Raw genomic sequence first — 1,153,433 nt, forward strand, 5'->3', positions numbered from 1 at the left:
TCAGCGGCTAGAGCTTTGAAGTGAGTGTCCTCACTCATCTAGTCCAGTGTCCATGTGGTTATGTCATGAACCTCACCAGAGATGTGAGAGTGGCATAGAACTGAAGAATTAGCTCTTCATTCCAATCACAGATGTGTGAGCAAAATCCCAAGATCCGAGCATCACGAAGAATAGATAATAGATGTGTAAAGCAGGGAATGGATTCCATGTCTACGCGTGGAATTTGCCTGTGCTAGAAGTCTTTGTTCTTTACAAACAGGATTGGGCATAGAAGTTTATATGATTTGAAGTCCAGAAGGGCCTGCACCAAATTCTTGTTGAGTCATAAGGTGATTGACCGCTAAAGAAATGACACTCGATGAAGAAATCAACATTGTTAAATTTGGATGTCCTAGCATTTGTGCCTTTGAATGGCACTGAGTGCTTTGGCAAAAGATTTACTTTGCAGCACCTCACATCCTTGTGTGTAATGGCATCAGACTTTGCCATTTCTTCAAAAGTGGCATTTGGCATGGAGTTTTCAGACTGATGAATTTTAACATCAAGTTCTTCAACAATAGTTTGGGTTGTAGTTTCATCAGCTGATGCAGTTGGAATTTCTTCAGGTATGGATTTGAGGGGAGTGCGGAATCCTTGAGAGCCAATCAAAAATTCTTCAGTCTGTGTTGGGACTGAGGAATTTATTTGAGGGGAGTGGTGATTGGTGAATTTGGGTGTGTTGTCCCAATATTAGTTATTGAACACGCGAGTGATAGAGCGAATATCCAGATCCTCATCCATCTCTTCAACACAGGCTTCTTCAAAAGTAGAGGGGCTGGGGCGATGATACTTGATGAGGTGAAGCATTTGCGTCAACCTCAATTTCTTCATCGACCTGCTCTGAGGAAGCAGCAGAGTGGGTTTCTTCATCTTCATCACTTGGCAAGACATAGTCTTCTCCAAATGGAATCCTCTCAAAGTAAAAAAGTAAGGCACAACAAAGGCCGGGGTCGCATCAATGGGTTCACTTGAGGAAACTGGCATAATCCTCAGTCTCTTTGCAGCCGAGGTTTCTGCAGATTCTGACGCCTTTCTCTTTTTGGCTGCCTCCATTTCAGCAGTCTTGGTTTTCTTCACTTTTGATGCAGAAGGAAGTATGACTTTCTTCACCTTTGAAGATTTTGCAGCAACCGAAGTGGAGGATGAAGGAGGTGTAGTTTCTTGAAGAACGGTTGATGCAGTCGCCCTCGGTATTTCTACAGACGCAACTTGAGATGTTTCCCTAATTTCTTCTGGTTCTTCAGGAAGAGCAAATTATTTATCTTGTCATGTTGGTTCTTGATAACCCACAAGTATAGGGGATCACAACAATCTTCGATTTATTGATTCGGCAAAAGGGGACCCAAAGAATACTTATTGGTCTTAGAAGCCGAGTTGTCAATTCAAGCACACCTCGAATATCTCTCTGCAGAAAAGATTTTAGTAGTAAAACAAAATAGTAGTAATAATGGTAACAACAATAGTTTTGTAGTGATTGCAATATTAGCAAGAACAATAGTAACTTGGCAAGATTCATTATACGAAAATCATAGGCACGTGGACTGGTGACGGATAACGGTTTAGATTACATCAATCATGTAAGAGTTACACACTAGAGCGACACTGAACTAGCTCCAATTCATCAATGTAATGTAGGCATGTATTCCGTATATAGTCATACGTGCTTGCGATAAGAACTTGCATGGCATCTTTTGTCCTATCCTACCATGGTAGCGGGGTCCATAAGGAAATTAAGGGATATTGAAGCCTTCTTTTAATAGAGAACCCGGACAAAATATTAACACATGGTGAATACATGAACTCCTCAAACTACGACAATCACCGAAAAGAATCCCATTTATTATCACCTTGGGGTATGCAGATCATAACAAGTAATAGGTGCGTACAACTTGCGGGACAGGATCTAAATACTTTCATATTCAGAGGAAACATAAATAGGTTCAGATATGAAATCATGGCACTCGGGACCTAGTGACAAGCATTAAGCATAGCAAAGTCATAGCAACATCAATATCAAAACAAAGTGGATACTAGGGATCAAGCCCTATCAAAATAAATAGACCACATGGTCAATCTCATCCAATCCCATCACTGTCCAGCAAGCCTACAAAGTAATTACTCACTCCCGGCAGTGAGCATCAAGGAATAGTTGATGGAGAAGGGTTGGTAATTACGACGGCGATGAATCCCCCTCTCTGAAGCCCCCATACGGACTCCAGATTAGCCCTCCCGAGGAAGAATATGAGGTGGCGGCACCTCCATCTTGTAAAACGCAATGAAAACTTCTACCCTATTTTTCTCTCTCTAATTTTGAATTTATAGGACTGGAATTAGGGTTGGAGGATCTAGGAGGTGGCCCCAAGCCATGAGGGAACGTACAGGGGGGCTGGCGCACACTGTTGGTTTGTAACCAACAGGTGCCCCCCTGTGGTGGGTCTTTGGTCCATGCAACTTTATATTTTCCAGGAAAAATCCACAAAAAGTTTCGTCCAATTCTGGGAAGTTTTATTTCTACACAAACAATGGCACCATGGCAGTTGTGCTGAAAACAACGCTAGTCCTCAGTTAGTTTCATCAAAATCATGCAAATTAGAGTCCAAACCAAGTGCAACATTTTTTGGAAAATTAGATACGTTTGGGACATATCAAATCCCCCAATCTTAACTCATTGGTTGTCCTTAAGAAATACAGTTCATAAACTGAAAGTGACGAAGAAAACTTTTAAAAACTATTTTGTTTTCTTTGCTATATATATGCTAAGCTAGTGTTCAGGTTTTCACCAAAATCATAAATAACCATATCCATGTTAACAATTAAATATCATGTTCACTCATGACAATTACATAACCAACTTGCAAGCAATAATGAGATATCTCACATGCCAAATATTTGTCAAGACAATCATGATACAATATGATGATACGGTATGTGGCTAGCACTTCCTGAGACCGCAAAACATAAATGGAGAGCACCTCTGAAATCCAAGCAGCGACAAAACATTATAATTCATAGTAGAAAAGATCCAGTCATGATCACATCCAACATTAACTATACCCAATGCATAAGAATGACAATAGTGCTCTTAGGCCTGGTCCTTTAAGTAAGAAGATGACGCCTCCAATAAGATAAAATAACATAAAATTAAATAGAAAGGCCCCTTGCAGAGGGAATCATTGATTTGCAGAGGTGCGAGAGCTCAAGGTTTAAAAGAAAGATGAAATTGTAATTTGGGGTGGCGTGCTTTTCCTGTCAACATTACAATAGAGTTTTGTATACCTTCCATGCTAAACACATTATTGGCGGTTCCCTAGCGGAAATATAAAGTTTACTCATTTCCACCATCCATACACAAGCCATGGCTAACTGAATCCACTAGTGTGTGCCAACATATCAACTATCCGAGGAGTTTTGTTAAATTTATTTTGATTGTGCAGGACTGGGCACCCTTTTTACCATCCTATCTCGTGCAATGACATGCGAATAAACGCCCATCTTAAGAATAACCCGCTTAGCATGGAAGATATCGACCGCCCCATCGCTCCATGAGCGGTATGAGCACACAAAACTGACATTTTATTTGAATGTTAAGAGCTGGCACATGCAAATTTACTTGGAACGACCCGGAACCAGCGATACAGAAGATTCCCCTTTTATTCCATTGTCGTCATGTGATTCTTTTGTTTGTCGCATTCATCATCACGCACATCATCCGCATTGCATAGACACTCTGTTGGCATCATTTTTAAAAACTTGCATCCGTTATTAGTTGTCAGTTCTCTCCGTTTTTGTCGTTCAACATTTCGGGACAAACCACACATGCACACGCTTGCGGCATCGTTAATATTGTTTTTAAAAGTTTGTATAGGTTGACCGCCTGCCAAATGTAGTGTAGGTTGACCGCCTGCCGAATTTTATCACATTCTGAGTCTGTTTGATACTCGAACCGTTGAACCTATAGCGGCACTATAGCCGGTCAAATGTGAAACGTTTTCGGTGTTTAAAAATTTGATGCCAGGCTTTCTGTTTTCCTTCTCATCTTTGCGTAGCCTCTCTGCAGAGTGCACCGACGTGCGCACAACCTAGTCCGAAAACTCCCCCCGGACCCAAACCCGGCTCTCATGACCGTTTGATCCAGATCAACCGCGTAATGCCCCAAACAATCATGGTTTTGCAATTGGACCTTCCTAACCTATTTAACCTCGACCATCCGATTTAAAACCTATGGTCTATATCATCACATATACCTTATATATAGACCAACCCGTAGTGTGCAACCCTACATCCTAGCCGTCTTGTCATGTCGCGCCGCCGCACTCTCTCTCGGGATCGCTCCCGATCCAACAACCCTCCAACCGCAGCCATCCCGATCCCCCACGTACTCCCATGGTTTTCCCCAATGGACCAACCACATCGCCAGCCACCCACCTGATAATGGACGCCCTAATGCCCATAGCGCGCTCGAGGCCTCCTCCTCTAGCCACCTCGTCGACCTTGCACAGTCCGGCCAGTCGGTGAGCTGCCACCGGCCTGAGTCGCATCACCCACCATGGCCCCGAGCATGCTCTCCCTCCTACTGCCCTCGATCCCGCTTGTAGCCCCTCTCCTATTTAGGAGGAGCTCGCCTCGGCGACCTTCATCTGCGCTGGCGCCCACCGTCCTCCTCGCGGCGGCCTTCTGCCACGTGCTCGATGCCGCCTTAAGCCTCGTGCCACCGCTGGCATCTGCGCAGCTCACCTCCCGCACCTCCTCACTATGTCGCGCTGCCGCTCGCCTCCCGCAGCTCCTTGCTATGCCGCGCCGCTACCCTGCCGCTCGCCTGTCAGGCACTGACTACCTGTGATGAACCAGAATGAGCATGAACATGAAGATCGGTGGAAATTCAGAGGAAAACAACGGAACTTAGAGCTTTTATATAACGAAAATGGAGAAGTAGCTCGCCTCCGGCGGCTAGGGTTCAACCCTGATTTACAATAAGCATAAAGTAGCAACATGAGGGGATTACATTGCTTTATAGCCAAAGGGGGAAGAGGGACGCGCCGGCCAACGAGAGAGGGACGCGCGATCGTCTTTCCAGGGGCGTTGTCGGAATTCCACAGTGCCTTTCTCCTCACGCGACTGTTAGATGGATATCAAACGGCTGAGATCACTTCCGACAGTCTCCACAGTGTAATGGCGCTAACTGAACTAACTGAACTTACTGCAGCCTGACAATACCCCCCAATGAGACACATCTTGTCCTCAACCTTGGAATGCAGGAAAAACTTTTTGGATGAAGGCTGCATCCTCTCATGTAGCTTCTTCAATCGGCATGTTGATCCATTTTACTAACCAACGCACAACTGGAATGCTTATGTCATCCTATCGACGAGGGACAAGTTTCCTCTCAAGAACAGCCTCTGGTTCCCTTTTAATTGTTCCATCAGCATGAACAAGTGGCAGTTGTGGGGATGGCACCACATGCTGGCCAATGTGTTTCTTGAGCTGGCTCACATGGAAAGTATGATGTAGCTGACAACCTTCTGGCAACAACAACTTATAAGCATGTTTGCCCACCTTCTCTAGCACTCTAAAAGGACCATAATATTTTGAATGCAGCTTGAGATGCTTATGGAGGCTGAGTGATGTGTGTCTATAGGGTTGCATCTTTAGGTACACCATGTCCCCAACCAAGAATTCTCTTTCTTTTCTCTTTTGATCAGCATAGAGCTTCATTCTGGCTTGTGCCTTACTAAGGTTATGCTTGATCACTTCCATAGCCAGTTCCCTGTTCTGCATCAGATTCTCACTATCTTCCCAAATAGAATCTGGTAGAGCTGATTCAGCTACTAATGGTGGAGGAAAACCATACAGAGCCTGGAATTGTGTCATCTTCAATGACGTGTGGAAGGATGTATTGTACCACCATTCTGCCAGGGCCAACCACCCATGCCATGTCCTAGGTTGTTGAAAACACATACATCTCAAATAGTTTTCCAAGCACTGATTCACTCTCTCTCTGTCTGACCATCAGTCTGTGGGTGGTAACTGGTGCTCATATGCAGCTTAACCTTCATGGATCTGAATAGTTGCTGCCACAAGTGACTGGTAAAGATCCTATCCCTGTCTGTCACAATCACCACAGGCATGCCATGTAACCTGAACATATTGTCAGAAAAGGCTCCAGCTACAGACTGGACTGATATGGGATGTTTCATGGCTATAAAGTGTGCATATTTAGTAAACCTGTCCACCACCACTAGGATAAGATCTTTGTTGTCTGAAACAGGTAGCCCTTCTACAAAATCCATGCTGATGTGTGCCCAAGCAAAATCAGGCACACGCAGGGGCTCTAGTAATCCAGGATATGGAGTATGCTCGGCTTTGTTGATTTGGCACACTGGACAGTTTTTCACAAAAACAATGATGTCCTGTTTCAACCCACACCAGTGAAATACCAGCTTAACTCTTTGATAAGTGGCTCTTTCTCCAGAATGTCCTCCAAGCTCTGAGTTATGAAACACTTTCATAATTTCTTGCCTGAGATCAGTGTTTCTTCCCACCACAATCTTGCTCTTGTATCTGAGTATGCCATTCCTGAAGGTGTATGCACTGTTGCCATCTTGAGCAGCTATAGATGCAACAATGAGCTCTTTAATCTTATTATCATTTTCATAGCTTTTAACCACTTATTTGACCCATGTAGGTGTAGTAGCTGTTGCTATTAGAGCTGAAATCCTATGCTTTACTCTGGATAATGCATCAGCAGCCTTGTTTTCTTTCCCTTTTCTGTACTCCACTGTAAAGTTGTACCCTAGTAGGTTCAGCAACAGTTTATGCTGGATTCCTTCAGTGATTTTCTGTTCCTGGATGTACTTGAGTCTTTCCTGATCTGTCATGATGATCAGTGCAGTTGCAGCAAAGTAGTGTTTCCATTTCTTAACTGCTTCTATGATTGCCAGTGCTTCTTTATCATAAGTGGACATAGTTGCTGCTTTAGGACCAATTGCCTTGCTGAAAAATGAGAGAGGTCTTCCATCCTGCATCAATACAGCTCCTAATCCATATCCACTAGCATCAGTCTCTAGGACAAAGGGCTTAGTGAAATCAGGTAAGGCCAGTACAGGAGTGTGAGTAAGCTTTTGTTTAAGTGTCTCAAATGCCCTGGGTCTGTTCTTCCTTCCATTCAAATGAATTCTTCTTCAAACAGTCAAATAAAGGTCTGCAGATAATTCCATACCCGTGAATAAACCTCCTGTAATAACCACTTAAGCCTAAGAAGCTTCTTAGCTCAGTCATGTTAGCACGTACTGGCCACGCTTGAACATCTTTTATCTTGCATGGATCTGTGGATACACCCTCCTCATTGATGATGTGGCCCAGGTACTCCACTTCCTTTTGACCAAATGAGCACTTCTCCAGTTTATCATATAATTTGTTCTTGCAGAATGTCAAAGACTTGCTTTAAATGCTGCTTGTGTTCCTCCCATGATATACTAAACACCAGGATGTCATCAAAGAACACCACAAAAAATTTCAGCAACCCAAACAACAAGTTCATTAATGCTTGGAATGATGGTGGGCCATTTGTTAGTCCAAAGGACATCACCAAGTACTCAAACAGTCCCATGTGAGTGGAGAATGCAGTTTTTGCTATGTCTTCCTCAACCATCCTGATTTGAGGATACCCATTCCTTAAATCAATTTTGGAGAAGTATTTTGCTCCTTTTAACTGATCCAACAGATCCTCAATCACAGGAATTGGATACTTGTTTTTGACTGTAATAGCATTAAATTTCCTATAATCAGTGCAAAGTCTCCATGAGCCATCTTTCTTTTTCACAAGCAGAACTGGAGAAGAAAAGGGGCTTGTGCTGGGTCTTATTAATCCCTTTTTCAGTAAGTCCAGTATAATCTTCTCTAGTATTTCCTTTTGGTGATGTGGCACCCTGTATGGCCTCTGGTTTACTATCTTTGCTCCTTCCATCAGTGGTATGTTATGATCACAAGGCCTGCTAGGAGGTAATCCACTAGGTTCCTGAAACAGTTGTTCATATTGCTACAACAGTGGTTGTAAATCATCAGGTATCATAGTAGCTGCTAACTCATACCCCTCTCCACACAAAGGGAATAGGAAGAAACCAGAAACTGCTTGATCCATGAGCTTGCTGGAACTATCATGGCTTTCAGTTAATCTTTCCAATGGAACAGTTTCATCTACAAAAGTTATGACTTGCCCGTGTGTGTCAGAAATTTTTAGTTCCATCTTCACAAAGTCCATTTGCACTGGGCTGTATTTCTTTAGCCAGGCCACTCCTAGGATCATGTCATATCCTACTAACTTAAGAACTCTGAAATTGTCACAGAAGCTCTTGCCCTGAATTTCATAAGGGCAATTTTTCACAGTGAATTCATTCCATAGCACTTCACCACTGGCCACTACTACCTTTACCTTGGAGTTAGCTACAGGTGCTACAGGCATGCTGACTGCCATTTCAGGTGATACAAATGTAGCAGTGCTTCCACTATCTAGTAGGGCAGTTGCTAATTTCTCTCCAATCTTAACTGACAAGATGAAAGTATTTTTGGCAGATCTAAGACCATGGGCAACATGCATAGAAACCTGTAGTACAGTTTCTGGTGGTAAGTCTTGTGCTTCCAAGTCAGGATCCTCAAAATCAGTGACATATATTACATCTGAGTTGCTCTCCTCTTGAGATAGTAATGCTTGTATCTGTGCTTTCTGGCTCATTTTGCACACCTGCCTGTGTCCTGGAACCCAAGGTTCCCTACACTTATAGCAGACTTGATTCTGCTTAGCTTGCTGAATGATTGTGCTCTTTGGTATATGCACTGTCCCACCTTGACCACTTGAAGTATCAAAGTTTACTTGCCTTTTTGCTTGATGGAAATAGGGTTTTATTTGCACCACTACAGCAGGTTGTTGAGCCTTTTCCATTCTTCTTGCATACCACACAGCAGTCTGTAGATCTTTTGGTTTGAAACACTCCACATGGCTCTTGATGTAAGGGTTTAAACCATCAACAAAACTTGTAACATAATAATCATTAGGAATTCCAGGATTTTCCCTTCTCATAATGTTCATCAGCTGCTCAAACTTCTCAACATAATCAGCTATAGTTGTCACTTGGTGGATAACATGAAAATATGTAACAATGTCACACACAGATTGCACTGAAAATCTCTCAAACAATAAAGAACAGAACTTATGCCAAGCTATGTTTCCTGGTGCACAGCTAGTGCCTCTCCACCACTGCACAGCAGCTCCTTTCAAATAAGATATGGCTAGCTCAGTCCTATGCTCAATAGGTGTTCTAGCAGCAGCAAAATACTGCTCCAAGTTCTGTATCCAGGATTCAGGGTCTTCTCCTTCAAATTCCACCATGTTCAACTTGGCAGGTTTAACAGTTAAAGGGCTTCTCCTACTATCCACTGGTGTACTTACTCTCCTCCTATACTGATTGTGATACCCCTCTATCTCTTGCAGATCTTCACCTTGGACCATACTGCAAGCCAGAGCAGTTTGTCCCATCCCCTCTGTTTTGTTAGTCCCAAAGTTTGGGTGCCTATAAGGCTGCTTCAGAGTTCCATCCAGGTTCAGCTCTCTGCCAGCTTGATCTCTTAACACTGCTATACCAACTGCTCCAAGGTAGGCTTTTCAGGCATGGTAACAGAAGGTGGAGTGTTTGCGACCAGCTGCTTTGGACGCCCTGGTGCTGCTTGAGGTGATCCCACAGGGTGAGTTTGTCCAGCAGTAGCTTTCTGAAATTATCCTGTATCTTGTCAAAGTTCTTTTGCATAGTAATAAAGTTCTTGTTGACTTTATCTTGGAACTGCTGAATTTCTCTACGACCCTCCTCTCTTTCTTGCCGCAAGGATTTCACATCTAACTCCAAGGATTCCAACTGCAAGTCTGCTGTTGTTGCTGACTTTGCTCCTGCCATGCTTGCCATGTCTACGAATTCTCAGGGAGGGAAAAGGGAGGGATTTTACCTGCTAGCTCTCCTCTCTGGTCGATCAGATCCTTACACCTGGGGTTTTACCATTGCAGCAGTATGCTCCAGCAACCAGGGGAAGGCCTAATTGCACCCAGATCATGCCACCCCGGCCGCCACCATGAGCTCATCGTGGATCTGCGGCTCTCTTCCTCTCTTGCTACCCGAAGCCAAGGAAAGACTGGGCCTCTGATACCAATTGTCAGGCACTGACTACCTCTGATGAACCAGAATGAGCATGAACACGAAGATCAGTGGAAATTCAGAGGAAAACAGGGGAACTTAGAGCTTTTATATAACGAAAATGGAGAAGTAGCTCGCCTCCGACGGCTAGGGTTCAACCCTAATTTACAATAAGCGTAAAGTAGCAACAGGAGGGGATTACATGGCTTTATAGCCAAAGGGGGAAGTGGGATGCGCCGGCCAGCGAGAGAGGGACGCGCGATCGTCTTTCCAGGGGCATTGTCGGAATTCCACAGTGCCTTTCTCCTCACGCGACCGTTAGATGGATATAGAACGGCTGAGATCGCTTCCGACAGTCTCCACGGTGTAATGGCACTAACTGAACTAACTGAACTTACTGCAGCCTGACATCGCCTCTGCCTTGTTGTCTCCGCTCCGGGAGCCCGTCTCCTCCTCGCCATTGGGCTCCCGAGCATCTTCCCAGCCGGATCCAGACCCCCCCGCCGGCTATGCCCCTCGCCGGAGCAAGCCGTCACCGCGCCTGTCCCTGTCGTGGAGGAGTATGACCACGACCTAGCCCTCGCCTAGGCCGACCCAGTGCTCACCTCCAGCGCATGGGCCACGGCGTGTAGGCCCAACCAGCTAGCAACTCGCCTCGGCCTAGTAGCCGCCTGGAGCCAGCACCGAGCACCACCTCGCCGCAAGTCCAGCTCTAGATTGGGCTTGGCCCATTGGGTGAGCCCCATCAACGACCCCCTCTATTGAGCACCATGTGCATTGTGTTGCTATGCAGCACCACATTTTTGGCCCATGCATGATTTTTTCAGCGTGTGCGAATTTGCCTAATTAAACACCGATTTTAGAATTACAGAAATATGCGTCATTTTAATATGCTGATATTTAAATAACCATGCACCAGATTAAAACAATTTATATGTAAAATGTCCAGAATTTCGTGTAGATTAATAATATGCCACTTTCATGAATGTTTAAAAATGTTTAACCTGCTGTTGTCATTGTTTTGCGTGACCCATATTAAAATGATTTAATTCATAGCAAAATAACCATGCATGATATTTAGAAACATTATACATGAAAAATGCTTAGAATTTTGTATACTTTCACAATATCCAACTTGTAACCATGTTAAAAATATTTAACTTGTTATTTTAATTTAAATTGCATATATGTCTTGTTAAAATGATTTATTTCATAATTAGTTAACCATAGCTCCGATTAAAATGGTTCATATATGTAACTTGGCTAGAAAAATATGTGGAATAGCATGGTGACATTTATTTTGTGGTTAAACAAATCTAAAATTGTGTATAGGTAGAGCAGTAATGAAATCTTAATTTGCATACGGGGAATTTCTGGGATTGTTATTCGTTGTTCTGGCCTAATTAAAACTTGCCTAGAATTTATATGGATAATGCAGTTGGTATGATAACAAGTAATATGTGGCATTGTTGGAAAGCGAGCTTGAATGAAAGTAAACATGGTCATTGATGGATATGCATTATGAACTAAATGGTATTAAGAAGAACGGTTACAGATATCAACATATCTATCGAGGGCTGAACACTTTGGGTTCACCCGATATGCCAAGTCATCGAACTTGCTCATATCAACGCTTTCCCATAACTCCTTGAACACACACACTTGGTTTATGCGGAAACGTCTGGACGTAGTTTAAGCAGCACCACCAACTGTCCTTGACCATGGACACGGCTAATCGAATAGTTTCTCACTCTATAGAGGTTGTACATTGTACCCACGAGATCCGGGAAACTTCCGTGTCATCCACGACTCGCGGTATATAACATACCCGAGGTAAGTACCCTATCAATGCCTTTCCCCTGATGATACTAGACAAAGAGTTCCACTCGATTGGTACCCAGCCCACATGATGTACGTCTTACGAGCACCGACTCTGGACAGTATCATCCATGCAGGGACCAACGATGTGCCCGGAACATGTAAAACGACATAGTCGATCTACCTGGTACGACCCCGTCACGAGAGTGACCACATATCATTCCCGCCACTAGTAATGTGGTTCTTTGCTAGCACCAACCAGAGTAATCGACAAAGCCCCATTCCATAAAGGGGTAACATGGTCGCACATGTAAGGTTGGGACGGTCGACACTTCATAAAGCTAATCCCATTTCTGAAACCACTCACACCAAATATACCCGGTGCACCACTTCTTCATAAGTGGCCACCTAACTGATCATCACCCTCGGGCATTAGTGGCACCCGACGGAATTTTCATAAAACCTTTGATATCACCTTTGCTTTACCATCATCATGCATATGCTCATCCTATCCGTAGCACTACTACTACTTGTCAACATTTTATCAGCGTGACCCTCATAGATGGTAGGGTCATGCTCAATGCAAGTGCTCCGGAGGAGCTATCGAAAACATCATATTGACGATTTACCGAATACTCATGATCATATGCAACGGGAATAATTGCTCTTCTTAGCATGCAATATAATATTTTTCCCAAACATGGTCAAAGGGCTACTTCCCTTGATCAGCTAAGTATCCGGGGTCTTCGGGGTCTTCGAGTCCAACTCCGTAAATCTATCGTCGTAATAATAATAAAATAATAAGCAGCTCACTCAAAAACAACACACAAACTCATTTTCAAAATGTTATCCTATTCTGATAAATAAGTATTATAGTTTTAAAAATGTTTGCCTCTAGTTTTGGTGGATAGATTATTTTTAAAATCAATTTAAGAGGAGCTAAAGTGTTCAAAATAAGCCTTTTTAATTATAGCTATATAGAAAAGTTGTCATAAAAATTTGTTTAACAACTATATTAAATTCTATATATTTTTACAAGAATTATGGTGGAAAATAATTAAATTCAATTAAAAAACAAACTCTACAAAAATATTTTAAAATATAAATAAAACAAAAATGAAAAAGGGATCAACCCTGGCCTGGCTCGGCCTGTGGCTGGGCCGGCCCAGCTGGCGAGCCAGCCAGCCAGCCCAGGCGCACGCGCCGTCAGGTTCAAACCTGACGCGCGGGCCCATGCGGTTAGCGGCTAAGAGGAGAGAGGGAGAGAGACGAGCCACCGATAGGTGTGGCACACCTGTTGAGGTCGTCTTCCTCCTCTGGACAGAGGGGAGGGGAGGCATGCCAGAGGCGACACCGACGCCCTCAAGCCCCAACGAAGGCAGGAATGGAACCATCACCTGCTGGTGGGTGAAGAATGACAGGGAGGCCCTGGGTCATCGACAAGGCGGTGGCAGCGGCGAAACCGATTCGGGAGCTGGATGAAGTGGGTGCTACAGGCAGGGATTAGCTCGGGGAAGAGGTCGAGAAGCTCGCTCAGATCACTACGGTCACGAAGGGGATGAGAGGAGTGTGAGTGCTGGCTTGTAGCCGGAGATCGACGGAGCTCCGAAGTGGCGGGGCCTCTGTCGATCTCGAGCACCGAAGCTCGCTATGCTCAAATGGAGGTGGCTAGGGGCTCGATTTATGCTCTGGAGGAGGGGAGTGAGGGTGCTGGAGCGAGGGGGAAGGCCTATTTATAGGCCCTCGATGGTGCACCGAGCGGGAAGTGCTGGTGGTTTCACCGTGTCTTGCAGGAGAGGCAGAGAGAGCTCGGGGTCGAAATCACAGTATTGCGGAGGTGGTTTAGGACCTGTGTGACTAACTGAGAGGGAGCGAGAGCGAGGAGTGCACGTGCATGCGTGGTCCCGTTCTTTTGGCCGAATCTGGCGCGTGCGGGCACGCGTCGCTCTGGTCAATAGAGCGTTGGAGGAGGGGCCCTGAGGCTGCCCTGATGCAGGAGGGTTGTCGGGGACGTGGAGAGGCATCAAGGGGAGGCTTGAACCGGCTGGAGCTGGCAACCTTTGCCTCGGGTGCACCCTGTAGCGTGCCTAGAATGCAGTTTTGGCATGCCACGGCATGCTGGCGCGCCTTGGCTGTGTCTGGCGTGTCTTGGGGTTAGGTTGGATGATCCCTAGTCGTTTGAGAGCCGAGAGACTCATGCTGGTCATATGGAGTGGTTAAAGAGGTGATGCCAGACTTGAGCTAGAAACTAAAATGGATATTTTGGCTCTTCTGCTTGGAATCAGAGAGGGGCCACTCGTCTGCAATTGAGGAGTGGTGCTGCCTGCTTGGACTAAGAGTTTGGAGGAAAGTGTATGGGTGTAGAGTGGGTTAAGAGCTGATTTACTAAGCTGGCAGAAGGTGTTTGACATGTGTTTGGGGTAGCTACACTCCACCACTGTTGATGAAAGTTAACAGGATTGGGTTTGGTGCAAAAATAGTATGCTCCACAAAATCTGAGCTTCAATGGACAAGTTTGGCAGTGCAAACTTGAAATCACCCCCAAATGGACAGTTATGTCCATTCCATAGGGAATGTGGGTAAACTAATCCCTACAAATCCAATTTTCGACAGGGACTCCTCATTTGGGGTGTTGAGCACTCCTGCAAAGTTTCAAGCTATTTGGACAATCTTTGCTATGTAGAGTTGCTTCAACTTGATTCTGGACACAAAGGGTTTTAGGATTATTTGGTGAACCAAACCAACTTGGAATGAGGTGAAACTTGGCATAGCCACCAAATATAGCTTCGAAAGCATGCTAGAATTTTCTGGGAATTTATTGGAAATATTTCCTTTCAAGAAATTGCTCAATTATTTTCAAAATAAATAAGGGTTAAAAATCTCATGTATGGAAAATATATGTCCTCTGAGTATCTCCAAATATTCTCATATTTTTCTAAGGCAGAAAAGTAATTTTTGATACAAAAATGTCATTTCTGGCCTCAGAAATGGACATGAAAATAAAATAGGAAAATATTTTATAAAATAAATATTTTATGATATTGGAGATTTAAAATAGTTCTAAAACCAGATTACCATCTTTGGGTGAAGGCACTCCCTTGACATCAGGGACTTGTAGTGCAAACCCAAAGCAAGGTTTTGAAATAGCCAAAATGAGAAAAGGATGTTTTTGAAATAAATCATGTTGCAAAAATATGGTTTTTGGATCCACTCATTGAAGCATACATACAAACAATGGCAATCACGACACTCATTCAAGCATACATACAAACAATGGCAATCATGGCACTCATAGCACTTGTTTTAAAAGTTTTAATAAACTCAGGTTTTGAAAACTACAGTTGAAGTGAGGTAAAACAGGGTGTGACACATGCGTATATTGTGGTGTTTATTTTGTGCTGATTGTTGTTTCTGGATTTCTTTTTCTCGATAGAGTTTCGGAAGCGTGTCGGAGTGTGAGAATCTGTTCGGATACATTGGTTCGTCTCCTTCACAAATACGTTCTTCTTCCCAGCGGGATCACATGCAAGATGATCATTCCCCTAGATACCACTACTATCATTGCCATGCTAGTTGTCTCCTTTCTTTAGCTATGTCTTGCTGCCTACCACTTAAATGTCAGCCTCCCAACATTGCCATGAAAAGCCTCTAACCTTTCCACAACCTAGCAAACCACTGTTTGGCAATGTTACCACGTTCTCAGCCTTCTTATAGCTTGTTAGTTAAAGGTGCAGCTTTTTACATGTGCAAACATGGGTTCCTGGTTATATCACCATATTATTGCTATTTAATTTAATGCACCTATATACTTGGTAAAAGGTGGAAGGCTTGGCCTTCTAGCTCGGTGTTTTGTTCCATCCTTGTCGCCCTAGTTACTTGTGTACTAGTGTTATGTTCCATAATTGAGCACTCCTAACATGCTTGGGGTTGTTATGGGGACCCCCTAGAACGTTGTTTTGGGATAAAACTCTTCTAGAAAAGGCCAACATTGGTACTATTTTCTTAATAACAACTAATAAAATGCATAGGGACTTTTCGGACCCCGTGGATAATTAATCAACCCCCGGGCCAGTACTCTGCATCAGTGTTGGTCCAAATCGGGCGTTGTTCGACGCCCCCTGGTCACCCGGGGTTTCAGCCAACCCAATGTCTTGCCCATCTGGTCGTGCCATGAGAACGAGATACACGGATCCTATTGGGTCTGTCGGAACGCCGATCGGCCTTGCTGAATTTGTTTTACATTTCTCGAACATCTTGTGCAAGGGATTCCGATGATACTTTGGGCTATCTCGAGGTTGAGGTTTTTCACGAGGAATACAAGGAGATCATGGGTTTTCCATGGTCAAGGTTTCCGAAACAACTTGTGGTAGTTTGTGATGGACTTGTCAGAGCATCCATGTAAGTTTATATCTTTTTGAGAGCCGTGCCCCAGTTATGTGGCAACTTGGAAACTTTGTTTAACACCTGGTCATAGAAAACTTGAAATAAACTTAAGTTAGACTTGCCAACTGTGTGTGTAATCGTAAATGTGTCTTCTCGTGAGTTCAGCATCCGGAAGAGGACCTGATGGGGTTATGTTTGACATGGGTAGGTGTTCAGGATCACTTCGAGATCATTATTAGTTCATGTCCGTTTATGCGTAGATCACCCTCCCCCCTCTTATTCTTGTACTCGTAAGTTAGCCACTAAAATAAATGCTTAGTTGCTTGCTGCAGCCTCACCACTTAACCGTTCCTCACATATTAAGCTTTGCTAGTCTTGATACCCTTGGAAATGTGATTGTTGAGTCCGTGTGGCTCACAAATTAGTACAACAACAGTTGCAGGTATAGGCAAAGCGATACTTTGATGTGAGCGCGATGATTGCTCTATTTGGAGTTTCTTCTTCTTCTTCTTCGATCTAGGATGGGTTCGAGGTCAGCAACCTGGGATAGCAAGGATGGACGCCATTATTTTATTGTTTGTTTCCGTCCGTAGTCGGACCCTTCTCTTCCACATGATGATTAAATGCATTGTTGTATTGAGATGCTCGTGTTGTAGCTTGTGGTGAGTGTAAGCCAATTCCAAATAAACATATCTTGTGTACATGAACTTCTAATGATATCCATTCTTGCGAAACAACGAGATGCACTTCTATCCTTGTCTAGGACCTTGCGCCAAAATAAGGATATGATCGCATCTTGAGCATTACAAGTTGATATCAGAGCAGTACCAACCTAGGATCCCCCTTGATTGATCGAACTTGGCTGAGTCAAGTCTAGTGAAAAACTACTTTGAGTCTAGTTATATATCAGAGAGTAGGATTCTTTTTACTTCTCTTCCCTACTCTGGTGAGTTTTACGACTAAGTAATTTTAATTCTATCCCTCTTCTTGCTCAATTTTTCTAAGATCACGTGGGTATTTTGGAATCTATATGACGTCGATGGACGGAGTTCTGACTTGGTGACTCCTGTCTGAATTGGTTTCTTCCAGGGAGTTGAGCTCAAGGGGATTCTTGAGCACATCGTTATCATTCAGGTTTCTTAATATCTCAGGATGGAGGATGTTAGAAATTGCTTCAATACTAGTAGTGGCGAGAGGAGTCTGGATTCCCTAGTACTGGTGAGAGCGTGCAGATGTACTGCCATAATTGGTATCATTGTGATTACGAGGGTCTGAGGTAGACGAGTTTCCGAGATATCTAGTTATGTGTTGACGGATGTGATACACTGGACGGGTAGTGTTATTGCTAGGAGTTGAGTGATGGATTTTACTCCTTGTATCAGTGGACCCGGTTACATAACCATAAAATTTTGGGAGTTCTTAGGTGGGAATTCTAGTAGTTACCTAGGCTTATCTTTCAACAGAGGCATGATGTGAGGTTGGGGTTCGACACCTAGTGGATTCGTTTGTTCATGGCCTTTCTACAAAGGGCAGTTTCGATATATTTCATCAGATATGCTCCATCAAGCCTTGTAGTTCACTATGCCTAGGGAGCATATTCAAGCATCATTTCAATATGACAATCCAATGTACGATCGAGCTCGTGTGAACCTTACCACAAAAATATCAAACAGAATCTTTGTCATGAATTTGTTCCTGTCTCGTTTTGTAAGCCTCATCATTTGTTTGGTTGGAGTATGGTATTCGAGTTGCTTCGATGTCAAGTTAGGATGTCATATCTTTACGACTGGTGTTCTCATATTCCTATGGGAGTGCTAATTAATTCTTTTTATCAAACAAGTTGCCTTATCAATTCTTTTAAACTGGAGTCGTCGTGTCAATTGTTTTCCAACTGGAGTGTTTTTATTCAAGATAATCCAATCTTCTCCAATATTTGCAAGATCAATACTCCTATTTTTCAGGAGTTCACCTCATCTATCCCAAGTTATCTTTGTTTTCCCCACCCCCTGCCCTTTTACTTCAACTATTCAATATCATCGAAGTGCATTCTTTCATTGTTGCTTCCGCTATCTTTTCTTCCATATTGTATCTAGTGATCCATTGTGAATATGCTCAAGTGCTAATTTCATCATTCTTCATTCTTGTTTTCTTATCCGGTGGATTCAATTCAAGCTCTCGGTGTTCATCGTATCATTTTCTTCTGTTAAATGCTCCCCATGTTGGAAATTCCTATTCAAGCCTCTCTTGTTTATTCATCCCTCTCTATTCTATCTGGGGTGCTGAAGAAATCTGAGAAGTTTCATGTTTTCATTCAAACTTTTTCAATTATTTCGAGGTTCTCACCTCATCAAGTTCTTAATCTGCACTGATGAATTCTCTCTTACTTAGCAATTGTTTCAATGGTGGTTTATTTTGAGTGGCCCCATAACCCACATGTTTCTCCAGGATCTACCTGGCTCTTCTAATCTTTTCCGGAGATCTCTAATCTTTTCTAGTATGACGTAATAATGTATTCCATCAGTCATATTCCTTCTCCAAGATCGTTTCAAATTTATTTCTCACCATTGGCTCAACCATTTCTTATTCATTGTTCCAGAGTGTCTCGTTAATTTTGGTGGCGTTCCTTCTCATCATGCTCATCTTGGAGTTTGAAGAAGAGTTTCTCTTAATCTTGGTCCATTCACTTGAAGATTCATGATTTGAGTTTAATGTTATTCTATCTATCTGTTTTCGATCATGAGTAGTTCCTTCCATATCTATCCGATGCATTTCAGAGTTGTTTTTATTTTTCGATCCTCCGAAGTCCATCATTTCACAAGATTTCTTCGTTCTCAGCTTTTAGCTTTCGTTCTGAAATTCTTCTCAATTGTTGTCTCTTCGTTCGTATCTCAGTTATTCTGGTGCTTTATTTAGGTTCTCTGCTAGGCGGATTGTGATCCTTCGTTATCATGTATTCCATTCATTTCTAGTATCCCCATCTGTTCTAAATTATTACACGTGGTTTGTTCAAGTATTCTCTAATCGAATCATGCTCTCTTTGTCCTCATGTAGCCCAGTACATTTGCATTATCCTCTTTCATTCCAAATTCTTACCGGTGGTTCTTCCAAGACTTCCTCAAGTTTGTGTTCATATCTCTCTTCAATATTTTTCAAGAAGAATACGTGGTAATGCCAAATCCGTTACTTGTCATCAATTTAACTTGATGAAGGATAAGCATAACATAATTATTTTTGTTGTTTCATCAAAGATATTTCAATCCTTCTTTTGTGGAGTTCTTCATGATATCAAATTCTTGATTCTAAGTGCTCATCTTTTTTTCAGGGTTCCAAGTTTTCTCAAGTATCTCTTCGTGAAGCTTCATCTAAATCTTTGCAAGGTCATAATCTTATTTTTTCAACCATCATTTCTTTTCATCATTCTTTTGTATATGGAGGGGCATCATGGTGGTTGTGTAAGATGTAATTCTTTCTCAATGTGTTTTTCAATATTTTGTTGGATGACATTAAGTATTCCTTCTCCTCCATTCCAAAGTGCAATTTTTCCTCCATTTTGCTTTGATGTGGTGTTATAGCATTCTTGATTTATGAGGAGTCTCTAAGGGATTTATTTTTCAAGAATAAGATATTTAAACCCACCAATTCCTTCAATCATCAGATATTTTTAACCCATGATTTCTTCATTGAAGTATCTTGGATTGGATTTCACCTAAAGCTTTTCCTAAGGATAGTTTTTATTATGGTGGTTATCGTTGATTCAAGTTCTCAATGTATCCTATTTGTGAAAGAAGTTAGGCCGCTATTGTTACTCGAAAGCAATCTTGTTCCGTTAGTGGCCGGTTGTCGCCTCATAATTTTAAGAATGGTTTCCATAGGCCCACAGCAAGCTTGTTCTTTTCAATGTTGATTTTCCAACAACTGAGAATTCTTCTTCTAAGGCTGCTTATCAAATTCAATTGTGGTAGAAGTTGTCATTATCTTCTCCGTGAAATGATCTAGTTTCTATTCTTTTGTTTTGGAGGCTTGTGATGTTTCTCTCTTCGACCCATCATCTCGTCTCATCAAGATCATGTTCTTTCCTTAATTATTCATTTAACCAAAGTGTTGTGTTCTCTTTTTAGTTCCTTCAATCTTATCAAATTCCTCTATTTCCTACCGAAGTGCTGCCGAAACTTCTTTTGAATTCTTCCTTGTTTCTCACATCATTCTTCACCTCTTTGCAACTTCCAAGTTTTGTTGGTTTCACTCGTTTCAAAGAATCAACTTAGTTTTACCTCTTCCTTTGATATTTTGTCTTCCTCTTCCCCTTTTTGTTTTTAGATCTCCGGTCGAGATCTCTTGTTAGTGTTGGAGAGTTGTAACAGCTCAGAACCGACGCTACATAAGATTCCCCTTTTATTCCATTGTCATCGTGTGATTCTTTTGTTTGTCGCATTCATCATCACATCATCCGCATTACATCGGCACTCAGTTGCCATCATTTTTAAAAACTTGTATCCATTATTAGTTGCCGATTCTCTCTGTTTTTGTCGTTGAACGTTTCAGGACCAACCACACGCGCACGCGCCCACGACATCATTAATATTGTTTTTAAAAGTATGTATAAAACTTTCTTTCAACGTGGGCGTGAGGTCTTAATATAGTGTAGGTGGACCGTCTGCAAATTTTATCGCATTCGGAGTTCTTTTGATACTCGAACCGTTGAACCTATAGCGACACTATAGACGGTCAAACGTGAGACGTTTTCGGTGTTTAAAAATCTGATGCTGGGCTGCCTGTTTCCCTCTCATCTTTGCATCGCGTCTCTACACAGTGCACCTACCTGTGCACAACCTAGTCCGAAAACTCCCCTCGGACCCGAACCTGGCGGTTGTGGCTGTTGGATCTGGATCAACCCTGTAATACCCGAAACCGTCATTGGTTTTTCAATTGGACCTCCCTAACCTATTTAACCTCCACCGTCCGATTTAAACCCTATGGTCGAGACCATCTCATATACCCTATATATAGACCAACCCATAGTGTGCAACCCTAGATCCTAGCCCTCTTGTCCCGTCCCACTGATACGTCCATTTTGCATCATGCTTTCATGTTGATATTTATTGCTTTATGGGCTGTTATATTACTTTGTGGTACCATATTTATGCCTTTTCTGTCTTATTTTGCAAGGTTTATTTGAAGAGGGAGAATTCAGGAAGCTGGAATTCTGGACTAAAAAAGGAGCAAATCTTAGACCACTATTCTGCACATCTCCAAATGCCCTAAAAAGTTACATAGATTTTTTTGGGATTATATAAAAAGTATTAGGTGAAAGAAGCACCGGAGGGGGGCTGCCAGGGCGCCACAAGCCCTGCCACCGCCACCTCTGGTGGTGGAGTGGGGGCTTGTGGGCTCCCTGACGGCCCACTAGCCCCCCTCTTTTGCTATATGAAGGGTTTTGGTCGGGAAAAAATCAGAAGGGAGCGTTTTCGTGGTTTCGTCGCCGCCATGAGGCGGAACTTGAGAAGATCCAATCTAGAGCTCGGGCAGGACGATCCTGCCGGGGAAACTTCCCTCCCGGAGGGGGAAATCATCACCATCGTCATCACCAACACTCATCTCGTCGGAGGGGAGGCATCTTCATCAACATCTTCATCATCACCATCTCCTCTCCAATCCCTAGTTCATCTCTTGTAACCAATCTTCGTCTCGCAACTCCGATTGGTACTTGTAAGGTTGCTAGCAGTGTTGATTACTCTTTGTAGTTGATACTAGTTGGATTACTTGGTGGAAGAGTTTATGTTCAGATCCTTGATTCTATTCATTACACCTCTGATCATGATTATGATTATGTTTTGTGAGTAGTTACTTTTGGTCCCGAGGACATGGTATAAGAGATGCTGATAATAGTCATGTGAATTTGATATTCGTTCGGTATTTTGATATGTTGTATGTTGTTTTTCCTCTAGTGGTGTTATGTGAACGTCAACTACATAAGACTTCACCATATTTGGGCCTAGAGGAAGGCATTGGGAAGTAGTAAGTAGATGATGGGCTGCTGGAGTGACAGAAGCTTAAACCCCAGTCTATGCGTTGCTTCGTGAGGGGCTGATTTGGATCCACTAGTTTAATGCTATGGTTAGACTTTGTCTTAATTCTTCTTTTGTAGTTGCGGATGCTTGCGAGAGAGGTTAATCATAAGTGGGATGCTTGTCCAAGTAAGGGCATTACCCAAGCACCGGTCCACCAACATATCAAACTATCAAAGTAACGAACGCGAATCATATGAACATGATGAAACTAGCATGACAGAAATTCCCGTGTGTCCTCGGGAGCGTTTTTCCTCCTATAAGACTTTGTTCAGGCTTGTCCCTTGCTATAAAAGGGATTGGGCCACTTGCTGCACCGTTGCTACTACTTGTTACTTGTTACTTTTTGCTCGCTACGTTTCACCTCGCTACACAATCACTTGTTACCGCTACTTTCAGTGCTTGCAGTTATTACCTTGCTGAAACCCGTTTATCAGAGCCTTCTGCTCCTCGTTGGGTTCGACACTCTTAGTTATAGAAAGGACTACGTTTGATCCCCTATACTTGTGGGTCATCAAGACTCTTTTCTGGCGCCGTTGCCGGGGAGTGAAGCGCCTTTGGTAAGTGGAAATTGGTAAGGAAACATCTATATACTGTGCTGAAATTTATTGTCACTTGTCACTATGGAAACTGTTCCTTTGAGGAGTTTGTGCGGGGTATCTTCACCACGAACGGAAGCACGAGGAGTTGTTCCTCGACCTGAGGTACCTACTGAAAATATCTTTTATGAAATTCCTTCGGGTATGCTTGAGAAACTGCTGGCTAATCCTTTTACACGAGATGGATCTTCACATCCAGACTTTCATCTAATCTATGTAGATGAAGTTTGTGGTTTATTTAAGCTTGCAGGTTTGCCCGAGGATGAGGTAAAGAAGAAATTCTTTCCTTTATCTTTGAAGGATAAGGCGTTGACATGGTATAGGCTATGTTATGATACTGGATCATGGGGCTACAATCGGTTGAAATTGGAATTTCATCAAAAGTTCTATCCTATGCATTTAGTACATCATGATCGGAACTTTATTTATAACTTTTGGCCTCGTGACAGGGAAAGCATAGCTCAAGCTCGGGGGAAGCTTAAACCAATGCTATATTCATGCCCCAATCATGAACCCTCGAGAGAAATCATCACTCAAAACTTTTATGCTCGGCTTTCTCATGAAGATCGTACCATGCTTGACACTTCTTGTACCGGTTCTTTTATGAAGAAGGATATTGATCACAAGTGGAATTTATTGGAGAGAATCAAACGCAACTCTAAAGATTGGGAGCTAGAGGAAGGTAAGGAGTCAGGTATGAATTTCCAGTTTGATTGCGTTAAATCTTTTGTTGAGACAAACACTTCTAGAGATTTTAGCGCTAAGTATGGACTTGACTCTGAGATAGTAGCTTCTCTATGTGAATCTTTTGCTGCTCATTTTGATCTTCCCAAAGAGAATTGTTTTAAATATCATCCTCTTGTAGAAAGCAACATAGCCAAAACCAATCTAGTTGAGGAGAAAGTCATTGCTTTTAGTGATCCTGTTGTTCCTTGTGCTTACACTGAGAAACCACCATACCCTACTAGGATAAAGGATTATTCTAAAGCTCCAACTATGATACGTAGGGGTTACATTAGACCACTTGCACCCCCTGAGGAGATTAGAGTTGAACCTAGTTTTGCTATTATCAAAGATCTCTTAGCCGAAGACATAGATGGGCATGTTATCAAATTCTGTGAGGACTCCGCTAGAATTTCTAAACCTCACACGAAAGACAAACACAGACCTGTAGTTGGCTGGCCCGTTGTTTCTGTCAAGATAGGAGATCACTGTTACCATGGTTTATGTGATATGGGAGCTAGTGTTAGTGCAATACCCCGTTCTCTATATGATGATATCAAAGATGAGATTGCACCTGCTGAGTTAGAACCCATTGATGTCACTATTACGCTAGCTAATAGAGACACTATCTGCCCTGTGGGAATTGTGAGAGACGTAGAAGTCCTGTGTGGTAAGACGAAGTATCCTACTGATTTCCTCGTCCTTGGTACTGCACAAGATAGCTTTTGTCCCATCATATTTGGTAGACCCTTTCTCAACACTGTCAATGCTCACATTGATTGCATTAAGCAGACTTTCACAGTTAGTTTCGAGGGTGTGTCTCATGAATTTAACTTCTCCAAGTTTGGAAGACAACCCCATGAAAGAGAGTCGTCTGGTAGGGATGAAATCATTGCTCTTGCCTCTATTGTCGTACCTCCTATGGATCCTTTAGAGCAATATCTTCTTGAGCATGAAAATGATATGCATATGGAGGAAAGAGATGAGATAGATAAAATTGTCTTAGAACAATATCCTATTCTCAAGAATAATTTTCCTGTTGAACTACTTGGAGATCCTCCCCCACCAAAGGGTGATCCTGTGTTCGAGCTTCAACAGTTGCCTGATACTCTTAAGTATGCCTACCTTGACGAGAAGGAGATATATCCTATCATTATTAGTGCCCTCCTTTGAGAGCACGAAGAGAAGAAGTTACTAAGAACTCTGAGGAAGCACCGTGCTGCTATTGGATATACTCTTGATGATCTTAAGGGTATTAGTCCTACTCTATGTCAGCACAAGATTAAAATCGATCCTCACTTTAAACCAGTTGCTGATCATCAAAGGAGATTAAATGCTAAGATGAAAGAGGTCGTTAGAAAAGAAATATTAAAGCTTCTAGAAGCAGGAATCATTTATCCTGTTGCTCATAGTGATTGGGTAAGTCCAGTACATTGCGTACCTAAGAAGGGAGGTATCACCGTCCTTCCTAATGATAAGGATGAACTAATCACACAAAGGATTATTACCGGCTATAGGATGGTGATAGACTTCCGGAAACTGAACAAGGCAACCAGGAAAGATCATTATCCTTTGTCGTTCATCGACCAAATGCTAGAAAGGCTATCAAAACACACACACTTCTGCTTTCTAGGCGGTTATTCAGGTTTCTCGCAAATACCTGTTGCACAATCTGATCAGGAGAAAACCACTTTCACGTGCCCCTTTGGTACCTTTGCTTATAGACACATGCCTTTTGGCTTATGCAATGCACCTGCCACCTTTCAAAGATGTATGATGGCTATATACTCTGACTTTTGTGAAAAGATTGTCGAGGTTTTCATGGATGACTTCTCCGTTTACGGGTCTTCCTTTGATGATTGCCTCAGCAACCTTGATCGAGTCTTACAGAGATGCGAAGAAACCAACCTCGTCTTGAATTGGGAGAAGTGCCACTTTATGGTTAATGAAGGCATTGTCTTAGGACACAAGATCTCTGAAAGAGGCATTGAAGTTGATAAGGCTAAGGTTGATGCAGTTCAGAAAATGCCTTGCCCCATAGATATCAGAGGTATACGAAGTTTCCTAGGTCATGTTGGTTTCTATAGAAGGTTCATTAAAGACTTCTCTACGATTTCTAGGCCTCTTAGCAACCTCTTGCAGAAGGATGTTCCTTTTGTTTTTGATGAGGATTATGAGGAAGCCTTTGAAATACTTAAGAAGGCTTTGATAACCGCACCTATTGTTCAACCACTTGACTGGAACTTGCCCATTGAAATCATGTGTGACGCTAGTGATTATGCTGTTGGTGTTGTTCTAGGACAGAGAGTTGACAAGAAGTTGAATGTCATTCACTATGCTAGTAAAACTCTAGACAGTGCCCAAAGAAACTATGCCACTACGGAGAAGGAATTTTTAGCAGTTGTGTTTGCATGTGAAAAGTTCAGATCTTATATAGTTGACTCCAAAGTCACTATTCACTCTGATCATGCTGCTATTAAGTACCTTATGGAGAAGAAGGATGCTAAGCCTAGGCTGATCAGATGGGTTCTCCTGCTACAGGAATTTGATTTGCACGTCGTTGACCGAAAGGGTGCTGATAACCCTGTAGCAGATAATTTGTCTAGGCTAGAGAATGTCCTTGATGACCAACTACCTATTGATGAAAGCTTTCCTCATGAGCAATTAATTGTCATCCGCACTTCACAAAGTGCACCGTGGTATGCTGATTATGCAAACTACATCGTAGCCAAATACATACCATCCAGTTTCACCTATCAGCAAAAGAAGAAGTTCTTCTTTGATTTGAGACACTACTTTTGGGATGATCCTCACCTTTATAAGGAAGGAGTAGATGGTGTTATTAGACGTTGTGTGCCTGAACATGAACACTGACAGATCCTGCAGAAGTGTCATTCCGAAGCCTACGGAGGACACCACGCTGGAGATAGAATTGCCCACAAGGTATTGCAATCAGGCTTCTATTGGCCCACTCTCTTCAAGGATGCCCGTAAGTTTGTCTTGTCTTGTGACGAATGCCAAAGAATAGGGAACATCAGTAAGTGTCAGGAAATGCCTATGAACTATTCACTTGTCATTGAACCATTTGATGTCTAGGGCTTTGATTATTTGGGACCCTTCCCGAGTTCCAATGGGTACACTCACATCTTAGTTGTTGTGGATTACGTTACTTAGTGGGTAGAAGCTATCCCCACTAAAAATGCTGATCACCACACCTCTATTAAGATGCTTAAAGAAGTCATATTCCCAATATTTGGAGTACCTAGATACTTGATGACTGATGGCGGTTCACACTTCATCCATGGTGCTTTCCGCAATATGCTAGCTAAGTATGATGTCAACCATAGAGTTGCATCTCCTTATCATCCTCAGTCTAGCGGTCAAGTGGAGTTGAGTAATAAGGAGATCAAATTGATCCTACAAAAGACCGTCAATAGATCTCGGAAGAATTGGTCTAGCAAACTTGACGATGCACTATGGGCTATAGGACTGCCTACAAGAATCCCATGGGCATGTCACCGTATAAAATGGTTTACGGTAAGGCCTGTCATTTACCTCTACAGCTGGAACACAAAGCTTATTGGGCAATCAAAGAGCTCAACTTTGATTTCAAACTTGCCAGTGAGAAGCAGTTGTTTGATATCATCTCGTTAGATGAATGGAGAACCCAGGCATATGAGAATGCCAGGTTGTTCAAGGAAAAGGTTAAGAGATGGCACGACAAACGAATACAGAAACGAGAGTTCAATGTAGGTGATTATGTCCTGCAATACAATTCTCGTTTGAGATTCTTTGCACGCAAGCTTCTCTCTAAATGGGAAGGTCCCTATGTTGTCAAGGAACTATATCGTTCCGGTGCCATCAAAATCAATAACACGGAAGGAAATTTTCCTAGAGTGGTAAATGGGCAAAGAATCAAGCATTACATCTCTGGTACTCCCATAAATGTTGAGACCAATATCATCAATGTCATAACTCCAGAGGAGTACATAAGGGATGTTTATCAGCCTGTTTCAGACCCTGAAAGTGAAGATGTATCTGTTTCGGTAAGAAATTGGACTCCGATGCTTTTCCAATAGGAAATTTCCTCCGTTTTGGAGTTTTTGGAAAATTAGAAAAATAAAAAGCAGCCGGGAGAGCGAACGAGGCGGCCACAAGCCCTGCCACCGCCCCCTACCCCCTGGTGGTGGAGGGCAAGCTTGTGGGCACCTCGTGTGCCTCCCGGACTCCGTTTTCTTGCGGAGCACTCCTTCTGGTCCAGAAAAAAAATCAATATATACTCGCCCGGAGGTTTTGATCTCCGTTTCGCGCAGTTTTCCTGTGTTTTCGTTTTGAGCTTGTTTCTGCCGCAGATCTAGGTCAAGATGTATTCCCAGGATTCAGAGGGGGAGAGCTATGTGGCTGACTACCTTGCTAACCCCAAGGTCTATGGGGACTTGGAACCATATGGCGGGACCACTGATGAGGAAGAGGACTATGAGCCCAAAGGGAAGGAGCAAACGAGTTCCGATGAAGAGGAGGCTCCTCTACCTCAACCTGCAAACACCCATGTGTAATTCAAGAAGTCAAACCTCCCTGACCATAGGAAGAAACCTAAGACCTTGTTTATCCCTTCTCGTTTCTTGTAGGAGTGTAAGCAGGAACTTTGCCATAGAGTGTTGAAACTTGAGGAAGAAAATGACGATCTAAGGGAGCAGAACTTTTTGCTCAAGTGGAAATTAGACAAGCTCAAGACTGCTTCAACAACTCCACCACCATCACCGCCGAAGGAAGACAACTAAGCATTGGTATGGGAAATCCCCTTGGCTTCTGCCAAGCTTGGGGGAGTTGCCCTGGTATCGTATCACCTTTATATCTTTTGCTTTTACCTTTGTTTTAGTTCTTTCCTTTTCAGTTTTTATTTATTCTCTTAGAGGAATAAGTCTTTAGTTTTTAGTTTGAGTCTTTTTCTTTTGTCTCTCCCCCGATGTATTCGAGCTTACGAGCTATATAATAAAGAGTGTCTTAGTCAAGGGCTTTTCTTTGTGCCATGATCAATAGTATGAAAAGAACGATATCATGAAAGATCATGAGACGATCTTATGGAAAGTGATAGCTTCACATATGACATGTATGATGATTGAAACTTGTTGAGAATAAATCAACATAGACCTCAGTCATTGTTGCAATTAATAAGAAGTAATAAGGAAAGAGAGGTTCACATATAAATATATCATCTTAGACACTTTTTACAACTGTGAGCACTCACCAAACTATTACATGCTTAGGAGTAGATGTTTGACAAGGAAGACAACATAATGAATTGTGTTTGCTTGGTTCCAAACAATGTTATATGATTAGAGATACCTTAGCATGTGACGATTGCTTCCACCTCATATTAGCCAAAACTCCTGCACCAAGTAGAGATACTACTTGTGCATCCATAAACCTCCAACCCAGTTTTGCCATGAGAGTCCACCATACCAACCTATGATTTGAATAAGATCCTTCAAGTAAGTTGTCATCGGTGCAAGCAATAAAAATTGCTCTCTAATATGTATGATCTATTAGTGTGTGGAAAATAAACTTTGTACGAACCTGTGATGAGGAAGACATAAAAGCGACAGACTGCATAGTAAAGTTCTTTATCACAGGAGGCAATATAAAGTAACGTTCCTCCGCACTAAAAGGACACACATCCAAACATCAAAAGCGCATGACAACCTCTGCTTCCCTCTGTGAAGGGCCTATCTTGTACCTTTACTTTTTGCCCTTGTAAGAGTCATGGTGATCTTCACCAATTCCCTATTTTTGCCTTTGTCTTGGCTACCGTCACATGCTTGGGAAAGATCTATATTCATATATCAACTTGGAGTTGAGTACTTATGCTTTATTATTGTTGACTTTACCCTTGAGGTAAATAGTTGGGAGGCAAAACTATAAGCCCCTATCTTCCTCTGTGTTCAGATGAAACTTTGACACCATGAGTACCACGTGAGTTGTAACAATTGTGGAAAACAAAAGAGATGATTGAGTATGTGGATTTGCCTTACAAGCTCTTATTTGACCCTTTCTGATGTTGTGATAAATTGCAATTGCTTCAATGACTATGGTTTATTGTTGGTTACTTCTCGGTAAGGTTTTTTGCTTCATGCTTTGCTTTGTGAAGGAATTGTTACTTTCCATAAGAATCTTTATGATGTATTGTTGTTCTATGTGTGATCATGATGCCCTCATGTCCGTATTATGTTTTATCGACACCTTCGTCCCTCAACATATGGACATGTTTATGGAACTTGGTTTTCGCTTGAGGACAAGCGAGGTCTAAGCTTGGGGGAGTTGATACGTCCATTTTGCATCATGCTTTCATGTTGATATTTATTGCTTTATGGGCTGTTATATTACTTGATAGTACCATATTTGTGCCTTTTCTCTCTTATTTTGCAAGGTTTATTTGAAAAGGGAGAATTCAGGCAGCTAGAATTCTGGACTGGAAAAGGAGCAAATCTTAGTCCACTATTCTGCACATCTCCAAATGCCGTGAAAAGTTACGTGGATTTTTTTGGGATTATATAAAAAATATTGGGCGAAAGAAGTACCGGAGGGGGCTGCCAGGGCGCCACAAGCCTTGCCACCGCCACCCCCTGGTGGCGGAGTGGGGGCTTGTGGGCTCCCTGATGGCCCACTAGCCCCCCTCTTTTGCTATATGAAGGGTTTTGGTCTGGAAAAATCAGAAGGGAGCTTTTTCGTGGTTTCGCCGCCGCCACGAGGCGGAACTTGAGCAGATCCAATCTAGAGCTCCGACAGGACGATCCCGCCGGGGAAACTTCCTTCCCGGAGGGGGAAATCGTCGCCATCGTCATCACCAACACTCCTCTCGTCGGAGGCGAGGCATCTATATCAACATCTTCATCAGCACCATCTCCTCTCCAATCCCTAGTTCATCTCTTGTAACCAATCTTCGTCTCGCAACTCCGATTGGTACTTGTAAGGTTGCTAGTAGTGTTGATTACTCTTTGTAGTTGATGCTAGTTGGATTACTTGGTGGAAGAGTTTATGTCCAGATCCTTGATGCTATTCATTACACCTCTGATCATGATTATGATTATGTTTTGTGAGTAGTTACTTTTGTTCCTGAGGACATGGGATAAGTCATGCTGATAATAGTCATGTGAATTTGATGTTCGTTCGGTATTTTGATATGATGTATGTTGTTTTTCCTCTAGTGGTGTTATGTGAACGTCGACTACATAACACTTCACCATATTTGGTCCTAGAGGAAGGCATTGGGAAGTAGTAAGTAGAGGATGGGTTGCTGGAGTGACAGAAGCTTAAACCCCAGTCTATGCGTTAGTTCGTGAGGGGCTGATTTGGATCCACTAGTTTAATGCTATGGTTAGACTTTGTCTTAATTCTTCTTTTGTAGTTGCAGATGCTTGCAAGAGAGGTTAATCGTAAGTGGGATGCTTGTCTATGTAAGGGCAGTACCCGAGCGCCGGTCCACCCACATATCAAACTATCAAAGTAACGAACGCGAATCATATGAACATGATGAAACTAGCATGACAGAAATTCCCGTGTGTCCGCAGGAGCGTTTTTCCTCCTATAAGACTTTGTTCAGGCTTGTCCCTTGATACCAAAGGGATTGGGCCACTTGATGCACCGTGGCTACTACTTGTTACTTGTTACTTTTTGCTCGCTACGTTTCACCTCGCTACACGATCACTTGTTACTGCTACTTTCAGTGCTTGCAATTATTACCTTGCTGAAACCCGTTTATCAGAGCATTCTGCTCCTCGTAGGGTTCGACAATCTTACTTATTGAAAGGACTATGATTGATCCCCTATACTTGTGGGTCATCACCCACCGCCGCACTCCCTCTCGGGATCGCTCCCGATCCAAAACTTCTCCAACCACAGCCATCCCGATAACCCACCTACTCCCATGGTTTTTCCAAATGGAACAACCACATCGCCAGCCACCCACCCGACCATCGACGGTTCCATGCCCGTAGCGCACACGAGGCCTCCTCCTCCAGCCTCCTCACCGACCTCGTGCAGTTCGGCCAACGAGCGATCTGCCACCAACCCGGGTCGCGTCGCCTCCATGGCCCCGAGCATGGCCCCGAGCATGCTCTCCCTCGTGCTGCCCTCAATCCCGTGTGCAGCCCCGCTCCCGTTCGGGAGGAGCTCGCCCTGGCCACCTCCACCTACGCTCGAGCCCACCATCCTCCTCGCCGGGGCCTTCTGCCCCGTGCTCGCCGCCACCTCAAGCCGCGCGATGCGACTCACATCCGCGTCGCTCGCCTCCTGCAGCTCGTCGCTGTGCCCTGCTACCGGCCTACCACTCTCCTCCACCTTGCCGTCGTCGCTCTGGGAGCCCGTCTCCTCCTCGCCATCGGCCTTTCGAGCCTCATCCGAGCTGGATCTAGACCCCCCTGTCGGCTTGCCCCTTGCCAGAGCAAACCATCACCACGCCTGTCCCTTTCGTGGAGGAGCACGACCATGACCCAGCCCTCGACTGGGCCGACCCAGTGCTCGCCTCCAGCCCGTGGGTCGTGGCCTGCAGGCCCAGCCAGCCAGCGCCCGCCTTGGCCCAGTAGCCACCTAGAGCTAGTACCCAGCGCCCCCTTGCGAGCCGGTCCAAACAGCCTCGCCGCAAGCCCGACTCCAAATTGGGCTTGGCCCATTGGCTAAGCCCCAACACCCGATCCTCTCTATTGAGCGCCATGTGCGCTTTGTTTCTATGCACCGCCGTAGTTTTGGCCCATGCATTATTTTTTTTAGCGTCTACGAATTTGCCTAATTAAACACTGACTTCGAAATTAGAGAAATATGCACCATTTTAATATGCTAATATTTAAATAACCATGCACCACATTTAAACAATTTATATATGCAAAATGTCCATAATTTCATGTAGATTAATAATATCCCACTTTCATGCATGTTTAAAAATATTTAACCTGCTGTTTGCATTGTTTTGCCTGATGCCATATTAAAATGTTTTAATTCATAGAAAAGAACCATGCATCGGATTATAAAAACCTTATACATGGAAAATTCTTAGAATTTTGTGTACTTTCAAAATACACAACTTGTAATCATGTAAAAAATATTTAACTTGCTCTTTTCATTCAAATTGCATAGATGTCATGTTAAAATGGTTTATTTCATAATTAGTTAATCGTTGTCGTGGGTATAAGTCTGACAGTAGATGTGTAGGGTACGAAAGGATGGGCACAACCTTAGCTACGGTGAGGTTCTATGAGTTCAGGCTCCTCTACGGTGGAGGTAAAAGCCCTACGTCTCAGTGCTCTTGGGAGCTTGATGTCGAGTGGAATATGGATTACAGTGAAATGTTAACCCCTGCACGAGTGGGAAAAGGCGGCTTATATAGAGTGCGCTGCCCTTCACGACGGTCCGGTGCAGAGGGGTGGTGTAGTGACGAATAAATGCCTACGTTACAGGTAACGTATGCCTTAAATGCTAATAATGGTATATGAAAACGTACGACCGTTGCCCTCCAAGGGGGTTACGATATATAGAGTGGAATCTAGTCGGTAAGTTTGATACGTTCCGAATGCTCATCTCCGACTGGATGATGGAGGAATCGTCACCGACTGGATGATGGGAAGTCCTTAATTCAGTCGGAACTGACTAAGGGCCTTGTCCCTTATGAAGGGTAGTCCTTGGGTAGGACCTATAGGGCAGGCCTATGACCCTACCCTGGGACTATAACCCCATCATTAGTCCCCGGATGGATCGGGGTTGGAACGACGAGGCGATGCTTGGAGTACGGATCCGACTGGTATGGATGCGACTTTGGCGTTTCTTGCCTCGATCCATTTTATCCTCTTGACCAGTGATCCGAGTGGATATGTCTGTGAAACGAACCGTCAGAGACCGAGTGCTTCCGCTGAATCTTTTGACGTGACCGGTCAACTGACAGCGGCGGATTTTCTAGGATCCTCAAATTTCGGTTGCCGCACACTCAGCGGGGGTGACGACATCGTATCGAGTAGTTTCTGCCGCCTCGATTACCGCGCCTTCATCTCCTCCACTAATATCGCATCAGCCGGTCGGGGGATAAGATTTCGGGGCCACCTGCTAGTGACCCAGTCGGAACCTTATTTAAACCTCCCCAGTGAGGGTTTCTCGTTGCGCTCGCGTGATAACTCGCACTCGCCCCGCTTCTCTCGTGGCTGCTTGCGCACCCCAAGCTTCTTCCTTCCTCTCCTCCCCCGCGGATCTACAACCTCCACCATGACGAAGGGGCAGACGAGCAAACTCGAGCCACAGAAGAAGAAGAAGGCGGCGGCTCCTACTCAGCAGCGACAGCGGGCACTGCCGGCGGGTTGGATCCAGGGGGATTTCCTCCCCTCCACGGTGACGAAGAACAACATGCTGGAGCTGGTGGAGCAAGGTATGATCGAGAACAAGTCGTGGAGGCTGCCGGCGGAGGGCGAGACGGAGCCGGCGCCTCAGGAGGGGGAGCGCGTCTTGCTGCTCAGTCACGTGTACTGAGGCTTCTCTCTGCCTCCTCATCCCTTCTTCAGAGGTATCATGAACCACTTCGGGGCGCAGCTCCACCATTTTCCTCCCAACGCAATAGCTCATCTTTCTGCCTTCGTCGTGCTTTGCGAGTGCTTTATCGGTTGTCCTCCCCATTGGGGGTTCTTCAAGTACATCTTCTCCGCTAGATCCCAAACCGTCAAAAGACTTAGCCAGTCGGACGACAAAACTCATATCCTCCAGCTCTATGGAGGCTTAGGCTTCTAGAAGAAAACCAAAAGTAGCTATCCCACTCTCCAGTTGTCCGAGTCCGTTAAGAACTGGCAGTCGACTTGGTTCTATTGCCAGGACGTTGCTTGCCCGAATGCTGCGACTGGACTACCACCTTTTAGCCTAGACCGACCGGCTCCGCCCAGGCAGCTTGCGCTCACGAAGATGGAGAAGATCCAGATTCAGCCTCTGGTCGAAGCACTGATAGATGTCGTTCGCAAGGGAGTCACCGGCACAGATCTGCTGGAGATTTTTCTCGATCGGCGCATCCAGCCTTTGCAAGCTCGACACCACGCCATGTGGCACTACACGGGGCCTGAGGACTCCACTCGGACTCACCCCGAATGTGTGATCGGGGAGGTTGTGACGGTGTGGCTCCGCAGCATCACAGGCGCCTGTGATAACCCCAGAGGAGCCCGACGAGTGAAGCCCTTCCGCACTGACAACCCTCCTCCAAATGAGGTGTGTATATATTGTCGAGTGCTTACAATTTTCTTAGATTTATCGCTTTTTCTTGCACCACTGTCTGACGTCTGATGTTGTCGACTGCATCTCGTGTAGGCGTGGACTAACTGGTTTTCTCTCGTCTCGAACGGGAATCCGGCTGAGGAAGAGGAAGGCAGCCAGGGGGGCAGCGTGGAGAGCGCCGAGTACGTCTCCGACAGTGGGGAGATGGAGGAGGAGTCCGAAGAGGAGGAGGGGGAAGATGGGGAGCAGAGCTCGCCACCCCCACTAGCAGAGCCTCGAACTAAGCGCCGCCACGAACCCGTGACTCCGTCGGCTCCTCCAGCGGCCCCGAGTGCCCCGCCAGCTCCTCCCGCAGTTCCGAGTGCCTTGCCAGCAACTCCCGTGGTTCTGAGTGCTCGGAGCACAAAGAGGACCAGGGACGCTGCTGCTGAGCCCGCGGGCCAACCTTCCAAGGTGGCCAAACCGAGTGGATCCAAGCCTCGGAAGGCTTTGCCTCGGATGAGGATCACCGTTCCCGTTGCCTCAGCGTAAGTGTCTTATTCTCCTATCTTCTTTCAGTATTTGATTGAACTCATGTTTATTGGTCGAGTGGATTTTACTCGACAGAGTTGCTACCTCTGCCATTTCTCCGCCACGCCAGGAAGACGATCCCATGGATACGGACAACGTTGCCACATCCCAGCAAGGTACGTCATGACGACTCCGAGAGCTTAAATTATTGTTTCGCAAATTCTGTCTTTGATCTTGCCCTTTTTCCTGTGGTCTCATGTCGTTCAGTCGGGCTTCCTTCAGAGGTGATTCACCTTGAGGAGGATGACCAGAAGGGGTCCGGGCAAGCCTTGGTGCCTGTCCTTAGGGTTGTTCCATCTGCTACTGCTCCCGCCATGGACGCGCCGCCGACCGAGACGATGCCGTCGACTGAGATAGTGCTCGTCGCGGCCGAAACGACTGGAGCGGGACTTGGGATGCCCAAGGAGTCTCCTGTGGTGCAGGGTCCTTCGACTGTCTAGTACGACGCCCGACACCTCCCGGAAGATCAAGTGGGAGCCGCCAAGGAGGATATGGTGCAGGTGGAGTTGATGGCGGGTGATGCGAAGGGGGCGTACGACTCCATCGCGTCTTTGTACAAGAGAAGCTTGGAGCTCCGGGACGATATCCGAGTAAGTGCGCTAATAAGTATTTTCTTTTCTCTTGTAACCCACTGGGGGTTTAAGCGATATACTCGGATATAGTAGGATTATTTTGCAGTGGGTTCACTCTGAGTGAACCCAGTCGGTGTAGTCCCCGAGACTTCTGTCGAGTGCTTGCACCGGCAGTTGTCTTTATATACATTGTCTTTGATTTGATCTGATTAAAAGTAATCTGTCCAAATGGTGCCAGTGGGTGCACTCCGAGTGCACCTACTGGAAGTAGTCCCCAAGAGTAATTTTACTCAGGTCGGGTAGTAGTAGCCTCATAGGCTTGTTTTATGTTATGTAGCTCAATAGGGCGGACCTGTTTGAGCATCATACCAGTGGGGTCACTCTTAGTGAACCCACTGGGTGTAGTCCCCGAGATGGCCGTCGACTGTTTGCGTCGGCAGGGGTCTGAAGAACTTTGAGGTTTTATTCTTTTCCTTGTTGAATTTGTCTGATCTTCTCTTCGCGCTTATTTGCCGAAGAGTTGCGAGATGGGATCAGCGTACAACGCTCTGAAGGTTGAAAATATTCAGGTTGCTGCGCAACTTGAGGCAGTTGTGCATGACTTAGCTGGCGTGAAGAGTGCTCTTGCTGAACGAGAGAAGTCCTTGGAGGAGTCCCGTGAGGCAAACAAAGCATTGGTGGTCGAAATTGAGAGAATGGGCAAACAAAGAACTGAGCTGATGGGGCAGATCAAGGTGATGATCAGTCGGTGCATATCACAGGAGAAGTACGTCAGTGACTGGGCAAGGAAGATGATTGCGCTTCTCGGTGGTAAGTTTTGTTTTTTCGAGTGCTTCTTGACTTTGTTTTTCATGCTGCGCTTACTTTCTGCTCGTCTTGTCTTTGCAGATTTTTGTATGGACGCTGAGGCTGAAGCAGCTGACATTGAGCGGTCGGTTATTCCGAACGTTCCACTCGCCGACGACGCCAATCGAGAGATGCTCCGAGCACACATTCGCCTTGGCAGAGTGGGACCGTTCATCAGCCGCCTGAGAGAAGTCATCGGGCGAATCGACAAGGAGCTGTGGCCCGAAGACGAGTCCCGACGGGAGATAGAAGGGTTGATGACTCGGCTGGAGGACGTCCCGAACCAAGTGCAGGCGTGGAAGAAGTCCGTTGCTCGCTGTGGGGCGGACGTGGCGCTGTCGCTGGTCCCAGTGCACTGCAAGGAAGCTCGCGAAGAGAAGCTGAAGGCGTTGCAGGTCGCCAACACCAAGAAGCTTCGATTCGAAGATTTCAAGGAGACCTTCCTTGAGACCGCCACTCGCATCGGAGACGGGATCGACCTTGACACGTTTGTGGAGCCTGCCAGTCCCAGTGCTAGTCCTGACGACGCTTAAAAAACTTTACCTCGGTATGCCGAGTGGTATTTGTATCAAACTTTGGCCACTGCTGTTGGCCGTCACATTCGTGGTTTGGTGTGGATAAGCTTGATCTACACCGAGCCGACTACTGTTGAACCAACTTTGAATTTGAATCGAATATTTTTCTCTTCTTTCGCCAAGTTTATTTTCTGACACGATTTGAGCTCGCGGTTTTTGTTTGGCGTTTCTTGGTGAAGCCAATGGCAAACATGCAGAGCATGTAATTGTTAATTGTCTTCACATCCACATGAGCCTCAATGAGGGTCCGCTAAGCCTCCGAGTGGATCTGTAAGATACACTCGAAGGAAGCTTTTTTACTTAGGCGATTCTTGATCGCAGCTAAGTCTTCGAGTGCGACTGTAAGGTTGCACTCGGAGCGAGTTGTTACTCGTGTAATTGTCAGTTGTCTTGACATCCACATGAGCCTCAATGAGGGTCTGCTAAGCCTCCGAGTGGATCTCGAGGATACACTCGAAGGAAGCTTTTTTATTAGGCGGTTCTGGATCGCAGCTAAGTCCCCGAGTGCGGCATCTCGTGCGCACTCGGAGAGAGTTGATACTCATGTACTTTTCAGTTTTCTTGACATCCACATGAGGCTCAATGAGGGTCTGCTAAGCCTCCGAGTGGATCTCGAGGATACACTCGAAGGAAGCTTTTTACTTAGGCGATTCTGGATCGCAGCTAAGTCCCCGAGTGCGGCATCTCGTGCGCACTCGAAGCGAGTTCATACTCATGTAGTTGTCAGTTGTCTCGACATCCACATGAGCCTCAATGAGGGTCTGCTAAGCCTCCGAGTGGATCGCGAGGATACACTCGAAGGAAGCTTTTTTACTTAGGCGATTCTGGATCACAGCTAAGTCTCCGAGTGCGGCATCTCGTGCGCACTCAGAGCGAGTTGATACTCATGTAGTTGTTAGTTGTCTCGACATCCACATGAGCCTCAATGAGGGTTATCTAAGCCTCCGAGTGGATCTCTAGGATACACTTGAAGGAAGCTTTTTACTTAGGGGATTCTGGATCGCAGCTAAGTCTCCGGGTCCGACGTTTAGTGCACACTCGGAGAAAGTTTGTACTTAGGCGATTCTGGATCGCAGCTAAGTCCCCGAGTGCGACGTTTAGTGCACACTCGAAGAAAGTTAATACTTAGGCGATTCTAGATCGCAGCTAAGTTCCCGAGTGCGACGTTTAGTGCACACTCGGAGAAAGTTTGTACTTAGGCGATTCTGGATCACGGCTAAGTCCCCGAGTGCGACGTTTAGTGCACACTCGGAGAAAGTTTGTACTTAGGCGATTCTGGATCGCGGCTAAGTCCCCGAGTGCGACGTTTAGTGCACACTCGGAGAAAGTTTGTACTTAGGCGATTCTGGATCGCAGCTAAGTCCCCGAGTGCGACGTTTAGTGCACACTCGGAGAAAGTTTGTACTTAGGCGATTCTGGATCGCAGCTAAGTCCCCGAGTGCGACGTTTAGTGCACACTCGGAGAAAGTTTGTACTTAGGCGATTCTGGATCGCAGCTAAGTACCCGAGTGCGACGTTTAGTGCACACTCGGAGAAAGTTTGTACTTAGGCGATTCTGGATCGCAACTAATTCCCCGAGTGCGACGTTTAGTGCACACTCGGAGAAAGTTCCTTTTTTTTAGACGGAGTCTGCCAGCGCGGAAGAATTTTGAATCTGCAAAAACTCAACCTGCTTTGTATTACTTTAACGATACTTGTTCTTTACATTGCTTCAGTCGACGGTCACGTGTAGAAGCGCTTCAAGAGATCTCCGTTCCATGCTCGTGGCTCGTCCATTTCCCTATCGAGGTTGTATAGTCGATATGCACCGTTGTTCAGCACCTTGGCGATGATGAAGGGTCCTTCCCAGGCAGGAGCCAACTTGTGAGGTCTCTGCTGATCCACTCGGAGCACCAGGTCGCTTGCTTGGAATGTATGACTCCTGACGTGCCGCGCGTGAAATGTCCGCAGACCTTGTTGATAAATGGTTGACCGAGTCAGTGCCATCTCGCGCTCTTCTTCTAGAAGATCCACTCCGTCTTGCCTGGCTTGCTCTGCTTCGGCTTCGGAGAAGAGTTCGACTCGTGGAGCGTTGTGAAGCAAGTCACTCGGAAGGAGTGCCTCTGCTCCGTAAACGAGGAAGAACGGGGATCGCTCTGTAGATCTATTTGGGGTTGTGCGGAGACCCCACAACACCGAAGGCAGCTCGGTGACCCATGCGCCGGCAGCATGTCCCACTTCTCGCAACAGTCGAGGCTTCAACCCTTGAAGAATAAGTCCATTCGCCCGCTTTGCTTGCCCATTTGTTTGGGATGCGCCACAGATGCAAAATCCACTCGGATACCTTGGCCTGCACAGAAACCTTTGAATCTGTCCGAGTCAAAGTGTGTGCCATTGTCAGTGATTATGTTGTGCGGTACCCCGAATCTGGAGATGATGTCCCTGACAAACTTGATGGTCGTAAGGGCGTCGAGCTTCTTGATGGGTTTGGCTTCAATCCACTTTGTGAACTTGTCGACTGCCACCAATAGATGTGTGAATCCCCCTTGGCCTGTCCTGAATGGACCGACTGTATCCAATCCCCATACCGCAAACGGCCAGACAAGAGGGATTGTCTTCAGCGCGGATGTTGGCTTGTGAGACTTGTTCGAGTAGAATTGACAGCCTTCGCATCAGTCGACCATTTCCTTCGCCATTTCATTCGCCTGCAACCAGAAGAAACCAGCTCTGAATGCTTTCGCGACGATTGCTCTTGAGGAGGCATGATGACCACATGTTCCCGAGTGAATTTCTTCCAGGATTAATTGTCCCTCCTCAGGGGAGATGCATCGTTGAAGGACGCCCGAAACGCTTTCTTTGTACAACTGGCCATCAATGACGGTGAACGACTTAGACCTGCGGACGATCTGCCTGGCTTGGACCTCATCTTCTAGTAATTCTTACCTTAGGATGTACTTAATGAACGGTACAGTCCACTCGGGGATGACAGCGAGAATCTCCATGATCAGATCAACCACAGCGGGAACCTTGACTTCAGTCGGATCTATCGAGCTCTTTGGTTGTACTGGTTCCTCTGTGAAGGGATCTTCTTTAACTGAGGGAAGGTTTAGGTGCTCGAGGCAGACATCACTCGGGACTGGTCTCCGAGTGGATCCAAGTTTCGCCAATTCATCAGCTACTTGGTTTTTCAGTCGCGGAACATGGTGGAGTTCCAGACCTTCAAACTTTTTCTCGAGCTTCCTCATCGGGTTGCAGTATGTAGTCATGGTGGGGTTCCTTACGTCCCACTCCTTCATCACTTGATTAACCACCAAGTCTGAATCGCCATAGACCATCAGGCGACGGACGCCGAGTGCGATGGCCATGCATAATCCATAAAGGAGAGATTCATACTCTGCCTCGTTGTTGGAGGAATTGAAATGTATCTGCAACACATACTTGAGTTTGTCACCCTTTGGCGATATGATCACAACGCCAGCGCCGGAGCCATTCAACATCTTGGACCCATCGAAGAACATTGTCCAATGAGCCGAGTAGATGTGAGTCGGTTGCTGTTGTTCTACCCATTCTGCTATGAAGTCAGCCAGAGCTTGAGACTTTATAGCTTTCTTGGCCTCGAACTTGATGTCGCAGTATAACATCTCCATTGCCCACTTCGCCACTCGGCCCGATGCATCCTGATTGTGGAGGATTTCCGACAACGGAGCATCAGAAACGACAGACACCGAGTGGTCTTGGAAGTAATGAGTCACCTTCTTCGCAGTCATGTAAATCCCGCAAATAAGTTTTTGATAATGGGGATACCTCTGCTTGGAAGGAGTCAGGACTTCGGAGACATAATACACTGGCCGCTGAACCTTGTATGCTTTGCCTTCTTCTTCGCGTTCAGCTGTGAGAACAGTGCTGACGACTTGATTTGTAGCCGTAATGTACAGAAGAAGGGGTTCTTTACTGAGTGGAGCAGTAAGAACCGGCTGGGTGGAAAGTAGGACTTTGAGGTCGTCGAATGCGATTTGGGCTTCGTCTGTCCACTCGAAAGCATACGATTTCTTCATGAGTCGGTACAGAGGTAGTGCCTTCTCGCCGAGTCGACTGATAAACCTGCTCATAGCCGCTAGGCAACCTGTGAGCCTTTGAACATCGTGTATTCTGACCGGCCGCTCCATTCGGACGATGGTCCCGATCTTTTCGGGGTTGACATCGATCCCTCGTTCGGAAACGAAGAAACCGAGTAACTTTCCGCTGGGAACACCGAATGAACACTTGGCTGGGTTGAGCTTGATATCGTACCTACGAAGGTTGGCGAATGTTTCTGCCAAGTCAGTCAGCAGGTCGGAACCTTTGCGTGACTTGACTACGATATCATCCATATACGCCTCCACATTTCGACCGATCTGGTCAAGGAGGCATTTTTGGATCATGCGCATAAAAGTTGCTCCTGCATTCTTCAAACCGAATGGCATAGTGATGTAGCAGAAGAACCCGAATGGGGTGATGAAGGCTGTTTTTAATTCATCGGGGCCATACAGATGCATCTGATGATAGCCCGAGTAGGCATCAAGGAATGACAAATGCTCGCAACCCGCAGTCGAATCGACAATTTGATCAATGCGGGGGAGCGGGAAATGGTCTTTCGGGCAGACCTTATTGAGATGCTTGAAGTCGATGCACATTCGGAGAGACTTGTCCTTCTTGGGCACCATAACAACATTGGCGAGCCACTCGGAGTGGTGTACCTCGCGAATGAAGTTGGCTGCCAAAAGTTTAGCCACCTCCTCTCCGATTGCCTTCCTCTTGTGTGCGGCGGACCGACGTAGGCATTCTCGGATAGGCCGAGCATTAGGATCCACATGTAGTCGGTGCTCAGCCAACTCCCTGGGTACACCTGGCATGTTAGCGGACTTCCATGCGCAAATGTCCCAGTTCTCACGGAGGAATTGGATGAGCTCGGCTTCCTATTTTGGATCGAGGGTGGTGGAGATGTTCGTCGGGGCAGCGGTATTGTCTGTCGGATGGATGCTGACCTTCTTCGTTTCTCCCACCGAATGGAATGCGGACTCCGAAGCTGGCTTCTTCGAACGCATCAAGTCAGCAGGGTCGGCTGTCTTCTTGTACTCGTCGAGCTCGAGGACAGCCATCTGCTGATCGGCGATCCTCGACCCCTGTTGTAGACACTCCTCGGCCCGCTGCCGATTGCCTGTGACAGTGATCACACCTTTGGGACCTGGCATCTTCAGCTTTAGGTACACGTAACATGGACGGACCATGTAACGCGCATACGCCGGATGGCCCAGAATCGCGTGGTATGCACTCTGGAAGTCCACCACCTCGAACGTCCGCTTTTCCTTGCGGAAGTTCTTGTCGGAGCCGAAAACGACGTCCAATGCGATCTGGCCGAGTGGTATGCTTCGGAAATATGGCGTTGGGGGACTTGGGGGAACGGATTCTCCTTGTCCTCCTCATCCTGTTCATTGTCCTTTTCACTCGGCTGCCCTTCGCCGAACCGCTGGATCAGGAGGCGACATTGCCGAGTGGTATGCTTCGGAAATATGGCGTTGCCTTCTTCATCCATCTTCATGTGGATTGGACATGGCTGGTCCAGGATGTGGTTTCCGAACTACTTCTTCTTGGGGGTGAACTGAGCCTTCCCCTTGCCCTTGAACTTGGCATTGGTAACGGCTGCGGCCTCTGCCTGTGGAGTGGACGGAGCTTTCTGCTTCTGCTTCCGAATGCTGTTCCCATCTCCATCGGCGACTGCTTTATGCTTGCCACTACGAATGCGGTCCTCTTCTTCGCCATTTGCATAGCGTGCCGCTATCTCCATCATCTTGCTCATGGAGATGTCGCCTGTCCCACCGAACTTCAGGTGCAGATCTTTGTACCGCACGCCTACCTTGAAGGCGCAGACTGCTTGGTGCTTTGTGACGTTCTCCACGTGTGGTAGAGGGTTGTCCAACGCTGGATGAAATCGCACAGGGGCTCATTCTGCTTCTGGACACAGTGCTGGAGCTCCACGAGACCAGCCGGGCGTTTGCACGTTCCCTCGAAGTTCCTGATGAAGACTCGGGCCAGATCTGCCCAGCTGTAGATGCTTGAAGGAGCCAACTGGTTTAGCCATGCTCGTCCCGAGCCGTCGAGCATCAGGGGGAGATGTTTCATGGCGACCTGGTCGTCCCCACCACCGATCTGGACTACCACTCGGTAGTCGTCCAGCCACGTTTCTGGCTTGGATTCTCCTGTAAACTTGCTGATCCCCGTCGCCAATCGGAAGTTGGGAGGGATGTTAGCCGAACGGATGGCTCGAGTGAAACACTCGAGGCCAGAGACGATGGTCCTGCTTCCACTCGGACGGTCTCTATCGTGACCATCACGGTGGGCTCGGCTCCTGTCGATCTTCCTCTGGGCGATGTATCCTCTTGCCTCGCGCCTTGGATCATAAGTGTCACCGACCGAACGCCGATCATCATGATGTCGGGGCCCGTAGGGCGCACCCCGCGGAAGGGTGCGTGAACGGCGACGATCTTCGGGATTCATGGAACGGCTACCTCCTCTGCGTCGCTGATGAGAATCGGGGCTAAAAATGACCGATGCGTGTTCGCGTGAACATAACTGTTGTGGATCCTGTTGGGAGACTGGGAGACCGCCGAATTCTGCTGCTGCGCCATGTGCAACAGGGCACGGATCCGCTCGATCCCTATGCCAGCCTGTGAATCAGTCGGCTGGAGGGAATCGGCTATCTTGGCGGCGGCAGCCAGGTTGAGGACGGGTGTGCGGAACACCTCCACGTTGCTCTGACGAGTGCGCCGACTGGCAGAACGGCGGGGCTGACGGCGAGCGCCGGATGTTTCGCCGACCTCGTGCTCGTTTCGACCGGTTTGGCGGGGGCTTTCATGGGAATTGTCCATGTGCACTTCGACCGCAGGCCCGCGACCCAAATACTCGGAAGGCAACTCAGTTGGAACTGAGTCTGAGCGCTGGGACGACGACGCAACTACAACCGATTCGAGGACCGCCACTTGTGAAGACGCGTTCTGGCGCGCCTTGGCATGTTGCACCCAACGCTGGAGCCGCAGACGGCGAGACTGCTTTTTGCGGCGTGTGATGGGGGCGTAGATCGACATCGGAGCCAACTACTGGAGAAGAAGGATGCCGCGGGCGCCGGTACGGACGTGCGTAGCCCCGCGACTGGGGAACGCCTCGACGTCGAGAGGGGCATCCCGAAGCCATGCCGAATCGTCGACGATGAAGGAGAGAGTGCCGAAGAGGATCTCATGACCCATGCACAAATCTCCACCGGATGACATGATGAAAAGATGTAGTCGCAAACTCACCGGAAGTCGCTTAGACGCGTGCCCCACGGTGGGCGCCAACTATCGTGGGTATAAGTCTGACAGTAGATGTGTAGGGTACGAAAGGATGGGCAGAGCCTTAGCTACGGCGAGGTTGTATGAGTTCAGGCCCCTCTACGGTGGAGGTAAAAGCCCTACGTCTCAGTTCTCTTGGGAGCTTGATGTCGAGTGGAATATGGATTACAGTGAAATGCTAACCCCTGCACCAGTGGGAAAAGGCGGCTTATATAGAGTGCGCTGCCCTTCACGACGGTCCGGTGCACAGGGGTGGTGTAGTGACGAATAAATGCCTACGTTACAGGTAACGTATGCCTTAAATGCTAATAATGGTATATGAAAACGTACGACCGTTGCCCTCCAGGGGGGTTACGATGTACAGAGTGGAATCTAGTCGGTAAGTTTGATACGTTCTGAATACTCATCTCCGACTGGATGATGGAGGAATCGTCACCGACTGGATGATGGGAAGTCCTTAGTTCAGTCGGAACTGACAAAGGGCCTTGTCCCTTATGAAGGGTAGTCCTTGGGTAGGACCTATAGGGCAGGCCTATGACCCTACCTTGGGACTATAACCCCATCAATCGTAGTTCCGATTAAAATATTTCATATATATAACTTGTCTAGAAAAATGTATACGATAACATGGTGAAATTTATTTTGCGGTTTAGCAACTCTAAAATTGTGTATAGGCAGAACAGTACCGAAATCTTAATTTGCATATGGAGAATTTCTGGAATTGTTATTCGTTTTTCCGGCATCATTTAAACTTTCCTTGAATTTTATGTAGTTCCATAATATCTTGTGCATCCAAGAATTAACATGTTGTGGTTGTCATTTGCATACAGTTTTGCATTCATAGCATATCATCTTGTGTTCGTCGTATCTTTTAGACCGTAGGTCCGCTTTAGATGATCTATATATGTAAATGGACTAGAATGGCGTGTAGAATCACATGGTCTACTTTATTTTTCTGTTTATTAAATATAAAATCTGTTTATAACAGATCTGGATCAATTTCGAAATTAACATCGGGTCATTTTGAAAATACTATATTTTATTTCCAACCTCATTTAAATAGCCTAGACAGTGTAGTTTATTTATGCTTCAGCTCTTGCCATGTTAAACAACATTTAATATTGTCGTGTACCTAAATAGGAGTGAACTAAGTAATTTAAGTGTGGAGCTTCGTCAATATACAACTCGTTGCATATTGAGCTTCACTTAATGTGTAGGAGCTGATTGTTGTGATTGTCATGCCTTGCATAATAAAATGGACATGCATGATTTTTGCTTGCGCATCATGTCATGCATATGTTGTGTTGTTTATTCTGTGTTGATTGTTGTTTCCGGATTGCTTCTTCTCAATAGAGTTCCACAAGCGTGTCAGAGTGTGAGGATCCGTTCGGCTACATTGGTTCGTCTGCTTCACGTATTCGTTCTTCTTCCAAGCGGGATCACTCACAAGATGATCATTTCCCTAAATACCACTACTATCATTACCATGCTAGTTTTCTCGTTTCTTTTGCTATGTCTCGCTTCCTACCACTTAAATGTCAGCCTCCCAACATTGCCATGAAAATCCTCTAACCTTTCCACAACCCAGCAAACCACTGTTTGGCTATGGTACCGCTTGCTCAGCCTTCTTATAGCGTTGCTAGTTGCAGGTGCAGTTTCTTCCATGTGAAAACATGGGTTCCTCGTTATATCACAATATTGTTGCTATTTAATTTAATGCAACTATATATTTGGTAAAAGGTGGAGGGCTTGGTCATCTAGATCGGTGTTTTGTTGTACCTTTGCTGCCCTAGCTACTTGTGTAGCGGTGTTATGTTCCATAATTGAGCACTCATAACATGCTTAGGGTTGTTATGGGGACCCCCTTGATTATTGTTTTGGGATAAAACTCTTCTCGAAAGGCCCAACATTGGTACTATTTGTTTAATAACAACTAATAAAATGCATATGAACTTTCCGAACCCCGTGGATAATTAATCAATCCCCGGGCTAGTGCTCCACATGAGTTTCATCCAACCCTGGTCAACAGGGGTTTCATCCAACCCGACGTCTTGCCCATCCGGCCGTGCCCTAAGAACGAGATACACGGCTTATACATGGTTTGCCCTGAGAACGAGATACACGACTCTTTTATGGTTTGTCGGAATGCCGGGTGGCCTTGCTGGATTTGTTTTACCTTTGTCGAACGTCTTCTCCGAGCAATTCCAAGGATTCTTTGGGCTATCTCGAGGTTGAGGTTTTCCACCAGGAATCGGAGGAGATCACGGGTTTTCCATGGTCGAGGTTTCTGACGCAGCTTGTCGTAGTTTGTGATGGACTAGTTGGAGCATACCTGCAGGGTTAAATATTTCTGAGAGTCCTGCCCACGGTTATGTGGCAACTTGGAAACTTTGTTTAACACCCGATCATAGCATACTTGAATTAAACTTAATTAAAACTTGCCAACTATGTGCATAACCGTGGCTGCCTCTTCTCGTCAGTTTTGCATCCGGAAGAGGACATAGTGAGGTTATGTTTGACGTAGGTAGGTGTTCAGGATCACTTCGAGATCATTATTAGTTCACGTTCGTTTAAGAGTAGATCACCCCCTTGTCGGTGTTTACTCACAACATAAGCCATGGGTAGGTTAAAGATGGTGGGAACCGAAGTGACACAGGTGGGCGCTGGGGACGAGGTTGTTACAAGCATGGAACGCACGATGTACCCAGGTCCAGGGATCTCCATAGAGATAACACCCCTAATCCCGCCGGAGTGTATAATGTATCAATGGGGCTACAATGTGCTCAGGAGCTGTTCTGCGGAGGAGGAAGAAGGAGCAGCCGGCTCGCGTCTACCTCTCCTGTATGGTGTGTGTGTGTGTGTGTTGAGTTGACCGACCCTCTACATGGAGGGGTGGGGGGGTTTTATAGACGAAATGTCAGACCTAAAATAAGGATAAAAGTACATGACTGGGACCCGGCTGGCCAGGGGGGACACGGGGGTCTTGTCTTGTCGTTGGAGGGGCCCGTCGGCTGCGAGGTCCCGTCTGGCTGTGGGACCCGCCGGCTAGCCAGTGAGGCTCTCGCGTAAGGTTGACGCAGGACACATGTGGTACGTCTGGCGTCGTCATGCGAGATTCGTCATGGGCAGCCAGTACGACCGTCTCCAGTGTTCCCACGTCGAGTGCATTAATGGAGTGGGAGTTTGACGGACCGACACTGTGCAGGATGATGGATCGGAGCCGGAGTAGGTCAGCGGCATGGCCGCCGATGTTTGTACCTGCCGTGCGCCCCAATCTAGTACCTTGGCTGACGTGTAGCCACCTTTAACCGTAGGGTCTCGTCATGACCTATGGTCTGATGTGACTTGAGCTCCCTAGCCGGCTAGTTGCTTAACTAGCCGACCTGGGTACGACCGCCTCGCCTCTAGCCGGCCGGCTTGGCCTAGACGACCAGAGGGAGGTAGCCGTCTCGCCTCTAGCTGGCAGGAGCTTCATGGCCGGCCAGAGAGAATTGGTCGTCTTGCCCCTAGCCGGCAGGTGCTTCCTAGCCGGCCAGGGGGACCTTGGCTTTGTAGAATGTTTCGTCCTATTCCTTCATGGTAGAAGGCAAAGGAGTAGGCTCGAAGAGCCTACCCCGGGGTTATCCCCCTGACTGTAGTCCCTGAAGCAGGGGAGGCCCGCCGCCTTGGAGCGGGTGGCCTCGCCGGCTTGAGTTGTTTTGTTGTAGATTTTCCTTCGCCGCCTGCGATAGGAGACGTCGGCTGGCTTCCAAGAGACGCCTCGGCTTCGTCGTTAGTCGTGCAGATTGCGCCACGTGCCAGGCCCCGTCCTGGCATGATTATGGTTGGCTCAGATGACGTGACTGGGCCTGAGCCCTGGGTCCCGCTACGACGCCCCCTCGGCCCCCGCGCGGAGGATCCTCTGCGGATTTACTCTGCGTCGGTTGGGTTTCAGGAAACGTAATGTCCCCTTAATAATCGAGGGAGGTGGGCCCTGTGTGCACCGGATCCCCTTCCGACGATCCATTGTGGGGTTTAAATGGGGTGCAGAGGTACCAAGGAGGCCATTCGCCCCCTTCTCGCCCCGCACTTGCGCCCTCTCCTTCCCTGAGCCTAGAGAAAGAGAGAGCTTCGTTTCGTCTTCGCTGTCGCGCCGGCCATCGCCGCCCACCACCAAGCCTCCGCCGCACGCCGTCATGTCGAGCGGCGCCCCCAAGAAGGGTCAGTACAACGATGCTTGGCTTGGAAGTGACAACAGCAACGACCATATCGAGGCACTCCTCCATCGCCGCCTGCTTCCTCCCGCATCGGTTGTGGTGGCGCGGGTGCCAGTAGTCGAAAACTCCCCAACGCCTAGGGTGGGAGAGGTAGTTGTGTTCGACAAACACTTCTACCGCGGCTTTGGGCTCCTGGCGAGCAACTTCTACTCCAACTTCCTCATCTTCTTCGGCTTGTAGCCGCACCACCTGGCGCCTAACGCCATTCTTCAACTTGTTGCCTACGTCGTCCTGTGTGAGGGCTTTCTGGGCATCGAGCTCCGCCTCAATCTTTGGCAGAAACTCTTCTTCTTCAAGCAGCAGTCCATAAAGCTGGACAAGGCCGAGGCGGAGAAGCTCACGGGCCCCCGTCCGATGACCCCGTGCGGTGCGACACTGGTGCATCACCGGACGACGTGCGGCTTCCCCCAGATGCCGCTTCAGGACTCCATCAAGTTGTGGCAGAGGGGGTTCTTCTACGTGAAGAACGTCGACCCCTCCCGCGACGGCGTCAACTTGCCGCCCTTCTTCATCGATCCTCCTACGGCGACGAGGAACTGGAAGGCTTCGTATCCGAAACCAATCGACGAGGTGGCGCAGATACACACCTACGTCGAGACCATGAAGACTCACGGCCTCCTCGGCCGTGACTTGCTCACCACCATGATGACCCGCACAGGTGGCCCCATCTGATCTGTAAGATGGGTGGCCGGCACGACCCTTGCCGGTGTTGGGGAACGTCGCATGGGAAACAAGAATTTTCCTACGCGCACGAAGACCTATCATGGTGATGTCCATCTACGAGAGGGGATGAGTGATCTACGTACCCTTGTAGATCGTACAGCAGAAGCGTTAGAGAACGCGGTTGATGTAGTGGAACGTCCTCACGTCCCTTGATCCGCCCCGCGAACAATCCCGCGATCAGTCCCACGATCTAGTACCGAACGGACGGCACCTCCGCGTTCAGCACACGTACAGCTCGACGATGATCTCGGCCTTCTTGATCCAGCAAGAGAGACGGAGAGGTAGAAGAGTTCTCCGGCAGCGTGACGGCGCTCCGGAGGTTGGTGATGATCTTGTCTCAGCAGGGCTCCGCCCGAGCTCCGCAGAAACACGATCTAGAGGAAAAACTATGGAGGTATGTGGTCGGGCAGCCGTGAGAAAGTCGTCTCAAATCAGCCCTAAAACCTCCGTATATATAGGTGGGAGGGAGGGGAGGAGGCAGCCTCAAAACCTAAAGGTTTGGCCGAAATTGGAGGTGGAGGAGTCCTACTCCAATCCTACTTGGAGTAGGATTCCACCTTCCCACTTGGAAACTCTTTCCACCTTGTGTTTTTTCCTTCTCAAACCTTATGGCCCTTAGTGGGAACTTATTCCAGCCCACTAGGGGCTGGTTTATCTCTTCCCATAGCCCATGAGACCCCTTGGGGCGTGACACCCCTCCCGATGGTCCCCGGCACCCCTCCCGGCACTCCCGGTACACTACCGATGAGCCCGAAACCTTTCCGGTAATGCACGAAAACCTTCCGGTAACCAAATAAGGTCATCCTATATATCAATCTTCGTTTCCGGACCATTCCGGAAACCCTCGTGACGTCCGTGATCTCATCCGGGACTCCGAACAACATTCGGTAACCAACCATATAACTCAAATACGCATAAAACAACGTCGAACCTTAAGTGTGCAGACCCTGCGGGTTCGAGAACTATGTAGACATGACCCGAGAGACTCCTCGGTCAATATCCAACAGCGGGACCTGGATGCCCATATTGGATCCTACATATTCTACGAAGATCTTATCGTTTGAACCTCAGTGCCAAGGATTCGTATAATCCCGTATGTCATTCCCTTTGTCCTTCGGTATGTTACTTGCCCGAGATTCGATCGTCAGTATCCGCATACCTATTTCAATCTCGTTTACCGGCAAGTCTCTTTACTCGTTCCGTAATACAAGATCCCGCAACTTACACTAAGTTACATTGCTTGCAAGGCTTGTGTGTGATGTTGTATTACCGAGTGGGCCCCGAGATACCTCTCCGTCACACGGAGTGACAAATCCCAGTTTTGATCCATACTAACTCAACTAACACCTTCGGAGATACCTGTAGAGCATCTTTATAGTCACCCAGTTACGTTGCGACGTTTGATACACACAAAGCATTCCTCCGGTGTCAGTGAGTTATATGATCTCATGGTCATAGGAATAAATACTTGACACGCAGAAAACAGTAGCAACAAAATGACACGATCAACATGCTACGTCTATTAGTTTGGGTCTAGTCCATCACATGATTCTCCTAATGATGTGATCCCGTTATCAAGTGACAACACTTGCCTATGGCCAGGAAACCTTGACCATCTTTGATCAACGAGCTAGTCAACTAGAGGCTTACTAGGGACAGTGTTTTGTCTATGTATCCACACAAGTATTGTGTTTCCAATCAATACAATTATAGCATGGATAATAAACGATTATCATGAACTAAGAAATATAATAATAACTAATTTATTATTGCCTCTAGGGCATATTTCCAACAGTCTCCCACTTGCACTAGAGTCAATAATCTAGTTCACATCACCATGTGATTCCAACGAATCCAACACCCATATAGTTATGGGGTCTGATCATGTCTTGCTTGTGAGAGAGGTTTTAGTCAACGGTTCTGAAACTTTCAGATCCGTGCGTTCTTTACAAATCTTTATGTCATCTTATAGATGCTGCTACTACGTGCTATTCGGAAATGCTCCAAATATCCACTCTACTATATGAATCCGTTTCACTACTCATAGTTATTCAGATTAGTGTCAAAGCTTGCATCGACGTAACCCTTTACGATGAACTCTTTAACCACCTCCATAATCGAGAAAAATTCCTTAGTCCATTTGTTACTAAGGATAAATTTTGACCGCTGCTAGTGATTCAATCATGGATCACTCTCTGTACCCTCAACAGACTTTGAGTCAAGGCACACATCAGGTGCGGTACACAGCATGGCATACTTTAGATTCTACGGCTAAGGCATAGAAGACGACCTTCGTCTATTCTCTTTATTCTACCGTGGTCGGGTTTTGAGTCTTACTCAAATTCACACCTCACAACGCAACCAAGAACTCCTTCTTTGCTGGTCTATTTTGAACTCTTTCAAAAAACTTGTCAAGGCATGCATCTTGTTGAAACTTCTATTAAGCGCTTTCGATCTATCTCCATAGATCTTTGATGCTCAACGTTCAAGTAGCGTAATCCAGGTACTCCTTTGAAAACTTCTTTCAAACAACCTTGTATGCTTTACAGAAATTCTACATTACTTCTGATTCACAATATGTCAACCACATATACCTATCAGAAATTCTATAGTGCTCCCACTCACTTCTTTGCAAATACAAGTTTCTCATAAACCTTGTACACACCCAAAATCTTTGATCATCTCATCAAAGTGCTTATTCCAACTCCGAGATGCTTGCACCAGTCCATTGAAGGATCACTGGAGCTTGCATACTTGCTAGTATCTTTAGGATCGACAAAACCTTCTGGCTGTATCACATACAATGTTTGCTCAAGGAAACCGTCGAGGAAACAACGTTTTGACATCCTACGTGCAATATTTCATAAATAATGCAGCAACTACTAACACAATTCTAACAGACCTTTAGCATCGCTACGAGTGAGAAAGACTCATCATAGTCAACTGTTTGATCTTGTCGAAAACATCTTTGCGACAAGTCGAGCTTTTCTTAATAGTGACTTATCACCATCATCGTCTGTCTTCTTTTAAAGATCCATTTTACCCAATAGTCCCATGACCATCAAGTAGTTCTACCAAAGTCTACACTTTGTTTTCACACATGGATCCTCTCTCGGATTTCATGGCTTCCAGCCATTTGTCGGAATCTGGGCCCACCATCGCTTTCTCCATAACTCGTAGGTTCACTGTTGCTCAACAACATGACCTCCAAGACAGGGTTACCGTACTACTCTGCAGCAGTACGCGACCTTGTCGACCTACGAGGTTTGTAGTAACTTGATTCGAAGCTCAATGATCATGATCATCAGCTTCCACTTCAATTGGTGTAGGCGCCACATGAACAACTTCCTGCGCCCTGCTACACACTGGTTGAAGTGATGGTTCAATAACCTCATCAAGTTCTACCACCCTCCCACTCAATTCTTTCGAGAGAAACCTTTCCTCGAGAAAGGATCCGTTTCTAGAAACAAACACTTTGCTTTCGGGTCTGAGATAGGAGATGTACCCAACTGTTTTGGATATCCTATGAAGATGCATTTATCCGCTTTGGGTTCGAGCTTATCAGACTGAAACTTTTTCACATAAGTGTCGAAACCCCAAACTTTCAAGAAACGACAGTTTAGATTTCTCTAAACCTCAGTCTATACTGTGTCATCTCAATGGAAATACGCGGTGCCCTATTTAAAGTGAGTGCGGTTGTCTCTAATGCATAACCCATAAACGATAGTGGTAATTCGATAAGAGACATCATAGTATGCACCATACCAAATAGTGTGTGGCTATGACGTTCAGACACATCATCACACTATGATGTTCCAGGTGGCATGAACTGCGAAACAATTTCCACATTGTCTTAACTGTGTACCAAAACTCGTAACTCAGATATTCATTTCCACGATCATATCGTAGACAGTTTATCCTCTTGTTACGACGAACTTCACTCTGAAACGGAATTGAACTTTTCAACATTTCAGACTTGTGATTCATTAAGTAAATACTCCTGTATCTACTCAAGTCGTCAGTGAAGTAAGAACATAATGATATCCACTGCGTGCCTCAGCACTCATTGGACTGCATACATCAAAATGTATCACTTCCAACAAGTTACTATCTTGTTTCATCTCAATGAAAACAAGGCTTTGCTCATGTGGTATGATTTGCATGTCACTAGTGATTCGAAATCAGGTGAGTAAAGATCCATCAGCATGGACCCTCTTCATGCAATTTATACTAACATGACTCAAGCGGCAGTGCCACAAGTAAGTGGTACTATCATCATTAACTCGTATCTTTCGGCACCAATGTGTAACACTACAATCGAGATTCAATAAACCATTGAAGGTGATTATTCAAGCAAATAGAGTAACCATTATTCTCTTTGAATGAATAATCGTATTGCAATAAACACGATCCAATCATGTTCATGCTTAACGCAAGCACCAAATAACAATTATTTAGGTTCAACACCAATCCCGATGGTAGAGGGAGCGTGCGACGTTTGATCATATCAACCTTGGAAACACTTCCAACACGTATCGTCACCTCGCCTTTAGCTAGTCTCCGTTTATGCCGTAGCTTTCATTTCGCGTTACTAATCACTTAGCAACCGAACCAGTATCCAATACCCTCGTGCTACTAGGAGTACTAGTAAAGTACACATCAACATTATGTATATCAAATATACTTCTCTCGACTTTTGCCAGCCTTCTTATCTACCAAGTATCTAGAGTTGCTCCGCCTCAGTGACTGTTCCCCTTATTACAGAAGCACTTAGTCTCGGGTTTGGGTTTAATCTTGGGTCTCTTCATTAGTGCAGCAACTGTTTTGCCGTTTCACGAAGTATCCCTTCTAGCCCTCGCCTTTCTTGAAACTTAGTGGGTTTTCAAACCATCAACTATTGATGCTCCTTCTTGATTTCTACTTTCGCAGTGTCAAACGTCGCGAATCTCTCAAAGATCATTGTATCTATCCTTGATATGTTATAGTTCATCACGAAGCTCTCAAAGCTTGGTGGCAGTGACTTTTGGAGAACCATCACTATCTCATCTGGAAGATTAGCTCCCACTTGATTCAAGTGATTGTCGTACTCAGACAATCTGAGCACACGCTCAACGATTGAGCTTTTCTCCTTTACTTTGTGGTCAAAGAATTTTGTTGGAGGTCTCGTACCTCTTAACAAGGGCACAAGCATGAAATCACAATTTCATCTCTTTAGAACATCACTTATGTTCCGTGACGTTTAAAACGTTTTCGGTGCCTTGCTTCTAAGCCATTAAGTACTTTGCACTGAACTATCGTGTAGTCATCAGAAACGTGTATGTCGGATGTTCACAGCATCCACAGACGACGCTCGAGGTGCAGCACACCGAGTGGTGCATTAAGGACATAAGCCTTCTGCGCAGCAACGAGGACAATCCTCGGTTTTACAGACTCAGTCTGCAAAGTTTGCTACTATCAATTTTCAACTAAATTTTCTCTAGGAACATAAAAAAACAGTAGAGCTATAGCGCAAGCTACATCGTAATTCGCAAAGACCATTAGACTATGTTCATGACAATTAGTTCAATTAATCATATTACTTAAGAACTCCCACTCAAAAAGTACATCTCTCTAGTCATTTGAGTGGTACATGATCCAAATCCACTATCTCAAGTCCGATCATCACGTGAGTCGAGAATAGTTTCAGTGGTAAGCATCCCTATGCTAATCATATCAACTATACGATTCATGCTCGACCTTTCGGTCTCATGTGTTCCGAGGCCATGTCTGCACATGCTAGGCTCGTCAAGCTTAACCCGAGTGTTCTGCGTGTGCAACTGTTTTGCACCCGTTGTATGTGAACGTTGAGTCTATCACACCCGATCATCACGTGGTGTCTCGAAACGAAGAACTGTCGCAACGGTGCACAGTCGGGGAGAACACAATTTCGTCTTGAAATTTTAGTGAGAGATCACCTCATAATGCTACCGTCGTTCTAAGCAAAACAAGGTGCATAAAAGGATTAACATCACATGCAATTCATAAGTGACATGATATGGCCATCATCACGTGCTTCTTGATCTCCATCACCAAAGCACCGGCACGATCTTCTTGTCACCGGCGCCACACCATGATCATCCATCAACGTGTTGCCATCGGGGTTGTCGTGCTACTTATGCTATTACTACTAAAGCTACATCCTAGCAAAATAGTAAACGCATCTGCAAGCACATATGTTAGTATAAAGACAACCCTATGGCTCCTGCCGGTTGCCGTACCATCGACGTGCAAGTCGATATTTCTATTACAACATGATCATCTCATACATCCAATATATCACATCACATCGTTGGCCATATCACATCACAATCATACCCTGCAAAAACAAGTTAGACGTCCTCTAATTTTGTTGTTGCATGTTTTACGTGGTGACCAAGGGTATCTAGTAGGATCGCATCTTACTTACGCAAACACCACAACGGAGATATATGAGTTGCTATTTAACCTCATCCAAGGACCTCCTCGGTCAAATCCGATTCAACTAAAGTTGGAGAAACCGTCACTTGCCAGTCATCTTTGAGCAAAGGGGGTTACTCGTAACGATGAAACCAGTCTCTCGTAAGCGTACGAGTAATGTCGGTCCAAGCCGCTTCAATCCAACAATACCGCGGAATCAAGAAAAGACTAAGGAGGGCAGCAAAACGCACATCACCGCCCACAAAAACTTTTGTGTTCTACTCGAGAAGACATCTACGCATGAACCTAGCTCATGATGCCACTGTTGGGGAACGTCGCATGGGAAACAAGAATTTTCCTACGCGCACGAAGACCTATCATGGTGATGTCCATCTACGAGAGGGGATGAGTGATCTACGAACCCTTGTAGATCGTACAGCAGAAGCGTTAGAGAACGCGGTTGATGTAGTGGAACGTCCTCACGTCCCTTGATCCGCCCCGCGAACAATCCCGCGATCAGTCCCATGATCTAGTACCGAACGGACGGCACCTCCGCGTTCAGCACACGTACAGCTCAACGATGATCTCGGCCTTCTTGATCCAGCAAGAGAGACGGAGAGGTAGAAGAGTTCTCCGGCAGCGTGACGGCGCTCCGGAGGTTGGTGATGATCTTGTCTCAGCAGGGCTCCGCCCGAGCTCCGCAGAAACACGATCTAGAGGAAAAACTATGGAGGTATGTGGTCGGGCAGCCGTGAGAAAGTCGTCTCAAATCAGCCCTAAAACCTCCGTATATATAGGTGGGAGGGAGGGGAGGAGGCAGCCTCAAAACCTAAAGGTTTGGCCGAAATTGGAGGTGGAGGAGTCCTACTCCAATCCTACTTGGAGTAGGATTCCACCTTCCCACTTGGAAACTCTTTCCACCTTGTGTTTTTTCCTTCTCAAACCTTATGGGCCTTAGTGGGAACTTATTCCAGCCCACTAGGGGCTGGTTTATCTCTTCCCATAGCCCATGAGACCCCTTGGGGCGTGACACCCCTCCCGATGGTCCCCGGCACCCCTCCCGGCACTCCCGGTACACTACCGATGAGCCCGAAACCTTTCCGGTAATGCACGAAAACCTTCCGGTAACCAAATGAGGTCATCCTATATATCAATCTTCGTTTCCGGACCATTCCGGAAACCCTCGTGACGTCCGTGATCTCATCCGGGACTCCGAACAACATTCGGTAACCAACCATATAACTCAAATACGCATAAAACAACGTCGAACCTTAAGTGTGCAGACCCTGCGGGTTCGAGAACTATGTAGACATGACCCGAGAGACTCCTCGGTCAATATCCAACAGCGGGACCTGGATGCCCATATTGGATCCTACATATTCTACGAAGATCTTATCGTTTGAACCTCAGTGCCAAGGATTCGTATAATCCCGTATGTCATTCCCTTTGTCCTTCGGTATGTTACTTGCCCGAGATTCGATCGTCAGTATCCGCATACCTATTTCAATCTCGTTTACCGGCAAGTCTCTTTACTCGTTCCGTAATACAAGATCCCGCAACTTACACTAAGTTACATTGCTTGCAAGGCTTGTGTGTGATGTTGTATTACCGAGTGGGCCCCGAGATACCTCTCCGTCACACGGAGTGACAAATCCCAGTTTTGATCCATACTAACTCAACTAACACCTTCGGAGATACCTGTAGAGCATCTTTATAGTCACCCAGTTACGTTGCGACGTTTGATACACACAAAGCATTCCTCCGGTGTCAGTGAGTTATATGATCTCATGGTCATAGGAATAAATACTTGACACGCAGAAAACAGTAGCAACAAAATGACACGATCAACATGCTACGTCTATTAGTTTGGGTCTAGTCCATCACATGATTCTCCTAATGATGTGATCCCGTTATCAAGTGACAACACTTGCCTATGGCCAGGAAACCTTGACCATCTTTGATCAACGAGCTAGTCAACTAGAGGCTTACTAGGGACAGTGTTTTGTCTATGTATCCACACAAGTATTGTGTTTCCAATCAATACAATTATAGCATGGATAATAAACGATTATCATGAACTAAGAAATATAATAATAACTAATTTATTATTGCCTCTAGGGCATATTTCCAACAGCCGGCTCTTCATCAAGAACTTCCAAGCCAGCGCTGTGGCCCGGAACGTGAACTTGATCTCCTCCGCCAACATGGACGAAGGTGGAGATTGGGAGTGGGGAATGCGCCCTTACGACTGAGCCCATCCAGCCCCAGTGGTAAGCGCCTTCCCAAACTTTGTCTTGTTTATCTTTGAACTCGTCGTTCTTTCTTCTGATCCGGCTACCGACTCCCTTGCTCAGCTGTTCGAGAGCCTGCAAGAGCTCAACCCACCCGCCGCTGACGTGGAGATGTCGGACCCCTCGGAAATCGAGGACGAGGGGGTGATCGAGCCAAGAGCCGCCGCCTCCGAAGGTTCGCAGGAAGCGCTCGAGTCGGAGGCTCCGAGCCGCCTGGTGAGAACCTAAAGCCCTCCATTCTTAATTGGACAGACGATGACGAGATGCCATCTGCCTCATATGATGCAGTCTTTGAGGAGGAACCAGAGGATCTGGAGGAGGTCACCAGCCCTCGCCTGACGCGGGGCCTTCGTAAGGCAGGAAAGACGGCAGGGCCTGGAAAGACGGCCAGGAACAAGGGCAAGGGAGCGTCTACATCCAAGCCGCCCCCCAAGCATGCCGCAACGGGACCTCCCACCGAAGGACGCGGAGGCGGCGCCAAGAAGCAGCGCGCGGCGCCGGTAGGAAGCGAGTGCCCATCGTGGCGGGGTAAGAGTCCTTTGTTATCTATTTTTGTTTCGTTTGTGTGAGGATGGGTTCCTCAAGTGGTGCTTGGTAGGGAGGCAGAAGACGTGGAGGAAAAAACCGCCTCCGCCGCCGAACGAGCCGGCTGGGCAGCTGCAGACGCTGCCAAGAAGGCGTTGGAGGATGAGTCCTCCCTTCGCTGGGAGGCGGCAGAGAACAAGACGGCCGCGGGCCAGTCCAAGCCCAACGGGGCTGAGAAGCCCAAGGAGAAACGCTTGAAGTCCAAGCACGAGGTGATTCCCGACACGCCGGAAGCTGAAGTAGACGGCGCGCCGGAGTTGACCATGGATGCGCCGGAGGTGATCATGGATGCGCCGGAGACGGCCGATCCACCCCCAGCTGTAGAGACGGCATTGGCCGGAACGTCCACGGAGCTGGCCACCAACCAGCCACCTGAAGACGACACCATCGTCGGGGCCAATCACGGCCCAGCGGCTCCTGGAGCCGGCTCCATCGCGGGGAGCCGGCCCATGAAGACTTGGTGTGTGGCTAACGCTGAGCACATAACGCTGCCCCCAGGCACCGAGCTCAGCGGTGTCCCGGAAATGGTGGCGTTGTTCTCCAGTAGCCGGGACAAGGTGAAGCAGGCGGCCCGGGTGGCCCATAGCGATCTGGAGCGTCTTGAAGAGTGCACCAAGGTGAGTCCTTCATCTTTTGCATCCTCTCTGCCTTGGTTTTTTTTTTCTTTTTCTTCTCTTGAATTAGTGGGGGCGCCAATGCACCCACTGGGTGTAGCCCCCGAGAATCGGGCCGACTAAGAGTTAGTCGGGCCGAATCTTACTTCTTGCTTTTCTTTGTATTGACCGTAGGAGCTTCATGACGCCCATGTGCAGGTGTACAACACGCTGCGGGCCCAAGTCCAGGCGTCTGACGACCAAGTTGCTGATCTTCAGGGCCGGCTGGGCGCTGCCGTCTCGGAGCGAGACGCCTTGCGCGAGGCGGACCAGCAGCTCCAGCAGCAGCCAAGTCTTCTCCAGACGGAGAAGAAGGATCGCGAGGCGGCCCTTCAGGCCGAACTGGGGCAGCTGCGTGCCACCCTTCAGGAGAAGGACACCTCCTATGCTGTCGACAAGGAGCGCCTTGAGACGGCCCATCTCGAGGAGATGAAGCTCAAGGACGCCGCCGTGAAGGTGAAGGAGGATGCCCTGACCCAAAGCCAGGCGCAGTTGGCTAAGGCGATGGAGGCGGCAGAGGCCCTCCGAGAGGAGCTCTCCCGCGCGACTCAAGAGAGCACCGTGTGGGAACGCGAGGTCCTGGAGGAGGCTCATAAGACCGACATCCATTCCAACCGTAAGCCTTTCTTTATCTTGTCTTGATCTTTTCTTCCTTGTTGGCCTCCCTTCTTATTTTTCTTCGCACCACTTCCCCTACCCTAGAATATTCCCTAGGACACGAGAAGCGGTTGAAACGGCTGTGGAGACCAGCCGCGAGGCACGCCGCGCTGCTGGTGAGGAGGTGGATGCCCACGCCGGCTGGACTATGGAGGAGGTTGCCATTGGCATCAGGGCCCGCCTGCTAGTCCTGGCCGAATCCCTGGAGCAGCTCCAGAGCACCGGCTCATCGATGATAAGGGTTCTGTGGCCCGATGTCGTGGATCCAGCGTCAATGAGCCGGATGTCCCGTTGGCTCGAAGCCGGCGGCGCCCGCCTCGATGCCTGTAGCATCTCAGCCGCGCGCGCTAGTGCCTACCTGGCACTGCGCTTGGCCAAGTCCTGGTATCGAAACCTGGACTTGGGCAAGCTCGGCGCACAGTGCGACGGCTCAGGGGGGAGCTACAGGCCATGGAGGACCAGCTGCGGATAAGGGCCAGTGACATCGCTTCTTACGCCGCCTGGGACGAGCTCAACTTGGAGCGGGATGAAGATGACAATGTGGTTCCTGAGAACTTGCACCATCTCCAGTCGTATGACACCGATGGCAGCTCCGCCGAGGCGGCCCTTGAGGAGGAAGCTGCCGACTCTAGCAGCGAGGCCTACGCGGACTCGGCCGCAAGGGACGGAGCCGGAGGCTCTTGTGGTGGTGATGGCGCATCCGCCTCGGGAGCAGCCGGCAATGGTGATGGAGATGGCGCATCCACTTCAGGAGCAGCAGCCGGGGAAATAGACGGAGCCGCTGCCCCTTAGCTGGTGCTTTCGAATGTATATATTCTGCATTGAATTCGTAAACACCATGCTTGTTGCCTTGTATTTTCATCTTTTGATTCCTGTTTGACTCCTTTTTCTCCAACTCCTTTATTCCTTCTAACATCCACCTCGCCAGCCCGACAGCCGGGAGCCAGTCTGTGACTGGGATGAGGCTTCTGCCTTTGAGAATATTGGACTTAGATTTTTCGAAGCCATCAAGACTTAAAGACTCAAACACAAGCCAGTAGAGGCAGGATAGAATAATAAGATCAAAAGATGATCAAACCAACCCGAGCCGGCAACCCTTTTTGTAGTTGAACTTTTCATGCAACCAGCCTTCCCTGCCACCGCCTCGCTATCTGGACAGCCGGGAACCGGTCTGTAGCTATTACGAGACGGTAAGGGTTTGACCCGGCATACACTATACGCTCATCTACAACTAAGGAAATCGTTCGGGCCGGCAAGTGAGCCCCCGAACCCGTGGAGCCGGACCAAGGGACTCACAAACGAGTGAAGACTCTGGTTTATGAATCCAAAAGAGGCGTGTCCCAAGCATCGGCTTGGAACACCCATTGCATTCATTGAAAATCCCGAAAAGGGAGGAAGATACATACGTACATGCTCTTTCCATTTTTCTTACTTACATTCTAGCAATAGAACGGGCGAAGCAACACGCCGTTCCATGGACGCTCCGTCTCTTGGCCGGAGTCGTCTCTCTTGCACTTCCTTGGCTTCTTGGCATCGATCAGGTAGTATGCATTGTTATGCAGTGCCCGTCCGATGATGTAGGGGCCCTCCCATGGGGACGAGAGCTTATGCTGGCCGGCAGTTCGCTGGATTCTTCTGAGCACCAAGTCCCCCTCCCTGAAGGAGAGAGGCTTGATCTTCTCGCTGGATACCTCAGCTTCTGTTGATATATGGCCGTCCGGCTCAAGGCTAGATCACGTGCCTCCTCGAGCAGATCAACGTCGTCTTCTCTTGCCTCCTTCGCTTCTGTTTCTATGTATAAGGTGACCCGAAACAAGTCAAACTCGACATACGTGGGGATGATTGCCTCGGACTCGTATACCAGAAAGAATGGTGTGAAGCCGGTCGACCGGTTGGGCATGGTGTGGAGGATCCACAACACAGCCGGCTGACCTGACAAGTGGAGCCACCAACCTTGGCTTGATGCCGGCCAGGATCAGGCCGTTGGCCCTCTCCACCTAGCCGTTGGATTGCGGGTGCGCCATCGAAGCCAACTGAGCCGGATGCCTTCCTTGGAGCAGTAGAGTGCCAAAGTACCCTTGGCGAAGTTGGTGCCGTTGTCGGTGATGATGCTATGGGGCACGCAGTAGCAGACATCAATGTCCTTGATGAACCTGACGGTCGTGAGGCTGTCAAGCTTCTTGATGAGCCTGGCCTCGATCCACTTGGTGAACTTGTCGACGACCACCAACAGATGCGTCATGCCGCCTAGAGCGGTCTTGAATGACCCCATCATATCCAACTCCCGGACGGCACACGGCCATTACAGGGGGATGGTTTCGAGGGCTGAAGACGGCAGGTGGCTCTGCGTGCTGAAGCGTTCGCAGCCTTCACATTTGTTGACCATGTCCATGGCCTCCTCGAGGGCCGTGCGCTAGTAGAATCCGGGGCGAATGCCTTGGCCACCAGGGTTCTGGAGGCGGCATGATGCCCACACTCACCCTGGTGTTTGTCTCTGACGATCTCCTGCCCCTTTTCCGATTCGACGAAGCGCTGGAACACGTCAGTCACACTACGCAAAACCATCTCGCGATTGATGATGGAGTAGGCTGCTGATCGACGTTGAATCTGCCTTGCCTCCGCCTCATTTGAGGAAGCTCGCCACGAAGAAGGAAGGCCAAGATGGGTTGAGCCCACGACGGAGCCGACACAAGGGCTGGCTCCATCTTGACCTGAGTATGAGGGGCTTCTGCAGCCTCCGCGCTTGATGAAGTTGTCGCAGGCTCGAGACTTTTTGTATCTGATGCCGTCGTGGCAGCCGGCACGTCGTCTACCTCCATGACGTCCATCCACTGGGTGTCGAGACGACAGGATTCGAGGCTTGGCGTATCGGGAATTGTTGTTGTAGCCGGCGAAGTAGTTGCAGCCGGCAAAGTAGTCGCAATCGGCGAAGTAGTTGTAGCCGGCGCAACAGTTGGAGTCGGCCGAGCCAGTGTAGCCGGCATAGCTGGCGTAGCCGACGACGCTGGTACTGAGGGATCTGCGGGCACAAAAATTTACGCGGACTCCGGAGACGGTTTGATGGAGGGATTGTGCAGCTGCTCGAGGGAGACGCCGGCTGGAATAGCCTGTCTCATAGAGACGATCTTGGCCAATGTATCAACCGCCTTGTTGTCCGCCCTGGGAACATGATGTAACTCACAACCCTCGAAAGGGTCGCTGAGTTGTTGGATGAGGAAGCGATAGCTCGCAATGCTGGCGTCCTTGGCGTCCCATTCGCTAGAGACTTTCTGCACCACGAGATCCGAGTCGCCAAACCAAAGGAGCAGCCGAATGCCAATCTCCTTGGCAAGCCGGAGGCCATGAGCGAGCGCTTCGTCCTCGGCGATGTTGTTGGAGGCGGCAAAGTGTATCTGGAGAGCGTACTTGAGCTGGTCTCCTTTCGGAGACGTCAAGACAATGCCGGCTCCCAGACCAGTTTGCATCTTCGAGCCGTCAAAGTACATCCACCAATGAGTGGAGTCTGGAGGTGGCGGCTCGAATTGGGTTTCAGCCCAATCGACAAGGAAGTCGGCCACCACGTGGGATTTGATAGCAGTGTGTGGCTCGTAACGGATGTCGTGGTCGGCCATGGAGATGGACCACTTGGCAATCTGGGAAGTTGCATCATGGTTGCCCATGATTTCTGAAAGTGGAGCAGTGCTCACCACAGTGATGGCATGCTCGTGGAAGTATTGCTTCAACTTCTTTGCGGCAAGGTAAACACCATAACACATTTTTTGGTAGTGGGGGTAGTTTTTCTTGGAGGCGAACAAGACACCGCTGAGGTAATAGATAGGGCATTGCACTAACAGTACCTGGCCGTCCTCCTTGTGTTCTACTACCAACACTACGCTAACCACGCGAGTGGTCACTGCAATGTATATGAGAATGGGTTCCCTTTCAGCCAACGCCGCCAAGATTGGCAGGCTTGAGATGACGCGCTTGAGGTCGTGGAAGGCTTCGTCCGCCTGGTCGTTCCACTCGAACTTGGTTGTTTTATTCATGAGTTGATAGAGTGGAAGCGCCTTCTCGCCGAACCGGCTAAGGTACGCCAGGCAGCCGGCGAACTTCTGGACGTCGAGGATTCGAGCCGGCTTCACCATCCGGTCTATCGTTCCGATCTTCTCAGGGTTCGCTTCGATGCCACGAGCGGACACGAAGAACCCCAAGAGATTGCCGCCTAGAACTCCAAAGACACACTTTTCCGGGTTGAGTCGGATCTTGTATTCGCGCAGGTTGGCGAACGTCTCCCGCAAGTCATCAAGGAGACTGAAGTGTTGCTTGGTCTTGACGACGATGTCATCCACATAGAAGTGGATGTTTCTGCCAATCTGTGGCAGGAGGCACAGCTGCATGCAGCGTTGGAATGTCGCACCAGCGTTCTTCAGACCGAACGTCATGGTGGTGTAGCAGTAGGCCCTGAAGGGCGTGATGAAGGAGGTCTTCACGCGATCAGCTGGATCCAGCTTGATTTCGTGGTACCAAGAATAAGCGTCCAGAAACGACAATAGTTCGCAGCCGGCTGTGGAGTCGATCACTTGATCTATCCTGGGCAAGGCGAAAGGGTCTTTCGGGCACGCCTTATTCAGGCTCTTGTAGTCGATACACATTCACCGTGTGTTATTCTTCTTCAGCACCAAGACTGGATTCGCCAACCAATCTGGGTGGAAAACCTCCATCATGAAGCCGGCTGCGAGCAGTCGGGCGATCTCTTCTCCAATTGTGCGCCGCTTCCCCTCGGCGAAGCGGCGCGAAGGTTGTTTCATCGGCTTTGCATCTGGCCGCACGTGAAGTTTATGCTCGGCGTACTTCCTCCGAACCCGTGGCATGTCTTTTGGAGACCATGCAAATATGTCCCGATTCTCACGGAGGAAGTCGACGAGCTCGCCTTCCTATCTGGGGCTGAGGTTAACCCCAATGGTGACGCACTGCTTGGGGTTCGCAGGGTCGAGTGGCACCTGCTTGGTTTCTTTGGCCGGCTTGAATGAGCCTTCACCGGCCGACTGGGATGGTGGAGTAGGGATCGCCGGCTGCTCGGTAGCCTGAGCCACGAGCCGGTCGATCTGCCTTCTCTCCTGAGAAATCACCATGGCATCGGCCAGACAGCTCATGTCCTATGCACACTCGAGCGACTTCTTGTAGTCGCCAGGAATGTTGATGATGCCCTTTGGACCCAACATCTTCATTTTGAGGTAGGCGTAGTGGGGGATGGCCATCAATTTGGCCAGAGCCAGCCTGCCCAAGAGCGTGTGATACAGGCTGTTGAGATCCACCACCTCGAACCATATGGACTCTCGGCGGAAGTGCGCCTTGTCGCTGAAAAGGACGTCCATCTGTATTTTGCCGATCGGCGAGAAGGACTGTCCCGACACAATGCCGTGGAAGACAGTACTGGTCGGCTGGAGGTCCTTCTCCTTGAGCCCAAGCTTGAGCAAGGTGTCGAGGTAGAGGATGTTGATGTTGCTGCCGCCGTCGACCAACACCCGGGAGAACCGGCAGGTGAGCCTCTGGGAGGCGAAAGTGGGGTCGAGGACGAGCGCGTATGAGCCAGGATTTCGCATCACCGCGGGAGGGTCAACCGGGCTCCATGTAATTGGCTTTTTAGACCAATGCGTGTATTCGGGAACCGGGGGGACCGTGGCATTCACCTCACGTCGGCATTGTCGCTGGCTGTGCTTGTCATCACGCTCACTGGTGAAGACAACGAATGCTCCGTCTTGATGGGGTAGTAGTCATGGAGACGGCCATCATTGTGAGGCGGTGTTGGCTGAGCCGGAGCCGGCTCAGGAGCCGAAGCATGAGGCGCTGCAGCTGCACCTGGGGGAGCCGGCAGGCCCTCTCCTTGCAACAGTCGTCATGCAAAGCTGCATTGTCGAAGGGTATGAGTAGCGGGCTTCGCCCCAGTGTGCATCCTGCAGGGCGCGTCAAGCATTTGCTCGAAGTAGAGCTTGGGCTGCCAGTCATTCTTGCCGGTCCGCCTCCGCTGGGAGCCGGCTTGAGTAGCCGCCGCATCTCCCTCCACGTTAGCCACCAACTTCTTGTTGGAGCGCGAATCAAGTTGATCCGCCTTGCGCTTGTTGTTGTTCTTGCCGCCTCAATTGTCGCGAGCCGGCTTGGGAGTAGTCGGCGTGGGGACAACTTTGTCCGAGGCAGTCACCTTGACCCGCATCGCGGAGTTGGTCATGGCGTATTTGTCCGCCTTGGCCATGAGCACCGCCAGAGAGGTGGGCTCGGAGCACATGAGCTTGTGCTTGAGGAGAGTGTCATCTCGGCAGCCGTCAATGAAGTACTAGATGGCATGTACCTCATGCACTCCCTTGTAGGAGTTGCGTAGCTCGTTCCAACGCGTTACGTAGTGATAACCCACAGTTTTCGAGGGTAGAGTATTCAACCCAAATTTATTGATTCGACTCAAGGGGAAGCCAAATAATATTCTCAAGTATTAGCAGGTGAGTTGTCAATTCAACCACACCTGAAAGATTTAGTATGTGCAGCAAAGTATCGGTAGCAAAGTAGTATGATAGCAACAGTAGCAATAGTAACCAGTAGCAGCAAAGTGACAGCAGTAGCGGCAAAGTAACAGCAGTAGCAACACAGTAACGTAGCAAGGACCAGTAGGGAAAACTCGTAGGCATTGGATCGGTGATGGATGATTATGCCGGTTGCTATTCATCATGCAACAGTTATAACACGGAGAGATAAGTAACTAGCTCCAGTTCTTCAATGTAATGTAGGCATGTATTCTGTATATAGTCATACGTGCTTAGGGAAAAGAACTTGCATGACATCTATTGTCCATCCCTCCGTGGCAGCAGGGTCCTAATGGAAACTACGAGATATTAAGGTTCTTGTTTTAATAAAGAACCAGACCAACGCATTAACACTTAGTGAATACATGAACTCCTCATAGTATGGTCATCTCCGGGAGTGGTTCCGGCTATTGTCACTCCGGGGTTGCCGGGTCATAACACATAGTAGGTGACTACAACTTGCAAGATAGGATCAAGAACACACATATATTAGCGACAACGTAATAGGTTCAGATCTGAGATCATGGCACTCGGGCCCTAGTGACAAGCATTAAGCATGGCAAAGTAGTAGCAACATCAATCTCAGAACATAGTGGATACTAGGGATCAATCCCCGTCAAAACTAACTCGATTACATGATAGATCTCATCCAACCCATCACCGTCCAGCAAGCCTATGATGAGATTACTCACGAACGGTGAAGAGCATCATGGAATTGGCGATGAAGGAAGGTTGATGATGACGATGGCGATGATCTCCCCTCTCCGGAGCCCAGAACGGACTCCAGATCTGCCCTCCAGATGAAGAACAGGAGGTGGCGGTGCCTCCGTATTGTAAAACGCGATGAACTCTTCTCCTTTATTTTTTTCCGGGCAAGACGGACTAAATAGAGCTGGATTTGGAGGTGGTGGAGCGTTGTGGGCCCCACAAGACTGCCAGGCGCGGCGAGGGGTCCCGCGCCTGGTGGGCTTGTGGGCTTACAGCTCCACTTCCTCCGCTGATTCTTGCGCCAGTATTTTTCATAAATTCCACAAAAATTCTTCGTAAATTTTCACGCCATTCCAAGAACTTTTATTTTTGCGCAAAAACAACACCATGGCAATTCTGCTGAAAACAACGTTAATCCGGGTTATTTCCGTTCAAAACATGCAAATGAGAGTCCAAAACAAGGGCAAAAGAGTTCGGAAAAGTAGATACGATGGAGACATATCACGTAGTCACGAAGGGGTTCGTCGGGCCTTTGGACGCACATGGCCAGCTCGCGAGGCTGGCCAGGGCGCTTGTAAGTGCTAGTGAAGTTGCGGACGATCGCCTCCTCGAAGTCAACCCAGGATTTGACGCTGTCGGCTGGAAGGCTGTTCAGCCATGTTCTAGCCGAGCCGGCCAGCATGAGTGGCACGTAGCGGACGACTATGCGCTTGTTACCCCGAGCGATGCCAGCAACAGTGGTGTAGTCGATCAGCCAGCCCTCTGGCTTGCCTGTGCCGTTGTACTTGCGGGTGTCCCGAGGGAGAGTGAAACCTCGGGGAAACGGCTCCCCTCAGATTCGGGGCCGAAGCACGCCGGACAGATGGGGCTGTCCTCTTCCAGGAGAGCCGACTGCGCCAGAGCGTTGAGGCGCATGTGAGCATCGTTGTCGCTGTGTGGGACGCGATGGCCGATCCGAGCCGTGATCGGAAGGGTGCCTTGTGAGCCGGTAGAATGGGTCCTCCCCGGACGAGGAACCTCATACACCGAATCACTCTCATCGCCACCATCTTTGCGATGTCGGCTTGAAGTTGGCTTGCTCTGGCACTGAGAACGCCTGTCTTTCCCACCCTCGCCCTTCCGGTCGGAAGTGCGATGCGAGGAAGATCCCTCGGCTTGATGACGACCGCTGGGGTTACAGCGCTCCCGGATTGGGTCCCGGAGACTCCAACTGTGCCTGACCACGGTCAAGCAGTGTGTGCTGCTCATTTGCAGCGTCAAGGAGATCCTTGACCCTCTTCTCCAGAAGGGCGCGCTCCTCGCCCTCCAAATCTGGCATTTGTGCCATGCCGCATGAGCAGCCCGTAAGTTGGCCGCAGGGGTCTCGTAGATGGGTTGCTTGCCGCCTAGGATTTCGGCAATGACCCGAACGCGGCCGCGGACCGCGCCGAGCCAGCTAGGACCCTCAGCAGCCGGAGTGAGGCCGTAAGCGGAGTTATACTCGCGCTACGTGTCCTCCATCCGGCGTTTTTCTGCGGCAATGGCAATGCCCTCCTCTAAGATCTTCCTACGAGCCTCCTCTAGTGAGGCTCGCGCGTCGGTGGGGTTTGCTGAATTGGCGATGGGCGTCTTCAAGCCGGCAAGGGCGGCATGAAGCGTGTCAGCTAATAGCGTAGCGGGATCAGCAGCGTCAGCTGACGCCTTGCCCTGAGCCTTGCCGGTGCCGGCACCAATGACCATCACCTCCACGATGTTGGAGATGACGGCAACGTGATACGGGGTAAAGCACCCCGCAGATGACGGTGGACCGTCGAAGATGAGCACGTCGTTGGGGTACTCATCAAGTGCAGGCGTCTCCGCGAGGGAAAGACTACTGAAGTTGGCGCACAACGCGTCAACGTCGATGTCCTTGCCAGGGTAGCGAGGGCCATCGTAGAGGCGCAAGTCGCTAAAGAGAACACTGAGGTTCGCAAGAGCAGCAATGACGACGCTGGGAAGTGACTCGTCGTCAGACTCCCCATCAGAATCCGCATGACGGACTGGGACATCGATCAACATCGGAGAAGCCTCCTGAAGAGCAGGCTCCACGGGGATACTGATCGGTCTGGACGTGAAGCATCCGGCGGTGTAAGAGCAGGGCCCCGTCCAGCGTGTAAAACCAGCCGATGCCGCGGACGGCCCCACGGTGGGCGCCAAATATCGGTGTTTACTCACAACATAAGCCATGGTAGGCTAAAGATGGTGGGAACCGAATTGACACCGGTGGGCGCTGGGGACGAGGTTGGTACAAGCATGGAACACACGATGTACCCAGGTTCAGGGGTCTCCATAGAGATAACACCCCTAATCCTACCGGAGTGTATAATGTATCAATGGGGCTACAATGTGCTCGTGGAGCTGTTCTGCGGACGAGGAAGAAGGAGCAGCCGGCTCGCGTCTACCTATCCGGTATGGCGTGTGTGGCTGTGTGTTGAGTTGACCGACCCTCTGCATGGAGGGGGTCGGGGTGTTCTATAGACGAACCCACCGACCTACAATAAGGATAAAAGTACATGAGTGGGACCCGGCTGGCAGCCTCGCCGGCTGGCCAGGGGGCCCACGGGGATCTTGTCTTGTTGTTGAAGGGGCCCGCCGGCTGCGAGGTCCCGTATGGTTGTGGGACCTGCCAGCTAGCCAGTGAGGCTCTCGCGTAAGGTTGACGGAGGACATGTGTGGTACGTCCGGCATCGTCTTGCGATATGCATCATGGGCCGCCAGTACGACCATCTCCACTGTTCCCACGCCGAGTGCAGTAATGGACTGGGAGTTTGACGGGCCGACACTGTGTAGGATGATGGATCGGAGCCGGAGTAGGTCAGCGGCATGGCCGTCGACGCTTGTACCTGTCGTGTGCCCCAATCCAGTACCGTTAACCATAGGGTCTCGTCATGACCTATGGTCTGATGTGACTTGAGCTTCCTAACCGGCTAGTTGCTTAACTAGCCGGTCTGGGTACGACCGCCTCGCCTCTAGCTAGCCGGCTTGGCCTAGACGGCCAGAGGGAGGTAGTCGTCTCGCCTCTAGCGGCAGGAGCTTCGTAGACGGCCAGAGAGAATTGGTCGTCTTGCCCCCAGCCGGCAGGTGCTTCCTAGCCGGCCAGGGGGACTTGGGCTTTGTAGAATGATTCATGTTGTTCCTTCATGGTAGAAGGCAAATGAGTAAGCTCGATGATCCTACCTCGGGGTTATCCCCCCGACACCCCTCTTATTCTTGTACTCGTAAGTTAGCCACTCAAATAAATGCTTAGTTGCTTGCTGCAGCCTCACCACTTAACTAGTCCTCACCCATTAAGTTGTGCTAGTCTTGATACATTTGGAAGTGAGATTGCTGAGTCCTTGTGGATCACATATTACTACAACAACAGTTGCAGGTACAGGAAAAGCAATACTTTGATGTGAGCGCGATGGTTGTTCTGTTTGGAGTTTCTTCTTCTTCTTTGTCGATCTAGGATGGGTTCTAGGTCGGCAACCTGGGATAGCAAGGATGGACGTCATTCTTTTATCATTTGTTTTCATCCGTAGTCGGGCCTTGCTCTTATACATGATTATTGAATGCATTGTTGTATTGAGATGCTCATGTTGTAGATTGTGGTGAGTGTAAGACAATTCCATATACTCATCTCTTTAGTACATGTACTTGTAACGATATCCATTCTTGCGAAACGACGAGATGCACTTATATCCCTATCGACGCCCTTGCGCCAAAATAAGGATAGGATCGCATCTTGGGTGTTACAGTAGGTATGGTGGTCTCATTTGACATAACTTGGGTTTAGAAATTGGATGCACAAGTAGTATTCCCGCTTAGTATAGGTGAAGGCTAGCAATAGATTGAGAAGCGACCAACGAGAGAGCGAAAATGGTTATAATCATGCATTGACAATAATTAACATTGAACATTAGCATGAGTAGGATATGGACATTCTGAATCTAAATATCATAAAGGTTGCATTGGTTTTGAATCAACTACATGTTTGTACATGGGCCAAGTCAAACCGCTCGAAATACTTACCATACTACCATACCACATGATAACCATTTTAATGCATGTTTACACATAAGATAAATCATTATCCACTCCTAGCTATTTAAGCATGGCATGGGCAACTATGATCTCTAATTTTCATCATAAACATGTTTACTCATAATATGATGAATCCAGATCGAACGAGCTATTCATATTAAAAAAACAGAGAATGATAAGAGTTCATACCAACTTACTTTACCACAATCACTTCATCAAATATTGTCATTATTTCCTTTGATTTGCAGGACCTAATCATGTGATAATAATAACAACGTATGTGCGTCATGGACTAAGTTGGAATTTGTGAAACCGTTTTTTCGAAGGAGAAGACATGGTAGTATTGGCTCTTTGTTAGATCAACAATAATGAGTGAGCCACTCAAAATTTTCATCATGGTCTTCTCCTTTGAATGACTCGACAAAAGAAAAATAAATTCAGAGAAACACACCAAAATATTTTTGGAGTTTGGGTTTTTATGAAGGAAGCAAATAATCGAAGGAAAAAACAACGAGAAAACTATATACATGGGAAAGCTCCCAACATGAAAAATAAATATATTTTTTGGTTTCTTTTAGTACTGCAAACTAATTAAACAAGAAGGAAAAAACCGAAAAGAAGAAAGAAATATTTTCGGGTTTTTCAAGTTTTTCAAACACACAAGAAGTGCGCGAAAAATAAAGCTAGCATGGATATATAATGAAAGAGGATGAACACAAACAATTAATATGAAGGGTGTGAACATGACTATAATGTCGGTGAGAAATACGTTCCCCAAGCTTAGGATTTTTCCTAGCTTGGCGATCACCAATGCTAGTCTGGTAGTAATCAAAGTGGTAGCTTGTAGACGTGTTCCGTGTTGCCTCCTTAGCCAATTGAGTGGCCTTCATAGCTGCATTGTGCTCCTGCACTTCGCTCTCGAGGACATAATATTTCCGCTTGTTCTGAAAATCAAAGAGAGCAGGCGCAGGCAACATAACATAGACAAGGTTATATTTATAAAGTATTAAGTTATACTCATAACCCTAAGCCCCGTTTTTAATAAAATCATGCCGTCGCATGGCTTCAAAATCTAAATATCTCTCAGGCAGCATAGGGTCATTAAATCGAGGTGAGACTCCTAGTTTTGCATCTTCGCGGGAGGCACAAATTCCAACATAGAAATCATCATTACCCGCGTTAAGATGTACTCTATAGGATTAATTTCCCCAAGGTTATATTGTTTAACACCCATTAGCGGAATGTAAATGATGCTCAAGTCAAGGGCCACAGTGCACTACAATCTTGCTTGCCCACAATACATTTCCCATTACACGACACAAAGTAGCGGATAGAGGGGAATTGGATACTTTTCATTCTAGCCTGCGTCACTCCTCTATCCTCTCCCATGCAAAGACTCGCAAGGAACATATTATAATCAGATTTTAGTGGTTTTTGAAGTGAGCCCCAATATGGAAGTTTGCATGCATCACACAATTCTTCTAGAGTCATCTTATAAGATTTATCATAGAGATTAAACAATACTCTAGAAGTACGAGAATGATATTGAAACATTTGTGTGAATGAATGTGTAAGCTTATAGTGTTGGATGCACTTATCTGCGAGGAAGGTGGTGAGATAGGTATTATAAATGTATTGATCAAATTCCTCCTTAATACATGCACCTCTCAAGAGCTCATCACATGGCCAATGACATGATTTGGTGTCAGCCATGATTGGCAAACTTGCTCTAGGTTCAGCATAGGCTTGTCGTAGTGAGCTCCCGCTTGACGACTCACCGAAGGTACGCCTCCTTGAAGAGCTCCTCCTAAAGAAGTTTATTTTTCTACGAACAAACTTTTGAAAATTTTGGGGCACAAAATTGTGGCAATAAAATTTATAAGATTGATAGTGACTACCCATATAGATGCCTAGATGCCATATCAAGCATTCATACTACTTGGAACTCAAATAACTCAACATGCAAGCTCATTTTGAGTAGCACCAAGCACAACAAAATATGCAAAATATAAACCACTAAAGCAAAAACTAATTGGAGCAATGGGAGAATCACATACCAACGAGCAATCCCTCAAAACAGTAATGGAAACAGAGTTTTGAGCAAAGAGATCAAAACTCTCACGTTTGTGAGCAAGAACTCGAGAGAGAAAGAGCAACCCGTAATTTTTTCTAGAGGTAGGAGAAGGGGTGGACTGAATAGATAAGTGAGGAGGTCCGTGTGGGTGCGCACAGGAGGATGGGCGCCCCCTCCTAGCTTGGCACCAACACGTGCACACCCGAGGGGTATTCTCAGCACGATATTTTTTCAAATATTCCAGAAAAACTCATGTTGAAATTTTGTGGCTTTCTAAGACTTTTGATTTTTGAGTCATTTTACTGCACGGGAAACTCGGAAAGCAGGATAATCATGGCATTTTATTTTTTTTAACTAAGAGTAACAGGGAATAAGCTAATGGTACAGAAAGTCTGTGTTTACTAAATTCATCAACCACATGTCTTTCAAAAAGGATCCATTAATAAGGTCAATCAAGTCTTATTAATTTCCATTTTTAATTGACATGAACCCAAAGAATTTTTGTATAACACTAAGTTACCTCAATGGGGATTTGCATATCCCCAACACTAAGGATGTCATATTTCTTTTTGGCAGTAGGAAGAGGCAATTTAAAGTCTCCAATAGTGATTAGTGGCAATTGGCTCATTGACATTAATATTATTTACTATGGCTCGTTTCTTTGGAAATTAATTGTATGTTGTTTACCATTGACATGAAAAGTAACCTTGCTTTTGTTGCAATCGATAACAGCCCTTATATTGTTTTAAAAGGGTCTACCTAGGATAATAGACATGTTGTCATCCTCGAGCATCTCAAGAATAACAAAGTTTGTTAAGATAGTAACATTTGCAACCATAACAGGAACATCCTAAAAAATTCCAATAGGGATAGCAGTGGATTTATGAGCCATTTGCGAAGATAACCCAGTAGGTGTAAGCTTATTCACATAAAGTATTTTATATAAAGATAAAGGCATAACACTAACACAAGCTCCTAAATCACATAAAGCAGTTTTAACATAACTTCGTTTAATGAAGCAATGTGTTGTGGGTATACTCGGATGTCCCAACTTCTTAGGCACTCCACCATCAAAAGAATATTAGCAAGCGTGATAGCAATTTCAGTTTCATGTATCTTTCTTTTGTTGGTAATAATGTCCTTCATATACTTAGCATACAGAGGCATTTTCAAAATATCAGTCCAGCGAGTGCGCAAAAAGACAAGTCTAATCATTCCAGCAAAGCGTTCAAAATCCTCCTAGTCCTTACTCTTGGAAGGCTTACAAGGAAATGCAATGGGTTTCTGAACCCATGGCTCTCTTTCTTTACCATGTTTTCTAGCAACGAAGTTTTTTTTCTCATAACGTTTATTTTTAGGATGTGGGTTATCATGATCTCCAACGGGTTCTATTTATGCATCATTATCAGGTTCTTTATTACTATATGGCTGAGTATCTACTTGAACATCATCGTTATCATTATCATTCTCATTATCATTAGGTGCACGTTCACTAGAAGATTGTGTCTCAACATCAAAAATAGAAAAAAAATTATGATTCCGAGTACTTTTTTCTATAACATGTTCACAAGAAGTATGCAAAGTCCTATCATTTTTCTTTTTCTTTTTAGATGGACTAGTTGCATCAATATTAACCCTCTGAGAATCTTGTTCAATTATTTGAGGATGACCCTCACAGGAAATAGGTTCATAGGTAATGTCGTGGTTATAAATATGACAGTAAAAGTGTAGGGTACGAAACGATGGGCAGAGCCTTAGCTACGGCGAGGATGTATGAGTTCAGGCCCCTCTACGGTGGAGGTAAAATCCCTACGTCTCAGTGCTCTTGGGAGCTTAGTGTCGAGTGGAATATAGGATTACAGTAAAAGCCAACCCCCGCACCAGTGGGGAAGGGCGGCTTATATAGAGTGCGCTGCCCTTCATAATGGCCCGGTGGAGAGGGGTGGAATAGTGGCGAATAAATGCCTATGTTACAGGTAACGTAAGCCTTAAATGTTAATAATGGTGTATGAAAACGTATGACCGTTGCCCTCCTGGGAGGTTACGATGTACAGAGTGGAATCTAGTCGGTACGTTAAATATGCTCCGAGTGCTCGTGACCGACTGGATGATGGGGGAGTCCTTAGTTCAGTCGGAACTGTCGAAGGGCCTCGTCCTCTATGAAGGGTAGTCCTTGGGTAGGACCTATAGGGCAGGCTTGTGACCCTATGCTGGGACTATAACCCCATCATTAGTCCCCGAATGGATCGGGGTTGGAACGATGAAGTGATGTCTGGAGTATGGATCCGACTGGTATGGAGGTGACTTTGGCGTTGTTTGCCTCGATCCATTTTGTCCTTTCAACCAGTGATCCGAGTGAAGGTATCGGTGAAACGAACCGTCATAGACCGAGTGTTTCCGTGGAATCTTTCGACGTGACTGGTCAAACTGACAGCGCCGGATTTTCCGGGGTCCTCAAATTTCGGTTGCCGCACGCTCAGCGGGGATGTCGACATTGCCATCGAGTAGGTTACGCCTCCTCGATTACCGCGCCTTTATCTTCTCCACTAACGTCGCAGCAGCCGGTTGGGGAGATAAGATTTTGGGTCCACCTGTTAGTGACCCAGTCGGAAGCTTATTTAAGCCCCTCCGGCGGGATTCTCTGTTGCGTTGCTCATCTTCCTCGCATTAATCCCGCTCCTCCCGCAGCTCTCTGCACGCCCCAAGCTTCCTCCTTCCCCTCCTCCTGCGCGGATCCATCGCCTTCGCCATGACGAAGGGGCATACCAGCAAACTTGAGTCGCAGAAGAAGAAGAAGAAGAAGGGTGCGGCTCCTACCCAGCGGCGGCAGCGGGCGCTGCCGGCGGGTTGGATCCAGGGGTATTTCCTCCCCTCCTTGGTGACGGAGGACGACTTGCTGGAGTTGGTGGAGCATGGCATGATCGTCAACAAGTCTTGGCGGCTGCCGGAAGGCGAGACGGAGCCGACGCCGAAGGAGGGGGAGCGCGTTCTGCTGCTCAGCCATGTGTTCAGGGGCTTTTCCTTGCCTCCCCACCCCTTCTTCTGAGGTATCATGACCTACTTCGGGGTGCAGCTCCATCATTTTCCTCCAAACGCAATAGCCCACCTTGCTGCATTCGTTACCCTTTGCGAGTGATTTATTGGATGTCCCCCTCACTGGGGGCTCTTTAAGTACGTCTTCTCCGCTAGATCCCAAACTGTCAAAAAGCTTAGCCAGTCGGACGATAAGACCCATCTCCTCCAGCTCTGCGGGGGTTTAGGTTTCCAGAAGAAACCAAAGAGTAGCTACCCCCCCCTCCAGTTGTCTGAGTCAGTTAGGAACTGGCAATCGACCTGGTTCTATTGCCAGGACATTGCTTGTACGAATGACTCGAGCGGGTTGCCACCTTTTAGCCTAGACCGTCCGGGCCCTCCCAGGAAGCTTGCGCTTTGTAAGGGGGAAAGGATCCAGATCCAGCCTTTAGTCGACGCGCTGATAGCTATCGTCCGCAAGGGAGTCACCGGCACGGAACTCCTGGAGACTTTTTTGGGTCGGCGCATCCAGCTGCTGCAGGCCCGACACCACGCCATGTGGCACTACGCGGGGCCTTCGGACTCCACTCGGTCTCATCCAGAGTGCGTGACCGGGGAGACTGTGAGAGCGTGGGTCCGCGGCATCACAGGCGCGTGTGATAACACCGAAGGAGCCCGGCGGGTGAAGCCCTTCCGCGCCGATAATCCTCCTCCGAATGAGGTAAGCGCATCTTGTCGAGTGCTTTTAATCTTCTTAGATTTATTAATTTTCTTGTCCTGCTGACTGACGTTGCTGACTGTGTTTTGTGCAGGAGTGGACTAACTGGTATTCTGCTGTCTCGAACGGGAATCCAGCCGAGGAAGAGGAGGGCAGCCAAGAGGGCAGCGCGGATAGCGCCGAGTACGTCTCCGACAGTGGGGAGACGGAGGAGGAGTCGGAAGAGGAGGTGGAGGAGGAGGAAGGGGAGTAGAGCTCGCCACCTCCACCACCAGAGCACCGAACTAAGCGCCGTCACGATCCAGCTGCTCCGCCGGCTCCTCCAGCGGCCCCGAGTGCTCCGCCATCCCCTCCCGTGGCTCCGAGTGCTCGCAGTGTGAAGAGGACCAGGGACGTGGCTGTCGAGCCCACAGACCAGCCATCTAAGGTGGCCAAACCCAGTGGGCCTAAGCCTCGGAAAGCTTTGCCTCGGATGAGGATCGTTGTTCCAATCGCCTCAGCGTAAGTGTCTTGTTCTTCTATCTTCCTTCAGTATCTGATTGAACTCATGCTTACCTGTCGAGTGGATTTCACTCAACAGAGCTGCTACCTCCGCCACCTCTCTGCCGCGCCAGGACGATGACCCCATGGGCACGGATAACGCTGCCACGTCCCAGCAAGGTACGTTGTCACGACTCCGAGAGTTTGTATTATTGATTCGCGAGTGCTGTCTTTGATCTTGACCTTTTTCTGTAATTTCATTTTGTTCAGTCGAGCTTCCTTCGGAGGTGATCCATCTGGAGGACGACGACCAAGGGGGGTCGGAGCCAGCTTTGGCGCCTGTCCTTGAGGTTGTCCCATCTACTGCTGCTCCCACCATGACCGTGCCGCCGACCGAGACGGTGGCGCCGACTGAGACGGTGCCCCTCACGGCGGGGTCGACTGGAGCTGAGCTCGGGATGCCCAAGGAGTCTTCTGTCGCGCCGGGTCCATCAACCGTTCAATATGACGCCCGACATCTCCTGGAAGACTGGGTGGGGGCCGCCAAGGACGCCATGGTGCAGGTGGAGCTGATGGTGGGTGATGCCAATGGGGCGTATGACTCCATCGCGTCTTTGTACAAGAAAAGCTTGGAGCTCTGGGACGATATCCGAGTAAGTGCGCTAGTAATTGTTTACTTTCCTCTTGTCACCCACTAGGGGTTTCAGTGATATACTCAGATATAGTAGGATGATTTTGTAGTGGGTTCACTTCGAGTGAACCCAGTGGGTGTAGTCCCCGAGACTTCTGTCGAGTGCTTGCACCGGCGGTTGTCTTTATATGTATTTTCCGTGACCTGAACAGATCAGAGCTGATCTGCCCGAATGGTACCAGTGGGGGCACTCCGAGTGCACCCACTAGGTGTAGTCCCCGAGAGTAGTGTTACTCAGGTCGGGTAATAGTAGTCTCATAGATTTGTCTGTTTGGCGTGTAGCTCAATAGGGCCGACCTGTTCGAGCTTCATGCCAGTGAGTTCACTATTAGTGAACCCACTGGGTGTAGTCCCCGAGATCATTGTCGATTGCTTGCATCGGCAGGGGTCTGAAGAACTTTGAGCTTTGATTGTTTTCCTTGTTGAATGTGTCTGGTCTTCCCTTTGTGCTTATTTGGCAGAAGACTTGCGAAATGGGATGTGCGTACAATGCTTTGAAGGCTGAGAAGATTCAGCTTGCTGCGGACTTGGAGGCGGCTGTGAATGACCTGGCTGGTGTAAAGGGAGCTCTTGCTGACCGAGAGAAGTCTTTGGAGGAGTCTCGGGAGACCAACAAAGCATTGCTAGCCGAAGTTGAAAAATTGAAGAGTCAAAGATCCGAATGGATGGGCCAGCTGAAGTTGATGAACACTCGGTGCATGGCCCAAGAGAAGTACGTCAGCGACTGGGCAAGGAAGATGGTTGCACTGCTTGGTGGTAAGTTTTTGCCGAGCGCTTCTCGACTTTGGAGTCCACTCTGCGCTTACTTTCTGCATGTCTTTTCTTTGCCGACTTCTGTCTGGACGTTGAGGCTGAAGCAGCCGACATTGAACGGTCGGTTGTTCTGAACGTTCCACTCGGCGACGATGCCAACCGGGACTTGCTCCGAGTGCATATTCGCCTTAGCAGGGTGGGACCTTTCATTGGCCGCCTGAGAGAAGTCATCGGCCGGATCGACAAGGAGTTGTGGCCTAAAGACTATTCTCGGCAAGAAATAGATGGGTTGATGACTCGGCTGGATGACGTCCCCAGCAGAGTACAGGCATGGAAGAAGTCTGCCGCTCATTGCGGTGCGGACGTGGCGCTATCTCTGGTCCGAGTGCACTGCAAGGAAGCTCGCGAAGAAAAGCTGAAGACGTTGCAGGTTGCCAACACAAAGAAGCTTTGATTCGAAGATTCCATGGCGACCTTCCTGGACATAGCTACTCGCATTGCGGACGGAATAGACCTTGACACCTTTGTTGAGCCTGCCAGTCCCGGTGACGCTTGAAAAAAAAACTTGATGGTGAACGGACCTTTACCTCGGTATGCCGAGTGGTATCTGTATCAAACTTTGGCCACTGTTGTTGGCCGTCACATTCGTGGTTCGGTGTGGATAAGCTTGATTCACACCGAGCCGACTGATCGTAGATCCAACTTTGAATTCGAATCGAATATTTTGCTCTTCTTTCGCCATGTTTTTTTTGACACGATTTTGGCTCGTGGTTTTTGTTTGGCGTTTCTTGGTGAAGCCAATGGCAAACATCAGGAAGCTTTTTAGTTAGGCGACTCCGAGTCGCAGCTAAGTCCCCGAGTGTGACTTTTCGTGCACACTCGAAGTGAGTTGTTACTCATGTAGTTGTCAGTTGTCTTCACATCCACATGAGCCTCAATGAGGGTCTGCTAAGCCTTCGAGTGTTTCTCGAGTACACACTCGGAGGAAGCTTTTTTACTTAGGTGACTCTGAGTCACAGCTAAGTCCCCGAGTGTGACTTTTTGTGCGCACTCGGAGTGAGTTGATACTCATGTAGTTGTCAGTTGTCTTCACATCCACATAGGCCTCAATGAGGGTCTGCTAAGCCTTCGAGTGTATCTCGAGTACACACTCGGAGGAAGCTTTTTTACTTAGGCGACTCTGAGTCGCAGCTAAGTCTCCGAATGTGACTTTTCGTGCGCACTCGGAGTGAGTTGTTACTCATGTAGTTGTCAGTTGTCTTCACATCCACATGAGCCTCAATGAGGGTGTGCTAAGCCTCCAAGTGGATCTCGAGTATACACTTGGAGGAAGCTTTTTTACTTAGGCGACTCTGGATCGCAGCTAAGTCTCCGAGCATGTCTTTTAGCGTGCACTCGGAGCGAGTTTGTACTTAGGCGACTCTGGGTCGTAGCTAGGTCCCCGAGTGCGACTCTTAGTGCACACTCGGAGCGAGTTTGTACTTAGGCGATTCTGGGTCGCAGCTAAGTCCCCGAGTGCGGCTTTTAGTGCACACTCGGAGCGAGTTTGTACTTAGGCAATTCTGGGTCACAACTAAGTCCCCGAGTGCGCCTTTTAGTGCATACTCGGAGCGAGTTTGTACTTAGGCGATTCTAGGTCGCAGCTAAGTCCCCGACTGCGACTTTTAGTGCACACTCGGAGCGAGTTTGTACTTAGGCGATTCTAGGTCGCAGCTAAGTCCCCGAGTGCGACTTTTAGTGCACACTCGGAGCGAGTTTGTACTTAGGCGATTCTGGGTCGCAGCTAAGTCCCCGAGTGCGACTTTTAGTGCACACTCAGAGCGAGTTTGTACTTAGGCGATTTTGGGTCGCAGCTAAGTCTCCGAGTGCGACTTTTAGTGCACACTCGGAGGGAGTTTGTACTTAGGCGATTCTGGGTCGCAGCTAAGTCCCCGAGTGCGACTTTTAGTGCACACTCGGAGCGAGTTTGTACTTAGGCGATTCTGGGTCGCAGCTAAGTCCCCGAGTGCGACTTTTAGTGCACACTTAGAGCGAGTTTGTACTTAGGCGATTTTGGGTCGCAGCTAAGTCCCCGAGTGCGACTTTTAGTGCACACTCGGAGCGAGTTTGTACTTAGACGATTCTGGGTCGCAGCTAAGTCCCCGAGTGCGACTTTTACTGCGCCCTCGGAGCGAGTTTTTTAGGCCGGAGTCTGCAAACGCGAAAGAAATTTGAATCGGCAAGAAATCAATCTGCTTTGTATTACTTCAATGATACTTGCTCTTTACATTGGCCCCGTTGGCGGTTATGTGTAGAAGCGCTTCAGGAGATCTCCATTCCATGCTCGCGGCTCGTCCATTTCCCTGTCGAGGTTGTAGAGTCGATATGCTCTGTCGTTCAGCACCTTAGAGACGATGAAGGGTCCTTCCCAGGAGGGAGCCAACATGTGTGGTCTCTGCTGATCCACTCAGAGCACCAGGTCGACTGCTTGGAATGTGCGACTCCTGACGTGCCGCGCGTGAAATCGCCGCGGATCTTGTTGATAAATTGTTGAGCGAGTCAGTGCCATCTCGCGCTCCTCTTCTAGAAGATCCACTCCGTCTTGCCTGACTTGCTCTGCTTCCACTTCGGAGAAGAGTTCGACTCGTGGAGAGTTGTGAAGCAAATCGCTCGAAAGGACTGCCTCTGCTCCATAAACGAGGAAGAACGGGGATCGCCCTGTAGATCTATTCGGAGTTGTGCGGAGGACCCACAGCACCGAAGGCAGCTCGGTGACCCATGCGCCGGTGGCATGTCCAACTTCTCGCAGGAGTCAAGGCTTCAACCCTTGAAGAATAAGTCCATTCGCTCGCTCTGCTTGCCCGTTTGTTTGGGGGTGTGCCACGGATGCAAAATCCACTCGGATACCTTGACCTTTGCAAAAACCTTTGAATCTATCCGAGTCAAATTTCATGCCATTGTCGGTGATTATGCTATGCGGAACCCCGAATCTGGCGATGATGTCTCTAATAAACTTGATGGCCGTAAGAGAGTCGAGCTTCTTGATGGGCTTGGCTTTGGTCCACTTGGTAAACTTGTCGACTGCTACTAGTAGATGAGTGAATCCTCCTTGGCCTGTTTTGAATGGTCCGACTGTGTCTAATCCCCACACGGCGAATGGCCAAACAATAGGAATTGTCTTCAGCGCAGACGTTGGCTTGTGGGACTTGTTCGAATAGAACTGATAGCCTTCGCATCGCTCGACCATATCTTTTGCCATTTTATTAGCCTGTAACCAGAAGAAACCAGCTCTGAATGCTTTGGCGATGATTGCTCTTGAGGAGGCATGATGACCGCAGGTTCCCGAGTGAATTTCTTCCAAGATTAACTGTCCCTCCTCAAGGGAGATACACCGTTGAAGGACGCCCGAAACACTTTCCCTGTACAACTGGCCATCAATGACGGTAAAGGACTTTGACCTGCGGACGATCTGCCTAGCTTGGACTTTGTCTTCTCGTAACTCTTGCCCCATGATGTACGCAATGAACGGCACGGTCCACTCGGGGATGACAGCAAGAATCTCCATGATCAAATCAACCACAGCGGGGACCTCGACTTCAGTCGGATCTGTTGAGCTCTTTGGTTGTACTGGCTCCTCTGTAAAGGGATCTTCCTTCACCGAGGGGAGATGTAGGTGCTCGAGGCAGACATCACTCGGGACTGGTCTCCGAGTGGATCCAAGTTTTGCCAATTCATCTGCTGCTTGGCTTTTCAGTCGGGGAACATGGTGAAGTTCCAGACCTTCAAACTTCTTCTCGAGCTTCCTTACTGCGTTGTAGTATGTAGTCATGGTGGGGTTCCTTACATCCCACTCCTTCATTACTTGATTAACCACCAGATCTGAGTCGCCATAGATCATCAAGCGACGGACGCCGAGTGTGATGGCCATGCGCAACCCGTAAAGGAGAGCTTCGTACTCTGCTTCGTTGTTGGAGGAATAGAAATGTATCTGCAACACATACTTGAGTTTATCACCCTTTGGGGATATGATCACTACGCCAGCGACGGAGCCATTCAACATCTTGGACCCATCGAAGAACATAGTCCAATGAGCTGAGCAGATGTGAGTCGGTTGCATTTGTTCTGCCCATTCTGCTATGAAGTCAGCCAGAGCTTGAGACTTTATAGCTTTCTTGGCTTCGAACTTGATGTCGCAGTATAGCATCTCCATTTCCCACTTTGCCACTCGGCCCCATGCATCCCGATTGTTGATAATTTCCGACAACGGAGCATCAGATATGACAGACACCGAGTGGTGTTGGAAGTAATGAGCCACCTTCTTTGCTGTCATGTAGATCCCATAAATAAGCTTCTGATAATGGGGATACCTCTGCTTGGAAGGAGTCAGGACTTCGGAGACATAATATACTGGCCGCTGAACCTTGTACGCTTTGCCTTCTTCTTCGCGTTCGACTGTCAGAACGCTGCTGAAGACTTGATTTGTAGCCGCAATGTACAGAAGAAGGGGTTCTTTACTGAGCGGGGCAGTAAGAACCAGTTGGGTGGAAAGCAGGGCTTTGAGGTCGTCGAATGCAATTTGGGCTTCGTCTGTCCACTCGAAGGTATCTGATTTCTTCTTGAGTCGGTACAGAGGTAACACCTTCTCGCCGAGTCGAGCGATAAACCTGCTCAAAGCCGCTAAGCAACCTCTGAGCCTTTGAACATCATGTATTCTTACCGGCCGTTCCATTCGGACAATGGTCCGGATCTTTTCGGGGTTGACATCGATCCCTCGTTCGGAAACGAAGAAACCGAGTAACTTCCCGCTGGGAACACCGAATGAACACTTGGCTGGGTTGAGCTTGATATCGTACCTACGTAGGTTGGCGAATGTTTCTGCCAAGTCAGTCAGCAGGTCGGAACCTTTGCATGACTTGACTACGATATCGTCCATATATGCCTCCACATTTCGACCGATCTGGTCAAGGAGGCATTTTTGGATCATGCGCATAAAAGTTGTTCCTGCATTCTTCAAACCAAATGGCATAGTGATGTAGCAGAAACACCCGAATGGGGTGATGAAGGCTGTTTTTAATTCATCCGGACCATACAGACGGATCTGATGATAGCCCGAATAGGCATCAAGGAAGGATAAACGCTCGCAACCCGCAGTCGAATCGACAATTTGATCGATGCGGGGGAGCAGGAAGTGATCTTTCGGACAGACCTTATTGAGATGCTTGAAATCGATGCACATACGGAGAGACTTGTCCTTCTTGGGCACCATGACCACATTAGCGAGCCACTCGGAGTGGTGCACCTCGCGAATGAAGTTGGCTGCCAAAAGTTTAGCCACCTCCTATCCGATTGCCTTCCTCTTGTGCGCGGCGGACCGACGCAGGCGTTCTCGGACGGGCCGAGCAGCAGGATCCACATGCAGTCGGTGCTCAGCCAACTCCCTGGGTACACCTGGCATGTCAGCGGGCTTCCATGCGAAAATGTCCCAGTTCTCATGGAGGAATTGGATGAGCTCGGCTTCCTATTTTGGATCAAGGGTGGTGGACATGTTCGTCGGGGCGGCGGTGTCGTCTGTCGGGTGGGTGCTGACTTTCTTCGTGTCGCCGGCCGACTCGAACGCGGACTCGGAAGCTGGCTTCTTTGAACGCATCAAGTCAGCGGGGTCAGCGGTCTTCTTGTAGTCATCTAGCTCGAGAATAGCCATCTGTTGATCGGCAATCCTCGACCCCTGCTGCAAACACTCCTCGGCTCGCTGCCGATTGCCTGTAACCGTGATCACACCTTTGGGGCATGGCATCTTCAGCTTCAAATACACGTAACATGGACGGGCCATGAAACGCGCATACGCCGGACGGCCCAGAATCGCATGGTATGCACTCTGGAAATCCACCACCTCGAATGTCTGCTTCTCCTTGCGGAAGTTCTTGTCAGAGCCGAAGACGACATCCAACGCGATCTGGCCGAGTGACTTGGCCTTTCGTCCTAGGACGACTCCGTGGAACTGCATACTGCTCTTGCTAAGCTTGGACATCGGAATGCCCATTCCCTTGAGAGTGTCGGCGTACATGATGTTCAAACCGTTGCCACCGTCCATGAGGACTTTGCGCAGTCGGACTCCTTCCACCACCGGGTCGACGACGAGAGCTTGCCTCCCTGGGGTGGGCACGTGTGCTGGATGGTCCGACTGATCAAAGGTGATCGCAGTCTGTGACCAGTTGAGGAACGTGGGGGTGGCTGGGGTTGCCATGTTCACCTCCCTGTTCACCACCTTCAGTCGACTTTTGCTTTCCACATCAGCAAAAATCATCAATGTTGCATGGACTTGGGGGAACGGATCCTCCTTGTCCTCATCATCCTGCTCGGTGTCCTTTTCACTCGGTTGCCCTTCACAGAATCCTTGGATCAGGAGACGACACTGCCGAGTGGTATGCTTCGGGAATATGGCGTTGCCTTCCTCGTCCATCTTCGTGTGGATTGGACAAGGCTGATCCAGGATGGAATTTCCTGATTGCCTCTTCTTGGGGGTGTACCGAGCCTTCCCCTTGCCTTTGAACTTGGCATTTGTAACGGTTGCTGCCTCTGCCTGCGGAGCGGATTGAGCCTTCTGCTTCTGCTTCCGACTAATGTTCCCATCTCCATCGGCGAGTGACTTATGCTTGCCGCTACGTATGATGTCCTCCTCTTCGCCATTTGCATAGCGTGCGGCTATCTCCATCATCTTGCTCATGGAGATGTCGCCTGTCCGACCGAATTTCAGGTACAGATCCCTGTACCGCACGCCTACCTTGAAGGCGAAGACTGCTTGATGCTCCATCACGTTCTCCACCGTGTGGTAGAGGGTCCTCCAGCGCTGGATGAAATCGCGCAAGGGCTCGTTCTGCTTTTGGACGCAGTGTTGGAGCTCCACGAGACTAGCAGGGCGTTTGCACGTGCCCTCGAAGGTCCTGATGAAGACTCGAGACAAATCTGCCCAGCTGTAGATGCTTGACGGAGCCAACTGGTTCAGCCAAGCTCGCGTCGAGCCGTCGAGCATCGGGGGGAGATGTTTCATGGCGACCTGGTCATCTCCGCCACCGATCTGGACCGCCACTCTGTAGTCGTCCAACCACGTTTCTGGCTTGGATTCTCCTGTGAACTTACTGATTCCCGTCGCCAATCGGAAGTTGGGAGGGTTGTCAGCTGACCGGATGGCCCGACTGAAGCACTCGGGGCCTGAGACGACGGTCTTGCTTCCACTCAAACGGTCTCTATCGTGACCATGACGGTGGGCTCGGCTCCTGTCGATCTTCCTCTGGGCGATGTATCCTCTTGCCTCGCGCCTTGGATCATAAGTGTCACCGACCGAACGCCGATCATCATGATGTCGGGGCCCGTAGGGCGCACCCCGCGGAAGGGTGCGTGAACGGCGACGATCTTCGGGATTCATGGAACGGCTACCTCCTCTGCGTCGCTGATGAGAGTCGGGGCTAAAAACCGACCGATGCGTGTTCGCGTGAACAGAACTGTTGTGGATCCTGTTGTGCGACTGGGAGACCGCCGAATTTTGCTGCTGCGCGTATGCAACAGGGCACGGATCTGCTCGATCCCTCTGCCGGCCTCCGAATGAGTCGGCTGGAGAGAATCGGCTATCCTGGCAGCCGCAACCAGGTTGAGGACAGGTGTGCGGAACACCTCGACGTCGCTCTGGCGAGTGCGTCGACTGACAGAACGACGGTGTTGACGACGAGCGCCAGATGATTCTCTGACCTCATGCTCGTTCCGACCAGTCCGGAGGGGACTTTCATGGGAATCGGCCATGAGAACTTATGTTGTAGGCCCGCGACCCAGGTACTCGGAAGGTAGCTCAGTCGGAACTGAGTCCAAGCACTGAGATGGTGGCGCGACCACAACCGATTCGAGTACCGCCACTTGAGAGGACGCGCTCTATCGCGCATGGGCGTGTCGCACCCAACGCTGGAGCCGGGGGCGACGGGATCGCTTGTTGCGACGCGTGACGGGGGCGAGGATCGACACCGGAGCCGATGGTTGGAGAAGAAGGATGCCGCGGGAACCGGCACGGAAGTGCGTAGCCCCGCGACTGGGGAGCGCCTCGACATCGAGGGGCGCATCCCGAAGCCATGCCGAATCGTCGACGATGAAGGAGAGTGCGCCAAAGAGGATCTCGTGACCCATGCACAGATCTCCGTCGGACGACATGATGAAAAGATGAAATCGCAAACTCGCCGGAAGTCGCTTAGACGCCTGCCCCACGGTGGGCGCCAACTATCGTGGGTATAAGTCCGACAGTAGAAGTGTAGGGTACGAAAGGATGGGCAGAGCCTTAGCTACGGCGAGGATGTATGAGTTCAGGCCCCTCTACAGTGGAGGTAAAAGCCCTACATCTCAGTGCGCTTGGGAGCTTAGTGTCGAGTGGAATATAGGATTACAGTAAAAGCCAACCCCCGCACCAGTGGGGAAGGGCGGCTTATATAGAGTTCGCTGCCCTTCATAATGGCTCGATGGACAGGGGTGGAATAGTGGCGAATAAATGCCTATGTTACAGGTAACGTAAGCCTTAAATGTTAATAATGGTGTATGAAAACGTATGACCGTTGCCCTCCTGGGAGGTTACGATGTACAGAGTGGAATCCAGTCGGTACGTTAAATATGCTCCGAGTGCTCGTCACCGACTGGATGATGGGGGAGTCCTTAGTTCAGTCGGACCTGTCCAAGGGCCTCGTCCTCTATGAAGGGTAGTATTTGGGTAGGACCTATAGGGCAGGCCTATGACCCTATCCTGGGACTATAACCCCATCAGGTCATTCTACCTCCTCTAGTCATAACTATAACAACATGGTCATTCATCTTTTCATTTAATTCAGCAAGAAAATCATTTTGTGACTTAGCAACTTAGACTAGTTGAGTATGAACCTTGGAAGCATGTTTAACTACACCTTTAACATTATTAAAAATTCTAAACATTAATTCACTCAACCGTTCTATCATCATAGAATTACATTGTAATTGATTTTTAACATAATTATTGAAGTGCTCTTGCTTGACAATGTAATTCCCAAATTCATCCATGCATTTACTAGGGGTTTTATTGTAAGGTATATCACTTGCATCAAATCTACGGAGATAATTTACCTCTACTACCTGTGTAGGGATGTTAAGTTCATGTATTTCTTCAATTGGTGGTAGATTCTTGATGTCTTCACATTAATACATTTTCCTTTCATAGTTCTCTTGGATTCTTTCATATGTTCTTAATTGAGGGATAGAATACCTCTCTTATTTTCAATAGGTTTCAGCGATGGTTCAGGAAGTGTCTAATTATTAACATTTTGGCATATGTTATTTAATAATTCTTCTGCTTGTCCAATAATTTGTTCCCTGAAAACACAACCAACACAACTATCTTGGTAGTCCCTAGAAGCATTGATTAGTCCATTATAAAAGATATCAAGTATTTTATTTTTCTTAATAGGATGATCATGCAAAGCTCTAAGTAGTTGGAGAAGCCTCCCCCAAGCTTGAGCGAGATTCTGTTCTTCAATTTGCACAAAGTTAAATATTTCCCGCAAGTACCTTTGTTTTTTATGAGCAGGAAAATATTTTTCAGACAAGTAATATATGATCTCCTAGGGTCTATGCACACAACCAAGATCAGGAGTGAGGAACCAGTTCTTAGGATTGCCTTTTAGAAAGAAAGGAAAAGTATTAAGGGTGTGGTAATAACACATCTTTTCCTAATGAGAAAACAAAGTGGTAATATCATTTAGTTTAATAAGGTGTGCCACAACATTTTCAGTGTCATAGCCATTGAAAGGATCAGATTCTACTATAGTGATTAAGTCAAGACCAACAATGAATTCATAGCCCTTATGAGTAACACATATAGGAGAAGTAGCAAATTTGGGATCATTTTTCATTTTCTCCATCATAGATTTTTCTTTCAGTTTGCATATCAGTTTCTTCAAATCATCTCTATCATTACAAGCAAGAAAATCCCTAGCTACCTCCCCATCTGTAACATAATCCTAGGGTACATCAAGCAAAAGTCTCTTCAAATCATCTCTATCATTACAAGCAATAAAATCCCTAGCTACCTCCCCATCCGTAACATAATCATCGGGTACATCAAGCAATTCATATCTATTGGGAGAACTAGGCATAATAGGTGAATCATAATTTTCTTCAGTTTTAGCATTTTTAGTTTCTAAGGATCTAGCAATATAGGCATCAAGCAATTCACCAAGTTGGAGAAAGTTATTTTATCAAGCATAGCAGTAGTATCATCATAAGTTTCATGAATTTCAGAAGTAGCATCATCAAGTAATTGCAACATATCAGAATGAGCAGCAGGTGGTGGTGTCATAAGCTGATTCAAAATAATAGGTGAATCAAAAGCAGAGCTAGATGGCAGCTCCTTACCTCCCATCGTCTTAGAGGGTATGATCTTAGTTCTAATACCTTTCAAATTCTTCATAGAGATAAATGGATATCCTCAAGTGAACACAATAAATAAAGCTATGCTTCCCAACCTCACGGCGACTCTCCGGTGGCTCGAGCTAAGGAAGACGAACAAGCACACACACACGGTTTACCCAGGTTCGGGCCACCATGCGGTGTAAAACCCTACTCCTGCTTGTTTGGATTGCTTGTGAGAGAGGGAGTGAGTACAAGGTGAGTTGTTGCCCTAACAGAATCGATGTCTTTCTACATTGTCTGGGCCTCTCTCTTGTACAGACCCTGGTCCTCTTCCCCCAAAACACTTGGCGGGAAGGGTTGACACAACGGCCATTTAAGAAGGGGACACGACTGCAGCGTATCCTAACAAAGGTGGTCTTCGCCTACCAAAGCTCTTCATCGTGACGCACTTGTGGGTTCGGGGGTGACATCCGTCCTGCCGAGCCCACAACCTTGATCCTGTTGCACCAAGTAGGAAACCTTTAGGGGTTGCTTCGGGAACCCGCAGGCTGGCTCTGCCCTCTTAGCACCAAAGGGGAAAAGCCTCTCTATCTGCACCCGCTCGCACCGCTCCTGCGCTGCGTGCGCGGCCTACGTCACCCATGTGAGGATGCAGGGTCACGCGACCCTGCCGCGAGGGCCTCCGGGGTGGACTCGGGACGTGTCCTTGTAGCAAGCGGCCTCATGTAGTCCTTGGCGATTATCCTCTCGCACTTGCCTCATGAGGCGAGGGCCCTCACGAGGGTCTTGCTTGCTGGGCCCGCCGACACGCCGAATCAGGCCTGCATACCGCGTTGCGCCTCGGGGCACAGGCCGACGGGCCTGGGTACTCTTGGTTCAAGGGGCCTGACAGTAGCCCCCGAGGCCGTGTTGTGCAAGGCTCCGCCTGATGGGAGGGGCGAAGTGACATGGGCCCCAACTGCCTGCGGGCCAGGCTCGACGCGTGGTGCCCGATGGGTCGTGGGACTCTTCTCCTTCCTGCAACGCTTCGGGAACCGCCCCGAGTGAGTTGATGTAAAGCCTGTGCGTACCGCCGGCCATCATTTCTCTCCTTGACTGGCACCGCCCCCTTGCTCCTTCCTTCTCGTGCAAGATTGCCCCTCGGCCAGCGGCATGCACGGAGTGGCCTATTGGGGGAACGAGGCGACGTGAGCCATAACTGTATGGGGGTCAGGCATGGCACATGGCGCTTGATGGAGCACACGTCACCTCCACTTCCCACGATGCCTCGGGGACTGCGACCGTGCCTATAAAACCGTCACACCCGAGGGGCAGAGATGCCACCACACAGCTTCTCCCATCTGCCTTCCTCCCACGCGGATCCTCCATTCTTGTGCGACCATGAGGGGTGCCTCAAGCGCGGGTGGGGCCTTCGGGGCCGCCATATTCTACTCGGGGTGATGGGGGTCAGCATGTGAGGCCGACCCCAACGCGATGACACGACGACACTAAGCTACCACGGACAAGTAAGTGTGCTGTCTCCATTGCTTTTCCTTGCGTACCTTGTGTGGCCCAACGAATCTGATCACCAAACTTTCCAGGGCACCAACGCCCAAGAGTCGCATGGATGCCCCGCTGGGGACGCACTCTTGTGCGTCGCCTTTTGGAGAGGCATCTGCACTTGCACTTGGCCTGACAAGGCCCGGAGGACCGCGCCCCCTCCTGGGCAGCACCCGAGCATTGGGGGTGCATGGCCCATCCCACTGCATTCATCTCCCGAAGCACCGGGTGCAAGGAGGATCAGGCCCGCAGGGAGGCAACAGTCATCAAGCTGGAGACGGACGTGGCTCTCCACGTGTGGGAGGCTTCCCGGACCGCCTTCGACCAGGAGGCGGAGCGTGAGCATCTCGAGGCTTTGGAAGGGGACGTTCTTGCCGGCGAGGCCGCCCTCACAGTGGCGCATGTGGAACCCCTTGCCGATTTGAATGTGAGGGTGGCTCAAGAGCGAGAGGCCGCCTTGGAGGATCATGACGAGCTTGCCCGGTAGGAATCCCATCTCCAGCTCAAGTGCGACACACTCTAGGAGGAGGTGAGCGCGCTTAGGGCCCAGCTGCAGGTTGCCCAAGACGCTCTCAATGCCACCCTCGGGAATGAGGAGGGCACTAAGGAGGAGGTGGCGTCGCTTCAGGCCCAAGTTGGTGAAGTCTCCGACGCCATGCACGCGGCCAAGGGAGATGTGGCGCATGTGCGGTTGATGGAGGCGCAACGCGCCAAGCAATTCTTGGAGCTTGCCTGTCGGGCGGGTTGTGCCCTGATACGTCCATTTTGCATCATGTTTTCATGTTGATATTTATTGCTTCTTTTGTTGTTATTTCACTTCATGATACTATTCGTATGTCTTTTCTCTTTTATTTTGCAAGGTTTACATGAAGAGGGAGAATACCGGCAACTGGAATTCTAGCGTAAAGGTGGAGCAAAGTTGAGATACCTATTCTGCGCATATCCAAACGCTGTGAAAATCATTGGAGATTTTTTCCCCAATTTATAAAAAATACTGGGCCGAAGAAGTGCCGGAGGGGCACCAGGGGGTGCCCACAAGCATGCACGGCGCGGCCACCCTCCCAAGCCGCGCCATGGGGGCTTGTGGGCAGCATTTGGTATTCGTTCGGTATTTTCATATGTTGCATGTTGTTTTTCCTCTAGTGGTGTTATGTGAACGTCGACTACATAACACTTCACCATTATTTGGGCCTAGAGGAAGGCATTGGGAAGTAGTAAGTAGATGATGGGTTGCTAGAGTGACAGAAGCTTAAACCCTAGTTTATGTGTTGCTTCGCAAGGGGTTGATTTGGATCCACTAGTTTAATGCTATGGTTAGACTTTGTCTTAATTCTTCTTGCGTAGTTGCGGATGCTTGCGAGAGGGGTTAATCATAAGTGGGATGCTTGTCCAAGTAAGGGCAGTACCCAAGCGCGATTCCACCCACATATCAAACTATCAAAGTAACGAACGCGAATCATATGAACATGATGAAACTAGCATGACAGAAATTCCCGTGTGTCCTCGGGAGTGTTTTTCCTCCTATAAGACTTTGTCCAGGCTTGTCCGTTGCTACAAAAGGGATTGGGCCACTTTGCTGCACCGTTGCTACTTTTGTTACTTGTTGCTTGTTACGAATCATCTCACCACACAATCACTTGTTACCGACAATTTCAGTGCTTGCAGATTTTTCCTTGCTGAAAACCACTTGTCAGATCCTTCTGCTCCTCGTTGGGTTCGACACTCTTACTTATCAAAAGGACTACGATTGATCCCCTATACTTTTTGGTCATCAAGAAACTTTTCTGGCGCCGTTGCCGGGGAGTGAAGTGCCTTTTGTAAGTGGAGCTTGGTAAGGAAACATTCATATAGTGTGCTGAAATTTATTGTCACTTGTCACTATGGATACTAATCCTTTGAGGGGCTTGTTCGGGGTATCTTCACCTTGAACGGAAGCACAAAGAGTTGCTCCTCAAGTTGCTGCACGTACTAAAAATATTTGCTTTCAATTTCCTTTGGGTATGCTTGAGAAACTGCTGGCTAATCCTTTTACAGGAGATGGAACATCACATCCAGACTTGCATCTAATCTATGTAAATGAGGTTTGTGGTTTATTTAAGCTTGCAGGTGTGCCCGAGGATGAGGTCAAGAAGAAGGTCTTTCCTTTATCTTTGAAGGATAAGGCGTTGACATGGTATATGCTATGTGATGATACTGGATCATGGGACTACAATCGGTTGAAATTGGAATTTCATCAAATGTTTTATCCTATGCATTTAGTACATCGTGATCGAAATTATATTTACAATTTTTGGCCTCGTGACACAGAAAGCATCGCTCAAGCTTGGGGGAGGCTTAAATCAATCTATATTCATGCCCCAATCATGAGCTCTCAAGAGAAATTATCATTCAGAACTTCTATGCTCGGCTTTCTCATGATGATCGCACCATGCTTGACACTTCTTGTACCGGTTCTTTTATGAAGAGAGATATTGACTTCAAATGGAATTTATTGGAGAGAATTAAACACAACTCTGAAGATTGGGAGCTTGAAGAAGGTAAGGATTTGTGTATGAATTTCACTTTTGATTGCGTTAAATCCTTTGTTGAGACAAATACTTTTTGTGACTTTAGCGCTAAGTATGGACTTGACTCTGAGATAGTAGCTTCATTGTGTGAATCCTTTGCTGCTCATATTGATCTCCCCAAAGAGAAGTGGTTTAAATATCATCCTCCTTTAGAAGTCAATGTAGTTAAGCCCACTCCAGTTGAAGAGAAAGTCATTGCCTATAGTGATCCCATTGTTCCCAGTGCTTACATTGAGAAACCACCTTTCCCTGTTAGGATAAAGGATCATTCTAAAGCTTCAACTGTGATACGTAGAGGCTATATTAGAACACCTACACCCCCTGAGCAAATTAGAGTTGAACCTAGCATTGCTATTATCAAAGATCTTCTGTCTGAAGAAGTTGAGGGACATAATATTCACTTTTGTTAAGATGCTGCTATAATTGCTAAAACTCACGTTAGAGACAAACATAGGCATGTTGTTGGCATGCTTGTAGTTTCTGTTAAGATAGGGGATCATTGTTATCATGGTTTATGTGACTTGGGTGCTAGTGTTAGTGCAATACCTCAGTCCTTATACGATGAAGTCAAAGATGAGATTGCACCTGTTGAAATAGAACCTATAGATGTCACTATTCAGCTTGCCAATAGAGATACTATCTGCCCTATGGGACTTGTTAGGGATGTTGAAGTCTTGTGTGGTAAAATGAAGTATCCTTCTGATTTCCTCGTTCTTGCTACTGCTCAAGATAGCTTTTGTCCCATCATATTTGGCAGACCTTTTCTCAATACCGTCAATGCTCATATTGACTGTGAGAAGCAAACTGTCACTGTTGGCTTTGAAGGTGTGCCACATGAGTTTAATTTCTCTAAGTTTGGTAGACAACCTCATGAAAAGGAGTTGCCTAGTAGGGATGAAACTATTGCCTTAGTCTCTATTGTCGTGTCCCCTATTCATCCCTTCGAGCAATACTTGCTTGAGCATGAAAATGATATGCATATGGACGAAAGGGATGAAATAGATAGAGTTGTCTTAGAACAATATCCTATACTTAAGAATAATCTGCATGTTGAACTGCTTGGGGATCCACCCCCACCACAGGGTGATCCTGTTTTCGAGCTTAAACAGTTGCCTGATACTCTTAAGTATGCCTATCTTGATGAAAAAGAGATATATCCTGTCATTATTAGTGCTAGCCTCTCAGAGCATGAATAAAAGAAGTTACTAAAAATGAGGAAGCACCGTGCTGCTATAGGATGTACTATTGATGATCTTAAGGGCATTAGTACCACTCTATGCCAGCACAAGATCAAAATTGATCCTGATTTCAAACCAGTTGTTGATGATCAAAGGAGATTGAATCCTAAGATGAAAGAAGTAGTAAGAAAAGAAATACTAAAGCTCCTGGAAGCAGGTATTATCTATCCTGTTGCTCACAGCGATTGTGTGAGTCCGGTGTATTGTGTTCCTAAGAAGGGAGGCATTACCGTTGTCCCTAATGATAATGATGAATTGATCCCGCAGAGGATTATTACTGGCTATAGGATGGTGACCGATTTTAGGAAGTTGAATAAAGCCACAAGGAAAGATCATTACCCTTTGCCTTTTATCGACCAAATGCTAGAAAGACAGTCCAAACACACACACTTTTGCTTTCTAGACGGTTATTCTGGTTTCTTCCAAATACCAGTTGCACAATCTGATCAGGAGAAAACCACTTTCACCTGCCCTTTTGGTACCTTTGCTTATAGACGTATGCCTTTTCGCTTATGTAATAAATCCTTCCACCTTTCAGAGATGTATGATGGCTATATTCTCTGACTTTTGTGAAAAGATTGTTGAGGTTTTCATGGATGACTTCTCCATTTACGGGTCTTCCTTTGATGATTGCCTCTGCAACCTTGATCGAGTCTTACAGAGATGTAAAGACACCAATCTTGTCTTGAATTGGGAGAAGTGCCACTTTATGGTTAATGAAGGCATCGTCTTAGGACATAAAATTTCTGAAAGAGGTATTGAAGTCGATAAGGCTAAGGTTGATGCAATCGAGAAAATGCCATACCCCACAGATATCAAAGAAATAAGAAGTTTCCTTGGTGATGGTGGTTTCTATAGAAGGTTCATAAAAGACTTCTCTAAGATTTCTAGGCCTCTTACCAATCTCTTGCAGAAGGATATTTCTTTTGTTTTTGACGATGATTGTGAGGAAGCCTTCGAAATACTTAAGAGGGCTTTGATAACTGCACCTATTGTTCAACCACCTGATTGGAACCTACCCATTGAAATCATGTGTGATGCTAGTGATTATGCTGTTGGTGCTGTTCTAGGGAAAAGAGTTGATAAGAAGTTGAATGTTATTCACTATGCTAGTAAAACTCTAGACAGTGCCCAGAGAAACTATGCTACTACGGAGAAGGAATTTTTAGCAGTCGTGTTTGCATGTGAAAAGTTCAGGTCTTACAGAGTTGATTCGAAAGTCACTATTCACACTGATCATGCTGCTATTAAGTACCTCATGGAGAAGAAGGACGCTAAACCTAGACTTATTTGATGGGTTCTCTTGCTACAAGAATTTGATTTGCACGTTGTCGACAGAAAGGGTGCTGATAACCCAGTAGCAGATAACTTGTCTAGGTTGGAGAACGTCCTTGATGACCAACAACCTATTGATGACAGCTTTCCCGATGAGCAATTGAATGTCATCAATGCTTCACGTAGTGAACCGTGGTATGCTGATTATGCGAACTATATCGTTGCCAAATACATACCACCTAGTTTCACGTACGAGCAAAAGAAGAAGTTCTTCTTTGACTTGAGACACTACTTTTGGGATGATCCTCACCTTTATAAGGAAGGAGTAGATGGTGTTATTAGACGTTGTGTACCTGAACATGAACAGGGACAGATCCTACAGAAGTGTCACTCCGAGGCCTATGGAGGACACCATGCGGGAGATAGAACTGCACACAACGTATTGCAATCAGGTTTCTATTGGCCCTCTCTCTTCAAGGATGCCCGTAAGTTTGTCTTGTCTTGTGACGAATGTCAAAGAATAGGTAATTATAGCAAATGTCAGGAAATGCCTATGCACTATTCACTTGTCATTGAACCATTTGATGTTTGGGGCTTTGATTATATGGGACCTTTTCCAAAATCCAACGTGTATACGCATATATTAGTTGATGTTTATTATGTCACTAAGTGGGTACAAGTTATCCCCACTAGTACTGCTGATCACAACACCTCTATCAAGATGCTGAAAGAAGTTATTTTCCCTAGATTTGGAGACCCTAGATATGTAATGACCGACGGTGGTTCACACTTCATTCATGGTGCTTTCCGCAAGACGCTTTCTAAGTACGACGTCAACCATAGAATTGTGTTTCCCTATCACCCTCAGTCCAGTGGTCAAGTAGAGCTAAGTAACAGAGAGGTTAAACTAATTCTGCAAAAGACTGTCAACAGGTCTAGAAAGAATTGGTCTAAGAAGCTCGATGGTGCACTATGGGCTTATAGAACTGTCTATAAGAATCCCATGGGCATGTCTCCGTACAAAATGGTGTACGGTAAAGCATGTCACTTACCTCTTGAGCTAGAGCATAAAGCTTATTGGGCAATCAAAGAGCTCAACTTTGATTTCAAACTTGCGGGTGAGAAGAGGTTATTTGACATTAGCTCGCTTGATGAGTGGAGAACTCAAGCATATGAGAATGCTAAGCTCTTCAAAGAGAAGGTTAGGAGGTGGCATGATAAGAGGATACAAAAGTGTGAGTTCAATGTAGGTCATTATGTCTTGCTATATAACTCTCGTTTAAGATACTTTGCAGGCAAGCTTCTCTCTAAATGGGAAGGTCCCTATGTTGTTGAGGAAGTATCTCGTTCCGGTGCTATCAAGATCAACAACACGGAAGGTAATTGTCTGAGAGTTGTAAATGGGTAGAGAATCAAGCATTATATCTCACGTACTCCCATAAATGTTGAAAGCAATATCATCAATACCATAACTCCGGAGGAATATCTAAGGGACATTTATCAGCCTGTTTCAGACTCCGAAAACGAAGAGGTATGTGATTCGGTAAGAAAACAGAGTCCAAAACTTTTCCAATAAGAAATTTTCTCCCTTTTGGAATATTTGAAAAAATACAAAAATTGGAAGTAGTCCGGAAAGTGCGCGAGGAGGCGACAAGCCTGCATGGCGTGGGCCCACCCCCTTGCCGCGCCATGAGGGCTTGTGGCCACCTCGTGCGCCTCCCGGGCTCCGTTTTCGTGCAGGGGACTCCTTGTAGTCTGGAAAAAATCATTATATATACTTCCGTTTGGTCTGACCCCTGCATCACGCAGATTTCCTCTGTTTTTTCGTTTCGAGCCTGTTTTCTGCCGCAGATCTAGATCAAGATGTCTTCTCAGGATTCAGAGGGGGAGAGCTATGTGGTTGATTACCTTGCTAACCCCAAGGTCTATGGGGACTTGGAACCATATGGTTGGACCACTGATGAGGAAGAAGATTATGATCCCAAGGGGAAGGAACAAACGAGTTCCAATGAAGAGGAGGCTCCTCTACCTCAACCTGGACGCACTCATGTGGAGTTCAAGAAGTCGAGCCTCCCTGACTCAAGGAAGAAGCCTAAGACCTTGTTTATCTCGTTTCTTGCAGGAGAGTAAGCAGGAATTATGCCAAAGGGTGTTGAAGCTTGAGGAGGAAAATGATGATTTGAGAGAGCAGAATTTTATGCTCAAGTGGAAATTGGACAAGCTCAATACCTCTGCAACAACTCCTCCACCGCCACCAAAGGAAGACAACTGAGCATTGGTATGGGCAATCCGCTTGGCTTGTGCCATGCTTGGGGGAGTTGCCCCGGTATCGTATCACCATCACATCTTTTGCCTTTACCTTTGTTTTAGTTTTCCTTTTCAGTTTTCTCTTTTTTCTAGTAGAGTAAAAGTCTTAGTGTTTTAATCTTGAGTTTTGCCTTGTGTCACCCCCGGTGTATTCTTGCTCGTGAGCCATATAATAAAGAGTGTCTTAGTTCAAGGGCTTTGCCTCTTGCCATGATCAAAAGAGTGAGAATAGAACAAAAGCATGAAAGATCATGTAGTGATCTTATGGGAAGTGATGGCTTCACATGTAAAAAGAATGAGGATTGAAACTTGTTGAGGGTAGGAAAACGTAGACCTTGGTCATTGTTGCAATTAATAGGAAGTGATAAGGAAGGAGAGGTTCACATATAAATATATCATCACTGACACCATCTATGATTGTGAACACTCACCAAACTATTGCATGCCTAGAAGTAGATGTTGGACCAGGAAGACAACGTAGTGAATTGTGTTTGCTTGGCACTGAACAATGTTATATGATTAGAGATCCCTTAGCATGTGACGATTGCTTCCACCTCATATTAGCTAAAACTCTTGCACCAAGTAGAGATACTACTTGTGCATCCATAAATCATCAACCCACTATTGCCATGAGTGTCCACCATACCTACCTATGGATTGAATAAGATCCCTCAAGTAAGTTGTCATCGGTGCAAGCAATAAAAATTGCTCTCTAATATGTATGATCTATTAGTGTGTGGAAAATAAGCTTTATACGAACCTGTGATGAGGAAGACATAAAAGTGACAGACTGCATAATAAAGTTCTTTATCACAGGGGGCAATATAAAGTGACATTCCTCCGCACTAAGAGGACACGCATCGAAACCTCAAAAGCGCATGACAACCTCTGCTTCCCTCTGCGAAGGGCCTATCTTGTACCTTTACTTTTTGTCCCTGAAAGAGTCATGGTGATCTTCACCAATTACTTATTTCGCCTTTATCTTGGCTACCGTCACATGTTTGGGAAAGATCTGTATTCATATGTCAACTTGGAGGTAAGTATTCATGAATTATTATTGTTGACATTACCCTTGAGGTAAGCAGTTGGGAGGCAAAACTGGAAGCCTCTATCTTTCTCTGTGTCCAGCTGAAACTTTGATCTCATGAGTACCACGTGAGTTGTAGCAATTGTAGAGAACGAAAGAATGATTGAGTATGTGGATTTGCTTTACAAGCTCTTATTTGACTCAATCTGATGTTGTGATAAATTGCAATTGCTTCAATAACTAAAGGCTATCGATTGTTACTTCTCGGTAAGGTTCTTGATCCATGCTTTACTTTGTGAAGGAATTATCACTTTAGCATGAGAGATTATATGTTGGTATTGCTTTTCTAATCATGATCATGATGCATGCATGTTCGTATCTTGTTTTGTCGACACATTGCTCCCTAAACATGTGGACATATTTATTGAGCTAGGCTTTCGCTTGAGGACAAGCGAGGTCTAAGCTTGGGGGAGTTGATACGTCCATTTTGCATCATGTTTTATCGCTTATTTTGCAGTTATTTGACTTCACGGTACTATTCTTATGCCTTTTCTCTCTTATTTTGCAAGGTTTACATGAAGAGGGAGAATACCGGCAACTGGAATTCTCGCCTGAAAGTGGAGCAAAGTTGAGATACCTATTCTGTGCAACTCCAAACGCCGTGAAAATCAACGGAGATTTTTTCCCCAATTTATAAAAAATACTAGGCCGAAGAAGTTCCGGAGGGGCACCAGGGGGTGCCCACAAGCCTGCACGGCGCGGCCAACCTCCCAGGCTGCGCCATGGGGGCTTGTGAGCAGCCCACTGGCCTACTAGCCCCCCTCTTTTGCTATATGGAGGGTTTCATCCAGGAAAAATCACAAGGGAGCTTTTGCGGGGTTTGGCCGCCGCCATGAGGAAGAACTTGACCAGAACCAATCTAGAGCTCCGGCAGGACGATCCTGTCGGGGAAACTTCCCTCCCAGAGGGGGAAATCGTCGCCATCGTCATCACCAACACTCCTCTCATCGGTGGGGACTCGTCACCATCAACATCTTCACCAGCACCATCTCATCTCCAAACCCTAGTTCATCTCTTGTAACCAATCTCCGTCTCGTGACTCCGATTGGTACTTGTAAGGTTGCTAGTAGTGTTGATTAATCTTTGTAGTTGATGCTAGTTGGATTACTTGGTGGAAGAGTTTATGTTCAGATCCTTGATGCTACTCATTACACCTCTGATCATGATTATGATTATGCTTTGTGAGTTGTTACTTTTGTTCCTGAGGACATGGGATAAGTCATGCTAATAATAGTCATGTGAATTTGGTATTCGTTCGGTATTTTCATATGTTGCATGTTGTTTTTCCTCTAGTGGTGTTATGTGAACGTCGACTACATAACACTTCACCATTATTTGGGCCTAGAGGAAGGCATTGGGAAGTAGTAAGTAGATGATGGGTTGATAGAGTGACAGAAGCTTAAACCCTAGTTTATGCGTTGCTTCGCAAGGGGCTGATTTGGATCCACTAGTTTAATCCTATGGTTAGACTTTGTCTTAATTCTTCTTTTGTAGTTGCGGATGCTTGCGAGAGGGGTTAATCTTAAGTGGGATGCTTGTCCAAGTAAGGGCAGTACCCAAGCGCCGGTCCACCCACATATCAAACTATCAAAGTAACGAACGCGAATCATATGAACATGATGAAACTAGCATGACAGAAATTCCCGTGTGTCCTCGGGAGCGTTTTTCCTCCTATAAGACTTTGTCCAGGCTTGTCCTTTGCTACAAAAGGGATTGGGACACTTTGCTGCACCGTTGCTACTTTTGTTACTTGCTGCTTGTTACGAATCATCTCACCACACAATCACTTGTTACCGACAATTTCAGTGCTTGCAGATTATTCCTTGTTGAAAACCACTTGTCAGATCCTTGTGCTCCTCGTTGGGTTCGACACTCTTACTTATCGAAAGGACTACGATTGATCCCCTATACTTGTGGGTCATCATGCCCTTCGCCGCTTCATCGGGGACGCCCATGCACTGCCGCATGCGCATGGTGACGCAGACTACGTCGACTTCCTGCTCAAGGTAGTGGAGGCGCTGGAATCGGACATCTCCAAGGTAGACGGAAACTTCGAGTTCAGTGCACGCGATCTACTGGACAACGTGCTAACGCCCGTCTTCTCTAATCTACGCCGTCACGACCCCGCATTCGACCTCTCGCGTGCGATGGAGCCGGTACCCACGGAGCTCCAGTGCCCCCTCAGGGATGAGGTGCGCGAGCATGTGGAGTCCCTGGTCGAGCAGTTTGTTGAGGCTGCGCGCTCCAAGGAGAGCGGCAGCCTTGACGCCGAAGCCTCAGAGAGCCATGACGAAGAAAACACCTCCTCCGCTTAGGCTTTCCTATCTCCTTCCTGTTGCATCAAGAACCACCTCGCTCTAGGAGGGCATTAGACATTCTCTAATATATATTTTTATCTTAAGTGGTAATTGCCTACTATGCTTGGGGTTCCTTCTTTCCTTCCACGAGGTCTTCCGTTTTCCTTCGTGTGTTTCATGCGCTCTGGCCGGCTGGGTCCCATCTTCTAAGCTGGCCTTGCATCGTTAATAGGGTCTCACCCCTCGCGGGCCTCCCAGGCCAAGGGGCAGAGGCTCTCAAGGCCAGCGGGGGCCATAGCACGCGGCTCCCGAGGCTCCCATCCATGACGCGTGACGAAGGCCTCGGGGCGACAACCCCCAAGCGCTTTTTAGTACTTCCCTTACCTCGCTAGGCTTTAGATTCATGTCGAGCCTTCCTCATGGATCCCTATTGCGGGGCACCCTTCTCCGGACTTCATATGCCCGTCAACTCGTGCTCAGGCCCCGCACGCGGGGCCCTTCACCGGAGGTCTCGACAAAGCGGCCAAAGGCTTCAGCAACATGCCACAAGCGGGGGCAGGCCTGTGGGTCAGGACCTGCTTCTTGTAGCCAGCTAGCCAAGAGCGCCATACCCAGCTTCACGTTTGCTTTGCCATCCTAACCCACAAAGTCCTCGGGGCAGCCGCTTGATGCGGCCCCGCGGGGGCGCTGCGAAGCCCCTGGCGACGGTTGCTTGTGTGAGCTTTGCAAGGATGGTGCCCTCACGAGGGCCTTGTCCGCGCAATTTGGTGATGGGCCGATCCCAATCCGCAACATGCGTTGCGAGGTCGTGAGCAGACATGCCTAGGATTCTCCAGGGCCACAGGCCTAGTAGAGCAGCCCGTGGATGTGCGATGGGCACGCTTCGCCTGGCGAGGGGAATCAGAACGACACGGGTAATTCTAGTGTTGGGGGTCCTCGGTGGTGGTTCTTAGGGAGCCCGGTCTTTCTTCTTTTGCATTGTCTTCCCTTTCCTGTAATGCAACATGTTGGCCCTGTGGGGGCATGTAAAAAGCGGGTTATGTCCTTCATGCTTAAAATTGAATGCTACTTTGGGTGAAAAACAAGCTTCTCCCTGGTACTCTTTGTTAATCTTGCACCCCCTCCGACCTCATCCCGTCGCTTCGTGTTGCTAAGGCCCAGCCCCTCAGCGTGCCCCAACCATTGTTGGGACGAAGGCTCCTGAGGTACGACGCTCAGGGGCTTGCCTTCAGCGTGCGAGCAGCTCGCGCCCGCATGAGGGGTTGTTGCTTGTGGGGCCTGCCTTGCGAGGCCCCTTGAGGGAAGTCTGCAAAGAAAACACCTTGTTCCAGACGGTACGCGCTTGCCTACTTGCATTTGGGCGTTACCCGAGAAGTATAGGACCCAAGGGCCTTGGTGGGGTGACGTGCACGTGGGCATGCCCGCGAGCCAGAACCTAATTCTCTGTGTTCCCAGCAACGTCGGGGCAGACCCACACAAAGGAACTGTGCCCTGGCCCCGCGAGTGTGAGGCCCAAGGTAAAGTAGGCAGACATGTGCCGCGAGGGGAAACATGTGGCTGCCAAATCGAGGGCTTTCAACCCTAAGGTGGTGTGGCCCCGGGGGGCATTCATCGTTGTCTTCTCCCCAGTGCGATGTATGAGGCTTCCACTAGGTGTGAGCATGGTAAGAAAAGGGAAAACCAACAAAACTACGTGAAAACCAGAAGACCAAGATCTTCATTAAAACCATAGGCGCCTGGTGGGCTTGTTTACAAGTTAAAAAGGAAGGGAGGAAAAGCGGCTATCATATCCAACACGGGTCAGCCTAGAAAGACATGCAGCTTTCGTGTCCGGCATGGGTCAGCATAAAAGAAGTGTGACTGTCGTGTCCAACATGGGTCATCCTCAGGTTAGTTGCGGCCTACAGAGTGTCTTTTTTTATCATCCCCCAAGCACGATGATGCATGGGGCCTCCACTTGGGCGTGGGCATAGTCGTGGTTCAAACATTCATTCCGCCAGCGTGGAGCATAGGGACTTCCACTTGGGCATGGGCAAGAACCCTCCATCAAGGCCACTGCGCGACTCGTCATGGGCTTCCACTTAGGAGGCTTCGGAGTGTGTACAACCCCAAACTCATTATTACGTGAGAGTGTTACGTGCGGCGATAATTGGGCAGACACCCCACGCATAAGGCTCGGAAGTTCCTAACCCGGTCTTTAGGTGCTCCTGCACGTTTCGGCACGGAAGCGCGCATGTCGGCGTAGTGCTCCTATGTCCCAAACATGTGTGCCATCGCGCCCCGCGTGGACAAAAAATCACAACATCAGGAGAGTTGTTATGGGAGGCAGCAAGGCATCTGCCCAGTGGTAGCGCGAGCCAAGCCGCATTCCCTCCATCTACCCACGTCAGTTCTCTGGGAGGGCGTGACACTAAGGAACTTGATGAAATGACTAGCATGGGTAGACAGCCGTGAGCCAGAGCTTGGTCACTTAGATTTCTCGGCACTGCAAGGACAAGTTGTGACACAGACGTCATGTCTAACCCCCACAATGGAACCATCATAGGGCGGTTGCGGGAGCGCGCCAGCCCCTGGCAGCGACGAAACACCAAATCTTAAGATTTAGACAAATGACACCATTTCAAGTGAAGGTTGATCGAGTTCGTTACATATCTCGAAAACACCTGATCGAGGCGATGCAAAATACAAGGAATTGCTTGATTCATAAAACCCCAAAAGTCACCTGACGACCATGCTGCCACAGGAGCATCAGGCCGGTTGATGACGCGTGTCGCGGAGGCCTACCCCTCTGGTGGAGGGGGGCTCCTGAGGCTTGAAGGGCCTACGGGGTCCCGAAGACCCGTGAGGCATGCATGGCCCGCACGTCATGCAACTTGTCGATCTCCTGAGTGGCGAATTCCTGTGTCCCTCGCACTTGGCTCCACACTCCCGGCTCATGGGGGCACGCGCTAGGGTGCGTGCCAGGGCACAGCTCTAAGGGGTCCCCAATCGCCCCCTCGTCACACTGGCCAAGCAAGGCGTCTTCCAGGTTGGAGCCTTCAAGCCCGGCCTGACATGCATGCCCCGCTCGGCCTCCTATGCCGGAGGGAGGCGGGCGCTAGCAGGGGCCTGACGCCCATGATACTGATGTCTGCTCCGGCACGCTTAGCCCTGGGGGGCTCTGGTCATGGCGGCGCCGTCCCGAGGGCATGTCCCACAAGGCCGCCCATGCCAAGAGTCTTCTTGAGGCACATCGCTTCCGTTATCACCGCGGGGTTGGTCGTGCCAGCCCTGGTGAGGGTTGTCCCCGAGGTCGTCCCTTCCGCTGCTGCCATGGTCACCATCGCCCCCGGCAGCGTGGGTGATGCGGTTCCGGCGCTGAATGGCGCACTCACTACGGGAAGACCCAATTTCCCGGCATTCCTCCGTGTTCTTAGTGCGCTCGTTGTGATAAGCGCAGAACATCCCATCAACTCTTTCGGGCATGTCGCCGCTCGGGCCCGGTGGTGGCACAAAGCTGGTTACCAAGACCCGAAGGAGTAGGATTACGGCGCGAGGTGGACCATTCTCGGGACCCTTGGGCTGGGGACCAAGTGATTCACTGCATGGCGGTGGAGGTGGCTCGCTGGGCGAGCCCCCCACTTCTGGCGTCGGGTGCTGAAGCAGGAAGTAGGGCACGAGGGCCCTCCTGGCGATGGTGATAAGCTCGGCGATGTGGTCTGCCAAGGCGTTGTAGCCTCCGTCCGTTGGGTGGTGGCGGTGCAGTTTTCTCTCCATGAGGAATGTGTCTTGCGCATTCATGTCTCCCATGTGGACACAAGGTGAGGAAGATGTCGCGGGGGACGCGGCAAAGCGGTCGCCTTACCAAAGTGAAGGACACGGGGAGCCCTATTGCTCGTGGGTGGCACGGTGACAATGGCGGTGGCTGCGATGCTGGTTGGTCGGTGACGACCATCCAACAGCGAGTGCTCGGGGCACGTGCGGCAAACATCGACCATGGGGTTGGTGAAGCTGGAGGCAAAACGGGAGCTGGAGGACGACTGCAACCCCTACCTGGTGCACCAAATGTCAGAATCGGGGCTCTGCAAACCCAGAAAGGTTCAACCACTAGGGTGCGCTCACCCTCCTACCCTGTTTTGCCTCTCAACCTCATGGCGACTCTCCGGTGGCTCGACCTAAGGAAGACGAACTAGAAAAAACACAAAGTTTACCCATGTCGGGCCATCTTGCAGTGTAAAACCAAATTCCTGCTTGTGTGGATTGCTTGTGAGAGAGGGAGTGTGTACAAGGAGAGTTCTTGTCCTAACGGAGTCGATGCCTTTCTACAGAGGCCGGTCCTCTGTCTTATACAGGCCCTGGTCCTCTTCACCCCAAAACACTTGGCAGGAAGGGTTGTCACAACAGCCATTTCAAAAGGGGACAGGACTGCAGTCCATCCTGAAAAAGGTGGTCTTAGTCTGCCAAATCTCTTCATCGTGACGCACTGGTGCGCTCAGGGGTGACCTCCATCCTGCTGAGCCCACGGCCTTGGTTGTCTTGCACCAAGTAGGAAACCTTTAGGGGTTTCTTTGGGAACCCACGGGTTGGCTCTACCCCCTTAGCAGCAAAGGGGAAAGCCTCTCTATATGCACCCGCTGGCACCGCTCCTCGCCGCGTGCGCGGCCTGCGTCACCCATGTGAGGATGCAGGGTCACGCGACCCTATGTGGTTGCCCTTGATAAGTTTGCCCCGCAAGAGTCTCAGGGGTGGCCTCGGGACGTGTCCTTGTAGCAAGCGGCCTCATGTAGTCCTTGATGATGATCCTCTAGCACTTGCCTCGCGAGGCGAGGGCCCTCGCGAGGGTCTTGCTTGATGGACCGAATATGACATCCATAGAGTGTTGTGCATGGGGCCGCAGTCTGATGGGCCTGGGTACCCCTTGTTCCATGGGCTCGACACTGAATACATGAACTCCTCAAACCACGACAATCACCACAAAGAATGACAATTAGTGTCACCTTGGGCTATGCAGATCATAGCACGTAATAGGTGCATACAACTTACAAGATAGGATCAAAACACTTCCATATTCAGAGAAAACATAATAGGTTCAGATCTGAAGTCATGGCACTTGGGCCCTAGTGATAAGATTAAGCATAGCAAAGTTATAGCAACATCAATCTCAAAACACAGTGGATACTAGGGATCAAGCCCTATCAAAATAAATCAGTTACATGATCAATCTGATCTAATCCTGTAACTGTCGAGCAAGCCTACAAAGGAATTACTCACTCCCGGTGGTGAAAATCATGGAATTGTTGATGGATAAGGGTTGGAGATGACGATAACGACCAATCCCCCTATTCGGAGCCCCAAACGGATTCCAGATCAGCCCTCCCGAGGAAGAAGAAGACGTGGCGGCGGCTCCATCTCATAAAACACAATGAAAACTTTAATCCTAGTTTCTCTTTGTAATTGTGAATTTATAGGACTGGAATTAGGGTCGGAGGAGCCACGAGGTGGCCCCAAGCCATCAGGGGGGCACCGTGTTAGTTTGTCACCAACAGGTGCTCCCCTCTGGTGGGTCTTTGCTCCATAAATCTTGTTATTTTCCAGAAAAAGTCCATAAAAAGTTTTGTACAATTTTGAGAACTTTTATTTCTGCTCAAAAATAACACCAAGGTAGTTCTGCTGAAAACAACGTCAATCCTGGATTAGTTCACTGAAATCATGTAAGTTAGAGTCCAAAACAAGATCATTAGTGTTTGGAAAAGTAGATACGTTTGAGACATATTAATTCTTTAGGTGCAACACTGGGTGTTGCCCTGACAAATTTTCAGAAGTAGCAAAGTTTTCAGCTGCCATGGCAGGTTCTTCAACTAGCGGCGCAGATGAGGTAGCGTGAGGAATTTTTGGTTGCAATCTTTCTACAACCCTCGAGTTGTTGTCATTGAAGACTATAGCTACCGTGTTGATGAATTTGACCTTGGCACCTTCCCAATATGCATAGTATTGGTCATATTCATCACTGATGACTTGCATTGCAACAATTTCCTCAAGAGACATGTTGAAAATGTTGTTCTTCAAAAATCTCCCTTTCTTCTTTTGAGACATTTTGAGTTGGCGAGTTGTCCCGTATTTCCACTTCTCTTCCAGTATGAAGGCCTTGAGAGCATGATCAGGACCAGGAGGCACATTCAAATCATTAAGTGGTGTTTTTGTATCTTTGTGCCCCATGTCAATGAAGTCGAGCACAATGATTGGGTTTAGAAGAAGAGGGATATGAGTTCCCTTAGCTTGAGCAACTCTCTGTTGCTTGTTTCTGATGATTTCTGCAAGTTATTCATCATCAGCTTCATCATCCTTTAATTCAGACGGAACTTTGATGACTGCCTTCTTCTGAGGGCTTAGCCTTGGACCTCGTCCAGTCATGGCTTTGACCTTTAGCGCAGTTGCACTTGATGAAGTGTGTGCACTAGCTGACATAGATGCAGATTCCCTTGAGGTAACTGAGAATTTTGTAGTCCGCTCACACATTGCAAGATGTACATGGGTTGAATATTTTTTGACAGCGACTCGCGAAGCTACAGCTACATAGGGCATTTGATGTGCCCTTGAAGAAGTTGCTTGAGGATTTGGTACTGAGAACTTCGCAGTCGAGGACTTTGCTGTCGAGGAACTTGGCCGTGAGAGCATTGAGGTTGAAGACTTTGGCTTCACAGCAGACTTCTTGAACATAGCCTTCTTAGGTGCTTTACCACTAGCAGAGGCTTCAGCAACAGTAGCTTGAGAATCTTGATTAAATTTCAGCCCAGGTTCTGTAGCTTGTTTGTGCAGCTTGGCATGGCATTTAGCCCATTCTTTGGGAAAGTACTCACCAAGCTTAATGCTCGTGGGATCAGCCCTTTGCCTTTCAACCAATGGAGGTCTAGGGAGGATTTACTCTAAATTTCTTCATGTACTTGGCAGTAACATAACAGTATTCTCTCCATTCCTTTGCCCATCTCCACTCAATTCTCTGCATGCGCGTTTTGCGCTGATCTTCTATTTCTTTGCCATACGTTTCCTCATCACGAGTGCACTATTCATCATATATATCATCCACGGTATCAAAAGCAGTGTGAGGTTCCCTCTTCTTTCCTCCTTTCTGAGGACTCTTACCATCAGGCATTTTCTTCACCTCATGACTTTGAACATCTGAGAATTCTAAGGAAGTATGCATTTTTTCTTTGAGGAACACTGCAAATGAATTAAGTTGATGAGAACCTAGAGATTCGTTAGCACATATTTATAAATCTAAATAGTGTATAGGTGCAAAAAAATTGGAGACGTCACATGTCTTCTCAGAAATTTTGAAAAATATCTCAAATTAAGGAATTTGATCATAGTTTTCTTGAACAATTTCAGTAAGTGTTCTTGTCTTAGGTTCAAGAGTTGTGGAGATTTGACAATTCACTCAATTTAGAAAGGAAAACTCTTATCTTCCACCGGCTGATCCATGCGATCTATCCGCCGCACGCTCATCTGTCGATCTTGCCTCGATATGATGAACGAGACCTTGCCCGCGCCCAATGGAGTAGCGACCTAGTCGCGGACCATTTCCTGAAACTGGATCGTTGTTTTAGGAAAACGGTCCTGAAGCTGGGGCTCCTCTCCTGTCCATGCCGCGCCTCCGACTCGACCCCAACGACCTCGCCTGACGTCTTCCTCTGTTGTGCAGCCCTCGCCGGAGCTACGGCCGTTGCCATGGTCGACCCAATCTGCTCCACCTCATCACTGCCCTAAGGCCCCGACGATGCCTAGATCTGACAAGATCCGGCAGCCACCGCAAGGTCTCGTCCCACGCCACCATCCGACCTCCGTTCCTGGACTCCACCTGGTCCCGCCGGCGAGCTCCCACAGTCGCCATGGCTGCGTGCATGAGCCAGTAGGAGGAGGAGCTCCTCCCGCATCGCGCCCTCCAGTCGAATGGGCCGCATCGCCCGTGTCGGCCCAGCGTCGCCTCGCGTGCTCGCCAGATCGCCTCGCCTCCTGCGGCCAGGGGGCCAGCAGCCCGTCGCCCCGCACTGCCGGAGCAATGCCACATACCAGCCGCTCGCGGCCCCGCTGTCCTTCGCCGTCGGCCTGCCCATGGAGAAATGGAAGGGGTTCTTCTCCATCAGAATTCGCAACTGAATTTCTGAAACATGACCTTTGTTGCAAAAATTCTTCCACAACAGTACCTATGTTGCAGAAAGACGAAGAAAAAAATCTGCAACAAACGATTGTTTCTGGAACCTGGTGTCGGGACCCCGATCCTGAGTCATAGGAATCCATCGTGTAACACATTGCATCTCTTTGCGGTCTCACGCACGGTTATCCCCATGGCTGCAGCCTTACCTTAGCCGGGACCGTTTGCGCCTTTTGACTCGCGTATGCAATTGTGTCGCTAGCAATCCAGTGACAGAGAACCCGGATCAACATGTCTAGTCATAAACCAAAGCGGCAGCTCCGCACAGGGACAGACATAAATGACCCAGCAAAGCAGGTATCGGTCACCAGCAAATGTAGATGAGTCGTAGCAAGCTACAGGGACTCCATTACATCGCGTAACATTTCCCCAAAGGGGAAATACACAACACCTAAGAAGGACACATGCCGGTCAAACAATGTGTCCGGAGCAGTAGCGAACTACCATGGCTCGTTGGATCACAAAGTGGCATTTCCCTGTAAGGAACGCTGCTAAACCCTACGGCTAGGTAATCGAACCCCATACATATCAAGTATGACACACGTACGCATGGCATACTGATATGTATAGATACGTCGATGGCATCACAACATAACCATAAACATACAAGCTTTATTTAAAAGGCTCGGAAGAGCCTCACACATAATATTACACAGTAGGGGTCTCACGACCCATCATAACAGTCATTCAAGTTACAAGCCAGCGGAAGTAGATAAACTGTCTGAGTATAGACAGATGAAACTAGAAGGCACATGGCCTGACTATACTACAGACCCACCCTAGGGCCAGATCGTAGCTGGGATACCAGCTACTCGTCGTCGTCGATGTCTAGTAAGAACCCTCCGTTAGGGTCATTAACAACCTCTGCAACAAATTATTAAGCAAACATGAGTACAAGAGTACTCAGCAAGACTTTAGGATAACTATCTATTCATGCAATGTATCAATAAGGAATTGTGGGGTTTCATGCGGAAAGCCAACATTTGACTCGTGGCTAGACAACTTGCATTTTTAAATAATTTTGACAACTTGATTTCTCGCACAAGAGTCCACTAACACCACAACAATACTCCATCGTGGAATCATTCCGTCTCCATACGGAAATGCCGTCCACGACACTCACGCTTATCTTGACAATTTTATGAGTAGCCATTGAAATTATCTATGAACAACATATGTCTCCAAGTAGTCCATATCCGCGGACGCAGCTATTCGAATAGATCATAACCCTACAGGGGTGTACTTCGTCACACACGCTCTCGCCACTTATCACCATGTGCACGTCATGCACCTCGGCAACCTTCAAGCGAAAGCCCAGCGAGGGAGTCGGCCACGACCGTTAACCATGCTAATACTTAGTCCAGGTCTATCGCCTATCTGAGGGTAACCCGCACGGGAGTCTGGCCGAGGTTTCCGCCACGGCCCCAAACGATGTGCGCAGGGTTCCCAAGCCCACCATTCGGGTGCCACTTGGTACATCGTGCCACTGCCTACCGCATCACAGCCCACCTCTCAGGTCAGCGCTATGCACGGCCTCCACCATGACTATAAACACCAGAAACTACTTGCAACTACTGGACCGAGTACTAAGCGATTAATAAGTCGAGCAGGGTCATATTTCAGGGCCCGGCATGTGGTAGTATCTTGTCTTGGATTACATACACGGAACTCAGTTCCTATGGACGGTTCCAATGAAACAACCTGCCATGTACTCCTACATAGCCTTTCACCGGTACCTTTACCAAGTCAGGTTCAACACACAACCTTTACTTACTGAACACATTCTCACAACAGACAATACACAACTCTAAGCATAGCATGCATAGTAGGATAAGGCACTTCATGGCTCAAGCATCTACCAGGTATGCTAGGTTGCAAGGTTCAGCTATTTACTGTGACAAAGACAGGTCATGCACAGGAAGTGGGTTCAACTAACGTGGCAAAAGCATTTGATCCTAATGCAATAAGTAAGTGCAGGAGCGAGAACATGGGATTTATTGGCATGATCAAAATGGTTGCTTGCCTTGTTGCTCAGAGGAGGGACAATATCCGTCAGTCGGATATTCAGTGGAATCCGGAGGAGCCGAGCCTACCAAAGAAATGACAACAATCAATAACAATCGTATGCAACAAAATGATGCATGAGCATGGCATGAGGATGCAAGGTGGTATGCTAATGTAGCTATCATTTATTAAGTTTGAAGTTGATTTGAATCAGATTCAAATATCACTTCAAACGAGGTATTCTCGAATACCATTTTAATTGATTCGACCTGATGCTCAGATCAACTTGTTCTTAACATGCATGGGAATGACATGTTAAGTTGCTGGTTGTGGTTGAACAATGTTTGATCATAGCATTTGAAGTGGAATTTAAATGATTTCCAAATTCCAACTCCAAAGCATTTATTTAATTTAACCTATTCATTATTCTACATGTTTGGTCTAGTAACATTTTCAAACATGTTTAAAAATGACATATTCAGATTCCTTGGATTTTTCTCATACTTCTTCATATATAAATTATTTTCATTGGAGTTACAGATTAATTTCTATGATTTTTAGAAGTTTTTGGCATTTTCTGGAATTCTTTTAAATGAGAAATGCACTTATTGCGTCAGGCTCACGTCAGCATGGCGTCAGCCGTCGGCTGACCTGATCAGGTCAAACCCGACAGGGGGGGCGCTGGTCAGCCTCACAAGGATAATCCCGCGCTGACCAGCCCCTGATTGCGTTTCACTTGGCCCGGGGCCCACTGTCAGCGACTGCTTAGAGTTAAAACCGGCAGATTAGTGAGGCCAGGTCATCCCCTGCCGGAGACTGACCGGCGGCGACCAGATCCGCGGCGGATCTGTGCCGGAGTGTTGCCGGAGATGGCTGTAGTGCTCGGGATCGAGAGCCGAGAGCACTTGGAGGATCCCCAGGCTCGGTCTCATCCAGTACTAGCCTCAGGGAGGGCTCGAGAGGACCGAAGGTCACCGGCGATGAGCGGAGGTGACGGCCGGAGCTCGGGCTCGTCGGTCCAGTGGCTAGGGGGCACGAAACCGAGGGGAAGAAGAGGGGAAATGATCGCAATCTCACGGGGAGTGAAGTGGAGGGCTTAGACGGCTCGGGGAGGCTCTGTGGGCGACGAATCAAACGAAGCTCGTCGGCGGCCGAAGCTTGAAGACGACGGTGTCGTGGGTGTTGCAGGGCTCAGGGGGACTTCTACTTCTGCAAGGAGGACCAGCTTGTCGAGGCGGAGCGAATGGGGCACTCGGGGGAAAGAACTAGTGGCCAGAGGCACGGGCAGCTCAAGCTCGAGCTCGTGTCAATGGTGGCAGAAGGGGATGAAGGAACTGAGAGGAGAGGGGGGAAATGGTGTGCGGGAATGGATAGGCCGGTGCTCGGGGAGGTTATCCCCGCGCGTGCCAGCGCGAAGCGGCGGCCAGGCAGGAAGGGAGCTGCGTGGAGGCGCCCTGCGTCGCGGCAGCCACGTCCTACTCCTACTGGCGAGGAGGAAGACGACACAGGGGCTGGGCCTGGGCCAGGTGAGCGACAGGTAGTCTTTCTTCATTTCTTTCTTGTTTTGTTTTCTGTTTTACTAAATATTTTGGTTTATATTTATTTCAGCTCCAAAATAGTTTACCAAAAATATATTGAACACACCGGAATAGTTGTTGGAATATATCCAACCATTCCTGATGTTTTCAGCATTTTTGAAAACTTAAAGTTTTTGAATTCAAATTTAAACTTGAATCCAGTAGCTTTTTGCATTTAAATAAAATGCCAAATGTGTTATGAAAATAGTTTTCTTCACAGCTTATTTGCTTCCATGAATTATCAGAAAAGTTGAACTTTTCTTGAGGCTATTTTGGGTTCATTGATTTGAACAAGTTTAGAATTTCTTTGAATTTGAGAAATGGCTAGGGTTTTTTTGAGTTTTGCTTCACCACTTGCTTTGATCTTGTTGCAATTTTCTTGGATGCAATGCAAAGAAGATATGAGCACAATGCTATACTTGATTAGGGTTCCAGGGATGTGACAACTCACCCCCACTCAAAAGAATCTCGTCCCGAGATTTAGAAGTCGTCGGGAATAACGCGGGATACTCAAGTCGGAGACGATCCTCTCTTTCCCATGTTGCCTCCTTTTCAGAATGATTTGACTATTGAACTTTAAGAAACTTGAGGTTTCAACGTCGAGTGGTACGCTCAGCTTGATCAAAAATACGCACATGGTATTCTCGGTATGAAAGGTTATCTTGGAGATCAAGCGTTTCGTGGTCCACTTCTCGGATAGGATCCGAAAAGCAACGCCTGAGTTGCGAGACGTGGAAGACATCATGAACCTTGGAAAGATGCGGAGGAAGTTCCAACTGGTAGGCAACTTCTCCTCATTTGGCAAGAATGCGAAAAGGACCAATGTAACGAGGAGCCAACTTGCCCTTGATACCGAATCGATGGGTACCCTTCAAAGGTGTAACCCGAAGGTAAGCCTTCTCGTCAACTTCAAAGGTCACAGCCTTGACGATCATATTGGCTCTTTTGACGAGACTGGGCTGTTTTCAACTTTTCACGAATAATGCGAACCTGCTCTTCTGCATCCTGGATCATATCTGGGCCAAAGAGTTGCCTCTCTCCGGTTTCCGACCAATTAAGAGGTGTTCGACATCTTCGTCCATAGAGAACTTCAAAAGGGGCTTTGCCCAATCTTGATTGATAACTATTGTTATAAGAAAATTTGGCGAATGGAAGACACTTCTCCCAATTCATACCGAACGATATAACACAAGCTCGGAGCATATCTTCTAGGATTTGATTTACTCTTTCTACTTGACCACTTGATTGAGGATGGAAAGCAGTGCTAAAAGATAAGTGAGTCCCCATAGCATTCTGAAAACTTTCCCAGAAGCGAGAAGTAAAGATACTCCCATGGTATGAGTTAATCTCCAGGGGAACACTATGAAGAGACACTATTCAAGAGATATATAACTCTGCTAGCTGGCTAGCTGTTATACTCTCGCGAACTGGAAGAAAATGAGCTACTTTGGAGAGACGGTCAATGACCACAAAGATAGCATTATTTCCTTTCTTGGTCTTGGGAAATCCGGTAATGAAATCCATACTAACTTTATCCCATTTCCATTCAGGAATAGCTAAAGGTTGAAGGGTGCCAGCATGTCACATCCCTAACCCTTAAGCAAGATAGCATTGTGCTCATGTCTTCTTTGCATTTGCATCTAAGAAGTTTCAACAAAAACAACAAAGTGGCAAAGGAAAAACTCAAAACCCTAGCCACCATTTCAATTAAAGGAAATCTCAAACTAGTTCAAATCAATGAACCCAAAATGGCCTCAAGAAATGTTCAAACTTTCTGATAAATCATGAAAGTAAATGAGCATTGGAGAAAACTATTTCTTGACACTTTAAGCATTTTAAATATTTGCAAAAGCCACTGATTTCAAATTTAAAAATTTGAAATCAGAAACTATAATTTTCCAAAAATATTGAAAATCTTGGAAATGAGTGGGGATATTATAACAAATATTTCAGGAGGTCAAAATAGTTTTTACTTTTTGTTTTGGAGCTGAAATAATTAGCAAAGCAATAAATAGAAAAACAGAAAAACAAAAAAAGAGAAAATGGAAAAAAAAAGTCTTACCTGTCGCCCAAGCCAGGCCCAGCCCATCTCGTCGCTCGTCCCCTCCCTCGCGCCAGTAGGCAGCAGGAAGTGGCTGCCGCCTCCTCCGGCGCGGCCACGCACCTGCGTGCCTGCCTGGCCGCCGGTTCGCGCTGGCGACGGTGGGGATAAGCTCCCCAGAGCTTCCCCTATCCATTCCCCGCCTCGGTTCTTCCCCTCCTCCCAGATCCCCTCCTTCTCTCTGCTGCAGCCATTAGAGCCGAGCTCGAGCTCGAGCTGGCCGTGCCCCTGGCCATAGGATCCCCTCCCCGAGCACGCCATTAGCTCCGCCTCGTCGCCCTGGTCGTCTCTGCAGAAGCCGAAGCCTCCTCGAGCCCTGCAACGCCCGCAACGCCGTCGTCTTCCTCCTCCGGCCGCCGGACCTCTCCCGTCGATTCGTCGCCCCCAGGCCTTCCCCGAGCCGTCTGAGCTCTTCTCTGCACTCCATGTGAGCATGCGGTGGTTTTCCTTATGTTTTCCCCGTCGATTCCCTCCTCTAGCCCTAGTTTCACCGGAGCCCGACGAGCACCGCCGCTGCCGCTCGTCGCCGGTAGCCCTCCGACGTCCAGCTCGTCCTCCCGGGAGCACCAGAAGCTCCAGGACGACGCGTAGATGCCGTAGCAACTAAGAACTAAGCATGGATCCCTCTGATTCAAAGCCCCCGACGACGCCCAAACTTCGGCCGCCGCTCCGGCTCGTCGCCGACGCCACTTCCGGCGACCCTAGCCTCCCCAGATGGTCATGCCAGATCGGCCACTTCGCGAGCTTGCTGTAGCTGCCAACCGCGTGCGTTTCCGTGCTGTGCAGCGCCGTCTAGGTCGCCTCCGGCGAACCCTCCGATGGCCGTCGACGTGGCCGACCATTAGGGCGTAATCGCCCTCCCCTCAGTCGCTGACAGAGGGCCCCACGCCTGGTCAAACCCCAATTAGGGGCTGGTCAGCGCGGGATTAGTGCTAAAGAGGCTGACCAGTGGGGCCCCCTGTCAGGTTTGACCTGAACAGGTCGGCTGACCTGCTGACGTCAGCCTGATGCAATAAATGTGAATTTCCAGTATAAAAATAATTCAGGAAATTGCTAAAAATTGCAAAAATCATAGAAATTAATCTGTAACTCCAATGAAAATAATTTATATATGAAAAAGTATCAGAAAAATTCAAGGATTCTGATTATGCTATTTTCAACTATGTTTGAAAAAGTAACAGAACCCTAAATTGTGAAATAAGGAATAATTCAATTCTTTTAATCAATTTATAAATGGAATTTGCAAAAATATCCAAATTTCATTATAAATACAATGATCACACACTGCCCTAGAGATAAATCAGTACCATAACATGACATTTCATGCATGTTAACATTAGATTGATCTGAGCATCAGGTCGAATCAATTAAACCGGTATCCGAGAATACCCGTTTCAATTGCTATTCGAATGTGATTCAAATCAACTCTAAACCTAAAATATCTTGATTATAATAACTTGTCACTTGCATTCTCATGCCTTGCTCATGCATCATTTTGATTGCATATGATTGTTATTGAATGTTGCCGTTCATTTCGGTAGGCTCCGCACCCCCGGATTCCACCGAATATCCGTCCGACGGATATCGTTCCTCCTCTGAGCAACAAGGCAAGCAACCCTTTTGATCATCCCGATAACACCTATGTTCTTGCTCCTGCACCTATTTATTGCATTAGGATCAAATGCTTCAACTGCTTTTGCCACGATAGTTGGACCCACTTCCTTTGCATGACTTAACCTTGTCACAGTAAATAGCCGAACCTTGCAACCTAGCATACATGGTAGTTGCTTGAACTATGATGTGCCTTATCCTGCTATGCATGCTATGCTTAGAGTTGTGTATGGTCTGTCATCTGGGAGATGAACAGAAATGTGGAATGTCTTCGGTGAGCAAAGGTAGTGTGTTGAACTTGATTTGGTAAAGGTACCGGTGAAAGGCTGTGTAGGAGTACATGGCGGGTTGTTTCATTGGAACCGTCCTTAGGAACTGAGTTCCGTGTATGTAATCCAAGACTAGATACTACCACATGCTGGGCCCTGAAATATGACCCCGCTCGGCCTATTAATCGCGTAGTACTCGGTCCAGGAGTTGCAAGTAGTTTCTGGTGTTTATAGTAATGCTGGAGGCCGTGCATGGTGCTGACCTGAGAGGTGGACCGTGATGCGGTAGGCAGTGGCACGGTGTACCAAGTGGCACCCGGATGGTGGGCTTGGGAACCCTGCGCACATCGTTTGAGGCCGTGGCGGAAACCTCGGCCGGACTTCCGTACGGGTTACTCTCAGATAGGCGATAAACCTGGACTAGGTACTAGTGTGGTTAACGGTCGTGGCCGACTCCCTCGCTGGGCTTCCGCTTGAAGGTTGCCGAGGTGCATGACGTGCACATGGCGATAAGTGGCGGGAGCGTGTGTGACGAAGTACACCCCTGCAGGGTTATGATCTATTCGAATAGCCGCGTCCGCGGATATGGACTACTTGGAGACATATGTTGTTCATAGATAACTTCAATGGCTACTCATAAAATTGTCAAGATAAGCGTGAGTGTCGTGGACGGCATTTCCGTATGGAGACGGAATGATTCCACGATAGTGTATTGTTGTGGTGTTAGTGGACTCGTGTGCGAGAAATCAAGTTGTCAAAACTAATTTCAAAAAGCAAGTTGTCTAGCCACGAGTCAAATGCCGGCTTCCCGCATGAAACCCCACAATACCTTTTGATACCTTGCATGAGTAGTTAGTTCTCCTAAAGACTTGCTGAGTACCTTCGTACTCATGTGTGTTTAATAAATGTTGCAGAGGTTTCCAATGACCCTAATGGAGGGTTCTTCGTAGACATCGACGACGACGAGTAGCTGGTGTCCCAGCTACGATCTGGCCCTAGTTCGGCTCTGTAGTATAGTCAGGCCATGTGCCTTCTAGTTGCTCTGTCTGTACCCAGACAGTTTATAACTCTTCCGCTGGCTTGTATTGTGTGACTGATATTATGGGTCGTGAGACCCTTAATGTGTAATAATATGTGTGGGGCTCTTCCGAGCCTCTTAAATAAAGCTTGTATGTTATGGTTATGTTGTGATGCCATCGATGTATCTATACATATCGGTATGCCATGCGTACGTGTGTCTTACTTGATATGTATGGGGTTCGAATACCTAGTCGTGGACTTTAGTAGCACTCCTTACAAGTAAATGCCCCTTTGTGATCCAACGAGCCATGGTAGTTCGCTACTACTCCGGACACATTGGTTGACCGGCATGTGTCCTTCTTAGCTGCTGTGTCTGTCCCCTTTGGGGAAATGTCACGCGACGTAATGGAGTCCTTGTATCTTGCTACGACTCGTCTACGTTCGTTGATGACCGACACCTGCTTTGTTGGGTCATGTATGCCTGTCCTTGTGCGGAACTGCCACTTTGGTTTATGACTAGACATGTCGACCCGGGTTCTTTGACATTGGAATGCTAGCGACACTATCGCATACGTGAGTCAAAAGACGCAAACGGTCCCGGCTAAGGTAAGGCTGCAGCCGTGGAGTTAACCATGCGTGAGGCCACAAAGGGATGCGATGTGTTACAGGCTGGATTCCTATGGCTTAGGATCGGGGTCCCGACATAGCAGGCCTTTGATGTTCTGCCTTAACTCGACGACAAACGTCGCAGTTAGCAACGAACTCAGAAATTTCACTCTTCATCCTAGTCCACCAAAACCTCTGGCGTAGGTCCTGATACATCTTAGTACTACCGGGATGAATGGTGAGAGGAGAATCATGAGCCTCCTTAAGGATTAACTGCCTTAGATGTGGGTTCTTAGGAACCACTAGACGATTCTGGAAGAACACAACACCTTGATCATTCATGAAGAATTCGTTAGCGTTTCCGCTAATGATATTCTCCTTGATCCGTGATATACCCTTATCACGCTTCTGGCCAGCTATAATTTGATCCTTAAGGGTAGGCTTCGCCACCAGGGTGGAAAGGAATCCTTGGGGAACAATATGAAGATTTAACTTCCGAAATTCCTCATAGAGATGTGGTTGACCTCATTGTAGCATAAAATTGTTACAATAAGATTTACGACTTAGTGCATCAGCCATAACATTGGCCTTCCCCGGGGTGTAAGTTATCCCTAGGTCGTAATCCGAGATCAACTCAACCCACCGTCTTTGCCTGAGATTCAAATCCGGCTGGGTGAAGATATATTTCAGACTTTGGTGATCAGTGAATATTTTGCAACGATTACCCAGAAGGTAATGTCGCCAGGTTTTTAGTGCATGGACTACAGCTGCAAGATCAAGATCATGTGTGGGATAATTATCCTCATGTGGACGCAACTGTCGAGATGCGTATGCAATCACATGACAATCTTGCATGAGGATGCAACCTAATCCTTGTCGCGAGGCATCGCAATAGATAACAAAGTCCTTAGAAAAATCTGGTGGTAGCAACACAGGTGCGGAAGTCAGGAGTCTTTTCAGTTCCTGAAAACTATGCTCACACTGTGGTGTCCACTCGAACTTTTTATCCTTCTTGAGGAGTTCAGTTAGAGGCTTTGCAACCTTGGAGAAATTCTCGACAAAGCGGCGACAATAGCTCGCTAGACCAAGAAAACTCCTAACTTGCTTAACTGATTCAGGTTGAGTCCAATCAAGGACAGCTTGAACTCTCTCGGGATTGACAGCAATACCCTTACCAGAGATTACATGACCCAGATAGGTCACTTCTGGCAACCAAAATTCACATTTTGAAAACTTGGCATAAAGGCGATGCTCTCGAAGTTTCATCAATGCCAGTCTTAGATGCTCGGCATGTTCTCGTTCGTTCTTCGAGTAGATGAGAATATCATCGAGGTATACAACGACGAATTTATCCAAATACTCCATGAAGATTGAATTCATCAGACGAGAGAATGTGGCTGGGGCATTGGTTAAACCGAAGGACATGACGGTGTACTCGTATTGGCCATAACGAGTAACAAAATCCGTTTTTGGAATGTCCCCGTTCTTGATCTTGATTTGATGGTATCCCAACCTCAAATCCATTTTGGAGAAGACTGAGGATCCAGCGAGCTGATCATACAGGTCGTTGATCCTGGGGAGCGGATACTTGTTCTTTATGGTGACCAGATTCATTGGTCGATAATCTACAACCATCCGATCCGTTCCATCCTTCTTCTTGACGAAGAGGACGGGGCAAGCCCAAGGAGAAGAGCTAGGACGAATGAAACCTTTATTCAAGGCCTCATCTAGTTGCTTCTTAAGTTCGGCTAGCTCCAGGGGTGCCATCTTATATGGTCTTCTGGCTATTGGAACAGTTCCCGGAACAAGATCTATCACAAACTCTACATCTCTGTCAGGTGGAATTCCTGGCAGTTCCTCTGGAAAACATCCAGGAAGTCACCGACTATGGAATGTCTTCAAGTTCCGGAAGAGGGTTGGCATTAAGGGAATAGAGTTGGCATTTGGAAATTCGAGTAGAGACATTGACTATCTCACCCGAGGGATGGGTAAGCTGAACATTTCTAGTATGAGTATCAATCTTGGCATAGTGAATTAACATCCAGTCCATACCCAAGATGATATTAATATCCGAAGATTTCAGGGCTATCAATGAGGCTAGAAAAACTAGCCTGTCTACTAGAATTTCATTGTCATGGGTTATCCTAGAAGTTTGCCACTTACTACCAGCAGTTTGGACAACCAAAGGAATTGGCATATCACAGAAAGACATGTTATGCAACTGTGCATAACTTTTTGAAATGAAGGAATGAGAAGACCTAGTGTCAAAAAGAACAGACGTTGGGTGATGATTAACAAGAAGCGTACCCAAAATGACGTCGGGATCCTCTACAGATTCTTCTGCTGAAACATAGTTCACACGGCCACGTGCAGGAGTTGGCTTCACATAGTAAGCTTTGCCCGACTTGCCTTGCCCGACGGACTTGCCGGGTTGCTTGGCACCCACATTCTGAGGACACTCACGGGAATAGTGCCCTGGTTCTCCACACTTGTAGCATATCACTTGGTTGGCACATGGTACAGGATTGCTAGCTGGACCACCATAAGTTTTTGCTGGAGGGTTGGTCTGATTCGTCTGAGGCGCCACATAGGATGGCCTCGGAGTGTATCTTGGCGGCGGAAAATTGTTTGGAACCCACAGCCTGCATTTTGGAAACGCAGAACCAGATGACGAGCCAAAGTCACGGGAGTGCTTCTTTGTGGCTTCGAAGTCGGTATGGCCAGTCTCGGCACTGATCGCCTTGTTGACCGGGGCTTGGAAGCTTGTACACTCGTGGATGCGCAAATCACGACGAAGCTCAGGGCTCAGACCCTTACGGAATCTTGCTTGCTTCTTGGCATTAGTAAACACCTCCTCTGTTGCATAGCGGGCGAGGTTACCGAACTCGCGGCTATAGGCATCCACGGTTAACATGCCCTGGGTGAATGCACAGAACTCCTCTCTCTTTCTGTCCATCAGGCCCTCTGGAATATGGTGCAGACGAAAGGCTGCACTAAAGTCTGCTTGTCAAAAGTTCTTCGTGAACTAAAGATCATAATAATTAAGAGTGCTCGTGATGAGTTCCCCACTCCATATTGTGACTCGGTCAACTCCGCCTTTCTGCATGGGTTATCTGGAAGAATTATGTTGAACTCGTTCGACATGCTACTCTGTGCATCTACAACTCCGAAAATCATGTGCCTTTGAGTTTCCCCTCCTTAGTTGGATTCTGACCTTCATCTATGAGAGGATAGTTAAGAGTAGTTGTGCATCCATGTCATCGATGCCTATTATTCTTTTAGTCTATCAAGTTGTTCTATTCTCGAATGACTGGGAGAAGAAAACTCCAGTACTTTATCCATTTCTTTGATTGGGTCAAAGTAGTTGTATTCCGCAGATCGAAATGCTAAACCAGCTTTTGTTTTGTTCTATCTTGGAGTGTTACCCTCTTTTTGTCAAGAGTGTTATGAGAATTGCACCATCTCTTATGAGCTCTTGATGTAGCGATACTTCTCGCTATCATTGTTCATCCCTCGATTTTTGTGTTGGTTGTAACCGGAATATCGACAAGTGAACCATGATGTGTGAAATCAATACTCCTAGCAATGTTGTTGCTTGGTAGCTAATGGACAATAATTTCACTCTTATGGTGATGGTGATTGAATCGTCATCCTAAGATTGAGTGTGCTACCTAGTCCATGTTTCATGGTGCACTTTTCGATCAATGGGTTAGGATTGTGTCAATCCCTCGCTCTATTGATCACATTATCTTGCCCTGAAAAGCAAGATTGTTCCCAAGCTTAATAATATATCGGTGGTTCGTGATTTTTCGAATATCTTCTCGGAAGTATTACCAGGTTGTTTCCTGACTGTTATGATAGAGCTCGTGATCAAGTTGGTTTCTTTATAAGCCATCTTCTCCAAGAATCCGTGTTGGATACCCCGGGCTAATTGGTTAAGCTAAACAACAACTTGGAGAGTTGGAAGATAAAAGTTTCACCTAAACTTAGCTCATTTAAAAGGGATAATCTTTCATGTTGTGAGAGTCTTGAAGGAAAATTATATTTTCATCGGTTGATTCATGTGATCAATTATTGCATATATTATTTTGTCCAATTTTGATTTGAGTATGGGCTATTGTCAAATCAAACTCAGAGCCAAAGATTTTCGTAGCGGTGTCCTACTCAGGGTTTTCCTTGAGCCTACACCATTATATTCTTTTGTCTGACCAATGCTATTATCTTGCTCACATAGTTGTGGAAATCCATTTATATAGGTATATTGATGAATTGTTGTTGAGCCCATCGGCAACATTTTAATTTGTTCCATGATCTGTGTTGGACATCAAGCTAGTGCTGGAAACTTTGTAGACATTATCTTCGTGTCTCGAACACGAGGTATATGTTAGGTGTAAGAAGTGACTTCCTCTAATTCATGTGCATCTGATACAAGTTGCCGCCGTGAATTCGAGAAAAGTTAATTTGTTTCTTCAGAATCATCCCAAATCAGTCATGCATGTGCGAAGTATGATGTGGTTTGATAGCTTTGCAACCTCTCTCTCCATATGTATTTCTTAGCACACCAAGCCACTGACTGATTTGTTCAAGGAAAATAAGTTAAGTGCCATTCCTGAAGGTACCAGACGGACTTGCACATAGCTTCGTCATCCGCAATGATGGTTCCCATCCAGAACTCGGTAGTGTTTTGTTGTAAGACTTTTCATGTGTTCACAGTTGTCTTGGGCAGTGTGTCCACGTGGGTCTTGCGATCCAGCTCATGTTTTGGAGTTGTCTTTCGTAGTTCATTTCCTGAGAATCTTGCAACGTTATCTCGTCGATTTGTGTTGCAAACTTCTTTTGGACATGCTGAGTCTGAAGCATCGTGGCACCAACCGGAGCTGAATCTTAGGCAGTTATAATGGTTGGAACTTCCCCAAGAATTATAATATTGGTCTCTATGTAACCCGGTAAAGTGGTGAAATGGCTAACACACCTAGCCGGAAGACTTGATATTATAATATCTTGCATCAGCAATCTTAGCCATCTTCCGTGTGGTTTTTGTATGACCTATTTTATAAGTTGTTCCTCATGGATCCCCTTTGAGCCCGAAGTACGATATATATTTGATGTGCCAGATATAAAGCATGACATATAATTGGGTTGTGCTAGTACATCAAGGAGAACATTAGAAGCGGAGTGCTAAATGTCTCTCGGTCGATCAACCAGATTTTGTTCCCTTGGCACAGCTAAGGTGAAATCTGAGGAAGTGTTGTCTTCCTTTGCATCTACATCCTCCATCACTGTTCATCATGGTAGTATGTTGTGTCACCAGGATCCTTGGCACGGATGTTGGTAAACCTTGATGAATATGGAAATGCTCAAGTTCTTGAGAGCACGCTCAGACACTAGGTTATATCCTCGGTAATATTCGGAATATGACATCCGATCGCCGAGTTGTTCTATAACCCTTGTTTCTTTCCAAACTGAGTATGCCATTCTTTCAAATTAATTCAAACAATCATTTGTGAATTGCCTTACCCTAGTATGAAGAGTTTCAATGATCTTAGGATCAAAATTAATTCTTTTTGCCACTTAAGGGGAATAACTCTAAGAGTCACCTTCCTAACTTGCCCCGTTGTGGTATGAAGAGCAACCTAATCCTCGCTACTTTGAAACCTCGCCAGCATTTGTTTTAAGCTTGGATTTGTTGCCTACCCATTGAACCTCTGTCATATGTCTCATTTCCTCGTCCGTGTTATGTGTGTTGTGTCTCAGCTCAAGGGACGTTCCTACGTCTCATTCTATGAGTTGATCTTGAGTTGCTCGATCTTCGAGGAGATCGAATCTTATGTCGTCTCCCTGTTCTTTTGACGTCAAGCTAGATGAAGACCTCAAGGACAAAGATGTCAAGATAAACATGGTGCGATGAATCAACGTCCTCGGGAGGAGCAAATGGATCATGAAGGTTGTGATAGTTTAGTGTTCCCTCTTCCTCTTCCCGACTACGTTTGAATCTCGGGACGAGATTCTTGTTTAGTGGGGGTGAGTTGTCACAGCCCAAGTTTGCCTTGATTTCCATTGCATTTCATGCATGCATTCAAATTTCATTGAATCTGGAAATGGAAGTGATCAAGCCAAATGAGTTGAAATTGACAAAAAGGCAATAAAAATATTACCTTAAAAGGAACCAGAAAAATGTTCCAAACATTTGGGAAAATAGTGACAGGGAATAAATTTGTCAAACCAAATTTCCAAGTCACTGGAACTTATGAACATGAATTTTGATTGGATTAAATAACTGTTTGGAATGGAGTTATTTTGTTTTTCTTTTAAAATAAAAGTTTCAAAAATGTTGAAACTATTTTTTGGCATTGATCATTTTTATTACTGTCACATAATACTATTTTAGGGTTTTATAAAATTATTAAATGTTTTATTAAAATCCTAAATCTAAATGCCAGAAAGAAAATAAAACAAAAATAGAAAAAAGAGAGAGAGAAACTTACCTAGTGCCTACCTGCTGGCCCAGCCCACCAGGGGGGTCTCCCCTGTCGTCTTCCTCCTCGTGCCAGAAGGCAGAGGAGAAGGAAGGCACGGCGCCCCCTCGCCACCTCCTGCTTCGCCGTGGAGCCTTCTCCTGCCTCCACCGCGTCAGCACGAGGCTCTCCTCTCCCTTATCTCCTCCCCTCTCTCCATTCCCCTCCTCTTCTCCGTGTTTCCTCTCCTCTCTCGCCGTCATTGCCGAGCACTGCTCAAGTTCGTCGCCGTCGACCCCGGCCACCCCTTGCTTCCCTGTCGCGCCCTACACCTCCGCCTCGATGAGCTGCTTCTCTCCATCAACAACCCCGAGCTGCAGGGCCTCCGCAGCGTCGCATCGCCGTCTTCCCCATCTCCGGCCACCGGCAACCTCGAGGTCGATTCGCCCTGCCCCGAGCTTCTCCTCCGTCGTTGTTGCCCCCTTCGGAACCGCCGTGAGCTCCTGCGCCTCCTCCTATGCTCTCCCCCTCCGTTCCTGCCCTCTAGCGCCAACCCCCACCATGGCCGATTCCGGCCACCGCCCGAGGTCGTCGTCGGCCTCGCTCCGGCCACCTCCTGGCCCGTGGCTTGGTCGGAACGGATGCTGCGTTTCCTCAGCAAGCCGTAGAGCCAAACCGCGACCGAAATGGATGCCCGTAGGGATTTTCCGATGACCTCCGCCGCGTGTGTAGTCGCCGGCGTTGAACCGTCGGTGGTTCTGGCCCCTTGACCACGGGTTTGACCTCCCTTGGGTCACCTATAGGTGGGGCCTGGCCCTTGTCGAATTAGAATATTTTCATAAATAAGTTAAACAAGATAATTAACATAATGACCCACTGACAATGGGCCCAGACCCTAACTAGAAATAAAAGTTTAAAATTAAACCTTTTTTAACACTTGTGTCACTGACTAGTGGGCCCTGGCTGTCAGGTTTGACCTGGCCGTCCAGTTGACCTGCTGACGTCAGTGCTAATGCAATAATAGTATTTCTGTTTATAAAATAATTCCAAAAAATGTCTAAAACTTCTAAAAATCATAGAAAATAATCTGTAAGTCCAATGAAAATAGTTTATATATGAAAAAAGATCAGAAAATCCAAAGAATCTGATTATGGCATTTTCATGCATGTTTGAAAAAGTTAACAACACCAAATAGGCAAAATGATGATTAGGGTAAATTTAATAAATAGTTTGGAGTTGGAATTTGATACTTATTTGAATTCCACTTCAATTGTTATGACAAAACGTTGGTCAATGCAAATCAGTACCTCAAAATACTAACCCCATGCATGTTTGAACAATTTGTTATGAGCATCAGGTCGAATCAATTATAAGGGTGCTTGGAAAGATACCCGGCTTGAAGTGATGTTTGAATCCTAATTCAAACCAACTTCAAGATAAGAAATGATAGCCACATTAGCCCTGCCACTTTTCATTTCATGACTTGAGCATGCATCATAGTGTTGCATTTCCGTGAAGTAATGTTGTTCTTTCTTGTTTGCCGGTGTTGTTCCCTCTCAGTAAACGATGTTTCCGACGATGTGATAGTTGACATTGATGAAGACTCATTGCTATCTTCAGACGTGTCAGGCAAGCAAACCCCCCTTGAGAATATTGAAATAAACCCACTCTCTCGCTCCTGCTCTCTTTTACTGCATTAGGACAAACACGATTCAACTGTACATGTTATCGGTAGTTGAACCCATTCCTTTGCATGACCTGATTTTGTCACAGTAAATAGTTGAAACCACTTAGCACGAGAAGCAACTGCTTGAGCCTTGATGTGCTTACTCATCCATGCTTGTTTACAATGCCTGTTATGCTTGGAGTCGTGTTGGGTCTGATCCGTCTGGATGATGAATCGGAATGGTTGTATTCATGTCCTACAGTGTGAGAGTAAAGGTGTGAATCTGATTTGGTTAAGGTAGCGATTAGAGGCCATGTAGGAGTACATGGCGGGTTGTCTCATTTGGACCGTCCTTAAGAATTGAGTTCTGTGTATGTTATCCAAGACAAGATACTACCATGCATTGGGCCCTGAAATATGACCCCGCTCAGCTTATTAATTGCCTAGATCTTTGTCCAGGAGTTGCAATTAGTTTCTGGTGTTTGTAGGAAAAGTGTTGGCGGCCGTGTTTAGATCTGCCCGACGGGGTAGGCTTCACTACGGTAGATACATAGTGGCACGGTGTACCAAGTGGCACCCGGATGGTGGGCTTGGGAACCCTGCACACATCGTTTGGGGTCGTAGAGGAAACCTCGGCCAGACTTCCTTGCGGGTTCAGTCTCAAATAGGCGATAAACCTGGACTAGGGTCTTGTGTGGTTAACGGTCGTGGTCGACACCCACGCCAGTGCTTCCGCTTGAAGGTTTCCGAGATGCATGACGTGCATATGGTGCTAAATGGTGAGAGCATTTGTGAAGAAGTATACCCCTGCAGGGTGATTTAATCTGTTCGAATAGCCGCGTCCTCGGTTATGGACTACTTGGAAATATTACGTGGTACATAGACAATGTAAATGGATACTCTAAAACATGCAAGATAAGTGTGAGTGCTATGGAAGGCCTTCTCGTAGGGAGACGAGAGTGGATCCATAGTGGTGTATTGAATTGGTGAATATGTGGACTCGTGTGCATTATCCCACCTCAAAGAAAGAACTTGTAGTCGTAGTACAGGTTAGCCAAGAGTCAAAGCTGGCTTGCTGCAATCAAACCCCACAATCCTTTCATTGAAACATGATGCATATGTAGATAGTTCTGATGTAAGACTTGCTGAGTACATTTGTACTCATGGTTTCCTTATTTATGTTTTTGCAGAGAAGACTTAGACTCATTAAAAGGTTCTACGCGATGTGTTCGATGTTGACCGGAATAGCTTGGGAATCCCAGACAGAGGTCTGGCTCCTTTGGTAGGGTCGTAGTAGCTTTTCAGGCTCTTCCAGCCACTTTTAGTAGATGTCTGTACCCAGACATGATTTGCTTCCGCTTGTTGTTTGTATGACTTGAGTGTCAGGTCACGAGACCCCTGCTTGTAATATCATACTATGTTGACTCTTATGAGTCTTAAATAAATGCTTGAGTCATAGAGTTATGTTGTGATGCCATGTTGTATCTACACATATCGTGCATAATGTGTGTATGTTTGAAATGCATTATATGTGTGGGATTCGACACCTAGTTGTTTGCCTTTAGTAGTACACTTTACAGGGAAATGCCTCTTTGTGATTCCATCGAGCCTTGGTAGTTTGCTACTGCTCGGAACACATTGATTGACCGGCATGTATCCTTCTTTGCTGCTGTGTCTGTCCCCTCGGGGAAATGTCACGCGGTGTAATGGAGTCCTTGTAGCTTGCTACGACTCGTCTACACACGCTGATGACCGACACCTGCTTTGCTGGGTTATGTATGCCTGTCCCTGTACGGTTGTACCGCTGGGGTTTATAACTAGTCATGTCGACCCGGGTTCTTTGTCGTTTGAACGCTAGCAACTTATTCATATACGTGAGCCAAAACACGCAAACGGTCCCGGCCAAGGTAAGGTGGCAGCCGTGGAGTTTACCGTGCGTGAGGCCGCAAAGTGATGTGATGTGTTACAGGCTAGGTTCTTATGACTCAGGATCGGGGTCCCGACATGTAGAGAAACCATAAATGAAGAATTTGAAATTTTTGAGTCTTTTGATGAATTTGCAAAGTTAAAGAATTTGAAAAACTGAAGAATTTGCAAGTGACAAAAAAACTAAAATTCGAGGAATTTTCACAATGGTTGCTAGAGTGACTCACTATATAAGAATTATTATGATTTCAGACATGGCGTACAATTGTCGTAGGGTTCTGAGAATCAAATTATTCATCAATTTATTCACACTTAGTGGGTGAGTCTTCATTGCTTGAATAAAGACGTTACTTTCTGTGTTGCACATCTAAGTCATCATTTTTGCATAAGTGTTAGGATGTGTGTCCTTTCAAAGAACATTCAAAGACTCTAAGATATTAAGATTATACCGCAACTTGAAAAAAAATATTTTCACCCAAGGGCTTAGTTAAGATATCAGCTAGTTGTTCTTGAGTCTTCGCGTGGTCGATGAAGATGTCTCCCTTGAACACATGATCTCGAAGAAAATGATGACGAATATGAATGTGCTTTGTCTTCAAGTGCTGAACTGGGTTGTGAGCAATCTTCATGGCACTCTCATTGTCATAGTAGAGAGGGACATTCTTCACGTTGATGGTGTAGTCCTTGAGGGTTTGCTTCATCCACAACAACTGAGTGCAACATGAACCAACAACAATGTACTAAACTTCAGTAGTAGATAGTGACACACATTTCTGCTTCTTCGAGGACCAAAAAACAGGGATTGTCCAAGGAAATGGCATGGGCCTAATGTTGACATGCGACCCACGTGATCTCTGGCGTAGTTAGAGTCATAATATCCAATAAGATCAAGATTTGAGCCCTTGGGGTACCACAATCCAAGTGTTGGTTTGTGAGCTAGATATAGAAGAATATGCTTCACAGCCTTATGGTCTAATTTCGTCGGTTTTGCTTGGAAACGGGAACACATGCAAACACTAAGCACAACATCTAGCCTAGATTCACATATGTACAATAAGGAGCCAATCATAGAGCGATATACCTTGTGATCGAAATATTTACCATTTTCGTCAATGCACAGGTGGTCGTTTGTGGGCATCGGAATTTTGACACCTTTGTAGTCTTGCATGCCGAATTTCTTCATGACATCCTTGAGATATTTCTCTTGAGAGATGAAGATGCCATTCCATTATTGATGAATATGAAGGCCTAAGAAGAATTTTAGCTCCCCCATCATGGACATTTGATATTCTTCACTCATGATGTAGTCGAGGACCCACTTAGTAGCTTTAGGTGGTTCATCCTGCAAACGAACTAGTGCAACTTACAAACTCATATACTTCAGAGTGAAGAATACGACATAAAATCGTTACAAAATAAGTCATCAAACATTATAGTAGTTAATGCAACATGAGGGCGTGAGAAATGAGTAAATAATTTCATCATTATTAGCTTGCATCACTTCAATCAATTTCTTAGGTCTCCAACAAATTCATTAGACATTCAAGTTCGTCTAGAGACCTGATCTTGCATAAGAGATTAGTTCATTTCCTTCAGCCCCCACATCTAGAGGGGTGAGAGATCATCATTCTGCGAGATCCATAAAAAAGGTGGCATTGAGGCTAGTGCACTTCATTTCCATGACGGGGTTAGAGTACTCATATGAATAAGCAGAGAAATTCTTCAAGGACTTATTAACATAATTCTTTGAAGAATTATGCACATATTAATGACCCTTAGATTTTCTCTGTGAAATAGAAGCATTAGCATGAGAATGACTAGACTTTTGACCATATGAGCGATTCGGTCCATGTGAAGACTTTAGTTAATATGAAGAATTTGATCTTGAGTTCCTTTTCTTCATGGGTGGTGTCATGAGCACATTTAGTTGAAGATTTTCCAAGCAACTCTTGGGAACCCAGATTTTCCTCATAAGGGGGACCATTCCTGCAGTTTGTTCCAACATATCTAGCAAATACTTCACCATTTTCATTTTTGAACAATTTGTAGTTGGAGTCAATTGACTCATCAGAGGAATATGAAGTTTCACAATTAAAGCCAGATAAAGTGGATGGATACATGGGAGGTCCTTTTGCACCAACCCGTGAGGTTTTCGATTACTGCTCAAGTTTCCAGTAGGATCCATCAGCATTCAGTTTTTGAGTGTAATAGCCTCTTCCCTAGGGACCTGTTTAGAATCTGCTTTTTGAGCACATCGCAAAGTGTTTGATGCCCTTTGATACTTTTGTACATGCCAGTCACATACAATTCCTTCAACCCTGCATTTTCGTCAGTGACACTTGTGGTATCCGCAAATGAGAAATTTGTAACCATAGAAATAGATGAAAAGGTTACAGAAATAGAAGCATTTGAACTTTCAGGTGAAGAATTAGCAGTTTCACATTCGATGCATTTCCAACAAGCTAACAATTTCTTCCTAGGCGAAACTGATCTCTTGAGCAAGCAAAGAATCGTTTTCCCTTCAAAGGTCATCATGAGACACCCCTAGTTTTTCAAAATCTTGCTTTCTTTCAAGAGATTCATAGGAAAGCTTCTCATGTTCACCTAAGAGAGTTTAATGACAACGTTGAAGGTCATCATACTTATATTGAAGACTTTGAAAGTCATTAGTCAGGGTTTGAGTTTGGCCCATTTCCTCATTCAACAGGTCATCGCTTTTTTCTAGTAGTTTCTGAAGCCTTTCCGTAGCATTTTGTTGCTTAGTGGCAATATTAGCAAGTGTGGAGTAGCTAGGTTTCAGATTTACACCAGATTCACCTTCACTTTATTTATAGGAGGAAGGATATTTGAGTACCTTGGCACCTTTTGCCATGAAGAGCAAAGTCGTCATCCTTGACGTGAGTGTTGTTGGCATTGCCGTTTTTCTCAATATTGAAGATGGACTTGCTGACAAAAGCAGTAGCAATAGCTAGGCTCGCCACACCATAGTCTAACTCCACATCAGATTCGTCCTCTTCCTCATATTCTTCAGATTCTACTTCAAAATTCATTTCCTTGCTAATAAGTGCACAACCTTTCTGGAACTACTCTTCTCGTGAGATGAGGACTTTGAAGACTTCTTATTTTTCTTGTCATCAGAACTACCATCCTTGTACTTCTTCTTCCTTGATTCCTTTTCCCAGATAGGACAATCAGCAATGTAGTGGTCGAACTTCTTGCATTTGTGACAAGTCCTTTTCTTGTGGTCACTAGATGAGGATTTTGATCTCTATTCACCAACTCTTGAAGATTTTACAAATCAACCTCTTCTTGAAAACCTCTGGAATTTCCTCACAAGCATTGCTAGCCCCTGACTCGGTTCTTCAGGATCACCAAGGCTACTGTCAGATTCTTCGCCTTCAGATTAGGAAACTGCATTTTCCTTCAATGCTCGAGATGTTCCATAGCTAGGCCCATAGAGATCTCTCTTTTGAACTTGTTGGAATTCATGAGTATTGAGCCTCTCAAGAATATGAGTAGGATATAATGACTTGTAGTCTCCACGCTCTTGAATCATCTCAACAGTTTCTTCACCACTTCATGGTCGATGATGCCAGTGGATACAAGAGCGTGGAGCTCATTTGAGATATCAGTGAGGCGATCGAAGCTTTTCTAAACATTTTTGTTGTCAAGTCTTTTGAAGCGGTTGAAGAGATTGCAAAGAACATCAATTCATGAGTTACGTTGAGTTGAGACCCCTTTGTTGACTTTGGACAGCTTGTCCTAGTTAAGCTTGGTAGATTCCAAAGCACTCACTCTGCCATACCGCCCTTTTCTCAGATGGCCACATATGATATTCTTCACTTGAGACTCAAGTTGCTTGAATCTCTTCACATCAACAGCATTGATAGTGGGAGTGATGGAGGGAACACGATTTTCCGCAACGCATGAGAGATCATTGTCAATTGCCAAGATGGATACGCGTCTTGTACTTCCAGTAGGGGTTGTCCATCCCGTCAAAGGTAGGACACCCAGTAGAGACCTTGATCATACCTCTAGACAACATAACTAAAACTCCAATTGGTTAAACCAAAAGCACATAGAACAAGGGAGCACCTTCTCCTATACCAGCAAAAACTGTGTTATATCGTCTAGAGGGGGTGAATATGAGATTTTTACAAATTCATCATTGATAAATTACTATTTGAGGAATTTGCACAATGCCAAAATATAGGCAGCGAACAAAGTACTCAAGTGCATGCATAACATAGCAGTAGCAAAGTCATCATGGTGAATGAAACATATAAAGAGCACAAGTAGCGAGTAATCAGGATAAGCAGGTGGATGACAAGGTGACTCAAGAATTGAATTGAGGAAACTCAGAAAGTCTTCAGTCAAATTCTTCAAATATTAACAATCAATTTCATCAACAAGTAACGGAGGAAATGAAAGGGTTGAGGAAACAGAACCCATTGCTTAGTGAAGACAATGATTTGGTCTACCAGTTCCAACTGGTGTGATAGTCGTATGTCTGGTTTGGGACAGCTTGGTATTTAAACCAAAGGACACATAGTCCGAGGATACACATTCCTTACCGTATTCTCCTTGAGCTAGGGTCACACAAACTCCTCCCAATCACTTGTGGTAAGTCTTCAAGGTAGACTTCCAAACCTTCACAAACTACATCATCCGGCGATCCACAATTTGCTCTTGGATGTTGATACCGACCTTGGATGTTGATATCTCTCCAACGTATCTATAATTTTTTTATGGCTCCATGCTATTATATTATCATTCAAGGATGATTTTAAGGTATTTACTCGCTGATTTATATTATTTTTGAGCACTAACCTATTGACCCACTGCCAAGTGCTAGTAGTTGTTTTCTGCATGTTTTTAGCTTTTTAGAATATTGTACCAAACGAAGTCTGAATACCCTGAAACTTTTTGCGATCTTCTCTGAAAAAATAAGGACCTGGAAGCTTTTGAAGGAGACCAGAGGCCCTACAGGGTAGCACCAAGCCAACAAGGCACGCCGAGGGGTCGTTGTGCCGTGATGGCTTGGGGCCATCTCCCTCGTCCTCTAGTGATCCTTTGTGTCCTATAAATTCACATTAAACCCAAAAACCATGAGGATTCACCCAAAACACTTTTTACATCGCCGCAAGTGTCTATTCTACCGTGTGCCCATCTGGAGCCCTGTTTCGGTGCCCTGTCGGAAGGGGGGTTGATCAGAGAGGGCCTCTACATCAAGCTTGCTGCTCCCATGGTGATGTTTGAGTAGTTCACCACAGACCTATGGGTTCGTAGTGAGTACCTATATGTCTATCTTTCTCACTATGTTCTTTGTTGCCATGATCACCACGATTCCTGCGGTGATCTATCTTATGTAATCACTCTTTGCGGTGCGTTTGTTGGGTTTCGATGAATTATGGGTTTATGTTCAAATTATTCATGAATAATATTTGAGTCTTCTCTGAATTTTTATATGCACGATTCTGATAGCTTCGTAAATCTCTCCAATGTATTAATTTGGTTTGGCCAACTAGATTGATCTAGCTTCAATGGGAAATGTGTGCTGTAGTGGGTTCAATGTTGTGGTGCTCAATCCCAGTGACAGAAAGGTACATGACTTGCATTGTATTTCTGCCACTAATGATAAAACAATGGGGTTCATTCATATTAATTGGATTTACTATGTCTACATCTTGTCATCATCTTCCAAGCATTACTCTCTTTTCACTTATTACTCTAGAAGCATGTTGGGTAGCGGTCGACGGGTGGAGTAATAGTAGTAGATGCACACAGGAGTTGGTCTACTTGTTTACGGACGTGATGCCTATATAATGGTTATTGCCATGAATAAATATTGCATAACTATGCGCTTTTCTATCAATTGTCCAACAATATTTTTTTGCCCCCAGTATGCTTTCTACAAGAGAGAATCGTCCCGCAAAAACTATGGCCCTCGGTTCTATTCACAAATATATTTACAAAAATAATAAATACCTAGCTGCCTTTTATTATTTGTATTTAATTTTTATATTTCATATATTCAAACTAGTTATCGATCACTACTTATCACTTGCAAGTAATTAGTTCAAGGGGAGTGACAACCCTCCTGCACGCGTTGGGTGCAAGTGTGTGCTCTTTTTTGTGTAGGCGTTGAAAATGGGAGATTGCATGGTTCGATAACCTTGGTTCTCACTGAGGTAAATACTATCTATACTATTTTGCATCCTCCCCTCCTATTCGGGAAAAAACATAACATAGATCAAAATATCAAATGCTCTAGACCATGACACCTAACTGCTTGGAAGATACATAGTCTTCAAAGGTAAAAAGTGTTGGTTTCACACATGAAAATGTCTTCGGTGATGCTCAATCACTTTTGGTTTTGGGGGTTGGTGTTGGGGTTTTGGGTTTTTTCCCACTAAAGATTCTCTCAAATTCGTCGGAGGATGGGTTCCTCCAAATGACACTTGTCAATCTCTCTTGGAGCAGCCAACTAGCTGGTGGTTGTGGGTGGAGGCTATTTATAGAAAGGGTGCCTCTCTTATAGCGACCCGACTCAAGATGAGTCAAGCCTCTGTGTTTTTGTGCCATCCCTGCATCAGTATGCTGGCACACACAGTACATCAATGTAGATATCAAAGTGCAATCACATGTAAATAGCATAAAACTGATATATACCTTAATTATTTCAGCGGAAGCAGTCAAGGGAGTGGAGTCCCAATAAACACCAAGGGCAAGTTGAGTGTAGATCGTAACCCTGAATCGTACTCTTACTCGTCGAAGAAAATATCTGCAACATAAGACGTTGTAGCCGTGTAGGTCAGCATATTGAATATGCCGGCAAGTCACATAAGAGAGGGGTGAAAAGTAATCATCTATACTATATGCATATATGGCAGGTGGGGCTATAAGTTTTAGCGAAAAGCAAGTTTTCTCCTACATCAAGAGAGGGTTAAAAACAAAATGTTACTACATTGTTGGTTGTTAACGAGATGGTTCCGCCAACCAGTTCTCGTACCCGAGTTGTCAATAATTACCCTCATCAAATATAATTAAAGGTGTTGAGAAATCCAGATAACTTCAGTTCCTTTGGCTCAAGTTGTCCATGACCATGGACACGGCTAATCGATTAGGTTTGAATACTCTGCAGAGTTTTGCACACGTTCCCCACAAGATTTGATCGCCTCCGAGTATGTCCTCGCACTTCAGGGTGTTTGAAGACCGGATGATCAAAACATGGTCTTTCAACGGGTCCCTCTAAATCCCTATTGGTGCCCATCCATTCCTACCGTTCTTCTACATCTGCTAGCACCGCCTGTCCAGAGTCGCCGCGTTGTCCAACCAAGCCAGAGCCCATAATGACTTGTGGCTGTGCAGGTAAGCCTTGGGTCTTGAAAATATCCGTCCGTCTCTTTGAGCCTGGGTGAAGCTTTCCGCAGGATGTCATGGCCTCTCCAGCATCCCGGGTCATCCACTGGGTTCTCCAGGGAGCCGATCAACCATCCTTCACCCAAAGTTGCATTGCGTCCGAGGTCTTGAAAATCTTGTCTTAACCGGTCTTGATTATTTAATCAACCTTTCATCACTCATGTTATGCACTCAACCGAAATCCCGTCTACTCAAGCATAGCAATATGAAATTTGTCGTCCCGGGGCCAAGTATCGGGGTTGTTGTGTGCCTACCACATGATACTACCATCCATACTAAAATTTCCAAGTACCTAAGCAGCATGCAATTTGGGCATAGGATGATAGAACTACGGTGCATAAAACATAGGCGATAGTATGATCAAAGTGACTTGCCTGGTATTACTTGATGAAGATAGTCGCTCTCAAAATCCTGATAAATCTACTCGCCACACTCCGAGCAATCTATCGTAAATGAATAGCTTTCAATAAACATTCATGCCAAAAAGGAAGAACCAAACGAACATAAGAACAAAACATGTCTTTCTGCAAAATAAAAACATACTAAGGTTTAATAAAAATATAGGTTCTAAGTGTGTTGTAAAGGAAAGGTGAAAGGGGTCAACTCAAAAGAGTCAAAGGATGATCAACTATCGCTATATAAGCTCGACTTGCATACACTATGGGAGATGATCAAAAATATTGGGAGAACAACATGAATGTTATTTGACAAATAGTATAAGACATACGAATTTATTTGTAGAAAGAATTTCTTGAAATGGAGCACTACAACGCAAGTTATAGCGAATTGAAGTATGAATTGAATTTGCATTCAAAAGGTCAAGAGAAGTTGAACTGAAGTACGATGGTTACGTACAAAATTATATGACATGAGTGTTTAGGGGTAAAAGGAATCAATTGAAAAGGTGGTACGATTTGCAAGATAAGATCAAATGAATGTTCGAATACAAATTTGAATCGCTCAAATTTGTAAGGTTCAAAGGTCGAAACTAATGATGCTACTGGATATAGGAGATCAATATGAGCGTGTAGAAAAAAGAATTACTAAATTTGAACTAGCGGATCAAAAGATACAAATACGTCAATATAACATTGAATCGGCTTAAAACGATGTGAACACTTTTGGCCACTAATAGATAAATCTGATTTGATCAAAATTATAAGTTGAAAAGTTAAAACTAATGATCCAAACGGAAAGATTACTTTGATACAGATCCGACGCAATTGAATTCATCTAAAACGGAGCTACGGATAAAAAGATATGATCAAAAGAAGTTTGAATATGAATATGAACAAATTTCGAAATTTGAAAATTTCAAAAAAGGTTGATATGATAGGTTCATCGGATAGGTGGGATCAAGACGAAACTCTAGGCGTTGGTTTCATCTAATTCGGATAAACGAGTAAAAAGTTATGGCTATTTGAAAAATCAGGGCCAAGCTGTTTTACGGAAGAAAAGTGCTATGTCTAAAAGAATTCTAGTACTAATGTGTAAATACGAAGACTAAATAATATATCTAATTACTCTACCGTATACTAGTGTAGGAATACTAGTCTAGAAATAATAAACTACGGGAGTATAAAAAAAATACGAAGAGAAATACCTTTAGAATGCAGAGTAAGAATTAATTCCAATGAGGAGACGGCTTCGAGAAATCCCGCCGAAGAGGAGAAAAAATATTTTTATTTAATAAATCTAGTTAAACCAAAAGATTGATTTAACCCGAAGTAGATGATTTTTGGATGCTCCTATGGATCTATATTTATAGGTGGAAGAGAGGTCTAATGGTCCATAGATAGGCAATGTGGGACTAAACATATACGTAACGTGGAGATAAAAAAAACAAAGCCTCTCATGGGCCAGGTAAAGGTTCGGACGGCCGCATGAGTGCATGCGAGCCGTGCCTTTTGTTTTTTTTTTTTGAACAATGTTTTTTCTTTTTCTTTTTTTAAAAAAAAAGTTAAGAAAACGTAAAAAACGAAAATAGAGAGAACATTTTATATAGGCATATTATATATCAAAAATTTCAAAATAAAATTTTCTAAAACATGAACATATTTTCAAAACCAAAAAAATACTTTTTAAAAAAAAATATTTTTTTGCAATAACTTTAAAATGAAAAGGAATTTGAATTTCAAATAAATTGCAAATACTTAAAATTTGAATCAAGACATAGTCTCTGATTTTGGAGTGTCATTTTCCTCCTCTCGTTTGATTTTTTTTAATCAAAGGGTTTGAAAATATTCAAACTCAAAATTGAAAAGGGATTCACAATAGAAAATTTTGGGAAAGTCATTTTATTCCCTCTCATTTTTTTGAGAAGTTTCAAATTCCACTCAAGTTTCAATCACTCAAACAAACAAACAATCAATCTAATAATTATATTAACATTCCAAAATTTGTAATTTTGGGATGTTACAAACTACCACACTTAAAATGAATCTCGTCCTCGAGATTCGAAGAGGCTAGAAAGAAAAGGTTATGGTTTGGGGGGTCTTCTAACAAATATAGTCTCCTGCAAAGTGCTTGCTACGACACTTAAAATGAGAGTTACTGGTCGCTCAAATTTTTAACAATCCTCTGGGGTCTTGGCATCTCGCTCGTCACATTCTTCATAGTAACTTCTTTGGTGAAGTTCTTCCATTATATTCATAATGTTTCCATCAAAATCGAGGGTTCTTCTGTTGATATAAGATTCTTCCGTCACTGGGTCTTCTTAACTGACAAGTCTCGTGACCATTCTAAATAACCTATCGATGATTCTCATGGTGGTCTACCATTTGTGGTTATCCTGCAGAGAGAAGGGTCTTGGGTTCATCCTCACCGTAAAATTTCCTACGCTTGACAACGATTGCCATGCACATGGGGCTTTCATCATACCACAAAAGCTTCAAAGAACGTCGTCTCTCACTATGGGTAAGTCTCTCAGATTTACCATTCCGAATAGAAAGAGAATGATAATAGTAAGTCGTCATGGTGGCCAAGCCATGTCGCACTGAAATCATTACCTTGTATAAGGCTTAGTGAATCTCGTATTCTAACACTTGAACATCCTCACAAGCATTGTAGAATTTCTCTTGTCCACGAACGAAGTTCGGATAAACCATTGGTTCTGCAAGCTGAACAAAACATCTATCGTTTCTTCACCACTCTTAGGTTGTCGTATGCTCCTAAAAAATGTTTGCTGATACAAGTTTCCTTCTCCAAAAAGATAGTACTTGATCCTTGTTAGTCCCGGGGTCTGTGGGTTTCAGGCATACTTGGGGTAAATTTGACACGCCGCTGGGTAGTGGGTGGTTCCTTCACACAAGAAACAAGCACCTGACTAGTTGGGCATTCCTCAGCTGGGTGATTTTCTTCACAATGAGTGCATCCATCCTTGTGTTCTTCCTGGGTGTGGCCTATTTCTCCATAGATCTTGCATGCACAAGTATTCTCCTTCAGATTATCATATCACTTCTGAATAAGATGGGGTCTTAACAAAGTCTTCTTGAATTCGTCCCGGGTTTCTGCTCCACTAAATCCTTGTATGGCATGATGCATTTTCCTCCAAATAGGAGCACCTTGGGTAAAGTACTGAAGAGCGTGTGCCACTTCATATTTCCTTGAAATCAAATTGCTCCCGAAGTGGTTCTCCATGTTCTGAATCCATATATCAGCCTCCAGCTGGGTCATTGGTCCAGAGATTACGAGTCCAGCTTCATACTCCATCTGGTAGGGTTGAGGTTTTGGGGATGAGATGGGTAAGAGAGAGAGGGAGATACACACAATACGAAGAATATTTTTGAGAATAGGTTTTATTTGTGGCGGTTGGAAAACACACACCAATGACGGCTCACAAATCATCGTATCTAACGTGGGTATAAAATAGGGGTTTGGACTTCTAATGGTCATATAAATATTTGAACGCTTCAGGGTCTTCGAATTCTTCGAGTCTTGAGAGTCTTCAATTGGTGCAGCTTCAACTCTTCAAATGCATGGTGATTTTCTCTTTACTTTGAAGTGGGACTCAGTTGATTCTTCATGTGGTCAAAGGGGTAAGGGTATTGTCTAACTATTTGAGGTGAGAGAGAACATTTGATGAAATCAGAAAGGATGAGAAGTAAAGGATGTTCTTGGAAATAAAATTTTAGAGAGATCCTATCCTAAGAAATTTTCAGTTTCTACGGTCACGTCCTACAGTGAACATGTGCTCTGATACCATTTCTGTAGCGACCCGACTCAAGACGAGTCAAGCCTCTGTGTTTCTGTTCCATCCCTGCATTAGTATGCTGGCACACACAGTACATCAATGTAGATATCAAAGTGCAATCACATGTAAATAGCGTAAAACTGATATATACCTTAATTATTTCAGCGGAAGCAGTCAAGGGAGTGGAGTCCCAATAAACACCAAGGGCAAGTTGAGTGTAGATCGTAACCCTAAATCGTACTCTTACTCGTCGAAGAAAATATCTGCAACATAAGACGTTGCAGCCGTGTAGGTCAGCATATTGAATATGCCGGCAAGTCACATAAGAGAGGGGTGAAAAGTAATCATCTATACTATATGCATATATGGCAGGTGGGCCTATAAGTTTTAGCGAAAAGCAAGTTTTCTCCTACATCAAGAGAGGGTTAAAAACAAAATGTTACTACATTGTTGGTTGTTAACGAGATGGTTCCGCCAACCAGTTCTCGTACCCGAGTTGTCAATAATTACTCTCATCAAATATATTTAAAGGTGTTGAGAAATCCAGATAACTTCAGTTCCTTTGGCTCAAGTTGTCCATGACCGTGGACACGGCTAATCGATTAGGTTTGAATACTCTGCAGAGTTTTGCACACGTTCCCCACAAGATTTGATCACCTCCGAGTATGTCCTCGCACTTCAGGGTGTTTGAAGACCGGATGATCAAAACATGGTCTTTCAACGGGTCCCTCTAAATCCCTATTGGTGCCCATCCATTCCTACCGTTCTTCTACATCTGCTAGCACCGCCTGTCCAGAGTCGCCACGTTGTCCAACCAAGCCAGAGCCCATAATGACTTGTGGCTGTGCAGGTAAGCCTTGGGTCTTGAAAATATCCGTCCGTCTCTTTGAGCCTGGGTGAAGCTTTCCGCAGGATGTCATGGCCTCTCCATCATCCCGGGTCATCCACTGGGTTCTCCAGGGAGCCGATCAACCGTCCTTCACCCAGAGTTGCATTGCGTCCGAGGTCTTGAAAATCTTGTCTTAACCGGTCTTGATTATTTAATCAACCTTTCATCACTCGTGTTATGCACTCAACCGAAATCCCGTCTACTCAAGCATAGCAATATGAAATTTGTCGTCCCGGGGCCAAGTATCGGGGTTGTTGTGTGCCTACCACATGATACTACCATCCATACTAAAATTTCCAAGTACCTAAGCAGCATGCAATTTGGGCATAGGATGATAGAACTATGATGCATAAAACATAGGCGATAGTATGATCAAAGTGACTTGCCTGGTATTACTTGATGAAGATAGTCGCTCTCAAAATCCTGATAAATCTACTCGCCACACTCCGAGCAATCTATCGTAAATGAATAGCTTTCAATAAACATTCATGCCAAAAAGGAAGAACCAAAAGAACATAAGAACGAAACATGTCTTTGTGCAAAATAAAAACATACTAAGGTTTAATAAAAAAATACGTTCTAAGTGTGTTGTAAAGGAAAGGTGAAAGGGGTCAACTCAAAAGAGTCAAAGGATGATCAACTATCGCTATATAAGCTCGACTTGCATACACTATGGGAGATGATCAAAAATATTGGGAGAACAACATGAATGTTATTTGACAAATAGTATAAGACATACGAATTTATTTGTAGAAAGAATTTCTTGAAATGGAGCACTACAACGCAAGTTATAGCGAATTGAAGTATGAATTGAATTTGCATTCAAAAGGTCAAGAGAAGTTGAACTGAAGTACGATGGTTACATACAAAAATATATGACATGAGTGTTTAGGGGTAAAAGGAATCAATTGAAAAGGTGGTACGATTTGCAAGATAAGATCAAATGAATGTTCGAATACAAATTTGAATCGCTCAAATTTGTAAGGTTCAAAGGTCGAAACTAATGATGCTACTGGATATAGGAGATCAATATGAGCGTGTAGAAAAAAGAATTACAAAATTTGAACTAGCGGATCAAAAGATACAAATACGTCAATATAACATTGAATCGGCTTAAAACGATGTGAACACTTTTGGGCACTAATAGATAAATCTGATTTGATCAAAATTATAAGTTGAAAAGTTAAAACTAATGATACAAACGGAAAGATTACTTTGATACGGATCCGACGCAATTGAATTCATCTAAAACGGAGCTACGGATAAAAAGATATGATCAAAAGAAGTTTGAATATGAATATGAACAAATTTCGAAATTTGAAAATTTCAAAAAAGGTTGATATGATAGGTTCATCGGATAGGTGGGATCAAGCTGAAACTCTAGGCGTTGGTTTCAGCTAATTCGGATAAACGAGTAAAAAGTTATGGCTATTTGAAAAATCAGGGCCAAGCTGTTTTACGGAAGAAAAGTGCTATGTCTAAAAGAATTCTAGTACTAATGTGTAAATACGAAGACTAAATAATATATCTAATTACTCTACCGTATACTAGTGTAGGAATACTAGTCTAGAAATAATAAACTACGGGAGTATAAAAAAAATACGACTAGAAATATCTTTAGAATGCAGAGTAAGAATTAATTCCAATGAGGAGACGGCTTCGAGAAATCCCGCCGAAGAGGAGAAAAAATATTTTTATTTAATAAATCTAGTTAAACCAAAAGATTGATTTAACCCGAAATAGATAATTTTTGGATGCTCCTATGGATCTATATTTATAGGTGGAAGAGAGGTCTAATGGTCCATAGATAGGCAATGTGGGACTAAACATATACGTAACGTGGAGATAAAAGAAACAAAGCCTCTCATGGGCCAGGTAAAGGTTCGGCCGTCCGCAAGAGTGCATGCGAGCCGTGCCTTTTGTTTTGTTTTTTTTAACAATGTTTTTTCTTTTTCTTTTTATTTAAAAAAAAGTGAAGAAAACGTAAAAAAACGAAAATAGAGAGAACATTTTATATAGGCATATTATATATCAAAATTTTCAGAATAAAATTTTCTAAAACATGAACATATTTTCAAAACCAAAAAAATACTTTTTTTAAAAAAACAAATTGCAATAACTTTAAAATGAAAAGGAATTTGAATTTCAAATAAATTGCAAATACTTAAAATTTGAATCAAGACATTGTCTCTGATTTTGGAGTGTCATTTTCCTCCTCTCGTTTGATTTTTTTTAATCAAAGGGTTTGAAAATATTCAAACTCAAAATTGAAAAGGGATTCACAATAGAAAATTTTGGGAAATGTCGGGACCCCGATCCTAAGCCATAGGAATCCAGCCTGTAACACATCGCATCCCTTTGTGGTCTCACGCACGGTTAACTCCACGGCTGCAGCCTTACCTTAGCCGGGACCGTTTGCGTCTTTTGACTCACGTATGCGATAGTGTCGCTAGCAATCCAATGTCAAAGAACCCGGATCGACATGTCTAGTCATAAACCAAAGTGGCAGTTCCGCACAAGGACAGGCATACATGACCCAACAAAGCAGGTGTCGGTCATCAACGAACGTAGACGAGTCGTAGCAAGCTACAAGGACTCCATTACGTCGCGTGACATTTCCCCAAAGGGGACAGACACAGCAGCTAAGAAGGACACATGCCGGTCAACCAATGTGTCCGGAGCAGTAGCGAACTACCAAGGCTCGTTGGATCACAAAGGGGCATTTCCTTGTAAGGAGTACTACTAAAGTTCACGACTAGGTATTCGAACCCCATACATATCAAGTAAGACACACGTACGCATGGCGTACCGATATGTATAGATACATCGATGGCATCACAACATAACCATAAACATACAAGCTTTATTTAAGAGGCTCGGAAGAGCCACACACATAATATTACACATTAAGGGTCTCTCGACCCATAATAGCAGTCATACAATTACAAGCCAGCGGAAGAGTTATAAACTGTCTGGGTACAGACAGAGCAACTAGAAGGCACATGACCTGACTATACTACAGAGCCGACGTAGGGCCAGATCATAGCTGGGACACCAGCTACTCGTCGTCGTCGATGTCTACGAAGAACCCTCCATTAGGGTCATTAGCAACCTCTGCAACATTTATTAAGCAAACATGAGTACGAAGGTACTCAGCAAGACTTTAGGAGAACTAACTACTCATGCAAGGTGTCAAAAGGTATTGTGGGGTTTCATGCGGAAAGCCAGCATTTGACTCGTGGCTAGACAACTTGCATTTTGAAATTAGTTTTGACAACTTGATTTCTCGCACACGAGTCCACTAACACCACAACAATACACTATCGTGGAATCATTCCGTCTCCATACGGAAATGCCGTCCACGACACTCACGCTTATCTTGACAATTTTATGAGTAGCCATTGAAGTTATCTATGAACAACATATGTCTCCAAGTAGTCCATATCCGCGGACGCGGCTATTCGAATAGATCATAACCCTGCAGGGGTGTACTTCGTCACACACGCTCTCGCCACTTATCGCCAAGTGCACGTCATGCACCTCGGCAACCTTCAAGCGGAAGCCCAGCGAGGGAGTCGGCCACGACCGTTAACCACACTAGTACCTAGTCCAGGTTTATCGCCTATCTGAGAGTAACCCGTACGGAAGTCCGGCCGAGGTTTCCGCCACGGCCTCAAACGATGTGCGCAGGGTTCCCAAGCCCACCATCCGGGTGCCACTTGGTACACCGTGCCACTGCCTACCGCATCACGGTCCACCTCTCAGGTCAGCACCATGCACGGCCTCCAGCATTTCTATAAACACCAGAAACTACTTGCAACTCCTGGACCGAGTACTACGCGATTAATAGGCCGAGCGGGGTCATATTTCAGGGCCCAGCATGTGGTAGTATCTAGTCTTGGATTACATACACGGAACTCAGTTCCTAAGGACGGTTCCAATGAAACAACCCGCCATGTACTCCTACACAGCCTTTCACCGGTACCTTTACCAAATCAAGTTCAACACACGACCTTTGCTCACCGAACACATTCCACATTTCTGTTCATCTCCCAGATGACAGACCATACACAACTCTAAGCATAGCATGCATAGCAGGATAAGGCACATCATAGCTCAAGCAACTACCAGGTATGCTAGGTTGCAAGGTTCGGCTATTTACTGTGACAAGGTTAAGTCATGCAAAGGAAGTGGGTCCAACTATCGTGGCAAAAGCAGTTGAAGCATTTGATCCTAATGCAATAAATAGGTGCAGGAGCAAGAACATAGGAGTTATCGGGATGATCAAAAGGGTTGCTTGCCTTGTTGCTCAGAGGAGGAACGATATCCGTCAGACGGATATTCGGTGGAATCCGGGGGTGCGGAGCCTACCGAAATGAATGGCAACATTCAATAACAATCATATCCAATCAAAATGATGCATGAGCATGGCATGAGAATGCAAAGTGACAAGTTATTATAATCAAGATGTTTTAGGTTTAGAGTTGATTTGAATCACATTCGAATAGCAATTCAAACGGGTATTCTCGGATACCGGTTTAATTGATTCGACCTGATGCTCAGATCAACCTAAAGTTAACATGCATGAAATGTCATGTTATGGTACTGATTTATATCTAGGGCAGTGTGTGATCATTGCATTTATAATGAAATTTGGATATTTTTGCAAATTCCATTTATAAAGTGATTAAAAGAATTGAATTATTCCTTATTTCACAAACTAGGGTCCTGTAACTTTTTCAAAGATAGTTGAAAATAGCATAATCAGAATGCTTGAATTTTTCTGATACTTTTTCATATATAATTTATTTTCATTGGAGTTACAGATTAATTTCTATGATTTTTGCAATTTTTAGCAATTTCCTGAATTAGTTTTATACTGGAAATTCCATTTATTGCATCAGGCTGACGTCAGCAGGTCAGCCGACCTGTTCAGGTCAAACCTGACACGGGGGCCCCACTGGTCAGCCTCTCTGGGACTAATCCCGCGCTGACCAGCCCTAACTGAGGTTTGACTTGGCCTTGGGCCCACTTGTTAGCGAGTGATTAAGTCACTAATCGGCTGGGTTAGCTTGCCACGTCGACCTCCACCGGCGGCGAGGTCGTCCTCGCCGGCGGGGGGGCCTCCGGCGACCACTAGCACGGCGGAGGGGCTCGGAAACGGCGCACAGGGGGCCAAATGCTGCGCGGAGAGCACCGGAGGAACGGCACGTCTCCCGCAGCTTCATTTCTGCGCCTAGCCGGGGCTGATCTGGCCGGAGATGACGCCGGCGACGAGCTTGGCGGCGGCCAAGGCTCGGGCGTCGTCGGGGTCCTTGAATCAGGGGGATCTACGCTCGGTTCTTAGCTGCTACGGCATCTACGCGTCGTCCTGGAGCTGTTGGTGCCCTTGGAAGGACGAGCTGATCATCGGAGGGCTACCGGCGACAAGCGGCAGCGGCGGTCCTCGTCGGGCTCCGGTGAAACTAGGGCTAGAGGAGGGGATCGACGGGGAAAACTTAGGGGAAACGACCGCATGCTCACAGGGAGTGCAGAGCAGAGCTTAGACGGCTCGGGGAAGGCCTGGGGGCGACGAATCGACGGAAGAGGTCCGACGGCCGGAGGAGGAAGACGACGGCGTTGCGGGCGTTGCAGGGCTCGAGGAGGCTTCGGCTTCTGCAGAGACGACCAGGGCGACGAGGCGGAGCTAATGGCGTGCTCTCGGAGGGGATCCTATGGCCAGGGGCACGGGCAGCTCGAGCTCGAGCTCGGCTCTAATGGCGGCAGCAGGGAGAAGGAGGGGATCCGGGAGGAGGGGAAGAACCGAGGCGGGGAATGGATAGGGGAAGCTCTGGGGAGCTTATCCCCGTCGTCGCCAGCGCGAACCGGCGGCCAGGCAGGCACACAGGTGCGTGGCCGCGCCGGAGGAGGCGGCGGCCACCTCTTGCTGCCTACTGGCGTGAGGGAGGGGACGAGCGGGGAGATGGGCCGGGCCAGGCTTAGGCGATAGGTAAGTTTTTTTCCCATTTTCTCTGTTTTTGTTTTTCTGTTTTGCTATTTATTGCTTTGCTAATTATTTCAGCTCCAAAACAAAAAGTAAAAACTATTTTAGACCTCCTGAAATATTTGTTATAATATCCCTACTCATTTCCAAGACTTTCAACATTTTTGGAAAATTTATAGTTTCTGATTTCAAATTTTAAATTTGAAACCAGTGGCTTTTGCATTTATTTAAAATGCTTAAAGTGTCAAGAAAATAGTTATCTCTAATGCTCATTTACTTTCATGGTTTATCAGAAAGTTTGAACATTTCTTGAGGCCATTTTGGGTTCATTGATTTTGAACTAGTTGAAATTTCCTTTAATTGAAATGGTGGCTAGGGTTTTGAGTTTTTCCTTTGCCACTTGGTTGTTTTTGTTGAAACTTCTTAGATGCAAATGCAAAGAAGACATGAGCACAATATTATCTTGGTTAACGGTTAGGGATGTGACAGGAAAGTCATTTTATTCCCTCTCATTTTTTTGAGAAGTTTCAAATTCCACTCAAGTTTCAATCACTCAAACAAATGAACAATCAATCTAATAATTATATTAACATTCCAAAATTTATAATTTTGGGATGTTACAACATAAATTCCCCTAATGATATGACCATTGTGAGGAAAAGAACCTTCGGACACGTGGCGCTAAGCACAAGAACGATCGAAATTTTGAACTCTCAAATTTCTCACACCTATCATATTCCTCACGGTATGCAATTCACACTAGTGAAATCATAACTCTTCAGTCAGATCAATTTCCTTAGAGACCAGAAGAACACCATCTTTGTCACGGAAGAATTTGAGTGAACTATAAGAGATTCCAAAGGCTTCACTCCAAGGATTGGGTATGTGTAGGTTTTGAGATGAGCATCACTTGGAAATTTTCCTTAGTATTACCTCAACCCCCTTTAACAGTACAGTGTTTTCTACGACTCAAAAATATGAAATGAAACTAAGAAAACAAAGTCTTCAAGCTTCATAGTCCTTGCATCAATATCTTCAAGGTCACACCAAATTCCTCATTTTCAAAGTCATCAAGAAGAGCACCAAATTCTTTAGATGATGACATACATTTTTAGGGGTCAAAATTTGTCAGATATCAAACTCCTCAAGGACTTATAGAACCTGTGTATACTCAAAAACACATTAGTCCCTTAACCTATCAGTCTTCTATACACCAGAATCACTAAGGGGTACTACATGCACTTACACTTCACCCTTCTTCTTCGAGGTAAATCCAATGCGGCTCACAAGTAGAAGAAAGAATTTCTAGCATCGTTGCCAGGGAGACATCATTAAATTCTCATGAGGATCCTTATCACAAATTATCATTCACTTGTTCTAATTTTTATTTGCATTTACTTGCTTTACTAGTCTCAGTAAAAAATAAAAATAATATTACTTTTCTTGCAATAATTATGTTATCACACAAAAATAGAAAATAAAGATGTCTGAATCCACTTAAAGTTTTCTACTTGGATCATCTTTGATCTATTTGTGCTCGTGCTGAAACCCCAACTATCTTAGTTGAGGGAAAATCATATGTGATCATGCTTTATGCGTGAGTGATAGTCTCAAAAAGGAGACGCTTATGGAATGAAACAAATTGTTTGTTACACCGTGCTTGGAATATTTATGAAATATAAGATTTTAACCATTGCTATCATAACCCCAATGTGGCACCCCAACAGAGAGCAACCGGTTTACCTCACTTTTCTAGCCGAGAGAACAAGTCTTCACGCAACATACAACAAGTTGGTATGGAAAATGACATCTAGATTGATCTCTAGCGGATACAAAGGTTTGATATTACTTTATAAGCAAGGTCAAGCGACATACTCAGTGCGGCTACACTTAGGTACATTATTTAGTAGACAACTCACGGGCCTCGATGATAACGAAATCAACTATGCTGCAGCAGAACGACAAAGTAGTAGAAATTCACTACGCTGCAGTAGTCAAAGTTAACATGGTGGTTGAACGTAAGTTATGAGGTCATGGTGCATAAATGACCATGCTATTTACATAGAAGTTATCGGGGCATGTTTCAGTAAAAAAATCCATCGGTAAAAAGTTATCGATGTGTTGTATGTAAGTTATCGGGTGTGTGGTGCATAAACTACCATGTTGTTTGCACTAGGTTATCTGGGGATATTTTTAGATCTTTCGCCCAAGGTGAAAATTTATCAGTGTTTTTATGTAAGTTATCACGTTAGTTGTACGTAAGTTATCATCTTATTTACATAGAAGTTATCGGGGGTATATCTCAACAACTTTTATACCGAGGGCTGAGCATCTTATGTTCACCCTCTATGCCAAGTCACCGATTTGACTCATGTAATCTCTTCCTCGTATAACACCTTTATCACACACACACTTAGTTTATGCGGAAACCACTAGACGTAGTATAAGCACCACCACCCAACTATCCTTGACCGTGGACACTGCTATTCGAATAGTTTTACACTCTGCATAGGTTGCGCGCTCTAACCACGAGACTCGAGGAACTTCCGTGTCATCCACAACTCGCGATATATAACATACCCGAGGTAAGCACCCAAACAATGTATTTCCCCTGACGACACTAGACAAAGGGTGCATTCGATTGGTACCCAATCCACGTGATGTACATCTTACGAGCCTCACTCTAGATCGTATCATCCATGCAGGGACCAAAGATGTGCCCGGAACCTGTAAAAACATCATAGTTGTTCTACTTGGCACGACTCCGTCCCGAGATTGACCATGTCACTCCCGTCACTAGTAATGCGGGCTCTTTGCTAGCACCTACTAGAGTAATCAACAAAGCCCTGTCCCATAAGGGGTATCGTGGTCACACTTGTAAGGTTGGGACGATCGACAAATCTTAAATCTAATCCCGTTTCTGAAACCACACACACAAAACCTTTTCTGGTACTCCACTTCATTCCCAAGTGGTCGTACATCTCAACACCTTCACCCTCGGACATTAGTGGCACCTGATGGGGTTTTCGAAAAACCTTTGTAATTACCTCTGTGTTACCATCACCATGCATATGCTCACCCTATGTGTAGCACTACTCATCAACCTATCAACTTTTATGAGTGTGACCCTCATAGATGGTAGGATCATGCTCTCATGCAAGTATTATCGAAGAATCACTGGGAACACCCTACCGAAGGTTTACTGAATCCATTATGACCACATGCATCGGAATTAAATATTAAACATGGCAAGCATAAAAATATTTCCTCGAAAATGGTCAAAGGAATGCTTGCCTTGGTGAGGAAAGTCTCCTAGGTCTTCCAGGTCTTTGGGTCCAAATCCTTCATCAATCACGTGATTTATTGTCGCGATAATAATATAAACAATAAGAATCATAACAAAAACAAGGCACACAATCCTGTTATAAAATGTTACCCTATTCTGTAAAATACCAATTTCATTTCTAAAAATATTTGTTTCTGATTTTGGAGTGAAAAATATTTCTCAAGCCTTTTTAACAAAGGCTGAAATATCTTTATTCTAGGTTTCAAAATAAACCTATATACAAAAGTTTCTGTAAAAATTATAGAGATAGTTTTATTAAATTCCTCACATTTAAACAAGAATTATGGTGGAAAATTATTTGAAATGGATGCTTCTAGAGCCCTGTGGATTTTATTTAAAAAATCCAAAAAATAAAAGAAAAAGGGCCCAACGGCCAGGCCAGAGCCAGCCAGCAGCTGGGTTGGCCCAACTGGCTGGCCAGCCAACCAGCCCAGGTGCACGCGCGCCATCATGTTTGAACCTTACGCGCGGGGCCGTGCGGCGAGTGACTGGTAGGGAAGGAGAGAGACACACAGACACTGACAGGTGGGGCACCCCTGTCTGGTCGTCTTCTACCTCGAGACGGAGAGAGGTGAGAGCTCACCAGCGGTAGCATAGGCGACGCAAAGGAAGGGCGAATGCAGGAATGGATTCCTTACACTTCCGCCTTTCAGGTGGTGGTCAAAGGGGAGGCTGAGGTGGCTAGAGTCATCGGCCACGAGCTGGCCGTGGTGGAAGCTTTCGGGAGGTGGATGGCGATAACGCTCAGAGAGGGGAAATGGTCGAGGGAGAGGAGGAGGTGAAGCAGTAGACAACTGCGGTCACGATGGGGGCCAAAAAAGTGCCGGAGCGGGCTTATGTCCCGAGATCGACTGAACTCCGACGCGGCGGCGCCTTGGTCGATCTCGAGCCCTCGTGCTCGGATAGCTCGATTGGGGTGTTCTAGGAGGCGATTGGAGGTGTGGGTGAGGTCGAAGGGGGTCGGAGAGGAGTCGGGGAGGCCTATTTACACGGTCTGCACGATCCACCGAGTGGTGGTGCACAGGCGAGGTTGCTGCAACGGGGGAGAGGAAGAGGATGTCTTGGGGCGTGTCTGGGGTCTTCGTGGGCGATGCCTATGCGAGATGAATGGGTCAAAGGGGAGCGGGCCGCGTCTTCAACGCGTCGCGGTAGCAAGCTCCGCCTCATGGGCTCGGGTGTGCGCGGGCACGCGTCGCGAGGGCAGGATAAAGGGCTGAAAGGAGGAGCTATGTGCCGCACTGGAGTCGGTCGTTGATTCAGAAGCTTTTGGAGAGGCTATGGGGGCGAAACGTGGCCGGGGTTGACCTCCCTTAATGTAGGCGCGCTCTGTGGCACGTCCAAAGCAATTTTTGGCATGCCATGGCATGCTGGTGCGCTCTAGCGTGTCTAGGGTGTGTCTCATAACACCTAGGGGTTAGGGAGATGCTCTGAGGAGTCTTTGGCGCTAAGGGGAATAGTGTTGGTCAAAGAGAGAGTGAAGAACATGCGCTGCCAGAGTGAATTCAAAGTGTAAATTGAAGGTTTTGTCTTGCTCGCTTTGAACTGGAGCTAAGGCTCTCGGCTGCAGGTGTGGGGTTACACAGGCAACCTGTGATAGTGATCACGAGTGAAGGAGTGGGGTGGAAGGGGTGTTTGTGGCTGATTTGCAAAATCAGCAGAAGGTGTTTGATGCTGGTTTGGAGGAGTTAAACTTCTCCAATTGCAGTGAAACTTAACAAGATTGGATGACGCATAGAAATAACAGGATTTACCAAGTTTGAGCTCATTTGAGCTAGGTTTACAATGTAGACTTGCGAAACCCAAAAATGGGCAGAATTACAATCATGTGGGCATGTGCGATTAAATCAACACCCAAAAATGGAAAACTTGGCATGCCCTCCTCATTTGGGGTTTTGAACACTCCTTCCAAGTTTGGGACCAATTGGTCAAACTTGGCAATATGGAGTTGTTCCAACTTGGTTCTAGACAGAAAGGTTTTCTGAATTATTAAGTAAACCAAACCATCTTCGATGGAGATGAAACTTGGTATTGTCATCACATATAATATGTGGGATATGCTAGAATCGTCTTGGAATTCATTGATAATATTTCCTTTGGAAATATTTCAAAAGAACAGAATAGACAAAAATGGTTTTCAAGGGATTTGCCCAATTTTTTAAATAGGACCATGGGTTGAAAACCACATATATGGAAAATATATGTGCTCTGAGATTCCCTAATTTTTCTCAGAATTTTCGATGGTAGGGAAATAATTTTCCCCTATGAAATACCATTTCTCGCCTCATAAAGAGTTAGTTAAGTAATATAAGAAAATAACTTTTAAAATAATTATTTTATGGCTTTGAGAAGTAATTTTAATAATAGAAATAAGAGAAAACCTTTGGGGCCAAATATTTCCCTTAAGTTAGGGACTTGTAGAACAAACCCCAATCCAGGGGTTTTGGAAATTAAAAATAAGAAAAGGGGTTTTGTTGGATTAATACTTTATAAAAAATGGTTTCTCGTGCTATACCCATGGCATGGTCATTGGGCAGGGGTTTGGAGTCAAAGGTGTAAGTCCTTAAATCAAAGGATATTTTGATGAGCTAATCACAAGCAAACACACAAGCAATGGAAATCAAGACAATCATAACACTCACTTAAAAAGTTTTAATTGACTCCAAATTTTAAAAAGAAATCAGTGGTGACAAGGTGGTACAAACGCAAGGTGTGACAAACCTATCCCCCTTACAAGAATCTCGTCCCCGAGATTCTTAGGCTAAGCGCTAAAAAGGTACAGAAAATCAGATCTAAGGTAGTCTTCGCATTCCCAGGTTGCTTCTGCCTCGGTGTGGTTCTCCATTGAACCTTCAGGTACTTGATAGTGCGGCTTCGGGTGTGACGTTCGGCTTCATCCAGGATGCGGTTTGGTCTCTCGCGATAAGTAAGATCTGACTGAAGGTTGATGGCTTGATGATCGATGTCCTTGTAGAGGTCCGGGCGGTTGGGAGCCTGGAGGCACTTTCGGAGTTGTGACACGTGGAAGACGTTGTGCACACCCAAAAGTTCGGAAGGAAGCTCCAGCTAGTAGGGAACTTCTCCTTGTCTTGTGGTGACCTTGAAGGGGGCGATGTATCTTGGAGCAAGCTTCCCCTTGACGTGGAAGCGCTTCATCCCCTTGAGATGTGTGACGCAGAGATACATGTGGTCTCCCGGGTTGAGTTCCACCTCTCGGCAGTGGGTATCCGCGTAGCTCTTCTGTCATGACTTGGCGGTTTCTAGACGTTCCATGACAAGTTGAACTTGCTCTTCGGCTTCGCGGAGGATTTCTGGACCAAAGATCAGTCCTTCCCCGGTCTCGGACCATTTGAGGGGTGTGCGACACTTGCATCCATACAATACCTCAAATGGTACCATCTAGAGACTGGACTGATAGGTGTTGTTATACGAGAACTCGGCGAAGGGCAAATAGTCCTCCCATTTAGCTTTGTATGCCAAGACACAAGCACGGAGCATACCCTCGAGTATCTAATTTACTCATTCCGTCTGCCCGCCGGTTTGCGGGTGGAATGCGGTGTTGAAGGAGAGCTTGGTCCCCAAGGCTTCTTAAAACTTCTTCCAGAATCTTGAGGTGAACCATGTACCTCGTACGGATACGATCTCCTTTGTAACTCCATGAAGACTCACGATATGATGGATGTAGAGATTGGCCAGCTGGTCACCATCGTACGTGGTACTGATAGGAATGAAGTGGGCCACCTTGGTCACGTGGTCGACGATGACCCAAATGGAGTCATGCCTTTTGCCTGACTTGGACAGAACTGTGATGTAGTCCATACGGACTTGATCCCACTTCCATCCAGGCACTTGGAGAGGTTGCAGCAATCTAGCAGGTCGCTGATACTCAGCCTTGACCCTGTGGCATACTTTGCATTTAGCGACGTATAAGGCTGTTTCCCTCTTCATGCCATGCCACCAGAACCTTTCCTTAAGGTCTTGGTACATCTTGGTCCCTCTAGGGTGAATGTATTATGGAGTGTCGTGTGCTTCTTGCAAGATCATAATCTTGAGCTCGGCCTTGTTGGGTACGCACATGTGATTCCCAAACCATACAACTCCTTGCTTATCCACTGAGAATTCTGGGGCCTTGTCTTCCTTGATTTTCCTCTTGATACCCTCGATGCTCTCGTGTCCCTTCTCATCTCCCTTAATGTTGTCCATGAGCGTAGGCCTGTCCTTGAGGTTTTCTAGGAATCCCAGTTCAACTAGCTCCATCCAGAAGCTCTCAAGTTCTTTATATAGGGCAGGTAGCCTTTCCTTGATCACAACATTCAGGGTGCAAGACTTCTGGCTCAAGGCGTCCGCTACCACGTTGGCCTTTCCTGGGTGGTATTGAATACTGAGGTGATAATCTTTAATTAATTCCAACCATCTTCGTTGCCTCATATTCAATTCCTTCTGAGTGAAAATATACTTCAAACTCTTGTGGTCAGTGTATATCTCACATCACTTCCCGAGAAGGTAGTTCCGCCACGTCTTGAAGGCATGAACCACTATCGTCATCTCGGGGTCGTGAGTGGCATAGTTCTCCTCATGAGGGCATAGCTGCTGTGACAGATAAGCCAGGACTCTACCTTCTTGCATTAGGACACCATCGAGCCCAGTCCTTGATGCATCGCAATGTATCACAAACTCCTTGTTAATGTCAGGAGTGGCCAGGATTGGGGCGGTTGTCAACCTCTTCTTCGGTTCTTGGAAGCTTCCTTCGCACTTCTGCATCCATTCGAACTTCTTGCCCATCTTCAAGAGTTGAGTCATTGGTCGGGCGATGCTGGAGGAACCTTCTACGAACTTGCAGTAATATCTCGCGAGTCCTAGGAAGCTCGTGACTTCCTTCACATTGGTTGGTGAACTCCATTTTGTTACTTTAGTAATTTTGGTGGGGTCGACTGCCAACCCATCTGCCGTCATGATGTTACCCAAGAATCCAACTTCGTGTACCAAAATTCGCATTTGCTGAACTTGGCATAGAGTTGGTGCTCTCAAAGTTTTTCTAATACCATCCTCAAGTGTTGATCATGCTCTTCTTCGGATTTGGATAAGATGAGCATGTCGTCGATGAAGACAACGATAAACTTGTCTGGATACTCCATGAAGACCTTGTTCATGAGATACATGAAGTAGGTTGGGCATTGGTAAACCCAAACGACATGACCTTGCATTCGTACATGCCATACCTAGTAACGAATGTTGTCTTTGGTATGTCTTCAGGCCGGATTTTTAGTTGGTAGTACCCAGACCTGAGATCGATCTTGGAGAATACCTTGGCACCATTCAAATGATCAAACATGTCTTCAATCTTGGGGAGCGGTTACTTGTTCTTTATCTTGACCTCATTAAGGGAACGGTAGGCGACATAGAGCCTGATAGTCCCGTACTTTTCGAAGAGGAACATAATAGTTGATCCCCAAGGAGAAGCACTAGGGCGAATAAATCCCTTTCCGAGTTGCTTATTCAATTGCTTCTTCAACTCTGACAGTTCCTCCGATCCCATTCTATATGGCTTCTTATAGATAGGTCTTCATCCGGGCATGAGCTCAATGATGAACTCGATGTCCCGGTCGGGAGGCATCCCGGGCAGTTTATGAGGAAAGACAATCAGGTACTCGCATACGACAAGCACCTGATCCAACTTGATCCCTGTAAGGCAGTAAACCTGAGGGGCTGGGGTGGAGGCAGGTTCGGAAATATACTTGACTTCGACTCCTTGATCACTGGTCATGGTGATGGCTCTCTTGGCACAGTCCAATATGCTTTGGTGCTTGTCTAACCAATCCATACCAAAGATAACGTCCAAGCCTTGCGACTTAAGGACGATAACGTCTGCTACGTAATCTATCCCGTTAATATTGACTCCAACTCCCCTACACCCTATATTGGCCCTTAATATTGTGATACGTCTATTTTGCATCATGCTTTTATGTTCATATTTATCGCTTTATGGGCTGTTATTACACTTCATGGTACAATACGTATGCCTTTTCTCTCTTATTTTGCAAGGTTTACAAGAAGAGGGAGAATGTCGGCAGCTGGAATTCTGGCCTGAAAAAGGAGCAAGTTTGAGATACCTATTCTGCGCAACTCCAACAGCCGTGAAAATCGACGAGGATCTATTTTGGAATTTATAAAAAATACTAGGCCGAAGAAGTACTAGAGGGGAGCCAGCACGAGGCCACAAGCCTGCTGGCGCGGCCTACCACCCTGGTCGCGCCTAGGGAGCTTGTGGGCTCCCTGTTGGCCCTCTGGCCCCCCTCTTTTGCTATAAGGAGGGTTTTGTTCCAAAAAACTCAAGAGGAGGCTATCGGGAGGAATCGTCGCGGCCACGAGGCGGAACTTGAGCAGAACCAATCAAGAGCTCCGGCACGGTCGTCCTGCCGGGGAAACTTCCCTCCCGGAGGGGGAAATCATCGCTATCGTCATCACCAACACTCCTCTCATTGGAGAGGACTCATCACCATCAACATCTTCTTCAGCACCATCTCATCTCCAAACCCTAGTTCATCTCTTGTAACCAATCTCAGTCTCGCAACTCCGATTGGTACTTCTAAGGTTGCTAGTAGTGTTAATTACTCTTTGTAGTTGATGCTAGTTGGATTACTCGGTGGAAGATTATATGTTCAGATCCTTGATGCTATTCAATACCCTTGTGGTCATGAATATAATTATGCTTTGTGAGTAGTCACTTTTGTTCCTGAGGACACGGGATAAGTCTTGCTATAAGTAGTCATGTGAATTTGGTATTCGTTCGATATTTTGATGCGTTGTATGTTGTTTTTCCTCTAGTGGTGTTATGTGAACGTCGACTACATAACACTTCACCATTATTTGGGCCTAGAGGAAGGCATTGGGAAGTAGTAAGTAGATGATGGGTTGCTAGAGTGACAGAAGCTTAAACCCTAGTTTATGAGTTGCTTCGTAAGGGGCTGATTTGGATCCACTAGTTTAATGCTATGGTTAGACTTTGTCTTAATTCTTCTTTCTTAGTTGCGGATGCTTGCGAGAGGGGTTAATCATAAGTGGGAGGTTTGTCCAATTAAGGGCAGCACCCAAGCACCGGTCCACCCACATATCAAACTATCAAAGTAGAGAACGTGAATCATATGAACATGACGAAAACTAGCTTGACAGAAATTCCCATGTGTCCTCGGGAGCGCTTTACCTCCTATAAGAGTTTTTCCATGCTTGTCCCTTGCTACAAAAGGGATTGGGCCACTTTTCTGCACCGTTGTTACTATTTTTTAACGCTACTTGCTATGAATCATCTTACCACACAACTCTCTGTTACCGACAATTTCAGTGCTTGCAGAGATTACCTTGCTGAAAACCACTTGTCAGATCCTTCTGCTCCTCGTTGGGTTCGACAGTCTTACTTATCGAAAGGACTACGATAGATCCCCTAAACCTTTGGGTCATCAAGACTCTTTTCTCGCGCCGTTGCCGGGGAGTGAAGCGCCTTTGGTAAGTGGAATTTGGTAAGGAAACATTTATATAGTGTGCTGAAATTTATTGTCACTTGTCACTATAGAAACTAATCCTTTGAGGAGCTTGTTCGGGGTATCTTCACCTCGAACGGAAGCACAAGGACTTTCTACTCAACCTTCTGCACCTACTAAAAATACTTGTTATGAATTTCCTTCAGGTATGCTTGAGAAACTGCTGGCTAATTCTTTTACAGGAGATGGAACATCACATCCCGACTTGCATCTAATCTATGTAGATGAAGTTTGTGGTTTATTTAAGCTTACAGGTTTGCCTGAGGATGAGGTCAAGAAGAAGGTTTTTCCCTTATCTTTGAGGGATAAAGCATTTACATGGTATAGGCTATGTGATGATACTGGATCACGAAACTACCGGTTGAAATTAGAATTTCATCAAAAGTTTTATTCTATGCATCTAGTACATCGTGATCGGAATTATATTTACAATTTCTGGCCTCGTGACAGAGAAAGCATCGCTCAATCTTGGGGGAGGCTTAAATCAATTTCATATTCATGCCCCAACCATGAGCTCTCGAGAGAAATTATCATTCAGAACTTCTATGCTCGGCTTTCTCATGATGATCGCACCATGCTTGACACTTCTTGTACCGGTTCTTTTATGAAGAGAGATATTGACTTCAGATGGAATTTATTGGAAAGAATTAAACGCAACTCTGAAGATTGGGATTTTGATGAAGGTAAGGAGTCAGGTATGAATTTCAAGTTTGATTGTGTTAAATCCTTTGTTGAAACAGATACTTTTTGTGATTTTAGCGCTAAATATGGACTTGACTCTGAGATAGTAGCTTCATTGTGTGAATCATTTGTTGCTCATATTGATCTCCCTAAAGAGAAGTGGTTTAAATATTATCCTCCCTTAGAAGTAAATGTAGTTAAACCCAATCCAGTTGAAGAGAAAATCATTGCCTATAATGATCCTATTGTTCCCAGTGCTTACATTGAGAAACCACCTTTCCCTGTTAGGATAAAGGATCATTCTAAAGTTTCAACTGTGATATGTAGGGGCTATATTATAACACCTACACCCCCTGAGAAAATTAGAGTTGAACCTTGCATCGCTATTCTCAAAGATCTCCTGTGCGATAATGTTGATGGCCATGATATTCACTTATGTGAAGATGCTGCTTGAATTGCTAAACCACATGCTTGAGACAAACATAGGCCTGTTGTTGGCACGCCTGTTGTTTCTGTTAAGATAGGAGATCATTGTTATCACGGCTTATGTGACGTGCGTGCTAGTGTTAGTGCAATACCTCAATCCTTATATGATGAAATTAAAGACAAGATTGCACCTGTTGAGATGGGACCTATTGATGTCACTATCCAGCTTGCCAATAGAGATACTATCTGACCTTTGGGAATTGTTAGAGATGTTGAAGTCTTGTGTGGTAAAACAAAGTATCATGCTGATTTTCTCATTCTTGCTACCACACAAGATAGCTTTTGTCCCATCATATTTGGCAGACCTTTCCTCAATACTGTCAATGCTCATATTGACAGTGAGAAGCAAACTGTCACTATTGGCTTTGAAGGTGTGTCACATGAGTTCAATTTCTCCAAGTTTGGTAGACAACCTCATGAAAACTGTCACTATTGCCTAGTAAGGATGAAATTATTGCCCTAGCTTCCATTTCCGTGCCTCCTACTGATCCCTTAGATCAATACTTGCTTGAGCATGAAAATAATATGCATATGGATGAAAGGGATGAGATAGATAGAGTTATCTTTGATCAATATCCTATCCTTAAGAATAATTTGCATGTTGAACTGCTTGGAGAACCACCCCCACCAAAGGGTGTTCCTGTGTTCGAGCTTAACCAGTTGCCTGATACTCTTAAGTATGCTTATCTCGATGAAAAAGAGATATATCCTATTATTATTAGTGCTAGCCTCTCCGAGCATGAAGAAAATAAGTTACTAAAAACTCTGAGGAAGCACCGTGCTGCTATTGGATATACTCTTGATGATCTTAAGGGCATTAGTCCCACTCTATGCCAGCACAAGATTAAAACAGATCCTGATTCCAAACCAGTTGTCGATCATCAACGGAGATTAAATCCTAATATGAAAGAGGTAGTAAGTAAAGAAATACTAAAGCTCCTGGAAGCGGGTATCATCTATCCTGTTGCTCATAGTGATTGGGTAAGTCTGGTGCATTGCGTCCCTAAGAAGGGAGGTATTACCGTTGTCCCTAATGATAGGGATGAATTCATCCCACAGAGGATTATTACTAGCTATAGGATGGTGATCAGTTTTAGGAAATTGAATAAGGCCACTAGGAAAGATCATTACCCTTTGCCTTTTATCGACCAAATGCTAGAAAGACTGTCTAAACATACACACTTCTGCTTTCTAGATAGTTATTATGGTTTCTCCCAAATACCACTTGCACAATCTGATCAGGAGAAAACCACTTTCACCTGCCCTTTCGGTACCTTTGCTTATAGACGTATGCCTTTTGGCTTATGTAATGCACCTGCCACCTTTCAAAGATGTATGATGGCTATATTCTCTGACTTTTGTGAAAAGATTGTTGAGGTTTTCATGGATGACTTCTCCGTTTACAGGTCTTCTTTTTATGATTGCCTCAGCAACCTTGATCGAGTCTTGTAGAGATGTAAAGATACCAACCTTGTCTTGAATTGGGAGAAGTGCCACTTTATGGTTAATGAAGGCATCATCTTAGGACATAAAATTTCTGAAAGAGGTATTGAAGTCGATAAGGCTAAGTTTGATGCGATCGAGAAAATGCCATGCCCTACAGATATCAAAGGTATAAGAAGTTTACTTGGTCATGTTGGTTTCTATAGAAGGTTCATTAAGGACTTTTCTAAGATTTCTAGGCCTCTTACCAATCTCTTGCAAAAGGATATTCCTTTTGTTTTTCACGATGATTGTGAGGAAGCCTTCGAAATACATAAAAAGGCCTTCATAACTGCGCCTATTGTTCAACCACCTGATTGGAACATACCTTTTGAAATCATGTGCGATGCTAGTGATTATGTTGTTGGTGATGTCCTAGGCGAAAGAGTTGATAAGAAGTTGAATGTTATTCACTATGCTAGTAAAACTCTAGACAGCGCCCAAAGAAACTATGCTACTACTGAAAAGGAATTTTTAGCAGCCGTGTTTGCATGTGAAAAGTTCAGATCTTACATAGTTGATTCCAAAGTCACTATTCACACTGATCACGCTGCTATTAAGTACCTCATGGAAAAGAAATACTCTAAACCTAGACTTATCAGATGGGTTCTCTTGCTACAAGAATTTGATTTGCATGTTGTTGATAGGAAGGGTGCTCAGAACCCCGTAGCAGATAACTTGTCTAGGTTGGAGAATGTTCTTGATGACCCACAACCTATGGATGATAGCTTTCCTGATGAGAAATTGAATGTCATCAATACTTCACGTAGTACATCATGGTATGCTGATTATGCAAATTATATCATTGCCAAATATATACCACCTACTTTCACATACCAGCAAAAGAAGAAATTCTTCTTTGATTTGAGACATTACTTTTGGGATGATCCTCGCCTTTATAAGGAAGGAGTACATGGTGTTATTAGACGTTGTGTACCTGAAGATAAACAGGGACAGATTCTACAGAAGTGTCACTCCGAGGCTTATGGAGGACACCATGCGGGAGATAGAACTGCACACAAGGTATTGCAATCAGGTTTCTATTGGCCCACTCTCTTCAAGGATGCCCGTAAGTTTGTCTTGTCTTGTGATGAATGTCAAAGAATAGGTAATATTAGTAAACGTCAGGAAATGCTTATGAATTACTCACTTATCATTGAACCATTTGATGTTTGGGGCTTTGATTATATGAGACCTTTTCCAAAATCCAACGGGTATACTCATATCCTAGTTGTTGTTGATCACGTTACTAAGTGGGTAGAAGCTATCCCAACTAGTAGTGTTGATCACAACACCTCTATCAGGATGCTTAGAGAAGTTATTTTCCCTAGATTTGGAGTCCCTAGATATCTAATGACTGATGGTGGTTCACATTTTATTCATGGTGCTTTCCGTAAAATGCTTGCTAAGTATGATGTCAACCATAGAATTGCATCTCCCTATCACCCTCGGTCCAGTGGTCAAGTAGACCTAAGTAATAGAGAGATTAAACTAATTCTGCAAAAGACTGTCAATAGGTCTAGAAAGAATTGGTCTAAGAAGCTCGATGATGCACTGTGGGCTTATAGAACTGCTTATAAGAATCCTATGGGCATGTCTCCGTACAAAATGGTTTACGGTAAAGCATGTCATTTACCTCTTGAGCTAGAGCATAAGGCTTATTGGGTAATCAAAGAGCTCAACTTTGATTTCAAACTTGTTGGTGAGAAGAGGTTATTTGACATTAGCTCGCTTGATAAATGGAGAGATCAGGCATATGAAAATGCCAAGTTGTTTAAAGAAAAGGTTAAGAGGTGGCATGATACAATGATACAAAAACGTGAGTTCAATGTAGGTGATTATGTCTTGCTATATAATTCTCGTTTAAGGTTTTTGCAGGCAAGCTTCTCTCTAAATGGGAAGGTCCTTACATTGTTGAGGAACTATATCGTTTCGGTGCCATCAAGATCACCAACACGGAAGGTAATTTTCCGAGAGTGGTAAATGGGCAAAGAATCAAGCATTATATCTCAGATACTCCCATAAATGTTGAAAGCAATATTATCAATACCATAACTCCAGAGGAGTACATAAGGGATATTTATCAGCCTGTTTCAGACTCCCAAAACAAAGAGGTATGTGATTCAATAAGTAAACCGACTCCAAAACTTTTCCAGTAGGATTTTTTCTCCGTTTTGGAATTTTTAGAAAAATAGAAAAATTTAAAGTAGTCCGGAAAGCGCACGAGGAGGCGACAAGCCTGTCAGGCGCGGGCCACCCCCTGGCCGCGCCTAGGGGGCTTGTGACCACCTTGTGTGCCTCCCGGACTCCGTCTTCTTGTGGAGTACTCCTTCTAGTCGGAAAAAATCATTATATATTCTCCCGAAAGGTCTGACCCTCATATCACGCAATTATCCTCTGTTTTCGTTTCGAGCTGTTGTGGAGACAGATCTAGATCGCTATGGCATCCCCAAAAGCTCTGAAGGACAAGTTCTTCGAGAAGGTCATCAATCCCTACCTTGCGGGAGTGCTGCAACACCCTCAGTCTATCGAGATGCATGAGGGGGTGCTGCACATCCGTGATGTTGAGGGGCCCAAGAAGACCGGAAGCATGGAGGCGAGGCTTGAAGCAATGGAGCAGCAGGTCTTCAAGTGCCAAGGGATGGTGGAACGCGGACTCAACGCCAACCACATGATGATCACGGAGTTCACCAACAAGCACAAGATCGATGCCAATGATATTGGGAAACACCTCTCCAGGCTCTATGACAGAATTGATCACTTCCAAGCCCAGATCTATGACCTGCATAACCAAAACTGTGAGTATGAGTATAGATTTAAATCAATACGGTTGGCTGCAGATTTGAGGATTCCGGAGACTCGATCATCTTTCCATGATGGAGCACCTATGCCTTGGAAGACGGAGGATCAAACCCAGGTTGCAACAACTCCACCACCATCACCTCCAAAGGAAGACAACTAAGCACGGGTATGGGCAATCCCCTTGGCTTGTGCCAAGCTTGGTGGAGTTGCCCCGGTATCGTATCACCATCACATCTTTTTCCTTTACCTTTTCTTAGTTCGATCCTTTTTGGTTTTATCTTTCTCTAGTAGAATAAAGTTCTTAGTGTTTTAGGCTTGAGTTTTGCTTTGTGTCACCCCCGATGTATTCGAGTTCGTGAGTCATATAATAAAGAGTGTTTTAGTTAAGGGCCTTGCTTCATGCCATGATCTGAAAGAAAAGAATGATAAAAGAACAAAAGCATGAAAGATCATGTAATGATCTTATGGAAAGTGATGGCTTCACATATAAAAAGAATGTTGATTGAAACTTGTTGAGGGTAGACAAACGTAGACCTTGGTCATTGTTGCAATTAATAGGAAGTGATAAAGAAGGAGAGGTTCACATATAAATATATCATATTTGACACCATCTATGATTGTGAACACTCATTAAACTATTACATGCTTAGAAGTAGATGTTGGACAAGGAATATAACATAATGAATTATGCTTGCTTGGTTCCGAACAATGATTATATGACTAGAGATCCCTTAGCATGTGACGATTGCTTCCACCCCATACCAGCCAAAACTCCCGCACCAAGTAGAGATACTACTTGTGCATCCATAAACCTTCAACCCACTTTTGCCATGAGAGTCCACCATACCTACCTATGGATTGAATAAGATCCCTCAAGTAAGTTGTCATCGGTGCAAGCAATAAAAATTGCTCCCTAATTATGTATGATCTATTAGTGTGTGGAAAATAAGCTTTGTACGAACCTGTGATGAGGAAGACATAAAAGCGACGGACTGCATAATAAAGTTCTTTATCACACGAGGCAATATAAAGTGACGTTCCTTCACACTAAGAGGTCGCACATCCAAACCTCAAAAGCGTAGGACATCCTCTACTTCCCTGTGTGAAGGGCATATCTTGTACCTTTACTTTTTGCCCTTGAAAGAGTCATCGTGATCAACACCAATTCCTTATTTCGTCTTTTTCTTGGCTAACGTCATATGCTAGGGAAAGATCTATATTCTTATGTCAACTTGGAAGTAAGTATTCATGAATTATTATTGTTGACATTACCCTTGAGGTAAATAGTTGGGAGGCGAAACTATAAGCCCCTATCTTTCTCTGTGTCCGACTGAAACTTTGATCTCATGAGTACCACGTGAATTGTAGCAATTGTGGAAGACGAACGGATGATTGAGTATGTGGATTTGCTTTACAAGCTCTTACTTGACTCTATCCGATGTTATGATAAATTGCAATTGCTTCAATGACTAAAGGCTATTGGTTGTTAATTCTCAGTAAGGTACTTGATCCATACTTTACTTTGTGAAGGAGTTATCATTTAGCATGAGAGATTATATGATGATTTTGTTGTTCTAACTATGATCATGATGCCTGCATGTCCATATCTTGTTTTGTCGACACCTCTCTCTCTAAACATGTGGGCATATTTATTGATCTCGGCTTTCGCTTGAGGACAGGCGAGGTCTAAGCTTGGGGGAGTTGATACGTCCATTTTGCATCATGCTTTTATGTTGATATTTATCGCTTTATGGGCTGTTATTACACTTCATGGTACAATACTTATGCCTTTTCTCTCTTATTTTGCAAGGTTTACAAGAAGAGGGAGAATGCCGACAGCTGGAATTCTGGCCTGAAAAAGGAGCAAGTTTGAGATACCTATTCTCCGCAACTCCAAAAGCCGTGAAAATTAACGAGGATTTATTTTGGAATTTATAAAAAATACTGGGTCGAAGAAGTACCAGAGGGGAGCCGGCAGGAGGCCACAAGCCTGCTAGGCGCGGCCTACCCCCTTGGCCGCGCCTAGGGGGCTTGTGGGCTCCCTGTTGGCCCTCTGGCCCCCTCTTTTGCTATAAGGAGGGTTTCGTTCAAGAGAAAATCAGGAGGAGGCTTTCGGTAGGAATCGTCGCCGCCATTAGGCGGAACTTGAGCAAAACCAATCTAGAGCTCCGGTAGGGTCGTCCTGCCGCGAAACTTCCCTCCTGGAGGGGGAAATCGTCGCCATCGTCATCACCAACACTTCTCTCATTGGAGGGGACTCGTCACCATCAACATCTTCATCAGCACCATCTCATCTCCAAACCCTATTTCATCTCTTGTAACCAGTCTCCGTCTCGCAAATCCGGTTGGTACTTGTAAGGTTGTTAGTAGTGTTAATTACTCTTTGTAGTTGATGCTAGTTGGATTACTCGGTGGAAGATTATTTGTTCAAATCCTTGATGCTATTCAATAGCTCTGTGGTCATGAATATAATTATGCTTTGTGAGTAGTCACTTTTGTTCCTGAGGACATGGGATAAGTCTTGCTATAAGTAGTCATGTGAATTTGGTATTCGTTCGATACTTTGATGTGTTGTATGTTGTTTTTCCTCTAGTGATGTTATGTGAACATCGACTACATAACACTTCACCATTATTTGGGCCTAGAGGAAGGCATTGGGAAGTAGTAAGTAGATGATGGGTTGCTAGAGTGACAGAAGCTTAAACCCTAGTTTATGCTTTGCTTCGTAAGGGGCTGATTTGGATCCACTAGTTTAATGCTATGGTTAGACTTTGTCTTAATTCTTCTTTCGTAGTTGCGGATGCTTGCGAGAGGGGTTAATCATAAGTCGGAGGTTTTTCCAAGTAAGGGCAGCACCCAAGCACCGGTCCACCCATATCAAACTATCAAAGTAGCGAACGCGAATCATATGAACATGATGAAAACTAGCTCGACAGAAATTCCCATGTGTCCTCGGGGGCGCTTTACCTCCTATAAGAGTTTGTCCAGGCTTGTCCCTTGCTACAAAAGGGATTGGGCCACTTTGCTACATCGTTGTTACTATTGTTTCTTGCTACTTGCTACGAATCATCTTACCACACAACTCTCTGTTATCGACAATTTCAGTGCTTGCAGAGATTACCTTGCTGAAAACCACTTGTCAGATCCTTCTGCTCCTCGTTGGGATTAACACTCTTACTTATCGAAAGGACTATGATAGATCCCCTACACTTGTGGGTCATCATACTGCACCTCAGGTTTGTACCGCCATTTGACCATTTAGGAATGTAGGTTTCAAGCCACTCTTCATCTCAAACTTTTGGGTGACAAAATAATGCGAGGCACCACAATCAAACAATATTGTTGCTGGAGTTGAGTTGACGAGGAACGTACCCAGTATGCAGTCCGGATCTTCCTGGGCTTCCTGTGTGGAGACGTGATTCACGCGTCCCGTGTTGTTGTAGTGCGGGTTGCGGGAAACTTGGTTCTTGTTTGGTGCTCCATGACCTTATCCTCGATTTGGCGCATTGGGGCGCGGTGCAACGGGCTTCTTATTGCGGTACTGCCTTGAGAAGTGTCGAGGTTGGCCACACCCAAAGCAGGTGACCTGCCCGAGGTTGTTGGTCTTGCCCCCATTGTTGTTGCTCGGAGGGTTGTATGCCGGTTTGGGGTTAACATACGGCTAAGGTTGGTAGCTTGGTCGAGGTACAAGAGCCTTGTGGTGTTGGTACTGATGTTAGGCCTTGCCGGGGCTGACTGCCACTGACGAGCCTTCTTGTTGCTAGAACCACTGTTTCCAATAAGCTTGCGCTTGCGAGTGTCTTCCATAGCATGGCGCTTGTCTTCAAGAATGAGATCCTTAATCATCGGATCACAAACGGTCCGGAAATCACACACAACAAGCTGGTATTGTAGCGAATGTTGAAGTCCTTCCATGAAGCGCTCCACTTTTGGGGCCACGGTGGTGACATCATCCGGTGCATAACTTGATAAGAGGTTAAACTTCTGCATGTATTCCTTGACTGAGCCACTGCCTTGCTTCAGCGCACGGAACTCCCGCTTCTTGATAGCAATCATCCCAGGGGGATGTGGGCAACACGGAATCCTTCCTTGAAGGCAGTCCAGGTGATAACATGCTCGCCCTGCATGCTCTTCAATCCGTCCCACCAAGCCCTGGCGGTGCCCCCGAGATAGTGAGAGACATATGATACGTCTCAAACGTATCTATAATTTTTTATGGTTTCATGATGTTAGCTTGTCAACTTTGGATGTTTTATATACCTTTTATATCTTTGTTGGGACTAACTTATTAATTCAGGTCCAAGTGCCAGTTCCTGTTTTTTCTCTGTGTTTTTGACTCTTTTCAGATCTGATTTTGGAACGGAGTCCAAACGGAATAAAATCCCCGAAATGAATTTTTCCAGAACAGAAGATCGGGGGACTTGAGGGCCAAGGCAGGAGGCCCACAAGGAGCCCACAAGCCCTGACGCTGCGGCCAGGGGGGCGCGGCGACCAGGCTTGTGGCCTCCCTGGAGCTCCCCTGCCCTACCTCTTTGGCCTATATATTCCTTAAAATCCCAGAAAAAATCAGGGCATCCACGAAACCACTTTTCCGCCGCCGCAAGCTTCCGTTTCCGCGAGATCTCATCTGGAGACCCTTCCCAGTGCCCTGCCGGAGGGGACTTTGGAGCTGGAGGGCTTCTACATCAACATCATCGCATCTCCAATGACTCGTGAGTAGTCTACTTCATACCTACGGGTCCGTAGTTAGTAGATAGATGTATTCTTCTCTCTCTTGGATCTTAGATACAAAGTTCTCCATGATCTTCATGGAGATCTATCCGATGTAATCCTCTTTGGCGGTGTATTTGTTGAGATCTGATGAATTGTGGATTCTTGATCAGATTATCTATGATTTATATTTGAGTCTTTCCTGATTTCTTATATGCATGATTTGATATCCTTGTAAGTCTCTCCGAGTCTTGGGTTTTGTTTGGACAACTAGATCTATGATTCTTGCAATGGGAGAAGTGCTTGGTTTTGGGTTCATACCGTGCGGTGACCTTTCCCAGTGACAGAAGGGGCAGCAAGGCACGCATCGTGTTGTTGCCATCAAGGGTAACAAGATGGGCTTTCATCATAGATTTGAGATTGTCCATCTACATCATGTCATCTTGCTTAAGGCGTTACTCTGTTCTTATGAACTCAATACACTAGATGCATGCTAGATAGCGGTCGACGTGTGGAGTAATAGTAGTAGATGCAGAAAGTATCGGTCTACTTGTTTTGGACGTGATGCCTATATGTATGATCATTGCCATAGATAACGTCATGACTTTGCGCGGTTCTATCAATTGCTCGACAGTAATTCGTTCACCCACCGCCTACTTGCTTTCATGAGAGAAGCCACTAGTGAACGCTACGGCCCCTGGGTCTATTCACAACTATCATCTCAGCTTTCACTTTTACTTTGCTTTGTTTACTTTTTGCTTTCAGTTCTTACTTTGCAAACAATCTATAAGGGGTTGACAACCCCTTCATAGCGTTGGGTGCAAGCTCTTTGTGTTTGTGCATGTACTTGTGACTTGACGCGATCCTCCTGCTGGATCGATACCTTGGTTCTCAAACTGAGGGAAGTACTTACTGCCGATGTGCTACATCACCCTTTCCTCTTCAAGGGAACACCAACACAAGGCTCCAAGGCCGCGAGGGAATCCTTTGCATATTTGCCAAGGAAATACTTATAGGCGTAGCCCACAGCAGAAGGATTTCTGGCGCCACTGTCGGGGAAGGTCTTTTGTTGCCGCAGCAGAACGATTTCTGGCGCCGTTGCCGGGGAGGAGAGATCAAGTCAAGATCTATCCAAGTAAGTGTCACAAACTCATCTCTTGCATTTACCTTTGTTTCTAGTTGCCTCTCGTTTTCCTCTCCCCCACTTCACATTTGCCGTTTTCATTTGCCTTTCTCCTTTGCCTTTTTCATTTGCCTTTTTACCGTTCTCTTTTGCCCGTTTCACTCGCTTACTTCCTGCTCGTTTGTGTGTGGGATAGTCCATCAATGGCTAGACCCACCACTCCAAACGATACCCCTGAGAGCGAAGTTCTCAATTTCAAGCAGAATGAGGAACAAAATTTAAAGGACACTTGGTACAGGATTTGCAATGCTCAAAGTAGATCTACTCGTAAGCAATCCACTACCGTTCTTCTTTGCAGTTTTTATGTTGGAATCTCTCCTTGGAATAGGTATATTCTTGATACCATCGTAGGCAGGAATTTCTTGGGGAGCCATACTGTTGACTCCTATGGACCTATCATGAATTTGGTAGGCTCACCCCCGCTCATGGTTAATGGAACTACCTTGACCTGGGAACACGTGATGCAAAGGCTTGACGCCATTGAAAACAAAATTGCCACAATTGAACTTATTGAGGATTTGGATAGAAATATCCACAATCAAATTACTCAGTACAGATCCAAAGTGGGAATGGTTTTGAAAAATTTAAGGGGGAAGGGACCTATAGTTAATAATTCCTCTAGAATTGGCAAACTAGAAGATGTCATAACCAACTTGGGTTCCGCTTTTGCCGCTGTGCAAAATACTCCAAATATCACTCTCAAAAAGACCGTCAAGTCTGTTTTTGTTCCTAAAGCTAGTGGTGAGTCATCCAATAAAGATGAAGATCTTAAGATGATAAATGATCACACTACTTATGGTTTGAGCACCAAAGATGACTATACGTGATTCCATCACCTTATGCCTAGCTAAGGGCGTTAAACAATAGCGCTTGTTGGGAGGCAACCCAACGAATCTATCCTTTTCTTTCTGTTTTGTGTTTCCCACACTTTCATAATTCTGTTATGATTGTGTTTTTCTGTTTCTTTTGCGTTTGTGCCAAGTAAAATCGTTATGATTAGTCTTGGGGATGATCGTTTGGTCATGCTGGAAAAGACAGAAAGTTTCTGCTCACGAAAAGAATTTTCATTTTTTCTATAAGAGCTTTTGAGTTGATTCGTTTTGATGCTGATTGCTACACAAATTCTTCAGACTATCGTAATTTTTCAGAATTTTTGAAGTACCGTAAGTATACGAAGTATACAGATTGCTACAGACTAGTCTGCTGTTAACAGATTCTGTTTTTGTTGAGTTGGTTGCTTATTTTAATGAAACTATGGATAGTATCGGGGGGTATTAGCCATGGAAGATTGAAAATACAGTAACCCAACATCAACATAAGTAGAATTTAAGTTTGCTACAGTACCTAAGGAAGTGGTGGTTTGCTTTCTTATACTAATGTTATCACGAGTTTCTGTTTAAGTTTCGTGTTGTGAAGTTTTCAAGTTTTGGGTGAAGTTCTTATGGACAAAGAGATAAAGAGTGGCAAGAGCTCAAGCTTGGGGACGCCCAAGGCACCCCAAGTTGATTCAAGGATGCCGAAAAATCCTAAGCTTGGGGATGCCCTGGGAAGGCATCCCCTCTTTCGTCTTCAATCCATCGGTAACGTTACTTGGGGCTATATTTTTATTCACCACATGTTATGTGTTTTGCTTGGAGCGTCTTGTATCGTAGGAGTCTTTTATTTTTGTTGTGTCACAATCTTCCTTGCTGCACACCTAGAGATATAGACATGCACTCACCGTGATTTTGTCGAGCTTCACTTATATCCTTTAGTTAGATAATTCAGCTCACATGTGTTTCACTTATATCTTTTGAGCTAGTTGATTTTGCTCTTTGTGTTTCACTTCTATCTTTTACAGCACGGAAGCGCGTGGCGTGGTAGTTGATCTATGCTATGAAAGTAGTCTCAAAAGAGGTAGTTATCCAAAGGTATATGAAAACTTCCACCTTCATGTGCATTGAGTAGTTAGAGAAGTTTGATTCATCTCAATTAGTTTTGAGTTGTGGTTGTGGTAATATTGAAGTTATATTAGTAAGGTGTTGTGGATCTAGAAATAGTTGTGTTGAAGTTAGTGATTCCCGTAGCATGCACGTATGGTGAACCGCTATGTGATGAAGTATGAGCATGATTAGTTTATTGATTGTCATCCTTTGTGTGGCGGTCGGGATCGCGCGATGGTTTATACCTACCAACCCTTCCCCTAGGAGTATGCGTTGAATACTTTGTTTCAATTACTACTAAAACTTTTGCAAAAAGTATATGAGTTCTTCATAACTAATGTTGAGTCCATGGTTTAGATACACTTTCACCTTCCACCATCACTATCTTCTTTAGTGCCGTGCAACTTTCGCCGGTGCACAAAACCCACCATTAGCCTCCCTCAAAACAGCCTCCATACCTACCTACTATGGCTTTTTCAAAGCCATTCCGAGATATATTGCCATGCAACTATCACCATGAAATGTGCCACCACTTCTACATTGCCATTGCATGATCATAAGATAGCTAGCATGATGTTTCCATTGATGTCTATGTCATGCTAGATCATTGTCACGGTACACTACCGAAGGCATTCCATATAGAGTCATCATTGCTCTAAGTTTTGAGTTGTAAGTGTGATGATCATCATTGATGGAGCAGTGTCCCATGTGAGGAAATAAAAGAGGCCAGCGAAGCCCATTTACAAAAAGAGGCCAAAGATGCCCACAAAAATAAAAATAAATATAAAATAAAAAAAGAGGCCAAAGAGCCCACCAAAAAAATGAGAGAAGGGACAGTGCTACTATCTTTCCACACTTGTGCTTATTAAGCACCATGATCTTCATGATTGAGAGTCTCTCGTTTCGTCACCACCATATAGCTAGTGGGAAATTTTCATTATATAACTTGGCTTGTATATTCCAATGATAGGCTTCCTCAAAATTGCCTTAGGTCTTCGTGAGCAAGCAAGTTGGATGCACACCCACTAGTTTTCTTTAAGAGCTTTCACATACTCTTAGCTCTAGTGCATCATTTGTATGGCATCCCTACTCATTCACGTTGATATCTATTGATGAGCATCTCCATAGCTTATTGATATGCCTAGTCAATGTGACCATCTTCTCCTTGTTTGCCTTGCAACCTCCACCACACTCCATTCCACTTATAGTGCTAAAACCATGGCTCACGCTCATGTATTGCGTGAGAGTTGAAAAGGTTTGAGAAAGTAAAGGTGTGAAAACAATTACTTGGCCAATACCGAGGTTGTGCATGATTTAAATTCATTGTGCAACGATGATAGACAATAGCCAGACTATATTATTTTGTAGGGATAACTTTCTTTTGGCCTTGTTATTTTGAAAGTTCATGATTACCTTGCTAGTTTGCTTGAAGTATTATTGTCTCCACGTCAATAGCAAACTATTGTTTTGAATCTAATGGATCTGAACATTCACGTCACATAAGAGGAGTTACAAAGGACATCTATGCTAGGTAGCATGAAAGCATCAAAAATTCATCCTTTATCACTTCCCTACTCGAGGACGAGCAGGAGTTAAGCTTGGGGATGCTTGATACGTCTCAAACGTATCTATAATTTTTGATGGTTTCATGTTGTTATCTTGTCAACTTTGGATGTTTTATATACCTTTTATATCTTTTTTGGGACTAACTTATTAATTCAGTGCCAAGTGTGAGTTCCTGTTTTTTCTATGTTTTTGACTCTTTTCAGATCTGATTTTGGAACGGAGTCCAAACGGAATAAAATCCCCGAAATGATTTTTTCCAGAACAGAAGAAGATCGGGGGACTTGAGGGCCAAGGCAGGAGGCCCACAGAGAGCCCACAAGCCCTGATGTCGCGGCCAGGGGGGCCGCGGCGACCAGGCTTGTGGCCCCCCAGGAGCTCCCCTACCCTGGCTCTTTGGCCTATATATTCCCTAAAATCCCAGAAAAAATTAGGGCGTCCACGAAACCACTTTTCTGCTGTCGCAAGCTTCCGTTTCCACGAGATCTCATGTGGAGACCCTTCCCGGTGCCCTGTCGGAGGGGACTTTGGAGCTGGAGGGCTTCTACATCAACATCATCGCCTCTCCAATGACTCGTGACTAGTCTACTTCAGACCTATGGGTCCGTAGTTAGTAGCTAGATGGCTTCTTCTCTCTCTTGGATCTTCAATACAAGGTTCTCCATGATCTTCATGGAGATCTATCCGATGTAATCCTCTTTGGCGGTGTGTTTGTCGAGATCCGATGAATTGTGGATTTGTGATCAGATTATCTATGATTTATATTTGAGTCTTTGCTGACTTCTTATATGCATGATTTGATATCCTTGTAAGTCTCTCCGAGTCTTGGGTTTTGTTTGGCCAACTAGATCTATGATTCTTGCAATGCGAGAAGTGCTTGGTTTTGGGTTCATACTGTGCGGTGACATTTCCCAGTGATAGAAGGGGCAGCAAGGCACGCATCATATTGTTGCCATCAAGGGTAACAAGATGGGTTTTCATCATATATTTGAGATTGTCCATCTACATCATGTCATCTTACTTAAGGCGTTACTCTGTTCTTATGAACTCAGTCCACTAGATGCATGCTGGATAGCGGTCGACGTGAGGAGTAATAGTAGTAGATGCAGAAAGTATCGGTCTACTTGTTTTGGACGTGATGCCTATATGTATGATCATTGCCATATATAACGTCATGACTTTGCGCAGTTCTATCAATTGCTCGACAGTAATTCGTTCACCCACCGTCTACTTGCTTTCATGAGAGAACCCACTAGTGAACGCTACGGCCCCCGGGTCTATTCACATCTATCATCTCAGCTTTCACTTTTACTTTGCTTTGTTTACTTTTTGCTTTCAGTTCTCACTTTGCAAACAATCTATAAGGGATTGACAACCCCTTCATAGCGTTGGGTGCAAGCTCTTTGTGTTTGTGCAGGTACTTGTGACTTGACGCGATCCTCCTACTGGATCGATACCTTGGTTCTCAAACTGAGGGAAATACTTACCGCCGCTGTGCTACATCACCCTTCCCTCTTCAAGGGAACACCAACGCAAGGCTCCAAGGCCGTGGGGGGATCCTTTGCATATTTGCCAAGGAAATCCCTATAGGTGTAACCTGCAGCAGAAGGATTTCTGGCGCCACTACCGGGAAAGGTCTTTTGTTGCCGCGGCAACATACAGAACCTTCTCACGGTCATCGGTGCAGTTTACCAGCGCGAGGAGGTCCTTGATGGTGCGGATCCAGTCATCGGCATCCAGAGGCTTGGTTGTCTCAGCGAAAATCAGGGGTGTAGTCCTCATGAACTCCGACAGAGTGGAGCGACCATTGTCATTCCAGCCCTGCTGCGGGTTGTTCACCAGGACCTGGGCAACCTTCTGGATAGCGGCATTGTGGGCTTGACCTTCCTCTTGGGGTGGACAAAGGTACTGGCGCAGGCAACAGTCACCATCCTGTTTGGAGGAGCCAAGTCAATATACTGGAATGGACGAGTGAGTAGCATAAGAGAGAAACACGCCTATATAAGGGGTTTGGTATGGTGCAAGTGTGACAAACAAAAAGCGTCGAAGGACCTAATGCAACACCATTAAGTAAGATAGCCGATGTAGCCGCTTACATGCTGCCTAAGACAAAGCACGGCTCGCATCAGGACACAAACAGAAAAGCATACAACAAGAACTCATGGTTTCATCTGAACCATTACATGGACTCGACTTCACATGGGAATCCCTAACTTGCCCTACTCTAGGGTCCTAGGACTTCAGTAGCAGAATACTCGGTCTCGAACTCACGCTCCTCTGGGTCTTCCTCTTGGTCTTCACCTGCGCAGGCATCATCTTCTGTCAACGGTGTGGGAGAACGAGAAAGTCCATCCCGACGACGCTTCGTCGAAGGAGGGTCAAGAGGTCTCTATATTCTTTGGCACTCATGCGACGACTCCGTATGGGGGTGACCTTAAGTGGTGGTACTCCTCATCTGTATGCGACAGCTGGCTATCCTTCGGGTGCTCGATCCTTATTGATCCTGCTCGTCTTCATCTTCGCTTGGCGGAATAGTTTGCGAACATGATGTAGTTCTTGGCGGAGCTTCACTAACTCCTTGATCAAGTTATGAGGCAAACGGTCAGCAGAGAGGTTGAAGTAGGTCTGGAACCTAAGCGGTAATTTGGACCCGCCCCTTACTTGAGATCACCCAGTTTTGACACTGACACTCCCATCGAAGGAGCTCTAGTGGCCACGGGAGGAGGCTCGGGTATGTCTACGACACTCGTGGAAGAATTGCATGCAACTGGGGGAGAAAGGAGGAGCAGGGCGAGCTCAGGGCGGGCCCCACGCGCGACCAGTGAGTTGCGGGCTCGGGCGGCGCCGGGCACACGCGTCTGGAGGTCGTAGGAGAGAGAGGGGCGAGGGGGTGATAGCCCGACGTCTTGCACATGCCGAGGAGGGCCCTGTGACGTGCTTGCTTCGCTCGAGGCGGTCGGGAGCATTGGGCTAGGGTGACTACAGTGCTCTGGTGCATGATAGCACGCTCCAGAGTGCCCATTTGGCATGCCATGGCATTCTTTTAGTGCCATGGTGATACGTCTCCAACATATCTACTTTTCCAAACACTTTTGCTCTGGTTTTGACCTCTGATTTGCATGATTTGAATGAAACTAACCCGGACTTACGCAGTTTTCAACAGAACTACCTTGGTGTTATTTTCGTTCATAAATAAAATTTCTCAGAATTGGACAAAACTTTTTGTTAATTATTTCTGGAATATATAATGAATTATGGAGCGAAGAACTGCCGGAGGGAGGCTCACTATGGGCCACAGGCCAATATGGTGCCCCCTGGTCTCGCCCTAATGGCTTGTGGAGCCCACGTGTGGCGCCCCCAACCCTAATTATAGTCCTATAAATTCACGTTTTCGGAGAAAAACTCAAAGAGAAGGTTTCATCGCGTTTTATGATACGGAACCGCTGCCACCTCCTGTTCTTCCTCCCGAGGGTTGATCTGGAGTCCGTTTGGGGCTCCAGAGAGGGGTATTCGTCGCTGTCGTCATCACCAACACTTCTCCATAAACAACGCCATGATGCTCACCATCGAGTGTGAGTAATTCCTTTGTAAGCTTGGTGGGCGGTGGTGGGATTGGATGAGATTGATCATGTAATCGAGTTAAGTCTTATAGGCTAGATCCCTAGTATCCGCTATGTTCTGAGATTGATGTTGTTATGCTTTATGCTTGTCACTAGGGCCCGAGTGTCATGATTTCATATTTGAACATGTTATGTTTTCATGAATATAAGGTTGATTTGGATCCTATCTTGCAAGTTGTATGCACCTATTACCTGTCTTGATCCGCATATTCCAAGGTTACAGTAATTGGGATTCTTTCCGGTGATTGTCGTAGTTTGAGGAGTTCATGTATTCACCATGTGTTATTGCTTTGTTCCGGTTCTCAATTAAAAGGAGGCCTTAATATCACTTAGTTAACAATAGGAACCCGCTGCCACGGGAGGGTAGGACAAAAGATGTCATGCAAGTTCTTATCGCAACCACGTATGACTATATGCGGAATACATGCCTACATTATAATGATGAATTGGAGCTAGTTCTGTGTCGCCCTAGTGTGTAACTGTTACATGATCGATATCATCTAAATCATTATCCATCACCAATCCACGTATCTACACTTTACATATACTAAATCTTGCTAAGTTACAACTGTTGCTTCTACTGTCACATCTACTACTCAATTGTTATTGTTACTACCGATACTAAAATTATTGCTATCGTTACTATTGTTAATCCTACTATTTGACGTGCTACTAAATCTTTGCTGCAGAGAGATATCCCAGGTGAGGTTGAATTGACAACTCAACTATCAAGGCCAATAAATACTCTTCTCCTCCCCTTGTGTTGAATCAATAAATTAGGGTGAAATACTACCCGTGAAGACTGTGGCAATCCCCTATACTTGTGGTTTATCAAGACATTTTTCGGGTGCCATTGCCAGGGAGCATAGCTTTATTTATTGAGTTAACTTGAGTATACCAAATGCTACTATGAAGAATATAAAAGATAATCAAACTAAGATCGTCCCCTCTCACAAGAGAGGAGGTAAGGAACTGCCATCTAGCTCTACTTTTGATTCACCTACCGTTTTCAATCAGCTTGTTACACCACCTACTGTTGATCGTCCTGATATGTCACATGATATTGATGATCCTACTTCTGAAATTAATTATGATACTACTGCTACGTTTGATGAAACTAAAACTATGCCACTGAGTGAATTACTTGATGCTCATATTGCTAGAGCTAGCGAACTTGAAAATGATGAAACTGATGAAGACTTTGAATCACCTGTTACACCTTATTCTCCTAATGTTATGGATGGTGAGGTAGCTAGGGACTTTCTTGCTTGTGAAAATAGAGATGATTTGAAGAAATTATTATGCCAACTAAAATAAAAATCTATGATGTAGAAAATGAAACATGATCCTAAATTTGCTACTTCCCCTATATTTGTCACTGATAAGAACTCTGAATTCCCTATAGACCGTGAATTGATTCCTATAGTAGATTCTGATCCTTTCCATGGTTATGAAAATGAAACGGTTCCCAAACACCTTATGGAACTGAATGAGTTTACCAATGATGAAAAGATACACTACTATTATATCCTTAAGTGTTTCCCTTTCTCGCTAAAAGGCTAGACCAAGAAATGGTTTCTTTCTCTTGCTCCTCATTGTATGTGTAGTCCCTAGGATATGCTTTATTACTTTTCTGAAAATTATTTTCCTGCTCATAAGAAACAAGCTTCTTTACAAGAAATATTTAACTTTGTGCAAATTGAAGAAGAGAATCTCCCTCGAGCTTGGGGGAGGCTTCTCCGGTTCCTTAGAGCTTTTCCTGATTGTCCTCTTAAGAAGGATGAAATTCTTGATATCTTTTATAATGGACTAACAGATGCTTCTAGGGATTTCCTAGATAGTTGTGTTGTTTTATTTTAAGGTAAAGAACAGTTGGACAAGCTGAAGAGTTATTAAATAACATATTGCAAAGTGTCGATGATTGGACACTCCACGAACCACAGCCGGAACCTATTCAAAAGAAGAGAGGTATTCTATTCCTCAACTCTGATGATATGCAAGAAGAAAAAGGATCTATGAAATAGAAAAGTACTAAAACTGAGGATATCAAGAAATTACCACCAATTGAAGAAATACATGGACTTGATACCCCGACACAGGTAGTAGAGGTAAACTCTCTTTGTTCCTTTAATGAAAGTGATATGCCTTATGCTAATACTCCCAGTCAGTGCATTGATGAATTTGTTAATTACATTGTTAAGCAAGAGCACTTCAACAACTATGTTAAGGATCAATTCAGAAGTAATACCATGCTGATAGACTGCTGAAGTGACTTGATGTTTAGAATTGCCAATGATGTGAAAGGTCTATGTAAACATGCTTCTATGGTTCACACCCAACTAGATCAAGTAGTCGAGACACAAAATGATTAGCTTGCTGAAATGAATGATAATATCAATGATCATGTTGTTAGAGTAGTGACTAGAGGAGGTAGAATGAATCAAGAACCTCTTTATCCTGAAGGTCACCCTGAAATACTTGAACAAGATTCTCACATAATTAATGATGATACACCTAGTACATCTAATACAAAAAAGAAGAAGAAATATGATAGGACTTTGTATGCTTCTAGTGAACCTATTATAGAATAACCTGTTGAGAATCACAATGATGTTTCTAATTCTGATACTGAGACATAATCTGGTAGTGAACATGCATTTAGTGATAATGAAAATGAATATGAAAGTAATAAGTTGCATGTAGATGTTCCACCAGATAGTAATAAAGAACATGATAATGATGTGGAGATAAAACCTGTTGAGGGTCTTGATAACCCACCTCCTAAAACTAAACGCTGTGATAAGAGATATTTTCTTGCTAGAAAACATGGAACGGAAAGAGAACCATGGGTTAAAAAACCCATGCCATTCCCTCGAAAGCCTTCTAAAAGCAGGGACGATGAAGAATTTGAGCGCTTTGATAAAATGATTAGATTTGTCTTTTTCGCACTCACTTGACTGATATATTGAAAAATGCCTTCGTATGCTAAGTATATGAAATATATTATTAACAAAAAGAAAAATACCTAGAACTAAAATTTCTATCATGCTTGTATTATTTTGATGGTGGAGTACCTAAGAAGTTGGGAGATCCGGGTATACCCACAATATCTTGCTCTATTAAAAGAAATTGTGCTAAAACTGTTATATGTCATTTTGGAGCCGGTGTTAGTGTTATGCATTTCTCCCTTTGTAAAAGACTTGAATTTAATAAGCTTACACCTACTGAGATATCTTTGCAAATGGCTGATATATCCATTGCTTTACCTGTTGGAATTTGCAAGGGCGTTCCTGTTGTGGTTGCAAATGTTACTATCTTAATATACTTTGTTATTCCTGATATGCCGGAGGACGACAATATGTCGATCATCCTTGGTATACCCTTTCTGAATAATGTAGGGGTTGTTATTGATTGCAACAAAAGTAAGGTCACTTTTCATGTCAATGGCAAGCAACGTACTGTGCACTTTCCTAAGAAGCAAACTTTGGTTAATAATATTAATGTCATTGAGCCTATTCCCACGATTATCATTGGAGATTTTACAATCCCCCTACCTACTACCAAGAAGAAGAAATATTATAATCTTATTGTTGGGGAGATGCAAATCCCCATTGAGGTAACCTACTGATATACAAAAATTCTTTGGTTTCATGTTAATCGGAAACGGTTATTAATAAGACTTGACCAACCTTATTAATGGATCCTTTTCTAAACACATGTGATTGATGAATTCAGTATTCACAACTATATGTATCACAAGTTTATTATCTGTTATTTTTAGTTAAGAAAAATAAAATAGCTTAATTTTCCTATTTTTTCCCACGAAATAAAAAATGGCCCAAAAATAAGAAGTCTCAGATTGCTGCAAAATTTTAACTTGATTTTTTCTAGAATATATAAGATTTTTTGGCATAAACATTATAGTCGGGAGATGCACCTACGGCCCCCAAGCCAATAGGGCGCCACTGGTCGCGTCTTGATGGTTTGTGGGGCCCATAGGCCCCCCTGCCTTATCCCTTAAGCCCACTTCATCCTCTATCTCCAGAAAAAATTCTCTAGCTCTCTCTCTCTCTCCTCAGATCTTCCTCTAGAAACTGAAATTTTTGATCTCTTTTCTAGGAACTCCGTTTCTGAAACTGTTTTGAGGGATTGATCCTTGGTATGTGACTCCTCCATTCCTCTAATTAGATTTTGCTTTAGTGGTTTAAATTTTGCACAAATTGCTTCACTTGGTACTACATAAAATGAGCTTGGATGTTGAATTCTTTGAGTTCCAAATAGTATGAATGCTTGATACAACCTCTAAGTACTTATATGAGTAATTGCTATCAATCTTATAAGGTTTTATTGACATAAATTTGTGGCTCAATTTTTTTCTAGAAATTTGTGCTTAGGAAAATGAATTTCTTAAGGAGGGGATTTTATTTCCAGAGCCCCAAGGGAGTTGCTAGGAGTACTCAATATCGTGATATCAACATTGTTCGCAACATGGAAGTTAGGCCCTCTCAATGGCCACATATGCCCTTCATGAATGAAGGAAGTTTCTATGTAGAATTTATGCAATTCGTTGCAAATGCTGGGCCGACCAACTTCACCGTAGATGAGTGTGACCAATGCTATCTCCTTACTAATTCCTTCGTACAAAACTTTTACTTCATAAATACGCCTAGTGCTCCCACAGTATGCTTTCCTATTTATGAAACAAACTATGAGATGCCTCTAGATAAATTTCGTGAGATATGCTTACTCCCCTGTGATGGGAAAAGTTGTCAGAATTGAGATTTTGAATTGGATCAGAACTTTGTTGATAGGATCGTGAATCTTAGAATCATAACTACCAGGATCGTATAAACTTAGATTCTATGAGCAAAATCGTAGAATTAGAGGGGCTAGTTTGGATCATAAGGTAGTAAGAGTCTAATACTTTAGTCGTGATTCTGACAACTTTGCTGACGGGGGAATACGTGGGCCTAAGCCCGAGGAATTTTAGGGTTTCCTCCTCACCTTAACCGTGGGAGAAACTAGGGGCGTGTCAAATGCCAGGGCCACTAGTCTGCAATTTCCTTCTGTGCATTATTTCTCTTTATTTATTGGAAAATGGATCACTGCTATGGACTAGTGTGGTGGCCTCAGTGCCCCCACCCTGGTTATTATGTGCCACGCACTTTATGGTGATAATACTTACAACTTAGGAGCTATTGTCGCACGTTGCTTAAATCGTAACCAAACCAAAGACAAGATTCATGGTGGTATTTATGCCACGCGCTTAGCGAAGCATTTTAAAGTTGCCATATGCCCCACTAACTATTTATTGCCTAAGGTTTATCTGGATCACCAGTCTATGTTAGAGCACCAATTTATTGATGAACTCAAGCCCCCGCAGCACATTCGTTATAACTTAGTATATAGAGAGAATACTCGTGATATTATTGTGTTGCCTGTAACTTCTTTGTTTAACTTTCATGACAGGCAAGGGTACACCATCGCGTGAGAAGACATAATTGCATATCAGAACGAGTTGGCTGCTACGGAGGCCCAGGTTCAGGCATGGGATGCTCAGGTGCCGCAGCAGGTGTTGGGGAACGTTGTATGGGAAACAAAAAAATTCCTACGCGCACGAAGACCTATCATGGTGATGTCCATCTACGAGAGGGGATTTCCAATCTACGTACCCTTGTAGATCGCATAGCAGGAAGCATTAAGAAACGTGGTTGATGTAGTGGAACGTCCTCATATCCCTCGATCCGCCCCGCGAACCGTCCCGCGATCCGTCCCACGATCCGCTCTGATCTAGTGCCGAACGGACGGCACCTCCACGTTCAGCACACGTACAGCTCGACGATGATCTCGGCCTTCTTAATCCAGCAAGAGAGACGGAGAGGTAGATGAGTTCTCCGGCAGCGTGACGGTGCTCCGGAGGTTGGTGGTGATCTTATCTCAGCAGGGCTCCGCCCGAGCTCCCCAGAAACGCGATCTAGAGGAAAAACCGTGGAGGTATGTGGTCAGGCTGCCGTGGCAAAGTTGTCTCAAATCAGCCCTAATACCTCGGTATATATAGGAGGGAGGGGAGGGGCCTTGCCTTGAGGCTCAAGAGATCCCCAAGAGGTCGGCCGAAGGGGGGGGAGGATTCCTCCTCCAATCCTAGTCCAACTAGGGTTGGAAGGTGGAGTCCTTCCCTTCCTTCCCACTTCCCCTTTTTTTCTTTTCTCTTTGATTTTATTTATCTCCTGTGCAAGGGCCTTCTTGGGCTTGCCCACCAGCCCACTAAGGGCTGGTGCGGCACCCCTAAGGCCTATGGGCTTCCCCCGGGTGGGCTGCCCCCCTGTTGAACATCCGGAACCCATTCGTTACTCCCGGTACATTCCTGATAATGCCGAAATCTTTTTCGGTAATCAAATGAGGTCATCCTATATATCAATCTTCGTCTCCCGACCATTCTGGAAACCCTCGTGACGCCCGTGATCTCATCTGGGACTCCGAACAACATTCGGTAACCAACCATATAACTCAAATACGCATAAAACAACGCTGAACCTTAAGTGTGCAGACCCTACGGGTTCGAGAACTATGTAGACATGACCCGAGGGACTCCTCGGTCAATATCCAATAGCGGGACCTGGATGCCCATATTGGATCCTACATATTCTACGAAGATCTTATCGTTTGAACCTCAGTGCCAAGGATTCATATAATCCCGTATGTCATTCCCTTTGTCCTTCGGTATGTTACTTGCCCGAGATTCGATCGTCGGTATCCGCATACCTATTTCAATCTCGTTTACCGGCAAGTCTCTTTACTCGTTCCATAATACAAGATCACGTGACTTACACTAAGTCACATTGCTTGCAAGGCCTGTGTGTGATGTTGTATTACCGAGTGGGCCCCGAGATACCTCTCCGTCACACGGAGTGACAAATCCTAGTCTTGATCCATACTAACTCAACGGACACCTTCGGAGATACCTGTAGAGCATCTTTATAGTCACCCAGTTACGTTGTGACGTTTGATACACACAAGGCATTCCTCTGGTGCCAGTGAGTTATATGATCTCATGGTCATAGGAATAAATACTTGACACGCAGAAAACAGTAGCAACAAAATGACACGATCAACATGCTACGTTCATTAGTTTGGGTCTAGTCCATCACATGATTCACCCAATGATGTGATCCAGTTATCAAGCAACAACACCTTGTACATAGTCAGAAGACCTTGACTATCCTTGATCAACTGGCTAGCCAACTAGAGGTTTGCTAGGGACAGTGTTTTGTCTATGTATCCACACAAGTATCTAAGTCTTTCATTCAACACAATTATAGCATGGATAATAAACGATTATCTTGATACAGGAATTATAATAATAACTTATTTATCATTGCCTCTAGGGCATAATTCCAAAAGTCTCCCACTTGCACTAGAGTCAATAATCTAGCCCTCACATCACCATGCGAATTAGATTGTAATAAATCTAACACCCATACAGTTCTGGTGTTGATCATGCTTTGCCCGTGGAAGAGGTTTAGTCAGTGGATCTGCCACATTCAGATCCGTGTGCACTTTGCACATATTCACGTCCTCCTCCTCGACATAGTCGCGGATGTGGTTGTAGCATCGTTTGATGTGTCTGGTCTTCTTGTGAAATCGTGGTTCCTTTGCTAAGGCAATGGCACCCGTGTTGTCACAAAACAGGGTTATTGGATTCAGTGCGCTCGGCACCACTCCAAGATCCGTCATGAACTGCTTCATCCAAACACCTTCCTTAGCAGCCTCCGAGGCAGCCATGTACTCCGCTTCACATGTAGAATCAGCTACGACGCTTTGCTTGGAACTGCACCAGCTTACCGCACCCCCATTAAGAATAAATATGTATCTGGTGTGCGACTTAGAGTCGTCCGGATCTGTCTCAAAGCTTGCATCGACGTAACCCTTTATGGCGAGCTCTTTGTAACCTCCATATACGAGAAACATCTCCTTAGTCCTTTTCAGGTACTTCAGGATATTCTTGACCACCGTCCAGTGATCCACTCCTGGATTACTCTGGAACCTGCCTGCCATACTTATGGCTAGGCTAACGTCCGGTCTAGTGCACAACATTGCATACATGATAGAACCTATGGTTGAAGCATAGGGGACGGAACTCATTGTCTTTCTATCTTCCTCAGTTGCTGGGCACTAAGTCTTACTCAATTTTACACCTTGTAATACTGGCGAGAACCCTTTCTTGGACTGATCCATTTTGAACTTCTTCAAAACTTTATCAAGGTATGTGCTTTGCGAAAGTCCTATCACGCGTTTCGATCTATCCCTATAGATCTTAATGCCTAGAATGTAAGTAGCTTCTCCTAGGTCCTTCATAGAGAAACTTTTATTCAAATAACCTTTTATGCTCTCCAAAATCTCCACGTCATTTCCAATTAGCAATATGTCATACACATATAATATTAGAAACAACACAGAGCTCCCACTCACTTTCTTGTAAATACAAGATTCTCCAACCACCTGTATAAACCCAAATGCTTTGATCACCTCATCAAAGCGTTTATTCCAACTCCGAGATGCTTGCACCAGTCCATAAATGGATCGCTGGAGCTTGCACACTTTGTTAACATTTTTAGGTTCGACAAAACCTTCAGGTTGCATCATATACAACTCTTCCTTAAGGAAACCGTTAAGGAACGCCGTTTTGACATCCATCTGCCAGATTTCATAATCGAAAAATGCAGCTATTGCTAACATGATTCTGACGGACTTAAGCATCGCTACGGGTGAGAATGTCTCATCGTAGTCAATTCCTTGAAATTGTGAAAACCCTTTGCCACAAGTCGTGCTTTATAAACGGTCACATTACCGTCAGCGTCCGTCTTCTTCTTAAAGATCCATTTGTTCTGAATAGCCTTGCGGCCTTCAGGTAGTACTTACAAAGTCCACACTTTGTTCTCATACATAGATACTATCTCGGACTTCATGGCCTCCAGCCATTTGTTGGAATTCGGGCCCACCATTGCTTCTTCATAATTCGCAGGCTCATTGTTGTCCAACAACATAATTGATAAGACGGGATTACCGTACCACTCCGGAGCAGTACACGATCTCGTCGACCTGCGAGGTCCGATAGGAACCAGATCGGGAGTTTCATGATCATCATCATTAACTTCCTCCTCAACCGGCGTCGCAACGACAGGGGTTTCCCCTTGCCCTGCGCCACCATCCAGAGGGATGAGAGGTTGGAAAACCTCATCAAGTTATATCTTCCTTCCACTCAATTATCTCGAGAGAAACTCCTTCTCAAGAAAAGCTCTGTTCTTAGCAACAAACACTTTGCCCTCGGATTTGAGATAGAAGGTATACCCAACTGTCTCTTTTGGGTAACCTATGAAGACGCACTTTTCCGCTTTGGGTTCCAGCTTTTCAGGCTGAAGCATTTTGACGTAAGCATCACATCCCCAAACTTTAAGAAACGACAACTTTGGTCTTTTGCCATACCAGAGTTCGTATGGTGTCGTCTCAGCGGATTTTGATGGTGCCCTATTTAAAGTGACTGCAGTTGTTTCTAATGCATAACCCAAAACGATAACGGAAAATCGGTAAGAGACATCATAGATCGCACCATCTCTAATAAAGTACGATTACGACATTCAGACACACCATTACGTTGTGGTGTTCCAGGCGAAGTCAACTGTGAAACAATTCCACATTGTCTTAAGTGAGCACCAAACTTGAAACTCAGATATTCAACCCCACGATCAGATCGTAGGAACTTGATCTTGTTGTTACGATGATTTTCGACTTCACACTGAAATTGTTTGAACTTCTCAAATGTTTCAAACTTGTGCTTCATCAAGTAGACATAACCATATCTACTCAAATCGTCAGTGAAGGTGAGAAAATAACGATATCCGCCGCGTGCCTCCACACTCATCGGACCACACACATCGGTATGTATGATTTCCAACAAGTCACTTGCACGCTCCATTGTTCCGGAGAATGGATTTTTAGTCATCTTGCCCATGAGGCATGGTTCGCACGTGTCAAGTGAATCAAAGTTAAGTGACTACAAAAGTCCATCTGTATGGAGTTTCTTCATGCGCTTTACACCAATATGACCTAAGCGGCAGTGCCATAAAAATATGACGCTATCATTGTTAACTCTAACTATTTTTGTCTCAATGTTATGTATATGTGTATTATCACTATCAAGATTCAATATGAACAATCCTCTCACATTGGGTGCATGACCATAAAAGATATTACTCATAGAAATAGAACAACCATTATTCTCTGACTTAAACGAGTAACCGTCTCGCAATAAACAAGATTTAGATATAATGTTCATGCTTAACGCAGGCACTAAATAACATTTATTTAAGTTCATAACTAATCCTGATGGTAACTGAAGTGAAACTGTGCCGACGGTGATTGCATCAACCTTGGAACCATTTCCCACGCGCATCGTCACTTCATCCTTTGCCAGCCTTCGCTTATTCCGCAGTTCCTATTTCGAGTTACAAATATGAGCAACAGAACCGGTATAGAATACCCACGCACTACTACGAGAGCTGGTTAAGTACACATCAATAACATGTATATCAAGTATACCTGATTTTTCCTTGGCCGCCTTCTTATCAGCCAAATACTTGGGGCAGTTGCGCTTCCAGTGACCCATACCCTTGCAATAATAGCACTCCGTTTCAGGCTTAGGTCCAGCTTTGGGCTTCTTCGTCGGATTGGCAACAGGCTTGTCGCTCTTCTTCAAATTACCCTTCTTTCCTTTGCCGTTTCTCTTGAAACTAATGGTCTTATTCACCATCAACACTTGATGCTCTTTACGGAGTTCTGACTCTGGCGACTTTCAGCATCGCGAATAACTCGCCGGGTGACTTGTTCATCCCTTGCATGTTATAGCTCAACACAAAGCCCTTATAGCTTGCTGGCAATGATTGAAGAATTATGTCAGTGATAGCCTCTTGCGGGAGTTCAATCCCCAGCTCAGCTAGATGGTTTGAGTACCCATACATTTTGAGCACATGTTCACTGACAAACGAATTCTCCTCCATCTTGCCAGCATAGAATTTATCGGAGGTCTCATACCTCTCGATCCGGGAGTTCTTCTGAAAGATAAACTTCAACTCCTGGAACATCTCATATGCTCCATGAAGCTCAAAGCAACGTTGAAGTCCCGGCTCTAAGCCATACAAGACTGCACATTGAACTACTAAGTAGTCCTCCTTGCGTGTTAACCAAGCGTTCTTAACGTCTTGGTCAGCCGCGGCGGGTGGTTCATCTACTAGCGCAGCATTAAGGACATAATCATTCTTCCCAGCTTGCAGGAGCAACTTAAGATTACCAACCCAGTCTACAAAGTTGCTTCCATCAACTTTCAACTTAGCTTTCTCTAGGAACGTATTAAAATTCAGGGTGACTGTCGCGTGAGCCATTGATCTACAACACAAATATATTCAAAGTGGACTTAGACTATGTTCAAGATAATTAGAATTTAACTAATCAAATTACTTGCTAAACTCTCACTCAAAAAGTACATCTCTCTAGTCATTTGAGTGGTTCATGATACAATTCCACTAGCTCAAGTCTGATCATCACGTGAGTTGAGGATAGTTTCAGTGGTAAGCATCCCTATGCTAATCATATCAACTATATGATTCATGATCGACCTTTCGGTCTCATGTGTTCCGAGGCCATGTCTGCACATGCTAGGCTCGTCAAGCTTAACCCGAGTGTTCCGTGTGTGCAACTGTTTTGCACCCGTTGTATGTGAATGTTGAGTCTATCACACCCGATCATCACGTGGTGTCTCGAAACGATGAACTGTGGCAACGGTGCACAGTCGGGGAGAACACAATTTCGTCTTGAATTTTAGTGAGAGATCACCTGATAATGCTACCGTCGTTCTAAGCAAAATAAGGTGCATAAAAGGATTAACAACACATGCAATTCATAAGTGACATGATATGGCCATCATCATGTGCTTCTTGATCTCCATCACCAAAGCACCGGCACGATCTTCTTGTCACCGGCGCCACACCATGATCTCCATCGACGTGTTGCCATCGGGGTTGTCGTGCTACTCATGATATTACTACTAAAGCTACGTCCTAGCAATATAGTAAACGCATCTGCAAGCACAAACATTAGTTTAAAGACAACCCTATGGCTCCTGCCGGTTGCCGTACCATCGACGTGCAAGTCGATATTAACTATTACAACATGATCATCTCATACATCCAATATATCACATCACATCGTCGGCCATATCACATCACAAGCATACCCTGCAAAAACAAGTTAGACGTCCTCTAATTGTTGTTGCATGTTTTACGTGGTGACCATGGGTATCTAGTAGGATTGCATTTTACTTACGCAAACACCACAACGGAGATGTATGAATTGCTCTTTAACCTCTCTCCAAGGACCTCCTCGGTCAAATCCGATTCAACTAAAGTTGGAGAAACCGACACTCGCCAGTCATCTTTGAGCAACGGGGTTGCTCGTAGCGATGAAACCAGTCTCTCGTAAGCGTACGAGTAATGTCGGTCCGAGCCGCTTTGATCGAACAATACCGCGGAATCAAGAAAAGACTAAGGAGGGCAGCAAATCGCACATCACCGCCCACAAAAACTTTTGTGTTCTACTCGAGATGACATCTACGCATGAACCTAGCTCATGATGCCATTGTTGGGGAACGTCGCATGGGAAACAAAAAATTTCCTACACGCACGAAGACCTATCATGGTGATGTCCATCTACGAGAGGGGATTTCCGATCTAAGTACCCTTGTAGATCGCACAGCAGGAAGCATTAAGAAACACGGTTGATGTAGTGGAACATCCTCACGTCCCTCGATCCGCCCCGCGAACCGTCCCACGAACCGTCCCGCGATCCGTCCCACGATCCGCTCTGATCTAGTGCCGAGCGGACGGCACCTCCGCGTTCAGCACACGTGAACGGTGGTCCGGAGGTTGGTGGTGATCTTATCTCAGCACGGCTCCGCCCGAGCTCCGCAGAAACACGATCTAGAGGAAAAACCGTGGAGGTATGTGGTCGGGCTGCCGTGGCAAAGTTGTCTCAAATCAGCCCTAATACCTCGGTATATATAGGAGGGAGGGGAGGGGCCTTACCTTGAGGCTCAAGAGAGCCCCAAGGGGTCGGCTGAAGGGAGGGCAAGGGCCTTCTTGGGCTTGCCCACCAGCCCACTAAGGGCTGGTGTGGCACCCCTAAGGCCTATGGGCTTCCCCCGAGTGGGCTGCCCCCCCCCCCCGGTGAACATCCGGAACCCATTCGTTACTCCCGGTACATTCCCGGTAATGCCCAAAACTTTCTGGTAATCAAATGAGGTCATCCTATATATCAATCTTCATCTTCGGGCCATTCCGGAAACCCTCGTGACGTCTGTGATCTCATCCGGGACTCCGAACAACATTCGGTAACCAACCATATAACTCAAATACGCATAAAACAACACCGAACCTTAAGTGTGCAGACCCTGCGGGTTCGAGAACTATGTAGACATGACCCGAGGGACTCCTCGGTCAATATCCAATAGCGGGACCTGGATGCCCATATTGGATCCTACATATTCTACGAAGATCTTATCGTTTGAACCTCAGTGCCAAGGATTCATATAATCTCGTATGTCACTCCCTTTGTCCTACGGTATGTTACTTGCCCGAGATTCGATCGTCAGTATCCGCATACCTATTTCAATCTCGTTTACCGGCAAGTCTCTTTACTCGTTCCGTAATACAAGATCCCGTGACTTACACTAAGTCACATTGCTTGCAAGGCTTGTGTGTGATGTTTTATTACCGAGTGGGCCCCGAGATACTTCTCCGTCACATGGAGTGACAAATCCTAGTCTTGATCCATACTAACTCAACGGACACCTTCAGAGATACCTGTAGAGCATCTTTATAGTCACCCAGTTACGTTGTGACGTTTGATACACACAAGGCATTCCTCTGGTGCCAGTGAGTTATATGATCTCATGGTCATAGGAATAAATACTTGACACGCAGAAAACAGTAGCAACAAAATGACACGATCAACATGCTACGTTCATTAGTTTGGGTCTAGTCCATCACATGATTCACCAAATGATGTGATCGAGTTATCAAGCAACAATACCTTGTACATAGTCAGAAGACCTTGACTATCCTTGATCAACTGGCTAGCCAACTAATGGCTTGCTAGGGACAGTGTTTTGTCTATGTATCCACACAAGTATCTAAGTCTTTCATTCAACACAATTATAGCATGGATAATAAACGATTATCTTGATACAGGAATTATAATAATAACTTATTTATCATTGCCTCTAGGGCATAATTCCAACAGCAAGAACACTTTCCTCGACCTGACAGCTATTATCAGTGGTGATCACCAAGCTAGGCAAAAGCCTAAGCTTGGGGGAGTACACATTTCTCACCAACATTACATTCGTATTCACATACTTCATATAAATCATCGGTGTTCATCCTCTTTCATTGTACATCCATGATAGTTTATTTACTTATTTTCTTCTTGTGTGTTTGAAAAAGTTTGAAAAATCAAAAAATAGTTCTCGCTTCTTTTTGGTTTTTCTTTCCTCGTTTAATTAGCTCTAGTACTAAAAAGAAAACCCAAAAATATTTCCTTTGCATGTTGGAACTTTCCCGTGTGAGTATTTTTTTCTCGTCCTTGTTTTTCCCTTTATTTGCTTTCCTGAAAAAAGCAAAAACTCCAAAAATATTTCGATGTGTTTCTCTGAATTTATTTCCTTTTTGTTGAGTTGCTGAAAGGGGAAGACCACGATGAAAATATTGACTGGCTCTTATATGTTTTATTGTCGATCTAACAAAGAGAGAATATCACTTTATCTTCTCCTTTGTATAAAACTTCCCTGCAGATTCCAGCCTAGTCGACGACATTCATGCACTATTATTATTATCACATCATTCGGTCATTCAAGTGAAAGGTAATAATAATGATACTTGACAAAGTGAAAGGGGAAGCTGGTATGAACTCTTCTTATTTTATGTTTTTGTAAATATGTTTAGCTCATTCGATCTTGATTCACTATATCATGGGTAGAAATGTTTATGATGATAATTAGATATTATAGCTTCTCATGCCATGCTCAATTAGATAGGACTGGATAATGATTTATCTTACGTGTCAACACGCACTAAAATGGTTATGATGTGGTCTGGTGGTATGGTATTTCCGTCTGAGTAATTCGAGTGGTTGACTTGGCTCATGTGCGAACATGTAGTTGATTCAAAACCAATGCAGCCATTATGATGCTTAAATTCAGAGTGTTCGTATCATATTCATGCTATGTCCAATGTTAATTATTTTCAATGCATGCTTATGATCGTTTTCACTAGCTGGTCGCTTCTCAATCTTTTGCTAGCCTTCACTTGTACTAAGCAAAAATGATGCTTGTGCATCCAAAACCCTTAAACTAAATTATTCCACATGATTCCACCATACCTACCTATATGTGGTATTAACCTATCGTTCCAAGTAAATTTGCATGTGTCACCTCTAAATATTCAAATAAACATATGTTTTGTGCACTCGTCTCGCTCATGGAGCGACGAGGCTATCAGTATCTTCCATGCTAAGTGAGTTGTGCTCAATACGATCGTTTCTTCGCTGTGATTACACGAGAGAGGCTGGTAAAAAGGATTCCCAGACCTGCATAATCAAAATTAATTAAAAAACTCCTTGGGACAGTTGATATGTTGGCAGACACCCATGGATTCGGTTAGCCATAGTTTGTGTATGGATGATGGATAGGAGTAAACTTTACAATTATGTTCGGGAACACCAATAATGGGTTTAGCATGGAAGATACTAAAAACCATTGTCGTAACATTGACAAGAAAAGTGCATCACCCAAAAACTTTAGTTTCACTTTTTTTAAACTTTGAACTCTAGCACCTCTACAAATCAATGATTCCCTCTACGAAGGGCCTATCTTTCTATTTTTATGTTGAGTCATCACCCTCTTACTAAAAGCACCAGACCGAAGAACACTATTGTCATTTTTGTGCATTGAGTCTAGTTAATGTTGGATATGAGCATGGCTGGATCTTTTCTACCCAGAATTAAAATGTTTGGTCACTCAATATCACAGGTGCTATGCATTTATGTTTTGCGGTCTCGGAAAGGGCTAGCAAAATACCATGTCACTGTATTATATCATGATTGTTTTGACAAACTGTTGGCATGTGAGATATCTTATTGTTGCTTGCTAGCTGGTGACGTACTACCATGAGTGAATATGATGTTTAATTGTTATCATGGATGTAGTTATTCATGATATATTCTGAAAACTTGAACACTAGCTAAGCGTGTGTGTAATGGCGAGAACAAAAGAGTTTGTAAAAATTTCCTTTATCACTTTCAGTTTATCAACTGAATTGCTTGAGGACGAGCAATGAGTTAAGCTTGGGGAAGTTGATACGTCTCCAACGTATATACTTTTACAAACACTTTTGCTCTGGTTTTGACCTATAACTTGCATGTTTTGAATGAAACTAACCTCGACTGATGTTGTTTTTAGTAGAACTACCTTGTTATTTTTGTGCAGAAATAGAAGTTCTCGGAATTGGACGAAACTTTTTGTGAATTATTTTTGGAATATATAATGAATTATGGAGCGAAGAACTGCCGAAGGGAGGCTCACTATGGGCCACAAGCCAATAGGGTTCCCCTGATCTCGCCCTAATGGCTTGTGGAGCCCATGTGGCTCCCCCAACTCTAATTCCAGTCCTATAAATTCACGTCTTCGAAGAAAAACTCAAAGAGAAGTTTTCATCGCATTTTACGAGACGGAGCCGCCGCCACCTCCTGTTCTTCCTCCCGAGTGCCATGATTTCAGATCTCAACATGTTATTTTTTCACGAATATAAGATTGATTTGGATCCTATCCTGCAAGTTATATGCACCTATTATGTGTCTTTATCCGCATACCCCAAGGTGACAATAATTGGGATTCTTTCCGGTGATTGTCATCATTTGAGGAGTTCATGTGTTCACCATGTGTTAATGCTTTGTTCCGGTTCTCTATTAAAAGGAGGCCTTAATATCACTTAGTTTCCAATAGGAACCTGCTGCCATGGGAGGGTAGGACAAAAGATGTCATGAAAGTTCTTATCGCAAGCACGTACGACTATATACGGAATAATGCCTACATTATAATGATGAATTGGAGCTACTTTTGTGTCGCCCTGGTGTGTAACTGTTACATGATCTATGTCATCTAAATCATTATCCATCACTGATCCACGTGCTTACGCTTTACATATACTGAATCTTGCTAAATTACTACTAGTGGTGCTACTCTCACACCTGCTACTCAATTGCTATTGTTACTACTATTACTAAAATGGTTGTTATCGTTACTATTGTTACTCCTACTATTTGTCGTGCTACTAAACCTTCGATGTAGACAGATATCCCAGGTGTGGTTGAATTGGAAACTCAACTGTCAAGGCCAATAAATATTCTTTGGCTCCCCTTGTGTTGAATCAATAAATTAGGGTGAAATACTACCCGTGAAGACTGTAGCGATCCCCTATACTTGTGGGTTATCACAAGGTCGTGGCCACTTTTGTCCATTTGCTCCTGGTGGTACCGTAGATGCTCCAGGAGGCTTAGGACACAAGAGAAGGGGTAGAAGTAAAATGGAATTGGGAAGGAGAGAGTCTGCCATGGTGAATCATAGAGGTACATGTGGGTTTTACCCACCTCAATCATTGAGCAAGAGCTGGATTTTCTTACTGATAGTGCAAGGTAACTATAAGAGGTTGTGGTAAAAATTGGGGGTGAAGGAGAGGGGTAGAAGAGGTCAAAACAGAAGTTTTACCAAATCACGAGAAGGTGTTTGATGTTGGTTTGGTCAAGCAAAATGATTCTCCTTGTTGTAATATTTGACAGGGGTAAATAGTAGATAGAAATGAGGGGCATCACAAAGTTTGAGCTCATTTGAAGAAAGATTCCAATGAAACTTTGGCAAACCCTAGAAATAAACAAAAATGGGTTTCATTAGATATAGTCATGCAAAACTATTCTCCTTGGTGCTCCACTTGGTGTGGTGGCATCATTTACGTATTAGAGAAAGCAAAAAATGCTTGCGACCAATTGGGGAAACTTGACAATGCAATAATTTCCAACTCTAGAAATCAGTAAAAATGGATTTAGGGGAGTTGGGAAAATGTATGTGTTCTCCTTGATGCACCACTTGGTGTGGATGCATTATTAGAGGATTAGAACATGTCCACAAGGTTTGAGCACAAATGGAGGCACTTGGCTATGTAAAGTTTCTCAAGTTTGGATCTAGACACAAAGGGTTTTGGGATATTTTGGTGAACCAAAGTAATTGGGATTGAGATGAAACTTCGCAAGATCATCACATATGGCATGTGCGACATGCTGGAATTTTCCTGGATTTATTTGAGAATATTTCTTATAGTAATATTTCAAATACTTGCATTATTTTGAACATGACCATGTGTTGAAACTCACATATATGTAAAATATATATCCACTAAGTTTGCCTAAAATTTCTCAAATATTTTGGAAGCATAAAATAGTTTTTCCCTATAAAAAACCATTTTCGGCCTTAAAAACAGTCTTTAAATAAAATATTTAAATAACCTTTAAAAATAATATTTTGTGGTTTGGGGAAGTCTTATATATAGTAGGTTTCAAATATAATCTTTGGAAGAAGTTAAATACCCTAATTTAAGGACTTGTAGTTCATGCATCAACTCAGGGTTTTTTGAAAACCTAAGTTAAATAAATGCTTTTTGTCCAAAAATAAATTTGTATAAAAATAGTTTTTGGTCCTATACACATGGCATGATCATTGGGAAAAAATATAGATCAATAAGATGAGTCTAGAGAGTAGGAGGATTTTTGTCAATTAAAACACATATAGGCAAACAAGCAAACATCAAACAAGTCAAGCATCACAAGCACTCAAAAAGTTATTGTTGGTCCTAATTTTTGAGCTATGTTAACTTAGTAATGTAAGGCTAAACATAGGTTGTGATAGACCTACCCCCTTACAAGAATCTCGTCCCCGAGATTCCTAGGCTAGGCATTGAAGAGATGGTCTCGGGTAGTTTTCACGTTCCCATGTTGCTTCTTTTTCAATGTGATTGCTCCATTGGGTCTTGAAGTGCTTTATGATACAGCTTTGAATGCATCATTGGCTTCTTCTAAGGGTGAACGGGGTTCTTGAAATATTCTAGACTTGCCTAAAGGTCAGGGGTTTGGTGAACGAGGTTTGGGCAAGGGTCTGACTTGCGTGTGTATTCCAAAATCGAAATACGTGGCAAGGTAGTGTGTATGCATGCTAGTCGTGGGCTTACTCACATTTGTTAGTGACATCTATATGTCTCTTGCTAGAATAGAAGGATCGAGTCTTGGTGTAGCTTCTTGTCGACGGGGAAGTCCTTGACTCCCTTAGGCAGGTGATCTTCAGTTGCGGTTTGTCTTCATCCTTGAGAGTGTTGAGGCGTGTCAACATAGGCTTCTTGTCGAAGTATTCCACTTGGCAAAGATGTCGAGGTACGTTCTTCGATCATTCTTGGTCACTTGTCTTCGTAATCATGGACGCACGTTTCTAGCATGCCTTCGAGTGCTTGGTCCACTTGTCTCTTCGTTGCGATTTCTGGACAGGTTTGGGTTGAGTCTTGTCCCTTAGACTAAGCTTATAGACTTGGTATCAAAATGAGTTCTACCATCTCGGAATGTTTCAGCGTGTTCTTTAAGTAAGTTGGCTATTCAAAAGGGTAGAAGAGCCATCTAGTCCTCATGGTCTGGGGTTCGTACAAATGGGCAAGACTATCTTTGGTAGGTGGTTCACCATGGTCGAGTCAGGATCACGTCCTCGATTGGACCAAAAAGGGATAGTAACAAAGTCATGACAGTCATTCCACTCCATTCCAGGTATATGTAGAGAGTAGGGATGTCATGCATATCATGCACCATCAAAGTGGTGTGAGGTGCTATCAATTTTCCGGTTCCTTCCTAGTTAGGAACTGATAGGTGACTACTTAAAACAAGGGCCTCTTTAATTTCTCTTGATGTCCAAAGCCTTCATCGTGCTTGAACGTCGGTGCTTCTTGACATAATCTAGATGATGTAGCCGGCAGAGGAGTGGTCGTTGACTTCTCTTGCTTCTTCCTCATCGTCGTGGTTTCCCAACTGTAGTGGTTCTTCATCTTGCTTGGGTAAGAGTGTATTCTTATGCAGAGAGGGTGCTTCAGGGAGTCCAACTCCTTCAAGGTGAAACCTTATACTTGAGAGGCATGGAAATTGGTGTTTCTGGGGCATATCCAAATAGGACTAAGGTGTTCCCTTCTCTCATTGGTTAAATAAGTATGTCATCCATGAGGACAACAACATATTTCTTCAAGTATCACACAAACATATTGCTCATGGGATATGTGAGAGAAACGGGCATAAGTAAACCTAAAAAGGGCTTAACGATATATCTATTTACCGTAAGGTGTGGACGGTGCGGTCTTGGGGTAAGACTTGGGAATGGCTTTTAGATTGATGGCATTTTGATTCAGATTTCTCTCGAAAGATAGCTCGGGAACTAATCTTTGGTCAGTCAGTCTTAATATTCTGGGAGCTGTATTTGTCCTGGGTGGTCAATTGTTCATGGTTTTGTGGTCCTTCGTGACCAAATTCTTCGAGTCCACCTTCCTTATGGATAAGATTGGGGTGGTCAAGGTGGAGTCTTAGTCATAGTCTTTCGACTTAGAGCCAAGGCCTATGGTCATGGTCCAACCATGTCATGATTCGTAAAGCTTATGGGTTTTGAGGATCTTAGGATGTGAGTGGACGTTTAACATCTTATCCTTGAGCACAGTTCTTGGATGCAAATAGTCCTATCTATTACTCTAACTCAAAGTAACCTTATTCCACCAAAACATTACCTTACGTACGTCAACTCCAATCATCACTCAGGTTATTCATAACCCCATGGTTTTCAGATAAATACTAAACCAAATTATCATATGCCGTCGATAAAAACCTCACATGTATCCCTATTCAAGAATCCTCGGGTGGAGCATACATGCTGCTAAGCTTGAATAAAACACTACAAATCCAAGTGCTCGACTAACCTATTCAAGGTCTAAGGTATCGCACCTCTATGTTAAGGAAACATGTAATACACCAACCGAGGATTTCGTTTCCTTCCTATGAATCCAATCTAGTGGTTCATTAAACCCATCAATCATTACATGACCCATTACTCCTACTAATCCAATATTGATGGACTTCGCCATAATCTCGTAGAGTTCCTATAATCCCCAAATCATTTAAAGGGCTATTATCTCAGTATATCCACGAACTTACAACATCTTCCAATTTTCCTATCTTATCATCCACCAAGAAACATGGTATCATGCTCAAGATCATTGGACTAAATCCAAGTTACTTTGAATCATGCAGGCTTACTTAACACTAGCACTCTATTAGGATCACCTATTTAATCCAAATCTCGTGTCCACGAGATTTCCTACTTGTTCTTCCAAGTCATTATTGTAACTTCATCAATCCACAACCATTACTTGACAAGGCCAAATTAATATACCACCAAGAATTCCTGCTTGTGATCACAATTGTCCTACTAAACCCAGTTTACTCAAGGGAGAAGTAAGTTATGCTACTCTGATAATTTGATCCACCAAGTTCTCCACCAACATGAAGGTCTCATAATCCACCAAAGGAGTTTTAGCTATATCCTCAAGACATCTATTATGGCTTCCACCAATCATTTGTATACTGATCATGTAACCTCAAAACGATCTTCCCTATGGCATCACGGTTCTGGTGCTAGCTTAAGAACGAAAGGTGTTTGTTCACTATGACCACTAGTTCCACAATGACCCTAGCGCTTAAACGAAGGTGGTTGAAGCTCAACATGTGTTCTGGTAAATCCGTGTATTAAACATGTGGTTAGAGGTTTGAGCTGGGGTAACTGGTGAGGTCTAGGTTAATCTAGGGAAGGGTTTCCAATCTTGAGGAAAATCATTTCACCAGGAGGTTGCACCTGGTTGAGTAGGGTGTTGCAAAAAGTCTTCAATGCTAATCGTTGGCTGAGGTGGATCCTGGGTGCATATTGTCTTGCCGTTCTTTAGTTGATGAGGGAGGTGAGAGGGAAAGTAGCATAGAGGGGAGTGCCTAAGGGGGTGGTGTAGTGCAAGTGTAATCAAACAAGTGCCAAAAAGGCTAACACGTCCATTAAGATAAGATAGATGGTATAGGCGCGTACATGTTGCCTAGGGAAAAAGTGTGACTTATACCAAACACAAACATATAAAAACAAGCGACACACAGTGGTTTCATTTGAACCATCACATGGACTTGACTTCGCATAGGGGATACACGACTCATCCTACCCTAGGGGATTCTCGGACTCAAGTGGTCGGGCCTTGTTTCCTATCTCGGGGAAAAGACGCTTAGTCTTCAGCTTCTAGGTCCTCCAGTGGTACCAGTGGGTATGTGGCAGTCGGCTGCTTGTTGGGACACCTCCTAACAATATTCCCATAGCCACCACATTCGTGACATGTGATGGGAACAAAGAGGTCGTTACCCCTCCTTGGATTATCACGTCGGTGAGCTGACGATGGTCCTTCACGTGGTGGAAATGGAAATCCGTTCCTACTCCTTTTGTGCGGGGCTCGGTTGCAGGCTTCCTGAAGTTCCTCAATTTGTTGCTTCTGGTTGGTGATGTAGACTTGCAGGGAAGCAATTTGTTGTTCTCGCTCGACCACCATCTTCTTGTCGAGGCAGTGGAGATGTAGGAGTGAAGGGAAATCCTGGTGGGACTTGAGGAATTCTTCAGTAAGGTATCGCAGAAGATGATCTACCATGTTGGTGAAGTGGACCTCGAGCTTGAGGGTTGGGTCTTCGTATCCTGGGGAATCCATCACTTGAGCAGGGGCTCCTAGTCTACTCTTGCTAGGTAGGTAGCACGTAGCCTGCTCTTCTTTCATTTCTGAGAGAAGGTCTCAAAGACAGAGGAGGGCTTCGTAGGCCGCCTTCTGAATGGCGATGTCTCTTGTTGGCACAGGTCATCCAACAAAGAACCAACTTTCAATCAAAAAAACAAAGAACCAACTCTAGGGTGGGTTCTTGGCAGGTACAACCACCTTGGCGTAGAACTCAGTTCCAAACTCGCCATTGTTCAGCTCATGCAGGGTGAACATCGGCTCCAAAGGATAGTGGCATCGTTGGAGGCAGACCCTTAGGAGTGGTGGAAAACCGGTCATGAGGAGTCTCATGAGAGCGACGACCATCTACAAGATGGTCACAGAAGGGTTAACATGACAAGAGAGGAGGGGGTGAATGTGAAAGGTTTTATAGTTGGCAAGATCGGAAGGGGAGAGAAGTGTGATAGGTTTTGCAAGTGTTTTTGGGGGGTTTGGGGGATAGTTCCTGTCTTAACTAATGTTCGTGCTAACTAAGGCTTCCTACAGTCACGATGCCTCTGATACCAACTCTGTGGGGACCCCGACTCATGAGTCGTAATAATAGAATGCACGTGTGCAGTGATCCCAAAGATCAATGCCCACTAAACACACATAAATGTAATAACAAGAGTCTTACATCTAGTACATACCGTTTAACTCAAATATGACCTTTATAGCCAAGTCTTCATACACTTACAGCGGAAATCTTAAATGATAGCGTGAACCTGTGCCATCTGCCTTAACCCTACATGTATTCTGACCGGGAAGCATCCTAGCTCATATGTTCGTCACTAAGGTACTCTTCATCATATCGTGTTCTTTCATGCCTGTCCAATAAAATAACCAGTGGAAAGCCAATGAGTACTTTGAATGTACTCGCAAGCAACCCATGTTTGGACAAGGTAAAGAAATTCTAGGTATAGCACTAAGTAGGTAGTTTGCGAAAAGCTAGTTTTGTGTGAAATACCATGTCCTACCGTTTATTACAAAATGTATCAACAGGTTGCAGATATCCATATGAGCAGGTTACACATATCAATATAAGCATGATTTCAACATCGCATGTTCAATCGTTTCATCTAGTCTTCCGACTTAGCTCAAGTATCTCTTTTTCACACACACACCAAGTTTTTTAAAACATCGGACGTAGTTTAAGCAAGACCACCAACTATCCATGAACGTGGACATGGCTATTCAAATAGTTTTACGTTGTGAGGAGGTTGCATGCTCTACCCACAAGACTCCGCGAACTTCCATGTCATCCATGACTCGCGGTACCTTAGGTACCCAAGGTAAGCACCCGAACAACGCCTTTCCTTTGACATCACTAAATGAAGAGTCCACTCGTTGGTGCCATCCCTCATGATGCACATCACACGTACCATCCATGAGGGCACGCGACGGTGTGCCCGGTGTGTGTGAAAATAGCCCATGGTCGCCCTATCAGGCGCGACCCCGTATTGAGAGAGTGACTCGGCTCTCCCGCCACTAGTAACGCGGGCTCTCTACTTGCATCGACCAAAGTAATCAATAAAGCCCCTTCCCATATAGGGGTAGAGTGATCGCACATGTAAGGTTGGGACGGTCAGCACACCTTAAATCTAATCTGTTTTCGAAAACACACACGCAACTTGCCTCGGTACACCACTTCTTTATCAAGTGGTTACCTAGCACATCATCTCCCTCGGGCATTAGTGGCTCCCGATGGGGTTTTCGTGAAGTCTTTGATAAAACATTTGTTTTCCATCTCAATGCGTATCCCCATCCCACTTGCGTAGCGACTACTTAGCATCCTAACTACTTCCCACCCGCACAACCCTGATAGGAAGGTAGGGTCATGCACAATGCAAGTATCTACGAGAAATGCATCAGAGACCAACCTAGCAAGGTTGTCACCGCATCATCAACATGCTTTTCAATGCAACGAAATAAAAGTGCTTTAATGCCATGCAAGAAATAGTTTCATCAACATGGTCAAAGGAATGCTTGCCTGGTTCAGCAAAGTCTTTGAGGTCTTCACAAGCTTCTAGTCCAACTCCGAGCACTTCGTCTACTTCGTCAACTACCACTGGAAACAATCATAATAAGCAACACAATAAGAAGAAAGATAAAAGTGATTGAAAATAGGAAGTTTATTTTTATGGGACACCTCCGGCTATAGGAGAAATAACCAAAGAGGTTCTACTAGATCCGGATTAATGAGGATGTTTGAAAAGACCAATGAGGTGGAAATGAAGGAAATGATGATCCTATAAGAATTCTATAGAAAATACTTTTATAAAAATGAGTGGAGGCACCCAATCAATAGGGCATGATTTTATAAACATCTAGAAATTGGCTTCACCAGATTCGGAGTTGAGACGAATTATCTAGGTTTTTCCTAAGATGGAAATAATAATAAAAGGGAGCTATTTATTTGGGACAACAATATTTAGGCTTAGGAAAAATGTTAACCATTACTAGATAAATAGAGTATGATTTTTGGAGTCTCTCAAAATTTGAATAATTCTATTTGGACTAGAAATGAATGTTCTAGGAATTTTAAAAAGGGGCCTTTGGGAGGTTCAATAAATTTGAATTTGAACAGAACATAATGTTGTGATAGAAAAATATAAAAGTTGTACCATTAGATAGTTTGTATTTTTAGAAAAATGTAGGAGTTGTTATCATGCCATTTGGATATACATTTATTTTTTTGGAATTTTTGCAAGTTTCTCGAAAATGAAAAAAGAGAAATGACATTGTTCATATGGGCCAAAACAGTCGCAGCTAAGCCGGCCCAGATAGGGAACAACCCATGGCACAACGCAGCACCGCGGGGCGGGAGCAGGGAGCGCCGAAAGCGTATTCACATAATAAGCCTACCTTTGAGTCGGTGCCCGCTGCTGCGCACGTTTGAACCTAACGGGGCGGGCCCGCCCGTTAGCGAAACATAGGGAACGGAGGGGATGGCAGGTGGGGGCCACCTGTCATCTCCCACATCCGGCTAGGTCGGGGAGGAGCTCGTCGGCGACGTTCCTAGTGACTGATTGCTGCACGGTTGTACCAACGGACTCAGGGAGAGCCGCGGTTGTGGGGGTGCTGGAGTCAGCCATCGAATTGGCCCGATTCACCGGCGGTGAGGGGGCAGGGCGGTGGAGCTTTGGTTCGATGTTGATCCGATCGCCCTGAGCTGCGTTCGAAAGGGAAAATGTCGGGGAAGGAGTCAGCGTGCTGTGGGGAACTCAAGGACAGAGAAAGGAGGTTCGGGGAGGGCACTCACCGAGTGGTGGCCGGACGACTGAAGTGGCGGAGCTCTAGTCCGACCCGAGCTCAGGGACCTCCGAGGGTCCAATGGGTGGTGCAGGGTGTGATTGAGGGTGCGAGAGGGAGAGAGGGACTAAGAGGGGAGCTCAGGGTTGCTCTTATAGGAAGGTCGAGGCTTGCCGTGGACTGAGCTCAGAGGCTCCAGCCGGAGGAGCTCTCATGGCCATGGGAGGAGGCTCGGGCAGGTCTGCGGCGCTCGTGGAAGTAGTGCAGGCTTCTGAGGGCGAGAGGAGGAGTGAGGCGAGCTTGGGGTGGGCCTCACGCATGACCAGAGAGTGGAGGGCTCGGGCGGCACCAGGCACGCGCGTCTGGAGGTCGTAGGAGAGAGGGGGCGATAGCCTGGCTTCTTACGCATGCCGAGAAGAGCCCGGCGGCGTGCTTGCTCCTCTCAAGGTGGTCGGGAGTATTGGACACGGATTTCTACAGTGCTCTAATGCAATGTAGCGCGCTCCAGAGCGCCCGATTGGCATGCCATGGCATTCTTTTAGTGCCATGGTCGTGGCCACTTTTGTCCATTTGCTCACCATGGTACTACAGATGCTCGAGGAGGCTTTGGAGGTAATAGAAGGGGTAGAAGTAAAAAAGGAACAGGGAAGGAGAGATTCTGCCAAGGTGAATCGGAGAGGTAAATGGGGGTTTTACCCACCTCAATCATTGAGCCAGAGCTGGAGTTTCTTACTTGTGGTGCGAGGTAACTATAAGAGGCTGTGGTGAAAATTGGGGGTGCACGAGAGGGGTAGAAGAGGTCAAAACATAAGTTTTACCAAATCACCAGAAGGTGTTTGATGCTGGTTTGGTCAAGCGAAAAAATTATCGTTTTTGTAATGTTTGACACGGGTAAATAGTAGATAGAAATGAGGGGCATCACAAAGTTTGAGCTCATTTCAAGAAAGTTTCCAATGTAACTTTGGCAAACCCTACAAATCAACACAAATGGGTTTCATTAGATCTAGGCATGCAAAACTATTCTCCTTGATGCTCCACTTGGTGTGATGGCATAATTTGGGGATTAGAGAATGCACAAAAAGTTTGGGACCAATTGGGGAAACTTGACAATGCAATAATTTCCAACTCTAGAAACCAACAAAAATGGATTTGGGGAAGTTGGACAAGTGGATTTGTTCTCCTTCATGAACCACTTGGTTTGGATGCATGATTAGATGATTAGAACATGTCCACAAGGTTCGAGAATAAATGGAGGCACTTGGCAATGTAAAGTTGCTCAAGTTTGGATCTCGACACAGAGTTTTGGGATATTGTGGTGAACCAAAGTAATTGGGATTGAGATGAAACTTGGGAAGATCATCACATATGACATGCTGGAATTTTCCTAGATTTATTTGAGAATATTTCATAAAGAAATATTTCAAATACTTGGAATATCCAGAAAGGGTTTTCGAGAGCCTTGTCCAATATTTTGAACATGACCATGTGTTTAAACTCACATATATGTAAAATATATGTCCGCTGAATTTTCCTAAATTTTCTCAAATATTTTGAAAGCATAAAAATAGTTATTCCCTATAAAATACCATTTTTGGCCTGAAGAAAAAGCCTTTAATTAAAATATTAAAATAACCTTTAAAAGTAATATTTTGTGGTTTCGGGATGTCTTGTATACATTAGGTTTCATGTATAATCTTTGGAAGAATTTAAATACCCTAATTTAAGGACTTGTAGTTCAATCCTCAACTCAGGGGGTTTTGAAAACCTAAATTAAATAAATGCTTTTTGGCCAAAAATAAATTTGTATAAAAATAGTTTTTGGTCTTATACACATGGCATAATCATTGGGCAAATATTCGGATAAATAAGATGAGTCTAGAGAGTAGGAGAATTTTTGTGAATTAAAACACACACGGGCAAACAAGCAAACATCAATCAAGTCAAGCATCACAAGCACTCAAAAAGTTTAGTTGGTCCTAATTTTTGAACTATGTTTACTTTGTAATGTAAGGCTAAACACAGGGTGTGACATTCTCATGCTCAGAATGGTGTGGCTGAGCGCATGCATCATCACCTTCTTGAGACGGCACGTGCGATGATGATCGCTGCCTCTCTTTCGACTCGCTTCTGGGACGAGGCTATTACCACTTCCACCTATCTCATTAACATTCAACCATCAGCTACTCTACAGGGTGGTATTCCTCTAGAGTGCCTTTCTAGTTGTTATCCTGATTATTCGATGCTTTGTTTGTTTGATTGTGTTTTCTATGTTTTGATTGCCCCTCATGAACACACCAAACTAACTGCTTAGTCTGTTGAGTTTGTCTTTATCGGATACAGTGACGAGCATAAGGGATATTGGTGTTGGGATCCTGTCAGTCATCGGATGTGTATTTGTTGTGATGTGACGTTTGATGAGTCTCGTCCCTTCTACCCGCGTCCATCCTCCTCAGCCTTTTACCCGCAGGGCATATCTTTTCTTGCATTTCCGGATGCCTCCCTATGTGCCCAGTATTCCCACCCCTCGTCCTGCTATTGCAGATCTGACACCGTCCTCTCCTAGGATTTCTCCTCCTCCTTCATCGCATGACTCTCCACCTTCATCATTGATGCCTTCCCCTTCTCCACCTTCATCGTCCATACATTCTCCATCTCCACCTCCACTGATTCCACCTCTTCCCTCCTTTCCTTTCCATTATACTCGTCATCCACGTGTTATGGATGAGTCTATTGGTGTGCCCTCTACCTCTAGTGCATCGCCTTCCACTTCTCAGCCGACTTATGGTCTTCGTTCTCATCCTTGTCCACCCCCTGACCGATATTCTCCTTCTCTCTATGGTCTTTCCACCGTTCTTGAGCCAACTTCTTATCGAGGTGTTGTTATTCATCCTAAATGGCAGTTTGCGATGGCAGAGGAGCTTACTTCCCTTGAGCGCAACTGCACGTAGGATCTGGTCTCTCTTCCTCCTCGTGTTCATCCCGTCACGTGTAAGTGGGTCTATAAGATTAAGACTCGCTTTGATGGTTCTCTTGAACACTATAAAGCTCATCTTGTGGCTCATGGCTTTCAAAAGGAGCATGGTCGTGATTACGATGAGACTTTTGCTCCTGTGGACCATATGACCACTATCCGCACACTTCTCGTTGTGGCCTTTGTTCACCACTAGTCTGTGTTTCAGCTTGATGTTAAGAATGCCTTTCTTAATGGTGAATTGCATGAGGAAGTTTATATGCAGCCACCACCTGGGTATTCAGTTCCTCATGGCATGGTTTGGCCTTAAGCAAGCCCCCCCCCCCCCCCCCGCGCGCACGCGCGCGCTTGGTTTGAGTGTTTTACCTCTCTGGTCACTGCAGTCGGTTTTTCGCCAAGTGCTCATGATCCAGTGTTGTTTGTCCACCTTTCTACTTGTGGTCGAACTCTTATTCTTCTATATGTTGATGACATGATCATCGCTCGCGATGGTCTTGAGTACATTGCCTTTGTACAACCGTGATCTGGACTGTAACCAGAAAGTGACCGACGATCACGAAGGACTAGTGATCCTTTGGACTAGTGATCGGTCACTTTCTGGTTACTCAAGACCATCCAACTCTTATTCTTCGTGATCTGGACTAGTGATCCTTTGGATCGTCGGTCACTTTCTGGTTACTGTGTCTTTCTTGATGGTCCTCTCATTGCTTGGAAGACAAAGAAACAGGCTGCAGTTTTCCGTTCGAGTGCAAAGGCTGAGTTACGATTTATGGCTCTTCTCACGGCAGAGGTGACTTGGTTACACTGGTTACTCGAGGATTTTTTTTTGGTGTTTCTGTTACTACACCTACTACACTCTTATCAGATAGTGCAGGTGCTGTGAGTATTGTGTGGAACCCTGTAAAGCATGAGCTTACAAATCATATTGGTGTTTATGCTTTCTTTGTGCGCGCTAGTGTACAAGACCATGTTATTGCTCTTCAGTATGTGCCTTTCAAGTTACAACTGGTGGATTTTTTCACGAATGCCCCGATAAGAGCGCAACATAGATTTTACCTCTCTAAACTGAGTGTTGTGGATCCGCTTTGAGGGGGTGTTAAAGTTATAGTGATGATGGCCTATGGCATTTTGTATTCTTGCCTTTTGGCATTCATTTGTACATGTATATATGTCGTCTTTGACCTACTAAGAGCATCTCTAGCAGACCCCGTATAACGCGGACTCGCAAAATGCGTTTACGGTTCGCGGAAAAACGTCTTTGCGGGCACGCGCGGGCGAGGGCAGAGTCAGACCCCGGAAAAAAGGATACTGAAGATGCTCTTTTACGGGTCGGCTACGCAGGGTCCGCTCGGGCGCCGCCGCGTTGACCCGCAAACAGAAAACCAACAACAAGAAAATTTGACAGTGATTCCAACAAATGAGTTCAAATACAAACAATAAAACATAGTTCGTGCGTAAATAAAAGCATAGTTTTGTAGGACAAACGCAAAAGGACTTCATGCAAAAGCGACTACCATGTCCGTCATCATCTTGGTCGCTCTTCAGTCCGCACCACATCCATCGAGTTCATCGCCGCCCGTGAATCCATTGCCGACCATTGTTCCAACTCCGGCACCGAAATCATCGACGACATTGGTTCGAAATCCCGATGAAAAAACATCATCGACACTATAACATGCACCGGCCGACGCAAGCATCCTCCTCTTCAAGATGTCTCTCCTTGCCATATCATGCCATTCTTTGTTGATTTCGTCCATGTCATTGCGGTTCATTGTCATGATCCTATTCTCTTCGGCAAGAAGCTTGGACATGGCTTTGTTCTCAGCGGCACATGCTCTTCTCTCCTCAATGGCCGCCTTGCGCAACCCCTCGTCCTTGAGCAATTGTCACTTCTCTTGCTTCTCTCGTGCCTTCTTCTCGGTCAACTCTTTATTTGTCTCCAATATCTTCGCTAACATCAACTCATTTGATTGCACCATGGCATCTATCTTTTCTCGCAAACTCGATGCTTCGTGTTCCCTCTTGATCTTCTCCTTTGTCTTCTTGTCACCATCGGGCTTGTTCAAGTTTCTTGGGCCATCATCATCTTCATCTTCATCCATGTTCGTAAGTGAACCTCTCTTTGGTGGGGATTCTTTGTCAATCCACTTCCACTTGTCGCGGTCTTTGAGCATACCCCAGCAATGCTCTAGTTCAAAAAAATTGTCTTCAGAAGCTTCCATGTCTTTGTATCATTGTTGGGCAGTTTTGTCCTACACAACTAAAACAAAGTCAAATGATGCAATCACTTCATATGATGCAATTGATGTGCACAACTTGGGACGTGAAAACGAACTCACATAGTTGGATTCCACAGTTCCACTTGGAGGTGCATTGCGAACTTGTTCCAAGCAAGCCGCCTAACGGCTACAAATCGGCTTGATCACGTCCCAACAACCTTGGAATGACCGAAAGGTCCATGGCGTCCTATTGGGATGCTTGGCCATCATGCAGAAGTATTCATATTTGATTCTTTGTCAACATCTCACGCTTTTTGAGACATACCTGTGCAAGCATCCATAGACACCGCACTTCAAGCCTTGATCAAGATTTGATCTTCCAAGACCGTGTAGTTCTTCGATCTCATACTTTTTTTTGCTTGCGCTTGCTGATATGCCCCCTCATCTACCTCCTCCACTTCATCTTCGCCACCGTGATCATCCACGCCAACCTCCATTTCATTGTAATCGAAATCAGCAAACGGGGCTTGATCAATGTCGACGGCGTTGGTGTCCAACAAGTTCACGAACTCGATAGCGGCATTGTTTGAACCACCGTTGCATTGAGTGACATCAAGTCACGAGCTACCACAATGATGAAAAGAGAAGCAAGAACAAGGGATCGAAGATGCATACCTTCCGGCCATTTCGTCGAACACCTCGCTTGTGGTGGAAGCAGCATCGTTGAAAGGCATCATCGAGGAACATTTCGCTGGGGCGGAGGGAGTGGACAAAGGTGTCGGCCTTTTCGTAGGAATCTTCTTCCGCTTCATGCCCGAAACCCTGCTCACCTTCTCCGTCGGCGCCCGAGCAGATCGCGCAGCGACGATGGCGCTCGGTGCGTGTGCCTTCCCAGTGGGGCCAGCCGGATTGCCGCCCTGCACGACAACGTTGCCCTGCCGCTTGCGACGAGATCCGCCGGAAGGATTGCGCGTGCGCAACCTCCACATTGACGGGGGACGGCTCTGAGCCTTCCATGGCGGCGAAGAATGGCGGGGAAGATGGACCGGAGCGCGCGGTGGCAGGGCAATGGCTGCCGAGGAGGGGGGAGCGGGAACGGCCGCACGAAAATTTCCCTCGCCCTAAATCTCGCTGCGGATAGGGGCGAGCTTGGGACGGCCTCCCACCCCATGAATCTAAAGGTTGAGGGCGAACTTTTGCCGCGTCCCGTAAAAACTTTTACGGGTCGTACGCGTTTGCGGGGTCTGCTTGGGGCAGAATTTTCCGCGCCGACCCGATGTTGACGGTTATTTTACGGGTAATGACGTTATACCGGGTCTCTGTTAAAGATGCTCTAATAATTTAAGTTGCATATATCATAACACAAACTACGTCTTCGTGCGCATAAAAAAAGCGACAAGTTAACAAAATTTACCCTGTATAAATTTCATCGAACACTTTGTGTGTGAGGAGGATGAAACGGAGTGGCTACTCGTCGGAGCCTAGACGGTTGCTGCGTCAGTGGCGAAATGCCTAGGAGGGCCCCCTTGATGCATGTCGGACGAGTGTTGCCCAAAAATTCGGTGACACCGACAGAAGCAGCGGCCGCTCGGCTCGATCGCGCCGATGGAGCGGCTGCCTGCGGAGCTCTAGAGGACGACCACAAGCTGCAGGACCATCACGTGCAACGGCACTCCGATCAATAGCCGAAACGATCGAAATCGGCGCGCCGGCGGATCCCAAATCGGGCGGGACTCCTTCCTGGCTGAAAACGTCGCCGGCGGTGGTGGGTGAAAAATCAACAGCCGAGTCCATAGTTCAAGTATTCACTGTATTTGTGAGGTCAAAAAATAGGCAGGTCAAGGTTACGTTGACATTTACGTACAGATTTAATTGTTGTTCAACTCTAAAACTACCTACGGCAGATCGGAGTAGCAGTATATTTATGAATATTAATTCCAAGCAATTTTGAGGAGTCAAGTTCTATATTAAAGCCGCGTTCGCCGGAGCAGAGTGGGGTCCAGTTACAATTAGTGGAGTTCGTCAAAGTGCCCTCCGCTCCAGTAGCGTTGCCGAACAGGCACAACTGTCGCTCAAACGAATCTAGCACTGAAATACGTGTTCGGGCAACATTTAATATTGGGATAGAGGGAGTACCTATCTATTTTAGCTGTAAGTTGTCGCTGACACAATCATAAAACAAGGAATTAACGGGCTGGCAGATTCAAAAAAGAAAAGAAACATCAGAAACGCCAGCAAATCAAGCATTACCGCGGAAAAGAAAAACAAACCAAGCATTGCACACTTGGATCAAATAAGAAAACCGTGCTATAATCAACTTCAATTAATTTTCCACAAAATAACAGTGTTTCTTAGCCCAGTCAAAATAGCCGGCAAAGCTACCCATGTTAAGTTGTTACTAGCCGAAGCCCTCAGCATCTGCACTTGTCAATTCATTTCTAAATGGGTAGCAATACAAAATTTGTATGTTTCCTAAACAATTTCTGGGGCTTCAGAGTGGTAGCTGGGTGGTTTAAGGCATCTGAGCACCGCATTGCACAGTTAGATCTGCACAATTTCAGAACTTCGAGCAGAAAGAATGTGGTTCGAATATGGAGGTGTGTAGACTTTGACAGCCTATTTGCAACCGTCAACCTGGGAAAATTGTCCTTCAAAGCTACCTGACAGCTTCAAAGCAGCCTCTTGTACCCTCTGATTATCCTGACATTAAGAAAAAAAAGGATCCTGTAAGAAATACTACGACATAGTCAAGCATAACATCATCAGTCCTGTGTCAAGTCGTCCATTTGGGATGCTAGAGCAGTCAATAGCATAGTTCAGTGACATCATCGGGTCCCCATACACACTTGGTTGGAGATTACATATTGTTTTTCTTCCCATCAATATTAAGGGATGTAATAATATACAAGAACCCATATAACAGAGTATCAATTTTTTACACTAGCAGCGCATGACTAGAATTTTAAATACAGTAACATTTATGAATGCTTGATCCAGTCATACTGATACCTTTCCAATAAGACTCACAACCAACGGCCCCATTCTCGAAATCCGATAAGACCCTGCATATCCAAAACGTCAATCAACAATAATCAAATGGAACTACAATGTAAAGATAACAGAACTCTTTTCCTTGCTGATTAACTAGATAATTAAACTAGAGCCTCCTATTACAGGCATCATACCTATGTACACATCAGAAAATTCTAGGCATAGCTTTGCAACCACCGCAGCAATTTTGACCTGAACAAGCATTCCACAAATCCGAATTAGATAAAGACTGAAATGTCTCTTTATAACTTAAGCCTCAAAGCTCACTTTTGGTAGATGACAAGAAAACTGAATACTGAACACAAATGTAAGTATCCTACTGTAACCACCATGATGGCACCACTGGAACTGTAGAGTCAATCCCAGTGTAACGGGAAAACATACTCCCTCTGTCCCAAAATATGTTTCTCAACTTTGTACTAACTTTAGTACAAAGTTGTACTGAAGTTGAGACACTTATTTTGGGACAGAGGGAGTACATAATACTCCCTCCGTCCCAAAATTATTGTCTTAGATTTGTCTAGATATAAATGTATGTAGTCACGTTTTAGTATTTAGTACATCCTTTTCTAGACAAACATAAGACAGGAATTTTGGGACGGAGGGAGTAATAAGTTAAGCAGAACACAATGAAAGTCATGAACATAATGAGTATTTTCTTGAAATGAAGTGATTATTACTGAAGACATGCAGTTATCTACATAAAGGTCCGCGTGTATACGAACGTTAGTTTGCAATCATAAATATCAGTAGAGCACTTGCAGAATACTCTCTGAGTTTGTAACAGTAAATACAAGGCGGTCTGGACATATGTACAGCTTCCAACATGCAACTTTGATGGGTACTTCCACTTTTCATATGTTAGTAAACAATTATAAATATTAGTGTAAAACTAGTTTTTACGACAAACCTAATAATACTATTTCACTTGACCCACCTATATGTTTTACATATGCTATGGGTCAAAGTTATAGAAGTCATGCATGCTTTCTAGGATGTCAATATATTTACAAATTGAGATAGTTTTCAATAACATATTTAGTATTCACAACAAAAAAGAACATATTTAGAAAAGACAAAGATACATACATCTGGGAGCAAAGTGCTGAGATGTTTTGATACAAAAGGTTTCGTCTTCACTAAACCACTCTCTTGGGTATCCAGAAGACAATTCCACTCCATGTCCAGTTCATCCACATTAGTTGCAGAAAGAATGATCACATTCTTGCATTTGATCTGCATATGAAGTCATTGTTTAGTCAAATGGAAAAAAAGAGAGAGTGTGCTAGCATGTTTAAAACGCAATCTGAGGACTCCTTGCAAGTAGGACTAGGCATTTTCAGATCAATGCTAATTGAAGGCCAGACTTCACGTTCAGTAACAATGATTAATATTTTATGACTGATAAAGTGTGTGTTGTTTTCCCAGATAATTGCCTTTCACCATTTGGTTTGAATCTCATTTTCTACTCTCTTTTGTCCAATGTGTTCTCTCGCTGAAATGTGGACCTTGTGGCAAAATGGAAATGAGGTTTTGAACCACACTATCATATGATAGTTTTGCATAATCTAGATCTCTAGGAAAGGGAAAAGAGGCTCCAAATATTTCAGTACTAATCCAAAAGAAATCAAGAAAACAGAACATACCAGTGGCAACGGGAGCATCTTGTGATGTAATAATTCGGTAATACCTTCTGGCAACAAAGCCATCTGAAGAGAAGTGGAAATGAGTAAAATTATGAACTGCAGTTTGTACTTTGCCCAGAATAAGAATGTGCATGCATATAATACTCAATAGATCTAAATAAATCCAGATTACCTCATTTCGATCACCGATGTAACTGTTCCCTATGAGTTGACTAAGATGCTCCTCAAACTCTTCATCAGGAGCCTCCATAAATGAAAAGCAAACGTTAGTTGATGCAAGGAAATGGCATTCTATCAAGGGAGATTCATGAAGCAACCATTGGCATATAGCAACAATTCATGACTATGCAGTTTTTACATTTCATAGTGCTGGGACAAAATGATTTCTTGCTATAGTAATAGTGCAACCCTACAAGTCAACACACAATATTTTCTTGGCTAAATAACAAAAAAAATGCAGAGATCACACCCAAGTGCAAGAACAACGGGAATTTATACACACAAAACAATCAAGCATGAACGAATAATATAAGAAGTCATTTAGCAGCACGGAAATGTTAATGGGCGCACCAGACGAACTCCAAATGCTTTTGCAACACCAGCCAATGAAACATCTGAATGTAGAGGCCCAAGTCCCCCCAAAATAAATACCTGTACAATATCAATCACATTACATGCCAAACTTGAAAAGGTTCACAAATGCAAAAGCCTACAGAAACTAACCACGTCATCAGTAGATTTACATTGTTCGACTTCCTCGGCAACAGAATCAATCTGCAATGCAATCACTTATGTGCCCATTAGATTTAAGCGCCCAGAAACATGACAAAGTCGGAACTTAATAGTCTTGGTAACAATACTGCAGCAATCTATGTGTGGACAATTTTGCTACCACATAAAGGATGTAACATACGGCTATGTCAATCCATGATATACAACTTACTTCATTGTGAACAACCGTGACATGAGAAACTCGCCAGCCAATTTCATGAAGCTTCTTGCACAAGGCTGCGCCAACTTTATCCCCAACTGTGCCAAACCTGAAACACAAAAATGGATGAATATCAAATTAGTGTATAAAAACAACAATTGTATCCACAAAAAATGCCCAAGCCTGATCATCAATCAAGGATAATCAATGACCTTTACGAAACCGTGCCACAACTGAGACAGGAACACACTTCTACAACAACAACAACAACAACAACAACACAACAACGACAATTTCATCCTCGTCCGGCAGTCCCTTCGGATGCTCCATCACTTGGGCGCGCCGTGCATCATGCTCAAGCTCGATCTCATGCGGGCCTTCGACTCCATATCATGGCTGTTCCTCTTCAAGGTTCTGCGCCAATATGGGTTCGGGGACAGGTTCAGGGAATGGCTGGCCATTCTTCTATCTTCGGCCAGCACCTGCATCATGCTCAATGGAGTGCCTGGCCCCCCGATCTGGCACCGCCGCGGGCTGCGCCAAGGCGACTCCACATCACCGCAGTTATTCGTCCTGGCGGTCGACACACTTGCCCGCCTTATGCACCGGGCGCTCCAGACCGGCATCCTTCGGCGCCTCCACCCCTGCTGCAACATCCTGGCCATTTCGCTATACGCCGACGATGTGATGCTGTTTTGCCACGTTGAGATGGAGGAGGTTCTCGCCGTGAAGAGCATCCTAGGTATCTTTGAGACCGCATCGGGCCTGCAGGTCAACTACGGCAAGAGTTCGGCCACGACCCTGCATGGCGACGAGTCTGGCGCTGCCTTGTTGGAGGTTCTCGGCCACCAAACGGCGGACCTACCCATCACTCGGCCACGACCCTGCATGGCGACGAGTCTGGCGCTGCCTTGTTGGAGGTTCTCGGCTGCCAGACGGCGGACCTACCCATCACCTACCTGGGCATCCCGCTCACCACCCGCCGACCCTCTGCGGCACAGATGCAGCCGCTTGTCGACGCCGTGGCTGGTCGCCTCCCGTCGTGGAAAGCATGGCTCATGAACAAGGCTGGGCGGCTGGCACTTGTAAAATCGATGCTCAGCGCGATCCCCATTCACCAGATGATTGCTTTAGCGCCCCCGAAGCAGACCCTGAAGCAAGTAGAGAAGATCCAGCGTGGCTTCCTCTGGGCTGGCCGCGAGGTTGCGCTTGGAGGGCATTGCCACGTGAACTGGCGCACGGTCCGCCGGCCGATCGCGTATGGCGGGCTGGGCATCCGAGACCTCGAGCGCACGGGGCTTGCACTCAGACTCCGATGGCTTTGGCTATCGAGGACGGACGCTGACCGTGCATGGCAAGGCCTCGACCTGCAGTTCTCACATGAGGAGCTTGGCCTTTTCTATGCCTCCACCTCCATGGTGGTTGGAGATGGCCTGACTGCCCTATTCTGGGAAGATCGCTGGCTGCACGGTCAGTCTATACATGAGCTCGCGCCTCTGCTATACCTATGCATTCCCAAGAACAGAAGAAGAGCGCGGACGGTGGCGGAGGGCATCGCCGGCAATGCCTGGGCCCGGGACATTCGCGGAGTTGTGGGTCTGCAAGAGATCGGCCAATACCCGAGGACATGGCAGCTTGTGGCGCACACTATACTGTCCACCGAGCCAGACAAGCTCGTTTGGAAATGGACGGCCAATGGTGTCTACTCGGCGAGATCCTGCTACCGGGCCACCTTCCACGGATCGTCGACATGCCGTTCCTGGCAACTCATATGGAAGGGATGGGCTCCGCCAAAGGTCAAGTTCTTCCACGGGCTTGCCAACATGGACCGATGCTGGACTGCGGAAAGGCTCGCTCGCCGAGGCCTTCCTCATCACACCCGCTGCCTACTATGCGACCAAGAGCCGGAGACCATCAGGCACTTGCTGCTCACTTGCCCTTTCGCGAGGCAGGCTTGGCACGAGACCCTATCCTGGCTGCGCCTAACGGCCCCGTCGCCAGAGCATGATGCCTCACTCCAAGACTGGTGGATGAGGGCGAGGGATGCCACACCACCATCGCTACGCAAGGCACTGAGGTCAGCCGCGCTCCTGGTGCCCTGGATGATATGGAAACACGGGAATGCGTGTGTCTTTGACCATATCACTCCAACGCTCGACGGGCTCTTGGATAGGATCAAAGATGAGATTAGGTGTTGGGCGAGAGCCGGGGCCAAAGGGCTTAGGGTAGTCATGCCCCCATCCTGGGATGTTCACTAATCCTCTTGTAACAATGTTGTAATTGCCTCTTAGGAGGTTGTAATCCCCCTTCTTTTCAATACAAAGAAACGCAAGGCTCTTTGCGTTTTCTCGAAAAACAAAGCCTTTAGTCCCAAACAAGTTGGGGTAGGCTAGAGCTGAAACCCATAAGAACTCGCAACCAACTCATGGTCCTGGCACATGGATAGCAAGCTTCCACGCACCCCTGTCCATGGCTAGTTCTTTGGTGACTCCTCCCATGTCAAGTTCGGTCTACCCCCGACCTCTCTTGACATTATCAACACACTTTAGACGTATGCTATGCACTGGAGCTTCTGGAGGCCTACATTGAATATGCCCAAACCATCTCAGATGATGTTGGACAAGCTTCTCTTCAGTCAGTGCTACCCCAACTCTCTCCCGTATAGCATCATTCCGGGCGGTATCACACATCCATCTCAACATTTGCATTTCCGCTACACCTAACTGTTGAACATGTTACCTTTTAGTCGGCCACCATACAACATTGCGGATCGAATCACCGTCCTATAGAACCTACCTTTTAGCTTTTGTGGCACTCTGAACTCTCTTATCACAGAGAATGCCAGAAGCTTGGCGCCACTTCATCCATCCAGCTTTGATTCGATGGTTCACCTTCATTGATATCCCCATCCTTCTGCAGCATGGACCCCAAATGTCGAAAGGTGTCCTTCTGAGGCACCACCTGCCCATCAAGGCTAACCTCCTCCTCATACCTAGTAGAGTACTGAAATCGCACCTCATGTACTCGGTTTTAGTTCTACTAAGCATAAACCTTTGGATTCCAAGGTTTGTCTCCATAGCTCTAACTTCCTATTAACCCCCGTCCGACTATCATCGACTAGCACCACATCATCCGCAAAGAGCATACACCATCTGCTCTCTGTCAGCTGCCATTGTTGGCATTTGTTTCTTCTTTTTCTTTTGGGCTTGATGTGTTGCTCGCCCCAGCAATGCTATGTATTGGTGTTGGTTGCTTTAGAATACAAAGCAGGGGGAAACCCTTTTTCGGTAAGAGCATACACCATGCGATATCTCCTTGTATATTCCTCGTGACCTCATCCATCACCAAAGCAAAAAAAAGATAAGGCTCAAAGCTGACCCCTGGTGCAGTCCTATTTTAATCGGAAAGACATCAGTGTGCCACAACATTATCGTACATGCCCTTGATGAGGGTAATGTACTTCGTTGAGATTTTGTGTTTCTTGAAGGCCCACTACATGACATTTCGCGGTATCATATCATAGGCCTTCTCCCTGTATCAAATATACTTCGGATTGTAGGAACACACTTCTAACAGTAATAAATCCCTGTATCAAATATACTTCGGATTATAGGAACACACTTCTAACAGTAATAAATCCCTGTATCAAATATACTTCAGATAATGGGATAACTGTTTGCACTTGTATTGAGTTAAATGATCAAGCTGCAGTCTCTTAAGGCCATAGTTAAAAAAGTCGCGCCTAAGCGAGCGCTTAAGTGCGCTTAGGCTCTAGGCGATAGCAAAACGCCTAGCGCATAACTGTGCCTAATCTGCGCATAATTGCACATAAGCATGTGCTTTGGTCAGAAAAGCGCAAGGCGGTGGCAAAACGTAGAATTAACGCCTAGCGCTTTTTTGAACTATGCTTAAGGCAAACAAATGGGCTACAATCCTCATTCCTGATTCTTTTACTACTATACAATAATTTGTTTTGTATCAAGTGACTGGGGAAGTATAACAACACAAATAGCTTATCTTATTTGTTCTGTAGTCTGCAGAGGACTGACAGCTGGTAGAATATAGCATTTATCTAAAAGACAAGGCAAAGAAGAAAAGGAATTTGCAAAGATTTCACATAAACTTCAACGATCATAAAAAAGACCAGGGTGAAGCAAATGCCAGACTAAACATCATATAAGTACGCGAGATTACTCACAATATTTCATCACCAACCACAATAACTGAAGCTGAACGTGAGATCATTTGCTCTCCCTCAGCATTGTTCATGCCATTGCTTGCAACAGAATTAGTTTCTGTTTTGTTGCTAGTCTTCTTTGCTCTCCCAGCTCTTTCAAGTCTTCCATCTGATAGCATGTATGCCGGTCTAAAGCTTTTCCCAGTAGATGAATCACTAAGAAGTGCATTTGGAACAGTATCATATATGCTCCCAATGGATGTATACCTGCAATGAGGGCAAGCACACGAAAACTTAATACAAATTAAATTAGGAAGTTCAAATTAGCTCAGAGTACTTTGCAACAGTTTAAAATTTAAGGTGGCGTTACAGAGCTCAAGTGCAGAAATAGAAGTAGCAAATTGCTCATCATAAGGTAGATGAAGTACTTTCCTTTTAGAGATTTGTTTTAGAACAGCAGCGCAAAAAAACTACATTTTGACCTATAGACTACACATGATGAAATATAAGAGCAAATATACAATTGAATGTCCAAAAAATGGAAAAGAACCAACCCCTCATCATAAAGGCTGCAGTATTTGACCTTACAGGTTAAGAGGAAAGACCAAACATCCCTGTCACAGAAAAAACAATGGTCCTTACATTTGGATTAGCAGTCTACGGAACACAAGCTTGAATTATTTACATGATCAGGAGAAAAACCTGTATGACCAATCCAAGATAGGATTCACCCTCATAAAAGGAGGCCAGCCAGGCGAACTAGGGGAGAATTGTTCTTGACCAACCTATATTTCCAAACTGAATTACTAATAGGTATGGAGATACCAATACGTGTGAGGTATTCTGAATGGAGACGAGCACAAATATTGTATAAAATAGGTTTGCGAAGACTCGAGGAATAACTGAACAAGGTACAACAGAATTACCGCATTTGGATCTCCAATTCTAGTGCCAATGAAAATGGCTTTAGTAGGCTTCTCTTTCAATAGGCCTTCTAGACCAGATTTGAAATCTGACCGGATAGTTTCCAATGGCAAACCATAACTAGCATAGAGGAGAAAAAAACAGAATGAAATATCCGTCATTTCACTTCTCAAGAATAGCAAAATCAATGAAACAAATCCTAGTGGGTATTACGTTGAGACTGTTTCATAAGTGAATGAGTTGATTTCAGGAAAAGCACAAGGGGTCTCGAAATATATGGTACGCAGCGGACAGTTTTGAACAGTATTGATTTGGGCTTCATCCCCGGAACTTGTTTTGTGAAGATAGTAGCCTGCCCGTATTAAATGCAACAGTACCTATTGATATAAAACACTGATATCTTGTCAAAACTTACAAACAGATGTTAATTGTCGCTATTGCATACAGAAAAAAAAAAGATGAAGAGAAGAGAATATAAGATATTACGGTTGAATCCTTCCCGCCATTAAAGCTGAAGGCAATCTCCTCAAACCTGCAGAGTGAAAATTACTGGCAAATGAGCGACTTTAACTTGAACAGTATCCAATATCCATAATGAGTATTGGTACTCAATCCCCAGATTAACACCCAAGCATCCAGCAACAGGCACACGCAAAACCTTCTTAAAAAACACAGGGAGGACAAAAAAGCTTTAGACTATCAATATACATTTTGAGAACAGGTTTTACAAGTGGTTTGAACATAGTGTAATAGTGTGTCCATACTGTACATACTGTTTAGATCAGGCCTTTTCATCATGAAAGAATGTGGATTACAGTTACATGCATGACATATCATGGGTGTTTACGCTCCTTAAGGACCTGACTGATTTGATTTCCCTTTCACCGTGAAAGAAACATGATTGCAGTGACCCTTAACAACTTGAGTGATAACTGAAGAATTGTCGGAAACCTCTAAATACTTTACTACTTTGATCTGCCATAAGAACAACAAACCAGAACCTTACTGACCATTAAAGCAAGCAATCTACTAGTTTCCATTGTTTCAGGGCACAGGTTGTTAACCCATCCACATAAAGCACTGGCCTAGTCTTCTAATGGAACCGACAAAAGAGAGTTTATGATAGGCGAATCCAGCACCAATTGCTTGGGGTGAACGACTAAACAATGCTATTCTGCCAGCAAATCTAAGTTATATGGATGGCGTCAAAGTTGAAAATCACAGCCTATTTTCGGACGCAAAAGCAGAGATGAAAGCCATTTACTGACTGACGCAACCGCCTCCCTGTTAGGTACAAGTGCGTTTGCGGCAGGGGAAAATACAAGCGCGCACAGAGATATATAGCACATTGGAGGTAAACTGCCGCAGAGCGAGCAACTCAAGATCCAACCAGTTTGTCCCAACTCAATCCTCATGCGGACTAGAGAGTAGGAACCTATCCGTCCGCCGATGCCTACACCTCCAGCTACCGAACCCCCATCTCCCCGCTTGATCGGTCAACAGAACCGGGCTGCATCCCCACCGCCACCCGCGATCGTCAAATGAGTCAAACCCGATCGCGCGGGCCGACGCTCGCGGCGAGCAATCGCATCCCAGATTCTTCCGTTCCCCGTGAATAACCACGGAACCAAAACAGCAGCACTAAGCCAATCCGGTGAATCCCCAGCTCGAGAGTGAAATGGAGGGCGGAGCGGCGTACGGGTAGAGAGCGAAGGCTCGCTGGACGACGTAGACGGCGTTGTCGTACTTGGTGCGCAGCCGGCCGTCGCTGCTCGCCCGGACTGCCGCGTCGATCTCCATCCCCGGTGAAGCGACTTTGGGGCGGAAGAAGAAGAGATTGGGAGGAGAGCAGTTGTGGACTTGAGACTTGAGAGGAGGCGTGACTCGACGGGCGTTGGAGGGAGAGGGAGGGATGGGAAGCGAGGGAGGCCTCGTGTGGATATTTCATTCGGGTGCTGTTTCCTGCAAGTAGTATTTTACTCCAACCACCGGGACGAAATATCTTATCTCTCTCTCTCTCTCTCTCTCTGCATCTCTTTCTTCCGTTATGCTCGCGCGTCGTGCGTGGACGGCTGGACGCGGCGTGAAGCTGAGCTGGCCCGTCGTGCTCTGGCCTTTGAGTAGAGGTCGTGCACTCAAGCTAGTTCTTATGTCAACTCTAGCCGATCGGCCATCCAGCGTTTTTTATTTTTATTTTTGAGGGATCAAGTGTTGCTTACAGCATCATCTCCACCGCACCCCCAACAGATCATTTCAAGGCTTTCTTCTGTCGTCGGCATAAAAGAAAAGGTTCAATCGCACCTTCAGAAGCCTGTTTTTCTCCACTTAGGGCCGAATTTGGTCTCGGCGGTCCCAGGCCTAACCTGAGGCGTTGGGACGCCCTCGGGCGTCGGGGGAAATGGTTTTGGCGTGAGACGCTTGTGGATCCACTGAGTCAGCGACTAGACGTGCTCGTCGTCCTCATCACTTTCGTTTTCCGTGGAAATCAATGCGAAGGTTGCCCCACCGGTCAGCCTTTCATTGATTCCACACGGGCAGCGTGGTGAAGACGCGCCGACGTGCGTCCCGTCCACTCCCGCCACGCGTTCGCACGGCTGCCGCCCGCTCGCCGCCCGCCCGCGGCTATATAAGATGTCCCTCCCCTCGCCGGTGGTCGCACACCTCTCGCTGGGCTTCTCTCGTTCTCTCGCCGCCGATGCCTCTCTCCCCTTTTCGCCCCTTTCGACACCGTCGCCCCCCCCCCCTCTCTCTCTCTCCACCAATGGTCGAGCACTACCCCGACGACGGAGTGGCGGCCAACGACTTCGGTCGCCGCCACCTGCACGAGTCTGAGGCCCGGCTCCTCTACGAGGCGGACTACCCGCCGCCACCGGACATGTGGGCACCGGGCTCGTGGAGGCTGAGTGCCGGGGGAGTCTCAGTGCCACCGCTGCCCTCTAGAGTTGACCGGCGCGTGGAGATCGCGCACATCTGATCGTCGCTATCGGAGAGCTCGCGAAACCAGCCGAGGTACGCCCCCGACAGCAACACGGTATGGACGGGGTACTTCGAACGCCGCAACGCCGACCAGCTTGCCGCCACCAAAGGAGCCGACCCCCGCGGCCGCTTCAACTTCGAGGGTCGACGCTAATGGTGGGGCGTCCCAGGCCGCACGTTGGAGGTCGTCCTCGAGTACATCGAGGGCGGTAACCCGCGGTGGTTGGAATACCCGGTGCCCCCACCTTCTCCCGCCATCGCGACAGTTCTTGGACGCCGAGGCGCATGGAGACGGCGTCTTCCTCCTCGTCCGGCTCCCACTCCCGCTCCTCTGGGTCGCCGACGCTCCTCCATGTCAAGCCGGAGCCGCTGGAGACGCCGCTAGGGAGGCGCGCGCACAACTGCGCCCTCGTCATCAACGAGAGCGGCGTAGCTTCTCCTCCGGCCTCCTCCTCCCGCCTCGTCAAGCCGAAGACTGAGCGCGTTCCTCCCCGTCAAGAAGGAGCACCTCAACATGGCCGTCGTCGACAAGAATGTGCTCAAATGGGCATGGGACGACTACAACCAGGAGAAGATGGAGCGCCATGATACGTCTCCAGCGTATCTATAATTTTTGATTGTTCCATGCTATTATATTATCAACTTGGGATGTCTTATATGCATTTATATGCCATTTTATATTAATTTTGGGACTAACCTATTAACTCGGTGCCTAGTGCCAGTTTCTGTTTTTTCCGTGTTTTTGACCTTTTTCAGAAAAGAATATTAAACGGAGTCCAAACGGAATAAAACCTGCGGATGATTTTTTCCATAACAGAAGATACGCAGAGGACTTGAGAACCAAGGCAGGAGGTCTCGTGGGAGGTCACGAGCCCCCTAGGCGCGCCCTAGGGGGGCGCCTAGCAGGCTCGTGGGCCCCCCGTGGCTCCTTTGCCCTACCTCTTTCGCCTATAAATTCCCAAAAATCCCAAAACCTCCAGGGAGAGCCATGAAAATACTTTTCCGCCGCCGCAAGCTTCTGTCTCCGCGAGATCCCATCCAGGGACCGTTTTGGTGCCCTGCCGGAGGGGGATTCGGACACGGAGGGCTTCTTCATCAACACATTGCCTCTCCGATGATGCGTGAGTAGTTCACCAGAGACCTTCGGGTCCATAGCTAGTAGCTAGATGGCTTCTTCTATCTCTTGGATCTTCAATACAAAGTTCTCCATGATCTTCATGGAGATCTATCTGATGTAACTTTCTTTTGCGGTGTGTTTGTCGAGATCCGATGAATTGTGGATTTATGACCAGATTATCTATGAATATTATTTGAGTCTCCTCTGATTTCTTATATGCATGATTTCGTATCCTTGTAATTCTCTTCGAGTTACGGGTTTCGTTTGGCCAACTTGATCTATAATTCTTGCAATGGGAGAAGTGCTTGGTTTTGGGTTCATACCGTGTGGTGTCCTCACCTAGTGACAGAAGGGGTAGCGAGGCACGCATCATGTTGTTGCCATCAAGGGTAAAAAGATGGGGTTTATATCATATTGCATGAATTTATCCCTCTACATCATGTCATCTTGCTTAAGGCGTTACTCCGTTTGTTATGACTTTAATACACTAGATGCATGCTGGATAGCGGTCGATGTATGGAGTAATAGTAGTAGATGCAGAAAGTATCGGTCTACTTGTCTCGGACATGATGCCTATATGTATGATCATTTCCTTAGATATCGTCATGACTTTACGCGACTCTATCAATTGCTCGACATTAATTCGTTCACCCACCGTAATACTTGCTATCATGAGAGAAGCCTCTAGTGAACACTATGGCCCCCGGGTCTATTTTACACATCATATATTCAGACCTACATACAAAAATACCAAAAATACTTTGCTGCATTTTTATTTCTTTTTTACCTTTGATCACCTTCAGATCTCACCTTGCAAGTAATCGTGAAGGGATTGACAACCCCTTTATCGCGTTGGGTGCAAGTTTGTTTGCTTTTGTGCAGGTTCATTGGTGCCTCATCTTGATACTCCTACTGGATTGATAGCTTGGTTCTCAAACTAACGGAAATACTTATCACTACTTTGCTGCATCACCCTTTCCTCTTCAAGAGAAAAACCAACGCAAGCTCAAGAAGTAGCAGGAAGAATTTCTGGCGCCGTTGTCGGGGAGTATTCAAGTGAAGCATATCCACCAAGTACCTATCGCAAACTCATCTCTTTCATTTACATTATTTGCCATTTGCCTCTCGTTTTCCTCTCCTCCACTTCTAAAATGAAACCAAAAAGATTTTCCTTTTTATTCGCTCTTCTTCCATTCGCCTTCTTGTTGCTATGTTTGCTTGTGTTGCCATGTGCCTTCTATTTGCTTGCATCTTCGCTTGCTAAAAATCTATTGATATGGATCCTCATCCACTTGCTAATCTTTTCAAAAGACCAAATTATGATGAACAATTTGCTAGTGAGTTGAGTGTACTTGACTATCTCTATGGAGTTTTGTTTGAAAATCATGAATCTGAAATTTTTTATGAAGTGTTGAAAGAAGAAAATTATAAAGTGGTTCATGATATCTTCTTGAATGAAAAACATGATTTCCATGTTGTTAGTATGAATTCTCTGAATATCTATGATGCTAATGATATGCAAAACCACAAGCTTGGGGATGCTATGCTTGATGAAGATGATATTTTTTGTTTCCCAAGTTTTGGTGATGCCCCTTATGCTATATTTGATCATGAAAAGAATGCTTTGTGTGATAGTTATATTGTAAGATTCCTTCATGATATTACTGAAAATTACTATAAGAGAGGAACATATGCTTTTACATATTGCAATAATATCAAGCTTCCTCTTTATGTGTTCAACGTTTTGAAGTTATGCTTGTTTTGCCTTCCTATGCTAGTTAATTCTTGTTCCCATAAATTGTTTGCTCACAAAATCCCTATGCATAGGAAGTGGGTTATACTTAAACGTGTTTTTTTCCATTCATGATGCTCTTTTGCATATCTCAACTACTACTTTTTATGTGAGCATCATTGAAATCGTTAAGCCTAGCTAGGGGCGTTAAACGATAGCGCTTGTTGGGAGGCAACCCAATAAATAGATTTATTTTTGCTTTTTACTTTCTGTTTTGTTGAGTCCACGCCGTCATTATTCTGTTATGATTGTGTTTTTTATGTTTTAATTAGTGTTTGTGCCAAGTAGAACCTTTATGATTAGTTTTGGTGATAGTTGTTTAATCATGCTAAAAAAGACGGAAACTTCATGCTCACGAAATTATTTTTAATTCCTATCCAGAAAGAGATTTTGAGTTGATTCTTTTTTATTATGATTGATATGCAAATTGCCATAATTTTCATAATTTTTCGAAATTTTTCGGATACCAGAGGTATACGAAATATACAGATTACTACAGACTGTTCTGTTTTTGACAGATTCTGTTTTTGTTGTGTTGATTACTTATTTTGATGAAACTATGGTTAGTATCGGGGGGTACGAGCCATAGAAAAGTGAGAATACAGTAGTTTAACATCAATCTAAATAGAAATCAAGTTTACTACAGTACCTAAAAAGTTGATAGTTTGTTTTCTTATGCTAATGATATCACGAGTTTCTGTTTAAGTTTTGTGTTGTGAAGTTTTCAAGTTTTGGGTGATGTTCTTATGGACAATGGAATAAATAGTGGAAAGGGCTTAAGCTTGTGGATTCCCAAGTCATCGCAAGCCATACTCAAAGACACCAAAAAGCCTAAGCTTGGGGATGCCCCGGGAAGGCATCCCCTCTTTCGTCTTCAATCCATCGGTAACGTTACTTGGAGCTATATTTTTATTCACCACACGATATGTGTTTTGCTTGGAGCATCATGTATTATAGGAGTCTTTGCTTTTTGTTTTATCACAATCATCCTTGTTGCACACCTTTTTGAGAGGGACATGCACTCATCATGAATTTGTTAGAATACTCAATGAGCTTCACTTATATCTTTTGAGCTAGGCAATTTAGCTCCCATGAGCTTCACTTATATCTTTTGAGCTAGATAATTTTGCTCTAGTGCTTCACTTAATTATTTTTAGAGCACGGCGGTGTCATATTTTGTAGAAATAAAAACTCTCGATCTTCACTTATATCATTTTGAGAGCGCTCTCTCTAAGTAATTTGGTAATTGGCGTGTGTTATAAAATTAGTCCTAAATATGATAAGCATCCAAAGAGGATATAATAAAAACTTTCATGTTCAAGTGCATTGATTAGTAAGAGAAGTTTGATTCCTCATAATTAGTTTTGAGATATGGATATGGTAATATTAGAGTTATGTTAGTAGGGTGTTGTGAATCTAGAAATACTGGTGTTGAGGTTAGTGATTCCCGTAGCATGCACGTATGGTGAACCGCTATGTTAGGAAGTCGGTGCATAACTGATTTATTGATTGTCATCCTTTCTGTGGCGGTCGGGATCGCGCGATGGTTAACACCTACCAACCCTTCCCCTAGGAGTATGCGTTTAGCACTTTGTGTCGATTACTAATAAAAATTTCGCAATAAGTATATGAGTTCTTCATGACTAATGTGATTCCATGGTATAGATGCACTATCACCTTCCACCATTGCTAGCCTCTCTAGTGCCGCGCAACTTTCGCCAGTGCACAAACCCACCATATACCTTCCTCAAAACAGCCACCATACCTACCTATTATAGCATTTTCATAGCCATTCCGAGATATATTGCCATGCAACTTCCACCGTTCTGTCTCATGACATGTGTCGTCACTTTCATATTGCCATTGCATGATCATAAGATAGCTAGCGAGATGTTTCAACGCCATACGCTAAGCTAGATCATTGCACATCCCGGTACACTGCCGGAGGCATTTCATATAGAGTCATTATTGTTCTAAGTATCGAGTTGTAAGTAAATAAAAGTATGATGATCATCATTATTAGAGCATTGTCCTATGTGAGGAAATAAAAAAAAGAGGCCAAAGATGCCCAGCAAAAAAATGAAAAAAGAGAGGCCAAAGAGCCCAAACAAAAAAATGATCAGAGAAAAAGAGAGAAGGGACAATGATACTATCTTTTTCCACACTTGTGCTTCAAAATAGCACCATGTTCTTCATGATAGAGAGTCTCTTGTTTTGTCACTTTCATATACTAGTGGGAATTTTCATTATATAACTTGGCTTGTATATTCCAATGATGGGATTCCTCAAATTTTCCCTAGGTTTTCGTGAGCAAGCAAGTTGGGTGCACACCCACTAGTTTTCTTTTTGAGCTTTCATACACTTATAGCTCTAGTGCATCCGTTGCATGGCAATCCCTACTCATTCACATTGATATCTATTGATGGGCATCTCCATAGCCCATTGATACGCCGAGTCGATGTGACCATCTCCTCCTTTTTTTTGCCTCACAACCTCCTCCACACTCTATTCCACCCATAGTGCTATATCCATGGCTCACGCTCATGTATTGCGTGAGAGTTGAAAAAGTTGAGAAAGTAAGAGTGCGAGAACAATTACTTGGCCAATATCGGGGTTGTGCATGATTTAAATTCATTGTGTGGGGATGATGGAGCATAGCGAGACTATATGATTTTGTAGGGATAACTTTCTTTGGCCTTGTTATTTCAAAAGTTCATGATTACTTTGCTAGTATGCTTGAAGTATTGCTGTTTTCATGGCAATATTAAACTATTGTTTTGAATCTTACGGATCTGAACATTCATGCCACAATAAAGAAGTTACAAAGAACAAATATGTTAGGTAGCATTCCACATCAAAAATTCGGTCTTTATCACTTCCCTACTCGAGGACGAGCAGGAGTTAAGCTTGGGGATGCTTGATACGTGTCACGCCCAAGATGCGACCCTATCCTCAATTTGGCACGAAGGCCTCGTCAGGGATAGAAGCGCATCTCGTCGTGTCGCAAGAATGGATATTGTTACAAGTACATGTACTGAAAAGAAGATACATATATATATATATATATATATATATATATATATATATATATATATATATATAGAACTGGCTTACACTCGCCACAAGCTACATCAGAGTCACAGCAGTACATTACATATTAATCAAGAGTAAGAGCAGGGTCCGACTACGGACGAAAATAAACGACAAAAGAAGAACGACGTCCATCCTTGCTATCCCAGGCTGCCGGCCTGGAACCCATCCTAGATCGATGAATAAGAAGAAGAAGAAGAAGAAGAAGCAACTCCAAATGAACAATCAACGCGCTCGCGTCAAGTAACTTGTACCTGTACCTGCAACTGGTGTTGTAGTAATCTGTGAGCCACAGGGGACTCAGCAATCTCATTTCCAAAGGTATCAAGACTAGCAAAGCTTAATGGGTGAGGTATGGTTAAGTGGTGAGGTTGCAGCAGCGACTAAGCATATATTTGGTGGCTAAACTTACGAGTACAAGAAATAAGAGGGGGAAGATCTACGCATAACGGACGTGAACTACTGATGATCAAATGAATGATCCTGAACACCTACCTACGTCAGACATAACCCCACCGTGTCCTCGATCGGAGAAAGAACTCACGACAGAGACAGTCACGGTTACGCACACAGTTGGCATATTTTAATTAAAATTAACTTCAAATTATCTAGAACCAGTGTTAAACAAACTTTCCACGTTGCCACATAACCGCGGGCACGGCTTTCCGAAAGATTTAACCCTGCAGGGGTGCTCCAACTAGTCCATCACAAATTACCACAAGCCGCATAGAAATCCTCAATCACGAAGCTCGCGATCTCGTCGGATTCCCTAGTGGAAAACCTCAACTCTGAGATTACCCAAAGCATCACCGGAATCCCGATGCACAAGATATCTCGTCAAAGGTAAAACTAATCCAGCAAGGCCGCCCGATGTGTCGACGAACCCGATAGGAGCCGCGTATCTCGTTCTCAGGACACGACGGATGGAACTAGCTACGAGTGCCAAACCTCGAGTTTCCTCGCGGTGGCCCCGCAGGCAAACCGTTTGGGACCAACACCATCAGCACTGGCCCCTCCTGTTTATGTAAAATTACTCCTCGGGTAGCTCTAACTCCCTATGCATTTCAGTATTATCAAATTATTAGGTTGGGCGAATGTAAAACCAATGTTGGGCCTTGCCAGACCAGCTTTAATCTAAAACGAATTATCAAGGGGGTCCCCATAACAACCCCGATCGTGTTAGGAGCGCTCGATTATGGAACATAACACCGGTAGCCGAAACTAAGGGGGCAAAGGTGGAACATAACACCAGGCTAGAAAGGTCGAGCCTTCCACCTTTACCAAGTATATAGGTGCATTAAATTAAATAGAATTTAAATATGGTGATATAACAAGGAACCCATGTTTTCACATGGAAGCAACTGCACCTGCAACTAGGAACGCTATCAACAGGGTTAAGCAAGCAGTAACATAGCCAATCAGTGGTTTGCTAGGTTGAACGGGTTGAAGGTTTTCATGGCATTGTTGAGAGGCTGATATTTAACATGTGGTAGGCAACGAGACATAATCGATAGAAACGGTAATACTAGCATGGCAATGATAGTAATGGTATCTGGGGAAATGATCATCTTGCCTGAGATCCCGCTTGGAAGAAGAATGCCTCCGTGAAGCAGACGAACCAACGTAGTCGAACGGGTCCTCACAATCCGACACGCTGCGGAACTCTATCGAGACAAAGCAAACCGGAAACACAAATCAACACACGGAATTCACCACACGATGCACAACACAAATGATGCATGATCAGCTGAATACATGCAAGTCACGGCATGACAAATCACACAATCAATCACTACACATTAAGTGAAGTTCAATATGCAACAAGTTGCATAATGACGAAATTCCACGTTTATCTATTTAGTTCTATCCCGATTATTTACACGACAATGTTAATGTTGTCAAACATGCAAGAGGGGAAGCGGAAATTAAACTACCTATCTAGACATTTTAAATGAGGTCGGAAATGACATATAGCACCTCCGAGACGACCTCACATGTTAATTTACAAATCTGTCCAGATCTGATCTAACACATTTAATTGGTTGCTAAAAAGCAAAACAAATAGGTTCACGTGATTCTACGCGTCATTTCAAGCAATCTACACATAAAGAACATCTCCAACGGAGTTACGGTTCAAAAGATACAAGCATCACAAGATATGATGGCATGAATGCAATATGTGTGCAACGACGGTCATGAGCACTTCAACACATGCAACCAGCAAGAGAAAATGAAACTACACGAGATTCTAAGCAAGTTTCATGTAGGTCACGATCAAATCGGAGCTACGGTTCAACAACTACGAGCAAAACAAGAAATCACTACAATCTGCCAAAATCAGCCACATAGCATTTTCTACGCCCCACAACTACGAGCTACACAACTCCGATATGCTGAAGCAAGGCATGGCACGGAAGAGGGAAAGAAGCACTACTACAAACAACTAACAACAACTAGCATGGCAGCAAGGAACACTAGGGAAAGAAGTCACAAAAAGGCATCGCACACACTATTTCAGACTTAGTGAAAATAGCACTTCATGAAAGTGCAGTTTTCGATCTGAAGCAATATTGACAGCAGCAAAACCTATAGCTACAGGACTCCAAATGGCATGAAAATTTACAGCATGCTAGAGAAACACAAGGGGTACAACTAACTCCATTGGACCAACCTCAAAAGAGCTACAGATCACAAGATGCAAGCAAGACAAGACAACGACAAAATATAACAGATTCCAGACTTGGAAATATTCCAGCTCCTCTAAAACAGCACTATTTCTAGCAACTTGAGAGCAAGCAAAACACGCCTAAACATGCATTTCTATTGCAACTAAAAAATACCAGGGGCTAGTCTAAACATCCAAGAACAACTCCCTAGTTGACAACTCCGTCAAACGAAGCACGGAATAAATCCTACGAATTAAACAAAAGGGCATCACGGCAAAATATCGCGCGAACTAACTTGCTCAAAAGTTAAAACTAATTGCACAGAAAAATCCAATGGATTTTTCTACCCCGAAAACATATAAAATACGTGGGGTTGCGCAACAAAATAATGCCACACGAAAAAGCGGGAAAGATAACCTATACACGGGAGAATAAACTACCGGCAATCCATACATGCAAAAATACCTATGACCGCTCTAAAATACAAGTAAAAATGGTTCCTAAAACATGGACATTTCTAATACGGCATACGAGCAATCCGGACTTGCGAGAAAAATAAATACGGGGCGTAACCTATTGAAACAGCATGCAAAACTAGGCGTTTGGCATGTTAAACTACGACAAATAGTCATGCAAGTTGTGAAGTCATGTTCTACTCGCAAAACTACATGAAAAACATATTTAATTCATCGCGATCCGACTAACGGTTTAAAAGATACGGTCATCTAAATATCGTCTAATTCCTGAAAATTAATATACTCCGAGGGAAAAAATATTAAGCTAAATGGGCCTAACAGGGGGCGCTGGATACTAACTAGCGCTGGGGCGGGAATAGAGGCTACCTTGGGGGAGGGCCTCTTGGGCCGGCGGTTGGGGGAGGAGGCCGACTGGGCCGAGGCTGGCTCGCCTGGTGGGCCTTGGCTCAAGGGGCCCAGGGAGGAACCGCAGTGGGGGGGGGGGCGCTCCCCGATCCGGCGGCCGATCCAGATCGAGCGAGGGAGCTAGGAGGCGGCGGGATCGGCCAGCGGGGGAATCAGCGCAGCTCCCGGCGGCGGGGACCAGGGCGGCAAGGCGAGGCTGAACGGCCGGCTTTCCGACGATGGCGGGCGGCGCTGGAGGTGCTCGGGACTGGCGGTTGGCCGGCGGCTTGAGGGGCGAAGCGCGTGGACCTGTCTGGCAGAGGACGACGCAGAAGGAACAGGGAGGCGGCGAGGAGCTGCGGGATCGGCCCTCCGACGAACTACAACCGGCGGCGGGCACGGGGGAAGCCCGGACGGCGCGGGCAGGACGGCAGCGGCTCGCCGCGACGGGCTCGGAAGCACGGGAAGGAGCCTGCTCGGTGGAGAGATCCGGGCAGGACGGGGCGGCGGCGGCTCGGGCCTTCGGGGCCCGCTTCGGCTCGGGGCGGGCCCGAACTAGGCTGCTGCGGCGGGGACGGGAGAGTGGCTGCAGGAGAGGCTAGGGTTAGGGGTAGGTGGGCACGCTTCCCGAGGCAGGGGGCTGCTGTCCAAAAATACTAGTAAGAGGGTCTATATATAGAGAAGAGGGGGCTTGATTTATCCGAATCAGGATCCGATTTCGACCACGGGTTCGTGAACGGATGGCCACAGACGTGGGAATGGATACGTGGCTGTGTAGAGTGGTATCCGGACACGAGAGGGGAAACGGGCGACGCGACAACGATTTTTTTAAAACACCGACAAACGTCCGACGGTAGACCGAATAGGGTGCCGCTACGGTCGACCGTTCGGTTACCAGACGGACTCCGATCGCGACGAAATTCGACAAGCGGCCTAGCCATAACTAGTTACGACCGCACGTCAAATCTCAACCCGATCAGAGAAAGGTTTACGCACACTTTAAAAACAGGGTTCGAACGATGCCGCGGGCGCGTGCATGTGCGGTCGGGCTCAGAACGGACAACGATGGGAACCGACAACTAACAACGGATGCAAGTTTTGAAAACTGGCGGCAACGGAGAAGCCGATGCAATGCAGATGATGCGCATGATGCGATGATGATGCGACAAATAAAAAATAGACACACGACGGAAACCGAAAGAAAAGGGGAATCTTCTGGAACGTCGGCATCGGGCTGTCACAATACGTCTCCAACGTATCTACAATTTTTGATTGCTCCATACAATTATATTATCAACTTGGGATGTCTTATATGCATTTATATGCCGTTTTATATCATTTTTGGGACTAACCTATTAACTCAGTGCCTAGTGCCAGTTTCTGTTTTTTCGTGTTTTTGACCTTTTTCAGAAAAGAATATTAAACACAGTCCAAACGGAATAAAAACCGCGGGATGATTTTTTTCATAACAGAAGATACGCAGAGGACTTGAGAACCAAGGTAGGAGGTCTCGTGGGAGGTCACGAGCCCCCTAAGCGCGCCCTAGGGGGGCGCCTAGCACGCTCGTGGGCCCCCCCGTGGCTCCTTTGCCCTACCTCTTTCGCCTATAAATTCCCAAAAATCCCAAAACCTCGAGGGAGAGCCACGAAAATACTTTTCCGCCGCCACAAGCTTCTGTCTCCGCGAGATTCCATCTGGGGACCATTCTGGTGCCCTGCCGGAGGGCGATTCGGACACGGTGGGCTTCTTCATCAACACCATTGCCTCTCCGATGATGCGTGAGTAGTTCACCACAGACCTTCGGGTCCATAGCTAGTAGCTAGATGGCTTCTTCTCTCTCTTGGATCTTCAATACAAAGTTCTCCATGAGCTTCATGGAGATCTATCCAATGTAACTTACTTTTGCGGTGTGTTTGTCGAGATCCGATGAATTGTGGATTTATGATCAGATTATCTATGAATATTATTTGAGTCTCCTCTGATTTCTTATATGCATGATTTCGTATCCTTGTAATTCTCTTCGAGTTATGGGTTTCGTTTGGCCAACTTGATCTATAATTCTTGCAATGGGAGAAGTGCTTGGTTTTGGGTTCATAACGTGCGGTGTCCTCACCTAGTGACAGAAGGGGTAGCGAGGCACGCATCGTGTTGTTGCCATCAAGGGTAAAAAGATGGGGGTTATATCATATTGCATGAATTTATCCCTCTACATCATGTCATCTTGCCTAAGGCGTTACTCCGTTTGTTATGAACTTAATACTAGATGCATGCTCGATAGCGGTCGATGTGTGGAGTAATAGTAGTAGATGCAGAAAGTATCGGTCTACTTGTCACGGACGTGATGCCTATATGTATGATCATTTCCTTAGATATCGTCATGACTTTGCGCAATTCTATCAATTGATCGACACTAATTCGTTCACCCACCGTAATACTTGCTATCATGAGAGAAGCCTCTAGTGAACACTATGGCCCCCGGGTCTATTTTACACATCATATATTCAGACCTACATACAAAAATACCAAAAATACTTTGCTGCACTTTTATTTCTTTTTACCTTTTATCACCTTGAGATCTCACCTTTCAAGTAATCATGAAGGGATTGACAACCCCTTTATCGCGTTGGGTGCAAGTTTGTTTGCTTTTGCACAGGTTCATTGGTGCCTCATCTTGATACTCCTACTGGATTGATACCTTGGTTCTCAAAGTGAGGGAAATACTTATCTCTACTTTGCTGCATCACCCTTTCCTCTTCAAGGGAAAAACCAACGCAAGCTCAAGAAGTAGCACGCCAGCGCCGTGCCCTCGAGGACATCGTCGCTCAACGCCGCGGCTGCGAGAAGGGCGGCGTCGTCATCCTCGATGACAGCGACGAGGAGGCACCCGGGCCGTCCAACCCCGTCGGCCATGGCGACCCAGGACACGGGTGCATCAAGGACGGCGGCGGAGTGCAGGACGACGACGACGGCGATGAAGACGACGACTACACCAACTTCTACAAGCTTCTCGGCATGTAGAAGGTTCATGGCGGTGGCGGCGGCGGCGTACTAGTTTTTAATTTCCATTTTTAAATATGTTTTTAGTTAGTTGTGCAAATATCAATGAAAATGCTGAATTTGTCTGAATTTGAATCGTGTTTGGCCCTTTTTTGGCCGAGTTTGATTTCAAAAAGAAAGGTGTCCCAGGCGTCCTTGGGGGGGCTAGGAACCCGAGCCCCCCCCTCACGTCAAGCCTTGGGGGGACGACTGGAGATGCTCTTAGCATCCACAACCACTTGGCAAACCCGTTTCCAAAAAAACTTGTCAAACCCAACCCCTAAAGCCTTAAAATTTCCTTCCCACTAGACACCTCAGTTAACATATCTCAAATCCATATGAACTCATGCAACTATGTAAAGATGTATTACACACATCGTCTAACTATTACATCACAACATGTGATCGGACTACCAAAATTTGGCACGCACCACTGCCGTCCTTCTTGCGGAATACTGGTCGAAGGTGCGGTAGGGATCGAGCGGGATCTGCTCGTCACCGAAGCTGTCCGACACATCGATGTCATACTTATCCTCCTTGGGTGGCAGTTCGAACATGGCATGGACATCCTTATCCTCCTTGGGTGGCAGTTCGAACATGGCACGAACCTCCCGATTCTGCTCTGGGTCGAGGGCATGTGTATTCCTGTGATGTCGCTTTTTACAATGCGGACGCGGATGGCTTCCTCATGTGCAGCTGCCCGCGCTGCCTTCATCGCCACCGTTTTGGCAATGAGGCGGGCCTCGGACGCCCTTATTCTCTCCTTCCCGCGACGGGCACACCGGTCCCGATGGGACTCATACTCTGCCGACCGGTGATGGGAAATAGGAAATTTAAAGACTCCAGGGACTGCGATGATTGATGTCTACTATGCAACCTTCTCCTTGTAGACGTTGTTGGGCCTCCAAGCGCAGAGGTTTGTAGGACAGTAGCAATAATCCCTCAAGTGGGTGACCTAAGGTTTATCAATCCGCGGGAGGCGTAGGATGAAGATGGTCTCTCTCAAGCAACCCTGCAACCAAATAACAAAGAGTCTCTTGTGTCCCCAACACACCCAATACAATGGTAAGTTGTATAGGTGCACTAGTTCGGCGAAGAGATGGTGAAACAAGTGCAAAATGGATGGTAGATATAGGTTTTTGTAATCTGAAATTACAAAAACAGCAAGGTAACTAATAACAAAAGTGAGCACGAACGGTATTGCAATGCGTGGAATCAAGGCCTAGGGTTCATACTTTCACTAGTGAAGTTCTCTCAATAATGATAACATAATTGGATCATATAACTAGCCCTCAACATGCAACAAAGAGTCACTCCAAAGTCACTAATAGCGGAGAACAAACAAAGAGATTATTGTCGGGTACGAAACCACCACAAAGTTATTCTTTCTGATGGATCTATTCAAGAGTCCGTAGTAAAATAGCACGAAGCTATTCTTTCCGTTCAATCTTTCATAGAGTTCGTACTAGAATAACACCTTAAGATACTTATCAACCAAGACACTAATGTCACCTAGATACTCCATTGTCACCTCAAGTATCCGTGGGTATGATTATACGATATGCATCACACAATCCCAGAATCATCTATTCAACCAACACATAGAACTTCAAAGAGTGCCCCAAAGTTTCTACCGGAGAGTCAAAACGTGTGCCAACCCCTATGCATAGGTTCCCAATGTCACGAACCCGCAAGTTGATCACCCAAACATACATCGAGTACTCACATGAATCCACGTGTTCCAACCCATATGCATAGGTTCCCAATGTCACGAACCCGCAAGTTGATCACAGCAGACAGACACGTGCAAGACATACATCAAGTGTTCTCAAAGACTCAATCCCATAAGATAACTCCAAAGGGGAAACTCAATTCATTGCAAGAAGGGAGAGGGGGAAGAACATCATAAGATCCAACTATAGTAGCAAAGCCCATGGTACATCGAGATCAAGACATCTCAAGAACACGAGAGAGAGAGAGATCAAACACATAGCTACTAGTACATACCCTCAGCTCCGAGGGAGAACTACTCCCTTCTCGTCATGGAGATCGCCGGGATGATGAAGATGGCCACCTGAGATGGATTCCCCCTCCAGCAGGGTGCCGGGACGGGCTCCAGATTGGTTTTTGGTGGCTACAGAGGCTTGCGGCGGCGGAACTCCGATCTAGGTTTCTTTCTGGAGGTTTCCGGATTTATAGGACCAGATGGCGGTGGATTTGCGTCAAGTGGGCCCCTGAGGGGCCCACGATCTTGGTTGGTGCGGCCTGGGGGGGGGGGGCGCCGACAGGGCTTGTGGCTTCCTCGGGACCCCTCTCCGGTATCTTTTTCTTCCGGTATTTTTGATATTTTCCATAAAAATCATCGCGAAAGAATTATTCCGTTTGGACTCCGCCTTAAAAAGGGTCAAAAACACGGAAAGAACAACAACTGGCACTTGGCACTGAATTAATAGGTTAGTCCCAAAAAAGATATAAAAGGCATATAAAACATCCAAAGTTTGACAAGATAACAACATGAAACCATAAAAAATTATAGATACGTTGGAGACGTATCAATGATCCATCCCCGATGGATTCGAGTGCCCAATGCACCGACGCTATGGAGTCGCGTCGGAAAGATTATGTCGTCGGTCAGGTGTGGTCCTCCCATGAGCAGCAGAGTGCAATGCGGACGACCATGGCATCCTCCAACCATGCAGGAGAAGGCTAGAGATTGTGAAAAGGATCGAGATGGACCTAGAGGGGGGGGTGAATAGGTACAGTTCCAAAATTTAATAGTTACTTAGCAATTTTAGGCAAAGGTGCGGAATATGAGCGTGAGCCTAATAATTGCTATGACAAGGAGTAAGCTATTTAGAGTAAAGTAAGGCAACCGGTAAACAATAATCAAATGCAAGTACGTAATAAGGATTAACACAAGTAGAGAGTTAGGGTTAGGGATAACCGAAACTCCAAGAGAGACGAGGATGTATCCCGGTGTTCACTTCCTTGGAGGGAAGCTACGTCACCGTTAGAGGGGAGGATGTTACCACGAAGGCACACCAACGCCACGAAGGCTCACCCTATTCTCCCTTTGAGACAACTCCGCGAAGGCGTTTCTCAACCACTAGTGGTAAGCCTTGAGGTGGCTTCCAAACCTTCACAAACTTTCCGGGGGTAATCACAATGGTTTGATTCCTCTCCGAAGACTCCTACCGCCTAGGAGTCTCCAACCTCCAAGAGTAACAAGATCACGGGGATTGCTCAAAACTTGCTCAAATCACAAATCAGTTTGGTGGAGAGGAGGAGAAGGAGACGATCTATCTTTTGATTGGAACAACACTCAAAGGGGCTCACAAATGCTCTTGGGATCTAATATTGGGTGTAGGCAAGAGTGAGTGAGGAGAAAGGTGTTCTTGTAAGTGTTCTAGCTGTGTTGAACACCCTCTCACGAAGTGGGAGGGGGGGGTATATATAGTGGGGAGAGTAAAACAGCCGTTGGGGTCACTTAAGTATGACAGTGGTCGGACATCCGGTAGTTCTCAGATGTCTGGACGTCCATAAGGAGTCTGACGTCCGATAGGGGTCGGTCGTCCGAGGGATGTATATATATCTGGAACCACTGTGTAGATGAACAGGGACCGGACTTCTCTGGTGCAAACATTCGACTCAAACTTCTCTGGTGCAAGATTCCGGATTTCCGAAGGGGGTCGGACGTCCGGCCCTTGGACGTCCGGAGGGAGTCGGAAGTCCGAGTTATATGGCTCAAGTTTCTCTGGTGCAAAGTTCCGGATTTCCGAAGTTGGTCGGACGTCCGGAGGGAGCCGGAAGTCCGAGTTATATGGCTCAAGTTTCTCTGGTGCAAGGTTCCGAATTTCCGAAGGAGGTCGGACGTCCGGCCCTCGGACGTCCGGAGGAGGCCGGATGTCCGAGGCATTGGTTCTGTTTTGAGATAAGAGCAGAGTAGTGGAGATGTGGTATGTGCAGAAAAGTAGAGATGTAGTATGAGCAAGTTCATCGCAAAACCTGTGATCCCCTCTTAATAGTGCGGGATCCCTATACACAAGAATAGTAAATATAAAGGATAGGCTACATCATGTTTTCTCAATCCCGAGCCTTCTTGACATATAAGTCCCGATCTTCTCAGACCACCTTGGCACATAATTCTCAATCTACTAAAAGTACTTGCCATCCTGAGATACACTCAACAAATAAGATTAGTTTCCTATGTATGTGTTGTCGTTAACACCAAAACTCGATTAAGGGCATGAATGCACTTTCAATCTCCCCATTTTTGGTAGTTGATGACAACATATACATAGCTCTCAAAAGATTTAACATACATTTTAGCTTTGGAGAGGTTTAGTACGGAGCTCCCCCTTAGTATGTGCATGGTAAAATATCGGAGCTCCCCTTTAATGTGTGTATCGAAAACATCATGTGACTTAGTAAAGATAATAGATCATCATATGATGTAATGGAGCAAAACATAATAGCATACGATGATATCATAGCAATCCATAGCAATCACGACATCCATAGGTAGCCATACATAGTGCATCACAGTCGTTTATCCATTACATTACACAAACATGCAAATTTAGACTAAATCTCCAAAGACTAAAACTAGGATACATTACTCCCCCTTTGGCACGAAGTACCAAAAAGGGAGGCACCAACAACATCAACCATGCTCAGAGATCATCATCATCATCATCATCATCCTCATCGTCACGCAAGCCACTGCCACGAGCCTCGTCAAGAAAATCAGCCCACTCAGGACCAGATGGGAAGCCAAAGTCAGAAGGAGGAGCAGGAGGAAGAGCCTCATCGTCACTCACATCAAGAGCGCCCGAGTCTCTCAGACGAGCCTTGAGGGCATTCTTGGAGGAGACGAGGTGAGAAACCACTTCATGAGTTTGACCGCACTGGAAAGAGAAGGCCTTCATCATAGCAGAATGTGCCTTGCCAATGAATTTGGCAAAGTGACCGAGAGGAGCTGAGCTGGATGAAGGGGTTGCTGACCGGGCAGCAGTGCGGCGAGTGGAGGTGGATGAGGTTTTCTTGGGAGCATAGTTATCCGCCATGTGAGCGGGAATGACCCACTTGTGATGCGTGTGAGTGGGAGCAACAGTGAATTCAGCAAAATGGTGAATAAAAGCCTGGATGAAGGGGGCATGAGGGAAGGCTTGCTTGTATTGAAAACTAGCGAGCCAAATCTCATGCCATAGAAAGTGAGGCACATTAATTTTGCGCTTGGGGGACTCGTGTAAATGTGACATGATGTCAATACAGTAGCCGCTGCAAGATCCCCTATCACCCATCTTGGGATAGATGGTGCAGATAAGACACTGAAAAATGATAAAGTAGGGAGAGCGCTAGATGGATACTTGGTTAAGATCCTTCCTCCGTTCATCTGCATCAAGTTCACAAAGTGGTTTGAGGAGAAACCCACACGCCTCAATGGGCTTATGTGCCTGGTTAGGATCATTCTTATGGATTTTGAAGCCGGAGTCGGGGAAACCGAGTGCGGCAACAAACTCATCATAAGAGGTTGTGAACTGAACATCAGAAGTCATCAAGCTAACAATGTTCTTTGAGCCAAAAAAACATGTGGCATAAAATTGATGGATAGCAGCACCGTTAAAATCGTACCGAAAAGCAAAGGGGGCAGCGAGCCCCGATGACTCAATGAGCTCAATGGCACCCGGGAATTTCACCGGGTGCGTACGAATATGCTCAAGATCAATATAGTGATGGACAGAGAGACCCTTAGGAACAATGACAGTAGTAAAGATGTCCGCTTGGAGCGGAAACGTGAGTCCATAGAGTCACGGACAACAGAAAATTGGTCAACTTCGCGGCGGAAAGTGAAGTAGGAAGACTTAGGAACCGTGGTGAAGTCCTTGACTTCACGACCTAAAGTAGGAGGAGGTTCAAGAGAGATGCGACGAGCTTCACCTTCGGGCTGTTCAGGAGGAGGTGGTGGTATATAGGAGGGCCTGCGAGTCCCAGGCTTCGGCATAGTCTTCCAAACAGCGGGCTGTTCAGCACGGTCCTCAGCTGCAAGCTCATCCTCAAAGTCAGAGCCATCAGACGAGGAGTGGAGCCGTTGAGGAGGACGCCGGGCGACCCGTTTGAAGGGACGACGTTTCCCATCGGAGTCATCCGACCCCGTGCCAGTAGGGGCATGAGTGGATGAGCCAGCAGTGTTCTTCCGGGCAGTGTGCTTAATCTTGGGCATGATGGAACAAGGCCTACACGATTGGAAACCCAATGGGTAACGGTCACGGTCAAACTACATGAACGAACACATGAACTTGGGAGAAAGGGGAACCAATCGCGAGTGAGAACGAGAGGATACCTGCAGATCGAGAGAGGAGAGGAAAGGGAGGATGGATCCCGCGGAGGAGATCAGCCAAATCGCGGGGCAGGGCCTCGGGTGGCGGCGCGGTCGAGTTCCTCTGCCGCTGGCGGCGGCGGCTGTGGTGGCGGCTGGGAGAAAAGGAGGCCCGTGGGGGGCTAGGGCAAGGCCCAGCCCGCGCCCCTCTATTTATAGAGCTCCCGATGTGTCGGACGTCCGAGGGGCGTTGGACGTCCGGAGTGGGTTTAGCCGTCGGACGACCGACATCTGCCGGACGTCCGGAGTGTGTTTAGCCATCGGACGTCCGAGGCTCGTCGGACGACCGAGGGAGAGGTAAGCAGAGGCAAATTCTGGGATTTGGATGATGAGGTGATTTGACATGGTTGATCACAAGGGACACCCAGCACAGTTTCCTACAAGAATTATATATACTACTTGGGGAAAGTAGTTGATTTGTGCATATTGTAGGGTGAAAACACAAAATTATGACGTGAGTCCTAGTGACTCCCCCTAAATGCATGCCGACATCAAGACAAGAACATAATGTGAGTGTGTGCATGTGCACAGGATTTCAAGTTATGTTATCAAGCTCCAAGATACCAAGTTCACGTCTAAGTTGACAGAATCTTGCTACGCTAAGTGGCTTGGTGAAAATGTCAGCGAGCTGCATGTCGGTACCCACATGGGCAATATCAATGTCACCCTTTTGCACATGGTCTCTCAAGAAATGATACCTAATATCAATATGTTTTGTGTGAGGGTGATCAATGGGGTTCTCGGAGCTCTTTATGGCACTTTCATTATCACAGAGAAGAGGCACGTGTCGATACGTGATGCCATAATCCTTTAGGGTTTGCCTCATCCATAGCAGTTGGGGTGCACAGCTTGCGGCTGCAATATATTCGGCCTCGACCGTGGAGAGAGAAACACAATTCTGCTTTTTCGAGGACCAACTTACCAAGGAGCGTCCAAGAAACTGACATGCACCGGAAGTGGATTTCCGTCCCACTTTGTCACCAGCCCAATCCGCATCGGAGTACCCAATAAGATCGAACTTTGCATCCTTAGGGTACCATAGGCCTAACTTTGGGGTGTGAACAAGGTATCTAAGAATACGCTTAACCGTCATATGATGGCTTTCCCTAGGGGAAGCTTGAAATCTAGCACATATGCCTACACTTAACATGATGTCCGGTCTAGATGCGCAAAGATAAAGTAACGAACCAATCATAGAGCGGTAAGTAGATGGGTCAAAAGGAATACCGTTGGTGTCTTCATGTAGAACGATATCTGTGGCCATGGGTGTCTTCATTGGTTTAGCATTTGTCATATCAAAATTTTCAAGAATGTCCTTGAGGTACTTAGTTTGAGACAAGAAAATTCCTTCTTGAAATTGTTGTATTTGAAACCCAAGAAAGAACTTCAAGTCCGTGTTGAGTGACATCTCAAAGGTCTTGGTCATGGAGGCCGCAAACTTCTTGCATAAATGGATGTTAGGAGAACCAAAAATGATGTCATCTACATAGATTTGGCATAAGATCAAATCACCATTTTCCCTCTTAGTAAAAAGCGTGGGATCGATCACCCCTACCACAAAGCCATCATCGAGTAAGAACTTCTTAAGATGATCGTACCAAGCACGGGGTTCTTGTTTGAGGTCATACAGAGCCTTGTGAAGTTTGTACACATGGTCTTTGTGGTGGGGATCAACAAACCCAGGTGGTTGTGATACATATACCTCTTCTTGTAGAGGACCGTTAAGAAAAGCACTTTTCACATCCATTGATGCAAAGTAAAACCATTGAAAGCAGCATAGGCCAATAGAATGCGAATGGATTCAAGACGAGCAACAGGGGCGAAAGTCTCAGCAAAGTCCAAACCTTCAACTTGGGAGTACCCCTGTGCTACTAACCTTGCCTTGTTGCAGAGGACAGTCCCATTCTCATCTTCCTTGTTCTTGAAGATCCATTTAGTTCCAATGACATTGTCTTCCTCAGTTGGTCGTTCTACCAATGACCATACTTCGTTGCGTGTAAAACTGTTTAACTCTTCTTGCATAGCAAGGAGCCAGTCATTGTCACACAATGCATCCTGAACCCTGTGTGGCATAGTACTAGAGACAAACGAAAAGTGAGCACAAAAGTTTGTTAGTTGTTTACGAGTCACTCTACCTTCCGACACGCCGGTGAGGATTTGATCAATATCAACACGACCGACCACACGTGGCATGATGGAGGTCAGGGTTTCACGAGGTTCAACTTCGTTTCCATCATCAACGTCCTCAACATATGGATCATTAACGTGCGGTGGAAGATATTCCTCTTCACGTTGCACATGTTGAGGTTCATCATCAACCATATCCATACTTTGGTCTAGCTCTTGAAGATCAACTTGTTCTTGAGTGTGATCAGGGTGAGAGACATGTTCTCCCACTTGATCCTCAACAACTGGCATGATATGTGTGCTAGTATCTTGTGGAGGTACGAGCAGTGGACTGTCTTGAGGATGAGAAATACTCTCATCATCTTCATCATCATCATGGGGTCTTTGTTCCATGGGAAGAAGTGCACCTACACCCATGTTCAAGATATCTTCTGAGGAATCTTCTTCACCTGCATCACTTAGATCAACTTGCTCCCCATGGGAGCGGTTAAATTCATCAAACGTCATGTCACAGGTTTCTATAACACATCCAATGGATTTGTTGTAGACTCTGTAGGCGTGAGAGTTTGATCCATAGCCAACAAAAATCCCTTTAGTTGTTTTGGATTTAAATTTTCCTAACCGTTCCCGTTTGTTGAGGATGAAACACTTGCATCCAAATACACGAAAGTACTTAACATTGGGCTTGTTCCCGGTTAGGAGCTCATATGGAGTCTTCTCCAATATTGATCGAAGGAAGAGCCGGTTTGATGCATGACATGTTGTGTTGACAGCCTCAACCCAGAAGCTATGTGGTGACTTGTATTCGTCTAACATGGACCTTGCCATTTCCACAAGTGTCCGGTTCTTCCTCTCTGCTACACCATTTTGCTGAGGGGTGTAAGGTGCGGTGTACTGATGTTCAGTTCCCTCATCACTAAGAAATTCTTCTAGGGTGTAATTCTTGAACTTGGAGCCATTATCACTTCTGATTGCCTTGATGTCCTTGTCAAACTTCCGCTTGACTTGTTTGGCAAAATCAATGAAGGTGATCTTCGTCTCATCCTTGGACTTGAGAAAGAATACCCATGTGTATCTTGAGTAATCATCAACAATGACTAGGCCATACTTTTTCCCACCAAGACTTGCCCATGAAGGAGGCCCAAACAGATCCACATGAAGAAGCTCTAACGGCCTTGAAGTGGATACAATATTCTTGGGTGGGTTTTTGATTGATGTTGCTTCCTAGCTATGCATGCACTGCACACACGATCTTTCTTAAAAGATACATTGGTTAGTCCAAGGATGTGATTGCCGTTTAAGAGATTTTGAAGATTTCTCATGCCGACATGGGCGAGCCGGCGATGCCACAGCCATCCCATGCCAGCCTTGGCCATCAGACAAGTTGTATGGAAGGTGCTCTCGTTCGAGAAATCAACCGTGTAAAGGTTGCCATTCAACTCTCCAACAAAGGCCACTTCGAGAGTGTCTCTCTTAAAGACTTTCACATCCGTTAGTCCGAATAGTGTGTCATAACCAACGGAAGCCAATTGGCAAACTGAAAGTAAATGATATTGAAGAGATTGGACAAGCATGACATTTGCAAGAGACATGTCATTAGTGATTGCCACCTTGCCCAACCCAATTACCTGCCCTTTCAACCCTCCACCGAATACAATGCTCATGTATGGTCGAATGGCTTGCATGAAGTCATAGAGCAAGTTACTATCTCCAGTCATATGATTGGTGCATCACTGTCGATCACCCATTTGACTCCTCCGGAGAAAACAACCTGTAACGAATTAAGACTTGGTTTGAGGTGCCCATTTTGTCATGGGGCCTCTCACATTAGTTACAAGAGTCTTAGCGACCCAAATAGCATAAAACTGGAATGCATTACAGGGACCAATGAATTTAGCATAAACCTCTCCTTCCTTTGATTTGCGAAGTGCATAGGATGGAGGCATGGATTCAGTTGTCTTGTTGAGAGTGGGCAAACCCCTAGTGGTCGACCCACTCACAACCTTACCTTTCTCCTTGTGTCCCTCTCGTACAAATATTTCTTTAAGCGGGGTGGTGCACTTGAGAGGAGATACACTTTTCTTGGCGGTGCTTGGATTGAACCCAAGTCCTTCCTTGGCAAAGACTTCATTGTGTTGACTTAAGATCTCATTGAGAGTCTTTTGTCCTTGTGCACATGTCATGAGACCTCTATCTAGCTGTGCCTTTAGCGAACAGTTTTCCTCAAGGATAGATGCCAGTTCACTACTAGAGTTAGCAGTGCAGGTATCAACATTAATAATAGGTGAGGAGTAAGCCTTAGCTAGAGTGTCAAGATAAGTAACCTTGAGTGCCTCAAAGCTCTTTGTAAGAACAGTGAGTTTCTCTTCCTTGTCCTTGAGAGACAAGGATAGGCACTCACAGTCCTTAGAAAGAGAAGCATGAGAATTCACAAGTCGGTTTTTATCATTTAATAACTCTTTGCACACAGATTCAACCTTTTTCAAGGAGGCAAGATCGTTAGCATGTTTATCAAGGTTTTCACCAACTTTTGAGCATAATGCATCATTTTGTGCTTCCTCATACATGACTTTCTGCTCAAGGATTTCATTTCTTTCCTTCTCCTCAGTGACGAGGGTTTCGAGTTCCTTGATGGTATTGGTGTGCTTACTCACCATTTCCATAATTATGCGAAACATAGTGAGCTTCTTTCCTTTAAGAGAGCACATAAATTTGTTTATTTTGGCAAACATAGGATGATCTAAGTCATTTTCCTCATAGTGATCTTCAGCATCAAGGTACTCATCAGATGAGCTAGAAGCTAGACTGAAAGAGTTTAACCATGGAGTTACCTTAACCTTATCATGGGAGCTTTGGTCTTCCTCATCTCCTATGACAGTCTTTGCCATCAAACACTTGTGGGCGTTGCCCTTGTAGTCTTTCATATAGTTGTAGTGAACAACATCACCACTTTTTTTGACTAGCCTCAGGGTGTTTTGTGTATCCTGAGCTACTCCGGCAACCCCACCAACATCTTCTGGATATGATTCTTCTTGTGCAACCATTGCTCTTCCATCTATTCTCTTGAGCTTGGAGTTCATAGGGTTTGGCAATTTCTTCTTTACAAAGGTCTTAGGAAACCTTGGTTTATCTTCTCTCTTCTCATAAGGGAAGTCATTGGAGAAGTGGTTGGTTTCCTCATAGTTATAGCATTTCCTTACTTTCTTCTTTGGAATCTTCCCTTGAATTTTCCTGCACTGAACTTCTTTACAAAGAGAGCAATGTCCTCATAAGATGGGCTTTCATCAGAGTCAACATCATCACCATCTTCGCTGTCATCATCACCCTCTTCTTCTTCACTTTCTTCTTCGTCACATTCATGCTTGGCTTTCAAAGCAAGATTGATCTTTGATGTTGAAGTGCCATGCATGGCAAGGTGCTTTGTTGCATTTGCCTTTGACTCTTCAAATAATTGGAAAGTGGATATGATGTCATCTGGAGTCATTTCTTTGAACCCATGGTGCTGCCTCATGCCCATACCATTTGATGGTGGTACGGAGCAAGAGCATGAAGTAACTTGTCCACGAGAAATCTCTTGGTCAGGTTGAAACCATCTTGCGTCTTGTCACAGTCACAGGACTCAACGTCTGCGGCGGGAGTCATGAGCCGTTCTAGCAGTTGCTTGGGAGATTCACCCTTTTCCATACAGAAATTCTGCAATTGCCCCTTGGCAATTTCATATTGAGCAATCCGAAGAGTGGAGGTAGCGGTCTTGGTCCTTATAATGCTATCCCACAGTTCCTTGGCACTTGTGATGTGAATGTAAGGTCTCCGTTGCTTGTCATTCATTCCTTTTCTTATGCACATGATCGCAGTGTCGTTGAGATGCTTGTCATAAGTTTCTCTGGGAGTGAGGCACCTTGGATCTACATGATTGTAGCCATGCTTGAGGATGTCCAACATCTCATCATTGGCGTACCTAAGATGATCCTGCATACCAACTCTCCACAAAGCAAAATCAAAATTGTCATCAAGCAAATGAGGTTTTCCTCCAGGATTGTACTTAGGTTTCTCAACTTGAGATCTAGCATAAAGCCATGGAACCCTGGTTTGGTTATTGCCTGGAGGTTGTTGGCCAAATGAAGAACCGTGCACATTTTGCCCAGAGGCCCTCGGGGATGTGGCTGTCCCCGTGGTTAATGATGCCAGTCTTATTTGGACCAAGGCCTCAAGAGAAGCATCATGCTCCTCTTTTTGCTTGGCAAGGGCCCGTTCCAGGTCCTCAGAGGTGAAGGACCTAACTTCCGTGGAAGTCCCGTCCCTCTCCACTGGAGCTACAGTAATAGGAGTCCCGTCCATCTTGCTCTAGGGCGGTTAAGCCACAAGAATAGAGCACGAGGCTCTGATACCAATTGAAAAGGATCGAGATGGACCTAGAGGGGGCGGTGAATAGGTACAGTTCCAAATATTAATAGTTACTTAGCAATTTTAGGCAGAGGTGCAGAATATGAGAGTGAGCCTAATAATTGCTATGACAAGGAGTAAGCTATTTAGAGTAAAGTAAGGCAACCGGTAAACAATAATCAAATGCAAGTATGTAATAAGGATTAACACAAGTAGAGAGTTAGGGTTAGGGATAACCGAAACTCCAAGAGAGACAAGGATGTATCCCGGTGTTCACTTCCTTGGAGGGAAGCTACGTCACCGTTAGAGGGGCGGATGTTACCATGAAGGCACACCAACGCCACGAAGGCTCATCCTATTCTCCCTTTGAGACAACTCCACGAAGGCGTTTCTCAACCACTAGTGGTAAGCCTTGAGGTGGCTTCCAAACCTTCACAAACTTTCCGGGGGTAATCACAATGGTTTGATTCCTCTCCGAAGACTCCTACCGCCTAGGAGTCTCCAACCTCCAAGAGTAACAAGATCACGGGTATTGCTCAAAACTTGCTCAAGTCACAAATCACTTTGGTGGAGAGGAGGAGAAGGAGACGATCTATCTTTTGACTGGAACAACACTCAAAGGGGCTCACAAATGCTCTTGGGATCTAAGATTGGGTGTAGGCAAGAGTGAGTGAGGAGAAAGGTGTTCTTGTAAGTGTTCTAGCTGTGTTGAACACCCTCTCACGAAGTGGGAGGGGGGTATATATAGTGGGGAGAGTAAAACAGCCGTTGAGGTCACTTAAGTCTGACAGTGGTCGGACATCCGGCAGTTCTCAGATGTCTGGACGTCCACAAGGAGTCGGACGTCCGACAGGGGTCGGTCGTCCGAGGGATGTATATATATCTGGAACCACTGTGTATCTGAACAGGGACCGGACGTCCAGAGGAAGCCGGAAGTCCGAGTTATTCAACTCAAACTTCTCTGGTGCAAGATTCCGGATTTCCGAAGGGGGTCGGACGTCCGGCCCTCGGACGTGCGGAGGGAGCCGGAAGTCCGAGTTATATGGCTCAAGTTTCTCTGGTGCAAAGTTCCGGATTTCCGAAGTTGGTCGGACGTCCGGCCCTCGGACGTCCGGAGGGAGCCGGAAGTCCGAGTTATATGGCTCAAGTTTCTCTGGTGCAAGGTTCCGGATTTCCGAAGGAGGTCGGACGTCCGGCCCTCGGACGTCCGGAGGAGGCCGGATGTCCGAGGCATTGGTTCTGTTTTGAGATAAGAGCAGAGTAGTGGAGATGTGGTATTAGGAGAAAAGTAGAGATGTAGTATGAGCAAGTTCATCGCAAAACCTGTGATCCCCTCTTAATAGTGCGGGATCCCTATACTCAAGAATAGTAAATATAAAGGATAGGCTACATCATGTTTTCTCAATCCCGAGCCTTCTTGACATATAAGTCCCGATCTTCTCAGACCACCTTGGCACATAATTCTGAATCTACTAAAAGTACTTGCCATCCTGAGATACACTCAACAAATAAGATTAGTTTCCTATGTATGTGTTGTCATTAACACCAAAACTCGATTAAGGGCATGACTGCACTTTCAGATTGTCGGACGAGAGTGATAACTCACAAGTGTAGGGGGTCGTTTGTAGCCATTTTCGATAAGTAAGAGTGTCAAACCGAACAAGGAGCTAAAGGTAGAATTGATATTCTCTCAAGTTCTATCAACCACCGATACAACTCAACGCGTGCTAATGCTTACTTCAAATAGAACAAGTATGAAACTACTTTGCAAGAAGGAAACTGTAAGTACTTAGTTGGTGTAATAGATAGTTTTGCAAGATAATAAAGAACATGGAAATACAAGTTAGGTGTTGTTTTAATAAAATAACAATAAATTAAAGTTAAATGTTGTTCATAGATAACTTTAATGGCTACTCATAAAAGAATCAAGACAAGTGATAGTAGTAGATGCAGAAAGTATCGGTCTACTTGTCTCGGACGTGATGCCTATATGTATGATCATTTCCTTAGATATCATCATGACTTTGCGCGATTCTATCAATTGCTCGACAGTAATTCGTTCACCCACCGTAATACTTGCTATCATACGAGAAGCCTCTAGTGAACACTATGGCCCCCGGGTCTATTTTACGCATCATATATTCAGATCTACATACAAAAATACCAAAAATACTTTGCTACACTTTTATTTCTTTTTACCTTTTATCACCTTCAGATCTCACCTTGCAAGTAATCGTGAAGGGATTGACAACCCCTTTATCGCGTTGGGTGCAAGTTTGTTTGCTTTTGCGCAGGTTCATTGGTGCCTCATCTTGATACTCCTACTGGATTGATACCTTGGTTCTCAAAGTGAGGGAAATACTTATCTCTACTTTGCTGCATCACCCTTTCCTCTTCAAGGGAAAAACCAACGCAAGCTCAAGAAGTAGCACGCCAGTGCCGCGCCCTCGAGGACATCGTCGCTCAACGTCGCGGCCGCGAGAAGGGCGGCGTCGTCATCCTCGATGACAGCGACGAGGAGGCACTCGGGCCGTCCAACCCCGTCGGCCATGGCGACCCAGGACACGGGTGCATCAAGGACGGCGGCGGAGTGCAGGACGACGACGACGGCGATGACGGCGACGACTACACCAACTTCTACAAGCTTCTCGGCATGTAGAAGGTTCATGGCGGTGGCGTACTAGTTTTTAATTTCCATTTTTAAATATGTTTTAGTTTAGTTTGTGCAAATATCAATGAAAATGTTGAATTTGTCTGAATTTGAATCGTGTTTGGCCCTTTTTTGGCCGAGTTTGATTTCAAAATGAAAGGTGTCTCAGGCGTCCTTGTTTGAAAACTTTTGATGAAATTCCAATTTCAATAAATTGTAGTCCCATGATCCAGTATCATCACATAGCCTATACCATGTCAACGCCTTATCCTTCAAAGATAAAGGAAAGACCTTCTTCTTGACCTCATCATCGGGCAAACCTGCAAGCTTAAATAAACCACAAACTTCATCTACATAGATTAGATGCAAGTCTGGATGTGATGTTCCATCTCCTGTAAAAGGATTAGCCAGCAGTTTCTCAAACATACCCGAAGGAAATTCAAAGCAAATATTTTCAGTAGGTGCAGCAGGTTGAGGAGTGTTGACATGCAACTATTCCTGACTTGATGCCTCCCCGGCAACGACACCAGAAAAGAGTTGCTTCCAGTTGCTCAACAATTAGCAATTGTCTTGCAATGGCCCACCAACGTGTGGGATCGCGACAGTTTTCGAGGGTAGAGTATTCAACCCAAATTTGTTGGTTCGCACGACGGGAAGTGAAAGAATATTCTCAAGTATTAGCAGTTGAATGTGTCAGATTCAACCACACCTGAAAGATTAGTGTCTGCAAGCAAAGTAGTATGATAACAACGGTGCCAGAAAAGATCTGGTGACAAGGCAGACTATTCCTAACGGTTGTATCAACGGCGCCAAAAAAGTATTGTAGCAGGTAGCAGCAGTGTAACGAGTAACAGCAGTGGCAAGGAACAACAGTAGTGACAGCAGTAGCAAGTAGCAACAGTAGCAAGTAACAGCAGCAGCAATAGTAGTAACACTAGCACAACAAAGCAAGTAACAGTAGCAGCAAGAGTAGTAACAGCAGCAGAGCAAAGCAAGTAACAGTAGCAGCAAGAGTAGTAACAACAGCAGAGCAAAGCAAGCAACAGTAGTAATAGCAGCAGAGCAAGTAACAGTAGCAACAGTGGTACAAACTCGTAGGCAATGGATCGGTGATTTGTTGGATGATATTCATCATGCAACAGTTATAACACGGAGAGATATGTGGCTAGCTCCCGTTCGTCAATGTGATGTAGGCATGCATTCCGTGTGTAGTCATACGTGCTTAGGGAAAAGAACTTGCATGACATCTATTGTCCATCCCTCCCGTGGCAGCGGGGTCCAAATGGATACTACGGGATATTAAGGTTCTCCTTTTAATAAAGAACCGGACCAACGCATTAGCACTTGGTGAACACATGAACTCCTCAAACTATGATCATCACCGGGAGTGGTTCCGGTTATTGTCACTCCGGGGTTGCCGGATCATAACACATAGTAGGTAACTACAACTTGCAAGATCGGATCTAAAACACACATATATTGGTGACAACATAATAATTTCAGATCTGAAATCATGGCACTCGGGCCCTAGTGACAAGCATTAAGCATGGCAAAGTAGTAGCAACATCAATCTCAGAACATAGTGGATACTAGGGATCAATCCCCGTCAAAACTAACTCGATTACATGATAGATCTCATCCTACTCATCACCGTCCAGCGAGCCTACGAATAGATTACTCACGAACGATGAAGAGCTTCATGGAATTGGAGAGGGAAGAAGGTTGATGATGACGATGACGACGATCTCCTTGATCCAGAGCCCGAAACGGACTCCAGATCTGCCCTCCAGATGAAGAACAGGATGTGGCGGCGCCTCCATATCGCAAACGTGATGAAATCTTCTCTCTTTATTTTTTCCGGGACGAAAGGGAATAAATAGCGTTGGAATTGGGCGCGGCAGAGCCACGTGGGCCCCACAAGCCTGGTCGCCGCGGCTAGGGGGGAGGCCGCGGCGCCAGGGCTTGTGGCCCACTAGCCCATCCCCTCCGGTGGATCTTTGCGCATTTATTTTTCAAAATTTCTAGAAATATTCTCCGTTAATTTTCAGGACGTTCCGAGAACTTTCATTTCTGCACAAAAACAACACCATGACAATTCTGCGGAAAACAGCGTCAGTCCGGGTTAGTTCCATTCAAATCATGCAAATTAGAGTCCAAAACAAGGGCAAAAGAGTTTGGAAAAATAGATACGATGGAGACGTATCAACTCCCCCAAGCTTAAAACCTTGCTTGTCCTCAAGCAACTCAGTTGACAAACTGAAAGAGAAATAAAAACTTTGACAAACTCTGTTTGATCTTGTTGTTGCAACTATGTCTAACTCATGACCATAATTTCAACAAGATCACAAGTTAACCACATAAGCAAGTGACACAAAGGTCTCACGGTAAACTAATATCAATGGCATAATCAGCTAGCGAGCAAATAATAATGAGTTTCAGATACCAACAATTCAATCAAAACAAGCATGACGCAATATGAATAGGTGGTATCTCGTTAGCTCTTTCTGAGACCGCAAAACATAAATGCAGAGCACTTTCAAAGATCAAGGGCTGACTAAATATTGTAATTCATAGCAACGAAGATCCAGTCATAGTCATACTCAATATTAATCAAAAGCAAAGCATAAAAATGACAGTGATGCTCTCTAATTGGTGCTTATATAAGAAGAGGATGACTCAACAAGAAAATAAATAGACAGGCCCTTCGCAGAGGGAAGCATTGATTTGCAGAGGTGCCAGAGCTCAAGCTTTGAAAACAGAGATAATAATTTTGGGTGGCATGCTTTCATTGTCAACGCAATGACCAAGAATTCTCAATATCTTCCATGCTACTCATGCTATAGGCGGTTCCCAAACAGAAAAGTAAAGTTTTAACCCCCACCGCCAATCAATCACACTCCACGGCTAGCCGAATCCTCGGGTACCGTCCATACTAACATCAATCCGGGGGGAGTCTTGTTTTACAGTTATGTTTTCGAATTAAGCGTGGAACTGGGCATTCCAATTACCGGCCCCTTTCTCGTGAATGACAGTGAATAAACACATGTCGAGGATAACACACCTAACATGGAAGATACCAATAGCCCCCTGTAACCACATGAGCGGTTCGGGCAAGCAAAACATATTATTTCTTGAAGGTTTAGAGAATGGAACATGCAAATTTACTTGGAATGGCAGGTAGATACCGCAAATAGGTAGGTATGGTGGACTCTTATGGAAAAACTTTTGGGTTTATGGAAGTGGATGCAGAAGCAGTATTCCGCTTAGTACAAGTGAAGGCTAGCAAAAGACTGGGAAGCGACCAACTAGAGAGCGACAACAGTAATCAAGATGCAATGAGGTTGACTAACATTGAGTGCAAGCATGAACAGGATATAAATCACCATGAACACGAACATCATAGAGGCTATGTTGATTTTGTTTCAACTACATGCATGAACATGCTCCAAGTCAAGCCACTTGAATCATTCAAAGGAGAATACCATCCTATCATACTACATCATAGTCATCTCAAAATCTATGTTGGCATTCAAGACAAATTATAAGCTCCTAGCTAATTAAGCATGGCATCAGAAACTATGATCTCTAAGTTGTCATTGCAAACATGGTTTTCTCTCAACAAAGATGAATCTGGGACGACAAGCTAGTCATATTTACAAAAACAAAATAAATAGAGTTCATACCAGCTTTTCCAGTCTTAGTCACTTCATCATATATCATCGTTATTGCCTTTCACTTGCACGATCGAACGATATGAACAATAATAAGAGTGCTCGTGCATTGGACTAAGCTTAATCTGCAGGCAAACACAAAGGAGAAGACAAAGTAATATGGCTCTTTGAAAGCTAAACAGGTATGCATGCAAGAGCCACTAAACATTGTAACCAATATCTTCTACCTTGACCCAAAGGAAAAGAAAACTATTTACATGGGAAAGCTCCCAACAAGCAAAAGAAGAAAGGAAAATCTTTTTGGATTTTCTCAAAAGGACACAAAACAAGAAAACAAGAAAACGAAAATAAACTAGCATGGATAATACAGTGGCAAAGTGTAAACATCGGCTAACAAAGTGAAAGCATAAGCATGAATGTAAAGTCGGTGAGAACACGTACTCCCCCAAGCTTAGGCTTTTGGCCTCGCTTGGTCTACTCCCAAGGAGGGAAATAACCAGCTCTGGGATACTCCGGAGCAGACTGTGGATGCCACTGCTTTGTGAGCTCCTCTTGCTCCCACTGATAAACTAGCGTGTGGTACTCGACTGGCGGCTCGGGCACGGGCACCTGTGGTTGGGCCAAGCCCCAATACGCGTAGATGCCTGAGGGCATAATAATGTACCTGCCTGCATAAAGGTTGAAAAAAGAAGGAGCAGGAAAAGTAATAGTCTCTCGAGTACCCTGACTAAATACCAGGTTATAAATCATCCGTCTACTAGCATCTCTATCCAGAAAATCATGGCGAACCATGCTTTCATAATCCAGATATTTTTCAGGAAGAAGCATTTCTTCTTCCGCGCGAAGTATAATAGGTATCTCAAAGTGTCTAGCAAGACGAGTAGCATAGATACCTCCATAGACGACACCTTTGGAACGGTTTGTGTTCAACCGCTGAGCTACTATAGCACCTAGGCTATAAGTCTTATTATTATAAAGGCCTTCACGCAAAACCGAAAGGTCTGGAGAGCTAAGTGATCGAGCCTCCCCACGGCCAATAAAACATTTTCCCACAAATAATGAGAAGTACCGAAGCACTGGAAAAATGTATGCTAGCAATTCTAGCGCGAGACACTCCTCTCTCCTCTCCAACAGCAATAGTACCTATGAAATCCTCCAAGTCCCGTGGACGAGGATCATGAATATCCCCAACATAAGGTAATTTGCATACATTGCAAAAATCCTGTAGTGTCATGCACTAGGGGATATTGTACAACATGAACTGAACCAGAGGAGGATTCTTCCTCGGATAAAAGTTGAAGCTTTGAACGAAAATATTGGTGAGGAGGAGGTATTGTGAGCACTTATCTTCAACGAACGCGGTAAGACTTGCGTTCTCCACCAAGTAATATAAGTCTTCATAAAGCCCAGCGGCGCGCAAAAAATCATCACTTGGCCACTCGCACGCTCGAACTTCTGTGACTCGAGGAACCACGTACTTGGGGTGGTTCTTCTCATCCTCCTTGGGGTTACGGCTTGAAGAGCCTCTCAAGAACCTCCTCATCTTTTCCCTTTTCTAACTCTGAAAAATTCTGAATTTTTTAGAGACTTTGAAAGAAAAGTGAGTAAGGATTAACCCAACTTGTAGCAACTACTCCTACTAGTGCCTAGAGACCGTATCACACGCTAAAACTACTTGGGACCAGCTAAAATCAACATTTCAAGCTCAAGAACAGGGTCACCAAGGTAGCAAAAATACGCGAAGGATAAAGCACTAGAGTAGAAACTAATTGGACCAATGGAGGTGTCACTTACGAAGGAGTAATTTCCCCAAAACGGTTCGGAGAATGGTGCTTTGAGCAAGGAGATCGAAAATCACAGCCAAATGAGCAAGAACACGGGTTTCAGCTGCGAAACGATTTTTTCTGGAGGTAGAAGAAGAGGATGGGAGTTGGAATGAGTGGAGGGGGTCCCTGTGGGCCCCACAAGATTGGTGGCCACAGCTAGGGGGGATCCCGCGCCCCTAGGGCTTGTGGCCCACTCGTGTGGCCCCGAGACAAGCTCTTTGTCTCAGAATTTTTCAAAAAATCCAGAAAAAACCATATTCGATTTTCAGGACCATCGGAGAACTTTTATTTTCGGGATACTTTTCTCCGGGACGCTAAAAGAGAAAACAGGGAAAACTAAACTAAATCTATCATTTTTCTTCTAAGCAACAGAAAGTGAAAGCTTAAAACAGAGCTTTGTGACTCCTTGATTCATCCATTTCATGGTCATCAAAAGAAATCCGTCAATGGGGTTGATCAAATCCTCATGACAAAACTTTTTCAAATTGCAAAAGGAAACGGAGAATTGTCGAATAGCCACTAAGTCACCTCAATGGGGATAAGAATCTCCCCAACAAGCAAATTATACTTCATCTTGACACGAGGAATAGGGCATTCAAAGCTCCCAATAAGAATTGATGAAGTTTTTTCGATAGCATTGATGCAATGTACTTGATATCGTTTCTTCGGAAAGTGCACTGTATGCTCATTACCGTTGACATGGAAGGTGACATTGCCTTTGGTGCAATCAGCCCCTGCAGTGTTTAAAAAGGGTCTTCCGAGGATGACAGCCATGGCATCGTCCTCGGGAATATCCAAGATAACAAAGTCTGTTAAGATAATGGTGTTAGCAACCACAACAGGCACATCCTCGCAAATGCCGACAGGGAAAGCAGTTGATTTGTCGGCCATTTGCAGAGAAATTTCAGTGGGTGTGAACTTATCCAGTTCAAGTCTACGATAAAGAGAGAGAGGCATAACACTAACACCGGCTCCAAGGTCACATAAGGCAGTTCTTACGTAGTTTTGTTTAATGGAGCAAGGTATAGTGGGCACTCCGGGATCACCAAGTGTCTTAGGAGTTCCACCTTTGAAAGTGTAATTGGCAAGCATGGTGGAGACCTCAAGATCTGGTATCTTCCGTTTATTAGTCACAATATCTTTCATGTACTTGGCATATGGAGACATTCTGAGCATATCAATTAACCGCATCTGCAGAAAGACGGGTCTCAACATTTCAATAAAGCGCTCAAAATCCTCATCATCCTTTTTCTTGGATGGCTTAGGAGGAAAGGGCATAGGTCTTTGAACCCATGGCCCCCTTTCTTTACCATGATTCCTAGCAGTGAAGTCATTCTTATCGTATCTCTGAGGTTGTGGGTTATCAGGATTAACCGTAGGTTCAATCTCCACATCCTTTGTCACGCCCGAGATGCGACCCTATCCTCAATTTGGCACGAAGGCCTCGTCAGGGATAGAAGCGCATCTCGTCGTGTCGCAAGAATGGATATCGTTACAAGTACACGTACTGAAAAGAAGATATATATATATACAGAGTTGGCTTACACTCGCCACAAGCTACATCAGAGTCACATCAGTACATTACATAATCATCAAGAGTAAGAGCAGGGTCCGACTACGGACGAAAACAAACGAGAAAAGAAGAACGACGTCCATCCTTGCTATCCCAGGCTACCGGCCTGGAACCCATCCTAGATCGATGAAGAAGAAGAAGAAGAAACTCCAAATGAACAATCAACGCGCTCGCGTCAAGTAACCTTTACCTGTACCTGCAACTGGTGTTGTAGTAATCTGTGAGCCACAGGGGACTCATCAATCTCATTTCCAAAGGTATCAAGACTAGCAAAGCTTAATGGGTGAGGTATGGTTAAGTGGTGAGGTTGCAGCAGCGGCTAAGCATATATTTGGTGGCTAAACTTACGAGTACAAGAAATAAGAGGGGGATGATCTACGCATAACGGATGTGAACTACTGATGAACAAATGAATGATCCTGAACACCTACCTACGTCAGGCATAACCCCACCGTGTCCTCGATTGGAGAAGGAACTCACGAAAGAGACAGTCACGGTTACGCACACAGTTGGCAAGTTTTAATTAAGTTAACTTCAAGTTATCTAGAACCAGTGTGAAACAAAGTTTCCACGTTGCCACATAACCGCGGATACGGCTTTCCGAAAGATTTAACCCTGCAGGGGTGCTCCAACTAGTCCATCACAAATTACCACAAGCTGCATAGAAATCCTCAATCACGAAGCTCGCGATCTCGTCGGATTCCCTAGTGGAAAACCTCAACTCTGAGATTACCCAAAGCATCACTGGAATCCCGATGCACAAGATATCTCGTCAAAGGTAAAACTAATCCAGCAAGGCCGCCCGACATGTCGACGTACCCGATAGGAGCCGCGTATCTCGTTCTCAGGACACGATGGATGGAACTAGCTACGAGTGCCAAACCTCGAGTTTCCTCGCGGTGGCCCCGCAGGCAGACCGTTTGGGACCAACACCATCAGCACTGACCCCCCTGTTTATGTAAAATTACTCCTCGGGTAGCGCTAACTCCCTATGCATTTCAATTTAACATAATTATATGTTGGGCAAATGTAGTACCAATGTTGGGCCTTGCCAGAACAGCTTTAATCTAAAACGCATTATCAAGGGGGTCCCCATAACAACCCCGATCGTGTTAGGAGCGCTCAATTATGGAACATAACACTAGTAGCCGAAACTAGGGGGCAAAAGAGGAACAAAACACCAGGCTAGAAAGGCCGAGCCTTCCACCTTTTACCAAGTATATAGGTGCATTAAATTAAATAGCATTTAATATGGTGATATAACAAGGAACCCATGTTTTCACATGGAAGCAATGCACCTGCAACTAGCAACACTAACACAGGGTAAGCAAGCGGTAACATAGCCAATCAGTGGTTTGCTAGGTCGAACAGGTTGAAGGTTATCATGGCATTGTTGTGAGGCTGATATTTAACATGTGGTAGGCAACGAGACATAATCGATAGAAACGGTAAAACTAGCATGGCAATGATAGTAATGGTATCTGGGGAAATGGTCATCTTGCTTGAGATCCTGCTTGGAAGAAGAATGCCTCCGTGAAGCAGACGAACCGACGTAGTCGAACGGGTCCTCACATCCGACACGCTTGCGGAACTCTATCGAGACGAAGGAAAACCGGAAACACAAACCAACACACGGAATTCACCACACGATGCACAACACATATGATGCATGCGCAGCTGAATACATGCAAGTCACGGCATGACAATTCACACAATCAAACACTACACATTAAGTGAAGTTCAATATGCAACGAGTTGCATATTGACGAAACTCCGCGTTTAAATATTTAGTTCTATCCCGATTAGATACACGGCCATATTAAATTTGGTTAAACCTGGCAAGAGGTGAAGCGCAATTAAACTACCTATCCAGGCATTTTAAATGAGGTCGGAAATGTCATATAGCACCTCCAAAACGACCTCACAAGTTAATTTACAATTCTGTCCAGATCTGAACTAACGCATTTAATTAGTTGTTAAACAGAAAAACAAATAGGTTCACGTGATTCTACGCGTCATTTCAAGCAATCTACACATAAAGAACATCTCCAACGGAGCTACGGAACAAAAGATACAAGCACCACAAGATATGATGGCATGAATGCAGTATGTGTGCAACGACGGTCACGAGCACTTCAAAACATACAACCAACAAGATAAAATGAAACTACACGAGATTCTAAGCAAGTTTCATATAGGACACGATCAAATCGGAGCTACGGTTAAACAACTACGAGTAAAACAAGAAATGACTACAATCTGCCAAATTCAGCCACATAGCATTTTCCACGCCCCACAACTGCGGGCTACACAACTCCGATAAACTCAAACAAGGCATGGCACGAAAGAGGGCAAGAAGCAATACTACAAACAACTAACAACAACTAGCATGGCATCATGGATCACTAGGGAAAGAAGACACAAAATGGCATCTCACACACTATTTCAGACTTGGTGAAAATTTCACCTGATGAAAGTGCAGTTTTCGATCTGAAGCAATATTAACAGCAACAAAACCTACAGCTACAGGCCTCCAAATGGCATGAAAATGCACAGCATGCTAGAGAAACACAAGGGCTACAACTAACTCCATTGCACCAACCTCAAAAGAGCTACAGATCAAAAGATAGAAGCTAAACAAAACAGCAACAAAATATAACAGATTCCAGACTTAGAAATATTTCAGCACCTCCAAATCAGCACTATTTCTAGCAACTTGAGGGCAATCAAAACACACCTAAACATGCATTTCTATTGCAACCAAAAATACCAGGGGCTAGTCTAAACACCCAAGAACAACTCCCTAGTTGACAACTCCGTCAAACGAAGCACGAAATAAATCCTACGAAAAAGACAAGAGGGCAACATAGCAAAATATCGCGCGAACTAATTTGCTCAAAAGGTAAAACTAATTGCACAGATTTTTCTACCCCGGAAACATATAAAATATGTGGGGTTGCGCAACAAAATAAAGTCACACATAAATGCGGGAAAATAACCTATATACGGTAAAATAAACTAGAGGCAATTCCCTACACACAAAATACAAATGACCGCTCTAAAATACATGGAAAATTAGTTCCTAAAACATAGGCATTTTATCTACGGGGGTTGAACAATCCGGACGCGCACGAAAATTTAATACGGGACGAAACCTATTAGGACAACACGCATTTCTAGGCAAACTGCGGGTCAAACCACCTCAAATATGTGTGCAAGTTGTAAAATCAAAATCTACACAAAATTTTACACGAGTTACATATATAATACGTCGCGATCCGATGCACGGTTAAAATTCTACGGACGTTTGAAAAACAACTAATATTCCTGAAATTAACTAAATCGCAGGGGGGAAAAGAAATAGCTAAATACTACGGGCCGAACAGGGGGCACAACATGGCAATCATGTGCTAAGAGCGAGGGATAGGGGTGGCTCACCCATGGGCTCGGCCCAAGTGCTGGGAAGGAAGAGGCAGGTCGGGCGTTGGGCCGGTCGGGGCGCTGGCCTGGGCCGAGGCGAAGGCCGGCTGGCGCTGGAAGAAGGCCCAGGAGCGGGGCAAGCCAGGCCGGCTCGGTCAACTCCCCGCCTCGATCTGAATCGGCATGGGGAGGCGACGACGAAGCACGGACGGCGACGGGGCCGGACTGCGGCGACCGGCGGCGAGCTGGGGGCGCTCCGGCGCAGCGGCGGCGAAGCACATGCGACGAAGGGGGCGCACAGAGGTCCCCGGGGCGGCTGCCAGGGAAGATCGAGGGCGGCGCACCATGGCGGGGCTGCTGCTGCTGGCGGCGCGACAGGGTCCGAGGCGGCGGGGCTCCGGCCGGTGGTGGCTCCGGCGAGGCCACTGGCTGCTGCGGGGCGGCGCGGTGAGGCGCTCGCGGCGGCTGGCGGCAGTGCGATGGGAACCAGGGGAGGCGCGAGGGGATGCCTCGGGCAAGGCGGCGGCGGTGGATGGGCTCGGCCGGGCCCGATCTGGGCTTGGCGGGCCGGCAGCGCTGGGGAGGAGCGAGAGAGCAGGTGGGAGGCTAGGGTTTCGTGGGGTTGCACGGTTTTCGAGGAGAGATGGAGAGAGGCTGTCTAAAATGCAAGGGGGGATATTTATAGACAAATGGGGAGGCTAGGTTAGCCGGAATTTTGTTCCGGGTCCAACCGTGCGGTCGGATTCGGACGATTCCGAACGCGGGAACGGGTACGCAGCCGTGTAGAGGGGATAACCGGAGACGAGAGGGAGAACGGGCGGCGCGGCAACGAGTTTTGAAACACCGGTAAATGTCCGACGAATAACCGAAGACGGTGCCGCTACGGTCGACCGTTCGGGTACCAGACAGACTCCGATCGCGACGAAATTCGACAGGCGGCCTAGCTATATCTAATTACGACCGCATGCCAAGTTTCACCCCGATCAGAGAAAGTTTTCAACACACTTTTAAAATAGGGTTTCGAATGATGCCGCGGGCGCGTGCGAGTGCGGTTGGACTCAGAACGGACAACGACGAGAACCGGCAACTACTAACGAATGCAAGTTTTGAAAACTGGCGGCAACGGAGATGCCGATGCAATGCAGATGATGCGCATGATGCGACAAATAAAATAAATCACACGACGAAAACGGAATAGAAGGGGAATCTTCTGGAACGTCGGCATCGGGCTGTCACAAGTCTCCTACACTATAAGAGGATCTCGCCCCGAGATCCAAGAATGAAAGGGGGAGAGGATGAGAAAGAACAAGAGGTAAAAACTTAGTCGCTTCTTTGACAAACGAGTGAAACAATGATCCCTGAAGGTTGCAAAGCGAGGAGGAGTGATATGAGAAGGAAGCAAGAATTCACGGAAAATTTTGGCAGCACTTCGGTAGGAAAATGGGACAAAAATTCGAAAAGGTAGGAGAATTAGACAATATGCACAACAAACTAGTAAAGAGAATAGGGGAACACCATGATCTTGATAGAACAACAAGATTGACCCAAAAGAGCAACATCACAATGCCTCCGGAACAATAGAATAGGAACTAACTCATACGAAAGAAGAGAATGAAGACAAAATGCCAACTATCATCACAATAGAATTGAAGAGCCTCCGGATAGAGAATTGACAGTGTAGTTGGAAAACCAACAACGGAGAAGAAGATAGTAGTGGGCTTATAAAAATCATCTCAACAAATATGAGGTGACAACCAACCACTGAAAGGAACAAGGATAGATTGGGAGCAACAAGATATGGACAATCTTACACCAAGAGGATGCATTGAGAACTTAGATTAAAGACAAGCACCATGATAGCACAATCCATAGGAAAAGCTTTAGGTGAAATCCAAACCAAGATAGCTCAATGAAGAAATCATGGGTTGAAAATATCTCATGATCATAGAATTGGTGGATTTAATTATCTCGTACTTGAAAGAAAACTTTTCAAGGCTCCTACACTAACAAGAATGATGTAATACCACCTCAAAGGATAAAGGAAGAACAATTGCGCATATAAATGCAAGAGAAAGGATACTTGAGGTTCTCCAACAAGAATCTTGAAGAACATTTGATAAAGGATTGAAACCTTGAAGAACCACCATGAAGGACCTCCGTATACAAATGAATGATGCAATGATATGAAGGTAGAAGAGAATAAGATTATGACCTTTCCAAGATTTAGATACAACTTTGCAAAGAGATACTCATCTTCGCAAAGAGATACTTGAGAAACTTGGAACTCCGCAAAAGAAAAGCTAAGAACACTTGAGAAAAAGGAATTGACATAACGAGCCACTCCGGAAGAACAATTGAAATCTCTTGGAAGAAGGAAGAACAAGAATAAGAATTATGTTATGCTTGTCCTTCATCAATTTAAATTGATGACAAGCAACGGATTTAGCATACAACTTATTCTATTTGAGATAACCTTGAAGAAATAGAGAGATAAGCACCACTTGAAGCATAATTGAAGGAAGCACCGGTAAGAATTCACAATTAAAAGGGAACACCACGAATTAATGGAGAAACAAGAGAATAAAGGGATCATAAGCCATCTGAGAGAAAACTTGAACAAGGCACCGGATAATCGAGAGACGAACGAAGAGACAACAATTGAGAAGAATTGGAGAACGAAAGCTAAAAGCTGAGAACGAAGAATCTTCTCAAATGATGGCCTTCGAAGGAACGAGAAATAAAAACAACTCAGAGAAGCACCGGATGGCACGAAAGGGATTGCTCATGATTGGAACAAATGAGAGGATAACACGAAGCTGAGATGACAATCTTCAAGAGAATGGGCCAAGATTTGAGTGAAACACTCCTTCAGATTTGCAAGCTGAGAATGATGACGAGAACAACACCAAGATTTAATGAGACACTCCGGAATAAGAAATAATGAAAGGTTGAGCCAAATATGAGAATTAATTCAAATTGATTTTTAAGAAGGAATAAGACTGATGAAATTCATACTTACATCATAGTTGAAAAGATTTAGAGAACTCCGGGAAAGACTACAAGAGCCAGAAAAGATCCTGGGAAAAACCTGTGGGTTATGGGCCCACTCAAAGAAACCATCGTTAGAAAAGATTGCTTAGAAAAGAGATATTGCACCGTACAAATGAAACATAATGAGGTTGAGCACCTCGAAATAATTGAAAGAATTGATAACAAGAAACTACTAGGATATCTTCACCACACCGGATAGAAAAGAGATGAATGAATAACAGGATATGTTGATAAGAATCTCCAACACCGGAATGAATAACAAGGATGAATAGGATATAATGAACACGAATAGTTGAATTGAATCCACCGGAAAAGATGACAAGAATGAATAAATATGACACGAATCTCCTAAGAATCTTCACAATGAACCACCGGATAGGACACGGAATAAAAGATAGCAGAAGCAACAATGAAAAGAAAACTCTTGGATGAAAATTGAATCACTGAAGAAAAAGGGTGGGAGGGTGGGGAAAAACAAAGACAACTTGGGCTAGATGAGATGAACTCCAGAATAAAATGAGAGAGCGATCTTGAAAATTGGAGAGGGTTGAATTCACTTGAAGAGAAACACACCGGTTGGAAAAGAATTGACATGACGACTCCGGTTGACGAGAATTGATATGACAATTGAACGAACAAAAGAATTAATACTCTCATAAAAAATATGAGAACACCACTTAGGAAAGATCTGAAATCACCACTTGACATCGAAGCAACTTGAATTACCATATTCCAACAAAACAAAGGGTGAGGCTTATGAAACAAGCCAGAACAAACTCATGAGAAAGATTTCGTCCGATATTTTCGTGGACAGGAATCCACTAGATGTCGAACCCCAACCTAACATCATGCATTTGTTGGAATATTATCCTATAAGTAACTACTTGAATTCCCACCTATGAATTCCCGAAATTTCTGGTCATGCAATCTGGTACACGGATAAAAGGAGTAATAACACACAACTCCTATACTAACCTGTCACCTGTATCACATCCGTCAACACACAACCAGAATCTCGGACCTTCATCTACTACAGACCCTCGTGATCACAACGATACAAAGTATGGCAGTACTCCCGAACAATCTACACCATTACTGGGGACATCGGGGTTATCTCGCCACTACTAGTATTGAAGCTATTACGAACATCCTTCGTTCTGAGATATTAAGAAATCTGAATGATAACGATGTGCTCAAGAATCCCTTGGAGCTCAACTCCCCTGAAACTTAAAGCAGATAGGAGGCACCAAGACAGAACTCCGTCACATCGGCGTCATATAGATTCCAAAAATATCCGCGTGATCCTAAAATTTTTTTGAGTGAGAAGAGGAGTAGAATTAAATTATTACGTCAAGATTCCTCACCAGAGCATAGAAGAGGAGAAAAAAGAATCCTACTCTCCGATATATAACTAGACTCAAAGTAGTTTTTCACTAGACTCGAGTCGGCCAAGTTCGATCAATCAAGGGGGCTCCTAGGTCGGTACTGCTCTGATACCAAGTTGTCACGCCCAAGATGCGACCCTATCCTCAATTTGGCACGAAGGCCTCGTCAGGGATAGAAGCGCATCTCGTCGTGTCGCAAGAATGGATATCGTTACAAGTACATGTACTGAAAAGAAGAGACATATATACAGAGTTGGCTTACACTCTCCACAAGCTACATCAGAGTCACATCAATACATTACATAATCATCAAGAGTAAGAGCAGGGTCCGACTACGGACGAAAACAAACGAGAAAGAAGAACGACGTCCATCCTTGCTATCCCAGGCTGCCGGCCTGGAACCCATCCTAGATCGATGATGAAGAAGAAGAAGCAACTCCAAATGAACAATCAACGCGCTCGCGTCATGTAACCTTTACCTGTACCTGCAACTGGTGTTGCAGTAATCTGTGAGCCACAGGGGACTCATCAATCTCATTTCCAAAGGTATCAAGACTAGCAAAGCTTAATGGCTGAGGTATGGTTAAGTGGTGAGGTTGTAGCAGCGGTTAAGCATATATTTGGTGGCTAAACTTACGAGTACAAGAAATAAGAGGGGGATGATCTACGCATAACGGACGTGAACTACTGATGAACAAATGAATGATCCTGAACACCTACCTACGTCAGGCATAACCCCACCGTGTCCTCGATCGGAGAAGGAACTCACGAAAGAGACATTCACGGTTACGCACATAGTTGGCAAGTTTTAATGAAGTTAACTTCAAGTTATCTAGAACCAGTGTTATACAAAGTTTCCACGTTGCCACATAACCGCGGGCACGGCTTTCCGAAAGATTTAACCCTGTAGGGGTGCTCCAACTAGTCCATCACAAATTACCACAAGCCGCATAGAAATCCTCAATCACGAAGCTCGCGATCTCGTCGGATTCCCTAGTGGAAAACCTCAACTCTGAGATTACCCAAAGCATCATCGGAATCCCGATGCACAAGATATCTCGTCAAAGGTAAAACTAATCCAGCAAGGCCGCCCGACGTGTCGACGTACCCAATAGGAGCCGCGTATCTCGTTCTCAGGACACGACGGATGGAACTAGCTACGAGTGCCAAACCTCGAGTTTCCTCGCGGTGGCCCCGTAGGCAGACCGTTTGGGACCAACACCATCAGCACTGGCCCCCCTGTTTATGTAAAATTACTCCTCGGGTAGCGCTAACTCCCTATGCATTTCAATTTAACAGAATTATTATGTTGGGAAAATGTAGTACCAATGTTGGGCCTTGCCAGACCAGCTTTAATCTAAAACAAATTATCAAGGGGGTCCCCATAACAACCCCGATCGTGTTAGGAGCGCTCAATTATGGAACATAACACTAGTAGCCAAAACTAGGGGGCAAAGGTGGAACAAAACACCAGGCTAGAAAGGCCGAGCCTTCCACCTTTTACCAAGTGTATAGGTGCATTAAATTAAATAGCATTTAATATGGTGATATAAAAAGGAACCCATGTTTTCACATGGAAGCAATGCACCTGCAACTAGCAATGCTAACACAGGGTAAGCAAGCGGTAACATAGCTAATCAGTGGTTTGCTTGGTCAAACAGGTTGAAGGTTATCATGGCATTGTTGAGAGGCTGATATTTAACATGTGGTAGGCAACGAGACATAATCGATAGAAACGGTAAAACTAGCATGGAAATGATAGTAATGGTATCTAGGGAAATGGTCATCTTGCGTGAGATCCCGCTTGGAAGAAGAATGCCTCCGTGAAGCAGACGAACCGACGTAGTCGAACGGGTCCTCACATCCGACACGCTTGCGGAACTCTATCGAGACGAAGAAAACCGGAAACACAAATTAACACACGGAATTCACCACATGATGCACAACACATATGATGCATGAGCAGCTGAATACATGCAAGTCACGACATGACAATTCACACAATCAAACACTACACATTAAGTGAAGTTCAATATGCAACGAGTTGCATATTGACGAAACTCCACGTTTAAATATTTAGTTCTATCCCGATTAGATACACGGCCATATTAAATGTGGTTAAACCTGGCAAGAGGTGAAGCGCAATTAAACTACCTATCCAGGCATTTTAAATGAGGTTGGAAATGTCATATAGCACCTCCGAAACGACCTCACAAGTTAATTTACAATTCTGTCCAGATCTGAACTAACGCATTTAATTAGTTTTTAAACAGCAAAACAAATAGGTTCACGTGATTCTACGCGTCATTTCAAGCAATCTACACATAAAGAACATCTCCGACGGAGCTACGGAACAAAAGATACAAGCACCGCAAGATATGATGGCATGAATGCAGTATGTGTGCAACGACGGTCACGAGCACTTCAAAACATACAACCAGCAAGATAAAATGAAACTACACGAGATTCTAAGCAAGTTTCATATAGGACACTATCAAATCGGAGCTACGGTTCAACAACTACGAGCAAAACAAGAAATGACTACAATCTGCCAAATTCAGCCACATAGCATTTTCCACACCCCACAACTGCGGGCTACACAACTCCGATAAACTCAAACAAGGCATGGCACTAAAGAGGGCAAGAAGCACTACTACAAACAACTAGCATGGCATCATGGATCACTAGGGAAAGAAGACACAAAATGTCATCTCACACACTATTTCACACTTAGTGAAAATTTCACCTCATGAAAGTGCAGTTTTCGATCTGAAGCAATATTGACAGCAACAAAACCTATAGCTACAGGCCTCCAAATGGCATGAAAATTCACATCATGCTAGAGAAACACAAGGGCTACAACTAACTCCATTGCACCAACCTCAAAAGAGCTACAGATCAAAAGATAGAAGCTAAACAAAACAGCAACAAAATATAACAGATTCCAGACTTGGAAATATTTCAGCTCCTCTAAAACAGCACTATTTCTAGCAACTTGAGAGCAAGCAAAACACGCCTAAACATGCATTTCTATTGCAACTAAAAAATACCAGGGGCTAGTCTAAACATCCAAGAACAACTCCCTAGTTGACAACTCCGTCAAACGAAGCACGGAATAAATCCTACGAATTAAACAAAAGGGCATCACGGCAAAATATCGCGCGAACTAACTTGCTCAAAAGTTAAAACTAATTGCACAGAAAAATCCAATGGATTTTTCTACCCCGAAAACATATAAAATACGTGGGGTTGCGCAACTTGATGGCAATCAAAACACGCCTAAACATGCATTTCTATTGCAACCAAAAATACCAGGGGATAGTCTAAACACCGAAGAACAACTCCCTAGTTGAAACCTCCGTCAAACGAAGCACGGAATAAATCCTACGAAAAGACAAGAGGGCAACATGGCAAAATATCGCGCGAAATAATTTCCTCAAAAGCTAAAACTAATTGCACAGAAAAATCCCATGGATTTTTCTACCCAGGAGACATATAAAATATGTGGGGTTGCGCAACAAAATAAAGTCACACATAAATGCGGGAAAAATAACCTATATACGGTGAAATAAAGTAGAGGCAATTCCCTACACGAAAAAAAAATACAAAGACCGCTCTAAAATACATGGAAAATTAGTTCCTAAAACATAGGCATTTTATCCACGGGGGTTGAACAATCCGGACGCGCACGAAAATTTAATACGGGACGAAACCTATTAGGACAGCACGCATTTCTAGGCAAATTGTGGGTCAAACCACCTCAAATATGTGTGCAAGTTGTAAAATCATAATCTACGCAAAATTTTACATGCGTTACATATATAATACGTCGCGATCCGATGCACGGTTAAAATTCTACGGACGTTTGAAAAACAACTAATATTCCTGAAATTAACTAAATCGCAGGGGGAAAAAGAAATAGCTAAAATACTACAGGCCGAACAGGGGGCACAACATGGCAATCATGTGCGCAGAGCGAGGGATAGGGATGGCTCACCCATGGGCTCGGCCCAAGTGCTGGGAAGGAAGAGGCAGGCCGGGCGTTGGGCCGGTCGGGGCGCTGGCCTGGGCCGAGGCGAAGGCCGACTAGCGCTGGAAGGAGGCCCAGGAGCGGGGCAAGCCAGGCCGGCTCGGTCAACTCCTCGCCCCGATCTGGATCGGCATGGGGAGGCGATTGCGAAGCAGGGACGGCGACGGGGCCGGACTGCGGCGACCGGCGGCGAGCTCGGGGCGCTCCAGCGCGGTGGCGACGAAGCACATGCGAGAAAGGGGGCGCACAGAGGTCCTCGGGGCGGCGACCAAGGAAGATCGAGGGCGGCGCGCCATGGCAGGGCTACTGCTGCTGGCGGCGCGACAGGGTCCGAGGCGGAAGGGCTCCTGCCGGTGGTGGCTCCGGCGAGGCCACTGGTTGCTGCGGGGCGGCGCGGTGAGGCGCTCGCGGCGGCTCGCGGCGGCGCGATGGGAACCATGGGAGGCGCGAGGGGAGGCCTCGGGCAAGGCGGCGGCGGATGGGCTCGGCCAGGCCCGATCTAGGCGTGGCGGGCCGGCGGCGCTGGGGAGGAGAGACAGAGCAGGTGGGAGGCTAGGGTTTCGTGGGGTTGCACGGTTTTCGAGGAGAGATGGAGAGAGGCTGTCTAAAATGCAAGGGTGGGTATTTATAGACAAATGGGGAGGCTAGGTTAGCCGGAATTTCGTACCGGGTCCAACCGTGCGGTCGGATTCGGACGATTCCGAACACGGGAACGGGTACGCAGGCGTGTAGAGGGGATAACCGGAGACGAGAGGGAGAACGGGCGGTGCGGCGACGAGTTTTGAAACACCGGCAAATTTCCGACGAATAACCGAAGACGATGCCGCTACGGTCGATCGTTCGGGTACCAGACGGACTCCGATCGCGATGAAATTCGACAAGCGACCTAGCTATATCTAATTACGACCGCATGGCAAGTTTCACCCCGATCAGAGAAAGTTTTCAACACACTTTTAAAACAGGGTTTCGAACGATGCCGCGGGCGCGTGCGAGTGCGGTTGGACTCAGAACGGACAACGACGAGAACCGGCAACTACTAACGAATGCAAGTTTTGAAAACTGGCGGTAACGGAGATGCCGATGCAATGCAGATGATGCGCATGATGCGATGATGATGCGACAAATAAAATAAATCACACGACGAAAACGGAATAGAAGGGGAATCTTCTGGAACATAGGCATCGGGCTGTCACATCCTTATAACCGCTAGATTGAGCATTATTATGAACATCGCTGTCCATATTGTCACCAGGTTCATGTTCATCACCAGATTGTGTTTCTGCATCAGACGCATAAATATCATTTGGTTCTTCAGGTGTGACTGTATTTGGTGAACTGACATGTAGGTTTCTATCATCCTTCTTCTTATTCTTAGGATGACTGAGTGTATCAGCATTAATTCCTTGAGAACCTTGATCGATTCTCTTAGGATGGCCTTCATGATACAAAGGTTCCTGAGTCATTTTGCCTCCTCTAGTAATGACTCTAACAGAGTTGTCATTTAATTCATTGAGCAAGTAATTCCGAGCTTTAAGTACTTGTTCTACCTGAGTAGTAATCATAGAGGCATGTTTACTCACAAGCTTCAGATCATTGACATTTCTGTCTACACAAGCACTTAAATGACTAAGCATACGAGTACTTTGTTCCAATTGTCTGCTAACATAATCATTGAAACTCTGTTGTTTGGCAACAAAGTTGTCAAATTCATCAAAGCATAAGCTAGCAGGTTTATCAAAAGGAACATCACTCTCATCAAACCTACGCAAAGAATTTACTTCTACTACCTGTATCGGGTTATTGAGACCATGGATCTCTTCGATAGGTGGTAGATTTTTGACATCTTCAGATCTAATGCCTTTCTCTTGCATAGATTTCTTGGCTTCTTGCATATCTTCGGGATTGAGGAATAGAATACCTCTTTTCTTAGGAGTTGGCTTAGGAGGTGGTTCGGGAATAGTCCAAGCATTATCGTTGATCAAGATGTTATTCAGTAGAATCTCAGCTTGTTCTATAGTTCGTTCCCTAAAAACACAACCAGCACAACTATCTAGGTGGTCTCTAGAAGCATCGATAAGTCCGTTATAGAAGATATCAAGTATCTCGTTCTTCTTAAGAGGGTGATCAGGCAAAACATTCTGTAGCTGGATGAGCCTCCCCCAAGCTTGTGGGAGACTCTCTTCTTTGAGTTGAGCAAAGTTGTATATTTCCTGCAACGCAGCTTGCTTCTTATGGTCAGGGAAATATTTCTCACAGAAGTAATAGACCATATCCTGGGGACTACTCACACATCCAGGAGCAAGAGAAGTGAACCAGGCTTTAGCATCATCCTTTAGAGAGAAAGGAAACAACTTATGGATATAGTAGTAGCGGATCTTCTCCTCACTAGTGAAAAGGGTGGCTATATCGTGTAGTTTGGTAAGATGGGCTACGACCGTCTCAGACTCATATCCATGGAAAGGATCAGATTCGACTGAGAGATTATCTCAGGGTCGACAGAGAATTCTACTGTTGCTGCTACTGTTACTTGCTTTGTTGTTGCTTTGTTGCACAACAAAGCAACAGTAGAATTCTCTATCGATCCTGAGATAATCTCTCTAGTCAAATCTGATCCTTTTCACGATTATGAGTCTGAGACGGTCGTAGCCCATCTTACCAAACTACAAGATATAGCCACCCTTTTCACTAATGAGGAGAAGATCCGCCACTACTATATCCTTAAGCTGTTTCCTTTCTCTCTAAAGGATGACGCTAAAGCCTAGTTCACCTCTCTTGCTCCTGGATGTGTGAGTAGTCCCGAGGATATGGTCTATTACTTCTGTGAGAAATATTTCCCTGCCCATAAGAAGCAAGCTGCCTTGCAGGAAATATACAACTTTGCTCAACTCAAAGAAGAGAGACTTCCATAAACTTGGGGGAGGCTCGTCCAGCTACAGAATGCTTTGCCTGATCACCCTCTTAAGAAGAAGGAGATACTTGATATCCTCTATAATGGATTTACCGATGCCTCTAGATACCACCTAGATAGTTGTGCCGGTTGTGTTTTTAGGGAACGAACTGTAGAACAAGGTGAGACTCTACTGAATAACATCTTGATCAACGATAATGCTTGGACTATTCCCGAACCACCTCCCAAGCCAACTCCAAAGAAAAGAGGTATTCTATTCCTCAGTCCCGATGATATGCAAGAAGCTAAGAAATCTATGCAAAAGAAAGGCATTAGATCTGAAGATGTCAAAAATCTACCACCTATCGAAGAGATCCATGGTCTCGATAACCTAATACAAGTAGTAGAAGTGAATTCTCTGCGTAGGTTTGATGAGAGTGATATTCCTTTTGACAAACCTGCTGCCTATGCTTTGATGAATTTGACAACTTTGTTGCCAAACAACAGAGTTTCAATGATTATGTTAGCAGACATTTGGAACAAAGTACTCGTATGCTTAGCCATTTAAGTGCTTGTGTAGACAGAAATGTCAATGATCTGAAGCTTCTGAGTAAACATGCCTCTATGATTACTACTCAGGTAGAACAAGTACTTAAAGCTCAGAATGACCTGCTTAATGAATTAAATGACAACTCTGTCAGAGTCATTACTAGAGGAGGCAAAATGACTTAGGAACCTTTGTATCCTGAAGTTCATCCTAAGAGAATTGATCAAGATTCTCAAGGAATCAATGCTGATACACCCAATCATCCTAAGGAGAAGAAGAAGGATGATAGAAACCTACATGTCAGTTCACCAAATACTATCACACCTGAAGAACCTAATGATATTTCTGCGTCTGATGCAGAAACACAATCTGGTGATGAACATGAACCTGGTGACAAAAATGGACAGTGATGTTCATAATAATGCTCGACCTAGCAATGATGAGGATGTGGAGATTGAACCTAAGGTTAATCCTGATAACCCACAATCTAAGAGATACGATAAGAATGACTTCACTGCTAGGAAGCATGGTAAAGAAAGGGAGCCATGGGTTCAGAGATCTATGCCCTTTCCTCCTAAGCCATACAAGAAAAAGGATGATGAGGATTTTGAGCGCTTCGTTGAGATGATAAGACCCATCTTTCTGCCGATGCGGTTAACTGATATGCTCAAGATGTCTCCGTATGCCAAGTACATGAAAGATATCGTGACTAATAAACGGAAGATACCAGATCTTGAGATCTCCACCATGCTTGCCAATTACAATTTCAAAGGTGGAACTCCTAAGAAACTTGGTGATCCCGGAGTGCCCACTATACCTTGTTCCATTAAAGGAAACTACGTAAGAACTGCCTTATGTGACCTTGGAGCCGGTGTTAGTGTTATGCCGCTCTCTCTTTATCGTAGACTTGAGTTGGATAAGTTGACACCCACTGAAATTTCTCTGCAAATGGCCGACAAATCAACTGCTTTCCCTATCGGCATTTGCGAGGATGTGCCTGTTCTGGTTGGTAACACCACTATCTTAACAGACTTTGTTATCTTGGATATTCCCGAGGACGATGCCGTGGCTGTCATCCTCGGAAGACCCTTTTTAAACACTGTAGGGGATGTTATAGATTGCAACAAAGGCAATGTCACTTTCCATGTCAACGGTAATGAGCACGCAGTGCACTTTCCGAAGAAACGATATGAAGTACATTGCACCATTGCTATCGAAAAGACTTCATCGATTCTTATTGGGAGCTTTGAATGCCCTATTCCTCGTGTCAAGATGAAGTATGATTTGCTTGTTGGGGAGATACATATCCCCATTGAGGTGACTTAGTGGCTATTCAAAAATTCTCCGTTCTCTTTAGAGATTCGAGAAGGTTTTGTCATGAGGACTTGATCAACCCTATTGACGGATTTCTTTCGATGACCATGAAATGGATGAATCAAAGAGTCACATACCTCTATTTTAAGCTTTCATTTTCTATTGCTTAGAAGAAAAATGATGGATTTAGTTTAGTTTTTCCTTTTTTTCTGTTTTAGCGCCCTGGAGAAAAATACCTCGATAATAAAAGTTCTTCGATGGTCCTGAAAATTTAGTATGATTTTTTTCTGGAATTTTTGAAAATTACTAGGCTTGAGAGCTGGCATGGGGGCCAGACCAGTGGGCCACAAGCCCAGCCACCGCCACCCGCTGGTGGCGGAGGGCAAGCTTGTGGGTCCCACAGGGACCCCCTCCACTCATTCCAGCTCCCAGCCTTTTCTTCCACCTCCAGAAAAAATTGTTTCGCAGGTCAAACCCGTGTTCTTGCTCATTTGGCTGTGATTTTCCATCTCCTTGCTCAAAGCACCATTTTCCAAACCGTTTTGGGGAAATTACTCCTTGGTAAGTGACTCCTCCATTGGTCCAATTAGTTTTTGCTCTAATGCTTTATCTTTCGCGTATTCTTGCTACCTTTGTGACCCTATCTTGAGCTAGAAAGGTTGATTTTAGCTGGTCGCAAGTAGTTTTAGCGCTTGATACGGTCTCTAGGCACTAGTAGGAGTAGTTGCTACAAGTTGGGTTAATATTTATTCTCTTTTCTTTCGAAGTCTCTAAAAATTTCAGAATTTTTCAGAGCTAGAAAAAGGAAAAGATGAGGAGGTTCTTGAGAGGCTCTTCAAGCTGTAACCCCAAGGAGGATGAGAAGAACCACCCCAAGTACGTAGTCCCTCGAGTCACAGAAGTTCGAGCGTGCGAGTGGACAAGTGATGAATTCTTGCGCGCCGTTGGGCTTTATGAAGACTTTTATTTCTTGGTGGAGAACGCAGGTCTTACTGCGTTTGTTGGAGATAAGTGCTCACAATACCTCATCCTCACCAATATTTTCGTTCAAAGCTTCAACTTTTATCCGAGGAAGAATCCTCCCATGGTTGAGTTCATGATATATGATGTTCCCCAGTGCATGACATTACAAGATTTTTGCAATGTATGCAAATTACCTTATGTTGGGGATATCCGTGACCCTCGTCTACGGGACTTAGAGGATTTCATTGGTACTATTACTGTTGGAGAGGAGTGAGGAGTGTCTCGCGCTAGAATTGCTAGCATACATTTTCCTGTGCTTCGGTACTTCTCACTATTTGTGGGAAAATGTTTGATAGGCCATGGGGAGGCTGGATCACTTAGTTCTCCAGACCTTGCGGTTTTGCGCGAAGTCCTTTATAGCACTAAGACTTATAGCCTAGGTGCTATAGTGGCCCAGCGGTTGAACACCAACCGTTCCAAGGGTGTCGTCTATGGAGGTATCTATGCTACTTGTCTTGCCAGACACTTTGAGATACCCATTAGATTGGGAGAGGAAGGAGAGATGCTTCTCCCTGAGAAATATCTGGATTATGACAGCATGGTTCGCCATGATTTTCTGGATAGAGATGTTAGTAGACGAATGATTTATAACCTGGTATTTAGTCAGGGTACTCGAGAGACTATTACTTTGCCTGCTCCTTCTTTGTTCGATCTTCATGCAGGCAAGTACACTATTATGCCCTCGGACATCTACGCATATTGGGGCTTCGCCCAACCACAGGTGTTCGTGCCTGAGCCGCCAGTCGAGTACCAGACGCCCGTTTATCAGTGGGAGCCAGAGGAGATCACACAACAGTGGCATCCACAGTCTGCTCCGGAGTATCCTGTAGCTGGTTATTTCCCACCACGGGAGTAGACCAAGCTAGGCCAAAAGCCTAAGCTTGGGGGAGTATGTGTTCTCACCGACCTTACATTCATGCTTATGCTTTCACTTTGTTAGCCGGTGTTTACACTTTGCCACTGTATTATCCATGCTAGTTTATTTTTGTTTTCCTGTTTTCTGTCCTTTTGAGAAAACCCAAAAATATTTTCCTTTCTTCTTTTGTTTGTTGGGAGCTTTCCCGTGTAAGTAGTTTTCTTTTTCTTTGGGTCAAGGTAGAAGATATTGGTTACAATGTTTAGTGGTTCTTGCATGCATGCCTGTTTAGCTTTCAAAGAGCCATATTACTTTGTCTTCTCCTTTGTGTTTGCCTACAGATTCAGCTTAGTCCAATGCACGAGCATGCTTATTATTGTTCACATCGTTCGATCGTGCAAGTGAAAGGCAATAATGATGATATATGATGAAGTGTCTGAGACTGAAAAGCTGGTATGAACTCTATCTATTTTGTTTTTGTAAATATGACTAGCTTGTCGACCCAGATTTAGCTTTGTTGTGAGAGAACCATGTTTGCAATGACAACTTAGAGATCATAGTTTGTGATGCCATGCTTATTTAGCTGAGAGTTTATAATGGTTTGTCTTGAATGCCAACATAGATTTTGAGATGACTACGATGTAGTATGATAGGATGGTATTCTCCTTTGAACGATTCAAGTGGCGTGACTTGGCGCATGTTCATGCATGTAGTTGAAACAAAATCAACATAGCCTCTATGATGTTCGTGTTCATGGTGATTTATATCCTGTTCATGCTTGCATTCAATGTTAGTCAAACTCATTGCATCTTGATGACTGTTGTCGCTGTGTAGTTGGTCGCTTCCCAGTCTTTTGCTAGCCTTCACTTGTACTAAGCGGAATACTACTTGTGCATCCACTTCCATAAACCCAAATTTTTTTCCATGAGAGTCCACCATACCTACCTATTTGCGGTATCTACCTGCCGTTCCAAGTAAATTTGCATGTGCCATTCTCTAAACCTTCAAGAAATAATCTGTTTTGCATGCCCGAACTGCTCATGTGGTGACAAGGGGCTATTGGTATCTTCCATGCTAGGAGTGTTATCCTCGACATGTGTTTATTCACTGTCATTCACGAGAAAGGGGCTGGTAATTGGAATGCCCAGTTCCACGCTTAAATCGAAAACATAACTGTAAAACAAGACTCCCCCCAGATTGATGTTAGTATGGACGGTACCCGAGGATTCGGCTAGCTGTGGAGTGTGATTGGTTGGTGGTGGGGGAGTTAAAACTTTACTTTTCTATTTGGGAACCGCCTATAGCATGAGTAGCATGGAAGATATTGAGAGCTCTTGGTCATTGCGTTGAAAATGCAAGCATGCCACCCAAAATTATTATCTCTGTTTTCAAAGCTTGAGCTCTGGCACCTCTGCAAATCAATGCTTCCCTCTGCGAAGGGCCTGTCTATTTATATTCCTATTGAGTCATCCTCCTCTTTTATAAGCACCAATTAGAGAGCACCTCCATCATTTTTATGCTTTGGTTTTGATTGATATTGAGTATGACTATGACTGGATCTTCGTTGCTATGAATTACAGTGTTTAGTCAGCCCTTGATCTTTGAAAGTGCTCTGCATTTATGTTTTGCGGTCTCAGAAAGAGCTAGCGACATACCACCTATTCATATTGCTTCATGCTTGTTTAGATTGAAGTGTTGGTATTTGAAACTCAGTATTATTTGCTTGTTAGCTGATTATGCCATTGATATTAGTTTACCGTGAGACCTTTGTGTCACTTGCTTATGTGGTTAATTTGTGATCTTGCTGAAATTCTGGTTATGAGTTAGACATAGTTGCAACAACAAGATCAAACAGAGTTTGTCAAAGTTTTTCTTTCTCTCTCAGTTTGTCAACTGAGTTGCTTGAGGACAAGCAAGGTTTTAAGCTTGGGGGAGTTGATACGTCTCCATTGTATCTACTTTTCCAAACTCTTTTGCCCTTGTTTCGGACTCTAATTTGCATGATTTGAATGGAATTAACCTGGACTCACGTTGTTTTCAGCAGAATTGCTTTGTTGTTATTTTTGTGCAGAAATCAAAGTTCTCAGAACGTCCTGAAAATTAACGGGGAACATTTTTGGAAAATATGAAAAATACGTGCGCAAAGATCCACCTGAGGGGGTGGGCCAGTGGGCCACAAGCCCTGCCACCGCCACCCACTGGTGGCGGTGGGCAAGCTTGTGGGGCCCACACGGCTCTGGCGCCCCCAATCTCAGCTCTATAAGTTGCCTTTCGTCCCAGAAAAAATAAAAAGAGAAGACTTCGTCGCGTTTGCGATACGGAGGCGCCGCCACAACCTGTTCTTCATCTGGAGGGCAGATGTGGAGTCTGTTTTGGGCTCCGGAGAGGGGAAATCGTCGCCATCGTCATCATCAACCTTCTTCCCTCTCCAATTGCATGAAGCTCTTCGTCGTTCGTGAGTAATCTATTCGTAGTCTCGCTAGGCGGTGATGAGTAGGATGAGATCTATCATGTAATCGAGTTAGTTTTGAAGGGGATTGATCCCTAGCATCCACTATGTTCTGAGATTGATGTTGCTACTACTTTGCCATGCTTAATGCTTGTCACTAGGGCCCGAGTGCCATGATTTCAGATCTGAAATTATTATGTTGTCACCAATATATGTGTGTTTTAGATCCGATCTTGCAAGTTGTAGTTACCTACTATGTGTTATGATCCGGCAACCCCGGAGTGACAATAACCGGAACCACTCCCGGTGATGACCATAGTTTGAGGAGTTCATTTGTTCACCAAGTGCTAATGCGTTGGCCGGTTCTTTATTAAAAGGAGAACCTTAATATCCCGTAGTTTCCTTTTGGACCCCGCTGTCACGGGAGGGATGGACAATAGATGTCATGCAAGTTCTTTTCCCTAAGCACGTATGACGACACACGGAATGCATGCCTACATCACATTGATGAATGGGAACTAGCCACATATCTCTCCATGTTATAACTATTGCATGATGAATATCATCCAAACAAATCACCGACCCATTGCCTACAAGTTTGTCCTACTGCTGTTGTTACTTGTCTTGCTCTGCTGCTGTTACTTTTCTTGCTCTGCTGCTACTGTTGCTACTACTGTCACTTGCTACTGTTGCTACTTGCTACTGCTTTCACTACTGCTGTTCTTTGCCACTGCCATTACTCGCTACTTTGCTGTTACTACTTTGTTTGCAGATACTAATCTTTCAGGTGTGGTTGAATCTGACACATTCAGCTGCTAATACTCGAGAGTATTCTCTCACCTCCTGTTTGGCGATCAACAAATTTGGGTCGAATACTCTACCCTCGAAAACTGCTGCGAACCCACGCGCTGGTGGGACATCAACAACATTCTTGTAGTTTCGTTGCCTGGGAGTGCTAGCAGCATTCTTCTGGTGCCATTGCAAGGGAAGGTTTGTTGTCACAGAATCATCATTCGTCTAGCTATTGCCAGAGAGTGCCAGTCAGGGTGGACCATCGCTTGGGTACTGCCCTTACTTGGACAAGCATCCAACTTATGATTAACCCCTCTCGCAAGCATCCGTAACTATGAAAGAAGAATTAAGACAAAGTCTAACCATAACATTAAACTAGTGGATCCAAATCAGCCCCTTACGAAGCAACGCATAAACTAGGGTTTAAGCTTCTGTCACTCTAGCAACTCATCATCTACTTACTACTTCCCAATGCCTTTCCTCTAGACCCAAATAAGGATGAAGTGTTATGTAGTCGACGTTCACATAACACCACTAGAGGAAAAACAACATACAACACACCAAATTACCGAACGAATACCAAATTCACATGACTACTATTAGCATGACTTATCCCATGTCCTCAGGAACAAAAGTAACTACTCACAAAGCATAATCATATTCATGAACAGAGAGGTAATGAGTAGCATCAAGGATTTGAACATAAACTCTTCCACCAACTAATCCAACTAGCATCAACTACAAAGAGTAATCAACACTACTAGCAACCTTACAAGTACCAATCGGAGTCGCGAGACGGAGATTGGTTACAAGTGATGAACTAGGGTTTGGAGATGAGATGGTGCTGATGAAGATGTTGATGGTGATGAGTCCCCTGCGATGAGAGGAGTGTTGGTGATGACGATGGCGACGATTTCCCCTCCGAGAGGGAAGTTTCCCCGGCAGGATCGTCCTGCCGGAGCTCTAGATTGGTTCTGCTCAAGTTCTGCCTCGTGGCGGCGGCAAAACCATGAAAAAGCTCCTCCTTTATTTTTTCTGGACGAAACCCTTCATATAGCAGAAGAGGGGGGCTAGTGGGCCAGCAGGCTGCCCACAAGCCCTAATGGCGCGACCTGGGGGGTGGCCGTGCCGTGCAGGCTTGTGGCCAACCCCTGGCGCCCCTTTGGCGCTTCTTCGGCCCAGTATGTTTTATAAATCTGAAAAAAATCCTCGTTGATTTTTACGGTGTTTGGAGTTGCGCAGAATAGGTTTCTCAACTTTGCTCCACTTTTAGGACAGAATTCCAGCTACCGGCATTCTCCCTCTTCATGTAAACCTTGCAAAAGAAGAGAGAAAAGGCATAAGAATTGTACCTTGAAGTGAAATAACAGCCCAAGAAGCGATAAATATCAACATGAAAACATGATGCAAAAAGGACGTATCACTATGTAAAGATGTATTACACACAACGTGTGACTATTACATCACAACATGTCATCGGACTACCAAAGTTTGGCATGCACCACTGTCGTCCTTCTTGCGGAATACTGGTCGAAGGCGCGGTAGGGATCGAGCCAGATCTGCTCGTCGCCGAAGCTGTCCGACACATCGATGTCATACTTATCCTCCTTGGGTGGCAGTTCGAATATGGCACGGACATCCTTATCCTCCTTGGGTGGCAGTTCGAACATGGCACGAACCTCCCGATTCTGCTCTCGGTCGAGGGCATGTGTATTCCTGTGATGTCGCTTTTTACAATGCGGACGCGGATGGCTTCCTCATGTGCGGCTGCCCGCGCTGCCTCCATCGCCACCGTTTTGGCAACGAGGCGGGCCTCGGCCGCCCTTATTCTCTCCTTCCCGCGATGGGCACACCGGCCCCGATGGGACTCATACTCCGTCGACCGATGATGGTAAATAGGAAATTTAAAGACTGCAGGGACCGCGATGATCCATCCCCGATGGATCCGAGGGCCCAATGCACCGACGCTATGGAGTCGCGTCAGAAAGATTATGTCGTCGGTCAGGTGTGGTCCTCCCATGAGCAGCAGAGTGCAATGCGGACAACCATGGCATCCTCCAACCCGCACGGGATGACACCCTAGTCGACGGATCCGGGCTGGTCGGAGTCAGGTCCAATGCCCGCCATGCCGGAGAAGGCTGGAGATCGTCGGACGAGAGTGATAACCCACAAGTGTAGGGGGTCGTTTGTAGCCTTTTTCAATAAGGAAGAGTGTCAAACCAAACGAGGAGCTAAAGGTAGAATTGATTTCTCTCAAGTTCTATCAACCACCGATACAACTCAAAGCGTGCTAACGCTTACTTTAAATAGAACAAGTATGAAACTACTTTGCAAGAAGGAAACTGTAACTACTTAGTTGGTGTAATAGATAGTCTTGCAAGATAATAAAGAACATGGAAATAAAAGTTAGGTGTTGTTTTAATAAAAGAAAAATAAATTAAATATAGCTAGTGTGGGAAAGTGGTGATAGGATTTGCGAGATTGTCCTAGCCAATTGATAACTAGACCGATATCATTATTGTAGTTCTATATGATGGAGAGGCATGCGATAACATATTTTTCGTACTTGGATCATATGCACTTATGATTATAACTCTAGCAAGGATCCGCAACTATTAAATACCATTAAGGTAAAATCCAACCATAGCATTAAACATCAAGTCCCCTTTACTCCCATATGTAAACAATCCCCTTGCTCAGGTTTGTGTTTCATTCACTCACCAACCCACTATAAGCGAATCATAAACAAATTGCAACACCCTCCAGCGTGAATCCTTCATGTGTGCTCCTCACGGAAGTCACCATAGGACAACACCAATATAAACCACGCAACTCAAACCAAGCAAGATCAATAATCAACCCATCAGACAAAAAGGAACTACTCAAACATCATAGGATAGCCACACATCACTGGATACTAATGTATAGCATTCAACACCATGTTCAAGTAGGGGGTATAGCGGGATGTGGGAGAGTGGGCCGATGTAGATAGATGAGGGAAGATGATGGTGGTGGTGATGACAACGACGAAGTTGTTGATGTAGATCGCCTTCACGATGTTGCCCCAACGATGCTCTGGCACCACCAGGAGAGAGCCCCCTCCTTCTTCTTCCTCTTGCTTGGCCTCCTACCTAGGTGGGAGCAGGGTTTCCCCTTTGGTTCATGGCCGCCATGGATCCTGGAGGATAGCACCCCCTCGGAGATTGGATCTCTCTCTCTCGCTCTTTGTTTCTCTCATGATTTCGCTAATGTTTTATGGCCCTTCACCATTTCTTAAATATCCGGAGATCCGTAACTCCGATCGGGCTGAAATTTTGTGGGGATTTTTATTAGAAACATATCTTTATTGCGGCTAAAGTAGGGCCCCAACTAACTTAAGGGAGATCCAAAAGCCATCTAGGCGCGACCAACCCCCTAGCCGCGCGCTGTTGGTTTGTGCCTCCCTCGGACACCGTGTTGCATTGATTATTCTTCTGAAAATTCACATATATTCCAAAAAAATCTCCATGAATTTTTATTGCATTTGGACTTTGTTTGATATGGAATTTATGTGAAACAAAAAAACACAAAAAACATGAACTCACACTAGGCAATGGATAAGTTAGTCCCAAAGATAATATAAAAATGTTGCCAAAACTATATGGAAATGGTAGAATATTGGCATAAAACAATAAAAAATTATGGATACGACGAAGACGTGTCAGCATCCCCAAGCTTAATTCCTGCTCTTCCTGGAGTAGGTAAATGTTAAAAAGATATTTTTTGATGTGGAATGCTACATAACATAATCTTGAACAAATGTCTAATCATGACATGAATATTAAGAGACAAGTGATTCAAAAAAATACTCTATCATTTGACAAGAAGACATTCATACTCAGTATAGTTCTTGGAAATTTGCCCTAGAGGAAATAATAAAGTAGTTATTATCATATTTCCTTGTTCATGATAATCGTTTATATCGATGTTATAATTGTATTGATTGGAAACTCAAATAAATGTGTGGGTACATATTCAATAAAGTGTCCCTGGTATGCCTCTACTGGAGTAGCTCGTTGATCAAATATGGCTAAAGTTTCCTAGCCATAGACATGAGTTGTCATTTGATAACAAGATCACATCATTAGGAGAATGATGTGATGGACAAGATCCAAACCATGAGCATAGCATTTGATCGTATCAAGTTTACGGCTATCGTTTTGTAGATGTTAATGTATCTGTTCCTATGACCATGAGATCATGCAACTCACTAACACCGGAGGAATGCCTTGTGTATATCAAATGTCACAACATAACTGGATGACTATAAAGAGGTTCTACATGTATCTCTGAGGGTGCCTGTAGAGTTGGCATGGATCAAGACTGGGATTTGTCACTCTGTATGACGGAGAGGTATCTCGGGGCCCACTCGGTAATACAACATCACAATAAGCTTGCAAGCAATGTGGATAAGGAGTTAGTCACAGGATCTTGTATTATGGAACGAGTAAGTAGACTTGCCAGTAATGAGATTGAACTATGTATGGAGATACCAACGATCGAATCTTGGGCAAGTAATATACCGATGGGCAAAGGAAAATGCATACAGGATTAACTGAATCCTTGACATCGTTGGTTCGACCGATATAGGTCTTCGTAGAATGTGTAGGAACCAATATGGGCATCGAGGTCCCACTATTGGTTATTGACCATAGAGGTGTCTCGGTCATGTCTGCATAGTTCTCGAACCCACAGGGTCTGCACACTTAATGTTCAGTGACAATATAGATATAATTGAGTTATTATGTTGTGACCGAAGGTTGTTCGGAGTCCCGGATGAAATCCTGGATGTGACGAGGAGTTTTAAAATGGTCCGGAGATGAATATCGATATATGGGAAGTTCATATTCGAGTTCCGGAAGAGTTTCAGAAATTTACCGGTTTTTGTGACGGAGGGTCCAAAAGAGTTCCAGGGGTCCACTGGGAGGGTCCACCTGTCCCGGAGGGGCCCATGGGCTGTGAGAGGTGGCGTACCATCCCCTCGTGGTTTGGCCACCCCTCCCACCTGAGGCCCATGCGTCCAAGGAAGTGGGCTGGCCCAGAGAAGGCCGTCGCCCCACCTAACTGGGGGGCCAAGGCTCTTCATGTGGCCGCCGCCCCACCCTAGGGGAAACCCTAGGGCGCGGGCCTCCTCCTCCCATCTACCTATATATACAAGAGCATAGGGAGGGTAGCCGCACCTAAAATCCACAACGTAGCCCTCTCTCTCTCTCTCTCTATCTATGTATCTATCTATATATCTCTCGCAATTCTTCTCCACCGTCGTGATTGCAACACCTCTTGGTGAAGCCCTGCTGAGATCACACAACCACAACCGCCGCCATGCCGTCGTCCTGTCGGAGAACTTAGATACTACTTCACCCACGCTCGCTGGATCGAGGTGGTGAAGGCATCATCGAGCTATACGTGTGTTGAACGCGGAGGTGCCGTCCGTTCGGCACCCGGGACATTCGTGATTGGATCGTGCGACAAATTGTGATTGGATCGTGAAGACGTTCGATTACATCAACCGCGTTTCTCAATGCTTTCGCTTAGCAATCTACAAGGGTATGTAGATGCACTCGCCCTCTCGTAGCTGTTGATCTCCATAGATTGATCTTGGTGAGCGTATGAATTTTTTTGTTTCCCATGCGATGTTCCCCAACAGTGGCATCATGAGCTAGGTCTATGCGTAGATAACATGCACGAGTAGAGCACAAAGTGTTTGTGGGCGTTGATGTTCATAATGCTTACTTCCTTAGTCTTATTTTTATTTGGCGGTATTGTGGGATGAACCGGCCCGGACCAACCTTACTTTTCCACATACGAGAGACTGGTTCCATCGACTAACATGCAACTTGTTGAATAAAAATGCCTGGAGGGTGTTTGTCTCTCCCACTTTAGTTGATTTGGATTTGATAAAGACAGTCGTTGTAGAAGGTTAAATAGCAACTTGAATATCACCGTTGTGGCTTTGCATAGGTAAGAACGGTTCTTGCTAGTTGCCCATAGTAGCCATGTAAAACATGCAACAACAAAGTAGAGGATGTCTAACTTGTTTTTGCAGGGTATGTTGTGATATGATATAGCCAAGGACATGATGAGATATATGTGATGTACGAGATGATCATGTTTTGTATAGATTATCACAACTTGCACGTCGATGAGTACGACAGCCGGCATGAGCCATAGGGTTGTCTTTGTTTAATTATGTGTGCCTTTTTGCTTTATTTGATCTCTATGAGTTAGCAATAGTGGTAGAAGCATAGTTGGCGTGAAAACCACAATGGAGACACGATGATGGAGATCATGATGATGGAGATCATGGTGTCATGCCGATGACGATGAAGAACATGTCGGTGCTTTGGAGATGGTGATCAAAAGCACAAGATGATGGCCATATCATGTCACTATTTTGATTTGCATGTGATGTTAATCCTTTTATGCATCTTATTCTTCTTAGGACGACGACAGAATTATAATTAAGATGATCCATCAGTAAAATTTCAAGATAAAATTGTGTTCTCCCCAAGTGTGCACTGTTGCGAAGGTTCTTCGTTCCGAAGCATGACGTGATGATCGGGTGTGATAGACTATACGTTCACATACGACGGGTGTAAGCTAGTTTTGCACATGCAGAACACTTGGGGTTAAACTTGACGAGCCTAGCAAGTATAGACATGGCCTTGGAACACATGAGACTGAAAGGTCGAACATGAGTCATATAGTAGATCCGATCAACATGGAGATGTTCACCATTGATACCACCTCATCCCACATGATGATCGGACTTGGGTTGGTGGATTTGGATCATGTTACACTCGAACAACCTGAGGGATGTTGATTTGAGTGGGAGTTCTTAAGTAATATGATTAATTGAACCAATTATCATGAATAGAGTCTAAGTTGTCTTTGCTAATTGTGTTGTAGATCAATGACTCACGCAGTAGCTCCCCTAAATTTTAATGTGTTTCTAGAGAAAGCTAAGCTGAAAGATGATGGAAGTAACTATGAGGACTGGGTCCGTAATATGAGGATTATCCTCACGGCTTCACAAAAGGCGTATGTCCTTGATGCACCGCTTAAGGCAGCACCCCCTCTGGCCGGTGATACGTCAATTTTGCATGATGTTTTGCTACTGTTATTTGTAGTGTTTTTATGCATTATACCACTTGATGTAGTAATTCTAATGCATTTTATCTCGTAATATGAAAGGTTTACACCAAGAGGGAGAATGCCGACAGATGGAATTCTGGATCTGAAAAAGCTACGTCAGAGATACCTATTCTGCACATCTCCAAATGGGCTGAAACTTCACAAGGAATTTTTATGGAATAAATAAGAAATATTGGAGGAAAGATGTACCACAGGTGGGCTGCGAGGTGGCCACTAGGCATCAGGGCCCGCCAATCAACCCTCGCATGGCCTAGTAGGTAGTGGGCCACCCGGCCCACTTCTAGCAACGACCGTCTACTGTATATTCACTTTTTACCTGGAAAAAATAAGGAGAGGACTTCGAGGATGGAGCGATGCCATCTCGAGGCAGAACTTTGACAGGAGCACTTTTGCCCTCACGCGGAGTGATTCTGTCGGGGGAACTTCCCTCCCGGACGGGCAAATCGAGGCCATCGTCATCACCAACAACCTTCTCATCTAGGGGAGGCCAATCTTCATCAACATCTTCAACATCACCATCTCCTCTCAAATCCCTGGTTCATCTCTTCTGGTCAATCTTGTACCGGAACCTTAGATTGGTACCTGAGGGGTGACTAGTAGTGTTGATTACATCTTGTAGTTGATGCTTTGTGGTTTATTTGGCTGTTGAAGATCATATGTTCAGATCCAATATGCTATTTAATACCTCTCTAATCATGAGTATGTTTATCACCTGTGAGTAGTTACTTTGGTTCTTGGGGCCACGGGAAAAGTCATGTTGCAAGTAGTTATGTGAAGTTGATATTCGTTCGGTATTTTGATGATATGAATGTTGTAATTCCCTTAGTGGTGTTATGTGAATGTCGACTACATAACACTTCACCATCTTTGGGCCTAAGGGAATGCATTGTGGAGTAGTTATTAGATGATGGGTTGCGAGAGTGACAGAAACTTAAACCCCAGTTTATGTGCTATTCCGTAAGGGGTTGATTTGGATTCCTATGTTTAATGGTATGGTTAGAATTTATTCTTAATACTTTTCTCATAGTTGTGGGTGCTTGCGGGAGGGTTAATCATAAGTCGGAGGCTTTTTCAAGTAAGAACAACACCCAAGCACCGATCCACCCACATATCAAATTATCAAAGTACCGAATGCGAATCAACCTGACATGACGAAAGTGACTAGATGAAATTCTCGTGTGCCCTCAAGAAAGCTTTGCCTATTATAAGAAACCATTCTGGACTGTCCTTTGCCACCAAAGGTTTGTGCTACCTTGCTGTACTTATTTTTACTATTGCTACTCGTTAATTGGTACAATTATCTTGCTATCAAACAACTTGTTATCGCTATTTCAGTGCTTGCACATATTACCTTGTTGAAAATCGCTTGCCATTTCCTTCTGCTCCTCGTTGGGTTCGACACTCTTACTTATCGAAAGGACTATGATTGATCCCCTATACTTGTGGGTCATATAGACTATTTTCTCGCACAGTTTCCCGGGAGTGAAGCACCTTTGGTAAGTGGAAACTGGTAAGGGAAAATTTATATTACGTGCTAAAATTTGCTGCCACTTGTCACTATGGAAAGTAATCCTTTGAGGGGTTTGCTTGGGGTATATTCACCTTGACCGGAAACACCAAGAGTTGTCACTCAACCTACTGAACCTAGTGAAAATGTTTATTATGAAATTCCTTTAGGTATGATAGAGAAACTACTAACTAATCCTTACGTAGTAGATGGAACAAAACATCCCGATATGCACCTAATCTATGTGGATGAAGCTTGTGGATTATTTAAGCTTGCAGGTTTATCCGGAGATGAAGTCAAGAATAAGGTTTCCCCTTTATATTTGGGGAAAAAGCATTGACATGGTATAGGCTATGTGATGATACAGGATATTGGAAGTGGAATAGATTGCAATTAGAGTTTCACCCAAAAACATATCCTATGCATCTTGTTCATCGTGATCGGAATTTTATCTATAATTTTTGGCCTCGTGAAGGATAAAGTATCATTCTATCTTGGAGGAGTCTTAAGTCAATTTCATATTCATGCCCCAATCATGAGCTCAAGAGAGAAATTATTATTCAGAATTTTTTGCTCTGCTTCCTCGTAATGATTAAACCATGCTTGATACTTCTTGCTCTGGTTCTTTTATGAAGAAGACTATTTAATTCAGGTGGGATCTTTTGGAAAGAATTAAACACAACTCTAATTATTGGGAACTTGACATAGGTAAAGTGAGGTATAAAACTTGAGTTTGATTGTGTTAAATATTTTATGAATATCTATGCTTTCAATGATTTTAGCACTAAATATGGACTTGACTCTGAGATAGTAGCCTCATTTTGTGAAACCTTTGCTACTCATGTTGATCTCCCTAAAGAGAAATGGTTTAAACATCATCGACCTATTAAAGAAAAAGTTGAAGAACCAATTAAAGTTGAGGATGAAACTACCATTTACAATGTTGACCAAGTTGTGCCTACTTCTTATAGTGAGAAACAATCTTTCCCTCTTAGGATAAAGTAACATGCTAAAGCTTCAACCGTGATTAATAAAAGTTATGTTAGAACAAATGAACCCTCTAAGAAAATCATGGTGGAACCTTGTATTGCTATGGTCAAAGATCTCTTGGCCGATAATATTGATGGGCATGTTATTTATTTTTGTGATGAAGCTGCTAGAATTGCCAAACGTGATACTAAAGATAAAAATAGACTCGTTGTTGGCATGCTTGTTGTCTCAGTCAAAATAAGAGATCATTGTTATCATGGTTTATGTGATATGGGTGCTAGTGTTAGTGTTATTCCTTTTACCTTATATCAATAAATAATGCATGAGATAGCACCCACTCAAATAGAAGACATAGATGTTACTATTAAACTTGCTAATAGAGACACCATCACACGACTTGGGATTTTTAGTGATGTTGAAGTATTGTGTGGAAAAGTAAAATACCCTACTGATTTTCTAGTACTTTGTTCACCACGAGATGATTTTTGTCCCATAATATTTGGTAGACCCTTCTTGAACATCGTGAATGCTCAAATAGATTGCAAAAAGGAAACTACGAGTGTTAATTAAGTTTAATTTCTCCAAGTTCAGTAAGAAACCCCATGATAAAGACTTGCCTAGTAAAGATGAAGTACCTGGCCTTGCTTCTATTGCCATCCCTCCCGTTGATCCATTAGAACAACATTTGCTAGACCATGCAAATGATATGCCTATGCGTGAAAGAAATGAAATAGATAAAATGTTCTTTGAGCAAAATCCAATGCTTAAACACAACTTGCATGTTGAAACTATAGGATGTCCTCCTCCACCCAAGGGTGATCCTGTGTTTGAATAAAAGCAATTACCTGGTGATACGTCTCCATCGTATCTACTTTTCCAAATTCTTTTGCCCTTGTTTTGGACTATAATTTGCATGATTTGAATGGAACTAACCTGGACTGACGTTGTTTTCAGCAGAATTGCCTTGGTGTTATTTTTGTGCAGAAATCAAAGTTCTCCAAACGTCGTGAAAATTTACGGGGAGCAGTTTTGCAAAATATCAAAAATATTTGCGCCAAGTTCCACCTCGGGGGGTGGGCCAGTGGGCCACAAGCCCTTGCTCCGCCACCACCCCCCTGTTGGTGGTGGGCAGGCTTGTGGGGCCCACAGGCACCTGCCGCCCTCAACTCCAGCTCTATAAGTTGCCTTTCGTCCCAGAAAAAATAAAAGAGAAGTTTTCGTCGCGTTTTCGATACGGAGGCGCCGCCACCTCCTATTCTTCATCTGGAGGGCAGATCTGGAGTCCGTCTTGGGCTCCGGAGAGGGGAAATTGTCGCCATCGTCATCATCAACCTTCTTGCCTCTCCAATTCAATGAAGCTCTTCATCGTTCGTGAGTAATCTATTCGTAGGCTCACTGGGCGGTGATGAGTAGGATGAGTCTCTCATGTAATCGAGTTAGTTTTGATGGGGATTGATCCCTAGTATCCACTATGTTCTGAGATTTGATGTTGCTACTACTTTGCCATGCTTAATGCTTTTCACTAGGGCCCGAGTGCCATGATTCCAGATCTGAAATTACTATATTGTCACCAATATATGTGTGTTTTAGATCCGATCTTGCAAGTTGTAGTTACCTACTATGTGTTATGATCCGACAACCCCGGAGTGACAATAACCGGAACCACTCCCTGTGATGACCATAGTTTGAGGAGTTCATGTGTTCACCAAGTGCTAATGCATTGGTCCGGTTCTTTATTAAAAGGAGAACCTTAATATCCCGTAGTTTCCTTTTGGACCCCGCTGTCACGGGAGGGATGGACAATAGATGTCATGCAAGTTCTTTTCCCTAAGCACGTATGACGACACACGGAATGCATGCCTACATCACATTGACGAACGGGAGCTAGGCACATATCTCTCCGTGTTATAGCTGTTGCATGATGAATATCATCCAAACAAATCACCGACCCATTGCCTACGAGTTTGTCCTACTGCTGCTATTACTTGTCTTGCTCTGCTGCTGCTGCTACTACTGTTGCTACTGCTGTTACTTGTCCTACTCTGTTGCAGCTGCTAGTACTGTTGCTACTGCTGTTACTTGTTTTGCTCTGCTGCTACTATTGCTACTACTGTCGCTTGCTACTGTTGCTACTTGCTACTGCTGTTCCTTGCCACTGCCTTTACTCGCTACTTTGCTATTTCTACTTTGCTTGCAGATACTAATCTTTCAGGTGTGGTTGAATCTGACAAATTCAACTGCTAAACTTGAGAGTATTCTGTCACCTCCCGTCGTGCGAACCAACAAATTTGGGTTGAATACTCTACCCTTGAAAACTGCTGCGAACCCATGCACTGGTGGGCCATCAACAACATTCTTCTAGTTTCATTGTCGGGGAGTGCTAGCAGCATTCTTCTGGTGCCGTTGCAGGAGAAGGTTTGTTGTCATCAACATTCGTCTAGCTAACGCTAGAGATTGCAGGATCAGCCCTTTCTGGAGCCATTGCGAGGGAAGCACAGCTGACGTCTACATTTTTCTGGCACCGTTGCCGGGGAGGTATTGCTATATTCTCTGAGTCACTTGGGATTTATATGTTCTGATCACTATGAAGAATCTGAAGGATCCGAAGACCAAAGTCTTGCCCTCAACTATGAGGGGAGGTAAGGAATTGCCATCTATCTCTGCACTTGATTCACCTTTAGTTATGAGTAAGTTTGCGACATCACCTCCTATTAGAAATCTTGATATGTCGCCTGTGCTTGATGATGCTTGTGATACTATGCCTGATGATACTATGCTTGATACTGCAAGAGATGCTATGGTTGATACTATGCTTGATGATACTATGCTTGATACTGCTAGAGACGCTATGCTTGATACTGCTAGAGATGCTATACTTGATACTGCTTTGCCTGATGATGCTAGAGATGCTATTTTGCCTGATGATGCTATGCTTGATACTACTAGAGATACTCCTTTGCCTGATGTTCCACTAGGAGTGTTCCTTGATGCTCATATTGCTAGAGTTACTGCCAATGCCCGTGATGCTTCTGAAATTGCCGATGCTATTGAGATAGAACCTGCTTTTGCTCCTACTAGATCTAGCTCTCCTAGATGTGAATTGCCTGATATACCTGAGGGTTACGTTATGGAGGGAGAGATAGCTGACGATTTTCTTGCATGTAAGGATGCCTATGACGCTGAGAAATTAATTCTCAACTGGAAGGAAAAATCTCGTGAAGCTAGGATGAAAAATGACCCGAAGTTTGGCACTTCGCCTATCTTTGTCACCGATAAGGATTATGAATTCTCTGTCGACCCTGAGATAATCTCTCTAGTCGAATCTGATCCTTTTCACGGTTATGAGTCTCAGACGGTCATAGCCCATCTTGCCAAACTATCCGAAATAGCCAACCTTTTCACTAATGAGGAGAAGATCCGCCACTACCATATCCTTAAGCTGTTTCCTTTCTCTCTAAAGGATGATGCTAAAGCCTGGTTCACCTCTCTTGCTCCTGGATGTGTGCGTAGTCCCCAGGAGATGGTCTATTACTTCTGTGAGAAATATGTCCTTGCCCATAAGAAGCAAGCTGCCTTGCAGGAAATATACAACTTTTCTCAACTCGAAGAAGAGAGTCTTCCACAAGCTTGGGGAGGCTCGTCCAGCTACAGAATGCTTTGCCTGATCACCCTCTCAAGAAGAACGAGATACTTGATAACCTCTATAACGGGCTTACCAATGCCTCTAGAGACCACCTAGATAGTTGTGCCGATTGTGTTTTTAGGGAATGAACTGTAGAACAAGCTGAGACTCTACTGAATAACCTCTTGATCAACGATAATGCTTGGACTATTCCCTAACCACCTCCTAAGCCAACTCCTAGGAAAAGAGGTATTCTATTCCTCAGTCCCAAAGATATGCAAGAAGCCAAGAAATCTATGCAAGAGAAAGGCATTAGATCTGAAGATGTCAAAAATCTACCACCTATCGAAGAGATCCATGGTCTCGATAACCCGATACAGGTAGTAGAAGTGAATTCTCTGCGTAGGTTTGACGAGAGTGATATTACTTTTGATAAATCTGCTAGCCTATCCTTTTATGAATTTGACAACTTTGTTGCCAAACAACAGAGTTTCAATAATTATGTTAGCAGACATTTGGAACAAAGTACTCGTATGCTAAGCAATTTAAGTGCTTGTGTAGACAGAAATGTCAATGCTCTAAAGCTTCTGAGTAAACATGCCTCTATGATTACTACTCAGGTAGAACAAGTACTTAAAGCTCAGAATGACCTGTGCAATGAATTGAATGAAAACTCTGTCAGAGTCGTTACTAGAGGAGGCAAAATGACTTAGGAACCTTTGTATCCTGAAGGTCATCCTAAGAGAATTGATCAAGATTCTCAAGGAATCAATGCTGATACACCCAGTCATCCTAAGGAGAAGAAGAAGGATGATAGAAACCTACATGTCAGTTCACCAAATACTATCACACCTGAAGAACCTAATGATATTTCTGCATCTGATGCAGAAACACAATCTGCGTCAGAGATCTATGCCCTTTCCTCCTAAGCCATCCAAGAAAAAAGATGATGAGGATTTTGAGCGCTTCGTTGAGATGATAAGACCCGTCTTTCTGCAGATGCGGTTAACTGATATGCTCAAGATGTCTCCGTATGCCATGGCTATTATCCTTGGAAGACCCTTTTTAAACACTGCAGGGGCTGTTATAGATTGCAACAAAGGCAATGTCACTTTCCATGTCAACGGTAATGAGCACACAGTGCACTTTCTGAAGAAACGATATCCAGTACATTGCATCAATGCTATCGAAAAGACTTCATCGATTCTTATTGGGAGCTTTCAATGCCCTATTCCTCGTGTCAAGATGAAGGATGATTTGCTTGTTGGGGAGATACATATCCCCATTGAGGTGACCTAGTGGCTATTCGAAAATTCCCCGTTCTCTCTTGCGATTCGAGAAGGTTTTGTCATAAGGACTTGATCAATCCCATTGACGAATTTCTTCCGATGACCATGAAACAGATGAATCAGAGAGTCACATACCTCTGTTTTGAGTCTTCATTTTCTGTTGCTTAGAAGAAAAATGATAAAATTAGTTTAGCTTTTCCCGTTTTCTGTTTTAGTGTCCCGGAGCAAAATACCTCGAAAATAAAAGTTCTCCGATGGTCCTGAAAATTTAGTATGATTTTTTCTAGAATTTTTGAAAATTTCTGGGCCTGAGAGCTGGTCAGGGGGCCTGACCAGTGGGCCACAAGCCCCCCACCGCCACCTACCCCCCTGGTGGCGGGGTGCAAGCTTGTGGGCCCACAGGCATCCCCTCCACTCATTCCAGCTCCTGGCCTCTTCTTCCACCTCCACAAAAAATTGTTTCGCAGCTCAAACCCGTGTTCTTGCTCATTTGGCTGTGATTTTTGATCTCCTTGCTCAAAGCACCATTCTCCAAACCGTTTTGGGGAAATTACTCCTTGGTAAGTGACTCCTCCATTGGTCTAATTAGTTTTTGTTCTAGTGCTTTTACCTTCGCGAATTCTTGCTACCTTGGTGACCCTATTCTTGAGCTATAAATGTTGATTTTAGCTGGTTCCAAGTAGTTTTAGCGCATGATACGGTCTCTAGGCACTAGTAGGAGTAGTTGCTACAAGGTGTGGTGGGTCTTTATTCACTTTTCTCTTGAACTTCAAAAATTTCAACAAAAGGAAATTATGTTCACGAGGAAGTTTCATGGTGGTTCCTCAAGTAAGAAGGGTCCCCGTCTCTCTTTTCGGGAGCCCGAACCTTTTCAACTAAGGGACGCACCGGTGCAACCATGTGAATGGCCTTCCGATGAGTTCATGATCGAAGTAGGCTTCAAGGATGAGTTTGATGCACTTGTCTGCAATGCCGGGTTAGAAGAATTCCTCTCAGATAAATGTGACCAGTATGCTATGCTCACTGCCTCTTTCGTGCGTAGATTTAAACTTTTAGTTGGCCGTGAATCATCCATACTGTTTGATGTGTACGATAAATCCTATACCGTGGGTCTCGAGGATTTCAATAGGATTTGCAAGATACCCGATGGAGGTAGTGTTATTGATCCTCCTAAGTCTTCGGTCAGAGACTTTGTCTCCAGTATAACTGTTGGAGAAACCAGACATATCACGCAAGCCACCATAGGAAGCATCCATTTCCCTGCCTTGCATTACCTTGCCCTCTTCATAGGTAGATGCATTAATGGCAAGGGTGCACATTGTCATCTATGCGCTTCCGACCTTAGTATCCTTAAGAGTGCAGTAACAGGTGACAGGAGCTTCAATATGGGAGCTATAATAGCAAGGAGGCTGAATAAAAATGCCAGTGAGGGGGATTTCTTTGGTGGAGTTTATGCTACACGCTGAGCAAATTTTCTGGGAGTATCCATCCGTCCAGAAGACCCTCCTCTCCGTACAGCCTACCTTGATCGTGTCGCTCTAACACGCTACCAGTTCCTTGAGAGAGATCATGGATCCCTCCTATACCGCTTGATATTTAACCGGCAACGTGTTTTCCATATTACCCTTCCTGCTCCTGCTTTCTTTGACCTTCAGGTTAAACAAAGATACTACATAATCATAGGAGAGGCAGAGGAATATGAGAGGGAGGCGACTGCTGCTCGACTTCATGAGGCAGCTATTCAGGCAGTGGCTGCAGCACTCCCGTATAACACCCATTATGACTTTGGGTTTCGCCAGGATCATCCATGGGAGTAGACCAAGCTAGGCCAAAAGCCTAAGCTTGGGGGAGTATGTGTTCTCACCGACTTTACATTCATGCTTATGCTTTCACTCTGTTAGCCGGTGTTTACACTTTGCCACTGTATTATCCATGCTAGTTTCTTTTTGTTTTCTTGTTTTGTGTCATTTTGAGAAAACCCAAAAAGATTTTTCTTTCTTCTTTTGCTTGTTGGGAGCTTTCCCGTGTAAATAGTTTTCTTTCTCTTTGTGTCAAGGTAGAAGATATTGGTTACAATGCTTATTGGTTCTTACATGCTTACCTGTTTAGCTTTCAAAGAGCCATATTATTTTGTCTTCTCCTTTGTGTTTGCCTGCAGATTCAGCTTAGTCCAATGCACTTATTATCGTTTTCATCGTTCGGTCGTGCAAATGAAAGGCAACAATGATGATATATGATGAAGTGACTGAGACTGAAAAGCTGGTATGAACTCTATCTTTTTTTTGTAAATATGACTAGCTTGTCGACCCAGATTTAGCTTTGTTGTGAGAGAACCATGTTTGCAATGACAACTTAGAGATCATAGTTTCTGATGCCATGCTTATTTAGCTGAGAGCTTATAATGGTTTGTCTTGCTTGCCAACATAGATTTTGAGATGACTGTGATGTAGTATGATAGGATGGTATTCTCCTTTGAATGTTTCAAGTGGCTTGACTTGGCGCATGTTCATGCATGTAGTTGAAACAAAATCAACATAGCCTCTATGATGTTAGTGTTCATGGTGATTTATATCCTGTTCATGCTTGCATTTAATGTTAGTCAAACTCATTGCATCTTGATGACTGTTGTCGCTCTCTAGTTGGTCGCTTCCCAATCTTTTGCCAGCCTTCACTTGTACTAAGCGGGAATACTGCTTGTGCATCCACTTCCATGAACCCAAAAGTTTTTCCATGAGAGTCCACCATACCTACCTATTTGCGGTATCTACCTGCCGTTCCAAGTAAATTTGCATGTGCCATTCTCTAAACCTTCAAGAAATAAATCTATTTTGCATGGCCGAACCGCTCATGTGGTGACAGAGGGCTATTGGTATCTTCCATGCTAGGAGTGTTATCCTCGACACGTGTTTATTCACAGTCCTTCACGAGAAAGGGGCCGGTATTTGGGATGCCCAGTTCCATGCTTAAATCGAAAACATAACTGTAAAACAAGACTCCCCCCGAATTGATGTTAGTATGGACGGTACCCGAGGATTCGACTAGCCGTGGAGTGTGATTGATTGGTGGTGGGGGAGTTAAAACTTTACTTTTCTGTTTGGGAACCGCCTATAGCATGAGTAGCATGGAAGATATTGAGAAATCTTGGTCATTGCGTTGACAATGAAAGCATGCAACCCAAAATTATTATCTCTGTTTTCAAAGCTTGAGCTCTGGCACCTCTGCAAATCAATGCTTCCCTCTGCGAAGGGCCTGTCTATTTATTTTCCTGTTGAGTCATCCTCCTCTTTTATAAGCACGAATTGGAGAGCACCTCTGTCATTTTTATGCTTTGCTTTTGATTGATATTGAGTATGACTATGACTGGATTTAGGTTGCTATGAATTACAATGTTTAGTCAGCCCTTGATCTTTGAAAGTGCTCTGCATTTATGTTTTGCGGTCTTAGAAAGAGTTAGCGAGATACCACCTATTCATATTGCTTCATGCTTGCTTTGATTGAAGTGTTGGTATTTGAAACTCATTATTATTTGCTCGTTAGCTGATTATGCCATTGATATTAGTTTACTGTGAGACCTTTGTATCATTTGCTTTTGTGGTTAACTTGTGATCTTGCTGAAATTCTGGTTATGAGTTAGACATAGTTGCAATAACAAGATCAAACAGAGTTTGTCAAAGTTTTTGTTTCTCTCTCTCAGTTTGTCAACTGAGTTGCTTGAGGACAAGCAAGGTTTTAAGCTTGGGGGAGTTGATACGTCTCCATCGTATCTACTTTTCCAAACTCTTTTGCCCTTGTTTTGGACTATAATTTGCATGATTTGAATGGAACTAACATGGACTGATGTTGTTTTCAGCAGTATTGCCTTGGTGTTATTTTTGTGCAGAAATCAAAGTTCTCCAAACGTCGTGAAAATTTACGGGGAGCAGTTTTGGAAAATATCAAAAATATCTGCACCAAGTTCCACCCGAGGGGGTGGGCCAGTGGGCCACAAGCCCCTGCTCCACCACCCCCCTGGTGGCGGTGGGCAGGCTTGTGGGGCCCACAGGCACCTGCCGCCCCCAACTCCAGTTCTATAAGTTGCCTTTCGTCCCAGAAAAAATAAAAAGAGAAGTTTTCATCACGTTTTCGATACGTAGGCGCCGCCACCTCCTGTTCTTCATCTAGAGGGCAGATCTGGAGTCCGTCTTGGGCTTCGGAGAGGGGAAATCGTCGCCATCGTCATCCTAAACCTTCTTCCCTCTCCAATTCCATGAAGTTCTTCGTCGTTCCTGAGTAATCTATTCGTAGGCTCGCTGGGCGGTGATGAGTAGGATGAGATCTATCATGTAATCGAGTTAGTTTTTATGGGGATTGATCCCTAGTATCCACTATGTTCTGAGAATTGATGTTGCTACTACTTTGCCATGCTTAATGCTTGTCACTAGGGCCCGAGTGCCATGATTTCAGATCTGAAATTATTATGTTGTCACCAATATATGTGTGTTTTAGATCCGTTCTTGCAAGTTGTAGTTACCTACTATGTGTTTTGATCCATCAACCCCGGAGTGACAATAACCGGAACCACTCCCTATGATGACCATAGTTTGAGGAGTTCATGTGTTCACCAAGTGCTAATGCGTTGGTCCGGTTCTTTATTAAAAGGAGAACCTTAATATCCCGTAGTTTCCTTTTGGACCCCGCTGCCACGGGAGGGATGGACAATAGATGTCATGCAAGTTCTTTTCCCTAAGCACGTATGACGACACACGGAATGCATGCCTACATCACATTGACGAACGGGAGCTAGGCACATATCTCTCCGTGTTATAGCTGTTGCATGATGAATATCATCCAAACAAATCACCGACCCATTGCCTACGAGTTTGTCCTACTGCTGCTGTTACTTGTCTTGCTCTGCTGCTGCTGCTACTACTGTTGCTACTGCTGTTACTTGTCTTGCTCTGCTGCTGCTGCTACTACTGTTGCTACTGCTGTTACTTGTTTTGCTCTGCTACTACTGTTGCTACTACCGTCGCTTTCTACTGTTGCTACTTGCTACTGCTGTCACTACTGCTGTTCCTTGCCACTGCCGTTACTCGCTACTTTGCTGTTACTACTTTGCTTGCAGATACTAATCTTTCAGGTGTGGTTGAATCTGACAGATTCAGCTGCTAATACTTGAGAGTATTCTCTCACCTCCCGTCATGCGAACCAACAAATTTGGGTTGAATACTCTACCCTCGAAAACTGCTGCGAACCCACGCGTTGGTGGGCCATCAACAACATTCTTCTAGTTTCATTGCCGGGGAGTGCTAGCAGCATTCTTCTGGTGCCGTTGTAGGAGAAGGTTTGTTGTCATCAGCATTCGTCTAGCTAACGCTAGATATTGCAGGATCAACCCTTTTCTGGAGCCATTGCCAGGGAAGCACAGCTGACGTCACCCGGCACTTTGAAATACGCTTACCTTGATGAAAAGAAAATATATCATTTTATTATTAGTGCTAACCTTACAGAGCATGAAGAAGAAAGATTGTCAACAAATTTAAGGAAGCAATGAGCTGCTATTGGGTATACTCTTGATGAATCTTAAGGGCATTAGTCCCACTCTCTGTCAGCACAAGATTGACTTGGAACCAGATGCTAAACCTGTTGTTGATCACCAATGAAGACTGAATCCTAAAATCAAAGAAGTGGTAAGAAATGAAATATTAAAGCTTCTGGAAGCAGGTATAATTTATGCCGTAGACCATAGTAGATGGGTAAGTCCCATTCATTGTGTTCCTAAGAAAGGAGGTATTACTATTGTTCCTAATGATAAAAATGAACTCATTCCACAAAGAATTTTTACTAGCTATAGAATGATAATTGATTTTAAAAAATTAAACAAAGCTACTAGAAAAGATCGTTATCCTTTACCTTTCATAGACCAAATGCTAGAAAGATTATCAAAGCACACACATTTTTTGCTTTCTAGATGGTTATTCTAGTTTTTCTCATATACCTGTGTCACAACATCATCAAGAGAAAACCACCTTTACTTGTCCTTTTGGAACCTATGCTTATAAACGTATGCCTTTTCGATTATGCAATGCACCTGCTATCTTTCAAAGATGTATGACTGCTATATTCTGTGATTTTTGTGAAAATATTGTTGAGGTTTTCATGGATGATTTTTCCATTTATGGAACTTCTTTTGATGATTGCTTAAACAACCTTGGTCGAGTTTTGCAGAGATGTGAGCAAACTAACCTTGTTTTGAATTGGGAGAAGTGCCACTTTATGGTAAATGAAGGTATTGTCTTGGGTCATAAAATTTCTGAACGAGGTATTGAGGTGGATAAGGCTAAAGTTGATGCAATTGAGAAGATGCCATGTCCTAAAGATATTAAAGGTATCCGTAGTTTCCTTGGTCATGTTGGTTTCTATAGGAGGTTTATTAAACACTTCTCTAAAATTTCTACACCTCTTACCAATTTATTACACTTAAGAAGTTGATAAGAAATTTATTACACTTTATGGTTTCTATAGGAGGTTTATTAAACACTTTCGTTTTTGATGATGATTGTGTAGGCGCCTTTGAAACACTTAAGAAAGCCTTAACTTCTCCACCAGTTGTTCAACCACCTGATTGGAACTTGACTTTTGAAATTATGTGTGATGCTAGTGATTAAGTTGTTAGTGCTATTCTAGGACAAGGAGTTGATAAGAAATTAAATGTTATCCGTTATGGTAGTGAAACTCTAGACAGTGCCCACAGAAGTTATGCTACTAGTGAAAAAGAATTCTTAGCAGTTGTATTTGCTTGTGATAAATTTAGATTTTACATTGTTGATTTTAAAGTAATAGTTCACACTGATCATGCTGCTATTAAATATCTTATGGAAAAGAAGGATGCTAAAGCTAGACTTATTAGGTGGGTTCTTTTGCTACAAGAATTTGATTTGCGTATAATTGATAGGAAAGGAGCTGAGAACCCCATAGCTCGTAACTTGTCTAGTTTAGAAAATATTCTTGATGACCCCTATTGATGATAGTGTTGGAAATATTACCTAGAGGCAATAATAAATTAGTTATTATTATATTTCCTTGTTCATGATAATTGTTTATTGTCCATGCTAGAATTGTATTGATTGGAAACTCAAATACATGTGTGATACATAGACAACACACTGTCCCTAGTGAGCCTCTAAGGACTAGCTCGTTAATCAAAGATGGTCAAGGTTTCCTAAACCATAGACATGAATGCGTTTGATAACGGGATCACATCATTAGGAGAATGATGTGATGGACAAGACCCAAACTATGAACGTAGCATGTGATCGTGTCAGTTTATTGCTACAGTTTTCTGCATGTCAAAGTATCTATTCATATGACCATGAGATCATGCAACTCCCGGACACCGGAGGAATACCTTGTGTGTAAAAAACGTCACAACGTAACTGGGTCACTATAAAGGTGCTCTACAGGTATCTCCGAAGGTGACTGTTGGGTTGGCGTGAAACGAGAATGGGATTTGTCACTCCGTATGACGGAGAGGTATCTGTAGGGCCCACTCGCTAATACAAGATCACAATGAGCTCGCAAGCAATGTGACTAAAGATTTAGTCACGGGATCTTGTATTACGGAACGACTACAGAGACTTATCGATAACGATATTGAACTAGGTATAGAGATACCGACGATCGAATCTCGGGCAAGTAACATACCGATTGACAAAGGGAATAGTATATGGGATAAACTCAATCCTTGACATAGAGGTTCGATCGATAAAGATCTTCGTAGAATATGTAGGAGCCAATATGGGCATCCATGTCCTGCTATTGGTTATTGACCAGAGAGTGTTTGTGTCATGTCTGCATAGTTCTCGAACCCGCAGGGTCGGTTCGGTGACGTTTCGGTATAGTTGAGTTATGTATGTTGGTGACCGAAAGTTGTTTGGAGTCCCGGATGAGATCCCGTACGTCACGAGGAGCTCCGAAATGGTCCAGAGGTAAAGATTGATATATAGGAAAGTTGTATTTGGCTTCCAGAAAGATTTTAGGCATTACACGTAAAGTATCGGGAGTGAAGAAACGGGTTCCAGGGTTTTACCGGGAGGGGCCACCCATCGGAGGGGGACCAAGGAGGCCTAAAGGTGGCGCACGAGCCCCTGGTGGCTGGTGCGGCCAACCCAATAAGGCCTATTTCGGCCAAGTGCAAAAGAAAGGTGAGGAGGAGGCCAACTAGGAAGGGGAGTCCTCCACGAAACCGAATTGGAGGAGGACTCTCCCCCTGGCTTCGGCTGAACCTCTCCTCCTTGGAGGAGGGGCCAAGGCAGCCCACCTCCCTCTTCCTCCTATATATAGTGGAGGTTTTGAGGGCAACACACACCTGAAAAGCCATGTGCTGTCCTCTCCTCCATAGGTTGTATCTTTCATCTAGATTAGTCCGGCATAGCTTGGTGAAGCCCTGCTAGATTAGTTCACCACCACCACCACCGCGCCGCCGTGCTGCCGGAGAACTCATATACCTCTTCGCCCCTCTTGCTGGATCAAGAAGGCAGAGATCACCATCCAGCTCTACGTGTGTTGAACGCGGAGGTGCGTCCGTTCAGCACTAGATCGGGATGGATCGTGATGGGATCACGAGACGGATCGCGATGAGATCGTGGTACGGGCTGCAATTTGGATCACGAAGATGTTCGACTACATCAATCGCGTTATATACGCTTTCGCTTAGCGATCTACAAGGGTATGTAGATGCACTTCCCCCTCTCGTAGATAGTCATCACCATGGATAGATCTTATGTGTGCGTATGGTTTTTTTGTTTCCCATGCAAAGTTCCCCAACAGATAGTTTCACTGATGAACAACTAGTCGTGGTCAATGTTTCTCATTACCACCATGGTTTGCTGATTATGCCAATTACATTGTTGATAAATACATACCACCTAGTTTCACCTATCGGCAAAAGAAAAATATATTCTTTGATTTAAGACATTACTTTTGGGATGACCCATATCTTTATAAAGAAGGAGTATATGGTATTATTAGACATTGTATACCTGAGCACGAACATGAACAAATCCTTCGGAAGTGTCACTCTGAGGCTTATGGAGGACATCATGTGGGAGATAGAATTGCACAAAAGGTATTATAGTTTGGATTTTATTGGCCTACTCTTTTCAAAGATGCTCGCAAGTTTGTCCTCTCTTGTGATGAATGTCAAAGAATTGGTAATATTAGTAGATGTAAAGAAAATGCCTATGAATTATTCACTTGTTATTGAACGATTTGATGTTTGGGGATTTTATTATATGGGACCTTTTCCTTCCTCTAATGGGTATACACATATTTTGGTTGTTGTTTATTATATCACTAAGTGGGTAGAAGCGATTCCAACTAGTAGTGATGATCATAACACCTATATTAAGATGCTTAAGGAAGTTATTTTCCCATGTTTTGGAGTCCTTATATACTTAATGACTCATGGTGGTTCACATTTTATTCATGGTGCTTTTCGTAAGTTGCTTCCTAGATATGATGTTAACCATAGAATTGCATCTCCCTATGATCCACAATCTATTGGTCAAGTAGAGTTAACCAATAGAGAAATAAAATTAATATCGCAAGAGACCGTCAATGGGTCCTGAAAGAATTGGCTAAGAAATTAGATGATGCATTGTGAGCCTACAAAACAACTTATAAAAATCCTATGGGTATGTCTCCTTATAAAATGGTTTACGGAAAAGCATGTCATTTATCTCTTGGGTTAGAACATAAAGCTTATTGGGCAATTAAAGAACTCAACTATGATTTCAAACTTGCTGGTGAAAAGAGATTATTTGATATTAGCTCACTAGATGAATGGAGAACCCAAGCTTATGAAAATGCCAAACTATTCAAAGAAAAAGTTAAAAAATGGCATGACAAAAGAATCCAAAAAGAGAATTCAAAGTCGGTGAATATGTTCTATTGTACAATTCGTGTCTTAGATTTTTTGCAGTAAAACTTCCCTCCAAATGGGAAGGACCATATATCATGGAAGAAGTTTATCGGTATGGAGCTATTAAGATAAATAATCCTGAAGGCAGTAACCCAAAGGTGGTCAATGGACAAATAATAAAGCACTATATTTTAGGTACACCTATTAATGTTGAAACAATAATTATTCAAACCATGACACCGAAGGAACACATAATGGAGACCTTCTAGAACACTTGAGAACCCTTAAAAGGAAGGGACATGTGATACGGTAAGTAAACAGACTCCAAAAATCAGCAAAAATATTTTCTGTTTGTTTTGGAATATTACAAAAATTATGGAATTGATAAACAGACGGGAAGGCAACCTAGGTGCCCACTAGGCACCAGGCCGCGCCAGCGCCCCTCGCGCGCCCTGGTGGGTAGTGGCCCTCTCGGGCACCTTGCTCGCTCTGTTTTCTTGTAGGACAAGTATATCCCTGTATAACAATTCTTTATATATATATATCTCCCGATGATTTGACCCCAGTACCAAGGAGAAATCCTTTGTTCTTGGTTCGTGTTGTTCTCTCACAAATCTTAATCACCATGGCCTCGTCAAGCTCCTCCAAGGACAAGATCTTCAAGAGGGTCTTCAACCCCTACTTGCGAGAGGTGATGAAGCACCCTCAAACCATTGAGATGCGTGAGGGGGTGCTCCACATCAGGGATGTTCAAGGGCCCAAGAAGATGGGAACCGTGGAGGCCAGGCTCAATGCGGTGGAGCAGGAGATCTTCACATGCCAAGGCATGGTCGAGCGTGGACTCAACGCTAATCACCTCGTGATCAAGGAATTCACCCATGATCAAAAGGTGGATGGCAGGTCCTTGAAGGATATTGTCTTCACCCTCAATGAGCAAATCAATTTTTCGCAAGGCCAAATCTTCGATCTTCATAACCAAATCTTTGAATATGAAGCAAGGTTTAAAGGTATGAGTTTAGCTATCAGTTGCAGGACTCTGGAGACTCGTGCCTCCTCTTATGACGGTGAGCCACTACCATTGTAGGAAGTCCGGGACTAAGGGGTCCTCGAACGGTCGGCCCATCTCTTACATGCCTACCTAATGGGCCATGTTGTTGAAGACTGGATTGTGTGACGACCTCCTGTTCAGGAAGGAAAGCTACGAAGGCTGGCGTGTCATCCAAGTTAAGTAGGCTAGATCGGTGCATCTGCCCTCGGCTGGAGGTCAGTTGTATGTAACCCTATGAACCCGTGCTGTCTATATAAACTAGAGGGTTTCATCCTTATAGGGAGGTTGACTCATCTGGGGTTTTATCTCATACGATCTTGAGGTAGTTCAACTTTTTAATTCTCATCCACATCAATATAATCAAGGAATACGTAGGGTTTTACCTCCTCAAGAAGGTCTGAACCTAGGTAAACACCATCTCCTTCGTCCCATATAACCCATCGATCCAAGGTCCACAGCTTGGGACCCCTACAGAGATCCGCCGGTTTTGACACCGACATTGGTGCTTTCATTGAGAGTTGTGCTGTGAGATCACTGATACATCTCCAACGTATCTATAACTTTTGGTGGTTTCATGCTATTATCTTGTCAAACTTTGGATGTTCTGTATGCCTTTTATATCTTTTTTGAGACTAACTTATTAACTCAGTGCCAAGCGCCAGTTCCTGTTTTTTTTCGTGTTTTTGACCCTTTTCAGAGCAGGATTTTGAACGGAGTCCAAACGGAATAAAACTTCCGAAAAGGTTTTTTCCAAAACAGAAGACGATCGGGAGACTTGAGAACGAAGGCAGGGGGCCACCAGGGACCCCACAAGCCCCCTAGACGCGGTCAGAGGGGCCCGCGCCTCCCAGGCTTGTGGGCTCTGCGGACCTCCTCTGCCCTAGGTCTTTCGCCTATATATTCCCTAAAATCCTAGAAAAAATCAGGAGATCATCGAAAGTACTTTTCCGCCGCCGCAAGCTTCTGTCTCCGCAAGATCCCATCTGGGGCACGTTCCGGTGCCCTGCCGGAGGGGGGATTCGGATATGGAGGGCTTCTTCATCAACACCATGACCTCTCCGATGATGCTTGAGTAGTTCACCATAGACCTACGGGTCCATAGATAGTAGCTAGATGGCTTCTTCTCTCTATTGGATCTTCAATACAAAGTTCTCCATGATCTTCATGGAGATCTATCCGATGTAATCTTCTTTTGCGGTGTGTTTGTCGAGATCCGATGAATTGTGGATTTATGATCAGATTATCTATGAATCTTATTTGAGTTTCTTCTGATCTCTTGTATGCATGATTTCATATCCTTGTAATTCTCTTCGAGTTGTGGGTTTTGTTTGGCCAACTTGATCTATGATTCTTGCAATGGGAGAAGTGCTTGGTTTTGGGTTCATACCGTGCGGTGACCTCACCCAGTGATAGAAGGGGTAGCGAGGCAGGCATCGTGTTGTTGCCATCAAGGGTAAAAAGATGGGATTTTCATCATTGGTTTGAGTTGATCCCTCTACATCATGTCATCTTGCTTAAGGCGCTAGTCTGTTCGTCATGAACTCAATACACTAGATACATGCTGGATAGCGGTCGATGTGTGGAGTAATAGTAGTAGATGCAGAACGTATCGGTCTACTTGTCTCGGACGTGATGCCTATATGTATGATCATTGCCTTAGATATCGTCATGACTTTGCGCGGTTCTATCAATTACTCGACAGTAATTTGTTCACCCACTGTAATATTTTCTATTTTGAGAGAAGCCTCTAGTGAACACTATGGCCCCCCGGTCTACTTCACAACATATTTTCAGCCTTACACTTTTACTTCGTTGCACTTTCCGCCTTCAGATCTCACTTTGCAATCAATCTTGAAGGGATTGACAACCTCTTTATAGCGTTGGGTGGAAGCTCTTTTGTGTTTGCGTAGGTACTCTGGACTTGACGAGATTCTCCTACTAGATTGATACCTTGGTTCTCAAACTCAGGGAAATACTTACTGCTCCTGTGCTGTATCACCCTTTCCTCTTCAAGGGAAAAACCAACGCAAGCAAGAATCCGTGAACGTGTCAATTTCTGGCGCTGTTGTTTGAGAAGTAGCAGAAGGATTTCTGGCGCCGTTGTCGGGGAGGATCAAGTCAAGAACTCATCCAAGTAAGTGTCGCAAACTCATCTCTTGCATTTACTTTTTTTCCTCTTGTTTTCCTCTCCCCCACTTTTGAAAAAACAAAAATTTACAAAAATATTTGCCTTTTTCGTTCGCCATTTTCTCTTGTTTGCCTTTCCTTTGCTTGTGTGCTATGTGCCTTCAATATGCTTGCATCTTCGCTTGCTGAAAACCTATTGATATGGATCCTCATCCACTTGCTAATCTCTTTAAGAGATCCAATTATGTTGAACCAATTGCTAGTGAGTTGAGTGCACTTGAATATCTTTATGAAGTTTTGCTTGAGATGCGTGAATCTGAAAATTGTGATGAAGAAATTCATGAAGTGATTCATGAGGGCTCCTTGAATGAAAAGCATGATTGTAATGATTTCACTATAAATTCTATTAGTGACAATCATGCTAAAAATATGTTGGGGAACGTCGCATGGGAAACAAAATATTCCTACGCGCACAAAGACCTATCATGGTGATGTCCATCTATGAGAGGGGATTTCAGATCTACGTACCCTTGTAGATCGCACAGCAGAAGCGTTAAGAAACGCGGTTGATGTAGTGGAACGTCCTCACGTCCCTCGATCCGCCCCGCGAACCATCCCACGAACCGTCCCGCGATCCGTCCCACGATCCGCTCCGATCTAGTGCCGAACGGACGACACCTCCGCGTTCAGCACACGTACAGCTCGATGATGATCTCGGCCTTCTTGATCGAGCAAGAGAGACGGAGAGGTAGATGAGTTCTCCGGCAGCGTGACGGTGCTCCGGAGGTTGGTGGTGATCTAATCTCAGCAGGGCTCCGCCCGAGCTCCGCAGAAACGCGATCTAGGGGAAAAACCGTGGAGGTATGTGGTCGGGCTGCCGTGGCAAAAGTTGTTTCAAATCAGCCCTAATAGCTCCATATATATAGGAGGAGGGGAGGGGAGGCTTGCCTTGAGGCTCAAGGAGCCCCAAGGGAGGAGGAGTCCTCCTCCAATCCTAGTCCAACTAGGATTGGAAGGTGGAGTCCTTCTCTCCTTTCCCACCTTTCCCTTTTTTTTCTTTCTCTTCCTTTGGTTTTTCTTTCTCTTGCGCAGGACAGCCTTGGGCTGACCCCACCTACTTGGTGCGCCACCCCAAGGTCCTTGGGCCCTCCCGGATGGGTGGTCCCCCCTCCCAGTGAAGATCCGGAACCCATTCGTCATTCCCGGTACATTACCGGTAATGCCCGAAAACCTTCCGGTAACCAAATGAAGTCATCCTATATATCAATCTTCGTTTCTGGACCATTCCGGAAACCCTCATGACGTCCGTGATCTCATCTGGGACTCCGAACAACATTCGGTAACCAACCATATAACTCAAATACGCATAAAACATCGTCGAACCTTAAGTGTGCAGACCCTGCGGTTTCGAGAACTATGTAGACATGACCCGAGGGACTCCTCGGTCAATATCCAATAGCGGGACCTGGATGCCCATATTGGATCCTACATATTCCGAAGATCTTTATCGGTTGAACCTCAGTGTCAAGGATTCATATAATCCCGTATGTCATTCCCTTTGTCCTTCGGTATGTTACTTGCCCGAGATTCGATCGTCAGTATCCGCATACCTATTTCAATCTCGTTTACCGGCAAGTCTCTTTACTCGTTCCGTAATACAAGATCCCGCAACTTACACTAAGTCACATTGCTTGCAAGTCTTGTGTGTGATGTTGTATTACCGAGTGGGCCCCGAGATACCTCTCCGTCACACGGAGTGACAAATCCCAGTCTCGATCCATACTAACTCAACGAACACCTTCGGAGATACCTATAGAGCATCTTTATAGTCACCCAGTTACATTGCGACGTTTGATACACACAAAGCATTCCTCCAGTGTCAGTGAGTTATATGATCTCATGGTCATAGGAACAAGTACTTGACACGCAGAAAACAGTAGCAACAAAATGACACTATCAACATGCTACGTCTATTAGTTTGGGTCTAGTCCATCACATGATTCTCCTAATGATGTGATCTCGTTATCAAGTGACAACACTTGCCTATGGTCAGGAAACGTTGACCATCTTTGATCAGCGAGCTAGTCAACTAGAGGCTTAGTAGGGATAGTGTTTTGTCTATGTATCCACACATGCACTGTGTTTCCAATCAATACAATTATAGCATGGATAATAAACGATTATCATGAACAAAGAAATATAATAATAACTAATTTATTATTGCCTCTAGGGCATATTTCCAACAGTCTCCCACTTGCACTAGAGTCAATAATCAAGTTCACATCACCATGTGATTCCAACGAATCCAACACCCATATAGTTATGGGGTCTGATCACGTCTTGCTCGTGAGAGAGGTTTTAGTCAAGGTTCTGAAACTTTCAGATCCATGTGTTCTTTACAAATATTTATGTCATCTTATAGATGCTGCAACTATGTGCAATTCGGAAATACTCCAAATATCTGCTCTACTATACAAATCCGTTTCACTACTCATAGTTATTCGGATTAGTGTCAAAGCTTGCATCGACGTAACCCTTTACGACGAACTCTTTAACCACCTCCATAATCGAGAAAAATTCCTTAGTCCATCAGTTACTAAGGATACATTTTGACCGCTGCTAGTGATTCAATCATGGATCACTCTCTGTACCTCTCAACAGACTTTGAGTCAAGGCACACATCAGGTGCGGTACCCAGCATGGCATACTTCAGATTCTACGGCCAAGGCATAGAAGACGACCTTCGTCTATTCTCTTTATTCTGCCGTGGTCGGGTTTTGAGTCTTACTCAAATCCACACCTTACAACACAACCAAGAACTCCTTCTTTGCTGATCTATTTTGAACTCCTTCAAAAACTTGTCAAGGCATGCATCTTGTTGAAACTTCCATTAAGCGCTTTCGATCTATCTCCATAGATCTTTGGTGCTCAACGTTCAAGTAGCGCAATCCAGGTAATCCTTTGAAAACTCCTTTCAAACAACCTTGTATGCTTTACAGAAATTCTACATTACTTCTGATCCACAATATGTCAACCACATATACTCATCAGAAATTCTATAGTGCTCCCACTCACTTCTTTGGAAATACAAGTTTCTCATAAACCTTGTACAAACCCAAAATCTTTGATCATCTCATCAAAGTGTATATTCCAACTCCGAGATGCTTGCACGAGTCCATTGAAGGATCGCTGGAGCTTGCATACTTGCTAGTATCTTTAGGATCGACAAAACCTCCTGGTTGTATCACATACAATGTTTGCTCAAGGAAACCATCAAGGAAACAATGTTTTGACATCCTATGTGCAATATTTCATAAATAATTCAGCAACTACTAACATAATTCTAACAGACTTTTAGCATCGCTACGAGTGAGAAAGTCTCATCATAGTCAACTGTTTGATCTTGTCGGAAACATCTTTGCGACAAGTCGAGCTTTTCTTAATAGTGACTTATCACCATCATCGTCTGTCTTCCTTTTAAAGATCCATCGTTACTCAATAGTCCTATGACCATCAAGTAGTTCTTCCAAAGTCTGCACTATGTTTTCATACATGGATCCTCTCTCGGATTTCATGGCCTCCAGCCATTTGCCGGAATCCGGGCCCACCATTGCTTTCTTCATAACTCGTAGGTTCACTGTTGCTCAACAACATGACCTCCAAGACAGGGTTACCGTACCACTCTGCAGTAGTACGCGACCTTGTCAACCTACGAGGTTTGTAGTAACTTGATCCGATGCTCGATGATCACCATCATCAGCTTTCACTTCAATTGGTGTAGGCGCCACGGGAGAAACTTCCTGCGCCCTGCTACACACTGGTTGAAGTGATGGTTCAATAACCTCATCAAGTTATACCACCCTCCCACTCAATTCTTTCGAGAGAAACCTTTCCTCGAGAAAGGATCTGTTTCTAGAAACAAACACTTTGCTTTCGGATCTGAGATAGGAGATGTACCCAACTGTTTTGGATATCCTATGAAGATGAATTTATCCGCTTTGGGTTCGAGCTTATCAGACTGAAACTTTTTCACATAAGTGTCGAAGCCCCAAACTTTCAAGAAACGACAGTTTAGATTTCTCTAAACCTCAGTCTATACTGTGTCATCTCAACGAAAATACGCGGTGCCCTATTTAAAGTGAATGCGGTTGTCTCTAATTCATAACCCATAAACGATAGTGGTAATTCGATAAGAAACATCATAGCATGTACCATACCAAATAGTGCGTGGCTATGACGTTCAGACACATCATCACACTATGATGTTCCAGGTGGCATGAACTACGAAACAATTTCCACATTGTCTTAACTGCGTACCAAAACTCGTAACTCAGATATTCATTTCTATGATCATATCGTAGATCGTTTATCCACTTGTTACGACGAACTTCACTCTGAAACAGAATTGAACTTTTCAATATTTCAGACTTGTGATTCATTAAGTAAATACTCTTGTATCTACTCAAATCGTCATTGAAGTAAGAACATGATGATATCCACTGCGTGCCTCAGCACCCATTGGACTGCATACATCAAAATGTATCACTTCCAACAAGTTACTATCTTGTTTCATCTCAATGAAAACAAGGCTTTGCTCATGTGGTATGATTTGCATGTCACTAGTGATTCAAAATCAAGTGAGTATAAAGATCCATCAGCATGGAGCCTCTTCATGCAATTTATACCAACATGACTCAAGCGACAGTGCCACAAGTAAGTGGTACTATCATCATTACCTCATATCTTTTGGCACCAATATCATGAACATGTGTAACACTACAATCGAGATTCAATAAACCGTTGAAGGTGATTATTCAAGCAAATAGAGTAACCATTATTCTCTTTAAATGAATAATCGTATTGCAATAAACAAGATCCAATCATGTTCATGCTTAACGCAAGCACCAAATAACAATTATTTAGGTTTAACACCAATCCTGATGGTAGAGGGAGCGTGCGACGTTTGATCATATCAACCTTGGAAACACTTCCAACACGTATCGTCACCTCGCCTTTAGCTAGTCTCCGTTTATGCCGTACCTTTCATTTCGTGTTACTAATCACTTAGCAACCGAACCGGTATCCAATACCCTCGTGCTACTAGGAGTACTAGTAAAGTACACATCAACATCATGTATATCAAATATACTTCTTTCGACTTCTGCCAGCCTTCTTATCTACCAAGTATCTAGAGTTGCTCCGCCTCAGTGACTGTTCCCCTCATTACAGAAGCACCTAGTCTCGGGTTTGGGTTTAATCTTGGGTCTCTTCATTAGTGCAGCAATAATTTTGCCGTTTCACGAAGTATCCCTTCTAGCCCTTGCCTTCCTTGAAACTTAGTGGTTTTACTAACCATCAACTATTGATGCTCCTTCTTGATTTCAACTTTCGCAGTGTCAAACATCGCGAATTGCTCAAGGATCATTGTATCTATCCTTGATATGTTATAGTTCATCACGAAGCTCTCACAGCTTGGTGGCAGTGACTTTGGAGAACCATCACTATCTCATCTCGAAGATTAACTCCCACTTGATTCAAGCGATTGTCGTACTCAAATAATCTGAGCACACGCTCAACGATTGAGCTTTTCTCCCTTACTTTGTGGACAAAGAATCTTGTCAGAGGTCTCGTACCTCTTCACAAGGGCACAAGCATGAAATCACAATTTCATCTCTTTAGAACATCTCTTATGTTCCGTGACGTTTGAAAACGTCTTCGGCGCCTTGCTTCTAAGCCATTAAGTATTTTGTACTGAACTATCGTGTAGTCATCAGAAACGTGTATGTCGGATGTTCACAGCATCCACAGACGACGCTCGAGGTGCAGCACACCGAGTGGTGCATTAAGGACATAAGCCTTCTGCGGAGCAACGAGGACAATCCTGTGCAAAGTTTGCTACTATCAACTTTCAACTAAATTTTCTCTAGGAACATATAAAAATAGTAGAGCTATAGCGCAAGCTACATCGTAATTCGCAAAGACCATTAGAATATGTTCATGACAATTAGTTCAATTAATCATATTACTTAAGAACTCCCACTCAAAAAGTACATCTCTCGTCATTTGAGTGGTACATGATCAGAATCCACTATCTCAAGTCCGATCATCACGTGAGTCGAGAATAGTTTCAGTGGTAAGCATCTCTATGCTAATCATATCAACTATACGATTCATGCTCGACCTTTCGGTCTCATGTGTTTCGAGGCCATGTCTGTACATGCTAGGCTCGTCAAGCTTAACCCGAGTGTTCCGCGTGTGCAACTGTTTTGCACCCGTTGTATGTGAACGTTGAGTCTATCACACCCGATCATCACGTGGTGTCTCAAAACGAAGAACTGTCGCAACGGTGCACAGTCGGGGAGAACACAATTTTGTCTTGAAATTTTAGTGAGAGATCACATCATAATACTACCGTCGTTCTAAGCAAGATAAGGTGCATAAAGGATTAACATCACATGCAATTCATAAGTGACATGATATGGCCATCATCATGTGCTTCTTGATCTCCATCACCAAAGCACCGTCACGATCTTCTTGTCACCGGCGTCACACCATGATCTCCATCAACGTGTCGCCATCGGGGTTGTCGTGCTACTCATGCTATTACTACTAAAGCTACGTCCTAGCAATATAGTAAACGCATCTGCAAGCACAAATGTTAGTTTAAAGACAACCCTATGGCTCCTGCCGGTTGCCGTCCCATCGACGTGCAAGTCGATATTAACTATTCCAACATGATATAAGTGAAGCGCATGAAGCATTATAAGTGAAGCGCATGAAGCATTATATAAATAAACCATGGATTTACCATACTAGCATGGTGCATTGCTAAGAATGAAATAAAAGGTACACGATGCTACAAGAATTTACGCATATCATGTGAACAAAACAAAAACCAAGACATACCGAGAACTATTGAAGAAGAAAGATGGGAGCATCCCCAAGTTTAGATGTTTGAGTATTCGTGAATATTTACTTGGGAAGCCTTGGGCATCCCCAATATTGATATTTGTCCTTCCCTTATTCTTATCATATTAATACCTCCTCGATCTTTGAACACTTCAGCCACACAAAACTTAAAAGAACTTTCATTTGAAATGTTAGTACATAATCATCAAATATCATCATGTCCTGCCATAACATTACATCAATTTGTGAAAAACAGGACATTCTTTAAAGATGAAAATAAATCATTGATACGTCTCCAACGTATCTATAATTTTTGCTTGTTGCATGCTGTTATATTACCATTCTTGGATGTTTTACAATCATTTTACTACAAATTTATATTATTTTTTGGGACTAACCTATTAATGGTTGCAAAATTTCACAAGTTCTTGTTTCATACTTTTATTTGTAGGAATGAATAATAAATTGTCGAAAAAACGCAAAAGAAGCCTTGTTGGAGGAGGACTCTAACTCTCCTGAAATCTGTCCACAAACTGTTTTTAGAGATCGTCAGTTTGACCCCTGGAGATGTCATCCAGTGGGAAAAGATAAAATTAGGAAAGTGTGGGTAATTGCATGACAATGATTCTGGACTACAAATTCATCCAAAACGGAGTTCGTATGTGATAGATACACCCGTTTTACTGAAGGAAATTATCTGATTACGGGATCACGAGAATTGTTGACGTGATTGAGTCCAACTCTTAACATATCTGATATATTCGGCCAAGCCACGACTTTGGAGACTCATGAGGGATGTGAGGAGCCCCTAGGAAGGTTCTAGAGGTGCCTTAGAGCCATTGGTTCAAGGGTCCATCCATCGAAGGGCCATAAAGCACCACAGAGGCACATATAAGGAGAGAAAAACCCTAGTTTTGGTTAGAGCCACCAAGAGCCACGAATTTGCCTCTCCCTTGGAAGCCGCCAAGAAGGGGAGAGGCTCCTCCATTGCAGAACCAAGACCAACGAACAAGGAGGGGCAAGGGCCCTCTGCCCGTCGCCACCACCGCCATCGCCTCCATCTCTTCGGGGCTGCACCTCTCCATCAACAAATCTCTATTTCTCACCATGATAATGTGTGAGTAATCCTCCTCGGGGCTGAGGGTATGTACTAGTAGCTATGTGTTCAATCTCTCTCTCTCTCTCTCTCTCTCGTGTTCTTGAGATGGCACGACCTTAATGTATCGTGAGCTTTATTAATATAGATGAATCATATGAAGTTTTCCCCTCTCTATCTTCTTGTGATGAATTGAGTTTTCCATTTGAAGTTTTCTTATCGGATTGAGTCTTTAAGGATTTGAGAACACTTGATGTATGTGTTGCGATGGGATATCTATGGTGACAATGGGATGTTTTATTGATCCACTTGATGTATGTTTTGGTGATCAACTTGCGGGTTCCGTCACCTTGGGAATCTATGCATAGGGGTTGGCACATGTTTTCGTCTTGACTTTCCGGTAGAAACTTTGGGGCACTCTTTGAAGTTCTTTGTGCTGGATTGAACATGATGAATCTGAAATTACGTGATGCATATCTTAAAATCATGCCCATGGGTACTTGTAGTGACATTGGAGTATCTAGATGACATTAGGGTTTTGGTTGATGTGTATCTTAAGGTGTTATTTTAGTACGAACTCTAGGGTTGTTCGTGACACTTACAGGGATAGCTCATAAGATTGGTCAAAAAAGATAACTTTGAGGTGGTTTCGTACCCTACAATAATTTCTTCGTTTGTTCTCTGCTATTTGTGACTTTGGAGTGAACTCTTTGTCGCACGTGAGGGATTTATATATGATTCAACTATGTTAGTATTGTTGAGAGAACTTGCACTAGTGAAAGTATGAACCCTAGGCCTTGTTTCTAAGCATTGCAATACTGTTTGTGCTCACTTTTATCATATGTTACCTTGCTGTTTTTATATTTTCAGATTATAAAAACCTATATCTACCATCCATATTACAGTTGTATCACCATCTCTTTGCCGAACTAATGCACCTGTACAATTTACCATTGTATTGGGTGTGTTGGGGACACAAGAGACTCTTTGTTATTTGATTGCAGGGTTGCTTGAGAGAGACCTTCTTCATCCTACGACTCCCACGGATTGATAAACCTTAGGTCATCCACTTGAGGGGTACTTGCTATTGTCCTACAAAACTCTGCGCTTGGAGGCCCAACACGAGTCTACAAGAAGAAGGTTGTGTAGTAGACATCAATCATATAGTTCTGTAACTCAAAAAATTCTGAAACAATTAGGAGGTCATAACAAATTTAATAGAGTTACTGTGTAAAAAATACAGAATTTTTGGACTTTCCAGTAAAATGCCAAAAATAAAACACTATACCCAAAGTTTCTGTTTTTACACAACACATATCATACAAGCAATTTAAACATCCTAAAGGTAAATATTGGCACATTATTTTTATAATAAAGTGGATTTATACAAGGGGATAATTATTTTTGTTTAAAATTTTATGTAATCAAGATTCACAAAGTTTCCATGGGCATGAACAAAAGTTTAAGGACGCCCCCACTTTAACGATGCTCTTCTTTCTCACTTTCACTTTTCTTTTTGAAAAGGTTCTAGGTTCCCCACTTTAATTTTTTGTTTCTAATTATTTTAGAAGCACACAACAGAAATAAATGACCCTCTAAATCTTTCGGGTTGTCTCCGTGGCAACACTTTCTTTAAAGCCATTAAGCTAGGCATATAGTGTTAAAATAATTGATCCACCCGGATCCCAAGGTATATGAAAGCCAATTTTAATTAACAATGATTTGTAAACAAGTAGTGAGAGCAAAGCAACATATATCATGTAAAAACAAAGTCTGACTCTCTTCCTATGCATTGGCATGCCATAAAAGAACAATTCTTGCACACAAAGTAAAGGCCAATACATAGCATAAGTGGTTTCTTGCAATTTTATCGTATTGGAAACATAGAGTGGTGAAGATTTGGTTCCTTTGTCATAATAATTACAAGTACGAGTAGCAAGCACTTGCATATTATATTCATCAAAATCTTCATGTGTGATACTGAAACGCAACCCATCAATATAATCCTTAGTAAGTGCAAACTTCTCCGATATAGTGTAGTTGGGAGAATTCAAAAAGATAATCGGACTATCATGTGTGGGTGTAATAGCAACAATTTCATGATAAACATAAGGAACTATAGCAAGTTCATATCCATAATCATTATTCATATTGGCATCATGGTCACAAGCATAGCAAGCATCAAGTTCTGCAAAAAGGGATATTTCAAACTAATCCAATGGATCATAGCATTCATCGTAGCATTGATCCTTCCGTAAGCATAAAGGGAAATTAAACAACGTATGAGTTGAAGAGTTACCCTCATTAGAAGGTGGACACGGGTGATCAACCTCTCTTCCTCCTTTTGTTCTTTCCTCTCCTCCTCATCGTTCTAATCTATTGAGCTCATAGGCTCAGCAATATCTTCTTCCGTAGATTCCGACGAAATATTAGTCTCTTGCATGGCAGTAGATATTCATTTAATAAATTCATTAATATCAGCATTGTATTCATAATTCTCATATCAATATTTAAGTATGGCAAAATTTTCAGGTCTATAAACAACATCATTCTAGTTGTTATACTTTTGAAAGAACGATTCAATTGCATAAGCACCATTAAAAGCAACAAATTCTTCTATTTGTTCCACATCATAGTAACCATATATACCATTAGCATAAGAAGCCAAGGTTTTATTATCATTAAACTCACACTGAAAGGGAAGGTGTCGACCCTTACTCTTAGAGCAACAAGTATAATCACATCTCACGCATAAATCACAAGCATACCAACGCAACATTTTAATTTGATCCCATAAGTGTTTACCTTTTTGAGACAAGAGATAATCCCTAAAGTACTCACATTGATCCAACGTGACTCCCGTTATCAAATTGAATGGGGATTTCTCAGGATTATCCAAGTAGTAATTAATGTGTTTCACATAACCAACATCGAGGGTTTTAGGAGGTTCCCCATCCCCATGAGTAGCAAGTACATCTATTTTTTTGGTATTTCGTGTTCCATATCCATAAATGAACATATAAAACAACTTATAACATAAAATAAGATTACTTAGTGATAGAGCAAACAAGCACACACGATATATAAGAGTGTCGAACCCAACGAGGAGCTAAATGTAGAATTAATATTCGCTCAAGTTCTATCGACCACCGATATAACTCTACGTACGCTAACACTTACTTTAATAGAACAAGTATGAAACTACTTTGCGGGAAGGAAACTAGAAGTACTTAGTAGGTGTAATAGATAGTTTTGCAAGATAGTAAAGAACGTGGAAATAAAATTTAGGTGCTTATTTAATAAAATGAAAATAGAGTAAATATAATGAGTGTGGAAAAGTGGTGATAGGATTTGAGACATTGTCCTAGGAAATTGATAACTAGACTGGTATCATTGTTGCAGTTTTATATGAGGGAGAGGCATGAGCTAACATACTTTGCGTACTTAGATCATATGCACTTATGATTGGAACTCTAGCAAGCATCCGCAACTACCAAAGATCAATAAGGTAAAACCCAACCATAGCATTAAACATCAAGTCCCCTTTACTCCTATACGTAAACAATCCCTTACTCAGGTTTGTGTTCCAGTCACTTACCAACCCACTATAAGTGAATAATAAACATATTACAACACCCTCCAGTGTGAATCCTTCACATGTGTGCCTCACGGAAGGCACCTTTGGACAACATTAAATTAAACCACACAACTCAAACAAATCAAGATCATCAATCAACCCATATGACAAAATGGAACTACTCAAACATCACATGATAGGCACACATCATTTGATAATAATATATAGCATTAAGCACCATGTTCAAGTAGGGGTTACAGCGGGATACATGAGACTGGACTGATCTAGATATATGAGGGAAGATGATAGTGGATGTTTTGGCAATGGTGAAGTTGTTGGTGTAGATTGTCGTCACGATGGTTGCCCAAGTGGCGCTTCGGCGCCACTCGGAGAGAGGGGGAGAGAGCCCCCCTCCTCCTCCTCCTCCTCCTCCTCCTTCTTCTTCTTCTTCCTTGGCCTCCTCCCTAGGTGGGAGGAGGGTTTCCCCTAGTTCATGGCCACCATGGATCCCATACGGCAGCAGCCCCTCCGAGATTGGATCTCTCTCTTTGCTTCTCTCTTGTTTTCGCTACTGTTTTCTAGCACTTCACCGTTTCTTAAATATGCGTACATCTGTGATTCCGATCGGGTTGAAATTTTGAGGGGATTCTTATCTTAAAATTATCTTTCTTGCAGAGAAAGTAGGGTTGCAACCGACTTAAGGGGATCCACAAGCCATGTGGGCGCGACCAATCCCCCTTGCCACACCCCGTTAGCTTGTGCCTCCCTCAGGCACCATGTTGCCTTGATTCTTGTTCCCAAAATTCACATATATTCCAAAAGAAATCTTCATGATTTTTTATCGTGTTTGTACTTTGTTTGATATGGAATTTCTGCAAAACAAAAAACACACAAAAAATAGGAACTGACACTAGGCAGTGGATAAGTAAGTTAGTCCAAGAAATAATCTAAAAATGTTGCCAAAAGTATAAGGAACTGGTAGAATATTGGCATGAAACAACAAAAAATTATAGATACGAGGGAGACGTATCAGGGATATTGGGTGGAGGAGTGGAGTGGAGCGGGTGGAGTGGAGTGGTTAGGTTTTGGTCTGGGAGGTGATCGAGAAGCATATGTGTGTCATCGAGTGTGCCAGCGTGGGTCGGGTCCGACATGGCGGACACGACTGGGTGCAGCGGGCGTGCCCATATCCTCGCTAGATTTGGTCTAGATATGAGGGTGCCGGCAAGCACAGGCGTTTGAGGCCTGATAACCACAAATATGGGGGATCTCAATAGTCTTTGAGGTTAGTATTTCACCCAAATTTATTGATTTAACACAAGAGGAACCAAGAATATGTATTAGTCTTAGTAGTTTAGTTGTCAATTCAACCACACCTGAAATTTATTTCTGTAGAAAAGTTTTTAGTAGCATAGTAATAAAAGTAACAAGGACAAAAATAGTAGCGATTGTGAGGATTGGAACAACAACAACAATAGTAACTTAGCGAAGATCAATATGCAAAAAGTGTATGCATTGGATTGGTGATGGATAATTATGTTGCATGACATTCATCATATAACGGTTACACACTAGAGCGGCACAAAACTAGCTCCAATTCATCAATGTAATGTAGTCATGTGTTTTGTATATAGTCATCTGTGGTTATAGTAAGAACTTGCATGCCATCTTTTGCCCTACCCTCCCGTGGCAGTGGGGTCCATAAGGAAATCTACGGGATATTAAGTCCTCCTTTTAATAGAGAACCGGAACAAAGCATTAACACATGGTAAATATATGAACTCCTCATACTACGGTCATCACCGGAGAAGATCCCAATTATTGTCACTTTGGGGTATGTGTATCATGACATGTAATAGGTGCATACAACTTGCAAGAAAGGATCGAAAACACTCATATTCGTGAAAATATAGTAGGTTCACATCTTAAATCCTGGCACTCGGGCCCTAGTGACAAGCATCAAGCATAGCAAAGTCGTAGCAACATCAATCTCAAAACATAGTGGATACTAGGGATCAATTCCTAACAAAATAAATCGATTACATGGCAAATATCATCCAATCCCATCACCGTCCAGGAAGCCTATGAAGGAATTACTAACTCCCGGTGGCGAGCATCATGGAACTATTGATGGAGAAGGGTTGATGATGATGATGACGACGACGAATCTCCCTCTACGAAGCCCCATACGGATTCCACATCAGCCCTCCTCGGAAAATTGGGAGGTGGCAGTTGTTGGGGATATTACCTGTGAATGACCCGCCCTAGTTGGGCCGGGTTACCAATTAGGCGATTCACCCAAACAGTTATTTGGGCCTTGTCCTGGCCGGATCAGGGTCGTGTGACGGTTTATAATTCCTGGGAGGTCTCCAAGCTTCGGAAGATGGCGACTTAGAGACCACAGGGGTCACGACTTGTAGGAAGGAAAGTATCCTTGTAAACCCTAGGGGTTCGACCTGTATATAAAGGGGAGTCCCAGGGGAGGAAAGAAAAAGGTTAGAAATCATCGAGTGCTAGGTTCGGCGAGTTACGCCCTCCTTGTAATCGAAACCACATCAATACAAACCAAAGCATGACGTAGGCCTTTACCTCCTAACGAGGGGCCGAACCTGGGTAAATCGTCGTGTCTCTCCCGCTTAACCCCTTTGAGTCGCCACCAAGGTGCGATGGCTCCAGTTCTAAGTCCTTTCACAAGGACATCTGCCGTGACAAAACCACAACAGTTGGCGCCCACCGTGGGGCACACGCACGGTGGAGTTGAGTTCTCAAAGGGAGCCCTACCAGGGTTTTGGAGTTACGCGACGGGCCTCATGACTCGGAGCCGCCGCGCGATAACCTACATCGACAACCAGCAATGGGGACCTGAAGCGGATTCGATTGAATCTGGTTACAGGATCCCCTTCGGCAAGATCAACATCTTCATCGGCATGATCGGATCATCCGTGCCTAAGCCGGACATCTCCACCGACATCGTCGAGCCGGCCAGGTACGTACGCCAAGTCGTAACGCCAAATCTGACTCGCCCGTTCTGTATGGGGTTCACGCAGGGATCGGAGGAGCCAGAACGCTCGGCGACTCAGGAAACTACACCGGTCAACTCTGATGACGAATCATCCATGGGCGACTCAGATTCAATCCGCTCTCTGCATGGGGATTGTCTTGGGGGCTTGTCGCTGGCCATGGACCCAAAAATCCTTGACCGAACTCGCCGCCAGATCGCCATCTACATGGCTGGGGCGACTCAGCCCACACAAAACCCTACTGGAGGCGATGGAACAGGCGAGACGTCCAGGAGCCCGGCCGCAGTCCTGGTGGATTTAGTGGCGGAGATCACAAGGCTAATGGAGACTCCCCTCACACCAGAGAACCAAGAGGAGATAAACACGGAGCTGGCGAAACTCAGAGAGGCAGTGGCAAAGGCTCATCGGGACGCCGAGATGGAGTCCGCCAGGATCGAGACTCGGCAAGCTCAAATTACGACCGAAAGGATGCGTTTAAACACTGACAACTGGTGGCTCGAGAGACAGTAGCGCGTGTCCGACGCTGTCCATTAGCGGAGACACCAGGGTCGCTTGCCCCCTGATCTCAACCCGACCCGCCTGTTCGACACTCCACGAACCCCTGGGGTGGGAGCCGCCCCGGGGGGAGGACCGGGCCGCCCTCCTAACCCGCCGGCTCAGCCAGTTGAGGATCACATTCCCCGATTCCGGACGCCTCAAGGCCACTTTTCCAACCCGGTGGATAACGTGCTTGCCGCAACTCGCCATCTGGAGTCTCTTCCGATTCACGGCAACACCGCTGCCGAGATAGAAGCAAGGAACGCCATCGAGATGTTGAAGACGACGATGGTTCAAAATGCCCAGTTCTCGCATAGCCTCGAGAGATTGCATTCCACCCCCCAGGAAAGTTACACCAGGAGCCGGTCAGAGGACCAGCCCGCCGTAAACAGCGGGCCGCGACATGTCCCACAGGACAACCCTCCTGAACGGAACCCGCCGGGTCGGGATCTCCCGAGCACCCAAGACGCCCCGGCCCCCCTCGTCGGGGGCAGAGGGCGAGTTGGGGTACCATGCTTGTCCCCCGCCCTTCGTAACGAAAAGATGCCCAAAGACTTCAAAGGGCCAAGGAAAGTGCCTAATTATACCCCGGACCTCGAGCCGGCATCATGGATCGAAAGTTATGAAATCGCCATGGACATGCTCGACGTGAACGAGGCGGTTTGCGCCAGATACTTCACGATGATACTCGAATGGTCAGAACGCACTTGGTTGAAAAACTTACCTCCCAATTCCATCCAGTCCTGGGCCGAGTTAAAAGAACGTTTCATCAAAAACTTCCGAGGAACTTGCAAACGTCCGATGACGATCGTGATCTACAGCACTGTGTTCAGCGCCCGGATGAGTCGGCCCACCATTGGTCACGGCGGGTTGCGGAAATTATCCATTCGTCACATGGTATTACGGCGGCTCAAGCTGTGCTCATCCTCGAGCATAATTGCCATTACGAACCCTTGGTGCAAAAATTGGGGCGACTCAAGCGAAAGGTCCAAGACATGGGACAACTGATGGACACCCTCAATAGATACGCTGAGGCCGATGATACCAAAGATCCTGGCGAGGATGGTAAGGCTAACTCGCCTAAGAAGGGCGAGTCATCCAAAAATCATACCCGGTTCCAGGGGCGTAACCGTCACAATCAAGGGACCAATGGCAAGCGGAGACCGCAGGAGGAGCCCTCGGACTTAGTCGCCAACACCAACGCCAATAATGGCAAGAAGAAGAATCGGGGGTTCAGCGGGAAGAGGCCGCATAACTACGAAGAGCTACTCAAAGGCCCTTGCCCGCACCACGCCACGACAGACGGTCCGGCGACTCACTCTTGGGAAAACTGCTTCGTGATGCGAGAGTTTCGGGCAGAGGCGATCAAGAAGAGTCAAAACGATGACCCGGACCAGCGTCAGGAGCAATTCGCCGCACCCAACCAAAGACAAAACCCTTCCGGCGGCTTTCCCGAACAGGGGGCTCAGGGAGGCCCGCGGCCAATACCCGGTGCACCACCAGCGGCGGTATAACCCGCCAGGAGTTTTCCAGCAGCCACCCCCACACGGGGCTCCGTAGGGTCAGGACGACAATGGGGGCTTTCGCAGAAACCCAAACAGTTAAGTAATGGGCAATATCATGTTTTCACCACTAATGCTTGCAGGCGTGATAAGAAGGTGAGTCACCGGGCGTACAGTGTATCTGAACCAGCGCTTCCCAGATACCTCCATTGGTCTGAGCAAACCATAACGTGGAGCAGGGAGGATCACTCGCCGAGAGTTGATAACTCGGGCGATCTGGCGTTGGTCGTGGCTCCCCAAGTCGGGGGTTACACCGTATCAAAAGTGCTAATGGATGGTGGCAACAGCATCAATATCCTATACTTTGACACTTTCCAAAGGATGAACTTATTGGAAAAAGACCTGATGCCTTCAACTACGGTTTTCCACGGAATTGTCCCAGGCAAGTCGGCCTATCCCATAGGCCGAGTCAGGCTCACAGTGGCGTTTGGAACTGCGCAGAATTATAGGTCGGAGTCACTGATCTTCGAGGTGGTCAAATTGAAAAGCCCTTACCATGCGCTGTTTGGGCGGCCGGCTTACGCCCGCTTCATGGCCCGCCCGTGCTATGTCTATCTCAAGCTCAAAATGCCTGGTCCCAAAGGACCCATCACGGTTGATGGAGATAGAAGGATTTCAAAGGAATGTGAAGAAGGGGACGCGGCTTATGCGGAAGTCGCCTGTGTTGCGGAAGAGCTCGAACACCATCGGGCCAATGTTGACCCGGCGGATATGTCACCCCTGAAGAAACCGACTACAGATTCTGAGTCGCCCCTCAAGTTCAAACCAAGGGATGACACTAAGACAATCGATTTTGTGCCTGGCGATTCATCCAAGCAGTTCACCATTGGGACGGGTCTGGACCCCAAATAGGAAAGCGCGCTCATCGAATTCATCCGTGAGAATCGGGACATCTTTGCATGGAAACCTTCTGACATGCCTGGTGTGCCGAGAGAATTCGCTGAGCACCATCTTAATGTTGACCCAAAGTGCAAACCTGTCCAAATGGGGAGCAGATTTAACGAGGAGAGACGCAAGGCGATTGGGGAAGAAGTCGCCCGCCTTCTAGCCGCCGGGTTCATCGTGGAAGTTTTTCACCACAAATGGCTGGCTAACCCGGTTTTGGTACTCAAGAAGAATGGTACTTTTCGTATGTGTATCGACTACACAGACCTCAACAGAGCTTGTCCAAAAGATCCCTTCGCTCTTCCCCGCATCGACCAAATCATTGACTCGGTGGCGGGATGCGAACGATTGTGCCTTCTGGACGCCTATTCAGGATATCATCAAATCAAGATGGCCGTGGAGGATCAAGAGAAAACAACCTTTATAACCCCTTTCGGGGACTTTTGTTATGTGTCCATGCCCTTTGGATCAAGAGTGCGGGGGCGACTTATCAACGCTGCATCCAAAATTGCCTCTGTAACCAAATGGTCGCAACGTCCATGCCTATGTCGATGATATTGTGATCAAGACCCGCCAGGGGGAGACGCTACTGGAGGATCTCAAAGAAACGTTCGATAATCTACGGGTATATCAGATGAAGCTAAATCATACCAAGTGTGTTTTTGGTGTACCTGTAGGGAAATTACTGGGTTTCCTGGTATCGGAGCGCGACATTGAAGCTAACCCGGACAAGATTCAAGTGGTTACATCCCTTGGAAAGCCGACGAACGTTAATCAAGTTCAACGACTGGTGGGTCGCATTGCAGCCCTGTGTCGCTTTGTGAGTCGCCTGGGGGAGAAGGCGATCCCTCTTTATCAGTTATTGAGGAAATCCGATCGGTTTATTTGGACAAATGAGGCAGACGAGGCGCTCGAAGCCTTGAAATGCCAATTGGTTAACCCGCCGGTCCTGGCTGCCCCAACTGAAAAGGAGCCCATGCTTCTGTATATCGCGGCAAATTCCAAAGAAGTAAGTGTGGCGGTGGTCGTTGAGAGAAAGGAGGAAGGAAAGGAATACCCGGTGCAACGTCCGGTATATTTTATCAGCGAGGTGCTAACTCTTTCCAAGCAGCGGTACCCACATTGGCAGAAATTGGTATATGGGGTGTTTATGGCGAGTCGAAAACTTAAGCATTATTTCCAAGAACACCCTATCACAGTGGTTAGCCGTGCCCCCCTTGGGGACATCATCCAGAATTGGGAGGCAACAGGGCGAATCGCCAAGTGGTCAATAGAACTTGGGCCCCATCACATACAGTATACTCCCCGCACAGCCATTAAGTCCCAGGCCTTAGTTGATTTTGTCAACGACTGGATGGAGTTACAGGATCCGGAAGAACGGCCTGATCTCACTTACTGGACCATTTATTTTGATGGGTCTAGGCAGCTGGAAGGCTCGGGGGCTGGAGTGGTGTTGGTATCCCCTCAAGGAGATAAGTTCTGTTACGTTCTCCGACTCATGTTTCCGTGCACTAACAATGCGGCGGAATACGAAGCTCTGCTTCACGGATTGCGACTCGCCAAGGAGATGAATCTAACACGAGTCAGATGCTTTGGCGACTCTGATTTGGTGGCACAGCAAGTTTCGGGTACCTGGGATTCTCGGGACCCCATGATGGCGGTATACAGGCGAGCTGTGTCTGATGTGGCGGGTCATTTTCATGGTTATCAGGTGGACCATATTGATCGGCGCCTCAACGAGGCAGCTGACGCCCTCTCACGACTTGGCTCCCAGAGAAAGCCGGTTCCTCCTAATGTTTTTCTGGATATCTTACATAAACCATCCGTGACTCTACCATCGGAGGAGGAATTAGCAATACCAGATCATGAGTCTCAGCTTGTGGCGGCTCTCCATGTCACGCCGGATTGGGTTCTTCCTTATCTGGCTTATCTCGCTCGGGGCGAGTTACCGGTAGATGAAGTTTTGGCTCGTCAAATCATTCGGCGCAGCAAATCCATGGTCATCATCAATGGCAAGTTATATAAACGGAGCGCCTCTGGAGTTTTTCAGCGATGTGTTTCCTTCGAAGAAGGATGCATAATCTTAAATGACATTCATTCCGGAGACTGTGGGCATCACGCCGGGTCACGTTCTTTGGTATCAAAGGATTTTCGTCATGGTTTCTTTTGGCTGACGGCTCATGCAGATGCAGAAGATATAGTTCATCGGTGCGAAGGGTGCCAGCGTTATGGGCGACAGGCTCATGTGCCGGCTAAAGAATTAAGAATGATCCCCATCACTTGTCCTTTTGCAGTCTGGGGGCTGGACATGGTTGGCCCCTTTAAAATGTCCACTAACAAGAAGACCCATCTGCTGGTGGCGGTTGACAAGTTCACCAAGTGGGTTGAGGCGGAACCTATTGGAGCTTGCGATGCGGAAACAACGGTCAAATTCTTGAAGAAGTTGATTTTCCGGTTTGGATATCCGCACAGTATCATTACTGATAATGGTACTAACTTGTCCCAAGGGGCAATGCAGGAATTTTGTCGTCGAGAACATATCCGACTTGACGTTTCTGCAGTCGCTCACCCACAATCTAATGGGCAGGCAGAGCGGGCGAATTAGGAGGTGTTGCGAGGGATTAAGCCCCGACTCATGGTTCCCCTGTAAAAAACCCCAGGGTGTTGGGTTGAAGAACTACCTTCGGTGCTGTGGAGTATTCGGACCACCCCGAACCGATCCACGGGTTTCACCCCTTTCTTTCTGGTCTACGGAGCAGAGGCTGTTCTCCCTACAGACATAAGACATGACTCACTTAGAGTCGTTGCGTATGTTGAACAAGACAATGAGCTGGCGCGTCAAGACTCTTTGGACGGCTTAGAGGAAGCGCATGACCTGGCTGTGGCCCGTTCAGCTATCTACCAACAGGATCTGCGGCGTTGTCACAACCGCCGGGTTAAAAGTCGGACCTTTCAAGAAGGCGACTTAGTTCTTCGGTTGATACAAGATCGTGCAGGCATGCACAAGTTTTCACCGCCTTGGGAAGGGCCGTTCGTCGTCAGCAAGAACCTCCGCAATGGCTCTTATTATTTGGTGGATCTCTGGCCTAACCGGCCAACCACCGAGGCTAAGTCAACTCGCCCCTGGAATATTGCCCACGTGCGGCCTTATTACACTTGAGCTCTTAAGCTCTACATTTTGTAAGTTTTTTAGTTTCGTTATGAAGTAATAAAGTTACAAATACTCCCTGGCTTGGGGGATTCTTCATTGAAGAGCAATTGTGTCATCCTGTTGCGACCTTATGAGCCGACAGAGTCATCATTTAGGGTGTGTGCTCGAGCTTTCTCACTCGGCCCATCCTGTCGCGACCTTATGAGCCGACGAAACCTGCATTTAGGGTGTGTGCTCGAGCTTTCTGACTCGCCTCATCCTGTCACGACCTTATGAGCCAACGAAACCTGCATTTAGGGTGTGTGCTCGAGCTTTCCGACTCGCCTCATCCTGTCGCGACCTTATGAGCCGACGAAACCTGCATTTAGGGTGTGTGCTCGAGCTTTCTGACTCGCCTCATCCTGTCGCGACCTTATGAGCCGACGAAACTTGCATTTAGGGTGTGCGCTCGAGCTTCCTGACTCGCCTCATCCTGTCGCGACCTTATGAGCCGACAAAACCTGCATTTAGGGTGCATGCTCGAGCTTTCCGACTCGCCCCATCCTGTCGCGACCTTATGAGCCGACGAAACCTGCATTTAGGGTGTGTGCTCGAGCTTTCTGACTCGCCCCATCCTGTCGCGACCTTATGAGCCGACGAAACCTGCATTTAGGGTGTGTGCTCGAGCTTTCTGACTCGCCTCATCCTGTCGCGACCTTATGAGCCGACGAAACCTGCATTTAGGGTGTGGGCTCGAGCTTTCTGACTCGCCTCATCCTGTCGCGACCTTATGAGCCGACGAAACCTGCATTTAGGGTGTGCGCTCGAGCTTCCTGACTCGCCTCATCCTGTCGCGACCTTATGAGCCGACAAAACCTGCATTTAGGGTGCATGCTCGAGCTTTCTGACTCGCCCCATCCTGTCGCGACCTTATGGGCCGACGAAACCTGTATTTAGGGTGTGTGCACGAGCTTTCTGACTCGCCTCATCCTATCGCGACCTTATGAGCCGACGAAACCTGCATTTAGGGTATGTCCTCGAGCTTTCTGACTCGCCCCATCCTGTCGCGACCTTATGAGCCGACGAAATTGCGGTTTGCTATTTTTTCTTCATAGCATAACCTCCAGGGTTTTTTTAACCTTTCTTTCTGATGCCTATTGAAAATATTTGTTATCATTTGTTTGGTTTCACATATGCCATTTTCAAAGCTTAAATCAAGATGATGATCAGAATTACTTCGTCCATAGCGAATTAAGCATCATAAAGGATTCTCAAAGGGCAGGTCAAATATTTCAAATCGCCTTAAGGGCGATATAAAGATTCCTTCGAAAGGGTATCACAAAAACAGTACCGACTTATGAAAAAGACCTATTAGATGGCTCTCAGGCCAAATCAATGACGTTTATTCTGCTGGCACCTTAGGATCATTCTGTTGTGAGCTTTGGCCGACTTCAATTTGCAAGTCGCCTAGTACCCAGTTGCACTTAGCCAGAGCTGCGAAGTCATCTTCATCAGTCAGGATTGATGCCAGGTCTGCTTCCAAGTCAAAAGGGTTCTTGGGTCGCCGAGGAGTTAAACTGGTCGACACAAAGGTTGGCGGGTTCACCTTCTTGTTTTTGCTATCATAAGCCGCCTGATACTTTGATAAATCAAGACTTGCTGCGAGTTGGCTTACTGCCAGCCGGGAGCCACGTTGATAGTCCTCTTCAACGAATTCTGACCGATCGTCCTTAAGTTGAGGAAAGCCTGCTGCTACCTCTTCCGGGTTGATCTCTGGAGCATATGCCAAGGAGCGACTCAGGGCAGCCAGAACACCCTTTCGGGCGGCTGACCGAGTTAGCTCGCCAATCTGAGGGGGAAGTGTGGATAGGCAGCCAAGCACCTTCTTTATGGAAGTTATAGGCTCTTTGGCACCCATCACAGCTTTAACAGTCAAGACACTGCCGGTGTACAGTTGCTCTGTTAGCGTGTAAATCGCCTTCAGCATCAGCACGCAGTCTTCTTGAAGGTTGGTGGCTCTCGGACCTGAGTAAGGGGTCATGATGATCAGTGACTTACGATAAGAATTATTTATAAAAAAGAAGAGGAGATCAAAAGTTTGAGTAAGTTTACCGAAGACGGCTTGCGTCATGTTGGAGATATGACGCTTCAAGACGGACAATTCCTGTTGCACGGTGGCCAGCCTGGCTTCAGCCTTCTCTGCTCTTTTTATGGCGACATCTTGGTCAGCCTGAGCTCTTTTCAACTCGGCTTTGAGTTTTTCCAACTCAGCCAAGGCCAATTGATATTTCTCCTCCGACTTAGCTCGGGCGTCTTGCTGACCAGATAAGTTTTTCTTTAAATTGCCAAGCGCCGATTCAGTCTGAGCAAGAGTTTCCTGTTGAAAGTACAAAGCAAGGGCATGTCTCAGAACTATTGCAAGCAATATCCCTGACACTTGGGGGCTAATGTTTAATTTTTTATTTTCAGATGAAATTATACAATATCAAGACCCGGCTCATCTTTTTATTGATGACCCGGCCCTTGGGGGTTACTGGTCGCAAAAGTTTTTCTAAATTTTTCAAGACCCGGCTCATCTTTTTACTGATGACCCGACCCTTGGGGGTTACTGGTCGCAAAGTTTTTTCTTAATTTTTCAAGACCCGGCTCATCTTTTTACTGATGACCCGGCCCTTGGGGGTTAATGGGAGTAATACAATATAACAAACTTACCTCATGTTTGTTTTTTAACATCCACAGCAGGCTTTTCTCCATCTCGTAGCTCGCCTCCTGGCGACTTGAAAAACCAGAGCAGAGTTCCTTGAACTCCAGATTTTCATATTCAGAAAGCTTCGTCTTGGAGAGTCCAAATTCGGGAATGGCTTGAGAAGAGGATGCCACATGCCTTGACAAAACCGTTGCCGCCGGCTTAGAGAAGCCGGTACCAGTAATAACTACAACATCCGGGTCTTCTGTTGTCATCAATGGGCTTGGCGACTTAGGGGCATCCATTGCTTCCTTGGGTGAGTCTGGAAGATCCATTTGATTTTTAGGCTCGCCTTGGTCCGGGTTGTCCTGAGTCGGCATTGATTCTTTGATGGGCTCTGAAGTTGTGACAGGAGTTGATCCGCTGGTTTTCCTTTTCTTGGCTTGTGCCCTAAAACAAGGGAGAAGCGCATTAAGGAACTGGAATTCTATTACCCTCAGAATTCAAAGTAAGAATATCAAAAGTCTTACCCAGGAACTCGAATCATTGGCGGAAGTGTCGACATCACTGAGTCGGCAGATGTAGGAGGAGAGTTCTAATGGAATTATACGTCAAAAATATACGCGGGTTACAGATGTGATCCAAAGAAACATGAAGAATTGTTATTCATAAGTACCTCATTTGGTTTCCTTTTGTTCGTTGCTGGTAAGCCGGACACCAGATCACCGGAATGACTTCGGATCTTCCGATTTGAAGTATGCTGTGCTTTCTTCAGTAGGAAATTTGGGTCCAAACAAGCATTTGGGTGTGAGAAGGGAACTTTCCCACAAACTCGCCTGGCCGGCTTAGGTGGAGAAGGAGATGAATCGGAGGAAACAAAAATTACCTCAACAGAGTCCTCCTGGCTTTCGTTGTCTTCATTCTATTTCAAGAGAGACAGAGATATAAATACAAAGATTAACAGTAGTGAATGGCAAGTAAAAAGAGGGTGAACTTTTACCTCCGAAAGTGCATCGCCAACTTGAGATTCATCGACTTCGGACGGCTCATCCATAGAAGCTTTGCCCTTACCCTTGGTTTTCTTTGAAGGCGGCTTAACATTTTTCATGGCTGGCCTTTTGGGCTTCCTAGACCAGAACTTATCATCTTTCTGAAATAGCATATGTTACAAAAACCACAATACAATTGAAGCATAAGGAGTAAAGACCAAAGGCGGGTTAGATTTGTTCACCTTGGGCGCCGGGTTAATTTTGCACAAAGGCTTGAGGCCGATTTGGCCGCATTTTCCCGCAGGCTCGCCAGTCAGCTTCTTGATAATGGTAACAATGTCCTTTTCTGTTAAAGCCGTATGGAAATAACATTGAGGATGATCTAGGGTGCCATCAAATTCGCACATCAGACCGTCCCGGCGACTCAGAGGGAGGATACGCCATTCGACCCAGCAGCGGATTAGGTCAACCCCAGTAAGGCCGTTGTTCGTCAAGGATCTTAATTCGGACAGTATTGGGATGAATTCCGATTCTTCTTCCTCGGTGAGCTTGTCTGGAAGCTTGAAGTTGGTTGGAAGGCGAGTTGGCCTGTAGCCCAGAAGCTTGTTTTCGCCTGCAGGAGAAGTCTCTTGACAGTAGAACCAAGACTCGCCCAAACCTTTGGGATGGCTAGGCATGGCGAGTGAGGGAAACGGGCTATCCCTGCGGCGTTGGACATTGATGCCGCCGAGTTCCAGGATGGGGCCGTTGTGGAATTCCGTTTGGCGATTCAGATGGAAAAAGTGCCAGAATAAAGGAACAGAGGGCTCAATCTGCAGATAAGCCTCACAGAAAACTTGGAATTGGCATAGGTTACTTATGGAATTGGGTCCCAAATCCTGGAGGCGGACGTTCATGAAGGCCATGGCGTCTCTAAGAAACTTCGATCCGGGCGGCTTAAAACCTCGCTCCAGGTGTTCAACAAAAACGACTATTTCCCCTTCTTTGGGGGTTAGGGAGATCTTCTCCGAACCCGGTGCGCCAGCCGATAGCATTCTGAGGGTCCAAGTTGCCCGTTTTCACATAATCGGCTAGTATGGTGTCATCAACCTTGGTAGGAAGCCAGTCACTTTTGAAGACGGCCCCCATGCTACAAAGAAGTAAAGTATGAACTTACATGCCTCGAACATCTACTGTAAGGGGTGAAATAAGTTCATTTAACTCGCCAAGTACTTTGTCCATGGACTAAGGGAAGGGCTTGACCCGCCATATCAAAAGGCCGAGTTGGGTTACTATGGCGACTTACGAAGTGTGGCTATTCACAAGAGCTGCGTTCTAAAGATGATGGAGATGTTCGTTTGAAATATCGAAGTGTGAATACTACAAACAGATTTTCGCAAACAGTAGGTAAATGATGGATCTACCAGGCAGATGAAAAAACCTGAGAAAAATGACTGGATGCAGCAATTTATTACCAGGGCAAGATGACGCCCTTCGCTTGATGAAACACTATTCTAAAGATTCACACGTAAAGCGGATGAATAAAGGTATTCAAAGCATTGGCTATCTCATCGACATTCATGTTAATCGGTTCAGGGTAGGCTGTTGGGGATATTGCTTATTAAGTGACCCGCCCAATATGGGCCGGGTTACTAGTAAGGCGATTCATCCTTTGGGCTATTTGGGCCTCAGCCTGGGCGGTTCAAGGCCGCGGGACGGTTATGATTTATGGAAGGTCTTTGGGTTTTGCAAGACGGCGACTTAGAGACCGCGGTGGTCACGATTTGTAAGGAGGAAGGGACTCTTGTAAAACCCTAAGGCCTCAACCTATATATAAAGGCGAGTCTGAAGGGGGAGAGGCAGGTTAGAAATCATCGAGTGCTAGGTTAGACGAGTTACGCCTCCCTTGTAATCGAATCCACATCAATACACGCAAAGCAGGACGTAGGCTATTACCTCCACACGAGGGGCCGAACCTGGGTAACCCGTCGTGTTCCTCCCGTTAACCCCTTTGAGTCGCCACCAAGGTGCGATGGCTCCCATACTAAGTCCTTTCACGAGGACATCTGCCGTGACAAAACCACGACAGTTGGCGCCCACCGTGGGGCCTACGCACGGTAGAGTTGAGTTCTTAAAGGGAGCCTTACCAGGGTTTGGGAGCTATGCGACATCGCTCATGACTCGGAGCCGCCGCGGGATAACCTACATCGACAACCAACGATGGGGACCTGAAGCGAATTCTCTCGAATCAGGCTAGAGGGTTCCCTTCGGCAAGATCAACGTCTTCATCGGCATGATCGGATCATCCGTTCCTGAGCCGGACATCTCCGCCGACATCGTCGAGCTGGCCAGGTATGTCCGCCCAGTCATAACACAACATCTGACTCGCCCGGTCTTTGTGGGATTCACGCAGGGGTCGGAGGAGCCGGAACACGTGGCGGCTCAGGAGGTCACCCCGGTCAACTCCGACGATGAGTCATCCATGGGCGATTCAGATTCCATCCAGTCCCTCCATGGAGACGGTCTCAGAGGCTTGTCGCTGGCCATGGATCCGGAAATCCTTGATCGAACCCGCCGCCAGATCGCCATCTACATGGCCGGGGCAACCCAACCCGCACAGAACCCCACCGGAGGTGATGGGACCGGCGGAACATCCAGAAGTGCGTCTGCGGTGCTGGTGGACTTGGCGGCGGAAATCACGAGGCTAATGTCAACTCCGCTCACGCCAGAGAACCAAGGGGAGATAAACGCAGAGCTGGCAAAGCTGAGGGAGGCGATGGCGAAGGCCCATCAGGATGCGGAGATGGAGTCCGCCAGGATTGAGACTCGACAAGCCCAAATCACGGCCGAAAGGATGCGATTGAACACCGACAACTGGCGGCTCGAAAGACAGCAGCGCGCGTCCGACGCCGTCCATCAGCGGAGACACCAGGGTCGCCTGCCCCGTGGCCTCAACCCGACTCGCCTGTTCGACACTCCCCAAACACCCGGGATGGGAGCCGCCCCAACAGGAGGACCGGGCCGCCCGCCTAACCCGCCGATTCAGCCGACTGAGGGTCAAATTCCTCGTTTCCGTACCCCTCGAGGCCACTTCTCTAACCCGGTGGATAACGTGCTTGCCGCAACTCGCCATCTGGAGTCTCTTCCGATCCACGGCAACACCCCAGCTGAGATTGAAGCAAGGAACGCCATCGAGATGTTGAAAACGGCGGTGGTTCAAAACGCGCAGTTCTCGCACAGCCCTGAGAGATTGCACTCCACCCCTCAGGCGAGCTACACCAGGAGTAGGCCGGAGGATCAGCAAGCTGTAAACAGTGCCCCGCGACACTTCCCGCAGGACAACCCGCCCGAACGGAACCCGCCAGGCAGAGATCCCCCCAACATTCAAGAGGCCCAGACTCCCCTCGCGGGGACCGGAGGGCGAGTTGGGGTGCCCTGTTTGTCCCTAGCCCTTCGGAACGAAAGAATGCCCAAGGATTTCAAAGGAACAAGAAAGGTGCCTAATTACACACCAGATCTCGAACCAACATCATGGATCGAGGGCTATGAGATCGCCATGGACATGCTCGACGTAAACGAGGCGGTTTGCGCCAGATACTTCACCATGAGGCTCGAGGGATCGGCATGCACTTGGTTGAAAAACTTACCCCCCAATTCTATCCAGTCCTGGGCCGAGCTAAAAGAGCGTTTCATCAAAAACTTCCGGGGAACCTGTAAATGGCCGATGACGATCGTCGACTTACAACACTGCGTACAACGCCCGGATGAGTCGGCGCACCATTGGTCACGACGAGTCGCGGAAATTATCCATTTATCAGATGGCATCACGGCAGCGCAAGCTGTGCATATCCTCGAGCACAACTGCCACTATCAACCGCTGGTCCAGAAATTGGGGCGACTCAAATGGAAAGTTCAGGATATGGGCGAACTGATGGACACCCTCACTAGTTACGCCGAGGCTGATGATACCAAGGATCCCGGCGAGGATGGTAAGGGTAACTCGCCCAAGAAGGGCGATTCGACCAAAAACCACACCCGCTTCCAAGGTCGCAACCGTCACAACCAGGGGACCAACGGCAAGCGTAGGCCACAGGAGGAGCCCTCGGATTTGGTTGCCAACACCAATGCCAATGACGGCAAAAAGAAGAATCGAGGTTTTAGTGGGAAAAGGCCGCGTAATTACGAAGAGCTACTCAAAGGCCCTTGCCCGCACCACGCCACGGCCGAGGGCCCGGCGGGCCACTCTTGGGAGAACTGTTTCGTGATGCCAGAATTTCGGGCTGAGGCAATCAAGAAGAGCCAAAGCGAAGATCCGAACCGTCGCCAGGACCAACTCGCCGCGCCCAACCAAAGGCACAACCCCTTCGGCGGCTTTCCCGAACAGGAGGCTCAGGGAGGCCCGCAACCAGGCGGAGACCAGTACCCGGTGCACCACCAGCGGCGGTACAACCCGCCGGGAGTTTTCCAGCAGCCACCCCCACAGGGGGCTCCACAGGACCAGGATGACAACGGGGGCTTCCGCAACAATCCCAAACAGCTAAGTAATGGGCAGTACCATGTTTTCACCACTAATGCTTGCAGGCGTGATAAAAAGGTAAATCACCGGGCGTACAGCGTAACGGAGCCGGCGATTCCGAGGTATCTCCATTGGTCCGAGCAGACCATAACATGGAGTAGAGAGGATCACCCGCCAAGAATAGATAACCCGGGCGACCTGGCATTAGTCGTGGCTCCCCAAGTGGGGGGTTACACCTTGTCAAAGGTATTAATGGATGGTGGAAGCAGCATTAATATCCTATACTTCGACACCTTTCGGAGGATGAATCTATCGGAAAAAGACTTGATGCCTTCAACCACGGTTTTCCATGGCATTGTCCCGGGCAAGTCGGCTTATCCCATAGGCCGGGTCAGGCTCTCAGTAGCATTTGGAACTGCGCAGAATTACAGGTCGGAGTCCCCAATCTTCGAGGTGGTCAAACTGAATAGCCCATACCACGCGTTGTTCGGACGACCGGCTTACGCCCGCTTCATGGCCCGGCCGTGCTACGTCTACCTCAAACTAAAAATGCCGGGTCCCAAAGGACCCATCATGATCGATGGAGATAGAAGAATCGCAAAGGAGTGCGAGGAAGGGGACGCGGCTTATGCGGAGGTCGCCTGTGCGGCAGAAGAGCTCAAACACCATCGGGCCAATGTTGACCCGGCAGACATGTCACCACTCAAGAAGCCGACTACAGATTCTGAGTCGCCCCTGAAATTCAAGCCGACGAATGATACTAAGACAATCGATTTCGTTCCTGGCGACTCATCCAAGCAGTTCACCATTGGGACGGGTCTGGATCCCAAATAGGAAAGCGCCCTCATCGAATTCATCCGTGAGAATCGGGACATCTTCGCATGGAAGCCCTCTAACATGTCGGGTGTACCGAGAGAATTCGCTGAGCACCATCATAATATTGACCCAAAATGCAAACCTGTCCAACAATACCTTCGCAGGTTTAACGAGGAGCGACGAAAGGCGATTGGAGAGGAAGTCGCCCGTCTTTTAGCCGTCGGGTTCATCGTGGAAGTCTTTCACCCCAAATGGCTGGCTAACCCGGTGTTAGTACTCAAGAAGAATGGCACGTTCCGTATGTGTATTGACTATACGGACCTCAACAGAGCTTGTCCCAAGGATCCTTTCGCTCTTCCCCGCATCGACCAAATCATTGACTCGGTGGCGGGATGCGAACGATTGTGCTTTTTGGACGCCTATTCAGGTTATCATCAGATCAAAATGGTCGTGGAAGATCAGGAGAAGACGGCCTTCATAACCCCCTTCGGTGCCTTTTGCTATGTGTCCATGCCATTCGGGCTCAAGAGCGCAGGGGCGACTTATCAACGTTGCATCCAGAATTGTCTTCATAACCAAATTGGCCGCAACGTCCATGCTTATGTTGACGACATTGTGATCAAGACCCGCCGGGAGGAGACACTTCTGGAAGACCTTAAGGAAACCTTTGATAATTTACGGGTATATCAGATGAAGCTAAATCCCACCAAGTGCGTTTTTGGCGTACCTGCGGGAAAACTACTGGGTTTCTTGGTATCAGAGCGCGGCATCGAGGCTAACCCGGGCAAAATTGAAGCGGTTACTTCCCTTGGCAAGCCGACGAATGTTAATCAAGTTCAGCGATTGGCGGGTCGCATTGCGGCTCTAAGTCGTTTCATGAGCCGCCTCGGGGAAAAGGCGATTCCTCTTTATCAATTGTTGAGAAAATCCGACCGATTCGTATGGACAGAGGAGGCAGACGAGGCGCTTCAGGCCTTGAAGCATCAATTGGTTAACCCGCCGGTCCTGGCAGCCCCAACTGAAAAGGTGCCTATGCTCCTGTATATCGCCGCGAATTCCAAAGCGGTCAGCGTGGCTGTGGTCGTCGAAAGAAAGGAGGAAGGAAAGGAATACCCGGTGCAACGCCCGGTATACTTTATCAGTGAGGTGTTAACTCTTTCCAAACAGCGATACCCACATTGGCAGAAACTGGTCTATGGGGTGTTCATGGCGAGTCAGAAGCTTAAACATTATTTCCAGGAGCACCCGATCACTGTGGTCAGTTCCGCACCCCTCGGTTACGTCATCCAAAATCGGGAGGCAACAGGGCGAATCGCCAAATGGGCAATAGAGCTTGGGTCTCATCACATACAATATACCCCCCGCACGGCCATCAAGTCCCAGGCACTAGTTGATTTCGTTAACGATTGGACGGAGCTTCAGGCTCCGGAAGATCGGCCTGACCTTACCTATTGGACTATTTACTTTGATGGATCCAGGCAGTTGGAGGGCTGGGGGGCTGGTGTGGTGTTGATATCCCCTCAAGAAGATAAGTTCTGCTATGTTCTCCGGCTGATGTTCCCCTGCACAAATAATGCGGCGGAATATGAAGCTCTGCTTCACGGTTTGCGACTGGCTAAAGAGATGAACCTAACCCGAGTTAGATGCTTTGGGGATTCAGATTTGGTGGCGCAACAGGTTTCGGGTACCTGGGACTCTCGGGATCCTACGATGGCGGCTTACAGGCGAGCTGTATCTGACGTGGCGGGCTATTGCCATGGGTACCAGGTTGATCATGTTGATCGGTGACTCAACGAAGCAGCTGATGCCCTCTCGCGACTCGGCTCACAGAGAAAACCTGTCCCCCCTAATGTTTTCTTGGATGTCTTGCATAAACCGTCTGTGAGTATACCCACGGAGGAGGAATTGGCGATACCAGATCCCGAGTCGCAGCTTGTGGCGGCTCTCCACGCCACTCCGGATTGGGCTCTTCCTTATCTGGCTTATCTCACTCGTGGCGAGTTACCCACCGACGAAGTTTTGGCTCGCCAGATCGTTCGACGTAGCAAATCCCTGGTCATCATTAATGGCGAGTTATATAAACGAAGTGCTTCAGGGGTCTTTCAGCGGTGCGTTTCTTCCGAGGAAGGATGCGTAATCCTAAATGACATTCATTCTGGAGACTGCAGGCATCACGCCGGGTCACGTTCTTTGGTATCAAAAGCTTTTCGACATGGTTTCTTCTGGTTGACGGCTCATGCAGATGCAGAAGATATAGTACGGCGGTGCGAGGGGTGCCAACGATATGGGAGACAAGCTCATGTGCCGGCTCAAGAATTGAGGATGATTCCCATTACTTGGCCTTTCGCGGTCTAGGGGCTGGACATGGTCGGTCCCTTTAAAATGTCCTCTAACACGAAAACTCACTTATTGGTGGCAGTTGATAAGTTCACTAAATGGGTTGAAGCGGAACCTGTTGGAGCTTGCGATGCGGAAACCGCGGTCAAATTTCTGAAAAAGCTAATTTTTCGTTTTGGATATCCGCACAGTATTATCACGGACAATGGTACTAACTTGTCCCAAGGAGCGATGCTGGATTTTTGTCGTCGAGAGCATATCCAGCTTGATGTTTCTGCAGTTGCTCACCCGCAGTCCAACGGGCAGGCAGAGCGGGCGAATCAAGAAATCTTGCGAGGGATCAAACCTCGGCTCATGGTTCCCCTGGAAAGAACTCCAGGGTGTTGGGTTGAGGAACTACCTTCGGTATTGTGGAGCATCCGGACCACCCCGAATCGATCTACGGGGTTCACCCCCTTCTTTTTGGTCTATGGAGCAGAAGCTGTCCTTCCTACTGACACAAGACATGATTCTCTTAGAGTCGCCGCATATGTGGAGCAAGATAATGAGTTGGCGCGTGAGGATTCCTTGGATGCCTTGGAAGAGGCGCGTGACTTAGCGGCGGCTCGTTCGGCTATCTATCAGCAAGATCTGCGGCGTTATCATAGTCGCCGGGTTAAGAGTCGGACCTTTCAGGAGGGCGACTTGGTACTTCGTCTGATACAGGATCGGGCAGGCATGCATAAGCTCTCGCCCCCTTGGGAAGGGCCTTTCGTCGTCAGCAAGAACCTCCGCAATGGCTCTTACTATTTGATGGATCTTCGGCCTGACCGACCGACTACAGAGGCTGAGTCAACTCGCCCCTGGAATATTGCTCATTTGCGGCCTTACTACACTTGACCTCTTAAAACTCCATGCTTTGTAAGTTTTTTCAGTTTCATTATGAAGTAATAAAATATTCTCCGACTTGGGGGCTTCTTCTTTAAAAAGAAAGCGATTTGTGTCATCCTGATGAGCCGACAAAACATGCATTTAGGGTGGGTGCACGAGCTTTGTGACTCGCTTCCCCCTGTCGCCACCGTATGAGCCGACGAAACCTGCATTTAGGGTGGGTGCACGAGCTTTCTGACTCGCCTCCCCCTGTCGCTACCGTATGAGTCGACGAAACCTGCATTTAGGGTGGGTGCACGAGCTTTCTGACTCACCTCCTCCTATCGCGACCGTATGAGCCGACGAAACCTGCATTTAGGGTGGGTGCACGAGCTTTCTGACTCGCCTCCCCCTGTCGCGACCGTATGAGCCGACGAAACCTGCATTTAGGGTGGGTGCACGAGCTTTCTGACTCGCCTCCCCCTGTCGCGACCGTATGAGCCGACGAAACCTGCATTTTGGGTGGGTGCACGAGCTTTCTGACTCGCCTCCCCCTGTCGCGACCGTATGAGCCGACGAAACCTGCATTTAGGGTGGGTGCACGAGCTTTCTGACTCGCCTCCCCCTATCGTGACCGTATGAGCCGACGAAACCTGCATTTAGGGTGGGTGCACGAGCTTTCTGACTCGCCTCCCCCTGTCGCGACCGTATGAGCCGACGAAATTACTCTTATTATGATTTAATGTTGAAACTATTCGTAGTTCATTTGTTTTCACAGATGATGTGTTCAAAGTTTAAAACAGGAGGGTGCTAAGATTTGTTTCATCCTTGGCGGATTAAGCATTGTAGGAGATTCTTATAAAGGCGGACCAAATATTTCAAATCGCCTCAAAAAGCGATATAAGGCTTTTTCTTGCAGATGTCATCAAAAAATCGTACTGGCTATTACATGGCTCACAGGCCAAATTCAGGAAAGTCTACTTCGCTAAGTCCTGGCGTGAGCTCTGACCAACTTCGATTTGTAAATCGCCCAAGACCCAATTGCATCTGGCCAAGGCAGCAAAGTCGTCTTCGTCGGTCAAAATTGAGGCCAAGTCTGCTTCCCAGTCGAAGGGATTCTTGGGTCGCCGAGGAATTAGGTTGGTCACCACGAAGGTTGGCGGGCTGACTTTCTTATTCTCACTGTCATAAGCCGCCTGATACTTCGTTAAATCAAGACTTGCGGCTAGTCGAGTTGCAGCCAACCGAGAATCCTTGACAACTTTCTGGTAATCTTCTTCAACGAACTCCGATCCATCGTCTTTAAGCTGAGGGAAGCCAGCGGCTACTTCTTCCAAATTAATCTCCGGGGCATACGCTAAGCAGCGACTCAGGGCCGTTAGGACGCCTTTCCGGGCGGCTGACCGAGTTAACTTGCCGATCTGGGGAGGAAGCGTGGACAGACATCCAAGTACCTTCTTGATGGAAGTAATAGGCTCTTTTGCGCCCATTACAGCTTTGACGGTCAACACACTGCCTGTGTACAGTTGCTCTGTCAGTGTATAAATCGCCTTCAGCATCAACACACAGTCTTCTGGCAGGTTGGCGACTCTTGGACCTGGAATTTGATAACCGGTAACTTAACATCAGAAATTTGGCCCAAAGGAGGGGACAAGGTTGGATATTTAGGTAAGGCTTACCAAAGATGGCTTGCGTCATGTTAGAGATATGACGTGTTAAGCCGGATAACTCCTGTTGAACAGTCGCCAGCTTCGCTTCAGCTTTCTCTGCTCTCTTCAAAGCCGCGTTTTGGTCAGCTTGAGTTTTTTCTAACTCGGCTTTGAGTTTTTCCAGTTCAACCAGAGCCAATTTATATTTATCTTCCAACTGAGTTCGGGCGTCTTGTTGATCAGCCAAGTTTTTCCTTAAATCGCCCAGCGCCAGTTCGGTCTGAGCAAGGTCTTCCTATTGAAAGTTTAAAATAAAGAGAAGTCTCATAATTATTGCAAGGCAATACCCCTGACACTTGGGGGCTAATGTATAATTTCTCAAGGAAAATTATACAGAAATCAAGACCCGGCTCATCTTTTTACTGATGACCTGGCCCTTGGGGGTTACTGGTCGCGAAGCTTTTTCTACATTTTTTGAAGACCCGGCTCATATTTTTATTGATGACCCGACCCTTGGGAGTTACTGGTCGCGAAGCTTTTTCTACATTTTTTAAGACCCAGCTCATCTTTTTACTGATGACCCGGCCCTTGGGGGTTACTGGTCGCGAAGCTTTTTCTACATTTTTAAGACCCGGCTCATCTTTTTACTGATGACCCGGCCCTTGGGGGTTACTGGGAATAGTATAGAGTATAAAGTTTACCTCATGTTTGTTGTTTAACATCTTTAGCAGATTTTTCTCCATCTCATAGCTCGCTTCCAGGCGATTTGCGAAGCCAGAACAGAGTTCTTTAAAATCCAGATTTGCATAGTCAGAAAGCTTCGCCTTGGAGAGCCCAGACTCGGGGATTGCTTGAGAGGAGGATGCTACATGTTTGGACAGAACTGTCGCCGCCGGCTTGGAAAATCCGGAACCAGTAATGACTACAGCATTTGGGTCATCCGCTGTCGTCAATACGTTCGGTGATTTAGGGGCATCCGCTGTTCCTTTCGGCGACTCAGGAAGATCCACTTGAATTGCCGGCTCAGCTTGACCCGGATACTCTTGAGTCGGAGTTGATTTCCTTGGAAGTTCGGAAGTTGCATCAGGGATTGATCCACTGGTTTTCCTTTTTTTGGCTTGTGCCCTAACAAAAGGAGATAAGTGTGTTAAGGAATTGAAAAGATAGTTATTTTCAAAGGACAAGGCAAAAGACTTACCCCGGAACTCGAATCATTGGTGGAAGTGTTGACATCACTGAGTCGCCGGAAGTGGGGGGAGAATTCTGCAGGAATTATACATCAATAATACAGGCGGGTTGCAGATGTAATCCAAAGTAGCATGAACAATGGTTGCTCATATAAAAAAAAGGTACCTCGCTTGGTTTTCTTTTGTTTGTTGTTGGCAAGCCAGATATCAGATCGCCAGAGTGACTTCGTGTCTTCCGTTTTGAGGCGTGCTATGTTTTCTTCAGTAAGAAATTTGGGTCCAAATGGGCATTTGGATGTGAGAAGGGGACTTTCCCACATATTCGCCGGGCCGGCTTAGGTGGAGAAGGAGATGAATCGGAGGAAACAGAAATTACCTCAACAGAGTCTTCTTGGCTTTCATTATCTTCATTCTATTACAAGAAGAGTGAGAGATATAAATAAAAGTTCAAAAGTAATAGGTGGCGAGTGAAAAAGAGGACGGATTGGTACCTCTGAAAGTGCATCGCCGACTTGAGATTCGTCGACTTCAGATGGCTCAGCCCCAGCAGATTTACCTTTATCCTTGTTTTTCTTAGAGGGCGGCTTAGCAGTTTTCATGGCTTGTTTTTTAGGTCTCCTGGACCAGAACTTGTCGCCTTTCTGGAAAGGTATATGGTATGAAGTCATGATGGCAATAAAACAGAAGGAATAAAAATCAAGGGCGGGTCAGCTTTGGTTACCTTGGGCGCCGGGTTAATCTTGCAGAAGGGCTTAAGGCCGATTTGGCCGCACTTTCCTGTGGGCTCGCCGGTCAGCTTTTTGATGATGGCAACAATGTATTTCTCTGTTAATGCTGTATGAAAGTAGCATTGGGGATGATCCAGAGTGCCGTCAAATTCACACATTAGACCATCTCGGCGGCTCAGAGGAAGAATCCGCCATTCGACCCAGCAGCGGATCAGGTCAACCCCGGTAAGACCATTGTTCGTGAGGGATCTCAGTTCAGACAATATTGAGATGAAATCCGACTCTTCTTCCTCGGTGAGCTTGTCGGGGAGCTTGAAATTAACCGGAAGGCGGGTTGGCCTGTAGCCTAGAAGCTTGTTCTCACCAGCAGGGGACGTTTCTTGACAATAAAACCAAGATTCACCCCAGCCCTTGGGATGGCTAGGCATGGTGAGTGAAGGAAACGGACTATCCCTACGGCGCTGGACGTTGACACCGCCGAGTTCCAAACTGGGGCCGTTGTGGAATTCCGTTTGGCGATTCAGATGGAAAAAGTGCCAGAACAGAGGAACGGAAGGCTCGATCCGCAGATAAGCTTCGCAAATGACTTGGAACTGGCTCAAGTTGCTTATGGAATTGGGTCCCAAATCCTGGAGTCGGACGTTCATGAAGGTCAAAGCGTCCCTAAGAAATTTGGATCCGGGCGGCTTAAAACCCCGTTCCAAGTGTTCCACAAAGACTACTATTTCCCCTTCTTTGGGGTTGGGGAGATCTTCTCCCAACCCGGTGCGCCATCCAATGACATCTTGAGGATCCAAACAGCCCGCTTTCACGTAATTAGCTAAGACAGCATCATCAACTTTGGTAGGAAGCCAATCACTCTTGAAAACGGCACCCATGCTACAAATAGGTAGACGTATGGTATTACATGTCTTGGACATCTACTATATGAATCGGGATCAGTTCATGTTAACCCGCCAGACTAAGAGGCCGGGTTGGATTGGTATGGCGACTTATGGAAGCAGGGCTATTTCCAAAGGCTATGTTACTGTGGATGGTAAAATCTATTCGTTTCGAAGCACTAAGGGGGGGTGAAGGTTACAAATAGTTTTTTACAAACAGTGAATGAGGAATGGATCTGCCGAACAGATATAAAAACCTACGAATATGGCTGGGCATGAACAATGTATTATCAGGTGACGCCCCTCGTTTGGAGAAGACATTGTATTCAGAAATTCGTAGGTACAACGGATGGTTAAAATTATTCAAGGCACTGGCTACCCTAGCGGCGCTCGGACTAATCGATTCGAGGGAAATGAATGACTATGAGCGGAAAGCTTCAAAGCTATGGCAATGGCGGAAATACAAGCAAGGAATAAACCTACTCCTAAGAGGGGGAACGAGGGCCTAACCTGATGCTCTCGATCAAAGAAGACCGACGGTGACGGAGATCGCTGGAGAAGCGCGGGGGTCCCGACGAACGAAGAGGCCTTCGGCGGCGGCGGAGCTCGGGGCGAGCAACGAGGTTGCCGGTGATGATGCGATGGACAATGACGAGGGACGGATCGACCGAAGTGCGAAGCTTGACGACGGCGACGGCTTGCGGGCGGCACTGAAGCTCCTCGAACGGGGGGCAGAAGTTGCGGCCGGCGGCGAAGCCCTCGGGAAGCGATGCGGTCTTTTGCTGCGATAATGGGGGGGGGGACTGACGAGACTGGTAGGTGGCCAGCCCCAGCCCTGTCCCTTCCGCCTATTTATCAGGACGGGCGCTGCAATCGAGGCGCCGTGAGCGGGAACCGTTGGGGAATAAAGGATTCGCCATGATGACGTCCGAAAATTTTGGGATAATGATGCACTAAAAGATCCGTTGGGATTATGTTAAATTTCCCGAAGATCGAGGGATAAGGAAGGTGCCGACGGGAAATGGATTGGCGAATCAAAGATTTTTCCGGTACCGGATGGCGAGTTAAAATTTCTGACGTATGGAGGAAAACGAAGGAGTGAATCACCTTCAACTAAAGCGGAAGCATTGGCATGAAAATTCAAGTCAATTTGGGGCCTAATGTTGGGGATATTGCTTATTAAGTGATCCGCCCAATATGGGCCGGGTTACTAGTAAGGCGATTCATCCTTTGGGCTATTTGGGCCTCAGCCTGGGCGGTTCAAGGCCGCGGGACGGTTATGATTTATGGAAGGTCTTTGGGTTTTGCAAGACGGTGACTTAGAGACCGCGGTGGTCACGGTTTGTAAGGAGGAAGGGACTCTTGTAAAACCCTAAGGCCTCGACCTATATATAAAGGTGAGTCTGAAGGGGGAGAGGCAGGTTAGAAATCATCGAGTGCTAGGTTAGGCGAGTTACGCCTCCCTTGTAATCGAATCCACATCAATACACACAAAGCAGGACGTAGGCTATTACCTCCACACGAGGGGCCGAACCTGGGTAACCCGCCGTGTTCCTCCCGTTAACCCCTTTGAGTCGCCACCAAGGTGCGATGGCTCCCATACTAAGTCCTTTCACGAGGACATCTGCCGTGACAAAACCATGACATAGGCGACGTCTGCTCGCAAGGAACATCAAGAACATGGCAATGGCTGGAGCTTCAAGCAGAGATTGGATCTATTCCTAAAATGGGCGGAGGCCTAACCTGATGCTTTCGGACGAAAGAGGCCGACGGTGACGAAGGTTGTTGGAGAAGCACGGAGGTTCCGTCAAACGGCGAGATGGTCGACGACGATGCGGTGGTCAATGGCGGCGGACAGATCGGCCGCGGCGCGAAGCTTGACGACGGCGAAGGCCTATGGGCGACGCCGAAGCTTCTCGGGCGAAGACGAAGAGTACGGTCGGCGGCGGAGTCCTTGGGAGGTGATGGGATTTCCTCGCTGCAATGATGGGGAGGAGGTTGACGAGACTGGTAGGTGGGAAGCACCAGTCCTGTCCCCCCCCCCCCCGTCTATTTATCAGGGCGGGCGCTGGAATCAAGGCGCCGTGAGCGGGAACCGCCGGGGAATAAAAAGATTCGCTATAAATGCGTGCCGAAGATTTTGGGATAACGATGCACTAAGATCCGTTGGAGTTGTATCAGTCTTCCCGAAGATCGAGGGATAAGGAGAGGCCAACAAGAAATGGTTTGGCGACTTAAAGAATTTTCGGTGCCAGATGGCGGGTTACAATTTCTGACGTATGAAGAAAAATGAGGAATGAATCGCCTTCAACTAAGCGGAAGTATTGGCATGAAAAAGAAGTTCAAGTCAATTTGGGGCCTAATGTTGGGGATATTACCGGTGAATGACCCGCCCTAGTTGGGCCGGGTTACCAATTAGGCGATTCACCCAAACAGTTATTTGGGCCTTGTCCTGGCCGGATCAAGGTCGTGTGACGGTTTATAATTCATGGGAGGTCTCCAAGCTTCGGAAGATGGCGACTTAGAGACCACAGGGGTCACAACTTGTAGGAAGGAAAGTATCCTTGTAAACCCTCGGGGTTCGACCTGTATATAAAGGGGAGTCCCAGGGGAGGAAAGAAAAAGGTTAGAAATCATCGATTGCTAGGTTCGCCGAGTTACGCCCTCCTTGTAATCGAAACCACATCAATACAAACCAAAGCAGGACGTAGGCCTTTACCTCCTAACGAGGGGCCGAACCTGGGTAAATCACCGTGTCTCTCCCGCTTAACCCCTTTGAGTCGCCACCAAGGTGCGATGGCTCCAGTTCTAAGTCCTTTCACGAGGACATCTGCCGTGACAAAACCACGACAGCAGTGGCTCCATCTCATAAAATGCGATGGAAGTTTCTCTCTGATTTTTTTCTCCGCATGACAATACTTATGGTGTTGGAACTAGGTTAGCCAGAGTCCAAGGGACCCACAAGCTCGATGGGCGTGCCCTAGGGGGCACCCACCAGGCTTGTGGCTGCTAGGTGGACACCCTCCAGTAGATCTTTATGGAAGTATTTTTTTATTAATTCCAAAAATATTCTCCGTAAATTTCAGCTTTATTGGAGAACTTCTATTTCTGCACAAAAACAACACCATGGTAGTTCTGCTAAACACAACATAAGTCCGGATTAGTTTCATTCAATCATGCAAGCTAGAGTCCAAAACAAGAGCAAACGTGTTTAGAAAATTAGATACGTTTGGGCCGTATCAACTAACCCAAGCTTAACTCATTGTTTGTCCTCAAGCAATTTAGTTGATAAACTAAATGTGATAAAGAAAACTTTTACAAACTATTGAGTTCTTGTTGTATATATGCTTAGCTAGTGTTCAAATTTTCAGCAAATATTAAAATTTATAACTAACCATGTCAATGATAACACTTACACATTATATTTACTCATGACAATAAGATAACGAACTAGCGAGCAATAATAAGATATATGAGATGTCAACAATTTGTCAAAAGAATCATGATACAATATGATGATATGTTATCTCGATAGCCCTTTTTGAGAACGCAAAACATAAATGCATAGCACCCCTCAGGTTCAAGCAACGACTAAACATTGTAATTCAGGGTAGAAAAGATCCAGTCATGCTCACATCCAACATTAACTAGAATCAATGCATAAAAATGACAGTAGTTCTCTCACGTATGGTGCTTTGATAAGAAGGTGATGACTCAAGAATAAAGATAAATGATAGTAAGGTAAATAGAAAGGCCTTTGGTACTTGTAAACTGCGTTGAGATTTTTACCGAAGAGGAGGGGAGATGCAGTATAGTACATATAAATATTTCCATTAGTGAGAACCAAGGTTATCGAACCAATATGTTGATCATGCAAACCACCTTCGACAACACCTACACACATAGAACCAAACACTTGCACCCAACGCGGGCAAGAGGGTTGTCAAGCCCCTTGAACTTGTTAGTTGCAAGGATTAAATACTAATATATAGATAGGATAAGGAAATAATTATCATCAAGGTAAAATGAATTTTATTAAATATATTGAAGTAGAACCTAGGGCCATAGTTTTCGCTAGAGTGTTCTTTCCTGAACGTAGCATACAGTGGGTAAATGATACTTGTGATCTGCGTTGGGTTTTTCCGTGAAATGGAATGGGTGATGTAGCACAATATAGGTAAGTATTTCCCTTAGTAGAGAACCAAGGTTTATCGAACCAATAGGAGTAAGAACTAACCCCCGTCTTCAGCGGCTACACACAAAGAAACAAACACTTGCACCCAACGCGGGGAAGAGGGTTGTCAATCCCCTTGGACTCGCTATTTGCAAGCTTATGATTAGTGTGGTTGGTAGTAGATAATTATGAAATGTAAAATAAAAAAGGAAAGTAAAAATGGCAGCAAGGTATTGTAGCTTCTATAAACTTATAAGCGGACAGACCCCGGGGCCATAGTTTTCCCTAGTGGCATCTCTCTTGAAAATAAGCATACGGTGGTAGACAAATTTCTGTTGAGGAATTGATAGAAAAGCTGATAGTTATGCAATATTCACGACAATGATCATGTGTATATAGGCATCACGTCCATAATCAAGTAGGCCGAGTCCTACCTGCACCTACTGCTATTACTCCACCCATCGACCGCCATCCAACATGCATCTAGACTCTTAAGTAAAACAGAGTAATGCTTGGAGAATGATGACATGATGTAGCCAAAGAGAATTCAATTAATATGAACTAACCCCATCGTTTTATCCTTAGTGGCAACAATACAAAGACGTTTCTTGTCCCTTTCTATCACTGGGATATAGAGCACCGCCAGATTGAACCCACTACAACACACCCCACTCAGTGAAGAAAGATCAATTTACTTGGCCAAAGCAAATCAATAGATCAAAGAGATTTACAAAGCTATGATGATCATGCACGTAAGAATCATAAATATTTTATAGAAGACTCAAATATTTATCATGAATAATCTGAACATAAACCCACAATTCATAGAATCCCAACAAACGCACTGCACAAAATAGTTACATTGGATAGATCAAAGCGAAGATGCAATGATCATTATATTCAAGATAAAGAGAGAGAGAGATATTGATCTAGGTACTAACTACTACCCCCTAGGTTTGTGGTGCACTACTCACACATCACCATGGGAGCAACAAGGATGATGAAGAGGCCCTCCATGATCGATCCCCCCTTCGATAGGGCACCAGAGCAGGGCTCAAGATGGACACATGAAAAAACAGGAACTTGCGGCAGCGTAAAAAGTGTTTCGGGATGCCCTCTAGGGTGTTTGGTACTAACGTGAATTTATAGGACGAAGAGGTATGCCAGGAGGCTGTGGAGGGGAGGATCACGCAACCAGGCGCGCTCTACCCCCCTCGTCGTGCCTCGTTGCGTGTTGCGCTCCTCGTGCAACCTCCGATCTCCTCCCGAAGCTTCCAGGTCTTCTTTTGTTCCAGAAAAAATCACCAAAAAGTTTCGTGGCCATTGGAGTGCGTTTGGTATGGTAAACTTGAAAAGCCAAAAATGCACAGAAAACAAAAACTAGCACTAGGCACTGGGTTAATAGGTTAGTGCTCAATAATAATAATAATTGGTAAATAAAAACCCCAAAAGTGTCCTAGAATGATAATATAATAGCATCGAACAATAAAAAAGTATAGATACGTTGGAGACGTATCATCATCCTCAAGCTTAATTCCTCCTCATCCTCGAGTAGGTAAATGATAAGAACATAATTTTTGATGTGACATGCTACCCAACATGTAATCTTTTGCAGGTTTGATCATTGTGAAACGATGAATTAATAAACATCAACATAGTAATTGTAAGTGCATCTAGTTCCCCTTAGTGATTTTAGTGGTTTGAGGACTTATAGGTTAAGAGACTGATATGTTTGTAAGTGTACACATACTCTATACGTCGCTGAGGAGTTTGAATTATTCGATGAATATCGACCCCTAAAAATGTATATATTCGGGTGAAGACTTTGATCGCGAAGATATTGCGAAGAAATTGAGATTCCTCATGAAGATATTGAAGATGAGGAATTCGGTGTGTCCCAAAGAAAATACTCTGAAGACTTTGAAGCTTGAAGAATTACTCTTTCTGTTTCATTTTTCTTTATACTAGAGTCATAGGAACACCGTACTGTTAAAGGGGGTCGAGGTAAAACTATGGAAATAATTTCCTCATGATGCTCAACCCAAACCTACATCTACCAAATCCTCAAAGTGAGGAACATGAGAGATATGAGGACTTTCACAGTTAAAAGTTTCGACCGTTGCCACGCCATGCGCCACCTGTCCGAGATCTTATTCACCCATTGGTCATATCATTAAGGGCGTTTATGTCAAATCATGTCAGGATGCTCCAAGGCTATAAATAGCCACCCCACACAACCACTAGCTGGTTGGATGCTCTGTGAGAAATTCACACTAGTCATTTAGAGCAACCCAAATTTCCTCAGAGCCTTTGAGCGAAAATCGTCAAGTGAGGAAATACCCCAAACACCCAAACCCAAACCAAAACCCAAGTGATTGAGAATCACCGAAGAAGTTATTCCTGTGTGGAACCGACACTTGTTACCTTTGAGGACCGTGCAGCCTCCAGACGGCTAGGCGTCATGGTCTAGAGCATCCAGCAGTCAATTGTGGATCGCCGGGTGACCGAGTTTGTGAGGGTTTGGAAGTCTGCCCTGAAGACTTACCACGAGTGTTGGGCGAGGACTGTGTGTCCTTATCTCAAGGAGAATACGGTAGGGACAGTGTGTCCCGGCACTGTGTGTCCTTTGGTTTCAATATCAAGCCGCTCCAAACCAGACGTACAACTATCACAACAGTTCGAACTGGGTCATCAACAACTGTCTTCATCGAGCTACTGGTTCTATTACCTCAACTCTCTCTTTTCCTCAATTGCATGTTGAAGACTTTCATCTGTACTGTTTGAGGAATTTGACTGAAGACTTTCTCTGGATTCCTCACCTCAAATTCTTCACTTGAGTTATTCTTCAACTATGTAACCTGTAATTGTGACCTACGTAAACCGATTCTCTGAAATCACGCCAAGTACTTTGCTGTAGACGTTTTTGCACTTCTAACTTAGTACTATTTCCGCTGCACTCAGTTCATAACTGAGGATTTTCCTCACTAGGATTTTCCTCAGTGATGAAATTGTAAAAATTGCCTATTCACACCCTCTAGTCGATATAACACACTTTCAATTGGTATGAGAGCAAGGTACTCCCTTGTTCTATGTGATTTTGGTTTAACCGCCTGGAGTTTTAGTTATGTCAACCGCAGGTATGGTCAAGGTTACTACAGGATGTCCTACCTTCAAAGGAAAGGAATTCACCTACTAGAAGACCAAGATGCAAATGCATCTTCAAGAAATTGGCAATGATCTTTGGTATATTGTGGAAAATGGAATTCCATCCATTACTGCTGCTATCTCTACCACTGATGTGAAGAATTTCAAGAAACTTGACTCACAAGCAAAGAAGATCATCTGTGGCCACCTGAGCAAAGGTCAGTATGGCAAAGTCAGCGCTTTGGGAACTGCTAAGCTTATCTGGGATAGGTTATCCAAAGTCAATGAGGGAATCTCAACACAGCGTGACTCTCGTGTCGATGTTCTTCGCAATCTCTTCAACCATTTCAAGATGCTTCATAATGAAAGCTGCCAAGACCCCTTTGATCGCCTCACTGACATATCAAATAAATTACAAGCTCTGGGAGCTAGAGACATCACTGACCATGAAGCTGTGAAGAAATTGCTACGATCACTTGATCCATCAATTGACACAATTGTTCTGATGATCGAAGAGCGAAAAGGCTACAAGATGCTTGAGCATGCTGATATACTTAAGAGACACAATACTCATGAATTCCAGAAGTTCACAAAGCGTGGCCAGTTCGGAAAATCTTTAAGAAAAGATATGAGGAAATCAGAATGTTCATCTGAGGACTACAAGAAAATAACCTACCACAAATGCAAGAAATCTAGTCACTACATTGCAGATTGTCCTCGCTGGGTGAAAGAATCAAGGAAGAAGAAAAACAAGGATGAAAGTTCTGATGACTCTAAGAAAAAGAAGAAATCTTCCATATCCTCATCTTCAAAGTCCTCATCGCACAAGAAGACCAGTTTCAGAAAGGCTCGGGTACTCATTGGCAAGGAAATGGATTCTAAAGAAGAATCTAAGGAATGTGATGAAGAGGAAGGTTCTAAAGTGGAGTCTGAGTCTGGTGTGGAAAGTCTTGCACTCGCTACCACATTCGTCAGCAAGTCAATCTTCAACCTTGAAGCAAATGACAACGTCAACAACACTGATGAATATGCTGACGACTTCTCTCCCACCTATTGCTTCATGGAAAAAGGTTCAAAGGTACCAAACCACACTTCCTCCTCTGAGTCTATGGATATTCCGGGTTCTCTCAAATACACGTGTCAAGAAAGGATCAAGAGAAAACTACCTTTACTTGCCCTTTTGGAACTTATGTTTATAGACGTATGCATTTTGGTCTATGCAATGCAGCTGCTACCGTTCAAAGATGTATGACTTCTATATTCTCTGACTTTTGTGAAAAGATTGTTGATCAACCTTGACTGAGTTTTGCACAAATGTGAAGCAACTAATCTCGTCTTGAATTGGGAGAAGTGTCACTTTATGGTGAACGAAGGTACAATGCTAGGGCATACAATTTCTGAATGAGATATTGAGGTGGATAAGGACAAAGTTGATGCAACAGAGAAAATGCCTTGCCCAAAAGATATCAAAGTTATAAGAAGATTCGTCGGCCATGCTCGTTTATATAGGCGTTTCATTAAAGATTTCTCAAAGATTTCTAGTCCATTAACTAATATTCTCCAAAAATATGTTCCTTTTGTTTTTGATGATAATTGTGTAGAAGCCGTTAAAATACTTAAGAAAGCCTGAATCTCATCACCTATTGTCCAACCACGTGATTGGAACCTACCATTTGAAATTATGTGTGATGCTAGTGATTATGTTGTTGGTGCTGTTTTAGGGAAAAGAGTAGACAAGAAATTGAATGTTATTCATTATGCTAGTAAGACCCTAGTCACTTCTCAAAGAAATTATGCTACTACTAAAAAGGAATTTTTAGGAGTTGTATTCGCATGTGATAAGTTTAGACCTTAGATTGTTGGTTCTAAAGTAACTATTCAAACTCATCATGATGCTATTAAATACCTTATGGAAAAGAAAGATGCTAAACCTAGACTCATTAGATGGGTGTTATTGCTCCAAGAATTTGATCTGCATATTGTATAATATTACATCAACCTATACTTTTGACGCATCTGTGTTTTTTAGAATTTTTTCTAGTGAACGCAAAAGTTTTTGTTTTTCAATAATATTAAAGCAAGTAACACCCCACATGATCGTAAAGGATTTACTTGGCACAAACACTAATTAGAACATAAAAAACACAATCATAACATTAGCATAATTGTGCAAACACTCAAGAATAGAAAGCAAAAGTAAAAAATACATTTTATTCATTGGGTTGCCTCCCAACAAGCGCTATCGTTTTACGCCCCTAGCTAGGCATAGAGCATAGATTTAGGTATTTTCATATTTAGTTTTTGCTAACTTTGTAAGAGATTTCTCAAACCTAGGTGGTTCTTTACGTTTTCCAATATTCTCACAAAAAGATACCACCTTAAGATCCAAAATATCCAACCGCTCATTACACAAGGTAATCAAAGTATTCATGCGATTGAGGTATCCACTAATATGTTTGAATGGTTCATAAGATTTTTGCAATTTAACAAAATTTTCCTGTGGATCACCACATTTGTGTAATATTTGAGCTCCTTGTTGTGTAGAAGTAAATCCCTTTTTGAGTGGCGGAACCACCAATATCCCCCTATTATTTCATAGGCACCATTAGCATCAATCTCAACAAAAATTCCTTTAGCAGCAAAATCTAGAAGTTCTTTGTGATGCATATTTAATCCTATATAAACATTGTGGAGAAAAATCTTTGCATCCCCTTTTAAATTGCAAACACGATAAGATTCCATCAACCTATACGAAGCATCTTTCAAATTTTCTCCTTGTCTCTGTTTGAAGTACAAGACGTGAAAATCTGGTGACAAAGAGGAGTAGTAGTGCAAGATATAATGATCATGCACACAAGAATTCCGGCAAGGAAACGGCGAACTGAAAGAAGGCAAATAAAAGGGAATTTTTTGTGAAGTGGTGGAGAGGAAAACGAGAGGCAAAATGAAAAATAATGTAATTGCAAGGAGATGACAATTTGTGTGTAGGAACCTATAGATCTTGACTTGATCTTCCCCGACAACGGAGCCAGAAATCTTGACTCGTCGCTGATTGTGTTGGTTTCCCTCTAAGCTTAAATGGTGATGTAGCATAGCGACGACAAGTATTTACCTCAGTTAAGAAACCAAGGAATCAACCCAGTAGGAAGATCCACAAGACTATGTAAGCAATACTTGCACACAAATAACAAAACCTCACAACCCAACGCGTGTTGGGGTTGTTAATCTCTCGTGGGTAAAGTAAAAGGGTAGACTGGAAGATGGAAATAAAGTGATGGCAAATGAAATGCAGCAAGGTTTTTTTGGATTTTTTGTAATATAGATCTGAAAATAAAATAGCAAATAAAGTGGACACGCGAATAGAAAAATAGAGACTGCAAATAGATGATGTGAAATAGACCCGGGGGGCGTATGTTTCACTAGTGGCATCTCTTGAGAAAATAGCAAACGGTGGGTAGGCAAATTACTATTGCGCAATTTATAGAAGAGCAAATAATTATGAAGACATCCAAGCCAATGATCATGTATATAGGCATCACGTCCAAGACATGTAGACTGACTTCTGCCTGCATCTACTTCTATTACTCCACACAACGATCGCTATTAAACACACACCTAGTGTATTAAGTTCATGGAGAAACGAAGTAATACTTTAAGAACTATGACATGATGTAGACAATATATGTTTGTGTAGGAATAGACCCCTTCGTTTTATCCTTAATAGCAATGATACATGCGTGTCATGTCCATCTCTCACTTAGATCGAGCACCGCAAAATCGATCCCATCACAAAGCATCTCTTCCCATTGCAAGATAAAATACCAAGTTGGCTAGACAAAAACCATATATCGGAGATAAAATATGAGGCTATAATAATAAAGAATGGATATAATTTCATAGATCTAATCATAAAATCACAATTCATCAGATCCCAACAAACACACCGCAAAAGATTGAGTTGCATAAAATGGATCTCTAAGAAACCTTTGTATTGAGAAGAAAAACGAGAGAGAAGGACATCTAGCTACTGCCTACGGACCCGTAGGTCTGATACGAACTACTCACGCATCATCGGAGGAGCACCAGTGAGGATGATGAACCCCTCCATGATCTTGTTCCTCTTGAGAACGGGCTCTAGATTGGATTTCATGGATTGTGGAACTTGTGGCGGGCGAAACGATTTTTCGTTGACTCCTCTAGGGTTTCTGGAATAATGGGGTATTTATAGAGCTCACACACGGTAGAGGAGGTGCCTCAGGCCCCCAGTAGCCACCAGGTGGCGCCCTGGTGCTTAGTGGGCCGCCTGGGCCTCGTATGGTGATTATCCTTGGTCCCCAAGTTTCGTTCTAGTCCAAAAACTCTCCAAAAAGTTTCATGGAATTTAGACTTCTTTTGGTATTGATTTTCTGTGAAGGAAAAAATATCAAAAATAGCAACTGGCACCGGGCACTATGTCAGTAGGTTAGTACAAAAAATGATATAAATTGCTATAATATGATTATAAAACATCAAGAATGTTAATATAACATCATGGAACAATCCAAAATTATAGATACATTGGAGATGTATCAGCATCCCCAAGCTTAATTCATGCTCGTCCTCGGGTAGGTAAATGATAAACATAGAATTTTTGATGTGGAATGTTGCCTAACATGTTCATCATATTCTTTTTCTATTTAGCATGGACAAATTGACTTGTATATGATGCAAAGAAATAGTCTATAATTTGACATGGAAACTTCAATACTCAAGCATATCATCAAGTAACCAAGTCTTTCAAAATATCAACGCTAAATAATGCTATCCCTAGCCCATTATGCTCCATCATTGATCCATTCATGCAACACATCCAAATATTAACTATATCCAATGCTCAAGTATGATAATAGTGTTCCTTAGTTAATGCTTTAAAAGAGAAGATGGAGACTCAAATTAAAAATAAAAATTGAATAAAGTAAATAGATAGGCCCTTCACAGAGGGAAGCAGGAATTTTGTAGAGGTGCCAAAGCTCAAAGTGAAAAATTTGGAGATAAAATATTTTGGGTGGTATGCTTTTCCTATCAACGAAAATGACAAGGAGTTTCCAATATCTCCCATGCTAAACAAATCATAGGCGGTTGCCAAACTAAAAATAAAGTTTATTCCTTTTCCACCATTCTTTCACATTCCATGGCTAGACGCATCCATGGGTACCGTCCATACAAACAGTTTCCAAGGAATTTATTGTTTGCCAACATAAAATAAATTTTCTTTGCATTTTGGGAGTGGACATCCCTATTACCGCCATAGTCTCGTGCAATGACAAGTGAACAAACACTCATCTTGATAATAACCTATTTAACATGGAAGATATCGGCCACCCCTCGCTGCTTCATGAGCGGTACAAGCACAGAAAATAGAAATTTATTTTGAACATTAGAGTTAGCACTTTCAAATTTACTTAGAATGTCGTTGAAATACCACATATAGGAGGTATGGTGGACTCATTTGGTACAATTTGGGTTTAGTATTTGGATACACAAGCAATATTCCCGCTTAGTACTAGTGAAGGCTAGCAAATAGATTGACAAGCGCCCAACCAATGAACTAAAATCATCATAAGCGAACATTAAACATAACTAACACCGAATAATGCAACACAAGTAGGATGTAATTTTATAGCATAATTATTGATTTCATGTGCATGCATAGGGAATCACCAACCTTAACACCAATATTCCTAATAAAGCATAATTACTCATCAACATAACTCACATATCACTATCTTTATATCGCAAAACTACTACAAATAATCAAGTTTAACATCCAATGATCTTCATGAAAGTTTTATTATATCCTTCCTGGATATCTATCACTTTGGGACTAATTTCATATAAAGCAAATTCCCATTGCTAATAACAAGCTCTCAAACAAATATAAGTGAAGAACGAGAGCACAAGTTTCTTTAAAATTTGCAACTCTAAAAATAATATAAGTGAAGCAAGAGAGGATTTCTTCAAAATTTATAATAACTCTCAAAATAATCTAAGTGCAGAACGAGAGTAAATTTCTTCAAAATAACAGCACCACCGTGCTCAAAAAGATATATGTGAAGCACTAGATCAATTCCATGGCTCTAAAAAATTTAAGTGAAGTATAAAGAGCGATTCTAACAAATCATATATAGCATAATTTGGATCTCTCAAGTAGGTGTGTCCACAAGGTTTATTGTGACAAACTAACCAGAAAAGAAAGAAAAGACACATATAGTACAAGACGCTCCAAGCAAAACTCATGATATGTGATGAATAAAAATATAGCTCCAAGTAAGACTACCTATGGTTGTTAGAAGAAAGAGGGGATGCCTTCTCGGGCATCCCCCCAGCTTAGTTGCTTGGTACTCTTTAGATATTACCTTGGGGTGCCATGGGGCATCCCCAAGCTTAGTCTTTTATTGCTCCTTATTCCTTCATCCATCGTGATCTCGCTCAAAACTTGAAAACTTCAATCACACAAAACTGAACAAAACTTTCCTGAGATCCATTAGTATAAGAAAACCAAACTTTACTTTAGCTACTAATGAAAATATATTCCAATTTTGTTTTTGAATTACACCTTATGTATTCTAACTTTACCATGGCTTATATCCCCCAATACAAACCATAGAATCATCAAAATAAGCATACAACGCAAAGAAAACATAATGTGTGAAAAACGGAACAGTCTGTAAAGATACAAATTTTACTCATACTTATCTAACTCCACAATTTGTAAAAATTAGAACAACTTAGTGAATTTGTATATAAATATTATGTAATAAATTCAAATGCTTTTGACGCATCTGTGATATTTTTTTTTATACTGAATGCAAAAGTTTCTGTTTTTCAACAAGATTAAAGCAACTAACACCCCCATGATCCTAAAGGCTTTACTTGGCACAGTCACTAACTAAAATATAAAAACACAATCATAACATTACATAATTGTTCAAACACTCAATAAGAGAAAGAAAAAGTGAAAAATAAATTTTATTCATTGGGTTGCCTCCCAACAAGCACTATCATTTTACGCCCCTAGCTAGGCGTAAAGATAGATTTAAGTATTGTCATCTTTAGTTTTTGCTATCTTTGTAAGATCTTTCTCAAGCTCGTGTGGCTCTTTATGTTTTCCAATATTCTCAGGAAAATAGACCATCTTAAGATCGAAAATATTCAACCGCTTATTATGCAAGGTAATCAAAGTATTCATGCGATTGAGGTTTCCACTTATATGTTTGAGAGGTTCATAAGATTTTTGCAATTAAACAAAATTTTCCTGTAGATCACTCACTTTGTCTAATATTTGAGCTCCTTCTTGTGTAAAAGTAAATTCCTTTTTGAGTGGGCGAACCCCCAATATACCACCTATTATTTCATGAGAAGCATTAGCATCAAACTCAACCAAATTTCCTTTAGCTGCAAAATCTAGAAGTTGTGTGTGATGCATGTTTAATCCTCTATAAAAATTGCGGAGAAAATCTTTGCATCCCCTTGTAAATTGCAAACATTATAAGATTCCATTAACATATACCAAGCATCTTTCAAATTTTCTCCTTGTCTCTGTTTGAAGTACAAGACTTCAAAATCTGGTGACAAAGGAGGAGTAGTAATGCAAGACATATTGGTCATGCACACAAGAGTTCTGGCAAGAAAATGGCAAAGAAAATGAAAGAAAATAAAAGGGAAAAATTGTGAAGTAGTGGATAGGAAAACGAGAGGCAAATGGTAAATAATGTAACTGCAATGAAATGAGAATTTGTGTGTAGAAACCTAATAGATCTTAACTTGATCTCCCCCGGCAACGGAACCAGATATCTTGACTCCTCGATGATTGTGTTGGTTTCCCCTCAAGCTTAAAGGGTGATGTAGCACATAGATGGCAAGTATTTCCCTTAGTTAAGAAACCAAGGTATCAATCCGGTAGGAAGATCCACAATACTATGTAAGTGGTACCTCCACACAAATAACAAATCCTCGCAACCCGATGCGTGTAGGAGTTGTCAATCCCTCGTGGGTAAAGTAAAAGGATATATTGATAGATGCAAATAAAGTGATGGAAAATAAAACACATCAAGGTATTTTTGGGTTTTTTATAATATAGATCTGAAAATAAAAGAGCACATAAAGTGGAGACGCGAATAGCAAAATAGATATTGCAAATAGATGATGTGAAATAGACCTGGAGGGCGTAGATTTCAGTGGTGGCTTCTCTCGAGAAAATAGCAAACCACGTGTAGAAAAATTACTGTTGGGCAATTGATGAAAGAGAAAATAATTATGACGATATCCAAGACAATGATCATGCATATAGGTATCACGTCCAAGACAAGTAGACCAACTTCTGCCTGCATCTACTTCTAGTACTCTACACATCAATCGCTATCCAACATGCATCTAGTGTATTAATTTCATGGAGAAACGAAGTAATGCCTTAAGAAAGATGACATGATGTGGACAAGATCTATTCATGTAGGAATAGACCCCATCATTTTATCCTTAATAGCAACGATACATGTGTGTCATGTCTCCTTCTGTCATTGAGATTGAGCACCACAAGATCGAACCTATCACAAATCACCTCTTACCATTGCAAGATAAGAGATCAAGTTGGCCAGAAAAAACCAAATATCGGAGAAGAAATATGAGGCTATAATAATCAAGAATTGATATAATTTCATAGATCTGAACATAAACTCACAAGTCATTGGACCCCAACAAACACACCGCAAAAGATTGAGTTACATAAAATGGATCTCCAAGAGACCATTGTATTGAGAAGAAAAACGAAAGGGAAAGCCATCTAGCTACTCCCTATGGACCCGTAGGTCTGATATGAACTACTCACACATCATCAGAGGAGCACCAATGAGGATCATGAACCCCTTCATGATCGTGTTCTTCTCCAGAATATGCTCTAGATTCGATTTCGTGGCTTCTGGAACTTGCAACGGCTGAAACGGTTTTTCATCAACTCCTCTAGGGTTTCTGGAATATTGGGGGTAGTTATAGAGCTCAAAGGCAGCGGAGGAGGTGCCATAGGCGCCCACTAGTCACCAGGACGTGCTAGGGGCCCGGGGCGCGCCCTACTGCCTAGTGGGTCGCCTGGGCCTCCTCTGGTGATCATCGTTGGCCCCAAGTTTCCTTTTGGTCCAAAAAATATGCAAAAAGCTTCGTGGCATTTGGACTTCATCTGGTATTGATTTTCTGTGAAGGAAAAAAAACAGAAAAAACGGCAAATCGCACTGGGCACCATGTCAATAGGCTAGTCCCAAAAAATGATATAAAGTTGCTATAAATGATCAGAAAGCATCCAAGAATGATAATATAACCGCATGGAATAGTCAAAAAATATAGATATATTGGAGACGTATCAATGACCCACATCTTTATAAATAAGGAGTAGATGGTGTTATTAGACGTTGTATACGTGAGCATGAGCATGAACGAATTTTAAGGAAGTGTCATTCTGAGGCCTACGGAGGACACCATGCCGGTGACAGAACTGCACACAAGGTATTACAATCCGACTTCTATTGGCCTACTCTTTTTAAAGATGCTCGTAAGTATATCCTTTCTAATGATGGATGCCAAAGAGTTTGTAATATTGATAAAGTCAGGAAATGCCTATGAATTATTTAATTAGTATTGAACCATTTGATGTGTGGGGTTTTGACTTTATGGGACCTTTTTCTTCCTTTAATGGATATACTCATATTTTAGTTGTTTTTGACTATGTTCCTAAGTGGGTAGAATCTATCCCAACTATTAGTGTTGATCATAGCACTTCTTTTAAAATGTTTAAAGTCATTATCTTTACGAGATTTGGAGTCCCTATATATTTAATGAATGATGGTGGTTCACATTTTATTCATGGTGCTTTCCGTAAAATTTTAGCTAAGTATGGTGTTAACCATAGAATTGCTTCACCTTGTATCCTCAATCTGGTGGTCAAGTTGAATTCAGCAATCACGAAATAAAATTAATCTTGCGCAAGGCTGTCAATAGGTCTAGAAAGAATTAGTCTAAGAAACTTGATGATGCATTGTGGGCTTATATGAATGCTTATAAGAATCCTAGGGTGATCTCCCCATATAAAATGTTCTATGGAAAGGCTTGTCATTTAACCCGTGAGTTAGAACATAAAGCTTATTAAAAACACATTTGCTCCCTACGGTTGTTTTGATAATTGATCACAACATATGCATCATTGGACTAATATGGTTATCCAAGCATATTTCAGAAAAATTCAAAAGATGCAGTGCCTAAAGGCTTATGTGGAGATGCCCTTGATGCAAGAAAGAAATAAGATTGGCCCAAGCTTCAAGCTAGAAGACTCTTCATTTTATATTTGTGATAAATCACTTTTGAGTCTATAGGAAAGCCAATACTATTAAAAGGGGGTGAGATATTAAAATGAAATGGTTGCTCAAGTGCTCAGAGATAGCCACCAAAAATACTCAGTCATTTTCCCAATAACCATTCTGTCCAAAGCCACATACACAAAATCAGTGCGACCAACTTTCTCAATTCGGCCCTACCAATTTTCATTTCAGACACAACCCTAGACAAAGACAGCAAATTGTGCAACCGAATCCGTGTCGGTGCTATCGAGTTTAGTTGACCAACTTTGTGTTGCCTCAGTACACAAAATCCGAATTTCTCAGTTTGGGTATCGGTGTCACCCAGTTGTGTCATCTGACCGTTAGCCACCTTTTCGGTGTCACAGATACGTCTCAAACGTATCTATAATTTTTGATGGTTTCATGTTGTTATCTTGTCATCTTTGGATGTTTTATGTACCTTTTATATCTTTTTTGGGACTAACTTATTAATTCAGTGCCAAGTGCCAGTTCCTGTTTTTCTGTGTTTTTGGCTCTTTTCAGATCTGATTTTGGAACAGAGTCCAAATGGAATAAAATCCCCGAAATGATTTTTTCCCGAACGAAAGAAGATGAGGGGGCCTGTGGGCCAAGCTCGGAGGGCAACAGGGAGCCCACAAGCCCCCACTCCGCCACAAGGGGGGAGGCGGCGGTGGGCAAGCTTGTGGCCTCCCTGGTGCCCCTGACCTAGATCTTGCGCCTATATATTCCCTAAAATCAGGAAAAAAAATCTAGGGAGCCAAAAAAATACTTTTCCACCGCCGCAAGCTTCCGTTTCCGCGAGATCTCATCTGGAGACCCTTCCCGGCGCCCCGCCAGAGGGGACTTTGGAGTTGGAGGGCTTCTTCATCATCATCATCGCCCCTCCAATGACTCGTGAGTAGTTCACTTCAGACCTACGGGTCCGTAGTTAGTAGCTAGATGGCTTCTTCTCTCTATTGGATCTTCAATACAAAGTTCTCCGTGATCTTCATGGAGATCTATCCGATGTAATCTTCTTTGGTAGTGTGTTTGTCGAGATCCGATGAATTGTGGATTTGTGATCAGATTATCTATGATATATATTTGAGTCTTTGCTGATTTCTTATATGCATGATTTGATATGCTTGTAAGTCTCTCCGAGTCTTGGGTTTTGTTTGGCCAACTAGATCTATGATTCTTGCAATGGGAGAAGTGCTTGGTTTTTGGTTCTTACCGTGTGGTGACCTTTCCCAGTGACAGTAGGGGCAGAAAGGCACACATCGTGTAGTTGCCATCAAGGATAACAAGGTGGGCTCTGTCGTAGATATGAGATTGTCCATCTACATCATGTCATCTTGCTTAAGGCGTTACTCTGTTCTTTTGGACTTAATACACTAGATGCATGCTGGATAGCGGTCGACGTGTGGAGTAATAGTAGTAGATGCAGAAAGTATCAGTCTACTTGTTTTGGACGTGATCCCTATAGATATAATCATTGCCATAGATATCGTCACGACTTTGCGCGGTTCTATCAATTGCTTGACAGTAATTTGTTCACCCATCGTCTACTTGCTTTCATGAGAGAAGCCACTAGTAAACACTATGGCCCCCGGGTCTATTCACATCTATCGTTTCCACTTTCGTTTTTTACTTTGCTTTGTTACTTTGCTGCTTTCAGTTCTCACTTGGCAAACAATCTATAAGGGATTGACAACCCCTTCATAGCGTTGGGAGCAATCTTTTTTTGTTTGTGCAGGCTCTTGAAATACTCCTTCACTGGATAGGTACCTTGGTTCTCAAACTGAGGGAAATACTTACCACCGCTGTGTTGCCCCCCCCCCCAAGGCCACGGGGGAAATCCTTTGCATATTTGCCTAAGAAGTCCCTTAAGGCGTAGCCGTAGCAGAAGGATTCCTGGTGCCGCTGCTGAGGAGTATCAAGCAACACTCATATTTCTGGCGTCGTTGGAAGGTCTTTTGTTGCAGTAGCAGTCACCGAGTTGTGTATATCGGTTTCACCAAGATTCACAAGTTTCTACCTTTCGTACAAGTGGGTACCATCGAGTTCATGACTTCGGTGTCACCGAGTTGGTCACTTTAGGTGTAATGGTTGGATTTTGGGGACTGCCTATATATCCCCCTCCACCATCTCTCATTCCAGAGAGCAGCACTCATAATACACACTTCACTGCCAGGTCCATTTTTATGAGAGAGAGCCACCTACTCATGTGTTGAGACCAAGATATTCCAATCCAATCATTTGAAACTTGATATCTAGCCTCCCCAAGCTTCTTTCCAACAAATCAATCTCTCCTACCCATGCCTATTCTGTGAGAGAGTGACTGTGTGTTGAGGAGACTATCTTTAGAAGCACAAGAGCAAGGAGTTCATCGTTCTACCACATCTATTACCTTTTGAGGGTGGTGCCTCCTAGATTGGTTAGGTGTCGCTTAGGAGCCTCCTACTTCGTGTTGTGGAGTTGAACCAAGATGTTTGTAAGGGCAAGGAGATCACCTACTTCGTGTATATCTACCATGAGTAAGGCTAGTCCTTCGTGTGCGGAAGCCGTGGTGGAATAGACAAGGCCGCTTCTTCGTGGACCCCTTGCGGGTGGAGTCCTCCGTGGACTCTCGCAGCCGTTACCCTCCATGGGTTGAAGTCTCCACTAACATGGGCATACGATAGCGCAACCTATCGGAACTATGCCAAAAATCGCCGTGAACCTCATGCGTTTGATCTCCCTACCTTACTCCTTTACTTTACACTTGCATGTTTTACACTCCGTTATTATACTCTTAGAACTGCATGTGTAGGGTGTACTTGACTTGCCATAATTGCTAAAACTGGCCCACAACTAAAATTGGGAAAAGGCTAAGTTTTTGTCTTGTCAAGTAGTCTAATCATCCCCCTCTAGACATACTTTTGGTCCTACAAGTGGTATCAGAGCATTGGTCTCCATTGCCTTGGTTTCACAACGTAGGAGAGTATGGCGTCTAGTGAGGGAAATTATCACTGTAGAGGTCCATACTTCAATGGAACTAATTTTGCTAGTTGGAAGCATAAGATGAAAATGCATATTCTTGGTTTTCATCCTTCCGTATGGGCTGTTATTCGTGTTGGTGTGCAAGGTGATTTCTTTGAAGAAGGGCGTGAACCGGATCATGATGCGACAACAGATGAACTGAACATGTTGCAACTCAATGCACAAGCCTACAACATCATCTTCAACTGTCTATGCCCCGAAGAATTCAACAAAAACAGCCGCCTTGAGAATGCAAAAGAAATTTGGGTACTTTGATCAATATGCAGAAATGTACTGATTATGTCAGAGAATCGAAGTTAGATGTGCTCCAAAGTCGGCTTGATAAGTTCACGATGAGGGATGGTGAAGGTGTCGCTGAAATGTACTCTAGGCTAGCTCTCATCACAAATGAGATTGCCAGTTTAGTTAACGAAGAGATGACCAAAAAATTCATCGTCAAGAAGGTACTTAGAGCTCTTGATGGAAATTATGACACCATGTGCACATTGATCCAAATGATGCCAAACTGCAAACATCTCAAGCCAACTACAGTCATTGGTAGGATTGTTGCTCATGAGATGTCACTCAAGGACAAAGATGAGCTGCACAACAAGTCAAGCGGTGCTTATAAAGCTTCAAGCGATGCTCCCGCTAGTTCAAAGGACAATCTTTTCACTGATGAAGAGATAAGCCGCATGGTTAGAAAATTCAACAAGTTCTACAAGAGTAGAGGCAAAGAGAGAAGCTCAAGCTCAAGACATGATGATAAGCGTTCGTCGAGTCGTGACCGAAACTGCTACCACTGTGGGAGGCCCGGACACTACTCCAATGAGTGCTCGGCTCCCTACAAACAAAGAGAAGAGTCACCTCGAAGACAAAGCTCAAGGGATGAGTCACCTTGCATAGAGAGAAGGAGTAGAGAAGATCGTTATGACCGAAGACACTCACCGAGAGGCAAAGAATCCGAGAAGAAGGACAAATACACCAAGAGTATTTCTAGAAGAAGACATCAAGCTCATGTTGGTGAATGGGTTTCTGGCTCCGAGTCCGACAACCAATCCGAGAGAAGCTACCACTCCAACTCCGACTATAGTCAAGATGAAGGTGTTGCCGACATTGCATTCATTTCCTCCAACTCCTACGACTTATTTGGTTCACCAAATGAGGGGTTCGGAAACTGCTTCATGGCTAAAGGCCCCAAGGTATCACTCCCTGAGTATATTGATTTTAATAGTGATGAGGATTACTTGTTAGGAGAAGATGACTTGCTCTTTGATAAAACTAGTGATTGCACTAAAAATGAACTTGCTAATTATCATGCTAGTCAAGAGAAATCAAGTGACGATGATAAGAAAGAGATTGAACGACTAACTAAAGAATTGAACACTCTTAAGTTATCTCATGAAACTACTCTAGAAGATCATAGAGAGCTTGCAAGAACTCACGAGAAGCTACACTTCGAGAAGCTCAATTTGGAGCAAGAGCATGAGTTCCTAAAAGCAATCAATTATGATCTTCGAAAGAAGAGTTCTTCTTATCTAGCCAAATGATTACTCTTGTCTACTTTTGTTCCACAAGTTAAATCTAAGAACACTAGTAACAAAGGCAAGAAAGCTTCTTCTTCTAGTAACAACAATGCTAAAGTAAAACTAATGATGTTGTTGCTAGTAGCTCTCTTGATTCCACTAATGATTTTCTTAGCCAAGTTACACTTGAGCAAGAAAATGATGTATTGAAAGGTATTATAGAGACAGGTGTCACTACTGGAATTCAGTTATTTGCCGTCAACCCCTTCTTTGCCGTCCGCTGGTTGATGGCAAAGACCCTATTTGCCGTCAGTCACCAGAAAACTGACGGCAAAGAGCTGACGGATGGCAAAGATACTCTTTTCCATAAGTCTTGTCTTTGCCGTCTGCTGGCACACGACAAAGAGAAGGAGGGCAGACGGCAAAGAGCCCACCACACACCCCCTCCCACCCCATAACGGGCGCTCCCTTTGCCGTATGACCTCCTTCTCTTTGCCGTCGGGGGGCGGACGGCAAAGCGAGCCCCCCTAATGGCCGTATCCCCACCCCGTCCCCATATCTCCTGCTCTTTGCCGTCGGGGGGCGGAAGGCAAAGAGAGCACCCCTAAAGGCCGTCTCCCCACCCCTGTCTCCTCCGCTCCGACAGTACCCTGTGTCTCTCTCACCCACTCGTCCCCCGCCCGCAGGTCGCCTCCCCTCCCGCCCCTCCTCCCCTCCCACCGGCCGCCTCCTCCCCGCCCGCCCACCGCTTCCCCTCCCGCCCACCGGCCGCCTCCCCTCCCGCCCCCTCCTCCCCGCGCCCTCCTCCCCACACCCCTCCTCCCCGCCCACCAGACGCCTCCCCTCCCACCTGCCGGCCGCCTACCCTCCCGCCCGCCGGCCACCTTCCCTCCCGCCCACTGACCGCCTCCCCTCCCGCCCGCCGGCCGCCTCCCCTCCCGCCCCTCCTCCCCGTGCCCTCCTCCCCACACCCCTCCTCCCCGCCCGTCGGCCGCCTCCCCTTCCGCCTGCCGGCCGTCTCCCCTCCCGCCCACCGGCCGCCTCCCCTCCCGCCCCCTCCTCCCCGCCCCCTCGTCCACGGTTGCCCACCGCCCATAGGTGAGTTTTTTAATTTAATTAGATTTAGTTAGTTGATTTAGGTATTTGATTTAGTGGTAGTTTAGGTACTTGTTTTACTTAAATAGTAGATTTAATCCTAGGTTTAGTTAATTAGTGCTAGGTTATTTGTTATTTTTTAATTTAGAGGTATTCTATTTTGTTAATTAGTGGTAGATTCTTTTTTAGTTAATGGTTGGTAGATTCTGTTTTTGTTATTTTTTTTGCTGTTTAGTGCTATATAGGTTTAGCGATAGGTTTAGTGATAGGTTTGGATTCTACATAGTCATAATTGAAATAAGGAGAAAAAAGATGAAGAATAAAAGAAGAATAAGTAGATAAGGGAAGAAGAATAAGAAGAAGAGGAGGAGGAGGAGGAGGAGGATAAAAAGAAGAAGAAGAAGAAGAAGAAGAAGAAGAAGAAGAAGAAAAAGAGGAGAGAGGAGAAGAATAAAGAAGACAAAAAAGGAAAAGAAGGAAGAGGAAGAAGAAGAAGAAGAATAGGGAAATGAAAAAGAAGGAAGAAGAAGAAGAAGAAGAAGAAGAAGAAGAAGAAAAGGAAGGAAGGAAGAAGAAGAAGAAGAAGAAGAAAAGGAAGAGGAGGAAAAAAAGAAGATGATGAAGAAGAAAATGACACCCTGACACCCCGACACCCCGACACGATGCCCGAAACCCCGACACAACATCCTTACAACACCCTGGAAGAATACGCCGCCCCCGATGCCACTGACCCCCAACCCCCGACCTCCGACACCTCTTGGGCCTCTTGTTGACAGAAAAGTCCCTCGACCACCGACGCCTGACGCCACTGACCCTGGACCCCCGACGACACTGACCCCGACCACCGAGGCCACTAACCCCCGAACCCCGACGCCACCGACACCCAACACCACCGACCCTCGACAGCACTGACTCCCGATGCCACTAACCCCGACTCCCGACAACTCTTCTGCCTCCGGTTGAACGAGAAGGTGTTTTTCGGCCTTCCACAAACCGACGGGGTCATAGTTTTATAAATTATAAGTTAGGTCACATATTTTCCAATTATGTTTTAAAAACATCATATTTGTGTTGACCGTGTGAATTTCTATGTGCAGTTGTTTGACGACCTCCACGTGCGTTGGACGAGCTACGCCCCTGCGTTTGTTGGTGAGCACAAATGACTTCTCCTCCTACCCCCTTAATTTGCTCTGTTTCGGTCTTCGTGCCGATGAAACTTGCTAGATATAGGTTTCTTCAATCATGAGTATGCGTGACCAGTATGCGTCTCCCGTTCAAAAGGGCGACATCTACAAATATGCATGTCTTTGCATATTTATAACCGCCATCCTTTCGAATTGTCCAACTTATCCTTGGACAGCCTGAGTATGTGTAGATTGGGTTCGTTTTCCCGTATGCTGTGCTCCGGATCCGATGCGGAATTTCGTCAGTACCTCCCTGTTGTTCTCCGGGTACACATCCTCTCTGCTTATTGCCGGTACTTCGAAAGGTAAATCGCACCATCCGGTGCTTCGAAAGGGAAATCATTGGATGTCGAAGAATGGCGGACCATTTCATTGTATATCTTCACCAACCGAACAAAAGTGCGGCCATACATCGAGTAAGTTCTCGGTAAATTATTGTTCCGCAACTTCTAATTCCTTTGAACTACTCTTATTCCCGGATATTTGATATAGTCGATACATCGCCGAATTCTCGGATGGAGCGGTCATCCAAAAGGATACCGTCGAAGAGTATGAGCTTCTCGCAAAGCATGGAGGCGACTATCCCGGTTTCATCTCTTGGTTCAAACAAAGGGTAATTAATTACCATTAAGATCCCATTTGATTTCTTGGTCTAATTTGCGGCTAATGGATCCATTCTTTCGTATTGAACTTGTAGGTTGATGCGGAGTCTATGGACGCTGAGTTGAGACAAGTCGCTAATGGTTTTTACTGTAAGGTCTGTTCATTTGACAAATACAACATCAACGGGTATCACTTTCGTACCTTTGGCAAAGAGCTATCTATGCCCGACCTAAAGACTACAAATTGTTCTGTCTCTGCTATCGGCGAAGGAGGCACCGAGTATTATGGAAGAGTTGTAGCAATTTATGAACTTCTATTCTATGGTGAAAACCCACCGATCGTCGTAGTCTTCAAATGTTATTGGTTTGAGCCGAGGGAGACTAGAAGGACTCATGAACATATAGGACTAGTTGAAAACAACCAAAACACCCACTTAGATGTTCCCGATGTCTATATTACGGTTCAACAGGCGACACAAGTTTTCTATCTACCGTGGGCCTACCAAACTGATCCAAATCTCAAAGGTTGGGATGTCGTTTATGAAGTGCCACCATATTTTAGACCACCTACCCTCAATGAAGAGGTTTACGAACCTCACATTAACCCAGACACATATGAAGGAGAATTCTTCCACGAAACACGTATGTCCAAGAAACGTTTCAAGAACCGCTCTACTTCACCCAGAATATTGAAGTAGACAGCGACAGTGAATCCGTCTTAACCCCTGAGCCCGAACAGGAAGAGCTGGAAGAAGAAGAGGTTACTGTTGCGGATGACCTGTCACTTCCTCACCGATTACATAATGGTGGCCTTCCACATGTTCTTCTTGATAGTGATCATGATGATGCATTTATTGATGATAGTGATGATCATGATGCATTTATTGACCCCAAAGCATATATAGACAAGCACGATTGTTATTAGTTCATGTCAGGTATTCAACCATTACTATATATAAATTTTGAGTTCATGTTAGGTATTCAATTTTTATTAGTCATGTTGGTATTTATGACGATGATACACTTAAATTATATACATTTTATTACTCATGTTGCTATTTATGTTGTAGTAATTTCATTTACTCTTTGTCATGAGAGGTGTTGAAAGATGGTGGGAAAGGGTCGAAAGCACTCCCCGACTTCTTCTTCGTCGGCAGGTGGTGGGATGGGTACTTCCATTCCTGCCTCGCCTCTTTGGAGAGGGTTGCTCTCTACTCTGCAAGGAGCGCCCCTCGTGAGAGGAGGTCGACCCCCCGCGAAGCCGAGAGGTACTAAAGGTACACTATGTATTCATGTTGGTATTTATGTTGTACTCATGTTGTATGCATGTTGGTATTTATATACATTTTATTACTCATGTTGGTATTTATGTTGTACTAAAGGAACACGTGGCCGCGGGAGAGGTAGGGCGGTGGCTGCCACGCCTTCTAAGGTGTAGGCTACACGGTCTCCGCCAGCATCCCAAGCTGATTCACCTGAGCACAGGACTTCTAGGGTGGATTCGTCTGAGGTGGAGGCTACATGGTCTCCGGTTCACGAGCCTCTGGTCGACGAGCCTCAGGTCGATGAGCCTTCGACCCACGAGACTCGTGTCCCAGAGGCTTCGTTCCAGGCGACTTCGGAGCAAAGCAGGGATGAGGGTACGTCCCCAGAGACCCAATGGGATACCTAGGCTGAGCCAAGTGGCCATGCTGGTAGTGACGAGGAGCTGGGGAGGGGGCTACCGTCTACCAGCGTGGTAGTTCGGGGCTCCAGCTCGTGCCGGCGACCCGCGAGCAGAGGTGGTCGATTAAGCCAAATGGGGACAAGTAAGTTAATTTACTCTTATTTAACCTTTTGCCTTCACGTTTTCTCAAATAACTAAGCTTTTGGCTTTAATTTGTCATACTGCAGGGGTTGGATTGTTGCCAAGTGTGCCCGCAAGCCCAACAACGTCCTTGGTGTGCTTTGCCATCAAAACTTCCCAGGGTTTGTTATGTTTCCCGGTCAGGAGCGAGAGGTAGGAATGACCTGGGAGCACTACTTGGTGTGATATGTCTCAAACGTATCTGTAATTTTTGATGGTTTCCTGCTGTTATCTTGTCATCTTTGGATGTTTTATGTACCTTTTTTTTATCTTTTTCGAGACTAACTTATTAATTCAGTGCCAAGTGTCAGTTCCTGTTTTTTCTGTGTTTTTGGCTCTTTTCAGATCTGATTTTGGAACGGAGTCCAAACAGAATAAAATTCCCGAAATGATTTTTCCCGAACGAAAGAAGATCAGGGGGCTTGTGAGACAAGCCAAGAGGGCTACACGGATCCCACAAGCCCCCATTCCACCACCAGGGGGCAGCGGTGGGCAGGCTTGTGGCCTCCCTGGCGCCCCCCTGACCTAGATCTTTCGCCTATATATTCCCAAAAAACTAGAAAACAAAATCAGGGATCCACGAAAATACTTTTCCGCCGCCGCAAGCTTCCATTTCCGCGATATCTCATCTGGAGACCCTTCCCGGTGCCCTGCCGGAGGGGACTTTGGAGTTGGAATGGTTCTACATCAACATCATCGCCCCTCCAATGACTCGTGAGTAGTTCACTTCAGACCTACAAGTCCGTAGTTAGTAGCTAGATGGCTTCTTCTCTCTCTTGGATCTTCAATACAAAGTTCTCCATGATCTTCATGGAGATCTATCCGATGTAATCTTCTTTGGCGGTGTGTTTGTCGAGATTCGATGAATTGTGGATTTATGATCAGATTATCTATGATATATATTTGAGTCTTTGCTGATTTCTTATATGCATGATTTGATATCCTTGTAAGTCTCTCCGAGTCTTGGGTTTTGTTTGGCCAACTAGATCTATGATTCTTGCAATGGGAGAAGTGCTTGGTTTTGGGTTCTTACCGTGTGGTGACCTTTCCCAGTGACAATAGGGGCAGCAAGGCACACATCGTGTAGTTGCCATCAAGGGTAATAAGGTGGGCTCTGTCGTACATATGAGATTGTCCATCTACATCTTGTCATCTTGCTTAAGGTGTTACTCTGTTCTTTCGGACTTAATACACTAGATGCATGCTGGATAGCGGTCGACGTGTGGAGTAATAGTAGTAGATGCAGAAAGTATCGGTCCACTTGTTTTGGACGTGATGCCTATAGATATAATCATTGCCATAGATGACGTCACAACTTTGCGCGGTTCTATCAATTGCTCGACAGTAATTTGTTCACCCACCGTCTACTTGCTTTGATGAGAGAAGACACTAGTAAACACTACGGCCCCCGGGTCTATTCACACCTATCGTTTCCACTTTTGCTTTTACTTTGCTTTGTTACTTTGTTGCTTTCAGTTCTCACTTGGCAAACAATCTATAAGGGATTGACAACCCCTTCATAGCGTTGGGAGCAAGCTTTTGTGTTTGTGTAGGCACTTGTGATACTCCTTCACTGGATTGATACCTTGGTTCTCAAAACTGGGGGAAATACTTACCACCGCTGCACTACATCGCCCTTTCCACTTCGAGGGAACACCAACACAAGGCTCCAAGGCCACGGGGGAAATCCTTTGCATATTTTCCTAGGAAGTCCCTTAAGGCGTAGCCGTAGCAGAAGGATTCATGGTGCCGTCAACACACCTATTTGTGGCGCCGTTGGAAGGTCTTTTGTTGCAGTAGCAGGGTGCCCCAGCCCCGCCAGAGGTGGAGATCGACGGTGTTTTGTGCCACACGAGGGCCGACATGGTGATCCGACAGTTTTGGGTAATTTATCCTTCACACAATTATAAATCAACCATGGCTAGTTATTGTACTAATTGGTGTTGTCTCGTTTGCAGACCTACTACAGGTGTGAGGAGGAATACGAGGAGGACGCGACAAAGGTTATCGAAACTGAATGTCGCCGCCTACTTCATAACTTTCGGCACGAGGCTCGAGTGCAGGCTGTTCGAGACTACTATGCCACGCGGCGTATTAGGAAGGACAAGGTGAAGTGCCGTGATTCTAAGATGGAGAAGGAGCATTACATGAAGGTAATTACATATTATTAAGGCTTTGTAGTTAGTTCCCTTGATTTGGTTCTTACGCGCTCAAATTTCTCTTTATTAACTTATGTGCCCCCGAGATGGTATGTGGATAAGATGGATTGTTGGGAGGCCTTGGTGGATTAGTGGTGCTCCGAAACGTGGGAGGCCAGCCACAACAACGCCAAGGAGAGGCGTGGCTAAATGGTTGGTGTGCCACACCATCAAGGGAGCGTCAACTTAATCATATTTGGCAAGAACTGGGTATGTGGTTTGCTTCATGCCTCATGCAATTCATTCTTAATGCTATCTTGATCGCTTAACTAATACAATTTTCTCCCCTCTCTCTCTTTTAGGCGCGTCACAATAAGATGGAGGTGCCACAGATGTAGGACCTGTATGTGATGGCCCATACTGCCTTGTACAAGAAGGTCAAGGCATTCTCTGAGTCTTACCTTGAGCATCCAGAAAACTTCACCAACATCTCCTCCCACCACAAGCTCGTGAAGTACAGAGATCACGGGAAGGCGAGGAAAGGGGAGGACTTTAACCCGAGCGAGGGGCCTATTGATCTAGAGCTGGTGAAGATAGCTGGCAACGGGAGGCCCCATGGCTCGATCGCCATTGGAGACGGCCTTATACGTTGTCCTGGCACTCTCCGGCAGATAAAGGCACGCCAAACGAGCTCCTGTCCTGAGATAACACCTTGTCCACGGCCAGTCGAGCTCGCCATCGAGGTTAGTTTAATGGACTCAACTATCTTTCCGCATTATGTTGTGCGTTGGAACCAATATGATTACAATGCTAACAATGAGTTGTGTTGCAGGTTGCTATTCTGAAAGAGAGAGAGGCAATGCAGGCAGTTATGGCGGAGAGAAGGATAAGGAGATGAGGGAGCTGGAGGAGAGGACGACTGCATTGGTGGAGGCGGAGAGGGCACGGAATGATGCGTCTAATAGGGCCATATACGAGCTCTTCGTGGTAAGTTTCTTCTTCATATTATTTCAAATCTTGCATTTTAATGTTCGTTTCATTAATAACTAAAAAGTTTGACTTGTCGAAACCAAATGTACAATCTATGTGCAAAAATACCGGCCAAGTCCCTCCGGCGATGCCAGTCATTAACATGGCGGGGATGGTGAGTTTCAATTCAGTGCAGTGATCTTAAGAGTGTCCTCATGCTAACGACACATTGCAAACGATGTTGGGTGCAGAATATCTCCTGAAACTCATCGCACGACCCTTCTACAGTGGAGCCTTCTCTAGGGCAGCCTTCTCTAGGTGAAACAAGCCAGAGCCACCGTGCTTCACCGCCGTGATGACGATAATGGTATGTTATTTCTAGTGTTTTGCTGAGCAACCGCATAATGGTCCAATATGGCTTAATAAGCATAGTTAGCTCCAAAATGATATATTTAACCCAAGTTAGCTCCAAAACGACATATAGTTAGCTTGGCTTCCACCTAGATGACATAATTAGCTTAGTTAGCTCCAAAATGGTCTATTTAATAAAAATGACATATACTTAGCTAAGCTCTCTCCTAAATGACATAATAAGGCTTAGGTAGCTCCAAGATGACCTATTCCCCCTAACTTAGGTAATAAATCGCCTATAATTAGCTTAGCTAGAACCAAAATGGCTTAATAAGCATAGTTTGCTTCGGAATGACCTATTTTACCCAAATTAGCTCCGAAATGACCTATAGTTAGCTAGGCTTCCACCTAAATGACATAATTAGCTTAGTTAGCTCCAAAATGGTCTATTTAATAAAAATAACATATACTTAGCTAATTATCCTCCAAAATGACATAATTAGCTCCAAAAAGGCATAATTAGCTAATTTAGCCCGAAGAAGGGGACAAGAGGATAAGAAAGAGGAAAAATGAAAAGAAGGAAGAAGAACAAGAAGAGAAGGAGAAGAGAAGAAGAAGGAGAACGAGAAGGAGGAAGAAGAAGGAGAAGAAGGAGAAGGAGGAGAGAAGCTCCTTCTCCTTCTTCTCCTCCTTCTCCTTCTTCTTGTCCTTCGTCTTTTCTTATTCTTCTCCTCTTCCTTCTCCTTCTCCTCCCCCTTCTCTTCCTCCTCCTCCTTCTTCTTTTACTTCTCGTTCTTCTTCTCTTCTTGCTTATTCTCTTTCTCTTCTTTTACGTAGCTTAGAATCATCACACAAATATTAAATTGGCTAATTATCCTACAAAATTACATAATTAGCTTAGTTAGGTGAAAACGTCATAAGAACCTTGGTTAGCTCATTAAAATGACCAATTTAGCTCAAAAAATTAAATAATAAGATCAAAATGGCATAAGAACCTTGGTTAGCTCATGAATATTATATACTTAGCTTGGCTTCCACCTAAATGATATAATTAGCCAATTTAGCTCCAATATGGCTTAATAAGCATAGTTAGCTCCAAAATGACATATTTAACCCAAGTTAGCTCCAAAACGACATATAGTTAGCTTGACTTCCACCTAAATGACATAATTAGCTTAGTTAGCTCCAAAATGGTCTATTTAATAAAAATGACATATACTTAGCTAAGTTCTCTCCTAAATGACATAATAAGGCTTAGGTAGCTCCAAGATGACCTATTCCCCATAACTTAGGTATTAAATGGTCTATAATTAGCTTAGCTAGATCCAAAATGGCTTAATAAGCATAGTTTGCTCCTGAATGACCTATTTTACCCAAGTTAGCTCCGAAATGACCTATAGTTAGCTAGGCTTCCACCTAAATGACATAATTATCTTAGTTAGCTCCAAAATGTTCTATTTAATAAAAATGACATATACTTAGCTAATTATCCTCCAAAATGACATAATTAGCTCCAAAAAGGCACAATTAGCTAATTTAGCCCGAAGAAGGGGAGAAGAGGAGAAGAAATAGGAAAAATGAAAAGAAGGAAGAAGAAGGAGAAGAGAAGAAGAAGGAGAAGGAGAAGGAGAAGGAGGAGGAAGAAGGAGAAGGAGGAGAGAAGCTCCTTCTCCTTCTTCTTGTCCTTCTTCTTTTCTTCTTCTTCTCCTCCTCCTGCTCCTTCTTCTTTTACTTCTCCTTCTTCTTCTCTTCTTGCTTCTTCCCTTTCTCTTCTTCTATGTAGCTTATACTCATCCAACAAAGACTATATTGGCTAATTATCCTACAAAATGACATGATTAGTTTAGTTAGGTGAAAACATAATAAGAACCTTGGTTAGCTCATTAAAATGACCAATTTAGCTCAAAAATAAAATAATAAGCTCAAAATGGCATAAGAACCTTGGCTAGCTCATGAATATTATATACTTACCTTGGCTTCCACCTAAATGATACAATTAGCCAATTTAGCTCCAATATGGCTTAATAAGCATAGTTAGCTCCAAAATGATATATTTAACCCAAGTTAGCTGCAAAACGACATATAGTTAGCTTGGCTTCCACCTAAATGACATAATTAGCTTACTTAGCTCCAAAATGGTCTATTTAATAAAAATGACATATACTTAGCTAAGTTCTCTCCTAAATGACATAATAAGCCTTAGGTAGCTCAAAGATGAGCTATTCCCCCTAACTTAGGTATTAAATGGCCTATAATTAGCTTAGCTAGATCGAAAATGGCTTAATAAGCATAGTTTGCTCCGGAATGACCTATTTTACCCAAGTTAGCTCCGAAATGACCTATAGTTAGCTTGGCTTCCACCTAAATGACATAATTAGCTTGGTTAGCTCCAAAATGGTCTATTTAATAAAAATGACATATACTTAGCTAATTATCCTCCAAAATGACATAATTAGCTCCAAAAAGGCATAATTAGCTAATTTAGCCCGAAGAAGGGGACAAGAGGAGAAGAAAGAGGAAAAATGAAAAGAAGGAAGAAGAAGAAGAAGAGAAGGAGAAGAGAAGAAGAAGGAGAAGGAGAAGGAGGAAGAAGAAGGAGAAGAAGGAGAAGGAGGAGAGAAGCTCCTTCTCCTTCTTCTCCTCATTCTTCTCCTTCTTCTTGTCCTTCGTCTTTTCTTATTCTTCTCCTTTTACTTCTCCTTCTACTCCCCCTTCTCCTCCTCCTCCTCCTTCTTTTACTTCTCCTTCTTCTTCTCTTCTTGCTTCTTCTCTTTCTCTTCTTCTACGTAGCTTAGACTCATCCAACAAAGATTAAATTGGCTAATTATCCTACAAAATGACATAATTAGCTTAGTTCGGTGAAAACATCATAAGAACCTTAGTTAGCTCATTAAAATGACCAATTTAGCTCAAAAATGAAATAATAAGCTCAAAATGGCATAAGAACCTTGGTTTGCTCATGAATATTATATACTTACCTTGGCTTCCACCTAAATGATATAATTAGCCAATTTAGCTCCAATATGGCATAATAAGCATAGTTAGCTCCAAAATGACATATTTAACCCAAGTTAGCTCCAAAACGACATATAGTTAGCTTGACTTCCACCTAAATGACATAATTAGCTTAGTTAGCTCCAAAATGGTCTATTTAATAAAAATGACATATACTTAGCTAAGTTCTCTCCTAAATGACATAATAAGGCTTAGGTAGCTCCAAGATGACCTATCCCCCATATCTTAGGTATTAAATGGTCTATAATTAGCTTAGCTAGATCCAAAATGGCTTAATAAGCATAGTTTGCTCCGGAATGACCTATTTTACCCAAGTTAGCTCCGAAATGACCAATAGTTAGCTAGGCTTCCACCTAAATGACAGAATTATCTTAGTTAGCTCCAAAATGGTCTATTTAATAAAAATGACATATACTTAGCTAATTATCCTCCAAAATGACACAATTAGCTCCAACAAGGCACAATTAGCTAATTTAGCCCGAAGAAGGGGAGAAGAGGAGAAGAAATAGGAAAAATGAAAAGAAGGAAGAAGAAGGAGAAGAGAAGAAGAAGGAGAAGGAGAAGGAGAAGGAGGAGGAAGAAGGAGAAGGAGGAGAGAAGCTCCTGCTCCTTCTTCTCCTTCTTCTTGTCCTTCTTCTTTTCTTCTTCTTCTCCTCCTCCTTCTCCTCCTCCTGCTCCTTCTTCTTTTACTTCTCCTTCTTCTCTTCTTGCTTCTTCCCTTTCTCTTCTTCTATGTAGCTTATACTCATCCAACAAAGACTAAATTGGCTAATTATCCTACAAAATGACATAATTATTTTAATTAGGTGAAAACATCATAAGAACCATGGTTAGCTCATTAAAATGACCAATTTATCTAAAAAATGAAATAATAAGCTCAAAACGGCATAAGAACCTTGGTTAGCTCATGAATATTATATACTTACCTTGGCTTCCACCTAAATGATATAATTAGCCAATTTAGCTCCAATATGGCTTAATAAGCATAGTTAGCTCCAAAATGACATATTTAACCCAAGTCAACTCCAAAACAACATATAGTTAGCTTGGCTTCCACCTAAATGACATAATTAGCTTAGTTAGCTCCAAAATGGTCTATTTAATAAAAATGACATATACTTAGCTAATTATCCTCCAAAATGACATATTTAGCCAAAGTTAGCTCCAAAACGACATATAGTTAGCTTGGCTTCCACCTAAATGACATAATTAGCTTAGTTAGCTCCAAAATGACCTATTTAATAAAACAATGACCTATACTTAGCTAAGTTCTCTCATAAATGACATAATAAGGCTAACTCAGCTCCAAGATGACCTATTCCCCCTAACTTAGGTATTAAATGGCCTATAATTAGCTTAGCTAGATCCAAAATGGCTTATTAAGCATAGTTTGCTCCGGAATGACATATTTTACCCAAGTTAGCTCCGAAATGACCTATAGTTAGCTAGGATTCCACCTAAATGACATAATTAGCTTGGTTAGGTCCAAAATGGTATATTTAATAAAACATGACCTATACTTAGCTAATTATCCTCACAATGACATAATTAGCTCCAAAAAGGCATAATTAGCTAATTTAGCCCGAAGAAGGGGACAAGAGGAGATGAAAGAGGAAAAATGAAAAGATGGAAGAAGAAGAAGAAGAAGAGAAGAAGAAGAGAAGAAGGAGAAGGAGAAGAAGGAGAAGGAGCCCTCCTTCTTCTTCTCTCCTCCTTCTTTTCCTTCTTCTTTTCCTTCTTCTTCTCCTCTTCCTTCTCCTTCTCCTTCTCCTCCTCCTCCTCATTCTTCTTCTTTTTCTTCTCCTCTTCTTCTCTTTCATCTTCTACGTAGCTTATTTTTCCCAACATAGACATACTTAGCTAATTATCCTCCAAAATGACATAATTAGCTTAGTTAGGTAAAAACATCATAAGAACCTTGGTTAGCTCATTAAAATGACTAATTTAGCTCCAAAATGACATAATAAGCTCATAATGGCATAAGAACCTTGGTTAGCTTATGAATATTATATACTTAGCTTGTTTTCCTCTAAAATGACATAATTATCCCATTTAGCTCCAAAAAGACTTACTTAGATAATTTAGCTCCAAGAAGAGGAGAAATGGAAAGAAGGAAGAAGAAGAAGAAGAAGAGAAGGAGAAGGAGAAGGAGGAGCCTTCTTCTCCTTCTTCTCCTCCTCCTTCTTCTCCTTCTTATTCTTCTTCTTCTCTTCTTATTTTCATTTCTCCTCTTCTCCTCTTCTTGGAGCTAAATTAGCTAAGTATGTCTTTTTGGAGCTAAATGGATATGAAACTTACTTATTTCTTCTCCTCTTCATCTAGTCTTCTTCTGCTAACTTACTTATTTCCCATTTTGCAAATTACATTCAATTCATGGAAGCTTGGATTATATTGAAGGAGTGCTTCAATATGGTTTCTTCTAAAATGGCTTCACAGAAGCTTGGATTGAAACTATTGTAGTAAATGGATATGAAACTTTGTATGTATGGATGAAACTAGTGTAATATATGGTTCGGTACGGATGAAATTTGCATAATATGTATGGATTATGGATAAAACTTATTTTAATATGGTTATGAGTACGGGTAGTTTGTGCGAAATATATTATGTCATTTGGGGCAGTTTGTGTGAAATATATTCCTGGTTTGTGTGAAAATTGCTGGATATTATTAAAAATAAAAAAAGTGGGACTTTGGAGCCTTTGCCGTGTGCCCACCGACGACAAAGTAGCTACAACACACGGCAAAGGGGCCAAACTGGCCTGTTTTGAATCAAACTGGGTGCCCCCTGTGCCGTCTGCCGTGCTGGTGGGCGGGCGGCAAAGGGTCAAAGGGCAGACGACAAAGGGTCAAAGGGCAGATGGCAAAGGTGCAAACGAGAGGGGCTTTGGCGGTGCCTTTGCCGTCAGTCCACCAGCACGGCGGACGGCAAAGGGGCCAATTGCGGACGACAAACTATCTGTGGGCCCAGCAGGCCGCCGTTAGCACTTGACGGAGGTGCCCGTAGATGTGCCGTCCCATATTCTTTGCCGTTAGACCCCTCACGGCAAAGATCCTTTGCCATCAGCTGTTCCCAATGCAGACGGCAAAGAGGCCCTTCACCGGATTTTCGTTTGCCATCTGCTGATCGAAGGCAAAGGCCTTTGCCGTCCGGGGTGGCCCCCTTTGCCGTCCGCCATGGCAGACGGCAAAGTATCAGATTCCTGTAGTGTGTATTCAAGAATCTTGCCGGAAGTAAGCAATTTGAGGAAATTGTGTGCAACCAAGGAGAACATTTGAAGAAACAAGGTGTTGGCTACTTCAACGTCAACGGAGATGTTTGGGAAGAAGGTCCATATCCCATTCTTAAGTTTGTTCCTCAAGAGGAGAAGTATGATCCTCCTCCTCCCAAAGGAACAAGCTTACATGACGGACTTCTACCACAAGACCACAAGGGCAAGGGAAAGCTTCAAGAGGAGCTTGACCTATTTGAAGAGGAACCCCAAGTCAAGGTCAAGTGGATTCACAAGGACACTACTAGCACTACATAATCTAGTGCTACCACAGCTCTAAGGATTACAATCAAGTTGATGTGGATCCCAAGAGGAAAAACTAGAAAGTTCTTGAGGGGTCACTCTGCCAATGAAATTTACTCTTATTCATTTGTGCAAGAACTATATGAAATAAACCTCAACCATATGCATTAGTTCAAGGAGTTACATATTCCCTCAAAGGTAGGCAAGAGACAAGGTAATTAATGTATCTTTTGACATCATCCCATATAAAATTCACTCCATGCACATAGATATTCTTGCATATGTTCCTTGTGCTTTGGGACTAACCCATGTTGGTGAGAACAGTAAGAAACAACAAGGATTGCTCCCAACTAAAGATGATCTTCATCAACATAGATCATCCACCACTACTTGAGTTACTTTAAGTCTTCTATGACAAAACCCAAGGTTAGTTTATCCCTCTTAGGGGGATGTCATATCAAGGGGGATCTTTACTCTAAATCTTGAGTATAAGCATCTCCTAAGGATATGAACACATAAATTCTTTATGTAAAAGTGGTAACCCCACTTGTGCTTAATCGATGAGTATGACCTATGATCAAGTGTTCTTACTTGGCTCCTAAGTCAACATACTCATATATAGATGAATTTTTCATCGCCCAAGTGCTTGATAGATGCTAGATTGTTTGTGCATGTTCACCATGTTTTATCTATCATCTTATTGTGTGAGCATGTTGGTCCCCATATTTTTCTCATTCGAGGACATCCAATTGTTGTTATTTGGCTCTTGATTTATCATTTTCCAATTGGATGGACAAGAATGCCTAGGACCCTCCTCTAGCTATCTACGCTTTCTCATCTCAAGTTCTATTCATGCTTCATCACAAAACTTGAACACGCACTTCTCAATCCCTCTGTGTGACGAGCAGTCGGAGTTCCGTATCATCTAAGGCTGCCTTCCAAGACCCCTTTGAGAATCTTGGTTAAACCAACCCCCAAAACTCGGTTCCACCGAATTCCCGAAGCTGATCAGTGTTTACCATCTCGGTACCACCGATATCATACTTTGGTTACACCAAGTTACCCTGCCAATTCACAATAGAGGAAATCGGTGACACCGAAATTATCATATCATCGACAGTGATGGGTAAAAAGTCTGGCGGACCGAGCGTTTTGAAAATACCTCTTCAAACGCCTCGACCCCAAACCCTAATCTTCCGCACCTGGACCTCGGTCGTCGCCTTTGCATCCCCAAGAACCTCTCTCGTTGGGTTTCGCCACCGTTGATGAAATCTACACCACCGTCGCCGCCATAGTCGGACCGTCACCAAGCTAGGGTACGGCTCCGTCTTTCTCTTGTGCTCCATTGCTCCAATTCATGCACATTGGAAATTTTTCTCTATGACCCACCATGTGCAAACCCTCCTATCCACCTAGAGTTCTCGTAGATCAACGAACGAAATATTTTTTGGGGTTAGCCTTCCGTAGAACACATCTCGTTGACACCAAAACGCACAAATTGATTCCACCGATTTTGAGTATAGGGTTCGTGAGACTGAACTTGATGAGACCGAGTGATCACTTTTGGTTCCACTGAAGTGATTGCCAAGTCTCTGTGAAGAAGTTCATCTATCTCTGTGACTCTAAATTTTTTGACTCGGTGCTACCGAAATTTGCTCTACAGAAAGCTAAAACTAAGGATTTCTTTGTTCAAAGTTTTGAAAACCTTATGTATTTTGGGATGCTCAATCCTTCTGCTCTTCTATATCTATTTCATAGGGCTGCCTCTCTGCTGGTCTGTTGGTTGCTTGTCTACTTTGTCTGTCAGGATGTCAGGATCTGACGATAGCCAAAACAACTTCATTGAGGACAGTGTTGACATGGACTCAAGCACAAGTCCCGAGAAGACAGACTCTAACCCTGGTTCTTGCAGATCTCATGGCTTGCCCAAGGCAGCCACCAGATAGAGAAATAAGCTTAATTCAGATGAAAATGACTCAAATTTTGTGCAAGTGGAAAGTTCAACACCTCGAAAACTGAAAGAGAAAGCTCCTGCCAAGAAGACTGTCACGAAAGAGTACGCTAAGCCTGCTGATCTTAGAGCCCCTGAATCTGCAAGGCAAGGGATGACACTTTCCCTTGACAATCCTCCTAAGAAGGCTGGTGTGAAGAGAGCTAGGAAGAGGGTGATTCCTGTTGTTGGGAGACCTACTTCCATGAATGAGGACCGAGAAGGTGCTGCAGGAGGAGAAGATATACTACCTGATGCCCCTCCTCCTCCTCCTCAGAAGAAGCTCATGGCTGATGCCATGCCCACGAAATCTACTTCTAAGGCTAAAAAGGTTGTAGCTTCGAAAATGACTACAAAAGATTTTCCTGCAGCTACCAAGAACAAAGGTCCTGCTTCTAGTGCCTTTGCTGTAGAGGAAGAAGAAGAGAATGCACCCATTCTCAGAAAGCTCAGACCCAATCTGCAACTACACAATGCTGCTCATCCAGTAGCTGAAGATATGAAGAATAGGAAAGATGTAGGATTGAGAAAATGGAGAGGTGTAGATTCATATGCCACAAGGAGAATAACTATTGTTGATCCAAGGTTTCACAACAAGGAACAAGAAGACTTTTATGAGACCGTTCTGTATGAAAAAAGTCCAGCTGATAGTGACTGAGATATCTGCTAGTGTTGATCATCTCAAGCATGAAGTTGATGGTGTGAAGAGACCCAGTTCTACAAGTGATGATGAATAGTAACCTCCTCGCACTACCACTCACTTCAGCACCAAGCCCCGGTCAGCAGCTCTGCCAGTGTCGGGAGAAAGACCAACTTCATCAGCTCAGGCATCTGCACCTTTAGCTTCAGCCCCAGCTCCAGCAGCTCCAGTATCCACTCCTCCAGCTCCAAGACATTCAGCAAAAGCTTTCATGGAAGCTCTTCTTTCGACTCCCTCACCGACTGCCCAGAGAGACGATTAGCTCTATACTTTTGAACTTTTTGGTAACTTGTTGCCAAAGGGGGAGAAATGTATATATCATAGGGCTTCGAGAGAGTGCTTTTGACTTTATTTGCTCTCAGTTACTTTATTTTCTCTTAGTTTAGTTTTTCAAAAATTTGTTCTTTTGGATGATATTATACTTGTTCCTGTGTTTGATCATACGCTTTGCTTGGTTGATGCTACATTATTATCTTTTAGCTCTCTATGTGATGATCATTCACTTATATTTTTGTTGTCATGTGCATTACTATTCATTCTTATCATGTATGCGCACCACCAAGATGTATGTGACATGGAAGAGTGACCCATGATCCTAATTGATTGTGCATTGGCATTCAAAAAAATGATAAATTATGCACAAATTTAGGGTGAGCTCTTGCTTTTCAAATACATCTCAAAGTGTCGATGCTAATCATTGATTATATCGTTTGCCAAAGCTTTGATCTATATCTTGTCATCAATTACCAAAAAGGGGGAGATTGAAAGCACAATTGCTCCCTAGGGCGGTTTTGATAATTGATCACAACATATGCATCATTGGAATAATATGTTTATCCAAATATATTTCAAAAAAAATTCAAAATATGCATTGCCTAAAGGCTTATGTGGAGATGCCCCTTGATGCAAGAAAGCAAAAAGATTGGCCGAAGCTTTAATCTAGAAGACTCTTCATTTTATATTTGTGAGAAATCACTTTTGAGTCCATAGGAAAGCCAATACTATTAAAAGGGGTGAGGTATTAAAATGAACTGGTTGCTCAAGTGCTCAGAGATAGCCACCAAAAAGACATATTCATTTTCCCACATAACCATTCTGTCCAAAGCCACATACACAAAATCGGTGCCACAAACTTTCTCAATTCATCCCTACCTATTTTCATCTCAGACAGAACCCTAGCCAAAGCCACCAAATCGGTGCAAGCGAAACCGTGTCGGTGCTACCAAGTTTAGGTGACCAACTTTCTATTGCCTAGGTACACAAATCAAAACTTCCTAGTTCGGGTATTGGTGTCACCGAGTTGTGTCATCTAACTGTTAACCAGCTTTTCGGTGTCACCGAGTTGTGTATATCAGTTTCACCGAGATTCAAAAGTTGGCTCATTTAGTACAAGTTGGTACCGTCGAGATCATGACTTCGTGTCACCGATTGGGTCACTTTAGGTGTAACGGTTGGAATTTCAGAACTGCTTGTTGGAAATATACCCTAGAGGCAATAATAAAATGGTTATTATCATATTTCCTTGTTCATGATAATCGTCTATTGTTCATGCTATAATTGTATTAACAGGAAGCAGTAATACATGTGTGAATAAATAGATCACAATGTGTCCCTAGCAAGCCACTAGTTGGCTAGCTCGTTAATCAATAGATGATCATGGTTTCCTGATCATGGACATTAGATGTCATTGATAGCGGGATCACATCATTGGGAGAATGATGTGGTGGACAAGACCCAATCCTAAGCATAGCACTAGATAATATTGTTCGTATGCTAAAGCTTTTCTAATGTCAAGTGTCTTTTCCTTCGACCGTGAGATTGTGCAACTCCCGGATACCGTAGCAGTGCTTTGGGTGTATCAGACGTCACAACGTAACTGGGTGACTATAAAGGTGCACTACGGGTATCTCCAAAAGTGTCTGTTGGGTTGGCACGAATCGAGATTGGGATTTGTCACTCCGTGTGACGGAGAGGTATCTCTGGGCCCACTCGGTAGAACATCATCATAATGAGCTCAGTGTGACTAAGGAGTTACTCACGGGATGATGTGCTACGGAACGAGTAAAGAGACTTACCGGTAATGAGATTGAACAAGGTATAGGTATACCGACGATCGAATCTCGGGCAAGATCTATACCGACAGATAAAGGGAATTGTATATGGGATTGATTGAATCCTTGACATCGTGGTTCATCCGATGAGATCATCGTGGAACATGTGGGAGCCACCATGGGTATCCAGATCCCGCTGATGGTTATTGGCCGGAGAGTGTATCGGTCATGTCTGGATGCCTCCCGAACCCGTAGGGTCTACACACTTAAGGTTCGATGACTCTAGGGTTATAGGGAATTGTTATACGAGGTTACCGAAGGTTTTTCGGAGTACCGGATGATATCCTGGACATCACGAGGAGCTCCGGAATGGTTCGGAGGTAAAGATTGATATATACGATGGATGGGTTTGGACGCCGGAAATGTTTCGGGCACCACCGCCAAAGTGTCGGGACCATCAGAAGGGTTCTGGAGGCCCACCGGGAGGGGCCACAAGCCCCGGAAGGCTACATGGGCCAAGTGCAGGAGGGAACCAGCCCCTAGGTGGGTTGGTGCGCCCTCCACACTCAGCCCAAGCGCACCAAAGAGGGAGGGAGGGGAAACCCTAGGCGCTGGTGGGCCTAAGGCCCACCTAGGCGTGCGCCACCCCCCTCTCCTCCCTGGCCGCCACCCCCCTCTCCCATCTAGGGCTGCCACCCCCCTAAAAGGGGAAACCCTAAAGGGGGCCCCACCCCTCCCTTCCCCCTGTATATAGTGGGGGTTTTGGCCTTTTGAGATACGGTTTTTCCATCTCTCTCGGCGCAGCCCTGTCTCTCTTCTTCCTCCTCTCCCACGGTGCTTGGTGAAGCCCTACTGGTAGACCTCGTCTCTCCATTGACACCACGCCGTCGTGCTGCCGGAGATCTTCCCCAACCTCTCCCTCCTCCTTGCTGGATCAAGGTGTGGGAAACGTTACCGGGCTGCACGTGTGTTGAACGCGGAGGTGCCGTGGTTCAGCACTAGATCGGAATCACACCGCGATCTGAATTGCCGCGAGTACGACTCCATCAACCGCGTTCTAGCAACACTTCCGCTTAGTGATCTTCAAAGGTATGAAGATGCACTCTCCCATCTTTCATTGCTGGTCTCTCCATAGGAAGATCTGAATATGGCGTAGGAGAATTTTTGAATTTATGCTACGTTACCCAACACTGCCTATATATATCCCTCCACCATCTCTCATTCGAGACAGAAGCACTCAAAGCACACACTTCATTGCTAGCTCCATATTTCTTAGAGAGAGCTTCCTACTCATGTGTTTAGACCAAGATTATCCAATCCAATCATTTGAAACTTGATCTCTAGCCTCCCCAAGCTTCTTTCCACCAAATCAATCTCTCCTACCCATGCATATTCTGTGAGAGGGTGATTGTGTGTTGGCGAGACTATCTTTAGAAGCACAAGAGCAAGGAGTTCATCATTCTACCACATCTATTACCTTTTGGAGGGTGGTGCCTCCTAGATTTGTTAGATGTCACATGGGAGCCTCCTATTTCGTTTTGTGGAGTTGAACCAAGATGTTTGTAAGGGCAAGGAGATTGCCTACTTTGTGAAGATCTACCGTGAGTAAGGCTAGTCCTTCATTGGCAGAAGTCGTGGTGGAATAGACAAGGCCGTTTCTTCATGGAACCCTTGTGGGTGGAGCCCTCCATGGACTCTCACAGCCGTTACCCTCCGTGGGTTGAAGTCTCCACTAACATCGACGTACGATAGCGCCACCTATCGGAACCATGCCAAAAATCAAGCTGTCAACCTCATGTGTTTGATCTCCCTACCTTACTCCTTTACTTTACACTTGCATGTTTTACATTCTGCTGTTATACTCTTAGAACTGCATGTGTAAGGTGTACTTGACTTGCCATAATTGCTAAAACTGGCCCACAACTAAAATCGAGAAAAGGCTAAGTTTTTTATCTTGTCAAGTAGTCTAATAACCCCCCTCTAGACATACTTTCGATCCTACACTTATTGAGCAATTAAAGAACTTAATTACGATTTTAAAGTTGCCAGTGAAAAGATCTTATTCTATATTAGCTCACAGAATGAATGGAGGACACATGCTTATGAAAATGCTATAGGAGTTGTCTTATTTATTCTATGAGATGCAACGCCATGTGTTTACTACTTTTACTTCATTGCTAATGGTTAGCTATAGTAGTAGTGGTAGTAGTAGTTGGCGTGACGACTTCACGGAGACACGATCATGGAGATCATGATGATGGAGATCATGGTGTCACAATGGTGACAATGGTGATCACACGATGCCTGAAGATGGAGATCGAAGGAGCAAAGATGATAATGGGCATATCATGTCACTATATGATTGCATGCGATGTTTATCATGTTTTTCATCTTATTGGTTAGAACGACGGTAGCATAATAAGATGATCCCTCATAAAATTTCGAGAATGTATTCCCCTAAGTGTGCACCGTTGTGAAGGATCGTTGTCTCGAAGCACCACGTGATGATCGGGTGTGATAGATTCTAACGTTCGCATACAACGGGTGTAACCCAGATTTACACATGCGAAACACTTAGGTTGACTCGACGAGCTTAGCATGTACAGACATGACCTCAAATACAAGATACTGAAAGGTCGAACATGAGTCGTATGGCTGAATACGATCAGCATGAAGTTGCTCACCGTGACGACTAGTCCGTCTCACATGATGATCGGACACGGGTTAGTCGACATGGATCATGTATCACTTAGATGACTAGAGGGATGTCGATTTAAGTGAGAGTTCATACCTAATTTGATTAAATGAACTTAATTGTCATGAACTGAGTCTAAAAGTTGTGTTTATAAATATGGTAGATGGCCAACGTCAACCTCAATTTCAGCGCATTCCTAGAGAAAACAAGCTGAAAGATGATGGTAGCAACTATGCGGACTGGGTCCGCAACTTGAAACTCATCCTCGAAGTAGCTAAAAAGGCTTATGTCCTTGATGCGCCGCTAGGTGACTCTCCTGCTCGCGCAACAGCCCAGGACATTCTGAACGTCTGGCAAATGCGGAGTGATGAATACTCTCTCGGGTAGGTGTGGCATGTTATACAATTTAGAAACGGGGCTCCAAAGGCGTTTTGACCAACACGATGCGTATGAGATGTTCCAAGAGCTGAAACAAGTTTTTCAAGCTCATGACCATGTCGAGAGATATGAAGTCTCCGACAAGTTCTTTAGCTGTAAGATGGAGGAGAACAGTTATGTTAGTGAGCATATACTCAAAATGTCTGGGTTACACGGTCGTCTGACTTCACTTGGAGTCGAACTTCCGGATGACGCTATAATTGACAGAATCCTCCAGTATCTCCCACCAAGCTACAAGGGTTTTGTGCTGAACTACAACATGCAAGGGATGGAAAAGACCATTTTCGAGTTGTACTCGATGCTGAAATCTGCAGAAGTAGAAATCAAGAAAGAGCATCAAGTGTTGATGGTCAATAAGACCACCAGTTTTAAGAAGGGCAAGGGTAAGAAGAACTTCAAGAAAGACGGCAAAGCCATTGCCGCGCCCGGTAAGCCAGATACCAGGAAGAAGAAAAAGAATGGACCCAAGCCTGAGACTAAGTGCTTCTATTCTAAGGGTAAAGGTCACTGGAAGCGGAACTGCCCCAAGTACTTAGCGGACAAGAAGGCCGGCAATGTTAAAGGTATATATGATATATATGTTATTGATGTGTACCTTACCAGCGCTCGTAGTAGCTCCTGGGTATTTGATACCGGTGTTGTTGCTCACATTAGCAACTCAAAGCAGGAACTGCGGAATAAGCGGAGACTGGCCAAGGATGAGGTGACGATGCGCGTCGGGAATGGCTGCAAGGTCGATGTGATCGTCGTCGGCATGCTGCCTCGACATCTACCTTCGGGATTAGTTTTAAACCTTAATAATTGTTATTTAGTACCAGCTTCGAGCATGAATATTGTATCAGGGTCTTGCTTAATGCGAGACGCCTACTCATTTAAGTCAGAGAATAATGGTTGTTCTATTTATATGAGTGATATGTTTTATGATCATGCTCCGCTGGTGAATGGTTTATTCTTGATAAATCTCGATCATGATGTTACACATATTCATAGTGTGAGTACCAAAAGATGTAAAGTTGATAATGATAGTCCCACATACTTGTGGCACTGCCGCCTTGGTCATATCGGTGTTAAGCGCATGAAGAAGCTCCATACTGATGGACTATTAGAGTCTCTTGACTTAGAATCATTTGACACGTGCGAACCATGCCTCATGGGCAAGATGACTAAGACTCCATTCTCAGGAATAATGGAGAGAGCAACCGACTTATTGGAAATAATACATACTGGTGTGTGTGGTCCAATGAACGTTGAAGCTCGCGGTGGCTACCTATATGTTCTCACTCTCACCGATGATTTGAGTAGGTATGGGTATATCTACTTGATGAAACACAAATCTGAGACATTTTAAAGGTTCAAGGAATTTTAGAGTGAGGTTGAGAGTCAACGTGACAGAAAAATTAAGTGTCTACGATCTGATCGTGGAGGAGAATACTTGAGTCACGAGTTTGGCACACACCGAAGGAAGTGTGGAATTGTTTCACAACTGACGACGCCTGGCACACCGCAATGTAACTGAGTGTCTGAACATCGTAATCACACTTTATTAGATATGATACGATCTATGATGTCTCTTACCGACTTACCGCTATCATTTTGGGGATACGCATTGGAAACTGCAACATTCACTTTAAATAGGGCACTGTCTAAATCCGTTGAGACGACACCATATGAACTATGGTTTGGCAAGAAACCTATGCTGTCGTTTCTTAAAGTTTGGGGCTGCGATGCTTATGTGAAGAAACTTCAACCAGAGAAGCTCGAACCCAAAGCGGAGAAATGCGTATTCATAGGATACCCTAAGGAAACTATTGGGTATACCTCCTATCTTAGATCCGAAGGTAAAACTTTTATTGCCAAGAACGGATCCTTTCTAGAGAAAGAGTTTCTCTCGAAAGAAGTAAGTGGGAGAAAATTAGAACTTGATGAGGTAATTACACCCCCTCTCGAACCAGAGAGTAGCGCAGCGCGGGAAATTGTTCCTATGGCGCCTACACCAACTGAAGAGGAAGTTAATGATGATGATCATGAAGCTTCGAATCAAGTTGCTACTGAACCGCGAAGGTCCACAAGGGTACGCTCCGCACCGGAGTGGTTCGGCAACCCTGTGATGGAAATCATGTTGTTAGACAACAGTGAACCTTCGAACTATGAAGAAGCAATGGCGGGCCCGGATTCCAACAAATGTCTTGAGGCTATGAAATCCGAAATAGGATCCATGTATCAAAACAAAGTATGGGCTTTTGTGGACTTGCCCGATGATCGGCGAGCCATAGAAAATAAACAGATCTTCAAGAAGAAGACTGACGCAAATGGTAATGTGACCGTTTACAAAGCTCGACTTGTCGCAAAGGGTTTTCGACAAATTCAAGGAGTTGACTACCATGAGACTTTCTCTCCCATAGAGAACGTGAAGTTAGTCCGAATCAGGTTAGCAATTGCCGCTTTTCATGATTATGAAATTTGGCAAATGGACGTCAAAACAGCGTTCCTTAACGGGTATCTTAAGGAAGAGTTTTATATGATGCAACCAGAAGGTTTTGTCGACCCTAAGAGTGCTAACAAGGTATGCAAGCTCCAGCGCTCCATCTATGGGCTGGTGCAAGCATCTCGGAGCTGGAACATTCGCTTTAATGAGGTGATTAAAGCATTTCGGTTCATACAGGTTTATGGAGAAGCTTGTGTTGGAAATATGCCCTAGAGGCAATAATAAATTAGTTATTATTATATTTCTTTGTTCATGATAATCGTTTATTATCCATTCTATAATTGTATTGATTGGAAACACAGTGCATGTGTGGATACATAGACAAAACACTGTCCCTAGTAAGCCTCTAGTTGACTAGCTCGTTGATCAAAGATGGTCAAGGTTTCCTGACCATAGGCAAGTGTTGTCACTTGATAACGGGATCACATCATTAGGAGAATCATGTGACGGACTAGACCTATCGTGGGTATAAGCCTGACAGTAGATGTGTAGGGTACGAATGAGATGGGCAGAGTCCTAGCTACGGCGAGGTTGTATGAGTTCGGGCCCCTCTGCGGTGGAGGTAACAACCCTACGTCTCAGAGCTCTCGGAGCTGGTTGTCGAGTCTCAGAGCTCTAGACCTTCAAACTTCTTCTCCAGCTTGCTCACTGCATTGCAGTATGTGGTCATGGTGGGGTTCCTGACGTCCCACTCTTTCATCACTTGATTGACCACCAAATCCGAATCGCCGTAGACCATCAAGCGACGGACGCCGAGTGAGATGGCCATGCGCAATCCGTAGAGGAGAGCTTCATATTCTGCCTCGTTGTTGGAGGAATCAAAGTGTATCTGCAGCACGTACTTGAGCTTGTCGCCCTTTGGTGATATGATCACAACACCAGCGCGGGAGCCATTCAACATCTTAGACCCATCGAAGAACATTGTCCAATGAGCCGAGTAGATGTGGGTCGGTTGCTGTTGTTCTACCCATTCTGCTATAAAGTCAGCCAGGGCTTGAGACTTAATAGATTTCTTGGCCTCGAACATGATGTCACAGTACAGCATCTCCATTGCCCACTTCGCCACTCGGCCTGATGCGTCTCAATTGTGGAGAATTTCCGACAACGGAGCATCAGAAATGACAGATACCGAGTGGTCTTGGAAATAATGAGCCACCTTCTTCGCAGTCATATAGATCCCATAGATAAGTTTTTGATAATGGGGATACCTCTGCTTGGAAGGGGTCAGGACTTCGGAGACGTAGTACACTGGCCGCTGAACTTTGTATGCTTTGCCTTCTTCTTCTCGCTCGACTGTAAGAACAGTATAGACAACTTGATTTGTAGCCGCGATATATAGAAGAAGGGGCTCTTTACTGAGCGGAGCAATAAGAACCGGCTGGGTGGAAAGTAGGACTTTGAGGTCGTCGAATGCGACTTGGGCTTCGTCTATCCACTCGAAGGTATCTGATTTCTTCATGAGTCGGTACAGAGGAAGTGCTTTTTCGCTGAGTCGACTGATGAACCTGCTTAAATCCGCTAGGCAACCTATGAGCCGTTGAACATCGTGTATTCTGACCGGCCTCTCCATTCGGACGATGGTCCCGATCTTTTCGGGGTTGACGTCGATCCCTCGTTGGGAAACGAAGAACCGAGTAACTTTCCGCTGGGATCACCGAATGAACATTTGGCTGGGTTGAGCTTGATATCGTACCTACGAAGGTTGGCAAATGTTTCTGCCAAGTCAGTCAGCAGGTCGGAACCTTTGCGTGACTTGACTACGATATCATCCATATATGCCTCCACATTGCGACTGATCTGGTCGAGGAGACATTTTTGGATCATGCGCATAAAGGTAGCTCCTGCATTCTTCAGACCGAAAGGGATAGTGATGTAGCAGAAGCACCCAAATGGGGTGATGAAGGTTGTCTTTAACTCATCAGGACCATACAGACGGGTCTGATGATAGCCCGAGTAGGCATCGAGAAACGACAGACGCTGGCAACCCGCAGTCGAATCGACAATTTGATCTATGCGGGGAGCGGAAAATGGTCTTTCGGGCAGACCTTATTGAGATGCTTGAAGTCGATGCACATTCGGAGCGACTTGTCCTTCTTGGGCACCATGACAACATTGGCGAGCCACTCGGAGTGGTGAACCTCACGAATGAAGTTGGCTGCCAACAGCTTGGCCACCTCTTCCCCGATTGCCTTCCTCTTGTGCGCGGCGGACCGGCGCAGACGTTCTCGGACAGGCCGAGCCGTGGAATCCACGTGCAGTCGGTGCTCAGCCAACTCCCTCGGTACACCTGGCATGTCGGAGGGTTTCCATGCGAAGATGTCCCAGTTCTCACGGAGGAATTGGGTGAGCTCGGCTTCCTATTTAGGATCGAGGGTGGTGGAGATGTTCGTCGAGGCAGCAGTGGCGTCCGTCGGGTGGATGCTGACCTTCTTCGTCTCTCCCACCGACTGAAATGCAGACTCTGAAGCCGGCTTTTTCGAGCGCATCAGGTCGGCGGGGTCGACTGTTTTCTTGTACTCGTCCATCTCGAGGACGGCCATCTGCTGGTCGGTGATTCTTGATCCCTGCTGCAGACACTCTTCGGCCCATTGCCGATTGCCTGTGATGGTGATCATGCCCTTCGGGCCTGGCATCTTCAGCTTCAGGTACACGTAACATGGACGGGCCATGAAGTCCGCGTACGCGGGGCGACCCAGAATTGCGTGATAAGCACTCTGGAAGTCAACCACTTCGAACGTCAGCTTCTCCTTGCGGAAGTTCTTGTCGGATCCGAAAACGACGTCCAACACGATCTGGCCGAGTGATTTGGCCTTCCGTCCAGGAACGACTCCGTGGAACTGCATGCTGCTCTCGCTGAGTCTGGACATCGGGATGCCCATCCCCTTGAGGGTGTCGGTATACATGATGTTCAAGCCGCTGCCGCCATCCATGAGGACTTTGCGCAGTCGGACTCCTTCTAACACTGGGTCGACGACCAGGGCCTGTCTTCCCGGGGTGGGTACATGTGTCGGGTGATCCGACTGGTCGAACGTGATCGCAGTCTGGGACCATTTGAGGAACTTGGGGTTGGAAGGGGTGGTCATGTTCACCTCTCTGTTCACCAGCTTCAGTCGGCTCTTGCTCTCGACGTCAGCAAAGATCATCAGGGTTGCATGGACTTGGGGGAACGGGTCCTCCCTATCTTCCTCATCTTCTTCAGGATCCTTCTCACTCGGTTGTCCCTCGCTGAACCCCTGGATCAGGAGACGACACTGTCGAGTGGTATGCTTTGCGTATATGGGGTTGCCTTCTTCGTCCATCTTCGTGTGAACCGGACAAGGCTGGTCCAGGATGGGATTGTTGAACGGTTTCTTCTTGGGGGTAAACTGCGCCTTCCCTTTGCCCTTGAACTTGGCATTGGTCACGGCTGCAGCTTCTGCTTGCAGTGTGGGCAGAGCTTTCTGTTTCTGCTTCCGAGTGTTACCTCCGTCAACATCGCCGACTGTCTTGTGCTTGCCACTCCGGATGCGGTCTTCTTCTTCGCATTTGCATAGCGAGCCGCTATCTCCATCATCTTGCTCATGGAGATGTCGCCCGTTCGACCGAACTTTAGGTATAGCTCTCTGTACCGTACGCCTGCCTTGAAGGCGGAGACTGCTTGATGCTCGGTGACGTTCTCCACCGTGTGGTAGAGAGTTGTCCAGCGCTGGATGAAGTCACGCAGGGGCTCATTCTGCTTCTGGACGTAGTGCTGGAGCTCCACAAGGCCAGCAGGGCGCTTGCACGTTCCTTCGAAGGTCTTGATGAACAGTCGGGCCAGATCTGCCCAACTGTAGATTCTTTAGGGGGCCAACTGGTTCAGCCACGCTCGCGCCGAGCCGTCGAGCATCAGAGGGAGGTGCTTCATGGCAACATGGTCGTCCCCTCCTCCGATCTGGACTGCCACTCGGTAGTCATCCAACCATGTTTCCGGCTTGGACTCTCCTGTAAACTTACTAATTCCCGCCGCCAATCGGAAGTTGGGCGGGATGTCGGACGAGTGGATGGCTCGACTAAAACACTCGGGACCAGACACGATGGCCCTGCTTCCACTCGGACGGTCCATATCGCGACCATCACGGTGGGCTCGACCTCTGTCGACTCTTCGCTGGGCGATACGTCCTCTTGCGTCGGGTCTTGGGTCGTAATTGTCGCCGACCGAACGCCGATCATCATGATGCCGGGACCCATAGGGCCCACCCCGCGGAGTGGTGCGTGAGCGGCGGCGATCTTCATGGATCATGGAACGGCTGCTTCCCCTGTGGCGCTGATGGGATCCAGGGCTGTGAACCGACCAATGCGTGTTCGCGTGGACGGAGCTATTATAGATCTGGTTGTGCGACTAGGAGACTGCCGAATTCTGCTACTGCGCCATGTGCAACAGGGCTCGGATCTGCTCGACCCCTCTGCCAGCTTGTGAATCAGTCGGCTGGAGGGAATCGGCTATTTTGGCAGCTGCAGCCAAGTTGAGGAGAGGTGTGCGGAACAGCTCCATGTTGCTCCGCCGAGTGTGCCGACTAGCAGAACGGCGACGTGGACGACGTGCGTCGGACGTTTCGCCGATCTCGCGCTCGTTCCGGCCAGCCTAACAGGGATCTTCGTGGGAGTTGGCCATGTGTACTTCTGCTGCGGGCCCGTGACCCGCATACTTGGAAGGAAACTCAGTCGGAACCGAGTCCGAGTGCTGGGCCGACGGGGCAACCACAACGGACTCAAGAACCGCCACTTGAGAAGACGCGATCTGACGCGCTCGGGCATGCTGCACCCAACGTTGGAGATGCAGACGGCGGGACCGCTTGTTGCGGCACATGATGGAGGTGCAGGTCGACAACGGAGCCGATTGTTGGAGAAGAAGAACGCCGCGGGCGCCGGCATGGAAGTGTGTGGCCCCGTGACGGGGAAGCGCCTCGACGTCGAGAGGTGCCTCCCGAAGCCATGCCGAATCGTCGACGGTGAAGGAGAGAGCACCGAAGAAGATCTGGTGACCCATGCTCAAATCTCCACCGGACGACATGACGAAAGGAAGAAATCGCAAACTCGCCGGAAGTCGCTTAGACGCCTGCCCCACGGTGGGCGCCAACTGTCGTGGGTATAAGCCTGACAGTAGATGTGTAGGGTACGAATGAGATGGGCAGAGTCCTAGCTACGGCGAGGTTGTATGAGTTTGGGCCCCTCTGCGGTGGAGGTAACAGCCCTACGTCTCAGAGCTCTCGGAGCTGGTTGACGAGTGTGATATGGAATACAATGATTTTCTAACCCCTTTACTAGTGGGGGAGGGCGGCTTATATAGAGTGCGCTGCCCTCCACAACGGTTCCGGTATAAGGGCGGAGTAGTGGGGATTGAATGCATACGTTACAGATAACGTATGCTCGAAATGCTAATAAATGCACCCGGAAACGTACGACCCTTTCCCTCCAGGGAGGTTACGATGTACCGAGTGTATCCAGTCGGTTAGCTTGGTATTCTCCGAATGCTAGTATCCGACTGGATGATATAGGACCTGTCTCCGACTGGATAATGGTGATTCCTTAATTCAGTCGGGGTAGACTTAGGTTCTTGTCCTTTGGGTGGGGTAGTCCTTGGGTAGGACCTGTATGGCAGGCCTACGACCCTACCCTAGGATTATGACCCCATCAAGACCGAAACTATTAGACATAGCATGTTGATCGTGTCATTTTGTTGCTACTGTTTTCTGCATGTCAAGTATTTGTTCCTATGACCATGAGATCATATAACTCACTGACACCGGAGGAATGCTTTGTGTGTATCAAACGTCGCAACGTAACTGGGTGACTATAAAGATGCTCTACAGGTATCTCTAAAGGTGTTCGTTGAGTTAGTATGGATCAAGACTGGGATTTGTCACTCCGTATGACGGAGAGGTATCTCGGGGCCCACTCGGTAATACAACATCACACACAAGCCTTGCAAGCAATGTGACTTAGTGTAAGTTGCGGGATCTTGTATCACGGAACGAGTAAAGAGACTTGCCGGTAAACGAGATTGAAATAGATATGCGGATACTGACGATCGAATCTCAGGCAAGTAACATACCGAAGGACCAAGGGAATGCCATACGGGATTATATGAATCCTTGGCACTGAGGTTCAAAGGATAAGATCTTCGTAGAATATGTAGGATCCAATATGGGCATCCAGTTCCCGCTATTGGATATTGACCGAGGAGTCTCTCGGGTCATGTCTACATAGTTCTCGAACCCGCAGGGTCTGCACACTTAAGGTTCGACGTTGTTTTATGCGTATTTGAGTTATATGGTTGGTTACCGAATGTTGTTCGGAGTCCCGGATGAGATCACATACGTCACTAGGGTTTCTGGAATGGTCCGGAAACGAAGATTGATATATAGGATGACCTCATTTGGTTACTGGAAGGTTTTCGTGCATTATCGGAGAAGTTTCGGGCTCATCGGTAGTGTACTGGGAGTGCCGGGAGGGGTGCCGGGGACCATCAGGAGGGGTGTCACGCCCCAAGGGGTCTCATGGGCTATGGGAAGAGATAAACCAGCCCCTAGTGGGCTGGAATAAGTTCCCACTAAGGCCCATAAGGTTTGAGAAGGAAAAAACACAAGGTGGAAAGAGTTTCCAAGTGGGAAGGTGGAATCCTACTCCAAGTAGGATTGGAGTAGGACTCCTCCACCTCCAATTTCGGCCAAACCTTTAGGTTTTGAGGCTGCCTCCTCCCCTCCCTCCCTCCTATATATAGTGGGGTTTTAGGGCTGATTTGAGACAACTTTTGCCACGGCAGCCCAACCACATACCTCCACGGTTTTTTCCCTAGATCGCGTTTCTGCGGAGCTCGGGCGGAGCCCTGCTGAGATTAGATCACCACCAACCTCCGGAGCGCCGTCATGCTGCCGGAGAAATCATCTACCTCTCCGTCTCTTTTGCTGGATCAAGAAGGCCGAGATCATCGTCGAGCTGTACGTGTGCGGAACGCGGAGGTGCCGTCCGTTCGGCACTAGATCGGAGCGGATCGTGGGACGGATCGCGAGACGGTTCGTGGGACGGTTCGCGGGGCGGATCGAGGGACGTGAGGACGTTCCACTACATCAACCGCGCTCACTAACGCTTCTGCTGTGTGATCTACAAGGGTAGGTAGATCGGAAATCAACTCTCGTAGATGGACATCACCATGATAGGTCTTCGTGCGCGTAGGAAATATTTTGTTTCCCATGCGACATTCCCCAACAGTGGCATCAGGAGCTAGGTTCATGCGTAGATGTCTTCTCGAGTAGAACACAAAAGTTTTTGTGGGCGGTGATGTGCATTTTGCTGCCCTCCTTAGTCTTTTCTTGATTCTGTGGTATGGTTGGATCGAAGCGGCTCGGACCGACATTACTCGTACGCTTACGAGAGACTGGTTTCATCGCTACGAGTAACTCCATTGCTCAAAGATGACCGGCGAGTGTCGGTTTCTCCAACTTTAGTTAAATCGGATTTGACCGAGGAGGTCCTTGGATGAGGTTAAATAGCAATTCATATATCTCCGTTGTGGTGTTTGCGTAAGTAAGATGCAATCCTACTAGATACCCATGGTCACCACGTAAAACATGCAACAACAATTAGAGGACGTCTAACTTGTTTTTGCAGGGTATGCTTGTGATGTGATATGGCCAACGATGTGATGTGATATATTGGATGTATGAGATGATCATGTTGTAATAGTTAATATCGACTTGCGCGTCGATGGTACGGCAACCGGCATGAGCCATAGGGTTGTCTTTAAACTAACGTTTGTGCTTGCAGATGCGTTTACTATATTGCTAGGACGTAGCTTTAGTAGTAATAGCATGAGTAGCACGACAACCCCAATGGCGATACGTTGATGGAGATCATGATGATGGAGATCATGGTGTGACGCCGGTGACAAGAAGATCGTGCCGGTGCTTTGGTGATGGAGATCAAGAAGCACATGATGATGGCCATATCATGTCACTTATGAATTGCATGTGATGTTAATCCTTTATGCACGTTAGCTTGCTTAGAATGACGGTAGCATTATGAGGTGATCTCTCACTAAAATTTCAAGACGAAATTGTGTTCTCCCCGACTGTGCACCATTGCGACAGTTCTTTGTTTCGAGACACCACGTGATGATCGGGTGTGATAGACTCAACGTTCACATACAACGGGTGCAAAACAGTTGCACACGCGGAACACTCGGGTTAAGCTTGACGAGCCTAGCATGTGCAGACATGGCCTCGGAACACATGAGACCGAAAGGTCGAGCATGAATTGTATAGTTGATATGATTAGCATAGAGATGCTTACCACTGAAACTATTCTCGACTCACGTGATGATCAGACTTGAGATAGTGGATTTGGATCATGTACCACTCAAATGACTAGAGAGATGTACTTTTTGAGTGGGAGTTCTTAAGTAATATGATTAATTGAACTAATTGTCATGAACATAGTCTAATGGTCTTTGCGAATTACGATGTAGCTTGCGCTATAGCTCTACTGTTTTTATATGTTCCTAGAGAAAATTTAGTTGAAAGTTGATAGTAGCAAACTTTGCAGACTGAGTCTGTAAAACCGAGGATTGTCCTCGTTGCTGCGCAGAAGGCTTATGTCCTTAATGCACCACTCGGTGTGCTGCACCTCGAGCGTCGTCTGTAGATGTTGTGAACATACGTCATACGCGTTTCTGATGACTAACATACACGTTTCTGATGACTACATGATAGTTCAGTGCAAAATACTTAATGGTTTAGAAGCAAGGCGCCGAAGACGTTTTCAAACGTCACAGAACATAAGAGATGTTCTAAAGAGATGAAATTGTGATTTCATGCTTGTGCCCTTGTTAAGAGGTATGAGACCTCCGACAAGATTCTTTGTCCACGAAGTAAAGGAGAAAATCTCAATCGTTGAGCGTGTGCTCAGATTATCTGAGTACGACAATCGCTTGAGTCAAGTGGGAGTTGATCTTCTAGATAAGATAGTGATGGTTCACCAAAGTCACTGCCACCAAGCTGTGAGAGCTTCGTGATGAACTATAACATATCAAGGATAGATACAATGATCCTTGAGCGGTTTGCGATGTTTGACACTGCGAAAGTAGAAATCAAGAAGGAGCATCAATAGTTGATGGTTAGTAAAACCACTAAGTTTCGATAAAGGCAAGGGCTAGAAGGGATACTTCGTGAAACGGCAAAGCAGTTGCTGCACTAATGAAGAGACCCCAGATTAAAACCAAGCTCGGGACTAAGTGCTTCTGTTATGAGGGGAACGGTCACTGAGGCGGAGCAACTCTAGATACTTGGTAGATAAGAAGGCTGGCAAAAGTCGAAAGAAGTATATTTGATATACATAATGTTGATGTGTACTTTACTAGTACTCCTAGTAGCACAAGTGATTAGTAACACGAAATGAAAGCTACGGCATAAACGGAGACTTGCTAAAGGCGAGGTGACGATACGTGTTGGAATTGTTTCCAAGGTTGAAATGATCAAACACCGCACACTCCCTCTACCATCGTGATTGGTGTTAAACCTAAATAATTGTTATTTGGTGCTTGCGTTAAGCATGAACATGATTGGATCGTGTTTATTGCAATACGATTATTCATTTAAAGAGAATAATGGTTACTCTATTTGCTTGAATAATCACCTTCAATGGTTTATTGAATCTCGATCGTAGTGTTACACATGTTCATGATATTGGTGCCAAAAGAAACGAGGTAATGATGATAGTACCACTTACTTGTGGCACTGCCGCTTGAGTCATGTTGGTATAAATTGCATGAAGAGGCTCCATGCTGATGGATCTTTAAACTCACTTGATTTTGAATCACTAGTGACATGCAAATCATACCACATGAGCAAGGCCTTGTTTTCATTGAGATGAAACAAGATAGTTGTCACATCCCTGACACCTTAAGCAAATTAGTCTTGTGCTCATGTCTTCTTTGCATTTGCATCTAAGAATGTTCAACAAGATCAAGGAAAGAGGTGAAGGAAAACTCAAAACCCTAGCCATTACTTAAATAAAGGAAATCTCAAACTAGTTAAAATCAATGAATCCAAAATGGCCTCAAGAAAAGTTCAAACTTTCTGATAAATCATGAAAGTAAATGAGCAATGAAGAAAACATTTTTCTTGACACTTTAAGCATTGTAAATAAGTGCAAAAAGCCACTGGTTTCAAATTTTAAATTTGAAATCAGAAACTTAAATTTTCAAAAAATGTTGAAAACTTTGGAAATAGTTGGAAATATTCCAACAAATATTCTAGGGTGCTTCAAATATATCTTACAAATTATTTGGGAGCTGAAATAAATAGCAAATTATTGAAGTAGCTAAAACAGAAACAAAAACAGAAAAAAATGGGAAAATGCTTACCTGTCGCCTAGCCTGGCCCGACCCATCTCCCTCAGTCGTCTCCTCCCCCGCGCCAGTAGGAGCAGGAGGTGGCCGCCGCGTTCTCCGGCGCGGCCACGCACCTGTGCGCCTGCCTGGCCGCCGCCTCGCGCTGGCAAGGCCGGGGATAAGATCCCCGAGCCCGTGGCTACCCATTCCTAGCGCCAGTTCTTCCCCCTCCTCTCGGATCTCTCCTCCCCCTTCTGCCGCCATTGGAGCCGAGCAAAGCTCGAGCTGCCCGTGCCCCTAGCCATAGGATCCCCTCTCTGAGTGCGACGTTAGCTCCGCCTCGTCGTTCTGGTCCTCCCTGCAGAAGCCGAAGCTTCCCCGAGCCCTGCAACGCCCACGGCACCGTCGTCTTCAACCTTCGGCCGCTGGCGAGCTCTGCTCGATTCGTCGCCCCCAGGCCTTCCCTGAGCCGTCTAAGCCCCGCTCTGCACTCCCCGTGAGCGTGCGGTCTTTTCCCCTAAGCTCTCCCCGTCGATCCCCTTCTCTAGGCTAAGTTCCATCGGAGCCCGACGAGGACCGCCGCTGCAGCTCGTCGCCGGTAACCCTCCGGTGAAATGCTAGTCCGTCTGAGGCTACCAACAGCCTCAGGACGTCGTGTAGGTGCGTTAGGTGCCCAGCCCCGAGCGTTTTGACCCCGTATCCAATGGCTTCGACGATGGCCGAACTTGGTCGCCGCCAAGCTCGTCGCCGGCGTTGATTCCGGCCACCCCAGCCCCTGGGGCTTGTCCCATCGTGCGCGCCATCGAGTGGCCGTTCCTCCCATGGTCTCAGCCATGCGTTTGGCCCTCTGTGCGCCATTTCCGAGCCCCCCCCCCCCGAGGTTCTGGTGCTCGCCGGAGGCTCCCCGCCGGCGAGGACGACCTCGCTGCCGGTGGATCTCGGCTGGCCTGAGCCACTGACTAGTGGGGCCAGCCTCTGGCAAGATTAGAAATAATAAAAACAAACCAGTAAAAATAATAAGACACTGACATGTGGGTCCAGTGGGTTTAATTAACTAAATAAGATTAATCCTAATCTAAAATTGACCAGAGAGACTGACCAGTGGGTCCGACTGGTCAGGTTTGACTTTCAACAGCTAGATGGACCTGCTGATGTCGTGCTGATGCAATAAAAGTATTTTCCAGTATAAAAATAATTCCAGAAATATTTAAAACTTCAAAAATTCATAGAAATTAATCAGTAACTCCAATGAAAATAATTTATATATGAAAAAGTATCAGAAAAATTCAGGAATCTGAATATGCTATTTTCATTCATGTTTGAAAAAGTTACAGAACCCAAACATGTAGATTAATGATTAAGCCAATTCTTATAAATACTTTATAAATGGAAATTGGAAAATATTCAAATTTCATTATGAATGACATGATCACACACTGTCCTAATTACAAATCAGTACCTAACATGACATCTCATGCATGTTAACATCAAGTAGATCTGAGCATCAGGTCGAATCAATTAAATCGGTATTCGAGAATACCTCGTTTGAATTGATATTTGAATGTGATTCAAATCAACTTCAAACCTAATACATGTTGATGATAATAGTTTATCACCTTGCATTCTCATGCCATGCTCATGCATCATCTTGCTTGCATATGATTGTTGCCATTCATTTCGGTAGGCTCCGCACCCCCGGATTCCACCGAATATCCGTCTGACGGATATTGTCCCTCCTCTGAGCAACAAGGCAAGCAACCCTTTTGATCATCCCGATAAATCCCATGTTCTTGCTCCTGCACTTATTTATTGCATTAGGATCAAATGCTTCAAATGCTTTTGCCACGTTAGTTGAACCCACTTCCTTTGCATGACCTATCCTTGTAACAGTAAATAGCCGAACCTTGGAACCTAGCATACCTGTTAGTTGCTTGAGCCTTGATGTGACTTATCCTGCTATGAATGCTATGCTTAGAGTTGTGTATGGTCTGTCATCTGGGAGATGAACAGAATTGTGAGAATGTGTTCGGTAAGCAAAGGTTGTGTGTTGAACCTGATTTGGTAAAGGTACCGGTGAAAGGCTGTGTAGGAGTACATGGCGGTTTGTTTCATTGGAATCGTCCATAGGAACTGAGTTCCGTGTAAGTAATCCAAGACTAGATACTACCACATGCTGGGCCCTGAATTATGCCCCGCTCGGCCTATTAATCGCTTAGTACTCGGTCCAGGAGTTGCAAGTAGTTTCTGGTGTTTATAGTAATGCTGGAGGCCGTGCATGGTGCTGACGTGAGAGGTGGGCCGTGATGCGGTAGGCAGTGGCACGGTGTACCAAGTGGCACCCGGCTGGTGGGCTTGGGAACCCTGCGCACATCGTTTGAGGCCGTGGTGGAAACCTCCGCCGGACTTCCGTACGGGTTACTCTCAGATAGGCGATAAACCTGGACTAGGTACTAGTGTGGTTAACGGTCGTGGCCGACTCCCTCGCTGGGCTTCCGCTTGAAGGTTGCCGAGGTGCATGACGTGCACATGGCGATAAGTGGCGAGAGCGTGTGTGACGAAGTACACCCCTGCAGGGTTATGATCTATTCGAATAGCCGCGTCCGCGGATATGGACTACTTGGAGACATATGTCGTTCATAGATAACTTTAATAGCTACTCATAAAATTGTCAAGATAAGCGTGAGTGTCGTGGACGGCATTTCCGTATGGAGACGGAATGATTCCACGATAGTGTATTGTTGTGGTGTTAGTGGACTCGTGTGCGAGAAATCAAGTTGTCAAAATTATTTAAAAATGCAAGTTGTCTAGCCACGAGTCAGATGCTGGCTTCCCGCATGAAACCCCGCAATACCTTTTGATACCTTGCATGAGTAGTTAGTTATCCTAAAGTCTTGCTGAGTACCTTCGTACTCATGTTTTCTTAATAAATGTTGCAGAGGTTGTTAATGACCCTAATGGAGGGTTCTTTGTAGACATCGACGACGACAAGTAGCTGGTGTCCCAGCTACGATCTGGCCCTACGTTGGGTCTGTAGTATAGTCAGGCCATGTGCCTTCTAGTTGTCCTGTCTATACTCAGATAGTTTAAACTCTTCCGCTGGCTTGTAACTGAATGACTGCTATTATGGGTCGTGAGACCCTTAATGTGTAATATTATGTGTGTGGCTCTTCCGAGCCTCTTAAATAAAGCTTGTATGTTTATGGTTATGTTGTGATGCCATCGATGTATCTATACATATCGGTATGCCATGCGTACGTGTGTCGTACTTGATATGTATGGGGTTCGATTACCTAGTCGTGATCTTTAGTAGCATTCCTTACAAGGAAATGCCCCTTTGTGATCCAACGAGCCTTGGTAGCTCGCTACTGCTCCGGACACATTGGTTGACCGGCATGTGTCCTTCTTAGCTGCTGTGTCTGTCCTCTTTGGGGAAATGTCACGCGATGTAATGGAGTCCTTGTAGCTTGCTATGACTCGTCTACACTCGCTGGTGACCGACACCTGCTTTGTTGGGTCATGTATGCATGTCCTTGTACGGTACTGCCACTTTGGTTTATGACTAGACATGTCGATCCGGGTTCTTTGACATTGGAATGCTAGCGACACTATTGCATACGTGAGTCAAAAGATGCAAACGGTCCCGGCTAAGGTAAGGCTGCAGCCGTGGAGTTAACTGTGCGTGAGACCGCAAAGGGATGCGATGTGTTACAGGCTGGACTCCTATGGCTTAGGATCGGGGTCCCGACAGCGTTGGTATCAGAGCCTGACTGACTGTAGGATTACTAAGCCAAACTGGTCGAAGTTGATTCTAGAATTGCTTTAGTTATATATAGGGAAATTGTTTGTGGAGGGGAACGTAAGACTCTTGTTCTCTTCTCAAGTTATTCTATTCTGGTCATCCTCGTCTTTTCTGCGGGAATTAAGGACTAGGTTACTCATCTTCTTCTAGGCTCGTGTTTCTGATCGGTAGATTATAGGACTACGGGTCAAGAGATATTGGGTTTCTGTCATTCCTAGTAAGAAGGAAGTAAGCTTGATGATCAGAGAGTTGAACTTCATAGTTGAGTGGTTACGCTATTCCATTTTGGGTTGTCTCAAAATTTGTTTTTCAGCATTTACATCCGTTATGCTGCTCAATTTTGCATTTGGAGCTCTAATGCTTTTACATTACTCTCTATTTACAGATGCCTGCCCGTCCTTCTCGTCAGGTGGTACGTCTGACCAGGTGCATTGATGTGCCGGGTCATACGGCCATGCTGGTCTGGGTGATGTCGGTGTGCGGTTATCGCTGGTACCCCGAGCACACAGTGGAGGAACAGTACCGAGACTTCAACCAGAGCCAGTACATCTGCACTGTTAGGATATTTCCAGACTACCCTATAGCTGAGAAGCCAATCCATTGGTACTATGGGTTGGGGGTCACCGTTGACATGGCAGTACAGGATGCTGCCTATTCAATGCTGACCATTATGAGAGCGAGACATGCACTGCTGCAAAATTCAGAGTTCTGCTATGTTCCGGCCTCTCAGCCTGGTGAAGAGGGATACCTCAGTGGAGTCTATTTTGATTCTTCTATGAAGGATCCACTACTGTAGTCCACTGTTGAGATGCTAGAGAACAGAGACAGGGATGCCCGTGCTCTCCGCATGGAGCTATATGCTACTCGTGCCCGTCTGTGGACGGCTTTGACGCAGCTGGCACCGGTAGTCTAGACAGGGTATGGAGAGATGGAGACGCTGAACCCTGTTAGGACCCATCTTCCGGCCCATGTTGACTGGCCAGCTATAGGAGGAGTCACACCTCTTCGGGGACCCCTCTTACCACCAGTCAGGGGACCAAGGCCACATCCGTGTCCTTATGGATCCCAGGGATCTCATGCTAGAGTGTTTCCTGATCCGCAGGTTGAGCTTCCAGGTCAGGGAGGTAATCTCTATGAGATGTTCTATGCGGATGCCTGAGCTGTGAGCGGAAGGATAGTATGGTAGTAGCCATACGTTCACAGTCCTGCGTGACTTGTGAAGTATGCCTGTGATGTGAAATGAATTCGGAGGCTTAGATAAATAATGTATAGGAAGCTTGTAAGCCTCTGATGAGTAGTTTCATAATTTCAGTAGTTTGCTCTTCGGTTAAGGTTGTACTGAACTATGTAAGGGTGTATGAACCATGGTGTATATATAGCAGTTGCTTGTTACCATGATGTTCGGATATTCATTTCCTCATTCCGTGTGTTCAGTACATTCTTAATCCATAGCTAGTATTGATATGATATTGGTCTAAGCTCTGAGTTTGTTTGTCAGGATGGTGTTCACCAGGTTGAACCGTGCCCGTGCTCATGAGCAAGGCGAGGGTAGTCAAGCGTCGCAGGAAGACCTGCCTCACCCGCCTTCTCTGGTGGAAGTGATGCTTGAGGCAGGGAGAAATAAAAGGGAGACCAATCGACTGTTAGAGCGTATTGAGAAGAATATGGCTCGACAGCCTAGGAATGCCGCAGTGTCCCTCAATGACTTTGTGAAGCTGAATCCTCCAAAGTTACATCATTCCGTCGATCCCCTCGACGCTGATGACTGGCTGTGCAGCATCTCACGCAAGATTCGCTCTCCGAATGTGTCTGAGGCCGACAAGGTGACCTTTGCGGCATATTTCCTGGAGGGACCCGCCAATCTGTGGTGGGAGAATTTGAAGCAATGCGTCCCGCTGAACCAGTGGCCACATGGGCAGACTTTAGTGCAGCTTTTCGTCTGCACCACATTCCAGAGGGCCTGATGGACAGAAAGAGAGAGGAGTTATGTGCCTTCACTCAGGGCAAGTTGTCTATGGATGCCTATAGCCGCGAGTTCGGTAATCTCGCCCGCTATGCAACAGAGGAGGCGTCTACTGACGCCAAGAAGCAAGCAAGGTTCCATAAGGGTCTGAGCCCAGAGCTCCGTCGTGATCTGCGCCTCCACGAGTGTGCAAGCTTTCAACCTCTGGTCAACAAGGCGATCAGTGCCGAGACTGGTCATACTGACTTCGAAGCCACAAGGAAGCACTCCCGTGACTTTGGCTCGTCTTCTGGTTCCGCGTTTCCAAAACGCAGGCTGTGGGTTCCGAACAGTTCTCTGCTGCCAAGATATACTTCGAGGCCATATTACGTGGCGCCTCAGACGAATCCGGCCAACCCTCCAGCAAAAGCTTATGGTGGTCCAGCTAGCAATGCTGCACCACGTGCCAACCAAGTGATATGCTACAAGTGTGGAGAACCAGGGCACTATTCCCGTGAGTGTCCTTAGAATGTGGGTGCCAAGTAACCCGGAAAGTCCGTTGGGCAAGCCAAGTCGGGCAAAGCTTACTATGTGAAGCCAACTCCTCCACGTGGCCATGTGAACTATGTGTCAGCAGAAGAAGCTGCAGAGGATCCCGACGTCATGCTGGGTACGCTTCTTGTTAATCATCACCCAGCGTCCGTTCTCTTTGACACTGGGTCTTCTCATTCCTTCATTTCAGAAAGTTATGCACAGTTGCATAACATGTCTTCTTGTGATATGCCAATTCCATTGGTTGTCCAAACTCCTGGTAGTAAATGGCAAACCTCTAGGATAACCTATGACAATGAAATTCTAGTAGACAGGCTAGTTTTTCTAGCCTCATTGATAGCATTGAAATCTTCGGATATTAATATCATCTTGGGCATGGACTGGATGTCAGCTCACTATGCCAAGATTGATACTCATTCTAGAAATGTCCAGCTTACCCATCCCTCGGGTGAGATAGTAAATGTCTCTACTCGAGCTGCCAAATGCCAACTCTATTCCTTGAATGCCAACCCTCTTCCGGAACTAGAAGACATTCCGATAGTCCGTGACTTCCCGGATGTTTTTCCAGAGGAACTGCCAGGAATTCCACCTGACAGAGATGTAGAGTTTGTAATAGATCTTGTTCCGGGAACTGTCCCAATAGCCAGAAGACCATATAAGATGGCACCCCTGGAGCTAGCTGAACTTAAGAAGCAATTAGATGAGGCCTTGAACAAAGGTTTCATTCGTCCTAGCTCTTCTCCTTGGGCTTGTCCCGTCCTCTTCGTCAAGAAGAAAGACAGAACGGATCGGATGGTTGTAGATTACCGACCAGTTAATTTGGTCACCATAAAGAACAAGTATCCGCTCCCCAGGATCAACGACCTGTACGCACAGCTCGCTGGATCCTCAATCTTCTCCAAAATGGATTTGAGGTTGGGATACCATCAAATCAAGATCAAGAACGGGGACATTCCAAAAACAGCTTTTGTTACTCGTTATGGCCAATACGAGTACACCGTCATGTCCTTCGGTTTAACCAATGCCCCAGCCACCTTCTCTCGACTGATGAATTCAATCTTCATGGAGTATTTGGATAAGTTCGTCGTGGTATACCTCGATGATATTCTCATCTACTCGAAGAACGAACAAGAACATGCCGAGCATCTAAGGCTGGTATTGATGAAACTTCGAGAGCATCGTCTTTATGCCAAATTTTCAAAATGTGAATTTTGGTTGCCAGAAGTGACCTATCTAGGACACGTAATCTCTGGTAAGGGTATTGCTGTCAATCCCGAGAGAGTTCAAGCTGTCCTTGATTGTACTCAACCTGAATCGGTTAAGCAAGTTAGGAGTTTTCTTGGTCTAGCGAGCTATTATCGCCGCTTTGTCGAGAATTTCTCCAAGGTTGCAAAGCCTCTAACTGAACTCCTCAAGAAGGATAAAAAGTTCGAGTGGACACCACAGTGTGAGCATAGTTTTCAGGAACTGAAAAGACGTCTGACTTCCGCACATGTGTTGCTACCACCAGATCTTTCGAAGGACTTTGTTATCTACTACGACGCCTCGCGACAAGGATTAGGTTGCATTCTCATGCAAGATCGTCATGTGATCGCATACGCATCTCGACAGTTGCGTCCACATGAGGATAATTATCCCACACATGACCTTGAGCTTGCAGCTGTGGTCCATGCACTAAAAACCTGGCGACATTACCTTCTGGGTAATCGTTGCGAAATATTCACTGATCACCAAAGTCTGAAATATATCTTCACCCAGCCGGATTTGAATCTCAGGCAAAGACGGTGGGTTGAGTTGATCTCGGATTACGACTTAGGGATAACTTACACCCCGGGGAAGGCCAATGTTATGGCCGATGCACTAAGCCGTAAATCTTATTGTAACAATTTGATGCTACAACAAGGTCAACCACATCGTCATGAGGACTTTCGGAAGTTGAATCTTCATATTGTTCCTCAAGGATTCCTTTCTACCCTGGTGGTGAAGCCTACTCTTAAGGATCAAATTATAGCTGGCCAAAAGCGTGACAAGGGTATATCACGGATCAAGGAGAATATTTTTAGCGGAAACGCTAAAGAATTTTCCATGAATGATCAAGGTGTTGTGTTCTTCCAGAATCGTCTACTGGTTCCTAAGAACCCACATCTAAGGCAGTTAATCCTTAAGGAGGCTCATGATTCTCCTCTCACCATTCATCCCGGTAGTACTAAGATGTATCAGGACCTACGCCGGAGGTTCTGGTGGACTAGGATGAAGAGAGAAATTGCTGAGTTCGTTGCTAACTGCGACGTTTGTCGTCGAGTTAAGGCAGAACATCAAAGGCCTGCTGGCACCCTTCAACCTCTAGCTATTCCTGAATGGAAATGGGATAAAGTTAGCATGGATTTCATTACCGGATTTCCCAAGACCAAGAAAGGGAATAATGCTATCTTTGTGGTCATTGACCGTCTTTCCAAAGTGGCTCATTTTCTTCCTGTTCGTGAGAGTATAACAGCTAGCCAGCTAGCAGAGTTATATATCTCCCGAATAGTGTCTCTTCATGGTGTTCCCCTGGAGATTAACTCGGACCGTGGGAGTATCTTTACTTCTCGTTTCTGGGAAAGTTTTCAGAATGCCATGGGGACTCATCTATCTTTTAGCACTGCTTTCCATCCCCAATCAAGTGGTCAAGTAGAAAGAGTAAATCAAATCCTAGAAGATATGCTCCGAGCTTGTGTTATATTGTTCGGTATGAATTGGGAGAAGTGTCTTCCATTCGCCAAATTCGCTTATAACAATAGTTACCAATCAAGCTTGGGCAAAGCCCCTTTTGAAGTTCTCTATGGACGAAGATGTCGAACACCTCTTAATTGGTCAGAGACCGGAGAGAGGCAACTCTTTGGCCCGGATATGATCCAGGATGCAGAAGAGCAGGTTCACATCATTCGTGAAAAGTTGAAAACAGCCCAGTCTCGTCAAAAGAGCCAATATGATCGTCATCATAAGGCTGTGACCTTTGAAGTTGACGAGAAGGCTTACCTCCGGGTTACACCTTTGAAGGGTACCCATTGATTCGGTATCAAGGGCCAGTTGGCTCCTCGTTACATTGGTCCTTTTCGCATTCTTGCCAAAGAGGAGAAGTTGCCTACCAGTTGGAACTTCCTCCGCATCTTTCCAAGGTTCATGATGTTTTCCACGTCTCGCAACTCAGGCGTTGCTTTTCGGATCCTATCCGTGAAGTGGACCACGAAACGCTTGATCTCCAAGATAACCTTTCATACCGAGAATACCCTGTGCTTATTCTTGATCAAGCTGAGCGTACCACTCGACGTCGAAACCTCAAGTTTCTTAAAGTTCAATGGTCAAATCATTCTGAAAAGGAGGCAACTTGGGAAAGAGAGGATCGTCTCCGACTTGAGTATCCTGCGTTATTCCCGACGACTTCTAAATCTCGGGACGAGATTCTTTGGAGTGGGGGTGAGTTGTCACATCCCTGACACCTTAAGCAAGTTAGTCTTGTGCTCATGTCTTCTTTGCATTTGCATCTAAGAATCTTCAACAAGATCAAGGAAAGAGGTGAAGGAAAACTCAAAACCCTAGCCATTACTTAAATAAAGGAAATCTCAAACTAGTTAAAATCAATGAATCCAAAATGGCCTCAAGAAAAGTTCAAACTTTCTGATAAATCATGAAAGTAAATGAGCAATGAAGAAAACATTTTTCTTGACACTTTAAGCATTTTAAATAAGTGCAAAAAGCCACTGGTTTCAAATTTTAAATTTGAAATCAGAAACTTAAATTTTCGAAAAATGTTGAAAACTTTGGAAATAGTTGGAAATATTCCAACAAATATTCTAGGGTGCTTCAAATAAATCTTACAAATTATTTGGGAGCTGAAATAAATAGCAAATTATTGAAGTAGCTAAAACAGAAACAAAAACAGAAAAAAATGGGAAAATGCTTACCTGTCGCCTAGCCTGGCCCGACCCATCTCCCTCAGTCGTCTCCTCCCCCGCGCCAGTAGGAGCACGAGGTGGCCGCCGCGTTCTCCGGCGCGGCCACGCAGCTGTGCGCCTGCCTGGCCGCCGCCTCGCGCTGCCAAGGCCGGGGATAAGCTCCCCGAGCCCGTGGCTACCCATTCCCAGCGCCAGTTCTTCCCCCTCCTCTCGGATCTCTCCTCCCCCTTCTGCCGCCATTGGAGCCGAGCAAAGCTCGAGCTGCCTGTGCCCCTAGCCATAGGATCCCCTCTCTGAGTGCGCCGTTAGCTCCGCCTCGTCGTTCTGGTCCTCCCTGCAGAAGCCGAAGCTTCCCGGAGCCCTGCAACGCCCACGGCACTGTCGTCTTCAACCTTTGGCCGCCGGCGAGCTCTGCTCGATTCGTCGCCCCCAGGCCTTCCCCGAGCCGTCTAAGCCGTGCTCTGCACTCCCCGTGAGCGTGTGGTATTTTCCCCTAAGCTCTCCCCGTCGATCCCCTTCTCTAGGCTAAGTTCCATCGGAGCCCGACGAGGACCGCCGCTGCAGCTCGTCGCCGGTAACCCTCCGTGAAGTGCTGGTCCGTCTGAGGTTACCAACAGCCTCAGGACGTCGTGTAGGTGCGTTAGGTGCCCAGCCCCGAGCGTTTTGACCCCGTATCCGATGGCTTCGACGATGGCCGAACTTGGTCGCCGCCAAGCACGTCGCCGGCATTGATTCCGGCAACCCCAGCCCCTGGGGCTTGTCCCATCGTGCGCGCCATCGAGTGGCCGTTCCTCCCATGGTCTCATTCGTGCGTTTGGCCCTCTGTGCGCCATTTCCGAGCCCCCCCGAGGTTCTGGTGCTCGCCGGAGGCTCCCCGCCGGCGAGGACGACCTCGTCGCCGGTGGATTTCGGCTGGCCTGAGCCCCTGACTGGTGGGGCCAGCCTCTGGCAAGATTAGAAATAATAAAAACAAACCAGTAAAAATAATAAGACACTGACATGTGGGTCCAGTGGGTTTAATTAACTAAATAAGATTAATCCTAATCTAAAATTGACCAGAGAGACTTACCAGTGGGTCCCACTGGTCAGGTTTGACTTTCAACGGCCAGATGGACCTGCTGATGTCATGCTGATGCAATAAAAGTATTTTCGAGTATAAAAATAATTCCAGAAATGTTTAAAACTTCAAAAATTCATAGAAATTAATATGTAACTCCAATGAAAATAATTTATATATGAAAAAGTATTAGAAAAATTCAAGGAATCTGAATATGCTATTTTCATTCATGTTTGAAAAAGTTACAGAACCCAAACATGTAGATTAATGATTAAGCCAATTCTTATAAATACTTTATAAATGGAAATTGGAAAATATTCAAATTTCATTATGAATGACATGATCACACACTGTCCTAATTACAAATCAGTACCTAACATGACATCTCATGCATGTTAACATCAAGTAGATCTGAGCATTAGGTCGAATCAATTAAATCGGTATTCGAGAATACCTCGTTTGAATTGATATTTGAATGTGATTCAAATCAACTTCAAACCTAATACATGTTGATGATAATAGTTTATCACCTTGCATTCTCATGCCATGCTCATGCATCATCTTGCTTGCATATGATTGTTGCCATTCATTTCGGTAGGCTCCGCACCCCCGGATTCCACCGAATATCCGTGTGACGGATATTGTCCCTCCTTTGAGCAACAAGGCAAGCAACCCTTTTGATCATCCTGATAAATCCCATGTTCTTGCTCCTGCACTTATTTATTGCATTAGGATCAAATGCTTCAAATGCTTTTGCCACGTTAGTTGAACCCACTTCCTTTGCATGACCTATCCTTGTCACAGTAAATAGCCGAACCTTGCAACCTAGCATACCTGGTAGTTGCTTGAGCCTTGATGTGCCTTATCCTGCTATGCATGCTATGCTTAGAGTTGTGTATGGTCTGTCATCTGGGAGATGAACAGAATTGTGAGAATGTGTTCGGTAAGCAAAGGTTGTGTGTTGAACCTGATTTGGTAAAGGTACCGGTGAAAGGCTGTGTAGGAGTACATGGCGGGTTGTTTCATTGGAACCGTCCATAGGAACTGAGTTCCGTGTATGTAATCCAAGACTAGATACTACCACATGCTGGGCCATGAATTATGACCCCGCTCGGCCTATTAATCACTTAGTACTCGGTCCAGGAGTTGCAAGTAGTTTCTGGTGTTTATAGTAATGCTGGAGGCCGTGCATGGTGCTGACCTGAGAGGTGGGCCGTGATGCGGTAGGCAGTGGCACGGTGTACCAAGTGGCACCCGGATGGTGGGCTTGGGAACCCTGCGCACATCGTTTGAGGCCGTGGCAGAAACCTCGGCCGGAATTCCGTACGGGTTACTCTCAGATAGGCGATAAACCTGGACTAGGTACTAGTGTGGTTAACGCTCGTGGCCGACTCGCTCGCTGGGCTTCCGCTTGAAGGTTGCCGAGGTGCATGACGTGCACATGGCGATAAGTGGCGAGAGCGTGTGTGACGAAGTACACCCCTGCAGGGTTATGATCTATTCGAATAGCCGCGTCCGCGGATATGGACTACTTGGAGACATATGTCGTTCATAGATAACTTTAATGGCTACTCATAAAATCGTCAAGATAAGCGTGAGTGTCGTGGACGGCATTTCCGTATGGAGACGGAATGATTCCATGATAGTGTATTGTTGTGGTGTTAGTGGACTCGTGTGCGAGAAATCAAGTTGTCAAAATTATTTAAAAATGCAAGTTGTCTAGCCACGAGTCAGATGCTGGCTTCCCGCATGAAACCCCACAATACCTTTTGATACCTTGCATGAGTAGTTAGTTATCCTAAAGTCTTGCTGAGTACCTTCGTACTCATGTTTGCTTAATAAATGTTGCAGAGGTTGTTAATGACCCTAATGGAGGGTTCTTCGTAGCCCTACGTTGGATCTGTAGTATAGTCAGGCCATGTGCCTTGTAGTTGTCATGTCTGTACTCAGACAGTTTAAACTCTTCCGCTGGCTTGTAACTGAATGACTGCTATTATGGGTCGTGAGACCCTTAATGTGTAATATTATGTGTGTGGCTCTTCCGAGCCTCTTAAATAAAGCTTGTATGTTTATGGTTATGTTGTGATGCCATCGATGTATCTATACATATCGGTATGCCATGCATACGTGTGTCGTACTTGATATGTATGGGGTTCGATTACCTAGTCGTGAACTTTAGTAGCATTCCTTACAAGGAAATGCCCCTTTGTGATCCAACGAGCCTTGGTAGCTCGCTACTGCTCCGGACACATTGGTTGACCGGCATGTGTCCTTCTTAGCTGTTCTGTCTGTCCTCTTTGGGAAATGTCTCACGATGTAATGGAGTCCTTTAGCTTGCTACGACTCGTCTATACTCGCTGGTGACCGACACCTGCTTTGTTGGGTCATGTATGCCTGTCCTTGTACGGTACTGCCACTTTGGTTTATGACTAGACATGTCGATCCGGGTTCTTTGACATTGGAATGCTAGCGACACTATTGCATACGTGAGTCAAAAGACGCAAACGGTCCCGGCTAAGGTAAGGCTGCAGCCGTGGAGTTAACCGTGCGTGAGACCGCAAAGGGATGCGATGTGTTACAGGCTGGACTCCTATGGCTTAGGATCGGGGTCCCGACAATAGTAACTTGTTGGAAGTGATACATTTTGATGTATGCAGTCCAATGGGTGCTGAGGCACGCAGTGGATATCATTATGTTCTTACTTCAATGACGATTTGAGCAGATACAAGAGTATTTACTTAATGAATCACAAGTCTGAAATATTGAAAGGTTCAATTCTGTTTCAGGAGTGAAGTTCGTCGTAACAAGAGGATAAACTGTCTACGATATGATCATAGAAATGAATATCTAAGTTCCAAGCTTTGGTACGCAGTTAAGACAATGTGGAAATTGTTTTGCAGTTCATGCCACCTGGAACTTCATAGTGTGATGATGTGTCTGAACGTCATAGCCACGCACTATTTGGTATGGTGCATGCTATGATGTCTCTTATCGAATTACCACTATCGTTTATGGGTTATGCATTAGAGACAACCGCATTCACTTTAAATAGGGCACCGCGTATTTCCGTTGAGATGACACAGTATAGACTGAGGTTTAGAGAAATCTAAACTGTCGTTTCTTGAAAGTTTGGGGCTTCGACACTTATGTGAAAAAGTTTCAGTCTGATAAGCTCCAACCCAAAGCGGATAAATGCATCTTCATAGGATATCCAAAACAGTTGGGTACATATCCTATCTCATATCCGAAAGCAAAGTGTTTGTTTCTAGAAACTGATCCTTTCTCGAGGAAAGGTTTCTCTCGAAAGAATTGAGTGGGAGGGTGGTAGAACTTGATGAGGTTACTGAACCATCACTTCAACCATTGTGTAGCAGGGCGCAGGAAATTGTTCCGGTGGCGCCTACACCAATTGAAGTGAAAGCTGATGATGGTGATCATCGAGCATCGGATCAAGTTACTACAAGCCTCGTAGGTTGACAAGGTCGCGTACTACTACAGAGTGGTACGGTAACCCTGCCTTGGTGGTCATGTTGTTGAGCAACAGTGAACCTACGAGTTATGGAGAAAGCAATGGTGAGCCCGGATTCCGACAAATGGCTGGAAGCCATGAAATCCGAGAGAGGATCCATGTATGAAAACAAAGTGTAGACTTTGGAAGAACTACTTGATGGTCATAGGACTATTGAGTAAAGATGGATCTTTAAAAGGAAGACAGACGATGATGGTGATAAGTCACTATTAAGAAAAGCTCGACTTGTCGCAAAGATGTTTCCGACAAGATCAAACAGTTGACTATGATGAGACTTTCTCACTCGTAGCGATGCTAAAAGTCTGTTAGAATTATGTTTGTAGTTGATGCATTATTTATGAAATATTGCACATAGGATGTCAAAACATTGTTTCCTCGACGGTTTCCTTGAGCAAACATTGTATGTGATACAACCAGGAGGTTTTGTCGATCCTAAAGATACTAACAAGTATGCAAGCTCCAGCGATCCTTCAATGGACTGGTGCAAGCATCTCGGAGTTGGAATATACACTTTGATGAGATGATCAAAGATTTTGGGTTTGTACAAGGTTTATGAGAAACTTGTATTTTGAAAGAAGTGAGTGGGAGCACAATAGAATTTCTGATAAGTATATGTGGTTGACATATTGTGGATCAGAAGTAATGTAGAATTTCTGTAAAGCATACAAGGTTGTTTGAAAGGAGTTTTCAAAGGAACACCTAGATTGCGCTACTTGAATGTTGAGCATCAAAGATCCATGGAGATAGATCGAAAGCGCTTGATAGAAGTTTCAACAAGATGCATGCCTTGACAAGTTTTTGAAGGAGTTCAAAATAGATCAGCAAGGAAGGAGTTCTTGGTTGGGTTGTAAGGTGTGAATTTGAGTAAGACTCAACACCCGACCCCGGCAGAACAAAGAGAATAGACGAAGGTCGTCTTCTATGCCTTGGTCGTAGAATCTGAAGTATGCTATGCTGGGTACCGCACCTGATGTGTGCCTTGACTCAAAGTCTGTTGAGAGGTACAGAGAGTGATCCATGATTGAATCACTAGCAGCGGTCAAAATTTATCCTTACTAACTGATGGACTAAGGAATTTTTCTCGATTATGGAGGTGGTTAAAGAGTTCGTCGTAAAGTGTTACGTCGATGCAAGCTTTGACACTAATCCGAATAACTATGAGTAGTGAAACGGATTCGTATAGTAGAGTAGATATTTGGAGTATTTCCAAATATCACATAGTAGCAGCATCTATAAGATTACATAAAGATTTCTAAAGAACACACGGATCTGAAAGTTTCAGAACCGTTCACTAAAACCTCTCTCACGAGCAAGACGTGATCAGACCCCATAACTATATGGGTGTTGGATTCGTTGGAATCACATGGTGATGTGAACTAGATTATTGACTCTAGTGCAAGTGGGAGACTATTGGATATATGCCCTAGAGGCAATAATAAATTAGTTATTATTATATTTCTTTGTTCATGATAATCGTTTATTATCCATGCTATAATTGTATTGATTGGAAACACAGTGCATGTGTGGATACATAGACAAAACACTGTCCCTAGTAAGCCTCTAGTTGACTAGCTCGTTGATCAAAGATGGTCAAGGTTTCCTGACCATAGGCAAGTGTTGTCACTTGATAACGGGATCACATCATTAGGAGAATCATGTGACGGACTAGACCCAAACTAATAGACGTAGCATGTTGATCGTGTCATTTTGTTGCTACTGTTTTCTGCGTGTCAAGTATTTGTTCCTATGACCATGAGATCATATAACTCACTGACACCGGAGGAATGCTTTGTGTGTATCAAACGTCGCAACGTAACTGGGTGACTATAAAGATGCTCTACAGGTATCTCTAAAGGTGTTCGTTGAGTTAGTATGGATCAAGACTGGGATTTGTCACTCCGTATGACGGAGAGGTATCTCGGGGCCCACTCGATAATACAACATCACACACAAGCCTTGCAAGCAATGTGACTTAGTGTAAGTTGCGGGATCTTGTATTGCGCAACGAGTAAAGAGACTTGCCGGTAAACGAGATTGAAATAGGTATGCGGATACTGATGACCGAATCTCAGGCAAGTAACATACCGAAGGACAAAGGGAATGACATACGGGATTATATGAATCCTTGGCACTGAGGTTCAAAGGATAAGATCTTCGTAGAATATGTAGGATCCAATATGGGCATCCAGGTCCCGCTATTGGATATTGATCGAGGAGTCTCTCGGGTCATGTCTACATAGTTCTCGAACCCGCAGGGTCTGCACACTTAAGGTTCGACATTGTTTTATGCGTATTTGAGTTATATGGTTGGTTATCGAATGTTGTTCGGAGTCCCGGATGAGATCACAGACGTCACGAGGGTTTCCGGAATGGTCCGGAAACGAAGATTAATATATAGGATGACCTCATTTGGTTACTGGAAGGTTTTCGTGCATTATCGGAAAAGTTTCAGGCTCATAGGTAGTGTACTGGGAGTGCCGGGAGGGGTGCCGGGGACCATCAGGAGGGGTGTCACGCCCCAAGGGGTCTCATGGGCTATGGGAAGAGATAAACCAGCCCCTAGTGGGCTGGAATAAGTTCCCGCTAAGGCCCATAAGGTTTGAGAAGGAAAAAACACAAGGTGGAAAGAGTTTCCAAGTGGGAAGGTGGAATCCTACTCCAAGTAGGATTGGAGTAGGACTCCTCCACCTCCAATTTCGGCCAAATATTTAGGTTTTGAGGCTGCCTCCTCCCCTCCCTCCCTCCTATATGTAGTGGGGTTTTAGGGCTGATTTGAGACAACTTTTGCCACGGCAGCCCGACCACATACCTCCACGGTTTTTCCTCTGGATCGCGTTTCTGCGGAGCTCGGGCGGAGCCCTGCTGAGATTAGATCACCACCAACCTCCGGAGCACCGTCACGCTGCCAGAGAACTCATCTACCTCTCCGTCTCTCTTTCTGGATCAAGAAGGCCGAGATCATCGTCGAGCTGTACGTGTGCTGAACGCGGAGGTGCCGTCCGTTCGGCACTAGATCGGAGTGGATCGTGGGACGGATCGCGGGACGGTTCGTGGGACGGTTCGCAGGGCGGATCGAGGGACGTGAGGACGTTCCACTACATCAACCGCGTTCACTAACGCTTCTGCTGTGCGATCTACAAGGGTACGTAGATCGGAAATCCCCTCTCGTAGATGGACATCACCATGATAGGTCTTCGTGCGCGTTGGAAATATTTTGTTTCTGATGCGACGTTCCCCAACAGATTGTCTGTACAAGAAAGTGAGTGGGAGCTCTGTAGCTTTCCTCATACTATATGTGGATGACATATTATTGATGGGGAATAATATAGAGTTGTTGGAGATCATAAAGGCCTATTTGAACAAGTGTTTTTCAATGAAGGACCTTGGAGAAGTTGCATACATATTAGGCATCAAGATCTATAGAGATAGATCGAGATGCCTCATAGGTCTTTCATAAAGTACATACCTTGACAAGATATTGAAGAAGTTCAATATGGAAAACTCAAAGAAGGGGTTCTTGCCAGTTTTGCAAGGTATGAGATTGAGTAAGACTCAGTCACCGACTACTGTAGCAGATAGAGAGAAGATGAGTATTGTCCCCTACGCTTCAGCCGTAGGCTCTCTAATGTATGCCATGCTGTGTACCAGACCTGATATAAACCTTGCCATAAGTTTGGTAGGGAGGTATCAAAGTGATCCCGGTATGGAACACTGGACAGCGGTCAAGAATATCCTTAAGTACCTAAAGAGGACTAAGGAGATGTTTCTCGTTTATGGAGGTGACGAAGAGCTCGTTGTAGAGGGTTACGTTGATGTTAGCTTCGACACAGATCCCGATGACTCTAAGTCACGGACCGGATACGTGTATGTTTTGAATGGCGGGGCACTGAGCTGGTGCAGCAGCAAGCAAGAAGTTGTGGCAACATCTACATGTGAAGAGAAGTACATAGCTGCTTCAGAAGCGGCTCATGAAGGGATTTGGATGAAGGAGCTCATCATCGACCTTGGAGTGGTCCCAAGCACGTCGGGTCTGATGACACACTTCTGTGATAACACTGGGGCCGTTCCATAGCCAAGGAGCCCAGGTTTCACTGGAAGACCAAGCACATCAAACGCCACTACAACTCCATTGAGGTCCATGTCCAGAGTGGAGTAATAGATATTTGCAAAGTGCACACGGATCTGAATATTGCAGACCCGTTGAGTAAACTTCTTCCTCGAGCAAAACATGATCAACACCACAATGCTATTGCTGTTCGATACATCACAATGTAATAAGATTATTGACTCTAGTGCAAGTAATAGACTGTTGGAAATATGCCCTAGAGGCAATAATAAAATGGTTATTATCATATTTCCTTGTTCATGATAATTGTCTATTGTTCATGCTATAATTGTATTAACACGAAACAGTAATACATGTGTGAATAAATAGATCACAATGTGTCCCTAGCAAGCCTCTAGTTGGCTAGCTCATTAATTAATAGATGATCATGGTTTCCTGATCATGGACATTAGATGTCATTGATGACGGGATCACATCATTGGGAGAATGATGTGATGGACAAGACCCAATCCTAAGCATAGCACTAGGTCATATTGTTTGTATGCTAAAGCTTTTCTAATGCCAAGTGTATTTTCCTTCGACCGTGAGATTCTGCAACTCCCGGATACCGTAGGAGTGCTTTGGGTGTATCAAACGTCACAACGTAACTGTGTGACTATAAAGGTGCACTACGGGTATCTCTGAAAGTGTTTGTTGGGTTGGCACGAATCGAGATCGGGATTTGTCACTCCGTGTGATGGAGAGGTATCTCTGGTCCCACTCGATAGAACATCATCATAATGAGCTTAGTGTGACTAAGGAGTTAGTCACGGGATGATGTGCGACAGAACGAGTAAAGAGACTTACCGGTAACGAGATTGAACAAGGTGTAGGTATACCGACGATCGAATCTCGTGCAAGTTCTATACCGGTAGACAAAGGGAATTGTATACGGGATTGATTGAATCCTTGACATCGTGGTTCATCCGATGAGATCATCGTGGAACATGTGGGAGCCACCATGGGTATCGAGATCCCTCTAATGGTTATTGGCCGGAGAGTGTCTCGGTCATGTCTGCATGCCTCCCGAACCCATAGGGTCTATACACTTAAGGTTCGATGATGCTAGGGTTATAGGGAATTGTTATACGAGGTTACAGAAGGTTGTTCGGAGTCCCGGATGAGATCCCGGATGTCACGAGGAACTTCGGAATGGTCCGGAGGTAAAGATTGATATATAGGATGGATGGGTTTGGACGCCGAAAATGTTTCAGGCACCACCGACAAAGTGTCGGGACCACTGGAAGGGTTCCGGAGGCCCACTGGGAGGGGCCACAAGCCCCGGAAGGCTACATGGGCCAAGTGCGGGAGGGAACCAGCCCCTAGGTGGGCTGGTGCGCCCCCACACATAGCCCAGGCGCACGAGAGACGGAGGGAGGGGAAACCCTAGGCGCTGGTGGGCCTAAGGCCCACCTAGGGGTGCGCCACCCCCCTCTCCTCCCTAGCCGCCCCCCTCAAAGGGGAAACCCTAAAGGGGGCGCCACCCCTCCCTTCCCCCTATATATAGTGGGGGGTTTTGGCCTTTTGAGATACGGTTTTTCCATCTCTCTCGGCCCAGCCCTGTCTCTCTTCTTCCCCCTCTCCCACGGTGCTTGGCGAAGGCCTACCGGGAGACCTCGTCTCTCCATCGACACCACACCGTCGTGCTTCTGGAGATCTTCCCCAACCTCTCCCTCCTCCTTGCTGGATCAAGGTGCAGGAGACGTCACCAGGCTACAAGTGTGTTGAACGCGGAGGTGTCGTGGTTTGGCACTAGATTGAAATCACACCGCGATCTAAATCGCCGCGAGTACGACTCCATGAACCGCGTTCTAGCAACGCTTTCTCTTAGAGATCTTCAAAGGTATGAAGATGCACTCTCCCCTCTCTCGTTGCTGGTCTCTCCATAGGAAGATCTGAATATGGTGAAGGAAAATTTTGAATTTATGCTACGTTACCCAAAACTGCCTATATATATCCCTCCACCATCTCTCATTCGAGACAGAAGCACTCAAAGCACACACTTCATTGCCAGATCCATTTTTCTTAGAGAGAGCTTCCTACTCATGTGTTTAGACCAAGATATTCCAATCCAATCATTTGAAACTTGATCTCTAGCCTCCCCAAGATTCTTACCACCAAATCAATCTCTCCTACCCATGCATATTCTATGAGAGGGTGATTGTGTGTTGGCGAGACTACCTTTAGAAGCACAAGAGCAAGGAGTTCATCATTCTACCACATCTATTACCTTTTGGAGGGTGGTGCCTCCTAGATTTTTTAGGTGTCACTTGGGAGCCTCCTACTTCGTGTTGTGGAGTTGAACCAAGATGTTTGTAAGGGCAAGGAGATTGCCTACTTCGTGAAGTTCTAACGTGAGTAAGGCTAGTCCTTCATTGGCAGAAGCGATGGTGGAATAGACAAGGCCGTTTCTTCATGGACCCCTTGTGGGTGGAGCCCTCCGTGGACTCTCGCAGTCGTTACCCTCCGTGGGTTGAAGTCTCCACTAACATGGACGTACGATAGCGCCACCTATCGGAACCATGCCAAAAATCGACCAGTCAACCTCACGTGTTTGATTTCCCTACCTTACTCCTTTACTTTACACTTGCATGTTTTACATTCCGCTGTTATACTCTTAGAACTGCATGTGTAGGGTGTACCTGACTTGCCATAATTGCTAAAACTGGCCCACAACTAAAATCGAGAAAAGTCTAAGTTTTTATCTTGTCAAGTAGTCTAATACCCACCTCTAGACATTCTTTCAATCCTACACTTATTGAGCAATTAAAGAACTTAATTACGATTTTAAACTTGCCGGTGAAAAGAGCTTATTCTATATTAGCTCACGGAATGAATGGAGGACACAAGCTTATGAAAATGCTAATTTATTTAAATAAAAGGTTAAAATATGGCATGATAAGAGAATTCAAAAATGATAATACAATGTGGGGTACTTAGTGCTTTTGTACTATTCTCGTTTTAGATTTTTTTGCACGGAAACTCCTCTCCAAATGGGAAGGACCTTATGTTGTCGAGGAGGTTTATAGCTCGAGTGCTATAAAATTAATAACTTCAAATGTAAAAACCCGAGAGTGGTGAATGGGCAAAGAATTAAGCAATATATTTCAGGTACACCCATTAATGAGGAAACTAATGTCATCCAAGTCATAACGTGGGAGGAGCACATAAAGGAAGTCTTCCGAAACACTCCATAAACCTGAAAAAGGGTAGGTACATGGCACAGTAAGTAAACCAACTCCAAAAAATCCAATTTTTTCTTTTTTTGTTTTGGTATTTTGGAAAAATATAAAAGTAAAAAGGTCTTCCTAAGCACATAGTTTGACCTCGAAAAATTCAATACATACACTCTCGTGTGGTTTGACCACAGCGTCACGAGATTTTCCTCTGTTCTAAGTTTTGCGCTATTTTTCTGACAAATATAGATCACCATGGCTTTACCAAGCCCTTCCAAAAACAAGTTATTCGAGAAGGTCATCAATTCCTACCTACCTGAGGTGATGAAGCATCCTCAAGCCATTGAGATGCATGATGGGGTGCTTCACATTCGGGATGTTCAAGACCCAAGAAGGAGGGAAGCAAGAAGGCCAGGTTGAAGTAGTGGAGGAGGAGATCTTCAAGTGCCAAGGGATGGTTGTGCGTGGTCTGAGTGCTCACCACTCTATGATGACAGATTTCATCCGGCAAAACAAGCTGGACACATAGAACATGGGATAAATTCTCTCTCAGATCCAAGATCTAATCAATCACCTCCAAGATCAAATCTATGAATGCCAAGGCCAAAACTATGAGTACGAATCTAGGTTTCAGAGGATGAGCTTCAGTGCTGGTTTCAGTACTCCTGAGAAAAAAAAATTCTTTCGATGATGGGGAGTCTACGTGCTGGAGTACATAGGACACCCCTACTACACCCCCAGCATCACCTGATGAGGATGCTTGAGTACATGGGTATGGGTGCCACTCTTGGCTTGGCCCAAGCTTGAGGGAGGTGTTGCGGTATCATATCACCATCGCTTCCATCATTAATATCTATCTTAGTTCAATCCTTAGTTGTTTCATGAATGGGAGAATTTATTTTATACCCTTAGTTGTGTCACACTCGACAGGTTTGCCCCTAGTTTTGGAAAACCCTCGTTCTTGCCCAAACCACTTTGCTCATCTTATGTTTTTGCCCTTCCATATCAATTCCATCCAGTTAGTCTTGTTTGACTGTGTGTTGACCGTCTATGAACTTTTCACTGGACCATTTTTCCCCTGCTTCCTCACTCTTCCAGTGGACATTTCCAGGTGAGACCGATCATTGAGAAAACCAACCCTCTCTTCTCACTATCATGTGGGACCAAAACAGACAAAATCTCTGATGGACACTGCCATATTGTAAACATAACATAAAATTTTCATTACTTTTTGTGCAATAGTTAACACTTCATGAACTAATTAAAACACTGGATAATTAACACAATCCATAGTTGCTAGCTATACTAGCTAATTACATTGTGTCAAGTATTAAAAAAACTACAACTCAATGATTTAAAGGCCGCCCTATGTAGGACGATGATGAGATCGCCGGAGCCAAACGGATTGGCCACCACGGGCGCGCTAGCGCTCAACAAATCATCCTCTCACGTGCGTCCCCGTGACAGACGCTTGGCCACCACCCTGCAATGTGGAAGGAGGCCCGAGGGAGGCTATTGCTTTTGCGCCACCGTCCTCTACCATCTCTCCTCACCGACGAGATCTATGGCTCCGCCATTGATCGGCCGCAGCTACGTCACCGTCCTCCACCATCTCTCCCCATCAACGAGATCTATGGCTCCACCATTGACCGGCCGCTGCTGCACCATCGTCCTCCACCGTCTCTCCCTACCGACGAGATCTTGGCTCCACCATCTCTCCCCACCGAACTTGGCGTTGCTCCCTGCTCCTATCAGGGAAGATAAAAGGGGAGGGTGAGAGAGAGAGAGAGAATTGAGAGAGAAAGGGAGACAGAAGGAGGAGAGGAAGGAGCACGGGTAGGGTGGTGCACGCGCGCAACCTCGATAGCCGTACACGGAGACGAGACGTACCTTGGGCACGGAGACGTGGTGGATCGGGGCGGATTTCCTCCTGGATGTGCTCGAGCCCAACCCCGACGATGTTCTAGGGCTCCACCACCAACGGGACCTCTGCTGGCCTCCCTTCACGGGCCATGGATAGGATCTAGAGCCCGTGAGATTTTAGAGAGAGGAGGGAGGGATCCAGGTTAGGATTTGACCTATGGGAGAGAAACAGAAGGGAGCAAGGAGAGTGGTTGCTCCCAATTGGCATTGTATCTCAAGAGATTGAAGAGGCATGGGTAAAATGGTCGAGCGAAAATTACGCACACGGTCAACACACGGTTAAGCGGCACTCACCGGACGGAAACGTGACGGAAGGGAAAAACCATAAGAGGAGCAAACAGATTTGGAGAAAACTGAGGGTTTTCCAAAACTAGGGGCAAACCTGTCGAGTGTGACACAACTAAGGTCATGGAATTAATTATCCCTTCATGAATTAGAGATATAAATTACAGATTTTCTTTGCTTAGAATTTTTTTGAGTTCCATCTATCCTTGTAATCAAGTATACGAGTTATATAATAAGACCGGTTGAGTTTTTCTGCTTCACCTATGTGCAACCATCATCATAGCATGGCAAGAAAAATAAATATAAGGATCATATGCTCAACTCATGAGAAGTAATGACTTCACACAAAAACTGTATATGTGATAAAAGTTGTTTATAGTAAACAAACATAGTATTAGTCATTGTTGCACTCGAAGTAAGATTATAATAGATGGGAGGAGACTCACATATAAATACATTATCTTGGACAGCTTTTATGATTGTGAGCCTTCATAAAATATTATGTAATGATAAAGTGTTGATGTTGGACATGGAAGACAACGTAATGATCATCGTAGTTGAAATTCACATAGAAGTTATATGGTCTTGGATCCTTCAACATGTGATGCTTGACTTAGATCCATTGCTAGCCCAAAAATTACGCTCTAAGTAGAGATACTACTTGTGCATCCATAACCCTTAAACCTAGTTTTCTTGCCATGAGAGTCCACCATACCTACCTATGGATTGAGTAAGATCCTTCAAGTAAGTTGTCATTAGTGCATCAAGACATAAAAATTGCTCCTAAATATTTATCATCTTTTATTGCAAGGAAAATAAGCTTTGTATGATCTCGTGATGGCAAAGAAATAAAAGCGAGAGAGTGAATAATAAAGTTTGCTATCATAAGGGGCAATATAAAGGGACATTCCTTTGCATTAAGAGTTTACATATCCAACGAATTAAAAGTGCGTGATAACCTCTGCTTCCCTCTGCGAAGGGCCTATCTTTTATTTTCAGGAGTGCAATCATGTGCTTGATTCAATAGAGTTTATTCCTCTTCCAACCTATTAATCATATAGTGGCAAGAACCATGTGTTGAGGAAAGATTCAAATTTATATATCCAACTCGATATAGATGATCATGATTTGTTATTGTTGACATTATCCTTGAGGTAAATAAGTTGGATGGCGAGCCATTTAAGCCCGTGTCTTCCTATGTGTCCTATGGAAACATGAGCTAAAAATATGCCTTGTGCGTGAGCAATGATAGAAAATTAAATGATAGTAGAGTACGTGAACTTTCCAAAACCAAATATCTTACATAGATTATCCTCCGAATTATGATGAATTATAATTGTCCCAATGACTGAGAACATAGTTTGTTGATTATCAATAAAGTTTATGCTCCATACCCTAATAGATGTGAATGGATTGTTACTTGTTTATGAGAAGTTATATGATAAAATACTGTCCGCTATGCTAATATTCATGATGCTCTCATGCTCGTGTTTGTTTTTTTATCAAGACATCTCTCTCAAATCATGTGGTCATTATTTTCGAGCTCGGCTTTCGCTTGAGTACAAGCGAGGTCTAAGATTGGGGGAGTTGATACGCTCATTTTGCATCATGAATTACTATTGGTATTTGTGTTGATCCTGCATATTATCCCTTATTATCATACAATTCTTATGCTCTTTCTCTTTGAATATGCAAGGTACATGACTAAGAGGGAAATATTTGGAAACTAGAACTATGGAACGGGAAACCGAAAGAAGGAAGAAAAATCAACTTGCTCCAAATGACTTGAACCTTTACAGAGAATTTTTCTACAATATTTGAGAATTTCTGGGCTAGAAATATACCGGAGATGGGCCACTAGCTGGGCACAAGAAAATAGGGCATGGTCCCCCAAGGTCGCGCCCTAATGGTTTGTGGGGCCCCAGCTGGCCCTCTGGCGACCATCTTCTCCTATATGGTATGTTTTACCCTAGAAAAATTCATAAGTAATCTTTTGGGATGAAGCGCCGTTGTGTCGAGGCGGAAACCTGGGCACATGCCATTTTGCCCTCTAGGAGAGAGATTTTGCCGAGCAAACTTCTTCCGGGAGGGGGAAATCAAAGCCATCGTAATCACCAACACTTCCTCCTTCATGGGAGGACAAATATTCACCAACATCTTCACCAACGCCACCTCATCTCCAACCCTAGTTCATCTCTTGTATTCAATGTGTGCCTCAAAACCTCAGATTGGTACGTGTGGGTTACTAGTTGTGTTGATTACATCTTGTAGTTCATGCTTGTGAGATTATTTGCTGGAAGATATTATGTTGAGATCCTTAATTATTATTATTATTACACCTATGATGTTGAACATGTTAATGATGTGTGAGTAGTAATTATTGTTCCTGATGACATGTGAGAAATCTAGTTATAAGTAATCATATAAAGTTGGTATTCGTTTGATATTTTGATGATATGGATGTTGTTACTTATCTTAGTGGTGTCATGTGAACGTCAACTACATGAAAATTCACCATGTGATGGGCCTAGGGGAAGTCATTTTCGAGTAACAAATAGATGATGGGTAGCGAGAGTGACACAAGCTTAAACCAGAGTTTATGCGTTGCTCCAAAAGGGGCTGATTTGGATCCACTTGTTTCATGTTGTGGTTAGATTTATCTTAATTCTTATTTCGTAGTTGCGAATGCTTGCGAGAGGTGGTAATCATAAGTATATTGTTAGTTCAAGTAACAAGAACACCTTAGCACCGGTCTACCCACATATCAAATCATCAAAGTAGTGAACGCGAATCAACTCAATATGACAAACATGACCAGATAGAAATTACCATCTATCCTCCGGAGCACTTGGTTTATATAAGAGTGCTTTTAGGCCCTTCCTTTGCTATAAAAAGGATTACTCTACCTTGCTGCTCCTTTGCTACTATTGTTGCTACTCACTCCTAATGAATTATCTTGCTACAAAATAATCTATTGTTGTTACTTATAGCACTTGCAAAGAATACCTTGCTGAGAACTTCTTATCATTTCCTTTTGCTCCTCGTTGGGTTCGACACTCTTAATTATTGGAAGGACTACTCTTGATCCCCTATACTTGTGGGTCATCAGCCGACACCTGCGTGCACCTATTACTATTACTCCACCCATCAACCGCTAAGTACAACAATGTAATTCTTGGAGAACAATGGCATGCTGTAGACAAAGAGAACTCAACCAATATGAATTAACCCCATCATTTTATCCTTAGTGGAAACAATACAAAGACGCATATTTTCCCCTTCTGTCACTTGTATATAGAAATCCTCCAGATTGAACCCACTACAACACATCCCTCTCAATGAAGAAAGATCAATCTACTTGGCCAAAGAAAATCAATAGATCAGAGAGATTTACGAAGCTATAATAATCATGATTATGATAGCTTATTCTTCTTATGTGCATGATTATGATAGCTTAGTAATTCTATCTGATCTATTGAAATAGTTTGGCCAACAAGATCGATATTTCTTCGGTGAGAGAGGTGCGTTGTGGTAGGTTCAACCTGGCGAATTTCTATATCCTAATGATAGAAGGGGACATGATGCGTATTTGTGTTGCTTCTACTAAGGATAAAACGATGGGGTTTATTCATATTGCTTGAGTTTACTTTGTCTACATCGTGTCATTGTTCTCCATGTATTACTCTATTTTACTTAATACTCTAGATGCATGTTGGATAGCGGTAGATGAGTGGAGTAATACTAATAGGGGGAGTTAAGATTCAGACTATTTGTTTATGGATGTTATGCCTATATATACATGATCACTGCCATGAATATCGCATAACTATCTGCTTTTGTGTCAATTACCCAACAGTAATTTGTTCACCCGCCGTATGCTATTTTTCATGAGAGATGTCATTAGGGAAAGCTTTGGCCCGCGGGTCTATTCCCAACATATTGATAAAACCTTCATTACATTTCTGTTATTTAATTTTTTTATCTTGCTATCTACAATTATCTACAAGCCTCACTTCCTTGCAAATAACAACACAGGAGGATTAACAACCCCCTTGCCTGCGTTGGGTGCAAGTTATTTGTTCCTTTTGTGTGCATCCGCTGAAGACGGTCGTGGTTGATATTCCTATTGGTTTGATAAACCTTGGTTTCATAACCGAGGGAAATACTTACCCACTTTGTGCTGCAATAACAAGTTCCTCTTCACGGAAAACCCAACGCAGATCGCGAGTATCAAGAAGGATTTCTGGTGCCGTTGCCAGGGAATATCATCACCAACTACTAAGTAAATCCACACAAAATTTCATTCACTTGTTACTCTTTTTATTTGATGGTATATTTAGTTTGTCTCATGAAAATAATGAAAATACAAAAATATTTATCTTTGCTTGCTTAGCTTTTCCTAGATTACATTTTCTCTTTCTAGTTTAAGTGTTTGACGTCATGGCCACTTCCACTACAGATATGCCTCTCCCTCCTTACTTTGGAGAGGGTTCCCCAATCTTGGATTTAAAGCAAGTAGGTGATGAGTCACTCAAGGAATCTTGGGATCTACTACTAACAATACATGCTAGAGCTAATCCTAAGAGTCATATTAATTTGCTTCTCAGAAGTTTTTATGTTGGTTTATCTCTTTCCCATAGACGTGTCTTGGACTCTATGTTTGAAAAAGATTTCCTTAAAAACAATGCTTTTGACACCTATGATAAGATGACAAGTTTATTTGGCTGACCTAAAATAGAAAATATTGAATCGGCTATACTAGTGTGCCACCGCCAAACTGAGTTAATCAAAGAGGCTAGAAGTAGCATGGAGTCTAATTTTAGGGCGGTGTTCAACTCTATCTCTAGGTTTCACGGGAATGTCATTCTATGAAATAGAAGGATTGATACATGGAACAAAATATTGATGTTCTTCGTGCTAGGGGAAACAGGGTAACGAATGATATTACACCTCTTATGAACAAATATGACAACACTTGAAACTATGCAATATGCCTAGCTAGGGTGTAAAACAATAGCGCTTATTGGGAGGCAATCCAATAGTTATCTTTAATTTTGTATTTTTATTTCTGTTAGTGTGTGATAACATGATTATTTCCTGTGTAATTATTGTTTTTTATGTTTTAATTAGTGATTGTGCCAAGTAAAGCCTTTGGGATGATTTGCATGATGAGTAGAATTGATATGGCGCAAAAAGACAAACTTTGACATCACGTGCACAAATTTCTATGATTTTACTCGAATGTATTTTTAAGCTTAATTTTTACACATTATTTCTATACAAATTTCTCACGTTCTCCTAATTTTCAGAATTTTTGGAGTTACAAAATATAAGTTTATTACACATTACTACATACTATTATGTTTCAATTAGATTTTGGTTTTGCATGTGTAGTTTGCTTGTTTTGATGACGTCGTGGATTGTATCGGGGGTATAAGCCATGGAGGAGTTAAGATATAGTACCTTAGGATAAAAAAATACGAATCAATAGATAACAGGACCTGAAAGAATTTGATATGTTAGTGTAGGATCGAAAGTATGTCTAGATGGGGGTGTTTAGACTACTTGACAAGATAAAAACTTAGCCTTTTCCCAATTTTTAGTGTGGGCCAGTTTTAGCAACTATAACTAGTGAAGTACATCCTATAGATGCATATCTAAGAGTATTGCAGCGGAAAGTAAAACATGCAAGTGTAAATAGAGGGTAAGGTAGGAAGATCAAACACAAACGTTGACACAACGATTTTTGGCATTGTTCTGATAGGTGGCGCTATCGTACGTCCATGTTAGTGGAGACTTCAACCCACGGAGGGTAACGGTTGTGAGAGTCCATGGAGGGCTCCACCCACAAGAGGTCCACGAAGAAGCGGCCTTGTCTATTCCACCTTGGCTTCCGTCCACACAAGAGTAGCCTCACGCACGGCAGATCTTCACGAAGTAGGAAATCTCCTTGCCCTTACAAACATATTGGTTCAACTCCACAACACAAAGTAGGAGGCTCCCAAGCGACACCTAACCAATCTAGGAAGCACCACCCTCCAAAAGGTAATGGATGCGGTAGAACGATGAACTCCTTGCTCTTGTGCTTCTAAAGATAGTTTCCTCAACACTCAATCACTCTCTCTCTCTCAGATCTGGCATGGGTAAGAGAGATTGATCTTGTCGAAAGCAACTTAGGGAGGCTAGAAATCAGGGTTCAAATGGTTATAATGGAATCTCTTGATCTCAACACATGAGTAGGTGGCTCTCTCTCACAAAAAATGGATCTAGCAAGTGTAAGTGTGTTCTGAGTGATTCCACTTCGAATGAGAGGTAGGTGGAGGGGTATATATAGGCAACCTCCAAAATTTAACCATTACACCATAATTGACCAACAAGGTGACACCGAAGTTACAAACTCAGTGGTACCGACTTTCTCAAAAGGTAGCAACTTTGAATCACGGTGGAACCAATATACACAACTCGGTAGATCCGAAAAAGTGACTAATGGTCAGATGGCACAACGCGGTGGCACCGTTACAGAAACTCAGAAATTCCAAATTTGTGTACCGAGCAACACAAGGTTGGTCACCCAAACTCACTAGCACCAATGCAGATTCGATTGTATAAAAAAGGTAGGGTTTGGCTGGGATCTGTCTAAGTGTAAAATCGGTAGGGCCGAGTGATAAATGTTGGTCGCACCGATTTTCCATATTTGGCTTGGGACAGATATATTTTGTGGAAGAGTGGGTGAGTATTTTTGGTGGCTCTCTCTAAGCACTTTAGAAACCATTTCATCATAATACCTCATCCCCTTTTAATAGTATTGGCTTTCCTATGGACTCAAATGTGATTTCTCACAAAGTGTAAGATGAAGAGTCATCTTGCTTGAACCTTTATCCAATCCTATTACTTCCTTCATCAAAGGGGCATCTCCACACAATCCTATAGCCAAAGCATCTTTGAACTTTCTGAAATGTACTTGGATAAATTCATTAGTGCAATGATGCATATGTTGTGATTAATTACCAAAACCACCTTAGGGAGAAATTGTCCTTTCAATGTCCCCATTTTTGGTAATGGATGAAAATATATAGATTAAAGCTTCGACAAAAGATATAATCAATGATTAGCATCGACAATTTGAGAGGCATGTCAAAAGAAAGAGCTCGCCATTAATTTGTGCATTATTTTAAATTTGCGTTTGAATGAAAATGTACAATCGATTTGGAATATGGATTACTCTTCCATGTTATATACAACTTGGTGGTGTGCATAAAAGATAAGAATGAACAACAATGCACAAGGCACCAAAAAACAAGTGAATGATCGTGATGTAGATAGCTGAAAGGTAATGACCTAGTAGCATCAAACAATCAAACCGTATGATCAAACACACATCTAAATAGATAATGTCATCCAAAAGACCAAATCAAGTTTCAAAAACCAAACTAGAGCAAATAAAGTCAAAAGCTCTCCCTCTCTCGAAGCCCTATTGATCTATACACTTCTCCCACTTTAGCAACAAGTACCAAAAAGTTCAAAGGTCCAATCTAAGCGTCTCTTTGGGAATGATCTCCTCCAGTAGCAGATGTTGGAGTAGACAAGAGAGCATCGACGAAGGCTTCAGCTGATGCCGCTGGAGCAGGAGCTGGAGGTGTAGACACTAGAGGTGGTGGACTAGGAGCTGAAGCTTGAGCTGATGAAGACGATCTATCTTCTGGTACTTGCACAACTGCTGACCTCATTTGGGTCGAGAAACGTGTGGTAGTACGAAGAGGAGAATCATCATCATCATCTTCATCATGTGAGCGTGGAATCTTCATTGAGTCAATTTCATGGTGAAGCTGCTTAACTATTGTGGTCAACTCCGTAACCTTCCCATCCAGGTCATGGAACTTTGTTTCCATGATCCTCTCTAGGTTCTTCTGGTTTAGCAGAATCTCAGAAATATGCTACTCCATCCCTCGGATGGTGCCGACCAAGAATGACATTTGTTCATCTCTGGTTTTTAGCTGGGGTGGTGGAGCTGGAGCATTCTTAGCATCCTCTGTAGCTGCTGCCACTGCAGCCTCTCTAGCTATAGCTGAGCTTGGATGAGTGCCATCCATCACAACTTCATTATCCTCGAACTCTGGCTGAAGTGGCAAATGAGGACGATCAAGCTGATATGCATGCTTGCCAATCTTGGCATTGATTACCATCTAAACGTATGGTGCATATCCGCAAGATCTCATTTGAGCTGCAGAAGTTCTCTTGATAGTCTGAGCAATCAAATCCATGACTTTGAAGCGAGTGTGGGTGTCTAAATGATGCATCATATTGATGGAATAGCCTCTAATCATTTTTTTCATCGCCTGATTTGGGCATCAGGGTATGCCTCAAGATATTGTTGGTAGGGGTTATTCAAGCTTGCAAGAAATAGACAGACCCATGCTTGTGAGATGGTAGGAAGTCACTTGGCAATGGCTTGTACATATTGGTCATGGAGTTTTGATTCTTCTTAGGTTTTGAATACACATCCAAGTCCTCTGCTCGTGACTTTGGAACACCAATGATTGTAGCTCATTCTTCAACTATGGCTTCATATCTATGGCCATCAGTCATCCAGACAATTGTGCCATATGAATATAAATGAACTGTTGAATAGAACCGCATAATCATTTCATCATTCCAAGCAGTCATCTCTCTTCCAACAAACTCTTCAATGTCAACAGGATTCAAGTTATCTCTGACATGAGGAAAAAAAACTTCATTGGCTTTGATTGAATTCCATTCGACATATCTCATGTCACTCACTGTTGGACATTTGTCATATCGAACTGTCTGATACAAGTCTTTTTGTTCTCTTGTATGAAACCTGAGGTCAACTCGAGTCCTTCTCCTCACACCATAGGGATCAATAGCTCTCCACTTCCTCAACCTTGCATCTCTTCTCTTCTTCATGTCTTCAGTTGTTGCATGAGCCACATTGTGAAGTGGCAAATGAGGCCTTAACTTCATGAGAATAGGTGAATTCTCAACATCTTCCTCTGCAGCAAAGGCTTTGGAAGCAGTGCCTTTCTATTTAGCAGTTGTAGGTATGTCCTTTGTAGTCCTCTTGGGAGCTACATGCTTCTTTGGAGCTGAAGGCTTCATTGCATCTGCCATAAGATTCTTTTTGTTCTTTGGGGGAGGGGCCTTAGCTGGTACTTTCTCTTCCTCTTCCTCAGCAGCAGTAGTTTCTGCTCGGTCTTCATACGTGGAAGTTTGTCTACCAGTGACATGAATGTTTCTTTTCCTGATTTTTTTCACACCTGGCTTCTTAGGAGGTCTCTCAAAGGTAAGTGCCATCCCTTGCCTTGTAGATTCTAGAGCTCTCATGTCAGTAGGTTTAGAGTATTCCTTGCTGTTAGTTATCTTGATAACAGGCTTCTCTTTCTGATTCTGGGGAGAAGACTCTTCAGGAACAAAATCTAAGTCTTCTTCATTAGAATTTAGCTTCCTCCTGGTCCTTGTGGCAGACTTGGGAAAGCTATTGGATCTGGGGGTGTCTGGATCAGAAGGGGTCCTCTCAGGACAAGTGCCTGAATATGACTTGGCATGGGGCTCACTGAAATTGTTCTGATTTTCATCGGAAGCTGGCATCTTGCAAACCAAGCAGACAAGCTGACACACAGATTGACTGACCCTGTGAAAAGATATAGAAGAGATAGAAAAGATAAGCATCACAAAATTGCATAGTTTTTCAAATTTTGAACTTAGAAACTTTGCGTATGATGTGCTACAAAATGTATTTCGGTAGCACCGGTTTGAAATTTTCGGAGTCACCAAGACTGGCCACTTGCGTTAACACAGACTTGGCTAGCCTTTTTGGTGTAACCAAAAAGAACAACTCAATCTTACTGAAGTAGTTCTCTTTAACCCTTTAAACTAAATCAGTGGAACTAATTTTATCAACTCGGTATCACCGAGATGCATGTAGAGGAAGATCTGATCCAAAAAAAATTGGTTCTCTATTCTATGGAATTTTCTGGTGGTGAAGAGGAGTTCCACATAGAGGATTATAGATGGGAGTAACCTAATGCACGTGAATCAGATAGGGGAGCGCATAAGGGGTCAGATTCATGCCCTAGCACAGTGATGATGGCGGGGAAGATTTTGTTGGCGGCGGCGAATCCCAGCAGTGAAGGCGCATGGGGAAGCAAAGGCGATGACCAAGGGGTCCTAGTGTGGCAGTTTGGGGTTGGGAACACGATGTGTGAAGATAGAATTTCAATGTGTCGGGTACTCACCTATAAATACCCCTCACTATCGGTGTCACCGATATGAAAATTTCGTTGCCACTGAGTTCCACTGCTGTCTGTTGACAAGGAAACTCGGTGAAGCCAAGATTATTGTATTGGTGGTACCAAGATGAAAAATATGGATCAGCTTTGAGAATCGATGGAAACGAGATTTTTGGGTTAGTTACACCGAGATTCACAAAGAGGTTTTGGAAGGCATCCTTTATCGACAGGAACTCCGAGTGCACCTCACATAGAGGGATTGAGAAGTGCTTGTTCAAGTTTTGTGATGTAGCATGAATAGAACTTGAGACGAGAAAGCATAGATAGCTAGAGAAGGCTCCGAGGCATTCTTGTCTATCCAATTGGAAAAATATAAATCAAACACTACTGAAATTCATAAATTTGCCGTCTTCCATGGCAGACGGCAAAGGGGGGAACCACGGACGACAAAGGCTTTGCCGTCGATCAGCAGACGGCAAACTAGACGGTAAAAAAAATATCCGGTGAAGAGGTTCTTTGCCGTCTGCTTTTGAAAGCGGTCGACAAAGAATCTTTGCCATGAGGGGGCAGACGGCAAACAAAATGGGACAACACATAGTGCAACGGCCCCGTTAAGTGTTAATGGCAGGGCTCCTCTCTTTGCCGTCTGCCATCCCCCCCTTTGCCATGCGGGGGCAGACGACAAAGAGGGGAGAGAGAGGGGGCTGATTCCCCCCTTTGCCGTCTGCCCACCCCCCTTTGCCATGTGGGGGCAGACGGCAAAGAGGGGATAGAGAGGGGGCAGATTCCCCCTTTGCCGTCTGCCTACACCCCTTTGCCATGTGGGGGCAGACAGCAAAGAGGGGAGAGAGAGGGGGCAGATTCCCCCCTTTGCCATCTGCCATCCCCCCTTTGCCATCTGCCATCCCCCCTTTGCCATGTGGGGGCAGACGGCAAAGGGGGAACCAGGCCCTTTTTAATTTATTTTATATTATATCCAGCATTTTTAACAATAATCAGGATATATATATATATTTGACATAAATAAATTTCTTTCCGTACTCATAACCATATTAAAATAACTCTCATCCATAGTGCATACATATTATGCAAGTTGCATCCGTACCAAACCATATATTACACCAGTTTCATCCACATGCATACAAAGTTTCATATATATCCATAAACTACAATGGTTTCCATACAAGCCATGGTACAAGAAATCATCTTCAAGCATTCCATCAATATAATCCAAGCTTCCCGTGAAGTGAAGGTAATGTGCAAAATGACAAATAAGAAAGATAGAAGAATAATACTAGATGAAGAAGTGTATATATAAGTTAATTCGGAGAGAAATTAGCTAAGTATAGACCATTTAGGAGCTAACTAAGATAATTATGTCATTTAGGTGGAACCCTAGCTAACTATAGGTCGTTTCGGAGCTAACTTGGGTAAAATAGGTCATTCCGGAGCAAACTATGCTTATTAAGCCATTTTGGATCTAGCTAGGCTAATTATAGGCCATTTAATACCTAAGTTAGGGGAATAAGTCATCTTGCAGCTACGTAAGCCTTATTATGTCATTTAGGAGAGAACTTATCTAACTATAGGTCATTTTTTATTAAATAGGTCATTTTGGAGCTAACTAAGCTAATTATGTCATTTCGTAGGATAATTAGCCAATTTAGCCTTTCTTGGATGAGTCTAAGCTACATAGAAGAAGAGAAAGAGAAGAAGAAGTAAAAGAAGGAGCAGGAGGAGGAGGAGGAGGAGGAGGAGGAGAAGGAAGAGGAGAAGAAGAAGAAAAGAAGAAGGAGAAGGAGAAGGAGGAAGAAGGAGGAAGAAGAAGGAGAAGGAGGAGCTCCTTCTCCTTCTTCTCCACCTTCTTCTCCTTCTTCTTATCCTCCTCCTTCTCCTTCTCCTTCTTCTTCTTCTCTTCTTCTTCTTCTTCCTTCCTTTCATTTTCCTCTTTCTTCTCCTCTTGTCCCCTTCTTCGGGCTAAATTGGCTTAGAATGCCTTTTTGGAGCTAATTATGTCATTTCGAGGATAATTAGCTAAGTATAGGTCATGTTTTATTAAATAGACCATTTAGGAGCTATCTAAGCTAATTATGTCATCTAGGTGGAACCCTAGCTAACTATAGGTCGTTCTGGAGCTAACTTGGGTAAAATAGGTCATTTCGGAGCAAACTATGCTTATTAAGCCATTTTGGATCTAGCTAGGCTAATTATAGGCCATTTAATACCTAAGTTAGGGGAATAGGTCATCTTGCAGCTACGTAAGCCTTATTATGTCATTTAGGAGAGAACTTATCTAACTATAGGTCATTTTTTATTAAATAGGTCATTTTGGAGCTAACTAAGCTAATTATGTCATTTCATAGGATAATTAGCCAATTTAGCCTTTCTTGGATGAGTCTAAGCTAATTATGTCATTTAGATGGAAGTCTAGCTGTTTTTTTATTAAAACACTAGAAATAACATACCATTATCGTCATCACAACGGTGAAGCACGGTGGCTCTGGCTTGTTTCACCTGGAGAAGGTTGTCCTAGAGAAGGCTCGACTATAGAAGGGTCGTGCGATGCGTTTCGGGAGATATTCTGCACCAAACATCGTTTGCAATGTGTAGTTAGCATGAGGACACTCTTAAGATCACTGCACTGAAATGAAACTCACCGTCCCCGCCACGTTAATGACTGGCATCGGTGGAGGGACTTGGCCGCTCATCTCACACATAGACTGTACATTTGGTTTTGACAAGTCAAACTTTTTATTTATTAATGAAACGGACATTCAAATGCAAGATTTGAAACAACATGAAGAAGAAACTTACCACGAAGAGCTCGTACATGGCCCTATTAGACGCATCATTCCGTGCCCTCTCCGCCTCCACCAATGCAGTCGTCCTCTCCTCCAGCTCCCTAATTTCCTTATCCTTCTCCGCCATAGTCGCCTGCATTGCCTCTCTCTCTTTCTGAATAGCAGCCTGCAACACAACTCATTGTTAGCAATGTAATCATATTGGTTCCAACGCACAACATAATGTGGAAAGATAGTTGAGTCCATTAAACTAACCTCGATGGCGAGCTCGACTGGCCGTGGACGACGTGTTATCTCCGGACAAGAGCTCGTTTGGCGTGCCTTTATCTGCCGGAGAGTGCTAGGACAACATATAAGGCCGTCTCCAATGGCGATCGAGCCATGGGGCCTCCAGTTGCCAGCTATCATCACCAGCTCTGGATCAATAGGCCCCTCGCTCGGGTTAAAGTCCTCCCCTTTCCTCGCCTTCCCGTGATCTCTGTACTTCACGAGCTTGTGGTGGGAGGAGATGTTGGTGAAGTTTTCTGGATGCTCGAGGTCAAACTCAGAGAATGCCTTGACCTTCTTGTACGAGGCAGTATGGGCCATCGTATACAGGTCGTACATCTGTGGCGCCTCCATATTATTGTGACGCGCCTAAAAGAGACAGAGAGGAAAATTGTATTAGTAAAGGGCTCATGATAGCATTAAGAATGAATTGCATGAGGAATGAAGCAAACCACATACCCAGTTCTCGCCAAATTGGATTAACTTGACGCTCCCTTGATGGTGTGGCACGCCAACCATTTTTCCACGCCTCTCCTTGGCGTTGTTGTGGCTGGCCTCCCACGTTTCGGAGCACCACTGATCCACCAAGGCCTCCCAACAATCCATCTTATCCACACACCATCTCGGAGGCACCTAAGTTAATAAAGAGAAATTTGAGCGCGTAAGAACCAAATCAAGGAAACTAACTACAAAGCCTTAATAATATGTAATTACCTTCATGTAATGCTCCTTCTCCATCTTAGCATCACGGCACTTCGCCTTGCCAATCCTAATACGCCGCGTGGCATAGTAGTCTCGAACAGCCTGCACCCGAGCCTCGTGCCGAAAGTTTTGAAATAGGCGGCGACTTTCGGTTTCGATAACCTTTGTCGCGTCCTCCTCGTATCCCTCCTCACACCTGTAGTAGGTCTGCAAACGAGACAACACCGATTAGTACAATAAATAGCTATGGTTGATTTATAATTGTGTGAAGGAGAAATTACCTAGAACTTTCGGATCACCATGTCCGCCCTCGTGTCGCACAAAACACCGTCGATCTCCACCCCCGGCGGGTCCGGGGCACCCAAGTAGTCCTCCCAGGTCATTCCTACCTCTCGCACCCGACCGGGCAACGTAACAAACCCTGGGAAGTTTTTACGGCAAAGAACACCAATAACGCTGTTGGGCTTGCGGACACCCTTGGCAACAATCCAACCCCTACAGTATGACAAATTAAAGCCAAAACATTAGATATTTGAGAAAACGCGAAGGCAAAAGGTTAGATAAGAGTAAACTAACTTACTTGTCCCCATTTGGCCTAATCGACCACCTCTGCTCGGGGGTCGCTAGCACGAGCGGGAGCCCCGAACTACCACACAGGTAGACGGTAGCCCCCTCACCCAGCTCCTCGTTGCAACCAGCATCCCACTGGGTCTCTTGGGACGTACCCTCATCCCTGCTTTGCTCCGGAGTCGCCTGGAAGGAAGCCTTTGGGACACGAGTCTTGTGGGTCGAAGGCTCGTCGACCTAAGGCTCGTCGACCCGAGACTCGTGAACCGGAGACCGTGTAGCCTCCACCTCAGACGAATCCACCCTAGAAGTCCTGTGCTGAGGTGAATCAGCTTGGGGTGGTGGCGGAGACCGTTTAGCCGTAGCCTCAGAAGGCATGGCAGCCACCGCCCTACCTCTCCTGCGGCCACGTGTACCTTTAGTACAACATAAATACCAACATGAGTAATAAAATGTATATAAATACCAAGATGCATACAACATGAGTACAACATAAATACCAACATGAATACAACGTGTACCTTTAGTACCTCTCGGCTTCGCGGGGGGTCGACCTCCTCTCACGGGGGGCGCTCCGCGCAGAGTAGAGAACAACGCTCTCCGAAGATGCGAGGCAGGAATGGAAGTACCCATCCCATGACCCGCTGACGAAGAAGGAGCCGCGGAGTGCTTTCGACCCTTTCCCACCATGTTTCAACACTTGTCATGACAAAGAGTAAATGAAATTAGTACAACATAAATACCAACATGAGTAATAAAATGTATATAATTTAAGTGTATCATCGTCATAAATACCAACATGACTAATAAAAATTGAATGCCTAACATGAACTCAAAATTTATATATAGTATAATAGTTGAATACCTGACATGGACTAATAACAATCATGCTCGTCTATATATGCTTCGGGGTCAATAAATGCATCATGATCATCACTATCATCAATAAATGCATCATCATCATCACTATCACGAAGAACATGTGGAAGGCCACCATTATGTAATCGGTCCAGAAGTGACAGGTCATCTGCATTAGTAACCTCTTCTTCTTCCAGCTCTTCCTGTTCGGGCTCAGGGGTTAAGACCGATTCACTGTCGCTGTCTACTTCAATGTTCTGGGGTGTAGTAGAGCGGTTCTTCAAACGTTTCTTGGACATACGTGTTGCTTGGAAGAATTCTCCTTCATATGTGTCTGGGTTAATGTGAGGTTCGTAATCCTCTTCATTGAGGGTAGGTGGTCTAAAATGTGGTGGCACTTCATAAACGACATCCCAACCTTTGAGATTCGGATCAGTTTGGCAGGCCCACGGGAGATAGAAAACTTGTGTCGCCTGTTGAGCCGTCATATAGACATCGGAAACATCTAAGTGGGTGTTTTGGTTGAATTCGACTAGTCCTATATGTTCATGAGTCCTTCTAGTCTCCCTCGGCTCAAACCAATAACAATTGAGGACTACGATGGTCGGTGGGTTTTCACCATAGAATAGAAGTTCATAAATTGCTTCAACTCTTCCATAATACTCGGTGTCTCCTTCACCGATAGCAGAGACAGAACAATTTGTAGTCTTTAGGTCGGGCATAGATAGCTCTTTGCCAAAGGTACGAAAGTGATACCCGTTGATGTTGTATTTGTCAAATGAACGGACCTTATAGTCAAAACCATTAGCGACTTGTCTCCACTCGGCGTCCATAGACTCTACATCAGCCTACAAGTTTAATACGAAATAATGGATGCATTAGCCGCAAATTAGACCAATAAATCAAATGGGCCCTTAATGGTAATTAATTACCCTTTGTTTGAACCAAGAGATGAAACCAGGATAGTCGCCTCCATGCTTTGCGAGAAGCTCATACTCTTCGACGGAATCCTTTTCGATGACCGCTCCATCCGAGAATTCGGCGACGTATCAACTATATCAAATATCCGGGAATAAGAGTAGTTCAAAGCAATTAGAAGTTGCGGAACAATAAATTACTGAGAACTTACTCGATGTACGGCCGCACTTCTGTTAGGTTGGTGAAGATATACAATGAAATGGTCCGCCATTCTTCGACATCCAACGATTTCCCTTTCGAAGCACCAGATGGTGCGAGCTTACCTTTGAATAGGCTGAGGTTGGATCGAACTTTTTTCAATCGCCATCATTGTACCGATGCTTCGGGTTATGCAAATGATGATTTTTGGCTTCGTAGTGTGCTGTCACGAAGTTTGTCGCCTCCTCAGTAATGAATGCCTCGGCCATCGATGCTTCAATTCTACGTTTATTTTTACACTTAGCTCGAAGCGTCTTCTTCATCCTCTCAGTTGAGTAGCACCATCGATTTTGAACGGCCCCCCCCATTCTTGCCTCAGTCGGGAGATGCAAAATCAAATGTTGCATTGGATTAAAGAAGCCCGGTGGAAAGATCTTTTCTAATTTGCAGAGCAACTCCGGCGCCAACTCTTCCATTTCATCTAGCACGCGAGGCGATAGTTCTTTCCCACAAAGAGAACGGAAGAAATAGCTTAGCTCCGCCAGTACTAGCCATTCATCCTTAGGGATAAAGCCACACAACATCACCGGCATTACCCGCTCAATCCATATGTGCCAATCATGACTCTTGAGCCCAAATATTTTCAATTTCTCAAGACTCGCTCCCCTATTTAGATTCGCAGCATACCCATCGGGGAATATCAACCACATTTTCACCCACAATAGCATTTCCCTCATAGGTGGCCTTTCAAGATTGAACCATGCCTTTGGCTTCGCTATGCTTTGCTTTGCTTTCCGTTGTCGCAAGTTTTGCAACGGTCTATCACATAGAGCCTCCATGTCGATTCTAGCCTTAGAATTATCTTTTGACTTCCCCTCTATGCCGAACAATGTACCAAAAATGGCCTCCGCAATATTCTTTTCAGTGTGCATCATGTCAATGTTGTGTGGGCAAAGGAGGTCTTTGAAGTAAGGCAGATCCCATAAGCATGACTTGTTTGTCCAGGCGTGTTCCGTATTATACCCTTTGAAGTATCCTGGACGCAAAGGATCAGGCTCGAGAGCGTTTAACTGATCAAGGGTCTGTTGGCCTGTCAACGCAGCTGGTGCAGTGTTTTGGACAACTCTACCTTTGATGAAATTCTTCTTGTATTTTCTGAACTTATGGTCAGGATCCAGGAATTGTCTATGCATGTCGAAGCAAGAATACTTGCGACTAGCCGGCAGCCAACAGAACTGAAGAGCTGCCTTGCATGTGGTGCACGGGAACCTTCCATGCACACACCAGCCAGCGAATAGTGCAAACGCCGGATAATCATGCATCGAGTACATGTACCACACATGCATTTTGGAATTTGTTTTGGTAGCCGCGTCGTAGGTGTTGATCCCATTACCCCAGGCTTCTTGCAACTCATCCTTAAGCGGCTGCATGTACACATTCATATTCTTCCCCGGATAGTTGGGCCCTGGAATTATCAACGTCAGGAAAATGATCTTTCTTTTCATAATCTCTCCGGGTGGCAAATTTAGTGGAATGGTAAATACAGGCCAACAACTGTATTGTGCTGCCGTCATACCATACACATTGAACCCATCCGTGCTGATGGCAACTCTAGGTTGCCTTGGATATTCCGATTTATCCTTATGTAATGCATCGAAGTGCCTCCATGCAAAACCATCTGAAGTGTGTACCAGCATCTTGTTCCCATCCGCATCTAGTTCGGTTCTTTTGCCCAATTTGTTCCATGTCATCTGTCTGGCCGTCTCTTCGACCATGAAAAGATGTTGCAGTCTTGGTAAGATTGGCAGATACCGAAGAACACTAATGGGGATTTTGGTCTGATTCTTCTCACCCATGTCGTTGTCTACCACAATATACCTGGAAGAATTGCAAATGGGGCAATAGTTCAAGGCCGCATTCTCAAGCCTACATAAGGCACATCCATTCTCACATGCATGTATCTTCTCATAGGGCATCTTAAGTACACGGAGGATTTTCTCTGACTGGTACAGGTTTGCAGGCAGTACATGGCCTTTGGGTAGAAAGCGTCCAAATATCGTCATCATCGTGTCGTAGCATTCTATGCCTAGGTTGAATTGAGCCTTCAGAGCCATTACTTGCGCGATGGCATCCAGCTGACAAAGCTCAGTCTGCTCGTGGAGAGGATGTTTTGGAGAATCCAAAATTTCATAGAAGGCCTTTGCAGATTCCTCCATCTCATCGTCTGAATCCCGAGCATCATCAAAGTCTTGCACCATGTCTTCAATCCCGGTACCATGCTCGTCGGTGCGACGACAAATCACCTCAGCTCTGGCACGTTGGTCAGACTCACCATGAAAAGTCCACATCGTATAATTAGGCGTAAAACCCCACTTCTGCAGGTGTTTACCCATTTCAAACTCTGTCTGCTTTTTCCAGTTGTCGCAGTTGGGACAGGGGCACCATGTTTTTTGCTGGCCATTTGCAAATGCGGATCTCACAAACCCCCTGGTTTTTGTTAACCATTCATGGGTCATGTCTTTCTGACTAGGGTGACCAGTGTACATCCAAGCACGATCACTCATGTTGCCTAGCTACCTATGGGGGCACAAGAAATATATATATATAATTCATCATCTATATTCATACGCTAATAAAGTTTGTCAGTTTTATTACGTCCATGCAACCTACACGCTAATAGGTAAAGATAGGTCCTAATCCCACCCGAGTATGTGTAGATTGGGTTCGTTTTCCCATGCTCTGCTCCAGATGCGACACAGAATTTCAGCAGCACCTCCCCGCTGTTCTCGGGCTGTCCATGGATAATGTTGGACAATTCGAAAGGATGGCGGTTATAAATATGCAAATAAATGCATATTTATAGATGTCGCCCTTTCGAACGGGAGACGCATACTGGTCACGCATACTCATGATTGAAGAAACCTATAGCTAGGAAGTTTCATCGGCACGAAGACCGAGACAGAGCAAATTAAGGGGGTAGGAGGATAAGTCATTTGTGCTCACCAACAAACGCAAGGACGGAGCTTGTCCAACTCACGTGGAGGTCGTCAAACAAGTGCACATTGAAATTCACACGATCAACACAAATGTGATGTTTTTATAATTAGCATAATCGGAAAATATGTGACCTACCTCATAATTTACAAAACTATGACCCCGTCGGTTTGTGGAAGGCCGAAAAGCACCTTCTCATTCAACCGGAGGCCGAAGAGTTGTCGGGGGTCGGGGGTTAGTGTCGTCAGGACTTAGTGCCGTCGAGGGTCGGTGGTGTCGGGGTTCGGGGGTTAGTGGTGTCGGTGGTCGGGGGTCAGTGTCGTCGGGGGTCCAGGGTCAGTGGCGTCAGGGGTCGGTGGTGGGGGGACTTTTCGGTCAACAAGAGGCCCAAGAGGTGTCGGAGGTCGGGGGTTGGGGGGTCAGTGGCGTCGGAGGCGGCGTATTCTGCCAGGGTGTCATCAGGATGTCGTGTCGGGGTTTCGGGCATCGTGTCGGGGTGTCGAGGTGTTAGGGTGTCATTTTCTTCTTCTTCATCTTCTTTTTTTCCTCCTCTTCCTTTTGTTCTTCTTCTTCTTCTTCCTTCCTTCCTTTTCTTCTTCTTCTTCTTCCTTCTTTTCCATTTCCCTCTTCTTCTTCTTCTTCCTTCTTTTCCTTTTTCGTCTTCTTTATTCATCTCCTCTCTCCTCTTTTTCTTCTTCTTCTTTTTATCCTCCTCCTCTTCTTCTTATTCTTCTTCCCTTATCTACTTATTCTTCTTTTATTCTTCATCTTTTTTCTACTTATTTCAGTTATGACTATGTAGAATCTAAACCTATCACTAAACCTATCGCTAAACCTATATAGCACTAAATAGAAAAAAAATAACAAAAACAAAATCTACCAATCATTAACTAAAAAAGAATCTACCACTAATTAAGAAAATAGAATCTACCTCTAAATTAACAAATCAAATAACTAACTAAACCTACTATTTAACTAAACCTACTATTCAAATCAACTAACTAAATCTAATTAAAACAACTAACTAAATCAACTACCACTAAATGAAATAACTAAATCAACTAACTAAATCTAATTAAATAAAAAAACTCACCTAGCCGGGGAGGAGGGGCGGGAGGGGAGGCGGCCGGCAGGCGGGAGGGGAGGCGGCCGGCGGGCGGGGAGGAAGGTGTGGGGAGGAGGGCGCGTGGAGGAGGGCGCGGGAGGTGAGGCGGCCGGCGGGCGGGAGGGGATGCGGTCGGCGGGGGGAGGGGAGGCGGCCGGCAGGCGGGAGCATAGGCGGCGGCGGGCGGGGAGGAGGGGTGCTGCGGGCGGGCGCGGGGAGGAGGGCGCAGGAAGGAGGTCGCGAGGAGGAGGGGGCGGGAGGGGAGGCGGCGGGCGGGGAGGAGGGGTACCGCGGGAGGGGAGGAGGGGCGGGGGAGGAGGCGACCGGCGGGAGGGGAGGCGGCCGGAGGGCGGGGGACGAGCGGCTGAGAGAAACTGTCGGAGCGGAGGAGACTGACCAGTGAGAATGAGAGGGAGAGGGAGACGGTCGTTAGGGGGGGGCTCGCTTTCCCGTCCGCCCCCCGACGACAAAGAGAAGGAGGGCAGACGGCAAAGGGAGCGCCCGTTATGGGGTGGGAGGGGTGTACGGTTGCACCCCCTTTGCCGTCTGCCACCCCTTTGCCGTCCGCCTGTGATTCCTTTGTCGTCTGCTGGCCGACGGCAAAGAAGTTTTTTTCCTTAGGTGTTGTCTTTGTCGTCTGCTTTGTGCCAGCTGATGGCAAAGAAGCTCTTTTCCATGTGTCAGCAGACGGCAAAGGAAAGGCGAACGACAAATTTCTGAATTCCAGTAGTAAAAAGCCAAATAGCAACAATTGGATATCCTCGAATGAGAAAAGATATGCAGACCAACATGCTCACTCAATAAGATGTCAAATGAAATCATGATGAACATGCACAAACATCCTAGCATCTATCAAGGACTTCGGGGATGACTAAGTCATCTATATTGACTTAGGAGTCAAGTAAGAATACTTGATCATAGGTCATACTCATCTATTAAGCACGAGTGGGGTTACCACTTCTACATAATTCATTAATGTGTTCACATAATTTAGGAGATGCTTGTACTCAAGTCCTAGAGTAAAGCTCCCCCTAGATGTGACATCCCCCGTAAGAGGGATCAACTAACCTTTGGTTTTGTCATAGAAGACTTCAAGTAGGTGAAGTAGTGGTGGGCTCTCATTGTTGATGAAGTTCATCTTTAGTTGGGAGCAATCCTTGTTGTTTCATACTCTTCTCACCTACATGGTTTAGTTCTAAAGCAAAAGGAACAAACACAAGGATATCTATGGACATGGGGAGAAATACATGGGAGGTGATGTCCAAACATGCTTTAATTACCTTGTCCCTTGCTCACCTTTGAGTTAATTTGTGACTCCTTGAATTAATGCATATGGTTGAGGTTGATAGCATATAGTTCTTGCCAAAATGAATGGGAGTAAATTTCATTGACACAGTCACCCCTCAAGAACTTTCTAGTTCTTCCTCTTGGGGACCCACATCACCTTGATGGGAATCCTTGGAGTTGTGGTAGCACTAGATGAGGTAGTACTAGAAGTTTCCTTGGGAACCCACACAACCTTGGCTTGGGGCTCTTCTTCAAATGAGTCAATGTCCTCTTGAAGCTTTCCCCTGCCCTTGTGGTCTTGTGGTAGAAGGCCATCTTGTAAGCTTGTTCCTTTGGCGGCAGTAGGATCATACTTCTCCTCTTGAGGAACAAACTTGGGAATGTGATATGGACCTTCTTCCCAAACATCTCCATTGACGTGAAGTAGAAAACACCTTGCTTCTTCTTGGTGTCCTCCTTGCTTGCGCACAGTTTCCTCAAATTGCTTACTTCCAACAAGACTCTTGAATACACCTCTCTCTATAATCCCTTCCAATAACTCGTTTTCTTGCTCAAGTGTAACTTGGCTAAGAGAATCATTAGTGGAATCAAGAGAGATACTAGCAACAATTTCATTTGATTTTGCTTTAGCATTGTTGTTACTAGAAGAAGAAACTTTCTTGACATTGTTACTAGTGTTCTTAGGTTTAACTTTTGGGACAAAAGTAGACAAGGGTAATCATTTGGCTAGATAACAGGAACTCTTCTTTTGAAGATCATCATTGATTGCTTTTAGGAACTCATGCTCTTGGTCTAAATGGAGCTTCTCACGAGTTCTTTCAAGCTTTTTATGATCTTCTAGAGTAGTTTCATGAGCTAACTTAAGAGTGTTTAATTCTTTAGTTAGTCGTTCAATCTCTCTCTTATCATCATCATTCGATTTCTCTTGACTAGCACGAAAATTAGCAAGTTCATTTTCAATATTATCACTAGTCTTATCAAGTATCAAGTCATCTTATCCTAACAAGTCATCCTCATCACTGTCAAAGTCAAAGTACTCGGGCTATGATACCTTGGGGCCTTTTGCCATGAAGCAGTTTCCAATCCCATCATTTGGTGAATGAAATATGTCGTAGGAGTTGGAGGAAACAAGTGCAATGCCGGCAACACCTTCATCTTGACTGTAGTCAGAGTTTGTGTGATAGCTTCTCCCGGATTGGTTGTCAGACTGAGAGCCAGAAACCCATTCACCAACATGATCCTTATGTATTCTTCTTGAACTTCTCTTGGTGTACTTGTCCTTCTTCTCCGATTCTCTGCCTCTCCAGGAGTGTTTTCGTTCATAATGATCTTTTCTACTCCTTTTCTCTCTACGAGGTGACTCATCACTTGAGGTCCATCTTCTGGGTGTCTCTTCTATTCATTTGTGGGGAGTCGAGCACTCATTTGAAAAGTGTCAGGGCCTTCTACAGTTGTAGCAGTTTCGGTCACGACTAGAGGAATGCTTCTCATCATATCTTGAGATTGAGCTTCTCTCTTTGCCTCTACTCTTGTAGAACTTGTTGAACTTTCTGACCATGAGGTTGATCTCTTCATTGGTAAAAAGGTTGCCACTTGAATTAGCGGGAGCATAGACTGAAGCTTTGGAAGCACCGCCTGACTTGTTGTGCAACTCATCTTTGTCTTTGAAAGACATCTCATAAGAAACAATCCTTCCAATGACTTCAGTAGGCTTGAGATCTTTGTAGTTGGGTATAATTTGGATTAATGTGCACACGTGTCCTATCTTCCATCCAAAGCTCTAAGTATCTTCTTGATGATGAATTTGTCGGTCATCTCTTCACTTCCTAAGCTGACAATCTCATTTGTGATGAGGGATAGCCTAGATTACATCTCAGTGACTCCTTCACCATCCTTCATCTTGAACTTGTCAAGGTGACTTTGAAACAAATCCAAATTAGATTCTCTCACAGAATTTGTACCTTACTACATATCAATCAAGTATCCCAAATTTCCTTTGCATCCTCAACGCGACTAATTTTGTTGAATTCTTCGGGACACAAGCAGTTGAACATGATGTCATAGGCTTGAGCATTGAATTGCATCATCTTCAATTCTTCCGTTGTGGCATCACAATTCGGTTCTCTCCCTTCTCCGAAGAAATCACCTTGCACACCAACACGAACAACAACCCAAATGGCAGGATTATGACCAAGAATATGCATTTTCATTTTATGCTTCCAACTAGCAAAATTAGTGCCATCGAAATATGGACCTCTATGGTGATAATTTCCCTCACTAGACACCATACTCTACTAGTTTGTGAAACCAATGCAATGGAGACCAAAGGTCTCATACCACTTGTAGGATCGAAAGTATGTTTAGAGGGGAGGGTGATTAGACTACTTGACAAGATAAAAACTTAGCATTTTCCCAATTTTTAGTGTGTGCTAGTTTTAGAAACTACTCCTAGTCAAGTACACCCTACACATGCTAATCTAAGAGTATTGCAGCGGAGAGTAAACCATGCAAGTGTAAATAGATGGTAAGGTAGGGAGATCAAACACGAAGGTTGACTTGGCGATTTTTGGCATGGTTCCGATAGGTGGCTCTATCGTACGTCCATGTTAGTGGAGACTTCAACCCATGGAGGGTAACAGCTGCGAGAGTCCACGGAGGGCTCCACCCACAAGGGGTCCATGAAGAAGCGACCTTGTCTATTAGACCATGGCTTCCGTCCACACAGGACTAGCCTCACTCACGGTAGATCTTCACGAAGTAGGCGATATCCTTACCCTTACAAAAATCTTGGTTCAACTCCACAACATGAAGTAGGAGGCTCCCAAGTGACACCTAACCAATCTAGGAGGCACCGCCCTCCAAAAGGTAATAGATGTAGTAGAACGATGAATTCCTTGCTCTTGTGCTTCTAAAGATAGTCTCCTCAACACTCAATCAATCTCTCTCTCTCTCAGATTTGGCATGGGTAGGAGAGATTCATATTGTGGAAAGCAACTTGGGGAGCGTAGAAATCAAGGTTCAAATAGTTGGAATGGAATCTCTTGATCTCATCACATGAGTAGGTGGCTCTCTCTTAGAAAAATGGATCTGCCAAGTGTAAGTGTGTTCTGAGTGCTTCCTCTGTGATTGAGAGGTAGGTGGAGAAGTATATATAGGCAACCTCCGAAATCCAAGTGTTACACCATAATTGACCAACTCGGTGACACCGAAGTTACAAACTCGGTTGTACCGACTTTCTCAAAAGGTAGCAACTTTGAATCTCGGTGGAACTGATATACACAACTTGGTAGAACCGAAAAGGTGACTAACGGTCAGATGGCACAACTCGGTGGCACCGATACAGAAACTCAGAAATTCAGATTTTGTGTACCGAGCAACAGAAGGTTGGTCACCCCAACCCGGTAGCACCGATGCAGATTCGGTTGTACTGAAAAGTTAGGGTTTGGCTGGGATTTGTCTAAGTGTAAAATTGGTAGGGTCGAGTGATAAATGTTGGTGGCACAGATTTTCCATATTAGACCTTGGACAGATATATTTTGTGGAAGAGTGGCTGAGTATTTTTGGTGCCTATCTCTAAGCACTTGAGCAACCAATTCATCATAATACCTCATCCCCTTTTAATTGTTTTGGCGTTCGTGTGGACTCAAATGTGATTTCTCACAAAGTGTAAGATGAAGAGTCTTCTTGCTTGAAGCTTTAGCCAATCCTATTCCTTCCTTCATCAAAGGGGAATCTCCACACAATCCTATAGCCAAAGCATCTTTGAACTTTTCTGAAATGTACTTGGATAAATTCTTTAGTCCAGTGATGCATATGTTGTGATTAATTACGAAAACCACCTTAGGGAGAAATTGTGCTTTCAATTTCTTATAGTAACGAATCTGATGAAGTATTGTTGAGTTTTATGAGATTTAAGCTTTCATGTTTTGGGTATTATCTCGATGGACAAAGGATTGAGGAGCAGCAAAACCCTAAGCTTGGGCTTGACCAAGGCACCCCAAGGTAATATTCTAGGAATACTCAAGCGTCTAAGCTTGGGGATGCCCCATAAGGCATCCCATCTTTTCATCTCAACCCATCGGTATGTTACTTCGAGCTATATTTTTATTGGTGACATGATATGAGTTCTGCTTGGAGCGTCGTTTGCTTTTGTTTTCTTTTACTTCCATTTTACCACAATCATTGTTTGTTGGACACACCTATTTGAGAGAGATACCACATCATCACAATTTGTTAGAATATTATATGTGCTTGATGTCTACTACATAACCTTCTTCTTGTAGACTCGTGTTGGGCCTCCAAGCGCAGAGTTTTGTAGGACAATAGGAAGTTTCCCTCAAGTGGATGACCTAAGGTTTATCAATTTGTGGGAGGAGTAGGATGAAGATGGTCTCTCTCAACCAACCCTGCAATCAAATAACAAAGAGTCTCTTGTGTCCCCAACACACCCAATATAATGGTAAATTGTATAGCTGCACTAGTTCGGTGAAGAGATGGTGATACAAGTGTAATTTGTATGGTAGATATAAGTTTTGTTAATCTGAAAATATAAAAGCAGCAAGGTAACAAATAGTAAACAGCAATAATAACGTTGTATAAATGCTTGCAAACAAGGCCTAGGGTCCATACTTTCACTAGTGCAAGTTCTCTCAATTATACTAACATAGTTGAATCATATATTAATCCCTCACGTGCGACAAAGAGTTCACTCCAAAGTCACAAATAGCGGAGAACAAACGGAGAAATTATTGTAGGGTACGAAACCACCAGAAAGTTATCTTTTGTGATCAATCTTACGAGCTATCCCTATAAGTGTCATGAAGAACTTTAGAGTTCGTACTAAAATAACACCTTAAGATACACATCAACCAAAACCCTAAGGTCACATAGATACTCCAATGTCACCACAAGTACCCATGGGCATGATTATACGATATGCATCACACAATTTCAGATTCATCATGTTCAATCCTACACAAAGAACTTCAAAGAGTGCCCCAAAGTTTCTACCGGAAAGTCAAGACAAAAACATGTGCCAACTCCTATGCATAGATTCCCAAGGTCACGGAACCCGCAAGTTGATCACCAAAACATACATCTATTGGATAAATAGAACATCCCATTGTCACCACAGATATCCCATCGCAACATATACATCAGGTGTTCTCAAATCCTTAAAGACTCAATCCAATAAGAAAACTTCAAAGGGAAAACTCAACTTATCACAAGAAGATAGAGAGGGGAAAACACCATATGATTCATCTATATTAATAAAGCTCGCGATACATCATGATCGTGTCATCTCAAGAAAACGAGAGAGAGATTGAACACATAGCTACTAGTACATACCCTCAGCCCCGAGGAGATTTACTCACTCATTATCGTGGTGAGGAAGAGATATTTTTTGATGGAGAGGTGCGGCCCTGAAGAGATGGAGGCGATGGCGTCCAAGGCAACAACGACAAGCGGCGGCGGTGGTAACGGGCGGCGGACCCTTGCCCCTCCTTCTTTCTTGGCCTTGGTGCTGCAATGGAGGAGCCTCTCCCCTCTTGGCGGCTTCCAAGGGAGAGGCAAAATCGTGGCTCTTATTGGCTCCACCAAAATTAGGGTTTTTTCTCTCCTTATATGTGCCTCTATGGTGCTCTATGGCCCTCCGATGGATGGACCCTTGATCCAATAGCTCTCGGGCATGTCTAGAACCTTCCTAGGGGTCCTCACAGCCCTCATGAGTCTCCAAAGTCATGGCTTGGCCGAATATATCAGATATGTTAAGAGTTGAAATCAATCACGTCAACAATTCTCGTGATCCCGTAATCAAATATTTTCCTTGAGTAAAACGGGTCTCCAGATTGCATACATACTCCATTTTGGACGAATTTGTATTTCAGAATCATTGCCATAAAATTCCTCACACTTTCCTAGTTTTTGCTTTTTTCCATTTGACGCCTTCTTCGGGGTCAAACTGATGATCTCTAAAAACTGTTTGTGGACAAATTTCAGGAGAGTCAGAGTCCTCCTACAACAAGGCTCCTTTTGCGTTTTTTTGACAATTTCGAATTAATTCCTACAAATCGAAGTGTGAAACAATAACTTGTGAAATTTTGCAACCATTAATAGGTTATTCGCAAAAAATTATATGAAGTTGTAATAAAATGATTGTAAAACATCGAAGAATGATAATATAACAGCATGGAAGGCGCAAAAATTATAGATACGTTGGAGACGTATCAGCATCCCCAAGCTTAATTCCTGCTCTTCCTTGAGTAGGTAAATGATAAAAAAAGAATTTTTGATGTGGAATGCTACATAACATGTTCATCAAATTCTTTTTCTTCTTTGTATAACATGGACATTTGGACTTGTAAGTGAATCAAAGCAATAATCTAGTTTTAACATAATGACTTCAATACTCAAGCATGTCAACAAGCAACCATGTCTTTTAAAATATCAACACTAAACAAAGTTATCACTAGCCCATAATGCTCAATCATTGATCCATTCATGAAACACACTCAAATGTTAGCTATGCCCAATGCTCAAGTACGATCATAGTGTTCCCTAGTTGGTGCTTATAAGAGAAGATAGAGACTCGGCGCAAAAATAAAAATTGCATAAAGTAAATAGATAGGCCCTTCGCAGAGAGAAGTAGGGATTTGTAGAGGTGCCATAGCTCAAGGTTTAAATTGAGAGAGAAAATTTATTTTGAGTGGCATGCTTTTCCTGTCAACGAAAACGACAAAGTAGCTCATAATAATTTCCATGCTAGATACATTATAGGTGGTTCCCAAACAGAATGGTAAAGTTTTTACTCCCCCTCCACCAATCAATCACACTCCACAACGAGCCGAATCCACGGGTACCGTCCATACCAACAACATTCCTGGGGGAGTTTTGTTTCATTATATCTGATTTGATTTTTGAGCATGGAACTGGCATCACGAATACCAGCCACTTTCTCGTGAATGATAGTGAATCAACACACAGATCATGAGAATAACGCACCTAGCATGGAAAAATATTGGATACTCCCCACCATTTCATGAGAAGTACGGGCACACAAAAGAGAAAAAATATTTTGAAAATTTAGAGATGGCACATACAAATTTGCTTGGAACGGCATGGAAATACCGCATATAGGTAGGTATGGTGGAATCATGAGGCAAAACTTGGTTTAAGGATTTTGGATGCACAAGTAGTATTTATACTTAGTACAAATGAAGGCTAGAAAATAGATTGGGAAGCAATCAAACTAAGAAACGAAAATTCACATAATTGAGCATTGAGTCATAACTAACACCGAATAATGCACCACAGTAGGATGTAACTTCATTGCATAACTATTTACTTTCGTGCATGCATCAGGAATCACAGACCTTAACGCCAATATTCCTACTTAAAGCATAATTACTCACTAACATGACTCATGTATTACTATCATCATGTTTCAAAACTATTACAACGAATCAAGTTTAATTTGTCCCATGATGTTCGTGAAAGTTTTTATTATATCCCTCTTGGATATCTATTACTCTGGGACTAGTTTCATATATTGCTATTGCCCTTTCGACATTCTCAAACCAATTTAAAGGAAGCACAAGAGCATAAAAATTTCATCCCTCAAAAAGGTATAAGTGAAGCATTAGAGGAAATGACAAGCTACTCACAAAAGATATAAGTGAAGATCAATGAGTAGTCAAACAATTAAGGACCTATGTGAGGACTCTCTCTCCCTCAAAATATATATTTTCAGATCTGAGCCTTTTAGTTAAACATCAAACAAAAGAAAAATAGGACTCCAAGAATAGGATGCATGATGTGAACGAATAAAAATTTAGGCTCAACATAGGCTAACCGATAGTTGACGAAGAGAGGTGGGATGCGTAGCATCCCCAAGTTTAGATGCTTGAGAGTTCTTAAAATATTTACTTGGATTTCCTTGGGCATCCCCAAGCTTGAGATTTTGTATCTTTTTCAATCCTCTCGTATCCCGGATTCACTTATTCTCAAAAAGTTCATCCACACAGAACTTGGAAAGAACTCGTAAGATAGGTTAGTGCACATAATAATAAATCAACTCTTTATGTACTTCCAAGACAAGTTGCGTAATAATTTCAAACATCATCTATTGTTTACTACCATTTCCACAATTTGTATCTATCAATACAGGATATGGAAACTATAGGATAAGTAGATAACAAAACTATGACAAGAATTTGTCTAAACAGAAGAGTCTGTAGAAATTTATGAAAATAGTGTACTTTTGTAACTCAGACAATTAGGAAAATATAGGACATGCTATAACATTTATATGACAACCCTTTGTAAAAAAATTAGAAACTTTCCACGTTCTAGTAAAATATGAAAATTCAAACACTATAGCACCAGTTTTTGTTTTTACACATCACCAATCAAAGCATGCAATGCAAGCATCCTAATTCAATTCTTGAAACTTTTTATTGAAAAACAACATTATAAATAACACCTAACAAAGAACAACAAAATAGAATTATGCTCCAAGCAAAACTTATATTATGTGACGAATAAAAATATAGCTCCAAGTAAGATATACCGATAATGTTGAAGACAAAAGAGGGGATGCCTTTCGGGGCATCCCCAAGCTTAGGCGCTTGAGTCTTCCCTGGATATTACCTTGGGGGTGCCTTGGGCATCCCAAATATTAGGTTCCTGTCCCTCCTTATTCTCCTCATATCGGTGTCTCACCCAAAACTTGAAAACTTCAATCACACAAAACTTAACGGAACTTCGTGAGATGGGTTAGTATAATAAATATTTATCATTCACTTAGGTAATGTCCAGACAAGATTGAGAATTGTTCCCACATGATACCAACTGTATTATACTATTCCCATAATTTATATCACTGAATATAAGCTATGGGAATACTAAAACAAGCAAACTAGGCATGCAAAACAGAATCTGTCAAAAACAGAACAGTCTGTGAATATGTGTAATGTAACCATACTTCCATGTATTTAAAAAATCTGAACAATTAGGACAATCTAGGAAATTTGCATACAAGTCATGTGTATAAAATTCAGATCAAAATCACATTCGAGTGAATTTACAAAATTCCTGGACTGAGAGCAAAAGTTTCTGTTTTTGCAGAGAATCAACTCAACTATCATCCAAACTATCCCAAAGGCTTTACTTGGCACTTTATTGAAACAAAAGCTATAAAACATGATTACTATAGTATCTTAATCATGTGAACACATCAAAACAGAGAGTAAAAGTGTTGGTTTTTCTCCCAACAAGCTCTTTTCTTTAAAGCCAAAAAGCTAGATATGATGATTTCAATGATGCTCACATATGAATAAGAATTATAACATGCAAAACAGCATCATGAATCTCATGACAAGCACATTTAAGTCTAACATATGGTTTTTGTGAACCAACAATTTATGGGCGCAAGAATCAACTAGCATAGGAAGGCAAAACTAGCATAACTTCAAAATTTGAACACGTAGAGAGGAAACTTGATATTATTGCAATTCCTACAAGCATATGTTCCTCCCTCATAATAATTTTCAGTAGCATCATGAAGGAATTCCACAATATAACCATCACATAAAAGCATTATTTTTATGATCTAGAAGCATAGAAATTTTACTACTCACCACATAAGCAAATTTATTCGCATCAATAGTAGTGGGAGCAAATTGAACAAAATAACTATCATGTGAAGCATAATCCAATTGAGAATTAAAATCATGATGACAAGTTTCATGGTTATCATTATTCTTTATAGCATACATGTCATCATAGTAATCATCATAAATAGGAGGCATGCTTTCATTGTAATAGATTTTCTCATCAAAACTTGGGGGACTAAACATATCATATTCATCAAACATAGCATCCCCAAGCTTGTGGATTGCATGCTCATCGTAACAAGATCATGTGAATATTCAAGGAATTCATACTAACAACATTGCAATCATGCTCATCGTACAAAGATTTAGTGCCAAACATTTTAATAACTTCTTCTTCTAAGACTTGAGCACAATTTTCCTTTCCATAATTTTCACAAAAGACATTGAAAAGATGCATCATATGGGGCAACCTTAGTTCCTTTTTTTGCAGTTTTCTTTTATAAAACCAAACTAGTGAAAAACAAGAAACTAAAAGATTGAACTGCAAGATCTAATGATATACCTTCAAGCAATCACCTCCCCGGTAAGAGCGCCCGAAAAGAGCTTTGTTGACGGGATGTGAGTGCCGCTTACCTAACCTCCTCAATAACGGCGCCAGAAAAGAGCTTGATGTCTACTACATAACCTTCTTCTTGTAGACTCGTGTTGGGCCTCCAAGCATAGAGTTTTGTAGGACAATATCAAGTTTCCCTCAAGTGGATGACCTAAGGTTTATCAATATGTGGGAGGCGTAGGATGAAGATGGTCTCTCTCAAGCAACCCTGCAATCAAATAACAATGAGTCTCTTGTGTCCCCAACACACCCAATACAATGGTAAATTGTATAGGTGCACTAGTTCGGCGAAGAGATGGTGATACAAGTGTAATATGGATGGTCGATATAGGTTTTTGTAATCTGAAAATATGAAAACACCAAGGTAACAAATAGTAAACAGCGAGCAAAACATTGTATAAATGCTTGGAAACAAGGCCTAGGGTCCATACTTTCACCAGTGCAAGTTCTCTCAACAACACTAACATAGTTGAATCTTATATAAATCCCTCACGTGCGACAAAGAGTTCACTCCAATGTCAAAAATAGCGAAGAACAAACAAGGTAATTATTGTAGGGTACGAAACCACCTCAAAGTTATATTTTGTGATCAATCTTATGAGCTATCCCTATAAGTGTCACGAACAGCCCTAGAGTTCGTACTAAATTAACACCTTAAGATACACATCAACAAAAACCCTAATGTCACGTAGATACTCCAATGCCACCACAAGTACCCATGGGCATGATTATACGATATGCATCACATAATATCAGATTCATCATGTTCAATACAACACAAAGAACTTCAAAGAGTGCCCCAAAGTTTCTACCAGAAAGTCAAGACGAAAACATGTGCCAACCCCTATGCATAGATTCCCAAGGTCACGGAACCCGCAAGTTGATCACCAAAACATACATCAAGTGGATCAATAGAACTTCCCATTGTCACCACAGATATCCCATCGCAACACATGCATCAAGTGTTCTCAAAACCTTAAAGACTCAATCCGATAAGAAAACTTCAAAGGGAAAACTCAATTGATGACAAGAAGTTAGAGGGGGAAAACTCCATATGATTCATCTATATTAACAAAGCTCGCGATACATCAAAATCGTGCCATCTCAAGAACAAGAGAGAGAGATTGAACACATAGCTACTAGTACATACCCTCAGCCCCAAGGAGGATTAATCACACATTATCATGGTGAGAAAGAGAGATTTGTTGATGGAGAGGTGGAGCCCAAAAGAGATGGAGGCGATGGCGGCCACGACACCGGCGACGGTCGACGGTGTTGGCGACGGGCGGCGGACCCTTGCCCCTCCTTCTTCCTTGGTCTTGGTGCTGCAATGGAGGAGCCTCTCCCCTTCTTGGCGGCTTCCAAGGGAGAGGCAAATTTGTGGCTCTACCAAAATTAGGCTTTCTCTCTCCTTATATGTGCCTTTGTGGTGCTCTATGGCCCTCCGATGGATGGACCCTTGAGCTAATGGCTCTCAGGCACCTCTAGAACCTTCCTAGGGGCTCCTCACAGCCCTCATGAGTCTCCAAGGTCATGGCTTGGCCAAATATATCAGATATGTTAAGAGTTGGACTCAATCACGTCAACAATTTCGTGATCTCGTAATCAGATATTTTCCTTCACTAAAACGGGTCTCGAGAGTCATTGCCATAAAATTCCGCACACTTTCCTAGTTTTACGTTTTTCCATTGGACGCCGTCTTCGAGGGTCAATCTGACGATGTCTAAAAACTGTTTGTGGACAGATTTCAGGAGAGTCAGAGTCCTCCTCCAACAAGGCTCCTTTTGCGGGTTTTTTCGACAATTTCTAATTAATTCCTACAAGTCAAATTGTGAAACAAGAACTTTTGCAATTTTGCAACCATTAATAGGTTATTCCCAAAAAATAATATAAAGTTGTAGTAAAATGATTGTAAAACATCCAAGAATGATAATATAACAGCATGGAAGAAGCTAAAATTATGGATACATTGGAGACGTATCAGTGCTTCTCTTATATCTTTTGAGCTTAGAAGTTGCTCTAGTACTTCACTTATATTTTTGGAGCACGGTGGCGTTTAGATTTTATAGAAATATTATGCTCTCATTCTTCACTTGTATTTTTTGAGGGTTGGACACATAGTGAAGGTGATTTGCATGGGTCATAAGACTATATCAAAACTAATGAATATCCAATGAACGATGATAAAAACCATCATGTAGCACATATAGAGAAATTGTGGGTTAATGGTATTGATGTGGTGATATGAAAAATGTGTGAATGCATTATTATTAATTCAAATAGGTGTTGATATTAAGGTATGTTAAACTTCTTGTTCATCTAAAAAATTAAAAAGGCAAAATGATGATGTGTGAGCATTTGTATTCCTTGTTGAAATCCTTGTGTTGTTTTGAGTCGAAGTCATGCGATGGTTAATTCCTACCAACCCTCTCTCTCGGGGCATGCGAGTAGTACTTTAATTTGTGATAAGACTAATAAAACCTTTGCAGGAAGTATATGAGTTCTTCATTAATAATGTGACATGGACATACACACTCTCACCTCCTCATATTTGCTAGCCTCTTCGGTACTTTGCATCGCCTGTTGTCACCTTGAGGATTGGTGCAACTTTTGCTGGTGCATCCAAACCCCATGACATGACACGCTCTATTACACATAAAACCTTTTATATCCTCCTCAAAACAGCCAGCATACCTACGTATCTTGGCATTTCCATAGCCATTCTGAGATATATTGCCATGCAAATGCAATCATCACTTCACATGACTAGTTAATTCATCATCATAATGCTTTGCATGATCATATAGAGTTGACATAGTATTTGTGGAAAATCCATCATTCATCATGTTTATGATACATGCCATGCTAGATATTTACACATCTTGGTACACTACCAGAGGCATTCATTCAGAGTCATATCGTCCTATCAGTTTTTATGAAGAGTTGTAAGTAAATAAAAGTGTGATGATCATCATTATTAGGGCATTGTCCGAGTGAGGAAATAAAAAGGGGGAGGCCAAATGAGCCAACCATAAAAAATGAGAAAAAAGGGAGAAGGGACTTTGCTACTCTCCTTTACCACACTTGTGCCTCAAAGTGGCACCGTGTTCTTCATATAGAGAGTCTCATGTTACATCATTCATATGCTAGTGGGAATCACTTTTTCATAAACTTGGCTTGTACACTCCAATGACGGGCGTCCTCAAATGCCTGAGGTCTTCATGAGCAAGGAAGTTGGATGCACAACCACCTTAGCTTCAATAGAGCTTTCATACACTTATAGATCGTGTGCATCGTTTGCAAGGCATTCCCAACTCCTCGCATCGATATCTATCGATGGGCATCTCCATAGCTCGTGGTACGCCTAGTTGAAGTGAGACTATCTTCTCCACTTTTAGCCCTTTGAAGCCTACCACCATATTCTATTCCACCTTGATGTTATGTTCAATGGTTCACACTCGGTATTGCATGAAGAATAAAAAGTTGATGCTTATTGAAAAAGTACATTCCAATTGCATCACTTGAACACCGTGGTGCTTGAAATTTGTATTAATGTGGTGAAGATGGAGCCATGCCTTGCTAATATAATAAAGATGAATGGGGGGGTAAAACAATCTTTGACGATCGTATACTTTGAAAGATTAATGATTTATTGCTTATGCCTATAAGTATTGATATGTTAATGTTTGTTAATTCATCATTTCTCAATGAGCATACATGCATAAGGTTACATCATGGATAGCATGTCACATAAAATATTATGTATTTGTAATTTACCTACTCGAGGACGAGCATCAATTAATCTTGGGGATGCTTGATACGTCTCCAATGTATCTATAATTTTTTATTGTTCCATGCTGATATATTATCATTCTGGTGTGCTTTTCGGTTATTTATTTCCCATTTTATATTATTTTTTAGCACTATCCTATTAAACAAGTGTCGAGTGCCAGTTGTTGTTTTCTACGTGTTTTTATCATTGTAGGTTATCCATACCAAACGAGGTCTAATTGACCTGAAACTTTTTGATGATTTTTTCTTGACCAAAAGAAGACCAACAAGCATGAGAAGAAGGCTCGGGGCCTCATGAGGGGCCGACAAACTAACAGCGTGCGACGTGGGGGGTGCACCCTTATAGCTTGTGCCTCCCTCATGTCCGTCTCATCTCTGTTCTTTGGCTTATAAATTCTCATCTACCCTATGTCGGGATAGGTTTGCACTCGATCACCTATGGGACCATTGGCCCCTTTGTGGTTCAGCAGGGAGATCGCATGCCACAAAGAGCAGAAACTACGAGGCATCACGATGATGAGATTCAGGGCGTTACCCAGGTTCGGGCCGCTGAGAAGCGTAAAACCCTACTCCTGCTTTGGTGGATTGATTGAGGAAGACGAAGCTCGAACGACGTTCTGCCCCGGCAAGGGTTGCCGTGGAGAGCTACTACGTGCGTACAAATATTCTTGGGTCCTAATCCCCAAGGTCTGAATCCTCGGAATGTCCAATCCTGTGCTAGGTTGCCTTGGGCCTCCTTTTATAGCCCAAGGGACGTCCAAAGTGGCAAACATACATGATTAGATAGCTAACAGTGATATCATACCTAACTCCAGCACTCAAGACAAAATGCCAAAAATGCAGCCTTAGGTGGCGAGCGGGGGTGCGTCCCCGGCAAGCTCGTGCCACCTCTTAGCTGAATGTTAGTTGGTGTCTTGACACACCTGTGGACGGGTGTCAACTGGTCGTAATCTGCCTTCTGGCACATCGCAACGTATCTAACGAGAGCCACTTAGCCATCTGGGAGCTCGACACCTGATCGATAAGTGACTGGTGTAGCGATGAGGTGGAATGATGGCTAATTGGCTCGCCCTTGCCGGGGAGGTGACTTATTGGAAGTTCTTTTGGATGCCCATGCCTTGTTCCTCGGAGCTGTCGGGGGTTCTTGGCGCGTCTTGGGCTGCTCTGTAGGACATTCCGACATCTGGTTCCGGCTATTTGCTTGGGTTGGTGGTTGCCTTTAAGGAATTATGTTCTTAACGCCTGTGCAAAATTCAGGGGCATGCGGTACCCCATTGCTAGTGCACCGAAACCCTAAAAACACTAGAGGGAGTCCCGAAACACTTTTTACGCTGCCACAAGTCTCTGTTCCGACGGGAGGCTATCCGGAGCTCCGTTTCGGCACCCTACTGGAGGGGGGTCGATGGCGGAGGGCCTCTTCATCAACCTTGTTTCCCTCACGATGATTTGTGCATAGTTCACCACACACCTACGGGTCCATAGTGAGTACCTACATGGCAATCTCTCTCTTTGATCTTCAATACAATGATCATCGCATCATCGCTTTGATCCATATGATGTAATTCCTTTTGTGCGGTGCATTTGTTGGGATCCGATGAATTGTGGTTTTATGTTCAAATTATTCACGATAAATATTTGAGTCACCTCTGAATACTTACATGATTCTGATGTGCATGATTATGATAACTTCCTTATTCTCTCCAACCTATTGAAATAGTTTGGCCAAATAGATAAATATTTCTTCGGTGATAGAGGTGCGTTGTGGTAGGTTTAACCTGGAAAATTTCTATATCCCAGTGATAGAAGGGGACAAGATGCACCTTTGTGTTGCTTATTATAAGGATAAAACGATGGGGTTTATTCATATTGCTTGAGTTTACTTTGTCTACATCATGTCATCTTACTCCATGCATTACTTTATTCGTCATGAAGTTAATACGTAGAGGCAAGCATAGACGCGCTCTAGAAGTGAAGTAATAGTAATATGTGCAGGCAGGAGTCAGCCTATGTGTTTATGGACGTAATGCATATATACACATGATCATTGCCGTGAATATTGCATAACTATCCGCTTTTCTGTCAGTTGCCCAAGAGTAACTTGTTTACCACAATATGCTATTTTTCCATTAGAGATGCCATTAGGAAATCTATGGACCCCGGGTCTATTCACAAAATATTGCTAAAATATTCATTACCTTTATATTATTTACATGTTTTTATTTTATCTTGCTATATGCAATTATCTACACACCTCACTTGCTTGTGAATAACAAGACAAGAGGATTGACAACCCTCTTGCCCGCGTTGGGTGCAACTTGTTTGTTCTTTTCTGTGCAGCTGCTGAAGACGGTTCTCGTTGATATTCCTATTGGTTCAATAAACATTGGTTTCCTAACTAAGAGAAATACTTACCCACTTTTTTCTGTGATAACAATGTGTACACACAGATCCACCATGACAAATATGCACGCTGGCGAGAAATACATCTCAAGCTCATTCAGAATAAGAACGATATCTTCGTGTAGCCTTTGGAGTTGCTTCACACTGATCGACTTGCGAGAGATAATATCGAAAAAGTTGCAAAGACAAGTAAGCGTGTCACGAACATGCTGGTCCATTACCCCTCTAATGGCAATAGGTAGTATCTGCATCATCATCACGTGACAGTCATGAGACTTCATCCCATTGGACCTTTTCTTCTTCGTGTTTAGAAATCTGCTTATCTTCCCACAGTAATTGTATCTAACTTTGATTCAAGTACATAACTTGAAGAATTGATCAATCTCTTTTAGAATTAAGGTCGAGAAAGAAGGGGGGACATTACTCTTCTTCTTGTGGACTTTTTCCCCCTCTCCCCCACCTCCGTCTCCGTCTTCATGTCCTCCCATGAATTTTTACTAGGCATGTGGAGATCTGCCCTGGTTTCCAAATCCTCCAAGTATTTTCTTGCCTTCGGCCCATCTTTGGTCTTGTTCGGCATCTTCATCAGGGTCCGAAGAAAACTCTCGAGGACATTCTTCATGATATGCAATTGATCAATGTAATGTGGCGTGTCAATTTTGGGCTAGTGCTCCTAGTCCCAGAAAACTGACCTTGTTTTCCATACCTTCAGCAGCGGCTCTAGTGCTTTTTCCATCTTTCTCGACACGGGGCACTATTCCTAGTTCTTTAACAACTCATAGATTTTGGCGCCGCTCCTCTTATGTGGAGGTCCTCGATGCTCAGCTCCACCATTGAATAGTTCTCCATGGTTTCTCCACGGGTCATCCTTGTCGAGCCATCTTTGATGCCCCATGTACATGATTTTCCCAAACCTGCTATCTTTCATTGAAGTTAGCTACTAAGACGTTGTATCATCCATGTACCAGGTGCATTGACAATATCCATGGCACACGTGTCATGTGACAAATCCGTAACCAAGATAGTCGTGCACTATCGTCATGAGAGCGACTCTCATATAGAAATACTATCCTTTGCTGACATCCCATGTCTTGCCCAGTGTTTTCCATAATGTGTCTAAGTCCTCTTTCAGTATCCCCAGATAAAGATTAATATTATTTCCTGGTTTTTTCGGCCCTTGAATCATCATGCTCATCTGTACATACTTTGACATCATGCACATCTAGGAGGGTTGTACATCTATACAAACACGGGCCATGTGATATGGTTGTTGTTCTGGATGCCAAACGGATTAATGACATTGGTACTCGTTCCAAGAATGATGTTTTGTGGATCTGCTGTGAAATATCGATATTCTGCGTTGAACAATCTTCACTTTCTTGCATCTGCGAGATGTCTCGTCTTGGGATCATCTCCATCGTAGGGATTCGCCCTCTGTGTGTGCTGACGCATGAGTTTTGCTTCCTTAGGATCTACAAAATGACACTGCAGATGGGGAGTGATCGGTAACTACCATACAACTTCCTAAGGACATTTCTTTCTGGCCTTCTTGTATCGAGAAGCATTGCACACGAGATAGGTGGTTTTTTCTGCATGCTCCATCTGATAAATGATGCAATCCTTGATGCATTCTTGGTATCTAATGTGCGACAGATCAAGAGGGCACATGATTTTCTTGGCCTCATTGACACTAGTAGGACACATGTTTCATGCAGGGAGAACCTTCTTTAGATACTTTACAAGCTTATCAAGGCTTCTGTCGATCAATTTGTTTTAAGCCTTCGTCTTTAGAAGTTTGAGCATGAAACTCAAGTGGGTCACCTCTGGATCGCAACTGTCATAAAATGGAGTGTTTGAGTCTACCTCCAGTTGCTAGTCTCCTTCTTGCGGAGCCGATCTCGTACATGATGGTGCCGCAAGATTGAACTTAGTAGCAATGAATGTTGCGGCATGTCCGCGGATTCTCCATCATGTCCATCCTCTTCTCCTCGCCATGTCCATCCTCTTCTTCGCTGCCATGTCCGACCTCTTCTCCAACGACATGTTCGGCCTCTTCTCCGCCACCATTATTGGTCATCTCTCCATTTAGTCCAATGTTGTCATTGGCTGCCCCATCGACATCATCATCTTCACTTATCCATTGAGTATAGCCATCCATGGAACTAGTCATTAGTAGGTGTATTTTCAAATGGCATGCCTTAAAGTGGTCGTGCAAGACTCCTCCTTTGCACCTTAGACACTGACATAAAATTTCCTTCTGGTTATTTTCATATATGTCGTGCACCACGGAACGCAACCATCTTTCCCCAATCATTCCACTAACCTTCATTGTCGCTTGTGCGGTATAATTAATAAGCAAAACGCATCCACGCATGCATGAACCAAAGTCATACAAAAATTCGGCATGGCCTTCCCTAAATTATCTACATACAGAGTTTGCCCGAAATTCACCAAAACAGAAATAAATCAACATTTTGGCAAAACATAAGCAACTCTCATTTCACACAATATTTTGCAAATAAACATATAGGCGACAACTCATGCCACATGCACAATTTCCATCATATTGCCCGATTCAGTCATATCGCACACATATTTTCCATTAGTTCATCCAAAGCACAATTTTTTACTCACCTAACTATATCGAGAGAGAAGCACGGTGATGACTAGATGGCTTTACTTCATTAAAGAATATATCTAGTTGGGGATTTGATAGGTTCCACTTACTAAATGGAAAGATCTAGCTAGTAGGCGAAGGAGATGGCTAGCTATAACTAGTGGAGGGAGGAGAGAAAAGTGAGATAGCTAAGAGAGAGAAAGGGTGCATTAATGGTGGACGGGGCATTAAAGTAGAGAGAGAAGATAGGTAGGATAAGGAAGAGAGAAGAAATCTTAGGTAGTAGTAATGGGGTGACGAAAGGGAGTGAGAACGTGAGGAAGAGAGAAAGGGGAGGGGGAGAGGGGGTGGGGAAAGGTGGTTGTTGTGCCTTAGCAGTAGTGCACATCCTCGATAAGCGCTACTGCTAAGAGTAGTAGCAATAGCGTGGTAGAAAAAATGCAGTGCTGCTAAAATGGGCCCACCAGGTGGCATAGTGCGCCCGTACTTGCAGTGTGCCTTCTGGACACGCGCTACTGCTAAGCTGTTTAGCAGTAGCACGCTTTTTCGCCACGCACTGTGATACGTCCATTTTGCATCATGCTTTCATGTTGATATTTATCGCTTTATGGGCTGTTATTACACTTCACGGTACAATAATTATGCCTTTTCTCTCTTATTTTGCAAGGTTTACATGAAGAGGGAGAATGCCGGAAGCTGGAATTCTGGCCTGAAAAAGGAGCAAGTTTGAGATACCTATTCTGCGCAACTCCAAAAGCCATGAAAATCAACGAGGATTTATTTTGGCTTTTGTAAAAAATACAGGGCCAAATAAGTAAGAGAGGGGAGCCAACAGGAGGCCACAAGCCTGCTAGGCACGGCCTACCCCCTGGCCGCGCCTAGTGGGCTTGTGGGCTCCCTCTTGGCCCTCTGTCCCCCCTCTTTTTCTATAAGGAGGGTTTCGTTCCACAAAAAATCAAGAGGAGGCTTTCGGTAGGATTCGCCGGCGCCACGAGGCGGAACTTGAGCAGAACCAATCTAGAGCTCCGGCAGGGTCGTCCTACCGGGGAAACTTCCCTCCCGGAGGGGGAAATCGTTGCCATCGTCATTACCAACACTCCTCTCATCAGAGGGGACTCATCACCATCAACTTCTTCATCAGCAGCATCTCATCTCCAAACCCTAGTTCATCTCTTGTAACCAATCTCCTTCTCGCGACTCCGATTGGTACCTGTAAGGTTGCTAGTAGTGTTAATTACTCTTTGTAGTTGATGCTAGTTGGATTACTTGGTGGAAGATTATATGTTCAGATCGTTGATGCTATTCAATACCTCTCCGGTCATGAATATTATTATGCTTTGTGAGTACTTACTTTTGTTCCTGAGGACATGGGATAAGTCATGCTATAAGTAGTCATGTGAATTTGGTATTCGTTCGATATTTTGATGTGTTGTATGTTGTTTCTCCTCTAGTGGTGTTATGTGAACGTCGACTACATAACACTTCACCATTGTTTGGGCCTAGAGGAAGGCATTGGGAAGTAGTAAGTAGATGATGGGTTGCTAGAGTGATAGAAGCTTAAACCCTAGTTTATGCGTTGCTTCGTAAGGGCTGATTTGGATCCACTAGTTTAATGCTATGGTTAGACTTTGTCTTAATTCTTCTTTCGTAGTTGAAGATTCTTGCGAGACGGGTTAATCATAAGTGGGAGGTTTGTCCAAGTAAGGGCAGCACCCAAGCACCGGTCCACCCACATATCAAACTATCAAAGTAGCAAACGGGAATCATATGAACATGATGAAAACTAGCTTGACAGAAATTCCCATGTGTCCTCGGGAGTGCTTTACTTCCTATAAGAGCTTATCTAGGATTGTACCTTGCTACAAAAGGGATTGGGCCACTTTGCAGCACCGTTGTTACTTTTGTTACTTGCTACTTGTTGCGAATCATCTTACCACACAACTATCTGTTACCGATAATTTCAGTGCTTGCAGAGAATACCTTGCTGAAAACCACTTGTCAGATCCGTCTGCTCCTCGTTGGGTTCGACACACTTACTTATCAAAAGGACTAAGATAGATCCCCTATACTTGTGGGTCATCAAGACTCTTTTCTAGCGCCATTTCCAGGGAGTGAAGCGCCTTTGGTAAGTAGAATTTGGTAAGGAAACATTTATATAGTGTGCTGAAATTTATTGTCACTTGTCACTATGGAAACTAATTATTTGAGGAGTTTTTTCGGGGTATCTTCACCTCGAACGGAAGCACAAGGAGTTGCTCCTCAACCTGCTGAACCTACTGAAAATATTTTCTATGAATTTCCTTCGGGTATGCTTCAGAAACTGCTGACTAATCCTTTTACAGTAGATCGAACATCACATCCCGACTTGCATCTAATCTATGTAGATGAAGTTTGTGGTTTATTTAAGCTTGCAGGTTTGCCCGAGGATGAGGTCAAGAAGAGGGTCTTTCCCTTATCTTTGAGGGATAAAGCATTGACATGGTATAGGGTATGTGATGATACTGGATCATGGAACTACAACCGGTTGAAATTGGAATTTCATCAAAAGTTTTATCCTACGCATCTAGTACATCGTGATCGGAATTATGTTTATAACTTTTGGCCTCATGACAGAGAAAGCATCGCTCAAGCTTGGTGGAGGCTTAAATCAATGTTATATTCATGCCCCAACCATAAGCTCTCGAGAGAAATTATCATTCAGAACTTCTATGCTCGGCTTTCTCATGATGATCGCACCATGCTTGACACTTCTTGTACCTGTTCTTTTATGAAGAGAGATATTGACTTCAAATGGAATTTATTGGAAAGAATTAAACGCAACTATAAAGATTGGGAGTTTGATGAAGGTAAGGAGTTAGGTATGAATTTCAAGTTTGATTGCGTTAAATCCTTTGTCAAAACAAATACTTTTGGTGATTTTAGCGCTAAATATGGACTTGACTCTGAGATAGTAGCTTCATTGTGTGAATCATTTGCTGCTCATATTGATCTCCCTAAAGAGAGGTGGTTTGAATATCATCCTCCCTTAGAAGTCAATGTAGTTAAACCCAATCCAGTTGAAGAGAAAGTCATTGCTTATAATGATCCTATTGTTCCCAGTGCTTACATCGAGAAACCACCTTTCCGTGTTAGGATAAAGGATCATTCTAAAGTTTCAACTATGATACGTAGGGGCTACATTAGAACACCTACACCCCTTGAGAAAATTAGAGTTGAACCTAGCATTGCTATTATCAAAGATCTCCTGACCGACAATGTTGAAGGCCATGATATTCACTTCTGTGAAGATGCTGCTAGAATTGCTAAACCACATGCTAGAGACAAACATAGGCTTGTTGTTGGCACGCGTGTTGTTTCTGTTAAGATAGGAGATCATTGTTATCATGGTTTATGTGACGTGGGTGCTAGTGTTAGTGCAATACCTCAATCCTTATATGATGAAATTAAAAACGAGATTGCACCTGTTGAGATGGAACCTATTGATGTCACTATTCAGCTTGCCAATAGAGACACTATCTGCCCTATGGGAATTGTTAGAGATGATGAAGTCTTGTGTGGTAAAATGAAGTATCCTACTTATTTTCTCGTTCTTGTTACCACACAAGATAGCTTTTGCCCCATCATATTTGGCAGACCTTTACTCAATACTGTCAATACTCATATTGACTGTGAGAAGCAAACTGTCACTGTTGGCTTTGAAGGTGTGTCATATGAGTTCAATTTCTCCAAGTTTGGTAGACAACCTCATGAAAAAGAGTTGCCTAGTAAGGATGAAATTATTGCCCTAGCTTCTGTTGTTGTGCCTCCTACTGATCCTTTAGAGCAATACTTGCTTGAGCATGAAAATGGTATGCATATGGATGAAAGGGATGAGATAGATAAAGTTATCTTTGAACAATATCCTATCCTTAAGAATAATTTGCCTGTTGAACTGCTTGGAGATCTACCCCCACCAAAGGGTGATTCAGAGTTCGAGCTCAAACAGTTGCCTGATACTCTTAAGTATGCTTATCTTGATGAAAGAGAGATATATCCTGTTATTATTAGTGCTAGCCTCTTAGAGCATGAAGAAAAGAAGTTACTAAAACTCTGAGGAAGCACCGTGCTGCTATTGGATATACTCTTGATGATCTTAAGGGCATTAGTCCCACTCTATGCTAGCACAAGATTAAAACCAATCTTGATTCCAAACCAGTTGCCGATCATCAACGGAGATTAAATCCTAAGATGAAAGAGGTAGTAAGAAAAGAAATACTAAAGCTCCTAGAAGCAGATATTATCTATCCTGTTGCTCATAGTGATTGGGTGAGTCCGGTGCATTGCGTCCCTAAGAAGGGAGGTATTACCGTTGTCCCTAATGATAAGTATGAATTGATCCCACGGATTATTACTGGCTATAGGATGGTGATCGATTTTAGCAAATTGAAAAAATCCACTAGGAAAGATCATTACCCTTTGCCTTTTATCGGCCAACTGCTTGAAAGACTGTCTAAACATACACACTTCTGCTTTCTAGATGGTTCTTCTGGTTTCTTCCAAATACCAGTTGCACAATCTGATCAGGAGAAAACCACTTTCACCTGCCCTTTCGGTACCTTTGCTTACAGACGTGTGCCTTTTGGCTTATGTAATGTACCTGCCACCTTTCAAAGATGTATGATGGCTATATTCTGTGACTTTTGTGAAAAGATTGTTGAGGTTTTCATGGATGACTTATCCGTTTACGGGTCTTCTTTTGATGATTGCCTCAGCAACCTTGATCGAGTCTTGCAGAGATGTAAAGATACCAACCTTGTCTTGAATTGGGAGAAGTGCCACTTTATGGTTAATGAAGGCATCGTCTTAGGACATAAAATTTCTGAAAGAGGTATTGAAGTCGATAAGGCTAAGGTTGATGTGATTGAGAAAATTCCATGCCCCACAGATACCAAAGGTATAAGAAGTTTCCTTGGTCATGCTGGTTTCTATAGAAGGTTCATTAAAGACTTCTCTAAGATTTCTAGGCCTCTTACCAATCTCTTGCAAAAGGATATTCCTTTTGTTTTTGACGATGATTGTGAGGAAGCCTTCGAAATACTTAAGAAGGCCTTGATAACTGCGCCTATTGTTCAACCACCTAATTGGAACTTACCTTTTGAAATTATGTGTGATGCTAGTGATTATGTTGTTGGCGCTGTCCTAGGACAAAGAGTTTATAAGAAGTTGAATGTTATTCACTATGCTAGTAAAACTCTAGGCAGTGCCCAAAGAAACTATGCTACTACTCAAAAGGAATTTTTAGGAGTCGTGTTTGCATGTCAAAAGTTCAGATCTTACATAGTTGATTCCAAAGTCACTATTCACACTGATCACACTGCTATTAAGTACCTCATGGAAAATAAAGACGCTAAACCTATACTTATCAGATGGGTTCTCTTGCTACAAGAATTTGATTTCCATGTTGTCGACAGGAATGGTGCTGATAACCCCGTAGCAGATAACTTGTCTAGGTTGGAGAATGTTCTTGATGACCCACAACCTATTGATGATAGCTTTCCTAATGAGCAATTGAATGTCATCAATACTTCACGTAGTACACCGTGGTATGCTGATTATGCAAACTATATTGTTGCCAAATATATACCACCCAGTTTCACTTACCAGCAAAAAAAGAAATTATTCTTTGATTTGAGACATTACTTCTGGGATGATACTCACCTTTATAAGGAAGGAGTAGATGGTGTTATTAGACGTTGTGTACCTGAACATGAACAGGGACAGATCCTACAGAAGTGTCACTCTGAGGCCTACGGAGGACACCATGCGGGAGATAGAGCTGCACACAAGGTATTGCAATCAGGTTTCTATTGGCCCACTCTCTTCAAGGATGCCCGTAAATTTGTATTGTCTTGTGACGAATGTCAAACGATAGGTAATATCAGTAAACGTCAGGAAATGCCTATGAATTATTCACTTGTCATTGTACCATTTGATGTTTGGGGCTTTGACTATATGGGACCTTTTCCAAAGTCCAATGGGTATACTCATATCCTAGTTGTTGTTGATTACGTCACTAAGTGGGTAGAAGCTATCCCAACTAGTAGTGCCGATCACAACACCTCTATTAGGATGCTTAAAGAAGTTATTTCCCCCAGATTTGGAGTCCCTAGATATCTAATGACTGATGGTGGTTCACATTTCATTCATGGTTGTTTCCGTAAAACGCTTGCTAAGTATGATGTCAACCATAGAGTTGCATCTCCCTATCATCCTCAGTCCAGCGATCAAGTAGAGCTAAGTAATAGAGAGAGTAAATTAATTATGCAAAAGACTGTCAATAGGTCTAGAAAGAATTGGTCTAAGAAGCTCGATGATGCACTGTGGGCTTATAGAACTGCCTATAAGAATCCCATGGGCATGTCCCCGTACAAAATGGTTTACGGTAAAGCATGTCATTTACCTCTTGAGCTAGAGCATAAGGCTTATTGTGCAATCAAAGAACTCAACTTTGATTTCCAACTTGCTGGTGAGAAGAGGTTATTTTATATTAGCTCACTTGATGAGTGGAGAACTCAGGCATATGAAAATGCCAAGTTGTTCAAAGAAAAGGTTAAGAGGTGGCATGATAAAAGGATACAAAAACATGAGTTCAATGTAGGTGATTATGTGTTGCTATATAATTCACGTTTAAGATTTTTTGCAGGCAAGATTCTCTCTAAATGGGAAGGTCCTTACATTGTTGAGGAAGTATATTGTTCCGGTGCCATCAAGATCAACAACACGGAAGGTAATTTTCCGAGAGTGGTAAATGGGCAAAGAATCAAGCATTATATATTAGGTACTCCCATAAATGTTGAAAGCAATATTATCAATACCATAACTCCGGACGAGTACATAAGAGATATTTATCAGCCTGTCTGAGACCCTGAAAACAAAGAGGTGTGTGATTCGGTAAGTAAACCGACTCCAAAACTTATCCAGTAGGATTTTTCCTCCGTTTTGGAAATTTTAGAAAATTAGCAAAAATTTAAAGTAGTCCGGAAAGCGCACGAGGAGGCGACAAGCCTGCCAGGCGTAGGCCACCCCCCTGGTCGCGCCTCGGGGGCTTGTGACCACCTCGTGTGCCTCCCGGACTCCGTTTTCTTGCGGAGTACTCCTTCTGGTTAGAAAAAATCATTATATATTCTCCCGAAAGGTCTGACCCTCGTATCACGCAAATTTTGTGTGTTTTCATTTCGAGCTGTTGTGCAAACAGATCTAGATCGCTATGGCGTCCCCAAAAGCTCCGAAGGATAAGATCTTCGAGAAGGTCATCAATCCCAACCTCACGGGAGTGCTGCAACACCCTCAATCTATCGAGATGCGCGAGGGGATGCTGCACATCCATAATGTTGAGGGGCCCAAGAAGACCGGAAGCGTGGAGGCAAGGCTCGAAGCAATGGAGCAACAAGTCTTCAAGTGCCAAGGGATGGTGGAGCATGGACTCAACGTGAACCACATGATGATCACGGAGTTCACCAACAAGCAAAAGATCGATGCCAATGACATCGGGAAGCACCGCTCCTGGCTCTATGACAAAATTGATCACTTCCAAGCCCAGATCTATGACCTACAAAACCAAAACTGTGAGTATGAGTATAGATTTAAATCAATACGGTTGGTTGCAGATTTGAGGATTTCAGAGACTCGGTCATCTTTCCATGCTGGAGCACCTATGCCTTGGAAGACGGAGGATCAAACCCAGGTTGCAACAACTCCACCTCCATCAACTCCAAAGGAAGACAACTAAGCACGGGTATGGGCAATCCCCTTGGCTTGTGCCAAGCTTGGGGGAGTTGCCCCGGTATCGTGTCACCATAACATCTTTTGCCTTTACCTTTGCTTAGTTCGATCCTTTTTGGTTTTATCTTTCTCTAGTAGAATAAAGTTCTTAGTGTTTTAGGCTTGAGTTTTGCTTTGTGTCACCCCTGATGTATTCGAGTTCGTGAGTCATATAATAAAGAGTGTTTTAGTTAAGGGTCTTGCTTCGTACCATGATCTGAAAGAAAAGAATGATAAAGGAACAAAAGCATGAAAGATCATGTAATGATCTTATGGGAAATGATGACTTCACATATAAAAAGAATGTTAATTGAAACTTGTTAAGGGTGGACAAACGGAGACCTTGGTCATTGTTGCAATTAATAGGAAGTGATAAAGAAGGAGAGGATCACATATAAATATATCATCTTTGACACCATCTATGATTGTGAACACTCACTAAACTATTTCATGCTTAGAAATAGATGTTGAACAAGGAAGACAACATAACGAATTATGCTTGCTTGGTTCCGAACAATGATTATATGACTAGGGATCCGTTAGCATGTGATGATTGCTTCCACCCCATATCAGCCAAAACTCCCGCGCCAAGTAGAGATACTACTTGTGCATCCATAAACCTTCAACCCAGTTTTGCCATGAGAGTCCACCATACCTACCTATGGATTGAATAAGATCTCTCAAGTAAGTTGTCATCGGTGCAAGCAATAAAAATTGCTCCCTAAATATGTATGATCTATTAGTGTGTGGAAAATAAGCTTTGTATGAACCTGTGATGAGGAAGACATAAAAGCGACAGACTACATAATAAAGTTATTTATCACAGGAGGCAATATAAAGTGACATTCCTTCACACTTAGAGGACACACATCCAAACCTCAAAAGCGCATGACAACCTCTGCTTCCCTCTGCGAAGGGCCTATCTTGTACCTTTACTTTTTGCCCTTGAAAGAGTCATGGTGATCTACACCAATTCCTTATTCTGCCTTTTTCTTGGCTAACATCATATGCTAGGGAAAGATCTATATTCATATGTCAACTTAGAGGTAAGTGTTCATGAATTATTCATGTTGAGATTACCCTTGAGGTAAATGGTTGGGAGGCAAAACTATAATCCCCTATCTTTCTCTGTGTCCGACTGAAACTTTGATCTCATGAGTACCACGTGAGTTGTAGCAATTGTAGAAGACAAAAGGACGATTGAGTATGTGGATTTGCTTTACATTCTCTTATTTGACTCTTTCCGATGTTATGATAAATTGCAATTTCTTCAATGACTAAAGGCTATTGGTTGTTAATTCTCAATAAGGTTCTTGATCTATACTTTACTCTCTGAAGGAATTGTCACTTTACCATGAGAGATTATATGATCATATTGCTGTTCTGACTATGATCCTGATGCATGCATGTCCATATCTTGTTTTGTCGAAACCTCTCTCTCTAAACATGTGGGCATATTTATTGATCTCAGCTTTCGCTTGAGGACAAGCGAGGTCTAAGCTTGGGGGAGTTGATGCGTCCATTTTGCATCATGCTTTCATGTTGATATTTATCGCTTTATGGGCTGTTATTACACTTCACGGTACAATACTTATGCCTTTTCTCTCTTATTTTGCAAGGTTTACATGAAGATGGAGAATGTCGGCAGCTGGAATTCTGGCCTGAAAAAGCCGTGAAAATCAACGAGAATTTATTTTGGAATTTAAAAAAATATTGGGCTGAAGAAGTACCAGAGGGGAGCCAGCAGGAGGCCACAAGCCTGCTAGGCGCGGCCAACCCCCCTGGCCACGCCTAGGGTGCTTGTGGGCTACCTGTTGGCCCTCTGGCCCCCTCTTTTGCTATAAGGAGGGTTTAATTCCAGAAAGAATAAAGAGGAGGCTTTAGGTAGGATTCTCCATTGCCACGAGGCGGAACTTGAGCAGAACCAATCTAGAGCTCCGGGAGGGTCGTCCTGCCGGGGAAACTTCCCTCTCCGGGGGGGAAATCGTCGCCATCGTCATCACCAACACTTCTCTCATCATAGGGGACTCATCACCATCAACACCTTCATCAGCACCATCTCATCTCCAAACCCTAGTTCATCTCTTGTAACCAATCTCCATCTCGCGACTCCGATTGGTACCTGTAAGGTTGCTAGTAGTGTTAATTACTCTTTGTAGTTGATGCTAGTTGGATTACTTGGTGAAAGATTATATGTTCAGATCCTTGATGCTATTCAATACCTCTCTCGTCATGAATATTATTATGCTTTGTGAGTTACTTTTGTTCCTGAGGACATGGGATAAGTCATGCTATAAGTAGTCATGTGAATTTGGTATTCGTTCGATATTTTGATGCGTTGTATGTTGTTTCTCCTCTAGTGGTGTTATGTGAACGTCGACTACATAACACTTCACCATTTTTTGGGCCTAGAGGAAGGCATTGGGATGTAGTAAGTAGATGATGGGTTGCTAGAGTGACAAAAGCTTAATCCCTAGTTTACGTAATGCTTCGTAAGGGGCTGATTTGGATCCACTAGTTTAATGCTATGGTTAGACTTTGTCTTAATTCTTATTTCGTAGTTGCGGATGCTTGCGAGAGGGGTTAGTCATAAGTGGGAGGTTTTTCCAAGTAAGGGCAGCACCCAAGCACCGGTCCACCCACATATGAAACTATCAAAGTAGCGAACGCGAATCATATGAACATGATGAAAACTAGCTTGACAGAAATTCCCATGTGTCCTCGGGAGCGCTTTACTTCCTATAAGAGTTTGTCCAGGCTTGTCCCTTGCTACAAATGGGATTTGTCCACTTTGCTGCACCGTTGTTACTTTTGTTACTTGCTACTTGCTACGAATCATGTTACCACACAACTATTTGTTACCGATAATTTCAGTGCTTGCAGAGAATACCTTGCTGAAAACCACTTGTCAGATCCTTCTGCTCCTCGTTGGGTTCGACACTCTTACTTATCAAAAGAACTATAATAGATCCCCTATACTTATGGGTCATCATGCTGCTAATCTAAATAATAGGGTGGGTACATTTGGGAAAGCATACCAGCAGCGTTCTTTGTATCACCATGCTACTGCTAAGTTGTAGCAGTAGTGGGTTTTATTGATATGCTCTAGTGCAAAATAGCAGTAGCGGGCTGCTTTGAACCGCGCTACTGTTAAGCCTCCGTCTATAGGCTTTTCCCTAGTAGTGCAAGTTGGGTCCTAAGAGGTCATAGGCTTTGCTACCCAAATGTTTCTTTTCATGACACCACTTTGTGTACCAACATATTTGGCAAACACATTGACAACCTTATCCTTTAAAAGTGAATAGATATCATCAGTAATGATGGGTTGGATAAGTTACCATTCGTGCAAAAAGAAGCGATATAACCCTTCTTGCGTCATAAATAACCACATCTCTTTGGGTGCACCCTGATGCATTGTGGGGCCCTCGTGGCTCCGTCTAACCTAATTACACCCACATAAATTCTGTAAAATCGGGAAACCAATAGAGACCCACCCAAAACACTCTTTCCGCCGCCACAAGTCTCTGTTCCACTGTGATCCCATTTGCTGACCTTTTTTGGTGCCTTGTAGAAGGGGGGAGTTGATCACGGAGGCCATCTACATCAACCTTGTTGCCTCTATGATGATGTGTGAGTAGTCCTACACAAACCTACGGGTCCATAGCTAGTACCTAGATGGCTTCCTCTCTCTCTCTCTCTCTCTCTTTGATCTTCACTACAAATTTCACCATGATTCCCATGGTGATCTATCCGATGTAATCCTCTTTTGTTGTGTGTTTCTTGGGATCCGATGAATTGTGGGTTTATGATCAGATTATTCATGAACATACACTGAGTCTTCTCTAAATTCTTTTATGCATGATTATTATAGCTTCATATTTCTCTCCAATCTATCGGTTTCGTTTAGCCAACTAGGATGATTTATCTTCAGTGGGAGTGGTGCGTTGTGATGGATTCAATCCTGCGGTTCTCAATCCCAATGATAGAAATGGACATTACACTGATTTTTATTGTTGCCATTAAGGATAAAACGACAGGGTCTGAACATATTTCTTGTCTTATTTTGACTAATCATCTCGTCTTACTCCAAGCATTACTATATTTCATACTTAATACTCTAAATGCCGATGAGTGGAGTAATAGTACTACATGCCGAAGGAGTCGGTCTGCTTGTTTATGGACGAGATGCCTATATACATGATCATCGTCGTGAATAACATGCCATACCTATGCGCTATTATGGAAATTGTCCAACAGTAATTTGTTTACCCACCATATGCTATGTTCAAGAGAGAAGCCTCTAGAAAAACTATGGCCATGGGGTTTACTTAAATATATTTAATAAAACCTTATTTACCTTGCTGCAATTTATTTATTTTCTGTTTACTTTTATATTTATATTATCTATCTATTAGTATTTAATCCTTGCAAGTAACGAGTTCAAGGGGCTGGACAACCCTCTTGCACGCATTGGGTGCAAGTGTTTGGTTTTGTGGGTGTAGGTTCCGTTAAAGGGGGTTTGCTTGATTCTCCTATTGGTTTGATAACCTTGGTTCTCATTGAAGGACATACTTATCTCTAGTGTGATGCATCTCCCCACCTCTTAAGGAAAAATCCAACATAGTTTACAAGTAGCATAGTAGCACAAGCATCATCATTAACAACAACAAGAGAAGGCAACATTAGAAGTTCTTTTAAATAAAAATCTTTAAATTGGGCATGAGAATTAGTGAGTTTCATGAGTGAACTCTTAGTGACCCTTGAGCCATTTTCGAGGTGCTCATAGTCCTCAAGGAGTTTAGCATGTGTAACTTCTAGCTTATAATTTTTAATATACCCACCTCAAGATTTCTATCATGAGATTCCTTGACTCTATATAATTCAAGAGAAAAAGTCTCCTCAAGAGCTTGATAATGATCCTTATCTCATTTGCATACTCATGCTCATAACCTTCCATTTTCTCAATGGTTACCTCATGATCCTCAAGATGAGCTCCCGAATCCTCGGTATATATATTGCCTTCAATGGCAATAGACATGATTTCCATGAAGTTGGACGAGCAATTTTATTGTGATGAAGAGCTTCAACAAACATTTCACCCTAAATTTTGAAGGAAGCAATAGTATCATCCTCTTCATCAATATGCTTATACTCATTATTATCAACATCATCATCATGAGATATATTGGGATTCAAAGTGGAAGATACCTTTGAAGCCTTAGCCATGATGCAAAAGTGAGGAGGAAAATATAATGATGTAGGGTCCTTTGTATCACCTTTAAAGACCATATCTTGTTCCATCGGGTGTACGATTTTCCCTGTATTGTTAGCATAACATTTTGAGGAAATCGATGCATTTTTATCATAGCATATCATCATGAAATTTAGTTATGTAATTTATACATGATATGCAAGGAATTTCAACACAAGCATGTGAAACATCTAGAGTGCTCGAAGTGTTAAAGTCGAAAGATGGAGCATTGCAATAAGATAGTTATGAAAGGATCATCAACAATAAGCCCACTATCATCACTACAATGATCAACATTACTCACCATAGAATTACCTTGTGGAAATCCACATGTAGGTGAAGTAGAATAAGTTGGCTAGACAACACAATCGGAGGTGGAGGAGAACAATCATCCCTACAAATCTTGGACACACTATATTTATATTGAAGCTTTGTCCACAACTCATGAGCATCCCGGAACGGCATGACTTGAAATATAACTACATTGCTAAAAGCATCAAAAATCACATTAGAATCTTGAGAATTGAAATAATAATTTTCTCATGCTCTAAAGATAGGTTTTGAGAATCCTTTGGAGGAGAAAGCCCCATATCTACAATTCGCTCTAAATTTTGGTCCTTGACCCTAAAGAGATTAAGCATGCAAATTACCCAAACATCAAAATTTGTCCCATCAGAACTAATAGTGTGAGAGAATCCTAATAGCTTAGACGACATCCATACTCTCTAGGAGGTAAATCCTATTAATGAGAGAGCTTGCTCTGATACAAATTTAGAGGACGTGGATGTCGCCTAGAGGGAGGGTGAATAGACACTTTAAAATAATTACAGTTTAGCCTTGAACAAATGCGGAAAAAACTAGCATTTAATTTGTCAAGAACATAACCAAAAATGACTAGGCTCACCTATGTGCACGAACAACTTATGCTAAGGATTATAAATAGCTAAGTGATAGCAAGATATATGACATGGAACAATATGACTATCACAAAGTAAAGTGCATAAGTAAAAGGCTGGGGTAAGAGATAACCGAGGGACAGTGAGACGATGATGTATCCCAAGTTCACACCCTAGTGGATGAAAATCTCTGTTTCCAGCGGTGTGGAGGCACAATGCTCCCTGAGAAGCCACTAGGGCCTTAGTAATCTCCTCACGGCCTCGCACGATGCAAGATGTTGTGATTCTACTAAGGGACCCTTGAGGGCGGTCACCGAAGCCGTACAAATGGCAACCCTTGGGATGGTCATCGAACCCGTACAACTATCAACCCTTGGCAGTGGTCTCCACAACCCGTACAAATTTCTTGGGGCAATCTCCACAATCTAATTGAAGACCTCAACGCTTTACTAGAGCTTTACACCCACAATGATTGAGCTCCGTGGCATCACCAACCATCTAGGGCTCCCAAGCACCCAAGAGGCACGTGCTCTAGTGTGCCCAAACACCCAAAAGTAATAAGCTTCTCAACTTTTCAATTCCACATATTACCGTGGAGAACTCAAACCGATGCAACTAATGCAATGCCAAGAATACACGAAGTGGTCAAGTCCCTCACTCCCGAATCCAACCACAACAACAAAAGCTATGGAGGAATATGAGAGGAAGAATAAGGAGAACACAAAGAACTCCAAGATCTGGATCCAAGGGGTTCCCCTCACAAAGAGGAGAAAGTAATTGGTGGAAATGTGGATCTAGATCTCCTCCATATTTTCCTCAAATAGGAGCAAGAATCATTGGAGGGACTGAGAATTAGCAGGCTCGGAGAAGGTCAACAATGAGAGAAGACCATGAGACCTAGATTTGGGAACTGTTGGGGAAGGCCCCCTTAAATACCCCCATCCACACCCCCAAATCCAACTGTTATGCCCACAAGTCATGCACGAGCGGTAATACCGCTTGGGGGAGAGATACTACTGATACGTTTCCAACGTATCTATAACTTTTGATTGTTCCATGCTATTATATTATCTGTTTTGGATGTTTTATATGCATTTATGTGCTATTTTATACTCCCTCCATAAACTAATATAAGAGCATTTAGAACACTACTTTAGTAATCTAAATGCTTTTATCTTAGTTAACACAGGGAGTATTATTTTTGGGACTAACCTACTAATCTAGAGTCTAGTGTCAGTTTATGTTTTTTCCACGTTTTTGAGTATTTTAGATAAGGAACATTAAACGGAGTACAAACGGAATAAAATCTCCGGAATGATTTTTCTTGGACGACAAGAAACGCATCAGACTTGGAGTAGGGGACAGGGCATCTGCCGGGAGGCCACAAGCCTGCAAGGCATGCCCTAGGGGGTGGCCGCGCCCCCTGGCTTGTGGGTCCCCTGCAGGTCTCCTATCCCTATTCTTAGGCCTACAACTTCCAAAATATTCCCCTATAGCCAAAAATAGCCACTAAAATACTTTTATGCCGCCGGGAGCCTCTATTCCCGTGAGATCCAATGTGGGAGCCTTTTTTTGGTAATCTGCGGGAGAGGGAATTGATCACGGAGGGCATCTACATCAACTCCATTGCCCCTCCGATGTTGCGTGAGTAGTTCACCACAGACCTACGGGTCCATACCTAGTAGCTAGATGGCTTCTTCTCTCTCTGTGATCGTCAATACCATGTTCTTCAAGATCTTCATGGAGATCTATCCGATGTAATACTCTTTTGTGGTGTGTTTGTCGAGATCCAATGAATTGTGAGTTTATGTTCAAATTATCCAATAATATTATTTGAGTCTCTTCTGAATTCTTATATCCATGATTTCGTATCTTTGCAAGTCTCTTCGAGTTATTGGTTTGGTTTGGCCAACTAGATTGGTAATTCTTGCAATGGGAGAAGTGCTTAGTTTTTGGTTCAATCTTGCGGTGTCCTCACCCGGTGACGTAGTAGAGGTAGCGAAGAACGTATTGTATTGTTGCCATTGAGGATAAAAAGATGGGATTTTCATCATATTGCTTGAGTTTATCCCTCTACATCATGTCATCTTACTTAATGCATTACTCTGTTCTTTATGAACTTAATACTCTAGATGCAGGGAGGAGTCGGTCGATGTGTGGAGTAATAGTAGTAGATGCAGAATCGTTTCGGTCTACTTGACACAGACATGATGCCTATATGAATAATCATTGCCTTGGATATCTTCATAATTATTCGCTTTTCTATCAATTGCTCGACAGTAATTTGTTCACCCACTGTATTATTTTCCTTTATGAGAGAAGCCTCTAGTGAAACCTATGCCCCCCCCGGGTCTATTTTCCATATTGTATTTTTAGATCTATAAACCAAAAATATATTCCTGCAATTTATTTATTTTTGTTTCTGCAATTTTTTATCCATCTCTATCAGATCTCATCCTTGCAAATAACTCTGAAGGGATTGACAATCCCTTTACAGCGTTGGGTGCAAGTGTTTGATTGTTTGTGTACGTACTACGATTGGGGCCTTGTTTGTTCCTCCTACTAGATTGATACCTTGGTTCTCAACAAACCGAGGGAAATACTTATCTACTTTGCTCCATCACCCTTTCCTCTTCAAGTGAAAACCAACACAAGCTCAAGAGGTAGCAACTACTGCTTAGCACGGTCAAAATAGTCCAACAAGATAGAAAAACATGAATGGTAGTTCTGCTAGAGAAGTACTACCGCTCGGGGGAGAAGTACTACAGCTTGGGGGAGCAGTACTACCACTTAGAGCATTATTACCACTCAAGAAGATTGGGAAATAGAAGGATAAAATAAGTGGAAGTGGTTGCGGTAGAAGGAAGAGGAAATACCGGACAAGTGGTACTATCGCTCGGGGAGATGTGCTATCGCTTAGGGCTGTACTACTGCTCGGGGGAGAATTACTACCACTTAGAGCAGTACTATCGCTCGGGGGAGCAATAGTACCTCTTAAAACATACAATGTACCCAAGCAAAACAGAAGGATGCTCCAATATTAATTAAAACTTCTATAACTACTGAAAATGAGCTTCGAATACATCAAACTCAAGCTAGTTAGATAGAAGATGACAAATACTATCCAACAATGATTGGTTATATTAAGAAGTGGCAGGGGGTATACCTATGATATAGAGGTGTGAAACCTCCGTCAGTGAAGAACCGGCATAAACTCCATCATCGAAAATATCATAGAAGATGCGTATGAAATCTATTTTTGATGAACTCGAGCTTGTTCGAAGAATATCGCAAGCTCGAAAACACACAGAGAGAAACCAAACAAGAACCAAGAAAGATGATGATGCCAAGAATGCAATGGTTTGAGCTCTCAACGAACCATTTGATCAAGCTACTCACTCGAGAGCCCCCCTTGATAGTACGACAACCGATCCTATAATCCGGTCTCCCTACTAACAGCATGAGAATGAAAAAAATATGAGTATCCAAAGATTGCAAAAACTATATTGAGTGTCCAAAGATTGCAAAAACAATGATAGGGCATCAAGGCATACCAAGAAGTGAAGCAAGCAATCAAAAGTTTTCTAAAGAAACTAGAGAAGCCCCATGATTTATGCACTATTTAGAATTTTCGTATTTCGATACAAGTTCACAAAATATGGTCATAGATGTGACGCCCTCGGTTTAATCATAAGCTAACCATACACGCAAATGCGTACGATCAAACCCAAGGACTCACGGGAATATATCACAACACAACTCTAGACGCAAATAAAATAACATCAGCTTCATATTACAAGCCAGGGGCCTCGAGGGCTAGAATACAGAAGCTCGATAAACACACGAGTCAGCGAAAGCAACAATATCTAAGTACAGACACAAAACATGGGGGGTGCCTTAGAGAAGGCTAGCACAAAAGAAAACACGATCGAACGACGCGAGGCCTCCTGCCTGGGAACCTCCTAACTACTCCTGATCATCAGCGGCCTCCACGAAGAAGACACCACCGGGACGGCAGGCGTCGGCAGGAAACTCCACTCCTCAGCTCCATCATCTGGTCGCAGCAAACGGATCAAGGGGACAAGGGGGAGCAAAGCAGCGGTGAGTACTCATCCAAAGTTCTCGCAAGACTTACATCAGAACTATTCTAAGTATGCATCAGTATCAAAGGAGGGGGGTTATATGTGGACTGACTGCAGCAATCGAGAATAAAGAGAGAAGGCCTAGTCCTATCGAAGACTTGCATCTTCAGGGTCTTGCAGCAATAGACGAGAGTAGAACAGGGGGTAAAACAATAATAGTCATATTGTTGCAGAAATATTAAAGTGAGGTCACGCCTAAAGATCCTCCCTCGACTCCCTGCGAGGAAGCAATCCCGAGGCAAACTAATTCCAATTGAGTAACCATTGTAGTTGTATAAGATCGGGGCACAACTCCAAGTCGTCCTGTAACCGTGGACACGGCTATCCGAATAGTTAATTTCATCCCTGCAGGGGTGCACCACATGTCCCATCACGCTCGATAACACTATGGCCGGACATCCTTTTCTGGGTCCTGCCCGGCCTCGGAATATCGACACGTCGCAGCCCCACCTAAGACTAATCAGAGAGGTCAGCCCGCCGGTCTAAATCCTAAGCGCAAAGGGTTCATGGGCCCAGTTCCCCTTCGCGCTCCTGCACGATGCGAGGGCGGCCGACGTTAGTCCTAGCATCCCTTAATCACAAGCGCAATGCATCTCGGGACCACTCGGGCGCACGCCACTACGTTGTTGACATCTGAAAAGCTTCGGCTGATACCGCGACGCCGAGTACCCATAATTCTTCCCGCGTAGCCGGTTAGTGCGAAAAGGTCTCCGACCAACCCAGATCAAATACCCAAATCCGTTAACATTTTAATTAGGCCAACAACACAGTCTCACGGGAATCCACCCGTCTTACAACTAATCACCAAAGATCCCAGTAACATGGTCGAGTAACTGTGTGGTTGTAACATCGGGGGGAATCCGAGGTATCACCCTCGTTGGATTCCGAACGATGTACCCATCAAGGTGGGCTTAGAGGAATCACCCTCGGGGGTCCCACACTTGAGGGGTTGCATGACAGAGGCGTCATCGGGAATGGTGAAAGTGTTGGGGAACGTCGCATGGGAAACAAAAATTTTCCTACGCGCACGAAGACCTATCATGGTGATGTCCATCTACGAGAGGGGATGAGTGATCTACATAACCTTGTAGACCGTACAGCAGAAGCGTTAGAGAACGCGGTTGATGTAGTTGAACGTCCTCACGTCCCTCGATCCGCCCCGCGAACAATCCCGTGATCAGTCCCACGATCTAGTACCGAATGGACGGCACCTCCGCGTTCAGCACACGTACAGCTCGACGATGATCTCGGCCTTCTTGATCCAGCAAGAGAGACGGAGAGGTAGAAGATTTCTCCGGCAGCGTGACGGCGCTCCGGAGGTTGGTGATGACCTTGTCTCAGCAGGGCTCCGCCCGAGCTCCGCAGAAACGCGATCTAGAGGAAAAACTGTGGAGGTATGTGGTCGGGCTGCCGTGGAAAAGTCGTCTCAAATCAGCCCTAAAACCTCCGTATATATAGGTGGGAGGGAGGGGACCTTGCCTTGGGGCTCAAGGAGCCCCAAGGGGGTCGGCCGAGTCCAAGGGGGAGGACTCTCCCCCCCCCCCAAACCGAGTTGGACTAGGTTGGTGGGAGGGAGTCCCCCTTCCTTCCCACCTCCTCCCCTTTTTTTTCTTTCTCTCTTGATTTTCTTCTCCTTGGCGCATAGAGCCTTTTGGGCTGTCCTACCAGCCCACTAAGGGCTGGTGTGCCACCCTCAAGGCCTATGGGCTTCCCCGGGTGGGTTGCTCCCCCCGGTGAACTCCCGGAACCCATTCGTCATTCCCGGTACATTCCCGGTAACTCCGAAAACCTCCCGGTAATCAAATGAGGTCATCCTATATATCAATCTTAGTTTCCGGACCATTCCGGAAACCCTCGTGACGTCCGTGATCTCATCCGGGACTCCGAACAACATTCGGTAACCAACCATATAACTCTAATACGCATAAAACAACGTCGAACCTTAAGTGTGCAGACCCTGCGGGTTCGAGAACTATGTAGACATGACCCGAGAGACTCCTCGGTCAATAACCAATAGCGGGACCTGGATGCCCATATTGGATCCTACATATTCTACGAAGATCTTATCGTTTGAACCTCAGTGCCAAGGATTCATATAATCCCGTATGTCATTCCCTTTGTCCTTCGGTATGTTACTTGCCCGAGATTCGATCGTTAGTATCCGCATACCTATTTCAATCTCGTTTACCGGCAAGTCTCTTTACTCGTTCCGTAATACAAGATCCCGTAACTTACACTAAGTCACATTGCTTGCAAGGCTTGTGTGTGATGTTGTATTACCGAGTGGGCCCCGAGATACCTCTCCGTCACACGGAGTGACAAATCCCAGTCTCGATCCATACTAACTCAACGAACACCTTCGGAGATACCTGTAGAGCATCTTTATAGTCACCCAGTTACGTTGCGACGTTTGATACACACAAAGCATTCCTCCGATGTCCGTGAGTTATATGATCTCATGGTCATAGGAACAAATACTTGACACACAGAAAACAGTAGCAACAAAATGACACGATCAACATGCTACGTCTATTAGTTTGGGTCTAGTCCATCACATGATTCACCTAATGATGTGATCCCGTTATCAAGTGACAACACTTGCCTATGGCCAGGAAACCTTGACCATCTTTGATCAACGAGCTAGTCAACTACAGGCTTACTAGGGACAGTGTTTTGTCTATGTATCCACACAAGTATTGTGTTTCCCATCAATACAATTATAGCATGGATAATAAACGATTATCATGAACTAAGAAATATAATAATAACTAATTTATTATTGCCTCTAGGGCATATTTCCAACAGTCTCCCACTTGCACTAGAGTCAATAATCTAGTTCACATCACCATGTGATTCCAACGAATCCAACACCCATATAGTTATGGGGTCTGATCACGTCTTGCTCGTGAGAGAGGTTTTAGTCAACGGTTCTGAAACTTTCAGATCCGTGCGTTCTTTACAAATATTTATGTCATCTTATAGACGCTGCTACTACGTGCTATTCGGAAATGCTCCAAATATCTACTCTACTATACGAATCAGTTTCACTACTCATAGTTATTCGGATTAGTGTCAAAGCTTGCATCGACGTAACCTTTTACGACGAACTCTTTAACCACCTCCATAATCGAGAAAAATTCCTTACTCGATTAGTTACTAAGGATAAATTTTGACCGCTGCTAGTGATTCAATCATGGATCACTCTCTGTACCTCTCAACAGACTTTGAGTCAAGGCACACATCAGGTGCGGTACACAGCATGGCATACCTTAGATGCTACGGCCAAGGCATAGAAGACAACCTTCGTCTATTCTCTTTATTCTGCCGTGGTCGGGTTTTGAGTCTTACTCAAATTCACACCTCACAACGCAACCAAGAACTCTTTCTTCGCTGATCTATTTTGAACTCCTTCAAAAAGTTGTCAAGGCATGCATCTTGTTGAAACTTCTATTAAGCGCTTTCGATCTATCTCCATAGATCTTTGATGCTCAACGTTCAAGTAGCGCAATCCAGGTATTCCTTTGAAAAACTCCTTTCAAACAACCTTGTATGCTTTACAGAAATTCTACATTACTTCTGATCCACAATATGTCAACCACATATACTTATCAGAAATTCTATAGTGCTCCCACTCACTTTTTGGAAATACAAGTTTCTCATAAACCTTGTACACACCCAAAATCTTTGATCATCTCATCAAAGTATATATATTCGAACTCCGAGATGCTTGCACTAGTCCATTGAAGGATCACTGGAGCTTGCATACTTGCTAGTATCTTTAGGATCGACAAAACCTTCTGGTTGTATCACATACAATGTTTGCTCAAGGAAACCGTCGAGGAAACAATGTTTTGACATCCTACGTGCAATATTTCATAAATAATGCATCGACAACTAACATAATTCTAACAGACCTTTAGCATCGCTACGAGTGAGAAAGTCTCATCATAGTCAGCTGTTTGATCTTGTCGAAAACATCTTTGCGACAAGTCCAGCTTTTCTTAATAGTGACTTATCACCATCATCGTCTGTTTTTCCTTTAAATATCCATCTTTACTCAATAGTCCTATGACCATCAAGTAATTCTTCCAAAGTCTACACTTTGTTTTCATCCATGGATCCTCTCTCGGATTTCATGGCTTCCAGCCATTTGTCGGAATCTGGGCCCACCATCGCTTTCTCCATAACTCGTAGGTTCACTGTTGCTCAACAACATGACCTCCAAGACAGGGTTACCGTACTACTCTGCAGCAGTACGCGACCTTGTCGACCTACGAGGTTTGTAGTAACTTGATTCGAAGCTCAATGATCACCATCATCAGCTTCCACTTCAATTGGTGTAGGCGCCACAGGAACAACTTCCTGCGCCCTGCTACACACTGGTTGAAGTGATGGTTCAATAACCTCATCAAGTTCTACTACCCTCCCACTCAATTCTTTCGAGAGAAACCTTTCCTCGAGAAAGGATCCGTTTCTAGAAACAAACACTTTGCTTTCGAATCTGAGATAGGAGATGTACCCAACTGTTTTGGATACCCTATGAAGAAGCATTTATCCGCTTTGGGTTCGAGCTTATCAGACTGAAACTTTTTCACATAAGTGTCGAGACCCCAAACTTTCAAGAAACGACAGTTTAGATTTCTCTAAACCTCAGTCTATACTTTGTCATCTCAACGGAAATACGCGGTGCCCTATTTAAAGTGAGTGCGGTTGTCTCTAATGCATAACCCATAAACGATAGTGGTAATTCGATAAGAGACATCATAGGATGCACCATACCAAATAGTGCGTGGCTATGACGTTCAGACACATCATCACACTATGATGTTCCAGGTGGTATGAACTGCGAAACAATTTCCACATTGTCTTAACTGCGTACCAAAACTCGTAACTCAGATATTCATTTCTATGATCATATCGTAGACAGTTTATCCTCTTGTTATGACGAACTTCACTCTGAAACGGAATTGAACTTTTCAACATTTCAGACTTGTGATTCATTAAGTAAATACTCCTGTATCTACTCAAATCATCAGTGAAGTAAGAACATAATGATATCCACTACGTGCCTCAGCACCCATTGGACTGCATACATCAAAATGTATCACTTCCAACAAGTTACTATCTTATTTCATCTCAATGAAAACAAGGCCTTGCTCATGTGGTATGATTTGCTTGTCACTAGTGATTGGAAATCAGGTGAGTACAAAGATCCATCAGCATGGAGCCTCTTCATGCAATTTATACTAACATGACTCAAGCGGCAGTGCCACAAGTAAGTGGTACTATCATCATTAACTCGTATTTTTTGGCACCAATATCATGAACATGTGTAACACTACGATCGAGATTCAATAAACCATTGAAGGTGAATATTCAAGAAAATAGAGTAACCATTATTCTCTTTAAATGAATAATCGTATTGCAATAAACACGATCCAATCATGTTCATGCTTAACGCAAGCACCAAATAACAATTATTTAGGTTTAACACCAATCTCGATGGTAGAGGGAGCGTGCGACGTTTGATCATATCAACCTTGGAAACACTTCCAACACGTATCGTCACCTCGCCTTTAGCTAGTCTCCGTTTATGCCGTAGCTTTCATTTCGTTTTACTAATCACTTTAGCAACCGAACCGGTATCCAATACCCTCATGCTACTAGGAGTACTAGTAAAGTACACATCAACATCATGTATATCAAATACACTTCTTTCGACTTTTGCCAGCCTTCTTATCTACCAAGTATCTAGAGTTTCTCCGCCTCAGTGACTATTCCCCTCATTACAGAAGCACTTAGTCTCGGGTTTGGGTTTAATCTTGGGTCTCTTCATTAGTGCAGCAACTGTCTTGCCGTTTCACGAAGTATCCCTTCTAGCCCTTGCCTTTCTTGAAACTTAGTGGTCTTACAAACCATCAACTATTGACGCTCCTTCTTGATTTCTACTTTCGCAGTGTCAAACATCGCGAATCGCTCAAGGATCATTGTATCTATCCTAGATATGTTATAGTTCATCACGAAGCTCTCATAGCTTGGTGGCAGTGACTTTGGAGAACCATCACTATCTCATCTGGAAGATTAACTCCCACTTGATTCAAGTGATTGTTGTACTCAGACAATCTGAGCACATGCTCAACGATTGAGCCTTTCTCCTTTACTTTGTGGACAAAGAATCTTGTCGGAGGTCTCGTACCTCTTTAACAAGGGCACAAGCATGAAATCACAATTTCATCTCTTTAGAACATCACTTATGTTCCATGACGTTTTACAACGTTTTCGGCGCCTTGCTTTTAAGGCATTAAGTATTTTGTACTGAACTATCGTGTAGTGATCAGAAACGCGTATGTCGGATGTTCATAGCATCCACAGACGACGCTCGAGGTGCAGCACACCGAGTGGTGCATTAAGGACATAATCCTTCGGTGCAGCAACGAGGACAATCCTCGGTTTTACAGACCTAGTCTGCAAAGTTTTGCTACTATCAATTTTCAACTAAATTTTCTGTAGGAACATATAAAAACAGTAGAGCTATAGCGCAAGCTACATCGTAATTTGCAAAGACCATTTAGACTATGTTCATGACAATTAGTTCAATTAATCATATTACTTAAGAACTCCCACTCAAAAAGTACATCTCTCTAGTCATTTGAGTGGTACATGATCCAAATCCACTATCTCAAGTCCGATCATCACGTGAGTCGAGAATAGTTTCAGTGGTGAGCATCTCTATGCTAATCATATCAACTATACGATTCATGCTCGACCTTTCGGTCTCATGTGTCCCGAGGCCATGTCTGCACATGCTAGGCTCGTCAAGCTTAACCCGAGTGTTCCGCGTGCGCAACTGTTTTGCACCCGTTGTATGTGAACGTTGAGTCTATCACACCCGATCATCACGTGGTGTCTCGAAACGACGAACTGTAGCAACGGTGCACAGTCGGGGAGAACACATTTTCGTCTTGAAATTTTAGTGAGAGATCACCTCATAATGCTACCGTCGTTCTAAGCAAAATAAGGTGCATAAAAGGATTAACATCACATGCAATTCATAAGTGACATGATATGGCCATCATCACGTGCTTCTTGACCTCCATCACCAAAGCACCGGCACGATCTTCTTGGCACCGGCGTCACACCATCATCTCCATCATCATGATCTCCATCAACGTGTCGCCATCGGGGTTGTCGTGCTACTCATGCTATTACTACTAAAGCTACGTCCTAGCAAAATAGTAAACGCATCTGCAAGCACAAACGTTAGTTATAAAGACAACCCTATGGCTCCTGCCGGTTGCCGTACCATCGACGTGCAAGTCGATATTAACAATTACAACATGATCATCTCATACATCCAATATATCACATCACATCGTTGGCCATATCACATCACAAGCATACCCTGCAAAAACAAGTTAGACGTCCTCTAATTTTGTTGTTGCATGTTTTACGTGGTGACCATGGGTATCTAGTAGGATCGCATCTTACTTACGCAAACACCACAACGGAGATATATGAGTTGCTATTTAACCTCATCCAAGGACCTCCTCGGTCAAATCCGATTCAACTAAAGTTGGAGAAACCGACACTTGCCAGTCATCTTTGAGCAAAGGGGGTTACTCGTAACGATGAAACCAGTCTCTCGTAAGCGTACGAGTAATGTCGGTCCAAGCCGCTTCAATCCAACAATACCGCGGAATCAAGAAAAGACTAAGGAGGGCAGCAAAGTGCACATCACCGCCCACAAAAACTTTTGTGTTCTACTCGAGAAGACATCTACGCATGAACCTAGCTCATGATGCCACTGATGGGGTACGTCGCATGGGAAACAAAAATTTTCCTACGCGCACGAAGACCTATCATGGTGATGTCCATCTACGAGAGGGGATGAGTGATCTACGTACCCTTGTAGACCGTACAGCAGAAGCGTTAGAGAACGTGGTTGATGTAGTGGAACATCCTCACGTCCCTCGATCCGCCCCGCGGACAATCCCGCGATCAGTCCCACGATCTAGTATCGAACGGACGGCACCTCCGCGTTCAGCACACATACAGCTCGACGATGATCTCGGCCTTCTTGATCCAGCAAGAGAGACGGAGAGGTAGAAGAGTTCTCCGGCAGCGTGACGGCGCTCCGGAGGTTGGTGATGACCTTGTCTCAGCAGGGCTCCGCCCGAGCTCCGCAGAAACGTGATCTAGAGGGAAAACTGTGGAGGTATGTGGTCGGGCTGCCGTGGAAAAGTCGTCTCAAATCAGCCCTAAAACCTCCGTATATATAGGTGGGAGGGAGGGGACCTTGCCTTGGGGCTCAAGGAGCCCCAAGGGGGTCGGCCGAGTCCAAGGGGGAGGACTCTCCCCCCCAAACCGAGTTGGACTAGGTTTGGTGGGAGGGAGTCCCCCTTCCTTCCCACCTCCTCCCCTTTTTTTTCTTTCTCTCTTGATTTTCTTCTCCTTGGCACATAGAGCCTTTTGGGATGTCCCACCAGCCCACTAAGGGCTGGTGTGCCACCCTCAAGGCCTATGGGCTTCCCCGGGGTGGGTTGCCCCCCCGGTGAACTCCCGGAACCCATTCGTCATTCCCGGTACATTCCCGGTAACTCCGAAAACCTTCCGGTAATCAAATGAGATCATTCTATATATCAATCTTCGTTTCCGGACCATTCCGGAAACCCTCGTGACGTTCGTGATCTCATCCGGGACTCTGAACAACATTCGGTAACCAACCATATAACTCTAATACGCATAAAACAACGTCGAACCTTAAGTGTGCACACCGTGCGGGTTCGAGAAGTATGTAGACATGACCCGAGAGACTCCTCGGTCAATATCCAATAGCGGGACCTGGATGCCCATATTGGATCCTACATATTCTACGAAGATCTTATCGTTTGAACCTCAGTGCCAAGGATTCATATAATCCCGTATGTCATTCCCTTTGTCCTTCGGTATGTTACTTGCCCGAGATTCGATCGTCAGTATCCGCATACCTATTTCAATCTCGTTTACCGGCAAGTCCCTTTACTCGTTCCGTAATACAAGATCCCGTAACTTACACTAAGTCACATTGCTTGCAAGGCTTGTGTGTGATGTTGTATTACCGAGTGGGCCCCGAGATACCTCTCCGTCACACGGAGTGACAAATCCCAGTCTCGATCCATACTAACTCAACGAACACCTTCGGAGATACCTGTAGAGCATCTTTATATTCACCCAGTTACGTTGCGACGTTTGATACACACAAAGCATTCCTCCGGTGTCCGTGAGTTATATGATCTCATGGTCATAGGAACAAATACTTGACACGCAGAAAACAGTAGCAACAAAATGACGCGATCAACATGCTACGTCTATTAGTTTGGGTCTAGTCCATCACATGATTCACCTAATGATGTGATCCCGTTATCAAGTGACAACACTTGCCTATGGCCAGGAAACCTTGACCATCTTTGATCAACGAGCTAGTCAACTAGAGGCTTACTAGGGACAGTGTTTTGTCTATGTATCCACACAAGTATTGTGTTTCCCATCAATACAATTATAGCATGGATAATAAACGATTATCATGAACTAAGAAATATAATAATAACTAATTTATTATTTCCTCTAGGGCATATTTCCAACAGTCTCCCACTTGCACTAGAGTCAATAATCTAGTTCACATCACCATGTGATTCCAACGAATCCAACACCCATATAGTTATGGGGTCTGATCACGTCTTGCTCGTGAGAGAGGTTTTAGTCAATGGTTCTGAAACTTTCAGATCCGTGCGTTCTTTACAAATATTTATGTCATCTTATAGACGCTGCTACTACGTGCTATTCGGAAATGCTCCAAATATCTACTCTACTATACGAATCCGTTTCACTACTCATAGTTATTCGGATTAGTGTCAAAGCTTGCATCGACGTAACCTTTTACGACGAACTCTTTAACCACCTCCATAATCGAGAAAAATTCCTTAGTCGATTAGTTACTAAGGATAAATTTTGACCGCTGCTAGTGATTCAATCATGGATCACTCTCTGTACCTCTCAACAGACTTTGAGTCAAGGCACACATCAGGTGCGGTACACAGCATGGCATACCTTAGATGCTACGGCCAAGGCATAGAAGACGACCTTCGTCTATTCTCTTTATTCTGCCGTGGTCGGGTTTTGAGTCTTACTCAAATTCACACCTCACAACGCAACCAAGAACTCTTTCTTCGCTGATCTATTTTGAACTCCTTCAAAAACTTGTCAAGGCATGCATCTTGTTGAAACTTCTATTAAGCGCTTTCGATCTATCTCCATAGATCTTTGATGCTCAACGTTCAAGTAGCGCAATCCAGGTATTCCTTTGAAAAATTCCTTTCAAACAACCTTGTATGCTTTACAGAAATTCTACATTAGTTCTGATCCACAATATGTCAACCACATATACTTATCAGAAATTCTATAGTGCTCCCACTCACTTCCTTGGAAATACAAGTTTCTCATAAACCTTGTACACACCCAAAATCTTTGATCATCTCATCAAAGTATATATATTCGAACTCCGAGATGCTTGCACCAGTCCATTGAAGGATCACTGGAGCTTGCATACTTGCTAGTATCTTTAGGATCGACAAAACCTTCTAGTTGTATCACATACAATGTTTGCTCAAGGAAACCGTCGAGGAAACAATGTTTTGACATCCTATGTGCAATATTTCATAAATAATGCATCAACAACTAACATAATTCTAACAGACCTTTAGCATCACTACGAGTGAGAAGGTCTCATCATAGTCAGCTGTTTGATCTTGTCGAAAACATCTTTGCGACCAGTCGAGCTTTTCTTAATAGTGACTTATCACCATCATCGTCTGTTTTTCCTTTAAAGATCCATCTTTACTCAATAGTCCTATGACCATCAAGTAATTCTTCCAAAGTCTACACTTTGTTTTCATCCATGGATCCTCTCTCGGATTTCATGGCTTCCAGCCATTTGTCGGAATCTGGGCCCACCATCGCTTTCTCCATAACTCGTAGGTTCACTGTTGCTCAACAACATGACCTCCAAGACAGGGTTACCGTACTACTCTGCAGCAGTACGCGACCTTGTCGACCTACGAGGTTTGTAGTAACTTGATTCGAAGCTCAATGATCACCATCATCAGCTTCCACTTCAATTGGTGTAGGCGCCACAGGAACAACTTCCTGCGCCCTGCTACACACTGGTTGAAGTGATGGTTCAATAACCTCATCAAGTTCTACTACCCTCCCACTCAATTCTTTCGAGAGAAACCTTTCCTCGAGAAAGGATCCGTTTCTAGAAACAAACACTTTGCTTTCGGATCTGAGATAGGAGATGTACCCAACTGTTTTGGATACCCTATGAAGAAGCATTTATCCGCTTTGGGTTCGAGCTTATCAGACTGAAACTTTTTCACATAAGTGTCGAGACCCCAAACTTTCAAGAAACGACAGTTTAGATTTCTCTAAACCTCAGTCTATACTTTGTCATCTCAACGGAAATACGCGGTGCCCTATTTAAAGTGAGTGTGGTTGTCTCTAATGCATAACCCATAAACGATAGTGGTAATTCGATAAGAGACATCATAGTATGCACCATACCAAATAGTGCGTGGCTATGACGTTCAGACACATCATCACACTATGATGTTCCAGGTGGTATGAACTGCGAAACAATTTCCACATTGTCTTAACTGCGTACCAAAACTCGTAACTCAGATATTCATTTCTATGATCATATCGTAGACAGTTTATCCTCTTGTTACGACGAACTTCACTCTGAAACGGAATTGAACTTTTCAACATTTCAGACTTGTGATTTATTAAGTAAATACTCCTGTATCTACTCAAATCATCAGTGAAGTAAGAACATAATGATATCCACTACGTGCCTCAGCACCCATTGGACTGCATACATCAAAATGTATCACTTCCAACAAGTTACTATCTTATTTCATCTCAATGAAAACAAGGCCTTGCTCATGTGGTATGATTTGCTTGTCACTAGTGATTGGAAATCAGGTGAGTAAAAAGATCCATCAGCATGGAGCCTTTTCATGCAATTTATACTAACATGACTCAAGCGGCAGTGCCACAAGTAAGTGGTATTATCATCATTAACTCGTATTTTTTGGCACCAATATCATGAACATGTGTAACACTACGATCGAGATTCAATAAACCATTGAAGGTGAATATTCAAGAAAATAGAGTAACCATTATTCTCTTTAAATGAATAATCGTATTGCAATAAACACGATCCAATCATGTTCATGCTTAACGCAAGCACCAAATAACAATTATTTAGGTTTAACACCAATCTCGATGGTAGAGGGAGCGTGCGACGTTTGATCATATCAACCTTGGAAACACTTCCAACACGTATCGTCACCTCGCCTTTAGCTAGTCTCCGTTTATGCCGTAGCTTTCATTTCGTTTTACTAATCACTTTAGCAACCGAACCGGTATCCAATACCCTCATGCTACTAGGAGTACTAGTAAAGTACACATCAACATCATGTATATCAAATACACTTCTTTCGACTTTCGCCAGCCTTCTTATCTACCAAGTATCTAGAGTTTCTCCGCCTCAGTGACTGTTCCCCTCATTACAGAAGCACTTAGTCTCGGGTTTGGGTTTAATCTTGGGTCTCTTCATTAGTGCAGCAACTGTCTTGCCGTTTCACGAAGTATCCCTTCTAGCCCTTGCCTTTCTTGAAACTTAGTGGTCTTACAAACCATCAACTATTGACGCTCCTTCTTGATTTCTACTTTCGCAGTGTCAAACATCGCGAATCGCTCAAGGATCATTGTATCTATCCTAGATATGTTATAGTTCATCACGAAGCTCTCATAGCTTGGTGGCAGTGACTTTGGAGAACCATCACTATCTCATCTGGAAGATTAACTCCCACTTGATTCAAGTGATTGTTGTACTCAGACAATCTGAGCACATGCTCAACGATTGAGCCTTTCTCCTTTACTTTGTGGACAAAGAATCTTGTCGGAGGTCTCGTACCTCTTTAACAAGGGCACAAGCATGAAATCACAATTTCATCTCTTTAGAACATCACTTATGTTCCATGACGTTTTACAACGTTTTCGGCGCCTTGCTTTTAAGGCATTAAGTATTTTGTACTGAACTATCGTGTAGTGATCAGAAACGCGTATGTCGGATGTTCATAGCATCCACAGACGACGCTCGAGGTGCAGCACACCGAGTGGTGCATTAAGGACATAATCCTTCGGTGCAGCAACGAGGACAATCCTCGGTTTTACAGACCTAGTCTGCAAAGTTTTGCTACTATCAATTTTCAACTAAATTTTCTGTAGGAACATATAAAAACAGTAGAGCTATAGCGCAAGCTACATCGTAATTTGCAAAGACCATTTAGACTATGTTCATGACAATTAGTTCAATTAATCATATTACTTAAGAACTCCCACTCAAAAAGTACATCTCTCTAGTCATTTGAGTGGTACATGATCCAAATCCACTATCTCAAGTCCGATCATCACGTGAGTCGAGAATAGTTTCAGTGGTGAGCATCTCTATGCTAATCATATCAACTATACGATTCATGCTCGACCTTTCGGTCTCATGTGTTCCGAGGCCATGTCTGCACATGCTAGGCTCGTCAAGCTTAACCCGAGTGTTCCGCGTGCGCAACTGTTTTGCACCCGTTGTATGTGAACGTTGAGTCTATCACACCCGATCATCACGTGGTGTCTCGAAACGACGAACTGTAGCAACGGTGCACAGTCGGGGAGAACACATTTTTGTCTTGAAATTTTAGTGAGAGATCACCTCATAATGCTACCGTCGTTCTAAGCAAAATAAGGTGCATAAAAGGATTAACATCACATGCAATTCATAAGTGACATGATATGGCCATCATCACGTGCTTCTTGACCTCCATCACCAAAGCACCGGCACGATCTTCTTGGCACCGGCGTCACACCATCATCTCCATCATCATGATCTCCATCAACGTGTCGCCATCGGGGTTGTCGTGCTACTCATGTTATTACTACTAAAGCTACGTCCTAGCAAAATAGTAAACGCATCTGCAAGCACAAACGTTAGTTATAAAGACAACCCTATGGCTCCTGCCGGTTGCCGTACCATCGACGTGCAAGTCGATATTAACTATTACAACATGATCATCTCATACATCCAATATATCACATCACATCGTTGGCCATATCACATCACAAGCATACCCTGCAAAAACAAGTTAGACGTCCTCTAATTTTGTTGTTGCATGTTTTACGTGGTGACCATGGGTATCTAGTAGGATCGCATCTTACTTACGCAAACACCACAACGGAGATATATGAGTTGCTATTTAACCTCATCCAAGGACCTCCTCGGTCAAATCGATTCAACTAAAGTTGGAGAAACCGACACTTGCCAGTCATCTTTGAGCAAAGGGGGTTACTCGTAACGATGAAACCAGTCTCTCGTAAGCGTACGAGTAATGTCGGTCCAAGCCGCTTCAATCCAACAATACCGCGGAATCAAGGAAAGACTAAGGAGGGCAGCAAAGCGCACATCACCGCCCACAAAAACTTTTGTGTTCTACTCGAGAAGACATCTACGCATGAACCTAGCTCATGATGCCACTGATGGGGAACGTCGCATGGGAAACAAAAAATTTCCTACGCGCACGAAGACCTATCATGGTGATGTCCATCTACGAGAGGGGATGAGTGATCTACGTACCCTTGTAGACCGTACAACAGAAGGGTTAGAGAACGCGGTTGATGTAGTGGAACGTCCTCACGTCCCTCGATCCGCCCCGCGGACAATCCCGCGATCAGTCCCACGATCTAGTATCGAACGGACGGCACCTCCGCGTTCAGCACACATACAGCTCGACGATGATCTCGGCCTTCTTGATCCAGCAAGAGAGACGGAGAGGTAGAAGAGTTCTCCGGCAGCGTGACGGCGCTCCGGAGGTTGGTGATGACCTTGTCTCAGCAGGGCTCCGCCCGAGCTCCGCAGAAACGTGATCTAGAGGAAAAACTGTGGAGGTATGTGGTCGGGCTGCCGTGGGAAAGTCGTCTCAAATCAGCCCTAAAACCTCCGTATATATAGGTGGGAGGGAGGGGACCTTGCCTTGGGGCTCAAGGAGCCCCAAGGGGGTCGGCCGAGTCCAAAGGGGAGGACTCTCCCCCCCAAACCGAGTTGGACTAGGTTTGGTGGGAGGGAGTCCCCCTTCCTTCCCACCTCCTCCCCTTTTTTTCTTTCTCTCTTGATTTTCTTCTCCTTGGCACGTAGAGCCTTTTGGGTTGTCCCACCAGCCCACTAAGGGCTGGTGTGCCACCCTCAAGGCCTATGGGCTTCCCCGGGGTGGGTTGCCCCCCCGGTGAACTCCCGGAACCCATTCGTCATTCCCGGTACATTCCCGGTAACTCCGAAAACCTTCCGGTAATCAAATGAGGTCATCCTATATATCAATCTTCGTTTCCGGACTATTCCGGAAACCCTCGTGACGTTCGTGATCTCATCCGGGACTCCGAACAACATTCGGTAACCAACCATATAACTCTAATACGCATAAAACAACGTCGAACCTTAAGTGTGCGGACCGTGCGGGTTCGAGAAGTATGTAGACATGACCCGAGAGACTCCTCGGTCAATATCCAATAGCGGGACCTGGATGCCCATATTGGATCCTACATATTCTACGAAGATCTTATCGTTTGAACCTCAGTGCCAAGGATTCATATAATCCCGTATGTCATTCCCTTTGTCCTTCGGTATGTTACTTGCCCGAGATTCGATCGTCAGTATCCGCATACCTATTTCAATCTCGTTTACCGGCAAGTCTCTTTACTCGTTCCGTAATACAAGATCCCGTAACTTACACTAAGTCACATTGCTTGCAAGGCTTGTGTGTGATGTTGTATTACCGAGTGGGCCCCGAGATACCTCTCCGTCACACGGAGTGACAAATCCCAGTCTCGATCCATACTAACTCAACGAACACCTTCGGAGATACCTGTAGAGCATCTTTATATTCACCCAGTTACGTTGCGACGTTTGATACACACAAAGCATTCCTCCGGTGTCCGTGAGTTATATGATCTCATGGTCATAGGAACAAATACTTGACACGCAGAAAACAGTAGCAACAAAATGACACGATCAACATGCTACGTCTATTAGTTTGGGTCTAGTCCATCACATGATTCACCTAATGATGTGATCCCGTTATCAAGTGACAACACTTGCCTATGGCCAGGAAACCTTGACCATCTTTGATCAACGAGCTAGTCAACTAGAGGCTTACTAGGGACAGTGTTTTGTCTATGTATCCACACAAGTATTGTGTTTGCAATCAATACAATTATAGCATGGATAATAAACGATTATCATGAACTAAGAAATATAATAATAACTAATTTATTATTGCCTCTAGGGCATATTTCCAACAGAAAGAGGAATCACCCTCGATAACCACGACCGACTAGCTATACTACAGAGATATCATCAGGAGTACTTAGCGAGGTGTCACCCTCGGTACCCGATAGTATCTGTGTAGCTCGTACAACGAAGGGGGTGTATGTGCTGTGTCGGGTCTGGCTCGTCGATCAGGGAGCAAGATTTGAAAACAAGCGGGGCAACTGGACTACGGGGTCAGAGGGGATGACTGCTCCACGTATACTAAGTAGATTTAAAGCACATGACTGAAAGTAGCAGTTCATCAAAAAATAGGCTATGCATAAGATATAGGAGCTAACTACAACAGTAGCAAAATACTAATGCAAGCAGTAGGAAGAAAGACATAAGCGATATAGGTATGATCAAGGGGGGTTTGCTTGCCTTGCTGCTCTGCGGCAAAGGACTGATCGGCAGGGTCGTAGACGTACCCCGCAGCAGCGTCAGTCTCGGGGTCTACCGGTAAGAAGAGGGGGAAGAAACAATAAATAATAGCAACGGTGCAACACAAAGCATGACATGGCAAGATGCAGGCTAGACATGAGCTAACGCAGCAACATCCGTCATAGACGGGTCGGAAGAATATCTGACGATATTTTCCCGGGTCTCGGGCTACTACCGGTCATACTGGAAACGATGGAAATATTCCATGTTTGCTATGCTAGGGACGCGTGACAGACGAATGGACCGTGTATCCAGGTTCGTCTCGTTCTGCTGATCAACTTTCATGTAGAAAGTATTTTGATCTCACTTACAGATTATTTTATATTAATTTTTAAGTTTTAATTATATTTTGAAAATAAACAAAATTAATTTAATTCAACAAGTGTTAATGACATCAGCATGATCAATGAGCCCCACGTGTCCACCACGGAAATTAACTAACATAAAATATTACACATATGAGATAATTACCCAATTAATTTAGACAAATTAATTAGGGATTGATTAAGTCAACTAATTAATAGTTAGTTAATTACTCACTAATTAATTAATTAATTAAATATGATAATTTTACATATATATATATATTTTTACGGGATGGCCCCATATGTCTTCCACACATATTTTGTATAAGGCTTATAAAATCAACCAGAGGCCCACATGGCATAGACTACACTAAATAGATAAAGAAACTAATCAAATCATTTGGGGTACACAAGCCATTACGCTATACTACTTAATAACCACTAATTGGCCTAACTAAACTACAATAATAATGCATGTACATGGTCGTGCACACCATACTACCTCATAAGCACTAATTAGACTAACCAGCCGGCCATCAAATGAACCAGCCGACCACACACACTTACATGTGTCCATGCTCATCGGCTTGGCATGCCATGCTAGCATGCACAACGCATAGGCCATGATGCCCAGCGGCACAATTAGCAGCAACAGCAGCTGGCAGCAGCCATAGCAAGCAAAGCCAGCAGCAGGAGATAACAGCAAGCATCAGTAGTGGCAGCTAGTTAGCAGAGCATCTGCAGTAAGCAATAAGAAGCAAAAGGAAATCCAGTAAGCAATAAGCAGCAAAAGGACATCCAACGCAGTAGCTAGCGGCGGCAACGCACAACAGCAGCCGCTAGTGGCATCTGTCGGAGCGCTAGCAGCAACAAGCAACGCCAGCTGGCTGGGCGGCAACACGAAGTAGCGGCAGCAGCTGGCGCAGGGTGGCCAGGAGTAGCTGCAGCAGCGCGAGCGCGAGGACGACGCGAAGGAGCAGCAGGCAGCGAGCAGTAGTAGCGCAGCCGCAACACTAGGGGAAGAAGCAGCAAGCAAGCGACAGCAAGACGGTAACAGGCAGCTTGCATGTACGCGTACATTTAGAGACGACGGCAAACGGCGACGAATCGAGCCAGGAAACAAGGGGAATCGGACGAGGAACTCACCACAGAGCTCGTGGACGTGGTTAGGGAGCGCAGGGCGGCCGGAATGCGATGGGCTCGACGAAAGAGATGTGGCGGCCGTGAGCGAAGATGGCGGCGATGGCGAGCGTACTATCTGTCCCAACCTGATTCGTTGCTCTGAATGGAAGAAGTCGAGGGTGGCGGTCCTCCTAGACATATCCACAGGTGTCGGGGAGCATGGTGGCCACGAGATCGAGCCGGCCATGGCCACGATGACGCGAGCCTGTGCAGGAGAGAGTGAAGCAGCACGAGGAGGGGGGAAAAGGCTGCTAGGGTTCGGTCGAGGGAGACAGAGACGCTCGGGGGTGGCCTTATCCGCGAGGGGAGCCGCTGGATGCACGCCAGCGAGCGCATCCCCGAGCGGACGGCTCTTGCGCCATGGCCTCCCCTGTCTAAGTGCACAGGGGCATCCCCACTGTTTTTTTTCTTTTTTGTTTCATTTACTTTGCTTCTGATTTATTTCTTTTTGCAATATTTCCCCTTCGCAAAAATGTGTAACTTGGTCCAATTAATATATTGTAATATTTTCCAATGGCCACACCTGGTTTGGTTATTTTTGGACAATGTTCAAATTATCCATGGAATTAAAAAGGGATTTTAAATGCCTTTTGGCTCTGTTTTAGATGGTGGGGTCCACACAATTGGTTTGGTGATGTTGTTTTACTTAACAACATTTGTTTTGTGAATTTTAGCAAATGTGCAACATTTTTCTTATGCTGTTTGAGGTTTTATTTTATCACAATAAACTCCAATGCCTCTTTTAATGGAATTTGAAATGAGATATGAATTTTTATCTTGATCATATCCTGTCTAGCAAAATGATTAGGCACTGATCATGGTCATCAGTGTAGCTTAATTACAATGCTCACTGTAGCAAAAGTTGAGGATGTCACAATAGATCCCCAAGGTCAATATGAAAACACAACAAGTTCAAGCAACTAGATAAGAGAATAAGCATAAAACATGCATTGTGTAAAAATTTCAGCAATTTATCAAGTTCCAATAAAAGTGAAAAATCGAATAATGGGCGTCAAAGTTTCTATTTCTGCACCGTATCAATTCAAATATCATCCAAATCATCCCAACAGGTTCTTGGCACAAAACTCAAAAGAAAAGACACAAACATAATTACTATAATAGAAATAACTATGTTGACTAAGAAAACAGAAAAGAAAAATAAAGATAACTATTGGGTTGTCTCCGAACAAGCTCTTTTTTATAGCAACTAAGATAGGCTTCGATATTTTAATGATGCTCACATAAAAGATGAGAATTCAAGCACAAAGAGAGCATCATATAACACATGACAAACTTATTTAAGTCTAACATACTTTATATGCATATGCATCTTATAAAAACATAAATTATCAAGACAAGTAATATCTAGCATACGTGTATAAGCAGAATGAAACATTAATAATCTCATCACAAAGAGAGGTTATTTAACGACATATAAGAAGATATTTATAACCAAATTTGCCTCTATCAAAATAACTGCATGTAGAATCATATTCAAACTCAACAATAGAGCTATCATGTAAAATATAATCTCCACGATCCTCATGCGCAAAAGTTTTACAATCTTCCAAGATAGTGGGATCAACATCAACTAAAGTCATGACCTCTCCAAACCTAATTTTATTAAACAAATGTAAGATTGAACACCCTCTGAATATTTGGGATTCTTTTTACCTAAAGTTGTCACTCTTCCGAATCCACTTAATACTATGGCAAATTTTATTATCAATCGTAGATTCTTGATGATGCTTAAATAAATTTTCAAGATTGCAAGAAGCATCATCACCCCAATCATGATCATATGCTCAATTGACTTTCATGCAATTCATATAATCATCATTGCAATCATGATTTTCATTCAATAAATGTATCCCAATAGCATTTACTTTTATAAGTCTCCATTATTAACTACTAGTGTACAATAAACAATACGTTTGAAAAGATTAGCAAGTGGGCGAGGATCCATATTCTTTTGATTTCTTTTTAATTTCTTGAGTCAACATGAAGGAAAAAATAGAGATAATAACATAAATATTTTTTGTTTTTGTTTTTGTGAAAATGAAAAATAAAATCAAGTGAAAAGTAGAACAAGTAAATGATAATGTGTGTGAAGGAACCGTGAGGTTATTTGATAGCTTTCCCAGAAACGGCGTTAGAAATTCTTCTGCTACTTTGTAGATGTGTTGGGTTTTCCCCAAAAAGGAAGGGATGATGTATTAAATTAGCAACAATTATTACCCTCAATTAAGAACCAAGGTTATCGAACCAATAGGAAGTTATCCAAACAAAGGATCAACACTTCCTGCACACACAAGATCGAATGCTTGCACCCAACGCAGGCAAGAGGGTTGTCAAGACCCTTGTGATTTGCAAGGATTAAATATTATAGATTAATGAAAATAAAAAGTTAATAAATAACAACAAATATTTTTGTAGGTTTTTGATATATAAAATATAAAGATGGGTCGGGGGGTCATAGCGTTCACTTGACACATCTCTCTCATGAGCATAGTAGCGGTGGGTGCACAAATTACTATTGGGAAATTGATAGAAAAACAAGTATTTATGTTGTGACTCATGGAATGATAAATATATAGGCATCACCTCTGTGACATGTAGACCACTCACGCATGCATCTACTACTATTACTCCACCAATCGACCGACTCCTCCCTGCATCTATCGTATTAAGTTCATAGCAAACGGAGTAATGCTTTAAGCAAGATAACATAATATAGAAAAAGTAAGACCAAAAAATATGTTCACACCCTATCGTTTTATCCTTAGTAGAGATTATACAAATATGTGCCTCGCTATTCCTCCTGTCATAGAGTGATGACACTGCAAGATTGAACCTACTACTCTGATGATCTACTCATCTACTTCGCCAAAGCAATCTTATAGATCAGAAAGAAAACTCATGTACTCATCTTTATGAAATTACACGCAATAAATATTAGATTGGATGAGTTAATCTCAATGAATAATTTGAACAGATCACAACTCATTGGATCTCAACAGACACACCGCAAACTCTACATCGAATAGGTCTCTAAAGAGATCACTTTATTGAAGATTAACAGCGTGCGCACGTGCGAGCTAGCAAGAGAGAGAGAGAAAGAGAGAGAGAGAGAGAGAGAGGGATCTATCTACATATATGTACCAGTAGGTCCTATAGGAACTACTCACACATCATGTGGGAGGCAACAATGTTGATGAAGATGGCATTCATGATGTACTCCCCCTCTAACAGAGCACTGAAAACTGCCTCCATATGGGAGCGCAAAAGAACAAAGACTTACGGCGGCGGAAAATTTGTTTTGTGGCTCCCCTTAGGCTCTCTGAAATATTTGGGAATTTATAGCACGACGTGGCGGTGGAGAGGACCCAAATTGCCGCCACAAGGGCATAGGGTTCACCACCTGGCCTTGTCGCTCTCTCATGCGGTATTTCGTCTCCTACCGAAGCTTCCAGGTCTTTTTTGGTCCAGAAAAATCATAATTCGTTTTGTCCCGTTTGGACTCTGTTTGCATGATTATGATAGCTTCGTAGATCTTTCCAATCTATTGAAATAATTTGGACAACTAGATTGATATTTCCAAAGTGAGAGGGGTGCATTGTAGTGGGTTCAATCTGGTGGAGTCCTATATCCGAGGGATAGAAAGGGACAAGGACATGTCTTTGTATTGTTGCCACTAAGGATAAAACGATGTGATTAGTTCATGTTAATTGAATTCTCTTTGTCTACATCATGTCATCGTTCTCCAAACATTACTCTATTTGTCATGAACTTATTACTTAAAGAGGCAAGCATAGAAGCGCTCTCGATGCAGAGTAATAGGTGCAGGCAGGAGTCGTCCTATTTTTTATGGATGTGATGCCTATATATACATGATCATTGCCGTGAATATCACATAATTATGCACATTTCTATCAATTGTCCAACAGTAATTTGTCTACCCATCGTATGCCTACTACATGAGAGATGCCAATAGGGAAAACTATGGCACGAGGTCTATTCACTTATATATTTACAAACGCTAAAATTTACTTGCTGCAGTTTATTTTTTTTATTTACTTTGAAATTTACAACTATCAACTACACACTTTACTTGCTTGCAAATAACGAGTCCAAGGGGATTGACAATCCTCTTATTTGTGTTGGGTGCAAGTGTTTGCTTCTTTGTGTGTGAAGTCGCTCAAGAGGGGTGTTAACGGTTACTCCTATTGGTTCGATAAAGCTTTGTTCTCTATAAAGGGAAATACTTAACCATACTATGCTGCATCGCCCGTTCCTCTTCGTGGAAAACCCAACACAAATCACAAGTATCCATTGGCCATGCGCGAGACACCGCAAGGTGGAGAACTGTCCCGGTCGTTCCTAGTTTGACAACCAGAGGGAAGGTGTCGGTGAACTCAATGCCGGTGCACTGTCGAAAACCATGGACAACCCAACATACCTTGTAGCAGTCCATAGTACCATCCGGGCGGAGCTTGTGCTTGAAGACCCACTTCCGGGTGATCAAGTTGGCGTGTCGATGAAGGGGGACAAGCTGCTAGGTCTAGTTCTCCTACAAGGCGTCAAACTCCTCCTGCATCTCAGCGAACCAGAAAGGATCACAAAGCGTTACACGGGCGGACACCCGTGGGTGACACCACCGAGGTGGAGGTCGTGCAAGCATACTCATCCGAGGCATAACGTGTGCTCGGAAGGAAGACCCCCGCACGTGCACGGGTAAGAGGATCAGTAGGATCTGCCGCGGGTGGCGGTGATGAAGGACCCGCAGCAAGCTCAATGGTTGCCGTCAATGGTAGAACAGAGAAAGTGGTCGACCCATCAATGGTCGGCAGAGAGCTCGGAGATCTAGCAGACACGCTGATACGTCCCAAACGTATTTATAATTTCTGCTTGTTCCATGATCTTTTGGGTGACATTGTTATATGTTTCGCTACACTTTTATATCATTTTACACATATTTGGACTAACCTACTAACTCAGTGCACGCAGTGCCAGTTCCTGTCTGTTGATGTATTTTTTGCATGGGCTATTACCCAATTTTCTGAAGCCCGAAAAATTCCAAGAAAAATATATAAAATCAGCGTAACAGAAGCTTCCAGATTACCGAAGATGGCCAGAGGGGGCCAGGGGCCTCCTAGGCGACCTGTGGGCGCGGCGTGGCCCTAGGCCACGCTCAGAGGCCGCCTGGGTGGGTCCCACGTCCTCCGGTGCCCTCCTTCGGCCTATATTTACTCCTCCACGAGAAAACCCTTCCATCACATCCAGAATCGCGAATATCTCCACCGTTCCGCCGCCGCAGCGCTTTCGACACCCGGAGCGTCATGAGACCTCTTCCCGACACCCTGCCGGAGGGAGGATTGACCTCCGGAAGCTTCTCCACCGTCATGGACGCTTCCCGGACGTGCTGTGAGTAGTCCTTCTTGGACCATGGGTGCATGACCAGTAGCTATATGATGTATTCTCTCAAATCTTGTGCTTCAATGGTTAGTCCTTGTGAGCCGCCCTACATTATCAAGGCATCTATGTAATTCTCTTGCTATTGCTATGCTCGGTTTGTTGGGATCCGATGGATTATGATATTATGTTCAGATTGTTATGATTTATATATTTGATTATCCTTTTATATTATGTTCCTTAGTGATTCATGCATGTTCTCTGTTGCTATTTATTGCTTGGGTCGAGTAGTAGATTGTAACTCCAAGAGGGAGCGTTATACATGATTGTGGGTTCATGCCCCTCGATGTCTAGCTTGAGTGATAGAAATATGAGACTAGGGGATGTGCTATTGCCACCAGGGACAAAACAACGGTGCTTGTGACCACGGTTGCAAGGATTATTTACCTTACACACAGTTCATTAATGCAGTTGTCCATTGCTTTGAGTTTACACTTTGGATGGGGCTCACAACTTAATACCGGTGAGATGTTCTGGATAGATATCTCAAGGTAGATGATTAGTAAGTAGATGTTGATGAATAAACGGTCTACTTGTCTTGGTGTACTACCCATTAATATTGAACCTCTAACTATCAAGTAGCATAATTAGTAGTGTGTTGCGTTCATAATTCTGTCAATTACCTAGCTGTAATTTGTTTACCCAAGCATAGTTGTTTATCGTCTTCTGGGAGAGAGACATCATTAGTGAACATCATGTGACTCCGGTCCATTTCACCATCATTGTTTCCACCTCCCTCATTTACCACTTTATTTACTTTTCCGTTGCAATCACTATTACTATTCCCGCTTGTGTTTTGATCCTTTGCAAACTACAAGGCGGGAGAGATTGACAACCTCTTTGTACTCATTGGGAGCAAAGTTATTTGTGTGTGTGCAGGTCCACGTCTTCTGCTCACCAGGATAGGAGACACCTACTTGTTGAGCCTAGGAGTCCTCCTGGTTCGATAAACCTTACAATCTCAGTGTAAGGGAAAACTTGCTGCTGACTACATCTCAACCTTCCACTTGGGGTAACCAATGGGGTGCGAGAAGTATTTACATCATCTCGTCATCAACCAAAGTTTTCTGGCGCCGTTGCCGGGGACTCCAGTCTTCAAGATAGGGGAGTTGCACACTATCTTTTACCGTTGCTTTTTAGTCTTGTTAGTTTGCTTTTCATGATTTTCATGACTAGTTAGGCTTATGGAAAATTGCACTCTTAGTTCGCTGCTTGGGAAAGGCCACTTTACCACACCAGTGGTAGAGAAGTCTCCTCCACCTACTGGTTGTATCCCATTCGAAATACCACTTGGGATAATTGAAATAATTAGGTATGATTGTTATGCAGGAGATGGAATAGTCGATCCTAGTATTCATTTGTGGAGACTTACAAAACTTTGTGAGTTGTTTAAGATTTCAGGTTCCTCAACAGATGGAGTCATGAGGAAATTATTTTCCTTGTCACTAAAAGGAAAAGCATTGGAATGGTATAAGCTACTAGATGATTCTCACCTACGGGATTGGGAAGAGATTCAGTCTCTATTTTACTCCAAGTTTTATCCTATTCATGAAGTCCATGAGAATAGGAATTATGTCTATAATTTCTATCCTCATGACAGAGAGAGCATAGGTCAAGCTTGGGGGAGACTGAAAACTTTAATGCTAAAATGTCCTAACCATGGGCTCCCCAAAGATTATGCTTATGTGGAGAGTAAGAGTACCTTTTTGCATGTGGATCATGGTAACAATGCTTTATGTGATACTTATATTGTTGAGTTTATTCATGATCCCACTAAAAATTATTATGATAAGGGAACATATGCTTATAGATATTTCAATTATATCAAGTTCCCTCTCTTTATGTTGAATGTTTTGAAGTTGCACTTGTTTTCCCTTCCTATGCTTATTGCTTTATGCTTTAATGAATTATTCTATTGCAATATTCCTATGCATAGGAAGCATGTTAGACTTCAATGTTCTTGGTACTTGCTTCTTGATGCTCTCTTTAGTTCTACAACTCTTATTCCTACGAGAACATCATTAAAATCCTAAGCCCGTCTTTATGGCTATAAAGAAAGAGTTTCACGGAGACAACCCTTGTTATCTTTACTTTGAGTTCTTACTTTCAGTTTTAGTGGTCTTGATGCTTGTTACTACTGTAGCAACATCATTGTATCTTTATTTTCACGCTTTGAGCCAAGTTTTAGCCTCCGATTGCAATAAAGTTCAAAAGTTGTGACATGTTGTCCAGAAACAGATTATGTCTGCTTGACGGAACAATTCACCAAAAATAACCAGATCATCTTTTTCATCTTAATTTTTTTACAGCATGATCTATATAATTGTCTTTCTCGCATCTGTTCTGAGTTTTTTTATTTGAGTTTCGGAAATACCCCGAAACAATTATTTACTACCTGTTGTTATGTTTTTCACAGATTTTGCCATGTTTTGTATTTTCATCGTTTTGCAAATCCTAAGCTTACTTTTATTTGAAAAAACCTTTTGGCAATCATTAGAAACAGTAGGTTTTCATGAAAACCATTGTTTCCAGTAGGTATTGAATTATTTTATTAAGGGTACTAACCACTCTAATCAGCTTATGATGAGTTTCGTATGAAGGGAGTTTTCAAGTATGCGATGGGAGATGATGAAAGAAGATAGATGAGTGTCAAGCGATCAAGCTTGGGGATGCCCCCATGCACCCCAAGAAATATTCAAGGAGATTCAAGTGTCTAAGCTTGGGTATGCCCCCGTTCATCCCCTTCTCTATCGACAATCATGAGTTCGTCCATCTCCATGCTATATTTTTATCACTTCATATGTTATGTGCTATGCTTGGAGCATCCGCTCTTTACTTTTTAGTTCGTTTTAGTTTTGCTTTCTATTCATAACAAGTCGGAACCTAGCTTACCTTGTTTGGGAGAGACACATGCTCCATTCCACTCTAGAACACAACATAGGTTTTCATGCTTATCCTTTTTGTGTGTTCTTCATCTTTCCATATCTACTGTGATGCTTAGCTCTTAGTTTTCATGCTTATCTTTTCAAGAGCTTTTATTTAGGTTGCTGTTGGAACTCTCTTGAGTTATCATGCTTATCTTGTTTAGAGTGTTGGCTCGTTGCACTGAGTTGTGTGTCTTGCATGAGTAGGTAACTGAGGTTGCTATTTAAGTATAGTAGTAACTTGTAATAGTTTTGAGGTATTGATTTGAGTAATGTTTGGACTATTGGTGCCAAGAGCTTGAGCCTATTAATGATAGGTGTCGTCTTTTGGGAAATCCATGTGTTTTTCAAAAACTAAATATTAGTTGAGAACTCTAGCTACTAAATTGATTGCTAACCTCTAGAGGAGTTGGAATATATAGAGTACCCTCACGTTACCATGAGTCGAGGATGCGCAAGGATAACCAAACCCCCAAACACTCCTCCTAGGGGTACTTGTCTCTTTGTGAATTTCCAAACTAGATAGAGAGTTACTGATAATAAGTGTATGAGTTCCTCGGACTAATGTGAATATTCGATTGTTGGCACTTCCACCATCCATATTTTGCTAGCCTCTTCGGTACCGTGCATTGCCCTTTCTCACATTGAGAGTTGGTGGAAACTCCGTCGGTGCATCCAAACCCATGACATGATACGCTCTGTCATACATAAGCCTCATTGTATCTTTCCTCAAAACAGCCACCATACCTACCTATTAAGGCATTTCCATAGCCTTTCCGAGATACATTGCCATGCAACATCCACCATCTCATGACTTGATCTTCATGTCATACATGCTTTTGCTTGATCGTAGAGCCACATTATAGTTGGGCCTTGCCCCAACTATTGCTACATGACGTGCTAGTATCATTGCATATCCTGCTACACTCGTAGAGGCATACATTTGCATACATCATGATAGTTTTCACATGTCTTTATGTTGAGTACTTCTTATAAAGTGTGATGATCTTATTTTTATTCATGTGAAACATAGAGTGTTGCCCTTAAGTGAGGAAAAGATCCCAAAGAGGACAAACAAAAGATCCCAAAGAGGACAAACGAGAGATAAAAAGAAAGAGCCAAAGAGGCCACAAAAAATAAAAAATAAAAAGTGAAAAAGAAAAAAGAAACAAAAAGAAATAAAAAGAGAGAAGGGGCAACACTACTATTCCTTTTTAAAGATCTACACTCGTACTCCATTGCTATATTTGTACTATATAGAGATTATCATTCATGCATAACTATGTGGGGACACTTACACTATAGAACTTGGTTTGCGTATTCCAATGATGAGCCTCCTCAAATGAGATCTAGGTCTTCATGAGAAAACAAGTTGGATGCACCCCACTAGTTCCATTAGAGAGCTTACCTTAGCTCATATGTGCATCCTTAAATGGCAATCCCTACTCCTCACATCATATCTATCATTTGGTTTTCTCTCGCCTATGGTTGTTCTCATGGATGTGAGCCTTTCACACCCTTTTGTCTTCCTTCCCCATCATTATTCTATTTGCCATCCTAAGTGCCAACATATCTTGCTTACGCTCATCCATTGCATGAGTGCTCAAAGTCGAAAGGGAGAGGATCATTTTGACTTCTGGCTGACTAGTGGTCTGGGGATGAGTCAAAATAAGATTCCGAAGGAGACCAAGTGAGAAATTTTAGTAGATTGAGTTCTCAATTAAAAAAAATATGATCTCAACCCATTTTCCACTTCTTGCACGCAAACACCATTTGGAGACATTCGAGTCACGGACAGCGAGAGCTCTTGCACCTTTATGTTCTTACTTTGCTAAACTCAATACTAGAAATAGACTCTTGCTTGTTATTATCTTGACTTGAATTGGATATCTTACTTGCTTTACTTTGAAGTTCTTATATGTGTGTTAGCATGTCACCACAAAAATTATTGTGTTATCATTTATCTACTCGAGGACGAGCATAAATTAAGCTTGGGGATGTTGATACGTACCAAACGTATCTATAATTTCTGCTTGTTCCATGATCTTTTGGGTGACATTGTTATATGTTTTGCTACAGTTTTATATCATTTTACACATATTTGGACTAACGTACTAACTCAGTGCATGCAGTGCCAGTTCCTGTCTATTGATGTCTTTTTTGCAGGTGCTTTTACCCAATTATCCGAAGCGCGAAAAATTCCAAGAAAAATATATGAAAAATTAGCGTAACGGAAGCTTCCAGATCACCGAAGATGGGACGGAGGGGGGCCACGGGCCTCCCAGACGACCCGTGGGTGCGGCCTGGCCCTAGGTCGCGCCAAGAGGCCGCCTGGGTGGGTCCCACCTACTCCGGTGCCCTCCTTCGGCCTATATTTACTCCTGCACGAGAAAACCCTTCCATCACATCCAGAATCGCGAATTTCTCCATCGTTCCGCTGCCGCAGCGCTTCCGACATCACGAGCATCAGGAGACCTCTTCCCAGCACCCTGCCAGAGGGAGAATTGACCTCCGGGAGCTTCTCCACCTCCATGGACGCTTCCCGGACGTGTCGTGAGTAGTCCTTCTTAGACTATGGGACCATGACCAGTAGCTATGTGATGTCTTCTCTCCAATCTTATGCTGCAATGGTTAGTCCTTGTGAGTTGCCCTACATGATCAAGGCATCTATGTAATTCTCGTGCTATTTCTATGGTCGGTTTGTCGGGATCTGATGGATTATGAGATTATGTTCAGATTGTTATGAGTTATTGTAAGTTCATCTAGTGCCCTTAGTGATTTTGGTGGTTTGAAGACTTATAGGTTAAGTAACTAATGTGTTTATAAGTGTACACATGCTCTATAAGTCGCTAAGGAGTTTGAGTTATACGATGAATATCGACCCCTAAAAATGTATGTCTTCCGCTGAAGCAATTGGTCTTATGCTGAAGACTTTGATCACGAAGAAATTGCGATCAAATTGATATTCCTCGTGAAGATATTGAAGATGAGGAATTCGGTGTGTCCTGAAGAAAATCAGTGAGAATACTTTGAAGCGTGAAGATTTATTCTTTCTGTTTCATTTTCTTTACTCTTGAGTCATAGGAACACCATACTGCTAAAGGGGGTCGAGGTAATACTATGGAATGAATTTCCTCATGATGCTCAACCCAAGCCTAAACCTACAAAAGCCTCAAGTGAGGAATATGAGAGACATGAGGACTCTCACAGTTGAGAGTCCCAATCGTTGCCGCTATTCGCGCCACCTCACCGATCTTATCCACACCAACGGTCATAATATTTAAGGGCATTTATGTCAAATCATGTCGGGATGCTCCCAGGCTATAAAAAGCCGCCCCCACAACCACTAGCTGGTTGGCTACTCCGCGAGAAATTGACACTTGTCATTTAGAGCAACCCAAATTCCTCAGAGTCTTCAAGAGTAAATCATCAAGTCAGGAAATACCCCAAACACCAAACCACAAACCAAAACCTAGTGATTGAGCATCACTGAAGAATTCGTTCCTGTGTGGAACTGAAGCCTTTTACCTTTGAGGATTGTGCATCCTCCAGACGGTTAGGCGTCATGGTCTAGAGCAATCCAGCAGTCAATTGTGGATCGCCGGGTGACCGAGTTTGTGAGGGTTTGGAAGTCTGCCCTGAAGACTTACCACGAGTGTTGGGCAAGGACTGTGTGTCCTTAGTTCAAGGAGAATACAGTAGGGACTATGTGTCCCGGGACTGTGTCCTTTGCTTTCGATACCAAGCCACTCCAAACCAGACGTACGATTGTCACAATAGTTGGAACTGGGTCATCAACAACTATCTTCATCGTGATACGGGTTCTATTTCTTCAACTCTTTCAATTCCTCAAATATTGTATGTTGAAGACTGTCATTGTCACTATTTGAAGAATTTGCTGAAGACTGTCTCTGAATTTCTCAACCTCAAATTCTTCATACCAGTTAATATTCACCTACTTGTTTTGTGCCTACGTACTGTGCAAAATATTTTTCTTAATCTTTATCTAGAAAACTGTTGTTGTAATCTTTGCACCTCTGATCCTGCATTATTTCCGCTGCACGTTATTCATCAGTTAGGAATTTCCTCAAAAGGAATTTCCTCAGCAATGAAATTCTAAAAATCGCCTATTAACACCCCCTCTAGTCGATATAACGCACTTTCAATTGGTATCAGAGAAAGGTACTCCCTTGTTCTGTTTGATTTTGGTTTAACCACCTGAGTTTTAGTTATGTCGACTGCACGTATGATCAAGGTTACCGCAGGATGTCCTACCTTCAAAGGAAAGGACTTTCCCTATTGGAAGACCAAGATGCAGATGCATCTTCAAGCTATTGACAATGATCTCTGGTGCATTGTGGAACATGGCATTCCCTCCATTGTTGCTACTATCTTTGCCGTTGATGTGAATAAATTCAAGCAACTTGATTCCCAAGCTAAGAATATAATCTATGGCCATCGGAGCAAAGGTCAGTATGGCAGAGTGAGTGCTTTGGGCACATCAAAGCTTATCTGGGATAGGCTGTCCAAAGTTAATGAAGGAATTTCAACTCAGTGTGACTCTCGTGTTGATGTTCTTCGCAATCTCTTCAATCGCTTCAAGAGGCTTGACAATGAAAGCTGTCAAGATACCTTTGATCGCCTCACTGGCATCTCAAATGAACTGCAAGCACTAGGAGCTCGAGACATTACTAACCATGAAGTTGTGAAGAAACTGCTAAGATCTTTGGATTCATCATTTGATACACTGGTTCTGATGATTCAATAAAGAGCAGACTATAAGATGCTTGATCCTGCTAATATACTCGAAAGACTCGATACTCATGAATTCCAACAGGAAGAAAAGAGAGATCTGTATGGACCAAGCTACTCTAGACCTCGTGCGCTGAAGGCCAAAGCAATTTTCTCATCCGAAGAAGAAGACTCAGATTGCAGCATTGGTGACCCTGAAGAACTTGGACAGGAGCTTGCAATGCTCGTGAGCAAATTCTAGAAGTTTACAAGGCGTGGCCAGTTTGGTAACTCTTCAAGAAGAGATATGAGGAAATCAGAATCTTCATCTGAGGACTACAAGAAAATAACCTGCCACAAATGCAAGAAATCGGGTCACTATATCACTAATTGTCCTTGCTGGGAGAAGGAATCAAAGAATAAGAAATACAAGGATGAAAGTTCTGATGACTCAAAGAAAAACAAGAAATCTTCAAAATCCTCATCCTCAAAGTCCTCATCGCACAAGAAGACTAGTTTCAGAAAGGCTCAGGCACTCATTGGCAACGAAATGGATTCTAAGGAAGAATCTAAGGAATGTGATGAAGAGGAAGGTTCATAACAAGACTCAGAGTCTGGTGTGGAAAGTCTTGCACTTGCTACCACATTCATCAGCAATTCAATCTTCAACCTTGAAGAAAATGACAACGCTATCTGTCGTGGGTATAAGTCTGACAGTAGATGTGTAGGGTACGAAAGGATGGGCAGAGCCTTAGCTACGGCGAGGTTGTATGAGTTCAGGCCCCTCTACGGTGGAGGTAAAAGCCCTATGTCTCAGTGCTCTTGGGAGCTTGATGTCGAGTGGAACATGGGTTACAGTGGAATGCCAACCCCTGCACCAGTGGGAAAGGGCGGCTTATATAGAGTGCGCTGCCCTTCACAACGGTTCGGTGCACAGGGGCGGCGTAGTGGCGAATAAATGCCTACACTACAAGTAACGTATGCCTTAAATGCTAATAATGGTACATGAAAACGTATGACCGTTGCCCTCCACGGGGGTTATGATGTGCAGAGTGGAATCCAGTCGGTAAGTTTGATACGTTCCGAATGCTCATCTCCGACTGGATGATGGAGGAATCGTCACCGACTGGATCGGGGTTGGAACGACGAGGCGATGTTTGGAGTACGGATCCGACTGGTATGGATGCGACTTTGGCGTTGCTTGCCTCGATCCATTTTATCCTCTTGACCAGTGATCCGAGTGGATTTGTCTGTGAAACGAACCGTCAGAGACCGAGTGCTTCCGCGGAATCTTTTGACGTGACCGGTCAACTGACAGCGGCGGATTTTCAGGGATCCTCAAATTTCGGTTGCCGCGCGCTCAGCGGGGATGACGACATCGTCATCGAGTAGTTTCTGCCGCCTCGATTACCGCGCCTTCATCTCCTTCACTAATATCGCAGCAACCGGTCGGGGGATAAGATTTTGGGGCCACATGCTAGTGACCCAGTCGGAACCTTATTTAAACCTCCCCAGCGAGGGTTTCTCGTTGTGCTCTCCTGATTACTCGCACTCGCCCTGCCTCTCCCATAGCTCCCTGCGCACTCCACGCCTCCTCCTTCCTCTCCTCCCCTGCGGATCTGCAGCCTCCACCATGACGAAGGGGCAGACGAGCATGCTCGAGTCGCAGAAGAAGAAGAAGAAGAAGAAAGCGGCTCCTGCTCAGTGGCGACAGCGTGCGCTGCCGGCGGGTTGGATCCAAGGGGATTTCCTCCCCTCCATGGTGACGAAGGATGACCTGCTGGAGCTGGTGGAGCATGGTTTGATCGAAAACAAGTCGTGGAGGCTGCCGGCGGAGGGGGAGATGGAGCCGGCGCCCCAGGAGGGGGAGCGCATCTTGCTGCTCAGTCACGTGTACCGAGGCTTCTCTCTGCCTCCTCATCCCTTCTTCAAAGGTATCATGAATAACTTCGGGGCGCAGCTCCACCATTTTCCCCACAACGCAATAGCTCATCTCTCTGCGTTCGTAGTGCTTTGCGAGTGCTTTATCGGTTGTCCTCCCCATTGGGGGCTCTTTAAGTACATCTTCTCCGCTAGATCCCAGACTGTCAAAAAGCTTAGCCAGTCGGATGATAAGACCCATCTCCTACAGCTCTGCGGGGGCTTAGGCTTCCAAAAGAAAACAAAGAGTAGCTACCCTCCTCTCAAGTTGTCCGAGTCAGTTAGGAACTGGCAGTCGACCTGGTTCTACTGCCAGGACGTAGCTTGTCTGAATGCTGCAACTGGGTTGCCGCCCTTTAGTCTAGACCGACCGGCTCCGCCCAGGCAGCTTGCGCTCACGGAGATGGAAAAGATCCAGATCCAACCTCTGGTGGAAGCGCTGATAGATGTCGTCCGCAAGGGAGTCACCGGCACGGATCAGCTGGAGAATTTTCCGGGTCGGCGCATCAGCCTCTGCAAGCTCGACAACACGCCATGTGGCACTACGCGGGGCCTGGGGACTCCACTCGGACTCATCCCGAATGCGTGACCGGGGAGGTTGTGACGGCGTGGGTCCACGGCATCACACGCGCCTGCGATAACCCCAGAGGAGCCCGGCGAGTGAAGCCCTTCCGCGCAGACAACCCTCCTCCGAAAGAGGTGAGCATATCTTGCTGAGTGCTTACAATTCCCTTAGATTTGCCGCTTTTCCTTGCATCACCGTCTGACGTATGATGTTGTCGACTGTATCTCGTGCAGGAGTGGACCAACTGGTATTCTCCCGTCTCGAACAGGAATCCGGCTGAGGAAGAGGAAGGCAGCCAGGAGGGCAGCGTGGAGAGCGTCGAGTACGTCTCTGATAGTGGGGAGACGGAGGAGGAGTCCGAAGAGGAGGAGGGGGAAGATGGGGAGCAGAGCTCGCCAGCTCCACCACCAGAGCCTCGAACTAAGCGCCGTCATGAACCTGTGACTCCGTCGGCTCCTCCAGCGGCCCCGAGTGCCCCGCCAGCTCCTCCTGTGGTTCCGAGCGCCTTGCCAGCTACTCCCGTGGTTCCGAGTGCTTGGAGCACAAAGAGGACGAGGGACGCTGCTGCTGAGCCCGCGGGCCAACCTCCCAAGGTGGCTAAACCGAGTGGATCCAAGCCTCGGAAGGCTTTGCCTCGGATGAGGATCGCCGTTCCCGTTGCCTCAGCGTAAGTGTCTTGTTCTCCTATCTTCTTTCAGTATTTGATTGAACTCATGCTTATTGGTCGAGTGGATTTTACTCGACAGAGCTGCTACCTCCGCCACTTCTCCGCCACGCCAGGAAGACGATCCCATGGATACGGACAACGTTGCCACATCCCAGCAAGGTACTTCGCGACGACTCCGAGAGCTTACATTATTGTTTCTTGAATTCAGTCTTTGATCTTGCCCTTTTTTCTGTGATCTCACGTCGTTCAGTCGGGCTTCCTTCAGAAGTGATTCATCTGGAGGAGGACGACCAGAAGAGGTCCGAGCAAGCTTTGGTGCCTGTCCTTGAGGTTGCTCCTGTGGTTCCATCGACTGAAACGGCGCTCATCGCGGCTGAACCGACTGGAGCAGGACTTGGGATGCCCAAGGAGTCTCTTGTCGCGCCAGGTCCGTCGACCGTCCAGTACGACGCCCAACGCCTCACGGAAGATCAAGTGGGAGCTGCCAAGGAGGCCATGGTGCACGTGGAGTTGATGGCGGGTGATTCCAAGAGCGCGTACGACTCCATCGCATCTTTGTACAAGCGAAGCTTGAAACTCCGGGATGATATCCGAGTACGTGCGCTAGTAAGTACTTGCTTTCCTCTTGTAACCCAGTGGGTGTTTAAGCGATATACTCAGATACAGTAGGATTATTTTGCAGTGGGTTCACTCTTAGTGAACCCAGTGGGTGTAGTCCCCGAGACTTCTGTCGAGTGCTTATATACATTTTCTTTAACTTGATGGGATCCAAACTAATCTGTCCGAATGGTACCGGTGGGAGCACTCCGAGTGCACTTTTTGGAAGTAGTCCCCGAGAGTAATTTTACTCAGGTCGGGTAGTAGTAGCCTCGTAGGATTGTTTTTGTTATGTAGCTCAATAGGGAGGACCTGTTCGAGCTTCATGGAAGTGGGGTCACTCTCAGTGAACCCACTGCGTGTAGTCCCCGAGACCGCTGTCGACTGCTTGCGTCGGCAGGGGTCTGAAGAACATTGAGCTTTTATTGTTTTCCTTGTTGAATGTGTCTGATCTTCTCTTCGCGCTGATTTGCAGAAGACTTGCGAGATGGGATCAGTGTACAATGCTCTGAAGGCTGAAAAGATTCAGCTTGCTGCAGAACTGGAGGCAGCTGTGCATGACTTAGCTGGTGTGAAGGGTGCTCTTGCTGAACGAGAGAAGTCCTTGGAGGAGTCCCGTGAGGCAAACAAGGCATTGGTGGCCGAAATTGAGAAAATGGGGCAGCAAAGAACTGAGCTGATGGGTCAGATGAAGGTGATGAACAGTCGATGCATATCACAGGAGAAGTACGTCAGTGACTGGGCTAGGAAGATAAATGCGCTGCTCGGTGGTAAGTTTATTCCGAGTGTTTGTTGACTTTGTATTTCATTCTGCGCTTACTTTCTGCTCGTCTTGTCTTTGCAGATTTTTGTATGGATGTTGAGGCTGAAGCAGCTGACGTTGAGCGGTCGGTTATTCCGAACGTTCCACTCGGCGACGACGCCAATCGAGACATGCTCCGAGCGCACATTCGCCTTGGCAAAGTGGGACCTTTCATCGGTCGTCTGAGAGAGGTCGTCGGCCGAATCGACAAGGAGCTGTGGCCCGAAGACGAGTCCCGGCGGGAGATAGAAGGGTTGATGACTCGGCTGGAGGACGTCCCGAACCGAGTGCAGGCGTAGAAGAAGTCTGCTGCTCGCTGTGGTGCGGACGTGGCGTTGTCGCTGGTCCGAGTGCACTGCAAGGAAGCTCGCGAAGAGAAGTTGAAGGCGTTGCAGGTCGCCAACACCAAGAAGCTTCGATTCGAAGATTTCATGGAGACCTTCCTTGAGAGCGCCACTCGCATCGCAGACGGGATCGACCTCGACACTTTCGTGGAGCCTGCCCGTCCTAGTGCTAGTCGTGACGACAATTGAAAAACTTAACCTCGGTATGCCGAGTGGTATTCGTATCAAACTTTGGCCACTGCTGTTGGCCGTCACATTCGTGGTTCGGTGTGGATAAGCTTGATCTACACCGAACCGACTATCGTTGAACCAACATTGAATTCGAATAGAATATTTTGCTGTTCTTTCGCCAAGTTTATTCTTGACACGATTTTGGCTCGTGGTTTCTGTTTGGCATTTCTTGGTGAAGCCAGTGGCAAACATGCGGAGCATGTAGTTGTCGGTTGTCCTGACATCTGCATGAGCCTCAATGAGGGTCTGCTAAGCCTCCGAGTGGATCTCTAGGATACACTCGAACGGAGTTTTTTTACTTAGGCGATTCTGGGTCGCAGCTAAGTCTCCGAGTGCAGCATCTCGTGCGCACTCGGAGCGAGTTGATACTCATGTAGTTGTGAGTTGTCTTGACATCGACATGAGCCTCGATTAGGGTCTACTAAGCCTCCGAGTGGATCTCGAGGAGACACTCGAAGGAAGCTTTTTACTTAGGCGATTCTGGATCGCAACTAAATCCCCGAGTGCGGCATCTCGTGCGCACTCGGAGCGAGTTGATAGTTAGGCGATTCTGGATCGCAGCTAAGTCTCCGAGTGCAGCATCTCGTGTGCACTCGGAGCAAGTTGATACTCATGTAGTTGTCAGTTGTCTTGACATCCACGTGAGCATCAATTAGGGTCTGCTAAGCCTCCGAGTGGATCTCGAGGAGACACTCGAAGGAAGCTTTTTACTTAGGCGATTGTGGATCGCAGCTAAGTCCCCGAGTGCGACTTTTAGTGCACACTTGGAGAGAGTTTGTACTTAGGCGATTCTGGATCGCAGCTAAGTCCCCAGGTGCGACGTTTAGTGCACACTCGAAGAAAGTTTGTACTTAGGCGATTCTGGATTGCAGCTAAGTCCCCGAGTGCGACGTTTAGTGCACACTCAAAGAAAGTTTGTACTTAGGTGATTCTGTATCGCAGCTAAGTCCCCGAGTGCGATGTTTAGTGCACACTCGAAGAAAGTTTGTACTTAGGCGATTCTGGATCGCAGCTAAGTCCCTGAGTGCGACGTTTAGTGCACACTCGAAGAAAGTTTGTACTTAGGCGATTCTCGATCGCAGCTAAGTCCCCGAGTGCGACGTTTTGTGCACACTCGAAGAAAGTTTGTACTTAGGCGATTCTGGATCATAGCTAAGTCCCCGAGTGTGACGTTTAGTGCACACCCGGAGAAAGTTTGTACTTAGGCGATTCTGGATAACAGCTAAGTCCCCGAGTGCGACGTTTAGTGCACACTCGAAGAAAGTTTGTACTTAGGCGATTCTCGATCGCAGCTAAGTCCCCGAGTGCGACGTTTAGTGCACACTCGGAGAAAGTTTGTACTTAGGTGATTCTGGATCGCAGCTAAGTCCTCGAGTGCGACGTTTAGTGCACACTCGAAGAAAGTTTGTACTTAGGCAATTCTGGATCGCAGCTAAGTCCCCGAGTGCGACGTTTAGTGCACACTCGAAGATTTTTTTTTTGAGACCGGAGTTTGCCATCGCGGAAGAATTTTGAATCTGCAAAAACTCAATCTACTTTGTATTACTTCAACGGTACTTGTTCTTTACATTGCTTCAGTTGACGGTCACGTGTTGAAGCGCTTCAGGAGATCTCCGTTCCATGCTCGTGGCTCGTTCGTTTCCCTGTCGAGGTTGTAGAGTCGATAAGCACCGTTGTTCAGCACCTTGGAGATGATGAAGGGTCCTTCCCAGGCGGGGGCCAACTTGTGAGGTCTCTGCTGATCCACTCGGAGCACCAGGTCGCCTTCTTGGAATGTATGACTCCTGACGTGTCGCGCGTGAAAACGCCGCAGATCTTGTTTATAAATGGTTGAGCGAGTCAGCGCCATCTCGCTCCCTTCTTCTAGAAGATCCACTTCGTCTTGCCTGGCGTGCTATGCTTCGGCCTCGAAGAAGAGTTCGACTCGTGGAGCGTTGTGAAGCAAGTCACTCGGAAGGACTGCCTCTGCTCCGTAAACGAGGAAGAACGGTGATCGCCCCGTAGATCTATTTGGGGTTGTGCGGAGACCCCACAGCACCGAAGGCAGCTCGGTGACCCATGCGCCGGTAGCATGTCCCACTTCTCGCAGGAGTCGAGGCTTCAACCCTTGAAGAATAAGTCCATTCGCCCGCTCTGCTTGCCCGTTTGTTTGAGGATGCGCCACAGATGCAAAATCCACTCGGATACCTTGGCCTGCACAGAAACCTTTGAATCTGTCCGAGTCAAAGTTTGTGCCATTGTCAGTGATTATGTTGTGCGGTACTCCGAATCTGGAGATGATGTCCCTGACAAATTTGATGGCCGTAAGGGCGTCGAGCTTCTTGATGGGCTTGACTTCAATCCACTTTGTGAACTTGTCGACTGCCACCAACAGATGTGTGAATCCCCCTTGGCTTGTCCTGAATGGACCGACTATATCCAATCCCCATACTGCAAACGGCCAGACAAGAGGGATTGTCTTCAGCACGGATGTTGGCTTGTGAGACTTGTTCGAGTAGAATTGACAGCCTTCGCATCGGTCGGCCATTTCCTTCGCCATTTCATTCGCCTGCAACCAGAAGAAACCAGCTCTGAATGCTTTGGCGACGATTGCTCTTGAGGAGGCATGATGACCACAGGTTCCCGAGTGGATTTCTTCCAGGATTAACTGTCCCTCCTCAGGGGAGATGCATCGTTGAAGGACGCCTGAAACACTTTCTTTGTACAACTGGCCATCAATGACGGTGAACGACTTTGACCTGCGGACGATCTGTCTGGCTTGGACCTCATCTTCTGGTAATTCTCGCCTTAGGATGTACGCAATGAACAGCACAGTCCAATCGGGGATGATAGCAAGAATCTCCATGATCAGATCAACCACAGTGGGGACCTCGACTTCAGTCGGATCTGTCGAGCTCTTTGGTTGTACTGGTTCCTCTGTGAAGGGATCTTCTTTAACTGAGGGAAGGTGTAGGTGCTCGAAGCAGACATCACTCGGGACTGGTCTCCGAGTGGATCCAAGTTTCGCCAATTCATCACCTGCTTGGTTTTTCAGTCGCGGAACATCGTGAAATTCCAGACCATCAAACTTTTTCTCGAGCTTCCTCTCCGCGTTGCAGTAGGTAGTCGTGGTGGGGTTCCTTACGTCCCACTCCTTCATCACTTGATTAACCACCAAATCTGAATCGCCATAGACCATCAGGCGACGGACGCCGAGTGCGATGGCCATGCGCAATCCATAAAGGAGAGCTTCATACTCTGCCTCGTTGTTGGAGGAATCGAAATGTATCTGCAACACATACTTGAGCTTGTCACCCTTTGGCGATATGATCACAACGCCAGCGCCGGAGCCATTCAACATCTTGGACCCATCGAAGAACATTGTCCAATGAGCCGAGTAGATGTGAGTCGGTTGCTGTTGTTCTACCCATTCTGCTATGAAGTCAGCCAGAGCTTGAGACTTTATAGCTTTCTTGGCCTCGAACTTAATGTCGCAGTATAACATCTCCATTGCCTACTTCGCCACTCGGCCTGATGCCTCCCGATTGTGGAGGATTTCCGACAACGGAGCATCAGAAACGACAAACACCGAGTGGTCTTGGAAATAATGAGCCACCTTCTTCGCAGTCATGTAAATCCAATAAATAATCTTTTGATAGTGGGGATACCTCTGCTTGGAAGGAGTCAGGACTTCGGAGACATAATACACTGGCCGCCGAACCTTGTATGATTTGCCTTATTCTTCGGGTTCGACAGTGAGAACAGTGCTGACGACTTGATTTGTAGCCGCGATGTACAGAAGAAGGGTTTCTTTACTGAGCGGAGCAGTAAGAACCGGCTGGGTGGAAAGTAGGACTTTGAGGTCGTCGAATGCGATTTGGGCTTCGTCTGTCCACTTGAAAGTATCTGATTTCTTCATGAGTCGGTACAGAGGTAGTGCCTTCTCGCCGAGTCGACTGATAAACCTGCTCAAATCCGCTAGGCAACCTGTGAGCCTTTGAACATCGTCTATTCTGACCGTCCGCTCCATTCGGATGATGGTCCCGATCTTTTCGAGGTTGACATCGATCCCTCGTTCGGAAACGAAGAAACCGAGTAACTTTCCGCTGGGAACACCGAATGAACACTTGGCTGGGTTGAGCTTGATATCGTACCTACGAAGGTTGGCGAATGTTTCTGCCAAGTCAGTCAGCAGGTCGGAACCTTTGCATGACTGGACTACGATATCATCCATATACGCCTCCACATTTCGACCTATCTGGTCAAGGAGGCATTTTTGGATCGTGCGCATAAAAGTTGCTCCTGCATTCTTCAAACAGAATGGCATAGTGATGTAGCAGAAGCACCTGAATGGGGTGATGAAGGATGTTTTTAATTCATCGGGGCCATACAGACGGATCGGATGATAGCCCGAGTAGGCATCAAGAAATGACAAACGCTAGCAACCCGCAGTCGAATCGACAATTTGATCAATGCGGGGGAGCGGGAAATGGTCTTTCGGGCAGACCTTATTGAGATGCTTGAAGTCGATGCACATTCGGAGAGACTTGTACTTCTTGGGCACCATGACAACATTGGCGAGCCACTCGGAGTGGTGTACCTCGCGAATGAAGTTGGCTGCCAAAAGCTTAGCCACCTCTTCTCCGATTGCCTTCCTCTTGTGCGCGGCGGACCGACGCAGGCGTTCTCGGACAGGCCGAGCAGCAGGATCCACATGTAGTCGGTGCTCAGCCAACTCCCTGGGGTACACGTGGAATGTCAGCGGGCTTCCATGCGAAAATGTCCCAGTTCTCATGGAGGAATTGGATGAGCTCGGCTTCCTATTTTGGATCGAGGGTGGTGGAGATGTTCGTCGGGGCAGCGGTGTCGTCCGTCGGGTGGATGCTGACCTTCTTCGTTTCTCCCTCCGACTGGAATGCGGACTCTGAAGCTGGCTTCTTCGAATGCATCAAGTCAGCGGGGTCAGCTGTCTTCTTGTACTCATCGAGCTCGAGGACAGCCATCTGCTGATCGGCGATCCTCGAACCCTGCTGCAGACACTCTTCGGCCCGCTGCCGATTGCCTGTGACACTGATCACACCTTTGGGACCTGGCATCTTCAGCTTCAGGTATATGTAACATGGACGGGCCATGAAACGCGCATACGCCAGACGGCCGAGAATCGCGTGGTATGCACTCTGTAAATCCACCACCTCGAATGTCAGCTTTTCCTTGCGGAAGTTCTTGTCGGAGCCGAAGACGACGTCCAACGCGATTTGGCCGAGTGACTTGGCCTTTCGTCCAGGGACGACTCCGTGGAACTGCATGCTGCTCTCGCTAAGTTTGGACATCGGAATTCCCATCCCCTTCAGCGTGTCGGCGTACATGATGTTCAAGCCGCTGCCGCCGTCCATGAGGACTTTGCGCAGTCGGACTCCTTCCACCACCAGGTCGATGACCAGAGCCTGCCTCCCTAGGGTGGGCACGTGTGCTGGATGATCCGACTGGTCAAAGGTGATCGCAGTCTGAGACCATTTGAGGAACGTGGGGTTGGTTGGGGTGGCCATGTTCACCTCCCTGTTCACCAGCTTCAGTCGACTCTTGCTTTCCACGTCAGCAAAAATCATCAGTGTTGCATGGACTTGGGGGAACGGATCCTCCTTGTCCTCCTCATCCTGTTCATTGTCCTTTTCACTCGGCTGCCCTTCGCCGAACCCTTGGATCAGGAGGCGACATTGCCGAGTGGTATGCTTCGAAAATATGGCGTTGCCTTCTTCAGCCATCTTCGTGTGGATCGGACATGGCTGATCCAGGATGTGATTTCCGAACTGCTTCTTCTTGGGGGTGAACTGAGCCTTCCCCTTGCCCTTGAACTTGGCATTGGTAACGGCTGCGGCCTCTGCCTGCGGAGTGGACGGAGCTTTCTGCTTCTGCTTCCGAGTGATGTTCCCATCTCCATCGGCGACTGCTTTATGCTTGCCGCTACGAATGCGGTCCTCTTCTTCGCCATTTGCATAGCGTGCCGCTATCTCCATCATCTTGCTCATGGAGATGTCGCCTGTCCGACCGAACTTCAGGTACAGATCTCTGTACCGCACGCCTGCCTTGAAGGCGCAGACTGCTTGGTGCTCTGTGACATTCTCCACCGTGTGGTAGAGGGTTGTCCAATGCTGGATAAAGTCGCGCAGGGGCTCATTCTGCTTCTGGACACAATGCTGGAGCTCCACGAGACCAGCAGGGCGTTTGCACGTCCTTTCGAAGGTCCTCATGAAGACACGGGCCAGATCTGCCCAGCTGTAGATGCTTGAAGGGGCTAACTAGTTCAGCCATGCCCGTGCCGAGCCGTCGAGTATCAGGGGGAGATGTTTCATGGCGACCTGGTCATCTCCGCCACCGATCTGGACTGCCACTCGGTAGTCGTCCAGCCACGTTTCTGGCTTGGATTCTCCTGTAAACTTGCTGATCCCCGTCGCCAATCGGAAGGTGGGAGGGATGTCAGCCGAACGGATGGCCCGACTGAAACACTCGGGACCAGAGACGATGGTCCTGCTTCCACTCGAACGGTCTCTATCGTGACCATCACGGTGGGCTCGGCTCCTATCGACCTTCCTCTGGGCGATGTATCCTCTTGCGTCGGGCCTTGGATCATAAGTGTCACCGACCGAACGCCGATCATCATGATGTAGGGGCCCGTAGGGCCCACCCCGCGGAGGGGTGCGTAAACGGCGACGATCTTCGGGATTCAAGGAACGGCTGCCTCCTCTGTGTCGCTGATGAGAATCGGGGCTGAAAACTGACCGATGCGTGTTCGCGTGAACAGAACCGTTGTGGATCCTGTTGTGCGACTGGGAGACCGCGGAATTATGCTGCTACACCGTGTGCAACAGGGCACGAATCTGCTCGATCCCTCTGCCAGCCTCTGAATCAGTTGGCTAGAGGGAATCGGCTATCTTGGCGGCGGCAGCCAAGTTGAGGACGGGTGTGCGGAACACCTCCACGTTGCTCTGACGAGTGCGTCGACTGGCAGAACGGCGGGGCTGACGGCGAGCACCGGATGTCTCGCCGACCTCGTGCTCGTTCCGACCAGTTTGGCGGGGACATTCATGGCAATTGGCCATGTGCACTTCGGCTGCAGGCCCGCGACCCACGTACTCGGAAGGCAACTCAGTCGGAACTGAGTCCGAGCGCTGGGACGGCGGCGCAACCACAACCGACTCAAGGACCGCCACTTGAGAGGACGCTTTCTGGCGCGCCTGGGCGTGTCGCACCCAACGCTGGAGCCGCGGACGGCGAGACCGCTTGTTGCGGCGCGTGACGGGGGTGAAGATCGACACCGGAGCCGACTGCTGGAGAAGAAGGATGCCGCGGGCGCCGACATGGAAGTGCGTAGCCCCGCGACCTGGGAGCGCCTCGACGTCGAGAGGCGCATCCCGAAGCCATGCTGCCGAAGAGGATCTCATGACCCATGCACAAATCTCCACCGGACGACATGACTAAAGGATGTAGTCGCAAACTCGCCGGAAGTCGCTTAGACGCCTGCCCCATGGTGGGCGCCAACTCTCGTGGGAATAAGTCTGACAGTAGATGTGTAGGGTACGAAAGGATGGGCAGAGCCTTAGCTACGGCGAGGTTGTATGAGTTCAGGCCCCTCTACGGTGGAGGTAAAAGCCCTACGTCCCAGTGCTCTTGGGAGCTTGATGTCGAGTGGAATATGGGTTACAGTGGAATGCCAACCCCTGCACCAGTGGGAAAGGGCGGCTTATATAGAGTGTGCTGCCCTTCACAACGGTTCGGTGCACATGGTGGCGTAGTGGCGAATAAATGCCTACATTACAGGTAACGTATGCCTTAAATGCTAATAATGGTACATGAAAACGTATGACCGTTGCCCTCCAGGGGGGTTACGATGTACAGAGTGGAATCCAGTCGGTAAGTTTGATACGTTCCGAATGCTCATCTCTGACTGGATGATGGAGGAATAGTCACCGACTGGATGATGGAAGTCCTTAATTCAGTCGGAACTGACTAAGGGCCTTGTCCCTTATGAAGGGTAGTCCTTGGGTAGGACCTATAGGGCAGGCTTATGACCCTACCCTGGGACTATAACCCCATCACTATCTACACTGATGACTATGCTGATCACTTCGCTCCAACCTATTGCTTCATGACAAAAGGTTCAAAGGTACCAAATGACACTTCCTCCTCTGATTCAAGTGATTGTGAACCTGATGATTATAAAAAACCCAGTTACGGTAAACTTGCCAACATTGCAACTAAGCAACAAAGTGCCATTGAAAAGCTTCAATAACTGCTAGACGGAAGTGATGACCTGTTGAATGATGAAATGAATCGTACCCAAATCCTCACTGAAGATGTGAAAAGTCTTCAGTCCAGATTTGACAGTCTTCAAGATTGTTATGGCACACTCTTCGCTGATCATGAGCAAATTTCCTATGAATTTCGTCAAAGGAAACTTGATCTTGAGAAGCTGAAGATGTCTCATGTTGATCTTCAAATGGAAAAATGATTCATTACTTGCTCAACATATCTGTGCAGCCTAGGTTGAATTCACTCCACCATGTCTCAAATGCATCGAGCGTGAAACTCTCAATTCTTCACCAGAATCATCAATTGCTTCTATTGCTACAATTTCTTCAACTGCTCATGTGGTATCAAATTCCTCACTTGAGGAAACCACAAATGTTACTGACAAAAATGCAGGACTGAAGGAATTGTATGTGACAGGCATGTACAAAAGTATCAAAGGGCATAAAACCCTTTGCGATTTGCTCAAAAAGCGGAGATTGAACAGGAACCCGAGAAAGAAGGAATTGCCTTTGAAAGGAAACCGAATGTTGATGGACCATACAGGAAACCCGAGAAGTATCCCAAAACCTAGTTGCTGCTAAAAGACCTCATGTTTATCCATCCAATCTAACAGGCTTTGCATGTGAATTATCCTATTCCTCAGATGAGTCATTCGACTCCAACTATAAACTGTTCCAAAATCAATCAGGTGAAGTGTTTGCTCGATATGTTGGAACTAACTGCAGGAATGGACCACCCCTAAGGAAAATCTGGGTCCCCAAAAATTGCTTGGAAAATCTTCACGTGAATGTCCTCATGACACCACCTGTGAAGAACGTGAACCCTAGATCAAATTCCTTAGGTGGACCAAAGTCTTCAAGAGGATCAAAATCCTCAAGTGGTCCAAACTATGCTCATACTCGTGCTAATGCTTCTGATATGTAGGGAAATTACAAGGGATATGAATATGAGCACTATACCTCAAACCATTATGTTCATAAATCCTCAAAGAACTTCTCTGCCTATTCATTTGAATACTCTAACCCCCCTACAGTGAAGAGAAGTGTGCTAGCTTCAATGCTCCCTTTCTCATATGGTGCTCTCAAGATGATGAACTCTTTGACACCCCTTCAGATGTGGGTGGTAAAGAAATTGAACTAATCACTTTTGGAGGTCAGGTCTCCAGATGAAAACCCTCATCTGAAGAATTTTCTGGGACCTCGGGAAAATGCTTGTTTGGACGCAAGCTAAAATTAATGAAATGATAACATTTCACACGTCCTCAAATTTACTGTTTATGATGAAATTCCTGTCTGATGAAATTGATATCATATTGTTCATGTCTGAAGCATATGAGATGGTAAGCTCCACTAATTCATCTGTAGGAGGATAAACCCAAGAGCACTGAGTGGGTTCTTGATAGTGGCTCCACACACCACATGACTGGTGATAGAAGCTTGTTGATGAATATGCCACTGACTCCATCACAAGTGAAGAAAATCACATATGCTGACAAAGGTAAAAGCAAGGTATTTGGACTTGGCAAAGTGGCTATTTCCAAGGACAGGCACATGGACAAAGTGATGCTTGTTGAATCCCTTGGGTTTAACCTCATGTCAGTCTCAATGCTTTGTGATCTTGATATGGTTGTTATCTTTGGAAAATATAGATGTGTAGTCATCATGGAATCTGACAGATCCAAATTCTTCGAAGGTGTTAGGAGAGAAGACTTGTACATTGTTGATTTTTTCACAGGTCCTCAACCAGCCACGTGCTTACTAGCAAAAACCTCAGAAGGCTGTCTATGGCATCGAAGACTTAGTCATGCAGGCATGAGGAACTTGCACACGCCGGCGAAGAAAAAGCATGTCATTGGCATCGAATCAGTAAAATTCCTCAAGGACCACCTCTGCGGTGCTTGTGAGTCTGGAAAAATGACCTGATCCAAACACCCCTCAAAGACCATCATGACTACTACTCGTCCGTTTGAATTGCTTCACACGGATCTATTTGGACCTACTCATTATGCTACACTAACAAATGCAGCATCTTTATATGGCTTTGTCATAGTTGATGATTATTCTAGATATACTTGGGTGCATATCATTCTGTATAAATCAAAGTGGAGGAAGTCTTCAAACGATTTTCCCCAAGGGCCTCGACGAACTTCGGCGTCAAGATCAAACACATCAGGAGTGATAATGGGACAGAATTCAAAAACACTATTCTTGATGATTATCTTGATGAACTTGGTATTACTCACGAATTATCTGCTCCTTATACTCCTCAACAGAATGGCTCATTGAAAGAAAGAACAGGACTCTGGTTGCAATGGCACGAACTATGCTAGAAGAATATCAGACTCCTCGTTGTTTCTGGCCTGAAGCAATCAACACTGCTTTCCACATCATCAACAGGGTATATCTTCACAAATTCCTCAAGAATACCTCATATGAACTCCTCACTGACAATAAACCCAATGTAAGTTATTTCAAAGTCTTCGGTGCAAGATGCTCAATTAGAGATCCTCACCATAACTCAAACTTTGCACCTAAAGCACATGAGGGTTTTATGCTTGGTTACGGAAAGTATTCGCACACCTACAGAGTCTTCAACACCTATCACAACAAGGTTGTTGAAACTGTAAATGTGCGGTTCGATGAAACTAATGGCTCACAAAGAGACCAATTGCCACCTGTGCCAGATAAATTATCTCCTGAGGAAGCAATCAAGTTCAAAGCTACTAAAGACATTGTTCCTATTGAGGAAATTGCTGAAGAAATCGTCCCCAACACTGATGAAATTCAAGAAGGTGCTCCTGAGGAAATGGCTCCAAACCAAATTTCTCAGCCCAGACAAAATCCTCAACCAGCTCATCTGAGGATTGCAAATGAAGTAGAACTTGACAAAATCCTCGATGACATCAACGTGCCAGGTCCTCTCACTCGCTCAAAAGCTTCACACTTAGTTAACTTTTGTGGGCATTCCACTTTTGTGTCTATCACATAACCCTCAAAAGTTGTTGAAGTTTTGATGTTTGTTGTGTATCCCTTGCAACGGTGCCAGAAATAGTTGTGTCGACGGCACCAGGAATCCTTCAGCTACGGCTACGCCTTAAGGGACTTCCTAGGAAAGTATGCAAAGGATTTCCCCCGTGGCCTTGGAGCCTTGCGTTGGTGTTCCCTCGAAGCGGAAAGGGTGATGTAGCACAGCGACAGTAAGTATTTCCCTCAGTTTGACAACCAAGCTATCAATCCGGCGGAAGAGTATCTCAAGATCCTGCACAAACACAAAAGCTTGCACCCAACGCTATGACACAACAACAAAAAAAGACTCCTATGATACAAGACGCTCCAAGAAAAAACACATAACATGTGGTGAATAAAAATATAGCCCCAAGTAACGTTACCGATGGATTGAAGACGACAGAGGGGATGCCTTCCCGGGGCATCCCCAAGCTTAGGATTTTACGGCATCCTTGAATCTCTTGGGGTGCCTTGGGAATCCCCAAGCTTGAGCTCTTGCCACTCTTTATCTTTTTGTCCATAAGAACTTCACCCAATACTTGAAAACTTCACAACACGAAACTGAAACAGAAACTCGTGATAACATTAGTACAAGAAAGCAAACCACCACTTCCTTAGATATTGTAGCAAACTTAAACTCTACTTGTGCCGATGTTGGTTTACTGTACTTTCAATCTTCCATGGCTAATACCTCCTGATACTATCCATAGTTTCATCAAAATAAGCAACCAACACAACAAAAACAGAATCTGTTAACAGCAGACCAGTCTGTAGCAATCTGTATGTTTCGTATACCTCTGTTACTTCAAAAATTCTGAATAATTACGACAGTCTGAAGAATTTGGGTAGCAATCAAAAGCAAAAAGAATCAACTCAAAAGCTCTTACAGAAAAAACTGAAAATTCTTTTAGTGAGCAGAAAGTTTCTGTCTTTTCCAGCGTGACCAAACGATCAACCTCAGACTAATCATAACGGTTTTGCTTGGCACAAACGCAAAAAGAAACACAAAAAACACAATCATAACAGAATTATGAAAGTGTGGAAAACACAAAACATAAAGAAAAAGTATAGATTCATTGGGTTGCCTCCCAACAAGCGCTTTTGTTTAACGCCCTTAGCTAGGCGAAAGTGATGGAATCACGTATAGTCATCTTTGGTGCTCAAACCATAGGTAGCCCTCATCATAGATTCATAAGGCAATCTTATTTTCTTTCTAGGAAAGTGCTCCATGCCCTTCTTTAAGGGAAATTGAAATCTAATATTCCCTTCCTTCATATCGATGATAGCACCGATAGTCCTTAGCAAAGGTCTACCAAGAATAATGGGACATGAAGGATTGCAATCTATGTCAAGTACAATGAAATCCACGGGTACATAGTTCTTATTTGCAACAATAAGAACATCATCGATCCTCCCCATGGGCTTCTTGACGGTAGAATCCACAAGATGCAAATTAAGAGAACACTCTTCAATCTCATGAAAACCAAGAATATCACATAAAGACTTTGGAATCGCAGAAACACTAGCACCCAAATCACACAAATCATTGCACTCATAGTTTTTTATCTTGATTTTGATAGTAGGTTCCCACTCATCATGAAGTTTTCTAGGTATATAGACTTCTAGTTCGAGCTTCTCTTCAAGAGATTTCATCATAGCATCTACGATATGCGCGGTAAAGGCTTTGCTTTGGCTATAAGCATGTGGAGAGTTTGCAATGGATTGCATCAAAGAAATGCATTCAAACAAGGATCAATTATCATAATTGAATTCCTTGAAATACAAAGTGGGAGTTTCATTACTACCCAAAATTTTGACTTCTTCTACTCCTCTCTCCACACCTTTATCATCAAGATAGGTGGACTCCAAATCATTGGGGCATTTTTCAACCAAAGTGGATTCATATCAAGCCCCTACATAAGTAGGTTTGACACGCGAAAACAAAGATTCAAGAGGAGACACACCAAGCACTTTAAGATCTTCGTGATTTGCATCACTAGAACGCACCCTTTTAAACCATTGATGTCTAGCGCAAATTTGGGCGGTTCTTTCTTTGCTCTCATTCATGCAGATACGCATAGCTTTCAAAGTTTCATCCAAGTTGATCTTGGGAGGAGCGCATCTAACTTTCAAAGCATCAATATCACAAGACATCCTATCAACGCTCTTAGCCAAATCGTCTATTTTGAGTAGTTTTTCCTCTATGGACGCATTGAAAGTCTTTTGAGAGTTGATGAACTCTTTGATATTACTCTCTAGATCATAGGGTAATTTGTTATGATTTCCATAAGTGTTGCCGTAGTAATTGACATAATTGTTAGAGGAGTGACTAGGAAAAGGCCTAGGAACATAGTTTCCTCTAAAAGCATTGTTGTTGCCAAAATTGTTCCTACCAACAAAATTCACGTCCAAACTAGCGTTGCTACTCTCAATCAAAGAAGATAGTGGCATGTCATTAGGATCTACGGTAGCATTTCTACTTGCAACCAAATTCATCAACTCGTCCATCTTAGCACTAAGCGTGTTAATCTCTTCTATAGCGTGCACCTTTTTGCTAGCAGGCGACCTTTCAGTGTGCCACCAAGAGTAGTTGGTCATGATATTGTCTAGGAGTTTTGTAGCATCTCCTAACGTGATTTCCATGAACGTTCCACCTGAGGCGGAGTCCAAGATATTGCAGGAAGCGAAATTCAAGCCAGCGTAAAAGATTTGTATAATCATCCACAAACTCAAGCCATGAACAGGACAATTTCTAATCATAAGCTTCATTCTCTCCCAAGATTGTGCAACGTGTTCATGATCAAGTTGCTTGAAATTCATGATATCGTTACGTAAGGAGATGATCTTAGCCGGCGGAAAATACTTGGATATGTAAGAATCTTTGCACCTATCCCAAGAATTGATACTATTTTTAGGCAAAGAAGAAAACCAAGTTTTTGCGCGATCTCGCAACGAGAAAGGAAAAAGTCTCAACTTAATCACGTCATTATCCACATCTCTTTTCTTTTGTATATCACAAATCTCAATGAAGGTATTGAGATGGGATGCGGCATCTTCACTAGGAAGGCCAGAGAATTGCTCTTTCATAACAAGATTCAGCAGAGCTGCGTTGATTTCATACGATTCCGCACTTGTGGCGGGAGCAATCGGAGTACTAATAAAATCATTATTATTAGTGCTCGAGAAGTCGCAAAGTTTGGTGTTTTCAGACATGATGTCTTCAACAGACAAACAAGCACACAAGCAAGCAAGAAACAGGCAAAGGAAAACGGCAAGGGCAAAAGAAAACGGCGAAGGAGAAAAGCGAATGAAAACGGCAAATGTGAAGTGGCGGAGAGGAAAACGAGAGGCAACTGGCAACAAAAGTAAATGCAAGAGAAGAGTTTGTGAGACCTACTTGGATAGATCTTGATTTCTCCTCCCCGGCAACGACGCCAGAAATACTTCTGATGTTTCCCGTGTATCCCTTGCAAAGGTGCTAGAAATAGTTGTGTCGACGGCACTAGGAATCCTTCAGCTACGGTTACGCCTTAATGGACTTCCTAGGCGAGTATGCAAAGGATTTACCCCGTGGCCTTGGAGCCTTGCGTTGGTGTTCCCTCGAAGCGGAAAGGGTGATGTAGCACAGCGACGGTAAGTATTTCCCTCAGTTTGAGAACCAAGTTATCAATCCGGCAGAAGAGTATCTCAAGATCCTGCACAAACACAAAAGCTTGCACCCAACGCTATGAAGGGGTTGTCAATCCCTTATAGATTGTTTGCCAAGTGAGAACTGAAAGCAACAAAGTAACAAAGCAAAGTGAAAGCGGAGTTGTAAACGATGGATGTGAATAGACCCGGGGGCCGTAGTGTTTACTAGTGGCTTCTCTCATGAAAGCAAGTAGACGGTGGGTGAACAAATTACTGTCGAGCAATTGATAGAACTGTGCAGAGTCGTGACGATATCTACGCAATGATTATTTCTATAGGCATCACGTCCGAAACAAGTAGACCGATACTTTCTGCATCTACTGCTATTACTCCACACTTCGACCGCTATCCAGCATGCATCTAGTGTATTAAGTCCATAAGAACAGAGTAATGCCTTAAGCAAGATGACATGATGTAGAGGGATAATCTCAAACCAATGATAAAACCCCATCTTTTTACCCTTGATGGAAACTGCTTGATGTGTGCCTAGCTGCCCCTACTGTCACTGGGAAAGGTCACCACATGGCAGAACCCAAAACCAAGCACTTCTCCCATTGCAAGAATCATAGATCAAGTTGGCCAAACAAAATCCAAGACTCGAAGAGACTTACAAGGATATCAAATCATGCATATAAGAAATCAGCAAAGACTCAAATATATATCATAGATAATCTGATCACAAGTCCACAATTCATCGGATCTCGACAAACACACCACCAAAGAAGATTACATCGGATAGATCTCCATGAAGATCATGGAGAACTTTGTATTGAAGAACCAAGAGAGAGAAGAAGCCATCTAGCTACTAACTACGGACCCGTAGGTCTGAACTGAACTACTCACGAGTCATTGGAGGGGTGATGATGATGATGAAGAAGCCCTCCAACTCCAAAGTCCCCTCTGGCAGGGTGCTGGGAAGGGTCTCCAGATGAGATCTCGCGGAAACGGAAACTTGCGGTGGCGGAAAAGTATTTTCGAGGCTCCCCCGATTTTTTGCGAAATATTTGGGAATTTATAGGCCAAAGATCTTGGTCAGGAGGCGGCCAGGGAGGCCACAAGCCTGCCCACCGCCGCCTCCCCTGGTGGCGGAGTGGGGGCTTGTGGGCTCCCTGGAGCCCACCTGACTTGGCCCAAAAGCCCCCTGGACTTCTTCCGTTCGGGAAAAAAATCATTTCGGGGATATTCTTCTGTTTGGATTCCGTTCCAAAATCAGATCTGAAAAGAGTCAAAAACACGGAAAAAATAGGAACTGACACTTGGCACTGAATTATAAGTTAGTCCCAAAAGGATATAAAAAGGTACATAAAACATACAAAGAAGGCAAGATAACAATGTGAAACCTTCAAAAATTATAGATACGTTTGAGACGTATCAAGTTTTCATGGAACCTGAGTGGATTCAAGCCATGCAAGATGAACTTCTTCAATTCAAGCTAAATGACGTGTGAGAACTCGTCAAACAACCAGATCCTCGCAAGCACAATATCATCGACACAAAGTGGATTTTCCAAAATAAGCAAGATGAGGATGGTCAAGTGGTGAGGAATAAGGCACGACTTGTAGCCCAAGGCTACACACAGGTTGAACGAATTGATTTCGATCAAACTTTTTCACCTGTTTCTAGACTTGAAACTATTCGAATTCTACTTGCTTATGCTAATCATCATAACATTACTCTATATCAAATGGATGTGAAAAGTGCATTCGTCAATGGTAATCTTGAGGAAGAAGTATATGTTGCTCAGCCCCTAGGTTTTGAGGATCCGAAGAATCCATACAATGTCTTCAGACTCAAAAAGGCACCCTACGGCCTCAAGCAAGCCCCTCGGGCATGGAATAATATATTGAAGGAATTCCTCATGAAGAAAGTCTTCAAACCTGGTCCACTCGATCCAACTCTTTTCACAAAATCCTATGATAATGAACTATTTGTGTGCCAAATATATGTCGATGACATCATATTTGGTTGTACTAACAAACGCTATAGTGATGAATTTGCTTACATGATGAGCGAAGAATATCAAATGTCTACGATGGGGGAGCTGAAATTCTTTTTAGGTCTTTAAATTCGTCAACAACACAATGGGATCTTCATATCACAGGAAAATACCTCAAGGATGTTCTGAGGAAATTAGACATGCATGAATGCAAAGGCGCCAAGACTTCCATGCCTACGAACGGCCACCTCTGCACTCATGAAAATGGTAAAGATTTCGATCAGCAGGTATATCGCTCGATGATTGGCTCTTTATTGTATCTATGTGCATCTAGGCCAGATATAATGCTTAGTGTTTGCATGTGTGCTTGTTTTCAAGCAAAACCGAAGGAATCACACCATAAGGCTGTGAAGCATATTCTTCGATACTTAGCTCACACACCAACACTAGGATTATGGTACCCCAAGGGCTCAAATCTTCATCTCGTGGGATATTCTAATTCTGACTATGCTGGTGACCGTGTAGATCGCAAATTAACTTCTGGAACTTGTCATTTCCTCGGAAGATCATTAGTCTGCTAGTCCTCAAAGAAGGAGAACTGTGTTTCTCTCTCCACTGCCAAAGCTGAGTACTTTGCTGCGGGATCCTGCTGTTCTCAACTACTGTGGATGAAGAAAACCTCAAGGACTACGACATCAACATGAAGAATGTGCCTCTCTACTGTGACAATGAGAGTGCAATCAAGATCGCATACAACCCAATACAACACTCGAAGACTAAGCACATCCAGATTCGTCATCATTTTTTTCGGGACCATGTCCTCAAGGGCAATATCATCATCGACCATGTGAAGACTGACAATCAACTAGCAGATATTTTCATTAAGCCCTTGGATGAGAAAAGGTTTTGCAAGTTGAGGTGTGAGCTAAATATCTTAGAGTCTTCAAATGTTTTGTGAAAACATGCACACATCCAAACATTTATGCAAAACTGATGACTTAGATGTGCAACACACGAAGAATTGATTTTCTTCAATCAATGAAGAATAACACTCTTAGTGTGAGGAAATTAATGAAGAATCTGGTTCTCAGGGCCCTACGACAATTGTACGCGATGCGTGAAATCATCATTCTTATATGGTGGGTCACGCCACCACCCAACTTTGAAACTCTTCAAGCTGTTTTTCTTCAAAGTTGAAATTCATCAACCTGATGCCTTGTCACAAAATCCTCAAAATCTTCAAAACGTTTGATGATTTTCGTTTGCCTATATATATATATATATATATATATATATATATATATATATATATATATATATATATATATATATATATATATATATATATATATAGACTTAGATTTCAATGTCCTCAACAGCATTCACTTATAGTTGTGTCTTCAATTTGTTATTTCATCTAAGTGAATGTGATCGGACCCGACTCCCCGCTATGCTATACTCAACCCAGTCTATTCATATCTTCATATACGTTCTACTTGAAACTTGTTCAAAATCCCCACTGTTTTCTTGTCAGGTGAGGATTTTGCAACGAAATCGTTAAATCTTCAAAAATGAATTTTATGTCGTTACACAGTAACTAAACCCACTTCCCATGCTCGGATAAGCACGATCTCCACCACTTCAATCGTGGGCTCCATGTGTCATGCGGAGATGAACTATCAAGGGCAGTTCGATCCAAAAGATTCGCCCGAACAGTTTTTCACCTGAGCTTTAAATAGGTCCTTACCCCCTCAGCTAAAACCCTTCGTCCTCTCGTCACCTCTCCGCTTGAGCTCAAACCTAGCGCCACCGCTAGCAATCTCATCGCCGGTCACGAACAGCTTCACTGCCTCGCCCTCGCCATCACCGAACTCACCCCAGAAGCGGAATCTCTTCCTCCGCCACCGTCGTAGCTGTCTTCTGCCGCCAGGTCAGGGCGCAGAAGATCTGAACCGAAGAGCTTCTCACTTTTACTGCTTCGATTCTTTGTGTTCTTTGCTCAGGGTAATTAAAATCTTATTTTACTGCCTCTGTTGATCTACTATTTCACTTTAGATTCGTGAAAACTGTTTTTCCTTAGTGTCTGTCAGCCTCGCACACTCATTCCTCAAACACTTGATGAATTTCACTAAGCCACTCAAATTCTTCATGAGATTCCTCAATTGTGTAAATTCTCAAATCTGCACAACTCTGGAACCCAAGATCAGAATGCTTAGTCAAATTCCTCAACCCACTAGTCAAACTCCGCAATTTCTAAAAATCTTCAATTTCTTCAAATCTGAGAACGCATATGACCTCTCCAAATTCTTCGCACCCATACTCTATTCACAGGTACAAAATGTCAGCTGATGAATCACTAGGTTCTCATCAACTTAACTCATTTGCAGCGTTCCTCGAAGAAACTTTTACCAGTGTCATTAGAATCTTCAAGAGTACAAATTTCTTAGCAAAACCATCAGTTGAAGAAAATGGAAGATGACAGAAAGCAAAAAGGAGGAAAGAAACTTGAATAGAACACTGCAGTTGATATTCCTAAAGAAATATACGCTGACTACTGCACACATGATGAGGAAATATATGGCAAAGAAACCATGCCGAAGCGTAAGATAAGGCTTCAAAAAATTGAACGCAGGTGGACTAAGGAGTGGAAGGAATATCGCTATGTAACTCTTAAGTATGCGAAAAAGTCACCCTCAAGCCACCATGCAAGAGGCCTCCTCTGGGTAATCAACGGGCTGCACATCCCTCAAGTGTTCAAACAGTTGAGGATTACCCTGAGGAGAAAGACAAACATGTGTCTAAGCTACAGAGGAAAGGAGAAGCTGCAGTGAAGAAAAATTCAATGCGTACTCTGCTGCTGCTACTGCCGTCGCCTCTTCAGCTGCTAAAGCATCTTGTACAGCTATTCCTCAGAAGAAGATTGTGCCAAAGAAACCAAAGGCCTCAGTGCCAAAAGAGCAATTGCCTTAGAAGGCTGCACTAGTGCCAAAACCTTCAACAACACCACAGTCCTCATAGCCCGAACAAAAGCAGATAGTTAAGCATCAGCCTGCTCATTCTAGCTCCTCTGTGTCATCTGCCACGAGCTGTGCGACAAAGTCTTCACCAACTCTTTTGAAGACTAAAATGACTGCTGGAAGAGGCATCAGGCCCAGTCCAAGAAAAGTCACCAACATTCCTTCTGCATCCGAAGGAAGTGAGGAACTCGATGACAAAACTCTTCAAGCAATCATCAAAAACAAGCAGGAATGAGTTGCACAAGCCTGAGGCAGCTCTATGCCTCTTGCCATGGACCCCAAGGTTCTACTGGATTTCATCAATGTGTGGTATGAAAATCTAAACACTCCCAATGATGAGAGCTTCCCCCTGGTCTCAGCCACATGGTTGCCACATTCATCAATGAGGCAAAATGGAAAGAACAACAAGCCAAGCAAGCAAAGGCTGCTAAACTGAAGAAGGAGAAATTCCTCAAGTAGAATCTCCTCAATCTGATGCCTGAAGCTCTTGCTTCAACCCAGGCTGAACTAAAGACCTTGACAGATAAGTACATGAGTCTATCTGATCATCAAAATATCAGTGTGAATTTCATCAAGTTTGCAACATATGCAGTTGATGAATACAACAAGAGAGTTGCTCTTCTTGTGCAGCAAAAGCTACCTGAGTCTAGCTATTCGATTCAGCTGACAGAAGAAGAAGAAGCTGATGAACCTGCTGCTTAGGAAATTCCTCAAGATACTCTAGCTGATGAATCTGCTCCACCTGAAGAAAATGTTCCAGCTGAAGAAAATGCTTCAGCTGAGGAAACTGCCAGGACCGTGTCTGCACCACATCCTAAAGAAACAATTCCTTCACCTCAACCCTCAAAGGTGAAGAAGATGATTCCTTATGCATCAGACGTGAAGAAGACCAAACTTGCTGAGAAAGAAGAAAAGAAGAGAAAAGCTTCAATGGCCTTAGAATCCTCACAGGCCAAGCACCCAAAGGTCACTCAGACAGAATCTTCAACTACTCCAGTGGATGCTACGCCTCTGAATGTAGCTCCATTGTACTCACAGGTTCCCTTCGGAGTTGACTATGTCATTCCTGAAGAAGATTAGGAACTGGAAGATGCTGAAGCTGAAGAAATCATGGATGAGGAAATACAAATTGATGACATTCCTCAACCCTCCAATCCTCAAAAGACCTTTGATGACATTGATTGCACCACTCTAGTTTTTCGTGATGACTTCTAGGAAGAGACACATCGCTCACCAAGGTCTACCCAGATCCCTCCTGCTCCTGCTACAATAGAAATCATCACAGGATCTGATGGGAAGACCGTCTGTGAAGAATCTGCTCAAGGGTCAGCTGCATCAGCTGAAGATTATGCAACAACCAATGCTACAACTGCCTCCTCCACCAAGCAAATTCCTCAAGCCGAGGAAAATCCTCAACCTAAAGAAAAAGGTCAGAATGAAGAAAATGGTCCTGCCCTAACACTGAAACTGCTATTGTTTTGGTCAACACAGAAACAAGAATGATAGTAGCTCCTCCTCAAGAACGGCAGCATAATCTTCAACCGCAGCAAAATTAGCCTTTTTCAAGGAGGCCAAAGTTTCAAAAGGAAGCATTCTATGAAGAACGGATGTAATTCACAAGCGCAAATCCGTATGATAAGCTTCGCATCAGGCACCGGAAATTCTGGACGAGGACTCAACTTAACTACTATGCCTCTGTGCTCTGTGGGAGGAACAAAATATTTCAGCACAAGCATATTCCTCGCGTTGACATGGAAGAAATTCCTTGCTTCACTCCAGTCCTCAATGTTCTTCACAAAGCTGGACTGTTGCCTCTCTGCACTAACATAGGTGATTGGAACTATGACATAATTCTTCAGTTCTATGCTACTTTGCATGTCTCTGGAGACCCGAAGCATGTCAGCACTTGGGTGTTGGACTGGATGACTCAGCACACACACTAGAAAGGGCCTGCCACTGAATTGCTTCATGTGCTTCCAGTCTTAATTCCCTAAGTAAATGCAGTGCAAATGTATGATGAACGGGAGCTGCCCAATAGACTGATGGAAGTCTTCGTGAAGCCGTTGGCCAAGGACCAACCTCCAAGGACTCGCTTTCTGGTTCAATACTTGAAGTATGAACCACGAACTGTCTGCAGAATCCTAGCCAATGTCACCGCTCCAATCAAAGGCCATGATGATGAAGAAGATGTCGTAGGCATCATGAAGAATATCCTCTCCAATATCATCCATGGCATACCAATAAACCTTCATGACTTTTTCTTGAGGACTTTGGTTGATAATGCTCTGTCGCCTTTCGACATGAAGATTTATGCTCCGTGGATCATGAGATTCATCAGAAGCAGGTCAGGGATCAACTACCATGCTGATTTTCCTAATCACATCGGATATCTACCGCCCATCAGAGTCATCAAGAGGACATTTGAACCTGTTGATGGCAAAGGAAAATATGTGATTGATGAAGGAAATCGGCCCCTCGATGGCCAGTTTCGCGAATCAGAGTCATATTCTTCATATGATGACACTGCTACCCAAGATCCACCAAGTCCTACTGCCCCAAGAGTGATGAATAGCATAGATCTACTCCTCATTCTTCATCAGAAGGTCGATCGCAATCACAAATGGGTAAAACGTCAATTCAGTGCCATTGTGAAAACCCTCAACACGACTCAGAATGCAGTGAAGAAAAATCACTATTATCTTCATGAAGTGTTTGATCGTACCTGGGCCACCTTGGCTCACCTGAAGACTCAAGAGGAACTTGAGGAATTGGAGTTTACTCGGGACTTTGACTGGTCGTGGCCTCCCAAGAAGAAATTCAAGCCAATCCCAGTTCCTGACCTTGAGGACAGTTCTTTTTTTCATTCGGCACTGCAGAGTCTGATGAAGAACCAGAAGACACTGCAACTGGTCCTAGGAAGAAGCCTGTCGCCAAGAATCCTCATGCCTCTTCATCGGCCAAAAACTCAAAGTCTTCATGTGGCGTTAGTCCTCAGCTTTGTCCTTTTTCATCACTTGATGACAAAGGGGGAGAAATCTGAGTTAGTATTCACGCAAGATATATTTTGGGGCTTATGAACTTTATTAAGTTACAAACTCTTGGTTCTTCTAAAGTGTTTTATGTAATGAGTTGTAACTTAAGCCCGATGGTACTCTGAACCTTTTGAACGTTTTTCTTCGCATGCTTATTCCTCAAAATATATTAATGCACGCATGCTCAAATTCGTCAAATACCATTTCTCATCATGCATTCTCAAATTCCTCATTTTATATGTCAAATGTATGCATGATTTGCAAGATACGGGGGGAGATATCATCAATGTGCATCTGTTGTGAAAAGCAATTTCCTCAAAATATGCACATCTTAAGGGGGAGTCTCTCAGTATCTTGATTTCAAATTCCCCAAACTCAGTATTTACACTTCATATTTTTATCCCCGTTGAAAACTTAACCTAATTGTCATCAACCACCAAAAAGGGGGGGATTGTAAGTGCATCTAGTGCCCTTAGTGATTTTGGTAGTTTGAAGACTTATAGGTTAAGTAACTAATGTGTTTATAAGTGTACACAGGCTCTATAAATCACAGAGGAGTTTGAGTTATACGATGAATATCGACCCCTAAAAATGTATGTCTTCGGCTGAAGAAATTGGTCTTATGCTGAAGACTTTGATCGCACAGAAATTGCGATGAAATTGGTCTTATGCCGCCCATCAGAGTCATCATGAAATATTTTATGATTGTAGCGACCCAACTCGAAACGAGTCAAGTCTCCGGTGTTTCTGTACCATCCCAAGATCATGCTGGTACACACACAGTACATCAATGTATATATCGAGAGTTCAATCACACATCTTTATTAATCGGATCTAATATCGAGTACTTTATTACAATAATGATTACAATAAAGAGGCTGAAGGCCAAACTCATGAGATAACTAACAAAGACTAGCGGAAGCTTCAAAAGTAGTAGAGTCCATCTGACTCCAGGGCATATCACCGAGCGTAGATCGTAGCCTCACTCCTGGTCGGAAAACTACTCTGCAACATGACAGGTTGCAGCCGTGTAGGTCAGCATATTGAATATGCTAGCAAGTCACAAAAGAGGGGTGAAATAGTAACATCTATTCTACATGCATATATGGCAGGTGGGGCTTGTAAGTTTTTAGCGGAAAGCAAAGTTTTCTCCTACAACAAAAGAGGGATAAAAGCAAAATATTACTACATTGTTGGTTGTAAACGAGATGGTTCTGATACGTCTCCGTCGTATCTATAATTTTTGATTGTTTCATGCCAATATTCTACAACTTTCATATACTTTTGGCAACTTTTTATACTATTTTTGGGACTAACATATTGATCCAGTGCCCAGTGCTAGTTCCTGTTTGTTGCATGTTTTTTGTTTCTCATAATATCCATACCAAACAAAGTACAAACGTAATAAAAAATTACGGGGATTTTTTTTCGAATATTTATGATTTTTGGGTAGAAGAATCAACGCGAGGCGATGCACGGAGTGCCCACAAGCCCTGTCGCCGCGGCTAGGGGGTGGGCCCGCGGCAGGCAAGCTTGTGGCCACTCCTTAAGGAGGTTGGAGCCCTTCTTTCGCCGCAAAAAAGATAATATCCAGAAGAAAATCATGTTAAAATTTCAGCCCAATCGGAGCTACGGATCTCCGGCAATTTAAGAAACGGTGAAATGCAGAATCTGGGAGCGCAGAAACAGAAGGACACACAGAGAGAGAGATCCAATCTAGGAGAGGCTCTCGCCCATCCGCCACCATCGATATCATGGACCAGAGGGGAAACCCTTCTCCCAGCTAGGGAGGAGGTCAAGGAAGAAGAAGATGGAGGGGGCTCTCTCCCCCTCTCTCCCGGCGGCGCCGGAACGCCGCCCGGGACATCATCGTGTGACGGCGATCTACACCAACACCTCCGTCATATTCACCAATATCTCCATCACCTTCCCCCATCTATATTCAGTGGTCCACTCTCCCGCAACCCATTGTAGCCTCTACTTGAACATGGTGCTTTATGCTACATATTATTATCCAATGATGTGTTGCTATCGTATGATGTCTGAGTAGATTATCGTTGTCCTATCGGTGATTGATAAATTGCTATGGTTGGTTTTAATTTTCTTGTGGTTATGTTGCTGTGGGGACCCCGACTTACTAGTCAAGAATCACCGTTCTTAGTGATCCCAGAGATCAATGCTCATCGAACACAGATACTGAATAAAGAATCTTACATCCAAGTACCGATTAGTACAACACGTGACGGAAGGGTCAAGTTCACAAGACAGGCCTAAGGCCAATCACACATAGATACTAATAGAGGAAACACAGGGCTAAGCGGGTGCCCATGCCATCAAGCCTACACCGACATGCCTTCTGACTCGGAAGTGTCCTAGTTCGCACGGTCTTCGCCGAAGACGTACTCATCTCCAAACTCCGGTCCTTCCATGTCTGGTGAATAACATAACCAGTGGCAAGCCAATGAGTACGTTGAATGTACTCGCAAACAGCCTAGGATATGAACAATGAAAGTGAAGGATAACAATATCATGCATTTTCTAGTATAAATCATCTGGGTGGAATATTCATGAATATTCATCAAGATAAAGAATTACTCTTGAAGAACAGGTTACAGATACCAATATATATTTGCTAAGGGCTGAACCGTCCGGGTTCACCCTATATGCCAAGTAACCGAACTTGGTCATATCATTGCTATCTTAGCAACATCTTTCTCAACACCACACATACAACTCACGCACGCTTGGTTTATGCGGAAATATCAGGACATAGTTTAAGCAGGATTACCCAACTGTCCTTGACCGTAGACACGGCTATTCGAATAGATTACACTCTGCAGAGGTAGTACGCTGGACCCACGAGATCCGGGAAACTTCCATGTCATCCACGACTCGCGGTATATCACATATCTGAGGTAAGTACCCGATCAATGCCTTTCCCCTGACGATACTAGACAAAGAGGTCCACTCGATTGGTACCCAGCCCATATTTCGTACATCTTACGAGCACCAACTCTGGACCGTACCGACCATGCGGGGACCAACGGTATGACTGGAACTCATAAAAATGGCATAGACGTCCTACCCGGCACGACCCCATCACGAGAGTGACTACAATCACTCCAGCCACTAGTAATGTGGCTCTTTGCTAGCACCGACCAGAGTAATTAACATAGCCCCGTCCCATAAGGGGTAACGTGGTCATACTGGTAAGGTTGGGACGGTCGACACATCATAAATCTAATCCCATTTCTGAAACCTTACTCACACAAATACCGGGTGCATCACTTCACCAAAAGTGACCACCAACTTATCATCACCCTCGGGCATTAGTGGCACCCGACGGGATTTTCATAAACTCTTGTTTTATGACAACATCATGCTCATGATAATACTGCTACTACCTTTACTTGTCAACATGGTATTAGCATGACCCTAAGGGGTAGAGTCAAGCTCAATGCATGTGCTCCGGGGGAGCCTTCGGTAACATCCCATCAATGGAGTACCGACACTTATGATCATATGCAACGGAAATAATTGCTATATAACATGCAAAGTAATCATATGCTCAGTCATGGTCAAAGGGTTGCATGCCTTGGTCAGCTAAGTATCTGGGGTCTTCGAGGTCTTCCGCTCCGATTCCCTCGTCACACGGGTTTTCTATCGTCTATAAAGCAATAAATAAGAAGTAGCTCACATAGAAACAATCCACAAAGTCATTTTAAAAATGTTCCCTATTAGTGATAAATCTAAGATATCATTTTAAAAATGATTGCCTTAATTTTCCTTGAAGGAATAATTTTAAAATCAACCAAACAGAAGCAAAACTATTCCATTTTAGTCCTTTTTAATATTGCAAAAATAGATTAGTTGCTGGAAAAATCCATCTAAGCATATCATTAAATACTACATTTTTTTAGAAAAAAACAGTGGAAGAATTATATTGTTACACTGGTTAAATGTTTTTATAAAAATCTTAGAAGTCCAGGTTTAAAATAAAAGAGAACACAGGCCAGCTCCTGGCCTGGCTCGGCCCAGAGCTGGGGTGGCCCATGGCCAGCCGACGGCCTGCCCAGGCGCGCGCGCGCCGCCAGGTTTGAACCTAATGCGCGGGGCCCTGCGGTCAAAGCCCGAGGCCAGCGCGGGGGAGGAGGCTGGGCCGCCGACAGTTGGGGCACACCTGTCGGGGTTGTCTCCTACCTCCAACCAGAGAGGAGGAGGAGGACGCCGACGTGGCTGCCGACGCGCTCAAGCTCCAATGAGCAGGGGAATGGGTTCGCCTGACCATCGCCTACCTGCTGGTGGTCGAAACAACGACGGGGAGGCAGGGGTTCGCCAGCGACGAGGAGGCCGTGGCGGAGGGGTTTCGGGAAGTGGTCGAGGAGGTTGCTAGAGACACAGGAAAGCTCGGGCGAGTTGGGGGAAAGCTTCCCGGGGTCAAGGGGGTCAGTTTGGTGGGTCGAGTGGCGCAGGAGCCGTCATGTAACCGGAGATCGACCGGAGCTCCGAGGCGGAGGGGCCTCGGTCGATCTCGAGCATCGGGGCTCTGCTGGGTTGCTAGGGTGGCTAGGGAGGTGCTAGTGGATGCGACGAAGCTATCTGAGGGGTGCTGGAGCGAGGGGGAGGGCTATTTATAAGCCCGCGACGGTGAGCAGACTCGGGTGCGCCGGTGACTAACCGTGGCGCGCATGGGGGTGCAAAGAGACGTTGGGGTCAAAACCACGGTCTCAGGACGTGGTATTGGACTGCCCGAACCGTTTGCTGTAGAGAGAGAGGGAGAGGAGAGCTGCATTCGTGGCCGCGCAAACTTGGCCAAATCTGGAGCGCGCGGGCACGCGTCGTGCGAGCTCTTGCGCGTGAGAGGAGGGGCTCTGAGGCTTGCCCGATGCAGAGGCATTGTCGGGGAGGGGTTGGACATGTCGGGGGAGGCTGGAACTAGCCGAGGGTGTCGCCCCCACCTCGGGGACTCCCTGTAGCGCTCCCAGAGCGCAGTTTTGGCATGCCACGGCATGCTGGTGCGCTCTAAGGCACTTTGGACGTGTCTAGCATGTCCTGGCACTTGCTGGGTGTGTGGCTAGACGCTTGTTTCTAGTGGGAGCTTCGGTTGGTCAAAGGAGGCAAGGAATACTGGTGCTGTCAATCATGAACTGATGCCTAAATTCGTGTTTTTGGCCTTTCCACTTTGAACCAGTGAGGGTCCAGTTGACTGGGCTTAGCTACTGGTACTGGCTACTTAATCTAAGAGTTCGAAGCAAAGGGGTTTGGTTTAACTGTGGCTAAGGTGGCTTTTTCCTCTCTATCAGAAGGTGTTCGACAGTGGTCACACGGGGTTGCACCCCACCACTGGTGCTGAGACTTAACAGGTTTTCTTTTGGCGCTAAACCATGGAGTTCCACCAAATTTGAGCTCCATTGGACAAGTTTAGCTTTGTAAACTTGAAATCACTCCAATATGACCAAATCTGTTCCTTCCAAATGGAGTGTGGGCAAACTTAGTCCCACAACTCCCATTTTTGGTGCAGAACCCTCATTTGAGGTATTAGGCACTCCTGCAAAGTTTTAGCTTCATAGGGAAAACTTTGCTATGTAGAGTTGCTCTAACTTGATTCTGGACAGACATGGTTTTAGGGTTATTTGGGGTCCTTACCCACCTTTGATCAAGGTGAAACTTAATGTGGACACCAAACAAGGCTTAGGGGCATCAGTGGAATTTTCTAGGAATTTATTGAGAATATTTCCTTTGGAAATATTTCAAAATGCCAAAATAGATAGAAATAGCTTTTATAGTTTTAATCAATAAATATAATATAAAATGGGGTTTAAAATTCTATGTATGGAAAATAAATGTCCTTCTGATCATCGCTACATTTTATCAGATTTTTCCAAAGCAGAAAAGTATTCTTCCATGTTGGAATACCAATTCCAACCTTAAAAATGGACACGTTATTTAATTGGGAAAATACTCAAAAAAAATTATTTTTGTGGTTTTGAAATATAAAGATAGGTAAGAATCAGATTACCAAATATGAGTGGAAGCACTGCTGGTTATCAAGGACATGTAGTGCAACTCAAGGTGGTTTACTTTGGTTATCAAGGGTTTTTGAAAATTAGAAAAATACCAAAAAGGATTTTTAGGGTTTTAAACCTCACATGTTCAAACATACAAGCATACAATGTCAATCATGGCAATCACAACATTAGTTTTGAAAAAAAATTAACAAGCTCAGAATTTTACAACACTGACAGGTGATAGCAAAAACAGGGTGTGACAGACCTATCCCCCTTACAAGAATCTCGTCCCTGAGATTCCTAAGCTAGGTGCTAAAAAGGTCTAGAAACTCAGATCGGAGATAGTCTTCACGCTCCCATGTAGCTTCGGCTTCGGTGTGGTTGCTCCATTGAACCTTGAAATACTTGATGGTGCGGCTTCTAGTACATCGCTCTGCTTCATCCAGAATGCGGATTGGTCTCTCGCGATAGGTGAGATCAGACTGAAGGTCAATGGCCTGGTGATCTATGTCCTTATAAGGATCGGAACGACTTGGCATTTGGAGACACTTCCGAAGCTGTGACACGTGGAAAACGTTGTGCACACCCGAAAGCTCCGGAGGTAACTCTAACTGATAAGCGACCTCGCCACGCCTTGTCGTGATCTTGAATGGCCCAACGAACCTTGGAGCGAGTTTCCCCTTAACGTGGAATCGCTTGGTTCCCTTGAGAGGTGTGACTCGAAGGTACACCAGATCTCCGGGAATGAACTCCACATTCCTGCGGCGAGAGTCCACATAACTCTTTTGTTGCTACTTGGCTGCTTTTAGATTTTCTTGGACTATTTACACCTTCTCTTCTGCTTGGTGCAAAACTTCTGGTCCGAAAATCAGCCCATCTCCGGTTTCTGACTAGTTGAGCGGAGTGTAGTATTTCCGTTCGTACAGCACCTCGAACGGGGCCATCTGGAGACTAGACTGGTAGCTATTGTTGTATGAAAACTCAGCGAACGACAAACAGTCTTCCCATTTGGCTCCATGCGCTAGGACGCATGCGCGAAGGATATCTTCGAGTATCTGATTCACCCTTTCCGTCTGTCCTCCCGTCTGCGGGTGGAAGGCGGTGCTGAAAGAGAGCTTGGTACCGAGGGCTTCCTGAAGTTTCCTCCAAGACCTTGAGGTAAACTATGTGCCTCGATCAGATACAATCTCCTTGGGAACTCCGTGAAGGCTTACTATACGCTCGATGTAGAGACTAGCCAACTTGTTCCCGTCATAAGTGGTGTTGACAGGGATGAAATGGGCCACCTTGGTCAAATGGTCGACTACAACCCATATCGAGTTATGTCCCTTGCTAGACCATGGTAGACAGGTAATGAAATCCATCCCTACCTTATCCCACTTCCACTCCGTCACCTGGAGAGGTTGTAGCAGTCCTGCGGGTCGCTGATGCTCAGCCTTAACTTGCTGACACACATCACACCTGGCCACATACGACGCGATTTCCGTCTTCATGTCGTGCCACCAGAATCTTTCTCGGAGATCTTGATACATCTTGGTACCACCGGGGTGAATGGAGTAGGGTGCATCATCCGCTTCCCGTAGGATGAGTTCCTCGAGCTCGGCCTTGTTGGGTACGCATCAATGTTTCCCAAACCACACCACTCCCTGATCATCCACCAAGAATCCTGGGGCCTTGTCTTCTGGAATCTTCTTCTTGATACCTTCGGTACTCTTGTGACCCTTTTGGGCCTCCTTGATGTCGTCTTCCAACTTTGGTTTGACCTCGAGATTATCCAGGAATCTTGGTTCCACCAGTTCCAATCCAAAGTTCTCCAATTCTTCATATAAGGCGGGCTGCCTTTCCTTAAGCATGACGTTTAAGGTGCTGGTCTTCCGACTCAAGGCATCGGCCACTACATTTGCCTTACCAGGGTGATATTGAATGCTGAGGTCGTAGTCTTTGATTAACTCCAACCATCTCCGTTGCCTCATATTCAATTCCCTTTGGGTGAAAATATACTTCAGACTCTTGTGGTTGGTGTATATTTCACATCGCTTCCCTAGAAGGTAATGTCGCCATGTCTTCAGGGCATGCACTACTGCTGCCAACTCTAGATCATGGGTGGCATAATTCTCCTCGTGCGGGCGCAGTTCCTGCGACAAGTATGCCACGACCCTGCCATCCTGCATTAGAACTCCACCTAGCGCGGTCCTGGAGGCATCACAATATATCACGAACTCCTTGCTAATATCTGGAGTGGCCAATACCGGGACGGTGGTTAGCCTCTTCTTCAACTCTTGGAAGCTTGCCTCACATTGTGGCGTCCATTCGAACTTCTTGCCCTTTTTTCAAGAGCTAAGTCATAGGTCGCGCGATGTGGGAGAATCCTTCTACGAACTTGCGGTAATACCCTGCGAGTCCGAGAAAACTCCTGACTTCCTTCACGTCGATTGGTGATTCCCAGTTGATTACCGTGGTAATGTTAGAGGGATCAACTGCCAATCCACTTGCCGTCATGGTACGACCTAGGAATCCAACTTCGTTCAGCCAAAACTGGCATTTTCTGAACTTGGCATACAGTTGGTGCTCTCGAAGCTTTTCCAGTACTAACCTCAAGTATTGCTCATGCTCTTCTTCAGACTTGGAAAAGATTAATATGTCGTCGATGAATACGATGACAAACTTGTCCAAATATTCCATGAAGACCTTATTCATGAGGTACATGAAGTAAGCTGGGGCATTCGTCAATCCGAAGGACATGACAGTGCATTCGTATAGACCGTACCGGGTCACAAATGTCGTCTTCAGAATGTCTTTGGGTCGAATCTTTAGTTGGTAATATCCAGATCGGAGGTCGATCTTCGAGAATACCCTTGCTCCATTAAGCTGGTCGAACAAGTCTTCAATCTTGGGGAGTGGATACTTGTTCTTGATCGTGACCTCAGTGAGTGAACGGTAATCGACACAAAGTCGGTTGTCCCATCCTTCTTGGACACGAAGAGAACAGGCGATCCCCAAGGTGACGCACTTGGACGAATGAATCCTTTCCTGAGTTGTTCATCCAGTTGCTTCTTCAACTCCGCTAGCTCTTCGGATCCCATCCTGTAAGGATTCTTATAAATAGGCCTTGATCCGGGCATGAGTTCGATGATGAACTCGATGTCTCAGTCAGGAGGCATCCCTGGTAGCTCATTAGGAAAGACATCCGGGTATTCACAGACTATCGGCACTCGGTCGAGTCCTTCCTTTGAGAGGTTCTTAACTCGTGGCACTCGAGTGGGTACTGGCTCAGAGACATACTTGACTTTGACCCCTTGGTCACTTGTCATGGTAATGGCCCTGTTAGCACAGTCCAAGATACTCTGGTGCTTGGCCAACCAGTCCATACCGAGGATTACTTCTAGGCCTTGCAACCTAAGCACAATGAGGTCCGCTGAGAAGCTCGTCCCATTGATAACTATCCCAACCTTTCTACACCCTAGGTTGGTTCTCAAAACTGCTCCCGGGGTCTGAATTGGCATATGCCCACGAAGCAAGGTAGGTTCTAGTCCGCACTTTTCCGCAAACTTTTGTGTAACAAAGGGATGTGAAGAACCACAATCAAACAATATTGTTGTTGGGGTAGAGTTGACGTGGAACGTACCCAGAATGCAGTCAGGGTCTTCCTATGCTTCTTCTGCGGAAATATGATTAATCCGCCCTTTGCTGTGGTACTGCTGATTGCGGGGAGCCTGGTTCCTGCCTGGTGCTCCTTGGCCTGGATTTGGCGCATTGGGGCACGAAACATCGGGTTTCTTATTGGGGCACTGCCGAGAATAGTGCCCTGGTTGTCCACACCCGAAACAGGTAACTTGCGCTGGAAGATTGGTCTTGCTTCTACCGTAGTTCGGCAGTGTGATTGCTGGCTTGATGCAGACCTGCTGAGGTTGATAATTCTGGCGAAATGTTGGGTGCTTGTACTGCTCTTGCTGATAGTTGGGTCTTGCTGGGGCTGATTACCATGGTCGTGGTTTCGACTTGATCGGTCCTCCACTACCCATTAGCTTGCGCTTACAGGTGTCGTCCATTGCGCGACACTTGTCTTCCAACATAAGAGCCTTATTAACCAGGTCACTGAAGGTCCAACATTCACAAACAACCAGTTGATACTGGAGTGATTGCTGCAGTCCTTCGATAGAGCGCTCCACTTTGGCAGCCTCAGTGCTGACATCTTCAGGTGCATACCTTGATAGAAGGTTGAACTTGTGCAAATATTCCTTGACTGATCCACTGCCTTGCCTTAAGGCCCGGAATTCCCACTTCTTAATGGTCATCATCCCCGGAGGGATGTGAGCGGCGCGGAATCCATTGAACACGGCCCAAGTGATGACTTGCCCGGCACGCATGATCTGAAATCCATCCCACCAAGCTTTGGCTGTGCCTCCGAGACAGTGGGTTACATAGAGAACTTTCTCGTTGTCGTCAGTGCACTTGACCAAGGCGAGAAGGTCTTAGATAGTGCGGATCCAGTCATCAACATCCAAGGGCTCAGTCGTCTCCGTGAATATGGGCGGTGTAGTCCTCATAAACTCAGAGAGAGTTGAGCGACCGTTGCCATTCCCGTTCTGCGGCGGGTGGTTCACCAAGGTTTGGGCCAACTGTTGGATAGCGGCATTGTTGGCTTGGCGCTCCTCCCGAAGAGCTTGAAGAAACTAAGCCATGGTCAAGCTTTCAGGGGGAGGCGGTGGTGGAGGAAGATCGTCTTGCAGCACATGGTGATCTCCAGCTTGAGCTTCCCCTCCGGTTCCCTGCTGTTGTCCTGAAGAGGCAGAGCCGGGGTTGCCGAAAGTGTTGTTGCGAGTTGCATTCACTATCCTGTCAGGGGAGTAGACAGGTCAAATTCTGCTAAACCGGTTGCACTCGAAAGGGATGACGTTCCAAGAAGGAGGGGGTCTCTGTGCTAGTGTGCAAAGTTTGATGACAAGGTTTTTGAAAGAAACTACTACATTAATTTAAAAGCGAACGATGCAGTCGCTCACACGATGCTCAAGGCAGAATGCGACTTGCATCCAACAGGTTCACACAACATCCGGGTCATAAAATCCTAATACAAGAATTTCTATGCTCGGAACATCCTACGCTACTACGCGATCGACTGCGTGGTCTCATAAGCCGGCTCTGTGGGATCTTCGTCTTCATCTTCATCTCTGTGTTCATCTTCGTTAGTGCTTCCCTTCCTTGAAGGGGTAGGGGAAGGGAGTGAACCATCTCTACGTCTCTTGTTGGTGAGGTAGCGAAAAGTTCGGTGTACTCTTCTGCGGTTAAACGTCGACTCTGAAGAGGAACGGCCTGAAGCGGGGGTATCCCTCCTCGGAAAGCAAAACCAGGTGATATCACAGGTGCTCCTTCTTTCTTCACCTTGTTGTTCTTCATATTCTCCATACGATATAGGTCCTTAACTTGGTGCAACTCTTGGCGAATCCTAGTTGACTCCTTGATCAAGAGATGCGTCAAGGTGTCTGAGGAGAGGCTGAAGTAGGTCTAAAACCTTAATGGCATCCCGTCCTCAGATGAGGGGTTGAGTGTCCAGCTTCCGTCTATCTTATCCTTAACAAAAGGTAAGTGACGAGTAGCGGGTTTGTTTGCCATCTCAGGAAGGATGTCGCGGAGTCGCACGAGCGCCTCTCGTGCTGCAGTCTCCACGGCCAACATCAGATCCTCCATTTGCGGCCCTTCAAAGAACCAGCTAGTCGGGGAGTCATTGGCCTTCACTATCACGTCCATGTGATACTCCTTAGTGTCGGCGTTGATCCAGTGTTCGTGGTAGAGAAAGACGGGCGTGCGACGCACTTGACACTTCTCGAGGCTATCACTCAAAAGAAGAGGAAAGCCCGTTTCCAGAAGCGCCTCGGGTACGGCGGCCATCTACAAGGTGTAGAGGAGAGGGTTAGATATATAAAGTGGGTGCGGTTCTCGGGTCACTCTAGGTGCACTAGCTGTCCGGCTATCGTCCATGCTACCTAAGGCTTCCTATAGTTAGGATGGCTCTGATACGAGCTCTGTGGGGACCCCGACTTACTAGTCAAGAATCGCCGTGCTCAGTGATCCCACAGATCAATGCTCACCGAACACAGATACTGAATAAAGAGTCTTACATCCAAGTACCGATTATTACAACACGTGCCCGAAGGGTCAAGTTCACAAGACAGGCCTAAGGCCAATCACACAAAGATACTAATAGCGGAAACACAGGGCTAAGAGGGTTCCCATGCCATCAAGCCTACATTGACAGGCATTCTGACTCGGAAGTGTCCTAGTTTGCAGGGGCGTCGCCGAAGACGTACTCATCTCCAAACTCCGGTCCTTCCATGTCTGGTCAATAACATAACCAGTGGCAAGCCAATGAGTACGTTGAATGTAATCGCAAACAGCCCAGGATATGAACAATGAAAGTGAAGGATAACAATATCATGCATTTTCTAGTATAACTCATCTGGGTGGAATATTCATGAATATGCATCAAGATAAAGAATTACTCTTGAAGAACAGGTTATAGATACCAATATATATCTGCTAAGGGCTTTACCGTCCGGGTTCACCCTATATGCCAAGTCACCGAACTTGGTCATATCATTGCTATATTAGCAACATCTTTCTCAACAACACACACACAACTCACGCACGCTTGGTTTATGCGGAAATAACAGGACGTAGTTTAAGCAGCATTACCCAACTGTCCTTGACCGTGGACACGGCTATTCGAATAGATTACACTATGCAGACGTAGTACGCTGGAGCCACGAGATCCCGGAAACTTCCGTGTCATCCACGACTCGTGGTATATCACATATCCGAGGTAAGTACCCGATCAATGCCTTTCCCCTGACAATATTAGACAAAGAGGTCCACTCGATTGGTACCCAGCCCACATGTCGTACGTCTTACGAGCACCAACTCTGGACCGTACCGACCATGCGTGGACCAACGGTGTGACTGGAACTCATAAAAATGGCATAGTCGTCCTACCCGGCACGACCCCATCACGAGAGTGACTACAACCACTCGCGCCACTAGAAATGTGGCTCTTTGCTAGCACCGACCAGAGTAATTAACATAGCCCCGTCCCATAAGGGGTAACATGGTCGTACTGGTAAGGTTGGGACAGTCAACACATCATAAATCTAATCCCATTTCCGAAACCTTACTCACACAAATATCGGGTGCATCACTTCACCAAAAGTGACCACCAACTCATCATCACCCTCGGGCATTAGTGGCACCCGGCGGGGTTTTCATAAACTCTTGTTTTATGAGAACATCATGCTCACGATGATACTGCTACTATCTTTACTTGTCAACATGGTATTAGCATGACCTTAAGGGGTAGAGTCAAGCTCAATGCATGTGCTCCGAGGGAGCCTTCGGTAACATCCCATCAAAGGAGTATCGGCACTTATGATCATATGCAATGGAAATACTTGCTATATAACATGCAAAGTAATCATATGCTCACTCATGGTCAAAGGATTGCTTGCCTTGGTCAGCTAAGTATCCGAGGTCTTCGAGGTCTTCCGCTCTGATTCCCTCGTCACACGGGTTTTCTATCGTCGATAAAGCAATAAATAAGAAGTAGCTCACACAGAAACAATCCACAAAGTCATGTTAAAAATGTTCCCTATTCCTGATAAATCTAAGATATCATTTTAAAAATGATTGCCTTAATTTTCCTTGAAGGAATAATTTTAAAATCAACCAAACAGAAGCAAAACTATTCCATTTTAGTCCTTTTTAATATTGCAAAATAGATTAGTTGCTGGAAAAATCCATCTAAGCATATCATTAATTACTTCATTTTTAAAAAAAATAGTGGAATAGTTATATTTTTACACTGGTTAAATGTTTTTATAAAAATCCTAGAAGTCCGGGTTTTAAAATAAAAGAAAACACATGCCAGCTCCTGGCCTGGCTCGGCCCAGAGCTGGGCTGGCCCATGGCCAGACGACAGCCTGCCCAGGCGCGAGCGCGCCGTCAGGTTTGAACCTGACGCGCGGGGCCCTGCGGTCTGTGGCCGAGGCCAGCGCGGGGGAGGAGGCTGGGCCGCCGACAGGTGGGGCACACCTGTCGGAGACGTCTCCTACCTCCAGCAAGAGAGGAGGAGGAGGACGCCGACTTGGCTGCCGACGTGCTTAAGCTCCAATGAGAACTGGAATGGGTTCACCTGACCATCGCCTACCTGCTGGTGGTCGAAACAACAACGGGGAGGCAGGGGTTCACCAGCGACGAGGAGGCCGTGGCGGAAGGGTTTCGGGAAGTGGTCGAGGAGGTTGCTAGAGACACATGAAAGCTCGGGTGAGTTGGGGGAAAGCTTCCTGGGGTCAAGGGGGTCAGTTTGGTGGGTCGAGTGGCGCAGGAGCCGTCATGTAACCGGAGATCGACCGGAGCTCCGAGGCGGAGGGGCCTCGGTCGATCTCGAGCACTAGGGCTCTGCTTGGTTGCTGGGGTGACTAGGGAGGTGCTAGTGGAAGCGACGAAGCTATCTGAGGGGTGCTGGAGTGAGGGTAGGGCTATTTATAAGCCCGCGACGGTGAGCAAACTCGGGTGCGCCGGTGACTCACCGTGATGCGCATGGGGGCGCAGAGAGACGTTGGGGTCGAAACCACGGTCTCAGGATGTCGTATTGGACTGCCCGAACCGTCTGCTGCAGAGAGAGAGGGAGAGGAGAGCTGCATTCGTGGCCACGCAAGCTTGGCCGAATCTGGAGCTCGCGGGCACGCGTCGTGCGAGCTCTTGCGCGAGAGAGGAGGGGCCCTGAGGCTTGCCCGACGCAGAGGGGTTGTCGGGGAAGGGGTTGGACATCTCGGGGGAGGCTGGAACTAGCCGAGGGTGTCGCCCCTGATGACCCACAAGTATAGGGGATCAATCGTAGTCCTTTCTATAAGTAAGAGTGTCGAACCTAGCGAGGAGCGGAAGGCTCTGATAAACGGTTTTCAGCAAGGTAATAAGTGCAAGCACTGAAAGTAGCGGTAACAAGTGATGATGTAGCGAGGTGAAACATAGCAAGTGAAAAGTAAGAAGTAACAAGTAGTAGCAATGGTGCAGCAAGTGGCCCAATCCCTTTTGTAACAAGGGACAAGCCTGAACAAAGTCTTATAGGAGGAAAAACGCTCCCGAGGACACACAGGAATTTGTGTCATGCTAGTTTTATCAGGTTCATGTGATTCGCGTTCGTTACTTTGATAGTTTGATATGTGGGTGGAGCGGCGCTTGGGTACTTCCCTTACTTGGACAAGCATCCCACTTATATTTAACCCCTCTCGCAAGCATCCCCAACTACGAAAGAAGTATTAAGACAACGTCTAACCATAGCATTAAACTAGTGGATCCAAATCAGCCCCTTACGGAGCAACGCAAAGACTGGGGTTTAAGCTTCTGTCACAGCAGCAACCAATCATCTACTTACTACTCCCCAATGCCTTCCTCTAGGCCCAAGTATGGTGAAGTGTTATGTAGTCGACGTTCACATAAAACCACTAGAGGAAAAGACAACATACAGCATATCAAAATACTGAATGAATACCAAATTCACATGACTATTATTAGCATGACTTATCCAATGTCCTCACGAACAAAACTAACTACTCACAAAGAATAATCGTAATCATGATCAGAGGTGTAATCAATAGCATCAAGGATCTGAACATAAACTCTTCCACCAAGTAATCCAACTAGCATCAACTACAAAGAGTAATCAACACTACTAGCAACCTTACAAGTACCAATCGGAGTCGTGAGACGGAGATTGGTTACAAGAGACGAACTAGGGATTGGAGAGGAGATGGTGCTTATGAAGATATTGATGAAGATGCCTCCCCTCCGACGAGAGGAGTGTTGGTGATGACGATGGCGACGATTTCCCCCTCCGGGAGGGAAGTTTCCCCAGCAGGATCGTCCTGCCAGAGCTCTAGATTGGATCTGCTCAAATTCCGCCTCGTGGCGGCGGCGAAACCACGAAAAAGCTCCCTCCTGATTTTTTTCTGGAACGAAACCCTTCATATAGAGAAAGAGGGGGCCAGTGGGCCGTCAGGGAGCCCACAAGCCCTGTAGCCGCCACTAGGGGGGTGGCGGCTACCAGGCTTGTGGTGCCCTGGTAGCTCCCCTCTCGTACTTCTTTCGCCCAGTATTTTTTATATATTCCCAAAAAAATCCACGTAAATTTTCAGGGCATTTGGAGTTGTGCAGAATAGAGGACTCAGATTAGCTCCTTTTCCAGTCCAAAATTCCAGTTGCCTGAATTCTCGCTCTTCAAATAAACCTTGCAAAATAAGAGAGAAAAGGCATAAATATGGTACCACAAAGTAATATAACAGCCCATAAAGCGATAAGTATCAACATGAAAGCATGATTCAAAATGGTCGTGTCAACTCCCCCAAGCTTAGACCTCGCTTGTCCTCAAGCGAAAACCAAGTTCCATAAACATGTCCACATGTTTAGGGACGAAGGTGTCGATAAAACATAATACGGACATGAGGGCATCATGATCACACATAGAACAACAATACATCATAAAGATTCTTATGGGGAAGTAACAATTCCTTCACAAAGCAAAGTATGAACCAAAAACCTCACCGAGAAGTAACCAACAACAATCCAAAGTCATTGAAGCAATTGCAATATATCATAACATCAGAAAGAGTCAAATAAGAGCTTGTAAGGCAAACCCACATACTCAATCATCTCTTTTATTTTCCACAATTGTTACAACTCACGTGGTACTCATGGTATCAAAGTTTTAGCTGGACACAGAGGAAGATAGGGGCTTATAGTTTTGCCTCCTAACTATTTACCTCAAGGGTAAAGTCAACAATAATAAAGCATAAGTACTCAACTCCAAGTTGATATATGGATATAGATCTTTCCCAAACATGTGACGGTAGCCAAGACAAAGGCAAAAATAGGGAATTGGTGAAGATCACCATGACTCTTACAAGGAAAAAAAGTAATGGTACAAGATAGGCCCTTCGTAGAGGGAAGCAGAGGTTGTCATGCGCTTTTGAGGTTTGAATGCGTGTCCTCTTAGTGCGGAGGAACGTCACTTTATATTGCCTCGTGTGATAAAGAACTTTATTATGCAGTCTGTCGCTTTTATGTCTTCCTCATCACAGGTTCGTACAAAGCTTATTTTCCGCACACTAAAAGATCATACATATTAGAGAGCAATTTTTATTCCTTGCACCATGACAACTTACTTGAGGGATCTTATTCAATCCATAGGTAGGTATGGTGGACCCTCATGGCAAAACTGGGTTGAAGGTTTATGGATGCACAAGTCGTATCTCTACTTGGTGCGGGAGTTTTGGCTAATATGAGGTGGAAGCAATCGTCACATGCTAAGGGATCTCTAGTCATATAACATTGTTTGGAACCAAGCAAACACAATTCATTATGTTGTCTTCCTTGTCCAACATCTACTCCTAAGCATGTAATAGTTTGGTGAGTGCTCACAATTGTAAAAAGTGTCTAAGATGATATATTTATATATGAACCTCTCTTTCCTTATTACTTCTTATTAATTGCAACAATGACTGAGGTCTATGTTGATTTATTCGCAACAAGTTTCAATCATCATACGTGTCATATGTGAAGCTATCTCTTTCCATAAGATCATCTCATGATCTTTCATGCTATCGTTCTTTTCATACTTTTGATCACGACACAAAGCAAAGCCCTTGACTAAGATACTCTTTATTATATAGCTCGAAAGCTCGAATACATCGGGGGAGATGCAAGACAAAAGACTCAATCTAAACACTAAAGACTTATTCCACTAAGAGAAGAAATAAAAACTGAAAAGGAAAGAACTAAAACAAAGGTAAAAGCAAAAGATATAAAGGTGATACGATACCAGGGCAACTCCCCCAAGCTTGGCAGAAGCCAAGGGGATTGCCCATACCAATGCTTAGTTGACTTCCTTTGGTGGTGATGGTGGTGGAGTTGTTGAAGCAGTCTTGAGATTGTCTAATTTCCACTTGAGCAAAAATTTCTGCTCCCTCAGATCGTCATTTTCCTCCTCAAGTTTCAACACTCTATGGCAAAGTTCCAGCTTACTCTCCTGCAAGAAACGAGAGGGGATAAACAAGGTCTTAGGCTTCTTCCTATGGTCAGGGAGGCTTGACTTCTTGAACTCCACATGAGTGCATCTAGGTTGAGGCAGAGGAGCATCCTCTTCGTCGGAACTCGTTTGTTCCTTCCCCTTGGGCTCATAGTCCTCTTCCTCGTCAGTGGTCCAGCCATATGGTTCCAAGTCCCCATAGACCTTGGGGTTAGCAAGGTAATCAGCCACATAGCTCTCCCCCTCTGAATCCTGAGAAGACATCTTGACCTAGATCTGCGGTAGAAACAGGCTCGAAACGAAAACAGAGGAAAACTGCGCGATACGGGGATCAAAACCTTCGGGCGTATATATAATGATTTTTTCTGGACCAGAAGGAGTGCTCCACAAGAAAACGGAGTCCGGGAGGCACACAAGGTGCCCACAAGCCGTGTAGTCGCCGCCAGGGGGGTAGGTGGCGCTACCAAGCTTGGGGCCGCCTCGTGCGCTCTCCGGACTGCTTTTTATTTTTCTAATTTTCCAAAAATTCCAAAACGGAGGAAATTTCCTATTGGAAAAGCTTCGGAGTCCAATTCCTTACCAAAACAGATACCTCTTTGTTTTCAGGGTCTGAAAGAGGCTGATAAACATCCCTTATGTACTCCTCTGGAGTTATGATATTGATGATATTGGTCTCAACATTTATGGCAGTACTGGAGATATAATGCTTGATTCTTTGCCCATTTACCAGTCTAGGAAAATTTCCTTCCGTGTTATTGATTTTGATGGCGCCGGAACGATATACTTCCTCGATAACATAAGGACCTTCCCATTTAGAGAGAAGCTTGCCTGCGAAGAATCTTAAGAGAGAATTGTATAGCAGGACATAATCACCTACATTGAACTCTCGTTTCTGTATTCGTTTATTATGCCATCTCTTAACCTTTTCCTTGAACAACTTGGCATTCTCATATGCATGGGTCCTCCATTCATCTAATGAGCTGATATCAAACAACCGCTTCTCACCGGCAAGTTTGAAATCAAAGTTGAGCTCTTTCATTGCCCAATAAGCTTTGTGTTCCAGCTCAAGAGGTAAATGACAAGCCTTACCGTAAACCATTTTATACGGTGACATGCCCATGGGATTCTTATAAGCAGTCCTATAAGCCCATAGTGCATCGTCAAGTTTGCTAGACCAATTCTTTCGAGATCTATTGATAGTCTTTTGTAGGATCAATTTGATCTCCCTATTACTCAACTCCACTTGACCACTAGACTGAGGATGATAAGGAGATGCAACTCTATGGTTGACGTCATACTTAGCGAGCATCTTGCGGAAAACACCATGAATGAAGTGTGAACCGCCATGAGTCATCAAATATCTAGGGACTCCAAATCTTGGGAAAATGACTTCTTTAAGAATCTTAATAGAGGTGTGGTGATCAGCATTTTTAGTGGGATAGCTTCTACCTACTTAGTGACGTAATCCACAACAACTAAGATGTGAGTGTACCCATTGGAACTCGGGAAGGGTCCCATATAATCAAAGCCCCAGACATCGAACGGTTCAATGACAAGTGAATAGTTCATAGGCATTTCCTGACGCTTACTGATGTTCCCTATTCTTTGGCATTCGTCACAAGACAAGACAAACTTACGGGCATCCTTGAAGAGAGTGGGCCAATAGAAACCTGATTGCAATACCTTATGAACAGTTCTGTCTCCAGCATGGTGTCCTCCATAGGCCTCGGAATGACACTTCTGCAGGATCTGTCCCTATTCATGTTCAAGCACACAACGTCTAATAACACCATCTACTCCTTCCTTATAAAGGTGAGGATCATCCCAAAAGTAGTGTCTCAAATCAAAGAAGAATTTCTTCTTTTGCTGATAGGTGAAACTGGGTGGTATGTACTTGGCTACGATATAGTTTGCGTAATCAGCATACCATGGTGCACTATGTGAAGTGCGGATGACATTTAATTTCTCATCAGGAAAGCTGCCATCAATAGGTCGTGGGTCATCAAGGACGTTCTCTAGCCTGGACAAGTTATCTGCTACAGCGTTATCAGCACCCGTTCGGTTAACAACGTGCAAATCAAATTCCTGTATCAGGAGAACCCATCTAATTAGCCTAGGCTTAGCGTCCTTCTTCTCCATAAGGTACTTAATAGCAGCATGATCAGAGTGAATAGTGACCTTGGAGTCAACTATATAGGATCTGAACTTTTCACATGCAAACACGACTGCTAAAAACTCCTTTTCCGTAGTGGCATAGTTTCTTTGAGCACTGTCTAGAGTTTTACTAGCGTAGTGAATAACATTCAACTTCTTGTCAACTCTTTGTCCTAGAACAGCACCAACAGCATAATCACTAGCGTCGCACATGATTTCAAAGGGCAGGTTCCAGTCAGGTGGTTGAACAATAGGTGCGGTTATCAAGGCCTTCTTAAGTATTTCGAAAGCTTCCTCACAATCCTCATCAAAAACAAAAGGAACATCCTTCTGCAAGAGGTTGGTAAGAGGCCTAGAAATCTTAGAGAAGTCTTTAATGAACCTTCTATAGAAACCAACATGACCTAGGAAACTCTGTATACCTCTGATATCTGTGGGGCAAGGCATTTTCTCAATTGCATCAACCTTAGCCTTATCAACTTCAATGCCTCTTTCAGAAATTTTATGTCCTAAGACGATGCATTCATTAACCATAAAGTGGCATTCTCCCATTTCAAGATGAGGTTGGTATCTTTGCATCTCTGTAAGACTCGATCAAGGTTGCTGAGGAAATTATCAAAGGAAGACCCGTAAACGGAGAAGTCATCATGAAAACCTCGACAATCTTTTCACAAAAGTCACAGAATATAGCCATCATACATCTTTGAAAGGTGGCAGGTGCATTGCATAAGCCAAAAGGCATATGTCTATAAGCAAAGGTACCGAAGGGGCAAGTGAAAGTTGTTTTCTCCTGATCAGATTGTGCAACAGGTATTTGCGAGAAACCTGAATAACCGTCTAGAAAGCAGAAGTGTGTGTGTTTGGATAGCCTTTCTAGCATTTGGTCGATAAACGGCAAAGGATAATGGTCTTTCCTGGTTGCCTTGTTCAGTTTCCGGAAGTCTATCACCATCCTATAGCCAGTAATAATCCTTTGTGGGATTAATTCATTCTTATCATTAGGAACGACGGTGATACCTCCCTTCTTAGGTACGCAATGTACTGGACTTACCCAATCACTATGAGCACCCGGATAAATGATTCCTGCTTCGAGAAGCTTTAATGTTTCTTTTTTAACGACCTCTTTCATCTTAGGATTTATTCTCCTTTGATGATCAACAACTGGTTTAGAATCAGGATTGGATTTAATCTTGTGCTGACATAGAGTGGGACTAATACCCTGAAGATCATCAAGAGTATATCCAATAGCAGCACGGTGCTTCCTCAGAGTTTTTAGTAACTTCTTCTCTTCGTGCTCTGAGAGGAGAGCACTAATAATAACAGGGTATATCTCCTTCTCATGAAGATAGGCATACTTAAGAGTATCAGGCAACTGTTTAAGCTCGAACAAAGGATCACCCTTTGGTGGGGGAGGATCCCCAAGCAGTTCAACAGGCAGATTATTCTTGAGAATAGGATATTGTTCTAAAACAATTTTATCTATCTCATCTCTTTCATCCATATGCATATCATTTTCATGCTCAAGCAGATATTGCTCTAAAGGATCCGTAGGAGGTACGGCAATAGAGGCAAGAGCAATGATCTCATCCCTACCAGACGACTCTTTTTCATGGGGTTGTCTTCCAAACTTGGAGAAGTTAAATTCATGAGACACACCCTCCAAACTAACTGTGACAGTCTGCTTAATGCAATCAATGTGAGCAATGACAGTGTTGAGAAAGGGTCTACGAATATGATGTGACAAAAGCTATCTTGTGCGGTACCAAGGACGAGGAAATCAGTAGGATACTTCGTCTTACCACACAGGACTTCTACGTCTCTCACAATTCCCAGAGGGCAGATAGTGTCTCTATTAGCTAGCGTAATAGTGATATCAATGGGTTCTAGCTCAGCAGGTGCAATCTCATCTTTGATTTCATCATATAGGGAACAGGGTATTGCACTAACACTAGCTCCCATATCACATAAACAATGGTAACAGTGATCTCCTATCTTGACAGAAACAACGGGCAGGCCAACTACAGGTCCGTATTTCTCTTTCGCGTGAGGTTTAGCAATTCTAGCGGAGTCCTCACAAAATTTGATAACATGCCCATCTATGTCTTCGGCTAGGAGATCTTTGATAATAGCAACACTAGGTTCAACTCTAATCTCCTCAGGGGGTGCAAGTGGTCTAATATAACCCCTACGTATCACAGTTGGAGCTTTAGAATAATCCTTTTTCCTAGCAGGGTAAGGTGGTTTCTCAACGTAGGCACAAGGAACAACAGGATCACTAAAAGCAATGACTTTCGCCTCAACTAGATTGGTTTTGACTATGTTGCTTTCTACAGGAGGATGATACTTAAACCACTTCTCTTTGGGAAGATCAACATGAGCAGCAAAAGATTCACAAAGAGAAGCTACTATCTCAGAGTCAAGTCCATACTTAGTGCTAAAATCTCTAGAAGTGTTTGTCTCAACAAAAGATTTAACGCAATCAAACTGGAAATTTATACCTGGCTCCTTACCTTCTTCCAACTCCGAATCTTCAGAGTTATGTCTGATTCTTTCCAATAAATTCCACTTGTGGTCAATATCCTTCTTCATAAAATAACCGGTGCAAGAAGTGTCAAGCAGGGTACGATCTTCATGAGAAAGCCGAGCATAAAAGTTTTGAGTGATAATTTCTCTCGAGAGCTCATGATTGGGGCATGAATATAGCATTGATTTAAGCCTCCCCCAAGCTTGAGCTATGCTTTCCCTGTCACGAGGCCAAAAGTTATAAATAAAGTTCCGATCACGATGTACTAAATGCATAGGATAGAACTTTTGATGAAATTCCAATTTCAACCGATTGTAGTCCCATGATCCAGTATCATCACATAGCCTATACCATGTCAACGCCTTATCCTTCAAAGATAAACGAAAGACTTTCTTATTTACCTCATCCTCGGCCAAACCTACAAGCTTAAATAAACCACAAACTTCATCTACATAGATCAGATGCAAGTATGGATGTAAAAGGATTAGCCAGCAGCTTCTCAAGCATACCCGAAGGAATTTCATAACAGATATTTTCAGTAGGTACCTCAGATTGAGGAACAACCCCTCGTGCTTCCGTTCGTGGTGAAGATACCCCGAACAAACTTCTCAAAGGAACAGTTTCCATACTGACTAGTGACAATAAATTTCAGCACAATATATAAATGTTTCCTTACCAAATTCCACTTACCAAAGGCACTTCACTCCCCGGCAACGGCGCCAGAAAAGAGTCTTGATGGCCCACAAGTATAGGGGATCAATCGTAGTCCTTTCGATAAGTAAGAGTGTCGAACCCAACGAGGAGCGGAAGGCTCTGATAAACGATTTTCAGCAAGGTAATAACTGCAAACACTGAAAGTAGCGGTATAAAGTGATGATGTAGCGAGGTGAAACGTAGCAAGTGAAAAGTAACAAGTAACAAGTAGTAGCAATGGTGCAGCAAGTGGCCCAATCCCTTTTGTAGCAAGGGACAAGCCTGAACAAAGTCTTATAGGAGGAAAAACGCTCCCGAGGACACACGGGAATTCCTGCCATGCTAGTTTCATCATGTTCATGTGATTCACGTTCGTTACTTTGATAGTTTGATATGTGGGTGGACCGGCGCTTGGGTACTGCCCTTACTTGAACAAGCATCCCACTTATGATTAACCCCTCTCGCAAGCATCCGCAACTACGAAAGAAGAATTAAGACAACGTCTAACCATAGCATTAAACTAGTGGATCCAAATCAGCCCCTTACGAAGCAACGCATAGACTGGGGTTTAAGCTTCTGTCACGCCAGCAACCCATCATCTACTTACTACTCCCCAATGCCTTCCTCTAGGCCCGAGTATTTTGAAGTGTTATGTAGTCGATGTTCACATAACACCACTAGAGGAAAAGACAACATACAACATATCAAAATACCGAATGAATACCAAATTCACATGACTATTATTAGAATGACTTATCCCATGTCCTCGGGAACAAAAGTAACTACTCACAAAGCATAATCATAATCATGATCAGAGGTGTAATGAATATCATCAAGGATCTAAACATAAACTCTTCCACCAAGTAATCCAACTAGCATCAACTACAAAGAGTAATCAACACTACTAGCAACCTTACAAGTACCAATCGGAGTCGCCAGACGGAGATTGGTTACAAGAGATGAACTAGGGATTGGAGAGGAGATGGTGCTGATGAAGATGCCTGCCCTCCGACGAGAGGATTGTTGGTGATGACGATGGCGACGATTTCCCCCTCCGGGAGGGAAGTTTCCCCAGCAGGATCGTCCTGCAGGAGCTCTAGATTGGATCTGCTCAAGTTCCGCCTCGTGGCGGCGGCGAAACCACGAAAAAGCTCCCTTCTGATTTTTTCTGGAACGAAACCCTTCATATAGCAAAAGAGGGGGGGCAGTGGGCCATCAGGGAGCCCACAAGCCATGTAGCCGCCACGAGGGGGGTGGCGGCTACCAGGCTTGTGGGGCCATGGTAGCTCCCATCTAGTACTTCTTTCGCCCAGTATTTTTTATATATTCCCAAAAAATTCCACGTAAATTTTCAGGGCATTTGGAGTTGTGCAGAATAGAGGACTCAGATTTGCTCCTTTTCCAGTCCAGAATTCCAGCTGCCTGAATTCTCCCTCTTCGAATAAACCTTGCAAGATACGAGAGAAAAGGCATAAATATGGTACCACAAAGTAATATAACAGCCCATAAAGCGATAAATATCAACATGAAAGCATGATGCAAAATGGACGTATCAGCGCCCACCTCGGAGACTCCCTGTAGGGCGCCGAGAGCACAGTTTTCGCATGCCACGGCATGCTGGTGCGCTCTGAGGCACTTTGGACGTGTCTAGCATGTCCTGGCTCTTGCTGGGGGTGTGGCTAGCCGCTTTGTTCTAGTGGGAGCTTCGGCTGGTCAAAGGAGGCAAGGAATATTGGTGCTGTCAATCATGAACTGATGCCTAAATTGGGGTTTTTTGCCTTTCCACTTTGAACCAGTGAGGGGCCAGTTGACTGGGGTTAGCTACTTGTGTTGGCTACTTAATCTAAGAGTTTGAAGCAAAGGGGTTTGGTTTAACTGTGGCTAAGGTGGCTTTTTCCTCTTTGTCAAAAGGTGTTCGAGAGTGGTCACAAGGGGTTGCACCCCACCACTAGTGCCGAGACTTAACAGGTTTGGTTTTGGGGATAAACCATGGAGTTCCACCAAATTTGAGCTCCATTGGACAAGTTTAGCTTTGTAAACTTGAAATCACTCCAATATGACCAGATGTGTTCCTTCATAAGGGAGTGTGGGCAAACTAAGTCCCACAAATCCCATTTTTGGTGTAGAACCCTCATTTGAGGTATTAGGCACTCCTGCAAAGTTTTAGCTTCATAGGACAAACTTTGCTATGTAGAATTGCTCTAACTTGATTCTGCACAGACAGGGTATTAGGGTTATTTGGAGTCCTTACCCACTTTTGATCATGGTGAAACTTAATGTGGACACCAAACAAGGCTTAGGGGCATCACTGGAATTTTCTAGGAATTTATTGAGAATATTTCCTATTTCAAAATGCCAAAACAGATAGAAATAGCTTTTATAGTTTTAATCAATAGATATAATATAAAATGGGGTTTAAAATCCTATGTATGGAAAATATATGTCCTTATGATCATCTCTAAATTTAATCAGATTTTTCCAAAGCAGAAAAGTATTCTTCCATGTTGGAATACCAATTCTGACCTTAGAAATGGACAGGTTATCTAATTGGGAAAATACTCACAAATAATTATTTTTGTGGTTTTGAAATATAAAGATAGGTAAGAATCAGATTACTAAATATGAGTGGAAACACTGCTGGTTATCAATGACATGTAGTGCATCTCAAGGTGGTTTACTTTGGTTATCAAGGGTTTTTGAAAATCAGAAAAATACCAAAAAGGATTTTTAGGGTTTTAAAACTCACATGATCAAGCACACAAGCATACAATGTCAATTATGGCAATCACAACATGTCACATCCCTAACCCTTAAGGAAGTTAGCATTGTGCTCATGTCTTCTTTGCATTTGCATCTAAGAATTCTCAACAAGATCAAGAAAGTGGCAAAAGAAAATCTTAAAACCCTAGCCACTACTTTAAATAAAGTAGTTAAAATCAATGAACCCAAAATGGCCTCAAGAAATGTTCAAACTTTCTGATAAATCATGAAAGTAAATGAGCATTGGAGAAAACATTTTTCTTGGCACTTTAAGCATTTTAAATTAATGCAAAAGCCACTGGTTTCAAACTTTAAATTTGAAATCAGAAACTATAAATTTTCAAAAATTTTGAAAACTTTGGAAATGGTTGGGAATATTATAACAAATATTCAGGTGTGTTTAAAATAATTTTTACCACCATTTTGGAGCTGAAATAAATAGCAAAACATTATTTAGCAAAACAGAACAAAACAGAAAAGAATTAGGAAGAAGAAAAACGTTACGTGTCGCCTGAGGAGGCCCAGCCCACCAGGGGCAGGGTCGTCTTCTTCCTCTGCCTTCTGGCAGAGGGGAGATCGACCACGGCGGCCCCCTCCACCTCCTGCTTCGCCGTGGCGAGCTCCAGAGCCCCCCGGGATAGCGCGACAACGGGGATAAGCTCCCCGGGGTCTCCTCTATCCATTCCTAGCGATAGCTCTCTCCCTCCTCTCGGATCTTTTCCTCCTCCTGCTACCGCCATTACCACGAGCTCGATCTCGAGCCGCAGCGCTTCTAGCCACGGGAACCTTCCTCCGAGTAGTCCGTTAGCTCCACCTCGTCGAGCCGGCCCTCCCTGCAGAAGCCGAAGTCTCCCCGAGCTCTGCATCGCCCCCAACGCCATCGTCTTCCACCTCCGGCCGCCGGACCTCTCCCGTCGATTCGCTCCCTCCGGCGCACCCCCGAGCCCTTCGTCAACACCATCAGAACCGCCGTGAGCTCGTCGTCATTTCCCCTCTCGCCCCACGCTCTCCCGTGCATCGTAGCCCCGTTCCCCACCAAGGCCGAGAGCTTCTCGCCGCCGGTCATGTCGTCGCCGTCGCTGTGGTGTCTGATCCACGCGCTCGAGCTAGGGATCGAGCTCCTGGAGCCTCCAGGAGTATGATGAGCCCCCCAGCTGCCCTCCCCGTGCCCTAGAGCCGTCTCTCATAGAAGGCCGAGCTTCGGCCGCCGCTTCGGCTCGTCGCCGGCGCCCCTCCCGGCGACCCTAGCTTCCCCCTGATGCCCCGTTAGATGCGGCGTTGCACCAGCTACCCGTAGCTCCTTTCTGCGCCCAAAACCGACGGCCGATGCGCAGTCTAGCTTCCTCCGGCGAGCCCTCCGCCGCGCCCGTGGTCACCGCCGTCCATGCTCCGGTGGGGGTCGACGTGGCAAAGCTAATCCAGCAGATTAGGAGCTTAATCTCTCGCTGACAGTGGGCCCAAGGCCAAGTCAACTCAGTTTAGGGGCTGGTCAGCGTGGGATTAGTCCCAGAGAGGCTGACCAGTGGGGCCCCCCTGTCAGGTTTGACCTGAACAGGTCGGCTGACCTGCTGACGTCGGTCTGATGCAATAAAGAGAATTATCAGTATAGAAATAATTCCAGGAAATTGCTAAAACTTGTAAAAATCATAGAAATTAATCTGTAACTCCAATGAAAATAATTTATATATGAAAAAGTATCAGAAAAATTCAAGGATTCTGATTATGCTATTTTCAACCATGTTTGAAAAAGTTACAGAACCCTAACATGTATAATAAGGAACCCTAACAGGTCGAATCAATTAAACCGGTATCCGAGAATACCCCGTTTGAATTGCTATTCGAATGTGATTCAAATCAACTCTATACCTAATACATGATGAAAATAATAACTTATCACTTTGCATTCTCATGCCATGCTCATGCATCATTTTGATTGCATATGATTGTTATTGAATGTTACCATTCTTTTCGGTAGGCTCCGCACCCCCGGATTCCACCGAATATCCATCTGACGGATATCGTTCCTCCTCTGAGCAACAAGGCAAGCAACCCTTTTGATCATCCCGATAATTCCCATGTTCTTGCTCCTGCACTTATTTATTGCATTAGGATCAAATGCTTCAACTGCTTTTGCCACGTTAGTTGAACCCACTTCCTTTGCATGACCTAACCTTGTCACAGTAAATAGCCGAACCTTGCAACCTAGCATACCTGATAGTTGCTTGAGCTATGATGTGCCTTATCCTGCTATGCATGCTATGCTTAGAGTTGTGTATGGTCTGTCATCTGGGAGATGAAGAGAATTGTGAGAATGTGTTCGGTGAGCAAAGGTTGTGTGTTGAACTTGATTTGGTAAAGGTTCCGGTGAAAGGCTGTGTAGGAGTACATGGCGGGTTGTTTCATTGGAACCGTCCTTAGGAACTGAGTTCTGTGTATGTAATCCAAGACTAGATACTACCACATGCTGGGCCCTGAAATATGACCCCGCTCGGCCTATTAATCACGTAGTACTCGGTCCAGGAGTTGCAAGTAGTTTCTGGTGTTTATAGAAATGCTGGAGGCCGTGCATGGTGCTGACCTGAGAGGTGGACCGTGATGCGGTAGGCAGTGGCACGGTGTACCAAGTGGCACCCGAATGGTTGGCTTGGGAACCCTTTGCACATCGTTTGAGGCCGTGGCGGAAACCTCGGCCGGACTTCCGCACGGGTTACTCTCAGATAGGCGATAAACCGGGAATAGGTACTAGTGTGGTTAACGGTCGTGGCCGACTCCCTCGCTGGGCTTCCGCTTGAAGGTTGCCGATGTGCATGACGTGCACATGGCGATAAGTGGCGAGAGCGTGTGTGACGAAGTACACCCCTGCAGGGTTATGATCTATTCGAATAGCCGCGTCCGCGGATATGGACTACTTGGAGACATATGTTGTTCATAGATAACTTCAATGGCTACTCATAAAATTGCCAAGATAAGCGTGAGTGTCGTGGACGGCATTTCCGTACGGAGACGAAATGATTCCACGATAGTGTATTGTTGTGGTGTTAGTGAACTCGTGTGCAAGAAATCAAGTTGTCAAAATTATTTAAAATATGCAAGTTGTCTAGCCACGAGTCAAATGCTGGCTTTCCGCATGAAACCCCACAATACCTCTTGATACCTTGCATGAGTAGTTAGTTGTCCTAAAGTCTTGCTGAGTATCTTCATACTCATGTTTGCTTAATACATGTTGCAGAGGTTGCTAATGACCCTAATGGAGGGTTCTTCGTAGACATCGACGACGACGAGTAGCTGGTGTCCCAGCTACGATCTGGCCCTACGTTGGATCTGTAGTATAGTCAGGCCATGTGCCTTCTAGTTGTCCTGTCTGTACTCAGACAGTTTAAACTCTTCCGCTGGCTTGTAACTGAATGACTGCTATTATGGGTCGTGAGACCCTTAATGTGTAATATTATGTGTGTGGCTCTTCCAAGCCTCTTAAATAAAGCTTGTATGTTTATGTTTATGTTGTGATGCCATCGATGTATCTATACATATCGGTATGCCATGCGTACGTGTGTCGTACTTGATATGTATGGGGTTCGATTACCTAGTCGTGAACTTTAGTAGCACTCCTTACAAGGAAATGCCCCTTTGTGATCCAATGAGCCTTGGTAGTTCGTTACTGCTCCGGACACATTGGTTGACCGGCATGTGTCCTTCTTAGCTGCTATGTCTGTCCTCTTTGGGGAAATGTCACGCGACGTAATGGAGTCCTTGTAGCTTGCTATGACTCGTCTACGATCGCTGATGACCGACACCTGCTTTGTTGGGTCATGTATGCATGTCCTTGTGCGGTACTGCCACTTTGGTTTATGACTAGACATGTCGATCCGGGTTCTTTGACATTGGAATGCTAGCAACACTATTGCATACGTGAGTCAAAATACAAAAACGGTCCCGGCTAAGGTAAGGCTGCAGCCGTGGAGTTAACCGTGCGTGAGACCGCAAAGGGATGCGATGTGTTACAGGCTGGATTCCTATGGCTTAGGATCGGGGTCCCGACAGCGTTGGTATCAGAGCCTGACTGACTGTAGGATTACTAAGCCAAACTGGTCGAAGTTGAGTCTAGAATTGCTTTAGTTATATGTAAGGGAATTGTTTGTGGAAGGGAACGTAAGACTCTTGTTCTCTTCTCAAGTTATTCTATTCTGGTCATCCTCGTCTCTTCTGCGGGAATTAAGGACTAGGTTACTCATCTTCTCCGAGGCTCGTGTTTCGGATCGGTAGCTTATAAGACTACGGGTCGAGAGATATTGGGTTTCTTTTTTCCTAGGAAGCAGGAAGTACGTTTGATGATCAGAGAGTTGAACTTGATAGTTGAGTGGTTACGCTATTCCATTTTTGGGTTGCCTCAAAATTTGTTTTTGAGCATTTACAGTCGTTATGCTGCCCAATTTTGCATTCGGAGCTCTAATGCTTTTGCAGTACTCTCTATTTACATATGCCTGGCCGTCCTTCTCGTCAGGTGGTACGTCTAACCAGGTGCATTGATGTGCCGGGTCATACGGCCATGCTGGTCAGGGTGATGTCGGTGTGCGGTTACCGCTGGTACCCCGAGTACACAGTAGAGGAACAGTACCGAGACTTCAACCAGAGCCAATACATCTGCACTGTTAGGGTATTTCCAGACTACCCTAGAGCTGAGGAGCCAATCCATTGGTCCTATGGGTTGGGGGTCACCGTTGACATGGCAGTACAGGATGCTGCCTATTCAATGCTGACCATTATGAGAGCGAGACATGCACTGCTGCAGAATTCAGAGTTCTGCTATGTTCCGGCCTCTCAACCTGGTGAAGAGGGATACCTCACTGGAGTCTATTTTGATTCTTCTATGGAGGATCCACTTCTGCAGTCCACTGTTAAGATGCTAGAGAACAGAGACAGGGATGCTCGTGCTCTCCGCATGGAGCTTTATGCTACCCGTGCCCGTCTGTGGACAGTTTTGACGCAGCTGGCACCGGTAGTCCAGACAGGGTATGGAGAGATGGAGATGCTGAACCCTGTTAGGACCCATCTTCCGGCCTACGTTGACTGGCCAGCTATAGGAGGAGTCACACCTCTTCGGGGACCCCTCTTACCACCAGTCAGGGGACCAAGGCCACATCCGTGTCCTTATGGATCCCAGGGATCTCAGGCTAGAGTGTTTCCTGATCCGCAAGTTGAGCTACCAGGTCATGGAGGTAATCTCTATGAGATGTTCTATGCGGATGCCTGAGCTATGAGCGGAAGGATAGTATGGTAGCAGCCGTACGTTCACAGTCCTGCGTGACTTGTGAAGTATGTCTGTAATGTGAAATGAATTTCGGAGGCCTAGATAAATAATGTATAGGAAGCTTGTAAGCCTCTGATGAGTAGTTTCACAATTTCAGTAGTTTGCTCTTCGGTTAAGGTTGTACTGAACTATGTAAGGGTGTGTATGAACCATGGTGTATATATAGCAGTTGCTTGTTACCATGCTGTTCGGATATTCATTTCCGCATTTCGTGTGTTCAGTACATTCTTAATCCATAGCTAGTATTGATATGATATTGGTCTAAGCTATGAGTTTGTTGGTCAGGATGGTGTTCACCAGGTTGAACCGTGCCCCTGCTCATGAGCAAGGCGAGGGTAGTCAAGCGTCGCAGGAAGACCTGCCTCACCCGCCTTCTCTGGTGGAAGTGATGCTTGAGGCAGAAAGAAACAAAAGGGAGATCAACCGACTGCTAGAGCGTATTGAGCAGAATACGGCTCGACAGCCTAGGAATGATGCAGTGTCCCTCAATGACTTTGTGAAGCTGAATCCTCCAAAGTTTCATCATTCCGTCGATCCCCTCGACGCTGATGACTGGCTGTGCAGCATCTCACGCAAGATTCGCTCTGCGAATGTGTCTGAGGCCGACAAGGTGAACTTTGCAGCGTATTTCCTGGAAGGACCCGCCAATCTGTGGTGGGAGAATTTTGAAGCTATGCGTCCTGCTGAACCAGTGGCCACATGGGCAGACTTCAGTGCAGCTTTTCGTCTGCACCATATTCCAGAGGGCCTGATGGACAGAAAGAGAGAGGAGTTCTGTGCCTTCACTCAGGGCAAGTTGTCGGTGGATGCCTATAGCCGCGAGTTCAGTAACCTCGCCCGCTATGCAACAGAGGAGGTGTCTACTGACGCGAAGAAGCAAGCAAGATTCCGTAAGGGTCTAAGCCGTGAGTTGCGTCGTGATCTGCGCCTCCATGAGTGTGCAAGCTTTCAAGCCCTAGTCAACAAAGCGATCAGTGCCGAGACTAGTCATACTGACTTCGAAGCCACAAGGAAGCACTCCCGTGACTTTGGCTCATCTTCTGGTTCCGCGTTTCCAAAACGCAGGTTGTGGGTTCCGAACAGTTCTCTGCCGCCAAGATACACTCCGAGGCAATCCTACGTGGCGCCTCAGACGAATCAGGCCAACCCTCCAGCAAAAGCTTATGGTGGTCCAGCTAGCAATGCCGCACCACGTGCCAACCAGGTGATATGCTACAAGTGTGGAGAACCAGGGCACTATTCCCGTGAGTGTCCTCAGAATGTGGGTGCCAAGCAACCCGGAAAGTCCGTCGGGCAAGCCAAGTCGGGCAAAGCTTTTTATGTGAAGCCAACTCCTGCACGTGGCCGTGTGAACTATGTGTCAGCAGAAGAAGCTGCAGAGGATCCCGACGTCATGCTGGGTACGCTTCTTGTTAATCATCACCCAGCGTCCGTTCTCTTTGACACTGGGTCTTCTCATTCCTTCATTTCAGAAAGTTATGCACAGTTGCATAACATGTCTTTTTGTGATATGCCAATCCCCTTGGTTGTCCAAACCCCTGGTAGTAAATGGCAAACCTCTAGGATAACCTATGACAATGAAATTCTAGTAGACATGCTAGTTTTTCTAGCCTCATTGATAGCATTGAAATCTTCGGATATTAATATCATCTTGGGCATGGACTGGATGTCAGCTCACTATGCCAAGATTGATACTCATTCTAGAAATGTCCAGCTTACCCATCCCTCGGGTGAGATAGTAAATGTCTCTACTCGAGTTGCCAAATGCCAACTCTATTCCCTAAATGCCAACCCTCTTCCGGAACTTGAAGACATTCCGGTAGTCCGTGACTTCCTGGATGTTTTTCCAGAGGAACTGCTAGGAATTCCACCTGACAGAGATGTAGAGTTTGTAATAGATCTTGTTCCAGGAACTGTCCCAATAGCCAGAAGACCTTATAAGATGGCACCCCTGGAGCTAGCCGAACTTAAGAAGCAACTAGATGAGGCCTTGAACAAAGGTTTCATTCGTCCTAGCTCTTCTCCTTGGGCTTGTCCCGTCCTCTTCGTCAAGAAGAAAGACGGAACGGATCGGATGGTTGTAGATTACCGACCAGTTAATCTGGTCACCATTAAGAACAAGTATCTGCTCCCCAGGATCAACGATCTGTACGATCAGCTTGTTGGATCCTCAGTCTTCTCCAAAATGGATTTGAGGTTGGGATACCATCAAATCAAGATCAAGAACGGGGACATTCCAAAAACGGCTTTTGTTACTCGTTATGGCCAATATGAGTACACCGTTATGTCCTTCGGTTTAACCAATGCCCCAGCCACCTTCTCTCGGCTGATGAATTCAATCTTCATGGAGTATTTGGATAAATTCGTCGTGGTATACCTCGATGATATTCTCATCTACTCGAAGAATGAACAAGAACATGCCGAGCATCTAAGGCTGGTATTGATGAAACTTCGAGAGCATCGCCTTTATGCCAAATTTTCAAAATGTGAATTCTGGTTACCAGAAGTGACCTATCTAGGACACGTAATCTCTGGTAAGGGTATTGTTGTCAATCCCGAGAGAGTTCAAGCTGTCCTTGATTGGACTCAACCTGAATCGGTTAAGCAAGTTAGGAGTTTTCTTGGTCTAGCGAGCTATTGTCGCCGCTTCGTCGAGAATTTCTCCAAGGTTGCAAAGCCTCTCACTGAACTCCTCAAGAAGGATAAAAAGTTCGAGTGGACACCACAGTGTGAGCATAGTTTTCAGGAACTGAAAAGACGCCTGACCTCCGCACCTGTGTTGCTACCATCAGATTTTTCTAAGGACTTTGTTATCTATTGCGACGCCTCGCGACAAGGATTAGGTTGCATTCTCATGCAAGATCGTCATGTGATCGCATACGCATCTCGACAGTTGCGTCCACATGAGGATAATTATCCCACACATGACCTTGAGCTTGCAGCTGTGGTCCATGCACTAAAAACCTGGCGACATTACCTTCTGGGTAATCGTTGTGAAATATTCATTGATCACCAAAGTCTGAAATATATTTTCACCCAGCCGGATTTGAATCTCAGGCAAAGACGGTGGGTTGAGTTGATCTCGGATTACGACCTAGGGATAACTTACACCCCGGGGAAGGCCAATGTTATGGCCGATGCGCTAAGTCGTAAATCTTATTGTAACAATTTGATGCTACAACAAGGTCAACCACATCTCCATGAGGACTTTCGGAAGTTGAATAGTCATATTGTTCCTCAAGGATTCCTTTCTACCCTGGTGGCGAAGCCTACTCTTAAGGATCAAATTATAGCTGGCCAAAAGCGTGACAAGGGTATATCACGGATCAAGGAGAATATTTTTAGCGGAAACGCTAAAGAATTTTCCATGAATGATCAAGGTGTTGTCTTCTTCCAGAATCGTTTAGTGGTTCCTAAGAACCCACATCTAAGGTAGTTAATCCTTAAGGAGGCTCATGATTCTCCTCTCACCATTCATCCCGGTAGTACTAAGATGTATCAGGACCTACGCCAGAGGTTCTGGTGGACTAGGATGAAGAGAGAAATTGCTAAGTTCATTGCTAACTGCGACGTTTGTCGTCGAGTTAAGGCAGAGCATCAAAGGCCTGCTGGCACCCTTCAGCCCTTAGCTATTCCTGAATGGAAATGGAATAAAGTTAACATGGATTTCATTACCGGATTTCCCAAGACCAAGAAAGGGAATAATGCTATCTTTGTGGTCATTGACCGTCTCTCCAAAGTGGCTCATTTTCTTCCCGTTCGTGAGAGTATAACAGCTAGCCAGCTAGCAGAGTTATATATCTCTCGAATAGTGTCTCTTCATGGTGTTCCCCTGGAGATTAACTCGGACCATGGAAGTATCTTTACTTCTCGCTTCTGGGAAAGTTTTCAGAATGCCATGGGGACTCACTTATCTTTTAGCACTTCTTTCCATCCTCAATCAAGTGGTCAAGTAGAAAGAGTGAATCAAATTCTAGAAGATATGCTCCGAGCTTGTGTTATATCGTTCGGTATGAATTGGGAGAAGTGTCTTCCATTCGCCGAATTCGCTTATAACAATAGTTACCAATCAAGCTTGGGCAAAGCCCCTTTTGAAGTTCTCTATGGACGAAGATGTCGAACACCTCTTAATTGGTCAGAAACCGGAGAGAGGCAACTCTTTGGCCCGGATATGATCCAGGATGCAGAAGAGCAGGTTCGCATTATTCGTGAAAATTTGAAAACAGCCCAGTCTCGTCAAAGGAGCCAATATGATCGTCATCATAAGGCTGTGACCTTTGAAGTTGACGAGAAGGCTTACCTTCGGGTTACACCTTTGAAGGGTACCCATCGATTCGGTATCAAGGGCAAATTGGCTCCTCGTTACATTGGTCCTTTTTGCATTCTTGCCAAACAAGGAGAAGTTGCCTACCAGTTGGAACTTCCTCCGCATCTTTCCAAGGTTCATGATGTTTTCCACGTCTCGCAACTCAGGCGTTGCTTTTCGGATCCGATCCGTGAAGTGGACCACGAAACGCTTGATCTCCAAGATAACCTTTCATACCGAGAATACCCCGTGCGTATTCTTGATCAAGCTGAGCGTACCACTCGACGTCGAAACCTCAAGTTTCTTAAAGTTCAATGGTCAAATCATTTCGAAAAGGAGGCAACTTGGGAAAGAGAGGATCGTCTCCGACTTGAGTATCCTCCGTTATTCCCGACGACTTCTAAATCTCGGGACGAGATTCTTTTGAGTGGGAGTGAGTTGTCACATCCATAACCCTTAAGCAAGTTAGTCTTGTGCTCATGTATTCTTTGCATTTGCATCTAAGAAGTTTCAACAAAAACAAGATAGTGGCAAAGGAAAAACTCAAACCCTAGCTACTACCTTAAATAAAGGAAATCTCAAAGTAGTCAAAATCAATGAACCCAAAATGGCCTCAAGAAATGTTCAAACCTTCTGATAAATCATGAAAGTAAATGAGCATTGGAGAAAACTATTTTCTTGACACTTCAAGCATTTTGAAGTAGTGCAAACGCCACTGGTTTCAAATTTTAAAAATTGAAATCAGAAACTATAAATTTTCAAAAATGTTGAAAACTTTGGAAATGGTTGGGAATATTATAACAAATATTCAGGTGTGTTTAAAATAATTTTTACCACCATTTTGGAGCTGAAATAAATAGCAAAACATTATTTAGCAAAACAGAACAAAACAGAAAAGAATTAGGAAGAAGAAAAACGTTACCTGTCGCCTGAGGAGGCCCAGCCCACCAGGGGCAGGGTCGTCTTCTTCCTCTGCCTTCTGGCAGAGGGGAGATCGACCACGGCGGCCCCCTCCACCTCCTGCTTTGCCATGGAGAGCTCCAGAGCCCCCCCGGACAGCGCGACAACGGGGATAAGCTCCCCGGGGTCTCCTCTATCCATTCCTAACGATAGCTCTCTCCCTCCTCTCGGATCTTTTCCTCCTCCTGCTGCCGCCATTACCACGAGCTCGAGCTCGAGCCGCAGCGCTTCTATCCACGGGAACCTTCCTCCGAGTAGTCCATTAGCTCCGCCTCGTCGAGCCGGCCCTCCCTGCAGAAGCCGAAGTCTCCCCGAGCTCTGCATCGCCCCCAACGCCATCGTCTTCCACCTCCGGCCGCCGGACCTCTCCCGTCGATTCGCTCCCTCCGGCGCACCCCCGAGCCCTTCGTCAACACCATCGGAACCGCCGTGAGCTCGTCGTCGTTTCCCCTCTCGCCCCACGCTCTCCCGTGCATCGTAGCCCCGTTCCCCACCAAGGCCGAGAGCTTCTCGCCGCCGGTCATGTCGTCGTCGTCGCTGTGGTGTCTGATCCACGCGCTCGAGCTAGGGATCGAGCTCCTGGAGCCTCCAGGAGTATGATGAGCCCCCCAGCTTCCCTCCCCGTGCCCTAGAGCCGTCTCTCATAGAAGGCCGAGCTTCGGCTCGTCGCCGGCGCCCCTCCCGGCGACCCTAGCTTCCCCCTAATGCCCCGTTAGATGCGGCGTTGCACCAGCTACCCGTAGCTGCTTTCTGCGCCCAAAACCGACGGCCGATGCGCAGTCTAGCTTCCTCCGGCGAGCCCTCCGCCGCGCCCGTGATCACCGCCGGCCATGCTCCGGTGGGGGTCGACGTGGCAAAGCTAATCCAGCAGATTAGGAGCTTAATCTCTCGCTGACAGTGGGCCCAAGGCCAAGTCAACTCAGTTTAGGGGCTGGTCAGCGTGGGATTAGTCCCAGAGAGGCTGACCAGTGGGGCCCCCCTGTCAGGTTTGACCTGAACAGGTCGGCTGACCTGCTGACGTCGGTCTGATGCAATAAAGAGAATTATCAGTATAGAAATAATTCCAGGAAATTGCTAAAACTTGTAAAAATCATAGAAATTAATCTGTAACTCCAATGAAAATAATTTATATATGAAAAAGTATCAGAAAAATTCAAGGATTCTGATTATGCTATTTTCAACCATGTTTGAAAAAGTTACAGAACCCTAACATGTATAATAAGGAATAATTCAATTCTTATAATCACTTTATAAATGGAATTTGGAAAATATTCAAATTTCAATATGGTTGCCATGATCACACACTGTCCTAGTTACAAATCAGTACATTAACATGACATTTCATGCATGCTAACATCAAGTTGATCTGAGCATCAGGTCGAATCAATTAAACCGGTATCCGAGAATACCCCGTTTGAATTGCTATTCGAATGTGATTCAAATCAACTCTATACCTAATACATGATGAAAATAATAACTTATCACTTTGCATTCTCATGCCATGCTCATGCATCATTTTGATTGCATATGATTGTTATTGAATGTTACCATTCTTTTCGGTAGGCTCCGCACCCCCGGATTCCACCGAATATCCATCTGACGGATATCGTTCCTCCTCTGAGCAACAAGGCAAGCAACCCTTTTGATCATCCCGATAATTCCCATGTTCTTGCTCCTGCACTTATTTATTGCATTAGGATCAAATGCTTCAACTGCTTTTGCCACGTTAGTTGAACCCACTTCCTTTGCATGACCTAACCTTGTCACAGTAAATAGCCGAACCTTGCAACCTAGCATACCTGATAGTTGCTTGAGCTATGATGTGCCTTATCCTGCTATGCATGCTATGCTTAGAGTTGTGTATGGTCTGTCATCTGGGAGATGAACAGAATTGTGAGAATGTGTTCGGTGAGCAAAGGTTGTGTGTTGAACTTGATTTGGTAAAGGTACTGGTGAAAGGTTGTGTAGGAGTACATGGCGGGTTGTTTCATTGGAACCGTCCTTAGGAACTGAGTTCCGTGTATGTAATCCAAGACTAGATACTACCACATGTTGGGCCCTGAAATATGACCCCGCTCGGCCTATTAATCGCGTAGTACTCGGTCCAGGAGTTGCAAGTAGTTTCTGGTGTTTATAGAAATGCTGGAGGCCGTGCATGGTGCTGACCTGAGAGGTGGACCGTGATGCGGTAGGCAGTGGCACGGTGTACCAAGTGGCACCCGGATGGTGGGCTTGGGAACCCTGCGCACATCGTTTGAGGCCGTGGCGGAAACCTCGGCCGGACTTCCGCACGGGTTACTCTCAGATAGGCGATAAACCTGGACTAGGTACTATTGTGGTTAACGGTCGTGGCCGACTCCCTCGCTGGGCTTCCGCTTGAAGGTTGCCGAGGTGCATGACGTGCACATGGCGATAAGTGGCGAGAGCGTGTGTGACGAAGTACACCCCTGCATGGTTATGATCTATTCGAATAGCCGCGTCCGCGGGTATGGACTACTTGGAGACATATGTTGTTCATAGATAACTTCAATGGCTACTCATAAAATTGCCAAGATAAGCGTGAGTGTCGTGGACGGCATTTCCGTACGGAGACGAAATGATTCCACGATAGTGTATTGTTGTGGTGTTAGTGGACTCGTGTGCGAGAAATCAAGTTGTCAAAATTATTTAAAATATGCAAGTTGTCTAGCCACGAGTCAAACGCTGGCTTTCCGCATGAAACCCCACAATACCTCTTGATACCTTGCATGAGTAGTTAGTTGTCCTAAATTCTTGCTGAGTACCTTCGTACTCATGTTTGCTTAATACATGTTGCAGAGGTTGCTAATGACCCTAATGGAGGGTTCTTCGTAGACATCGACGACGATGAGTAGCTGGTGTCCCAGCTACGATCTGGCCCTACGTTGGATCTGTAGTATAGTCAGGCCATGTGCCTTCTAGTTGTCCTGTCTGTACTCAGACAGTTTAAACTCTTCCGCTGGCTTGTAACTGAATGACTGCTATTATGGGTCGTGAGACCCTTAATGTGTAATATTATGTGTGTGGCTCTTCCGAGCCTCTTAAATAAAGGTTGTATGCTTATGGTTATGTTGTGATGCCATCGATGTATCTATACATATCGGTATGCCATGTGTACATGTGTCGTACTTGATATGTATGGGGTTCGATTACCTAGTTGTGAACTTTAGTAGCACTCCTTACAAGCAAATGCCCCTTTGTGATCCAATGAGCCTTGGTAGTTCGCTACTGCTCTGGACACATTGGTTGACCGGCATGTGTCCTTCTTAGCTGCTGTGTCTGTCCTCTTTGGGGAAATGTCACGCGACGTAATGGAGTCCTTGTAGCTTGCTACGACTCGTCTACGATCACTGATGACCGACACCTGCTTTGTTGGGTCATGTATGCCTGTCCTTGTGCGGTACTGCCACTTTGGTTTATGACTAGACATGTCGATCTGGGTTCTTTGACATTGGAATGCTAGCAACACTATTGCATACGTGAGTCAAAAGACGCAAACGGTCCCGGCTAAGGTAAGGCTGCAGCCGTGGAGTTAACCGTGCGTGAGACCGCAAAGGGATGCGATGTGTTACAGGCTAGATTCCTATGGCTTAGGATCGGGGTCCCGACACAACATTAGTTTTGAAAAAAATTAACAAGCTCAGAATTTTACAACATTGACAGGTGATAGCAAAAACAGGGTGTGACAGTTGCTGTCCTTTGGTGCCAATCATATGATCGCGCGCGTCGATCACACCATAGGGTTATTTGTATGTTGATAGGACTATGTATTGGTAGGCTAGAGTGATAGAAGCTTCAGACCTAGCATAGAAATTGATGCATATGGGATTGAAGGGGGACCAATATATCTTATTGCTATGGTTGGGTTTTACCTTAATGAACGTTAGTAGTTGCGGACGCTTGCTAATAGTTCCAATCATACGTGCATAGAATTCCAAGTAAGGGATGACATGCTAGCAGAGGCCTCTCCCACATAATACTTGCTATCGATCTAGTAACGTAGTCAATTGCTTAAGGACAATTCCGCAACTCCTACCACCACTTTTCCACACTCGTTAGACACTCGTAGTTGTTTCTTTATCTAACCAGCCCCTAGTTTTATTTACGTGTTCTTTACTTTCTTGCAAGCCTATCCTATCACTCCTACAAAGTACTTCTAGTTTCATACTTGTTCTAGGTAACGCGAACGTAAAGTGTGCGTAGAGTTGTATCGGTGGTCGATAGAACTTGAGGGAATATTTGTCCTACCTTTAGCTCCTCGTTGGGTCCGACACTCTTACTTATTGAGAAAGGCTACAACTGATCCCCTATACTTGTGGGTTATCAAGACCTTTTTCTAGCGCCGTTGCCGGGGAGCAATAGCGTGGGGTGAATATTTTCGTGTGTGCTTGTTTGCTTTATCACTAATTAGATTTATTTGCTGTTCTAAGCTGTTCTTTATCTTTTGTTATGGATATGGAACACGAAATACCAAAACAATTAGGTGTACTTGCTACTGATGGAGATGGGGAACCTCCTAAAACCCTCGATGCTCGTTACGTGGAAAATATTATATACATCTTTAATAATGCTGAGAAAGCCCCATTCAATTATATAATGGGATACACGTTGGATCAACATGAATACTTTAGGGATTATCGCTTGACTCAAAAAGGGAAACATTTATGGGATCAAATCCATTTGTTGAAATGGTATGCTTGGGAACTATGCAAGAGACATGGTGTTACGTGTTGCTCTAGGATGAAGGCTCCACACCTTCCCTTTTCTTGTGAGTTTAATGATCATAGAACCTTGGCTTCTTATGCTAATGGTATATATGATTACTATGATGTGGATCAAATAGAAGAGTTTGTTGCTTTTATGGGTGCTTATCAAATTGAGGCTCTGTTTAAAAGGTGTGATGATGCTCCTTACCGATCTGAAAATTTGGCTATGCTTCGTTATTGTTATACTAATTATGAATATAATGCCTATATTGAACGATTTAAGGAGAAATCCTATGCTGCCCAAGAAGGGACTATTATTTTGCAGGTAACTATGGAAGAAGAAAATGCTGAAATTGTGAGCTCATTAGATGAAAAAGATGACGAGGAGAGCGAAGAACAAAAGGAGGAAGAACGGACTAGCTACCTGTTGGGGAACGTCGCATGGGAAACAAAAATTTTCCTACGCGCACGAAGACCTATCATGGTGATGTCCATCTACGAGAGGGGATGAGTGATCTACATACCCTTGTAGATCGTACAGCAGAAGCGATTAGAGATCGCGGTTGATGTAGTGGAACGTCCTCACGTCCCTCGATCCGCCCCGCGAACAATCCCGCGATCAGTCCCACGATCTAGTACCGAACGGACGGCACCTCCGCGTTCAGCACACGTACAGCTCGACGATGATCTCGGCCTTCTTGATCCAGCAAGAGAGACGGAGAGGTAGAAGAGTTCTCCGGCAGCGTGACGGCGCTCCGGAGGTTGGTGATGATCTTGTCTCAGCAGGGCTCCGCCCGAGCTCCGCAGAAACGCGATCTAGAGGAAAAACCGTGGAGGTATGTGGTCGGGCTGTCGTGGAAAAGTCGTCTCAAATCAGCCCTAAAACCTCCGTATATATAGGTGGGAGGGAGGGGAGGAGGCAGCCTCAAAACCTAAAGGTTTGGCCGAAATTGGAAGTGGAGGAGTCCTACTCCAATCCTACTTGGAGTAGGATTCCACCTTCCCACTTGGAAACTCTTTCCACCTTGTGTTTTTTCCTTCTCAAACCTTATGGGCCTTAGTGGGAACTTATTCCAGCCCACTAGGGGCTGTTTTATCTCTTCCCATAGCCCATGAGACCCCTTGGGGCGTGACACCCCTCCCGATGGTCCCCGGCACCCCTCCCGGCACTCCCGGTACACTACCGATGAGCCCGAAACTTTTCCGGTAATGCACGAAAACCTTCCGGTAACCAAATGAGGTCATCCTATATATCAATCTTCGTTTCCGGACCATTCCGGAAACCCTCGTGACGTCCGTGATCTCATCCGGGACTCCGAACAACATTCGGTAACCAACCATATAACTCAAATACGCATAAAACAACGTCGAACCTTAAGTGTGCAGACCCTGCGGGTTCGAGAACTATGTAGACATGACCCGAGAGACTCCTCGGTCAATATCCAATAGCGGGACCTGGATGCCCATATTGGATCCTACATATTCTACGAAGATCTTATCGTTTGAACCTCAGTGCCAAGGATTCATATAATCCCGTATGTCATTCCCTTTGTCCTTCGGTATGTTACTTGCCCGAGATTCGATCGTCAGTATTCGTATACCTATTTCAATCTCGTTTACTGGCAAGTCTCTTTACTCGTTCCGTAATACAAGATCCCGCAACTTACACTAAGTTACATTGCTTGCAAGGCTTGTGTGTGATGTTGTATTACCGAGTGGGCCCCGAGATACCTCTCCGTTCACACGGAGTGACAAATCCCAGTTTTGATCCATACTAACTCAACTAACACCTTCGGAGATACCTGTAGAGCATCTTTATAGTCACCCAGTTACGTTGCGACGTTTGATACACACAAAGCATTCCTCCGGTGTCAGTGAGTTATATGATCTCATGGTCATAGGAATAAATACTTGACACGCAGAAAACAGTAGCAACAAAATGACACGATCAACATGCTACGTCTATTAGTTTGGGTCTAGTCCATCACATGATTCTCCTAATGATGTGATCCCGTTATCAAGTGACAACACTTGCCTATGGCCAGGAAACCTTGACCATCTTTGATCAACGAGCTAGTCAACTAGAGGCTTACTAGGGACAGTGTTTTGTCTATGTATCCACACAAGTATTGTGTTTCCACTCAATAGAATTATAGCATGGATAATAAACGATTATCATGAACTAAGAAATATAATAATAACTAATTTATTATTGCCTCTAGGGCATATTTCCAACAGTCTCCCACTTGCACTAGAGTCAATAATCTAGTTCACATCACCATGTGATTCCAACGAATCCAACACCCATATAGTTATGGGGTCTGATCACGTCTTGCTCGTGAGAGAGGTTTTAGTCAACGGTTCTGAAACTTTCAGATTCGTGCGTTCTTTACAAATCTTTATGTCATCTTATAGATGCTGCTACTACGTGCTATTCGGAAATGCTCCAAATATCCACTCTACTATATGAATCCGTTTCACTACTCATAGTTATTCAGATTAGTGTCAAAGCTTGCATCGACGTTACCCTTTACGACGAACTCTTTAACCACCTCCATAATCGAGAAAAATTCCTTAGTCCATTTGTTACTAAGGATAAATTTTGACCGCTGCTAGTGATTCAAACATGGATCACTCTCTGTACCTCTCAACATACTTTGAGTCAAGGCACACTTCAGGTGCGGTACACAGCATGGCATACTTTAGATTCTACGGCTAAGGCATAGAAGACGACCTTCATCTATTCTCTTTATTCTGCCGTGGTCGGGTTTTGAGTCTTACTCAAATTCACACCTCACAACGCAACCAAGAACTCCTTCTTTGCTGGTCTATTTTGAACTCTTTCAAAAACTTGTCAAGGCATGCATCTTGTTGAAACTTCTATTAAGCGCTTTCGATCTATCTCCATAGATCTTTGATGCTCAACCTTCAAGCAGCATAATCCAGGTACTCCTTTGAAAACTTCTTTCAAACAACCTTGTATGCTTTACAGAAATTCTACATTACTTCTGATCCACAATATGTCAACCACATATACCTATCAGAAATTCTATAGTGCTCCCACTCACTTCTTTGGAAATACAAGTTTCTTATAAACCTTGTACACACCCAAAATCTTTGATCATCTCATCAAAGTGCTTATTCCAACTCCGAGATGCTTGCACCAGTCCATTGAAGGATCACTGGAGCTTGCATACTTGCTAGTATCTTTAGGATCGACAAAACCTTCTGGTTGTATCACATACAATGTTTGCTCAAGGAAACCGTCGAGGAAACAATGTTTTGACATCCTACGTGCAATATTTCATAAATAATGCAGCAACTACTAACATAATTCTAACAGACCTTTAGCACCGCTACGAGTGAGAAAGTCTCATCATAGTCAACTGTTTGATCTTGTCGAAAACATCTTTGTGACAAGTCGAGCTTTTCTTAATAGTGACTTATCACCATCATCGTCTGTTTTCCTTTAAAGATCCATCTTTACTCAATAGTCCTATGACCATCAAGTAATTCTTCCAAAGTCTACACTTTGTTTTCATGCATGGATCCTCTCTCGGATTTCATGGCTTCCAGCCATTTGTCGGAATCTGGGCCCACCATCGCTTTCTCCATAACTCGTAGGTTCATTGTTGCTCAACAACATGACCTCCAAGACAGGGTTACCGTACTACTCTCCAGCAGTACGCGACCTTGTCGACCTACGAGGTTTGTAGTAACTTGATTCGAAGCTTCAATGATCACCATCATCATCTTCCACTTCAATTGGTGTAGGCGCCACAGGAACAACATCCTGCGCCCTGCTACACACTGGTTGAAGTGATGGTTCAATAACCTCATCAAGTTCTACTACCCTCCCACTCAATTCTTTTGAGAGAAACCTTTCCTCGAGAAAGGATCCGTTTCTAGAAACAAACACTTTGCTTTCGGATCTGAGATAGGAGATGTACCCAACTGTTTTGGATACCCTATGAAGAAGCATTTATCCGCTTTGGGTTCGAGCTTATCAGACTGAAACCTTTTCACATAAGTGTCGAAACCCCAAACTTTCAAGAAACGACAGTTTAGATTTCTCTAAACCTCAGTCTATACTGTGTCATCTCAACGGAAATACGCGGTGCCCTATTTAAAGTGAGTGCGGTTGTCTCTAATGCAAAACCCATAAACGATAGTGGTAATTCGATAAGAGACATCATAGTATGCACCATACCAAATAGTGCGTGGCTATGACGTTCAGACACATCATCACACTATGATGTTCCAGGTGGCATGAACTGCGAAACAATTTCCACATTGTCTTAACTGCGTACCAAAAACCCGTAACTCAGATTTTCATTTCCATGATCATATCGTAGACAGTTTATCCTCTTGTTACGATGAACTTCACTCTGAAACGGAATTGAACTTTTCAACATTTCAGACTTGTGATTCATTAAGTAAATACTCCTGTATCTACTCAAATCGTCAGTGAAGTAAGAACATAATGATATCCACTGCGTGCCTCAGCACCCATTGGACTGCATACATCAAAGTGTATCACTTCCAACAAGTTACTATCTTATTTCATCTCAATGAAAACAAGGCCTTGCTCATGTGGTATGATTTGCATGTCACTAGTGATTCGAAATCAGGTGAGTACAAAGATCCATCAGCATGGAGCCTCTTCATGCAATTTATACTAACATGACTCAAGCGGCAGTGCCACAAGTAAGTGGTACTATCATCATTAACTCGTATCTTTTGGCACCAATATCATGAACATGTGTAACACTACGATCGAGATTCAATAAACCATTGAAGGTGAATATTCAAGAAAATAGAGTAACCATTATTCTCCTTAAATGAATAATCGTATTGCAATAAACACGATACAATCATGTTCATGCTTAACGCAAGCACCAAATAACAATTATTTAGGTTTAACACCAATCCCGATGGTAGAGGGAGCGTGCGACGTTTGATCATATCAACCTTGGAAACACTTCCAACACGTATCGTCACCTCGCCTTTAGCTAGTCTCCGTTTATGCCGTAGCTTTCATTTTGTGTTACTAATCACTTAGCAACCGAACCGGTATCCAATACCCTCATGCTACTAGGAGTACTAGTAAAGTACACATCAACATCATGTATATCAAATACACTTCTTTCGACTTTTGCCAGCCTTCTTATCTACCAAGTATCTAGAGTTGCTCCGCCTCAGTGACTGTTCCCCTCATTACAGAAGCACTTAGTCTCGGGTTTGGGTTTAATCTTGGGTCTCTTCATTAGTGCAGCAACTGTTTTGCCGTTTCACGAAGTATCCCTTCTAGCCCTTGCCTTTCTTGAAACTTAGTGGTTTTACAAACCATCAACTATTGACGCTCCTTCTTGATTTCTACTTTCGCAGTGTCAAACATCACGAATCGCTCAAGGATCATTGTATCTATCCTTGATATGTTATAGTTCATCACGAAGCTCTCACAGCTTGGTGGCAGTGACTTTTGGAGAACCATCACTATGTCATCTGGAAGATTAACTCCCACTTGATTCAAGTGTTTGTCGTACTCAGACAATCTGAGCACACGCTCAACGATTGAGCTTTTCTCATTTACTTTGTGGACAAAGAATCTTGTTGGAGGTCTCGTACCTCTTAACAAGGGCACAAGCATGAAATCACAATTTCATCTCTTTAGAACATCACTTATGTTCCGTGACGTTTCAAAACGTCTTCGGCGTCTTGCTTCTGAGCCATTAAGTATTTTGCACTGAACTATCATGTAGTCATCAGAAACGTGTATGTCGGATGTTCACAGCATCCACAGACGACGCTCGAGGTGCAGCACACCAAGTGGTGCATTAAGGACATAAGCCTTCTGCGCAGCAACGAGGACAATCCTCTGCAAAGTTTGCTACTATCAACTTTCAACTAAATTTTCTCTAGGAACATATAAAAACAGTAGAGCTATAGCGCAAGCTACATCGTAATTCGCAAAGACCATTAGACTATGTTCATGACAATTAGTTCAATTAATCATATTACTTAGGAACTCCCACTCAAAAAGTACATCTCTCTAGTCATTTGAGTGGTACATGATCCAAATCCACTATCTCAAGTCCGATCATCACGTGAGTCGAGAATAGTTTCAGTGGTAAGCATCTCTATGCTAATCATATCAACTATACGATTCATGCTCGACCTTTCGGTCTCATGTGTTCCGAGGCCATGTCTGTACATGCTAGGCTCGTCAAGCTTAACCCGAGTGTTCTGCGTGTGCAACTGTTTTGCACCCGTTGTATGTGAACGTTGAGTCTATCACACCCGATCATCACGTGGTGTCTCGAAACGAAGAACTGTCGCAACGGTGCACAGTCGGGGAGAACACAATTTCGTCTTGAAATTTTAGTGAGAGATCACCTCATAATGCTACCGTCGTTCTAAGCAAAATAAGGTGCATAAAAGGATTAACATCACATGCAATTCATAAGTGACATGATATGGCCATCATCACGTGCTTCTTGATCTCCATCACCAAAGCACCGGCACGATCTTCTTGTCACCGGCGCCACACCATGATCATCCATCAACGTGTTCCCATCGGGGTTGTCGTGCTACTTATGCCATTACTACTAAAGCTACATCCTAGCAAAATAGTAAACGCATCTGCAAGCACAAACGTTAGTATAAAGACAACCCTATGGCTCCTGCCGGTTGCCGTACCATCGACGTGCAAGTCGATATTTCTATTACAACATGATCATCTCATACATCCAATATATCACATCACATCGTTGGCCATATCACATCACAATCATACCCTGCAAAAACAAGTTAGACATCCTCTAGTTTTGTTGTTGCATGTTTTACGTGGTGACCGAGGGTATCTAGTAGGATCGCATCTTACTTACGCAAACACCACAACGGAGATATATGAGTTGCTATTTAACCTCATCCAAGGACCTCCTCGGTCAAATCCGATTCAACTAAAGTTGGAGAAACAGTCACTTGCCAGTCATCTTTGAGCAAAGGGGGTTACTCGTAACGATGAAACCAGTCTCTCGTAAGCATACGAGTAATGTCGGTCCAAGCCGCTTCAATCCAACAATACCGCGGAATCAAGAAAAGACTAAGGAGGGCAGCAAAACGCACATCACCGCCCACAAAAACTTTTGTGTTCTACTCGAGAAGACATCTACGCATGAACGTAGCTCATGATGCCACTGTTGGGGAACGTCGCATGGGAAACAAAAATTTTCCTACGCGCACGAAGACCTATCATGGTGATGTCCATCTACGAGAGGGGATGAGTGATCTACGTACCCTTGTAGATCGTACAGCAGAAGCGATTAGAGATCGCGGTTGATGTAGTGGAACGTCCTCACGTCCCTCAATCCGCCCCGCGAACAATCCCGCGATCAGTCCCACGATCTAGTACCGAACGGACGGCACCTCCGCGTTCAGCACACGTACAGCTCGACGATGATCTCGGCCTTCTTGATCCAGCAAGAGAGACGGAGAGGTAGAAGAGTTCTCCGGCAGCGTGACGGCGCTCCGGAGGTTGGTGATGATCTTGTCTCAGCAGGGCTCCGCCCGAGCTCCGCAGAAACGCGATCTAGAGGAAAAACCGTGGAGGTATGTGGTCGGGCTGCCGTGGAAAAGTCGTCTCAAATCAGCCCTAAAACCTCCGTATATATAGGTGGGAGGGAGGGGAGGAGGCAGCCTCAAAACCTAAAGGTTTGGCCGAAATTGGAGGTGGAGGAGTCCTACTCCAATCCTACTTGGAGTAGGATTCCACCTTCCCACTTGGAAACTCTTTCCACCTTGTGTTTTTTCCTTCTCAAACCTTATGGGCCTTAGTGGGAACTTATTCCAGCCCACTAGGGGCTGGTTTATCTCTTCCCATAGCCCATGAGACCCCTTGGGGCGTGACACCCCTCCCGATGGTCCCCGGCACCCCTCCCGGCACTCCCGTGACACTACCGATGAGCCCGAAACTTTTCCGGTAATGCACGAAAACCTTCCGGTAACCAAATGAGGTCATCCTATATATCAATCTTCGTTTCCGGACCATTCCGGAAACCCTCGTGACGTCCGTGATCTCATCCGGGACTCCGAACAACATTCGGTAACCAACCATATAACTCAAATACGCATAAAACAACGTCGAACCTTAAGTGTGCAGACCCTGCGGGTTCGAGAACTATGTAGACATGACCCGAGAGACTCCTCGGTCAATATCCAATAGCGGGACCTGGATGCCCATATTGGATCCTACATATTCTACGAAGATCTTATCGTCTGAACCTCAGTGCCAAGGATTCATATAATCCCGTATGTCATTCCCTTTGTCCTTCGGTATGTTACTTGCCCGAGATTCGATCGTCAGTATTCGTATACCTATTTCAATCTCGTTTACTGGCAAGTCTCTTTACTCATTCCGTAATACAAGATCCCGCAACTTACACTAAGTTACATTGCTTGCAAGGCTTGTGTGTGATGTTGTATTACCGAGTGGGCCCCGAGATACCTCTCCGTTCACACGGAGTGACAAATCCCAGTTTTGATCCATACTAACTCAACTAACACCTTTGGAGATACCTGTAGAGCATCTTTATAGTCACCCAGTTACGTTGCGACGTTTGATACACACAAAGCATTCCTCCGGTGTCAGTGAGTTATATGATCTCATGGTCATAGGAATAAATACTTGACACGCAGAAAACAGTAGCAACAAAATGACACGATCAACATGCTACGTCTATTAGTTTGGGTCTAGTCCATCACATGATTCTCCTAATGATGTGATCCCGTTATCAAGTGACAACACTTGCCTATGGCCAGGAAACCTTGACCATCTTTGATCAACGAGCTAGTCAACTAGAGGCTTACTAGGGACAGTGTTTTGTCTATGTATCCACACAAGTATTGTGTTTCCACTCAATACAATTATAGCATGGATAATAAACGATTATCATGAACTAAGAAATATAATAATAACTAATTTATTATTGTCTCTGGGGCATATTTCCAACACTACCCGTGTCCACCTTCTAATGAGAGTAACTCTTCTACTCATACATTATTTAATTTTCCCTTCGTTCTTACCGAAGGGTGAATGCTATGATCCCTTGGATTCATTTGAAATATCCCTTTTTGATGAACTTGATGCTTGCTATGCTTGTGGCCATGATGGCAATATGAATGATGCTTATGAAGATGAGCTAACTATAGTTCCTTATGTTACACATGATGATTTTGATGAATATAATATGCATGTGCTGCAATTATTATGAGAGAGGAACTACATCTCCACCTCTCTATGTTTCCAATACGATAAAATTGCAAGAAACTGATTATGCTATGTATTGGCCTTTACTTGATGTGCATGAATTGTTCCTTTATGACACCCAATGCATAGGAAGAGAGTTAGAATTCATCATTGCATGATATATGTTACCTTGTGCTCACTACTAAAATTTCAAATCATTGCTAATTAAAATTGGCTTTGATATACCTTGGGATCCGGGTGGATCCATTACTTGAGCACTTTATGCCTAGCTTAATGGCTTTAAAGAAAGCGCTGTCTTGGAGACAACCCGGAAGTTTTAGTGAGTCATTTATTTCTGTTGAATGTATTTATTTAGTTTAAAAACAAAAAAAATATAGAGGAGAACTTAAAACTTTTTCAAAAAGAGAAGTGATTGAAAGGTGATGCATTGTGGAAGTGAGGGTCAACCTTGAACACTTGTGTTCATGCTCATGGAAACAATGTAGAATTTTTCATGGAAGTTTCTCACAAAAATAATTATCTCCTTGTACAATTCCTTTGTATTTTAAAAATAATGTGCCAAGCAAAGCCTTTACGATTAGTTCGGGTGATAGTTCTTTGATCACGCTGAGAAAAGACAGAAACTTTGTGCTCACGAAATCAATTTTCATTTTTATTCTGGAAGAGCTTTTGAGTTGATTCTTTGTTCTGCTGATTGATATGCAAATTTTCCACACGTTCGTAATTTTTCAAATTTTTGAGATATCACAGGTATACGGAATATACAGATTGCTACAGACTGTTCTGTTTTGACAGATTCTGTTTTCTATGCATTGTTCTCTTAATTTTATGAATCTATGGGTAGTATCGGGGGCTATGAACCCTGGTGAAGTTGGATTACAGTAGATATAATTCTAATAGGAATTTAGAATGAGTTCACAACAGTACTTGAAGTGGTGATTTATTTTATTATACTAACGGATCTCACGAAGTTTTGTTGAGTTTTGTGTGATTAAAGTTTTCAAGTTTTGGGTGAGAGCACGATGGATGAAGGAATAAGGAGAGGCAAGAGCCTAAACTTGGGGATTCCCAAGGCACCCCCAAGGTAATATTCAAGGAAGACTCAAGCGTCTAAGCATGGGGATGCCCCGGAAGGCATCCCCTCTTTCGTCTATAATCTATCGGTAATTTTACTCGGAGCTATATTTTAATTCGTCACATGATATGTGCAAATGCTTGGAGCATCTTTTGTGTTTATTTTTCCTTTTTTTCTTTTATGCACCATGCTGGTATGAGATAGTCCTTGGTTTCCTTTATAGAATGCTTCATGTGCTTCACTTATATCATTTGAAGTTTGGATTGCCTCTTTCCCTACACATAGAAAACCGCCATTTGTAGAATGCTCTTTTGCTTCACTTATATTTGTTACAGCGGGGCATATCTTTTGTATAAAGAATTAAACTCTCATGCTTCACTTATACCTATTTAGAGAGTTAACAGGAGTTGGCCATTCACATGGTTAGTCATAAAATCCTACATAAAACTTGTAGATCACTGAATATGATATGTTTGATTCCTTGCAATAGTTTTGCGACATGAATATGTGATATTAGAGTCATGCTAGTGAGTAATTTTGTATTCGTAGAAATACTTATGTTAAGGTTTGTGATTCCCATAGCATGCACGTATGGTGAACCGTTATGTGATGAAGTCAGAGCATGATTTATTTATTGATTGTCATCCTTTGTGTGGAGGTCGGGATCGCGTGATGGTTAACTCCTACCAACCTTTCCCCTAGGAGCATGCGTGTAGTACCTTGTTTTGATGACTAATAGACTTTTGCAATAAGTATGTGAGTTCTTTATGACTAATGTTGAGTCCATGGATTATACGCACTCTCACCCTTCCACCATTGCTAGCCTCTCTAGTACCGCGCAACTTTCGCCGGTGCATTACACCCACCATATAGCCTTTCTCAAAACAGCTACCATACCTACCTATTATGGCATTTTCAAAGCCATTCCGAGATATATTGCCATGCAACTACCACTGTTCCGTCTCATGACATGTGCCACCACTTCTATATTGCCATTGCATGATCGCAAGATAGCTAGCATGATGTTTTCATGGCTTGTCCATTTTTTGATGCCATTGCTATGCTAGATCATTGTCACGGTACACTACCGAAGGCATTTCATATAGAGTCATCATTGCTCTTAGTATTGAGTTGTAAGTGTGATGATCATCATTAATAGAGCATTGTCCCATGTGAGGAAATAAAAGAGACCAGCGAAGCCCATTTATAAAAAAGAGGCCAAAGATGCCCACCAAAATAAAAAAATATTAAAAAAAGAGGCCAAAGAGCCCACAAAAAAATGAGAGAAAAGAGAGAAGGGACAATTGCTACTATCCTCTTTCCACACCTGTGCTTCAAATAGCACTATGATCTTCATGACAGAGAGTCTCCTATGTTGTCACTTCCATATACTAGTGGGAAATTTTCATTATATAACTTGGCTTGTATATTCCAATGATGAGCTTCCTCAAATTTTCCCTAGGTCTTCGTGAGCAAGCAAGTTGGGTGCACACCCACTAGTTTCTTTTGTGAGCTTTCATACACTTATAAGCTCTAGTGCATCCGTTGCATGGAAATCCCTACTCACTCACATTGATATCTATTGATGGGCATCTCCATAGCCCGTTGATACACCTAGTTGATGTGAGACTATCTCCTCCTTTTTGTCTTCTCCACAACCACCATATTCTATTCCACCTATAGTGTTATGTCCATGGCTCACGCTCATGTATTGCGTGAAAGTTTAAAAAGTTTGAGAACACTAAAGTATGAAACAATTTCTTGGCTAAAACCGTGGTTGTGCATGATTTAAATACGTTGTGTGGGGAAGATGGAGCATAGCCAGACTATATGATTTTGTAGGGATAACTTCCTTTGGCCATGATATTTTGAGAAGACATGATTGCTTTATTAGTATGCTTGAAATGTTATTGTCTTTATCTCAAATTATAGGCTATTGCTTCGAATAACTCGTGTTTTAGTATTCATGCCATGATTAGATTATATGATAAAGATTATGCTAGGTAGCATTCCACATCAAAAATTATCTTTTTTATCATTTACCTACTCGAGGACGAGCAGGAATTAAGCTTAGGGATGCTGATACGTCTTCGTCGTATCTATAATTTTTGATTGTTTCATGCCAATATTCTACAACTTTCATATACTTTTGGCACTTTTTATACTATTTTTGGGACTAACATATTGATCCAGTGCCCAATGCCAGTTCCTGTTTGTTGCATGTTTTTTTTTGGAGAATATCCATATCAAACAAAGTCCAGACGTAATAAAAACTTACGGGGATTTTTTGGAATATTTATAATTTTGGGAAGAAGAATCAACGCGAGGCAATGCACGGAGTGCCCACAAGCCCTGTCGCCGCGGCTAGGGGGTGGGCCCGCGGCAGGCAGGCTTGTGGCCACTGCTTAAGGCGGTTGGAGCCCTTCTTTAGCCGCAAGAAAAATAATATCCGGAAAACAATCGTGTTAAAATTTCACCCCAATCGGAGTTACGGATCTCCGGGAATTTAAGAAACGGTGAAACGCAGAATCTGGGAGCACAAAAACAGAAGGACACAGAGAGAGAGATCCAATCTAGGAGGGGCTCTCGCCCCTCCGCCGCCATGGAGACCATGGACCAGAGGGGAAACCCTTCTCCCATCTAGGGAGGAGGTCAAGTAAGAAGAAGAATGAAGGGGGCTCTCTCCCCCTCTCTCCCGGCGGAACCGGAACGCCGCCCGGGACATCATCGTGTGACAGTGATCTACACCAACACCTCCGTCATCTTCACCAACATCTCCATCACCTTCCCCCATATATATTCAGCGGTCCACTCTCCCGCAACCCGTTGTACCCTCTACTTCAACATGGTGCTTTATGCTACATATTATTATCCAATGATGTGTTGCTATCCTATGATGTCTGAGTAGATTATCGTTATCCTATCGGTGATTGATGAATTGCTACGCTTGCGGACGCTTGCTAATAGTTCCAATCATAAGTGCATAGAATTCCAAGTAAGGGATGACATGCTAGCAGAGGCCTCTCCCACATAATACTTGCTATCGATCTAGTAACGTAGTCAATTGCTTAGGGACAATTCCGCAACTCCTACCACCACTTTTCCACACTCGTTAGACACTCGTAGTTGTTTCTTTATCTAACCAGCCCCTAGTTGTTTCTTTATCTAACCACTTTCTCGCAAGCCTATCCTATCACTCCTACAAAGTACTTCTAGTTTCATACTTGTTCTAGGTAAAGCGAACGTAATGTGTGCGTAGCGTTGTATCGGTGGTCGATAGAACTTGAGGGAATATTTGCCCTACCTTTAGCTCCTCGTTGGGTTCGATACTCTTACTTATCGAGAAAGGCTACAATTGATCCCCTATACTTGTGGTTTATCAGGTTCCACCAACCAATTCTCGTACCCGAGTTGTCAATAATACCCACATCATTATTATTTGTGTTGAGAATTCCGGATAGTTTCAGTTCCTTCGGCTCAAGTCGTCCCCAACCGTGGACACGGCTAATCGATTAGGTTTGGGTACGCTACAGAGTTTTGCACACGTTCCCCACAAGATTTAATCTCCTCCGTTGGATGTCCTCGCACTACAGAGTGTTTGAGGACCGAATGATCAAAACATGGTCTTTCAACGGGTTCCTCTGAGCCTCTGTCGGTGCCCATCCAATCCTACCGTTCTTCTACATCTCATAGCACCGCCCGTCCAAAGTCGCCGCATTGTCCAACCAAGCGAGAGCCCATAATGGCTTCTGGCTGTGTAGGTAAGCCTTGCGTGTTGAAGCATCCATACATCCCTTCGTGCCTGGGTGAAGCTTTCCGCAAGATGTCATGGCGCTTCTCCATGCATCCCGGGTCGTCCACTGGTTTCCCCAGGGAGCCCATCTAAACCGTCCTTCACCCAGAGGTATGTTGCATTACGAGGTCTTGAAAATTCTTGGAGTGTCCGGTCTTGATTATCATATTCTCACAACACTCGTGATTAACACTCAACCATAACCCCGTCTACTAAAAGCATAGCAAAATAAATCCATCGCCCCGGGCCAAGTAACAAGGGTGTTGGGGTGCCTACCACATGATAATACATCAAGATCCAAAATTTCCATGTACCTACTTTTCATGCAATTGGGTGAAGAAAAGTAGAACTACAATGCATATAAAACAAACGTAATAACATGATCAAAATGACTTGCCTTGCTGATGGTTGTCGAGTTCGAGCGCTTCTAGATAACAAGATTCACACTCCGGGTGATCTAACGACACAAACACATACACACAATAAGCACCACAATGACAAGAAATCAAAGTAACACAACTATCAAACAATAGCTATAGCATAGAGAAGTGAAATTGCCTTTACATAACCAAACCAGAATCTGTTTGGGTGAAAACCCCATGATAAATTATTTAAGAAAATCTGCAATTTGACCTACTGATAACTATGATCAATAGTGATCAGTAGCAAAAAGAATCAATTAAAAAGCTATTTTTAAACTCCCGGTATAAGCAAAACAAGATTTAAATCAAATCTGTTCTAACTCGAATTTTATTAATTCAAACATAGTCAAATGATATATTTTCGGAAACTACAAGAAATTTTTGATCTAACGCAAAAATAATAAACTTCATTGTATTTGTAGATTAACAGTTATAAGGAAAACAAAATAAGTACTGGTTCTGTTATAGAATTAAAAACAGAAAAAGGAAAAAACTATTCTAACGAATAGGGTACACGTGGCATGCTGTGATTAGTCTAGAGCTGTGCGTGTTCGGTGTAAACTAACAAACAACCGCACTTTATAAGAAAACTGTTCGGGCTTTAAGTGATCTAATAGGGGCCTTAGGATCAAGATCTGAAGGTAAACACTAAAAAAATTAACAACACGGAGGTGAGAGAGATGTATCACGTTGTTGTCAGGGGAGGGGCTTCCTCCGGCGAGATGGCCGGCATGGGAGCAGCTCCGGCGTTGGGAGGGGTGGTCGTGGGCGGGGATGGGACGGCGGAGGAGGGGGTGGTCGGCTCTTGGGGGAGGTCGGCGCTCCTGGCGAGGTGGGTTGCTGGCTCCTGGTGCTGCTCCAGTCGGCCTGGCAGGGGAGTGACACCGGCAAGGGTGAGTCCTGTATGGACAAGGGCGATGAGTTAAGTGGCGGGGTCGACGTGGGATGCAGCGGGGGGTGTAGGGGGTGGCGGCAGGGGGTACCAGGGAGCTGGGGAGAGTGTGGCGCTGTGGGAAGCTCCTGTAGGTGGCCGACTCCGGCGAGGTGGGGAGGGGTGGACGAGGCAGCGGTTCGAGGTGGTGACGGGGAAAATGGAACGAGGCGGGGGTGGCTTTAAATAGAGGGGCTTGGGAGGCGCCGGGATGGAAGGGAGAGGGAGATCAGGAAAGGAGGATTTCCTGTCAACATGGCTATGGAAGGTCGTGGGAGGAGGGAGGACGTGAGGAAGAAGAAGGATACTTGCGGGCCAGCCTTTGGAAAGTCTTAATGGGCCAGCGCTTTATTTCCATTTAAACGTGATTTCTTTCCTATTTTCAAAAACAGGAAACTAAAACGATAAAAAGGAAACCAAATAAACATGGAATATAGGGTTATTATATACTAAAATTATCAAAAAAATAAAATCTATATGATGGACATTTTTCCACGGCCAAAATAAAAACTTCAAAAAAATGTTTTTTTCCTGAAAATTCCCTAAATGATTTATTTCTTTTTGCAAATATTTTTCAAATAAATCTTGGGTTTCATGGCTCAAATATTTCGAAGAATATCCCCGGGTTTGGAGGGTCATGTTCCTCCTCTCTTTTTTTCTTGCTTGACAAAGTATTTTTCCCCGGCATTCCTTGGGTGAAGAAAATAGAATTGCAAATCAAAATCAAAAGAATTCGAATGACAACGTTATTACAATCAAAATGCATCTATGCTTAGCTACTTTTGTAAAACATTCCAAATTAGGAAATTTGGGATGTTACAAACCTACCCACCTTAAGATGAATATCGCCCTCGAGATTCGGGTTGGCTAGCAAATAGGTGCGGGTGGTCTTGGCGAAGATCTTCTTCCCGTTCCCATGTGGTTTCTTCCTCGGTGTGGTGAGTCCACAAAACCTTGCAAAACTTGATAACTTTGCTGCGGGTAATTCTGTTGGTAGTATCGAGAATCTGGATGGGTTTCTCCTCATAAGTCACATAACTGTCAAGCTGTATGGCCTCTAGGGGCACTGTGTCTCTCAACGGAACATCAGCCATCTCAGCATGGCATTTGTTCAACTCGGAAACATGGAAAACATCATGAACTCCGGACAATCCTTCCGGCAATTCTAGTTTCTATGCAACTTCACTTCTACGTTCAAGAATTTTGTAGGGGCCAATGAATATGGGTGCTAACTTTACTTTTACACCAAATCTCTTGATTCCTCAAAGTGGAGACACACGAAGGTATGCTCGGTCTCCCACTTCGTATGTTACTTCCTTGTGTTTGCTGTCAGCATAACTCTTCTGTCTGGACTGAGCTATCTTGAGTCGGTCACGAATCAGCTTGACCTTCTCTTCAGAATCTCGGATAAGGTCGGGACCAAAGAGTTTTCGGTCTCCAACACCATCCCACATTAGTGCTATTCTGCACCTCCTTCCTTATAGAGCTTCGAAAGGGGCCATCTTCAGACTGGTCTGATAGCTGTTGTTTTATGAGAACTCGGTATAAGGTAAATGGTCGTCCCAACTAGACCCATAGTCTAGTGCACAAGCTCTCAACATGTCCTCCAGAATTTGATTGACTCCCTCGGTCTGTCCATCAGTCTGTGGGTGAAAAGCTGTACTGAACTCCAATCTCGTTCCCAAAGTTTCGTGTATTTGATGCTAAAACTATGACGTGAACTGAGTTCCTCTATCTGACACGATACTCCTTGGAACTCCATGCAGACATACGATCCTGGTCATATATACCTTGGCCAGCTGAGCACTCGTGTAGGTAGTCTTCACGGGAATGAAGTGAGCTACCTTGGTCAAACGATCAACCACTACCCAGATAGAATCATAACCTGAACGGGTCTTGGGTAATCCTGTGATGAAGTCCATACCAAGCTTCTCCCATTTCCACTCGGGTATCAGCAATGGTTGAAGTAATCCTCCTGGCTTGTGATGCTCCGCCTTTACTCGCTGACAAACATCGCATATTGCCACAAACTCAGCAATGTCCTTCTTCATTCCTATCCACCAAAAACTTTCCTTCAAGTCCAGATACATCTTGGTGTTGCCTGGATGTATCGAGTACGGGGAATCATGGGCCTCCAGAAGTATCAACTTTCTGAGTTCAGGATCATTGGGCACATAGATGCGGTCTTCAAACCATATAGTTCCGTGTTCATCCTCGTGAAAACCTTTAGCTTTCCCATCATTCATTCTTTGCTTAATCTCAGCTATTTCCTTGTCTGACTTCTGGGCTTCACGGATTTTTGTGGTCAAGGTGGACTGAATTTCCAGCATGGCTACATATCCTCTTGGAACTATCTCCAATTTGAGCTCTCGGAGGTCGTCGGCAAACTCCTGGGGCAATCCTCCTGCTATGAGTGTGTTCACATAACTCTTACGGCTCAAAGCATCTGCTGCAACATTCGCTTTCCCCAGATGATAATGCAATCTCATGTCATAGTCCTTGATCAATTCTAGCCTTCTCCTTTGTTTGAGGTTCAACTCCTTCTGCATGAAGATATATTACAGGCTCTTGTGATCAGTGTAAACATCACAACTATTTACGATCAGGAAATGTCTCCAGGTCTTGAGCGCGTGCACTACGGCTGCTAACTCCAAATCATGTGTGGCATAATTCAACTCATGAGTTCTGAGCTGTCTGGATGCATAGGCTACAACTTTTCCTTCTTGCATGAGTACTCCTCCGAGTCCTTGACAAGAAGCGTCACCGTAAACGTGGAAATCCTTCCGAAGGTTCGGCAATATCAACACTGGGGCTGTAACCAAATGTTTCTTCAACTCTTGGAAACCGGCTTCACATTCCTCGGTCCAAACATACATGAACTCCTTCTTCGACAACTCTGTCATGGGCTTGGCAATCTTCGAGAAATTCTCGATAAACCTCCGGTAATATCCGGCAAGTCCGAGGAAACTGCGGATCTCCTTAACTGAGGTGGGTGCTACCCATTCGGTGACTGCTGCACCCTTGGCAGGATCCACTGCTATTCCGTCTCCGGAAATAACATGTCCGAGGAATCCAACTGCCTTCAACCAAAATTCACATTTACCGAACTTCGCATACAACTGATTCTCTCGAAACTTCTCCAAAACTAACCGCAAGTGTTCCTTGTGTTCTTCCTCGTTCTTGGAGAATATCAGTATGTCATCGATGAACACCACGACAAATTTGTCCACGTATTCCATAAACACCTTGTTCATCATACTCATAAAATATACCGGAGCATTAGACAAACCAAATGACATAACCGTGTACTCATACAGACCATACCTTGTGGGGAAGGCTGTCTAGGGTATATCTTGTTCACGGATTTTCAATTGATGATGCCCTGATCGAAGGTTGATCTTGGAGAACACTCTGGCTCCAACTAACTGGTCAAACAGATCGTTGATCATCGGGAAGGGGTACTTGTTCTTGATGGTCGCCTCATTCAAAGCACGATAATCAACTACCATTCTCAAGGATTTATCCTTCTTCTCAACCAAAAGAACTCGGGCTCCCCAAGGTGACGAGCTTGGGCGTATATACCCCTTGTCAAGTAACTCCTTGATCTGCTTCTTGATTTCCTCTAAATCATTCGCGGGCATCCGATATGGTCTCTTCCATATGGGGGTTGTTCCTGGTAATAGCTCAAACAGAAACTCAATCTCCCTGTGGCATGCCGGGCAATTCTTCCGGAAATACATCTGGGTAGTCTTGAACGACCGGTACTTCCTCCTGAACAACTCCCGTGAGAGAGTTCACCCGTTTACTCCGTGACGGGCGTTGGGATACGTACTTAATCCGTTTTTGCTCGGGGGTGGTGAGCAAAATAGACTTAAGGGCACAATCAATATTCCCTTCGTACTTGCCCAACCAATCCATGCCTAGGATTACATCCAATCCCTGAGACTCTAATATGATGAGGTCGGTGGGAAACTTATGGTTCCCAATGTTGAGACTCAATGCATGGCATCCTATCCCGGCTGTCATCATGCCTCCTGGGGAACTGACCTTAATGGGCTGGCTGAGGGTTTTAGTTGGTAAACTATACTTTTCCACAACTACCCTTGATATGAATGAATGCATTGCACTAGAATCAAAAAGTACCAATACTAGACGTGAATTTAGCAAAAACGTACCAACCACTATATCAGGGTGATCATAGACCTCTTCAACATCAATGTGGTTCCCCTGAGCTTGGGGAAAAGGATTTGGCTTCCTTGCTCCTGAGTTGTCGTTGCCATTTCCATTCCCCTGCTTGTTTTGGGGACATTTAGTGGCATAGTGTCCCGTCTTCTGGCACTTGAAGCAGGTGATATGAGTTAGATCCTTCTGAGCTGGAGCAGGAGGGTGCTGGTTGCCACTGCCATTCTTGAAGTTGTTGCCATTGCGGTGGTTCCCATTTCCTCCATGGTTGTGACCTCCATGGTTGTGCACTGGGTGGTTATGGTGGGTTTGTCCTCCAAACTTACCGGATCCAGTCCCGGTATTCCCCGAATAGGGGTTGTAGCGAGGCTTCTGCTGAGTGCCAGAGTTGAACTTCCCATTGCCATACTTCCGTTTGCGATTCTCCATCTGCTGATGTTTCCCCTCCAAGATGAGGGCCTTATCTACCAGCTCTTGGTAGTTGTTGAAGTTGGCCACAGTTAGCTGAATGCTCAACTCATCGTTGAGTCCTTCCATAAACTTCTCCTGCTTGGCCGCATCATCGGCCACATCTCCAGGTGCATATCATGCAAGCATGCTGAATTCATTAACATACTGAGCCACAGAGCGAGTTCCCTGGTGTAAGTTGCGAAACTCATGCTTCTTCAGACTCATGGCTCCAGCTGAGACATGAGCGGTGCGTAAGGCTTGCTTGAACTGTTCCCAGGTGACACCAGCGATGGGATAAGTGGTGGTGTAGTTCTCCCACCAAGCAGCTGCGGGTCCTTCGAGTTGGTGCGCGGCAAAGCGTACCTTCTCAGCTTCAGTACATCCTGTAGTGATCAGCTCTCTCTCCATCTTGCGGAGCCAATCATCTGCCACAATGGCCTCAACGTTGCAGGAGAAAGTCGGAGGGTTCAACCTCAGAAAGCTGGTGAGATTGTCGGCCTGGGGTGGTTCATGGTGGTTGTTGTTGTTCTGAATCTGAATGAGCAACTACATCAGGGTGTTCTGCTGTTGGATCAACTGAGCAAGTTCCAGCGGAAAGTTGGAAGCTGGGTCACATCTCTGAGGCATCTGGTGCTTGTAGAGGGGCGGGATTAGCATAGAACAAGGGTCTAAAGAGTAATTACACTACCCATATGAAATGCAACAAACAATTATCACACCACACATTTTATTCATTATCACCACAAAAGGTTCAAACACGGGGATACAAGTGGCGATATCCTAGACATCAGCCTAAACGTTTAATGATAAGATAAAATTGGTGGACTTGTCTATGTGTCCTCCTCAGAAAAGCATGGTGGTGGGTCCGTCGGTGGAGCTTTCTTCGTAGTCCTCCTCATTGCTGATCAAGGGGGCTACATCTCCTTCATTGTGAAGGTTCTCGCCCATGTCCAGTTCTTCCTCCAGATATGCGACACGAGCCTTCAGCTTCTCGATCCTCTCCAAGAAGTCCTTCACCTCCAATTCGTGCTCATAGAGGGCTTCTCGGGCTTCGTCTTCGAGGTCGAGTTCGTGGAGCGACAGTTGCTTGATCCTCTTCGTGTCCTTGCCAACACAAATCTCCAGGGTTCTGCTATGTGCCTTCATGGTATGGGCATAGGACAGGAGAGTGTCGTCAGTCTTGGTCAGAATGATTTCTCCATCATCTCCTCTCCGAGAGACCGTGAAAAAGTCCGATGAGATGGGACAGCCTCTGTACTCCTCCTTGATTCTCCCGACTGCACAGTGAACCGCTATGTCCCTGCCGAGAATCGAGCTAGGTGCGAAGAACTTGAACTCCACAGGTTCTGTGGGCGGCTCGAAAGTTCTTCCGGGGATGTGCACCTCAATCCTGTAGTGTGAATCTTCCAGGTAAGACGATATAGGCTACCCGGTGATGGTCGGCAGAGCAATCCTCAAGTCCTTGGTGATCTGCACTAGCTCCTTTCCGAAGGGCATTGAGGCGTCGGGCTGGCAAAACTCCGTGATCATAACAGGTATGAAGGTGGCCATCTAGAAAATACTCGAAGATCGGAGAGAAGTCAGAAATGAGCAGAAGAGAAAATATAGAATATTTGAAGATATAATAAAATAGTTTTCTTCATAAGGCTTTTCCAATCCTAGAGGTTACGTCCTACGGTCAGCATGTGCTTTGATACCATATATGTAGCGACCCAACTCGAAACGAGTCAAGTCTCAGGTGTTTCTGTACCATCCCAAGATCATGCTGGTACACACACAGTACATCAATCTATATACGAGAGTTTAGTCACACAGCTTTATTAATCGGATCTCATATCGAGTACTTTATTACAATAATGATTACAATAAAGAGGCCGAAAGCCAAACTCATGAGATAACTAACGAAGACTAGCAGAAGCTTCAAAAGTAGTAGAGTCCATCTGACTCCAGGGCATATCACCGAGCATAGATCGTAGACTCACTCCTGGTCGGAAAAGTACTCTGCAACATGACACGTTGCAGCCGTGTAGGTCAGCATATTGAATATGCTGGCAGGTCACAAAAGAGGGGTGAAATAGTAACATCTATTCTACATGCATATATGGAAGGTGGGGCTTGTAAGTTTTTAGCGGAAAGCAAAGTTTTCTCCTACAACAAAAGAGGGCTAAAAGCAAAATATTACTACATTGTTGGTTGTTAATGAGATGGTTCCACCAACAAATTCTCATACCCGAGTTGTCAATAATACCCACATCATTATTATTTGTGTTGAGAATTCTGGATAGTTTCAGTTCCTTCGGCTCAAGTCGTCCATGACCGTGGACACGGCTAATCGATTAGGTTTGGGTAAACTGTAGAGTTTTGCACACGTTCCCCACAAGATTTAATCGCATCCGTTGGATGTCCTCGCACTACAGAGTGTTTGAGGACCGGATGATCAAAACATGGTCTTTCAACGGGTTCCTCTGACCCTCTGTCGGTGCCCATCCAATCCTACCATTCCTCTACATCTCGTAGCACCGCCTGTCCAGAGTCATCGCGTTGTCCAACCATGTCAGAGACCATAATGGCTTGTGGCTATGCAGGTAAGCCTTGGGTGTTGAAGCATCCATCCATCCCTTTGTGCATGGGTGAAGCTTTCCGCAAGATGTCATGGCGCTTCTCCATGCATCCCGGGTCATCCACTGGTTTCCCCAGGGAGCCCATCTAAACCGTCCTTCACCCAGACGTATGTTGCATTTCGAGGTCTTGAAAAGTCTTGGAGTGTCCGGTCTTGATTATCATATTCTCACAACACTCGTGATAAACACTCAACCATAACCCCATCTACTAAAAGCATAGCAAACTAAATTCATCGCCCGGGACAAGTAACAAGGGTGTTGGGTTGCCTACCACATGATACTACATCAAGATCCAAAATTTCCAAGTACCTACTTTGCATGCAATTGGGTGAAGAAAGGTAGAACTACAATGCATATAGAATATAGGCAATAACATGATCAAAGTGACTTGCATTGCTGATGGTTGTCGAGTTCAAGCGCTTCTAGATAACAAGATTCGCACTCCGGGTGATCTAACGACACAAACACATACACACAATAAGCACCACAATGACAAGAAATAAAAATAACACAACTATCAAACAATAGCTATAGCATAGAGAAGGGAAATTGCCTTTACATAACCAAAACAGAATCTGTTTTGATGAAAACCCCATGATAAATTATTTAAAAAATCTGCAATTTAACCTACTCATAACTATGATCAATAGTTATGAGTAGGAAAAAGAATCAATTAAAAATCTATTTTTAAACTCCCGGTATAAGCAAAAGAAGATTTAAATGAAATATGTTCTAACTCAAATTTTATAAATTCACACATAGTCAAATTATATATTTTCGGAAACTACAAGGAATTTGTGATCTAACACAAAACGAATCAACTTTGTTGGATTTGTAGATTAAAAGTTATAAGGAAAACAAAATCAGAACTGGTTCTGTTACAGAATTAAAACAGAAAAAGGGAAAAACTATTCGAACAAACAGGGTACACGTGGCATGCTGTGATTAGACTAGACCTGTGCGTGTTCGGTGTAAACTAACAAACAACCGCACTTTAGAAGAAAATTGTTCGGGCTTTAAGTGATCTAATAGGGGCCTTAGGATCAAGATCTAAAGGTAAACACTAAAAAAAATTAACAACAGGGAGGTTAGAGAGATGTCTCACGTTGTTGTCAGGGGAGGGGCTTCCTCCAACGAGATGGCCGGCGTGGTGAGCAGCTCCGGCATTGGGGGGGTGGTCACCGGCGGGGATGGGGCGGCGGAGGAGGGGGTGGTTGGCGCTTGGGGGAGGTCGACGCTCCTGGCGAGGTGGGTTGCTGGCTCCTGGTGCTGCTCCTGTCGGCCTGGCAGGGGAGTGACGCCGGCGAGGGTGAGTCCTGCAGGGACAAGGGCGGTGAGGTAAGGGGCGGGGTCAACGTGGGGATGCAGCGGGGGGTGTAGGGGGTGGCAGCAGGGGGTACCAGGGAGCTGGGAGAGTCTGTGGTGCTGTGGGAAGCTCTTGTAGGTGGCCGACTCCGGCGAGGTGGGGAGGGGTGGACGAGGCAGCGGTTCGAGGTGGTGAAGGGGAAAATGGAATGAGGAGGGGGTGGCTTTAAATAGAGGGGCTCGGGAGGCGCCGAGATGGAAGGGAGAGGGAGATTGGGAAAGGAGGATTTCCGGTCACCATGGCTATGGAAGGTCCTCGGAGGAGGGAGGACGTGAGGAAGAAGAAGGATCCTGTCGGGTCAACCTTTGGAAAGTCTTAATGGGCCAGCGCTTCATTTCCGTTTAAATGCGATTTCTTTCCTATTTTCAAAAACAGGAAACTAAAATGATAAAAAGGAAACCAAATAAACTCGGAATATAGGGTTATTATATACTAAAATTATCAGAAAAATAAAATCTATATGATGGACATTTTTCCACGGCCAAAATAAAAACTTCAAAAAAATGTTTTTTTCCAAAAAATTCCCTAAGTGATTTATTTCTTTTTGCAAATATTTTTCAAATAAATCTTGGGTTTCATGGCTCAAATATTTGAAAGAATATCCCCTGGTTTGGAGGGTCATGTTCCTCCTCTCTTTTTTTTCTTGCTTGACAAAGTTTTTTTCCCCGGCATTCCTTGGGTGAAGAAAATAGAATTGCCAATCAAAGTCGAAAGAATTCGAATGACAACTTTATTACAATCAAAATGCATAGATGCTTAGCTACATTTGTAAAACATTCCAAATTAGTAAATTTGGGATGTTACAATGATCTCAACCCATCTCCCACTTCTTGCATGCAAACACCATTTGGAGACATTCGAGTCACGGACAGCGAGAGCTCTTTCACCTTTATGTTCTTACTTTGCTGAACTCAACACTAGATATAGACTCTTGCTTGTTATTATCTTGACTTGAATTGCATATCTTACTTGCTTTACTTTGAAGTTCTTATATGTGTGTTACCATGTCACTACTGAAATTATTGTGTTATCATTTATCTACTCGAGGACGAGTAGAAATTAATCTTGGGGATGTTGATACGTCCCAAACGTATCTATAATTTCTGTTGGTTCCATGATCTTTTGGGTGACATTGTTATATGTTTTGCTACACTTTTATATAATTTTACACATATTTGTACTAACCAACTAACTCAGTGCACGATGTGCCAGTTCCTGTCTGTTGATGTCTTTTTGCAGGGGCTTTTACCCTATTTTCTGAAGCCCGAAAAATTCCAAGAAAAATATATAAAAAATCAGCGTAACGGAAGCTTCCAGATCACCGAAGATGGGCTAGAGGGGGGCCAGGGGCCTCCCAGGCGACCTGTGGGCGTGGCCGCCTAGGTGGGTCCCACCTCCTCCGATGCCCTCCTTCGGCCTATATTTACTCCTCCGCGAGAAAACCCTTCCATCACATCCAGAATCGCGAATTTCTCCATCATTTAGCCGCCGCAGCGCTTCCGACATCGGGAGCGTCAGGAGACCTCTTCCCGGCACCCTGCCGAAGGGAGGATTGACCTCCAGGAGCTTCTCCACCGTCATGGACGCTTCCGGGACGTGTCGTGAGTACTCCTCCTTGGACCATGGGTCCATGACCAGTAGCTATGTGATATCTTCTCTCCAATCTTGTGCTTCAATTGTTAGTCCTTGTGAGCTGCCCTACATGATCAAGGCATCTATGTAATTCTCTTGCTATTGCTATGCTCGGTTTGTTGGGATCCGATGGATTATGAGATTATGTTCGGATTGTTATGAGTTATTGTAAGTGCACCTAGTGCCCTTAGTGATTTTGGTGGTTTGAAGACTTATAGGTTAAGTAACTAATGTGTTTCTAAGTGTACACAGGCTCTATAAGTCACTTAGGAGTTTGAGTTATACGATGAATATCGACCCCTAAAAATGTATGTCTTCAGCTGAAGAAATTGGTCTTATGCTGAAGACTTTGATCGCGAATAAATTGCAATGAACTTGATATTCCTCATGAAGATATTGAAGATGCGGAATTCGGTGTGTCCTGAAGAAAATCAGTCCAAAGACTTTGAAACATGAAGATTTATTCTTTATGTTTCATTTTCTTTACTCTTGAGTCATAGGAACACCGTACTGCTAAAGGGGGTCGAGGTAATACTACGGAATGAATTTCCTCATGATGCTCAACCCAAGCCTAAACCTACAAAAGCCTTGAGTGAGGAATATGAGAGACATGAGGACTCTCACAGTTGAGAGTCCCGACCGTTGCCGCTATTCACGCCACCTCACCGATCTTATCCACACCAACGGTCATAATATTTAAGGACATTAATGTCAAATCATGTCGGGATGCTCCCAGGCTATAAATAGTCGCCCCCACAACCACTAGCTAGTTGGCTGCTCCGCGAGAAACTGACACTTGTCATTTAGAGCAACCCAAATTCCTCAGAGTCTTCAAGAGTAAATCATCAAGTGAGGAAATACCCCAAACGCCAAACCACAAACCAAAACCCATGTGATTGATCATCACTGAAGAATGTGTTCCTGTGTGGAACTAAAGCCTTTTACCTTTAAGGACTGTGCATCCTCCAGACGGTTAGGCGTCCTGGTCAAGAGCAATCCAGCAGTCAATTGTGGATCGTCGGGCGACCGAGTTTGTGAGGGTTTGGAAGTGTGCCCTGAAGACTTACCACGAGTGTTGGGCGAGGAATGTGTGTCCTTAGCTCAAGAAGAATACAGTAGGGATTGTGTGTCCCGGGACTGTGTGTCCTTTGGTTTCAATACCAAGCCACTCCAAACCATATGTACAACTGTCACAATAGTTGGAACTGGGTCATCAACGACTGTCTTCATCGTGATACGGGTTCTATTTCTTCAACTCTTTCAATTCCTCAAATATTGTATGTTGAAGAATGTCATTGTCACTGTTTGAAGAATTTGCTAAAGACTTTCTCTGAATTTCCTCAACCTCAAATTATGGATACCAGTTAATCTTCACCTGCTTGTTTTGTGCCTGTGTACTGTGGATAACGTTTTTCTTAATCTTCATCTAAAAAATTGTTGTTGTAATCTTTGCACCTCTGATCCTACGTTGTTTCCGCTGCACGTTATTCATCAGTGAGAAATTTCCTCAAATGGAATTTCCTCAGCGTTGAAATTATAAAAATCGCCTATTCACCCCCCCTCTAGTCGATATAACGCACTTTCAGTTATATATTTGATTATCCTTTTTTATTATGTTCCTTAGTGATTCATGCATGTTCTTCGTTGCTATTTATTGCTTTGGACGAGTAGTAGATTGTAACTCCAAGAGGGAGTGTTATGCATGATTGTGGGTTCATGCCCCTCGATGTCTAGCTTGAGTCACAAAAAACATGAGACTAGGGGATGTGATGTTGCCACCAGGGAGAAAACAACGGTGCTTGTGACCACAGTTGCAAGGATTGTTTACCTTACGCATAGTTCGTTAATGCAGTTGTCCGTTGCTTTGAGTTTACACTTTAGGTGGGGCTTGCAACTTAATACCGGCGAGATGTTCTAGATAGATATCTCAAGGTGGATGATTAGTAAGTAGATGTTGATGAATAAATGGTCTACTTGTCTTGGCGTACTACCCATTACTATTGAACCTCTAACTATCAAGTAGCATAATTAGCATTGCAGTGTGTTCATAATTCTGTCAATTGTCGAGCTGTAATTTGTTTACCCAAGCATAGTTGTTTATCGTCTTTTGGGAGAGAGACATCACTAGTGAACATCATGTGACTCCGGTCCATATCACAATCATTGTTTACACCTCCATCATTTACCACTTTATTTACTTTTCCGTTGCAATCACTATTACTATTCCTGCTTGTGTTTTGATCCTTTTCAAACTACAAGGCCGGAGAGATTGACAACCTCTTTGTACTCGTTGGGAGCAAAGTTATTTGTGTGTGTGCAGGTCCATGTCTTCTGCTCACCAGGACAGGAGACACCTACTTGTTGAGCCTAGGAGTCCTCCTGGTTTGATAAACCTTACAGTCTCTATGTAAGGGAAAACTTGCTGCTGACTACATCTCAACCTTCCACTTGGGGTAACCAACGGGGTGCGAGAAGTATATACGTCATCTTGTCATCATGCGCCGGAGGGTGCGATAGCCGGTGAAGATGCGGCAGCCGGCGACGGTGCGGCAGTCGGTGAAGGCGTGGCAGACGGTGATAACGCGACAGCTGGTGTAGGCATGGCAGCTGGCGAGGGCTCGACACGCGATGGCACGGGCACGCCTAGGGCCGGCATGATGCAGTTACATGGTACGCCTACCGTGGGAGACTGCTGCACCTATGTGTGAGCAAACAAAAAACAATGCTAATCAAAGTACACGTGCGAGGAGGTGATGACACGATGGGACACCGTGTCATAGCAGCAGTAGCCTTCGGTGTTAGCTGGGTAACCGAAGAAGACACGAGGGAGCGAGCAAGGAGCGAGTTTGTGAGGAGTAGTAGAGGCGATACTAGGATAGCAATGGCAACAAAAAATATGGAGGCCGTCGTAGGAAGGTGGAGTACATTAAAGGAGATGGCGAAGGGAGTAATGCCAGTGCGAGAGACATGGGCGAAGGTTAACGAGGAGTATGGCGGTGGCGAGGGCATCAGGACAGAACTATGGAGGAATGTAGGCGTGAACGAGGAGTGTACGAACACACTTGTTAAGTGTGCGAAGGATGCGTTCAGCGTGGTCGTTTTGCTGAAATGTGTAAGGACAAGTGAGGCAGAAGATGGTGTCATGTGTGGAGAGAAGGGTGTGAATGGTGAGGTTGTCAAAATCTTTTCCTTTGTCGGTTTGGACAGCAAGTATGGCGCGACAAAATTGTGTGGAGACGTATGAGTAGAAAGTAATAAGTGTGGCGGGAACATTGGATTTCCTACAAAGAGGAAATGCCCACACAAAGTGAGAGTAATCATCTAGAATAACAAGATAGTAAAGAAAGCTAGAATTACTTGAAATGTGAGAGGTCCATACATAAGAATGAAGTAGCTCAAACGGAAAATATGCAAGAGTGGAGGAGGAAATAAAAGGAAGGTAAACATGTTTCCCAGGACTACATGCTTCACAGGTGTGAGAATCCGTTTTATTACATGTAAAAGAAAAACTCCTCATTATTTGATGAAGTGAAGCGAAGCTGGGCTGCCAAAGGCGCGTGTGCCAGGGATCAACACCCGGTAAAAGAGCTCGGGGCGGCGAATGTGGAGGATGGAAATTGAACTGGATAGAAGTCGCCACGACTGTCTCATTGGTGCAAAACCATCCTCGTGCAGTCATCCTTAACAAAAAAAACAACTTCGTCAAATTCCACAGTTACAGAATTATTGCGGGAAAGTTTAGGAACGCAAACTAGGTTGTGAATAAGCTTAGGAGAAACAATAACATCTTGAAGCAGAAGTGGCCTAGATGATGAGGGAAAACTAGTCGAACCAACATGAGAGATAGGAAGGCCAGCATCATTACCGTCGATGACGCGGGAAGAAGTAGATGTGGGAAAGGCAATGGAAAGGTTACCCGGGTGTGTTGCCATGTTTGTTGATGCCCTAGTGTCCATGAACTAGTCACCCCCACGGGTGTATGGCGCGGTGGGCGCCTGCTGAAGAGCGGTGAGGAGCGACGTGTCCATCGAAGGATACCCGTGATGGCCGTGCTTACCATCATATGAACCATAGGGAGAGCCGGTGGGGGACCAAGTAGGCCGGCGTGGCCGGCGGTGCAGGGTCGCTGTAGCGTGCATCGCCTGATGCGCTGGTGGCTCCGGGCCAAGGAGGCCTCGGGTAGGGGGCCTGATGACGAGTTGATGTATATACTTCTCGCCCCTCGTTGGTCCCGAAGTGGAAGGTGGAGATGTAGTCAGCAGCAAATTTCCCTTACACGGAGATTGTAAGGTTTATCGAACCAAGAGGACACCTAGGCTCAACAAGTAGGTGTCTTCCACCCTGGTGCTAGCAGAAGACATGGACCTGCACACACAATAGATAACTTTGCTCCCAACGAGTACAGAGATGTTGTCAATCTCTCCGGCCTTGTTGTTTGCCAAGGATCAAAACACAAGCGGGAAGGTAATAGTGATTGCAATGGAAAAGTAAATAAAGCGGTAAATGATGGAGGTGTAAGCAGTGATGGTGATATGGACCGGATTCACATGATGTTCACTAGTGATGTCTCTCTCCCAAAAGACGATAAACAACTATGCTAGGCTAAACAAATCACAGTTAGGCAATTGACAAAATTATGATCGTACTACAATGCTAATTATGCTTCTTGATAGTATGAGGTTCAATAGTAATGGGCAATACGCCGAGACAAGTAGACCATTTATTCATCAGCATCTACTTACTAATCATCCACCTTGAGATATCTATCCAGAACATCTCTCCGGTATTAAGTTGCTTGCCCCACCCAAAGTGTAAACTCAAAGCAACGGACAACTGCATTAACGAACTATGCGTAAGGTAAACAATCCTTGCAACCGTGGTCACAAGCATCGTTGTTTTCTCCCTGGTGGCAACAAGCACATCCCCTAGTCTCATGTTTCTGTCACTCAAGGTAGACATCGAGGGGCCCGAACCCACAATCATGCATACCGCTCCCTCTTGGAGTTACGATATACTACTTGGCCAAAGCAATAAAAAGCAACGGAGAACATGCAAGAATCACTAAGGAACATAATATAAAAGGATAATAAAATATATAACTCATAACAATCTGAACATAATCTCATAATCCATCGGATCCCAACAAACTGAGCATAGCAATAGCAAGAGAATTACATAGATGCCTTGATCATGTAGGGCAGCTCACAAGGACTAACCATTGAAGCACAAGATTGGAGAGAAGACATCACATAGCTACTGGTCATGGACTCATGGTCCAAGGGAGACTACTCACGGCACATCCGAGAGGAATCCATGGCGGTGGAGAAGCTCCCGGAGGTCAATCCTCCCTCCAGCAGGATGCCGGGAAGAGGTCTCCTGACTCTCCCGATCTCGGAAGCGCTGCGGTAGCAGAACGATGGAGAAATCTGTGATTCGAGAAAGTCTGCGAGGGTTTCCTAACAGAACGCTAAATATAGGCCAAAGGAGGGCACCGGAGGAGGTGGGGCCCACCTAGGCGACCTCCTCGCGTGGCCTGGGCCCTGGCCGCGCCAGGAGGCCGCCTGGGAGGCCGGTGCCCCCCCTCGGCCCTCCTTCGGTGATCCCGAAGCTTGTGTTTCGCTGATTTTTTTAATATATTTTTCTAGATTTTTTCGGGCTTCGGAAAATTGGGTAAAAGCCCCTGCAAACAAGACATCAGCAGACATAAACTGGCACTGGGTGCACTCAGTTAGTAGGTTAGTCCAAATATGTGTAAAATGATATAAAAGTGTAGCAAAACATGTAACAGTGTCACCCAAAAGATCATGGAACAAGCAGAAATTATAGATACGTTTGGGACGTATCAGGGCCGCGACATGGGCATGTTATAGTCGTGCATGACCCTCCATCCAGGGGTTGTAGCAGCCACACCAAGGCGACGGGGCCTGCATGTTGGAGATGCGCGGTCGGCCGCCGCCGCCGCTGGAACCGCCACAGTTGCGGTTGCCACTGCAGCCACGACGCTGGTTGCCATTGCTACGGTTGTGCTACTGATGCAACTGCTGCTATGTGAAGGGCAGGAATGGCACGGGAGGGGCCGACTGAGGACCGGGCGCTTCAGACGGAGGTGCGGGGCTGTCGTGGGAGAGCGGTGTGGACGACGCGGGTGTGCGCGAGCTTCATCCACCTTTCGTAGGGACTCAAATAGGCCACCGCATGCTCGAAGGTAGGATCAACCATGAGGATGAGGTTGGAGTCGGCGTTGACTAAATACTCGTTGAGACCGGCGATGAGGGTAGAGAGGAGGACCTCATCTCCAATCTTGAAGCTGATATCATCGAGATCATCGGAGAGGGTCTTGAGCCGGAGATAATAGGCGTCAATGGATAGATCGTTTTGATGACACACAAGGAACTCCTGCTGCAAGAACACAACGCATTCCATCTTGTTCTCAGTGAAGAGGTCATTGATCTTGGTCCACACCATGTAGGCATCGTCCCCATCACAAATGATGGTGTGGATGATGTCCAGCAAGACAGTGAGGAAGAACCACCGAATGAGGGTGGCGTCAATGGCCATCCAGTTGGCGTCGCGACCCATGGCAATGAGGTTGGCGGAGCTGTCGACGTGATCATCGAGGTTGTACTCCCAAAAGAGGAGGTTGAAGTAGGTCTTCCATGCATAGTAGTTAGTCTCCATGTAGGAGAGCTTGATGGGGACATGATCGGAGAGAGGAACATCGCAGATGCGGGTGACGTTGGGAACCTCGGAGTCAGAGGTGAAGGAGGAACCGAAGGGGTTGTTGCTGCTGCTGGAGGAAGACATATCGGTAGTGACGGGAGGATGCGGAGGCGCGGTTAGGGTTAGGGTTTGGTGGCGGCGTGGGTGGTGGTGGGCTAGGGTTTTAGGGAAGATAAGAGGGAGAGGTGGGAAGTGCGGCCAAAAGAAGCGGCAGCGCATGTGGGGATAGGCGCGCGACGACCGGGGGAGGCGGCGACGCGTCACGTAGCGGCGACGGCGGAGAAGGTGTGGCGCAGCGGCGGCTAGGGTAGGATCGGGTTTAGACTGATACCATCTAGAGGAATAGGATGCAACTCTCGATATATTGATCAGATGCAAGTGCACTATGCAAAAAAACAAGGAGGTGGACCAGGTATACAAATATACATACAAAATATACTCAACAGATCCGATGGAGGCCACCTGTAGACGACCCGCCGCGTCCCTCGACGACAATGCCAACCAGCAGGGTGTGATGTGTTGGAAGAGGAGGCGCGTCATTGGGGCCATGTATGACTATCAGTGAGTCTACGACGAGGAGTCGTGCCTCGACGAAGGCAAGTCTGGCATTGTCGTCAAAGCGCAGTGCCGCGCCACCCGCCAACTCATCGCCATCAAGGCTTCACGACCGACATCACGCGCGACTACGTAACCAACGAACCCTACCTCATCATGGACCACGTCAAGGGCCAGAGCCTCAAACTTCTCCTTGCTCCTGAGCAAGTGGTGTGGCAGGCTCCCAGAGGCCACGATGTGCACCTTCATGTGCCAACTATACATATGTGACTTAATCACATTGCCCTGTACACATAGGATTAGGGAAAAAGCCAAACCACGTCCTAGTAGTATTAGGATACCTAGTCCTAGTCTATTTCCATAGTCCCTTGTGGATGTGTATAAAAGGCACCCTAGGGGTGGTGCTTGTAACACTAGAAAAACAAAAAGCAATACAAAGTTTGAAAGGCTCGACACGAGCCTGTGGCCATACATCGATCCGTGCCTTCATGTTCGTTCCGCCGAAATCGTGTCGTGTCGATCGTAGCCGGTTGAAGAAACGATCCGGCTGCACACACACACACGTATGTGACTGGATATCCATCCAGCTACCTGCTTGTTAGCTTGCTAGCTTTGCACGTACGTATGTGTGCTGCTGTTCTCGTCTTTTGATCTACGGATTAAAAGCCAACAATTGGTATCTAGAACCTCGACGATCTATGATCTACGATGACAGACAGCGACGCTGAGTCAGTCAAGATTGGCAACGGCGGTGCCAAGGAGAACAAGAACGGCGACAAGTTGAACAAGGGTGGCAAGTCAGCGACCAGGGGGGGGGACGGGCGGCGCCAACGTCCAGATGCATCGCAACATCCCCATCCAGTACCCGATGCTCACTGACGCGAGCTATGGCGTGTGGACGATGAAGATGAAGATTATTCTCCAAACCCTCCGAGTGTGGCTGGCAATCACGGACGACGACGTCGATGACGAGTCCGACGAAGGTGTCATGGCCGCCATAGCCCAGTCCGTGCCGGATTCTGTGCTGATGACATTGCCGGAGTTCGAGACGGCAAGAGAGGCATGGAACGCACTCAAGGAGATGAGGATCGGAGAAGATCACGTCACCAAGGCTCGGGCACAAGTGCTGAAGCGCCAATTTCACAAGTTGCAGATGGAGGAAACTGAATCAGTGAACGACTACGCCATGCGTCTTACTACTTTGGTGGGAGAGATCCGCGCACTTGGTGCAAAGCTCGATGAGACCGAGATTGTGGAGAAATTTTTCAGTTTGGTTACTGACAAATTCAAGTACATCATCGGCACGCTCGAGCAGCTTTACGACATTGACGAGATGACCATAACGGAGGCGATCGTACGCCTGCGAACATGGGAAGAGAATGCTTGTGGCTGTCAGAAAGGCAAAGGAGGAGGTAGTGACCAACTCATGTAATCACGCGCAGATTGGGAGGCCCCAAGTAGCAAAGGAAGGCGTGATGGTGGCGAAGGCTCAAGCAACGTGAAGCGTGACGGACAAACCGGAAAAGGCAAAGAAAAAGGCAAGCCACAAGGTCGTGATAAGGCGGACCAATCTAAAGGGCGGAAGCCATGGAACTTGGATTTATCCGAGGTTAAGTGCTATAACTGCAACGAGATGGGTCACTTTGCAAACGATTGTCCGAAGCCTAACAAGTGGGAGATTAAAGCAAATTTGGCAAAGCAGGAAGATGAAGGTCCAAGTCTTTTGATGGCCGAAGTTTGTGATCTCACTGAAACGGTGGTTGTGAAACCAAGCCGGAAGGTGCTACTTCATGAGAAAAAAGTGAGACCAAAGTTATCCGGTGATCAGAATGTGTCGTGGTATCTCGACACGGGTGCCAGTAACCACATGACGGGGTGCAAGGAGAAATTCCTCGAGCTGGAATACGATGTTGAAGGCTCGTTCAAGTTCGGTGATGGTTCAGCTATGGAGATTTGCGGGCAAGGATCTGTCCTATTCGAGGGTCTCACAGACGAACATCGCATACTCACCGGAGTGTACTACATCCCACGGCTCCACAACAACATCATCTCTATTGGGAAGCTTGACGAGAATGGATGCAAGGTGAATATCGAGAACGGAGTGATGACGATCTTCGACAACCTCCGAAACGTGCTAGCTCGTGTTAATCGCACACGGAATAGACTCTATATCCTCAACCTTGATCAATCTCAACCGGAGTGTTGGCTTGCTAAGAGTGATGATGATTCGTGGTTATGGCATGCTAGATTTGGACACGTTAACTTCTACGCCTTGAAGAAGATGTCAAAGATGGAGATGGTATCCGGGATGCCAGTTATCGACCATGTTGATCGAGTATGTGACGAGTGCTTGGTTGGAAAACAGCAGCGCAGGCCATTCCCTGCTCAGTCTACCTATCGTGCAAGTGATGCACTCGAGCTGCTCCATGGTGATCTATGTGGCCCTACCACCCCTGCAACTCACGCGGGAAAGAAGTATTTCTTCCTTGTGGTAGACGACTACTCGATATATATGTGGGTCATTCTCCTACGATCTAAAGATGAGGCATTTGAAGCGTTCAAGAAGCTGAAGGCTACAACGGAGATGTAACACAAGCTGAAGGTTCGCGCTTTATGGACAGATCGCGGCGGAGAGTTTACGTCGAACAAGTTCAATGACTACTGCGAGAAGATTGGCATAAAAAGGTTCCTCACGACACCTTACACGCCGCAGTAGAACGGGGTCGTTGAAAGACGCAATCGAACCATCGTTGACATGGCAAGGAGTTTACTCAAGAGCAAGAACCTACCGGGGACTTTTTGAGGAGAAGTTGTCTCGATGGCGGTCTATCTTGTCAACTGGGCTCCAACGAAGGCGGTGGTCGGCAAGACTCCGTATGAACCAATTTACGGACGTAAGCCGAATGTGTCTCATCTACGGACGTTCGGGTGCGTGGCACATGTGAAGATGGCGGAGCCGCACCTCTCAAAGCTTGCCGAACATAGCACCAAGATGGTGTTCATCGGATACGAGAGGAGTTCCAGCACCAAGGCATACCTCTTCTACGATCCACAAACCAAGCGTCTACGGATTTCACGCGACGTCGTGTTTGAAGAAAACCAGGCGTGGAATTGGAGCGCCGCAGCCGACGATGCTCCAAACGGTAACATATTCACAATTGAATTTCCAAGTGACGATGATGCAGGGGAGGATGTCCAGGTGGTTGGCAAGACGCCCAACCAAGGTGACCACAATGGTAGTGATCATCATGGTGCCAACACCGACGACAACGCGCATAGGTCGCAAGGAGATAGCGACAACGTCGCACACGACACAGGCGGAGATCTCGACGACAACATTGACAAAGAGGCACATAGTGACGACGACTATCAAGATGATGGTCACGGTCACGACGACTACGCCGACGACGCGGATGTCGATGACACGCTCGGGTCTCAGCCGTCTTCCTCAAGTGCATCAACACCAACACAATTTATGTCGCCTCCTTCGCAAGCCACGACGGACTCCTCGGGGCCTCGTCGCTACAAGACCCTCAAGAAAGTCTACAAATACACAAAGCCAGTTACACTCGAGTACTCCGGACTATGTCTGTTCGGAGTTGAGGAGCCGGCGAACTTCGTAGAAGCGAGCAAAAGTCCTAGTTGGACGCACGCCATGGATGAGGAGATGAAGGAGATTGAGAGCAATGGCACGTGGACTTGGGTAACCCGACCTTCGAACCAAAAGGCGATTGGTTTGAAGTGGGTTTACAAGTTAAAGAAGGACATGGAGGGTGCTATTGTGAAGTACAAGGCAAGACTCGTTGCAAAGGGCTATGTACAACGTCGAGGAGTTGACTATGATGAGGTGTTTGCACCGGTTGCTCGACTCGAGACAGTGAGAGTGCTCCTAGCTTTGGCAGCACAAGTGGATTGGAAGGTTCATCATATGGATGTTAAATCCGTCTTCCTCAATGGTGATCTCACAAAGGAAGTGTACATGGAACAACCCCTCGGTTACGAGAAGAAAGACGAACAAGCGAAAGTTGACAAGCTCAAGAAGGCACTTTAGGGGCTGATGCAAGCGCCAAGAGCTTGGAATTCAAAGTTAGACCAAAGTATGGTCATTCTCAGGATCAAAAGATGTGCCCTCGATGATCCGAAGGACAGTCTACAAAGCACCGAAGAAGAGGTGAAGATTGAAGACGCGACCAAAAAGGAGTGTTTTCATCAAGCTACGGACGAGCCGACGACAGTAAAGACGGTCCATGAAATGCTGCAAGGAACGGCAAAGGCCATGCCGATGATAACAGTTATGAGAAGCAGCAATCGTGTTTGGGACCCAGGTCGGAAGTAAGGACATCGTGATTTGAGGGTGAATGTGAGTTAATCACGTTGCCCTGTACACATAGGATTAGGAAAAAAAGCCAAACCAAGTCCTAGTAGTATTAGGATACCTAGTCCTAGTGTATTTCGAGAGTCCTTTGTGAATGTGTATAAAAGACAACCTAGGGGTGGTGCTTGTAACACCAGAAAAAGAAAAGCAATACAAAGTTTGACACGCTCGACACGAGCCTGTGGCCATACATCGATTCATGCCTTCGTGTTCGATCCACCGAAAAGAAATGATCCGGCTGCACACACACACGTACGTGACTGGATATCCATCCAGCAACCTGCTTGCTAGCTTGCTAGCTTTGCACGTACGTATGTGTGCTGTTGTTCTTGTCTTTTGATGTACGGATTAAAAGCCAACAACATAGACACCAAGAGGATGCACCGGTGCCACATCGTGCGCTCTACAAAGTGACACAAAAATGTTTTTAAAATAGGTTTAGTCATGAGTACGACGTACGTCCTATGAAAAAGTGTCATCGAGAATAATGTCCGGTGCAATGCTGGCATTTTCAGACTCCCACAACTCGTGAAAACTAGTAAGACTAATTCCCTCCACATGGGACACTTGAAGTATCTCCACTTTTGGAGCCCCACTACCCTCAAACCAGTTCAAAGCCTTAGATCATCTCTAGCACACCCCACAAGTCGTTGTCTCGAATAAATCGTTTACTGTATCTCATAAACGATATTTGGAGGACGTGGGTGTCCCGTAAGAATAGATCACCCATAATAATCTTTTAAAATTAAAATAAGTACTTCGCGCTAAAAACAGCTCACCAGAATTCATCATACAAACATAGCATGTTATAGAGTCAATTACACCACTTGTGTTGCAACTTGACGCAGAAAGTTAGTTTAGTGCTAAAACTAGTGACATACATTGAATCGGTGTCATAACTTGGCTTTGGCACGCATATACGGTGCAAATCAAATTTTTATATAAAAACACACTGATTAGGCATGACAATATGGCATGGAGCCTGCTCTCAGCAACTTGACGACAAAGCGGGCGTGTGACCTTCTATTTTGCAAAAAAACAACTCAAAATTATTTTCCTCATGGAATCCATAAATAATTGAAGAATTAGTACTTGGTGCGTGCAATTCTTATACGAGTTTAAAATTGTTCACAGTTTTAACGAAATATTAATGTAATATATAAAAGTATTCAAGCTTTAATAAAGTTATTCATTTTACTATATATTTTCATAAATCCTGAAATAAGATTAAAATATTTACAGTTTTAACAAACGAAATTTGTAATTACCGAACGTTTGGATTGTGTTGAAACATACATTCATAAAATGTAAAACCAGTTGGCTGGGATTAGAAGCAGCGACATTTAATGATAATGTGTGACTGGCCACCGCACCACCCAGCAGTGTTACTTTTTTTTAGGAATTTATGACATATATGTTAATTATATTTTTATATATAAATAATAATAATATAGAATAATATTACATTATAAAAATATTCAAGTATTAGTTCATATAATTAATTCATAAATTACAAAAAATCACGTAATAATTAGCCTATTTAATGAACAATAATTAAATAATTGCATATTTTATTTCAAAAATGTGAATATAAGTTTAAAATCCTCTTGATTACAATAGAAAATTTTTGTAGTATACACAAATATACATTGTCATTTTGAATTTCATTTTATGTATGACACACAGTTATAATTTACATGTATTTTATTTTCATTTTCAAAAATAACAGTACGAAATGGACCGCTGGGACTCCTTGTATAATCCTATGTATCAGTTAATCACGAGGTCCCCTACAAAAGTTAATCTCAAGGTCCCTAGAAAAAATTTAATCGCACGGAACACTCCTTGTATAATCTACGTATCATTTAGGGTTAACGAAGTGTCTTTTGGTTTGCCCTGCCCTCCTAAATCCGGCACGTCAGGCGATCGAATCTGTGTGGGATACATTTTTTGGAGGGTACTATGGTTAGCTAACAAATAATTGAAGGGTACTATGGGTAGCTAACAAATAAACCCCACATGCTTCCGTCTCTGAGAAAAATATCGGTGGCAGCCAGGAGCTTCCTCGTGATAATAAAAATTATAGGTTTTTCTGAAACATAGCAGGCACACGCAGTCTAGTCACTGACAATGGGCTCCATGCAATGGTGGCACCCCTAATTAACACAGTGTTAGTATAAAAACATGATTTGCACCGTACATGCATGCTAGAGTCAAATTATAACACCAATTTAATGTACACTACCAAGTTTTAGCACTAAACTGGTTTTTTGCACCAAGTTGTAAATCAATGGTGTACTTGACTCCATATTATTGAGTTCATCCACATAGGGGACTTTTACCGAGAAAGGAAATCATCCACACAGAGAGGGGGGGGGGTCATTAAGCAGAATAATAGTCAAATTAAATGGAAAATTTGGCCTAAACGTATCTAACAAAAATAAACTTAGATGACACTAACAAACGGTAGCTAATCTACTTTTTCATCACCTATTAATGAATAAAGCCCTATCTTGAAGTCATCCTCGTCTTCCTGGAGATAGTACATGAATTCTTCGATCTTTGCAGCCAGTTTCTTGCCCCACGGGCATGGGTAGAGTTTGGCGACCTTCGCAAAGCGCTTCTTCCACTCATTATCCGGATCGTAGATGTGCAGTTTACCCGCCAGCCGGTACTCCTCCACTACGTCCTCTTCCTCCATGTCAATGTAGCGCATGCCTTCTGGGTGAGCCGCCTTGCCAAACACCAATTTCTGCGCCTCTGTCTCGTACATTGTCATACATCCTATGAAAGGCTCGTTGAAAGTGGTGTACGATTTGCTGTCATTTTTGAAGTCCCACAACTCTTAAAAGTTGATCGAGGCTACGCATGGAACATTTGAAGTATCTCCGTTCTAGGCTCCGGAGAGGGGGAATCGACGCCTTCGTCATGAACAACCATCCTTCATCGCCAATTCCATGATGCTCTTCACCGTTCGTGAGTAATCTCATCGTAGGCTTGCTGGACGGTGATGGGTTGGATGAGATCTATCATGTAATCGAGTTAGTTTTGATGGGGATTGATCCCTAGTATCCACTATGTTCTGAGATTGATGTTGCTAGTACTTTGCCATGCTTAATGCTTGTCACGAGGGCCCGAGTGCCAAGCTTTCAGATCTGAACCTATTATGTTTTCATCAATATATGTGTGTTCTTGATCCTATCTTGCAAGTTGTAGTCACCTACTATGTGTTATGACTCGGCAACCCCGGAGTTACAATAGCCGGAATCACTCCCGGAGATGACCATAGTATGAGGAGTTCATGTATTCACTAAGTGCTAATGCTTTGTTCCGGTTCTCTATTAAAAGGAGAACTTTAATATCCCTTAGTTTCCATTAGGACCCCGCTGCCATGGGAGGGATGGACAATAGATGTCATGCAAGTTCTTTTCCATAAGCACGTATGACTATATACGGAATGCATGCCTACATTACATTGACGAACTGGAGCTAGTTACATATCTCCCCATGTTATAACTGTTGCATGATGAATATCATCCGGCATAATTATCCATCACCGATCCAATGCCTACGAGTATTTTACTGTTGTTACTACTGCTACTGTTACCGCTACAGCTGTCACTGTTGCTACTGTTACCGCTACTACTATCACTCCTGCTACTGTTATTGTTGCTACCATTGCTATCACACTACTTTGCTACTGAAACTTTGTTGCAGATACTAAGTCTTTCAGGTGTGGTTGAATTGATAACTCAACTGCTAACACTCGAGAATATTCTTTTGCTTCCCCTTTTCTCGAATCAACAAATTTGGGTTGAATACTCTACCCTCGAAAACTATTGCGATCCCCTATACTTGTGGGTTATCAGCTGCTCTGAGAGAAACTGACACTAGTCATTTAGAGCAACCCAAATTCCTCGGAGCCTTTGAGTGAAAATCATCAAGTGAGAAAATACACCAAACACCCAAACCAAAACGAAAACCCAAGTGATTGAGCATCACCGAAGAAGTTATTCTTGTGTGGAACCAACGCTTGTTACCTTTGAGGAATGTACATCCTCCGGACGGCTAGGCATCATGGTCTAGAGCATCCAGTAGTCAATTATGGATCGCTGGGTGACCGAGTTTGTGAGGGTTTAGAAGTATGCCCTAAAGACTTACCATGAGTGTTGGGCGAGGACTGTGTGTCCTTAGCTCAAGGAGAATACGGTAGGGACTGTGTGTCCTTTGGTTTCAATACCAAGCCACTCCAAACCAGACGTACAAGTGTCACGTCAGTTGGAACTGGGTCATCAACAACTGTCTTCATCGTGCTACTGATTTTATTTCCTCAACACTCTCATTTCATCAATTGCATGTTGAAGACTTTCATCTGTACTATTTAAAGAATTTGACTGAAGACTTTCTCCGAATTTCTCACTTTCGGATTTCGGGCTCCGCAAAACCCTAAAGATTCGAACACAGGGGCTTGTACGAAGATCTCTCCCTGCTTAACCTTGCCTAGCTCGCTACTCGATGGGAACAACGAAGGACTCACTCGATGGTGAGGGAAACACAGAACACAATAGTTTACCCAGGTTCGGGCCACTGGGAAGCGTAAAACCCTACTCCTGGTTTGGTGGATTGCCTCTCGTGGAGGTTGGCGGATGAACTAGTATAGTGCTCTCGAGCCTCCAGAGGCTGGGTGGCTTTGTGTGTTGCTCAAGGGTGAGAATGAACCGATCCCCTTATGAAGTATCCTACCCTATCCATTTATAGCAGAGGCCCGAGTCCTCTTCCCTTATTGTTTTGGTGGGAAGGGATTCCACAACAGCCAATTTAAAAGGGGGACAAGGGAACATGCTTCCCCTATCAAAAGTGGTCTTTGCGTGCAAAGTAGCTCCCGCGTTGCAGGGGTGGGCGCAGGGATGACGTCCGTCCTGCCGGCGGGCGGCCATGGTCTTGTTGCACCAGAAGGGAAACCTTTAGAAGATGCCTTGGGAACCAACGTTCGCATTTGCCCTCTTTGCACTAAGGGGGAAACTGCACCGCCTACTGACTGCTACACACGTGTCCTCCCTCTGCGTCATCCTTGACTCCTGAGGTTGGGCCTTGCCTCGGAATATCCGCCGCTCTGGAGGGGTCCTAAGGAGGCCCCTTGCGGGTCTTGATGCCGCTCCTCCTCGCGAGGCTTGGCCCCCCGCAAGGGCCTTGTCTTGGGTGGTGCCACGCCAGTTGATCTGAGGTCGATGAAGTGGGCCAGCTCTGGGTGTAGTTAGGGAGGTCTGGGTACTCCCGTTCCCAGAACGTCGATAGTAGCCCCCGAGCCCAAGGCATACCTGGGTTGGCTTCTCAGTGAAGCATTGAGGGCGGCCAGAAGCGTCACAGGCCCTAAACGCCTGCGGTCCAGGACTTTTAAACGACGAACCCATCTTCTTCGTGCAACATCCCCTAACGTGCATTTGCAGGCTGCCTCCGCATCACATCGATCCCGCCTCTGGCCCTTCCTCCTGCTGGTCTCGACTCTTGCCCTTCCTTTGACTCCCGCGCAGCGCGTCGCCTTCGCCTCCCTATCCCCGCCATGCCTCCGAAAGGGGGGTAATTCGGGGGCTCATAGAGCTTGACCCTCCCGGCAGCATCTTGGCCCGCGCTGGGCCGGTCGACGGTGGTGAACCTCGAAGGGTTGGAGAAGTCCGACTAGTGGTTGCTGCTGGCTCCAAAGAGTGGGGGGCCACCCGGATCTGGCCGGTTCATGGCCCCGGGCAAGGAGTCGCCCCCCGCGGTTGCTCTTCATATCCACACCCTTCTTTCTGGTGTGCTGCCGCCGTTCTCGAGCTTCCTTATCATAGTGCTTTCGCATTATCAGATCCATGCGCTCCACCTTGATCCTAGTTCTTTGGTTCTTCTTTCGCCCTTCGCGTTCTTGTGCGAGTCATTCGTCGGCGTTACTTCCTCTGTAGCATTGCTTCGCCACTTCATCTCCCTCGATTTGGTCTCCGAGGAGTAGTGCTCCGGATGTGAGTCCTTGAAGGCCGCCGACGCATCAATCCCGGGGACCCTCAACGCTAAGCTCCACCCCGACGCAGAGGGGTTCCGGCAGCAGTGGGTACAAGTTCAAACTACCGAGGCTGGGGATCTGTTCCAGCCTCCGCCAACCCCCGCAATGCCAAACCGAGGGTGGGGGCATGAAGAACTCAGTGACCCCGGGTGGCACCGGTCTTAGCACGGCTACAAAAGCTGAGATGGGCGGGGGTGATGATGGCGATGGTGGTGCGAGAGTTTATTTGCCGGTGAATTCCTCCTCTTCAGCACCATTCCCGTCCAATGTGGCCCTACGCGGGGCCCAACAACTCGATGAGGATCCAGGTCATGCCTCTTTCCTCTCACGTCATGCACGTACTGCTCCGCCGGCTGACCGGTGGCAATCCGAGTGAGCTTCCCCAGAACGATCTTCCGCTGTATAGCTTCCAGGCTCCAGGAGCTCTCGCCGCGAGGATGCCGCTCATTGACGAGCGGGGGCTTCTCCCTGGGGGGAAAGAGTGTCTCCGGGGGGTCCCGACTCTTGGAGCTCAGGCCCATGGGAATTCTGGCCGCGCCATCCCTCCCGCGACCGGGGTGTCCGGCGCTTCATCGCCCGCTCCCCCGACTCTGGCTCTGTGTCGAGCCGGGGTTGGTGGTGGCGATCGGTCGAGGGTGGAAGGCACCGCCCCTTTCGCCAAGCCTCGCTCGAGGGTCGCCGAGTTTCCCCGCTAGGCCACCCTCGTCGGCCAAAAAAGGAGGTCGCCCGAGGGCGGCCATCCCCCGGTGCGGTGGGCTTCGGTGAGGAAGAAGTGGGTGGCCATTGACGAGTAAGCGCATGTATTCTCCTTCGTCCTTCCTTTATCACCGAGCATCCCGTGGCCTCTTCCCTTGCACTCTGCGGGGTTCGATCTCCTGAGTCCCATGCACATGAGCCCCCCGCGGTCTTCCTCGATCGCAGCCTCTGGTACTCCAGAAGGGTGTCTCTTCCCTCACCTGTGGCCCCTCCTAGGGCCATGTCGCATCTTCCTCTTGTACCCCTCCTTCTTGGCGATGTGGGGCCTCATGGGGAACTCGTTACCGACGAAACGGCTGCACGGGAGCTCCCAGCCCGCAAGCATGGACTCGGCCCGGGTGATTCCTCGCGCGCTTCTCCTGTTCGCCGTATAGGAGGTGAGGACCCATGTTGGCCTCTGGAGTCTGCCGCGGGTTCCCTCGTCGTGCTGTGGGGCTTGCTCCGCACCGCGGTGAACGTGCTTCAATGTCTGGGGCAGGGCTTGCCAGTCACGAAGCCCACCGGGAAGGTGAGCTCCAGCACCTTGCATCTGGGTGGCGCCAGCTTGAGGTCGCCGTGAACCTCGGCCATCTGCAGTGCGAGTGCGCCCGCATAGAGACAGAGGCGTCCCTCTCTATAGTGGTAGAAGCCCGCGAGCGCGCTCTATCCGAGGCTCCGGAGGCATATTGTCGACGCAGGGCCTTCGAAGATCGCCACAAGGAGCTCTGCGCCCTCATCACCGACCTTGAAGAGCGGGTCCCGCCGGGGGCCACCTTGGGGGGTCCTCCGGCGGAGCCCTTCCTCGCCGGCGAGGGCTCTCGAGCATCTGCCGATTCGCTGGCGCTTGTAGAGGTGGAGCTGAGTGATACGTCTCAAACGTATCTATAATTTTTGTTGGTTTCATGCTGTTATCTTGTCAACTTTGGATGTTTTATATACCTTTCATATCTTTTTTGGGACTAACTTATTAATTTAGTGCCAAGTGCCAGTTCCTGTTTTTTCTGTGTTTTTGACTCTTTTCAGATCTGATTTTGGAACAAAGTCCAAACGGAATAAAATCCCCGAAATGATTTTTTCCAGAACAGAAGAAGATCGGGGGACTTGAGGGCCAAGGCAGGAGGCCCACAGGGAGCCCACAAGCCCTGTGGCCGCGGCTAGGGGGGCCCGCGGCCACCAGGCTTGTGGCCTCCCTGGAGCTCCCCTGCCCTAGCTCTTTGGCCTATATATTCCCTAAAATCCCAGAAAAAATCAGGGCATCCACGAAACCACTTTTCTGCCTCCGCAAGCTTCCGTTTCCGCGAGATCCCATCTGGAGACCCTTCCCGGTGCCCTGCCGGAGGGGACTTTGGAACTGGAGGGCTTCTACATCAACATCATCGCCTCTCCAATGACTCATGAGTAGTCTACTTCCGACCTACGGGTTCGTAGTTAGTAGCTAGATGGCTTCTTCTCTCTCTTGGATCTTCAGTACAAAGTTCTCCATGATCTTCATGGAGATCTATCCGATGTAATCCTCTTTGGCGGTGTGTTTGTCGAGATCCGATGAATTGTAGATTTGTGATCAGATTATCTATGAATTATTTTTGAGTCTTTGCTGATTTCTTATATGCATGATTTCTCCGAGTCTTGGGTTTTGTTTGGCCAACTAGATCTATGATTCTTGCAATGGGAGAAGTGCTTGGTTTTGGGTTCATAGCGTGCGATGACCTTTCCCAGTGAAACAAGGGGCAGCAAGGCACGCATCATGTTGTTGCCATCAAGGGTAACAAGATGGGATATCATCATAGATTTGAGATTGTCCATCTACATCATGTCATCTTGCTTAAGGCGTTGCTCTATTCTTATGAACACAATACACTAGATGCATGCTGGATAGCGGTTGATGTGTGGAGTAATAGTAGTAGATGCAGAAGGTATCGGTCTACTAGTTTTGGACGTGATGCCTATATGTATGATCATTGCCATAGATAACGTCATGACTTTGCGCGGTTCTATCAATTGCTCGACAGTAATTCGTTCACCCACCATCTACTTGCTTTCATGAGAGAAGCCACCAGTGAACACTACGGCCCCCGGGTCTACTCACAACTATCATCTCAGCTTTTACTTTTACTTTGCTTTGTTAACTTTTTTCTTTCAGTTCTCACTTTGCAAACAATCTATAAGAGATTGACAACCCCTTCATAGCATTGGGTGCAAGCTCTTTGTGTTTGTGCAGGTACTTGTGACTTGACGCGATCCTCCTACTGGATTGATACCTTGGTTCTCAAACTGAGGGAAATACTTCCCGCCGCAGTGCTACATAACCCTTTCCTCTTCAAGGGAACACCAACGCAAGGCCCCAAGGCCGCGGGGGAAATCCCTGTAGGCGTATGCAGCAGCAGAAGGATTTCTGGCGCCGTTGTCGTGGAAGGTCTTTTGTTGCCGTAGCAGAAGGATTTCTGGCGCCGTTGCCAGGGAGAGATCAAGTCAAGATCTATCCAAGTAAGTGTCACAAACTCATCTCTTGCATTTACCTTTTTTGCCAGTTGCCTCTCGTTTCTCTATCCCCACTTCACGTTTAACGTCTTCATTTGCCTTTCTCCTTTGCCGTTTTCATTTGCCTTTTTGCCGTTCTCTTTTGCCCGTTTCACTCGCTTTCTTCCTGCTCGTTTGTGTGTGGGCTAGTCCATCAATGGCTAGACCCACCTCTCCAAACGATACCCCTGAGAACGAAGTTCTCAATTTCAAGCAGAACAAGGAAGAAAATTTAAAGGACGCTTGGTACAGGATTTGCAATGCTCAAAGTAGATCTACTCGTAAGCAATCCAGTACCGTTCTTCTTCGCAGTTTTTATGTTGGAATATCTCCTTGGAATAGGTATATTCTTGATACCATCATAGGCGGGAATATTTTGGGGGCCATACTGTTGACTCCTATGGAATATTTTGGGGAGCCATACTGTTGAATTTGGTAGGCTCACCCCCGCTCATGGTTAATGGAACTACCTTGACCTTGGAACACGTGATGCAAAGGCTTGACGCCATTGAAAACAAAATTGCCACAATTGAACTTACTGAGGATTTGGATAGAAAGATCCACAATCAAATTACTCAGTACGGATCCAAAGTGGGAATGGTTTTGAAAAATTTAAGGGAGAAGGGACCTATAGTTAATGATTCCTCTAGAATTGGCAAACTAGAAGATGTCATAACCAGCTTGGGTTCCGCTTTTGCCGCTGTGCAAAATACTCCAAATCTCACTCTCAAAAAGACCGTCAAGTATGTTTTTGTTCCTAAAGCTAGTAGTGAGTCATCCAATAAAGATGAAGATCTTAAGATGATAAATGATCACACTACTTATGGTTTGAACTCCAAAGATGACTATACGTGATTCCATCACCTTATGCCTAGCTAAGGGCGTTAAACAATAGCGCTTGTTGGGAGGCAACCCAACGAATCTATCCTTTTTCTTTCAGTTTTGTGTTTTCCACACTTTCATAATTCTGTTATGATTGTGTTTTTGTGTTTCTTTTGCGTTTGTGCCAAGTAAAACCGTTATGATTAGTCTTGGGGATGATCGTTTGGTCATGCTGGAAAAGACAGAAACTTTCTGCTCACTAAAAGAATTTTCATTTTTTTCTGTGAGAGCTTTTGAGTTGATTCTTTTTGCTGCTGATTACTAAGCAAATTCTTCAGACTGTCGTAATTGTTCAGAATTATTTAAGTAATAGAAGTATACAAAGTATACAGATTGTTACACACTAGTCTGCTGTTAACAGATTCTATTTTTGTTGAGTTGGTTGCTTATTTTGATGAAACTATGGATAGTATCGGGGGGTATTAGCCATGGAAGATTGAAAATACAGTAACCCAACATCAACATAAGTAGAATTTAAGTTTGCTACAGTACCTAAGGAAGTGGTGATTTGCTTTCGTATACTAATGATATCATGAGTTTCTGTTTAAGTTTCGTGTTGTGAAGTTTCCAAGTTTTGGGGGAAGTTCTTATGGACAAAGAGATAAAGAATGGCAAGAGCTCAAGCTTGGGGATGACCAAGGCACCCCAAGTTGATTCAAGGATGCCGAAAAAGCCTAAGCTTGGGGATGCCCCGGGAAGGCATCCCCTCTTTCGTCTTCAATCCATCGGTAACGTTACTTGGGGCTATATTTTTATTCACCACATGTTATGTGTTTTGCTTGGAGCGTCTTGTATCGTAGGATTCTTTTATTTTTGTTGTGTCACAATCTTCCTTGCTGCACACCTAGAGAGAGAGACATGCACTCACCGTGATTTTGTCGAGCTTCACTTATATCCTTTGGTTAGACAATTCAGCTCACATGTGTTTCACTTATATCTTTTCAGCTAGTTGATTTTGCTCTGTGTGTTTCACTTCTATCTTTTTTAGCACGGAAGCGCGTGGCGTGGTAGTTGATCTATGCTATGAAGTTAGTCTCAAAAGAGGTAGTTATCCAAAGGGATATGAAAACTTCCACCTTCATGTGCATTGAGTAGTTAAAGAAGTTTGATTCATCTCAATTAGTTTTGACTTGTGGTTGTGGTAATATTGAAGTTATACTAGTAAGGTATTGTGGATCTAGAAATACTTGTGTTGAAGTTAGTGATTCCCATAGCATGCACGTATGGTGAACCGCTATGTGATGAAGTCTGAGCATGATTAGTTTATTGATTGTCATCCTTTGTGTGGCGGACAGGATCGCGCGATGGTTTATACCTACCAACCCTTCCCCTAGGAGTATGCGTTGAATGCTTCGTTTCGATTACTATTAAAACTTTTGCAACAAGTATATGAGTTCTTCATGACTAATGTTGAGTTCATGGTTTAGATGCACTTTCACCTTCCACCATCACTATCTTCTTTAGTGTCGTGCAACTTTCACCGGTGCAGAAAACCCACCATTAGCCTCCCTCAAAACAGCCACCATACGTACCTACTATGGCTTTTTCAAAGCCATTCTGAGATATATTTCCATGCAACTACCACCATGACATGTGCCACAGCTTCTACATTGCCATTGCATGATCATAAGATATCTAACATGATGTTTCCATTGATGTCTATGCCATGCTAGATCATTTTCACGGTACACTACCGAAGGCATTCCATATAGAGTCATTATTGCTCTAAGTTTTGAGTTGTAAGTGTGATGATCATCATTAATGGAGCATTGTCCCATGTGAGGAAATAAAAGAGGCTAGCGAAGCCCATTTACAAAAAGAGGCCAAAGATGCCCACCAATAAAAAGAGAGGCCAAAGAGCCCACCAAAAAATGAGAGAAAAAGAGAGAAGGGACAATGCTACTATCTTTCCACACTTGTGCTTCATAATAAGCACCATGATCTTCATGATTGAGAGTCTTCGTTTTGTCACCACCATATAGCTAGTGGGAAATTTTCATTATATAACTTGGCTTGTATATTCCAATGATGGGCTTCCTCAAAATTGCCTTAGGTCTTCGTGAGCAAGCAAGTTGGATGCACACCCACTAGTTTTCTTTAAGAGCTTTCACTTACTCTTAGCTCTAGTGCATCATTTGTATGGCAATCCCTACTCATTCACATTGATATATATTGATGAGCATCTCCATAGCTCATTGATATGCCTAGTCAATGTGACCATCTTCTCCTTGTTTGCCTTGCAACCTCCACCACACTCCATTCCACTTATAGTGCTAGAACCATGGCTCACGCTCATGTATTGCGTGAGAGTTGAAAAAGTTTGAGAAAGTAAAGGTGTGAAAACAAATACTTGGCCAATACTGAGGTTGTGCATGATTTAAATTCGTTGTGCAAGGATGATAGAGCATAGCCAGACTATATGATTTTGTAGGGATAACTTTCTTTTGGCCTTGTTATTTTGAAAGTTCATGATTACCTTGCTAGTTTGTTGAAGTATTATTGTCTCTACGTCAATAGCAAAGTATTGTTTTGAATCTAACGGATTTGAACATTCATGCCACATAAGAGGAGTTACAAAGGACATCTATGCTAGGTAGCATGAAAGCATCAAAAATTCATTCTTTATCACTTCCCTACTCGAGGACGAGCAGGAGTTAAGCTTGGGGATGCTTGATACGTCTCAAACGTATCTATAATTTTTGTTGGTTTCATGTTGTTATCTTGTCAACTTTGGATGTTTTATATACCTTTTATATCTTTTTTGTGACTAACTTATTAATTTAGTGCCAAGTGCCGGTTCTTGTTTTTTCTGTGTTTTTGACTCTTTTCAGATCTGATTTTGGAATGGAGTCTAAACGGAATAAAATCCCCGAAATGATTTTTCCAGAACAGAAGAAGATCGGGGGACTTGAGGGCCAAGGCTGGAGGCCCAAGGGAAACCCACAAGCCATGTGGCCACGACCAGGGGGGCCCGCGGCCACCAGGCTTGTGGCCTCCATGGAGCTTCCCTGCCCTAGCTCTTTGGCCTATATAATCCCTAAAATCCGAGAAAAAATCAGTGCGTCCACGAAACCACTTTTCCGCCGCCGCAAACTTCCGTTTCCGCGAGATCTCATATGGAGACCCTTCCGCAGTGTCCTGCCGGAGGGGACTTTGGAGCTGGAGGGCTTCTACATCAACATCATCGCCTCTCCAATGACTCGTGAGTATTCTAGTTCAGACCTACGGGTCCGTAGTTAGTAGCTAGATGGATTCTTCTCTCTCTTGGATCTTCAATACAAAGTACTCCATGATCTTCATGGAGATCTATCCGATGTAATCCTCTTTGGCGGTGTGTTTGTCGAGATCCGATAAATTGTGGATTTGTGATTAGTTATCTATAAATTATATTTGAGTCTTTGCTAATTTCTTATATGCATGATTTGATATCCTTGTAAGTCTCTCTGAGTCTTGGGTTTTGTTTGGCCAACTATATCTATGATTCTTGCAATGGTGGAAGTGCTTGGTTTTGGGTTCATACCGTGTGGTGACCTTTCCAAGTGACACAAGGGGCAGCAAGGCACGCATCATGTTGTTGCCATCAAGGGTAACAAGATGGGATTTCATCATAGATTTGAGATTGTCCATCTACATCATGTCATCTTGCTTAAGGCGTTACTCTGTTCTTATGAACTCAATACACTAGATGCATGCTGGATAGCGGTCGACGTGTGGAGTAATAGTAGTACATGCATAAAGTATCGGTCCACTTGTTTTGGACGTGATGCCTATATGTATGATCATTGCCATAGATAACGTCATGACTTTGCGCGGTTCTATCAATTACTCGACAGTAATTCGTTCACCCACCGTCTACTTGCTTTCATGAGAGAAGCCACTAGTGAACACTACGGCCCCCGGGTCTACTCACAACTATCATCTCAGCTTTTACTTTTACTTTGCTTTGTTTACTTTTTGCTTTCAGTTCTCACTTTGCAAACAATCTATAAGGGATTGACAACCCCTTCATAGCGTTGGGTGCAAGCTCTTTGTGTTTGTGCAGGTACTTGTGACTTGATGCGACCTCCTATTGGATTCATACCTTGGTTCTCAAAATGAGGGAAATACTTACCACCGCAGTGCTACATCACCCTTTCCTCTTCAAGGGAACACCAACGCAAGGCCCCAATGCCGCGGGGGAATCCTTTGCATCTATGCCAAGGAAATCTCTCTAGGCGTAGCCAGCAGCAGAAGGATTTCTGGCGCCGTTGTCGGGGAAGGTCTTTTGTTGCCGTAGCACTGAGCTTGGAGCAGGAGCGTGTGGAGATGAGGGAGCGCCTGGTGTCGCTTGCTGAAGAGTCCCTTGCCTCTCATGAAGCGAAGCTTCATGAGGCGATAGACAGAAGGGTGGTGGAGGCTCAACGTTCCTTTCTCTTCGACTACCGCGCGAAGTTGAGGCTCCAGGAGTCGCGATCATCTGCAAAACGAGGTCAGCACCCTCCGGAGGAGGTTGGATGAGGAAGTGAAACATCAACAGGTCGCGCTGGACGCCCAGGCTTCTTTCGAAGGTAAACTATCTCATGTTTGCAAACAGGTGAAAGGCGGCTTCCCTGGTTGGACAGGCCTCCGAAGAGGCGGCCCGTGCTCGCAGCCTCCAGCTTGAACGCTCTTGGTTGCTCCGATCCCTTGAGAGGAGAGACTCCCGTGCTTTGAGCGACATCTGTGGCGAGAGTGTCTCTAGTCCCCTCATCCCCGACGATGTTGGATACTTGGGCTTCTTCTGTCGCATCGTGGAATGTCTTGAGGCGGGTGCCGAGAAGACCGTTGTGCTTGCGGAGGAGAAGAGACGTGACCTTTTGGGTCAAGCAGCCTCGGACGTCTTTAACCACCTCATTCGTCTTGACCCATACTTCGACTTTGCTGCGGTGTTGGGTCTGGTGCCAAAGGTGATCTGCGCTGCCCTAGCCGAATGGGTCGAGGTTCACGTGGAGGATCTAGTGATGAGGCTTGCTCCCAAAGGTCACGGCATGGACTCTGGAGACGGTGCATCCTCCTGATCCACCACCTTGCTCTCCTGGTAGGGTTATGTATCAAGTTTAACAACAACTTTGATGTATCTGGTGGGTACCTTTTAATGCATTCTCAGAAGACGAAGTGTGTACGACGCTTCCCCCTGTCCGTGGCCGCTGCCGGCCCATGTCTTCGCAACACCGATGATCTTGCCCACGGGTGTGCCGCCTCCTCCCTGCCTGTAGGGTGGCTTGAGGACCCTTTTGGCACTCTATGTGTGCATGTCCGTGTCCCGCACATTTCCTCGCCGCCGTGAGGCGCTACCTGTTACCAAGGTTACTCCCCACGGGGTAGAGCCCCAACGCCCTTGGGGCCGAGTGGCTTTGCCACTCGTAAGGCTCCTGAGGCGTGTTGCTCAAGAGTCCCCCTTGACACTCGAACCGCTCTGCATCGACACGTCCCGGTCCCACACATTTCCCTGCCGTCGTTAGGTTCAAAGCACTTCACAGGGCGGGGCCCTGCCGCCCCCGACACCGTCCTAAACCCCAGTATGGCACCAGGGGTAGCGAGTGGCTTTACGACCGGTAAGACTCATGAGGCTCGATGCTCAGGATCCCCCCTTGGAGCTCGAGCGATTCCCCATTCTGCCCCTTTTGCGGTTGCCCTGGGAGGCCCGGGGGTCTCCCGAGATTTCTGCGAAACTCCAATCAAAACAAAGGAAGAAAGAGAACTCGAGTTCGGTAAAACGAGTGAAACTAAAGAAAAATCCCTGCCCTTCTTTTCTTTTCAAAACATTAAGCAAAGAATCCTTCGATAGATCAGGATACAAACACGGGCGGCCCTGGTGGGCCACAACTTAAAACGCAAGGAAGGAACAAGAAAACTGCCGCGTCTGGCACCCTTTCTATTCACCGCCTCCGTCTCCCCCTGGCGCTGAGGATAGGGCTTCCACTAGGCGTGGGGTGGACCCCTTCCGCGTCCTCGGGGGGCCCTCGGCGTATACAGCCTCGGCTCGTTATTATGTGAGAGTGTCAAGGTGGGGTGTTTCTGGGAGGTCGCGAGGATGCTTTGGCCTCGCGAGTGTCCCTACCGCCGAGGCATTAGGCGCCTGATTCCGGAAGTCATTGGTGGACTGTGTGGATTACCTCCATCTTCTCCACTAGGGGTGGTGTGGACCCCTTCCGCGTCCTTGGGGGCCGTGGGCGTATATAGCCTCGGCTCGTTATTACTTGAGAGTGTCAATGCAGGTTCCGAAAGAATTGAAGGACGATGCAGGGTCAAGGCAGAGCGAGTAATACAACATCACAAATTAGCCTTGCAAGCAATGTGGCTAATGTGTTAGTCACATTGAGTCACATTGCTTGTGACAAGATCCCGTGACTAACACTTGAGTCACATTGCTTGCAAGGCTTATATGTGATGTTGTATTACCGAGTGGGCCCCGAGATACCTCTCCGTCACATGGAGTGACAAATCCCAGTCTTGATCCATGCTAACTCAACGGACACCTTCGGAGATACCTGTAGAGCATCTTTATAGTCACCCAGTAACGTTGTGACGTTTCATACACACAAGGTATTCCTCCAGTGTCAGTGAGTTACATGACCTCATGGTCATAGGAATGAATGCTTGACATGCAGAAAACAATAGCAACAAAATGACACGATCACATGATACGTTCATAGTTTGGGTCTCGTCCATCACATCATTCTCCTAATGATGTGATCTAGTTATCAAGTGATAACACTTGCATATGGTCAGAAAACCTTAACCATCCTTGATCAACTGGCTAGCCAACTAGAGGCTTACTAGGCACATTGTTTTGTCTATATATCCACACATGTATCTAAGCTTTCATTCAATACAATTATAGCATGGATAATAAACGATTATCTTGAAATAGGAAATATAATAATTCTTATTTTATCATTGCCTCTAGGGCATATTTCCAACAGTCTCCCACTTGCACTAGAGTCAATAATCTAGTCTCACATCGCTATGCGATTTACATTGGAAAGAATCTAACACCCATACAGTTCTGGTGTTGATCATGCTTCGCTCGCGGAAGAGGTTTAGTCAGTGGATCTGCTACATTCAGATCCGTGTGCACTTTGCAAATATTTACGTCCTCTCCTTCGACGTAGTAGTGGATGAGGTTGAAGCGTCGTTTGTTGTGTCTGCTCTTCTTGTGAAACCTTGGTTCCTTTGCTAAAGCAATGGCACCAGTGTTGTCACAGAACAGAGTTATTCGATTTAGTGTGCTCGGCACCACTCCAAGATCTGTCATGAACTGCTTCATCCAGACACCCTCCTTAGATGCCTCCGAGGTAGCCATGTATTCCACTTCACATGTAGAATATGCTACAACGCTTTGCTTGGAAGTGCACCAGCTTATCGCACCCTCCTACCTCTTGAGCTTGCGTTGGTTTTTCCCTTGAAGAGGAAAGGGTGATGCAGCAAAGTAGCAATAATTATTTCCCTCAGTTTGAGAACCAAGGTATCAATCCAGTAGGAGTATCAAGATGAGGCACCAATGTACCTGCACAAAAACAAACAAACTTGCACCCAACACTATAAAGGGGTTGTCCATCCCTTCATGATTATTTGCAAGGTGAGATATGAAAGGTGAAAAGTGCAACAAAGTAATTTTGTGGATCTCAAAATATGATGTAAAGTAGACCCGGGGGCCATAGTGTTCACTAGAGGCTTCTCTCATGATAGCAAGTATTACGGTGGGTGAATGAATTACTGTCGAGCACTTCATAGAATTGCGCAAAGTCATTATGATATCTAAGGCAATGATCATACATATAGGCATCACGTCCGAGACAAGTAGACCGATACTTTCTGCATCTGCTACTATTGCTCCACACATCGACCGCTATCGAGTATGCATCTAGTGTATTGAGTTCATAACAAACAGAGTAACGCCTTAAGCAAGATGACATGATGTAGAGGGATAAATTCATGATTTATGATATAAACCCCATCTTTTTACCCTTGATGGCAACAACACGATGCGTGCCTCGCTACCCCTTCTGTCACTAGGTGAGGACAATGCATGGTATGAACCCAAAACCAAGCAATTCTCCCATTGAGAGAATTATAGATCAAGTTGGCCAAACGAAACCCACAATTCGATGAGAATTACAAGGATATGAAATCATGCATATAAGAGATCAGAGGAGACTCAAATAATATTCATAGATAATCTGATCATAAATCCACAATTCATCGGATCTCGACAAACACACCGCAAAAGAAAGTTACATCGGATAGATCTCCATGAAGATCATGGAGAACTTTGTATTGAAGATCCAAGAGAGAGAATAAGCCATCTAGCTACTAGCTATGGACCCGAAGGTCTGAGGCAATGGTGTTGATGAAGAAGCCCTCCGTGTCCGAAACCCCCTTCGGCAGGGCACCAGAACGGTCCCAGATGGTATCTTGCGAAGACAGAAGCTTGCGGCGGCGGAAAAGTATTTTCGTGGCTCTCTCTGGTGGTTTTGGATTTTTAGAGAATTTATAGGTGAAAGAGGTAGGGAAAAGGAGCCAGTGGGGCCCACAACCCTGCCAGGCGCCCCCCCCCCAAACCGCGACTAGGGGGCTTGTGATCTCCCCTGAGGTCTTCTGCCTTGGTTCTCAAGTCCCGTGTGTATCTTCTGTTATGGAAAAAAATCATCCCACGGGTTTTATTCCGTTTGGACTCCGTTTAATATTCTTCTCTGGAAAAGGTCAAAAACACGGAAAAAACAGAAACTGGCACTTGCCACTGAGTTAATAGGTTAGTCCCAAAAAAAGATATAAAATAGCATATTCATGCATACAAAACATCCAAAGTTGACAAGATAATAGCATGGAACCATCAAAAATTATAGATACGTTGGAGACGTATCAAGTATCCCCAAACTTAACTCTCGCTCGTCCTCGAGTAGGGAAGTGATAAAGACTGAATTTTTGATGTGGAATGCTACCTAACATATTTTTCCGTTCTAACTTCTTTCTTGTGGCATGAATGTTCAGATCCGTAAGATTTAAAACAATAGTTTACTATTGACATGAAAACAATAGTACTTCAAGCATACTACCAAAGTGATCATGAACTTTTGAAATAACAAGGCCAAAGAAAGTTATCCCTACAAAATCATATAGTCTGGCTATGCTCCATCATCCCCACACAACGAATTTAAATCATGCACAACCCCGGTATTGGCCAACTAATTGTTTTGGCACTCTTACTTTCTCAAACTTTTTCAACTCTCACGCAATACATGAGCGTGAGCCATGGATATAGCACTATAGGTGGAATAGAGTGTGGTGGAGGTTGTGAGGCAAAAAGGAGGAGATGGTGACATTGACTTGGCGTATCAATGGGCTCTGGAGATGCCCATCAATAGATATCAATGTGAATGAGTAGGGATTGCCATGCAACGGATGCACTAGAGCTATAAGTGTGTGAAAGCTCAAAAGGAAAACTAGTGGGTGTGCGCCCTACTTGCTTGCTCACGAAGACCTAGGGCAATTTTCAGGAAGCTCATCATTAGAATATACAAGCGAAGTTATATAATGAAAATTCCCACTGGTATATGGAGTTCCAAAACAAGAGACTCTCTATCATGAAGAACATGGTGCTATTTTGAAGCACGAGTGTGGAAAGAGATAGTAGCATTGTCCCTTCTCTCTTTTTCTCTCAATTTTTTTTGCGCTTTTTGGCCTCTTTTTTTCATTTTTTTGGTGGGCATCTTTGGCCTCTTTTTTTTATTTCCTCACATGGGACAATGCTCTAATAATGATGATCATCACACGTTTATTTATTTACAACTTAATACTTAAAACAATGATGACTCTATATGAAATGCCTCCGGCAGTGTACCGGGATGTGCAACAATCTAGCTTAGCGTATGACATTGAAACATCTCGTTGGCTATCTTACGATCATGAATGGCAATATGAAAGTGACATCACATGTCATGAGACGGAACTATGGGAGTTGCATGGCAATATATCTCGGAATGGCTATGAAAATTCCATAATATGTAGGTATGGTGGCTGTTTTGAGGAAGGTATATGGTGGGTTTGTGCACCGGCGAAAGTTGTGCGGCACAAGAGAGGCTAGCAATGGTGAAAGGTGAAAGTGCATCTATACCATGGACTCACATTAGTCATGAAGAATTCATATACTTATTACGAAAGTTTTATTAGTAATCGAAACAAAGTGCTAAACGCATACTCCTAGGGGAAGGGTTGGTAGGTGTTTAACCATCGTGCGATCCCGACCGCCACACAAAGGATGACAATCAATAAATCAATTATGATCCGACTTCCTAACATAGCGGTTCACCATACGTGCATGCTACGGGAACAACTAACTTCAACACAAGTATTTCTAGATTCACAACACCCTACTAACATAACTCTAATGTTACCATATCCATATCTCAAAACTAATTGTGAGGAATCAAACTTCTCTTTACTAATCAATGCACTTGAATATGGAAGTTTTTATTATATCCTCTTTGGATGCCTATCATCTTTAGGACTACTTTCATAGCACTCGCCAATTACCAAGTTACTTAGAGAGAGCACTCCCAAAAAGATATAAGTGAAGATCGAGAGTTCTTATTTCTTCAAAATATGACACCGCCGTGCTCTAAAAATATCTAAGTGAAGCACTAGACCAAAATTATCTAGATCAAAAGATATAAGTGAAGCACATGCGAGCTAAATTGCCTAACTCAAAAGATATAAGTGAAGCTCAATGAGTATTCTAGCAAATTCATGATGAGTGCATGTCCCTCTCAAAAAGGTGTGCAGAAAGGATGATTGTGACAAAACAAAAAGAAAAGACTCCTATAATACACGACTCTCCAAACAAAACACATATCATGTGGTGAATAAAAATATTGCTCCAAGTAACGTTACCGATGGATTGAAGATGAAAGAGGGGATGCCTTCCCGGGGCATCCCCAAGCTTAGGCTTTTTGGTGTCCTTTAATTTGGCTTGGGATGTCTTGGGCATCCCCAAACTAAAGCTCTTTCCACTCTTTATTACATTGTCCATAAGGACATCACCCAAAACTTGAAAACTTCACAACACAAAACTTAAACAGAAACTCGTGATATCATTAGCATAAGAAAACAAACCACTACTCTTTAGGTACTGTAGTAAACTTGATTTCTATTTAGATTGATGTTATATTACTGTGTTCTCACTTTTCCATGGCTAGTACCCCCGATACTATCCATAGTTTCATCAAAATAAGCAATCAACACAACAAAAACAGAATATGTCATAAATAGACCAGTTTGTAGCAATCTGTATACTTCGTATACGTGTGGTATCCCAAACATTCTCACAAATTATGAAAATTGGGGCAATTTGCATATCAACCAGCAGCAAAAATAATCAACTCAAAAGCTCTTTATGGATATGAATTAAAAATACTTTCGTGAGCACAAAGTTTCTATTTTTTCAGCGTGATCAAACAACCATCACCAAAACTGATCATAAAGGTTCTACTTGGCACAAACACTAAAAGAAACATAAAAAACACAACCATAACAGAATTATGATGGTGTGGACACAACAAAACAGAATGCAAAAAGCAAAGATAAATTCCTTGGGTTGCCTCCCAACAAGCGCTATTGTTTAACGCCCTTAGCTAGGCATAAGGCGATAGAATCAAGTATCGTCGTCTTTAGTGCTCAAACCATAAGTAGGGTGAACACTCAACATTTTAAGATCTTCATATCTCTTACTAGATGGTTGACCACTGTTTTTAGGAACAAAAAAAAACTTGGTAGCCTTATTGTGGGAAAAATTTGGAGTGTTCTGAACAGCGGCAAAAGCGAAACCCAAGTTGGTTATAACATCCTCTAGTTTGCCAATTCTAGCGGAATCATGACCTAGTTTTCCGTTAACTGTGGGCTCCTTCTCCTTTAAATTTTTCAAAGTCATTCCCACCTTGGATCCATACTGAGTGATTTGATTGTGGATCTTTTTATCCAAATTTTCAATGAGTTCTATCGTAGCAACTTTATTTTCAATAATATCCAGCCTACGCATCAAATGTTCCAAAGTTAAAGTAGTTCCATTAACCATGAGTGGGGGTGAGCCAACCAAATTTATTAAAGCACCATAAGAATCAACGGTATGGCTACCCAAAAAACTTCTGCCTATGATGGTGTCAAGAACATACCTATTCCAAGGGGAAATACCCACATAAAAGTTGCGAAGTAGAACGGTAGTAGATTGCTTACGAGTAGATCTATTCTGAGCATTGCAAATTCTATACCAAGCATCCTTTAAGTTTTCTCCATCATATAGTTTGAAATTAAGAACTTCGCTCTCGGGAGTAACGTTCAAAGTGATAGGACTAGCCATAAGGATAGGTAGACTATCCCACACAAGCAAATAGAAAGTAAGCGAAAGAAAGGGCGAACGAAAAAGGCAAATATTTTTGTAAATTTTGTTTTTTCACAAGTGGGGGAGAGGAAAACGAGAGGCAAAAGGAAAATAATGTAAATGAAAGAGATGAGTTTGCGATACTTACTTGGATATGCTTCACTTTGAATGTTCCGTGGCAACGGCGCCAGAAATCCTTCTTGCTACCTCTTGAGCTTGCGTTGGTTTTTCCCTTGAAGAGGAAAGGGTGATGCAGCACAGTAGCAATAAGTATTTCCCTCAGTTTGAGAACCAAGGTATCAATCGAGTAGGAGTATCAAGATGAGGCACCAATGTACCTGCGCAAAAACAAACAAACTTGCACCCAACGGTATAAAGGGGCTGTCAATCCCTTCACGATTATTTGCAAGGTGAGATCTGAGAGGTGAAAAGTGCAACAAAGTATTTTTGCGGATCTGAAAATATGATGTGAAGTAGACACGGGGCCATAGTGTTCACTAGAGGCTTGTCTCATGATAGCAAGTATTACGGTGGGTGAACGAATTACTGTCGAGCAATTGATAGAATCGCGCAAAGTCATGATTATATCTAAGGCAATGATCATACATATAGGCATCATGTCTGAGACAAGTAGACCGATACTTTCTGCGTCTACTACTATTACTCCACACATCGACCGCTATCCAGCATGCATCTAGTGTATTGAGTTCATAACAAACAGAGTAACGCCTTAAGCAAGATGACATGATGTAGAGGGATAAATTCATGCAATATGATATGAACCCCATATTTTTACCCTTGATGGCTACAACACGATGCGTGCCTCGCTACCCCTTATGTCACTAGGTGAGGACACCGCACGGTATGAACCCAAAACAAAGCACTTCTCCCATTGCAATAATTATAGATCATGTTGGCCAAACGAATCCCACAACTCGAAGAGAATTACAAGGATACGAAATCATGCATATAAGAGATCAGAGGAGACTCAAATAATATTCATAGATAATCTGATCATAAATCCACAATTCATCGGATCTCGACAAACACACCGCAAAAGAAAGTTACATCGTATAGATATCGATGAAGATCATGGAGAACTTTGTATTGAAGATCCAAGAGAGAGAAGAAGCCATCTAGCTTCTAGATATGGACCCGAAGGTCTGTGGTGAACTATTCACGCATCATCGGAGAGGCGATGGTATTGATGAAGAAGCCCTCCGTGTCCGAATCCCCCTCCGGCAGGGCACCAGAACGGTCCCTAGATGGGATCTTGCGGAGACACAAGCTTGCGGCGGCGGAAAAGTATTTTCGTGGCTCTCTCTGGTGGTTTTCGATATTAGAGAATTTATAGGCGAAAGAGGTAGGGCAAATGAGACACGTGGGGCCCACAAACCTGCCAGCCCCCCCCCCCTTCTAGGTCGCGGATAGGGGGCTTCTGATCTCCCCCGAGGTCTTCTGCCTTGGTTCTCAAGTCCCCTGCATATCTTCTGTTATGGAAAAAAATCATCCCGCGGGTTTTATTCTGTTTGGACTCCATTTAATATTCTTCTTCGGAAAAGGTCAAAAACACGGAAAAAACAAAAACTGGCACTTGGCCCTGAGTTAATAGGTTAGTCCCAAAAAAAGATATAAAATAGCATATTCATGCATACAAAACATCCAAAGTTGACAAGATAATAGCATGGAACCATCAAAAGTTATAGATACGTTGAAGACGTATCACACCCCTATTAAGAATAAATATGTATCCGGTTTGAGACTTAGAGTCATCCGGATCAGTGTCAAAGCTTGCATCGACGTAACCCTTTATGACGAGCTCTTCGTCACCTCCATAAACAAGAAACATTTCCTTAGGCCTTTTCAGGTACTTCAGAATATTCTTGACCGTCGTCCAGTGATCCACTCCTGGATTACTTTGAAACCTGCCTGTCATACTTATGGCCAGGCTGACATCCAGTCTAGTGCACACCATTGCATACATGATAGACCCTATGGCTGAAGCATAGGGGACGGTACTCATTTTTTCTCTATCTTCCGCAGTTACTCAACACTGAGTCTTACTCAACTTTATACCTTGTAATACTGTCAAGAACCCATTCTTGGACTGCTCCATTTTGAACTTCTTCAAAACATTATCAAGGTATGTGCTTTGTGAAAGTCCTATTAGGCGTCTCGATCTATCCCTATAGATCTTAATGCCTAATATGTAAGCAGCTTCTCCTAGGCAAAAACATTTGTTCAAGTAATCTTTTACGCTCTCCAAAAACTCCACATTGTTTCCAATCAGCAATATGTCATCCACATATAATATTAGAAAAATCAAAGAGCTCCCACTCACTTTCTTGTAAATACAAGATTCTCCAACAACTTGTATAAATCCAAATGTTTGATCACCTCATCAAGGCGCTTATTCCAACTCCGAGATGCTTGCACTAGTCCATAAATGGATCGCTGGAGCTTGCATACTTTGTTAGCATTCTTTGGATCGACAAAACCTTTGGGTTGCATCATATACAACTATTCCCTAAGAAAATCATTCAGGAACGCCGTTTTGACATACATCTGCCAGATTTCATAATCGGAAAATGCAAGTATTGCTAACATGATTCGGACGGACTTAAGCATCGCTACCGGTGAGAACGTCTCATCGTAGTCAACTCCTTGAACTTGTGAAAAACCCTTTGCCACAAGTCGAGCTTTATAAACGGTCACATTACCGTATGCGTCCATCTTCTTCTTAAAGATCCATTTGTTCTGAATAGCCTTGCGACCTTCAAGTAATACTTCCAAAGTCCACACTTTGTTTTCATACATAGATCCTATCTCGGACTTCATGGCCTCCAGTCATTTGTTGGAATTCGGGCCCACCATTGCTTCTTCATAATTCACAGGTTCATTGTTGTCTAACAACATGATAGATAAGATAGGATTACCGTACCACTCAGGAGTAGTACGTGATATTGTCGACCTGCGAGGTCCGATAGTAACTTGATCTGAAGCTTCATGATCATTGCTACTGCAACAAAAGACCTTCCAACGGCGCCAGAAATGTGCTAACGGGAGACTGTTCTTGTCTTGATACTCCTCAGCAACGGCACCAGGAGTCCTTCTGCTACGGCTACGCCTTAAGGGACTTCCTAGGCAAATATGCAAAGGATTCCCCCGTGGCCTTGGAGCCTTGCGTTGGTGTTCCCTCGAAGCGGAAATGGTGATGTAGCGCAGCGGTGGTAAGTATTTCCCTTAGTTTGAGAACCAAGGTATCGATCCAGTGAAGGAGTATCTCAAGTGCCTGCACAAACAAAAAAAGTTTGCTCCCAACACTATGAAGGGGTTGTCAATCCCTTATAGATTGTTCGCCAAGTGAGAACTGAGAGCAACAAAGTAACAAACCAAAGTAAAAGCGAAAGTGGAAACGATAGGTGTGAATAGACCCGGGGGCCATACTGTTTACTAGTGGCTTCTCTCATGAAAGCAAGTAGACGGTGGGTGAACAAATTACTGTCAAGCAATTGATAGAACCGCGCAAAGTCGTGACGTCATCTATGGCAATGATTATATCTATAGGCAACACGTCCAAAACAAGTAGACCGATACTTTCTGCATCTACTACTATTACTCCACACGTCGACCGCTATCGAGCATGCATCTAGTGTATTAAGTCCAAAAGAACAGAGTAACGCCTTAACCAAGATGACATGATGTAGATGGACAATCTCATATCTACGACAAAGCCCACCTTGTTACCCTGGATGCAACTACACGATGTGTGCCTTGCTGCCCATACTGTCACGGTAACCACACGGTAACCACGCGGTAACCACACGGTGACCTTTCCCAGTGACAGAAGGGGCAGCAAGGCACACATCATGTTGTTGCCATCAAGGGTAACAATATGGGCTTTCATCATAGATTTGAGATTGTCCATCTACATCTTGTCATCTTGCTTAAGGCGTTACTCTGTTCTTATGAACTCAATACACTAGATGCATGCTGGATAGCGGTCGAAGTGTGGAGTAATAGTAGTAGATGCAGAAAGTATCGGTCTACTTGTTTTGGACGTGATGCCTATATGTATGATCATTGTCTTAGATAACGTCATGACTTTGCGCGGTTCTATCAATTGCTCGACAGTATTTCGTTCACCCACCGTCTACTTGCTTTCATGAGAGAAGCCACTAGTGAACACTACGGCCCCGGGGTCAACTCACAACTATCATCTCAGCTTTTACTTTTACTTTGCTTTGTTTACTTTTTGCTTTCAGTTCTCACTTTGCAAACAATCTATAAGGGATTGAGAACCCCTTCATAGCATTGGGTGCAAGCTCTTTGTGTTTGTGCAGGTACTTGTGACTTGACACGATCCTCCTACTGGATTGATACCTTGGTTCTCAAACTGAGGGAAATACTTACTTCTTCTGTGCTGCATCACCCTTTCCTCTTCAAGGGAACACCAACGCAAGGCTCCAAGGCCGCGGGGGAATCCTTTGCATATTTTCCAAGGAAATCCCTACAGGCGTAGCCAGCAGCAGAAGGACTTCTGGCGCCGTTGCCGGGGAAGGTATTTTGTTGCCGGAGCAGAAGGTTTTCTAGCGTCGTTGCCGGGGAGAGATCAAGTCAAGATCTATCCAAGTAAGTGTCACAAACTCATCTCTTGCATTTACCTTTTTTCCAGTTGCCTCTCGTTTTCCTCTCCCCCACTTCACATTTGCCGTTTTCATTTTCCTTTTTCGCTTGCCTTTTTTGTTTGCCTTTTCGTTCGCCCTTTTCTCTCTCTCGCCTTTCCTTTGGTTGATTTCTATGTCCCTTCAATATGCTTGCATCTTCGCTTGCTAAAAAGCTATTGATAAGGATCCTCACCCACTTGCTAATCTCTTTAAGAGATCCACTTATGTGGAACCAATTGCTAGTGAGTTGAGTGCACTTGACTTTCTCTATGGAGTTTTGCTTGAGATGCGTGAATCTGAAAATTGTGAGGAAGAAATTGATGAAGTGATTCACGAGGGTTCCTTGGATGAAAAGTACGATTGCTATGGTTTCACTATAAATTCTATTAGTGACAATCATGCTAAAAATATGCAAAATCCTAAGCTTGGGGATGCTAGTTTTGCTATGACCACTACTTAGTGCAATAATCATGATTGGGGTGATGATCTTTCTTATGATCTTGAAAATTTGTTTAAACCTCATGCTGAATATGATATTTGCAATATTATTGAAAGTGGGTTTGGAGAAGTCATGACTTTAGATGATAATCCCACTATTTTTGAAGAGCGTCAACTTTGCACGCACGTGGATCATGAACATAATATCCTATGTGATAGTTACATTGTTGAATTTGATTATGATCCCACATGTAATTGCTATGAGAGAGGAAAATATTGTGGTAGAAACTTTCATGTTACCAAATTACCTCTCGTTATGTGGAGATTGTTATTGTCTCTTTCTTCTTCCTTGCATATGGCAACTATTGGTTGTCTTGATAATCTGTTTTCCTATAAAATGCCTATGCATAGGAAGTATGTTAGACTTAGATGTGATTTTCACATGCTTTATGATGCTCCCGTTGTGCTTCAGTTCTTGTCTTTTGTGTGAGCATCATTGAATTAGCAATGCCTAGCTAAGGGCGTTAAACAATAGCGCTTGTTGGGAGGCAACCCAATGAATTTATCTTTTTCTTTCTGTTTTGTTGTATCCACACTTTTAGAATTCTGTTGTGATTATGTTTTTTGTGTTTCTTTTTGTGTTTGATCCAAGCAAAGCCGTTATGATTAGCCTTGGGGATGATCGTTTGATCATGCTGGAAAAGACAGAAACTCTCTGCTCACCAAAAGAATTTTCATTTTTTTCTGTGAGAGCTTTTGTGTTGATTCATTTTGCTGCTGATTTCTACGCAAATTCTTCAGACTGTCGTAATTTTTCAGAATTTTTGAAGTACCAGAAGTATACGAAGTATACAGATTGCTACAGACTGGTCTGTTGTTAACAGATTCTGTTTTTGTTGAGTTGGTTGCTTATTTTCATGAAACTACGGATTGTATCGGGGGGTATTAGCCATGGAAGATTGAAAATACAGTAACCCAACATCAACATAAGTATAATTTAAGTTTGCTACAGTACCTAAGGAAGTGGTGATTTTCTTTCTTATACTAATGATATCACGAGTTTCTGTTTAAGTTTCGTGTTGTTAAGTTTTCAAGTTTTGGGTGAATTTGTTATGGACAAAGAGATAAAGAGTGGTAAGATCTCAATCTTGGGAATGCCCAAGGCACCCCAAGTTGATTCAAGGATGCCGAAAAAGCCTAAGCTTGGGGATGCCCCGGGAAGGCATCCCCTCTTTCGTCTACAATCCATCGGTAACGTTACTTGGGGCTATATTTTTATTCACCACATGTTATGTGTTTTGCTTGGAGCGTCTTGTATCGTAGGAGTCTTTTATTTTTGTTGTGGCACAATCTTCCTTGCTGCACACCTAGAGAGAGAGACATGCACTCACTGTGATTTTGTCAAGCTTCACTTATATCCTTTGGTTAGGCAATTCAGCTCACATGTGTTTCACTTATATCTTTTGAGCTAGTTGATTTTTCTCTATGTGTTTCACTTCTATCTTTTAGAACACGGAAGCGCGTGGCGTGGTAGTTGATCTATGCTATGAAAGTAGTCTCAAAAGGGGTAGTTATCCAAAGGGATATGAAAACTTCCACCTTCATGTGCATTGAATATTTAGAGAAGTTTGATTCATCTCAATTAGTTTTGAGTTGTGGTTGTGGTAATATTGAAGTTATACTAGTAAGGTGTTGTGGATCTAGAAATACTTGTTTTGAAGTTAGTGATTCCCGTAGCATGCATGTATGGTGAACCGCTATATGATGAAGTCTAAGCATGGTTAGTTTATTGATTGTCATCCTTTGTGTGGCGGTCGGGATCGCGCGATGGTTTATACCTACCAACCCTTCCCCTAGGAGTATGCGTTGAATGCTTTGTTTCGATTACTACTAAAACTTTTGCAACAAGTATATGAGTTCTTCATGACTAATGTTGAGTCCATGGTTTAGATGCACTTTCACCTTCCACCATCACTATCTTCTTTAGTGTCGTGCAACTTTCCCCGATGCACAAAACCCACCATATAGCCTCCCTCAAAACAGCCACCATACCTACCTACTATGGCATTTTCAAAGCCATTCCGAGATATATTGCCATGCAACTACCGCCATGACATGTGCCACAACTTCTACATTGCCATTGCATGATCATAAGATAGCTAGCATGATGTTTCCATTGATGTCTATGCCATGCTAGATCATTGTCACGGTACACTACCGAAGGCATTTCATATAGAGTCATCATTGCTCTAAGTTTTGAGTTGTAAGTGTGATGATCATCATTGATGGAGCATTGTCCCATGTGAGGAAATAAAAGAAGCCAGCGAAGCCTATTTACAAAAATAGGCCAAAGATGCCAACCAAAAAAAAAGAGGCCAAAGAGCCCACCAAAAAAATGAGAGAAAAAGAGAGAAGGGACAATGCTACTATCTTTGCACACTTGTGCTTCATATTAAGCACCATGATCGTCCTGATTGAGAGTCTCTCGTTTTGTCACCACCATATAGCTAGTGGGAAATTTTCATTTTATAACTTGTCTTGTATATTCCAATGATGGGCTTCCTCAAAATTTCCTTAGGTCTTCGTCAACAAGCAAGTTGGATGCACACCCACTAGTTTTCTTTAAGAGCTTTCACTTACTCTTAGCTCTAGTGCATCATTTGTATGGCAATCCCTACTCATTCACATTTATAGATCTATTGATGAGCATCTCCATAGCTCATTGATATGCCTAGTCAATGTGACCATCTTCTCCTTGTTTGCCTTGCAACATCCACCACACTCCATTCCACTTATAGTGCTAAAACCATGGCTCACGCTCATGTATTGCGTGAGAGTTGAAAAAGTTTGAGAAAGTAAAGGTGTGAAAACAATTACTTGGCCAATACCGAGGTTGTGCATGATTTAAATTCGTTGTGCAAGGATGATAGAGCATAGCCAGACTATATGATTTTGTTGGGATAACTTTCTTTTGGCCTTGTTATTTTGAAAGTTCATGATAACCTTGCTAGTTTGCTTGAAGTATTATTGTCTCTACGTCAATAGCAAACTATTGTTTTGAATCTAACGGATCTGAACATTCATGTCACATAAGAGGAGTTACAAAGGACATCTATGCTAGGTAGCATGAAAGCATCAAAAATTCATTCTTTATCACTTCCCTACTCGAGGACGAGCAGGAGTTAAGCTTGGGGATGCTTGATACTTCTCAAACGTATCTATAATTTTTGTTGGTTTCATGTCGTTATCTTGTCAACTTTGGATGTTTTATATACCTTTTATATCTTTTTTGGGGCTAACTTATTAATTCAGTGCCAAGTGCCACTTCCTGTTTTTTCTGTGTTTTTGACTCTTTTCAGATCTGATTTTGAAACGGATTCCAAACGGAATAAAATCCCTGAAATGAATTTTTCTAGAACAGAACAAGATCGGGGGACTTGAGGGCCAAGGCAAGAGGCCCACAGGGATCCCACAAGCCCTGTGGCCGCGGCTAGGGGGGCCCGCGGCCACCAGGCTTGTGGCCTCCGTGGAGCTCCCCTGCCCTAGCTCTTTGGCCTATATATTCCCTAAAATCCTAGAAAAAATCAGGGCGTCCACGAAACCACTTTTCCGCCGCCGCAAGCTTCCGTTTCTGCGAGATCTCATCTGGAGACCCTTCCCGGTGCCCTGGCGGAGGGGACTTTGGAGTTGGAGGGCTTCTACATCAACATCATTGCCTCTCCAATGACTCGTGAGTAGTCTACTTCAGACCTACGGGTCCGTAGTTAGTAGCTAGATGGCTTCTTCTCTATCTTAGATCTTCAATACAAAGTTCACCATGATCTTCATGGAGATCTATCCGATGTAATCCTCTTTGGCGGTGTACGTTTGTCGAGATCCAATGAACTGTGTATTTGTGATCAGATTATCTATGAATTATATTTGAGTCTTTGCTAATTTCTTATATGCATGATTTGATATCCTTGTAAGTCTCTCCGAGTCTTGGGTTTTGTTTGGCAAACTAGATCTATGATTCTTGCAATGGGAGAAGTGCTTGGTTTTGGGTTCATACCGTGCGGTGACCTTTCCCAGTGACAGAAGGGGCAGCAAGGCACGCATCGTGTTGTTGCCATCAAGGGTAACAAGATGGGCTTTCATCATAGATTTGAGATTGTCCATCTACATCTTGTCATCTTGCTTAAGGCGTTACTCTGTTCTTATGAACTCGATACACTAGATGCATGCTGGATAGCGGTCGACGTGTGGAGTAATAGTAGTAGATGCAGAAAGTATCGGTCTACTTGTTTTGGACGTGATGCCTATATGTATGATCTTTGCCGAAGATAACGTCATGACTTTGCGCGGTTCTATCAATTGCTCGACAGTAATTCATTCACCCACCGTCTACTTTCTTTCATGAGAGAAGCCACTAGTGAACACTACGGCCCCCGGGTCTACTCACAACTATCATCTCAGCTTTTACTTTTACTTTGCTTTGTTTACTTTTTGCTTTCAGTTCTCACTTTGCAAACAATCTATAAGGGATTGATAACCCCTTCATAGCATTGGGTGCAAGCTATTTGTGTTTGTGCAGGTACTTGTGACTTGACGCGATCCTCCTACTAGATTGATACCTTGGTTCTCAAACTGAGGGAAATACTTACTGCTTCTGTGCTGCATCACCCTTTCCTCTTCAAGGGAACACCAACGCAAGGCTCCAAGGCCGCGGGGGAATCCTTAGCATATTTACCAAGGAAATCCCTATATGCGTAGCCGGCAGAAGAAGGACTTCTGGCGCCATTGCCGGGGAAGGTCTTTTGTTTCCGTAGCAAGTACCCAGACATTTTGACTACAGGTTCACTAACAGACGAATTCTCCTCCATTTTGCAAGCACAGAATTTATAGGAGGTCTCATACCTCTCGATCCGGGCATTCTTTTGAAAGATAAACTTCAACCCCTAGAGCATCTCATATCCTCCATGATGTTCAAAGCGTCGTTGAAGTCCCGGTTCTAAGCCATACAATACTGCAGATTGAACTACTGAGTAGTCCTCCTTACGTGCTTGCCAAGCGTTCAAAACATCTTGATCATACGTAGCGGGTGGTTCATCTCCTAGTGCCGCATCAAGGACATAATTCTTTTTCCCAACTTGTAGGATAAGCCTTAGATTACGAGCCCAGTCTACAAAGTTGCTACCACCATCTTTCAGCTTAGCTTTCTCTAGGAAAGTATTGAAATTCATGGTTGCTACTGCGTGAGCCATTGATCTACAACATAAAATATTGCAAAGTGTTCTTAGACTATGTTCAAGACAATTAGAGTTTAAATAATCAAATTACTAATAAACTCCCACTCAAATACAGATCCCTCTAGTTACTTGACTGTGGCATGATCCAAATTCACTAACTCAAGTCCGATCATCACGTGAGTTGAGTATAGTTTCAGTGGTAAACATCTCTATGCTAATCATATCAACTATATGATTCATGCTCGACCTTTCGGTCTCTTGTTTTCCGAGTCCATGTCTGCACATGCTAGGCTCGTCAAGTTTAACTCGAGTGTTCCGTGTGTGCAACTGTTTTGCGCCCGTTGTATGTGAACGTTGAGTCTATCACACCCGATCATCACGTGGTGTCTCAAAACGACGAACTGTCGCAACGGTGCATAGTCGGGGAGAACACAAATTTATCTTGAAATTTTAGTGAGGGATCACCTTATAATGCTACCGTCATTCTAAGCAAGATAAGGTGCATAAAAGGATTAACATCACATGCAATTCATAAGTGACATGATATAGCCATGATCTTGTGCTTCTTGATTTCTATCACCAAAGCACCGGCATGATCTTCTTGTCACCGGCACCACACCATGATCTCCATCATCGTGCCGCCATCGAGGTTGTCGTGCTATCTATGCTATTACTACTAAAGCTACAACCTAGCAATATAGTAAATGCATCTGCAAACACAAACGTTAGTTTAAAGACAACCCTATGGCTCCTGCCGGTTCTCGTAGTATCGACGTGCAAGTCAATATTAACTATTACAACATGATCATCTCATACATACAATATATCACATCATGTCTTTGGCCATATCACATCACAAGCATACCCTGCAAAACCAAGTTAGACGTCCTCTAATTTGTCGTTCCATGTTTTACGTGGCTGCTATGGGTATCTACTATGATCGCATCTTACTTACGCAAAAAACCACAATGGAGATGTGCAAATTGCTATTTAACCTCTCTCCAAGGACCGCCTCGGTCAAATCCAATTTCAACTTAAGTTGAAGAAACCGACACGTGCCAGTCATCTTTATGCAACGAGTAGCATGTTGGTCGATGAAACCAGTCCCTCGTAAGCGTACGAGTAATGTCTGTCCGGGCCGCTTCAATCCAACAATACCGCCGAATTGAGAAAATACTAAGGAGGGAAACAAATCAAACATCAATGCCCACAAAATCTTTTGCGTTCTACTCGAGATAACATCTACGCATGAACCTAGCTCATGATGCCACTGTTGGGGAACGTTGCATGGGAAACAAAACAATTCCTACGCACACGAAGACCTATCATGGTGACGTTCATCTACGAGAGGGAGATTGGATCCACATACCCTTGTAGATCATTCAGCGGGAAGCTTTAAGAAACGCGGTTAATGTAGTGGTACAGCTTCGTGATTCAAATCACCATCGTCCCACGATTTGTCCCACGATCTAGCACCGAACAGACGGCACCTCCGCGTTCAGCACACGTACAACTCGATGATGATCTCCGCCTTCTTGATCGAGCAAGAGAGATGGGGAAGTAGATGAGTTCTCTAGTAGCGTGACAGCGCGCCGGTGATGGTGATGATCTATTCCTGCTGGGCTCCGCCCGAGCTCCGCAGAAATCCGATCTAGAGGTAGAACTACGAGGTATAGGTTTGAGTTGCACGTGGCAAAGTTGTGTCTCAAAGACCCTAAAACCACCAGTATATATAGTAGGAGGGGATTGCCTAGCCTTGGGGATCAAGGGAGCCCCAAGGGCGCCGGACGAGAGAGGAGGAGGTGGACTCCCACCCCAATTCAGTTTGGGGAAGGATGAGTCCACTCTTTCCTTCCCACCTCCCCTTTTTTCTTTTCTTTGGTTTTTCTCCTTGTGGCGCCATAGCCCACCAAGGGCTGGTGCGCCACCCTATGGCTATTGGGCTCACTCCTGGGTGGGTGAGCCCCTCCCGGTGAATACCCGGAACCCATTCGTCACTCCCGATACACTCCCAGTAATGCCCAAAATCTTTCTGGTGACCAAATGAAACCATCTTATATATCAATCTTCGTTTCCGAACCATTCCGGAGACCCTCGGGACATCCGTGATCTCATACGGGACTCCGAGCAACCTTCGGTCACCAACATCTATAACTCAACTATACTAAAACGTCATCGAACCTTAAGTGTGCAGACCCTGCGGGTTCGAGAACTATGCAGACATGACCCGAGACACTCCTCGGTAAATATCCAATAGCGGAACCTGGATCTACATATTGGATCCTACATATTCTACGAAGATCTTATGGGTAGAACCTCTGTGCCAAGGATTCATATAATCCCGTATAATTTTCCCTTTGACCTTCGGTATGTTACTTGCCCGAGATTTGATCGTCGGTATCTCTATACCTATTTCAATCTTGTTACCGGCAAGTCACTTTACTCATTGCGTAATACAAGATCCCGTGACTAACACTTGAGTCACATTGCTTGCAAGGCTTATATGTGATGTTGTATTACCGAGTGGGACCCGAGATACCTCTTCGTCACATGGAGTGACAAATCCCAATCTTGATCCATGCTAACTCAACGGACACCTCCGAAGGTATCTGTAGAGCATCTTTATAGTCACCCAACAACGTTGCGACATTTCATACACACAAGGTATTCCTCCGATGTCAGTGAGTTACATGACCTCATGGTCATAGGAATGAATACTTGACACGCATAAAACAATAGCAACAAAATGACACGATCACATGCTACGTTCATAGTTTGGGTCTCGTCCATCACATCATTCTTCTAATGATGTGATCCAGTTATCAAGTGAAAACACTTGCATATGGTCGGAAAACCTTAACCATCCTTGATCAACTGGCTAGCCAACTAGAGGCTTACTAGGGACATTGTTTTGTCTATATATCCGCACATGTATCTATGCTTTCATTCAATACAATTATAGCATGGATGATAAACGATTATCTCGAATCAGGAAATATAATAATAACTATTTTATCATTGCCTCTAGGGCATATTTCCAACAGGCTCCTCCTATATATACTTGAGGTTTAGGGATCTTTTGAGACACAACTTTGCCACGTGCAACCCTAAACCTCTACTTCGTAGTTCTTCCTCTAGATCGGTTTTCTGCGGAGCTCAGGCAGAGCCCTGCAGGAATTGATCATCACCATCTCCGGCGCGCCGTCACGCTGCCGGAGAACTCATCCACTTCCCCGTCTCTCTTGTTGGATCAAGAAGGCAGAGATCATCATCGATTTGTACGTGTGCTGAACGCGGAGGTGTCGTCCGTTCGGCGCTAGAGCGGAACGAATTGTGGGACGGCGGTGATTTGAATCACAAAGTTGTTCCACTACATCAACCGCATTTCTTAATGCTTCCCACTTAGCGATCTACAATGGTATGTAGATCCGATCTCCCCCTCGTAGATGAACATCACTATGATAGGCCTTCATGTGCGTAGGAAATTTTTTGTTTCCCATGCAACGTTCTCCAACAGTGGCATCCTGAGCTAGGTTCATGTGTAGATGAAATCTCGAGTAGAAGACAAAAGTTTTTGTGGGTGTTGATGTTCGATTTGCTGCCCTCCTTAGTCTTTTCTCGATTCGGCGGTATTGTTGGATTGAAGCGGCCCAGACCAACATTACTCGTACGGTTACGAGAGACCGGTTTCATTGACTAACATGCAACTTGTTGCATAAAGATGACTGGCGGGTGCATGTTTTTTCAACTTTAGTTGAATTGTATTTGACTGAGGCGGTCCTTGGAGAGAGGTTAAATAGAAATTTGCACATCTCCGTTGTGGTTTTGCGTAAGTAAGATGCGATCATACTAGATACCCATAGCAGCCACGTAAAACATGCAACGACAAATTATAGGACGTCTAACTTGTTTTTGCAAGGTATGCATGTGATGTGATATGGCCAAAGACATGATGTGATATATTGGATGTATGAGGTGATCATATTGTAATAGTTAAATATCGACTTGCACGTCGATGCTATGGCAACCGGCAGGAGCCATAGGGTTGTCTTTAAACTAACGTTTGTGTTTCCAGATGCGTTTACTATATTGCTAGGTTGTAGCTTTAGTAGTAATAGCATAGATAGCATGACAACCTCGATGGCGGCACGATGATGGAGATCATGGTGTGGCGCCGGTGACGATGAAGATCATGTCGGTGCTTTGGTGATAGAGATCAAGAAGCACAAGATCATGGCCATATCATGTCACTTATGAATTGCATGTGATGTTAATCCTTTTATGCACCTTATCTTGCTTAGAACGACGGTAGCATTATAAGGTGATCCATCACTAAATTTCAAGATAAAATTGTGTTCTCCCCGACTATGCACCGTTGCGACAGTTCATCGTTTTGAGACACCACGTGATGATCGGGTGTGATAGACTCAACGTTCACATACAACGGGTGCAAAACAGTTGCACACACGGAACACTCGGGTTAAACTTGACGAGCCTAGCATGTGCACACATGGCCTCGGAACACAAGAGACTGAAAGGTCGAGGATGAATCGTATAGTGGGTATGATTAGCATAGAGATGTTTACCACTGATGCTACACTCAACTCACGCGATGATCGGACTTGAGTTAGTGAATTTGGATCATGCTACACTCAAGTAACTAGAGGTATGTGTATTTGAGTGGGAGTTTATTAGTAATTTGATTAGCTGAACTCTAATGGTCTTGAACATAGTCTAAGTCCACTTTTCAATATTTTGTGTTATAGATCAATGGCTCACGCAGTAGCAACCCTGAATTTCAATACGTTCCTAGAGAAAGCTAAGCTGAAAGATGATGGTAGCAACTTTGTATACTGGGCTCGTAATCTAAGGCTCATCCTCCAAGCTGGGAAAAAGAATTATGTCCTTGATGCAGCACTAGGAGATGAACCAACCGCTATGTCTGATCAAGATGTTTTGAACGCTTGGAAAGCACATAAGGAGGACTACTCAATAGTTCAATGTGCAGTCTTGTATGTCTTAGAACCGGGACTTCAACGACGCTTTGAACGTCATGGAGCATATGAGATGTTCCAAGGCTTGAAGTTTATCTTTCAGAAGAATGCCCAGATCGAGAGGTATGAGACCTCCGCTAAATTCTATGCTTGTAAAATGGAGGAGAATTCGTGTGTCAGTGAACCTGTGCTCAAAATGTTTGGGTACTCACTAACAGAATTCTTCAATCACTGCCACCTAGCTACAAGAGCTTTGTGTTGAACTATAACATGCAAGGGATGAACAAGACACCCGGCGAGTTATTCGCGATGCCGAAAGTCGCAGAGTGAGAACTCGGAAAGAACATCAATTGTTGATGGTCAATAATACCACTGGTTTCAAGAGAAATGGCAAAGGCAAGAACGGTTACTCCAAGAAGAGCGGCAAAACGGTTGCCACTCCGATGAACAAACCTAAGGTTGGACCTAAGCCGGAAACAGAGTGCTATTATTGCAAGGGGATGGGTCATTGGAAGCTCAACTGCCCCAAGTATTTGGCTGATAAGAAGGCGGCCAACGCCAAACCAGGTATATGTGATATACATGTTATTGATGTGTACCTAACCAACTCTTGTAGTAGTGCCTGGGTATTTGATACCGGTTCTGTTGCTCATATTTGCAACTCGAAGCAGGAACTACGGAATAAACTGAGGCTGGCGAAGGATGAAGTAACGATGCGCATGGGAAATGGTTCCAAGGTTGATGCAATAGCCGTCGACACAGTCTCACTTCAGTTATGAACTTAAATAATCGTTATTTCGTGTCTGCATTAAGCATGAACATTATATGTGGATCTTGTTTATTGCGAGATGGTTACTCATTTAAGTCAGAGAATAATTGTTATTCTATTTATATGAGTAATATCTTTTATGGTCATGCACCTAATGTGAGGGGTTTGTTCATATTGAATCTTGATTGTGATGACACACATATACATAACATTGAGACCAAAAGATGTAGAGTTAACAATGATAGCACCACCTTTTTGTGGCACTGCCGCTTAGGTCATATTGGTCTAAAGCGCTTGAAGAAACTCCATGTTGATAGGCTTTTGGAGTCACTTGATTTTGAATCACTTGACACGTGCGAACCATGCCTCATGGGCAAGATGATTAAGACTCTGCTCTCCGGAACAATGGAGCGTGCAAGTGACTTGTTGGAGATCATACATACTGATGTGTGCGCTCCAATGATTGTGGCGGCGCACGGCGGATATCGTTATTTTCTCACCTTCACTGATGATTTGAGTAGGTATGGATATATCTACTTGATGAAGCACAAGTCTGAAACGTTTGAAAAGTTCAAGCAATTTTAGTGTGAAGTTGAAAATCATCATAACAAGAAGATCAAGTTCCTACGATATGATTGAGGGGGCGAATATCTGAGTTTCGAGTTTGGTGCTCACTTAAGATAATGTGGAATCATTTCACAGTTGACGCCACGTGCAACACGACAGCGTAATGGTGTGTCCGAACGTCGTAATCGTACTTTGTTAGATATGGTGCGATCTATGATGTCTCTTACCGATTTGCCATTATCGTTTTGGGGTTATGCATTAGAGACAGCTGCATTGACTTTAAATAGGGCACTATCAAAATCCGTTGAGACGACACCATATGAGCTATGGCATAGCAAGAAGCCAAAGTTGTCGTTTCTTAAAGTTTGGGGATGCGATGCTTATGTCAAAAAGCTTCAGCTTGAAAAGCTGGAACCCAAAGCGGAAAAGTGTGTCTTCATAGGTTACCCAAAAGAGACAGTTGGGTACACCTTCTATCTCAGATCCGAGGGCAAAGTGTTTGTTGCTAAAAACGGAGCTTTTCTTGAGAAGTAGTTTCTCTCAAAAGAATTGAGTGGGAGGAAGATAGAACTTGATGAGGTTGTGGAACCTCTGATCCAACAGGATGGTGGCGCGGGGCAGAGAGAAATCTCTGTCGAGGCAATACCAGTTGAGGAGGAAGCTAATGATGATGATCATGAAGCTTTGAATCAAGTTACTATCGGACCTCGGAGGTCGACAAGATCACGTACTGCTCCTGAGTGGTACGGGAATCCTGTCTTATCTATCATGTTGTTAGACAACAACGAGCCTGTGAATTATGAAGAAGCAATGGTGGGCCCAGATTCCAACAAATGGTTAGAGGCCATGAAGTCCGAGATAGGATCTATGTATGAAAACAAAGTATGGACTTTGGAAGTATTACCTGAAGGTCGCAAGGCTATTCAGAACAAATGGATCTTTAAGAAGAAGACGGACGCGGACGGTAATGTGACCGTTTATAAAGCTCGACTTGTGGCAAAGGGTTTTTCACAAGTTCAAGGAGTTGACTACGATGAGACATTCTCACCGGTAGCGATGCTTAAGTCCCTCCGAATCATGTTAGCAATAGCTGCATTTTTCGATTATGAAATCTTGCAGATGGATGTCAAAACGACATTCCTTAATGGTTTTCTTAAAGAATAGTTGTATATGATGCAACCCAAAGGTTTTGTAGATCCAAGGAATGCTAACAAAGTATGCAAGCTCCACCGATCCATTTATGGACTGGTGCAAGCATCTCGGAGTTGGAATAGGCGCTTTGATGAGGTGATCAAGGCATTTTGGGTTTATACAAGTTGTTGGAGAATCTTGTAGTTACAAGGAAGTGTGTGGGAGCTCTGTCGCGTTTCTAATATTATATGTGGATGACATATTGCTGATTGGAAACAATGTGGAGTTTTAAGAGAGCATAAAGGATTACTTGAACAAATGGTTTTCAATGAAAGACCTAGGAGAAGCTGCTTACATATTAGGTATTAAGATCTATAGAGATAGATCGAGGCGACTAATAGGACTTTCACAAAGCACATACCTTGATAAAGTTTTGAAGAAGTTCAAAATGGAGCAATCCAAGAAGGGGTTCTTGCCAGTGTTACAAGGTATAAAGTTGGGTAAGACTCAGTGTCCAGTAACTGCTAAAGATAGAGAAAAGATGAGTACCGTCCCCTATGCTTCAGCCATAGGGTCTATCATGTATGCAATGTTGTGCACAAGGTCGGACGTCAGCCTGGCCATAAGTATGGCAGGCAGGTTTCAAAGTGATCCAAGAGTGGAACACTGGGCGGCGGGCAAGAATATTCTGAAGTACCTGAAAAGGACTAAGGAAATGTTTCTCGTTTATGGAGGTGATGAAGAGCTCGTCGTAAAGGGTTACGTCGATGCAAGCTTTGACACTGATCCGGATGACTCTAAGTCTCAAACCGAATACGTATTTATTCTCAATGGGGGTGCGGTAAGATGGTGCAGTTCCAAGCAAAGCGTCGTCGCATATTCTACATGTGAAGCGGAGTACATGGCTGCCTCGGAGGCAGCTAAGGAGGGTGTCTGGATGAAGTAGTTCATGACGGATCTTGGAGTTGTGCTGAGCGCACTAAATCCAGTAACTCTGTTCTGTGACAACACTGGTGCCATTGCTCTAGAAAAGGAACCATGGTTTCACAAGAAGACCAGACACATCAAACGACGCTTCAACCTCATCTGCGACTACATCGAAGGAGAGGACGTAAATATTTGCAAAGTGCACACGAATCTGAATGTTGTAGATCCACTGACTAAACCTCTTCCACGAGCGAAGCATGATCAACACCAGAACTGTATGGGTGTTAGATTCATTCCAATGTAAATCGCATAGCGATGTGAGACTAGATTATTGACTCTAGTGAAAGTGGGATACTGTTGGAAATATGCCCTAGAGGCAATGATAAAATAGTTATTATTATATTTCCTGTTTCAAGATAATCGTTTATTATCCATGCTATAATTGTATTGAATGAAAACATAAATGCATGTGTGGATATATAGACAAAACAATGTCCCTAGTAAGCCTCTAGTTGGCTAGCCAGTTGATCAAGGATAGTTAAGGTTTTCTGACCATATCCAAGTGTTGTCACTTGATGACTGGATAACATCATTAGGAGAATGATGTGATGGAGAAGACCCAAACTATAAACGTAGCATATGATCGTGTCATTTTGTTGCTATTGTTTTATGCGTGTCAAGTCGTCTTTCCTATGACCATGAGATCATGTAACTCACTGGCACCGGAGGAATACCTTGTGTGTATCAAACGTCGCAACTTTACTAGGTGACTATAAAGGTGCTCTACAGGTATCTCCGAAGGTGTCCGTTGAGTTAGCATGGATGAAGACTGGGATTTGTCACTCCGTGTGACGGAGAGTATCTTGGGGCCCACTTGGTAATACAATATCACAAATAAGCCTTGCAAGCAATGTGGCTAATGTGTTAGTCATGGGATCTTGTATTATGGAACAAGTAAAGAGACTTGCCGGTAACGAGATTGAAATAGGTATAGGGATACCGACGATCAAATCTCGGGCAAGTAACATACCGAAGGACAAAGGGAATGGTATACGGGATTATATGAATCCTTGGCACAGAGGTTCAACCGATAAGATCTTCTAGAATATGTAGGATCCAATATGGACAGCCAAGTCCCGCTGTTGGATATTGACCGGGGAGTGTCTCAGGTCATGTCTGCATAGTTCTCGAACCCGCAGGGTCTGCACACTTAAGGTTAGGTGACGTTTCGGTATAGTTGAGTTATAAGTGTTGGTGACCGAAGGTTGTTCGGAGTCCCGGATGAGATCACGAACGTCACGAGGGTTTCCGGAATGGTCTGGAAATGAAGATTGATATATAGGATTGTTTCATTTGGCCTCCGGAAAGATTTCGGGCATTGCCGGGATTGTACCGGGAGTGATGAATGGGTTCCGGGTGTTTACCGGGAGGGGCCCACCCACCCGGGAGTGAACCTAGTAGCCCAAGGGTGGCGCACCAGCCCTTAGTGGGCTGGTGAGGCCAGCCCAAGTGGGCTATTTCGGCTAAGAAGAAAAAATCAAAGGAGAAAGAAAAAAAAGGAAAGAAAAAAAAGGGGAGGTGGGAAGGAAGGAAGGGACTCCTCCCTCCAAACCTACTTGGAGGAGGATCCCTCCTCCCTTCGGCCGGCGCCCCTAGGGCAAGCCCCACCCCTTGGCTCCTCCCATATATACTTGAGGTTGGGGGCTCTTTTGAGACACAACTTTGCCACGTGCAACCCTAAACCTCTACTTCGTAGTTCTTCCTCTAGATCGGTTTTCTGCGGAGCTCGGGCGAAGCCCTACAGGAATAGATCATCACCATCACCGGTGCGCCGTCACGCTGCCGGAGAACTCATCCACTTCCCTGTCTCTCTTGCTGGATCAAGAAGGCGGAGATCGTCATCGAGATGTACGTGTGTTGAACGCGGAGGTGTCGTCCGTTCGGCGCTAGATCAGAAGGGATCATGGGACGATGGTGATTTGAATCATGAAGCTATTCCACTACATCAACCGCGTTTCTTAATGCTTCCCGCTTAGCGATCTACCAGGGTATGTGGATCCGATCTCCCTCTCGTAGATGAACATCCCCATGATACGTCTTCGTGTGCGTAGGAAATTTTTTGTTTTCCATGCAACGTTCTCCAACACTGACTTGTACTATTTCCGCTGCACTCAGTTCATGACTGAGGACTTTCCTCACTAGGAATTTCCTGAGTGATGAAATTGTAAAAATCGCCTATTCACCCGCCCTCTAGTCGATATAACGAACTTTCATCTAGGAGATGGGGCCCACTAAAGGGACAATCCCTACACTATTTCAAGACTTTCTTGTTTGGGATTATTTGTTCATTTGCTATCATCTTTAACTTATTTTTGTGTGCAGTCTTTTTCCTTCAACTTGTTATCATGCAGGTTTGCTTGGGACTTTCGTTGGCTCGAGTAGCTTTCTTCGACCTACTCAAGCTTCCTTGGACCACTGTTGACCACTATGAAGTGTATTGATTGATTTTGACCATTCTTGATCACCTATGTGGCATGCCATCTAGTATAGGGGTTTGGATTTCGAGTTGGCTCAAAGCCATTAGTACAACAATATCCATGTGTTGGAATCTTCCAAATGTCAGTTTGACAATATATTACCACTTCCCAAAATTGCGACTAGTCATTGTAATACCATGTCATTGCCACCTACATATTTGCAAAAAAATGGTTTTATTTTTCTAATGAAATATCCACATGATAACCTACAAGTACATGGGATCGCAACAGTCTTTCAGGGTAATATTTCATCCAAATATATTGATTCGACAAAAGGAGATCCAAAGAATATTTATGAGGCTTAACAACTGAGTTGTCAAATCAACCACACCTGAAAATATATCTTCTGCAACAAAGCATTTAGTATCATAATAGTTTGATAATATTGGTGTAGCAATAATAGTGACAATAGTAACAGTAGTAGCAAAGGTAGTGACTTAGCAAACACAATAATAGTGTAGGAATTGAATCGATGATGGGTAATTCAATGAAGGACATATATCATGTAGCAGTCATGACCTAGAGCGACACAGAACTAGCTCCAATTCATCAATTCAATGTAGGCATATATTCCGTATATAGTTATATGTACTTATGATGAGAACTTGTATAAGACCTTTTGTCCAACCCTCCCGTGAAAGCGGAGTCCTAATGGAAATCTAAGAGCAATTAAGGTACTCTTTAAATAGAGAAGCGGAACAAAGCATTAATATACAACGAATTCATAAACTCCTCATACTATGATCATCACCGGAGGTGGTCCCAATTTGTGTCACTTGGGGTCTACGGATCATAACACATAATAGGTGCATACAACCTGCAAGATAGGATCTAAAACACTCTTATATTGATGGAAACATAATAGGTTCCGATCTGAAATCATGGCACTCTGTGACAAGCATTAAGCATAGCAAAGTTATAGCAACATCAATCTCAGACACACTTTGGATACTAGGGATCAAGCCATAACAAATTGACTCAATTACATGACAAATCTCATCTAATTCTATCACCGTCCAGCAAGCCTAGAGAGAAATTACTCACTCCCAACAGTCAGCATCATCCAATTGTTGATGGAAGGATTGGTGATGACGGTGGCGATGAACAGCCTAGATCAGACTCTAGATCGACCCTCCCGAAGAAGAACATGAGATGACAATGGTTTCGTATCCTAATACGCAATGAAACTTTCTCCTAATAAAACTTGGCAAGCAAAAAAAACAATGAACACTACAAAATAGATTGTTCTTTTGCCATGACTTCCACGAATACCATTCCGTGGTGAAACTTGGCAAGCACTTACACCACGTGTCATTATTTTCCACCAAATTTTGTTTTGATTTTTTTTTATTTTTCTAGATTTTACTGTTCGTGGTGGTATCATAAGAGTTAAAACTTGAATGGGCACTTTCTAAATTTTTTGTCATGAATGCAAATGACATTGACATATAGATGATGTTTTTCCAAACATTTTGGTATCTTATTTGCATTTTTCTGATTTAGTATGTATCTGTTGTGAAGTTTTAATGTGATGGTCAAACGATCGAAGAACAAAAATATAAGAGGAGTGAAATGACTTGAACAAAACCGATGGCTTTTAGATATTAAAAGTGAAACACAACTAGAAGCATAAAACTAATAATCCCAAAAGTTTACCTAGGTCAACTCGAAAGACTTGGAACTTCTTTCTTCCGAGTTGCAATTATAGAACTAGTTTTTTCTAATTAATTTCTCATTTAAATTTTGAAAATTCTTTCAATACAAATAAACAAATCCAAAAGGGTTCATATTTGTTAATGAAATTAAAATGTCATTTTTGTACTCGTTGAAATCGGGCGCACGGCTCCTTGCCTGGGAAGCACCCGCGACGTCGCTGTGTCTGATATCTCATCTTTTCGAGTCAAATCTTGCAAGAGAAGGTGAGTGAACATTTCGAACGCGACAGTGGCTGGATATTACATATAAAAGGCCAAGGCCAAAGCGCTCATACGATTCAACAAATCGGGTTACCACCACGCACGTAGCCCAGTGCGTCACTTGGAAAGTTGGAAGACTCTATACACGAGGTCGTCAACCGCGCGTGGGCAGTGGAGGCAATGGAGATCGAGTCCAACCCGAAGCATTGCAGAGTTAAGGGAGCACCATCAGAGGAGGACCGGCTGAGTGGCCTCCCCGACGACGTCCTCCACTCCGCCGGGTCCCCCTCAGACAAGCCGTCCGCACCAGCGCCCTCTCCACGAGGTGGGCGCGCCTGTGGCTGCAGGCGCTCGCCGCCTTCGGCGTCCTCGACTTCACCGACCTCGACTTTGTAGAAGTTAATCATGTTGTTTTTTTAGGATTAGGAAAGAAAGCCAAACCGAGTCCTAGTAATATTAGGATTCCTAGTCCAAATCTATTTCCATAGTCCCTTGTGTACGTATATAAAAGACACCCTAGGGGTATTGATTGTAACACCAGAAAAACGAAAAGCCAAAGCAAAGGCACGACACGAGCCTTTAGCCATCAAATCCATCGATCAGTTTTATTCGTGTCGCTAGTTACGCAAATTCCGTCAAGTAGCCGACCGAAGCAAGAATCGCGTAGGCACGCCTGTACAGCTGCATACGCACGTTCAAAAGCCAACAATTGGTATCTAGAACCTCGACGATCTACGATCTACGATGACGGACAGCGACGCTGAGTCGGTCGAGTCCGGCAGCGGCGGTGCCAAGGCGAACAAGAACGGTGACAAGGTGAAGAAGGGCGTCAACTCAGCAACCAGTGGTGGAGGAACGAGCGACGCCAACGTCCAGGCGCATCGCAACATCCCCATCCAGTACCCGATGCTCACCGACGCCAACTACGGCGTGTGGGCGGTGAAGATGAAGATTATTCTTCGATCCCTTCGAGTGTGGGAGGCCATCACGGACGACGACGTCGACGAGGAGCGCGACGAAGGTGCCATGGCCGCCATAGCCCAGTCTGTGCCGGAGTCCGTGCTGATGACATTGGCGGAGTTCGAGACGGCAAGAGAGGCGTGGAACGCACTCAAGGAGATGAGGATCGGAGAAGATCGCGTCACCAAGGCACGGGCACAAGTGCTGAAGCGCCAATTTCACAAGTTGCAGATGGAGGAAACTGAATCGGTGAATGACTACGCCATGCGTCTTACCACTTTGGTGGGAGAGATCCGCGCGCTTGGTGCAAAGCTCGATGAGACCGAGATCGTGGAGAAGTTTTTCAGTTCAGTCACTCATAAATTCACGTACATCATCGGCACACTCGAGCAGCTTTACGACATCAACGACATGACCATAACGGAGGCGATCGGACGATTGCGGACATGGGAAGAGAATGCTCGTGGTTGTCGGAAAGGCAAAGGAGGAGGTAGTGACCAACTCATGTACTCGCGCGCAGATTGGGAGGCCCCAAGTAGCAAAGGAAGGCGTGACGGTGGCGAAGGCTCAAGCAACACGAAGGGCGATGGACAAACCGGAAAAGGCAAAGGAAAAGGCAAACCATAAGGTCGTGGTAAGGCGGGCCAATCTAAAGAGCAGAAACCACGGAACTTGGACTTGTCCGAGGTCAAGTGCTATAACTGCAATAAGATGGGTCACTTTGCGAAGGATTGTCCAAAGCCTAACAAGCGGGAGATCAAGGAAAATTTGGCAAAGCAGGAAGACGAAGGTCCAGGTCTTCTGATGGCCGAAGTTTGTGATCTCGCTGAAACGGTGGTTGTGAAACCAAGCCGGAAGGTGCTACTTCATGAGGAAAAAGTGACACCAAAGTTATCCGGTGATCAGAACGTGTCGTGGTATCTCGACACGGGTGCGAGTAACCACATGACGGGGTGCAAGGAGAAATTCCTCGAGCTGGAATACGATGTTGAAGGCTCGGTCAAGTTCGGTGATGGTTCAGCTGTGGAGATTTGCGGGCAAGGATCTGTCATCTTTGAGGGTCTCACACGCGAACATCGCATACTCACCGGAGTGTACTACATCCCACGGCTGCACAACAACATCATCTCTATTGGGAAGCTTGACGAGAATGGATGCAAGGTGAATATCGAGAGCGGAGTGATGACGATCTTCGACAACCTCCGAAACGTGCTAGCTCGTGTTAATCGCACACGGAATAGGCTATATATCCTCAACCTTGATCAATCTCAACCGGAGTGTTGGCTTGCCAAGAGTGATGATGATTCGTGGTTATGGCATGCTAGATTTGGACACGTTAACTTCTACGCCTTGAAGAAGATGTCAAAGATGGAGATGGTATCCGGGATGCCAGTTATCGACCATGTTGATCGAGTATGTGACGAGTGCTTGGTTGGAAAACAACACCGCAGGCCATTCCCTGCTTAGTCTACCTATCGTGCAAGTGATGCACTCGAGCTGCTCCATGGTGATCTATGTGGCCCTATCACCCCGGCAACTCACGCTGGAAAGAAGTATTTCTTCCTTGTGGTAGACGACTACTCGAGATATATGTGGGTCATTCTCCTACGATCTAAAGATGAGGCGTTTGAAGCGTTCAAGAAGTTGAAGTCTGCAACAGAGATGGAACACAAGCTGAAGGTTCGCGCTCTACGGACAGATCGCGGCGGAGAGTTTACGTCGAATGAGTTCAACGACTACTGCGAGAAGATTGGCATAAAGAGGTTCCTCACGACACCTTACACGCCGCAGCAGAATGGAGTCGTTGAAAGGCGCAATCGAACCGTCGTTGACATGGCAAGGAGTTTACTCAAGAGCAAGAACCTGCCGGGGACTTTTTGGGGAGAAGCTGTCTCGACGGCGGTCTATCTTCTCAACCGGGCTCTAACGAAGGCGGTGATCGGCAAGACTCCGTATGAAGCAATTTACGGACGTAAGCCGAATGTGTCTCATCTACGGACGTTCGGATGCGTGGCACATGTGAAGACGGCGGAGCCACATCTCTCAAAGCTTGCCGATCGTAGCACCAAGATGGTGTTCATCGGATACGAGAGCAGTTCTGGCACCAAGGCATACCGTTTCTACGATCCACAAACCAAGCGTCTTACGGATTTCACGCGACGTCGTGTTTGAAGAAAACCAAGCGTGGAATTGGAGCGCTGCATCCGACGATGCTCCAAACAGTAACATATTTGCAGTTGAATTTCCAACTGATGATGATGCACGGGAGGATGTCCAGGTGGTTGGCAAGACGCCCAACCAAGGTGACCACAATGATAGTGATCATCATGGTGCCGACACCGACGACGACGCGCATAGGTTGCAAGGAGATAGCGACAACGCCGCACATGACACAGGCGGAGATCTCGACGACAACATCGACAACGAGGCGCATAGTGACGACGACAATCAAGATGATGGTCACGGTCACGACGACTACGCCGACGACACGGATGTCGATGACACACCAGGGTCTCAGCCGTCTTCCTCAAGTGCATCAACACCCACACAATTTGTGTCGCCTCCTTCGCAAGCCACAACGGACTCCTCAGGGCCTCGTCGCTACAAGACCCTCAAGAAAGTCTACAAGTACACAAAGCCAGTTACGCTCGAATACTCCGGACTATGTCTTTTCGGAGTTGAGGAGCCGGCGAACTTCGTAGAGACGAGCAAAAGTCCTAGTTGGACGCATGCCATGGATGAGGAGATGAAGGCGATTGAGAGCAATGGCACGTGGACTTTGGTAACCCGACCTCCAAACCAAAAGGCGATAGGTTTGAAGTGGGTTTACAAGTTAAAGAAGGACACGCAGGGTGCCATTGTGAAGTACAAGGCAAGACTCGTTGCAAAGGGCTACATACAACGTCAAGGAGTAGACTATGATGAGGTGTTTGCACCGGTTGCTCGAATCGAGACGGTGAGAGTGCTCCTAGCTTTGGCAGCACAAGAGGATTGGAAGGTTCATCATATGAATGTTAAATCCGCTTTCCAAAACGGCTATCTCACAGAAGAAGTGTACGTGGAACAACCCGTCGGCTACGAGAAGAAAGGCAAAGAAGGGAAAGTTTACAAGCTCAAGAAGGCACTTTACGGGTTGAAGCAAGCGCCAAGAGCTTGGAACTCAAAGTTAGACCGAAGTCTGGTCTCGCTCGGGTTCAAGAGATGTCCCCTCGAGCACGCAGTCTATACAAAGAACTCCAAAGACTCAAACCTGCTAGTTGGAGTTTATGTCGACGATCTGATTATCACCGGAGATAGCGTACAAGAAATTGAACGTTTCAAGGCGCAAATGAAGAACAAGTTTAGCATGAGTGATCTGGGATTACTCAGCTATTACTTGGGCATCAAAGTGAAGCAAAGCTCCGGAGAGATTTCCCTATGTCAATCGGCTTATGCGGTCAAGTTATTGGAAAAGTGTGGCATGTCAGATTGCTACGAGACACAAGTTCCAATGGACCAACGTCACAAGTTGAGCAAGCGTAGCTCAAATCCGCCGGTGGACACCACAATGTATCGAAGCGTTGTGGGCAGCCTAAGATATTTGGTGCATACCCGACCTGACTTGGCTTATTCTGCCGGGATCGTGAGTCGTTTCATGGAGAATCCGACAACCGAGCATATGAGCGCGGTCAATCAAATCTTGCGCTATGTGAAAGGCACCATTAATCTTGGTTGCACGTACAGAAAGGGAAAGGAAGGATTGATCCTTTGTGGATATTCACATAGCGACATGGCAGGTGATGTTGATGACCGAAAGAGCACAACGGGCATGGTTTTCTACCTTGGCCCGAATCCGATTAGCTGGAATTCTCAGAATCAAAAGGTGGTGGCACTGTCTTCATGCGAGGCAGAATACATAGCGGCAAGCACGGCGACTTTTCAAGCAGTGTGGCTAAGAAGACTCCTAGCTATTCTTGCAAAGCGGGAGGTGCAGAAGGTGTCACTAAAGATCGATAACCAAGCTGCAATCTCGTTGTGCAAAAATCCGGTTCATCACGAAAGGAGCAAGCACATAGATACCCGGTTCCACCATATTCGGGAGTGCATTGAAGAAGGGTTGATCGAGGTTCAACATGTGAACACGAAAGACCAACTTGCCGATATTTTCACCAAGTTCCTCGGTCGACAGAAGTTCATCGAGATGAGGAGGAAAGTCGGAGTGCAAGAAGTGAAGTCAAGCAACAAGATTAAGTAGGTGAATGTAGAAGTTAATCATGTTGTTTCTTTAGGATTAGGAAAGAAAGCCAAACCGAGTCCTAGTAGTATTAGGATTCCTAGTCCTAGTCTATTTCCATAGTCCCTTGTGGACGTGTATAAAAGACACCCTAGGGGTGTTGATTGTAACACCAGAAAAACGAAAAGCAATACAAAGCAAAGGCACGACACGAGCCTTTAGCCATCAAATCCATCGTTCAGTTTTATTCGTGTCGCTAGTTATGCAAGTTCCGTCAAGTAGCCGGCCGAATCAAGAATCGCGTAGGCACGTCTGTACAGATGCATACGCACGTTCAAAAGCCAACAGACTTCATCGCCACCGTCACGCCTTCCTTTGCTACTTGGGGCCTCCCAATCTGCGCGCGAGTACATGAGTTGGTCACTACCTCCTCCTTTGCCTTTCCTACAGCCACGAGCATTCTCTTCCCATGTCCGCAGGCGTCCGATTGCCTCTGTTATGGTCATGTCGTAAAGTTGCTCGACCGTGCCGATGATGTACGTGAATTTATCAATGACTGAACTGAAAAACTTCTCCACGATCTCGGTCTCATCGAGCTTTGCACCAAGCGCGCGGATCTCTCCCACCAAAGTAGTAAGACGCATGGCGTAGTCATTCACCGATTCAGTTTCCTCCATCTGCAACTTGTGAAATTGGCGCTTCAGCACTTGTGCCCGAGCCTTGGTGACGCGATCTTCTCCGATCCTCATCTCCTTGAGTGCGTTCCACGCCTCTCTTGCCGTCTCGAACTCCGCCAATGTCATCACCACGAAATCCGGCACAGACTGGGCTATGGCGGCTATGGCACCTTCGTCGCGCTCCTCGTCGACATCGTCGTCCGTGATGGCCTCCCATACTCGAAGGGATCGAAGAATAATCTTCATCTTCACCGTCCACACGTCGTAGTTGGTGTCGGTGAGCATCGGGTACTGGATGGGGATGTTGCGATGCGCCTGGACGCTGGCGCCGCTCGTTCCTCCACCACTGGTTGCTGACTTGACGCCCTTCTTCACCTTGTCGCCGTTCTTGTTCGCCTTGGCACCGCCGCTGCCGGACTTGACCGACTCAGCGTCGCTGCCCGTCATCATAGATCGTAGATCGTCGAGGCTCTAGATACCAATTGTTGGCTTTTGAACGTGTGTATGCAGCTGTACAGGCGTGCCTACGTGATTCTTGCTTCGGCCGGCTACTTGATGGAACTTGCGCAACTAGCGACACGAATAAAACTGATCGATGGATTTGATGGCTAAAGGCCCGTGTCGAGCCTTTGCTTTGTATTGCTTTTCGTTTTTCTAGTGTTACAATCAACACCTGTAGGGTGTCTTTTATACACGTCCACCAGGGACTATGGAAATAGACTAGGACTAGGAATCCTAATACTACTAGGACTCGGTTTGGCTTTCTTTCCTAATCCTAAAGAAACAACATGATTAACTTCTACAAAGGTTCGTCCTGCGCAGGGCTCCTGTCCTCGAGCAGCTGGTGCTCGTCACCCCGGAAGACGTGGGAACTCCAGGAGACCATGACCATCACAAGAGCGTCCGCCTGCTCCTTAAGGTCGTCCAAGAGCACGTGTTAGAGATCAGCAAGGCGTGGCTCTGGGAGGAGCCCCGCGTCACCGTGTGCCGGCCGATGGAGGACAACAGCCGAAGCCCTGCGCACACCAAGTACTACCACCATGACAAGGCATAGCTCAACTAGAGCTAATTAATTAAGTCCAACACCATCTCCGGATCACCCCCATGCTCGGGTGTACACCTACTAAGAATGTCATATAGATAAAAACATGATTGTTTGTGTCAAAACCGGCCAATTTCGAATAAGGGGTCCGAACTACGGATCTAGGTTCGATGGATAACAAGAAACGATGGAGATGTTGTTTTACCTAGGTCCGTGCCCCCTTAATGGAGGTAAAACCCTACATCCTGTTCTTGTTGTTATTAATGAGGTAATACATAGTACATAGTTGATCTAATACGAGTTCTGTCCTACGAGCTACGACCGCCTCGCTTACATAGATACGAGGGATGTCAAGGTTTACACAAAATCGGTTACAATAGAGAAATAATATGCCGATTACTACATCTCCTTGGATTACACGTCAAGTCTTCGGAAGAGTTCACCTCTAATCCAACATTATCGCCAAAGGTCGAACATGCTAGAGAGTCCGACCCACAAGGATAGGTAGATGGCCCAAGGACCTCCTAATCTCGTACTCCCTTAGTAGCCGTCGAACTAGCCTCCAACGCCGAAATCCTCCTCCGTTGATGACGTCATGGATGCTCTGACTTGCGAAGCGAGTTCCTCTTTTTTCCTTTAGCCAAAGATAATTCGGCTCTCGGTGACTCCTTCTCCTTTAAACACATAGACATGTGTGTGTGTGTATATATATATACATCACCTAGGATGCATAATAAGTTATTCTTCACCCAAGGTAATATTACTATTTGTTTCATAATTAAATTGCATTTAAAATGGAAATAGTTACATTTATACTGATTCCCTACGTAAAGTTTGATATTAGAAAACAAAAATATAGGTCATAAGATCAAAAAACGCATTTTATGTATATTTTACAGTATGTTTTTGTGTTTGTAATTTTACATGACATAAAATATTTTTATGGTATCTATATATTTTCTTACGGTCTTTTTTACATATGAAATAAGACAAAATTTACGAAACGTAAAATTACGGTACATTGATATGAAAATAAAGGGAGGTGAAGAATAAATATTCCTCACCAGAGAGAGAGAGAGAGACAGAGTAACACTACTACTCCCCTATATAGGCTCGACTGGATGCTCCAGATCTCGTACAGAGAAAAAAAGAAAGAGCCCCACTCCCCACAACCACCAGCGAGACGCCGGCTGCGCTCCCCGCCGTTGCCGATTGCGCCTCTGGCCGCCCTCCTCACCATCGTCCAACACACCACCAACCGACCTCCCCGTCGCCGTCTAGCGCGCCATTGGCCGTCTTTCATCGTGCGCCACAGATGCCTCCGCATGCGGCCTCCATCGGCAAATCTGTGCGCCCATGTCGCCTGGAATCACCCGCGCCGCCATCCTCGGAAACCCCACACGTCGTTCGCGAGATGGATCTCGCCTATGCAACAACACGGCATGGATGCGGCCGCGGCCGACCCGGCATGCGAAGGTTCTTGGCTGCGTTGCTAGCTCCCGTGAACGGATCTGAGCAACGCAGACAAGATTCGTATACACCATCACTAAGGGCATCTAGGCACAACCGACGCCGTTGTGGCCATTGCTGGAGTTGCTCAGAACATCGGCCTCTAGCGCATCCTGATGGACTTTAGATCGGTTAGGCTTACGGATAATCGATCGTTTTACCTTCTCCTTGGCTCGAGGATCCCGAGCTTGACGCCGCGCAGGATGGCGACGGTGGTGATGGCAGAGAGTGAGCGAAGTAGTGCCGGCGGTGGTGCCGTGGCAGCAGTGCTTCCCGTCACTTCAGGGCTAACCTAGATCGATAGGCTGTGTCGGTGGGGTTGGTGGTTGCGCGACAAACCTCGTGTTGTGTGCCCCGACCCCCCCCACCTCTTTATATAGCCCGACGTGACACTGCTAGGGAAAACCCTAGCAGTAGCGCGGGTATTTGGTGTATCAGTAGCACGTGTAACCCTACTAAGTAGTAGCGCTTTCTGTACCGACCTACTACTAAGTGTATCAGTAGCGTGTTTTGACACGCGCTACTGTTACTTTAGGAGCAGCATTTTCCTGTCCAGCGCTGAAGAGCGCTACTACTATATTTTCTCATATCATTTTTTTTGCTATGTATTCGCGATGTTTCTATACATGTTTCATAAAATATTCTAATCATATCATAAACATGCAATATGCTCATCATATCATACACATAATAGTGTCATCATATCATCCAACACAAAGCATGTCATCAAGTCATAATCATGATATAGCTATACAAGTTACATGACATGTCTCATCATACATAATGTAATACTTCTTGAGGCGTCGGTTCATATCCCTCTCTCAGATTAGCGTGAACCTAAACTAACTACTGGCTATCGCTTGGAAATTGGAAACCGATACACCTTGGCCTGACACTCCGGCCACTCATCGTATACTCCTGGCGTAGCACTCTTTGCCATCGATGATCTATTGTGACGCCCTCGATTTGATCGTACGCTAATCATACACGCAAATGTGTACGACCAAGCTCAAGGACTCATGGTAAGATATCACAACACAACTCTGGACACAAATAAAACATACAAGCTTCATATGACAAGCCATGGCCCACGAGGGCTAGAATACAGAAGCTCGGTGAACACACGAGTCAGCGGAAGCAACAAATATGTGAGTACCGACAATGAACATGAGGTGCCTTAGAGAATCCTAGCACAAAAGATACAACGGTCGAACGAGGCGAGGCCTCCTTCCTGGGAGCCTCCTAACTACTCCTGGTCTTCAACGGCCTCCACGTAGCAGTAGGCACCGTTGGGGTAGCAGTCGTCGTCGGTAGGACACTCCATCTCCTAGGCTCCATCATCTGGTCGCAGCAACAGATCAAGGGGACAAAGGGGGAGCAAAGCAACGGTGAGTACTCATCCAAAGTCCTCGCAAGACTTATATCAAAACTATGCTAAGTATGCATCAGTACCAAAGGAAAGGGGTTTATATGTGGACTGACTGCAGCAATGCGAGAAAGAGAGGGAAAGCATAGTCCTATCAAAGACTAGCATCTTCAGGGGTCTTGCAGCAATGGACAGGAGTAGAACATGTAACACAATTAATAGTCATATTGTTATTAATAGTCATATTGTTGCAATAATAATTAATATGAGGTCACGCCCACAGATTCTCCCTCGACTCCCTGGGAGGAAGCAATCCCGGAGCAACTATTCCAGTTAAGTAACAATTCTAGTTGTATAAGATCAGGGCACAACTCCAAGTCATCCTATAACCGTGGACACGGCTATCTGAATAGTTAGTTTGCATCCCTGCAGGGGTGCACCAAGTTTCCCGTCACGCTCGATAACACTCTGGCTGGGCAGGAAGAGGCGGCTAGGCAGAGGCGGCCAGGCAGAGGCGGCCAGGCAGAGGCAGCTCGACATCGAGGAGGTGGCCAGGCAGAGGCAGCACGACATCGAGGCCGCCAATGTCGTGACCAGGCAGAGACAGCTCGACATCGATGCCACCAATGCCGCAACCAAAGCAAAGGAGGTGGTGCTGGCGATCATGAGCGTGGACTTGAGCAAGATGAGCAAGAAGACAAGGAGCTAGTTCGAGGCCCGGTAGAAAGAGATGTTCGACGTCGATGGCCTGAACTAGGGCGTTAGATCGCCCGTGGTCGTTCTTCTTTTAGAGGTTGGCATGGTGAGCCGGCCATTGGTTGTGTTGCCAGCTGTCGGTGATACGTCTATTTTGCATCATGTTTTCATGTTGATATTTATCGCTTCTTGGGCTGTTATTTCACTTCACGGTACAATACTTATGCCTTTTCTCTCTCATTTTGCAAGGGTTACATGAAGAGGGAGAATGCCGACAGATGGAATTCTGACCTGAAAGTGGAGCAAGTTTGAGATACCTATTCTGCGCAACTCCAAATGCCATAAAAATCAACGATGATTTTTTTCTGGATTTATAAAAAGTACTGGGCGGAAGACGTGCCACAGGAGCGCAACTAGGGGGCCACAAGCCTGGTAGGCGCGGCCACCCACCTGGCCGCGCCTAGGGGGCTTGTGGGCTCCCTACTGGCCCACTAGCCCCCCTCTTCTGCTATATGAAGGGTTTCGTCTGAAAAAAAATCAGAAGGAAGCTTTTTCGTGGATTCGCCGCCGCCACGAGGCGGAACTTGAGGAGAACCAATCTAGAGCTCCGGCAGGACGATCCTACCGGGGAAACTTCCCTCCCGGAGGGGGAAATCGTCGCCATCGTCATCACCAACACTCCTCTCATCGAAGGGGACTCATCACCATCAACATCTTCATCAGCACCATCTCATCTCCAAACCCTAGTTCTCTTGTAACCAATCTCCGTCTCGCGACTCCGATTGGTACTTGTAAGGTTGCTAGTAGTGTTAATTACTCCTTGTAGTTGATGCTAGTTGGATTACTTGGTGGAAGAGTTTATGTTCAGATCCTTGATGCTGCTCATTACCTCTATGATCATGAATATGATTATGCTTTGTGAGTAGTTACTTTTGTTCCCGAGGACATGGGAGAAGTCATGCTATAAGTAGTCATGTGAATTTGGTATTCGTTCGATATTTTGATGTGTTGTATGTTGTTTTTCCTCTTGTGGTGTTATGTGAACTTCGACTACATAACACTTCACCATTATTTGGGCCTAGAGGAAGGCATTGGGAAGTAGTAAGTAGATGATGGGTTGCTAGAGTGACAGAAGCTTCGTAAGGGGCTGATTTGGATCCACTAGTTTAATGCTACGGTTAGACTTTGTCTTAATTATTCTTTCGTAGTTGCGGATGCTTGCGATAGGGGTTAATCATAAGTGGTATGCTTGTCCAAGTAAGGGCAGTAACCAAGCGCCGGTCCACCCACATATCAAACTATCAAAGTAACGAACGCGAATCATATGAACATGATGAAAACTAGCATGACAGAAATTCTCGTGTGTCCTCGGGAGCGTTTTTCCTCCTATAAGACTTTGTCCAGGCTTGTCCCTTGCTACAAAAGGGATTGGACCACTTTACTGCACCGTTTCTACTTTTGTTACTTGTTGCTTGCTATGAATCGTCTCACCACACAATCACTTGTTACCGACAATTTCAGTGCTTGCAGATTTTACCTTGCTGAAAACCACTTGTCAGATCCTTCTCCTCCTCGTTGAGTTCGACACTCTTACTTATCGAAAGGACTACGATTGATCCCCTATACTTGTGGGTCATCAAGACTATTTTGTGGCGCCGTTGCCGGGGAGTGAAGCGCCTTTGGTAAGTGGAAATTGGTAAGGAAACATTCATATAGTGTGCTGAAATTTATTGGCACTTGTCACTATGGAAACTAATCCTTCGAGGGGCTTGTTCGGGGTATCTTCACCTCGAACGGAAGCACAAAGAGTTGCTCCTTAGCCTGCTGCACCTACTGAAACTATTTGCTTTGAATTTCCTTCGGGTATGCTTGAGAAACTGCTGGCTAATCCTTTTACAGGAGATGGAACATCACATCCAGACTTGCATCTAATCTATGTAGATGAAGTTTGTGGTTTATTTAAGCTTGCATGTTTGCCCGAGGATGAGGTCAAGAAGAAGGTCTTTCCTTTATCTTTGAAGGATAAGGCATTGACATGGTATAGGCTATGTGATGATACTGGATCATGGGACTACAATCGGTTGAAATTGGAATTTCATCAAAAGTTTATCCTATGCATTTAGTACATCGTGATCGGAATTATATTTATAATTTTTGACCTCGTGACAGAGAAAGCAACGCTCAAGCTTGGGGGGGCTTAAATCAATGTTATATTCATGCCCCAATCATGAGCTCTCGAGAGAAATTATCATTGAGAACTTCTATGCTCGGCTTTCTCATGATGATCGCACCATGCTTGACACTTCTTGTACCGGTTCTTTTATGAAGAGAGATATTGACTTCAAATGGAATTTATTGGAGAGAATTAAACGCGACTCTGAAGATTGGGAGCTTGAAGAAGGTAAGGAGTCAGGTATGAATTTCAAGTTCGATTGCGTTAAATCCTTTGTTGAAACAAATACTTTTTGCGACTTTAGCGCTAAGTATGGACTTGACTATGAATTAGTAGCTTCATTGTGTGAATCATTTGCTGCTCATATTGATCTCCCCAAAGAGAAGTGGTTTAAATATCATCCTCCTTTAGAAGTCAATGTAGTTAAACTCAATCAAGTTGAAGAGAAAGTCATTGCCTATAATGATCGTGTTGTTCCCAGTGCTTACATCGAGAAACCACCTTTCCCTGTTAGGATAAAGGATCATTCTAAAGCTTCAACTGTGATACGTAGAGGGTACATTAGAACACCTACACCACCTGAGCAAATTAGAGTTGAACCTAGCATTGCTATTATCAAAGATCTTCTGTCCGACAATGTTGAGGGACATAATATTCACTTCTGTGAAGATGCTGCTAGAATTGCTAAACCTCACGCTAGAGACAAACATAGGCATGTTGTTGGCACGCCTGTTGTTTCTGTTAAGATAGGAGTTCATTGTTATCATGGTTTAAGTGACGTGTGTGCTAGTGTTAGTGCAATACCTCAATCCTTATATGATGAAATTAAAGACGAGATTGCACCTGTTGAGATAGAGCCTATTGATGTCACTATTCAGCTTGCCAATAGAGATACTATCTGCCCTGTGGGAATTGTTAGGGATGTTGAAGTCTTGTGTGGCAAAACGAAGTATCCTGTTGATTTCCTCGTTCTTGCTACCGCTCAAGATAGCTTTTGTCCCATCATATTTGGCAGACCCTTCCTCAATACCGTCAATGCTCATATTGATTGTGAGGAGCAAACTGTCACTTTGGATTTCAAGGTGTGTCACATGAGTTCAATTTCTCCAAGTTTGGTAGACAACCTCATGAAAAAGAGTTGCCTAGTAGGGATGAAACTATTGTCTTAGCTTCTATTGTTGTACCTCCTACTGATCCCTTAGAGCAATACTTGCTTGAGCATGAAAATGATATGCATATGGATGAGAGGGATGAAATAGATAGAGTTGTCTTAGAAAAATATCCTATTCTTAAGAATAACTTGCATGTTGAACTGCTTGGGGATCCACCTCCACCAAAGGGTGATCCTGTGTTCGAGCTTAAATAGTTGCCTGATACTCTTAAGTATGCCTATCTTGATGAAAAAGAGATATATCCTGTTATTATTAATGCTAGCCTCTCGGAGCATGAAGAAAATAAGTTACTAAAAACTCTGAGGAAGCACTGTGTTGCTATTGGATATACTCTTGATGATCTTAAGGGCATTAGTCCCACTCTATGCCAGCACAAGATCAAAATTGATCCTGATTCCAAACCAGTTGCTGATCATCAAAGGAGATTAAATCCTAAGATGAAAGAGGTAGTAAGAAAAGAAATACTAAAGCTCCTAGAAGCAAGTATTACTTATCCTGTTGCTCATAGCGATTGGGTGAGTCTGGTGCATTTCGTCCCTAAGAAGGGAGGCATTACCGTTGTCCCTAATGATAAGGATGAATTGATCCCACACAGGATTATTACTGGCTATAGGATGGTGATCGATTTTAGGAAATTGAATAAGCCACTAGGAAAGATCATTACCCTTTGCCTTTTATCGACCAAATGCGAGAAAGATTGTCTAAACACACACACTTCTGCTTTCTAGACGGTTATTCTCGTTTCTCCCAAATACCAGTTGCACAATCTGATCAGGAGAAAACCACTTTCACCTGTCCTTTCGGTACCTTTGCTTATAGACGTATGACTTTTGGCTTATGTAATGCACCTGCCACTTTTCAAAGATGTATGATGGATATATTCTCTGAGTTTTGTGAAAAGATTGTTGAGGTTTTCTTGGATGACTTCTCCGTTTACGGGTCTTCTTTTGATGATTGCCTCAGCAACCTTGATCGAGTCTTGCAGAGATGTAAAGATACCAATCTTGTCTTGAATTGGAAAAGTACCACTTTATGGTTAATGAAGGCATCGTCTTAGGACATAAAATTTCTGAAAGAGGTATTGAAGTAGATAAGGCTAAGGTTGATGCAATCGAGAAAATGCCATACCCCACATATATCAAAGTTATAAGAAGTTTCCTTGGTCATGCTGGTTTCTATAGAAGGTTCATTAAAGACTTCTCTAAGATTTCTAGGCCTCTTACCAATCTCTTGCAAAAGGATATTCCTTTTGTTTTTGACGATGATTGTGAGGAAGCCTTCGAAATACTTAAGAAGACTTTGATAACTACACCTATTGTTGAACCACCTGATTGGAACTTACCTTTTGAAATCATGTGTGATGCTAGTGATTATGTTGTTGGTGCTGTCCTAGGGCAAAGAGTTGATAAGAAGTTGAATGTTATTCACTATGCTAGTAAAACTCTAGACAGTGCCCAAAGAAACTATGCTACTAGGGAAAAGGAATTTTTAGCAGTCGTGTTTGCATGTGAAAAGTTCAGGTCTTACATAGTTGATTCCAAAGTCACTATTCACACTGATCATGCTGCTATTAAGTACCTCATGGAGAAGAAAGACGCTAAACCTAGACTTATCAGATGGGTTCTCTTGCTACAAGAATTTGATTTGCACGTTATCGACGGGAAGGGTGCTGATAACCCCGTAGCAGATAACTTGTCTAGGTTGGAGAACGTTCTTGATGACCCACTATCTATTGATGATAGCTTTCCCTATGAGCAATTGAATGTCATCAATACTTCATGTAGTGCACCGTGGTATGCTGATTATGCAAACTATATCGTTGCCAAATATATACCACCTAGTTTCACATACCAGCAAAAGAAGAAATTCTTCTTTGACTTGAGACATTGCTTTTGGGATGATCCTTTCCTTTATAAGGAAGGAGTTGATGGTATTATTAGACGTTGTGTACCTGAACATGAATAGGTATAGATCCTACAGAAGTGTCACTCCAAGGCCTACGGACGACACCATGCGGGAGATAGAACTGCACACAAGGTATTGCAATCAGGTTTCTATTGGCCCACTCTCTTCAAGGATGCTCGTAAGTTTGTCTTGTCTTGTGATGAATGTCAAAGAGTAGGTAATATTAGTAAACGTCAGAAAATGCCTATGAACTATTCACTTGTTATTGAACCATTTGATATCTGGGGCTTTGATTATATGGGACCTTTTCCAAAATCCAACGGGTATACTCGCATCCTAGTTGCTATTGATTACATCACTAAATGGTAGAAGCTATCCCCACTAGTAGTGTTGATCACAATACCTCTATCAGGATGCTTAAATAAGTTATTTTCCCTAGATTTGGAGTCCCTGGATATCTAATGACCGATGGTGGTTCACATTTCATTCATGGTGCTTTCCGTAAAACGCTTGCCAAGTACGACGTCAACCATAGAATTGCGTCTCCATATCACCCTCAGTCCAGTGGTCAAGTAGAGCTAAGCAATAGAGAGATTAAACTGGGTCTGCAAAAGACTGTCAATAGGTCTAGAAAGAATTGGTCTAAGAAGCTCGATGATGCACTGTGGGCTTATAGAACTGCCTATAAGAATCCCATGGGCATGTCTCCGTACAAAATGGTGTACGGTAAAGCATGTCATCTACCTCTTGAGCTAGAGCATAAAGCTTATTAGGCAATCAAAGAGCTCAACTTTGATTTCAAACTTTCTGGTGAGAAGAGGTTATTTGATATTAGCTCGCTTGATGAATGGAGAACTCAGGCATATGAGAATGCCAAGTTGTTCAAAGAGAAGGTTAAGAGGTGGCATGATAAGAGGATACAAAAGCGTGAGTTCAATGTAGGTGATTATGTCTTGCTATATAACTCTCGTTTAAGATTCTTTGCAGGCAAGCTTCTCTCTAAATGGGAAGGTCCCTATGTTGTTGAGGAAGTATATCGTTCCGGTGCTATTAAGATCAACAACATGGAAGGTAATTGTCCGAGAGTTCTAAATGGGCAGAGAATCAAGCATTATATCTCAGGTACTCCCATAAATGTTGAAAGCAATATTATCAATACCATAACTCCGGAAGAATACCTAAGGGATATTTATCAGCCTGTTTCAGACTCCGAAAACGAAGAGGTACGTGATTCGGTAAGAAAATAGACTCCAAAACTTTTCCAATAGGAATTTTCTCCGTTTTGGAATATTTCAAAAAAATACGAAAATTGGAAGTAGTCCGGAAAGCGCGCGAGGAGGCGACAAGCCTGCCAGGCGCGGGCCCACCCCCTGGCCGTGCCTGGGGGGCTTGTGGCCACCTCGTGCGCCTCCCGGACTCCGTTTTCGTGCGTAGTACTCAATATATATTCTCCCGAAGGGTCTGATCCTTGTATCATGCAGATTTCCTCTGTTTTTGTTTCGAGCCTGTTTTCTATCGCAGATTTAGAGCAAGATGTCGTCTCAGGAATCTGTGGGGGAGAACAATCTCCCTTAAGTGTATGGAGAAGTAAGTGCTGATCTGAAAAGGATGGAGGTCATGGAGGCTAAGTAAAGACTATCTAAAGAAACCAAGGGCAAAACTAAGGAGAAGAATCAGACATGGGGCGAAGTGCAATCTGTGCTCAACAAATAAGAAGTTGAAGAAGTGGATTTCCTCCAACCCTACCTCCACCTACTGTCTCCATCGTTGATTGAACTCTTGAGGTTTTGTGAAACAACTCATGCTCGCAATACTTATATCACTCGTGAAGTTGTTTTGCCGGAGAAACATATCACAGATCTCCAAGGTATAAATCAAAGATTGATGGCCCTCTTGCAATCAAAGATTGCAAAAACTCCACCACCATCACCTCCAAAGGAAGACAACTGAGCATGGGTATGGGCACTCCCCTTGGCTTGTGCCAAGCTTAGGGGAGTTGCCCCAGTATCGTATCACCATCACATATTTTGCCTTTACCTTTGTTTCAGTTTGTTCCTTTTCAGTTTTCTCTTTCTCTAGTAGATTAAAAGTCTTAGTGTTTTAGTCTTGAGTTTTGCTTTATGTCACCCCCGATGTATTCGAGCTCGTGAGCCATATAATAAAGAGTGTCTTAGTTGAAGGGATTTGCCTCTTGCCATGATCAAAAGATGAGAAAAGAACAAAAGCATGAAAGATCATGTAGTGATCTTATGGGAAGTGATGGCTTCACATATAAAAATAATGATGATTGAAACTTGTTGAGGGTAGACAAACGTAGACCTTGGTCATTGTTGCAATTAATAGGAAGTGATAAAGAAGGAGAGGTTCACATATAAATATATCATCTTTGACACCATCTATGATTGTGAATACTCACTAAACTATTGCATGCCTAGAAGTAGATGTTGGACAAGGAAGATAGCATAATGAATTGTGTTTGCTTGGTTCCGAACAATGTTATATGATTAGAGATCCCTCAGCATGTGACGATTGCTTCCACCTCACTTTAGCCAAATCTCCCACACCAAGTAGAGATACTACTTGTGCATCCATAAACCTTCAACCTAGTTTTGCCATGAGTGTCCACCATACCTACCTATGGATTGAATAAGATCCCTCAAGTAAGTTGTCATCGGTGCAAGCAATAAAAATTGCTCTCTAATATGTATGATCTATTAGTGTGTGGAAAATAAGCTTTGTGCGAACCTGTGATGAGGAAGACATAAAAGCGACAGACTGCATAATAAAGTTCTTTATCACAAGAGGCAATATAAAGTGACGTTCCTCCGCACTAAGAGGACACGCATCCAAACCTCAAAAGCACATGACAACCTCTGCTTCCCTCTGCAAAGGGCCTATCTTGTACCTTTACTTTTTGCCCTTGAAAGAGTCATGGTGATCTTCACCAATTCCTTATTCCGTCTTTATCTTGGCAAACGTCATATGCTTGGGAAAGATCTATATTCATATGTCAACTTGGAGGTAAGTTTTCATGGATTATTCTTGTTGACATTACCCTTGAGGTAAGCAGTTGGGAGGCGAAACTATAAGCCCCTATCTTTCTCTGTATCCAGCTGAAACTTTGATCTCATGAGTACCACATGATTTGTAGCAATTGCAGAGAACGAAAGGATGATTGAGTATGTGGATTTGCTTTATAAGCTCTTATTTTACTCTTTCTGATGTGGTGATAAATTGCAATTGCTTCAATGGCTAAAGGCTATCGGTTGTTACTTCTCGGTAAGGTTCTTGATCCACACTTTACTTTGTGAAGGAATTATCACTTTAGCATGAGAGATTATATGTTGGTATTGCTGCTCTGATCATGATCGTGATGCATGCATGTTTGTATCTTGTTTTCCCGACACCTCTCTCCCTGAACATGTGGACATATTTATTGAGCTAGGCTTTCACTTGAGGACAAGCGAGGTCTAAGCTTGAGGAGTTGATACGTCCATTTTGCATCATGTTTTCATGTTGATAGTTATCGCTTCTTGGGCTGTTATTTCACTTCACGGTACAATACTTATGCCTTTTCTCTCTCATTTTGCAAGGTTTACATGAAGAGGGAGAATGCCGGGCAACTGGAATTCTGGCCTGAAAGTGGAGCAAGTTTGAGATACCTATTCTGCGCAACTCCAAACGCCATAAAAATCAACGATGATTTTTTTCTGGATTTATAAAAAATACTGGGTCGAAGAAGTGCCATAGGAGCGCAACCAGGGGGCCACAATCCTGGTAGGCGCGGCCACCCCCCTGGCCGCGCCTAGGGGGCTTGTGGGATCCCTCCTGGCCCAGTGGCCCCCCTCTTCTGCTATATGAAGGGTTTCGTCCGAAAAAAATTAGAAGGAAGCTTTTTCGTGGATTCACCGCCGCCATGAGGCGGAACTTGAGCAGAACCAATCTAGAGCTCCGACAGGACGATCCTGCCGGGGAAACTTCCCTCTCGGAGGGGGAAATCGTCGCCATCGTCATCACCAACACTCCTCTCATCGGAGAGTACTTGCTGCTGGCTACGCCTATAGGGATTTCCTTGGCAAGTATTAAAAGGATTCCCCCGCGGCCTTGGAGCCTTGCGTTGGTGTTCCCTTGAAGAGGAAAGGGTGATGTAGCACAGTGGCGGTAAGTATTTCCCTCAGTTTGAGAACCAAGGTATCAATCCAATAGGAGGATCGCGTCAAGTCACAAGTACGTGCACAAACACAACGAGCTTGCACCCAACGCTATGAAGGGGTTGTCAATCCCTTATAGATTGTTTGCAAAGTGAGAACTGAAAGCAAAAAGTAAACAAAGCAAAGTAAAAGTAAAGGCTGAGATGATAATTGTGAGTAGACCCGGGGGCCGTAGTGTTCACTAGTGGCTTCTCTCATGAAAGCAAGTAGACGGTGGGTGAACGAATTACTGTCGAGAAATTGACGGAACCGCGCAAAGTCATGACGTTATCTACGGCAATGATCATACATATAGGCATCACGTCCAAAACAAGTAGACCAATACTTTCTGCATCTACTACTATTACTCAACACGTCGACCTCTATCCAGCATGCATCTAGTGTATTGAGTTCATAAGAATAGAGTAATGCCTTAAGCAAGATGACATGATGTAGATGGACAATCTCAAATCTATGATGAAAGCCCATCTTGTTACCCTTGATGGCAATAACACGACGCGTGCCTTGCTGCCCCTTCTGTCACTAGGAAAGGTCACCGCACGGTATGAACCCAAAACCAAGCACTTCTCCCATTGCAAGAATCATAGATCTAGTTGGCCAAACAAAACCCAAGACTCGGAGAGACTTACAAGGATATCAAATCATGCATATAAGAAATCAGCAAAGACTCAAATATAATTCATAGATACTCTGATCACAAATCCACAATTCATCGGATCTCGACAAACACACCGCCAAAGGGGATTACATCGGATAGATCTCCATGAAGATCATGGAGAACTTTGTATTGAAGATCCAAGAGAGAGATGAAGCCATCTAGCTACTAACTACGGACCCGTAGGTCTGAAGTAGACTACTCACGAGTCATTGGAGAGGCAATGATGTTGATGTAGAAGCCCTCCAGCTCCAAAGTCCCCTCCGGCAGGGCACCGGGAAGGGTCTCCAGATGAGATCTCGCGGAAACGGAAGCATGCGGCGGCGGAAAAGTGGTTTCGTGGACGCCCTGATTTTTTCTGGGATTTTAGGGAATATATAGGCCAAAGAGCTAGGGCAGGGGAGCTCCAGGGAGGCCACAAGCCTGGTAGCCGTGGGCCCCCCTCGCCGCGGCTACAGGGCTTGTGGGCTCCCTGTGGGCCTCCTGCCTTGGCCCTCAAGTCTCTCGATCTTCTTCTGTTCTGGAAAAATTCATTTCGGGGCTTTTATTCCGTTTGGACTCCGTTCCAAAATTAGATCTGAAAAGAGTCAAAAGCACAGAAAAAACAGGAACTGGCACTTGGCACTGAATTAATAAGTTAGTCCCAAAAAAGATATAAAAGGTATATAAAACATCCAAAGTTGACAAGATAACAACATGAAACCATCAAAAATTATAGATACGTTTGAGACGTATAAGCATCCCCAAGCTTAACTCCTGCTTGTCCTCGAGTAGGGAAGTGATAAAGAATGAATTTTTGATGCTTTCATGCTACCTAGCATAGATGTCCTTTGTAACTCCTCTTATGTGACATGAATGTTCAGATCTGTTAGATTCAAAACAATAGTTTTCTATTGACGTGGAGACAATAATACTTAAAGCAAACTAGCAAGGTAATCATGAACTTTCAAAATAACAAGGCCAAAAGAAAGTTATCCCTACAAAATCATATAGTCTGGCTATGCTCTATCATCCTTGCACAACGAATTTAAAATCATGCACAACCTCGGTATTGGCCCATAATTGTTTTCACACCTTTACTTTCTCAAACCTTTTCAACTCTCACGCAATACATGAGCGTGAGCCATGGTTTTAGCACTATAAGTGGAATGGAGTGTGGTGGAGGTTGCAAGGCAAACAAGGAGAAGATGGTCACATTGACTAGGCATATCAATTACTATGGAGATGCTCATCAATAGATATCAATGTGAATGAGTAGGGATTGCCAAAAAAATGATGCACTAGAGCTAAGAGTATGTGAAAGCTCTTAAACAAAACTGGTGGGTGTGTATCCAACTTGCTTGCTCACGAAGACCTAAGGCAATTTTGAGGAAGCCCGTCATTGGAATATACAAGCCAAGTTATATAATGAAAATTTCCCACTAGCTATATGGTGGTGACAAAACGAGAGACTCTCAATCATGAAGATCATGGTGCTTAATAAGCACAAGTGTGGAAAGATAGTAGCATTGTCCCTTCTCTCTTTTTCTCTCATTTTTTTGGTGGGCTCTTTGGCCTCTTTTTTTATTATATTTTTTGTGGGTATCTTTGGCCTCTTTTTGTAAATGGGCTTCGCTGGCCTCCTTTATTTCCTCACATGGGACAATGCTCCATCAATGATGATCATCGCACTTACAACTCAAAACTTAGAGCAATGATGACTCTATATGAAATGCCTTCGGTAGTGTACCGTGACAATGATCTAGCATGGCATAGCCATCAACGGAAACATCATGCTAGCTATCTTATGATCATGCAATGGCAATGTAGAAGCTGTGGCACATGTCATGGTGGTAGTTGCATGGGAATATAGCTCGGAATGGCTTTGAAAAAGCCATAGTAGGTAGGTATGGTGGCTGTTTTGAGGGAGGCTAATGGTGGGTTCTATGCACCGGCGAAAGTTGCATGGCACTAAAGAAGATAGTGATGGTGGAAGGTGAAAGTGCATCTAAACGATGGACTCAATATTAGTCATGAAGAACTCATATACTTGTTGCAAAAGTTTTAGTAGAAATCGAAACAAAGCATTCAACGCATATTCCTAGGGGAAGGGTTGGTAGGTATAAACCATCGTGCGATCCCGACCGCTACACAAAGGATGACAATCAATAAACTAATCATGCTCAGACTTCATCACATAACGGTTCACCATACGTGCATGCTACGGGAATCACTAACTTCAACACAAGTATTTCTAGATCCACAACACCTTACTAGTATAACTTCAATATTACCACAACAACAACTCAAAACTAATTGAGATGAATCAAACTTCTCTAACTACTCAATGCACATAAAGGTGGAAGTTTTCATATCCCTTTGGATAACTACCCCTTTTGAGACTACTTTCAAAGCATAGATCAACTACCACGCCACGCACTTCCGTGCTCTAAAAGATAGAAGTGAAGCACATAGAGCAAAATCAACTAGCTCAAAAGATATAAGTGAAATACATGTGAGCTGAATTGTCTAACCAAAGGATATAAGTGAAGCTCGACAAAATCACGGTGAGTGCATTTCTCTCTCTCCAGGTGTGCAGAAAGGAAGATTGTGACACAACAAAAGTAAATGATTGCTACGATACAAGACGCTCCAAGCAAAACACATAACATGTGGTGAATAAAAATATAGCCCCAAGTAACGTTACCGATGGATTGAAGACGAAAGAGGGGATGCCTTCCCGGGGCATCCCCAAGCTTAGGCTTTTTCGGCATCCTTGAATCAACTTGGGGTGCCTTGGGCATACCCAAGCTTGAGCTCTTGCCACTCTTTATCTCTTTGTCCATAAGAACTTCACCCAAAACTTGAAAACTTCACAACACAAAACTTAAACAGAAACTCGTGATATCATTAGTATAAGAAAGCAAATCACCACTTCCTTAGGTACTGTAGCAAACTTAAATTCTACTTATATTGATGTTGGGTTACTGTATTTTCAATATTCCATGGAAAATACCCCCCCCCCCCGATACTATACATAGTTTCATCAAAATAAGCAACCAACTCAACAAAAACAGAATCTGTTAACAGCAGACCAGTCTGTAGAAATCTGTATACTTCGTATACTTCTCGTATTTCAAAAATTCTGAAAACTTACGACAGTCTGAAGAAATAACGTAGAAATCAGCATAAAAAGAATCAACTCAAAATCTCTCACAGAAAAAAAATGAAAATTCTTTTCGTGAGCAGAAAGTTTCTGTCTTTTCCATCATGATCAAACGATCATCCCCAAGACTAATCTTAATGGTTTCACTTGGCACAAACGCAAAAGAAACTAAAAAACACAATCATAACAGAATTATGAAAGTGTGGAAAACATAAAACAGAAAGAAAAAGGATATATTCGTTGGGTTGCCTCCCAACAAGCGCTATTGTTTAACGCCCTTAGCTAGGCATTGATAATTCAATGATACTCACACAAAAGACAAGAATTGAAGCACAACGAGAGCATCATAAAGAATGTGAAAATCACATCTAAGTCTAACATACTTCCTATGCGTAGGCATTTTATAGGAAAACAGATTGTCAAGACAACCAATAGTTACCATATGCAATGAAGAAGAAAGAGACAATAGCAATATCAACATAACGAGAGGTGATTTAGTGATATGAAAGTTTCTACCACCATATTTTCCTCTCTCACAATAATTACATGTGGGATCATATTCGAATTCAACAATGTAACTATCACATAGGATATTCTTTTCATGATCCACATGCATGCAAAGTTGACGGTCTTCAAAAATAGTGGGATTATCATCAACTAAAGTCATTACTTCTCCAAACCCACTTTCAATAATATTGCAAATATCATATTCATCATGAGGCTTAAACAAATTTTCAAGATCATAAGAAAAATCATCGCCCCACTCATGATCATTGCAACAAGTAGTGGACATAGCAAAACTAGCATCCCCAAGCTTAGGGTTTTGCATATTTTTAGCATGATTGTCACTAATAGAATTTATAGTGAAACCATTGCAATCATGCTTTTCATCCAAGGAGCCCTCGTGAATCACTTCATAAATTTCTTCCTCGCAATTTTAATATTCACGCTTCTCAAGCAAAACTCCATAAAGATAGTCAAGTGCACTCAACTCACTAGCAATTGGATCAACATAATTGGATCTCTTAAAGAGATTAGCAAGTGGGTGAGGATCCATATCACTAGATTTTCAGCAAGCGAAGATGCAAGCATATTGAAGGCACATGGCACACAAGCGAACAGAAAACAAGCGAGAGAAAAGGGCGAACAAAAAAGGCAAACGAAAAAAGGCAAACGGAAAAGGAAAATTGTTGAAGTGGGGGAGAGGAAAACAAGAGGCAACTGGCAAAAAAGGTAAATGCAAGAGATGAGTTTGTGAGACCTACTTGGATATATCTTGACTTGATGTCTCCCCGGCAACGGCGCCAGAAATCCTTCTACTGCTGGCTACGCCTATAGGGATTTCCTTGGCAAGTATGCAAAGGATTCCCCCGCGGCCTTGGAGCCTTGCGTTGGTGTTCCCTTGAAGAGGAAAGGGTGTTGTAGCACAGCGGCGGTAAGTATTTCGCTCAGTTTGAGAACCAAGATATCAATCTAATAGGAGGATCGCGTCAAGTCACAAGTACCTGCACAAACACAAAGAGGTTGCACCCAACGCTATGAAGGGGTTGTCAATCCCTTATAGATTTTTTGCAAAGTGAGAACTGAAAGCAAAGTAAAAGTAAAAGATGAGATGATAATTGTGAGTAGACCCGGGGGGCGTAGTGTTCACTAGTGGCTTCTATCATGAAAGCAAGTAGACGGTGGGTGAACGAATTACTGTCGAGTAATTGATAGAACCGCGCAAAGTCATGACGTTATCTACGGCAATGATCATACATATAGGCATCACGTCCAAAACAAGTAGACCGATACTTTCTGCATCTACTACTATTACTCCACACGTCGACCGCTATCCAACATGCATCTAGTTTATTGAGTTCATAAGAACAGAGTAACGCCTTAAGCAAGATGACATGATGTAGATGTACAATCTCAAATCTATGATCAAATCCCATCTTGTTACCCTTGATGGCAAAAACACGATGCGTGCCTTGCTGCCCCTTTTGTCACTTGGAAAGGTCACCACACGGTATGAACCCAAAACCAAGCACTTCTCCCATTGCAAGAATTATAGATCTAGTTGGCCAAACAAAACCCAATACTCGGAGAGACTTACAAGGATATCAAATCATGCATATAAGAAATCAGCAAAGACTCAAATGTAATTCATAGATAATCTGATCACAAATCCACAATTCATCGGATCTCGACCAACACACCGCCAAAGAGGATTACATCGGATAGATCTCCATGAAGATCATGGAGAACTTTGTATTGAAGATCCAAGAGAGAGAAGAAGCCATCTAGCTACTAACTACGGACCCGTAGGTCTGAAGTAGAATACTCACGAGTCATTGGAGAGGTAGTGATGTTGATGTAGAAGCCCTGCAGCTCCAAAGTCCCCTCCGGCAGGGTACCGGGAAGGGTCTCCACATGTGATCTCGCGGAAACGGAAGCTTGCGACGGCGAAAAAGTGGTTTCGTGGACGCCCTGATTTTTTCTGGGATTTTAGGGAATATATAGGCCAAAGAGCTAGGGCAGGGAGCTCCAGGGAGGCCACAAGCGTGGTAGCCGCGGGGCCCCTTGGCTACAGGGCTTGTGGGCTCCCTGTTGGCCTCCTGCCTTGGCCCTCAAGTCCCCCGATCTTCTTCTGTTCTGGAAAAATTCATTTTGGGGATCTTATTCCGTTTGGACTCCGTTCCAAAATCAGATCTTAAAAGATTCAAAAACACAGAAAACACGAACTGGCACTTGGCACTGAATTAATAAGTTAGTCCCAAAAAAGATATAAAAGGTATATAAAACATCCAAAGTTGACAAGATAACAACATGAAACCATCAAAAATTATTGATACGTTTGAGACGTATCAGTACTCATCACCATCAACATCTTCATCAGCACCATCTCATCTCCAAACCCTAGTTCTCTTGTAACCAATCTCCATCTCACGACTCCGATTGGTACTTGTAAGGTTGCTAGTAGTGTTAATTACTCCTTGTAGTTGATGCTAGTTGGATTACTTGGTGGAAGAGTTTATGTTCAGATCCTTGATGCTACTCATTACCTCTCTGATCATGTATATGATTATGCTTTGTGAGTAGTTACTTTTGTTCCTGAGGACATGGGATAAGTCATGCTATAAGTAGTCATGTGAATTTGGTATTCGTTCGATATTTTGATGTGTTGTATGTTGTTTTTCCTCTAGTGGTATTATGTGAACGTCGACTACATAACACTTCACCATTATTTGGGCCTAGAGGAAGGCATTGGGAAGTAGTAAGTAGATGATGGGTTGCGAGAGTGACAGAAGCTTAAACCCTAGTTTATGCGTTGCTTCGTAAGGGACTGATTTGGATCCACTAGTTTATTGATATGGTTAGACTTTGTCTTAATTCTTCTTTTGTAGTTGCGGATGCTTGCGAGAGGGGTTAATCATAAGTGGGATGCTTGTCCAAGTAAGGGCAGTACCCAAGCGCCGGTCCACCCACATATCAAACTATCAAAGTAACGAACGCGAATCATATGAACATGATGAAAACTAGCATGACACAAATTCCCGTGTGTCCTCGGGAGCGTTTTTCCTCCTATAAGACTTTGTCCAAGCTTGTCCCCTGCTACAAAAGGGTTTGGGCCACTTTGTTGCACCATTGCTACTTGTTTTACTTGTTGCTTGCTACAAATCATCTCACCACACAATCACTTGTTACCGACAATTTCAGTGCTTGCAGATTTTACCTTGCTGAAAACCACTTGTCAGATCCTTCTGCTCCTCATTGGGTTCGACACTTACTTATCGAAAGGACTACGATTGATCCCCTATATTTGTGGGTCATCAGCCGGCTGTGGCACCGGCGAAAAACATATTCTTTTTTGGAGGCTCGCTGTGTTGCCGGCGAGGACGTGTAGGCTGGTTGTGTTGCCGGTGTGATCTAGGGCCGCTTTGCATGAACTATGGGTCGTGCCTATTCGAATGTTTGTGTTAAAAAATGAGGCAGACAGGATGATGCCAAGGATGCGTCTGCGTGTTGGGCGCACAACCACCGCATCCCAGAAATGGCACGGACATGACCCCATCGCCCGCCCCAAACGGACAGAATCCAGGGAAAACGGACGTCCGGATGGGGTCGCGCGCTGGAGTTGGCCTTAAAAGTTGATCGAGGCTACGCATGGGACACTTGAAGTATCTCCGTTTTTAAAGTCCCACGACTCCAAACTCTGAGCCATAATAGGCCCCTCAGACTCCAAATCTCTGCCTAGCTAGCTTGTCGGAGAGAGCTATGAGGGGACAATGACCCTTTTCTTGAGTTTATTCAACTAGATAGTAAATGATTTACATAGCCAAGGCTACCTTTAAAGGGAGGAGGCGATAGGAATTCTTTTTTATCATTTGGCCCATGTGGCAATTAGACTAGGAGTTGGGGCCCACTAAAGGGACAATCCCTACACTATTTCAAGACTTTCTTGTTTGGGATTCTTTGTTCATTTGCTATCATCTTTAACTTATTATTGTGTATGGTCTTTTTCCTTCAACTTGTTATCATGAAGGTTTGCTTCGGACTTTTGTTGGCTCGAGTAGCTTGCTTGGACCTGCTCAAGCTTCCTTGGACCATTGTTGACCACTATGAAGTGTATTGATTAATTTTCACCATTGTTGATCACCTATGTGGCATGCCATGTAGTATAGGGGTTGGGATTTCAAGTTGGGTCAAAGCCATTAGTACAACAATGTCGATGTATCAGAATCTTCCAAATGTAAGTTTGACAATATATTACCACTTTCCAAAATTGCGACTAGTCATTGTAATACCATGTCATCGCCACCTACATATTTGCAAGGAAATGGTTTTATTTTTCTAATGAAATATCCACATGATAACCTACAAGTACAGGGGATCGCACTAGTCTTCGAGGGTAATATTTCATCCAAATATATTAATTCGACAAAAGGAAATCCAAATGATATTTACGAGGCTTAACAGCTGAGTTGTCAAATCAACCACACCTGTACAGTGCAACAAAGTATTTAGTATCATAATAGTTTGATACTATCGGTCTAGCAATAACGGTGACAATAGTAACGGAAGCAGTTTGTAGTGATTGTAATAGTAGTAGCAACAGTAGTGACTTAGCAAACACAATAATAGCGAAGTGTAGGCATTGAATCGATGATGGATAATTGAATGAAGGACATATATCATGTAACAGTTGTTAGAGCATATATCTCCATATGTGATTTTGGTAATTGACGACAATTCCTATGGACTAATGGTTGCCTTAAGTTATATTAATAGGATTTGTCCATAGGTACTTCGTGAAGTCCATCTGTTGGGTTCAAGGAGTTTATATGATGACCAAGATGGTATTCAAGGTATTATCCAAAGAATGGTCATAGAGACACAAGGTTGATCAAGATCTCAGACAAAGAGTAAATCAAGATAATTAATAACCCACAAGTATAGGGGATCGCAACAGTTTTCGAGGGTAGAGTATTCAACCCAAATTTATTGATTCCACTCAAGGGGAAGCGAAAGAATATTCTCAAGTATTAGCAGTTGAGTTGTCAATTAAACCACACCTGAAAGATTTAGTATCTGCAGCAAAGTATCAGTAGCAAGGTAGTGCGATAGCAACAGTAGCAACGGTAACCAGTAGCAGCAGAGTAACAGCAGTAGTAACAGAGTAACTGTAGCAGCAGTGACAGCAGTAGCAGCAAAGTAACATAGCAAGGACCAGTAGGAAAGACTCGTAGGCATTGGATTGGTGATGGATGATTATGCCCGATTCTATTCATCATGTAACAGTTATAACACGGAGAGATATGTAACTAGCTCCCGTTCGTCAATCTAATGTAGGCATGTATTCTGTATGTAGTCATACGTGCATAGGGAAAAGAACTTGCATGCCATCTATTGTCCATCCCTCCCGTGGCAGCGGGGTCCTAATGGAAACTACGGGATATTAAGGTTCTCCTTTTAATAAAGAACCGGACCAACGCATTAACACTTGGTGAATACATGAACTCCTCATACTATGGTCATCTTCGGGAGTGGTTCCGGCTAGTGTCACTCCGAGGTTGCCGGGTCATAACACATAGTAGGTGACTACAACTTGCAAGATAGGATCTAAAACACACATATATTGGCGACAACATAATAGGTTTAGATCTGAAATCGTGGCACTCGGGCCCTAGTGAGAAGCATTAAGCATGGAAAATTAGTAGCAACATCAATCTCAGAACATAGTGGATACTAGGGATCAATCCCCGTCAAAACTAACTCGACTACATGATAGATCTCATCCAACCCATCACCGTCCAGCAAGCCTATGATGATATTACTCATGAACGGTGAAGAGCATCATGGAATTGGCGATGAAGGAAGGTTGGTGATGACGATGGCGACGATCTCCCCTCTCCGGAGCCCAGAACGGACTCCAGATCTGCCCTCCAGATGAAGAACAGGAGGTGGCGGCGCCTCCGTATCGTAAAACGCGATGAACTCTTCTCCTTGATTTTTTTCGGACGAAACGGACTAAATAGAGCTGGATTGAGAGGCGATGGAGCTTTGTGGGCCCCACAAGCCTGCCAGGCGCGGCCAGGGGGGCCGCGCCTGGTCGGCTTGTGGGCTCACGGCTCCATTTCCTCCGCTCATTCTTGCGCCAGTATTTTTCATAAATTCCAGAAAAATTCTTGTCATTGCGAGAACTTTTATTTCTGCGCAAAAACAACACCATGGCAATTCTGCTGAAAACAACATTAGTCCGGGTTAGTTCCATTCAAATCATGCAAATTAGAGTCCAAAACAAGGGCAAAAGAGTTTGGAAAAGTAGATACGACGGAGACGTATCAACTCCCCCAAGCTTAAAGCCTTGCTTGTCCTCAACCAATTCAGTTGACAAACTGAAAGAGACAAAAGAAAAACTTTGACGAACTCTGTTTGACCTTGTTGTTGCAACTATGTCTAACTCATAACCAGAATTTCAACAAGATCACAAGCAAACCACATAAGCAAATGACATCTAGGTCTCACGGTAAACTCATATCAATGGCATAATCAACTAGCGAGCAAATAATAATAAGTCTCAAACGTCAACACTTCAATCAAAGCAAATAATAATAAGTATGAGAGGGAAGCAGTACGAACAGATGGTATCTCGCTAGCTCTTTCTGAGACCGCAAAACATAAATGCAGAGCACCTTCAAAGACCAAGGGCTGACTAAACATTATAATTCATGGCAATGAAGATCCAGTCACAGTCATACTCAACACAGTTAAAAGGAAAGCATAAAAATGACAGAGGTGCTCTCTAATTGGTGCTTTGTAAGAAGAGGATGACTCAACAGGAACATAAATAGACACGCCCTTTGCAGAGGGAAGCATTGATTTGCAGAGGTGCCACAACTCAAGCTTTGAAAACAGAGATAATAATTTTGGGTGGCATGCTTTCATTGTCAACGCAATGACTAAGAGTTCTCACCATCTTCCATGCTACACATGCTATAGGCGGTTCCCAAACAGAAAAGTAAAGTTTTGACTCCCCCACCACCGATCAATCACACTCCACGACTAGCTGAATACTCGGGTGCCGTCCATACCAACATCAATCGAGGGGGAGTTTTGTTTGCAATTATCTTTTCGATTTGAGCATGGAACTGGGAATTCCAATTACCGTACCCTTTCTCGTGAATGATAGTGAATAAACACATATCAAGGATAACACGCCTAGCATGGAAGATACTGATAGCCCCCTGTCACCACATGAGTGGTTCGGGCATGCAAAAGAGATTATTTCTTGAAGATTTAGAGACTTGCACATGCAAATTCACTTGGAACGGCAGGTAGATACCGCATATAGGTAGGTATGGTGGACTCATATGGAACAACTTCGGGTTTATGGAAGTGGATGCACAAGCAGTATTCCCGCTTAGTACAAGTGAAGGCTAGCAAAAGACTGGGAAGCGACCATCTAGAGAGCGACAACAGTCATCAAAATGCATTGAGATTAACTAACATTTAGTGCAAGCATAAGTAGGACATAAATCACCATGAACATGAATATCATAGAGGCTATGTTGATTTTGTTTCAACTACATGTGTGAACATGCGCCAAGTCAAGCCACTTGAATCATTCAAAGGAGGATACCATCCTATCATACTACATCATAGTCATCTCAACATTCATGTGGGTATCCAAGACAAACCATTATAAGCTCCTAGCTAAGTAAGCATGGCATCCGCAACTATGATCTCTAAATTGTCATTGCAAACATGTTTCTCTCACAACAAAGTTGAATCAGGGGCGATGAGCTAGTCATATTTACAAAAACAAAATAGATCGAGTTCATACCAGCTTTTCCAGGCTCAGTCACTTCATCACATATCGTCATTATTGCCTTTCACTTGCACGACCGAACGATGTGAACAATAATAAGAGTGCTCGTGCATTGGACTGAAGCTGGAATCTACATGCAAACACAAAGGAGAAGACAAAGTAATATGGCTCTTTAACAGATAAACAGATATGCATGCGAGAGCCACTAAACATTGAAACCATGGTCTTCTACCTTGACCCAAAGAAAAAGAAAACTATTTACACGGGAAAGCTCCCAACAAGCAAAAGAAGAACAAGAAAAACTTTTTGGGTTTTCTCAAACTAGACAGACACACGAAAAGAAAACGAGAAAAAAAATAAACTAGCATGGAAGATACAGTGGAAAAGTGTGAACACCGACAAGCAAAGTGAAAGCATAAGCAAGAATGTAAAGTTGGTGAGAAACACGTACTCCCCCAAGCTTAGGCTTTTGGCCTAAGTTGGTCTACTCCCAAGGATGGTCCTGGCGACACCCAAAATCATAATGGGGGTTATACGGGAATGTTGCAGCTACTGCCTGAATAGCTGCCTCACGGAGACGAGCAGCCTTTGCCTCCCTCTCATACTCCTCTGCCTCTCCTCTGGTTATGTAATATCTCCGTTTTACCAGAAAGTCAAAGAAGGCAGGAGCAGGAAGGGTAACATGGAAAACACGTTGCTGGTTAAATATTAAATGGTATAGGAGGGATTCATCATCCCTCTCAAGGAACTGGTAGCGTGTCAAAGCGACGCGGTCAAGGAAAGCTGTATGGAGCAGGGGGTCTCCTTCGCGGATGGGTACTCCAAGAAAATTTGCTATGCGAGTGGCATAGATCCCACCAAATAAATCCCCTTCATTAGCATTATTATTCAGCCTCCTTGCTATTATAGCTCCCATGTTGAAACTTCTATCGCCCGTTACTGCGCTCTTAAGGATACTAAGGTCGGGTGCGCAGAGGTGACAATGCTCAATCTTGCCATTAATGCATCTGCCTATGAAAAGGGCAAAATAATGCAAGGCAGGAAAATGAATGCTCCCCATGGTAGCCTGCGTAATACCTCTAGTTTCTCCAACAGTTATAGCAGAGAAAAAAATCTCTAACGGAAGATTTAGGAGGATCATTGAGACTACCCCAAATAGGTACCTTGCAAATTCTATTGAAATCCTCTAAATCCATGGTATACGATTTGTCATAGAGATCAAACAGTACAGATGTGTCACGAACAACTGAAAATTTGAATCTACGAACAAAAGAGGCAGTGAGAGCAACATACTATTTACATTTATCGGAGATGAATTCTTCGAGTCTGACGTTGTGAACAAGTGCATCAAACTCGTCTTTGAAACCTGCCTCAATCATAAATTCATCAGAAGGCCATTCACATGGTTGTACCTGTGCGTCCCTTGGTTGGTAAGGATCGGGCTGCCGAATCGCAAGACGAGGACCTCTCTTGCTTGAGGAACCACCATGATCGTTTCTCCTGAACATCTTCCTTTTCTGAAATTTTTAGTGACCCAAAGGAAAAGTGAACAAGGCTCAACTAAACTCATAGCAACTACTCCCACAAGTGCCTACAGGCGATATTACGCATCAAAACTACTTGGGACCAGCTAAAATTAGCATGCAAAGCTCAAGAACATGGTCACCAAGGCAGCAAAAATACGCGAAGTATAAGGCACTAGAGCAAAAACTAATTGGACCAATGGAGGAGTCACTTACCAAGCAGCAATTTCCCCAAAATAGTTCGGAGAATGGTGCTTGGAGCAAAGAGATCGAAAATCCCACCAAGAGGAGCAAGAACACGGGTTTGAGCTGCGGAACGATTTTTTCTGGAGGTAGGAGAAGCAGATGGGAGCTAGAATGAGTGGAGGGGGTGCACGTGGGCCCCACAAGCCAGGTAGGCACGGCCAGGGGGCGCGCCTCTAGGGCTTGTGGCCCACTGGTGCAGCCCTGATGACCTACAAGTATAGGGGATCAATCGTAGTCCTTTCGGTAAGTAAGAGTGTCGAACCCAACGAGGAGCAGAAGGCTCTGATAAACGGATTTCAGCAAGGTAATAACTGCAAGCACTGAAAGTAGCGGTAACAAGTGATTGTGTAGCAAGGTGAAACGTAGCAAGCAAAGAGTAACAAGTAACAAGTAGTAGCAACGGTGCAGCAAGTGGCCCAATCCCTTTTGTAGCAAGGGACAAGCCTGAACAAAGTCTTATAGGAGGAAAAACGCTCCCGAAAACACACGGGGATTTCTGTCATGCTAGTTTCATCATGTTCATATGATTCACGTTCGTTAGTTTGATAGTTTGATATGTGGTTGGACCGGCGCTTGGGTACTGCCCTTACTTGGACAAGCATCCCACTTATGATTAACCTCTCTCATAAGCATCCGCAACTACAAAAGAAGAATTAAGACAAAGTCTAACCATAGCATTAAACTAGTGGATCCAAATCAGCCCCTCACGAAGCAACGCATAGACTGGGGTTTAAGCTTCTGTCACTCCAGCAACCCATCATCTACTTACTACTTCCCAATGCCTTCCTCTAGGCCCAAATTTGGTGAAGTGTTATGTAGTCGACGTTCACATAACACCACTAGAGGAAAAGACAACATACAGCATATCAAAATACCGAACGAATATCAAATTCACATGACTATTATCATCATGACTTATCCCATGTCCTCAGGAACAAAAGTAACTACTCACAAGACATAATCATAATCATGACCAGAGGTGTAATGAATATCATCAAGGATCTGAACATAAACTGTTCCACCAAATAATCCAACTTGCATCAACTACAAAGAGTAATCAACACTACTAGCAACCTTACAAGTACCAATCGGAGTTGCAAGACGAAGATTGGTTACAAGAGATGAACATGGGATTGGAGAGGAGATGGTGCTGATGAAGATGTTGATGAAGATGCCTCCCCTTCGACGAGAGGAGTGTTGGTGATGACGATGGCGATGATTTCCCCCTCCGGGAGGGAAGTTTCCCCGGCAGGATCGTCCTGCCGGAGCTCTAGATTGGATCTGCTCAAGTTTCGCCTCGTGGCGGCGGCGAAACCATGAAAAAGCTCCCTCTTGATTTTTCCAGACCAAAACCCTTCATATAGCAAAAGAGGGGGCCTAGTGGGCCGTCAGGCAGCCCACAAGCTTGCCCTGCGCCAGTAGGGGGGTGGTGGCGATGGGCAAGCTTGTGGAGCCCTGGTGGCCCCCCTCCGGTAGTTCTTTCGCACAGTATTTTTAATATATTCCATAGAAAATCCACGTAAATTTTCAGGGCATTTGGAGATGTGCAGAATAGTGGACTTGGATTTGCTCCTTTTCCAGTCCAGAATTCCAGCGGCCTGAATTCTCTCTCTTCAACTAAACCTTGCAAAATAAGAGAGAAAAGGCATAAATATGGTACCACAAGTAATATAACAGCCCAAAAAGCAACAAATATCAACATGAAAGCATGATGAAAAATGGACGTATCAACTCCCCCAAGCTTAGACCTCGCTTGTCCTCAAGCGAAAACCAAGTTCCATAAACATGTCCACATGTTGAGGGACGAAGGTGTCGATAAAACATAATACGGACATGAGGGCATCATGATCACACATAGAACAGCAATACATCATAAAGATTCTTATGGGAAAGTAACAATTCCTTCACAAAGCAAAGCATGAAGCAAAAACCTTACCGAGAAGTAACCAACAATAGTCCATAGTCACTGAAGCAATTGCAATTTATCACAACATCAGAAAGAGTTAAATAAGAGCTTGTAAGGCAAACCCACATACTCAATCATCTCTTTCATTTTCCACAATTGTTACAACTCACGTGGTACTCATGGTGTCAAAGTTTCAGCTCAACACAGAGGAAGATAAGGGCTTATAGTTTTGCCTCCCAATGGTTTACCTCAAGGGTAAAATCAACAACAATAAATCATGAGTACTCAACTCCAAGTTGATATAAGAATATAGATCTTTCCTAAGCATGTGACGGTAGCCAAGACAAAGGAAAAAAGGGAATTGGTGAAGATCACCATGACTCTTACAAGGGTAAAAAGTAAAGGTACAAGATAGGCCCTTCGCAGAGGGAAGCAGAGGTTGTCATGCACTTTTGAGGTTTGAATGTGTGTCCTCTTAGTGCGGAGGAACGTCACTTTATATTGCCTCATGTGATAAAAAAACTTTATTATGCAGTCTGTCGCTTTTATGTCTTCCTCATCACAGGTTCGTACAAAGCTTATTTTCCACACACTAATAGATCATACATATTAGAGAGCAATTTTTATTGCTTGCACCGATGACAACTTACTTGAAGGATCTTATTCAATCCATAGGTAGGTATGGTGGACTCTCATGGCAAAACTGGTTGGAGGTTTATGGATGCACAAGTAGTATCTCTACTTGGTGCGGGTGTTTTGGCTAATATGAGGTGGAAGCAATCGTCACATGCTAAGGTATCTCTAATCATATAACATTGTTTGGAACCAAGCAAACACAATTCATTATGTTGTCTTCCTTGTCCAACATCTACTCCTAGGCATGTAATAGTTTGGTGAGTGCTCACAATTGTAAAAAGTGTCTAAGATGATATATTTATATGTGAACCTCTCTTTCCTTATTATTTATTATTAATTGCAACAATGACTAATGTCTATGTTGATTTATTCTCAACAAGTTTCAATCATCATACGTGTCATAAGTGAAGTTATCACTTTCCATAAGATCGTCTCATGATCTTTCGTGCTATCGTTCTTTTCATACTTTTGATCATGGCACAAAGCAAAGCCCTTGACTAAGACACTCTTTATTATATAGCTCGTAAGCTCGAATACATCGGGGGAGAGACAAAAGCAAAAGACTCAAACTAAAAACTAAAGACTTATTCCTCTAAGAGAAGAAATAAAAACTGAAAAGGAAAGAACTAAAACAAAGGTAAAAACAAAAGATATAAAGGTGATACGATACCAGGGCAACTCCCCCAAGCTTGGCAGAAGCCAAGGGGATTGCCCATACCAATGCTTAGTCGTCTTCCTTTGGTAGTGATGGTGGTGTTGTTGACGCCTTTGATTCCAAGAGAGCTATCAATCTTTGATTTATACCTTTGAGATATGTGACATGGTTTTCCAGCAAAACAACTTCACGAGAAAGAGAAATATTGCGAGCACGATTGTTTCACAAAACCTCAAGAGTTCAATCAAGGATGGAGACAACACGTGGAGGAAGGGTTGGAGAAAATCTACTCCTTCAACGTCTTCAATGTTGAACATAGGTTGAACTTCTTCCCTAGCTTGGGTTTTCTCCTTAGCTTGGTCCCTGGCTTCCGTGACTTCTACTCTTTTCAGATCAACATCTACTTCCTCATGAACTTGGTGAAGATCATTCTCCCCAACAGATTCATGAGACATCTTTGCTCTAAATCTGCGGCAGACAACAAGCTCGAAACGAAAACAGAGGAAAACTGCGTGATACGGAGATCCAAACTTCGGGCGACTATATATTGATTTTTTCTGGTCCAGAAGGAGTCCTCCGCAATAAAACGGAGTCCGGGAGGTGCCCACAAGCTGTCTGAAAGCCTCCCAGCGGTTTGCACAACACTTATCGGTCGCTGTCTGAAAGCCTTCCAGCGGTTTGCTAAACATGTAGTACCTTTGGTAGCCATGCAGCCGTCTCAAGTGCCACGGTATTAACATGCTAAAATATTCGAACACACACATGGTGTTTTTCTATAACCACACACGGGTCTCTGATGGCGCGATATTAAGGACTTCTACTAGAACCTATTTGAGTACTTTGATCACGTGTCATGTTTTTTATCTCATAGGGGTGGTACTTTGACACAACGCTCCATAGTCTATATCCCCATGATGTGAAGGGCTTTTATTACGCATGTGAGAAAAATACGACACACACATTGGGGCTTTGTATAACCACACACGGGTCTCTCGTGGCGCGCTATGAAGGACTTTTAATAGACACTATTGTGCTTTTTGCGTCTCGTTAGAATATATTTTTTTAAGGAATATTCGTATTAGTGATTACCAACAAGTTCTGATTCATACATGGGGCTTTGTATAACCACACAAGGGTCTCTGATGACACAACATGATGGACTTTTAATAAACACTATTGGGTCTCTATATATCTATTGGGGAACGTCGCATGGGAAACAAAAAATTTCCTACACACACGAAGACCTATCATGGTGATGTCCATCTACGAGAGGGGATATTTGATCTACGTACCCTTGTAGACCGCACAGCAGAAGCGTTAAGAAACGCGGTTGATGTAGTGGAACGTCCTCACGTCCCTCGATCCGCCCCGCGAACCGTCCCGCGATCAGTCCCACGATCTAGTGCCGAACGGACGGCACCTCCGCGTTCAGCACACGTACAGCTCGACGATGATCTCGGCCTTCTTGATCCAGCAAGAGAGACGGAGAGGTAGATGAGTTCTCCGGCAGCGTGACGGCGCTCCGGAGGTTGGTGATGATCTTATCTCAGCAGGGCTCCGCCCGAGCTCTGTAGAAACGCGATCTAGAGGTAAAACCGTGGAGATATGTGGTCGGGCTGCCGTGGCAAAGTTGTCTCAAATCAGCCCTAAAACCTCCGTATATATAGGTGGGAGAGGGGGGCCTTGCCTTGGGGCTCAAGGAGCCCCAAGGGGGTCGGCCGAGCCAAGGGGTGGAAGGTCTCCCCTTCCAAACCGAATCCAACTTGGTTTGGAAGGTGGAGTCCTTCCCTTTCCCACCTCCTCCTTTTTTTTCTTTTCTCTTTGATTTTCTTCCTATGGCGCATAGGGCCTTCTTGGGCTGTCCCACCAGCCCACTAAGGGCTGGTGCGCCACCCCCAAGGCCTATGGGCTTCCCCGGGGTGGGTTGCCCCCCTCCCCGGGTGAACACCCGGAACCCATTCGACATTCCCGGTACATTCCCGGTAACTCCGAAAACCTTCCGGTAATCAAATGAGGTCATCCTATATATCAATATTCGTTTCCGGACCATTCCAGAAACCCTCGTGACGTCCGTGATCTCATCCGGGACTCCGAACAACATTCGGTAACCAACCATATAACTCAAATACGCATAAAACAACGTCGAACCTTAAGTGTGCAGACCATGCGGGTTCGAGAACTATGTAGACATGACCCGAGAGACTCCTCGGTCAATATCCAATAGCGGGACCTGGATGCCCATATTGGATCCTACATATTCTACGAAAATCTTATCGTTTGAACCTCACTGCCAAGGATTCATATAATCCTGTATGTCATTCCCTTTGTCCTTCGGTATGTTACTTGCCCGAGATTCGATCGTCAGTATCCACATACCTATTTCAATCTCGTTTACCGGCAAGTCTCTTTACTCGTTCCGTAATACAAGATCCCGCAACTTACACTAAGTCACATTGCTTGCAAGGCTTGTGTGTGATGTTGTATTACCGAGTGGGCCCCGAGATACCTCTCCGTCACACGGAGTGACAAATCCCAGTCTCGATCCATACTAACTCAACGAACACCTTCGGAGATACCTGTAGAGCATCTTTATAGTCACCCAGTTACGTTGCGACGTTTGATACACACAAAGTATTCCTCCGGTGTCAGTGAGTTATATGATCTCATGGTCATAGGAACAAATACTTGACACGCAGAAAACAGTAGCAACAAAATGACACGATCAACATGCTACGTCTATTAGTTTGGGTCTAGTCCATCACATGATTCTCCTAATGATGTGATCCCGTTATCAAGTAACAACACTTGCCTATGGCCAGGAAACCTTGGCCATCTTTGATCAACGAGCTAGTCAACTAGAGGCTTACTAGGGACAGTGTTTTGTCTATGTATCCACACAAGTATTGTGTTTCCAATCAGTACAATTATAGCATGGATAATAAACGATTATCATGAACAAAGAAATATAATAATAACTAATTTGTTATTGCCTCTAGGGCATATTCCCAACAGTCTCCCACTTGCACTAGAGTCAATAATCTAGTTCACATCACCATGTGATTCCAACGAATCCAACACCCATATAGTTATGGGGTCTGATCACATCTTGCTCATGAGAGAGGTTTTAGTCAACGGTTCTAAAACTTTCAGATCCGTGCGTTCTTTACAAATCTTTATGTCATCTTATAGATGCTGCTACTATGTGCTATTCGGAAATGCTCCAAATATCTACTCTACTATACGAATCCGTTTCACTACTCATAGTTATTCGGATTAGTGTCAAAGCTTGCATCGAAGTAACCCTTTACGACGAACTCTTTAACCACCTCCATAATCGAGAAACATTCCTTAGTCCATTAGTTACTAAGGATAAATTTTGACCGCTGCTAGTGATTCAATCATGGATCACTCTCTGTACCTCTCAACAGACTTTGAGTCAAGGCACACATCAGGTGCGGTACACAGCATGGCATACTTTAGAGTCTACGGCTAAGGCATAGAAGACGACCTTCGTCTATACTCTTTATTCTGCCGTGGTCGGGTTTTGAGTATTCACACCTTACAATGCAACCAAGAACTCCTTCTTTGCTGATCTATTTTGAACTCCTTCAAAACTTGTCAAGGCATGCATCTTGTTGAAACTTCCATTAAGCGCTTTCGATCTATCTCCATAGATCTTTGATGCTCAACGTTCAAGTAGCTCAATCCAGGTATTCCTTTGAAAACTCCTTTCAAACAACCTTGTATGCTTTACAGAAATTCTACATTACTTCTGATCCACAATATGTCAACCACATATACTTATCATAAATTCTATAGTGCTCCCACTCACTTCTTTGGAAATACAAGTTTCTCATAAACCTTGTACAAACCCAAAATCCTTGATCATCTCATCAAAGTGTATATTCCAACTCCGAGATGCTTGCACCAGTCCATTTAAGGATCGCTGGAGCTTGCATACTTGCTAGTATCTTTAGGATCGACAAAACCTCATGGTTGTATCTCATACAATGTTTGCTCAAGGAAACCGTCGAGGAAACAATGTTTTGACATCCTACATGCAATATTTCATAAATAATGCAACAACTACTAACATAATCCTAACAGACTTTTAGCATCGCTACGAGTGAGAAAGTCTCATCATAGTCAACTGTTTGATCTTGTCGGAAACATCTTTGCGACAAGTCGAGCTTTTCTTAATAGTGACTTATCACTATCATCGTCTGTCTTCCTTTTAAAGATCCATCTTTACTCAATAGTCCTATGACCATCAAGTAGTTCTTCCAAAGTCTACACTTTGTTTTCATACATTGATCCTCTCTCGGATTTCATGGCTTTCAGCCATTTGTCGGAATCTAGGCCCACCATTGCTTTCTCATAATTCGTAGGTTCACTCTTGCTCAACAACATGACCTCCAAGACAGGGTTACCATACCACTCTGTAGTAGTACGCGACCTTGTCAACCTACGAGGCTTGTAGTAACTTGATCCGATGCTCGATGATCACCATCATCAGCTTTCACTTCAATTGGTGTAGGCGCCACAGGAACAACTTCCTGCACCCTGCTACACACTGGCCGAAGTGATGGTTCAATAACCTCATCAAGTTCTACCACCCTCCCACTCAATTCTTTCGAGAGAAACCTTTCCTCGAGAAAGGATCCGTTTCTAGAAACAAGCACTTTGCTTTCGGATCTGAGATAGGAGATGTACCCAACTGTTTTGGATATCCTATGAAGATGTATTTATCCGCTTTGGGTTCGAGCTTATCAGACTGAAACTTTTTCACATAAGTGTCGAAACCCCAAACTTTCAAGAAACGACAGTTTAGATTTCTCTAAACCTCAGTCTATACTGTGTCATCTCAACGGAAATACGTGGTGCCCTATTTAAAGTGAATGCGGTTGTCTCTAATGCTTAACCCATAAACGATAGTGGTAATTCGATAAGAGACATCATAGCATGCACCATACCAAACAGTGTGTGGCTATGACGTTCAGACACATCATCACACTATGATGTTCTAGGTGGAATGAACCGCGAAACAATTTCCACATTGTCTTAACTGCGTACCAAAACTCGTAACTCAGATATTCATTTCTATGATCATATCGTAGACAGTTTATCCTCTTGTTACGACGAACTTCACTCCGAAACAGAATTGAACTTTTCAATATTTCAGACTTGTTATTCATTAAGAAAATACTCTAGTATCTACTCAAATCGTCATTGAAGTAAGAACATAATGATATCCACTGCGTGCCTCAGCACCCATTGGACTGCATACATCAAAATGTATCACTTCCAACAAGTTACTATCTTATTTCATCTTAATGAAAACAAGGCCTTGCTCATGTGGTATGATTTGCATGTCACTAGTGACTCAAAATCAAGTGAGTATAAAGATCCATCAGCATGGAGCCTCTTCATGCAATTTATACCAACATGACTCAAGCGGCAGTGCCACAAGTAAGTGGTACTATCATCATTACCTCGTATCTTTTGGCACCAATATCATGAACATGTGTAACACTACGATCGAGATTCAATAAACCATTGAAGGTGATTATTCAAGAAAATAGAGTAACCATTATTCTCTTTAAATGAATAATCGTATTGCAATAAACACGATCCAATCATGTTCATGCTTAACGCAAGCACCAAATAACAATTAATTAGGTTTAACACCAATCCCGATGGTAGAGGGAGCGTGCGACGTTTGATCATATCAACCTTGGAAACACTTCCAACACGTATCGTCACCTCGCCTTTAGCTAGTCTCCGTTTATGCCGTAGCTTTCATTTCGTGTTACTAATCACTTAGCAACCGAACCGGTATCCAATACCCTCATGCTACTAGGAGTACTAGTAAAGTACACATCAACATCATGTATATCAAATATACTTCTTTCGACTTTTGCCAGCCTTCTTATCTACCAAGTATCTAGAGTTGCTCCGCCTTAGTGACTGTTCCCCTCATTACAGAAGCACTTAGTCTCGGGTTTGGGTTTAATCTTGGGTCTCTTCATTAGTGCAGCAATTGTTTTGCCGTTTCACGAAGTATCCCTTCTAGCCCTTGCCTTTCTTGAAACTTAATGGTTTAACAAACCATCAACTATTGATGCTCCTTCTTGATTTCTATTTTCGTAGTGTCAAACATCGCGAATCGCTCAAGGATCATTGTATCTATCCTTGATATGTTATAGTTCATCACAAAGCTCTCACAGCTTGGTGGTAGTGACTTTGGAGAACCATCACTATCTCATCTGGAAGGTTAACTCCCACTTGTGTCGTACTCAGACAATCTGAGCATACGCTCAACGATTGAGATTTTCTCCTTTACTTTGTGGACAAAGAATCTTGTCGGAGGTCTCGTACCTCTCAACAAGGGCACGAGCATGAAATCACAATTTCATCTCTTTAGGACATCACTTATGTTCCGTGACGTTTCAAAACGTTTTCGGCGCGTTGCTTCTAAGCCATTAAGTATTTTGCACTGAACTATCGTGTAGTCATCAGAAACGTGTATGTCGGATGTTCACAGCATCCACAGAGGACGCTCGAGGTGCAGCACACCGAGTGGTGCATTAAGGACATAAGCCTTCTGCGCAGCAACGAGGACAATCCTCGGTTTTACAGACTTAGTCTGCAAAGTTTGCTACTATCAACTTTCAACTAAATTTTCTCTAGGAACATATAAAAAACAGTAGATCTATAGCGCAAGCTACATCGTAATTCGCAAACACCATTAGACTATGTTCATGACAATTAGTTAAATTAATCATATTACTTAAGAACTCCCACTCAAAAAGTACATCTCTCCAGTCATTTGAGTGGTACATGATCCAAATCCACTATCTCAAGTCCGATCATCACGTGAATCGAGAATAGTTTCAGTGGTAAGCATCTGTATGCTAATCATATCAACTATACGATTCATGCTCGACCTTTCGGTCTCATGTGTTCCGAGGCCATGTCTGCACATGCTAGGCTCGTCAAGCGTAACCCGAGTGTTCCGCGTGTGCAACTGTTTTGCACCCGTTGTATGTGAACGTTGAGTCTATCACACCCGATCATCACATGGTGTCTCGAAACGAAGAACTGTCGCAACAGTGCACAGTCGGGGAGAACACAATTTCGTCTTGAAATTTTAGCGAGATATCACCTCATAATGCTACCGTCGTTCTAAACAAGATAAGGTGCAAAAAAGGATTAACATCACATGCAATTCATAAGTGACATGATATGGCCATCATCACGTGCTTCTTGATCTCCATCACCAAAGCACCGGCACGATCTTCTTGTCACCGGCATAACACCATGATCTCCATCATCATGATCTCCATCAACGTGTCGCCATCGGGGTTTTCGTGCTACTCATGCTATTACTACTAAAGCTACGTCCTAGCAATATAGTAAACGCATCTGCAAGCACAAACGTTAGTTTAAAGACAACCCTATGGCTCCTGCCGGTTGCCGTACGATCGACGTGCAAGTCGATATTAACTATTACAACATGATCATCTCATACATCCAATATATCACATCACATCGTTGGCCATATCACATCACAAGCATACCCTGCAAAAACAAGTTAGATGTCCTCTAATTTTGTTGTTGCATGTTTTACGTGGTGACCATGGGTATCTAGTAGGATCGCATCTTACTTACGCAAACACCACAACGGAGATATATGAATTGCTATTTAACCTTATACAAGGACCTCCTCGGTCAAATCCGATTCAACTAAAGTTGGAGAAACTGACACTTGCCAGTCATCTTTGAGCAACGGGGTTACTCGTAGCGATGAAACCAGTCTCTCGTAAGCGTACAAGTAATGTCGGTCCAAGCCGCTTCAATCCAACAATACCGCGGAATCAAGAAAAGACTAAGGAGGGCAGAAAAACGCACGTCACCGCCCACAAAAACTTTTGTGTTCTACTCGAGAAGATATCTACGCATGAACCTAGCTCATGATGCCACTGTTGGGGAACGTCGCATGGGAAACAAAAAATTTCCTACGCGCACGAAGACCTATCATGGTGATGTCCATCTACGAGAGGGGATATTTGATCTACGTACCCTTGTAGACCACACAACAGAAGCGTTAAGAAATGCGGTTGATGTAGTGGAACGTCCTCACGTCCCTCGATCCGCCCCGCGAACCGTCCCGCGATCAGCCCCACGATCTAGTGCCGAACGGACGGCACCTCCGCGTTCAGCACACGTACAGCTCGACGATGATCTCGTCCTTCTTGATCCAGCAAGAGAGACAGAGTGGTAGATGAGTTCTCCGGCAGCATGACGGCTCTCCAGAGGTTGGTGATGATCTTATCTCAGCAGGGCTCCGCCCGAGCTCTGTAGAAACGCGATCTAGAGGTAAAACCGTGGAGATATGTGGTCGGGCTGCCGTGGCAAAGTTGTCTCAAATCAGCCCTAAAACCTCCGTATATATAGGTGGGAGAGGGGGGCCTTGCCTTGGGGATCAAGGAGCCCCAAGGGGGTCGGCCGAGCCAAGGGGGGGGAAGGTCTCCCCTTCCAAACCGAATCCAACTTGGTTTGGAAGGTGGAGTCCTTCTTCCCTTTCCCACCTCCTCCTTTTTTGTTCTTTTCTCTTTGATTTTCTTCCTATGGCGCATAGGGCCTTCTTGGGCTGTCCCACCAGCCCACTAAGGGCTGGTGCGGCACCCCCAAGGCCTATGGGCTTCCCCTGGGTGGGTTGCCCCCCCCCCCCCGGTGAACACCCGGAACCCATTCGTCATTCCCGGTAACTCCGAAAACCTTCCGGTAATCAAATGAGGTCATCCTATATATCAATCTTCGTTTCCGGACCATTCCGGAAACCCTCATGACGTCCGTGATCTCATCCAGGACTCCCAACAACATTCGGTAACCAACCATATAACTCAAATACGCATAAAACAACGTCGAACCTTAAGTGTCCAGACCCTGCGGGTTCGAGAACTATGTAGACATGACCCGAGAGACTCCTCGGTCAATATCCAATAGCGGGACCTGGATGCCCATATTGGATCCTACATATTCTACGAAGATCTTATCATTTGAACCTCAGTGCCAAGGATTCATATAATCCCGTATGTCATTCCCTTTGTCCTTCGCTATGTTACTTGCCCGAGATTCGATCGTCAGTAACCGCATACCTATTTCAATCTCGTTTACCGGCAAGTCTCTTTACTCATTCCGTAATACAAGATCCCGCAACTTACACTAAGTCACATTGATTCCAAGGATTGTGTGTGATGTTGTATTACCGAGTGGGCCCCGAGATACCTCTCCGTCACACGGAGTGACAAATCCCAGCCTCGATCCATACTAACTCAACGAACACCTTCGAAGATACCTGTAGAGCATCTTTATAGTCACCCAGTTACGTTGCGACGTTTGATACACACAAAGTATTCCTCCGGTGTCAGTGAGTTATATGATCTCATGGTCATAGGAACAAATACTTGACACGCAGAAAACAGTAGCAACAAAATGACACGATCAACATGCTACGTCTATTAGTTTGGGTCTAGTCCATCACATGATTCTCCTAATGATGTGATCCCGTTATCAAGTAACAACACTTGCCTATGGCCAGGAAACCTTGGCCATCTTTGATCAACGAGCTAGTCAACTAGAGGCTTACTAGGGACAGTGTTTTTGTCTATGTATCCACACAAGTATTGTGTTTCCAATCAATACAATTATAGCATGGATAATAAACGATTATCATGGACAAAGAAATATAATAATAACTAATTTATTATTGCCTCTAGGGCATATTTCCAACAATATCCGTTCCGAAGGACTTCGCACGTCGAACAAAGATTCCTTGACGTACCATCGTTGATGTAAGAGCATGTATTCCTCTAATGCTCCCATGTGAATGGATTTTACAATACTATGGTCCGCAACACATGTATAGACGTCGTGCAAAGATCTTGGATGTACCTGGGCTATTGACCTTGTTGTTGTTGGCGGTGTTATTGTTGGTGGTGGTGGTGATGGGCGTGTCCGTGTTGCTAGTGTTGTTTTTGGTTGTGGTGGTGCTTGTTGTTCATATGGATGTCATTATTGTTGTTGTCGTTGTTGTTACCAACCTATACGGCTGATGAACTTGTGATTCATACACTGATATAACAACACGAACCTATAGTGAATGTGGATAAAGCGGTTATCTAAAACTAATTTATAAAAACTCTAAAGTTGATAAAGCGGTTAATTCAACATAATCATGGAAAACACCAACATGAATTCAACGATCGATCAGATGTTCATTTGAAAATTACATGGTCAAACTGAAACCATTAGATGTGAAATACATTGAATAACACAAAAGATAGCTAATCCATCTGTGATAGAATCTTCAGTCACGGAAACTTGGTGGCCAGCGTTCAGTCAAGGGGAATGCTTGCCTCATCCGTCCATCCTCGTGCTACCAGGGAACCTCTTGGACGGTGCCATTAACCATGTCGACAACAAACATACCATGCTCAAATGTGAAGGTCAACAAAACAACCGATGAGTTCTTGCTAGATGATCTTATCTGAACAGAGTATGAATCAGTAGGGCCAACCTCACCATACCCTTGGCCAAACACACTCTGCCATAAGTTAGGAACAACTCTCCTAGAAAAAGCCAGCACTAAATCTAATCTTGAAGAGCAGCTCCACTCTAAGTGGCCGTCAACCAACTTAAGTAGCCATGTATTGAGTGATTGTTCACAAAAGTTGACCAGAGACAAGATGCCAGAATCGTTTAGGGAAACACTATAATCAAAGCAAGACTTTGCTGATATAGGTAGATGGACTACAGAAAATGCAGAGCTTGAAATGTCAAAACAGACAATCATTCCTACAACATATATCATGTATAGGAAGTTCTCGGCCAAGATGGAGTACGGGTCTTCATGAAAGATGCAAGGAGAATGATATTGCAAGGGTGCAGAAACAAATCTTGACCAAGTGTCATCTCTGAACACACTTACGTGAACGTGGAAATCAGCTTTGGACCTAAACTTTATGCCGACACAAGTTCTCAGGAAAGGGCCAGCCGCGTACTTAATAAAAATTGAGAACCCGGTCTGACCAGCGGCTGGGAGAATGCCAAAATGGCCATAGAAGTTGGGGCTATGCTGGCCTTTCAATAGAGGGACTCGAGGCATGTATGGGGCTGCAAATGAATATACTGGTGGAAACGAGCTAGGGAAGAAGCTGTAGTACCCATCGACCATCAGCTCAGAGGGTTCAGACGAAATAAAAGAAGGGCTTCTAAAACTGACTAGCAACTCACCAGATTCAGACACGATTATGCGCTGTCATATGAGAGTATACTCGTCTATACGGGAACGAAGCAAGGCTCGATTGGTCTCACCTTCGGCGGCTATGGCATCGACAACACGGAAATGAAGAGAGAAGCCTCATTCAAACTCAACAATGAAACCGAGAAATGCAGGGCTATTAAAACGAGCATAAGCCTGGACGAAAGAATTGGATCTTGATTCAGACATCCACAGGGGGCAAACAGCTGAGCTTCGAACAAGGGAACGAGTGCATGATAGCCTAGTAAGGAAGGTTTTCATCGTCAAGAACTGCTTTCGGAATGATGCTAGACATGGATGGATGCGAGGGTGGGAGTTGGTGGCAGAAGAGAGTGGGAGTACGGTATGGAGATGTGTTTCAAGCTAGGGTCCCAACATAGTGCCAATGTATGGGATGTGTATGCAATATTTTAACAAGCAACAAACTAGCTACCCATGCTTAAACCTATGGACTCAAGCTGGAGCTAGAATAAGCAGGTAAACTGGGTAGAAAAAATGCATAGGAAATAGCACAGTCTTACAAGTGACAAAGTCACTCAATTAGTTCAAAAAATAATAGCATCCGATTAGGACGATACATTTTAATCGACGTCATGATCTTTCACTAGTTAAACTCTTGAAGATTTGAAATGGCAATCATCAATAGTAGTGTAGATCTCACCAATCATTATTTGCTCCGTTACCACGTCCCTGGAATAAAGAAAAAAACATTGTCGTGTCAGTGTATTGTAAGCAGAAACCTAATAGAATTATCCATGCGAAAATGGGCAATACATGATAGCATCTTGGCTTGAATCCAGTGCGCTGCGAAGCAGCTTTAGACTCACCCCATGTTCCAAGGCGCTGCGGATAGAAAGAACTTCATGTTACTGATATGAAGAACTTTATGTTAATATGAAGAACTTTATGTTACTGATATACCTCCACAACAACAAAAGCTATGGAGAAATATGAGAGGAAGAACAAGGAGCTCACAAAGAACTCCAAGATCTAGATCCAAGGGGTTCCCCTCACATAGAGGAGAAAGTGATTGGTGGAGATGTGGATCTAGATCTCCTCTCTCTTTTCCCTCAAGAACTAGCAAGAATCATTGGAGGGATTGAGAGTTAGCAAGCTCTAAGAAGGTCAACAATGGGGGAAGAACACGAGCTCAACAGATAGATCAAGCCAAGGGGGAAGAAGACCCCCTTTATATAGTGGGGGAAGGAATCAGACCGTTACCCCCACTTATAGCCCGAGCCCAGCGGTAGTACCGCTAACCCTCCAGCGGTACTACCGCTGGCTGTAGCGGTACTACCGCTGAGCCCAAGGTAGCGCAAAGATACTACCGGGCCAACCACCGCCAAGAAAGTCTTCGCAAAAAGTCCGACGAAGTCCAGCCGCAAGGATGACGGTACTAAAGTCCTGGAGCGGTACTACCGCTGACCAGGGGCGGTACTACCGCTGGAATAGCGGTACTACCGCCAGCTCTAGCGGTACTACCACTAGGTCCAGCGGTACTACCGCTCGCCACTGAAACAACCATAACTTTCGCATACGAGCTCCGAATCGAGCAAACCCAAGCTTGTTGGATTCAGGACGACAAGAGCTAGCCCAAGCTTAAGACCATGCAGATATGAAAATGCCAATGATATAGAGATGCGAGACCTCTATGAATGAAGAACCAGCAAAAACTCTAGCATCAAAAACATCATAGTAGATTCATATGGACTCCGTTTTCGATGAACTCGAGCTTGTCATGAAGATGACCATAAGCTCTAAAACTCACAAAGAGAAACACCAAATAATAACCAAGAAGTATGATGCAAGGATGCAAATGCTTTGAGCTCTCAACGAACGATACGATCAAGCTACTCACTTGAGAGCCCCCTTGACAGTACATCAATCTATCCTAAAACAGAAAACCTATCAAGGGCAAACCTATACCTTGCACCTCGACCTCTTGAACTAGATGATGATGATCTTGGCTTCCTCAAGATGAACCACCTTTCTTGATTGTGTTGGCTTGATGAAGACTAGTTGATTGATCTCCCATACTCACTATGGGTGAGCCACTCTTCAACATATCTTCACAAGTCCATTGCCACCACAATGGACGACAAGCTTCAAGCATGATATATTCATGCTGATCCACTTGAACTTGCACACCGCAATCTTGATGACGATCATCACTTGACGTCATCCTTCATGGGTTGTATGAGATCTTCCTTTTGACGCAAGCCCATGGAAACACACCTAACCCCCACATAGAACTCTCACGAAGACCATGGGTTAGTACACAAACACGTAATGGACAATACTTACCATACCATGGGATCACTTGATCCCTCTCGGTACATCTTGTATGCTTTGTGTGTTGATCATTGATAAGTCTCCGTCGTATCTACTTTTCCGAACTCTTTTGCCCTTGTTTTGGAATCTAATTTGCATGATTTGAATGGAACTAACCCGGACTAACGCTGTTTTCAGCAGAATTGCCATGGTGTTGTTTTTGCGCAGAAATAAAAGTTCTCGGAATGACCTGAAAATTTAAGGAGAATTTTTCTGGAATTTATGAAAAATACTTGCGCAAGAATCAGCGGAGGAAGTGGAGCCGTGAGCCCACAAGCCCACCAGGCACGGGCACCCCTAGCCGCGCCTGGTAGGCTTGTGGGCCCCACAAAGCTCCACTGCCTCTCAATCCAGCTCTATTTAGTCCGTTTCGTTTGAAAAAAATCAAGGAGAAGAGTTCATCGCGTTTTACGATACGGAGGCGCCGCCACCTCCTGTTCTTCATCTGGAGGGCAGATCTGGAGTCCGTTCTGGGCTCCGGAGAGGGGAGATCGTCACCAACCTTCCTTCATCGCCAATTCCATGATGCTCTTCACCGTTCGTGAGTAATCTCATCATAGGCTTGCTGGACGGTGATGGGTTGGATGAGATCTATCATGTAATCGAGTTAGTTTTGACGGGGATTGATCCCTAGTATCCACTATGTTCTGAGATTGATGTTGCTACTACTTTGCCATGCTTAATGCTTGTCACTAGGGCCCGAGTGCCATGATTTCAGATCTGAACGTATTATGTTGTCGCCAATATATGTGTGTTTTAGATCCTATCTTCTAAGTTGTAGTCACCTACTATGTGTTATGACCCGACAACCTCGGAGTGACAATAGCCGGAACCACTCCCGGAGATGACCATAGTATGAGGAGTTCATGTATTCACCAAGTGTTAATGCGTTGGTCCGGTTCTTTATTAAAGGAGAACCTTAATATCCCGTAGTTTCCATTAGGACCCCGCTGCCACGGGAGGGATGGACAATATATGTCATGCAAGTTCTTTTCCCTAAGCACGTATGACTACATACGGAATACATGCCTACATTAGATTGACGAACGGGAGCTAGTTACATATCTCTCCATGTTATAACTGTTACATGATGAATAGCATCCGGCATAATCATCCATCACCGATCCAATGTCTACGAGTCTTTCCTACTGGTCCTTGCTACGTTACTTTGCCGCTACTATTGTCACTGCTGCTACTGTTACTCTGTTACTACTGCTGTTACTCTGCTGCTACTGGTTACCGTTGCTACTTTTGCTATCACACTACCTTGCTACTGATACTTTGTTGCAGATACTAAATCTTTCTGGTGTGGTTGAATTGACAACTCAACTGCTAATACTTGAGAATATTATTTCGCTTCCCCTTGAGTCGAATCAATAAATTTGGGTTGAATACTCTACCCTCCAAAACTGTTGCGATCCCCTATACTTGTGGGTTATCAAGACTATTTTCTGGCGCCGTTGCCGGGGAGGCACAGCTATATTCTCTGAGTCACTTGGGATTTACGTCTGCTGGTCACTATGAGGAATCCGATAGATCCAAGGAGTAAAGTCTTGCCCTCAACTACGAGGACAGGTAAGGAACTGCCATCTAGCTCTGCACTTGATTCACCTTCAGTTATGAGTAAGTTTGCGATACCGCCTCCTGCTAGAAATCTTGATATGTCGCATGTGCTTGATGATGCTACTTCTGCTGCCCATGATGCTTATGATGATGCTATGCTTGATACTGCTTTGCCTGATGATGATATGCTTGATACTGCTTTGCCTGATGATGCTATGCTTAATACTGCTTTGCCACTAGGTGCCTTCCTTGATGCACAAATTGCTAGAGTTGCTGCTAGATGTGATGATACTTCTGAAACTGCTGATACTATTGAAGTAGAACCTGCTATTTTGCCTGCTAGAACTAGCTCTCCTAGAAATGAATTGCCTGATATGCCTGAGCGTTATGTTATGGAGGGAGAGATAGCTGAGGACTTTCTTGCGTGTAAGGATAGCTATGATGTTGAGAAATTACTGCTCAAGTGGAAAGAAAAATCTTTGAACGCTAGGATGAAATATGACCCAAAGTTTGCTACTTCGCCTATCTTTGTGACCGATAAGGATTATGAATTCGCTGTCGACCCTAAGTTAATCACTCTGGTCGAATCTGATCGTTTTCACGGTTATGAGTCTGAAACGGTTGTAGCCCATCTTACCAAACTGCATGATATAGCCACCCTATTCACTAGTGAGGAAAAGATCCGCCACTACTATATCCTCAAGTTGTTTCCTTTCTCACTAAAGGATGATGCTAAGACCTGGTTCACTTCTCTTGCTCCTGGTTGTGTGCGTAGCCCCCAGGATATGGTCTACTACTTCTCTGAGAAATATTTCCCTGCCCATAAGAAGCAAGCTGCCTTGCAGGAAATATACAACTTTGCTCAAGCTGAAGAAGAGAGTCTCCCACAAGCTTGGGGGAGGCTCGTCCAGCTACTGAATACTTTTCCTGATCACCCTCTTGAGAAGAATGAAATACTTGATATCTTCTATAATGGACTTACTGATGCTTCCGGAGACCACCTAGATAGTTGTGCTGGTTGTGTTTTTAGGGAACGAACTGTAGAACAAGCTGAGATCCTATTGAATAACATCTTGTGCAATGAGAATGCTTGGACTATTCCCGAACCACCTCCAAAACAACTCCGAAGAAAAGAGGTATTCTATTCCTCTGTCCTGAAGATATGCAAGAAGCTAAGAAATCTATGCGAGAGAAAGGCATTAAATCTAAAGATGTCAAAAATCTACTATCTATCGAAGAGATTCATGGTCTCGATAACCCGATACAGGTAGTAGAAGTAAATTCTCTGCGTAGGTTTGATGAGAGTGATATTCCTTTTGATAAACCTGCTAGCCTATGTCTGGATGAATTTGATAACTTTGTTGCCAAACAACAGAGTTTCAATGATTATGTTAGCAGACAATTGGAACAGAATGCTCGTATGCTTAGTCATTTAAGTGCTTGTGTGGACAGAAATGTCAATGATCTCAAGCTTCTGAGTAAATATGCCTCTATGGTTACTACTCAGGTAGAACAAGTACTTAAGGCTCAGAATGACTTGCTCAATGAGTTGAATGACAATTCTGTTAGAGTCGTTACTAGAGGCGGTAAAATGACCGAGGCACCTTTGTATCCTAAGGGTCATCCTAAGAGAACTGAACAAGATTCTCAAGTAGTTAGCACTGATGCACCTAGTCATCATAGAAAGAAGAAGAAAGATGATAGGAACTTGCACGCTAGCAACCCTGATGCTGATACACCTGAGAGTCCAAACGATGTCTCTGCCTCTGATGCTAAGACACAATCTAGTGATGAACATGAGCCTAATGATAATATCAATAGTGATGTTCATGAAGATGCTCAACCTAGCAATGATAAGGATGTGGAGATTGAACCTGTTGATCTTGATAACCCACAGCCTAAGAATAGAAGATATGATAAGAACGACTTTGCTACTAGGAAGCATGGTAAAGAAAGGGAACCATGGGTTTAGAAACCCATGCCCTTTCCTCCTAAACCATCCAAGAAAAAGGATGATGAGGATTTTGAGTGCTTTGTTGAAATGATTAGACCTGTCTTTCTGCAAATGTGTTTGACAGATATGCTCAAAATGTCTCCGTATGCTAAGTACATGAAGGATATTGTTACTAATAAGAGGAGGATACCTGAGGTTGAGATTTCCACCATGCTTGCTAACTATACCTTCAAGGGTGGAACTCCTAAGAAACTAGGTGATCCCGAATGTCCACTATACCTTGCTCCATTAAAGGTAACTACGTTAGAATTGCTTTATGCGACCTTAGAGCCGGTGTTAGTGTTATGCCTCTCTCTCTTTATCGTAGACTTGAACTGGATAAGTTGACACCCACTGAAATCTCTCTGCAAATGGCCGACAAATCAACTGCTTTCCCTATCGGCATTTGCAAGGATGTACCTGTTGTGGTTGCCAATGTCACTATCTTAACAGACTTTGTTATCTTGGATATTTCTGAGGACGATGCCATGGTGGTCATCCTCGGAAGACCCTTTTTAAACACTGCAGGGGTTGTTATAGATTGCAACAAAGGCAATGTCACTTTCCATGTCAACGGTAATGAGCATACGGTGCACTTTCCGAAGAAACAATATCGAGTACATTGCATCAATGCTATCGAAAAAACTTCATCGATTCTTATTGGGAGCTTTGAATGCCCTATACCTCCTGTTAAGATGAAGTATGATTTGCTTGTTGGGGAAATACACATCCCCATTGAGGTGACCTAGTGACTATTCGAAAATTCTCCGTTCTCTTTTGCGATTCGAAAAGGTTTGTCGAGGAGACTTGATCAACCTCATTGACGGATTTCTTTCGATGACCATGAGATGGATGAATCGGGGAGTCACAAACCTCTGTTCCAAGCTTTCACCTTCGGTTCCTTAGAAGAAAAATGATAGATTTAGTTTAGTTTTCCCTGTTTTCTGTTTTAGCATCCCGTAGAAAAGTACCCCGAAAATAAAAGTTCTCCGGACGTCCTGAAAATCAAGTATGATTTTTTCTGGAATTTTTGAAAAATACTGAGACGAAGAGCTAGTCTGGGGGCTTGATACGTCCATTTTGCATCATGCTTTCATGTTGATATTTGTTGCTTTTTGGGCTGTTATATTACTTGTGGTACCATATTTATGCCTTTTCTCTCTTATTTTGCAAGGTTTATTTGAAAAGAGAGAATTCAGGCAGCTGGAATTCTGGACTGGAAAAGGAGCAAATCCTAGTCCACTATTCTGCACATCTCCAAATGCCCTGAAAATTTACATGGATTTTTTCTGGAATATATTAAAAATATTGGACGAAAGAACTACCGGAGGGGGCCACCAGGGCTCCACAAGCTTGCCCACTGCCGCCACCCCCCCCCCCCCCTTGTGGCGCAGGGCAAGCTTGTGGGCTGCCTGACGGCCCACTAGCCCCCCTCTTTTGCTATATGAAGGGTTTTGGTCTGGAAAAAATCAAGAGGGATCTTTTCCGTGGTTTCTCCGCCGCCACGAGGCGGAACTTGAGCAGTTCCAATCTAGAGCTCCGACAGGACGATCCTGCCGGGGAAACTTCCCTCCCGGAGGGAGAAATCGTCGCCATCGTCATCACCAACACTCCTCTCGTCGGAGGGGAGGCATCTTCATCAACATATTCATCAGCACCATCTCCTCTCCAATCCCTAGTTCATCTCTTGTAACCAATCTTCGTCTCGCAACTCCAATTGGTACTTGTAAGGTTGCTAGTAGTGTTGATTACTCTTTGTAGTTGATGCTAGTTGGATTATTTGGTGGAAGAGTTTATGTTCAGATCCTTGATGCTATTCATTACACCTCTGGTCATGATTATGATTATGTCTTGTGAGTAGTTACTTTTGTTCCTGAGGACATGGGATAAGTCATGCTGATAATAGTCATGTGAATTTGATATTCGTTCGGTATTTTGATATGATGTATGTTGTCTTTTCCTCTAGTGGTGTTATGTGAACGTCGACTACATAACACTTCACCATATTTGGGCCTAGAGGAAGGCATTGGGAAGTAGTAAGTAGATGATGGGTTGCTGGAGTGACAGAAGCTTAAACCCCAGTCTATGCGTTGCTTCGTGAGGGGCTGATTTGGATCCATTAGTTTAATGCTATGGTTAGACTTTGTCTTAATTCTTATTTTGTAGTTGCGGATGCTTGCAAGACAGGTTAATCATAAGTGGGATGCTTGTCCAAGTAAGGGCAGTACCCAAGCGCCGGTCCACCCACATATCAAACTATCAAAGTAACGAACGCGAATCATATGAACATGATGAAACTAGCATGACAGAAATTCCCGTGTGTCCTCGGGAGCGTTTTTCCTCCTATAAGACTTTGTTCAGGCTTGTCCCTTGCTACAAAAGGGATTGGGCCACTTGCTGCACCTTTGCTACTACTTGTTACTTGTTACTCTTTGCTTGCTACGTTTCACCTCGTTGCACAATCACTTGTTACCGCTACTTTCAGTGCTTGCAGTTATTACCTTGCTGAAATCCATTTATCAGAGCCTTCTGCTCATCGTTGGGTTCGACACTCTTACTTATCGAAAGGACTACGATTGATCCCCTATACTTGTGGGTCATCAAGACTCTTTTCTGGCGCCGTTGCCGGGGAGTGAAGCGCCTTTGGTAAGTGGAAATTGGTAAGGAAACATTTTTATATTGTGCTGAAATTTATTGTCACTTGTCACTATGGAAACTGTTCCTTTGAGGAGTTTGTTCGGGGTATATTCACCACGAACGGAAGCACGAGGAGTTGCTCCTGAACCTGAGGTACCTACTGAAAATATCTTTTATGAAATTCCTTTGGGTATGCTAGAGAAACTGTTGGCTAATCCTTTCACAGGAGATGGATCTTCACATCCAGACTTGCATCTAATTTATGTAGATGAAGTTTGTGGTTTATTTAAGCTTGCAGGTTTGCCCAAGGATGAGGTAAAGAAGAAAGACTTTTCTTTATCTTTGAAGGATAAGGCATTGACATGGTATAGGCTATGTGATGATACTGGATCATGGGGCTACAATCGGTTGAAATTGGAATTTCATAAAAAGTTCTATCCTATGCATTTAGTACATCGTGATCGGAACTTTATTTATAATTTTTTCCCTCGTGACAGGGAAAGCATAGATCAAGCTTGGGGGAGGCTTAAATCAATTCTATATTCATGCCCCAATCATAAGCTCTCGAGAGAAATCATCACTCAAAACTTTTATGCTCGGCTTTCTCACGAAGATCGTACCATGCTTGACACTTCTTGTGCCGGTTCTTTTATGAAGAAGGATATTGATCACAAGTGGAATTTATTGGAGAGCATCAAATGCAACTCTGAAGATTGGGAGCTAGAGGAAGGTAAGGAGTCAGGTATGAATTTCCAGTTTGATTGCGTTAAATCTTTTGTTGAGACAAACACTTCTAGAGATTTTAGCGCTAAGTATGGACTTGACTCTGAGATAGTAGCTTCTCTCTGTGAATCTTTTGCTCCTCATGTTCATCTTCCCAAAGAGAACTGGTTTAAATATCATCCTCCTGTAGAAAGCAACATAGCCAAAACCAATCTAGTTGAGGAGAAAATCATAGCTTTTAGTGATCCTGTTGTTCCTTGTGCTTACACTGAGAAACCACCCTACCCTGCTAGGATAAAGGATTATTCTAAAGCTCCAACTGTGATACATAGGGGTTACACAAGACCACTTGCACCCCCTGAATAGATTAGAGTTGAACCTAGTGTTGCTATTATCAAAGATCTCTTAGCTGAAGACATAGATGGGCATGTTATCAAATTCTGTGAGGACTCTGCTAGAATTGGTAAACCTCATGCGAAAGATAAACACGAACATGTAGTTGGCCTGCCCGTTGTTTCTGTTAAGATAGGAGATCACTCTTACCATGGTTTATGTGATATTGGAGCTAGTGTTAGTGCAATACCCCATTCCTTATATGATGAAATCAAAGATGAGATTGCACTTGCTGAGTTAGAACCCATTGATGTCACTATTACGCTAGCTAATAGAGACACTATCTGCCTTCTAGGAATTGCGAGAGACGTAGAAGTCATGTGTGGTAAGACGAAGTATCCTACTGATTTCCTCGTCCTTGGTACTGCACAAGATAGCTTTTGTCCCATCATATTTGGTAGTCCCTTTCTCAACACTGTCAATACTCACATTGATTGCATTAAGCAGACTATCACAGTAAGTTTCGAGGGTGTGTCTCATGAATTTAACTTCTCCAAGTTTGGAAGACAACCCCATGAAAGAGAGTCGTCTGGTAGGGATGACATCATTGCTCTTTCCTCTATTGCCGTACCTCCTACGGATCCTTTAGAGCAATATCTGCTTGAGCATGAAAATGATATGCATATGGAGGAGAGAGATGAGATAGATAAAATTGCCTTAGAACAATATCCTATTCTCAAGAATAATCTGCCTATTGAACTGCTTGGGGATCCTCCCCCACCAAAGGGTGATCCTGTGTTCGAGCTTAAACAGTTGCCTGATACTCTTAAGTATGCCTATCTTGATGAGAAGGAGATATATCATGTCATTATTAGTGCTCTCCTCTCAGAGCGCGAAGAGAAGAAGTTACTAAAAACTCTGAGGAAGCACCACGCTGCTATTGGATATACTCTTGATGATCTTAAGGGTATTAGTCCTACTCTATGTCAGCACAAGATTAAAACCGATCCTGACATTAAACCAGTTGCTGATCATCAAAGGAGATTAAATCCTAAGATGAAAGAGGTCGTTAGAAAAGAAATATTAAAGCTTTTGGAAGCAGGAATCATTTATCCTGTTGCTCATAGTGATTGGGTAAGTCCAGTACATTGCGTACCTAAGAAGGGAGGTATCACCGTCGTTCCTAATGATAAGGATGAACTAATCCCACAAAGGATTATTACCAGCTATAGAATGGTGATAGACTTCCGGAAACTGAACAAGGCAACCAGGAAAGATCATTATCCTTTGTCGTTCATCGACCAAATGCTAGAAAGGCTATCTAGACGGTTATTCAGGTTTCTCGCAAATACCTGTTGCACAATCTGATCAAGAGAAAACCACTTTCACCTGCCCTTTCGGTACCTTTGCCTATAGACGTATGCCTTTTGGCTTATGTAATGCACCTCCACCTTCCAAAGATGTATGATGGCTATATTCTCTGACTTTTCTGAAAAGATTGTCGAGGTTTTCATGGATGACTTCTCCATTTACGGGTCTTCCGTTGATGATTGCCTTAGCAACCTTGATCGAGTCTTACAGAGATGCGAAGAAACCAACCTCGTCTTCAATTGGGAGAAGTGCCACTCTATGGTTAATGAAGGTATCGTCTTAGGACACAAAATTTCTAAGAGAGGCATTGAAGTTGATAAGGCTAAGGTTGATGCAATTGAGAAAATGCCTTGCCCCATAGATATCAAAGGTATAGAAGTTTCTTAGGTCATGCTGGTTTCTATAGAAGGTTCATTAAAGACTTCTCTAAGATTTCTAGGCCTCTTACCAACCTCTTGCAGAAGGATGTTCCTTTTGTTTTTGATGAGGATTGTGAGGAAGCCTTTGAAATACTTAAGAAGGCTTTGATAACCGCACCTATTGTCCAACCACCTGACTGGAACTTGCCCTTTGAAATCATGTGTGACACTAGTGATTACGCTGTTGGTGCTGTTCTAGGACAAAGAGTTGACAAGAAGTTGAATGTCATTCACTACGCTAGTAAAACTCTAGACAGTGCTCAAAGAAACTATGCCACTACGGAGAACAAATTTTTAGCAGTCGTGTTTGCATGTGAAAAGTTCAGATCTTACATAGTTGACTCCAAAGTCACTATTCGCTCTGATCATGCTGCTATTAAGTACCTCATGGAGAAGAAGGACGCTAAACCTAGGCTGATCAGATGGGTTCTCCTACTACAGGAATTTGATTTGCACGTCGTTGACCGAAAGGGTGCTGATAACCTTGTAGCAGATAACTTGTCTAGGCTAGAGAATGTCCTTGATGACCCACTACCTATTGATGACAGCTTTCCTCATGAGCAATTAAATGTCATCCGCACTTCACTTAGTGCACCGTGGTATGCCGATTATGCAAACTATATCGTAGCCAAATACATACCACCCAGTTTCACCTATCAACAAAAGAAGAAATTCTTCTTTGAGTTGAGACACTACTTTTGGGATGATCCTCACCTTTATAAGGAAGGAGTAGATGGTGTTATTAGATGTTGTGTGCCTGAACATGAACAGGGACAGATCCTGCAGAAGTGTCATTCCGAAGCCTACGGAGGACACCATGCTGGAGATAGAACTACCCATAAGGTACTGCAATCAGGTTTCTATTGGCCCACTCTCTTCAAGGATGCCCGTAAGTTTGTCTTGTCTTGTGACGAATGCCAAAGAATAGGGAACATCAGTAAGTGTCAAGAAATGCCTATGAACTATTCACTTGTCATTGAATCATTTGATGTCTGGGGCTTTGATTATATGGGACCCTTCCCGAGTTCCAATGGGTACACTCACATCTTAGTTGTTGTGGATTACGTTACTAAGTGGGTAGAAGCTATCCCCACTAAAAATGCTGATCACCACACCTCTATTAAGATGCTTAAAGAAGTCATATTCCCAAGATTTGGAGTCCCTAGATACTTGATGACTGATGGCGGTTCACACTTCATTCATGGTGTTTTCCGCAAGATGCTAGCTAAGTATGATGTCAACCATAGAGTTGCATCTCCTTATCATCCTCAGTCTAGTGGTCAAGTGGAGTTGAGTAATAGGGAGATCAAGTTGATCCTACAAAAGACCGTCAATAGATCTCGAAAGAATTGGTCTAGCAAACTTGACGATGCACTATGGGCTTATAGGACTGCTTATAAGAATCCCATGGGCATGTCACCATATAAAATGGTTTACGGTAAGGCCTGTCATTTACCTCTTGAGCTGGAACACAAAGCTTATTGGGCAATCAAAGAGCTCAACTTTGATTTCAAACTTGCCGGTGAGAAGCGGTTGTTTGATATCAGCTCGTTAGATGAATGGAGAGCCCAGGCATATGAGAATGCCAGGTTGTTCAAGGAAAAGGTTAAGAGATGGCACGACAAACGAATACAGAAACGAGAGTTCAATGTAGGTGATTATGTCCTGCTATACAATTCTCGTTTGAGATTCTTTGCAGGCAAGCTTCTCTCTAAATGGGAAGGTCCCTATGTTGTCGAGGAAGTATATCGTTCGGGTGCCATCAAAATCAATAACACGGAAGGAAATTTTCCTAGAGTGGTAAATGGGAAAAGAATCAAGCATTATATCTCTGGTACTCCCATAAATGTTGAGACCAATATCATCAATGTCATAACTCCACAGGAGTACATAAGGGATGTTTATCAGCCTGTTTCAGACCTTGAAAACGAAGATGTATGTGTTTCGGTAAGAAATTGGACTCCGATACTTTTCCAATAGGAAATTTCTTCCGTTTTGGAATTTTTGGAAAATTAGAAAAATAAAAAGCAGTCCGGAGAGCGAACGAGGCGGCCACAAGCCCTGCCACCGCCCCCTACCCCCCTGGTGGCGGAGGGCAAGCTTGTGGGCCAAAAACAAGAACAAGAACGACGACAACAACAACAACAACAAGAAAAACAATGACATCAATATGAACAACACCACAACCACCACCACCATCACCACCACCAACAACAACAACAACACCAACAACACCACAACCACAACAAACAACAACAAAGTCAAAAGCCCTAGTACATCCAAGATCTTTGCATGACGTCTATACATGTGTTGCAGACCACAATATTGTAAAATCCATTCACATGGGAGCGTTAGAGGACTACGTGCTCATACATCAACGATGGTACATCAAGAATGTTTATTCGACGTGTGAAGACATTCGGAACGGAGCAATATAGATCCAATAGTGTTTGGTAAAAGTCCTTCGTACTGCGCTTCCAGATATCCGTGGGCAGCTATACAAAGACCCGTGGGTACTAAGTGTGTGTCGTATTAATTTATCACCTTCACATCATGGCACCTGAGACGCCCCGCATGGCCTCGATGTGTATACAAATGAAACAACATGCCTCTCGTTATGAAGTCATTCTGAACGGTGCGGTAAAGACCAATAGTACATAGTCAGAGTACCAACCCTATCAGATAACAAACATGGCACCCTCACACCGTGGTGATATGCACCCGAGAGTGTTGTGTCAAAGTGCCACCCCTATCCGTTATTAGACATGCCATGTGATCAAAGTACTCCACAACAACATCAACAGCAACGTAAACAAAAGTATTGTTTAAGTCCTTCATACCACGTTATAGGGGGACCCCAATAGTGTTTAGTACACGATAGTGCGTCCGCTCGCTTACACTCCAGAGTCAAGGTACGCCAATGTAAAAAAACAAAGACTACTATTAAAAGTCCTTCACATCGCGACTTGAGACACTACGAGAGACCCGTGTGCGGTTACACAAAGCCCCATGTGTGTGTCGTATTTTGCACACATGCGTACTAAAGCCCCTCACATCGTGGTGATATGGACCCGGGAGCGTTGTGTCAAAGTACCACCCCTATCCGATATCAAACAAGCAATGTGATCAAAGTACTCCACAACAACAACATCAACACCAACGCGAACAACAAACACCAACACCAACAATACCGCCACGACCACCACCACGACCACCACAACAAACAACAACAACACCACCGCCACCACCCGCACAACTAAGAACAACAAATATAGCACACGACGCTTAGATACTAGAGTCACAGTACGCCAATGTAGAAAACAATACCTCTTATTATAAAGTCCTTCTGAATGGTGCAATAGAGACCCAATAGTACAAAGTCAGAGTACCAACCCTATCAGGTAACAAACAAGCATGTGACCATATAACTCAATAGTGCTTAGTAAAAGTCCTTCATATCGCGCCATTGAGACCCATATATAGACACAATTTAGACCCACCAACAACACCACCACCGCCGACAACAACAACAACAAAAACAAGAACAAGAACGTTAACAAAAACAACAACAACAATGTCATCAATATGAACAACAATGTCATTCAGTGCTTCTTCATCCCGGTGCGACAGCGTCCGATAAGTGTTGTGATAAAGTCCTTCCCTATCGGATCAACACATATATAGACACATTTGAGACCCACAACAACAACAATGACACCAATATGAACAACAAGCACCACAACAACAAAAAATGGAGCAATAGAGGCCCAAGTGTGTGTGCTAAAAGTCCTTCGTATCGCTCTACAATAGCCCCGTGGGCGGTTATACAAAGCCTCATGTGTGTGTCGTATTTTGCTCACATGCATACTAAAGCCCCTCACATTGTGGTGATATGGACCCGGGAGTGTTGTGTCAAAGTGCCACCCCTATACGATATCAAACAAGCCATGTGGTCAAAGTACTCCACAACAACAACATCAACACCAACACCAACAATACCGCCACCACCACCGCCACGACCACCACAACAAACAACAACAACAACAACAACAACACCACCACCCCAACTAAGAACAACAAATACAGCACACGACGCTTAGATACTAGTATCACGGTACGCCAATGTAAAAACAACACCTCGTGTGATAAAGTCCTTCTGAACGGTACAATAGAGGCCCAATAGTACATAGTCAGAGTGCCAACCCTATCAGGTAACAACGGGGCATGTGACCATATAACTCACTAGTGTTTAGTAAAAGTCCTTCATATCGTGCCATTGAGACCCATATATAGACACAATTGAGACCCACAACAACAACAATGACACCAATATGAACAACAAGCACCACAACAACAAAAAACGGATCAATGGAGGCCCAACTTTGTTTGGGAAAAGTCCTTTGTATCACTCTACGAGAGACCCGTGGGCGGTTATACAAAGACCCATGTGTGTGTCGTATTTTCCTCACACGCGTACTAAAGCCCCTCACATCGTGGTGATATGGACCCGAGAGTGTTGTGTCAAAGTGCCACCCCTATCCGATATCAAACAAGCCATGTGATCAAAGTACTCCACAACAACAACATCAACATTGAAACCAACAATACCGCCACCACCACCAACACCACCACCACAACAAACAACAACAACACCAACACCACCACCACCACCACCCCCACAACTAAGAACAACAAATCTAACACACGACGCTTAGATACTAGAGTCACAGTACGCCAATGTAATGACAATACCTCGTGTGATAAAGTCCTTCTGAGCGGTGCAATAGAGGCCCAATAGTACATAGTCAGAGTACCAACCCTATCAGGTAACAATAGGGCATGTGACCATATAACGCAATAGTGTTTAGTAAAAGTCCTTCATATCGCGCCATTGAGACCCATATATAGACACAATTGAGACCCACCAACAACACCCCCACCGCCGACAACAACAACAACAAAAACAAGAACAAGAACGAAAACAACAACAATGTCATCGATATGAACAACAATGACATTCAGAACTTCTTCATTCCGGTGCGACAGCGACAGAGAAGTGTGTCGTATTAATTTATCACCTTCACATCACGGCACTTGAGACGCCCCGCATGGCCTCGATGTATGTACAATTGAAACACCATGCATTTCGTGATAAAGTCCTTCGGAACGGTGCAATAGAGACCCAGTAGTACATAGCCAAAGACCTATGTGTTAGTTTACTAAATGACTTTGGAAGCGGTCTACGCAAACGTAAACAAATGTATTGTTTAAGTCCTTCATACCACGTTATAGGGGACTGCTACGTCAACAAAAGTCCTTCCCCGGCAATGGTGCCAGAGATTCTTCTGTCGTCTCTTGAGCTTGCGTTGGTTTTTCCCTTGAAGAGGAAAGGGTGATGCAGCACAGGAGCAGTAAGTATTTCCCTCAGTTTGAGAACCAAGGTATCAATCTAGTAGGAGAATCTCGTCAAATAAAGATTACCTGCGCAAACACAAAAGAGCTTGCACCCAACGCTTTAAAGGGGTTGTCAATCCCTTCAAGATTGATTGCAAAGTGAGATCTGAAGGCGGAAAGTGCAATGAAGAAAAAGTGTAAGGCTGAAAATATGGTGTGGAGTAGACCCGGGGGCCATAGTGTTCACTAGAGGCTTCTCTAAAAATAGCAAATATCACGGTGGGTGAACAAATTACTGTCGAGCAATTGATAGAACCGCGCAAAGTCATGACGATATCTAAGGCAATGATAATACATGTAGGCATCACCTCCGAGACAAGTAGACCGATACTTTTTGCATCTACTACTATTACTCCACACATCGACCGCTATCCAACATGCATCTAGTGTATTGAGTTCATGGCGAACAAGGTAACGCCTTAAGCAAGATGACATGATGTAGAGGGATAAACTCAAACCAATGACGAAAACCCCATCTTTTTACCCTTGATGGCAACAACATGATGCGTGCCTCGCTACCCCTTCTGTCACTGGGTGGGGACACCGCACGGTATGAACCCAAAACCAAGCACTTCTCCCATTGCAAGAATCATAGATCTAGTTGGCCAAACAAAACCCATAACTCGAAGAGAATTACAAGGATATGAAATCACGCATAAGAGAGATCAGAAGAAACTCAAATAAGATTCATAGATAATCTGATCATAAATCCACAATTCATCGGATCTCGACAAACACACCGGAAAAGAAGATTACATCGGATAGATCTCCATGAAGATCATGGAGAACTTTGTATTGAAGATCCAAGAGAGAGAAGAAGCCATCTAGCTACTAGCTATGGGCCCGTAGGTCTATGGTGAACTACTCACGCATCATCGGAGAGGTCATGGTGTTGATGAAGAAGCCCTCCGTATCCGAATGCCCCCTCCGGCAGGGCAGCAGAACGTGCCCCAGATGGGATATTGCGGAGACAGAAGCTTGCGACGGCGGAAAAGTACTTTTGATGATCTCCTGATTTTTTCTGGGATTTTAGGGAATATATAGCCGCAAAACCTAGGGCAGATGTGGCCCAGGGAGCCCACAAGCTAGGGAGGCGCGGCCCCCCTGGCCGCGGCTAGGGGGCTTGTGGGGTCCCTGCAGGCCCCCTGCCCTGATTCTCCGGCTTCCGATCTTTTTCTGTTTCAGAAAAAATCTTTTTGGCTGTTTCATTCCGTTTGGACTCCGTTCAAAATCCTCCTCTGAAAGGGGTCAAAAACATGGAAAAACAGGAACTGGCACTTGGCACAGAGTTAATAAGTTAGTCCCAAAAAATATATAAAAGGCAAACAAAACATCCAAAGTTTGACAAGATAATAGCATGAAACCATCAAAAATTATAGATAAGTTGGAGACGTATCAAGCATCCCCAAGCTTAACTCGTGCTCGTCCTCGAGTAGGGAAGTGATAAAGACTGAATTTTTGATGTGGAATGCTACCTAGCATAGTTGTCCTTTGCAACTTCTTTCACGTGACATGAATGTTCAGATCCATAAGATTCAAAACAATAGTTTGCTATTGACATGAAAACATAAATACTTCAAGCAAACTAGCAAGGTAATCATGAACTTTTAAAATAACAAGGCCAAGGATAGTTATCCCTACAAAATCATATAGTCTGGCTATGCTCCATCATCCTCACACAGCTAAAGTAAATCATGCACAACCCCGGTTTTGGCCAAGTAATTGTTTTCGCACTCTTACTTTCTCAAACTTTTTATAACTATCACGCAATACATGAGCGTGAGCCATGGATATAACACTATAGGTAGAATAGAGTGTGGTGGTGGTTGTGAGACAAAAAGCAGGAGATGATCACATTGACTTGGCGTATCAAAGGGCTATGGAGATGCCCATTAATAGATATCAATGTGAATGAGTAGGGATTGCCATAGAAAGGATGCACTAGAGCTATAAGTATGTGAAAGCTCAAAAGGAGAAATAGTGGGTGTGCATCCAACTTGCTTGCTCATGAGGACCTAGGGAAATTTGAGGAACCCCATCATTGGAATATACAAGCCAAGTTATATAATGAAGATTCCCACTAGCATATGGTAGTGACAAAGTAAGAAGCTCTCAATCATGAAGAAGATGGTGCTATTGTGAAGCACAAGTGTGGAAAAAGATAGTAGCATTGTCCCTTCTCTCTTTTTCTGTCCTTTTATTTATTTATTTGGGGTCTTGGGCCTCTCTTTTTTTCTCTTTTTTTATATGGGCTCTTTGGCCTCTCTTTTTTCCTCACATGGGACAATGCTCTAATAATGATGATCATCACACTTTTATTTACTCACAACTCAAAGCTCAGAATGATGATGACTATAGGAAATGCCTCCGGCAGTGTACCGGGATGTGCAACGATCTAGCTTGGAGTATGACGTTGAAACATCTCGCTAGCTATCTTACGATCATGCAATGGCAATATGAGAGTAACGACACAAGTCATGAGACGGAATGGTGGGAGTTGCATGGCAATATATCTCGGAATGGCTATGAAAATGCCATAGTAGGAAGGTATGGGGGCTGTTTTGAGGAAGGCATGTGGTGGGTTTGTGTACCGGCGAGAATTGCGCGGCACTAGAGAGGCTAGCAATGGTGGAAGGTGAAAGTGCATCTATACCATGGACTCACATTAGTCATGAAGAACTCACATACTTGTTGCGAAAGTTTTTATTAGTAATCGAAACAAAGTGCTAAACGCATACTCCTAGGGGAAGGGTTGGTAGGTGTTAACCATCGTGCGATCCCGACCTCAACACAAAGGATGACAATCAATAGATCAATTATGCTCTGACTTCCTAACATAGCGGTTCACCATACGTGCATGCTACAGGAATCACTAACTTCAACACCAGTATTTCTAGATTCACATCACCCTACTAACATAGCTCTTAATATTACTAAATCCACGTCTCAAAACTAATTGAGAGGAATCAAAACTTCTCTTTCTACTCAATGCACATGAAGATGGCGGTTTTTGTATCCTCTATGGGTACCTATCACCTTTGGGACTTCTTTCATAGCATAAGCCAACTACCAAGTCACGCACCGCCGAGCTCTAAAAGATATAAGTGAAGCACATAGAGCAAAATTATCTAGCTCAAAAGATATAAGTGAAGCACGATGAGCATTCTAGCAAAATCACGATGAGTGCATGTCTCTCTCTAAAGGTGTGCAGCAAGGATGATTGTGACACAACAAAAAGAAAAGACTCCTACGATACAAGACGCTCCAAGAAAAACACATATCATGTGGTGAATAAAAATATAGCTCCAAGTAATGTTACCGATGGATTGAAGACGAAAGAGGGGATGCCTTCCCGGGGCATCCCCAAGCTTAGGCTTTTGGTGTCCTTGAATTTGGATTGGGATGCCTTGGGCATCCCCAAGCTTGAGATCTTTCCACTCCTTATATCTTTGTCCATGAGAACATCACCCAAAACTTGAAAACTTCACAACACAAAACTTAAACAGAAACTCGCGATAACATTAGCACAAGAAAACAAACTACCACCTCTTTTGGTACTGTAGCAAACTTGAATTCTATCTATATTGGTGTTGGGTTAATGTATTCTCACTTTTCCATGGCTAGTACCCCCCCTATACTATCCATAGTTTCATCAAAACAAGCAACCAACTCAACAAAAACAGAATCTGTCAAAAACAGACCAGTCTGTAGCAATCTATATACTTCGTATACTTCTGGTACCTCAAAAATTCGGAAAAATTACGACTGCCTGGGCAAAAGGCATATCAACCAGCAGCAAAAAGAATCAACTCAAAAGATCTTTCTTAATAAAAATGAAAAATCATCTCATGAGCGAAAAGTTTATGTCTTTTTCCATCAGGATCAAACAACCATTACCAATACTAGTCATAAAGGTTTTCCTTGGCTCAAACACAAAAAGAAATATAAAAACACAATCGCAAAAGAATTATGATGGTGTGTACGCAACAAAATAGAAATAAAAAAGATAAATTCATTGGGTTGCCTCCCAACAAGCGCTATTGTTTAACGCCCTTAGCTAGGCACAAAAGCGATAGAATCACGTATCGTCGTCTTTGGTGCTCAAACCATAAGTGGCTCCCATCATGGATTCATAAGGCAATCTTGTTTTATTTCTAGGAAAGTGCTCCATGCCCTTCTTTAGAGGAAATTTAAATCTAATATTCCCTTCCTTCATATCGATGATAGCACCAATAGTGCTTAGGAAAGCTCTACCAAGAATAATAGGGCATGCAGGATTGCAATCAATGTCAAGCACAATGAAATCCACGGGTACATAGTTCCTATTTGCAATAATAAGAACATCATTGATACTTCCCATGGGTTTCTTGAGAGTAGAATCAGCAAGATGCAAATTAAGAGAACACTCTTCAATCTCATTAAAACCCAGAACATCACATAAAGACTTTGGAATCGCGAAAACACTAGCACCCAAATCACACAAAGCATTGCATTCATAGTTTTTGATTTTGATTTTGATAGTAGGTTCCCACTCATCATGAAGCTTTCTAGGGATAGAGACTTCCAATTCAAGTTTCTCTTCAAGAGATTTTATCATAGCTTGGACGATATGATCGGTAAAGGCCTTGTTTTGGCTATAAGCGTGTGGAGAGTTTAACATGGATTGCATCAAGGAAATGCATTCAATCAAGGAGCAACTATCATAATTGAATTCCTTGAAATCCATAGTAGTAACTTCATTACTACTCAAAGCTTTAATATCTTCTACTCCACTTTCAATGCTTTTAGCATAAGATAGATGGACTCCGAATCATTGGGGCGCTTTTCAACCAAAGTGGATTCATATCCAGCCCCATAATCATTAGGTTTGTCACAAGAAAACAAAGATTCAATGGGAGTCAGACCAAGCACTTTAAGATCTTCGTGATTCTTATCACGAGAACACGCCTTTTTAAGCCATTCATGTCTAGCACGAATTTGGGCGGTTCTTTCTTTGCTCTCAATCATGGAAACACGCATAGCTTTCAAAGTTTCATCCGTATTGATCTTGGGAGGAGCACATCTAACTTTCAAAGCATCAATATCAATAGACATTCTATCAACGCTCTTAGCCAAATCGTCAATTTTGAGTCGTTTTTCCTCTATAGACGCATTGAAAATATTTTGTGAGTTGATAAACTATTTGATATTACTCTCTAGATCAGAGGGTAATCTATTGTAATTTCCATGAGTATTGTTGTAGGAGTTGCCAAAGTTATTAGAGGAGTTACTAGGAAAAGGCCTAGGAACATAGTTTCCTCTAAAAGCATTGTTGTTGCCAAAATTATTCCTACCAACAAAATTAACGTCCAAGCTAGCGTTGCTACTCTCAATCAAGGAAGACAAAGGCATATCATTAGGATCTAAAGGAGCACTTCTACTAGCAACCAAATTCATTAACTCATCCATCTTAGCACTCAACGAGTTAATTTCTTCTATAGCGTGTACCTTCTTACTAGTAGGTGACCTTTCAGTGTGCCACTAAGAGTAGTTCGTCATGATATTGTCTAGGAGTTTTGTGGTTTCTCCTAACGTGATTTCCATGAACAATCCACCTGAGGCGGAGTCCAAGATATTTCTAGAAGCGAAATTCAAGCCAGCCTAGAAGATTTGAATAATCATCCAAAGACTCAAGCCATGAGCGGGACAATTTCTAATCATCAATTTCATTCTCTCCCAAGATTGTGCAACATGTTCATGATCAAGTTGCTTGAAATTCATGATATCATTACGGAGAGAGATAATCGTAGCTGGCGGAAAATACTTGGATATATAAACATTTTTGCACTTATCCCAAGAATCGATACTATTTTTGGGCAAAGACGAAAACCAAGTTTCTGCGCGATCTCACAACGAGAAAGGAAAAAGCTTCAACTTAATCACATCATTATCCACATCTTTCTTCTTTTGCATATCGCAAAGCTCAATGAAGGTATTAAGATGGGATGCGGCATCTTCACTAGGAAGGCCGGAGAATTGCTCTTTCATAACAAGATTCAACAAAGCAGCATTGATTTCGTATTACTCCGCACTAGTGGCGGGAGCAATTGGAGTACTAATAAAATCATTATTATCAGTATTCGAGAAGTCACAAAGTTTGGTGTTTTCATTCATGGTGACTTCATCAAGCAAGAAAGCACACAAGCGAACGAAGAGCAAGCGAGAAAAAGGGCGAACAAAAAGGCGAACGAAAAAAGGCAAATTGTGAAGTGGGGGAGAGGAAAACGAGAGGCAACTGGCAAACAAAGTAAATGCAAGAGATGAGTTTGCGACACCTACTTGGATGAGTTCTTGACTGGATCCTCCCCGGCAACGGTGCCAGAAATTCTTCTGCTACAGCAACAAAAGTCCTTCCCCGGCAATGGTGCCAGATATCCTTCTGTCGTCTCTTGAGCTTGCGTTGGTTTTTCCCTTGAAGAGGAAAGGGTGATGCAGCACAGGAGCAGTAAGTATTTCCCTCAGTTTGAGAACCAAGGTATCAATCCAGTAGGAGAATCTCGTCAAATAAAGATTACCTACGCAAACACAAAAGAGCTTGCACCCAACGCTTTAAAGGGGTTGTCAATCCCTTCAAGATTGATTGCAAAGTGAGATCTGAAGGCGGAAAGTGCAATGAAGAAAAAGTGTAAGGCTGAAAATATGGTGTGGAGTAGACCTGGGGGCCATAGTGTTCACTAGAGGCTTCTCTAAAAATAGCAAATATCACGGTGGGTGAAGAAATTATTGTCGAGAAATTGATAGAACCGCGCAAAGTCATGATGATATCTAAGGCAATGAGCATACATATATGCATCACGTCCGAGACAAGTAGACCGATACTTTCTACATCTACTACTATTACTCCGCACATCGATCGCTATCCAGCATGCATATAGTGTATTGAGTTCATGACGAACAGAGTAACGCCTTAAGCAAGATGACATGATGTAGAGGGATAAACTCAAACCAATGATGAAAACCCCATCTTTTTACCCTTGATGGCAACAACATGATGTGTGCCTTGCTACCCCTTCTGTCACTGGGTTAGGTCACTGCATGGTATGAACCCAAAACCAAGCACTTCTCCCATTGCAAGAATCATAGATCTAGTTGGCCAAACAAAACCCACAACTCGAAGAGAATTACAAGGATATGAAATCATGCATAAGAGAGATCAGAAGAAACTCAAATAAGATTCATAGATAATCTAATCATAAATCCACAATCATCGGATCTCCACAAACACACCGCAAAAGAAGATTACATCGGATAGATCTCCATGAAGATCATGGAGAACTTTGTATTGAAGTTCCAAGAGAGAGAAGAAGCCATCTAGCTACTAGCTATGGACCCGTAGGTCTATGGTGAACTACTCACGCATCATCGGAGAGGTCATGGTGTTGATGTAGAAGCCCTCTGTATCTGAATCCCCCCCTCCGGCAGGGCACCAGAACGTGCCTCAGATGGGATCTTGCGGAGACAGAAGCTTGCGGTGGTGGAAAAGTACTTTTGATGATCTCCTGATTTTTTTTTTGGGATTTTAGGGAATATATAGGCGCAAATCCTAGGGCAGAGGTGGACCAGGGAGCCCCTTCCCTAATTCTCCGGCTTCCCGATCTTTTTCTGTTTCAGAAAAAATCTTTTTGGCAGTTTCCTGCCGTTTGGACTCCGTTCAAAATCCTCCTCTGAAAGGGGTCAAAAACATGAAAAAACAGGAACTGGTACTTGACTCTGAGTTAATAAGTTAGTCCCAAAAAATATATAAAAGGCATACAAAACATCCAAAGTTTGACAAGATAATATCATGAAACCATAAAAAATTATAGATACGTTGGAGACGTATCAGGGACCCCAATAGTGGTGATATGGACCCGGGAGTGTTGTGTCAAAGTGCCATCCCTATCCGATATCAAACTAGCCATGTGATCAAAGTACTCCACAACAACAACATCAACACCAACGCGAATAACAACACCAACACCAACTATACCGCCACCACCACCGCCACGACCACCACAACAAAGTCCTATGAGTGTGTCGTATTAATTTATCACCTTCGCATCACGGCACTTGAGACACCCCGCATGGCCTCGATGTATGTACAATTGAAACACCATGCCTTTCGCAATAAAGTTCTTTAGAACGGTGCAATAGAGACCCAGTAGTACGTAGCCAAAGTCCTATGTGTTAGTTTCCTTAATGACTTTAGAAGCGGTCTATGCAAACGTAAACAACAGTATTGTTTTAGTCCTTCATACCATGTTATAGGGGGAAACCAATAGTGTTTAGTACACGATAGTGCGTCCGCTCCCTTAGATTTCGGAGTCAAGGTATGCCAATGTAAAAACAAAGACTACTGTTAAAAGTCCTTCACAACACGACATCAGAGACCCGTGTGTTTGGTAAAGGTCCTTCATATCGCGTTGCGGGAGACCCGTGTGTGGTTATACAAATCCCCATGTGTGTGTCTGATTTTGCTCAAAAGCGTAGTAAAGCCCCTCATATCGTGGTGATGTGGACCCGAGAGCATTGTGTCAAAGTACCACCCCTATCCGATGTCAAACAAGCCATGTGATCAAAGCACATGATGCTTAGATACTAGAGTCATGGTACGCCAATGTAAAAACATACCTCTCGTGATAAAGTCCTTCTAAACGGTGCAATAGAGACCCAATAGTACAAAATGAGAATACCATCCCTATCAGGTAACAAACAGGCATGTGACCATATAACTCAATAGTGCTTAGTAAAAGTCCTTCATATCGCGCCATTGAGACCCATATATAGACACAATTTAGTCCCACCAACAACACCACCACTGCCGACAACAACAAAAATAAAAACAAGAACAAGAACGACAACAAAAACAACAACAACAATGTCATTCAGTGCTTCTTCATCCCGGTGTGACAGCGTCCGAGAAGTGTTGTGTTAAAGTCATTCCCTATCGGATCAACACATATATACACAATTTAGACCCACAACAACAACAATGACACCAATATGAACAACAACCACCACAACGACAAAAAACGGAGCAATAGAGGCCCAACTGTGTTTGCTAAAATTCATTCGTATCGCTCTATGATAGCCCCGTGGGCGGTTATACAAAGCCCCATGTGTTTGTCGTATTTTGCTAACATGCGTACTAAAGCCCCTCACATCGTGGTGATATGGACCCGGGAGTGTTTTGTCAAAGTGCCACCCCTATCTGATATCAAACAAGCCATGTGATCAAAGTAGTCCACAACAACAACATCAACACCAACACCAACAATACCGCCACCACCACCGCCACGACCACCACAACAAACAACAACAACACCAACACCACCACCACCACCACCCCCACAACTAAGAACAACAAATATAGCACGCGACGCTTAGATACTAGAGTCATGGTATGCCAATGTAAAAAACAACACCTCGTGTGATAAAGTCCTTCTAAACGATACAGTAGAGGCCCAATAGTACATAGTTAGAGTACCAACCCTATGAGGTAGCAACGGGGCATGCGACCATATAACTCACTAGTGTTTAGTAAAAGTACTTCATATCGCGCCATTGAGACCCATATATGGACACAATTGAGACCCACAAAAACAACAATGACACAAATATGAACAACAAGCAACACAACAACAAAAAACGGATCAATAGAGGCCCAACTGTGTTTGGTAAAAGTCCTTTGTATCGCTCTATGAGAGACCCGTGTGCGGTTATACAAAGACCCATGTGTGTGTCGTATTTTGCTCAGACGCGTACTAAAGCCCCTCACAATGTGGGTGATATGGACCCGGGAGTGTTGTGTCAAAGTGTCACCCCTATCCGATATCAAACAAGCCATGTGATCAAAGTACTCCACAACAACAACATCAACACCAACACTAACAATACCGCCACCACCACCGCCACGACCACCACAACAAACACCACCACCACCACCACCCCCACAACTAAGAACAACAAATATAGCACACGACGCTTAGATACTAGAGTCACGGTACCCCAATGTAAAAAACAACACCTCGTGTGATAAACTCTTTCTGAACAGCACAATAGAGGCACATTAGTACATAGACAGAGTACCAACCCTATAAGTTAACAACGGGGCATGCGACCATATAACTCACTATTTTTTAGTAAAAGTCCTTCATATCGCGCCATTGAGACCCATATATAGACACAATTGAGACCCACAACAACAACAATGGCACCAATATGAACAACAAGCAACACAACAACAAAAAACGGATCAATAGAGGCCCGACTGTGTTTGGTAAAAGTCCTTTCTATGGCTCTATGAGAGACCCGTGGGCGGTTTATACAAAAACCCATGTGTGTGTCATATTTTGCTCACACGTGTACTAAAGCCCCTCACATCGTAGTGATATGGACCCGGGAGTGTTGTGTCAAAGTGCCTGTAACATCCCGATTCTCGGAATGTTTGAAAAAAGTTTTTCAAAAAAATCAGGGCAAGAAAATTTCGTTTGTTTTATATTTTAATAAAAGCAGGAATTAAGTTTTATGGTTTGGAGATTTTAATTAGATTAAATACCAACTTAAATTTAAATTGATGTTTTGGTCTCTGCTTTTACTTGGATTTTGTTGTGAGCATATTTAGTTATGTGCATCTAATTTTTTTTTGGGTTTTCTAGATTTCATTTGATATGTGTTCGAGCTTCTGCTAATTCTCTATATTTTCCTCGAAGGAAAATCAATTCTTTTCGTCAATTAAACTCCGGACAGAATTTCCCCCGCCTGAATCATATTTCTTTTATGTGTGTATATTACTTTGTTTCATTCACGTAAAAGGTCAACTATTTTTGCTATCTATTTTTCTAGGCGCAACCGACTCAATCTTTTCCTACAACTGAATGGGCTACACATTTGTTTGCTTTTGTTTTCTTTTTCCCTCTTTCTTATTTTTCACATGGGCCTAACCAATCAGCCAATCTCTTCCAACAGAGTCAACCCAGCCGAACGGACGAGCCAGCGCTCGGCTCTTCTCCTTCTTGTGTATCATTCAAGTTAAGAGGGAAACACACAGCCGCACCTACAGCCATGAAACAGCTCCTCCTTCAATTCCCATAAATCCCCACCATTCACAAATTCGTGAGTATATATACGTATGCCTCGACCTCCTCTTTCAACCCCATAGGAACTCCTGCCCTCGCCCTTCCTTCTTTCCCCGTGAAAGCTCCCTGAACTTTGAAGCTCCATAGACGCGAGGTCGCGATTCCGATGACTCGGACCATCTCCATCCTACTCCTTGCGCCAAGATCTCATCCTCCATGCCGCAGCTCCATTCAGAGAAGAAAGAACGCGATCCGTCCACCACACACGAAGAATTTTGCATGTCCGTATTCACTGTTTGTCGAGTTCATCGCTTTGTATCTTCATGCTCGGTGAGTCTCTATCCAATTCATTTTGCATACCTCCTAGGCATCACTCATGTTATCTCCTACACATCCCTATTCCAACTAATTTTGTTGTTGGTTGCGCCGATGCTATCCATTCCATGAACCGTAGGTCATGGTCATCATTTTTATTGTTGTTTTGTTTATCGTTTGGTTTTGATCCCAGTAGATGAAGCACCTTGTGTGGATGTAGCACACCCGTGGTGGAGTTAGATTATTGGTTTTATATTGTGAACAGTAGGATAGATTTGAGCTTAGTCGTTTTTTTTAATTCAAGATTCTTTCTAGTTTGGTTAATTTTTATGTTAGTATGTTATTTCATGTGTTATGCCTAGGAGTGCATGGTTTTTACCTTAGAATTTTAGAAATATCATGTGGTTTGATCGATTGATTTGAGTGTAAATTTAACTTATTAAGATTAGTCTTTTAGTTTTTCATCTAGATAATTGCGTGCATCCTGTAGTAGTATTATATGTCCGTGCACTAGTTCTTGTGAAATATTTTCATGTGTAGATGTTGATTCAGTGTAATGGATTATCAATGTTCATACATGATTGATGGGTGTTATTATTTTAATTAATTTGGATGATCGTTAGAATAATCTTATTATTACTATTTTGATAATGCTTGATACTTATGGTATGTGTGCGTACAAATTTTAGTAAATGTTTGCCATGCTTATAATTCCTCAGATTTGTTTTAGGTATTGCTTGATTTATTTCTGCAATATCTCATGTTTGATTATATTATTTAGCATGAAGATACCTAGATGCGTTATATATATCTTTGTCAAGAATGTCTATCACATGCATGTTGAACGTTTTGATGTGATGCCATGTTCTAGTTTGATGTTTATTTTAATTGTGCGGCATATAATTTTTGTTGTATGATTGGTGTAATGAAATAAAATTTTAACTTAGAACATGGTCATGCTTGACATGAGTTGCTTGTTGTAGGACTATTATTAGCATTTAGATTATGTGTCACAGCTCGGTTAATGCCACTTTCATAATTTCCTAAGTTGTGTGACTCGTCATTATATTGTGTGATATTTTACTAATAATGTTCGAGTGCTTGTACCTTATTTGGAGATTGATTTTTAGAAAAGATTGCATGGTTGGTTTCCTTATGCCATGTTTTCAATATGTATTCCTGTACATAGTTTAATCTTGCGGCATAGAAAGTTATTACTTCTTGTTATTTATCCTTAAGTGTTTTATTTACCTAGGACAGTAGCTATGCATGCTTAGTGGACTGCTATGTCATGTTTGTCGTTACTCAAAGTAGAATGCATGTTTTGGTTGTATGTCTATCACATGTTATATGATTACTAATTATATTGTATGTTCATAAATATGGTTAGCCTTCGCATGGTAGATATACCTGACGATATTTTGTGGTCTCACGTATTTTTATTAAGTGGAGTTCATCCTTGTTTTGTCAACATCATGCCATGTTGTTTTGATTGTATAACTAGAATGTACTGCATGTGTGTATCAACTCACGTTTTGTATGATCCCTAGTTGTATATCTATTTATTTATTAAGTGTAGGTCATACTAGATAGAAATGCATGCCATCATATTATTCACGTTGTATGATACATGAGCTAGTTGCTTACTTACCTACATGCTCATTACTCTTTATGAACGTGCTTACCTGTATTAACTAACATGATAAGGTTGTGTGCTTATTCCATGATTTCGTGTTCTTACATGTCATGACTAGAATGTGAGATTGCATGCTAGTGCCATGCTTGATCTTCATGATAGTTGATATCAACTAAGTTATCTCATAGTTACGAGTTGTATTCTATTGGTGGCCTGGTGTGGTATCTCATGTGATGATCCACCATGATTAGTAAGTATATTTACTTATCTATCTATTGCATTATTGTATGCTTAAGCCTTTACATCTTGTCATGATAGTGATCTTTCATGTCTTATTATGCTCCATGTGTTATAGTAGCGTACTTAGTCCATGTGCTTCTTATAGGTGATTGCCCTTTTCACATGTTAGTGTTTTACACTTGATGCAATAGTTCATCCCATGATTAGGATAGTTTACCTTCAAGTTAGTTGAGTTGTGTTGTGGTGTTAGTATGACTGTTAGGGGTTATTCGTATTAGTTACTCTTTAGCAGTAATACCATGCCCTAGTTTAGTATCTTCTCATGCTACCTCGTATGTGTGATGATTGTGTTAATAGATAACACCTCTTTGTTATTTTGTACTTATATAACTTGTATGAGATGGGTCTTATTATTCAGTTGCTCAAATAGCTTTGACCATAGTGTTGGTTGGTCTTTGTTATAGATTGTTGATGATAGTTGTTATGGTTGATGTTTGGTTCTACTTGATGTTAATCATTATAAAGATTTAGTAGTATCTAAATATGTATTTGTGGTTAACTTTTATATTTATCATGCCATGTTTTGATTGTGTAGTTAAAATGCATAGGGTGGTTCCATTCCATGTTTGTTCTTGCCATTGTGATTACTATATGGCAGTTTCCTAGTGCTAGTAGCATAATTCGTATCGGAGCGTTAGTCCTCATCTCCAAGACTTCGTTAGTCGTGTCAACCTAACCATGTCCCTTTGTTGAATTCTATCTCTTAACTTCCTATCGTGCTACCTCATATCGAAATATCCATCTTGATCAATATCTTGCTACCCATCCACTCTTATTGTTGTTTTGGATGCTATTTGGAATTTATTGCTTTGGTATTTATTGCTTGTCTTTTGCTATCGTTACGACGAGTAGTGTCGGGACCCTGATCCTAAGTCATAGGAATCCAGCCTGTAACACATCGCATCTCTTTGCGGTCTCACGCACGGTTATCCCCACGGTTGCAGCCTTACCTTAGCCGGGACCGTTTGCGCCTTTTGACTCGCCTATGCAATTGTGTCGCTAGCAATCCAGTGAAAGAGAACCCGGATCGACATGTTGAAAGTGCGTTATATCGACTAGAGGGGGGGTGAATAGGAGATTTTTAGAATTTCATCACTGAGGAAATTCCTTTTGAGGAAATTCCTCACTGATGACTAACTTATAGCGGAAACAGTTAAGGATCAGTCGTGCAAACGTTCACAACAGCAGAATTACAGAGTGAAGATTATGAAAATAGATTGCACAGTAAGCAGGCACGCAGAATAAAGATGATGATTAACTCAAGTGAAGAATTTGGGGTTGAGGAAATTCAGAGAAAGTCTTCAGCAAATTCTTCAAACATTCACAGTGAATGTCATCAACACATAATACAGAGAATGTAAAGAGTTGAGGAATTAGAACCCGATTCTTGGTGAAGACTGTTGTTGATGACCCAGTTCCAACTGCTGTGACAGTTGTACATCTGGTTTGGAGCGGCTTGGTATTGAAACCAAAGGACACCCAGTCCCGGGACACACAGTCCCTACCGTATTCTCCTTGAGCTAAGGACACACAGTCATCGCCCAACACTCGTAACCCTCACAAACTCGGTCACCCGGCGATCCACAATTAACTGCTGGATTGCTCTAGACCATGACGCCTAACCGTCTGGAGGATGCACAGTCCTCAAAGGTAAAAGGCTTCAGTCCCACACAGGAACAACTTCTTCAGTGATGCTCAATCACTAGGTTTGGTTTGTGGTTTCGGTGGGTGTATTTCCTCACTGATGATTTACTCTCGAAGGCTCTGAGGAATTTGGGTTGCTCTTATGACAAGTGTCAGTTTCTAACGGGGCAGCCAACCAGCTAGTGGTTGTGGGGGGCGGCTATTTATAGCCTGGGAGCATCCCGACATGATTTGACACGAATGCCCTTAAATAATATGACCGTTGGAGTGGATAAGACAGTGACTTGGCGTGGCTATCGAAACGGTCGGGACCCTCAACTGTGAGAGTCCTCATGTCACTCATATTCCTCACTTGTGGATTTTGGTAGGATTTGGCTTGGGTTGAGCATCATGAGGAAATTCATTCCATAGCGTTACTTTGACCCCCTTTAGCAGTACGGTGTTCCTATTCATCAAATGCGAAGAAAGTAAAACAGAAAACGTAACTCTTCACGCTTCAATTTCTTCAGAATGATTTTCTTCAGGAACCACCGGTCTTCTCAGTATCAGTATCTTCATGAGGAATATCAATTTCATCGCAGATTCCTCGCGATTCATTTCTTCAGCTTCAGACCAATTTCTTCAACTCAAGACATATATTTTTAGGGGTCGATATTCTTCAAATATCTCAAACTCCTCAATGACTTATAGATCCTGTGTACACTCACAAACACATTAGATACTTAACCTATAAGTCTTCAAACCACCAAAATCACTAAGGGGCACTAGATGCACTTACAATCTCCCCCTTTTTGGTGGTTGATGACAATTAGGTTAAGTCTTCAACAGGGATAAAAAATATGAAGTGTAAATACTCATTTGAGGAATTTGAAAACAAGATTCAGAGAGACTCCCCCTGAAGATGTGCATACATTGAGGATTTTGCTTTTATAGCAGATGCACACTGATGATTTATATCATGGAGATCTCCCCCTGATTCTTCTAAATCATGCATACATATAACATATTATATGAAGAAAATGAAGATGCATGATGGCAAATGGTATCTGACGAATTCCAGCATGCGTGCATTAAAACTTTGAGGAATAAGCATGCGAAGAAAAATGTTCAAAAGCGTCAGAGTACCATCGGGCTTAAGTTACAACTCATTACATAAAAACTTCAGAAGAGCCAAGAGTTTGTAACTTAATATAGTTTATAAGCCCCAAAAATAAATCCCATTTGAAGACTAACTCTCAAGTTTCTCCCCCTTTGTCATCAAGTGACAAAAAGGGACAAACTGAGGACTAACACCCGTGAAGACTTCATTTCTTGGCGGTTGATGAAGATCCTTGACGCTTCTTAGGTGTAGTCTTCTTCCTTGGGCCTGTTGCGGTGTCGAGTTGTTCTTCATCGGATTCGGCGGTGCGGAATGATGAGAAGGAGCTGTCTTCAAGGTCTGGCACTGGAATGGGCCTGAATTTCTTCTTGGGAGGCCAAGACCAGTCAAAGTCCTGCTCAAAGTTCAATTCTTCAAGCTCAGTCTGGGTCTTCAGATGTGCAAGGGTAGCCCAGGTGCGATCAAAATCCTCATGCGGATAGTGATGATTAATCTTCACAGAGTTCTGGGTTTCAGTGAGGGTTTTCACAATGGCACCAAACTGGCGTTTGACCCATTTGTGGTTGTGATCCACCTTCTGATGAAGACCGAGGAGAAGCTCTCTGGTGTTTAGCACGCGAGGAGGAACAGGGCTGGGTGGACGAGTCTCAGTATCGTCCCATGAAGAATATGCGTCTGGCTCTTTGAACTGACCATCAAGCGGCCTGCTGCCTTCATCAATCCCAGACTTTCCTTTTCCCTCAATGGGCTCGAAAGTCTTCTTGTTGACCCGGATAGGAGGAATATAACCAACATGGTTCTGGAAATCTGCGTGGAAGTTGATGCATGTCCTTGTCCTGAGGAATCTCATGATCCATGGGGCATAAATTTTGTGATCATAGGGGCACATTGCATTGTCAGCCAAAGTCCTCAAGAAGAAATCATGGATATTCATGGGAATACCGTGAATGATGTGGAAGAGGATATTCTTCATGAGGCCGACGACATCTTCTTCATCATCATGGCCTTTGATCGGCGCTAGCACACTGCAGAGAATGCGGTAGACAGACCGAGGTGTGTACTTGAGCTCATGGACGAGGAATGTGGTTCTTGAGGATTTTCCTGCAGCCAAAGGCTTCATGAGGACTTCCATCATCCCATTTGGCAGCTCACGCTCGCCATAAAGCTTCACTGCCCCGTCTGAAGGAGTTGGTACGGGCAGTTCTCTGAGGAGTTCAGACGCTGGAGCCTTGTAGTGAGTGTTTTGGGTCATCCAGTCGAACACCCAAGTGTTGATGTCATCAGCATTGCCCGAGATGTGCAGAGTTGCATAGAACTGAAGCATGAGCTAAATATTCCAATTTGATATGTCTGAGCACATAGGGAGCAAACCTGCATCATGGAGTACACTGAGGACTGGTTCCATGCAGGGAATTTCTTCAAGCTCATCATGAGGAATGTGCCTGTGCTGGAATATCTTGTTGCATCCACAGAGCACAGAAGCATAATAGTTCATCTGAGTCCTGGTCCAAAACTTCAGATGCCTCATTTGAGGCTTGTCATAGGGATTCTCTCCGATGAAATATATGTGTTCCTCAAAGAAATTTTCTTTCTGAAACTTTGGCCGCTTCGAGAATGGCTGGCGCTGAACTGGCTTGATATTGTGCTGAGGAATGGGGGGAAACAACCATGGCAGTCTCTGGGTTGAGCACAATGAAGTCATTGTCAGGGGCGGGAACATTTTCTTCAGCAGTTTCCTCAGGTTGAGGAATTTCATCAGCTGTTTTTTCTTGCTCTGGCTGAGCTTCAGGCTGAGGAATTTCTTCTTCCTTCTCAGCTTGAGGAGTTTGGTCAGCCTGTTCAGTGGGAGGAGCCTGCTCAGATTGGACATTTTCTTCAGCTTGTTTTTCATCAGCTGACTTTGTGGCAGAAGCAGATTCATCAGCTGCTACAGCTGAAGCTTGAGTAGTCTCTTTCTGAGGAATATGAGGTTGAGGACTGTCATCAATCTGGATTTCCTCATCAGTATGCTCCTCAGAGGCAGCATCCTTCATTTCCTCATCTGCCCTTGTAGTTTGGTCACCAATGACGACCATTTCATATGAAGCTGCAACATTTAGAGGCACCGGGTCCAGAGGGGCAGATTCTTCAGTTTCCTTGAGGCGTTTTGCCTCAATCTTTTCTTCTGCTGAGGAAGCTTTTCTCTTCTTCACTTCCTTCTTAGCAGCTCTTGTCTTTTTCGCGTCTGATGCAGACGGGATTAACTTCTTCACCTTTGAAGCTTTTGGTGAAGGTGTTTTCTCTACAGATTCTTCAGCTGGTAGTGAGGAACCAGCTGGTACAGAGTCATCAGCCTGCTTTGGTGAAGCAGCTGGATCAGGAGCAGTTGCATCAAGGGTTGCAGTTTCATCAGGAGCGGTCTCGGTGATGATTTCTTCGATGGCCGGCTCATCAGCACGGCGCTCTTGGTGTTGTTCCTCACCTCGAGGAATTTCCTCCTCATCAGGAGATGCATCTTCTGGCTGCTCAACCAGGGGATGAGGAGTTGGTGCTGGTTGTGGGTGTCGCTTGTTGTAGTCATCAACATCACTAGTGGCTAGTTTGATGAAATTGCGCTTGATGCTTTTGCGGTCTGACAGTTTGTCACACTTGTCAGTCAACACTTGCAACTCTGCCTGGGTTGACACCAATGCTTCAGGCGTCAGCTTGAGGAGATTTTGCCTAAGGAATTTCTCCTTTTTGGCCTTTGCAATCTTTGCCTGCTTGGCCTTCTGTTCCTTCCACTTGGCTTCGTTTATGAAGGTGGCCACCATGTGGCTGACGCCAGGAGGAAGTTTCAAATCATCAATGGGTGTGTTTGGGTCTTCATACCACATATTGATGAAGTCGAGGAGGACCTTGGGGTCCATGGCCAGAGGAATAGCACTGCATGATGCTTGTGCTACCCTTTCTTGCTTGTTCCTGATGATGGCTTCCAGGGATTCATCATCATAATCATCACTTCCCTCTGATGCAGACGGGACTGCGATGATTTTGCTGGGGCTGGGCAGAGGTGCAGGTTCAGTAGTTGCCAAAGTCTTCACAAGGGGTGTTGAAGACTTTGTCTCCGAGCTAGTTGCAGCTGGGAGTGAGGAGCTGGAGCTGGCAGTCGTAGGCTTCACGACTTTCTTCTGTACTGGTTTTGGAGGTGGAGCTGAGGACTTTGGTGTAGATGAGATGGGTGCTGAGGGTTTTGGCGCTGATGGTTTTGGTGTTGACGGTTTTGGAACCGAGGGTTTTGGAGCTGAGGGTTTTGTGACAGAAGCCTGTGCAGACTTCTCTTGAGGCTTTGGAGCCTTTGGCTTTGATGGCGCAGACTGCTTTTGAGGAATCTCTGAGCCTGAAGTTTCTGCTGCTGAGGAATGAGCAGCACCGGAGGCAGCAGCTGAGGATTCATTGAATTTCTTCACTGTTGTTTCACTTGCTTCTTGAGCTTGGCCAGATGCCTTTCCTTTTCATCTGGGTAGTCATCAAGTGTCATAAGGCTAGAGGGATGTGCTTCTTGATGATCCTCAAGTGGGGCCCTTCTGCCAGGAGGCTTCAAAGAGAATTTCTTCGCATATTTTGGAGTCACAAACCTGTACTCCTTCCACTCCTTTGCCCATCTGAGCTCAATTTTCTGCAGCCTAATCTTTCTTTTGGCCATTGTCTCAGGTTCTTCATCAGGCGTGCAATAGTCCATGTATATGTCATCAGGAATATCAACAACTGTGTTCTGCTCCAGTTTCTTTCCTCCCTTCTGTTTCCTTTCTTCCTCCATTTTCTTCAGACGAGGAATTTGCTGATGATTTTGAACTCTTGAAGATTCTGATGAGCCTTGAAGAGTTTCTTCCAGAAACGCTGCAAATGAGTTAATGTGATGAGAACCGAGAGATTCATCAGCTGACATGTGTGTACCTGTGAACAGAGTATGGTTGCGAGGAATTTGGAGAGGTCATACGCGTTCTCAGATTTGAAGAAAATGAAAAAGTTTGACAGTTTGAGGAATATAACCAGTGGTTGAGGAATTTGCTTAAGCATACTGTTCTTGGGTTCCAGAGTTGTACAGATCCGAAAATTCGCACAATTGAGGAATCTCGTGAAAATCTTAGATGCTTAGCTAGTTCATCAATGATTGTTGTGATGGATAGTGTTTGAGGAATCATGTGTGCATCGTATCTTGAGGAAAAACAGATTTCACATGGGAGAGGTAAAATTTCAGATCTGAGCTGCTGTAAAAATGGAGTATATTTACCCTATAAGGTGCGAGCGAAGAACACAAAAGGTGGTGTTGGAGAGGCTCTTCGGTCAAGTGTCCAATGCACCCTAACTTGGAAGCAGAGGACGTCTACGGCGGTGGCGGACGTAGATGTTCCGACTCCGGCATGATCCTGGCTGCGAAAAGGTTGAGGCAGTGAAGCTCTTCCTTGCCGGCGACAAGACAACCAGCGGTGGCGCTAGGGTTCGATGGAGAGTGTGATGGCAGGAGAGCGATGAGGCGAAGAAGAAGATACCGAGGGGGATAAGGACCTATTTATAGCCCGAAAGTTACTGTTTGGCATGAAAGTTTCGGACCAAATAGCCCTTGCCTCTACGTCTCCGTAGGACATGTGTAGCTCCCGTACGATGCGGTGGAGATAGTGGAGATCGTGGTTATCGATCGTGGGAAGTGGGGGTTCAGTTACTGTTCCTTTGAAGAAAACAATTTTTGAAGATTTGAGGATTTTGTTACAAAATCATCAGCTGACAAGGATGCAGTGAGGATTTTGAACAAAGTTTCAAGTAGAACGCATATGAAGAATTGAATAGACTGGATAAGTATAGCATAGAGGGAAAGTAGGGTCCAATCACATTCACTTAGCAGAAACATCAACTTGAAGAAATAGCAATAAGTGAATGCTGTTGAGGACTAGAATTCACAGTCTACCTAGGCAAATGAAAGTCATCAAGTATTTTTGAAGATTTTGTAATAGATCATCACAATGAAGAACATCTGTTTTGAAGAAAAATGCATTGTGAGGAAATTGATCATTTGAAGAAAATCAACTTGAGGAATTTCACATTGGGCGGTGGCGTTACCCACCATATAAGAATGTTGATTACAAACGCCGCGTACAATTGTCGTAGGGCCCTGAGAATCAATTTCTTCGTTAATTTCTTCACATTCAGAGTGACTTTCTTCATTAGTTGAAGAAAATCGTTTCATCATGTGTTGCACATCTAAGTCATCAACTTTGCATAAGTGTTAGGATGTGTGCATGTTTTTACAAAACATTTGAAGACTCTAAGATATTTAGCTCACACCGCAACTTGCAAAACCTATTCTCATCCAAGGGCTTAGTGAAGATATCAGGTAGTTGATCATCAGTCTTCACATGGTCGATGAGGATATTGCCCTTGAGGACATGGTCCCGAAGAAAATGATGACGAATCTGGATCTGCTTGGTCTTCGAGTGCTGCACTGGGTTGTAGGCAATATTGATAGCACTCTCATTGTCACAGTAGAGAGGCACATTCTTCATGTTGATGCCATAGTCCTTGAGGGTTTGCTTCATCCATAGCAATTGAGCACAACAAGAACCAGCAACAATGTACTCAGCTTCGGCAGTGGAGAGTGATACGCAGTTCTGCTTCTTTGAGGACCAGCAAACTAGTGATCTTCCGAGGAAATGGCATGTGCCAGACGTTGACTTGCGATCCACACGGTCACCAGCATAGTCTGAATCAGAATACCCTACCAGATGAAGATTGGATCCCTTGGGATACCATAATCCTAGTGTTGGTGTGTGAGCTAAGTATCGAAGAATATGTTTCACAGCCTTATGGTGTGATTCCTTCGGTTTTGCTTGAAAAAGTGCACACATGCAAACACTAAGCATTATATCTGGTCTAGATGCACATAGGTACAATAAAGAGCCAATCATAGAACGGTATACCTGCTGATCGAAGTCTTTACCATTTTCATCAGTGCCGAGGTGGCCGTTGGTAGGCATCGGAGTCTTGGCACCTTTGCATTCGTGCATGTCGAATTTCCTCAGAACATCCGTGAGGTATTTCTCCTGTGATATGAAGATTCCATTGCTTTGTTGACGAATTTGAAGACCTAAGAAGAATTTCAGCTCCCCCATCATGGACATCTGATATTCTTCACTCATCATGTAGGCAAATTCATCACTGTATCTTTTGTTAGTACAGCCAAATATGATATCATCAACATATATTTGACATACAAACAGCTCACTATCACAAGATTTTGTGAAAAGAGTTGGATCGAGTGAACCAGGTTTGAAGCCTTTCTTCATGAGGAATTCCTTCAATGTGTCATACCATGCCCGAGGGGCTTGCTTGAGGCCATACAGAGCCTTTTTGAGTCTGAAGACTTTGTGTGGATTCTTTGGATCCTCAAAACCTGGGGGCTGAGCAACATATACTTCTTCCTCAAGCTTACCATTGAGGAATGCACTTTTCACATCCATTTGATATAAGGTGATGTTATGATGATTAGCATAAGCAAGTAGAATTCGAATAGCTTCAAGTCTAGCAACAGGTGCAAAAGTTTCATCAAAATCTATTCCTTCAACCTGGATGTAGCCTTGGGCTACTAGTCGTGCCTTGTTCCTCACCACTTGACCGTCCTCATCTTCCTTGTTTCAGAAAATCCACTTGGTGCCGATGATGTTATGCTTGCGAGGATCTGGTCGTTTGACGAGCTCCCATACGTCATTCAGCTTGAATTGAAGAAGTTCGTCTTGCATGGCTTGGATCCACTCCAGTTCCAGAAAAGCCTCAGCTACTTTTGAGGGTTCTGTGATGGATACAAAGGAAAAATGCCCACAAAAGTTAACTAAGTGTCAAGCTTTTGAGCGAGTGAGAGGACCTGGCGCGTCGATGTCGTTGAGGATTTTTTCAAGTTCAACTTCGTTTGCAATCCTCGGATGAGCTGGTTGAGGATTTTGTCTGGGTTGAGGAAGTGGTGCTGTTGCAATTTCCTCAGGAGCATCTTCTTGGTTTTCATCAGCGATGGGGATCGTTTCTTCACCAATTTCCTCAGTGGGGACAATGTCTTCAGTAGGCTTAAGCTTTATTGCTTCCTCAGGAGACAGCTTATCTGGATCAGAAGGCAATTGCTCTCTTTGCGAGCCATTAGTTTCACCGAACCGCACATCTACAGTCTCAACAACTTTGTTGTGGTAGTTTTTGAAGACTCTCTAGGTGTGTGAGTCCTTTCCATAACCGATCATAAAACCTTCATGTGCCTTAGGTGCAAATTTTGAGCTATGATGGGGATCTCTAATCCAGCATTTTGCACCGAAGACTTTGAAATAACTTACATTGGGTTTCTTGTCAGTGAGGAGTTCATATGAGGTTTTCTTGAGGAATTTGTGAAGATATACCCTATTTATGATATGACATGCAGTGTTGATTGCTTCAGGCCAGAAGCGACGAGGAGTCTGATATTCTTCAAGCATAGTTCTTGCCATTTCAACCAGAGTCGTGTTCTTTCTTTCGACGACACCATTCTGCTGAGGAGTATAAGGAGCAGAAAATTCGTAAGTAATACCAAGTTCATCAAGATAATCATCAAGACCAGTGTTTTTGAACTCGGTTCCATTATCACTCCTGATATGTTTGATCTTGATGCCGAAGTTCGTCGAGGACCTTGAAGAAAATCGTTTGAAGATTTCCTGCACTTCAGTTTTATACACTATAATATGCACCCAAGTGTATGTGGAATAATCATCAACTATGACAAAGCCATATAAAGATGCTGCATTGGTTAGTGTGGCATAGTGAGTAGGTCCAAATAAATCCATATGAAGCAATTCGAATGGCCGTGTAGTGGTCATGATGGTTTTGGAGGGATGCTTGGATCTGGTCATTTTCCCAGATTCACAAGCACCGCACAGATGGTCCTTGAGGAATTTGACTGATTCGATGCCGATGACATGCTTCTTCTTTGCAAGCGTGTGCAAATTCCTCATGCCTGCATGACCTAGTCTTCGGTGCCACAGCCATCCTTCTGAGGATTTTGCTAGTAAGCAAGTGGCTGGTTGAGGACCTGTAGAGAAATCGACAATGTACAAATCCCCTCTTCTTACACCTTCGAAGACTTTGGATCTGTCAGATTCCATGATGACTACACATCTATATCTACCAAAGATAACAATCATATCAAGATCACAAAGCATCAAGACTGACATGAGGTTAAAACCAAGGGATTCAACAAGCATCACTTTGTCCATATGCCTATCCTTGGAAATAGCTACTTTGCCAAGTCCCAATACCTTGCTTTTACCTTTGTCAGCATATGTGATTTGCTTCAGAGGTGATGGAGTTAGTGGCATATTCATCAGTAAGCTTTTATCACCAGTCATGTGATGTGTGCAGCCACTATCGAGAACCCACTCAGTATTTTTGGGTTTGTCTTCCTGCAGATGAATTAGTACAGCTTACCATCTCATATGCTTCAGATTTGAAGAATATGATACTTATTTCATCAGTTCAGTAATTTCATCATAACAGAAATGTAAGGACGTGTGAAATATTTCTATTTCATCAATCATTAGCTTGCGTCCTATCAAGCATTTCCTCAGGTCTCCAGCAAATTCTTCAGATGATGATTTTCATCTGGAGACCTGACCTGCAGAAGTGATTAGTTTGATTTCTTCACCACCCACATCTGAAGGGGTGGCAAAGCGTTCATCATCCTGCGAGCACCATATGAGAAAGGTGGCATTGAAGCTAATGCACTTCTCTTAACAGTAGGGGGTTAAAGTACTCATATGAGTATGCAGAGAACTGGTTTGAGGATTTATGAACATAATGATTTGAGGAGTAGCACTCATAATCATATTCCTTGTAGTTTCCCTGCATGTTAGACGCATAAGCACGGGTACGAGCATAGTTTTGACCAGTTGAGGATTTTGATCCTCTTGAAGACTTTGGTCCTCCTGAGGAATTGGATCTGGGGTTCAAATTCTTCAGAGGTGGTGTCATGAGGACATTCACTTGAAGATTTTCAAGACAACTTTTGGGAACCCAGATTTTCCTCACAGGATGGCCATTCCTACAGTTAGTTCCAACATATCGAGCAAATACTTCACGAGATTGATTTTTGAACAGTTTATAGTTGGAATCGAATGACTCATCCGAGGAATAGGATAATTCACATGAAAAGCCGGTTAGATTAGATGGATCAAAAGGAGGCCCAGTAGCAGCAACCCATGAGGTTTTGGGATACTGCTTAGGTTTCCAATAAGATCCATCAGCATTCAATTTCCTCTCAAAGGCAATTCCTTCTTTCCTCGGGTTCCTATTCAAGATCTGCGTTTTAAGCACATCACAAAGGGTTTGGTGTCCTTTGAGGCTTTTGTACATGCCTGTCACGTACAATTCCTTCAACCCTGCATTTTCATCAATAACATTTGTGTTTTCCTCAAGTGAGGAAATAGACACAGCAGGTGCAGTTGAAGAATTTGTAGCATTTGATGTTTCTGGTGAGGAATTAGCAGTTTCACGTTCAATGCATTTAAGACATGGAGGAATAAATTCAACTTGACTAGCGCTAATCTGTTGAGCTAGTAATGAATCATTTTCCTTACGAAGATCATCATGAGACATCCTCAGCTTCTCAAGATCAAGCTTTCTTTGAAGGAATTCGTAGGAAAGCTTCTCATGATCAGTGAGGAGTGTATCATGACTATCCCGAAGATTATCAAATCTAGACTGAACATTTTTCATGTCATCAGCAAGGATTTGATTAAGATTCATTTCATCATTCAACAGATCATCACTTTTGTCTAGCAGTTTTTGAAGCTTTTCCATAGCAGTTTGTTGTTTAGTGGCAATGATGGCAAGTTTACTGTAACTGGGTTTTTTGTAATCATCATGCTCACAGTCACTTGAATCAGAGGAGGAGGCATTATTTGATACCTTTGAACCTTTTGCCATGAAGCAATAGGTTGGAGCAAAGTCATCAGCATTGTCATCAGTATGGATGGTGCACTCATTTTCTTCAAGATTGAAGATTGACTTGCTGACGAAATTGGTTGCTAGTGCAAGACTAGCCTGTCCGGATTCTGAGTCTTCTCCAGAGCCTTCTTCTTCATCACATTCCTCTGATTCTGCCTCGGAATCCATTTCCTTGCCAATAAGTGCCCGAGCCTTTCTGAAGCTAGTCTTCTTGTGTGAGGAGGACTTTGAAGATGGTGATTTTGAAGATTTCTTCTTCTTCTTTCAGTCATCAGAACTGTCATCCTTGTATTTCTTCTTCTTTGATTCCTTTCCCTAGCGCAGACAATCAGCAATGTAATGACCTGATTTCTTGCACTTGTGACAGGTCCGTTTCTTGTAGTCCTCAGATGCAGATTCTGATTTCCCCATGTCTCTTCTTGATGATTTACCGAACTGGCCTCGTCGTGTAAATCTCTGGAATTTCCTCACAAGCATTGCAAGCTCCTGACCAAATTCTTCAGGGTCACAACTGCTGTCGTCTGTGTCTTCTTCTTCAGATGAGGAAATTGCTCTTGCCTTCAGTGCACGTGGTCTGGAATAGCTTTGTCCATATAGATCTCTCTTTTCTTCTAGCTGGAATTCATGAGTATTTAGCCTTTCGAGGATATCAGCAGGATCTAGCATCTTGTAGTCTGGTCTTTCTTGAATCATAAGAACTAAACTGTCAAATGAAGAATCCAAAGATCTCAGCAGTTTCTTCACAACTTCGTGATTAGTGATGTCTCGAGCTCCCAGTGCTTGCAGTTCATTTGATATGTCAGTGAGGCGATCAAAGGTGTCTTGGCAGCTTTCATTGTCATGTCTCTTGAAGTCATTGAAGAGATTGCGAAGAATATCAACACGAGAGTCACATTGGGTTGATACTCCTTCATTTACCTTGCACAGTCTCTCCCAAATCAGTGTTGCAGAGCCTAAGGCACTTACTCTTCCAAACTGGCCAGGGCTCAGATGACCACAGATTATGTTCTTCGCCTGAGAATCGAGTTGTTTGAATTTCTTCACATCAGCTGCAGTGACACTAGCAGAAATGATGGGGACACCATTTTCCACAATATACCGGAGATCATTGTCTATAGCTTGTAGATGCATTTGCATTTTGTTCTTCCAGAAGGGAAAGTTCTTTCCCTCGTAGATAGGACATGCTGCAGTCACCTTAAACATGCCTGCAGTCAACATAACTAAAACTCCAGGTGGTTAAACCAAAATCACACAGAACAAGGGAGTACCTTGCTCTGATACCAATTTAAAGTGCGTTATATTGACTAGAGGGGGGGTGAATAGGAGATTTTTAGAATTTCATCACTGAGGAAATTCCTTTTGAGGAAATTCCTCACTGATGACTAACTTACAGCGGAAACAGTTAAGGATCGGTCGTGCAAACGTTCACAACAACAGAATTACAGAGTGAAGATTATGAAAACAGATTGCACAGTAAGCAGGCACGCAGAATACAGATGATGATTAACTCAAGTGAAGAATTTGGGGTTGAGGAAATTCAGAGAAAGTCTTCAGCAAATTCTTCAAACAGTCACAGTGAATGTCATCAACACATAATACAGAGAATGTAAAGAGTTGAGGAATTAGAACCCGATTCTTGGTGAAGACTGTTGTTGATGACCCAGTTCCAACTGTTGTGACAGTTGTACATCTGGTTTGGAGCGGCTTGGTATTGAAACCAAAGGACACCCAGTCCCGGGACACACAGTCCCTACCGTATTTTCCTTGAGCTAAAGACACACAGTCCTCGCCCAACACTCGTGGTAAGTCTTTAGGGCAGACTTCCAAACCCTCACAAACTCGGTCACCCGCGATCCACAATTAACTGCTGGATTGCTCTAGACCATGACGCCTAACTGTCTGGAGGATGCACAGTCCTCAAAGGTAAAAGGCTTCAGTCCCACATAGGAACAACTTCTTCAGTGATGCTCAATCACTAGGTTTGGTTTGTGGTTTCGGTGGGTGTATTTCCTCACTGATGATTTACTCTCGAAGGCTCTGAGGAATTTGGGTTGCTCTTATGACAAGTGTCAGTTTATAACGGGGCAGCCAACCAGTTAGTGGTTGTGGGGGGCGGCTATTTATAGCCTGGGAGCATCCCGACATGATTTGACACTAATGCCCTTAAATAATATGACCGTTGGAGTGGATAAGACCAGTGACTTGGCGTGGCTATCGAAACGGTCGGGACCCTCAACTGTGAGAGTCCTCATGTCACTCATATTCCTCACTTGTGGATTTTGGTAGGATTTGGCTTGGGTTGAGCATCATGAGGAAATTCATTCCATAGCGTTACTTTGACCCCCTTTAACAGTACGGTGTTCCTATTCATCAAATGCGAAGAAAGTAAAACAAAAAACGTAACTCTTCACGCTTCAATTTCTTCAGAATGATTTTCTTCACGAACCACCGGTCTTCTCAGTATCAGTATCTTCATGAGGAATATCAATTTCATCGCAGATTCCTCGCGATTCATTTCTTCAGCTTCAGACCAATTTCTTCAACTCAAGACATATATTTTTAGGGGTCGATATTCTTCAAATATCTCAAACTCCTCAATGACTTATAGATCCTGTGTACACTCACAAACACATTAGATACTTAACCTATAAGTCTTCAAACCACCAAAATCACTAAGGGGCACTAGATGCACTTACACATGTCTATTCATAAACCAAAGCGGCAGTCCCGCATAGGGACAGGCATACATGACCCGGCAAAGCAGGTGTCGGTCATCAACGAATGTAGATGAGTCGTAGCAAGCTACAAGGACTCCATTACATCGCGTGACATTTCCCCAGAGGGGACAGACACAGCAGCTAAGAAGGACACATGCCGGTCAACCAATGTGTCCGCAGCAGTAGCGAACTACCATGGCTCATTGGATCACAAAGGGGCATTTCCCTGTAAGGAATGCTACTAAAGCCTACGGCTAGGTAATCGAACCCCATACATATCAAGTACAACACACGTACGCATGGCATACCGATATGTATAGATACATCGATGGCATCACAACATAACCATAAACATACAAGCTTTATTTAAAAGGCTCGAAAGAGCCTCACACATAATATTACACAGCAGGGGTCTCACGACCCATCATAACAGTCATTCAAGTTACAAGCCAGCGGAAGTAATTAAATGTCTGAGTACAGACACGTGAAACTAGAAGGCACATGGCCTGACTATACTACAGACCCACCCTAGGGCCAGATCGTAGCTGGGATACCAGCTACTAGTCGTCGTCGATGTCTAGGTAGAACCCTCCATTAGGGTCATTAACAACCTGTGCAACAAATTATTAAGCAAACATGAGTACAAGAGTACTCAGCAAGACTTTTGGATAAGCTATCTACTCATGCAATGTATCAATAAGGAATTGTGGGGTTTCATGCGGAAAGCCAGCATTTGACTCGTGGCTAGACAACTTGCATTTTGAATAATTTTGACAACTTGATTTCTCGCACACGAGTCCACTAACACCACAACAATACTCCATCGTGGAATCATTACGACTCCATACTGAAATGCCATCTACGACACTCACGCTTATCTTGACAGTTTTATGAGTAGCCATTAAAGTTATCTATGAACAACATATGTCTCCAAGTAGTCCATATCCGCGGACGCGGCTATTCGAATAGATCATAACCCTGCAGGGGTGTACTTCTTCACACACTCTGTCGCCACTTATCGCCATGTGCACGTCATGCACCTCGGCAACCTTCAAGCGGAAGCCCAGCGAGGGAGTCGGCCATGACCGTTAACCACACTAATACTTAGTCCAGGTCTATCGCCTATCTGAGGGTAACCTGCACGGAAGTCCGGCTGAGGTTTCCGCCACGGCCCCAAACGATGAGCGCAGGGTTCCCAAGCCCACCATCCGGGTGCCACTTGGTACACCGTGCCACTGCCTACCGCATCACAGCCCACCTCTGAGGTCAGCGCTATGCACGGCCTCCAGCATGACTATAAACACCAGAAACTACTTGCAACTCCTGGACCGAGTACTAAGCGATTAATAAGTCGAGAGGGTCAATTAAGTATCCCAACGTGTGGTAGTATCTAGTCTTGGATTACATACACGGAACTCAGTTCCTAAGGACGGTTCCAATGAAACAACCCGCCATGTACTCCTACATGGCCTTTCACCGATACCTTTACCAAATCAGGTTCAACACACAACCCTTACTTACTGAACACATTCTCACAATTCTGTTCATCACCCAGATGACAGACCATACACAACTCTAAGCATAGCATGCATAGCAGGATAAGGCACATCATGGCTCAAGCAGCTACCAGGTATGCTAGGTTGCAAGGTTCAGCTATTTACTGTGACAAGGACAGGTCATGCAAAGGAAGTGGGTTCAACTAACGTGGCAAAAGCATTTGAAGCATTTGATCCTAATGCAATAAATAAGTGTAGGAGCAAGAACATGGGATTTATCGGGATGATCAAAATGGTCCTTGCCTTGTTGCTCAGTAGAGGGACAATATCCGTCAGTCGGATATTCGGTGGAATCCGGAGGAGCGGAGCCTACCGATAGAAATAACATCAATCAATAACAATTATATGCAACAAAATGATGCATGAGCATGGCATTAAGATGCATGGTGGTATGTTAATGTAGCTACCATTATTAGGTTGAAGTGGATTTGAATCAGATTCAAATATCACTTCAAACGAGGTATTCTCGAATACCATTTTAATTGATTCGACCTGATGCTTAGATCAACTTGTTTTTAACATGCATGGGAATGATATGTTAAGTTGCTGGTTGTGGTTTAACAATGTTTGATCATAGCATTTGAAGTGGAATTCAAATGATTTTCAATTTCCAACTCCAAAGCATTTATTAAATTTAACCTATTCATTATTCTACATGTTTGGTCCAGTAACATTTTCAAACATGTTTGAAAATGCCATATTCAGATTCCTTGGATTTTTCTCATACTTTTTCATATATAAATTATTTTCATTGGAGTTACAGATTAATTTCTATCATTTTTAGAAGTTTTGGGCATTTTATGGAATTCTTTTAAATTAAAAAAGCTACTTATTGCGTGAGCATGGCATGAGCAGGTCCAACTGGCCGTTGAAAGTCAAACCTAACCGGTGGGACCCACTGGTCAGTGACTCTGGTCAGTTTTGGATTAGATTTAAACTTAATTAGCTAATTAACAGCACTGGACCCACATGTCAGTGACTTATTAGTTTAATTAATTTTATTTTTATTAACTATAATCATCCAGAGGCTTGCCCCACACGTCAGTGGCTCAGGCCAGTTGAGATCCACCGGCGGCGAGGTCGTCCTCGCCGGCGGTGAGCCTGCGGCGACCACCAGAACGGCGGAGGGGCTCGGAAACGGTGCACAGGCGGCCAAACTCTCCGCGGAGTGCACCAAAGGAACGACACGTCTCCCGCGGGTTCATTTTTGCACCTAGCCGGGGCTGATCTGGCCGGAGATGACGCCGGCGACGAGCTTGGCGGCGGCCGAAGCTCGGGCATCATCGGGCTAGTCGAATCCGAAGGAGATATGCACGGGGCTGAGCACCTACGGCATCTACTCGAAGGCCTGAAGCTACTGGTGGCCTCAGAAGGACGAGCCGTTCACCGGAGAGCTACCGCCGACGAGCTCCCGTGGCGGATCTCGTCGGGCTCCGGTGAAATCAGGGCTAGAGGAAGAGATCGAAGGGGGAAACTTGGGGGAAAGCTTGCTAGGCTCACGGGGAGTGCAGTGGTGGTGCTAGCTTGCTCGGAGACGGCCTGGAGAGGGAGAACGCCGGCGATGAACTTCGGTGACCTGAGGAAGAAGACGACTGTGTCTCGTCGATTCACTGCGTCTCGGCGTCGGGCTCGTGGCTAGAAAGCTTCAGGGAGCTGTGGTGGATCTTCTGCGCGGCTCAGAAAGGAAGGGGGTAGGCTAGAACGACGGCGAGCTCGAGCTCTGCTCGGGCTCCAATGGCGGCAGTGGGGAAATGAAGCTGAGGGGGAGAATGAGGAGGGATTGGCTCGGGCACGCCTTGGGAGGGTTATCCCCCCGCGTGCGAGCGCGAAGCGGCAGCGATGCAGGCAGGGAGCTGCGTGGAGGCGCCGGACGTCGCGGCGGCCACCTCCTGCTGCCCACTGGCGAGGAGGAAGACGACACGGGGAAGCTGGGCCTCGGCTGAGGTGAGCGTATTTTTTTCTTGTTTTGTTTTCTGTTTGCTAACTATTTTGATTTGCTATTGTTTCAGCTCCAAAATAGTTTATAAAAAATATTTTGAACACACCAGGATAATAGTTGGAATATTTCCAACCATTCCTGAAGTTTTCAACATTTTTGAAAACTTAAAGTTTTTGAATTCAAATTTAAACTTGAATTCAGTGGCTTTTTGCATTTAAATAAAATTCCAAATATGTTTCAAAAATAGTTTTCTTCCCTCATTATTTGTTTTCATGAATTATCAGAAAAGTTGAACTTTTCTTGAGGCCATTTTGGGTTCATTGATTTTAACAAGCTTGGAATTTCTTTGAATTTGAGAAGTGGCTAGGGTTTTTGAGTTTTGCTTCACCACTTGCTTTGATCTTGTTGCAAATTCTTGGATGCAATGCAATGAAGATATGAGCACAATGCTAAACCTTGGTTAGGGTTCCAGGGATGTGACAAGTAGGGAGTGACGATGTTGGACATGGAGATAGTCAGGTTACTAAAGGACTCAGCAACGAAGGCATGCCTCCTTCTTTGATCATACTTATCCTATGTTTTATAAATTGCATTGAGTTTTATGGTTATAATATGCATGTTTTTAATATTGTAGCTAGCGTGTCGATTGACACATTACCTTGATCCGCTTGTCGCCTATCCATTTGACACCTGAGTAGAAGTATATAGTAATCCGATAGAGTAGACATGCTTAGACATGCTTATTACCCTATAGGTTCTTGTTGAATAAACTTTGAGTCACTAACACCTGAAACTTATAGTTGAGCTGGCCAGTTGGCCTTGGTGACCTTCTCTATCCTCTTCTACTCTAGGTGAAACTTACCATCTGAATACTGGCGCGGGCGACAGCTGAATCAAGGATTGAAGGAGCGATTGGCTGCCCAAGGTGAAGGGAGCAATCAGTCGTCTATGCTGCATGAGGCCTAATAAGTCTTGAATTTGAAGATTGTGTAAACAGTACAACCACATGCTATATGGGCACTGGCTTGGTCAAGTAAGCTAGTCAGCCTTAGGTGTCGATGTCGCCGTACCGCAGATGGGATAGCTGCCTTGCGAGGAGTATCCTCGGCACAGATGGGGGGACCGGTTTGAGGACGTACTCTCAGTTCCGTGCGCCAGACCCGGTGGGCATGTCACATCTTTGGGGGACCTAGTCCAAAGACCTCGTCACAATCTCCCTGCCGGTATACCAAATGGTGTACTAGACCAGCGGCCACTGATGGCATCAAGACGAGATTGTGTCGTGTGGGTAAAGTGTATAACCTCTACAGAGTGTAAAACTATTCGAATAGCCGTGTCCACGGTCATGGACGACACATGAATCTTTCTTGACATACGAGACCTGTCTTGCTTATTCCCTCTTTGCCCCAATTGTTGGAACCTATGATGAGTGTGAGTTGATCAAGGATCCTCACTTTGATGAAAGTTAATCTGGATATAAACATGTTCTCATCAAAAACTGCTTTTATCCAAATGTTATTGTTTTCAAATAAAATTAGCTTTTATGCAAATGAGCCATATAGCCTTCCTTTGAAGCCACATGTAGCTGTTAGGACCTTCTCCGAAGGAGGTATGTTGAGTACGTAACGTACTCATGGCAATACTTTTGTTGACAACAGAGTTACATGAAGATGAAGGTGATGAATACGACCACTATGGCGATCCGTAGGAGTGAGGTCACGTGGACTACATCGACTACATGTGGCTGAGATGGAGTCACTACGCATTGTATTTTCCGCTATTTTCTGGTTGTATTAAATTTCATGAGACATTTGCCAATGTATGCCTTGTGGCAATTTGTATTAAAAATAATTTTACGTATTGTGCAATGATACCATTTCGCTGTGTTGTCAACAATGATCCTGGGGTTCACAAATATACACAGGAGGGTCTCGAAGTAAATTCCCGGTTCTCACGGAAGTGGTATAAGAGCCAGGTTGTCGACCAAGTCGCGTGGCCTTAGATAGAAATGGAAAGCCTTAGAAACTACTTTCAAAGGGAAACTATTTTTTTTAAAGAAACATTCTCGTACTCTTCTCATTCACTATTTCTTGTCCTATGTTATCTTATTCAAATGAAGTCTATGCTCTACTTCTCTACCATCTTCTTTATAGTTGTGAAACCCTTTTCCTGGCCCATGGTGTTGAGGAGTCAGAATTTCCAGAAGACGTGCCAAGAATTTTAAGACAACTTCAACCCCTAAAGCTTCGAGTAGCAACATATTGCCAAGAGAAGGCACATCGAGAACTCAAGAAGTTAACAACGGTCCGAGATGCTTCAATCGTCAACGTTGATGATCTACCAAAGTTATGATGTGACCTGCCATATAGGATTAGGTTGGTTAACACCCTTGTAGTAATAAACTCGTTGCAAGTAGATGCAAAAATCTTTTTGTGTGAGCATCGTCTGCATTTTTTTTCTTTTGATGTTTTCGTATGCAGACTTACTAAAACCCTATTTGTAAAAAATCATTTGCTTTTGAGTTTTATTTGGATAGCTTCATGGTTACCTCGGTGTTCTCTTTTGGTTATCTTTTGGAGTATCTTTACACTGTAGGATTCTCTTACTCATCTTTATGCTATTTCCTTCTTCTCTATAAACCCTCGAGGGCACTTTGAGAGTAAAGAAGTTGCAACATCATGCTTCGAGGTCTATTATCAATGTGAACTCCATGGAAACATCTTTTAAGGGGGTAGTAGATGGTAATTCATGGCAAGATTGAAGATTTCAAGTCCTTCATTCACAAAGAAGATAAGATTTGAAGACCTTCACTACACCTACGATCAAGTTCAACCTGAAGGAAGGATCAATGAGTTTATCCACACCAGAACTTGACTTATAGAAGAACAACATGATCGAAGAATGACCAACCAATTAAAAAAAGAGGTTATGTGACCATCGTCGCCAAGATGGAAGGACTATTTGCAAACCTTGATGAGGCTAGAATGGATTTTGACGAGAGAAGTATTCCCAATCAAGATCCCGAAGTTGCTCGCACCAAGATCAAAATGAACCGTGATTCCACAATCTTGTGGGAAGGACTGTGTCGAAGACGAAGTCAATCCAAACATTTTCTCTTTAATTAACCTATAAATCTCGGGGATAAGATTTGTTTTAATGGGGGTAGATTTGTAACATCCCGATTCTCGGAATGTTTGAGAAAAGTTTTTCAAAAAAATCAGGGCAAGAAAATTTTGTTTGTTTTATATTTTAATAAAAGCGGGAATCAAGTTTTATGGTTTGGAGATTTTAATTAGATTAAATACCAACTTAAATTTAAATTGATGTTTTGTTCTCTGCTTTTACTTGGATTTTGTTGTGAGCATATTTAGTTTGATGAAAGTTAATCTGGATATGAACATGTTCTTATCAAAAACTGCTTTTATCCAAATGCTATTGTTTTCAAATAAAATTAGCTTTTATGCAAATGAGCCATATAGCTTTCCTTTGAAGCCACATGTAGTTGTAAGGAACTTCTCCGAAGGAGGTATGTTCTGTATGTAACTTATGTTGGGGAACGTCGCATGGGAAACAAAAAATCTCCTACGCGCACGAAGACCTATCATGGTGATGTCCATATACGAGAGGGGATTTCCGATCTACGTACCCTTGTAGATCGAACAGCAGAAGCGTTTAGTGAACGCGGTTGATGTAGTGGAACGTCCTCACGTCCCTCGATCCTCCCCGCGAACCGTCCCGCGATCCGTCCCACGATCTAGTGCCGAACGGACGACACCTCCGCGTTCAGCACACGTACAGCTCGACGATGATCTCGGCCTTCTTGATCCAGCAAGAGAGACGGAGAGGTAGATGATTTCTCCGGCAGCGTGACGGCGCTCCGGAGGTTGGTGGTGATCTAATCTCGGCACGGCTCCGCCCGAGCTCAACAGAAACGCGATCTAGAGGTAAAACCGTGGAGGTATGTGGTCGGGCTGCCCTTGAAAAGTTGTCTCAAATCAGCCCTAATTGCTCCATATATATATAGGAGGAGGGAGGGGAGGCTTGCCTTGAGGCTCAAGGAGCCCCAAGGGCTGCGCACCAAGGGTAGGAGGAGTCCTCCTCCAATCCTAGTCCAACTAGGATTGGAAAGTGGAGTCCTTCTCTCCTTTCACACCTCTTTTTTTTCTTTTCTCTTTGATTTTCTATCCTTGGCGCATAGGGCCCTCTTGGGCTGTCCCACCAGCCCATCAAGGGCCGGTGCGCCACCCCCAAGGCCTATGGGCTTCCCCGGGGTGGGTTGCCCCCCCCCCCCCCGGTGAACACCTGGAACCCATTCGTCATTCCCGGTAACTCCGAAAACCTTCTGGTAATCAAATGAGGTCATCCTATATATAAATCTTCATTTTCGGACCATTCCGGAAACCCTCGTGACGTCCGTGATCTCATCCGGGACTCCGAAAAACATTCGGTAACCAACCATATAACTCAAATACGCATAAAACAACGTCGAACCTTAAGTGTGCAGACCCTGCGGGTTCGAGAACTATGTAGACATGACCCGAGTGACTCCTCGGTCAATATCCAATAGCGGAACCTGGATGCCCATATTGGATCCCACATATTCTACGAAGATCTTATCGTTTGAACCTCAGTGCCAAGGATTCATATAATCCTGTATGTCATTCCCTTTGTCCTTCGGTATGTTACTTGCCCGAGATTCGATCGTCAGTATCCGCATACCTATTTCAATCTCGTTTACCGGCAAGTCTCTTTACTCGTTCCGTAATACAAGATCCCGCAACTTACACTAAGTCACATTGCTTTCAAGGCTTGTGTGTGATGTTGTATTACCGAGTGGGCCCCGAGATACCTCTCCGTCACATGGAGTGACAAATCCCAGTCTCGATCCATACTAACTCAACGAACACCTTCGGAGATACCTGTAGAGGATCTTTATAGTCACCCAGTTACGTTGCGACGTTTGATACACACAAAGCATTCCTCTGGTGTCAGTGAGTTATATGATCTCATGGACATAGGAACAAATACTTGACACGCAGAAAACAGTAGCAACAAAATGACACGATCAACATGCTACGTCTATTAGTTTGGGTCTAGTCCATCACGTGATTCTCCTAATGACGTGATTCAGTTATCAAGCAACAACACCTTGTATATAATCAGAAGACCCTGACTATCTTTGATGAACTGGCTAGCCAACTAGAGGCTTGCTAGGGACAGTGTTTTGTCTATGTATCCACACATGTATATAAGTATTCATTCAATACAATTATAGCATGGATAATAAACGATTATCTTGATACAGGAATTATAATAATAACTATATTTATTATTGCCTCTAGGGCATAATCCCAACAGTCTCCCACTTGCACTAGAGTCAATAATCTAGCCCTCATATCATCATGCGAATTACATTGTAATAAATCTAACACCCATACAGTTCTGGTGTTGATCATGCTTTGCCCGTGGAAGAGGTTTAGTCAGCGTGTCTGCTACATTCAAATCTGTGTGCACTTTGCATATATTTATGTCCTCCCCTTCGACGTAGTCGCGGATGAGGTTGAAGCGTCGTTTGATGTGTATGGTCTTCTTGTGAAACCGTGGTTCCTTTGCTAAGGCAATGGCACCCGTGTTGTCACAGAACAAGGTTATTGGATTCAGTGCGCTTGGCACCACTCCAAGATCCCTCATGAACTGCTTCATCCAGACACCCTCCTTAGCCGCCTTCGAGGCAGCCATATACTCCGCTTCACATGTAGAATCAGCTACGATGCTTTGCTTGGAACTGCACCAGCTTACCGCACCCCCATTAAGAATAAATATGTATCCGGTCTACGACTTAGAGTCGTCTGGATCTGTGTCAAAGCTTGCATCGACGTAACCCTTTACGACGAGCTCTTCGTCACCTCCATACACGAGAAACATCTCCTTAGTCCTTTTCAGGTACTTCAGGATATTCTTGACCGCCATCCAGTGATCCACTCCTGGATTACTCTGGAACCTGCCTGCCATACTTATGGCCAGGCTAACGTCCGGTCTAGTGCACAACATTGCATACATGATAGATCCTATGGCTGAAGCATAGGGGACGGTGCTCATATGCTCTCTATCTTTATCAGTTGCTGGGCACTGAGTCTTACTCAATCTCGTACCTTGTAAAACTGGCAAGAACCCTTTCTTGGACTGTTCCATTTTGAACCTCTTCAAAACTTTGTCAAGGTATGTGCTTTGTGAAAGTCCTATCAGGCGTTTTGATCTATCCCTGTAGATCTTAATGCCTAGAATGTAAGCAGCTTCTCCTAGGTCCTTCATAGAGAAACTTTTATTCAAGTAATCCTTTATGCTCTCCAAAAACTCTACGTTGTTTCCAATCAGCAATATGTCATCCACATATAATATTAGAAATGCCACAGAGCTCCCACTCACTTTCTTGTAAATACAAGATTCTCCAACCACTTGTATAAACCCAAATGCTTTGATCACCTCATCAAAGCGTTTGTTCCAACTCCGAGATGCTTGCACCAGTCCATAAATGGATCGCTGGAGCTTGCACACCTTGTTAGTATTCTTAGGATCGACAAAACCTTCGGGTTGCATCATATACAACTCTTCCTTAAGGAAACCGTTAAGGAACGCCGTTTTGACATCCATCTGCCAGATTTTATAGTCGAAAAATGCAGCTATTGCTAACATGATTCTGACGGACTTAAGCATCACTACGGGTGAGAATGTCTCATCGTAGTCAACTCCTTGAACTTGTGAAAAACCCTTTGCCACAAGTCGAGCTTTATAAACGGTCACATTGCCATCAGCGTCCGTCTTCTTCTTAAAGATCCATTTGTTCTGAATAGCCTTGCGGCCCTCAGGTAGTACTTCCAAAGTCCACACTTTGTTTTCATACTTGGATCCTATCTCGGACTTCATGGCCTCCAGCCATTTGTTGGAATCTGGGCCCACCATTGCTTCTTCATAATTTGCAGGTTCATTGTTGTCTAACAACATGATTGACAAAACGGGATTACCGTACGACTCTAGAGCAGCACGTGGTCTCGTCGACCTGCGTGGTTCGATAGGAACTTGAACCGGAGTTTCATGATCATCATCATTAACTTCCTCCTCAACCGGCGTCGCAACGACAGGGGTTTCCCCTTGCACTGCGCCACCATCCAGAGGGATGAGAGGTTCGACAACCTCATCAAGTTCTATCTTCCTCCCACTCAATTCTCTCGAGAGAAACTCCTTCTCGACAAAACCTCCGTTTTTAGCAACAAACACTTTGCCCTAGGATTCGAGATAGAAGGTGTACCCAACTGTCTCTTTTGGGTAACCTATGAAGATGCACTTTTCCGCTTTGGGTTCCAGCTTTTCAGGCTGAAGCTTTTTGACATAAGCATCACATCCCCAAACTTTAAGAAACGACAACTTTGGCCTTTTGCCATACCACAGTTCGTATGGTGTCGTCTCAACGGATTTTGATGGTGCCCTATTTAAAGTGAATGCAGCTCTGTCTAATGCATAACCCCAAAACGATAACGGCAAATCGGTAAGAGACATTATAGATCGCACCATCTCTAATAAAGTACGATTACGACGTTCGGACACACCATTACGCTGTGGTGTTCCAGGCGGTGTCAACTATGAAACAATTCCACATTGTCTTAAGTGAGCACCAAACTCGAAACTCAGATATTCACCCCCACGATCAGACCGTAGGAACTTGATCTTCTTGGTACGATGATTTTCAAATTCACTCTGAAATTGCTTGAACTTTTCAAATGTTTCAGACTTGTGCTTCATTAAGTAGACATAACCATATCTACTCAAATCGTCAGTGAAGGTGAGAAAATAACGATATCCGCCACGTGCCTCCACGCTCATCGGACCGCACACATCGGTATGTATGATTTCCAACAAGTCACTAGCACGCTCCATTTTTTCGGAGAACGGAGTTTTAGTCATCTTGCCCATGAGGCATGGTTCGCACGTGTCAAGTGAATCAAAGTCAAGTGACTCCAAAAGTCCATCGGTATGGAGTTTCTTCATGCGCTTTACACCAATATGACCTAAGCGGAAGTGCCACAAAAACATGGCGCTATCATTGTTAACTCTAACTCTTTTGGTCTCAATGTTATGTATATGTGTATCATCACTATCAAGATTCAATATGAACAATCCTCTCACATTGGGTGCATCACCATAAACGATGTTACTCATAGAAATAGAACAACCATTATTCTCTGACTTAAAAGAGTAACCGTCTCGCAATAAACAAGATCCAGATATAATGTTCATGCTCAACGCAGGCACTAAATAACAATTATTCAAGTTCATAACTAATCCCGATGGTAACTGAAGTGAAACTGTGCCGACGGCGATTGCATCAGCCTTGGAACCATTTCCTACGCGCATCGTCACTTCATCTTTCGCCAGCCTTCGCCTATTCCGCATTTCCTGTTTCGAGTTGCAAATATGAGCAACAGAACCAGTATCGAATACCCAGGCACTACTACGAGAGCTGGTTAAGTACACATCAATAACATGTATATCAAATATACCTGATTTTTCTTTGGCCGCCTTCTTATCAGCTAGATACTTGGGGCAGTTGCGCTTCCAGTGACCCATACCCTTGCAATAGTAGCACTCTGTTTCAGGCTTAGGTCCAGGTTTGGGTTTCTTTGTCGGATTGGCAACAGGCTTGCCGCTCTTCTTTGAATTACCCTTCTTGCCTTTGCCGTTTCTCTTGAAACTAGTGGTCTTATTCACCATCAACACTTGATGCTCTTTACGGAGTTCAGACTCTGCGACTTTCAGCATCGCAAACAACTCGCCGGGTGACTTGTTCATCCCTTGCATGTTGTATTTCAACACAAAGCCCTTATAGCTTGGCGACAGTGATTGAAGAATTCTGTCAGTGATAGCCTCTTGCGGGAGTTCAATCCCTAGCTCAGCTAGACGGTTTTGAGTACCCAGACATTTTGAGCACATGTTCACTGACAAACGAATTCTCCTCCATCTTGCAAGCATAGAATTTATCGGAGGTCTCATACCTCTCGACCCGGGTGTTCTTCTGAAAGATAAACTTCAACTCCTGGAACATCTCATATGCTCCATGACGCTCAAAGCGACGTTGAAGTCCCGGTTCTAAGCCATACAAGACTGCACATTGAACTACAGAGTAGTCCTCCTTACGTGTTAACCAAGCGTTCTTAACATCCTGGTCAGCCGTAGCGGGTGGTTCATCTCCTAGCGCAGCATCAAGGACATAATCGTTCTTCCCAGCTTGTAGGATCAACTTAAGATTACGAGCCCAGTCTACAAAGTTGCTTCCATCATCTTTCAACTTAGCTTTCTCTAGGAACGTATTAAAATTCAGGGTGACTGTCGCGTGAGCCATGATCTACAACACAAATATATTCAAAGTGGACTTAGACTATGTTCAAGATAATTAGAGTTTAACTTAATCAAATTACTTGCTAAACTCCCACTCAAAAAGTACATCTCTCTAGTCATTTGAGTGGTTCATGATCCAGTTACACTAGCTCAAGTCCGATCATCACGTGAGTTGAGTATAGTTTCAGTGGTAAGCATCCCTATGCTAATCATATCAACTATATGATTCATAATCGACCTTTCGGTCTCATGTGTTCCGAGGCCATGTCTGCACATGCTAGGCTCGTCAAGCTTAACCCGAGTGTTCCGCGTGTGCAACTGTTTTGCACCCGTTGTATGTGAATGTTGAGTCTATCACACCCGATCATCACGTGGTGTCTCGAAACGACGAACTGTAGCAACGGTGCAGAGTCGGGGAGAACACAATTTCGTCTTGAAATTTTAGTGAGAGATCACCTCATAATGCTACCGTCGTTCTAAGCAAAATAAGGTGCATAAAAGGATCAACATCACATGCAATTCATAAGTGACATGATATGGCCATCATCACGTGCTCCTTGATCTCCATCACCAAAGAACCGGCACGATCTTCTTGTCACCGGCGCCACACCATGATCTCCATCAACGTGTCGCCATCGGGGTTGTCGTGCTACTCATGCTATTACTACTAAAGCTACATCCTAGCAAAATAGTAAACGCATCTGCAAGCACAAACGTTAGTTTAAAGACAACCCTATGGCTCCTGCCGGTTGCCGTACCATCGACGTGCAAGTCGATATTATCTATTACAACATGATCATCTCATACATCCAATATATCACATCACATCGTTGGCCATATCACATCACAAGCATACCCTGCAAAAACAAGTTAGACCTTACTTACGCAAACACCACAACGGAGATATATGAATTGCTATTTAACATTATCCAAGGACCTCCTCGGTCAAATCCGATTCAACTAAAGTTGGAGAAACCGACACTTGCCAGTCATCTTTGAGCAACGGGGTTACTCGTAGCGATGAAACCAGTCTCTCGTAAGTGTACGAGTAATGTCGGTCCAAGCCGCTTCAATCCAACAATACCGCGGAATCAAGAAAAGACTAAGGAGGGCAGCAAAACGCACATCACCGCCCACAAAAACTGTTGTGTTCTACTCGAGAAGACATCTACGCATGAACCTAGCTCATGATGCCACTCTTGGTGAACGTCGCATGGGAAACAGAAATTTTCCTACGCGCACGAAGACCTATCATGGTGATGTCCATCTACGAGAGCGGATTTCCGATCTATGTACCTTTGTAGATCGCACAGCAGAAGCGTTTAGTGAACGCGGTTGATGTAGTGGAATGTCCTCACGTCCCTCGATCCGCCCCGCGAACCGTCCCGCGATCCGTCCCACGATCTAGTGCCGAACGGACGGCACCTCCGTGTTCAGCACACGTACAACTCGACGATGATCTCGGCCTTCTTGATCCAGCAAGAGAGGCGGAGGGTAGATGAGTTCTCCGGCAGCGTGACGGCGCTCCGGAGGTTGGTGGTGATCTAATCTCGGCAGGGCTCCGCCCGAGCTCCGCAGAAACGCGATCTAGAGGTAAAACCGTGGAGGTATGTGGTCGGGCTGCCCTAGAAAAGTTGTCTCAAATCAGCCCTAATTGCTCCATATATATAGGAGGAGGGAGGGGAGGCTTGCCTTGAGGCTCAAGGAGCCCCAAGGGCTGCGCACCAAGGGGAGGAGTCCTCCTCCAATCCTAGTCCAACTAGGATTGGAAAGTGGAGTCCTTCTCTCCTTTCCCACCTCTTTTTTTTCTTTTCTCTTTGATTTTCTATCCTTGGTGCATAGGGCCCTCTTGGGCTGTCCCACCAGCCCATCAAGGGCTGGTGCACCACCCCCAAGGCCTATGGGCTTCCCCGGGGTGGGTTGCCCCCCCCCCCCCCGGTGAACACCCGGAACCCATTCGTCATTCCCGGTACATTCCCGGTAACTTCGAAAACCTTCCGGTAATCAAATGAGGTCATCCTATATATCAATCTTCGTTTCCGGACCATCCCGAAACCCTCGTGACGTCTGTGATCTCATCCGGGACTCCGGACAACATTCGGTAACCAACCATATAACTCAAATACGCATAAAACAACGTCGAACCTTAAGTGTGCAGACCCTGCGGGTTCGAGAACTATGTAGACATGACCCGAGTGACTCCTCGGTCAATATCCAATAGCGGGACCTGGATGCCCATATTGGATCCCACATATTCTACGAAGATCTTATCGTTTGAACCTCAGTGCCAAGGATTCATATAATCCCGTATGTCATTCCCTTTGTCCTTCGGTATGTTACTTGCCTGAGATTCGATCGTCAGTATCCGCATACCTATTTCAATCTCGTTTACCGACAAGTCTCTTTACTCGTTCCGTAATACAAGATCCCGCAACTTACACTAAGTCACATTGCTTGCAAGGCTTGTGTGTGATGTTGTATTACCGAGTGGGCCCCGAGATACCTCTCCGTCACACGGAGTGACAAATCCCAGTCTCGATCCATACTAACTCAACGAACACCTTCGAAGATACCTGTAGAGCATCTTTATAGTCACCCAGTTACGTTGCAACGTTTGATACACACAAAGCATTCCTCCGGTGTTAGTGAGTTATATGATCTCATGGTCATAGGAACAAATACTTGACACGCAGAAAACAGTAGCAACAAAATGACACGATCAACATGCTACGTCTATTAGTTTGGGTCTAGTCCATCACGTGATTCTCCTAATGACGTGTCCCAGTTATCAAGCAACAACACCTTGTATATAATCAGAACACCCTGACTATCTTTGATCAACTGGCTAGCCAACTAGAGGCTTGCTAGGGACAGTGTTTTGTCTATGTATCCACACATGTATATAAGTCTTCATTCAATACAATTATAGCATGGATAATAAACGATTATCTTGGTACAGGAATTATAATAATAACTATATTTATTATTTCCTCTAGGGCATAATTCCAACAACGTACTCATGGCAATACTTTTGTTGACAACAGAGTTACATGAAGATGAAGGTGATGACTACGACCACTATGGCGATCCATAGGAGTGAGGTCACGTGGACTACATCGACTGCCTGTGGCTGAGATGGAGTCGCTACGCATTGTATTTTCCGCTGTTTTCTGGTTGTATTAAATGTCATGAGACATTTGTCAATGTATGCCTTGTGGCAATTTGTATTAAAAATAATTTTACATATTGTGCAATGATACCATTTCGCTCTGTTGTCAACAATGATCCTGGGGTTCACAAATATAACACACAAGGGTCTAGAAGTAAATTCCGGGTTCTCACAGTGCCACCCCTATCCGATATCAAACAAGCCATGTGATCAAAGTACTCCACAGCAACAACATCAACACCGACACCAACAATACTGCCAAAACCACCACAACAAACAACAACAACACCAACACCACCACCAACACCACCACCACCACCACCCCCACAACTAAGAACAAAAAATATAGCACACAACGCTTAGATACTAGAGTCACGGTACGCCAATGTAAAAACAACACCTCGTGTGATAAAGTCCTTCTGAACGGTACAATAGAGGTCGAATAGTACATAGACAGAGTACCAACCCTATCAGTTAACAACGGGGCATGCGACCATATAACTCACTATTGTTTAGTAAAAGTCCTTCATATCGCACCATTGAGACACATATATAGACACAATTGAGACCCACAACAACAACAATGTCACCAATATGAACAACAAGCAACACAACAACAAAAAACGGATCAATAGAGGCCCAACTGTGTTTGGTAAAAGTCCTTTGTATCGCTCTATGAGAGACCCGTGGGCGGTTTATACAAAAACCCATGTGTGTGTCGTATTTTGCTCACACGCGTACTAAAGCACCTCACGTCGTGATGATATGGACCCGGGAGTGTTGTGTCAAAGTACCACCCCTATCCTATATCAAACAAGCCATGTGATCAAAGTACTCCACAACAACAACATCGACACCGACACCAACAATACCGCCACCACCACCGCCACGACCACCACAACAAACAACAACAACACTAACACCACCACCAACACCACCACCACCACCCCCACAACTAAGAACAACAAATATAGCACATGACGCTTAGATACTAGAGTCACGGTACGCCAATGTAATAAAATACCTCGTGTGATAAAGTCCTTCTGAGCGGTGCAATAGAGGCCCAATAGTACATAGTCAGAGTACCAACCCTATCAGGTAACAACAGGGCATGTGACCATATAACTCCATCGTGTTTAGTAAAAGTCTTTCATATCGCACCATTGAGACCCATATATAGACACAATTGAGACCCACCAACAACACCCCCACCGCCGACAACAACAACAACAAAAGCAAGAACAAGAACGAAAAATGTCATCAATATGAACAATAATGACATTCAGAACTTCTTCATTTCGTTGAGACAGCGACCGAGAAGTGTGTCGTATTAATTTATCACCTTCACATCACGACACTTGAGACGCCCCGCATGGCCTTGATGTATGTACAATTGAAACACCATGCATTTCATGATAAAGTCCTTTAGAACGGTGCAATAGAGACCCAGTAGTACATAGCCGAAGACCTATGTGTTAGTTTAGAAATGAATTTGGAAGCGGTCTATGCAAACGTAAACAAAAGTATTGTTTAAGTCCTTCATACCACGTTATGGGGGACCCCGATAGTGGTGATATGGACCCGGGAGTGTTGTGTCAATGTGCCACCCCTATCCGATATCAAACAAGCCATGTGACCAAGGTACTCCACAACAACAAGATCAACACCAACGCGAACAACAACACCAACACCAACTATACCGCCACCACCACCACAACAAACAACAACAACAACACCGCTACCACCACCCCCACAACTAAGAACGACAAATATAGCACACGACGCTTAGATACTAGAGTCACGGTACGCCCATGTAAAAACAATACCTCGTGTGATAAAGTAAAGACCTTCACGATAGTGCGTCCGCTCTCTTAGACTCAGGAGTCATGGTACGCCAATGTAAAAACAAAGACTACTGTTAAAAGTCCTTCTCATCACGACATCAGAGACCCATGTGTGACTATACAAAGTCCTACGGGTGTGTCAGATTAATTTAGCACCTTGAGACATGCGCATGTCTAACAAAAGTAATGCGTGTCTAGCAAACCGTTGGGAGACATTCTAAAGACCTTCACATCAAAGAAAAAGATAAATTCATTATTCATGTGAGCGAAAAATTAGAAATGCACCAACATATACTATAATTTAGTAGCATCAATGTGCCCCGAGGTGAAGGTAGAAATTTTAAATGATTTTAATACCTGAAATGATCTTAGTCACACATGTTGGAACTATAAAGAGAATATTATTATCCAAAAAAATGGTAAGCGAAATAATATCGTTGCATTAGTCCATAATTTGATGAAATAACCAAAAAGCGATATTAATTGTGCACTTAGATGTGGCCACTTTTGACACACATGTTGGACATGTTTAAAGCATTTATTATCCAAACAAAGCAAGTGGACTACTATCATTGCATTTATCCAGAAAAGGGCAAGAATTATCAAATTGCATCGTCGGATGTGGTCAGTTTATATCATTTTTGTCTGGTTTTGTTTTGGTGTGTTGTATCACTCTTCTCTAAGATGAAATTTTTTCAACATTATTCGTGTGTGCTAAAACAGAAAAATGGCCCAAAATATAATTTATATTCATTATAGAATTTCGACCTTCACATCAGGGCACATCGAAGTACCATGTAGATTCATTTTAATGTTTTTGGACCATAGTATTATTAATTATTTTGTATGCTTGGAAGGGGTTTCTATAAATATAAATGCCCAAGCGTATGCTGAACAGGATGTTCTTTTTAGAATCCTATACGTACAAATCTTTATGCCTAGCACTAATCAAATGACCAGGCGAACTAAGAATCTAGAAAACTACAAAGTCCCATGACGAGCAAACCCCTACCTACCGGCAGACCCTACCGAACCAATCCCTCCCACACACACAGGCCAAAAAAATCCCCTCCTCCCAACAAACACAAACCCTATCTGCAGTCGCCACATTTTCCCTGGAGACTGTGTCGCGGTGGATTGGTTGCACAGATGGCATCGTCTTCGTCGTCCGCAGGACCTCGCTCATCCTCATATGCTGAGCAACATGGCTACCACCCGAACCCTTCTCCTATTTCGTATCGTGAGCACAAGTTTGACTATGTGGCATCTGAGCAATGTGCGTGCGGTAATAAACCTGTGAGATGGATTGCTTGGAGCAATGCAAATCCAGGTCGCAGGTATCTTACCCGCGACAAATCTCGGGTAAGCATTCACCTTGTTCTTTGTTCCTCTCAGTTTCCAATGGATCTTTCTTCCCTCATCAGCTTTGCAACTTCTATTTTCTAGGTCGGTAGCTGCAAGTACTTCAGTTGGTTTGATGACCCTACTACGCCCTTCCTTCGCCAACTTCTGGTCGATTTGCGTGACGCGGTGAACAACCTTCGGAGGGAGAACACTCAGCTCAGTGGAAACAATGCAGATTTGGAGCCGGGGAGCGAAGAACGAAGGATCTATAATCTGCCTTTGCAGGATGCAATTCACAACATGAAGCAATAAAATAATGCTCTGGAAGCGAAGTTGGCGAAAACAGAAGCCTTGCTAAAGGCAAATACACCAGGACTGTGGGCCATGTTCCTGCGTGTGGTCGTTCTGCTTTTCCTCTTGTTTCTAGCCAGCAAAGTTGTTGCTTACTAGGTAGCATTTCTGCTTTTAGGGTAGTATTAGTATTTCACTCCTTCTGATGTGGGTAACCGATGTACTTGTGTGCTCGCTTGTGTTTGTTTCATGATGCCCACCTTAAAAATGATGGTTGCATCTTATATATGTGTCTAATTCTCCTGAACTGTTATGTACAATGAGTTAGTTCTGAATTTGCATTTCTGGATACAATAACTTGACGAAGCATCATAGTAATGAGTTAGTTCTGAATGCTATTTCTGAATACAATAACTTGACGAAGCATCATAGTAATCATCATAGGGAAGACCATGAAATCTCATCAGAAATGAACCTCAAAGGGGTAATTTTTGGTTCCACTTTGTACTCAGCATTGGTACAATAGCTAAGGCGTCTCATCCTTTTTACGTAGCCCACTTTACAAGCCAGAATCAGGATGCTCATTACAATATCACAAAATGGTACTAATTTCGGTGATCAGATATTGTACTAAATGACCAAATTCCAATGTTCACAGCATCACATCATTACAATTTCCTAACAAAAAGTGCACAAGCCGAGCACCTGAAGACTTCGATGGCAAGTCCTATTTCAACCAACACGTTTGCTTCTACTAGTTTATTACTGGAATACGCCGAAGATTTTGCGTGAGCAGCAATTCCTCTTGTGTCCTTCAAGGCCGCACTTTGTTCACTTTGGAACTTTCCTTTTTTTTCTTTGAAGAACCTCCAAAAGATGGGCATTTTGATGCCTTGTGGCCCTTACCTCTACAAAGTGAGCAAAACTTTGTTCTTGGCTTGCTGACATTCTCATAAACAGGCTTTGCTCTTGCATTGGTTGGTCGGCCTCAATCCCGCTTCCTTGATATAACATTCATTGAGCTGGCCAAACCTGTTCTTCCTGGTGTGATAGGCATGGCACTCCCACTTAGTTCAGCCGCTGTCTGATCTTGTAACCCGAGGCCATCACTCTCCTGGTTTGTATCCTTCAGGACATCTATTGCATCTAGCAAGTGCTTCATTGCAGCTCCATAAGCTTCAGTATTCTTATCCCCCATCTTTACAATCTCAAGTGCCTTACTATACAAGTGGGAATGTCGATAAGTTGCATCCTTCGGTGCATAATTGCCAGCTTTATATATCATCAGATGCTCAGGCAGGTTCTTGCAAGCGTTCTTCATCCATCTGTTCAGTATGTGTACCCGAGGAATCTCCTTAACTCCAAGATTTATCATGACCTGTTATAAACAAATATATCGCCTTGGTCAAAAGAACATGTTGTATATGGAATGCAGTATATTAAGCGAATTGTCAGACACACTTATTCTAGTTCAGTTATGGCTGTGAGCGTAAGTGTATTAAACTTTAGCACATCTAGTTGAACTTCCAACTTGCCAAATAAACTCTAAATCTAGTACAGATCAGGGTATTATGAAAGTTGTGACGTACCCGGATAGCATGACAACACAACATTCCCATGTGTGTGTAAAGACCACACTCGCATAAATAGCCTCTGGATTCTTTATCAAACAACACACGATATTGTGTCCTCGACCAGGCTTGCCTCCTCTCTGCATATATGTGGCTAACCATGTACACCACTCCTAGCTCTGACGGCCAAGCCTCTTGTAACACAAATGAACCTGACAAGTAAATTGCATGTTGAAACATCTCATACATAGTTGTGGTGTATACCTTGCTCGCATGGTATTCTAGCGGCACTCCAAGGTTAAGAACTGCGCCGCCCTACAACAAACGCTTGATAATCAGTTTTCCTCACCCAACTCCAAATCCGCAATTTCGTGATATTCTACTAACGGTCTCTGTTTAGCAATATTTTTTGAATAATGCTTTATATATGACTTACCACACGAGTCTTCTTCTCTTGAAAGTCTTCGTCTCATTGGCGGTCGAACATTAATTTCTGATATTACGTCACAAAACTGTTCATGGATGATGTTGGCTTCACACATGTCTTGAGCATGTAGTTTGCACTCTCCGAACATTGTGTGCTCGTCATCCTAGCGCAGAACACTCCTGCAAAATATGGCTTTGCCCATTTTTCTCTAACTTTGTATATTTGAGTGAGAAATGGGTGTTCTTCAAGTTGATATTTTTGAATCAAACAAGACCATGCTGCTTCAAACTAATCTACAGTGAGCATGTACTCTAGAAGTTTATGAAACTCGTCTCTGAACTCACTGTTCTTTGAATAAACAGGTCCTAGATTTTCCCTTGCTTTCTATAGTACATGCCATTTACACCATCTGTGTGTTGAATTAGGCCACTGAGAAGCTGTGGCCAGCTCCATTGCGTGAGCTTGGTCTGCATAAGAACAATAATGGGCCTTCTCGGTGAGGTGTATTCAGATAGAACTAGTAATGCATAATTTTCACTGGAACATAGTATGATTTTATTTATCTGTGACTATTGTTTTTGGAGCCTTCCCTCCCATCAATGCTGCAAATTCCCTGAACACCCACTCGAAGGTTTTAGTAGTTTCATCACGAAGCAGAACTCCTCCAAGGATGATGCTCTGGAAGTGATTGTTGACACCAACAAACAATCCGAACGGCATGTCGTACTGGTTGGTACGGTATGTTGTGTCAAACGTTATTGCATCTCCAAAGAATTTGTACTAATGGCGACTCTTACCGTCTGTCCACATAATTGCCCTGATTTTGCTCCCGTCATCCACGAGCACGCTGTCTACAAAGTTAGGATCCTTCTCTTTCAAATTAGAGAAAATCTGAATTGTCTTCTTAATGTCATCGTCTCCCTGATGCTGATTCATCCTCTTGCATAGATAACGCAAAGATCTTTTGTTAAAGGGGAGGTTTTCCATATCTTCAAAGAAGCTTGCAATCACACCAAAAGTCTTGGTTAATGATATGTTGTTGTTCCTAAGGTGCATGACAATGTCTTTTGCATGGGCATCAATGTGCCTGTGAGATGCCGAGTGCAACTTTTCTCCACAGGTTTGTGCCAAACCATGATTATGCTCAATCTTCAAATCATGTATGAACTAGCCATAGTCAGCAGTGCGATGCAACCTCATAAGCGCAGGACATTCGCAACATACTGAATGTGAATTATCCCTACATGGCTTCCCCTAAAAACAATGTTCGTCGGCACAGTGAGTCAATCATAAGTGTGAGCTTTCAAGAAAAAAAAATAGAAAGTACAAATATGGGCACATTATGTGATACAACTCACCGCGCATCCACAAACTTTGTCCTGGACGGTCTTGCATTTTTGAACGTTTCTTCTGGATTGCCCATACTTGATGCCAAAACTAGTCTCCCAAGAGTATAAATTGTAGAAGTCGTATGCTTCGGCCAAAGAATCAAACTCCTGGCTGATCTCTGGCTTGACAACGAACCCCGACTTCTTATCTGCGAAATTTCTCATGGCCTTCTCCAAAGCACTTTTCCTACCCGGTAATGTTGCACGGCAATCGGGTATCTTGCCAAGTCGGAACCTAAATGTGGGGGAGATGTTAGCCGCAATTGAAAATAAAAGACATGAAATATTTTGTTAGACTGTGCAAAACACTCTGACTTGGGTTCAAATTTAGTTGCTTTGCAACCGTATAAAACACAAACAGTGATATAAGTATACATCTCCTAGAGTATAATCAATTGTCCGAATACTAACTGCAAAAACAAGTCAAATAATAGCAAGTTTGTTCGGAATGTTTACGCTTCTAGCAAGAGACTGCTGCAAAAAAAGCAATTCATGTTGACAGTAGTATCCGCTTGACGTTCAAAACTCTGTTGGCATCTACCGTATTATTTTCCTTTTAGTATCCACTAACTTTAGCAACGATTCCAAAATCAGGGCAAGTAAACTATTGCTGGTATTCCGACTACAAATCAATTAACACAAAAAAAAATGCTGCTAGTAATCAGGTTACAAATACCAAACTGAATGTTTATGCATAGAAAACCGGACTTCAGGTTTTGTAACTGAATGAATACCAAAATTGAATGTTAATATCTTCATCATTGATTGTTTATAACTGAATGAATACCAAACCGGCCTTCATGTTTATAACTGAATGAATACCAAACTGATGCGGGTAACTCACTGAATGTCAAACCGTGACTACTAACCACATCCACTTCAATGATACAAATACCAAATTGATTGTTTCTACATAGGAAACCGGCGTAAATGGTAACATTAATGTCTACATCTAATAGATACTGCACATGTCAGATACTAAATCCTATATGACAAGCCAAGCTAAAGCCACCATGCTCTGTACAATCGCCTTGTTCACTGAATATGACGTGATCCACGGCGATGAGAAAAAATTGCGAATCTACCTTTGAGGCCACGGAGTGGGAGTGCCTTGTGATTCACACAATGGCTCCGTGTGACTGTCGGTGTTGTCGATATCTGGTACATTGGTAAGATCTTGCTCTTGGAAAACCTGTTCCTCAAAGAGTGGAGATCTTGAATCTCCAGCTTCAGATTCTTCTCCATCTTGGCTCGAGTCCTGCGAATTTGGGGGAAGGGCACTCGTCCTCCTCCTCCTTTTCCTCTGGCCCTCTAAAATCTGGAACAGGCTCGGGCTGTGTTGGCTGGGAACAGAAGCTGCCATGGAGATGGAAATGGCTAAGATTGAAGGACTTGGGAGAAGATGATGACACACAAGAGCAGCTTATGAAGGGAGAAACCTGAATCGCATCTCCGTCAATGATTCGACACCACGATTCATTGGTCAATGGTGAACAAATCTGAACTTTGCGGATCTGCGCGAGGTTGAAGCGGGGATGGGGGAGCCTGGTGTTCTCCTGCGATGCGGCTGCGTCTGACGGAGTGGTTTCAAAATTTGAATCAAATAGCCTGCCGGGGTGTGTGGGTCACGGGGTATGGTCTTCCCTCCTGTATGCGAGTACGAGCTAGGATCGTGCACAGGTACGAGCTAGGCTTCGTTTGTCAGATACGATTTGACTGTATAGGATCCGTATTGCACAGAAGAAATTGAGAACCACATATTCTGGTGGGCCGTGTGGGCCAGGATCGCGCTGATCCATAGGCAGCAGCGACGACAACGATTACAGTTGCGCGCGCAATGAGTTAGTAATGGCCATATTCGGGATCTAGGGTCGATGGATAACAAGAGACGATGGAGATGTTGTTTTACCTACGTCTGTGCCCCCTTAATGGAGGTAAAACCTTACATCCTCCTCTTGTTGTTATTGATGAGGTAGTACAAAGCACATAGTTGATCTATCACAAGATGTGTCCTACGAGCTACGACCCCCTCGCTTACATAGATATCAAGGATGTCAAGGTTTACACAAAGTCAGTTATAATAAAGAAATAATATGCCGATTACTACATCTTCTTGGATTACACGTCAAGTCTTCGGAAGAGTCCATCTCAAATCCAACATTATCGTCAACGGTCGAATAGGCCAGAGAGTCCGACCCACAAGGATAGGTAGATGGCCCAAGGACCCCCTAATCATGGACTCCCTTGGTAGCCGTCGAACTAGCCTCCAACGCTAAAATCCTCCTCCATTGATGAGGTCATGGATGCTCTGACTTGCGAGACAAGTTCCTCTTTTTTCCTTTAGCCGAAGATAGTTCGGCTCTCGATGACTCCTTATCCTTTAAACACATAGACGTGTGTGTGCGTGTGTGTGTCTATATATATATATATATAGAGAGAGAGAGAGAGAGAAAGTCTATTCATCATCTAGGATGTAGAGTAAGTTATTCTTCATCCAAGATAATCTTACGATTTATTTCATTGTTAAATTACATTTAAAATACAAATAGTTGCATTTATACTGATTCACTACGTAAAGTTTGACATAAGAAAACAAAAATATAGGTCATAAGAGCAGAAAAACGCATTTTATGTATATTTTACACTATGTTTTTTGTGTTTGTAATTTTACATGGCATAAAATATTTTTATGGTGTCTATATATTTTCTTACGGTCTTTTTTACATATGAAATAAAACAAAATTTATGAAACGTAAAATTACGGTGCATTGATATGAAAATAGAGGGGGGTGAAGAATAACTATTCCTCACCACAGAGAGAAAGAGAGAGAGTAACACTAGTGCTCCCTTATATAGGCTCGATCGGATGCTCCTGATCTCGTACAGAGAAAAAAAAGAGCATCACTCCCCACAACCACCAGCGAGACGCTGGTTGCGCTCCCCGCCGTTGCCAATTGTGCCTCCGGCCGCCCTCCCCACCATCGTCCAACATGCCACCGACCGACCTCCCCGCCGCCGTCTAGCGCGCCATTGGCCGTCTTTCATAGTGCGCCACAAATGCCTCCGCGTGCGGCCTCCGTCGGTAAATCCGTGTGACCATGTCGACTGGAATCACCCGCCCCACCATCCTCGAAAAGGCCGCACGTCGTTTGCGAGATGGATCTCGCATATGCAACAACACGGCACGAATGCGGCCGCGGCCGACTGATACGTCTCCAACGTATCTATAATTTTTTATGGTTTCATGCTATTATCTTGTCAAACTTTGGATGTTTTGCATGCCTTTTATTTATTTTCTGGGACTAACCTATTAACTTAGTGCCAAGTGCCAGTTCCTGTTTTTTCCATGTTTTTGACCCCTTTCACAGGAGATTTTGAAACGGAGTCCAAACGGAAGAAAATCCCCGAAAAGATTTTTTCTGGAACGGAAGAAGATCAGAGAGCTTAGGGGCCAAGCCAGAAGAGCCCTAGGGGCCCCCACAAGCCCCCACCCCGCGGCCAGGGGGCCACGCCATGCAGGCTTGTGGGCTCCCTGGAGGTCCCCTGACCTAGGTCTTGCGCCTATAAATTCCCAAATATTCCCAAAAAATCAGGGGAGCATCGTAATCACTTTTTCGCCGCCGCAAGCTTCTGTCTCCGCAAGATCCCATCTGGGGCACGTCCTGGTGCCCTGCCGGAGGGGGGATTCGGACACGGAAGGCTTCTCCATCAACACCATGACCTCTCCGATGATGCGTGAGTAGTTCACCATAGACCTATGGGTCCATAGCTAGTAACTAGATGGCTTCTTCTCTCTCTTGGATCTTCAATACAAAGTTCTCCATGATCTTCATGCAGATCTATCCGATGTAATCTTCTTTTGCGGTGTGTTTGTCGAGATCCGATGAATTGTGGATCTATGTTCAAATTATCTATGAATCTTATTTGAGTTTCTTCTGATCTCTCTTATGCATGATTACATATCCTTGTAATTCTCTTCGAGTTGTGGGTTTTGTTTGGCCAACTAGATCTATGATTCTTGCAATGGGAGAAGTGCTTGGTTTTGGGTTCATACCGTGCGGTGACCTCACCCAGTGATAGAAGGGGTAGCGAGGCACGTATGGTGTTGTTGCCATCAAGGTTAAAAAGATGGGGTTTTCATCATTGGTTTGAGATTGTCCCTCTACATCATGTCATCTTCCTTAAAGCGTTACTCTGTTCGTCATGAACTCAATACACTAGATGCATGCTGGATAGCGGTCGATGTGTGGAGTAATAGTAGTAGATGCAGAAAGTATCAGTCTACTTGTCTCGGACGTGATGCATGTATGCTAGATCATTGCCTTAGATATCGTCATGACTTTGCGCGGTTCTATCAATTGCTCGACAGTAATTTGTTCACCCATCGTAATACTTGCTATTTTGAGAGAAGCCTCTAGTGAACACTATGACCCCGAGGGTCTACTCCACACCATATTTTCAGCCTTACACTTTTTACTACGTTGCACTTTCCGCCTTCAGATCTCACTTTTGCAAACAATCTTGAAGGGATTGACAACCCCTTTGAAGCGTTGGGTGCAAGTTTGTTTGTGTTTGCGCAGGTACTCTGGACTTGACGAGACCCTCCTTCTGGATCGATACCCTGGTTCTCAAACTGAGGGAAATACTTACTGCTCCTGTGCTGCATCACCCTTTCCTCTTCAAGGGAAAAACCAACGCAAGCCCAATCTCCGTCAACGTGTCAATTTCTGGCGTTGTTGTTTGAGAAGTAGCACCAACCCGGCATGCGAGGGTTCTTGGCTACGTTGCCAGCTCCCATGGACTGATCTGAGCAACACAGACAAGATTCGTATACACCATCACTGAGGGCATGTAGGCACAACCGACGTCATTGTGGCCATTACTGGAGCTGCTCGGAACATCGGCCTCTAGCGCTTCCTGATGGACTTTACATCGGTTAGGCTTACAAATAGTCGGTCATTTTACCTTCTCGTTGGCTCAAGGATCACAAGCTTGACGCCATGAAGGATGGAGATGGTGGTGATGGCAGAGAGTGGGCGAAGTAGTGCCGGCAGCGGTGCCGTGGCAACAGTTCTTCCCGTCACTTCAGGGCTAACCTAGATCGGTAGGTTGCGCCGGTGGGGTTGGTGGCTGCGCGACGAACCTCGTGTTGCGTGCCCTGACCCCCATCTCTTTATATAGCCCAACGTGAGAGGGGGGCGTCAACCATGGTTTGATTGAGCGCCCCCGTTCAGGGTGCGAGTCAAGGGTCCGGTGGGCCTTTGGGCCCACATGCGAAAGAGATCATCCTAACATTATCCCCCTTGATCTCAACTTTACTCTTAACTTTATACTTGACTAGTTTCATCACCGATTAGTATATAGAGCATGTTTCATCGTCACACCTCAATTGCCAATAGAATCATAGAACTACAACATACCTCTCTGTTTTGAAACGAATTCTGTTACTTTTGGGCCTGTCATGATCCAGGAATCATAGGCTTTCCCTTAAACCCATGCCAGCTAAGTGTTCCTTGAACACATTGGGTGGTAAGACTTTCGTTAGAGGATCCGCAAGCATATCCTTTATCCTTATATGCTCGAGACTTATAGTGTGATCCTGGATGTTATCTTTCACGACATAATACTTTATATCTATTGTTTTGGTAGCATTACTCGACTTGTTGTTGTGAGCATAGAATACTATGGCCTGGTTGTCAGAGTACATATTTAGTGGTTTGTCAATACAATCTACCACTTTCAAGTCGGGTATAAATTTCTTTAACCATATCACCTGCCCGGTGGCCTCAAAACACGCTATAAACTGTGCTTGCATCGTGAACGATGCAACTATGGACTGTTTGGAGCTTTTCCACGAAATAGCTCCTCCAGCGAGAGTGAACACGTATCCTGACGTGTATTTTCTATTATCTCTGTCTCCCGCAAAATGTGCGCCTGAATAACCTTTTATCTCTTGGGAATCAGATCTTCTGTATGTTAGCATGATATCCTTTGTGCCTTCCGCATAACACAATGCTTTCTTTACCATCTTCCAGTGCTCTACGCCTAGATTCTCTTGATATCTACCGAGTACCCCGGTGATAAAAGCTAAGTCAGGGCGAGTGCACACTTGTGCATATTGTAAACTTCCAACAGCCGAAGTATATGGCACTGCTTTCATTTGTTCGAGCTCGTACTCGTTCTTGGGACATTGGAATTTCCTAAAACTATCGCCCTTGACTATAGGAGCAGTTGTGGCCTTACTCGCATGCATATTATACTTTTTGAGAACCTTCTCTAAATATGCTTTCTGCGATAGTGCTAAGACGCCATTTTGCCTATCTCGGTAAATTTTAATGCCCAAAACATATGATGCTTCACCAAGGTCTTTCATATCAAAATTTGAGGATAAAAACTTCATTGTTTCTTGTAGCAGACTAACACCATTGCTCGTGAGCAAGATATCATCCACATACAAGATTAGGAAAATGTATTTCCCATTTTTGAACTTTGCATAAATGCAACTATCCTCAACATTTTCTTTAAATCCAAAACTTATAATTGTATCATTAAACTTTAGATACCACTGTCTAGAGGCTTGCCTTAGCGCATAAATGGATTTCTTCAGGCGGAATCCCATATCTTCCTTGCCTTCCATGATAAAACCCTTGGGTTCTCTCATGTAGACATTTTCTTCTAAATCTCCGTTTAGAAATGTCGTCTTTACATCCATTTGATGTAACTCTAAATAAAAATGTGCAACTGATGCCATTATGATTCTGAAGGAATCCTTACATGAGATCGAGTAAAAAGTCTCATTGTAATATATCCCTTCTCTTTGTGTAAATCCCTTTGCCACAAGTCGTGCTTTATACTTTTCGATATTTCCATTAGAGTCATACTTAGTTTTGTAGACCCATTTACAGCCTACTATTTTGGCTCCTTTAGGAATAATTTCTAGGTCCTAAACATCATTGGAACTCATCGAGTTCATCTCGTCTTTCATTGACTCCAGCCATTTGATGGGTAAGGGCTTCTCATAGCTTCTTCATATGAAGTGGGATCACCTTCCATATGAACCAATTATGTGTTATAAACTTTATAATCAGTAGAAATAGACGATCTTCTAGTTCTGTTAGACCTTCTAAGTGCCTCATTCTCTGGCACATTCTGTGCCTCAACTTCTGGCACATCTCTAAAAATGGTTGTTGCACCTCCCTTTCATGTTCAACAACAGGTTCAGTCAGATCTTGAAGGATAGGTTCCGGGTCTTCTTCCATAGTTGTCATGGTTGGAGTTACAACAGGTAGTGAGAAAAATGGCTCTTGAATCATCAGATTAGGTGCATGCACCCTCTTCTCCTCAAGATCAATTTTCCGAGATACCATGCTTCCCTCATCATTTTGTCGTCTAAGAAGACTACATGTCTTGTTTCTACAAACTTTGTGTATCTTTCTGGACAGTAGAAACGAAAACCCTTTGATCTGTCAGGATAGCCAATGAAGTGGCACCTTACTATTTTTGGATCTAACTTTGCAATATTTGGATTAAACATTTTGGCCTCAGCTGGGCACCCCCACACCCTGAAGTGTTGTAGGGATGGCACTTTTCCTGTCCATAGCTCGTACGGTGTTTTGGGCACCGATTTGCTTGGTACTCTGTTGAGAAAGTGAATGGCAGTTTTAAGCGCCTGATAACCCACAAGTATAGGGGATCGCAACAGTTTTTGAGGGTAGAGTATTCAACCCAAATATATTGATTCGACTCAAGGGGAAGCCAAAGAATATTATCAAGTATTAGCAATTGAGTTGTCAATTCAACCACACCTGAAAAATTTAGTATCTGCAGCAAAGTATCAGTAGCAAGGTAGTATGATAGCAGCAGTAGCAACAGTAACCAGTAGCAGCAGAGTGACAGCAGTAGCAACAGAGTAACAACAGTAGCAACATAGTAACAGTAGCAGCAGTGACAGGAGTAGCGGCAAAGTAACGTAGCAAGGACCAGTAGGAAAAACTCGTAGGCATTGGATCAGTGATGGATGGTTATGTCGGATGCTATTCATCATGTAACAGTTATAACACGGAGAGATAAGTAACTAGCTCCCGTTCGTCAATCTAATGTAGGCATGTATTCTGTATGTAGTCATACGTTCTTAGGGAAAAGAACTTGCATGACATCTATTGTCCATCCCTCCCGTGGCAGCGGGGTCCTAATGGAAACTACGGGATATTAAGGTTCTCCTTTTAATAAAGAACCGGACCAACGCATTAACACTTGGTGAATACATGAACTCCTCATACTATGGTCATCTCCGGGAGTGGTTCCAGCTATTGTCACTCTGGGGTTGCCGGGTCATAACACATAGTAGGTGACTACAAATTGCAAGATAGGATCAACAACACACATATATTGGCGACAACATAATAGGTTCATCTCTGAAATCATGGCACTCGGGCCCTAGTGACAAGCATTAAGCATGGCAAAGTAGTAGCAACATCAATCTCAGAACATAGTGGATACTAGGGATCAATCCCCGTCAAAACTAACCTGATTACATGATAGATCTCATCCAACCCATCACTGTCCATCAAGCCTACGATGATATTACTCACGAACGGTGAAGAGCATCATGGACTTGGCGATGAAGGAAGGTTGGTGATGACGATGACAACGATCTCCCCTCTCTGGAGCCCAAGGCGAACTCCAGATCTGCCCTCCAGATGAACAACACGAGGTGGCGGCGCCTCCGTATCATAAAACGCGATGAACTCTTCTCCCTGATTTTGTTCTGGATGGAACGGACTAAATAGAGCTGGATTGAGAGGCGATGGAGCTTTGTGGGCCCCACAAGCCTGCCAGGCGCGGCCAGGGGGGCGCGCCTGGTGGGCTTGTGGGCTCACGGCTCCACTTCCTCCACTGATTCTTGCACCAGTATTATTCATAAATTCCAGAAAAATTCTCCGTAAATTTTCAGGTCATTCCGAGAACTTTTATTTCTGCGCAAAAACAACACCATGCCAATTGTGCTGAAAACAGCGTTAGTCCGGGTTAGTTCCATTCAAATCATGCAAATTAGAGTCCAAAACAAGGGCAAAAGAGTTCGGAAAAGTAGATACGATGGAGACGTATCAACTCCCCCAAGCTTAAAGCATTGCTTGTCCTCAAGCAATTCAGTTGACAAACTAAAAGAGACAAAAGAAAAACTTTGACGAACTCTGTTTGATCTTGTTGTTGCAACTATGTCTAACTCATTACCAGAATTTCAGCAAGATCACAAGCAAACCACATAAGCAAATGACCTCTAGGTCTCATCGTCAACTAATATCAATGGCATAATCAACTAGCGAGCAAATAATAATAAGTCTCAAACGTCAACACTTCAATCAAAACAATCATGAAGCAGTACGAACAGATGGTATCTCGCTAGCTCTTTTTGAGACCGCAAAACATAAATGTAGAGCACCTTCAAAGACCAAGGGCTGACTAAACATTGTAATTCATGGCAATGAAGATCCAGTCACAGTCATACTCAATACAATTAAAAGCAAAGCATAAAAATGACAGAGGTGCTTGCTACTGCGACAACATACCTTCCCTTGCAACAGCACCAGGAATCCTGCAGCTACGGCTACGCCTGTAGGGACTTCCTTGGCAAATATGCGAAGGATTTTCCCACGGCCTTGGAGGAAAGGGTGATGTAGCACAGCGGCGGTAAGTATTTCCCTCAGTTTGAGAACCAAGGTATCAATCCAGTAGGAGGAGCGTTCAAGTCACAAGTACCTGCACAAACACAACGAGCTTGCACCCAACACTATGAAGGGGTTGTCAATCCCTTATAGATTGTTTGCAAAGTGAGAACTGAAAGTAAAGAGTAAACAAAGCAAAGTAAAAGTGAAAGTGGAAACGATAGTTGTGAATAGACCCGGGGGCCGTAGTGTTCACTAGTGGCTTCTCTCATGAAAGCAAGTAGACGGTGGGTGAACGAATTACTGTCGAGCAATTGATAGAACCGCACAAAGTCATGACATTATCTATGGCAATGATTATATCTATAGGCATCACGTCCAAAACAAGTAGACCAATACTTTCTGCATCTACTACTATTACTCCACACGTCGACCGCTATCTAGCATGCATCTAGTGTATTAAGTTCAAAAGAACAGAGTAACGCCTTAAGCAAGATGACATGATGTAGATGGACAATCTCATATCTACGATAAAAGCCCATCTTGTTACCCTTGATGGCAACAATACGATGCGTCCCTTGCTGCCCCTTCTGTCACTGGGAAAGGTCACCACACGGTATGAACCCAAAACCAAGCACTTCTCCCATTGCAAGAATCATAGATCTAGTTGGCCAAACAAAACTCAAGACTCGGAGAGACTTACAAGGATATCAAATCATGCATATAAGAAATCAGCGAAGACTCAAATATAATTCATAGATAATCTGATCACAAGTCCACAATTCATCGGATCTCGACAAACACACCGCCAAAGAGGATTACATCTGATAGATCTCCATGAACATCATGGAGAACTTTGTATTGAAGATCCAAGAGAGAGAAGAAGCTATCTAGCTACTAACTACGGACCCGTAGGTCTGAAGTGGACTACTCACGAGTCATTGGAGAGGCTATGATGTTGATGTAGAAGCCCTCGAACTCCAAAGTCCCCTCCGGTAGGGCACCGGGAAGGGTCTCTAGATTAGATCTCGCGGAAACGGAAGCTTGCGGCGGCGGAAAAGTGTTTTCGTGGATGCCCTGTTTTTTCTGGATTTTTAGGGAATTTATAGGCCAAAGAGCAAGGGCAGGGGAGCGCCAGGGAGGCCACAAGCCTGGTTGCCGCGGCCCCCTGGCCGCGACAACAGGGCTTGTGGGCTCCCTGTGGGCTCACTTCCTTGGCCCTCAAGCCTCCCGATCTTCTTCTGTTCTGGAAAATTTTATTTCGGGGATTTTATTCCATTTGGACTCCGTTCCAAAATCAGATCTGAAAAGAGTCAAAAACACAGAAAAAACAGGAACTAGCACTTGGCACTGAATATAAGTTAGTCCCAAAAAAGATATAAAAGGTATACAAAACATCCAAAGTTGACAAGATAACAGCATGAAACCATCAAAAGTTATAGATACGTTTGAGACGTATCAAGCATCCCCTAGCTTAACTCCTGCTCGTCCTCGAGTAGGGAAGTGATAAAGAATGAATTTTTGATGCTTTCATGCTACCTAGCATAGATGTCCTTTGTAAATCCTCTTATGTGACGTGAATGTTCAGATCCATTAGATTCAAAACAATAGTTTGCTATTGATGTGGAGACAATAATACTCAAGGAAACTAGCAAGATAATCATGAACTTCCAAAATAACTAGGCCAAAAGAAAGTTATCCCCACAAAATCATATAGTCTGGCTATGCTCTATCATCCTTGCACAACGAATTTAAATCATGCACAACCCCGGTATTGGCCAAGTAATTGTTTTCACACCTTTACTTTCTTAAACTTTTTCGACTCTCACGCAATACATGAGCGTGAGCCATGGTTTTAGCACTATAAGTGGTGTGGACTGTGGTGGAGGTTGCAAGACAAACAAGGAGAAGATGGTCACATTGACTAGGCATATCAATGATCTATGGAGATGCTCATCAATAGATATCAACGTGAATGAGTAGGGATTGCCATACAAATGATGCACTAGAGCTAAGAGTATGTGAAAGCTCTTAAAGAAAACTAGTGGGTGTGCATCCAACTTGCTTGCTCACGAAGACCTAAGGCAATTTTGAGGAAGCCTATCATTGGAATATACAAGCCAAGTTATATAATGAAACTTTCCCACTAGCTATATGGTGGTGACAAAATGAGAGACTCTCAATCATGAAGATCATGGTGCTTACAAGCATAAGTGTGGAAAGATAGTAGCATTGTCCCTTCTCTCTTTTTCTTTCATTTTTTTGGTGGGCTCTTTGGCCTCTTTATATATATATATATATATATATATATATATATATATATATATATATATATATATATATATATATATATATATATATTATTTATTTATTTATTTTGGTTGGCATCTTTGGCCTCTTTTATTTCCTCACATGGGACAATGCTCCATCAATGATGATCATCACACTTACAACTCAAAACTTAGAGCAATAAGGACTCTATATGGAATGCCTTCGGTAGTGTACCGTGACAATGATCTAGCATGGCATAGACATCAATGGGAACATCATGCTAGCTATCTTATGATCATGAAATGGAAATGTAGAAGTGGTGGCACATGTCATGGTGGTAGTTGCATGGCAATATATCTCGGAATGGCTTACAAAAAGCCATAGTAGGTAGGTATGGTGGCTGTTTTGAGGGAGGCTAATGGTGGGTTTTGTGCACCGGCGAAACTTGCACGGCACTAAAGAAGATAGTGATGGTGGAAGGTGAAAGTGCATCTAAACCATGGACTCAGCATTAGTCATAAAGAACTCATATACTTGTTGCAAAAGTTTTAGTAGTAATCGAAACAAAGCATTCAACGCATACTCCTAGGGGAAGGGTTGGTAGGTATAAACCATCGCGCGATCCCGACCGCCACACAAAGGATGACAATCAATATACTAATCATGCTCAGACTTCATCACATAGCGGTTCACCATACGTGCATGCTACGGGAATCACTAACTTCAACACAAGTATTTCTAGATCCACAACACCTTACTAATATAACTTCAATATTACCACAACCACAACTCAAAACTAATTGAGATGAATCAAACTTATCTAACTATTCAATGCACATGAAGGTGGAAGTTTTCATATCCCTTTGGATAACTACCCCTTTTGAGACTACTATCATAGCATAGATCAACTACCAAGCCACGCGCTTCCGTGCTCTAAAAGATATAAATGAGGCACATAGAGCAAAAGCAACAAGCTCAAAAGATATAAGTGAAGCACATGTGAGCTGAATTGTCTAACCAAAGGATATAAGTGAAGCTCGACAAAATCACGGTGAGTGCATGTCTCTCTCTCTAGGTGAGCAAAAAGGATGATTGCGACACAACAAAAAATAAAAGAATCCTACGATACAAGACGCTCCAAGCAAAACACATAACATGTGGTGAATAAAAATATAGCCCCAAGTAACGTTACCGATGGATTGAAGACGAAAGAGCGGATGCCTTCCCGGGGCATCCCCAAGCTTAGGCTTCTACGACATCCTTGAATCAACTTGGGGTGCCTTGGGAATCCCCAAGCTTGAGCTCTTTCCACTCTTTATCTTTTTGTCCATAAGAACTTCACCCAAAATTTGAAAACTTCACAACACGAAACTTAAACAGAAACTCGTGATAACATTAGTATAAGAAAGCAAACCACCACTTCCTTAGTTACTGTAGCAAACTTAAATTCTACTTATGTTGATGTTGGGTTACTGTATTTTCAATCTTACATGGCTAATACCCCCCGATACTATCCATAGTTTCATCAAAATAAGCAACCAACTCAACAAAAACAGAATCTGTTAACAGCAGACGAGTCTGTAGCAATCTGTATACTTTGTATACTTCTGGTACTTCAAAAATTCTGCAAAATTACGAAATTCTGAACAATTTGCATAGCAATCAGCAGCAAAAAGAATCAACTCAAAATCTCTTACAAAAAAAACAAAAGAAAGTTTCTGTCTTTTCCAGCATGACCAAACGATCATCCCCAAGACTAATCATAACGGTTTTGCTTGGCACAAACGCAAAAAGAAACACAAAAACACAATCATAACAGAATTATGAAAGTGTGTAAACCACAAAATAGAAAGCAAAAGGTAGAAAGCAAAAGGATGGATTCGTTGGGTTGCCTCCCAACAAGCGCTATGGTTTAACGCCCTTAGCTAGGCAAAAGGTGATGGAATCATGTATAGTCATCTTTGGTGCTCAAACCATAAGTAGTGTGATCATTTATCATCTTAAGCTCTTCATCTTTATTGGATGACTCACCACTAGCTTTAGGAACAAAAACAGACTTGACGGTCTTTTTGAGAGTGAGATTTGGAGTATTTTGCACAGCGGCAAAAGCGGAACCCAAGTTGGTTATGACATCTTCTAGTTTGCCAATTCTAGAGGAATCATTAACTATAGGTTCCTTCTCCCTCAAAATTTTCAAAACCATTCCCATTTTGGATCCGTACTGAGTAATTTAATTGTGGATCTTTCTATCCAAACCCTCAATAAGTTCAATTGTGGCAATTTTGTTTTCAATAGCGTCAAGCCTTTGCATCACGTGTTCCCAGGTCATGGTAGTTCCATTAACCATGAACGGGGGTGAGCCTACCAAATTCATGATAGCTCCATAGGAGTCAACAGTATGGCTCCCCAAAAAATTCATGATAGCTCCATAGGAGTCAACAGTATGGCTCCCCAAATTCATGGTATCAAGGATATACCTATTCCAAGGAGAGATTCCAACATAAAAACTGTGAAGAAGAACCGTAGTGGATTGCTTACGAGTAGATCTACTTTTGTAGCGACCCGACTCAAAACGAGTCAAGCCTTTGTGTTTCTGTACCATCCCAAGATCATGCTGGTACACACACAGTACATAATGTATATATTCAAGAGTTCAATCACACAGCTTTATTAATCGAAATCTCATAAAGAGTACTTTATTACAATAAGGATTACAATAAAGTGGCTGAAGGCCAACTCATGAGATATCTAACGAAGACTAGCGGAAGCATCAGGTAGACGAGTCCATCCGACTCCAAGGGCATGTCGCTGAGTGTAGAACGTAGCCTCACTCCTGGTCGGAAAAGTACTCTGCAACATGATACGTTGCAGCCGTGTAGGTCAGCATATTGAATATGCCGGCAAGTCATCAAAGAGAGGAGTAAAATAATAATCAACTATCTCTACATGCATATTTGGCCGGTGGGGCTAAGTTTTGCATAAAGCCAGTTTTATCCTACAACAAGAGAGGTTGGAAGCAAAATATTACTACATTGTTTGTTGTTAACGAGATGGTTCCGCCAACCAATTCTCGTACCCGAATAGTTGTTAACACCCACATCATTATTAAGTTGTGTCGAGAGTTCAGGGGAAATTCAATGCCTTCAGCTCAAGTTGTCCATGACTGTGGACACGGCTAATCGATTAGGTTGGGCACTCTGCAGAGTTTTGCACACGTTCCCCACAAGATTTGATCGCCTCCGGGTTTGTCCTCGCACTTCAGGGTGTTTGAAGACCGGATGATCAAAACATGGTCTTTCAACGGGTCCCTCTGAATCCGTGTCGGTGCCCATCCATTCCTACCGTTCTTCTACATCTGCTAGCACCGCCTGTCCAGAGTCGCCGCGTTGTCCAACCAAGCCAGAGCCCATAATGACTTGTGGCTGTGCAGGTAAGCCTTGAGTCTTGAAGTCTCCGTCCGTCTCTTCGAGCCTGGGTGAAGCTTTCTGCAGGATGACATGGCCTCTCCAGCATCCCGGGCATCCACTGGGTTCTCCAGGGAGCCGATCAACCGTCCTTCACCCAGAGTTGCATTGCGTCCGAGGTCTTGAAAATCTTGTCTTAACCGGTCTTGATTATTATATCAACCTCGCATCACTCGTGATATACACTCAACCGATAACCCGTCTACTCAAGCATAGCATTAAGAAATTGTCGTCCCGGGGCCAAGTATCGGGGTTGTTGTGTGCCTACCACATGATACTACAACTTATACTAAAGTTTCCAAGTACCTAGGCAGCATGCAATTGGGCAAAGAAGGTGATCTACCATGCATCGAAAACATAGGTAAAATAACATGATCAAAATGACTTGCCTTGATGATAGTTGTCTTGCTCGAGCGCTTCTAAGTAACACGCTTCGCACTCTGGATGATCTACCGATACAAACACAAAACACACCATAAGCACTTCAATCAAGCCACGAGTAAAAATAACATCACAAGTAAGGATTTGCTAAAGCCTAAGTAAAAGAATTCATCACGCGTCGTTATGGCAGAAACTTGTTTCTGTTGAAAACACCAGTAAAAATACTTTAAATTTTTTGAAACTTCTACCACAGTAAGATTTAATCACTAGGAAGCAGTAGCAAAAAGAATCAACTCAAAATCATTTTTTAAACTCCTGGAATAGGCAGAACAAGGTTTAAACTAAATCTGATCTAACTTATATTTGAAAATTTCAAACATAGACAACTTATATGTTTTTAAAAACTACAGAAAAATTGGAGTCTACTGAACAAGAATCAATATCATTGGACTTCGGTATCAAAAGTTGTGGCCAAAACAAAACAGAAACTTTCTGTTTTTGCAATTTAGACAGAAAAACTGAAGTTGACTAGTAACTAACATGGGGTACACGTGGCACGCTATGATAGGCTGTGGAGGCGTTTGTTGCAACGTTTTGAGAAAACGGCCGAGGCTAACAAAACTCGCTGGTTAAATGGATAAGTGAATTAAAAACCGCCGGTTTTTCTACTCTAAACCGAAGGGTTATACTGGGATCTAATCTAGACCATTGAGTAGAGATCTAATGGCTACAAAAGAAAGAAAAGGAAACAACAGAGAAAGAAAGATCTATCGTGGCTGGGAGGCATCTCCGGCGAGGTGGCGTCGCCGGCGAGGGTGAGGGGGCTCCGAGGGGCGGTGGAGAGGACGGGGCGGCGGCGATGGTGGTCCTCCTCCAAGGGAAGGGGCTTCGGGAGCGTCCGGCGGCTCGGGTGCTGCTCCAGGAGGGGCAGCCGAAGGTGCAGAGCTCGGCTCCGGCGAGGTCTCGGCAGGCGGCGAGGGGACGGGGCGGGGTGGCGGCGAGGGTGGGAACGGGGCTCCGGCGGGGACGGGGGTATTTATAGGCCAGGAGGGCTTGGGGGAAGGAAAGAAAAAGAGGGATCCGAGGTGAATCCCGAAGTTCCTGGTGCTGCTCGGTCTCGGGCACGAGTATGGAAGGGGGAGGAAGAAGGTAGCCGACGGGAGGAGTGGCTCGGCTCGTGGGGTCCAGCGGGCAGTGAGAGAGAGTGGGGGAAGAGAGGGGCGGTCGGGCTAAGTTTAAGGGATTCATTCCCTGGGGTTGTGGGATTCGGCCCAATGCCTATTAAACGCCCAGGGCGGCGGCTCCAAAAAAAAATAGAACTTTCCTATTTTCTATATCTATTCCGAAACAGAAAACAAAAGCGAATAAAAGGAAAGTAAATCAAAATATTAATATAGGGTATTATATACCAAAAAAATCAGAAAAATATCCTCTACCCGAATAACATTTTTCCAAAGCAAAAATAAAAACTTTTAAAAAATATTTTTTTTTCAGAAATTCCCAAATTTGCTTTATTTCTTTTTGCAAATATTTTTGCAAAAAATCTTTGGGTTTCTTGGCTCAAATATTTCAGAAATTTGCCCGCACTTTGGAGGGTCATTTTCCTCCGCTCCCTCTCTTGCCATCAAGAGAGTATTTCTCCGGGCTTTTCTCGTGCGAGGAAAAATGGAAATGCAAATCAAAAGACGAAAGAAATTCACGTGCTAAATTTATTTCAATCAACATGCATAGATGCTTAGCTACAATGTAAATCATTCCCAATTAGGAAAATTGGGATGTTACAAACCTACCCACCTTAAGATGAATCTCGCCCTTGAGATTCGGGTTGGCTAGAAAACAGGTGCGGGTGGTCTCGACGAAGATCCTCTTCTCGTTCCCAGGTGGCTTCTTCCTCGGTGTGGTGGCTCCACAACACCTTGCAGAACTTGATGATCTTGCTGGAGGTAACTCTGTTGGCAGTCTCGAGAATCTGGACGGGTTTCTCCTCATACGTCAGATCACTGTCAAGCTGTATGGCCTCTAGGGGCACTGTATCTGTCAACGGAACATCGACCATCTCAGCGTGGCATTTCTTCAACTGGGAAACATGGAAGACATCATGAACTCCGGACAATCCTTCCGGCAGTTCCAGTTTGTATGCAACTTCGCCTCTACGCTCAAGAATTTTGTAGGGGCCAATGAAACGAGGTGCTAATTTTCCTTTCACACCGAATCTCTTGATTCCTCGAAGTGGAGACACCCGAAGATATGCTCGGTTTCCCACTTCGTACATTACTTCCTTGTGTTTGCTGTCAGCATAACTCTTCTGTCTGGACTGAGCTATCTTGAGTCGGTCACGAATTAGCTTGACCTTCTCTTCAGAATCTCGGATAAGGTCGGGACCAAAAAGCTGTCGGTCTCCAACTCCATCCCACATCAACGGTGTTCTACACCTCCTTCCGTATAAAGCTTCGAAAGGGGCCATCTTCAGACTGGTCTGGTAGCTGTTGTTGTATGAGAACTCGGCATAAGGTAAATTGTCATCACAACTAGACCCATAGTCTAGTGCGCAAGCTCTCAACATGTCCTCCAGAATCTGATTAACTCTCTCGGTTTGTCCATCTATCTGCGGGTGAAAAGCTGTACTGAACTCCAATCTCGTTCCCAGGGTTTCATGCAGTTGGTGACAAAATTTTGATGTGAACTGAGTTCCTCTATCTGACACAATGCTCTTCGGTACTCCGTGCAGACATATGATCCTCTTCATATATATCTTGTCCATCTTGGCACTCGTGTAAGTAGTCTTCACCGGAATGAAGTGAGCTACCTTGGTCAAACGATCGACCACAACCCAAATGGAATCATAGCCAGAACGGGTCCTGGGTAATCCTGTGATGAAGTCCATACCAAGCTTTTCCCATTTCCACTTGGGTATCGGCAGAGGTTGGAGCAAACCTGCTGGCTTCTGATGCTCGGCTTTTACTCGCTGACAAACATCGCATATTGCTACGAACTCGGCAATGTCTTTCTTCAATCCTGTCCACCAGAAATTTTCTTTCAGATCCAGATACATCTTGGTGTTGCCGGGGTGTATCGAGTACGGGGAATCATGGGCCTCCTGAAGTATCAACTTCCTGAGTTCGGGATCATTGGGCACATAGATGCGATCCTCAAACCATAAAGTTCCGTGTTCATCCTCACGAAAACCTTTAGCCTTCCCGTCTTCCATTTTCTGCTTAATCTCAGCTATCTCCTTGTCTGATTTCTGTGCCTCGCGGATCTTTTTGGTCAAGGTGGACTGAATTTCTAGTGTGGCAACAAATCCTCTTGGAACTATTTCCAATTTGAGCTCTCGGAGGTCATCGACTAACTCCTTGGGTAATCCTCCAGCTGTGAGCGTGTTCACATAACTCTTGTGGCTCAACGCATCGGCTACAACATTTGCCTTGCCTGGGTGATAATGCAATCTCATGTCATAGTCCTTGATCAACTCTAGCCATCGCCTCTGTCTGAGGTTCAACTCCTTCTGTGTGAAAATATATTTCAGGCTCTTGTGATCAGTGTAAACATCACAACTATTTCCGATCAGGAAATGTCTCCAGGTCTTGAGAGCGTGCACTACGGCTGCTAGTTCCAAGTCATGTGTGGCATAATTCAACTCATGAGGTCTGAGCTGTCTGGATGCATAGGCTACAACTTTGCCTTATTGCATGAGCACTCCTCCGAGTCATTGATGAGAAGCGTCACAGTAAACCTGGAAATCCTTCCGAATGTTCGGTAATATCAGCACTGGGGCTGTAACAAGACGTTTCTTCAGCTCTTGAAAACTGGTTTCACAATCCTCAGTCCAATTATACTTGGATTCCTTCTTCAACAACTCTGTCATTGGCTTGGTAATCTTTGAGAAATTCTCAATGAACCTCCGATAATATCCGGCAAGTCCGAGGAAACTGCGGATCTCCTTGACTGAAGTGGGTGCTGCCCATTCGGTGACTGCTGCGACCTTGGCAGGGTCCACTGCTATTCCTTCTCCTGAGATGACGTGTCCGAGGAATCCGACTTCCTTCAACCAAAACTCACATTTGCTGAACTTTGCATATAGCTTATGCTCTCGAAGCTTCTCCGGAACTAGACGCAGGTGTTCCTTGTGTTCCTCTTCGTTCTTGGAGAATATCAGTATGTCATCGATGAACACCACGACAAACTTGTCCAAGTATTCCATAAATACCTTGTTCATCAGATTCATAAAAAATGCCGGAGCATTAGTCAGTCCAAATGACATGACCGTGTACTCATACAAGCCGTACCGAGTGGTTAAGGCTGTCTTGGGTATATCATGTTCACGAATCTTCAACTGATGATACCCGGATCGAATATCGATCTTTGAGAATACGCGAGCTCCAACTAACTGATCAAACAGATCATTGATCATCGGCAAGGGGTACTTGTTCTTGATGGTCACATCGTTCAATGCACGATAATCGACAACCATTCTCAAGGACTTGTCCTTCTTTTCAACTAAGAGCACTGGGGCTCCCCAAGGTGAAGAACTTGGGCAAATATACCCTTTGTCCAATAACTCCTTAATTTGCTTCTTGATTTCTATCAAGTCATTTGCGGGCATCCGATAGGGGCTCTTGGATATCGGGGCTGTTCCGGGTAATAGCTCAATCAAGAACTCAATCTCTCTATCGGGTGGCATGCCCGGCAATTCCTCCGGAAATACATCTGGGTACTCTTGTACAATCGGTACTTCCTCCTGGACTACTCCCGTGAGAGAGTTTACGTGCTTACTACGTGTCGGGCGCTGGGACACGTACTTAATCCCTTCTACTCGGGGGTGGTGAGCAAAATAGACTTAAGGGCACAATCGATATTCCCTTCATACTTGGCCAACCAATCCATGCCTAGGATTACATCCAATCCCTGGGACTCTAATACGATGAGGTCGGTGGGAAAATTATGGTTCCCGATGTTGAGACTCAAAGCATGGCATCCTATCCCGGCTATCATCATGCCTCCTGGGGAACTGACCTTAATAGGCTGGCTGAGGGTTCTAGTTGGCAAACTATACTTTTCCACAACTACCCTTGATATGAATGAATGTGTTGCACCAGAATCAAAAAGTACCAATACTGGACGTGAATTTAGCAAAAACTTACCAACCACAGTATCGGGGTGATCATAGACCTCTTCAACATCAATGTGGTTCACCTGAGCTCGAGGAAAAGGATTGGGCTTCTTTGCTGCAGAGTTGCCGTTGCCGTTTCCATTTCCCTACTTGTTCTGGGGACATTCAGTGGCATAGTGTCCCGTCTTCTGACACTTGAAGCAACTGATGTGAGTCAGATCCTTCTGAGCTGGAGCTGAATGCTGATGAGTGCCAGTACCGCCATTCTTGAAGTTGCTGTTGTTGCGGTGGTTTCCATTTCCTCCATGGTTGTGGCCTCCATGGTTGTGCACTGGGTGGTTATGCTGAACGTGTCCTCCAAACTTACCAGATCCAGTCCCGGTATTCCCTGAATAGGGGGTGTAGCGAGGCTTCTCCGGAGTGCCGGAGTTGAACTTTCCAACCCCATACTTTCGCTTGCAGTTCTCCATCTGCTGGTGTTTCCCCTCCAAGATGAGGGCCTTATCAACCAGCTCCTGGTAGTTGTTGAAGGTGGCTACAGTCAACTGAATGCTCAGCTCATCATTGAGTCCTTCCAAGAACTTTTCCTGCTTGGCCGCATCATCGGCCACATCTCCAGGTGCATAACGGGCGAGCATGCTGAATTCATCGACATACTGGGCCACAGAGCGATTCCCCTGGCGTAAGTTGCGAAACTCACGCTTCTTCAGACTCATTGCACCAGCTGAGACATGTGCGGTGCGGAAGGCTTGCTTGAATTGCTCCCAAGTGACTCCAGCAATGGGATAAGTGGTGGTGTAGTTCTCCCACCAAGCAGCTACAGGGCCTTCAAGTTGATGTGCGGCAAAACGCACCTTCTCAGCTTCAGTACAACCAGTAGTGATAAGTTCACGCTCTATCTTGCGGAGCCAATCATCTGCCACAGTGGGCTCAATGCTGCTGGAGAAAGTTGGAGGGTTCAACCTCAGGAAACGGGTGATATTGCCGGCCTGGGGTGGGTGACGGTTGTTGTTATTGTTCTGGTTCTGGATGATCAGCTGCATCAGGGTGTTTTGTTGCTAGAACAACTGGGTGAGTTCCGGCGGAAAGTTGGACTCAGGGGCGCGTCTCGGAGGCATCTGATGTTTGTGGAGGGGTGAGATTAGCATAGAACAATGGTCTAAGAGTAATTACACTACCCATATGAATGCAACACACAAGTATCACCCCACACATTTTATTCAATACCATCACAAAGGTTCACACGGGGATACAAAATTCGATAATCCTAAACATCGGCCTAAAACGTAAAACGATAAAGTAAATTTGGTGGTCTAGTCTAAGTGTCCTCCTCAGAAAAGCATGGTGGTGGGTCCTTCGGTGGAGCTTTCTTCATAGTCCTCGTCGTTGCTGATCAAGGGGGCTACGTCTCCTTCGGGATGAAGGTTCTCGCCCATGTCCAGTTCCTCCTCCAGGTATGCAACTCGAGTCTTCAGCTTCTCGATCTGCTCCAGAAAGTCCTTCACCTCCGGTTCATGTTCATAGTGGGCTTCCCGGGCTGCTTCTTCAAGTTCAAACTCGCGGAGTGACAGTTGCTTGATCTTCCTGGCGTCCATGGTCACGTGATGCTCCAGAGTCCCGCTGTACTTCTCCAAGGTCTGAGCATAAGACAAGAGAGCGTCCTTGGTCTTGCTTGAGATGATTTCTCCTTCTTCGTTTCTCCGGGATACGGTGAATAGGTCTGGAGAAATAGGGCAGCCTTTGTATTCTTCCTTGATACGTCCGAGTGCACAATGGATCGCCATGTCCCTTCCGAGAATCCAGTTGGGTGCGATGAACTTGAAATCCATCGGCTCAGTGCGCGGCTGGAATGTCCTTCCAGGAATGTGCACCTCGATCCTGTAGCGTGAATCCTCCGGGTAAGACGAAGTTGGCTTCCCTGTGATAGTCGACAGAGCAATACTCAAATCCTTGGTGATCTGCACCAGCTCCTTTTCGAACGGCATAGTGGTGTCGGGCTGGCAAAACTCTGTGAACTTAACAGGGATGAAGGTGGCCATCTAAACATTGGAAAATCGAAGAGAAGACAGAAATGATCAAAAGAGGAAATAGAAGATTTATAGACATAAGAGAAAATATTTTTCTTCCTAAGGCTTTTCCATTCCTAGAGGTTACGTCCTAAGGTCAGCGTGTGCTCTGAATACCATTTCTGTAGCGACCCGACTCAAAACGAGTCAAGCCTCTGTGTTTCTGTACCATCCCAAGATCATGCTGGTACACACACAGTATATAATGTATATATTCAAGAGTTCAATCACACAGCTTTATTAATCGAAATCTCATAAAGAGTACTTTATTACAATAAGGATTACAATAAAGTGGCTGAAGGCCAACTCATGAGATATCTAACGAAGACTAGCGGAAGCATCAGGTAGACGAGTCCATCCGACTCCAAGGGCATGTCGCTGAGCGTAGAATGTAGCCTCACTCCTGGTCAAAAAAGTACTCTGCAACATGATATGTTGCAGCCGTGTAGGTCAGCATATTGAATATGCCGGCAAGTCATCAAAGAGAGGAGTAAAATAATAATCAACTATCTCTGCATGCATATTTGGTCGGTGGGGCTAAGTTTTGCATAAAGCCAGTTTTATCCTACAACAAGAGAGGTTGGAAGCAAAATATTACTACATTGTTTGTTGTTAACGAGATGGTTTCGCCAACCAATTCTCGTACCCGAATAGTTGTTAACACCCACATCATTATTAAGTTGTGTCGAGAGTTCAGGGGAAATTCAATGCCTTCGGCTCAAGTTGTCCATGACCGTGGACACGGCTAATCGATTAGGTTGGGCACTCTGCAGAGTTTTGCACACGTTCCCCACAAGATTTGATCGCCTCCGGGTTTGTCCTCGCACTTCAGGGTGTTTGAAGACCGGATGATCAAAACATGGTCTTTCAACGGGTCCCTCTGAATCCGTGTCGGTGCCCATCCATTCCTACCGTTCTTCTACATCTGCTAGCACCGCCTGTCCAGAGTCGCCGCGTTGTCCAACCAAGCCAGAGCCCATAATGACTTGTGGCTGTGCAGGTAAGCCTTGAGTCTTGAAGTCTCCGTCCGTCTCTTCGAGCCTGGGTGAAGCTTTCCGCAGGATGACATGGCCTCTCCAGCATCCCGGGCATCCACTGGGTTCTCCAGGGAGCCGATCAACCGTCCTTCACCCAGAGTTGCATTGCGTCCGAGGTCTTGAAAATCTTGTCTTAACCGGTCTTGATTATTATATCAACCTCGCATCACTCGTGATATACACTCAACCGATAACCCGTCTACTCAAGCATAGCATTAAGAAATTGTCGTCCCGGGGCCAAGTATCGGGGTTGTTGTGTGCCTACCACATGATACTACAACTTATACTAAAGTTTCCAAGTACCTAGGCAGCATGCAATTGGGCAAAGAAGGTGATCTACCATGCATCGAAAACATAGGTAAAATAACATGATCAAAATGACTTGCCTTCATGATCATTGTCTTGCTCGAGCGCTTCTAAGTAACACGCTTCGCATTCCGGATGATCTACCGATACAAACACAAAACACACCATAAGCACTTCAATCAAGCCACAAGTAAAAATAACATCACAAGTAAGGATTTGCTAAAGCCTAAGTAAAAGAATTCATCACGCATCGTTATGGCAGAAACTTGTTTCTATTGAAAACACCAGTAAAAATACTTTAAAAATTTCTAAACTTCTACCACAGTACGATTTAATCACTAGGAAGCAGTAGCAAAACGAATCAACTCAAAATCATTTTTTAAACTCCTGGAATAGGCAGAACAAGGTTTAAACTAAATCTGATCTAACTTATATTTGAAAATTTCAAACATAGACAAATTATACGTTTTTAAAAACTACAGAAAAATTGGAGTCTACTGGAACAAGAATCAATATCATTGGACTCCGGGATCAAAAGTTGTGGCTAAAACTAAACAGAAACTTTCTGTTTTTGCAATTTAGACAGAAAAACTGAAGTTGACTAGTAACTAACAGGGGGTACACGTGGCACGTACGATAGGATGTGGAGGCGTTTGTTGCAACGTTTTGAGCAAACGGCCGAGGCTAACAAAACTCGCTGGTTAAATGGATAAGTGAATTAAAAACCGCCGGTTTTTCTACTCTAAACCGAAGGGTTATACTGGGATCTAATCTAGACCATTGAGTAGAGATCTAATGGCTACAAAAGAAAGAAAAGGAAACAACAGAGAAAGAAAGAGCTACCGTGGCTGGGGAGGCAACTTCGGCGAGGTGGCGTCGCCGGCGAGGGTGAGGGGGCTCTAGGGGGCGGTGGAGAGGACGGGGCGGCGGCAGTGGTGGTCCTCCTCCGAGGGAAGGGGCTCCGGGGGCGTCGGGCGGCTCGGGTGCTGCTCCAGGAGGGGCAGCCGAAGGTGCAGAGCTCGGCTCCGGCGAGGTCTCGGCAGGCGGCGGGGGGACAGGGCGGGGTGGCGGCGAGGGTGGGAACGGGGCTGCGGCGAGGACGGGGGTATTTATAGGCCAGGAGGGCTTGGGGGAAGGAAAGAAAAAGAGGGATCCGAGGTGAATCCCGAAGTTCCTGGTGCTGCTCGGTCTCGGGCACGAGTATGGAAGGGGGAGGAAGAAGGTGGCCGACGGGAGGAGTGGCTCGGCCCGTGGGGTCCAGCGGGCAGTGAGAGAGAGTGGGGGAAGAGAGGGGCGGTCGGGCTAAGTTTAAGGGATTCATTTCCTGGGGCTGTGGGATTCGGCCCAATGCCTATTAAACGCCCATGGCGGCGGCTCCAAAAAAACAGAACTTTCCTATTTTCTATATCTATTCCGAAACAGAAAACAAAAGCGAATAAAAGGAAAGTAAATCAAAATATTAATATAGGGTATTATATACCAAAAAAATCAGAAAAATATCCTCTACCCGAATAACATTTTTCCAAAGCAAAAGGAAAAACTTTTAAAAAAAAATTCAGAAATTCCCAAATTTGCTTTATTTCTTTTTGCAAATATTTTTGCAAAAAATCTTTGGGTTTCTTGGCTCAAATATTTCAGAAATTTGCCTGCACTTTGGAGGGTCATTTTCCTCCGCTCCCTCTCTTGCGTGCAAGAGAGTATTTCTCTGGGCTTTTCTCGTGCGAGGAAAAATGGAAATGCAAATCAAAAGACGAAAGAAATTCACGTGCTAAATTTATTTCAATCAACATGCATAGATGCTTAGCTACAATGTAAATCATTCCCAATTAGGAAAATTGGGATGTTACAACTTTGAGCATTGCAAATCCTGTACCAATTGCGTCCTTTAGATTTTCTTCCTCATTCTGCCTGAAATTGAGAACTTCATTCTCAGGGGTATCGTTTGGAGTGGTGGGTCTAGCCATTGATGGACTATCCCACGCACAAACGAGCAGAAAGTAAGCGAGTGAAACGGGAAAAAGAGAACGGCAAAAAGGCAAAACAAAACGGCAAAGGCAAAAGGCAAAAAGGCAAATGAAAACGGCAAGGGAGAAAAGCAAATGAAAACGGCAAATGTGAAGTGAGGTAGAGGAAAACGAGAGGCAACTGGCAAAAATGGTAAATGCAAGAGATGAGTTTGTGACACCTACTTGGATAGATCTCCTCCCCGGCAACGGCGCCAGAAATCCTTCTGCTACTGCGACAACAGACCTTCCCTGGCAACGGCGCCAGGAATCCTGCTTCTACGGCTACGCCTGTAGGAACTTCCTTGGCAAATATGCAAAGGATTTCCCCGCGGCCTTGGAGCCTTGCGTTGGTGTTCCCTTGAAGAGGAAAGGGTGATGTAGCACAGCGGCGGTAAGTATTTCCCTCAGTTTGAGAACCAAGGTATCAATTCAGTAGGAGGAGCGTTCAAGTCACAAGTACCTGCACAAACACAACGAGCTTGCACCCAACGCTATGAAGGGGTTGTCAATCCCTTATATATTGTTTGCAAAGTGAGAACTGAAAGCAAAGAGTAAACAAAGCAAAGTAAAAGTGAAAGTGGAAACGATAGTTGTGAATAGACCCGGGGCCCGTAGAGTTCACTAGTGGCTTCTCTCATGAAAGCGAGTAGACGGTGGGTGAACGAATTACTGTCGAGCAATTGATAGAACCACGCAAAGTCATGACGTTATCTATGACAATGACTATATCTATAGGCATCACGTACAAAACAAGTAGACCGATACTTTGTGCATCTACTACTATTACTCCACACGTCGACCGCTATCCAACATGCATCTAGTGTATTAAGTTCAAAAGAATAGAGTAACGCCTTAAGCAAGATGACATGATGTAGATGGACAATCTCATATCTCCGATAAAATCCCATCTTGTTACCCTTGATGGCAACAACACAATGCGTGCCTTGCTTCCCCTTCTGTCACTGGGAAAGGTCACCACACGGTATGAACCCAAAACCAAGCACTTCTCCCATTGCAAGAATCATAGATCTAGTTGGCCAAACAAAACCCAAGACTCGGAGAGACTTACAAGGATATCAAATCATGCATATAAGAAATCATCAAAGACTCAAATATAATTCATAGATAATCTGATCACAAATCCACAATTCATCGGATCTCGACAAACACACTGCCAACGAGGATTTCATTTGATAGATCTCCATGAAGATCATGGAGAACTTTGTATTGAAGATCCAAGAGAAAGAAGAAGCCATCTAGCTACTAACTACGGACCCGTAGGTCTGAAGTGGGCTAATCACGAGTCATTGGAGAGGCGATGATGTTGATGTGGAAGCCCTCCAACTCCAAAGTCCCCTCCGGCAGGGCACCGAGAAGGGTCTCCTGATGAGATCTCGCGGAAACGGAAGCTTGCGGCGGCGGAAAAGTGTTTTCGTGGATGCCCTGATTTTTTCTGGATTTTTAGGGAATTTATAGGCCAAAGAGCTAGGGCAGGGGAGCGCCAGGGAGGCCACAAGCCTAGTTGCCCCCCTAGCCGCGGCAACAGGGCTTGTGGGCTCCCTGTGGGCCCACTCCCTTGGCCCTCAAGCCTCCCGATCTTCTTCTGTTCTGGAAAAATTTATTTCGAGGATTTTATTCCGTTTGGACTCCGTTCCAAAATCAGATCTGAAAAGAGTCAAAAACACAGAAAAAACAGGAACTGGCACTTGGCACTGAATTAATAAGTTAGTCCCAAAAAAGATATAAAAGGTATACAAAACATCCAAAGTTGACAAGATAACAGCATGAAACCATCAAAAATTATAGATACGTTTCAGACGTATCAGTGCTCTCTAATTGGTGCTTTTATAAGAGGAGGATGACTTAACAGGAACATAAGACAGGCCCTTCACAGAGGGAAGCATTGATTTCAGAGGTGCCAGAGCTCAAGCTTTTAAAACAGAGATAATAATTTTGGGTGGCATGCTTTCATTGTCAACGCAATGACTAAGAGTTCTCACCATCTTCCACACTACACATGCTATAGGCGGTTCCCAAACAGAAAAGTAAAGTTTTGACTCCCCGACCACCAATCAATCACACTCCACGACTAGTCAAATCCTCGGGTGCCGTCCATACCAACATCAATCCAGGGGGAGTTTTGTTTGTAATGATCTTTTCGATTTGAGCATGGAACTGGGCATTCCAATTACCGGCCCCTTTCTCGTGAATAATAGTGAATAAACACATATCGAGGATAACACGCCTAGCATGGAAGATACTGATAGCCCCCTGTCACCACATGAGCGGTTCAGGCATGCAAAACAGATTATTTCTTAAAGATTTAGAGAGTGGCACATGCAAATTTACTTGGAACGGCAGGTAGATACCGCATATAGGTCGGTATGGTGGACTCATATGGAACAACTTTTGGGTTTAGGGAAGTGGATGCACAAGCAGTATTCCCACTTAGTACAAGTGAAGGCTAGCAAAAGACTGGGAAGCGACCAACTAGAGAGCGACAACAGTCATCAAAATGCATTGAGATTAACCAACAGTGAGTGCAAGCATGAGTAGAACATAAATCACCAGGAACATGAATATCATAGAGGCTACGTTGATTTTGTTTCAACTACATGCATGAACATGTGCCAAGTCAAGCCACTTGAATCATTCAAAGGAGGATACCATCCTATCATACTACATCATAGTCATCTCAAAATTCATGTGGGCATCCAAGACAAACCATTATAAGCTCCTAGCTAAGTAAGCATGGCATCAACAACTATGATCTCTAAGTTGTCATTGCAAACATGTTTCTCTCACAACAAAGCTGAATCAAGAATGATGAGCTAGTCATATTTACAAAAACAAAATAGATCGAGTTCATACCAGCTTTTCTAGGCTCAGTCACTTCATCATATATCGTCATTATTGCCTTTCACTTGCACGACGGAACGATGTGAACAATAGTAAGCATGCTCGTGCATTGGACTAAGCTGGAATCTACAAGCAAACACAAAGGAGAAGACAAAGTAATATGGCTCTTTGACAGATAAACAGATATGCATGCGAGAGCCACTAAACATTGTAACCATGGTCTTATACCTTGACCCAAAGAAAAAGAAAACTATTTACACGGGAAAGCTCCCAACAAGCAAAAGAAGAACAAGAAAATCTTTTTGGGTTTTCTCAAACTGGACAGACACGCGAAAAGAAAACGAGAAGAAGAAAATAAACTAGCATGGATGATACAGTGGCAAAGTGTGAACACCGACTAACAAAGTGAAAGCATAAGCAAGAATATAAAGTCGGTGAGAAACACGTACTCCCCAAGCTTATGCTTTTGTCCTAAGTTAGTCTACTCCCAAGGATGGTCCGGGCGACACCCAAAATCATAATGGGGGTTATACGGGAGCGCTACAGCCACTGCCTGAATAGCTGCCTCACAGAGACGAGCAGCCTTTGCCTCCCTCTCATACTCCTCTACCTCTCCTCTGGTTATGTAATATCTCTGTTTTACCTGAAAGTCAAAGAAGGTAGGAGAAGGAAGGGTAATATGGAAAACACGCTGCCGGTTAAATATTAAACGGTATAGGAGGGATTCATCATCCCTCTCAAGGAACTGGTAGCGTGTCAAAGCGACGCGGTCAAGGAAAGCTGTATGGAGCGGGGGATCTCCTTTGCGGATGGGTACTCCAAGAAAATTTGCTATGCGAGTGGCATAGATCCCACCAAAGAAATCCCCTTCATTAGCATTATTATTCAGCCTCCTTGCTATTATAGCTCCCATGTTGAAACTTCTATCACCCGTTACTGCGCTCTTAAGAATACTAAGGTCGGGTGCGCAGAGGTGACAATGCTCAATCTTGCCATTAATGCATCTGCCTATGAAGAGGGCAAAGTAATGCAAGGCAGGAAAATGAATGCTCCCCATGGTAGCCTGCGTAATATCTCTAGTTTCTCCAACATTTATACTAGAGAAAGAGGATCATTAAGACTACCACAAATAGGTATCTTGCAAATTCTATTGAAATCCTCTAAATCCATGGTATACGATTTGTCATAGAGATCAAACAGTACAGATGTATCACGACCAACTGAAAATTTGAATCTACGAACAAAAGAGGCAGTGAGAGTAAAATACTGTTCACATTTATCGGAGATGAATTCTTCGAGTCCGACATTGCGAACAAGTGTATCAAACTCGTCTTTGAAACCTGCCTCAATCATAAATTCATCAGAAGGCCACTCACATGGTTGTACGTGTGCGTTCCTTGGTTGGTAAGGATCGGGCCCCTGAATCGCAAGACGGGGACCTCTCTTGCTTGAGAACCACCATGATAGTTTCTCCTGAACATCTTCCTTTTCTGAAATTTCGACTCTAAGGAAAAGTGAACAGGACTCAACTAAACTCGTAGAAACTACTCCACCAAGTGCCTAGAGGCCATATTACGCATCAAAACTACTCGGGACTAGCTAAAATTAGCATGCAAAGCTCAAGAACATGGTGACCAAGGCAGCAAAAATACGCGAAGTATAAGGCACTAGAGAAAAAACTAATTGGACCAATGGAGGAGTCACTTACCAAGGAGTAATTTCCCCAAAACAGTTCGGAGAATGGTGCTTTGAGCAAGGAGATCAAAAATCCCTGCAAGAAGAGCAAGACCATGGGTTTGAGCTGCGAAACAATTTTTTCTAGAGGTAGGAGAAGCAGATGGGAGCTAGAATGAGTGGACGGGGTGCATGTGGGGCCCACAAGCCTGGTAGGCGCGGCCAGGGGGTGCCCACGCCTCCAGGGCTTGTGGCCCCCGGACTAGCTCTTCGTCTCAGTATTTTTCAAAAAATCCAGAAAAAATCATACTTGATTTTCAGGACGTTCGGAGAATTTTTATTTTCGGGGTACTTTTCTACGGGACGCTAAAACAGAAAACACAGAAAACTAAACTAAACCTATCATTTTTCTTCTAAGCAACCAAAGGTGAAAGCTTGGAACAGAGGTTGTGACTCCTCGATTCATCCATCTCATGGTCATCGAAAGAAATCCGTCCATGAGGTTGATCAAGTCTCCTCGGCAAACTTTTCTGAATCGCAAAAGAGAACGGAGAATTTTCGAATAGTCACTAGGTCACCTCAATGGGGATGTGTATTTCCCCAACAAGCAAATCATACTTCATCTTAACAGGAGGTATAGGGCATTCAAAGCTCCCAATAAGAATCGATGAAGTTTTTTCGATAGCATTGATGCAATGTACTCGATATTGTTTCTTCGGAAAGTGCATCGTATGCTCATTAACGTTGACATGGAAAGTGACATTGCCTTTGTGTAACGACCAAGGTGCGGTCCTTTCCGATCTGGGGATCGAGGCCCCGAATTGGAAAGGAGCGCATCTAAGCGTCTCGCAAACAGGTAACACGGCACATACATAATAATAAAAGATAGACAATCAGGGGTTCAATTGCCTTCTCATAAATATATCAGAGTACATCACGCATACAACCAAAGTAGTTCCGCTACGGACTACAAAACAAGAGAAAAAGGCTATGCTACCCTGCCTGCTGCCCCACGATCACGACCATGCCGCAATCTTCTGGATAGTTCACGTACACGCGGTCGGTCTCCTCATCATACTGCCACGCCAGCTGCGTGCCGTCGGGATCACCTGTCTCTGGGGTACCTGAACCTGTTGGTATTGTGGAGGAATCCGTGAGCCATGGGGACTCAGCAATCTAAGACCTTGGTGCCAGAACTAGTCAAGTTATTAGGTTGGATAGGGTAGAGTGTTTAAGGTTGCAGCATCCTAAGCTCGATATGGTGGCTAACTTACGTAGAACATTTATGAAGGTGGACTATACTAACGGTCGAGAATACTTGATCACTAAGTGATCCTGAACACCTACCTACGTCAATCATAACCCCACCGTGTTCCCGATCGAAGAGAGATCTTCGAGGGGATAGTCACGGTTATGCACCCAGTTGGCAATTTTATTAGCTTATGTTTAAGTTATCTATTACCGGATGTTAACAAATATTCCAAGTTGCCACATAACCGCGGGCACGGCTTTCAGAAAGATTAAACCCTGCAGGGGTGCTCCAACTAGTCCATCACAAACGTACACAGGCCGCAAAGTAATCCTCTATCACGAATCTCGTGATCTCGTCGGATTCCTTAGAGGAAAACCTCAACTCTGGGGAGAACCAAAGCTTCACCGGGATTCCTATACGCAAGATATATCACTAAGGTAAGACAAGACTAGCAGGACCTCCCGACGTGTCGATGACCCTGATAAGAGCCGCGTATCTCAGTCTCAGGACACGTCAGATGAGTCACACTACAGGTATACCAAACCTCAGGTTGCCCTGTGGTGGCCCCATAGTCTGCCCAGTTTGGACCAACACTCATGAGGAGCACTGGCCTGGGTTGTTGATTAAATTCCTCGGGGTAGCTATTCCCTATGCAGGTTATTATTAAGTGATTAGAAAATTAACACCAATGTTGGGTCCTGCCGAACAAGTCTTAGCACTACGCGATTTATCGAGGGGGTCCCCATAACAACCCCGAACGTGTTAGGAGCGATCAATATGGAATCAAACACCGGTAGCCGGTAACTATGGCGGCAATAACGGAACAAAGCACCCGGCAAAAGGCTAGGCCTTCCGTCATTTACCAAGTATATAGGTGCATTAATTAAATAACAGAATTTAAGATAAGATATCAAGCTCATGTTATCACATGAGTCAAAGCACCTACATCTAGCAACGCTAACATTAGTAGCTGAGCAAAGCCTACTTAGCCATTCAAGTTTGCTAGGAAGGGGTCAGTGTTTGGGTTCATGGCATATCAAGAGGCAAATATTTCAGTGGTAGGCAGCGAGCATATGACAAAGGAAACGTAATCTAGCATAACAAGTCTAGAGATGGAATCAAGGTCATATCATCTTGCCTGTGATATCCTCAGCTTGGAATGGTTCTTGATCGTCCTGCACGTACTTTCCTGACTCCACGTATTCGTTCTCCTATCCTGGTGCTACCCAACATAAGAATAACATCCAATGCACAACAGCACCTCAAGATGCAAGAATCACATGATGCATGAGATGAATATGAGCATGCATCACTATTTCTATCACTAGCAGAAGCATAAGGAGTAAATACATGTTCCTGGACAGAACTGCATGCTAACCTATTTTTACATGCATGATAATGACATGATCATATGCATCTCATGAAAACAATGCAAAACCATATAAAGAACATTACAATCGGAGCTACGGATGAACGGGAATCAACGAAACAAGATATGAAGCCTTACGTAACAAAATCATCCCCACACACTCAAATGGCACAAATCTGGTATTCCCAGGTTGCCAAGACATAAAACAAACCATCATGTATGGGGTGGAGCAAAGAAGAACACCACAACATCAACTAAGCACTCACAAACATCAAAATGACAAAACTACACAATCTTCCATAAACTGCATCATAGCACTTTGTGAGCTACATGCAAAGCACCTACAGCCACCCAAACATGACAAATAATATACGTGGCTGTAGCTAGTAAATAATACTACAAGCACAAGCAAGAATCACACAAAAAGGAATTAAACACAGAAAGTTACAAGGCTGCAAACTTGCCCAAAAACATCAGTTTTTAGGGACTTAGTGAAAATTCCAGAATCTCACTTTGTGTCTATGCTCTGAAGCATTTTGACAGCAGCCAAAACATTATCTACAGGACTCCAAATGATATGAAATGTTACAGGGAGCTAGAAAACATATCATGTCCAACTTTCTAGTTGAAAGCTAAGGCTAGATCACAATACATTGACCAGCACAACCTCATCTACAGGAGAAGAAAATATAAACAGATTCTCAAACGTGAAAATCTCAGATTTTCACTAATCTGGAATTTCAGCCACATGCCTACTTTGAGTGGGCATAACTTGCACATATGGAATCCTAATCATGAGATGAAACCAACAAGAGGTAGAGGGGTCACCCTCTACTACCACAACCAAGAAACAAATACAAGGGCACATCACAACTCATGGGACCAAGCTCTAAACATAGAAGAAAATGAAAATATGTCATCCCCAGAAAATGTTCCAATGGCAAAAATGATTTCACCAATGGATTCCTGGGATATTTCTACCCCAAATTCATATAAAATATGCATGCACTTGTTTGGAGCAAGTGGCCTAAAACTAGGAGGGAAAAACTACATAGATTCCTACATAGTGAATAGTGCAACATTTCATGCAACTTTCACTAGAACAACTACCACATAACTAAGCTCATGTGTACAAATACAATATGGACATGAGGGTTTGGACCCCATGTTTGTGTCATGCACAACAACATCACAAACACTACTACCACATAGATCTCACACACACCTCATGCCCTCTTTCATATGAACATGAGGAGGAGCACAAGTGTAACAAAGTGGGGCTGCCTCACCACACACATATCACCACCACTACCTCATGGCAAGCACTTACTCCCAAGAACAATATGAAGGGGATCTACTAAACAAGATAAATCATGGAAGCATCATATCACAACACTCCTACTAGGTACCACATGAGTCAAACTCATGTGTGTGTGGTACTCACTTACACACACCACACAATACATGCACAAATACTTATCTCACTACTCCACATATGCACACACTATTTGCAACCACAACACCTACACATACTAGCAAAAGCAATGATACTCACACAAGCATTCAACACTTCATACTCACATAACACTCACACGACATTCATACAAGTGTGTGCAAAACACACACACACACACATCATCCTGCCACTAATTATCTAGCAGGCAAAAAGGAATTAAAATGCCACTTTAATACCTATTGAATTAGGCACAAAGTGTAGGATCAACAAAAGAAAATAATAGAAAATAAAAAGAAAGACAAAAATATCAACAGGGGCTCCTCGGATCGAACCTAGTACCTCCTGGTGCACAGCAACACACCCAACCACTACACCACTGTCACTTTGTCGACGGGGTAGGGGAAGTAAACAGGGTATCCTGTTCCTGTTGCTACTGTGCATATAAATCCGAAAAAGGTGTGCCGAGGGGGATCAAACCCGCGCCCTCTCATCAGGCACCACACGATGCTACCACTAGGCTACGGAACGGTTCTTGTCTATATAGGGGCAGCGAATCAGAAGAGGAACCCCTACTGCTAACTCTGCTGCCGATGACTTGCCGGAACAGGGGAGGGACCTCGTCGGCGATATGCTTGCAATCGATCAATGGCTCCTGGATGGAAGGATGCAGAGGCACCCACGGTTCCATTTCCTATGCTAAGCCTGCTCGAGAAGCACCACGGCTACCTATCTACGGTGCGCGGCGGTGCTAGGGGCAGGGAGTATCTCGGCGTCCAACTACGCGATCCCTATGCCAGATCGAAGACAGGGAAGGGGGAAGGATGATCTGCTCACCCCACAGCTGAAGGACGCGAGCCGACCGGAGAGGAAGCAAAGGACGGCGAGGAAGGAGCCGCGTCAGAGGAGCTTGCCGGAGCGGAAGGAGACGTCGATGAAGTAGGGGAAGAAGAGGTGGACACCGCGATCTAGCTGTGGGAATGGATCCCCACGAGTTCCCGTGAGCGCGTCGTCGACTTGGAGAGGAAGAAGTGGCGCAGCAGCAATGGCGGCGAGCACCTTCACGATCCGGCCATGGCGGACTCGCCCTCCTCTTACCTGAGGCCGTCGACACAGAAGAGAGGGAGACGGGAGGAAGTGGCGGCGGGGAAGAGGAACCCTAGCCTCGGCACGGACGCCAAGGAGGGATTAAATAGAGGGAAGGAGAGGTGAGGAACGCGGCACGGCCATGTGCATGCGGGGAGCTTCGGTGGAAAGCTGAGAGGAGCGAGGTGAGAGCCTGACAGGGGGGTGGCTGGTGTCGAGCTGGAAAGGAGGAAGACGAGGAAAGTTGCGCGGCTCCTGCGAGAGAGAGAGGGGAAGTGGGCCGCTAAGTGGGAGTAAGCCCACTTAGGTGCGCCAGATAGAAGAAAAGGCCACACTGCCTTTTCTATTTAGCAAATAAAACAGGGAAAAGAAAATAGGTACAGGGCAAAATAAAAGGGATAAAATCAAATGGAAAATTGCCCTCGACCTGAAAATGAACCAGCTATTTTAATGAAATACTTCCAACATTTATGGGGTTACTTTATTTAAACCAGAACAGCATTTGATTAATCTGTTTTGTGTTTTAAGTGCACCCTCAAATCCAAAACAAAGGCTCCAAACTATTACCCCCTCATCTCCACAATATTCCCTAAACAAAAGACATTTTTAAAACAGAGATATAAAGGTGGAATTTGTCAACTTGAGAATAAAAGAGAGAAAGGGTTTTGCAAATAAATAGAGGGGGTTGAAATATGTCAAGCACCACTACTCTTAGAACTACCATCACAAAACACATGATATCACAACACCACCTCATCACCTAACAAGAACACATGCATCACAAGGTATGGCAAGGATGGTATGGCATGGGTGCATGCATGCAAAAGAAGAAAAGAATACAAGGTGTCACATGAAATCACAACTCATAGATAGCTCTCATGACAATGTCAAGGTGGACCCACATGGAAGGTTACAAAAAGGGAAAGATTTACACTTGGGGCACTACACTTTGTTGCAATCTATAACAGCCCCTACAGTGTTTAAAAAGGGTCTTCCGAGGATGACCGTCACGGCATCGTCCTCAGGAATATCCAAGATAACAAAGTACGTTAAGATATTGACATTAGCAACCACAACAGGCACATCCTCACAAATGCCGATAGGGAAAGAAGTTGATTTGTCGGCCATTTGCAGAGAATTTCAGTGGGTGTCAACTTATCCAGTTCAAGTCTACGATAAAGAGAGAGAGGCATAACACTAACACTGGCTCCAAGGTCGCATAAAGCAGTTCTAACATAGTTAAATGGAGCAAGGTATAGTGGGCACTCCGGGATCACCTAGTTTCTTAGGAGTTCCACCCTTGAAAGTGTAATTAGCAAGCATGGTGGAAATCTCAACCTCAGGTATCCTCCTCTTATTAGTCACAATATCTTTCATGTACTTAGCATACAGAGACATTTTGAGCATATCTGTCAAATGCATTTGCAGAAAGATAGGTCTAATCATTTCAACAAATCGCTCAAAATCCTCATCATCCTTTTTCTTGGATGATTTAGGAGGAAAGGGCATGGGTTTCTGAACCCATGGTTCCCTTTCTTTACCGTGCTTCCTAGTAGTGAAGTCATTCTTATCGTATCTTCTATTCTTAGGCTGTGGGTTATCAAGATCAACAGATTCAATCTGCACATCCTTATCATTGCTAGGTTGAGCATCAACATGAACATCACTATTGATATCATCATTAGGCTCATGTTCATAACCAGATTGTGTTTCAGCAGCACAAACAGAGGCATCGTTTGGACTCTCAGGTGTATCAGCATCTGGGTTGCTAGCGTGCAGGTTCCTATCATCTTTCTTCTCTTTCTAGGATGACTAGGTGCATCAGTGCTAACTCCTTGAGAATATTTTTCAATTCTCTTAGGATGACCCTCGGGTTACAAAGGTTCCTGAGTCATTCTACCGCCTCTAGTGACGACTCTGACAGAATTTTCATTTAACTCATTGAGCAAGTCATTCTGAGTCTTAAGTACTTGTTCTACCTGAGTAGTAACCATAGAGCATGTTTACTCAGGACCTTAAGTGTTGGGGAACGTCGCATGGGAAACAAAAAAATTCCTACGCGCACGAAGACCTATCATGGTGATGTCCATCTACGAGAGGGGATGTGTGATCTATGTACCCTTGTAGACCATACAGTAGAAGCGTTAGTGAACGCGGTTGATGTAGTGGAATGTCCTCACGTCCCTCGATCCGCCCCGCGAACCGTCCCGCGATCAGTCCCACGATCTAGTGCCGAACGGACGGCACCTCCGCGCTCAGCACACGTACAGCTCGACGATGATCTCGGCCTTCTTGATCCAGCAAGAGAGACGGAGAGGTAGATGAGTTCTCCGGCAGCGTGACGGCGCTCCCGAGGTTGGTGATGATCTTATCTCAGCAGGGCTCCACCCGAGCTCCGCAGAAAAACGATCTAGAGGAAAAACCGTGGAGGTATGTGGTCGGGCTGCCGTGGAAAAAATCGTCTCAAATCAGCCCTAAAACCTCCGTATATACAGGGGGAAGAGGGGGAGCCTTGCCTTGGGGTCCAAGGACCCTCAAGGGCTTCAGCCGAGCCAAGGGGGGCAACCCTCCCCTTCCAAACCGAGTCCAACTAGGTTTGGAAGGAGGAGTCCTTCCCCCTTTTCCCACCTCCTCTCTTTTTTTCCTTTTTCTCTTTGATTTTCTTCCTATGGCGCATAGGGCCTTCTTGGGCTGTCCCACCAGCCCACTAAGGGCTGGTGCGCCACCCCCAAGGCCTATGGGCTTCCCCGGGGTGGGTTCCCCCCCCCCCCCCCGGTGAACTCCCGGAACCCATTCGTCATTCCCGGTACATTCCCGGTAACTCCGAAAACCTTCCGGTAATCAAATGAGGTCATCCTATATATCAATCTTCGTTTCCGGACCATTTCGTAAACCCTCGTGATGTCTCGGTAACCAACCATATAACTCAAATACGCATAAAACAACGTCGAACCTTAAGTGTGCAGACCCTGCGGGTTCGAGAACTATGTAGACATGACCCGAGAGACTTCTCGGTCAATATCCAATAGCGGGAACTGGATGCCCATATTGGATCCTACATATTCTACGAAGATCTTATCGTTTGAACCTCAGTGCCAAGGATTCATATAATCCCGTATGTCATTCCCTTTGTCCTTCGGTATGTTACTTGCCCGAGATTCGATCGTCAGTATCCGTATACCTATTTCAATCTCGTTTACCGGCAAGTCTCTTTACTCGTTCTGTAATACAAGATCCCACAACTTACACTAAGTCACATTGCTTGCAAGGCTTGTGTGTGATGTTGTATTACCGAGTGGGCCCTGAGATACCTCTCCGTCACATGGAGTGACAAATCCCAGTATCGATCCATACTAACTCAACAAACACCTTCGGAGATACCTATAGAGCATCTTTATAGTCACCCAGTTACGTTGCGACGTTTGATACACACAAAGTATTCCTCCGGTGTCAGTGAGTTATATAGGAACAAATACTTGACACGCAGAAAACAGTAGCAACAAAATGACACGATCAACATGCTACGTCTATTAGTTTGGGTCTAGTCCATCACGTGATTCTTCTAATGACGTGATCCAGTTATCAAGCAACAACACCTTGTTCATAATCAGAAGACACTAACTATCTTTGATCAACTGGCTAGCCAACTAGAGGCTTGCTAGGGACAGTGTTTTGTCCATGTATCCACACATGTATATAAGTCTTCATTCAATACAATTATAGCATGGATAATAAACGATTATCTTGATACGGGAATTTTAATAATAACTATATTTATTATTGCCTCTAGGGCATAATTCCAACAGTCTCCCACTTGCACTAGAGTCAATAATCTAGCCCTCACATCATCATGCCAATTACATTGTAATAAATCTAACACCCATACAGTTCTGGCGTTGATCATGCTTTGCCCGTGGAAGAGGTTTAGTCAGCGGGTCTGCTACATTCAGATTCGTGTGCACTTTGCATATATTCACGTCCTCCCCTTCGACGTAGTCGCGGATGAGGTTGAAGCGTCGTTTGATGTGTCTGGACTTCTTGTGAAACCGTGGTTCCTTTGCTAGGGCAATGGCACCCGTGTTGTCACAGAACAAGGTTATTGGATTCAGTGCGCTTGGCACCACTCCAAGATCCGTCATGAACTGCTTCATCCAGACACCCTCCTTAGCCGCCTCCGAGGCATCCATGTACTCCGCTTCACATGTAGAATCTGCTACGACGCTCTGCTTGGTACTGCACCAGCTTACCGCACCCCCATTAAGAATAAATACGTATCCGGTTTGCGACTTAGAGTCGTCCGGATCTGTGTCAAAGCTTGCATCGACGTAACCTTTTACGGCGAGCTCTTCGTCACCTCCATACACGAGAAACATCTCCTTAGTCCTTTTCAGGTACTTCAGGATATTCTTGACCGCCGTCCAGTGATCCACTCCTGGATTACTCTGGAACCTACCTGCCATACTTATGGCCAGGCTAACATCCGGTCTAGTGCACAGCATTGCATACATGATAGAACCTATGGCTGAAGCATAGGGGACGGTGCTCATATGCTCTCTATCCTCATCAGTTGTTGGGCACTGAGTCTTACTCAATCTCGTACCTTGTAAAACTGGCAAGAACCCTTTCTTGGACTGTTCCATTTTGAACCTCTTCAAAACTTTATCAAGGTATGTGCTTTGTGAAAGTCCTATCAGGCGTTTTGATCTATCCCTGTAGATCTTAATGCCTAGAATGTAAGCAGCTTCTCCTAGGTCCTTCATAGAGAAACTTTTATTCAAGTAATCCTTTATGCTCTCCAAAAACTCTACGTTGTTTCCAGTCAGCAATATGTCATCCACATATAATATTAGAAGCGCCACAGAGCTCCCACTCACTTTCTTGTAAATACAAGATTCTCCAATCACTTGTATAAACCCAAATGCTTTGATCACCTCATCAAAGCGTTTGTTCCAACTCCGAGATGCTTGCACCAGTCCATAAATGGATCGCTGGAGCTTGCACACCTTGTTAGCATTCTTAGGATTGACAAAACCTTCGGGTTGCCTCATATACAACTCTTCCTTAAGGAAACCGTTAAGGAATGCCGTTTTGACATCCATCTGCCAGATTTCATAATCGAAAAATGCAGCTATTGCTAACATGATTCTGACGGACTTAAGCATTGCTACGGGTGAGAATGTCTCATCGTAGTCAACTCCTTGAACTTGTGAAAAACCCTTTGCCACAAGTCGAGCTTTATAAACGGTCACATTGCCGTCAGCGTCCGTCTTCCTCTTAAAGATCCATTTGTTCTGAATAGCCTTGCGGCCCTCAGGTAGTACTTCCAAAGTCCACACTTTGTTCTCATACATGGATCCTATCTCGGACTTCATGGCTTCTAGCCATTTGTTGGAATCTGGGCCCACCATTGCTTCTTCATAATTTGCAGGTTCATTGTTGTCTAACAACATGATTGACAAGACGGTATTACCGTACCACTCTGGAGTAGCACGTGGTCTCGTCGACCTACGTGGTTCGACAGAAACTTGAACCGGAGTTTCATGATCATCATCATTAACTTCCTCCTCAACCGGCGTCGCAATGACACAGGTTTCCCCTTGCCCTGCGCCACCATCTAGAGGGTTGAGAGGTTCGACAACCTCATCAAGTTCTATCTTCCTCCCACTCAATTCTCTCGAGAGAAACTCCTTCTCGAGAAAAGCTCCGTTTTTAGCAACAAACACTTTGCCCTCGGATTTGAGATAGAAGGTGTACCCAACTGTCTCTTTTGGGTAACCTATGAAGATGCACTTTTCCGCTTTGGGTTCCAGATTTTCAGGCTGAAGCTTTTTGACATAAGCATCACATCCCCAAACTTTAAGAAACGACAACTTTGGCCTTTTGCCATACCACAGTTTGTATGGTGTCGTCTCAACGGATTTTGATGGTGCCCTATTTAAAGTGAATGCAGCTGTTTCTAATGCATAACCCCAAAACGATAACGACAAATCGGTAAGAGACATCATAGATCGCACCATCTCTAATAAAGTACGATTACGACGTTCGGACACACCATTACGCTGTGGTGTTCCAGGCGGTGTCAACTGTGAAACAATTCCACATTGTCTTAAGTGAGCACCAAACTCGAAAATCAGATATTCACCCCCACGATCAGACCGTAGGAACTTGATCTTCTTGTTACGATGATTTTCAACTTCACTCTGAAATTGCTTGAACTTTTCAAATGTTTCAGACTTGTGCTTCATTAAGTATACATAACCATATCTACTCAAATCGTCAGTGAAGGTGAGAAAATAACGATATCCGCCGCGTGCCTCTACGCTTATCGGACCACACACATCGGTATGTATGATTTCCAACAAGTCACTTGCACGTTCCATTGTTCGAGAGAACGGAGTTTTAGTCATCTTGCCCATGAGGCATGGTTCGCACGTGTCAAGTGAATCAAAGTCAAGTGACTCCAAAAGTCCATCGGCATGGAGTTTCTTCATGCGCTTTACACCAATATGACCTAAGCGGCAGTGCCACAAAAATATGACGCTATCATTGTTAACTCTAACTCTTTTGGTCTCAATGTTATGTATGTGTGTATCACTATCAAGATTCAATATGAACAATCCTCTCACATTGGGTGCATGACCATAAAAGATGTTACTCATAGAAATAGAACAACCATTATTCTCTGACTTAAAAGAGTAATCGTCTCGCAATAAACAAGATCCAGATATAATGTTCATGCTCAACGCAGGCACTAAATAACAATGATTCAAGTTCATAACTAATCCTGACGGTAACTGAAGTGAAACTGTGCCGACGGCGATTGCATCAACCTTGGAACCATTTCCTACGCGCATCGTCACTTCATCTTTCGCCAGCCTTCGTCTATTCCGCAGTTCCTATTTCGAGTTGCAAATATGAGCAACAAAACCGGTATCGAATACCCAGGCACTACTACAAGAGCCGGTTAAGTAGACATCAATAACATGTATATCAAATATACCTGATTTTTCTTTGGCCGCCTTCTTATCAGCCAGATACTTGGGGCAATTGCGCTTCCAGTGACCCATACCCTTGCAATAGTAACACTCTGTTTCAGGCTTAGGTCCGGCTTTGGGTTCCTTCGTTGGATTGGCAACAGGCTTGCCGCTCTTCTTTGACTTACCCTTCTTGCCTTTGCCGTTTCTCTTGAAACTAGTGGTCTTATTCACCATCAACACTTGATGTTCTTTACGGAGTTCAGACTCTGCGACTTTCAGCATCACAAACAACTCGCCGGGTGACTTGTTCATCCCTTGCATGTTGTAGTTCAACACAAAGCCTTTATAGCTTGGCGGCAGTGATTGAAGGATTCTGTTAGTGATAGCTTCTTGCGGGAGTTCAATCCCCAGCTCAGCTAGACGGTTTGAGTACCCAGACATTCTGACCACATGTTCACTGACAGACGAGTTCTCCTCCATCTTGCAAGCATAGAATTTATCGAAGGTCTCATACCTCTCGATCCGTGCGTTCTTCTGAAAGATAAACTTCAACTCCTGGAACATCTCAAATGCTCCATGACGCTCAAAGCGACGTTGAAGTCCCGGTTCTAAGCCATACAAGACTGCACATTGAACTACTGAGTAGTCCTCCTTACGTGCTAACCAAGCGTTCTTAACATCCTGATCAGCCGTAGCGGGTGGTTCATCTCCTAGCGCAGCATTAAGGACATAATCCTTCTTCCCAGCTTGTAAGATTAGCTTAAGATTACGAGCCCAGTCTACAAAGTTGCTTCCATCATCTTTCAACTTAGCTTTCTCTAGGAACGTATTAAAATTTAGGGTGACTATCGCGTGAGCCATGATCTACAACAAAAATATTTTCAAAGTGGACTTAGACTATGTTCAAGATAATTAGAGTTTAACTTAATCAAATTACTCGCTAAACTCCCACTCAAAAATTACATCTCTCTAGTCATTTGAGTGGTTCATGATCCACTTACACTAGCTCAAGTCCGATCATCACGTGAGTTGAGCATAGTTTCACTGGTAAGCATCCCTATGCTAATCATATCATCTATATGATTCATGATCGACCTTTTGGTCTCATGTGTTCCGAGGCCATGTCTGCACATGCTAGGCTCGTCAAGCTTAACCCGAGTGTTCCGCGTGCGCAACTGTTTTGCACCCGTTGTATGTGAACGTTGAGTCTATCACACCCGATCATCACGTCGTGTCTCGAAACGACGAACTGTAGCAACGGTGCACAGTCGGGGAGAACACAATTTCGTCTTGAAATTTTAGTGAGAGATGACCTCATAATGCTACCGTTGTTCTAAGCAAAATAAGGTGCATAAAAGGATTAACATCACATGCAATTCATAAGTGACATGATATGGCCATCATCACGTGCTCCTTGATCTCCATCACCAAAGCACCGGCACGATCTTCTTGTCACCGGCGCCACACCATGATCTCGATCAACGTGTCGCCATCGGGGTTGTCGTGCTACTCATGCTATTACTACTAAAGCTACATCCTAGCAAAATAGTAAACGCATCTGCAAGCACAAACATTAGTATAAAGACAACCCTATGGCTCTTGCCGGTTGCCGTACCATCGATGTGCAAGTCGATATTATCTATTACAACATGATCATCTCATACATCCAATATATCACATCACATCATTGGCCATATCACATCACAAGCATACCCTGCAAAAACAAGTTAGACGTCCTCTAATTTTGTTGTTGCATGTTTTACGTGGTGACCATGGGTATCTAGTAGGATCGCATCTTACTTACGCAAACACCACAACGGAGATATATGAGTTGCTATTTAACCTCATCCAAGGACCTCCTCGGTCAAATCCGATTCAACTAAAGTTGGAGAAACTGACACCCGCCAGTCATCTTTGAGCAACGGAGTTACTCGTAGCGATGAAACCAGTCTCTCGTAAGCGTATGAGTAATGTCGGTCCGAGCCGCTTCGATCCAACAATACCGCGGAATCAAGAAAAGACTAAGGAGGGCAGCAAAACGCACATCACCGCCCACAAAAACTTTTGTGTTCTACTCGAGAAGACATCTACACATGAAACTAGCTCATGATGCCACTGTTGGGGAACGTCGCATGGGAAACAAAAATTTTCCTACACGCACGAAGACCTATCATGGTGATGTCCATCTACGAGAGGGGATGTGTGATCTACGTACCCTTGTAAACCGTACAACAGAAGCGTTAGTGAACGCGGTTGATGTAGTGGAACGTCCTCACGTCCCTCGATCCGCCCCGCGAACCGTCCCGCGATCAGTCCCACGATCTAGTGCCGAACGGACGGCACCTCCGCGCTCAGCACACGTACAGCTCGACGATGATCTCGGCCTTCTTGATCCAGCAAGAGAGACGGAGAGGTAGATGAGTTCTCCGGCAGCGTGACGGCGCTCCGGACGTTGGTGATGATATTATATCAGCAGGGCTCCGCCCGAGCTCCGCAGAAAAACGATCTAGAGGAAAAACCGTGGAGGTATGTGGTCGGGCTGCCGTGGAAAAATCGTCTCAAATCAGCCCTAAAACCTCCGTATATATAGGGGGAAGAGGGGGAGGCTTGCCTTGGGGTCCAAGGACCCTCAAGGGCTTCGGCCGATCCAAGGGGGGCAACCCTCCCCTTCCAAACCGAGTCCAACTAGGTTTGGAAGGAGGAGTCCTTCCCCCTTTTCCCACCTCCTCTCTTTTTTTTTCTTTTTCTCTTTGATTTTCTTCCTATGGCGCATAGGGCCTTCTTGGTCTGTCCCACCAGCCCACTAAGGGCTGGTGCGCCACCCCCAAGGCCTATGGGCTTCCCCGGGGTGGGTTGCCCCCCCCGCCCCGGTGAACTCCCGGAACCCATTCGTCATTCCCGGTACATTCCCGGTAACTCCGAAAACCTTCCGGTAATCAAATGAGGTCATCCTATATATCAATCTTCGTTTCCGGACCATTCCGGAAACCCTCATGACATCCGTGATCTCATCCGAGACTCCGAACAACATTCGGTAACCAACCATATAACTCAAATACGCATAAAACAACGTCAAACCTTAAGTGTGCAGACCCTGCGGGTTCGAGAACTATGTAGACATGACCCGAGAGACTTCTCGGTCAATATCCAATAGCGAGACCTGGATGCCCATATTGGATCCTACATATTCTACGAAGATCTTATCATTTGAACCTCAGTGCCAAGGATTCATATAATCCCGTATGTCATTCCCTTTGTCCTTCGGTATGTTACTTGCCCGAGATTCGATCGTCAGTATCCGTATACCTATTTCAATCTCGTTTACCGGCAAGTCTCTTTACTCGTTCCGTAATACAAGATCCCGCAACTTACACTAAGTCACATTGCTTGCAAGGCTTGTGTGTGATGTTGTATTACCGAGTGGGCCCTGAGATACCTCTCCGTCACATGGAATGACAAATCCCAGTCTCGATCCATACTAACTCAATGAACACCTTCGTAGATACCTATAGAGCATCTTTATAGTCACCCAGTTACGTTGCGACGTTTGATACACACAAAGTATTCCTCCGGTGTCAGTGAGTTATATGATCTCATGGTCATAGGAACAAATACTTTACACGCAGAAAACAGTAGCAACAAAATGACACGATCAACATGCTACGTCTATTAGTTTGGGTCTAGTCCATCACGTGATTCTCCTAATGACGTGATCCAGTTATCAAGCAACAACACCTTGTTCATAATCAGAAGACACTGACTATCTTTGATCAACTGGCTAGCCAACTAGAGGCTTGCTAGGGACAGTGTTTTGTCTATGTATCCACACATGTATATAAGTCTTCATTCAATACAATTATAGCATGGATAATAAACGATTATCTTGATATAGGAATTATAATAATAACTATATTTATTATTGCCTCTAGGGCATAATTCCAACATTAAGATCATTGACATTTCTGTCCAGACAAGCACTTAAATGACTAAGCATATGAGCATTTTGTTCCAATTGTCTGCTAACATAATCATTGAAACTCTATTGTATCGGGTTATCGAGACCATGGATCTGTTCGATAGGTGGTAGATTTTTGACATCTTCAAATTTAATGCCTTTCTCTCGCATAGATTTCTTAGCTTCTTGCATATCTTCAGGACTGAGGAATAGAATACCTCTTTTCTTCGGAGTTGGCTTAGGAGGTGGTTCGGGAATAGTCCAAGCATTCTCATTGCACAAGATGTTATTCAATAGGATCTCATCTTGTTCTACGGTCCGTTCACTAAAAACACAACCGGCACAACTATCTAGGTGGTCTCTAGAAGCATCGGTAAGTCCATTATAGAAGATATCAAGTAGTTCATTCTTCTCAAGAGGGTGATCAGGCAAAGTATTCAGTAGCTGGACGAGCCTCCCCCAAGCTTGTGGGAGACTCTCTTGTTCAACTTGCGCAAAGTTGTATATTTCCTGCAAGGCAGCTTGCTTCTTATGGGCAGGGAAATATTTTTCAAAGAAGTAATAGACCATATCCTAGGGGCTACGCACACAACCAGGAGCAAGAGAAGTGAACCAAGTCTTAGCATCATCCTTCAGCGAGAAAGGAAACAACTTGAGGATATAGTAGTGGCAGATCTTTTCATCACTAGTGAATAGGGTGGCTATATCGTGCAGTTTGGTAAGATGGACTACAACCGTTTCATACTCATAATCGTGAAAAGGATCAGATTCGACCGGAGTGATTAACTCGGGGTCGACAGAGAATTCATAATCCTTATCGGTCACCAAGATAGGCGAAGTAGCAAACTTCGGGTCGTATTTCATCCTAGCGTTCAAAGATTTTCTTTCCACTTGAGAAGTAATTTCTCAACATCATAGCTATCCTTATAAGCAAGAAAGTCCTCAACTATCTCTCCCTCCATAACATAACGCTCAGGCATATCAGGCAATTCATTTCTAGGAGAGCTAGTTCTAGCAGGCAAAATAGCAGATTCTACTTCAATAGTATCAGCAGTTTCAGAAGTATCATCACATCTAGCAGCAACTCTAGCAATTTGTACATCAAGGAATGCACCTAGTGGAAAAGCAGTATCAAGCATAGCATCATCAGGCAAAGCAGTATCAAGCATAGCATCATCATAAGCATCATGGGCAGCAAAAGTAGCATCATCAAGCACAGGCGACATATCAAGATTTCTAGCAGGAGGTGATGTCGCAAACTTACTCATAACTGAAGGTGAATCAAGTGTAGAGCTAGATGGCAGTTCCTTACCTGTCCTCGTAGTTGAGGGCAAGACTTTTGTTCTTGGATCTATCGGATTCCTCATAATGACCAGAAGACGTAAATCTCAAGTGACTCAGAGAATATAGCTGTGCTTCCCCGGCAACGGCGCCAGAAAAAGGTCTTGATAACTCACAAGTATAGGGGATCGCAACAGTTTTCGAGGGTAGAGTATTCAACCCATATTTATTGATTCGACTCAAGGGGAAGCCAAAGAATATTCTCAAGTATTAGCAGTTGAGTTGTCAATTCAACCACACCTGAAAGATTTAGTATCTGCAGCAAAGTATCAGTAGCAAGGTAGTATGATAGCAGCAGTAGCAACGGTAACCAGTAGCAGCAAAGTGACAACAGTAGAAACAGAGTAACAACAGTAGCAACAGAGTAACAGTAGCAGCTGTGACAGCAGTACCGGCAAAGTAACATAGCAAGGACCAGTAGGAAAAACTCGTAGGCATTGGATCGGTGATGGATGATTATGCCGGATGCTATTCATCATGTAACAGTTATAACACGGAGAGATAAGAAACTAGCTCCGTTCGTCAATCTAATGTAGGCATGTATTCCGTATGTAGTCATACGTGCTTAGGGAAAAGAACTTGCATGACATCTATTGTCCATCCCTCCCGTGGCAGCGGGGTCCTAATGGAAACTACGGGATATTAAGGTTCTCCTTTTAATAAAGAACCGGACCAACGCATTAACACTTAGTGAATACATGAACTCCTCATACTATGGTCATCTCCGGGGGTGGTTCCGGCTATTGTCACTCCGGGGTTGCCGGGTTATAACACATAGTAGGTGACTACAATTTATAAGATAGGATCAAGAACACACATATATTGGCGACAACATAATAGGTTCAGATCGGAAATCATGGCATTCGGGCCCTAGTGACAAGCATTAAGCATGGCAAAGTAGTAGCAACATCAATCTCAGAACAAAGTGGATACTAGGGATCAATCCCCGTCAAAACTAACTTGATTACATGATAGATCTCATCCAACCCATCACCGTCCAGCAAGCCTACGATGAGATTACTCACGAACGGTGAAGAGCATCATGGAATTGGCGATGAAGGAAGGTTGGTTATGATGATGGCGACGATCTCCCCTCTCCGGAGCCCAAGACGGACTCCAAATCTGCCCTCCAGATGAAGAACAGGATGTGCGGCGCCTCCGTATCGTAAAACACGATGAACTCTTCTCCCTGATTTTTTTTCTGGACGGAACGGACTAAATAGAGCTGGATTGAGAGGCGGTGGAGCTTTGTGGGCCCCACAAGCCTGCCAGGCGTGGCCAGGGGGGCCGCGCCTGGTAGCTTGTGGGCTCACGGCTCCACTTCCTTCGCTGATTCTTGCGCCAGTATTTTTCATAAATTCCAGAAAATTTTCCGTAAATTTTCAGGTCATTCCGAAAACTTTTATTTCTGCGCAAAAACAACACCATGGCAATTCTGCTGAAAACAGCGTTAGCCCGGTTAGTTCCATTCAAATCATGCAAATTAGAGTCCAAAACAAGGGCAAAAGAGTTCGGAAAAGTAGATATGATGGAGACGTATCGACGCCTCCATCCATAATCCCAATGGCAAGTTGGAGTAACTCATCATGTTGCGCACCATATCCATAAGTGTACGGTTGCGCCTTTCAACTACTCTATTTTGTCGAGGATCGCCCGTCATTGAATACTGGGAGACTATGCCAGTCTCATGTAAGAGCTTTGCAAAAGGTCCACGTACTTGGCCATATGGAGTGCGTCGACCGTAGTACTCCCTACATGGTCAAATCTCACTATCTTTATTCTTTTGTCAAGTTGATTTTTAACTTCAGCTTTAATATTTTAAATTTATCCAATGCTTCATTTCTTTATTTGATTGGATAAATATAACCAAATTGGGAGTAATCATTTGTGAATGTTATGAACGAGTCATAGCCATCCACACTTTTCACAGGAAATGGTCCACATATGTGAGTGTGAATGATTTCTAGTGTGTCTGTGCTTCGGTTTGCACCCTTTCTGATTTGTTTTACATACTTCCCTTTAATGCAATCAATGCATTATTCTACATTTTAGAACTCTAGTGGATGAAGAATTTCACTTTTAGTTAGTCTTTCTATCCTCCCCTTCGAAATATGGCCCAAGCGACAGTGCCATAATTTCGATGAATCGTGAGTTCTCTTTCTTTTCTTCTGTTTTTTGTTCAAAGCGGAAACTTGCTCATTCACATTACACACATAATGCACTTTTTCACAAAGTGATAATAAATAAAACTCATTGTGAAGTAAAGCATCACCAACATAAGCATTATTAAACCATATGTCACACTTGCCATGTCCAAAATAACATTTATAATGGTCTTTATCAAAACATGAAACACTAATCAATTTTCTGTGACATGAAGGAACATAGAAAACGTATCTAAGCAAAATCTTGAATCCATCAGCTAACTCCAGGGAGATTTCGCCGACGGCTTCAATTTCTTCTTGAACTCCATTCGCGACTTCAATGCTTCTTTCGCTTCTTTGCATAGTCCGCGTCGAATGGAATCCCTGTAATGAATTTGCAACATGAATAGTTGCACCTGAGTCAATCCACCAAGTAGATTTTGAAAACTGAGTATACAAGGATTCACTTACAAATGAAACAATGTTGTTACCTCTCTTTGCCATTATTGACTTTGACCCATCGGGGCAATCTTTCTTGTAATGCCCAGTCTTCTTAAAGTGGAGACAAGTGTCTTTGTCCACTGGAAAAGACTTCTGCTGATCCTGATATTGCATGGGAGCTTTTCCATGTGTCTTTGAAGGGGAACCATTGCTATTGTGATTGTAGTTACTTTTCTTATCCTTCACATAGTTCAGAGAACCACCATGCATGTGAGGTTTTAAGCTTATCCTCTTCTTGAACACACATGGCTATAGTCTTTTCTATGTCCCATTTTTCACGCGACATGTTGTAGTTGACAATAAAAGTCTCGAACTCTTTTGGCAATGAAGCCATAACCAGGTGAACAAGGAGCGCAAGTTTGAGCTCCAAGTCTAAATCCATGGGTTTCAGCTTAGCTGCCATGTTGCTCATCCTTAGGATGTGCTCTCTTATGCCATGTCAATCGCTTGTGTACTTTTCTGTCACCAGTTATTTCAGCAACTGAGTGGCATAAATCTTTGAAAAACGAGTGAACTGGCTCTTTATATTTTCAATATACTTCCCTACATAAGTACACTCTGCAATTGAGCCCGCAATAGCGTTCTCAATCGTGTTCTTTATAAAGGTCATACACTTCTTGTTGACGGTGTTCCACTTTTGGTTGTCAAAGGTGTAAATCCCTCCTCTTTTTATCCCATGCAGCATCATCATCAGTTGCCTATCTGACTGGCTCTATAGATCTGACCGGCTATGAAGTGTCCACCACCCAGTCCACCTCAACACAAACAAAGACCATATCTACTTTCTTTCTCCATTCAGAGTAGTTGTCACCTCTGAGGGTTGGAAACTCTTTGATGCAGCTCATCAAGTAAAACCCTCCTGAAAACCACAATGAAATGAGATTGTGGTAACAATTGCATGCATTAATCCAATGTTGGTCAAAATTAAAACATACAACCGTTTATGTAATTAAATCTATATTACCGTTGGGCAAAAGTAGAAATAAATGCATCTTTTTACAATAATAACGAATCATGATCAAGTTATTAACAACGTTGGTCATAAAATAATAGAATCATAATTATTTCAATAATTATTTTAACATGCTCTTAAAATTAATTCCACTTTAAACTTTTGTTTACTTTTAAAACAACATTTATATTCATTTGCAGCGGAAAAACATGAATATAAATTCATGAAACTTTATACTATTTCTTTTCTTTTATTTCTGTCACTTTTATATTTTCTATCCAAATTTTTGTTGGATTAAATTGAATAGAAAAAAGTATGTGAAATCTGTCCAAAAACTGGACAAAAAATAGATTCCACAAAAAAAACTGACACACGCTCTCTCGGCCGAAAAACAGCCTCGGGTTGGCCCGTGTAGGGTTCCAACGCAGCTCGCGACGGGGGCCTCGCCTCGGCCTGGGCCATCGGCCTCAGTCTCGGCCGCCCCTCCCCCCTTTGGCCCAAAAGCCTGCTGGACAGTTTAGGGTTTCGCCGCTGCCGTCGGATGAAATCTGACGGTCCAGCGTGTCGATCGGGAGAACCAAAACGAAGTGCCTGTAAGGCGGGGGAACCCTAGCTAGTTTCCTCCCTCGCATGCCGCTCGCCCTCTCTTGTTTCGCTGCACCGCGGCGGCTATTCCGGCGGCTCCGTCGCGCCGACGAAGAGCCGGTGACGGCGTCAGCCCCCCCCCCCCCCCCCGCGCCGCGCTTTTCTCCCTACACTCTTTCTCCTTTCTCCACTTTCTGTCTGCGCCTTTTATATTTTTTGGGGACTAACTTATTAACTCAGTGCCAAGTGCGAGTTCTTGTTTTTCCGTGTTTTTGACCCTTTTCAGAGGAGGATTTTAAACGAGTCCAAACGGAACGAAACTTCCAAAAAGATTTTTTCCGAAACAGAAGAAGATCAGGGAACCTGAGAACCAGGGCAGGGGGCCACCAGGGACCCCCACAAGCCCCCTAGCCACGGCCAGGGGGGCCCGCACCTCCCAGGCTTGTGGGCTCCCTGGGCCACCTCTGCCCTAGGTCTTTCGCCTATATATTCCCAAAAATTCCAGAAAAAATCAGGAGATCATCGAAAGTACTTTTCCGCCGCCGCAAGCTTCTGTCTCCGCAAGATCCCATCTGGGGCACGTTCTGGTGCCCTACCGGAGGGGGGATTCGGATACGGAGGGCTTCTTCATCAACACCATGACCTCTTCGATGACGCGTGAGTAGTTCACCATAGACCTACGGGTCCATAGCTAGTAGCTAGATGGCTTCTTCTCTCTCTTGGATCTTCAATACAAAGTTCTCCATGATCTTCATGGAGATCTATCCGTTGTAATCTTCTTTTGCGGTGTGTTTGTCGAGATCCGATGAATTGTGGGTTTATGATCAGATTATCTATGAATCTTATTTGAGTTCCTTCTGATCTCTTATATGCATGATTTCATATCCTTGTAATTCTCTTCGAGTTGTGGTTTTTTTTGGGAAGCTTGATCTATGATTCTTGCAATGGTAGAAGTGCTTGGTTTTGGGTTCATACCGTGCGGTGACCTCACCCAGTGACAGAAGGGGTAGCGAGGCACGCATCATGTTGTTATCAAGGGTAAAACGATGGGGTTTTCATCATTGGTTTGAGATTATCCCTCTACATCATGTCATCTTGCTTAAGGCGTTACTCTGTTTGTCATGAACTCAATACACTAGATGCATGCTGGATAGCGGTCGATGTGTGGAGTAATAGTAGTAGATGCAGAAAGTATCGGTCTACTTGTCTCGGACGTGATGCCTATATGTACGATCATTGCCTTAGATATCGTCATGACTTTGCGCGGTTCTATCAATTGCTCGACAGTAATTTTTTTCACCCACCGTAATATTTCCTATTTTGAGAGAAGCCTCTAGTGAACACTATGGCCCCGGGTCTACTCCACACCATATTTTCAGCCTTACTCTTTTACTTCGTTGCACTTTCTGCCTTCAGATCTCACTTTGCAATCAATCTTGAAGGGATTGACAACCCCTTTATAGCGTTGGGTGCAAGCTCGTTTGTGTTTGCGCAGGTACTCTGGAATTGACGAGATTCTCCTACTGGATTGATACCTTGGTTCTCAAACTGAGGGAAATACTTGTTGCTCCTGTGCTGCATCACCCTTTCCTCTTCAAGGGAAAAACCGACGCAAGCAAGTCTCCGTCAACGTGTCAATTTCTGGCGCTGTTGTTTGAGAAGTAGCAAGAAGAATTTCTAGCATCGTTGCCGGGGAGGATCAAGTCAAGACCTCATCCAAGTAAGTGTCGCAAACTCATCTCTTGCATTTACTTTTTTTGCCTCTCGTTTTCCTCTCCCCCACTTCTGAAAAACAAAAATTTACAAAATGATTTGCCCTTTTCTTCGTTTGCCTTTTTCATCCGCCCTTTTCTCTCGCTTGCTTTCTGTCCGCTTGTGTGCGTGCCAAGACATGTATGGCCCAACCAAGGGATTTTGATGCTCACTATGCGAGGTTGGAAGAAATTGAAACTAGTGTTAAAGGCTTCATGTCTACACAGTTTGAATACAACAGTTACTTTCGTAGATAACTGAAGGAGAAAAATTCTTTTTTGGCTTTTATGAGTAAATCAGTTGATGATATGGCCAAAGAATTCCTTGCGTTAAATTCTCAGTTTGCTCGTCTTGAAAAATTGGTAGGCCAGATTTCTGATAAACATGCTACTTTAGTCAATAAAATGGCTGCTAAACCTGAAATTTGTGATGAAAATCACGAAGATCTTAAAGTGCTTGGTGTGACTCCCATTGAATCTTTGTTTTCTTGTGTCAAACCGAATGATGATGGGGTTGGATATGAATCCACTTTGGTTGAAAAACGCCCCAATGATTCGGAGTCCATCTATCTTGATGCTAAAAGCATTGAAAGTGGAGTAGAAGATATTAAAACTTTGAGTAGTAATGAAATTACTACTTTGGATTTCAAGGAATTCAATTATGATAGTTGCTCCTTGATTGAATGCATTTCCTTAATGCAATCCATGTTAAACTCTCCACACGCTTATAGCCAAAACAAGGCCTTTACCGATCATATCGTCGAAGCTATGATAAAATCTCTTGAAGAGAAACTTGAATTGGAAGTCTCTATCCCTAGAAAGTTTCATGATGAGTGGGAACCTACTATCAAAATCAAAAACAAAAACTATGAATGCAATGCTTTGTGTGATTTGGGTGCTAGTGTTTCCGCGATTCGAAAGTGTCTTTATGTGATGTTATGGGTTTTAATGAGATTGAACAGTGTTCTCCTAATTTGCATCTTGCGGATTCTACTGTCAAGAAACCCATGGGAAGGATCAATGATATTCTTATTATTGCAAATAGGAACTATGTACCCGTGGATTTCATTGTGCTTGACATTGATTGCAATCCTACATGATTGAGAGCCTCTCGTCTCGTCACCAACATATACTAGTGGGAATCTTTATTATATAACCTGGCTTGTATATTCCAATGATGGGCTTCCTCAAAACTGCCCTAGGTCTTCGTGAGCAAGCAAGGAGGATGCACACCCACTAGTTCTCCTTTTTGAGATTTCACATACTTATAGCTCTAGTGCATCCTTTGTATGGCAATCCCTACTCATTCACATTGATATCTATTAATGGGCATCTCCATAGCGCTTTGATACGCCAAGTCAATGTGACCATCTCCTCCTTTTTGTCTCACAACCACCACCACACTCTATTCCACCTATAGTGCTATATCCATGGCTCACGCTCATGTATTGCATGATAGTTATAAAAAGTTTGAGAAAGTAAGAGTGTGAAAACAATTACTTGGCCAATACCAGGGTTGTGCATGATTTAAATTAGTTGTGTGAGGATGATGGAGCATAACCAGACTATATGATTTTGTAGGGATAACTTTCCTTGGCCTTGTTATTTTGAAAGTTCATGATTACCTTGCTAGTTTGCTTGAGGTATTATTGTTTTCATGTCAATAGCAAACTATTGTTTTGAATCTTACGGATCTGAACATTCATGTCACATGAAAGAAGTTACAAAGGACAACTATGCTAGGTATCATTCCACATCAAAAATTCAGTCTTTATCACTTCCCTACTCGAGGACGAGCAGGAGTTAAGCTTGGGGATGCTTGATACGTCTCCGACGTATCTATAATTTTTGATGGTTTCATGCTATTATCTTGTCAAACTTTGGATGTTTTGTATGCCTTTTACATTTTTTTGGGACTAACTTATTAACTCAGTGCCAAGTGTCAGTTCCTATTTTTCCGTGTTTTTGACCCTTTTCAAAGGAGGATTTTAAACGGAGTCCAAATGGAACGAAACTTCCAAAAAGATTTTTTCCGAAACAAAAGAAGATCGGGGAACCTAAGAACCAGGGCAGGGGGCCACCAGGGACCCCACAAGCCCCCTAGCCGCGGCAAGGGGGGCCCGCGCCTCCCAGGCTTGTGGGCTCCCTGGGCCACCTCTACCCTAGGTCTTTCGCCTATATATTCCCAAAAATTCCAGAAAAAATCAGGAGATCATCGAAAGTACTTTTCTGCCGCCACAAGCTTTTGTCTCCGCAAGATCCCATCAGGGGCACATTCTGGTGCCCTGCCAGAGGGGGGATTCGGATACGGAGGGCTTCTTCATCAACACCATGACCTCTCCGATGATGCGTGAGTAGTTCACCATAGACCTATGGGTCCATAGCTAGTAGCTAGATGGCTTCTTCTCTCTCTTGGATCTTCAATACAAAGTTCTCCATGAGCTTCATGGAGATCTATCCAATGTAATCTTATTTTGCGGTGTGTTTGTCGAGATCCGATGAATTGTGGATTTATGATCAGATTATCTATGAATCTTATTTGAGTTTCTTCTGATCTCTTATATGCATGATTTCATATCCTTGTAATTCTGTTCGAGTTGTGGGTTTTGTTTGGCCAGCTTGATCTATGATTGTTGCAACAGGAGAAGTGCTTGGTTTTGGGTTCATACCGTGCGGTGACCTCGCCTAGTGACAGAAGGGGTAGCGAGGCACGCATCATGTTGTTGCCATCAAGGGTAAAAAGATGGGGTTTTCATCATTGGTTTGAGATTATACCTCTACATCATGTCATCTTGCTTACGACGTTACTCTATTCGTCATGAACTCAATACACTAGATGCATGCTGGATAGCGGTCAATGTGTGGAGTAATAGTAGTAGATGCAGAAAGTATCGGTCTACTTGTCTCAGACGTGATGCCTATATGTATGATCATTGCCTTAGATATCGTCATGACTTTGTGCGGTTCTATCAATTGCTCGACAGTAATTTGTTCACCCACCATAATATTTGCTATTTCGAGAGAAGCCTCTAGTGAACACTATGGCCCCCGGGTCTACTCCACACCATATTTTCAGCCTTACTCTTTTACTTCGTTGCACTTTTCGCCTTCAGATCTCACTTTGCAATCAATCTCGAAGGGATTGACAACCCATTTACAGCGTTGGGTGCAAGCTCGTTTGTGTTTGCGCAGGTACTCTGGACTTGACGAGATTCTCCTACTGGATTGATACCTTGGTTCTCAAACTAAGGGAAATACTTACTGCTCCTGTGCTGCATCACCCTTTCCTCTTCAAGGGAAAAACCGACGCAAGCAAGTCTCCGTCAACGTGTCAATTTCTGACGCTGTTGTTTGAGAAGTAGCAAGGCGCCGCGGTGGATTTCCTGGAGTTTAGCTAACCCAGGAAGGAGATACTACTCGTGTGTCGTATGATTGAATTTTTTTGCCTTTTTTTTCTCAACTTTTTTCTGCATTTTCTGAACATTTTTGCTCGACTTCAATAGAGAACACAAGCCTGTGGATTCGTTGACTGGCATGACACGACAACAAGCCCATTTTTGCGTGAATTGCTGGGAGATCTTTGGGACAAAATTTTGGATTTGGAGAGTGTTGGTGCTAATGCTGCTGGAGGAGAGGTTGTTGCATTGAGCGATGAGCTGGAGATGAAGAATGTGAAGATAATGAATGTGAAGATGAAGAATGAGCTGGAGCTTAGGACTAGATGTGATAGCAATGAGATGGTGCTGATATATAAGCATGTCATGTATGCTGTTGTAATATTCCTGTGAGGTTTATTTGTAGGGCTACTGTTGGCCTAATAGTTGCAATGTTATTGTGTTGGAGAATTGAGAATGTAATCAGTAGTCATATTTCAATGAAAATGAACTGTTGAAATTGACATATTTGTGTGTTGTGGAATGCATATTAGCTGAAATGTTGACAGCATCAATATGGTTTCTGTAGGAGCAACACATAAGCATCAATGTTGACATAGTTTGACATCATACAAAATTGAGAATGAAATGTTGACAGTATAAATATGGTTTCTACAGCAGCAACACATAAGCATCAATGTTGTCATAGTTTGATAGCATACAAAATAAGCACTAGTTTCATAGTTTGAATGTTGAGACTCATTTCACACATCCAAAGTAAGCACTAGTTGATGTGAAATAATACATGAAGAACTTAGTAGTTCCCACTTGTTGTGAAATAAGCCATGAAGCCCCCCTAATTTCTTCCTCTCTTCTTGCCAGTTGTGGTACTGCCTTGTGGTACACCACTTCCAGTTGGAGTTGATGCTCTAGGAGGAGCAAATGCTCTTGTTGGAGCTGAGGCTCTTGGAGTAGCTGATGTTGTTGGAGGAGTTGATGCTGTTGTAGGAGCAAATGCTCTTGTTGGAGCTGATGCTCTTGTTGGAGCTCATGCTGTTGGAGGAGCTTGTGTGCTTGGAGGAATTTGAGAGGTTGATGCACCTGCTTTTGCCCTGTTTTTTATAGCTTCTGTCTCTCCTTGCTGCAAGAAGTTATAATCACAGTGGTCAAAAACAGAGCAACTGGTTATATAAACAGTGATTCAAAACTGAACAACTTGTCATAGTTTTATACCTCTTTGGCCCTTAGTTTCTTCCCTCTCTTAGCAAGATCTGCTTTAGCTTTCTTGTTTCTATCTGGATTTTGTTTACAAGAACCTTTGTTGTGTCCCTTCTTCCCACAAGATCCACAAGTGATTTGAATTCCATGCTTGCCCATTTTCTTTCCATTTGGTGCTTCTCCCTCTTCTCTCCTCATATCATTGTTTTTCTTTCTTGCTCCTGGCATGGCCACATATCCAGGTGCAATGGGACTTGGCTTTTCAGAAATTGGCCAGTTTTCTTCACCTTCAACAGGTTGCAAACAATGCTCATATATCTTATTGGAAGTCTCAATGGAGTAGCACTTGTCAATATAATCCTCATTTTTTTCCACTCTTGTAGATAGGACAAATAGCATGACAACAAGGAAGGGAAGCCAGCTGAAAATATCCACATGAGAATATCCTTTTCTCAAGGTTTATTGTGTATCTTCTCTTTCTTCCTGTTATATGCTTCACCTCAAAGCCCTCCTTGCCATTCCATAGACCTCACAATACAGAGTCATCTTAATGTTGGTCTTCAATTTCTTGAAAATGTTAGGGCAAATAGTACCATTCCACTTAGCACCTTTGCTTCTCTACTCCTGAATTCTTCCAAATATTTTCTTCCTTATCTTCTCTTGCTGCGAAATGATGGGGAAAAACCTTGCATCTATGATGGCATTGTTGAAAGACTCACAGAGGTTGTTGTCAACTGATTCACAAGTTGGCCGAGGTGGAAAAAATGCCCTAGCCCAATGTTTTGGCTCGGTCCTCATTATGTCCTTTGCACAATCAGGAGTCTCTTGAGCTAGCTTGGCCTTATTGTAGTTGAAATCTTCCCTGTTTGCTGACTTGGCTATTGCCCAAAACCTCTTTTGCAATTCATGATCCCTGTACTTGTTTCTCCAGTTGGCATATATGTGCCTAGCACACATCCTATGTTGTGCCCTAGGCAAATAATCCCTCATGGCATTTATTAAGCCCTACAAAAAGCAAGCACACACGTCAGCATTATATACAAGTGCTGGTCAGAATCACACCTGTCTCATTTGGAACTAGCACTTGTTCAAAAATTTCAGTCTCTTCTGCAGTCATCACAACAGGAACATCATCATCTGCAGTCATCACAACAGGAACATCATCATCTGCACTCATAACAACACGAACATCACCATCTTCACTTCCACTCTCAATCAGACCATCAATTTCATTTTCAAAATCACTGCCACTTTCTTCTTCCCCCTCTTCATCTTGCTCCCCATTGTATTCAACATATATGTCAGCTACACCACCATCTATGGTATGATCTGACATCCTTATGCAACCAACATCATCAAACAAAAAAACCAAGCCATTCACCAATTCTCTGCCAGGCATCAGAAAACAAAACCTCATGCTTTCTTTAACTACAACATGATCTGCAAGAAAGCCTTTGACTTCAGGAAAAGAGAGTTTGTCCCTCTCAATGACTGACATTGCCTCATCTCCACCAACATAATCCAGGTTAGGACCAACTCTCACAAACTGCCCCCCTATATGAAATCTGACATTCAACAATTCGGCTGGGTCCATGTTTCCAAGAACAAAAACCTACATTTCACAAACCATGCATTCTTAGTGTTTTGGTGTGATCATAACACTACAAACACCAGTAATCAACCGATTTGAGCCCCACAAAAACTGAACTTTCCCCTGTTAAAACCCTAACCCTAACCAATCGAAGAAGACACAAAAAAAGCTACCGGACAGACGACAAGAACAGGGCGCACCTTTTTCTTTGCTGCAGATTACGACACCGTCCTAAGCTGCGATCACGCCATGGTCGTCCTCTCCGCCATGGACAGGGGAGGGGAGTTGATGCGTCGCGGGGGAAGAAGGGGGAGGAAGGGGGGCAAATGGAGAGTGCACAAATCGAGCTGGTCCGGCTCAACCAAATGGAGAGGTTGCGTGGGACCCACAAACAGGAGCCAGGATCGAAGAAATCCCACCAAATCGACCTTTCCTCATTTGGATATGCCAGCAAGGTTTAAATGAGACCGGGATTGAGGTCCTTAGGGTACAAACTTCAGGGATTTAGAGCTCGGGGTTCATTTGCGTCGCGGCTTACACTCTCAGGGTTCAAATCAGACTTCACTCCCACCATCCATACGGGGAGCCACCTCATCCCTCGGAGGACCGACCGTGACGCTGCCGACGATGAGTGCATGGCCTCCCCACATCGAGGAGCCAACCATGACAAATCCAACAAGGAGGATGCCACTGCAGGGGATCTCGCTTCATCAGCCCGCTGCTGCACAGGTTGCCACTCACCCGGCTGATTTGTCCGGATCGGCCGTCGCCTCGGCCGCTGCGGAAGTCACTACTCGCCCGGCCGATCTGTGCGAGCTGACCATCGCCGGGTAGTTGGGAGAGGAAGGGTTGGAATTACGTTTTTCTAATCCACTGCAAATAACTTTTCTCATTCTCCCGCGGGCTCATTTCTTTACTTTTTTTCACTTTCTTTCTTTCTCGTGTGGGCTCTCGCGGCCACTTTGGATCGCTTCTTAGCGAAATCACTAATTAGCGAATACTCCTTTTAAAGATCACTCCAACCCATAAGTCGAGATCTTTAAAACTAGATACCATGTTGATAGGTTTTGAAGAACTTTTTTTCACAAAAAAGGGACCAAAAAACCATGTGTCCCGTGATAGAAAAAACAAAAAACATGTTTTTTCGCATTTTTTTCCTTTCTGAGAGGCACGGCTGTGCCTCTCACGAAGGCAAAATCGTGCCTCTCATGGAAGCAAAATTGTTGCTCTTTCGAAAAAACGCACTTTTCCCTTTTCGAAAGGCACGGGCGTGCCTGTTACAAAGGCAAAACCATGCCTCCCGCGGAAGCAAAACCATGCCTCTTGCACAAAAAACACATATTTTTCCTTTCCGAGAGGCATGGTCATGGAAGCAAAACCGTGCCTCTCACCAAACAACAGAAACACTTTTTTCGTTTCCGAGAGGCAGGATCGTGCCTCTCGCGGAGACAAAAACATGCCTCTCGTGAAAAAAAAACATAAAACGTGGTTTTTCCGAAAAAACTTTTGAATTGTTTTTGGTCAAAAAAACTAAGAACGACTAGTGAAAAACCGAAACACCCAAAAAACAATCTAAAAAGCCGAAAACACGTGTGGAAAAAAACGAAATTCGAAGGAAGCGCTCAGAACGTGACATGTGGCGGCGGCTGAAAATGTGCCAAATGGCAGGCCGCGGGAGTGTTCTCTTGGAGGCTCCGAAAGGAGCGCTCGCTAACTAGTGACTCTCCGCTTCTTAGTCATTACGTAACCTCACATAAAGCTTTCATAGGTGTAGCACTATTGTGAAGGGAGGTCCTAGTTGACGCTCTAAGCGCCACTTTCCTGAACCAGTACTCACAGCGTAGCGTGCATCAGCTCCCGTGGGCCGGCCCAGGAAAGGGGGTATCACTCGTTCAGAGTAGCTGTTTGTTTCATGTCTCGTGGTCAATGGTTGACCGGGCCAGTTGACTACTTAATAAATTCTTTTCTTAAAAAAATTAAAAATAAAAAATAAATAAAGATCATCAACTTTGAAGAATGTTCACAAATTTGAAAAACATTCATCATTTTTGAAAAAAGAATCCATCAATTTTAAAGAAAAAATCATAGATTTTTTTTAAAAGTTCATCAAATTTGAAAAAAATTCATTGATTTTAAAAATAGTTCATCAATTTTTAAAAGAGTACATCGAACATGAAAAAGTTCATCGAAATTGAAAAAACTTCATCGATTTTTAAAAAATCACAAAATTTGAAGAAAAATTCATCAATTTTGAAAAAAGTTCATCAAATTTGAATAAAGTTTAATTTTGTTGAGAAATACTTCATTGAATTTGAAAAAAGACATAAAAAATGAAAATATTCGTACACATTGAAAAAAGTTCATAAATTTGAGAAAACTTCACAAAATTGATTGTTTTTTATGAAATTTGGAAATATGTTCACAAATTGGAAAAAAGTTCATCGAATATGAAAAACGTTTGTCGAATTTGAAAAAAAGTTCAACCAATTTTAAAAATAGTTCAATGCAACTAAAAAAAGTTTACCAAATTTGAAAAAAAGTTCATGCAATTAAAAACAAAGACAAAAAAAAGTGAAAAAGTGAAAAAAGGAAAAGAAAAAAGGGAAAAGGCGTAAGAGGAAAGAAGAAACAGAGGAAGAAGCAGTACCTGAATAGCTAACGCAGGACGATGGAGTGGTTAGTCCTCACACTACTAACCCAAAGGTCGCTGGATTAAATCGCAACAAAGGTGGGATTTTCTTTTTATCTTACAACTGAAGAAAAGAGAAGATGGGCCGAGGCCAGCTAACACGCTGCAGGCGCCGGATAGCAATTTGTTTATAAACCGGCGCAAGGATTCGCCTATTGTGAAAGGAGCGACCGAGCGGCTGCTTCCTGCGTCGTGGGCCTGGCCCATTTATCGGTCGGTGCTTCTGGCCTAGCGATGCGAGCGTGCCCGCTTCCCAATCCCCCGTTTCCCCTCCCTACACGTTCTCGCTCCAGTTGCCGCCGCCAGCCCCTCGCCCTTTCGCCGGAGCTCCTTCGCCGGCAGTAGAGATGGTGAAAGGCGTAGTCCGGTATGACACTTCTACTCTTCGATTGATTACTTGCTAGTCCCGGGTCTCGTCAAGTTTTCAGTTTCGGAGCTAGAAAAACAAATAACCAACCCGGCTTCCGTCATGTTCCTTCGCTCCAAACCCTAGCGCCGGTGCACCCCCTCTCTCCTCCTCTGCCGTAGTCTCTGTGCGTGGTGGCGGGTATTTTTCTGCGTCTCTCGGCGGGTGGGATACCGGGGCTGCGCCTGCTAGCCGAGCTCGTGTGTCCCGGTTTTCTGCACGCCAGTTGCCAGACGTGAACCATAAAAAGTAACGGGAATTTGGCAGTTCACAAGCCAGACATCCTTGATAAATAGTACTCCCCCCGTTCCAAAATATAAGACCTCTTAGAGATTTCATTATAGACTACGTACGGATGTATATAAACGTATTTTAGAGCGTAGATTCACTCATTTTGCTTCATGTGTAGTCCATAGTGAAATCTCTAAAAAGGCTTTATATTTAGGAACGGAGGGAGTACGTTCATAGCTGTGAATTAGTCCAGTATCGGCTTGGCCTTACTTGTGTGCTTATTATATTTTCAAATTCAAGTGTATGTTCTTCTGCATCTGAAACCTTGCTGCAACCTTTGTAGCTATCAGCCTGGACCGGCATTTCAGGAGAGTGAAGAGCAGGGCATGCCTGAAATACCGCCATCTGACTCTACAGAATTTTGGCTAATACAGTGGCCTCTAAACCATGTAACCTGGAAGCATTTTTTCCACCCATGTTACTAGTATACTGCATTTGGGCTCCAGGATAACATTTTTCTATATTATTAAACAGGTAAATGCTTCTGATTTCAATGGTGAAAAGGTTTCTCTTAAGCTTCATGACGATGGAAACTTGGGAAATTTGGAGAGTTCTTCAGGTAAATAAACACGATGTATTATTTGGAAATTATTTTCACTTGATTAATTACATGTTTCAGTGATCTTAAAGTTCCCAGCATTCAGACAACAACAGAGTTTGGTTTTTGTAAATACTGTTACTCTTGAGCCTTCAGCGGGTCTATTTTATCTGGACAGTGGTCTTTATTCCTTAAGACAGTGGTGTTATCATAAAAATGAAACAACTTGCTTGTCCATTGTGGAACTTGTCTTCCATTTTGTTAGCTGTTAATAAGATTCAGACAATGCTTGTTATTTGATGGTCACTAATGTTATGCAAGCCAAGAAGTATTGGCTTGAGATCTTAGTTCACTCTGAACTTCCTTTTATTCGAATTTGCTTGTTTATCTGTGCAAAGCAAACTATTAGTCCCTATTGACTCCTTTAAACAGGAATAGAAATTACCAAGATGTTACACTACAGTCTAAAAAAAGATGTTATTCTTTGTGGATGTTCTGACTCCAGAAGTTTGGTATTTCAAGTGAAATTTCCTTGTAAAAGTTTTTATGTAATGGCCAGTTACATCCTCCTCCTTGAGTACAGATAAGCTAGTTGAATGACATGCCATCCACGAGTAATACGTTGTAGTCTAGCTGACTTGTCTAGTCCCTTCTCCATTTTCATTGACTGAAAATACCATTATTTTATCAAAATTGCTATGAATACTTTTCCACAAATATTCAGGTTTATCTAATTCTAATTTATGTTATATGGCAGGGAAATCATATGAACTTGTTAGCTTTGCTGCTCAACAGCCAGATGCTACTGTCTTCATTCCATCAGGATCTGAAATGAAAGCCGGTACATGACATGTCAACTTAGTACTCCCTCCGTAAAGAAATATAAGAGCATCTAGATCACTACTTTAGTTGTTTGGTATTATGCACAGCTTCTGCTACTATTAGTTTTCCATTATTGAAGTAATGTGAAATTTGCTGAAGCATTCTACTCTCTTGGTTTAGTATTTCAAAGTCATATTGATGACAGACGATGGGTTGGTAAACCCTAATTTAGTTTGTATTATGTAGACACCTATTAATGTTTTGCTTATTTGGCAAAACTTCAATTCACCGGATACTAGTCAACCATATTTTGTAGCACTATTTTTGATTTCAGAAAATTTGCATCTTAGTCTTCAATGGAAATCTATACCTAATAATAAAGAGGCTATTGCTTCCGTCGGAAAACCCACCGCATCATTTTTATAAAAAAGCCCCTGTAATTTTTGTTATTCAACCCGCGCTTCATCATTTATCTGCAATGCAAAAGGAAAAAACGATTCGCTGCAAAAATTATACCCATACACATTCCCTCCTCCCGTCGATCCTGGGCCACCCTGGCCTGCGCCCAGGCCGCCGCCACACCACTCGCCGCCGTGGCCGACCTCAACCGCCATCGCTGCCGATCTCAACCCACCCGCCTCCGCGGCCGTACCTCTCCCCACTCACTGCCCCCGTTGCGGCGCTCGAGCGCATCGCGTCGACCCTGGTCCACCCTGGCGTGTGCCCAGGACGCTGCCACACCACTTGCCGTCGCGGCCGACCTCAACCACCACTGTTGTCGATCTCAACCCACCTGCCTCCGCGGCCGTACCTCTGCCCGCTTGCTGCCCCCGTTTCGACGCTCGAGCACAGCTTCTGGATCAAATCAACGTGACAGCTACAATGATTGGGGATGATGCGTCTGCTCGATGCAGAACGGCGGCGGCGCGGCGGAGCGACGTACTTGCAGGTGGAGGCGGGCCTCCATGGCTCACACGGGGAACTCCGAGGTTATGGCACGGCAACGACGACTCCTTATGACCTGATAGAGGCGCCTAACCCTTGCTCCCCTCATCGTATCCCCTCCTCCGGCAGGAACTCATCATCTGGTGAGAACCCCTCCCCATGCCTCCAACCGTGTGCCAAGCACCGGCAAGAAATTTTGTTTTGTGGGGATTTGTTTGCTGATGAATGAATGTATTGAATGTAAGATTGTATTATTATAGAGACAGAGAATGGAACACCACCTTCAGTTTGTCATCTGATCCCACATTCTCTACCCCATGAGTGAAATAAGATAACAGTCCATTGATCAATTCACGTAGCCTCTTTGTTTTGCTTTGCTTGTCCCGCTCAATTTCTCATCATGGTGGAATTAACAATGGATGGGTTGATTTCTCAACAAAATAGGATAGGATTGACTACATTAGTTAGTTAGCTTATTATTTTAATAAATCAAAATAATTATAAAAAGATTAAAAGCGTATGATATTTTTTTTCTCCCGTTGCAACGCACGGGCCCTTTTGCTAGTAACAAATAAAAGAAGAAGAAACTATATATGACACTTCATTACTGAAAGTTTACCTCCAGATATCTAACTATTAGAGTATTAGTTACAACGCATGCGTATTGATCTGTGTTGAGGCGATTAAGGAAACCAATGTCAGCACCATAAGAGGGTATGCCAAGAAACTAAATTTTAGAGTTTAACTGGCATACAGTGGATCATTTGTGTGCCAGCTGATAAAAGAAAAATATCTTGTAGAAATAAAGCTTCCAATATTGTGAGTTTCAGGAGAACCAGTGTTATTTGCATGAGATATAATTGTATTATGAAAACAAGTTGGTCTAATAGTTATCCTCCAACTATGTAATAAGTAACATGAGTCTAGAAATATATTCTCCAGTTAACTGTTGATGTGTATAACCTGCAGTAGTTGTATGTTGTTTTTATCTTTACACAAGCATCCAAACAACATGGGGAAAGAAAACCAATTATGTTATGCTTATTTCACACAGTTTAACAAAAACCCAAAGTAATATCAGTTCTCAGTGGTGGTGTTCTTTCCAATTTGTTATGATTCCAAGCAGTCTATTTTACCTTTATTTATGTCATGTGCTCTCTGTATGCAAATATGCCTTTTCACTAACATATAAATAAATAAATTCCAGTGGGGAAGATTTCACGCAGAGTTTGCTTGGTTCGTTACCCTGAACCTGAGGAATTGGATAAAGAGAAGCCAAGTTTTGGGAGTCTTACACCTAGCAGTAGGAGATCTGCAGGTATTTAAAAAAAAAATATGGTTTTCTTCATTAATGTCATCTTTCAGCTGCCAATACTTTAGACAAGCTAGGTAGACATTCAGCTAGATTTACCAAAATTTGCTGAATGAAGTAGTGAAGGAGGGTTCACACATGAACCCACTTTTAATTTACTTCTGTTTAACCAAGCCAGAGCTGCATATGCAGAACATCGCTGCAAAAGTGGCCTCATAAAATGCACTGACTGTGTTAATGTTGCTGCTATATGGAAGACGTGATGTTCACCTGTACTAGAATGCTGCCAGGCAATAGCTTTCATCTCTGATGAAATGCTTTCTACCAGCATGTTAGCATGCCGTTTTACCATACATAACAGTTGACTTCCACTGATGACTGCATATGATTTTGCAGGTTCTTCTCGGAAGACTATGTCCCGGTTCAGTGGCGTATCGAAGAACCGTAGCAGCCAAGGATCAGCATTGTCTCTGGGTCAACAGAGCGTGGAGCCGATGCCCAAACACAAGCAGAAGAGAAGGGACGAAAGCAGCTTGGGGGGCCACTCAAACGTGTCGGCCAAGTCCTCGGAAGGATCCCAGGCTCGTGTCGCAGGGAGCAACACAACCTCCGAGATGCCGCAGACACCGGTGGAGAAATCCAAGAAGAAGAAAGTTAGGATCCAAGAGTAGTAACAACAAGTGGCAGGCAACGGTTCCATCAGTCACCCTACCTTGGAGAAGAGATGCTAATTTTCCCTGAACGATCAGCAGCTGCTTCTCCTCTTGTATGTGTCCAGACAGTTATTGCTTTTTCCTCGATCGGTAGTCCTGAGTTGCTGGCCTTGGTGTTGCAGGTAGTTGATCTCTGCGACCACGATACAATCGTGAAAGTTAGTCGTGCTGAATGAAAGCTGTGGAAGTGTGGAGGCAAATTTCGTGGCATGTTTAGCAGATTCAGCATATGTGTCGCGTTGGATGCAATCACATGGATCTCCACTCCGCTAGTTTTGTGCTGCTAAAGAGCCGTCAGCGTTAATGACCCAGTACATCAGCCGCTTTTATTTTTGGCTAGAACAGTATATCAGCAGCTGGTATCCTGGTATTTGGCACTTGATAAATTTCCTGCTGCTGCCATGGGGTCGTGCCTTTGGGCCGGCAGATCAACAATCAAGAGGTCTGAGAAATCCATGTTGATCTGCGCGTGGATCCACATGGGCCTCTCGCTCGCCGGTCCAGTAGACGCTCTTGCGCCTGAATTTTTGCTATCAGTTTGCTTAGCGTAGCTGTTAGCCCGTGATTCACAGATTCAGCAAACAGTGCCGTCTGAACCTAGCGTGCCTTGTGCAGGTTTGAACATCCTGAAGGAATTGTAGGCGATCCGGCACATGATCGTTGTTGTGCGTGCCCTTATCTCGTGCGGTTCGTGTCCAGCCCGCCTCAAGTACGTCACGGGTTCAACCCTTGTAATAACCATACCACGGGATCGGAAGAAACGATGGTCTTGAAAAAAGGAGGGAAAAAATATGGCCTACATCCTCCCCTAAAATTATTACTACCTCCGTCTCCACTCATTTCAGTGCCTTTTAATTCCGGACAGGGGGAGTGCTTCATTACAAGCAAGTCATTCTACCAAGCCGAGTTGCATTTTTCTTCTCTAGAGAAGTTGGCTACATCATGGAGATCGAGGTGCTTACACCTTAGTGTTACTTGCTGTAGAACATTTGTTAGGTCCTCCCCATTTCTGATACCCCCGAGTTATTATTGACTGCCTGTCTCTCTGGTCACTTGGACAGTGCACCTTTTTTTTTTCTCTTGCGAAGGGACATCGCACACTACTCCTACCTAGTTAAAGGGAGACAAGGAGATCCGGAGATAGACTGCACACTGCAGAATATAGCAATAGAAATCAGACAGCGCCGCAGCACCGTACGTACTTACCGTCCGGAATCATCACGAGTTTGGGTGCGTGATTGATTCGTTTCAGTCAGTTACCTCACAGGCTCACACCCACGCACGCATGTTTCCCGCGCGCGTTCGCGGTTTTAGACAGGTTTTCCTAATTAACCAGGAACCACCCAATCAACCCGTCAGGTCGGTCAGACTTAGAGGACGAGGAATCTAAGCTACTACTGTAGTACGTACCAGCTCTCATCGATGCCCTAGAAAATTGAGGGCTGGGCGTCAGGCTTTCTAGCTAGGTCACGCCGTCACGGCAGGATTTGTTAGTTAGCTTATAAAGCACATCAGTTTTGCGGGATTCAAAATCGTATACACAAGTTTGCAGTGTATTGTACTCCCTCTGTAAACTAATATCAGAGAGTTTAGATCACTAAAATAGTGATCTAAATGCTCTTATATTAGCTTACAGAGGGAGTACAATACAAACGCAGATCATACATGTACTATACCCATACGTTACGCATTTATACTGCATGTGCACGTAGGCGCACGACAGTAATGCATGGGCTGCACCCATCGCCATCGACCTTATTGGCCATACGTGCTGCATGTGCTGCATCGATCCATCCATCGCCAAGACCCATCGTCCTCTTCAAAATCTTCAGATGATACCGCATTCAATACGTCCATTATACATCACAGCTAGCCAACGTATTCATTTCTTTTCTGCATGATTTCTTCGCAGCTTGTTTAACTTTCTCACCGACCATGCTGCGTCTATCTATATATAGAAGCACCATCATCTAAGTGCCCATCCATCTCAGTTCGGGGGCCTCTAGCTCATCCCCTCTCTCAGCTTCCTCCCTTCCTTCATTCTCCACCTCCTGTGTATATGCACCAGGCAGCCATGGCCATGCATGGGGCCATATTTTGGCAATCGGATTCGCTTGGCCGTCGCCTAACATCAGGCTCGGGGGCTATGGTGCAGCCAAGGATGACTTGCCGATCGACGGACGCTGGTTTGGTCATTATAGTTAATGACGCATCATCATACACGTTGATCTATCGGCGAGTTGTTCTTGGCTACATCTTAGCTCCTGCTCCTCATGCTAGGCCGGCATGCGGTTGTGACGCTTCTTGGCATGGTGATTCCAAGCATGTCATGCTGGTAAGTTGTTGTTGGTGGTGTATTCCTGCTTAATTTAGGGAGAAAACTAAGGAGCTCACCGCATATCTGCTTGTTAATTAATCCTTCCTTCTATGAATCGACATCTCTCGCAAATCCGGATGCATATCTTCACTTGAGTTGAGGGCCATGGTTGGGCAGCAGCAGCAGCCATCTCTCTGCGCTGCTCCGCTAGATAGGAGTTCAACATATGGACAGATTGATACTGTCTGTACGTGCTCTGGGCCTGGCCACTTGCCGACTTGCGGTTGCAGAAACTGCCAATTATAAATGCTGTGATATATAGCTCTCCTGTAAGATTCCACGGGCACCGACGTACGCCTGGCTGGACCAAGCACGAATGGTACCAGCTAACAAAATTTGCCGCGAGACAGTAGTTTATAATTTGGCACACTGCTACGGTTTGTGCCATCTTATCATTTCATTAGTTTATTCAATATATAAATCATCTTATAATCAACGGAAGGAGACAAAACCTCCATAAGCAAATGGCTGAACACACTACTGAATACTGTTAATTTGGCTGAACCACTTTTCTTGGTAAAGCCTGGCCCACTTTTAATTTGAAGTCAATCTGGTGTTCGGGTATCTGATTTTTCTAATTTAAGTTATGGAACGTATGGTGCTAATGTGGTAGCGTGGTCCAATTATGCACTTAGCTAGTTCAAATTAGTGTATGGGATGAGTTTGTGTACAAAAGTTATGTTTGGAAAAATTTAGAAGATTAAGTTTTAGAGGATCTGCTGGATGAACAAAACTTTAACCCCTAGAAGAAATATTTGAATTTTTTTATAAGAGTGAGATTTGGACTTTTAGATTATACTAGAAGGGCTGGATGCACTTTGCTGCGCCTTTGGTGTTGTTGGGTTTCTTAGAAACATTACTTTGTTCTGTTTCAAAATATAATGTATTAATTTTTGAAAAGTTTAAATTTTTAAGTTTGATCAAATTTGTAGAAATATATTAAAATTCATAATATCAAATCGGTATGATTAGATTCATCATGAAAGGAATTCCTGCACTTTTTTTTTGTTTAACATTGTGGATGTCGATTTTTTTTGCTCTGAAACATGGTCAAAGTTAAAGAAATTTGACTTAAAAAAACTAATACCCATTCTATTTTGGACTGATGGAATATTCAGTTTGGCGGGTGGGGAGATAATGGTGTCTGTTTTATTTTTATTTGTAATAATATAGTGATTTTATGGGCCTTTCGTGGTGTGGTTCTGCGTTATCCGTTAACCAACATATATTTATGCGGATTTTTTTGCGTCAGTGGATACATGTACTATATTAGTGCTACAATTTCATATGATGACACTTCCTTTTTGTAGGTGATGAGAATGTGTGTGAGATTGATATGTTTTTCTAGGTCGGTTGCTACTGACTAATTTAAATCATTGGCCCGATCCAGATCAAAAACCAAATCCAAAATTAAGTATCTTAATTGAATGAAAAAGCTTCAAAATTAGGAAACATATGCAATTAGAATAATTGGAGGGGAGAGATCCTTAAGAAATTGTTGACCCAGTCAAAATCGGGTGACCGAGTTCTAAACTGAAGACCTCAATTAATTGTGAGACCTTAGGGAGCGGTATCATATTACACTATCATCACAACCTCCGCGTTGCTTCTAGGGGCGACTCGGATGGAGAAATCCTAGTAATCACCCAACCTCCCCTACTTCCTGTCCCTCCGCTCATCATCGTCGATGGATGCCGACGGCGAAGCCCTCACCAGTGGACGGTGGTGGCAGGGTCCTTGTTCATGTGCTCGCGTGCTGTTGTTGGGCGCGCTGGAGCGGCGAGAGCACGCGGTGGCACGGCGGGCGGTTGCCTACTATCAGGAGAGGTCGAGATGGCGTGGACCGTCCATGCGGTGGAGCTTCTATGGCGGCTGCCGATCTCTCATGCATGCGACAGAGTTGAGGGCGTCCAATTCTGGACTGCCCTGGCCCGTGACAATCACTCTGCCCCCACCCACCCTTCTTCCGCCTCCCACCCTCCTAGCCGAATCCGGTGACAGCCGTTGGTGGGTTGGTTAGCACGTGCACGGCTACCCTGACGATTGCTGCTATGGTGTGACCTGGAAGATCCTAGCGACATAGGTCGCGGACGAGCGTGGCAGTGGCATGGTGCATGTAGGTGCTCTTGCCTGGTAAACACGCTCATGGAAGTGGCCAACATCCTGGCGCTGTGCCTGCCGGTGCCCACTCTACGATGATAACATTCTCAGGCTCCCTCGTGTGTGTGTTGTCTTCTTCGACGATTCTTTGCCATGTCTGGTCTGCCACTGAATCCGAGGTCTTTTCTCGTGGGTTGGGGCAAAATCCTCGCGTAACGATGGCCTTTGTTGTCAAATGCGACGCCCGAGGGTGACGTCACCTCCTTGGAGGCTTTGGCATGATGACCCTAACCGGACGTCCTTCGTGAGCACCAAGAGAAATCCTAGCTGCAGCCTCCTAGATTGGGCAGCAGAGGCGTCTCAACACCGTTCCCCTCTTGAAGGCACTACCTTGGCTGCAAAATGGAGTGCTTGATGCGGCGGATGGTGGCTGGTGATGCATCACTCTACGTAGACCGCCACACAAGGAGTAGGTCACATCATATGCCAGCGTCGATGCTCCCCCAACGAATGCTACACCAATTCCAATCGGGCCTGCCTTTCACTCGCCGACTCCCTAGGCACATGGGTGCGAGGTACGTCAACCTGGGCAGTCCTGGATCTGCAATCATCCATGGAGGTGTTTGTCAATGGTGGTGACGCTGCCCTCTTGCTCCAAATCTCCGCGTCTCGCCATTTATGATTGGAGGCAAGGCCGGCGATGCCTGATGTCATTGCGTGTGTGTAGATGAGGGCACCTCCTTACCTAGTTGTAGTCATTTGGTGAGGACGATCACGCGCGTGCGTGTGCGTGTATATGTGTGTGTGTCCCTCCTTTCTGGAGGTTTTACTCCCGTCCTCCAGAAAAATGATAAGGAAGCATATTGTATAGTATAGGAGAATTAGATAAGAGAGATTTGAGAAATTGTTGACCCGGTCAAAATTGAATAACCTAATTTCAATTGACGACCTCAATTGAACGCGGGCTCGTTAAAACTAAGGAGCATGCCGTCCCATCTCGTGGGTCGCTCCTACGACTCACGATGCGATCACCGACGCTTGCCCGAACAGCCGGGCCCCCGCGCTCCTCTCCCTCACCGTCGCCGACGGACTCTGGCCGGCCCGCGGTGGCGGCGGGGCGGCTTCCTCCACCTCTTCCTCTCCTTTCGTGCCCTTCATCCGGGCTCCCTCTTCCCCGACTAGCAACCAGATCCTCCCATGCGCCCTTCGCTTGCCCTTGGCGGTCGTGACCTTGAGTGGTGGCGGTGTGGCAACCCTCGGCAGGCATGAGGGTGGCATGTGATGCGGCCGCTGGATCTTGGTGGAGCTGCTCCGAGCATATGGCTTACGATCATGGGTGGGTTCCCGGCCGTCGCCGCACTGGATCCGCCAGCTTCGACATGCTCCCTTCGATCTGTTGTCTCCCGTGGACATGGCCCTCCTCTCGTCGGTGGCCCTGATGGCTGCTTCTCCCGGGATGCCCGGTAGCCTAGATCTAGGGTTTGTCTGTGTGGGGGGAAAGCTGCCGGCTTTGGGTGCAGTGGGTGCGGAGTTGCCACGACGCGGTAGCATGGGTGGCCGACTGCGTGCTTGCGGTCCATCACCATTGGTGTGGTGGGTGAGATTGGATCCCCTCGATTGCTGGAGCGGCGGCTCCATATAGTGGGCGCGGCAACACCTTTCCAATGGGTGTTGCTGCGCGGGTGCTCGTGTGTTGCCTTGGCCTTGCGGACGGTGAGGTGACTCATTTGGGGGCGTCCCTCATGCGGGTTTGGTCTTTGCTGCCATCCGGGTTGTTTCAGGCGTCATGTGTAACCTTCCTTGGCCGACCATGGCTGTTGGATCTGATTGGTGGGGGTCAAGTCCCGATTGAAAGCTTTGCCCGACTACATTGGTGGCGGTGATAGCGACACTGGTGTGTGTCGTTTCCCTTCTTGAAGGTGTCATTGTGGGTGACCCCATTCACCATAGGCTTTGGGTGAAAATCATTGGTCTGGCTGGTTACAGACCGGAAGGTGACGACACAGTGGCATCGTGTCCTCCTTGGAGGCTCCGTCTTGTGAGAAAGGTCCTATGCTGTTGGTTGCTGGGATGAGTGTTTGTGTATGACAACTTCTTCTTGCCATGTGTCGGCCCCTTGCCTCAACGGTGTTGCTCTCATGTGTAGCTAGGTTTCGCGTGGTGGTTGTGCCCGAAGACCTCCCTTTGGTGTCCTGGCCTAGCCTCCATCCGTGTTCTAGGGTGGTGAGCATTCCGTCGTCCGGTGGTGCGACACCTCTCGAGCCGGGGCGAGGAGATGGGGGATCCTTCTAGCGATACAAGATGGCGCTGGTCTGTTGAGCGCCCACACGACGGAATTGGCATAGCCTCCTCTACCGGATGATCTCCTTCTCGAGCCAGGTCCATTCACATCATTGGTCCTCTGCACATGCCCGAGGGCTCCCATGTCTCACTTTCTTACTTTTGAGCTATGTTGTTGCTCCTCGGCACCCATGCATGTATCTTGCCGAACCTTTTTTTTTTCTTTGTGATGTTGTGTTGTTGTGTTGTGTTGTTCTGTCGGTGTAAGGGCTTCATTAATTTAAAATCGGACGTCAGCCTTTTTTTAAAAAGACTAAGACCATAGTGTTAATAGTCTTATACTGGATGATAGGGGTCTTTTAGAGATGCTCTAACTCTACCTTCATAGTAGACACCATCTTTTTTTTTCCGCCATGAATAGTAGACACCACCTGACCTTATAGTAGTACTTCCTCCGTCCCAAATTCTTGTTTTAAATTTGTTTAAAAATGAATGTATCTAAATACTAAAACACGACTAGATACATTTATATCTAGACAAATCTAAAACAAGAATTTAGGACGGAGGGAGTATATTTCATGAGGGTCTGATTAACTGAGCCTCGGTTTTTAAGCGTTCACCATTCTGGAGCAGGCATCTAGTTACATATTTGTGCCTGAGACATGGCCCAATGACAAGTTTGTGCAAGTTGTGGGCGGTACGTAGTACCATGGCACATGCATGATTTATGGAAGGTAGCCGCGCATCTCATCAAGGAACTGACGTGACGAGAGTTAGTTTGTCAGCCTGCTGCGCCCACCGGATCGATTCAAACTCTTGCACCAGCCGTCTTTCGCTTTCGAGGTGGTACGTACACAGGGGGTGGTCACGGTCACGTGTGGCCGCCTGGCTAACAAGGTGTCGGCATCGATGAGCTAGCCCTCGGAAACGAGGGGCGACGCCGTACGCGTGCGGCCGGCTCTTGGGGGCGCCAGGGGGTCGCCTTGCCGTTGTGGGCACTGCGGGGCTTGCGGTACCGCCACCAGATATGACGAGGTGAAGGGCGGCACGGCATTCAGATTCAGTGCAGACGTGTTCGGTCATGCCCTCCTGCTTCGATCAGTTTATATAGAGCACCTATGGCCGGATAGTCTCAAAGCTTCCGGATAGACCGTCCGCCCACTGATCAATCATAAAAAGGCTATTTAAACCAAGGCCTTAAACAAACCTTAAATATTCGAACTAATCGATATACTTCATATCCAATCTAAATGTTCGGCGCATCCGTCATGTTGGATTCGACAGTCCGGCCCCATTACAAATTGCATCAAATCTATCCCCTCGACCTTCTGAATTCATTTGCTCTCTCCTCTCTTCTTCTCCACGTCGTGTGTCTCACAGCTCTATCATCGCACTCGCTCCGCGGTCATTCCGAGCATCTGCGTCGCTAGCACATGCACATCACTCCTGTCTTCCGTCTTCGTCGAAGGGGACGTCGTGCCGTCCCGGACGCCATTGCGGTACGTACGACAACTCCCGAGCTTCCTCTTGCACTTTATGTGCTCGACATATTATTCGACCTAGATTTTTTGTGATTTTTTAGGAAACCATGAATTCCGATGCTTCATTGAACGAGGAGTATGGACCGATGGAGTTTGATCAAATGATTTAAGATGAGTTCTTCGATTCCTCTCATTCGGACGAAGAAGTGGATATGATAATGCTCATGAGTATGCAAGAGGAAATGGACCGACAAGTGGAGCATATTGTCAACTTCAATGGCTCAATCAAAGGGAGAAGAATGATTAATCAGTATAGGGTGTCCGGAGCATGACTACTACAGAAGGACTGCTTTGCTCCAAATCCAACTGTTTCGGATGATCCATGATTTCGTCGCCGTTTCGCATGAGAAAAACCATTGTATTCATGCATTGTGAAGGGAGTGGAGGCACACGATGACCACTTCAAGCTCACAAGGGATTGTTGTGGTCAATTTTTTTCTCTGCTAAGCAGAAGTGCATGACTACTCTGAGGATGCTTGCACTTGGTACTGCTGCAGATGCCGTTGGTGAGATGGTCAGGATGGGGGAGAGCACATGCGTGAAGACTCCATTAAGTTTGCCCACGTTATGATGCAGGTGTTTGAAACAGAGTATCTGAGAGAACCGAATATGCAAGAGACAGATAAGTTCTTGGCTATTGGAGAAACCAGAGGGTTTTCGAAGATGCTCTGATCAATTGATTGCGTGCATTGACAATTGAAAAACTGCCCAAAGATTTGTGGGAAATGTATCAAGGTCACACCAAAAAGGCCACAATCATACTAGAAGCGTTGGCATCACATGACTTATGGATTGGGCACGCTTTCTTTGTAATGAGGTTCTCACAACGACATCAACGTACTTCAATGATCTTCGGTGTTTAGGAGGTTTTGCAATGGGGAATCATCGACGTGCAACTACACCATCAATGACTGTGACCACAACATGGAATAATATATTCCCAATGACATGTATCCTCAGTCGGCATCATTTGTGAAGACCATATCTGAACCACACGACAACAAATAAAATAACTTCACAACAATGCATGAAGCAACTAGGAAGGATGTGAAGAGGGCATTCAAAGTGCTTCAACTCGTTGTGGAATTGTTCGAGGAGCTGCAATGATGTGGGAATCAGAAACTTTGTGGCAGTTGATGACTTGTTGTGTTATTTTGCATAATATGATTGTTGAGGCTGCGGGTGATGGTGTTGTCCAAACCAATAATTTTGAAGCACGTGGAGAACAAGTTCCCAGAAGATCAAGATGCACCTCAACTTATGAACTTTCTACAGATGCATTAGAATCTTTGAGATCATCATGTGCACGCGCAACTACTTAGTGATCTTTGAAAGGATCGATATGGTTGACTAGAGGGGGGGGGGGGTTGGTTAGGCAACTACCAATTTTTAGCTTTTCTAAATTAATATGGAGTAGCAATCATAAAGGTACACTAACATGGCACTAGGAGAACAACCTATATGATGCTACTTAGTAACGAGTAACGAAGCACGTAGGAGATACTCTACAACACCAACATATACAAAGTAAAGGTAAGAGATAACCACAACTGGAACCGATGAAGACGAGGATATGTTACCGAAGTTCCTTCCCTTTGACAGGAAGTACGTCTCCGTTGGAGCGGTGTGGAGGCACAATGCTCCCCAATAAGCCACTAGGGCCACCGTATTCTCCTCACGCCCTCGCACAATGCAAGGTACCGTGATTCCACTATAGGTGCTCTTGAAGGAGGCGACCGAACCTTTACAAACAAGGTTGGGGCAATCTCCACACAAAGCTTGGAGGCTCCCAACAAAACCACGGAGCTTCACCACAATGGAATGTGGCTCCGAGGTGACCTCAACCGTCTAGGGTGCTCAACCACCCAAGAGTAACAAGATCCGCAAGGGATCAGTAGGGGGAATCAAATATCCTTTGGTGGAAGTGTGGATCAAGGCCTTCTCAAGCAATCCCTAGAAAATCAACAAAATTGATTGGCTAGGGAGAGAGATCGGGCTAAAATGAGCTTGTGGAGCAACAGTGGAGTTTAGAGAGGTCAAAGGTGAGCTCAAGGAAGAAGGAGATGCATTTATATAGTGGGTGGGGTAGATCCAACCGTTACCCACCTGCCACATAAATGCACGAGCGGTACTACCGCTTCCCAGGGAGCGGTACTACCGCTCAGCTCCTTACCAACCACGGTAGTACCGGGAGGTACTACCGCGCCACCTCCTCCGTAGGGAAGTATGCGAGAAAAGGTCCGTTGGTGCCGTAGTAAAATAATACTACCGCACTGAGGGCGGTAGTACCGCCCTTGGAGCGGTAGTAAAAAACTACTACCGTTCTTCGGGCGGTAGTACCGCTCCCGGAGCGGTAGTAAAAGTTTACTACCTCACCTGGGACGGTAGTACCGCTCCTGGAGCGGTAGTAAAATTTTACTACCGCTCTGAGAGCGGTACTACCGCTGGTAGTACCGCTTACCCCTTTTCTCATGTGCATGAAAAGCACAATGGTGCTCCATTGAGGCTAAAGTGTGACGCCCTCGATTTAATCGTACGCTAATCATACACGCAAATGCGTACGATCAAACCCAAGGACTCACGGGAAGATACCACAACACAACTCTAGACACAAATAAAATAACATCAGCTTCATATTACAAGCCCGGGGTCTCGAGGGCTAGAATACGAAAGCTCGATAAACACACGAGTCAGCGGAAGCAACAAATATCTGAGTACAGACATAAAACATGGGGTGCCTTAGAGAAGGCTAGCACAAAAGATACAACGATCGAACGAGGCGAGGCTTCCTGCCTGGGAACCTCCTAACTACTCCTGATCATCCGCGGCCTCCACGTAGTAGTAGGCACCGTCGGGGTAGCAGTCGTCGGCGGCGGGGACCTCCATCTCCTGGGCTCCATCATCTGGTCGCAGCAAACGGATCAAGGGGACGTGGCGTGGGCGGCCGACGTCAGTCCTAGCATCCCTTAATCACAAGCGCGATGCATCTCGGGACCACTCGGGCGCGCGCCGCTACATTGATGGCATCTGAAAAGTTTCGGCTGATACCGCGACGCCGAGTACCCATAATTCTTCCCGCGTAGCCGGTTAGTGCGAAAAGGTCTCCGACCAACCCAGATCAAATACCCAAATCCATTATCATTTTAATTAGGCCACCAACACAATCTCACGGGAATCCACCCGTCTTACAACTAATCACCAATGATCCCAGTAACATGGTCGAGTAACTGTGTGGTTGTAACATCGGGGGGAACCCGAGGTATCACCCTCGTTGGATTCCGAACGATGTACCCGTCAAGGTGGGCTTAGAGGAATCACCCTCGGGGGTCCCACACTCGCGGGGTTGCATGACAGAGGCGTCATCGGGAATGGTGAAAGAGGAATCACCCTCGATAACCACGACCGACTAGCTATACTACAGAGATATCATCAGGAGTACTTAGCGAGGTGTCACCCTCGGTACCCGATAGTATCCCTATAGCGTCGTACAACGAAGGGGGGTGAATGTGCTGTGTCGGGTCTGGCTCGTCGGTCAGAGATCGAGACTTGAAAACAAGCGGGGCAACTGAACTACGGGGTCAGAGGGGATGACTGCTCCACCTATACTAAGCATATTTAAAGTACATGACTGAAAGTAGTAGTTCATCAAAAATAGGCTATGCATCAGATATAGGAGCTAACTACAACAGTAGCAAAATACTAATGCAAGCAGTAGGAAGAAAGACATAGGCGATATAGGAATGATCAAGGGGGGTTTGCTTGCCTTGCTGCTCTGCGGCAAAGGACTGATCGGCAGGGTCGTAGGTGTACCCGGCAGCAGCGTCAGTCTCGGGGTCTACCGGTAAGAAGAGGGGGAAGAAACAATAAATAATAGCACCGATGCAACACAAAGCATGACATGGAAAGATGCAGGCTAGACATGAGCTAACGCAGCAACATCCGTCATAGACGGGTCGGAAGAATATCTGACGATATTTTTCCGGGTCTCGGGCTACTACCGGTAATACTGGAAACGATGGAAATGTTCCATGTTTGCTATGCTAGGGACGCGTGACAGACGAATGGACCGTGTATCCGGGTTCGTCTCGTTGTGCTGATCAACTTTCATGTTGAAAATATTTTGATCTGACTTACGGATTATTTTATATTAATTTTTAAAATTTTACTAATTATTTAGGAATTTAAATTTTTTTTTAGCTAATTTATTAAATGCAATTATGACATCAACATGATGTCATGCTGATATCAGTGGTTGACCGGTCAAACTGGCCACTGGGTCCTCGTTGTCATAGTCACGGGTTTTTAATTAACTAAATTACTATTAATCAAGATTAATTAGTGGGATGGGGCCCACATGGCATTCTCTCATTAGGTTAATTAATTATTCTAATTAACAGATTAACTTATATATTTATTTAACTAATTCATTAACTCATTAATTAATTATTATATCTATTTATTTATTTATTTAATAAAAACATTATTTTTATTTTTATTTTAGCTATCACGTGGGGCCTCCCTGTCATAGACAGCGGGTGCGTTGGCCCCACCGGTAAGTGGCCTAAGGCTATTTACTCATTTTTTATAGATACCTAACCGTGCAAATATCGTATTCCTCCAAATATCCATATACGCAAATACATACATCGCATCTCATACATACATACATTCATACGCATCTAATACATCATTTATTTTATTCTCTCTCAAAACTCTCATCTCCCTCTCTGTTAACACAGAGACAGAGAACACAACTGTGTGCTAACTCAACATAGGAAAAACACCTTCTTCAAATCCTCCTACCGGTCACTACCGTCGACGGATCGGGGTCCCGTTTGCCGGAATGGAACCGGGGCGGTGAGGGGAACGTGACGGTGGGAGGAGCCCGAGGAGGGGCTCAGCGACGTTGACGGGAGGGGCCGGTGAAGCCGGAGTTCGCGGGAAGGGGCGGAGGAGACGGCGTGGAGGCGTTCCCGGAGGTGGTGATGATGATGCCGGTCACCGGAGAGGTCGTGCTGGCGAGGTCTTGCCGAGAGGGGCCCCGATGAGGAGGGCCCCCGGGATGGAGCCGCCGACGGGGAGGGGCTCGGCCGGCGGGGCTCCTGGGGTCGGTCTCCAGGGGGGGTGGTGTCGCGGGGTGAACAAGGGGCCTCGACCGACGGGAGATCTGGGGGCCGCCGGCGGGAGGGACCCGACGGGAGGGGGAGGAGGTGGAGAGGAGGGGCACGGGTGAGAGGGAGATGCTGACGGGGGCTCGCCGGCGGGAGGGCTCGCCGGCCAGGGAGGGAGTGGATCTGAGGGGGGGGGGGGGCAACGGGTTTGAGAGGGGTTGGGGAGGCCGGCTCGGCCATTTGGCCCAGTTGGGCCGGTTGGTTTTTTTTTTCTTTCACTATTTATTTTACTATTTGATTTTTATTTTTAAATACTTTCTTTTTCTTTATACTTTATTTTATCGTTATTATTTTTAATACTTTCCTTTTTATATATATCCTTTTAATATTTGTAATGAACTTATAAAGCATTTTTCTTTTGTTTTCAAATTTTGAATCCGGATAGACTTGAATCAACGCGGGTCTGAGATGGGAATTCTCGATGATGTGGCATCATTAGCGGGTGATCATTGTAGCTTAATTACAATAATTACTGTAGCAAAAGTCGAGGATGTCACAATTCTCCCCTACTAACAAGAATTCTCGCCCCGAGAATTAAGAGGTAGAGGGAAAGAGCCCGGGGTATTCATCACGAAGATGATCCTCGCGTTCCCAAGTGGCTTCATCTTCAGAGTGATTTGACCACTGCACCTTAAGGAACTTAGTGACCTTGCGACGGGTCTTACATTCAGCTTGATCGAGAATGCGAACCGGGTGCTCTTTATAAGAGAGGTCTTGTTGTAGCTCAAGCATATCGTGATCCACTGCTCGAATAGGGTCCTTGAAGCAGCGACGGAGCTGAGAAACATGGAAGACATCGTGAACCTGAGAAAGGTTCGCCGGCAGTTCCAATTGATAAGCCACTCTTCCACGCCTTTCGAGAACAGTGAAAGGACCAATATAACGAGGAGCTAACTTGCCCTTGATTCCGAAACGGTGTGCACCTCTCATTGGTGTGACACGAAGATAAGCCTTTTCGCCAGGTTGATAGACCATATCTTGATGATGACGGTCATACTGACTCTTCTGACGAGACTGAGCAGCCTTCAGATTCTCATGAATAATGCGGACTTGATCTTCGGCATGTTGAATAATATCTGGACCGAAGAGTGATCGTTCCCCAATTTGTGACCAATTCAGAGGAGTTCGACACCTTCGCCCATACAACACTTCGAAATGGGCCATCTTCAGACTAGCTTGATAGCTATTGTTGTAAGAGAACTCGGCATACGGGAGAGATTCCTCCCATTTCTTACCGAAAGAAATGACACAAGCTCGAAGCATGTCCTCGAGAATTTGGTTGACTCGTTCAACTTGTCCCTGGGATTGAGGATGAAATGCAGTGCTGAAGGACAGATGAGTCCCCATAGCCTTCTGAAAACTTTCCCAGAATTTTGAAGTGAACAAGCTGCCACGGTCCGAACTGATTACCAACGGAATACCGTGAAGTGAGACAACTCTTGACATATAAAGATCTGCTAGCTGACTAGCATTAATCGTTTCCTTGACGGCCAGGAAATGTGCAACTTTGGACAGTCGATCAATGACGACAAGAATAGCATCATTACCTTTGTGAGATCTGGGAAAACCAGTGACGAAGTCCATTTCAACATGGTCCCATTTTCACTCAGGAATAGAGATAGGCTGCAGAGTTCCAGCAGGCTTTTGGTGTTCTGCTTTGATACGCCGACATATATCACATTCTGCCACATAGCGTGCAATGTCTTGTTTCATATTGGGCCACCAGAATCTTTGTCGGATGTCTTGGTACATCTTGGTACTACCCGGGTGGATAGACAGTGGTGTGTCATGAGCTTCTTCCATCACCTTCCCAGTCATCCTGAGATTTTCCTTCTTATTTGGGACGAATAGGCGACCCTTGAAATACAAGGCGCCACCTTCATCAACAGTGAAAAAGGAGGGCTTACCCTTTGCAATATCGCTCTTAATCCTGTCGACATCATCATCAAAGTCTTGTATATTCTTTATGGAGCTCACAAGATCTGGTTCAACCACTAGGTTACTGAGGGAACCCTGATTAACAACACGAAGGTTCATCTTTTGACAATCTTCAAGAGGGGGAACAAGGTAACCCTGAGGAACAATGTGGAGGTTCAGCTTACGGAATTCCTCTTGCAGACGATCGTGAACCTGATGAACCTGGAGGTGGTTGGAGTATGACTTGCGACTTAAGGCATCACCCATTACATTAGCCTTGCCAGGGGTATATGATATACTACAGTCAAAATCTGCTATACGCTCCATCCATCTTTGTTGACGCAGGTTCAGCTCCGGTTGAGTGAACAAGTACTTCAGACTTTGATGGTCGGTGTAGATTTCACAGCGATTACCGACAAGGTATTGTCGCCATTCCTTCAATGCATGAATGACTGCGGCAAGCTCGAGGTCATGAACTGGGTAGTTCTCTTCATGAGCACGCAGTTGACGTGAAGCATAAGCGATCACCTTGCGATCCTGCATTAGGACACATCCTATTCCTTGACGAGAAGCATCACAGTATATGACGAAATCCCTTTTCGTATCTGGAGGAGCAAGTACTGGAGCGGACGTCAGTTTGTCCTTGAGCGCCTGGAAACTTTCCTGACATTTATCAGTCCATTCATACTTAACACCTTTGTGAAGCAGGTTGGTTAAGGGCTTCACAATCTTGGAGAAGTTCTCGACGAATCGACGGCAATAGCTGGCGAGTCTGAGAAAACTTCTGACCTGCTTGACATTCTTCGGGGGAGTCCAGTCAACAATAGCTTGAATTCGTTCGGGGTTGACCGCAATACCATCCTTGGAAATCACATGACCAAGGTAAGTCACTTCGTCTAGCCAGAACTCACATTTGGAATACTTCGCATAGAGTTTATGTTCCCGAAGCTTATCCAGTACAAGACGAAGATGCTCAGCATGCTCTTCTTTGTTCTTCGAAAACACCAGAATATCGTCCAGATATACCACGACAAATTTGTCGAGATAGTCCATGAATATATAATTCATCAATCGAGAGAAGGTTGCCGGTGCATTGGTTACGCCGAAGGACATGACGGTGTACTCGTATGATCCATATCGAGTAACAAAGGCGGTCTTTGGAATATCCTCCTTGCGAACACGGATCTGGTGGTATCCTAATCTCAAGTCGAGCTTAGAGAAAACGGTGGAACCAGCAAGTTGATCATACAGATCATTTATCCGAGGGAGAGGATATTTGTTTTGAATAGTGGCCTGGTTGATAGGACGATAGTCTTGAACCAATCGATTTGTCCCATCCTTCTTCTTAACAAAGAGAGAAGGTGCTCCCCAAGTAGAGGAACTCGGACGGATGAAACCCAGACGGAGTGAGTTGTCAATTTCTTGCTTAAGTTCAAGGAGTTCATGTGGTGGCATTTTATAAGGACGCTTGGCAATAGGAGTGGTACCGGGTACCAAGTCAATGACAAACTCGACAACTCGAGCAGGGGGAATCCCCGAAAGTTCTTCTGGAAAGACATCTTGAAATTCTCGGACCACTGGTATGTTTTCAATCCCTTCCAGAGGCGACGCATTTAATGCATTCAAAGCATACAGCCGTGCCTCAGCATTACGGACGAGATGAGCATGGTAGCTTATTACTTCATCTGAAGGGTGTAGGAGGTGGACGGTCTTGGTGGCACAAACGATCGATGCCGTATGAGCTTTCAACCAGTCCATCCCCAATATGAGATCAATGTTGGATGACTTTAGTAGGATGGGGTTGGCAAGGAATTCTAATCCTTCAATTTCAACTGGAACATGGGGGCAAACCACAGAGGTTCGGCATTCGCCCCCAGGGGTGTTTACCACTATCGGGATGTTCATCTCTTCGCTCCTAATGTCATGCATGTATGCAAAATTTTCCGACATAAAGGAATGCGATGCTCCTGTATCAGACAATACAGAAGCAGGTACTGAGTTAACGAGAAGTGTACCCATCACGGTAGCAGGCTGGTCTTGAGCTTGACCCATATCAATGTTGTTGGCCTGACCACGGACATAAGCAGGCTTAGTGTTGAAGTTGCGGTTCTGGTTGTTGCCACTGCCAGTTGCGGGAAGTGCCAGCTGATTCGGATTCTGCCTGCAGTCTCTAGCACGGTGACCTGGACGGCCACACTTGAAGCACAGCCCGTCCTCAGGACGGGAAGGAGGAACTCGAGGCGGTGGAGCTGGAAGCCTCGGCTGCCTAGGTGGTGGAGGAGGCAGGCGAGGTGCAGCATAGGACGGCCGCGGAGCAGGAGCAGGTGCATGGTACATGTTGTTGGGAATCCAGATCTTCCGCTTCTGTGCAGATGAGCCCGAAGATGAGCCCATGTCACGGTTGCGCTTGCTGCTATCTTTGTATTCCTGCAGAACAGTCTCAACCTGAATAGCCTTGTTCACCAGGGTGGCGAAATCAGCATAGCCCTGAACGAGGAGTGTCAGCTTGATATCAGGGTGGTAGCCTTCACGGAACTTCTCCTGCCTGTGTGCATCAGTCGCAATGTCTTCTTCAGCATAGCGAGATAATTCCAGAAATTCCCGCTGATAAGCATCCACAGTCTTATTGCCCTGGACCAAGTTGCGGAACTCACGCTTCTTCCGGTCCATGATTCCCTAGGGAATGTATCGAGCACGGAAAGCAGCCTTGAACTCTGCCCAAGTGATTATAGTTCCATCGGGCTGAGAGCGCCTGTGGCTGTCCCACCATTGAGCAGCGGGACCCTTCAGAAAGTAGGCGGCAAAGTTGACATAGCTCGCCACGGGCACATTGGCAGACTCCAGCTCATAAGAAATGTCATGGAGCCAGTCATCAGCATCTAGAGGCTGAGTTGAGCTGCGGTAGATCGCAGGGTTGAGACGGCAGAAGTCTTGCAGTGTCACGCCTTGTGGTTGGTTCATGTTCGGCCTTTGGAACTGATCCATGAGCCCTTGCATAAACTGGCGGTTCAGCTCAAACTGTTGGATCATCCCCGCCATATAATCAGGAGGCGGGGGTGGTGCATCGTTTGTAGGGGCACGCGGGCGGCCAGCTGGTCTAACCATCCTGTTAAATATTTAGCAGGGGTAGTTTAGCTTAAAGTAATTGCAAAGGCATCACACGCATTCATGAAGTAATTAAGCATAATGAAAGGGAAATGGGATAGATACTCCATAGTAGTTGAGTTCGACATACAGACCCATACATAAGTTCGATTACAGACTAACGATTACAAATTCGAAATTTGGCGATAGCCCGGACGCATTAGACGATACCCTGGACTAACTAGGCGGCGCGCAGGCACGCGGTGGAAGAGTACCACAACGAGATGTAGCGATAAGGCTACATCAACGTCGGAGAGGACGATCGAATTCTGGTAGCTGGCGGTGATAGAAGGTAGGGACAGGACCCTGTGTCCCGTTGTGACTCTGGTGAGGGTACCGCATCCAGTCGAGCAGCTGAGGTCCAAGTGCAGGGGTTCTACCCCCAACATCAGTCCACTCGAGAGCTGATGGTAGCTCTGTCCTGCTCGGCTCGCGGATGCGCATAGGTGGAACCCTCGGACAGTGTGATGGCTGTAGCTCTGTCAACGCGTTGTAAAGACGAGCGCGCGTAACATACAACTCCACAGTCAGAGCTCGGAAAGCACGATCCATTGCCTCAGTGTACTGCACCAGAACCCGCGCGTCGTAGCGACGCATCACGTAGGGGGCGCAGACAGCGACGTAGGAACGGTCGTTGCGCTCCCGAACGTCAGAAGCGTAGGCAGTGAGATCAGATCCAGTCTCATCCCCAGCAGGAGCATGCGGGATGTATCTGAAAGGGCTCTCCTCCAGGTGAGGGTACGCTCCACAGAGACGGGTGATGGTGATGTAGGCCGCATCATGGACGGCCATCTCGACCGACACTCCAATACCACAGAACATGTGGCGCTCAAGGGTCTCGCCGCCCCTCCGGTCGAAGATGCGAACCTCAGCCTGGTACTAGTACTGGTTATACTCGCGGAAGTCCTCGAACACAGTGTACTCGGGGTACCAGCGATATCCCAGCCTGGTCAGGAGATCGACCAAAATGGCCGGGAACCTAGTCGTCTCAGTGGCCTGTGTCAGGCGCACATGCTGTCTTGCGGAACGCATCTGAAAATAAGATTGACGGATGTCAATGACAGTGTGTGTAATACATATTCAGGAGAAAAAGAGTAGATAGTCCAGCGCTCCGGATCGGTGTGATTCGAGAACCTAATGTTAGAGTTAGTAAAATCTTTGAACCGAAAGAGAAGAGAAAGTAGAGCCCAGAGTATAGGAAAGGAGTAAAAGGTATTAATACCACCCAATTGAGATGTGGGCCCGTAAGCCACAACATCAGTGTTAGTAAAGTTTTTCAAACAATAGACTCAACTTCGGCCAAGGAGTTGGAAAGGGGGCTACCTACAGGCAGTCGGCTCTGATACCAACTTGTGACGCCCTCGATTTAATCGTACGCTAATCATACACGCAAATGCGTACGATCAAACCCAAGGACTCACGGGAAGATACCACAACACAACTCTAGACACAAATAAAATAACATCAGCTTCATATTACAAGCCAGGGGCCTCGAGGGCTAGAATACGAAAGCTCGATAAACACACGAGTCAGCAGAAGCAACAAATATCTGAGTACAGACATAAAATATGGGGTGCCTTAGAGAAGGCTAGCACAAAAGATACAACGATTGGCGAGGCCTCCTGCCTGGGAACCTCCTAACTACTCCTGATCATCAGCGGCCTCCACGTAGTAGTAGGCATCGTCGGGGTAGCAGTCGTCGGCGGCGGGGACCTCCATCTCCTGGGCTCCATCATCTGGTCGCAGCAAACGGATCAAGGGGACAAGGGGGGAGCAAAGCAACGGTGAGTACTCATCCAAAGTACTCGCAAGTCTTACATCATAACTATTCTAATTATGCATCAGTATCAAAGAAGGGGGGTGTATATGTGGACTGACTGCAGCAATGCGAGAATAGAGAGAGAAGGCCTAGTCCTATCGAAGACTAGCATCTTCAGGGTCTTGCAGCAATAGACGAGAGTAGACAGGGGTAAAACAGAAATAGTCATATTGTTGCAGCAATATTAAAGTGAGGTCACGCCTAAAGATCCTCCCTCGACTCCCTGCGAGGGAGCAATCCCGAGGCAAACTAATTCCAGTTAAGTAACATTGTAGTTGTAAAAGATCGGGGCACAACTCCAAGTCGTCCTGTAACCGTGGACACGGCTATCCGAATAGTTAATTTTCATCCCTGCAGGGGTGCACCACATGTCCCGTCACGCTCGATAACACTCTGGCCGAACATACTTTTCTGGGTCCTGCCCGGCCTCGGAATATCGACACGTCGCAGCCCCACCTAAGACTAATCAGAGAGGCCAGCCCGCCGGTCTAACTCCTAAGCACAAAGGGTTCGTGGGCCCAGTTCCCCTTCGCGCTCCTACACGTGGCGTGGGCGGCCGATGTCAGTCCTAGCATCCCTTAATCACAAGCGCGATGCATCTCGGGACCACTCGGGCGCGCGCCGCTACATTGCTGGCATCTGAAAAGTTTCGGCTGATACCGCGACGCCGAGTACCCATAATTCTTCCCGCGTAGCCGGTTAGTGCGAAAAGGTCTCCGACCAACCCAGATCAAATACCCAAGTCCATTAGCATTTTAATTAGGCCACCAACACAATCTCACGGGAATCCACCCGTCTTACAACTAATCACCAATGATCCCAGTAACATGGTCGAGTAACTGTGTGGTTGTAACATTGGGGGGAACCCGAGGTATCACCCTCGTTGGATTCCGAACGATGTACCCGTCAAGGTGGGCTTAGAGGAATCACCCTCGGGGGTCCCACACTCGCGGGGTTGCACGACAGAGGCGTCATCGGGAATGGTGAAAGAGGAATCACCCTCGATAACCACGACCGACTAGCTATACTACAGAGATATCATCAGGAGTACTTAGCGAGGTGTCACCCTCGGTACCCGATAGTATCCCTATAGCGTCGTACAACGAAGGGGGGTGAATGTGCTGTGTCGGGTCTGGCTCGTCGGTCAGAGATCGAGACTTGAAAACAAGCGGGGCAACTGAACTACGGGGTCAGAGGGGATGACTGCTCCACCTATACTAAGCATATTTAAAGTACATGACTGAAAGTAGCAGTTCATCAAAAATAGGCTATGCATCAGATATAGGAGCTAACTACAACAGTAGCAAAATACTAATGCAAGCAGTAGGACGAAAGACATAGGCGATATAGGAATGATCAAGGGGGGTTTGCTTGCCTTGCTGCTCTGCGGCAAAGGACTGATCGGCAGGGTCGTAGGTGTACCCGGCAGCAGCGTCAGTCTCGGGGTCTACCGGTAAGAAGAGGGGGAAGAAACAATAAATAATAGCACCGATGCAACACAAAGCATGACATGGAAAGATGCAGGCTAGACATGAGCTAACGCAGCAACATCCGTCATAGACGGGTCGGAAGAATATCTGACGATATTTTTCCGGGTCTCGGGCTACTACCGGTAATACTGGAAACGATGGAAATGTTCCATGTTTGCTATGCTAGGGACGCGTGACAGACGAATGGACCGTGTATCCGGGTTCGTCTCGTTCTGCTGATCAACTTTCATGTTGAAAATATTTTGATCTGACTTACGGATTATTTTATATTAATTTTTAAATTTTTATTATTTATTTAGGAATTTAAAAACAGATTTAGCTAATTCATTAAATGCAATTATGACATCAGCATGATGTCATGCTGATATCATTGGTTGACCGGTCAAACTGGCCAGTGGGTCCTCGTTGTCATAGTCACGGGTTTTTGATTAACTAAATTACTATTAATCAAGATTAATTAGTGGGATGGGGCCCACATGGCATTCTCTCATTAGGTTAATTAATTATTCTAATTAACAGATTAACTTATATATTTATTTAACTAATTCATTAACTCATTAATTAATTATTATATCTATTTATTTATTTATTTAATAAAAACATTATTTTTATTTTTATTTTAACTATCGCGTGGGGCCTCCCTGTCATAGACAACGGGTGCGTTGGCCCCACCGGTAAGTGGCCTAAGGCTATTTACTCATTTTTTTATAGATACCTAACCGTGCAAATATCGTATTCCTCCAAATATCCATATACGCAAATACATACATCGCATCTCATACATACATACATTCATACGCATCTAATACATCATTTATTTTATTCTCTCTCAAAACTCTCATCTCCCTCTCTGTTAACAGAGAGACAGAGAACACAACTCTGTGCTAACTCAACATAGGAAAAACACCTTCTTCAAATCCTCCTACCGGTCACTACCGTCGACGGATCGGGGTCCCGTTTGCCGGAACGGAACCGGGGCGGTGAGGGGAATGCGAAGGTGGGAGGAGCCCGAGGAGGGGCTCACCGACGTTGACGGGAGGGGCCGGTGAAGCCGAAGTTCGCGGGAAGGGGCGGAGGAGACGGCGTGGAGGCGTTCCCAGAGGCGGTGATGATGATGCCGGTCACCGGAGAGGTCGTGCGGGCGAGGTCTTGCCGAGAGGGGCCCCGATGAGGAGGGCCCCCGGGATGGAGCCGCCGACGGGGAGGGGCTCGGCCGGCTGGGCTCCTGGGGTCGGTCTCCAGGGGGGGGGGGGTGGTGCCGCGGGGTGAACAAGGGGCCTCGGCCGGCGGGAGATCTGGGGGCCGCCGACGGGAGGGACCCGACGGGAGGGGGAGGAGGTGGAGAGGAGGGGCACGGGTGAGAGGGAGATGCCGACGGGGGCTCGCCGGCGGGAGGGCTCGCCGGCCAGGGAGGGAGTGGATCTGAGGGGGGGGGGCGACGGGTTTGAGAGAGGTTGGGGAGGCCGGCTGGGCCATTTGGCCCAGTTGGGCCGGTTGGTTTTTTTTTCTTTTTTCTTTCACTATTTTTTTTACTATTTGATTTTTCTTTTTAAATACTTTCTTTTTCTTTATACTTTATTTTATCATTATTATTTTTAATACTTTCCTTTTTGTATATATCCTTTTAATATTTGTAATGAACTTATAAAGCATTTTTCTTTTGTTTTCAAATTTTGAATCCAGATAGACTTGAATCAACGCGGGTCTGAGATGGGAATTCTCGATGATGTGGCATCATTAGCGGGTGATCATTGTAGCTTAATTACAATAATTACTGTAGCAAAAGTCGAGGATGTCACATAAAGTATGGGTGGGTGTATGAGGTGTGTGCGTGAAGATTCCACCCAAACCTTTCCGACGCGGACCCCCTCTTGATACGAAGACTTTCCTATGACTCAAACTAAGTAGAGAAATGAAGAACAAAATCCGTCTTTGATATCCTCCGAGGGGCGTCGAGTCATCTTGTGCCTAAAGGAGAATATTCTGAAATGCTCAGGACACAAGATTAGTCCGCACAATAATTGTCATCAATCACTAAAACCACTTAGGATAAATATGCCCTAACAATCTTGTGGAACATATGTAGACCTACAATGGAAACAAAAGAGCTGATGATTAAGTTGTGCACTTGAAATAAATTTATGTAAACATTTTTTTATTTTCACTGCCAAACATTCATTATTTACGTGAGACATTGGCATGTATGATCAACGTGCATGGATTTGCATGAATTTTTAAGAATCCGGATTTAAGATATATGGATGCTGGGAGCAAGATATGAGGGCCCGTCCGGGTGCATCCGCAGACGTATAGGGAGCCAAATTTACTAAGTCCGGTTATATATTCTCTTACCGTTGTATCAATGGGCATGCCCGCGGATGTATAGAGGACCGGATTTGTCAAGTCTGGTTGTAGATGCTCTTACGTGTTGTATTAGAGCTGGTCTGAAAAAGCCAATGCAAAACTAAGTAAAAGTTGCAAAACATTTGACTGGAACTGTGTGTCATATCTTTTGAATACGAGTAGTCATGCGCTTTTGTTGGAGGATGAGCTCCATCGAGGCCATTTAAAAAATAAAATAAAATTCATCAAATTTTATATTACGTTTTTTTTGAAAATACAGATATACATGAAGGTATAATGTACATGTGTGTAAATTTCACGATAAAACACGTGTTGAAATAAGGGTTGTGCACAAAAGAAAACAAACCTGTGACTTTTCAACACATGGTACTATTTAACCCCAAAGTAAATGAATTTATCTTTTTTTTACAGATCACACTTAAGGTATTTCATCATGCCTTTTTACAAAGACACACATTTCATCCTTATATGCATACATATTTTTTCTTATTTTTTGTGAACAAGATAGTTTGAATTTTGGATTATACAATATTTTTAGCTTTCATATGGAGCCCAATCACCAAAACACTGTGCTCGTAGTCATGTGCTTACATCTATATCATGTAAGAGGCATATCCAATTAATTCTGGCCATCAAACCATATCAATACAACAACCTAAATTTCTCAACATATTTAGCATGCAATTAATATCATACTTCCTGTGCTCCAAATTATTTGTCTCAGATATGTATTTAACACTAAGACATGTCTAGATACGGATGTATCTAGACAAATTTAAGACAAGTAATTTGGAATGGAGGTTGGACCAAATATCAACATCCGTGTTAATCACATAATTAACACATAATTGATATACTTACCTAATATCATCATGCAATTAATTTTCTTTCTAATATTAACGTGATTCACATTTACTAGTAATGCACCACGTATGGTGAACTTGGCATAGTGTAGGAGATATGTCCTAGAGGCAATAATGACAGCTATTATTTTTCTTCAAGTTTGTAATCATGTTTTAATTTCATGTTATAATTGCAATGGTCCTTGAGTCTATATATCCATAAAGTATTTGTGGAAAACTCATATACATGTGTGGAATAATAAATGATAAAATGTATTCCTAGTATTTCCTCTAAGACTAGCTCAACTGCATGATCGTCAAGTTTTCTTGATCATGGGCATGAATATGTCGGCAATTTTGAGGACACAATGTTAAAAGAACACTTGAGTTGAATTGACCCATATTTATGTTATGCTATGAGATACATTCGTGACGAGTTAATAGTTTTATAACACACATAAAGTTGGCATTTGCATAATTCCTTATGCTAGAGTATCAAGTTCCTTCATTCTTGCTCCATGAACTTTGGAGTTACTTAAACATCATACGTAACGGGATGACTATTAGGGAGGCTTTTAGGTTCATGGAAAAGTATGACAAGTGACTAGATAGCTCAAGTTTGGGATTTTACCCTCTAATGATAGAGAGATATTCTTTGGGACCTCTTTGTGTTACGATACCCGTCACCTTCTGAAGAGACACAACCTGATTCGATCACGGGGATGCCGGAACGTGGGAACGAGAAAAGAGAACAAAACTGATAATGAGAAAAATAGCATAGTACACAAGTTGTTGATTCACGAGGATGCAACTAAATCTCACCTTGGGTATTTGTAACATATCGCGAAGCAATAGGAACAACATTCGGTAATTGCATGTTCGCTTGACTATTCATTCTGTGTGTATAGGGATCAATATGGATGTCCATGTTTTGCTATTGATCATTTATCACAAAGATTTATGGTCATATATACTTCACCGAACCTATAGGATCACACACTTAAAGTTCATATATTGTGACGCCCCGGTAAATTAAGCTACAGTAAACCTATGCTAATGGTGTCACATCACCGGGATTACTATTGGTAGTCTCGCGTAGTTTCAAACCGATCCAAATTCAAATTTAAAATAAAATCAAAACAAGAAAAGTTTTCGAATGTTAAAATAAAAATGTCGGATGAGTTACAAATATTCCTTATTTATTTGTAGAATTGAATCGGGCATTTTTGAATTTTTTTAAGACTCCTATATATTTAAAACAGAAACTACATAAAAAATAATAACAGAGAAAAAAACAAAACAAAAAACAAATCCCACCTGCCCAACTAGGTCACCGGCCCAACTAGGTCACCGGCCCAGCACGCCGGCCCACCGCAGCCAACCGGCTCAGCCCCCTCGCTACAAACAGGCTGCCCCAACCCTAAGCGCCCCAATCCCTCCCCATTCCCTCCTGCCGCCGCCGCGAGGAATGAGGGGACCGACCCCCCCATCGCTCACCAACCCCCCTCGCTCCCGTCACCCCACCTGCCCTGCCGCCATTTGTCCCGTCGCCCCAACCATCGCCAGATCTGACGAGGGGATCGAGCCCCTCGTCAGCCCCTCCCCACGCGCTCGTGGCTCCCTCCTCTGCTCGCTCCTAAACCCGCAACACCTCACTGCCCCACACCGCGCCGCCTCGCCCCATCAGCCTCCACCCCTCGTCGCCCTCTCCCAGGTCGCCAGTCTCCCCGTAGCCCCTGGTGCTCGCGTCCCCCCGACGCCAGCTCCCTCCCTCGCGCCCTCCACGTCGCCCCTTCGGTTCCCCGCCACGTCGCCGACCCTCCTAGGTGCCACCACGCACCGTCGCCACCGCGTCGTCGCCTCCCCGGCGCCGGCCCCGGCCGCCCCGTCGTCGACCTCGCCCCGACTCCTCATCGCTCTATCCTATCGGATCCGCACCGGCGGTGCCGCGGCACCCCCTCCACGCCGGATCAGACCCCATCACCAACCGCGCCGACTCCCCGTGCACTCTGGCTACATCGGGCCTTCCCTTCATCGCCGGTGAGCCCATTCGGGCTCCTCCCACCTTCTCCTTCCTTCCTACTCCGGCGAGCCGCCGAATGTGCACTCCGGTTTTCTCCCTGTTGACACAGGGGATTAGCCTCTATGTGTAGTGTAAATGCATGTATGTCAGTATGTATTGTGTATGTATTATGTACATATGTATGTATGTATTATGTAGATATGCATGTATGTAGAAAAAATATACATAGTGTATTTGTGTGTGTATGTGTACAACTGCATGATGGATATGCATGTGTGTGTGTGTGGCCGATGTGCCACTCCCATGTGTGGCCAACCCCCCACTCCGAGTGATAGAGGGGCCCCAGGAACCCCCCTCTAACTGTTAAAGAAAAATGGAAATAAAAACATAATAATAATAATATTTAATAAATATTTTAATTAATCAAATAATTAATTAGTGAATTAATTAATTAATGAATTTATTAGTTAATATATGATTATGAGTAATTAGTATAATTAAGTAAATCTGTTAATTAGATAATTAAATTTATCTTATTAGAGTATGACACGTGCCCCCCACTAATTTAATCTGATTAATTAATATTCAACCTTAATTAATAAATTGTGTCTATGACACATGGGACCCACTGGTTAGTTGACCAGTCAACTGGTGATGTCAGCATGACATCATGCTGATGTCATAATAGCATTTAATAATTAATTAAATCTGTTTTTAATTCCTAAATAATTAATAAAACTTTAAAAATTAATATAAAATAAATCGTAGCTCAGATGAAAATATTTTCAACATGAAAGTCGATCAAGAGAATGAGACGAACCCGGATACACGGTCCATTTTTTTGTCACGCGTCCCTAGCATAGCAAACGTGGAATTTTTCCGTAGTTTTCAGTCTGACCGGTAGTAGCGAGAGACCCGGGAAATATCATATGATATTTTCCCGACCCGTCTATGACGGATATTACTGCGTTAGCTCATGCCTAGCCTGTGTATTGCCATGTGATGCTTAGTGTTGCACATGTTGCTGTCATTTATTGTTTCTCCCCCCTCTTCTTACCGGTAGACCCCGAGACTGACGCTGTTGCCGGGTACATCTACCCTCCCGACGACCAGTCCTTTGCCGCAGAGCAACAAGGCAAGCAAACCCCCTTGATCATTCCTATATCGCCTATGTCTTTCTTCCTACTCCTTGCATTAGAATTTTGCTACTTTTATAGTTAGCTCCTATATCTGATGCATAGCCTAATTTTGATGAACTCCTACTTTCAGTACTGTACCTTTAAACTGTTTAGTATAGGTGGAGCAGTCATCCCCTCTGACCCCATAGTCGAGTTGCCCCGCTTGTTTTCAAGTCTCGATCCCTGATCGACGAGCCGGACCCGACACAACACTTACACCCCCTTAGTTGTGCGACGCTATTGAGATAATATCGGGTACCGAGGGTGACACCTCACGAAGTACTCCTGATGATATCTGTGTAGTCCAGTTAGTCGGTCGTGGTTATCGAGGGTGATTCCTCTTTCACCGCTCCCGACGATGTCTCTGTCGTGCAACCCCTCAAGTGTGGGACCCTCGAGGGTGATTCCTCTAGTTCCACCTTGATGGATACATTGTTCGGGATCCAACGAGGGTGGTACCTCGGATTCCCCCTGATGTATCTACCACACAGTTACTTGACCATGTTACTGGGATCTTTGATGAATAGATGTTAGGCGGGTGGATTCCCACGTGGATATGTCGATGGCATAATTAAATTGATAATGGATCTGGGTATTTGATCTGGGTTGGTGGGAGACCTTTTCGCACTAACCGGCTACGTGGGAAGAATTTGTTGGAATTATGCCCTAGAGGCAATAATAAATATAGTTATTATTATAATTCCTGTATCAAGATAATCGTTTATTATCCATGCCATAATTGTATTGAATGAAGACTCATTTACATGTGTGGATACATAGACAAAACACTGTCCCTAGCGAGCCTCTAGTTGGCTAGCCAGTTAATCAAAGATAGTCAGTGTCTTCTGATTATGAACAAGGTGTTGTTGCTTGATAACTGGATCACGTCATTAGGAGAATCAGGTGATGGACTAGACCCAAACTAATAGACGTAGCATGTTGATCGTGTCATTTTGTTGCTACTGTTTTCTGCGTGTCAAGTATTTGTTCCTATGACCTTGAGATCATATAACTCACTAACACCGGAGGAATACTTTGTGTGTATCAAACGTCGCAACGTAACTGGGTGACTATAAAGATGCTCTACAGGTATCTCCGAAGGTGTTCGTTGAGTTAGTATGGATCAAGACTGGGATTTGTCACTCCGTGTGACAGAGAGGTATCTCGGGGCCCACTCGGTAATACAACATCACACATAAGCCTTGCAAGCAATGTGACTTAGTGTAAGTTGCGGGATCTTGTATTACGGAACGAGTAAAGAGACTTGCCGGTAAACGAGATTGAAATAGGTATGCGGATACTGACGATCGAATCTCGGGCAAGTAACATACCGAAGAACAAAGGGAATGACATACGGGATTATATGAATCCTTGGCACTGAGGTTCAAACGATAAGATCTTCGTAGAATATGTAGGATCCAATATGGGCATCCAGGTCCCGCTATTGGATATTTTCCGAGGAGTCTCTTGGGTCATGTCTACATAGTTCTCGAACCCGCAGGGTGTGCACACTTAAGGTTCGACGTCGTTTTATGCGTATTTGAGTTATATGGTTAGTTACGAATGTTGTTCGGAGTCCCGGATGAGATCATGGACGTCACGAAGGTTTCCGGAATGGTCCGGAAACGAAGATTGATATATAGGATGACCTCATTTGATTACCGGAAGGTTTTCGGAGTTACCGAGAATGTACGGGGAATGACGAATGGGTTCCGGGAGTTCACCGGGGGGGGGGGGCAACCCACCCCGGGGAAGCCCATAGGCCTTGAAGGTGGCGCACCAGCCCTTAGTGGGTTGGTGGGACAGCCCAAAAGAGCCTTTCCGCATTGGAAGAAAAATCAAAGAGAAAAGAAAAAAAAGGGAGGTGGGAAAGGAAAGAGGGACTCCACCCACCAAACCAAGTAGGACTCGGTTTGGGGGGAGTCCTTCCCCCCTTTGGCTCGGCCGACCCCCTTGGGGCTCCCTGAGCCCCAAGGCAAGGTCCCCCCTCTCGCACCTATATATACGGAGGTTTTAGGGCTGATTTGAGACGACTTTTCCACGGCAGCCCGACCACATACCTCCACGGTTTTTCCTCTAGATCGCGTTTCTGCGAAGCTCGGGCGGAGCCCTGCTGAGACAAGATCATCACCAACCTCCGGAGCGCCGTCACGCTGCCGGAGAACTCTTCTACCTCTCCATCTCTCTTGCTGGATCAAGAAGGCCGAGATCATCATCGAGCTGTACGTGTGCTGAACGCGGAGGTGCCGTCCGTTCGGTACTAGATCGTGGGACTGATCGCGGGATTGTTCGCGGGGCGGATCGAGGGACGTGAGGACGTTCCACTACATCAACCGCGTTCATTAACGCTTCTGCTGTACGGTCTACAAGGGTACGTAGATCACTCATCCCCTCTCGTAGATTGACATCACCATGATAGGTCTTCGTGCGCGTAGGAAATTTTTTGTTTCCCATAAGACGTTCCCCAACAGTGGCATCATGAGCTAGGTTCATGCGTAGATGTCTTCTCGAGTAGAACACAAAAGTTTTTGTGGGTGGTGATGTTCGTTTTGCTGCCCTCCTTAGTCTTTTCTTGATTCCGCGGTATTGTTGGATTGAAGCGGCTTGGACCGACATTACTCGTACGCTTACGAGAGACTGGTTTCATCGCTACGAGTAACCCCGTTGCTCAAAGATGACTCGCAAGTGTCGGTTTCTCCAACTTTAGTTGAATTGGATTTGACCGAGGAGGTCCTTGGATGAGGTTAAATAGCAACTCATATATCTTCGTTGTGGTGTTTGCGTAAGTAAGATGCGATCCTACTAGATACGCAAGGTCACCACGTAAAACATGCAACAACAAAATTAGAGGACGTCTAACTTGTTTTTGCAGGGTATGCTTGTGATGTGATATGGCCAAGGATGTGATGTGATATATTGGATGTATGAGATGATCATGTTGTAATAGATAATATCGACTTGCACGTTGATGGTACGGCAACCGGCACGAGCCATAGGGTTGTCTTTATACTAATGTTTGTGCTTGCAGATGCGTTTACTATTTTGCTAGGATGTAGCTTTAGTAGTAATAGCATGAGTAGCACGACAACCCCGATGGCGACACGTTGATGGAGATCATGGTGTGGCGCCGGTGACAAGAAGATCGTACCGGTGCTTTGGTGATGGAGATCAAGGAGCACGTGATGATGGCCATATCATGCCACTTATGAATTGCATGTGATGTTAATCCTTTTATGCACCTTATTTTGCTTAGAACGACGGTAGCATTATGAGGTGATCTCTCACTAAAATTTCAAGACGAAATTGTGTTCTCCCCGACTGTGCACCGTTGCTACAGTTCGTCGTTTCGAGACACCACGTGATGATCGGGTGTGATAGACTCAACGTTCACATACAACGGGTGCAAAACATTTGCGCACGCGGAACACTCGGGTTAAGCTTGACGAGCCTAGCATGTGCAGACATGGCCTCGGAACACATGAGACCGAAAGGTCGATCATGAATCATATAGATGATATGATTAGCATGTGGATGCTTACCACTGAAACTATACTCAACTCACGTGATGATCGTACTTGAGCTAGTGTAAGTGGATCATGAACCACTCAAATGACTAGAGAGATGTGCTTTTTGAGTGGGAGTTTAGCGAATAATTTGATTAAGTTAAACCCTAATTATCTTGAACATAGTCTAAGTCCACTTTGAATATATTTCTGTTGTAGATCATGGCTCACGCAACAGTTGTCACGCCCAAGATGCGACCCTATCCTCAACTTGACACGAGGGCCTCGTCAGGGATAGAAGCGCATCTCGTCGTGTTGCAAGAATGGATATCATTACAAGTACATGTACTGAAAAGAAGAGATATAAAGAATTGGCTTACACTCGCCACAAGCTACATCAGAGTCACATCAGTACATTACATAAACATCAAGAGTAAGAGCAGGGTCCGACTACGGACGAAAACAAACGAGAAAAAAATAAGAACGACGTCCATCCTTGCTATCCCAGGCTGCCAGCCTGGAAACCATCCTAGATCGATGAAGAAGAAGAAGAAGAAGCAACTCCAAATGAACAATCAACGCGCTCACGTCAAGTAACCTTTACCTGTACCTGCAACTGGTGTTGTAGTAATCTCTGAGCCACAGGGGACTCAGCAATCTCATTTCCAAAGGTATCAAGACTAGCAAAGCTTAATGGGTGAGGCATGGTTAAGTGGTGAGGTTGCAGCAGCGGCTAAGCACATATTTGGTGGCTAATCTTACGAGTACAAGAAATAAGAGGGGGAAGATCTACGCATAACGGACGTGACTACCGATGACCAAATGAATGATCCTGAACACCTACCTACGTCAGACATAACCCCACTGTGTCCTTGATCGGAGAAGGAACTCACGAAAGAGACAGTCACGGTTACGCACACGGTTGGCATATTTTAATTAAGTGAACTTCAAGTTATCTAGAACCAGTGTTAAACGAAGTTTCCACGTTGCCACTTAACCGCGGGCACGACTTTCCGAAAAGATTTAACCCTGCAGGGGTGCTCCAACTAGTCCATCACAAATTACCACAAGTCGCATAGAAATCCTCAATCACGAAGCTCGCGATCTCGTCGGATTCCCTAGTGGAAAACCTCAACTCTGAGATTACCCAAAGCATCACCGGAATCCCGATGCACAAGATATCTCGTCAAAGGTAAAACTAATCCAGCAAGGCCGCCCGACGTGTCGACGTACCCGATAGGAGCCGCGTATCTCGTTCTCAGGACACGACGGATGGAACTAGCTACGAGTGCCAAACCTCGAGTTTCCTCGCGGTGGCCCCGCAGGCAGACCGTTTGGGACCAACACCATCAGCACTGGCCCCCCATGTTTATGTAAAATTACTCATCGGGTAGCGCTAACTCCCTGTGCATTTCAATTTAACAGAATTATTATGTTGGGCAAATGTAGAACCAAAGTTGGGCCTTGCCAGACCAACTTTAATCTAAAACGAATTATCAAGGGGGTCCCCATAACAACCCCAATCATGTTAGGAGCGCTCAATTATGGAACATAACACCGGTAGCCGAAACTAAGGGGGCAAAGGTGGAACAAAACACCAGGCTAGAAAGGCCGAGCCTTCCACCTTTTACCAAGTATATAGGTGCATTAAATTAAATAGCATTTAATATGGTGATATAACAAGGAACCCATGTTTTCACATGGAAGCAACTGCACCTGCAACTAGCAACGCTAACAACATGGTTGAGCAAGCAGTAACATAGCCAATCAGTGGTTTGCTAGGTTGAACAGGTTGATGGTAATCATGGCATTGTTGAGAGGCTGATATTTAACAGGTGGTAGGCAACGAGACATAAACGATAGAAGCGATAAACTAGCATGGCAATGATAGTAATGGTATCTGGGGAAATGATCATCTTGCCTGAGATCCCGCTTGGAAGAAGAGTGACTCCGTGAAGCAGACGAACCGACGTAGTCGAACGGTCCACATTCGACACGCTTGCGGAACTCTATCGAGTCGGAGGAAACAGAAAACAAGCATCAACACACGATATACACCACACGATGCAAGACACACATGATGCATGAACGGTCTAATGTAAGGCATGACAATCACAACAATCTAACACTACACATTAAGTGAAGCTCGATATGCAACGGGTTGCATATCGACGAAACTCCACATTTAATTGTTTAGTTCACTCCCGTTAATTTACATGACAATATTTAAAATGTTGTTAACATGGCAAGGGGTGAAGCACAAAATAATCTACCTAGCGAGGCATTTTAAATGAGGCCGAAAACGTCATATAGCATCTCCGAAATGACCCCACGCGTTAAATTCTAATTCTGTCCAGATTTGTCCTAATCACATTTTTTAGGTTTGTTAAACAACGAAACAAAGTGGATCATGAGATTCTACACGTCGTACTACTCGATTTACATATATAGAACATCTCCAACGGAGCTACAGTTAAATAACTATGACCTAAACCGTTTTCAACAAGTCGACACGCAAACCGATGCAAACAACGCACTAAACATTTCTACTTATGCATGAGAGTTGGAAAATAATACTCTACGCAAACTTCTAGACAAGTTACATAATAACTTGCTGTGACCCGACATACGGATCTAAAACTACGAGCGTTTTAAAATATCCCGTTTTTTTCTAAAATACCTCGTAATTGGAAAGCAAACCGCAAGAAGTAAAAAAAACTACAATGGGCCGAATTGCACCATAGTGCAGCAACCGAGGATTGGATCAGGCCCAATGACCATGTGCAGCACGGAAAAGAAAACAAAGACAGAAATAAAAATGATGTTGGAATGGGATTCGATCCCAGGACCTCAGTGGTGGAGACGAAGGCTCCAACCAGTGTGCTGCTACACGACTTGTGGAAAAACCAGGAATGGTTTACTATTGATGGATGTCCCTACGCAGAGTGCAAATCACGCAAAAAATTATATTGACAAAGCTAGGATTCGAACTCCTGTGCCTCATGTTGTCACGGGCGACGAGGACCAACTCAGCTAACAATGGAACTGTGCTAAAACAGAGATGTTGCGCTAGATGAATCGTACCCCTCGAAATTCTGACGAAACTGAACCTGAAACAGAGCATTCTCTCTTGCCCGTTCGAGATGCAGGCTGCGCGGCTAGCTGGGGCTGCAGTCTGGAGGCGCGGGAACGGCGAGGTACGAGGCCGATGCTTGGGGATGGGGCGCCAGGTCGCAGATCCGTCCGCAGGGCAACGGATCGAGACGGAGTTGGGGTGGGATCCATGGCAGGGTGCTCGTTCAACGCCATGAGAGCACCTCCTGCTACTGCTCTCCCTGGTCTCTACAGAAAAGAGGCATAGCTGCAGATATTAGACGGAACAGAGGGAAAACGGAGGGAGGAGAAGAGAGGGCAAGGGAGAGGCGCTTCCAAGACCTGCTGCTCCTGTCGTAGCCGACGAGGGCCGCTTCGGCGGTCGAGCGCGTCAGGGGCAGAGGGGCACCACGGTTGAGCTCCTGCTGGAGCACAAGGAGCTCGAGCAGCTGATCTGGACCATGGGCGCGAGGGGAGCTGTAGACGGGCTGGATCTGGAAACCGAGGAAGGAGGAGAAAGGGAGCAGGGAGAGGGCCGGCCTGGACGGGAAGCATGGGATCCTGACGGCTTGCTGGAGCTGCTACTGCGTGCAACGCTTGCGGAGGGGGGGGGGGGAGGCTGCGTGTGCGGGCGAGTGGCTCTGGTTGGCCCAATGGGAAAAACGAGGAGTGGCGGCGGGCGATGGGACAAGAGCCTAGGATCTAGGGTTTGGACTAAATGCCGCAAATGGAATAGCTTAAGGGGCATTAGGACCTTCCGATTAAGTCGGACGGTCGGAAATGGCTAGGTTAGGGAGTCCAGATAATTAGGGTAGGGAGTCCAATGGACAAACCGAATACGATTTAGGGTAAAACGGGGTTGATCCGGACCCAACGGTCACGAGCACCCGGTTTGGGTTTCGGAAGGTTTCGGACTGGGCTGCGCGTAGGGTCGGTGCACTGTGCAGAGGGGCTAGGCGGAGATGCGAGGGAAAACGGGCAGCCCGGCAACGAGATTTAAAAATACCGGAAAAGGTCCGACGATAGACTGAATACGGTGCCGCTACGGTCGACCGTTCGGGTACCAGACGGACTCCGATCGCAACGAAATTCGACAGGCGGCCTACCTATATTAAAATAACACCGCACGTCAAATCTCAGCCCAATCAGAGAAAGTTTTAAACACACTTTTAAAACAGGGTTTCGACGATGTCGCGGGCGCGTGCGAGTGCGGTCGGGCTCAGAACGGACAACGACGAGAACCGGCAACTAACAACGGATGCAAGTTTTGAAAACTGGCGGCACGGAGATGCCAATGCAATGCAGATGATGCGCATGATGCGATGATGATGCAACAAAAGAAAATACGCACACGACGAAAACTGAAAGAAAAGGGGAATCTTCTGGAACGTCGGTCTCTGGCTATCACAACTCTCCTACACTACAAGAGGATCTCGCCCCGAGATCCAAAAATGAAAGGGGGAGGAGGATGAGAACGAACATGAGGTAAAACTTAGTTGCTTCTTTGACAAACGAGTGAAACGAACGATCCTTGAAGGTTGCAAGGAGATGAGGAATGACATGAGAAAGAAGCCAGAATTCACGGAAAATTTCGGCAGCACTTCGGTAGGAAAATGGGACAAAAAATTCGAAAAGGTAGGAGAAATAGACAATATACATAACAAACAACTACATAGAGCAAGGGAACACCATGAACTTGAGAGAACACCAAGATAGACCCAAAAGAGCAATAGCACAACGCCTCCGGAAGAATAGAATAGGAACTTGCTCATACGAAAGAAGAAAATGAAGAGAGAATGACAACTACTAACTCCAATGAACTTGACAAGCATCCTTGCAAGAAGAATTGGACGGAGTTGTTGGAAAAACAACAACAAAAGAACAAGATAGTAGTGGGCTTATGAAAATCATCTCAACAAATATGAGGTGACAACCAACCACCACAAGAACCAGGGATAGATTGGGAACAACAAGATAAGAACAATTACTTAAGAGGATACATTGAGAACTTGGATTAATGACAAGCACCATGAGAGCATAATCCATAGGAAAAGCTTTAGGTGAAATCCAACCAAGATAGCTCAATGAACAAGTCATGGGTTGAAAATATCTCATGAACATAGAATTGGTGGGTTTAATTATCTCATTCTTGAAAGGAAAACTCTCTGAGGCTCCTACACTAACAAGAAGTCTATAATACCACCTCAATGGATAAAGGAAGAACAAATGCACTTGGGAATGCAAGAGAACGGATACTTGAGAAAAGAATTGATACAATGAGCCACTCCGGATGAAGAATTGAAATCATTTGATGACACAAAAATAAGAACTATGTTATGCTAATCCTTCATCAAATTAAATTGATGACAAGCAACGGATTTAGCATACAACTTATTCTTCTAGAAAAGATTGAGGAGAGATATGAGCATAAACTAGAAAAAAAATCTAGAAGGAGACACCGGTGAGAATTGAAATGAATGAGGCAACCATGAATGACTCGAGATACATGAGAATGATGAGACCATGAACCACTAACAGAAAACTTGAATAAGGCACCGGAATAATCGAGAGACGAACGAAGAGGCAGTAATTGTGAAGAATTGAGGATGAAAGCTGAAAGCTGAGAACGAAGAATCTTCTAACATGATGGCCTTCGGAGGAACGAGAATGAAAACAACTCAGAAATGCACCGGATAGCAAGAAAGGGATTACTCATTATTGGAAATAATGAGAGGGTAACACGAAGTTGAGATGACAATCTTCACAAGAATGGAGCAAGATTTACGAGGAACACTCCTTCGAATCTTCAAAGGAGAGAATGACGAGAAGAACATCACCAAGAATACTGAGACACTCCGGAATAAAAGAAAAATGCAAGGTTGAGCCAATATGAGAATTAATTCAAATAGATCTTGACGAAGGAATATGACTGATGAAAATCCCACTTACGTTGTAGTTGAAAAGAATTAATGATCTCCGGAAAAGATTAAATAGCCAGGTAAGATCCTGGGAAAACCTGTGGGTTATGGGCCCACTCAAAGAAACCACCGTTAGAAAAGATTGCTAGAAAGAGATATTGCACCGGTATGAAGAGAACTAGATGAGGTTGAGAACCTCGAAATAATTGAAAAGATTGGAAACAAGAACTACTGAGATAACTTCAACGCTCCAGATAGAAAAAAGAGGAATAAATAACAAGATAGGATGGTAAGAATTCCCAACGTAGGAAAGAATTACAAGGAAGAATAGGATATAATGAACACAGACAACTGAATTAAATTCACCGGAAAAGATGACAAGAATGAACAAATATGACACGAATCTCTTGAGAATCTTCACAATGAATCACCGGATACAACACGGAAGAAAAGATAGCGGAAGCACAAAGAAAAGAAAACTCTTGGATGAAAATCCAATCACTGAAGGAAAGGGTGGGAGTGCGGGGAAAAACAAAGACAACTTGGGCTAGATGAGATGAACTCCGGAATAAAATGAGAGAATGATCTTGCAAAAATTGGAGAGGATTGACTCCACTTGGAGAGAAACACACCGGTTGAAAAGAATTGATATGGCGACTCCGGTTGACAATAATTGATAAGACGATTGATTGAGAAAAAGGATTAGCACTCTCATATGAATATGAGAACACTGCTTAGAAAATATCTGAAATCACCACTTGACATCGAAGCAACAGAATTACCATAGTCCAACAAAACAAAGGGTGAGGCTTAAGAAACAAGCCAGAACAAACTCATGAGAAAGATTTCGTTCGATATTTTCGTGGACAGGATCGCACGGTCTCGATTTACAGTAGCCATCAAGTGCAAGGCAGTGCACCCGACATACGAAGCGTCCCCAAGTCGTAGCAAGCTACAAGGACTCTTTAAGACACAACGTGTACCGCTGTAAGTCGACCGTGAACAAACGAATCCACTAGATGTCGAACCCCAACCTAACATCATGCATTTGTTGGAAGATTGTCCTATAAGCAACTACTTGAATTCCCACCTATGAATTGCCGAAATATCTGGTCATGCAATCTGGTACACGGATACAAGGAGTAATATCACACAACTCCTATACTAACCCGTCACTTGTATCACATCCGTCAACACACGACCAGAATCTCGGACCTTCATCTACAACAGACCCTCGTGATCATAACGATACAAAGTATGGCAGTACTCCCGAACAATCTGCACCAGTACTGGGGACATCGGGGTTATCTCGCCACCACTAGTATTGAAGCAATTACGAACATCCTTCGTTCTTAGATACTAAGAAATCTGAATGATAACGATGTGCTCAAGAATCCCGTGGAGCTCAACTCCCCGGAAGAAAATCAAGTCAGACACGAGGCACCAAGACAGAACTCCGTCACATCGGCATCATATAGATTCCAAGAATATCCGCGTGATCCTAAAAACAATTTTGAGAGAGAAGAGGAGTAGAATAAATTATTACGTCAAGATTCCTCACTAGAGCATAGAAGAGGAGAAAAAAGAATCCTACTCTCCGATACATAACTAGATTCGACTCGGCCAAGTTCGATCAATCAAGGGGGCTCCTAGGTCGGTACTGCTCTTATACCAACTTGTCACGCCCAAGATGCGACCCTATCCTCAATTTGACACGAGGGCCTCGTCAGGGATATAAGTGCATCTCTTCGTGTCGCAAGAATGGATATCGTTACAAGTACATGTACTGACAAGAAGAGATATAAAGAATTGGCTTACACTCGCCACAAGCTACATCAGAGTCACATCAGTACATTACATAAACATCAAGAGTAAGAGCAGGGTCCGACTACGGACGAAAACAAACGAGAAAAAATAAGAACGACGTCCATCCTTGCTATCCCAGGCTGCCGGCCTGGAACCTATCCTAGATCGATGAAGAAGAAGAAGAAGAAGCAACTCCAAATGAACAATCAACGCGCTCACGTCAAGTAACCTTTACCTGCACATGCAACTGGTGTTGTAGTAATCTGTGAGCCACAGGGGACTCAGCAATCTCGTTTCCAAAGGTATCAAGACTAGCAAAGCTTAATGGGTGAGGCATGGTTAAGTGGTGAGGTTGCAGCAGCGGCTAAGCACATATTTGGTGGCTAATCTTACGAGTACAAGAAATAAGAGGGGGAAGATCTACGCATAACGGACGTGACTACCGATGACCAAATGAATGATCCTGAACACCTACCTACGTCAGACATAACCCCACCGTGTCCTCGATCGGAGAAGGAACTCACGAAAGAGCCAGTCACGGTTATGCACACGGTTGGCATATTTTAATTAAGTGAACTTCAAGTTATCTAGAACCAGTGTTAAACAAAGTTTCCACGTTGCCACATAACCGCGGGCACGACTTTCCGAAAAGATTTAACCCTGCAGGGGTGCTCCAACTAGTCCGTCACAAATTACCACAAGCCGCATAGAAATCCTCAATCACGAAGCTCGCGATCTCGTCGGATTCCCTAGTGGAAAACCTCAACTCTGGGATTACCCAAAGCATCACCGGAATCCCGATGCACAAGATATCTCGTCAAAGGTAAAACTAATCCAGCAAGGCCGCCCGACGTGTCGACGTACCCGATAGGAGCCGCGTATCTCGTTCTCAGGACACGACGGATGGAACTAGCTACGAGTGCCAAACCTCGATTTTCCTCGCGGTGGCCCCGCAGGCAGACCGTTTGGGACCAACACCATCAGCACTGGCCCCCCTGTTTATGTAAAATTACTCATCAGGTAGCGCTAACTCCCTGCGCATTTCAATTTAACAGAATTATTATGTTGGGAAAATGTAGAACCAAAGTTGGGCCTTGCCAGACCAGCTTTAATCTAAAACGAATTATCAAGGGGGTCCCCATAACAACCCCGATCGTGTTAGGAGTGCTCAATTATGGAACATAACCCCGGTAGCCGAAACTAAGGGGGCAACGGTGGAACAAAACACCAGGCTAGAAAGGCCGAGCCTTCCACCTTTTACCAAGTATATAGGTGCATTAAATTAAATAGCATTTAATATGGTGATATAACAAGGAACCCATGTTTTCACATGGAAGCAACTGCACCTGCAACTAGCAACGCTAACAACATGGTTGATCAAGCAGTAACATAGCCAATCATGGTTTGCTAGGTCGAACAGGTTGATGGTAATCATGGCATTGTTGAGAGGCTGATATTTAACATGTGGTAGGCAACGAGACATAAACGATAGAAGCGATAAACTAGCATGGCAATGATAGTAATGGTATCTGGGGAAATGATCATCTTGCCTGAGATCCCGCTTGGAAGAAGAGTGACTCCGTGAAGCAGACGAACCGACGTAGTCGAACGGTTCTCACATCCGACACGCTTGCGGAACTCTATCGAGTCGGAGGAAACAGAAAACAAGCATCAACACACGATATACACCACACGATGCAAGACACACATGATGCATGAACGGTCTAATGTAAGGCATGACAATCACAACAATCTAACACTACACATTAAGTGAAGCTCGATATGCAACGGGTTGCATATCGACGAAACTCCACATTTAATTGTTTAGTTCACTCCCGTTAATTTACATGACAATATTTAAAATGTTGTTAACATGGCAAGGGGTGAAGCACAAATTAATCTACCTAGCTAGGCATTTTAAATGAGGCCGAAAACGTCATATAGCATCTCCGAAATGACCCCACGCGTTAAATTCTAATTCTGTCCAGATTTGTCCTAATCACATTTTTTAGGTTTGTTAAACAACGAAACAAAGTGGAGCATGAGATTCTACACGTCGTACTACTCGATTTACATATATAGAACATCTCCAACGGAGCTACGGTTAAATAACTACGACCTAAACCGTTTTCAACAAGTCGACACGCAAACCGATGCAAACAACACACTAAACATTTCTACTTATGCATGAGAGTTGGAAAATAATACTCTACGCAAACTTCTAGACAAGTTACATAACTAACTTGCTGTGACCCGACATACGGATCTAAAACTACGAGCGTTTTAAAATATCCCGTTTTTTTCTAAAATACCTCGTAATTGGAAAGCAAACCGCAAGACGTAAAAAAAACTACAATGGGCCGAATTGCACCATAGTGCAGCAACCGAGGATTGGATCAGGCCCAATGACCATGTGCAGCACCGAAAAGAAAACAAAGACAGAAATAAAAATGATGTTGGAATGGGATTCGATCCCAGGACCTCAGTGGTGGAGACGAAGGCTCCAACCAGTGTGCTGCTACACGACTTGTGGAAAAACCAGGAACGGTTTACTATTGATGGATGTCCCTACGCAGAGTGCAAATCACGCAAAAAATTATATTGACAAAGCTAGGATTCGAACTCCTGTGCCTCATGTTGTCACGGGCGACGAGGACCAACTTAGCTAACAATGGAACTGTGCTAAAACAAAGATGTTGCGCTAGATGAATTGTACCCCTCGAAATTCTGACGAAACTGAACCTGAAACAGAGCATTCTCTCTTGTCCATTCGAGATGTAGGCTGCGCGGCTAGCTGGGGCTGCGGTCTGGAGGCGCAGGAACGACGAGGTACGAGGCCGATGCTTGGGGATGGGGCGCCAGGTCGCAGATCCGTCCGCAGGGCAACGGATCGAGACGGAGTTGGGGCGGGATCCATGGCAGGGTGCTCGTTCAATGCCATGAGAGCACCTGCTGCTACTGCTCTCCCTGGTCTCTACAGAAAAGAGGCATAGTTGCAGATATTAGACGGAACAGAGGGAAAACGGAGGGAGGAGAAGAGAGGGCAAGGGAGAGGCGCTTCCAAGACCTGCTGCTCCTGTCGTAGCCGACGAGGGCCACTTCGGCGGTCGAGCGCGTCAGGGGCAGAGGGGCACCACGGTTGAGCTCCTGCTGGAGCACAAGGAGCTCGAGCAGCTGATCTGGACCATGGGCGCGAGGGGAGCTGTAGACGGGCTGGATCTGGAAACCGAGGAAGGAGGAGAAAGGGAGCAGGGAGAGGGCCGGCCTAGACGGGAAGCATGGGATCCCGACGGCTTGCTGGAGCTGCTGCTGCGCGCAACGCTTGCGCGGGGGGGGGGGGGGGGGGAGGCTGCGTGTGCGGGCGAGTGGCTCTGGTTGGCCCGATGGGAAAAACGAGGAGTGGCGGCGGGCGATGGGACAAGAGCCTAGGAGCTAGGGTTTGGACTAAATGCCGCAAATGGATTAGCTTAAGGGGCATTAGGACCTTCTGATTAAATCGGACGGTCGGAAATGGCTAGGTTAGGGAGTCCAGATAATTAGGGTAGGGAGTCCAATGGACAAACCGAATACGATTTAGGGTAAAACGGGGTTGATCCGGACCCAACGGTCACGAGCACCCGGTTTGGGTTTCGGAAGGTTTCGGACTGGGCTGCGCGTAGGGTCGGTGCACTGTGCAGAGGTGCTAGGCGGAGATGGGAGGGAAAACGGGCAGCCCGGCAACGAGATTTAAAAATACCGGAAAAGGTCCGACGATAGACCGAATACGGTGCCGCTACGGTCGACCGTTCGGGTACCAGACGGACTCCGATCGCAACGAAATTCGACAGGCGGCCTACCTATATTAAAATAACACCGCACGTCAAATCTCACCCCAATCAGAGAAAGTTTTAAACACACTTTTAAAACAGGGTTTCGACGATGTCGCGGGCGCGTGCGAGTGCGGTCGGGCTCAGAACGGACAACGACGAGAACCAGCAACTAACAACGGATGCAAGTTTTGAAAACTGGCGGCACGGAGATGCCGATGCAATGCAGATGATGCGCATGATGCGATGATGATGCGACAAAAGAAAATACGCACACAACGAAAACAGAAAGAAAAGGGGAATCTTCTGGAACGTCGGTCTCGGGCTGTCACAACAGTCACCCTGAATTTTAATACGTTCCTAGAGAAAGCTAAGTTGAAAGATGATGGAAGCAACTTTGTAGACTGGGCTCGTAATCTTAAGCTAATCTTACAAGATGGGAAGAAGGATTATGTCCTTAATGCTGCGCTAGGAGATGAACCACCCGCTACGGCTGATCAGGATGTTAAGAACGCTTGGTTAGCACGTAAGGAGGACTACTCAGTAGTTCAATGTGCAGTCTTGTATGGCTTAGAACCGGGACTTCAACGTCGCTTTGAGCGTCATGGAGCATTTGAGATGTTCCAGGAGTTGAAGTTTATCTTTCAGAAGAACGCCCGGATCGAGAGGTATGAGACCTCCGATAAATTCTATGCTTGCAAGATGGAGGAGAACTCGTGTGTCAGTGAACATGTGCTCAAAATGTCTCGGTACTCAAACCGTCTAGCTGAGCTGGGGATTGAACTCCCGCAAGAGGCTATCACTGACAGAATCCTTCAATCACTACCGCCAAGCTATAAAGGCTTTGTGTTTAACTACAACATGCAAGGGATGAACAAGTCTCCCGGCGAGTTGTTTGCGATGCTGAAAGTCGCAGAGTCTGAACTCCGTAAAGAGCATCAAGTGTTGATGCTGAATAAGACCACTAGTTTCAAGAGAAACGGCAAACGCAAGAAGGGTAATTCAAAGAAGAGCGGCAAGCCTGTTGCCAATCCGACGAAGAAACCCAAAGCTGGACCTAAGCCTGAAACAGAGTGTTACTATTGCAAGGGTATGGGTCACTGGAAGCGCAATTGCCCCAAGTATCTGGCAGATAAGAAGGCGGCCAAAGAAAAATCAGGTATATTTGATATACAAGTTATTGATGTGTACTTAACCTGCTCTCGTAGTAGTGCCTGGGTATTCGATACCGGTTCTGTTGCTCATATTTGCAACTCGAAACAGGAACTGCAGAATAGACGAAGGCTGGCGAAAGATGAAGTGACGATGCGCGTAGGAAATGGTTCCAAGGTTGATGCAATCGCCGTCGACACAGTTTAACTTCAGTTACCATCAGGATTAGTTATGAACTTAAATCATTGTTATTTAGTGCTTGCGTAAAGCATGAACATTATATCTTTATCTTGTTTATTGCGAGACGGTTACTCTTTTAAGTCAGAGAATAATGGTTGTTCTATTTCTATGAGTAATATCTTTTATGGTCATGCACCCAATGTGAGAGGATTTTTCATATTGAATCTTGATAGCGATACACACATACATAACATTGAGAGCAAAAGAGTTAGAGTTAACAATGATAGCGCCATATTTTTGTGGCACTGCCGCTTAGGTCATATTGGTGTAAAGCGCATGAAGAAACTCCATGCTGATGGACTTTTGGAGTCACTTGACTTTGATTCACTTGACACGTGCGAACCATGCCTCATGGGCAAGATGACTAAGACTCCGTTCTCCGGAACAATGGAGCGTGCAAGTGACTTGTTGGAAATCATACATACCGATGTGTGTGGTCCGATGAGCGTAGAGGCACGCGGTGGATATCGTTATTTTCTCACCTTCACTGACGATTTGAGTAGATATGGTTATGTCTACTTAATGAAGCACAAGTCTGAAACATTTGAAAAGTTCAAGCAATTTCAGAGTGAAGTTGAAAATCATCGCAACAAGAAGATCAAGTTCCTACGGTCTGATCGTGGGGGTGAATATCCGAGTTTCGAGTTTGGTGCTCACTTAAGACAATGTGGAATTGTTTCACAGTTGACACCGCCTGGAACACCACAGCGTAATGGTGTGTACGAACGTCATAATCGTACTTTATTAGAGATGGTGCGATCTATGATGTCTCTTACCGACTTGCCGTTATCGTTTTGGGGTTATGCATTAGAAACAGCTACATTCACTTTAAATAGGGCACCATCAAAATCCGTTAAGACGACACCATACGAACTGTGGTATGGCAAAAGGCCAAAGTTGTCGTTTCTTAAAGTTTGGGGATGTGATGCTTATGTCAAAAAGCTTCAGCCTGAAAAGCTAGAACCCAAAGCGGAAAAGTGCGTCTTCACAGGTTACCCAAAAGAGACAGTTGGGTACACCTTCTATCTCAAATCCGAGGGCAAAGTGTTTGTTGCTAAAAACGGAGCTTTTCTCGAGAAGGAGTTTCTCTCGAGAGAATTGAGTGGGAGGAAGATAGAACTTGACGAGGTTGTCAAACCTCTCATCCCTCTGGATGGTGGCGCAGGGCAAGGGGAAACCTCTGTGGTTGCGACGCCGGTTGAGGAGGAAGTTAATGATGATGATCATGAAACTCCGGTTCAAGTTTCTGTCGAACCACGTAGGTCGACGAGACCACGTGCTGCTCCAGAGTGGTACGGTAATCCCGTCTTGTCAATCATGTTGTTGGATAACAATGAACCTGCAAATTATGAAGAAGCAATGGTGGGCCCAGATTCCAACAAATGGCTAGAAGCCATGAAATCCGAGATAGGATCCATGTATGAGAACAAAGTGTGGACTTTGGAGGGACTGCCTGAGGGCCGCAAGGCTAATCAGAACAAATGGATCTTTAAGAGGAAGACGGACGCTGACGGCAATGTGACCGTTTATAAAGCTCGACTTGTGGCAAAGGGTTTTTCACAAGTTCAAGGAGTTGACTACGATGAGACATTCTCACCCGTAGCGATGCTTAAGTCCGTCAGAATCATGTTAGCAATAGCTGCATTTTTCGATTATGAAATCTGGCAGATGGATGTCAAAACGGCGTTCCTTAACGGTTTCCTTAAGGAAGAATTGTATATGATGCAACCCGAAGGTTTTGTCGATCCTAAGAATGCTAACAAGGTGTGCAAGCTCCAACGATGCATTTATGGACTGGTGCAAGCATCTCGGAGTTGGAACAAACGCTTTGATGAGGTGATCAAAGCATTTGGGTTTATACAAGTGGTTGGAGAATCTTGTATTTACAAGAAAGTGAGTGGGAGCTCTGTGGCGTTTCTAATATTATATGTGAATGACATATTGCTGATTGGAAACAACGTAGAGTTTTTGGAGAGCATAAAGGATTACTTGAATAAAAGTTTCTCTATGAAGGACCTAGGAGAAGCTGCTTACATTCTAGGCATTAAGATCTATAGGGATAGATCAAAACGCCTGATAGGACTTTCACAAAGCACATACCTTGATAAAGTTTTGAAAGGTTCAAAATGGAACAGTCCAAGAAGGGGTTCTTGCCAGTTATACAAGGTACGAGATTGAGTAAGACTCAGTGCCCAGCAACTGATGAGGATAGAGAGCATATGCACTCCGTCCCCTATGCTTCAGCCATAGGTTATATCATGTATGCAATGCTGTGCACTAGACCGGACGTTAGCCTGGCCATAAGTATGGCAGGTAGGTTCCAGAGTAATCCAGGAGTGGATCACTGGACGGCGGTCAAGAATATCCTGAAGTACCTGAAAAGGACTAAGGAGATATTTCTCGTGTATGGAGGTGACGAAGAGCTCGCCGTAAAAGGTTACGTCGATGCAAGCTTTGACACAGATCCGGACGACTCTAAGTCGCAAACCGGATACGTATTTATTCTTAATGGGGGTGCGGTAAGCTGGTGCAGTTCCAAGCAAAGCGTCGTAGCAGATTCTACATGTGAAGCGGAGTACATGGCTGCCTCGGAGGCGGTTAAGGAGGGTGTCTGGATGAAGCAGTTCACTACGGATCTTGGATTGGTGCGAAGCGCACTGAATCCAATAACCTTGTTGTGTGACAACACGGGTGCCATTGCCTTAGCAAAGGAACCACGGTTTCACAAGAAGTCCAGACACATCAAACGACGCTTCAACCTCATCCGCGACTACGTCGAAGGAGAGGACGTAAATATACGCAAAGTGCACACGGATCTGAATGTAGCAGACCCGCTGACTAAACCTCTTCCACGGCAAAGCATGATCAACACCAGAACTGTATGGGTGTTAGATTTGTTACAATATAAATCGCATGATGATGTGAGGGCTAGATTATTGACTCTAGTGCAAGTGGGAGACTGTTGGAATTATGCCCAAGAGGCAATAATAAATATAGTTATTATTATAATTCCTGTATCAAGATAATCGTTTATTATCCATGCTATAATTGTATTGAATGAAGACTCATTTACATGTGTGGATACATAGACAAAACACTGTCCCTAGCGAGCCTCTAGTTGGCTAGCCAGTTGATCAAAGATAGTCAGTGTCTTCTGATTATGAACAAGGTGTTGTTGCTTGATAACTGGATCACGTCATTAGGAGAATCACGTGATGGACTAGACCCAAACTAATAGACGTAGCATGTTGATCGTGTCATTTTGTTGCTACTGTTTTCTGCGTGTCAAGTATTTGTTCCTATGACCTTGAGATCATATAACTCACTAACACCGGAGGAATACTTTGTGTGTATCAAACGTCGCAACGTAACTGGGTGACTATAAAGATGCTCTACAGGTATCTCCGAAGGTGTTCGTTGAGTTAGTATGGATCAAGACTGGGATTTGTCACTCCGTGTGACGGAGAGGTATCTCGGGGCCCACTCGGTAATACAACATCACACATAAGCCTTGCAAGCAGTGTGACTTAGTGTAAGTTGCGGGATCTTGTATTACGGAACGAGTAAAGAGACTTGCCGGTAAACGAGATTGAAATAGGTATGCGGATACTGACGATCGAATCTCGGGCAAGTAACATACCGAAGAACAAAGGGAATGACATACGGGATTATATGAATCCTTGGCACTGAGGTTCAAACGATAAGATCTTTGTAGAATATGTAGGATCCAATATGGGCATCCAGGTCCCGCTATTGGATATTTTCCGAGGAGTCTCTTGGGTCATGTCTACATAGTTCTCGAACCCGCAGGGTGTGCACACTTAAGGTTCGACGTCGTTTTATGCGTATTTGAGTTATATGGTTGGTTACGAATGTTGTTCGGAGTCCCGGATGAGATCATGGACGTCACGAAGGTTTCCGGAATGGTCCGGAAACGAAGATTGATATATAGGATGACCTCATTTGATTACCGGAAGGTTTTCGGAGTTACCGGGAATGTACTGGGAATGACGAATGGGTTCCGGGAGTTCACCGGGGGGGGGGGGGGGGCAACCCACCCCGGGGAAGCCCATAGGCCTTGAAGGTGGCGCACCAGCCCTTAGTGGGTTGGTGGGACAGCCCAAAGGAGCGCTATGCGCATTGGAAGAAAAATCAAAGAGAAAACAAAAAAAAGGGGAGGTGGGAAAGGAAAGAGGGACTCCACCCACCAAACCAAGTAGGACTCGGTTTGGGGGGGAGTCCTTCCCCCCTTTGGCTCGGCCGACCCCCTTGGGGCTCCCTGAGCCCCAAGGCAAGGTCCCCCCTCTCCCACCTATATATACAGAGGTTTTAGGGCTGATTTGAGACGACTTTTCCACGGCAGTCCGACCACATACCTCCACGGTTTTTCCTCTAGATCGCGTTTCTGCGGAGCTCGGGCGGAGCCCTGCTGAGACAAGATCATCACCAACCTCCGGAGCGCCGTCACGCTGCCGGAGAACTCTTCTACCTCTTCGTATCTCTTGCTGGATCAAGAAGGCCGAGATCATCGTCGAGCTATACGTGTGCTGAACGCGGAGGTGCCGTCCGTTCGGTACTAGATCGTGGGACTGATCGCGGGATTGTTCGCGGGGCGGATCGAGGGACGTGAGGACGTTTCACTACATCAACCGCGTTCACTAACGCTTCTGCTGTACGGTCTACAAGGGTACGTAGATCACTCATCCCCTCTCGTAGATGGACATCACCATGATAGGTCTTCGTGCGCGTAGGAAATTTTTTGTTTCCCATGCGACGTTCCCGAACAGAATTATGGGTACTCGACATCGCGGTATGAGCCGAAGCTCTTCAGACGTCAGCGATGTAGCAGCGCGCGCCCGAGTGGTCTTGAGATGCATCGCTCTTGTATTAAGGGATGCTAGGACTGACCTCGGCCGCCTTCGCATCGTGTAGGAGCGCGGAGCGCAAGTGGGCCCACGACCCCTTTGTGCTTAGGAGTTAGACCGGCGGGCTGGCCTCTCTACTAAGCTTAGGTGGGGCTGCAACGTGTCGATATTCCGAGGCCGGACATGACCCAGAAAAGTGTGTCCGGCCAGAGTGTTATCGAGCGTGACGGGAAACTTGGTGCACCTGTGCAGGGATGAAAATTAACTATTCGGATAGTTGTGTCCATAGTTATAGGACGACTTGGAGTTGTGGCCTGATCTTATACAACTACAGCTGTTACTTAACTAGACTAGTTGCTCCGGGATTGCTTCCTCGCACGGAGTCGAGGAAGGATATCTGGGTGTGACCTCATATTAATATTGATGCAACAATATGACTATTATTTGTGTTACCTTGCTCTACTCTCGTCTATTGCTGCAAGACCCTGAAGATGCTAGTCTTCGATAGGACTAGGCCTTCTACCTCTTTTCTTGCATTGCTGCAGTCAGTTCGCATACAAACCCCCCTCCTTTGATACTGTTGCATACTTAGTATAGTTCTGATTTAAGTCTTGCGAGTACTTTGGATGAGTACTCACCCTTGCTTTGCTCCCCCTTTACCCCTTGATCCTTTGCTGCGACCATATGATGGAGCCCAGGAGATGGAGTTTCCTGCCGACGTCTGTCCCCCGATGGTGTCTTTTTCCTGGAGGCCGCTGAAGACCAGGAGTAGTTAGGAGGTTCCCAGGCAGGTGGCCTCGCCTCGTTCGATCGTTGTATCTTTTGTGATAGCCTTCTCTAAGGCACCCCAATTTTTATGTCTGTACTCAGATTTGTTGCTTCCGCTGACTCGTGTGTTCGTCGAGCTTCTGTATTCTAGCCCTTGAGGCCCATGGCTTGTAATATGAAGCTTGTATAGTTTTATTTGTGTCTAGAGTTGTGTTGTGATATCTTCCCGTGAGTCCTTGAATTTGATCGTACGCATTTGCGTGTATGATTAGCGTACGATTAAATCGAGGGCGTCACAAGTTGGTATCAGAGCCGACTGCCTGTAGGTAGCCCCCTTTCCAACTCCTTGGCCGAAGTTGAGTCTAGTCTTTGAAAAACTTTACTAACACTGATGCTGTGGCTTACGGGCCCACATCTCAATTGGATGGTATTAGTATCTTTTACTCCTTTCCTGTACCCTGGGCTCTACTCTCTCTTCTCTTTCGGGTTAAAGATTTTTGCTAACTCTAACATTTGGTTCACGTAAATATTTCCTCCCGGAGAGCCCCGTATTCCAGACGATGGCTTTATCCGTCAGAAGAACTGCAGTTACTCTTCGATGTTCTCTTGAGAACTTGTGTTCATTGCTTCTGCAATTTTCCCTTCCTCCGTCAACCACTATGGATTACTACATACAAATACCATTCATATTTTCTTTCCAATTGCTCTTGTTTTACGAGATGCAACGAATTATCTTATCGGGGATTAGTCTGTCATCAGTTGTCATGGATTTCGAAAGTTCTTCGAATTATTATTCGATCTTTCGGAATCCCTAGTAGCCTATTGCTTTTGACCTTTCCCACCTCCTTGTGTTATGGTTAAATCCATATGTCTAGCAGCATTCATTAAAATCCTTTGTCATTTCCCTATGATCTTATTGATTCTACTTTTGTGTGAATGCACACAATCATTTGTTGATACTCATAGATTATTTTCCGGCTTAGACGTCCTTTCAAATAGAGCTGGTTCTCGACAAATAAATTTTGATTGATTGTCCATCTAAGTCCATTCAACTTACTTGTATTTGATCGGAGCATCTCATTATGATTCACCAACCTGGAAATTCTAATTCCTTTGGTAATGAAGTATCGATATTTTTCAGATGTTCTATAACTCGATGCATTGCATCCTATCTCCCTCTGATTGAGTACCGATACTCACATCAGATCCTTTGTGAGCTGCCAGACTCATTCTGGGTTATTATCCAACGGCATCCTTTGCTTTCAAAAATTCTTGTGATTGCTTCCCGTGACACATGATGCCATTGGTAAATTGTGTTTTCTCCCTCTCATAGACTATATCCTGTGCTTTTATCGGCCATGCTCTGTTGTCAATGCATGTGTTAATTACTCTTGGAGTTTATGGTATATGTTCCTAAGATGCCCAGATGGGTTGAACCTATGCCTTCCTAAATCAATATGAACCGAAGAGTTTTCACGAGTCTTGCTCTTCTCGTGTTTTGCCAGATATTCTTTTTAAGCTACAACCTGATCAAAGGCAATGAATAGATGGCAGGTGATGCATTGATGAAGTGGGAGTCGACCTTGAACTTGTGTTCATGCCCATGGAAGCAACGTTGATCCTATCATAGAAACTTCTCGTATCAATAATCATTCATTCTATGGTTTACATCGGGCATCTATGATCTTGTCCTTTGCAATCGTGGTTCCGACCATGTTGTCCTACATTGATTTCATTCTCAGATGAGTTAAATTACTTGTCTTCTTCCGATAAATACGTCGGTCCAAGCCTTACTGTTGATCTGCCTTCGAGTGTTGTCCCTCATATCCCGAAAATATCACGGAGCTACGTAACTTCTTGTGAGCTCCTCATCAACTATGATATTTTCATTAATTCTAGTTTCCTCGTGTTTGAGTTGTTGGACACGCGAGTACATCGATAACTGAATCGAGTACGCATGGAGATCCAACAACTCTTAGTAATCTTCCTTGTTTACGAGTTTGTACTCGATCATGTCATTCCAAGCTGTTAAGCTACATCATCATCGTCATGTTGGAGCTCGACCATGCTATCTATACCCTTCATCCCTGGAACACAATCCCAACTGTGCGTTAAGCTTACATCAAACTTTCCACATCATGTTGGTTGTCCTAAAAGGCAATGTCAATCCTAAGCTAGCAGTCTTATCTGTGATTCCGACAACCTTTAACTTCATCATTTCCTTGCTTGATGTCGTCACTGACCGATTACATCTTCATGAAATTTCTCGACAAATGTGTCGTGATCATCATCAGCATTCTGAGATCCTTCAGGGTATCAGTCGAATGCATGATGAGAAATACCATCCTTGCCCCTCGATGATTTCTATTATCATCGACATCCTTGTTTGCCTTCCGTCGACCACAAACGAGTTCATGTTTTGTGTTGTCCCTTAAGTTCCTTGCTATCCAGCTTATGTTATCTTCTACCTTGGAGTATTACCATCTTTATGTCAAGAATGTTGTGAGCATCAATTGCACACGTCTTAAAAATTCTTGATATAGTAATACTTCTCGCCATCACCATTCATTTCTTGGTTCCGTGTTGTTTCAAACCGGAATACCAACAAGTGAACTCTGATGTGTGATCCCAATACTTCTGGCAACCCTATTGCCTTGAGTTTAACAACTAATTGTTTCATTCTTGGTGTGTTGGGTGTTGACTCATCATTTTTGACATTGGTTGTGCTACTCCGTCCGTATTTCCGAGCGCACCATTCAGCCAGTGTCTAATTGTTGTTGTTCCCTCGAGGATACAACATTATACCATTTGATTTGACAAATGCTATCTCCTTAATATCATAATTTTTGAAATTCAACCCTGTCAAAACCTCGAGGGATTGTTGTTGAGCCCATCAACCACACCCTCAACTTCTTCATGTTCCATGATGAAGCTCTTGAAAGCATTATCCTCGTGCCTAGCTCATGAAGAATATGTTGGATAGAAGGAGTGTATTTTCCCAAAGTTCACGTGCACTCTTTCCGCCGTGAATATGTGAAGGTTTTGTTTCGCTTCTCCTCGGGAAATACCAAATCATTCACGCATGTGCGAAGTGTTATATGTTTTGAAGATTTTTTATCTTCACTTCATATAACTTCTCTTAGCACGCGAAGCCACTGACTGATTTGATCAACGAAAAGACGTTCCTTCATAAGAGCTAATCGAGACTTACACATGGAACCTTGTTATCCTCGATGATGGTTCCCAAATGAGAACCCAGTTGCATTTTGACGTAAGAATTCCATGTGGGAACGAATGTCTTGACATGGTGTTCATGTGTCTTACAATCGAACTCGTGATTCAAGAATTGCTTATGTAGTTCATATCCTGAGAATCCTGCATCATCATCTTTTCTTCTCAGGTATCTTGAGTCTGAGGTGTCCTGACATCAATCAGATATGAATCTCGGGCAGATATGATGGTTGGAACATTTTTCCAATAATTATAACTTTGGTCTTTAGGTAAACCGGTACGGTGTTGTCTTTCCAACACACCGGGCCGCATGACCCATTGTTATAATTTATATCATATGTAAGGTTAGCCATTCTCCTGTGAGGAAATTGTATGACTAAGTTTTATAAGTTGTTCCTCATGAATCCTCTTTGTATACCCAAAGTCCACCCTTTACCTCATGACCATGTCGATGCTACCCCAAAGCACAGATATGGTACTTCAAATTTCAACAGGAACATTGGAAGCACAATGCTAAATTGTTCCTGATCAATTATCCAGACTGCATGGTATGGGTAAACATATTGATTCTTCTTGCCTCTTTATCAAAATGGTTATGTACTGGATGACCTATCATGTATATCATACTCTATGTTTTCCTCGGGAATGGTATACTTTAATACTTGTGTGTGTGAACACATTTTCCTTCCCGTTGGTCTGTTTGACCTTTCTTGTGGCATAACTTATCTAAGCAGTGTTAAATCCCTATTTAGGTAAATTTCTCGGTAAACAACTCTGTCAGTAAAATCCTGTTACTATTGTGGATAACAATCCGGTAGCCGCCGATGGACGAGGACCTTGCCTATTGGTCCGCCTCGTTTCAACGAGCAGGAAAATGGTTCTATTCGTTCCCCGCCCTTGGTATCGACGTTGTTGCCAACATAACTGACATGCTATCCTCTGACATGTATTGTTACCAAGACCGTATAAGATGTCGCCGCTCTGCCTACTCTCGGCCCACATGGTGGACCCATAACCCAAAGTTCCACAGGATTGAAACCTGACTCTCCTGTACATCTTTGACTCCAAAGTATCCTTTACACTTGTCTTCGTTTGGAACTCCAGGGCCACCGTTCAATGGACCGATCACTCTTCGACCCGAATATTATACAACATGCCAAAGATCTCGTGAGAAGAGTCAAAGATGAGAAGAGTCAGTATGACCATCATCATCAAGATATGGTCTATCAACCTGGCGAAAAGGCTTGTATTCGTGTCACATCAATGAGAGGTGCACACCGTTTTGGGATCAAGGGCAAGTTAGATTCTCGCTATATTGGTCCTTTCACTGTTCCCAAAAGGCGTGGAAAAGTGGATTATCAATTGGAACTGCCGGCAAACCTTTCTCAGGTTCACGATGTCTTCCATGTGTCTTAGCTCCGCCGCTGCTTCAAGGATCCTATTCGAGCAGTGGATCATGATATGCTTGAGCTGCAACAAGACCTCTCTTATAAAGAGCATCCGGTCCGCATTCTCGACCAGGCTGAATGTTACACTCGTCGCAAAGTCACCAAGTTCCTTAAAGTGTAGTGGTCAAATCATTCTGAAGATGAGGCCACTTGGGAACGCGAGGGTCATCTTCGTGATGAATACCCCCAGCTCTTTCCTTCTACCTTTAAATTCTCGGGACGAGAATTCTTGTTAGTAGGGGAGAGTTGTGACGCCCCGGTAAATTAAGCTATAGTAAACCTATACTAATGGTGTCACGTCACCGGTATTACTATTGGTAGTCTCGCGTAGTTTCAAACCGATGCAAATTCAAATTTAAAATAAAATCAAAACAAGAAAAGTTTTCAAATGTTAAAATAAAAATGTCGGATGAGTTACAAATATTCCTTATTTATTTATAGAATTGAATCGGGCATTTTTGAAAAAAATTTATGTCACATCCCTAACCCTTAACCAAGATAGCATTGTGCTCATGTCTTCTTTGCATTTGCATCTAAGAAGTTTCAACAAAAACAACCAAGTGGCAAAGGAAAAACTCAAAACCCTAGCCACCATTTCAATTAAAGGAAATTTCAACTAGTTCAAAATCAATGAACCCAAAATGGCCTCAAGAAATGTTCAAACTTTCTGATAAATCATGAAAGTAAATGAGCATTGGAGAAAACTATTTTCTTGACACTTTAAGCATTTTAAATAAATGCAAAAGCCACTGGTTTCAAATTTAAAATTTGAAATCAAAAACTATAAATTTTCCAAAAATGTTGAAAGTCTTGGAAATGAGTAGGGATATTATAACAAATATTTCAGGAGGTCTAAAATAGTTTTTACTTTTTGTTTTGGAGCTGAAATAATTAGCAAAGCAATAAATAGCAAAACAGAAAAACAAAAACAGAGAAAATGGGAAAAAAACTTACCTGTCGCCTAAGCCTGGCCTGGCCCATCTCCCCGCTCGTCCCCTCCCTCGCGCCAGTAGGCAGCAGGAGGTGGCCGCCGCCTCCTCCGGCGCGGCCACGCACCTGCGTGCCTGCCTGGCCGCCGGTTCGCGCTGGCGACGACGGGGATAAGCTCCCCAGAGCTTCCCCTATCCATTCCCCGCCTCGGTTCTTCCCCTCCTCCCGGATCCCCTCCTTCTCCCTGCTGCCGCCATTAGAGCCGAGCTCGAGCTCGAGCTGCCCGTGCCCCTGGCCATAGGATCCCGTCCCAGAGCACGCCATTATCTCCGCCTCGTCGCCCTGGTCGTCTCTGCAGAAGCCGAAGCCTCCTCGAGCCCTGCAACGCCCGCAACGCCGTCGTCTTCCTCCTCCGGCCGCCGGACCTCTTCCGTCGATTCGTCGCCCCCAGGCCTTCCCCGAGCCGTCTAAGCTCTGCTCTGCACTCCCTGTGAGCATGCGGTCGTTTCCCCTAAGTTTTCCCCGTCGATCCCCTCCTCTAGCCCTAGTTTCACCGGAGCCCGACGAGGACCGCCGCTGCCGCTCGTCGCCGGTAGCCCTCCGATGATCAGCTCGTCCTTCCGAGGGCACCAACAGCTCCAGGACGACGCGTAGATGCCGTAGCAGCTAAGAACCGAGCGTAGATCCCCCTGATTCAAGGACCCCGATGACGCCCGAGCCTTGGCCGCCGCCAAGCTCGTCGCCGGCGTCATCTCCGGCCAGATCAGCCCCGGCTAGGCGCAGAAATGAAGCTGCGGGAGACGTGCCGTTCCTCCGGTGATCTCCGCGCAGCATTTGGCCCCCTGTGCGCCGTTTCCGAGCCCCTCCGCCGTGCTGGTGGTCGCCGGAGGCCCCCCGCCGGCGAGGACGACCTCGCCGCTGGTGGAGGTTGACGTGGCAAGCTAACCCAGCCGATTAGTGACTTAATCACTCGCTGACAAGTGGGCCCAAGGCCAAGTCAAACCTCAGTTAGGGCTGGTCAGCGCGGGATTAGTCCCAGAGAGGCTGACCAGTGGGGCCCCCCTATCAGGTTTGACCTGAACAGGTCGGCTGACCTGCTGACGTCAGCCTGATGCAATAAATGGAATTTCCAGTATAAAACTAATTCAGGAAATTGCTAAAAATTGCAAAAATCATAGAAATTAATCTGTAACTCCAATGAAAATAAATTATATATGAAAAAGTATCAGAAAAGTTCAAGGATTCTGATTATGCTATTTTAAACTATGTTTGAAAAAGTTACAGGACCCTAATTTGTGAAATAAGGAATAATTCAATTCTTTTAATCACTTTATAAATGGAATTTGCAAAAATATCCAAATTTCATTATAAATGCAATGATCACACACTGCCCTAGATATAAATCAGTACCATAACATGACATTTCATGCATGTTAACTTTAGGTTGATCTGAGCATCAGGTCGAATCAATTAAACCGGTATCCGAGAATACCCGTTGGAATTGCTATTCGAATGTGATTCAAATCAACTCTAAACCTAAAACATCTTGATTATAATAACTTGTCACTTTGCATTCTCATGCCATGCTCATGCATCATTTTGATTGCATATGATTGTTATTGAATGTTGCCATTCATTTCGGTAGGCTCCGCAGCCCCGGATTCCACCGAATATCCGTCTGACGGATATCGTTCCTCCTCTGAGCAACAAGGCAAGCAACCCTTTTGATCATCCCGATAACTCCTATGCTCTTGCTCCTGCACCTATTTATTGCATTAGGATCAAATGCTTCAACTGCTTTTGCCACGATAGTTGGACCCACTTCCTTTGCATGACTTAACCTTGTCACAGTAAATAGCCGAACCTTGCAACCTAGCATACCTGGTAGTTGCTTGAGCTATGATGTGCCTTATCCTACTATGCATGCTATGCTTAGAGTTGTGTATGGTCTGTCATCTGGGAGATGAACAGAAATGTGGAATGTGTTCGGTGAGCAAAGGTCGTGTGTTGAACTTGATTTGGTAAAGGTACCGGTGAAAGGCTGTGTAGGAGTACATGGCGGGTTGTTTCATTGGAACCGTCCTTAGGAACTGAGTTCCGTGTATGTAATCCAAGACTAGATACTACCACATGCTGGGCCCTGAAATATGACCCCGCTCGGCCTATTAATCGCGTAGTACTCGGTCCAGGAGTTGCAAGTAGTTTCTGGTGTTTATAGAAATGCTGGAGGCCGTGCATGGTGCTGACCTGAGAGGTGGACCGTGATGCGGTAGGCAGTGGCACGGTGTACCAAGTGGCACCCGGATGGTGGGTTTGGGAACCCTGCGCACATCGTTTGAGGCCGTGGTGGAAACCTCGGCCGGACTTCCGTACGGGTTACTCTCAGATAGGCGATAAACCTGGACTAGGTACTAGTGTGGTTAACGGTAGTGGCCGACTCCCTCGCTGGGCTTCCGCTTGAAGGTTGCCGAGGTGCATGACGTGCACTTGGCGATAAGTGGCGAGAGCGTGTGTGACGAAGTACACCCCTGCAGGGTTATGATCTATTCGAATAGCCGCGTCCGCGGATATGGACTACTTGGAGACATATGTTGTTCATAGATAACTTCAATGGCTACTCATAAAATTGTCAAGATAAGCGTGAGTGTCGTGGACGGCATTTCCGTATGGAGACGGAATGATTCCACGATAGTGTATTGTTGTGGTGTTAGTGGACTCGTGTGCGAGAAATCAAGTTGTCAAAACTAATTTCAAAATGCAAGTTGTCTAGCCACGAGTCAAATGCTGGCTTTCCGCATGAAACCCCACAATACCTTTTGACACCTTGCATGAGTAGTTAGTTCTCCTAAAGTCTTGCTGAGTGCCTTCGTACTCATGTTTGCTTAATAAATGTTGCAGAGGTTGCTAATGACCCTAATGGAGGGTTCTTCGTAGACATCGACGACGACGAGTAGCTGGTGTCCCAGCTATGACCTGGCCCTACGTCGGCTCTCTAGTATAGTCAGGCCATGTGCCTTCTAGTTGCTCTGTCTGTACCCAGACAGTTTATAACTCTTCCGCTGGCTTGTAATTGTATGACTGCTATTATGGGTCGAGAGACCCTTAATGTGTAATATTATGTGTGTGGCTCTTCCGAGCCTCTTAAATAAAGCTTGTATGTTTATGGTTATGTTGTGATGCCATCGATGTATCTATACATATCGGTACGCCATGCGTACGTGTGTCTTACTTGATATGTATGGGGTTCGAATACCCAGTCGTGAACTTTAGTAGTACTCCTTACAAGGAAATGCCCCTTTGTGATCCAACGAGCCTTGGTAGTTCGCTACTGCTCCGGACACATTGGTTGACCGGCATGTGTCCTTCTTAGCTGCTGTGTCTGTCCCCTTTGGGGAAATGTCACGCAACGTAATGGAGTCCTTGTAGCTTGCTACGACTCGTCTACGTTCGTTGATGACCGACACCTGCTTTGTTGGGTCATGTATGCCTGTCCTTGTGCGGAACTGCCACTTTGGTTTATGACTAGACATGTCGATCCGGGTTCTTTGACATTGGATTGCTAGCGACACTATCGCATACGTGAGTCAAAAGACGCAAACGGTCCCGGCTAAGGTAAGGCTGCAGCCGTGGAGTTAACCGTGCGTGAGACCAGAAAGGGATGCGATGTGTTATAGGCTGGATTCCTATGGCTTAGGATCGGGGTCCCGACAGCGTTGGTATCAGAGCCTGACTGACTGTAGGATTACTAAGCCAAACTGGTCGAAGTTGAGTCTAGAATTTCTTAGTTATGTATAAGGGAATTGTTTGTGGAAGGGAACGTAACACTCTTGTTCTCTTCTCAAGATATTCTATTCTGGTCATCCTCGTCTTTTCTGCGGGAATTAAGGACTAGGTTACTCATCTTCTCCTAGGCTCGTATTTCTGATCGGTAGATTATAGGACTACGGGTCGAGAGATATTGGGTTTCTTTTATTCCTAGGAAGCAGGAAGTAAGTTTGATGATCAGAGAGTTGAACTTGATAGTTGAGTGGTTGCGCTATTCTATTTTGGGTTGTCTCAAAATTTGTTTTTGAGCATTTACAACCGTTATGCTGCCCAATTTTTCATTCGGAGCTCTAATGCTTTTGCATTACTCTCTATTTACAGATGCCTGGCCGTCCTTCTCGTCAGGTGGTACGTCTGACCAGGTGCATTGATGTGCCGGGTCATACGGCCATGCTGGTCAGGGTGATGTCGGTGTGCGGTTACCGCTGGTACCCCGAGTACACAGTGGAGGAACAGTACCGAGACTTCAACCAGAGCCAGTACATTTGCACTGTTAGGGTATTTCCAGACTACCCTGGAGCGGAGAAGCCAATCCATTGGTCCTATGGGTTGGGGGTCACTGTTGACATGGCAGTACAAGATGCTGCCTATTCAATGCTGACCATTATGAGAGCGAGACATGCACTGCTGCAGAATTCAGAGTTCTGCTATGTTCCGGCCTCTCAGCCTGGTGAAGAGGGATACCTCAGTGGAGTCTATTTTGATTCTTCTATGGAGGATCCACTTCTGCAGTCCACTGTTGAGATGCTAGAGAGCAGAGACAGGGATGCTCGTGCTCTCCGCATGGAGCTTTATGCTACCCGTGCCCGTCTGTGGACAGCTTTGACGCAGCTGGCACCGGTAGTCCAGACAGGGTATGGAGAGATGGAGATGCTGAACCCTGTTAGGAACCATCTTCCGGCCCACGTTGACTGGCCAGCTATAGGAGGAGTCACACCTCTTCGGGGACCCCTCTTACCACCAGTCAGGGGACCAAGGCCACATCCGTGTCCTTATGGATCCCAGGGATCTCAGGCTAGAGTGTTTCCTGATCCGCAGGTTGAGCTTCCAGGTCATGGAGGTAATCTCTATGAGATGTTCTATGCGGATGCCTGAGCTGTGAGCGGAAGGATAGTATGGTAGTAGCCGTACGTTCACAGTCCTGTGTGACTTGTGAAGTATGGTAGTAATGTGAAACGAATTCCGGAGGCCTAGATAAATAATGTATAGGAAGCTTGTAAGCCTCTGATGAGTAGTTCCACCATTTTAGTAGTTTGCTCTTCGGGTAAGTTTGTACTGAACTATGTAAGGGTGTGTATGAACCATGGTGTATATATAGCAGTTGCTTGTTACCATGTTGTTCGGATATTATTTCCGCATTCCGTGTGTTCAGTACATTCTTAATCCATAGCTAGTATTGATATGATATTGGTCTAAGCTATGAGTTTGTTTGTCAGAATGGGTTCACCAGGTTGAACCATGCCCCTGCTCATGAGCAAAGTGAGGGTAGTCAAGCATCGCAGGAAGACCTGCCTCACCCACCTTCTCTGGTAGAAGTGATGCGTGAGGCAGAAAGAAACAAAAGGGAGACCAACCGACTGCTAGAGCGTATTGAGCAGAATACGGCTCGACAGCCTAGGAATGCTGCAGTGTCCCTCAATGACTTTGTGAAGCTGAATCCTCCAAAGTTTCATCATTCCGTCGATCCCCTCGACGCTGATGACTGGCTGTGCAGCATTTCACGCAAGATTCACTCTATGAATGTGTCTGAGGCCGACAAGGTGACCTTTGCGGCGTATTTCCTGGAGGGACCCGCCAATCTGTGTTGGGAGAAGTTTGAAGCTATGCGTCCCGCTGAACCAGTGGCCACATGGGCAGACTTCAGCGCAGCTTTCCGTCTGCACCATATTCCAGAGGGCCTGATGGACAGAAAGAGAGAGGAGTTCTGTGCCTTCACTTAGGGCAAGTTGTCTGTGGATGCCTATAGCCGCGAGTTCGGTAACCTCGCCCGCTATGCAACAGAGGAGGTGTCTACTGACGCCAAGAAGCAAGCAAGATTCCGTAAGGGTCTGAGCCCTGAGCTCCGTCGTGATCTGCGCCTCCATGAGTGTGCAAGTTTTCAAGCCCTAGTCAACAAAGCGATCAGTGCGGAGACTGGTCATTCTCCACCCCTCGTCGCCCTCCCCCAGGTCACCAATCTCCTCGTCTCCCCTGGCGCTCGCGTCTCCCCTGACGCCAGCTCCCTCCCCCTCTCCCTCCACGTCGCCCCTTCGGTTCCCCGCCACGCCGCCGACCCTCCCCAGGAGCCACCATGCACCGCCGCCACAGCGTCGCCGCCTCCCCGGCACCGGCCCCGGCCGCCCCGCCGGCGCCTCGTCGTCAACCTCGCCCCGACTCCTCGTCGCTGTCTCCTGCCGGATCCGCGCCAGCGGTGCCGCGACACCCCCTCCATGCCGGATCCGACCACATCACCAACCGTGCTGACTCCCCGTGCACTCCGGCTACACCGGGCCTTCCCTTCATCGCCGGTGAGCCCATTCGGGCTCGTCCCACGTTCTCCTTCCTTCCTAGTCCGGCGAGCCGCCGGATGTGCACTCCGGTTTTCTCCCTGTTGGCAGATGGGATTAGCCTCTATGTGTAGTATAAATGCATGTACGCACATATGTATTGTGTATGTATTATGTACGTATGTATTATGTAGATATGCATGTATGTAGAAAAAATATACATAGTGTATACGTGTGTGCATGTGTACAACATGTGCATGATGGATATGTATGTGTGTGTGTGTGGCCGATGTGCCACTGCCATGTGGAGCCAACCCCCCACTCCCAATGACACAGGGGGCCCAAGAACCCCCCTCTAACTGTTAAAGAAAAATGGAAATAAAAACATAATAATAATTAATAAATATTTTAATTAATTAATTAGTGAATTAATTAATTAATGAATTTATTAGTTAATATATGATTATGAGTAATTAGTATAATTGAGTAAATCTGTTAATTAGATAATTAAATTTATCCTATTAGAGTATGACATGTGGGTCCTCCACTAATTTAATCTGATTAATTAATATTTAACCTTAGTTAATAAATTGTGTCTATGGCACATGGGACCCACTGGTTAGTTGACCAGTCAACTGTTGTTGTGAGCATGACATAATGCTGATGTCATAATAGCATTACTAATTAATTAAATCTGTTTTTAATTCCTAAATAGTCAATAAAACTTTAAAAATCAATATAAAATAAACCGTAGCTGACATGAAAATATTTTCAACATGAAAGTTGATCACGAGAACGAGACGAACCCGGATACGCGGTCCATTCGTCTGTCACGCATCCCTAACATAGCAAACGTGGAATTTTTCCATCGTTTTCACTCTGACCGGTAGTAGCTAGAGACCCGGGTAACTCATCTGATATTTTCCCGACCCGTCTATGATGGATATTACTGCGTTAGCTCATGCCTAGCCTGCGTATTGCCATGTTATGCTTAGTGTTGCACCTGTTGCTATTATTTATTGTCCCCCCTCTTCTTGCCGGTAGACCCCGAGACTGTCGCTGCTGCCAGGTACATCTACCCTCCCGACGACCAACCCTTTGCCGCACAACAACAAGGCAAGCAAACCCCCTTGATCATTCCTATATCGCCTATGTCTTTCTTCCTACTCCATGCATTAGAATTTTGCTACTGTTGTAGTTAGCTCCTATATCTGATGCATAGCCTAATTTTGATGAACTGCTACTTTCAGTACTGTACCTTTAAACTGTTTAGTATAGGTGGAGCAGTCATCCCCTCTGACCCCGTAGTCCAGTTGCCCCGCTTGTTTTCAAGTCTTGATCCCTGATCGACGAGCCAGACCCGACAGAACACTTATACCCCCTTAGTTGTGCGACGCTACAGAGATATTATCGGGTACCGAGGGTGACACCTCACGAAGTACTCCTGATGATATCTCTGTAGTACAACTAGTCGGTCGTGGTTATCGAGGATCTATAATAATATAACTTCTATGTGAATGTGAATAAACATAAATCATTACGTTATCTTGTCTAATGTCAACCATTGTGGCATATTATAATTAATGGGAGCTCACAATCATAAAATATGTCAAGGATAGTGTATTTGCATGTAAATCTGCTCTCCTCTTCCTTTATTAATTCTTTCATGTGTTGCATCACCGACCAATGCTATGTTTGTCAACCTTCAACAAATTTTACCACTTATACTTTTCATTATGTGATGTCACTTCTTACTATAAGATTGGCATATGATCTGTTTTATTATTTTCCTTTATTTTGATTGCAGCAATAAAGTAAAGAAGCAAAACCCAAACTAAACTTTATTATATAACTCTCACTCGATTACATAGATATAGATCACGAAACTAGCACTCAAAATAAAAGGATCGAACTAAACTTTTATTTGACTAAATCACGAAATAGCTAAAGATCAAACTAAGATGGATAGAGATAATAAGAGTGATGGTGATATGATACCGGGGCACCTCCCCCAAGCTTGGCACAAGACAAGGGTAGTGCCCATACCCGTGTAACCAAGTCTCCTTCTTTGGTGGTGAGGATGGAGGTGGTGATAGTGTAGATGATGAAGTAGCATCACAGTGTAGCTCCAGGAGGTTCTCCAGATGTTGAATAACGCTTCGGAGATTGATGACTTGGTACTTTTACAAAATATTTTCACGAGTAAGATATTTATTCTGAACATGAATCGTTTCAAAGGGTCTAAAGGCTTCTATTTCATTAGGGATGAGATGCTCATAGTAGGGTTGGAGGTAATCTTCTTCCTCCTCTTCTTTTGTTGGCCTGGCCTTCCCTTCTTCTCGAGCTAGATCCACCTTGACTTCCTTTCCCTTGTTCTCCTTGGTGCATCCTACTAGTTCCTCCTCCTTAAGTTCCATCTTCATTAGCCAAGCATCCTCTTCTATGAGGTTGGAGGAGGGAGAAGACATGATGCCCGACTTGATAGTTCAGACAAAAAAACAACACGAAATAAGAACGCATGATTTCTCCATGCTATTGGGGTCAAATCATTGGGAGATCTATATAGAGAACTTTTATAAAAGGAAATATGTGTTCCACAAGAAAACGGAGCCAAGAAGGTTCCATAGGGGCCCACTAGACGTTAGGCCGCGCCAAGGGGGACTGGTGCACCTCGGTATCCTAGTGGGCACCCTGGCCGCCTTCCGTGCGTTTCTCAATTTCCTAAATTTTTTAATATTCCAAAACTGACAGAAAATATTTTTGCGGATTTTTCTAAGTCCGTTTACTTACCGTATCACATACATCTTCCTTTTAAGGGTTCTAGAGTGTTCTGGAAGGTCTCCTTAATGTGCTCTTCCGGTGTCATGATTTGGATAATATTTGTTTCAACATTAATTGGTGTAGCTGAAATATAGTGCTTTATTCTTTGTCCATTAACCACCTTCGGATTAGTGCTTTCAGGGTTGTTGATCTTAATTGCTCCAGATCGATAAAGTTCTTTGATGATATATGGTCCTTCCCATTTGGAGAGAATTTGTTTTGCAAAAAAACTCAGACGATAATTGCACAATAGAGCATATTCACCAAGTTTGAATTCTTGCTTTTGAATTCTTTTGTCATGCCATCTTTTAAATTTTTATTTAAATAGTTTGGCATTTTCATAAGCTTGGGTTCTCCATTCATCTAATGAGCTAATGTCAAATAACCTCTTTTCACTAGCAAGTTTGAAATCATAGTTGAGTTCTTTAATTGCCCAATAAGCTATATGCTCTAACTCAAGAGGTAAATGTCATGCCTTCTCATAAACCATTTTATAAGGAGACATACCCGTAGGATTTTTATAAGCCGTTCTGTAGGCCCACAATGCATCATCTAATTTCTTAGACCAATTCTTTCGGGGCCTATTGGCAGTCTTTTGCAATATTAATTTTATTTTTCTATTGGTTAAGCCTACTTGACCACAAGATTGAGGATGATAGGGAGATGCAATTCTATGGTTAACATCATATCTTGCAAGCAACGTACGAAAAGCACCATGAATAAAGTGTGAACCAACATCAGTCATTAAGTATCCAAGGACTCCAAAACATGGGAAAATAACTTCCTTAAGCATTTTAATAGAGGTGTTATGATCAGCACTATTAGTTGGAATAGCTTCTACCCATTTAGTGACATAATCAACAACTACCAAAATATGTGTATACCCATTAGAGGAAGGAAAATGTCCCATATAACCCAATCCTAAACATCAAATGGTTCAATAACAAGTGAATAATTCATAGGCATTTTGTGATTTCTACTAATATTACCTATTCCTTGACATTCATCACAAGAGAGGACAAACTTACGAGCATCTTTGAAAAGAGCAGGCCAATAAAATCCAGACTGGAATACCTTGTGTGCAGTTCTATCTCCCGCATGGTGTCCTGCATAAGCCTCGGAGTGACACCTCCGAAGGATTTGTTCCTGTTCATGCTCAGGTATACAAGGTCTAATAACACCATCCACTCCCTCTTTATAAAAATGTGGTTCATATCAAAAGCAATGTCTTAAATCAAAGAAGAATTTTTATTTTGCTGATAGGTGAAACTAGGTGGTATGTATTTAGCAACAATGCAATTAACATAATTAGAAAACCACGGTGTGTTATGAGAAACATCGACCATATTGTTCATCAGGAAAGTAATCACTAATAGGTAGTGGGTCATCAAGAACATTTTCTAACATAGACAAGTTATCATCTACGGGGTTCTCAACTCCTTTCCTATCAATGATATGCAAATCAAATTCTTGTAGCAAAAGAACCAACCTAATAAGTCTAGGCTTAGCATCTTTCTTTTCCATAAGATATTTAATAGCAGCATGATATGTGTGAACAGTTACTTTACAATCAACAATGTAAGATATGAATTTATCACAAGCAAATACAACTGCTAAGAATTCCCTTTGAGTGGTAGCATAATTTCTCTGGGCACTGTCTAGAGTTTTACTAGCATAATGAATAACATTTAATTTCTTATCAACCTTTGTCTTAGAACAGCACCAACAACATAATCACTAGCATCACACATAATTTTAAAAGGCAAGTTCCAATCAGGTGGTTGAACAATAGGTGCAGAAGTTAAGGCTTTCTTAAGTGTTTCAAAGGCTTCTACACAATCATCATCAAAAAAGACATCCTTTTGTAATAAATTAGTAAGAGGGCTAGAAATTTTAGAGAAGTTTTTAATAAACCTCCTATAGAAACAACCATGACCAAGGAAACTACTGATACATTTAATACCTTTAGGACACGGCATCTTCTCAATTGCATCAACTTTAGCCTTATCCAGCTCAATACCTCGTTCATAAATTTTATGACTGAAGACAATACCTTCATTTACCATAAAGTGACACTTCTCCCAATTCAAGACAATGTTAGTTTGCTCACATCTGTGCAAAACTCGATCTAGGTTGCTTAAGAAGTCACCAAAAGAAGTTCGATAAACGAAAAAATCATCCATGAAGACCACAACAATATTTTCACAAAAATCAAAGAATATAGCAGTCATACATATTTGAAAGGTAGCAGGTGCATTGCATAATCCAAAAGGCATATGTCTGTAAGCATAGGTTCCAAAAGGACAAGTAAAGGTGGTTTTCTCTTGATCAGGTTGTGACATAGGTATTTGAGAGAAACCACAATAATCATCTAGAAAGCAAAAAATGTGTGTTCTTAGATAATCTTTCTAGCATTTGGTCTATGAAAGGCAATGGATAATGATATTTTCTATTAGCTTTGTTTAATTTTCTAAAATAAATTACCATTCTATAGCAGTCACAATTCTTTGTGGAATGAGTTCATTTTTATCATTAGGAACAATAGCAATACCTCCTTTCTTAGAAACAATGAATGGGACTTACCCATCTACGATCAGCTATGGGATAAATTATACTTGCTTCGAGAAGCTTTAATATTTAATTTATTACCACATCTTTCATTTTAGGATTTAGTCTTCGTTGGTGATCAATAACAGGTTTAGCATCTGGTTTCATATTAATCTTGTGCTGATAGAGAGTGGGACTAATGCCCTTAAGATCATCAATTGTATACCCAATAGCAGCTCGGTGCTTCCTTACAGTGTTTAACAATCTTTCTTCTTCATGCTTTGTAAGGTTAACACTGATAATAACAACATATATCTGTTTTCATCAAGATAAGCATATTTCAAAGTGTGAGGTAATTGTTTTAATCCAAATACAGGATCACCCTTGGGTGGAGGAGGACCTCCTAGAGTTTCAACACGCAAGTTGTGTTTAAGGATAGGATTTTTCTCAAAGAAAATATTATCTAATTCATTTCTTTCACGCATATGCATCTCATTTTCATGGTCTAGCAAATATTGTTCTAATGGATTAGTAGGAGGAATGACAATAGAAGCATATCAATTACTTCATCTTTACTAGGCAATTCTTTATCACAGGGTTTCTTACTAAACTTGGAGAAATGAATCTCATGAGACATACCACCAAAATTAACACTAACAGTTTCCTTTTGGCAATCTATTTCAGCATTGACAGTGTTCAATAAAGGTCTACCAAATATTATGGGACAAAAATCATCTTGTGGTGAGCCAAGTACTATAAAATCTGTATGGTATTTTACTTTTCCACACAAGACTTCAACATCTCTAACAATCCCAAGTGGTGTGGTGGTGTCTCTATTAGCAAGTTTAATAGTAACATCTATGTCTTCTATACGAGCGCGTGCTATCTCATGCATAATTTCTTGATATAAGGTGAAAGGAATAGCACTAACACTAGCACTCATATAAAATAAACCATGATAGCAATGACCTCCTATTTTGACGGAGACGATATGCATGCCAACAACAAGTCTATTTGTTATCTTTAGTATCAGGTTTGGCAATTCTAGCACCTTCATCATAGAAGTAAATAACATGTCCATCAATATTATCGTCTGAGAGAAGTAAATTGGTTGAGAAGCGCCCAACCAAGGAACGAAAACTATCATAAGCGAACATTAATCATAACTAACACCGAATAATGCAACACAAGTAGGATGTAATTTCATAGCATAATTATTGACTTCATGGGAATGCACAGGGAATCACTAACCTTAACACCAATATTCTTACTAAAGCATAATTACTCATACACATAACTCACATATGACTATCTTCATATCGCAAAACTATTGCAAAGAATCAAGTTTAACATCCAATGATCTTCATGAAAGTTTTTATTATATCCTTCCTGGATATCTATCACTTTGGGACTAATTTCATTTAAAGCAAATTTCCATTATAAATAACAAGCTCTCAAACAAATATAAGTGAAGATCGAGAGCACACGTTTCTTTAAAATTTTCAACTCTCAAAATAATATAAGTGAAGCAAGAGAGAATTTATTCAAAACTTCTACTAACTCAAAATAATCTAAGTGAAGCATGGGAGCAAATTTCTTCGAAATAATAGCACCACCGTGCTCAAAAAGATATAAGTGAAACACTAGAACAATTCTATGGCTCAAAAATTAAAGTGAAGCATAAAGAGCGATTCTATCGAATCATAAAATAATTTTTCTCTTTCAAATGGGTGTGTCTGACAAGGTTTATTATGAAAAACTAACTAGCAAATCAAGCAAATACTCATATAATACAAGATGCTCCAAGCAAAATATCCGATGGTTGTTAGAAGAAAGAGGGGATGCCTTCCACGGCATCCCAAGCTTAGTTGCTTGGTACTCTTTGGATATTACCTTTAGGTGCCATGGGGCATCCCGAAGCTTAGGCCTTTATCACTCCTTATTCCTTCATCCATCGTGATCTCATCCAAAACTTGAAAACTTCAATCACACAAAACTCAACAAAACTTTCGTGAGTTCTGGTAGTATAGGAAAACCAAACTTTACTTTAGGTACTGTCGAAAACCTATTCCAATTTTGTTTTTTCGTTATACCTATTGTATTCTAACTTTACCATGGATTATACCCCCTGATACAAACCATATAATCATCAAAATAAGCGCACAACACAAGGAAAACATAATCTATCAAAAACAGAACAATTTGTAAAGACTCGAATTTTACTCATACTTCTGTAACTCCAAAAATTCTAAAAAATTAGGACAACGTAGGGAATTTTTATATAAATCTTGTGTAATAACTTCAGAAACTTTTAACATTTCTGTGATTTTTAGAATTATATCTACTGGACACAAAGGTTTCTGTTTTCCAACAAGATCAAAGCAACTATTACCCAACATGATCCTAAAGGCTTTGCTTGGCACAAACAGTAATTAAAACATAAAAACACAATAATAACAGTAGCATAATTTTTCAAACACTCAAGAACAGAAAGAAAAAGTGAAAAATAATTTTTATTCATTGGGTTCCCTCCCAACAAGCCCTATCGTTTTACGCCCCTAGCTAGTCATAAAGCGTAGATTCAAGTATTGTTATCTTTAGTGATTGATCCATAGGTTGCCCTAATGATTTGTTCATATGGCAATTTAATCCTAGTTCTAGGGAAATGTTCCATACCCTTTCTTAGTGGATACTAAAATTTTATATTCCCTTCTTTCATATCAATCACGGCCCCTATAGTATGCAAAAACGGCCTACCAAGAATTATTGGACAAGACGGATTGCAATAAATATAAAGCAGAATAAAGTATATGGGAACATAATTTATATTTGCAAGAATAAGAACATCATTAATTCTTCCCATAGATTTTTTAATAGTAGAATCCTCCAAGTGAAAATTGAGAGAATATTCTTCAATATTATTGGTAAGACCAAGCACATCACAAAGAGATTTTGGAATTGCGGAAACACTAGCACCCAAATCACATAAAGCATAGCACTCAAAATTCTTAATCTTGATCTTAATGGTGGGTTCCCATCCATCATATAATTTTCTAGTAATTGAAATCTCTAGTTCTAAGTTTTCTTCCAAAGATTTTATTACCGCATCCAAAATATGTTTAGTCAAGGCTTTATTTTTTTCATACGAATTGGGTGAATTTATCATAGATTTCAACATAGAAATACACTCAATAAAAGAGAAAATAAAATTTTTATTTGTAATCCTAAATAGGTGTGCATCACTAGATAAAGTATTGACCTCTTCAATACCACTTTTAGCAATTTTTTCGAGAAGATTTTCACCCTCCAAATCATGGGAACTCCTTCTAGATAAAGTTGAATCTTCTTTAGTCCCCTCATCATTAATTTTAACATTATTAAAGAAGGACTCAATAGAAGAAACACCAATCATTTTAATATCTTCATCATTTTTATGAGAGCAATCGGGAAACACTCTTTCTAGAAATCTTTTAGCTCTAAGCATAGCAGTTCTTTTCTTACTTTCATCTATGGAAACATATAAAGTTTTATTCATTAATATCAACCTTAAGAAAAAAAATTATTCTTGAGATTTTCTACATCATGAAAGATTCTATCAATGCTTTTAGACATATCATCAATCTTATTTAACTTTTCTTCTATTGTGGTATTGAAAGCGTTTTGCGCATTGATAAATTTCTTAATATTACTCTCAAGATCAGAGGGCATCCTTGCATTATTATTATGAGAATTACCATTGGAATTACCATAATTATTTGAAGAACTTCCAGGATATGTCCTAGGATTAAAATTATTCGAATAAGAATTATTATTAAAGTTGGTTCGCGAGACAAAATTCACATCTATGGATCATTGCTTTGCTCAATAAAAGTACAAAAAGACACATCATTGGTATCAATAGGAGCATGCTTACTAGCAACCAATTTCATAAGCGCATCAACTTTATCACTCAAGGCATCAATTTCTTCAATATAATTAACTTTTTCACTAGAAGGAGCTCTTTGAGTATGCCATTGGGAATAATTACTCATATATTATCAAGCAATTTAGTCGCATCACCCAAAGTTATTTCCATAAAAGTACCACCCGCGGTGGAATCTAAAAGTTTTCTAGAAACAAAATTCAATCACGCATAAATTTTTGTATGATCATCCACAAATTCGAACCATGAGTTGGGAAATTTGTTATCATAAATTTCATCCTTTCCCAAGATTGGGCAACATGATCATGCTCATGTTGTTTAAAATACATAGTCTGACTTCTAAGAGTAACAATTTTTGCCGAAGAAAAATACTTCCTGATAAAATCATGTTTGCACTTGTTCCAAGAATTGATACTATTTTGTGGTAAAGAAGAAAACAAAATTTTAGCATGATCATGCAAACAGAACGAGAATAGTTTCAACTTAACAATATCATTGTCGACGTCTTTCTTCTTTTTCATATCACACAATTCTACGAAACTGTTTAGATGGGACGCGACATCCTCATTAGGATTACCAGAAACTTGCTCCTTCATAACAAGATTGAACAAAGCGGCATTAATATCATAAGACTCCATGCTAGTGGAGGGAGGAGCAATCAGAGTGCTAATAAAATCATTATTATTGTTATTGGAAAACTTACTTAGTGTTTTCTTTAGTCATGCGTGACTATGCAAACAAGAACAAAAACAAGCAAGAGATCACGCAAGAAAACGGCAAAAGAAAAGAAGGCAAATAAAAAGGCATCTTTTGAAGTGGGGGAGAGGAAAACGAGAGGTAAATGGAAAATAATGCAATTGCAAGGAGATGAGAGTTTATGTGTAGGAACCTGAGAGATCTTGACTTGATCTTCCCCGGCAACGACGAGATGGATCTTGACACCCCGGTGATTTGCGTTGGTTTCCCTCCAAGCTTAAAAGGTGATGTAGCACAATGACGACAAGTATTTCCCTCAGTTACGAAACCATGTATCTATCCAGTAGGAAGTTCCACAAGACTATGTAAGCGGTACCTGCACACAAATAACAAATCCTCGCAACCCAACCCGTGTAGGGGTTGTCAATCCCTTGTGGGTAAAGTAAAATAATAGATTGATAGATGCAAATAGAGTGATAGCAAATAAAACACAACAAGGTGTTTTTGGGTTTTTTGATAATGTAGATCTCGAAATAATAGAGCAAACAAAATGGAAACGTGAATAGCAAAGTAGAGATTGCAAATAGATGATGTGAGATAGACCCGGGGGCCGTAGGTTTTACTAGTGGATTCTCTCGAGAAAATAGCAAAGAGAGGGTAGACAAATTACTGTTGGGCAATTGATAGAAAAGCAAATAATTATGACGATATCCAAGACAATGATCATGTATATAGGCATCATGTCTAAGACAAGTCGACCAACTTATGCCTACATCCACTTCTATTCTCCACACATCAACCATTATCCAACATGCATCTAGTGTATTCAGTTCATGGAGAAACGGAGTAATGCTTTAAGAATGATGACATGATGTAGACAAGATCTATTCATGTAGGAATAGACCCCATAATTTTATCCTCAATAGCAATGATACATGCGTGTCATGTCTCTTTCTATCACTGAGATTGAGCACCGCAAGGTCGAACCCATCACAAAGCACCTCTTCCCATTGCAAGATAAAAGATCAAGTTGGCCAGACAAAAACCAAATATTGGAGAAGACATATGAGGCTATAATAATGAAGAATGGACATAATTTCATAGATCTGATTGTAAACTTACAATTCATTGGATTCCAACAAACGCACCGCAAAATAATAAGTTACATCAAATAGATCTCCAAGAGACCATTGTATTGAGAAGCAAAATGAGAGAGAGAGAGAGAGAGAGCCATCTAGCTACTGCCTACAATCCTGTAGGTCTGATATGAACTACTCACACATCATCACAGGAGCACCAATGAGGATGATGAACCCCTCTGTGATCATGTTCCTCTCTGGAACGAGCTCTAGATTGGATTTTGTGGCTTCTAGAACTTGCGGCAACCGAAAATGATTTTTTGTCCGCTCCTCTATGTTTTCTTGAATATTGGGATATTTAATGAGTTCAGAGGTGGCTGAGGAGGTGCCCGAGGCCCCCCACTAGCCACTAGGCCGCGTTAGGAACCCTGGACGCGCCCTGGTGCTTAGTGGGCTGACTGGTCCTCCTGTGGTGATCATCCTTGGTCCTCAAGTTTCCTTATGGTCCAAAAAAATCTCCAAAAAGTTTTGTGGCATTTGTACTTCATCTGGTATTGATTTTCTGCTAAGGAAAAAATAACAAAAAACAGCAACTGACACTAGGGACTATGTCAATAGGTTAGTCCCAAAAAATGATATAAAGTTGCTATAAAATGATCATAAAACATCCCAGGATCATAATATAACAGAATGGAAGAATAAAAAATTATAGATATGTTGGAAAAGTATCAACTACCATTTTCCACCCCCACAAATATGGCGGGGCACCCCAAGGAGATGAACTGGGGCGAATATAACCTTTTTGAAGCAACTCATCAAACAATTTCTTCAATTCCACTAATTCTTATGAAGGCGTACAATAGGGTCTCTTGTAAATCAGTGTTGTCCCGGGCACAAGCTCAATAGAAAACTCAAGCTCCCGGTCGGGTTACATGTCTGGTAGTTCTTGTGCAAACACGTCTCGAAATTCGCATACCACTGGAATTAAATTCATATCTATAGCAATCGCTGCATGAACCATTCCCTTCTTTGGCATGGCTCCACCGACAAAGAAGCGAGGTGGTTTTCCTGATGGATTTACTAAGGTTACTTCCGTGATTGCGCAGTTGACACCGACCTCATGTTTTGTCAACCAATCCATTCCCAAAATGACAACCAATTTTGAGGATTCAATGGATACCAGAGATGCGGGAAAGATAATACCATTGATGGACATTTCCAATCCTTGGCATACAATATTTGTCCGGAGCATGGATCGAGGGGATTGTACCACCATAACTTTGTCCAAAAGAGTATGGGAAAGCTGATGTTGGGCAACAAAGCTCCGTGAATTAAAAGAATGTGAAGCCCCAGGATTGAATAAAATTGTTGCAATTATGTTATTAATGGGAAACATACCAATGACCACTTCAGGTGCTTCTTGGGCTTCTTCTGTAGAGATATGATGAACTTTCCCTTGAATATACTTCAGGTTGGGGTACGGCCCCACATGATTGACTTGAAGCTTTAGGTTTGATGGCATCTTTCAACTCTTGGGACACTGTTTGGCGTAATGTCTAGTTTGACCACAAGACTAGCATGTGTTTTACGCTGACACTCTTCCTTCACTGGTTTTGAAACCATGGTTTGGAATTTATTATCCGTCTTGCTGTTCCATTGTTGTCATGTTGGCTTAAATTCAAACTATGACTATTGCCAAGTACGAATCTTATGAAAATCTTGCCCTTACTTCTTGGGTTCAAACTTGCGTTTGCGGTCTTCATATGTAGGCTTACGATCATTAGAAAGCTTGTGTTCCCTTTATGCAATGAGTGCCTTGTTCGCCAAAGTTTGAAGTACGGAAAGTCCAGCATACTAAATACACATCGAAGGGTGCAGTTAAGACCTCCAAGGAACCGATCTATCTTTTGTTATTTGGTGGCTACATCATGAGTGGAATAACGGGCCAAGTAATTAAACTTGTTCAGTTACTCACTTATAGTGGAGTTCCCTTTAATAAGATAAAGGAACTCGTGTTTCTTGACCTTCGTAATTCCAGCGGGAATATAATACTTGCGGAATTTATGCTTGAAATTATCCCAGATAATTTCGTCATCAACAGGTCACATGATTTTTGGTATTTGATAGGTCTCCAACGTATCTATAATTTTGATTGTTCCATGCTGTTATATTATCATTCTTGGATGTTTTACAATCATTTTATAGTCATTTGTATCATTTTTTGGTACTAACCTATTGACATAGTGCCCAGTGCCAGTTGCTGTTTTCTGCATTGTTTTTTACATCGCAGGAAATCAACACCAAACGGTATCCAAACGCAGCGAAACTTTTTGTGGATTTTTTTGGGCCAGAAGACATCGAGTGGGCCAGGAATGCACATGACAAGAGCTCCGATGGGAGCACAACCCACCAGGGCGCGCCCGGTGGGTTGTGCCCTCCTCGTTGTCCTCCCGCACCGCCTCTTTGCTCTATAAATACCCCAATATTCCAAAAACCCTAAAGAGGGGACGAAAATCAATTCCAGCCGCCGCAGAGTCCAGAAACACCAGATCCAATCTAGACACCATCACGGAGGTGTTCATCATGTCCATTGGTGCCTCTCCGATGATGCGTGAGTAGTTCTTTGTAGACCTACAGGTCTGTAATTAGTAGCTAGATGGCTTCCTCTCTCTCTCTCTCTTGATTACCAATACAATGGTCTCTTGGAGATCCATATGATGTAAGTCTTTTTGCGGTGTGTTTGTTGGGATCCGTTGAACTTTGAGTTTATGATCAGATCTATGTTTTTATCCATGAAAGTTATTTGAATCTTCTTTGATCTCTTATATGCGTGATTGATTATAGCCCCATTTTTCTTCTCCATTGTATGGGTTTTGTTTGGCCAACTTGATCTATTTATCTTGCAATGGGAAGAGGTGCTTTGTGATGGGTTCGATCTTACTGTGCTTGATCCGAGTGAGAGAAGGGAAATGACACGTATGTATTGTTGCTATTAAGATAACAAGATGGGGTCTAATTATACATAAATAGATCTTGTCTAAATTATGTCATCGTTCTTATTGCATTACTGCGTTTTCCACGAACTTAATACACTAGATGCATGCTGGATATCGGTCGATGTGTGCAGTAATAGTAGTAGATGCAGGCAGGAGTCAATCTACTAATCTTGGACGTGATGCCTATATAATGATCATTGCCTGGTGTGACACCCTCAATTTGATCATACACTAATCATACACGCAAATGCGTACGACCAAGCTCAGGGACTCATGGGAAGATATCACAACACAACTCTAGACACAAATAAAACATATAAGCTTCATATTACAAGCGAGGGGCCTCGAGGGCTAGAATACAGAAGCTCGATAAACACACAAGTCAGCGAAAGCAACAAATATCTGAGTACAAACATTAACCATGGGGTGCCTTAGAGAAGGCTAGCACAAAGATACAACGATTGAACGAGGCGAGGCCTCCTGCCTGGAAACCTCCTAACTACTCCTGATCTTCAGCGGCCTCCACGTAGCAGTAGGCACCGTCGGGGTAGCATTCGTCGTTGGCGGGATACTCCATCTCCTGGGCTCCATCATCTGGTCGCAACGATGGATCAAGGGGACAAAGGGGAGCAAAGCAATGGTGAGTACTCATCCAAAGTACAAGCAAGACTGACATCAGAACTATGCTAAGTATGCACCAATATCAAAGGAAGGGGTTTATATGTGGACTGACTACAATAATGCGAGAATAGAGAGAGAAGGCCTAGTCCTATCAAAGACTAGCATCTTCAGGGGTCTTGTAGCAATAGAGGAGAGTAGAACAGGTAACACAATTAAAGTCATATTGTTGCAGTAATATTAATAAGAGGTCACGCCCAAAGATTCTTCCTCGACTCCCTGGGAGGAAGCAATCCCGGAGAAACATTCCAGTTAAGTAACAGTTGTAGTTGTATAAGTGGACACGGCTATTCAAATAGATAAGTTCTTCCGTGCACGGGTGCACAACATATTCCCCGTCATGCTCGATAACACTCTGGCCGGACACACTTTTCTGGGTCATTCCCGGCGTCGGAATATCGACACGTCGCAACCCCACCTAGACTCAGTAGAGAGGCCAAGCTGCCGGTCTAAATCCTAAGAGCGCAGGGGTCATGGGCCCATCACCCTTTGCACTCCTACACGATGCGAGGGCGGCCGAGGTCAGTCCTAGCACCCCTTATTACAAGCGCGATGCATATCCGGACCACTCATGCGCGCGCCGCTCCATTGCTGACGTCTCAAGAGGTTCCGCTGATACCATGACGCCGAGTACCCATAATTCTTCCCACATAGATGGTTAGTGCGTAATAAGGCCTTCCGACCAACCCAGATCAAATTCCCAAATCCATTAACATTTTAATTAACTAAAGGACACATCCACGGGGAATCCACCCGCCTAACATTATTCATCAATGTTCCTAGTATCATGGTCAAGTAAGTGTGTGGTTGTAACATCAGGGGGATCCGAGGTATCACCGTCGTTGGTTCCCGAACGATGTAATTGTCAAGGTGGACTTAGAGGAATCACCCTCAAGGGTCTCACACTTGAGGGGTTGCACGACAGAGTCATCGTCGGGAGTGGTGAAGGAGGAATCACCCTTGATAACCACGACCGACTAGCTACCCTACAAAGATATCATCATGAGTACTTCTTGAGGTATCACCCTCGGTACCCGATTGTAGCTCTGCAGCGCCGCACAACTAAGGGGAGGGGGGTGCAAGTGTGTGTCGGGTCTTGGCTCGTCGACCAGGGATCGAGACTCGACAATAAAGCGGGGAAACTGGACTAAGGGGTCAGAGGGGATGACTGCTCCACCTATACTAAGCACTTTAAAATGCGGTACTGAAAGTAGCAGTTCATCAAAAACAGGCTACGCATGAGATATAGGACCTAACTACAACAGTAGCAAAACTCTAATGCAAGCATGAGGGAGAAGGAAATGGGCGATATAGGAATGGTTAAGGGGGGGGGGTTGCTTGCCTTGTTGCTCTGCAGCAAAGGGCTGGTCGTCAGGAGGGTAGTCGTACCCGGTAGCAGCGTCAGTCTCGTAGTCTACCGGTAAGAAGAGGGGGAAAGAAACAATAAATATAACACCGATGCAAACATTAAGCATGACATGTCAAAGCAGGGTTAGACATGAGCTAACGCAGTGCTATCCATCATAGACGGGTCAGGAAAATATCGGATGATATTTCCCGGGTCTCTAGCTACTACCGGTCACATGAAAACGGTGGAAAAGCTCCACGTTTGCTATGCTAGGGAAGCGTGACAAACGAACGGATAGAGTATCCGGGTTCGTCTCAAATTGCACATGAACTTTCATGTTCAAAATATTTTCATCTCACTTGCAGTTTATTTTATATTAATTTTTAAAGTGTTATTAATTATCTAGGAATTAACAGATTTAATTATAATACATAATTAAATATGACATCGTGGTGATGTCAGCACGACATCATCAGTCAACAGGGTTTGACTCATCAAATATGACCAGTGGGCCCCATTGTCTTCGATACATTTATTATTAGGGTTAACTAAATATTAATCCGATTAAATAAGGGGATGGGACCCACTTGTCATACTCAGTTTAGGATAATTTAATTATCTTAATAAACAGATTACTTAACTATTCTAATTACTCTTAATCATATTAATGATACTTAATTATCTAAAAAATTAATTCACTAATTATTTTTTAATTAATTATACTAATTATTTGCTAATTAATTACCTATTTATTTATTTTATTATATATTTTTTCTTTGCTTTCTACTTCTTTTTTTAAACAGTTTACGGGGGTGGCCCCACCTATTAGTGGCATCGGCCACACCACAACTCACACACCCACACATATCCTGCACCCAAAATCACCATACACACTCATACACTTTTATTCACATATCCACACATACACACACACACACACACACATATTTATACATAAACACAAATACATACATATTCATCCCTCTGATTTATTTACATTTCTTCACTTCTCTCTCTCTCAACTTACAGGAACAAACTACTCTTCCTCCTCCCCTCCTGACTTAGCAGAAGAGAAGAATGGCGCCAGGACGAGGCGGAGGTCGCCGGAGGGAGAAGGGAGGAAGGGGTGGGGGGGGGGGGGGGGTCCTCACCCTCGTTGTAGTCGATCAGCGGCTCGGGGAATATCCGGTGGAGAGGGGGGGATCCGGCGCGAGGAAGCTTCGGTGGGGGGGGTCGGCGTTGAGGTGGCCCGGGGCGAAAGCGGTGCGGTAGGGAGCGGGATGGGGCGGTGCGGTCCGGTTGTGGCTCAATGGCGGTGTGGTGGCAAGCGAGAGAGGCGCGACGTGGTGGAGGGCTCGCCGGAGGAGGGTCGGCCTGATCCGGTCGGAAGAGGGGCTAGGCCTCGCGGATGAGGTGGCCAGAGGGCTGGTCGGCGGAGGAGGGCCGGAGGAGGCACCGGTGATGGGAGGCTCAGTGGGACCTGGCGCTGGGAGGCTGGGCTCAAGGGGATGGAAACGAGTCTGAGCGAGCAATGGAGAGAGGGAGCTCGCTCGTGGGGGCTTCTGTGGGGCTGGTAGCGATGGGGAGCTGCGTGGGGGCGCTGGGAAACGAGGGGAGTAGAGAGAACTGAGCGAGCGAGGGAGGCTCGTGGGTTAGAGGTTTTGGTGCACGGAGGTGGGTTCATGGGGCAGTGGGGGTTGGTGGGACGAGGGGATCCAGCCCCTGGTTGGTGAGGGTGGCTGGTGGTGGCTGGGGGCGGGGAAGGGGTTGAGAGGGTTATGGTTTGGGGTTTTTTATACCCCCATGGTACGGTGGGCTGGGTGGGTGGCCGGCTGGGCCACTTGGCCCAGTTTGGCCAGGGGTTTGTTTTTCTTTTTTATTTTTTTTCAATTTCTCTTTTAGTTTTATTGGGAATAGAAATATGTTTTATCAAAATATAGAAGCCCGCCCAGTATTACTATTGTAATATTAGAGAGAGCCACAAAAAGTTTGGTATTTAAATAAAGTGGGTTGAAACTTTTAATAATTTAAAAGGCACTTAAGTTATTAATTTGGCTTCTACTTTAATTGATTTAGGCATTAAAACCCTTTCTAAAAATGTTGGTTTCTCCACCATAATTATCTGTGGATTATTTGCAATGTGAGGAATATTTTTGTTTTTATGTTTGAACAATTAATTTATTTACTTTATGTATATTTTTTAAATTTGAATTTGGCTTTGTTTTTCATCGAGTTGAACCTTGCCTTAGTTAATCTTGATGTTGTGGCACATTAGGGTGAGGTTACTGTAGCCTAACTACATTGATTACTGTAGCTTAAATCCGGGGATGTCACAACTCTCCCCTACTAACAAGAATACTCGTCCCGAGAATTAAGAGGTAGAAGGAAAGAGCTCAGGGTATTCATCACGAAGATGATCCTCGCGTTCCCAAGTGGCTTCATCTTCAAAATGATTTGACCCACTGCACTTTAAGGAACTTGGTGACTTTGCGACGAGTCTGACGTTCAGCCTGATCGAGAATGCGGACCGGATGCTTTTTATAAGAGAGGTCTTGTTGCGGCTCGAGCATATCATGATCCACTGCTCGAATAGGATCCTTGAAGTAGCGGCGAAACTGAGACACATGGCAGACATCATGAACCTGAGAAAGGTTTGCCGGCAGTTCCAATTGATAAGCTACTTTTCCACGCCTTTCGAGAACAGTGAAAGGTCCAATATAGCGAGGACCTAACTTGCCCTTGATCCCAAAACGGTGTGCACCTCTCATTGGTGTGACACGAAGACAAGCCTTTTCTCCAGATTGAGAGACCATATCTCGATGATGACGGCCATACTGATTTTTCTGACAAGACTAAGCAGCCTTCAGATTGTCATAAATAATGCAGACTTGATCTTTAGCATGTTGGATAATATTCGGACCGAAGAGTGATTGCTCCATTGTATAGTGGCTCTGGAATGTCAATAGAAGCCAAGTGTAAGGATACTTTGGAGTCAAGGATGTCCACGAGAGTCAGGTTTCGATCCTGTGGAACTTTGGGTTATGGGTCCACCATGTGGGCCAAGAGTAGGCAGAGTGGTGACATCTTGCACGGTCTAGGTGGCAAGACATGTCAGAGGATAGCCTGCCAGATATGTCGGCAACAATCGTCGGTACCAAGGTCGGGGGACAATTAGAACCATTTTCCTGCTCGCTGAAATGAGGCGGACCAATAGGCAAAGTTCTCGTCCACCGGCAACTACCGAAATGTTATCCATAATAGTAACAGGGTCTTACTGACAGAGTTGTATACCGAGGTTGTTACCTAAGCAAGGAATTAGCACTACTTAGATAAGATATGCCACGAGAAAGGTCAAACAGACCAATGGAAAGGAAAATGTTTTATTAAAATATAGAATCCCGCCCAATATTATTTTTGTAATATTAGAGAGAGCCACAAAAAGTTTGGGATTTAAAAAAGTGGGTTGAAACTTTTAATAATTTAAAAGGCACTTAAGTTATTAATTTGGCTTCTACTTTAATTGATTTAGGCATTAAAACCCTTTCTAAAAATGTTGGTTTCTCCACCATAATTATCTGTGGATTATTTGCAATGTGAGGAATATTTTTTTTATGTTTGAATAATTAATTAATTTACTTTTTATATCTATATATATATAATTTTTTAATTTGAATTTCGCTTTGTTTTTCATGGAGTTGAAACTTGGCTTAGTTAATCTTGATGTCGTGGCACATTTGGGTGAGGTTAGTGTAGCCTAACTACATTGATTATTGTAGCTTAAATCCGGGGATGTCACAACCTGGATATCGTCATGATTATTTGAAGTTCTATCAATTGCCCAACAGTAATTGTTTTTCCACCGTTTGCTATTTTTCTCGAGAGAAGCCACTAGTGAAACCTACGACCCCCGGTTCTCTTTTCATCATATTTGCCTCTGCGATCTATTTTCCTTTGCTTTTATTTTCAGATCTATTAAACAAAAAATACAAAAATATATTGCTTCAATTTATTTGTTCCTTGATATATTTATCCTATCTATCACTTTTACCTCACGTTATTTGCCTATCTTGAGGCGCCGTACCCAAAAGGGATTGACAACCCCTTCAACACGTCGGGTTGCGAGTATTTGTTATTTGTGTGCAGGTGCTGTTAACGTGGTGTGAGGAGGTTCTCCTACTGGTTCGATAACCTTGATCTCATTATTAAGGGAAATACCTACCGTCGCTATACTGCATTATACCTTCCTCTTTGGGGAAATACCGATGTAGTTCTAGCAGACATCAAAAGGAATTTCTCGCGCCGTTGCGTGGGAAGATCAAGTCAAGAAAGTCTCCCGCCAATATGCCAATTTCTGGTGCCGTTGTCGGGGGGATTTTCAACATCAACCAGGTTCCTAATGACAAATCTCATCTCCTCGCAATTTACACTATTAGCCATTTGCCTCTCGTTTTCCTCTCTCCCACTTCACAAAAAATGCCGCTTTATTCGCCCTCTTTTTCATTCGCCGTTTTCTTGTCAGATCTGTTTTTGTGTGCAATCTTGTTTGCCAATTTTTTGTCGTTATGGATAGCTCTTCCTCTATTGCGTACACCCCCGAGAACGAGGTTGTTAACTTTCAACAAAGGGGAGGGGAGAACTTAAAAGATGCTTGGTATAGGATTTGCAATGTTCATAATAGATCTATCCGTAAGCAATCTACCATTGTTCTTCTTCATTGTTTTAATGTGGGAATCACCACTTGGTATAGATTCGTCCTTGATACGATTACCGGTGGAAACTCCTTGATGTGTCTTTCTCTTGATCTTCTAATGCTTTGGGAAATTTAGTGGGTTCACCACCTCTCATGATCAATGAAACAATCGTTACCCTTGCGCATGTTATGGAAAGACTAGGTGCTATCGAAAAGAAAAGGCCTACCGAGGAACATATTGAAAACATGGATAGAAAAATGCAAAGCTATGCTACTGAAATTGGGTCAAAAGCGGGAGACGTTTTCAAGTTGTTAAAAGAAAACAATACTATAATTCATGAAAGAATCGATGAAAGCCCGTCTAGGATTGATAAACTGGAATAATTTTTTCTAATCTAGGTACGGCTTTTGCTTCCGCTAAAACTCCCATAAAAATTAGTAAGACTACTCAAGCCACTAAAAGCAAGGGTGCAACTTCTAGCAATGATAAAGGAGATCTTAAAATGATTAGTATCCATCCCAATTTTATTGAAGTCATAAGAGACCCTTTTTGCAAAAATAAGTTTTCCAATCTCGTGCCTAGAAGTTTTTTAGTTGTGAACTTATATCCAAAGTCCTTGGAAAATCCTAATTGTTCGATCAAAAAATTCAAGGATAAAGATGACAACACTTAGGTCCTACGCGTTATGCCTAGCTAGGGGCATAAAATGATAGCGCTTGTTGGGAGGCAACCCAACTTGTATCTTTTTTGCTTTTTGGTCTTCTTACTGTTTTCAATAAAATACACAATTATACCTCTGGTTAGATGTGTTTTTGTGGTATAAATTAGTGTTTGTGCCAAGCAAGGCCTTTGGGATGATTTGGGCTAAAGTTGATTTGATCTTGCTGAAAAACAGAAACTTTTGCACTCACGAAATTATTTTTCATTTTTAACAAAAGAGTGATTTTGAGTTGATTCTTTTTGAAAAAGATTAATAAACAAATTATTCATGTCGTCCTAAGTTTTAGAATTTTTGGAGTTACATAAGTATTCGAAGTAGTCAGATTTCTATAGACTGTTCTGTTTTTGACAGATTCTGTTTTGTTTGCATTGTGTGCTTGTTTTGATGATTCTATGGTTTTCTTTGATACGTTTTTGGCATAGAAAAGTTGGAATACAGTAGATATAATCCAAAAATAAAATATTAATAGGTTTTCAACAATACTTATAGTAATGGTTTGCTTTCTTATACTAAAGCATCTTACGAAGGTTTTGTTGAGTTTTGTGTGATTGAAGTTTTTAAGTTTTGGGTGATCTTACGATGCATGAAGGAAGAAGGATTAGCCAAAGGCTAAGCTTGGGGATGCCCGAGGCACCCCAAGTTAATATTAAAGAAGTAGCAAGCAACTAAGCTTGGGGATGCCCCCCAAGTGGCATCCCCTCTTTCTTCTAGCAACCATCGGTATTGTACTTGAAATTATATTTTTATTCATCACATATTATGAGTTTTGCTTGGAGTGTCTTGTATGATATGAGTGTTTTCTTATTTTTCCTTGTGTTTTCAGTATTGAATCCTTGCTGGACACACCTTTTTGAGAGAGCCAAAAATTGTGCTATGCTTGCTCCTATACTTCACTTAAATTATTAGAGCCATGGATTTTCTCTAGTACTTCACTTATATCTTTTTGAGCATGGTGTGCTTTGTTATTTTTGAATAAGTGCTCTCATGCTTCACTTATATTTATTTGGGAGTTAGTAATTTTTTTAAGAAATTCTCTCTTGCTTCACTTAGATTATTTTGAGATAAAAAAAATTATGCTCATGTTCTTCACTTAAATTTGTTTGAGCTTATCAAAAGCAACATATGAAAATAGTCCAAAAGTGATAGATATCCAACGAGGATATAATAAAAACTTTCATGCAGATCATTGGACAAAATAAACTTGATAATTACTAATGGTTTTGAGATATGACGATATGACTTATGAGTCATGTTGATGAGTAATTATGCTTTAGTAAGAATATTTATGATAAGGTTTGTGATTCCCTATGCAAGCACGAAAGTCAATATTTATGCAATGAAATTTATATCCTATTTGTGGTGCATTATTCAGTGTTACTTATTGTAGCGACCCGACTCAAAACGAGTCAAGCCTCTGTGTTTCTGTGCCATCCCTGGATCAGTATGCTGGCACACACAGTACATCAATGTATATATCAAAGTGCAATCACATGTAAATATCGTAAAACTGATATATACCTTAAATATCTCAGCGGAAGCAGTCAAGGGAGTGGAGTCCCAATAAACACCAACGGCAAGTTGAGTGTAGACCGTAACCCTGAATCGTACTCTTACTCGTCGAAGAAAATATCTGCAACATAAGACGTTGCAGCCGTGTAGGTCAGCATATTGAATATGCCGGCAAGTCACATGAGAGAGGGGTGAAAAGTAATCATCTATACTATATGCATATATGGCAGGTGGGGCTATAAGTTTTTTTGCGAAAGCAAGTTTTCTCCTACATCAAGAGAGGGCTAAAAGCAAAATGTTACTACATTGTTGGTTGTTAACGAGATGGTTCCACCAACCAATTCTCGTACCCGAGTTGCCAATAATTCCCACATCAATATTATTATTTGTGTTGAGAATTTCAGCCAACTTCAGTTCCTTTGGCTCAAGTTGTCCATGACCGTGGACACGGCTAATCGATTTGGTTTGAGTACTCTGCAGAGTTTTGCACACGTTCCCCACAAGATTTGATCGCCTCCGTGTATGTCCTCGCACTTCAGGGTGTTTGAAGACCGGATGATCAAAACATGGTCTTTCAACGGGTCCCTCTGAATCCCTGTCGGTGCCCATCCATTCCTACCGTTCTTCTACATCTGCTAGCACCGCCTGTCCAGAGTCGCCGCGTTGTCCAACCAAGCCAGAGCCCATAATGACTTGTGGCTGTGCAGGTAAGCCTTGGGTCTTGAAAATATTCGTCCATCTCTTTGAACCTGGGTGAAGCTTTCCGCAGGATGTCATGACCGTCTCCAGCATCCCGGGTCATCCACTGGTTTCACCAGGGAGCCGATCAACCGTCCTTCACCGAGAGTTGCATTGCATCACGAGGTCTTGAAAATCTTGTCTTAACTGGTCTTGGTTATTTAATCAACCTCGCATCACTCGTGTTATGCACTCAACCGAAATCCCATCTACTCAAGCATAGCAATATGAAATTTGTCGTCCCGGGGCCAAGTATCGGGGTTGTTGTGTGCCTACCACATGATACTACAACCTATACTAAAATTTCCAAGTACCTAAGCAGCATGCAATTGGGCAAAGAAAGGTGAAACTACCATGCATCAAAAAACATAGGAGATAGTATGATCAAAATGACTTGCCTAGCGATGTTGATGAAGAAGAATTTTCGTTCTCGGGAAATACGTGATATAACTATTCGTCACTCTCCGATGAAATCTATATAATTAAACATAGTATTCACATAAGCACTCACACTAGCAATCATTCTAGCAATCAATTAACAAACAGCAATAAAAGTTGATGCAATCAAAAATCAATAAGAGAGAGCGGATAAAAATGCAAGGAAAACTTCAAAGAAGCTAGGAAGCCTTCTACTACATCAAACACTATATAGTTTTTGTTCTAACTTAAAATAAAACAATAAAATAGAAAAAATAACAGAAAAAAAATATAAAATAACTAAGATAACAGAAGTAAAACTTACGAAAATATTATTTTATAAGTATTTTCAAAATAGGAAATCAAACTAGCAATGCAATCAATTCGCAAGTTAGTATAGAAATAGAATTGTTTCCATGCAAACAAATAAGAATAAATAAAATAATTTTTTTGTTGTTGAAAAGTTACTGGTAAATATCAGAAAACAAAATATAACTTGTCACAATTACAAAAAAAAAACAAATTAAGAACAAATAATACAAAAGAAATAGCAAGAAAACAAAAAAAGGCTAAAACAGAATCTGTTTTGCTTAAAATCCTATGTAAAATTATTTAAAAAAATTGAAACTTAAACTACTGAAAGATATGATCAATAGGAAACAGTAGCAAAAAGAATTAATTTAAAAGCTATTTTTAAACTCCCGGTATAAGCAAAACAAGCTTTAAATCAAATCTGATCTAATTCAAATTTTATAAATCCAAACATAGAAAAATTATATATCCACAGGAACTAAATAAAATTTGTGATCCAACGCAAAAAGAATCACCTAATTCGGAGTTATAGACTAATAGATATGAATTTTCTAAGATTGCAATTTTCTGAAAAAACTGCAATACGGGATTTCGTGAGTCTCACCATGGGTGACAGAGAGGAAGAACTCCGGCGAGGTAGCTGCTCCGGCGAGATGGGGAGGTCGCCGGCAGCGGTGGGGGTGCGATGGAGGAGGGTGGCGGCGAGTCTCCTCCGTCGAACGGCATCGTCGGCGAAGCGAAGGGGAGTCGGGGCGGTCAGGAAAGCGCCCGGGGAGTTCCTATCCGGCCGAACTCCGGCGAGGCGAGGAGCGGCGAAAGCTTGGGCTAGGGGCAAAAATGAGTTGAGGTGGAGGAGGGGGGTGCTTGTGGCGGCGTCGTTTGGGGGCGGGGCGGTGCGGCGACGCAGGGTGGCGGGGGCGTTTTTTTTCTCTGGAGCTCCTCTCATGCGAGGTAGCGAGGGCAGGGGGCGAGGTGGTGTTGCGGCATGGGGAGGAGGGGGCCGAGGGGGCGAGGGGGAGGGCGGTTTATAAAGGGGGCGAGGGAGGCCGAGAGAAGGAAGGGGAGGGGGGATCGGGAAGGGGATCCCGTGATCAGGGGAGGTGGCGCCATGGAAAGGCTGGTGCGCTGGGAAGGAAAGTCCCGTGGGAAGAAAGAAGGAAAGAAGAAGAAGAAAGAAGGAAAGAAAAATATTTCCTAATTGATTATCATTTTTCCAAAACCAAAATAAAAACTTTTTAAAAATGTTTTTTTTTCAGAAAAATCCCTAAGGCTTTATTTTCTTTTTGGCAATTAATTTCTCCATAAAACTTTGGCTCAAAATATTTCAGAAATGCCTCACATTTTGGAGGGTCATTTTCCTCCGCTCTTTCTTGCGTGCAAGAATTTTGTCGGGGCATTTTCTCGGGGAAGAAAAATATAGAAAAGCAAAAGGAATTGTTTTGAAAGAATTCAAATGCAAACTCCATTCAAATTCTTTATAGTTGAAGAAGTCATGTCATCTTCTCTCTTTGCTTTTAAAAGATTGAATTTGAATTCATCGGAGATGGGGAAAGTCATTTTATTCCCTCTCATTAAAAAGTTTTCGAAAAGTTTCAAATTTCTCTCAAGTTTCAATCACTCAAGCAAACAAACAAATAATATAATAATTATATTAACATTCCAAAATTTGGGATGTTACAAACCTACCACACTTAAAATGAATCTCGTCCTCGAGATTTGAAGAGGCTAGAAAGAAAGGTTAGGGTTTGGGGGTCTTCTAACAAATCCAGCTTCCGGCAAAGTGGGATGCTACCACACTTAAAATGAAGATTACTGGTCCCTCAAAATGTTCTAACGATCCTCTGGGTTTTGGCAGCTGACTTCGCACAATCTTAAATCCTTTGGTGATGCTCTCCCGTTATATTCATATCGTTTCCATCAAAATCGAGGGTTCCCCTGTGGATATAAGCTTCTTCCGTTACTGGGTCTTCTTTAACTCACAGTCTTGTGGCCAATTCTAAATAACCTATCGGTGATTCTCATGGTGGTCTACCATTTGTGGTTATCCTGCAGAGAGAGGGGTCTTGTCTTCATCCTCACCGTAAAATTTCTTACGCGTGACAACAAATGCCATGTACATGGGGCTTTTCTTATACCATTATAAGGCTTAAACAAAAGCTTCAAAGAACGTCTTCTCTCACTATGGGTAAGTCTCTCAGATTTACCATTCCAAATAGCAAGAGAATGATAATAGTAAGTCGTCATGGTGGCCAAGCCATGTCGCACTGAAATCATTACCTTGTATAAGGCTTATTGAATCTCGTATTCTAACACTTGGGCATCCTCACAAGCGTTGCAGAATTTCTCTTGTACACGAACGAAGTTCGAATAATCCATTGGTTCTGCAAGCTGAACAAAACATCTATCGTATCTTCACAACTCTGTGGCTTTCGTATGTTCCTAAGAAAACGTTTGCTGGTGCATCATAACTTATTCCTTCATGCTCTTGGGGCAACCTTCATGAAATCTTGAGATGCATCCTTGGTACCGGTTGTATTCCTTGAACTCATTTTTCCTTCCATTGGTCTGTGTACCAACAAAAGTGTTTCTTCCTCATATTAAATCTCTCCTCAAATTTCCAATTCCAAGGTACACTATTCTTCTTTTGTCACCCCCATAGTTTGATATGATCCAACATTTCCTTCGACTGTATTCAGTGGGTTTGGCTTCTTGGTATGCATGGTAAATTCCTACTCATTGGATCCTGTGGGTTTACCGATTACTGCCACACTTAAAATGAATTATACTCATGCCTGCATAGACCATATTTTCTCATATCCTCATAATTGTTCAGAGATCTTTGTTCGAAGAGAAACAACGCATATAGTTTCAACATAGGCAATCATGAGACAATAAATTCCATTTATTCATGATGTTATTACAATCTCAGGGACTTCTGTTACAAAAAATTTCACTCCATGATCTCATGAAAAACAAGAGTTCTTCAGATTACACTAATTGCCGCGGTCAAAACTTAACTACTCCTTTTTAGCTTTCTTCCTTTGTGGACAATCGCTAGGAAAATGTCCTGCTTCCTTGCAACGAAAGCAAATGAGTTCTGACAAGTCTCGAGGCGTCTTAGTGTTTGCTTTTGCTCCTTGGGTTTCCGGCTTCCTTCCTGAGCACATGTATTTGTGGTGGCCAAATTCCATATACTTGTAACATCTGACATGACTCAGGTCTTTATCTGCAGAGATTTGTCTCTTCCGAGGGTACTTTTTCTTCTTTCCGAACTCCTTCATTTTCGCCAGTTCTTCTATTTCAAGTGGATCAATCTCCACTTTTTCCGTCGGGAAGTTTCCCAGATACTCTTGGCTTCTCTTCGTGCAATCCTGTGAATAATGTCCTTCTTCTCCACATGAGTAGCATGCATTGGAGAAAAATCTGGTCAGACCTTGTCCATCAGGGTCTTCAATATTTTCGTTCATCACCGGTTCTTCTAGAATCTTCTTCTTGAGGGTTTCCTTCACTGCATATTTCTGCTGCTTGACAACCTGTTGCACCTTGGGGTAAATGTGACACTGAGCTGGGTAGTGGGTGGTTTCTTCACAAAGGAAACAAGTCACCTGACTACTTGGGCACTCCTCAGCTGGGTGATTTTCTTCACAATGAGTGCATCCATCCTTGTGTTCTTCCTGGGTGTGTCCTATTTCTCCACAGATCTTGCATGCACAAGTCTTCTCCTTCGGATTGTCATAGCACTTCTGAATAAGTCGGGATCTTAACAGAGTGTTCTTGAATTCGTCCCAAGTTTCTGCTCCACTAAACCCTTGTATGGCATGGTGCATTTTCCACCAGATCGCAGCACTTTGTGTAAAGTACTGAAGAGTGTGTTCCACTTCATACTTCCTTGAGATCAAGTTGCTCCCGAAGTGGTTCTCCATGTTCCGAATCCATATTTCAGCCTCTAGCTGGGTCATTGGTCCAGAGACTACAAGTCCAGCTTCATACTCCATCTGGTAGGGTTGAGGTTTCGGGGATGAGACGGGTAAGAGAGGGAGGGAGATACACACAATACAAACGATATTTTTGAGAATAGGTTTATTTGTGGCCGTCGGAAAACACACACCAATGACGGCTCACAAATCATCGTATCTAACGTGGGTATATAACAGGGGTTTGGACTTCTAATGGTCATATAAATATTCGAACGCTTCAGGGTCTTCGAATTCTTCGGGTCTTGAGAGTCTTCAATTGGCGCGGCTTCAATGCTTCAATTGCATGATGAAATCCTCTTTACTTTGAAGTAGAACTCCGTTGATTCTTCATGAGGTCAAAGGGGTAAGGGGATTGTATAACTATTTGAGGTGAGAGAGAACATTTGATGAAAGCATAAGAGATGAGAAGTGAAAGGTGTTCTCGAAAATAAGATTTTTTTGAGAGATCCTATCCTAAGAAATTTCCAGTTTCTAGGGTCACGTCCTACAGTCAACATGTGCTCTGATACCATTTCTGTAGCGACCCGACTCAAAACGAGTCAAGCCTTCGTGTTTCTGTGCCATCCCTGGATCAGTATGCTGGCACACACAGTACATCAATGTATATATCAAAGTGCAATCACATGTAAATATCGTAAAACTGATATATACCTTAAATATCTCAGCGGAAGGAGTCAAGGGAGTGGAGTCCCAATAAACACCAACGGCAAGTTGAGTGTAGACCGTAACCCTGAATCGTACTCTTACTCGTCGAAGAAAATATCTGCAACATAAGACGTTGCAGCCGTGTAGGTCAACATATTGAATATGCCGGTAAGTCACATGAGAGAGGGGTGAAAAGTAATCATCTATACTATATGCATATATGGTAGGTGGGGCTATAAGTTTTTTTGCGAAAGCAAGTTTTCTCCTACATCAAGAGAGGGCTAAAATCAAAATGTTACTACATTGTTGGTTGTTAACGAGATGGTTCCACCAACCAATTCTCGTACCCGAGTTGTCAATAATTCCCACATCAATATTATTATTTGTGTTGAGAATTTCAGATAACTTCAGTTCCTTTGGCTCAAGTTGTCCATGACCGTGGACACGGCTAATCGATTAGGTTTGAGTACTCTGCAGCGTTTTGCACGCGTTCCCCACAAGATTTGATCGCCTCCGTGTATGTCCTCGCACTTCAGGGTGTTTGAAGACCGGATGATCAAATCATGGTCTTTCAACGGGTCCCTCTGAATCCCTGTCGGTGCCCATCCATTCCTACCGTTCTTCTACATCTGCTAGCACCGCCTGTCTAGAGTCGCCGCGTTGTCCAACCAAGCCAGATCCCATAATGACTTGTGGCTGTGCAGGTAAGCCTTGGGTCTTGAAAATATCCGTCCGTCTCTTTGAGCCTGGGTGAAGCTTTCCGCAGGATGTCATGGCCGTCTCCAGCATCCCGGGTCATCCACTGGTTTCTCCAGGGAGCCGATCAACCGTCCTTCACCCAGAGTTGCATTGCATCACGAGGTCTTGAAAATCTTGTCTTAACCGGTCTTGGTTATTTAATCAACCTCGCATCACTCGTGTTATGCACTCAACCGAAATCCCGTCTACTTAAGCATAGCAATATGAAATTTGTCATCCCGGGGCCAAGTATCGGGGTTGTTGTGTGCCTACCACATGATACTACAACCTATACTAAAATTTCCAAGTACCTAAGAAGCATGCAATTGGGCAAAGAAAGGTTAAACTACCATGCATCGAAAAACATAGGAGATAGTATGATCAAAATGACTTGCCTGGCGATGTTGACGAAGAAGAATTTTCGTTCTCGGGAAATACGTGATAGAACTATTCGTCACTCTCCGATGAAATCTATATAATCAAACATAGTATTCACATAAGCACTCACACTAGCAATCATTCTAGCAATCAATTAACAAACAGCAATAAAAGTTGATGCAATCAAAAATCAATAAGAGAGAGCGGATAAAAATCCAAAGAAAACTTCAAAGAAGCTAGGAAGCCTTCTACTACATCAAACTTACAAAATATAAAATAACTAAGATAACAGAAGTAAAACTTACAAAACAATATTATTTTATAAGTATTTTCAAAATAAGAAATCAAACTAGCAATGCAATTAATTCGCAAGTTAGTATAGAACTAGAATTGATTCCATGCAAACAAATAAGAATAAATAAAATAAAATTTTGTTGTTGTTGAAAAGTTACTCGTAAATATCAGAAAACAAAATATAACTTGTCACAATTACAAAAAAACAAATTAAGAACAAATAATACAAAATAAATAGCAAGAAAACAAAAAAGGCTAAAACAGAATCTGTTTTGCTTAAAAGCCTAACTAAAATTATTTAAAAAAAATTGAAACGTAAACTACTGAAAGATATGATCAATAGGAAACAGTAGCAAAAAGAATTAATATAAAAGCTATTTTAAACTCCCGGTATAAGCAAAACAAGTTTTAAATCAAATCTGATCTAATTCAAATTTTATAGATCCAAACATAGACAAATTCTATATCTACAGAAACTACATAAAATTTGTGATCCAACGCAAAAAGAATCACCTAATTCGGAGTTATAGACTAATAGATATGAATTTTCTAAGATTGCAATTTTCTGAAAAAACTACAATACGGGATTTCGTGAATCTCACCATGGGTGACAGAGAGGAAGAACTCCGGCGAGGTAGCTGCTCCGGCAAGGTGGGGAGGTCGCCGGCGGGGGTGGGGGTGCGATGGAGGAGGGTGGCGGCGAGTCTCCTCCGTCGAACGTCGTCGTCGGCTAAGCGAAGGGGAGTTAGGGCGGTCAGGGAAGCGCCCGGGGAGTTCCTATCCGGCCGAACTCCGGCGAGGCGAGGGGAGTGGCGAGGAGCGGCGAAAGCTTGGCCTAGGGGCAAAAATGAGTTGCGGTGGACGAGGGGGTGCTTGTGGCGGCGTTGGTTGGGGGCGGGAAGGTGCGGCGACGCAGGGTGGCGGGGGCGTTTTTTTCTCTGGAGCTCCTCTCATGCGAGGTAGCGAGGACAGGGGGCGAGGTGGTGCTGCGGCGTGGGGAGGAGGGGGCCGAGGGGGCGAGGGGGAGGGCGGTTTATAAAGGGGGCGAGGGAGGCCGATAGAAGGAAGGGGAGGGGGGATCGGGAAGGGGATCCCGTGATCAGGGGAGGTGGCGCCATGGAAAGGTTGGTGCGCTGCGAAGGAAAGTCCCGTGGGAAGAAAGAAGGAAAGAAGAAGAAGAAAGAAGGAAAGAAAAAGAAAAGAAAGGAAAAGAAAAATAAATAAAGAAAGAAAGGTGTGCGTGGGGAAGAGTGTGCTCGTGATGTTTTGCCAGGATTCTGGCTCCCAGCGAGGGGATTTGGCCCCAAAAATCTCCCGTTTTTTTTGTATTTCTTCTTTAAAAAAACAGCAAGAGAAGGAATTAAAAGGAAACAAATAAAAATAATTTATATGGGGTATTATATACCAAATCGATCAGAAAAATATTTCCTAATTGATTATCATTTTTCCAAAACGAAAATAAAATCTTTTTAAAAATGTTTTTTTTCAGAAAAATCCCTAAGGCTTTATTTTCTTTTTGGCAATTAATTTCTCCATAAAACTTTGGCTCAAAATATTTCAGAAATGCCTCACATTTTGGAGGGTCATTTTCCTCCGCTCTTTCTTGCGTGCAAGAATTTTGTCGGAACATTTTCTCGGGGAAGAAAAATATAGAAAAGCAAAAGGAATTTTTTTGAAAGAATTCAAATGCAAACTCCATTCAAATTCTTTATAGTTGAAGAAGTCATGTCATGTTCTCTCTTTGCTTTTAAAATATTGAATTTGAATTCATCAGAGATCGGGAAAGTCATTTTATTCCCTCTCATTAAAAAGTTTTTGAAAAGTTTCAAATTTCACTCAAGTTTCAATCACTCAAGCAAACAAACAAACAATATAATAATTATATTAACATTCCAAAATTTGGGATGTTACACTTATGCTTAATGCTTGGGTACGATATTTTTCGTTTCTTGGTTGGTCGCTTCTCAATCTTTTTGCTATCCTTCATTTTGCACTAAGTATGATCAGTAATTGTGCATCCAAAACCCTTTAAACCAGTTTTGCCATATGAGTCCACTATACCTACCTATATGCGGTATTTCCATGCCGTTCTAAAAAAAAGCATGTGCCATCTCTAACTTTCAAAATAAATTTCTCTTTTGTGTGCTCTACCGCTCGCAAGGTGGTGAGGGGTGGCCAATATTTTCCATGCTAGATGTGTTATTGTCACGATGAGTGTTTATTCACTTGTCATTGCACGAGAGGATGACAAAGGTATTAGGGATGCCTAGTCCCAAAATGAAAAAAATGAATTTAATTTTTGTTGTCAAATAATAAATTCCTTGGAAAGTGTTGGTATGGAGGGCACCCGTGGATACGAACAAGCCATGGAAAGTGAAAGTAATGGTGGAAAAAGGAATAAAATATATTTTCTGTTTGGGAACCGCCTATGATGTATCTAGCATGGAAAGTGTTGGGAGCTTTAAGTCGTTTTCATTGGTGGGGAAAGTATGCCTCCCAAAATATTTTCCTCTCTCAATTTTCGTGTTGAGGTCTGGCACCTCTACAAATCCCTACTTCCCTCTGCGAAGGGACTTTCTTTTACTTATGAAAATTTTATTTTGAATTTGAGTCTCCATCTTCTCTCATAAAGCACCAACTATGGGGCACTATGATCGTATTTGGGCATTGGGTGTAGCTAATATTCGAGCGTGTTTCATGAATGGATTAATGATTGAGTATAATGGGCTAGGGATAACTTGCTTTAGTGTTGATATTTTAAAAGACATGGTTGCTTGTTGGTGTGCTTGAGTATTAAAGTCTTCATGTCAAAACTAGACTATTGATTTGAACTACATAAAAGTCCAAATGTCCATGCTGTAAAGAAAAGAAATGTGATGACCATGTTAGGCAGCATTTCTCATTGAAACTTCTTTTATTTATGATTTACCTACTCGAGGACGACCATGAATTAAGCTTGGGGATGCTGATACGTGTCCAACGTATCTATAATTTTTGATTGTTCCATGCTGTTATATTATCATTCTTGGATGTTGTACAATCATTTTATAGTCATTTATATCATTTTTTGGTACTAACCTATTGACATAGTGCCCACTTCTAGTTGCTGTTTTCTAACTGTTTTTTACATCGCAAGAAATCAATACCAAACGGAGTCCAAACGCAGCGAAACTTTTTGTGGATTTTTTTGGGCCAGAAGACATCCAGTGGGCCAGGAACGCACCTCAGGGGAGCTCCGATGGGAGCACAACCCACCAGGGCGCGCTTGGGGGCCCAAGCGCGCCCCGATGGGTTGTGCCCTCCTTGTTGGCCTCCCGCACCGCCTGTTTGATCTATAAATACCCCAATATTCCACAAACCCTGAAGGGGGGACGAAAATCAATTCCAGCCGATGTAGAGTCCAAAAACACCAGATCCAATCTAGACACCATCACAGAGGGATTCATTGTCGGGACCCTGATCCTAAGCCATAGGAATCCAGCCTGTAACACATCGCATCCCTTTGTGGTCTCACGCACGGTTAACTCCACGGCTGCAGCCTTACCTTAGCCGGGACCGTTTGCGTCTTTTGACTCACGTATGCGATAGTGTCGCTAGCAATCCAATGTCAAAGAACCCGGATCGACATGTCTAGTCATAAACCAAAGTGGCAGTACCGCACAAGGACAGGCATACATGACCCAACAAAGCAGGTGTCGGCCATCAGCGAATGTAGACGAGTCGTAGCAAGCTACAAGGACTCCATTACATCGCGTGACATTTCCCCAAGGGGACAGACACAACAGCTAAGAAGGACACATGCCGGTCAACCAATGTGTCCGGAGCAGTAGCGAACTACGAAGGCTCGTTGGATCACAAAGGGGCATTTCCTTGTAAGGAATGCTACTAAAGCTCACGACTAGGTAATCGAACCCCATACATATCAAGTACGACACACGTACGCATGGCATACCGATATGTATAGATACATCGATGGCATCACAACATAACCATAAACATACAAGCTTTATTTAAGAGGCTCGGAAGAGCCACACACATAATATTACACATTAAGGGTCTCACGACCCATAATATCAGTCATTCAATTACAAGTGAGCGGAAGAGTTTAAACTGTCTGAGTACAGACAGGACAACTAGAAGGCACATGGCCTGACTATACTACAGATCCAACGTAGGGCCAGATCGTAGCTGGGACACCAGCTACTCGTCGTCGTCGATGTCAACGAAGAACCCTCCATTAGGGTCATTAGCAACCTCTGCAACATTTATTAAGCAAACATGAGTACGAAGGTACTCAGCAAGACTTTAGGATAACTAACTACTCATGCAAGGTATCAAAAGGTATTGTGGGGTTTTATGCGGAAAGCCACCATTTGACTCGTGGCTAGACAATTTGCATTTTTAAATAATTTTGACAACTTGATTTCTCGCACACGAGTCCACTAACACCACAACAATACTCTATCGTGGAATCATTTTGTCTCCGTACGGAAATGCCGTCCACGACACTCACGCTTATCTTGGCAATTTTATGAGTAGCCATTGAAGTTATCTATGAACAAAATATGTCTCCAAGTAGTCCATATCCGCGGACGCGGCTATTCGAATAGATCATAACCCTGCAGGGGTGTACTTCGTCACACACGCTCTCCCCACTTATCGCCATGTGCACGTCATGCACCTCGGCAACCTTCAAGCGGAAGCCCAGCGAGGGAGTCGGCCACTACCGTTAACCACGTTAGTGCCTAGTCCAGGTTTATCGCCTATCTGAGAGTAACCCGTACGGAAGTCCGGCCGAGGTTTCCGCCACGGCCTCAAACGATGTGCGCAGGGTTCCCAAGCCCACCATCCGGGTGCCACTTGGTACACCGTGCCACTGCCTACCGCATCACGGTCCAGCTCTCAGGTCAGCACCATGCACGGCTTCCAGCATTTCTATAAACACCAGAAACTACTTGCAACTCCTGGACCGAGTACTAAGCGATTAATAGGCCGAGCGGGGTCATATTTCAGGGCCCAGCATGTGGTAGTATCTAGTCTTGGATTACATACACGGAACTCAGTTCCTAAGGACGGTTCCAATGAAACAACCCGCTATGTACTCCTACACAGCCTTTCACCGGTACCTTTACCAAATCAAGTTCAACACACAACCTTTGCTCACCGAACACATTCTCACAATTCTGTTCATCTCCTAGATGACAGACCATACACAACTCTAAGCATAGCATGCATAGCAGGATAAGGCACATCATAGCTCAAGCAACTATCAAGTATGCTAGGTTGCAAGGTTCGGCTATTTACTGTGACAAGGTTAGGTCATGCAAAGGAAGTGGGTTCAACTAACATGGCAAAAGCAGTTGAAGCATTTGATCCTAATGCAATAAATAAGTGCAAGAGCAGGAACATGAAATTATCGGGATGATCAAAAGGGTTGCTTGCCTTGTTGCTCAGAGGAGGAACGATATCCGTCAGGCGGATATTCGGTGGAATCCGAGGGTGCGGAGCCTACCGAAATGAATGACAATCATTCAATAACAATCATATGCAAACAAGATGATGCATGAGCATGGCATGAGAATGCAAAGTGATAGGTTATTACAATCAACATGTATTAGGGGTTTGCACAGCACCAATTCGAACGCGGTTTCCAGCTACGGAACGCTGGCGAAGTAGCCGATCTAGCAGGGGTATCAGGGGTGGCTAGGGTCGCCGGGAGGGGCGTCGGCGACGAGCCGAAGCGGCGGCCGAAGCTCGGCCTTCTACGAGCGATGGCTCTAGGGTACGGGGAGGGCAGCTGGAGGGCTCATCGCACTCCTGGAGGCTCCAGGAGCTCGAACCCTAGCTCGAGCGCGTGGATCAGACACCACAGCGACGGCGACGACATGACCGGCGGCGAGGAGCTCTCGGCCTTGGTGGGGAACGGGGCTACGATGCACGGGAGAGCGTGGGGCGAGAGGGGAAACGATGACGAGCTCACGGCGGTTCCGATGGTGTTGCTGAGGGGCTCGGGGGTGCGCCGGAGGGAGCGAATCGACGGGAGAGGTCCGGCGGCCGGAGGTGGAAGACGATGGCGTTGGGGCGATGCAGAGCTCGGGGAAGCTTCGGCTTCTGCAGAGAGGACCAGAACGACGAGGCGGAGCTAACGGACTACTCGGAGGAATGTTCCCGTGGCTAGAAGCGCTACGGCTCGAGCTCGAGCTCGTGGTAATGGCGGCAGCAGGAGGAGGAAAAGATCCGAGAGGAGGGAGAGAGCTATCGCTAGGAATGTATAGAGGAGACCCCGGGGAGCTTATCCCCGTTGTCGCGCTGTCCCGGGGGGCTCTGGAGCTCGCCATGGCGAAGCAGGAGGTGGAGGGGCCGCCGTGGTCGATCTCCCCTCCGCCAGAATTATTAGATGCAAATGCAAATCCGCGTTGCCACTTTCTTGTTCTTGATTGGAGAATTATTAGATGCAAATGCAAAGAAGACATGAGCACAAGACTAACTTGATTAAGGTGTCAGGGATGTGACAACTCACCCCCACTCAAAAGAATCTCGTCCCGAGATTTAGAAGTCGTCGGGAATAACGCAGGATACTCAAGTCGGAGACGATCCTCTCTTTCCCAAGTTGCCTCCTTTTCAGAATGATTTGACCATTGAACTTTAAGAAACTTGAGGTTTCGACCTCGAGTGGTACGCTCAGCTTGATCAAGAATACGCACGGGGTATTATCGGTATGAAAGGTTATCTTGGAGATCAAGCGTTTCGTGGTCCACTTCACGGATAGGATCCGAAAAGCAACGCCTGAGTTGCGAGACGTGGAAAACATCATGAACCTTGGAAAGATGCGGAGGAAGTTCCAACTGGTAGGCAACTTCTCCTCGTTTGGCAAGAATGCGAGAAGGACCAGTGTAACGAGGAGCCAATTTGCCCTTGATACCGAATCGATGGGTACCCTTCAAAGGTGTAACCCGAAGGTAAGCCTTCTCGTCAACTTCAAAGGTCACAGCCTTATGATGACGATCATATTGGCTCTTTTGACGAGACTGGGCTGTTTTCAACTTTTCACGAATAATGCGAACCTGCTCTTCTACATCCTGGATCATATCCGGGCCAAAGAGTTGCCTCTCTCCGGTTTCTGACCAATTTAGAGGTGTTCGACATCTTCGTCCATAGAGAACTTCAAAAGGGGCTTTGCCCAGGCTTGATTGGTAACTATTGTTATAAGTGAATTCGGCAAATGGAAGGCACTTTTCCCAATTCATACCGAACGATATAACACAAGCTCGGAGCATATCTTCTAGGATTTGATTCACTCTTTCTACTTGACCACTTGATTGGGGATGGAAAGCAGTGCTAAAAGATAGATGAGTCCCCATGGCATTCTGAAAATTTTCCAGAAGCGAGAAGTAAAGATACTTCCACGGTCCGAGTTAATCTCCAGGGGAACACCATGAAGAGACACTATTCGAGAGATATATAATTCTGCTAGCTGGCTAGCTGTTATACTCTCACGAACAGGAAGAAAATGAGCCACTTTGGAAAGACGGTCAATGACCACAAAGATAGCATTATTTCCTTTCTTGGTCTTGGGAAATCCGGTAATGAAATCCATGCTAACTTTATCCCATTTCCATTCAGGAATAGCTAGAGGCTGAAGGGTGCCAGCAGGCCTTTGATGTTCTGCCTTAACTCGACGACAAACGTCGCAGTTAGCAACGAACTCAGCAATTTCTCTCTTCATCCTAGTCCACCAGAACCTCTGGCGTAGGTCCTGATATATCTTAGTACTACCGGGATGAATGGTGAGAGGAGAATCATGAGCCTCCTTAAGGATTAACTGCCTTAGATGTGGGTTCTTAGGAACCACTAAACGATTCTGGAAGAACACAACACCTTGATCGTTCATGGAAAATTCTTTAGCGTTTCCGCTAAAAATATTCTCCTTGATCCGTGATATACCCTTGTCACGCTTTTGGCCAGCTATAATTTGATCCTTAAGAGTAGGCTTCGCCACCAGGGTACAAAGGAATCCTTGAGGAACAATATGAAGATTCAACTTCCGAAAGTCCTCATGGAGATGTGGTTGACCTTGTTGTAGCATCAAATTGTTACAATAAGATTTACGACTTAGTGCATCGGCCATAACATTGGCCTTCCCCGGGGTGTAAGTTATCCCTAAGTCGTAATCCGAGATCAACTCAACCCACCATCTTTGCCTGAGATTCAAATCCGACTGGGTGAAAATATATTTCAGACTTTGGTGATCAGTGAATATTTCACAACGATTACCCAGAAGGTAATGTCGCCAGGTTTTTAGTGCATGGACCACAGCTGCAAGCTCAAGGTCATGTGTGGGATAATTATCCTCACGTGAACGCAACTGTCGAGATGCGAATGCGATCACATGACGATCTTTCATGAGAATGCAACCTAATCCTTGTCACGAGGCGTCGCAATAGATAACAAAGTCCTTAGAAAAATCTGGTGGTAGCAACACAGGTGCGGAAGTCAGGCGTCTTTTCAGTTCCTGAAAACTATGCTCGCACTGTGGTGTCCACTCGAACTTTTTATCTTTCTTGAGGACTTCGGTTAGAGGCTTTGCAACCTTGGAGAAATTGTCGAAAAAGCGGCGACAATAGCTCGCTAGACCAAGAAAACTCCTAACTTGCTTAACAGATTCAGGTTGAGTCCAATCAAGGACAACTTGAACTCTCTCGGGATTGACAGCAATACCCTTACCAGAGATTACGTGGCCTAGATAGGTCACTTCTGGTAACCAGAATTCACATTTTGAAAATTTGGCATAAAGGCGATGCTCTCGAAGTTTCATCAATACCAGCATTAGATGCTCGGCATGTTCTTGTTCATTCTTCGAGTAGATGAGAATATCATCGAGGTATACCACGACGAATTTATCCAAGTACTCCATGAAGATTGAATTCATCAGCCCAGAGAAGGTGGCTGGGGCATTGGTTAAACCGAAGGACATAACGGTGTACTCATATTGGCCATAACGAGTAACAAAAGCCGTTTTTGGAATGTCCCCGTTCTTAATCTTGATTTGATGGTATCCCAACCTCAAATCCATTTTGGAGAAGACTGAGGATCCAGCGAGTTGATCATACAGGTCGTTGATCCTGGGGAGCGGATACTTGTTCTTTATGGTGACCAGATTAACTGATCGGTAATCTACAACCATCCAATCCGTTCCGTCTTTCTTCTTGACGAAGAGGACGGGACAAGCTCAAGGAGAAGAGCTAGGACGAATGAAACCTTTGTTCAAAGCCTCATCTAATTGCTTCTTAAGTTCGGCTAGCTCCAGGGGTGCCATCTTATAAGGTCTTCTGGCTATTGGGACAGTTCCCAGAACAAGATCTATTACAAACTCTACATCTCTGTCCGGTGGAATTCCTGGCAGTTCCTCTGGAAAAACATCTGGGAAGTCACGGACTACCGGAATGTCTTCAAGTTCCGGAAGAGGGTTGGCATTTAGGGAATAGAGTTGGCATTTGGCAACTCGAGTAGAGACATTTACTATCTCACCCGAGGAATGGGTAAGCTGGACATTTCTAGAATGAGTATCAATCCTCGCATAGTGAGCTGACATCCAGTCCATGCCCAAGATGATATTAATATCCGATGATTTGAATGCTATCAATGAGGCTAGAAAAACTAGCCTATCTACTAGAATTTCATTGTCATAGGTTATCCTAGAGGTTTGCCATTTACTACCAGGGGTTTGGACAACCAATGGAATTGGCATATCACAAAAAGACATGTTATGCAAATGTGCATAACTTTCTGAAATGAAGGAATGAGAAGACCCAGTGTCAAAGAGAACGGATGCTGGGTGATGATTAACAAGAAGCATACCCAGCATGACGTCGGGATCCTCTACAGCTTCTTCTGCTGACACATAGTTCACACGGCCACGTGCAGGAGTTGGCTTCACATAATAAGCTTTGCCCGACTTGGCTTGCCCGACGGACTTTCCGGGTTGCTTTGCACCCACATTCTGAGGACACTCACGGGAATAGTGCCCTGGTTCTCCACACTTGTAGCATATCACCTGGTTGGCACGTGGTGCAGCATTGCTATCTGGACCACCATAAGCTTTTGCTGGAGGGTTGGCCTGATTCGTCTGAGGCGCCACGTAGGATGGCCTCGGAGTGTATCTTGGCGGTAGAGAACTGTTTGGAACCCACAACCTGCGTTTTGGAAACGCGGAACCAGAAGATGAGCCAAAGTCACGGGAATGCTTCCTTGTGGCTTCGAAGTCAGTATGACCAGTCTCGGCACTGATCGCTTTGTTGACCAGGGCTTGAAAGATTGCACACTCATGGAGGCGCAGATCACGACGGAGCTCAGGGCTCAGACCCTTACGAAACCTTGCTTGCTTCTTGGCGTCAGTAGACACCTCCTCTGTTGCATAGCGGGCGAGATTACCGAACTCGCGGCTATAGGCATCCACAGACAACTTGCCCTGAGTGAAGGCACATAACTCCTCTCTCTTTCTGTCCATCACGCCCTCTGGAATATGGTGCAGACGAAAAGCTACACTGAAGTCTGCCCATGTGGCCACTGGTTCAGCAGGACGCATAGCTTCAAAATTCTCCCACCACAGATTTGCGGGTCCTTCCAGGAAATACGCCGCAAAGGTCACCTTGTCGGCCTCAGACACATTCGCAGAGCGAATCTTGCATGAGATGCTGCACAGCCAGTCATCAGCGTCGAGGGGATCGACGGAATGATGAAACTTTGGAGGATTCAGCTTCACAAAGTCATTGAGGGACACTACGACATTCCTAGGCTGTCAAGCCGTATTCTGCTCAATACGCTCTAGCAGACGGTTGGTCTCCCTTTTGTTTCTTTCTGCCTCAAGCATCACTTCTACCAGAGAAGGTGGGTGAGGCAGGTCTTCCTGCGACGCTTGACTACCCTCACCTTGCTCATGAGCAGGGGCACGGTTCAACCTGGTGAACACCATCCTGACAAACAAACTCATAGCTTAGACCAATATCATATCAATACTAACTATGGATTAAGAATGTACTGAACACACGGAATGCGGAAATGAATATCCGAACAACATGGTAACAAGCAACTGCTATATATACACCATGGTTCATACACACCCTTACATAGTTCAGTACACCCTTAACCGAAGAGCAAACTACTGAAATTGTGAAACTACTCATCAGAGGCTTACAAGCTGCCTATACATTATTTATCTAGGCCTCCGGAATTCATTTCACATTACATGCATACTTCACAGGTCATGCAGGACTGTGAACGTACGACTACTACCATACTATCCTTCCGCTCACAGCTCAGGCATCCGCATATAACTTCTCATAGAGATTACCTCCATGACCTGGAAGCTCAACCTGCGGATCAGGAAACACTCTAGCCTGAGATCCCTGGGATCCATAAGGACACGGATGTGGCCTTGGTCCCCTGACTGGTGGTAAGAGGGGTCCCCGAAGAGGTGTGACTCCTCCTATGGCTGGCTAGTCAACGTGGGTCGGAAGATGGGTCCTAACAGGGTTCAGCATCTCCATCTCTCCATACCCTGTCTGGACTACCGGTGCCAGCTGCGTGAAAGCTGTCCACAGACGGGCACGGGTAGCATAAAGCTCCATGCGGAGAGCACGAGCATCCCTGTCTCTGTTCTCTAGCATCTCAACAGTGGACTGCAGAAGTGGATCCTCCATAGAAGAATCGAAATAGACTCCACTGAGGTATCCCTCTTCACCAGGCTGAGAGGCCGGAACACAGCAGAACTCTGAATTCTGCAGCAATGCATGTCTCGCTCTCATAATGGTCAGCATTGAGCAGGCAGCATCTTGTACTGCCATGTCAACAGTGACTCCCAACCCATAGGACCAATGGATTGGCTCCTCAGCTCCAGGGTAGTCTGGAAATACCCTAACAGTGCAGATGTACTCGCTCTGGTTGAAGTCTCGGTACTGTTCCTCTACTGTGTACTCGGGGTACCAGCGGTAACCGCACACCGACATCACCCTGACCAGCATGGCCGTATGACCCGGCACATCAATGCACCTGGTCAGACGTACCACCTGACGAGAAGGACGGCCAGGCATCTGTAAATAGAGAGTAATGCAAAAGCATTAGAGCTCCGAATGAAAAATTGGGCAACATAACGGCTGTAAATGCTCAAAAACAAATTTTGAGACAACCCAAAAATGAAATAGCGTAACCACTCAACTACCAAGTTCAACTCTCTGATCATCAAACTTACTTCCTGCTTCCTAGGAATAAAAGAAACCCAATATCTCTTGAACCGTAGTCCTATAACTACCGATCAGAAACACGAGCCTAGGAGAAGATGAGTAACCTAGTCCTTAATTCCCGCAGAAGAGAGGAGGATGACCAGAATAGAATAACTTGGGAAGAGAACAAGAGTCTTACGTTCCCTTCCACAAACAATTCCCTTATATATAACTAAAGCAATTCTAGACTCAACTTCGACCAGTTTGGCTTAGTAATCCTACAGTCAGTCAGGCTCTGATACCAACGCTGTCGGGACCCCAATCCTAAGCCATAGGAATCCAGCCTGTAACACATCGCATCCCTTTGTGGTCTCACGCACGGTTAACTCCACGGCTGCAGCCTTACCTTAGCCGGGACCGTTTGCGTCTTTTGACTCACGCATGCGATAGTGTCGCTAGCAATCCAATGTCAAAGTACCCGGATCGACATGTCTAGTCATAAACCAAAGTGGCAGTACCGCACAAGGACAGGCATACATGACCCAACAAAGCAGGTGTCGGCCATTAGCGAATGTAGACGAGTCGTAGCAAGCTACAAGGACTCCATTACATCGCGTGACATTTCCCCAAGGGGACAGACACAACAGCTAAGAAGGACACATGCCGGTCAACCAATGTGTCCGGAGCAGTAGCGAACTACCAAGGCTCGTTGGATCACAAAGGGGCATTTCCTTGTAAGGAATGCTATTAAAGCTCACGACTAGGTAATCGAACCCCATACATATCAAGTACGACACACGTACGCATGGCATACCGATATGTATAGATACATCGATGGCATCACAACATAACCATAAACATACAAGCTTTATTTAAGAGGCTCGGAAGAGCCACACACATAATATTACACATTAAGGGTCTCACGACCCATAATATCAGTCATTCAATTACAAGCCAGCGGAAGAGTTTAAACTGTCTGAGTACAGACAGGACAACTAGAAGGCCACTAACACCACAACAATACTCTATTGTGGAATCATTCCGTCTCCGTACGGAAATGCCGTCCACGACACTCACGCTTATCTTGGCAATTTTATGAGTAGCCATTGAAGTTATCTATGAACAACATATGTCTCCAAGTAGTCCATATCCGCGGACGCGGCTATTCGAATAGATCATAACCCTGCAGGGGTGTACTTCGTCACACACGCTCTCCCCACTTATCGCCATGTGCACGTCATGCACCTCGGCAACCTTCAAGCGGAAGCCCAGCGAGGGAGTCGGCCACGACCGTTAAACACGTTAGTGCCTAGTCCAGGTTTATCGCCTATCTGAGAGTAACCCGTACGGAAGTCCGGCCGAGATTTCCGCCACGGCCTCAAACGATGTGCGCAGGGTTCCCAAGCCCACCATCCGGGTGCCACTTGGTACACCGTGCCACTGCCTACCGCATCACGGTCCACCTCTCAGGTCAGCACCATGCACGACCTCCAGCATTTCTATAAACACCAGAAACTACTTGCAACTCCTGGACCGAGTACTAAGCGATTAATAGGCCGAGCGCGGTCATATTTCAGGGCCCAGCATGTGGTAGTATCTAGTCTTGGATTACATACACGGAACTCAGTTCCTAAGGACGGTTCCAATGAAACAACCCGCTATGTACTCCTACACAGCCTTTCACCGGTACCTTTACCAAATCAAGTTCAACACACAACCTTTGCTCACCGAACACATTCTCACAATTCTGTTCATCTCCCAGATGACAGACCATACACAACTCTAAGCATAGCATGCATAGCAGGATAAGGCACATCATAGCTCAAGCAACTATCAGGTATGCTAGGTTGCAAGGTTCGGCTATTTACTGTGACAAGGTTAGGTCATGCAAAGGAAGTGGGTTCAACTAACATGGCAAAAGCAGTTGAAGCATTTGATCCTAATGCAATAAATAAGTGCAGGAGCAGGAACATGGAATTATCGGGATGATCAAAAGGGTTGCTTGCCTTGTTTCTCAGAGGAGGAACGATATCCGTCAGGCGGATATTCGGTGGAATCCGAGGGTGCGGAGCCTACCGAAATGAATGGCAATCATTCAATAACAATCATATGCAAACAAGATGATGCATGAGCATGGCATGAGAATGCAAAGTGATTGGTTATTACAATCAACATGTATTAGGTTTAGAGTTGATTTGAATCACATTCGAATATCAATTCAAACGGGGTATTCACGGGTACCTTTTTAATTGATTCGACCTGATGCTCAGATCAACTTGAAGTTAGCATGCATGAGATGTCATGTTAGGGTACTGATTTGTAATTAGGACAGTGTGTGATCATGGCAACCATATTGAAATTTGAATATTTTCCAAATTCCATTTATAAAGTGATTATAAGAATTGAATTATTCCTTATTATACATGTTTGGGTTCTGTAGCTTTTTCAAAAATGGCTGAAAATAGCATAATCAGAATCTTTGAATTTTTCTGATACTTTTTCATATATAAATTATTTTCATTGGAGTTACAGATTAATTTCTATGATTTTTACAAGTTTTAGCAATTTCCTGGAATTATTTCTATACTGGAAATTCTATTTATTGCATCAGACTGACGTCAGCAGGTCAGCCGACCTGTTCAGGTCAAACCTGACAGGGGGGCCCACTGGTCAGCCTCTCTGGGACTAATCCCGCGCTGACCAGTCCCTAAACCGAGTTGACTTGGCCTTGGGCCCACTGTCAGCGAGAGATTAAGCTCCTAATCTACTGGGTTAGCTTTGCCATGTCGGCCCCCACTGGAGGGTGGTCGCCGACGACCAAGCCCGCGGCGGAGGGCTCGCCGGAGATGACCTAAACAACGCTGCACAGCACCAATTCGAACGCGGTTTGCAGCTACGGAACGCTGGCGAAGTAGCCAATCTAGCAGGGGTATCAGGGGTGGCTAGGGTCGCCGGGAGGGGCGTCGGCGACGAGCCGAAGCGGCGGCCGAAGCTCGGCCTTCTACGAGCGATGGCTCTAGGGTACGGGGAGGGCAGCTGGAGGGCTCATCGCACTCCTGGAGGCTCCAGGAGCTCGAACCCTAGCTCGAGCGCGTGGATCAGACACCACAGCGACGGCGACGACATGACCGGCGGCGAGGAGCTCTCTGCCTTGGTGGGGAACGGGGCTACGATGCACGGGAGAGCGTGGGGCGAGAGGGGAAACGATGACGAGCTCACGGCGGTTCCGATGGTGTTGCTGAGGGGCTCGGGGGTGCGCCGGAGGGAGCGAATCGACGGGAGAGGTCCGGTGGCCGGAGGTGGAAGACGATGGCGTTAGGGCAATGCAGAGCTCGGGGAAGCTTCGGCTTCTGCAGAGAGGACCAGAACGACGAGGCGGAGCTAACGGAATACTCGGAGGAATGTTCCCGTGGCTAGAAGCGCTGCGGCTCGAGCTCGAGCTCGTGGTAATGGCGGCAGCAGGAGGAGGAAAAAGATCCGAGAGGAGGGAGAGAGCTATCGCTAGGAATGGATAGAGGAGACCCCGGGGAGCTTATCCCCGTTGTCGCGCTGTCCCGGGGGGCTCTGGAGCTCGCCACGGAGAAGCAGGAGGTGGAGGGGCCGCCGTGGTCGATCTCCCCTCCGCCAGAAGGCACAGGAAGAAGACGACCCTGCCCCTGGTGGGCTGGGCCTCCTCAGGCGACAGGTAATGTTTTTCTTCTTCTTAATTCTTTTCTATTTTGTCCTGTTTTGCTAAATAATGTTTTTCTATTTATTTCAGCTCCAAAAAAATTGTAAAAACTAATTTAAACACACCTGAATATTTGTTATAATATTTTCAACCATTTCCAAAGTTTTCAACATTTTTGAAAATTTATAGTTTCTGATTTCAAATTTAAAGTTTGAAACCAGTGGCTTTTGCTTTAATTTAAAATGCTTAAAGTGTCAAGAAAATAGTTTTCTCCAATGCTCATTTACTTTCATGATTTATCAGAAAGTTTGAACATTTCTTGAGGCCATTTTGGGTTCATTGATTTCAACTAGTTTGAGATTTTCTTTATTTAAAGTAGTGGCTAGGGTTTTTGAGTTTTTTTTCTTTGCCACTTTCTTGTTCTTGATTGGAAAATTATTAGATGCAAATGCAAAGAAGACATGAGCACAAGACTAACTTGCTTAAGGTGTCAGGGATGTGACATTCATCATGTCCATTGGTGCCTCTCCGATGATGCGTGAGTATTTCTTTGTAGACCTACGGGTCCGTAATTAGTAAGTAGACGACTTCCTCTCTCTATCTTGATCATCAATACAATGGTCTCTTGGATATCCATATGATGTAAGTCTTTTTTGCGGTGTGTTTGTTGGGATCCGATGAACTTTGAGTTTATGATCAGATCTATGTTTTTATCCATGAAAGTTATTTGAGTCTTCTTTGATGTCTTATATGCGTGATTGATTATAGCCTCGTATTTCTTCTACGATATTTGGGTTTTGTTCGGCCAACTTGATCTATTTATCTTGCAATGGGAAGATGTGCTTTGTGATGGGTTCGGTCTTACGGTGCTTGATCCGAGCGACAGAAAGGGAAACAACACGTATGTGTTGTAGCTACTAAGGATAACAAGATGGGGTCTATTTGTGCATAAATAGATCTTTTTTACATCATGTCATCGTTCTTATTGCATTACTATGTTTTTCCATGAATTTAATACAGTAGATGCATGCTGGATAGCGGTCGATGTGTGGAGTAATAGTAGTAGATGCAGGCAGGAGTCGGTCTACTAATTTTGGACGTGATGCCTATATAATGATCATTGCCTGGATATCTTCATGATTATTTGAAGTTCAATCAATTGCCCAATAGTAATTGTTTTCCCACGGTTTGCTATTTTTCTCGAGAGAAGCCACTAGTGAAACCTACGGCCCGTGGGTCTCTTTTCATCATATTTGCCTTTGCTATCTATTTTCCTTTGCTTTTATTTTCAGATCTATTAAACCAAAAAAAATACCTTCCTGCAATTTATTTGTTCTGCGATCTATTTATCCTATCTACCACTTTTACCTCACGTTATTTGCCTATCTTGAGGCGCCGTACATGAAAGGGATTGACAACCCCTTTAACACGTGGGTTGCGAGTATTTGTTATTTGTGTGCACGTGCTGTTTACATGGTGTGAGGAGGTTCTCCTACTGGTTCGATAGCCTTGATATCATCACTGAGGGAAATACCTACCGTCGCTATACTGCATCATCCCTTCCTCTTTGGGGAAATACCGACATAATTCTAGCAGACATCAGTATTGTCCCACCATATAACGGCTGGCCCTTCAAAAAAATGGGTAGCTAAAAGCACCTTGTCAAGTTCTGCAGTACGCGCAATTTCCAGCTTCATTTCAAGAGTTATTATCCAATCATCGGCTTCCAACAGATCTACTGCTCACTGAAACTTGGTGGCTTGGTGTGCTAAAAATCAGACAACTTAGAGTGTGAACAACTATGGTTATTATTGTTCTACCCAACCATAGTCTCCATATTTCTTAGGAATTCCATTAAATCCTGGCTTCTCTTTTCTTCAAACCTATGTATAATGTCGCGACCCGACTCAAAACGAGTCAAGCCTCTATGTGTTCTGTGCCATCCCTGGATCAGTATGTTGGCACATGCTACGACAACAAAACTTCTTCCCTGGCAGTGGTGCCAGAGATCCTTCTGTCGTCTCTTGGGCTTGCGTTCGTTCTTCCCTTGAAGAGGAAAGGGTGATGCAACACAGGAGCAGTAAGTATTTCCCTCAGTTTGAGAACCAAGGTATCAATCCAGTAGGAGAATCTCGTCAAGTCCAGAGTACCTGCGCAAACACAAAAGAGTTTGCACCCAACGCTATAAAGGGGTTGTCAATCCCTTCAAGATTGTTTGCAAAGTGAGATCTGAAGGCGGAAAGTGCAACGAAGTAAAAAGTGTAATGCTGAAAATATGGTGTGGAGTAGACCCTGGGGGCCATAGTGTTCACTAGAGGCTTTTCTTAAAATAGCAAGTATTAAGGTGGGTGAACAAATTACTGTCGAGCAATTGATAGAACCGCACAAAGTCATGACGATATCTAAGGCAATGATCATACATATAGATATCACGTCCGAGACAAGTAGACCGATACTTTCTGCATCTACTACTATTACTCCACACATCGACCGCTATCCAACATGCATCTAGTGTATTGAGTTCATGACGAACAGAGTAACGCCTTAAGCAAGATGACATGATGTAGATGGATAATCTCAAACCAATGATGAAAACCCCATCTTTTTACCCTTGATGGCAACAACATAATGCGTGCCTCACTACCCCTTCTGTCACTGGGTGAGCTCACCGCACGGTATGAACCCAAAACCAAGCACTTCTCCCATTGCAAGAATCATAGATCTAGTTGGCCAAACAAAACCCACAACTCGAATAGAATTACAAGGATATGAAATCATGCATAAGAGAGATCAGAAGAAACTCAAATAAGATTCATAGATAATCTGATCATAAATCCACAATTTATCGGATCTCGACAAACACACCGCAAAAGAAGATTACATCGGATAGATCTCCATGAAGATCATGGAGAACTTTGTATTGAAGATCCAAGAGAGAGAACAAGCCATCTAGTTACTAGCTACGGACCCATAGGTCTATGGTGAACCACTCATGCATCATCGGAGAGGTCATGGTGTTGATCAAGAAGCCCTCTGTATCCGAATCCCCCCTCCGGTAGGGCACCAGAACGTGCCCCAGATGGGATCTTGCGGAGACAGAAGCTTGCGGCGGCGGAAAAGTACTTTCGATGATCTTCTGATTTTTTGTGGAATTTTTGGGGATATATAGGCGCAAAACCTAGTGCAGAGGTGGCCCAGGGAGCCCACAAGCCTGGACGGCGCGTGCCCCCTGGCCGCGCCATAAGGGCTTGTGGGGTCCCTGAGGACCCCGTGCCTTGGTTCTCAAGTCTCTCGATCTTCTTCCGTTCCGGAAAAAAATCTTTTCGGAAGTTTTATTCCGTTTGGACTCCGTTCAAAATCCTCCTCTGAAAGGGGTCAAAAACATGGAAAAAACAGGAACTGGCACTTGGCACTGAGTTAATAAGTTAGTCCCAAAAAAATATAAAAGGCATGCAAACATCCAAAGTTTGACAAGATAATAGCATGAAACCATCAAAAATTATAGATACGTTGGAGACGTATCAAGAATCCGCAAGCTTAACTCGTGCTCGTCCTCGAGTAGGGAAGTGATAAAGAATGAATTTTTGATGTGGAATGCTACCTAGCATAGTTGTCCAGATATGTAAGACTCAAAACAATAGTTTGCTGTTGACATGGAAACAATAATACTTAAAGCAAACTAGCAGAGTAATCATGAACTTTCAAAATAACAAGGCCAAGGAAAGTTATCCCTACAAAATCATATAGTCTGCCTATGCTCCATCATCCTCACACAACTAATGTAAATCATGCACAACCCCGGTATTGGCCAAGTAATTGTTTTCGCACTCTTACTTTGTCAAACTTTTTATAACTATCACGCAATACATGAGCGTGAGCCATGGATATAACACTATAGGTGGAATAGAGTGTGGTGGTGGTTGTGAGACAAAAAGGAGGAGATGGTCACATTGACTCGGCGTATCAAAAGGCTATGGAGATGCCCATTAATAGATATCAATGTGAATGAGTAGGTATTGCCATACAAGAGATGCACTAGAGCAATAAGTATGTGAAAGCTCAAAAGGAGAACTAGTGAGTGTGCATCCAACTTGCTTGCTCACGAAGACCTAGGGCAATTTTGAGGAAGCCCATCATTTGAATATACAAGACAAGTTATATAATGAAGATTCCCACTAGCATATGGTAGTGACAAAGCAAGAAGCTCTCAATCATGAAGAACATGGTGCTATTATGAAGCACACATGTGGAAAAAGATAGTAGCATTGTCCCTACTCTCTTTTTCTCTCTTTTTTATTTTTTTATTTGGGCACTTGGTCCTCTTTTTTTTCTCTTTTTTTTTATTTGGGCTCTTTGGACTCTTTTTTTTACTTCCTCACATGGGAGAATGCTCTAATAATGATGATCATCACACTTTTATTTACTCACAGCTCAAAGCTCAAATTGATGATGACTCTATAGGAAATGCCTCCGGCAGTGTACCGGGATGTGCAACGATCTAGCATGGCGTATGACGTTGAAACATCTCGCTAGCTATCTTACAATCATGAAGTGGCAATATGAGAGTGACGACACAAGTCATGAGACGGAACGGTGGGAGTTGCATGGCAATATATCTCGGAATGGCTATGAAAATGCTATAGTAGGTAGGTATGGCGGCTATTTTGAGGAAGGCATATGGTGGGTTTGTGTACCGGCGAAAGATGCGCGGCACTAGAGAGTCTAGCAAAGGTGGAAGGTGAAAGTGCATCTATACCATGGACTCACATAGTCATGAAGAACTCACATACTTGTTGCGGAAGTTTTCATTAGTAATCGAAACAAAGTGCTAAATGCATACTCCTAGGGGAAGGGTTGGTAGGTGTTAACCATCGCGCGATCCCGACCTCAACACAAAGGATGACAATCAATAGATCAATTATGCTCCGACTTCCTAACATAGCGGTTCACCATACGTGCATGCTACAGGAATCACTAACTTCAACACAAGTATTTCTAGATTCACAACACCCTACTAACATAACTCTTAATATTACCGAATCCACGTCTCAAAACTAATTGAGAGGAATAAAGACCTCTTTCTACTCAATGCACATGAAGATGGAGGTTTTTGTATCCTCTTTGGGTACCTATCACATTTGGGACTACTTTCATAGCATAAGCCAACTACCAAGTCACGCACCGCCATGCTCTAAAAGATATAAGTGAAGCACGTAGAGCAAAAGTATCTAGCTCAAAAGGTTTAAGTGAAGCACTATGAGCATTCTCGAAAAATCACGATGAGTGCATGTCTCTCTCTCTCAAAAAGGTGTGCAGCAAGGATGATTGTGACACAACAAAAAGAAAAGACTCCTACTATACAAGACGCTCCAAGAAAAACACATATCATGTGGTGAACAAAAATATAGCTCCAAGTAATGTTGCCAATGGATTGAAGACGAAAGTGGGGATGCCTTCTCGGGGCACCCCAAGCTTAGACTTTTTGGTGTCCTAAAATTTGGCTTGGGATGTGATACGTCTCCATTGTATCTATAATTTTTGATTGTTTCATGCCAATATTCTACAACTTTCATATACTTTTGGCAAATTTTTATACTATTTTTGGGACTAAAATATTGATCCAGTGCCCAGTGCCAGTACATGTTTGTTGCATGTTTTTTGTTTCGCAGAATATCCATACCAAACGAAGTCCAAACGTAATAAAAACATACGGGGATTTGTTTTGCAATATTTATGATTTTTGGGAAGAACAATCAACGCGAGGTGATGCACGGAGGGCCCACAAGCCCTGTAGCCGCCACCAAGAGGTATGGCGGTGGCTGGCAGGATTGTGGCCACTCCTTAAGGCGGTTGGAGACCTTCTTTCGCCACAAGGGAGATAATATCCGGAAGAAAATCGTGTTAAAATTTCAGCCCAATCGGAGTTACGGATCTCGAGGAATTTAAGAAACGGTGAAACGCAGAATCTGGGAGCGCAGAAACAGAAGGACACAAAGAGAGAGATCCAATCTCGGAGGGGCTCTCGCCCCTCCGCCGCCATGGAGACCATGGACCAGAGGGGAAACCCTTCTCCCATATAGGGAGGAGGTCAAGGAAGAAGAATAAGGAGGGGGGGGCTCTCTCCCACTCTCCCGGCGGCGCCGGAACGCCGCCCGGGACATCATCGTGTGACGACAATCTACACCAATGATGACCCACAAGTATAGGGGATCCATCGTAGTACTTTCGATAAGTAAGAGTGTCGAACCCAACAAGGAGCAGAAGGCTCTGATAAACGGTTTTCAGCAAGGTAATAACTGCAAACACTGAAAGTAGCGGTAAGAAGTGATGGTGTAGTGAGGTGAAACGTAGCAAGCGAAAAGTAACAAGTAAAAAGTAGTAGCAATTGTGCAGCAAGTGGCCCAATCCCTTTTGCAGCAAGGGACAAGCCTGGACAAAGTCTTATAGGAGGAAAAACGCTCCCGAGGACACACAGGAATTTCTGTCATGCTAGTTTCATCATGTTCATATGATTCACGTTCGTTACTTTGATAGTTTGATATGTGGGTGGACCGGCGCTTGGGTACTGCCCTTAGTTGGACAAGCATCCCACTTATGATTAACCCCTCTCGCAAGCATCCGCAACTACAAAATAAGAATTCAGACAACGTCTAACCATAGCATTAAACTAGTGGATCCAAATCAGCCCCTAAGGAAGCAACGCATAGACTGGGGTTTAAGCTTCTGTCACTCCAGCAACCCATCATCTACTTACTACTCCCCAATGCCTTCCTCTAGGCCCAAGTATGGTGAAGTGTTATGTAGTCGACGTTCACATAACACCACTAGAGGAAAATACAACATACAACATATCAAAATACCGAACGAATATCAAATTCACATGACTATTATCAGCATGACTTATCCCATGTCCCCAGGAACAAAAGTAACTACTCACAAAGCATAATCATAATCATGATCAGAGGTGTAATGAATAGCGTCAAGGATTTGAACATAAACTCTTCCACCAAGTAATCCAACTAGCATCAACTACAATGATTAATCAACACTACTAGTAACCTTACAAGTACCAATCGGAGTCGTGAGACGGAGATTGGTTACAAGAGATGAACTGCGGATTGGAGAGGAGATGGTGCTGATGAAGATGTTCATGAAGATGCCTCCCCAACAACGAGAGGAGTGTTGGTGATGACGATGGCGATGATTTCCCCTCCGGGAGGGATGTTTCCCCGGCAGGGTCGTCCTGCCGGAGATCTAGATTGGATCTGCTCAAGTTCCGCCTTGTGGCAGCGGCGAAACCACGAAAAAGCTCCCGATTGATTTTTTTCTGGAACGAAACCCTTCATATCGAAAAAGAGGGGGGCAAGTGGGCCGTCAGGGAGCCCACAAGCTTGCTAGCCGCCACCAGGGGGGTGGCGGCTACCAGGCTTGTGGCGCCCTGGTAGCTCCCCTCTGGTACTTCTTTCGCCCAGTATATTTTATATAATCCCAAAAAATTCCACGTGAATTTTCAAGGCATTTGGAGTTGTGCAGAATAGTGGACTAAAGATTTGCTCCTTTTCCAGTCCAGAATTCCAGCTGCCTAAATTCTCCCTCTTCAAATAAACCTTGCAAAATAAGAGAGAAAAGGCATAAATATGGTACCACAAAGTAATATAACAGCCCATAAAGCAATAAATATCAACATGAAAGCATGATGCAAAATGGACGTATCAACTCCCCCAAGCTTAGACCTCGCTTGTCCTCAAGCGAAAACCAAGTTCCATAAACATGTCCACATGTTTAGGGATGAAGGTGTCGATAAAACATAATACGGAGATAAGGGCATCATGATCACACATAGAACAACAATACACCATAAAGATTCTTATGGGAAAGTAACAATTCCTACACAAAGCAAAGTATGAAGCAGAAACCTTACCGAGAAGTAACCAACAACAGTCCAAAGTCATTGAAGCAATTGCAATTTGTCATACCATCAGCAAGAGTCAAATAAGAGATTGTAAGGCAAACCCACATACTCAAGCATCTCTTTTGTTTTCCACAATTGTTACAACTCACGTGGTACTCATGGTGTCAAAGTTTCAGCTGGACACAGAGGAAGATAGGGGCTTATAGTTTTGCCTCCCAACTATTTAGCTCAAGGGTAAAGTCAACAACAATAAAGCATAAGTACTCAACTCCAAGTTGATATATGAATATAGATCTTTCCCAAGGATGTGACGGTAGCCAAGACAAAGGCAAAAATAGGGAATTGATGAAGATCACCATGACTCTTACAAAGGCAAAAAGTAAAGGTACAAGATAGGCCCTTCGCAGAGGGAAGCAGAGGTTGTCATGCGCTTTTGAGGTTTGAATGCGCGTCCTCTTAGTGCGGAGGAACGTCACTTTATATTGCCTCCTGTGATAAACAACTTTATTATGCAGTCTGTCGCTTTTATGTCTTACTCATCACAGGTTCGTACAAAGATTATTTTCCACACACTAATAGATCATACATATTAGAGAGCAATTTTTATTGCTTGCACCAATGATAACTTACCTGAAGGATCTTATTCAATCCATAGGCAGGTATGGTGGACTCTCATGGCAAAAACTGGGTTGAAGGTTTATGGATGCACAAGTAGTATCTCTACTTGGTGCGGGAGTTTTGGCTAACATGAGGTGGAATCAATTGTCACATGCTAAGGGATCTCTAATCATATAACATTGTTTGGAACCAAGCAAACACAATTCATTATGTTGTCTTCCTTGTCCAACGTCTACTCCTAAGCATGTAATAGTTTGGTGAGTGCCCACAATTGTAAAAGGTGTCTAAGATGATATATTTATATGTGAACCTCTCTTTCCTTATTACTTCTTATTAATTGCAACGATGATTGAGGTTTATGTTGATTTATTCTCAACAAGTTTCAATCATCATACGTGTCATATGTGAAGCTATCACTTTCCATAAGATCATCTCATGATCTTTCATGCTATCGTTCTTTTCATACTTTTGATCATGGCACAAAGCAAAGCCCTTGACTAAGATACTCTTTGTTATATAGCTCGTAAGATCGAATACATCGGGGAGAGACAAAAGCAAAAGACTCAAACTAAACACTAAAGACTTATTCCTCTAGGAGAAGAAATAAAAACTGAAAAGGAAAGAACTAAAACAAAGGTAAAAGCAAAAGATATAAAGGTGATACGATACCAGGGCAACTCCCCCAAGTTTGGCAGAAGCCAAGGGGATTGCCCATACCAATGCTTAGTTGTCTTCCTTTGGTGGTGATGGTGGTGGAGTTGTTGCCTTTGATTCCAAGAGAGCTATCAATCTTTGATTTATATTTTTGAGATCTGTGACATGGTTTTCCAGCAAAACAACTTCACGAGAAAGGGAAATATTGCGAGCACGAGTTGTTTCGCAAAACCTCAAGAGTTCAATCAAGGATGGAGACATCACGTGGAGGAAGGGTTGGAGAAAATCTACTGCTTCAACGTCTTCAATGTTGAACATAGGTTGGACTTCCTCCCTAGCTTGGGTTTTCTCCTTAGCTTGGTCCCTGGCTTCCGTGACTTCTACTATTTTCAGATCAGCATCTACTTCTTCATGAACTGGGTGAAGATCATTCTCCCCAACAGATTCCTGAGACATCTTTGCTCTAAATCTGCGACAGACAACAAGCTCGAAACGAGAACAGAGGAAAACTACACGATACGGAGATCAAAACCTTCAGGCGAATATATAATGATTTTTTCTGGACCAGAACGAGCGCTGCGCAAGGAAACGGAGTCCGGGAGGCACACGAGGTTCCCACAAGCCCTCTAGCCGCCACTAGGGGGGTAGGTGGCGGCTACCAAGCTTTTGGCTGCCTCGTGTGCTCTCCGGACTGCTTTTTATTTTTCTAATTTTCCAAAAATTCCAAAACGGAGGAAATTTCCTATTAGAAAAGCATCGGAGTCCAATTTCTTACCGAAACAGATACCTCTTCGTTTTCAGGGTCTGAAACAGGCTGACAAACATCCCTTATGTACTCCTCTAGAGTTATGATATTGATGATATTGGTCTCAACATTTATGGGAGTACGAGAGATGTAATGCTTGATTCTTTCCCCATTTACCACTCTAGGAAAATTTCCTTCCGTCTTATTGATGCGAATATATATAATGATTTTGATGGCACCAGAACGATATACTTCCTCGATAACGTAAGGACCTTCCCATTTAGAGAGAAGCTTGCGTGCGAAGAATCTCAAACGAGAATTGTATAGCAGGACATAATCACCTACATTGAACTCTCGTTTTTGTATTCGTTTATCGTGCCATCTCTTAACCTTTTCCTTGAACAACTTGGCATTCTCATATGCCTGGGCCCTCCATTCTTCTAATGAGCTGATATCAAACAACCGCTTCTCACCGGCAAGTTTGAAATCGAAGTTGAGCTCTTTGATTGCCCAATAAGCTTTGTGTTCCAGCTCAAGAGGTAAACGACATGCCTTACCATAAACCATTTTATACGGCGACATGCCCATGGGATTCTTATAGGCAGTCCTATAAGCCCATAGTGCATCGTCAAGTTTGCTAGACCAATTCTTTCTAGATCTATTGACAGTCTTTTGTAGGATCAATTTGATCTCCCTATTACTCAACTCCACTTGACCACTAGACTGAGGATGATAAGGAGATGCAACTCTATGGTTGACATCATACTTAGCGAGCATCTTGCAGAAAACACCATGAATGATGTGTGAACTGCCATCAGTCATCAAATATCTAGGGACTCCAAATCTTGGGAAAATGACTTCTTTAAGCATCTTAATAGAGGTCTGGTGATCAACATTTTTAGTGGGGATAGCTTCTACCCACTTAGTGACGTAATCCACAGCAACTAAGATGTGAGTGTACCCACTGGAACTCGGGAAGGGTCCCATATAATCAAAGCCCCAGACATCGAATGGTTCAATGACAAGTGAATAGTTCATAGGCATTTCCTAACGCTTACTGATGTTCCCTATTCTTTGGCATTCGTCACAGGACAAGACAAACTTACGAGCATCCTTGAAGAGAGTGGGCGAATAGAAACCTGATTGCAATACCTTATGAGCAGTTCTATCTCCAACGTGGTGTCCTCCGTAGGCTTCGGAATGACACTTCTACAAGATCTGTCCCTGTTCATGTTCAGACACACAACGTCTAATAACACCATCTACTCCTTCCTTTTAAAGGCGAGGATCATCCCAAAAGTAATGTCTCAAATCAAAGAAGAATTTCTTCTTTTGCTGATAGGTGAAACTGGGTGGTATGTATTTGGCTACGATATAATTTGCGTAATCAGCATACCACGGTGCACTATGTGAAGTGCGGATGACATTTAATTGCTCATCAGGAAAGCTGTCATCAATAGGTCGTGGGTCATCAAGGACATTCTCTAGCCTAGGCAAGTTATCTGCTACAGGGTTATCAGCACCCTTTCGATCAACGTCGTGCAAATCAAATTCCTGTAGAAGGAGAACCCATCTAATTAGCCTAGGCTTAGCGTCCTTCTTCTCCATAAGGTACTTAATAGCAGCATGATCAGAGTGAATAGTGACTTTGGAATCAACTATATAAGATCTGATCTTTTCACATGCAAACACGATTGCTAAAAACTCCTTTTCCGTAGTGGCATAGTTTCTTTGGGCACTGTCTAGAGTTTTACTAGCGTAATGAATAACATTCAACTTCTTGTCAACTCTTTGTCCTAGAACAACACCAACAACATAATCACTAGCGTCGCACATGATTTCAAAGGGCAAGTTCCCGTCCAGTGGTTGAACAATAGGTGCGGTTATCAAAGCCTTCTTAAGTATTTCGAAAGCTTCCTCACAATCCTAATCAAAAACAAAAGGAACATCCTTCTGCAAGAGGTTGGTAAGTGTCTTAGAGAAGTCATTAATGAACCTTCTGTAGAAACTAGAATGACCTAGGAAACTTCGTATACCTCTGATATCTGTGGGGCAAGGCATTTTGTCAATTGCATCAACCTTAGACTTATCAACTTCAATGCCTCTTTCAGAAATTTTGTGTCCTAAGACGATGCCTTCATTAACCATAAAGCGGCACTTCTCCCAATTCAAGACGAGGTTGGTATCTTCGCATCTTTGTAAGACTCGATCAAGGTTGCTGAGGCAATCATCAAAGGAAGACCCGTAAACGGAGAAGTCATCCATGAAAACCTCGACAATCTTTCCACAAAAGTCAGAGAATATAGCCATCATACATCTTTGAAAGGTGGCAGGTGCATTGCATAAGCCAAAAGGCATACGTCTATAAGCAAAGGTACCGAAGGGGGAGGTGAAAGTGGTTTTCTCCTGATCAGATTGTGCAACGGGTATTGGCGAGAAACCTGAATAACCGTCTAGAAAGCAGAAGTGTGTGTGTTTGGATAGACTTTCTAGCATTTGGTCGATAAACGACAAAGGATAATGTTCTTTCCTGGTTTCCTTGTTCAGTTTCCGGAATTCTATCACCATCCTATAGCCAGTAATAATCCTTTGTGGGATTAATTCATTCTTATCATTAGGAACGACGGTGATACCTCCCTTCTTAGGTACGCAATGTACTGGACTTACCCAATCACTATGAGCAACAGGATAAATGATTCCTGCTTCCAGAAGCTTTAATATTTCTTTTCTAACGACCTCTTTCATCTTAGGATTTAATCTCCTTTGAGGATCAGCAACTGGTTTAGAATCAGGATCAGTCTTAGTCTTGTGCTGACATAGAGTGGGACTAATACCCTTAAGATCATCAAGAGTATATCCAATAGCAGCACGGTGCTTCCTCGGAGTTCTTAGTAACATCTTCTCTTTGTGCTCTGAGAGGAGAGCACTGATAATAATAGGGTATATCTCGTGCTCATCAAGATAGGCATACTTAAGAGTATCAGGCAACTGTTTAAGCTCGAACACAGGATCACCCTTTGGTGGGGGAGGATCCCCAAGCAGTTCAACAGGCAGATTATTCTTGAGAATAGGATATTGTTCTAAGATAATTTTATCTATCTCATCTCTTTCCTCCATATGCATATCATTTTCATGCTCAAGCAGATATTGCTCTAAAGGATCCGTAGGAGGTACGGCAATAGAGGAAAGAGCAATGATTTCATCCCTACCAGACAACTCTTTTTCATGAGGTTGTCTTCCAAACTTGGAGAAGTTAAATTCATGAGACACATCCTCGAAACTAACAGTGACGGTCTGCTTAATGCAATCAATGTGAGCATTGACAGTGTTGAGAAAGTCTCTACCAAATATGATGGGACAAAAGCTATCTTGTGTAGTACCAAGGACGAGGAAATTAGTAGGATACTTCGTCTTACCACACAGGACTTCTACGTCTCTCACAATTCCCAGAGGGCAGATAGTGTCTCTATTAGCTAGCGTAATAGTGACATCAATGGGTTCTAGCTCAGCAGGTGCAATCTCAGGTGCAATCTCATCTTTGATTTCATCATATAAGGAACGGGGTATTGCACTAACACTAGCACCCATATCACATAAGCCATGGTAACAGTGATCTCCTATCTTGACAGAAACAACGGGCAAGCCAACTACAGGTCCGTATTTGTCTTTCGCGTGAGGTTTAGCAATTCTAGCAGAGTCCTCACATAATTTGATAACATGCCCGTCTACGTCTTCGGCTAAGTGATCTTTGATAATAGCAACACTAGATTCAACTCTAATCTCCTCAGGGGGTGCAAGTGGTCTAATGTAAGCCCTACGTATCATAGTTGGAGCTTTAGAATAATGCTTTATCCTAGCAGGGTATGGTGGTTTCTCAGCGTAGGCACAAGGAACAACAGGATCACTAAAAGCAATGACTTTCTTCTCAACTAGATTGGTTTTGACTATGTTGCTTTCTACAGGAGGATGATACTTAAACCACTTTTCTTTAGAAGATCAACATGAGCAGAAAAAGATTCACATAGAGAAGCTACTATCTCAGAGTCAAGTCCATACTTAGCACTAAAATCTCTAGAAGTGTTTGTCTCAACAAAAGATTTAACGCAATCAAACTGGAAATTCATACCTGACTCCTTACCTTCCTCCAGCTCCCAATCTTCAGAGTTACGTTTGCTTCTTTCCAATAAATTCCACTTGTGGTCAATATCCTTCTTCATAAAAGAACCGGTACAAGAAGTGTCAAGCATGGTACGATCTTCATGAGAAAGCCCAGCATAAAAGTTTTGAGTGATAATTTCTCTCGAGAGCTCATGATTGGGGCATGAATATAGCACTGATTTAAGCCTCCCCCAAGCTTGAGCTATGCTTTCCCTATCACGAGGCCAAAAGTTATAAATATAATTCCGATCACGATGTACTAAATGCATAGGATAGAACTTTGGATGAAATTCCAATTTCAACCGATTGTAGTCCCATGATCCAGTATCATCACATGGCCTATACCATGTCAACGCCTTTTCCTTCAAAGATAAAGGAAATACTTTATTCTTTACCTCATCCTCGGGAAAACCTACAAGCTTAAATAAACCAGAAACTTCATCTACATAGATCAGATGCAAGTCTAGATGTGAAGATCCATCTCCTGTAAAAGGATTAGCCAGCTGTTTCTCAAGCATACCCGAAGGAATTTCATAGAAGATATTTTCAGTAGGTACCTCAGGTTGAGGAACAACTCCTCGTGCTTTCGTTCGTGGTGAAGATACCCCGAACAAACTCCTCAAAGGAACAGTTTCCATAGTGACAAGTGACAATAAATTTCAGCACAGTATATAAATGTTTCCTTACCAATTTCCACTTACCAAAGGCACTTGTCTCCCTCGCAACGGCGCCAGAAAAGAGTCTTGATGACCCACAAGTATAGGGGATCAATCGTAGTACTTTCGATAAGTAAGAGTGTCGAACCCAACGAGGAGCAGAAGGCTGTGATAAACGGTTTTCAGCAAGGTAATAACTGCAAGCACTGAAAGTAGCGGTAAAAAGTGATGGTGTAGTGAGGTGAAACGTAGCAAGCGAAAAGTAACAAGTAACAAGTAGTAGCAATGGTGCAGCAAGTGGCCCAATCCCTTTTGCAGAAAGGGACAAGCCTGAATAAAGTCTTATAGGAGGAAAAACGCTCCCGAGGACACACGAGAATTTTTGTCATGCTAGTTTCATCATGTTCATATGATTCGCGTTCGTTACTTTGATAGTTTGATATGTGGGTGGACCGGCGCTTGGGTACTGCCCTTACTTGGACAAGCATCCCACTTATGATTAACCCCTCCCGCAAGCATCCGCAACTACGAAAGAAGAACTAAGACAACGTCTAACCATAGCATTAAACTAATGGATCCAAATTAGCCCCTTACGAAGCAACACATAGACTGGGGTTTAAGCTTCTGTTACTCCAGCAACCCATCATCTACTTAGTACTCCCCAATGCCTTCCTCTAGGCCCAAGTATGGTGAAGTGTTATGTAGTCAACGTTCACATAACACCACTAGAGGAAAATACAACATACAACATATCAAAATACCGAACGAATATCAAATTCACATGACTATTATCGGCATGACTTATCCCATGTCCCCAGGAACAAAAGTAACTACTCACAAAGCATAATCATAATCATGATCAGAGGTGTAATGAATAGCACCAAGGATTTGAACATAAACTCTTCCACCAAGTAATCCAACTAGCATCAACTACAATGAGTAATCAACACTACTAGTAACCTTACAAGTACCAATCGAAGTCGTGAGACGGAGATTGGTTACAAGAGATGAAGTAGGGATTGGAGATGAGATGGTGCTGATGAAGATGTTGATGAAGATGCCTCCCCTCCAACAAGAGGAGTGTTGGTGATGACGGTGGCGACGATTTCCACCTCCGGGAGGGAAGTTTCCCCGTCAGGATCGTCCTGCCGGAGCTCTAGATTGGATCTGCTCAAGTTCCGCCACGTGGCGGCGGTGAAACCACGAAAAATCTCCCAATTAATTTTTTCTGGAACGAAACCCTTCATATAGAAAAGAGGGGGGCCAGTGGGCCGTCAGGGAGCCCACAAGCTTGCTAGCCGCCACCAGGGGGGTGGCGGCTACCAGGCTTGTGGTGCCGTGGTAGCTCCCCTCTGGTACTTCTTTCACCCCGTATTTTTTATATAATCCCAAAAAATTCCACGTAAATTTTCAGGGTATTTGGAGTTGTGCAGAATAGTGGACTAAGATTTGCTCCTTTTCCAGTCCGGAATTCTAGGTGCCTGAATTCTCCCTCTTCCAATAAACCTTGCAAATAAGAGAGAAAAGGCATAAATATGGTACCACAAAGTAATATAACAGCCCATAAAGCAATAAATATCAACATGAAAGCATGATGCAAAATGGACGTATCAACCAACACCTTCGTCATCTTCACCAACATCTCCATCACCTTCCCCCATCTATATTCAGCGGTCCACTCTCCCGCAACCCACTGTTCCCTCTACTTGAACATGCTGCTTTATGCTACATATTATTATCCAATGATGTGTTGCTATCCTATGATGTCTGAGTAGATTATCGTTGTCCTATCAATGATTGATGAATTGCTATGTTTGGTTTAATTTGCTTGTGGTTATGTTGCCGTCCTTTGGTGCCCATCATATGATAGCGTGCGTGGATCACACCATAGGGTTAGTTGTATGTTGATAGGACTATGTATTGGCAGGCTAGAGTGACAGAAGCTTCAAACCTAGCATAGAAATTGATGCATATGGGATTGAAGGGGGACCAATATATCTTATTGCTATGGTTGGGTTTTACCTTAATGAACGTTAGTAGTTGCGGACGCTTGCTAATAGTTCCAATCATAAGTGCATAGAATTCCAAGTAAGGGATGACATGCTAGCTGAGGCCTCTCCCACATGATACTTGCTATCGATCTAGTAACGTAGTCAATTGCTTAGGGACAATTCCGCAACTCCTACCACCACTTTTCCACACTCGTTAGACACTCGTATTTGTTTCTTTTTCTAACCAGCCCCTAGTTTTATTTACGTGTTGTTTACTTTCTTGCAAGCCTATCCTATTACTCCTACAATGTACTTCTAGTTTCATACTTGTTCTAGGTAAAGCGAATGCAAAGTGTGCGTAGAGTTGTATTGGTGGACGATAAAACTTGAGGGAATATTTGTCCTACCTTTAGCTCCTCGTTGGGTTCGACACTCTTACTTATCGAGAAAGGCTACAATTGATCCCCTATACTTGTGGGTTATCAAGACCTTTTTCTGGCGCCGTTGCTGGGGAGCAATAGCGTGGGGTGAATATTCTCGTGTGTGCTTGTTTGCTTTATCACTAAGTAGATTTATTTGCTGTTTTAAGTTGTTCTCTATCTTTAGTTATGGATATGGAACACGAAACACCAAAAAAATTAGGTGTACTTGCTACTCATGGAGATGGGGAACCTCCTAAAACCCTCGATGCTCGTTACGTGGAAAATATTATATACTTCTTTAATAATCCTGAGAAAGCCCCATTCAATTATATAATGGGATACACGTTGGATCAACGTGAATACTGTAGGGATTATCGCTTGACTCAAAAAGGGAAACTTTTATGGGATCAAATCCATTTGTTGAAATGGTATGCTTGGGAACTATGCAAGAGACATGGTGTTACTTGTTGCTCTAGGATGAAGGCTCCACACCTTCCCTTTTCTTGTGAGTTTAACGATCATAGAACCTTGGCTTCTTATGCTCATGCTATATATGATTACTATGATGTGGATCAAATAGAAGAGTTTGTTGCTTTTATGGGTGCTTATGAAACTGAGGCTCTCTTTAAAAGGTATGATGATAATGATGATGCTCCTTACCGATCTGAAAATTTGGCCATGCTTCATTATTGTTATACTAATTATGAATATAATGCCCATATTGAACGATTTAAGGAGAAATCCTATGCTGCCCAAGAAGAGACTATTATTTTGCAGGAAACTATGGAAGAAGAAAATGCTGAAATTGTGAGCTCATTAGATGAAAAAGATGACGACGAGAGCGAAGAACAAAAGGAGGAAGAACGGACTAGCTACCCGTGTCCACCTTCTAATGAGAGTAACTCTTCTACTCATACATTATTTAATTTCCCTTTGTTCTTACCGAAGGATGAATGCTATGATCCCTTGGATTTGTCTGAAGTATCCCTTTTTGATGAACTTGATGCTTGCTATGCTTGTGGCCATGATGCCAATATAAATGATGCTTATGAAGATGAGCTAGCTATAGTTCCTTATGTTACACATGATGATTTTGATGAATATGATATGCATGTGCTTTCTCCTCCTACTTGCAATTATTATGAGAGAGGAACTACATCTCCACCTCTCTATGTTTCCAATACGATAAAATTGCAAGAAACTGCTTATGCTATGTATTGGCCTTTACTTGGTGTGCATGAATTGTTCTTTTATGACATGCCAATGCATAGGAAGAGAGTTAGACTTCGTCATTGCATGATTTATGTTAACTTGTGCTCACTACTAAATTTCAAATCATTGCTAATTAAAATTGGCTTTGATATACCTTGGGATCCGGGTGGATCCATTACTTGAGCACTTTATGCCTAGCTTAATGGCTTTAAAGAAAGCGCTGAGACAACCCGGAAGTTTTAGAGAGTCATTTATTTCTGTTGAGTGCTTTTATTTAGTTTAAAAACAAAAAATATATAGAGGGGAACTTAATACTTTTTAAAAAAGAGAAGTGATTGAAAGGTGATGCATTGTGGAAGTGAGGGTCGACCTTGAACACTTGTGTTCATGCTCATGGAAACAATGTAGAATTTTTCATGGAAGTTTCACAAAACTAATTATCCCCTTGTACAATTCCTTTGTGTTTTTAAAAATAATGTGCCAAGCAAAGCCTTTAGGATTAGTTTGGGAGATAGTTGTTTGATCACACTGAGAAAAGACAGAAACTTTCTGCTCACGAAATTAATGTTCATTTTTATTCTGGAAGAGATTTTGAGTTGATTATTTTTTCTGCTGATTGATACGCGAATTTTCCAAACGTTCGTAAATTTTCAGATGTTTTGAGATATCATAGGTATACGGAATATACAGATTGCTACAGACTGTTCAGTTTTGACAGATTCTGTTTTCTATGCATTGTTCTCTTATTCTGATGAATCTATGGGTAGTATCGGGGGGTATGAACCATGGTGAAGTTGGATTACAGTAGATATAATGCTAATATGAATTTAGAATGAGTTCACAACAGTACTTAAAGTGGTGATTTATTTTATTACACTAACGGATCTCACGAAGTTTTGTTGAGTTTTTTGTGATTGAAGTTTTCAAGTTTTGGGTGAGAGCACGATGGATGAAGGAATAAGGAGAGGCAAGAGACTAAGCTTGGGGATGCCTGAGGCACCCCAAGGTAATATTCAAGGAAGACTCAAGCGTCTAAGCTTGGGGATGCCCCGGAAGGCATCCCCTCTTTCGTCTACAATCTATCGGTAATTTTACTCGGAGCTATATTTTAATTCGTCTATGATATGTGCAAATGCTTGGAGCGTCTTTTATGTTTATTTTTCCTTTTTATTTTATGCACCATTCTGGTATGAGATAGTCCTTGGTTGGATTTATAGAATGCTTCATGTGCTTCACTTATATCATTTGAAGTTTGGATTGCCTGTTTCCCTACACATAGAAAACCACCATTTGTAGAATGCTCTTTTGCTTCACTTATATTTGTTAGAGCGGGGCATATCTTTTGTAAAAAGAATTAAACTCCCATACTTCATTTATACCTATTTAGAGAGTTAACAGGAGTTGGCCGTTCACATGGTTAGTCATAAAATCCTACATAAAACTTGTAGATCACTGAATATGATATGTTTGATTCCTTGCAATAGTTTTGCGACATGAATATGTGATATTAGAGTCATGCTAGTGAGTAATTGTGTATTCATAGAAATACTTGTGTTAAGGTTGTGATTCCCGTAGCATGCACGTATGGTGAACCGTTATGTGATGAAGTCGAAGCATGATTTATTTATTGATTGTCATCCTTTGTGTGGAGGTCGGGATTGCACGATGGTTAACTCCTACCAACCTTTCCCCTAGGATTATGCATGTAGTACCTTGTTTCGATGACTAATAGACTTTTGCAATAAGTATGTGAGTTCTTTATGACTAATGTTGAGTCCATGGCTTATACGCACTCTCACCCTTCCACCATTGCTAGCCTCTCTAGTACCGTGCAACTTTCGCCGGTGCATTACACACACCATATAGCCTCCCTCAAAACAGCCACCATACCTACCTATTATGGCATTTTCATAGCCATTCCGAGATATATTGTCATGCAACTACCACCGTTCTGTCTCATGACATGTGCCACCACTTCCATATTGCCATTGCATGATCGTAAGATAGCTAGCATGATGTTTCCATGGCTTGTCCATTTTTTTGATGTCATTGTTATGCTAGATCATTGTCACGGTACACTACCGAAGGCATTTCATATAGAGTCATCATTGCTCTAAGTATTGAGTTGTAAGTGTGATGATCATCATTAATAGAGCATTGTCCCATGTGAGGAAATAAAAGAGGCGAGCGAAGCCCATTTACAAAAAAGAGGCCAACGATGCCCACCAAAATAAAAAAATATTAAAAAAAAGAGGCGAAAGAGCCCACAAAAAAATGAGAAAAAAGAGAGAAGGGACAATGCTACTATCCTCTTTCCACACTTGTGCTTCAAATAGCACTATGATCTTCATGACAGAGAGTCTCCTATGTTGTCACTTCCATATACTAGTGGGAAATTTTCATTATATAACTTGGCTTGTATATTCCAATGATGGGCTTCCTCAAAATTGCCCTAGGTCTTTGTGAGCAAGCAACTTGGGTGCACACCCACTAGTTTCTTTTGTGAGCTTTCATACACTTATAAGCTCTAGCGCATCCATTGCGTGGCAATCCCTACTCACTCACATTGATATCTATTGATGGGCATCTTCATAGCCCGTTGATACACCTAGTTGATGTGAGATTATCTCCTTTTTGGCTTCTCCACAACCACCATATTCTATTCCACCTATAGTGCTATGTCCATGTCTCACACTCATGTATTGCGTGAAAGTTGAAAAAGTTTGAGAACACTAAAGTATGAAACAATTGCTTGGCTAAAACCGGGGTTGTGCATGATTTAAATACGTTGTGTGGGGAAGATGGAGCATAGCCAGACTATATGATTTTGTAGGGATAACTTTCTTTGGCCATAATATTTTGAGAAGACATGATTGCTTTGTTAGTATGCTTGAAATATTATTGTCTTTATGTCAAATGATAGACTATTTCTTCGAATCACTCGTGTTTTAGTATTCATGCCATGATTAGATGATATGATCAAGATTATGCTAGGTAGCATTCCACATCAAAAATTATCTTTTTTTTATCATTTACCTACTCGAGGACGAGCAGGAATTAAGCTTGGGGATGCTGATATGTCTCCGTCGTATCTATAATTTTTGATTGTTTCATGCCAATATTCTACAACTTTCATATACTTTTGGGAACTTTTTATACTATTTTTTGGACTAACATATTGATCCAGTGCCCAGTGCGAGTTCCTGTTTGTTGCATGTTTTTTGTTTAGTGGAATATCCATACCAAACGAAGTCCAAACATAATAAAAACTTACAGGGATTTTTTTGGAATATTTACGATTTTTGGGAAGAAGAATCAACGCGAGGCGATGCACGGAGGGCCCACAAGCCGTGTAGCCGCCACCAGGAGGTACGGCGGCGGCTGGCAGGATTGTGGCCACTCCTTAAGGTGGTTTGAGCCCTTCTTTCTCTGCAAGAAATATAATATCCGTAAGAAAATCGTGTTAAAATTTCAGCCCAATCGGAGTTACGCATCTCCGGGAATTTAAGAAACGATGAAACGCAGAATCTGGGAGCGCAGAAACAGAAGGACACAAAGAGAGAGATCCAATCTTGGAGGGGCTCTCGCCCCTCCGCCGCCATGGAGACCATGGACCAGAGGGGAAACCCTTCTCCCATCTAGGGAGGAGGTCAAGGAAGAAGAAGAAGGAGGGGGGCTCTCTCCCCCTCTCTCCCGGCGGCGCCGGAACGCCGCCCGGGACATCATCGTGTGACGGCGATCTACACCAACACCTCCGTCATCTTCACCAACATCTCCATCACCGTCCCCCATCTATATTCAGTGGTCCAATCTCCCGCAACCCACTGTACCCTCTACTTGAACATGGTGCTTTATGCTACATATTATTATGCAATGATGTGTTGCTATCCTATGATGTCTGAGTAGATTATCGTTGTCCTATCAGTGATTGATGAATTGCTATGATTGGTTTAATTTGCTTGTGGTTATGTTGTTGTCCTTTGGTGCCCATCATATGATAGCATGCGTGGATCACACCATAGGGTTAGTTGTATGTTGATAGGACTATGTATTGGCAGGCTAGAGTGACAGAAGCTTCAAACCTAGCATAGAAATTGATGCATATGGGATTGAAGGGGGACCAGTATATCTTATTGCTATGGTTGGGTTTTACCTTAATGAACGTTAGTAGTTGCGGACGCTTGCTAATAGTTCCAATCATAAGTGCATAGAATTCCAAGTAAGGGATGACATGCTAGCAGAGGCCTCTCCCAAATGATACTTGCTATCGATCTAGTAACGTAGTCAATTGCTTAGGGACAATTCCTCAACTCCTACCACCAATTTCCCACACTCGTTAGACACTCGTATTTGTTTCTTTTTCTAACCAGCCCCTAGTTTTATTTACGTGTTCTTTACTTTCTTGCAAGCCTATCCTATTACTCCTACAAAGTACTTCTAGTTTCATACTTGTTCTAGGTAAAGCGAACGTAAATTGTGCGTAGAGTTGTATCGGTGGACGATAGAACTTGAGGGAATATTTGTCCTACCTTTAGCTCCTCGTTGGGTTCGACACTCTTACTTATCGAGAAACTCTACAATTGATCCCCTATACTTGTGGGTTATCAGGATGCCTTGGGCATCCCCAAGCTTGAGCTCTTTCCACTCCTTATCTCTTTGTCCATGAGAACATCATCCAAAACTTGAAAACTTCACAACACAAAACTTAAACAGAAAGTCATGATAACATTAGTACAAGAAAACAAACTACCACTTCTTTTGTTACTGTAGGAAACTTGAATTCTATCTATATTGGTGTTGGGCTACTGTATTCTCACTTTTCCATGGCTAGTAGTCCCCGATACTAACCATAGTTTCATCAAAACAAGCAACCAACTCAACAAAAACATAATTTGTCAGAAACAGACCAGTCTATAGCAATCTGTATACTTCGTATACTTCTGTTACCTCAAAAAATCTGAAAAATTACGACTGGCTGGGAAAAAGGCATATCAACCAGAAGCAAAGAGAATCAACTCAAAAGCTCTTTCTGAATAAAAATGAAAAATCATCTCGTGAGCGAAAAGTTTCTGTCTTTTTCCAGCAGGATCAAACAACCATTACCAAGACTAGTCATAAAGGTTTTGCTTGGCTCAAGCACAAAAAGAAACACAATAAACACAATAAAAACAGAATTATGATGGCGTGGACGCAACAAAATAGAAAGAAAAAGATAAATTCATTGGGTTTCCTCCCAACAAGCGCTATGGTTTAACGCCCTTAGCTAGGCATAAAAGCGATAGAATCACGTATCGTTGTCTTTGGTGCTCAAACCATAAGTAGCGTGATCACTTATCATCATAAGGTTTTCATCTTTCTTGCTGATGATATCACCACTACTTTTAGGAACAAAGACAGACTTGGTGATTTTATTGTGGGCAAAATTTGGAGTATTCTGCACAGCGGCAAAAGTGGAACCTAAGTTGGTTATAACATCCTCTAGTTTGCCAATCCTAGCGGAATCATGACCTAGTTTTTCGTTAACTGTGGGTTCCTTCTCCTTTAAATTTTTCCAAATTCTCAATGAGTTCGATCGTAGCAACTTTATTTTCAATGACGTCCAGCCTACGCATCACATGTTCCAGAGTCAAGGTAGTTCAGTTAACCATGAGTGCGGGTGAGCCTACTAAATTTATCACAGCTCCATAAGAATCAACGGTATGGCTACCCAAGAAATTGCCAGCTACGATGGTGTCAAGAATATACCTATTCCAAGGAGAAACACCCACATAAAAACTGCGAAGCAGGACGGTAGTGGATTGCTTATGAGTAGATCTACTCTAAGCATTGCAAATCCTATACCAAGCATCCTTTAAGTTTTCTTCCTCAATTTGTTTGAAATTGAGAACTTCGCTCTCGGGAGTATCATTCTAAGTGGTGGATATAGCCATGAGGATAGGTAGACTATCCCACCCAGACGAACAGAAAGCAAGCGAGAGAAAAAGGGCGAACGAAAAAGGAAAATTGTGAAGTGGGGGAGAGGAAAACGAGAGGCAACTGGCAAACAAAGTAAATGCAAGAGATGAGTTTGCGACACTTACTTGGATGAGTTCTTGACTTGATCCTCCCTGGCAACGGCGCCAGAAATTCTTCTGCTACGGCAACAAAAGTTCTTCCCCGACAGTGGTGCCAGAGATCCTTCTGTCGTCTCTTGGGCTTGCGTTGGTTTTTCCCTTGAAGAGGAAAGGGTGATGCAGCATAGGAGCAGTAAGTATTTCCCTCAGTTTGAGAACCAAGGTATCAATCCAGTAGGAGAATCTCGTCAAGTCCGGAGTACCTGCACAAACACAAAAGAGCTTGCACCCAACGCTATAAAGGGGTTGTCAATCCCTTCAAGTTTGTTTGCAAAGTGAGATCTGAAGGCGGAAAGTGCAACGAAGTAAAAAGTGTAAGGCTGAAAATATGGTGTGGAGTAGACCCTAGGGGCCATAGTGTTCACTAGAGGCTTCTCTCAAAATAGCAAGTATTACGGTGGGTGAACAAATTACTATCGAGCAATTGATAGAACCGCGCAAAGTCATGACGATATCTAAGGCAATGATCATACATATAGGCATCACGTCTGAGACAAGTAGACCGATCCGAGACAAGTAGACCGATACTTTCTGCATCTACTACTATTACTCCACACATCGACCACTATCCAACATGCATCTAGTGTATTGAGTTCATGACGAACAGAGTAACGCCTTAAGCAAGATGACATGATGTAGATGGATAATCTCAAACCAATGATGAAAACCCCATATTTTTACCCTTGATGGCAACAACACGATGCGTGCCTCGCTACCCCTTCTATCACTGGGTGAGGTCACCGCACCGTATGAACCCAAAACCAGGCACTTCTCCCATTGCAAGAATCATAGATCTAGTTGGCCAAACAAAACCCACAACTCGAAGAGAATTACAAGGATATGAAATCATGCGTAAGAGAGATCAGAAGAAAATAAAATAAGAATCATATATAATCTGATCATAAATCCACAATTCATCAGATCTCGACAAACACACCGCAAAAGAAGATTACATCGGATAGATCTCCATGAAGATCATGGAGAACTTTGTATTGAAGATCCAAGAGAGAAGAAGCCATCTAGTTACTAGCTATGGACTCGTAGGTCTATGGTGAACTACTCATGCATCATCGGAGAGGTCATGGTGTTGATAAAGTAGCCCTCCGTATCCGAATCCCCCTCCGGCAGGGCACCAGAACGTGCCCCAGATGGGATCTTGCGGAGACAGAAGCTTGCGGCAGCGGAAAAGTACTTTCGATGATCTCCTGATTTTTTTGTCGAATTTTTGGGGATATATAGGCGCAAAACCTAGGGCAAAGGTGGCCTAGGGAGCCCACAAGCCTGGACGGCACGGACCCCCCTGGGCGCGCCATGAGGGCTTGTGGGGTCCCTGAGGACCCCCTGCCTTGGTTCTCAAGTCTCCCGATCTTCTTCCGTTCCAGAAAAAATCTTTACGGAAGTTTTATTACGTTTGGACTCCATTCAAAATCCTCCTCTGAAAGGGGTCAAAACATGGAAAAAACAGGAACTGGCACTTGGCACTGAGTTAATAAGTTAGTCGCAAAAAATATATAAAAGGCATGCAAAACATCCAAAGTTTGACAAGATAATAGCATGAAACCATAAAAAAATATAGATACGTTGGAGACGTATCAGCACACACAGTACATCAATGTATATATCAAAGTGCAATCACATGTAAAATAACATAAAACTGATATATACCTAAAAAATCTCAGCGGAAACAGTCAAATGGAGTGGAGTCCCAAGAAACACCAACGACAGGTTGAGTGCAGACTGTAACCCTAAATCGTAGTCTTACTCATCGTAGAAAGTATCTTCAACATAAGACGTTGCAGCCATGTAGGTCAGCATATCGAATATGCAGACAAGTCACAAAAGAGAGGGGTGAAAATATCGTCTATAGTATATGCATATATGGCAGGTGGGGCTGTAGTTTAAGTTTTGCGTAAAGCACATTTTTTCCTACAAAAAGAGGGAGGTAAAAGCAAAACATACAACATTGTTGGTTGTTAATGAGAAGGTTCCACGAACCATTTATCATAGCCAAGTTATCAATAAGACCCACCTCATTAAGTTATAGGTGTTGAGAATTCCTGATAGCTTCAGTTCCTTTGGCTCAAGTTGTCCATGACAGTGGACACGGCTAATCGATTACATTTCTATACTCTACTGAGTTTTGTACACGTTCCCCACAAGATTTGATCGCCCCGTTGAAGTCCTCGCACTTTAGGGTGTTTGAGAACCGGCCCATGTGCAAGGCTTGACTGCCCTATTTAAGTTTTTTGTCTTTTCTTTTCTCATTCTGTTTTCTTTTCCTTCTTTCCACAAATTCAGGATTTTGAAATTTCAAAAGTTGCTAGTTTTCAAAAAGATGTTCGAGAAATCATAAAGTGTATGTAAATTCAAAACATGTTAAGGAAATCATAATTTTTTGTGGATTAAAAAAATGTTGATAGTTTTGCAATATTGTTCACCAATTATAAAAAGTATTCGTGATTTGGAAAAAATGGTTAAGAAACAAAACCGTGTTCATGATTTTGAAAAAATGATACTGTATTCAAAATGTATTAAGGAATCTGAAAACAAATGTCCATGAAATTTTAGAAAATACTGACATAAATTAAAAAACACATGTTTTTAAAATTTATTCAGAATTTGTTTGAAAAAAGATGATCAATACAAAAACGTTGGTGAGTAAGAATATATTCATGAATCTAAAAATTGTTCATGCATTTCCAATTGTTCGTGATTTTTTTGAAAAATACAAAATTTGAAAACAATGTTTGTCGGTTCGAAAAACCGTTCACCGTTTCAAAAGAACTATGTCTAGGATTTGATTAGTTTTTTGAAAGTCTTTATATGTCTAGGCACTGGGAGTAGTTCGTGGTCGATGAGATTTTTTTAACTTTTAAATATTTCCTTGTGCAATATAATAAAAAGTGTAGCTGTGGGGACCCCTACTTACTAGTCGAGAATCGTCGTGCTCAGTGATCCCAGAGATCAATGCTCACCGAACACATATACTGAATAAAGAGTCTTACATCCAAGTACCGATTATTACAACACGTGACCGAAGGGTCAAGTTCACAAGACAGGGCCTGAGGCCAGATCACACGAATACACTAATAGCGGAAAACATAGGGCAAAGCGGGTGCCCATGCCATCAAGCCTACACCAACATGCATTCTAACTCGGAAGCGTCCTAGTTCGCAGGGGTGTCGCCGAAGATGTACTCATCTCCAAACTCTGGTCCTTCCATGTCTGGTTAATAACATAACCAGTGGCAAGCCAATGAGTACTTTGAATGTACTCGCAAACAGCCCATGATATGAAAAATGATAGTGAAGGATAAAAATATCATGCTTTTTCTAGCATAACTCATTTGGGTGGAATGATCATGAATATGCATCAAGTTAAAGAATTACTCTTGAAGAATAGGTTACAAATACCAACAAATCTGCTAAGGCTGAACCATCCGAGTTCACCCTATATGCCAAGTCATCGAACTTGGTCGTATCTTTAATGTATCAGTCGAGGGCTAAACCTTTCGGGTTCACCCTATATGCCAAGTCATCGAACTTGGTCATATCTTTACTTTCATAAGAACACCTTTTTAACACCACACACACTCACTCACGCGCACTTGGTTTATGCGGAAATATCAGGACATAGTTTAAGCAGGATTACCCCAACTGTCCTTGACCTTGGACACGGCTACTCGAATAGTTTACACTCTGCAGAGGTAGTACGCTGGACCCACGAGATCCGGGAAACTTCCGTGTCATCCACGACTCGCGGTATATCACATACCCGAGGTAAGTACCCGATCAATGCCTTTCCCCTGACGATACTAGACAAAGAGGTCCACTCGATTGGTACCCAGCCAACATGTCGTACGTATTATGAACGCCAACTCTGGATAGTACCGACCATGCGGGGACCAACGGCGTGACTCGAACTCATAAAAATGGCATAGTCGTCCTACCCGGCACGACCCCATCATGAGAGTGACTACAATCACTCCTGCCACTAGTAATGTGGCTCTTTGCTAGCACCGACCAGGGTAATTAACATAGCCCCATCCCATAAGGGGTAACGTGGTCGTACTGGTAGGGTTTGGATGGTCGACACATCATAAATCTAATCCCATTTCCGAAACCTTACTCACACAATTACCAGATGCATCACTTCACCAAAAGTGACCACCAACTCATCACCACCCTCGGGCATTAGTGGCACCCGACGGGGTTTTCATAAACTCTTGCTTTGTGACAACATCATGCTCATGATGATACTACTACTATCTTTACTTGTCAGCAAGGTGTTTTCATGACCCTAAGGGTAGAGTCAAGCTCAATGCATGTGCTCCGGGGGGAGCCTTCGGTAAAATCATGTCAAATGATTACCGATACTTATGATCATATGCAACGGGAATACTTGCTATTTTATCATGCAAAATAACATATGCTCAGTCATGGTCAAAGGGCTACTTGCCTTGGTCAGCTAAGTATCCACGGTCTTCGAGGTCTTCCGCTCCGATTCCCACGTCACACGGGTTTTCTATCGTCGATAAAACAACAAATAAGAAATAGCTCACACAGAAACAGTCCACAAGGTCATTTTAAAAATGTTCCCTATTTTTGATAAATCTAAGATATCATTTTAAAAATACTTTCCTAAATTTTCCTTGAAGGGATATTTTTGAAAATAACCAAGCAGAAGCAAAACTATTCCATTTTAGTCCCTTTTAAAATTATAAAATAGAATAGTTGCTGGAAAAATTCATCTAAGCATCTCATTAAATACTACACATTTTTAGAAATATAACAGTGGAAGAATTATATTTTTATACTGGTTAAATGTTTTTATAAAAATATTAGAAATCTAGTTTTAAAAATAAAAGAAAAACATAGGCCAGCTCCTGGCCTGGCTCGGCCCAGAGCTAGGGTGGCCCATGGCCAGCCGACGGCCTGCCCACGCGCGCGCGCCGTCAGGTTTGAACCTGACGCGCAGGGCCCTGCGGTCAGCGACCGAGGCCAGCGCGGGGGAGTAGGCTGGGCCACCGACAGGTGGGGCACACTGATACGTCTCCATCGTATCTACTTTTCCAAACTCTTTTGTCCTTGTTTCAGACTCTAATTTGCATGATTTGAATGAAACTAACCTGGACTGACACTGTTTTCAACATAATTGCCTTGGTGTTATTTTTCTGCAGAAATCAAAGTTCTCCAAACGTTCTAAAAATTTACGGGGAGCAGTTTTGGAAAATATCAAAAATATCTGCGCCAAGTTCCACCTCGGGGGGTGGGCCAGTTTGCCACAAGCCCTTGCTCCGCCACCACCCCCCTGGTGGCGGTGGGCAGGCTTGTGGGGCCCACAGGCACCTGCCGCCCCCAACTCCAGCTCTATAAGTTGCCTTTCGTCCCAGAAAAAAATAAAAAGAGACGTTTTCGTCGCGTTTTTGATACGGAGGCGCCGCCACCACCTATTCTTCATCTGGAGGGCAGATCTGGAGTTCGTCTTTGGCTCCGGAGAGGGGAAATCGTCGCCATCATCATCATCAACCTTCTTCCCTCTCCAATTCCATGAAGCTCTTCGTCGTTCGTGAGTAATCTATTCGTAGGCTCGCTGGGCGGTGATGAGTAGGATGAGATCTATCATGTAATCGAGTTAGTTTTGATGGGATTGATCCCTAGTATCCACTATGTTCTGAGATTGATGTTGCTACTACTTTGCCATGCTTAATGCTTGTCACTAGGGCCCGAGTGCCATGGTTTCAGATATGAAATTATTATGTTGTCACCAATATATGTGTTTTTAGATCCGATCTTGCAAGTTGTAGTTACCTACTATGTGTTATGATCCGGCAACCCCGGAGTGACAATAACCGGAACCACTCCCAGTGATGACCATAGTTTGAGGAGTTCATGTGTTCACCAAGTGATAATGCGCTGGTCCGGTTCTTTCTTAAAAGGATTACCTTAATATCCCGTAGTTTCCTTTTGGACCCCTCTGCCACGGGAGGGATGGACAATAGATGTCATGCAAGTTCTTTTCCCTAAGCACGTATCACGTCACACGGAATGCATGCCTACATCACATTGACGAAAGGGAGCTATCCACTTATCTCTCCGTGTTATAGTTGTTGCATGATGAATATCATCCAAACAAATCACCGACCCATTGCCTATGAGTTTGTCCTACTGCTGCTGTTACTTGTTTTGCTCTGCTGCTGCTGCTACTACTGTTGCTACTGCTGTTACTTGTTTTGCTCTGCTGCTGGTACTACTGTTGCTATTACTGTCGCTTCCTACTGTTGCTACTTGCTACTGCTATCACTACTACTGTTCCTTGCCATTGCTATTGCTCGTTACACTGCCGTTACTCGCTACTTTGCTGTTACTACTGTGCTTGCAGATACTAATCTTTCAGGTGTGGTTGAATTTGACACATTCAGCTGCTAATACTTGAGAATATACTCTCACCTCCCGACGTGCAATCCAACAAATTGGGTCGAATACTATACCCTCGAAAACTTCTGCGAACCCACGCGCTGGTGGGCCATCAACAACATTCTTCTAGTCTCATTACTGGGGAGTGCTTTCAGCATTCTTCTGGTGCCGTTGTAGGAGAAGGTTTTTGTCGTAAGCATTCGTCTAGCTAACGACAGAGATTGCAAGATCATCATTTTTCTGGAGCCGTTGCCGGGGAGGTATTGCTATATTCTCTGAGTCACTTGGGATTTATATCTGCTGATCACTATGAAGAAACTGAAGGATCCGAAGACCAAAGTCTTGCCCTCAACTACGAGGGGAGGTAAGGAATTGCCATCTAGCTCTGCACTTGATTCACCTTTAGTTATGAGTAAGTTTGCGACATCACCTCCTGCTAGAAATCTTGATTCGTCGCCTGTGCTTGATGATGCTTGTGATACTACTGCTAGAGATGCTATGCTTGATACTATGCCTGATGATACTATGCTTGATACTATGCCTGATACTGTTAGAGATGCTATGCTTGATACTATGCCTGATACTGCTAGAGATGCTATGCTTGATACTTCTTTGCCTGATGATGCTAGAGATGCTATTTTGCCTGATGATGTTATGCTTGATACTGCTAGAGATACTCCTTTGCCTGATGTTCCACTAGGAGTGTTCCTTGATGCTCATATTGCAGTTACTGCCAATGCTCGTGATGCTTCTGATACTGCCGATACTATTGAGATAGAACCTACTTTTGGTCCTGCTAGATCTAGCTCTCCTAGATATGAATTGCCTGTTATACTTGAGGGTTACGTTATGGAGGGAGAGATAGCTGAGGACTTTCTTGCGTGTAAGGATGCCTATGACGCTGATAAATTACTTCTCAAGTGGAAGGAAAAATCTCGGGAAGCTAGGATAAAAAATGACCCGAAGTTTGCCACTTCGCCTATCTTTGTCACCGATAAGGATTATGAATTCTTTGTCGACCCTGAGATAATCTCTCTAGTCGAATTTTATCCTTTTCGCGGTTATGAGTCTGAGACGGTCATAGCCCATCTTGCCAAACTATCCGAAATAGCCAACCTCTTCACTAATGAGGAGAAGATCCGCCACTACTATATCCTTAAGCTGTTTCCTTTCTCTCTAAAGGATGACGCTAAAGCCTGGTTCACCTCTCTTGCTCCTGGATGTGTGCGTAGTCCCCTAGAGATGGTCTATTACTTCTGTGAGAAGTATTTCCCTGCCCATAAGAAGCAAGCTGCCTTGCAGGAAATATACAACTTTGCTCAACTCCAAGAAGAGAGTCTTGCACAAGCTTGGGGGAGGCTCGTCCAGCTACAGAATGCTTTGCCTGATCACCCTCTTACGAAGAACGAGATACTTGATATCCTCTATAAGGGACTTACCGATGCCTCTAGAGACCACCTAGATAGTTGTGCCGGTTGTGTTTTTAGGGAACAAAATGTAGAACAAGCTGAGACCCTACTGAATAACCTCTTGATCAACGATAATGCTTGTACTATTCCCGAACCACCTCCTATGCCAACTCCTAAGAAAAGAGGTATTCTAGTCCTCAGTCCTGAAGATATGCAATAACCCAAGGAATCTATGCAAGAGAAAGGCATTAGTTCTGAAGATGTCAAAAATCTACCACCTATCAAAGAGATCCACGGTCTCGACAACCCGATACAGGTAGTAGAAGTGAATTCTCTGCGTAGGTTTGACGAGAGTGATATTCCTTTTGATAAACCTGCTAGCCTATGCTTTGATGAATTTGACAACTTTGTTGCCAAACAAGAGAGTTTCAATGATTATGTTTGCAGACATTTGGAACAAAGTACTCGTATGCTTAGCCATTTAAGTGCTTGCGTAGACAGAAATGTCAACGATCTGAAGCTTCTGAGTAAACATGCGTCTATGATTACTACTCAGGTAGAACAAGTACTTAAAGCTTAGAATGACGTGCTCAATGAATTAAATGACAACTCTGTCAAAGCCATTACTAGAGGAGGCAAAATGACTCATGAACCTTTGTATCCTGAAGGTCATCCTAAGAGAATTGATCAAGATTCTCAAGGAATCAATGCTGACACACCTAGTCATCCTAAGGAGAAGAAGAAGGATGATAGAAACCTGCACGCCAGTTCACCAAATACTGTCACACCTGAAGAACCTAATGATATTTCTGCGTCTGATGCAGAAACACAATCTGGTGATGAACATGAACCTGGTAACAATATGGACAGTGATGTTCATAATAATGCTCAACCGAGCAATGATGAGGATGTGGAGATTGAACCTACGGTTAATCCTGATAATCCACAACCTAAGAGATACAACAAGAATGACTTCTCTGCTAGGAAGCATGGTAAAGAAAGAGAGCCATGGGTTCAGAGACCTATGCCCTTTCCTCCTAAGCCATCCAAGAAAAAGGATGATGAGGATTTTGAGCGCCTCGTTGAGATGATAAGACCCGTCTTTCCGCAGATGCGGTTAACTGATATGCTCAAGATGTCTCCGTATGCCAAGTACATTAAAGATATCGTGACTAATAAATGGAAGATACCGGATCTTGAGATCTTCACCATGCTTGCCAACTATACTTTCAAGGGTGGAACTCCTAAGAAACTTGGTGATCCCGGAGTGCCCACTATACCTTGCTCCATTAAAGGAAACTTCGTAAGAACTACCTTATGTGACCTTGGAGCCGGTGTTAGTGTTATGCCGCTTTCTCTTTATCGTAGACTTGAGTTGGATAAGTTGAAACCCACTGAAATATCTCTGGAAATGGCCAACAAATCAACTGCTTTCCCTATCGGCATTTGCGAGGATGTGCCTGTTGTGGTTGCTAATACCACTATCTTAACAAACTTTGTTATCTTGGATATTCCCGAGGACGATGCCATGGCTATCATCCTCGGAAGACCCTTTTTAAACACTGTAGGGGCTGTTATAGATTGCAACAAAGGCAATGTCACTTTCCATGTCAATGGTAATGAGCACATAGTGCACTTACCGAAGAAACGATATCGAGTACATTGCATCAAATGCTATTGAAAAGACTTCATCGATTGTCATTGGGAGCTTTGAATGCCCTATTCCTCGTGTCAAGATGAAGTATGATTTGCTTGTTGGGGAGATTCATATCCCCATTGAGGTGACTTAGTGGCTATTCGAAAATTCTCCATTCTCTCTTGCGATTCGAGAAGGTTTTGTCATAAGGACTTGATCAATCCCATTGACGGATTTCTTTCGATGACCATGAAATAGATGAATCAAGGAGTCACATACCTCTGTTTTGAGTTTTCCTTTTCTTTTTGTTTAGAATAAAAATGATGGAATTAGTTTAGCTTTTCTTGTTTTCTGTTTTAGCGTCCCGAAGAAAAATACCTTGAAAATAAAACTTCTCCGATGGTCCTAAAAATTTAGTATGATTTTTTCTGGAATTTTTGAAAATTTCTGGGCCTGAGAGCTGGCCTGGGGCCCTGACCAGTGGGCCACAAGCCCCCTCCACCGCCACCTACCCCCTTGGTGGCGAGGTGCAAGCTTATGGGTCCCACAGGCACCCCCTCCACTCATTCCAGCTCCCAGCCTATTCTTCCACCTCCAGAAAAAAAATGTTTTGCAGCTCAAACCCGTGTTCTTGCTCATTTGGCTGTGATTTTCGATCTCCTTGCTCATAGCACCATTCTCCGAACCATTTTGGGGAAATTACTCCTTGGTAAGTGACTCCTCCATTGGTCCAATTAGTTTTTGTTCTAGTGCTTTATCCTTCGTGAATTCTTGTTACCTTGGTGACCTTGTTCTTGAGCTTGAAAAGTTGATTTTAGTTGGTACCAAGTAGTTTTAGCGCGTGATACAGTCTCTAGGCACAATTAGGAGTAGTTGCTACAAGGTATCGTTGGTCCACATTCACTTTTCTCTTGAACTTAAAAAATTTCAGCAAAAGGAAATTATGTTCAGGAGGAAGTTTCATGGTGGTTCCTCAAGTAAGAAGGGTCCCCGTCTCTCTTTTCGGGAGCCCGAACCTTTTCAACTAAGGGACGTGCTGGTGCAACCATGTGAATGGCCTTCCGATGAGTTCATGATTGAAGCAGGTTTCAAGGATGAGTTTGATGCACTTGTCCGCAATGTAGGGTTAGAAGAATTCCTCTCAAATAAATGTGAACAGTATGCTATGCTCACTGCCTCTTTCGTGCGTAGATTTAAATTTTTAGCTGGCCGTGAATCATCCATACTGTTTGATCTGTACGATAAATCCTATACCGTGAATCTAGAGGATTTCAATAGGATTTGCAAGATACCTGATTGGGGTAGTGTTAATGATCCTCCTAAGTCTTCGGTCAGAGACTTTGTCCCCAGTATAACTGTGGGAGAAACCAGAGATATCACGCAAGCCACCATAGGAAGCATCCATTTCCCTGCCTTGCACTACCTTTCCCTCTTCATAGGTAGGTGCATTAACGGCAAGGGTGCACATTGTCACCTATGCGCTTCCGACCTTAGTATCCTTAAGAGCGCAGTAACAGGTGACAGGAGCTTCAATATGGGAGCTATAATAGCAAGGAGGATGAATAAAAATGCCAGTTAGGGGGATTTCTTTGGTGGAGTTTATGCTACACGCTTAGCAAATTTTCTTGGGGTATCCATCCATCCAGAAGACCCTCCTCTCCGTACAGCCTACCTTGATCGTGTCGCTCTAACACGCTACCAATTCTTTGAGAGAGATCATGGATCCCTCCTATACCGCTTGATATTTAACCGGCAGCGTGTTTTCCATATTACCCTTCCTGCTCCTGCTTTCTTTGACTTTCAGGTTAAATGAAGATACTACATAACCATAGGAGAGGCACAGGAGTATGAGAGGGAGGCGACGGCTGCTCGAATTCGTGAGGCAGCTATTCAGGCAGTGGCTGCAGCACTCCTGTATAACACCCATTATGACTTTGGGTTTCGGCAGGATCATCCATGGGAGTAGACCAAACTAGGCCAAAAGCCTAAGCTTGGGGAGTACGTGTTCTCACCGACTTTACATTCATGCTTATGCTTTCACTTTGTTAGCTGGTGTTTACACTTTGCCACTGTATTATCCATGCTAGTTTCTTTTTGTTTTCTTGTTTTCTTGTTTTGTGTCCTTTTGAGAAAACCCAAAAAGATTTTTCTTTCTTCTTTTGCTTGTTGGGAGTTTTTCCGTGTAAATAGTTTTCTTTTTCTTTGGGTCAAGGTAAAAGATATTGGTTACAATGCTTAGTGGTTCTTGCATGCTTACCTGTTTAGCTTTCAAAGAGCCATATTATTTTGTCTTCTCCTTTGTGTTTGCGTGCAGATTCAGCTTAGTCCAATGTGCTTATTATCGTTTTCTTCGTTCGATCATGCAAATGAAAGGCAACAATGATGGTATATGATGAAGTGACTGAGACTGAAAAGCTGGTATGAACTCTATCTATTTTGTTTTTGTAAATATGACTAGCTTGTCAACCCAGATTTAGCTTTGTTGGGAGAGAACCATGTTTGCAATGACAACTTAGAGATCGTAGTTTCTGATGCCATGCTTATTTGGCTGAGGGCTTATAATGGTTTGTCTTGATTGCCAACATAGATTTTGATATGACTATGATGTAGTATGATAGGATGGTATTCTCCTTTGAATGTTTCAAGTGGCTTGACTTGGCGCATGTTCATGCATGTAGTTGAAACAAAATCAACATAGCCTCTATGATGTTCGTGTTCATGGTGATTTATATCCTGTTCATGCTTGCATTCAATGTTAGTCAAACTCATTGCATCTTGATGACTGTTGTCTCTCTCTAGTTGGTCGCTTCCCAGTCTTTTGCTAGCCTTCACTTGTACTAAGCAGAATACTGCTTGTGCATCCACTTCCATAAACCCAAAAGTTTTTCCATGAGAGTCCACCATACCTACCTATTTGCGGTATCTACCTCCCATTCCAAGTAAATTTGCATGTGCCACTCTCTAAACCTTCAAGAAATAATCTGTTTTGCATGCCTGAACCGCTCATGTGATGACAGGGGGCTATTGGTATCTTCCATGCTAGGAGTGTTATCCTCGACAAGTGTTAATTCACAGTCTTCCACGAGAAAGGGGCCGGTATTTGGGATGCCCAGTTCCACGCTTAAATCGAAAACATAACTTTAAAACAAGACCCCCCCGGATTGATGTTAGTATGGACGGTACCCGAGGATTCGGCTAGCCATGGAGTGTGATTGATTGGTGGTGGGGGAGTTAAAACTTTACTTTTCTGTTTGAGAACCGCCTATAGAATGAGTAGCTTGGAAGATATTGAGAACTCCTGGTCACTGCGTTGACAAAGAAAGCATGCCACCCAAAATTATTATCTCTGTTTTCAAAGTTTGAGCTCTGGCACCTCTGCAAACCAATGCTTCCCTCTGCGAAGGGCGTGTCTATTTATTTTCCTGTCGAGTCATCCTCCTCTCATATAAGCACCAATTAGAGAGGACCTCTGTCATTTTTATGCTTTGCTGTTGATTGATATTGAGTATGACTATGACTGGATCTTCGTTGCTATGAATTACAATGTTTAGTCAGCCCTTGATCTTTGAAAGTGCTCTGTATTTATGTTTTGCGGTCTCAGAAAGAGCTAGCGATATACCACCTATTCATATTGCTTTATGCTTGTTTTGATTGAAGTGTTGGTATTTGAAACTCATAATTATTTGCTCGTTAGCTGATTATGCCATTGATGTTAGTTTAGCGTGAGACCTTTGTGTCATTTGCTTTTGTGGTTAACTTGTGATCTTGCTGAAATTCTAGTTATGAGTTAGACATAGTTGCAACAACAAGATCAAACAGAGTTTGTCAAAGTTTTTATTTCTCTCTCAGTTTGTCAACTGAGTTGCTTGAGGACAAGCAAGGTTTTAAGCTTGGGGGAGTTGATACGTCTCCATCGTATCTACTTTTCCAAACTCTTTTGCCCTTGTTTTGGACTCTAATTTGCATGATTTGAATGGAACTAACCTGGACTGACACTGTTTTCAGCAGAATTGCCTTGGTGTTATTTTTGTGCAGAAATCAAAGTTCTCGAAACGTCTTGAAAATTTACGGGGAGCAGTTTTGGAAAATATCAAAAATATCCGTGCCAAGTTCCACCTCAGGGGGTGGGCCAGTGGGCCACGAGCCCCTGCTCCGCCACCACCCCCCTCGTGGCGGTGGGCAGGCTTGTGGGGCCCACAGGCACCTGCCGCCCCCAACTCCAGCTCTATAAGTTGCCTTTCGTCCTAGAAAAAATAAAAAGAGAAGTTTTCGTCGCGTTTTCGATACGGAGGCGCCCCCACCACCTGTTCTTCATCTGGAGGGAAGATCTGGAGTCTGTCTTGGGCTTTGGAGAGGGGAAATCGTTGCCATCGTCATCATCAACCTTCTTCCTTCTCCAATTCCATGAAGCTCTTCGTCGTCCGTGAGTTATCTATTCGTAGGCTCGCTGGGCGGTGATGAGTAGGATGAGATCTATCATGTAATCGAGTTAGTTTTGATGGGGATTGATCCCTAGTATCCACTATGTTCTGAGATTAATGTTGCTACTACTTAGCCATGCTTAATGCTTGTCACTAGGGCCCGTGTGCCATGATTTCAGATCTGAAATTTTTATGTTGTCACCAATATATGTGTGTTTTAGATCCGATCTTGCAAGTTGTAGTTACCTACTATGTATTATGATCCGGCAACCCCGGAGTGACAATAACCGGAACCACTCCCGGTGATGACCATAGTTTGAGGAGTTCATGTGTTCACCAAGTGCTAATGCGTTGGTTCGGTTCTTTATTAAAAGGACAACCTTAATATCACGTAGTTTCCTTTTGGACCCCGCTGCCACGGGAGGGATGGACAATAGACGTCATGCAAGTTCTTTTCCCTAAGCACGTATGACGACACACGGAATGCATGCCTACATCACATTGACGAACGGGAGCTAGCCACTTATCTCTCCGTGTTATAGTTGTTGCATGATGAATATCATCCAAACAAATCACCGACCCATTGCCTACGAGTTTTTCCTACTGCTACTGTTACTTGTTTTGCTCTGCTGCTGCTGCTACTACTGTTGCTAGTGCTGTTACTTGTTTTGCTCTGCTGCTGCTACTACTGTTGCTATTACTGTCGCTTGCTACTGTTGCTACTTGCTACTGCTGTTACTACTACCGTTCCTTGCCACTTCTATTGCTCGTTACACTGCCGTTACTCGCTACTTTGCTGTTACTATTGTGCTTGCAGATACTAATATTTCAGGTGTGGTTGAATTTGACACATTCAGCTGCTAATACTTGAGAGTATACTCTCACCTCCCGATGTGCAAACCAACAAATTGGGTCGAATACTCTACCCTCGAAAACTGCTGTGAACCCACGCGCTGGTGGGCCATCAACAACATTCTTCTAGTCTCATTACTGGGGAGTGCTTTCAGCATTCTTCTCCTGCCATTGCAGGAGAAGGTTTGTTGTCGTAAGCATTCGTCTAGCTAACGCCCGAGATTGCAGGAGCACACACCTGTCGGGGTCGTCTCCTACCTCCAGCTAGAGAGGAGGAGGAGGACGCCGACGTGGCTGTCGACGTGCTCAAGCTCCAATGAGCACGGGAATGGGTTCGCCAGAACGCCGCCTACGTGCTGGTGGTCGAAAGAACGACGGGGAGGCAGGGGTTCGCTGGTGACAAGGAGGTCGAGGAGGTAGCTAGAGACACGGAAAAGCTCGGGCGAGTTGGGGAAAGTTCCCTGGGGTCAAGGGGGTTAGTTTAGTGGGTCGAGGGGCGCAGGAGCCGTCGTGTAGCCGGAGATCGACCGGAGATCCGAGGCGGAGGGGCCTCGATCGATCTCGAGCACCGAGGCTCTGCTGGGTTGCTGGGGTGGCTAGGGAGGTGCTAGTGGATGCGGCGAATCTATCTGAGGGGTGCTGGAGCGAGGGGGAGGGCTATTTATAGGCCGCAACGGTGAGCAGACTCGGGTGCACCGGTGACTCACCGTGGCGCGCATGGGGGTGCAGAGAGACGTTGGGGTTGAAACCATGGTCTTAGGACGTTGTATTAGACTGCCCGAACCGTCTGGTGCAGAGAGAGAAAGAGAGAGAGGAGAGCTGCATTCGTAGCCGCGCAAGCTTGGCCGAATCTGGAGCGCGCGGGCACGCGTCGCGCGAGCTCTTGCGCGAGAGAGGAGGGGCCCTGAGGCTTGCCCGATGCAGAGGGGTTGTCGGGGAAGGGGTTGGACATCTCGGGGGGAGGCTGGAACTAGCCGAGGGCATCACCCCCACCTCGGTGACTCCCTGTAGCGTGCCCAGAGCGCAGTTTTGGCATGCCACGGCATGCTGGTGCGCTCTGGGGCACTTTGGACGTGTCTAGCATGTCCTGGCACTTGCTGGGGGTGTGGCTAGCCATTTGGTTTTAGTGGGAGCTTCGGCTGGTCAAAGGAGGCAATAAATACTGGTGCTGTCAATCATGAACTGATGTCTAAATTGGGGATTTTGGCCTTTCCACTTTGAACCAGTGAGGGGCCAGTTGACTGGGTTTAGCTACTAGTGCTGGCTACTTAATCTAAGAGTTTGAAGCAAAGGAGTGTGGTTTAGCTGTGGCTAAGGTGGCTTTTTCCTCTCTGTCAGAAGGTGCTCGACAGTGGTCACATGGGGTTGACCCCACCACTGGTGCTGAGACTTAATAGGTTTGGTTTTGGGGATAAACCATGGAGTTCCACCAAATTTGAGATCCAATGGACAAGTTTAGCTTTGTAAACTTGAAATCACTCCAATATGACCAGATCTGTTCCTTCCAAAGGGAGTGTGGGCAAACTAAGTCCCACAAATCCCATTTTTTGTGTAGAACCCTCATTTGAGGTATTAGGCACTCCTGCAAAGTTTTAGCTTCATTGGACAAACTTTGCTATGTAGAGTTGCTCTAACTTGATTCTGGACAGACAGGGTTTTTGGGTTATTTGGGGTCCTTATCCACCTTTTATCAAGGTGAAACGTTATGTGGACACCAAACAAGGCTTAGGGACATCACTGGAATTTTCTAGGAATTTATTAAGAATATTTCCTTTGGAAATATTTCAAAATGCCAAAACAGACAGAAATAGGTTTTATAGTTTTAATCAATAAATATAATATAAAATGGGGTTTAAAATCCTATGTATGGAAAATATATGTCCTTTTGATCATCTCTAAATTTAATCAGATTTTTGTAAAGCAGAAAAGTATTTTTCCATGTTGGAATACCACTTCTGACCTTAGAAATGGACAGGTTATTTAATTAGGAAAATTTATTTTTGTGGTTTTGAAATATAAAGATGGGTAAAAATCAGATCACCAAATATGAGTAGAAGCACTTCTTGCTATCAAGGACATGTAGTGCAACTCAAGGTGGTTTTACTTTGGTTATCAAAGGTTTTTGGAAATCAGTAAAATACCAAAAGGATTTTTGGGTTTTAAAACTCACATAATCAAACATACAAGCATACAATGTCAATCATGGCACTCACAACATTAGTTTTGAAAACTTTTTAACAAGCTCAGAATTTTACAACTCAGATAGGTGATTGCGAAAACAGGGTGTGGCAGACCTATCCCACTTAAAAGAATCTTGTCCCCGTGATTCCTAACTAGGTGCTAAAAATGTCTGGAAACTCACATCGGAGATAGTCTTCAAGCTCCCATGTAGCTTCGGCTTCGGTGTGGTTGCTCCATTGAACCTTGAAATACTTGATGGTGCAGCTTCTAGTGCATCGCTCTGCTTCATCCAGAATGCGGATTGGCCTCTCGCGATAGGTGAGATCAAACTGAAGGTCAATGGCTTGGTGATCAATGTCCTTATATGGATCGGAACGACTTGGCGTCTGGAGACACTTCCGAAGCTGTGACACATGGAAAACGTTGTGCACACCCAAAAGTTCTGGAGGTAACTCCAACTGATAACCGACCTCTCCACGCCTAGCCGTTATCTTGAATGGCGCAATGAACCTTAGAGAGAGTTTCCCCTTAACATGGAAACGCTTGGTTCCCTTGAGAGATGTGACTCGGAGGTACACCAGATCTCCGGGAATGAACTCCACATTCCTGCGGCGAGAGTCCGCATAACTCTTTTGTCGCGACTTGGCTGCCTTCACATTTTCTTGGACTAGTTGCACCTTCTCATCTGCCTGGTGCAAAAAATCTGGTCCGAAGATCAGCCCATCTCCGGTTTCTGACCAGTTCAGCGGGGTGCGGCATTTCTGTCCATACAGCACTTCGAACGGGGCCATCTGGAGACTAGACTCGTAGCTGTTATTGTATGAAAACTCAACGAACGGCAGACAATCTTCCCATTTGGCTCCATGCGCTAGGACACACGCGCGGAGCATATCTTCGAGTATCTGATTCACCCTTTCCGTCTGCGGGTGGAAGGCGGTGCTGAAAGAGAGTTTGGTACCGAGGGCTTCCTGAAGTTTCCTCCAAAATCTTGAGGTGAATTGCGTGCCTCGGTCAGATACAATCTCCTTGGGAACTCCGTGAAGGCTTACTATGCGCTCGATATAGAGACTGGCCAACTTGTTCCCGTCATAAGTGGTGTTGGCAGGGATGAAATGGGCCACCATGGTCAAATGGTCGACAACAACCCATATCGAGTTATGTCCCTTGCTAGACCTTGGTAGACCGGTAATGAAATCCATCCCTACCTTGTCCCACTTCCACTCCGGCACCTGGAGATGTTGTAGCAGTCATGCGGGTCGCTGATGCTCAGCCTTAACTTGCTGACACACATCACACTTGGCCACATATGACGCGATTTCCCTCTTCATGCCGTGCCACCAGAATCTCTCTCGGAGATCTTGATACATCTTGGTACCACCGGGGTGAATGGAGTAGGGTGTATCATGAGCTTCCGGTAGGATGAGTTCCTTGAGCTCGGCCTTGTTGGGTACGCATAAACATTTCCCAAAACACACCACAACTTGATCATCCACCAAGAATCCTGGGGCCTTGCCTTCTGGAATCTTCTTCTTGATACCTTCGATACTCTTGTGACCCTTCTGGGCCTCCTTGATGTCGTCTTCCAGTGTTGGTTTGACTTCGAGATTATCCAGGAATCCTGGTTCCACCAGTTCCAATCCGAAGTTCTCCAACTCTTCGTATAAGGCGGGCTGCCTTTCCTTAAGCATGGCGTTTAAGGTGCTGGTCTTCCGACTCAAGGCATCAGCCACTACATTTGCCTTACCGGGGTGATATTGAATGCTGAGGTCATAGTCTTTGATTAACTCCAACCATCTCCATTGCCTCATATTCAATTCCCTTTGGGTGAAAATATACTTCAGACTCTTGTGGTCGGTGTATATTTCACATCGCTTCCCCAGAAGGTAATGTCGCCATGTCTTCAGGGCATGCACTACTGCTGCCAACTCGAGATCATGGGTGGCATAATTCTCCTCATGCGAGCGCAGTTGCCGCAACAAGTATGCCACGACCCTGCCATCCTGCATTAGAACTCCACCTTGCCCGGTCCTGGAGGCATCACAATATATCACAAACTCCTTGCTGATATCTGGAGTGGCCAATACCGGGGCAGTGGTTAGCCTCTTCTTCAACTCTTGGAAGCTTGCCTCACATTCTCGCGTCCATTCAAACTTCTTGCCTTTCTTCAAGAGCTGAGTCGTAGGTCGCCTATGCGGGAGAATCCTTCTACAAACTTGCGGTAATACCCCGCGAGTCCGAGAAAACTCCTGACTTCCTTCACGTCGATTGGCGATTCCCAGTTGGTTACCGTGGTAATCTTAGAGGGATCAACTGCCAATCCACTTGCTGTCATGGTATGACCTAGGAATCAAACTTCGTTCAGCCAAAGCTGGCATTTGCTGAACTTGGCATAGAGTTGGTGCTCTCGAAGCTTGTCCAATACTAACCTCAAGTGGTGCTCGTGCTCTTCTTCAGACTTGGAAAAGATTAATATGTCATCAATGAATACGACGACAAACTTGTCCAAATATTCCATGAAGACCTTATTCATGAGGTACATGAAGTAAGCTGGGGCATTCGTCAATCCGAAGGACATGACAGTGCACTCATACAGACCATATTGGGTCACAAATGGCGTCTTCGGAATGTCTTCGGGTCGAATCTTTAGTTGGTAATATTCAGATCGGAGGTCGATCTTGGAGAATACCTTTGCTCCATTAAGCTGGTCGAACAAGTCTTCAATCTTGGGGAGTGGATACTTGTTCCTGATCGTGACCTCATTGAGAGAACAGCAATCGACACAAAGAGAACAGGCGAACCCCAAGGTGATGCACGTGGACGAATGAATCCTTTCCTGAGTTGCTCATCCAGTTGCTTCTTCAACTCCGCTAGCTCTTTGGATCCCATCCTGTAAGGCTTCTTATAGATAGGCCTTGATCCGGGTAGGAGTTCAATGATGAACTCGATGTCTCGGTCAGGAGGCATCCCTGATAGCTCATCAGGAAAGGCATCCAGGTACTCACAGACTATCGGCACTCGGTCGAGTCCTTCCTCTCATAGGTTGTTAACTCGTGGCCCTCGAGAAGGTACTGGCTCAGAGACATACTTGACTTTGACCCCTTGGTCACTTGTCATGGTAATGACCCTGTTAGCACAGTCCAAGATACTCTGATGCTTGGCCAACCAGTCCATACCGAGGATTACTTCTAGGACTTGCGACTTAAGCACAATGAGATCCGGTGAGAAGCTCGTCCCATTGATAACTATCATAACCTTTCTACACCCTAGGTTGGTTCTCAAAACTGCTCCCTGGATTTCTATTGCCATATGCCCACGAAGCAAGGTAGGTTCTAGACCACATTTTTCCCGCAAACTTTTGCGTAACAAAGGAATGCGAAGCACCACAATCAAACAATACTGTTGCTGGGGTAGAGTTGACGAGGAACGTACCCAGAATGCAGTCCGGGTCTTCCTGTGCCTCTTCCGCGGAAATATGATTAATCCGCCCCTTGTTGTGATACTGCTGATTGCGGGGAGCCTGGTTCCTTCCTGGTGCTCCTTGGCCTGGATTTTGCGCATTGGGGCACGGAACATCGGGTTTCTTACTGGGGCACTGCCTGGAATAGTGCCCTGGTTGTCCACACCCGAAACAGGTAACTTGCGCTGGAAGATTGGTCTTTCTCCCACCGTTGTTTGGCGGTGTGCTTTCTAGCTTGTTGCTGACTTATTGCGGTTGGTAATTCTGGCGAAATGTTGGGTGATTGTACTGCTGCTGCTGATAGTTGGGTCTTACTGGAGCTGACTTCCATGGTCGTGGTTTCGAGTTGATCGGTCCTCCACTACTTATTAGCTTGCGCTTACGGGTGTCGTCCATTGCACGACGCTTGTCTTCCAACATAAGAGCCTTATTAACTAGGTCACTGAACGTCGGACATTCGCAAACAACCAGTTGATACTGGAGTGATTGCTGCAGTCCTTCCATAAAGCGCTCCACTTTGGCAGCCTCAGTGCTGACATCTTCAGGTGCATACCTTGATAGAAGGTTGAACTTCTGCAAATACTCCTTGACTGATCCACTGCCTTGCCTTCACTATTGAAATTCAGAAAATTGCCATCTGCCATGGCGGACGACAAAGGGGGGAACCACGGACGGCAAAGGCTTTGCCGTCGGTCAGCAGACGGCAAACTAGACGGTAAAAAAATCCGGTGAAGAGGTTCTTTGCCGTCTGCTTTTGTAAAGCGGACGACAAAGAATCTTTGCCATGAGGGGCAGACGGCAAATTAACTAGGACGACATATACTGCAACGGCCCCATTAAGTGTTAACGGCAGGCATCCTCTCTTTGCCATCTGCCGTCCACCCTCTTTGCCATGTGGGGGCAGACGACAAAGAGGGGAGAGAGGGGGGGGGGGGCTGATTCACCCCTTTGTCGTCTGCCCACCCCCCTTTGCCATGTGGGGGCAGATGGCAAAGAGGGGAGAGAGAGGGGGCTGCTTCACCCCTTTGCTGTCTGCCCACCCCCCTTTGCCATGTGGGGGCATACGACAAAGAGGGGAGAGAGAGGGGGCAGATTCCCCCCTTCGCCGTCTGCCTAAACCCCTTTGCCATGTGGGGGCAGACGACAAAGAGGGGAATCTGCCCCATTTTTATTATATCCAGCATTTTTAACAATAATCAGGATATATATATATATATATATATATAAATATTTGACATAAATAAATTTCTTTCCGTACTCATAACCATATTAAAATAATTCTCATCCATAGTGCATACATATTATGCAAGTTGCATCCGTACCAAACCATATATTACACCAGTTTCATCCACATGCATACAAAGTTTCATATATATCCATATACTACAATAGTTTCAATACAAGCCATGGTACAAGAAATCATCTTCAAGCATTCCATCAATATAATCCAAGCTTCCCGTGAAGTGAAGGTAATCTGCAAAATGACAAATAAGAAAGTTAGAAGAATAATACTAGATGAAGAAGTGTATATATAGGTTATTTCGGAGAGAAATTAGCTAAGTATAGACCATTTGGGAGCTAACTAAGCTAATTATGTCATTTAGGCGGAACCCTAGCTAATTATAGGTCGTTTCGGAGCTAACTTGGGTAAAATAGGTCATTCCGGAGCAAACTATGCTTATTAAGCCATTTTGGATCTAAGTAGGCTAATTATAGGCCATTTAATACCTAATTTAGGGGGAATAGGCCATCTTGCAGCTACGTAAGCCTTATTATATCATTTAGGAGAGAACTTAGCTAACTGTAGGTCATTTTTATTAAATAGGTCTTTTTGGAGCTAACTAAGCTAATTATGTCATTTCGTAGGATAATTAGCCAATTTAGCCTTTCTTGGATGAGTCTAAGCTATGTAGAAGAACAGAAAGAGAAGAAGAAGTAAAAGAAGGAGGAGGAGGAGGAGGAGGAGGATAAGAAGAAGGAAGAGGAGAAGAATAAGAAAAGAAGAAGGAGAAGGTGAAGGAGGATGAAGGAGGAAGAAGAAGGAGAAGGAGAAGGAGGAGCTCCTTCTCCTTCTTCTCCTCCTTCTCCTTCTTATAATCCTCCTCCTTCTCCATCTTCTTCTTCTCTTCTTCTTCTCTTCTTCTTCTTCTTCCTTCCTTTCATTCTTCCTCTTTCTTCTCCTCTTGTCCCCTTCTTCGGGCTAAATTGGCTAAGAATGCCTTTTTGGAGCTAATTATGTCATTTCGAGGATAATTAGCTAAGTATAGGTCATGTTTTATTAAATAGACCATTTAGGAGCTAACTAAGCTAATTATGTCATCTAGGTGGAACCCTAGCTAACTATTCGTCGTTTCGAAGCTAACTTGGGTAAAATAGGTCATTCCGAAGCAAACTATGCTTATTAAGCCATTTTGGATCTAGCTAGGCTAATTATAGGTCATTTAATACCTAAGTTAGGGGGAATAGGTCATCTTGCAGCTACGTAAGCCTTATTATGTCATTTAGGAGAGAACTTAGCTAACTGTAGGTCATTTTTTATTAAATTGGTCATTCTGGAGCTAACTAAGCTAATTATGTCATTTTGTAGGATAATTAGCCAATTTAGCCTTTCTTGGATGAGTCTAAGCTACGTAGAAGAAGAGAAAGAGAAGAAGAAGTAAAAGAAGGAGGAGGAGGAGGAGGAGGAGGAGGAGAAGGAGAAGGAAGAGGAGAAGAAGAAGAAAAGAAGAAGGAGAAGGAGAAGGAGGAAGAAGGAGGAAGAAGAAGGAGAAGGAGGAGCTCCTTCTCCTTCTTCTCCTCCTGCTTCTCCTTCTTCTTATCCTCCTCCCTCTCCTTCTTCTTCTTCTCCTCTTCTTCTTCTTCCTTCCTTTCATTTTTCCTCTTTGTTCTCCTCTTGTCCCCTTCTTCGGGCTAAATTGGCTTAGTATGCCTTTTTGGAGCTAATTTGGTCATTTCGAGGATAATTAGCTAAGTATAGGTCATGTTTTATTAAATAGACCATTTAGGAGCTAACTAAGCTAATTATGTCATCTAGGTGGAACCCTTGCTAACTATACGTCGTTTCGGAGCTAACTTGGGTAAAATAGGTCATTCCGGAGCAAATTATGCTTATTAAGCCATTTTGGATCTAGCTAGGCTAATTATAGGCCATTTAATACCTAAGTTACGGGGAATAGTTCATCTTGCAGCTACGTAAGCCTTATTATGTCATTTAGGAGAGAACTTAGCTAACAGTAGGTAATTTTTTTATTGAATAGATCATTTTGGAGCTAACTAAGCTAATTATGTCATTTCGTAGGATAATTAGCCAATTTAGCCTTTCTTGGATGAGTCTAAGCTACGTAGAAAAAGAGAAAGAGAAGAAGAAGTAAAAGAAGGAGGAGGAGGAGGAGGAGAAGGAGAAGGAAGAGGAGAAGAAGAAGAAAAGAAGAAGGAGAAGGAGAAGGAGGAAGAAGGAGGAAGAAGAAGGAGAAGGAGGAGCTCCTTCTCCTTCTTCTCCTCCTTCTTCTCCTTCTTATTATCCTCCTCCCTCTCCTTCTTCTGCTTCTCCTCTTCTTCTTCTTCCTTCCTTTCATTTTTCCTCTTTCTTCTCCTCTTGTCCCCTTCTTCGGGCTAAATTGGCTTAGAATGCCTTTTTGGAGCTAATTATGTTATTTCGAGGATAATTAGATAAGTATAGGCCATGTTTTATTAAATAGACCATTTAGGAGCTAACTAAGCTAATTATGTCATCTAGGTGGAACCCTAGCTAACTATACGTCATTTCGGAGCTAACTTGGGTAAAATAGGTCATTCCGGAGCAAACTATGCTTATTAAGCCATTTTGGATCTAGCTAGGCTAATTATTGTCCATTTAATACCTAAGTTAGGGGGAATAGGTCATCTTGCAGCTACGTAAACCTTATTATGTCATTTAGGAGAGAACTTAGCTAACTGTAGGTCATTTTTTACTAAATAGGTCATTTTGGAGCTAACTAAGCTAATTATGTCATTTCGTAGGATAATTAGCCAATTTAGCCTTTCTTGGATGAGTCTAAGCTACGTAGAAGAAGAGAAAGAGAAGAAGAAGTAAAAGAAGGAGGAGGAGGAGGAGGAGAAGGAGAAGGAAGTGGAGAAGAAGAAGAAAAGAAGAAGGAGAAGGAGAAGGAGGAAGAAGGAGGGGCTCCTTCTCCTTCTTCTCCTCCTTCTTCTCCTTCTTCTTATCCTCCTCCCTCTCCTTGTTCTTATTCTCCTCTTCTTCTTCTTCCTTCCTTTCATTTTTCCTCTTTCTTCTCCTCTTGTCCCCTTCTTCGGGCTAAATTGGCTTAGAATGCCATTTTGGAGCTAATTATGTCATTTCGAGGATAATTAGCTAAGCATAGGTCATGTTTTATTAAATAGACCATTTAGGAGCTAACTAAGCTAATTATGTCATCTAGGTGGAACCCTAGCTAACTATACTTCGTTTCGGAGCTAATTTGGGTAAAATAGGTCATTCCGGAGCAAACTATGCTTATTAAGCCATTTTGGATCTAGCTAGGCTAATTATAGGCCATTTAATACCTAAGTTAAGGGGACTAGGTCATCTTGCAGCTACGTAAGCCTTATTATGTCATTCAGGAGAGAACTTAGCTAACTATAGGTCATTTTTTATTAAATAGGTTAATTTGGAGCTAACTAAGCTAATTATGTCATTTCATAGGATAATTAGCCAATTTAGCCTTTCTTGGATGAGTCTAATCTACGTAGAAGAAGAGAAAGAGAAGAAGAAGTAAAAGAAGGAGGAGGAGGAGGAGGAGAAGGAGAAGGAAGAGGAGAAGAAGAAGAAAAGAAGAAGGAGAAGGAGAAGGAGGAAGAAGGAGGAGCTCCTTCTCCTTCTTCTCCTCCTTCTTCTCCTTCTTCTTATCCTCCTCCCTCTCCTTCTTCTTATTCTCCTCTTCTTCTTCTTCCTTCCTTTCATTTTTCCTCTTTCTTCTCCTCTTGTCCCCTTCTTCGGGCTAAATTGGCTTAGAATGCCATTTTGGAGCTAATTATACCATTTAGAGGATAATTAGCTAAGTATAGGTCATGTTTTATTAAATAGACCATTTAGGAGCTAACTAAGCTAATTATGTCATCTAGGTGGAACCCTAGCTAACTATATGTCGTTTCGGAGCTAACTTGGGTAAAATAGGTCATTCCGAAGCAAATTATGCTTATTAAGCCATTTTGGATCTAGCTAGGCTAATTATAGGCCATTTAATAACTAAGTTTAGGGGAATAGGTCATCTTGCAGCTACGTAAGCCTTATTATGTCATTTAGGAGAGAACTTATCTAACTATAGGTCATTATTTATTAAATAGGTCATTTTGGAGCTAACTAAGCTAATTATGTCATTTCGTAGGATAATTAGCCAATTTAGCCTTTCTTGGATGAGTCTAAGCTACATAGAAGAAGAGAAAGAGAACAAGAAGTAAAAGAAGGAGGAGGAGGAGGAGAAGGAGAAGGAAGAGGAGAAGAAGAAGAAAAGAAGAAGCAGAAGGAGGATGAAGAAGGAGGAAGAAGAAGGAGAAGGAGGAGCTCCTTCTCCTTCTTCTCCTCCTTCTTGTCCTTATTTTTATCCTCCTCCCTCTCCTCCTTCTTCTTCTCCTCTTCTTCTTCTTGCTTCCTTTCATTTTTCTTCTTGCTTCTCCTCTTGTCCCCTTTATTAGGGCTAAATTGGCTTAGAATGCCTTTTTGGAGCTAATTGTGTCATTTCGATGATAATTAGATAAGTATAGGTCATGTTTTATTAAATAGATAATTTAGGAGCTAACTAAGCTAATTATGTCATCTAGGTGGAACCCTAGCTAACTATACATCGTTTCGGAGCTAACTTGGCTAAAATAGGTCATTCCGGAGCAAACTATGCTTATTAACCCATTTTGGATCTAGCTAGGCTAATTATAGGCCATTTAATACCTAAGTTAGGGGGAATAGGTCATCTTGCAGCTACGTAAGCCTTATTATGTCATTTAGGAGAGAACTTAGCTAACTGTAGGTCATTTTTTATTAAATTGGTCATTCTGGAGCTAACTAAGCTAATTATGTCATTTTGTAGGATAATTAGCCAATTTAGCCTTTCTTGGATGAGTCTAAGCTACGTAGAAGAAGAGAAAGAGAAGAAGAAGTAAAAGAAGGAGGAGGAGGAGGAGAAGGAGAAGGAAGAGGAGAAGAAAAAGAAAAGAAGAAGGAGAAGGAGAAGGAGGAAGAAGGAGGAAGAAGAAGGAGAAGGAGGAGCTCCTTCTCCTTCTTCTCATCCTTCTTCTCCTTCTTATTATCCTCCTCCCTCTCCTTCTTCTTCTTCTCCTCTTCTTCTTCTTCCTTCCTTTCATTTTTCCTCTTTCTTCTCCTCTTGTCCCCTTCTTCGGGCTAAATTGGCTTAGAATGCCTTTTTGGAGCTAATTATGTCATTTCGAGGATAATTAGATAAGTATAGGCCATGTTTTATTAAATAGACCATTTAGGAGCTAACTAAGCTAATTATGTCATCTAGGTGGAACCCTAGCTAACTATACGTCATTTCGGAGCTAACTTGGGTAAAATAGGTCATTCCGGAGCAAACTATGCTTATTAAGCCATTTTGGATCTAGCTAGGCTAATTATTGGCCATTTAATACCTAAGTTAGGGGGAATAGGTCATCTTGCAGCTACGTAAGCCTTATTATGTCATTTAGGAGAGAACTTAGCTAACTGTAGGTCATTTTTTACTAAATAGGTCATTTTGGAGCTAACTAAGCTAATTATGTCATTTCGTAGGATAATTAGCCAATTTAGCCTTTCTTGGATGAGTCTAAGCTACGTAGAAGAAGAGAAAGAGAAGAAGAAGTAAAAGAAGGAGGAGGAGGAGAAGGAGAAGGAAGTGGAGAAGAAGAAGGAGAAGGAGAAGGAGGCAGAAGGAGGGGCTCCTTCTCCTTCTTCGCCTCCTTCTTCTCCTTCTTCTTATCCTCCTCCCTCTCCTTGTTCTTATTCTCCTCTTCTTCTTCTTCCTTCCTTTCATTTTTCCTCTTTCTTCTCCTCTTGTCCCCTTCTTCGGGCTAAATTGGCTTAGAATGCCATTTTGGAGCTAATTATGTCATTTCGAGGATAATTAGCTAAGTATAGGTCATGTTTTATTAAATAGACCATTTAGGAGCTAACTAAGCTAATTATGTCATCTAGGTGGAACCCTAGCTAACTATACTTCGTTTCGGAGCTAATTTGGGTAAAATAGGTCATTCCGGAGCAAACTATGCTTATTAAGCCATTTTGGATCTAGCTAGACTAATTATAGGCCATTTAATACCTAAGTTAAGGGGACTAGGTCATCTTGCAGCTACGTAAGCCTTATTATGTCATTCAGGAGAGAACTTAGCTAACTATAGGTCATTTTTTATTAAATAGGTTATTTTGGAGCTAACTAAGCTAATTATGTCATTTCATAGGATAATTAGCCAATTTAGCCTTTCTTGGATGAGTCTAATCTACGTAGAAGAAGAGAAAGAGAAGAAGAAGTAAAAGAAGGAGGAGGAGGAGGAGGAGAAGGAGAAGGAAGAGGAGAAGAAGAAGAAAAGAAGAAGGAGAGGGAGAAGGAGGAAGAAGGAGGAGCTCCTTCTCCTTCTTCTCCTCCTTCTTCTCCTTCTTCTTATCCTCCTCCCTCTCCTTCTTCTTATTCTCCTCTTCTTCTTCTTCCTTCCTTTCATTTTTCCTCTTTCTTCTCCTCTTGTCCCCTTCTTCGGGCTAAATTGGCTTAGAATGCCATTTTGGAGCTAATTATACCATTTAGAGGATAATTAGCTAAGTATAGGTCATGTTTTATTAAATAGACCATTTAGGAGCTAACTAAGCTAATTATGTCATCTAGGTGGAACCCTAGCTAACTATACATCGTTTCGGAGCTAACTTGGCTAAAATAGGTCATTCTAGAGCAAACTATGCTTATTAACCCATTTTGGATTTAGCTAGGCTAATTATAGGCCATTTAATACCTAAGTTAGGGGGAATAGGTCATCTTGCAGCTACGAAAGCCTAATTATGTCATTTAGGAGAGAACTTAGCTAACTGTAGGTCATTTTTTTATTAAATTGGTCATTCTGGAGCTAACTAAGCTAATTATGTCATTTTGTAGGATAATTAGCCAATTTAGCCTTTCTTGGATGAGTCTAAGCTACGTAGAAGAAGAGAAAGAGAAGAAGAAGTAAAAGAAGGAGGAGGAGGAGGAGGAGGAGGAGGAGGAGAAGGAGAAGGAAGAGGGGAAGAAGAAGAAAAGAAGAAGCAGAAGGAGGATGAAGAAGGAGGAAGAAGAAGGAGAAGGAGGAGCTCCTTCTCCTTCTTCTCCTCCTTCTTGTCCTTATTTTTATCCTCCTCCCTCTCCTCCTTCTTCTTCTCCTCTTCTTCTTCTTCCTTCCTTTCATTTTTCTTCTTGCTTCTCCTCTTGTCCCCTTTATTAGGGCTAAATTGGCTTAGAATGCCTTTTTGGAGCTAATTATGTCATTTCGATGATAATTAGATAAGTATAGGTCATGTTTTATTAAATAGACAATTTAGGAGCTAACTAAGCTAATTATGTCATCTAGGTGGAACCCTAGCTAACTATACATCGTTTCGGAGCTAACTTGGCTAAAATAGGTCATTCCGGAGCAAACTATGCTTATTAACCCATTTTGGATCTAGCTAGGCTAATTATAGGCCATTTAATACCTAAGTTAAGGGGACTAGGTCATCTTGCAGCTACGTAAGCCTTATTATGTCATTCAGGAGAGAACTTAGCTAACTATAGGTCATTTTTTATTAAATAGGTTAATTTGGAGCTAACTAAGCTAATTATGTCATTTCATAGGATAATTAGCCAATTTAGCCTTTCTTGGATGAGTCTAATCTACGTAGAAGAAGAGAAAGAGAAGAAGAAGTAAAAGAAGGAGGAGGAGGAGGAGGAGAAGGAGAAGGAAGAGGAGAAGAAGAAGAAAAGAAGAAGGAGAAGGAGAAGGAGGAAGAAGGAGGAGCTCCTTCTCCTTCTTCTCCTCCTTCTTCTCCTTCTTCTTATCCTCCTCCCTCTCCTTCTTCTTATTCTCCTCTTCTTCTTCTTCCTTCCTTTCATTTTTCCTCTTTCTTCTCCTCTTGTCCCCTTCTTCGGGCTAAATTGGCTTAGAATGCCATTTTGGAGCTAATTATACCATTTAGAGGATAATTAGCTAAGTATAGGTCATGTTTTATTAAATAGACCATTTAGGAGCTAACTAAGCTAATTATGTCATCTAGGTGGAACCCTAGCTAACTATATGTCGTTTCGGAGCTAACTTGGGTAAAATAGGTCATTCCGAAGCAAATTATGCTTATTAAGCCATTTTGGATCTAGCTAGGCTAATTATAGGCCATTTAATAACTAGGTTTAGGGGAATAGGTCATCTTGCAGCTACGTAAGCCTTATTATGTCATTTAGGAGAGAACTTATCTAACTATAGGTCATTATTTATTAAATAGGTCATTTTGGAGCTAACTAAGCTAATTATGTCATTTCGTAGGATAATTAGCCAATTTAGCCTTTCTTGGATGAGTCTAAGCTACATAGAAGAAGAGAAAGAGAACAAGAAGTAAAAGAAGGAGGAGGAGGAGGAGAAGGAGAAGGAAGAGGAGAAGAAGAAGAAAAGAAGAAGCAGAAGGAGGATGAAGAAGGAGGAAGAAGAAGGAGAAGGAGGAGCTCCTTCTCCTTCTTCTCCTCCTTCTTGTCCTTATTTTTATCCTCCTCCCTCTCCTCCTTCTTCTTCTCCTCTTCTTCTTCTTCCTTCCTTTCATTTTTCTTCTTGCTTCTCCTCTTGTCCCCTTTATTAGGGCTAAATTGGCTTAGAATGCCTTTTTGGAGCTAATTATGTCATTTCGATGATAATTAGATAAGTATAGGTCATGTTTTATTAAATAGATAATTTAGGAGCTAACTAAGCTAATTATGTCATCTAGGTGGAACCCTAGCTAACTATACATCGTTTCGGAGCTAACTTGGCTAAAATAGGTCATTCCGGAGCAAACTATGCTTATTAACCCATTTTGGATCTAGCTAGGCTAATTATAGGCCATTTAATACCTAAGTTAGGGGGAATAGGTCATCTTGCAGCTACGTAAGCCTTATTATGTCATTTAGGAGAGAACTTAGCTAACTGTAGGTCATTTTTTATTAAATTGGTCATTCTGGAGCTAACTAAGCTAATTATGTCATTTTGTAGGATAATTAGCCAATTTAGCCTTTCTTGGATGAGTCTAAGCTACGTAGAAGAAGAGAAAGAGAAGAAGAAGTAAAAGAAGGAGGAGGAGGAGGAGAAGGAGAAGGAAGAGGAGAAGAAAAAGAAAAGAAGAAGGAGAAGGAGAAGGAGGAAGAAGGAGGAAGAAGAAGGAGAAGGAGGAGCTCCTTCTCCTTCTTCTCCTCCTTCTTCTCCTTCTTATTATCCTCCTCCCTCTCCTTCTTCTTCTTCTCCTCTTCTTCTTCTTCCTTCCTTTCATTTTTCCTCTTTCTTCTCCTCTTGTCCCCTTCTTCGGGCTAAATTGGCTTAGAATGCCTTTTTGGAGCTAATTATGTCATTTCGAGGATAATTAGATAAGTATAGGCCATGTTTTATTAAATAGACCATTTAGGAGCTAACTAAGCTAATTATGTCATCTAGGTGGAACCCTAGCTAACTATACGTCATTTCGGAGCTAACTTGGGTAAAATAGGTCATTCCGGAGCAAACTATGCTTATTAAGCCATTTTGGATCTAGCTAGGCTAATTATTGGCCATTTAATACCTAAGTTAGGGGGAATAGGTCATCTTGCAGCTACGTAAGCCTTATTATGTCATTTAGGAGAGAACTTAGCTAACTGTAGGTCATTTTTTACTAAATAGGTCATTTTGGAGCTAACTAAGCTAATTATGTCATTTCGTAGGATAATTAGCCAATTTAGCCTTTCTTGGATGAGTCTAAGCTACGTAGAAGAAGAGAAAGAGAAGAAGAAGTAAAAGAAGGAGGAGGAGGAGAAGGAGAAGGAAGTGGAGAAGAAGAAGGAGAAGGAGAAGGAGGAAGAAGGAGGGGCTCCTTCTCCTTCTTCGCCTCCTTCTTCTCCTTCTTCTTATCCTCCTCCCTCTCCTTGTTCTTATTCTCCTCTTCTTCTTCTTCCTTCCTTTCATTTTTCCTCTTTCTTCTCCTCTTGTCCCCTTCTTCGGGCTAAATTGGCTTAGAATGCCATTTTGGAGCTAATTATGTCATTTCGAGGATAATTAGCTAAGTATAGGTCATGTTTTATTAAATAGACCATTTAGGAGCTAACTAAGCTAATTATGTCATCTAGGTGGAACCCTAGCTAACTATACTTCGTTTCGGAGCTAATTTGGGTAAAATAGGTCATTCCGGAGCAAACTATGCTTATTAAGCCATTTTGGATCTAGCTAGACTAATTATAGGCCATTTAATACCTAAGTTAAGGGGACTAGGTCATCTTGCAGCTACGTAAGCCTTATTATGTCATTCAGGAGAGAACTTAGATAACTATAGGTCATTTTTTATTAAATAGGTTATTTTGGAGCTAACTAAGCTAATTATGTCATTTCATAGGATAATTAGCCAATTTAGCCTTTCTTGGATGAGTCTAATCTACGTAGAAGAAGAGAAAGAGAAGAAGAAGTAAAAGAAGGAGGAGGAGGAGGAGGAGAAGGAGAAGGAAGAGGAGAAGAAGAAGAAAAGAAGAAGGAGAAGGAGAAGGAGGAAGAAGGAGGAGCTCCTTCTCCTTCTTCTCCTCCTTCTTCTCCTTCTTCTTATCCTCCTCCCTCTCCTTCTTCTTATTCTCCTCTTCTTCTTCTTCCTTCCTTTCATTTTTCCTCTTTCTTCTCCTCTTGTCCCCTTCTTCGGGCTAAATTGGCTTAGAATGCCATTTTGGAGCTAATTATACCATTTAGAGGATAATTAGCTAAGTATAGGTCATGTTTTATTAAATAGACCATTTAGGAGCTAACTAAGCTAATTATGTCATCTAGGTGGAACCCTAGCTAACTATACATCGTTTCGGAGCTAACTTGGCTAAAATAGGTCATTCTAGAGCAAACTATGCTTATTAACCCATTTTGGATTTAGCTAGGCTAATTATAGGCCATTTAATACCTAAGTTAGGGGGAATAGGTCATCTTGCAGCTACGTAAGCCTAATTATCTCATTTAGGAGAGAAGTTAGCTAACTGTAGGTCATTTTTTTATTAAATTGGTCATTCTGGAGCTAACTAAGCTAATTATGTCATTTTGTAGGATAATTAGCCAATTTAGCCTTTCTTGGATGAGTCTAAGCTACGTAGAAGAAGAGAAAGAGAAGAAGAAGTAAAAGAAGGAGGAGGAGGAGGAGGAGGAGGAGGAGGAGAAGGAGAAGGAAGAGGAGAAGAAGAAGAAAAGAAGAAGCAGAAGGAGGATGAAGAAGGAGGAAGAAGAAGGAGAAGGAGGAGCTCCTTCTCCTTCTTCTCCTCCTTCTTGTCCTTATTTTTATCCTCCTCCCTCTCCTCCTTCTTCTTCTCCTCTTCTTCTTCTTCCTTCCTTTCATTTTTCTTCTTGCTTCTCCTCTTGTCCCCTTTATTAGGGCTAAATTGGCTTAGAATGCCTTTTTGGAGCTAATTATGTCATTTCGATGATAATTAGATAAGTATAGGTCATGTTTTATTAAATAGACAATTTAGGAGCTAACTAAGCTAATTATGTCATCTAGGTGGAACCCTAGCTAACTATACATCGTTTCGGAGCTAACTTGGCTAAAATAGGTCATTCCGGAGCAAACTATGCTTATTAACCCATTTTGGATCTAGCTAGGCTAATTATAGGCCATTTAATACCTAAGTTAGGGGGAATAGGTCATCTTGCAGCTACGTAAGCCTTATTATGTCATTTAGGAGAGAACTTAGCTAACTGTAGGTCATTTTTTATTAAATTGGTCATTCTGGAGCTAACTAAGCTAATTATGTCATTTTGTAGGATAATTAGCCAATTTAGCCTTTCTTGGATGAGTCTAAGCTACGTAGAAGAAGAGAAAGAGAAGAAGAAGTAAAAGAAGGAGGAGGAGGAGGAGAAGGAGAAGGAAGAGGAGAAGAAAAAGAAAAGAAGAAGGAGAAGGAGAAGGAGGAAGAAGGAGGAAGAAGAAGGAGAAGGAGGAGCTCCTTCTCCTTCTTCTCCTCCTTCTTCTCCTTCTTATTATCCTCCTCCTTCTCCTTCTTCTTCTTCTCCTCTTCTTCTTCTTCCTTCCTTTCATTTTTCCTCTTTCTTCTCCTCTTGTCCCCTTCTTCGGGCTAAATTGGCTTAGAATGCCTTTTTGGAGCTAATTATGTCATTTCGAGGATAATTAGATAAGTATAGGCCATGTTTTATTAAATAGACCATTTAGGAGCTAACTAAGCTAATTATGTCATCTAGGTGGAACCCTAGCTAACTATACGTCATTTCGGAGCTAACTTGGGTAAAATAGGCCATTCCGGAGCAAACTATGCTTATTAAGCCATTTTGGATCAAGCTAGGCTAATTATTGGCCATTTAATACCTAAGTTAGGGGGAATAGATCATCTTGCAGCTACGTAAGCCTTATTATGTCATTTAGGAGAGAACTTAGCTAACTGTAGGTCATTTTTTACTAAATAGGTCATTTTGGAGCTAACTAAGCTAATTATGTCATTTCGTAGGATAATTAGCCAATTTAGCCTTTCTTGGATGAGTCTAAGCTACGTAGAAGAAGAGAAAGAGAAGAAGAAGTAAAAGAAGGAGGAGGAGGAGAAGGAGAAGGAAGTGGAGAAGAAGAAGAAAAGAAGCAGGAGAAGGAGAAGGAGGAAGAAGGAGGGGCTCCTTCTCCTTCTTCGCCTCCTTCTTCTCCTTCTTCTTATCCTCCTCCCTCTCCTTGTTCTTATTCTCCTCTTCTTCTTCTTCCTTCCTTTCATTTTTCCTCTTTCTTCTCCTCTTGTCCCCTTCTTCGGGCTAAATTGGCTTAGAATGCCATTTTGGAGCTAATTATGTCATTTCGAGGATAATTAGCTAAGTATAGGTCATGTTTTATTAAATAGACCATTTAGGAGCTAACTAAGCTAATTATGTCATCTAGGTGGAACCCTAGCTAACTATACTTCGTTTCGGAGCTAATTTGGGTAAAATAGGTCATTCCGGAGCAAACTATGCTTATTAAGCCATTTTGGATCTAGCTAGACTAATTATAGGCCATTTAATACCTAAGTTAAGGGGACTAGGTCATCTTGCAGCTACGTAAGCCTTATTATGTCATTCAGGAGAGAACTTAGCTAACTATAGGTCATTTTTTATTAAATAGGTTATTTTGGAGCTAACTAAGCTAATTATGTCATTTCATAGGATAATTAGCCAATTTAGCCTTTCTTGGATGAGTCTAATCTACGTAGAAGAAGAGAAAGAGAAGAAGAAGTAAAAGAAGGAGGAGGAGGAGGAGGAGAAGGAGAAGGAAGAGGAGAAGAAGAAGAAAAGAAGAAGGAGAAGGAGAAGGAGGAAGAAGGAGGAGCTCCTTCTCCTTCTTCTCCTCCTTCTTCTCCTTCTTCTTATCCTCCTCCCTCTCCTTCTTATTATTCTCCTCTTCTTCTTCTTCCTTCCTTTCATTTTTCCTCTTTCTTCTCCTCTTGTCCCCTTCTTCGGGCTAAATTGGCTTAGAATGCCATTTTGGAGCTAATTATACCATTTAGAGGATAATTAGCTAAGTATAGGTCATGTTTTATTAAATAGACCATTTAGGAGCTAACTAAGCTAATTATGTCATCTAGGTGGAACCCTAGCTAACTATACATCGTTTCGGAGCTAACTTGGCTAAAATAGGTCATTCTGGAGCAAACTATGCTTATTAACCCATTTTGGATTTAGCTAGGCTAATTATAGGCCATTTAATACCTAAGTTAGGGGGAATAGGTCATCTTGCAGCTACGTAAGCCTTATTATGTCATTTAGGAGAGAACTTAGCTAACTGTAGGTCATTTTTTTATTAAATTGGTCATTCTGGAGCTAACTAAGCTAATTATGTCATTTTGTAGGATAATTAGCCAATTTAGCCTTTCTTGGATGAGTCTAAGCTACGTAGAAGAAGAGAAAGAGAAGAAGAAGTAAAAGAAGGAGGAGGAGGAGGAGGAGGAGGAGGAGGAGAAGGAGAAGGAAGAGGAGAAGAAGAAGAAAAGAAGAAGGAGAAGGAGAAGGAGGAAGAAGGAGGAAGAAGAAGGAGAAGGAGGAGCTCCTTCTCCTTCTTCTCCTCCTTCTTCTCCTTCTTCTTATCCTCCTCCCTCTCCTTCTTCTTCTTCTCCTCTTCTTCTTCTTCCTTCCTTTCATTTTTCCTCTTTCTTCTCCTCTTGTCCCCTTCTTCGGGCTAAATTGGCTTAGTATGCCTTTTTGGAGCTAATTTTGTCATTTCGAGGATAATTAGCTAAGTATAGGTCATGTTTTATTAAATAGACCATTTAGGAGCTAACTAAGCTAATTATGTCATCTAGGTGGAACCCTTGCTAACTATACGTCGTTTCGGAGCTAACTTGGGTAAAATAGGTCATTCCGGAGCAAACTATGATTATTAAGCCATTTTGGATTTAGCTAGGCTAATTATAGGCCATTTAATACCTAAGTTACGGGGAATAGTTCATCTTGCAGCTACGTAAGCCTTATTATGTCATTTAGGAGAGAACATAGCTAACAGTAGGTAATTTTTTTATTGAATAGATCATTTTGGAGCTAACTAAGCTAATTATGTCATTTCGTAGGATAATTAGCCAATTTAGCCTTTCTTGGATGAGTCTAAGCTACGTAGAAGAAGAGAAAGAGAAGAAGAAGTAAAAGAAGGAGGAGGAGGAGGAGAAGGAGAAGGAAGAGGAGAAGAAAAAGAAAAGAAGAAGGAGAAGGAGAAGGAGGAAGAAGGAGGAAGAAGAAGGAGAAGGAGGAGCTCCTTCTCCTTCTTCTCCTCCTTCTTCTCCTTCTTATTATCCTCCTCCCTCTCCTTCTTCTTCTTCTCCTCTTCTTCTTCTTCCTTCCTTTCATTTTTCCTCTTTCTTCTCCTCTTGTCCCCTTCTTCGGGCTAAATTGGCTTAGAATGCCTTTTTGGAGCTAATTATGTCATTTCGAGGATAATTAGATAAGTATAGGCCATGTTTTATTAAATAGACCATTTAGGAGCTAACTAAGCTAATTATGTCATCTAGGTGGAACCCTAGCTAACTATACGTCATTTCGGAGCTAACTTGGGTAAAATAGGTCATTCCGGAGCAAACTATGCTTATTAAGCCATTTTGGATCTAGCTAGGCTAATTATTGGCCATTTAATACCTAAGTTAGGGGGAATAGGTCATCTTGCAGCTACGTAAGCCTTATTATGTCATTTAGGAGAGAACTTAGCTAACTGTAGGTCATTTTTTACTAAATAGGTCATTTTGGAGCTAACTAAGCTAATTATGTCATTTCGTAGGATAATTAGCCAATTTAGCCTTTCTTGGATGAGTCTAAGCTACGTAGAAGAAGAGAAAGAGAAGAAGAAGTAAAAGAAGGAGGAGGAGGAGAAGGAGAAGGAAGTGGAGAAGAAGAAGAAAAGAAGAAGGAGAAGGAGAAGGAGGAAGAAGGAGGGGCTCCTTCTCCTTCTTCGCCTCCTTCTTCTCCTTCTTCTTATCCTCCTCCCTCTCCTTGTTCTTATTCTCCTCTTCTTCTTCTTCCTTCCTTTCATTTTTCCTCTTTCTTCTCCTCTTGTCCCCTTCTTCGGGCTAAATTGGCTTAGAATGCCATTTTGGAGCTAATTATGTCATTTCGAGGATAATTAGCTAAGTATAGGTCATGTTTTATTAAATAGACCATTTAGGAGCTAACTAAGCTAATTATGTCATCTAGGTGGAACCCTAGCTAACTATACTTCGTTTCGGAGCTAATTTGGGTAAAATAGGTCATTCCGGAGCAAACTATGCTTATTAAGCCATTTTGGATCTAGCTAGACTAATTATAGGCCATTTAATACCTAAGTTAAGGGGACTAGGTCATCTTGCAGCTACGTAAGCCTTATTATGTCATTCAGGAGAGAACTTAGATAACTATAGGTCATTTTTTATTAAATAGGTTATTTTGGAGCTAACTAAGCTAATTATGTCATTTCATAGGATAATTAGCCAATTTAGCCTTTCTTGGATGAGTCTAATCTACGTAGAAGAAGAGAAAGAGAAGAAGAAGTAAAAGAAGGAGGAGGAGGAGGAGGAGGAGAAGGAGAAGGAAGAGGAGAAGAAGAAGAAAAGAAGAAGGAGAAGGAGAAGGAGGAAGAAGGAGGAGCTCCTTCTCCTTCTTCTCCTCCTTCTTCTCCTTCTTCTTATCCTCCTCCCTCTCCTTCTTCTTATTCTCCTCTTCTTCTTCTTCCTTCCTTTCATTTTTCCTCTTTCTTCTCCTCTTGTCCCCTTCTTCGGGCTAAATTGGCTTAGAATGCCATTTTGGAGCTAATTATACCATTTAGAGGATAATTAGCTAAGTATAGGTCATGTTTTATTAAATAGACCATTTAGGAGCTAACTAAGCTAATTATGTCATCTAGGTGGAACCCTAGCTAACTATATGTCGTTTCGGAGCTAACTTGGGTAAAATAGGTCATTCCGAAGCAAATTATGCTTATTAAGCCATTTTGGATCTAGCTAGGCTAATTATAGGCCATTTAATAACTAAGTTTAGGGGAATAGGTCATCTTGCAGCTACGTAAGCCTTATTATGTCATTTAGGAGAGAACTTATCTAACTATAGGTCATTATTTATTAAATAGGTTATTTTGGAGCTAATTAAGCTAATTATGTCATTTCGTAGGATAATTAGCCAATTTAGCCTTTCTTGGATGAGTCTAAGCTACATAGAAGAAGAGAAAGAGAACAAGAAGTAAAAGAAGGAGGAGGAGGAGGAGAAGGAGAAGGAAGAGGAGAAGAAGAAGAAAAGAAGAAGCAGAAGGAGGATGAAGAAGGAGGAAGAAGAAGGAGAAGGAGGAGCTCCTTCTCCTTCTTCTCCTCCTTCTTGTCCTTATTTTTATCCTCCTCCCTCTCCTCCTTCTTCTTCTCCTCTTCTTCTTCTTCCTTCCTTTCATTTTTCTTCTTGCTTCTCCTCTTGTCCCCATTATTCGGGCTAAATTGGCTTAGAATGCCTTTTTGGAGCTAATTATGTCATTTCGATGATAATTAGATAAGTATAGGTCATGTTTTATTAAATAGACAATTTAGGAGCTAACTAAGCTAATTATGTCATCTAGGTGGAACCCTAGATAACTATACATCGTTTCGGAGCTAACTTGGCTAAAATAGGTCATTCTGGAGCAAACTATGCTTATTAACCCATTTTGGATCTAGCTAGGCTAATTATAGGCCATTTAATACCTAAGTTAGGGGGAATAGGTCATCTTGCAGCTACGTAAGCCTTATTATGTCATTTAGGAGAGAACTTAGCTAACTGTAGGTCATTTTTTATTAAATTGGTCATTCTGGAGCTAACTAAGCTAATTATGTCATTTTGTAGGATAATTAGCTAATTTAGCCTTTCTTGGATGAGTCTAAGCTACGTAGAAGAAGAGAAAGAGAAGAAGAAGTAAAAGAAGGAGGAGGAGGAGGAGGAGGAGGAGGAGGAGAAGGAGAAGGAAGAGGAGAAGAAGAAGAAAAGAAGAAGGAGAAGGAGAAGGAGGAAGAAGGAGGAAGAAGAAGGAGAAGGAGGAGCTCCTTCTCCTTCTTCTCCTCCTTCTTCTCCTTCTTCTTATCCTCCTCCCTCTCCTTCTTCTTCTTCTCCTCTTCTTCTTCTTCCTTCCTTTCATTTTTCCTCTTTCTTCTCCTCTTGTCCCCTTCTTCGGGCTAAATTGGCTTAGTATGCCTTTTTGGAGCTAATTTTGTCATTTCGAGGATAATTAGCTAAGTATAGGTCATGTTTTATTAAATAGACCATTTAGGAGCTAACTAAGCTAATTATGTCATCTAGGTGGAACCCTTGCTAACTATACGTCGTTTCGGAGCTAACTTGGGTAAAATAGGTCATTCCGGAGCAAACTATGCTTATTAAGCCATTTTGGATCTAGCTAGGCTAATTATAGGCCATTTAATACCTAAGTTACGGGGAATAGTTCATCTTGCAGCTACGTAAGCCTTATTATGTCATTTAGGAGAGAACTTAGCTAACAGTAGGTAATTTTTTTATTGAATAGATCATTTTGGAGCTAACTAAGCTAATTATGTCATTTCGTAGGATAATTAGCCAATTTAGCCTTTCTTGGATGAGTCTAAGCTACGTAGAAGAAGAGAAAGAGAAGAAGAAGTAAAAGAAGGAGGAGGAGGAGGAGGAGGAGGAGGAGAAGGAGAAGGAAGAGGAGAAGAAGAAGAAAAGAAGAAGGAGAAGGAGGAGGAAGAAGGAGAAGGAGGAGCTCCTTCTCCTTCTTCTCCTCCTTCTTCTCCTTCTTATTATCCTCCTCCCTCTCCTTCTTCTGCTTCTCCTCTTCTTCTTCTTCCTTCCTTTCATTTTTCCTCTTTCTTCTCCTCTTGTCCCCTTCTTCGGGCTAAATTGGCTTAGAATGCCTTTTTGGAGCTAATTATGTCATTTCGAGGATAATTAGATAAGTATAGGCCATGTTTTATTAAATAGACCATTTAGGAGCTAACTAAGCTAATTATGTCATCTAGGTGGAACCCTAGCTAACTATACGTCATTTCGGAGCTAACTTGGGTAAAATAGGTCATTCTGAAGCAAACTATGCTTATTAAGCCATTTTGGATCTAGCTAGGCTAATTATTGGCCATTTAGTACCTAAGTTAGGGGGAATAGGTCATCTTGCAGCTACGTAAGCCTTATTATGTCATTTAGGAGAGAACTTAGCTAACTGTAGGTCATTTTTTACTAAATAGGTCATTTTGGAGCTAACTAAGCTAATTATGTCATTTCGTAGGATAATTAGCCAATTTAGCCTTTCTTGGATGAGTCTAAGCTACGTAGAAGAAGAGAAAGAGAAGAAGAAGTAAAATAAGGAGGAGGAGGAGGAGGAGAAGGAGAAGGAAGTGGAGAAGAAGAAGAAAAGAAGAAGGAGAAGGAGAAGGAGGAAGAAGGAGGGGCTCCTTCTCCTTCTTCTCCTTCTTCTTATCCTCCTCCCTCTCCTTGTTCTTATTCTCCTCTTCTTCTTCTTCCTTCCTTTCATTTTTCCTCTTTCTTCTCCTCTTGTCCCCTTCTTCGGGCTAAATTGGCTTAGAATGCCATTTTGGAGCTAATTATGTCATTTCGAGGATAATTAGCTAAGTATAGGTCATGTTTTATTAAATAGACCATTTAGGAGCTAACTAAGCTAATTATGTCATCTAGGTGGAACCCTAGCTAACTATACTTCGTTTCGGAGCTAATTTGGGTAAAATAGGTCATTCCGGAGCAAACTATGCTTATTAAGCCATTTTGGATCTAAGCTAGGCTAATTATAGGCCATTTAATACCTAAGTTAAGGGGACTAGGTCATCTTGCAGCTACGTAAGCCTTATTTTGTCATTCAGGAGAGAACTTAGCTAACAATAGGTCATTTTTTATTAAATAGGTTATTTTGGAGATAACTAAGCTAATTATGTCATTTCATAGGATAATTAGCCAATTTAGCCTTTCTTGGATGAGTCTAATCTACGTAGAAGAAGAGAAAGAGAAGAAGAAGAAGTAAAAGAAGGACGAGAAGGAGGAGGAGAAGGAGAAGGAAGAGGAGAAGAAGAAGAAAAGAAGAAGGAGAAGGAGAAGGAGGAAGAATGAGGAGCTCCTTCTCCTTCTTCTCCTCCTTCTTCTCCTTCTTCTTATCCTCCTCCCTCTCCTTCTTCTTATTCTCCTCTTCTTCTTCCTTCCTTCCTTTCATTTTTCCTCTTTCTTCTCCTCTTGTCCCCTTCTTCGGGCTAAATTGGCTTAGAATACCATTTTGGAGCTAATTATGTCATTTAGAGGATAATTAGCTAAGTATAGGTCATGTTTTATTAAATAGACCATTTAGGAGCTAACTAAGCTAATTATGTCATCCAGGTGGAACCCTAGCTAACTATACGTCGTTTCGAAGCTAACTTGGGTAAAATAGGTCATTCCGAAGCAAACTATGCTTATTAAGCCATTTTGGATCTAGCTAGGCTAATTATAGGCCATTTAATACCTAAGTTAAGGGGGATAGGTCATCTTGCAGCTACGTAAGCCTTATTATGTCATTTAGGAGAGAACTTATCTAACTATAGGTCATTATTTATTAAATAGGTCATTTTGGAGCTAACTAAGCTAATTATGTCATTTCGTAGGATAATTAGCCAATTTAGCCTTTCTTGGATGAGTCTAAGCTACGTAGAAGAAGAGAAAGAGAACAAGAAGTAAAAGAAGGAGGAGGAGGAGGAGAAGGAGAAGGAAGAGGAGAAGAAGAAGAAAAGAAGAAGCAGAAGGAGGATGATTAAGGAGGAAGAAGAAGGAGAAGGAGGAGCTCCTTCTCCTTCTTCTCCTCCTTCTTGTCCTTATTTTTATCCTCCTCCCTCTCCTTCTTCTTCTTCTTCTCCTCTTCTTCTTCTTCCTTCCTTTCATTTTTCTTCTTGCTTCTCCTCTTGTCCCCTTTATTCGGGCTAAATTGGCTTAGAATGCCTTTTTGGAGCTAATTATGTCATTTCGAGGATAATTAGATAAGTATAGGTCATGTTTTATTAAATAGACAATTTAGGAGCTAACTAAGCTAATTATGTCATCTAGGTGGAACCCTAGCTAACTATACATCGTTTCGGAGCTAACTTGGCTAAAATAGGTCATTCCGGAGCAAACTATGCTTATTAACCCATTTTGGATCTAGCTAGGCTAATTATAGGCCATTTAATACCTAAGTTAGGGGGAATAGGTCATCTTGCAGCTACGTAAGCCTTATTATGTCATTTAGGAGAGAACTTAGCTAACTGTAGGTCATTTTTTATTAAATTGTTCATTTTGGAGCTAACTAAGCTAATTATGTCATTTCGTAGGATAATTAGCCAATTTATCCTTTCTTGGATGAGTCTAAGCTACGTAGAAGAAGAGAAAGAGAAGAAGAAGTAAAAGAAGGAGGAGGAGGAGGAGGAGAAGGAGAAGGAAGAGGAGAAGAAGAAGAAAAGAAGAAGGAGAAGGAGATGGAGGAAGAAGGAGGAGCTCCTTCTCCTTCTTCTCCTCCTTCTTCTCCTTCTTCTTATCCTCCTCCCTCTCCTTCTTCTTCTTCTCCTCTTCTTCTTCTTCCTTCCTTTCATTTTTCCTCTTTTTTCTCCTCTTGTCCCCTTCTTCCGGCTAAATTGGCTTAGAATGCCGTTTTGGAGCTAATTATGTCATTTCGAGGATAATTAGCTAAGTATAGGTCATGTTTTATTAAATAGACCATTTAGGAGCTAACTAAGCTAATTATGTCATCTAGGTGGAACCCTAGCTAACTATACGTCGTTTCGGAGCTAACTTGGGTAAAATAGGTCATTCCGGAGCAAACTATGCTTATTAAGCCATTTTGGATCTAGCTAGGCTATTTATAGGCCATTTAATACCTAAGTTAGGGGGAATAGGTCATCTTGGAGCTACGTATGCCTTATTATGTCATTTAGGAGAGAACTTAGCTAACTATAGGTCATTTTTTATTAAATAGGTCATTTTGGAGCTAACTAAGCTAATTATGTCATTTCGTAGGATAATTAGCCAATTTAGCCTTTCTTGGAGCTAACTAAGCTAATTATGTCATTTAGATGGAAGTCTAGCTATTTTTTATTAAAACACTAGAAATAACATACCATTATCGTCATCACAGCGGTGAAGCACGGTGGCTGTGGCTTGTTTCACCTAGAGAAGGCTGCCTTGGAGAAGGCTCGACTGTAGAAGGGTCGTGCGATGCGTTTCGGGAGATATTCTGCACCAAACATCGTTTGCAATGTGTAGTTATCATGAGGACACTCTTAAGATCACTTCAGTGAAATGAAACTCACCGTCCCCACCACGTTAATGACTCGCATCGGCGGAGGGACTTTGCCGTTCTTCTCGCACATAGACTGTACATTTGGTTTCGACAAGTCAAACTTTTTATTTATTAATAAAACGGACATTCAAATGCAAGATTTGAAATAACATGAAGAAGAAACTTACCACGAAGAGCTCGTATACGGCCCTGTTAGACGCATCATTCCGTGCCCTCTTCGCCTCCACCAATGCAGTCGTCCTCTCCTCCAGCTCCCTAATTTCCTTATCCTTCTCCGCCTTAGCCGCCTGCATTGCCTCTCTCTCTTTCTGAATAGCAGCCTCCAACACAACTCATTGTTAGCAATGTAATCATATTTGTTCCAACGCACAACATAATGTGGAAAGATAGTTGAGTCCATTAAACTAACCTCGATGGCGAGCTCGACTGGCCGTGGACGACGTGTTATCTCCAAACAAGAGCTCGTTTGGCGTGCCTTTATCTGCCGGAGAATGCTAGGACAACGTATAAGGCCGTCTCCAATGGTGATCGAGCCATGGGGCCTCCTGTTACTAGCTATCATCACCAGCTCTAGATCAATAGGCCCCTCGCTTGGGTTAAAGTCCTCCCCTTTCCTCGCCTTCCCGTGATCTCTGTACTTCACGAGCTTGTGGTGGGAGGAGATCTTGGTGAAGTTTTCTCGATGGTCGAGGTCAGACTCAGAGAATGCCTTGACCTTCTTGTACGAGGCAGTATGGGCCATCGCATACAGGTCGTACATCTGTGGCGCCTCCGTCTTATTGTGACGCGCCTAAAAGAGAGAGAGAGGAAAATTGTATTAGTAAAGGGCTCAAGATAGCATTAAGAATGAATTGCATGAGGCATGAAGCAAACCACATACCCAGTTCTCGCCAAATTGGATTAAGTTGACGCTCCCTTGATGGTGTGGCACACCAACCATTTTGCTACGCCTCGCCTTGGCGTTGTTGTGGCTGGCCTCCCATGTTTCGGAGCACCACTGATCCACCAAGGCCTCCCAACAATCCATCTTATCCACACACCATCTCGGGGGCACCTAAGTTAATAAAAAGAAATTTGAGCGCGTAAGAACCAAATCAAGGAAACTAACTACAAAGCCTTAATAATATGTAATTACCTTCATGTAATGCTCCTTCTCCATCTTAGCATCACGACACTTCGCCTTGTCAAGTCTAATACGCCGCGTGGCATAGTAGTCTCGAACAGCCTGCACCCGAGCGTCATGCCGAAAGTTTTGAAGTAGGCGGCGACATTCGGTTTTGATAACCTTTCCCGCGTCCTCCTCATATCCCTCCTCACACCTGTAGTAGGTCTGCAAACGAGACAACACCGATTAGTACAATAAATAGCTATGGTTGATTTATAATTGTGTGAAGGAGAAATTACCCAGAACTTTCGGATCACCATGTCCGCCCTCGTGTCGCACAAAATACCGTTGATCTCCACCTCCGGTGGGGCCGGGGCACCCAAGTAGTGCTCCCAGGTCATTCCTACCTCTCGCTCCCGACCGGGCAACGTACCAAACCCTGGGAAGTTTTTACGGCAAAGAACACCAAGGACGCTGTTGGGCTTGCGGACACCCTTGGCAAAAATCCAACCCCTACAGTATGACAAATTAAAGCCAAAACATTAGATATTTGAGAAAACGCGAAGGCAAAAGGTTAAATAAGAGTAAATTAACTTACTTGTCCCCATTTTGCCTAATCGACCACCTCTGCTCGAGGGTCGCTGGCACGAGCGGGAGCCCCGAACTACCACGCTGGTAGACGGTAGCCCCCTAACCCAGCTCCTCGTCGCTACCAGCATCCCACTGGGTCTCTTGGGACGTACCCTCATCCCTGCTTTGCTCCGCAGTCACCTGGAAGGAAGCCTCTGGGACACGAGTCTTGTGGGTCGAAGGCTCGTCGACCTGAGGCTCGTCGACCCGAGGCTCGTGAACCGGAGACCGTGTAGCCTCCACCTCAGACGAATCCACCCTAGAAGTCCTGTGCTCAGGTGAATCAGCTTGGGGTGGTGGCGGAGACCGTGTACCCGCCACCTCAGAAGGCGTGGCAGCCACCGCCCTACCTCTCCCGTGGCCACGTGTACCTTTAGTACAACATAAATACCAACATGAGTAATAAAATGTATATAAATAGCAATATGCATAGAACATGAGTACAACATAAATACCAACATGAATACAACGTGTACCTTTAGTGCCTCTCGGCTTCACAGGGGGTCGACCTCCTCTCACGGGGGGCTCTCCTTGCATAGTAGAGAGCAACACTCTCCGAAGAGGCAAGGCAGGAATGGAAGTACCCATCCCATCACCCACCGACGAAGAAGGAGCCGCGGAGTGCTTTCGACCCTTTCCCACCATCTTTCAACACCTGTCATGACAAAGGGTAAATGAAATTAGTACAACAGAAATACCAACATGAGTAATAAAATGTATATAATTTAAGTGTATCATCGTCATAAATACCAACATGACTAATAAAAATTGAATACCTAACATGAACTCAAAATTTATATATAGTATAATAGTTGAATACCTGACATGAACTAATAACAATCGTGCTCGTCTATATATGCTTCGGGGTCAATAAATGCATCATGATCATCACTATCATCAATAAATGCATCATCATCATCACTATCACGAAGAACATGTGGAAGGCCACCATTATGTAATCGGTCAAGAAGTGACAGGTCATCCGCAGCAGTAACCTCTTCTTCTTCCAGCTCTTCCTGTTCGGGCTCAGGGGTTAAGACGGATTCACTGTCGTTGTCTATTTCAATGTTCTGGGGTGAAGTAGAGCGGTTCTTGAAACGTTTCTTGGACATACGTGTTTCTTGGAAGAATTCTCCTTCATATGTGTCTGGGTTAATGTGAGGTTCGTAATCCTCTTCATTGAGGGTAGGTGGTCTAAAATGTGGTGGCACTTCATAAACGACATCCCAACCTTTGAGATTTGGATCAGTTTGGCAGGCCCACGGTAGATAGAAAACTTGTGTCGCATGTTGAGCCGTTATATAGACATCGGGAACATCTAAGTGGATGTATTGGTTGATTTCGACTAGTCCTATATGTTCATGAGTCCTTCTAGTCTCCCTCGGCTCAAACCAATAACATTTGAAGACTACGACGGTCGGTGGGTTTTCACCATAGAATAGAAGTTCATTAATTGCTTCAACTCTTCCATAATACTCGGTGTCTCCTTCACCAATAGCAGAGACAGAACAATTTGTAGACTTTAGGTCGGGCATAGATAGCTCTTTGCCAAAGGTACGAAAGTGATACCCTTTGATGTTGTATTTGTCAAATGAACGGACCTTATAGTCAAAACCATTAGCGACTTGTCTCAACTCGGCATCCATAGACTCTGCATCAGCCTACAAGTTTAATACGAAAGAATGGATGCATTAGCCACAAATTAGACCAAGAAATCAAATGGGCCCTTAATGGTAATGAATTACCCTTTGTTTGAACCAAGAGATGAAACCGGGACAGTCGCCTCCATGCTTTGCGAGACGCTCATACTCCTCGACGGAATCCTTTTCGATGACCGCTCCATCCGAGAATTCGGCGACGTATCGACTATATCAAATATCCGGGAATTGGAGTAGTTCAAAGCAATTAGAAGTTGCGGAACAATAAATTACCGAGAACTTACTCGATGTACGGCCGCACTTCTGTTAGGTTGGTGAAGATATACAATGAAATGGTCCGCCATTCTTCGACATCCAACGATTTCCCTTTCGAAGCACCGGATGGTGTGAGCTTACCTTTGAATAGGCTGAGGTTGGATCGAACTTTTTTTCGATCGCCATCATTGTACCGAGGCTTCGGGTTATGCAAATGATGATTTTTGGCTTCGTAGTGTGTTGTCACGAAGTTTGCCGCCTCCTCAGTAATGAATGCCTCGGCCATTGATGCTTCAATTCTACGTTTATTTTTTAGACTTAGCTCGAAGCGTCTTCTGCATCCTCTCAGTTGAGTAGCACCATCGATTTTGAACGCCCCCCCCCCCATTCTTGCCTCGGTCGGGAGATGCAAAATCAAATGTTGCATTGGATTGAAAAAAGCCCGGTGGAAAGATCTTTTCTAATTTGTAGATCAACTCCGGCGCCAACTCTTCCATTTCATCTAGCACTCCAGGCGATAGTTCTTTCGCACAAAGAGAACCGAAGAAATAGCTCAGCTCTGCCATTACTAGCCATTCATCCTCAGGGATAAAGCCACGCAACATCACCGGCATTACCCGCTCAATCCATATGTGCCAATCATGACTCTTGAGCCCAAATATTTTCAATTTCTCAAGACTCGCTCCCCTCGAGCATACCCATCGGGGAACATCAACCGCATTTTCACCCACAATAGCATTTCCCTCATAGCTGGGCTTTCAAGATTGAACCATGCCTTTGGCTTCGCTATGCTTTGCTTTCCTTTCCGTTGTCGCAAGTTTTGCAACGGTCTATCACATAGAGCCTCCAGGTCGATTCTAGGCTTAGGATTATCTTTTGACTTCCCCTCTATGCCGAACAATGTACCAAAAATGGCCTCCGCAATATTCTTTTCAGTGTGCATCACGTCAATGTTGTGTGGGCAAAGGAAGTCTTTGAAGTAAGGCAGATCCCATTAGCATGATTTGTGAGTCTAGGCGTGTTCCGTATTATACCCTTTGAAGTATCCTGGACGCAAAGGATCAGGCTCGAGAGCATTTAACTGATCAAGGGTCTGTTGGCCTGTCAACGCAGCTGGTGCAGTGTTTTTGACAACTCTACCTTTGATGAAATTCTTCTTGTCTTTTCTGAACTTATGGTCAGGATCCAGGAATTGTGGATGCATGTCGAAGCAAGAATACTTGCGACCAGCCTGCAGCCAACGGAACTAAAGAGCTGCCTTGCATGTGGTGCACGGGAACCTTCCATGCACACACCAGCCAGCGAATAGCGCAAATGCCGGATAATCATGCGTCGAGTACATGTACCACACATACATTTTGAAATTTGTTTTGGTAGCCGCGTCGTAGGTCTTGATCCCATTATCCTAGGCTTCTTGCAACTCATCCTTAAGCGGCTGCATGTACACATTCATATTCTTCCCCGGATAGTTGGGCCCTGGAATTATCAACGTCAGGAAAATGTTCTTTCTTTTCATAATCTCTCCAGGTGGCAAATTTAGTGGAATGACAAATACAGGCCAACAACTGTATTGTGCTGCCGTCATACCACACACATTGAACCCATCCGTGCTGATGGCAACTCTAGGTTGCCTTGGATCTTCCGATTTATCCTTATGTAATGCATCGAAGTGCCTCCACGCAAAACCATCTGAAGTGTGTACCAGCATCTTGTTCCCATCCACATCTAGTTAGGTTCTTTTGCCCAATTTGTGCCATGTCATCTGTCTGGCCGTCTCTTCGACCATGAAAAGACGTTGAAGTCTTGGTACGATTGGCAGATATCGAAGAACACTAATGGGGATTTTGGTATGATTCTTCTCACCCATGCTGTTGTCTACCACAATATACCCGGAAGAATTGCAAATGGGGCAATAGTTCAAGGCCACATACTCAAGCCTAAATAAGGCACATCCATTCTCCCAGGCATGTATCTTCTCATAGGGCATCTTAAGTACACGGAGGATTTTCTCTGACTGGTACAGGTTTGCAGGCAGTACATGGCCTTTGGGTAGAAAGCGTCCAAATATCGTCATCATCACGTCGTAGCATTCTCTGCCTAGGTTGAATTGAGCCTTCAGAGCCATTACTTGCGCGATGGCATCCGGCTAACAAAGCTCAGTCTGCTCGTGGAGAGGACATTTTGAAGACTCCAACATTTCATCGAAGGCCTTTGCAGATTCCTCCATCTCATGTCCGAATCCCGAGCATCATCAAAGTCTTGCACCATGTCTTCAATCCCGGTACCATGCTTGTCGGTGCGACGACGAATCACCTCAGCTCTAGCACGTTGGTCAGACTCACCATGAAAAGTCCACACCGTATAATTAGGCGTAAAACCCCACTTCTGCAGGTGTTTACCCATTTCAAACTCTGTGTGCTTTTTCCAGTTGTCGCAGTTGGGACAGGGGCACCATGTTTTTTGTTGGCCATTTGCAAATGCGGCTCTCACAAACCCCCTGGTTTTTGTTAACCATTCATGGGTCATGTCTTTCTGACTAGGGTGACCAATGTACATCCAAGCACGATCACTCATGTTGCCTAGCTACCTATGGGGGCACAAGAAATAAATATATAATTCATCATCTATATTCATATGCTAATCAAGTTTGTCAGTTTTATTACGTCCATGCAACCTACACGCTAATAGGTAAAGATAGGTCCTAATCCCACCCGTGTATGTGTAGACTGGGTTCGTTTTCCCATGCTCTGCTCCAGATGCGACGCGGAATTTCGGCAGCACCTCCCCGCTGTTCTCCTGATACACGTCTCGGCAATAAGCAGAGAGGATGTGTACCTGAAGAACAACAGGGGAGGCACTGACGAAATTCCGCATCGGATCCGGAGCACAGCATACGGGAAAACAAACCCAATCTACACATACTCGGGCTGTCCATGGATAATGTTGGACAATTCGAAAGGATGGCGGTTATAAATATGCAAAGAAATGCATATTTATAGATGTCACCCTTTCGAATGGGATACGCATACTGGTCATGCATACTCATGATTGAAGAAACCTATGGCTAGCAAGTTTTATCGGCACGAAGACCGGGACAGAGCAAATTAAGGGGGTAGGAGGAGAAGTCATTTGTGCTCACCAACAAACGCAAGGGCGGAGCTCGTCCAACGCACGTGGAGGTCGTCGAACAACTGCACATTGAAATTCACACGATCAACACAAATACAATGTTTTTATAATTAACATAATCGGAAAATATGTGACCTAACTCATAATTTACAAAACTATGACCTCGTGGGCCTCTGGAAGGCCGAAAAGCACCTTCTCATTCAAAAGAAGGCAGAAGAGGTGTCGGGGGTCGGGGCTTAGTGGCGTCGGGAGTCAGTGCCGTCGAGGGTCGGTGGTGTCGGGTGTCGGTGGTCGGGAGTCGGGTTAAATGCGTCGATGGTCGGGGGTCAGTGTCTTCGGGGCACGAGGGTCACTAGCGTCGGGGGTTGGGGTCTTTTCGATCAACAAGAGGCCAAGAGGTGTCGGGGGCCCAGGGTTGGGGGTTAGTGGCGTCGGGGGTCGGGGGCAGGGGGTCGGGGGTCGGGGGTCAGTGGCGTCGGGGGTCGGGGGTCAGTGGTGTCGGGCGTCGGGGGTCGGGAGTCGGGGGTCGGGGGTCGGGGGTCAGTGGTGTCGGGCGTCGGGAGTTGGGGGTCGGGGGTAAGTGGTGTCGGGCGTCGGGGGTCGGGGGTCGGGAGTCGGGTGTCAGTGGCGTCGGGGGTCGGGGGTTGGTGGCGTCGGGCGTCGAGGGTTGGTGGCGTCGGGCGTCGGGGGTCGGAAGTCGGGTGTCGGGGGTCAGTGGTGTCGGGTGTCGGGGGTCGAGAGTCGGGTGTCAGGGGTCGGGGTCGAGGGTCCGGGGTTGGTGGCATCGGGCCTCGGGGGTTGGTGGCGTCGGGCGTCGGGGGTCATGGGCGGGGGGGGGGGGGGGGGGGGTCGGGGGCCGGGGTCCTTTTCTTTCTTCTTCTTCTTCTTCTTCTTCTTTCTCCTCCTCCTCCTCTTCTTCTTCTTCTTTCTCCTCCTCCTCCTCTTCTTCTTCTTCTTCTTCTTCTTCTTCTTCTTCTTCTTTTCTCTCCTCTTCCTCTTCCTCTCCTTCTTCTTCTTCTTCTTCTTCTTCTTCTTCTTCTTCTTCTTTCTCCTCCTCCTCCTCCTCTTCTAACAGTAACCTAATTAACACTAAACTAATAGTAACCTAATTAACCTAAACTAACAATAACTTAATTAACATTAAACTAATAGTAACCTAATTAACCTAAACTAACATTAAGCTAATTAACACTTAGAGTAACCTAAACTAACAGATGCACTGAAATGAAAAAAAGAATAAAAAGAAAGAAAATGAACTCACCAGGGAAGTTGCTGCAGGAGGGGTGTGACCGCGGGGAGGGGGTGGCCGCAGGGAGGGGTGTGGCCGCCAGGAGGGGTGTGGCCGCGGGGAGGGGGTGGCCGCAGGTAGGGGTCGTCGGGAGGGGTGTGGCCACGGGGAGGGGGTGGCCGCAGGGAGGGGTCGCCGCGGGAAGGGGCCGGAGTGGCCGCGGGGAGGGGGTCGCCGCAGGGAGGGGAGCGCTGCAGGGAGGGGGTCGCCGGTGGGAGCGAGGCGGGGCGGCGACTGACAGTGAGCGCGAGGGGGAGAGAGTGACCGTACCGTGGGGGGGGGGAGACAGACAGTGAGCGCGAGGGGGAGAAGACTGCCTTTACACGGTCGGCCCCTTTGCCGTCCGCCACCTGACGACAAAGGGCCCCGCGGTAGACGACAAAGGCCGACCCATGGCAAAGTTAGCCTTCCGTCAGACAAGACATGCATGGGACCCACCCGTGCTCTTTGTCGTCTGCCCTTGGTCCCTTTGCCGTCCGCTGGCAGACGGCAAAGTCCCCTCACATGGCAAATAGTATTTTTTCCATCAGTCAGCCCCCGCCTTGTTTCAACTGACGGCAAAGAGCTTCTTTGCCATCAGGCAGCAGACGGCAAAGACATGGGTGACGACAAAGAACTGGATTCCAGTAGTGCTTAAGGCTCGGAATTCCCGCTTCTTAATGGTCATCATCCCCGGAGGAATGTGAGTGGCGCAGAATCCATCCTTGAACACGGCCCAAGTGATGACTTGCCCGGCTCGCATGATCTGAAATCTATCCCACCAAGCTCTGGCTGTGCCTCCAAGACAGTGGGTTGCATAGAGAACTTTCTTGTTGTCGTCAGTGCATTCAACCAACGCGAGAAGGTCTTCGATAGTGCGGATCCAGTCATCGGCATCCAAGGGCTCAGTCATCTCCGTGAATATGGGCGGTGTAGTTCTCATAAACTTAGAGAGAGTTGAGCGACCGTTGCCATTCCCGTTCTGCGGCGGGTGATTCACCAAGGTTTGAGCCAGCTGCTGGATATCGGCATTGTTGGCTTGGCGCTCCTCCCGAAGAGCTTGAAGGAACTGATCCATGGTCAAGGTTTCAGGGGGAGGTGGTGGTGGAGGAACATCGTCTTGCTGCACATGGTGATCTCCAGGTTGAGCTTCCCCTCCGGTTCCCTGCTTCTGTCCCGAAGAGGTAGAGCCGGGGTTGCCGAAAGTGCTGTTGTGAGTTGCATTCACCATCCTGTCAGGGGAGTAGACAGGTCAAATTCTGCTAAACCGGTTGCACTCGAAAGGGATGACGTTCTAGTAAGGAGGGGGTTGGTGTGCGCTAGAGTGCAAAGTTTTATGACAAGGTTTTCGAAAATAACTACTGCATTAATTAAAAAGCAAGCGATGTTGTCGCTCACACGCTGCTCAAGGCAGAATGTGACTTGCATCCAATAGGTTCACACAACATACCGGTCATAAAATCCTAATACAAGAACTTCTACGCTCGGTACATCCTACGCTACTACGCGATCGACTGCGCGGTCTCATAAGCCGGCTCTGTGGGATCTTCGTCTTCGTCTTCATCTCTATCTTCATCTTCCTTAGTGCTTCCTTTCCTCGAAGGGCTAGGGGAAGGAAGTAAACTATGTCGACGTCTCTTGGTTGGTGAGGTAGCGAAAAGCTCGGTGTACTCTTCTGTGGTTAATCATCGACTCTGAAGAGGAACTGCCTGAAGCGGGGGTATTCCTCCTCGGAAAGCAAAACCAGGTGATATCAGAGGTGCTCCTTCTTTCTTCACCTTGTTGTTCTTCATCTTCTCCATACGATATAGGTCCTTAACTTGGTGCAGCTCTTGACGAATCCTCGTTGACTCCTTGATCAAAAAATGCGTCAAGGTGTCTGAGGAGAGGTTGAAGTAGGTCTGAAACCTTAATGGCATCCCGTCCTCAGATGAGGGGTTGAGTGTCCAGCTTCCGTCTATTTTATCCTTAACAAAAGGTAACTGGCGAGTAGCGAGTTCGTTCGCCATCTCAGGAAGGATGTCACGGAGTCGCACGAGTGGCTCTCGTGCTGCAGTCTCCACGACCAACATCCGATCCTCCATTTGCGGCCCTTCAAAGAACCAGCTTGTTGGGGAGTCATTAGCCTTCACTATCACGTCCACGTGATACTCCTTAGTGTCGGCATTGACCCAATGTTCGTGGTAGAGAAACACGGGCGTGCGACGCACTTGACACTTCTCGAGGCTATCACTCAAAAAGCAGAGGAAAGCCCGTTGCCAGAAGCGTCTCGGGTATGGCGGCCATCTACAAGGTGTAGAGGAGAGGGTTAAAAATATTAACTGGGTGCGGTTCTCGGGTCACTCTAGGTGCACAATCGTCCGGCTATCGTCCATTCTACCTAAGGCTTCCTATAGTCAGGACGGCTCTGATACCAGCTCTGTGGGGACACCGACTTACTAGTCGAGAATCACCATGCTCAGTGATCCCAAAGATCAATGCTCACCGAACACATATACTGAATAAAGAGTCTTACATGCAAGTAACGATTATTACAACACATGACCGAAGGGTCAAGTTCACAAGACATGGCCTAAGGCCAAATCACACGAATACACTAATAGCGGAAAACATAGGGCTAAGCGGGTGCCCACGCCATCAAGCCTACACCAACAGGCATTCTGACTCGGAAGCGTCCTAGTTCGCAGGGGTGTCGCCGAAGACGTACTCATCTCCAAACTCCGGTCCTTCCATGTCTGGTCAATAACATAACCAGTGGCAAGCCAATGAGTACTTTGAATGTACTCGCAAACAGCCCATGATATGAAAAATGAAAGTGAAGGATAACAATATCATGCATTTTCTAGCATAACTCGTTTGGGTGGAATGATCATGAATATGCATCAAGTTAAAGAATTACTCTTGAAGAACATGTTACAGATACCAACAAATCTGCTAAGGCTGAACCATCCGAGTTCACCCTATATGCCAAGTCATCGAACTTGGTCATATCTTTAATGTATCAGTCGAGGGCTAAACCTTTCGGGTTCACCCTATATGCCAAGTCATCGAACTTGGTCATATCTTTACTTTCATAACAACACCTTTTTAACACCACACACACTCACTCACGCACACTTGGTTTATGCGGAAATATCAGGTCATAGTTTAAGCAGGATTACCCAATTGTCCTTGACTGTGGACACGGCTATTCGAACAGTTTACACTCTGCAGAGGTAGTACGCTGGACCCATGAGATCCGGGATACTTCCGTGTCATCCACGACTCGCGGTATATCACATACCCGAGGTAAGTACCTGATCAATGCCATTCCCCTGACGATACTAGACAAAGAGGTCCACTCGATTGGTACCCAGCCCACATGTCGTACGTCTTACGAGCACCAACTCTGTACAGTACCGACCATGCGGGGACCAACGGTGTGATTGGAACTCATAAAAATGGCATAGTCGTCCTACCCGGCACGACCCCATCACGAGAGTGACTACAATCACTCCCGCCACTAGTAATGTGGCTCTTTGCTAGGACCGACCAGGGTAATTAACATAGCCCCGTCCCATAAGGGGAAACGTGGTCGTACTGGTAGGGTTGGGACGGTCGACACATCATAAATCTAATCCCATTTCCGAAACCTTACTCACGCAAATACCGGGTGCATCACTTCATCAAAAGTGACCACCAACTCATCATCACCCTCGGGCATTAGTGGCACCCGACGGGGTTTTCATAAACTCTTTCTTTGTGATAACATCATGCTCATGATGATACTACTACTATCTTTACTTGTTAACAAGGTGTTAGCATGACCCTAAGGGTAGAGTCAAGCTCAATGCATGTGCTCCGGGGGGAGCCTTCGGTAAGATCATGTCAAATGATTACCGGTACTTATGATCATATGCAACGGGAATACTTGCTATTTTACCATGCAAAGTAACATATGCTCAGTCATGGTCAAAGGGCTGCTTGCCTTGGTCAACTAAGTATCCGGGGTCTTCGAGGTCTTCCGCTCCGATTCCCTCGTCACACGGGTTTTCTATCGTTGATAAAACAACAAATAACAAATAGCTCACACAGAAACAGTCCACGAGGTCATTTTAAAAAATGTTCCCTATTTCTGATAAATCTAAGATATCATTTTAAAAATTCTTGCCTAAATTTTCCTTGAAGGGATATTTTTGGAAACAACTAGGCAAAAGCAAAACAATTCCATTTTAGTCCTTTTTAATATTGCAAAATAGAATAGTTGCTGGAAAAATTAATCTAAGCATCTCATTAAATACTACACATTTTTAGAAAAATAACAGTGGAAGAGTTATATTTTTATACTGGTTAAATGTTTTTATAAAAATCTTAGAAATCCAGTTTAAAAATAAAAGAAAAACACAGGCCAGCTCGTGGCCTGGCTCGGCCCAGAACCGGGCTGGCCCATGGCCAGCCGACGGCCTGCCCAGGCGCGCGCGCCGTTAGGTTTGAAGCTGACGCGCGGGGGCCTGCGGTCAGCGACCGAGGCCAGCGCGGGGGAGGAGGCTGGGCCACCGACAAGTGGGGCACACCTGTCAGGGTCGTCTCCTACCTCGAGCCAGAGAGGAGGAGGAGGACGCCGACGTGGCTACCGACGTACTCAAGCTCCAATGAGCATGGGAATGGGTTAGCCTGAATGTCGCCTACCTGTTGGTGGTCGAAACAACGACGGGGAGGTAGGGGTTCGCCAGCGACGAGGAGGCCGTGGCGGAGGGGTTTCGGGAAGTGGCCGAGGAGGTGGCTAGAGACACGGAAAAGCTCGGGCGAGTTGGGGGAAAGTTCCCTGGGGTCAAGGAGGTCAGTTTGGTGGGTCAAGGGGCGCAGTAGCCGTAGTGTAGCCGGAGATCGACCGGAGCTCCGAGGAGGAGGGGCCTCGGTCGATCATGAGCACCAGGGCTCTGCTGGGTTGCTGGGGTGGCTAGGGAGATGCTAGTGGATGCGGCGAAGCTATCTGAGGGGTGCTGGAGCGAGGGGGAGGGCTATTTATAGACCCGCGATGGTGAGCAGACTCGGGTGCACCGGTGACTCACCGTGGCGTGCATGGGGGTGCAGAGAGACGTTGGGGTTGAAACCATGGTCTCAGGACATGGTATTGGACTGCCCGAACCATCTGCTGCAGAGAGAGAGAGAGAGAGAGGAGAGCTGCATTCATGGCCGCGCAAGCTTGGCCGAATCTGGAGCGCGCGGGCACGCGTCGCGCGAGCTCTTGCGCGAGAGAGGAGGGGCCCTGAGGCTTTCCCGACGCAGAGGGGTTGTTGGGGAAGGGGTTGGACATCTCGGGGGACGCTGGAACTAGCCGAGGGCGTCGCCCCCACCTCGGTGACTCCCTGTAGCGCACCCAGAGCATAGTTTTGGCATGCCACGACATGCTGGTGCATTCTGGGGCACTTTGGACGTGTCTAGCATGTCCTGGCACTTGCTGGGGGTGTGGCTAGCCATTTGGTTTTAGTGGGAGCTTCGGCTGGTCAAAGGAGGCAAGAAATACTGGTGCTGTCAATCATGAACTGATGTCTAAATTGGGGTTTTTGGCCTTTCCACTTGGAACTAGTGAGGGGGCAGTTGACTGGGGTTAGCTACTCGTGGTGGCTACTTAATCTAAGAGTTTGAAGCAAAGGAGCGTGGTTTAGCTGTGGCTAAGGTGGCTTTTTCCTCTCTGTCAAAAGGTGCTCGACAGTGGTCACAGGGGGCTGCACCCCACCACTGGTGCTGAGACTTAACAGGTTTGGTTTTGGGCATAAACCATGGAGTTCCACCATATTTGAATTCCAATGGACAAGTTTAGCTTTGTAAGCTTGAAATCACTCCAATATGACCAGATCTATTCCTTCCAAAGGGAGTGTGGGCAAACTAAGTCCCAGAAGTCCCATTTTTGGTGTAGAACCCTCATTGAGGTATTAGGCACTCCTGCAAAGTTTTAGCCTCATTGGACAAACTTTGCTATGTAGAGTTGCTCTAATTTGATTCTGGACAGACATGGTTTTTGGGTTATTTGGGGTCCTTATCGACCTTTGATCAAGGTGGAACTTTATGTGGATACCAAACAAGGCTTAGGGACATCACTGGAATTTTCTAGGAATTTACTAAGAATATTTCCGTTGGAAATATTTCAAAATGCCAAAAGAGACAGAAATAGATTTTATAGTTTTAATCAATAAATATAATATAAAATGGGGTTTGAAATCCTATGTATGGAAAATATATATCCTTCTGATCATCTCTAAATTTAATTAGATTTTTCTAAAGCAGAAAAGTATTTTTCCATGTTGGAATACCACTTCTGACCTTTGAAATGGATAGGTTATTTAATTAGGAAAATACTCACAAAAATATTTATTTTTGTGGTTTTGAAATATTAATATGGGTAAAAATCAGATCACCAAATATGAGTAGAAGCACTTCTTGCTTTCAAGGACATGTAGTGCAACTCAAGGTGGTTCTACTTTGGTTATCAAAGGTTTTTGGAAATCAGTAAAATACCAAAAGGATTTTTGGGTTTTAAAACACACATAATCAAACATACAAGCATACAATGTCAATCATGGCACTCACAACATTAGTTTTGAAAAAGTTTTAACAAGCTCCGAATTTTACAACACAGACAGGTGATAACAAAAACAGGGTGTGACAGTAGCGTGCAGTGGAAAACTCATAGCCTTGGGATTTACCATGTCGAATGCATTATGACCACGTGAACATCACACCATCATCAACGAGGGTGGAAAGAAAAATAAGTGGCAACATGGTGAGCCACAGTGTTAAAATAGAAGATTTTCACATGTCACGATATTGACTCATAATTATTTGCTAGCGTAGAATTTATTTGTCTCCCGTTGCAACGCACGAGCATATTTTGATAGTCAATAACAAACAACAATTAAAATTGCTGCAATAAAAATCAGTAAGAAAGATCAAATAAGAATCCAAAAGAAACATCAAAGAAAAATATAGAGTCTTCTGCTACAACAATCACAAAATAGTTTTTGCCCTAATTAAACTTAACAACAAAGAAACCACTAAAATTATAAAATAACAGAAAACAAAAATATAAAACAAATAAGATAACAAAAGTATTTTGTCATAAAACCTTATTAGCAAAAGGAACTAATTGAAAAACTTTTGTTAAACTCTTCTTATGACCTAAACAAGGTTAACTTGAATTAAATAAAAAAAGAATTTCAACTTTAATACAAATTGTTTCTGATCTAAATAAATTTAATAGAAGTACAACTTACAAGACAATATTATTTGATAGTATTTTCAAATAGGAAATCAAACTAGCTATGAAATCAATTTGCAAGTTATTACAGAACTAGAATTGATTTCATGCTATCAAATAACAATAAATAAAATAAATTTTTGTTGTTGTTGTTGAAAAGATACTGTTAATTACAGAAAACAAAATATAACTTGTCACAAGTACAAAAGAAAACAAATTAAAAACAATTAAAACAAAAAGAAATAGCAATAAACCTAAAAAGAACTAAAACAGAATCCGTTTTGCTTAAAACCTTATTTAAAATATTCTAAAAATTCTGAAATTATACCTACTGATAAATAAGGTCACTAGTGACCATTAGCAAAAATAATCAACTCAGAACCTATTTTTAAACTCAAGAATATTCACAAAACAAGATTTGAATCAAATCTGTTTGAATTCAAATTTATATTATTCAAACATGGTCAACCTTTATATCTACAGAAACTACATCAAATTTGTGACGTGATGCAAAAAGAATCACTTGAAAATAATTTAAAACATAAAAGTTATAACTATTATAAAATCAGAACTCTCTCTGTTTTGAAAACTAAAATCGAAAATATAAAGCTAATGTAACGAACGGATAAGGCTACGTGGCGTCTCGTGAGTGGTTGAGAGGTGTGCACACGTTGTCTAAACAGGCGAACGGTCGATTTATAAAAGAAAACGGTTCGTTGCTTTAGTGATCTAATCTGGATCACTGGATCCACATCCAACGGCTACGGGAGGAGGAGGAGGTGCTCATAGGGGGTTCGTCGGCGTTGGAGTTCTCCGTCGAGGCACATGTGTGGTGGTGACGCTGGGCAGGGCTCCGATGGTCTTCTGAAACGTCGGAGGGGTCCAGGAGGACGCGGAGATGATCTGGTGTCGTTTGGTGTCCTCGGTGGGGGGGGGGGTGAGGAGGTCGGGGGCGAGCGACTCGAGCCCAGGAAGCTTTAGCTCCTGGCCGAACTCCGGCGACTACGTGCGGTGGCGTGGAGGCAAGGGCTCTCGGGGTTTGGGGGGAAACGGGGTGTGGGGGCCTCGAGCTTTATAGCCACCGGGTTATGGGCGAGGTAAGGAAGGAGATTGAGGAGATCGGCTCGAATCCGATCCACTTCGACGAGGAAGGAAAGGAGGGCGAAGGAAGGAAGGAGACAACCGGCTCGTGGGAGCGGTCGAGCAGTGGGTCCCGCAGGTCAGTGAGGGACAGAGAGGCGAGGCTCCGGTTGGTGGCTGATCCGAAAGGATTCGGATCTAATCCATCCTCGATCGGGCCGATCCTTTCCAAGTTGGGCCACGTCGGTTTCCTATTAAAAGAATTTTTTTATATACATAAAACAGAAAAGGAAACTAAATAAAATAATATATATAATACTTTTATATAGACCTATTACATATCGAATTTACAGAAAACGATTTCCTACAAGATGAACATATTTTCAAGGCCAAACAAAAATCTCATAAATTGAAATAATTCAAATAGTGCTACTGTTTTAACTAAAATGCAAAGAAAACATTTTGAAAATACCAAAATGGTCTGAAATTCATTTCTCTCCATTTTTATATTGTTGGGTATCATTTTACCCTATTTTCCAGGTATTTTATTTTTGGAGAAAAAATAGATTTTAAAACCACTTCAAAAATTGCTTTTGAAACCTAATATGAAGTATTTTCAAAATAGTCTTGTGAGTTTTATAAGTTCAAATATAATTCAATTGTCCCATGGTTTGGAGTGTCATATTTCTCCTCTCAAGATTTTGAATTTGGCGAAGCGAATTTGAATTCATTTAAACTTTAAAATAGGGCTAAGTATTAAATAGAAAATTTTCAATAGCTTTCAATTCCACTTTTCAAATCCTTTATTTTGAAAAAGTCATGTCATCTTCTCTCAATGGTTTGTACTCGATGAAATTGAAGTCAAAATCAAAAGGGAAAGTCATTTTATTGCGTCTCATTTAAAAGTTTCAAAAAGTTTCGAATTTCACTCAAATTCATTCAAACAATCAATCATCTAGTAGTTAATATAACATTACAAATTTGGGATGTTACAAACCTACCACACTTAAAATGAATCTCGTCCTCGAGATTTGAAGAGGATAGAAAGAAAAGGTTAGGGTTTTGGGGGTCTTCTAACAAATCCATTTTCTTCCAAGGTGGGGTGCTACCACACTTAAAATGATAGTTACCGTTCCCTCAAATTTTTAACAGTCCTCTCGTGTCTTGGCATCGGGCTCTTCATATTCTTCATAGTAACTTCTTTAGTGATGCTCTTCCGTTATATTTATAATGTTTCCTCAAAATCCGATGTTCTTACGTTGATATATGCTTCTTCCGTTCATGGGTCTTCTTAACTGACAAGTCTCGTGACCATTCTAGATAACCTATCGATGAGTGTCATGGTGGTCTACCATTTGTGGTTATCCTGCAGTGAGAAGGGCCTTGGCTTCATCCTCACCATAAAATTTTGTACAGTGACAACAAATGCCATGTACATAGGGCTTTCATCATACCATTCCAAGGCTTAAACAAAAGCTTCAAAGAACATCGTCTCTCACTATGGGTATATCTCTCAGATTTAGCAAATCTCCTATTCTAACACTCGGGCATCCTCACAAGCGTTGCAGAATTTCTCTTGTTCACGAACGGAGTTCGTATAAATCCGTTGATTCTGCAAGCTGAAAAAACATCTACCGTTTCTTTATAACTCTCGGGTTTTCATATCCTCCTAAGAAAACGTTTGCTGACTCGTCATAGCTTATTCCTTCATGCTCTTGGGGCAACCTTCGAGAAAATGTTGAGATCCATCCTTCATAGAGGTTGTATTCCTTGAATACATTTTTCCTTGTCATTGGTCTGTATATCCTTAGGTATTGGTTCCTCATAATAATTCCTTCATTTCAACCTCATTCTATTCTCGAAATTCCAACTTCAAAAGTACTTGGTTACAAATGTTGTCACCCACATAGTTTGATATGGTCCAACATTTCCTTCAACTGTATTCAGTGGATTTTGCTCCTTGGTATGCATGGCACATTCCTATTCCTTGGATTGTGTGGTTTTACTGATTAGTAGCACACTTAAAATGAAATATACGGATGCTGGTGTAGACCATATTTTCTCACATCCTTGAAAATGGTCGAAGAACTTTGTATATGGAGCAACAACTCTTACAATTCAACATAGGAAATCATGACACAATAAATTTTATTGATCTATGACGTTATTACCATCTCAGAAACTTCCCTTACAAAATCCAACTCCATGATGTCATGAAAACAAGAGTGCTTCATGTTACACTTATTGCCATTGTCAAAACTTAACTACTCCATTTTAGATTTCTTCTCCTCTAGACATTTACTAGCATAATGTCCTGCTTCCTTGCAACAAAAACAGATGATTTCCGACAAGTGTCGAGGCTTCTTGGTGTTTGCTTTTGTTCCTTGGGTTTCCTGCTTCCTTCATGGGCACATATTCACATAGTGACCTAAGGTATTGCATTTAAAACATGGGATGTGACTGAGGTCCTTATCTGCGGGGATTTGGCTCTTCCGAGTGTACTTTCTCTTCTTTCTGTACTTCTTCGTTCTGGCGAGTTCTTCTATTTCACGTGGATCAAACTCTACTTTTTCTGTCCGGAAGTCTCCCACACACTCTTGGATTTCCTTCATGCAATCCTGTGAAAAATGTCCTCCTTCTGCACATGAGTAGGAGGCATTAGTGAAAAATCTGGTTAGGCCTTGTCCATGAGGGTCTTCTATATTTTCCTTCATCACAAGTTCTTCTAGAATCTTCTTCTTGAGGGTTTCCTTCATTGCTTCTTTCTGCTGCTAGACAAATTGTTACACCTTGGGGTACATGTGACACTGAGCTGGGTAGTGGTTGGTTCCTTCACACAAGAAACAAGTCACCTGACTACTTGGGCACTCCTGAGCTAGGTGATTTTCTTCATAATGAGGGCATCCATCCTTGTGTTCTTCCTGGGTGTGTCCTATTTCTCCACAGATCTTGCATGCACAAGGCTTCTTCATCGAGTTATCATAGCACTATTGAATGAGACGGGATCTTAACAGAGTCTTCTTGAATTCGTCCCAAGTTTCTACTCCACTAAATCCTTGTATCGCATGATGCATTTTCCACCAGATAGTAGCACTTTGTGTAAAGTACTGAATAGCGTATGCCACTTCATATTTCCTTGAAATCAAACTGCTCCCGAAGTGCTTCTCCATGTTCTGAATCCATATTTCAGCCTCTAGCTGGGTCATTGAACCGGAGATTACTAGTCCAGTTTCATACGCCATCTATTAGGTCCAAGTTTTTTGGGATGAGATGAGTAAGAGAGAGAGGGGAATGACACAAACAACTCAAACACACAAAGGTATCTAAACTCGAGTCCACACATTCATAAAAGTTAATCAATAATATAGTATCGCCACCCACATAAGGTTGGTATGGTCGATCACGCAATATGCAATAACGTTCATATTTATTTCTCTCGTGGTGGGGATACTACTACTAAGCTAGCTCATATCATGTCTTCATCATCAGTGGGCTTCTTCTGGTCATGCTTGATCTTCTCAAGTTCTTCCACCAGATTATCCCTGTTGACGCGGAGTTTCTGATGTTGTCCTTGTAGTTCCAGGAGTTGGCTCTTGAGCTTCTAGATTTCAGCATCACCAATATGTCCCATGGCTTGACTATTCTTCAAGTCTTGACGAAGCTTCTGAATCTCGGGATCGTGTTTCTTCACATTGGCTACCTTCGGTTTCTCGGTTTTGAGTCTTTCACGGAGTGCATCATTCTCAAATAATTCTGAGAGAAGATCCATTTGAAGGTTCTTGATATAATGTTCCAGTTCTTTATTCTACACCAGTACAGGTGAAAACTTCATCTTCTGTTCATCTGTTAGGATGATGTGTGCTCCATCAGGCTTCTTCCATCCAAGCCTTCCAAAGTAGTGGGTACCTAACTCAACACGATCATGATAGCTCAAACGTGCAGTATCATCAGAACAGTAGTGTTCATGCCCATATCACAGTCATGGGTCAATGTGCCATAGTTGATGTCTTCAGTCTTGGGGTCTTCTTTACGTCCAATTTTTTTATTTCTTACACCCCAAAATCCAGACTTCCTCTTAGTCACCTTGATATCAGGTGTCGGCAACTTCATCATATCTGCCAACTCTATGAGGACTGGGCCTCCGAGAACATCTTCGTAGTGCTCTCTTTCGTTCAGAATGTAGTTCTCCATCTGTAGTTTGAAATAGGGAATGTTCAGTAAAAGAATCAAGAGGTATGAGAGTAGTGAAAACAAAAGTTGTTCCTATCAAGGTCTTACTATTTCTAAGCCATTTCCTAGGGTCACGTCCTACAGTCAACATGTGCTGTGATACCATTTCCGTAGCGACCTAACTCAAAACGAGTCAAGCCCCTGTGTGTTCTGTGCCATCCCTAGATGAGTATGCTGGCACACACAATACATCAATGTATATATCAAAGTGCAATCACATGTAAAATAACGTAGAACTGATATATACCTCAAAAATCTCAGCGGAAACAATCAAAGGGAGTGGAGTCCCAATAAACACCAACGGTAGGTTGAGTGCACACCGTAACCCTGAATTGTACTCTTACTCGTCGTGGAAAGTATCTGCAACATAAGACGTTGCAGCCATGTAGGTCAGTATATTGAATATGTTGGGAAGTCACAAAAGAGAGGGGGTGAAAATATCATCTATAGTATATGCATATATGGTAGGTGGGGCTGTAGTTTAAGTTTTGCGTAAAGCAAATTTTTTCCTACAACAAGAGAGAGGGAAAAGAAAAATTTACTACATTGTTGGTTGTTAATTAGAAGGTTCCACCAACCATTTCTCATACCCAAGTTATCAATAACACCCTGTTGACGTGCAACTATTCCTCACTTGATGCCTCCACGGCAACGGAGTAGAAGAGAGCTGCTCCAAGTTGCTCAACAATTAGCAATTGTCTTGCAATGGCCCACCAGCGCGTGGGATCACGACAGTTTTCGAGGGTAGATTATTCAACCCAAATTTGTTGGTTCGCACGACGGGAAGTGAAAGAATATTCTCAAGTATTAGCAGCTGAATGTGTCAGATTCAACCACACTTGAAAGATTAGTGTCTGCAAGCAAAGTAGTATCATAGCAACGGTTCCAGAAACGATCTGGTGACAAGGTAGACTATTCCTAACGGTTGTATCAATGGCGCTAGAAAAGTATTGTAGTAGGTAGTAGCAGTGTAACGAGTAACATCAGTAGCAAGGAACAGTAGTAGTCACAGCAGTAGCAAGTAGCAACAATAGCAAACAACAGCAGTAGCAACAATAGCAGCAACAGTAGTAACGATAGAGCAAGCAAGTAATAGTAGCAGCAGAACAAAGCAAGTAATAGTAGCAGCAACAGTAGTAACGGCAGCAGAGCAAAGCAAGTAACAATGGCAGTGGGACAAACTCGTAGGCAATGGATCGGTGATTTGTTGGATGACATTCATCATGCAACAATTATAACACACAGAGATATGTGGCTAGCTCCCGTTCTTCATTGTGTAGTCATACGTGCTTAGGGAAAAGAACTTGCATGACATCTATTGTCCATCCTTCCCGCGGCAGCGGGGTCCAAATGGATACTACAGGATATTAAGGTTCTCCTTTTAATAAAGAACTGGACCAACGCATTAGCACTTGGTGAACACATGAACTCCTCAAACTATGGTCATCACCGGGAGTGGTTTCGGTTATTGTCACTCCGGGGTTGCCGGATCATAAGACATAGTAGGTAACTACAACTTGCAAGATCGGATCTAAAACACACATATATTGGTGACAACATAATAATTTCAGATCTGAAATCATGGCACTCGGGCCCTAGTGACAAGCATTAAGCATGGCAAAGTAGTAGCAACATCAATATCCGAACATAGTAGATACTAGGGATCAATCCCCGTCAAAACTAACTCGATTACATGATAGATCTCATCCTACTCATCACCGCCTAGCGAGCCTACGAATAGATTACTCACGAACGATGAAGAGCTTCATGGAATTGGAGAGGGAAGAAGGCTGATGATGACGATGGCGACGATCTCCTTGATCCGGAGCCCAAAACGGACTCCAGATATGCCCCCCAGGGCAAGAACGGGATGTGGCGGCGCCTCTGGATCGTGAAACGCGATGAAATCTTCCCTCTTCATTTTTTCCGGGAAAAAAGGGAATAAATAGAGTTGAGTTTGGAGGTGGCGGAGCCACGTGGGCCCCACAAGCCCTGACACCGCGGCCTGGGGGGGTGGCCGCGGCCACAGGGCTTGTGGCCCATTGGCTCACCCCCTCCGGTGGATCTTTGCGCATGTATTTTTCATATTTTCCAGAAATATTCTCCGTAAATTTTTAGGACGTTCCGAGAACTTTCTTTTCTGCACAAAAACAACACCATGGAAATTCTGCTGAAAACAGCGTTAGTCCGGGTTAGTTCCATTCAAATCATGCAAATTAGAGTCCAAAACAAGGGCAAAAGAGTTTGCAAAAGTAGATACGATGGAGACGTATCAACTCCCCCAAGCTTAAAACCTTGCTTGTCCTCAAGAAACTCAGTTGACAAACTGAAAGAGAAAGAAAAACTTTGACACACTCAGTTTGGTCTTGTTGTTCCAACTATGTCTAACTCATAACCAAAATTTCAGCAAGATCACAAGTTAACCACATAAGCAAGTGACACATAGGTCTCACGGTAAACTAATATCAATGGCATAATCAGCTAGCGAGCAAATAATAATGAGTTTCAGATACCAACAATTCAATCAAAACAAGCATGAAGCAATATGAATAGGTGGTATCTCGCTAGCTCTTTCTAAGACCGCAAAACATAAATGCAGAGCACTTTCAAAGATCAAGGGCTGACTAAACATTGTAATTCATAGCAACGAAGATCCAGTCATAGTCATACTCAATATCAATCAAAAGCAAAGAATAAAAATGACAGAGGTGCTCTCTAATTGGTGCTTATATAAGAAGAGGATGACTCAACAGGAAAATAAATAGACAGGCCCTTCGTAGAGGGAAGCATTGATTTGAAGAGGTTCCATAGCTCGAGCTTTGAAAACAGAGATAATAATTTTGGGTGGCATGCTTTCATTGTCAACGCAATGACCAGGAGTTCTCAATATCTTCCATGCTACTCATGCTATAGGCGGTTCCCAAACAGAAAAGTAAAGTTTTAACTCCCCCACCACCAATCAATCACACTCCACGGCTAGCCGAATCCTCGGATACCGTCCATACTAACATCAATCCGGGGGGAGTCTTGTTCTATAGTTATGTTTTCGATTTAGCGTGGAACAGGGCATTCCAATTACCGGCCCCTTTCTCGTGAACGACAGTGAATAAACACATGTCGAGGATAACACGCCTAACATGGAAGATACCAATAGCCCCCTGTCACCACATGAGCTGTTCGAGCATACAAAACAGATTATTTCTTGAAGGTTTAGAGAATGGCACATGCAAATTTACTTGGAACGGCAGGTAGATACCGCAAATAGGTAGGTACGGTGGACTCTCATGGAAAAACTTTTGGGTTTACGGAAGTAAATGCACAAGCAGTATACCTCTTAGTACAAGTGAAGGCTAGCAAAAGACTGGGAAGCGACCAACTAGAGAGCGACAACAGTCATCAAGATGCAATGAGTTTGACTAACATTGGGTGCAAGCATGAGCAAGATATAAATCACCATGAACACGAACAACATAGAGGCTATGTTGATTTTGTTTCAACTACATGCATGAACATGCGCCAAGTCAAGCCATTTGAATCATTCAAAGGAGAATACCATCCTATCATACTACATCATAGTCATCTCAAAATCTATGTTGGCATTCAAGACAAACCATTATAAGCTCTAGCTAATTAAGCATGGCATCAGAAACTATGATCTCTAAGTTGTCATTGCAAACATGTTTCCCTCACAACAAAGCTGAATCAGGCATGATGAGCTAGTCATATTTACAAAAACAAAATAGATAGAGTTCATACCAGCTTTTCCAGTCTCGGTCACTTCATCATATATCATCATTATTGCCTTTCACTTGCACGATCGAACGATGTGAAAAATAATAAGAGTGCTCGTGCATTGGACTAAAGCTAGAATCTGCAGGCAAACACAAAGGATAAGACAAAGTAATATGGCTCTTTGAAATCTAAACAGGTATGCATGCGAGAGCCACTAAACATTGTAACCATGGTCTTCTACCTTGATTCAAAGAAAAAAGAAAACTATTTACATTTTAAAGCTCCCAACAAGCAAAAGAAGAAAGGAAAATGTTTTTGGGTTTTCTCAAAAGGACACAAAACAAGAAAACAAGAAAACAAGAAAACGAAAATAAACTAGCATGTATAATACAGTGGCAAAGTGTAAACACCGACTAACAAAGTGAAAGCATAAGCATGAATGTAAAGTTGGTGCAAACACGTACTCCCCCAAGCTTAGGCTTTTGGCCTAGCTTGGTCTACTCCCAAGGCGGGAAATAACCAGCTCCGGGATACTCCGGAGCGGACTGTGGATGCCACTGCTGTGTGAGCTCCTCTGGCTCTCATTGATAAACTGGCGTCTGGTACTCGACTGGTGGCTCGGGCATGGGCACCTGTGGTTGGGCCAACCCCCAATATGTGTAGATGTCCAAGGGCATAATAAAGTACCTGCCTGCATAAAGGTTGAACAAAGAAGGAGCAGGCAAAGTAATAGTCTCTCAAGTACCCTGACTAAATACCAGGTTACAAATCATCCGTCTACTAGCATCTCTATCCAGAAAATCATGGCGAACCATGCTGTCATAATCCAGATATTTCTCAGGAAGAAGCATTTCTTCGTCCTCGCGAAGTCTAATAGGTATCTCAAAGTGTCTAGCAAGACGAGTAGCATAGGTACCTCCATAGACGACACCTTTGGAACGGTTTGTGTTCAACCGCTGAGCTACTATAGCACCTAGGCTATAAGTCTTATTGTTATAAAGGCCTTCGCGCAAAACCGCAAGGTCTGGAGAGCTAAGTGATCCAGCCTCCCCATGGCCAATCAAACATTTTCCCACAAATAATGAGAAGTACCATAGCTGAGGAAAATGTATGCTAGCAATACTAGCGCGAGACACCCCTCTCTCCTCTCCAACAGCAATAGTAGCTATGAAATCCTTCAAGTCCCGTGGACGAGGATCATGAATATCCCCAACATAAGGTAATTTGCATACATTGCAAAAATCATGTAGTGTCATGCACTGGGGAATATCGTATAACATGAACTCAACCATAGGAGGGTTCTTCCTCGGATAAAAGTTGAAGCTTTGAACGAAAATATTGGTGAGGAGGAGGTATTGTGGGCACTTATATTCAACGAACGTGCTAAGACCCGCCTTCTCCACCAAGTAATAAAAGTCTTCATAAACCCCAGCGGCGCACAAAAATTCATCACTTGGCCACTCGCACGCTCGAACTTCTGTGACTCGAGGAACCACGTACTTTGGGTTGTTCTTCTCATCCTCCTTGGGGTTACGGCTTGAAGAACCTCTCAAGAACCTCCTCATCTTTTCCATTTTCTAACTCTAAAAAATTCTGAATTTTTTAGAGACTTCGAAAGAAAAGTGAGTAAGGATTAACCCAACTCGTAGCAACTACTCCTACTAGTTCCTAGAGACCGTATCACGCGCTAAAACTACTTGGGACCAGCTAAAATTAACATTTCAAGCTCAAGAACAGGGTCACCAAGGTAGCAAGAATACGCGAAGGATAAAGCACTAGAGTAGAAACTAATTGGACCATTGGAGGAGTCACTTACCAAGGAGTATTTTCCCCAAAACGGTTCGGAGAATGGTGCTTTGAGCAAGGAGATCGAAAATCATAGCCAAACGAGCAAGAACACGGGTTTGAGCTACGAAACGATTTTTTCTGGAGGTAGAAGAAGAGGATGGGAGCTGGACTGGGTGGAGGGGGTCCCTGTGGGCCCCACAAGCTTGGCAGCCGTGGCCAGGGGGGTGCCCGCGGTGACAGGGCTTGTGGCCCCCAGGCCAGCTCTCAGTCCCAGTATTTTTCAAAAAATCCAGAAAAAATCATATTTAATTTTCAGGACCATCGGAGAACTTTTATTTTCGGGGTACTTTTCTCCGAGACGCTAAAACAGAAAACAGGAAAAACTAAACTAAATCTATCATTTTTCTTCTAAGCAACGGAAGGTGAAAGCTTGGAACAGAAGTTTGTGACTCCTCGATTCATCCATCTCATGGTCATCGAAAGAAATCCGTCAATGGGGTTGATCAAATCCTCATGACCAAACCTTTTCAAACCGCAAAAAGAAATGGAGAATTGTCAAATAGCCACTAAGTCACCTAAATGGGGATACAAATCTCCCCAACAAGCAAATCATACTTCATCATGACATGAGGAATAGGGCTTTTAAAGCTCCCAATAAGAATCGATGAAGTTTTTTCGATAGCATTGATGCAATGTACTTGATATCGTTTCTTCGGAAAGTGTACTGTATGCTCATTACCGTTGAAATGAAAAGTGACATTGCCTTTGTTGAAATCTATAACAGCCCCCGCAGTGTTTAAAAAGGGTCTTCCGAGGATGAGAGCCATGGCATCGTCCTCAGGAATATCCAGGATAACAATGTCTGTTAAGATAGTGGTGTTAGCAACCACAACAGGCACATCCTCGCAAATGCCGACATGGAAAGCAATTGATTTTTCGGCCATTTGCAGAGAAATTTCATTGGGTGTCAACTTATCTAGTTCAAGTCTACAATAAAGATAGAGAGGCATAACACTAACACCGGCTCCAAGGTCACATAAGGCAGTTCTTACGTAGTTTCCTTTAATGGAGCAAGGTATAGTGGGCACTCCGGGATCACCAAGTTTCTTAGGAGTTCCACCTTTGAAAGTGTAATTGGCGAGCATGGTGGAGATCTCAAGATCTGGTATCTTCCGTTTATTGGTCACGATATCTTTCATGTACTTGGCATATGGAGACATTTTGAGCATATCAATTAACCGCATCTGCAGAAAGATGGGTCTCAACATTTCAATAAAGTGCTCAAAATCCTCATCATCCTTTTTCTTGGATGGCTTAGGAGGAAATGGCATAGGTCTTTAAACCCATGGCTCCCTTTCTTTACCATGCTTCCTAGCAATGAAGTCATTCTTATCGTATCTCTTAGGTTGTGGGTTATCAGGATTAATCGTAGGTTCAATCTCCACGTCCTTATCATTGCTAGGTTGAGCATTATTATGAACATCGATGTCCATATTGTCACCATGTTCATGTTCATCACCAGATTGTGTTTCTGCATCAGACGCAGAAATATCCTTTGGTTCTTCAGGTGTGACAGTATTTGGTGAACTGTCATGTAGGTTTCTATCATCCTTCTTCTTCTTCTTAGGATGACTGGGTGTATCAGCATTAATTCCTTGAGAATCTTGATCAATTCTCTTAGGATGGCCTTCAGGATACAAAGGTTCCTGAGTCATTTTGCCTCCTCTAGTAATGACTCTAACAGAGTTGTCATTTAATTCATTGAGCAGGTCATTCTGAGCTTTAAGTACTTGTTCTACCTGAGTAGTAATCATAGAGGCATGTTTACTCAGAAGCTTCAGATCGTTGGCATTTCTGTCTACACAAGCACTTAAATGGCTAAGCATACGAGTACTTTGTTCCAAATGTCTGCTAACATAATCATTGAAACTCTGTTGTTTGGCAACAAAGTTGTCAAATTCATCAAAGCATAGGCTAGCAGTTATCTCAAAAGGAATATCACTCTCATTGAATCTATGCAGAGAATTCACTTCTACTACCTGTATCGGGTTATCGAGACCATGGATCTCTTCGATAGGTGGTAGATTTTTGACATCTTCAGATCTAATGCCTTTCTCTTGCATAGATGTCTTGGCTTCTTGCATATCTTCGGGACTGAGGAATAGAATACCTCTTTTCTTAGGACTTGGCTCAGGAGGTGGTTCGGGAATAGTCCAAGCATTATCGTTGATCAAGATGTTATTCAGTAGTTCTATAGTTGAATCTCAGCTTGTTCTATAGTTCGTTCCCTAAAAACACAACCGGCACAACTATCTAGGTGGTCTCTAGAAGCATCGGTAAGTCCGTTATAGAAGATATCAAGTATCTCGTTCTTCTTAAGAGGGTGATCAGGCAAAGCATTCTGTAGCTGGATGAGCCTCCCCTAAGCTTGAGGGAGACTCTCTTCTTTGAGTTGAGCAAAGTTGTATATTTCCTGCAAGGCAGCTTGCTTCTTATGGGAAGGGAAATATTTCTCACAGAAGTAATAGACCATATCCTGGGGACTACTCACACATCCAGGAACAAGAGAAGTGAACCAGGCTTTAGCGTCATCCTTTAGAGAGAAAGGAAATAGCTTAAGGATATAGTAGTAGCGGATCTTCTCCTCACTAGTGAAAAGGGTGGCTATATCGTGTAGTTTGGTAAGATGGGCTACGACCGTCTCAAACTCATAACCGTGGAAAGGATCAGATTCGACTAGAGAGATTATCTTAGGGTCGACAGAGAATTCATAATCCTCATCGGTGATAAAGATAGGTGAAGTGGCAAACTTCGGGTCGTATTTCATCCTAGCTTTCAGAGATTTTTCCTTCCACTTGAGAAGTAATTTCTCAGCGTCATAGGCATCCTTACACGCAAGAAAATTCTCAGCTATCTCTCCCTCCATAACATAACCCTCAGGTATATCATGCAATTCATATCTAGGAGAGCTAGATCTAGCACGAGCAAAAGCAGGTTCTATCTCAATAGTACCTACAGTTTCAGAAGCATCACGAGCATTGGCAGTAACTCTAGCAATATGAGCATCAAGGAATACCCCTAGTGGCATATCAGGCAAAGTAGTATCTCTAGGAGTATCAAGCATAGCATTATCTGGCAAAATAGCATCTCTAGCATCATCAGGCAAAGCAGTATCAAGCATAGCATCATGGATAACAGTATCAGGCATAGCATCTCTAGGAGTATTAGGCATAGCATCTCTAGCAGTATCAGGCATAGTAGCATCAGAAGCATCATCATGCAGATGCGACATATCAAGATTTCTAGCAGAAGGTGGTGTCGCAAACTTACTCATAACTGAAGGTGAATCAAGTGCAGAGCTAGATGGCAGTTCCTTACATCCCTTCGTAGTTGAGGGCAAGACTTTGGTTCTTGGATCTTTCAGATTCTTCATAGTGATCAGCAGATATAAATCCCAAGTGACTCAGAGAATATAGCTATCCTTCCCCGGCAAATATTCCTGACTTGATGCCTCCACGACAACGGAGCCAGAAGAGAGTTGCTCCCAGTTGCTCAACAATTAGCAATTTTCTTGCAATGGCCCACCAACGCGTGGGATCGCTGCAGATTTCGAGGGTAGAGTATTCAACCCAATTTGTTGGTTCGCACGACAAGAAGTGAAAGAATATTCTCAAGTATTAGCAGCTGAATGTGTCAGATTCAACCACACCTGAAAGATTAGTGTCTGCAAGCAAAGTAGTATGATAGCAATGGTACCAGAAACGATCTGGTGACAAAGCAGACTATTCCTAACAGCTGTATCAATGGTGCCAGAAAATTATTGTAGCAGGTAGCAGCAGTGTAACGAGTAACAACAGTAGCAAGGAACATCAGTAGTGACAGCAGTAGCAAGTAGCAACAGTAGCAAATAACAACAGTAGCAACAGTAGCAGCAACAGTAGTAATGGCAGAGCAAGGAAGTAACAGTAGCGGTAGAACTAAGCAAGTAACAGTAGCAGCAAGTAATAGTAGCAACAAGTAGGAGTAGCAGCAACAGTAGTAAAGGCAGCAGCACAAAGCAAGTAACAATGGCAGTGGGAAAAACTCGTAGGCAATGGATCGGTGATTTGTTGGATGACATTCATCATGCAACAGTTATAACACGGAGAGATATGTGGCTAGCTCCCGTTCGTTAATGTGATGTAGGCATGCATTCCATGTGTAGTCATACGTGCTTAGGGAAAAGAACTTGCATGCTAACTATTGTCCATCCCTCCCGTGGCTGGGTCCAAATGGATACTACAGGATATTAAGGTTCTCCTTTTAATAAAGAACCGGACCAACGCATTAGCACTTGGTGAACACATGAACTCCTCAAACTATGGTCATCACCGGGAGTGGTTTCGGCTATTGTCACTCCGGGGTTGCCGGATCATAACACATAGTAGGTAACTACAACTTGCAAGATCGGATCTAAAACACACATATATTGGTGACAACATAATAATTTCAGATCTGAAATCATGGCACTCGGGCCCTAGTGAAAAGCATTAAGCATGGCAAAGTAGTAGCAACATCAATCTCAGAACATAGTAGATACTAGGGATCAATCCCCGTCAAAACTAACTCGATTACATGATAGATATCGTCCTACTCATCACCGCCCAACGAGCCTACGAATAGATTACTCAAGAACGATGAAGAGCTTCATGGAATTGGAGAGGGAAGAAGGTTGATGATGACGATGGCGACGATCTCCTTGATTCGGAGCCCAAAACGGACTCGAGATCTGCCCTCCAGGGCAAGAACGGGATGTGGCGGCGCCTCTGGATCGTGAAACACGATGAAATCTTCTCTCTTGTTTTTTTCCGGGACAAAAGGGAATAAATAGAGCTGAGTTTGGAGGCGGCGGAGCCACGTGGGCCCAACAATCCCTGATGCCGCGGCCTGGGGGTGGCCGCGGCCACAGGGCTTGTGGCCCACTGGCTCACCCCCTCCGGTGGATCTTTGTGCAGGTATTTTTCATATTTTCCAGAAATATTCTCCGTAATTTTTTTGGACGTTCCGAGAACTTTCATTTCTGCACAAAAACAACACCATGGCAATTATGCTAAAAACAACGTTAGTCCGGGTTAGTTCCATTCAAATCATGCAAATTTGAGTCCAAAACAAGGGCAAAAGAGTTTGGAAAAGTAGATACGATGGAGGCGTATCACACCCACCTCATTAAGTTATTGGTGTTGAGAATTCCTGATAGCTTCAGTTCCTTTGGCTCAAGTTGTCCATGACCATGGACACGGCTAATCGATTTGGTTTTGAGTACTCTGCAGAGTTTTGCACACATTCCCCACATGATTTGATCGCCTCCGTTGAAGTCCTCTCACTTCAGGGTGTTTGAGAACCGGATGATCAAAACATGGTCTTTCAAAGGGTTCCTCTGAGACACTGTCAGTGCCCATCCAATCCTACCGTTCTTCTACATCTCGTAGCATCGCCCGTCCAGAGTCACCACGATGTCCAACCAAGCCAGAGCCCATAATGACTTGTGGCTGTGTAGGTATGCCTCGGGTCTTGAAGTATCCATCCATCTCTTCATGCCTGGGTGAAGCTTTCCGCAAGATGTCATGGCGCTTCACCATGCATCCCGGGATATCCACTGGCTTATCCAGGGTGCCCATTTGAACTATCATTCACCCTGAGGTATATTGCATCATGCGGTCTCGAATGTCTTGAAGTCTTCAGGTCTTGATTATTAAGTTCACACAACACTCATGATAAACCCTCAACCAAACCCAGTCTACTAGAAGCATAGTAAAATAACGTCTCGGCCAAAGTGAGGAGGGTTTATGGGTGCCTATCACAAGACACTACTCAAGAACCAAGTTTCCAAGTACCTACTTTGCATGCAATGGGTGGAGAAGGTTGAACTAATGTAATAAAACCATAGGTAAAAATATGAGGTTGATGAAGATAAATATCGCTCACAGAAAATAACTTGATAGAACTATCGATCACTCTCCCATGAAATCTATATAATCAGACATAGTATTCACATAAGAGATCATACTAGCAATCATCCTAACAATAAATAACAAACAACAATAAAATTGATGCAATAAAAATCAGTAAGAAAGATCGAATAAGAATCCAAAAGAAACTTCAAACAAAAACTATGGAGTCTTCTACTACAATAATCACAAAATAGTTTTTGTCCTAATTAAACTTAACATCAAAGAAAACACTAAAATTAGAAAATAACAGAAAACAGAAATATAAAACAACTAAGATAACAAAAAGTATTTTGTCATAAAACCTTATTAGCAAAAGGAACTAATTGAAAAGCTTTTGTTAAACTCTTCTTATGAACTAAACGAGTTTAACTTGAATTAAATCAAAAAAACAATTTACACTTTAATACAAATTGTTTCTGATCTAAACTAAAGTTAACAGAAGTAAAACTTACAAGACAATATTATTTGAAAGTATTTTCAAATAGAAAATCAAACTAGCAATGAAATCATTTTGCAAGTTATTATAGAACTAGAATTGATTTCATTCTATCGAATGACAATAAATAAAATAAAATTTTGTTGTTGTTGTTGAAAAGATACTGTTAACTAATAGAAAACAAAATATAACTTGTCACAAGTACAAAATAAAACAAATTAAAAACTATTAAAATAAAAGAAATAGGAATAAACCTTATAAGAATTAAAACAGAATATGTTTTGCTTAAAACCTTAGATTAAAATTATACCTCCTCATAAATAAGATCACTAGTGACCATTAGGAAAAAGAATCAACTCAAAACCTATTTTTAAACTCAAGATATTCATAAAACAAGATTTGAATCAAATCTGTTTGAATTCAAATTTAAATTATTCAAAAATGGTCAAACTTTATATCTACAGAAACTACATACATTTTTTGACCTCATGCAAAGAGAATCACTCGAAAAAAATTTAAAACATAAAAGTTATTGCTATTATAAAATCGGAAATCTTTGTGTTTTTAAAACTAAAACAGAAAATGGAAAGCTAATCTAACGAACGGATAAGGCTACATGGCGTCTCCTGAGTGGCTGAGAGGTGTGCACGCGTTGTCCAAACGGGCGAATGCTCAGTTTATGAAAGAAAACAATTCTTTGCTTTAGTGATCTAATCTGGATCACTTGATCCAGATCCAACGACTACGGGAGGAGGAGGAGGTGCTCACAGGGGGTTTGTCGGTGTTGAAGTTCTCCGGCGAGTTAGAGGCGCGGTGGTGACGCTGGGCGGGGCTCCGGTGGTCTTCTACAGTGGTGCAGGGGTCCAGGAGGACGTGATGATGCTCCGACGTCGTTTGGCGTCCTCGGTGGGGGTGAGGAGGTCGTGGGCAAGCGGCTCGGCCCTAGGAAGCTTATGCTCCTGGCCGAACTCCGACGACTGCGTGTGGCGGCATGCAGGCGAGGGATCTTGGGGTTTGGGCGGAAAAAGGGTGCGGGGGCCTCGGGCTTTATAGTCGCGGGTTTAGGGGCTAGGGAAGGAAGAAGATCGGGGAGATCATCTCGAATCTGGTCCACTCCGGCGAGGAAGGAAAGGAGGGCGAAGGAAGGAAGGAGACGACCGGCTCGTGGGAGCGGTCGAGTGGTGGGTCCCGCAGGTCAGTGAGGGACATAGAGGAGAGGCGCCTTTCGGTGGCCGATCCGAAAGGATTCGGATCTGACCCGTCGTGGATCTGGCCGTTCCTTTGCAAGTTGGGCCGCGACGATTTCCTATTAAAAGATTATTTATATACATAAAACAGAAACGAACATAAATGAAAGAAAATCTATAATACTTTTATATAGACATATTATATATCAAAATTTGTGGAAAACGATTTCCTACAATATGAACATATTATCATGGCCAAACAAAAATCTCACAAATTGGAATAATTCAAACAATGTAGCTGTTTTAAATAAAATGCAAAGAAAACATTTTGAAAATACCAAAACGGTCTCAAATTCATTTCTTTCCATTTTTATATTGTTGGGTATCATTTTACCCAATTTTCCACGTATTTTATTTTTGGAGAAAAAATAAATTTTAAAACCACTTCAAAAATTGCTTTAAACTTTAAAATAGGGCTAAGTGTTAAATAGATTTTAAAACCACTTCAACGATTTCCTAATATGAAGTATTTTCAAAATAGTCTTTTGAGTTTTATAAGTTCAAATATAATTCAAATGTCCCCTGGTTTGGAGTGTCATATTTCTCCTCTCAAGATTTCGAATTTGGCCAAGGAAATTTGAATTCATTTAAACTTTAAAATAGGGCTAAGTGTTAAATAGAAAAATTTCAGCAGCTTTCAATTCCACTTTTCAAATCCTTTATTTTGAAGAAGTCATGTCATCTTCTCCCAATGGTTTGTGTTGGATGAAATTGAATTCAAAATCAAAAGGGAAAGTCATTTTATTCCCTATCATTTAAAAGTTTCAAAAAGTTTCACATTTCAGTCAAATTCATTCAAACAATCAATCATCTAGTATTGAATATAACATTCCAAATTTGGGATGTTACATATAATCTCCTATGTTTTGGGTCCTTGACGTGGAGGAGGGGGTGGCTGATATGGTTCTCGGGAATGTCCTGCTTGCCCAGCGGATCGACAAGCTAGGGTATCGTTGCCACCATGACTGCTACTGCCATACCTATTGGAAATTCATGTAGAGGAAATAATAAATTGGCTATTATCATATTTCGTTGTTCATTATAATCATTTATTATCCATGCTATAATTATAGACTCGAAACTCAGATACATGTGTGGATACATAGGCAACACCGTGCCCCTGGTGAGCCTCTACTAGACTAACTCGTTGATCAAAGATGGTTAAGGTTTCCTAACCATCGACATGAGTTATCATTTGATAATGGGATCACATCATTAGGAGAATGATGTGATGGACAAGACCTAAGCATAAACATAGCATTTGATCATATCGGTAAGTTTATTGCTACTACTTTCTTCATGTCAAGTATCTATTCCTAAGACCATGAGATCGTGCAACTCCCTAGCACAGGAGGACTGCCTTGTGTGTATCAAACGTCACTTGAGAACTGGGTGATCATAAAGGTGCACTACGGGTATCTCTAAGGGTGTCTCTTGGGTTGGCATGGATCGAGACTGGGATTTGTCACTCGGTAATACAACATCACAAGAAGCTTACAAGCAATGTGACCAAGGAGTTATTCATGGTATCTAGTATTACGGAATGAGTAAAGAGACTTGCAAATAACGATATTGAACTAGGTATGGAGATACAGACGATCAAATCTTGGGCAAGTAACATACCACTCGACAAAGGGAATTGCATACGAGATTCATTGAATCCTTGGCATCGTGGTTTGACCGATAAAGATTCCCGTGGAATATGTGTAAACAAATATGGGCATCTAGGTCTTGCGATTGGTTATTAACCGGAGAGGTGTCTCGATCATGTCCACATAATTCTCAAACCCATAGGGTCCGCACACTTAACGTTTGGTGACGATATAGTATTATTGGGTTATGTCTGTTGGTGAAGGAATGTTGTTCCGAGTCTCGGATAAGATGTCGGACGCCACGAGGAGATCCCGAATGATACAGATGTAAAGGTTCATATATGGGAAGTCATATTTTGGCTACCGGAAAAGATTTGGGTTTTGCTGGTATTGTACCAGGAAGCTTCTAGAAGGTTTCGAAAACTTTCGAAGGAGTCGATAAGTCCACCAGGGGTTCCACCACATCCAAAGAGTTTGCATGGGATGAGGGGAGATGCACTGGACTTATTGGGCCAGGCGCATAAGTCCCTTAAGGCCCATGTGGTTGGAAAGGTGTAAAGTCCACCATTGTACGGAAGGGGAGGAGGAGGACTAGGATTCCACCTGCCCCGCTTGGCTGCGCCCTATGGTTTGGAGGAGTTGTTACCCACGCCCCTGCACCTATATGTAGAGGGGGAGGGGCACCCCAATAGGACACACCAATCCCTGAGGGCCCCTATCTCTCCCATTTCTCCATTGCTCATTCATTCGCAGTTCTAGTAGCGCTTGGCGAAGCCCTGTTGGCAGTGCTCCACCACCATCTCCACCATGTCGTCGTGCTGGTTGAGAACCCATCTACTACTACACCCTCGCTTGCTAGATCCACGAGGCAGAGAAGTCATTGAGCTGCACGTGTGTTGAATGCGGAGGTGTCGTCCGTTCTGCGCTGGATTAGATTGGATCACGATTGGATCGTGAAGAGTACGACTACATCAAGCACATTATATATATGCTTTCTCTTAGAGATCTACAAGGGTATGTAGAGCACTCCCCCTCCCATAGCGATGCATATCCATTGATAGATCTTGCATGTGCGTAGGATTTTTTCCCATGCAACATTCCCCAAAAGTGGCATCATGAGCTAGGTATATGCGTAGATTTCATGCATGAGTAGAATGCAAAGTGTTTGTGGGCATTGATGTTCAGATTTCTAACCTTCTTAGTCTTATTTTGATTTGGTGCTATTGTGGGATGAAGAGGCTCGGACCAACCTCTTGTCCTCGCACAAGAGATCGGTTTCCACCAATTGACATGCAACTTGTTTTGCCTAAAGTTGGCTAGCGGGTGTTTGTCTCTCCCACTTTAGTCGAATCATACTCGACAGAGGCGGTCCTTGTGGAAGGTTAAAAGGAAACTTCATTATCACCATTGTGGCTTTGCGTAGGTAGGAACAGTTCTTGCTACTTTCCCATAGCTGCCACGTAAAACTTGCAACAACAAAGTAGAGGATGTCTAAATTGTTTTTGCAGGGCATGATGTGACGTGATATGGCCAAGACATGATATTATATGTGAGATGTATGATATGATCATGTTTTGTAATAGTTATCATGACTTGCAGGTCGATGAGTACAGCAACCGACAAGACCCATAGGGTTGTCTTTAATTTATTCCATGCCATTTGCTTTACTTTTTCGCTATGAGTTAGCAATAGTTGTCGAAGCAATAGTTGGCATCATAACCACATGACGACACGATGATGGAGTTCAATGTGACATGCCGATGATGATGGAGATCATGTCAGTGCTTTGAAGATGGAAATCGAAAGCACAAGCTGATGATGGCCATATCATGTTACTTATATGATTTGCATGTGATGTTTATCCTTTTATGCACCTTATTTTCCTTAGGACGATGTTAGCATTATAAGATGACCCCTCACTTAATTACAAGATAAAATGTGTTTTCCCAAAGTATGCACCATTGCGAAAATTTGTCGTTTCAAAGTACCTCGTGACAATCGGGTGTGATAGACTCCTTGTTCGCATACAATGGGTGTAAGCGAGTTTTACACATGCGGAATACTTGGGTTAAACTTGACAAGCCTAGCATGTAGAGACATGGCCTCGGAGCATAGGAGACCGAAAGGTCAAACATGAGTCATATAGTAGATATGATCAACATGGAGATGTTCACCATTGAAATCACCTCATGTCACATGATGATCAGACTTGGGTTGTTGGATTTGGATTATATCACGTTTAGACAACCTAAGGGATGTTGACTTGAGTGGGAGTTCATTAGTAATTTGATTAACTAAACTAATTATGTTGAACATAGTCAAAATGTCTTTGCAAATTATGTTGTAGATCAATAGCTCACGTTGTAGCTCCCATGTATTTTGATACATTCCTAGAGAGAAGTAGACTGAAAGATGATGGCAGCAATAATGCAGATGGGGCCCATGATGTGAGGATTGTCCTCATTGCTCCATAGAAGGCCTATGTCCTTGATGCACCGCTCGGTGCGCCACCCCCTCAAGCATCGTTTGTGGATGTTGTGAACTTCTGATAGGCACGTTGTAACGACTACTTGATAGTTTAGTGCGTCATGCATTACGACTTAGAATTGAGGCTCCAAAGATGTTTTGAATGTCATGGAACATATGAGATGTTCCAGGAGCTGAAATTGGAATTTCAGGCTCATGCCCGTGTTGAGAGGTATGAGACCTCCGACAAGTTCTTTGCCTACAAGATAGAGGAGAATAACTCAATTTGTGAGCATGTCCTCAGAATGTTTGGGTGCTAGAATAGTTTGAATCAAGTGTGAGTTGATCTTCCAAATAATATAGTTTTTGATAGAGTTACCGAAGTCACTGCCACTAAGCTACTAGAGCTTCGTTATGAACTATAACATGCAAGGGATGGAGAAGATGATCCCTGAGCTATTCGTGGCGTCTTACACCTCGAAGGTAGAAATCAAGAAGGAGCATAAAGTTTTGATGGTTTATAAAAGCACTAGTTTCATGAAAGGCGAGGGTAAGAAGGGAAACTTCAAGAAGAACGGCAAGCCAGTTGCTACTCCCGTGAACAAACCCAAGGTTGGACCCAAATCCTAGACTGAGTGCTTCTGTTGTGAGGGGAACGTTCACTGGTAGCGGAATTGCCTTGAATACTAGGCAAATAAGAAGGCCGACAAAATCAACAAAAGTATATTTGATATATATGTTATTGATGCTTACCTAGCTTGTTCTCGTAGTAGGCCTGGGCATTTGATACAGATTCAGTTGCTAATATTAGTAACTCGAAACAGAAGTTGTGGAATAAGTGAGACTGGCTTAGAACGAGGTGATGATACACATTGGAAGTGCCTCCAAGGTTGATGTGATCACCATCGGCACGCTCTATCTACCTTCGGGATTAGCATTAAATCTAAATAAATGTTATTTAGTGCTTACATTGAGCATGAGCAGTAATGGATCCTTTTTGTTGCAAGACGGTTATTCATTTAAGTCCGAGAACAATGGTTGTTTTGTTTATATGAATAATATCTTCTATGATCATGCACCCAATGTGAATGGTTTATTGAATCTCTATCGTAGTTATACACATGTTCATAATAGTGATGCCAAGAGATGTAATGTTAATAATGATAGTACCACATACTTGTGGCACTTTTGCTTAGGTCACATTGGTGTAAAGCGCATGAAGAAACTCTATGTTGATGGATCTTTGAACTCACTCGATTTTGAATCGTTTTAGACATGAGAACCATGACTCATGGGCAAGATGACAAAGACTGTGTTTTCCGGTATGATGGAGTGGGTAAGTGACTTATTGTAAATAATGCATATTGATGTATCGTTATTATCTTACCTTCACAAATGATTTGAGAAGATACATATATATTTACTTGATGAAACCCAAGTTTGAAATTTTGAAAAGTTCATGCAATTTTAGAGTGAATTTGAAAATAATCAAGATAAGAAGACAAAATGCCTATCATATGATCGTGGAGGTGAATATCCGAGTTACGAGTTTGGTATGGATTTAAGACAATGTGGAAATTGTTTCACAACTCATGCCGCGTGGAACACCATAGTGTAATGGTGTGTCCAAACATCATAGTCGTACTCTATTGGATATGGTGAGTTCTTTGATGTTTCTTACCGATGTTCCACTACAGTTTTGGGATTATGCATTATAGGAAACTACATTCACTTTAAATAGGGCACCATATAAATCCGTTTATACGACACCGTATGAATTATGGTTTGGCGAGAAAGCTAAGATGTCGTTTCTTAGAGTTTGGGAATGCGACAGTTCTGTATGGTAAGCTCGAATCCAAATCGGAGAAGTGCATGTTCTTAATATACACTAAAGCAAGAATTTGGTATACCTTGCATTACTAAAACGAAGGCGATATCTTTGTTGCCAAGAATGTATCATTTTCCACAGAAGGAGGTTCTCTCGAAAGTAGTGAGTGGGAGGAAGGTAGAACTTGATAAAGTTATCGAACCTTCACATGAATTGGACAGTAGCGCAACACAGAATGGTGTTCTTGTGATGCGTACACCAATTGAAGAGGAAGCTAATGATGATGATCATGAAACTTTGATTCAAGTCAATACCGAACCTTGTAGATCGACAAGGACACGTACTACCGTGAGTGGTAGAATGATCCTGTCCTGGAATTCATGTTGTTAGACAATGATGAGCGTACGAAATCCGAGGAAGCGATCATGGGCCCGGATTCCGATAAGTGGCTAATACCATGAAATCCAATATAGGATCCATGTATGAAAACCAATTCTGGACTTTGGTAGACTTTCTCGATGACCGGCAGATCATTAAGTACAAATAGATCTTTAGGAAGAAGACACACGCTGATGGTAATGTCACCATTTATAAAGATTGACTTGTTGCAAACAGGTTCCGACAAGTTCAAGGAGTTGACTATGATCATACTTTCTCACTCCTAGTGTTTCTTAAGTATGTTGAGAGTATGTTAGCAGTTGCTGCATTATTCGATTATGAAATGTGGTAGATGGATGTCAAAACAACGTTTCATGTCCTTAAGGTAATGTTGTATGTGATACAACCAAAAGGTTTTGTCGATCCTAAGGATGCTAAAAGGTATGAAAGCTTGAGCGATCCTTCTTTGGACTGGTGCAAACATCTAGGATTTGGAATATACGCTTTGATAAGGTGGTCAAAGCTTTTTTGGTTTATACAATATTTAGGAAAAAAATTGTATTTATAAGAAAGTGAGTGGGAGCACTATAGCATTTTTGATAACTATGTGTGGATGGAATATTGTTGAATGGAAAATGATGTAGAATTTCTAAACATCATAAAGGGTTATTTGAAAGGAGTTTTTCAAAGAAATACCTGGGTAAAGGTTCTTAAATATTGGGCATCAAGATCTATAGAGATAGATCAAGACGCGTCATAAGACTTTCACAGGGCCCATACCTTGACAATGGTTTGAAGGAGTTCAAAATAGATTAGTAAAAAAGGAGTTCTTGCCTATATTGTAAGGTGTGGAGTTGAGTAAGACTCAAAACTTGACCACGGCAAAAGAAAGAGAACGGACAAAGGGCGTCTCCTATTCCTTAGCCATATGCTCTATACTGTATGCCATGTTGTGTACTACACCTGACGTGTCCCTTGCCATGTATCTAGCATGGGCATACAAGAGCAATCCAGGATGGGACCACTAGACAGCGGTCAAAAATTACCCTATATGTCTAGGGAAATGCTTCTCGGTTATTGAAAGCAACCCTTATCCCAAAGATGGTTTTGGTAATTTATAACAACATATGTGTCGAAGTAATTATTCTATCTAGTATATTTTAGAAAAGTTCAAAGATGCATTGGCTAAGGATTGTGAGGAGAAATCCTATATGCAAGGAACATCTATTGGCAACAAGCTTCAAGACTCTACATTTTACATTTTGTGAGAAATCACATTTGAGTCCATAGGAAAGCCAATACTATTAAAAGGGGAAGTGGGGACTATGATGATTCGTTCGCTCATGTGCTTAGAGATAGACAACAGAAATACTCATGAATTTCTCCCACAAATATTTTGTCGAAATCCACAAAGTCCAAAATTCGGTGCCACCAACTTCCCTTTTGGCCCTACCGAGCTTTTCACAAGACAAACCCTATGCTAAACCCTAGCATCTCGGTGCGACCAACATTCCATTCGGTGCAACCGAAATCAGTGACTAACTCTCTGGTTAGCCATTATCAAGAATCAAAATTTCCGAGTTTTAGAAATCGATCCCACCGAGATTTGGAAACTGCCTAGGACACCAATATCGATACCACCGAGATTTATATATCGGTCTCACCAAAAAGACAAAATTTGCCACATTTTGCACTTGTCGGTTCCACCGAGTTGGGAAATAATGTTGTAATGGTTGGATTTTTGGAGATGCCTATATATACCCATCGACCACCTCTCATTTGTAGAGGAAGCACTCAGAATACACTTAAACTTCTTATATCCATTTTTCTGAGAGAGAGCCACCTACTCATGTGAGGAGACCAAGATATTCCAATCCTACCATTTGAATCTTGATTTCTAGCCTAACCAAATTGCTTTCCACCCAATCAATCTCTTCTACCCAAGCCAAATCTGTGAGAAATTGATTGAGTATTGGCGAGACTATCTTTTGAAGCACAAGAGCAAGGAGTTCATCGTACTACCACATCTATTAACAATTGGAGAGTGGTGTATCCTAGATTGGTTAGGTGTCCCTTCAGAGCCTCCTGCTTCGTGTTGTCGAGTTGAACCAAGAAGTTTTTTAGGGAAGGAGATCGTCTACTTCGTGAAGATCTACCCCGACTGAAGCTAGTCCTTCGTGGATGTAAGTCGTGATGGAATAAACATGGTTTCTTCTCCATGGAACCTTCATAGGTTGAGCCCTGTGTGGACTCGTGCGACCGTTACCCTCCATGGGTTGAAGTCTCCATCAACGTGGACGTACGATAGCACCACCTACCGGAACCACGCCAAACATCGTCGTGTCAATCTTTGCATTTTGATCTTCCTATCTCTACCCTCTATTTACATGTGATGTATTTACTTTCCCCTGCTAAACTCTTAGACTTGCATGTGTAGGATGTGCTTGAGTTGTGACAATTGCTAAAGCTTGCCCAAAACTAAAATTGGGAAAATGTTAAGTTTTTATTTGGTCAAGTAGTCTAATCACCCCCCTATAGACATACTTTAGATCCTACAAGTGGTATGAGAGCTTTGGTATCCATTGCATTTGTTTCAAAACCTAGGAGAGTATGGCGTCTAGTGAGGGAAATTACCACCATGCAGGTCCATACTTTGATGGTACAAACTTTGCTAGTTGGAAGCATAAGATGAAAATGCATATTCTTGGTCATAACCCCGCCGTTTGGGCTATTTTTCATGTTGGTTTGCAAGGTGAATTGTTTGGTGATGGAAGGGAACCGAAGCATGAGGCGACCATGGAAGAATTGAAGATGTTTCTATACGATGCTCAAGCGTGCGACATTCTATTGAACTGCCTATGCCCCAAAGAGTTTAACAAGATTAGCCCTCTTGAGAATGCAAAGAAAATTTGGGATAGTTTGGTTGATATGCACGAAGGTACCAAATCCGTTAGGGAATCTAAGTTGTGTGTGCTACAAAGTCATCTTGACAAGTTCAATATGAAGGATGGTGAAGGAGTCGTTGAAATGTACTCTAGGCTTGCTCTCATCAAAAATGAGATTGCAGTCTTAGGAAGTGAAGAGATGACCGACAAATTCATCATCCAGAAGATCCTTAGAGCCTTGGATGGAAAGTATGCCACCATGTGCACATTGATCCAAATATGCGAAACTACAAAGATCTCAATCCAATGGAAGTCATTGGAAGGATTGTTGGTCATGAAATGTCACTCAAGGACATAGAAGAGCTTCATAACAAGTCAAGGGTGTATACAAAGCTTCAAGTGATACTCATGCTACTTCAAATTACAACCTTGTCACCAATGAATAGATAAGCCTCATGGTTAAGAAATTCAACAAGTTCTACAAGAGTAGAGGCAAAGAGAGAAGCTCCAATTCAAGATATGAAGAGAAGCATTCATCTAGTACTGACCGAAACTGCTACAATTGTGGGAGGCCACGACACTATCCTGATACGTCTCCAACGTATCTATAATTTTTGATGGTTTCATGCTGTTATCTGGTCAAACTTTGGATGTTTTGCATGCCTTTTATATATTTTCTGGGACTAACTTATTAACTCAGTGCCAATTGCCAGGTCCTGTTTTTTCCATGTTTTGATCCCTTTCAGAGGAGATTTTGAAATGGAGTCCAAACGGAAGAAAATCCCCGAAAAGATTTTTTCCGTAACGGAAGAAGATCGGGAAGCTTGGGAGCCAAGGCAGGGGAGCCTCAGGGGCCCCACAAGCCCCCACTCCATGGCCACGGGGGTAGGCCGCGGCCCACAGGCTTCTGGGCCCCCTGAGCAGCCTCTGACCTAGGGATTGCGCCTATATATTCCCTAAAAATCCCAAAACAATTAGGAGATCATCGAAAGTACTTTTCCGCCGCCGCAAGCTTCTGTCTCCGCAAGATCCCATCTGGGGCCCGTTCTGGTGCCCTGCCGGAGGGGGGTTTCGGATACGGAGGGATTCTTCATCAACACCATGACCTCTCCAATGATGCGTGAGTAGTTCACCATAGACCTACGGTTCCATAGCTAGTAACTAGATGGCTTCTTCTCTCTCTTGGATCTTCAATACAAAGTTCTCCATGATCTTCATGGAGATCTATCTGATGTAATCTTCTTTTGCAGTGTGTTTGTCGAGATCCGATGAATTGTGGATTTATGATCAGATTATCTATGAATCTTATTTGAGTTTCTTCTGATCTCTCTTTTGCATGATTTCATATCTTTCTAATTCTCTTCGAGTTGTGGGTTTTTTCTGGCCAACTAGATCTATAATTCTTGCAATGGGAGAAGTGCTTGGTTTTGGGTTCATACCGTGCGGTGACCTCACCCAGTGACAGAAAGGGTAGCGAGGCAAGCATCATGTTGTTGCCATCAAGGGTAAAAAGATGAGGTTTTCATCATTGGTTTGAGATTATCCCTCTACATCATGTCATCTTGCTTAAGGCGTTACTCTATTCGTCATGAACTCAATACACTAGATGCATGCTGGATAGCGATCGATGTCTGGAGTAATAGTAGTAGATGCAGAAAATATCGGTCTACTTGTCTCGGACGCGATGCCTATATGTATGATCATTTCCTTAGATATCGTCATGACTTTGCGCGGTTCTATCAATTGGTCGACAGTAATTTGTTCACCCACCGTGATATTTGCTATTTTGAGAGAAGCCTCTAGTGAAAACTATGGCCCCCGGGTCTACTCCACACTATATTTTCAGCCTTACACTTTTTACTTCGTTGCACTTTCGCCTTTAGATCTCACTTTGCAAACAATCTTGAAGGGATTGACAACCCCTTTGAAGCGTTGGGTGCAAGCTTGTTTGTGTTTGCGCAGGTACTCTGGACTTGACGAGACCCTCCTTCTGGATCGATACCTTGGTTCTCAAACTGAGGGAAATACTTACTACTCCTTTGCTGCATCACCCTTTCCTCTTCAAGGGAAAAACCGACGCAAACCAGAGAAGTAACAAGAAGAATTCCTAGCGCCAAGGAAGGACTTTTGTTGCCGTAGCAGAAGGATTTCTGGTGCCGTTCCCGGGGACGAAGATCAAGTCAAGAACTCATCCCAGTAGGTGTCGCGAACTCATCTCTTGCATTTACTTTGTTTGCCAGTTGCCTCTCGTTTCCCTCTCCCCCACTTCACAGTTAGCCTTTTTCATTTGCCTTTTTCGTTCGCCTTTTCGTTCGCCCTTTTTCCTTGCTTGCTGTTGTTTGCTTGTGTGCTTTCCTGCTTGCCGAAGTCACCATGAATGAAAACACCAAAATTTGTGACTTCTCGAATACTAATAATAATGATTTTATTAGTACTCTGATTGCTCCCGCCACTAGTGCGGAGTCATACGAAATCAATGCCGCTTAGCTGAATCTTGTTATGAAAGAGCAATTCTCTGACCTTCCTAGTGAAGATGTCACATCCCATCTCAATACCTTCATTGAGCTTTGCGATATGCAAAAGAAGAAATATGTGGATAATGACGTGATTAAGTTGAAGCTTTTTCCTTTCTCATTGTGAGATCGCGCAAAAACTTGGTTTTCTTCTTTGCCCAAAAATAGTATAGATTCTTGGGATAAGTGCAAAGATGTTTATATATCCAAGTATTTTCCGCCAGCTAAGATCATCTCTCTCCGTAATGATATCATGAATTTCAAGCAACTTGACAATGAACATGTTGCACAATCTTGGGAGAGAATGAAATTAATGATTAGAAATTGTCCCGCTCATGGCTTGAGTCTTTGGATGATTATTCAAATCTTTTACGCTGGCTTGAATTTCGCTTCTAGAAATATCTTGGACTCCGCCTCAGGTGGAACGTTCTTGGAAATCACGTTAGGGGAAGCTACAAAACTCCCAGACAACATCATGACAAACTACTCTCAGTGGCACACTCAAAGGTCACCTACTAGTAAGAACGTAGACGCTATAGAAGAAATTAAGTCGTTGAGTGCTAAGATGGACGAGTTAATGAATTTGGTTGCTAGTAGAAGTGCTCCTTTGGATCCCACTGATATGCCCTTGTCTTCTTTGATTGAGAGTAGCAATGCTAGCTTGGACGTTAATTTTGTTGGTAGGAATAACTCTGGCAACAACAATGCTTTTAGAGGAAACTATGTTCCTAGGCCTTTTTCCTAGTAACTCCTCTAATAATTTTGGCAACTCCTACAACAATAATCATGGAAATTACAATAAATTACCCTATGATCTATAGAGTAATATCAAAGAGTTCATCAACTCTCAAAAGATTTTCAATGCGTCCATAGAAGAAAAACTACTCAAAATTGACGATTTGGCTAAGAGCGTTGATAGAATTTCTAGTGATGTTGATGCTTTGAAAGTTAGATGTGCTCCTCCCAAAATCAACATGGATGAAAATTTGAAAGCTATGCATGTTTCCATGATTAAGAGCCAAGAAAGAGCCGCCCAAATTCGTGCTAGACATGAATGGCTTAAAAAGGCATGTTCTCATGATGAGAATCACGAAGATCTTAAAGTGCTTGGTGTGACTCCCATTGAATCTTTGTTTTCTTGTGTCAAACCTAATGATTATGGGGCTGGATATGAATCCACTTTGGTTGAAAAGTGCCCCAATGATTAAGAGTCCATCTATCTTGATGCTAAAAGCATTGAAAGTGGAGTAGAAGACGTTAAAACTTTGAGTAGTAATGAAATTACTACCATGGATTTCAAGGAATTCAATTATGATAGTTGCTCCTTGATTGAATGGATTTCTTTGATGCAGTCCATGTTAAACTCTCCACACGCTTATAGCCAAAACAAGGCCTTTACCGATCATATCGTCGAAGCTATGATAAAATCTCTTGAAGAGAAACTTGAATTGGAAGTCTCTATCCCTAGAAAGCTTCATGATGAGTGGGAACCTACCATCAAAATCAAAATCAAAAACTATGAATGCAATGCTTTGTCTGATTTGGGTGCTAGTGTTTCTGCGATTCCAAAGTCTTTATGTGATGTTCTGGGTTTTAATGAGATTGAAGAGTGTTCTCTTAATTTGCATCTTGCTGATTCTACTATCAAGAAACCCATGGGAAGGATCAATGATGTTCTTACTATTGCAAATAGGAACTATGTACCTGTGGATTTCATTGTGCTTGACATTGATTGCAATCCTACATGCCCTATTATTCTTGGTAGACCTTTCCTAAGGACTATCGGTGCTATCATCGATATGAAGGAAGGGAATATGAGATTTCAATTTCCTTTAAGGAAGGGCATGGAACACTTTCCTAGAAAGAAAATAACATTTCCTTATGAATCCATGATGAGGGTCACTTATGATTTGAGCACCAAAGACGACGATACGTGATTCTATTGCTTTTATGCCTAGCTAAGGGCGTTAAACAATAGCGCTTGTTGGGAGGCAACCCAATGAATTTATATTTTTCTTTCTGTTTTGTTGCGTCCACACCTTCACAATTCTGTTGTGATTGTTTTTTGTATTTCTTTTTGTGTTTGAGCCAAGCAAAACCTTTATGACTAGTCTTGGTAATGGTTGTTTGATCCTGCTGGAAAAAGACAAAAACTTTTCGCTCACTAGATGAATTTTAATTTTTATTTAGAAAGAGCTTTTGAGTTGATTCTTTTTTCTGCTGGTTTATATGCCTTTTTCCCAGGCCGTAGTAATTTTTCAGATTTGTTGAGGTACCAGAAGTATACGAAGTATACAGATTCCTACACACTGGTCTGTTTTTGACAGATTCTGTTTTTGTTGAGTTGGTTGCTTGTTTTGATGAAACTATGGTTAGTATCGGGGGGTACTAGCCATGGAAAAATGAGCATATAGTAGCCCAACATCAATATAGATAGAATTAAAGTTTTCTACAGTACCAAAAGAAGTGGTAGTTTATTTTCTTGTGCTAATGTTATCACGAGTTTCTATTTAAGTTTTGTGTTGTGAAGTTTTCAAGTTTTGGGTGATGTGCTCATGGACAGAGATAAAGAGTGGAAATAGCTCAAGCTTTGGGAAGTCCAAGGCATCCCAAGACAATTAAAGGACACTAAAAATCCTAAGCTTGGGGATGCCCCGGGAAGGCATCCCCTCTTTCGTCTTCAATCCATCGGTAACATTACTCGAAGCTATATTTTTATTCACCACATGATGTGTTTTGCTTGGAGCGTCTTGTATCTTAGGAGTCTTTTCTTTTTGTTGTGTCACAATCATCCTTGTTGCACACCTTTTTGAGAGAGAGAGACATGCACTCATCGGTACTCGATAGTAGCTCTCCAACATCGTACAACTAAGGGGGTGTGAGTGATGTAACGTGTCTTGGCTGGTCCATGATTAGATTGAGACTTGGTGATAAAGCGGGGGAAACTGGAGTAAGGGGGTCAATGGGGATCACTGAGCCGCCTACACTAAGCATTTTATATGATAGTAGAGTAAAGTAGCAGTTCATCAAAAACAGTCTATGCATCAGAATAGGAGCTATCTACAATAGTAGAAAAAACTAATGCAAGCATGAGGGATAAAGAATAGGCGATATAGGAATGATCAAGGGGGGTTGCTTGCCTTGTTGCTCTATGACAAAGGGTTGGTCGTCAGGTGGGTTGTCGTTTACCGGAGAGAAGAGGGGGAAGAAACAATAAATATAAATTAGACAAATGCATCACGATGCACGACATGGCAATATGCAGCGTTAGGTATGATCTATCGCAGTAGTACATGATATAGACAGATTGGGAAAATATCTGATGATATTTCCCGAGTGTGTGGATACTACCGGACACGCGAAAATGATGGAAAAGTTCCATGTTTGCTATGCTAGGCAGTATAGGAATCAGCTTCTTTTCCGTCTACCATAAAGGACGGTAAAGGGGCAGTTCACAGACAGCAAAGGTCTTTGTCGTCAGCCTCCGGTCGGCAAAACTTCTATTACTAATTTCATCAGTAAAGGACCTTCTTTGTCGTGTGCCTGTTGAAAGCGGACCAGAAAGGGCTTTGCCGTCAGCCTCCGTGGCGAGCAGATGACAAAGCCCTTAGGCGGCAGCCGATAGGCAACTACTCCGTTAGGTGGGTAACGGAGTATTTGTCGTCTGCTGTATTTCATGGGTCTTTGTCGTCTCCCTTCACGGACCTTTGTCGTCTTTCATACTGTTGGGGAACGTCGCATGGGAAACAAAAAAATTCCTACGCGCACGAAGACCTATCATGGTGATGTCCATCTACGAGAGGGGGTTTCCGATCTTCGTACCCTTGTAGATCGCACAGCAGGAAGCGTTAAGAAACGCGGTTGATGTAGTGGAACGTCCACACGTCCCTCGATCCGCCCCGCGAACCGTCCCACGAACCGTCCCACGATCCCTCCGACTATCCATTCTGATCTAGTGTCGAACGGACGACACCTCCGCGTTCAGCACACGTACAGCTCGACGATGATCTCGGCCTTCTTGATCCAACAAGAGAGACGGAGAGGTAGATGAGTTCTCCGGCAGCGTGATGGCGCTCCGGAGGTTGGTGATGATCTATCTCAGCAGGGCTCCACCCGAGCTCTGCAGAAATACGATCTAGAGGAAAAACCGTGGAGGTATGTGGTCGGGCTACCGTGGCAAAGTTGTCTCATATTAACCCTAATACCTCAATATATATAGGAGGGACGAGAGGGGCCTTGCCTTGATGCTCAAGGAGCCCCAAGAGGTTCGGCCGAAGGGGGGGGGGGCGAGGAGGAATCCTCCTCCAATCCTACTCCGACTAGGATTGGAAGGTGGAGTCCTTCCCTTCCTTCCCACTTCCCCCTTTTTTTCTTTCTCTTTGATTTTTCTTATCTCCTGTGCAGGGGCCTTCTTGGGCTTGCCCACAAGCCCACTAAGGGCTTGTGCGGCACCCATAAGGCCTATGGGCTTCCCCGGGGTGGGCTGCCCCCCTAGTGAACATCCGGAACCCATTCGTCACTCCTGGTACATTCCCGGTAATGCCGAAAACTTTCCGGTAATTAAACAAGGTCATCCTATATATCAATCTTCGTTTTCGGACCATTCCGGAAACCTTCGTGACGTCTATGATCTCATCCGGGACTCCGAACAACATTCGGTAACCAACCATATAACTCAAATACGCATAAAACATCGTCGAACCTTAAGTGTGCAGACCCTGCGGGTTCGAGAACTATGTAGACATGACCCGAGGGACTCCTCGGTCAATATCCAATAGCGGGACCTGGATGCCCATATTGGATCCTACATATTCTACGAAGATCTTATCGTTTGAACCTCAGTGCCAAGGATTCATATAATCCTGTATGTCATTCCCTTTGTCCTTCGGTATGTTACTTGCCCGAGATTCCATCGTCAGTATCCGCATACCTATTTCAATCTCGTTTACCGGCAAGTCTCTTTACTCCTTCCGTAATACAAGATCCCGTACATACACTAATTCACATTGCTTGCAAGGCTTGTGTGTGATGTTGTATTACCGAGTGGGCCCCGAGATACCTCTCCGTCACATGGAGTGACAATTCCCAGTCTTGATCCATACTAACTCAACGGACACCTTCGGAGATACCTGTAGAGCATCTTTATAGTCACCCATTTACGTTGCGACGTTTGATACACACAAGGTATTCCTCCGATGCCAATGAGTTATATGATCTCATGGTCATAGGAATAAATACTTGACACACAGAAAAACAGTAGCAACAAAAAGACACGATCAACATGCTATGTTCATTAGTTTGGGTCTAGTCCATCACATGATTCTCCTAATGATGTGATCCCGTCATCAAGTGACAACACTTGCCTATAGTCAGGAAACCTTGACCATCTTTGATCAACGATCTAATCAACTAGAGGCTTACTAGGGATAGTGTTTTGTCTATCTATCCACACAAGTATTGTGTTTCCAATCAATACAATTATAGCATGCATAATAAACGATTATCATGAACAAAGAAATATAATAAAAACTAATATATTATTGCCTCTAGGGAATATTTCCAACAGTCTCCCACTTGCACTAGAGTCAATAATCTAGTTCACATCACCATGTGATTCTAACGAATCTGACACCCATATAGTTCTGGGGTTTGATCACGTCTTGCTCGTGAGAGAGGTTTTAGTCAACGGTTCTGAAACTTTCAGATCCATGTGTTCTTTACAAATCTTCATGTCATCTTATAGATGCTGCTACTACGTGCTATTCGGAAATACTCCAAATATCCGCTCTACTATACGAATCCGTTTCACTACTCATAGTCATTCGGATTAGTGTCAAAGCTTGCATCGACGTAACCCTTTATGACGAACTCTTTAACCACCTCCATAATCGAGGAAAATTCCTTAGTCCTTTAGTAACTAAGGATAACTTTGACCGTTGATCAGTGATTCAATCCTGGATCACTCTCTGTACCTCTTAACAGACTTGCTGCAAGGCACACATCAGGTGCGGTACTCAGCATGGCATACTTTAGATTCTACGGCCAAGGCATAGAAGACGACCTTCGTCTATTCTCTTTATTCTGTCGGGGTCGGGTTTTGAGTCTTACTCAAATTCACACCTTCCAACACAACCAAGAACTCCTTCTTTGCTGATCTATTTTGAACTCCTTCCAAAACTTTTCAAGGTATGCATCTTGTTGAAACTTCTATTAAGCGTTTCGATCAATCTCCATAGATCTTGATGCTCAACGTTCAGGTAGCGCAATCCAGGTATTCCTTTGAAAAACACCTTTCCAACAACCTTTTATGCTTTACAGAAATTCTACATTACTTCTGATCCACAATATGTCAACCACGTATACTTATCAGAAATTCTGTAGTGCTCCCACTCACTTCTTTGGAAATACAAGTTTCTCATAAACCTTGTACAAACCCAAAAATCTTTGATCATCTCATCAAAGTGTATATTCCATCTCCGAGATGCTTGCACCAGTCCATTGAAGGACCGCTGGAGCTTGCATACTTGTTAGTATCCTTAGGATTGACAAAACATTCTGATTGTATCACATACAATCTTTCCTCAAGGAAACCGTCGAGGAAACAATGTTTTGACTTCCTATGTGCAATATTTCACAAATAATGCAACAACTATTAACACAATTCTAACAGACATTTAGCATCGCTACGAGTGAGAAAGTCACATCATAGTCAACTCTTTGATATTGTCGAAAACATCTTTGCGACAAGTCGAGCTTTTCTTAATAGTGACTTATCACCATCATCGTCTGTCTTCCTTTTAAAGATCCATCTTTACTTAATAGTCTTACTACCATCAAGCAGTTCTTCCAAAGTCTACACTTTGTTTTCCACATGGATTCTCTCTCGGATTTTATGGCCTCCAGCCATTTGTCGGAATCCGGGCCCACCATTGCTTCTCCATAACTCGTAGGTTCATTGTTCCTGAACATGACCTCCAAGAGAGGGTTACCGTACCACTCTGTAGTAGTACGCGACCTTTTTCTACCTACGAGGTTTGTAGTAACTTGATCCGAAGCTGTAATGATCTCTATCATCAGCTTCCACTTCAATTGGTGTAGGCGCCGCAGGAACAACTTCCTGCGCCCTGCTACACACTGGTTGAAGTGACGATTCATTAACCTCATCAAGTTCCACCACTCTCCCACTCAATTCTTTCTAGACAAACCTTTCCTCGAGAAAGGATCTGTTTCTAGAAACAAACACTTTGCTTCCGGATCTGAGATGGGAGACTTATCCAACTGTTTTGGATATGCTATGAAGATGCATTTATCCGCCTAGGGTTCGAGCTTATCAGACTGAAACTTTTTCACATAAGGATCGTAGCCCCAAACTATCAAGAAACGACACCTTAGATTTCTCTAAACCTCAAACTATTTTGTGCCATCTCAACTAAAATACGCGGTGCCCTATTTTAAGTGAATGCGGTTGTCTCTAATGAATAACCCATAAACGATAGTGGTAATTCGATAAGAGACATCATAGTATGCACCATATCAAATAGGGCGTGGCTATGACGTTTAGACACATCCTCACACTATGGTGTTCCAGGTGGCATGAATTGCGAAACAATTTCCACATTGTCTTAACTGCGTACCAAAACTCGTAACTCAGATATTCATCTCTATGATCATATCGTAGACTGTTTATCCTCTTGTCACGACGATCTTCACTCTAAAATAGCTTTGAACCTTTTCAATATTTCAGACTTGTGATTCATCAAGTAAATACTCCTGTATCTACTCAAATCGTCAGTGAAGTAGGAACATAACGATATCCACTGCGTGCCTTAGCACTCATTGGACTGCACACATCAAAAATGCATTACTCCCAACAAGTTACTCTCTTGTTTCATGTGGCATGTTTTGCATGTCTCAAGTGATTCAAAATCAAGTGAGTCCAAATGATCCATCCGTATGGAGTTTCTTCATGCATTTTATACCAACATGACTCAAGTGGCAGTGCCATAACTATGTGGTACTATCATTATTACTTTGTATCTTTTGGCACCAATATTATGAACATGTGTAACACTACGATCGAGATTCAATAAACCATTGAAGGTGTTTATTCAAGCAAATAGAGTAACCATTATTATCTTTAAATGAATAATTGTATTGCAACAAACATGATCCAATCATGTTCATGCCTAATGCAAGCACAAAATAACAATTATTTAGGTTTAACACCAATCCCGATGGTAGAGGGAGCGTGCGACGTTTGATCATATCAACCTTGGAAACACTTCCGACACGTATCGTCACCTCGCCTTTAGCTAGTCTCCGTTTATTCCATAGCTTTCATTTCGTGTTACTAATCACTTAACAACCATACCGGTATCCAATACCCTCATGCTACTAGGAGTACTAGTAAAGTACACATCAACATCATGTATATCAAATATACTACTTTCGACTTTGCCAACCTTCTTATCTACTAGGCATCTAGGGTAGCTCCGCCTCAGTGACCGTTCCCCTCATAACAGAAGCACTTAGTCTCGGGTTTGGGTTTAATCTTGGGTCTCTTCATTAGTGCAGAAACTATTTTGCCATTTCACGAAGTATCCCTTCCAGCCCTTGCCTTTCTTGAAACTTAGTGGTTTTACTAACCATCAACTATTGATGGTCCTTCTTGACTTCTACTTTCGTAGTGTCAAACATCACGAATCGCTCAAGGATCATTGTATCTATCCTTGACATGTTATAGTTCATCACGAAGCTCTCAAAGCTTGGTGGGAGTGTCTTTGGAGAATCATCACTATCTCATCCGGAAGATTAACTTCCCACTTGATTCAAGCGATTGTCGTACTCAGACAATCTGAGCACACGCTCAATGATTGAGCTTTTATCCTTTACTTCATGGACAAAGAATCTTGTCGGAGGTCTCATACCTGTTAACAAGGGCACAAGCATGAAATCACAATTTCATCTCTTTAGAACATCTCTTATGTTCCGTGACGTTTCAAAACGTCTTCAGCGCCTTGCTTCTAAGTCATTAAGTATTTTGCACTGAACTATCACGTAGTCATTGGAAACATGTATGTCGGATGTTCACAACATCCACAGACGACGCTCGAGGTGCAGCACACTGAGTGGTGCATTAAGGACATAAGCCTTCTGCGCAGCAACGAGGACAATCCTCAGTTTTACAGACTCAATCCGCAAAGTTCTCTACTATCAACTTTCAACTAAATTTTCTCTAGGAACATATAAAAACAGTAGAGCTATAGCGCAAGCTACATCCTAATTCGCAAAGACCATTAGACTATGTTCATGACAATTAGTTCAATTAATCATATTACTTAAGAACTCCCACTCAAAAAGTACATCTCTCTAGTCATTTGAGTGGTACATGATCCAAATCCACTATCTCAAGTCCGATCATCACGTGAGTCGAGAATAGTTTCAGTGGTAAGCATCTCTATGCTAATCATATCAACTATATGATTCATGCTCGACCTTTCGGTCTCTTGTGTTTCGAGCCCATGTCTGCACATGCTAGGCTCGTGAAGCTTAACCCAAGTGTTCCACATGTGCAACTATCTTGCACCCATTGTATGTGAACGTTGAGTCTATCACACCCGATCATCACGTGGTGTCTCAAAATGACGAACTGTCGCAACGGTGCACAGTTGGGGAGAACACAATTTTGTCTTGAAATTTTAGTGAGAGATCACCTCATAATGCTACCATCATTCTAAGCAAGATAAGGTGCATAAAGGATTAACATCACATGCAATTCATAAGTGACATGATATGGCCATCATCAAGTGCTCCTTTGATGTCCATCACCAAAGCACCGGCATGATCTTCTTGTCACTCGCGCCACACCATGATCCCCATCATCATGATCTCCATCATCGTGCCGCCATCGAGGTTCTCGTGTATGCTATGCTATTACTACTAAAGCTACGTCCTAGCAATATAGTAAACGCATCTGCAAACACAAACGTTAGTTTAAAGACAACCCTATGGCTCCTGCCGGTTGCCGTAGCATCGACGTGCAAGTCGATATTAACTATTACAACATGATCATCTCATACATCCAATATATCACATCACGTCGTTGGCCATATCACAAGCATACCCTGCAAAAACAAGTTAGACGTCCTCTAATTGTTGTTGCATGTTTTACGTGGTTGCCATGCGTATCTAGTAGGATCGCATCTTACTTACGCAAAGACCACAATGGAGATGTATGAATTGCTATTTAACCTCACTCCAAGGACCTCCTCGGTCAAATCCGATTCAACTAAAGTTGGAGAAACCGATACTCGCCAGTCATCTTTGAGCAACGGGGTTGCTCGTAGCGATGAAACCAGTCTCTCGTAAGCGTACGAGTAATGTCGGTCCGAGCCGCTTCGATCCAACAATACCACGGAATCAAGAGAAGACTAAGGAGGGCAGAAAATCGCACATCACCGCCCACAAAAACTTTTGTGTTCTACTCGAGATGACATCTAGGCATGAACCTAGCTCATGATGCCACTGTTGGGGAACGTCGCATGGGAAACAAAAAATTTCCTACGCGCACGAAGACCTATCATGGTGATGTCCATCTACGAGAGGGGGTTTCCGATCTATGTACCCTTGTAGGTCGCACAACAGGAAGCGTTAAGAAACGCGGTTGATGTAGTGCAACGTCCTCACGTCCCTCGATCCACCCCGCGAACCGTCCCATGAACCGTCCCGCGATCCATCCCACGATCCGTTCCGATCTAGTGCCGAACGGACGACACCTCCGCGTTCAGCACACATACAGCTCGACGATGATCTCGACCTTCTTGATCCAGCAAGAGAGACGGAGAGGTAGACGAGTTCTCTGGCAGCGTGACGGTGCTCCGAAGGTTGGTGATGATCTATCTCAGCAGGGCTCCGCCCGAGCTTCGCAGAAATACGATCTAGAGGAAAAACCGTGGAGGTTTGTGGTCGGGCTGCCGTGGCAATGTTGTCTCAAACCAACCCTAATACCTCAATATATATAGGATGGAGGGGAGGGGCCTTTCCTTGAGGATCAAGGAGCCCAAGGGGTTTGGCCGAAGGGGGGGGAGGAGGAATCCTCCTCCAATCCTAGTCCAACTGGGATTGGAAGGTTGAGTCCTTCCCTTCCTTCCCACTTCCCCCTTTTTTTCTTTCTCTTTGATTTTTCTTATCTCCTCCGTAGGGGCCTTCTTGGGTTTCCCACCAGCCCACTAAGGGCCGGTGCAGCACACCTAAGGCCTATGGGATTCCTCGGTGTGGGCTGCCCCTCCCGGTGAACATCCGGAACCCATTCGTCACTCTCGGTACATTCCCGGTAATGCCGAAAACTTTCCGGTAATCAAATGAGGTCATCCTATATGTCAATCTTCATTTCCGGACCATTACAAAAACCCTCGTGACGTCTGTGATCTCATCCGGGACTCCGAACAACATTCGGTAACCAACCATATAACTCAAATACACATAAAACATCGTCGAACCTTAAGTGTGCAGACCCTGCGGGTTCGAGAACTATGTAGACATGACCCGAGGGACTCCTCGGTCAATATCCAATAGCGGGACCTGGATTCCCATATTTGATCCTACATATTCTATGAAGATCTTATCGTTTGAACCTCAGTGCCAAGGATTCATATAATCTCATATGTCATTCCCTTTGTCCTTCGGTATGTTACTTCCCCAAGATTCGATCGTCAGTATCCGCATACCTATTTCAATCTCGTTTACCGGCAAGTCCCTTTACTCGTTTCGTAATACAAGATCCCGTCACATACACTAAGTCACATTGCTTGCAAGGCTTGTGTGCGATGTTGTATTACTGAGTGGGCCCCGAGATACCTCTCCGTCACACGGAGTGACAAATCCCAGTCTTGATCCATACTAACTCAACGGACACCTTCGGAGATACCTGTAGAGCATCTTTATAGTCACCCAGTTACGTTGCGAAGTTTGCTACACACAAGGTATTCCTCCGGTGCCAGTGAGTTATATGATCTCATGGTCATAGGAATAAATACTTGACACGCGGAAAAACAGTAGCAACAAAAAGAAACGATCAACATGCTATGTTCATTAGTTTGGGTCTAGTCCATCACATGACTCTCCTAATGATGTGATCCCGTCATCAAGTGACAACACTTGCCTATGGTCAGGAAACCTTGACCATCTTTGATCAACGAGCTAGTCAACTAGAGGCTTACTAGGGACAATGTTTTGTCTATGTATCCACACAAGTATTGTGTTTCCAATCAATACAATTATAGCATGGATAATAAGCGATTATCATGAACAAAGAAATATAATAATAAATATTTATTATTGTCTCTAGGGCATATTTCCAACATATACATCAACATCGGAAGCCCCCGTTGCCGCTAGGTGGCTTCTCTTTGTCGTCTGCATATGCGGGAAGCTTTGTCATTTGCCTATTGGGGGAGCTTTGGCTTCAGCTTGTGCGTGCCACAGACAGCAAAGTGACCACATGGGTCAGCCACTACCGCCCCAGGATGCACACGTGGGTGCCACGTGTCCCCTTTCCCGTCTGCTGGTTGACGACAAAGGTCATTGCCATCAGCCAACAGACGACAAAGAGGACATATTGTGACTATTTTGCTTGCTTTTATTTATTTCCCTGCATTTTTAAAATACATATAGTTTCACATATAGTTTCTAATATCATATACTTTCAAACATCCACATGTACTTTCAAACATCAAATAACCACCTTAGGCCATGTATCGAACATCATATAAGAGCAAGAACATCGTATATATAGGCCATAGGCCATGCATCGAACATCTTATCTCCATACATACACATAGTTTCATACTGTTCATCAAAACAAATCAAAACAAAAATTAAATAGTAGCAGTCCATCAATGCTGGCTTCCATGAATGGCAGCTTCCATGAGTGAATGATATCTGCAAAATGAGAATAAGAAAGTTAGAAGAAGAAGAAGAATAAAACTAGAAGAAGAAGAATAAAACTAGAATAAGAATAAAACTAGAAGAAGAAGGAGGAGGAGGAGAAAAATAAGGAGGAGAGGAAGAAGAAGAAGAAGAAGAAGAAGGAGAAGAAGAAGAAGAAGAAGAAGAAGAAGAAGAAGAAGGAGAAGAAGAAGAAGTAGTAGAAGAAGAAGAACGAGAAGAACGAGAAGAAGGATGAGGAGGAGAAGAATAATAATAAGAAGAAGAAGAAGAAGAAGGAGGAGGATGAGAAGAAGAAGAAGGAGACGAAGGAGGAGGAGGAGGAGAATAATAATAAGAAGAAGGAGAAGAAGAGGAAGAGGATGATTACGATACTTTTCTTATTTTGAGCTTATCATGTCATTTAGGAGGAAGATACACTAAGTTATGAGCTAAGCAAGGTTCCTGTGATGTTTTTACCTAACTAAGCTAATTATCTCATAAATGAACTAAATTAGCTAATTATGTCATTTTGGAGGATAATTAGCTAAGTATGTCTTTCTTTGGGAAAATAAGCTAAGGAAAAAAGAAAGAGGAGAAAAATAAGAAGAAGAAGAAGAAGAAGAAGAAGAAGAAGAAGGAGGAGGAGGAGGAGGAGGAGGAGGAGGAGGATGAGGAGAAGAAGGAGGAGGATAAGAAGCGGAAGAAGAAGAAGGAGAAGGATAGGAAGAGGATGATTACAATACTTTTCTTATTTTGAGCTTATTATGTCATTTAGGAGGAAGATACGCTAAGCTATGAGCTAACCAAGGTTCTTGTGATGTTTTTTCTTTGCATAATCTACCGGGGGTGAGATTGAGTGGAATGACAAATATAGGCCAATAACTGTATTGGGTTGCCGTCATACCGAAGGGATTGAACCCATCCATGGCTCCAACATTTCATAGAAGGCCTTTGTAGATTCCTCCATCTCATCGTCCAAATCGCGAGCATCATCAAAGTCATGCACCATGTCTTCGATCACAGTACCATGCTTGTCGGTGCGACGACGAACCACCTCAGCTCTGGTGCGTTGTATAGACTCACCATAAAATTTCCACATCGTATAATTAGGCTTAAAACCCCTCCTCTGCAGGTGTTTAATCATTTCAGCCTCTCTCCTCTTTTTATAGTTGTCGCACCCAGGAGAGGGGCACCAGTTTGTTTCCTGTCCGTTTGCAAATGCGGCTTTCAGGAACTCCTTGGTTTTTAGAAACCATTCATTGGTAATCTCTTCCTGCCTAGGGTGACTGGTGTACATCCACACACGATCACTCATCTTGCCTAGTCGAACGCAGGGGCGAAGCTCGTCAAACACCAGACCCTCGTAGCAACGAAAAAAAATGCACATTTAAATCCAAAGATGAGTAACATAGCATTATTGCTTTTTCTGTAAACCTAACTAAATATTTCCAATAGGATGCCACCGCCAAGTTCTAAAAACCAACTCGCACTGCTTATTTCGTCCATGCGGAGGCACCCTACCTGAAATATCTGTCATTCAGGGTTCCATCAACGTGACGCACCACTAACCTATATATATGTCATTTAGGGTTCCATTGACGCCGAGGAACCCCCTAACTCGCTCGTCCACGCCGCCCTCAGGTATGGTGACACACGGTCGAAGGGTCAGCAGCCATATCTTCTGGTTCTGGAGACCTCTCCTCTCTGCCTCTCCTCTCCTCTCCGAGCATTCTCCTGGTGAGTGATGACGAGATGATGCATATAATTCTCGCACCTCATTGGTTACCCCAAGTAGAAGGTTGATATGTAGTCAGCAGCAAGTTTTCCCTCACACGGGAACTGTAAGGTTTATCGAACCAGGAGGACCCCTAGGCTCAACAAGTAGGTGTCTTCCACCTTGGCGCTAGCAGAAGACGTGGACCTGCACACACAACAAATGATTTTTCTCACAATGAGTACAGAGAGATTGTCAATCTCTCCGGCATTGTAGTTTGCAAAGGATCAAAGCACAAGCGGGAAAAGTAAAGTGATTGCAATGGAAAAGTAAATGAAAGCGGTAAGTGATGGAGGTGTAAACAATGATGATGATATGGACTGGAGTCACATGATGTTCACTAGTGATGTCTCTCTCCCAAAAGACGATAAGCAACTATGCTTGGGTAAACAAATCACAGTTGGGCAATTGACATAATTATGAACACACCGCAATGTTAATTATGCTACTTGATAGTTAGAGGTTCAATAGTAATGGGCAGTACGCCAAGACAAGTAGACTGTTTATTCATCAGCATCTACTTATTAATCATCCACCCTGAGATATCTATCCAGAACATCTCGCCGGTATTAAGTTGCGAGCCCCACCCAAAGTGTAAACTCAATGCAACGGACAACTGCATAAACGAACTATGCGTAAGGTAAACAATCCTTGCAACTGTGATCACAAGCATCGTTGTTTTCTCCCTGGTGGCAACAACACATCACCTAGTCTCATGTTTTGTCACTCAAGCTAGACATCGAGGGGCATGAACCCACAATCATGCATAACGCTCCGTCTTGGAATTGCAATCTACTACTCGGCCAAAGGAATAAATAGCAATGGAGAACATGCATGAATCACTAAGGAACATAATATAAAAGGATAATCAAATATATAACTCATAACAATCTGAACATAATCTCATAATCCATCGAATCACAACAAACCGAGCATAGCAATAGAAAGAGAATTACATAGATGCCTTGATCATGTAGGGCAGCTCACAAGGACTAACCATTGAAGCACAAGATTGGAGAGAAGACATCACATAACTACTAGTCATGGACCCATGGTCCAAGGAGGACTACTCATGGCACGTCCGGGAAGCGTCCATGCTGGTGGAGAACCTCGCAGAGGTCAATCCTCCCTCCAACAGGGTGCCGGGAAGAGGTCTCGTGACGCTTCGGATCTCGAAAGCGCCAAGGCGGCGGAACAATGGAGAAATTAACGATTTTGGAAGTTGTGGAAGGGTTTCCTCTCGGTACTCTAAATATAGGCCAAAGGAGGGCATCAGAGGAGGTGAGGCCCACCCATGCGGCCTCGTGGCACGGCCTAGGGCCTGGCCGCGCCAGAAGGTCGCCTGGGCAGCCCCTGGCCCATCTTCGGTGATTTGGAAGCTTCTGTTTCGCTGATTTTTATATATTTGTCCTGGAATTTTTCGGGCTTCGGAAAATTCGGTAAAAGCCCCTGCAAAATAGACATTAGCAGACAGAAACTGGCACTGGGTGCACTAAGTTAATAGGTTAGTCCAAATATGTGTAAAATGATATAAAAGTGTAGCAAAACATATAACAATGTCACCCAAAAGTTCATGGAACAAGCAGAAATTATAGATATGTTTGGGACTTATGTGTGAGGTCCACCGCCTATGGCCTCTGGAAGGCTGAAGAGCACCTTATCGATCAACAGGAGGCGAAAGAGGTGTCGGGGGTCGGGGGTTGGGGGTAAGTGTCGTTGGGGGCGGCGTATTAACAGCTGCGCAGAGTTTCGTGCGGGGTTGTCGGGATGTCATGTCGGGGCGTCGTGTCGGGGTGTTGGGGCATCGTGTCGGGGTGCCAGGGTGTCGTTTTCTTCTTCCTCATCTTCTTTTTCTCCTCTTCTTCCTTTTTTTCTTCTTCATGTTCTTCCTTCCTTTTCTTCTCCTTCTTCTTCTTCTTCTTCTTCTTCCTTCTTTTCCTTCTTCTTCTTCTTCTTCTTCTTCTTCTTCTTCTTCTTCCTTCTTTTATTTTTTCCTCTTCTTTATTCTTCTCCTCTCTCCTCTTTTTCTTCTTCTTCTTCTTCTTCTTCTCCTCCTCCTCTTCTTCTTCTTCTTCTTCTTCTTCTTCTTCCCTAATCTACTTATTCTTCTTTTATTCTTCATGTTTTTTCTACTTATTTTAATTACGACTAAGTAACTAAACCTAGCACTAAACCTATATAGCACTACATAGAAAAAATAACAAAAACATAATCGACCACTAATTAACTAAAAAGAATCTACACCACTAATTAACAAAACAGAAAGTAGCACTAATTCAGAGAAACAACAAAAAAATAACAAATAACCTAGCACTAATTAACTAAACCTAGCACTAAATCTACTAATTAACTAAATCAATTAACAAAACTACCACTAAATCTACTAATTAACTAACCTTCCAACTAAACTATATATACCACTAAATCTATTAATTAGGAAGAAAAGAAAAGAAAATCACCTTGCACGGGCAGTAGGCAGCCGGGGCAGTGGGGGTGCGGGCGTCGGGGCCGGCAGGGGCGTCGATTGCAGCGAGGGGCGCCGAATGTGGGGAGGGGCGCCCACTCCGGGGAGGGGCACCGGTTGTGGGGTGGGATGCCGGCTGTGGGGTTGGATGCCGGCTGCAGGGAGGGGCGCTGGCTGAGGGACGGGTTGGCCGGCGCCGGGAGGAGCGGGGGTGGCCGACGCAGGGAGAGCTGCAGGGAGGGGGTGGCCGGCGCGGGGAGCGGTGCCCGGCACGGGGCCAACGCAGGGACAGGGAGGGGTGAGGGGTTGTCGGCACGGGGGGAGCTCGTTGGCTGGCGGCCTGGCTGGGGGCGAGGGCGAGGGAGAGAGACGGAGACTGGGGTGGGGTGGATGGGTTAGGTAGCTGGTCGTTAAAGACATATGGGAGAGAGGACAGAGAGAGAGAGAGAGGGGCCTAACGGTGGCCGTTAGGGTAGGTGGCATTTGTCGTATCTTTGCTGTCTGCCTGCTTCCTCTTTGCCATCACCTGGCAGACGACAAAGTGGGAGGGTGGGGTCTAGGCCCTTTGCCGTCTGCCTTGCCCTTCTTTGCCATCGGCTGGCAGACGGCAAAGCTCTCGCTGATGGCAAAAAGGCCCTTTGACATCAGCCATATCTTTGTCGTCAGTTTTCTGGAAGCTGGCGACAAATAGGGTCTTTGCCATCAGCCAGCAGACGACAAAGAACAGGTTGATGGCAGAATCTTTGGTTCAAGTAGTGAGGGATGTGTGACGGACGAACGGACAGCGTATCTGGGTTTGTCTCGTTTTTCTGATCCACTTTCATGTATAAATTATTTTCATCTGAAATACGGATTGTTTTATATTAATTTTTGAGGTTTAAACAATATTCTCAACTTTCTAGAATTATTCAATTACTCAATTTACCTTTTATACAAAGCAGCTTACTAACCCATTAGTATGACAGTGGGGCCATGTGGTCTAGTCAGCAGGAGTTGACCAGTCAATGTTTGACTAGTGGGTCAATGGACCCACATGCCATAGGCTAGTCTTATTTTCAAATTTATTTACCTATATATTTTAGAAGTGGGGGGGTCTAGTTGTCATTTGACACAATAGATTATAATAGTACTAAATGAATGAATTAAGTAAACCACATGTTAAATAAATAAATATTTATTGTTTATTTATTTTCGTTTAAGAGGGTGTGTCCCTTTTGTCATAGCGTGATGGGGGGTTAGTGATTGAGGGGAATTAGCCCCCTCACTAACCAGATTGGGGCCGGCTCATGGAGGCGCGCTAGGACGCGATGGGGAGCGGCGGCGGACATGATCAGGAGCTGACGAGCATGGGGCATTAGCGGCGGCCAGCGCCGATGGCTGGAGGCAGCCACGACAAGGATGCATGGGCGGGTAGCGAGGCTGCAGCCAGCGGCAACAAGCAAGTTAAGCCGCATTAGCACAACGGCCGGCCCGCGAGCAGTAGCCGCTGCAACGAGGGACGACGCGAGCGTGTGGTGAGCACAGCTAGCAGCACCAACGGGCGCAGAGCGAGCAGACTAAGCAGGGCGCAGGGGTGCTGTGGCAGGGAGCGCGGTAGCGCTGGGATCTTGCCGGAGTTGCAGGGGGTGTGTGCACATGGCGGTGCGGAGGCTAGACCAATGGGTGTGGGGAGGGAAGGGGGAGCAGCTCACACGTGAGTTGTTGGGCGAGCTTGAGAGGGAGGTTGGGGACAACCGGAGTGGCTCGGGGGTGAGGCAAGGGAGGCCGGCGGTAAGGAGGATCCGGCAGAGGGGCGCGGTGGCCGGCAAGGGAGGCTGGCGGTGCCGGACGTTGTGCCGATAAAAAAATATTGTTTAGGCCTCTATTTTAATTGTTTTGAGGCAATTAGATACACACAAAAATGTTGGTGTCAATTTTTACAAACACTTAAAGAATATTTACAACCCAACCAAGTTTTTTATAGTTTGAAGAAATAATTTATTGGACTTTATTTTAAATTTGAATTTAGTTTTGGTTTTTTATCTAGTGGCAAATTGGCTTAGTTAATATGGATGAGGTAGCACCATAAGCGTGTGATCACTATAGCCTAACTACATTGGTTTCAATAGCCTAATCCGGGGATGTCACAACCTGTTGTTACTATTGCTACTTGTCACTTGTTACAGTTACCTTGCTATCAAACAACTTGTTGCGCTATTTTAGTGCTTGCAGAAATTACCTTGCTGAAAATCGCTTGTCATTTCCTTATGTTCCTCGTTGGATCCAACACTCTTACTTATCAAAAGTTCTACGATTGACCCCCTATACTTGTGGGTCATGAACACTCTTTTCTGGCACCATTGCTGGGGATTGAAGCGCCTTTGGTAAGCGGAATTTGTTAAGGGAAGTTTTATATCACGTGCTGAAATTTACTGTTACTTGTCACTATGGAAAGTAATCGTTTGAGGGGCTTGTTCGGGGTATCTTCACCTCGACTGGTAACACCAAGAGTTGTCCCTCAACCTGCTGAACCTTCTGAAAATGTTTATTTTGAAATTCCTTTGGGTATGATAGAGACACTGCTAGCTAATCCATATGGAGGAGATGGAACAAAACATCCCGATATGCACCTAATCTATGTGGATGAAGTTTGTGGATTATTTAAGCTTGCAGGTTTATCCGTAAATGAAGTTAAGACGAAGGTGCCTTTATCTTCGGGGGGAAACATTGACATGGTATAGGCTATGTGATGATACAAGATCTTGGAACTAGAATCAATTGCAATTGGAGTTTCACCAAAAAAATTATCCTATGCATCTTGTTCATCGTGATCGGAATTTTATCTATAATTTTTGGCCTCATGAAGGATAAAGTATCGCTCTAGCTCGGGGGAGGCTGAAGTCAATGTTATATTCATGCCCCAATCATGAGCTCTCGAGAGAAATTATTGTTTAGAATGCTCGGCTTTCACGTAATGATCAAACCATGTTGGATACTTCTTTCTCTCGTTCCATTATGAAGAACACTATTGAATTCCATTATAAATTATGCATGAGATAGCAGCCGCTGAGATACAAGACATAGATGTTACTATTAAACTTGCTAATAGAGACACCATGACACCACTTGGGATTGTTAGAGATGTTGAAGTCTAGTGCGGGAAAGTAAAATACAATACTGATTTTCTAGTACTTCCTTCACCACAAGATGATTTTTGTCCCATAATATTTGGTAGACCCTTCTTGAACACTGCCAATGCTCAAATAGATTGCAAAAAGGAAACTATTATTGTTAATTTTGGTAGTATGTCTCATGAGTTTCATTTCTACAAGTTTAGTAAGCAACCCCATGACAAAGAATTGCCTAGTAAAGATGAAGTAATTGGTTTGCTTCTATTTCCATTCCTCATACAGATCTATCAGAACAATATTTTCTAGACCATGAAAATGATATGCATCTGCGTGAAACAAATGAAATGGACAATATGTTCTTTGAGCAAAAAACCATCCTAAAACACAACTTGCCTGTTGAAACTTTAGGAGGTCATTCTCCACCCAAGGGTGATCATGTGTGTGAATTAAAGCAATTACCTGACACTTTGAAATATGCTTATCTTGAAGAAAAGAAGATATATCCTGTTATTATCAGTGCTAACCTTACAGAGCATGAAGAAGAAAAATTGTTAAAAAATTTAAGGAAGCACAAAGCTTCTATTCTCTTTGTCAGCACAAGATTAATATGGAACGAGATGCTAAACCCGTTGTTGATCACCAACGAAGACTGAATCCAAAAATTAAATAAGTGGTAAGAAATGAAATATTAAAACTTCTGGAAGAAGGTATAATTTATCCCCTAGTAGATGGGTAAGTCCCGTTCATTGTGTCGCTAAGAAAGGAGGTATTACCGTTGCTCCTAATGATAAAATGAACTCATTCCACAGAGCATTGTGACTGACTATTGAATGGTAATTGATTTAAAAAAATTAAACAAAGCTACTAGAAAAGATCATTATCCTTTACCTTTCATAGACCAAATGCTAGAAATATTATTGAAGCACACACATTTTTTCTCTTTAGATGGTTATACCAGTTACTCTCAAATACCTATGTCACAACCTGATCAAGAAAAAACCACCTTTACTTGTCCTTTTGGAACTTATGCTTATAGACGTATGCCTTTTGGATTATGGAATGCACCTGCTACCTTTCAAAGATGTATGACTGCTATATTATCTGATTTTTGCGACACGATTGTTGAAGTCTTCATGGATGATTTTTCCATTTACAGAACTTCTTTTGATGATTTATTAAGCAACCTTGATCGAGATTTGCAGAGATGTGAGCAAACTAACTTTGTCTTGAATTGGGAGAAGTACCACTTTATGGTAAATGAAGGTATTTTCTTGGGTCGTAAAATATCTGAACGAGGTATTGAGGTGGATAATGCTAAAGTCGATGCAATTGAGAAGATGCCATGTCCTAAGGATATTAAAGGTATCCGTAGTTTCCTTGGCCATGCTGGTTTCTATAGGAGGATTAGTAAAGATTTCTCTAAAATTTGTAGGCCTCTTACTAATTTATTACAAAAGGATGTTCCTTTCGTTTTTGATGATGAATGTGTAGAAGCCTTTGAAACGCTTAAGAAAGCCTTAACCTCTGCACCTATTGTTCAACCACATGACTCGAACTTGCCTTTTGAAATTATGTGTGATGCTAGTGATTATGATGTTGGTGCTGTTGTAGGACAAAGTGTTGATAAGAAATTAAATGTTATCCATTATGCTCGTAAAACTCTAGACAATGCCCAAAGAAATTCTGCTACCACTGAAAAAATAATTCTTAGCAGTTGTATTTTCTTCTGAAAAATTTAGATCTTATATTGTTGACTCCAAAATAATTGTTCACGTTGATCATGCTACTATTAAATATCTTATGGAAAAGAAAGATGCTAAGCCTAGACTTATTAGGTGGGTTCTCTCACTACAAGAATTTGATTTACATATCATTCATAGGAAAGGAGTTGAGAATCCCATAGCCGATAACTTGTCTAGGTTAGAAAATGTTCTTGATGACGCACTACCTATCGATGATAGCTTTCCTGATGAACAACTAGTTGTGGTCAATCTTTATCAAAACACATCGTGTTTTGCTGATTATGCTAATTACATTGTTGCTCAATACATACCACCTAGTTTCACCTATCAACAAAAGAAAAAATCCTTCTTTGATTTAAGGCATTACTTTTGGGATGGCCCACATCTTTATAAAGAGGTAGTAGATAGTATTATCACATGTTGTATACCTGAGCATGAACAAGAACAAATCCTTCAGAAGTGTCACTCCAAGGCTTATGGAGGACACCATGCGGGAGATAGTGTTGCACACAAGGTATTATAGTCTGGATTTTATTGGCCCACTCATTTCAAAGATGCTCATAAGTTTGTCCTCTCTTGTTATGAATGTCAAAGAATTGGTAACATTAGTAGATGTCGGGAAATGCCTATGAATTATTCACCTGTTATTGAACCATTTGATGTTTGGGGATTTGATTACATGGGACATTTTCCTTCCTCTAATGGGTATACACATATTTTGGTTGCTCTTGATTATGCCACTAAATGGGTAGAAGCTATTCCAACCAATAGTGTTGATCATAACACCTCTATTAAAATGCTTAAGGACATTATTTTCCCATGTTTTGGTGTCCCTAGATACTTAATGACTGATGGTGGTTCACATTTTATTCATGGCGCTTTATGTAAGTTGCTTGCTAGATACGATGTTAACCATATAATTGCATCTCCCTATCATCCTCAGTCTAGTGGTCAAGTAGAATTAACCGATAGAGAAATAAAATTAATATTGCAAAAGACTGTCAATAGATCCCGAAAGAATTGGTCTAAGAAATTAGATGATGCATTGTGGGCCTACATAATAGCTTATAAAAATCTTATGGGTATGTCTCCCTATAAAATGGTTTAGGGGAAAGCATGTCATTTACCTCTTGAGTTAGAACATAAAGCTTATTGGGCAATTAAAGAACTCAACTATGATTTCAAACTTGCTGGTGAAAAGATGTTATATGATATTAGCTCATTAGATGAATGGAGAACCCAAGACTATAAAAATTCCAAAATATTCAAAGAAAAAGTTAAAATATGGCACGACAAAAGAATCCGAAAGAAAGAATTCATAATTGGTGAATACCTTCTATTGTACAATTCTCGTCTTAGATTTTTTGGAGGAAAACTTCTCTCCAAATGGGAAGGACCATATATCATTGAAGAAGTTTATCAGTCTGGAACTATTAAGATCAATAATCGTGAAGGCACTAACACAAAGGTGGTCAATGGACAAAGAATAAAGAACTATATTTCAGGTACACCAAATAAAATTGAAACTAATATTATCCAAACCATAACAGCAGAGGAGCAAATTAGGAAGACGTTCTAGAACACTCCAGAACCCTTAAAAGGAAGAGGTATGTGATACCGTAAGTAAACGGGCTCAGAAAAGTCCGCAAAAATAATTTCCTCAGTTTTGGAATTTTAAAAAATTAGGAAACTGAGAAACACACGGGAAAGCAACCCAGGTGTCCACTAGACACCAGGGCGCGCCAGCCCCCTCGCATGGGTAGATGTCTAGTGGGCCCCTAGGGCACCTTCCTAGCTACATTTTCTTGTGGAACACGTATTTCTTGTATAATGTTTTTCTATATATATATCTCCCGATGATTTGACTCCAGTACCACGGAGAAATCCTCTATTCTTGTTTCATGTTGTTTTTCTGTGAGAACTATCAAGCCAGGCATCATGTATTCTCCCTCCTCCAACCACGTAGAATAAGATGCTTTGGTGATGAAGATGGAACTGAAGGAGGAGGAACCAGTGGGAGCCACCAAGGAGAACAATGGAAAAAAAGTCAAGGGGACCAGGCTCCAGAAGTAGGGCGGGCCATTCCACGAAAAGAAAAGGAATAAGAAGATTACCTGCAACCCCAATATGAGCATCTAACCCCCATTGAAATCGAAGTCTTTACAACGTACAAAACAGTTCGTGTTTAGAATAAATATCTTACTCATGAAAATATTTTGTTAAAGGACCAAGTCAGCAATCTCCGGAGCATTATTGAACATCGGGAGAACCTCCTGAGGTCACACTCTGGCGCTACTTCATCATCTACACCACCACATTTTCCTTCACCACCAAAGAAGGAGACTTGGGTACACGTGTATGTGCACTCCCCTTGGCGTGTTCCAAGCTTGGGGGAGGCGCCCTGGTACCATATCACCATCACTCTTATTTTCTTTTTCCATCCTAGTTTGATCTTTACCTATTTTGAAATTTAGCCAAATAAATTTTTAGTTCAACCTTTTTCCTTCGAGTGCTAGTTTCGTGATCTATCTACATATCTATGTTATCGAGTGAGAGTTATATAATAAAGTTTAGTTTGAGTTTTGCTTCTCTACTTTCTTGGGGCAGTAAAAATAAAGGAAAATATTGAAAAAAATCATAACCCAATCTTATAGTAAATAGTGACAGCACATAAGAAAAAGTATAAGTGGTAATTTTTTTTGAAGGTTGACAAACATAGCATTGGTCGGTGATGCATCACATGAAATAATTAATAAGGGAAGAGAAGATTTACATGCAAATACACTATCCTTGACATTTTTTATGATTGTGAGCCCCCATTAATTATAATATGCCAAAACTGTTGACATTGGACAAGGAAGACAAGGTAATGATTTCTGCTTGTTCACATTCACATAGAAGTTATATTTTTATAGATCCTCTAACATGTTGTGCTTTCCCAATACCTTTGCTAAACAAAACTCAGAACTATATAGAGATACTACTTGTGCACCCAAAACCTTAAACCCAAATCCATGTTTCAAGAGTCTGCTACCTCTTGAGCTTGTGTTGGTTTTCCCTTGAAGAGGAAAGGGTGATGCATCAAAGTAGACAAGTATTTCCCTCAGTTTGTTGAGAACCAAGGTATCAATCCAGTTGGAGAAACAAGCAAGGCCCTAATAGTAGTACCTACACAAACAATCAAATACTCGCACCCAATGTTATCAAGGGGTTGTCAATCCCTTGAGAGTTATTTGCAAGGACGAGATATGATACAGATAGATACAAAAGATTGCAGAAACAAAAGTAAATAAATTAAAGGAGTATATTTTTGGTATATTTGGTTTATAGATCTAAAAATATAATATGGAAAATAGACTCGGGGGCCATAGGTTTCAATAGAGGCTTCTCTCATAAAGGAAAATAATATGGTGGGTGAACAAATCATTATCGAGCAATTGATAGAAAAGCGAATAATTATGAATATATCCAAGGCGATGATTATGCATATAGGCATCACGTCCGTGTCATGTAGACCGAAACGATTCTGCTTCTACTACTATTACTCCACACATCGACCGACTCCTACCTGCATCTAGAGTATTAAGTTCATGAAGAACAGAGTAACACATTAAGTAAGATGACATGATGTAGAGGGATAAACTCAAGCAATATGATGAAAACCTTATCTTTTTATCCTCGATGGAAACAATACAATACGTGCCTCACTACGCCTACTATGTCACTATTGAGGACACCACAAGATTGAACCCAAAACTAAGAACTTCCCCCATTGCAAGAATTACCAATGTAGTTGGCCAAACCAAACCAATAATTTGAAGAGACTTGCAAAGATATGATATCATGCATATAAGAATTCAGAAGAGACTCAAATAATATTCATGAATAATCTGAACATAAAATCACAATTCATCGGATCTCGACAAACACACCGCAAAAGAGTATTACATCGGATAGATCTCCATGAAGATCATGAAGAACATGGTATTGAAGATCAAAGAGAGAGAAGAAGCCATCTAGCTACTAGCTATGGACCCGTAGGTCTGTGGTGAACTACTCACACAACATCGGAGGGGCAATGGAGATTATGTAGATGCCCTCGTGATCAATTCCCTCTCCCGTAGATTACCGGAAAAGGCTCCCAGATTGGATCTCACGAGAACAGAGGCTCCCGGCGGTGTAAAAGTATTTTTGTGGCTCTCTTTGGAGATACGGGAATATTTGGGAATTTATAGGGCAAAGAATAGGGTTAGGAGACCTGTAGTGGGCCCACAAGCCAGGGGCACGGTCACCCCCCTAGGGCACGCCCTGCAAGCTTGTGGCCTCCCGGTAGATGCCCTACCCCCTACTCCAAGTCTGGTGCATTTCTTCTAGTCCAAGAAAAATTTTTCCGGAGATTTTATTCCGTTTGGACTCCGTTTAATATTCCTTATCTACAATACTCAAAAACGTGGAAAAAACAAAAACTGGCACTAGGCTCTAGATTAATAGGATAGTCTAAAAAATAATGTAAAATAGCTTATAAATGCATATAAAACATCCAAAACAGATAATATAATAGCATGGAACAATCAAAAATTATAGATATGTTGGAGACGTATCAAGCATCCCCAAGCTTAATTGATGCTCGTCCTCGAGTAGGTAAATGATAAAAACAGAATTTTTGATGTGGGATGCTATCTAACACATTTATCCATGTAATATTCTCTATTGTGGCATGAATATTCAGATCTATAAGATTCAAAACAGAAGTCTAATATTGACATGAAAACAATAATACTTCAATCATACTAATAAGGTAATTGCTTCCTTTCAAAATAGCATGGTCTTAGAAAGTTATCCCTAAGAAATCATATGGTCTCGCTATGCTCCATCTTCACCACACAAAGTATCTAAATCATGCACAACCCCGATGAAAATCAAGCAATTGTTTCATACTTTTTATGTTCTGAAACCTTTTCAACTCTCCCACAATACATGAGTGTGAGCCATGGATATAACACTATAGGTGGAATAGAGTGTGGTGGAGGTTGCAAAAAAAGGAGAAGACAGTCTCACATGAACTAGGCGTATCAACAGGTGATACGCCTCCATCGTATCTACTTTTCCAAACTCTTTTGCCCTTGTTTTGGACTCTAATTTGCATGATTTGAATGGAACTAACCCGGACTAACGCTGTTTTCAGCAGAATTGCCATGGTGTTGTTTTTGCGCAGAAATAAAAGTTCTCGGAATAACATGAAAATTTACGGAGAATTTTTGTGGAATATATTAAAAATATTGGCGCAAGAATCAACGGAGGAAGTGGAGCTGTGAGCCCACAAGCCCACCAGGCGTGGGCCCCCCTGGCCGCGCCTAGCAGGCTTGTGGGGCCCACTAAGCTCCACCGCCTCCAATCTCAGCTCTATTTAGCCTCTTTCGTCCGGAAAAAATCAAGAAGAAGAGTTCATCGCATTTTACGATACGGAGGCGCCGCCACCTCCTGTTCTTCATCTCGAGGGCAGATCTGGAGTCCGTTCTGGGCTCCGGAGAGGGGAAATCGTCGCCATCGTCATCATCAACCTTCCTTCATCGCTAATTCCATGATGCTCTTCACCGTTCGTGAGTAATCTCATCGTAGGCTTGTTGGACGTGCGTTGGATGAGATCTATCATGTAATCGAGTTAGTTTTGACGGGGATTGATCCCTAGTATCCACTATGTTCTGAGATTGATATTGCTACTACTTTGCCATGCTTAATGCTTGTCACTAGGGCCCGAGTGCCATGATTTCAGATCTGAACCTATTATGTTGTCGCCAATATATGTGTGTTCTCGATCCTATCTTGCAAGTTGTAGTCACCTACTATGTGTTACGACCCGGCAACCCCGGAGTGACAATAGCCGGAACCACTTACATGCCTACATTACATTGACGAACTGGAGCTAGTTACATATCTCTCCGTGTTATAACTGTTTCATGATGAATAGCATCCGACATAATCATCCATCATCGATCCAATGCCTACCAGTCTTTTACTACTGGTCCTTGCTATGTTACTTTGGTGCTACTGCTGTCACTGCTGCTATATTTACTCTATTGCTACTTCTGTTACTTTGTTGCTACTATTGTTACTTTGCTTCCACTTGTGACTGTTGCTACTGCTGCTATCATACTACCTTGCTACTGATACTTTGCTGCAGATACTAAATATTTCAGGTGTGGTTGAATTGACAACTCAACTGATAATACTTGAGAATATTCTTTGGCTTCCCCTTGAGTCGAATCAATAAGTTTGGGTTGAATACTCTACCCTCGAAAATTGTTGTGATCCCCTATACTTGTGGGTTATCAACGGGCTATGTATATGCCCATCAATAGATATTAATGTGAGTGAGTAGGGATTGCCATGCAACAAATGCACTAGAGCTATAAGTGTATGAAATCTCAAAAAATAAAACTAAGTGGTTGTGCAAAAGATGTAATTCCACTAGTTATATGAAAGTGACAAAATAGGAGACTCTCTATGAAGAACATGGTGCTACTTTGAAGCAAAAGTGTGCAAAAAGATAGTAGCATTGTCCCTTCTCTCTTTCTCTCGTTTTTTTGTGTGGGTCTTTGGCCTCTTTTATTATTTTTTATGGGCTTTGCTGGCCTCTTTTACTTTTTTGTAAAGTCAGGAGACTCATCCCAACTTGTGAGGGAATCACAACTTCCATCATCCTTTTCTCACACGGGACAATGCTGTAATAATGCAAATCATCACACTTTTATTTACTTATGTCGGATTTCAGGCTCCGCAAATCCCTGAAGATTTGAACTCAGGGGCTTGTATGATGATGTCTCGCGCCCTCACCTCATCTTGCTTGCTACTCGCTGTGGATGGCAGAGAACTCACTCGATGGTGAGGAAGACGCCGGACACGACAGTTTACCTAGGTTCGAGCCGCTGGGATGCGTAATACCCTACTCCTGCTTTGGTGGATTGCCTCTCGTGGAGGTTGGTGGATGAATAGGTACAGTGCTCGAGGGCCTTCGAAGGCTAGGTGGCCTCTCTGGTGTGCCGGTGGGGCGAATGAATTAATCGGGGGTCCTCCTCTACAAAGTAAACTACTGTCATATATAGTGGAGGGCCCGGTCCCCTTCCCTTATCGTTTCCGCAACGGCCAATTTGAAGGGGAACAGGGGAACATGCTGCCCAGCACAAAGGTGGTCTTTGCGTGCAAAGTGGTTGCCCGCGATGCAGGGATGAGTTCAGGGATGACGTCTGCCCTGCTAGCGGGCGGCGATGGCTTTGTTGCACTAGAAGGGAAACCTTTGGAAGATTCCTTGGGGACCCCGGTATGTCCTTTCCCCCTCTACACTAAAGATGAAACTGATCCACCCTGCCGTATGCTGGTCGCCTGTCCTTCTCCTACGTCATCCTTGACTCCCGAGGCTGGGCCTCGCCTCAGAATATCCGCTGCTCCGGAGGGGTCCTGAGGAGTCCCCTAGTGGGTCTCGATGCCATTCCTCCTCGCGAGGCTTGACCCCTTGCGATGGCCTTGCCTTGAGCGATTTCGGGCCTGTTGGTTTTCGTCCGATGAAGTGGGCCAACCCGGGCACGCAGGCAGGCAGGTCTGGGTACCCCCATTCCCAGAACGCCGATAGTAGCCCATGGTCCCAAGGCGCACTCGAGCTGGCTTCTGGGCAAAGCCTTGTGGGCGGCCCGAAGCGCCGTGGGCCCTAATTGCCCGCGGGCCTGGCTCTATTTGCCTGCGGGCCTGGCCCTATAAACGGCGAATCTGAGAGCTTGTCTTCCCATCTTATCTGCACTAGACCAGCCTCAGCAGGGCTCGTTGAACTACTGGACCAGCATCTGCGAGCCACCTTCGCCTCCCATCGATTTCGCCGTCGGTCCTTCCTCTCGTGCGATCTCGGTTCCCTCCTCCGAGCCCCCGCGTGCCGCATCGTTTTTCCCTTTCATTCTCTTCACCATGCCTCCGAATGGGGGGGGGGGGAAATGGAGGCCGCAGGGTCCGACCGCCTCGACGGCGCCTCGGCCCGCGTTGGGCCAGTCAAGGGTGGTGAACTTCAAGGGGTTGGAGAAGGTTCGAATGGTAGTCACGGCTGGCTCCAATGAGTCGGGGGCCACCAAGATCTGGCCTGGTTCATGGCCTCGGGGTGAGATGGCGACCCTCGCGGTTCGCCTTCATATTCATGCTCTTCTTTCCGGTGTACTGCCGCATTTCTCGAGCTTCCTCACCGCAGTGCTTTCGCATTACCAAATCCACGGGCTCCACCTTGACCCCGGTTCTTTGGTTCTCCTCTCGGCATTCGCTTTCTTGTGTGAGGCCTTTGTTTGCGTTACCTCTTCCATGGCATTGCTTCACCACTTCTTTTACCTTGAATTGGTCTCCGAAGAGCAGTGTTATGGGTGCGCATCCTTGAAAACTATCGACGCATCGGTCTCAGGGGCCCTCGACGCCGAGCTCCTTCCCGAAGCGGAGGGGTTCCAACATCAATGGGTGCAGGTTGAAACTGCCGAGGCCGGAGTCCTGTTTCAGCCCCCGTCGACCCCTGCAACACCGAACTGAGGGTGGATGCACGAGGAGCTTAATGACCCCCGGCTCACGTCGCTCCTGACCCGGCTAGAGCTGCTAAAGCGGGCGAGGTGACGATGGTGATGGTGGTGGTGCGCGAGTTTATCTGCTGGCGGATCGCTCCTTGATGACGAGTTGATGAATGTACTTCTCGCCCCTCGTTGCTTACCCCAAGTGGAAAGTGGAGATGTAGTCAGCAGGAAGTTTTCCCTTACACGGAGACTGTAACGTTTATCGAACCAGGAGGACTCCGAGGACCAACAAGTAGGTGTCCCCTGCCCTGGCGCAAGCAGAAGACATGGACCTGCACACACAAACAACTTTGCTCCCAACGAGTACAGATAGGTTGTTGCTACCTCTTGAGCTTGCAATGGTTTTTACCTTGAAGAGGAAAGGTTGATGCAGCACAGTATCAGTAAGTATTTCCCTCAGTTTGAGAACCAAGGTATCAATCCAGTAGGAGTATTAAGCCAAGTCTCCACCGTACCTGCGCAAAAACATCAAACTTGCACCAAACGCTACAAAGGGGTTGTTAATCCCTTCACGATTGATTGCAAGGTGATATCTAAAGGCGGAAAGTGCAACAAAGTAAAAGTGTAGGGCTGAAAATATGATGTGAAGTATACCTGGGGGCCATAGTGTTCACTAGAGGCTTCTCTCATGATAGCAAATATTACGGTGGGTGAACAAATTACTATCGAGCAATTGATAGAACCGCGTAAAGTCATCATGGTATCTAAGGCAATGATGATACATATAGGCATCACGTCCGAGACTAGTAGACCGATACTTTCTGCATCTACTACTATTACTCCACACATCGACCGCTATCCAACATGCATCTAGTGTATTGAGTTCATGCCAAATAGAGTAACGCCTTAAGCAAGATGACATGATGTAGAGGGATAAATTCATGCAATAGATATAAACCCCATCTTTTTACCCTTGATGGCAACAACATGATGCGTGCCTCGCTACCCCTTCTGTCACTGGGTGAGGTCACCGCATGGTATGAACCCAAAACCAAGCACTTCTCCCATTGCAAGAATCATAGATCAAGTTGGCCAAACAAAACCCACAACTCGAAGAGAATTACAAGGATATGAAATCATGCATATAAGAGATCAGAAGAAACTCAAATAAGATTCATAGATAATCTGATCATAAATCCACAATTCCTCGGATCTCGACAAACACACCGCAAAAGAAGATTACCTCGGATAGATCTCCATGAAGATCATGGAGAACTTTGTATTGAAGATCCAAGAGAGATAAGAAGCCATCTAGCTACTAGCTATGGACCCGAAGGTCTATGGTGAACTACTCACGCATCATCGGAGAGGCAATGGTGTTGATGAAGAAGCGCTCCATGTCCGAATACGCCCTCCGAAAGGGCACCCGAACGTGCCCCAGATGGGATCTTGCGGAGACAGAAGCTTGCGGCGGTGGAAAAGTATTTTCGTGGCTCTCTCCCATGGTTTTGGATTTTTCGGGGATTTATAGACGGAAGAAGTAGGGAAGAGGAGCCACAGGGGGGCCACAAGCCTTCTAGGCGCCCCCAGGCCGCGCCTAGGGGGCTTGTGACTTCCCCCGGGGTCCGTTGCCTTGGTTCTCAAGTTCCCCGCGTATCATCTATTCCAGAAAAAATCTTTTCGGAGGTTTTATTCCATTTGGAATCTGTTTAATATTCTCCTCTGAAAGGGTCAAAAACACGGAAAAACAGGAACTGGCACTTGGCACTGAGTTAATAAGTTAGTCCCAAAAAAGAAATAAAAGGCATACAAAACATCCAAAGTTTCACAAGATAATAGCATGGAACCATCAAAAATTATAGATACGTTGGAGACGTATCAAGCATCCCCAAGCTTAACTCATGCTCTTCCTTGAGTAGGGAAGTGATTAAGAATGAATTTTTGATGTGGAATGCTACCTAGCATATTTGTCCTTTGAAACTTATTTCATGTGACATGAATGTTCAGATCCGTAAGATTCAAAACAATAGTTTTCTATTGACATGAAAACAATAACACTTTAAGCAAACTAGCAAGGTATCATGAACTTTCGAAATAACAAGGCCAAAGAAAGTTATCCCTACAAAATCATATAGTCTGGCTATGCTCCATCATCCCCACACAACGAATTTAAATCATGCACAACCCCAGTATTGGCCAAGTAATTGTTTTCGCACTCTTACTTTCTCAAACCTTTTTTTAACTCTCACGCAATACATGGGCGTGAGCCATGTATATATCACTATAGGTGGAATAGAGCGTGGTGGAGGTTGTGAGGAAAAAAGGAGGAGATGGTCACATCGACTCGGCGTATCAAAGGGCTATGGAGATGCCCATCAATAGATATCAATGTGAAAGAGTAGGGATTACCATGCAATGGATGCACTTAGAGCTATAAGTGTGTGAAAGCTCAAAAGGAGAACTAGTGGGTGTGCATCCAACTTGCTTTCTCATGAAGACCCAGGGCAATTTTGAGGAAGCCCATCATTGGAATATACAAGCCAAGTTACATAATGAAGATTCCCACTAGTCTATGGTGGTGACAAAACAAGAGACTCTCAATCATGAAGAACATGGTGCTATTATGAAGCACAAGTGTGGAAAAGATAGTAGCATTGTCCCTTTTCTCTTTTTCTCTCTTCTTTTTTGTTTGGGCTCTTTGGACTCTTTCCATATATATTTTTCTGTGTGGGAAACTTTGGCTTCTTTTTTTTATTTCCTCACATGGGACAATGCTCTAATAATGATGATCATCACACTTTCATTTACTCAAAGCTCAATGATTAGAATGATGATGACTCTATAGGAAATGCCTCCGGCATTGTACCAGGATGTGCAACGATCTAGCTTAGCGTATGACTCGCTAGCTATCTTACGATCATGCAATGGAAATATGTAAGTGACAACACATGTCATGAGACGGAATGGTGGGAGTTGCATGGCAATATATCTTGGAATGGCTATGAGAAGGCCATGATAGGTAGGGATGGTGGATGTTTTGAGGAAGATCTATGGTGGTTTTGTGTACCGGCAAAAGTTGCGCTGCACTAGAGAGGCTAGCAATTGTGGAAGGTGAAAGTGCATCTATACATGGACTCACATTAGTCATGAAGAACTCACATACTTATTGCGAAAGTTTTTGTTAGTAATCGAAACAAAGTGCTAAACGCATACTCCTAGGGGAAGGTTTGGTAGGTGTTAACCGTCACGCGATCCCGATGGCAACACAAAGGATGACAATCAATAAATCAATTATGCTCTGACTTCCTAACATAGCAGTTCACCATACGTGCATGTTACAGGAATCACTAACTTCAACACAAGTATTTCTAGATTCACAACACCCTACTAACATGTCTCTTAATATTACCAAATCCATGTCTCAAAACTAATTGAGAGGAATCATACTTCTCTTTCTAATCAATGCACAATAATATGGAAGTTTTATTGTATCCTCTTTGGACGCCTATCATCTTTAGGACTCCTTTCATAGCACAAGCCAACTACCAAGTTACTCAGAGAGAGCACTCTCAAAAAGATATACGTGAAGACCGAGAGTTCTTATTTCACCAAAATATGACACCGCCGTCCTCTAAAAGATCTAACTAAAGCACACAGAGCAAAGTTGTCTAGCTCAAATGATATAAGTGAAGCAGAATGAGCTAAATTGCCGAACTCAAAAGATACAAGCGAAGCTCAATGAGTATTCTAGCAAATTCACGATGAGTGCATGTCTCTCTCAAAAGGTGTGCAGCAAGGATGATTGTGACACAACAAAAAGAAAAGACTCCTATAATACACGACGCTCCAAGCAAAAAACATATCATGTGGTGAATAAAAATAGAGCTCCAAGTAATGTTACCGATGGATTGAAGACAAAAGAGGGGATGCCTTCCCGGGGCATCCCCAAGCTTAGGCTTTTTGGTGTCCTCGAATTTGGCTGGGGATGCCTTGGGCATCCCCAAGCTTGATATCTTTCCACTCTGTATCCCTTTGTCCATGGGAACATCACCCAAAACTTGAAAACTTCACAACACAAAACTTAAACAGAAACTCGTGATATCATTAGCACAAGAAAACAAACTACCACTTCTTTAGGTACTGTAGCAAACTTGATTTCTTTTTATATTGGTGTTAGATTAATGTATTCTCACTTTTCAATGGCTAGTACCCCCCGATACTATCCATAGTTTCATCAAAATAAGCTGTCAAAAACAGACCAGTCTGTAGCAATCTGTATACTTCGTATACTTCTGTTATCTCACAAATTCTGAAAAATTACGACAATTTGGGCAATTGGCATATCAACCAGCAGCAAAAGGAATCAACTCAAAATCTCTTTCTGGATAAAAATGAAAAATAATTTGGTGAACGAAAAGTTTCTGTCTTTTTCCACTATGATCAAACAACCATCACCAAAACCAGTCATAAAGGTTTTACTTGGATCAAACACAAAAAGAAACACAAAAAACACAATCATAACAGAATTATGATGGTGTGGACGCAACAAAACAGAAAGCAAAAAGCAAATATAAATTCATTGGGTTGCCTCCCAACAAGCGCTATTGTTTAATGCCCTTAGCTAGGCATAAGGCGATAGAATCACATATCGTCGTCTTTCGTGCTCAAACCATAAGAGCCCTCATCATGGATTCATAAGTCAATCTTATTTTCTTTCTAGGAAAATGTTCCATGCCCTTCTTTAATGGAAATTGAAATCTAATATTCCCTTCCTTCATATCGATGACAGCACCAATAGTCCTTAGGAAAGGTCTACCAAGAATGATGGGACATGTCGGATTGCAATCAATATCAAGCACAATGAAATCCACGGGAACAAAGTTCCTATTTGGAATAATAAAAACATCATTGATCCTTCCCATGGGTTTCTTAACAGTAGAATTCGCAAGATGCAAATTAAGAGATCACTCATCAATCTCATTGAAGCCTAGAACATCACATAAAGACTTTGGAATCGCGGAAATGTTAGCACCCAAATCACACAAAGCATTGCATTCATAGTTTTTGATCTTGATTTTGATAGTAGGTTCCCACTCATCATGAAGTTTTCTTGGAATAGAAACTTCCAATTCAAGTTTCTCTTCAAGAGATTTCATCATAGCATCGACGATATGATCGGTAAAGGCCTTGTTTTGGCTATCAGCGAGTGGAGAGTTTAGTATGGATTGCATGAAGGAAATATATTCAATCAAAGAGAAACTATCATAATTGAATTCCTTGAAATCCAAAGTGGTAGTTTCATTACTACTCGATGATTTGATATCCTCTACTCCACTTTCAATGCTTTTAGCATCAAGATAGATGGACTCCGAATCATTGGGGCGTTTTTCAACCAAAGTGGATTCATATCCATCCCCATCATCATTAGGTTTGACACTAGAAAACAAGGTTTCAATGGGAGTCACACCAAGCACTTTAAGATCTTCGTGATTGTCATCACGAGAACACGCCTTTTTAAGCCATTCATGTCTAGCACGAATTTGGGCGGTTCTTTCTTTACTCTCATTCATGGAAACACGCATAGATTTCAAAGTTTCATCCATATTGACCTTGGGAGGAGCACATCTAACTTTCAAAGCATCAATATCAAGAGACATTCTAACAACGCTCCTAGCCAAATCATCAATTTTGAGTAGTTTTTCTTCTATGGACGCATTGAAAATCTTTTGAGATTTGATAAACTCTTTAATATTACTCTATAGATCAGAGGGTAATTTATTGTAATTTCCATGAGGATTGTTGTAGGAGTTGCCAAAGTTATTAGAGGGATTACTAGGAAAAGGCCTAGGAATATAGTTTCCTCTAAAAGCATTGTTGTTGCAAAAATTATTTCTACCTACAAAATTAACATCCAAGCTTTCATTGCTTCTCTCAATCAAGGAAGACAAGGGAATATCATTTGGATCTAAAGGAGCACCTTTACTAGCAAACAATTTAATTAACTCATCCATCTTAGCACTCAACGAGTTAATTTCTTCTATAGCGTGTACTTTTTTACTAGTAGGTGACCTTTCAGTGTGCCACTGAGAATATTTTGTCCTGATATTGTCTAGGAGTTTTGTGGATTATCCTAATGTGATTTCCATGAAAGTTCCACCAGAGGCGGAGTCCAAGATATTTCTAGAAGCAAAATTCAAACCAGCATAGAAGATTTGTATAATCATCCAAAGACTCAAGCCATGAGCGGGACAATTTCTAATCATCAATTTCATTCTCTCCCAAGATTGTGCAACATGTTCACGATCTAGTTGCTTAAAATTCATGATATCATTAAGGAGAGAGAGAATCTTAGCCGGTGGAAAATACTTGGATATATAAGCATCTTTGCACTTGTTCCAAGAATCAATACTATTTTTGGGAAAAGATGAAAACCAAGTTTTTGCTCGATCTCACAATGAGAACGGAAATAGCTTCAATTTAATCACATCATTATCCACATCTTTCTTATTTTGCATATCACATAACTCAATGAAGGTATTAAGATGGGATGCTACATCTTCACTAGGAAGGCGGGAGAATTGCTCTTTCATAACAAGATTCAGCAAAGCAGCATTGATTTCATATGATTCCGCACAAGTGACGGGAGCAAACAGAGTACTAATAAAATCATTATTATTAGTATTCGAGAAGTCACAAAGTTTGGTGTTTTCAGTCATGGTGACTTCAGCAAATAGACAAGCACAAAAGCGAACAGAGAGCAAGCGAAAGAAAAGGGCATACGAAAAAGGCAAATATTTTTGTAAATTTTTGTTTTTCAGAAGTGGGGGAGAGTAAAACGAGAGGCAAAAAAGTAAATGCAAGAGATGAGTTTGCCATGCTTACTTAGATAAGCTTCACTTGATGCTCCCCGGCAACGGCGCCAGAAATTCTTCTTGCTACCTCTTGAGCTTGCGTTGGTTTTTCCTTTGAAGAGGAAAGGGTGATGCAACATAGTAGCAGTAAGTATTTCCCTTAGTTTGAGAACCAAGGTATCAATCCAGTAGGAGTATCAAGCCAAGTCTCCACTGTACATGCGCAAAAACAGCAAACTTGCACCCAACGCTACAAAGGGCTTGTCAATCCCTTCATGATTGATTGCAAGGTGAGATCTAAAGGCGGAAAGTGCAACAAAGTAAAAGTGTAGGGCTGAGAATATGATGTGAAGTAGACCCCGGGGCCATAGTGTTCACTAGAGGCTTCTCTCATGATAACAAATATTACGGTGGGTGAACAAATTACTATCGATCAATTGATAGAACCGCGCAAAGTCATGACGATATCTAAGGCAATGATCATACATATAGGCATCACGTCTGAGACAAGTAGACTGATACTTTCTGCATCTACTACTATTACTCCACACATCGACCGCTATCCAGCATGCATCTAGTGTATTGAGTTCATGAGAAACAAAGTAACGACTTAAGCAAGATGACATGATGTAGAGGGATAAATTCATGCAATAGATATAAACCCCATCTTTTTACCCTTGATGGCAACAACACGATGCGTGCCTCGCTACCCCTTCTGTCACTGGGTGAGGTCACCGTACTGTATGAACCCAACACCAAGCACTTCTCCCATTGCAAGAATCATAGATCAAGTTGGCCAAACAAAACCCACAACTCGAAGATAATTACAAGGATATGAAACCATGCATATAACAGATCAGAAGAAACTCAAATAAGATTCATAGATAATTTGATCATAAATCCACAATTCATCGGATCTCGACAAACACACCGCAAAAGAAGATTACATCGGATAGATCTCCATGAAGATCATGGAGAACTTTGTATTGAAGATCCAAGAGAGAGAAGAAGCCATCTAGCTACTAGCTATGGACCCGAAGGTCTATGGTGAACTACTCACGCATCATCGGAGAGGCAATGGTGTTGATGAAGAAGCCCTCCATGTCCGAATACCCCCTCCGGCAGGGCACCAGAACGTGCCCCAGATGGGATCTTCCGGAGACAGAAGCTTGTGGCGGCAGAAAAGTATTTTCGTGGCTCTCTCCCGTGGTTTTGTATTTTTCGGGGATTTATAGGCGGAAGAAGTAGAGCTGAGGAGCCACAGGGGGCCCACAAGCCTGCTAGGCGGCCCCCCCAGGCCACGCCTAGGGGGCTTGTGACCTCCCCCGGGGTCCTTTGCTTTGGTTGTCAAGTTCCCCGCGTATCTTCTATTCCGGAAAAAATCTTTTCAGAGGTTTTATTCCATTTGGACTCCGTTTAATATTCTCCTCTTAAAAGGGTGAAAAAGACGGAAAAACAGGAACTGGCACTTGACACTGAGTTAATAAGTTAGTCCCAAAAAAGATATAAAAGGCATACAAAACATCCAAAGTTTGACAAGATAATAGCATGGAACCATCAAAAATTATAGATACGTTGGAGACGTATCAGTTGTCAATCTCTCGAGCCTTGTAGTTTGCAAAGGATCAAAACACAAACGGGAATAGTTATAGTGATTGCAACGGAAAAGTAAATGAAAGAAGTAAATGATGGAGGTGTAAGCAATGGTGGTAATATGGACCGGAGTCTCATGATGTTCACTAGTGATGTCTCTCTCCCAAAAGACGATAAACAACTATGCTTGGGGTAAACAAATTACAGCTGGGCAATTGACATAATTATGAACGCACCGCAATGCTAATTATGCTTCTTGAAAGTTAGAGGCTCAATAGTAATGGGCAGTATGCCAAGACAAGTAGGCCGTTTATTCATCAGCATCTACTTACTCATCATCCACGTTATGATATCTATCCAGAACATCTCGCTGGTATTAAGTTGCGAGCCAACCCAAAGTGTAAACTCAAAGCAACGGACAACTGCATTAATGAACTATGCGTAAGGTAAACAATTCTTGCAACCATGGTCACAAGCACCGTTGTTTTATCCGTGGTGGCAACAACACATCCCCTAGTCTCATGTTTCTATCACTCAAGCCAGGGGCATGAACCCACAATCATGCATAACGCTCCCTCTTGGAGTTACAATCTACTACTCGGCTAAAGCAATAACAAGCAACGGAGAACATGCATTAATCACTAAAGAACAGAATATAAAAGGAGAATCAAATATATAACTCATAACAATTTGAACATAATCTCATAATCCATCGGATCCCAACAAACCGAGCATAGCAATAGGATGAAAATTACATAGCTACTGGTCATGGACTCATGGTCCAAGGAGGACTACTCACAGCATGTCTGGGAAGCGTCCATGGCGGTGGAGAAGCTCCTGGAGGTCAATCCTCCCTCTGGAAGGGTTCCGAGAAGAGGTCTCGTGACGCTCCCGATCTCGGAAGCGCTGCGGCGGCCGAACGATGGAGAAATTTGCGATTCTGGACCTGATATAGGGTTTTCCTCGTCAAGGGTAAATATAGGCGAAAGGAGGGTGCCGGAGGGCGTGGGACCGACCCAGGCAGCCACCCTGCATGGCCTCGGGGTGGGCCGCGCCCACAGGTCACCTGGGTGGCCCAGGCCCCCCTCTGGCCCCCTTTCGTGCTTCGTGAAGCTTCTGGTGCGCTGATTTTTATATATTTTTCTCCTGATTTTTGGGGCTCCGGAAAATTGGGTAAAAGCCCCTGGAAAAAGACATCAGCATAGAGAAACTGACATTGGGTGCACTGAGTTAGTAGGTTAGTCCAAATATGTGTAGAAATATATAAAAGTGTAGCAAAAAATTTAACAATTTCACCCAAAAGATCATGGAACAAGCAGAAATTATAGATACGTTTGGGACGTATCAACATCCCCAAGCTTAATTCCTGCTCGTCCTCGAGTAGGTAAATGATAACACAATAATTTCTATGGTGACATGCTAACACACATGTAAGAACATCAAAGTAAAGTAAGTAAGATATGCAATTCAAGTCAAGACAATAAAAGCAAGAGCCTATATTTAGTATTGAGTTTAGCAAAGTAATAACATAAATGTGCAAGAGCTCCCGCTGTCCGTGACTCGAATGTCTCCAAATGGTGTTTGCGTGCAATAAGTGGGAGATGGGTTTAGAGCATAAAATTGTTTTTTAACTGAGAAATCAATCTACTAAACCTCACACTTGGTCTCCTTTGGAATCTTATTTGGACTCATCCCCAGACCACTAGTCAGGCACAAGTCAAAATGATCCTCTCGCTTTCGACTTTGAGCACTCATGGAATGGATGAGCGTAAGAAAGATATGTTTCCACTTAGGATGGCAAATAGAATAATGATGGGGAAGTAAGACAAAAAGGTGTGAAAGGCTCACATCAATGAGGACAACCATAGGCGAGAGAAAGCCAAATGATAGATATGATGTGAGTAGTAGGGATTGCCATGCAACAGATGCACATATTAGCTAAGGTAAGCTCTCCAATGGAACTAGTGGGGGTGCATCTAACTTGCTTGCTCATGAAGATCTAGAGCTCACTTGAGGAGGCTCATCATTGGAATATGCAAGCCAAATTCTATAGTGTAAGGGTCCCACATAGCTATGCATGAATAATAATCTCTATATAGTACAAATATAGCAATGGAGTACGAGTGTGGATCTTTTCAAAGGTATAGTAGTGTTACCTCCTTCTCTCTTTTTATTTCTTTTTATTTATTTTCTCTTTTTAATTTTATTTTTTTGTGGCCTCATTGCCTCTTTCTTTCTATCTCTCATTTGTCCTATTTGGGATCTTTTCATTTGTCCTCTTTGGGCTCTTTTCCTCACTTAAGGGCAACACTCTATGTTTTACAAGAATAAAAAGAAGATAATCACACTTTATAAGTACTCAACATAAAGACAAGTGAAAACTATCGTGATGTATGCAAATGTATGCCTCTGCCAGTGTAGCGGGATATGCAATGAAACTAGTGTTGGGTAACGTAGCATAAATTCAAAATTTTCCTACGCATATTCAGATCTTCCTATGGTGAGACCAGCAACGAGAGAGGGGTAAGAGCATCTTCATACCTTTGAAGATCGCTAGGCGGAAGCGTTGCTAGAACGCGGTTGATGGAGTCGTACTCGCAGCGATTCCGATCTAGTGCCGAACTACGGCACCTCCGCGTTCAACACACGTGCAGCCCGGTGACGTCTCCCGCACCTTGATCCAGCAAGGAGGAGGGAGAGGTTGGGGAAGAACTCCAGCAGCATGACGGCATGGTGTCGATGGAGAGACGAGGTCTCCCAGCAGGGCTTCGCCAAGCACCGGCAGAGAGGAGGAGGGAGAGGAGCGGGGCTGCGCCGAGAGAGAGGAAAAACCGTGTCTCAAACAGCCCCGAACCCTCAACTATATATAGGGGGAGAGGGAGGGGGCGCAGCCCTTAGGGTTCCCACCCCCAAGGGGTGCGGCGGCCAGGGCAGGGAGGAGGGGTGGCGCACCCTTCTGGTGGGCCTTAGGCCCACCTATGCTAGGGTTTCCCCCTTCCCCCTTTCTCTGGTGCGTATGGGCTGGGTGGGGGGCGCACCAGCCCACCTAGGGGCTGGTTCCCTTCCCCACTTAGCCCATCTAGCCTCCCGGGGTCGTTGCCCCCCTTCGGTGGTCCCCCGGGACCACCTCCGGTGGTCCCGGTGGTCCCGGTACATTACCGGTGACGCCCGAAACACTTCCGGTCTCCAAAACAATCCGTCCTATATATGAATCTTTACCTCCGGACCATTCCGGAGCTCCTCGTGACGTCCGGGATCTCATCCGGGACTCCGAACAACTTTCGGTAACCTCGTACAACAATTCCCTATAACCCTAGCGTCATCGAACCTTAAGTGTGTAGACCCTACGGGTTCGGGAGACAGGCAGACATGACCGAGACACCTCTCTGGCCAATAACCATCAGCGGGGTCTGGATACCCATGGTGGCTCCCACTAGCTCCACGATGATCTCATCGGATGAACCACGATGTCAAGGATTCAATCAATCCCGTATACGATTCCATTTGTCTGTCGGTATAGAACTTGCCAGAGATTCGGTCGTCGGTATACCTATACCTTGTTCAATCTCGTTACCGGTAAGTCTCTTTACTCGTTCCGTAGCACGTCATCGTGTGACTAACTCCTTAGTCACATTGAGCTCATGATGATGTTCTACCGAGTGGGCCCAGAGATACCTCTCCGTCACATGGAGTGACAAATCCCGATCTCGATTCGTACCAACCCAACAGACACTTTCGGAGGTACCCGTAGTGCACCTTTATAGTCACCTAGTTACGTTGTGACGTTTGATACACCCAAAGCACCCCTACGGTATCCGGGAGTTGCACAATCTCACGGTCGAAGGAAAAGATACTTGACATTAGAAAAGCATTAGCATGCGAACAATACGATCTAGTGCTAGGCTTAGGATTGGGTCTTGTCCATCACATCATTCTCCCAATGATGTGATCCCGTCATCAATGACATCTAATGCCCATGATCAGGAAACCATGATCATCTATTGACTAACGAGCTAGCCAACTAGAGGCTTGCTAGGGACACATTGTGATCTATTTATTCACACATGTATTACTGTTTCCTGTTAATACAATTATAGCATGAACAATAGACGATTATCATGAACAAGGAAATATGATAATAACCATTTTATTATTGCCTCTAGGGCATATTTCCAACAGTCTCCCACTTGCACTAGAGTCAATAATCTAGTTACATTGTGATGTATCGAACACCCATAGCATTATGGTGTTGATCATGTTTTGCTCGTGGAAGTGGTTTAGTCAACGGGTCTGCAATATTCAGATCCGTGTGTACTTTACAAATATCTATCACTCCACTCTGGATATGGTCCTGGATGGAGTTGTAGCGGCGCTTGATGTGCTTCGTCTTCTGGTGAAATCTGGGCTCCTTGGCTATGGCAATGGCTCCAGTGTTATCACAGAAGAGTGTCATAGGACCCGACGCGCTTGGAACCACTCCAAGGTCGGTGATGAGCTCCTTCATCCAAATTCCTTCAGGAGCCGCTTCTGAAGCAGCTATGTACTCCGCTTCACATGTAGATGCTGCCACGACTTCTTGCTTGCTGCTGCACCAGCTCACTGCCCCACCATTCAACACATATACGTATCTGGTCTGTGACTTAGAGTCATCCGGATCTGTGTCGAAGCTAGCGTCGACGTAACCCTTTACGACGAGCTCTTCGTTACCTCCATAAACGAGAAACATTTCCTTAGTCCTTTTCAGGTACTTAATGATATTCTTGACCGATGTCCAGTGTTCCGTACCGGGATCACTTTGGTACCTCCCTACCAAACTTATGGCAAGGTTTATATCAGGTCTGGTACACAGCATGGCATACATTAGAGAGCCCACGGCTGAAGCGTAGGGGACAGAACTCATCTTCTCTCTATCTACTGCCGTGGTCGGTGACTGAGTCTTTCTCAATCTCATACCTTGCAAAACTGGCAAGAACCCTTTCTTTGAGCTTTCCATATTGAACTTCTTCAATATATTGTCAAGGTATGTACGTTGCGAAAGACCTATGAGGCGTCTCGATCTATCTCTATAGATCTTGATGCCTAATATGTATGCAGCTTCTCCAAGGTCCTTCATTGAAAAACTCTTTTTCAAATAGGCCTTTATGCTCTCCAACATCTCTATATTATTCCCCATCAATAATATGTCATCTACATATAATACGAGGAAAGCTACAGAGCTCCCACTCACTTTCTTGTACAGACAAGCTTCTCCGTAAACCTGTATGAACCCAAACGCTTTAATCACCTCATTAAAGCGAATGTTCCAACTCCGAGATGCTTTCACCAGCCCATAGATGGAGCGCTGGAGCTTGCACACTTTGTTAGCACCTTTAGGATCGACAAAACCTTCTGGTTGCATCATATACAACTCTTCCTTAAGGTTCCCGTTAAGGAACGATGTTTTGACGTCCATTTGCCAAATTTCATAATCATAAAAGGCGGCAATTGCTAACATGATTCGGACTGATTTCAGCTTCGCTAAGGGAGAGAAAGTCTCTTCGTAGTCAACTTCTTGAATTTGTCGAAAACCCTTTGCGACAAGTCGAGCTTTGTAAACGGTTACATTACCGTTTGCATCAGTCTTCTTCTTGAAGATCCATTTATTTTCTATGGCTCGCCGGTCATCGGGCAAGTCCACCAAAGTCCATACTTTGTTCTCATACATGGATCCTATCTCGGATTTCATGGCCTCAAGCCATTTGTTGGAATCCGGGCCCGCCATTGCTTCTTCATAGTTCGAAGGTTCACCGTTGTCTAACAACATGATTTCCATCAGAGGGTTGCCGTACCACTCTCGTGCGGAGCGTACCCTTGTGGACCTTCGCGGTTCAGTAGTAACTTGATCCGAAGCTTCATGATCATCATCATTAACTTCCTCTTCAGTTGGTGTAGGCGCCACATGAACAACTTCCTGCGCTGCGCTACTTTCCTGTTCGAGAGGGGGTGTAGTTACCTCATCAAGTTCTACCTTCCTCCCACTTACTTCTTTCGAGAGAAACTCTTTCTCTAGAAAGGATCCGTTCTTGGCAACAAAGGTTTTACCTTCGGATCTAAGATAGAAGGTATACCCAATAGTTTCCTTAGGGTATCCTATGAATACGCATTTCTCCGCTTTGGGTTCGAGCTTTTCTGGTTGAAGTTTCTTCACATAAGCATCGCAGCCCCATACTTTCAGAAACGACAACTTAGGTTTCTTGCCAAACCATAGTTCATACGGTGTTGTCTCAACGGATTTAGACGGTGCCCTATTTAAAGTGAATGTTGCAGTTTCTAATGCGTATCCCCAAAATGATAGCGGTAAGTCGGTGAGAGACATCATAGATCGTACCATATCTAATAAAGTGCGATTACGACGTTCAGACACTCCGTTGCGCTGCGGTGTGCCAGGCGGCCTCAGTTGTGAAACGATTCCACACTTCCTTAGGTGTGTGCCAAACTCGTGACTCAAATATTCTCCTCCACGATCAGATCGTAGACATTTAATTTTTCTGTCACGTTGATTCTCAACCTCACTCTGAAATTCCTTGAACTTTTCAAACGTCTCAGATTTGTGCTTCATCAAGTAGATATACCCATACCTACTGAAATCATCAGTGAGGGTGAGAACATAACGATAACCACCGCGAGCTTCAACGTTCATTGGACCACACACATCAGTATGTATTATTTCCAATAAGTCGGTTGCTCTCTCCATTATTTCAGAGAATGGAGTCTTAGTCATCTTGCCAATGAGGCACAGTTCGCATGTGTCAAATGATTCAAAGTCAAGAGACTCTAATAGTCCATCAGTATGGAGCTTCTTCATGCGCTTAACGCCGATATGACCAAGGCGGCAGTGCCACAAGTATGTGGGACTATCATTATCAACTTTTCATCTTTTGGTACTCACACTATGAATATGTGTAACATCACTATCGAGATTCATCAAGAATAAACCATTCACAAGTGGAGCATGACCATAAAACATATCACTCATATAAATAGAACAACCATTATTCTCTGACTTAAATGAGTAGCCGTCTCGCATTAAGCAAGACCCTGATACAATGTTCAAGCTTAAAGCTGGTACTAAATAACAATTATTAAGGTTTAAAACTAATCCCGACGGTAGATGTAGAGGTAGCGTGCCGACGGCGATCACATCGACCTTTGAACCATTCCCGACGCGCATCGTCACCTCGTCCTTGGCCAGTGTCCGCTTATTCCATAGTTCCTGCTTTGAGTTGCAAATGTGAGCAACAACACCGGTATCAAATACCCAGGAGCTACTACGAGCGCTGGTAAGGTACACATCAATAACATGTATATCACATATACCGTTAACGTTGCCGGCCTTCTTGTCCGCTAAGTATTTGGGGCAGTTCCGCTTCCAATGACCCTTTCCCTTGCAATAGAAGCACTCAGTCTCAGGCTTGGGTCCGTTCTTTTTCTTCTTCCTGACATCTGGCTTACCGGGCGCAGCAACAGCTTTGCCGTCTTTCTTGAAGTTCTTCTTACCCTTGCCTTTCTTGAAACTAGTGGTCTTGTTGACCATCAACACTTGATGCTCTTTCTTGATTTCTACTTCTGTAGACTTGAGCATCGAGTACAACTCGGGAATGGTCTTCTCCATCCCTTGCATGTTGTAGTTGAGCACAAAGCCTTTGTAGCTTGGTGGGAGAGACTGGAGGATTCTGTCAATTATAGCATCATCCGGAAGTTCGACTCCAAGTGAAGTCATACAACCGTGTAACCCAGACATTTTGAGTATGTGCTCACTGACAGAACTGTTCTCCTCCATCTTATAGCTAAATAACTTGTCGGAGACTTCATATCTCTCGACACGGGCATGAGCTTGAAAGACTAGCTTCAGCTCCTGGAACATCTCATATGCCCCGTGTTGCTCAAAACGCCTTTGGAGCCACGTTTCTAAACTGTATAACATGCCACACCTGACCAGAGAGTAGTCATCACTCCACGCTTGCCAGACGTTCAGAATGTCCTGGGCTGCTGCGGGAGTGGGAGGGTCACCTAGCGGCGCATTAAGGACGTAAGCCTTTTTAGCTGCTTCAAGGATGAGCTTCAAGTTGCGAACCCAGTCCGCATTGTTGCTACCATCATCTTTCAGCTTGTTTTTCTCTAGGAATGCGTTGAAATTGAGGTTGACGTTGGACATCTACAATATTTATAAATACAACTTTTAGACTAAGTTCATGACAATTAAGTCCATTTAATCAAATTAAGTATGAACTCCCACTTAAATCGACATCCCTCTAGTCATCTAAGTGATACATGATCCATGTTGACTAACCCGTGTCCGATCATCACGTGAGACGGACTAGTCACCATGGTGAGCAACTTCATGCTGATCGTATTCAACCATACGACTCATGTTCGACCTTTCGGTCTCTTGTATTCGAGGTCATGTCTGTACATGCTAAGCTCGTCGAGTCAACCTAGGTGTTTCGCGTGTGTAAATCTGGCTTACACCCGTTGTATGCGAACGTTAGAATCTATCACACCCGATCATCACGTGGTGCTTCGATACAACGAACCTTCGCAACGATGCACACTTAGGGGAATACGTTCTCGAAATTTTAAGAGGGATCATCTTATTATGCTACCGTCGTTCTAAGCAATAAGATGTAAAACATGATAAACATCACAATGCAATCATATAGTGACATGATATGGCCATTATCATCTTTGCTCTTTCGATCTCCATCTTCAGGCATCGCATGATCATCATCGTCACCGGCGTGACACCATGATCTCCATCATCATGATCTCCATCATCGTGTCTCCGTAAGTCGTCACGCCAACTACTACTATCACTACTACTATAGCTAACCGTTAGCAATGAAGTAAAAGTAGTAAGCACATGGCGTTGCATCTCATACAATAAATTAAGACAACTCCTATGGCTCCTGCCGGTTGTCATACTCATCGACATGCAAGTCGTGAAACCTATTACAATAACATGATCATCTCATACATCATACATGCAACATCACAACTTTGGCCATATCACATCACATGTCAAACCCTGCAAAAACAAGTTAGACGTCCTCTAATTGTTGTTGCAAGTTTTACGTGGCTGATTTGGGTTTCTAGCAAGAACGCCTTCTTACCTACGTGACAGCCACAACGATGATATGCCAAAGCTATTTACCCTTCATAAGGACCCTTTTCATCAAATCCAATCCGACTAGAGTGGGAGAGACAGACACCCGCAAGCCACCTTTATGCACGATGTGCATGTTTGCCGGTGGAACCAGTCTCACGTAAGTGTACGTGTAAAGTCGGTCTGGGCCGCTTCATCCCACAATACCGCCGGAAAAGAATAATACTAGTAGCGGCAAGCAAATTGACAAATCATCACCCACAACTTTTGTGTTCTACTCGTGCATAGAATCTACGCATAGAAAACCTGGCTCGGATGCCACTGTTGGGTAACGTAGCATAAATTCAAAATTTTCCTATGCATATTCAGATCTTCCTATGGTGAGACCAGCAACAAGAGAGGGGTAAGAGCATATTCATACCTTTGAAGATCTCTAAGCGGAAGCGTTGCTAGAACGCGGTTGATGGAGTCGGACTCGCAGCGATTCCGATCTAGTGCCGAACTACGGCACCTCCGCGTTCAACACACGTGCAGCCCGGTGACGTCTCCCGCACCTTGATCCAGCAAGGAGGAGGGAGAGGTTGGGGAAGAACTCCAGCAGCACGACGGCGTGGTGCCGATGGAGAGATGAGGTCTCCCGGCAGGGCTTCGCCAAGCACCGGCAGAGAGGAGGAGGGAGAGGAGCGGGGCTGCGCCGAGAGAGAGGAAAAACCGTGTCTCAAACAGCCTTGAACCCTCAACTATATATAGGGGGAGAGGGAGGGGGCGCAGCCCTTAGGGTTCCCACCCCCAAGGGGTGCGGCAACCCCAGATGGGAGAGGGGGCGGCGGCCAGGGCAGGGAGGAGGGGTGGCGCACCCCTCTAGTGGGCCTTAGGCCCACCTATGCTAGGGTTTCCCCCTTCCCCCTTTCTCTGGTGCGTATGGGCTGGGTGGGGGACGCACCAGCCCACCTAGGGGCTGGTTCCCTTCCCCACTTAGCCCATCTAGCCTCCCGGGGTCGTTGCCCCCCTTCGGTGGTCCCCCGGGACCACCTCCGGTGGTCCCGGTGGTCCCGGTACATTACCTGTGACGCCCGAAACACTTCCGGTCTCCAAAACCATCCGTCCTATATATCAATCTTTACCTCCGGACCATTCCGGAGCTCCTCGTGACGTCCGGGATCTCATCCAGGACTCCGAACAACTTTCGGTAACCTCGTACAACAATTCCCTATAACCCTAGCGTCATCGAACCTTAAGTGTGTAGACCCTACGGGTTCGGGAGACAGGCAGACATGACCGAGACACCTCTCTGGCCAATAACCATCAGCGGGGTCTGGATACCCATGGTGGCTCCCACTAGCTCCACGATGATCTCATCGGATGAACCACGATGTCAAGGATTCAATCAATCCCGTATACGATTCCCTTTGTCTGTCGGTATAGAACTTGCCCGAGATTCGATCGTCGGTATACCTATACCTTGTTCAATCTCGTTACCGGTAAGTCTCTTTACTCGTTCCGTAGCACGTCATCGTGTGACTAACTCCTTAGTCACATTGAGCTCATGATGATGTTCTACCGAGTGGGCCCAGAGATACCTCTCCGTCACACGGAGTGAAAAATCCCGATCTCGATTCGTACCAACCCAACAGACACTTTCGGAGGTACCCGTAGTGCACCTTTATAGTCACCCAGTTACGTTGTGACGTTTGATACACCCAAAGCACCCCTATGGTATCCGGGAGTTTCACAATCTCACGGTCGAAGGAAAAGATACTTGACATTAGAAAAGCATTAGCATACGAACAATACGATCTAGTGCTAGGCTTAGGATTGGGTCTTGTCCATCACATCATTCTCCCAATGATGTGATCCCGTCATCAATGACATCTAATGCCCATGATCAGGAAACCATGATCATCTATTGACTAACGAGCTAGCCAACTAGAGGCTTACTAGGGACACATTGTGATCTATTTATTCACACATGTATTACTGTTTCCTGTTAATACAATTATAGCATGAACAATAGACGATTATCATGAACAAGGAAATATGATAATAACCATTTTATTATTGCCTCTAGGGCATATTTCCAACAACTAGCGTGTCATGTAGCAATAAAAATGGCAAGTCCCAACTAGCATGCGGCTCCTCGATCAAGCAAAAGGATGTATGACATGAAGATCAAGTCATGAGATGGTGGATGTTGAATGGCAATGTATCTCAGAAAGGCTATGTAAATGCCTTAATAGGTAGGTATGGTGGCTGTTTTGAGGAAAGATATAATGAGGCTTATGATGACAGAGCGTATCATGCCAAGGGTTTGGATGCACCGGCGAAGTTTGCACCAACTCTCAAGATGAGAAAGGGCAATGCACGATACCGAAGAGGCTAGCAAAATATGGATGGTGGAAGTGCCAACAATCGAATACTCACATAAGTCCGAAGAACTCATACACTTATTATCAGTAACTCTCTATCTAGTTAGGAAATTCACAAAGAGACAAATGCCCAGAGGAGGAGTGTTTGGGTGTTTGGTTATCCTTGCGCATCCTCGACCATGGTAACGTGAGGGTAATCTATATATTCCAACCCCTCGAGAGGTTAGCGATCAATTTAGTAGCTAGAGTTCTCAACTAACTTTTAGTTTTTGAAAAACACACGGATTTTAAAAAATACAACACCTATCACTAATAGGCTCAAGCTATTGGCACCAATAGTACAAACATTACTCAAATCAATACCTCAAAACTATTGCAAGTTACTACTATACTTAAATAGCAACCTCAATTTACCTACTCATGCAAGACACACAACTCAGTGCAATGAGCCAACTCTCTAAACAAGATAAGCATAATAACTAAAGAGAGTTCCAAAAGCAACCTAAATAAAATATCTTAAAAAGATATAGTATGAAAACTAAGAGCTAGGCATGACAGTAGCTATGATAAGATAAAGAACACACAAAAAAGATAAGCATGAAAACCTATGTTGTGTTCTAGAGTGGAATGGAGCGTGTTTATCTCCCAAACAAAGTAGGCTAGCTTCCGACTTGTTATGACCAGCAAGAAAAATTAAAACAAACTAAAAAGTAAAGAGCGGGATGATCCAAGTATAGCACATAACATATGAAGTGATGAAAATATAGCATGGAGATGGACGAACTAATGATTGCTGATAGAGAATGGGATGCATGGGGCATCCCCAAGATTAGACCCTTGAGTCTCCTTGAGTATTTCTTTGGGGTGCATGGGGGCATCCCCAAGGTTGAGCTCTTGACATTCCTATATCTTCTTTCATCACCTTCCATCGCATACTTGAAAACTCCCTTCATACAAAACTCGTCATAAGCTGATTAGAGTGGTTAGTAACCATAATAAAGTAATTCATTACCTACTAGAAATTATTATTTACATGAAAATCTACTGTTTCTCATGATAACCAAAAGGTTTTTGCAAAGTAAAAGCAAGCTTAAGATTTGCAAAATGATGAAAACGCAAAACGTGGCAGAATATGTGAAAAACAGAACATCAGGTAGTAAATAATTGTTTCCGGGCACTTCTGCAACTCAAATCAAAAAACTCAGAACCCATGCCAGAAAGACAATTATATAGGGAACGCTGTAAAAAAATCAGATTAAAAAAATGATCTCGTGATTTTTGGCGTATATTTTCGTCAAGCAGACACAATCTGTTTCTGGACAGCATGTCACAACTTTTGAAGTTTCTTGCAATCAGAGGCTAAAACTGGGCACAAAGCTTAAAAACAAAGATAAAATGATGTAGGTACAGTAGTAACAAGAATCAAGACCACTAATAACTGAAATTAAGAACTCAAAGTAAAGATAACAAGGTTTTTCTCCCTAGAGCTCTTTCTTTATAGCCATAAAGACAGGCTTAAGATTTTAATGATGCTCTCATAGGAATAAGAGTTGTAGAACAAAAGAGAGCATCACGAAACAAATACCAAACTCATTTAAGTCTAACATGGTTCCTATTCATAGGAATATTGCAATAGCATAATTCATTGAAGCACAAAGCAATAAGCATAGGAAGGCAAAACAAGTGCAGCTTCAAAACCTCCGACATAAATAGGCGAAACTTCTTATTTTTTAGGTATTTAGAACCATGTCTCCCCCTCTCATTAGATATTTCAGTGGCATCATGGATGAACTCAACAATATAACTATCACATAAGGCATTATTTCCATGATCCAAAAGCATAAAAGTACCATTACTCTTCTTATAAGCAAAATCCTTCTTATTAGGAATAGTGAGAGTAAAGCAATCATTATCATCATGGTAATCATCAAAGTAAATTTTCTCCTGAAATGTTGGGGAACTAAAAATATCATGTTCATCAAACCCGTCATCCCCAAGCTTAGAGCTTTCCATGTCATTAGCAATATTGATATTCAAAGAAAGCATACTAATATCATTGCCACCATCATAATTGTTATGAAAATAATAAGGTTCCATAGGTTTTTTAATTTTCTCCTCAAACACTTCATGTCCTAGTTCAAGATAAAGTTTATAAAGCCCTCTCATATTTTTGTTGTTTTCCATTAAGCCTAACTTGAAGACTGGAGTCCCCGACAACGGCACCAGAAAACTTGCTTGATGACGAGTTGATGAATATACTTCTCGCCCCTCGTTGGTTACCCAAGTGGAAGGTGGAGATGTAGTGAGCAGCAAGTTCTCCCTTACACGGAGACTGTAAGGTTTATCGAACCAGGAGGACTCCGAGGATCAACAAGTAGGTGTCCCCTGCCCTGGCGCAAGTAGAAGACGTGGACCTGCACACACACAAATAACTTTGCTCCCAACGAGTATAGAGAGGTTGTCAATCTCTCCAGCCTTGTAGTTTGCAAAGGATCAAAACACAAACAGGAATAGTGATAGTGATTGCAACGAAAAAGTAAATGAAAGCAGTAAATAATGGAGGTGTAAGCAATGGTGGTAATATGGACTGGAGTCACATGATGTTCACTAGTGATGTCTCTGTCCCAAAAGACGATAAACAACTATGCTTGGGTAAACAAATTACAGGTGGGCAATTGACAGAATAATGAATGCACCGCAATGCTAATTATGCTACTTGGAAGTTAGAGGCTCAATAGTAATGGGCAGTACGCCAAGACAAGTAGACTGTTTATTCATCAACATCTACTTACTAATCATCCACCTTGAGATATCTATCCAGAACATCTCGCTGGTATAAAGTTGCGAGCCTCACCCAAAGTGTAAACTCAAAGCCACAGACAACTGCATTAACAAACTGTGCTAAGGTAAACAATCCTTGCAACCGTGGTCACAAGCACAGTTGTTTTATCCCTGGTGGCAACAACACATCCCCTAGTCTCATGTTTCTATCACTCAAGCTAGACATCAGGGGGCATGATTCCACAATCATGCAAAACGCTCCCTCTTGGAGTTGCAATCTACTACTCGGCCAAAGCAATTCAAAACAATGGAGAACATGCATGAATCACTAAAGAACATAATATAAAAGGATAAATACATAACTCATAACAATCTGAACATAATCTCATAATCCATCGGATCCCAACAAACAAGCATAGCAATAGCATGAAAATTACATAGATGCCTTGATCATGTAGGCCAGCTCACAAGGGCTAATCAATGAAGCACAAGATTGGAGAGAAGACATCACATTGCCACTTGTCATAGACTCATGGTCCAAGGAGGACTACTCACGGCACGCCCGGGAAGCGTCCACGATGGTGGAGAAGCTCCCGGAGGTCAATCCTCCGTCCGGCAGGGTGCCGGGAAGAGGTTTCCTGACGCTCCCGATCTCAGAAGGGCTGCCACAGCGGAACGATGCAGAAATTGGTGATTCTGGATCTGATATAGGGTTTTCCTTGTCGAGGGGTAAATATAGGCGAAAGGAGGGCACCGGAGGGCGTGGGACCCACCCAGGCGGCCTCCCTGTGCGGGATGGGGGTGGGCCGTGCCCACAGGTCGCTTGGGCGGCCCCTGGCCCCCCTCTGGCCCCCTTTCATGCTTCGTGAAGCTTCTAGTGCGCTGATTTTTATATATTTTTCTCGGGATTTTTGGGGCTCCAGACAAAAACTGATAGAAACTGGGTGCATTGAGTTAGTAGGTTAGTCCAAATATGTGTAAAAATATATAAAAGTGTAGCAAAACATATAACAATATCACCCAAAAGATCATGGAACAAGAAGAAATTATAGATACGTTTGGGACGTATCACTCCTCTCCAGCGCCACTCCAGTAAGATGTGGGCCTACACGGGGCCTCGTGACCCAATGGAGGATCCAGGTCCTGCCTCACTCCCCTGATGTCTTGCGTGAGTTGCTCCGTCGGCTGACTGGTGATGATCCTGACGAGCTTCCCCAGAATGGCTCCCATTGTATAACTTCAAGGCCCCGGAGGCTCTCATCGCGGAGATGCCGCTCTTTGATGAGTGGGGGTTCCTCCCTGGGGGGGGCACACGCCTCCCGGGGGCCTCGACCCTTGGGGTTCGGGCCCACGAAGATTCTGGTCGAGCCGCCGATCTCGCCGTCGGGGTAGGCGGTGTATCGCCGCCCGTTCCCCGGGCTCTTGCTCCAGGCTGAGACGGGATTCGTGATGACGACTGGGCGACGGTGGAAGTCGCCGCCCCCGCCTTCGAGCTTCAGCCGAGGGCCGCCGGATCTCCTCGCCATGCCATCCGCGTCTGTCAGAAGTGGAGATCGCCTAAGGGCTGTCACCCTCGAAGCTACGGGCGCCAGTGAAGAAGAAATGGGTCGCCGTAGACGAGTAAGAGCCCGTACCCTCCTTCGTCCTTTCTTTATGTGCTTCCCTTGTGTACCTTTGTTATACAGGCTCCTCACCGGCGACAGGGGAGGCGGTTCGGTGCTGCCCGACCCTGAGGTCACCGAGCATCTCGTGGTTTCTTCCCTCGCACCCCGCGGGACTCAACCTCCTGAGTCTCTCGCGCATGAGACTCCCACGGTCTTCCTCGCCCGCGGTGTCCGGTTCTCCAGAGGAGCACCACTCCCCTTGCCTGTGGCCCCTCCTAGGGTTGTGCTGTGCCCCCTGTCTAGACCCCTTCTCTTTGGTTCTGTGGGGCCTCAGGGGACGCTTCCTAATGGTGGAGCACCTGCGCGTGAGCCCCCAGTCCCCGAGCATGGATTCGCCATATATAAACCGAAAGATCTCGTTGGGCACTCGAGCCTGTTGAAGGTTTGCATGCCGCGCTGTCGAGCTTGCTCCGCACCGCGGTGGACGCGCTTCAGCGTCTAGGAGCGGGGCTTGCCAACAATGAAGTCTGCATAGAAGATGAGCACCGACACCTTGTATCGGGTTGGCACCAGCTTGAAGTTGCCGTGAACCATGGCCGCCTACAGCGTGAGTGCGCCCGCACGGAGGCAGAGGGGTCCCTTGCCGCGGTGAAGGAAGGCTGCGAGCGTGCTCTCTCTGAGGATTAGGAGGCTGATTGTCAGTGCAGGGCCTCCGAGGATCGCCACAGGGAGCTTTGCGCCCTCAACGCCGATCTTGAAGTGCAGGCTCGGCTAAGAGCCACCCTAGGGGGCTGTCTGCTAAGTTCTTCCCTACCGGTGTGGGCTTCCGAACATCCATCAATTCGCTAGCTCTTGTAAAGGTTGAGCAGAGCGTGGAGCAGGAGCGTCTGGAGGTGAGGGAGCGCCAGGTGTCGCTCGCTGCGGAATCCCTTGCCTCTCAGGAGGCGAAGCTTCAGGAGGAAATCGACACGGGGGTGGCGGAGGCTCGGTGTTCCCTTCTTCTTGACTATCGTGCGAAGCTGAGTCTCCAGGAGTCCCGCTTCCGTGCACGCAACGGACACCTGAAAAACGAGGTCGATGCCCTCCAGAAATGTTGGATCAGGAAGTGAAACGTCGGCAGGTCGCACTGGACGCCCAGGCTTCTGTCGAATGTAAACTGTCTCTTCTTAACAAACAGGTGAAAGGCGTGGCTTCCTTGGTTGGAGAGGCTTCCGAAGAGGCGATCCCTTCTCGTGGCCTTTAGCATGAATACTCCTGGAAGTTCCAATCCTCGAAAGGAGGGCCTCTCAGGCTTTGAGCCACATCTATGGCGAGGGTGTCCCAAGCCCTCTGGTCCCCGACGATGCTGGGTACCTGGGCTTCTTCCTCCGTGTTGTGGAATGTCTTGAGGCGGGTGTCGAGAAGGGCCACGCGCTCGGGGAGGAGAAGAGTCGTGACCTCTTGGGTCAAGCGGCCTCGAACGTCTTCACCCACCTCCTTCGCCTTGATCCAGACTTCGACTTTGCTGTAGTGCTGGATACGGTGCCGGAGACGATCCGGACCGCCTTGGCCGAGTGGGTCGAAGTCCACGTGGACGACCTGGTGACAAGGCTTGCTCCTGAAGGTTGCGGCGCGAGCTCTGGCGATGATGCATCCTCCTGATTCTCCTCCTTGTTCTCCTGATAGGGTTATGTACTAGGTTTAACAGTAACTTTGATATATCTGGAGGGTACCTTTCAATGCATCCTCTAAAGACGAAGTGTGCACAATGCTTTCCTCCTGGCCGTGGCCGTTGCTAGCCCCGTGTGGTCGTGACACTGACAGTCTAGCCTGCGAACATGGCTCCGTTCATGACGCTTCCTCCCTGCTTGTGGGGCAGTCTGAGAACCCTTTCAGCACTCTATTTCTGTAGGTCCCGGTCCCGTGGATTTCCCTGCCGCTGTGAGGCGCAACCCGTACCAAGGTTGTTCCTCATGGGGCAAGGCCCAGACGCCTTGGATGCCGACATCGGCGGCACCTGGGTGGCCGAGTGGCCTTATGACCGGTGAGGCTCCTGAGGCATGCTGCTCAGGAGTCCCCCTTGACACTCAAACCGCTCTACGTCGACAGGTCCCAGTCCGGCATATTTCCCCACCACCATTAGGTACGGCCACGAAGGGCACGTCTAAGTGGCGGGGACCCGCCCCCTCATACCGACCGGAATTCCAGGATGGCATCAAAGGGGGCAAGTGGCCTTATGACCGGTAAGGCTCCTGAGGCACGCCTCAGGAGTCCACTTTGGCGCTCGAGCGATTCCTCATTCCGCCCTCTTGTGGTTTCCTCGGGAAGCCCGACGGTCTGCCAAGATTCCCACGAAACACCAATCAAAACAAAGGGAGACAAGAACTCGAGTGTGGTAAAACGAGAAAACATAGAGAAGAAATCCCCACCCTTCTTTTCTTTTCAGAACATTAAGCAAAGAGATCTTCGAGCCTTCGATAGCTCAAAATACAAAAGGGGAGGCCCTTGAGGGTCACAACTTGAAACACAAGAAAGAAACAAAAAAACGGTCGTGTCCGGCTCCTAAGCTATTCTCCACCTCCGTCTCCCCCCAGAGCGAAGCATAGGGATTCCACTAGGCGTGGGATGGACCCCTCCACGTCCTCGGGGGGCCCTGGGCGTATACATCCGTAGCTCGTTATTACGTGAGAGTGTCACGGTGGGGGTGTATCTGGGAGGTCGCGAGGACGCTTTGGCCTCACAAGTGTCCCTACCCCTGAGGAATAGGCGCCTGATTCCGGAAGTCATTGGTGGACTATGTTGATTGCCTTCGTCTTCTCCCCAGTGCAGAGCATAAGGCTTCCACCAGGCCTGGGATGGACCCCTTCCGCGTCCTAAGGGGGCCCTGGGCATATACAACCGCAAGTCGTTATTATGTGAGAGTTTCATGGGATGAAGTAGGTTTCGGAAGGATTGAAGGACGATGCAGAGGTGATACGGGTTGATGCAGGTCCCGGGGATACTTCAGGAGCCCCATGCCTCACAGGAGCGTGCCCCGCTGATGGTCCTCGGGCTCGTAGCGGCGTGGCGTGGTCCGTCTTGAGCGAGCCCTCTAGCATGGGAGGATACCCCAATGCTCGCTAGCCGGAGAGCTCGCCGAGACGGTAGGTCCTGAGTCCTTGGGGCGTTGCCCCAACGCGCCTCGCTGGGCCCCCCTCATTCCCACGTTGGTACCCTAGGACATGCGCCCAGGCTGGGATAACCCACCTACTCGCGATCCAACGAAGCCCGCAGTGGGGAGATGGGTGTGTGTTCCACCCTCAGTTCCTAGGTGGGCGTCGCGCACCCAGGAGGCGGGGCGGATATACCACCTTGGCCTCTAGGTTGGGATCGTTTGGCCCGGGAACATGAGTGTGTGCTCGACCCTCAGTCCCCAGGCTGGGGTCTCTCAGCCTGGATACAAGGGTGCGTCCACCCTGCCCCAGGCGAGAGGTCCCCGGTCCCCAGACCCAGACATCTTCCCGAAGCAGCTCCCGGCTAACAGGTGTGCCCCGCGAGGACACCCTCACTCGATATCCCTGCAATACCACCCCCGCGTGCCACCCCCACGGTTTTGTTCATACCCGTTCGCGCAGGGGTAGCCCACGGGGTCGCGTGCATGTCTCCGGCCGCAGTTATGGTGTGCGCAGCTTCCTTCGTAGCCTAGACGCGCGCCGACGCGATTGTCGTTGAACTCTGCGCGCCTCGAGGGGTTGTTGTAGTCAGGCCTCTCATACTCCCTCCTCCTTCCGTGAAGCATGCCACAGGACACTAGATGACGCCTCCCCAGCACGGCCAAATCCCGTGCCTCCAGCAGCTCTCGCCGAATCCTGAGTAGGTGCGGGCCTGAGTGGATTTTTAGGACGCGCCCGCGTGGTTCCCTCGTTGTAGCCCCTCGCGACGCGGGCCGACAAGTGCGGCTCCCAGGGGGGCACGGTTGGGTCTTGTCGGTGACATCGCATCCAAGAGCGCGCCTCTGCCCGCCGACGCGGTGGTGGCGGGTGGCTTGTTGGTGCCTGAGCTCGCGCACCACCAGGAGCATGACATGTCTGTGCGTCGGGTGCAGGCAGATTCAGAGGGGGAAGGAACTGCCTGGACGCGTGAGAGGGTTGGGGCGACGGCAGGATGCCATGCGGTTGGTGAAGGCGACAACCCCCGACACTCATTGGAAGCCTGTCCAGTGTGAACGCAGGCCGACGGAGTGGCGAAGCGTCATAGCGCGCCAAATGTCGGATTTTGGGCTCCGCAAAACCATAAAGATTCGAACTCATGGGTGTGTACGAAGATCTCTCGCGGCCTCACCTCATCTTGCTCGGTACTCGCTGGGGATGGAAGAGAACTCACTCGATGGTGAGGAAGACACCGAACACAGCAGTTTACCTAGGTTCGGGCCACTGGGGAGCATAATACCCTACTCCTGCTTTGGTGGATTGCCTCTCGCGGAGGTTGGTGGGTGAACAGGTATAGTGCTCGTGGGCCTCCAGAGGCTAGGTGGCCTTTCTGGTGTGCCGGTGGGCGAATGAATGAATCAGAGTCCTCCTCTACGAAGTAAGCTACTCTCTATATATAGTGGCGGCCCCGGTCCTCTTCCCTTATCATTTCCACCGGAAGGGATCCCACAACAACCAATTTTGAAGGGGAACAGGGGAACATGCGCCCTTACCCAAAGGTGGTCTTTGCCTGCAAAGTGGCTGTCCGCGCTGCAGGGATGAATTCAGGGATGACGTGTGCCCTGCTGGCGGGCCGCGATGGCTTTGTTGCACCAGAAGGAAAACCTTTGGAAGATGCCTTGGGGAACCCGATACGTCCTTGCCCCCTTTGCACTAAAGAGGAAAGTTCTCCGCCCTGCTGTCTGCTGCTCGTCTATCCGTCCCCTACGTCATCCTTGACTCCTGAGGATTGGCCTCGCCTTGGAATATCCGCCACTCCGGAGGGGTCCTAAAGAGCCCCCCAGCGGATCTCGATGCCATTCCTCCTCGCGCGACTTGACCCCTCGCAAGGGCCTTGCCTTGAGCGATGCCGGGCCTGTTGGTTTTCGGCCGATGAAGTGGGCCAGCCCGGGCCCGCAGGCAGGCAGGATTGGGTACCCCATTCCCAGAACGCCGACAACATACAACTCAAAAGATGACAACTCGATAGCTAGAACAAAGTATTACTCTATAAGCAATATGGAAATGATGGTGCGTATCATAAAAACGGTACGGTGGTCTTGCATGAAAATATTTCTCGTAATGGCTATGAAAATGCCATAATAGGTAGGTATGGTGGCTATTTTGAGGAAAGTCTATGGTTGCTGTTTTCAGGAAGGTGGGTTTAATGTATCGGTGAAAGTTGTGCGGTACTAGAGAGGCTAGCAAAGGTGGAAGGGTGAGAGTGTGTATATTCCTGAACTCAACATTAGTCATAAAGAACTCACATACTTATTGCAAAAGCATATTAGAAATCGAAGCAATGTATTAGATGCATTCTCCTTGGGGAAGGGTTGGTAGGAGTTAACCATCGTGTGATCCCGACCTCCACACAAATGTTGACAATCATTAAACAAATCATACTCCAACTTCATCTCATAACGGTTCACCATACGTGCATGCTATGGTAATCACAAGCTTTAACACAAGTATTTTTTTTCTTATTCACAATTACTTACTAGCATGACTATCATATCACCATCTTCATATCTCAAAACTATAAGCAAGGAATCAAACTTCTCATCATATTCAATGCACTTAATATGAAAGTTTTTATTATATCCCTCTTGGATGCCCATTATATTATGAATAAATTCATAACCTAAACCAATTACCATGTTGTTTAAAGAAATATAAAAATAATATAAGTGAGGTAGGAGAGTTTAATAATTTCTATAATACACAAGACCATTGTGCTCCAAAAGATATAAGTGAAGTACTAGAGCAACATTGCCTAGCTCAAGAGATATAAGTGAAACACAAAGAGTATTCTAACAAATTTACGATTCAGCGTGCCTCTCTCTCAAATGATGTGTGCAGCAAAGATTATTGTGGAAAACTAAAAAGTAAAGACTCATATCATACAAGACGCTCCAAGAAAAACACATATCATGTGGTGAATAAAAATATAGCCTCAAGTAAAATTACCGATGGATTGAAGACGAAACAGGAGATGCCTTCCGGGCCATCCCCAACCTTATGCTCTTTGGTATACTTTAATATTCCTTGGTCATCCCCAAGCTTAGGCCCTTTCCACTCCTTATTCGGTAGTCCATCAAATCTTTACCCAAAACATGAAAACTTCACAACACAAAACTCAACAGAAAACTCATGAGATCCGTTAGTATAAGAAAAATAAATCACCACTTTAGGTACTATTGTGAACTCATTATTTATTTATATTTATGTAATAATTACTGTATTACGACTTATCCATGGTTCATACCCCCCGATACAACCCATAGATTCATCAAAATAAGCAAACAACACAAAGAAAACAAAATCTGTTAAAAACAGAATAGTCTGTAGCAATCTGTTTACTTCGAATACTTACGTAACTCCAAAACTTCTGAAAAATTAGGAAATTCTGGAAAATTTGTAAACTAATCTTGTGTAAAAAATCATATCAAAAGCACGGTCCAGTGAATTTATAAAATTCCTGGACTGAGAGCAAAAGTTTCTGTTTTTCAGCAAAATCAACTTGCAAACACCGTAGACAATCCAAAAGGTCTTACTTGGCTCAAACACTAATTAAAAAACAGAATTTTTACAGATAAAAAGGAGAAGCATAAAACAAAAGAAAAACAAAAAAAATTGATTTGCCTCCCAACAAGCGCTATTGTTTAACGCCCCTAGCTAGGCATAATGCAATAGATCTAGGTATTGTCATCTTTGGTATGCAATCCATAGGTATCTCTCATAATATATTCATAAGGTAATATTATTTTCTTTATAGGAAAGTGCTCCATTCCTTTCCTTAATGGAAATTGGAATCTAATATTACCTTCTTTCATGTCAATAATTGCACCAAACGTTCTAAGGAAGGGTCTACCAAGAATAATAGGACATGTAGGATTGCAATCTATATCAAGAACAATGAAATCTACGGGCACATAATTCCTATTTGCAACAATAAGAACATCATTAATCCTTCCCGCAGGTTTCTTAATTGTAGAATCCGCTAGATGCAAATTTAATGAACAATCATCAAATTCACGGAATCCAAGCACATCACATAAAGTTTTGGAATCATGGAAACGCTAGCACCCAAATCACACAAAGCATGGCAATCATAATCTTTAATTTTAATCTTAATAGTGGGTTCCGACTCATCATAAAGTTCTCTAGGTATAGAAATTTCCAACTCAAATTTTCATTCAAAAGATTTCATCATGGCATCCACAATATGTTTCGTAAAAGCTTTATTTTGACTATAAGCATGTGGAGAATTCAACATGGATTTCAAAAAGGAAACACAATCAATCAAAGAGCAACTATCAAAATTAAAATCCTTGAAATCCGAAAGAGTGGGCTCATTGCTATTTAAAGTTTTGACCTCTTCCATCCCACTTTTATAAATCTTATCATTAAGATCTATAAACTCCGAATCATTGGGACGCCCCTTATCTAAAGTTGACTCATCTTCGGTCCCATTTTTTCAAGATTTAGGCTAGAAAATAAAGATTCAATAGGTGTCACACAAATCACTTTAAAATCTTCATCAACATTATCACGAGGAAACACTTTTTCAAGCCATTCACGCTTAGCATGTATTCTAGCGATTCTCTCCTCATACTCATAATAGAAATTCTCATAGATTTGAAAGACTCATTAATATCAGGCTTGGGTGGAATAGATCTAATTTTCAAAGAATCAATGTCAAGAGAAATTATATCAACGTTCTTAGCCATATCATCAATCTTGAGCAGTTTTTCATCAATCATAACATTGAAACCTTTTTGAGAGCTAACGAATTCTTTAATATTATTCTCAAGATCACACGGCATCTTATTATAATTTCCATAAGAATGGTTGTAGTAATTGGCATAATTATTAGAGGAATTACTAGTAAACGGCCTAGGATTGAAATTACCTCTATACGCGTTATTGCCAAAATTGTTCCTACCAACAAAATTCACATCCATAAATTCAGTATTATTTCCAATCATATAATACAAAGGCATATCATTGGGATCAATAGGGCCACTCTTACTAGCAAACAATTTCATTAACTCATCCATCTTTCCACTCAAAGTTTTTATTTCTTCCATAGCATGCACTTTTTACTAGTAGGAGATCTTTCGGTATGCTACTTAGAGTAATTTTCCATAATATTATCTAGTTGTTTAGTAGCATCCCCTAATGTGATTTCCATAAAAGTAACACCCGCGGCGGAATCAAAAAGATTTCTAGAAGGAAAATTCAATCCCACACAATTTTTTTTATAATCATCCATAAACTCAAACCGTGCGCTGGTCAATTCCTAATCATTAGTTTCATCCTATCCCAAGATTGTGCAACATGCTCATGATCAAGTTGCGTAAAATTCATTATATCGTTCCTAAGGGGGATAATCTTAGCGGGCGTAAAGTACATGGAAATAAAACCATCTTTACACTTATTCCATGAATCAATACTATTTTTAGGTAAAGATGAAAACCAAGTTTTGGCACGATCTTGAAGTGAGAAAGGAAATATCTTTAATTTAACAATTTCATTATCCACATATTTCTTCTTTTATATTTATCACAACTCAACGAAAGTATTTAGATGGGATGCGACATCTTCACTAGGAAGGCCAGAAATTGTTCTTTCATAACAAGACTGAGCAAAGCGGCATTAACTTCACAAGATTTCGCACTAGTGGTGGGAGCAATCGGAGTACTAATAAAATCATTATTCTTAGTAGTGAAAAAGTCACATAACTTGGTATTCTCTCGTGCCATCGTGACAAAGCAAGTAATCTAGCACACAAGCAAGCAAACAAAAAGACGGACGGTAAAAGGGCAAATAAAAAGGCAAATCTTTTTGGTATTTTCTGAAAATCTTTTTAGAAGTGGGGGAGAGGAAAATGAGTGGAAAATGGCAAATAAAGTAAATGCAAGAGATGAGTTTGTGATGGGTACTTGGTAGGTGTGATCTTGTATGTATCTACCCCGGCAACGGTGCCTGAAATCCTTCTTGCTACCTCTTGAGCTTGCGTTGGTTTTCCCTTGAAAATGAAAGGGTGATGCAGCAAAGTAGATAAGTATTTCCCTCAGTTTGTTGAGAACCAAGGTATCAATCCAGTAGGAGGAACAAGCAAGGCCCCAATAGTAGTACCTACACAAACAATCAAACACTTGCACCCAACGCTATAATGGGGTTGTCAATCCCTTCAAAGTTATTTGTAAGGATGAGATCTGATAGAGATAGATATAAAAGATTGTGGAAGCAAAAGTAAATAAATTGCAGGAAATTATTTTTGGTATTTTTGGTTTATAGATCTGAAAATATAATATGGAAAATAGACCCGGGGGCCAGAGGTTTCACTAGAGGCTTCTGACATAAAGGAAAATAATACGGTGGGTGAACAAATTAGTGTCGAGCAATTGATAGAAAAGCGAATAATTATGAAGATATCCAAGGCAATGATTATGCATATGGGCATCACATCCGTGTCAAGTAGACCGAAATGATTCTGCATCTACTAATATTACTCCACACATCGACCAACTCCTTCCTGCTTTTGGAGTATTAAGTTCATGAAGAACAGAGTAACGCATTAAGTTAGATTCCATGATGTAGAGGGATAAGCTCAAGCAATATGATGAAAACCCCATCTTTTTATCCTCGATGGCAACAATACAATACGTGCCTTGCTACTCCTACTATATCACTAGGTGAGGACACCGCAAGATTGAACCCAAAACTAAGCACTTCTCCCATTGCAAGAATTACCAATCTAGTTGGCCAAACCAAACCAAACCAATAATGCGAAGAGACTTGCAAAGATATGAAATCACGCATATAAGAATTCAGAAGAGACTCAAATAATATTCATAAATAATCTGAGCATAAACTCACAATTCATCGGATCTTGACAAACACACCGCAAAAGAGTATTACATCGGATAGATCTCCATGAAGATCATGAAGAACATGGTATTGAATATCAAAGAGAGAGAAGAAGCCATCTAGCTACTAGCTATGGATCCATAGGTCTATGGTGAACTACTCACACATCATCGGAGGGGCAATGGAGTTGATTTACATGCCCTCCGTGATCAATTCCCTCTTTGACAGATTACGAGAAAAGGCTCCCAGATTGGATCTCATGGGAACATAGGCTCCCGGCGGCGTAAAACTATTTTCGTGGCTCTTTTTGGCGATATGGGAATATTTGACAATTTATAGGGTGAATAATAGGGTTAGGAGAACTGCAGGGGGCCCACAAGCCAGGGGGCGCAGCCAACCCCCAGGGCGCGCCTTGCAGGCTTGTGGCCTCCCAGCAGATGCCCTGCCCCCTACTCCAAGTCTGCTGCATTTCTTCTGGTCCAAATCATTCCACGGAATTTATTCCGACTGGACTCTGTTTAATATGCCTTATGTGCAATACTTAAAAACATGGGGAAAACGGAAACTAGCACTAGGATCTAGATTAATAGGTTAGTCCCAAAAAGAATATAAAATGGCACATAAATGCATATAAAACATCCAAAACAGATAACATAATAGCATGGAACAATCAAAAATTATAAATACGTTGGAGATGTATTAGAGTCCATCGTACCTACCTATGGATTGAGTAAGATCCTTCAAGTAAGTTGTCGTTGGTGCACAAAGCAATAAAAATGCTTATAAACATGTTTGATCATTTAGAGTAAGGTAAATTAAGTGTTCTACAAACTTGTGATGGCGATAATAAAAAGCGACGGACTGCATAAGAAAGGTTGCCATCACAAGGGGCAATATAACGTAACGTTCCTTTGCACTAAGAGATTTATCATACAACTAAAAAGCGCATGACAACCTCTACTTCTCTTTGCTAAGGGTGTATCTTTTACCTTTATGTATTTACTTTTGTGCAAGAGTCAAAGTATTTTCCTCTACTTCCTTTATCTTCTCTTTGGCAAGCATCTTGTGTTGGGGAAAGATCTAGACATAGATATCCTGCTGAACATGGGTGGTCATGAGTTATTATTATTGACATCACCCTCGACGTGAATACGTTGGGAGGCAACACTATAAGCCCCTATCTTTCTATGTGTCTCATTGAAACCTTTTGCTCATATGAATGCGGTGAGTATTAGCAATCATAGAAGACTAAACGATGGTTGAGTATGTAGACTTTCTTAAAAGCTCCCACATGTGACCCTTCCTGGAAATATGATGAATTGTGTTGTAAAGTTGACTAAGAACATAGTTTTTTAGTTTTCAACAGAGTTTATGATTCATACTTCAATGTTGTGATGAATTGGTACTTGTTTATAAGAAGCCTTTATGATAAAATTTATATGATGAAAATGTTGTGATGAATTATTTTATGAACTTTTATTTGTTGTTATAACAATGAGCATGATGCTTCCATGTCCCAATTTTTTTATTGACACCTCTCTCTCAAAGCATGTGTTCATGATTTTTGTTATCGACTTTTTCTTGTGGAAAGCGAGGTGTAGGCTTGAGGGAGTTGATACGTCCAATTTGCATCATGTTTTGTTATAGTTATTTATAGTGTTTTATGCATTTTGCCACTTGTTGGAGTAATTCTAATGCCTTTTCTCTCATAATATGCAAGGTTTACATCAAGTGGGATAATATGCCACTTGTTGGAATTCTGGACGTGAAAAAGCTACATCAGAGATACCTATTCTGCACATCTCCAATTGGGATGAAAATTTATGGAGATTTATTTTATAATAAGTAAAAAATACTCAAGCAAATAAGTACGGGAGGGGGGCCACAAGGTGGCCATTATATACTAGGGCACGCGAGGCACCCCTAACGTGGCCTGATGTCTAGTGGTCCACCTGGCCCACCCATGGTGCTCATCTTCTGGTATAAATTCTACTTCACCCTAAAAAAATTAAGGAAAGGACATTTAGGACGAAGCGCCGCCCTCTCGAGGCAAAACCTGGGCAGGAGCACTTTTGCCCTCCTAGAGGTGGGAATCAAGGCCATCGTCATTGCCAACAACTCTCTCATCTTGGGGAGGTTAATCTTCATCAAAATCTTCATCAACACCATCTCCTCTCAGAACCCTAGTTCATCTCTTGTACTCAATCTTGTACCGAAACCTCGGATTGGTACGTGGGGTGTATCTAGTAGTGTTAATTATATCTTGTAGTTGATGCTTTATGGTTTATTTGGTGGAATATCATATGTTAAGATTCGTTATGCTACAGAATACCTCTCTGATCTTGAACATATTTATCACTTGTGAGTAGTTACTTTTGTTCTTGAGGCCACAGGAGAAATCATGTTGCAAGTAGTCATGTGAAGTTGATATTCGTTTGATATTTTGCTGATATCAATGTTGTGATTCCTTGAGTGGTGTTATTTGAACGTCGACTACATAAAACTTAACTATATTTTGGTCCTAAGGGAATGCATTGTGGAGTAGTCATGAGAGGGTAGGTTGCGAGAGTGACAAAAACTTAAACCCTAGTCTATGCACTACTTCGTAAGGGGCTGATTTGGATCTCTATGTTTAATGCTATGGTTAGAATTTATTCTTAGTATTTTTTCTCGTAGTTGCGGATGCTTGCAGGAGGGTTAATCATAAGTTGGAGGTTTGTTCAAGTAAGAACAGCACCCAAGCACTGGTCCACCCACATATCAAATTATCGGACTACCGAACATGAATTAACCCAACATGACGAAATTGACTAGATGAAATTCCCGTGTGCCCTCAAGAAAACTTTGCCTATTATGAGAATCTGTTTTAGCATGTCCTTTGCTACAAAAGGATTTGGCTACTTGCTGCACCTATTTTTACTATTGCTACTTGTCACTTGTTACAATTACCTTGCTATCAAACAACTTGTTACCGCTATTTCAGTGCTTGTAGAAATTACCTTGCTGAAAACCGCTTGTCATTTTCTTCTGCTCCTTGTTGGGTTCGTCACTCTTACATATTAAAAGGACTATGATTGACCGCCTATACTTGTGGGTCATCAAAGCGGTACCAGCTAATCCACCTCCTTCCAAGAAGAAGAAGCTATTGGGAGATGCTATGCCCAACAAGCCTGCAACTAAGGCCAAGACTATTGCTCCCAAGGCTAAGAAGCCAGTAGCTCCTATACCCAAAAGAACTACAAGAGATATACCTGCAACAAAGAAGAACAAGGGCTCTGCACCCAAAGATGTTGCTTCAGAAGAGGAAGATTTTGTTGTTTTGAGGAAGCTGAGACCTCACCTGCCACAGCACAACAATGAACACCCTATGGCAGAGAATATGAAAGTGAGAAAGGATCATGGGCTCAGAAAGTGGAGAGAAACTGATCTTTATGCTATCAGGAGGATGACTGTCGTTGATGCTCACTTCCATAAAAAGGAGCAGCAGGATTTCTATAAGTTAGTGCTATTGGACAAGAGTCCGGCTGTCAGCGACATGAGATATATAGACTGGGACTACATCATGGAACATGAGGATAACTTCCCTCATGTGAGAGAAAACTTTAGGGCCATTGACATTGAAGATTTTGTTGGCAAGAATGTGACAGCCTGGAACGACGATATGATCATGCAATTCTACTCCACATCACACTTTTATTCTGATCGTAGGATTATATAGATGACTAAAGGCAACATGTATCAATCAACAGTGGAGGAGTGGGAAACCATCATAGGTGCCCCAAAGGCACTAGAGAGTGGGTTGGAAGTTTATACTGAGGCTAAGATGAATCAAAATTGTATGGCCAACATGTATAACCTAGTGCCCCAGAAGTACCCGAAGACCCACAAGATTGGATCTGTCTACCTCCTGCAAGTTGTAATACCCACCACCAATACCATAATGAGATACACCTTGATGCCTAAATCAGGTGATAATAAGATGGTCATTGGGTATTCTATAAACATGTTGCACCATGTAGACACCCACACCAGGATTAGGGTGATGGACCTGCTTGTAGAGACAATCAGAAGGACTGTTGTTGATCAGAAAAGATCTCGCGGATGTGCACCATACATCCAAATGATGACCAATTCAAAGATAGGGAACAATGTGTATCTGCTTGATCGTCAACACCTGCCACTCCAGCCAGACTTTGAAGATAATGAAGTGGTGATCGACCCTAGCCATCATACTTGAGCTATAGCACAGGTAGAGATACATGCTGAGGCTGAGGCAAAGGCATCCAGAGCAACTAGAACTCCACAGTTGAAATCCAAAGAGGATCAAATGGCGTTTCTTATCAGCACCATCCAAGGGATGGAGAAGAACATTACTCACATCTAGATGAATGAGAAGAGTCTCGAGAGGAGCGTGGAAATAAAATTCCATGACCTGAATATTAAGGTGACAGAGTTCACAACCACTGTCAATTAGTTGAAACATGAAGTAGATGAAGTGCACACTCCTAGCTCTAGTAGTGGTGATAATGATGATGATACTTCTGTCGCAACTACCACTCAGTTCATGACCCAAACCAGATCTGCAGTTGTGACAGTTCGGGAGTCCAGACCGTCTTCATCAGCCCAGACATCAGCTCCATCAGCTCCCCCAACTCCTGAACATCCAGTGTCTACACCACCACCTCATAGGACATCTATTGAAGCCTTCTCCAATGCTCTCCTGTCGACTCCATCAACTGCTACCGGAGGAGATCGAGCCTATAGCGATGCATAGTTCTAGACCTTTGAACTTTTTGGTAACTTGTTGTGAGAGGGGGATAAGTCACTACAGGAATCAGGGACTTTGCCGTCTGCCATGGCGGACGGCAAAGGGGAGGACCCCTTACGGCAAAGGCCTTTGTCGTTCGTCTGCAGACGGAAAACTTTGCAGCAAAGAACAATTTGGTAAATAGGTTCTATGCCGTCGGCCTTGGGCCTGCGGACGGCAAAGAAACTTTGTCGTGGGGGCACACAACAAAGAACATGGACGACAGATCCACGAGGTTAGGGCCGTCAAGTGGTAACGGCAGCCTTTGTCGTCTCCTAGGCCCACCATCCCTTTATCGTCTGCCATGGCCCCCCTTTGCCATCTATGGGCGGACGACAAAGATGGCAAATAGTCCACGCCTTCAGGGCCTTTCCCGTCTGCTGCCCCCCTTTGCCGTCGGTGGGCGGACGGCAAAGAAACCAAAATGCCCTTGTTTATTTTATTTTTTATTATATCCAACAATTTTCACTTGAATATATGATATATATATATATATATGTGTGTGTATATATGTATATATATCATAGAAATAATGTAGTTACCATACTGATAACCATATTAAAATAAGTTTCGTCCATCCATACATACATATTATGCAAGTTTCATCCATACCAAACCATATATTACAATAGTTTCATCCATACATACAAAGTTTCATATCCATATATTACAATAGTTTGATCCATACATATTATCCAAAAAAATACAAGTAACCCAAGCACTCCGCCAATCCAAGCTTCCGTGAAGTAAATGTAATCTACAAAATGGGAAATAAGAAAGTTAGAAGAAGAAGACTAGATTAAGAAGAGAAGTAAGGTAAGTATAGGTCATTTTTTATTAAATGGGCCATTTTGGAGCTAATTTAGCTCACTACATCATTTAGGAGGAAACTAAGCTAAGTATATGTCATTTTGGAGCTACTTAGGTAAAAATAGGCCATTTAGGAGCTAACTATGCTTATTAAGCCATTTTGGAGCTAACTAAGCAAATTATAGGCCATTTAATAGCTAAGTTAGGTACAATAGGTCATTTTGTAGGTAAGTAAACTTATTAGTCTTTTAGGAGAGAACTTAGCTAAGTATAGGTCATTTTTATCAAATAGGCCATTTTGGAGCTAATTTAGCTTACTACGTCATCTAGGAGGAAACTAAGATAACTATATGTCATTTTAGAGCTACTTAGGTAAAAATAGGTTATTTAGGAGCTAACTATGCTTATTATGCCATTTTGGAGCTAACTAACCTAATTATAGGCCATTTAATAGCTAAGTTAGGTACAATAGGTCATTTTGTAGCTACGTAAGCTTATTATGTCATTTAGGAGAGAACTTAGCTAAGTACAGGTCATTTTTTGTTTAAGTATGCCATTTTTTGTAGATCAATAGGGCTTCGAGAGAGAGTGTTGCTTTGATTGCTTTCTTTGGTTTTCGTAAAAATATGTTCTCTTGGATGTCTTAAACTCTATCGTGTTTGATCATATGCTTTGATTGCTGACGCTACTATTCCATACCTTTGAGCTATCTATATGATGATCATTCACTCGAGTGATTGGTGTTATGTGCATTACTATGGACTCATATTATTTATGCGCACCACCAAGATGTATGTGACATGGAAGAGTGGCCCATGCTCCTAATTGATTTTTGATGGGAGAATAACCCCGGGGTAGGCTCATCAATCCTACTCCTGTGTACTCTGGTCCAGAAAGGAGCAATAGCATCCTCAACTGCAGGCTCCTCCTGACCGGCTATGAAATACTGGCCGGCTAGGAGCGGAGTCGTCTACTCTCTGGCCGGCTGGGCACGCCGACAGCCGGCGGAAGGGCACCTGTCGCATCAATCCTCAGGATGTGATGAGGGCCTTCGATTAAATGTGAAGGTACCTCAACACAGGTACAATGGAGAAGCGCAGGTATGGCTAAAGTGACGACGGCTGTACCGCTGAACGACGCCGGCTTTGATCCATAAACCATGCACCGTACCCGCGCGACACAACCCACTCCATTACCTGGACCAGTGTGGCTATAATGGATACGGTCGTACCACTGATTGGCGCTGGATTCCGCTAGACGACACCGGTCATACCGCACGCGTCCAGCGTGGGGAGCACGCATCAATCTCATTGGCGAGCCGGCCGGTCCCATGGCCAGATGGGACCTTGCAGCCGACGGGCCCCTCAAGCGACAAGACTTAACCTGAGTAGGCCCCCTGGGCGGCCTGAGAGGCTGCCAGCCAGGTTCCCCATAATATACCTTATATCCATTCTGTAGGCCGGTGGGTTCAACTATAAAACCCCCCGGCCCACCTCCATGTAGAGGGTCGGACATTCTACCCCCCCCCCACACACACACATAGGAGAGGTAGAACGCGATCCGACAACTCCTTCTTCCTACTCTGTCGAACAGCTCAAGGAGCATCTTGTAACACTCTGGTTCATCAACCACTCCGGCAGGACTAGGGGTATTATCTCTCGTGGAGAGCCCCGAACCTGGGTACATGGTGCGTATTGCTCGCTAGTTACCAAACCCGTTCCCGGAACCCGCCGGTGTCCCTTCGGTCCCAACCACCCTTGATAAGACTACCTATGGCATCTATTGTGAGAAAACGACAACAATTGGCGCCCACCATGGGGCCGTCCGAGGCATCGGTCGGAATTATGCTCCGGGCAGGACCCTCCACCACCTTCATCGGATGCCTCACGTCCGGAATGATCGGCACGCCCGTGGAGCTTGCCCCTGTCGAGGTTACTGCAGTGTTGATCGATGGTTCAGCCCGTCTTGCAGGCTCTGTTGAGGAGGTTGCTAGCAAGCCGCTTGCCGGCGACATCGCTCTCGACGTTACTCGCCTTTGCGCTCTCTTCACCAACATCCGCCTCGACGAGGAACCTCGCCTCCTTGGTGGGGACATCAACGTCGACGCTCTCTACGTGCACTTCAGCAGGCTCAGCCTCGAGGATGCGCCTGCACCCAACGAGTACCCCAGTGATGTGCTCGACTGCAGCGATCCACCATCGTTCCTCGGGTATCTTGCCCTGCACGACTTCGCCATTCCTTCCGATCTCATGGAGGTGATGGTTGCTGGCACTAGCACCAGTTCGGGCCATGGCAAGGCCACAGTGGATGCAACAGACCCCCCCTCCGGGCCCTGCCGATCCGCTTCATGCCACCCTTTCTCGGATGACTACTCCCATTGCCACGACGGCTAACACATCCATGGCAAGGGTTGAGCTGGAGGAGGCTCGGAAGCAACTCCTGGTATAGGGCACCGCCCTTGCCACTGCCAAGTGCCGGATGGAGGCCACGCAGCACGAGTACAACTATGCTTAAAGCTTCACTCCGACTGTTGATGGTCCCAACCGGCGTGGAGAGGTTCGTGGCCGTGGTCGGGTTGTCGCAGAAATCTTAGGCGGCAAGGTTCCCATCTACGACACTCCTGCGGACAACATGCGGGCCACCCAGGCGGCCCTTGCAGAACTGAGTTCTCTGGAGTGTGAGGAGCGTGCTCATCAAGAAAGGCGCGTCAAGGACTTTCTTGATGCAGCCAACGAGCAACAAGCTCACCTAGACCCTAACCGCGCCTTTTCGGTGTCTCCAGCACTCGACCCCGAGGGTCATCACGTCCCCAGCGGTCGTCAACAGGCTCAACATTCTCCAGCCCCTCGCGCCTCAGGACGGAGGGCTGAGAGAAGCCAACACCGGCGTTCCTAGTGCCGGAGCAAGCCACGAGCAGTCTCTAGCCGGCGTTGCGAGCTGATCGGAGATGAAGGAGATTCGGTCCATGAAGCTCCCCCGCCTGAGTGTCGGGAAAGGGCCAACACGCATGCGCCCCCGATCCAGCCCGATCTCGCGGCCCGGATCGGCCCTCGCGTTCCTCACAGCGAAAACGATGGTCGCATCCGCCTCGATCTTCTCTCTCATTCATACCACATGGAGGACGAGGGTCCTATTGGTCAGGCATGCTTCGGTCCCGGATCCTAGGGGAGCCGTTCCATTTTGGCTTCACCCTCCCCCGCGATACTCCAAAGTACAACGGCTCTTCCAAGCCAGAAGACTGGTTGATCAACTACACCACAGCAGTCAGCATCGCTCGGAGCAACAAGCGCGTAGCTGTCCTCTACGTGGCACTCATGCTGACCAGCTCAGCAAGGACTTGGCTTAACTGCCTATTGCTAGCACTCCCCGGCAACGGCGCCAGAAAAATGCTGCTGACGTGCAACTATTCCTGACTTGATGCCTCCACGGCAACGGAGCGAGAAAAGAGCTTGTCCCAGTTGCTCAACAATTAGCAATTGTCTTGCAATGTCCCACTAGCGCGTTGGTTCGCAGCAGTTTTCGAGGGTAGAGTATTCAACCCAAATTTGTTGGTTCGCGCAACGGGAAGTGAAAGAATATTCTCAAGTATTAGCAGCTGAATGCGTCAAATTCAACCACACTTGAAAGATTAGTATCTGCAAAGTATCAGTAGCAAAGTAGTATGATAACAACGGAGCCAGAAACGATCTGTTGACGGCAGACTATTCCTAACGGTTGTATCAATGGTGCCAGAAGTTGCCCGTGGACGGGAAATATTCCTTCCCAGCAACGGTGCGAGAAAAAGTATTGTAGCAGGTAGCTGTAGTGTAACGAGTAATAGCAGTGGCAAGGAACAGCAGTAGTGACAGCAGTAACAAGTAGCAGCGGTAGCGAGTAAGAGGAGTAGCAAGTAACAGTAGCAGAGCAAAACAAGTAACAGCAGCAGAGCAACAGTGGTAACAGCAGCAGAGCAAAGCAAGTAACATCAGCAGAGCAAAACAAGTAACAACAGCAGTGGGACAAACTCGTAGGCAATGGGTCGGCGATTCGTCGGATGATATTCATCATGCAACAGTTATAACACGGAGAGATATGTGGCTAGCTCCCATTCGTCAATGTGATGTAGTCATGCATTCCGTGTGTCGTCATACATGCTTAGGGAAAAGAACTTGCATGACATCTATTGTCCATCCATCCCGTGGCAGCGGGGTCCAAATGGATACTACAGGATATTAAGGTTCTCCTTTTAATAAAGAACCGGACCAACGCATTAGCACTTGGTGAACACATGAACTCCCCAAACTATGGTCATCACTGGGAGTGGTTCCGGTTATTGTCACTCCGGGGTTGCCAGATCATAACACATAGTGGGAAACTACAACTTGGAAGATCGGATCTAAAACACACATATATTGGTGACAACATAATAATTTTAGATCTGAAATCATGGCACTCGGGCCCTAGTGACAAGCATTAAGCATGGCAAAGTAGTAGCAACATCAATCTCAGAACATAGTGGATACTAGGGATCAATCCCCGTCAAAACTAACTCGGTTACATGATAGATCTCATCCTACTCATCACCACCCAGCGAGCCTACGAATAGATTACTCACGAACGATGAAGAGCTTCATGGAATTGGAGAGGGAAGAACGTTGATGATGACGATGGCGACGATTTCCCCTCTCCGGATCCCAAAACGGACTCTAGATCTGCCGTCCAGATGAAGAACAGGATGTGACGGCGCCTTCGTATCACAAACGCGATGAAATTTTCTCTTTAGATTTTTTTGGGACGAAAGGGAATTTATAGAGCTGAGTTTGGGGGCGACAGAGCTACGTGGGCCCCACAAGCTTGGTTGCTGCGGCCAGGGGTGCCGCGACAACAGGGTTTGTGGCCCACTGGCCCGTCCCCTCCGGTGGATCTTTCCGCATGTATTTTTCATATTTTCCAGAAATATTCTCCGTAAATTTTCAGGATGTTCCGAGAACTTTCATTTCTGCACAAAAACAACAACATGGCAATTCTGCTGAAAACAGCGTCAGTCCGGGTTAGTTCCATTCAAATCATGCAAATTAGAGTGCAAAACAAGGGCAAAAGAGTTTGGAAAAGTAGATAACGATGGAGACGTATCACCTACCAGCCGGTAGTGTCAACTCTTGTGTTAACTTTGAAGAGGCATTCGTCCGCAACTTCGTCGGCGCATACAAGCGCCCTGGCTGGCCCCGCGAGCTGGCCATGTGCGTTCAGAAGCCTGACAAACCCCTTTGCGACTACGTCACTCGCTTGATAGAGTTGCGCAACTCCTGCGAAGGAGCGCATGAGGTACAAGCTATTCAGTACTTCATCAACGGTTATCAAGATAGCACCCTTCTCAAGGACAAGCTCATGTGTTCCGACCCTACCTCTTTGGCGGTACTCATGGCCAAGGCAGATAAGTATGCTACCACCGACTCTGCAATGAGGATCAAGGTCAGTGCGACGGACAAGCCAGTCCAGCCGACGGCTACGACTAAGCCGACTGGCGACAACCCAGGCATCCAAAACAACCTGGAAGCAAGAAGGTGGCCAACATGGAGGAAGAGCAGCTGCCTACTCAAGCCGGCGCTCAGCGGTAGCGAGCCGTCAAGAACACCTGGTAGCCCAAGCTCACCTTCGAGCAAATGTTGGACGCGCCTTGGAAGATGCATTCCGAGGCAAAGCCAGCCACCCACATGCTCTGACAGTGAAGTTTTCTCGCAGCGCCTGACCCGGGGTGAGGGTATGCCGGCTCCCCCGGGGCAGCTTCACGAGGTCCGACTCTCGGGTCGGGTCCGGCTCTAGCTCAACTGCCTCCCAATGATGGTCGTCTCCACGACCAGTTTCCCGAGCAAGACGGGGCATACGTCGTCTTCGCTAGCGAAGGTGACGACAAGCACAGCCAGCGTCAACGACGGCATGAGGTGAATGTAACAATCCCCTTGGTTCCCCAATACATGCATTGGTCTGAAAAGACAATTAAATGGAGTCGCGTGGATCATCCTGCGGTGATGCCAAACCCGGGCACACACGCGCTTGTCCTCGACCTCACCCCGCCTCCAAGAGACTCACCTGCCGGTTCTACCAAGACACTGTGCTCAAGATCGGGATGAAGGAGAATGACCTGCACCCGACCATGACTGTCTTCTGCGGCATGGTGCCGGGATAGTCTTGCTTGCCGATCGACAAAATCCAGCTGGACGTCCTCTTCA

At 44.3% G+C, this 1,153,433-nt stretch overlaps 2 protein-coding genes and 3 long non-coding RNA genes across 5 annotated transcripts; 1 reads left to right on the forward strand and 4 right to left on the reverse strand.

Moving 5' to 3' along the window:
• Positions 1–211,239: 211,239 nt before the first annotated feature.
• LOC123443419 (FAD synthase) lies at positions 211,240–221,642 on the reverse strand. Its single transcript, XM_045119774.1, has 16 exons — positions 221,374–221,642; positions 220,161–220,206; positions 219,888–220,051; positions 219,677–219,794; positions 219,453–219,535; positions 219,305–219,364; positions 218,772–219,017; positions 214,586–214,682; positions 214,366–214,416; positions 214,213–214,293; positions 213,815–213,886; positions 213,643–213,705; positions 213,086–213,232; positions 212,131–212,188; positions 211,955–212,007; positions 211,240–211,645 (listed from the first exon to the last, which is right to left on the reverse strand). The coding sequence occupies exons 1-16, from the start codon at positions 221,472–221,474 to the stop codon at positions 211,562–211,564; spliced, it is 1,524 nt and encodes a 507-aa protein (XP_044975709.1). The 5' UTR covers positions 221,475–221,642; the 3' UTR covers positions 211,240–211,561.
• Positions 221,643–425,521: 203,879 nt separating this feature from the next.
• On the reverse strand, positions 425,522–426,773 carry LOC123439764. The gene is made up of 2 exons (XR_006630149.1): positions 426,215–426,773; positions 425,522–426,072 (listed from the first exon to the last, which is right to left on the reverse strand). It is a non-coding gene; the product is annotated as an uncharacterized LOC123439764 (long non-coding RNA).
• A 291,858-nt stretch (positions 426,774–718,631) lies between these two features.
• On the reverse strand, positions 718,632–719,074 carry LOC123439765. The gene is made up of 2 exons (XR_006630150.1): positions 718,936–719,074; positions 718,632–718,851 (listed from the first exon to the last, which is right to left on the reverse strand). It is a non-coding gene; the product is annotated as an uncharacterized LOC123439765 (long non-coding RNA).
• Positions 719,075–850,001: 130,927 nt separating this feature from the next.
• LOC123443420 (mediator-associated protein 2) lies at positions 850,002–854,984 on the forward strand. The gene is made up of 6 exons (XM_045119775.1): positions 850,002–850,124; positions 850,738–850,843; positions 850,929–851,013; positions 851,750–851,833; positions 853,967–854,077; positions 854,468–854,984. The coding sequence occupies exons 1-6, from the start codon at positions 850,105–850,107 to the stop codon at positions 854,740–854,742; spliced, it is 681 nt and encodes a 226-aa protein (XP_044975710.1). The 5' UTR covers positions 850,002–850,104; the 3' UTR covers positions 854,743–854,984.
• A 33,518-nt stretch (positions 854,985–888,502) lies between these two features.
• On the reverse strand, positions 888,503–890,201 carry LOC123439766. The gene is made up of 3 exons (XR_006630151.1): positions 889,969–890,201; positions 889,618–889,875; positions 888,503–888,542 (listed from the first exon to the last, which is right to left on the reverse strand). It is a non-coding gene; the product is annotated as an uncharacterized LOC123439766 (long non-coding RNA).
• Between the last annotated feature and the right edge of the window lie 263,232 nt (positions 890,202–1,153,433).

This window comes from Hordeum vulgare, chromosome 3H (genome assembly GCF_904849725.1).
Source record: "Hordeum vulgare subsp. vulgare chromosome 3H, MorexV3_pseudomolecules_assembly, whole genome shotgun sequence".
Classification (NCBI taxonomy): Eukaryota; Viridiplantae; Streptophyta; class Magnoliopsida; order Poales; family Poaceae; genus Hordeum; species Hordeum vulgare.

Coding starts and splice junctions, on each gene's coding strand:
- LOC123443419 (XM_045119774.1), bottom strand. CDS start 221,474: ATGGAGATCGACGCGGCAGTCCGGGCGAGCAGCGACGGCCGGCTGCGC. Junction 213,706..213,814: donor ACATCGGTGATCGAAATGAG/GTAATCTGGATT, acceptor ACTTCTCTTCAG/ATGGCTTTGTTGCCAGAAGG. Junction 213,233..213,642: donor AGATGCTCCCGTTGCCACTG/GTATGTTCTGTT, acceptor CTTCATATGCAG/ATCAAATGCAAGAATGTGAT.
- LOC123443420 (XM_045119775.1), top strand. CDS start 850,105: ATGGTGAAAGGCGTAGTCCG. Junction 851,014..851,749: donor AAATTTGGAGAGTTCTTCAG/GTAAATAAACAC, acceptor GTTATATGGCAG/GGAAATCATATGAACTTGTT. Junction 854,078..854,467: donor TAGCAGTAGGAGATCTGCAG/GTATTTAAAAAA, acceptor ATGATTTTGCAG/GTTCTTCTCGGAAGACTATG.